The sequence below is a fragment of the Phascolarctos cinereus genome, unplaced genomic scaffold (genome assembly GCF_003287225.1).
Source record: "Phascolarctos cinereus isolate Bilbo 61053 unplaced genomic scaffold, phaCin_HiC Scaffold_5;HRSCAF=322, whole genome shotgun sequence".
In the NCBI taxonomy this organism is placed as follows: Eukaryota; Metazoa; Chordata; class Mammalia; order Diprotodontia; family Phascolarctidae; genus Phascolarctos; species Phascolarctos cinereus.
This window is the reverse complement of record NW_027555958.1, coordinates 413,566,526-414,400,165: the sequence shown is the minus strand read 5'-3', so window position 1 is coordinate 414,400,165 and position 833,640 is coordinate 413,566,526. Positions and strand designations below refer to the sequence as shown.

The window sequence follows — 833,640 nt, the reverse complement described above, 5'->3', positions numbered from 1 at the left end:
AGTTTCCTTCCTTATCTCTTTTGATAAGATCCATTTTTACTTTTGCTTTGCCTGAAATCAGGATTGCTACCCCTGCTTTTGTTTACTTCAGCTGAAGCATAATATATTCTACTCCAGCCTTTTACCTTTACCCCTGTGTGTATCCCTGTTTCAAATGTATTTCCTATAAACAACATATTGTAGGATTATGGTTTTTAATCCATTCTGCTATCTGCTTCCATTTTATGGGAGAGTTCATCCCATTCACATTCACTGTTATAATTATTATCTGTGTCTTTCTCTCCATCCTATTTCCCCCCTGTTTATGCTTTTCTTTCTCCTTTCTCCCTTTCCTTCCACACTAGTGTTTTGCTTTTAACCACTGCCTCCCTCAGTCCCACCTCCCTTCTAGTAACCCCCCTCCCTTTTCTTTCCCCCTTTTCCCTTCTACTGTCTATAAGGTAAGTTAGATTTCTGTACCTGATTATGTTATTCCCTCCTTGAGCCAAATCTGATGTAAGGTTCAAACAATGTTCATCTCCCCTTATTTGACTTTTAAAGTCCTTCTTGAGCTCTTCTAAGGTTTTTTTGGGCTTCAGACCAGTTCATATTCCCTTTTGAGGTTCCAGATGTGGGTTTGTTGACAATGTTGTCCCCTTCAGAATCTTAATCTTCACTGTCCCCATAATAAGAACCCGCGGTATGTTTCTTTTTGCTCATGGTATTTGATTATTTCCTGGCCTTAAAAAGATTAAGCTCTCCTGCTGGGGAGCAGGAGGCACTGACCCAAGCTTCTTGTGTTGGGAGCCTGGGGCCTGGTCGCTGGCTTTGTGTGCTGGGGCCTCAACTGCTGGCAGTTGGAGGCTGTAGGGTTCTGGTAGCTTACCTAGTGTTGGGCTGGAATCAGTCACACTGGAGCTCTAGGGGTAGGATTGGGTAGTCTGGCCCCTGGAGGTTGCCTGCTCATCTAGGCCTCTCCTTCCTCTCGCTTTCTTTGGCTCCTTGTAGATGGATGTTTTGCTGCTGCAGGATGTTTCGCTGCCTGGTGCTTTCCCCTTTTGAGTACTTCCCAGAGTTTTGCTGAGGCACTGGGAGACTTAGCTGCCATAGAATGCCGGGGCACATGATGGTCTTCCAAACTGGTTTCTACTGGCTCCCTTGCCTGTACTGAGGCACTTAGGGGTCCTGGTGTTGGTGTTTGCCTGCTCTACTACCTGGTTCAGTATCTCCTCCTGGTATGCTGAGGTGGGGCTTTCTACCAGCTTGCTGGGACCTTGCTCTGTACTGCTCCCCATCCAGGTATGGAAGAGAACAGGGGACAAAGAATGGACCCTACTATACTAAAAGAAAAAAAAAAGAAAAAGAAAAAAAGGCTAAAAAAGCAGTTCTTAACCTTTTCTGTATCATGGACTCCTTAGATAGTCCATGGAAGCCGATGGACCATTTTTCAGAACAATGTTTTTAAACACATAAAATAAGTATGGCTACAAAAGGAACTAATTATATTGATATATAGTTATCAAAATATAAAAAAAAAAACCCAAGTTCACAAACTGGAAGTTAAGAACCTCTAGGCTAGAAGAAGAGATGCTTCCACAAAGATCCCCAGGTAGAGCCTACGTGCTTTTTGTATCCCTGAACCTTAAGAATAATTTTGTCATTAAATTGCATCAGTACTCAGAAATTACAAGATTTATCTTTTGAGGTCAGAGGCAGCTATGACAGGAAAGCTTACTGTTACCAATGACCACCTTACTTAACCTTTAGGGAAGAACAGTGATAGTCTTTGTGAAAAATTGTCAGATGCAAAGAAAAATCAATAGACCAATTTATTTTTTAAATTTTTTAAAATTTTGTTTAAATATAAATTTATTTATTTGGAGTTTTCAACATTCACTTCCACAAGTTTTTGAGTTCCAAATTTTCACCCCATCTCCCCCCTCCCCCTACCCCAAGATGGCATGCATTCTGAATATCCCTTCCCCAGTCTGTCATCTCTTCTATCTCTCTCCCCTTCTCTTATCCCCTTCCCCTTCTATTTTCCTATAGGGCAGGATATACTTCTGTACCCCATTTCCTATATTTCTTATTTCCCAGTAGCATGTGAAAACATTTTTTTTAAACATATGTTTTTAAAACTTTAGGTTTCAAATTTTCTCTCTTCCTCCCTCCCCACCCACCCTCACTGAAAAGGCAAGCAACTCAATATAGGTTGTACATGTGAAGTTATGTAAAACACGTCCATAGTAAACATGTTGTGAAAAACTAACTCTATTTCCCTTAATCCTATCCTGCCCTCCCATTTATTCTATTCTTTCTTTTGACCCTGTCCCTCCTCAGAAGTATTTACTTCTGATTACCCCTTTCCCAATCTGCCCTCCTCTCTATCATCCCCCTGCTCTCTTGTCCCCTTCTCCCCCTATTTTCCTGTAGGGTAAGACAGATTTCCATACCCAATTGAATGTGTATGTTATTCTCTCCTTAAGCCAAATCCTATGAGAATAAGATTCACTCATTCCCTCTCACCTTCCCCCATTTCCCCTCCACTGTAAGAGACTTTTCTTTTCTTTTTTTGTGAGATAATTTACCCCATTCTACCTCTCCTTCTTCTCCAGTATCATCCTCTCTCATCCCTTAATTTTATTCTCCAGATGACCCCTTAATCTTCTGCTCACCCTGTGCCCTCTATCTATCTATATATACATACATATAATTTTTTTCTTCCAACTACCCTAATACTGACAAAGGTCTCATGAGTTATAAATATCATCTTTCCATGCAGGAATGTAAACAGTTCAATCTTAATAAGTGATTTCTCTTTCCTGTTTACCTCTTCATGTTCCACTTGAGTCCTGTATTTGAAAGTCAAATTTTCTATTCAGCTCTGGTCTTTTCATCAAGAATGCTTGAAAGTCCTCTATTTCACTGAATGACCATTTTTTCCCCTGAAGGATTAGACTCAGTTTTGCTGGGTAGGTAATTCTTGGTTGTAATCCTATCTCCTTTGCCCTCTGGAATATTATATTCCATGCCCTGCGTCCTTTAATGTAGAAGCTGCTAAATCTTGTGTTATCCTGATTGTGTTTCCACAGTACTTGAATTGTTTCCTTCTGGCAGCTTGTAATATTTTCTCCTTGACCTGGGAACTCTGGAATTTGGCTATAATATTCCTAGGAGTTTTCCTTTGGGGATCTCTTTCAGGAGGAGATCTGTGGATTCTTTCAATTTCTATTTTGCCCTCTGGTTCTAAATATCAGGGCAGTTTTCCTTGATAATTTCTTGAAAGATGATGTCTAGGCTCTTTTTTTGATCATGGCTTTCAGATAGTCCAATAATTTTTAAATTTCTCTCCTGGATCTATTTTCCAGGTCAGTTGTTTTTCCAATGAGATATTTCACATTGTTTTCTAATTTTTCATTCTTTTGGATTTGTTTTACAGTGTCTTGATTTCTCATAAAGTCACTGTCTTCCAATTGCTCTATTCTAATTTTTAAGGAAGTATTTTCTTCAGTAATCTTTTGGACTTCCTTTTCCATTTGGCCAATTTTTCTTTTTAGGGCATTTTTCTCCTCATTGGCTTTTTGGACCTCTTTTGCCATTTGGGTTAGGCTATTTTTTAAGGTGTTATTTTCTTCAGTATTTTTTTGGGTCTCCTTTAGCAAGCTGTTGACTTGTTTTTCATGATTTTCTTGCATTTCACTCTCAGTTTTTCCTCTATTTCCCTTACTTGCTTCTCAAAATCCCTTTTGAGCTCTTCCAGGGCCTGGGACTGATTCATATTTTTCTTGGAGGCTTTGGATGTAGGAGCTTTGACTTTGTTGTCTTCTTCTGGTTGTATATTTTGATCTTCTTTTCACCAAAGTAAGATAATATAGTCTGACTCTTTTTGTGCTGCTTGCTCATGATCCAGCCAATTACTTGAGTTTTAAACTCTTTGTTAAGGTAAGAGTCTGCTTCCAATGTGGAGAATGTACTGTCCCAACCTTCGGGGGTTTGTACAGAAGTTTTCAGAGATACTTGTAGGGACCTGTAAATTTTCAGTTCTTCCAAGGTGGTATGATAAGGGGCGAGGTGTTTACTCCTTTCCTGGCCTGTGACCACAAGTATTCCTTTCTGTCCTGTAACTGTGAGGAGGGTTCCTCTCCACAGCCACTCCAAGCTCCACCAAGCCAGTGCTCCTCCTCACCCCAGCACTGCCGCCCAGAACTGTGACCCAGATCCAACAGGGCAAAGCAAGAGATTCCTGCCTCAGCCCTGGCAAAAAGATCCCTACAGTTCCTCTCTGATCAGCCACTGGATTCCCCCTCAGTCTGTGGGCGGGAAGCTCGGGAAGCAGCTGCCCCCCCCCCAGGGCCACACTCTTGGGGAATGGAGCTGAAACCCCGCCTTCCTCTCTGACCACCCACAGAAACAGACTTTTCCCACTGACCTTCTAAATTGTCTTTGGCATACGTGGATTGAGGAGTCTGGAAACCTCCACAGCTGCCTGCGATTCAGTCCTCTGAGGCCTGCTCCAGGTTCACAGTGGCCTGCGCTGTGCTGCTCTCCCAGTCCCGCGTGATACACCTTTCTGATCAGTCATCCAGGTTGTCTTGGGCTGGAAATTTGTTTCACTCTGTCTTTTTGTGGGTTCTGCTGCTTCAGAATTTGTTTAGAGCCATTTTTTATGAGTATTTGGAGGGGTGTGGAGGAGAGCTCAAGCAAGTCACTGCTTTCACTCCGCCATCTTGGCTCCGCCCCCTAGACGAATTTTTAGAGTCCAGTGACAGGTGATTTAGCGATTTACTGCCTAGGCTTGAAAGCAATGAAGTGATATGAACTACTAGCTTGATCTAGTGAGTTATGAAAGGAAAATGCAAGTGACTTTCTCTGTGCCTCTTTTAGTCCCTGAAAGATAGGGTGGGGCGGACGTACTGGAATTGTGTCATAATGTTGATAGGAATATGCTGAAATAAACTCCCCTATCAGTTGCTCAAAATAAGGGAGATTCTTCAGGTTTTAATTTTCTCCAGGCCCTAAATATATATGACTGGTCCAGTCTACGTAGCAAAATCACTAAACGTCAGAGCCGTAATGAAGATGAAGCAGACGAGACTTTTGTCCAGGATGAGAAATTTAAGGGGTGACAACCATCCTCTTAGGGGATGGCACTTCCTCTCTGTAGCAGAGGAAACAGGTAATGCTTCCTCTACCTTCAGCAACATAAAAAACCTTTCGTGATTCAGAGCATGCTTCTTCTTTGATACATTGCTTTTTCGCCCAGGTATAAAAATTGCTAGTTATGGCTTTCCTAAAATATACAGATACTGTATATTTGCATCTATTTTCAGCCTCAAATCACTAAGCTGTAACTTTAAATCAGTTATCATAAATTTTGCACGTTCCTTTCTATAATTTTGGCTCATTGATCATTCTGAAATAATAAGTACTATGGTTTCTAGTTTTGTTTTTCTATAGTCATCTGCGAAACAAGTTTAGTGTCTACATAAAAAAATTAATTCTTCACAAGTACCCTCCAGAAGAAAGGCATTACATAAATTTCAGCGATAAATGGAAAATTATGACAAATACAACATGCATTTGAATTTATTTCTTGAACTCTCTTCAAGAACATAAACTTTCTTAATTACACGCTTCATTTGGGGTAAATCAAATCTTTCCTTGCCAAATTACGTGACATAGGATTTTTAAAGCTTAGCAAAAGTGGTCAGCTGCCAAAGTTGGATTTGTTAACATCAGACTCCTTTTGCAGTGATTCCTAGTTACATTTCTGGAGCACTCCGTGTATTGCCGATTATCTCAAGAGGCGTTGGGAAATTTGTGGAACAAAATAATTCTAATTCACTTTATTTCATTTTAATTTAAAAAATTATGCCATGGGAACGTCTAGGAGCATTTACTTGTGTAATATGAAATCACATAATGATAGCGTTGCTACTTCCAAAAGGATGGAAATGGGGTCTAAGTTAAAATGTAAAGGAGATGGCATTTGTCATTCATACCTATTTCCCTTTTTACTGCTTCCTTTAGGCTGTCCCCTGTCTGTGCAGCCCTGCCACAAATTTTGGTACCCCACCTAGGTCTTCCTTTTCTTGCCCTCATGGCCAAGGATTTTCCTGTCGCTTTAAGCTCTACTCTTTGCTAATAAACTAATCCATGATAAAGTGATAATGGAAACTATTGGTTGATGTGATACCCAGTCCTAGTAACATTTTAACAGGGTCTTTGAGAATCAATGCCTTAAAATAAAAGATTAACTACACTGATAGGCATTTCCAGTCATAGGGGTAGAGTGGTCAAGAGGTATTTTTTTATTCATGCTCTGTCTGACAATTTTAGTTGGAAATCACTATACTGTATTTTACTCCCTCTTCCCCCATCATTACACTAGTATAAATAAGTAAAAGTTGACATCAAGCATTTTATCTTATAATGGAATTCATGTATCCATCTTTTTGTCAGGCATCTATAATCGGACTGTATTAAATCAGAAAATATTTTGAAAGAAAATCACAGATAGAGCTATTTTATAAGTTAAATGGCCCACTTGTCTGAAGTGAGTAACACCATAAAGAAATGTGCTGCTTTGTCACCCTTAACTCCATTTTTGGCCCCTTCCTATCTTTCCAATTTTCTTCCATTCTACTCTCTACCTCACTTTGTAATCTAGGGCTGGGCTTAGAGTCAGGAAGACCTATTGGGTTCAACAATTGCCATTGTCCTATATCTCCTCTTCTTTTCACAGCTAATTCTCTGAGAAGGCCATCTAGTATCAGTGCTCCCTGTTATATTCCTCTCACTCTCTTCACTCTGTGTTCCGGATCTGGATCTCATTGTTCAACTGAAATTGCTTTCCACAAAGTTACCAGATTGTCCAGTCTAATGGCCTTTTCTCCGTTCTCATCTTTCTTAACCTCTCTGTAAACCTTTGATAACATCACCCTCTTTTCCTGGATATTCTCTTCTCTTTAGGTACGCAAGACACCTTTTTCTCCTGGTTCTCCTCCTATCTGGCTGACCACTCTATCTCTCCTCTAATACTGGTGAAGGTTTCATCATACCCTGAAGCCTGGGCTGTTCTGAGAGCCTGCCGGTTTGTCTCTCTGCCTCACGTCTCTCCCTATTCTACTCCATTCTCCACTCAGTTGTCAAAGTGATCTTCCTAAATTACAGATTTGACGAGGTCGCTCTCCTATTCAATAACTCTATGGCTCCCTATTAACTTTAGGATAACATATAAAATCCCGTTTGGCTTGTAAAGCTCTTCATAACCTGGCCCTTTCCTCTTACCTTTCCAGTCTTCCTACAAGTTACCTGCCTCCATGTACTCTGTGATCCTAGCCCAGTGCTATTCCTCATGTGATACTCCATTTCTCCACTTGGTGCATTTGCATTGGCTAAAACTCTCCCCCTCCTTACCTCTGTTTCCTTGGCTTTCTTCGAATGTTGGTTAAAATCCTACCTTCTGCAAGAAGCCTTGCCCAGACTTCCTTACTGCTGATGCCTTCCCTCTGAGATTATCTACAGCATATTTTATGTATATCTTGTTTGTACCTCCTTTTTTGCATATTGTTTTCCCCATTAGGCTACGAACTTCTTGAGAAGAGAGACAGTATTTGTCTTTTGGTGTATTCCCAGGGTTTAACACAATGCTTGTGGTGGGTGTTTAATAAATGCTTGGTAAAAATTTTTTTAAAAAGTAACTTGATAGTCCAGTCCAAGTTAAGTCACAATAGATAAATGACAGATAGATAGATAAATGCTTGTTGACTGGACTTGACTTCAAATCCTGCCTCAAATATTTGCTGGCTGGGTAAGTCACTTAAACTTTCTCAATGTTTCATTTGTAAAATGGGGATAATAACAGCTCCTGTCTCACAGAGTTGTTAGGAGGACAATGTTAGGGCTGATCAAATGAGATAATGTATATAAAACACTTTGCAAACCATAAAACACTATATATAAATGTTAGATAATAACAACTCTGGCCTACTTGTTATTCCTAACACAAGACATTCCATATCCATTCTTTGTATCCCATGTCTCAAATTCCTCCCAACCTCTGACAGGTAGAGTCAATGTTTTTCTTTATGATTCAAGTATCCCCTTCTCCAAAACGTCCTTGCTTGTCCATGCCTTTCCTCCTTCCCTCCTCCTAAAGTTGTGAGTGCTATCTTCTTTAAATTGACTTTCTGTCTATTCTATATTTATCTTATATATTCTGATTTATATATGTTGACTCCCCATTTAGAGTGCAAGTTCCTTGAGGGCAAGGACTACATTTGCTCTTTGTTATCTCTAGCACCTGGTACATAATAAAAGCTTAATAAGTGCTTGTTAATTGATTTTAACTCAGATCTTCTTGATTCCAGGCCCAGCGTTCTATCCACTGCCTAATTTTAGTTAGAAGGCTAAATTGAAACTACATATCTCATGATGCTTAGTTCTCATTCAAAATATTTTACCATTAAGATCTTCTGGGCCCAATGGTTGTACAAGGTTTATATTTAGGTTAGGTTAAAGAACTATAGGTCTCCAAGCATAAATTGGATGACCTCTTGCCATAGATGTAGGGGGCATTCCTATTCTGGTACAGAATCATTTAAATTCAGTTTATTAAGCATTCAAATGCCATCAAGGTCAATGCACTCTGCTACACGGTGGGGATGCAAAGGCAAAGTAAAAGCCAGTACATGTGCTTGAGTAAATTCCATTTACTGGGAGTTCAGAACATGTAAACAGAGAAGTTGAATCAAGATAATTTGAGGGGAAAGAGAGAAAGAGAGAGTGCTAATGACTCAAAGGACCAGAAAAGGCTTCTGAGGCACCTGAGTGGAGCCTGGAAGAAAACCAGAGATTGTAAGAGATAGAAGTGAAGATGAACTATATTTCAGGAATGGAGGCCAACACGTGCAAAGGGGCTAAAGTGGGAAGTGGGATGTCATGTCTGGTGAGTAGCCAGCAAGCCAGTTTGGCTAAAAGGGTAAGTGCATGTCAGAAAGTGATATCTATTAAGCCTGGAAAAGTAGGTTGGATCCAGATTGTGGTTGGCTTTAAAAGTCGATCAAGAATTTAAGGATAGAAACAAGGAGTCCCAGGAGCTTACTCCTGGAGAAACTGGACAGGCATAGGTGGAAGGAGAGAACATTAACAGGTAGGGGGATTAGAGAAGGTTCTTGCCACCTCTTTGGGGAAAACTTTACTCACAGCAAATTAAACTGAACCAAAAACTGATGCACCTCAACAACAAAGGAATTCCTGCAAATGGTATTGCAAAATTGGGCTGTTCTTTGAGATCCTTCCTCTTCAGCCTGTATACTAATTTTCCAGGTGTTAAAAGAAATGAATCATTTGTTCCAAATCAGGTTCACATAAATCTCCTTTAGACGCCCTTCACAATGGCCTGCTTAGACTACTTAAGGATAATTACGGATTCCAAAGTCAAAGAGAATATATTAGCATTAGGCAGTTATACTTTTTACTGTTTCTTAAATGGTTGATACTCTGGCTGTTGTTATTAAGCATCTTGTAAAAGTATCACATTTTATGTGTGCAAGGAGCTTCATTATCTTTTTTTGTATTATTATTCTTTATCATGCAGAAACCTCCATATAGTTATACCTGTCCAGGCTGTTCTAGCTGAGATTTCTGGGCATTCTTGATCTTGTCACTGGAGCTTTGCATAGGTGGAATACTTGGATCTGATTGGGTGAAGGAAGTTGCCCTCAAAAGCCTATTAATACAGGGTAAAAAAAACCAACCAAACAAACCAAAAAAAAAAAAAACAGGAATCCACCAACCCGTGGACAAAATAGAATGGTTTCCCTCTAGGAGACTGGACAAATTTCCATTATGTGGAAGCCACTGGCAGTTTCCAGATATGTTAAGCTCTCATGTTTCTTCCTCTCTTCTTTCTCAGAGTGTAAAAGTATGAGTACGGGGAAAATTCTCAAATGTTCCTGAGGGGCACATCCTTACATTATCCCTAGTTTGAAGAACAAGCTTGTGGAAGAGTGATTATTCCTTTAAGTGAGTTGATTACAACTTAGTTGATGATTGCAATTCACCCCAGTTGGCCTTCCTTTTCAGGAAGGTGGGATAGGCTGCTGCTACTTAGCATAGTTAGGTTTCAGTTTAATAGCCCTCCCACAAAATTTTGCCTCAACCTGGTGACTGCTGTCTCATCTCTTTGTGTGATCTTGTTAATTTGCAAGTACTTCAGGGAAAGGTGATCCTTTAAGTTTTTATCAGTTACTTATAACTTAGTGTGACATTATGAAAACATGCCTGACCAATTTATTCCCCTCCAAAAACAAAAACAAAAACAAAAAAAAGAAAAAGCGCTCCACAGGCTTCCCATTGCTTCTAAAATAAAATACATACTCCTCTGCCAGACATTTAAAATCTTTCCATGTCTCTAAGCCCACCTTCCTAGGCTTACTGTACACATTACTCCCCTTCCAGTTTGCATCAAATTGGCATCGTACACAAGTCTCTATCTCCCACGTCAAGCCTTTGCACATGTAGGCTGTGCCCTCTGGGTAAAATGCAAACCCTTTTCATCTCTGCCACTTAGAATCCCTACCTCCCTTGAAAGCTTTGCCCAGGTCCTACCTCCTACGTGTAACTTTTCCTCATGCCTTCAGTTACTAAAAGTCCCCCAATTATTTTGCATCTACTTTATAAATATAACAGGATAATCTGATATGGAAGCATGTTAAAAACCTACTTTTTAGTTCAACTGAAAATCTCAAGAAATAATCTTTTCTCCAGCCTAAAACCCTTTGTAGACTTTTTTCCTTTAGGAAAGTGGTAGATCAAAGGCACTGGTCCCTGGAAATGATCTATGGTGATAAGCAACCCTAACCCTGTCTAGATAAGATCATTAACTCCCCAAACCTTTGAAGTGTTGGATGTCATGACCCACCTAGGGGCTGTGTCCTCTTTTTACATTCAAGGTAAATATATCAATCACAGGGAAGGAAGTCTTTTAAATCTGGGGTGAGGGGCAAAGAGGAGGAGTGAAGGAAAGAATCCAGTAGTTTCTGTGATTTTAGTAGATTAAGTGACAATTGTTCTGAAATATTAACCTCAAGCTGAATTTTAACATACAGTAACCTTTTCCTTTTTCAGGTTCCTAGAGAGAGAGCTCTGAGAACATGGGTAGACAGTGCCAATTTGGACATTTCTCTTTTTAGGCTAGAAATGTTTAGATTTAGAATAATGTTAAAATTGAATAAAATTGTGTCTGACAGATTTGTGCCAGTAATGCTGAGTACAGTATTAATTATTTTTTTTCTTTTGCTTTGGTCATGGAAGAGACCCTCCCATTCCTTAATCTATTACAGTAGGATTTTTCCCACTGAGCAGAGTTGAGCGTGTGTTGTATCTTCTTCCAGTGACATCTTGCTAAATGACATGTGGACCCCCATTACATATATATTTTGTATTTACCTATATGTGTACATGTGCTTTCCCTACCTTACCCCTAGAAATTAAAAGCTCCTCAAGGAAAAGACTGCTTCATTTTTATTCTTGCATCTGCAGTGGCTAGCATTGTGCCTGGCATGTAGTAGGCACTTAATTAATGTTTGTTGATTAATGAATCTGAGGGCAGGTTTTGATGGGGACAATCAGAAAGGAAAGCATGAAAGGTATTTGGACTATGGGAAATTCAGAATTCTGGATGTTGTGACAAGGAGCTAACTTTCCTGTGAGCCTCTCACGGTTCAGTGCATGCCATGACCAGAGGTGACCTTCCCTCTCTGGCTTCCCACCTTGTGTCGTCCCCGAGACTAAGGCCATTCAGATGCATGACTACTCATATGATTTGGATGGGATGGCGGTCAACAATTCATTTTCTTTTGGTGAGATGGAGTTTGACTACCAGGCCTTACCACATTCCTTATAATTACATCCTAAAGTCCTTCAGGCATTCCAATTTGGCCTGCCTCTATACCCTTCAGACTCCCAGCACTGTCACCTGATCTACTGATATAACCTAAGGACTCCTGGAACTCGATGTTGAGGTCTTCAGCTGCACCCTTAGGACTTCTGGGACTTTCCATCTGCACACAAAGATGAAATTTCTCTCGACTAGAGTGTGAGCTCCTTGAGAGTAAGCATGGTACTGATTTTTCTGTTTGTATTCTGAGGACTTAGCACAGAGTTTGGCACATAGGAATTACTCAGATGCTTCTTCATTCATTCATTCATCTATGCCCAGGGAGGGGTGGTCCATCTGCCAGGGAGTCTGGCTTGTTTCCATTACAATTTAGCCAGCTATCATTAAACACTGACCCCCCCCCCCAACTCCCAATCCCTATCCCTAGCAGAGGGTGGTAGAAGAAATAACAGCCCTTCTTTCCTTGACCTTGATATAGTCAGAATGTGTGGCATAAACTTCGGGCAACAGATCATTACCTGGGAGAGGGGACCTGGCTGCTGTCAGCCATGGCTGTGTTGGGGCAAATGAGCAGGACAAATTGCTGTGAATGTTGGAACCGTAGGAAGAAGTGGCCCAGAGCACCTAGGAGAATGAATCCTTCGGTTTGTACTCCATGCTGGTCAGCTCCCTCAGCTGCCCCTCCCTGTATTCTAGACTCCTAGGCTTCCCTCTCTTCCTATTTGTTGTTGTTCAGTCTTTCAGTTGTGTCCAACTCTATGTGACCCCATGGACTTTCTTGGCAAAGATGCTAGAATGGTTTACCATTTCCTTCTCTAGTATGCCCCCATTTCATAGATGAGGAACTAAGGTAAGTAGAGGTTAAGTAACTTGTCCCACACCTAGTAAATGTCTGAGGTTCACATCTGAACTCAGATCTTCCTTATTCCAAGCTCAGTATTGCTATGCATCCTCTTAATTCTCTTCTCCAACTCTCTTCCTAGGAATATCTTTGACATTTATACTATTGAAACATTTGAAGCCATTTGATTATGGAAATCCCCCAATGCTCACCATGGATAAGGAGAATTGAGAAGTTGGAAGGGATGATTTTTGCTGTAGAAGTCTGTGCCCTGCCTAAATCTTGCTAAGAGCTAAGTAGAAGAGTTCTTTATGTTGATACTGGTTTTCACACCTTAGCTCTTCTCCTAAGGCCAATTCACTTTCAAAGTCCTAACTAATAAGGTGAATTGGAGCAGAATCTTTTTCGGGTGTGTGTGTGTTAATATTTATTTTTTATTATCATAAGCCTGATAAACACCAATAAACAAGAACATTTCCAGATAAAAAGATCAGAAGAGGATTCTATAAGAAACAGTGAATCTCACTATATGTACAACTTATTTTTTTGTAAGTCTATAACAATTTCAGCTCTGAAGTTCCAAAGCTATCCTGCTTGTGTCTGCCTCTGACTTCCTTCTATTCTCTTCTCTGCATGGTTTAAAATGTTTCATTGACATCTTTCTTTTCTTCCTTTTTTTTTGATACCACGATCTATCCCTTCCTTTCTTCTTCTAATTTTCTCCCACCAACCCATCTCCTAAAGCCTTTCCTTATAATAAATACTCAAATAAAACAAATAAACACATTGGCTGTGTATGAAAATCTATGTCTCATTTGCACCATAGTTTATCACCTCTCTGGCAAGAGGTAGAAAACATTCCTCAATATAAGTCTTCTGAAGACAAGGTTGGTAATTTCATTGATCAGAATTCTTAAGTTTTTCAAAGTTGTTTCTCTTTACAATGCTACTCAGTTGTTCAAAATAACTGCCTTTCTAGGTTTGTCTTGACTCTTGTCAGTTCATAGTACCTGGGATTCTCAGAAATCGTCTTGTTATTTCTTATGACACAATTATGTGTTATAATAATGTGTTAATAATATTCCATTCTATTCATATACCACAATTTCTTGAACCATTAATTGTCTAAGAGGCAATCTAAAGCAGTCTCTTTAGATTCTACTTCTTTTCTTTTCTCTTCTTTTCATACTCCCCATTCCCTGGCTTTTTGTTTCACCTTTAGTTTGTATTTTAAAGTTTCTGCTCCTTTCTGAGCTTTTCATCAAAAATACTTCAAAGTCCTCTGTTCCATCAAAAATCTATTTTTTCTTCTGTAGGTATACTCAGTTCTTCAGGGTAAGGTATTCTTGGTTGTAAGCCTATATCTTTTGTCTTTTGAAGTATTCTATTTCAACATCTTTTCTCATTTAAAGTAGAAGCTCGCAGATCTTGTGTTATTCTGAATATGGTTCCTTGTTTTTGTTGTTGTAGCTGCTTTTCCAGAATACCTGAAGCATTTTTTCTTTGCTATAGGAGTTTTGGCTTTTGGTTAGGACATTCCTAGGACTTTTCTTTTTGGGATTCCTTTAAGGAAGTAATTGGCATATTGTTTCTGTATTTAACTTTGCCTTCTGGTTTTAAAAGAGCAGGATAATTTTCATTTATGATTTCTTAAAATATAGTGTCTAAGCTTTTTAAGAAGTCATGGTTTCCAGGGAAATTACTGATTCTTAAATTATTTCCCTTGATTTGTTTTCTAAATGAGTTTTTGATATCAGACATTTTTACATGTTACTATGTGACCTTGGTCTAATTACTTAACCTCTAGTCAAATGGATATAATAGCCAAATGTAGGCACATGCCTGTAGTCCTAGCCATGCAGAAGTCTGAGGCTAGAGGATCACTTGAGCACATTTGTCCTGTGCTATGTGTGCCATGCTGATTAGATATCTGCAATAAGTTTGGCATTAATATAGTGGCTTTCTGGGAATGGGGGACCACCAGGTTGCCCAAGGAAGGATGAACCCATTCATGTCAGAAGTAGAGCAGGTCAAAACTCCCATGCCTATTAGTAGTGGAATCAAACCTTTGAATAGCACTGTGTTCCGTCGTTGGCAAGAGAGTGAAACATGGAGTCTTTTAGAAAAAAATGATTAAATGAAATAGGGATAATGATAATACCTACCTCCCAGAGTTATTATGAGGAGGGAGGGAGGGAGGGAAAGAGAGAGAGAGAGAGAGAGAGAGAGAGAGAGAGAGAGAGAGAGAGAGAGAGAGAGAGAGAGAAATTAGTGAGTCCCAAGAGAGTCATTTTTCTGATCCTTCCTGATGCGTACTATGTATTTTTCAAACATGCTGTCTAGCATCTACATAATATTACCATCATACTTTGGTCTTTGAGTGGAATTAAATTAAGAGCTCATGAAAGGAGTTCAGAGAAAAAAAATCCTTATTATATATAGCTGAGATATGGATGGGCATGACTTTGGGCAGATTAGAAGTCTGGAGGTCTTGTAAGTGAAACCTAAATAACTCCAAAATTGTATTGGCTATAACATATTTTGGTCCTCTAAGAAAAAGTGAACAAGATTGTTTTGCACATTCTAGGTTATTAAGCAATAATTCCTTTCAAACTGTATCTGGTAGGGTACTTTGAGTTATCCCTTTAGAGAAATGTGAGAACAATATTTACTTAGACCTCTATTTAAATTAGAGGCTATTACTTAGAGAGACCAGATTCTCCATAGATGAAAGAGGAATAAACCCAGAGATGAAACAGATCTGAGCTGGGCCTCTTCTCTTAAGACTAGGAAAAGGTCACAGTACACAGAACAGTGATAAAAAAAAAACAAACAAAACACCTTAGTTCTCATCTCTTTTTGGCCACTGACAAGTTGCAAGACTTTAGGAATTCATCTCTTTTGGCTTTAGTTTCCTCACATAACATGATAGAATCGATTAGAAAGATAATCTCTGAGGCTTCTTCTAGCTCAAAATATTCCGTAATTTTCTCTGTATGGATATGAATCCAGGCTGAGAAGTTACAAAGGATAAGGGAAATAGTAGCTTTTGACCTGTTAAAAGAAAAAGAGATTGTAGAGTATCATTGATTTAGAATTGTTACACACCTTAAAGGCCAGGTAGACCAATCCCCTCCTGTTACAGATAAAGAGATAAAGTGACTTGCCACACATGATTACTCAGATTTCCTTTGAGTCTAGAAGGGAGAAATCAGTTTGCCATTGCTAGAATCAATCAATCAAGCAGTTATGCAACACTTATTATATGCCCAGCATTATATGAGGTCCTAAACATATGTGGCGTATTTTTTGCTTTCAATATCCTTATAATCCAGTTGAGGAAATAAGTTAACACACCTACACACAAAAGTATAAGGCAGTAGATAGTCAAGTACTTAAGTTGTATGTCCCTAGCTCTTAACATGGTACATTGAACAGATTAGGTATTTAGTAAATATTTGTTGAGCTGAATTAAATTGGTACAGACTCTAAATACTATTTCTTTAGAAAAGGAAGAGATTATTATGAGTTGGAGTAGTCAGAGAGTAGGGTAGTCACACTAACTGTGTGACCCTGGGCAAGTTGCTTAACCCAATTTGCCTCAGTTTCTTCATCTGTCAAATGAGCTGGAGAAGGAAATGGCAAATCACTCCAGTATCTTTGCAAGAAATTCCAAATGGTGTCACAAAGAGTGAGACATGACTGAAAACTAATGAACAACAACAATAAAAGTCAGAGAAGGTTTTAAGGAGGAAAATGCTATGAGCATCTTTGTATACATATGGGTCTTTTCTTGCTTTTGTGACCCATGGTCCAAGATCCCCTTCTCACAATGGTGTCCAATTTTGGATTCACACAGAGTCCAGCTTCTTCTGGGGGATGAATTGACCCCACAAAAGGTTATTCAGACTTTTCCTACCTTACTTGGTTCCTTATCATCCCACTCTGGGGAAAATCTTTGGAAAAAAAAGCTCAGGGTTGGCTTATGTCTAGTGTGTCTCCAAATGGGATTAACAGGTTCCCTTCTCTGAAAAGGTACTCAGTGTATAATGTAGGTATCCGGTATAGGGCAGCTATTTATTTCTTCTACTATAAAAGAAGTGATTAAAATACAAAAGACACATAAGTTCACATGAATAAATACTAAAAGCAGTAAGCAGTACCCCATCATGTATATTATACTCTCCCCAAAAGGCAAAGATGCTTTGTTGTTCTGCTGATATACTATTATCTCAGACTTTACGTCAGATCAATTCATAAGGTCCAGGTCTCTTTTCCAGCCAGCCACGGGGTCTTTAGTCCCCCAGGTTCAAGATGATTCTTCTTTTAGATGGTCATCTCTTCTATGAAATGGTATAGTTTAAGCAAATCCTTCCCAAAGGGAAGCTAGCATCAACTTGGAAACTAGAATCTTTCAGACTCAAGGGGTCATTACCAAGGAAAGATCATTGGTTGCTGGTCACAGACCTGTGCTTAAAGATGAAACATATGAAGAAAAGGCAGCCTGAGTACTCAGGCTTAGCCAGGCAAGTTCATGTTCTTACCGCCATCTGCTTGAGTTGTATGTTGCCATTCCTGATACTTCCACTAATGGAAGGGAGAACTGGAAGGGTCAGTCCCAAGTGACATGCCCCCAAAGAGGTGTACACTATTCATAGCCCTTCTTCATAGTCTACTGGCTGGGAGGCATCTTTGACAAAATCCTGGTTACAGGGACTAAAGGATCAATCGGGAGTTGATAGATCACCCATGTCCCACAGAAAGGAGCCAGTGTGTATGTCCAATTATATGAGAAGTATCCCAGTCCTTCTTTGATACACTATCAATATCTCCAGTGAAATATAATCACAGTAGTGGAATCTCTGGCTTGAAGGGTATGAATAATTCAGTAACTTTGTTACATAACTCCAAATTGTTTGCCAGAAGACTTGAACTAATTCACAACTTAAGTAGCATGGAGTCAGTATACCTGTTTTCTCATGGTACCTCCAACAATGATTTTTATTTTCCACTGATTTTATTTGTGCAAAACCCTTTATGTTTTATGTAATCAAAATACTTTAACTTGTCTTTTATGATTTTCCCTGGTTAATGATCTCTTCTACTCCTAGTTTAATAGTTAGTTTCCCCCTTATCTATAGCTATATAAGATATATCTTTCTCTTTGTCTATACAAAGTAAGATAGACAGACAGAAAGATAGAAGGGAAGGAAGGAACAAAGGAAAAAGGAAAGAAGGAAGGAAGGAAAAGAGGAAGAAAGAGTATGGCTTTTAACATTTAGGTCATTTATTCATTTGAAATTTACTATGATATAAGGTGTGAGACACAGATTTAAAGCTATTTTTCACCAAACTACTTTGTAGTCTTTCCAACAATTCTCATTAAATAAAGAGTTCCTTCCTTCCACAGCAGTTGGTGTTTTGGGGTTTATTGAACACTCGACCATTAAGCCCATTTGTTTCCAGTCTTACCTCTTTAGTTTATTTCAGCGATGTGACTGGACCAAATGGTTAGTGCTGGGGATCAGTGAGATATAAAGATGAATAGGTAAAGTGGGATTAGATTAAGAAGAGACTTGAAAGCCAGGCCAAAGAGTTTGGATTTGATGCAGTAGGCAATAGGGAGCCAAAATGTATTTTTGACCAGAGGAATAACATGATGAAAAAAAGTATTAAGGAAAATTAATCTGTCAAAAGAAAAATCTCCAGGACTTAGTGGCTAACTCAACATGTAAGTGATGAAGGAGAAAGATGAATCAAAACTTACTCTTTTCTTCCAAGCCATACTTTGGCCGTACTCCAGTGTTTCATGGGAAGGTATAAAGGCCCAGTGAGGCTCTTTGGCTCAGAACCTTTCTCATTCTGACCATACTACCTTTTCAGGCCCAGATACCGTGGCTATAAATGGCACCACTGTGTGTGATAATTCAATTTAATAACAATTCAGCAAACATTTATTGAATACCTACTAGGTGCAAAGCCTTATTCTAGGGAGCAAGAAAAAAAATAGTCTCTGCCAGTTTCAATTCTACTGGGAGCATATCACACACACACACACACACACACACACACACACACACACATACATACACATATACGCACACATACACACATGTGCACACACATATACACACACATACACACACATATACACACACATGTATACACACATAGAGTAGTGGATAGAGAGCTGGATTTAGAGTCAGAAAGACCAGGGTTAAAATCCATCCTCTGTCATTTATTTGCTAATTCTGTGACTCTGGGAATACTATTTGGCTTTTCTGGGCCTCAATTGCCTCATATACAGAGTGAGAGGATCAGACTTGATGGTCTCTAAGATCCCTTCTGCTGTAAATTTAATCTTAGGATCCTAAATAAATACAAGATATGTGAGAATGGGGATAACATTAAAAGTTGGGGGATCAGGGAAGGCTTCATGGAGGAGGGAACACCTGAGTTGAACCTTGAAGGTCAATAAGGTTTCAGAAAAAATGTTATTCAACTACCCCCCACCCCAACCCCTTCCACTTTGCCTACTGGTTGTAACTTTCCCCTGTTACATTCATACTGCTTTTCTCCATCTTTTTCTTTACTTTGTTCAAGATGTCCCATCTCCTACCTCTCACCCTGTCTCTGTAAGCCCCCATGCCAGAAGGATGAGAAGGGCAAAAATCAAGCAAAAAAATTTCCTAAAGGGTTCTCTTTCACCAGAATGCTAGCAGAAGTACCGCACAAACCTTAATCTCTGTATTAGAAGCAGCTCATGGTGTACATTGCGCTGGGCCTGGAGTCAAGAAGATCTGAGTTCAAATGCAGCCTCAGACACTGCTAGCTGTGTGGACCCTAGGCAAGTCATTTGACCTCTTTTTGCTTCAATTTCTTTAACTGTAAAATGAAGATAATAATAGCACTTAACTTTCAGGATTGTTGTAAGGATCAAATGAAATAATAATTGTAAAAGTCTTTAACAGTGCCTGGCATATAGTAGGCGTTATATAAATGCTTAGTCCCTTTCTCTTCCTGATGCCCTCCCCTCACTTGAAACTTGTATTGGGTCTCAGAATTGAGTAACCAACATTTAAAGCATATGTGTTTCTGTACTGTTAGAAGAAAAAAAAACCGTTGGCATTCTTTTGTATTTTTTTTTCTTTTTCCACATTCCCTCAATACCCCCTGGGTGTCATCTTTTTCCTTCTAATATTTCTTGATCCTTTGTTAAACAATAATCATAATAACTTGATGCTAACTCCTTACCTTTCATGAACAAAGATACCAACATTTCTTTACAATGTATGTGTTGGTTTATGCAGGCACACAGCATGTTCCCTCAGTGCCTTTCGTCTGAGGCTCTTAAAACACATAGTAAACATTAATTAATTCTTACGACATTCCTGGGAATTATAATTTTTACATGGTGCATAGCAGATGAATCACCTGAACTAACACCCAAACACCACCTTTGTGGAGAGGGGTAGACAAACTTGGCAGCAACTTAATAACACAGAAGAACCCTTACCAAACAATTTAGGGCAGGAAAACCAGCCTGACTCCTTATCTAACTAAAACCACCACTGGAGTTTCAGGTAGGCAAAGTATAATTATCTAAGCAATGACTAACTTAGCATTCCATTGACACCTGCACTCTTACAACCAACTACCACCAATGATGGGGTTTTGAAATAGATTAATAACTACAACTTTTGTCTTCTACATCACCCACAAGATAAATCTTCCAGCACCAACATGATCATTGTTTCTAACTGTGGCTTTGATTTGGGATTGACTCAGAGAAAACAAGAAATAGTCTAAATCAACAGCACTCAGTCCTACCCAGATATCTCTTGGGTGTCTCACTCTCAAGTCTGGAGCAAGCCCAGACCTGTTTAGAGAGCCCAAACCTGAATTATTGTTTGGAGAATATACTGTACTGTTTTCTTAAATAAAACCCGGAAAATTTATGGGGACATACTTTTCCTTCTCTGATTTCAGTTAATATTGGTAATATAGTCAAATCTACTCAAAACATGTTTCATTAATAATTCAGTTCAAGTCATCAAATATTTACTAAGCATCCACTATATATAAGGCATTATTCTAAGCTCTTGGGATGCAAAGATAAAATGACACAGTTCAGGAACTTTATGTTCTTAATACATGCTAATTAAAAATCACTACGGTGATACGTACACACACTCTCTCTCTCTGTCTCTCAGTGATTCTGAACCTCATTTCGCAATGCCCAAGAGTATCTCCAATTAAATTAAGTAGTATAGTGAATTTCTTAAGGCAAAATTATAATTTTAAGAGAAATATATTAATTTCTTGAGAAATTATGAGGTAATAGGTCACAGAAGATCTAGGCATCTCATGATCTTTTTCAAAAATACCTAACACTAAAAATACCTCTTTCAAAAATTACTAGAATATGAACTCCTTGAGATCAAGGGCTTTCTTACGTTACTATTTATATCCTTATTGCTTTGTCCTTTGCAGGCAGTAAGTGCTCAATAAATGCTTTTTCATTCATTCATTCATCCAAAGCATGATGAAAGGAAACAACATTGCTGGGAATTCTTACAATAAAATTCAAATTCACCAAAAAGACAAAAAAATTGAAGAGCTCTGACACAATTTTTTTAAAATGTTATGGAATAAGAGAAGAAAGAGGAAATGGACCAGAAGAAATATTTGTTGAAATAGTATATGTTGTAACATTAGAAACAATAAGAAATCCTGACACATACTTTCAAACAACCAACAGAAACACTCAAGGAATTAGAAGAAATATGTTTTTTTAAATGAGGAGAATTAAAAGAATTGAATGCTGCTAAGAAGTCCCTTATGGATTTAAAGGAAGAATTGAATGTAATTAACTAATCTCCATAGAAAATAATGCTAAAATTCATCAGAATGGAAAATAGGTCAGAGAATTTGAAAATGCCAATGCATGAAAACAAAAGCAGGATTAATACAGCAGAGCACAGAATGTTAGATAACTTAGTGGAAGCAGAAAAACATTCTTAGAAAATAACCCAACTGGAAAAGGATTTGAAGTAATGCAGAGGAAAGAGATGGATAGGGAAGACAGCTCAAGAAGAAAAAAGCTAAGAAATGCTGGGATTCAAAAAAAAAACAGAAGAAAACAATCCGATCATTTCTGTTTTGAAAATCAGTGGACTTGTGATCTCAGGTCTGTGGGTCCTCCCTTGCATGATACGGATTGCGGCCTGCCTTGGACATCCTGGATGCTCATAAACTCCTAGGTGAAGAAGTGGAAGGGCAAGATGGTGGATAAGAGGAAAGCAACCTACCCAAAATCTCCCAGCATTCCCCTCTAAACAACTTTAAAATAATGCCTCAAATTGAATTTTGATGTGGCAGAGCCAACAAAAGGCCAGAGAGAGACATTTTTCCAGTCTAAGACAATTTAGGAGGTTGGTAGGAGAGTCTTGTGATGCTGGGGTGGAGAACAGCCTGGAGCACAGATGACAGCAGCACCAGCAATGAACCTTGGAGTGGCTGCTATAGGCAGCAGGACCAGCTTTGGGAACTTTCAGCCCAGAGATAGTAAAGGGGTTGGATAATTAGTCAGAAAGAGATCACAGGTACAACTCTTTTCCTGCACTAGGTGCAGCTGGTACTAATCAGCAACTCTATTGCCCATATGCAATTCTCTGTCACAGTTCAAGGGCAGAGAGGAGCACTATTGCTTGTGGCTTCAGAGAAGCAGAGGTCCTATGCCAGAGCACAGACCAAGAGAGTAGTGATCGCACTTCTCCCCAGATCGCTCCACCTTGGAAGCACTGAATACTTTTAGACTCCCAGAAATAGCTCTGAAAATAGCAGCATGAAAAAGCTTGAAGCTTGGGAAAGTGACTCCCCACCCCTAGGTGTGCAGAGCTCACCTTTAACATAAACTTTAAAGAAATAGACTGGAAAAATGAACAAACAATAATAACAAAAAATAAATTTACTATCAAAAACTACTATGGTGGCTAGAGCAAGACACAAACTTAGAAGAAGACAACAATGAGAAAACACAAAAAACCAAAGCCTTAGAGAAAAATGCTAATTGGATACAAACCCAACATGAATTCTTGGAAGAGGTAAAGAAAGAGATGAGTGATGGAGGAAAAATTAGGAAAAGAAATGAGAATGATGCAAGAAAATTATGAAGAGAGAATGAACAGGTTGGTAAAAGAAAAGGGCACAAAAAGTACTAAAGAAAATGACACCTTCAAAGATAGAATTGGCCTAATGGTAAAAAGGCAGAAAAATTCACTGAAGAAAAGAACTCCTTAAAAGGCAGAATTGACCAAATGGAAAAAGAGGTACAAAAAGGTTCACTAAAAGAAAATAACTATTTAAAAATTAGGATTTGGGCAACTGGAAACTAATGTCTTCACAAGATGCAAAGGAACAATAAACAAAATTTTAAAAATGAAAAAAAATAGAAGAAAATATAAAATATCTCACTGGAAAAACAACTGACCTAGAATAATGATTGAGGAGAGATAATTTAACAATTATTGGACTACCTGAAAGCCATGATACAAAAAAAAGAGAGCCTAGACATCATATTTTAAAAAAAATTATAAAGGAAAACTGACCCAATATCTTAGATCCAGAGGGTAAAATAGAAGTATAAAGAATCCACCAATCACCCCCTGCAAGAGATACCAAAATGAAAACTCCCAGGAATATTATAGCCAAACTCCAGGGCTCCCATATCAAGGACAAAATATTGCAAGCAGCCAAAAAAAAAAAACCAATTCAGATATCATGGAGCCATAGTCAGGATCACACAAGATTTAGATGCTTCCAAGTTAAAGGAGCAAAGTGCTTTGAATATGATATTCTGAAAGGCCAAGGAGCTAGGATTACAACCAAGAATAATCTGCCCAGCAAAATTGAGCATAATCTTTCACAGGGAAAATGGATGTTTAATGAAATAGAGGATGGTCAAGCATTCCTGATGAAAAGGCCAAAGATGAATAGAAAATTTGACATTCAAACATAAGACTCAAGAGAAGCATAAAAAGGTAAATAGGAAAAAAAACCTAAGCAACTCAGTAAAGTTAAACTGTGTACATTCCAATATTGGAAAATGATACATGTAATTTCTAAGAACTTTATTGTTATTAGGGCAGTTAGAAGTAGTCTACGTAACAGAGGGCATGTGTGTGTCACTTATATTGGGATGATATAAAAAACAATGAAAGGGTGAGAAAGAAGGGTGCACTGGGAGAAGGAGGAAGGGAGAGGTAGAATAGGGGAAATTATCTCACATAAAAGAGGTGCTCAAGGAAGAGATTTTATAGTGAAGGAAAAATTGGAGAATGAGTGTGTAATGCTTGAACCTCAATCTCATTGGAATGAGTTTAAAGAGGGAAGGGGTGTGTGTGTGTGTGTGTGTGTGTGTGTGTGTGTGTGTGTGTGTACACATATATCCACTCAGTTGGGTATAGAAATCTATCTTAACCCAACAGGGAACTAGGAGAAGGGGATAAGAGAAAGGGGAGGGGAGTGATAAAGGATAGACAGTGGTCGGAAGCAAAACAAACTTTCGAGGAGGGTCAGGACCGATAAAGAAAGAGAGAGAAGGATAAGCAGAAGAAAATAGGACAGAGGGAAATAACACAGTTGGTAGTCATAACTATGAATGTGAGTGGAATGAACTCACCCATAAAATGAAAGCAGACAGCAGAAATGATTAGAAATGAGAGTCCAACAATATGTTGTTTACAAGAGACACATTTGAAACAGAAAGACACACAGACATGGAATTAAGAGGCTGGAGTAGAATCTCATGCTTCAGATGAAGTAAAAAAGGCAGGAGTAGCAATAATTCCACTGGCTTCATTGTTAGCAATGCTTTCTAAGACCCCCTTGATTTCATTCTCTAGGATGTCTGGTTCTAGATCAATAACTATACCATTGTGGTTGGTGATGTTAAGATCTTCCTTATATAATTCTTTTGTGTATTCTTGCCACTTCTTCTTAATCTCTTCTACTTTTGTAAAGTCCCTACCATTTTTGTCTTTTATCATGCCTATTTTTGCAAGAAACATTCCCTTGATTCCCTCTAATTTTCTTGAAGAGATACCTTATCTTTTCCCATTGTATTGTTTTCTTCTATTTCTTTGCACTGATCATTTTCAAAAAATCTTCTCTTTCCTTGCTATTCTCTGGGATTCTGGATTCAGTTCAGTATATCTTTCCCTTTCTTTCTTTCCTCAACTGTTTGTAAAGCTTCATCAGACAGCTATTTTGCTTTCTTGCTCTTCTTTTTCTTTGGAATGTTTTTTGTTGCTGCCTCCTATACAATGTTGAGAACCTCTATTCATAGTTCTTCAGGCACTCTGTCTACCAGATTGAATCACTTAAACCTGTTCATCCCTTCCACTTCATATTTGTAAGGGATGTTATTTAGGTCATACCTATACGGTCTGATAGTTTCCCCTACTTTTTTCCATTTCAGTCTGAATTTTGCACTAAGAAACTCATGATCTGAGTCAGTTAGTTCCAGGTCTCATTTTAACTGCTTCTGTAGAGCTTCTTCACTTTTACCTGCAAAGTTTATAGGCAATCTGATTTCTATATTGACCATCTGGTGATGTCCATGTGTAGAGTCACTTTTTGGGGTGTTGAAAAAGAGTGTTTGCTGTGACAAGCAAGTTATCTTGACAAAACTCTCTTGGTCTCTGCCCTGCTTCATTTTATACTTCAAGGCCAAGCTTGCCTGTTCCTCCAATTATGTTTTGATTTCCTCCTTTAGAATTCCAAGCCCCTAGGATGAATATGACATCTTCTTTTTTTTTAGTGTTATTTCTAGAAGATGTTGTAGGTCTTCATAGAACCGATCAACTCTGGCTTCTTTGGCATCAGTGGCTGTAGCATAGTCTTGTATTACTGTGATGTTAAATGGTTTGCCTTGGATTCGAATGGTTATCATTCTGTCTTTTTTGAGATGATACCCCGGTACTCTTCTCATCCTTTTATTGACTATAAGGGCTACTCCATTTCTTCTAAAAGATGCTTGGTGACAGTCATATATATAATCATCACCTGAATTAAATTCTTCCGTTCCTATCCATTTGAATTCACTGACACCAAAGATGTCGATGTTTAATTTCTCCATCTCCTGTTTAGCCACATCCAGCTTACCATGGTTCATAGATCTTATGTTCCAGGTTCTATGCAACACTGATCTTTATAGCATCAGACTTTCTTTTCATCACCAGATGCATCTGCAGCCGAGCTTCCTTTTGGCTTTGGCCCAGCTGCTTTCATTAGTACTGGTGCTCCTTATAGTTGTCCTCTGCTCTTCCCCTATAGTGTATTGGACACTTTCTGACTTGAGGGGCTCATCTTCTAATGTAATTTCTTTTTATCATTTTAATACTGGCAAAGATATTGGAGTAGTTTGCCATTTCCTTCTCTAGGGGATCAGCATTTGTCAGAACTCTCCAGTATGACCTGTCCATCTTAGGTAACCTTCCATGGCATAGCTCATAGTTTATTGAGTTATGTAAGCCCCTCCACTGTGATGAGGGTCATGAATCCAGGAGGGGCTGTGTACACCATCTTAAAGCTCCAAGCAAGGCCCAAAGAAGAGATATGAGGACATAGCCTCATCTCACTTCTTTGAAGAGGTTGGAGATCTATAGGTATGATGTATTGCATATATTTTTCAGACTTTTTCTTTTTCTTTTTTTTTTTTAGGCAATTGGGGTTAAGTGACTTGCCCAGGGTCACACAGCTACTAAGTGTCAAGTATTTGGTCTGAGGCCAGACTTTTTCAATGTTTTCATCAACTTTGTTTTGTTTTTTTTAATTTCCTTTTTCTTTTCTTTAAAATATTACTTTGTTACATGGGGTAGCTTTCTGGGTGGCAGGGAAGAGGAGGATAGGCACAGAAATTTTGGTGATACAAAAAACCAAAATATATCAATAAAAAGGATTTTTAAAAAAAAGTTAGCTTTTCAGCTCTGGGGACAATCATGGCACAGTCAAAGTAGGAAACAGCTTCAAGGAGTCTATCCTCAGGGACTCTAGCTTAATTCCACCAAGAACAGTGGGAGTTAAGGGAGTGGCAGAAGTTGGAGCTTTAGGATAGTTTGAAAAATGTATGCAGTGTGTCACACCCATAGACTTCCAACCTCTTCAAAGAAGGGCGTTGAAGGTGTTGTCCTCATATCTCTTCTTCGGGCCATGTTTATTCTTTGTTATTTTGTACCATTCCCTTTGTGGTGGTTTCTCTTTCCATTTACATTATAGTCATTTTGTGTGCTGTTTTCTTGGTTCAGCTTACTTCATTTGTTCATATGTTGTCTCATTGGGTCATTTCTAGAAGAATTTTAACTGGCTTTTTTCCCCCCTTTTGGCCAGGTGTTAGTTTCAAGATTTCACAACTGATGGAGCCCTAATCAAGACAACTATTGCAAATACCACAACATTTCAAATTGGAAGGGATCCTTAGAGATAATCTGCTCTATCAAACCCTCCCATTTTCACAGATGAAGAAGTTGGGGCCCAGAAAAGTTAAGTGACTTTCTCATAGTCACATGGGTAGCAAATAGCAGAACTGGGAACCAAACCCATTTCCTCTGACTTTGAACCCTCACCTCTTTCTACAGCTGACTCTGAATAGGAGTTTCATAACATTGAATCCAGATGCCCCTGTGATTTGTTGAAAGAACATTGTTCCACAGTGTTTTCCCTGCATCTGGCTCAATATGACTCTCTACTTAACCCCCTTTAGTGCAGTAGATTGCTTGACTTACTGCTGTCCATTTTTCCCTGAGGGACTCCAGTCACATGAGCCTGAGCTCAGTAGCATCCCAAAGATTCTCTGAGGTGTTGCTAAAACTTACTGTTCTTGTACCCCATTACATGAATCATTGGACGTCTCAGACTGTCTCTGTTCTGAACCATCACATGACACTGAATTTGGCTGTTTGTAGTGTCTTCTTGAAAATTAGGCTCCATTGTTTCTACTGCATAATTCAGAGGACTTTACCCCTCCCCCCTTTTAGGACAATGCCTCCTACCACCTGGTACCTAATCAATCTTCTGAAATTAATGGCTACCTGGAGATCCAGAGTAATTAACAGGACTGCAGCAAAAGCAGTAGCCAGGGGCATGACGGGAGTTGACAGGTGTTTGATTTGCACCAACTCATATGCCAAGGGAGTCTAGAAGGAGCCTGTGCTGAGGGGGAAATGAAGAGTAAAAATGATAGTTTTTAGCAGAGGAACAGGTGTAGTCCTGGCTGGTTGTGGTTGTAAACACTTTCCAGAAGGGAAGAAGCCGCAGGAGACTTGCAATTCAGTAGAGAAACAGCAGATGGAAGTAGTAATACGGAAGAAAAACAGTGGACAGCAGCTGAACAGGAAAAATAGCCCTGCAGAGGAGATCAGCAACTTGTAGCCGTCAGGAATCAATTCTCAAGATATCTGAAAGAGGGGAGACTACCAAATGCTTGGAAAAAAGTCAGAGACCTAGTTACCCCAAAAAGGTGATTTAAAAAATATAAAGAAAAAAACTACTGACCTACTTTCCCATTGCTAAAAACATTTCTTTTAATTATGAGAATAATTTACACATGTACAGAGCATATCCTTGGTAAAGGTTTCAAAAGGAAATTCACAAATGGCTCCATGCAAGAAAACTACACCTTCACAGTCACACAACTGAGTGAGAGGTACAGACGATACAAGATCTCAATGAACTTATTGTTGACCATTAAAACAATACACAAGTGCACCTCGGTGATATTTTGGGTTCAGTTCCAGACCACCACAATAAAACAAGTATGTCGATAAAGTGAGTCACACAAATTTTTTGGTTTCCCAGTGCATATAAAAGTTATATTTATACTATACTGTAGTTTATTAAGTGTGCAATAGTATCATGCCTAAAAATGTACATATCTTAATTAAAAATACTTTATTGCCAAAAAAAAATGCTAACCATCATCTGAGCCTTCAGCCAATCATGATCTTTTTGCTGGTGGAGGGTCTTGCCTCGATGTTGATGGCTGCTGACTGATCAAGGTGATGGTTGCTGAAGAATGGGGTGGCTTTGGCAATTTTTTTTAAATTAATGAGCTAATTAATTTATTTTTAGTTTTTGACATTCACTTGTATAAGATTTTGAGTTCTAAATTTTTCCCCCTCCCCAAGACAGCATACGATCTGATATAGGTCATGAGTATACAATCATATTAAACATATTTCCACATTAGTTATGTCATGAAAGAAGAATCAGAACAAAAGGGGAAAACCATGAGAAAGAAAAAACAAAAACAAAAAAGAGAATGGTATGTTTCAATCTGCATTCAGACTCCATAGTTCTTTCTCTGGATGTGGATAGCATTTTCCATCATGGGTCTTTAGTGGCAATTTCTTAAAAATGAGATAACAATGAAGTTTGCCTCATTGATTGACTCTTCCTTTCACCTGAACACTTAGCAAACCCATTGTAGGGTTACTAATTGGCCTAATTTCAATATTGTTGTCTCGCAGGGAATGGGGAGGGCCACAAGAGGGAGAGAAACAGGGAATGGCAGGTAGGTGGAGCAGTCAGAACACACACAATATCTAATATGTTTGCCATCTTATATGGGCGTGATTCATGTCTTCCCCAAATGATTACAATAGTAACATCAGAGATCACCATAACAGATGTAACTGTAATGAAAAAGTTTGAAATACCGTGAGAATTACCAAAATGTGACACAGAGACACAATGTAAGCACGTGCTGTTGGAAAAATGGCACTGATAGACTTGCTTGACACAGAGTTGCCACAAACCTCCAATTTGTGTGTGAGGGAAATGCAATATCTGCAAAGCACATTAACATGAAGAATGCCTATATTTGATTTGGTGGAGAAAAATTGTGCTCAAATGGCTTTCCTCCATCAGAGTGTTTCCTATGCATTCGTTGAAATCATATACAATTCCTTGAAAGATAAAATAACAGAGATTCATTTATTTGATAATTCTTTAATTATTGGTGTTGATTGATACATAGCACACAGAGACCAAAGGTATTTTCCACTGTCATGGAAGAAAACTACCAGAGAGTCCAAATGGAAAAAGGCTTTCTCTATATATGGTAAGATGCCCCAGGTGGTCATGCAGGTGAATGTCATTGGGCTGATTTTATCAATATTGAGGTGACTCCTAAGTAAGATCCACAATCATTCAAAAGAGTCTAATCTAACTAGGTGCACAGAAAAACCAAGAGGATAAAAAGGGTCTATTGTGTAGATTATAACATACAGCCCATAAAGCTGGTACATTAATATTTCTTGTTTTTGTTTTTGTTTTTGATTTTTTTCAGCCAAAGACAAGGTTTATTAAAATATCTGTCATATTGGGCAGACTCTTAAGGAGTCTGAATATTAGTGAGCTATTGGCTAGATTCTAAGAATCTGAGCAGTGGCTAGATTTTAAGAATCTAAGCACCTTAACAGAGACAAGCTGGACCTTATATACAGAAAGACTGTGGGAAGGATCTAGGAGTGGCCAAGTAGTTTGGGGTGACTGGAGGAGGGGTCTAAGGAAGATCTGGATGGGAGTGGCTAGTAAGCTGGAGTGAACAGAACTCCTGGGACCTGGACCACATGGCCAAGGGAGAACAGAGCCTAGCTAGGATTAAGGGTGGGAAATGGCTGGGGGCCATAGGAAGGTAAGAGAATGGAGGACTAGACTGGGTTAAGGGTAACAGAATTGGGAGGTTGGCTGTAGGCAATAACAAAAGGCCCAGTTGATGGGATTATAGCCTCAGGTGAAAACCAGAGATTTGGCCATGAGGGAAAGTCCAGGGTTTTTCCTTTCTGGGGTCCAGATCCCAACCCCATCATTCCCTCCTCAAACAAATGGGACCCAAATTCTTTTGGGGCAAGGGGCATAGAGCTGTCCCTGACTCGAGGGGGTCCCAAAGGGGAGGTTGACTGGAACCAAGCGCAGACTTCATCTAGGAAGCCATGGAGGGACATTGGCTGGTACCCACTGTTCACTATCAATTGTAGGTGAATGGCCTGTAGTCTGGAAGACACAGATCTGACAGAAAAGACTGCAGGGTCCAAATATGACAAGACAAAACATCCCTAACTCTGTTTGGATTCAGATAATTCAGTTTTCCAACCATGCAGTATCAAATCCACCTCATAGCCAGATTCAGGAATAGCCAGGTGGTTAACATTCCTTTTCAAAGGAACATAATGGGGAAACTGAGCCAGGAGGATCCCATCTTAGACTGAGACTAAAATTGTCCCCTCAGCTTTTCCCGATGCTGACTCCCCACCAGTATCACGTTCTCTCTGAGCAGCTTGTGGCATTTCTCTCAGATGGTGGATTACTGACTATCGATGGATTATGACCCATCAGACAACTCAAAATAAAATCCTAGGAGCTTTTACCTCAAACAGCAAGTTTCACTAATCACAGCTTAGGAAAAACTTTTCCAGGATTTACATGTCAAACTTAAATTTGTCCTAGTCTAAAAAGCCAGTCATTAGAGATTTCTATACACTTGCAAGCCGTAACCCAAACCTGCTTTTTGGCTGGTTTACACATTAAAACAATAACCAACAATAGCCAAATTATTTTAGTGGTAACTAAATTATGAAAAGTACTTGACATAACTGATACAAAAAGTTCACCAATTTGAAACTTAAAATGAACCCATTTCCAATCAGGTGACTTCAATTTTGTTAAATTCATTTCCAAATAATTTTACACAGAGAATCAACATCTCATCATTAACAGTTAAAACTACAAATTTAAAAGAGCATGCTTACCCAAGTTCACAGGCTAGCTTCTTTACATTGAGCAGGATGTGCTGAACCTGGGTGATGCTTTCAGGCAAAGGTTGCTCCAGGGCCCAAGGCCATTGCCAGTGGGGCCCATGCTGTAGCCGCTGCCCCTTCTTTCAGCCAAAGACAAGGTTTATTAGAACATCCATCATATTGGGCAGACTCTTAAGGAGTCTGAACATTAGTGAGCTATTGGCTAGATTCTAAGAATCTGAGCAGTGGCTAGATTTTAAGAATCTAAGCCCATTAATATCTCTTGAATGAACACTGAAAAGGATAATAAATTATATCCAGAACAGGACTGGAGAAGTACCAAATCAAGTCAAGGAGTATTATTACCTGCTAGGTGCTGTAAATGTTGGGAAGAAATGGGCTGGGTTACTTTGGGAACTGAGGAATCCTTTTAATGACTTTAAGTTTCTTCTTGAAGCAAAGTTTCATATTTTTAATATTAATGTTCTTATGGTAATAATGTATGGCTATGAGTTAGTCAAGAAACATTTATTAAGCTCTTACTATGTATAAGACATGGTGCTAAGCTCTAGGGATACAAAGAAAGGCAAGAACATAGCCCCTGTGAGTCACAGAATACCAGCCTTCACAGAATTAAAGTTGAAGATCGCCTAAAGGACAATGGATAAATATTATGAGTGTCAGTATAAAGGAATGTGTTAGCAATGAAGAACTGGTCATGAGAAGTCATGTAAAGTCAACAAGCATTTCAGGCACTGTTCTAAGCACTGGGGATACAAGAACAGTCAAAAAAATCCAGACCACGCTCTCAAGGAGCTGACAGTCTAATGAAGGATACAATATGCAAACAACAATGTATATACAAGCTATAGATGGGATAAATCAGAGATAATCAACAGAGGGAAAGTATTAGCGTTAAGGGGCATCTGGAGAGACTCCTTAAAGAAAATTGGGTTTTGGAAGGGCCAGGAAATGGAGATAAGAAGGGAAAGAGTTTCCAGCATGGGGAATCACCAAGGAAAATGCAGAGTTAGGAAGCGAAGAGTCATGTGTGCAAAGAACAGCAAGGAGTCCAGTGTCACTGAATCATAGTGTACATAGAAGGGAATAAAGTGTAAGAAGAATCAAAAGGTAGGAGGGAGTGAGGTTAAGAAGGGCTTTGAAAGCCAAACAGAAGATTTTATATTTGATCCTAGAGGTAATAGGGAGCTACTGAAATTTATTGAGTGGAGGGAGGGATCAGACCAATTTGACAGTTGTTTGGAGTAGGGAGAGACTTGAGGCAGGGATACTTATCAGCAGACTATTGCAGTAGGCAGAATCAACAAGTCTTGGCAACAGTTTGGATGTGGTCGGGCTAGAGGAAGTGAGGAGCCTTGCAAGGTCCTAGAGTGTAAGCCTGAGTTACTAGAGGGATGGTGGTGCTTTCAACAGTAATAGGGAAGATAGGAGGAAGGAAAGGTTTGTGGAGAAGAACATTATCTTTTGGCATATCAGTTTTGGACATGTTGAGTTTGAGATAACTATGGGACATTTCCACTGGCTATTCTCTGTGCCTGGAATTCTCAACTTCCTCATCTCTTCTCTTGCCCCTTCTCCAGCCCTCCTTGGCTTCCTTCAAGTTCCATTTACAATCCCACCTTCAACAGGAAGTGTTTTCTGATCCCCCTTAACACAACCGCCTTACTTCTGAAGATTATTTCCAATTTATCCTGTTTATGTCTTCTTTGTACATCATTGTTTTGTGTTGCCTGCCTCATTAGGCTGTGAGCTTTTTGAGAACAGAAACTCTTTTTGGCCTGTTGTATCCCTAGTGCTTAGCATATTGTCTGTCACTTATTAGGGTGCTTAGTAAATGCTTACTGAGTGATTGACACCTAGTTTCTGGTGTCCAATACATGAGTGAAGGTTAGAAGAGAGTTTAGGGCTAGTTAAGTAGATCTGAGAATCATCTGCATAGAGATGACAACACCATGAGGTATGATGAGAGCGTTAAGCAAAATAGTATATAGGGAAAAAGAGGAGAGCAAAGCACTTGGGGGATAGCAAATAGAAGTGGGCGGGACCTAGATGAAAATCTGGCAAATGAGACTGAGAAGGAGTGGTCAGACAGGTAGGTGGAAAACCAGGAGAGAACAGTGTCATGAAAACATTGAGATAAGAGTATCAAGAAGATGGTGATCGACAGTATTGAAGGCCACAGAGACATCAAGAACGATAGTATTGAGAAAAGGCCATTAGGTTTGGAATTTAAGAGGTTATCAGTGACTTTGGAGAGAGCAGTTTCAGTTGAATGATGAGATTGGGGGCCAGACTGAAAAGAGTTAGGGACAGAGTGAGAAGAAAGGAAGTAGAGGCACCGATTGTCAATGACCTCAGAGAACAGTGTCACAAAAAACTATTTTCAAGGTGATGCAGGAGGAGGGTGGTCATGACATGATGGTCATCAGTAAGAGATAAATAACACAGACAAGACATACAATGCTAACTAATCAAGACGAAGGCCCAGAACATTGGGTGGTCCCCTTGCACAGTACCTTTGGAAGCATCTGGGCAGCAATCATGCAAGATGAAAAGATATGCATATTTTATGATGTGAGCTTTTGGAAGAGGTACCCATATTGAAAAGATCACAGATCCATCCAAATAGTTAAGGGTTAACAGAATGGAATGCTATTATACTATAAAAAATAAAGATGAAAAGCAGAAAGATGTATTTATAGAAAGACCATCATAAAATAATGTCATGTATAGTGCAGAGAAAAAGAACAACACACACTTGCTACACCCACATTAAAATGTATTGCAGGGAACACAACTTACAAATATATCAATGGATTTAGAAAGGGACATAGAACCAATGCATTGCTACTATTTTGTAAAAATTATCATGTTATTTTTCAAGAAAAATGTAAATAGTCTAGATTTTAAAGTTTAACTAGAGCCATAACTAGGGTAGGGTGGCCAGGATTTTGCCTCAGTTTACCAACATTTAATTGGCATGTTTTTCCTTCTCATTCAGTGCTTTGGAGTCCTCTGTCAAACTTTCTCAGCAGAGCTTTTGTGCCTCTTTTACCATTTGACCTATTCTGTTTTCTTCAGTATTCTCTTGTGCCTCCTTTACCAAGCTGTTGACTCTTTTTTCTATCTTTCTTTTTAAATTTATTTTATTAGATTTATCAACAATCATTTCCATATGCTTTTGAGTTTAAAGTTTTTCTCCCCCTTCCTCCCTACCACCCTCCCCAAGACGGTGCACAATGGGATATAGGCTATACATTTACATTCCTATTAAACATATTTTCACATTAGTGAAGTTGTAAGTAAAAATTTAAACCAATAGGAGGAAGCATCAGAAAGAGGAAACAAAACTCAACAGAAGAGAAAAAAAAAGAGCAATTCAACTACTATCTGTGTCTTTTTCTCCATCCTTTTCCCCCTGTTTGTGCTTTTCTTTCTCCTTTCTCCATTCCCTCTCCTTAGTATTTTGCTTTTGACCACTGCCTCCTTCAATCTCTCCTCCCTTCTGTTATCCCCCTCCCCCCTCTTCCCCTTTGCCCTTAGTGCTTCTTCTCTCCCTTCCATCCCCCCTCCCTTTTCTTTCTCCTTTTCCGTCCTACTGCCCATAGGGCAAGTTAGGTTTCCATACCTAACTGATTATGTTATTCTTTTCTTGAGCCAAATCTGATGAGAGCAAGGTTCAAACAATGCTCACCCCCCTCCCTTCTTTCCCTCTGCTGTAATAGGATTTTCTGTCTTTTCCTGTAATGTAATTTAGCCTTGTCTGCCTCCTCCTTTCTCAGTACATTTTCTAAGATCAGACTAATCCACTTACTTGGATCTATTTAACCCACTTGATTAGATTTTTTTTTATCATTACATCAAAGTCAACTAATATCCACCCCCTTTATGTATACTCCTTTAACATGGTGTAATAACAACACAGTTCTCAAGAGTTGCAAGTGTCATCTTCTCTTGTAGGGATGTAAACAGTTTGCCCTTATTACTAACATTTTGTATCTTTCTGTCCCATTTACCTTTTTATGTCTTTCTTGAATCTTGTACTTGAAGATCAAATTTTTTGTTGAGCTCTGGAATTTTTCTCCTATTTTGTTGAATATCCATCTCCTCCCTTGAAGAATCATGCTCATTTTTGCAGGGTAGTTGATCCTTGGCTGCAATCCAAGCTCCTTTGCCTTACGGAATATCATGTTCCACACCCTGCAATCTTTTAATGCAGAAGCTGCAAGGTCCTGTGTAATCCTGACTGTGGTTCCATGATATTTAAATTGTTTCTTTCTGGCTGCTTGCAGCACCTTCTCTTTCATCTGGTAATTTTGGAATTTTGCTATTATATTCCTTGGCGTTGTCAATTTGGGGTCTCTTTCAGGTGGTGAGTGGTGTATTTTTTTTTATGGTTATTTTACCTTCTGGTTCTAGGACTTCAGGGCAGTTTTCCTTTATGATTTCCTGGAAGATACTGTCCAGCTCTTTTTTTCATCATGATTTTCAGGTAGTCCAATGATTTTTAAATTGTCTCTCCTAGATCGATTTTCTAGGTCTGTTGTTTTACCGATGAGGTATTTTATGTTTTCATCCATTTTTTCATTTTTTTGTTTCTGTTTGACTGATTCTTGCTGTCTCGTAGAGTCATTAGTTTCCATTTGTCCAATTCTAGTTTTGAACAGATTGTTTTCTTCTATTAGTTTTTGTACTTCCTTCTTCAATTGGCCGATTGTATTTTTAAGGGATTTGTTTTCTTCAGTGTACTTTTTTTCCAATTGGCCAATTTGTATTTTTTAAGGACTCTTCTACCTCTCTCATTAGACTTAAAATCCTTCTTGAGCTGTTCTAAGAAGGCTTTTTGAGCTTCAGGCCAGTTCATATTACCCTTTTTGATGTTGCAGATGTGGGTTTGTTGACAATGTTGTCCTCTTCAGAATTTCTGTCTTGATCTTCACTCTTCTCATAATATGAATCTATGGTACGTTTCTTTTTACTCATGGTTTCTTTATTCCCTGGCCTTTAAAGAGATTGAGCTCTCCTGCTGGGGAATAGAGGGCACTGACCCAAGCTTCTTGTGTTGGGAGCCTAGGTCTTGGTCACTGGCTTTGTGTGCTGGGGCCTCTTATGTTGGCAATTGGAGGCTGTAGGGTTTTGGTAGCTTACCTCGTGCTGGAATCAGCAAGGCTGGAACTTTCGGGCAGTTCTAGGTTGCCTGCTTTTCCTTTCCTTTAGCTTTCTTCAGCTCCTTTTAGATGGGTACTGCAGGGTGTTTATCTGCCTGGGGCCCCTTGTGATGCTGCCTCCCTAATTTCTGCTAATGTTCTGGGAGATTCCTTTGTGTAGAGTGCTGAGGCACCTGGTGGTTTTCTGAGCTGGTTTCCACCGGTTTCCCTGACCTCACTGAGGCACTCAGAGGTCCAGGTGTTGGTGTTTGCCTGCTCTACCACCTGGGCTTCAGGATCTTCCTGGTTGACAGTTGGAGGCTAGGGTTCTGACAGCTTACCTGGTGTTGGGTTGGAATCAGCAAGGCTGGGACTTCAGGAAGACTCTAGGTTGCTTTCTTCAGCTCCTTTCAGATGAATGCTGCAGGGTGCTTATCCACCTGGGGTCCTTTGTAGTGCTGCTTCCCTTATTTCTGCTGAGGCACTGGGAGAGCTGTTTGCTGGACTGATGCACTGCTGTTCCCCATCTTTCTTCTTGTTCAGCTGTTCCAGGTTTTTTTTTTTCTGGGGTGTTATTTTCTGGGTTTTCAAAGGTTGATAGGGGAGGGTGAGAGCGACTACCTTTTTACTCCGCCATATTGGCTCCCAAGTCTGTTGACTCTTTTTTCATGATTTTCTTGCATCACTCTCATTTCTGTTCCCAATTTTTCTTCTATCTCTCTTACTTGATTTTTAAAATCCTTTTTGAGCTCTTCCATGGCCTGGGGTCAATTCATATTTTTCTTTGAGGCTTTGGATGTGGGAGTTTTGACTTTATTGTCTTGTGAGTTTGTGTTTTGATCTTCCTGTAACCATAGTAACTTTCTATAGTCGGGACATATTTCTGCTCTTTGCTCATTTTCCAGCCTATTTTTTGACTTGTAACTCTATGCTAAAGTGGGATTCTGCTTCCAGAGTGGAGGGGACTCTGTTCCAAATTTTATGCTTTTTGTGTAGCTGCTTTCAAAGGTGATTCTGGGGACCTGTAAGCTTTCAGCTCTTTCAAGGTGATATGATTTAAGGAGAGGCATATTTACTACTCTCCTGCACTGTGTACTGGTCTGTGAGTGATAACAAGCACTCTTTTCCATCCTGGAAATGTGATCTGAGTCCCTGCTCCTCTGCAGCCACAAATTCTGGTGTGCTAGTGCTCCTCCTTGCCCTGGGAATGAAACCCAGATCAAAATACAGGCAATGCAACACAGTCCTGCCCTACTGCCAGCAAAAGGACCCCTGTATATCTTCTTCTGACCAGTTGTCCAACCCCCTTACTGTCAGGCTTACAGTGTACCCCTTACAATGGGCTGAGAGGTCAGGAAACCACAGCTGCCACATCTGATTCAGTTGCTTGAAGGTCTGCTCTGGGTTTGCTGGGGCTTAATCTGTGCTGGTGTGGCCTGTGCAGGACCCTCTCCTACACACACACACACACACACACACACACACACACACACAGGGGCTTGTTATCAGGGTAGTATCTTTCCTCATCTGAGAGGCAGAGAAGGGCACTTGGGTTAGCTGAAAGAGGGAAAGAGAGAGAAAGAGAGAGTTTCCCACTGCTAGAATAGAAGCTCCTTGAGGGCAAGGACAGTCTCTTGTATTTGAATTCCCAGTGCCTGGGTGCATAATAATAAACAATTTTTCATTCTTTCTAGAATGTTCCATGTGTGGCTAACTAATTATTCCATAGCGTAGACACAGCATGACATAATATAACATTATTTCCTAAAGTTTATATGATATCCCATTATATCCTATCACTCCCTAACCTTTTATCCAAATCACAAAGATGGATAAATATATACACATTCTGTAAATATAATAAAACTAGATTGCCTCTATTAGTTCATCTGGGACTTGGTGTGGAATTCTAAACCAAGCAAAGAGAGAAACAGAGTGCTCTCCGTGACAGTCATTTGGACTTTTAAGGGGCAAGTAAGTTTTGAATCAACAGAAAGCCACCTCTTCAATACAGACAATGATTTATTGTTCCTCCATTGTCTGAGACTTATTTTCCTGGTCAGAGCTGAGTTGGATTTGGCAAGTTATGTCAACCATTCCAAATAGTTAAGAGGTAATGAATGCTAACAGAAATAACATAATTGCCAGAGACAATGAATGGCCTTTTTCTTAATCCTTATCATCTTGACCTCTCTGCAGCTTTTAATAGTTTTGATTTCCCTCTTCTCCTGGATTCTCTTTCCTCTCTAGGCTTTTAATGACATTCCTCTCCCTCCTGGTTCTTTCCTTATCTGTATGATCATTTTTTTTTTCAGTTTCTTTTGCTAGGTCTTCATTCAGGTCACCATTGCTAACTATAAATATCCCTCAAGTATCTGTCTGGGTCATCTTCTCTTCTCTCTATATACTATCTTGCTTTGTGATCTTGTCAACATCCATGGGTTCATTTATCTTCTACATGCAAATGATTCCCAGATCCAAGTGTCTAACCCTTGTCTTTCTTTCTGAGATCCAGTCTTATATCACCAACTACCTCTTGGACATCTCAAACTCAACATGACCAAAACAGAACTTAAAAACTTTTGCCCCAAACCTCCCCTCCTTTGAGCTTCTCTATTTGTTCCTATCCAGCCACAAAGTCATCCTAGACCCTTCACTCAGACTCAACCTACATAACCAGTCTATTGCCAAATTTTGTTGCTTCTTCCTTCATGACTCCTAGGTGTCCTCATCTCTCTCTTCTGACATAGCTGCCATCCTGGAGCAGGTTCTCATCATTTCATTCCTGGACTGTTGCAGAGCTGGAGAAATAGGCTGCTTACAAATCTCTCCACTCCAGTCCATCTTGCACTTGGCTGCCAAAGTGATTTTCCTTGAGAATGTGTTTGACCATGTCATCTACCTTCCATCTACCCCCATTCAATAAAATCCAGTGGCTTCCTATTACTTCCAGGATCAAATATAAAATCCTATATTTGGCTTTTAAAGTCCTTAGTCCCCTCCTTATCTTTCTAATCCTCTTATGTTTTAATCCCCTTCTTGTAATTTATAACCTATGACACGTTCTTGCTGTTCTCAGCACATGATGCCTGAGTTGACCACCCTCCTTCTTGTTGCCTGGCTTCTCTGGCTTCCTTCAAGACTCAGCTCAAATCCCACTTGCTGTAGTAGCCCTTTCTTTACCTGCCACTGCTTGATGCCTTACCTCTGATATCACCTTCCATTTCCACCATGGAATTGTGTTTTGTAGGTGTAATTTTTTACATGTTGTCTCCCCCAGTAGAAAATGATTTCCTTGAGAGCAGGAATCATGTGTTTGTTTTCCTTTGTATTTCCAAGCACTTAGCACGGTGCCTGGCATGTGGTAAGTACTTAATAAATGCTTTTTGACTGGCTAATACCCCAAATCTAGTTAGAGAGGAAGCATGGTATAGAAGCATTGGTGCCAAACTCAAATAGAATGCATTTTGATTTAGGAAACCTCAAAGTAACATGATCTATGTTGTATTATATTATTTATTTTTTAAAAAACACTTTCCAATCATATATTTTTTCCCACAGAACAGTCTATAATTGTGAAGTGAATGAGTTTGAGTAAATGATCTCTTTAGATTTTTGGGGTGCATTCAAAGTCTGTTACTTTGGGATACTGAAGTTAATAACCATGGTCTAGTGTCTCCGATTACATTTTTTTTCCTGGGCTAGGCAATGGGATTAAGTGACTCGCCCAGGGTCACACAGCTAGTGTCAAGTGTCTGAGGTCACATTTGAAATCAGGTTCTCCTGACTCCAGGGCCAGTGCTCTATCCACTGTACCACCTAGCTGCCCCTCCAATTATATTAATTTAATCTGGTTCTCATCCCTTATGGCAGCTTGTAGCCTGTCCTAAGTTTGAGAGAATTGAGTGCTGGAGCTTAGGACAAAAAAGCCTGAATTCAAATCCTGCCTCAGACATACTACCTGTGTAAGTCATTAAACATCTTTGAGTCTCAGTTTCCTCATTTGTAAAATGGGGATTTTTACCTTACAGGGTAGTTATGAAGCTCAAATAAGACAACATGTATAAAAGTGCTCTGAGAACCTTTAAGTATTATGCAAATATTAGTTGTTATTATTAATTATACATCTGTAACATTACATTCTGGGCAGCTAGGTAGCACAGTAAGTAAGGCACTGGGTGTGGAGTCAGGGAGACCTGAGTTCAAATTCGGCCTCAGATACTTACTAGCTGTGTGATCCTGGGCAACTCACTTAATCCTGTTTGCCTCAGTTTCCTCATCTGTAAAATGAGCTAGAGAGGGAAGTGGCAGACCACTCCAATATTTTTGCCAAGAATCCCCAAATGGGGTCATGAAGAGTTGGACATGACTGAAAAACAACTGAACAACAACATTACAATGAATTGCAAGACTCATGTCACAATGGCGCTTCACGTCCTTCACATTCTGTGGGAAGAAGCCCATAACAGGTTTTCTCTAGTTGAAGTTGTCATATCCATTATCCGAGTCTCTGCACTTATTAAAAAAATCTCCACACAAACTTTTATAAATACATTGCAATCATTCCAATTAAAAAAAAAAGATCCACAGACATGGTCTGATCTTCATTTTCTTCTTCAGGAGGTATAGCTTTGAGAATTTTCCGCTCAAATGGACATTGGCTAAGGTCACTGTCTACACCTATTTGTTGCCTCCAAAGTTGAGCTCCTAAGGCCTACAAGTTTGTTGTGGAAAGGAACACCCATACCTCAATCCTCATTTTTCAGAAGTATCACAAGACTTATAAGAATTACATAAGTCAAACCTACCATAAACGCCAGTTAGCTTCCAAAAGGCCATGCACAAATATGCATCAGACATTAAATAAGTAGGCAGTCTTGGCAGACAGTTTTATTTTATCCTATAAGGGAAAATGGAGACACTCATTCTTGTCTATCTCATCCTGTAGAAGATTTACCCAATACACTAAAGGCCTCCCTCCAGTTCTACCAATGGACCCTAGGAAACTAATTTCCAATTACATTGTCTAGAGGATTCTTTTTTCAGGAACAGTGTGACCTCTGAGGTCCCTTCCAGTGCTGAAGCTCTAAGAATTGGTGAACGTCAAGGAAGGTTAGAAGAGAGTAGGAATCCAGCTTTTTATTGTATTTCTCTCACCTGTTAGGATATGCCTTTAGTGTATTTGCTTGTAGGCTCCAGAGCTTACCTATATGGGTCTGAAAGTAGAGCATTTCCTTTTCAAGAAGGGAATACCAAAGAATTGTGCTTTGTTTCCAAGTTCCTCCCCTTCCTCAGATCTAACAGGTTCAAACCTGCTGCCTTTCACATTGTAGTACAACATTGCTCTTCCTACCCTCAAGCTCTGCTAGGCCAAGCTAATTTCCTGGTGGTGAGTTGACATTTCCTGTGCGGTTCTTCAGGCTTGTAAGTAATAGGAACCATGTTATAACCTGAACCATAAACATAAGGTATCAAGTCCTGTGTGACTCTCGGATATTTTCTGGAATGATCTCTTCAGTCTGGTCTTCACAAGACCTCAAGATTTCCTTACTTTACTCCCTAATTAGGTCAATATTCAGGATGTTTGGCAGACAAGTTAGAGTAAGTCTCTCCTAATGGTGCTGGTAATAATCATTTTGCTGCTCAAGTTGAAGACTGTCTTGTACTCCTGGTGCCCTCTGCTGTAATAACTGAGTATTACAATATACTTCTAACTGACCCCACAGAAATTGATCTTTGAAAATCGTTAAGGCTTCAAAGACTCTCTAATTTTGTAGAAGTTATTTAATTTTCCCTTTATTTCCAATTTTCACCTATGCAATGCTAACTAGACTAAAAACTATTGTAATTTTTAACAAAACTTTAGCAAAATGCATACGACAAAATAGCATCACCACCGTCGTCATCTTGGAGGTGATCCTGGGTTCCTGAAGGCCACGCCAATGGAGCATCATCTCTGCAGCTCTCATTAGGGTGGAGAGGTAAAGGTCTGATGATAGAACCAGCCTAGTTAAATCTTAAGAGACTCATCCTTTAGGTTGGCCAGAAGCTAATGATTTCTTCGGTAACAGAAACTTTCAAAGAACTTCTACTTCGTTACAGAAGTTTTGCAAATCTGGGTCAGGAGAGGAAGTTCTTCTCACAAGGATGAAATGACAGGCCCTTAAAGCATTGAAATATTGAAATAAGGACTTACACAATAATCTGTTCTCTTGTGTCCTTGTTATCAAAATTTATTCTTTGCCATGTATACTCCTTGACTTTCTCCTGGTGATCTTGGTGATCTGAACTTGCCACTGTTGTTGAGAAGATTCTCTTACCTCCTCTATGATGCTTTCCAGGTGTCCCAGGATCACCCTCAGTATTCACTAAATCTACACTAAACTGCTCTATCTTTTATTTTTAAATCTTTTCTTTCTTTTTTCAACTAAAAAGCATTCATTTTATATCTCTTCCATTTTTCCCATTGAAAAGAAATAAAAGGTAAAATTTTAAAATAAGTATTCATAGTAAACTAATCCCTAATACTACATTAGCTTTTTCCAGAGATGTATGTCTCATTCTGCACCTTGAGTCCATCACCACTCCGTCAGAAAGTGGGTAACAAGCTTCATCATCAGTCCTCTGGTGTTATGGTTGGCCATTGAATTGATCATAATTCTTAAATATTCCAAAATTTTTTGTCTTTACAATGTTGTTGTTACAGAAATTGTTCTCCTGGTTCTGCTTACTTCACTATGTATCATGTCTTCCCTGGTTTCTCTGAAATCATCTCATTATTCACTTCTTAGGGCACCATAGCATTCCATTACACTCATATACCATAATTTGTTCAGCCATTATCCAATTGATGGGCACCCTCTTAGTTTCCAATTCTCTGTCAATAAAAAGTATTTTTGTATACATATGGATTCTTTTCCTATTTCTTTGATCTCTTTGGGTTACAGGTCTAGTAGAGGTATTTCTGAATCAGAGGGTAGGTATAATTAGTAACTTTTGGGGCATAGTTCCAAACTGATTTCCAGAATTTGCCTTACACTTTATTAGAGCCTGAATTTTAGCCAATGAAAAATCGTCAATGTATTGGCTAAGTGAATTGTTTTTTGAGAATTGCTTCAGTTGTTGCTACTCCTTGCCAAACATTTGAAGGAATACTCTGGTAAATGAATAGTGCCTTGTTCTCTGGATCAAACAAACATTCTACCTTGTTCCCTGTTCTCTTCTCCCTTTTCTCCCCCCAACTCATTCATTAAATGAATAGGTAAAATCTACAAAAGTTTGGCAAGAAGCGGTGGTAACTAAACTGATTCTCAAAACATGAGTCAAGGGGAGAAAATTCCTGGAGAAGAATCCTACATCCTGTTCTGCAATTTAGACTCCCTCAATATCTAATTTCCCAGACATTTCATCAAAGGAGAATTGGATAAGATTCCTATTCTTTCATACCACATTATAATCATATTGCATTTACAAATCCTTAGCATGACCCTGTGCAGATGTCAAAACAATAACTTTTGCATGCTACCATAAGAAGGAACTCGGGCTCAGAGAAATTGTGGTTTGAACATATGGGGCAGAACCAAAGTGGAAACCAATACATTTCTTGTATTGTATCTGATACCTAGTCCCCTAGACCTAAAGCCTGCCCTTTTGGGGGGGGGTGTTTACTAAATCTTCATTCATTTACTCTCTTGAGGTCTATAGGATATTCTCCTTTTTGATTGCTTATTATTGTTCTGTGTTAGAGCAAGACTTAAATGTTCCAAACCAAATGTTCATTTTGTGGGAGAGATGCACATTTTAAAACAAATCAATATTATTTCTTCCTTTTAAAAGGGTTTGGGAGAGGACAAGTAGAAAAAAAATCTGTTATAATGTAATTGTCGTTCCTAATGGAAGTATGAAGAAATAAGCTGTTACTCAGAGACTTCTCACTGCAGCAGAATGTGATCTCTCTATTGAAAATAATGCTATTGAATAGGGAATGTGGTTCGGTAGTGGGTCAGTTCATTTTGGCCTGATTGATTTTTTTACTGTGGGATTGTATCAGCTCTTCCTTTGTCCGTGGTGCAATGTAAAGAGCAGTGCAATGGAATCAGAAACCCTGGCTCTGTCACTTGCTATGTGTGTGATGTTGGGCAAACTCCTGAATTTCTCTAGGCCTCAGTTTTCTCTTTTTTAAAAGGAGGGGGAATTGGACTTGACCTCTGAAGTTGTTTTCAGCTCTAAATCCATGATCCCATGATTCCATGAAAAGTCCATATTGTATTAAGTGGTGGCTTGTTCAGCTAGCTTGGGATTTTGTAATGTACTGATTACTCTGACTTTTTTAGGTTTAGGTAGAGAAATTACCATTTATCTAATCCAGCTAGGTGGCTCACTGGATAGGCCCAAAGTCAGGAAGACCTGAATTCAAATATAGCCTCAGATACTTACCAGCTGTGTGATCTTGGGCAAGCCATTTAACAGCCATCTGCCTCAGCTTCCTCATCTGTGAAATGGGGATCATAATAGTACCTACTTCCCAGGCTTCTCCCAAATTAGAGAGTATTTTTAAAATGCCTGGCACATAGTAGGTACTTAATAAATGTGTGTTCTTTCTTTCCTCTCCTCTCTCCCAAACTGTCTGGAATGTGTGCAAGTTATTGAATGCTTAATCTGTAGCATCTATTTCTTTTCTTTTTTTTCCTCTGCCTCAGTATTATTTTCTGCTTTGGTGCCTCTCTGTCATCACAAGATTCTCTCTTCAACGATAAAAATCTCTCTGGGTCTAAGGAATCATGGCATATATAGTTTATGCTAGTCTCACAAGGAATTCTTCTCTCTAGTACTAAAGTGTGATAGGATTATGGTGGCTCTTCAAAGTCTTTTTACTCAAGCAACCAGTAAAAGAATTTGAATTCCAACTTGGAAATCTATGCAGTATAGACTCAGTGAGTTAATAAGAAAACATGATCTAAGCTCAAGATCCATGCATCCAAAGCCAAAGGAGACCCATTCAGAGTTGCATCAGCAGAATGCCATAAAGGGAAGAAACTTCCACTAATGATAATTTGCAACCTGCAAAAATAAATTAGACCAAGGCACCATTATTCATTGCAATGGCATGCTAGCCATGCCTCTCCAGTAGCAGTGAAGGCAATGAAACTGTGATCTCTATCACTATCACTTCTCCCAGAATGCATTCCTGGACCTTCAGGTCATGGTTTGGTAGCATAGCTTTGGTGGAAGATGTAACACAACTCTGAGATATGCAGAATGTATGCAAGTTTCCATGTTTTTTACCTAGGGTCAATAGTTCTCTAAAGTATAATTTGGGTGGCCTGATCACCTCTGTAAATCTGGGGTCTCTCAGGCTTCATATTTCTTTTGTTTTTCCATGATTGATGGCATTAGGAGTCAATCAATCAGCATTTATTAAGCTCCTACTACGTGTTAAGTGCTAGGATTCAATGGATATACACCTGGTTCAAGGTGGACCAACCACACCAAGGACTGGAAGAAAGCAGCAACAAAAAATAATATTAATATAATAATAATTTATATTTACTTACCACCTTCATGTTTGCAAAGCTTTTTCTTCACACTAGACTTGGTGGTTGTCTTTCCCCTCTTTAAATTATATCTATATTTCTTACTTAACTGAGAAGAGAGCATCAGGAAGGTCTGGCACCTCACAAAATATTGTGAGGGGGGTAGTACAAGCATTATTATCCAGGTCTTCGAGATGAGGAAATGGATGCTTTGAAATCACACTTTGTATCTAAGGTGGTATTTGAACACAGAGCTCCTACTCCAAGTCCAGCACACCATCCTGGATAGTGTAGTTGTGATGTGATGACTATACTGTCCAGAACAGAACAGAAACAGGTATAACCTATTGGATGGGCTGCAGGGCTTATTACCTACATGATTAACAAAGGGTTTATGTCTCAGTCTGCCAGTTTCCTGGAGGGTTTGTGTACAGAATTTGGGTGGCCAGCCAGATTTGATTTTTAAGGTGTGATGCTTTTTGGCTTCCCATTTTTGTAGAATTTTGGCCACCCACTCGGGGTGTGTGTGTGTGTGTGGGGGTAATCCTTGGAAGCCTCCAGTTTTTTAAGTCATCATCCAAAGTAGTCACCAAAGACCAGAATATAAGCACTGGGAATTCCACTCTACTCTCTTCCACTCCATTTTATTCTATTCCATAAACATTTATTAAGAACTTAATATGTGCAAAGCCCAGGGTGGAAACCATAGGTTGCATAAAAAGATGTGTTTTGAGTAGATAACTATTATTATGGCACAATTAACCAGTAAGATAAACAAGCCACGTTGATGATAATATGTACCTCCCAAGATCCTATTGGAGTCTGGTTAGTGTATGTATTCTGTCCATCAGATGGGAGGTGATGTGCCATGGAGAGGTAAACTTTTGCCTGTAGGGCAGTGAATAGTGTAGTTAAAAGTCTAAGATACACTGGGGATATAAATTGGAGGTGACAGAAAAAAATGATCTTGAAGCCAAAAAAATAATACGAGCAAATTGCTTTAGTGGTCAGTAGGAAGTGTTGCACAGAAGAGGAAATGAATCATCTTAGCCAGGATGTGTCATCTATGAGTATCATGCCAATATCATACCCCTAAGATAGGGCCAGGTCCAACATAAAGTTCAAGGTCATTGCTACCTAGAGGGAAAGGGGAGCCATCAATGAGTATAACAACTCTGCTGGTTTCCCAAAGGAGTCTTTGGTTCAGACACATCTCTTCTAGGGTTGGACAAACTTGATATATGTCATTCTGTATGCATGACCACCAAAACTCCCAGGCAATGGTGTGTGTGATTTAAAATTTTTTTTTAACATTTTATTTAAAGTTTTGAGTTCCAAATTCTATCCCCTCCTCTTTCTTCCCCTGTCCCTATCCCTGAGATAGTAAGCAACAGGTTATATGTGTGCAATTATGTAAAACATTTCCATATTAGTCATTTTGTATACGAAGACTCAAATAAAAGAAAACAAAGAAAGTGAAAATCAATATCAGTTCTTTCTCTGGAGGCAGATACTATGCTTCATCATGAAGCACCTTTGGGATTGTCTTAGATCATTGTATTGCTGAGAATAGCTAAGTCATTCACAATTCTTCATTAAATAATATTGCTGTTTCTATGTACGATGTTCTCTTGGTTCTGTTCACTTCACTATACATGCATGATTTTAAACAGATTCATGAGGCTAGTAGTCAGGCTGTCACTGCAAAGGTGTTCCTTGGAGATCTCACATAGGATGATCGTGGAGGTCTCACGTAGGATGATCTATTGTACAATAGAAGGTTATAGAGTTCACGGGGGACTGACCTCTTGGATGCAGCAGTTGTTCTGATTTGTAATGCAGAAAGCTGGACCTGGGTATATGTTCTGCACCTGCCAGTGGGGGATTGAATCCAGTAGGTCAAAACTTAATAGCTATGAAGTTTTTGGTTTGTGGAAGCAGAGGTCAAGATGGCTGACCATCAAATCTCCAAATGCCACTTTCTTCAACATTGCACCTACTATGCTGGTTGCCGTGACCCAGGAGGTAGGACATTATGAAGTTAAATCTTCTAAAACACAGTATTCAGCTTTTATGTTGATTGAACTGGTAAAAAGTCTGAAGATATGTCGTACTGTTATGATAGATATGGAAGGTAATGGCGTATCAAGGTATCTCAAGGTGATATCTACCAACTTGGAACAAACACTGTGTTAGGGATGTCAGTTGCTGCTAGATGGCCCCTTGGACTGCGTGAGCCCAGCTTTTGTCTGACAGTGATGATCTGCTATTCATGCCCTTCACTATCAAGAAGCAACACCTGGGGAGGAAGAAGGCAGTAAACACCTGCCCCGGGCCACTTATTGCTTAGCCCCTTTGAGGGAGGTTTGGACCTTCCTTCCTTGTGGATGGTACCCACCCTTCTCAAACCTACACGTTTGGCAGGGATTGTTTAAATAGAATTCGTGGTACTGGGTCCAGGGACATCCCACGGCAGGCCCTATTCAGATTTATACTGTCACATGCTGCAAAACCATTTCACAGCTTTTGCCTGGCATTATCTCTTTTTTCAAGAGACCTACCCAATAGCACCTCTGCACTTTAAAGGAATTAGCTTTCTTCTCCTCTATCTGAAATCCACACTTTGGAATGCTCTTTATTACTACTCTTCTTTGTTGTTAGAGCTTTACTGTGACAGCTTTACTATGTTTACAAATTTACTACTTCAAACAATAGTGACAAATAGCAGATTTTTTCATACTGGTAGATCAAAAGTATCCTATCCACCTCGCTCCCCAACTTTCCTCCTTTAGTTATAGTATTTTTTCATGAAACAAAATAATAACTACGTGTTCCAAAAGTCTAAGTAGTTTTAAGCTTTCATGGTTTTTCCTCAAGAAGTCTTTTTACAAATCTGCATTTCTTCTAGCTCCATTTTTCTGTAGCAAAGATAATTGTATGGAAATTAGCTTTTATAATCTTAAGCTTTTTAGCTTTAGTCTTAAACTTTAATAGGTTAAAACTGCACTAAGACTTTTTGGGATACCCTGTATAAAACTTACAAATCAAAGAAAGCCAAATTAGGATTAATCAGAATCAATATATAAACATTAAAAAAAGTTTCAAGTCTGATATTACTTTTCTGTAAGTGTCATGATTAAAGAGATGAATCAATCAATCAGTATTTATTAAGTACTGTGCTGTTCTTCATTCACTACCTTCATTACCTTCTTTACCTGTTACCTCAAATCAGTTACCATTTGTAAAAAGTGCTTAGCACAGTGTGCTGGCGCACATGGTAATCTACACCAGCAGACAATTTCAATAACCCAGATTTAAGGTGAGTAGGGCTTGCACCAAAGGGCAGAAATGTCAGAGGAGAGAAGGGTGTGTATATGAGAAATGTTATGGACAGCTAGGTGCCACAGAGTGCCGGGCTTGGAGTCAGGAAGACTCCTCTTTGTGGGTTCAGATCTGGCCTCAGATACTTACTAGCTGTGTGACCCTGGGCAAATCGCTTAACACTGTTTGCCTCAGTTTCCTCATCTGTCAAATGATCTGGAGAAGGAAATGGCAAACCAAGCCAGTATCTTTGCCAAGAAAACCCCAAATGGGGTCACAGAGAGTCAGACATGACTGGAAAAGAACTGAACAAATAAAGGTAGAATTGATGGGACTTGCTAACTGATTGGATATGGAGAATGAGAGAAAGAAAAGAATCCAGGCTATTTAGGTGTTGAGTCCAGGGTATTGGAAGGATAGAGATGACCTAGACAATAACAATGAAGTTAGGAAGAGGGGAGGGTTTGGGTGGAAAGATAATGAGTTCAATCTTGGACATGTTGAGTTTAAGATGTGTGTAGGATATCCAGTTCAAGATCTCTAGTCGAAGGTTCAAAACTGGAGGTGAAGAGAGAGTCTAGGGTCATGGACAAATAGATCTTGATGAGTTCTGAAGTCTCTTCTGATTCCAAATCTATGATCCTATTATTTTATAATTAGCTTGGACTGTTGTAGATTACTTGGAGATATATTAGTCGACCTGGTTTATTTTGGGCTGGAGCCAGCTATTTGTGGTAGACCTAAAAAAATATGTGGTGGTGGTAGGGGAAAGAAGAGCTCAGTTAAAGAGCTAGCCTTCTCTCTTTTTGGAAGGAATTGAGTACAGCAGAGCTCAGAGAGTACCTGGGACCCAAGTGGTTGCCCCTAACCAGGAAATCACTAAGTTGTATGTAAGTCTCAAGTGCTTTTTACCCATGTGGATTAAAAAAGAGTTCCTGTATCCCAAATTTTTGAGTTCTGGAACCTAGCCTCCTGAGCAGGACTAGACTTAGGATTGCCTGTGTGGCAATCCCAAGTTACAGAATTGGGGATACAACCTTCTAGAGAGAGAAGGGAAAGTTTCTGGACAGTGCCAACCTTTTGGGGAAAAGAAAAGCATACACATGGCCCCTGAGGCACGAATATCTACAAGGGGCTAATGCCACAACATAGGGAAACAAAAATATAAACTGCACCCTCCTCTACTACTATGAGTTATTTGAATAGTGCAGGTCTGATTGAATGCCTCTTTAGTAATCCCAAATTCATTTACCTTCCACAGGAGTTCAAGCCCTCATGGTAGTATCATATGGGTGGTGGCCTATGTGGGTTCCTAAAATGAAATGAGACCCACAAGGATGTTGGGATATTTTCTGGATTGTAACCCAAATTTTGTTTTTATTCTAAAGCAGTCCTAATCCTGGGGGTAGGACCATAAGGCTGGATGCTAGTCTGGGCCTCTGGGGTAAAATCAGAGTTCATCAGAATGTCAGGGGTATTGCTTTATACAGGATCCTGTGGAAAAGGTGGGATTCATTGGAGAGGGAGGGTAATTATATAGATTATTTATGGACTACTATATATCCTTTATATATCTTCTGCATTTTCTGGGGGATGAAACAAAAGCTGTCCTGTACCCAACATACACTATGACTTTGCATACTTGTATAGAAGCTCGGTACTGTTTTACCTGCACCTATGGAGACCTAGCCATGAGCTTTACAATTTATACTTAAGTTATATCCTGAGATTTTCCTAGAGGCAAAATCTGGATGGAACAATACAAATTAAAGAGTTACGATTTTAAGAAGGGAGGTGCTCCCAAGATTGAAGCTAGTTGGTGTAAACTCAGGAGTTGGGGTGTTGGGCAGCAGGTCACAATTTATTTATTTTTGCTTTTGGTTTTGCACCTATAGTGTGTATTATTATTATGTTTGTTGAATTGAACTGAAATCCACATGGTAGGTGCTCAATAAATATTTCTTGAATTTTATTCATACAGTCTGCACTTCTGCAATATCTTGAATCAAAACATTTCATCGTAGTCAACAAATCAGTCCTGTGACAAATATTTAAGCGTCTTCCATGTGTGAGGCATCTCACAGTTGGAGTATTCATGAGCTAAGAAGACCCATAACACATTCTATAGGATATTCTGAGAAGTTTGCCCAAGGTTACTCCGAGAATCAGTGACAAAATGATTTATCTCTTGTTCTGACTGTGAAGACCATCTTTTTGCAGTTAACACTCTCTATCAGAACATGTGTGAGATATAAAATCTGAATGGCCTATCATACCTCAGATAACATGCAATGTATCTGAGTTTTGCCTTTAGCCAAAGTGTTGATGGATGGAAGGCAAAAACTGATACTTACAAACTATGTTCCCTTAGTACCAAGGGGCTTAAAAATAGAAAGGAATTCTGTGTAAGTTTGGACAGCAAAGACTGAGGGAGTGGGAGGTCAATCCGATTTTAAGAGTGAGGCTTGAGATTTCTTTTCCTGTTGGATGGCATCAGCTAGGAAAGCTGTTAAGACTAGCATCTTGTATGCTGGCTGTGTTCCCAGTATCTTAATAAGTTGCATGGCTGCCTCTTCATTAGCAGCTTTCAATCTGTAAAGCCACTGCTCCAGAGAATCCTTACCAGACTATCTAGACACTGTTTAAAGGGTCAGAGCCCCAGAGACAAAAGGGCCTCTTCATACTGGGTATTTGGGTGCTTTTTAAGTCATTGAGCTGTAAGTAATTCACAAAGTAAGAACAGTGTACTTGTCAATCAAAATCCCTTTCACCAAATTCAACCCTCATTCCCCTGCCTCTGCCTCTGCCTCTGCCCGGCTGTGTTCTCTCATTACAAGCTAAGAACTATCCTCGTAGAAATTTCGTTACTCAGGTCAGTGCTATAAAATAAGTTTCTATTTCAGATGTTCATTGTAAGGGTTTCTGATGTGGAATTTAATATTTAATCTCTAATTAATAAAATCAAAAGCCAGAAGAGGATCCTAGAATTTAAGGCAGCAAAAGGGTAAACTCACAGACTCCTAAAAGTGGAATGAAATGTTGGAAGGAATACATGCAGGCAAATTAAATTACCAAATTATCAAAAAAAAAAAAGAGAAAACCTGAAACTGACATACACAGGACAGTCCAGATGATTTAATTGGCTCAAATGGAACCATCCTCCCATTTCCAGAGTTTTAAATTGATTTTCAGAGACAATCTTTAGTTTTTAGAACAAAATGAAAGGAAGCAACAACAATACAGAATACAGCTTGCATTTCCACAGCTTGAATTATTAGAAAGTGTATTTAAATAACAACAATAGCAATCTCTTACATGCATTTATTGCTTTATATACCTTTAAAGGTCTTTCACATATGTTATCTCATTTGATCTCCATAACGATTTTATGACCAAGCAGGTATTCGAGACCCATTTTCCAGCTGAGAAAACAAAAACAATAACATTAAATGACTTACTCTGAAGGCAATAAAACTATTAAGTGAAGGTGCCAGGACAAGAATCCTTGATGCAATGCCTTTTACCTTTTATCTTCCAGCACCAAAATTTTCTTTTATTTTACTAGGTTAATAGGTAAGTACCAGTCTTCTCAGCTCTGTAAATTTGGTGAACCTAGGAAAAGAAATCTTAAGGTGACTAGCTCAAAGTCACCTTGTTAGAGAAATGCAGGCCCAATGAGAAAATTAAAAAATTGAAAAAAGAAGAATGCTGACTTTCAAGCATCTGTTCTCACTTCTTGACCATGGTGAATGTGTTGACAAAGGCTTAAAAAAAATGGTACACAATGCACTCCACATTATGGTTCTTCTTAAAGGTTTCCTAGATTAAAAAAAAAACAAACCTCCATTAAAATCCATTTGCCGTTGGCAAACACATCAGCTTCTCTATATTATTTTTCTTCTCCTTTAGAAACTAAAAAATAGGATGATGAAATGACTTTTCTTTAGACTAAGTGAGATAAAGAAAAAGGAAACCTTTATTATACAACAAAGTGGTAAGGATTTAAGTATAAGAATATTGTATAATATATGCAATTTTTTTTTAGCTTTAGGGAAAATTCCTTGAGTTTATGATTGGTTCATAAGGAAAGTTAGTTGTGAACTGACATTATCTGCAATAGATACAACCACATAGTCTATTGAGCCAACCAAGAGTATTAGCAGTTTTGGTGTTCATCATACACTTTTGCCATGATGTATGACCCCTGGAAATGAGTATATCGCTTAAGTGATGTTGTATTTAGTCAAAACTATGAGCTAATCAACCAATAAATCAATAAGCATTTCGTAAGTACCTACTATGTGACCAGTCACTGAGCTAGGCACTGGGAACAAAGACACAAAAAAGGTAAGACACTTACTGTCCTCAATGAGTTCACATTCTAATGGGAGTGATAACATGCATATATATAGGGACAGTCAATCCTCAACTTATGTGGCAGTAAGGTTCCTGGAAATTGGCATAAAAGTTAAAAATGCAAATGTTAATACATTGAACCTATGGGATATAAGGGTTTAGGTTCCCATGGCCACTAAAAACTAATATTTTGCTGGGGATTGCTGAAAATACATATTTCTGCACAGAATTTTTTATAACAAAACATTAATTCTTACAATATACACTTTTCCTTACACAGCAAACATGAAATAACCCATAAAATACAGCATATAAAATAAAATTGGTAATATGCAAAACATTTTTTCTTGCGAGTAATTCCCTAGAATTCTGTGACCTTTTGTGCTTACACCTCAATAAAACAAATAAACAAATAAACATTGATTTTGAGATAATATTATGCTGCTGTAAACCTCTGTACCTTGGCTGCCCTCTGAAAATCAAGGAAGAGATTGCTGGGACTTTTCATTGTTTTTGTTGGAAGACACAGAAACTGGTGAGGTCTCAACATCACTTCTTACACTTTGAAATCACAGGGAGCTCTTTATTCAACCATGGTAGAGTGAACAAAACCAGTGAAGTGCCTAGTAGGATACCAGCCACTCCACAAACCTGTTCATCGCATAGCCATGTAGATGCATGGTTGCCAATGCAAAAGTGAAAATTAGATTGCTAATAAAAATCATGTGAATGCTTGAAGTCACAAAAGTTAGACATGGGAATACTGAGGACTGATTCTATATAAAACACATAGAAAGTAGATACAAGATATCCTGGGGGATGGGGGAAAGGAGAGAAACTATCAGCTAGCTATTTCAGTGTAAAATTCTGTATCTCTGAAAAATAAGCAGGCCACTATAATCCTTTCCCCTCTGCCCCTAGCTATTGGGAATTAATTTTCTCTTGTCCAAGGAAATTTCATTCTTACATTTTATTAATTTTTTAAAAAATGGATATTTTAGGAAGTCATGCAGTTTGTATGAATCCTTGATAACCTGCCTATATCTTGTCTGCACATAGTTGTTTGCATGTTGTATTTCCCATTAGACTGTGAGCTCCTGGAGAGAGTATTTCAGGAAAAAAAAAAGCAGCAGTTCTACAATGGTTAGAATACAGACTAGTTCAAATAAAGGAGCACTCATTAAAGATAATATCTAAAATATGTTGAAATATCTTAACACATCCTGAAGATAAAGTCTATGTTATGGGTAATAACTTTACCTTAGCAATTTTTTTGGTCTTTCTTTGTATCCCCAAAACTTAGTACAGTGGCTGACACTGAAGGCACTTCATAAATCCTTGTTGAGTTGAGCTAACTTGATGTGAATAACTTCTGAAGATGATAGAGGAATTTAATTAACCTTTTCAGGTCAGTGTAAACAGTTTTCTTTAGGTTATACTTCTTCTACATTCTTGGTAATATTCCTTTTTATGTATTACCTGTCACTAGGCATGAGAAATTCATTTTCACACTTTTGTCCTTAACAATGAGAGATAGAAGCTGCTATTCACATTGCTTTCATTCTTGGATGTGTCCCAGAATATATCTTCAACAAGTATGATCCTGTGTCTAGAAGAGTACATTGATGTCCTCCCTGCCAACATGATTATTTTTATCACTGTACCACCCTTCAAATTGACCCACACCCACTTCTAATGCCTACTGAGTGTTAATAACTATTAATATCAGTTGTGGTCAAAAGAGGCAGGAAAATCTAGTCGACAATGCTAAGGACTGAGGTAAAAGACTCACTTCAATTCCTGTATCTTGGTTCTCCTTTTAACTCTGGAATCAATTTGGTTGAGACTGGGCATACCACTTAATCATAATTTGCCTAATTCCCTACACAATTCTTCATCCCTTTGCCACCTTAGGACCTTCTCCCAAGCCATCATCTCTACTCCAATGGGTTTTTTTTTTAAATTTCTAAGCTCATCAATTTCTCTTCCTTCTACTATATAGCTCCTCTAAGAAACCTTTCTCCAACTTTCATCCCTTTCCTGTTCTAAATTTATGATCCTATAATTCTCTTATTCTAAATAGAAGACATACATATACATAATTCCCTCAATCCACTAAACCTATTTATCTTTTTGAATTATAGAACTTTAGAGCCAAAGGGATCACTGACCACATTCCCTTCTATTTATAGATAAGGAAACGAGACTCAGAAAGGTTACCTGATTTGTCTAAGGTAGTATCTAATTCAGGGTTAGGGAACCTGAGGCCTTGAGGTCACATGTGGCCCTCCAGGTCCTCAAGTGTGGTCCTTTAACTGAATCCCCTTAATTAAAGGATTTGTTCTGTAAAACATGGACACTGTCAAAAGACCATACCCAAGGACCTAGAAGGCTGTGGTGGCGTCAAGGTCATGGGTTCCCTACTTCTGACCTAGTTAGTAGAAGAACTGGGAGTAGAATCCTGGTGTCCTGATTCGAAGTTTAGTGTTCTTTCCATTACATCACAATTCTTCCCTATAAATATTTATCAACTCTAAGATTGTCCATATTTGAAGATCTTGCATCAGTCTTATTTATCCGAGACTATAAACTCCTAGAAAGCAGAAAATACTGTAAACCAGTGGTTCTCAATTTTTTAGAGTATGAAGATCTTGTTTAATATTTTAAAAAATAAAGACTGTCTCTCCCTCATACTAATAGTAGTTATCCTATTAATATCCTATTAATAATCCTATTAATAAACTAATCCTATGATTCATTTGGTGTAGAAGTTGCTCCCACCAATGTTGATCTAGCAGTTCATCTGTAATTCATAACCTTGGAGAGTTGCCTAGAACACTCAGAAACTGGTTGAGTAATTTGCCCATACAGTGATCACACTGCAGGTGTCAGAGGCAAAGTTCCTGGCACATAGTAGGTCCTTAATACATGTTTATTGACTGACTGACTTGAATCCAGGTCTTTCTAATTCCAAAGTTGACCCACTATGCCACACTGCCTACAATGATGAAAACTTTATGTGAATTCAATCCCTTTAAAAATGATTTCATAGTTTATTAATCACAACATTTTCATACATTTGAAAAACAGTAATATATGAATATATGAGAAATATAATTTACCTAGTCTGTGGAACATAACATTTGCTAATTTATTATACTGAATCATGCATATTTTGTTAGATATTAAATAAAGCATTTATTAAGCATTTACTATGGTATAATATAAGCCAAAAAGATAGTCCCTGCCCTTAAGGAGCTTATATTCTAATGGGGAAAGATAACACACAAAAGAAAAGAGTGAGAAGGGGGAGGTGAAAAAGCTAAACGATTAGTCCAAAGAGTTTAAATATGATCAAAAAGACAATACTTGGTGCACATATGAATTCGTGGACTCCTTGCAATAATATCCCCAAGGATCTATGGACCACAGGTCAAAAACCACCATTCTAAAAACCTAAACATATTTAGTGATTCAGTTCTTAGTACAGCCTCACCTATGGATGGGTGCTAAACAAATAAATCCTTTTGATATTGTATTTTCCTTATCTGTGAAATGGAATAATAATATCTACACTGATGCTTTAGCAATCCTGAGCTTATGGGAAATATTAAAATATGATAAACAATTCTTACCATGGGCACAACTTTCAGATTGTCTTTGCTAATCTGAGAGTCAGGACTGATAACCAAAGCAGGGGAGTCAAATAAACAGAAACATCCTTTAAGAGGAAGTGGCATATTTACAGAAAGCAGCCCAGTTACTGAAATAGCTATGGTGGTGTACATTTCTGCAAAACCGAAAGATGTCAAGGGGCAAATCTGAACTATTTGCATGCTTGCTTTTGTGCTCTGTGGTTTCTACTCCTTAATTTCAGCACTTCTCATAGTGTCAACTTAATATATCTTCAGTGCCTAGCAAGAATCAATTCCAAGTAACATTATGAAATAGATAAACACTTATCTCCATTCAAGGGGCTGTGAGAGGCCCCTTCTTCCTTTTCTTCTTGCCTTTGTAGGCAATTGACATCTTTATGCTGACCCCTGGGGCTGCTGTTACTTTAAGATGGAGATTTGTGCCTTGGATCAACAGTTGACAACTTTTGGCATGTCTTCCAAGGCAGCAGATGGGATGATTTTGGATGGTGTGGCCAGGACTTGGCAAAATTGTAACATGGCTGAAGTTAGTCTGGAGGCCTTTCTTCCCCCTTGAAAATCTAACCTCTGCTTGTATATACATATATATGTGGCCCATATCTTGTTTGTTACATAGTGGTTTATATGTTATCTCTCCCATTAGACTTCGAGCTCCTTGAAAGCAGGGGCTGTCTTTTGCCTTTCTGTGTATTCCCAGTGCTTAGCAAAGTGCCTGGCACCTAGTGGGCATTTAATAAATGCTTGTTGGCTTGGCTTGATTCTCTCCAGTACCTTCCTCCTATTTTCCTAGGTGTCTGTCTTGTGTTCTATTCATGTTGTATGTCAGCTATCAACTAAAAGGTAGCATTGGGAGTATTGGGAAGAGGAGTAAATTTGGAATCAGAGGACCCGGGTTCCAATTTTGGACAAGTCTTTACCTCTCTGGCCTCCAATTTCTTCATCTGTAAAAGGAAGCCAGCCATTTATTCCTATATATTTATAAGATTTGCATATAACACAAAGTTGGGAAGGACAGCTAACACATTGGGAATGACAGAGTCTTGACAGGCTAGAAAATTGGCTCAAAATGAAGAGAATGAAATTTAACAGGTTCACAGAAAAAAGATTAATATCTAGATAGATGGATAGTCATTTATTGAACACTATGTGCCAAGCACTGCACTAAGTGCTGGTAACACACATACAAGCAAATAAGTTAGGGTCTACCCTCAAGGAGCTTCCATTCTAATGGAGGAATAAAACTCATAAAAGGTGGAAGGGAGGAGCATAGAGAATTAGTTGAGTCAGGAGCGAAATGAGCATGGCTGGGATCACTCCTGAAATGTTGGTCTGGGATAGGGCCTCATCAGTCAAGAGAGGGGGCCTCAAGGTCAAATTTTCTTCAGGATGGAAAAGTTGAGTTCCAAAAATCAGATTCATAAATACAAGATTGGGGAAAGCATGGCTACATAGCAGTTTATCTGCAAAAATCTAGGGGCTGTAGTGAACTGTTTGCGACAGTGTTTTAAGGTAGCCCAGAAAACTGTTGTTGTTTGTCCTTCATTCTCAAAGAAGACCATGACATCAGGGAGGTGATGCCATGACATGCAAGTGAATTGGATTTAAGTGAGAGAGGGCTGTGCAAACTCACCTTCTCTTTTGGAGTCATCTGGGTCCAGTGGCAAGATACAGAACAGGATGACTGGAGATGGCCTGGGATGCAATAGGCCTTTTTATGCTAAGGTCTTTAACAGGTCTGACCTGAGGCAACACCCATTCAGTGATTAAGGTTAGATAAGAAATGAGGCAGAGAATAGCCCAGAGAACTAACATAATCTTAGCATGGAATGGAGTAGCATCCAGGACTAGGGAGATAACAGTCCTATTGTACTGTGGCATATTCATACTATATCTGGAGTATTCTGTTCAGTTCCAGGCACCATGTTTTGGGAAAGACATGGATTGGTTGAAGGAACTAAGGATATGCTCCAATTTGGTTCCTCCCTGAAGGCAGAAGTATCAGACAACCTGATTCTACTAGAGAAGTTATTGGACTTGAGGGGAGGGGACATCAAGTGAACTCAACAAGCATATATTAAGCACCTACTATATGCCAGGCACTGTGTTAAGTGCTGAGGATACAAAGAATGGCAAAAAACAATCCCTGCTCTCAAGACACTCCGTGTAATGGAGGGAGACAACATTTTAACAAACTATGCATAAACAAGCTGCATAGAAGATGAATTGGTGGTAACCAACGGAGGGAAGGCACTGGTACTAAGGGCGATCAGGAAAGGCTTTTTATAGACACCAAAGTGCCCGAAGCCAGTTCCAGATTTCAATTCTGAGGCAAACAATGGGCCAAGTCGCACAGGATTGGCTACTATAACAGCTCAACTGTTCAGGCAAGCTGACAGATAGCGTTTGCTAGGGAACATTGCAAAAGAAAAAACAACAGATCTGCAATGGTTAGAATACAGGCTAATTCAGATAGTGGTGCACATAGAGGTAATATCTGAACTGTATGGAAATATGAAGATAAACTACTGGTGATAACTTGCCGTAGCACATACTTTATTATATCATGGATTTCGTCATTCCATAGCCAACTTTATGCTTAAAAAAAAAAGGAGAAATATCTTAATGTGTCTTGCTGGTTTTGTCACCTTCAGCATCATCTAGGCATCAAACAACACCTATCTAGTGCTTTCTTCATCAAGACTGGACTTTACATTTATACCTATTAGAACACAGCAAGATTTCCATGCCATATGGAAGAATAATTTAAGATTTCTTTTTAAAGGAAAAAGGGTTCCGGACATTAGAATAACTTGGACATTTAATTTTTTTTGTGGGGGAGAACTTTTAATAGTGTATTTAAGTGTGTCTAAATGTTTTGCTCATTCTTGAGTTTAAAATTTGCTGTTTTTCATGTAAAAATGCAAGTGCAGTTTAAAAAAAAGTTGAAGCAAAATCAAGTTCTAAATTACCTTGTTTTACAATTGAAATTTATTTTGATAAAGTTAGAAGCGATGGCCCAATATTAATACTAAAAAGTATGGTGATTTTTAATATTTGCTGCTGTTTAGCTAATCATTGACCTTTATCCTGTATTTTGAAGTTTCATGTTTTCATGAGTTTGTTTATTATAAAACGATAATAATGTCACGTTTCCATGCAGTATAGTGGCCATCTACAATTCCATGAATTTGTTTACTATTAAGCTATAATAATGTTAAGCCAAGGACACAAAAAGAGAAGAGGTATTTATTTGCAAATATTTATATGATCTAGTAAATATGTTATTTTTTTAAAGGTCCTAGGAATACTTAGCTTGAAGAAAAGAAGACTCAGGGAGACCTAATAGTTTCCTTCAAATATTTAAAGGGCTATCATATAAAATTGGGAATAGACTTATTTTTCTTGGCCCCAGCCGACGAAACTGGGAGCAAAGGATGCAAGTTCCAAAGGCAAATTTAGGTTTCATATATGGTAAAACTTCCTAACAGAATCTCCTAAAGTGGAATGAGCCACCCTTACAGTAAAAGGGGTTCCTCGCACCAGAGGTCTTTAAACAGTAACTGTATGAATATGTGTCCGATATACTGTAAAGGGCAATCTTTTTTTCAGGTAAAGGTTAGACTAAATGGCCTCTGATTTCACTTTTAACTCTTGAGATTCATTGATACTATGATTAGAAGAAAGGTCTTTTTCTTTTTTTTTCTTTTTTAAATTTAATTTAATTTAAATTTATTTATTTTTAGTTTTCAACATTTACTTCCATAAGATTTCGAGTTCCAAATTTTCATCCAATCTCGCCCCTCCCCCACCCCAAGATGGCGTGCATTCTGAATATCCCTTCCCCTAAGCTGCCCTCCCTTCTATCTCTCCCCCCCCCCATCCGCTTTCCCTTCTGCTTTCCTGTAGGGCAGGATAGATTTCTGCACCCCATTTCCTGTATTTCTTATTTCCCAGTTCTATGTGAAAACATTTTTTTTAAACATGTGTTTTTAAAACTTTGGGTTCCAAATTTTCTCCCTTCCTCCCTCCCCACCCACCCTCATTGAGAAGGCAAGCAACTCAATATAGGTTACACATGTGCAGTTAAGCAAAACACTTCCATAGTAGTCATGTTGTGAAAAACTAACTCTATTTCCCTTAATCCTCTCCCGCCCTCCCCCAATTTATTCCATTCTTTCTTTTGATCCTGTCCCTCCTCAGAAGTGTTTGCTTTTGATTACCCCCTTTGCCAATCTGCCCTATCATTCCCTGCTTTCTTGTCCCCTTCTCCCCCTATTTTCCTGTAGGGTAAGACAGATTTCTATACCCAATTGAGTGTGTATGTTATTCTCTCCTTAAGCCAAATCCTATGTGAATAAGATTCACTCATTCCCTCTCACCTGCCCCTGTTTCCCCTCCACTGTAAGAGCCTTTTCTTTTCTGTTTTTTTGTGAGATAATTTACCCTGTTCTACCTCTCCTGAAGAAAGGTATTTTTCTAAATGGTAAGAGAATTCTTGCTAAGGTTTTATATGATAAAGACTTTAATGTGATCCTCTCCCAGGAGTCTTTGCATGTTAGAAGCAGACTCTTGAAAAATGAAAAGTCTTCAAGGCCTCCCACTCATAAGACCAGGCCTGGCTACAATGGTTGGGAATTTAAAGAGAGGGATATTTTGTGTGTGTGTGTGTGTGTGTATGTGTGTGTGTGTGTGTAAGACTGTCCTCCAGTCCTTCTCTTCCTGACCCTCTGACTCCATTGCCAGGAGTCAGAGGCTAAGGGAAATATTTCCATAGGGTGTTTTCCCATTGGACTGCTTCATACTATATTGGCATCTCTGGGTGATGTGTAAACTATAGATGGCCACTTCACTAGTAGCCTGCAGGTCAAAGGAAGACTAGAACATTATGTCTTAAAGCCTGCTAATTTCTTTGCTGATCCTTTCTTCATTTTTTTTCCTCTCCATCACAATTTATTTGTCCTGAGTCCCAGGTTCCTAACAGCCCTCTAGCTCAGAAGTGTCAGACATGTAACCTGTGGGCACTCTCAGGTACCATCTGAACAAGATTAAAATGAACGAAAATGTAATTATTTAAAAAAATATATAAAAATACAATAAAACGTAGATAACATATATTTTGAAAACTAAGTCAACATATGGCCTGCAGGGATCCTTATGTAAAAATTAGTGGCCTTCATTTATTTCTATTTAAGTTAGATGAACTTAGATGATGGGGAAGCCAATCTGATAAACTAATTAGACCTAAAGATGTAAAGAGTTGACACTAGCTTATTACTCCCAGTGTCTTCAATCCAAAGTAATGGTAACTTTCTGCAAAATAATGGAACCACTACAGAACCTATTTTTGGAAAAGGGAGCTTTTAAAGTATCCTTCAAATGACATTTTGGAAGGCTGCTATTGAGGGAAGGTCAGGGAGCAACAATTGGGGGAATCATAAAGAGGTAAACATAGACCAGAGAATAAGAAAAGCTAAGTCTGGTACGCAGAGGGGATCTAAGGTGGAGCTCAACAAAACTTACATTCATGCATGTAAGGAGCTCTGGCTGGATAGATTCCAGCTCCTCATCCCTCTTTAAACAATGTGGGCTCAGGCTTCCTGGTGCCACCCCAAGAGTTTCGTGGCCTGCACAGTTATGGGCTGTATCTAGAATGAATGCATAAAAACCCTGACCCAAAACAGCTCTGTAAGGGAGCCCAGTTAAGGAATGTCAGGGGAAGGCCAGCTGGGACACACAAGTGACCATTCTTTTGCTCACATAGTGGATACCAGTGTACTCCCTGGCATTTTTGTTGGGAACTTTTGTTTCACCCTGGTTGTAATGAGGTAACAAAGCTCTTTAATGGAGAGGCAGAATGATGTACTGGGAACAGCTCTGGAAGAGGAATAAGAAGACTTAGAGCCTACTTTTTAATTTTGCTGCAAACTAGCTGCATGACCCTGGTCAAGTCGCTTAACTGTCCTGTGCCTCAGTTTCCCCATAGACAAATGGAAGAGGATGGATGAGAAGATCTCTATTGTTGTTGTTGTTGTCGTCCAGTTTTTTCAGTAGTGCCTGACCCTTTGTGACCCCATTTGGGGTTTTCTTGGCAGAAATACTTAAGTGGTTTGCCATTTCCTTCTACAGCTCATTTTACAGATAAGAAATTGAGGCAAACAGGGTTAATTGACTGATCCAGGGTCATACTAGTAAGTGTCTGAGGTTGGGTTTGAACTCAGGTCTTCTTGATTCTACCCTATCCACTGCACCACCTCACTGCCTCTCTATTATTATACACTCTAAAATTCGATGTGTCTGTGATAACCATTTAAACTACTAGTTCCCTCATAGAAGAAGACAGAAGGACTAGAGGCTATCTCCAGGTAAGTAGCCTTCTGAATACAAAGTGGTATACTGAGCCTAGTATCTATTAAAATAAATTCATTTCTGGAATGAAGAGCAGTGCTCATTTAACAATATTTGTCATATTAATGCTATTACTTATTATGAGTAGCTAGGTGGTACAGTGGTTAGAGCTCTGGACCCAGAGTTCTGAGTCTAAATCCTACTTCAGACACTTACTAGCTGAGTGACCATGGAAAAGTCACTTAACCTCTGTCTGCCTCAGCTTCTTCATCTGTAAAATGGGAATAATAACAGCATCTCTCTCCCAGGGTTGTTGTGAGGATAAGACGAGATATTTGTAAAGCATTTTGCCAACCTTAAAGAATAATATAAATGCTATTGTTATTATTAATCGAACAGCTCACTGAAGAAAAGTAATGGTAAAACAATAGGGTTATAGGGTTATTCAATTTGATAAGCATTTGTAGGAGTTTTCATTTCTATAGAAAGAATTCATTACTTCTGGACAGCAATACTTTCAGGAATATTATTTGCAAACATGATTAGTCAGTCAGTCAGTCAGTCAATAAACATTTATCGAGCATCTACTATTTGCCAGGCACTGTGCTAAACACTAGTGAGAATACATAGGAAGAAATTATGGATCTATATCACTGTGGCATTCAATTATGGGCCCAAAACATGCTCCATTTTCAGGGCCAGTTCAAGACATATAGTCTTCTGTCCTACATACTGATTCAACTTTTTCAACTTCTTTTTTTTCATATCCCCAGAACTAGTCCAGTGCCTTGTCTATGATCAAAGATTTACAGCTAGAATAGACCTTACAGATCATTCAATCCATCACCTTCATTTTTATTTTATTTTTATTTATTTAATATTTTATTTTCCCCCAATTACATGTAAAACATTTATTTAAAAAAATTTTGAAGTCCAAATTTTCTCCCTTCCCCTTTCCCCTCCACCCTTATTGAGAAGGCGAGCAATTTGATATAGATTATACATGTGCAGTCCTGCAAAACGTATTTCCATGTTAGCCATGTTGCAAAAGAAAATATAGACAAAAAAGCTAAGAAAAATAAATTTTTAAGAGTATGCTGCAATCTGCATTTAGACTTCATCTATCTGGAGTTGGAGAACATTTTCATCATAAGTCTTTTGAAATTGCCTTGGATCATTGTACTGCTGGGAATAGCTAAGTCACTCACAGTTGATCATCATATATTGTAATCTTAGCTCCCTGGAATATCATATTCCAAGCCCTCCTATCTTTTAATATAGAAGCTGCTAAGTCTTGTGTTATCCTGACTGTGGCTCCATGATAGTTGAATTGTTTCTGTTTTGGCTGCTTGCAATATTTTCTCTTTGACCTGGCAGCTCTAGAATTTGGTTATTCCTAGGAGTTTTCATTTTGGGATCTCTTTCAGGAGGTGATCAGTAGATTATTTCAATTTCTATTTTACCCTCTGGTTATAGAATATCAGCATAGTTTTCCTTGATAATTTCTTGAAAGATGACATCTAAGCTCTTTTTTTGATCATGGCTTTCAGATAGTCCAATAATTCTTCAACTACCTCTCCTGAATCTATTTCCTAGGTCAGTTGTTTTTCCAATGAGATATTCACATTTTCTTCTATTTTTTCATTCTTTGAATTTTGTTTTATTGCTTCTTGATGTCTCATGGATTTACTAGCTTCCACTTGCCCAGTTCTAATTTAGGGAATTATTTTCTTCAGTGAACTTTTGTACCTCTTTTTCCATTTGGCCAATTATACTTTTTAAGGAGTTCTTTTCTTTAGTGAATTTTTGTGACTCCTTTACCAAAGTGTTGACTCTTTTTCATGATTTTCTTGCACTACTATAATTTCTTTTCCCAATTTTCCCTTTGCTTCTCGTATTTGATTTTTCCACCCTGGGTGCCCTGAAATCAATTCACATTTTTCTTTGAGGCTTTGGATGTAGCAGTTTTGACTTTGTTGTCTCTTCAGAGTTTCTGTTCTGATCTTCCCTGTCACCCTAGTAAGTTTCTATAGTCAGGATATTTTTTGGTTGTTTGCTGATTTTTCCAGCCTATTTCTTGACTTCTAACTTTATATTAGAGTTGGGTCCTACTCCTGGGGCATAGGGGGCACTATCCCAAGCTTCAGGTTTTTTGTGCAGTTAGTTCTGGGAGTCTGTAAGGTTTCAATTCTTCCAAGGTGGTATGACCTAAGGAGAAGTATGTTTACTACTCTCCTGACATATGCTCTGGTCTGTGAGTGACCACAAGCACTCTTTTCTGCCCTGGAACTGTGACCAAGGTCTCTGCTCTCCTGGGGCTTCAGGCTAGTGTACTAGTGTGTTAGTGGTCTTCCTTATCCTGGAACTATGACCCAGATCCAAGTACAGGCAGTGCAACAGAGTCCTGCAACCAGTGCCGGCAAAGGGACCCCGTCATCTCCTTCTGAGCAGTTGTTCAGCCCCTTTACTGTGGACTGAGAGCTTTGGAAATAGCCATTGCCACTGCTGATTTAATCACTTCCAAGGTTTCCTGCTGGTTTGCTGGGGTGTGCCCTGTGCTTGCTCAGCCTATGTTCCACTTTCACCCTAGTGCCATAAACCTTTGCTGAGGACCTTAGTTATTGTGGGCTAGACAGTTATTTACCCCATATTTTTGTGGGGTTTGCTCCTTCAGAATATGTTTTGAGGCATTATTTCAAGTTGTTTAGAGTGGAATTTGGGAGACCTCAGCTGAATGTCTTTTCCCTGCCGTCTTGGGTCCATACTCCATTGCCTTCATGTTTATAGATGAGGACGTTGAGACCCAGAAAGTTAAAATGACTTGGCCAAGGTAATATAAGGAAGAGCCTGACCTTTATTTTACAGGCAAGGAAACTGAGGTCCAGGGACATTTAGTGACTTGCTCAAAGTCACACAAACAGTAATTATCAAAGGTGTGATTTAAACCCAGGAGGAAGTGTTAAATTGTTTTAAAAAGTAGCAAAGAAGTGATGATGAAGAGTGAAAAAAGTCTATGGAATTCAGTCAATGGTAGGCTGCCAAAGGTTTAACAACTGTCTCTCCAAAAGGTATGATACCCTTTTAAATTTAATATGTATTATCCATCACTTTTAAAAGTCCAGACAATCAACAAAATAGTATATTAAGCCTTGATTTTGGAGGTGTAAATGCTAGCAATGAAAATTTAACAATGGGCTCTTGCAAGCCTATTTAATCTGGCTCCAGGACGCCCCTGAATCTGGTAATTGGTCAGTGATGACCTTTGAGAGTCTAGTTTTGCTAGAGTGGTGGGGATGGAAGCCTGACTACAAAGAACTGGAAAGAGTGGAGAATAAGAAAGTAGAGGGTTGTTTTGTTTTGTGGTTTGTTTTTTTTTTTTGGTAGTGAAATTAATATGGTACAATATCTGCATGTGTCAGAAGACTCAGTAGAAAAAAAGTTTTTTTAGGACTGGGTTAATTAAGCTCATTCTGTTTGTAGTGAAAAAAAGTAATTGAAGAAAAAGAAACTGAGAGCAGAGTAAAGATAAATGCTGAAACAGGGTCCTGGAGAAGGCAGGCAGAGAGATTAACTATGGTAAGGAGAATTACCTCTCCCACTTAACCTTGTTATCTTCCATTCAAATGTATTCTGGTATGGATGATATTTTGTAACTTCAACCTTCTACCAGATACTTTATTTCATAAAAAAAAAAAAGATGTGTTTTATTTTGTATGATATAACTGCTATGGAAATAGATGAAACATTTTTTTCTTACTACATGCTGCTCGGCTATTGTTCATGGAGGGAAGGAGATAAACTTGAGCAATTTGCTTTGTAAGACCAAAATAACAACACAACAACAACAACAACAACAACGACAGGTAGGTGCAAATGCCAAGGGGATGAAAAGCTTTTTGATTGGTTAAAAGATAGTCAAGCAGTCAGGTTGCTGAAACAGTGGGACTAATTGTCTATAACTTTTTTTTTCCTTTCCAACTTCTTTTCAGCTACAATGGGAAAAAAGAGGGAGGGAGACCTCCCTTTGTCACCATTCAGTAGCAACATAGAAAAGAAAGCACACAATTAAGTTTTACTATGTTGAAATATCTGTAGTGTGTGGGGCTTTTGATGCTAAATTGTTCTGAAGCTAAGAACCTCTTATATATTTTACGGATTTTAAATTCCAGATTAAAGATTCAGGGTGTCAGTATTATAGCATCAAAGCATTCTGTTTACAATCTACATTTACAATCTATAATCTACATCTATCTACAATTCTATTTAAAAATTACAGTAATATTCATTAATATTATAGTAGGAATGACAGCAGTGCACAGTAGATGAAAAGATGGTTTCATAGTCAGCATCCCAGGCAATGTTCTAAAACATGGATTGGAAAGTAATTGCCAATCTTCATTGGTAGAGGAAGTTTCTTTGTGTTGTCAATTCCGTACTCTACACAATGAAATCATGAGTCCAGTACAAAAAATCGTTAATAATGTTGACCTATTATTTTGGAAGAAATTGTTTGTGATTTCATCTGATCTGTGGCTCTTGTGTTTATGGAGCATCTCATTAATGGCCTGTCTAATTTCTCGTTTCGAGATTGGCTTACTTAGATTTTCTACTTTCTGTTTTGTCAATCTATGTATTTTAAGTTTCAGTAGTTATTCATTTCTTTTAGGTCCTAAATTTTATTAAGCATAAAATTTTGTGGTTTCTAATCATTTTCTTGATTTTTTTAAAGTTCTTGTGATCTCTCATTTCTCATTTCCTATGACTGGAAAAATAGAAATAGGATTTTCTAATTAGCTCAATTTTCTTCTTTGTTTTGTTGAATTGTCTAGTTGTTAATCTTTTTTTTATATTTTGTTGATCATCTCAACTTTTTTTTCGTATTTTCAGCTTATTAATGTGTCTTTGTCTTAGACCTCTGCTTTCTTTCCATTTTTTCATAGTACTTCTATTTTTTTCTTAAATTTTTAAAAGTGTGTACTTAATATGTTAAGTTTCTGGTTTTCTTTCATGTTAACTTAAGTACTCAGGACTACAACTTTGCCTTTGAGTAGAATTTTTGACATGTAATGTATGTATTGCTATTATCTATATCTATAGACCTGTTTTTGCATCACAAGCAAAAACACTTTTCTTTGCGCATTACTGCCTTATATGCATTGTCTCCCCTACTAGAACTTAAGTTCCTTGAGGTCAGGGATTTAGTGTTTGGCACATAGTAAGCATTCATTTTTTCATATTTAGATTTGGAAATTGTTTCTGAGTTTGTGACACATGAATTAAAATGTTTACATCTTACATATTCCAACTTCTCCAGTCATTTCTTGAAAAATTTGCTATGATCTTGACTGATACTCCATTTTGCATCACTGCTCTACTTGCTTTCAACTCCATGAACAAAACACCACTCCCAGATACCTGCTAATTTAAACCTCGATTGATACCACCTCCCTCAGCCTCTTCTCCCCTCTGACTGGGGAGCTGAAGTGGGGAGTGGTTAGAGTGCTGGGCCTGGAGTTAGGAAGCCTAATTTCCCTGAGTTCAAATCTGTCCTCAAGACATTTACTAGTTATGTGACCCTGAGTAAATTACTTAACCCTGTTTGTCTCAGTTCCTTCATCTGTAAAAATGAGTTACAGAAGAAAATGGCAGAACACTTCAGTATCTTTGCCAAGAAAACCTGAATGGGGTCACAAAGAGTCAGACATGACTGAAATCACTGAACAAAAGGATGGAATGCCAAATTCCTCCCAACTCCTTCCTTTATAGAAGCATACATTGGACCCTCAGCTTGCTCCGTTTTTCATCTGCTGCTCAATATGGTTTCAACTATGGAACAAGATTATAGAAGCATACATTGGACCCTCAGCTTGCTCCGTTTTTCATCTGCTGCTCAATATGGTTTCAACTGTAGAACAAGATACCTCTGCACAAGTAACCTCCGGCGTCTTCCCCCCTCCCCAATTTTCCTGCCTCTTTTGGTGTATTTTCTCCCTCCATTAGATTGTATAAGGCAGGGACTGTCTTTCTTTTTATTAACTTTACCCCTAGGCCTTAGCACAGTGCCTGGCACATAGTAGGCACTTAATAAATGTTTATTGGATTGATTTCCATTGTTTTGTCTATCTGTCTTCCAACAGCTTGAAGAATTTTTCCACCTTGCTGTTATAGTTTGGAAGTTTAACAATAACATGCCCGGGAGGATTGAATTTTAATCTTCTCTTTCTTGGATTTCTATGAATTCTTTCTTTTGGAGAAATGTAGATTGTTTTAAAAATAATTCTGGAAATTTTGTTTGAATGTCTTATGGTAACCAGCTTCATACACACACACACACACACACACACACACACACACAGAGCTATTTACTATAATATATATACATATATATGAAGCTAATTACTATATTATAACACACATATACACATGTGTACATACATATATATGCATACACACATATATGTACATGCATATATACACACATATTCTTAGCATCTCAGGAATCCTTAGGGTGTTACAGCTTGCTCTGTCCTCAGATTTTCCATGTACAGCTGCATGATTTCTAAATGCATCGCAGCTGAGTTATTTTCTGAGATTGTCTACTTCTACTATGTTGTCTGTAATTATATTTCCAACTGTATTAACTCTGTTCTTGATTCCTTTCACTGATAATTTCAGATTTTTTTAATCTTCTCTATATTATTCATTTTCTGACTAATTATTTCCTCCTCATTTTTTTTGCACTATTCAGTCTAACTTAAAATTTTCTGGGATTTTCAAATTACTGCATGTTCTTCATTCATTTCCTCTCTTTTATTTGCTAGTGTTCCTTGAATTTTAAAAATGTATCATATACTGATTTGGGGATGGCTTGCAGGATATCATCAGTTATTTCTTTTTCTTTCTTATTTGCCTGTACTGCTTTGGGTGCTTTGACTTTTGTTTCAGTTGATTGATTATATGCATATATACATTATATGTACGATATCATGTATATTTATCAGACACTTTGATATTTTAGTTGATTCATTTTAAGCTTATTTATTTGCTCATTTTTTGGTCAAATTTTAATATTTTTATATAAATAAGTTTTGCTTCATATATGTATGTGTGTGCATATATATACACACCTGTGTGTGTGTGTGTATATATATGTATATATAAAATTTGTTCCTTTTCCTTGTTTTTACTAAGGTATTGTGAGGAGACTAACTCTATTGGAGCCCTTCTTTCTTGTCATCTTCCCCCTGTATCAATGACAGATTTCTCAGGACATACTCTGGCCTGTATTTCAGGTATCTTCAAATTTGGCCTAGTAGTGTTAGAAATCCAAGGATAAGGTTTAGTGATTACAAGAACATGGATTGGGGACTAGTTACACACTTCTTATTTTTGGTATAAGCGTCTTATTTATAGCATATATGATAGCATAAGCAGCCCAACCTCCATTTCAGTGGGATATCTGAGCAATGGATCTCCTTGGATAAGGCTTCAAAATTCCTCCGATTGATCCTTTCTCGATAGAAGGAGCCAGAGAGGCTGCTAGGTAGTGAGATAACATCAGAGAAGAAGAAAGAGTCGACTAGGGTCTTTTTATTTTTGTGAGGGGTGGGAGGTGGGGGAGGGGCATGAGAAATCTTGCAAATGGAAGGAAGAAATCAAGAAATGCTCATGGATAGGACCTTTAAATTCAGGCTCTTCCTTGGGTGGACAGACTATACTAAGAAAAGAGGACAGGCTTTAGAATAGAATACTATCAATATAGTAGGGAAAATGGGATGCTGTGTGAGTAGAATTGTTCATAGATGTGATCATTACTTAGTTTAGTTATGAGTATCTCTTTCACTGCTGTGGGGAAGAGGAAAGTGAATGTAAGCTGGTGGCAGGGGAACGTCTCCTGGACTATTTAAGGGTTCCATTGAGGATGAAGTCTTCTAGGACAAGAGTCATTTAGTAGATGCAGAAATTTTCCGTCATTGGTTAATGTACAGTACGTGAACAGAGAGTCTTAGATATTCGGTTTTGTTAGTATCAGGACTAGAGAAATTCAGTGGAGGCAAAGGGAGGAACTGAAGTATTTAGAAGTGCCACCATTTTGGCATGCAGAAGTGGCATTTAGTTGAGGTAAAGGAAAGGGGAGGGAAGTAGTAGCTCAAAGGTTGGCCTCAAAACCAGGAAAATCTAGATTTAAGTCCTGCCTCTGGCATACACCAGCTGTGTGATCTTGAGCAAGTCACTTAACATTTCAATGCTCTTAATAATTCTCTAAGGCTACAAGTTGCAGAGAAGGTACTAACCCTCATTAGCAGAAGGTGTCTCCTCATACAGGATTTCTCTATGCTAATGAAATCATAGTTTCAGTCCTTAAAGGAGAAGGCAGGTCAGTTAAAATATAACATGTAAGATTGGCTGCAACTCTATTATTTTGGGGAAGAATCAGTTTAGCTTTGGAGTGAGGAGGTGACCTAAGTAAACCTTTGGCACCCGTGAAAGTATGCAGATACAGGAGTAGCTAGGTGGTGCAGTGGATAAAGCACTGGCCCTGAAGTCAGGAGGACCTGAGTTCAAATCCAGCCTCAGACCAAACACTTGACACTTACTAGCTTGTGTGACCCTGGGCAGGTCACTTAACCCCAATTCCCTAAAAAGAAAAGTATGCAGATACAGTTGTGTGATATAGCTTTAGTTTTTCAAGTTGAATCTTGAGTTTTATGTGCTTTATCAGTGTGCTAACCGGCTAGAAAGGTACTGAGATTAGGGTAGGAAGCAGAGCCGTATTTTATTATGGTGCTCTCCGAGGCAGCTTGAGTATCATGACCTTGTCTTATAGGAAGGACAAATTTGCGATCAGACCAATACAGATTCAGCCTTGGCTAGATATATATGAAACTGATCTGAGACTTTACTTTATCCTCCAGGGATGTATTTGAAAGACCCAGACTTTACAGGTAGCATGTAAAAATGCTTGTCAAGGGGAAGAGGAAAGACCAGTAGAGATTAGGGAATGGGAGAAAGCAGTGACTGGAATATTGATTTCTAGTCTATATCTCTTGTATTGCCATTGTAACATGTAGTTGGTAATTACAGATACCTCTCACATCTTCCTAAAGTAGCTCCACACATGGAACGTCAGAACTGGAGAAGTAAAGCAGTGACGATAACTGGGATTGGATCTAATGCAGCATTATTATCTGAATTATGCCAGCTGAACTTTCTTCGGATTTCCTGTCCCTACAAAAGTGTATTCAGGGAGGCTGAATAATGTAACATGGGGTGAGTTTTTAAAGATATGATCAATCACAAGTACCTACTGTGTGCCAAGCAATATGCTAGGCATAGGGGGTTAAAATACAATAAATGAAACAATCCCTGCTCTCAAATAGCTTACATTCCAATGAAGGAGGTACCAAGTACATATATAAGTAGTATATGAGAATCTATATACAAACAGAATAAATGCACAAATTTATAGCTCCCTTTCTGGACTCATTCTCCCAACCCCAATTGATACTGGAAGGTTAGGTTCCCCGTTCCTCCCTTTAGCATGGTAGGGGAAGCCTAAATGGTTGTATCTTCTAATACTATTGATTAATCCAGTGTCTTCCACAATAGTGATTAACCTAGTTGACTAATTAACCTTTTTAAAGGGCTGAGACAACTTACCAAGAACACAAGTAACAAGACACCCTTCAGACTAGAGGTGTACACATGGTCCCTAGAGAGAGTGGTCTCAAACTTAAAGCATGATACTAGCGAGGCATACATAGATATGTGGATAGGGAGTGAGATAGATATAGCATTTGTTGAGTGTTTATTATGGGCTAGGCACTGTGCTAAGGGCTAGGGATTGAACTATAAGCAAGAAAGACAATTTCTACCTTGAAAGAGTTCATATTTTAAGGAGGAAGGCAACATGGGAGTAAGAGAGACAACTCATTTATCATCATAGTGTAGAGAGGGCTAGGGAGGGGCCTGGTGGTCTGGCGAAAGCTGACCTATTAGATCTGAGGAGCCAAAGGGCAAAATCAAAGTTACTGATGGGTAGGAGGTGAAAGTGTCAGACAGAGTAGAGAAGGTAAGGCATGGAGCAGCTTAGGAACCATAAGGAATATGTGGGACCACAGGGTCCCTCAGCACTCCTGGCCTGTAAGTTCTTTTTCTCCTTTAAGGAGTACCCACCAAGCTTATTTCTGGGTATGGCACTGGTGATGGATTAGTCCCCCTCTTGCTCAGCTTTGCTGGTTCCTCACCAGACTCAGCTATTGCTTCTCCTTGCTCTGGTGGTCTCTGCTATGACTCTAGAGAATGAGGAGGGTCTCTGATGGCTGTTAGATCTTTCAAAGCTCAGAAGATCATAATTTGGTCAATTCCCTCTAGATACTAATTCACTGAAGATCAGGAAAGAAAGAACAAAAAAGAAGTGGGTACTGTGTGCACAGGGACACGAGGACAAAAAGGGGGTGATTATTGTTACTGATTAATAACAAAAAATAATTTTTTCTTAGATGTTTATTTAGATACTGTTCTAATTAGAAATTAAGTTTATAAACATAGTAATTAGTAATATGAAACAAGATATTTAGCTAACTGTCATGATACAGAGTTGTTTGTTTTGTTTTTTTTACTCAATTGAATAAAAAAAAAGTATGCTAATTTCTTTTACTCAGTTAACCACCCTCTGTGGGAAGCCTGGCTATTGGACCACAATGCCATTAACAAAGCACCAACATTAAATTAATGACAGCATATCAGAATTACAGGCCCCAGGGAAGAAATAACAATTCTGGCCTTATCATAAGATCAGAGATTTTACGTGTAGAAGAGAGCTTAAAGATAATTTAGTATACTCCTTCATTTTACATATGAGTACATTGAAGAAAAGAAAGTTTAAGCCACTGTCCCAGATAACCTAGCAAGTAGCAGATTTTGAACTCAGGCCTTTTGATTTCTTTCCAATCCTCTTTCCCCTATATTATTCATACTTCCAAAATTATGAATTAACAAGTGTGGAAATCATGATGTTTGCTTCTCCAAACAATCACTTTTTCTAGTATGTTGCTGAAATATGTTCAACTCTTTGAAATATGCTGTACTCAAATACTTTAGAGGAGAATGAAGAAAGAAAAATCTAAGGAAAAATTTTTTTCTCTCTCAAAGCAGGGGAAAACATGCCCACCATCTGCAATACATGCTGTAAAAGTCAACAATTGTTTCATCTAGAACCAATAGTTGGAGTTTTGCTGCACTTGCCAAACTGGAAACTAACCTTGCTTCAGAGCCTGTTTATCAAGATACAATGTGCAGTTACTGAAATTCTCATCTTACACTGATAAATCAGGTATCCACAGGATCTGAGTTGCAAGTGATAACCTCAGAGTCTTTCCAATCCAACACATAACTGTACAGGAATCTCCTTAACAATATCACTGATGAGTAGTCCAGTCATTCAACCTTTGTTGAAGACTCCATTGAGGCAAACCATCCATTTTTAAAAGTTCCAATTTTTAGGATGCTTTTCCTCCCCTAATATCAAGCCTAAATTTATCCCTATTCCTTGCTCTGCTTCCTGGGGCCAAACAGAATAAGACTAATGCTGTGAGTATCCTTTTAAGTGAAGATGGCTATCATGACTCCTCTCCCCACTCAAACCCACTTTTTTCTCCTGTAGAATAAACATTTTCAGTTCCTTCAACCCATCTCCATCTGGCCTGAACTCTAGTCCCTCTACCATCCTGGTCTCTTTTTTTTGGATGTTTTCAAGATTACCACTAAGGTGGTAACTTCTACAGGGTACCTTCCTGGAGCGTGGTACGCACGCTTCAATTCTACAGATGTATTCTGCAATTATGTATACATCTACAGATGTATACTGCAGTTCTACAGATGTATTCTGACCTCCTTATTCATACATGCTCTTCCTCTTAAAGTTGCTTAAGATTACTTTAGTTACCTTGGCTGCTTCTCTGACTCACTAAGCTTACAGTTCCCTGGAACCCCCAGATCTTTTTTTCAGATAAACTGTTGTCCAGATAGGCTTTCCCAGTCTTGGACTTGTGAAGTTGATTTTTGGAACTGAAGTGTATGACTTTTTATATTTATCCCTATTAAATTTCACTTTATCAGGTCAGGTCCAATGTTCTGGCCTGCCAAGATCTTTTTGTATCTTTACTTTCTCATCTATTATTAGCCATTTCTCCTAGCTTTGTGTGAACTGCAAATTGGATTAACATACCAGCTATCATTTTATCCCCATCGCTGATAAAAGTGCTAAACAGCAAAGGCCAATCACAGGTCCCTGAGCAGTCCACTGGAAATCTCTTTTTAATTCAGAGCTTCTTAACTTTTTTTGTGTTATGGACTCCTTTGGCAGTTGGATGAAGCCTATGGATCCCTTCTAAGAATCATGTTTTAAATGTATGACAAAATACACAGAATTATAAAAGAAACCAATTATATTGAAATAAAAAGTTTTTTTTCTCCTACCCAAGTTCACAGACCTCCTGAAATCTATTCATGGACCATTTGGAGGTCCTCGAACCCTAAGTTTAGAAACCCTGTTCCAAGTTAACATTGGATCATAGATTTCAGAGCTAGAAGGGATTGTAGAAGCCATCTAATAACACTCTCATTTTACAGATGAGAAACCTGAGGCCCTGAGAAATTTAGTGACTTGCCTAAGGTGTCAGAGGTAGTTAAGTGACAGAGGAAAGATTTGAATTGAGGCCCTTTGCCTCTGAAGCTAGTGCTCTTTCTACCATACCTCATCAATGACAATTATTTGAATAGGTCATTCAACCAGTTTTAGATTCACCTAATTTTGTTATTATCTAAATCACATCTCTTTAACTTTTTACAAGAAGAGCATGAAAGACTTTATCAATGCTTTTGTTAAAATATATAGAAGCTATATCTATAGTATTCCCTCTATCTACTGATTTAATAACAGTCAGAAAAGGAAGTATGGTTCTGGCATTACGTATTTAAAAATTATTAAAAAAAATTTTTTTAAACTTAATCTTCAAGAAACAAATTCATTTTAAGATACAAAGAAGAGCAAAGAAGAGAATTGTATAAGAAACTGAACTTTTATTATATATAAGTTTAAAAAGAAATACACAGATGAATAACACAGACACTTAATGTTTAACAAGATATTAATAAAGTCACATTTGTTTCCCCTTTTGCACTTTTTTTTTAGGCAATTGGGGTTAAGTGACTTGCCCAGGGTCACACAGCTAGTAAGTGTCAAGTGTTTGGTGTGAGGCCAGATTTGAACTCAGGTCCTCCTGAATCCAGGGCCGGTGCTCTATCCACTGCACCACCTAGCTGCCCCCCTAAAAAAATGTTTTAATGATGCCTTTTCTTTATGTCTATTATTACCCACTAACCCAACTTTCTGGCTCCTTACCCGGTTAAAGACCTTCCTTGCAGTAGATATGCACAGTCAAGTGAAACTAGCTAACACATTGGTGGTGTATGGTTCTATACGTCTAGTCTATCATCTCTCTCCCAAGAGGAGGGAAGTAGGTTTTGTCTCTTGTTTTTTGAAGTCAATATTGGTTGCTTTTTTGTCAGAGTTCTGAGTTGTTTTCCTTCACATTGTTATTGTGGTTATCCTATATATTATTCTCTTCCTGCTTACTCCACTCTGGATCAGATCGTACAGTTCTTTCTATAGTTTTCTATTGGCCACTTTATATTCACCATTTCTTACAGCACAATAAAATTTCATTACATTCATACATATAATATATCTATTATGGTATGATATCATGTATATATATATATTATAACATCTATTTGGTTTCTAGGTCTTTGCTGTAACAGAATTGCTGCTATAAATATTGTTATGCATCTGGGTCCTTTTGTTCTTACTCTGACCTCCTTAGAGTATTTGCCTAGTAGTAGTATTGTCAGTTATGTACACATTAGTGACTTCTGGGGCAGCGTTCCAAATTGTTTTCTGGATGGTTGAACCAATTCATAACTTTTCCAACAAAGTACTAGTGTAAAGTACTCTCATAATCCCTTCAGCAATTGCCATTTCCTCTTTTGTCATCTTTGCAATCTGATAGGTATGATACAGATTCTTAGAGTTATTTTAATTTACCTTTCTATTATTATTAGTGCCTTGGAGCATTTTTTAAATTTTAAAAATTTAATTCATTTTTTAATTGAACTGATAACTATTTTCTTTTCCTTCTGCCTTCCCCCACTCCAATGGGCAACAAGACTGAAAAACAAAATCCTTATAACAAATATGCATAGTCAAGTTAAAAAAATCCATGAATCAACTATTTGGAGCATTTTTTCATGTGGTTGATAGTTTGCATCCTTTTTTTTCTTTGAAAACTGCCTATTCATATCCTTTGACTACTTATTTAATTGAGGAATAGCTCTTACTCTTATATATGTGTAGGTATGAATATGTGTACATACACATACATATTTGTATTTTTTTTATATATCTTGATTATATCTTAATCAGAAAAATTTGCTGTGGTGATTTTCCCAATTAGTTGTTTTTCTTCTGATTCAAACTGCAGTTATTCCTCTTAGGCAGAAGCTTTTAAATTTTATGTAATAAAAACTGTCCATTTTATCTACTATGGCTCTCTATACCTTCTTTAGATATAGAGTCCTTAGTTATGACAAGTATCCCCCTTCCTTTGTCTTTTTTTAAAAATGAGATTGCTGTTTATATTTAGCCTTGTTACTATTACTTGAATAATAATATAAAATATAAAATAATGTAAAATACTTTATCTTTTAGCTTTGGGCATTTTTACCTGAATCCCCTATGCCTGGAATGCTTTTCCTCCTTATCTTTGCCTCTTGGCTCCTTGGGTTTTCTTCAAGTCCCCAAATCTCATCTTTTACTGGAAACCTTTCCTAATCTCTCTTAAATTCTAATGCTTTCCCTCAGTTGTTTGCATCTCTTCTCCCCCATTAAATTGTAACCTTCCGGTAAAGACTATCTTGCTTTTTTTTTTTTTGTATCCTCAGTGCTTAGCACAATGCTTAGCACATACATAGGCACTTAACAAATGTTTATTGACTGACCAACTGACTGAATTTATTTAAAATTTATTGTGGCAATGGCAAAAAATGCTGGTCTACACCTAATTTCTACCAGACTACTTTCATTTTCCCAGAACTTCTATATAATAGGGAGTCCTTACCCAAGAAATTTATGTCCTGGAGTTTATCAAATATGATACTATTATGCTTGATTGTTTCTGGGTCTTCTTTACTGAATCATGACCTGTTCTAGATAGACTTTCTAGATATTCACTATCACTTTAATAATATGTTCTAGAATTTTGTCAAAAGTTTTTGTAAAGCTCACTGACCTATATTCACTTCCTCCTTTTGAAAAATGGGACAACACTGGCCATTCTCTAACCTCAAAATACCTCTCTCATTCACAAGCTTTCATAGTTCTCTGACAATGGTTTAACAATCTCATGTCAATCCCCAAGAAAATATTTCATTTGCATCAGGTGAACTGAACTTACCTTTGGCAGTTTTTGTTATCTACTTAATTATGTTGAGTATACATATCCATTAATAATTTTTGTTCTGTCCTTTCTAGTCCAAAGATCATTCTCTTTGACCAAATCACAGAATCTCAGAGTTGAAAGGGACCATCAGTGGCCATCTAGTTCATCCTATGGCAGGAAAGCTTAGCACGGCAAATAAAACATAAGAAACACATGAAATGAGCAGGTCTGCCTTCTCTCTGTTGTCAGTGATCATCATTCCAATCTGCAGTCTGATCCCTTCTTTTCCCCAATACAAAAAAAAAGCTTCACATTGTTATCCTTGGTTTTCCTCATCAACATCAGCTTATTCTGAGCTTTATCATTCCAGACATTATTTTTGAACAAAATTGTGCCATGCTTTTGCTTTCATCCTCCATTACTTTTCCTTGCTTCCATTTCAGTGTGTGTCTTTTTACAATTTAACTTGTGTATGTATGTATGTATCCATGCCCATTAGTCTCTTTAGATAATCATACCTCCCTCCTACTGCCCCATCAGGGGTGATTATTTCCTTTCGTGCTTTCACAATTTTATTCTTTAAGAACTTCCTGTCTCTTGTGGGCTGGCTTCCTCTGTAGAATTTAGTTCATGAGATTTCTTCTTTCTTTCTCTGAACCCTTTAAAATCTTTTCTCAAATCTGAGAGGCCTTTAGGCTACCATTTCCTCATTTCTCTGGATGTGGCAGCCAAGTATGAATAATTTAAACTTAAAGAAAACATTCAATTATGAATTCTAAAGACTTTAACTCTCTCTGTTAAAACTTTGTTAAATTTCATGTTAAAATGTTATTCAGAATATAATACTTTGTGACAGAAGTTAAAAGCCAAACTTTAAGAAAACAGTTTTTCTGTAAAGTGATTTTGTTATCAAACTGGCCTGAAGTCTTAGAGTCATATACCAGGGAAGAACCTATGTTTAATATATGAATTTAGAGTGTGTTACAAAGATACCTTCACAGTTAAATCTCAGGATGAGATCAGGGTTAGATTAAGCAGTGATTGATAACATTAAAGGGTTATTGAGCTAGGTTTTAATTCTTAGACTGTTCACTTCAAAAATTTGCTCTTCATGTATCCTATTTATAATAGGTGGCACTATTGTTTACAATTGATTAAACAAATAATCTTATTTTTAGTAATGAAGTTTGACAAATTCATGGTCATGGGTTTGAAAAGAAAGCCAACACAGAAATGTCAAATAAGCACATGATTTATAGTTTGGATAATGTACCTGAGGCACTTAGTGCCCTGGCAGCAATTTCCATCAGTGACTCAAAGGATCAGTTCAATTCCACAAACATTATTGAATGCCTACTGTAAGCAAGGTGTTGTGCTAATTACTGGGACAAAGATTTTTTAAAAAGTGAAATAGTTCCTCCTTTCAAGGATCTTACATTCAGAGATAAACAAACACAACATATATAAAAAGTAACATAAAGTAATTCAAAGGGGGAGAGTATTAACAATTAGGTTGATAGGGAAATGCCTTGTATAGGAGATGTTACCTGAGCTGTTCTTTGAATGAAGTTAGGGATTCTAAGAGGCAGAGATGAGAAAGATTGTGCGTTCTATTGTTTCTCTTGGTTTTTCTTCTACCTGTCTGACCATTCTTTCTTAGTCTCTTTTCCTGGATCATCATTCATAACCTGTGCTTATTCCTCAATAGTGCCCTCAAAGCTCTGTCTTAGGCTCTCTTCCCTCCTCTGCCTCCCCCCCCCCCTGCCCGCAGCCCCTCCCCCCCGCCACGATTTTGTTGAAGAGCTCTCATGGTTCCAGTTATCGTTTCTATGCAAAGGACTCCCATATCTAAATAGCCACACCTCATTTCTTTCCTGAGCTCCAATCCAACATCATTATTGAAGTTACCTGTTGGACATCTCCATATAAATGTTTCATAGGCATCCCCAATTCAATATATCAAAAAAAAAGTTTGTTTTAGTAATGAAAAATCCCAAGATTCCTCCTTCAAACTTCCCTTTTTCTGTTGAGTATACCCTTGTCCTTCCCTTCATCCAGATTTATAACCTTGGGGTCACCTTTGATCCATACCCAAACAATTGTCAAGTCTTATTGGTTCTATCACATCTTTTTTTAAAATTTAATTTTTTAAGAGCAAAAATGGATTTTTTTCTTCTCATCTCCATCCCATTTTGGGAGAAAAGTAGAAACAAAATAATATAATTTGTAATAACTTTTGCAACAAAAATGCATAGTCAAGCAAAACAAATTTCCTCATTGACTATGCCCAAAAATGTTATTTCTCATTCTGTATTTTGAGTTCATAGCCTCTCCATCTGAAGAAGGGTAGGTCATCATAGGTCCTCTGGTATCACTGATGGTCATTGCATTAATCAGATTGCTAAAATCTTTCAAAATTCTTTTGTTATAGTATGATGTTGTTAGTCTATTAATTGTTCTCCTGGTTCTACTCACTACACTCTGCATCAGTTCATATAAGTTTCCCAGGTTTCTTTGAAGCTGTCTCTGTCATCATTTCTTATATCACAAAATTATCACATTACATTCAGATATAATTTGTTCATCTAATAATTTTCATTTCATAACCTTCATATGAGTACTGATCTAAGCAAAATGATTGAGCAGGCAACATTCCTTTTTAGCAGTGCTCAGCCCCTTTCCACCAATAGCTCCCCTTTCGGTCCTCCCAATCCTATTATCTTCCTAGACTGGAAGTTAATTTTTCTTATTAGATTTCTTTTTTTTTCTTTTTTTAAATTTTTAAACATTAAAAATTTTTTTAATATAAATGTATTTATTTTTAGCTTTCAATATTTATTTTCACAAGATTTTGAGTTCCAAATTTTCACCCCATCTGCCCCTCCCCCCACTCCAAGATGGCATGCATTCTGAATATCCCTTCCCCTAGTCTGCCATCTTTTCTATCTCTCCCCCCCTTCTCTTATCCCCTTCCCCTTCTATTTTCCTGTAGGGCAGGATAGACTTCTGTACCCCATTTCCTGTATTTTTTATTTCCCAGTTGCATGTGAAAACATTTTTTATAAACATATGTTTTTAAAACTTTGGGTTCCAAATTTTCTCCCTCCTCCCTCCCCACCCACCCTCATTGAAAAGGCAAGCAACTCAATATAGGTTATACATGTGCAGTTGTGCAAAACACTTCCATAGTAGTCATGTTGTGAAAAACCAACTCTATTTCCCTTAATCCTATCCTGCCCTCCCATTTATTCTATTCTTTCTTTTGACCCTGTCCTTCCTCAGAAGTATTTGCTTCTGATTACCCCTTTCCCAATCTGCCCTCCTCTCTATCATCCCCTGCTCTCTTGTCCCCTTCTCCCCTATTTTCCTGTAGGGTAAGACAGATTTCCATACCCAATTGAGTGTGTATGTTATTCCCTCCTTAATAAGAGAATAAGATTCATTCATTCCCTCTCACCCTCCTGTTTCCCCTCCACTGTAAGAGCCTTTTCTTTTGTGTTTTTTTGTGTGAGATAATTTACTCCATTCTACCTCTCCCTTTCTTCTCCTTCTAGTATAATCCTCTCTCATCCCTTAATTTTATTCTCCAGATATGACCCCTTAATCTTCAACTCACCCTGTGCCCTCTATCTATCTATCTATCTATATCTATCTATCTATCTATCTATCTACTATTACATACATATAATTTTTTCCTCCAACTACCCTAATACTGACAAAGGTCTCATGAGTTATAAATATCATCTTTCCATGCAGGAATGTAAACAGTTCAACCTTAATAAGTCTCTTATGATTTCTCTTTCCTGTTTACCTCTTCATGTTCCACTTGAGTCTTGTATTTGAAAGTCAAATTTTCTATTCAGCTCTGGTCTTTTCATCAAGAATGCTTGAAATTCCTCTATTTCACTAAATGACAATTTTTTCCCCTGAAGGATTATACTCAGTTTTGCTGGGTAGGTGATTCTTGGTTGTAATCCTATCTCCTTTGCCCCTCGGAATATTATATTCCATGCCCTGCGGTCCTTTAATGCAGAAGCTGCTAAATCTTGTGTTATCCTGATTGTGTTTCCACAATACTTGAATTGTTTCTTTCTGGCAGCTTGTAATATTTTCTCCTTGACCTGGGAACTCTGGAATTTGGCTACAATATTCCTAGGAGTTTTCCTTTGGGGATCTCTTTCAGGAGGAGATTGTGGATTCTTTCAATTTCTATTTTGCCCTCTGGTTCTAAAATATCAGGGCAGTTTTCCTTGATAATTTCTTGAAAGATGATGTCTAGGCTCTTTTTTTGATCATGGCTTTCAGATAGTCCAATAATTTTTAAATTCTCTCTCCTGGATCTATTTTCCAGGTCAGTTTTTTTCCAATGAGATATTTCACATTGTTTTCTAATTTTTCATTCTTTTGGATTTGTTTTACAGTGTCTTGATTTCTCATAAAGTCACTAGCTTCCAATTGCTCTATTCTAATTTTTAAGGAAGTATTTTCTTCAGTAATCTTTTGGACTTCCTTTTCCATTTGGCCAGTTTTTCTTTTTAGGGCATTCTTCTCCTCATTGGCTTTTTGGACCTCTTTTGCCATTTGGGTTAGGCTGTTTTTTAAGGTGTTATTTTCTTCAGCATTTTTTTGGGTCTCCTTTAGCAAGCTGTTGACTTGTTTTTCATAATTTTCTTGCATCACTCTCATTTCTCTTCCCAGTTTTTCCTCTACTTCTCTTACTTGCTTCTCAGAATCCCTTTTGAGCTCTTTCAAGGCCTGGAACTGATTCATATTTTTCTTGGAGGCTTTGGATGTGGGAGCTTTGACTTTGTTGTCTTCTTCTGATTGTATGTTTTGATCTTCTTCGTCACCAAAGTAAGATAATATAGTCTGACTCTTTTTGTGCTGCTTACTCATGATCTCGGCCAATTACTTGAGTTTTAAACTCTTTGTTAAGGTAAGAGTCTGCTTCCAATGTGGAGAATGTACTGTCCCAAGCTTGGGGTTTGTACAGCTGTTTTCAGAGATACTTGTAGGGACCTGTAAACTTTCAGTTCTTACAAAGTGGTATGATAAGGGGCAAGGTGGTTATTCCTTTCCTGGCCTGTGCTCTGGTCTGTTCGTGACCACAAGCACTCCTTTCTGTCCTGGAATTGTGAGGAATGTTTTCTCTCCACAGCCACTACAAGCTCTACCACCCACTAGCACTCTTCCTTGGCCTAGGACTGTTGCCCAGAACTGTGACCCAGATCCAAGCATGGGCAAAGCAAGAGATTCCTGCCTCAGCACTGGCAAAGAGATCCCTGCAATCCCCCTCTGATTAGCCACTTGATTCCCCCTCAGTCTGTGGGCTGGAAGTTCAGAAGGCAGCTCCCCCTCTGTGGCCATGCTCTCAGGGAATGGAGCTGAGACCCTGCCTTCCTGTCTCAGCACCGCAGAAACAGACTTTTCCCACTGACCTTCTAAGTTGTCTTTGGCGTTCATGGATTGAGAAGTCTGGAAACCTCTACAGCTGCCTGTGATTCAGTTCTCTGAGGCCTGCTCCAGGTTTGCTGCAGCCTGCGTTCCCACACTGCACTGTGCTCCTCTATCAGCCCGGCACGATATACATTTCTGATCAACCATCTAGGTTGTCTTGGGCTGGAAATTTGTTTCACTCTGTCTTTATTGGGTTCTGCTGCTTTAGGATTTGTTTAGAGCCATTTCTTATTGGTATTTGGAGGGGTTTGGGAGAGAGCTCAAGCAAGTCACTGCTTTCACTCTGCCATCTTGGCTCCGCCCTCTGATCTCTTACTAGATTTCTTGTTAGAACACAGATTTCCAGTGTCCCATTGTAGTGCTTATACTAAGCAGGAGAGTTTGACATGCCACCAATCTTTTCCTTATGCTTTTTCTTCATCAGAACTTATATGTCTTATATTCTCAGTACCTATCTATGATATATGTACTGAAGAAAATATAGCAACCTACAATGGGCACCCCCTTAGTATCTAGTTCTTTGCTATTACAAAAAGAGCTGCCATAAATCTTTTTGTACATAGTGGTCCTTTTTCTCTTTCTTTGATCTCCTTGGAGCAAAGGCCTAGTAGTACCATCACAATATCTTCAGAAGTTGAGGTGGCTGAAAAATCATCACCCAACAATGTGATGATCTTCTGTGAACTTAGCTACATTGATCCACAGACAATAGATTCACTGTGGTCTATATTCAAAGTCTTTCCAGTTTGGTAAGTCCTCCCAGAGCTTATATTCTAATGTCATAGGCTTTGGGAGCCCAGGGACAGGTTCATGACACAATGAGGCATCATAGTAGTAACTTAGTAGAAGCATACCTATAAAAAATTATATTAAATATGCATGTTGCTGATTTATATGTAGCTGTGAATACTGCTGTCCAATGTAACTCTTTTTTCTAGATGGTAGTATCTTATATGTCTCGGTTACATTTAATCTATTGGGCTTTCAAATGCTAACTGTACAAAAGCTAGTTCTTATGGGCTAATCCTTCTAGTTAAGTATTAATGAAGCACATTTCTGGGGAATTGCAGAAGTTCAGAGTCTACAATGAACTTAGGTTCCTAGGCTGAACTCAGCAGCAGCTTGAGAAGAGTAGATATCCTCTTAATCCAATTTCACTTCTATCTCCAAATGCTTTTTTTCACTTTATGTAAGTTATTTCAATTCTTGCAATATTGGTTGGCTTAAACAATTGTAACATCCCTTCCAATTCTAACACAATATAAATTTGTGGTTTGCCAGTTTTACTGGAGTGAAAAGATGAGCCCTTATCTTTCTTGGAGAAATATTCCCTCTCCCATCACCACCACAGCTGAATCCTACCAACAACAGGTTAGAGACAGTGTCTTGCTGGGAAGGGAACTAACATGTCTTGCCACTGAACTGGTTACACCTGGAAACCCCAGACTTTCTTTTATCGATAAAGACCAAAGTTTAATTCAGCATTTGTATGGATCTGCGAGCTCTCTTGATATGAGTACTCCCTCTATAAGTGGACATCACAGCCAGTTGACATTTTATCATCCTATGGAACTCTAGTCAATGCGCTTCTGTAAATCCTTTACGGGTCTTTCACTGACTAGCTGGGGGTCATTCTCTAGCTCTCTTGACATTGAACGCACATCCTTGGTGCCCATGGATTGTCCATCTTTCCATTCCTTTTTCTTGCTCCGTGATCAGCTCACTTTTTAATTATATATTTCTTTGGTAATTTCTTTTACACTCTTCTTCTCACACAGTTCTTTGTTGGTAATGTGTTGCAGCCTATTTTTTCCCACTACATGATTCTACATTGGCTTTTGGGTAACCTGTAAATTTAGTTCTTCAAAGGTTGTTAGTTTCTAGGCTTTAGAATTGTATCATTAGGGGCAGCTAAGTGGTGCAGTGGGTAGAGCACTGGCCCTGGAGTCAGCAGGACATGAGTTCAAATCTGGTCTCAGACATGACACTTACTAGCTGTGTGACCCTGGGCAAGTTACTTAACTTCAATTGCCTTGCAAAAAAAAATAGTAGAATTGTATCACTAGCAGAATGTCAGTATTTTTAAAATAAGGTGTTTTTAGGACAGGGTTTTAAAAATCTTTTTAATTTAAAAAAATTTTATTTTATTTTTTAATTTTTAAAATTAAAAAAATTTAATTAAAAATTTTAAATTTTTTTAATTTTTAATTTACTTTTAGTTTTTAATTTTTTCAATTTTTAATTAAAAAAATTTAAGTTATTTATTTTTAGTTTTCAACATTCACTTCCACAAGCTTTTGAGTTTTCAATTTTCTTCCCTTGCTTCCCCTTCCCCCTCCCCAAGACATCATGCAATTTGATATAGGCTCTACATATACATTCATATTAAACATATTTTCACATTAGTCACGTTGTAAAGAAGTATTAGAACCAATGGGAGGAACCATGAGAAAAAAGAAACAAAACAAAACAACAAAAGAAAAAAGAGATCAAATAGTATGCTTCAATCTTCATTCAGATTCCATGGCTCTTTCTCTGGATTTGGATAGCATTTTCCATCATGAGTCTTTTGGAGTTGTTTTAGATCCTTGCATTGCTGAGAAGAGCCAATTCTACGAAAGTTAGTCATCACACAATGTGGCTGTTACTGTGTACAATGTTCTTCTGGTTCTTTTCACTTCACTCAGCATCACTTCATATAAGTCTTTCCAGGTTCTTCTGAAGTCTGCCTGGAGAAGGTGTTTTTAACCTAGGGTCCAGGGACCTCTAGATGTATCAGAGTCCATGAACTTGGATGGGAAAAAATTACGTTTATTTTTACTAAGTTCTAGCTGAAATTTAGCATTTCTTTTAATTGTGAATTTTTAAAAATGCCCATTATTCCAAAAATGGGTGTATAGCACTCACCAGACTATCCAAGAAGGGGGTCTATGACACAAAAAGGTTAAGAATCCACTATTTTACAGAGTAGTTTGGTGGTCATTAAAGGAAGCTTGATTGATAGAGTGTTGACTTGGAGTTAGGAATATCTGAATTTGAATCATGACTCAGCTGTTTACTAACTGTGTGACCCTGAGCAAGTCACTTAACATGTGTTCAGCCTCAATTTCCTCTCATCTGAAAAATGAGGATAATAATAGCATCTACCACACAGGGTTGTTGCAAGAGTCAAATGACCACATATACTTACACATACAAACATATAGAAACATACATACACACATATATATATATATATATATATATAATATATATATATATATACACACACACACACATATATATCTTTGTAAATAAAAAAAGCTATATAAATGTTGGGTATTAGTATTATTTTGTTGGTTTTATAACCATAAGAGATCAAATAAAGAAAATTTAGCAGCTCATGATGGACCAACCAAGAAGACCCCAAGAGCTAGGAATCAAATATTCAAATCAAGAAATCATGAACTGATTGATGATCTTTCACAATGAAGAGAATATTGACCCTTAATCTTACTGTAGTTGACCTTGTGGGAAGACACGGAGAAGAGTCAAAGAAGCTAGGTAGCCATTGATGTATGGGGGAAGGGTACCCAAATCAATGACATACCTGATTGGTTTGAGTTTTCAAGTATCTGAGGGCTAAAGTGTTTCTATGATTCTGCTTCCTGAAACTACAGCCGTTTCCCTGGAAGTCCTCATTTACCAGGGTAAATGTGAACAGTTTTTTGAAATACAATCAAACTCTAACTGTTGCAATTTAATAATGCCCAGGTTTTGTACCAAGTGAAGAGCTTATATCTTGTACAGGGGTTCTAGTGCTTGGTTTAAAAAAAAAATGTAGCATTTTAAAAAATGGATACAGGTAAATGACACTAGGATGGTCCCCTAGATTATTGGTAAGGAGAGAAGTAAAAATTTCCCCTTCACCCTAAAAGTCCTATTTATTCCTGTATATACTACTGTGAAGAATTTGCACCTTGAATTCTTAGAACAATAACCCTTGGGAACCCACCCCTTTCAATCACTGCCTTCTTGAAAGCTCCTACCCCATTCATGGCACACTAGGCTCAGCATCCATTCAAAACAGCCATGCCCATGTGCTTCTCCCTTTTTTTTTCCTTAGACCAATTGCTATTTACCATGTGACCACATATTGACAATTAACTTAAAATGGAAAATAATATGGTGTTAGGAAACACCCAAGGACAAGATGAACAAAATACATCAATTGCAATCCCATCCCAAACCACTTCCTCCTATCTTCCTGATTTCCAGCCTCTCAGGTGATTTAGGCTTTGAGATTTTGGTTCTTGGATTTTAGTGAGGTAGGGCTGTGCAAAATCAACAGCCTCACTCTCTCTTCCAGAGACATCTGGGTTCAGTGGCAAGATACAGATCAGGACCACAGGAGATGATCCCAGATGCAGTGGGAGACCTTGGCCTTTTTAAGTTAAGGTCTTTCCCAGGTCTCAGATTGTCTGAGGCAATGTCCATTCAGTGATTAAAGCTAAGTAAGAAATGAGGCAAATTAAAAAAAAATCAATCCGGAAGGGAAAGATCCTCAAGGTTTCTGGCCAAAACAGAAACAATTGCTATTTACATTCACTCTGAACCTGTCAGATCCCAAGCAATGACCAAATGAGGTCTTGATATCACCTTTATGATGTCATGATCCTCTTCAAGAACAAAGGATAAATAACAATCAACAATCTCTATCAGCAGTTGCCCCACTGGAGACCCAACTGGACAGTTCCACTTGGGCAATGCAGCTCCTTCCTTCCTTCCTTCCTTTTTTCCTTCCTTCCTTTCTCTTTCCCTCCTTCATTCCCTCCCTCCTCTCCCTCTGTCCACATAGGGAATCATACCCTTACCTGTGGGTGCTCTGCCCAAAGGTATATACATTTTGATCACTGAAACCTCTCAAGATATCTTGGGGTTTACAGGCTAAATTTCCTTTTTAAGAACCATACCTTGAACCCAAATCACTCTGGGTCTTATTGATTAGCCAAGAATAGATCCCAGCTCAAGTCTCATTTGGCCATTATTTGGGCTTTGATGGTTCAGAGTGAGTATAAATAGCAATTGTTTCTGTTGTGGCCAGAAACTCTGAGAGTGTTCCCTTTCCAGACTGATTTTTTTTTGATTAGGTAAAAGAGGCCCTTCTTTGCCTCATTTCTTACCTAACCTTAATCACTGAATGGGCATTGCCTCAGGCAAACTGAGACCTGGGAAAGACCTTAGCTCAAAAAGGCCAAGGCCTCCCATTGCATCCTGTCTTGATCTATATTTTGCCACTGGACCCAGACGGTTCTCAATGAGGCTGGTGACTTGCACAGCCTTGCCTCACTGTAACCAAATTCACTTGCAAGTTATGACGTCACCTTCCCGATGTCATGGTGTTCCAGAATGAAGGACAAACAATAGCGACCACCTTGCTTCTTGTAGCCAGCCATTCCAGCTAAGTAGCTATACCAGAGCTACTCTTCACCTGTGGGACAGGGATCAGTATGCTAGGACTTACACAGATGAACACAAACAGCATATGCCACATGATAGCTGCAGACATGCAGATTGTGTGAATGGATAAAGTCTAATGGAACTGAAAGAGTTCCTTGAGTCCCAAGACAGGCATGGCAGGAGCTAGAAACCTACCAAGGCTGCATCAAGGCTGCTGCTTTAATACCCTCCAAGGAGGGAGAAAAAAATCTTCAAGTCCACAAACCCCATTGTGGGATATTTTTCTTCTCCCGCTACTCATCTTCCCAGCATTATAAAAAACTCCTTTCCCAGAAATGTCTCCACATTACATACACGTTTTCATCACTTCCAGGGATCACAGCAGTTCTCTGAGAAGCTCCCTACACAATGAAGGCTTCTTTAAGAGCTGTTTCAGTCCATTAATTTTTTAAAAATCTGATTGCACATTTTATTTTTCACATTTAATAACTTTCCCTTCAGTTTGGTCAAATTTCTGCCTGGAAAGTCAGTCCATTAATTCTTACCACATATCCATGGCCTGCTACTTGGCTCTGTAGCAAGTTTGTGGAGTTGGGTGGTATTGGGGTACCCAGGCAGAGCTGCATTTTTGTGGGACTAGTGCTGGGAAAACAGCAGACAGTGAAAGCTTTGGTAAAATGGTTGACATCATATTGTTAACTATAGGGCTCTCATGACACTAAAGGAGGTTGGCTAAATAGCTTTTTTTATTTTTAAAAGAATCTAACGTCTTATTACAAACACTTAAGTTACCAACTACAGTGGCTTAGGGAAAAACAGGAGACTGGAGTGAAAAAAAATGTAAAATTCATTAGAAAGAAAAACTGTTGATTGTGTTTAGTGAGTAAAGTCTTGATAATCTCATTCCACCAGGCTAAACCACAAAAGTTATGAAAGACCTCTGCCAAAAGCAGAAACTCCTGTTCTTACATTTAAGAGTTTAGGATATCAGTAAATTGTGTGATTGGTAACAACTATTCATAACAGTTTTTACCTAAAAAGTCTCACATAAGTGCCAGTTCTAAGCAAAATTGTTGAGTAGGCAATATTTTCCTTTAGCACTACCCATTCCTCCATTCTCCATCCACATTTCCCTTTTGGTGCTCCCAATCCCATTTTAACACTCCTACACTAGTACTAATTGTCCTTACAATGTCCCTTAGTTTTACATTGCCACCCCTACAGCATATGACCTGAGGCTGCCTATATGGAGAATCTGGCATTGGGGAGCCTTTTTCTCAGGCTTTCTTTCCATCAGAATTTATATATCTTGTGTTCTCAATGCCTTGTTAGGGGCCAGGTTACTTACATGGGCTGTATTAGACAGATGAATGTGTTAATTTTCCAGGGAACACATATGAATTTTGGCAGTAGCTTTCCAAAGGCATAATGCCTTAACTCAAAGCAGAGATTCAAGAGAAGGGGATACCAGTGACAGCTGGGTGATTAGAATGCTTTTAGGCACAGGGCCTATACGTGCCCTTCAAATTCCATCATCTACTCTACGTCTTTGTAAATCTGACTCCGTCTGTGGCGGTTGAGAAAGGTCACGCTCCTAAGCCTGGAAACCTCATGTATTCAGTTGTTCATTTTTAGCTGTAGGAGTGTCAAAAGTGACACATATCTGTAATTGACCAAAATATGGAAGGAGTTAGGATTAGCCCCAGGCAAAATTTTAAGAAGGTAAATTTGTCTTCTTTGTCCTAGCCTTAACTTTATGTATACTTTTTTCCATTCCTATGGCACCTTCCCCTCTTTCCCACACCTAATACCTTCATCTTCACTATCTCTCCAACCTCTCTTCTCCAAAAACTTCTCTGAGCTATGGATAAACTCAGCAATGAGGTGTAAAAGCTGATAAAGATTAGTGTAATACTTCTCTCAAGGGAATTTGCATGTGTAAGGAGGGTATTAGCCTTTCCTTAAGCCAAAGTAATTACAGTCATCCCTTCCACATTTTGACTTTCTCCATCTTTCCAGACTGTGGGGGCAGGGCATCCCTAAGCCTCACGATGTGGGAAGGGATAACTGTATTTTCTATTGCTGGCATTTTGGGGAGGAACTGTAGTGCTCTGCACACAGTAGGCATTTAACAAGTGTTGAATTTAAATTGAAGTATGGGAGCGGGTAGAAGAAGCATTCCTAATCACTGGGAAGATGGTCACCTAAGGTAACAGGGTTCTTGAGGGAGTTGGGTGGTGCCATAAAGTCCAAGACTTGGAGACAGGAAGACCTGAGTTCAGATATTTACTGGTAGTGTGACAGTGGGCACACATTTTCCTCATCTGTGAAATGGGTATAGTGGAGAGAGCCCTAGCCTTGGCGTCAGGAAGAACTGAGTTCAGATATTCATTGGGAGTGTGATCTTAACTTCTCCATCTCATTTTCCTCATTTGTAAAATGAGGATAGTGACAGCATGTACCTCACAGGGTTGTTGTGAGGACCAAATGAGATCCTATTTGTAAAGTGCATTGCAAACCTTAACAATGCTAGCTATTATTATTCTTCTTAAACGGACAGAGGAATTAGAAAACTTTGAGAATAGATTGGGTTATAGAGACAATCCTACAAAATAAAATTTGGTTTTTGTTGTAGACAACGTTATACTACTTTATATAGCTTGTATTTTATCAGAATTCATGCCGGGATTTTTGATAGTATCTTCCCTGAAGTGTTCTATGAATACAACAATAAAATATGTTTTCTATCCAGCTTCTCCCCTCCTCCAAACTTAACTTTCCCCTTTAATTTTCTCATAGTTATTGGGATAATGTTGCCATAAAGAAGCGAGGAAGTCATAGGGGGAAGAATAGTTAAGGACTCATTTGAGGAATGACTATAATAAGTAACACGGTACATGTCGTCCTTTCTACATGAAAATGACCCATCTGAGCCACTAAGTCCTCTGTCAGTCAGCATGTGCTCTGAGTTGTTTTTATGACTGGGGAAGGAAAGAGGTTTTGCAAAATCATTCTACACCCTTTTACCTTGTCCTCCTTCTGATCAACAGGATATATTTTTGAGACAGCTACTTTTGATTAGGCACTGTGTGTGTGTGTGTGTATCCATGGTATAGAGCTCTTTTTTCTCAAAGCTACTAGGCTTACATATGCATGTAATTGTAACCCACTCTCCTCCTACCTCTGTGTAAAAGTCTTCAGTGACTTTTGCTTAAAGTCCAAACTCCTTAACCTGACAGTTAAAGCCCCATACAACCTGGTGGAACACACTGCTAACTTTTTCAGCTTTATCTCACATTGTTTCTTCATACACACGGCGGGTGTTGCAGGCAAACTAGATTACTTCTGGTCCTTTGAATGTACTCTGAACTTTCCTGACTCCATGCCTTTGTCAATGCTGTTTCCCAGGCCTAGAATGTTCTTTTGCCCTCCCATTCTTTGCCTGTTGAATTCCTCCCCACCCCCACTTTGTTTTTCATTTTAAGGGGATAGGCGCTGGACCTGTGATTTCATCAGTACATAGAAAATCCAGATGAAGAAACCTGCACTGATGCAGCTTGGGAACCTTCTTAGCAAATTGTATCACCTTTGAGAATTGCCTGGAGCAATGATAGTTAAATGACTTGACCAGAGTCAAACAGCTATCAGTATCGGCAATGAGACTTGAACTCTAGTCTTTTTCAACTGTTGCTGTCTTACCTTGGAGATTTTTCTTGTGGCCTTCTCATCCTGGAAGATCTCTCTACTCCTGTAGCCTCCTTCTTTCATTAGTGCACCAGCATCTCTGTTTTGAGGAAGGGCCCAGGTCAACCATTCTTCTTCATTCCTCTCCTAGCTCTGCTTCTGACTGTCAGGACCTCAGCACTATCCCTGGCCCATTTTTTTATGTGTAGACTTTCCCTATCAGAATGTAAGTTCCTTGAGGGCTGGCACTTTCTTTTTCCTTGTATTGGTATTCCCAGAATTCAGCACATGTGTGGTGCATAGTAGGAACTTTATAAATGGTTGTTGACTGGACTTCCTGGCTTGAAAGTCATCTTTCCATCCATTATGTCACACTGCCTCTTATTGCACTAGGCAACATTTATTAAAAACATTTATTTAAAAACGTTTCGGCATTCTAGATATGCATAAATCCATATGCTTCCAATACTGGGAAAAGAATGACCCATTATTGCTGCACTGTCTCTTCATTTGGTTGACAATGATATTTCTGTTTTTTAAAAAATTCATTGCCATGTTTCATTTTTATATTACCTTCATTGTCAAATTACCCTCCTGATACCTAGTGAACCATACCTTATAAGAATAAAAAGAAAAAAAAATAGTTCGGCAAAACCAACTAAATAGTGTTAGACATAAACTGTTTGACAAAAATATATAATAGCTAGTATTTATATAGCACCTACTATTATTTTGTTAAATGCTTTATAAATATTTTCTCATTTGATCCTTACAACAATCTTGTGAGGTAAATGCTATTATTTCTCCCATTTTTACAGATGAGGAAACTGAGGCAGACAGAGGTTAAGTGACTTACCCAAGATCATATACCTAAAAAATGTCTGAGGGTGGATTTGAACTCAAGTCTTCCAGACCCAGAGCCCTGTCTGCTAGTTGCGTATTTGAAATAGTCCAGATTCTCAGTTCCCACCTTTGAAGGAAGGTACATTTTCTTAACTATTCTCCAAGGCCAAGTTTGGCCATCATAATTATAGTGTTCATTCTTTTTGTTGTTGTTGTTAATTCCATTTATATTGCTGCAATTGTTCTGCAAAGTTTTCCTGGTTCTGCTTACTTCAGTGTTCATCAGTTCATATACATCTTCTCACAGTTCTCTTAATTCTTAATATTCTTAAAATTCTATTGCATTTATATACATTTATATCCTTTTGCTCCAGTGACATTGCCATTTTCTGCTTATCCATTTCTTCTTGGTGTCATTTGCTGGATTATATTAATAGTCCTTGTTCTGCACCCTTACAGGAATGTAGACAGGGATGCCTTTGGCTTCTTCCTTAAAATGGAGGTTCTGGAAGGCAATTGACAACATATGACTAGCAAGAGAATAGAGCTGGATATTTAGATTAGGAAGTTATTGGTGTAGAGATTATACTGCCATGAGAAGTCCAAGAAAGTGGGTATAGAGAAAAAGGAGAACGGGTATGAGGAGAGAGCCCTGGGGAACAATTTTGCTAAGAGTTCACAGGGTTGGTCACATCTTTGAACTCATTATTGCAGGTTTCTAGAGAGAGGAAGACGGAAGAGAAGAGCTCACTCTTAATCTTGAGAGCCAGGAGGCTTCATGTGATTGGGTTGTTAGAGCAGGTATTCCTTGGCTTGGGGCACTAGCGACCTTGTCACCCAATGGAATGATGTTGTGACTTATCCTAGCAGCCCTTCAGAAGTACAAGTGAAGAAAAAGGGAGTTGGTGGCACTGAGCCAGGGCTGAAGTTTGGCCATAGAGCAGAATCAAGGGTGGAGGACAGTGTATAACTACACCAGTCAACCATAGGGTCTAGACAAGACTAAAGAAAAAGGAGAGTAAGGCCAGAGCAGGTCGATAGACTGAAAGAACTGGAAGGCATGGAAAGCTTGAAAGTTGCTGTGAGGACACAGAGCAGGAGCGAAATTGAGAGATGAAAGAAGACACCAGAAAGGGAAATTTCTGAATTCAAAATCAAGGAGGTGATGGCGAGGTCTAGGCTGGGGTGTGACTGTCCTTGTGGCTGAAATTGAGGCAAGCTGTTAAATAAAGGATAATGAAGGGGTTGCTAAACTGGCTTTCTAAGCTATTTGAGAGGACAACAAGATGTATGTGGGAGTATGGAAGTAGTGTTTAGAGGACTGCAGTCCAGTACTGAATTCCTTGAGAAAGCAGGAGAAGTGATTTGAAGGTCAGTGGATGGGCAGTGACAAGGACTTGGGCTGGGGGTGTGGATGGACAGACCAAATCCCAAAGGAGGAGAGCTTGCTGAATCAGACGATGCTAGGGGGAGTCCCTAGCACTGGCAGTGGGGACCAGGGGGCACTGGAAAAGAGAGAGATGCCCTAGTGGGTAACTCCTGCGAAGAGCCGGGGGTCTTGGGGATTCAGAGTCCCCACAATGCGCGCACAGAGTCCGAGCTAACCCACTTGCAGAAGCCCAGAGATAAGGATATAAGCCTTGTGAAGGACCTCAGCCCCCGCTCCCCAGCCTGTGCAGCAGCTCGCTTCGGGTGCCTGGGGATGCGCGCGTAGGAGGCCTTTCAGGCAGCGCGCAGGGAGCCAGGAGCCCGGGCTCGGGTGGGTGAGGGTAGAGCAGCAGGCACTGGAAAGAGCGGGCGAGCCGAGCGGCACGTGCGCGCGCCTCCAGAGCGGGCCGGGGAGGGGAGGCCGGTAGGGAGCGCGCACGCCGCCGCTCAGCGCGACCAGGACGCTCGCGCTCGCGCTCTGCTCTTCCCCCCTCCCTACTGTCCCCCGCCCCCCTCCGCACCTCCTCCCTTCCTGCTCGCTCGGCCTCCCTCGCTCACTTCTCGCTCCCCCCTCCCCCGGGCGGCGGCGGCGGCGGAGTGAACGGGACGGGCCCGGCCGAGGGCAGTAGGGCGCCGCGCCGCGCGGCGGAGGACGAAGAGTTGGGATCGCCGCTGCCCCCGGTGAGTGAGGGAGCGGGCGCGCGGGCTGGGGCGGGGGCTGTGGCTGCGGCGGACCCTCGGGGGCCGAGCCCCCCCGGGCAGGCGCGCGCCGGGGGGCCCCCGCCGCTTTCTGGACGCCCCGCCGGCGGGCCCCGGGGCAGGGGCGGGCGCCCCGCGGCTACCCCCGCTCTCCCGGCGCTCGGGGCTCTGCCCGGGCTGCAGGAGAGGCGGGTCCGCGATGGGGCAGGGGCGCGGGCGGATCGCTACCTGCCGGGGGACCCAGGTGTCTCGGTGCCCGTGCTCCCCTGAAAAGTAGCTGATGGAGAAAGCAGGAAAGCCCCCCCACCGCCCCTGGCCTGACCCCTCCCCCTTCCCCTGGCGGTGCCCCGTTCTCTTGATCCCTGACTTCAAAGTTTGGGGGACCGGGGGAACACTTTGCTCCGGCAGCCACCAGTGCCGGGAGGGGGTCTGCCTCCATTCAGTGGGGTTTCCGTACTCGTTACTGGGACTCGGATCAGTTTCCTAGGTGTTCGTGTAATGCGGACAGTATTGCTTTATGAATCCCTTCCCCTTTCCCCCCTCCCGTCCCCTTTCCCCTTAGGTTTCTCAGATTTGGATGGGAAAAAAAAAGTAGTTCTTAAAACAAGAATCTTAATTTACACCACTTGCAGAACTGGATGGAGAGTGATGGAGAATGCCCAGTGCCATGCAGAACTTGTAAGGAGAACTTAAGCTTGCCTTGACAGCCTCTGGCTTTTTGGAAGCTTATCTCAAGGCCTACAAAAATCCCTCTAGTTTAGGGATTTTTAATCAAGTTAAGACTTACTTGCAGGGTATTTGGGTGGTGACAGGTTATTTCGTGTCATACTTCGGAAAACAGCTTTGAAAACTTCTGAACTTTGAAGTATCAAAATTTGGCTTCCATCATCCGATATTGGCATGAAGTTTGCTTGCAGTCAAATTGAAAATGGATTTTGCTTCTGGAAAATTGCTCGCCCCTTGAATATTGGCTTATGTATGACTCAGTATTTCAATGAAGTTAACTATGAAACTGACAGTGAGATGGCAAAGAGCAAAGTCTGAAGTTGAATTTAATGCTATTATGGATTATTGGCACCATCAAATTATATTAAGTGCCTGCCTGCCAGTGGTCTTGTGCAGGGCTTTTGCAAGTAAGGCTGCCCTCTGTACTAATGAAGTTTAATACTCTGCTGTTACATGACATATTATTAATAATCAAAGACTAATTAGATAGAATAGGGTACTTTGGATGTGAAAATGTACAATGAACCCACATTCATGGTAGAATGTTTTAAACAAGGTATACAGGCATCTAGATTTGTTTGTTGTCTCTTCTATTAGATTGTGAGCTCTTTGAGGTCAGGAATTGTCATTTGCCTTTCTGAGTATACTCACTGATTAAGCACAGTGCCTGGCACATAGTAGATGCTTAATAAATGCTTATTGACTGACATTCATGCTATTTAGTTGTGGCAGAACATGGAATTTTGAAACCTGGAGTAAGAGAACTAGATGTCCAATACACATCTTAAACTCAATATGTCCAAAATAGAACTCATTTTGCCCCAACTCCCCCCCCCCCATTAATGTAGAAGGCAACACCATCTTCCCCTTGGGCTCATCACGTAGGAGGCATCCTTGACTCCTCACTATGGCTCACACTGGCCACCCCCCCTTCCCCCCCATCCAAGCTGTTGCCAAGGCCTGTGGATTTCACCTTTGCAAAATCTCTCCCCTCTTCTGCTCCCTTCTTCCTCTGACACTACCATCACTGTAGTGCAAGCCCTTATCACCTCTCCCCTTGATTACTGCACTACCCTGCTGGTGGGTCTGCCTGCCTCAAGTCTCTCCCAGGTTCAATCTATTCTCTCTATTCAGCCTGAAGTGATTTTCCTAAAATGAAAGTCTGAATCATGTTAACTCCCTACTCAGTACACTCCTTATTGCCTTTAGGAGCTAATACAAAATTCTCTGTTATTCAAAGCCCTTCATAACCTAGCTCCTTCCCACCTTTGCAGTCTTCTTGTACCCTTTGATCCATGACTGTGGCCTCCTGGCTGTTCCACAAACCAGACAGTCCATCTCTCCACTACAGGCATTTTCTCGTCTGTCTGCCATATCTAGGATGCTCTTCCTCCTCAATCCCACCTACTGATTTCCCTGGCTTCCTTTAAGTCCCAACTAAAATCCCACTTTCTATGGGAAGCCTTCCCTGACCCCTCTTAATTCCAGTGCTTTCCCTCCTTTAATTATTTCCTATTTGTCCTGTATATAGCTTGCTTTGTATAGATTCATTTGCATGTTGGCTCCATCATTAGATTGAAAACTTCTTGAGTGCAGGGACTGTGTTTTGCCTCTTTTTGTATTCCCAGTGCTTAACACTGTGCCTGGCACATAGTAGGTGCTTAATATATATTTATTGAATTGAAGTGAGAGAATGTATTAACTAAGGGGTGACCAGTAGGTTTTGGAGTGTGTGAACAGGAGTGCACTGGAACTTGTTTTAAGAATTGAATATTATGGATTATTTCTATTAGTAAGCTGATATGTATTGGTCCCATTGATATATTACTAACAATCCAGTCTCTATTGACCTTTCCAGTAGTTATATAGCAAATTTTGGGCCTTAATTTCAGAGTTTCTTTTTATTAGGCCATCTTTGGGAGTCAGGGAACTTCTTCATGTTAAGTCAACTGAGAAAGTCAGTTTAGTATGTAATTCAATTGGATTTTGAGATGGGTGGCTTTTAAGAACCCCAGCTGAAAAAAAAATCTCATCAATTGCCTTAGCCAAAGTAGGAAATACTCACATTACCTAATTACTTTATATTTAAGCAACTCCTAGAGCTATTGTATGATATCTGAACCCAAAGACAAAATGAGAAGGCAGAAAGATTTTTTTCCTCCTGGAATATTGAAAGAGCTAAATTCCGATACAAGTAGTTAAAATATCACTAATTTTAGGTCTTTGAGATTAAAGCCTTGAGGCTTTAATATGCAGTGACCATTCAGTAGTAATTTAGTTCCATTATTTTGAGAATATAATCCTGGAGAATGCCATCTGTTTGCTGCTTCGGTGACTGTCCCTGACATTGTCCCAGTTCAGGGTTACTGTGTTTAAGACTTGTGTCAGTGATTGTAGGGAGATGGAAGTAGGAAGAATGTAGCCTGTGAGATTCAGGAGATTGTTTATTTATCTTGCAGAAGTTGCCATGTGCTCCTTATAGTACAACTTTTACATTATGTATGGGGTGGCCATGGCCTCAGGGTCTGAGTGGCAGCTTAAAACTATTTCATCTGCTGGCACCTCAAGGGCAGCTCAGGGATTTCTTTTGGAAATATAGTCTATTTGCCACAAGACACAGTGGACTTTGAAAATATACGAGCTCATTTTGAGCTGTGATGAAAAGACTCAGTTTTGGAGGGATTTTTAAATTTTGGAAATGATGGAAAAATGCTATTTTTCTGTGACTTAAACTATTGCTTCACGGTATGCATAAGGCAGCATTAATGGAAGAGATGGAGTTTGTTTACTGTGATGACAGTATTTGAAATTGGCTTCAACTTCTTGACTGCCAATGGATACAAAAAAAGGGCACTTCAGAATTAAGGAGAATTGACATTTGTGTATACAGTTCGTCACCCCCCATGTTACCCTCATGGATGTGGTATTGCTCGTTTATTTAAGCAAGTTCAATAATAATTGAGTAAATTATTTTTTAGGTGTCTACTGTGTGCAATCCTCTGTGTTCAAGATGGTTCAGAAATGAAAAAAAACCCCAACTTTAACAGTTTACAGCCTAATGTAGTGAGGAAGAGGCATGTACACAAAATAACTATTACACATAGATATAATTAAATGCATAGGAAAAGAGATAGTAAAGAGTATGATAGATTAAAGTATCACTTTTAGTTGGTGGAATCAGGGAAGAGGGAAGGGAACAAACAATTATTAAGTATCTACTATGTGCCTGGCACTGTACATAAAGACTTGATATCTGAACTGGGCCTTTCTGAAAGGAGAGATTTTGGCAAGCAGAGATTTTGGGTTAGGGACTTGTATATATTATAAGTAAATTAAGGTAAGAGAGAGTAATATGGAAATAGGTGGTAGCTCAGTTTGTAACACAGAATTCACTAAAGGAAGTAAGCAGTATGGAGTGCTGGGTGGAGCTAGATTGTGGAGGGCCTTGAATGTTAGGGTCATAGGTCTAGCTAAAGCTGGCAGGGATCTTAGAGGTCATCAAGATAGGAGGTGTCAAACACATGGCCTACCATACTTCCAACACTCCAGAATGCAGACAGACCAGGTTAAAATGTAATTGGGAAGTATTTAACAAAATAAAGAAAAACATAATAAAACATAGATAATATTACGTTAAAAACCATGTCAGTATACAACTTACAGGGATCCTTATGTAGTGGTGGATCCTTATCTGGTTGAATTTGATACTGCTGATCTAGGCCAACCCTCTCATTTTACAAATGAGGAAACTGAGGCCTGTAGAGGTAAAGTAGCCGAGACAGATACATAATGTGATTAGATCTGAGGATTAAAAAGATTAGTTTGGCTGCAGTGTTAAGGATGGATTGGAGAGAGGGAGAGTCTGGCATCAGGGAAAACAATTAGATGGCTATTATGATTGTCCAGATAATAATGGAAGTAGAAATCAAGGGAAGACTGTATTATGCTATAGAGAATCCATAGGATTAGGCATTTGATGGGATGCTGAAGTTGAGAAGAGGGTCAAATATGACTCTAAAGTTTTGAAGAATGATGCTGCCTTCTTTAGAAATAGAGAATTTAAGATCAAAGGCAGATTTTGAATTCTTTCTCTATAGCTGACTCTGTGTAATTTGGGGGAATTTTTGGTATAAATATTTAGGACTTTCCGAGGATATTCTTTCTTTCTGCTTTTTAATGTTACATTTAATGTAATTTTACATTTCACCTCATTTAAAAATTTTTTTTGGAATAAAATTTTATTGATATAAATTTTAATCACTGAAGTTTTCCCTTTGTCTCTTTATTAAAGATGCATATTCCCCTTATCTTTAAAGAAAGAAAAACTGAAAAAAAAATCAACAAAACCAATCAATACGTTAAAAAAAATCTGACTGTATATGCAGTCTTCCACACCCAGCGACCTCCCACCTCTACAAAGGAATAGGGTGGTAATGTTTTCACATGTCTCTTCTTTGGTGCTGTGCTTGCTCTGTAATTTTGTATGGTGACTTTTGATTGCTTTGTGGCTATTGTTCTTTTGTTTACATTGTTGTAATGATTGTGTAAATTGTGTTCCTGGCTCTGCTTACTTCAATTTGCAGTCAGTCCATGTAAGGCTTTCCATTCATCTCTGTATATATCATATATGTCATTATTTACATCACAGTAATAATTTCATAACTTTCACATACCATGTTTTTATCTAGCCATTCCTCAATTGATGGGCATCTATTTTATTTCCAGGTCTTTGCTGCCATAAAAAGTACTAATATAAATATTTAGATGTATACATAGACTTTTTATCAGTGACTTAAATGGGATATATGCCTAGCAGAGAAATCTCTGGGTAAAAAGGCATTAACATTTTAGTTCCTTTAGTTGCATTTTTTTTGCATAATTCCAAATTGCTTTCTAAAATGGTTTTTACTGATTCACAGTTCCACCAATAATTCATTAGTGTGCCTATCTTCCCACTACTCCCCCAACATTGACTGTTCCAGACTTTTGTCATCATTGTCAATTTGTAGGGTTTGAGGTGAAACCTCAGGGTTGTATTGATTTTCATTTTCTCTTATTAGGGCTTTGAAGCATTCTTTCATAAGGGTATTAATAGTTTGCAGTTCTTCTTTTGAACTGCTTGTTTCTATCCTTTGATAACATATCTTCTAAAGAATAGCTTTTGGTTTTACATATTTCTGTTGTCTGTGTATCTTGGATGGTAAACCTGTATCAGGTTGTTATTTCTATGCACACTTTCAGTTGATGAGGAGTTAGGGCGTTTGAGGTTAGGCTAGTGTGTGCATTTGAGATTCTGAGGCCTCATCTTTTATGTTTAAAAAGTATTTATTTAGAAAAGTAACAGAATTTTCAACAAAAAACAAAACATGAAGAATGTGGTCACAGACTGTGGTGGTGTGATAAGTCATAGAACCAAAAACATTTCCAAGAATACCACCTCCTCCTTAAAAAAAAAAAGCCAGTTAAGCTTACAATAGAAAATAGGGAACTAAAGAGTTAAAACCTCCAGAACTAAAACCAGATTTACTTAGATTGGACAAGTCTAGTCATTTTTTGAATATGTTGGATTTTCTTTTCTTTACCTATCCATTCCAAATTCTGTTGATGGTAATGAGTACTGTGCATATTGCAAAGACAAAAAAATTGAACTCTAGAGAAATCTCAGTAATTAGGATTCTGGATAAAAGGTAGCAAAAATGAAGAATTTTGGGAATTGCCAAGAAAGGAGAAGGTGTTTTGTACCATCGTATTCTCATTTAGAGTGACAGGTCAGATTTACTGGCTTGCTTTGCTTGGAGTTGTTTCATTAGCTGACTTTTTGTAGATGTTGTCAGGTATGGGATGCAGTGGGAGAGGGAGTATATTGCTGGATGTATCTGAGGCCAGGAGCCTAGACTGCTTTTTATATTTCATGATCTTTTCATGTTGCCTCAGTAGCCATCTGGAGGAGCATTTGCAACAATAGAGAACCTTTATTTACTATGTTACTGAGAGCATGTATGACCCTCAGCCACAATGTAAGTAAATGCTTAAGGGTGGAATTATTTCTGCATTAGGGACAGAACCTAGAATTTAGGAGTCTTTTTTTGTTTTTTTAAGGGGAAATTGTCTTTGCCAGATTTGTGGCCCAGAATTGCCTCTGTGATAAAAAACCAAGTCCCCAGCCTGGTCTTTAAATTCTTCTGCATTTTCTTCCCTATCTTTCCAGACTATTTCCTTTTACTCCCAGTCCCAACACTGGGAGTTGGGAATTCCAATTGGCCTGGAAGCTAGCTGTAGCAGGAACACCAGATTTCATCTCTCATCTCCATGCTTTTGTGCAAGCTGTTTCCCAAGCCTTAAACATCTAGCTTCTTTCAGAGTTCAGCCCTTATAGGCTGCTGCCACTACCGCTTTCTGCTCCCCATTGAAGCCCTTTCTGATTCTTCCCAGTTGGTAGTGCTCTTCACTAGTCAATTTAGTAAGCTAATTTTCTTCAGTAGGTAAACTGCATTTCTTTCTACTAATAGAGCAGATAGTTTGACATATTTTAGGATGTAGGATAGAGAACTGACTTATTAACCCAGCCCTTTCAAAGAAGACATAGACCAGAAGACTAGCTTTAGACTACTGTGTACTGATTTATAAGCAAGTTCCCCATTCCTCTGCCAAATTACTTTATCGACCAAATCTAGGATGGGAGGAAACAGCACTTAGGTACTTTTCCTTCTTAGGGATGAATTCTCTTCTTCATCACAGCTGGCTTTTGACCCTGGAAAATGGTACTGGCCCATTAGTTGTTGTTGTTGTTCAGTTTTTCAATCATGTCTGACTCCTCATGACCCCAGGGACCATAGCATGCCAAGCCCTTCTATCCTGCTCTATCTCTTGAAGTCTTACCAGGTTCATATTTGTTGTTTCCATACTGGCCCATTGAGAGGCAGCCAGCTGGGGATCTCCCTAGTATTTGCTCTTGCAGTTGGGATACTGGGTGCTACTCAGTGTATGTACTTATCTCTTTGAGTTTATCTGTCTGTCTTATCATCTATCTTTATGCAGCTAGGTGGTGGATAGTGGCTAGAGTGCTGGCTTGGAGTCAGGAAGATCTGAGTTAAATCCGACCTTAGACACTTACTATATGTGTGACCCTGGGCAAGACACTTGATCTGCCTCAGTTTCTTCATCTGTAAAATGGAGAGAGTAATAGATATTTGTAAAGCACTTTGCAGACCTTAAAGCCTTATATAAATGCTAACTTTATTACATATATGTACATGTATATGTTTTATATCCAAATAGAATGTAAGCTGCTTTGGTGCAGGAATTATCTTATTTTTGTATTTTGTGTGCCATTATATAGTAAATGATTATTAAATGTTTGTTGAATTGAAGAGACTATAGAATTTTTTTTTTGCCGTTTTGAATGGACAGTACCAACATTGCCATAACCCTGCCAAAAACAGTACCAAATGAAGCTTTTAAAGTGTAATTTCCAAATGACTTAGTTAATCAATTTGATAGGCAGCTTAGGTTCAGGCAGGAAATCAGTTTTCCTAAAACCTAAGTTTTGATAAGAGATTCAGGGTAGCATGGCTAATTAGAGACATTTTCTTGACTGAACATAGCTGTGAGATACAGATGGATACCCTCCTCTAAACTCTGCCTCAGGTTTTGGTCTTTTTTTTTTTAATTTTTCCATTGCTGAGGAAATAAATTTGTCATGGTGGCAGGGGCAGAAGAATTTTTTCAGACTTATCTTCTTGGTTGTGCCATGGAATTGATAGGTCAGAAGGAAGATGACTATTATAATTGACATGTCATTGGTGGTGTGTGAAGGTCATAAGTTGGTAAGCAGCAGAATGGAGATTCACAGCCCAGTCTTTTGGGTCAAGATGTGATGATGCTCTTTATGCCATGACCTGGCTGCCTTGGATACTGAGCTGAAGCCTGTAGATGGGCAGAACTAAATGGCCACAGCAGCTGTGTAAGACCTTTGGTAGGCTGAAGGCTGTGAACTTACTGTTTGAATTGTCACCATGGGTCCCTGTTTCGCAATTCACTGCATTTTTGTTTCTATTACTACTGTGAAGATAAAGGTTCTGGGCAAGTAATGTATACACTACTTGTCAAATGGACCACCCACTGGAATTGCAAAGTAGTTTTGGTCATTTTGGTAGTGTCATCTCGCATGAGGTTTACTTGAAGGAAAACCAGTGTTCACTTGATCAAAGCCCATGCTCAGTTTGGATCAACGAGAAAATGTTTGTGGAAATTGTGTGAATCAGTGCAAAGAGAAATGAGTATTGTATCATGGTGTTCATCATATTTAATGACTGCAATCTATTGACTATATAGTACTGTCTCTTTAGAAAGTTCGAGCAGTTTTATATGTGCTGTCTGCAAGAGATAACACACCAAATGACAAGACAACATTTCCTACATGTTTTAGAAATGTAACACCATGTGACTATGGTGTAGTGGAAAGAACATTGGACTTCGAGTCAAAAGACGTGAATGAATACCATGCTCTGCCATGTATTAGCTATGTGACTCATGGTCAAATCCTTTCTCCTGTTAGCCTCAATTTCCTCATCTGTAAAATTGGGATGACAGCATTTATAGTACTTATCTCAGAGGATTATTTGAAGAAAGTACTTTGTTAATCTTAAAGGGCTACATAAGAGTGAGGAGGTTTGTTTTTAATAGAATATAATGTCCTCGTGGTGTCAGCATGGGTTTTTGGGCTAGGTTTATTTCATGGAATATCCTAGTCAAATTTTCTCCAGCCATTTCCATGGTACAAAATGCTGTTGGTATTCCATCAAATGACTCACACTTTCTCTTTATAAAAAATGTTTTATTGGTAGCCTTTAAAAAATATAATATAATATAATATGATATAATATAATATAAAAATGTATCATTGTTGGGGCAGCTAGGTGGTGCAGTGGTTAGAGCTCTGGCCTTGGAATTAGGAGGACTTGAGTTCAAATTTGGCCTCAGACTCTTGACACTTGCTATCTGTGTGACCCTGGGCAAGTCACTTAACTCTGATTGCCTCACCAAAAAAAAAAAAATCAAAGAAAAAATATATCGTTGTTAAAACTCTTTCCCCAAATACTCTTTTCCATAACTCTTTTCCATAGAGCCATCTCTTTTAAAAGGTAAGTACAATCAAGAAAGTGAATCAACTCATTGGCCATGTCTGAAAATGTGTACTTCATTCTGTACCTATAATTTACCACCTCTCTACTTAGTGCTTCACTATTAGTCCTATGAAGTTCTGATTAGTTGGTCACTGCATGGGCACTTATTTTTCTTCTTTTTTTCCTTCTACAAAATGTGCTACTGTAAATATTTTTGTTTAAATGAGACCTTTACTTCTGTCTTTCACCTCCTTGAGATAGTTATCTCCTAGTGGTATAATTAATAGTGTCAGGAGGTATGTGCAGTTTATTGACTTGAATTCTCCAAAGCCAGACATATGAACATTTAAAAAATACGCTGTTATTCATGAGAATTGCAAAAAAATCCATTCTACCTGGCACGTGACAATGCCACAAGATGGTCTACTTAGTTGAAGACTGTTATGTAAAGCTCCCAATGACCAAGAGAACATGTAGCAGCACTGCTATGGAGGATATAATAATACCAGTGAGAGATGATTGTTTCAGAATCCGACTGTAGACTATTAGAGCTGTCAATGGGATAATCTGCTGATTCCATTTAGTTTATATAAATAATATTGGGACAGATGGTGACTGTGATAATTGAACTAGTAATGCCTCATACATTTTTTCCATTAGGAATACAAAGTATATATTTAAAAAAAAATCCTAGGAGATTTAGGAAGTAATTAAAAGAATTCAGTGTTAGAATTTTTTTTAAAGTGGATAACTAAAAAGTGGAGTTTCCCATAGGTTTCCCCACTTCTTCAATTGTTATAAGTAAAATTTATGTTTTAATGAATTTAACAAACACGAAATGCTTTGAAAGGAGGGAAAGAGATTTATGCATGAAATTGCAAATCTCTATTGTGTAAATGTTGCTTTTCTTTTTAAGCATTTAGTAAATTCAACATATAATTCTCAAAGCTGTCCTGCTTGTCTATGGTTTCTTCTGGCTTATGTTCTCTTCTCTTTTTTTTTTTGAGGGGGGAATAGTAAGGGAGAAGCCTTTTTCCCAGTCCCCTCTGCTTCTCTTACCTTCAATTAAAAACAAAAAGAAAAGGAAAAACAAAACCTTTGTAACAAATATAAATAGTCAAATAAAATAGATTGTCACATTGATCTTGTCCAAAAATGTATGTCTCATTCTAAATCTTGAGTCCATCAGATTTCTGTCAGGAGGGCAGAGAGCTTCCATCTTTATAGATACTGTGTGGGACAGAGACCACCTACCCAAATTAAAAACCAGAGTATTGACAAAAGTTTTCAAAAAGGAGGAATCTCTTTATTGACTTTCTCAAGAAAGGGCACCCCGGTGCTGCCTAAGCTGCCACAAAGTCGCGGGTGCTTTTTAAGGCAAGATTATATAGACCCTAATGCAGCAGCCCACCTTAACCCCGTTCCGGTGGGCTCACTGGCTGAACCTCAGGTGTACAATCTATTCATGTAAAAAGTACCCCAGTAACAGAGAGAACAAAGAGGTAATAGAAATTATGTTAGCATGTTCTCCTTTTCAGGGCCTCACAGTTTTCAGCAGCCTTTTACCCAAGGTCATGTAACTAGCTAGAGGATGAAATAGACAGGGTGCTCTTATGGCTCAGCAATTTCTGCTAACACTATATAAGAGTAGGGGAGGGAGAAGGCGAGGGGAGGGGCTCTTGTGTTCTGAGGGGTCTTTACGCATGTACCACTCAAAAGCAACAATACCAGAACCATTAACAAGAACTAATGACCCTTTGAGGAGGCTTTAATTCTGAGAGATCATCTCTCACAGATACTATGGAACTGTGGTTGACCATTCTATTAGTCAGAGTTCTTAAGTCTTTCAGAGTTGTCTTTAAATTATTGTTATTGTAGAAATTTTTCTTAGTTTACACATTTAATTTTGCAGTGGTTCATATAAATCCTTCAAGGTTTCACTGAATTAGTATGACCCTTCTGTCATTTTTTATGGCATGTTAATATTCCACTACATTCATTTACCATAATTTGTTCAGCCATTCCCCAATTGTTGGGCACTCCCTTACTTTTCAGTTCTTTGCCACCACAAAAAGAGCTTTTACAAATATTTTTGTACACATAGGTCTGTTTTTTATCTCTTTAGGCAGCCTTGTAGTGGCATCACTCGGTCAAGTAACGGAACTTTGTGGTTACGGTTCCAAATTGCTTTCCAGAATGGCTAAGCCGATTTACAGCTCCACTAACATTGTATTAATGTGCATATATTTCCTAGTCTCTCTCACATTTGTTATTTTCCTTTTTTGTCATTTTTGCTAATGTAATGCATGTGAGGTAGAATCTGAGTTGCTTTAATTTGCATTTCTCTAATTATTTGTAATTTGTAGCTTTTTTTTGTATGATTGTTGATAACTTGGATTTCTTCATTTGAGAACTGCCTGTTCATATCTTTTGATTATTTATCAATTACGAAATGGGTCTTCTTATAAATTTGAATCAGTTCCTTATATTAGAGAAACTTACTGCAAAGAATGTTTCAAGTTCCTAGTTTCCTTTGTAATTTTAACTGAATTGGTTTTGTGTGTGCAAAAAACTTAATTTTATTTAATAAAAATTGTTTGTTTTATCTTCCATGATCCTTACAGTTCCTTGATTGGTCATGAACTGTTCTCCTTTCCTTAGTCATGACAGGTAATTTCTCCTTTGTTCCTCTAGTTTATATATGAAGTGACATTTTTATCTCTAAGCTCTATTTGGAGCTTAATTAGGCTTCTTTGGAGCTTGGTATATGATATCAAGTGTTAGTCTCTAAACCTAATTTTTGCCCTGCTTTCTGGTTTTCCCTGGAATTTTTGATGAATAGTGAGTCCTTACCCCAGTAGCAGGGATCTTTGGGTTTAGCAAACACCAGGCTACTAGATCTGGGTGGTTTTGATTCATGATTTCATTAAATATAGCCAGGTTGTTTTTTGGGTTATGGCTTTACTGTAGTTCAATGATTCTTACATTTTTACCTGTGTTCTTTTCCAGGTTATTTGTTTTGGATATAAGATAGTTTATATTTTCTTCTATTTTTAAGTCTTTTGATGTTTTAATATTTCTTGTTGTCTCATTAACTTCTTTTTAGTCCATTCTAATTTTCAGAGAGTCTGTTCATTTTATAAATGGCTTTACACCTCTTGTTCTAAGTTGTTAATTATCCTTCTAAGTCTTTCTTTTAGAGCTTTTATTTCTTTTCCAGTTTTTTCCCCTAGAGATTTCATTTTGTTTCTATTTTTTAAAATTAAAAAATTTAAAATAAAAAATTTCTGTTTTTTAAAATTTATGATAGGAATTCTGGTTGACTTTGTTGTCAAGCTGTGTTTTTCTTTGAGGCTTTGCTTGTGGATGTTATGGAGTTTTTTGTTTTCATTTAGTTATGTTTCTAGCCTTACTTACAAAATTGGGGTCAGGCTCAGTGCACCTATAGTGGTAATTTCTAGGTCTTGTTAGGATGTATTTTGTAGTTCATGGGATCCTGCTACTGCTTTCTTTGAGTATTGAGTTCCGTGTTCTTCAGTGATCTTAGTAAGTTTAGGCTAAGCTACAAGCATTCATAATGTTCTAAGCAGTCTGACCTCAGGTTCATTTTGATTGCCACCTTCCTGGTCTGAGCTTGGTGGGCTTCTGTGCTTGGTTTGGGTCTGGGGGACACAACTGCTAGCTTGCCCCTATTTTAGAGTGATCCAGGTTACATCCCCTTGGAAGCTCTGCAAGCTAAGAGTGACAAAACTATAAGCTTCCTGCTAGGGTTATTCTACTGCAGGTTCCAGCCCCAGTATATGGTCTGAATTGGAGATTCTCTTGCATGATTAGAATGACAGTACTGTAAGCTCACCCTTAGTCTGAATTCTTTGCTTGGGACGTAGCCTCAGCTTTAGTTCGTACTGGATCCATATAGAACTTCTCCTCACTTATTTGTGAACAAGGTGTATGTGCATGTATTTATGTGTACATGTGTGTGTGAATGTTACTGTTAGCATAATTGTGTTGATAATACAAGAGTAAAATGTATTTCTGTTTTTTAAGATGAAAAGGAAGCATAAGATCATGCTACAAATGAGAAATACTGCTAGAAAAACAACTTGATTCTCCAATCTTTGATTGCAGTTAGTCAAAAATAATTCAAGCATCTGATGTGTGCTAGGCACTACTAGCTGTGTGACCCTGGACAAGTCACTTAACCCTGTTTGCCTCAGTTTCCTCATGAGTAAAATGAGCTGGAGAAGGAAATGGCAAAACTGCTCTAAAATCTTTGTCAAGAAAACCCCAAATGCGGTCATGAAGAGTTGGACATGACTGAAAGGACTGAACAAAAACAAAAGTACTGTGTTAAGCACTGGGGCCATAAAGAAAGGCAAAAACTTGTTATTAGATTTGGATATCTAAATTTTATAATATCTTTTGTAGATATTTGGTCATGTTTAGGGGACCAATTCAGTAGGGGGAAAGTGCATAAGAATTAGTGTTAGAAAATTAAAACATGTTATCCTTGATCCTCCTCAGTCATTATCTATTTTAGGTCTAATCTCATAAAGTAGAGTTAAATAAATTACCAATTAGGCCCTACTTCTTTTTGGCCTCTATAATAACTGATTTCTATAATGCTTTAAGGTTTATGCAAATAGTTTCCTCACTACAATATGGCAGGTAGTACAACTATCATTTGCCCCATTTTTACAGATTTGGTGCTCAGGGAGGTCAGTTACATGGTCACATGGTTAGTAAGTGGCCTTCTGGTTCTACCACATCCTGTGTTCTTTCCACTACTTTACACCTTTTTTGTTCCTTGACTAATATAGATGTTGTATTATATGCACATATATTCTGCTTGCTTTAATGATGCATCTGTAGCTGCTTTCTTTTGGCATAGGACACCTGGTTTCAATAGGTTTTTGTTGCCGGGTGTTGAGTGACTGTTCAGCACAGAAGAGTAACCCTGAAGCTCTAACCAAACTGGTTTATCCTGCTGTCATCAGCTTAACAAATTTCAAAGAAGTAATGCTTATCAGTTAACTTGTTCAAAGATAAAGCTGCTCTGTAGAGAAGACATTCAGTATTCACTGATTGGAGAAACCAGTTTGATTAGAGATCACATTGATTCTTTCCACTTTTGCATATCACTTTCAGCCTTTCTGCATGCCATTCATAAGGAAACTTCTCTATTTAGCCTTGATAAGAAATCACACTTTCCACTTAGGAACAAATGCTGTTTTTTCAAACATAAATTTTTATTGACATTTTCTGTTTCTTACATTACCATAGTTTTCCCAGGTATCCTGGTCCCCCTCCAAGAGAGCCATCTCCTATGACAATAGTATTGTTTAAAGAGAAAAGAAATCAGTGTAACTGCTACATTGAAAGAAATCTGGAAACATATGCAGTGTGTAACACCTGTGGACCTCCTGCCTTCCTGAAGGGGTGGGTTGGGGGGAAGTATCCTCTCATATCTTTTCATTCTGGCTCCATCTGATCTTTATAAATTTGTTACATTTACTTTTGATTTTTTTTTGGGGGGATCTGTTGTTTTTTCCATTTACATTGTTCTAGTTACTGTATATATTATTTTCTTGACTCTGCTTCTCTGAATAGTTCATTTAGAAGACTTTTTTTTTAAGATTGAATTAGGTTATCTGTTAGAAATCTCTTTAAGGGGAAGATGTTAATACCAGTAATCTCTTTTGGAATGGATGATACAATTAATTTAATATTACACAGTCACAAAATGTTAGCTCTGGAAGGGACAATAGAACTGTAACCCCTTTGTTTTACAGATGGAAAAACTGAGTCCAATAGAAAGTTCACTAAGTTACCCATGGTCACCCAGCCAACTAATGGCAGAGCTGAGACTACACAAGGGGCTGCTTTGAGAGTGTGTAGTAGAAAGAGCAGAAGACCTGAGTTTGAGTTTTAGCTCGAATACTTATTATCAGGGTGACCATAGATATGTCTTTTATTCTCCTTGAGCCTCAATTTGTTCGTTTTTGAAATGGGGATTACATGCAGTGCATTATATATGAAAGCTATTACTAATATTATCTTTGACTAAGAAAAAAAGAAATTCAGCTGTTGGGGTTGATGAAAATGGTACATGATTGGATTTGTTTGGACAATCTCTGAGAATTCAAACCCACTTAAAATGGGGTAAATGTGTAATGTGGCTTTTTTTTTAAACATCAAAAAGGACTGTTGAACATCATTATTTTAAGGAATGTTCTTTAAACAGCCAGGTTCTTGATATTTCATTTAAAAAATTTTGGCTTACATTATCCAACAGGCAGTAGCTTCTTTAAATTCAAATTGTTTGTATTTAAACTGAGCACAATTAATTATGGTTGGTTTGAAAAATAGTTACCATTGTTTTCCCAGAAAATGTTCAAGGAACTTAATTCATTGCTTTTCCACATCAAAGTATTTTCATCCCCGTTCTAGTGAATGTTTCTAGTTAATATTTCCTTTCTGACTTACAGCTAAACCTGATTGTAGTGTGTGTATGTGTCAGTGTTTTTTTCTGCAGAAATTTTGATGATATTTTTTCATCTCTGGATGAAATAGAGTCTTCTAAAATAGCTCTATTCATGATAAAATGTTTTTGGTACACTTTAGAAACTATGAGTAAACTATGGAAACAGTAGATTATTTTTAGCATTTGGAGTGCTGTAACTTTTTGGCTGCTAATAAATTCAGCTATGTTCTCTGACAGACACATGAAAATAAAATAATGCTGAATCTAAACTGAACACAGCTGAGAACCAGGAAGTAAGTGAAAAATCTGCCTGAGCTGTCAAAATAGATGTAGCAGCATTCTTGAGAGTTGAGCTTTCAATCAGAGCCAATTTAACCTTATTTTCCACCTAACTCTAATAAGATTGATGGTCTGATTGCCAAGCCCATAGCTCTGTACTAGATTAGTAGAGGGGCTGCTACTCTGGCAATAGCAAAGAGGGACAATTGATGGCCTGCTAGCAAGAGAGGGAAGCAGTTATAAAAAAATGAGACACAAAAACTCACCCTAACAATCTGGGACCATTTAGGGAAGGGGCATAGATAGCATCATCCATGTCAATAGATCCTAGGGCATCTCTGCACACTACAGTAATAAAGGTTTATAAATTCATAGCTCTGGACCTGGAAGGGACTAGTCCAAACCCGTAGTTTTATAGGTGAGGAGACGGAAGTCTAGAGTGATTGAGTGACTTGCCCAAATATGCTTATAATAAGCATTACCTACCAAGGAGGTGGTAAGTGACAGATTTGAAACCAGGTGCTCTGCTTTCAAATCTTTTCCCCCGGAGTCATCAACAAAAAGTTTACTTATCCTCAGCATACTTAGATTAAGAAAGTAGGCAAATACATAAATGTTTTAAGATGTTCATCCAAAAGGATCAAAATATGAAAAAAAAAGTTGTACTTAACTGCTCAGAAAACTTAGCCACCCAGAATGATTCATTATGGATAAATGATCTCTTGTTAATTCAGAATATAGACATAGAGATAGATGGAGATACTGAATGGAATTTTATAAAGTACACTGCCTGTTAGGTTTATTTTTGGTATGAGAAGTTAATTCAGTGACTGATTCAAGCTATCAGAATTGGGTAATTGTGTTTATTCGGCAAATATTTGTTTGCTTTATTCTCTGTGCCAAACATGATGTTAGGTGGTCTGGGATATATAAAGAGGAACAACACATGGTCTCCATTCCAAGGAACAGAAGAATATAAACTTCTGGAGGGCAGCGACTATTTTTTTTGATGGTATCTTCAGCACTCATGCAGTGCCTTGCACATGGTACGCATTTAATAAGTACTTTTTATATTGAATTGGAGGAGCTAGAAGCCTAGTAGGGAATAAGGCATATCTAAAACTAAGGGGGGGGCAGAAGGGGAATAGAGAGGCAGTGTTGTGTAGTAGATAGAATTGACTTCCCAGGCAGAAAGGCTGTGTTCAGGTCTGCCTCTGACATGTGCTGGCTCAGGGACTTGGAGCCAGTCATGTCACTTTTCAGGCCTCAAGCAGCTTTCTGAGATTTCAGGTTGAAGAGGAAGTTCCTCATCTTGAAATTTCCTACTCCAGTAAAATCACAAATCTATCCTCCCTCTGAGGAAGAATGTGAACCTGTAAGTGGTGTTACTTTGCTGAGGTGGGTGGGCGAAGAGTGGTCAGAGAAACTTTTATGGAAGAGATGGTATTTGAGTTGGGATTACAGGGTTGGGGAAGAATTGAATAGGGAGAAAGTCTGGGTGGACCCTTTTCCTGGAAGGATTGTAGGCAAAAAGCATGGAGGCTAAAAGCTTTGGGGAACCACACAGAAAACTTTGGGGAACCACACAAATGGGTTCAGCATGTGCATTTTGTCTGGAACTGGCCTTATGTGTAATGGTAGATAAAGCTGGAATTAGAAAAACTTAAAACACTTCAGTTGAATGTAAACTTCTTGAGGGCATGGATTATTTCCTTTTAATCTTTTCATCCCTAGCCCTTGCACGTAGTAGGCATTTAAAATAATTCATTAATTCATTTCAGTAGTGTTTATATAGTATTTCATCAGCTACAATGGGGTCGATGATTGTATCGGTGCATGCGACTCTCCAGTCTACTTGGCCAGCCCTGACTTCTTTTCAGCTTCTGGTCTCACATCTCCAATTTGCCTATTAGACATCTCAAACTGGATGTTCTGTAGATATCTCATCATATCTAAAACATTAATTGCCTCCCCCTTTCCCCCTCCCCTCCAATGCTTACTCCTTCCTAATTTCTCTCTTTTGGGGGGGGCCCAGGCAATGGGGTTAAGTGACTTGGCCAGGGTCACACAGCTAGTTCGTGGCTGGATTTGAAAACTCTGGTCCTCCTGACTCCAGGGTCGGTGCGCCACCTAGCTTCCCCCAGAGGAGGAGAAGAAACAAACAACCAGCCGAGCTGGGAGAAAGGAGAAGCCCTACTACGGGCCCACCAAAAGACACCTGCCTTTTGATGTGCTCCTTTCTCTCTCTTCTGTCTAATTTCTCTATTACAGTCAAAGGCCTACCATCTACCCAGTTACCCAGGCATCCAGGTTTGCAACCTTGGGGCTCTTCTTGACTCCTCCCTCTCTTTCTCTGCTCCTTCGATCCATCCAATTAGTGGTCAAGTCCTGTGGCTCTCTGTCACCTTCAGGTTAGATCTTCTGTTTGGCCTTTAAATCCCTTCATAACTTGGGCCCTTCCTACCTCTCCAGTCTTCTTACACCTCAGTCCAATCGGTCGTCAAGTCTGACTGTTTTCCCTTTGTAACGTCACTCACACACCCCTGCTTCCATCTTCTGACGCTGCTGCCACCTTGGTGCAGGCCTCCATCATGTCTGCACCATTGCCATAGCCTGCTGGTTGGCTTCCCTGCCTCAAGTTCCTCCCCATTACAATACATTCTTTCCTTATCTGTCACATTGATCTTCCTAAAATGCAGGTCTGGTCATGTCACTTCTCCTCCCCCATTCAATAAACTCCCCCATCACCTTCAAGATCAAATGTAAAACCCTTTGTTTGGCTTTTAAGTCCCTTCATAACCTTTCCTCATTCCACCTTCCCAGGCTTCTTCCACTTTGTTCCCCTTCACATGCTCTGTGATTCAGAGACATTGGCTTCCTTTCTGTTTCATTTCACTTTCTGAATCCAAGTGTTTTCATTGGCTGTCCCCCATGCCTGGAATGCTTTCTCTTTTCTGCCTCCTGGCTTCTCTGGCTTCCTTCAGGTGTCAACTAAAGTCCTCCTTTATTCGTGAAGTCTTTTTCAGTCCTTCTTAGTCTCACTGCCTTCTCTCTGAGACCACCTCCAGTTTATCCTTTCTGTATCTTGTTTGTACAGAGTTGTTTGTTTGTTATCTACCCCATCATACTGTGAGCTCCTTGGGCAAGGGCTTTTTTTGGTCATTCTTTATAGTGCTTAACACAGTGCTTGTCATGTAGTAGGCGCTTAATTGATGTTAGTTGACTGACTTTAAGGTATAAAAAGTGTGTTTCTTATAGCAACCCTCTGGAGTAGAGAGTGCAGGTATCATTTTTATTTTACAAATGAGGAAGCTACAGTTCTGTAAGTAAAGTAATTTGCCTGTGTTCATGCAGGTAGTAACTGTCTTGATTTGAACACAAGGCTTCTGACTCCAAAGCTACTCTCCTTCCAAAGCACCATTCTGTTTCTAAGTGTTTGTGGAATGGAAAGATAGGAAGCACTTAAGAGTTCTTAAGGTTGATTCAACTTCTTAAGGGCCAGCTAAGGTTGGAACCATATTGTTGATGCTTTTGAATGCCAAGCTGGGGAATTTTAACTTAATTCAGTAGGCAATGTGGAATGACTGAAATGGAGTTCCCTGTTTTTGAACAGGGAAATTACATGACTGAAGCTGTGCTTTTAGAAACTTAATGAGGCAGAAGCGTGTGTGTGTGTGTGTGTGTGTGTGTGTGTGTGTGTGTGTATGTGTCCAGTTAGGAAACTGTTGCTAGGGTGGTGACATTCTTAATGGAGAGGAGGGGACTTAGCTAATATGTTAAATTCACTTTGCAAGTATTTATTAAATGCCTGTGTAGCCAAGTTAACGGGTCTTAATTAACAGGTCTTCACAATTGATTAAATATGGGAGTCAAGTGAGTGAACATTTATTACGTGTTTACTGTGAGACAGACATTGTGTTAAGCTCTGGGGATAAAAATATGGTCTTTCCTTTCATGGAGTTCACATTTGAATGGGGGAGACTACATGAAAATTACTATGTATTTCCAAAATATATAGAGCATAGATGGTAGTGAGGGAGAGGGGTGAATCAAAGGTGACTGAGGTTTGGGACTTGGAAGATGGTGATAGTATTAACAGAATAGAAAGATCATATTCAGAGGGGAAATGATGAATTTGGTTTTAGATGTATTTGAGTACTAGTGGGACATGTAAGTAGAACTATTTGTTAGCATTTGGAGAAACATTAGGGTTTAGAGTTTGGGGAAAAGGTTGGTGTCGAAGATGGAGATTTTGGAGTCAGCTACAGAAATTGATAATTGAAACACGGATGTATATATCATATTGGCAAGGAAGAAGATGTAGTTAAAGAAAAGATTGCTGAATACCGAATGCTCAAGAATTCTATATTTACGGGATGGGTGGGGTGGAGAGAAAGATGAGACTGAGAAAGATTAGAGAGGAGGTGGGTTAACCAGGAAATAATTTACCAGTAATGAGATGGAAATCATGCTATTTTGTTTGATCCTTAAAATATCTTTGTGAGATCAGTGCTGAAGACATACCCTCAATTTATAGTTAGGAAAACTGAGGCTTTAATGAGGTTAAGTGACTTACTACTCATGTGAGAGAGAGGAGGATGCAGAGAAAGCAAGTGTCAGGCAGGATTTGAATCCAGATTTTGAACCCTGACTGACTCCAAGTCCAGTACTCTTTTCACTCAATCATGCTTTACTAGAAAAGATATAGTCAACTGTCAAATGCAGCTTAGAAATCAAGGACACTGAGACCTTTTTGTTTTGCAGGTCATTGGTGATCTTTGAGAGAATAGCTTTTTTGGGGGGAGGTAAGACATATCACAGTCAGTGAAAAAATAAGGTAGGAGTGAGGAAGTAAAGAATAGATAGAAGTTAGGAAGTACAAGGATCATATATGTACAATTTGAGAAGTTTGGCATGGAAGTAAGGAGAGAGATGGGATGGTAGCTTGAGGCTGTGGCAAGATGAATAGAAGGTATTTTTAAGTTGGGGAGATCTAAACCTATTTGTAGGTAGACTAAGGAAGCAGTGGAGAGAGATGGGGCGATTGTAATGGGGAAAGGAGAAGAGGAATGGGATAGAAGGTGCAAATGAAGGATTAGTTTTGAAAAAGAAGAATTTATTGTTTTGAGATAAGGAAGGTAAGAAGATACAATAGACCAAGGGGAGAAAGTTGAAAGAACTCACATTAAGATGACTTCAGTTTTCTCTGTATGTAAAATAATAAGTTTGGTCTCCTGTGTATTAGGGAAGCTGGGCTTTATTTAGGACAGGGGTTCTTATCTTTTATGTGTCATGCACTCCTTTGTCAGTCCAAAGCCTTTGGCCCCCTTTGCAGAATAATGTTAACTGCATAAAATAAAATGCATATGATTACAAAGGAAATCAATTATATTGAAATTTAAAAAAAGGTCACAGACCCAGGTTAAGAACCTCTGATTTAAGGGCTTGAGAAAAGTGGAAGAAGATTAGACAGCACTTAAGGGGAAGTGATAGGGAACCAACTGGAGATGAGCAAGAAGGCTGCTAGGGGTTGCAATGGTTAGAGTGCTGACCTTCCTTGGAGTCAGGAAGATTGCTGCCTTCTGAGACACTTACTAAGCTTGGTGACCCTGGACAAGTGACCTAATCTGTTCCAGGCTTAGTTTTCAGAGCCTACCTCCCCACCCCCACCCTAACCCCTTAAAAAATTTATCTTTGTAATCCAAAACTGTAGGGTTTAATGCTGCACAATACACAGACTGAATAAAGTTATTGCTTCCTGCATTATGCTCCCTTAGGTAATGAAGTGTTTCTTTTTCCTCTTACCTTCATGGTCTGCATCTTGTATGTTGGTTTCCCCTTGATTGGATGAGGATTGGGGGAAATCTCATTTATAAACTCCTTCTAAATGTAAACTTTTCTCACAAAATCCCTGACTGATAGCATCCTTGTAATTAAATTGGGAGTTTGATGAAAGTATATGCTGCCTATGCAATCTTTATTTTAACTAGAACAGTTTTGCTATTAAATGGCACTTAGGAAGAGCACCTGGAAACTCGTGTGACTTTTGTTTAAGAATTATGCCAGAGTGTACGTGGGGCAGAGATTTTTTTTTTAACCTAATTTCAGTTTGAGGGGCTGTAGGGATTTATGATGCTCTAGAGAGAGCTTCTCTGTTAACCTTTTAAAGCCAGTTTATCTTTCAGTCTCAGAGTCCCTACCTTTAAGATACAGCTCAAACCCCATTTTCTGCATGAGGGCTTTCTTGTGCTAATCGCTTCCCTTCTAGATTATTCATATTGATTTTCTATTTATGCTATACTTATTTTTGTTGTCTCCTGCATTAGAATGGAAGCTCCTGGTGAACAGAGATGGTTTCATTCTTTGTACTTGCATCCCTAGTGCCTGTAACGCATGGGCACTTAATAAGTACTTGACTGATTGAGTGTAAAAGACATTTTTTTCCCATTTGAATGTGAGGTTATATGAGTATTTGTCGTATACATGGTGTCCCCAAATTATTACTTCAGTTTTAAGCTGTTAAAGCTTTACTACCTTATAGAAAGTGAGGTTGATGGAGTTAAATAACTTAATCAGGGTCAATAATACAGGTAGTAAGTGAGATACATTGGATGTAGAAGGTGTCTCAAAGGTCTTACTGCAGTTTTACATTAGTAATTAAGCCATAATGAATATTATTTATTATTTATATTATGTATTATATGTACAATAACATATTTTTATATGGTGAGCTAGGTGGTGCAGTGGATAGAATGCTGGGACTGGTGTTAGGAAGATTCATTTTTCTGGGTTTAAATTTGGTCTCAGACACTGACTAGTTGAGTGACCCTAGGCAAATCACTTCACCCTGTTTGCCTCAGTTTCCTCATCTATAAAATGAGCTAGAGAATGAAATGGCAAACCACGGCAGTATCTCTGCTAAGAAAACCCCAAACAAGGTCACAAAGAATTGGACGAGGCTGAAAATGACTGAACAACAACAACAACAACAACAAGGACAAGACTGTTGGGACGCCCTTAGTAGCCAGCGTGTCACACTCACTGCCTGTGTTGTTGACTCTGATCAAATCACTTCCCTCCGTCAGCTGTGTTTTCTGTAATGCAGGGAATAATGTCATCAACTTGGCAGGGTTGTTGTGAGAATTAAATAAGATGATATATGTAAAGTGCTTTGCAAACTTTAAGATTCTGTATAAATGTTAGCTCTTATCTTAGGCAGATTCTTTAGCTGGGGTGTGACAATTTTCAAATACAGCAGGGGTAACCCCATTTTAATAGCTGACCTTATAAACAGAAAGCCATATATGTGCATGCTGCCTGTATTTTTTTGCAGTTACTTGTTGATCCAGACTTGTTAGCATGGTCCCTGACGGTAGGTAGGTAGGTAGGTGTCTAGCAGATATCGTGGGCAGGTGCTTTTGGTCATGTTATTTGTGTCAGATAATTCAATTAAAAAGTTATTATTATTATTATTTTTTGTACAGATCATGGGTTGCTAGGGTCAGGTGCTGCAAGTTGGAAGCAGGGGAGCTAGAGTGATTCCTTTCAGGTCAGTCAAGCTAGTGGGAAACATATACTTGGTATCAGTTTTGAATCTTGAGGCTTGTCAGGATGTAATGTCTAGTGTCATGTTCTGGTTATTAATTTGACAGACTGATCTGTTACTCAAGGTGAAGTCAGCCACTTTTCCTAGATACAAAGCATGATGTTTCTTCAGCTAGTCTCTATCTTTTTCTAAATTTTCTTTCTTAAATGGATTTGTCTTCAGTTTTTACCAATTTTAAATTAATTTCTTCCTAGAGGGAGAAATATTTTAAAAAGTTCTTTAGTATAGATTTAATGATAAACCTGTATATATGAGATAATGTTTGTAGTATGGTTAGGGAGATGTTCTAAAACAGGGCTTTTGTGTATAGGGTTAATGATCTCATGGTGTAACAGAAAAGTCCCTAAATAAGACTTTTTTGTAAAAGTTTGTTCTTTAGAAAGGAGTAGGGGTTTGTTATTGTAGAAAATGGGAAGGCCATAATGTTGGATTCTAATATGCTTTTTAGAGTTAGGCAAGTTACTCTATGGTCATCCTGGCTGACCTGAAATAGTCACACAATGGCATAGTTGACTGTGATCAGCTCACATAATTTGTCTAGCTGTAGTTGAATTGATCTGGAAGTGGTTTAGATCTTATGTTAAGACAGTATTTGCTGAATTAGACTGAGTAGTTTACTTGTATCTTAATCTCTTCACATATTTTTGCATGTGTAAAACATGACTTTTCTTCCCTGTAATTGTAAGGGATTCTAGATCTAAGGTTAGTCATGAATAAAGTAGATAGAGCACTGGAATTGGAGTCAGGAAGACCTGGGTTCGAATTATACCTCAGACATTTTCTTATCTTTAAAATGAGGGAGTTGGATTCAGTGACCTGTAAGGTCTCTTTGAACTCCAAATCTACGATTTTGTGATAATCTATGCCGGATTTGAAAAGAATATTCAGTGCAAAGAATCATGGAGTTAGAGCATGGGTAGTCTGGTCTGTGCCCCTCATTTTGCTGATGAGTAAGCTGAGGCCCAGGGAGGTGAAGCAGAATGCGTAAGGGCACACAGGTAGTAAATGTCAGCAAGATTTGAACCCAAGTCTTCTGTCTCTAGAGCTAGTTTTCTTTCCATTGTATCCCCTGGTCTTCCCAATTATTATTGAGCTTATGGATCAATTAGTAATCTGGTCTGGCTTTCTACTTTATTACGGATAAAATGATATTGTTCCCATGTTACAGAAAAAGGCGTCTTCTCCCCTGTAGAAGCTAAGACTTGCTTAGACTCACAAAGTGTTTTTGCCTTCATTCATTTCATCACAATAACTGCTGAGTTTAGTGTGGTAGATGTTGTCTTTGTCCCTGTTTTAGGTTGAGTTCCTAAGAAGGTGAGTGATTTACCCCAGATGACACAGCTAAATGGTTTGGGGGAACCTGAACCCAGTTTTCCTTACTTATGGTTCAGTGCGCTTTACACTGTGTTTTCCTTGTTCTATACATTATATCACTCTTCCTGTACCTTTTAATTTAGGACCAGTTTCGCCTTGGTATTTGACTTCTCTGAGCTTCAACCAATCAACAAGTATTTTTTAAAGCTCTTATATGTTAGGTACCGTTCTTAATTTCTTTATCTCCAAAATGTGAATACCTGTCTCAGTGGTATTGTTGTGAGAATCAAATAAGAGAATTTATAAATGGTAAAACGAATACACTATTAACTGCTACATAATAGGTATCATTATTCATTTCATTATGAGTTTTTGTTTTGAAATTGAATTTCATATCTACTCTGAAAGTGACAAGTATTTGCCTAGTAGCAAATAGGCACCTTTTGAGTATGGAGTATTTAGATTACCAAAGTAAGGAAATGATTCCCATTAATTTGGATGCTATTTTGACCTTTTCTACTCAACTGCTGCTGACTCATACTTCTCTTCTCCTTTTGAGTAGCTCTTGCTTGAAGAGTGAAGCAGGGCAGTGAGCTATAGGTGATTGACATCTAGGGAGACAAGTTCTTAGGTGTTTTCCAGTGGCTATGTGCCAGCCCTTTTAGGGGTGACTCTCTTTCAGAGGTCAGGGAAATGAAAAGAGGAGGGAAAATAGGAAATAAGGACTTGAACTCTTCTGCTTTGAAAGCTGAAAAACTTGGTTGGAAATTTTAGTAAAATTTCAAGGAACATGTATGAATAAAGTGAAATTTATGAAAATTCCCAGCAATTTACTAGTTGTCAAAAAAGAAAGTTGTTATTCTTCAGATAAAACAAAGAATAACTTTTTCTGCCTAGTAATAGTTTTAGTAAGGTATTTTTTTTAACCAAACCTGAGAATAGTATTATTCCTTCTTTTAAATAAGATGCTGTTTAGTTAATAAGCATTTCAGTCAGTAAACATTTGTTAAGCACCTACTGTGTGCTAGATAGTGAGCTAAGTTTTAACTAGGGATATGAGAAAGGCAAAAATACAATCCTTGCTTTCAAGGAGATCACAGGCTAATCAAGGAGACAACATGGAAACAACTATGTATAAAACAAGCTATAGACAGGACATATTGGAAATAATCAGCAGAGGGAAAACACTAGCTTTAAGGGGGATCAGAAAATACTTCTTGTACAAGTTGGGTTGGATTTTAACTGCATCTTGAAGGGAGCCAAGGAAGTTAGGAGGTGGAGCTGAGGAGAAAGAGCATTCCATGAATGGAGGAGGCCAGAGTTGCTGGGATCCCAGTGTACTTGGGGTGGTGGTTGGGTTGCACAGAGTTTAAGGTATAGGAAGCCTGGCAGCGTAGTAGGGGGGCCAGGTTATTAAGGGCCAAAACAGAGGTTTTATATTTGATCCTGGAGGTGATAGTGGAGTTTATTGAGTAGGAGGTGACATGGTTATGCTTTAGGAAGATCACTTTGACCAGTAAGTAGAGGATGAATTGCAGAGGAGAGAGGCTTGTGTCAGGGAGACAAATGAACAAGCTGTTGCTATAGTCCAGGCATGAGGTGATGAGGACCTGAAACAGAGTGGTTGGTGGTAGTGGAGGATGGGAGGAGATTTGTACAGGAAATGTTATTAAGTATTGACAGGCCTTGGCATGGATTGGATGTGAGGGGTGAGAGGAAGTGAGGAGTTAAGAATGACATCTAGATTGTAAGCCTGAGGTACAGGGAGGATGGTGGTCCACTCAATGGTGAAGGAAAGTTAAGAAGAGGGAGGGTTTGGAGATAAAGATAATGAGTTGGACATGTTGAGTTTAATATGTCTATGAAATATCTAATTCTAGATGTCCAGTAAGTGGTTGGAGATGTGATACTGAAGGTCAGGAAAGAAGTTATGTCTGGCTGAATAGATCTGAGAATTCTCAGTATAGAGATGATAATTGAGTCCATAGGAACTGGTGAGATCAAATGAAATAATATAGGGGAGAATAGAAGAAAAGTCCAGCAAAGGAGACTGAGAAAGAGCAGTCAGAAAGGCTGGAGGAGAACTAAGAGTGAGTATTGTCATGAGAGAGTACTAAGGAGAGGAAGGTGAATGTTGTCAGCGGCTGCAGAAAGGTGGAAGAGAATGAGGAGAAAAAAACCATTAGATTTGGCAATTAAGAGATTCTTCATAACTTTGGAGAAAGAAGTTTTAGTTGAATGATGAAGTTGGAAGCTAGACTGTAAAGCATTTTTTAAAAATTAAATTTTATTTTCACTTTCAAATTCCCTCCCTCCCCTACCCATTGAGAAAGCAAGAATAACAAAATTTGTTACAAATACACACACATATATTTAAGCAAAACAAATTCCCATATTAGTCATGTCCAAAAACAAAGTTATGTTTCAGTCTGCACTCTGAGTCCATCACTTCTCTATCTGGAGGTAACATATTTCATCATGAGCCCTCTGGAACTGTGGTTTGTTCCGTTAAGTTTATCAGAGTTGCTAGACCTTTCAAAGTTGTTTCTCTTTTGTTATTGTATAAATTGTTTTCTTGCTTCTGCTTACTTCACTTTGCATCATTTCAAACGAGTCTTCTCAGGTTTTCTGAAACCATGTTCTTCATCATTTCTTACAACGCAGCAGTATTCTGTCACATACAGCATACATTTGTTCAGCCATTCCTTAATTTATAGGCACCCCGAGTTTCCAGTTCTTTGTCACTGAAAAGAGCTGCTATAAATGCTTTTGTATCTATTGGTCCTTCTTTTCTTTCTTTGATCTCTTTGGGGTATAGACCTAGTTGTGGTATTGTTTGTTCAAAGTCTATACATAGTTTAATCGCTTTTTAGGTATAGTTCCAGATTACTTTCCAGAATGGCTGGACCAGTTCATAGGTCCACCAACACAGGCTGTGGAGAGATAAAAAGAGGGTGAGAGGAAAGGAAATGGAGGTTATCAGTTAATTAACAAGCACTTAATAGAACTTTGTGTCAGGCATTGAGCCAGGTGATGAAAAATCAAAGACAAAAAACCCAAACATCCCCTATCCCCAAGGAATTTACGTTTATCAAGGGCAAAGGACATGTACACATACGATATAAATTACATGCAAGGTAAAAAAGTGATTTGGGAGGGTGGTTGTTCATAGCTCAGCGATGTGCTTCTTATGGAGGAGATAGCTAGAGCAGAGCTTTGAAGTAGAGTTTGTTGATCAGGTGAGTGACATGGTCAGACCTTTGTTTTAAGAAGCATCACTTTAAGAAGCAGCTTTGTGGAAGATGGTTTGGAGAGGGGAGAGATTGAAGAAGGGAAACCAATTATGAGTTTGTTATAATGCTATTAGCAAGAGATGATCGGGCCTTGAACTAGGGTGTTCGTAGGGTGAGTGGAGAAAGGATATGAGAGATGGAAAAATAAAATTGAGAAGACTTGACAAATGATTGGATATATGGTGGTTGAAAGAGAAAGAAGAGTTCTGGATGACTTTGAGGATGCATCCATCCTGGGTGTTTGGAAGAATGGAAGTTCTCTCATAGAATAGGGAAGTTAGGAAGAATATTGGGTTTGGGGCTAAGATAATGAATTCTATTTTAGCCATGTTGGGGTGGAGATGTCTGTGGACATTCAGTGGATGTGTCTAATAGGCAATTGGTCAGTCAGAAAGAAAGATTGCTGCATAGTTTACTAAATCCATGGTAGCTGAGTCCATCACAGAGGATGTAGAGAGAGAAGAGGACCCAGGGCAAAGCCTTGAGGTACACCCACAGTAAGAGGGGTGGATGAGGATTCAGCAAAGGAGACTGAAAATGGTAGAGTTGTACATTTAAATTGTCACTCCAAACTTTCTTTTTCACTTTTGGTTTTTTTTTAATTTTTAATTTTTATTTTTTTTAGGCAATTAGGGTTAAGTGACTTGCCCAGGGTCACACAGATAGTAAGTGTCAAGTGTTTGGTCTGAGGCCGGATTTGAACTCATTTACTCCTGACTTCAGGGCTGGTGCTCTATCCACTCTTTTTCACCTTTGTTAAAGTAAACATGTATTTATATAGTTGACCATGTGTGAATACTATTTTGTATTCTGTTTTCCCCTTCCTCCCCCCCACTTAACTGCTAGAAACATATCAATGTGGCCTATATTCTTGTCATTTGGAATAGCTGATTTTTAAAGTACTCTTTGCATAGCCATGAAGTTTTCCATTCGACTCATGAAGTTTGTGTAGCTTTTTCCCTGTTTGGGGTTATTTAGGTTGTTTCCAGTTTATGCTATTCCAAATAGTACTTATTCAGATATCTTTATTAAATTATTTATTTTAGGTTTTTTCCTTTGAACATATTCCCCAAAATGGAATGATTGGATCAAAGGTTAAGAGTAGTTTTGTTCATATATTAGGCATTGCCAGATTGCTCTCCAGCAAGCTAAACATTTCCTGTGACTCAGTAAGTATACCTGCTTTATAGTTTCACCCAAATTTTGAAAAATTGTTTGTTAAGTGCATACTGATTCCTTAAAGTTTTAATTTGTGTTTCTTTGATTGTTAGACTTTATATTTTTCCATGTGATTATTTTTTGTCTTTATTTAATCCTATGTAAATTGTTTCTTTTAGTAGAATCTGGGTATTGCCTTTACTGAAATAATTGATACAGATAGTAAACCTGTTCTGGGAACATGTTTATTGATATTCTTAGCCAGAAATTCTGCCAAAAGAAAAATATTACTTTGTCAAGGACATTGGGGTTTTATATTAAATATTACATTTTTATCTTTGGAAATATTGGTCATCTTACTAAGTTTTCTCATCCAAGAGTATGACATCTTTCTCTTTAAGTTAGAGTTTTGTAATTTTCTTTGAATAATTCAGTGACATCCAAAGCTATAGTAATAACCAAGTATTTAAAAAATCTCTATTCTAACTGATATCTGTTTCTGTTTTGTTTTCTAGTTATGTGTTACTAGTATATAAAAATACTTATTGATTTGTCACATACCCAGCTGAGAACTTATTGTTTACCTCTAGCAACTTTTGATTAACATCTTTGGATTTTCTGATTATATGATCATAAATCTACAAAAAGTATAATTGTTTTTGTACATAAAAATAATTTTCCTCTCTTATAGTTATTTCCAGCATTTCTAATGCTAGCCTTGTTTTATTCCTGTCTGTAAAGGGAATGACTCAAGTGCATCTCCATTATGTCTAATGGTGGTTTGTAATACATACTTCTAAAATGTTAACAAAGAAACACACCTTACCTAATTAAAAATTAATTATGGATATTGCATTTATTGAATGTTTTCTTGAAAATAATTTTTTAACTCGCTTTCTTGTTAACATTGCAGTTGCTATTTTCCCACCGTTCTATACTATCTTTGTATTTCAGGTACACATGTTATTTGGTCAAAAGGAATAATTAAAAATATTTGTTAGATTTTATTTAGAAGGTTTGCTGTATCTATTGCTTGAGAATAACTTGTAATTTTCCCTTTTGGTATTGACCCAGTGTGGTGTGGGGCTAAAAATAATAGAAAAAGACTTGGAAGTCATTGAAAAAGGGCTTTAAGGTTTACATATTATTTCACTTGATAACAAAAGCTCTTTGAAATAGGTATAGTACATGTATTATCTTTATTTTACAAAAGAGGAAACTGAGGTTCGAAAAAGCTGAGTTACTTCCCATGGTCACATGGCTGCTAAATGTTAGTGGTGGGATTTTAGCCCATGTCTGTCCTGCCTCCTCTTTCCAGTATACCACGCTGCTCTTAGCTTTTCTGTGTTTTGCAGTTGTTTATGTAAAATAATTATAGGAATTATTTGTACTTTAGAAATTCTTCAATTTCTCTCCTGGGCCCAGATGCCTTTTGAGAGGCAGGCAGGGAGGGTGAGGGAAGGATGAGGAATTCCTCGGTAACTTACTTCTTCACTGTTGTTGGTCTATTGATGTTCTGTGCTTTAGACCCAGTGATACAATCTCACATAGAAACAGAAGCCACTAAACAATACATAAGATGCCAATGGGCTGCATATTGACTTAGAAAACCACCTATTAACATTATGCATGTTCTGTTGTATTTTTATTTATTTTGTTAAATATTTTCCAGTTACAGTTTTTTTTTTTTTTGCTTTTTGGTGAGGCAGTTGGGGTTAAGTGACTTGCCCAGGGTCACACAGCTAGTAAGTGTCAAGTGTCTGAGGCCATATTTGAACTCAGGTCCTCCTGACTCCAGGGCTTGAGGTCTATCCACTGTGCCACCTAGCTGCCCCTCCAATTACATTTTAACCTAGTTCAGGGTGAACTCAGTAGGGTTGTGAAGTGCATGTTTTACACCTCTACCACTTTGTTCCAGTCTTAGTATTTTATATTTCTGGAAGTGGTCGTCAAATTTATTAACATATAGGTTGCTTAAAATGCTATTTTCTTGGTTTTTTGTTGTTGTTGTTGCTTCTGGGCAATGGAGTTAAGTGATTTGCCCAAGATCACACAGCTAATAAGTGTTATGTATCTCAGGCCAGATTTGAACTCGGGTCCTTCCAACTCCAGGGCCGGTGCTCTATTCATTAAAATTCTGTTTTCAATTAAAAGAAAGCTTTTGTGTTAGATCTTTTATCTCTTTTTTGATTGTTAATCTACAGTTTCTTTTTATTTGTTGTTCAATTTTTAAAGTTAATTATTGGTTTTATTTGTCATTTCATTTAATCAACAAACATTTAAGTGTTGACTATGTGCTAGGTGGCATGCTAAGAGACTGTGGAGTACAAAGACAAAAATGAAAGAGTCTCTGCCCTCTAGGAATTTATATTCTCTTGGGAGAGAGATGTTCATCTAGAAGTATATACAAATCACAAGAAATAGGGATGGGATCTCAGATTTCATTTTTAACAGGAACTCTCAGAGGAGAAAACTCCCTCTACCAATGTAGGTCAGTATTTTTTAATGCAATTTACGTAGAACATGCTTGAAGAACATCCATTTCAAAAGGTTCAAAAGGTTCAATAGCTGTATTTTTAAATTTCTCTTTTTGTTTATATTTGCTCTATTACTTTTCCCTCCTCTTTTGACTCAGTAGTTTTGTTCTCTTGAGTTCTTTAAGTAGAAACCTAATACATAATTTATACCCACATGTATAGGCATGCTTCATTTTATCATGCTTTGCAGATTTTGTGTTTTTTACAAATCAAAAGTTTGTGCAACTCTCACATTGTGGCATATTCTCACATTGTGTCTCAGTGTCACATTTTGGTAATTCTAGCAATATTTCAAACTTTTTCATTATTATTATATCTTATTTATGGTGATCTATGATCTATGATATTACTATTCTAATTGTTTTGGGGCACCACAAACCACACCCACATAAGATGGCAAACTTAATTGATAAGTGTTGTATGTTTTGCCTGTTCTGCCAAGAGAAAATGCTTTCCAACCTCATGCCTCTGGAACCAATATTGATCATTGCATTTCACCAGAATTTTGTTAATGTTTTAGGGTTGTCTTCATTTACATTGTTGTAGTCACATGTATTTTCCTTCAAAGTTTTGCTTTCTTTGCCCTTTTCCAATTTATATAATTTTCCTATGCTTCTCAGAATTTTTCATATTTGTTATTCCTTACTCTGCAATAATATTCATTAACATTTGTGTATTATAATTTGTTAATCCTTCAGTAGATGAGCACCTGCTTTGTATCCATTTTTTGCTGTTACAGAAATGCATACATATGTTTTGGTATATATGAGACCTTTCTGTCACTGGTTGTCTTGGGATTGATCATTTGCCCAGTAGTGGAATTACTGAGTTAAAGGTATTAGTAATTATTAACTTTTTACTCATAACCCCCCCCTTTTTAGAATAGTTGGACTAAAATGATATAATTGGAAAATAAAATTGTATTAAGTTTCTCACCTAAGGACCTCATTTCTAAGATGTATAAAGAATTGATTTAAATTTATAAGAATAAGCACTATTCTCCAGTTGATTAATGGTCAAAATATATGAATAGGCTGTTTAGTGAAGAAATCCAGGCTATTGATAGCCTTGTGAGAAATACTCCAAATCACTAGTGATTAGAGAAATGCAAATTAAAGCAACTCTCAGGTTCTTACATCTCTCAAATTGGCAAAGTTGGCAAAAAAGTAAAATGACAACAGTTGGAGGAGCTGGAGAATAGGAACATTAATAATATACTGTTGGTAGATCTGAGAGTTGATGTAGCCATTATGGAAAGCAGTTTGGAACTAGGCCCTCAAGTCACCAGATTGCAAAATGTTTGACCCAGTTTATTGATATTACTTCTTAGGACTACACCTAAAGAGGTCAAAGAAAGAGCCAACACTCTTCCACATCAACTATTTCTTCTTCCTTAATTTTTGCTAATTTGGGAGGTATCAGAGTTGTTATCTTAAGAGTTGTTTAAAATATACTTTTACTAGTAATTTGAAGCATTTTTCATATTATTGTTGATAATTTGTATTTCTTCGTTGAAAACTATTTGTCCTTTAACCACTTCTTTACTGGGGAAAAGCTATCAGTATTACACATTTATTTATATTATATATCCCTATAGATTTCAGAAGTCAGATTTTTATATATGATCAGTATGTATTGGACATTTGAAATGAGTGTATTCTCTTGACCTACAATTAATTTCTCTTACATGTCTATTAATTTTAGTTTTTTATTGTATTTTTTAGCTCTATTTTTCCCCCTACTTGATAGATGTGTTCTGATACTGAAGTGTTGGTCTCCAATTTTTGTATTTCTATTTTTTTTATTTCTGTAGTTTTTTCTATTTCTGTATTTTGCTGTTATTAGGGACATTTAAAATATTTGAGTCTTTAGATTTTCATTGTTTAATGTAATTCTATCATTGTGTGGTATTCTTATATGTTCTCTTAGTATATTTTACTGTGACATTTGCTTTTTCTGATACTGTTGTTATTCCTGCCGTTCCTGTTTTGCTGAGGTATAACTTATCTTTTAACTTTCTTACTCTATTTATGTGTGATGCTTTTTATATATGCTAATCAGAAGATTTTTTATTTTATTTCTTAATGTCATATATGGTCCTTTTTCTTTTTATAGAAGAAATCAGCCTTTCTACATTTAATGTCATAATTAATAGATGAGAAGGGAAAAGGAATAAGCATTTATTAAATGCTAACTGTGTGGCAGGTACTTTAAGTGCTTTACAAATATTATCTCATTTGATTCTCACAACGTCCCTGTGAAGTAGGTGGTATTATAAATTCCACCTGATAGTTGAGGAAACTGAGGCAGAGGTTGAATGACTTGCTCAGGACCATACAGCTAATAAGCATTTGATGCTGGATTTGAACTTGAACTTGCATGGGCAGGTTTGGGTACCCAGGGAGCAACCAGTGCTTAGGGTTCTCGGGATAGCTGGGTGGGTGACTGCTCCTAACATTGTGGCTCATGAATCCCTACTAGTGTACTTCTTATTGACAGTCAGCTAGTACATTCAGTTAATTCTTTAAAAAAAATTTTTTTATTGATATTTACAGATTACCCCTTGTCTGTGAGAGAGCTTTTTTTATAACCATTAAGGAAAACAGCGGTACACTGACTTCATGTGAAAGTAGGCATAATGTTTACATCTTTAGCACCCAGTCTCTCCAGATTTTTTTTTTAAAGAAAAGACATTTATTCAAATGGCATAGTAAGAAGTGTAGTTACAAAACATTGATTCCTTTCCCCCTCCCCCATTAGGTATAGTTTCTCATAGTGTCCAGAAGGGAAAGAGTGGGAGGGATAACACTTGTAGGGAGCACATTTGGCCAGGGCAAATTACAACTCTGGCTTCAGTGGCTCTTTTTTTTTTTTTCCCTGAAGTGCCCTTGTAAAGTTCAGGGGTAGGATGTTGGTGATGGATGTGTTTCTACATTGTTAGTCTGAACTGGCTCCTCACCCAGTATGGTGGCTCAGCTGGTCAGATTCCTTGCAGGGCTTAGGATATCTTTTCTGGTTTAGGCCAAACAAGATTTCTTGGCTGCCAGGATGGTGCTGTAGCAAGGCTTAGCAGGAAGACAAGGCACTGTGTCTCTGCTGATCAGTTGAACTACTGAACTCCCTTGGTACTATCGTTGATGATCAGCTGCAGTCTCTACCTTTAGCCTTTGGCTCAGCTATGCTCCTTCTGTTGAGGTCTTAACAGTGTTCTTTTTTAGCTGGAAGTCTATTTGTGCTCTTTCAGAAAGGTGAGATCTTACACTAGGATTGGCCTTTGAGGGCTCTGAGGTTTGTCACCTCCCAGGGAAGTGAGAGGTATAGCCTTTCCTGTATGACATTCATTCCTGGTTTAGAGTTCAGTTCCCTTGGTGAGGGACTTTACCTTTACTTTTGGTGACCAGCCCATTATATTTACATGATTCTTGTTGGGGTCTTATGCAAATGAGTAGTTAGGGTCATTGATACTGAGGCAGTCTGTGTTCTTGGGCAAGTTCATTGATCTTGTGGGCCTTTTTATATAATTGAATTATTCAAAATCTCTGATGCCTTACTTGGTATAAATGCTTCATTACACTCAAAAAGGATTTACCTTTACTTTTCATTTCTTGTCTTTGCCCCTTATGGCCTTCAAATTTGTTGAAGTCTAAACTAGATACATCCTTGAAATTAGTTTGTGTAGAACATTTTAAACTAGATCAGAAAACCTTACTTAGTCTCATTATTTTTCCAATATTTTTACATAAATATATTATAAAAAATTTCCTTATTTATTTTCTATAAGCAACTTATTTTGAAAGTGATGAGAAATTTAGATTTGATGGTTAGTTTCCCTCATAGAACTTCCTTGTTGTATGCAGGGAACAGATACGACCGAGGCATATGTAGGTACCAGAAGTCCTGCTGTCTGGCATTCCTTCTTCCCTTATTGATGAATGCCTCACCTATCCCACTTTCATGTGGGACCTGACATACTTGACTTAGTTCCATGCTACCCTGCTATCTCAGCCAGCTTATTCTCCTTGCTTCTTTCCAGTTCTGAAACAAGAATTAAATCAGTGCTGTCAGTTGATTCTTTTTATAGCTCTTTTCACTGTCCCTGTAACTTTTATACCTTTCTCTAGCTACCACTCTACTGTATATGTTGTATTTCCTTGTTAGAATGGAAGCTCCTTGAGGACAAGGAACTTTTTACTTTTGTATTTGTATCTGTAGCACCAGTGTAGTACTTGGCACATAGTAAATGTTTAATACTTCCTTTTTAAATTCATGTTAGGAGAGGCCCATAAAACAATAGGGTTTTTGGATTATCTTGAGAATAAATGAATGATAAAATGTTAATGTAAATTCTTTTTTTTTTGAGGGGATTAGAATCTATAGGTAACTCTTAATGTAAATAAAGCTATTATTCTCTGTCATATTTTCTTAGAAAGTTGCTTGGGACCCTGGGAAGTCAGTGACTTTCCCAAGGTTACACAATTAGTGTGAGTCTGAGATTAGACTTGAACACAGTTTTCTTGATTCCCAGGCCAGTTCTCTGGTTACTACAACTAACTGATTTTTATGTTAATGTAATAATAGTGCTATTAACGAACAAGAATGCCACCATGTAAGAGCCCAGAAATATTCCTTTAGCATTGTTTAACTTTAATGAGGTCCTTATTTAGGTGTAGTGTCCAGTTTTATTATCTTAAGGGAGATAGGAAGAAAGTAGATAAAATTCAGAGAAGAAAAAAAAGAAACCATTCTGTCTTTCAGGGGTCCAGTCAATTGCCTTTCTTTGTATCCCCATCCCTTAGCACTGTGCCTGGCATTCGCTAAGTGCTTAATAGATGCTTGTTGACCGACAAAGACAGGTGCATTAGTTTGTAAAAGAGATTAGTAATTGACTTAAGTTTTCATAATTTTGGAGAATAATTATTTCAAGGAGTATGCTGACCAGTTCCTGTCCACAGAAGAGGAAATTGGTTTAGATTGCAGCAAGAGGGTTTAGTTAGAGATAAAGAAGTGCTTCCTGACTAAGAGTAATTAAATACCAGAAAAGAATATAAAGGGAAGTGGACTAGGGCAACATTTTCAATAAAAAAAAAATGAAGAAATGAAAGAGCTAGAGGCACAAATCTCAGCTTCAGAAATGAGCACACACTGATGAAACTTTGGAAGATGAAAAGTGCTTTGAGGTTTGAAGATTTCATAGCTTATAAAATTAGGATTTTTTTTTTAGGATGGCTTAAGCAAACTGTTGTTAATGAAATTAATGAATAGTGAAACAGTCAAATTAATCAACAGAGGGTGTTATTCATACTGTTTGAAAAGGAGACCTGTTGAATATTCACCACTGCTTAATATTAATATACACTATTCTTAATTTCTGTACATATACTAAGACACAGTATTTAAGATATGCAAATGTCAACTCTTAATAAATTAGTTGACTGAATATTTTTCAGGCATCTTTGGGCGTAGACTAGCAGGAATCAAAGATGAGATGATATAGGAAATGCGGAGTTACACTGTGAAGGGGAAAAATTCCTGGTTGGTGAAACATACTAAAGGAAATGGAAACACTATTTCAGTAAATTTAGTTTAGGGAAAAAAAAATCTTCAGATAGTATGAGCTGTGACTTTTCTCTAGAAACTATGCTGGCATGTCCCTGCTCAGAATTCCCCTCAGAATTCTCAGTGATTCCCCATTGCCTTTAGGTTCAAATCCAAACTCTTTGGTCTTGCATGTGAAGGTCTTCTACAGTTTGACCTCATTCATCCTTTTCCACTGTTTCCCAATTTTTCAGCTCACTGTAGGCCAATCTCTTGGATGTCTCTAGAATAGGCCAGCCTGTTTGTTTACTGATACTGTTTCTCTTACTCTAAATGCTTTGCCTACCATTCTTTACTTATTTTTCAAGGCTTGTCTCTGTCAAGAAGTTCTTCTAAATGGAACCATTTGATGTCCTGTCTTCCAGAAATCTGTCATTTGTTATTCTCTGAGTTACTAATTGGATTGTAAATCCTGTACTGCTTTGCATCATTACCTAAATTTATGTGCTTGTGCTTTATCTAACTGGGTTGTAAAGTTTTTTTGTGTGTGTATTGGATCCATATTATATGTTTCTGCTTTCTCCTCTCCCTAATGATGCTGACAGTCCCAGTCTTTTTTGTAAAATAGAATCTGAACAAATATTTGTAAATGAATGAAAAAAATTGCGTAACGGCATTACTGTCAGAGAAGTTGCTCAAAGGTGAATGGCACCCCTGCATTCACTGAATAGGTAAGGAAAGAAATAGAGTTATGTGGTTTGTGAACATACTTATAAGGGAACACTTGGCAAAATTAAGAAGTTCAAACTCAAAAAGACATAACAGGGACTGTTCCATTTTGCTCCCCCAAGCACCTTGGACAGTCTATTCCTGGGGATGGCTGCTTAATAAATGCTTGAATTTCATAGAATAGGTGCTTAATAAATATTTGGATTGAATTGAATGTGCATTATGAATCCATTCATTTTGTAAGTTACATAAATGGGCTGTATTCCATTAGTAATAATGGAGGGAAGGACAGTTCACGTTAAAAAGATTATCTATGGCATGGAGGCTGAAATAAGAATAAGCAAAAGTACACAAAACTATTTTTTTTCAAGTTTTTTTTCTTTTTAACATTCTTTAAAAATTTTTTTTGAGTTCCAAATTTTCTCCCTCCCAAAATAAAGGTATTTTTAAAAAATAAAAATCTGAGATGGCAACATCTGTAACTAGGTATATAACTTAGGAGCACATCACTCAACTTGTGCTTACTGTGGTATAGTGGAAAGAATGTTGGGAGCCAGGTGATGTGGCTTCGAGTTTCTTCTTTGCCATGAACTGACTGTGTGACCTCCGATGGTAATTTGCAATCCATAGTAGCTTTACCTCTTTGGACATCAGTTTTCTTATTTATGAGATTGAGGAGTTTGTAGACTATTTCTAAGGTCCTTTTGATCTCTAATAATCTATGGTTTTGAATACTTGAAATGTGCCCTACCATGCTATTTCCTATGGAAAAAACAAGAACTATAAGATTTGATCTCTGTCCTTAAAATAGTTTGTAATTGAGTTAAGGCGGCACAACTGATGTGCATGGAAAAAAGTGACTAATAGTACAGTAGTTTATGTGTAATAGGAATTGAAAAAAAGGAGGGATCACTGTGGACTTGAACAGTGGTTCCTTGCTAAAGACTTGAGTTGGTGTCTGTTTTATGGGCATCAGATTATCAGGACTAAACATATATAAATTTGTACAGTAGGATTAAATGAAATTATACAACAGGATATATTGAAATTATACATGGTTTATGGGGGTGGAATCAAGAGTCAAACGGATCTTGGCTGGTAGCAACAATGGCCCAGGTCGGGGCTGAAAGTATTTTATGCAAATGGAGCCCAGAAATAGCGGTTGTAGAAAAGGTCCACATACAGTAGCTGTTGACTAGTACACGTTATAATTTGCTTTTTTATTTTTGGTGATCCCCCATACCAGACCTGTGGGGTTAAATTTCACATTTTTTTTTCCTGTAACGTTGGTCACTTCTGCTTCTGTCATTTACGTGTAGACATGGCCTAGGTTCATAACGTTGTGGTACTTTACATTTTCCTTTACACCATGTATGCATTCAACTACCAGATCTTATTAATTTTATCTCCACAACATCTCTCACATCCACGAACTTTTCTCCATTCAACCTCTTACATAATTCCCCTTCTCTGTTGTTATATGGCCACCATATTCGTTTAAGCCCTCATCACCTCTTACCTGGACTATTGCTATAGACTTCTGATTGGTCTGCATTTCTCACAGTTGTTCTGTCTCCAATCCATACACCATGTACCTGACAAGTGATATTCCTAAAGTATAGGTCTGACCATGTCACACTGAAGTTAAGAAACTCCAATGTCTCTCACTGTCAGTGTGACAGTGACAGTCATTCCAGAGACTTCCTATTGTTTTTTGTATCAAATATAAATTCCTTTGGCATCTAGAACCCTTCACTATTAATCAAGTATTTATTAAGTACTTATGATGTACCAGGAACATAATATGATAGAAGTACAAAGAAGAAAACAATCCCTACACACAAGGAACTTACATGCTAAGGTTGGGGAGGGACAACAAACAAGTATATATAAAAATATACAGCATGAATATAAAGGTAACATATATAAAATCTATATAGTAATTAAATACACAGTAAAGAAGGGGAATTCCAGCTCTGTATCTTCTACTTTCTGCTGGATGTACCATAAGCATTTGAAACTCAGCATGTCTAAATCAGAATTCATTATCTTTGCCTCCGTACCCAACCTAATGTCCTGGTTAAGGATACCATTATTATTTCAGTATACTAGACTCACAATCTTGGAGTCATTCTTAAGTCTTCATTTTCTATTACCTCAAATATTTAATCAGTTACTAAGTCTTGTTGAATCTATGTCCATAACCTTTCTCCCATCCATCTTTTTCTCTATTCACGTGGCCATCACCCTAGGTCAGCCCCTCATCAGTAGACTATGAGCTTCTTGAGGGCAAGGACATTTTCACTTTTGTATTTACATCCCTTAGATATATAGGCACTTAAATGTTAATTAATTGACTCCAGGAATCAGTAGAGACAAATGTACAAATACTTGGAAGTGGGAGAGAACATAAAAAGATTGGAAACAGTAGTCTAGTTTGACTAAAATGTACAGTGGGTAAAGAAGAGAATGGAATAAAATTATAAAGGTAGGTTGGAGCCAGATGACTCGGATGCCAAGCTAAGAAGCTTGTATTTATTTATTTATTTTGGGTAACCAGCCAAGTAGCCACTGAAGATCTTCAGTATTTCTCATCGGCAAAATGTTGGACCAGACCTTATGGACTTAAAATGACGATCTTTCCACTCTGGCCTTTTTGATGTTTCCGGTACATGATATTTCTTTTCTTTTCTTCCTTTTTTAATTATTTATTTATTTTTAGTTTTCAGCATTCACTTCCACAGGATTTTGAGTTCCAAATTTTCTCCCCGTCTCTCCCCTCCCCCCACCCCAAGATGGCTTGCATTCTGAATACCCTTTCCCCCAATCTGCCTTCTTGTAGCCCCTCCCCCTTCTATTTTCCTGTAGGCAGTATAGGTTTCTATACCCCATTGCCTGTATCTTATTTTCCAGTTACACCGTACGTGATATTTCTGTCTTCTACTCTTGTGCCTTTGTTTTCAGAAGTAGACTGTTATGTTTGGAATGTTCTCCCTTCTTGCCTCTGTCTCTTAGAGTAAAGTGATTAGATGCGTACATTAGGAAGGCTGCTTTGGTAGCTGTTTAAAGGATCGATTGGAACAAGGAAAGTCTGTATACACAGAGGCCAATTTTGAACAAAAATGGTCAATATGAATAGAAGGAAGGGAGGTAAAAATCAATAGGACCTGATAGCTGTTAAAGGAGGTTAGGGAGAGAGAACAATGGAAGCAGAACCCTAGGTTTTGAGCCTCGGTGATGAGAAGAATGGTGGCACCATCAGTAGAAATAGGAAAGTTAGGTGGAGAGAAGTTTTGGGGTAAGATGATGACTTCAGTTTTAGACATGTTGAGTTTGAATTGCCAATGGGACATTGAGGTGTGAGATGTTGAGTAGGCAATTGGAAATAAAATACTGGACCTGGAGCATGAGGTTGTGGACTAGAAAAGGGGCACACATTTTACCATCAGCTGCCTAGAGGTGATTATTGAAGCTGTGAGAGTGAGATTTCAAAGAAGAGTGTAGAGGGAGAAAAAAAGGAAGGCCAAAGACAAGACTATATGGAAATACCCACAGTTAGAAGAGTGAAAGAAATCTGGGAAGGAAACTGAGAAAGGATGATTCAGAGAAGTAGGAAGAACATCAAGAAAGGGCAGTGTCATCAAAGCCAGGAGAGAAGCTAGTGTTCATTGTTCAGAGAGTAGTTAGCACAATTCAGTTCTACGGAAAGGTTAGGGATGAAGACTTAGAAGAAGCCATTGAAATGCACATTAAGGAGGTCCTTGATGACCTAGGAGAGGGCAATTTTAGGAGAGTAATAGAAAAAGAAGCCAGATTGTGGGGGTGAATATGATGTTTTCCTAGAAGTTAAGCAGTGGAGGAGGGGGGATGAAAAGAAGATATTAGTTAAAGGGAGAAGAGGTAGTAAGAATAAGAGAGAACGAGAGTGATTGAGAGAAAGTGAGAGTGAGATAGAGAGAGAGAGAGAGAGAGAGAGAGAGAGAGAGAGAGAGAGAGAGAGAGAGAGAGAAGAGGAAGAAGAGAAGTCTGAACGTGTTTGCTGGCAGAGGGGAAGAAGCCAGTAGAGAGGGAGAGTTGACCTTAGAGTAGCTATAATCAAGGGCATAGGTAGAGGATTTAGGTTTGGGAAGGAGGAGGGCAGATTGATTCTCTGAAATCAGAGGGCTAGGGGAGAGGATTGGAGATAATAACAGAACAGTTTCAAGGTGTGGAATAGGGGAGATAAGGGAATTTATGTTTTATTGCTTTAGTTTTCTCAGTAAAGGGAGGAGATGAGACTGAGCCTGAGAACAGGGGAGTAAAACTTAATGTTGAATATTGTAGGGGATAAGGACCTGTTTCACAGCAGCATCTGTGGGTGGCATTAGGGCCTTGGATTACTCAACAGTGGTTTAAATTTTTAAAAGTGGAAACATTTAGCAAAATAAAAAGTCTCTTGTTATGACTTATGGTTTATACCATTGTGACATTTGCAAGTTTTCAGTTTAGTCATATGGATTTTTTTTTGTCATCATATGAAAGCATTGTGATATGGAATGCTTATATGTTAGTCTTTTTTTTTGTTGTTGTTATTATATTATTACTTCTTAGATATTTTAAAAAAGCATTTTACCCACAGAATCTGAGTTGTAAGGGACTCCAGAAGCCATCCAATCCATACCTGAATGATAATCTCTGCTGAAATACAGCTGACAAGTGGTCATCCAACATTACTTGTATACCCAGCCCTCTCCTGAGGAGCAGGCTGACAATTTTGAGGCAGCTTATTTCTCTTGGGCATATTTCTTGATTGTTAGGAATTTTCCCATTTAGTAAATCTAAGTTTATCCCTTTGCAGATTTTACCTTTGCCCATAATTCTGTCCTCAGAAGCCAGATAGAACAAGGCATGATCCTTTTGTATGATGGCCATTCATGGGAGTCATTATAGGGTAGAAGAAAAAACTGCTAGATTTGGAATTGGAGGACTGCGGTTCAAATCCAAGCTCTGTTACTTAAAATATATGTGATCTTTCCCTCAGTGAGGGGTTGTCTTTCTGTGTGATATCAGCCTTTGGAGGCAATTTCAACAACTTGGATATTGCTAGCTCCTGGTTTTGAGACTCCCAGAATTAATCAGATTGTAGGGATCCCAGAAAGAAAAAAGATTATAAAATAGAGACACAACAAATAAGACTTTATCCCCAGCATGTGATACCTTTGTCAAGGTGCTTGAAGTAGATCATATCCCCCCCCCCCCCCCGCTTGACATGGCACTATGCCACCAGTATTCCAAACTTTCGCTTTTTCACTATAGAGATGTTACATCCAGTTGAGGCTGATCTGCCCACAGTCACTTTTTTCTGTCTCAGACCTCTACCTTGTGTTTTTTTTTTAAGCATCCTATTTTGGGACTGGGCCTTGAAAAGATGCAAATTAACCTTCTAGGGCTTAGATAAAAATTAGGAGAAACTTATGCTACATAGGGGATCCATGTGCAGTCTAAATACATACCTGGCTCCCACTCGTACTCTAAATATATATAGAATTCTAGGATTTTCCCAAGGTCAGTCAAAAGCAATGGTTACAAATCAAAAGGTTTCTTATGTAAAGTTGTTTTTCACCAGATACTTCCACCAGATACAGGAGTGTTTACCAAGAATAGGTCTATTGGTTGGTAAGTTTTTCTACCAAAAATTTCTAGGTTAGCTCTATAAACTTAAAACTGACTCCTAGTCATCCCTGCATTCTACTCTTCTTATGCCTGGCTTGTTCTTTCTCCCCTGGCACCTGGTTCCAGTACCCTGTCAAGTCAAGCCAACAAGCATTTATTAAGCACCTACCATGTTGCAGGTACTGTGCTAAACACTGAGAATACAAAGAAGGGAAAAAAATTAGTCATTCCCTGTGTTTCAGGCACTCACAGTCTACTTAGGGAGACCGTGGACAAATAGATAGAAACAAAGTATTTACAGATTAAATTGTAGAGAATCTCTGGGGGCAGGTGCTAAGAATTAAGAGAACTGGGAAAGGCTTTTTTGTAGAAAGTGGGACTTTAGCGGAGACTTGAAGAGAGTCAGAGAACCCAGAAGGTGGAGATGAGGAGGGAGAGCACCCTAAGCATGGGAGACAGCTAATGAAAGTGTCAGGAATTGAAAATGGGGTATCATATGAGAAAAGCAAGGAGGCCCCATGTTGCTAGGCCACAGTATGTGGAGAGGAGGACTGGAAAGGTAGGAAGGGACTGGTTGACGAAGGGCTTAAAAGTCAAACAGAGGATTTTAAGGTTGACCCTGAAAGTAATAGGGAGACATGGGAATTTATTGTGTGTGGGAGTGTGACATGGTCTGTAGTTTAGGTTGATCAGTTTTTCAGCTGAGTGTAGGATGGATTGGAATCTGGAAAGACTTGAGGTGGGATGAATGATTAAAAGGCTTCTAAAGCAATAGTCCAGGCCTCAGGTGGTAAGGTCCTAGATCAGAGTTTTGGCAGTGTCAGAAGAGAGACGGGGGCAGTGGAGTGGTTCTCCTAGAAGATAATTTAGGCATTTCATTAGTATAGTTTGAATGGCATAGTGTTCCTTCTCTCATCTTCTCTCCCTGCTCCCCTCCCTTTCCTTCTTCTTCCTTTCCCCTTCCCTCTCGCCTCCAACCTCTGGGTTGTTATTAACAATGAATGGATATAGACCACTTCTCTTAGCTGAGTTGCTTGGCCTTTCCCTCTACGTAACAGGTTGCCAACTAGCTAACTTGTATTTGGCACTATATCATACAGTCCTATGTGCTATGCTTTTTTTTTCTCCTTGGCTTTTGATTTTGGCAATCCTATAAGTGCTCAGCTCAGGTCTGATTTACTCTAAGTAGAAAAGCCTTGGGGCAGCTCGGTGGTGAAGTGGATAGAGCGCTGGGCCTGAAGTAAGGAAAACTCATCTTCCTGAGTTCAGATCTGGTCTCAAACACTTACTGGCTGTATGATCCTGGGCAAGTCACTTAACCCTGTTTGCCTTAGTTTTCTCATCTGTAAAATGAGCTAGAGAAGGAAATGGCAAACCATTCCAGTATCTTTGCTAAGAAAACCCCAAATGGGGTCGTAAAGAGTTGGACACGCCTGGAAAATGACTGAACAGCAACAAAAGAAAAGCCTCCCTCCTTATAGTTTGGAAAACCAATGCTTGAAGTGAACTTGGATATATTAGTAATAAGACTGAGGGGAAAAGGGAAGGGAACAAACGTATATTACGTGCTTACTATATGCTAAGTGCTTCACAAATATTATCTCATTTTATCCTCATAACAACCCTGTGAGGTAGATGTTATTATAAGGAAACTGAGACAGATGAAAGTTAAGTGACTTTCCCAGAATCACACAACTAGTAACTGAATGAGGCTAGATTTGAACTTGGGTCTTCTGTACTCCAGTTCTCTATTCACTGTTCCACTTACCTATATTATAGATTTGGAAGTGACCTTGGAGGTCATCTACTCCAGCCACCCGCATTTTACTGATAAAGAAGTGGAGGCCCAGGAAGGTGAAATGACTTATCTAATTGAGTCATATAAATAGTAAGGGGCAGAACCAAGATTTAAATAAGTCTCCAAATCCATCACTGCATTCGTTACTCTCTACATGCATCAACCCCTCAGGCCCTGACCCTTTGTTCTCCAACTTGATCTTTCTGTTGGTGACATCATCAGGTCCCGTGGGTATACTTATCATCTCTATGCAGATGATTCCCAGATGTATATATTCAGGTTTAATCTCTTTCCTGAGCTCCAATTACACATTATCAACTGCCTATTGATTACTTCAAACTGAATGTTCCCAGAGAAATCTCCAACTCTACGTGTCTGTTCTACAGAACTCATTGTCTTTTTCTCCAAACTCATTTCTTCTTCTCCAGCTCCAGCGCTAACTCCTATATAAGGCCCTTCCAGGTCCTTGCAGCTGCTAGTGCCCTAGAATGTTACTTTATTGAGGCAAGGGACCATTTCATTTTGGACTTTGTACTCCTAGCACCTACCACAGTGCCTTGTGTGTCATAAATTATTATTTTTTTCTTTTTGGTGAGGCAGTCGAGGTTAAGTGACTTGCCCAGGGTCACACAGCTGGTAAGTGTCAAGTGTCAGAGGCTGAATTTGAACTCAGGTCCTCCTGACTCCAAGGCCAGAGCTCTAGTCATTGTGCTACCCAGCTGCCCCATCATAAATTCTTAATAAATGCTTTTTGATTGATTGGTTGATATTCATGGCTTGTGGAGTTTTGTAAAGATTCCAAAAAGGATAACTGTACTTTTCACTTTTAAGTCTTTTAGATAAGTTAGGCCATGAAATGCTTCCTCATTTTTCAGCAGTATTTTGGTTGAAAGGATTTTTAAATTTCAGTTTTTGTGGTCCGCTGGCAATGTTAGTCAAATTTAATTTTTCTTAGTACCAGGGATCCCTGAAGTTGTGCACCAGGGTATTTTTGGAGGCTAATAAAATTTTATTTATATTAGTCAGCATTTGAAGGACGGCTGTGCTAGCAAAAAAAAATTTAGATAGATGACAGTTGGATTCATTCAAGGTGCTTAGATCTAATCTGAAGCTGAATTTGTTGATTTATTTTTAAGTTGGAAGAAAGTTTAAATATAAAATTTAATATATTATCTAGGCTTTTGTGTTTAAAATTCCATTTATGCAGTTTTGTTTTGTGCATGAGTTTTGATATAAAATATTTTGTTTTTCAAAACAGATTTATTGTCATTTAATAACATGGTATAAAGTATTTTTGATTTGCAAAATAAAAATCTAACAAGTGTTTTTGAGTTCTAATAGGAATACATAATGTAATTCATTTATTGTGGCTGCTGCTTTCCTTTCCTCATGTTTGACTTATAGACTATGCATGTTGGGTGTATATTATGTACTAGATTCATCAGATTTTTCATATGAATTTTTTTAATAGAAGCACATTAAATTATGCACAATTTTTGATTGGTTCAGTGACTTAGTTTCTTTTGACTCATACAGTTAATCTAGATAGCAACAAAATACCTGTTTAGTCCTAGCACTAAGTATTTTTTTTGTTTGTTGCCTCATTGTATTCTAGTCTTAGCCCCAGAGACTTAGGATGACAGGGTGGAAATTTTCTACCAATGGAAAAACTTCCTCATCAGTAGAGCTGTCCAGACTTGAAATGGGTTGCCTATTCCTGGCATCCCTAAACTAGGAAGATGACTGAGGAGTTTGTGGAGGGAGGAGATTCCTGTTCAAGTATACCATGAGTAGGTGACGTTTGGGGTCTTGCTTTAGTGCTGGAGACATGTTTTAGTGATCTCTTAGATTGCTTCTTGGCCCCATGAACCTCTTCCATTGAATAGGCAAGCACATCTTAACCCTCCCATTGTGCCTTCTGGAAGGCAGAAGAAAAAGAGGCATAGAGTTTGAGAACTGAAAAAGCCGGGGAAGGAAGCTTGTGGAGAAAACACAGACCAGTTGACAGAATTTGGGTACTTCCTGGCTTCAACTGTTCTCTCTTTGTGAGGGCTCCAGGTGGCCTTGGCAGAGACATTTCCAACACTCAGAATTTTGTGTCAGGGGGAGAAAAATTTTATTTCTCAAAGTGTCTAATTATTTATTGGATTTAAAATGTGAAAATTCTAAATTGCAAAAAATTGTAAATGAGTGATTTGAAGACTGGGCCCATATATAAAGACATACTCTACAGAATCAAATTAAATCATTAGCCTTGCTAAAGATGAGTCTTTGGGTTTGTAAAAATGCATCAGGCACAACTTAAGTCAACAAATATTTGTTAATTGCCCACTATGTGCAAGGTACAGAAAGGGAACTTAGATTACACTGGAAATAACTCAGACTGACAAAGCCTTGGTTGGAGGTAGGTTGTACAAGTTTTTAACATGAATTTTACAGATGAGGAAAATGAGAGGTTAAGTGACTAAACATGTCGTCACACAGCTAGGAGGTGTGACAGCTGAGACTTGAACCCAGATAGCCTTACTCCAAATCCAGTAGTCCATTTACTGTACCCCACTGCTATTCAGCCTTGGGTTTTGTGTTTGTGTAACATATATGATACTTTCATAATAGAATATTTGGTTATATTTTAATTTGATTCCTCACAATTTAAGTAGGTGAAATAATAACAATAATAGCTAGCATTTGTGTAGCACCTTAAGGTTTGTAAAGCATTTTATGAATATGATCTCATTTCATCTTCACAGAAACCTCAGAAAGTTTATGCTATTATTATCTACATTTAACAATTGAGGAACCTGATGCAAATAGAGATTAAGTGACTTTGTCTAGGATCATAGCTAGTACATATCTGAGTCATACACAGCTAGTACATAGCTGAGGCCAAATTTGAACTTAGGTCTTCCTGACTCTAGGTCCAGCATTCTATCCACTGTGCCATCTTGCTGCCAAATAAAAGGAACTTTGGGGTAAAGCATGGCTTATGTTTCTAATAATATCTAACAATTAGCTTTGGAAAAAACTTCCCTCTTAACAACTGTATATACTTTTTTCATCATTATAAATGATCCACTTAGGGAAGAGTTTACATATGCAACAACATTATGACAAACTTTAAAACTTAATGGAATATTATTGTACTTTGTTGTGTATGTACTAGTAGTTTGATTTTAGAGGCTTGCAATGCTTTTATGTTTGAAAAACTGTGGCATTAATATGTGTCTGCCATAAATATTAAGAACTACAGTTAGTTTACTTAGTATACATTCTCTTCTTCAACCTATTATTATATGAATTATAAGTGGGAGCTTGTGCCAAACTTAATTTATAGACTTGCAGAACTAGCTATAATTTTTCTTTCTGTGTGACAAATTTATTTTTATGTAGGTGACTAAAAAATATTGATGAGTGGGTGAGAATGGCTTTTTTGTCACTTGTAGATGAAGAAAAATCTGTACAAAGATGACATTTCCTATTCAAATTGTTACATAAAATTTAGCATATGTAGAGGGCATTTGTACTTGAGTTCAGGTAAGAGTGAATTTAGTGGTAGGCATTTTGACCCTTTTTTGAGATCCATTCCCTGCTAACCCCATTTTTGTTGAAAGCTTCAATAATCAAACTATGGCAAATACATAACATTTTGAAAATAACTAAGTTGTTGGGTTAAAAGGAATTGGAAATAGGTCAGTTACATTTTGGAAGTACTGTTGTCTTTTTCTTTGCTTTGAAAACTTTACTTCCTGTGTCCTTAAATATGTTAAGGTGGAAGAAATATTTGACATGGGAACTAAATTAAAGAGGTTATACATAAGGAGTTCTGTTCTCTGTAATTTAGAAGGCAGTTTTATTTATGGCCTTGGCAGTTAAGTATAATGCTGAGTTTATTGCACACTAATCTTGTTCACGCCTTCTCCCAGCCAAACTGGCTTATTCCCTACTCGTCATGAATTGAGTGTCTCTCATGCAGGAGAAATAAAACTGTAGGGAACTATTGGACTGTCATAGCTTTTGGTATCTACCCCAAATCTGGCATCACATTCCTGAAGAGACCTCAAGAGGTCTTCTGGCCCATACAGAGGAAAAAAATGGTTTACTATTGGATTCTTTACGACCAGGTAAAGGACATCATTTGTTACTTGTCGTCATACATTCTCTGTAGTAAAACTGGCTTTCTTGTTCTTCATATCACATTCCCGTCTCTGTTGGGTGCCTTTGTAGTGTCTCCTACTTTTTCAGAATCTACTTCCTCCTCCTTTTTTTTTGACCTCTTGGAATTCCTGGTTTCCTTCAAATCTCACTTCGAGTGCCATGGTTCAAGTTGATCCCCACAACTGCTAGTGTTGTTCAGTCATTTTTCAGCCCTGTCAGACACTTCATGACCCCATTTGGTATTTCTTGGCAAAGATACTGGAATGGTTTTCCATTTCCTTCTTCAGCTCATTTGACAGATGAGGAAACTGAGGCAAACAGGGTGAAGTGACTTGCCTAGGGTAACATAGCTAGTAAGTTTCTAAGGCCGGATTTGAACTTGAAGGTGTCTTCCTAACTTCAGGCCCAGCACACTATCCACTATGCCAAGTAGTTGCCCATCAACTGCTAGTATATTCCCACAAAAATAGCTCCTATTTACTTTGTATGTATTTATGTATGTAAATATCTCCCCTGATAGAGTATAAGCCAGCAGGAACTGTTTCATTTTTTGTCATTGGATTTGCCTGGCACATAGATAGATGTTTAATAAATGTATAATTGATTAATCAGTCAAATCTAATTATTCTCCCATCCCTGGAACCTCTCTCTACCTCTTGGTTTCCCTGGCTTAGTGCTGCACTCAGTATTGTGGGCCATTTTGACACCTCTGTTGTCCTAGAATCCTTTCCCATCCCCCCTTAATTCTAGTGCCTTTTGACTTTTAATTATTTCCTATTTATCCTGTATTTAGCTTGTTTGTATATATTTGTTTGTGAGCAGCTAATCTTTAATAAATTGTGAGCTCTTGGAGTGCAGGGACTGATTTTTGCCTCTTTTTGTATCCTTAGGATTTAGTACAGTGGTGGGCACATAGTAAATACTTAATAAAGGCTTGTTGATTGACAGACAGTTAGCTATTTTCTTATCTCCCTTGGGGATTAAAGTAGGTTCTTAGCTAACTTTATTTCTTGGAAGTTCTTGGGGGCTTCTAATCTGACTTTTCCTGCTTAATTTAAGGTCTTTTATTTTCTTCTTTATGGAGTGGTTTAGATAATTAAAAGTCTTAGGTTAAACTTGAAAATACTGGTAGATAATGAATAACCTCCTTAAGTCTAGCTTTAGTAGTCACAATTTTAATATTTCTGCAAGGTCTTATCCCTTTACGAATCTATGTAACTCAGTTTCTCCCCACAATTTTTTTTTACATTATTTTTAAAATTTAAAGGTAAATATGATATGGTATACTAAATAGGACAATTGATAAGGAGAACTAGTTGGAGTCTATTTTTCTTGGATGTTCAACTGTTCTTAATGAATTCCAGGATGAAATTTGACTTTGTTTTTTAGCTTGTGGGCTACCATGATTTGAATCTTTTCTGCATAGTCTCATACCCTTTTTTGCATGTGGTCATCTCCCTAGTTTCTCTTTTTTAAGCATTTTTATCTTGTCTTGGTCTTTTATTCTCAGCCTTTTTTTTAAAATAAATTTTTATTGATATCTTCTGTTTTTTATACCATTATTATTATGCCAAGTATCTCTCTCTTCCTCCTCTTAGAGACCATTCCATATAACAAATGGTAATTTTTAGAGAGGAAAAAAATATTACAAATGATCAATGCATTGAAAAAGTCCAAAAGCATGAGCAAGGTCATAGTTATTTTGACCTCTCCTAGTTAGTTTCTCTTTATTTTGTAACATTCTGGGTATTCAAATAATTGGGCAATTATTTTAGTATTCCTGTTAGGCTGATGGGACTTGGTCTTTTAAAAATACATTTTATCGATACCTTTTGTATTTATTTCACAGTTATTCTCATGTCCCTCATGACAAAGAAAAACAAATAAGCAAAAACATCTGTTACTATCTAATAATGCATGTGGTATTTTTACCTAATAGTATTCTTGTTGCTCTGTTAGTTTGACTAGTCTTGGATGTACAAAGTTATCCCATCTCTTCTTTCTTTTATATGGGAACTATAATTTTTCATTCAAGCAACATTTCATATTTCATAATATCTCAGAATAGCAGCTAATGTTATGTGTTTCTTTAATAGCAAGAAATTAGTGATGTAAATCCAGTTTGGTTTATATAATAAGGATAAAGCATGTTGCTGAGCAGCTTGTGGTAACCTGGCAGGCTTTCTGGCTTCTAGTAGCTGGAGGGCTTCTTTGTACTTGACCTCAGGTCATGGCTCTAGAGCTAGAAGGGACCATAGAGATTTAGTCCTTCCTTCTTTTAAAAATAAGGAACAAGTGACTTGCTCAGCCAGGTAGTAAGTATCAGAGGTGAAATCTGAACAGTTCCTCTGACTACAAATCCAGCACTCTCTTTACTGTTTCACATTGAGGTAGTTGAGTAGGAGAATACAGTTCATTTGTTGCCTCGTGAGAGTGACTGGCTCTCAGGCCAGTAGTTCCTTAGACTGACAGTTATAATATTTGATGATACTTACTCAGTTTGGTTTTGGAAATTTGTCACTGTAGAGTCCCTTTATTTCTTCCTAGTTGAGGTGCCTGTAATTCAATCACCTGTCCCCTGGAAGATTCCTTCTTCCATCTCTAATCTTATGAAATAGTTGGCATTGGCAGCAAAAGTTCCAATGTTTAGACTGTTCATGTCTAGCTGAGTTTCAAGGTATTTGAGCAAGTTTAATCAAAATTTCACTTTTTGTAGAAAAATATATATTACCTCTTTACTAATTGGTTATATTTTTAGGTAGAGGGGTCCAGTTGAAGTTATATACCATGAACTGGTAATGGACCCAGTCAATGTTGTTTCAGGACTTAGAGTAGTTTGGCTGTCCTGGGCATAAGAACTGGTAGAAGGTAGGGACTGTCTAGGGTTGGGGATTAGCCAGGTCGAAAAAGCAGGAGGACTAGGGATTCAAAGGTGGAAGACACCTTTTTTTTTTAAACTATAGATTATATCATTTATTGTTAAACGTTTTGTATTACCTTAGGACAGTTAGGTGGTACAGTGGACAGAGCAGAGGCCTGGAGTCAGGAGGACTCATCCTCCTGAGTTCAAATCCAGCCTCAGACATTTACTACTTGTGTGACCCTGGACAAGTCACTTCACCCTGTTTGCCTCAGTTTTCTCATCTGTAAAATGAACTGAAGAAGAAAATAGCAAAACTACTCTAGTATCTTTGCCAAGAAAACCCCAGATGGGGTCAAGAAGAGTTGGGCATGATTGACATGACTTAACAACAACAAAGATTGTGAAGGGGGAGGGAAGGTAATACTTGATATTTATATAGTGCTTTAAATGTTTTTCTTGTGGCAATGCTATGAGGTAGATAGGTTTGCTGATACCCCCATTTTACAGGTGACAAAACTGAAGCACAGAGAAGTGAAATGACTTGCTCAGAGTTACTTAACTATTTATAGCAGAGCTAGGATTTGAAACCAGGTCTTCAGACTGCAAATCCAGTGTCTTTTCCACCAGATCACAGCTACTTAATAAGAAAACCTCTCTCAGACAACAACTCACATTTTCATAGTGTGTTAAGATATAAAAAGCATTTTTTTTTTAGAAAAGACCTTTGAATTAGAAGTATTATCATCATTTTATAGATGAAACTGATTCTCAATGAGGACAAGTTATTTGGCTAATGTCACAAAACTAGTGAGTGTTAGAGCTGGGTCTTAAACCCATGTACCCTATTTATATGACTAGTGATTTTCTTACTGAACTACAGTGCCTTTTTTTTTTCATTTTTAGGAACGTAAGATCTAAGAACTAGGGTAAGCTAGAGATGGTCAAGGAGGAGATGGAAAGATTAAACATTGACATCTTGGGTGTCAGTGAACTTAAATGGACAGGAATGGGTGAATTTAATTCAGATGATCATTATGTATACTACTGTGGGCAAGAATCCCTTAGAAGAAATGGAGTCAATAAAAGGGTGAGAAAAGCAGTACTGAGCTATAATCTCAAAAGTGGCAGAATGATATCTGTTTGAATCCAAGGCAAATTGTTCAACACCACAGTAATATGAGTCTATGCTCCAATCGCTGATGCTGAAGAGGCCAAAGTTGAATGATTCCATGAAGACCTACACCATTTTCTAGAAATAACACTAAAAAAAGATGTCACATTCATCATAGAGGATTGGAATGCTAAAGTAGGAAATCAAAAGATAATTAGAGTAACAGGCAAGTTTGGCCTTCGAGTACAAAATGAAGCGGGGTAGAGACTAATAGAATCTTATCAAGATAACTCACTGGTCATAGCAAACACTGTTTTTCAACAACCCAAAAGGCAACCCTCTGACATCATCAGATGGTCAATATAGAAATAAGACTGATTATATACTTTTCAGCCAAAGCTGGAGAAGCTCTGTATAGTCAGTTAAAACAAGACCTGGAACTGACTGTGGCTCAGATCATGAGCTTCTTATTGCAAAATTCAAACTTGAATTGAAGAAAGTAGGGAAAACCATCAGACTATATAGGTAAGACCTAAATAACATCCCTTATGAATATGAAGTGGAAGTGATGAATAGATTTAAGGGATTCCATCTGGTGGATGGAGTGCCTGAAGAACTATGAATAGAGGTTCTCAATATTGTATATAAGGCAGCAACAAAAAACATTCCAAAGAAAAAGAAGAGCAAGAAAGCCAAACGGCTTTCTAATGCAGCTTTACAAATAGTTAGGGAAAGAAGGAAAGTGAAAGGGAAAGGAAAAAGGGAAAGATACACCCAATTAAATGCAGAATTCCAGAGAATAGCAAGGAGAGATAAGGTTTTCTTAAATGAACTATACAAAGAAATAGGAGAAAACAATGCAATGGGAAAGACAAGAGATTTCTTCAAGAAAATTAGAAATATCAAGGGAACATTTATTTCATGCAAAAATGGGCATGATAAAAAACAAAAATGGTAGGGACTTAGAAGTAGAAGAGATTAAGAAGAGGTGTCGAGGATACACAGAACTACACATGAAAGATCTTAATATCACCAATAACCACCCTGGTGTGGGTACTGATCTAGAGCCAGCCAAACTGGAGAATGAAGTCGAGTGGGCCTTAGGAAGCATTGCTAACAAAAAGGCCACTGGAAGTGATAGAATTCCATCAGAGCTTTTTAAAATCCAAAAGATAATGCTGTTAAAGTGCTGTACTCAATATGCCAGCAAATTAGGAAAACTCAACAGTGGCCACTGGATTGGAAAAGTTCAGTTTATTTCCCAGTCCTAAAGAAGGGCAATGCCAAGGAATGTTCAAATTACTGAACAATTGTGTTCACTTCACAGGCCAGCCAGGTTATGTTTAAGAATCTGCAAGCTAGGCTTTAGCAATATGTGAACCAAGAATTACCAGAAGAGCAGACTGGTTTTCAGAGAGGCAGAGGAACTAGAGACCAGATTGCCAACATTCACTGTATTGTAGAGGAAGCAAGGGAGTTCCAGAAAAAACATTTACTTCTGCTTCACTAAAGCTTTTGACTATGTGGATCACAACAAAATGTGGCAAATACTCAAAGAGATGGGAATACCAGATCAGCTTACTAGTCCTTTGAGAAACCCGTCTGTGGATCAAGAAGCAGCAGCTAGAACCAAACATAGAACAGCTGATTAGTTTGAGATTGGAAAAAGAGTATGACAAGACTGTATATTGTCACCTTATTTATTTAATTTATATGCAGAAATGCCAGGCAGGAAGAATCAAAAACTGGAATTAAGATTGCTGGGAGAAACATCAACAATCTCAGCTGTGAGGATGATATCACATTGTTTCTGTGGGAAAATATATTCTCAATTCTAAATGATAGTCCATTCTACTTCTATCTTTCTTTTTTATAGTTCCTTTTTGTATTTTTTTCCTACACTGCATGCTACTTGATTACATGTTGTCTTGCTCTGTGTTTGTACTGTACAAGTTAGTAGTACTTTGTTGCATGCTGCCTTACTCGTTTAGAAAAACAGAAATGTTGAGGTGGAAATATCACAGTTCTGCTATGCAGGACAATGGATCTTCATTACATTTCTACCACTAACTTAGCTGTTGGATTTTCATAAAATCACTGACTTTCTCTGGGCCTTAGTTGTTTTTTTTTTTAAATCTTTATAAGGAAGGTGTTAGACTTTTTTGACTTCTTAACCTTTTTTGTGTCAGTTTCAAGTAATCGGACTTTTATCTTTTGCAATTGCTTCTTTTCCTTGTTTGGTTAAGAATATACCTTCTACCTGTACTGGTGAGAGGCATATGATGTTTTTCTCCTGAAATTTTTTATTAGTATGATCTTTACTATTAAGGTCACATATCCATTTAGAATGTATTGTAGAATGTGATGCAAGATATTGGAGTAAGCCTAATTTCTGACAAATGGCTTTCTAGTTTTTCATGCACTTATTTTATTTCTTTTGTGTACATCTTTCTTTGTTTTCATATGTTTCCTGTAAGGAATGGCTTGTAGGTTTCTATTCTCATATACAATCTGTCATTTTCATTTTATTGGATTGTTTAATCCATTGACATTTAAAGTTATGAGAGTTAGGTTTATATTTCTATCTCTCTGTCCCTAATATTTTTTTTCAAGTTATGATTTTTTTCCCTCCTCTTCTGCTGTAAACACGTTACTGTGTTTCTTTAGGCACTTTACTTTAGTCTTTTTAAAAGTGGTGCTGTTCCCACCAACACTTTTCTCTTCATTTTGGATCCCCTTCTCTCATTTGTTAACTCTTTCCCTTTCTGTTTTTTTTTATTCCATTTTCTCTCCCACCTTTATCTGGTTATCTAATTCTTCAGCACTTTTGTTTCTTTTATTTAGTCAAGTAGATTCTCAAGTAGATTCCGTCTTCCTCTCCTCCCTTTAACTAGTCTTGTTCATTAGTTTTTCTTCTCTCTTTTTTTTTTTTGGCTAGGCAGCGGGGTTAAGTGACTTGCCTAGGGTCACACAGCTAGTAAGTGTTATGTGTCTGAGGTCAGATTTGAACTCAGGTCATCCTGAATCCAGGGCTGGTGCTCTATCCATTTTGCCACCTAGCTCTCCCTTGTTCATTAGTTTTTAAAAGTTCATTTTTGAGCCGCTTTCCAAAAAAGATTTTTCTTATTCTCTTCATTATCCATTCTCTCTTTCCATCTCCTCTAGACCCATATTTTCTGATCTATGACCCCTGTAATGATCTGGGCTCTCTCTTTTCTCCATATTTCTCTTATAATCTGAGGTAGCTATTTTAGGCTTTTCCCTCTAGGTACTCTCTGCCACTGCCTTGTGGAGTTTGCTCCTAGGATTCCCCCTTTCCGTTGTTCCTTAACTCCCAGAACAATGCCAGTCATTTCAGAGGAAGGACACTTTCCCATGGTAGAGCCACTCCACCATTATGTCACTGATGTAGCAGTCCGCCATTGATGTATACCTTCCCCTGGTTATTTTTCCCACCCCATTGGCCTCAAAAATCTCCTTCTTAGGGTCATGTTGTCTCACTCTCTTTGGTACCACTAGTTCCAACTTCCTCCCTCTGGTAAGATTAATAGACTTCATATGTCAAGTCCCCCAGACCACATCCAATTCAAGGTCCCTGTCTTCCTTCATAGACCATATATCTTCACCCATAGGAGCATATGTTAGTGGAACATCCTCCCACCACCAAAGCAAAGCCTCTTTCTTTTCCCCTTTTTCTCTCCACCCCCACCTTCTCCTCATATACCCCCCGCAAGCTCTTCTCTTTCTGAGATCACAGGGGTCACCTCCCCCTCATTGCTAGCCTTTGATTTGACCATGGCATATCATGCATTACTTTCTATCCCCATGTTCTCCTTCTCTCCTTTCATGTAGTCCCATGTTGCCATGTAGTCCCACAAAAAACAGGCAGGGTATCACTAGGCTCTGTCCATAATGGCCTTGGCCCTCCTCTTCCCTGTTACCTCCCTTGGACTTTTGCCTTCACTTCTGTCTCCTTATGTACATTTAGAAAGAAGTCTCTTACTAGTCTTTCTGCTGTCACTCTGATGCTGTTGCTGTCTTTGGCTGCTGTATTTTATTCACTCTTTCTGCATTTCTGTTGTTTGGAGCATTTGAGAAGCAAATAATTTCTTCAGTTTTGGTTTTCTTTCTAACACCTCTTTCAAACACCTCTTTATTATTGATAATTGATTATTTAAATTAATTATAATTATTGTATTTATTATTATTATTATTAATAAAACTATTATTCATTATCTTTTCTCATGTGTCGTTAAGCTCAGATTTGCAGCATAGGTCATCGTGGGTTGCATCCTGAGCTCCATTGCTTATCAGAACACATTATTTCATTCCCTCTTGAGGTTTCTGGTAGATGTAGCATAGTCTTAACATAATTCTAATTTCTTTTCCTTTATTTTTGAAGGTCTTGCTCCTGATGGCTTGTAAAACTTACTGTTTCTGAATTGAAGTGTTAAGTATAACCACTAGGTGTCTTGGAGTTTGCTGTGTTGGGTTTTTGTTTTTATATTTGTTTTTGTTTTTCTTTCTGGTGGTGATCTCTGATGTCTTTTAATTGGTATTTTATTTTCTGTGTTCAGAAGTCCGGGGCAGTTCCCTTGTATTTCTTCCTTCATTGTGGTTTTAAAGTTTTTTTCCCCCCCTTCTGTTGTGTTCTTCTGGGAGACCTGTGATTTTTAGGTTGTTGCTGTGTATTCTGTCTTCAAGATCAGTATGTTTTGCTTGCCTAGTGAGTATATTTTCTTTTAATGTTATTGTTTTTTTTTTGCTTCTTTTCTAAATTGTTCTTCACTTCTGTATATTTGCATTTGCAACCCACTGTTCTCTCTTTTGTTTCTTCGATAACACTTGCCATTGCTGATTCTAGTTTTTCTATTTTGCCCATAATTTTTGCTGTGCAGGCCATAAATTCTTTTCTCTTAATTCTTATTTCTCTTTTGAATGACTCAGGAACAGTATATTGTGGTTCCATGTTCTCAGATTCCATAAGGTCCTCTATCTCATCAAATACGGGATCACTTTCCTTTGTTTTGCAGTATTTATTTATAGAGGGCTGAACTACTTTATTACATCTGGAAGCCACGTTTCCTTCTGTAGTTAACATTTTTCCTCTTGATTTAATCTGCTTATGTTCTAAAGTCTTTGCTTCCTGAGATCTTTGTAATTTAGGCCTTTTTTTTCCCTCTTTGATTTTCATTTATTCACTCTCTGACTCTGTCTCCTCTAAGTGGTTTCCTTGGAGTCTGATTTCAAAGGGTATTAGTCTCCTCCTATGCTGAGAAATTCACAGTTCACTAGCCTAGGTCTGTTCTCCAAGTGTCTTTTTTATGGTTAGAACTATCTCCAGCTAGATGTTGTGCTCTTTCCCTCAGGCTTGGTGGGTAGCCTTCTCCATACATGATATCCTGTGTACTCCCTCTGTTCCCCAATTTTCTCACTTGGCACTGACAGTTCAGAGAGCTGCTGGTGCTACGAGGTTGTGAGCCCAGGCACCAGCAGTTCAGAGCTTTGCAGCACTGGTGCTACAGGGTTGTGGCCACCAGCAGGCTTTTGCTCCTGAAAGGTTGGTGCCTGATGCTCTGGCTGTTTGTCACTGTTTACGCAAACTTCCATGTCCTAGAGCTAAGAGTCTCCACTACACTGGAAAAATAGTGGGAGCGGTACTACGGTGTGGGGTTGGATTTTGTTGTGTATCATAAAGTCAGCTAGTACAGCATCACTACCAGTAGTATAGGAAGTAGAGTAGGAGTGCTGAATGAGCTTAAGGTGTCAGTGATGGTTAATTCATTGGTTATTTTTTTTTAACCCTCTGTTAGATTCTGGGTGTTCTAGAATATGGAGGCAAAAGTTGCTTTATTTTTGGTGTGTGGTTTCTGTTTTGGAGAAACTTTAGAGGTTGTCATAGTCCTCTATCTTGTTATTCACATGACCTAGCAGCCTCTTTTTATTTTCATCATCATTATTTAATCAACTTACTTTGTTATCTGCTTCCCAAATCCCTTGCTTCCTTGTCCTGTTGAAGTTCTTGCCTAGCCAGCCATAAAGCTGCATTACTCTCAACATCTTCCTCCTCTGCTCTTACATGCATGTTGCTGAATATTGCTAGAGGAACTCATGCAATCCTTTTATGGTCCATTACAAATTTTTCTTAATCTCATCTATACTTCACTGACCAGAGGTAATCCATTTACTTTTCCCTAATTGATTTTTTTGTTGGATTCTCCACAGCTCCTATTTTAAACTTTCCTTCTCTCCTATCCTTTTTTGGCAGAGAATCTTACCATATATATCATTGAAAAAAATAAAGGCAATTTATCCGTTTCTCCTTTTTCTCCCTTGCTGTACATCTCAGAACCCCGTGATATAATCCCCCATTTTCTCATCTTTCTTTTTTCAAATTTTGGATGAAGAGGTGGTCTTTCTCTTCTCTGAGGTCGACTCCTTTACTTAAACCCTATGATGTGAGATCCTTGAGATATAAAACTGTCTCATTTTTTCCGATTTTCGTCCTTATTACTTAGCTCAGTGCTTGACACATAGAAAGCACTTAATAAATCATTTTTGATTCATTTGTTCGTCTCTTGTGGTCTTTTTCAGCTGGTTGCCTCTGTAATTATTATCTTCATACTGTCTCTAATCTTGAATTTCTTCCTATGTATTGACACCTTGCTTTCTGCCTACAAATGTGCTCGTCTTTTTCATCCTTAAAATATGTTCCAATAACCCTCTTGTCTCATTATTCTATATTTCTTTCCCTTTTCTCAGCCAGACTTCTAGCAAAAGCTATACATGCTTATTGCTTCTACTTTTTCTCTTTTCATTCACATCTCAATCTTTTGTCTGGGTTCTAACTTTATCACTCCACTGAAACTTTTCTTTCTTGAATTATCTCTAGCAGCTAGAGGAGAGTGGAAGCATGGGGATGATAGAAGTGGCAGTCTGTTTGAGAAGACAAGATGGCATGTGGTCACTTGTGCATTTGGAGGGATTGGTCTGAAGGGCAAATAGATAGACCTGCTCTTCATATAAGACAGTGGTGAAGGAGGAGATAGTGGTGGGAGACACCTGAGTGAGGAGGAGGAGGGGTAAATAGGGAGCTCTTATTAAATGCCCTCAATTTTTTTGTGTGTGAAATATGAGACCAGGTTCTCAGGTGAGAGGGTGGGGGTGGTAGGCAAGGTAGCTATTAGAAATTTGAGGAGAGAGGAAAAGGTTTGGAAAAGCTGTTGTGGTGAGTGGAATAGTGTTTCAATTAGGGAGGTAGAAATGGATTGGTATTGCCTTGCTGTTTGGAGGGTCAAGTTGACTTTATGTCACATAAATTTGTATTGGATCCAGTCGGGGTTTTGTGATTTTTCTTTTATTTCTTTTAATAATGTGAGTAGGAATGAAGGCAGTGTGTAGTGGAAGTAGTCTAAGAATGAGGCTTGGCAAGATTGGTGATAGGATAAGTCCCTTGTAGAGTACTTAATTAGTCTTTGTCAAATTGAAACAAATTGTGGATTTTATAAAATATACTTTCCTGTTTAAATGGTCACAGAGAAATAATTTTTAATAGTTTTCTTATGTAGTCTTTGATAGTTACAAACAAAATTATGTTATTTTGAAAATAGTCTTAGAAATTTGTGTTGTAGAAGTTGTTATTGTTACTAGACAATGAAAACTACTTTATTTTCAAATATAATTAGAATTGTAAGTACAGTAATCCATAATTTCTGCTTTGAATTCATTTCTTGTCTTTGTGATCTAGTGACTCAGCACATGGGTCAGAATCTCCACTCAGTCAGGGCCTTCTTTTTCTAGTTTTGTAAACACTTTGGTATTCATTATATAATCTTGGACAAAGGCCTCCTTGTGAAATCTTGTATACATGCTAGAGTTGCAGTGTGTTTTAAAGTAAAAATAAATCAGATTTGTATTTTGAATTCTTTTGTCTCCTAAAAATCAGTCTCTTTGGTAGTAGGCTATGAAAAAGGGCTTGCCTCTTTAAATAAAATGTTTTTTTTTCTGTTTCATATTCCTCCCCCCCTCCCCCAAACATCAAATGAAGTTGTTTATCTGAAAAGAATGAAGTAGTTGATATGTATCTTATCTTCTTCCTTCCTAATTGTATCAAACTTGAGTAAGGTCTATTGTCCTGAAGTCTGTTTCATTTTCACAGGTTTCTTAACCTTGTGAAATTAGAGTGATAATAAAAGAAGAAAGAGTGCTTTTGTATTTATTAATTGTTGTATTTACTATAAAGCCTTTGCAATAAAACAAACTTCTGACCCTGAATTTCATGTTCTAACCCCCACATAGACAACAATGTCCTCTCCCAGACTTAGGGCCATCTGCATTATAGATCTGCAGCTGGACGAGGCCTTCATATAGTCTAGTTTCCTCATTTTGTAGATGAAGAAACAGAGGCCCAGAGAGGTCATGACTTGCCTAATGTCAGATAGGTGGCAGAACTGGAACACAGTTTGATTCAAATATTTATTGAGTATATACTACATATTAGCTGCTGCCCTCAAGGAGTTTATATTCTAGTTATCAAGATAATGCATATCCACAAATAATGTATAATAACATAAGGCAGACTTTGATCAAAGTGGGCTCTGGGAGTTGAGAGGAGAGAAATGACACGAGATTGTGAAGATCAAGGAAGACTACCAAAGAGGCTGTACCTAAATAAAGCCTTGATGGATACATAAGGGTTTTTTTTTTTTTTTGCTTTTTGGTGAGGCAGTTGGGGTTAAGTGATTTGCCTAGGGTCACACAGCTAGTAAGTGTGGTGTCAGAGATCACATTTGAACTCAGGTCCTCCTGACTTTAGGGCTGCTGCTCTATCCACTGCGCCACCTTGCTGCCCCTACTTAAGGTTTTGATGAACAGAGATGAGTTGGAGTTTGGAGGAATGCCTTCGTGATAGGCACAGTTCAGTTGTTTTTCAGTCGTGTCCTACTTTTCCTGACCCCATTTGGTGTTCTCGTGGCAAACATACTGCAGTGGCTTGCCATTTCCTTCTTTGGCTCATTTTACATCTGAAGAAATTGAGGCCAGCAAGGTTAAGTGACTTGCACAGGGTCACACAGCTAGTAAGTGTCTGAGGCTGGATGTGAACTCGGGAGGATGAGTGTTCCTAACTGCAGGCCTGGTACTGTGTCCACAGCACCACCTAGCTCAAAGCTGAGCCAAAGTACAGAAGTGGGAAAATGGGGAACATCTTTAGAATGAATTTTGGTGAAGTAAAAATGACATAGTGCTGGATGTCTGTTGCATGTTAAAAATAATGTAATCCAAAATTGTTTTTGGATATGATATATTGTATTATAACTAGGGATACAGAATGGATAATAAGCCTTGTATGAAAGAGGAAGGGCTTGTGGTAGATGAAAAATTACCTCAAATCATTTTGGGTTTTTCTGTGCTGACCTTTCCCCTTGTATATTCTTAGAATCATTCAGTAGAAGGAATGATAAATAATATTTATGAAGAGATGGGTTAGATTGTTTTGTAATTCATTTTGTAATCCATTGCTTTCTAGGACCACTTGACTGGATGGTACACTTCTTTTTGAAAGGTAGCATGAAGTAGTGGTTTTCCAGTCAACAAATGACTATATGAGTACACAAATTAACATTTGTTTTGAATCATAATTCAGCATAATTGCTGAACAATCATTTTAGTCAAGTGAGAAATATAAAAGCCTGGACCACCAAAGCTATAAGCTTTCCCCTTCAGAAGTAACCAAAAGTTGTTCCCATCCACTTAGTGACTTGATAAAAGAATGTTGTATAAAACAGTTGAAGCAGGTGTGGGCATTTCAGCTCCAAATACAAAGGACACATCCTGAATCATTTACTTCTAGGAATATAGAGTGAATAAAATTTACCCTGGTTCCCGTAGAAGAATGCAAAGAAAAGAAGAAAAAGGACATTGGAATGACTTACTGGGTGACCACAGTACATACTATTAATGTATGGTTTGTGCTGAAAATACTTGATAGTTTAACAGCAGCTTGTTGACAGCAATATCTCCCTCAATCTGTAAGTACCAGTGAAGTAAAGTAAATGTCAAAAAGTCAAATATGATGATGCATCTAAAACATTAATGAACTATATACATGTTGCACTGAATCAGCAAACATTTAGGTTTTTCCAAGCGCTTTGATTGCCTTTTTTTTTTTTTTGCTTTCTAGGCAGTTGGGGTTAAGTGACTTGCCTAGGGTCACACAGCTAGTTAAGTGTCAAGTGTTTGGTCTGAGGCCGGATTTGAACTCAGGTCCTCCTGACTTCAGGGCTGGTGCTCTATCCATAGTGCCACCTAGCTGCCCCTGATTGCGTTTCTTAACACTTAGATAAGCAAACTTCTGCAAACATCCATTGTGCCATATAGTCTACTGTGGGTCCAAGACATTTGCATTGAGCCTCCCAAATACTCTTTCATGATTTTTGGTCCCAGGATTCATGGGGATGGGGAGGGGGTGCTGATGGGAGGAAGGGAACATTTATTAAGCACATACTGTGTTCCAGGAACTGTCCTAAGGGCTTTACAAATACTATCTCATTTAATCCTAGCATCAACCCTGGGAAATAGGTGCTATTATTACCCCTATTTTACATTTGAGGAAATTGAGGTTAAGTGACTTACTCAGGGTCATACAGCTACTGAGTGTCTGAGGTCAAATTTGAACTCAGGTCCTCCTGACTCCAGGCCCAGAGCTCTATGCACCATTGTGCCACCTGTCTAGCTCATGGAGGAGTTTGGTCGCTTTGTGCATGGCTTTTAGCAAAGTGGCTGACTATTTTTTGTTAGAATTGGAGTCTTTACTAACAGTGAAATTCTGGGTGGCATTCCTCTTACTGAAATAACATACCAGTGGCCCCACATATTGCCTATTGCAGGAGTAAAGTCCTTGGTTAGTTATTTGAACAGCTGAAATCTGAACAATTTCAGTTTCATAATGACTGTCTCCATCCAGGAGCAGGTTCCTTGGCTTTACAAAGAAGGTGGCTCCATTCATGGGCACTTTTAATTGCTTGTCACAAAACTGCATTTCTGTCTGAGATGCAGGCACACACACTATATTGACCAAAGAAGCTGCTCCAGGTTGGATGAGCTGGAACCACGTACTGGGCCATTGCGCTAGCTGGTTCTTCCTTCTGTGGCCACACGGAGCAGCTCTAATCTCTCCTACTCCTGACATCCTTTAAAATACGTGAACATGGCTATGATGTCTTCCTCCTACCTCCACATATTGTCTTTTCTTCAGGCTAAAAATGCCTCAGATCCTTCACCTAATCCTTGTAAGATATGGTCTCAAGGTCCTTCACCATGACAATTGCCGTCTTCTGGACATGTTCCACTTTATCAGTGTCCTTATTAAATGATGGTAGACAGAACTAACCTGGGACGAGCTCTGATGATGGCATAGAATAGTGAGATTATTGTCTCCTTATTCTCAGAAGCTTTGCTCCTCTTAACACAGTTCAAGATTGCATTAGTTTTATGGCTACCCGTCACATTACTTATAAAGAGAGGGAGGAGTGGAGGTTAACACCTTGGTTGCCAAGCTTGGAGGACTGGGAGGATGGTAGTTCAGTTCACATGTTTTTCAACCGTGTCTGACTCTTCCTGACCCCATTTGGGGTTTTCCTGGCAAAGATGTTGGAGTGGTTTGCTATTTCCTCCTCTAGCTCATTTTAAAGATGAGGGACTGAGGCAGGGTTAAGTGACTTGCCCAGGGTCACCCAGCTAGTATGTGTCTGAGCTTGTTTCTGAACTCAGGAAGATGAGTCCTCTTGTCTTCAGGCCTGGTACTCTATCTACTGGGCCTTCTGGTAGACCAGATAACTATGTAGCATGTTTAGAGGGAATGAGGCAGTGGGAAAAGTGGGAGGCAAGGAAATTATTAGAGAGAGGAGTTTCATCAATTATTGATGGTAGTGGAGTTCGGGGTTAGGACAAAGTCAAAGATGTCACCATTCTTGTGAATGGCTAAAGTAGAATGAAGATGGATATCATTGGGTGTAGACGAGGTTGATGAATTAGGACGTTGTCAGTGTGAACATTGCAGTCACCAGGGATGATGTCACGGTTGGAAGGAAGTGGAAGTGGAATAAGCATTAATCAGATACTTATTTTGTGCTGGGCACTGTACAAAGGCTTTGCAAATATTATTTCATTTGACCCTTAACAATAACCCTGTGAGGTCGGTGCATTTATTATCATCCCCATTTTGCAGGAGACAGAAGTCACGTGTCTTGCCTGTGGTTACACAGCTAGGAGGCGTCTGAGGCAGAGTTTGAATTTGGGTCTTCCTGACTTCAGTCCCAGTGCTCTACCCACTGGGACACCTACTTGCTTGAAAAGGAAGACTGCAAGCCAGGCGCTCAGATCATTTTGGGAGGGCGAGAGAGTGGTGTTCTGAAGGCCAGCAGAGAAGTTTTGATGGAATTAAACGATGGGATGATGGTGGCCGTGTCCTCGCTTTGGTTAATGGATTATCTGCATATTTGGTCCGTCTCACGAATGTATTGTTTTGGAATATAGCTGTGCTAGTATGTGTTCAGGCTTCTCCCTGCTATAAAGTTTCCATTCAGTTGAAAGTTTATGAGGAAAGTAGCCTGGCAAGCCCAGACCTGAGCTTGCCAATATGGTCAAACCGGTATTTCCATAGCTCAAAAGATAGATTGTCTCTAGGTCAGAACCCATAATATAGTTCCTACTATATTGGCACACCCTTCCTTTTGAATAGGAAGAAATACTAAGTGACTTGGGCATATGGGGGTTAATATTCCCCTTTTTAAAGACTGAAACAGTCTCAAAGCCTCAAAGGGCTCCAGTGGCCAAATGCTATTTTATTTTTCTGGCTAGAATTTTTCCCTCAGAAATACTAAGGCAAAGGTTTTTGGTTTTCTTGGTGTTTTGAAACTGTTGCTAGTTTTCTCTTTGTTATCCATAGTACTGCTCTTTTCCATTTTTGTAATGGTTCAGTTGTAGTCATTTCTAGGCTTCCTTCTAACTGGGTTGTTACCATGTCCAAACTTTGACTCACACTTAGGTTTTTAGGTTACTATTTAGGTTACTATTTTAGTTCAAGAGCTACTTAGAAAATGAGTGGATATGAATCCACCACATAAGCTGAAAGCAAGAAGGCTGACATCGTTTTGTTCGACTCAGAAGGGAGCTTCGCATTTTACATTCTGATTTTATGTGCTTAAATACATTTAGTTATGTTGTAAGAAAATCACTTTTAGTTGGAGACTTGTCTGAATGCTGCTATCCTACTTTCTAATTTGTAGAATTGCAATTTTAACCATTCTAACAAAGTTTCAATTTAATGTTTATCCTTGAGTGTTTCAAATATTTGTTCATTTTACAAAATTGAGTGGAACTCATGCTCCAACTCAAGGGTTGGTGTAGGTCTGGTTCATTTGCAGTTAAAATCATTTATATAGTGTCCAGCAGATGTAGGGCACTGTATTTGCTGCTGTGGGAAAGGAGATAAACAGGAGAAATACAAATTAACCTGTTCATGTAGTGAAGTCTTATAGTTATTAATTTAATCAAGACTTGTAGAGCTCTGATATGCATATCTTATGTCTTAATAATGCATTGAAATGGAGTCTCCTCCCTGTAGACATTAGTGTATAGTTCACAGACAACAGTGAGTATTAAAGAACCCTAAAAATTTCATATATTATTTAGAGTTATTGGTCTTTATCACTTTATTGGTATTTAGGTCAACAAATAAGAATAGGGCTGTCACACTCAAAGGAAAATGAATAGTGTTAGCGCAGTGCTGAGCTTTTGGTAGGCTCAGTAAATTATGATCACATTGAATCGAGTGAATGGAAATCAGGCACTATTTTGATTATTCTGATTTAGCTCGGTTTGAAAAAGCTTCTTATAGTGCCATAGCATCTTAGAGGTAGAAATGTATTCCTTCCTTTAGCAGGTATTCCAATTTAGATGCCTGCACCTTTGGAAGAATAGCTAGATAGATTGATAGTTAAAGAAATATACTTTAGCTTTTTTGAATTTTTACAAACTATAGATTAATAATCTAGTCGAATTCTCAAGAATATGTGGGTGAATTAAATTTACATAAATGTACACATTAGTTTGGTAGTTCAATCAGAAGTAGATGGTTGAGGTGAATATTTGGCTTTTTAATGATGATTTTTATTTTTTGAAAAATATTCTCACTTGCTAGCTGTGTGACCCTGGGCAAGTCACTTAACCCCAATTGCCTCACCAAAAAAAAAAGGCAAAAAAATTTTTTTTGCTTCACTGATTTTCATTTCTGGCCCTTTTATGTCCTTATGAAAGCCCTACCCAACTGTTTTGACATGGCTTGGAAGTGATGTCTGGGGTCTCAAGCCTAGCACAGTGTCTAGCACATTGTTACTAAATTGGTACTTAAATTGTTGACTGTTGCCAATAAAGCAAAGGCTCTGGTATGTTATGTAAAGATTGTCTGCCATAACCATGCCAAATAAAATCATGGGTCTTTTAGAGTATGACACTTTGTACCTCTTCAACAGCTCTAGAGTTTTACCTAGACCATTGGTCACTCTCCCCTATGCAGATTAACCATAGGAACTTCTTTCATTTATGTACCTTCTGACTCTTTTCTTCCCCATGATCCTCTCTTCCTTCCCTCCTTCCCTTTTTTTCCTTCCCTCTTTGCCTCCCTCCCTTTCTATACGTCATGGTTTAGTAACTTTGTCAAAGAACAAAATAAGGTTGATCTGGCATCACATGATTTTGGTAATGCCATTTTGGCTCTTTGTGGTAATTGCTTCCTTTTCTAGATAATCACGAGTCATTCCTTTAATAATACAGTCTAGAATTTTACCAAAAATTTGTCAGATTTTGGTCTGTAGTTTGCAGACTCCATGCTTTTACTTTCTTTGAAAGTTGGAATAACTCTTGTCCTTCCCTAGTCCTGAAACACCTCCTGTGGTTACAATTACCTTTTATATATCATTGATAATGACTAAGCAGTAACGTCTGCAAGTTGTTGGAGTACTCAAGAGTATAGTTTGAATGGGTCCAGGATGTACATTCATCAAGAACAGCTAGGTGCTATCTTAGTATACCAGTCAGACAATCAACAAGTATTTATTAAGTGCTTACTGTGTGCCAGGCACTGTGTTAAGTGCTGGGCATATGAAGAAAGGCAAAACACAGCCCCTTCCACCAAGGAGCATTGCATTCTAATGAAGAAAACGTGTAAATAATTGGGTAAATAGAAGATATAATACAGATGAATTTACATCTGAAAGGGAATGTCATTAACAATTGGAGGAACCAGAAAAAACTTCCTGTAGAAGGTGGGTTTTGAGTTGATTCTTGTTGGAAGAAGCCAGGGAAACTAAGAGAGGCAGTGGTGATGGGGCAGAGCATGCCAGTCATGGTGGACATTTTAAAAATAGGGAGACAGGAGGTGGAGTATTATGTTCCAGAAACTGTAGGTAGGCCAGTATGCCTGCATGATAGAGTGCCCTCAGGGCACTTATATTCTTCTGGGGGCAGGGCGGGGAAGGAAAGGAGGGAGGTACAGTGATATACAAATAAAGTACACAAAAAGGTATAGAGGAAATGATGATTATATTTCTATCCTTGTCCTCTTCCCCTGCCCCCAGCAAAAGGATGGCAGGCTCACTAGACTGTGCAGTTTATGCTTCTTCCCTGACAAAATGCTGTACATTTTTGCAGACACAAATGCACAATTGCTGAAACTTGGTTTTCTATATGATTGTCATTTGATAGCTTTCTGTTTGTTTATATAATTAGTGTAGTATCTGGGAAAGAAACAAAGCTTGAGGTGGTTGTGATTTTACCTTAAGTAAAAAAAAACTTCATTGACCTAGAAAAATCACTTTGTGGCCCAAGAAACGCTTGTACTAGAGGAGGAATGTTATCTGAAACATGCAGATTCAGTTAATAAAATTCTTTCAGAGATTTTTTTTCTTGATTCTGACCTCTTTTTACCCTTCCAGTTATTCCTTTTTACCTATTATTAAAAAGAAGAACCAATATTTCTACTGGAAGTTTAGTGATATTGAAATTATTTGCACAGTCTATTTAATTTGCTTTTGGGTGGGGTTCGTGTTGTTTTTCAGGAAACAATATGATTCTGGCAGTCTGTAGACTCAGGGTGAAAAGGATACATTTCCTTTGTACATAGCTCAATTTGAACAGGCAGACTGGGTAGCCTCAAGTTAATTATCTAGCCAGCAGGATTCCTGTTTATATGAAGTTTTTTTTTTAATGACTAAGGGTTATTTAAACACTTTTTAAATGTTTTAACTGGCAATATTTTTTTTTTTCTCTTTGTAGTTTTGGCCAGGTTGAATGTGGCAAGAGAATTCTGCCGTCCTGAAATGGAGGTCAGAGCTTCCTTACAGAAGGTTAGTGGGTCATCTGATTCCATGACCACACTAAACAGTGAAGAATTTGTTTTGGTACCTCAGCAAGCAGATGATACCTCTACAAAAGATGATGAAAAACCTCAACTAAAGGTATATTTTCTTTTCCTCAGATTGCTTCCATTTATTTATTTTACGTTTTTAACATTTGAATGGATTCTAAGTAAATATCTGGAATCAAGTTTTTCCCCCTTAACTGTTGATGTGTTCAGAAGACTCCAGTTAACATTTATTTACCTCGAAGCTGATTTTTTTTTTGCCAGGTTATTTTTTTTTTGCCTTTTGGATTTTGAACTGCCAAATCACAGCTGCAAAGGGTAAGACACACGGGGAAGTAGTTGAAACTTTTTCTTAGTTGGCTCCTGAGGGGGGTTATTGCGTTTCCCATGTTTCTGTTCATTTATGCTGTCCTTCTGTCTCTGTCTTATTCTTAGCACACAAGATAGCTGAGCAGGTAATCAAGTACAGTGGATGTTTTACTTTTGGTTTGGTGGGATTTTGCTTTCTTTTTGATTTTAATATTGTATCTTAAGCGGAACTTTTGGTATAATGGTCCTGTTACATTTGCTGTGATTTGGATATACATTTTGGCAGGTTTTCATATCTGAGAGTATTTATGTGGAGATTATTCTGTTTCTTGTACGTTGTCAGTGACAAAAAGTAACACAGTAGTAACAATCCGAGTATTCAGGCACATGAGAACAATGTAATAATTCAACCACATTTTACTTAGTAAATGTTTGTTGACTGACTGATGTCTAAAATTGAGATTAAAAAGTGAATTGAGTGCCTTGAGTGTCTTGAAAAATGTTGTAGGAGTAAAAAGTTTTGATGATGCTGTTTATTACATTTCCAGTTCATTCTTGAGTTGTGTTGCTGTGTTTTGGATGATAGAATTGTGAAAGCTTTAGGAGCAAGTCAGACATTTAGAATAAAAATATAGTCTTTGAATGGAAAGCACATGAAAGTTATTAAATATTGATTTTACCTTCAAAGGAATAATACTTTATTAATCTAATGAAAATATAATGATTTAATATTTTGGTAGTGATTTTGATGCATCTTTTTCCAATTTTAATTGTACAGGCATATACTCTGCCTCGTGTCATTATTTCTCTGAAAGCATGTCTGGCTGAAACGGAATGATGGGAGTGAGGTGGAACAAAGTTACATTGGCCAAATGATGTTAGAATGGAGTTTTCCTAAAAGAATTTGGTTATTCCATATTATCAGTATTATTGAGAGGCATTGAGGTATAATGAACTGGCCTTGGAATTAGGACAAAGTCCTACTCATTCCATATACCAGCTATGTTAATATGGGTAAATAATTTAGCCTCTCTGTGCCCCAGGTAACTCTCTGAGGCTGGAAATTACGGGCAATTTACCTCTCTGCTTTGGAGGATCTGTGAATTGGTAGAGGGAGATCCTACACTGAAATCATAGGTCTAAAATAACAACCACAAAAAGTTATTACTCAAAAACAAGGTTGGTTAGGTTATTTATAAGATATGCCTTTGCTGAGTACATGTTGTACATATTGTAATCTTAACTGCATAATTAAATCCTTTTTTCATAACTTACATAGGGTTTAAAATGACCTCAGTCAAGTAATTTAAGAAATCAATAGGACATCAAGAGCTTATTAAGTTAAACCGTTGTTAGTAAGAGATAAGATTTTTGTAAAGAATAAGTTTTGATTGAAGTTAGTCACAAATGACAGTGTTTACTTGAACTTTACTTTATTTTTTTGTTTCAAACAAAAATTATGGAATAGTTGTGTTCTTTAAATTGTATATATTGAGTTTTTGTAAATTGAATCACTTTTTAAATGCAGTAGAAGAAATTATATCCCTATAATTTCATGGTGAAACCACAAGAGAATGAGCACCTTCTCATTTCTTAAAATGTTTGAGGTGAGATTTATGTCAAATTAGGTATAGGTTGTATTTTCTTTGTAATATATGATTGCTTCAATTTGTCTGTTTCAAGCTATAAAATGTTTTGATTTGTGTCTTGCATGTAGCAAGCATTCATCAACAAACATATTGAATTTTATATTTATATAACTCTAAGTCTGTAGACAAGTTTAAAATTTATTGCTGCACTTTTTTTTTAAACTTACAGATAGTCTCCAATGGAGATGAACAGTTAGAGAAGGCAATGGAAGAGATTCTGAGGGATTCTGAAAAAGGTCAAAACCATCTTCTCGATTGCGAAAGTTCGACTGAAATTTGTGATCATTCGTTTACTGATGTTTCAGCCAACCAAACAAATAGGCCTTCTCTCCAGTTAGTGTTGGATTCTTCTAATGCAGGTACTTTGCTCCTTGGGTAAAGAAAGTTTAGAAAGAAGTTTCAGAGGAAAGTGGGGAACAGACTATGAATTTAATGTTTGTATTCCCCAAGGACTCTATTTAGGGGAAACAGCTTTCATTCTGGTTCTTTTCTTCTCCTTGAAATGAGCCCTGTTTCTGGGTATCAAATAGCTGGTGAGATCGGCTGCTGGTCTAAAATGTCAGTTCTGTCCCCTACTTTTTTCTGTTGTCTTTTTAGTACAAATTGGACTAATTTTATATATTAGAGTTAAGTCTTGGTGAAGATGTGACCTAATGTTTTTTTTTCCCCTAAGTTAACATGTATTAATGTACAGTAATGTGAAAAATATGCCCTGACATTTCATAAATATTTGTTGGCTTATCTAAGATAGCACTTTAAATTGTTTACTACTGTATTGTACTTGAGGTAATGGCTTGCATTAGGCAGGTAGGAATTTTGGTGACTAGACTGCTGGCCCTAGAGTCAAGGACACGAATTGAAATTTGACCTTAGATATTTACTAGCTGTGTGATGCTGGGCAAGTCACTTCGCCTATACCTGGTTCAGTTTCCTCAACTTTTAAATGGGGATAATAATAGCACTAATCTCCCTGAGTTGTTGTTAAGTTGAAATGACATAATATTTGTAAAACACTTAGTACAATGCCTGGCAGCTAGTAGGCACTTGATAAATGGTTATTCCGTTCTTCTCTTCTTTAGTTCTCCAAAGAATAGGGACAATTTTTGATATGTTAGGTTTTTATTTAAGATTATCTGCCATGATGTTATAAGTACGTAATTTGTGTTATTTAATTAACTGGGACTATGTATTTGTTCCTTTAATAGTATTAGAAGAATTTTGGAGAATTCTGCTTTACATTGTGCAATAGTTAAAATCTTCTTTTGAATGATTAATTTTTCATTCATTCCCAACCAATTCAATCAGCTGCTATTTGAGTAACTATTTTAAATGTCCAGTGCTATGGGCTAGGTTTCAGGAAGTGCAAAACAAAAATAATCCATGGTCTCCATTTGCATGGAATTCATAATCTACCTTGGAAGACTAAACTATAACACATGAAATGATTATAATAGAATTAAGTGTAAAAAATGTGTTGTAGTGACCAGGTGTAATAGAATTCTAGAAAGAGGGAATGCCATTGTAGACCACGAAGGTCTTGCATGGTGATGGAAGTTGTTGTGCTAGGTCTTGAAGGATGGGCAAGATTGTGATAATTAGAAGATTTAGATAATTTCGATCATTAGAATGCTCACATTGGAACAAAAATTTGAAAGGTAGTTAGGTAACTACTTAACCTATCTTGAAATAGCATAATTTCTGTGTAATTTAAATTGTAAGGTTAATAAAAGGCCAGTGGAGAGATACATGGAGGGTATAAATAAAGATGCAGCATATTTCCATTGATCACTCGTATGCAAGAGGTGGTATTAGAAATTTCTGTGAAGAAATATCTGATTGAAAAAGCTTGATCATGTGGCTTGATTTAGTGATAACAGGTGGGTAGCCTGAGTGCCATAATGGTACTTTTAAAAGATATGAAGTCAGGGCAGCTGGGTGGCGCAGTGGATAGAGCACCGTCCCTGAAGTCAGGAGGACTTGAGTTCAAATCTGGCCTCAGACCAGAGACTTGACACTTACTAGCTGTGTGACCTGGGTAAGTCACTTAACCCCAATTGCCTTAAATTAAAAAAAAAAGATATGAAGACCTGGAAAATGGCTTTCAGCATGTCTACTAGTAGATCCCTTGTGAAAGACTTGTGGAAAAACTTTGGCAAAAATAACAAAAAATGGAAGGCGTAGATGAGTTGCCATTTATACTATTAGAAAGAATTCCAACACGGATACAAATCTATTGGGGTCATGTGGTAGTTCTGTCATCTTTTGTCAGCTTCCATTCCTCTCTCCCCCAATAGTGATTTGTGCCACTAGATGGTATCACGTGCAGTAGAAATGTCCGTGGTCCCTGTTATAACTTCATTTATCACCATACGTCCTGTAATGAGTTTGGGCTCTGTGTGCTTTGTATATATAGGCGCATAGAAAAGAAGAGAATGAGTAGAATGTAGACCCTCCCAGGAGTCTTACCTGACATACTCAGGACACATTGCTTGGTTTCATTTTGATATTTTCCAAGATCATTCTGTGGAGCTTTGACTTCTGTAATTTGGGCTACAACTGTAGGTTGGGAACCATTGAAGATGTGCTGCTTCCTTGCTCCCCCCACTGCCTTAGCCTTTTATTGAAATCCCTGAAAGCTCAGACAATCATTCATTTCCTGAGTTCAAAGTAAATTTGCAACCCTGCTGTAGACCAATTCCCTATTCTTGACAAATTGTTCTTTCCCTGTTCTTATTCTATGATCCCTCAGCTGTTTTTAGTAGACTTTGGTGTAGAGATTTCCAAAGATCTTTTGAAAATTTATCTGTCTGCCTGTCTGTCTGTCTCTCTATAGGTAGGCTTGCTCAGGAAAGAATGTGATAGGAATGTAAGTTTATCATTTTGAATGTGCTTAGTGCTGTCATTCACGTGGCCTTCAGTGTTTTTAAAGGACCATATTGCTGTTTCTTAGTGATAGGTGAGACAGAGAATTCAGAACAAGAAGGACAAAAATAATAGAAGACTTGGGATAGAGTTTTAAATCAAATGGGCATAAAACCAGAGAACTGCAGACTTGCCAGGAATCTCAGAGATCATCTCCTCTAGCCCTCAGTTACAGTACAATCACAGTTATTATAGCCCAGCCCAGCCTTGCCGACTAGGACCACTGGGTAAAAGCCATTAGAATAAAGATTCCAGTTCATTTAAGGAAATATTTCCTAACAATTGGACCTATCAAAAAAAAAAGGAATGGATTGCCTCATAAGACAGGATGGAAAATGATAGAATATGGTGGGATTTCCATATCTGTTTAGTTCCGTATTCTTCATACATTGATGCATTCATTAAGTTTCAGTCCAGTCTGTGTCTGGGGTGCTAGGTTTTGTCCAGAGAGAGAGAGAGAGAGAGAGTGAGTGAGAGAGAGAGAGAGAGAGAGAAAGAGTGTGTGTGTGTGTGTGTGTGTGTGTGTGTGTGTGTGTATGTGTGTATATATACATGCATATGTGTGTCCTAGGAGTGTTTGGAACAATTGAAGCCGTTGCCTTTTTTATTTTTTGGCAGTTGGGGTTAAGTGACTTGCCCAGGGTCACATAGCTAGTAAGTATCAAGTGTTTAGTCTGAGGTTGGATTTGAACTCAGGTCCTTGTGACTGCAGGGCTGGTGCTCTAGCCACTGTGCCACCTAGCTGCCCCTGCCTTTTTTTTAAAGAGTTTTATATATTTTTTTTAATCAGCCATTTCAAGAACTACCACCTCACCCATACCTTGAGAACACTCTCTTGAACAAAGAAAAACAATGAAGCAATTATATACATTTGACAGAATAAATATTTTGCCCTGCCTTTTTGATGTTGGAATCATAGGATCATAAATTTAGAGATGGAAGGGACCTTATGGGTCCCTTGTACCAGTCTCTTTCTTTGAAAACTGAGGATTTGAGTCCAGAGAAGTTGTCACTTGCACAAGTCTTTGACATTGTATAATGTTTAATACTTGTATTTTATGCTCTTTTGTTTCTGCTTATATTTTCTTTATCAGTTCATACATTTTCCTGTGTTTCTAGGAATGCCTCATATTTGTCATTTTTTTTTCTTTTTTTGGTTAGGCAGTGGGGGTTAAGTGACCTGCCCAGGGTCACACAGCTAGTAAGTGTTATGTGTCTGAGGCCGGATTTGAACTCAGGTCTTCCTGACTCCAGGGCCAGTGCTCTATCCACTGCACCACCTAGCCGTCCCAAATTTATCATTTCTTACTGCATAATAATCTGTTTTAAATCAGTGAAAACACGTTTATTAAACCCTATAGGCGTATATTGGGCTGCTAGGTGGTACAGTGTATATAGTGCCAGGCCTGCAGTCAGGAAGACTAATCTTCCTCAGTTCAAATCTGGCCTCAGACACTTACTAGCTGTGTGATCCTGGGCAAGTCACTTCACCCCATTTGCCTTAGTTTCCTCATCTGTAAAATGAGCTGGAGAAGGCGCTCCAGTATCTTTGCCAAGAAAACCCCAAATGGAGTCATGAAGAGTTGGACACGACTGAAATGACTGAACAACAACAATATTCATATATCACAGTTTACTCAACCATATTGCAGTCGATGGCACCCACTTTGTTTCCAGTTCTTTGCTATTACAAAGAGTGTTGCTATGATTATTTTGGTGTTAATTGGAATTCTGGATACTGGCTGTCAGTGGTAGGCTAATGGGGGGAAGTATTGCTGTTTCTAGGGTTCTTGTACTTACCAAACTTGCAGTGGCATTTAGTCAACAATTGGTGTTGATGATAGTGGGCTTGGCAAATGGAAACATACAATTAAACATGATTGGTTAAGGATGAATTAAGCAGCTAGGTAGGAGAGTGGATAGGGTTTTGGGCCTGTAGTCAAGAGGACGTGGATAAAACTCTAGCCTCAGACACTTACCAGCTGTGTGACTCTGGGCAAATCACTTACCATCCTATAAACTCAGTTTCCTCAATTACACAATAGGAATAATAATAGCACCTACCTTCTGGGGTTGTTGTGGGATAAAATGAGATAATTTTTCTAAAGCACTTTGCAAACCTTAAAGTGCACTATAACTTCTAGCTATTTGTTGTTGTTTTTATTACAACACCTTAGAGTCAATAGGTAATCATTGGAGTTTAATGAGAAGAGAAGTGACATGGTCAGATTTGTGGTTTGTGAATATAACTTTGGCAGCCATGTGGAGAGTGGATCCTAGTGGGGAAAAACAAGACAGGGAGAGCAATTAGGAAGGTATTTCAGTAGTCCAGATGAGAGAGGCAGAGGGCCTGGGTGAGAATGTTGACTCTGTGAGTAGCGAGGTAGTGGATATGAGAGATTTGCAGAAGTAGAGAAGACAATATATGACAATTGCTTGGATATATGATGTGAGAGGGAAAGTGAAGAGTTGACAATGATATGTAGATTGTAAACTTAGATGTGTAGGAGTATGTTGATGCTCAGAATAGTCATGTTCAGAAGGGGTGGTTCTTTGGGGAGAAAGGTCCCGTAGTGTAATCAGCAGTGAAGGTAGCAGTCTGCTGCTGCTTAGTCATTCTATGCAAAGGCCCTTTGTCCCATTGCAAAAGAAAAGGAGAGGTAGGGTAGCAACTTACTCTGCGGCACCAACCATAGAAATTAAGTGCAGGGTGCAGGATGTCTGGTTGGTAGACTTTTGTCTGCACAGCTGCTTGGATTGAGGTTAGCTTGTATAACTCTGAGAGACTGTGGTCTGGTTCAGCAGTCAGGGGGCCAGCAGTTTGAGGGGCAAAAGTGGAGCAGAAATGGATGCAATTGGTTGGTTAGGTGCACGGGAAAGGCTTCATATGGAAGTTATTGCTTGAGCTGTGAGGAGAAGAATTCTATGGGGATGAAGAGAGAATACATTTCGGCATGGGGTATGGCTTATTTGAATCACAGAGTGTAGAAGAGGGAGTAATGTCCAGTGTGGCTGGAAAGATGGGTTGGGGCCAGATTTGAAGGGCTTTGGAGGTGAAACAGAGGAGTTTATATTTGATCTTAAAGGTAATAGGGAGCCCCTAGAGTTGATTGAGTAGGAGAGTCATGTGGTCATATTTAAGGAAAATTACTTGGTAAACATTCAGGGCTCTCTCCTTTGTGATTACAGCTAACCTTTCCAGCCTAGTTTCCTGAGCCCCATGTATACACTCTCTATTGCAGTGCTTTACTGTCTCCCACCCACCTCTGCACTCATACAAGGTATCCTCTGGGCCTGCGATGCATGCCCTCATTGTTTATACCTGTGGACATCCTTCTCTTTCTTTGTGACTTAACTTGTTTGCTGTTTCCTCAATGAAACTTTCCCAGTTCCTTGAATGTGTTCTCTCCCTTGTCAACATTTCCCAGAACTATGATCTTCAAACTTTTTTTGATCATATACCTCTATCAAGAATTTTTTTCCTTAGTATTTATGCTAAGGGTGGAGAATTAGAGAATTTTACTGATGGGCAGCTGCCCAGCTGCTTGTGTGGGTGCTTGTTTCAGAGTTAGATTGTGATTCTCCAGAAAAGCTGACATTTGGATCTGGCTTAGAAGGAAAGAAGGTTGGGGACTTGCCCGTTTGGAGGGAGGGAATAGAATGAGGAAGTGTGAAGGGTAAGTGTGGTTGTGTTGGAAACAGTTTATATGATTGGCTATCTTGACAGGATGGAATGCAGCCCATCTTCCTATCCTATCCAGATTGGTTGATCCCAATTTGGGAATCATGCTATGGCTTCCCAAGTGACTCCCATTTTGGAAACCACTGGTCTTTGTCTCAGTATCTCCTTTGCACTGTCATCTCATTTTCTACTTGTGTATAAATTGTATTTTCCAGCCCCATATTCGATTGGAAATTCTTTCATAGAAGGTTCTGTAGTTTTTCATAGTCATATCTGTAGCACTTAGCATACTGCTTTGCATGTCATGAATGCTTTATAAATGTGTATTGACTCGCCCACTTCTTAGCCACAGAGCCCATTATGTATAGAGCATAGAGAGCCACACACTTGGACTAGTTGTCTAGAATAGCCATGAATATGGCAAATCCTTTAGGTATGAACTTTAGTGAAATGCTGTAGGCATGGGGGTTTTGAAAAAGACCCAATACAGTTAGTCAATTCACCGGCTAGAATAAAGATCCCTTGCTTATACTTGGCAGTAGTTACAAAAGGCAAGTTCAGGCAGTGCCAAAGCTGATAGGCTTGGAGCAGAAGAAGCATGGAGAGGGAGAGATGAAAGGAAGAGAAGTGAAGAGGAAAGAGAGCACAAACAGCAAATGATTAAGAGAAGCAGGTCTAGAGGACAAGGACAGTGGGAAGCAGACTGAGCAGGATAGACATGGACAAATGGGAGGGCAGGGAGAAAGGAGCATTTAGGATGCATCCATATACAAGTTAATGAAAGTCGTGTTAAAACATGGTATAGCTATGGATATTCATAGCAATGACTTTGAGTCTTCACCAAGCGAAAGTATGTTCAGTTTAATAAGGCAGGGAAGTTTTGGCTAGATTTCCATCAAGATGTGTTTAAAGTTTGTTTTTTGATGGTTAATATTCAGTTAGCTCTCTCCTTTGCTCTTGCTCTCTCATTCTATTTTATCTCTCTGCTTCCTTCCTCTGGCATCCATCTCTGTCTATTCCCCTTCCCAAATTGTGCTTGTATTGATGAGGTTTTCCTATGTGTATTTGAAAATACTGCTGATATTGGGGATGTGTAGTACTGAGATTTTCTTTGTATTTTCTCCAGTGCCTATCACATTATGTTGCACGTAGGAGTTTGATAATGTCAGTTGAATTATAACTAAATTATAACTGAATAGTATTATAACTGCTTCTACTATCAACTTTATTTTTTTTCCTTTCTTTGTTTCTCTGTACACACACACGTGCGTACACACACACACACACACGCTCACACACGCACACATACACACACTCTCTCTTTCCTTCCCACCTCCATCCCTTTAATCATACACACATACACACACACACACACACACACACACAAATTTCTGTATGACAAGGGTGAGAGTGAGAAAGAAAAGAATAGGTATGAGTCAGGTTGTTTGGGGAAACACACACAAATGATAAAAATAGCTTACATGCTGAGAGCTCCATCTGGCTTGCATGAAATCTTTTTCTTATGCTGTTATTCTTTCCCAGTATACAACTGCCTGTTTATTTCTTACTGTAGATAGATATGGAGTATAGAATTTGAGATTGTAATTTACATAAATTCCATTAGACACCTGAAGCAAATAAGTTCAAAATGTTTTTTAAAAGTTTTACATAGGAGACACCTTTCCGTTTCAGTTTTGATTCGCAAGAATAAGCTCCATCTCTGTCTGTACTGATTGTCTACCAGTGCTAGATATTTAATGAGTACATATTTTTCTCTTACATTCTCTAAACATTTATTACATACCTACTGTGAGCTAGTCACTGGGGACCCAGTGGTGAAATGAGGCACAGTTTGTTCTGGTCAAGGCAAAACAGGCTACAAAGCATTTATTAAGCCCTTATTATGTGCTAGGCACTATAGCTGTTTGCTGCTGCAAGGGGCTTACATTCTGCTGGGGGAAGAGAAAACATAAAAGGAGGTACTATCAGGAGGGGAGAAAATATGCCCATGAGAAGGCATGATGCTAAAGGCTGGAGAATCAGATGCAGAGCTAGGAGGGGAATGAAGCATGGCTAATCTGGGCACATTTGTAAATGGAGGGCCCTGGTTGGGACTCATCAGTGGGAGTTGGGGGTCTACGTGATGAAAAGATTTTCATGGTGAGAAGGCCCCAGGGGATCTCAGGGGAAGTTCTCGGTGTGAGAAGATAGCTGAGTAATAGTGGTAAAGTCTAGGAGAGTCAGAAGCAGAGAGAAGAGGGAACTGAAGCTAGTCTAGTATCAGAGATTGAAACCCAGGACTAAAATGTAATGAAATATGTATAGATCAGAAAATTCTGTAAAAGCAAATACTTGAAATAGGATTAAAAGAATATTATTTACTGAGAATTGATTCTGGTACCCACTACCTCCACATTCATGAAGGCAGCAATTACCGGACAGAAAGAGGTCCTGCTCTTAGGAAATTGAGAATTTCATCAGACTTTAGTAATGCTAATCCTTGTAGGCTGGATTTTTATGCCTCAGGCAACAAGGAAGTTAACCAGTGGTTCAATCCCTAGTTTTCAAAGTTAGCTAAGTCCCTAGAATGGCTTCCTTATTTCCTTGAAAGGAAACTGAATCAATCCAAGCAAAGCAAATATTGTTCCTACCACACAATCCTTACCCTTAAAGAGCTTATAGTATAATAATGGAGAGAAACATATTTACAAATAACTATAAGACAATGGAATAAGTACACAGGAGAGATCAAGATGAAGTACCATGAGAAATTCTAGGATGAAACAGTTTTCCATCAAGGAGAATTGGACAAGGCTCTGTTAAGAAGTATTACCTCTAATGTGGAAATATGTTTCTATGGTTACACATGTATACCTATATCAGATTGATTGCTGTCTTGGGGAGGGAAGAGAAGGGGGAAGGAAAATTTAGAACTCAAAATCTTATAAAAATGAATGTTGAAAACTATCTTTACATGTAACTGGAAAAAATAAAATACTATTTGAAAAAAAAAAGAATAGCGTCACCCGAGGTAGACCGAGGGGGTGGAGGAGGCATTGTAGTGATTTGAAAATGGGGCTGGGAAGCATCATGAGCAAAGGCCCAGGGAGAGGTCAGACAGGGAAGAGGGAAGGATGGTCAAGTATAGGAGACAATGAATGGTGTGTTTTGGCTGGAATATAGACAATGTGAAGGGGAAGGTGCAGGATAAAGCCAGAAGGCTTGGTTGGGACCAAGTTGTTGAGGGTTTTGAATGCCAGGCCGAGGACCATATTTGATGTAGTAAGCATTGGGAAGCACTGAATGTATTTGAGTGAGGGAATTACTTGGTGAGACATGCATAAAGAACATGAACAGCATGAAGGGTGGAATTGAGTTAGTCAAGACCCTGAGAGGCACGGGCACAAAGAAGGCAGTTTAGACAGGAGTCATGAAGACCTAATTTTGTATGGTAACAGGAGGAGTGGAAAGAATGGGCCTGATGTGAGAGAGATGATGGAAACAGAGTCAAGAAGGGCTGACGTTTGATGTGGGCGGTAAGGAAGAGGGAAGAGTAAAAGATGAGTCTGAAGTTTTTAATCTGTCTTTTAGTGGACTGAAGATGATGGTACCATCAACAGAAACAAGAAAATTGTAATCAGGGGCTTTTTGTATTTAGGATCGTGAATTTTTAAAAAAATTATTGGATTTCATTGGTGGAAGCAGTCCATGCTGAGGAACTTCCTCCATCAAGGTAGATGAGTACCTTTTCTGTAGCTTTTAAAGTATTTAAGGTATTGCCTGGGGCAATGAGAGGGTAAATGACTTTCATGGCTACTATGTAGCAGAGGTAGGTATTGAACCTCCAGGTCTTCCTGACTCCAAGGCCAGCTCTATGTCCACTGTGCCATGTTGTCTTTCAGAATCATAGGTGCTTAATAAATACCTCTTGACTGATTGATTTTTAGAGGGGTTTCAACCATTTAGTTGACTCCCTCCATTTAACTGATGAATTGGGGCCCAAAGAGGTTGTGACTTTCTCAGGGTCACATTAGTAGTATTTAAAAGAGGCAAGATTTGAATCCATGTCCTCTGATACTAAATGCAGTCATTTAATCACCAAATGTAATGATTTTTTTCTTTTTTCTTTTCTTTTTAGAAATTTCCACTCTCCGACCACCTTCTCCCGGTGAACCACCAGAGGAAGATAGTGTATTATTTAATAAACTGACTTACTTAGGATGTATGAAAGTTTCTTCTCCTCGAAATGAAGTAGAAGCTTTACGAGCAATGGCAACCATGAAATCTTCAAGCCAGTTTCCCTTCCCTGTCACTCTCTATGTGCCAAATGTTCCAGAAGGCTCTGTAAGGTGAGTTCTGATTGTTTCCCCACTCTTCAAGAAAGACATAAACTTTAATTGAATTTTATTGATTTATTTATTTCTTTACTTTTAATTCAGTTTTATTTTTAGCTCAAATTCTTTCTCTCACCTCCCCCTTTTCCACCTTGAGAAATTAAGAAAAACAAAACTCATTACAAACATGTGTAGTTGAGCAAAACATTTTGTCAGCATTACCTATACCAAAAAAAAGCTTTTGAGTTATTTTTTTTAAAAAATCCCATATAAGACTGCCTTGGAATTCAGTTATTTTGTTTGTGCATGTAAAATGAAGGTCCAGGTTTATTTTAAACCAGGACTGCACAACCTGCAGCCCACCAAAGGATTTCGGGTGGCCCACGAAAAATGTAGAGGAAAACATCCTCTACATAAACATAAGTGGCCCATGGGCCACAGATTTTGCAGGCCTGTTTTAAACCTTTGCTTCCTGTTTGCCAAATTTAACTAGAAACATATTGATAATTTGTGAAATTATGAAATGGGGCAGACATGCTCAATTCTGTGGGTATTCACTGGGAAAGACCATGATTGGCATCAGGAAATGGTGTGGCAATCACACATTAATTAAACATGCAGGGTAGGGGAGCAAAAAGCCCATAAAGGTAGAGACAAATGATGAAAAGTGATCCTAAGAGGATGGCGAAGGGAAGCAGACAGCTTGGGAAAGAGGGTGGGGTGAGGGAGAGGCCGAGAGAATCACTCACATCACTGGAGATTAGATTTGGGAGCACTCAGCAGCATGGACCCAGTGGAAGAGAGCTTGGGGTCAGGAGTTTCAGGTCTCATCTTTATTTATTTATTTGTTATTCATTCATTCATCATTCATTCATTCATTCATTCATTTATTTATTTTTCTGAGGAACAGACCAACTCCTGTCTGTGCTATTTTGGGATTAGTGTATTAACATTAAAAGCATCTCAGAGTTATCAGTAAAACTTTGAAGTCAAAGTTATCACCACCTTTTTGAGGTTCTGCTGTGGAGGTCTGGAATTTACATATCACAGGACCAGAACCTCGACAAACAGCTCCCACATGGTTTCACCTGATTCAGCACATATTACCAGGATGTGAATTTTAGTTAATATATGATACAATTTGTAAATTATGCTCCTTTGATCTTTGGGACGGTCTCTATGTGACTTCCAGGTTCCCCTTTGCAATCTTATTTTCTGCTGTTGCCCCTTTTTACTGGCTACTTATAAACTTACCATACTGACTAGAATGGGAGGAGATGGTTAGGGGGACAGGAAGAAGATACAATATTAACACAAGAAGGCTTTATTGTCCGATTAGGTTTGGATGTTTAGGTGGAAAACAAAAGGGGGAGACACTAGCTCTCTCCCTTCCCTCCCCTCTTTCTTTCCTTCCTTTGGAATTTCCAGGTGGGGAGAGTGGCTACTCCCAGACCACACTTTCCTTCTTCCATTGGTTCTGGGGTGTGATTTTCCCTTACTCCAAGCCTCTGTTTTGCACTGTACTTTGGAGGCCAAGCTTCACTGAAGTGTTTACATTCTAAGCCACTTGAATCTCACAACCCTAGACTGATGGAATCATTTGTAAGTAAGGGCTTTGTCAAATGTTTCCTTTGCTTTTGCTATTAGGAGCTTATGAGAGTGACTTATAAAATCAAAAGCATAAGATTCATAACTCAGTAATTTCAGCCCTCTTCTAGGGAAAGAAAAACCTCAGCATTTGGCATGGAGGGTTAAACTTCTGACCAGTTTTAGTTCTATCTTTACCAGGCTAGTCACGGGTATCTTTCATTGCATTTTCTCCTATACCGGTGAGTAGCTGTAACAGATCACTTATGACCAGTATAGTTTGTAGGAGACAAAAAAAATTAGGAACTCGAAACAGATTAAAGAAATAGCACAAAGGGCTAACATTTGTGTAGGGTTATAAAGTTTGCCAAATACTTTACATATAATATCTCATTTGGTGACATGGCTAGTGACTGCTTATGAAAGACAACAAGGGAGTTAAACCTTGTTGATCCCAAGGACCAACTATTGACAGTAACCTCAGTCCATTCCAGCCACTAGTTTTTTTTATTAGGAAGTGGTGGCCTGGTTATTGTTGTTGTGGTTTTAATGTACCATCATGAGCTTCTGGGCTTATATTTATGATTTATAAACTGCACATAGCTAATGGGATCTAAGTCCAGTTGTTGAGCTTAAGCCTGAATTTATTTCAAAGCTCTTTTGAGCCCTGAATGGGATGAGCCCTTCTTGCTAATCGCAATCCTAAAGCAAGAAATGAGCAACAAAAAATAAATTTTGGGCTCTTCTGTCACCTGTATTTTGCAGAATAATAGATCAATCCAGCAATGTGGAAATTGCATCGTTCCCAATCTACAAAATATTATTTTGTGCACGTGGCCACGATGGGACAACAGAAAGCGATTGCTTCGCATTTACAGAGAGTTCTCGTGGGACAGAAGACTTTCAGATACACATTTTCTCCTGTGAGATTCAAGAGGCAGTAAGTATCATGTATCCCAGTGATCTGCTGTAGTCAGAAATTTAATTAAAACAATATTAATAGGACCTACATCTGTATAAATTAGTGTTGGGACAGGACTGTACCTGGGCTTCATTCCTATTCCATGATAAGGAAACTTCCTATAACCGTGCAGGTAGGCACCTTTTCTGCAACTTGCAGACCTGGAGAGCTGCCTGGAGCAGGAGTTCTCTCATGTTGTGGTCCCAGGACCCCTTCCACTCTTAAAAATTATTGAGGATTCCCCGACCCCCACCAAATTACTTTTGTTCATATGGGTTATGTCTGTTGATATTTACCATATTATAAATTAAAACATGTTTAGTATTATTATGAAAATAATTTTGACCTCTCCTACCCCTGGAAAGGGTCTCAGGGACCCTCAGGATCACCGAGAAGTTAAGTGACTGTCCTAGGATCACACAGTCGTTACATGTTGGAAGAGAGACTTAAAACCCAGGTCTTTGCATCATAGTATATGTGTGCACAGACAGTATAACATAACATTAGGATGGGAATAGATTTCTTCAGAGGAAGTCATGATTTGTGGTAGCACGGAGAGCCACATGGAAAGAGCTGAGTCATAGGGAGTGCCTGTCTTAGTGCAGAGTTAAAATAGTTTAGTTTAGCAGCATTAGAAGAAGAAGGGAATAAGCATTTATATAGCGCCTATACATACCAGGCATTGTACAGAGCACTTTTTTTTAAAAGCAAATATTATCTCTGATTCTTATAAAAATCCTGGGAGTTAGGTGCTATTATTATTCCCATTTTACAGATGAGTAAACTTAGGCAGGCAGAGGTTAAAGTGACATGCCCAGGGTCACACAGCTGGTGAGTGCCTGAGGATAGATCCTGACTCTAGGCCCAGCGCTCTGTCCACTGCCAGCTGCTTGGTGCATTACAATTTAGCACTATGTTGTGGAGAAGTCAAACAGCATGAAGGTTTTTTTTTTCTTAAGACTTCAAAAAAAAGAGTATTATCTGTCATTCTTAATGGATTGTTAAAGATGAATTAAAAAAATTCACGTAATAGCAGTTGTGCCCCATGTAAAATTGGCTAACCTTAGAATAATGTTTATTTTACAGGTCTAGGGCTATCATTTTTGTTTTTATTTTGTTTTTAACCAGTGCTTATTTGTGAAGATTGATTTTTGCTCTGAGAAATTGAGTAATTAAATGTTCTTGCTTAATGCAAAGGATTTTCAAACTACTAGCCAGTTTCCCCCACCAATCAATCAGCCATTCAATCAATAAATGTTTATTAAGCTCCTACTATGTTTTAGGCACTGTGCTAAGTATTGGGGATACATAGAAAGGTGTAAGTCAGTCGGCCCCTGCCTTCAAGGAGCTCACAGTTTGATAAGGGAAGACAGCATCTAAAAGAAGCTGAAAAGTGGAGAGGGGAGAAGGGAAGGCTGTTTCCTGGTGTGGGGATGTGGTGAAGTCCTGCAGCCAGTGAGGGAAATGAACTGAGGAGGTGAGTGACATAGCTGATTTCATTTTGAAGAATGATGGGTTTCTGTGAGATCATGCAGCCCAGGAGAGCAGCTAGGTGGGACATGAGCAGAGCCCTTCTAAGATGAGGGAGGATCATCATCCTCATAGCGGGGAGGTCTCCAGTGATTAGATGACTTGCCCAGCGTCATATAGTTAGTATGTGTCAGAGGTAGGACTTGAACCCCGGTCTTCCTCGTTTTTGAGGCTAGCTCACTGATCTTTATGCCATGATACCTTAGTTTGATTTCTATTAAACAGTTGGGGAGGGCAGTTATCAAAAGGGAAGGGTGAGGAACAGAGAGAACAGATAGAGGACAGATGGAGAGAGAGAGAGAGAGAGAGAGAGAGAGAGAGAGAGAGAGAGAGAGAGAGAGAGAGAGAGAGAGAGAGAGAGAGAGAACAGGGAGAAAAAGAGAGAGAGAGTGTGTATGCGCATGAAAGTGAGAACTGTCTCTGATTTGTACTCACTCCATTATTAGAGGTGAGGGAAAAAAGATAGTAGAGATGTGTTATTTCAAATTTGGCAGCTGTTGCTTTTCTACCTGTCTGATTTTTGGATTCCTGGAGCCTACTTGCACTGAAATGGATTTGGCAACATGGGAAGAGTCTGGTACTTGATGAGTCAGAGATTGTTGAAGACGTAAATTAAAGGAATGTGTTTCTCACTATTTTATGTAATTGTGATGTATATAACATTCATAATTTGGGGAACCTTTGTCTCTGCTGTATTTTTCTTTTAGTCATTTTGGAAACAGTATATAACTTAATTTCCAAAGGCACATTGTACGGTGCAGATTGTTAGAAGGAAGTCCATATTCCTTTGTATTGTGCAGCCCATGTGGCTGGTGGTTGGGTCTTTAACCTCTAATGTAAAATTCTCTGTGTTTGAAGTAGGAATAAGCATGGATGAGTGATTATTAAGTAGTTCCTGAACTTTGTTGTAGGTGTCACACAATGTTAGAGCCAGAAGGGACCTTAGAGCATCTATTTCCTTCATTTTAAAAGTGAAGAAACTGAGGGCCAAGAAATCTGTGACTTACTAAAAGGGACAGCAAGGATACTGCAAAGTAGGGACTACCATGCCGCCTAACTATGGGCATCTTTCAAGTCTGGGTCTGTTCTGGCCTGTCTTGTTTTTTCTGTATTTCTAGAATATGGAAGTCTATACTTATACTTGGCACCTCATCAGTTGTTATGGGTTTGGTTCAATTTTCATCTATTTCAAAATGACTCAGAAATAAACAAGTCAATATGTATACATATCTGTCTGTCTCCTGCCTGTCTCTCTCTGATTTCTCTTCTGGGCTCAAGTCTCTCATTTCCATCTACCTTTCAGACCTTTTGAACTGGATGTCTCACATGTATCTCAAACTCAGCTTGTCCGAAGCAGAGCTCATCTTTCCTCCCTCCTCAGAGCCTGCCCTCTGCTGAAGTTCCTGAGTGCTTTTGTGAACACCGCTAACCTTTTAGTCAGCTGGGTTCACAACGAGGTTCTCTTCCTTGACTCCCCACTCTTTCTCACCTACCATTCCGAGTGTTACTGTAGCTCACACATCACTGCATCTCAATCTCTGTCTGTTCCCCTGTGCCTAGAATGTATCTTCTCCTTACCTGCATGTGTTAGAATTCCTTATTTCCTTAAAAGCTCAGCTCAGATGGCATCTTCTGCAGGAGATCTTTACTGGTCTCTCCATCTGCTGGTGCCTTTACTGCCAGGGATACCTTCTGTCTGCTTTGTATGCGTCCTCTATACACGTGCAAATGCACACTCTCTGCATGCATGTATACATTCACATGCATGCGCGTGCGCACACAACACACACACACACACACACACACACTCTCACACTTCTCTGTTAGAACATAAGCTCTTTTGAAGGCAGTTGCTGTGTTTTTGCTCTCCTTTGCACCCTTGGTGCTCAGTACAGTGCCTGGTGTGTAAACGCTGGCTGACTGACCAGTTGGCTCGTGTTCATATCACCATTGGGATGGGCATTGCTGAATGTTTTTTTCCTCATCACCTTTGTTTCTTGTAGTTTTGCAGTCTTTGGCCAAGTTTTGGTGTTTTCTAGAGAACAGCTGTTAATAGAATCAAAACTTGCTGTGAGCATGAGTGCTTCTCTGTCTACTCCAAATTAGCTCGGACCACACTTGTATCAGCGTAACAGCTGCAGCCTCAATGTCATTTCACCACAAACCTTTGTGAGCAGAACACCCTAAGAGCAGCAGAGGGAAAGTCGACTGGTGGAGATGGCTCTGGGCCCAGCCCTTTTGGCCTTTGTGTTAGAAGCATCTGAGTAGAGCTTGTTTGACACGATCATGCAAGACCCTCCTGAAGAGGATTTTGAGTTTCTGTGAGAAAGAGAGACCCGGACGATCCCCACGAGAAGCGACTTGATGTCGGGAGTTAGAGTTATTCTTTGTGCTGGGGGGATGAAGTTCTTGGTCACCTCTTTAAAAATATAAAGGAATCCAATTAACAACAACAACAACAAACATTTATATCACTCTTAATGTGCCAGACACTGTGCTAAATACTTTACAATTATTATCTCATTTGATCCTCATAACAGCCTTGGGAGGGAGGTGCTGTTATTATCCCCCTTTTACAGATGAAGACTTGCTTAGGGTTACACAGTTAGTGGCTGAGGCAGGATTTGAACTGGGATCTTCCTGACTCCAGTCCTGATACTCTATCCACTGTGCCGCCCAGACACCTCCAGATGAATTCAGGCAGAGCAAAATATTGGAAAGCACGGTAGAAGTGGGCAAGGATATTACCATTTTTATTAGACTTTTTTTTTTGCACTTTCTACCTTCACTGATGCTTTATAATTTTTTTTTTATTCTTCAGCATTCAGTACTTGGCAAATAATTTGTGAAGCAACCAACTTAAAAATCATATGATAAATTTACTATCTTAGTTTTAAATACTTTTAAGGGTGTTTTTATGGGACTTTAAACAAAGATACTTTTGGAACATTATTATTGCCTAGCATAACATAAATCTAACTTTTTCTAAAAAGTCAATAATTTTTGTACTGAAATGATCTAATAAGAAACACAGAAAGTTGTATGTTATTATTGAGTGGTATGGAAAGAGCCAAGATGGTGTTGCAAAGGAAGAAGCATCTCTAGCTCAGAATTGCTTCCCTTTTCACTTTATGGTGCTACAAACTAAGAGTAAAAAGCTTCGTTAAAAGTCAGAGGAAACTGTGGGATTATTTGTTTTGAGTAGTGGGCAGGGTGCAAGAGGTTTGTGTTTTCTTTAGGGCTGCTCAGCGTCCAGGTGAATGAGGAATCTGCCAGTACTGGTGGTGAGGGAGTTCTCTGGAGTATCCCAGTGTGCCTTTGGAGTTACCCTAGAAAGGAACACTTAATGTGAGGGGGAGAGCATTTTATGGATGATCCCATTTAATATTTTAATCCTATATTCTACATGAGATCCTACTAGTCCTTGCTAACGTGTCTGCTGAAATTGTATTTAATTTACCACTTGTATACACTTCTGAGTAGGAGACAAAGAAAGAAAGGTAGACCTAAGTATTGTATGGGGAGGGAATAGAAAGTAGGTAAAGCTTTGGTTTTAACAATGGTTCTTCCTTTATTCTTTCATTTAGGTCAGCAGAATTTTATACAGCTTTTGTACAGCATTTAAACGTTCTTCCAGGCAAGTGTCAGATGTAAAGGACTCTATTGTCCCTACCCCAGACAGTGATGTGTTTACCTTCAGTGTCTCTTTGGAGGTCAAAGAAGATGATGGAAAAGGAAACTTCAGGTAAGGAAGCTGGGAAATAGAATGAAGATGGCACATGGATAGAAGAGCGGCCAATGCAGAAGTTCCAAAAGCAAAATGGTAGCATAATGCCTTAAAATGGTGTTAAAAGTTTGTGGGTTTTTGTGATTTGGTTCTTCCTGAGTGGAGTACACCCATGCTCTACATCTTCACATGAAATCCTTCTTTTCAAGGCCCTTTTCACGTCGTGTGATCTGTATAAAGCTTTCTGTGATCCCCTTAACTGATAATAATTTCCCCTTTCTCATTATTCTTAGAGTGCTCTGTTTTCCTCCTTTGAACCCAATTTCCCTGTGTCATACTAAACTTCCTAATGCTGAGCCTACATTCTCCATTTTTGCCCTTAGTGCCTGATAGTCCTTTGTATATAGCAGGTCCGTAATCAACATAACATTAGATTGAATAGGTATATATTTCTTTTTTTAATCACCTTTTACCTCCTTTTTGCTTTCTTTCTGTCTTAGTATCAAATGGCCTTTTTGTGGGAGCCTAGTTTTCTCCTTCCTAGTTAGTAGGAAGCCATGAAAATTACATTTTATGTTTTGTGTCTCTTTACTAATTTCATTGCTCTAATAGCCTAAGCAAATAGGACATAATAATAGTAATGATGATGATGATAATGACATTAACTAACAAATATATCTGTTACTGTATGCCAGGCATTATGCTAATAAGTATTTTATAATTATTATCTCATTTGGTTTTCACAACAACCCTGAGGGTAGGTGCTATTATTATTCCCATTTTACATATGAGGAAACTGAGGCAGACAGCAGTTAAGTGACTTGCTGAGGGTCAAACAGGTCATTAGTGCCTGAGGAAGGGTTTGAATTCTGACCTTGGCCTGACACTCTTTATCCACTGTTCCACCATTGCCTGAGATGAAAGAATTTTCAGAAACATTAAAAGGGAGGATAAACCTAATCAGGGGAATCAAGGGTGATCTGTAGTTAGATTTTTGAAATATAAAAGAGGAAGCGATGTCAGTGGACATTGCTGAAAGTTGAGCAAGTGGCTCCTTGCTTGGTTTTTACAGTGATGGTTGTTTTTACCAGTTAAGGTGTATTGTGTCAAGAAGTTCAGTGGGTAAGAAATATAGATGAAGGGTGACAATAGTTAATTAGGTATGAAGAATGATTGTAAAAAAAGGATAGAGGCGTCTGGGTGTATGAGAAGGTGACTTGCTGCTGTCTTTCTTTTTTAAGTGTGGAATAAATCTCCTTGTTCCAAGTGAATATACGATGGTATTGTTGAGTAGCATTTTGTTTTAGAACAAAATATTTATTGCATTCTTGATGAGTGAATATGAAAACTATCAATGTTGTTCCATGTTTGAGCAGAAGAGATAACCCATTTCATAAGTATAGACTGTGTAGTTAATGAGGAACAGTAAGCTATGGAGGTCATGCTAACCACATTGGGATTTAATTGCTGACTTGCTAACTGTACTCCATTTGGTAAAGTTTTTGCTATTTTTCTTTTGTTTTGAATTGGTTTCTTTCCTGAAACTCTGGATGCCTGTATGGCAAAAAATCCTCATTTTTATAGAGCACATTAAAGTTTGTAAAACATTTTCCTTACAGTAATCCTCTAAGTTAGGTCATGCAAATAATGAATGTCTTGAAAGTCTTATTAGCTATTAGAGTGTAAAACTGTGCTAAGGCTTTTGGGACACCATATTTTACCCCATTTAGTTGATTAGAAAACTGAGGCTCTTAATAGTTAAATGATTTCTCTGTGCTCACCCAGCTAGTGCCTAATGGAATTGAAACCTAGATCTGCTGTTTCCAAGTTCAGTGTGTTTTCGGTGACATTGCTTGCTCCTTGTAACTCAGGTTCAAGCTAGAATTTGACTACAGCTTTAGTTGAGTCCTTTAACCTCTCTTAGCTAAGGGATAAGTTACCAGAATATGTAGACATATCATTCTTACCCTAAAGGCCAAAGAAATTTAGATTTCATTGTAATTGATTGAGGACTGTAATATCTTGGGGCCACTTAGGACATGGGTTCCTTTTCTCAATCTTTCCCCCTCTGCTCTGTTTCTCCCTTCCTTTCCTCCCTTCCTCTTATCTCATTCAGGTCAGTCAGTAAGCATTTAAAAAAAATTTTTTTTTTTAGGCGATTGGGGTTAAATGACTTGCCCAGGGTCACACAGCTAGTAAGTGTGAAGTGTTTGGTCTGGTCCATATTTGAACTCATGTCCTCCTGATTTCAGGACTGGTGCTTTATCCACTGTGCCACCTAGCTGCCCCATAAGCATTTATTAAATGCCTGCTATGTGCCAGGCACTGTGCTAAGTGCTGGGGATAAAAAAAAAAAGGCAAAAGATAGGCCTTGCCCTTGAGGAGCTTACAGTCAAATGATGGAGACAAATAAACAACCATATACAAACAAGCCATGTATGAGATAAATAGAAAATAATCAACAGAGGGAAGGCACTAGAATGAGGCATTGGGATTCCAAAAAGGCATTCCTCCTTTTTCCCCGCTAGCTCTTCTCTTCTTCTTTCCTTTTCCCTAGACTTTTTTTTTCTGTCTGGTTTCCCTCTCCTTCCCTTTTTCTCTCACCCATCTCCTGCCCCTTATCCCCATGTCTCTCTCAGTGTAGCTGATATATTCCACCGCTGACTTCCTTCCTGCTTGCAGGTCTCCTAAAATCCCCAGATCTTTTCTAGACAAAGAGCTGCCTTGCCATGCCTCCTTCATCTTCTGCTTGAGAAGCTTATTTTTACAAAAACTTTGAGTCTTTCTGTGTGCTCCTTTTGAGACTCTTTTGTATTTTAGGCCAAGGTTAGAATCTAATACCCTGTGGTTACATGCTACTTTTTTGGGTTAATTTTCCTTTAAAAGGTAAAAATTCTGTCCAGCTTCCATATTCAAAGCAAATTTGTCCAATTCTGCTGTAAAGGATTATGTTGAATTGAAAGGTAGACTTTTGGAAATAAGTTTTACATCTTCTTTGATGATTGACTCAGAAACACTAATGATGGAAACGATCCTATTGTATTTTGTAAATTTTCTGTCAAGTTACATTTTGTTTCTGTTAGCATTCTGTTTTATATCATCTTTTCTTTAATGTGACTTATCTTTTTATCTTGAGATTATTTTTTCCCTATTATATTAATTTGTCTTGGTGTTTAAAATGATGCGTTAGAGGCTTATTGACCAGTCATGTTGGGAGACTAAAGGATAGATGATGAATGTCCTGGGCACTGCTCTGGCATCTTCAGAATATTAAAAGGATTAGAAGGCCTCCAGCAAGCTCTCTATGAAGTAGTTAGAGCCATGGTAAGTATCATGCAGGATATGTTTGAATATGTTCAGGTAGGAGGAAGACCTCCATCAGTGAGATCACAGACTCACTGAAATGCTGAAATATTTAAGTGAGCCTTGGACTTGAGGTCGGAAGACCTTGTCTGAGTCTTGGTTCAGCCAGTTACTAGCTATGTGACCATTGGCAAGGCACTTGACTTTTCTGATCATCAGTTTCCTCATCACTGTTTGTATTGTCTGCCTTATATAAGGGAACTGCTCACAAATGCTATGCAAATTGTGAGCTACTATGAATATAAAAAATAATAAGCATAATTACTTGGAGTTTGCATTTTAAGCTATGGGAAGATACATCCCTTTGTAAGTGGCAGAGGGCATAAATAGGCACACAGTGAAAATTAGGCAGTGTATAAAAACAAGGCATAATATATCGTGGAAGATCAAAAAGGTGAATTTTGTATGTGCATTATTCTGATAGTTTCAGTTCATTAATTTCATTGGAATGAAATATCAAACTTTTTGAATCCAATTAAAACAAGTTGTTGGTAGCAGCCATTCTATTTGTGGGAGCTTTCTAAAGTATAGCCATTTAATCCTTACTGTTTAGGTTATGAGTAGTGAGCGCTTGGTATTCTTTTAACAAATATGATTATTATTAGCAAAATGCATGGATTGATGTAGTTAAATTTTTAGAAGGTCATCCTCATATGTTATATTTTATTTGTGTTATTTTGTACATTTCAGTCCTGTGCCTAAAGATAGAGAGAAATTTTATTTCAAATTGAGACAAGGAATTGAAAAGAAGGTTGTGATCACAGTGCAACAGCTGTCCAACAAAGAACTAGCAATTGAAAGGTAAGTTACATCCTTATTGAGAATTAAAAAACTGAAGATCTGAGACGAAAATGACCCAGATTGTTTTAGGCGTGTGTGTGTGTGTGTGTGTGTGTGTGTACACATGTAGGCACAGTACACATAGATGTATATATGTGTACACATGTATGTGATGTTTGTGTGTCTATAGCTATATATGTATATCTATATGTACATGTATATGTGTCTACAAACACATGAACTTAGTGGGTTGGGATGGTCACGATACCTGGTTTATAGTACCAGCTATGCCATTAACTGTGTCCTATGGCAAATCATCTGGTTCAGTGCCTCAATTTGTCCATTTACAAATTATTCCATCTTAACTAGAGATAATTTAAATACCTAATGTTTTGAACTAATCAGAAAAGTATACTCCATTATACTCAGTAGACAACATTATTGTTGCTGTTGCAACTTAGTCCAGTTTTAAAACGAGTAAAAGTAATAATATGTGAATATAAATAGAAATAGGTTACTGTATTGAGTTTTACAAATTAACTTTTAGGAATCCTTATTCTTAATGATTTAATCTTTAATTGATTAAATCTTCAGTTTTAAAATGGTCCAGCAGGTGGCAGGCTTGTCAAGCAAATTCTTAAAATTCATGCGTTGCTCATCAAACAGACTTGTAAGAGAATAATTCAGTTTGGCAGATAGTTGGAGTGCATTTATATGATGTTGTATGGTTGCAGTGTATTTTATTTATGTCATCTCATTTATTTTCACAACAACATTGTGAAGTAAATCCTGGAAATATTACAATCTTTTTTTTACAGATGAGTACATAGAGAAATTAAGTAATTTGCCCAAGGTTGTAAGACTTTATGAGTGATGGAGAAAGACTCAAATTCTCTACTGTATTGTACTGGACTGGACTGTTAAGCAGCATCTAGGAGGAAAGCATAACCTCAGAGGAGCCTAAATGTCATTTTCTTATAACTACTTATGGTGAAAATGAAAATACATTTTCCTGAGGGCCTATATTTTCTTATTTGTAGAACAAGTATTAATGTTAAGAAGTAGAGTTGATGGGGCAGCTAGGTGGTGCTGTGGATAGAGAGCTGGCCCTGAAGTCAGGAGGACCTGAGTTCAAATCTGGTCTCAGACCAAACACTTGACACTTACTAGCTGTGTGACCCTAGGCAAGTCACTTAACCCCAATTGCCTTAAAAAAAAAAAGCAGAGTTTAGAAAGTTGAATAAAAGTTTATTTCTTTCATGACTGGATTTTTTTGTTTACGTAACATTTTTTTTTGGGGAAAAAACCCACCTTTTCTTCTTACCTAGTTGATATATGTGTACCTAACGCCAAATGTGTATATGTAGGCAAATCTTCCCTATGTATACATGTGGTTAAGCCCCTTGAAAGCATGGACCACATATCCCCAGCACCTAACATAGTACCTTGCTGTCAATTACACTTAATAAGTGCTTGAGAGAGAACACACACAAATAGTATATATACATACACACACCTTTGTATATGCACACTTACCTATCTCTGTCTCTATATCTGTGTACACACGTGTATGTGTGTCTGTTCATACATCTTTACATACAACATACCACACTGTTCTTCAAAAAAGTTATTTATAAAATTAATAGCTTTAGGATGCAGAATTATTCATGATTTAATGAATAATTACTTAGTCTGAACTCTGAATCATGGCAGAATTGCTAACAGTAACAGTGGGTGGCGGGTTTTGCTACCTATGCTTAATTTGTAGGGACATTTTACATTTGAGTTTCATAACTAGTTTAAAGACTACCTGCAGAGCTGATTTTATTTTCCTAGATTTTCATCCTGTAAAATTTATTTTTTGATTAAAAAAGTTTTAAGTTTTACAATTTATTTTTTATAATTTATAGTTTTTAAATACTTTTCTAATTCTCATTTATAAGTTTTCTTTGTAGTAGATAGCTATATTTTCTTTTTCCTACTCAGTTTGTGTTTCTTCTTTTCTCATAATAGCTAATAATAATAGCTAGCAATGTAGTATTTATTATGTGCCAGGTAGTGTGCTGAATGCTTTATCAAGTTACCCTCACAACAACCCTGGGAGCTGAGTGCTAGTTGAAGAAATTTAGGGAAGCAGAGATTAAGTGACTAGCCCAACATCATGTAGCTTGTAAGTACCCCGTCCACTGCTCTATCCACTGTGCCATCTAGGTGTCTCATGCTTTGTTTTTCTTTTGACCATTTCCCTGCCCATTAATTTCTCTTTTAAGAGGACAATTAGAAAAATAATGGGCAGTAGAACGTAAGTATAACTTCTGGAGTCATTACTCATATCACTTCATTGATTTCTTTGGACATTGGTGGATTATGTGGAATATCAGGAAAGTCCTTTCTTTTTTTCATCTATGATCCTACCAGATGTGATGACAGTGTTTTCTTTTTGTTACTCAGAATTTTAACCTCTTTCCTCAAGTATTGATTTACAAATGCTTCCATCCAAATGAACAGATTACTTTTATTGCTCAGCCAGTTAATTTTCATTTGGGTAAGACATGTTTTGGCTTTCTATGAAGTTGACAGCATATAGAGAATGTTGATATTTCTCCTTTTTCAACCTTCTTGAGAAAAAGTTGAGAATAAAGTCTTCTTCCTATATATATTTGGCACAAAACCTACTTTGATTTTGGAGATGGCTAAAATTTTAAGAAGTGTGAGAAACTGAAGTCTGGAAGGTAACGTGTGGATTTAGTACAAAAAATAGCAGTAATTATGCATTGCATGAAAATACCAAAGGGTGATACCTTTCTTTATGCAACTAGTTAAGTAGAAGTATAATGATAATAGTTAGCATTTACATAGTGCTTTGAGATTTGCAAAGCTCTTTATGAATAGGTCTCATTTTATTGTATGATAAGCCTGGGAAATAGGTGCTATTGTTATTCTCCTTTTGTGGATAAGGAAACTGAGGCAAACAGAAGTTAAATGACTTGCTCAGGATCACACAGTTAATAAATATCTGAGGTAGGTTTTCAACTCAGGTCTTACTGACTTGTGCTTTATATATAGTTTTCATCATATATAATGAACCTGGTTAAAATATTCAAAATATAGCTTTTTTTTATAGCTTTAAGAGGGCAGTTAGGTGGCATAGTGAATAGAGTGCCAGGCTCAGAGTCAGGAAGACTTATCTTTCTGAGTCCAAATTTGGCCCTAGACACTTACTAGCTGTGCGACCCTAAGTATCTATAAAGTGAGCTAGAGAAAGAAATGGCAAACTACTCCAGTATCTTTGCCAAGAAAACCCCAAATGGGGTCATGAAGAGTCAGACATGACTGAACAACAACTGAACAACAACATATAGTTTTATATATAGCTTTATGTCTAGATTTATATATATAGTTTTCATTATAGCTGGTTAAAGTAGGCAAAAATGGGCAGCTAGATGGCACAGTGGATAAAGCATTGGCCCTGGAATCAGGAGGACCTGAGTTCAAATGTGCCCTCAGACACATAACACTCACTAGCTGTGTGACTCTGGGCAGGTCACTTAACCCCAATTGCCTCACACACACAAAATAAAGGCAAAAATACAGTACAGAAGAAGTAAGCATTTTTGTGTATTTATCAATAATAAGCAAACATTTATTACATGACTACTGTGTGCCAGAGACTATGTTGAAGATTGGAAATACAAAGAAAAAACTGAAATGATCCTTGCCCCCTAGGAGCTTACAGTGTAGGACAGACACTAGTACATGTACAAGATCCATAGTCAGCAAGCGTTTAGTAAGTGCCCACTTTGTGCAAGGCATAATGCTAAAGACACAAAGACAAAAGCAAGGTCTCTGCTCTCACGGAATACATTGTAATGGGGTAGATAGCACTCAGACAGTTAATGTATGTTAGAGCTATTGGATGGTTTGTCTTTCATTCTTGAAGAGGACCAAGATGACATCACCATGTCAGAGTCAAGTTACAGTGTGTCCACCTGGAAGACCCTAACAATTGTGCGGTGAGGAAAGACCTCTTGTAAGTTCCTGTTTGAGCTGATTCTTGAAGGAAGCCGAGAGGAGGAGGTCAAGAGGGAAAACATTGCAGGCAGGAAGGACCACCAGTGAAAAGGCACAGAATCAGAAGATGGAACATGGTCTTTGAAGTGCCTCAAGAAGGCCATTGGTGCTGGGTAGTCCAGTATGTGGAGGGGAGTCAAACATAAGAAGCCCCAGAAAGCAAACAGAAGGGAGTCTTGGCTACGAAGGCAATCTCAGCAAGGAGACCAGGAAGGGCTTCCTTCAGACAGTGACAACAGAGCTAATTCTTAAAGGAAGCTGGGAATTCTAAGAGGTGGAGGTGAAAAAGGAGCAAAACACAGGCAAGGAGGTAGAAGCTGAAGTGGCTTACGTATGGATTAGCAAGTCAGCCAGTGGGGCTGAATTGTAGAATATGTATGTTGAGGTAAGTAATGTGTTAGGAGCCTGAAGAGGTAGGAGGGTGCCAGATTGGGAAGAGCTTTGAATGCCAAAGTAGAGTTGATCCTAGAGACAATAGGGAGTCGCTGGATTTACTGAGTAGGGGAAATGACATGGTCACTGTGGTGGCCATGTGAAGAGCACATTGGAATAAACCAATAGACTTGAGGCAAGGAAGACCTGATAGGAGACTATTGCCTCACCATCTAGGTGAGAGGTAACGGCAGCCTGAATGAGGGTGGTGGTTGTGTTGATGGAGAAAAGAGGGATGTATGCAAGAGATAATGTGGAGGTAGAAATGACAGGATTTGGAACCATTTGATCTGTGCAGTGAATGAAATGGAGTTGAGGATGTTTATGTGTCTTATTGGTGATGAATTGTTTTATCCTCTCTAAGAAAAAGGAGACTTTTCAGTTGAAATGGAACCAAATTTTCCTAGTGCCTGGCATATAGTAGGTGCTTAATAAATGTTCATTGATTGATTGATGATTGTTAGAGAACAAGTCATTAGTCAAATATTAACATTTTTCTATCATAATTCCTGAGACCTTTCCAACCTAAAAGTATCAGAATCAAGGTAGGTCACACGACAGTGGGCTTGGAGACCCCTGTTTTCATGTCAGCTTTCCTATTCAGTAGCTATGTGACCTGTGAAAAATTACTTAACCTTTTAAAGCTTTAATTTTCTCATCTAACAAATGGTGATAATGCTTATTTGCAGTATTAACCTCATAGAATCTTGAACAAAGGTTTTGTAAACTGTAAAATGCCACGTGGCGTGATACAATAGAAAGGCTACTATCTCAGCAGTTGGAGAGTATGGGTTCAGATCCCACTTCTGCTTATTACTTTTGTATTGTTTGGCAAGCAGTCATCACTTTAAGCCACAATTTCTCATCTATAAAATGAGGGAGTGAACGAGGTATGCTTTTAAGTTCCCTTTCAGCTCTAGATCCATGATCCACAGATCTAGATCCATAGATCCATATCCATGTTACAGGAAATCAGATACAGTGGTAAAAATATTAGCTTATGTGTATTTCTTGAGTAATGTAGAATGAGTCATCCAAAAATGTATCTAAGAGATTCTCAATTTCTTGTCTGGGCTTTTCCCACCTGTTATATTTCATGGACGTCTAGACGAACAAGGACTCTAGTTAGTACTGAGACACTTGTTCACAATAAATAGAAGTAAAGGAGAATTTCTGCTGAGTTCTATGATGTTATTATGTACCTTCTGGGTGACTTAAACAGTTGGGAAAGTAGGGGTTACATGTGCATAAACATATGAAAGCTACCCAGAAAAACACAACTTAGAGTTGTAAGTTACTGAGTGGCTAGCAGATGAGTGATGTAGGTACATACTAGACAATTTATTGTAATAGAATTAAGAAATATTCTGTTTCAATCTTTGATGGGTATCTTAGAAGAGATGTGCTTGCTTCCTGCTCCAATAATTAATTGTCCTTGAACTCTTGTTTACTGCCTGCTGGCTTATAGTAAAAATCATATTAAAAGAAATTAGTGATACTGAATATCTTTTGTTGGGTGAATGATTGAAAGACACATTTCCTGGTGTTATTTTCTTGAAGAAATGACGTAACATGGCCAGTGAAGGAATTTGTTTTGCTTGGCTGTACATATTTGTTACAAGGAATTTGTTTTTCTTTTTTCTCTCCAATGGGAAAGGAGGTGGGTAGGACAAAAAATAGATTTCATTTAATTAAAAAAAACTTTAAAAATGGAAACACTGGAGAATTTTATTTCTAATGTTTTATTTATTTTCTTTTGATATGGAGCAGATACATTTATTAATATCTTTTGATATTAAAAATCATAATGGAGTGATGAGACAACTATCCTCCTGACTTCAGGGCCAGTGTTCTATCCACTGCGTCACCTAGCTGCCCCTCGTGAACTCTCTTTTATTGCCAGAATGCTTGCCGATCATATCTACTCCGATGTCCCAATAGCATCCCATACTTATGGGAAGATATAGGTTTTATAGCTTGATTGTATTTGATTTTATAAATTCTAACTAGCTCTTGCTGAATTTATCCAGTGACTGTTCAGTGGTTCACTTGTTTTTTAGGCTTAATATATATGTATCATTTTCTTGATTTGTAGTATTATATTATAAAAATGGAGGTATATATTAATTCTCTAGTTATTATTCAGTATTCAAAAGTATTTCCTATAATTTCCCAAAGGTGACCTTCCTGTGCATCTGTAGGCTCTTTTGTTATAATCTCTGAGGAGGAGGTTCCCTTTTCCTTTGTCATGCTTATTAACTCTTCTCTTTATATCTTGGATACCATTTCTTCCTTTTTCCTCTGGGATTGTGACCCAGTGAGGAATTTTTGCCTTTTACTTTTTTTTTATTTTTTGTACTGGCTTCTTCCTTGATGCCTTCAGAGATTCCTAGATTTCCCTCAACCTTAACACAACTTTCTCTTGACCCTGTCTCTTCTCCGTCTTACTGCTGAACTCCACTGATTCAGTACTGATCCATTCTTAACTCTCACAGAAACTACTCTTTTCAAGATTTCCAACCATTTTTCAACTGCTGAATTCAATATTCTTTTCTCACTACATCTTTCTTGGCTTCTTTGGAATTTCTGGAACTATGGATCATCACTTCTTGCCCAAAAGTGCAACAGTGGAAAAAAAAAAAACCAAAATCATTTGATCACTCCTTCTTGTGTGTGTGGTTTTTTTTTTTGCTATTATAGCACCTGCCCACTATCCTCTAGAAGTGTCATGCAAAGCTATTTTTCTCTTTACTCCTCACTTCTTTCTGTAACCTTTTTTCTTGGTGAACTTATCTAATTCCATGTGATCAATGATCATACCAAGCATATGACTCCCAAATCTATATATGCTACAGTAATCAGTCTCATGAACTTCTCTCTCTCTTTTTTTGTTTTGTTTTGTTTTTAAGCAGTTGGGGTTAAGTGACTTGCCTAGGGGTCACACAGCTAGTAAGTGTCAAGTGTTTGGTCTGAGGCTGCATTTGAACTCAGGTCCTCCTGACTTCAGGGCCAGTGCTTTATCCACTGCGCCACCTAGCTGCCCCTCGTGAACTCTCTTTTATTACCAAAATGCTTGCTGATCATATCTACTCCGATGTCCCAATAGCATCCCATACTTATGGGAAGATATAGGTAGGAAGCTGATTAAATGTCAAAGCACAAGGAGGTTCCAGTGGATTGTGATTAGTAAGAATTAATATTGTTACATGGCGATCAACAAAGCTAATAACGTTAAGCTGTACCGATAGCTTTGTGGTGCTCAGAAGAGTTCTGTTGAATGTGGCACTTGTCAAATACTATCCTCTATTTTTTTTTATATATGAATATTTTTAGGAAGGATCTAGATAAACTTGTGCAGTAATGGTAGAGGGCAAAATGAGTGCTGAGGAGACTCCATATGTATTCCACATAAGGATTACTGAAGCTGATAGGGAGTTTTAAACTAGGGGAGAGGATTTTTTTTTTTTGGCCACAATTAGTGTCTTTAGCCGTTTGAAGAGCTAATATAGGAAAGTGATTAGATTGTTTTTCTACTTTGCTCAGAAGACCTCAGAGGGACCACTAGGACAATGAGTATGAGTTATAGGAGACAGATTTCAGCTCAGTATAAGGAAACACTTCCTACCAGTTTAGAATTGTTCAGAAATGGATTTAGCAGCATCTAATCACTGGAGCTTTTAGGCTGTGGTTGAATGTCATTTGTAAAGGGAGATAGCTGAGGGACTCATCTTTGAGGAGGGGGTTAGATAGGGCTTCTTAACCTTTTTCTACTTTTTTTAAAAAATTTTTTTATTATTTGTGAGGCAGTTGGGGTTGTGACTTGCCCAGAGTCACATAGCTAGGGAGTGTTATGTGGCTGAGGTCAGATTTGAACTCAGGTCCTCCTGACTCCAGGGCCGCTGCTCTATCCACTGTGCCATCTAGCTGCCCCTCCTACAGCACTTCTCAAACTGTGGTTAATGAAGTGCTGGTCACTGAATGATCTCTGAGGTCTCTTTGAAATTTCAGACCTTCATGAGTTGGATACAGTTTTTTTGTCTTCCATTTGGCTAATAATGTTTTAGTGCTAGCTAAAATGGCAGCCTTTTTGCAGCCCTGATACACTTACGTGAATAAATTAACCTTGCATTAAATCCTAGTTTCATTCTAAGAAGATCAAGTAAATAGTTGGATCAAAAAATTCATTGTAATTGTGGCTGAACTTGAAGTTTTCACTTATAATTTTAATAGTGGGCTTGTTTCCGATTTCAAGTACCATTTAATAGTATGCAACTACATTTTTCTCCTTGGGTTACTTTTTTTAACCAATTATTTAAACTCATCCTTAAAGGACTTTTCTATTATTTTTTTGTAGTTCTATAAGAATCACTTATCCTTTTGTTAAAATATGATCAAAGATATATACATGCCTGAATTTCTTTATTTTAAATAGAATTGAGCTTCTAAGATGTCTGTATTATCCCTCCCATAGATGTTATCCTTTGATATTAAAATATAGGTTTATTCTGAGAAATGAATGCAGAAAATCAACATTTAGTTATTTCCTCATTCATCATCTAAGAATTCATTCTTATTCAGTAATCGTATCCTTTTTTCTATAGTTTATTTGGTTTCAGGTAGTGTATATTTCATTTGTGAGGTCCTGTAAGTCCTTGTTTTGTTTTTTAAAAGGACTTTTCTCCTTGGCTTATTAGTACATTAATATGGCCTTATTAGAAGAACTTTTTCTGATGACATAAAGAGGGAATAGTTATAATGCATCCTCCATGGGTTTGCTCTAGGGGAACATAAATCTGGCCAGAATGGTGGTTGTATTTTCTATGATTTCTCTCTTACATCCTGAACTTGAGACTTGTGTGTTATTCTGGATCAGAAATATACAGATAACATTTTTTTTGGGCAGGTAATATACAAGAAGTCTGGTTGAGGGCTATTTCTTGCTTTAGAAGAGGATACACAATACCTTAAAATTTTCTTTTTGTGGGCCTTTTATTAACTTTGGAAGTTAGGATTAATATTACCAAAGATTTATTTAGGATAGTTAGAGGTCAGGTGATAAAATATTTTGTTAACAGCTTATTTCATTTTCTCCCCTTTCAGATTAGTTGGCAAATACCAAATAATTTTTTGAGTTTTATATATATATGTTAACCAGAATATAGCTACTTTAAAAAAAAAGACAGAACCAGGAGGATTTAAGGGAAGAGATCTGGAAAAAGAGAAACTTAGTGAAAAATCAACCAACCAGTAAAGAAACTTAAGTGCCTACTTTGTGCTAGATGCTGGGGATACAGAGATAAAACTGAAATCTTGGAGACAAAATGGAACCAAAATAATGGGTTTTTTTGCGAGGTGAGGAGGCATTTGTAGCTAGGGAGATGAGGAGAGGTTTCATATAGAAGGCGATGTGTTAGCAAAATCTTGAATATCACTGGGGATTTTGAAGGGGCAGAGGTGAGAAAGGGCTATTTCCTAGGAATTGAGAGACTGGCAATGCAAAGGCATGGAGATGCCAGATAGAGTGCCATGTTGGAGGAACTGCATGGAGGCCAGTTGTGCTGGGTCTGAAGAGGAGAAATGTTCAATAAGACTGGAAAAGTAGGTTGGGGCCAAGTTAAGAAGGATGTTAAATGTTAAATGGGAGAATTAGTATTTGATTCTAGCCCCAGTAGGGATCTATTGGAATTTGAGTGTGCCTGCTATGTACTGTTCACCGTGCTGTGTCCTGGGGACACCAGGATGAAATAGAATTATAGTCCATGGCCTCAAGGAACTTAAAATTTAGTGAGGGGGAAGTGATAAACATTAAAGAAGTTGCAATATAAGTTGTTAATAGGTTGTCAAGTGAGATTTCAAACAGAACGGTATGAGAGATTTGATGAGGGTGGAGGATTAGGAAAAGTTTCATTGTGGAGGTAGTACTTGAATTGGGCCTTGAAAGGAGAGTACAGATTTTAATAGGCAGAGGTGTGGGTGGAAACTATTTCAGGGAAGGAAAATGATGGGCAGAAAGCCATGAGAAATAGAAAGGTCAGAACAAAATACCCTGAAATAGGGTAGAGGCTGTGTGACTAGAGAGAAGGTGATGGCTGTGAGTGATCTTGTGGAGGCAGGATCAGTGGAAGCTGATGGAATGACATGGGAACACCCTGACTTTTAGGAGTAAGTATGACATTGACAGCTCTGTGGAATGTGTATCAGAGAGAGCTGGAACTGAAGGAGGGAGGGGAGCCATTTTGCAGCTCTTTCAGTAGTCCAGTTGAGAGGTGATGATTCCTGGCTTAGAAGAGGGTGGTTGTGGTATGAGTAGAGAAGAGTGTGGTTATAGCAGGTGTTGAAGACATAGAATCAACAAAACTTGGCAAGATTGGCTGTGGGGGTGGTAGTGAGAGAGAGTGAATTGTTACAGATGAATCCCAGGTGTCTGATGAAAGAAGGTGGTAATTTCAGCAGAAAGTTAGAAAAGAGGAGGTGTGGCTTTAGGGGCAGTCACTCCTAAAGGTAGTGATTTGTGTATTGTATATATTTTAGTTCCCTCTCTGCTACTAACTCATTCTGTGACCTTAGGTATATCCTTGTCTATAACTCAACTTCCTGGTTTGTGAAATGAAGGTGGTTGCACTAGGTGATCTCCAAGTCTCTTTCAGCTCTAATATGTGATGATTCTATGTAGTTAACAGTATTATTGGCCTTTTTGGGGGGCAATAGAGTGTCCAAGTTAGTTTTTGGTGGGGAAAATACTTGGAAGGATTCTTTCAGTCATAAGGACTCTTTATAATGTATCCTTGTTTGAAGGAGTAAATAACAGAATCCTCAAATCTAGGGAAATGAAAAAGACCTCAGATATTGTACAGCACAAACCCTAACTAAACCTTGAATCTGTCTTTAATGATAACCAATACTTAATCTGTATTTACCTAAGACTAATGTATTGAGAAACTGTAATTATGGTTTTTATCCTCAAAATCTCCTTTGACAAATTAATTAGGTTAGTGATTCTTGACCTAGATATTAAGAATAACCTACTTTATTCAAGTGAAATCTCTTATTTGAAAATTAATACCTTAACCATTACTTTCTCCCCTTTTGATCGGCACTTAACTTGAAGACCATTTCTAAGATGCCCTATGGTAAATGCTCACACTGTTGTTAATTTTTAATGGAAAATGATAGGCTGGTCATTTGATGTTATCATTTCTATGTTATATTATGTAATTTAATGTACTATTGTAGAAAATTTTAGTTTATATACAACAAATATGAATAACCATTTATAGGAATTGAGGTACTCAGAGAGGAGAATAATTGTACAAATAGATTTTCTGCCTGCTGGGCTAAAATCTTCTATTTAATGGTTTGTTATTTCTTAAATTTTTTTTCTTCTTTAATATTTTCAGATGTTTTGGAATGTTACTAAGCCCGGGTCGAAACGTGAAGAACAGTGACATGCATTTACTGGATATGGTAATGATTATCTTAAGCCACCTTAACCAAGTGTAGATCATAGTTATTTTTTCATGGTGTCAGATGCCCCTGTTGAGATACTTGTCATAATTTCTTAAGGAATTGTTTTCTAGTGCACAATTTTATTGAATAAGGTCTTTTAGAAACCTGAACCTGAAATTACTGAAGAAGGTGGGAAATAGGTAAATTCCTACAGAAGAAATTACGTGGAAGGGGCAAGCCCATACAAGTTAGTGTTTTGACACTTTATTCATCTGTTGTTAATCTTAGGAAAATGTCTTTTCTTTGATGAGTTAAGAATAGCAAGGATATTGAAATAACAGGCATTTCCACAAGGGAATATATGTTTCCTTTCATTTATTTTAGTATAGTATTATTAATTTGAATAGTAAGATTGACATTTCTTTTAAAGAATTTTTCCACCACCTTTTTGATGGCCTTAGAAAAATGTGTTGCCTTTAGGCATGGCATTTAAAAGAGATCTTTAAAAGCCATCATGAGTTTGTGAAAATTGGTATTTGTTACAGCAGCTGCAAGTCAACATTCAAAGTCTTAGATAATAGCCAGAAGTACCACTTATTACTAGCACTAATGATGAAATCGGGCATAAATTTTCTAAGTCCTAGAGGCAGGAGCCAGTTTTATGGTTGGTACTCTATTTTTTTGGTCAATTTTTTTTTTTTTGGCGAGGCAATTGGTTAAGTGACTTGCCCATGGTCACACAGCTAGTGGCAAGCATCTGGTCTGAGACCAGATTTGAACTCGGGTCCTCCTGACTCCAGGGCTGGTGTTCTATCCACTGTACCACGTACCTGCCCCAGTCAGTATATTTTCTTGACCATTGTTTATATTCTACATATATTCTAAAGTTCCTCCTCTAAAATAGCTTATGTGTTGATTTAATTTTGTTGTATTCCTCTGAATTTCTTAAGAATCAGTTTTCTTTAGAATAAATCAGGAAAAGCTTCCTATGAGTTTTTAAATGCATCAGTTATTTTGAACCCAGAAACTCAAGTTAGCCATATATAGCCTGTTAGCTTCCATCTCTGCATGCATATGTGTATATAAATATATATGCTGTTATCACTAGTGAATGTGCAAATATTGATTGTCTAGGACACTGGCATTCTCTGAGAAGGTGGCTTTGGGCCATGAAGAATTCTAAGATGTCTGGATGTTAAAGGGTGAACCTTTAAAGCCTCAAAAACACTGATTGACATAGCAAATTTCTCTGAAAAGCCTCATCCCAGAGCCTCAGTATACCTTTATTTGAGCCTTTTCAAGAATTTTTGGCAATCATCCTTCAAAGGCTGGATATACTTGGAGGTGGAGAGAGGCTGTTGTCATCAGTACCTCTGGTGAAGAGAGACTAAGCAAATCTGAGGGCTGGTAGGATGACTGGCTTACTCATGTGGATTTTTATTATTCTCTTTTATCTGTGTTGTCTTTTCATGACCTTAAGTAATGGAGAATTGAATAATTTTAAAATAAATTTTTATTACACAGAAAGAAATACCCACTAGATCAGATTTAGTTCAGTTCAACAAATATTCATGTTTTTACTCTGTCATTGGGATAAGAAGACAAAAACAAGACTGTCCCTGTCTTCAAGGAGCTTATATCTCAATGGGGGTGGGATGGGTGTGACATGTATGTAGAAACTGAAATGTAAAGCACATACATCAAAATTCTACATTCAATTTTAAGAGGGAGAGAGTGATAATCATTGGTAATGAAAGGGAAAAGGAATGTCTTAGTAATAATAATAGCTAACATTTATATAGCATTTTAAAGTTTGCCAAGTGCTTTACAAATATTATTGCACTTTTATCTTCACAGCCACCTTAGTAGTGGGAGCAATTATTATCCCATTTTACAGATGAGGAGACGGAGGCACATAGAAGGGACTTGCTCAAGATCACACAGCTCTTCAGTGTCTGAGGCCAGATTTGAGTTCATGTCTTCTGATTCCAAGAATAGCACTCTGTCCACTGTGCCACCTGGCTGCTGTGGGAGGGAAGTGGTACCTGAGTCAGGTTTTAAAGGAATATAAGAATTCTGTTTGGCAGAGGTACAGTGGGATCGTGTTTTAGATATAGGGCAGGGCTTCTTAAACTTTTTCCACTTGCTACCCCTTTTCGCATTTCAGCAGCGTTCATTGGTGTTACATGGTGTGATGGCATGTGCAGTGCAAAGTACGCATGTTGTGTGTTCAGAGCCAAGGCTGTAGTGAGGTTGTGTGATGCACATGGTCACGTGCTGCCAGAAACACCCCGGATTCATTACATGTTTGATTTTGAATTAACTTTTGATCGTTGCACATTCAGAAATCTTTGAGTATTGCCAAATTTTTTGCGACCCCATGTGGGGTTGAGACCCACAGTTTAAGAAGCACTGATACAGGGGATTACTTCTTCAGAGTCACAGGGATAGGACATAGAATGCTGTGTCTAGAGAACAGACTAATTTGACTAGAAGAGAAAGTGTATGAATGGAAATAATATGAAATAAAAATGGAAAGGTAAGAGGAACTCATATTGTAGCCGAAATGGAACTTGATACCTTACCCTCTAAATCCATCATTCCTTCAGAACTTCTCAGTTTCTTTTGAGCATTCCAGATTCATAACCTTGGAGTCATACTTATTCTTCCCTCTCCCTTAGGACCTCCTTCCCCTATTTCTGGTTACTTACTGTTTCTTACCTCTGCAAAATCTCTTACCTTTGTCTTCTCTCACTAATGCCCCTTTGAACTAGTTGATTGGTACATACTTTCTTTGTAGCTATTTGCTGTTCTCTTTCTACATATGGGACCTTTCTCCCTATCTTTGTTCTTCTTGGGGTCTATGTTTAATAGTGATATATTGCTAAGGCAATACTAAGGCACTGACTATACCATTTAATGACTTTCTTTTGCCTCTTTTTTGTATCCCCAGTGCTTAAGACAATGCCTTGCACATAGTGATGATTAATACATTCTTATTGGCTGATTGACTAACTGATTTTTTTAAAGCTCCTTGTGAGTGGGGTTTGTTTCATTCCAATTATTTGTACCCCAAGCATGTAGCACGGTGCCTGGAACATAGCAGGTGATTAATCAAATGCTTATTGATTGATAATTCCAAATTGTTTTTTATAGTGGTTGGACCGATTCACGGGTCCCTGAGGGGTATCTTAGTATGCCTATATTATTGCTACTCTTCTAATGTTGACCATTTTTGTCTTTTGTCAACTTCAGAAATCTGATAGGTGAGAGGTTAAATCTCAGTTTAAAAAAATTGCATTTCTGATATCATTAGTGATTTGGAATATTGATATCATGTTTCTGACTTGTAATTCTTCTTTTGAAAACTACCTCTTTATGTTTCTTGCCCACTTTTCTATTGGGGAATTGTTCTTATTTTTTATCTATTTCTATCCATTCCTTATATATTTTTGCCATTAAACCTTTCTCAGAGATAGGTTAACTACTCATCTTCTAATTCTAGCTGCATTGATCGATTGACATAAAAGCTTTTCTGTTTTATATCATTTAACTTGTCTGTTTTACCTTCTCAAATGAAAGTCAGCATGACGTAGAAGGAGAGCCAGTCTCAGAGTGAAGATGATCTACGTTCAGTTCTCATCTCTGAGACTTTCTGGCTTTGTGATCCTGGGCAAGTCACTTAAGTTTTTAGTGTGCTACACAACTCTTTAAGATTAAAAGGTACAGAGATAGTGCCAGCTTGCATTGACAGAGAAAGTTACATATTTTGGCAAAATCTATCCTTGTGATTACTTCCATCCCTCATTTAGTTAAAAATTCCCTCCTAAGCCATAGTTGTCAAAGGTAGCTCCTTCCATTCTTCTTCTATTTGTTTATGATGTCATCTTATATATTTAGATCATGCATTCATTAGAGGTTATAGAGTATAACTTGTTGCTTTAAACGTGTTTTCTTCCAAACTTTCTCAGCAGTTATTCTTCCAGATAGGGAGTCCATTCCTCCTACTGGTTGCTGTCCTGAGCTTTGTTGACCACTGGGATGCTATCTTCAATTGCTTTTGGGTCTTGTTTACCTAATCAGTTTCATTGTTCAATTTTGCTATTTTTAAAAACCTGTCCCAAACAGCTTTGATGATGACCATTTTAGAGTATAATTTGAGATTTGGTAGTGCCAGGCTGCTTCTGTGCCTGTGTATTTTCCTTGTCCTCTTCGATGTTCTTGACCTTTTGATTCTGCCATATGAGTTTTGATATTATTTTGTCTAGTTCTAAAAAGAATCCCCTTGATATTTGGAATGGCATTAAATCTGTCTATTAAAAAAGAATAAAATTCTTCCTGAATTTATGTGTTATCTTGGGGCAAGGCCCATGCTAATCTTGGTGTTTTTCCATTTTAGTATTTGTGCTCCTGGAGTAAGGGCAAAAATTAAATTTAGCACCATTTAACTGCTGGGAAAGTTTGGAGGAAATCATGTTTAAACCAACATGTTATTTAACACCATATGTTAAGTATTTTCTATTTTTGGAGCATTGTGTTTGGTACTAGAGGAGATAGAATGCTAAATAAGATATGATCTCTTTGCTCTTGGAATTTATAACCTAGAAAAGAGGGTAGGTACTATACATGCACACATATAAATCTAAATAAAACATGATAATTCTGTTATCTATAAAATGCTATGGGAAGCTTGCAAACCTCCCTTTAGTAATATGCTGCTATTGTCCTTATGTTTGCTGAAACTTGGAATATAATTGAATAATTATTTCTGAACTCAATTCATCAGGTTGTGCTATGTAGGAAGAAACAGTGTACATATTTCTTAAGTGCCTGCTATATACCAGTCACTATGCCCTATGCCAGCAATTCAGAGATTAAAAAGGACATAGTTCCTGGCCTCCAGGAACTTATATTTTATCGGAGGAGACAAGTGCATGAATAAGTGTATATAGAATACATACCATTAGGTGGTGCAGTGGATAGAACACTGGGCCTGGAGTCAGGAAGACTCATCTTCCTGAGTTCAGATCTTTCCTCAGACACTTACTAAATGTGTGATCCTGGGTGAGTCACTTAACCCTATTTGTCTCAGTTTCCTCATCTGTAAAATGAACTGGAAAAGAGTGTCTTTGCCAAGAATACCCCAAAAGGGGTCACAAAGAGCCAGATATGACTAGGAAATGACTGAACAACAAGAAAACACAAAATAAATACAAGGTAATTTTTGGAGGCAGAGCTGTCAGAGCTGGGCAGATTCCAGGCAGATCCTTGTAGAAGGGGAAACATGATGTAAGTCTTGAAGGAAACAAGGGATTCCAGGAGTTGGTGATGGGGAGCTATGGCCTTCCAGGTCTGGAGAACGGCCAGTGCCGAGCCATGGCAATGAAAGAGTGTATCATGTGGGACCTCACTTCATAAGCTTCAGGGAAGGAAAGCTGCAAGAAGGTCGTTGCTGGATGTTAAATGGTGAGAATGGTTAAATGGTGAATCAAGCCTAATGAGGTTGGAAAGGTAGGCCAGACTGTGGCTGGATTGTGAAGGGCTTTCAGTGGTAGGTGAAGTATATGGATGATCCATGGTGTAGAGGACTGATTTTAAGATGATCCAGAGTTGGCTAATATGGAAAAAAAAATGGCAGCCTTTAATGGTATGATGGTGTTCTAATGTAGATTAATATCAATATTTTAAAAAGAAATTCATTGTTGGGGGAAAAGGCTAACATCAGTTTCACTGCTGATAACCTTTTGTTGTCTTTTGGTCAGTTGTGTCCAACTTTTTGTGACCCTGTGGACCATGTTGTTCCTGGGGTTTTCTTGGCAAAGATACTAGAGAAGTTTGCCATTACTTTCTCTGGTGGATTAAAGCAAACAAAGGTTAAGTTACTTTCCCAGGGTCACACAGCTAGTAAATGTCTGAGTCTGGATTTGAATTCAGGTCTTTCTAACTCTAGGCCCAGTGCTCTATCCAAGAGCATTCTGGCTTTCTTTAGCCCTCTTTTGTTTGTTTTCTTTCTATTAGATGGGTCTTTGCATTGTTTCTTCCATTTAAATGCCTTTAGGGCAGGAACTTTTTCATTTTTAACCTTGTATCTGTCCTTAGTACCTGGTATATAGTTGTTGTTGTTCAGTTGTTTCATTCATATCTGACTCTTCTAGCATGCCAATAGCATGGGGTTTTCTTGGCAGAGCTGCTGGAGTGGTTTTCTATTTCCTTCTCCAGCTCATTTTACAGATGAGGAAACTGAGACAAACAGGGTAAAGTGACTTGCCCAGGGTCACACAGCTAGTGGGCTCCTGAGGTCAGATTTGAACTCAGGAAGAGGAGTCTTCCTGACTCCGGGCCTGGCACTTTATCCACTGTGCTACCTAGATGCCCAGGCATATAGTAGGCACATAATAAACGCTTGTTAATTAGTTGATTGATTATCCTAAAAAGGTAAGCACGTTGTGATTATATGTGTGTGGAGAGTAGATATATAGGAATTTTTTTTGAATCAGAATGAGGTTAATCAAGATATTAGTGATTGCTGCTGCAAATCTGTTTTTGTGATTCGGTTCATTCATGTAAGTTGCCTTTTCCATGAGATGAGTTCCTAATAACTTGACAGAATTAAACTTTTGTATTTTTGGTGCCCTCAGGGAATCTACTATTTAAAGACTCGTATGGAAAATATTTTTCTAGAGAAGAATTTTTCTGAAGTAAAAGGCTTTTTGTCATGTTGCAGATCTAAAATTTTCATATATCTCGTTTCTTACAAATTCTGATTTTCTAAAGAGACTCCAAATAATACCTGCTTAAATATTTATGTATCTATAGGAATCCATGGGAAAGAGCTGTGATGGAAGAGCATATGTTATTACTGGAATGTGGAACCCCAACACACCTACATTCTTGGCACTTAATGAAGAAACTCCTAAAGGTGAATTTTCTCCAAAGATTTTTCATTGTTTGGCTTAAGATTTTTCTATACGAAAATATTACCGTAAAGAAATACTTAGGAAATTGTTATTGGTTATTGGTAATGGTCATGGTCTTAAAGATGCAAAAGTAATTGTTCCTGTTTAAAATTGTGGCACTTTGATGTGACAGATACTAATTGAGGTCTACTCATATCCAGGGCACTGGGAATATATAGGCAAAAGCGAAACAGTTTTGATCCTTAAGGAGTTTACATTCTACTTGGGTTTGAGCTAGGTAGGAGGAGATGGGGATGGGAGACAGGCATTATGTATACAGTTAAGTAAATACAAAGTAATTTGGAGAGGAATTTAGTTTCTAGCAGTAGGGATGGGGGGATCAAGATAGTTCCTGGGAAAGGTGCCTGAAAATGGGGAAGATGGGAGGAAGTTCGAGATTCTAAGCATTTGGGGAGGAAGAGTATTCCAATCATTGGCTAGTCTGTACAGAGGCACAGAGGGGGCAGCCAGATGACTTTGGGGAGCTGTTAGTGGGCAAGCTGGCCAGCATCTAGAGTGATAGAAAAGGAAGCTAACAGGGAATGGGGCTGCAAAAGTTGATGGGAGCTAAATTTCGCAAAGCTTTAAAGAATGGGTTGTAGGTGTTTGTACTTCATGCTAGAGACAGTAGGGATGTACCACAGATTTTGAGCAGGAGAGTGATAGGGTGAAGCCTATGTTTGAAGAATATCTGTGTCATAGTTGCATGGTGGCCAGATTAGAGAAGAGAGGGAATGGAGCAGGGATACTGAGTTAGGAGGCTTTTACCAAGAGAGGTGACAAGGACCTGAATTAGAATAGTGGTCATGTAATTAGAAAGACAGGATGTGAAGAGGGTTGTGGAAGTAGAATTGATAAGATATGGTGCCTGAGGTGGTGGCAAGAGTCGAGGACAACTTTGAGATTGTGAACTTGGGAGATAGGAAATATGGTTGTTAATGAAAATAGGGGCATTAGGATGAAAAAAGGGATTTTCCTAAGGGAAAAAATAATGAGTTTGAAACTTTGAGTTTCAAGTTAAGAAATTCAGGAGGCTATGAGTGATTAAGGGCTGTACTTCAAGAGAAAGATTAAGATTGAATGCCTCTGCATAAATACGGTGATTGAACCCTTGGAAGCTAATCAAATTATCGAAAGAGTTTATAGGGCAAGAAGAGGTCTAAGGGACTGAGATGTAGGGGACACCTCAGATTGATGGGTGGGAGGTGGATAACGATACAACAAGGTAGACTGAGTTGTGGTCAGATATGTAAGAGTAGACAGATGTGGATCCCCTTCATTGCAGGTCTTATAGTTCCTCTAGAGTTTGAGTTCTTTTTAGCCAGTTAAGAATTGATCAATCAATCAACATTTTTTAAGTGCCTACCTTATTATTAACCAGTTTAACTGTGTCTTTCCCTTACTCTCAAATCCTTTCCCCTTGTCTCCTGTGACTTTGCTTATGCTTTAGAAAACCCCAGCCCTGGATTACCCACACCATCTGCCTCCTCCTCTCCTTTCACTGGCCACTGAACAGTATTGGAGGAAATCATGGAGCCTTGTTTACTGTATCCACTACAAATTTGTGTTACTTAATTCCAAATATGTCCTGGCAGCAGCACTGCAATTCTTTTACTCTTTCCTTGCTCCTTATATGTAACCAGTTCTCTTTCATCCATAAAAACCCTCTCTTCAGTTGACCCACATCGTCTCTTCAAGCTGTCATGCTATATCTCTTGTCCCTGTTTCGGCCAGACTCCTAGAAAAAGCTGTTGATGCTCAGTACTTCCGCTTCCTCTCCACTCATTTCTCAACGCTGTGCAGTTTGACTCTTAGCTTAGTCGCTCAAAGCTGAGAATTCTCTCTCTAAAGAGCAGTCTTTGGCCTGTCGATTATCAAGTATGGTATACTTTTCTCAGTCCCCATCTTTTTTTGACCACTGTTGAGTACTTTTCCCCTCTCTTTGTGTTTTTGATACCGCTCTTTCTTGACTATCCTTCTATCTGTCTGCATGTTCCGTCTCTCACTTTCCTCAGGTGGATTGCCATTTCTTGCCCCTAATTTTACTCTGGGGCTGTGTTGACTTTTCTTTATACCCTCCCTCTGGATGACTTCATCTGTGCTTATGGATTTGCATTTAATTTCTCTGCAGACGATGGGGTGGGGGGGGGAGACAGAGAGACACAGAGAGGCACAGAGAGGCACGCTCATAGACCGACAAGTGTAGAATCTGGTGTACGTTGCTGGCTGCGTGATATGGATGATGGTCTGACAAAGGGGTTGGAGAAGTAGTTAGATAGAGGAGAACTGGAGAGTAGTGTGAGGAAAACTTAGAAGGAAAAAGGCATGCGGGAGGAGAATGTGGGCAGCAGAGTCAAATTTAGCAGATAGGTCAAGAAAGATAAGCACGAAGAAAGGAGCATCATATTTGGCAATTAAGAAGTCATTGATAACTTGAGAGAGAGATGTTTCAGTTGGGTGACAGGTCAGAAGCCTGAGTGCAAACGATTGAGAAGTGAGAGGAGTGGAAGTGGAACCAGGGAGCCTAGGTAGCTTTTTCAAGGGAGAGAATTTGCAAGAGAAAGGGAGGATAATTGAAGGGTTAGTAGAGTTGGGTAGAGGATTTTTTTTTAAGACTGAAGGAAATTTGGGGTAGAGAAGGAACTGGTCGATTCTTCCTCCCTCCCTCCTTCCCTCCCTCCCTTCGTCTTTTCCTTCCTTCCTTCCTTCTCCTGCCTGCCTTCCTTCCTTCCTTCCTTCCTTCCTTCTTCCTTCCTTCTTCCTTCCTTCCTTCCTTCCTTCCTTCCTTCCTTCCTCCCTTCCTCCTTCCTCCCTCCCTCCTTCCTTCCTCTCTCTTCCCTTCCTCCCTCTCCCTCTCTTTCTTCCCTCCTTCCTCCCTCTCCCTCTCTTCCTTCCCTCCTTCCTCCATGTATTTTAAAAATCTGACTTAGTTGATCATTTCCCTCTGAACCTACATAGACATCTTTAAACTGCTCCCACTGTTTTCCCTCATCAGGATCAATCTCTTTTTTTTCTTACTTTCAGTCTTGAGCATTTCCAACCCTTTTTGTGGAGGTGCTCATCCCTATAGAATTTTAGGTCATGGGATGCTGACCACCTTTCCCCTGAACCCTTTCTGGCCTTGCCCAATCTGCTGTGCACATCAGACTGAATCTTTTGTTCTATGCCTTCTCTGTGCCAAATTCTAAGCTGGATTGTCTGTTTGCTTCCAAGGTTTCTAAATCTCTGTGCTTCTTTGTTTTCATGCTTAATGGATAGAGTCCTGAGTCTCATGTGAGATCTCTGTTATTTTTAGCATTACAATTCTTAGCATTGTAAGTGGTAGGAGAGGCCTTGAGTTAGGAAGGCTAATTTGCAGAATGCTGCATCAGGCTGTGGGAAGTGATAAGGATCTGAACTTGAGTTGTGGTATTACAGCTGCAGCAGCAAGAGGCCATGAAGAGTTTTGACATAAGTAAATTTGTTTTCAATTTGACCTGGTAATCTTTGAAAAAACAGAACTGACCAGTTGTCATAAGTGTTGGTTACTGGTACAAATTCTGCTCATTAATTCGGATGCTAGTTTAATTTGTGTAAATTTTGCTTACACAGTAAGAGATTTCCTTGCGTATTAGGAGCAGAATAAACTCTTGGCAAATGTAATTTCTTTCATCTGTAATAAAAGAAAAGAAAACATGGGGCAACCTCCCCCCCCCCCCCACAGTAGACCTGCGTGGGTAAGAAAGTACTGAGATCTTCTTTTGTGATTTAAGGAAGTGCACTAGAACTGGTTCAGTGAAGCTGCAGAACCAAAACATTTTTGTGATTATATGAAGACAGTTCTTGTATCAGACTTTTCCATTTTACTATGGACTGCAGTTTGGTTTTTAATGAGGAAAGAAAAGAGAGTATATGAGGCTGGCTTGGGTAATAACAACTTTTTAGGACTTCTGATTAATTATATTGCTACATTATGTTTCCTTAGTCATTTAGTCATAGAAAACTAGCTAGGTTAACATCAACATTTCAAAAATCTTGAAATAATACTTCATAATCCTGTGTCTTCCTGCTTTGTAGGTATGAATTCTCACAACTTTCTGGCTAAGGGGTGAGATTGTAAATATCATCATGGTTTAAGTGAAGAAAATAAGACTTATAGAAATTGAGTAACTTGTCTAGGGACAAACATTGGTATGGCTCAGGGGTGGGGAATCTGTGGCCTTGAGGCCATATGTAGCCCCTCGAGGTCTTCAAGTTTGGCCCTTTAACTGAATCCAGACTTCACAGAACAAATCCCCTTCGTTAAAAGATTTGTTCTGTAAAACTTGGACTCAGTCAAAAGGCCTCACCCAGGGACCTGGAAGGCACATGTGGCCTCCAGGCCACAGGTTCCCCACCCCTGGTATGGCTGAACCAGGAGCAGAATTTAGGAATCCTGTCTGTTCAGCACCATCCTTTTTTTGGGGGGGGGGAGTGGGGGGGAAGTGGGGTGAGAATCTCACAATTTCTGGTGTAAAATGATTTTCTTGTCTAATTTGACAAAATCAAGCCTTTTGTTGCTTATTTTTACAAATTCATCCCTCTTGTAGGCATGTACAAAAATAAGTTGCTAATCAAGGGAAAATGTGGCTATTCCCTAGTTAATATGAATGTAAGCTATGTAGTGATACAAATTTAGATTATGAGTTGGAACAGGCATACCTTTACAGCATTTAATATTCATATCCTTGTTAACACTGTTAGTTTGAGCAAACATTTATTAAGTACCAATTTTGTTTAAAGTACTAGGTATTTGGGGAGACCAACAGTTCAATAAGAATCAGTCCTGATCTCATAGAACTTGCTGTTTTACAGAGAGAGTACTAGAACATATATCATAACATAAAAATAGAACATGACAAGTATTTAAGATAAGTGATAGCCCCTGTGGTCTTCACTTTGCTTTGGGCCCATGTGTAGTACTCTGTTCACCTGTGGGCCCCATAGTTTAAGAAGAATATTTATAAGCTATATAGCAGCCAAGGGAGGTGGGAAACCAGAGTGGAGGAGACCTTGGAGGCCATGTCATATGAGGAGCAGTTGAAGGAACTGGTCATGTTTATCTTATGGGAGAGAAGACTTTGAGGAGAATATGGTAGGTATCTCCAAGTATTCAGAAAGCTGTCATTTGGAAGAGGGATTAGGTGTGTTTTGTTAGGTGCTAAGGAACAGACATGGGAGCCTTGGGCAGAAGTTGCAAGGGGGCACATTTTGACGTGATGTTAGGAGAATCCTCCTAATAATCGGAGCAGCCCAGAAATGGAATGGACTAACATGGGCGGTGATGAGTCATTGAAGGTGTTTGGGCAGAGACTGGATGACCATAGGCTGGTTGGGCAAGTACAGTTGGCAAGTTCCCTTTGACCATAAGGCTTCTGAGTCATTGACAAAGTGTGTAATGAGGTCCAAGGAAAGAAAGGCTTTTAAAAAATCTGGGGGAATAAAATGAGTAGATAATAACGTTATAGTTGAATACAAGGCCATCTTCCTTTAAGGTTTCCTTGGATACATGAATACACCACATGTAGTTGTTTATCTATAAGTGTGTTGATTTTTATTCTCTCCTGGCTTCACCTCTATGAGATTATAATCCCATTTAGTGTTTGGAAGAGGTAGGATTTTTTACTCGTTAGCCTTAAGACTTAGTGAAGTGGCAGCATAAGGTACTCTTTGGATCTACCTCTCCCTTGCACCATAACTCCTTTACATGCCCTCCTGCCTTCTTCTGAGTCTATCTGAATCCTTCAGTCCATTAGTAAGCATTTATTAAGCACTCGCTGTAGGACAGTTGCATAGGTGCTGAGGACACAATTACAAAAAATGAAAACAATCTCTACTTACAAGGAACTAACGAAGCCCACCATAGGTCCCTTCTTCATGATGCTTTGGTCTACTACAGCCTATACTGTAAAATGTTACAGTTGGCAGAGATACTATTTCTCCGCCCCACCCCAATCACTCCTTTATATGAGGCAGTGTGTTGTAGCAGACAGAGCACTGCATTTGGAGTCACTACATCTAGGTTCAATCCTGCTTCCAGCAATTTACTAGCCACTATGGCAAAGGACACTTTGAGTTGTACTACTGGGGACAGTATTACTTAAATTGTCCACTTCACAGAATTGTTATGTGAGGGGACTTCATAAACATTAAAACATTATACAAATGTGAGCTATCTTTATTTTACAGCTTAAGAAATGATTCCAAAGAGGTTGCTACTTTCCTGAGGTTCCATAGCAGCCTCAGAGCACACTAATTTCTCCATTTTCTCAGCTGGTTGATATTTATTGTATCTACCCAACTATCTTTGACACTTCATCGTGTGACATCTTGTTGCCTGTTTCCTCCATGGCTATTGCCTCTCTACAGAGATTGTAAATTCATTGAAGATAAGAACTTATTTTTTAAATTTTGTTTGTATCTCTCGTAGGTCTAGGCATTGAGTGAATATTCATTAATTGAACGCTGAATCCTATTAAGTACATTTTTCTTACATTGGGCCATGTACTGTATGTACCGTGACCCACTGTTTTATGTGGTTAGATGTTCAACATTTGGTGACATGGCTTGTGACCACAAATCCCATTTTTAACTCTAGATAAAAGGGTGTTCATGACTGTAGCTGTGGATATGGTCGTCACCGAGGTGGTGGAGCCGGTCCGCTTCTTGCTAGAGACCTTGGTGCGTGTGTACCCTGCCAATGAGCGCTTCTGGTACTTCAGCAGAAAGACTTTCACTGAGACTTTCTTTATGAAGCTCAAACAGGTAGGATCATCTTTTTCTTCACAAAGGAAAATCTCTTTTCTTTTTCCGTGCCATTGTTTGAAGAAAGGTTTTTTGAATCCTAATGGCCAAGTAAGGAAAAATAGTAATCATGAATGAATTTGAAACAATTAAAGTACAGTACAGTGTCTGGCACTAGACTTAGGCATGAACAATCAATGACTTCTTAATTAGTTTGTTCTTTTAGGAATGTACACTGAACACCTGAAGGTATTGTTGTGGTGATTACTTTAGCCCTTTCCTCCCCATGAGAAAAGAAAAGGGAAGGCTGAAGAGAAGGGGAAGGAATAAGCATTTAATAAGCACCTGCAATGTACCAGGCACTGTTCTAAGCACTTCATAATTATCTCATTTGATCCTTACAACAAACTTGAAAAGTAAGTACTGTTATTTTCCCTTTTTTACATTTGAGGAAACAGGCAAACAAAGTGACTTGGCCAGGGTCACACAGTTAGGAAGTGTGAAGCCAGATTTGAACTCAGGTCTTTCACTGCACCACTTGCATCCCAGAAGGACATCTCATGACCAAAATTAAGTTTCTTTAAGGAACATTAGTCAGTATTATGCCTGTGGAGTATTTGTAATTTATAGTGTATCATTAAAAGTCCCTTAATAAAAAGAATAGTGTTTCTATGACAATATTGCTTTAAAAAATTCTGTTTTCAAATTAGATTTGTCTTACTATTAGTGGGAAGAGTAACTGGTTTTGTTGTTGTTTTTTTCCTTATTAGCAGTCAGGAAGATTGGAGATTGAGTGTTATTCACTACAAGAAACTTGTGGCTGTTTAGTAAAGGATAGAAAAAGACATCTAATTTACCTAACTAGATTGAAATCCGTTATAAGTTGTTGTTGGCACTCCCACTGTCCTGTGTTTAAAAATGATTGTTACTTCAACCTACGAGAGGGGGCTGAACATAGTGTGGCAGGAGAAAATACCAGCAGAGTGAACAAGTGGTGGAAATCAGCTACCAATTTTGATATTAAAAATGATCTTTATCATGACTCAATTAAACCTAATTTGCTAGATTCTTCATTCAAAATAGTCATGTTATTTCCCAAAATTATCAGAGCTGTGATATGACTCAGCTTTTCTTACTGTTTGTACTTCATCCCACAGGATATTCTAATGAGGACTCAAAAAGCAGTGTTTAGCCCTGGTATATGTTCAGGGTGTCTCTTAGAACCTGTATATTAGTTTTTTTTTTCATTGGAAACTAAACTGTTTGAACAACAAAACCTCCTTCTGTCTGGATGGACAGAAGTTTTGTTCCAAGGTGACGTAAGTAGAGATAGATAGTGCCTGACCTCAAGGAGTTTACATTCTAACAGCACATAAAAGGAAGCTGAAAAACAGAGGTGAGGGGAAGAGATAAAGAAGGTAGGGTAGAGAAAGTCCAGAGAGCCAGGAGTGCAGCCTGGAGAGGAATGAAGCTGTGGCCAGCCTGGGCATCTTCTTTCTGAAACAGCCCATCTGAGGGAGAGACTAAAGGAGTGGAGATGTGTCCCAGGGTAGAGTGAGCTTCTCTATTGAAAAGGTTTCTGTGGCATCATAGACAAAGGCTGGGCAGTTACTAGTGTGGCCAGAGAGGCTGTTCTTCTTCCAGGGTGAGCATTTATATAGCACTTTAAAGTTTGCAAAGCATTTTATATGTTATTTAATCCTCACAGCAACACTATGAGATGAGATTATTGTCCTCATTTTACATGTGAGGAAACTGAGGCTGAGAGAGGTTCAGTGATTACCCAGGGTCCTCTGGCTAGTAAATATCTGAGGCAGGATTCAGACTCAGGCCTTTCTGACTCCAGGTCCAGCCCTTTATCCGTCTACTGTGTCACCTCGGGGCCTGTGCTTGAGAAATGGTTCAGAGATGCATGAGTCTCTCCTGCTAGCTGCCTGAGAAATGGACACTTGGTTACAATAGTTTCTCTGACCTTTTGTGTAGATTTTATATGAGAGATTTTTGTTATGGAATTTTGTGCTCTTATTTTATTTAAAGCATGTAATGATTAGGGACATGTGCCCCATGTTAGTAATTCAGCATGTTTAAATATTACATGAAAAGATCATCTGTGAATCAAAGGGATTAAATTTGAAAATGTTCAACTATGCTAAATATACAGTTTGTTTCAAATGAATCTGGAAGGTGAGATGGTGGTTTCTAACTTGAGTTGTCTAATGTTGAGTAGTCATCACGCTCATTAGATGTTGAAGTGTAAGGGAAATCCTTTGGAAAAATTTAAAAGTAACTTGGTTGACCATATCACTGTTTAAAGAAAAAAAAATAGCCTAAATCAGTGGGCAGATGCTTCATCCTATTGTGTATGAATAATTCATTTTTGGAGGGGTCATTAATGGTTTTTGTTGGAAGCTATAAATAAGGAAATATTCTTTCTAGATATACATCTGTTGGTGTGAGTGTGCATGCATTTGTGAATAAAATCAATCATAATGGAAAGTCCCTTTCAGCCTTTTTATTTTCCGTAGCTTTCCTGTTGATGATTAATACATATATAGTATATTCTTGGTTGAATATTACACAGTATTAGAGTTTTTTTTTTAAAATAATTTGAGAGTAGTGATCTACAAATTGGTAACTCTGGCAAGACCCCAAGGCACATGAGATAAACCAGTTGGGAAAATGGGTCCCAGCCCACCTTCCCAGTGATAGCCAGTCCTAGGGCTTGTCCCCAATACTACCATATTCTTCACCTGTTATTATCCAGTACTTTCCCACTTTTTCCCCTCCCAACGGCTGTTCAAGCTCCCAACTATTTGCTTTTTGTACAACCTGTTGATCTCTCAAGATGGATTATAGAGCTAAAAGGGACCTGAGAGTTCATCTACTTGAACACCCTCATTTTACAACTGAAACTGAAGTCCAGAGAGATGAAATGACTTGTCCATTGTCACAGAGATAGTCCATGGCACAGCTAGGACTTGGACAGAAGTCCTCCAAATTCAGCACTCTCTCCATTTCACCAAGGCAGCTTGTCTTTCCATAAGAGAGCCTTTGGAAGAAAAACGTACAGTCCAAGAGGCAGCTGAAGTCCCTGTGATGAGCATTCTGCATTCCTTAGAGTCACTGGGACCTTTGTTTACCATTCTTTTACTGGGCCTCCATTAGACACTTCCCTGGGTACCCTGGGTTTGTAATGCTGGACACAATTCCCTGGATTTCTCTGTTCCTTTTTCCTTTTGTTCTGGGATGCATTCCACATAGGTAGGGCAACAAGAAGACTGTTAATTTAGACCTGCTCTGTTCCCTTTTCTCCTGCCTTTGCTCCTGAATGGACAGCTTCCTTCCTGGAGGCTCTCTTCTTTTTCTTACTAGTACCTCTCTTGATTTTAATCTCCCATTTGCTTCCCTTTCTCCTATTCTGAATTTCCAACCCTGTCTCAGAACCCCTACTCTAGAATAGTAAATTTTACCAGATGTTCTGCCTTATAGGCTTTGGCATCCCTTGACATTTGTCAGCTAAGTACTATGGTGTATAGAGTGCTGGGAGTCAGGCAGACCTGAGTTCAAATCTAGCCTTTGACTTTTATAGCTATGTGACCCTGGGCAAGTCAGTTAATCTCTGTCAGCCTCAATCTCCTTATCTGTAGAATGGGGATAATAATAGCATCTACCCTGCCCCCCCAACCCCAAGGTTTTTGTAAGGATCAAATGAGCTAATATTTATAAAGTGATTTGCAAACTTTAAAGCAATATATAAATGCAAGTTATCCTCTTTGTCCTCCTCTTCTTCCTTATCCATTTTAGGCTGCCCTGTCTCTGTGGATGGTTACCACCTCCTGGTAACTGGCTTTGCTTTTTGTAGGGCTGAGAGAGTGACACCTGAGTCTTAAAGGCAAAATTGACCTACTTTTTTTTTTTTAAGTAATTCTGGCCCTGATGGTGGAAATCAAAGTTATTATTGTGAGTGTTTATCAGAGCATGATATCTGAGCAGCACATCCTTGACTTGAAGCAAACAGGACACAGATGTATTGATTAGTCTGTTTTCAGTAGTCCCTGTTCAAATTTAGCGTACCGCTGGGCTAGGAGTGGAGGCCAAAGCCTGCCAACTGTGGTTAGCTTTGCCCTCCGCTGTTGCTGCTATTGCTTGTGCCATCAGAAGTAGTTTGACCATTTGGTACTATGTACTGTAAATAGTACTTTTGTGTTCCCTGTGTTTAGGCAATGTCAGATATAGTTTGAAAAATAAGCCTGTTTTCACTTGGTTGTACTAGAATGGACTTAAATTTTTTTTTTCTCTTTCATAGTAAATACAATGTACTTTCATAATAGCTAAAAGAAAGAGTGAAAGCTTAGGAATGTCGTGCTGCAACAAATGTGTTATGCTTTGGTTGTCAACACAAATAGATTTTTATAGTGGAGCTGAAGAACTAAAGAATAGGATTTCTATTACAAATATTCATTACCTTAGATTACAGTGGCAGTAGATAACAGCCACTCTAGTACAACTCTATGAGTGCTAATTCGGTGAACTATGATCACTTTTCTTTTTTATTACTGAAAATGCACTTTTCATGTACCCTGTTATCCAGAGAGTATTATGAGAAGTACTGTTAAGAGTTGCTGACAGTGAGCTATCTGAAATACAGCCTTTTATGTTAATCCAGTTATATAGCAATAATCCAATATTCCATTGGTGTTCTTTAGTGTGTAAGGCAGTGAATACAAATTCAGGCCCCACCATGTGTTTACTTAAGTTACTGTACACTGTAATAGAACTGTCTTTGTCATAGCGCCCATTCCAGTGAAAGGCAGTTAAGTGGCATAGTAGCCAAAGTGTTGAACCTGAGGTCCGGAGTACTGGGTTCAAATTTGTTCTTTGACACTTAGTAGCTGTGTGATCCCAGGTAAGTCACTCAACCTCTTTAAGCCTCACTTTCCTCATCTATGAAATGAGGATTATAATAGCACCTATCTCCCAGAGTTGTTGTGAAGATCAAATACCAATAGACATAAAGCACTACATAAATGCTATTTATACTACTAATAATAACGGTGATTATTATTATTATTATATACTTTAGGAAGCAGAGTTCATTTCAGGCTGCAGGTCTTTAGTTTCCTTTGGTTACATTTTTTTTACGTTCTTTATTCTTCTCCCAGAGCAGTGATTACTAGTAGTATTGCCAATATTGCAATTTAATTCCTACAAAGATCTTCAGAATCAAACATTCCTTTGGCAAATAATGTAAACACTTGTAGAACAGTAAGAATAAATAGAAAATAGTGATAAGAGAGAAATGTAAAATCTATTTATAGAATTTCTCATATATCTCTAAATTGATTCCATTGAAATAATAATAATATATGATCTAGAATTTACATGTATGTATCATATGTATTATATATCATATGTATTATATATATGACTCAACTTAGGAAATCTGGGCTTCGAACTGAGTTCTGCCATTTATGAGCCATGTGACTTGCCAGGGCTCCATATGCTGATGTTGCTGTATCAAACCAGAATTGAGGAGTGGGTTAGATTTAGGTCTTGTCAAAGACAAAGCAGCCTGTGTCGTAATATGACAGATAGGCAGCTGAATAAACAATACTGAATCAGAATTGTTTGGAAAATTACAGATTTTTGCTAAGGAAGCTTCACTTTTTCCTATTTTGCAATGAGTTTAAAAAAATCAGATACCATATTTTGCACAAAGGCTGATGAGTATTCCTTTTGCAAAGTTGTAAAAGAGAACCTTTAAAAACCTCACAAACAAGGTGGATTTAATCCTTCAATATAAGAACTTGGTTTTTAAAAATATGTGATCTTGTAGAACAATTCTGTCAGCTAGAAATTGGGGTCACTAAACTGTTTACAAGGATCCCTGTGGGCCTCATATTGACTTAGTTTTAAGATGCAGTGTTTTATTGCATTTCTTATTTATTTTATTAAATATTTCCCAACTTATTTTAATCTGATTCAGGCTGTACTCAAGAGTGGCTGTGGGCTATATTTGATGCCTTAGTTTAAGAGTATCAACAATACAAAAACTAGTGGATTGACCATTGTCTGAAAAAGAAATGTGGTAAGCTATGGACTTGGGAAAGGCTACTGTTGAAATTTAGTGAAGGAAAGTCTGTCTCTTATGCTCAAGCATATGCTAAAACTACAGATCTCTGGGCATCCAGATTTTAAGCAAAAAAGATAAGCTTTTAACAAAGTGTTTTTAAAAATTTGTTTTGCAAAGATGTATATTGATTTTGGCCCGAGAAAATATGGCGACTGCATCTATAGGTCCAGGAAATGAATATGCTTATACGGAATTATTTCCAGCAAATTTATTTCGTAGGATGAACTCAAGTTCCAGCTGTTTCTGTAGTTAAACTTTTGAGATGCTACATTTACCTTTAAATTAAAAATTCTGCATTGTGTCATAATGATACATTTTTGATTTGTTCCCACTTTGTAGAAGTAGATCATTCTTTTTCTCTCTTTCTTTTTTCCTTTTTTTGGCCTGAATTTATAGAAGGAACCAAGATGACAGCCAAGTTATTGCAAAATAAGATTAGAAACATGAAGAACACAATTCTGCTTATGAGTTCAATGCTTCATGATGTAGCTTTTCAGAGGTGATATCTCATTAACTGTTGTTTTGCCATTAGGCGTTTATGAGGATTGCACAAATCTTGAAATATAATTTAAAATGGTTTTTGGAAGAGTGTTATAGTTGAAGATTTTGGTTAAAAAATGGCTCACTTATCAAGGCTGTAATTGAGTCAGCAGCATTTCAAGCAACAAAATGCCGTTCTGGGGGTGGTTCTTACATTTTTGCTTATTTTGGGGAAGTCTGATGATGCATTACTCAAAGGACAACTTGATTTTTTAATAGCTCCCGAAAGAATTAAGATCACAGGATTTAGAAGTGTAAAAGACCTAGGAAATCATCAGTAGTAAAGGGAAAAGTGCCTTGCAACAGTTAGTTCTATAACAATCGAGTTCAACATGATTGACGGCATTAGCAGCTTAATTTGGAAGTCAGCTGTTCATATTAAGAAAGTTGGTACATTTCCAGTGCACATCAACAGTCTTCAAGATAAGGAACATTTTATTATTAGTACTGCTAAGATGTTCCAGAGGAGAGCTTTAATACAGTAATGGAATTCTGGGAAGAAATAGAATTTCAGTTTTTGTAGATTTTACCAAACAAATATAAGTCAATTTAGTTTGGTGCAAGGCACTGTGCTGGGAGCTGGGATACAGACATAAAGAATGATATAATCTCTGCTGTCTAGGGACTTAAATTCCATTGGGCAGGAGGGGAATGTGGCATTTACATAGATAAGTATGTTGTGATAGGGGCAGATGGAGAAAACACTTTTGAAGTGAAGGGATGAGGAAAAGCTTTATGACGGAAGTGTCAGTGGAGTTGAGCCTTTGAAAGAAGGGAGGAGGATTCTGCAAGGCATAGATGAGCAGGGAGTCTATTCCAAGGATGGAGGATGCTGAGAAAGAGCGACATCCAGTAATCCATTTTGCTTAAAGCAGGTGAAGGGGAGGAATTAGACATAAAAAGTAGGTCAAAACCAGATAAAAGGGAACCAGAATGGAGAGACTAGAGTTAGGGAAAGATCAGTTTGGTTTTGAACTAACATATTGCCTTTGAGGTCCCAGAGGAATAGCCAGTTAGAGATATTAACAGGCAGCTGGAAATGTAGGGGCTGGAACTCAAGAGGGATTAGAGTAGAATATATAGATTGGGGAGCTAATTGCCAAAGTGTAATAACTGAACCCATAGATGTGGGTAAGATTGCGAAGGGAGAGATTATAGAGAAAGGAGAAAGAGAGCCTGGGGGATACTTTCACTTAAGAGACCAGATGATGATGGTGAATCATCACTAAAGATCCAGGAAGACCTTTCAAGTAGAAGGAGAACCATGGGAGATCAGGGTCATGTAAACTAAGAAGCAAAAGAATATTCAGAAGAAGGGAGTATTGTAGTTACACTGCATGCTGCAGAAAGATCAGGGTGAATGAGGAATAAGAAAAGCCCTATTCAGTTAAGTCACTGTGGAGAATTTAGGATGAGGAAGTGAGTGGGGGAAGAGGAAAGCCAGAGCATCATGATCAGAGTGGTGGATCTGAGTTCAAGATCTTTGCGGTAGAGAATTTTTGAGTGATATAATGTATAACATTGGTATTTGAGTGCATGTGGAGGTCCTGCAAGTTGAGAAGGACATTGAACTCAGAAACCAAGGTGTTAGGTGGGCCATTAATGTGAATATTGAAGTTACTGAAGGTAAATGCAGGGTTTGAGTGGAGAGGAAGACTGTGAACTGAACTCATTTAGGAAGAAGGGAGAGTGCTGTGGAGATTGGTAGATGACTGTCCTAGTGATGGAGACATGTGTAGGTGATGAGACAGGTGATCCACCAGTCTGGTGGTGTTAACATTGGAGGATAGATTTTTGAGTAACTGTGCCACAGAGGATAGAAGTGACAGTGTTTTAGGAGTATGTCTCTATTTCTTCATGGCCTTGTATGTGGAATGGGGTGGCAAAGGATGGACTTTGTTTTTTTAGGAGAAAATCAAGTTTCACCAAGTGCCAGAAGTTGAAAGGAAATGTGAGAGGAAGAAATCTAAGAGTAGAGGGATTTTGTGAATCAAAGTGCATGTTCAATAGGGTGTCATGGAAGGGGAGACTGGGCACTAGGGATGGATTCGAGAATGTGGGTGGAGGTTAGGAGGTAAGTATCCATTCTGAAATATAGGAATTAGAAGAGCAGGTTGAGACTTGTTAACCATGATATCAGAAATACCAAGTAGGGAGAAGTCTGTAGATAAAATGGATCCCAAGGTTCTAACTAGAATATTTATGTGAAAGGGCTTTTCTGAGTTAGCTGTCCAGGTAGCTCCTTTTGTTGATTGTAGGGGGGGAGGATCCAAGCCCATTTTTAGTAAAAATTATGTAATATCTGTTTAGCTGTGGGAACATTAAGCACGAAAGGACATTTCTACTCAACAAATGCTACATGTCTGCTGTATACCCCTAAGATAAATGAGTGCTGAAGATACAACAAAGGAAAAAGCCCTATAGTTTTTGCCATTGGATCACAGATCAAGAGCTCAATGTCACTTCAGAGGCCATTTGTTGAATGCCTTGTTTTACAGGAGTTTGTAAACCAGAGATTAGAGGACCATGCACTTAGAATTAGAACGGAGCTTAGAGGGTAACTGTCTACCCAGTTCATTTTATAGAGGAGGAACTTAGAGCCAAAGAGGTTGTGTCTTTTCCATCATCTTCCTCCTTCTCCCCCTCCTCCTTCTCCCCTTCCTCCTTCTCCTCTCCTTACTCTTCCTCTTCTCCTTCCTCCTTCTCCCTTCCTCCTCCTCCTCCTCCCCTCCTCCTCCTCTCCTTCCTCCTCCTCCCTCCCCTTCTTCCCCTTCTCTTCCCCTCCTCCCCATCCTTCTCACCTCTCCCCCTCCTCTCTTCCTCCTCCCCTTCCTCCTTCTCTTCTTCCTCTTCCTCCTCCTCTTGTTCTTTCCCCTATTCCTCTTCCTTCTCCTTTTCCTCACCAACATTTATATAGTGTCTTTAATGAGCTAGTGCTGTGCTAAGCACTTTACAAGGTCTCATTTCATCCCCACAACAACTCTGAGAGAGGTAGGGGCTCTTATCATCCCCATTTTACATTTGAGGAAGCTGAGGCAAACAGAAGTCAAATGACTTGTTCATACAGGTAAATGTGGCAGAATCCACATTTGAACCAGGTCCTCTGAGTCTGGATCTTTTTTTTTTTATTATACAACACTGTCTTCTATGTATTTATCTCATTTAAATTTTATATCTGACCAGTTGAAGACTGTAGAAAAATACAGAGACATATATAAAGTAATACAAGTCAAAAAATAAAAACTAGAAATAATGTACACATATTGACTCTAACTCTGTAAGATTTTGTTTTGTTTTGATGGGTTTGTCTTCCAATCGGTTCCTGTAATTTTGATAATAAGAGGTCATCTCAGAAGACTCCAATAGGCCAATGCTACAGAAAACAGTGGGTCTTTATCATTGCTTATTTTAACTCATAGGAAGGAAGACCCAAAGCCTAAAATGAGACACTGGGGGTTGGGGGTGTTGCCAGAGTTTTGGAAGAGGTAGAAGGGTGATTGTGGCTTACCAGAGAGACTGTTTTCAGACTTGGTGCACGTAGCTTCATCAGTGCTCTGTCACTCACAGTCAGCGTGTCGCATTTTTTCATATGACATCCTGTCTATAAAACTCTTCTCAGTAGTTTGTTGAACTTATTTTACAGATTCTTAAATAGTTTTGACATCTGTTATCTGTGTTGCTAAATTAAATGGTTAAGTACTTGTAGCTTTTATAGTTGATGGTAATAGAAACCAGAGTGAATTAATGACCTTGATGAGGTCTTTTGGTCTCATCAAGTAAGGTCTCTGTTTTCTTGCTTCGAACATGGTAGGTGCACAATAAATATTGGATTGGTTTTAATTTGGTAATTCAGAATTTTGTTCCACTGCATGTTTCTGCTCCATGATAATTTGGAAGGACTTGACCATTTTGTTAATGTTTGGGTCAATACTAAACACGTAGAGACACATTTTAAATTCAGTTTTTGATTCAGGTTGTTATTTTGAAATAAAACAATCTTCACAGAAAGCTTTAACCTAAAATAACCTAAAATAAAGATGGAATTTTTCTCCCATTCTAGTTCACAGCCTCCCAGAAGTCTATATCTATGGGTCCGTAAGGGTGTGTGAACTCCAGGTTAAGAACCCCTCCTGTAGTGAAGCCTTGGGTCTTTTTTCCTCATCTGTAAAAATTAGGATGTTGGATTAGATCATTTTAAACAGCCTTTTCAGCTCAGCTAGGTAGCATTATGGATAAAGTGTTAGATTTGGAGTCAGGAAGACCTGAGTTCAAATGTGGCCTCTTTTCTAGCTGTGTACCCATTGCAAGTCACTTAACCTCTATCTGTCTCAGTTTCCCCACCTGTAAAATGATAATAATAATAATAGCATCTATCTTCCATGGTTATTGTGAGAATAAGATGAGATGATATTTATAAGGTGCTTTTCAAACCTTAAAGTACTATATAAATGTTAGCTAATAATAATTATAATAAAAGTAGTGATGATAAAATCCTGTGATATTATGACAAATAAATTGAGTCTTGCCTAATGTCACATAGCTATTAAGTGGCAGAACCAGGCAGAACTGGCTTAATGCCTTTCTCAAATTATGCATTTTAAGAGGTAAACTTTTTTTTTCTTTCAGTGTATTGGGGCTACTTAAGCTGAACTACACATCAGATATTCTGTGCCCCTCCTTGATTGAGCTCTTTTGAACAAACTGTTGAATGTGTTTTTGTATTTACTTGATGTTTCTAATATTGAGAAACACTTGATGTATTTTCAGTCGGAGGGAAGAGCCCATGCCAGTGCTGGGGATGCCATCTATGAAGTAGTGACGCTGCAGAGGGCGTCTGAGAAGGAAGAGCCAGTCACTCCAACCAGTGCTGGGGGTCCAGTGTCGTCCCAGGAGGATGAGCCAGAAGAAGGTAAGCACAGAAGGATTCTATTAGAGCAGCACGTGCAGGGAGTGGAGATTGATTTGTTGTCTTTTTTCTTCTGAGCTGTCATGGGCTGGGATCCACTGCACATCATCGATGCAGGAGCAAATCACTTCACTTCTCAGTTGCTCATTACGTCAGGTTAGACTAGGCAGTTGTTTAAATATTTGGCGGTGTCATTTGGCTGTTTCTGCTGCTTGTTACATGTCATTGAAAAAGTAATTGAAGTGACAGATAAAGTTCAGTTTAAACAATTCTCTGAAGTGTTTTTAGAAGTGACATATGCATATCTTTGAATTGGCTATTATCTGAGTTTGATTTTCCTTGGTACTGATCTCAAAAGCTTCACACTAGCATCATTGGCTACTCGCTTTTTATAGTCTTGATATCTGTCCCATTCAAGAAACATATTGACAGTGTTGGAGAAATACCAGCATAGTCTTCCTCTCTGCACAACCTTTGGGATGGTGCCCTGTACTCTTTGAAGTATACTGGATACCAGTAATAACTTTGAATCATTTTTTTTTAGATCAGGATTAAAAATAGTTTCTTCATTTTTAAATTTCCTTTCCTGACCTTCTGTATGGTCTTGATTGGACATAACATTTTCGGATTCTCATGGCATTTTTCTTTGTGAAATTGCTGCCTTCTTTAACTTGTTTTTAAACAAAATGACTAGAAACTGAGTAAATCTTTATGCCAACTACAAATTTCTTACAGAATAAGCCTTAGTAATTCAGTGATTGGCACTAAATTCTGTGCTCCTTCTTTTTGAGTAATTTATGTTTTCTATCTTGAACCTTGGTGCTATGGAACATTTGAATTTGAATGAAAAGCAAGTCAATGAAGAATCCCACCATGATTATTTTATGTTGTGTAGAAAACACTTAATAGATACTTGTAATGTGTGTGTATAAAATATACACACAAATACATACAAATATATGCATATCAAATAATAGAAGTGTTAGTCAGTAAACATTTATTAAGTATTCATTATGTACCAGACATGTTGCTAAGCATCGGAGATGCAAAGAAAGACAAAAAATAATCTCTGCTCTCAAGGAGTTCACAGTCCATGTCTTAAATGCCTTGTCTGAGGCCTTTGTCATGTTGTCTAATCTTTGCTCATTCTCTTTTTCCTCCTCACACCCTCTCCTTTCCTTCTCTCTCACATCCACTTCTTTCCATACCCTTCTTTTTTCTCCTCTTTCCTTCTATTTCTCCCTCTGATCATTAATAGAAAATAGCTATTGCTATTTTCAACGTGTTTATTAGAAAATATGAATATTAACTTCTTGGTGTGATTCTGAGTAATATTAAAAAAACAATTCAATATTATGAACTAAAGTGTTTTAAAAGCAAAAAGAAAATAGTCATTTTAGCCTAATGGAAGTTTTAGTGCTCCAGTTAAAAATAATTCAAAATATTTCCTCTGGCATTTCCCCCCTTTATTTCTTGACTGTGGATTCATGGAAATTATACCTTAAAATTTTTTGCCTACTGATTATTCAAGGCCAAATTATTTCTTTTATGGATTATCTATGTCTTTGGCTACTTAGTCCTTATATTACTTGACTTTTGGTCATTTCAGTACTTGTTAACTTTTCTAGGAGTAAAGAAGAAAGGAAACTTGATTGTCTTTTATTTCTTTCAGCTAGTGAAAGATTTGGTGGGGAGGTAACCATTGTATCTTTCACTCTTTTGCTTTTCTGGAAATATGCATTTTATTAGGGTGATATAAATAATCATCACTAAAAGTACCCATAGGTTATGTTATAAGCATATTTGAGCCACAAGGAATTTCCTTTTCAATTTGTAGATAGAGGAAGAGTTCATGACCAACTGAAGGATAGAGAAGATCAAGGAAGATAAAATGGGTAGTTTTGATTACATAAAATTAAAAAATGTTTTCACAGATGAACTCAATGAAACTAAAATTAGAAGAGTCACAGTTAGTTGGGGGAAAAAAATCTGTCACAAGTTAACTGTGATAAGTCTTGTTACCAAGATCAGTGTTTAATTCTTAAAGATGAACAGAAATGATGATGATGATGGTGATGGTGATGACAATTGCACACATTTATTTAGTACTTTAAGGTTTTTAGTGTGCTTTATATGTATTCTCTCATTTGACCCTCCCAGTAACCCTGTAGCTTAGGGTTTATTATTATCATCCTTACTTTATTAGGACAGTTCAGTGGTTGGATAGAGTACAGGCCTGGAGTCAGGAAGACTCATCTTCCTGAGTTCAAATTTGGCCTCAAGCATTTACTAGCTGTGTGACTTTGGCCAAGTCACTTTACCCTGTTTGCCTTATTTTCCTCATCTGTCAAATAAATTGGAGAAAGAAATGGCAAATCACTCCAATATCTTTGCAAAGAAAATCCCAAATGGGGCCACAGAGAGTCAGACACAACTGAACAACAACAACATAACCTAATTTCATTAGTGAAGAAACTCACAGAAAATGTAGGTGACTTGCTTCGAGTCACATAGCTAGCAAGATGTCTCAGGCAAGATTCAAACCTGTGTCTTTCAAATCCACCACTTTGTTCATTATGCTGTATTGGCTCTTTAAAACCATTTTCGGGGAGTACACCATTTCCTTAAGTTGATGTTTACTTAAAACTGATTATAGTAGACTGACAGAGGATTGTTTTTGTAGCAACTGTATATATGTTGAAAGATGTCATCCAGCCTTCAGAGTAATTAATGTGGCATGAATCAGTGAGAGAAGAAATTTATTTTGTTTATTATTCATTGCCTGGAAACTGATCTCAATGCAGTTGTATAGAAACTGCTATTGAGTTTGATCTTTGTTAGCATACACTCTTAAATAGCAGACTGATTATTGGACAATCAAGATAACAACAACAATAATAACATTAGTAATATCCACTTTATATAGTGCCTACCCCGTGCCAGGCGCTGTGCTAAGTGCTTTACAAGTATTATCTCATTTGATCCTCACAACAACCTCAGGAGGTAGGTGCTATTATTATCTTCTTTTTATAGTTGAGGAAACCGAGTCAGACACAGGTACAGTGACTTACCCAAGGTCACACAATTAGTAAATGCTTGAGGATACATTCAAACTCAGGTCTTCCTGTTTCCAGGCCCAGTGTTCCATCCACTGCACTACCTAGCTGCCTAGATTACATGCCCAAGATTATAAACTATACAAACTATTTGTGGCAGATTAAACCTCCCTTTCTCTTGTTCCTTTTCTCTTTAATTGTACAAAATATTTGTGTACTGGAACATTTATTGAAAATCAGTTTCTTTTTGAGGGCAAAGGAGAAAGGGCTTTGTAAAAAAAAAAAAGGAATTTTAGATGTTGAAAGCTTTTTCCCACATAATTTTGCATGCTATGGTTCCAGAACCTCATGGCTTTTGTAACAGGCCATCTGTTTTGTGCTGGAGTTGAGGCCTTTCTACTTTCTTCTCAAGAATTCTTTTGCTTCTTTGAAGTTAATAATAGGGTGACTGGTATGTAAATATATTTTCATAAGGTAGACTTGGTGAAAAATTGATTTCCTGCCACATCGAGTCCTAGAACCCTTGGACTTGTAAAGCTTGTCCTGTAAGTAATTGATTTTTGAAAACCTGCTTTTCTGCTGTGCTTAATCCTGCACCAAGAAAATCTAGTGATGATTATTGGTCTAATTATGGACCCAGGCCTATCCCATTGTTTTTTCCCCAGCCTCCATATAATAGAGCAAGCTTTTTTCTCTTTTCTTGTTCAGGCCTATTCTCTAGGCCCCTCCCCTCCCCCCAGTGATACTTGCCCACTCTGCCTCCCTCCAGTCGATGAGTAGGCTTTCTCTGCTGCTTTTATTTTCCTTTTACTTCTCCATACTATCTAGTCCTCCCTCTTGGCTTTGTTTTCAGAAGCTGGCTGTGGTTTGACTTGCTGAGCTACCTCTATGCAAGGAGGTATAATTACAGCTGGGCATAGATGGGCCCAAGTCTCTAGCTAGTCACCAAGTCACTAGCTAGTGAGGCTATATTCAGGCTGTACCTATGACTTTGCTGCTATCCACTTGACTAGTTAGATGTCCAGCAGATCAAATCCCATTCCTGCCCAGCATTCGTCACAGCCCTAGAGAACATAGGCTAGGAGATCTGAATTCAGGGGTTGGGGAAATGGGCTTCCTAGATCACAGATTCAGAGCTGGATAGGACCTTCATAGCTCACAATGTGCAAGGTGAGGCTCAGAAAGATACATATCCCAGAAGCATGTAGAACCTGTTTAGGCAAAGTGAATTGCCTTTGATTCAATATCCAACCAGTATTTGCTTTGCTATTATGTGAAAGCCACTGGGCTGCCTTTGCATTGGTATTACAAAACTAAAAGATGGCAACCCATGCTCTTTAGGAGTTTGAAAGCTCCGTCCTGAGTAAATCTGTACCATGCCCATTTCAAAAAGCAAGAAGAATGGAGTCAAAGGGTAGGTAATTTGGATGTATTCACACTGGAGGTCAGCACAAGCCTTAAGACTAACACGTAGGAAGAATCATTTCTGTCCCTATAGTTGCCCTTCCCACTTCCCTTTTCTGCTTCCTTCTTTTCTGTTTTACCTCTGTATCCCTAAAAAAAATTTTGTAGTGACTTCAGTCTTTGGAGGATATCAAGGAAAAGCAAGGAAAACTGAAATTTCTAGAATTTATTGCAAAATGCTGAAAACAAGAAGTTCTCATTCTGTGAATGCGTGCAGTCAATAAGAACAAGTAACCCAAGTTGTCTGTTTTTGTGCAAATTTTTCTCTCATTCTTAACAACAGATTTTGGTTCTGTCACTACCCAAAATGTCAGCTTATCTTTTGAAAAATCTATTAGCCATCACCTATATGAAAGGTACAAAAATCACAGAGTAGTGCTTAAGAGTTACTTTTCTTTTATAGATCAGGCTTTCATACGTTTTCAATACATTTTATTATTAGTTCTGTAATTGATGTTTCTGTCAACTCAGACATCAAAAGTCATCGTCGGAGGTGGCATATAAATGTTTCCCTGCTGTGGGGGGAATCACAGCATTCTTTTATTTAATTATTTTTAACAATTTGCCTGTCAAAGCAAAAGTGGAAGTTCAAGTCATTCTAAATTGTCTTGCCTTGGTAACAGGCTCTCTTTAATTCAGCCTGTAATTTGCCTAAAAAAGGATCAAGATTTAAGATGACTGCATTATCCTCAGTTTTCTAGGACAGGTCTGAAGTGAAATAAAGCAAGGCTTTCTGTGCTCATATTTCAAATGACATTTACAAACTGGATACATCAGAGGGTACAAATTTGGCATAAAATTGAAGACCATCACAGCAAACAAAATGAGAATTATATATGTATTTGTATACTTCCAGATATCCTGAATTGTTTCTGTTATTGAAACATGGGTTGTTCTTTGTATAGCCTTAAATGAATTTCATACATTGATTTTCTGATGTTGGCCTCACACATATATATCTAGTCATTTGGAACATATGTGGCAAGAGTAGCCTCTTCAATTGAACAACTAGATGTAGGCGGATGGTAGATGTGTTGTCATTGAAGACAGGTTGGTTTTTGACAAAGTCCAGATTGATAAATTGTTAGATAACTGAAGCTCAGCTTTTTTTTCCCCTCCTACTTGGTTTTTGTTTTTGTTCACTTGTTTCAGTCATTTCTGACTCTTTGTGACCCCATTTGGGGTTTTCTTTGCAGAGATATTAGAGTGGTTTGCCATTTCATTCTCCAGCCCATTTTGTAGATAAAGAAATGGAGGTCAGGTGACTTACACAGTTAGTAAATGTCTGAGGCCAGATTTGAACTCATGAAGAGGACGCTTCCTGACTCCGGGTCCAGTGCTCTATCTACTGTGCCACTTAGCTGTCCATAACTGGTTTAATTTGGAATTAGAGTGATCAAAAATAACATCTTTAGAAATAGTCTTTTTCAATTTAAATAAATTAAATTAACTTTATTAGCCTATTATTCTTCCTCCCATTAAATTATATATCAAAAACACCAGCTCCAAGTGAAATTATTTCATAGGCTATTTTCTTATGGTTTCCTAATTCATAGTGCTGATTAGAGCAAGTTGGCACTCACAAATAACCTTTCACTATAGCAACAAGTTTACTGATGACAATTCTTAATTTGCAAATGAAAAGAACACTGAGAAAACCTATTAGAAAAAAAAAGGAGCAGGCTTGCACAGTGGAGCCAGCTTGCATCCCTGGTCTGTTTCAGAGATGGCCGTAGAATATTTCTTCACTTACAATATATTTTTTTATCCTGATAGACTGATTTCAAATGTATGTGTTTAGATAATAAAGAGATGTAAAATGTTGTTGTGGCTCCACTGCCTCGTTATCCCATTTCAGCAAGTCAAAGCAAGGATTTTAAAAAATATGTGTTTGAGGGGGATCAGTTAAGAAAAAATGGAAGGGGAGAAAATTTTGCACCCCTCAAAAACAAGTGCTGTACCATTTTAATCATCTAGTAGGTCAAAATGTTTTTGTTTAGCACTGTTTCAATGGGAGCATTTATCTGTTGGAAAGACTTATCCAGCACAGTTTGGATTCTGAGCCCTGAAATTGGCCAACACAAAAGTATTTTTCCCAACCCTCAGCCTGTACTTGTGTATGGAAATCTTCATCCAGAAACAGTGCTAAGTATAGCAGAGAGGGGGTGAGATGAAAGAACCACAGAGAGTTCTTTTTGTCTAAGGTTTCACTTTTCTAATTTCACCTCCTATCCCTCCTGTCCTAGGGTCCTGTTGCTATTTTGCAGGCTTCCTACATGACTGCTCCTTGAGATGGTTATGCAAGGATTTAACTTGTAGTTGTTAACTGAAGTTTCATTATCTTAGCTTCATGAAGTACCTTAAAATGCTCCTTAAAGATCAATGACAAAAAAAATGCCCCCCCTCCTTCCCTCCCTCCTTTTCTCTCTCTCTCTCTGTCTCTTTTTCTCTCTCTCTTCTTCTCTTTCTTCTCCTGTCTCTTTTTCCCTCTCCCTTCTCTCTCCCCTTAGCCTTTTCCCTTCTTTTCCCTTTCCCCCTTCTTCCCTTCCCTCTTTCTGTCCCTCTTTCACCCTCTTCCCCCTTCCTCTCTGTCTGTATATAGAAATTACATATATTACATTATATATCTTAAATAAAATATAAAGTAAATGTATACTTGTTTATGGGCATATAATTTTAAAAATAGCAAAGTATAGTAGTGCTTTTTATAGTATCAGAACTCTAGAAACAGAGTAGATGCTCATTAATTGTATACCAGCTAAACAAGTTACAGTACTTGGACACAGAGTATCACCCTAATATAGGAAGGGATGCACATGATGAATACAGAGCAGCACAAGAAGACTTAAATGAACTGGGTCAAAGCGAAATTAGGAGAACCAGGGAAACAATACACACAGTGATTACAAAAAATGTGAATGGGAAAAACAGCCCCAAAGTGATAGAAATGGAAGGCTGTAAAATCATGACCAAATTTAGCCGCATGAAAGAGAGATGAGAAGTCTCCCTTTCCTTGGAGACATGGGGCCTCTGGCTGCAGAATACTGTGGGTTATGGCAGACTTGTTCAGGATGTTGTTTAGTTTTTGCAGAACAGTTTTTAAAAAAATCTTTTTGTCCTTTGTTGTAAGGGATGGCTCTCCAGAAGGAGAGAGAGAAGGATATATTGGAAAATATAAATGATGTGAAAACAAAAAGAGTCAATAAATATTTAAAAAGAGGTACCTTGTGGGCCCTGTGTTAAGTAACTTTGTTTTGTTATTTGAAGAGTGCCAAAGAGTGAGAGTTTGGTTGAAAAAAATTTTACCTCCTTTCTGTATCTACTTTACCTAAGGTGAAGGAGCTCCTGGCTCCTCAGTTTAATAGCAACAATGCTAGTTATCATTAAAAAGGTACTTTAAGGTTTTCAGAAAGCTTCACAGATGTCTTATTTGATCTTCACAGTAATCCTGGGAGGTAAGTGCTAATGTTATCTCCATTTCACAGATGAGGAAACTGAGTAAACGGCTCAAATGTTCTACTTAGAATCACACAACTAATGAGACAGGATTTGGATACAGGTCTTCCTGACTCCAAGCCCAGCACCCTACCCATTGCATCATCTGCTAATTTTAAAGATTTAACCCAGAGAAATAACTACTCGCGTTTATTTAACTCTTTACAATTTGCAAACACTTAAAGCAAACCAACACTATGAAGCAGGTGTCACAGGTATCACCATCCCAATTACACAGATTAGGAGACTGAGGCTCAGAAAGGCTGTGACCTGCCCCAGCTCATAAACGTAGGAAGTGTCGAAGCCAGAATGCCTAGAATCTCCGAGTTGTAAGTGAATTCTGACAACAGCTAGTCTGACCCATACTTCCCTAAGCATTGACTCTGCTTTGTCCCGAGTGAACGGTTGTCCCCTTAACGTTGTCCTCAATGAATGTTGGTCAGTCTGTGGAAAACTGTAGTTATAGGAAACCCTTCTAAGGTAGCTGGATTCCATCTTGGGGCAGATTTAATTGTTCAGACTTTCCCTTTATATTGATCACATACACATGTATTTCTTTGCAGATTTCATCCACTGGGACTTTCCTTGGTCCAGAAAAACAAGTATGATGCCCTTCAAATAATCAATCAGTTATCATGATGCTAATTACATGTTAGCATTTTTTTAGATTATACAGAAATATGAAATAATATGTTATTTAGTATAAAAGTATATTTCAGACCATTTAAAAGCATAATAAAATTTAATTTGTCTTATATTTTATTTTTGGGCACATGAAAAGTTAATTCTGTACAATATTGATGTGTGCCTTGGACAAGTGATCTTAAATTCCTGAGCCTCATTTTCCTCATCTCTAAAAGGAGATTTGGACTAGATTGCCAGGATGCTTTCCAGTCCTAAAGTTGTGATTGGTTTTACTTGTTTAATTCTTATTTGTGTTTTAAATCTTATATTGTTGTTTTAATGCCAAATGAGTGGTACAGAGTTCCATTGTTAGCCCCTAGTGCTCAGAGAGATAGACACTGTTTGACTACGCCAAGAAAAGAAATTGAACATTTTTTTCATTTTATTTTCTTTTTATTCTGAACTTAAAATATCAAATAAAATGATTGTTGCTATATATAAATGTGGAACAGAGGGAGAGGATTGTACATGAAACTGTGAATCTATTATGTGGGTTCTTAAGACCTTTCTTGTGTTATGGACTCTTGGTAATCTGGAGAATCCAGAATTAGGTTTTAAATGCCTAAAATAAAATAAACAGTATTATAAAGAAGACTATTATGTTTAAATACAATTATAAAATATTTTAAAAATAATTTCATAGGCCCCAGGTTAAAAATCCTTGCTCTGTTTTGTAGAGCTTGCTTTTCTTTTTGGTAGGTAAGAAATGTTATATGTAACTTTCAAAACTCTTCGTTTTGTTTATGATTCCTTGTAATCTGCCAAATGTTCTCATCTCATTTTGTGGGAATTCTTTCTCTAGTCCCTTCTCTCACCTCTCCCCTATCAAACATTCCCCCCCCTTGGAAAAAAAAGAAGAAAAACAAAGCTTTGTGACAAATTTGCATAATAAAACAAAACGAATCCCCAAATTGTCTGTGTTCATAGATGTATGCCCCTTTCTGCATCTTGAATCTGTTACCTCTCTGTTAGGAGGTGGGTAGCATGCTTTGTCACTGATTCTCTGGCATTATGCTTGGTGGTCAATATATTTGATCAAAACTTGTTTTATTTTATTATGTTACTATTGAATAAATTGTTCTCCTGGTTCTGATCATTTCATCCTGCATGAGTTCAAGCAAATCTTACCAGGTTTCTTAGAAACCATTCCTTTCATCATTTCTTAGAGTGCAAATATATTTCATTCCTTTCATAACCCATAATTTGTGCAGCCATTCTCCAGTCGATGAGCACGACTTTAGTTAACATTTCTTTGCCACCACAAAATGAAGTGCTACAAATGTCTTTGTATACTTGAGCCCTTTTCTCATTTAAAAAAAAATCTGTCTTAGGTCATAGGCTTGGTAGTACAATTGCTGGATCAAAGGGTGAGCTCAGTTTGGTGCATTTTGGGGCATAATTCGAATTGCTTTTCATCATGGCTAGACCATTTCACAGCTCCCAGCAAAAATGCATTTGTCAGGGCTGGTAGGTGGCTCAGTGAGCACCGGCCTTGGAGTCAGGAAGACCAGAGTTCAAATGTGACCTCAGATACATTACATTCACTAGCTGTGTGACCTTGGGCAAGTCACTTAAGTCATTGCCTCACTCAAAAAAAATGCATTTGGTATCTGTTTTCCCATGGTTGCTTCCACATTTTTTTTGGGGGGGGGTTGAGGCATGTACCTACTAGTGTGATGATTCCCCATGTTTACTTTAATTTGCATTTTTAAATTACTAGTGATTTGGAACATTTTTTCCATATTGCTGTTGATAGTTTGAAATACTTCCTTTGAAAATTCCCTGTCCTTTCACAATTTATCTGTTGGGGAATGGTTCTTGTTATAAATTTGAACCAGTTCCTTATATATCTTAGAAATGAGAAAAGGAACTTGCTACAACTCTCCCCCCCCGCCCCCATATCTGTTTTTCTTCTAAATTTAACTACTTTGGTTTTATTTGTATAAAATTTTTAAATCTTAACTAATCAGGACTGTCCATTTTGTTATCTGGGATCTTTTATGTCCCTTGTTTGGTCATAAACCGTTCTTCTTTCCATTGATCTGAAAGGTAATTTCTACCTTGTTCCTTTATTTTGCGTATGATACCTGCTATTTTGTTTAAGTCATGTATCATTTGGAACTTATTTTGGAATTTGGTGAGATGTTGCTCTGTGCCTAATTTCTGCCAGATTACTTTCCGGTTTTCTCAGAAGTTTTTTGTCAAGTAGTGAGTCCTTTCCCTAGGAGATGTGATCTTTGGGTACATCAAACACTAGTCTACTACACTCATTTGCTTCTGTGTTCTGTGCATCTAGTTTACTCCACTCCTCAACTGCCTTATTTTTTAATCAATACCAAGTAGCTTTGGTCATTACTGCTTTGTATTATATTTCGAAGTCTAGTACTGCTAAGTCCCCTTCCTTCCCACTATTTTTCATTATTTCTTTTGAGATTTTAAAAACCCTTTATTTCTCTAGATGGCTTTTATAATTTTTTTTCTTTTTCTGTAAGTTGATCCTTTTGTTGTTTGGTTTGTATGACCCTGAATAAGTACATCAACTTAGGTGGTATCGTCATTTTTATTTATATCGCACAACCTAACAATGAGCAATTATTTCCTCAGTTATTTATTTCTGTATATGCATAAAGAGTTTTCCTAAAATTAAACCCAACCTGCATTTCTTTCTGGTATAAATTCATCCTGGTCATGATACATAATCTTAGCGATATGTTGCTGTAGGCTCTTTGCTAGTATTTTACTGCATCAGTATTCATTAGGGTTATTGGTCTATAGTTTTCTTTTTTATTTTATCTTTCCTTTATTTGTGTCATAAAAGGAACTTGGTAGGATACCCTTTTTTCCAAACTTGGTTCACACTTCCTGTACTGGCTACTCAGCTGCAGGAGCCTGTTGTGGGTTGCGGACTGCATCTGTGCTCCTCCTCCTGGGTCACAGCAGGGATCTGCAGGTGTTCTTTGGTCCATTCTCCCTCCTGTCCTTGCTCCCTGCTCCAGCCATAGCTACTGGCCTAAGTCAGGGACTCAGGTTTTTGCCTGTGTCTTTAGGCCTTCTGGCTGTCTCTCTTCGCTAACCTGGCCTGGACAAATGAACCTGCCATGCTATTTCCTTGAGTTTTCAGTCAGGTCTCGGTCTGCTGTTCTTCCTCTGTCTTTGTTGGCATACTTGTGGTCTGTACTGCTTCCTCTTACTCTGTTGTCTTTCAGGTTTCTTGGAAGAGAAATTTTTTTTTTCTATTTAGGAGTGTGATTTGGACCTGTGTTCTTTCTATCCCAGGGGAGCATTGGCATTCCTATGTTGCCTACTTCTGATAGTTGAAGGATGTTTGACCAGACAACCAAACCTAGTCCTAAATATTTACCTAGGATCAAAGCAGCATAGCTCTAGAATGAGAAGGGACCTCAGAGATCATCTGCCTAGTTCAGCTTCTCATTTTAAAGAAAAGGAAACTGAGGCCCAGACAGGTGTAGTGACCTGTCCCAGATCACACAGGTTGTGTCAGAGGAAAGCTGTGAACCAAGGTCCTGGGTCCTTAAGCCCCTGATCTTTCCTCTCCCACTACGTTGCCTCTTCTTTCACACTTCCTCCATTCTGTTTTGTTTATCATGCAGTTTTAAAAATACAAAATAGCCATGTTAAATTCAGGAGGCAATCTGATCTTGTTTTAACTTCAGTCACACTGTGACCTTTGTTTCAGCCTCAGAAGAGCTGATGGTTTGAGGGTGTGTGTGTGTGTGTGTGTGGGGTGTGTGTGTGTGTGTGTGTGTGTGTGTGTGTGTGTGTGTGTGTATTAGGAGGGGAAAAGGAGAGGGGTGCAAGTTCTAAACAATGTAAATCTATAGCATTATGTAAAAAAAATTTCATTCACAAGAAAACACATTTTTCTGGGCTGCGTGTAAAATCCTAGGTTAGCATCATAAAATGTAGACAGACAAGTTCACCCTTCAGTTTTTACGCAAAAATATATTTTACTTCTTAAAGCAAAATTATTGAATTTAAAAGCTTCTAATTCCTTCCTTAATAGGTAGAAAATTCGTTGTAATACAGTGTTTTTCCCTACCTCAGTTCAAAGCATGTCCCAATGCTGCCTCTCATCAGAGGCCTTTCCTTATTTCCCTTTTTGTAAGTGCTTCCTATGGCCACTCAGATGACTTTATATTTACTTGCAGTATGGTTGTATTTTCTTGTGTGTAGACCTGTATAGAATGTAACCTTCTTGAGTAGAGGACTATTTTTGTTTCTGTCTTTGTCTGTCTAGATTAGGGATTCTTATAAATATCAAGGTGTCTGTGACCTTGGATGGGAAAAAAAATACATCTTCATATTCACTCAACTGTGATGGAAATTTGGCATTTCCTTCATTTATGAATGTAGGTAACAATTAGTATTCTTACAAGGGGTCCATAGACTTCACCAAACTGCCAAAGGACATAGAACAGATGCTTAATACATCCTTATAGAATTGATCGTGGACTTGATGGAACTAAAGTCAGCTGAAACATATTTCTTTGAAGCATGAAACATACATCATCTGCACTTCAAGACAAAATATAGTTATTTCCTTTTAAATTGATAACATTAGTTGTTCATTTTGAAAAAGTAATTGAAAAAATTTCTGATACCTTCTTTGGTAATTTAGAGTTATCCGTTTAAAAGTGAATTGTGGCTATGAGATGGTGTTCACAGTGCATGCTCAATTTGTAGGTGGCCATCAACATTGTGGGCATCATCATCACCATCACCTGACCTGCTGTGCGTTAGCTTCTTTATGGGGCTGCCTTATAATTGGAAGAGACTCTGGTATTTCAGTAATTAGATTCCAGAGAATAAGGTGCCCAGGATAGCCTGAATTTTGACCAAATTTTGTTTTATTATGCATAATGTCAGAGGGCTATTTCAGTGTATTTCTGTTAGAAATATATTCAGTGCAAGGTTAAAGATCCCACTTGGGTTGTGAGGCCTTTGAAGGGGGATGCCTCAAATTTGAAGTGTCTATTTTGCCTTTGAGAAAAGCCTTTTTTTTTTTTTGATTAAAGGGAAACACATGAAGAGGGGAACAGCACTGAGAAATAAAAGCATTCCAGAGTCATCTGACTAGGACAGCCAAGTGCTGCCTCTTTTCTCTGACTTGGCCATTAAACGTGCAGCATAATAAGCAAGAACCATTTGTCAAACATTCAGGGCTGAATATTTAATACGTGTTGCTTTTGGAAAGCCCCATGTATGGAATCGATTCATAGGCTTATTGCCCTTTTATTCTTTTAGATGAATATACTAATGTAAGGCCTCTGTGTTAGAAAGCAAAGCAAACAAACCCCCAAAACCTAACCAGACCTATTTGCTTGTTACAGTCCTCACAACATAACATTGCATATATAATTTAAATTAAGCATATTCCTGAAAATGTCTACATAAAGTTTCTTTTCAGTGACATTAATATTCCTACCTTATGTGTTTTGCGCAGTATATTTGAAAGGGTTATGCATACTTGAAGGCAATTTGATTTTAATGCCATTTTCTTTCAAGGCTTGAATATAGTTATATTTCATGCATGTAAGTATTCAAGTTTTCTCCTTCAGTTGGGAGAGTGGAATGGACTACACTCCTGAAACCCTTGGTATAAAGGTAGCAGAAAATACATGTAATGTTCCATTTAATAATATTTTAAAAGATCCTACTGAAAACTCATCCTGAATTTTTGTGGGTTTATTTTATATTTCCTTTTCATGCTGGTATCAAATTTAGGTAATTTTACACATTATAAAGGTTCTTTTTGCCCTTAGAGGAATATTATCTGCTGTGTAGCTATTAATTGGCTTTGTAATCAAGACAGAAGTGAAACTTCAAAGAGATACTGCCAGGCATTTAAAAAAAATTTGACATTCTTCCCTTCCCCACAACATCCCCTGCTTCTGGCCATTTGCCTGTTTTGCTCTCTATTTTTACAATCCCTTGTGGACATCAGAAAATGAGCTTTGCCTTGGCCAGTTTTCCAAAAAGAAATGTAGTCATCACCTTGCCCTTTTTGATTAGTAATAATTTCTGTGTCACATTCTTCATGCAGTCAGCATTCCTGTGATTCCCCGCCCCCCCCAGCTATTCTTTGATCAGATTTTAAAATTGAAAGAGACATTTAGAGATCATTTATTCCACCCCCACCATTTTTAGATGAGGAAAATGTGTGATTTTTAAATTTATCTTATATGAGCCTTACAATAATTCTGTGAGGTAGATACTGTTATTATCCCCATTTTATAGATGAAAAAACTGAAGCAGACAGAGGTTAAGTGACTTGCCCAGCAACAAGCAGCTTGTAAGTGACTGAGACTGCATTTGAACTCAGGTTTTCCTACCTCCAAGTCCCAACCTCTGTTACCCATTCCTGCCCTCCCTCACTCCATTTGGTTATTTGCCCTAGAGGCATTTATGCACTTAGAGATGGGACAGGATCAAAGAGAGATAGGGAGGATCAAAGGAGATAATTATTATAATGCATTTAGCACCTTGCCTGATACATGGTAAGTGCTATATTGTTATTGTCATTATTATTCTTATTATTGTTAAGTAGAAGGATCATAAGGTTGTAGAATTAGAACAGGAAGGGACTTTAGATCCATCTGGCCTAGTTCCTTCATTTTTCTAATGGAAGTTAAATGACTTTTTCCAGAATATACAAGTGGTATACTGGCTGTGTGGTAGAGCCCTGGACCTGGTGTCAGGAAACCTCAAGTTCAGATTGGGCCTCAGACACGGATTAGTTATGTGATCCTAGGCATGTCATTTAACTTTTGTGGGCCTCAGTCTCCTCATTTGTAAAACAGGAATAATAATAATAATAACAACAGTAATAGCAAATACTTCCCAGTTGTTGAGGTATTTGTAAAATGTGTTGCCTGTGTGAAAGTGCTACATAAATGCTGTTTGTTGTTGTTATTATTATTATTATCAGAGGCAGTGTTTGAACCTATCACTGACTCCAGAGGCTTTTTTCTGTCTACTCACCACAGGGCCTCAAAGAAGGGACTTTATTTTTTTTCTTATTCAATATTCCATTTTTAAAAAATTTTAATTAATTGATTTTTAGTTTTTTAACATTTACTTTTTTAAGATTTTGAGTTCTGAATTTCTCTTTCTCTCTCCTTCCCCCTTCCCAAAATGGAATGTAATATGATATAAGCTATACATGTGTAGTCATAATAAACATATTTCCACATTAGTCATGCTGTAAAGAAGAATCAGAACCGAAGAGAAAAAAACCACAAAAAGGAAAAAACAAAGAAAAAGAGAGAGAAAATAGTGTGCTTTAATCTGCATTCAGACTCCATAGTTCTTTCCCTGGATGTGGATAGCATTTTCCATCTTTGGTCTTTTGGAATTGTCTTAGATCCTTGCATTACTGAGAAGAGCTAAGTCTATCAAAGGGTCATCACACAGTGTGGCTGTTACTGTGTACAATGTTCTGGTTCTGCTCACTTCACTCAGCATCAGTTCAGGTAAGTCTTTCCAGGTTTTTCTTAAATCTGCCTGCTCATCATTTCTTATGGAACAATAGTATTCCATTACATTCATATACCACAACTTGTTCATCCATTTCCCTAATTGCTGGGCATCCCCTCAATTTCCAATTCTTTGCCACCACAAAAATAGTTGCTATAAATATTTTTATACATGTGGGTCCTTTTCCTGTTTATGTGATCTCTTTGGGATACACACCTAGAAGTGGTATTGCTGGGTCAAAGGTTTTATAAAAGCCTTTTGGGCATAGTTCCAAATTGCTCTCCAGAATGGTTGGATCAGTTCACAACTCTACCAACAATGCATTAGTGTTCCAGTTTTCCCACATCTTCTCCAACATTTATCATTTTCCTGTTTTGTCATGTTAGCTAGTCTGATAGATGTGATATGGTACCCAAGAGTTGTTTTAATTTGTATTTCTCAAAGAAGGAACTTTAAAGGTATAGTTCAACCTTCTCATTTCCTAAATGAAGATACCAGAGCCCTGTGGTGTTAAGGGATTTCCCCAAGGTCAGAAACATTCCTACTAATACTGTAGTTCCTGACCCTCCACTGATATGCTTTCCATTAACAAATCAGCTGGCCAACTCAATTAACTTTTAGCAAAAAACACTCAGAAAGCAAAGCAAAAATAATAATTATGAAATAATATTTGGATGTTCTCTTGCAGAAGCTCACAGGGTGTCATTGCATAAAAGTGACAACAAATTTAAAATACTGTGGTAGTGAGGCACATTTATAGGGAATACACATGGCCAAGGCAACTCTTAAACATGGGTGATCTTTGCTGTGTTTTTCATTTGGGGGAGAATGTCCTACAGAGTTTTCTGTGGTGTCAGGGTTGGACTAGTGGCTCTGCTGCTGACTAAGCTGCATTTCTTCACTACTGGTTGCTCTATTCCTGGGCCAGACCGCTCAGCTGTCTCCGCCTCTCTGCTGTGAAGCCTGGCCTGCCCTTTCTTGGGTTGGGCCTCTTCCCTGCCTCATTGTTTCAGAAAGGTCAAAGACCCTTAACCTGAGATTGGCAGCAGCTTCTCCCATTCTGTTCCTTTGGTGGGACCCTGAAGGGTTTGTACCTTGTTCAGGAAGGAGGGAACAATATGCAGGGGTATGGCTTCCCTCTCACCCTGGTCCAAGCTCTTAGATCAATCCTTTCTGCTTGAGGGCTGAGTCCCTTTAGGGAGAAGCCTCACTTTAGCTCATGGTGCTTAACTATCTAGATGAAGTTATCATCTCTAGCAGATTAGCTGTAATGAGGCAATAACCATTTGGCCAGTAGTCACAGAATAGTTCTGGAGTTCAGAGCTCCCCAGTTATTAAATCCAAATTCCCATTGTTCATACGCAAATGGGCAGCTGAGAAACAAGGCACTGAGGCTCATCTTTGATCTAAGTAAGTTTATTGTTTATGCAGATTACTTTCTTAATGTTTTTTATATAGAAGTCTCTATTCCTTGCCCATGTTATTTTCAGTCAGAAAAACTGCCATAGACTCAAGTGGAAGGGGGTGGGCTCTTAAAAGTATCCCCATGTAGTAGGCAAGATGCTACTTAATAAATGTTTGATTTGGGAAGTTATTTAGAAATTTCTGAACTTTTAGAAAAATAGTAAATTTATAAAATTTTGTACTTGGAAATGTTTATGGTAAAAGTTAAAGCATTTTAATGGTCCACAGACTCAATATGAGCCAACGGTGTGATATGATAGTCAGGAAAGCTATATTAATGTAATCTTGGGTTTCATTAAGATTTATATTGCTTCCAGGAATAGACAGTAGCTCCATTGTATTCTGTCTTGGTTAAATCGCATTTGATGTATTTAATTCTTTTCTGAGTGTCATTATTTTAAGAAAGGTCATTGATAATTTGGTATAGGTATCCGGAGTAGGAGTGCAACCAGGTTGGTGTAAGTAAAATTGAAGAGGTCTAGAGGTTTGTGGGGTGCTGCTGGGAACCCCTGAGATTGTGACGCTGGGCCCTGCTTCAAAGAATTCAACTCAAATCTTCTTCCAGCCAGAGGAAAAGTTTATTAGTGATAAATCATGTAGGCCAGGTGACGCCCATAAGGATGAGCAGGCTTGAGTCTCAGCCTTTTGGGCATGAGAGGTCCTCAGCGTCTGAATGGGGACCAGGGTGGATCTTATATACAATATAATCACTTTGGGTGGCCAGAGGAGGGGGCTGGGAAAAGGGTCTACTAGGTAAGAATTCTGATTGGAAGGTCTGAGAGATTGAATAGACAATGGGAATAGATAATGGAACTGGAAGGCATCTGAATAAGATCAAAAGGTAGGACTAAGGCTTTCAAAGGGAGATGAGGAGCTGGGGCCTGTAGACAAATAGAAGCCATATTCCCTTTGGGGCAAGGGGCGAAGATCTTGGCTTGGGCACACCCCATCAAAATGACTAATGATTCAATTGAATGTTGTGGCAATATAGTAGTAGCTTTGGCCAGACCCTCACATAAATTGTGGTGATACTTTTGCTTCAGCCAAAATGTATAAATTGTCAACTACTCTTTCTTGTAACATTTGGGATTGTGGTCAAATAAGAATATAAATAAGTTCAGAAGCAGGAAGCCGAGTGTTTTAAAAAATAAATCCAGTTGGTGATGACTTTGACATTATCCAGGACTTCTCACTCTTCTTCACCCCACATATTCATTCAGCTTCCAAATCTTGCCAATTCTAACTCTGCAGTGTTTCTCGTATCTGTACCTTCCCATCACTCACATAGCTACCACCTAAATTCAGGCCCTTTTGCCTAGATTATTGCAAAGCTTATTGATGAGGCAGCTAGGTGTTGCAGTGGCTAGAGAACTAGGTCTGGAGTAAAGAAGACCTGAGTTTAAATCTAGTCTCAGATACTTACTAGCTGTGTGACCCCGGGCAAGTCAATTAATGTGTATTTGCCTCAGTTTCCTCAACTGTGTAATGGAGATAATAATAGTACCTGTCTCTCAGAATTGTTGTGAGGATGAAATGAGATGCTGTGTATAAAGCTCTTAGCACAGTGCCTAGCATATAGTATTCGCTCAATTAATGTTAATTCCCTTCCTTCTTCTTCTGAGGGTCATTGGTAAGATTGTCTGGCATGATTTTCTTCTAGTGCAGATCAGACTGTCATCCTCCTGCTCTGTAAACGCAAGTGGCTCCCTATTGCCTGTAGAATAGTGTTATATACATTTTAAAGCCCTTTCACAGCTTTGCTGTTATCCGTCTTTCGAGTCTCATTGTATATTCATTCCCCCTGCCACACTCTGTAGTGCAGTCATACTGGCCTTTTATTTCTCTTAATACTCCATCTCCTGGTCTCCCGGGATTGTTCCTATGCCTGGCTCTTCCTCACGTCTGGAATGCACTCTCTCACCTTTGCTTCACAGAATCTCTCTCTTCTTTCGGGAAAGGCTCAAGTACCAGCTTGAGCACATGTAACCTTTCCTGATTGGCTCTACTGCTAGACCCCTCCTCTGATACATTGTATTCAATTACTTTGTGTTTATTCTCTTTGTACTTACTTTGTATGGGCTTAGGTATGGATGACTGTTGTCTCTACTGAAGTAAGCTTTTTGAGAATAACAATTGTTTCATTACACATATTTCCCTAGTGCCTGGTATAGTTCCTGGAACTTACTAGTTTAATAAATACTTGTTGATTGAATAATTTAGAGAGGATAAAATGTCAACAGACAAGGCTATGCTTTTAAACTATTCACAGTTTATCGTCTTACAGAATTGCAAGTAATCTTGTAGAATGTGATAGAATTTTAAGCCTCTAAGGGACCTTAGGGAGATCTATTTTGAGGAAAGCATGTCATAAATGGTAAATCACCATAAATATGAGCTATTGCCATTTAGTAAAATCCCTTTAATTTACAGTGAGGGAGAGCAGAGGTTAGGGAGGTTGTGACTTGCTCATGTCCTACAGCTAGTTAGTGACAGAGATGGAAATAGAATCCAGATCCTTTGACTCTTAATTCAGCATCTTTTCTGGAATGTCATAGTATCTCAGCCTAAAAAAATTCTGAATTATTATTATTATTATTAGATAAAACATCTCTCACATGCCAGTCCTCTCCATGTTAGCAGTTGAGAGATAGAGTTAACATTCACAGTTTTTGAGCTAAAGCTGTTGACCTGCTGAGATTATCTCCAATTTACCACATGTATATCTTGTTGGGACAGAGCCATTTGCATGTTGTCTTTTCCATTAGGTTGTGAACTCCTTGAGAGCAGGAACTGTTTCATGCCTTTATTTTATCCCCAGAACTTAGCACAGTGCTTTGCACATAAAGGGGCTTAATAAATGCTTGTTCACTGACTGGCTTCAGTGCTGTGACCTAATGATTTGGATACGGGACTAAGAGTTTTCATGACTCAAATCTCTTAAAACTGGAAGAAGAGAGCTGAGCTTTCTGGAAAGTATTGCTAAAAATACCTCATGTGATTTAATATTTGGAATGGAGTAAACATTTGTAAAGTGTATGTCAGCAGAAGGGCTACACAATACAGCATGGTTAGCATTTCCATTAAACTATAAGTAGAGATATACAAGACCGCTGTAGTCTAAGGATTCTAAATAGTATCCACTTAAGCATGTTAAGATTTTCCCTGAGTACTTTTAGCATTAATGCTGAAATTAAGTTTGAATATGAAAAAACCTAACCAGATTTGAAAGAAAGGAGACTGTTTGAGGGTTGCCACCTTTTTTCTTTTCTTTTAAATTAAGAAAAATGCCCGATTTCCTCCTCTTATCCTTATTGCTCAGTTTCACTACTTGACTCTTCTTTGCCATGCCTTGTTTTTCCCTCTTTGGATTTTTCTCAGCTTTCTACCTCCTCATATTTGAACTCTGGAGGTCCTATAGTAATATTTTTTCAAGGCTGTACAATTATAAATATTCTCATAGTAGGACTTTAATTTTTGGTCTAGAATTTTCTTGGGTATTTCTTATATTAACTGCTTTTGATCTAAAGAAAGGTTTAATCATGTTTTCATCATCTCCTCCATAAAAGGCAAAAGTCCTGTATGAACAGAACACTTAAGTTTTAATGATTAAAAGTTGCTGTAAATTTACTATGAAAGTTATGTGGAGGGTCTGAAAGTGGGGACTGTTTACTGTGCTGCCTCATCTTTCCTTGTTGTCAACTTTGGTGATTTTGGCTTTACTTCATTATCCTTTCTATTAACTTCTACATTTTTCTAGGGAGTAGGTATGTGTTATGTGTATGTGTATGCATATTCACACGTGCACATGTTTATGTACGTATATATGTTATTGTCATCTTTTAAAGTAGAGAATATGAAGAAGAAGAATAGGGTCAGATATTTCAGAGAAATTAAGGAGAATGAAGATAGAAAAAATCCATTGCATTGATTGGTGCTAAAAAGGTAGTGACGGCTTTTGACTAGTAGAGGAGCAATATCAGCTTTAGTGAGCAAGTCAGTAAACATTTATTAAGGTCCTACTCTGTGCCAAGCACTGAGCTTAGTGCTAGGAATACAAAAAGAGGCAAAAGACAACTGTTCTCAAAGCGCTCACTGGGGGAATTCTGTGCAAACACACATATAAACAAGGTATATGTGAGATAAATTGGAAATGATCTCATAAGCTGTGATTAAGGATGACTGGGTCATACTTCTTTAGAAGATGAGGTTTTTGCTGAGACTTGAAGGAAGCCAGGGAAGCTAAGAGCCTATGATTAGGGTGAGGAGAGTATGAGGTATGGTCAAAATACTTGCAGTGGGGATATAGAGTGTTTTGTGTGGGGAATAGCAAGGAGGCCACTGTTGGGATCACAGAGTATGTGGAAGGGAGTAAGATGTAAGATGATTGTGAAGGGCTTTCTCTGGCAGCATTATAAATGAAGGGACAAGGGGAGAAACTGGAGGCAGGAACAGTATTATATAGTTCAGGTGGGAGGTAACAAAGCCCTGCTTTGAGGTGGGAGTGAAAGGAAGAGATGGAGGCCAGAAGTAGTGTAGAGAGGGGGTCAGGCTGTAGCATTTCACTATTCACTGGAAATGGGCTTTGAGGGAGAGAAAAACAAGACTGGCCCATGTTCTCTGAATAAGATTCTGTGACTGCAAGATTTCTTGCCGGGTTGTTATGAGCAGAAATAGGAAAGTTAAGAAGAGGGGAAGGTTTTGGGAGGAAGTCCTCTGGATAAATGTGTCTAGCTGGCATAAATGTGGGAAGGACCTCAGGGGTACAGGTCAGGGCTAGAAATTTTGGAGCCATCTACCTTGGGAATGGCTATCAGGCTGCTAAACTGAGACCTTGGATAAAGAGTAGATAAGGAACTAGAGGGAACCATAATCTTGAGGGATGCTTATATAGAATATTTGATTTAGAGCTTTTTTCTCCCCTTTTTTCTTTTCCTTCCATCCCATTCCCCATTGTGATATTCCTTTAAAGACACATGTAGAATTTTTGTATCTTTGATATTATGTAAACATAATTAAAGTATATATATATAACTACTGAGGGACTTCAACCTCCCCCTCTCTGAACTAGATGAATCTAACCACAAAATAAACAAGAAAGAAGTTAAGGAGGTGCGTAGAATTTTAGAAAAGTTAGATATGGTAGACCTCTGGAGAAAATTGAATGGGGGTAGGAAGGAATATACTTTTTTTCTCGATGGTACATGGCACATACACAAAAATTGACCATGTATTAGGGCATAAAAACCTCACAATCCAGTGCAAAAAGGCAGAAATATTAAATGCATCCTTTTCAGATCATGATACAATAAGAATTATGTGTAATAAAGGTCCATGGAAAGATAGACTAAAAATTAATTGGAAACTAAATAATCTAATTCTAAAGAATGAATGGGTCAAACAACAAATCATAGAAACAATCAATAACTTCATTCAAGAGAATGACAATAATAAGACAATGTACCAAAACTTATGGGATGCAGCGAAAGCAGTTCTTAGGGGAAGTTTTATATCTCTAAATGCTCACATGAATGAAATAGAGAAAGAGGAGATGAATGAATTGGGCATGCCACTAAAAAAAACTAGAAAAAGAACAAATTAAAAATCCTCAATTAAATACCAAATTAGAAAAACTGAAAACCAAAGGAGAGATTTTAAAAAATTGAAACTAAGAAAACTATTGAAGTAATAAATAAAACTAAGAACTAGTTTTACGGGAAAAAACTCAATAAAATAGGTAAACCTTTGGTCAACTTAATTTAAAAAAAAAAAGAAAGAAGAAAACCAAATTACCAGTATCAAAAATGAAAAGGGTGAATCTACCACCAATGAAGAAGGAATTAAAACAATAATTAGGAACATTTTGTCCACCTGTATGCCAATAAATTTGACAATCTTAGTGAAATGGATGAATATTTATAAAAATATAAATTCCCAGAAAAAAATCTCTAGGGTCAGATGGATTTACAAGTGAATTCTATCAAGCATTTAAAGAATAATTAATTCATATATATGTATATATAAATTATATATATGTATATATGAATTATATATGTGTATATATGAATTATATATGTATGTATGTGTGTGTATACACACACACACACACACACTATTTGGGAAAATAGGTGAATTTGTACCATTTTGTGGTACAAATGTGGTGCTGATACCTAAACCAGGAAGAGTCAAATCAGAGAAAGAAAATTATAGACCAATTTCCCTAATGAATGTAGATGCAAAAATTTTAAATAAAATATTAGCAAATAGATTACAGCAACTTATCACAAGAATAATACACTATGACCAGGCAGGATTTATACCAGGAATGTAGGGCTGGTTCAATATTAGGAAAATTATCAGCATAATTGATCATATCAACAACAAAACTAACAGAAATCGCATAATCATCTCAATAGATGCAGAAAAAGCTTTTGACAAAATACAACACCCATTCCTATTAAAAACACTAGAGAGCATAGGAATAAATGGAGTCTTCCTTAAAATAGTAAGTAGCATTTACCTAAAACCTTCAGCAAGCATCATATGTAAGGGAGATAAGCTAGAAGCATTTCCCATAAGATCAGGGGTGAAATGAGGATGTCCATCACCACCACTGTTGTTCAATATGGTACTGGAAATGTTAGCTTTAGCAATAAGAGAAGAAAAATAAATAGAATAGGCAAAGAAGAAACAAAGCTATCATTCTTTGCAGATGATATGATGATATACTTAGAGAATCCTAGAGAATCAAGTAAACAACTACTTGAAATAATAAACAACTTTAGCAAAGTTTTAGGCTATAAAATAAACCCACATAAATCATTAGCATTTCTATATATTATCAGCAAAGCCCAATAGCAAGAGATAGAAAGAAATTCCATTTAAAGTTACGTTAGACATTATAAAATATTTAGGAGTCTACTTACTGAAACAAGCCCAGGAACTATATGAACACAATTATAAAACACTTTTCACACAAATAAAGTTAGATCTAAATAATTGGAAAAGCATCAGTTGCTCGTAGGTAGGCCGAGCTTATATTATAGAAATGACAATTCTACCTAGGCTGTTTTACTTTTTCACTGCCATACCAATCAAACTACCAAAAATTATATTATAGAGCTAGAAAATAATAACAAGATTCATGTGGAATAACAAAAGATCCAGAATATCAAGGGAACTAATGAAAAGAAATGCAGGGGAAGGTGGCCTAGCTTTCCCAGATCTTAAATTGTATTATAAAGCACCAGTCATCAAAACTACTTGGTACTAGCTAAGAAATAGAGTAGTGGATCAGTGGAATAGGTTAGCTGTACAAGACACAGTCGTCAAAGACTATATTAATCTAGTATTTGATAAACCTAAAGGCCCCAGCTTCTGGATAAGAACTCACTATTTGATAAAAACTCTTGAGAAAACTTGAAAAGAGTATGGCAGAAACTAGGCATAGACCAAAATCTCACACCATATACCAAAATAAAGTCAAAATGGGTTCATGATTTAGATATAAAGGCAGCTACTGTAAGCAAACTGGGAAAAAACAAGGAACAGTTTATCTGTCAGATTTATGGAGAACAGAAGAATTTATGACCAAACAGGAAATAGAAAACATTATGAAATGCAAACTGGATAATTTTGATTACATTAAATTGAAAATTTTTTGCACAAAAAAAGCCAATGCAACCAAGATTAGGAGGGAAGCCGAAAACTGGGAAATAATTTTTATAACCAGTATCTCTGATAAGGGTCTCATCTCTAAAATATATAGAGAACTAAGTCAAATTTATAAGACTACAAGTCACTCCCCAATTGATAAGTGGTCAAAGGATATGAACAGGCAGTTCTCCAGTGAAGAAATTAAAGCCATCTGTAGTCATATGAAAAAAGCTTTAAATCACTATTGATTAGAGAAATGCAAATCAAAACAACTCTGAGGTACCACATCACACCTATCAGATTGGCCAACCTGACAAAACAGGAAAATAATAAATGTTGGAGAAGATGTGGGCAAACTGGAACACTAATACATTGTTGGTAGAGTTGTGAAATGATCTAACCATTTTGGAGAACAATTTGGAACTATGCCCAAAGAGCTATAAAAATGTGCATACCCTTTAATCCAGCAATAGCACTTCTAGGACTGTATCCCAAAGAGATCATAAAAATGGGAAAAGGACCTACATGTATATAAACATATTTATAGCAGTTCTTTTTGTGGTGACAAAGACTTGGAAATTGAAGGGATGCCCATCAATTGGGGAGTGGCTGAACAAATTGTAGTATATGAACGTGATGGAATACTATTGTACTGTAAGAAATGATGAACAGGCAGACTTCAGAAAAACCTGGAAAGACTTGTATGGACTGATGCTGAGTGAACTGAGCAGAACCAGGAAAACATTATACATGGTAACAGCCACGTTGTGCGATGACTAACTTTGATAGACAGCTCTTTTCAGCAATGCAAGGATCTAAGACATCTCCTAAGGCCTCGTGATGGAAAATACTTTCCACATCCAAAGAAAGAGCTGTGGAGTTTGAATGCATACTATTTGCTATTTTTTTCTTCTGTTTTGTTTTGTTTCCTCTTTCTTGTGCTTCCTTCTACTGATTCTAATTCTTCCTTACAACCTGACTAACGTGAAAATATGTTTAATAGGAATGTGTATGTAAAGCCTATATCAGATTACATGCTATCTTGGGGAGGGAAGTAGAAGAGGAGGAGGAGAAAAATTTAAAACTCAAAAGCTTATGAGGGGCAGCTAAATGGTTTAGTGGATAGAGCACCAGCCCTGAAGTCTGGAGGACCTGAGTTCAAATCCGGCCTCAGACCTAACACTTGACACTTACTAGCTGTGTGACCCTGGGCAAGTCACTTAACCCCAAATGCCTAAAAATAAAAAAAAAAAGCTTATGGAAGTGATTGCTTATAAATCAAAATAAATTAATTAAAAATAAAGTGTGTGTGTGTATATATATATATATATATGTGTGTATATATATATATATATATATATATATATATATATATATATATATATATATATATATATATATATATGGTATGAATCCTCTTATTCTTACAATAAATTAGAGCCTCATAATTCCCCAATGCCCTGAATATAAAATTCTGTCTCTTTTATAACCATGTTCCAAACCCAAAATTTCCAGAAGGGTTTAAAAAAAAACTTCCCATATTTTAAAGTAGTCTTAGCAGTGGTTCAGAAATCGCCTTCTGGATTATCACTGTTTTATGAAAAAGGTTGTTCTTAAGGGTATTAAATTTTTTTAAGGAAAAGCTGAAGATTTATTGTCTTACAGTCACTTTAAAGGAAGAACATGACTGTAATTTGTGAATTAATGCCTTTTTGTCTCCTCAGTGCCCCCAAACTTATTTTTATTTTGTTTAATGAATTAACTTATCCTCTACTTGACACATATTTTGGAAAGGAGCATCTAGATTGGATAAATTAGTGAGGACCTGATCTTCATAAACTCAGTGTCAGATTCCATGCTAGTATGGGTCGTTTGGCATTGTACAGTGAAGCATATTTTTCTATGTTTTGGATCTTCTATCTTGGTGGACTATGTGAGATATAAGGAGAATTGTGTGAAGAAAGTGAATGACTCATTGCAAACATATTTCCACTTCGGGGAAAAAAAAATAAAAAAACCTTTTTTTTTCTCCTGGAAATAAACATGGTTTGTTAGGTCTTGAGCCAATAGCTGTACTTGTCAAAAGACTCTGAAGAAGTTGTGACAGTGCCTTATGATGCTCTGGGAATTTCCTCCAGGGCTTTTTTTAGGTTGTATAGGTTGCATCTCGATGTTTTACAATCCATCATTCATTTTAAGAATTAAGATGTACTATATATAGCAAAGAAAGACATGACAATTATATAATAAAAGATTTTTATATGAATGAGGTAAAAAACCCCAAAACAAGCCTCATGCCTTTATTTGCCCAGGAAGATAAATAATTGACCTTATTTGACAATTTAAAGGAAAATTGTTTTCACCGTTTTAAAAAAAAATGTTACTTTTGTGGAACAAAGTTGGATAACCACAATCATTGTAATGTTAGAGAAGAGGCTTAACAATTACTGTAGTGATAACTATACATAATTTTGGTATCATGGCACTTTATTTAGCATTAGTGTGGCCAAATCTCAATACTTATGCCAAATCTCAATACTCACCGGTTATCCGGTGAGCTGTAGCCCTGACAATGAGGGGTCACAGCAACAATGAGACCAGTTTGATTCATAGCCAGGCTTTATGACCAGAATGTGAATACAGCAGGTCCTCATCCGAGCTCAGAGAACACTTGGTGCTGGTCAAAGCAATGTAATAATCATATGAAAGAGTTCTGGGATTTTGCTGTGACTGAGATCATCCAGAGGGTGAGTGCATAGGACTGTTGTTATGCCAAGCTCAGGGCACAGCTTGCTCTCTAGGCCTTTGCTCTGGAAAACAGGGTGTCTCCTAATATAATTGTAATGTTAGAGAAGAGGCTTAAAAATTACTCTAATGATAACTATAGATAATTTTGGTGTAAAGGCACTAAATTATTTAGCACACATTATCTTTCTTTTACTAATGGCTTTATTAAAGCTGTCAATGGCAGCAGTAATATTTTAAGAGTATTGTATGTCAGAATTCCTTATAGTAATTCAGTGATAAAATTAAAATAACAATACAGTGTGTAATAACAACAGTCTTATTAAATGTGAAAACACATTGAGAATAGAATAGCTTATCATGAGATAGAGAAAAGAGCAGCTCTACAAAATATAATTTATTATTCAAGTTACCTTTTAAAAATTCTTCCCTGATATATCTGATTTTAAATGATTAATTACTAATTTAGTTTCAATTGTTTTTATAATGAATTTTTATTTATTTTTTTTGTCTTTTATATTTCCAGAATTTCTCCCAGGATCCCTCTTCTTTCTTCTCCCAGAGAGCCTTTCCATATAACAAATAACAATTTTTAAAGAAAAAATCTTAATTATTAACAAGAATAGGAACTTTAGAATTACAGCATTACTGTTTTGTGAGAAAACCTGTTCTAATGGGAAGAGTACCAGAATTGAAATATAAAGGCATGGTTTGTAGTCTCAGTTCTGCCACTTGGCATTTGTGTAACCTTGGGAAAATCTCTTCTCCTTGGGCTTCAACATTCTCATCTTTGTTTGATGATTTTTTTAATAGGCAAAAATCTGAAGACCTTAGGGGCATGGGTGGTGTTTTCATCATTGCTGCCAATTAAAGGCAAGGGATTCAGAATGAAAAAAAAGCATATTTGGGAAATGCCTAGCTAGTTGAGAAAATGATATATGAGAATAGCATTTAATTCTTTGGAGTAAGGCCCTAGGGATAGAGTGTACGTAACAAGGGCTCATGAGAATGTATTTGCCTACTATCTTAAAAAATAGAATCAAAAAGGCTGTAAACCATATGAATGTGGAAGGAGAAAACTGCCATGTCTATCCAACAAGCTAGATTCCATAGGGCAGCTACAGTGCAGAAAAAAGAAAAATAGTTGAATTACTTAGAAGTTCACGCGAGACAAAATCCAAGAAAGGGGCCAGTATTAAAGCACTTGATCTCAGGTGTTTATTACAACACCTGATATGCACAACATATGGTTAACAAATGAGATAATAATGCAGATATGATCTTGTTGTTGTCACTGAGACCTGTGACTATGAAATATGGTTCTAGAGCGAACTTATTTAAAGTAAATAGGGTTTGGAATGGAACATAATAAGAAAGACATAATCATTTGAGGAAATCCAAGAACCAGGGGCAGGCCACATGGTAGAAAATTTGGTTAAAAGGTAGTGAAGATTTGTCTTTTTATTTCCATTCCTAGTGCTTGGTACAGTGCTTGGCATGTAACAAATACTTGTTGACACCACCTTTAGTCTCAACTTGCAGAGACCTTTTTCCCTCAGTCAGAAGAATGGGGAAAATGGGGCATGGCCCTCAACCAAACTACCATCAGCAGTCTTCTTGCCTGCACAGCATTATCTCTAGGCCTCAAGGAAAGTTAACTTTTCCATTCTTCCTTGTATAACCCACCCTCTTGCCTTTCCTACCTTGAGGCCCAGTTTTCCCCATACCTGGTAGTGAATAGAAAGGATGGAAAACTTAGATTAATGCAAACACTTGCTGGCTTTTTTTTTTTTTAGCTAGGGAATGGGGTTAAGTGACTTGCCCAGGGTCACACAGCTAGTAAGTGTCAAGTGTCTGGTCTGAGACGGGATTTAAACTTAGGTCCTCCTGGCTCCAAGGGCCAGTTCTCTATCCACCTAGCTGTACCTCTTCTTTTTTTTTTTTAAACCAAAAACAGAGTAACTAACAATTTCTTGACTTGATTAGTGAAATTTCATCCTTCCCAGAGGTGGAGAAACCAAGATGAATTGCATTGTCATGTACCGATAGAACTGGCAGATGTGATTGCTGAGCAATTGTCAGTGACCTCTAAAAGATTATGGAACATGGAAGTACCAGAGATTGGTGAAGGACAAATGATTTCCTGATTTTCAAAAAAGGAAGAAACTATAGCCTGCAAATTAAACTATAGGCTTGCCAGTGGGGCCATTTACTGTCTTCTGGGTAGCAGTAATGACAAGGCCTGTGGTCATGAGTTCTTCTACAATGTCAATATTGTTAGGAATGGTTAGGGGTGTGGGGAAGGGGGAGACAAGCAGTTGAAATACAGAAGGCATTACTGATAATCTTAAGATAATTATTGTATTTCTCATGATTCATTCCCATGATGAACGTAGGGACGTCAGCAAAAGGAGCAGAAATGATGACATGCCTATCTCCACCCTTCAAATGAGCCCCAGCCTTTTCCAAGGTAGAAAAGAACCTCCCCAGTGGACTCTTCCATACTGAGCTCTAGCATTTTCCCATTTGGGATCCTATTCCTAGAGGCTAGTAATGGCGTTTCCATTTATCACTAGTTTTCTATTCTTATCCTTGATGGTGCCCTTCAACTTGCTGTGAGTAGAATTATATTGGAACAGAAAAGCCATATAGTTGAGGCCAATGAAAGGGTCATTTATGGCCAGAACATCCACTCTGCCTGAGGCAAGTGTAGCCCTGGTCACCAGGCACCCAGTACAGCCAAAGTCATTAACTCAGACATTTACTGTTTTGTCTCAGGGATATGGATGCAGCAGTGGATACTGGTACCTAGCGTGGGTGAAGAGCTGAGAGCCTACAAAAATATTTCTAATAGCAATTTTTGTTGCAGCAAAGAATTGGGAACAAAGTGGGTGCCCATCAATTGGGAGATAGCTGAACAAATTATGGTATTTGAATGTAGTGAAATATAGTTGCGCCATAAGATGAAAAGAATAGACTTAAAGAAACCCAGGAAGAGTTTTATGGTCTAATACAGATTGAACTGAGTAGAACCAGGAGAACTATTTATATAATGCCTATAACATTGTAAAGAAAATAACTTCAAAGGACCTGAGGACTCTGATTAGTGCCACGAGCAATCATAACTATTGAAAATTGATGAAGCATGTGTGCCTCCTCCCTCTTGTAGAGAGGTGATGGATTATAGGTACAGAATAGGACACATATTTTTAGACATGGACAATGTATAAATTGGTTTTGATTAATTGTAGTTATTTGTTACAAGGAAGGGCTTTTATTTTGGGAGTAGAAAGTTGGAGGAGCATACAATGTTAATTCAAAAATTAATAATGATGCAAAAGAGAAGAAAAGTATCATTAGAAAAGCAGAAGACAGTTTAGAAGATATGGATGAGCAGGACTGTGTGGCACTATCCTGTTAAATTTAACATAAGTTTAAAAAAACCAAAGTTATAAGTAATAGAGTGACGATTTCTTGTGCCATCCTTTTTCTGTTCTTTGTAGATTGAAATACTCACTTGTTTATGCTTACCTTCATAAGAGGATAAAAAGATTTTTAAAAATTAAAAAGAAAGGAAGAGATCATTGGTAATTTTGAAATCAGCAGTTTTGAGCAAAGCCAGGTTGAAGAGGATTTAGAAAAGAATGAGAAGCAAAGTGGAGGCAATAAATGTAGACAGATTTTTTAAAAAAGAAGTTTGACCAAGAGATAGAGATTTGAAGTGGGTTTTTTTTTAAAGGATGGGGCAGATTTGAACATGGTTATAGGAAGCAGGAAAGGAGATATAGAGGGGCTCAAGATTGCTAGATTTAGAGTTCAAGGACCTGAATTCAAATTCCTGCTTTTGGGCTTATTATTTGTATGAACTTGGGCAAGCCACTTCACTTCTTTGGGGCTCAGTTTCATTATCACAGCACTTCATAATATTTCACAGGAGTAGATGGTCTATCTGTAATGGCTTCAGTAAAAGGAGGAAGTAGAATTGGACAGGATTCCTTCCAGATGTAAATCGTATGCACATGTATATGTACATCTGTGTGTGTGTGTGTGTGTGTGTGTGTGTGTGGTCATAATGCTTGGCACATAGTAGGCACTAAGTAAATGCTTATTGTTTGATAGGGGTATATAAACCATACCTTGTGTTAGTCAACAGTCAGTCAACAAGCATTTATTTAAGCTTTAGGAGAGCTCTAGGTTCAAATTCTGTCTTTTCTATAAGTGACAATGGGCAATGACCATCAATGCCCTTTCTAAAATGAGCTGATGGTATATCCATTTTAGATTAGTTAGACTGATGTGTAGGGTAGGTAATAATACTTCTCCAACAGAGTTGTTGTGAAGATCAAATAAGGTAATGCCTATAACACTGTATAAATGTTCCTTATTATTATTGTTAATTATGATGATGACAGTGATGGTAATAACAATAATAAATCTCTTTCTTACCCTCACACATAGTTTTCATGAATCTATCTGCTGAGCTGCCATTATTTTTTGCTCTTTTCCAGTAAGTGGATTTTCTTGGTTTTCTTTCCTATTTCATGGTTAAATCAGCAATGATATGTTTTATAAGAACAGTATCATTATTATTCCCTTTTTGTTACTTGATAGTAATTGGTTGGCCAGAACTTACTTTCCTTTTTTCTATCTTTCCATGCTTTAGATTAAAAATTTAAACCAAATACTGCACAATACTGTGGTGGATCTGTCTGGAGAGATATCTTATTTGGCTTCTGAGAAGAAGGAATAGAAGAAGGTCTATGTAGTCTGATTCCCTTACAGAGGAGTCCTACTAGTAGACTGAAGTAAACCTTGTCTTTTCCTCTGAAGCTATGATAATATTGTATCCTACTAGGATATACAAAGCAAGTTGGAAAAAAGGGTATAGACCACCTTTATTTTAATGAACTCAAATATGAGCTTACTTGATATAAGAGCTTAAAGAGGATGTATACACTGCTATAAATAAAAATGAAACTATCCCCCTACCCTTAGGGGAAGAAAAGAAAATTGTAATGGTAATTTAAAAAAATTAAAGCAGAATCGTGGTAAAGAGATGACGTTATCTTAATAGGACTTAACTTTTATTGAATGATAACTGATAGTGTGAGATTATGAGAAAAATAAGAAAGTAAAAGTTAGGCATCTCTGAAAAACTCTTCAATAATTCTGTTTTCTCTGATTTAGCTTCTCTTTTCATTCTTTTCATGGATAATTACACTGTAAAGAAACTAGGTTTTATGTTGTACTGCTAGATAACCATAATCTCATGATGTTCTTTGACCACATTTATTAAAGAACATTTTCAAATTTAAACTGTCTTTGTTGGCAGTTGAAAATAGGCTTCAAATTTCCTTTTCCTCTGTACATGGGATGAAGTAATTTGTTAATAGAAGCATAATAATTTTTTCTCAGCAATCTGTCACAAAAGCTAAGCTAAACATCTTGTATTATTTTGATTGATTGATATATCAGGTCTGTTAATTTTATTTCATGTAAATTTTATATCTACTGTATCTTTGCCATTATTTTCTTAGCTTTAAAAATATAACTGTTATATTCATATGAAAAGAAGATACAGAAGAAAATTTGCTGTGGATTACTACTTGGTTTTGATGTAATGCTGTCATTCTGTGATCGAGTCCACTGGAAATGTCTTCTCTTTTTCACCTTATTCTCCTGAGGAAGTTATGTCACTAGTTGTGTTAAAATTTACTAGCCTTTCTTTATTTAGAACAAAGCAAAAACAGAGTTGTATATCTTTTCATATTTTATAAACCTCTTAGAATTTCTAGTGTTAAATCTAGTTAGAGCTTTCAAATGAGCAAATGTTGATTTTATGTATTTTATTTTGAAAACTTAATGTACATTTCCTTCTTCAGTAATGCTGCCAGCTGTCCTCAGCAGCAAAATAAACATCTTTATGTAGAAATAGAAAACCCCTAAAGAGATTCGGACTTGCTTTATGATCTCAGGAAAGTTTACTTTACCTTGCTGGAACATAGTTACTTCATGTGTAAAATTTTGTTTTGGACTTGATCTCTTAAGGTCTCTTCCATCTCCAATTTTGTGTGAATTTCTAGGGTGCTTTGCAAATTTAAAGCATTATGTAGATGTTATTTCTTTTTCTTCTACTTCTTCTTGCTTCTTGTTCTTCCTTTTTCATCACCTTTCCACTTCTTTCATTCACTGTTGTGATTAATTGATGATGACTCCTTGAGAATGAAAATTTTTCCATTATTTTTTTCTCCAGTGTCTAGCATAGTACTGGGAACATTTTTTTGTTGGGTTGTTTTTCAGTCTTGATTGACTCTTGATAATCCCATTTGGGGTTTTCTTGGCAAAGATACTGGAGTGGTTTGTAATTTCCTTCTCCAGTTCATTTTACAGATAAGGAAATCGAGGCAAACAGGGTGAAGTGGCTTGCCCGATGTCACACTGCTAATAAGTGTCTGAGGCCAGATTTGAACTCATGAAGATGAGTCTTAATGACTCCAGGCCTGGCATTCTTATCCCCCTGCACCACATTGATTGATTGATTGACTAACTAATGTGGCCCATGAATTTGATACTTTCTTCCTTTTTTCAGGACACTCAACCAGCATGTAAGTCGTCAAGTTGAGAGTGGGAGTGGGTTTGGACAGCAGTACCCAGAAAGGGATGCTGTACTGCTGCAGTTAAGTAATCTGGTGAATAGAACACTGGACATGGAAAGAGGAAGACCTGAGTTCAAATTCAGACTTAGCCTCATACAAGCTGTGTGATCCTGAGCAAGTCCCTTTACTTCTGTCTGCTCTAGTTCCCTCATATGTAAAATAAGAATAATAATAGCACTTTCCTCTCAGAATTGTTGTAAGGATAAAATGAAATAATATTTTTTAAACCTTGAAATACCACATAGATACTAGCTCTTTTTACTATTATAACTCAAAAGAGAGTAGGAGTAACCCTGTGAGAGGAATACACTTGTACTACTCTATGTCCTGGCTCCTGACTGTGCCAGCAATGCATCTTCTGAGACTCTCCATTTCTTTTCTGGATGCTACCATTGGACCTCTTCTGTCCTGGGTTGCCAAGGGTAGGAGCAGAAACACTAAGCCCGGGAGTATCAAAATTTTTCCTGGTCTACTCTTGACTGGTTTCTGAAGGGTTTTCACATCTCAGGTAATAGATTGCAGAATAGGGAAAAGTAAAGGTAGAATATTTTCCCTCTACTCACTTCTTCAAAGCAGCCAAGCTATTTTTTTCCTCTTCAATTAATTATTTTTACATTCATTTGAAAAAAATAATTGAGTTCCTAATTCTCTTTTTTCCCTCCCCCTCCTCTCCTCATTATAGAGGCAAGAAATGTGATATCAATTATACATGTGAAATCATGCAAAACATTTTCCATGTTAGCTGTATTGCAAACAAAACAAAACACAAGACAAATAGAGAAAGTGAAAAAATTATGCTTCAATTTGTATTCAGACTCCATCAGTTCTCTCTGGAGGTGAATACCATTTTTCATCATAAGTCCTTCCGAATTGTCTTAGGTAATTTCATTTCTGCAAATAATGAAGTCACTCAAAGTTGATCATCATACAATATTGCTGTTACTATATACAGTGTTCTCCAGGTTCTGCTCATTTCACTTTGTATCAGTTCATGTCAGTCTTCCCATGTTTTTCTGAAACAATCCTGCTTGTCATTTCTTATAGAACAGTAGTATGCCATCACAATCATGTGCCACAGCTTGTTCAGCCATTCCTCAATTGATGGGCGTCCTCTTGATGTCCAGTTCTTAGCCACCACAAGAAGAGCTGCTGTAAATATTTCTGTACAATAAGTTCTTTTCCCTTCTCTCTGATGTCTTTGGGATACAGACCTAGCAGTGGTATTGCTATGCACAGTTTTATGGCCCTTTGAGCATAGTTCCAAATTGCTCTCCAGTGGTTCAGCCAAGCCTTTTCTACTTTTCTCTTCCTAGCTGCACGTGACAGGGCAGACTATTGAGGCCATTCTGCTACCTGTGTCTAAGGATTCTTCTTAGATACTAGAGTTTTGGACTTGTCCTCAGGGAATCTGGTTTCATCCAACATTACTGCTTCACTCCAAGGGGTGAAATGACTCACCTCTATATTGTAGTGAGAAGCCATAATACACACTTCTGCCAGCCAAACTACTAGTGTGCAGTTGTTCCCTAGTCACTCAACATTTCTAGGTAATAGGACATCACAGCAGCCAGCCTCTAATTCTTCATGTCAGTCATATACAAATTAGATGCTGGAGAACAAGACATTTCTGCCATCTTTGACTTCAGTAAGTACTCACTTGTCTGAGGAATTGCTTTTTCAGTGTTTCTCACATAACTGTCAATTTTTTTCTGCCCTTTTCAGACAATAAAGTCTTAATCAGAAAAGGATACCCAGTTTATACTCAGATTTTAAAATTATTGTAATAATTCATATTCATTAGTGCTGAAAGAGGTACATAGTCCTTTACATATATTATGAAGTTCACAACAACTGCATGTGAAGTTGGATGTTATTGGATATTATTAATATGGATAATAAATAATATGGATATTATTACCACTGTTTTATAGATGAGGAAACTGAGGCATAGAGATGTTGAGTGTCATGCCCAAAGTCCCATGGCTAATAAATATTATAGGTGGGCTTTGAATCTAGGGTTTCTTGACTCCAGGTCTGTCACTGTAGCCACTATGCTACATTGCTCTTAATTTTCTTGTAGATAAATAATTATTGTGGCTGAGAATTATTTTCCCTAAGTGTAGGTAGACCAAGCAGGCCAAAGCATAAGGTTGGTAATGTAGATATATAAAATATCAATTTTTTAATCATTTTGATTTTTTGACATCTACTTTTTATATAGCTTACAAAATGATTTGATTTAGGACTAGTAGCAAAATCTTTTCTTTATATTTTCTCTTTTTGCCTTTCATGATACACTTGTAGTTTGGAAACACTCTTTGTAAGAAACCTAGAACACTACAGTTGACAAGGAACATAGCAATTAGAGTTGACAAGGAACATAATGGTTATTTAGGCAAAGTAAGATTCCTTTCTAGTTAGCCATCTTTCCTCTGTTTAAACATCCAGCGACAGAGAGCTAAGTGAGGTAGCCTTCTCCTTTTATAGCTAGCTTTTGAATCATGCAGTAGCCGCATCATAAGATTTCCTAGTCCAACTTGTACCTGAACAAGAAATTCATTTATGATATCCCTGACAAGTGGCTATTAGCCATCCTTGAAGATCTCTATTGCTAGGCAACATACTTCTTTTCAATGTAGTCCATTCCAACTTTAGGAAGCCCTAACTGTTAGAAAGTTTATATTTATATTATAAATCTGCTTATTTCCAATTCCTTCCTTTGTTCTCAGCTCTGCCCTCCGGGGCTGAGGATGGCTAATTTCCTCTTCTATAGAGCAACAGGGCAGCTATGTGAAGACCACCGTCAAGTTGTACCTGTCAGACTAATCATCCCCAGCACATGAGCCTTGGTGAAGGTAGGAACGTAGGATCACAGACGGAATAAAATAAGATCTTCAACATGGACTGTAACTTTTTTTTTCTTAAGTATCACTTGAGTGTGATTAAAATATGGAGTGTACATAATGTCTCTTTGCAGTCATTTTGTACTGGAAATAAAATTACTCTATCAAGCCTTCATTACTAATGAATTAGTAATAATTTCAGTATTCTAGAGAAATTTCTAAAATACCTCTTTATTTTAATTCTGATTTTTCTGACATACCCAGATATTTCTATTGAAAATTAAATTGAGATAACAGAACATTAATAATAAAAACATGCATTTCTAGGAATTTTACTATATTCACCTTCTAATGTACTTATGTAGATTCTCAGAATTTGTTCCTTAGGGGCAGCTAGGTGGTGCAGTAGTGGCTCTGGAGTCAGGAAGAACTTGTTCAAATCAGGCCTTAGATATTTACTAACTGTGTGACCCTGGGTAAGTCAGTTAACCCTGATTGTCCCCCTCCCCCCCCAAAAAGAATCTGCTTCTTAAAGTCAAATGAATTTCTGATTCTAAGAGAAACTTTTACAATCCAGCCATACCATTTTAAAGGTGAGAAAATTGAAGTCATGTCATTGGCTGCTCTCCTCTCTTCCCTGGTCAGAGTGATCTTCATAAAGCTCAGTTCTGACCACATCATACCCCATTCAGGAAACTTCAGTGGCTCCCTGTTGCCTCCAGGATCAAATCTAAAAATCCTCAGTTTGGCTTTTAGAGGCCTTCATAACTGGCACCTTTCCAGTCTTCTTATACCTCACGCCCCACTCCAGGTGCTCTGTCATCCAGTGACACTGGCCTCATTGTTTTCCTCTCTCTCCAGACTCCTGGCCTTTTCATTGGCTGACCCCTGCGCTTGGAACGCTCTCCCTTTTCAGAAGCCTTCTGGTTTCTCTGGATTCCTTCAGGTCTCAATTAAAATCCCACTTTCTGCAAGAAGCCCAGGTTTCCTCCATCTTAGTGCCTTGCCTCTGAGATGACTTCCCACTTATCACATATATGTATCTTGTTTCTACATGTTGTTTGGTAGTTATCCTAATGGGGAACCATTAGGATAAGCCCCTTGAAAGCAGGTGCTGTTTTTTGCTTTTCTGCATATCGCCAGTCCTAACTGTAGTGCTTGGCACGTAGGAGGCACTTAGTAAATGGTAGTTGACTGACTCATTAGGGAGTGAAATGAAAGATGGCCAGGGCTTTCCTGAAGTAGTGATCTGGAAGACAGAGTCATTAAGCAGGACAGTGGGGTCCAGAGTGGAAATTCCAGAGGTGACAGGGTGTGGTCTCTGGCTTGAGTTGTCCATAGTCACTCAACTGTTATACATCAGAGGCAAGATTTCCTGGGTCCCTGACTTGCCCTCTGTCACCACAAGAGCTGCTGCTCTCTTTTCTTCATGCCAAACCAAAATCTGTCTCCCTTTAACTTCCCTTTCCTTGGCCTTTGTTTTGCTCCCTGGAGCTATAACAGAACATGCTATGATAATAACTTAAATGTTTGAAGACCTCTGTTTTTTCTTCTTTTTTCCCCTCAGGTTAAATATCTCTGATTCTTTCAGCCATTCCCCATGTAACATAGGTTGAAGATGTTCGTGAGGCCATTGGATTTAGAGTTAGAAGAGAAGGGCATTGAGTCCAGACCTCTCATTTTCCTTATGAAGAGACTGAGGTCCAGAGAAGTACCAGGCTACACCTCAGTGAGCAGAGATAGAAATCTCACCTAGGCCCTCTTACTCCAAAACCTGGGGTCTTTTGACTCTACTCCACTGTCCCTTTGGTCTCATTCCACTTTTTTAGCCTCATTTACTTAACATATAATTAAAAATTGATTTTACAGAGGTACATTTCTGCCTAGACACTATTCAAATTATTAAAAATTCTGAATCAATACCATTTTGCAGTAAAGAGCAGTTTTTAAGGTAAGGACAAAAAACAAAAGGTAACAGTCAATATAAAGCAAGGTCTTAAAAACTGAGACTGACTTTTATCCACTCGTGCAGGCCTGGTGGAATATGTCATTCATCAGTGTATCTTTAATGTCAATTTAAAATTTATTTCCTTTCATTATTACAAGGAAACTTATAAACAAGTGCCTTTACTTTTTCTGTATTCTGTCTAAATGTGTTTTAAAATTTAAAAATGTGATGGCCAGAAGTAAATGATTCTCCAACTGTGGTCCGATTCATCAAGAAAAACATTCAGCAGACATTTGTTTTATTTAGTTTATAATTTAGTGGGACTCATTTTAAAAATTAATTCACTCTAAGATTATGTTAAATTTTTAGAGTAGCATCAAACTCTTGGCTCAATTTGTGTTTGTGGTTATCTAAAATTGCGTGTTATTTTTCACATGAGCCCCCTCCTCCTCGTCCCAAGTGTGCATTGGCTTTTTAAACCTAAGCATACTTCCTTGTTCCTAATTGTAGATAAAAGATTTTTTATATTAAGTCCATATTAATAAACTTCAGTTCACCCCTTGTTGGGCATTCTAGCTTCACACCTCGAGGGTCCTGGGCTTCTGAGTGATAAAATCATTTCTAGCCAAGCCCAGAATGCACCCATCTCACTCACTGCTATTCCTTACCATCTTTGTGCCTTGGCTCTGTACATCACCTGCACCCCTTTGAAATCAACACTCATTCTGGTCGAGGGTCTGCCGGTCAGTGATTCTATGACTCTTCTTACCTGCCCTGTCACTTCCCTGACCAAAACACCCCCTCCTAACATCTGCTTGTTATTGTACATCCTCTTTATTGTTTTGTGGGAAGTTACTGCTTCTTCAGAAAATAACATTCCTTATCTGTGGGAAGACCCTCTTTACTTATTGAATACTTTTAGTGTATAATCTTTTTCTCCTCCCCATTCTACCTCTGAAACATGCTGCGTCAATTTATGTATGACTGTTGTTCAACTACAGGATCTTATCACAAATCTGAACGATTGCTGTCACCTTCCATTATATCTCTGCTCTGAATAATATTTCACCTTGCCACCAGGCTTTCTTATGAATTGACCTATGTGGGCGTGTTACACCTCTGATTAAAATCTTTCATTGGCTTTCTTTTGCCAAAGGACAAAATTCAAATAACTCTGTATGGCTTTTGTCAAGGTCTACCATAATTTGGCACTGTGTGATTTTTCCAGCCGTATCTCCTGTTATTCCTTCCCTGTATTATTCTGTGTTCCAGTAGAGATGCTTTATTTGCTCAGCTCTCTCAGTGCCTGGCTCTTGGCTGTTTCTGCTGCTCTGTGCTTGACAGTTGTTCTTTATTCTCTTCCTGATTTTACCTCTGAAATGTCTTTTACTTCCTACCCTTTCTCTCAGTTCTTTCTGATGCTGTTCAAATCAAGTTCTCATTGTCACTAGCCTGGTCTATTTAGCATCCTCCGACATGTTTGTACTTTGCCTCAATCTTCTCATTATACTTGGAATAAATCTCCCAATTCCCACCAGTTCTGTAAAGCCCCTCTCAAATGCCCCTCATCCTGAATAAAGAACAAAAAAGTTAAAAAAATTAGTCTCAGGATCTGAGAGAGAAGAGTTAGCTTATGCAGTCTCTTTCCTTACCTTGAACCCCTTCGGACTCCCATAGGACAGAGATCCCATTCTTACTCTCAAAATCGTAGAATCACCACATTTGAGAGTTAGAAGAGACCTCAATGGCTATCTAGTCCAACCTATACCCTTTAAAGATTCCCCATTAAAACATAACCAACAAGTAGTCCTCCATCTTTTTTTTTTTTTGTAAGATCTCCAATGAGGGGGAAGTCACAACTTTCTGAGTGGTCCCTTTCCAGTTTTGGATAGCTCTAATTGTTAGTTTCTTTTGGCCTAAAACCTGAATTTTTCTCTTTGGACATTCACCCTTGATCTAGCTTTCCTCTCTGGAGCCAAAAAAACCAAACAACCCCCCAAACCAGAAACAAACCTTTAAAATCCCCTTTCCACATAGCCTTTCAAAGACTTGAAGATAGTTATTGAGTTCTTTTAATATTTATATGTATACACACACGTATATATTTGTGTGTGTGTACACACACATAAATATGCACATATTTAGCCAAATACCTCCAGTTCCTTCAACAAACCCTCCCCCAGCATTGACTTAAAGCCCTTCTTTATCCCCCCTGACATTCTGTAGTTTATCAATGTCTTTTCAGAAATATGGTGCCCCAAACTGCCCAAGTCCTCCAGATATAGCCTGGCCAGTGTACAGCATTACTCCCCTTTATCATTGCCTTGGTCTCCTTCTTCAGGTATAGAATGGACTAAAGATCCTCTGACATCTTTTCCATGGCTTTGAATTTCTACTGCCTCAGTACCTTCAATACCACCCTCAAAATTTGAGGATGGTAAGAAGCGGAGGTAAAATTTATGAGGTATATAGGTCTGTTCACATCATTCCATATTACTTCCAGGATTAAAGTACAAATACCATAACATCACATTTGCATGCTGTGTCTCTTTAGTAAGCTCCTCAAGGGCAGGGCTTGTTTAGTTTTTACCTTAACTGTTCAATGCCTTTCACATAATAATAAAAAATACTTGTTGAATTGAATTTGAGGCCTTCCGTGATCTGTCTTAACTCATCATTCTAGCCTTAAACTATGTCTTTTCATACACAATACTATAGCCAAACTGAATTACTTACCTTGCTAACGGAAGTCTATTAAAATTGTTCTCTAAAATACCATAGATGGCTATGAAAATTATATTTGTTAATATACTGCTTAGATCTCATTAAGAGATTTGTCGTTCTTCAAAGTAATGCTTACTATTTAGAAGCACTTTTCCTCCCCTAGACCTGTGACTTCAGTGTCATAGGGAAGTAACTGCTGGTGAAGAAATTCCCTCTACCATTGCAGGTCAGTGACTCAAAGTTTTTGAGTGTTAACTAGGGTCACTGTGCAAGGTTATATGACTTGCCCAATGTCACAGAGCCAGTATTTGTTGTTGTTTTTTTTTTTTATTAAAATTTTTTTTAAAAATTTTTTTATGTGTGTTTTTAAAACTTTGGGTTACAAATTTTCTCTCTCCCTTTCTCCCTTCAGAGAAGTATCTCTGAAAACAGCTGCACAAAACCCCTGAAACTAGAGATAGTACCTTCTCCACACTGGAAACAGGCCAGTATTTGTTTGAGGCTAGACTTGAACCCAAGTGTTCTTGACTGTCTGGCTGGCTCCCTATGTAGTATGTCAGGTTGCCTGTTATTCTTATAATATGACAAATGTAAATAAACTTCTTATTAAAATTATATAAATTATCCATTAAACTTTATATGGCTCAAAAACAATATGTAATTAAAATCAATCACACTTTGAATATTCAAAGGAATTTTAAACATAATCTTCTCAAAGCTGATTGAAGGACAAGACCCATAAAGTCAGGATTAATGATTGGATGCCAACTTGGAGGGAGGTCTCTAGTGGGAGCTCGGTCCTTCATTCTGTTATGTTCATCGTTTTCATCAGTGACTCCTAAGAAGCTGTAATTATCAGATGTGCAAATACATGGGGGTGGGAGTTATAGATAACCTGTTGGATAACAGAATCGAGGGGAAATAGAGCTTTGCAGCCTAAAACATGGATTATATCTCATAAGCTTATGTTTAGTAGGGACACATTGAAAGCTTTATACTTTGACTAAAAAAACAAAAACAAAACACAAAACAAATGTATATATGCACCCAGAATTGGGTAAAAGAAATACTGAGTTTAGCGCACTGCAAGGTTAGGATGAGTCAGCAGTAAGAAATGGCAGCCAAAAAGACCAGCTCCTTCCAAGGCTACAGCATAATAGTGCTCTGAATGAGGGAGGTGATGGTTTCACTAACATAGAACAGTGCTTCCCATTCTAGATGCCCCATTGTTAGAAAGACATTGGGAAGTCAGAGTAGGTACAAGGAAGGGTGCTAGCCACATCATCCAATTGTTGATGAAGGTTCATGGAGGAACCATGGATAATAAACAGGGGAAGAGAAGCCTGGTGCTGGGTAGCATGGGGTGGTGGTAGTGATGCAATAATTTGTTTTCAGGTATTTGATAGGTTGTAATATAGTAAGAAGGATTGTATTAATTTTACCTAAAGTTGCAGAGAAGTAAATTTTCAGTAAATATAAGGAGCAGATGTCAAACAACTTGAGCTCTCCAAAGGTAGAATAACAGAATCAAGATTGAAAAAGCACTTACAATCTAAAACAGTGGACTAAATCTAATAAGCTGATATTTAGTAGGGACAAATTGTAAGCCTGCTTCATTAGATGATGAATTCCTTAATCACTAGAGTTCATATTTGTTGGAGATGATATACCAGGGATTCCTACTGAGGTACAAGTTGGACTAGTTGGCATGAGGCTTTGTGATACTGCTCTGTTAATGTTCTTTTACTTGTCAATGTCTTGACGCTAGTTTTGATTTCTTTCTGCCTCTACAAAGTCTTTCTCTTCCTGGATCATTTCTTCCGTATGGTTTGTGAAGTATTCTCAGGAATTGGGGTGTATGGATTTCATAGGGTCATTGGATCATGGATAATCTGCTGGTGGATCTGTTTGCCTTAAGTCTCTCCCCCCTCCATATCCACCATTCAGCCACCAAAGTGATTTTCCTAAATAGCAGGTCCACCTATGTTACCCTCTTCCTCATATGACACCCTTCATACCCTGCCCCTCCTACCTTTCTAGTCTTTTTATACCTTACTTCCCACCGTGTACCTTTTGAGGGATGCTTGGCTTCCTGGCTGTTCCATGAACAAGATACTTCATTTCTTAGCTCTGGGCATGTCCCCCATACCCAGAATGCTTTTTCCTCATATCTGCCTCCTAGCTTCCAGACTTCCTTCATATCCCAAGTAAATTCCCTTCCCTCACTCCTCTAGTACTCTCTATCTTTTAATTATTATTTCCTGTTTATCCTGTATGTAGCTTGTTTGTATATCTTTTTTGTTTGTTGTCTCTCCCATTAGATTGTGAGTTCCTTGACGTTCTTTCATGGTAGAGATTTTTAGAGAAGGCTTCTCTTCTCCTGTTTGTTATCCATGGTTCCTTCATGAACCTTCATCAACAATTGGATGATATGGTTAGCACCCTTCGTTGTACCTACTCTGACTTCCCAATGTCTTTCTAACAATGGGGCATCTAGAATGGGAAGCACTGTTCTGTGTTAGTGAAACCATCACCTCCCTCATTCAGAGCACTACTATGTTGTTAATGTAGCCTTGGAAGGAGCTGGCCTTTTTGGCTGCCATTTCTTACTGCTGTACCCAATTCTGGGTACATTTATACACTTGTTTTGTGTTTTGGTTTTTTTTTTAGTCAAAGTATAAGCTTTCAGTGTGTCCCTACTAAATATAAGTTTGTGAGATATAATCCATGTTTTAGGCTACAAAGCTCTATTTCCCCTCGATTCTGTTATCCAACAGGTTATCTATAACTCCCACCCCCATGTATTTGCACATCTGATAATTACAGCTTCTTAGGAGTCCTTGATGAAAACGATGAACATAACAGAATGAAGGACCGAGCTCCCACTAGAGACCTCCCTCCAAGTTGGCATCTAATCATTAATCCTGACTTTATGGGTCTTGTCCTTCAATCAGCTTTGAGAAGATTATGTTTAAAATTCCTTTGAATATTCAAAGTGTGATTGATTTTAATTACATATTGTTTTTGAGCCATATAAAGTTTAATGGATAATTTATATAATTTTAATAAGAAGTTTATTTATTTAAAATGAAGTACTAATTTGTTTCCTTAATTCTTTTATGTCATTCTTTTCTGGTTATGTAACTTTTTATTTCTAGCTTCACTTTACGTAAGCCTTTAACCTCAATCCTAGAAGAGGACTGACTTTTAAGATGGTAGCATTGCTTTGCGAATTCTTATCTTGTTCATCCTAAAGGTTTAAAGATCTTTATGTACTGTGGCTGTTTTATCCCAATATATTATCTTTAAATCTCATCTTACACTAATTTGGTTCAATCTCCAAGTTACCCATATTAGTCTTTATCACCTTTGTCTTTTTGGTAGTTTTTTTTTTGGGGGGGCCCTACACATTTTCATTATTTTCAAATTTAATCACTGATTAATAATGATAATGCTGAAATAATATACTCTCCCCTGTTGGAATCCACTTAATGCCAATCTTTATTCAACCATCCCTTGACTGACAAAAATTTGTTGCTTACCTATTTATCAGATTTTATCCAGATGCTTTTCTGATTCAGATAAAACTTCTTCATCCCACTTAAATGTCTTCATATAGTATTATGTCACAGTCTTGGTTACAGTCTCTATAAATTGTGTCATTGACTTTCTTGGGCTGTATGTCTAGGAGGGGTATTTCTGTGTCAAAGGGTATTTTTAGTCACTCTCTGAACTATTCCAAATCACTTTCTAGAGTGGTTGTACCAGTTTGTAGCTCTACCAATTAGTGTGCCTGTTTTTCTGTAGCATTTCCAACATTAACTATTCCCATCTTTTTGTTTTTAATCTTTGACAAGATGGTTGGTGTGAAGGGAAGACCTAGGGAAGTTGTTTTGATTTGTATTTCTTTTATTATTGGTGATTTAAAGCATTCGTTGTTATAGTTGTTAATAGTTTTCTGTTAGGGAATGACTTTTGGTCTTATATATTCCTGCTGTCTATATATTTTGGGTATTAGAACCTTCTCATATATTTGATATAAATCTTATCCTTTTTGCATTTATTTTGTTCATGCAAATTCTTTTCAATTTTATGTAATTAAAATTATTGATTTTGTCTTTTGTAATTGCCTCTGTCTATTGGTTAAAAATTCACCTCTGTCTTCCTCACCCAACCTTTGATACCTGTGCCCAGTATATGATCTGTTTCTCCTCTTATTTTTTTAATGATATGATCTTAAATGTGTGAGACATGTATCCATTTTAAATATATTCTGGCATATGATGTAAGGCAGAGCCAACATGGTGTAGTATACAGAGATATGAACTCAGAGCCAGGAAAACCTGTGGTCAAGTCCTGCCTCTGTAATGTACAGCCTGTGACATGGGGCAAGTTATGTAACCTTTTAGGCAGCTCTCTAAGACTACAAGTTGCTGACCTGCATTGTCAGAGACGCTTTCCTCCTCCCAGGAGCTTGATATACCAGTGAAATAATAGTTTTTATCCCTTATGTGATGTAAGATATTGATATAAACTCAATTTTTGCTATACTACTTTCCAGTTTTTCCAGCTATTCTTGTCATATAGGGGGTATTTCTTCCTGAGTAATTTATGTTTTCAGGTTTTTGATATTGATTTATTGCGTCCAGTTATATCTAGTTCTTTCTTGTCTAGTCTGTATCATCCAACAGTAAGATAAATGAGGGAAAATAGAGAAATGTATGAACTGTTAAAGAATTTAGAGCTAAAAGATAGTATGGCATTTATATAATGGTACCACTAATGAGATACACATATCTCAGTATCATAGGCACTTTAATAAACAGACTATGTACTAGGTAAGACAGCCAGATTGCAAATAAATATAAGCACTGTAATAATAAAGAATTATTTGCAAAGTATAACATAACAAATAGTATTTCATACAGGGATCATAAGCAAATGACACAGATCTAAATAAAGATGATAATGAAAACTAGTCTTATTCATTATTCCTTTCCATGTATTTTCAGTCTAGTGATGCTGGCCTTCTTGTTGTTCCTAGTAAAAAATACTTTATTTACTGACTCCATGCATTTTCACTGGCTGTCTTCCATCCCTGGAATGTTCTTCTTGCTCATGTCCCTCCTTCAGGCACCTGTGGGTTCCCTCAAGTCTCAACTAAAAGCCCACCTTTGGAGGAAGCCTTTCTTGATAACCCCTAATGCTAATGCCTTTTCTCTGAGATTACTTTCAATTTTGTCCTGCGTATTTTGTTTCTACATATTTGATAGCATGTTGACTCTCCCATTAAATTATGAACTCCTTAAAAACAGGAACTGTTTTTGCCTTTCTTTTCTTTTTCTTATTCATAGCATTTAGCACACTGCCTGGCACATTGTAGGAGCTTAATAAATATTTGTTGTTGTTGATTGGGTCAGGAGAAATTATAGAAACATTAAAAACTATGTGAAAGAAAAAGATAATGATGAGACAACATACCAGCATTTCTGGAATACAGCCAAAGCTGTACTATGTGAAAAAGTATATTGCTAAAAGCATGGGGTATCTAGGTGGTGCAGTAGATAGAGTGCCAGACCTGGAGTCACGAATACCTGAGTTCAAATGTGGCCTCCGATACTTGCTAGTTGTATGACCCTGGGCAAGGCACTTAACCCTGTTTGCCTCAATTTCCTTATCTGTAAAATGAGCTGGAGAAGGAAATGACAAACCACTCTAATATCTTTGCCAAGAAAACCTTGAAAGGGGCTACTGAGAGTAGGCCATGTCTGAAAACGACTAAGCAACAACAAAAACATATAGTAACAAAATAGAAAAAGGGAGATTGATGAACTAATTGTGCAGTTTAAAAAATTAGAAATTCAACAAATGCAAAATAAGCAAAACGGATGAAGTATGAAAATTATGAAAGAAATATATAAATTGGAAAGTAAAAAGATTGTGAAACTTAGTAACAAGCTAAGAACTATTTTTAAAAGGCATTAATAAATTGATAAACATCTGCCAACCTCAATGAAGAGAGAAGAAAAGTATATTAACAAAACTAAAAATAAGAGGAAATCTTAGCAAACAGAGGAGAAATAAAAAGAATTATTGTCACCCAATGTGCAGATTTATATTCTAAGAAAACTGACAATTCAAATAAAGTAAAAGATTCTACAAAAATCTAAAATACTCAAGTTAACTGAACACCAAATAGAGAGCTTATGTTATTCAATCTCAGAAAAGGAAATTGAACTTGCTATATAGGAACTTTCAAAGGAAAGAAAATCCTTGTCTAGATGGACTTATAGAAAAATACTATAAAATTTTAAAGTAGAATTATTGTCTATTATATACAAATTATCCTAAAATATTAAGAAATAAAACTCTCTCTTAAACTCATTTTGTGAGACAAATATAGTTTTAATAACTAAACCCAGGAAGGATTGATTAAGTAGAACTATGGTTTCTTGTCATTAATGAGTATGGATTAAAAATTTTAGATTAGAAATCATTCATTATGATCAAGTTGAATTTTTGCTAGGATTCCAGCCTGGTTCAACATTAAAAAAACAGTGATGAATTAAGTTAAAAAGAAAACCATGTGAAGCTGTATCATTATATTAATAGATACAGAAAAATCCTTTGAATAAGTATAATATTTATGCTAAAACCTTGTAAAAGAAGCTTAGGAGAGTCTTTAAATATGAATAAAATGTATCCTTCTAAAACTAAAAAAAAAAAGTCAGCCTAACATGAACAAGAAAGCAAGCACTGTCTTCACCTGGGGTCTACAGACCTCTTGTTGGTGGATAGATCTTAGCAAGAGCTGACAACTTAGATGGGGAAAAAACACATCTTTATTTCAGTATAATTGCTTTTCCTTTAAACATACCTGTTTAACTTCATGCATTTAGAAAACATGATTCTGAGAAGCGCTCCATAGGCTTCATCAGACTGCCAAATGAGTCTGTGATCCCAAAAAACATTAAGAACCCTTATATTAGAAGCTTTGTTTTCTTTCTTTCCTTTTTTGCTTTTTTGGTGAGGCAGTCAGGGTTAACTGACTTGCCCAGGGTCACACATCTATTAAGTGACAAGTGTCTGAGGCTGGATTTGAAATCAGGTCCTCCTGACTCCAAGGCTGGAACTCTATCCACTGTACCACCTAGCTGCCTCTATTAGAAGCTTTGCTAAGCAATAAAGGTGTAAAGCAAGGATTCCTTCTTTCCCCTTTATTATTTGATGTAGTTTTAGAAACGTTAACAGTAGGAGAAAGATGACAAAGAAGTTAAAACCTTTTAAAAATAGGAATAGAGAAGATAAAACTATTTTCTAAAAAAATTAATGATGGGACATTTTACTTAAAACATTCTAGGGAATCAATAAAGAAACTAATTGAGACAACAAATGGCTCTGATAAAGTATTGTGGCAAAAATAATTCCATAAATTCTCCAACACATCTGCATAGCAGTGACAAAATCCAGGAAGCTGCGAGGTAGAGCCAAGTGACATTCAAAAATGACTACAAAATGTGTAGTTGAATGGGTGTCAGACTGCCAGTGCACTCAATGCCTGTATAGATACAGTTACAAAAGCCTTCTTAAAGAAGCAAATAAAGTTAACTGGAAGGATAATCAGTACTCATAGCTGGGCCATTCTTCTACTGTAACAGTGATAATAACAAAGAGGTAATCCAATGATAGCTGAATTCATTTGGAGAAACAAAATATCTAAAATGTCAAGGGAAATCGAAACAGGTCAGAATAAGCAAGGTATAGAACATCATCAAAGCTGTTTGGTCCTGATTTTCATATATTTTCTGGTTTTTTAAATTGGAATTGAAGAAACACATTGGCACACAAGTATTTAAGTTGTCTTTTATCAAAAGTTAAACCACTTAGATGTTCAGCTTTTAGAAATATGAAAGTTTTGGGGTAGGGTTGTTATGAAAACGTATTGCTGTTTGTCAAGTCTTTTCAGAGATTTGTGTGTAGGTGCAGCATGTGTAAGTGTCTGTGTGTGTGTGTTTACTGTGTACATGTATGTATATTTGGTGATTTCTGTACATATGCTTATTGGGGTTTTTTGGCTTTATAAATTTATTCTTGATTATTATAGGATGAATTGAGTAGAATAATAGATTAAGAATTCAGAGTTCCTAGTTTTTCCCAATCTCTACCTTTTTGACTTAATCTATTACTTTGAGCAGAGCTAGGTAGTTTAATTTCTAAATTAAAAAAATATGAATGAGAATTTTCATAAGGAAAAGATTGTGCTTTGAAATTATTAACCCAGGTTTATTGATGATAAATTAATACAGCTTTTAAGGTTTTTTTTAAATTTAAAGATAAAATGGTATTAAGTGAAAGTATATTATTTTAATACACTTCAGTATTTCTTGTCTGATAAATTTTTGAATGTTTTTGTTTTTTCTGTTTTTTTTCCCAGAGAGTGATAATGAACTTTCAAGTGGAACTGGTGATGTGTCTAAGGATTGCCCTGAGAAGATACTATATTCATGGGGAGAGTTGCTGGGAAGATGGTAAATTTCAATTTTATCCTTTACAACTTAACATCTACTTATTAAGTTTTCTTTGAACAGAATTTTGAGGAATGAATTAACTTCCTCATATAAATTACAGCCTTTATGATTATGCCAAAAGTTGGCAGTATGTTTAAAATAGCACAGAAAATCAATTATAATATAAATTTGAGCTATATTTAATATCTGTGCTTGAAAACCAACAAAAACATTGTCATTGCACTTTCAGATACTTATTTTACTCATTATTCTGCCATTATTTTGTTCAGAATAACCCATTGCATGCTTTATTGTCAAAATACTTAAATTCTCATATTAATAGGCTAATTCATTTGTACTAGATTTATCCATGCATGTCTCTCTATATTTGTCTCACATGTTTCTACCTACATGTTTCCCTCCCATGCCTGGTTTAAAAAGGGGCAGATGCAGTCTTTTCTACTGTAGAATAAATTGTTTTCAGAAGCAAACTTTCTCCTAGTTTGTAATTCATGTTAATGTCTGGTGTCAAAGAATTTCATCTTGAAAAGACATGATTTTTTGAAAAACAAGTTTCTCTGGAAATTAGGATGAATTTCTTATCTTGTTTCCAAATAGAAGTACATAGTAAAATCTTTTTTTTTTAAATCATGCCATCTCTACTATTATTGAACTGAAATCTATGTTAGAGATCTACAAATCACAACTTGGATTTTAGATACCATTACAGTAATATGAATAAAGTGCTAAAATTAGATTCAGGTAGAATTAAGTAGCTAGTTGGGATAAAAATAAAATAAACTATTATAGAGTAAAGCATGGAAATTTATCCTGGATAACTGACAAATACCAGTTTTAAAAAGAAAACATTTGGTATTGACTGTGAGCAGGCAGTGATTAAGTGGAGTGTACTCCATACATTTCCCTTCGTCTAGCACCTCTGTACCCATAGTAAGTGTTGATGGAATTGAATTGAAATCTATGTCTATATATCTGGATCTATATCTGTAGCTCTATATCTTCATTTAACTGGACAGGGTATCTGATGAAATTTTCCTTTGTAGAATATTAGAGCAAAACCACAGGTTCTTATTATATGATCACTTCATATACATATATTCACCATACTATATAAATTAAGGAAGGAAGTAGATGCATGTCATCTTGAATTCACTTCCACATAATGTTATGGCTTCTTTGCATTAGTTTTTAGGTTTCTCCCATCAGTGCCAATCCAGGAAGGAAAGAAGCACCTGTGGGAAGCTTTGGTGACATTAGTCCAAGGTTCAGGAAGCTCACTTAGAATACTGTAATTACTTGTTAAGTCTATATTTAAAACCATTGAGGGCCCCTGCTCTGTTTTTTAGGAGTGAAAGAATGTAGGTAGAGTAAAATCAATAAATTCACTGAAATTTTTTCAGAGTTTCATTGGAGGTGTAAGAAAAAAAAACCCTGAAATACCAAAACTTTAGCCAACTATAGATGAAACTTCCTTTACTACCTCCCCACCTCCAAGTTTTAGCAAATAAAACAAAATATATTTCTTTGTTGGTGATAGAGCTTGAAATAGCAAGGAGCTAAGATAATGATTCATAGAGTGAAATAGATGAACTTTCTTTTTGTTTGTGTCATTCAGTTCCTTGCCTGTAAACACACTGTTCTTTCTTTTACACACACACACACACACACACACACACACACACACACACACACACACACACACACACACCCCCCTTGTATTCTGCTGGCCTTTCTAGACACCATCATCTGTCTCTTTTTTATTTCAGTGCCAATTTTTAAAATAATTGGTCCACCCCCACTGCCTGCATTCTCTCACCATATATTTTCTCTTTAGCTCCATGAAATCTTTTTTCTCTTTACTGAAACTCATATTCCTGAAGGTTAGCAGGGACTTTTTTGTTTCCATGTTTTGTCCTTGTCTTTTCTTATTCCTTTTCCTCCTTGACTACATGGTAATACTTCATTTTGTTGATACATGACTCCTTGAACCTTCACCCTTTTTGGAAGGACATAGTGATGCTATATGATCCTTGTTTTCCTTCTTTTTCTTCTATACCCTCTTTTCTCCCACTTCCAAAGCTTAATAAGAGTCCCTAAAGATGATGTCCCCACAAGGTCTTTTATTTATATTTTTTTACTCTCTTTTCCCTATGGAGAGTTCATATGGTGTACAGTTTAACCTATTTCTCTTGTGCTAATAACATTCCCATCTCTATTTCTGGCTCTGGCCTTTGGGCCATATTTTCAGTTACCTTTAAGATATCGCCGTTCAGATTAGTGTTTTTTAGCTCTTACTATGTCATTGGATCTCATTGGCAGTCTGGTGAGGCCTGTGGATCCCTTCTCAGAATAATGTTTTTAAATGAACAAGATAAAATCTATGAGTTTACAAAGGAAAACAAATGTGCTGAAATCCAGTTATCAAAATACTAAAAAAGAAAAATAGACCCCGGGGAAATAAGAATTCCTGATGTAAATACATTGGTATCACCTTAGATTTATTCTGTTTAAAACAACAGCCTAAACTTTTCAAAATAGAATTGGATTCCCAAGCAAATGCTTTACAAATTTCACAATACTAGTAAGTGTTCCACCAATATCTCAGTCATCTAGGTCTGAAATGGGGCAGCTGTCTTCATGTTCCTTGAATCTCCGTATCCCATTTCTTGCTGTCTTCTTTTTTTAAATAATATTTCTCAAATTGATACTTTCTATTGCATTTTTGCTGCCACTTTATGTTAGCCAAGATTACTTTTACAAATTACTTTGATGTTCATCCTCCCTAAAGTGTCTCCTTTCTCCAGTTGTTCTGTATTTGATCATTTTACTAATCTTTCTAAAGTAGATTAGTTTCAGCATTTCACATGACTCAAAAGCCTACCATGGCTATGCATTGTTTCCCAAAGAAATTCTAGATTTCTTTTTCCGGTATTCAGCTCTGTGTACCTCTACGTTTCTTATTCTAACTCTGCTCCTACCCCTTAAAGTTATGGGTATTTAATGATTTTTCTAGGCACACTATTAGGGGCGATAGCCAGGTTTCGTTTTGAGAAATTGGATACGCTTTGGATTTACTGAGAAGGGGAGAGGGGCATTCCAGGTGAAGGGGACAATGCAATGTAGAGAAAGGCAGTTGGGGTTAAGAGTCTTTTGTCCTCCCCTTCCCCCCTTCCTTCCTTCAGGAAAAAAAAAAGGGAAGGGAACATCCATTTGTTTAGTTCTTACTGTGTGCTCCATCTCCTACATTTGTTGCTTTCCCCTTCAGTCATTTCAAGTGTCTTTAATAGAAATGAATGTTGTGCTTTATCAAAAGCCTTTTCTGCTTCTATTGATATAATCATATGATTTTTAAAAACTTTTATTATTGATATAATCAATTATATTAATAGTTTTCCTTATGTTAAACCATCCCTGCATTCCTGGTATAAATTGCACTTGATTATAACGTATGATCTTTGTCATATGTTGTTGTAAATCTTTTACCTAATATTTTATTTAGGATTTTGCATCCCATATTCATTAATGAAATTGGTCTATAATTTTCCTTCTCTGTTTTTTACCCTTCCTAGCTTAGGTATCAATATCATATTTGCTTCATAAAAGGAGTTTTGTAGTATCCCTTCTTTGCCTATTATTCCTAATAATTCATTTAATATTGGAATTAGTTGATCTTTAAATGTTTGATAGAATTCACTTATAAATCTTTCTGGTCTTGGTGCTTTTTTCTTAGGAAGTTCATTTATGGCCTGTTCAATTTCTTTTTCTAAAATAGATCTATTTAGATATCCTATTTCCTCTTCTGCCAATATAGGCAATTTATACTTTTGTAAACGTTCTTCCATTTCACTCAGATTGTTAAATTTATTGGCATTTAATTGGGCAAAATAATGCCTTATAATTGCTTTAATTTCATCTTCACTAGTAGCATATTCACTCTTCATTTTTGTTACAAATGATTTGGTTTTCTTCTCTCTTTTTAACAAAATTAATTATCTGTTTTGTTTTTTCATAAAACTAACTCCTAGTTTTATTTATTTAATTCAATGTTTTTTATGCTCAATTTTATTCATCTGACCTTTAGTTTTTAGAATTTCCAGTTTCTTTTTAACTCTTAGTAATGTGGCTTTTATTCTTGCCTTTCTATCAAAGTTGGTTTCTGTAAAGTCAAAGACCTCTGAATGTTCATATTTAATGTGTTTTTGTCTATTCCTGCACATGACCTTTTTGCTTATTTTAAGAACAATAACTAGCCTGTCTTTGAAATCTCTCTTCTTTGGAGATACCAAAAATTAGATTCTCGTCTGCATAGGGTGATTTAATGAGATGACACTAGATGATAATGTCTGGAGAACATATCTACTAAATAATATGTCAGAGTTAAGGTTACGTTAAAATAACTGATGTTTAAATTTTAAAGAGGATTAGAATTGCTATTTCTACTGTAGCTTTTTAGTTACTCTTATTTAAAGAATTATATAAGCCTAATACCACCTTATTTACACATGAAATGAAAAAGTTACTGTGTATATTTCGTGTTTGTTTACTCATTAAAAGATTAGGTAAGATATGTTTTAAAATGTGTTGAACTTGGGGAATTAAACATGTGTTATAACCAGTTGTATATTCTGAAGAATCCTGATAACAACAGATGATGTTGTTGAAATAATGTCCTTATGTACTCATTTTTACCGGAAACATTTAAAGCAATGATAATTTTTAAAAAAATTATCCTTTTTGTGTGTCTTTTCTGTTAGTCAATATATTCTAATAGCATTAGGCATAATGTCCTATTTCTGACTGATGACCAATTAAGTAATACAGTTGCTGTATGTACTGTTGTAGTGTTACCAGGATAACCAAGAAATTAGAGATGTTAATTTACAGGTTTTAGGAGTAACCTAGTTCTTTTTCAGTACCATTTAGTTAAAATAAATTGTGGCTTGATTTTTACAAGAGGTACTTTCACAAAGCTTGGCCAGACAGATGGCTGAGGGGCCACTGAAAGCTGTTATGTTGACCCTGTTACAAAGACACAAGAAGCAAGCCTTAAAGTTATTTATTTATTTATTATGTTAAGATTTTGAGTAGGGATCCCTAGCTACTGAACAAGTGACTGTTGAAGCATTAGAGAAACAGGAGTTGCTCTGTAGATGACAAGCAGGTGGAGTATGAAGAAAAGGAGAGAAGGAAAATTACAAATGTAAACTGGATTGGGATCATTATGGAAAGGCAGAGGTTCCAAAGGTATTCCAGATATCTGTGTAGTCATACAGCCTAATTTGCACTTAAGCTTAAGACTTCCAATTCATTTCTTAGCGGTTAATGTATTAATATGAGCACATCTAGAACTCTTAAGAGGCTTTAATGAATGGGGATTTTATCTTTTGGTAATTAGAATTATACTATGTAATTTAACTTTTTTCTTTTTTATATTTTATATACATGTATAATATATGTTTGTGTACGTATCTAAGTGCTTAATAAATGTTCAGTTGAATATAGCGATGATGCAGATGTGTATATGCACACATACATATGTACATTATATATATGAAGAAAACATAAAAACACACACAAATACATACACACATCTCACCTTCCCTCCCTCCCGTCTTCTCTTTGTCTCTGTTTCTCAAATAGAAGGTAATCTTAGAAGGAAGGTACTAGTAAGTGGGGGAATAGTGAGGGACTGAGAAAGTCTTCCTACCAAAGGTAGAATTTGAGCTGCCTATTGAAGGAAGCCAAGAGGTGGAGGCAAAGGGGAAGAGCATTGAAGCTGTGGGGGAAAGTCACTGAAAATACACAAAACTGAGACATGGAGTGTCACGTTCTAGGAATAGCAAGAAGGTCAGTGTTGGTGGATCATAGATTAGATATAGGGGAATAAAGTATAAGGAGACTGTATAGGAAGTGATCAGGTTTAAAAGGCCTTAATAGCTAAGCAGAAGATTTTATATTTTACCTAAAAGCTAATAGAGATTGGGGGGGGGGGGAGACAGACGGACAGAGACTGAGAGAGAGACAGAGAGAGTGCGTGAGTGTTGCCAGGGGTGGGGGGAGGGAAGTGACAAGGACAGACTTGCTCTTTAGGAAAATCACTGTGGTAACTGGTGGAGGACAGACTAGAGTGAGAAGAGATTTGAGGCAGGGAGACCAACTAGGAGGTTATTGTGATAATTCAAATGTGAGGTGATGAGGACCCTCATCATGGTAGTTGCTTTGTGAGTAGAGAAGAAGACATGCATGAAATATGTCATAAATGTAGAAATGACAGGGCTTGACCGCAAATTGGATGCATGGAGTGAGTGTGAGTGAGCAAAGTGAGGAGCTGAAGATGACCCTGAGGTGGAAAGTCCAGCAGTATGTTTTTGTTTTGGTCCTTCTTGGTCATAGATATAGTCTAATGGTATTAAGCATTATCCTCTTTCTGAAAGATGACTCACTAACTATTCAAGCTACTATATGTAATGTAGTTGCTGCAGTTTTTCCAGGGTAGCCAAAGAAATTAGGGATACGAATCTGGTGGTGACCTAAACAGGAATAGGGAGGCTGGGAAAGGGGTGAATTTGAGAGAAAAAATCTACTGAATTCTTTTTGGGACATGTTGATTTTGAGATATGTATAGACCATCCAGTATGAGATGTCAAAAAGGCAGTAGGTGATTTAAGAATGGAACTCAGGAAGGAGATTAGGGCTAGGTATATAGACCTGCATGGAGATAATTGATCTCATGGGGTGAGATCACTAACTGAGATAGCATAGAAGGAGAAGGGGAAAGGGGGAAGGACAGAGACCCTCAATATTAGTGAGAGTGACCTGAGTGAAGATCTAGCAACGAAGACTGAAGAGGTCAGACAGGTAAGAGGAAACCTGTAAAGAGCAATGTAACAGAAACCTACAGAGGAATGAGTATTTAAGTAACGAGGGTGATTGACAAGTTCAGACATTCCACAGAAGTCCAAAGGGTGAAGAATGGGAAAAGGCTTTGGTCAATAAAGATTTTGGTCAATAAGAGATCATTAGTTACTTTGCAAAGGGCATTTGCAGTTGAATGATGGGGTCAGAAGCCAGATTGCAGAGGGTTTACAAACTAGTGAGTGGAGAAGCTGCATAAGTATAGATGACTAACAGAAATTTAGGCAAGAAAGGGAAGAGAGATACAGGATTATAGCTAGTAGGGATGGTTGGATTGAGTTTTTTGTTTTTTTTTTTAGAACAAGGAATTCATGGGCTTGTTTGTTGGAAGTATAGAAAGAGCCAATAGATATGGGAACATTGAGAATTAGAGAGTTGTGAGTTTGGGAGGGGGCATTCTGCTGGACAAGATTGGAGGGAATGCGATCAATGGTGTATGTTGATGGGTTTGCCTTGTCAAGAAGGGCTGTCTCTTTATGTGTGAGAGTGGTGAAGGAAAAGATGTGTATGGGAGGGTATTTTAGTGACCTGAAGTGAGGAGGAGGGAAGAGAAGCATTCAGCAATTCATACCCAGGTTTCCTGATTCCAAATTTAGTACCTTTCACCTATGCCTCATTGCCTCCTGACATCATTTCCTTAATAACTTTCTCTAAAGGGCAATGGAGAAAAACATAATCATAATACTTAAGAGGTAGGAATAGACAGCTTACAGATGTAGCAGTCATTTCAAAATCAGAGGAAAGGTGAATTGAAATACTAAATTAGAAGATAAATATGAAAAGATTATGCTTTACAGCATAACAACAGCTTACTCTTAACCTGTTAAATATCAAATCCAAAAATGGGAGTTGGACAAAAGTCAAAACACTGATTTTAACGTAAGAACCTAGAAAGGTTTATGTAAGAGTTGTCACAGTAGATTCTGGAAGAATCTAGAAACTCTCAACTTACTGATTGAAGAAAACCTCAAAAAATGCTGGGGAGGAGATGAGAGAACTTAGCATGCTATCCATTACAAGCATTCAGAGGTGCAGTAGGAAGAGAACAACATAAAAGGATGTAAAGTAGAAAAGTTATGATGATGTTTTTATACGCATGAGATAATGGGTACTTAGTAAATGACTATTATGTAATAAGCAATAGGATAGAAGTAAAAAGTTACATAATCCTGGCCCTCCAGGAGTTATGTTCTAATGAGGAAAATAAAAAAAAATACTTGTTGACAGACAGGGTAGTGGTAGCCAGGGAAGAGTGTTTTGGTCCAGGAAGCCATTGGAATGATGACTGGAACAACAGGATGATCGCTTTTCTGATCCAGTGGTAGTGTTGCTATGACTACAGTTCTCAGAATAAGAGGCGGAAAGTGGGGAGGAGGAGTGGGAGAGGACACATGGGTGGCCACAACACAGAAAACGGCCAGGGGAAAGTTGAAGATCTACATAGTGCCGTATTTTCACACAACCATAGTAGAAACACCATATTTAGAATCTTCCAGACACTTAAATGACTGCTTATTGATTGACTGTCTCTATAATAGCTAGTGTAAAAGGATGAAGAAAAGCTAAGAAGACAAAGTCAGGAGTATGTATAAAATGTGTAGAAATCAATGTGTATAAAAGAAATGTGGGGTTCATCTGATAAGCATTTACTGTTTGATTCTGTCTACCTGGAGCTATGTTAGGTTTGGTTTTTGAGGATTCAGAGACAAAAATGAAGCAGTCTGCCCACAGGGAGCTTACATTCTTTTCCTAGATAGCCTAACCACAACATAGATAGAAAGTAATATCAGCAAGATGGAGGCACTAGCACTTGAAAGGATTGGGATAGGTATCCTATAGGAGATGGCACTTGAGCTGAGCTTTTAGGTAAGCTCTAAGGGTTCTAGAAGGTGGAGCTGAGAGTATTCATTCCAGGCATGGGAGAAGAACAAAGGGCCCAGTATAGAGTCCCAGCAAGTACCCACACATTTTGGGAGAGGATACAAATAAGGATCTAGCAAAAGTGATTGAGGAGAGGCAGCTAGGTGGTGCAGTGGATAGAGCTCTGGCCTTGGAGCCAGGAAGACCTGAATTCAAATCCAGCCTCAGAATCTTGATGCTTACTAGCTATATGACCCTGGGCAAGTCACTTAACCCCAAATGCCTCACCAAAAAGCCAAAAAACAAAACAAAACAAAAGTGAATTGAGGAATGAGCAGCCACATGGGCAGAAGGAGAACCACAAGAGAATAGGCTCATTCAAACTAATGGTTAGTTAATCCATCAGTTTTAAGCAAGTACTGTTGACAGTGAGCTGGGACCAAAACTGAATCACATTTTTGAATGAGAGGTGTCAGCTCAAATAGAAGCAGATCCTTATTGATTTAGAAAACCACAATTTGACCTTATCCATGTTGTATTCTTATTTATTTTGTTAAACATTTCCTAATTACATTTAAAAATTTTTTATTTTTTTATGTTTTTATTTAAAGTTTTGAGTTCCAAATTCTGTTCTTCCCTTCTTCCTGAAAATGGTAAGCAATCAGATATAGGTTATATGTGTGCAATTATGTATAACATTTTCTTATGAGTCATTTTGTACAAGACGACTCAAATAAAAGAAAAAAATGAAAGTGAAAAATAGCATGCTTCATTCTGTATTCAGACAGTAGCAGTTCTTTCTATGGGGGTGGATAGTATGCTTCGTCATTAGCCCTTTGGGATTGTCTTGGGTTGCTGAGAATAGCTAAGTCATTCACAGTTCTTCAACATACAGTATTGCTTTTACTGTGTCCAATGTTCTCCTGGTTCTGCTCACTTCACTTTGCAGCAGTTCATATAAGTCTTTCCAGTTTTTCTGAAATCATCCTGCTTGTCATTTCTTATGGCACGATATTTCATTACAATCATATGCCACAACTTGTTTAGCCATTCTCCAATTGATTGGCATCCCTTCAATATCCAATTCTTAGCCACCACAAAAAGAGCTGCTATAAATATTTTTGTACAAATAGGTCCTTTTCCCTATTTTTGGATGTCTATGGGATATAGACTAGCAGTGGTGTTGCTGGATCAAAGGGTATGCACAGTTTTATTGCCCTTTGGGCATAGTTCCAAATTGCTTTCTGGAATGGTTGGATCATTTCACAACTCCACCAGCAGTGCATTAGTGTCCTAGTTTTCCCACATCCCCTCCAACATCCAGCATTTCCTTTATTGTTATATTAACCAATCTGGTAGGGGTGAGGTGGTACCTCAGAGTTGTTTTAATTTGCATTTCTCTACTATTTTAATCTGGTTCCCTCCCAGTTTGATACTTCTGCTTTACATGATCCTAAGCTACTTCACTTTTCCAGAAATGCTTCATGTCTGTGAAATATGTAACGTATGATTTCAGAAGAATCAAAAGTGCACGTTAATGCCAATGTGCATGGTAAAAGTTAGTAAATTGTAGCACATTACTCATTAAGATGAAAGAGACATCACATGAAAAGCACTTTCAAGGATGTGTATGATATAGAGTGGTGGGCAAAATCCAGTAAGATATAACTTATCAGGGATAAATATAAAGGCTTACTTTTGGGTTAAAATCATTCACTTCACAAGTATAAGATGGAGGAGCTATGACTAGAAAACAGTTCATGTGAAAAGAAAGATCTCGCTGTTTTAGTGGACTACAAACTCAGTGTGAAATAGCATCCTCAAAAGCTACTGCTATCTTGGAATACCAGAATAGAGACATAGAGTCCTCCAGAACAAGGGGAATGGCAGCCCTGCTGTACTGTTCTGGGCAGACTATATCCAAAATACTGTGTTTGATCCGGGTGTCATATTTTAGGGAGACTTTTGATGAGGTACAGTGTGTTAAGAGAAGGGTAGCTAGGTGGCCAGGATGCTTAGGGCACTGGAGAGCATGCTGTGTTAGGATATTTTGGAAAAGAGAAGAGTTAGAGGGAACATTATAGCTATTTTCAAATATTTGAAAGGTTGACACATTGAAGAAGTAGCATCTTTTTTTTTTTCTTGGCTCAGAGAGCATCATTAGTTGGATAAGTTGAACAGAAGTAGATTTTGGTTCCATATAAAGAAGAACTTCTTAATTAGAACTGTCCAGAGATGGAATGTGTCTTGACTGGGTGATGCTACTCTGAGGCATACACCCCCAAAAGACCAAGGCTCATATATACAAAGCTGTTTATAGCAACATTTCTTGTAGTAAAGAACTGGAACAAATTGGGTGTCTGCCTATTGAAGAATGGCTGTACAAATGATGGTATATGAAGATAATAGAAAGTTACTGTGCTACAAGAAGTAATGAAAGAGACAGGAGCCAGAGAAGATTTGGATGAACTGATGCAGAGTAAAGTGAGCAGAAGCAGGGAAATAATTTACACTATAACATCAGTATTGTAGAAACTAACAATCAAACTTGTGAACTTTGGTTTATATAATGATGGTAATACAGTAAAGAAAAACAACCAGTTTATTAATCAGGTATTTATTAAGCAAGATTCTGATGATACAAAGACAGTGAATGAAATAATCCCTTGCTCATTTATGGCTGTAGAAGCCTCATGATGAATCACACTTCCCACTTCTTAGCAGAGAAGTAATTGACTGGTATAGAAGGTATACATTTTCAGAAAGGACAAACACATGAATTTGTTTTCCTTGACTATTCTTATTTATTAGCATGGAGAGCTTTGTATTGAATTCCCATTGCTTCACACAGTGCCTGGCACAAAAATAATTGCTGTAAGCATACAATAAATGATGGTTGACTATAATACAAACTGTTGTTGTTCAGTTGTTTCTGTCATGTCCTGACTCTTCATGACCCCATTTGAGTTTTTTTTTCTCTTGGCAAAGTTTGCCATTTCCTTCTTTAGCTCGTTGTACAGATGAGGAAACTGAGGCAAGCAGGGTTAAGTGACTTGCCCAGGGTCAAAATTAGTAAGTATTTGAGGCCAGATTTGAATTGAGGAATTGAGTCTTCCTGACTTGAGGCCTGGAACTCTCTCTACTCCACTACCTAGCTGCCCTGTAATGCAAATCACAATATAATTAAATTTAGTGAGAGATTTTATCAGGGAGATATTAATTATGTAACTGGAGGTATAAAGTAACTTTTTGTGGAGAAGATGGCACTTTAGCTGGGTCTTGGAGAGAAGAATTTCAATAATTAGGTGATGTGGAGGTCAACCATTCCATGCATGGAGTGTGGGTCTGCAAAGATAGAGAATCGGGGCAGTTCAGGACTGTGAAGAATCTAGTTTGTCTAAAACATAGTGTGTGGTGAGAGTCCAGCTTATTTGGCCCTGGATTGTAAGTGGCCACGATACAGGGCTGGCCAACACTAGGAGCATAGCTCACCGGGGTAGAAAGCCCGTGTGATATACATGTTGGAGATCATGAATGATGCTCTGGTTTGCCTACAATGTGGCACTCTGTTATTCAGAGTAACCAGTGTCAATTCAGCCATCTCCACCCTTCTCCCAAACTGGGACTGCCCAGCTTCTTCCTGCTTGGAAGAGGACTCTCTGGATCTTATCTCCAGAAACTGTCCCCAAACCCTGAGTAGCTGCTTCACTCAGATTTGGGTCTCCTGCCCTAGAGCTGAGATGTTCTGTTGATTGGGTGACTGGTAATGGCTAATTCCCCAGCCCAAGACCAAACCATGCTTCTCACCCCCTTCCAGATGTCCACCCAGCCATTTTGCCATCTGTCTTACAGCCACTGCTCTCCCCTGTGACTCTACTCAAAATTTCTGTGAATCTCCAGATCAAACTCCCTTCTCTGACCACTACTCCTTTATTTGTGTTTTCTCCCCTGTTGGAGTATAAGATCCTTAATTTAAGGGTAGGGCATGTTTCCCTTTTGTGTTACTATCCCTGGTCCTTAGTACTGTGCCAGACATATGAGGAAATGCCTCCTCATTCATTTCCTTCCACATGATACAAGTTTAGGGTTGAATGCCAAACAGAGGATCAGAGCTTTATAGTCAGAGAAGGCTGATTGGCCTAGAGTGCACAGGCCTAATCTAGGTTGGTGGACAGGAGAAGAATCTGAATATATAGTCATGGATTCGAGCTCAGGGTTTAAGCCAGGCACAAGAATTATATCTCTTATCCTAGGTATACAGCTCATTTCTTCCTCACCTCAGTATTTTAGAATCCTCATCTTCCTTTGAAGCTTAGGTCAAGTGTCGCCTTTTCTGTGAAGGCTTCTTTGAATCTTCTTCTTCTTGGTTTTCTGTCCTTCCTCAAATTATCTTTACTTATCTGTGTATATGTTGTATCCCTTTGTTACAGTATAAGGTCCCTGAAGGCAAAGATGGGCTTTTGTCTTTATACTCCTAGTGTTTTGCACATAGTAAGTGCATGATAAGTGTTGAATTGAGCTGAAGTGGGTGCAGAATTCAGTGGGGGGGCTGAGAAGCAGGATATTAGATCTAAAGTAAGGTTGCAGATTCACAGAGTGTCTGTCCTAGTGTTCTGCCCCCTTTTAGATGTAGACATGTAAGTGCTAGTAGGAATACAGTGCTTAGGGGGAGAGGGTGCTTTGGTGTTGGCGATTCCATCAGAGAGCTCAGTCCTTAGTCCACGTTCTAGCATTCTTCTGAGGAGAAAGGATTAGTAATACAGATAACCTCAGATCATTTCCAGTCTGGTGTAGACCTTGAAACGACAGAATCATAGAGTTTAGAACTAAAGTTGAGTTAATTCTCAAGGTCAGCTTTATAATTGATAGGAACAGAGGTCTAGCTTCCTGGTTTGGGGTGGGGGTTTTTTTGTCTTTGTTTTTTTGGATGAGTTGACCCCATAGAATTCAAGCGTACTCTTTTGCCTTTCCAGTTTGGTTCCATTTCCTTAATGTCAAAGCTAAATCATCCTTCTTTCCAAATGGAGTTTTGGTGAGGAATAACATTGAGGAATCTGTACTGCCTCCCTTCCTTGTCCCACCCAGGTGATGTACCATGTTCAGTCTCCTTCCTTCTCCGCTCTAGGATTCAGGAGATACCCTGACTGCCTGAGTGGCTGTTTCATTAAAGTTATTACTCATAACTAAGAACATAGTCATTGAGGAATGAAAAGAAGAAAGAACATTTTCCCTGAAGGCCATAGTGTTTTAGTTCCATAATTTAAGACAAAGGAGAACTAAATAATGAAGTTAGTGATGCCATTGAATTTAATATCTCTTATTATTTCTTACCCCCTTTCATTTTTTTTCTTGACTTAAAGCTAACATATTGTATACATTCATAAGCATACTTTCCATAGCAACTGCATAAATTCAAAGAAAACTGTTTATAGATTTCTTAACATTATGTGGTTGAAGAATTGACCAAGGGTATGGTGACTATTTTCTCTCTCTCCCTCTGTCTTTCTTTGTTTTCTCTATTTCCTAGGCACAATAACCTGCGTGTGCGGCCCAAAGGGCTATCCACTCTGGTGAAGAGTGGGGTTCCAGAAGCGTTAAGGGCAGAGGTATGGCAGCTACTAGCAGGCTGCCATGACAACCAGACTATGCTAGATAAATACCGAATTCTTATTACAAAGGTAAGAGTTACTTTTTGTTTCATTTTCCTGGGAAGAGATATTAAAGGAATTCATTTTGCATAGAGCTCAGATGGCACATTCAGTCTTTCTTGTCAAAGTGATTGGAAATATGTGATAAATGATTTTTCCTTTTTGTCACAGACCTGAACTGGATGGCAATAAATAGCAAAAAACCCAGTTACCTCTAAGTGTTTCTGACCTTGGCTCTTCCTTTTTGGATTTGTGTTGTTTTATAACAAGGGCATGGCATATTGGGTTTTATTTATATGTTAAATATTTTCTAACGTGTTTTGGTTAACATTATGCATTTATGAGATTTATAAATATCAATTTCTCTGAGGCCTCAGATACACAAATGTAATTGAAAAATGAAAACAGCTTAAAAATTTAATTTTCAAAAGCTTTCTCATCCCTGGGATGGTATGGGTGTTGCAGGCAGTTAGTTACCTCTAGCCTTTTTCCATCAGGGCTTTTGTGGGGACCATTGTGAACTCTATTGTCTACGTCTCCACCATGATGGTAGAGATAAATCTTGGTTTAGGTTAGTTAGGGGTCCCTCTTTCAGGTTTTGGTTCCTAAATTCCATATTTGCTGAAAATTTTGAGATTAAATTTTTTTACTTTAGCTTTAGAAGAAAAGATGGTGTCTCATTGTAGAAGAGCCCTTTGCCCTAGGAGAGGTAGAGTAACTTGCTGAAAGCTAGGTTGTAGTGGATGGGAGGATTGTCCAAGAATCCTGATGTTTGTCAGACTAATTCATTGACTTCCATGATGTTTATTTTTAAAAGGGGATAGCAGCAATCACTGGGATTGACAAAAGAGGAATAAGCATGCCATTCTTTTTCTTTCCTTTCCACTTATCCATCTCCACCCTTACTTGGTGATCATCTTAAATTTTTGCAGTGCCAGCAGCCATACCTAATAGGCAAAATAAAACAAGGCATTTGAAAGAGTTCTTGTGCTGACCTGAAGAGACTAGGATCACCAATATGGAGCTGAAATAGTTCTCAGAGGCCATCTTGTCCCATACCTGAGGAGGTCTAGTGATTTCCTTATTGAATATTCTAAAACTCACTTGGATCTGTGACCTCATTGATTTGAGATTTCCCTTCAGTGATATAGATCACCATCCATGCATTCTTGCCCATTTCATTAGGAGGATGCTAGTGGAGCATTCGGAGTTTTCCTTTTGTCTTCCCATGGCCTTAGGATCACAGGATCCTGGCTGCAGATCTAGAAATGACCTCAAAGTCCATGTGGTCTAACCCACTCCTTTTCTTTGTCCATTGGATACCCTGCTCTCTTGCTGTGTGACCAGCCCATCTTTTCCTGTTATATAATTTTTAGGTGGATTGTTGGATAAGTAGAAAGAAGTGATCCAAAGATATGTGTTTTTCCATCCACAAACTGAATTAGCTTCTGAGTAATTTCCAGCTGATTATATTTAGGAGGCTTTTCTTACTGGTAATGTGTATTAAACACCAGTAGATGCCTCTTTCTGGCATGACTTATAGCCAATGCTAGAGCAACCAAATAAGGTTAGGAATACATGCCTGGTGATCACATCTGTATGTAATTAATCATGTCACTACCCAGGTGATCACTAAGGGATTGGGAATTTTAATTAGGGTGAGGAGAAAGATAGACAATTACCCAGGTCAGATATAATTGGGGAGAGGAATTTTGACAGCAAGAGGGCAGCCTGAGTGCATTGGGTATCTGGGGAAGGAGAGCGAGAGGTCCTAGAGCAGTTTGGATGAGGAAGTGTGAAGGGGATACAAATGCATTTGTCCGATTTTAAAATTTTTGTGTGTGCTCTTCTGTAAAATGCTTATGTCGAAATTGAGATGTTAGGACTGGTTTAGGTGGCAGTAAACCTCAGAATCTTCCAATTCATTCTGGTCTTCTCTGTTGAGGCTAGTTCAATTCATTTATTTTGGTTTTCTGTCTCCTAATCAAAGCCATCATTTCTTTTATTGAGAGGAAGAATTAAAAAGAAAAAGGAGAGTATAGAGACATTGTATGCTTTCTCTCCACCCTCATTGTTGATTACCAATTGGGTGCAATACAACGTTTGCAGAATTTCCACATTTGTTCAACCTTTAGAATGTATCTTTTCTCAGTGACAAAGGTCTTCTGTAATTATTTGTAAAGGATTTTCCTTAAGATGTATAATTCTGCATCTACTCACTGCTATTTACTATTGGTAGTGGAATCTAATTGTGATATTGATATGCTATGGTATTTAGTTTCCAACCTAAGAATGACCTACAAAGAACCTATATCTTCCCTCGCTTTTTTTGGACAGCTGTATTGAATATGTGATATTTTCTTTCCTAAAAAAAAATAATTGTACTCAATTGTGTAGAGAATATCAGGAAAAACTGTAGTCAGTTGACTCATTTACAGTAGCAGTAGTTAAAATCTTTTGTGGAATATTGTTCTTTCAAAAATATATATGTCAGAGTTTATTTTTAAAAAGCAGATATAAACTGTTACATGTTTAATTATTATCAATACTTAGGATTGAATAATAAAGTATAATTTTAAGGAAATTGATCAGCACAGTTCCCAATTCACTCTGCTGATGAATGACAACATAGAACTGTGTGTAATTTGATTTTCTTTGTTAACTGCAGTGTGATTAAAAAAAAAACCTCTAACATTTTAATACAAATAATTTAGAATCCTACAACTGTGGTATCATGCCTGTCTTCAAAACTCATAGTTTTTTGTAAGAGGAAGTATAATGGTATATTAAATTTTGTCTCAGTCTTTTCTTTTGAGAAGAAAAAATGTATTTGACTTTTCTGTTATGAGGGAAGAAAGGAGACTTGTAGAAGCCACAAAATTAGATTTTCTGTTTTTTTATTTTTTTAATGGTCAGTTCTTTTTCAGTTAGCCGTTTATGTTTATGAGATGTTTATGAATGTTTAGAGATGGAGCATAAAGAAGACCTCTGCCTGTTGTTGGTGATTGCTCCCTAAATATCAGTCACTATTTTTAGCCCAATTTAAAATATCCTTTCTTCTTATGTTAGTGGGAGGATTTCTAACACTTAGCTTGGTCAAACGTACCAGAATATGTGGTCGTAAAAGACTTACATTAAATGCATCAGAGTACCCGAGTGGTTTGTGAATGCCTACAGATGAGTGCCACTGATGTGTATTTATTCTGGTGCTGGTGTTGGTGCTATTTAGAAACTTCTGCCTTTGAGAGAGGTCTGTTCTGTATTAAACTGGATTTGTATTTCAATATATACAAGTTTCAAGTGTCACTTTGGAAAGTTTCTTCTCTAGTCATACTTATATAAAATTCAGATAGACTCTCCTATTTAAGATTCTAGAAATGTATATCCATTAATTTCCCATACATTATTTGTCAAAATATAACTCCTTATGGAAGTAGTTCTTATTTTCAAATATAAGGTTTTGATTTTTAAAAGGCAACTACCATATTATTTGGTACCTTTCTCAATAATTCTTAACTTTTATGTTATAATACCGCTTTCAGTTCTTAATTTGGAGTAAAAAACCCTTCCCTTTTATTTGTGCTCAAACTTTGAGCTGGCTTAGTATCAGGCTACTCTGAGTTTTAACCATAAGTGGTACCTTTGTCTTTTCTTTTGCTGTTCCTATTGAATAAAGAACATGTCCCATTGCAGTCCTAACCTAACCTAACCTAACAGGGTTCTAGTAAAAGAGACACAGGATCACAGACTCTCAGAGCTAGAAAAAGGAGCTCAGAAGTTATCTGGTGGAAGGAAGGAAGGAAGGAAAGAAGAAAGGAAGGAAAAAAAGCATATATTTAGCACTTACTGTGTGCCACATACTGGGCTCAGAGCTTTACAGATATTTCATTTCATTCTCAGAGCAGCTCTGGGAGGTAGGTGCAATGATTACCTCCATTTTACAGGCAAGGAAACTGAGGTAGACAAGTTAAGTGAGTTGCCCAGAGTCACATAGCTAGTATATCACCTCCACAAACTGAATGCACACTTCTTAAGTCACCATCCATCCTGGAGTGCTCCTTATCCACCATTCTGTAAAGTAATTTGCATTACTTATAATGAGACTTATTTTTTTCCAGCATCATTTCTCTTAAGCTCATTAAATTGAAGTGATTTTGATATAAAGAGGCCAACTATTTATAGTCACTGTCATTAGCTTTAAAATACAGTGTGGGGGCTTAAACATTTCCAGTCATATAGAATGCATACCTCTTTTCTCTATAAGATACAAAAGGAGTCAAAATGACTATATAGGCCTTCTGGCCAGAAACAGTGTAATTTTAACTTTATTCTTTTTTAATACTTCCTCTCCCCTCAACTATTTCTAGTAGTAGCAGCTGCTAGCTAGGGGGTAATTTGATTTGTGTTTTAATATTCATTTACCTCTATGTATTTGTTGCTTTTTTGGAGCAGATTAGTTTTATAAACTGACTCAGATGTTGTCTTAAAAACTGACTTTGAGCTATTTTCTTAAATAGCATCTACTTTCACATATAAGAAAAGAGTTAATAGAAAGACATCATATATTGAGATGAAATTTAATAGGAATAAATATTGAGACCCCCACTTTGGGTGGAAAAAAAAAAAGGAGAGGGAGCCAAGATGGTGGAATAAAAAGATAGTCGCTCTCATCCTCCCCTGTCAATGTCTGAAAACCCGGAAAATATCACTCCAGGAAAAAAAAAACCAAACCCTAGAACAGCAGAACTAGAAGAAAGACAGGGAACAGCAGTGCACCAGCCCAGCAAACAGCTCTCCCAGTGCCTCAGCAGAAATAAGGGAAGCAGCACTACAAAGGACCCCAGGTGGATAAGCACCCTGCAGCATTCATCTGAAAGGAGCTGAAGAAAGCAACCTAGAGTCTTCCTGAAGTCCCAGCCTTGCTGATTCCAACCCAACACCAGGTAAGCTGTCAGAATCCTACAGCCTCCAACTGTCAACCAGGAGGAGATCCTGAAGCCCAGGTGGTAGAGCAGACAAACACCAACACCTGGACCTCTGAGTGCCTCAGTGAGGTCAGGGGAACCGGTGGAAACCAGCTCAGAAAACCACCAGCTGCCTCAGCACTCTACCACAAAAGAATCTCCCAGCACATTAGCAGAAATGTGGGAGGCAGCACTGCAAGAGGCCCCAGGCAGATAAATACCGGGCAGCACCAATCTAAAAGGAGCTGAAGAAAACTAAAGGAAAGGAAAAGCATGCAACCTAGAATTGCCTGAAAGTCCCAGCCTTGCTGATTCCAGCACGAGGTAAGCTACCAAAATCCTACAGCCTCCAATTGCCAACATAAGAGGCCCCAGCACACAAAGCCAGTGACCAAGACCTAGGCTCCCAACACAAGAAGCTTGGGTCAGTGCCCTCTATTCCCCAGCAGGAGAGCTCAATCTCTTTAAAGGCCAGGGAATAAAGAAACCATGAGTAAAAAGAAACGTACCATAGATTCATATTATGAGAAGAGTGAAGATCAAGACAGAAATTCTGAAGAGGACAACATTGTCAACAAACCCACATCTGCAACATCAAAAGGGAATATGAACTGGTCTGAAGCCCAAAAAGCCTTCTTAGAAGAACTCAAGAAGGATTTTAAAAGTCTAATGAGAGAGGTAGAAGAGTCCTTAAAAAATACAATTGGCCAATTGGAAAAAAAGTACACTGAAGAAAACAAATCCCTTAAAAATACAATTGGCCAATTGAAGAAGGAAGTACAAAAACTAACAGAAGAAAACAATCTGTTAAAAACTAGAATTGGACAAATGGAAACTAATGACTCTATGAGAGAGCAAGAATCAGTCAAACAGAAACAAAAAGAAAAAATAGATGAAAATAAAATACCTCATCAGTAAAACAACTGACCTGGAAAATCGATCAGGAGAGACAATTTAAAAATTATTGGACTACCTGAAAATCATGATGAAAAAAAGAGCCTGGACAGTATCTTTCAGGAAATCATAAAGGAAAACTGCCCGAAGTCCTAGAACCAGAAGGTAAAATAACCATAGAAAGAATACACCTCACCACCTGAAAGAGATCCCAAATTGACAAGCCAAGGAATATAATAGCAAAATTCCAAAATTACCAGATGAAAGAGAAGGTGCTGCAAGCAGCCAGAAAGAAACAATTTAAATATCATGGAACCACAGTCAGGATTACACAGGACCTTGCAGCTTCTACATTAAAAGACCACAGGGCATGGAACATGATATTCCATAAGGCAAAGGAGCTTGGATTGCAGCCAAGGATCAACTACCCTGCAAAAATGAGCATGATTTTTCAAGGGAGGAGATGGATATTCAATGAAATAGGGGACTTCCAAACCTTCCTGATAAAAAGACCAGAGCTCAACAAAAAATTTGATCTTCAAGTACAAGATTCAAGAAAGACATAAAAAGGTAAATGGGACAGAAAGATACAAAATGTTGTTAATAAGGGTGGAGTTTTACATCCCTACAAGGAAGATGACACTTGCAACTCTTGAGAACTGTATTGTTATTACACCATGTTAAAGGAGTATACATAAAGGGGGTGGATATTAGTTGACTTTGATGTAATGATAAAAAAAAATCTAATCAAGTGGGTTAAATGGATCCAAGTAAGTGGATTAGTCTGATCTTAGAAAATGTACTGAGAAAGGAGGAGGCAGACAAGGGTAAATTACATTACAGGAAAAGACAAAATCCTATTACAGCAGAGGGAAAGAAGGGAGGGGGTGAGCATTGTTTGAACCTTACTCTCATCAGATTTGGCTCAAGAAGGGAATAACATAATCAGTCAGGTATAGAAATCTAACTTGCCCTATGGCAGTAGGAGGGAAAAGGGGAAAGAAAAGGGAGGGGGGATAGAAGGGAGGGAAGAAGCAGTAAGGCTAAAGGGGAAGAAAAGGGAAAGGGAGGGAGGGACTGAGGGAGGTGGTGGTCAAAAGTAAAACACTAGAGAGAGGGAGAAAGAAAAGCATAAACAGGAGGAAAAAAGTATGGAGAAAAAGACACAGATAGTAATCATAACTGTGAAAGTTGAATTGCTATCTTTTTTTTCCTCTTCTGTTGAGTTTTGTTTCCTCTTTCTGATGATTCCTTCTATTGGTCCTAATTTTTACTTACAGCTTCACTAATGTGAAAATATGTTTAATTGGAATGTAAATGTATAACCTATATCAGATTGTGTACCATCTTGGGGGGGGAGAAGGGGAGAAAAATTTTAAACTCAAAAACATATGGAAGTGATTGTTGATAAATCAAAATAAATTAATAAAAAGGAGTCATTTAAGTTTAGGATGGAGGATATGTGACTAGGCAGTAGTAAATGTGAAAAACTCAATATGAAAAAAAACAACTCAATAGGAATCACCAGTGTGATTATCATGGCAGTCCAAAAGCATTATGTTATCTTAGCTAGCATTAATAGAGGCATTGTGTTTTCTGCTGAGGATCTAGCCCCTTATGGATCACCGATTTCAGTTCTGAGAGCACATTATGCAGTTTTGCAGCGTATTATGAAGGATATTGACAGATTAGACTGGGGAAGGGGGAAGAGGATAAGCATTTCTATGGCGTCTCCTGTGTGCTGGACACTTTGCTAAGCACTTCATAAATATTGTTTAAGAAATTGAGGCAAACTGAGGCTGAGTAACTTATGTAGGGTCACACAGTAAATGTCTGCAGTTGGATATGAATTCTTGATACTAGACCCGGCATTCTATTCCTTGTGCTGCTTTGTGTACTGGATAGAAGTGGGATAATGGGAATAATAGGATGGTTTTGAATGGGATAATGGGAACTTTTGAGACTCTGTTGTATAGTAAAGTATGTTGGAGGAAGGGATGTTCAACTTGAGTAAACAAGATTATGTTTAGGAGAAACGATTGTAGAAAAAAATAACTAACGTTTATTTATGTTTACTATGTGCCAGGTACCATGCTAAGTGCTTTGCCATTATTATCTCTTTTGATCCTTACAACAACCCTGAGAGGTAGTTGCTATTATTATCCCCATTTTGCAGATGAAGAAACTGAGGCAAACAGAGGTTAAGTGACAGTGACTTGCCCAGAATTACACAAGCAGTAAGTGTCTGAAACCAGATTTGAATTCACATCTTTTTGACTTCAGGCCCAGCACTTTTTACACTGCACCAAATAATAGCTATCTTCAAATTTTTTTTTTTTAATAAGAATGCACTTGTTTTCTTTGGCCACATAAGGAAATTGCAGAGAGGTAGATTTAAGTTTGATAAGCAAAAAAATTCCTAAGCATTAGGCTTATCCAAAAATAGAATGGGCTAATGTAGAAGACTGTGAATTTCGCTTTACCAGAGGTCTTCCATTAGGCGACTGATGAGTGCTTGTAGGGGATGTTGTAGACAGAAGTATCAGTTGAGTATAGGTTGGATTGGCTTAGCTTTGAGAGCCTTTCCAACACTAAGAGTCTGTGATTTATGAAAATCTGAGAATTCATACCTGATATTTCATAAGGTATATTTCTTTGGACTTTTCACATCTTCTGGATGGAAATTTTTTTCTTTTTGTTGTATGTGGTAAAACTTAGAATTTTTATTATGTAAATATGGAGGCATGATAAAGAAATTAGATTAGACCTTTACAGATCTGATCCATCTTTTCATTTTGTGCGTTAGGAAGCTGAGACCTGAAGAAATTAAGTCAGATTTAGGTCAAATAGGTATTTTAGAAGGTGTACAGAGATTTTGTTGTTGTTGTTGAGTTGTTTCAGTTGTTTCTGATTCTTTGTGACCCCATTTGGGGTTTTCTTAGCAAAGATATTTGAGTGGTTTGCCGTTTCTCTTTCCTATTTTACAGGTGAGAAAACTGAGGCATATAACAGGGTTAAGTGACTTGCCCAGGGTCACACCACCAGTCAGTGTCTGAGACCAGATTTGAACTCAGGTGTTCCTGACTCCAGGCCCGGCACTATCCATTCTGCTGCCTACCTATCCCTTAAAAAAAATCAGTTTTATTTAGTTTTAGTCCCAAATCCTCTTTCTCCTTCCTTTTCTTCCCTCATCCATTGAGAAGTCAAGAAAAATGAAATTTGTTGCAAATAATTAGTCATGCAAAGCAAATTCCCACACTAGCCTTGTTACCTTGTACCCTCCTATGAACTTATAAGTAATTATCCTTTTTCCTTACTGTTTATTCTCTTCCATTGTGTGAGAGAATATCTTTTCCTCTGGAGTTCATTTAATTCCTATATGCATACCTATAATAAACCACCCAACAGAAATATATTTGTTTAAATATAGGCATTTCCAGACCTGTCTTTTATAACAAGAAAGCAGTATGACATAGATAGCTGGCTTTGGAGTCAGAAAAACCTGAGTTTCATTCCTGACATTGACATGAACTGCCAGCCTGACTCCCAGGAAAATCATTTAACCTCTTAATTCCTCAGGAAACTCTCTCTGGCTTTGTTAAAATGACAAATTGTGGATTTGTAATGATAACGGGAGTTTTACCCTTAGCTACCCCTACTTCCCTAGACTGATAAAATCAGAGCTCCGTGCTAGAAAAATTGAAAAAAAGGTTGATGACCTGCCCATCATCTCCCAGTTATCATCTCTATGTTGGTGGTTCCTGCTTTTATATCCAACCTTAATCTGTCTCCTGAGCTCCTGTCTCCCATCACTATCTCCCTTTGTATGTCTTGAACTGTCTGTCCCATCAGCTTCTGTCTTCACACCATCTACTGTCTATATCCTGTTCTCTCCCCTCAGCTGTGACCCTGCTGCCATTCCTAATCATATCTCACCTGAGCTATTGCTATGATAGCCTTCCAGTTAGTTCTCACTGCCTCAGCCTCTCTGCTTTCCAATCCATCTTTTATTCAGCTATCAAAGTGAATTCCTAAAACATAGAACTGGTCATGTCACTCCACCCCCTGCCCCTACCCTAGCCACCTTGGTAAAATCCAGTGGCTCCCTATTATTTGAGAATTAAATATAAATCTCTCTATTTGACATTTAAATCTCTTCATGATCTGGCCTTTTTCAACATTTCCAGTGTTCTTATGATTATCTCCTTTTATATATATGGCAGTTCCACAACTTGGCCAGAGTATATCATCTCCTGATTCTGCCTTTGTCCTGGCTGCTTCCCCCTCCTCCCAAACCCTTCCTGGAATGTTCTTCCTCCTCCCCTCTGCCTCCTGAATTTCCTGGCTTCCCTTAGTACTTAGCTCAAATTCCATGTCCTGGCCTGTGTCTCTCCTCTCAACCCCTGCCCCCTCCCACCCATACTAGTGCCTTTCTTCTGAGAATACCTTCCATATATTCTGTATTCGTATCTTGTATGTATGTAGTTAATTACATATTATCAACACCAACCCCTATTAGAATGTGAGCTTCTTGAGGATAGGATCTTTGTTTTTGCATTTCTTTGTCTCATAATTATTTAGCACAATGCCTCTACAAAGAGTAAGTATTATGTTTGGTGACTGACTAATTAATCCCTGCATAACTTTCTTAGAGATCAGAGAATGGTGCCACTACAAATGAATCATGAATAAACTTCTGCTATTCTCGAGTCATATACCATCTTTGCATTGTGCAGTGTTAGCCTTTTAGATTCTGTGTTCCCATTACATATTCATTTTAAGTGTTTTTTGCTAAAATGATCGTGAATAACCCCAGTGTAATTATAATTGCATTATGCATTGTCCCTTTAGAAACCGTTAACCAGGAATCATCTAGATTGGCATAGAGAATGCATTAATTCTGACTTGGGTCACAGAGCTTGGAGTACAATTTTCTTGTATTCCAAGTCTTTGGATGTAGGAAAGAAAAAAAAAGCTATGTGTACGCATGTATATATTGCATGTGTAGGTATGTAGAGTTCTGAAGTTTCTGTGCAAATTATTTTAACAAGTCTAGCAGAATTGATTGGGTCATTTTCATAATTGTTGTCCATATAATGAGGAAACAAAAATCAGAGGGCTAGTTCATCAATCAGTTAACATTTATTAAGTGCCTACTATATGCCAGGCACTATGCTAAGCTCTTTTTAGATACTTTAGAAACATTTTGTTTCAATCAAAGGATTCCCATGTATCACAGAGCTTTCTAGCTGTTACAGGCACTAATCAAGATGTTAGGTTAGAAATAAGTCATCTTTTTAGAGCCTCAGTACCATGGGTTATTTAGCAACACTGGGGTTTTTATTGAAATAAGTGATAAGTCGAAATGATAATTTATTAGTACCTCCTTCTCCGGTTCCCTTTTCCATTACCTATTTCTCTCTATATTTTTTCTTTTTACATTATTGTAGTTTTATATATTGATTTTTTGTGGTTATGTTTTCTTCATTGTGCAAAATTGTATGTCAGTGTTGACATATTCATGTTCCTCATTTGCCCCATTTTTAATTAGATTGTGATATTCCAGTGATATGCCATAACTTGAAGAATTTGTAATTTTATCCTGTTTGACTATTATATAGTAATTGCTTTTTAAAGTTTGACAATTTATGTAGTAATTTTTACAGTAGACTTATTGTAACATAGCTTATTATTACTTTGAGTCAGATATGCTGAGTGTCAGACCATGTATTCTGAAAATGTAACCACTGTGTGAAAGAGTTTGGTATAGAAAATTCTATAGGGCAAATGGTAATTTCTGTTTTCTAATACTAGCATCATAAAAGAGTTCTGCTATATACATATAACACTTTTTCAGCCTGATTTTTTTTGAGTTATTCATAAGACTATTGTGAATTTAAAATAACATGCTTTCAGAGGCCTTACTAAAATAGCTTCATATCTGAAGTCACATTTCTTTCTTCTCTTCCTCTCTTTCTTCCTCTGTTCTTTTTCTATTCATTTTCCCTTCATGCTTCTTCCCTCGTCTGTCATCCTTTTCTTCTCTCTCTGTCTCTCTTCCCTCCCTCCTCTCTCTTCCTCTCTTCCTTTCCCCCTCTTCCTACTTCCTTTCCATCTTTGGCAATGGGTGGGGTTGGGATTAGGAAAGGTGTTATATAGAAAGTGACACTTGATTTGCGACTTAAGCAAATCAATTCTAGAAGGCAAAAATGAGGAGGGAGAATGTCTCTTCTAGGGATGCAGGACAATGACAAGGTACTAAGCTGGGAAGTACAAGTTGGTGCTGTGTACAAAGGCCATTTTGGCTTAACTTGTATTTGGAGGGGATTGTAAAAAGACTAGAAAGATAGGATAGGACCTGGTCTACTGAACTTTAAATGCCAAATGACCGAGTTTATTTTTGATCTTCAGGATAGCAGGGAGCTCCTGGAGTTTTTTGAGTAAAGGTGAGACTTGGTCAGACCTATGATGGGAAAACCACTTCTGTGGCTCTTCGGAGGATAAATTGGTATGGAGAAAGACTTGAGGTAGAAAATAATAAAGAAGTTATTGAAGTAGTCTAGGTGGGCCATAATGAAAGCTTGAAATCTAGTGAATCCCAGAAATGGAGTTGCTTAAAAGAAGCATATCTAAAAAGCAAAATCATATAACAAAATAAAAATGAAAAGTAAGAATGAAATTTAATATGCATAGGGAGACTTCCACACAGCAGAAGGTACTATCAGACCAAACAAAACCAAAAATCCATAATAGAGATAAACAAGGAAGTTAACATTATTCTGAAAGGAACATATGTGAGAAACAAATATCAGTATTAAACTTACAAGCTTCAAATGTAATACCATCTAAATTAATAAAGGAAGAGTGAACAATTACAAGAAAATCAAAAATCAAAGTAGGAGAATTTGTGTCCCTCTTCAGATATATATATATAGGGACAGATATATAAAATAGGGAAATATAGAATTGAACTAATTTCTAGAATTAGCTACAACTGAACAATTTATGGCCTTTTCTGCATAGTATTGTTAAGAATGTGTGTATTCCTCAGCATCAAATAGGACTTTTTACAGAAATTGACCATATGGTAGGGCACAAAAATATTGCAAAAAAAAAGTATGAAGATAGAAATACTAAACACATCCTTTACAGACCATAACACAATACTAATAGTAGTTAGTTCAGGGAATACAAACAAAGACATAGACCCAAATGGAGACTTAATGAAATCCTAAATGAATGGGCCAAAGAAGAAATCATAGAAATAGTTAATAATTTTGCAGTAGAAAATGATAATGCCAAAACAACATGCCAAAATTTCTGGGATACCGATAAACAATCCTCATAGGAAAAAAAGAATATCTTTTAAAACTATTTACATAAGCAAAATAGAGGAAGAATTAATGAACTGAATATGCATTTAAAATTTAGAAAACCAACAAATAAGCACAAAAGAGGAAATAATGAATATGAATATGCATTTAAAATTTAGAAAACCAACAAATAAGCACAAAAGAGGAAATAATGAATATGAGAATAAAATAAAAATAAAAATCCAAGAAGACTATAGAAATGATTAAAAATAACTAAAAGCTGGTTCTTTGAAAAGAGTAGTAAATTGCTAAACCTTTAGCCAATGTGATCAAATAGAAGACTGAAAATCAAATTAACAAGAACAAATGAACTAGATGAAATCACACTAAAACAAGAAGAAATAGAATTATCAGAACTTACTATATGCTAACAAAACTAAGAATATAAAAGAAATTGAGGAATATCTTAAAAAATGTAAAATACCCAAACAGAAAACCAAATAAAGATCTTAAATAATCCATTATCTGAAAAGGAAATAGAACTATCAGTAAAGGAAAGAAACTACCAAAAGAAGGTTATAGCAGAGGAAAGTTCTGGTTCTGATGGAATTTCAGTAGAATTCTTTCAAACTTTTAAAGAAACATTAATGCCAATACTATACAAATTATTCTCAAAAATTAAGGAAGAAGATGGTTCCAAAGTTGTATAGCTGGGTGACTAGAAGAATATGATGCCCTGAGCAGAAATAAGAGAGGTCTGGAAGGAGATGAGTTTGGATGGAGAAAAATGAGTTCTGTTTTAGACCAATCGAGTTTGAGGTGCTTACAGGACATGCTTTTCAAAAAAATCTGAAAGGCAGTTGGGCATGTGGAATTGGTATTCCCAAGAGAAACTAGAGCTGAATATATTAATTAATCTGATAGTTATCTGCATAGAAATATTAATCACAGCCCTGTTAGGTGATGAGTGCAGCAAGGGATAGAATGTAGATAGAGAAGACAAGAGGGTCCCAGATAGAGCTATCTAAAGGAGATGGGATATTGATGCTGTTGAACCAAAATCCATTTCCCCTTAAATTCTGATCATTTCTCATCTTTCTGTCGTGTGTGGACAAGAAGAGCAAGTCCAATTACTCTTTTATATGACACCACTTAGAACTAGTTGAAAACAGGCACCCCACCCCTGACTCAGAAATCTTCTTTTCTCTAGCCTCTGCATCACCATTTGCTTTAACCCATTCTCTAATGGTGGTTTTGATTGTCATTATCACCTTATTCTTGACAAGCTCTGTATTTACAGTGTCTCTTTTAAAACATGCCTAGTCCTTGGTTAATATTACAGATGTGGTGTCTGTAAACTCTAGAGATTGTTTTCAGTTTTTGTACTTGTATTCCAACTGCCTGGCATGGTGCCTTACTTCTGTCAACTGGCTTTCCTGGCTTCCTTTCTCAACTTATGTCCCATTTTCTGCAGGAGGCATTTCCTGGTGTTTTAGAGCATTTTATAATTGACCCTGGAGATCATGGGTAGCCACCGGAGTTTATTGAATATGGAGGGGGAACAGATTGTGACGTGGATCTATCTTTTTATTGTTTATAACTCTGTGAGGTTGGCATTACAGATATTATTCTCATTTTAAATATAAGGAAACGTTCTCAGAGAGGATAATTGACTAAATTTTATAATAATATGACTTACCCAAAGTTACACAGTCCCATTAGAGTGGGAGCTCCTTGAGTGCAGGGACTGGATTTTGCTTCTTTCTGTATCCCTGGCACTTAGCACAATACCTGGCACATAATAGGCATTTATAAATGCTAATTGACTGATTGACTTGGAATTGAAGTCTTATAGTGATATATTATTGTCATTAATCATAGTATCTTAGTAGGGCCTTCAAAGGCCATTTATTCCAAATGGTCTTATTTTTATAATATGCCCAATATGTGGTCATCCAATTTTCTTTTTTTAAAAGTATTAAAAATTTTTTTTGATTAATAAGCACTTATTTCCCCTCCTTCCCCACCATTCCCAATTTAAAAAGAAAAATGAAACCCATATAAACTTGAAGTCTTTTTTGAAAGGTCTTCCCGAAAGCAGCCCACTCGACTTTCAGAGAGTTCTCATCATTAAAATTTTTTTTCTTGCATCAAGCTTAATGTTGCCCCTCTGCAATTTCCATGTGTTGCTGTTGTTCCCTCTGGGATCAAACAGAGTAAGTTCAGTCTTTCTTCTACATGAAAGCCCTTTAAACATATGAAGATTACAATCCCATCAAATAAGAAAATTCACTCCTAATAATAGATCAGATATGATATTCCGTCACTGATGGAGGATACTAGGTTACTATCCTGTTTCTCACTGCCAGAAATTCCTGTCTTTCTCATAAAGGTTTATATCAGCCAGTTAGTCAGTTAAGTAGTATTTATTGAGCACCTTCTATGTACATGGCACTGTGCTAATTGTTGAGGATACAAAGCAAGGCAAAAGACAGTCTCTGCCCTCAAGGAGCTTTCACTTTAATGGAGGGAGATAGCATACAAACATTTATGCACAAATAAGGTATATACGGGAGAAATTGGAGGTTAGTCATAGAAAGAAGGCATAAAGATGAGGGAGGGCTGGGAGAGGGCTCCGGAAAAAGGTGGGGTGTGGTGAGGATCGCTAGAGAATATGGGTAAAAACCTTGAAGTATACATCCTGTGCTTTCTAATCTCTGTTTTTGTTCTAATCTTTCCCTATCTTTGGAGTGTACTTTCTACCCTCCTGTATGCCAATCCCCCTTCCATTTCTCTACCAGTTGAAACCCCATCAAGAGCTCTTTGGTCAGAATAATTCTCTTTTTGGACAGATCATTATATTTTGTTTATATCTCTCTTATCCTACTGTGTATTATGCTTGTTTCTTAACCTCTCCTTACTTGTAAATTCTTTAAGGGAAAAGATCTTACCTCAGACTTACAGATTTAGCATAGTGCTTTGTGCTCAGTGAGTGCTTAATAAATGCTTATAATGTTAATTGCTGCTCCATACTTCACCTCTTCACTAGTCCTATTCCCCTGCACATCAAAGTAAATTGTGTGTGTGTGTGTGTGTGTGTGTGTGTGTGTGTGTGTGTGTGTGTGTATCAGAGAGAGAGAGAGAGAGAGAGAGAAAGAGAGAGAGAAAGATACAGAGGGAAACAGAGAGACAGAGGCAAGCAGACAATAATTGATGCTAAAATGTAGAAAACTAGCAAGTATTGCAGAAAGAAAACTAAATTTTGTGAAATAATCAGACTACATTAACCTGCTATAAAAAGAAAAACTATTCTTTGATATACTATCCTTTTCTGTATTTTGTATTCTTGAGTATTTATATGCACAGAAAGCTTCTCTTCATTTGTTCTTTTCAGAGTAGTACTGTCCAAAAGCATAGTTGACTCTCCGTATATGATGCTAAATGACTTAAGGGAAAATGATTTCCCCAATGTGTAATTGCCATGTATGACCATTGATCAAGTATCTGGTTGAAGCGTATTTTACTTTAGAAATCACTATTTAAATTTTAGGAGAATACAGTATACTGTACAGTAAAATTGTATTGCTAAACATTGAAAGAAAATGTCTAAGGTGGTATATGAAAAATTATATTTTATATAATTGAATATAGTTTGGTAAATGCTTAAAAGAATTCCAGTAATGATTTTATTAGATATGTGATTTCAGATACATGTAATTTTGTTATATGCTTCATAAGCGAATTAAAAATTACACTTTAATTGAATAGATAAATGGTTGATTTTACTTTCTATTACATAATTTGTATCTTTTAAAAGCTAATTAATTTTAAACTGTATATAAAATAAATTAAACTCACCAGAAGGATACTGGGTTTCACCAGGAGGCAGGCATTGCTTAATTACAGTGATCCTCTGTTCTGTGTCATCACCTTGTCTAATTGTAAGAAATGAGCTTTTTGATAGAATGGGGTTATCCCATCTGGGACTGTACTGCTGATATTTATAAAAGTCATGGTAAGACTTTGTTCTAGGACATTACTGTTGGAGCTGTGGTACCCACTGTGTTTTCTTCAGCAGATTTGTGTGTTTCTCTCTCTGTCTGCATCCTAGAGAAGAGCAAGGTAGAAAATGATGGATTAGGAGGAAACATCCGTTATGTAATTTGAATATCTTAAATGTAAGCATGGATTTCCTTAAGAGAATCTTTTACCTCTCAAAGTATTATTGGGAGAGAAATTCTTTTGTGAAAATATAACTTATTTCAGTTCTTTCACCTGAATGATGAGAATAGAAATGCAAACATCTTTTCTCAAATAGTATTGTCTGTGTAAAAATGACTGTACTTTTTACATGTGGCTCTTGTGTTTTCCTTTTCTAGTCCTTTTATATAGACTTGAATTGCCACTTATCTAGATGAGAAACATGAATTTGCATAGTCATTTATTTGTACGTTTTAAATTAGATTCATCAATTCACAGGCTAACAATCTGCTGGAAGCCAGCACTTTTTTTATGTCAAAACATCCATATAATTTCTTTTTTGTTCGTTTCTACTTTTATTGTGGCCTTTTAGTTTTTCATTTCAGTAATTTCTTGAATGTTCCATCCCCTCTCACTCAATGAACCTTTCCTTATAATGAAGTTTTTAAAAAAAAGTTTAGCAAAACTAGCCAATATATGGATGATGCATCTAATAACATTCACAACATTCCACATGCCTAGTCCTCTGTTCCCCCTATCTTCAGAAAAGAAAATGGTGCATTTTCTTTTGTCTTCTTCAGGGTCGTGTTTGTTCATTTTAATTGAACAATGTTTCGTTTAATTTTATTGTCCCTTCAGTTTATATTATTATAGTCATTGAGTATACTGTCCTCCTGTTTGTGCTTACTTCAGTCAGCTTCAGTTTTGTCTTCATGTTTCTTTGAATTCCTCAGATTTATTGTTCTGACTTTGCTTACTATTCTTTGCTAGTACAAAAGTGCTGTTGTGAATATTTTGGTGCACGTGAGACTTTTTGTTCTGTCTTTGACTTCCTTGGGGTCAGCAGTAGAATCTGTCTCAAAGGGTATAGACATGGTAGTCACTTTCCCCACTCATAATTTCCAAGTTGCTTTTCTAAAATGTTTGAGCCAATTCAGAGCCCCATGAACAGTGTGTCAGTGTGCCTGTCTTCCTGTAACCTCACCACCATTGAGTCTTGTCATTTGTCATGTTTGCTTATTTGCTGCATGTGAGATGAAAACATGGAGTTAATTTAATCCATATAGTTCTAGTGCTAGTACAACTATTCCCTTAGCAGAAGAATTCTCAGCACTTTGCATTTCTGAGTGTTTTGTATTGTGTTTACATAGCAAATATAGTCTATGTTATTTTTTAGTTTGTAATATTAATAGGGTTAAAGTTACTGAAGGAAATGATGGTTTTCTGAAGTTATCTTACTTATTATGGAATTGGAGTGGGAGTACACTGTTCAGAAGGAGGCTATTTTTTAACATAGTTCATTCAGAGTCATAACGTTTCTGTAGCATATTTAAGCGAGGCTCTTATAATTTACTCATTAGAACTCATTAAATCTCTTTGAGGTAGGTGGGTGGCAGTGTTGTGGGTTTTTTTGTTTGTTTTTTGCAATTTCATAGATGTCAAGAGTAAGGACAAGAAGTGTTCACTAAATTTCACAAGATTGCTCATGGTGCTTTCACCAGTGTACAGTTAAAACTAGGCTCTTAGATCTCAGTTTTGAATTTAGGGCCACTCATTAAAGTCATCCCCAAACATTTATGAAGTGTGTCTTGTGAATTAAGAGCTGCAGAATAATGTTTTCCAGGGCCTTTTCTTTTTCTCTGAACTGCTTCTCTTCCTATATTATGCATGAGAATATCTGTGGTTTGTTAGTATAAACAGTGCTATTTTGCATAAGTTTTCTTTCAACTATGAGTAAAAATCTGCTTTCATTTTCTAAGCAAGAAGCCTTGTCTAATGCAAGGATATGGCATTTTCAGCCTTCCACTTATTTTGGACCTATAGTTATATAAACACAGCATCACTTTAAAAAATCTTCATGACAATGTCCTAAAAGTTCACAAGTTGAGGAGAAATGTGATCCATGAAATGTATTTCTTTGTGTAACTTCCTTTTTCAGCCTTTTAAAAATTGACTTTCTATCTGTCTTTGTCTATATGTCAATGTGGGGTAGTAAAAAGAGCATTGATATCGTAGACTGAAGACCTAGCTTCAAGTATAGCTTGAATACTTTCTAGCTGGTTTTCCCTGTTCAGGTCATCCAACTTCTTTGGGCTCCGGTTTCCATACCTATAAAACAGGAATAATAATATGCACACAGCTTAACACAGAGTTGTAAAGAAAGTGATTTATAAATTTTGAAGTACCACTGAAATACAAATTTTCTTTTATCCCCCTCTTTGTCTTTCTGTTTTATAAAATTCTTCTTTCTTCTCTCTCATTAATTCTGTCATTCTTTTTCTGTCTCTTTAAATTGTCCATAATATATACCTGAATTTATAGTTATAATTGTTTGTTTTACTTACTAGGTTTCTTATGTCCTATTAATTTTTTAAGGTATAGGAATGGAACTTTTTTTTAATGCCTCTCAAATCACAAAACTAAAAGTTCCAGTATCACTCAGCTAATTTCATTTGGTTGTCATTTAAATGGCTTACAGTTAGAATTTTTCATTTTCTCTGTAGGTCAGTTGGCTCTTGATTTCTTTCTTTTTTTAACCTTTCCTTCCTTCCTTCCTTCCTTCCTTCCTTCCTTCCTTCCTTCCTTCCTTCCTTCCTTCCTTCCTTCCTTCCTTCCTTCCTTCCTTCCTTCCTTCCTTCCTTCCTTCCTTCCTTCCTCCCTCCCTCCCTCCCTCCCTCCCTCCCTCCCTCCTTCCTTCCTTCCTTCCTTCCTTCCTTCCTTCCTTCCTTCCTTCCTTCCTTCCTTCCTTCCTTCCTACTACTTCTTGATGAGTTTCCTTTTCCCAACTTAATGGCTATAAAATGGAATTAGAAGTTATTAATTTAGGGTTATATTATGAAATGCTCAAATTCTCTGTGTTTCTTTTTCTAATACCCAACTATTCTCCATTTAATGGGCATCTTTGGGTAATGCAGTCTATGGGAGAAATACATTCTTCATAGCAGAGACTTAATCGCAACAGACTTCCAATTCCCCACTGCAAATTAATTTCCCAGTACTTTCTGCCTTCCCTTTCAGCAAGTGGGCCCCAACTGAGTGTGGGTCCTTTTGGACTTGGGAATTTTTTGGTCCTTTGTGAAATGCTTTTTCTTCTTTATGAAAGATGTTGCATAAAGACCAGATAATGCTATTATTGCTCTTATATATGGGGGGGGGAGCCCAACATCTCCATTTGAGGTCTGAATTTTTATTCAAACTTAAACTGAATGTTGGATGAAATAATATTTGGTTCATTAAATCCTTTTCAGTACATTAAGATTGTAACACTTTGATCATTGAATATATTGCTAATTTCTAAACAAACTTAATTTCTTGTTTGTCTTTTTTTTTTTTGGTTGAAGGCCTTTATTTTCTATGCTTCAAGAGTTATTCTTTTAGACATCCTTCAAATAAGCACACAATATGCAGTGGTTTTTATATCCAAATATTATTTTGTTATGTGAGGGAATTAGCTACAAATTCTCTTAAATTATATCTTCATTTTCTCTAATTTTCAGTCTCTTCCAATATATTGGCTCCTTCTCTAGGGTCTATAAATACAGCCATATCTCTCCCATCCTTAAACAAACAAAACAATTCACTTGAACTGATATTATCTGATATTTTTCCTCACCTCAGATAAATTGTGAGAAGGTTAAATTGTTAGCTGAAGGTCACACATTAAATAGCTGAGGTAGGATTTGAACCTAGGTCATTCCAGGAGGGCAGGTGGGTCACATAAACTGTGATAGGCCTTAGCTCCTTATCTGTAAAATGACAGAATTGGACTAATTAGTCCCTAAAATCCCTTCTAGCTCTAAATCTTTGAGCCTGTGATTTTAAACACAGTCTTCTTTCTCTTCTGTAATTGTTCCCTCCTCAGATTGTTTATTATCTTGGAGATATTTTGGGGAAGCTGATAAGCAGAGGCTGGTGATGGTAGTTATATTCTTATGTTACATAGTATTTTTCATTTGTTTCTTTCCAGTGCACTTAATTAAAATATGAAATCTCAAATGAGATCCACATTTGTGTCTTATACTTCCCTCCCCATCTAGACTGTAAGCTTCATGAGAATGTAAGCTATGTCTTCTATAAACCTTATTTCTCTACCAGCACCTATCACTTTGTGGAATGAACAAATGGATGCAAGTAAAAACGGAATCACTTTAGGGACTTCTGACTCCTCCGAGGTAATAGAGTTACAAAAAAACAGATTGAAGTTAACTGATAGGCCTAATGCCTACAGGTGAGGTAGGAGGCTGTCTACCCCAAGCATGTGAAGCTTTCCCCCAGCAGAATGGGCTGATGAGAACAATTTGTTCCGATGACCAAGAAGGGAAAACAGCAGAAGCAGGCACCATAGAGCACTTTGGGCTTGGTCAGACATCAAAGACGCCAAGGTCATCTACTGAATCCCAGGCCATTGCCAGTTGTCTTGACTTTTGTCTTGCCACTGGACTTTGATGACTGTGGAAGAGAGAGTGAGGCCAACGCCTTTGTGCAGCTCTGCCTCACTGAAATATGATTCATGCACAAGTCAAGATGTCACCTTGATGTCATTGGGCCTCTTCAAAAACGAAGAATGAATAACAATATTATAGATAGGGGCAGTTAGGTGGCGCAGTGGATAGAGTGCCAGGCCTTAGGCCAGGAAGACTCATCTTCGTGAGTTCAGACCCTGGGCAAGTCACTTAACCCTGTTTGCTTTAGCTTCTCATCCGTAAAATGACTTGGAGAAGGAAATGGCAAACCACTCTAGTGTCTTTGCCAAGAAAATCCCACCGGGGGTCACAAAGAGTCAGACATGACTGAAAAATGACTGAGCAACAACATATTACAGATAAGAAAACAGACCGAGGATTTAAATAATTTGCTCAAAGTTACACGAGAGGCAAACCTAGGAAATGAACCCAGATTCTTGGCTTCTAAATCCAGAGTTCTTTCCATTATATCTCTCCTTGTCCCCCCCTCCCCATTTACAGTATCTTTGACTCATACAATCCTACAGTGATGAGTATCTCTACAAGATGAGGGAATAATTGAGCTCTTTCACTTAGTTTTTAATAGTTCCCATCTTTATGAATGGACTACTTCACTGGGATAGGAGAGAAATAGTTGGTGATTTATTTAGTGATTATAATTAAAACAAAAAACTCAAGAAAGTCTCCTGGATACTTTTCATTCTCTGTTTCTCTCATGTGACTTGGTTTTTCTCCCTAGATTTGGGAGCACTGGCATATTGAAACATGGGTGTTTTTGCTCCCTCTTCCTAGAAATGACCCTTTTTGATTTGTATATAGGAAATAAATCAAGCTTGTTGATCGTGGTGAAAAGGCAGTGCTAACTTAATGCTGTAAAAAGAATCATGTTTCATCCCAGTGGCATGGGGTAGTCTTGCATTAAATGTTCTGGGCCTAATTAATCAGGAAAGGACGCTAATTAAAAAGGAAACTGCTTACCAGCTGCCTGCTCAGGCTGTTTTACAGAGTGAAACCGTAGAGCTGGCTACTTGGACAACTTTCTGGCTACATTCTGCGTTCTTCTGTACCCACTGAAAGAGGGTGAATTAAGGATTTCAAGGAGACCCTTCTTTGTAATGACCTACCTAAGAACCTTTAGGATTACAGCCATGGATGTTTAAAAATCTGCTCTTTAATATGAAATACTTACAAATATTGGTATGAGTGTTTAGAATGAGAAAGTTTAATGGCAAAAATGACAGGTTTTTCATCTTTTATTTTAAGTAAAATATAGCAGCACATTGCCAAATATAGTATATTAAAACCTTAAGGGCTTGTGATTTTGTTGGTTTGGGAGCTTTTTCCACATAGGTTAATTGTAACTGCCTAGCGCTGATATTCTCAGAGTTATCTGAGGATAGGAGAGGTTAAGTGTGTCTTTCCTGTGGTTACAAAACTAGTATACGTCTGAGGTGGAATGAGCCCAGGTCTTCCTGGGTTTCAAGTCTAGCACTCTGTCCTCTGTGTCATGAGGCTTCTTTGTAAACTAAGATGATGACTCTTCATTTTGTATTTATATCCCATGATCTTCCAAAAGTTAGAATTTATATCGCCACAAAAATCTAACAAAAATAAAAACAGAAATAAAATCCAGTTATAAGTGAATCTCAAGTAATATGGCTATATATATGAGAAGAGAATTTTATCAGTTCAAATCAGGGGGATTTCTATGTACTTTGAAATGATCCTAACAAACAGTAGATCATATGAATTTCTCAGGGCCAAAGACTGACTAATGCTGCTTAGCAGGGTACTGCTGTTAGCCTTTTCATTCATTGGAAGTATGTTTATACTTTCATCATTAATTTTAATCTTCTCTTAGATTAACTCAAGTCCCCTTAAGTTTATGACTTTTATAACTGCTTGTCAGGAATAATGTATATGAATTTCACAAACATGTAAAGCTTATCTAGCTTACATTTGCTGTTATGGTCTAAAAGGGATCAATAGTGTTTGGTACATAGTAGGTGCTTATTAAATGCTCTTTCATACATTCAGTTGTTGCTGAGAATATTTATGATTAAGGTACATAGTCTCAAGGTAGGAAATTATTAACATGGGCTCTAAAAATAGAAATAAGATGTTCACAGTGTTGTGTAAAATATTTGATTCTTATTTAGAAATCATTACAAAATGGGAGAAATTCATATATGTGAAAAATTCAGTTTGTTAATTAGGAACCCAACTCCATTCCTATTAGGAGGCTATCTAATTTGTTTTGTTGTTTCTGGTCAGTTTTTCTGTAGACTTGTGAAACATTAAAATTTGTGGTTGCCACAATTTTATGTAAGACTTACAAATGCCGTGATATATTTGGCCAGTGTAAACATGGCCTGGTAAAGTACTGCGTAATTGTAATTTGATAGGAGGCATACAGTTCTACCAGCCTTGTGGCTTAGATTAAAAATATACATATATACATATATGCATATGTATACATACATATATGCATATCTCTGCTTCTGTCTCTGTTTCTGTGAAAAGCTAGCAAAAAAGTTTTTATCAGTCTGCAAAGTGGTCACTAGCCTGTCCTATGCTTAGCAACGTTATAGTTCATGTCACTGAGGGCAGTGAATCAGTGCATGAACCCTATGATTTAATCAATACCTTTGTTTTCTTTTAGGGTTATTATTCCAGTTATCCTTTAGAAAACTGGGCTTGTATTAATTCACATGGATGAAGCATATGAATATATATTGTCTACTTTGCCAAAATATCATTATATGTTCCTTTATTTGAGCTCATTGGATTTAAGATTTGATTTAAAAATTTTATGTAAATTAATATTCTTTTTTAAAAAACATTTTTCTGAACTTAAGTAGAATGGGTGTTTACATGTACATAGAACAGAAAAAAGAGGATTGTACGTGAAACTGCAGGTCCCTATTATATACAGCATACTTTTAAATTAATCTTCACAGTACATTTATGAGGTAGATAAATTGTAAGTAATATTATTGTCGATTGACATGTAACCAGAATAGCACTGTTAAGAAATTCATGCAAGGTCAAATGGGTCATCAGATGTAGATTTGGTTATAGACCTAAGATTTATTGAATAACACCTGCTATTCTAACATCTCCTTTTGTTTTTTCCATTGAGTATTGCCCAGCGCCTAAGGCAATGGAAAATACTCTATTTTATGACAGAAAGATTAGCTTATTGGAGTTCTCATCATTTAGTAGTATATAACTTCAAGATGCTAGATGTGAACATTTATATTACTAGATATTTGGAGGTTGGGGAGATTCTTTCTGAGTAATGAAATCCTTTCTGAGAATTTCTATACGTATAAAGAAATTTTGCTTCGTTATATCTTGTCTAGTTGCTTAAAAATGGGCATGTAACAGTGGGATAATACTGTCTCCCATCCTGATGGTGCTATCAAATTTCTGACAAATAACTTAATTTTCTGGATTCAAAGTAGTGTAGTAGATCTTAGTTTTGTTTGAAACAATATATGTACTGTGTTTTTGGAAGCAGTTGGGAACCTTATTTATGTAGTACCATTGCATTACAATATAAGCAACTGTCATAGTATTTTTTGTCGAATTTGATCTGTTTGGACCAAGATGGAGAGATAGTGTGGCATGATGGATGGAGGGCTAGATTAGATTGGGGAAGATCTCTTTCATATCCTTCTTCTAACAGTAGCTGTGGAAGCTCTGTGATAATTGTGATGTTTGAAATAATTATTTGATAGGGCTCCAATATGCAGTCACTTAGGCTAAGGGATACTAATGACCATAATCATATAAGCAGTGGTAGACAGCCTGTACCCCTGACTCATCCTCATCCTATGTCAAACAGATAAAATAGTTGCTCCTGATTGGATGATGCTCCCGACTGACTGCAGTGGCTGCAGATCTCCAGTTACTCACTTGAATCCTCACCCAATTTTTGGTCCAGATTAGGAAACTCCCCAACCAGAGTCTGGTATTGCTAAGTGACCCCAGGAAATTTCCCCACCACATTTGGGTCTGGTTAGGAATGTACCTATTTTCCACTAAGTATGTCTTTAAAGTATGAAACTTGCCAACCCGGATCTCCCTCTTAAGCATGTACCATCGCCAAGATTCAAGGTAATATACCTTCTACTATGTGGAAGAACTGACTTAATTATTAAAGTAGGTGATCATTTCTAGTTTATCTGTGCATAGATTATAAAGAAGAAAGGAGATTCAGAAAGTTGTTGATTGACAGAAGGAAATAAGTTTAAAAATGTACTGAATCTGCTTTACCTTCTTGCCACTTATGTGTTCAATAAATGGAAATTCATTTTAATGTTGGCCCAAGCCATGAATATTTTGATAAATGTACTCCAAGAAAAAGAATAAATTCCAAAACCAAATTTAATTACTTGGGGATTATATGCTAACTTGATATATCAGTGCCTTAACTTTTCTCCATTACTATGGACAATTGTAGTTGACAGCACATCCTTTTGTCATTGTAAAAAAAAATTTCACCTGAGTAGATGATGCCTTAAAAACTTAAACATTTACAAATTCCTCATAAAAACTGCTATGTAAGTATAACAGTATATGTATGTACCCTTTGACCCGGTGATGCCACAAATAGGTCTGTACTCAAAGAGATCAAAGAAAGAGGAAAAAGACCTGTATGTACAAAAATAATTATAGAAGCTCTTTTGTGTTTGTGTGTGGTGGCAAAGAATTGGAAATGGGGAGGCTTGCCCATCAATTGGAGAATGACTGAACAAGTTATAGTATATGTACATAGTGGAATACTATTGTATTATAAGAAATGATGCAAAAATGTGGGAAGACTTGTATGAACTGATGCAGAGTGAAGTGAGCAGATCCAGGAGAAAATATTATAAACTAACAGCAGTATTGTAAAGATAAAATATTTGAAAGACTTAAGAACTCTGATCAGCATAATGACCAAGCAAAATTCCAGAGGATTCAAGATGAAACAAGTTACCCATCTCCACATGGAATGCTGGTGGACTCAGAGTACAAATTGAGACTTTTTTTTTTTACATTTTTGACACAATGTGGGGATTTTTTTTTTGTTTGACTATACATGTTTATAATGAATTTTGGTTTTCTTCTTTCTCAATGGGGTTAGTAGAAGTGAGAAGCAGCAAATATGGATCTGAAAATCAAATAAAATTTAATTAAAATATAATGGTATTACACATGTCTACGTATCACCTTACCAAGTTACAATTTTCTTCCTTCTTTCTGAGTTAGATAGTGAAAGTATTATTATATCCATTTTACAGAAGAGGGGGCTGAGCTTCAGAGAGGTGATATGATTTGTCCTAGATCACTGTGGTACCCTAGTACCAGGGCTGATGCCAAAACTCAGGTCTCCTGATTGCTGTCGTTCATTATTCTATTCACTTCACCATCCTGCCTTATGTAAATGAAAGATGATAACTGTAATAATGATATTAACATACTTAATGCATCAGTCTAAAGTGCTCCTAATTTTGGCGTATTACACCATCCATAATAGTGAGATCCTTTTAATTTCATTTAAGAGAAAACTTAGAAAGAAAGTCAGAGGATTAGAGGAAAAACATGACTATTTGGAAAGGGTAGCTTTCTTCCAGGCTTGACTTTCTGCTTTAAGTCCTGGAATGCATACTGTCCCTTAGTTTAACCATTTAAGCCCAAAGGAATAGAATTAAAATTTGCTTCTCTTAGTCCTTGCTCTGATATTGTTCAACCCAGCACATGTTTAACTGTAATACATTTTATTTACCAGAAAGATAACTCCTGTTTCACTTTCCTCGTACTGTATCGGGTCCATTCAAATCAGGTCCATGACCTTAGTAGAAACCAATAAACCAACAACCTTTTTCGTTACATACAACTGTTGGCATTAATATGAAACTGTTCTTTAAGGTAGTATAGAACAACACTGAAGTTTTAAGGGCATAGGAAAACTTTATTGAGGTGAGAAAGTAAAAAGATGTGATGGATATTTTTCTAGAAACTGTTGCTTCTTTGTTTAAATGAAATAGCATCTACTAAAATCATCAATCTGCTGACAAGACAGTCTCTACCCTCAAGGAACTTATGTTCTAATTAGGAAAACAATACAAAAAAGGGAGCTAGAAGGAAGAGGAGGAGTACCCTGGTTAGGGAAAGGCAGCTAGCTGGTAAGGAGGTGAAGTCTAGAGAGTTAATTCTGGAGTAAAGTGATTATAGCTGGGACCTCAAGGAAACATGGTCCAAGAAATGGACAGAATTTATAATAATCAATAATTGCATGAACTGTTTGATGATTGACCTGAGCATAATCACATGACCCTAATATATCTTTGCTTCATATTCATCTAGTTTGTTGATATATTCAGTATTAGATTAAAACATGTAACAAATAATTTTTGTGGGAATATGTTTTTAATAACAGTCATCATTCAAGACTTATCCATTACAGTAATAACTGCTAAAGAGATTTGGTAATCTAACATTTTATTTTCATGTTTATTATCTGTCTTTTTCCTTCTGTATACAATTTAGTTTTGTTCAGCCAACCCATTACTGAAAATTAGGAAAATACCTTCTGTTGTTTTTTTTTTCCATTTGCCAAGGGCAGATGTTTGATCATTAATGCTGATCTCTTTATTAGTTAGATTTAAGCATTAAGAAAAGTATTGCTTTAGGAAGCCAATTTGTAGCTTCTCAGTAAGAGAAGCACTTTAAATAATTAGCTCATTCAAAATCAGTAGTCCTGAGAAGTGTTGATGAGAAAGGACAGCAAGGACAAATGACAAAATATGGTGAAATGTGATTTTCTCATCTGCCCCTTTCAATATGTAGTTTATAAAACTGCTTTATTGGTGCTTTTGAAAGTAATGATGTCACTTCTCAGTAAGTGTTTTCCCCCTAGAAACATTCATTTTGTGAAGATAGTTAAGCAAAACAGACGAACACATGGGCCTCATGTGAGAAGTAATGTCTCATTGCCTACCCATGATCTGCCCCCTCTCAGCTGAGATGAGGAAGATAGGTGTAACCATAAAGCTTCTGGAGTTGACTGGTCATTGTATTGATCAGATTTTTTTGGCTTTCAATGTTGTTTCTCTTAAATTATTTTGTAAATTGCTGTCTTGTTTCTCCTTGCCTTGATCCTTGTCAGGTCCAAGAAGTCTTCGATCATTTATCAGGCATTATGTGTCAACTGTGTGACAAGCTTTGTGCTAAGCACTGTGACAGAAATGACAGGCAGCTGACATATTATTAGGGAAGACCGCAGATATATTACAAGATGATTTTGGTGGGGGGCTTGGAGGGCTGAGAGGGGGAACCAGGGAAGGCCTCATGCAAAAGTGGCTCTTAAGGAAGCTTTGGAGCAAATCCTCAGGAGCAGAGGTGAAGAGGGAATGCTTTCTAGACATAAGGGACAGCCAGTGTAGCAGCCACAGACACGGTAGTTTCTGGGTAATATATAATCAATTTGTTAATTAGGCTAGCAATAAATTAATGGTCAGTGGTCTCGCTCAGTAACCAAAGACAAGACTTTAGAGATCACTGAATGCTTAAATACCTTTGGAAAAGGGGGTGCCCCTGACAGGTGGAAAATTAGCTCTCACTGGTGAACAGTTAATGGGGTAGGAGCTTTCAAATGAGAAGGGGGGCTGAAAGGTGGGCTGGAACGTGGCTTGGTCAGGAGACATAGCCGCCTCCAGCAGTCTGGACAAAGGAATCCATCTCTACCCATACCACTCTGCTGAGTTTTCTCCTTCATGAGCTGGGTTACTCCAAACTCCAGTGGAGGGGTGCAAGGGTATGGGCTTAATGCTTTGGGAATAGAATTCACCTATATTAGATTCTGTTTACACTCTAAACAGAAGTAAGGTCTCCAAGATCATGGAGCATGTTCCCAGAGGATTTGGGCAATCTCATCTATCAGCAGTGTCCTTCAGAGCCTGAACGACCTACAGGGCCTGTTGTCTGAATGAGGAAATCAAGAGAAAGCCTTAATCCTAATTTAATAATTAGTTATTATTATAAGAGAAAAACAGTCACTTCTATCAAATGAATGATAGCTTTCCAAAATCCTTCGTGATAGAGAGTATATGAAAGTTTGTATTTGTCCTGTTGTCCTTGATAATTTTTTTCCTTCTTTCTCAGCTGGAAAATGTACTTCATGTCAGGTTTCTTCTTTTCCTTCATCATAAAATGAATTGTAGAGGATTTCAGGAGTGCTTTGTGCCTATGCTTTGAATTCTGAACCAACTAATAATAAAAAAAAAAGATTGTAAAACACTTTGCAGGCTTTAGAGGGTTATTTAAATGTTAGGTGATATGCTTTGGGAGGAAAATGCTCTATAAATATATTTAATAATTTTTGTATTTCACCTTTTGAAGGGTTTTTAGAAGTATTTTAGTCATTTGAAAACATGTAAGAGGTTAGCTTCTCTAAGAGTCAGGTTCTGTGATCTGCCATTCCCTAACATTTATTTTTGAAAGGACTTTAAGGTTCTTGAGAACTTGGGAGGTAGTCTGAGCTTTCATAAACATTGAGTCTACATGTGGCCTCTTTTCTGAAACACACTCCATTTTCTGTATCATAATTTATATTGTAGAACCATATGATCTCAGAAATGGAAGGGGCTTCAAAAGCCATCACGTCAAAGCCTTATCATGAGAAGTGTGATGCTACCCAAAATATGACCATCAGGTATGGTGGATCATTGTTCACTTGAATATCTCCAGCGATCAATGTAGCACTTCATGAAACATACACGCGCACGCGTGCGCACACACACACTCCAGTGTATATGTGAATGTTTTTAAAATGTGTAGGTCAAAGGTATGTAATCTAAGAAGCAATCCCATTTTATGGGGTGGGGGAGGGAAGGGGAAAGCACTTCTGGGACTTGTTAAGGATTCTAAAAAGCCACCTTCCATCTTCTACATTGTCCTGTTTAGACCAGTGTGTATCTTCTCTTTGCCTAGTGAGTACCAAACAAAGATTCTGTAATTGCTATTCTAAGCAGCTACTAAAGCCTGCACTTTAAGGCAAGGGTGAGCACTCACCTTCCCGTGTTTTACAGTAATTGTTCCCTTCACAGATTTTGTGCCTCTAGGGTGGGCAGAGAACACTGTCCTGTGGAGCTTGATATTCTGGTACTTTTCCATTCTCAACCTGGCATTTAGAATCAGTGAAATGTAGAACAGGGCCAAGTTTAACCTTTAATCCTTCCCTCCAGATGCAATTATTACCATCTTTCTTTAGCCAACTAAATGGTTTTCAAAGGCAGTGAGAAATGTAAACATCACAAGGACTCTCTGGAATACTTACATCCTCTGCTTGTTCAAGGCAGTTTCTAGCAGTCTTCCTATATTCTAGCAGTAACTGCATTGGAATCAAAGTTAGGCAGCAATTTGTTCCTTGTTCTCCTCGCAAGAGCAGGAAAGGTGCTACAGAAAAATGCTGAGTAATTTCAAACACATGACATGCAGTAACCTCTTTGAAAAAAATCACACCCTTTCCCAAGTGTCTTATTGCTACTATGAAACCATAACAGGAATAAATGTCAGCCTTTAACACATTCTATTGACTTATATATAACATCATTCACAGCAGACCTTTATATTCCATTTGAGCCCATAATTAACACTTTAGTGGCATTATACTCTCTATACAATTTAAAAATGCATTTGGAAACAACCTTTGGGAGGGAAATAAGCAAAAATAATGGCTTTTCCATCAGTAAGTTGAATAGGTATTTTGACCCTGCTTTTTAAAGCTCTCTAAAGCTAAATCTCAGTAAACTTCCTTCCTTCCTTCCTTCCTTCCTTCCTTCCTTCCTTCCTTCCTTCCTTCCTTCCTTCCTTCCTTCCTTCCTTCTTCTTTCCATCTCTTTCTCTCTCCTCTCCATCCTTTCCTTTCTTTCTCTTGTTCCCTTGCTCTCTCCTCTTCTCTCTCTCACTCTCTCCTTTCTTTTTCTCTCACTTCCTCTTCCCTTCCCTCCCTCCTCCCTTCCTCCTGCTCTTCTTTCCTCCCTCTCTCTTTCTCTTGTTCTTTTGCTCCTTCACTCTCTCCCCTTCTTTCATTTTCCCCTTTTCCCCTTTCTCTCTCCCTTCCTTTTTTCTCTTTCTCTTCTCTCACTTTCTCACTCTCTTCCCCTCCCTTCCTCCCATTCTTTTCTTCCTTTTTCTTTCCCATCCTCTTCCTTCCTCCTTTCCTTCCTTTTTTCTTTTTCTCTCACTCTCTTCCCCTCACCCACCTTTCCTCCTTTTCTCCTTCTCTCCTCCCTTCCTCCTTCCTTCTTTCCTTCCTTCCTTCCTTCTTTCCTCTCTTCTTTTCTTGCTTCCTCACTCTCTTCCCCTCTCTCCCTCCCATTCTCCTTTCTTTCCTCCTTCTTTCCCTTCTCTTTCCTTCTTTCCTTCCTTTTTTCTTTCTCTCTTCTTGTTCCCTCACTCTTTCTCCTCACTCTCCTTTTCTTCCTCCCTCTTTCCTTTCCCCTAAGTGAAGTCCTAATTCAAGCCCATCCACCGGTAGTTTAGATAAAATGAGACGTTCATAGGTCATTCAATAGTTAACAAAAATTTACTTAGTTATAACATAGAAAAGATATCCAACCAGGATATCGTACTTAGTTAAGGGTAGATGTAGCAGGAACTCTTCCCTTCTATAATAGTAGGACTTGGCCTTGGGACTTCTATCAAGTCTTAAGGGTCTGATTCTAAGTGGGTGGGGTTTTTTTTTTATTACAATAGAGAATCAAGAAACCATGTCAACTAGAACTGATACCTCCAAGGAAGCTTCCTCATTAGCAGTGAGTGCTATTGGGGTAATGTACTAATCAAGGCTGAGGGACATCTTACTTACCTTTTAGAAAGAAGGAACCTTAACCTGCTTGGGGATGGGGAATGGCAGACTGGTGGATATTGATCCTATCACACTTAGGTCACATTTTACTTCAGGTAAGTGGCATCACTCAGAGTGCAAAAATCTTGTTATATAGTTCTTCATTGGCATTGTTATGTTTTTGAACATAATAGATTTTGTGTTTCTAAAATATGTTTATGCTGGAACATTAATTTTGCCAATAATTTTTAATGATCATTACAACTCCAGATTATATGATCTTTTTTTGATTATATGATTTTTTTAAAACCTCCATTAATTCTAACCTCCGTTTATTGTATCAATATCACTTTCTGTTAGTTGTTCTTACTCCTAGATTTATAGATCCTTAAGTAGGAAATGACCTTTACTCATCATTTGAACCAGTATGGGATAAATAATCAAAACCTGGCTTTTTGAATAAAACTGAAAGTTTTCTCCTTTCCTTTGAGTTTTAAAGTAAACTTTAGTTTTTTCACTGCTATGTCAGGTGACAAAATCATCTGAGCTCTTAATTGTCATTATTCCCACAGTGTCATTTACCCTCAGTGTTAGATCTAGATAGAAGACAAGTTTAAGGAAAAATGCCTTCATAGAATGCCTCACATTGTCTTTAAAATTTTGGTACCCAAATAACATTTACATATATAAGCATTTGAACAAATAGGACCAACATATTTACGTATGTAAAGATATTAACTGTTCCCATTTCACTTTACAAAAACCTGTCAGAGAGTATTCTTAATATATTCCTGAACACTTGATGCCTACTTGAAAGACTGAACTATTAAAGGGCCCATGTTTCATCCATTACCCAGCAAAAGTAATATCACCAGAAGGAAACAATTCGTCTAGTGTAAAAGGAAAAATAAATCAGAAATTTCATGACTCTACCATCTTATGAAGAGAAAATGAATGTTAGGTGTTAAATAAAATTGTCTCATTGGCTTCATTCCTGTTTTTTAAAAATTTGATTATAGGTTATATAAATAGGCTTATATAAATTTGTCACTTTCTTGATCTAAACATCAAACACGTTCCTTCTCTTATTCCTACTCATAGTAAGGACTTGTGTCACTTTCATAAGGTTTTTTCCTATCTTAAAAAAGCCACCCCAAACTATTGTTTTTAATTCATTCATTCAGCACACATTTAGTGGGACCTTATTATGTGCCAGGCACTATCCTAATCATCAGAGATACTCTTATAAAATTAAAATAATCTTATCTTCAGGGATCTTAAATTTTACTGTAGGGAAATATTGTGTACAAGGATAAGTAAATATAAAATTTGTGCTGGGGAATGGATAAAGGACCCTGGTAACTGGGGAGGTCAGAAAAGATCTCATGTAGGAAGTAGCACTTGGGTTGAGCCTTGAAAAGGTTTAGTGACTCTAAGAATTGTAGTTGAGGAGGGAGTGTATTCTAGGTATGAGGGATAATCCTTGCAAAGTCATGGAGAAAGGAGGTAGAATGTCATTTACAGCGATTAGAAAGTAGGCTAATTTGTCTGGTAAAAAAAGTGGGAAAGATAGAGTGGAGCCATATCATAAAAAGGAATTAAATACTAACCAGGTAGTGTTTATACTTTATAGTGGAGGCAGTAGAGAGCCACTGGAGATTCTTGAGGGGGAGAATAAAATAGTCAGATCTGTTCTGCTTCAAAAGTAGTGATTTTACATTTTTCTTGAAAATTTTCTTCCAAAATTCTAATTGATATATTTTATTTTTGTATCTCACCTGTATTTCCCAATGTATCTTTCCCCCTTCTAGAGAGCTATCCATTATAACAAAGAAGGGAAGGGAGAGAGAAGGGAGTAAGCATTTACTATGTGCTGAGTACTGTAGTATGTGTTTTTAACAATCTTATCTCAGTTGGTTTTCACAACAACCCTTCGAGGTAGGTGCTTTTCTTATCCCCAGTTTACATTTGGGCAAACTGAGGCAAACATGGTTAAGTGACTTGCCCAGGGACATACAGCTAGTAAGTGTCTAAAGCTGTATTTGAACTCAGACCTTCCAGACTGTAGGCTCAGTGCTTTATCCACTGGGCCACCAGAATTTTTACCTCATCTTACCTTTTTCCAGGATTTCTGTGGCACTTATTGGCTATCTCCATACCACACCACTTGCACTATAGCTTCCTATTCTTTCTCCACTTAGAACCTGGGGCTCTCACCCCTGGGACCCTGAGCTCTGATTAGTGAGTGACCTTTCACCTATCTCATCCATATCCAGGTCCACCACCTCACTTCCTAGCCATCTCCATGCCATGATACCCCGTGTCTTGGTCCCCTCTTCCATGTGCTTTTCTCATTCTAGCTCTGAGAACTGAGAACTATAATCAGATCAATACAACCATTTGTAGTAAGGATATGTCAATCAAATGAAATTACCCTTGGCTACTACTTCCTATGTGTGTTATCTTCCTCTATTAATATGTAAGATTCTTAAAGGCTGGGACTGAATAGCTTGTTTATACTTATATCCCCAGTAATTAGTATAGTACTTGACACATGGTAACTTCTTTATGCTTTTTTTAATGTTATTTATTCATTAAGATAAAAATCTAACAAAACTAACACATTGGAAAAGCCTGGTATAATATGCAGTGACCCAAACCAGTAACCCCTTTCCATCTGAGGAAGGTGCCTTCTTATGTTAATTGTTTGGGACTAAGCTTGTTTATTATTTCACATCATTCAGTTTTGATACTTTTTATTCTTTTCATTTACATTGTTAGAATAATTTAGTATATTGTTTTTCTGGTCCTGTTTACTTCCTAGAAATCTTCCTGGTTTCTTAGGATTTATCTTATTCCTTGTGTCTTATACCATAATAATATCCCACTGGATTCATGTACAGTACCACAATGTTAGTCATTCCCCAGTCAATAGGCATCTGTTTTGTTTCCAGTTCTTTCCTGCTGCAAAAAAAAATCTTGGTATAAACATTTTGGTGTATATGGGGGCCTTTAAAAAAATTGACCTCCTTGGGTATATACCTAGCAATGTGATCTCAACTTCAAAGAGTGTGAACATTTTTGTCGCTCTCTTCACAAATTGCAGAATGGCTGGAAAAAAGCCAAGTATTAGTGTGTCCATCTTTCTACCGTTCTTCCAACAATGACCTTTCTCATCTGTTGTCATGTTTGCTAATTTCCTAGTAAACATCAGAGTCCTTTTTAATTTTCGTTTCTCTTAATTGTTACTTAGAGCTTATTTCCATATGACTTAACAATTTATAATTCTTTTGAGAATCCTTTGTTCATGTCCTTTGACACCCATCTATTCGGGAATTGCTCTTGGTCTTATATATTTCTGTTAGCTGCCTGTGTACTTGATTTTCAGACTCCTTATCAGAAATTTTTTATATAAATATTTTCCCCAATGTCTTTTATCCTATTTATCTTTTTTTGTACAAAATTACATGTAATCAAAATAGTCTATTTTATATTTTGTTATTGTCTCAAGCTCCACTTTAAAAAAAAAGTTCACAAATAATAGCTATGAAAGGGACTTGATCTAGCTCTCTGTTTTTTTTATCTTTTCATAGTATTTAGGTCACATGTATATTTTGAGTTAATTGTAGTATATGGTAGAAGATGCTGTTCTAAACCTAATTTGTTTCAGATTGCATTCTAATTTTTCCTACCATTTCCTATCAAATGAGAAGCTCTTTTCCTCAGTAATTTGTGTTCTAGTATTTATTGTACCCTGAACCATTTATTTCTGATTTTTCCATGTCAAGTCTGTTCTGTTGATCTACTTTTCAATTTTCTTTTTTAGCCAACACCAAAAAATTTTAATGATTATGGCTTTATAATACAGTGTGAAGGTCTGAGAATGCTATTCTCTTTTCATTCCTAAAAAGTAATGATTCCTACAGTCATATCAGCATGTGTTTAGTATCAGCTTTTCCGGAGAAAAGGATTTTTTTTCATTCTGCTCACAGTTGCTTATCTGAATTTCAACTTGGAGTAAAGAAGGAGACTTTGTTCAGACTCAGACTCTGATATTAGTTGTCTAACTGTTAGCAAGTCAGTTAATCTTTTATGGTTCCCCATCTGTGAAAAAGGGGTAATAACACTTCCACTACCCACCTCACAAGATTATTGGGAACAAAGTTTTTTTTAAACCTTAACACTTATAGAAATGAGAGATTTTTAAATTTAAGAACAAATTGATGGTAAAGCCAGAAGTGGAGTGAATCCATTTTCTACGCAGCTGCCAGAGTGATACTCTTTTTTGGTTTTTGTTTTTGTTTTGACAAGCAAAAAGTATTTATTAAGTGCTGACTATGTTCTTGGTATGGTACTAGGTGCTGTGGATATAAATACAAAAGAGACAGTTCTTACCTTCAAGGAAGTTACATTCTTTTAGGACATATAACATGTTCACAGATAAATACATACTGGGATAGGTACAAAATAGATGAATGGTGTTGGTTATGAATAGGAGCACTAAGACCACGAAATTATAGAATCACAGAATTTGGAAGCTGAAAAAGACTTCAGCAACCATCTAGTGCAACTCATAGAAAAAAGAATCCCCATGGTGATACACCCAGTGAGTTACCATCCCAGCCTTTCTTTGAAGACCTTCCAAGAAGGGAAAAACCACCCCCTTTTGAGATAGCCCCTTCCACTTTGGGGCAGTTGTTCATATGTGACCCTTTGACCCCAAACACTCAGGCCAGATTTGACAAAGTGATACTCTTAAAGCGTAGGTCTAATTGTGCTCCAAAATCTCCAGGACCTTCCTGGAGTCTCTAGGCTCAGACTCCTCTGACACAAGAGTCTGGCTGTGGCCTACCTTTCCAAACCTAGCATCCCTGATTCACTTTCACACACTGTACAATTTAGTGAGACTTGGCCCACTTGCTGTTCTTCACAAATAATGGCATTTCAGAGGCTTGGTTTGCCTTTTCTATTTATTTATGTGCGTACGTGTTTGTCTGAGTAGAATGTGGACTTGAGAGCAGAAGTTTGAAGTTTGTTTGTTTTGTTTTGAGTATTTCTAGTGTCCAAACATCTCCTTGTACATGCAAGGCATTTAATAAATACTTATTCTTTGATTCAGGGGAGTTAATGAAAATGAGGAGCAGTGCTCCATTTGCCACCATTTAATGTCTTAACCATCAAGATGGTACTGGGAAATTCCACTGAAACTTGGCTTGAATTTTATGATGTTCACTTGGGGTGACTAGGAATGTGCAACCTGAATGAGTTGCTCTTAACAAATATCTATATAAGGGGCAGATAGATGGCGCAGTGGATAGAGCACTGGCCCTGGATTCAGAAGGACCTGAGTTCAAATCTGGCCTCAAACACACAACACTTACTAGCTGTGTGACCCTGGGCAAGTCACTTAACCCCGTTGCCTAACCAAAACAAATAAATAAAAATCTATATAGAATAATTCCTTAAATTAAAAAAAAACCACCCAGCCGTACTTTATGTATTCAAACCAAATAAAAAGATCTGTGGGAAATAGTCTTTTGACAGATTGTGAAAATGATAGGTGGGAAATTAATCATGTGTTTTTATGGTTGTGGACATCTCCATATGCCACAGAATTCAAGTTCATGTCAGTGTCTTTTTGTGTCTTTCTTAATACTTTATGTTTTCTAGGTACAGATCTCTATTTTTAGTCAATCAGTATCATTTAATGGGAATGGCTCATAAAGCTGTCTGCTCCTTGAGACACAACTGAAATGCATCTTTATGCATCTCTTTGTCCCATTATCTCATTTCCATCCACAAGAAGTTTCATAAATGTATACCATTTTTGACAGCCTAATGACCTAAAAATAGATAACATGTTTGCTTTAATCATCCAATTTCATTCTTCATCAAATTTTCTAGTTTAATTTTTTTAAAAAGACTCATGAAACTCTTTTTCAAAACCACCTCCTCCTTGTTTGGCAACCAACACATCCTTTTAGCCGTGACTTGAAAAGAAGAGGACACATTTATTATTTTCTGTTTTCGATTTGCTGTCCCTTGAAGTGATTTCTCTCAAGGTTCTGGTCTCAGTTTTCTTATTTTCCTTAGTTAATCTTATCATTTTGTTTTGAAAATAGCTGCTGAAATAATAGAGATATTTTGGCTGACATGAGCTGATGTGTTTGAGTTCACATTTCCTCAGATTTGTAGCAGGTACTACAGAGGATTGAACAATTTAATGATTTAATTGTTCTTTTGAATAGCTTTGAATTCTCATTGAGAATAGGAGTGTCATTCTCTTCTCTGTCTTTTAAAGGCAAACCTTCATTGTTCGGGATTGGAATACAGGTTTTGTCAAATAGATTGTGTCTTTGAAGTGCCGTTCAACAGGACTGAGCCAGTATCTAACCCTAGGGCTTCTCTAATGTGGGTGACAGTAGGTAGCTGGCTTGGAGGAGGGGGTGAGAGTAAATAAGAGAATCCTCTCTTTGTTTATGGTGAGTTCCACAGTAGTCACCTTCCTCCATCCCTTTCATGTATCTTTTACTAGCCATTATGAAGGAAGAAGAGTTCCTTATGTACTCCTGTACCAAATTACTCCCCACTGCATCCTCCACACATCTGCCACAGTGATTTTCCCGTATTTTTGGTCTGACCATGTTGGTCCCCTATCCTCCCAAAACTTCCTAGTTTTTCTAGAGTCAAATATAAACTCCTCAGTTTGGCATTTAAGTCTTTTATAACCTGACCCCAACCTAGCTTTCTGCCATTATTAATTACTCTTTTTTTTCACGCTCTTTACTTCAACCAAACTGAGCTTCTTAACATGTATTTCTCATACATGATGATCGTGACTTCCTTCTTCATGTGTTTTTATGGGCTACCGCTCATACCTTGACTATACCCGTTCCTCACCTTTCCCTCTTGGAACACCTGATTTAGTTCTAGATTCAGCTAATGCACAACACCATCTTCTACTTGAAGCCTTTCTGGATTGCTCTCCCCCAAATACTTTGTATATAATTTATTATTTAAGGCGTGTCCAATTTTTCTGTCCCCATTTGAGGTCTCCTTGGCAAAGATACTAGAATGGTTTGCCATTTCCTTCTATAGCTCATTTGACAGATGAGGAAACCAAGGCAAACAGGGTTAAGTGACCTGCCCAGGGTCACATAGAGACTAAGTGTCTGAAGCTGGATTTGAACTCAGATCTTCCTGACTCTAGGCCTGGCACTCTATCCACTGTGCCATCCAGATGCCCAATTTCTGTATATCTGTATGTATACATATCTCTTTGAAGAGAATTAAGATTTTTGAAGGCAGGGAGTTTTTTTATCTGTGTCCCCAACCTGTAGCAGTACATAGTGCTTAATAAATGATTGTTGATTAATTAATAGTAGTTGTCCATTAAAGGCTTTTTTGTTGGCTGTCTGAATTTTTTTTCCTTGGAAATTCTTTGAAAGTCCCAGATACAGACATTTTTAATGATCTCGATTATGACCTTGAATAAGCAATTTGGTTTTAGTTTAATATCATTTTTAATACTTCTGCTTGGGCTTTATACAGTAGTTTATAGTCTATAAGATGCTTTAATATAGGGTTTTATCTACCCTATCACAACTGTGTGAAGAGATCGTAAGAGTATTATTATTCTTTGTCTCTGAAAATAATGATTATACCCATTTTATGGATGAGGAATCTCTAGCTTGACTTGTCTGATGTCACAGTGGGAAACATTGGCATGGTGCAAAGAGCACTTCCTCCCTGTATTTAGAATCATGGGACCTGAGTTCAAATCCTCTCTTTGGCACCACCTGTGTAATCATCAGGGGTGGGGGAACCTGTGGCTTTGAGGTCACATGTGGCTCTATAAGTCTTCAAGTGTAGCCCTTTAATTGAATACAAACTTCACAGAACAAATCTCCTTAGTAAAAGGACTTGTTTTGTAAAACTTGGACTCAGTCAAAAGGCTGCACCCAAGGACCTAGAAGGCCACATTTGGCCTCGAGGCTGCAGGTTCCCCACCCCCATAGACCAATCACTTAGCCTCTTATGGATATATATTTTCATTTTTTAAATTAGAGAGTTGAACTAGATGACCTCTGAGGTTCCTTGAAGCTCAGAATCTATGATTCTCTAAGTGGCAGAGAGATGAACTGAATCAGGGTTTTTCTCCCTCCAAATTCAGTATTCTTTTTACTAAACCAGGACTTAGCTCTAACCTGGAGCCATCAAATTGAGTTACACAGGATACAGTTGCCATAAGCTTTTAAAAAAGGTAGTTTTATTGATAGGTTTTATTTTTAAATAAGTCATTTCCAGATATCATAGTGGTTTCCAAACTACCCATTCTCTCCCCAGAAACTCTTCATTTTAACAAAGAAAAATAGTTTAGCATAAGCAGCTGACATATTGACTTTGACAGCTATGTATGCAATGATCTGCATCCTTAGTCCCCGCCTCTTTTTCTAAAAGAGGGGAGGTGCATTTCCTCATTTTTTTCTCCAACTAGTCCTTCAGTTGAATTAACTTCTGTTGTTATGACATATAAATTCACCAAAAAGTGTGATGAGCTGTTTAGCAGGCGTGTGTGAAGTTACTTTAGTTGTTTTCCTTTGAATAATTATAAAAATGTAAAAATCAGCTCTGTCTTCTTCTTTTCAGCTTTTATGCTCATCTACTTATGTATTATATAATTTTGTATTTTCCAGATATATAGAGTCTCAGACAGACTATATTACTTTGTTACCAACATCCTTAAATGTAGCTTTTTGCCTTTCTCTTGTTTTTCTAGAATACATTTTCATCATTAACAAGCATTTACTGAGCTGGCACTGTGAATTTGATATGCATAGAGATCTAACTATAAGATGCAAATGTCCATATTGTTATGGATTATAGATTGTATTAACTGTATGATCTCTACTTTTTGCCACTTAGGCACAAGCTATTAACATCATGTTTAATTATGTCTTATGTTAATTAGCAGTCCTTTTAGTTGTTTCACTCTCCTTTAGACAAAGCCTTTTTATCACTTTAGATAATAAGTAGGAAATTCTTCTAGTTGGTAACTTTGGGGATGGATAAAAATTAAAGCAGAATAGTGCAAGATCATCATGGAAAGTACATAGACTACTGTACATTATGAGGGAAGGCCTTAAAAATCATACTGTACTCAGTAGCCCAAACCAAGAGATATTATCATTGTGTCTCAGCAAGCACCTGTCATGGTGAAGGCATTCATTCTCAAACTTTTTAAACCTAGGATAAAAAGATTTAGAGATGGAAGAGAGATCATCCGGTTTATGAGAAAACTGAAGCCCAGAGCCCTGACAGAAGAGACAATTAATCAGTGATTTTCCTTGGGGGGAGGAAAAGGAAAGAGGTTCAGATAGAGTGGAAGGATATTGAGAAACATGCATGAGGGTTTGTAACTTCCTTCACTCAGAATGGGATAGAAATATGCCACATTGCCAATATATTATCCTTTTTTCATTGTACTGGTTCTGTCAAGGGTACCATCATCCTTCCAGCCAACCAAGTTTGTAAACTCAGAGCCTTTCTTCAGTTCGGTTTCAATTTTAGTAAACATTTATTAAGAGCCTACTATGTGCCAGGCACTATGCTAAGCATTGGGGATACAAAGAGAAATAAAACCACAGCCCCTGCCCTTAAGCAGCTTAAAATCTAATGGGTAAAGACAACACACAAGAGGAAGCAGAAAAGTGAAGAAGTGAGCAAGGGTTATTTGACACAGAGGCATGATGGAGAGTCCCAGAGAAGTCCAAAAGCAGCAGATTTGGTGGGAAATGGGGAGAAGACTGTGGGGAGCCATCTCTTAAAATAGAGCCCCTGAGCCTATGGCCCTGTCCTCCAGAGGGTCCCATCAAAGTGCAGACAGTGCAGATGAGACATGAGTATCAGACAGAGTCAGTCTTGGAGGATAATGAAATTTCCCACTGATGCGTTTCTTGGGGAAGGAAGGTATGATAGAAGAGTCCAAAGAAGTCCCAAAGCAGTGTAGTCTATGGGAAATGACTCTGCTTCTCCTTTAATACTCTTTTATATCCAATCATTTCCAGGTTTTTTCATTTCTTCCTGCCCTATATTTCTCATATTCATCCTCGTCTCTCTACTCAGAGAGCTCCTACCCTGGGTCAGACCTTCATCACCTGTCTTATCACAGTAATGTCCAAAATGGTCTCCCTGCTTCTCATCTCTCCAGTCTCCCATTCATTCTTCAAGGAGTTACCAAAATAATATTTTTCAAAGACAGGTCTGAGTGCATCATTCCCCTATTTAAGGAGCTCTTGTGGTTTCCTGGTTGCCTCTAAGATAAAGTACAAATTCTTCTTTTTGACATTTAAAGACCTTCCCTCTCTGGCTCCAGTCCATCTTTGTAGACTTGTTTCATGTTACTCCCCCTCACATACTCTGTTCCAGCCAAACTAAAATTCTAGCTGTTCCTCATATATAACACTTCATCTCCTGCCTTCATGTCTTTTCATATGCTGTCTCCCATGTGTGGAAGAGACTCCTTCCTCACCCTGTGCGTCTTAGAAGCTTGGTCTCCATTTAAGATTCAGCTCAGCTCCCATCTCCTGTGTGAGACACTTCCTGATACCCACCTGCTACTAGTATTATCCCATTCCAACTTTACCTGGTATATATTTTGGATCTACCTATCTATGTATATGTTCTCTTTCTTTCTCCCCACTAGCCCAGTTAATTGTAATCTCCTTGAGGGCAGGGAATGTTATATTTTAGCCTTTGCTCTTTAATGCCTCACATAGTCTCTGGTACTGAGTACTTGCTTATTGAATTGAATTTCATAGGTTCATAGATTCAGAGGTGAAAGGGACCCCAGAGGTTATCTACTCCAAACTTCTCTTTTTACAGAGGAGGAAATGGAGGCCTTGGGAGGGTAAATGTCTTATCCAGGGTCACACAGGTAATGTTGGAAAAGGGATTTGAACCAAGGTCCTCTGACTTCAAAATTAGTACTCATTCCGTTGTGCCGTACTCCATCCTATGAATCTATTCACCATCGTTAGCCTGTGTATGAAACTTGTGAGTCTATATTAATGCTTAATAATGAATTGATAACATGAAATATATGAAAACAGGATGCAATAACTGCCCCACCTCCAGCATCTTTGTAAAAAACAATAAGACATTCAGACTGAATAAATTTTAGGTATAACATTCAGATGGGGTTGTGTATATGTGTGCCCGCATATGCATGAAGCATTTATTCCTACCATTTCAGTTCTATTAGAGAAACACTATAAAAATTGGAAGCAGGAAACAGAATCAGAAGATTGAATCCAAATTTGGTTCAAATAACAAATACTACTTTCAGCCTTTGACACTTGGCAACTTCAGGTCCATGAATACGAATGAGAGTTTTTATCCCCCTTCTTATGGCAATTCAATGTGGACAGAAATTTGAAGTACTGATTAAAAAATGACCTGAATTCTATTATTCTGGAGAATTTTTAAAAATTTGGAGTCTAGATCTGTAACAGCCCCTCAAAGTATGAGCATTTGTATTTCAAGTTTGCTTCTGAAAATTGAGTCATAGATGTTACATTTCAAGCCAGCTGAAGGTTTGATTATTCCACACTTCACTGCTTTTAAAATTCCAGTTGCTATAACAACTTTGATATTTCTTTATTATTTTTAGCACTTCAGTTGCTATAACAATAAATATCACTTTTTAAAAGTGTAACAAATTTTCTTTTTATTTCTTCCTTCTTTTTTTCTTTAATAAAGGAAGTAACCATTTTCAATTAAAACTTTTTTTTCTCATGTCATCCCTTCAGTTAAAATTTGGGAATGTTTATCAGTTTTCAGACTTGTGAATAGTCTTTTTCAAAATGTGTTCAACTATTATGCTTCTGCTTGTACATACCAGTTTTTCACCAGGAGAATACCTGGATGATTTTTTTGTTTAGTTATCCAATTGATGGAAAATTAATAATGGGATTTTGTTTAAGATAAAAATTGTTATCAAATAAAAATTAACTTAGCTGTAGGCTAAAAACAGCAGGGGGAAAATAAGTTGCCTAGGGGGTGTGGGAAAAGTGAGACATAAATGCACTATTGATGGGATTGTGAACTTATTTAACCATTCTGTAGAGCAATTTGGAGCTATGCCCAAAGGGCTGTAACACCATACATACACTTTGACCTAGCAATACCACTAGTAGGTCTGCAACCCAAAAGAAATAAAAAACAAAAAGAAAGAGGACCTATATGTACATAAATATTTATAGCAGCTCTTTTCTGGTGGCAAAGAATTGGAAATTAAGGGGATGCCCATCAGTTGGGAAATGGCTGAAAAAATTGTGCTATGTGGTTTTGATGGAATGCAGTTGTGCTAAAGGAATGATGAACAGGATGCTGTCAGAAAAACCTGGAAAGACTTACATGACCTGATGCAAAGTGAAATGCATTGTGTACAAAGTAGCAGCAATATTGTAAGGTGATCCGCTGTGAATGACTTAGCAATGCAGTGATCCAAGACAGCTCTGATGGACTTAGGATGAAAAATGCTATCCATCCTCAGAGAAAGAACTGATGGTGTCTGAATACAGATTAAATCATACTTTTTTACTTTCTTTATTTTTATTGAGGGGTTTTTTTTGGTCTATGTTTTCTTTCACAACATGATTAATATGGAAATGTTTTGCATGACTACACATGTTTAACCTGTATCAAATTGATTGCCTTGTCAATGGGGGTGAGGGTGGAGGTAAGAAGGTAGGAAGGGAGAGAATTTGAAACTCAAAGTTTTAAAAATGAACGTTAAAAATTGTTTTTACACGTAACTGGGGAAAATAAAATACTAACTAAATTTAAAAAAAGAAAAAACAAAGTTGCCTAAATGCAGTTATAGGAGATCATTATTGGAAGATAAACCAGGCATATATTTGACAGCTGTGGATTAGGAAGAATTCGTAATCAGAGGGAGGACAAAACAGGTGATAAAAGACAAAATAGACAATTTCAGTTTTATAAAATGAATAAAAGCTTTTGCATAGATGATATCAATGCAGCTCAAAGTAGAAGAAAAGATGTAGACATTTTTGATAAAAAAAGATTTGACATCCAAAATCTGTAAGACATTCAAGCCATTTATTAATAGATGAGAAAGGGCTGTCAGCTGGTTTCATGCAAATTGAATTCAATCTGGCAACAATAATCTGAAAAGATTTTCAAAAACAAATAAGCAGGAGAGCAACAATTTAAATAAATAAAATATAACTCACAGCCGTCAAATTGGTAAAGAAGAGATATTTAAGTGTTGGAGGTTCTGGGGAAAACTACTGCACTTCTGGTATGAATTAGTCCAACTATTCTGGAAAGCAGTTCAGAATATGGAAAGAAGAAATTTTAAACTATCCATGTGGTGATTCACAATATTGGGTTTATGCCACAAGAAGAGACCACCATAGGAAACAAAATTCCTAAGGTTTCAGAGTAGGGGCTAGCCCTGTAATTTCCCTGGAAGGGGAACTCCACAATTAGGAAACTTCCTTTACTGACATGAGTCTCTCCCTTTTTTGGCAACTTTAGAGTCTTAGTTTCCTAGAACATTGTGAGGGGAAGTGACTTGCTCAGGCTTATGAAGCTGTGTCTGCAAGAAATGGGACTTGAATCTCATACTTCCCGGCCCTGAGAGAATCTCTAGCCGCTGTGGCACATTGCCTTTTTGTCAGTGTATGTAAACTTGCAAACCAAAATATGGGCCTCATGATAGGCTGAACATTCCGGGGCATATGAATGGTGTGGGCAAAAGAAGGTTGACTTTGAGGACAGAGGCTGTGCATTTGGAACCCGGGGCTGCCACTGACTCTCTATGTAATCTTGGGCATGTTGACTTCCACTTCTTCAGCCGTGAACAAGGGGAGTTGTACTGGGATCTTTTCTAGTTCATCTCCTATTCCATTATTATTTGTCTTAAGTGATGATAAATATCAGTCAACACACCCTTAATCAATAGCACTTATACACGTGTGTGTGTGTGTGTGTGTGTGTGTGTGTGTGTGTGTGTGTGTGTGTGTGTGTGTAGGTAAAAAACCTCATGTAAAGAAAACACAAGGTAATTTGAGCAGGGAGGAAGTCTTAAAAGGTGGATAGACCTCTTGTATCTGTCCCTTTCTCTTATCTGACTTCTCTTTTTCACAACTGCTAGTTCCTCATCCTGAAATGCAGCCCCTTCTTACCTCCACCTTGTGGAATCCTTAGTTCTTTTCATTATTGAACTCAAGTGACATCACTTATCTGAAAACTTTTCTGATCAAGCAACAGGCATTTATACCAACTTGCCACTTACATTTGGTAGATTCTTAACAAAATCATAAAAATAATGTTGATAGGAGTTTTTTCAAATAAATGGAGTGTGTTTTCATGAGGTGGGGGTGGGGATAGGAGGGTGTTGACATGCCGTAGGGAAATCACTGGCACCTTTGTAGTGGTAGGTGGATTGGAAAAGGGAGAGAAGAGGCAGGGAGATCAAGGCTATTTTACTAGTCCAGGTAAGATATGATGACGACCTGAACTAGAGTGGTAGCTGCATGAATGGAGAGAAGGGGATACATATGAGAGATGTTGCCAAGGTAGAAATGGCAGCAGATTGGATACATTGGGCAATTGAGTGCAAGGAGTTGGGGGTGAAATTGAGGCTGTGAGCTTGGGTGAATTGGAGAATGTTGGTGCCTTTGATATAACAGGGAGGTTCAGAAGGGTTTAGGGGGAAAGTTTGTGAGTTCTGTGTAGGTATTGGATTGAAAAGCCATGCCAGCATCTCTAGAGTGCTTCATTTTTCTTAAAAGAGTAAGCCCCTTTTGTGACTGTCAAAAGAATACTCGTTCTCACAGGTTTGGCTCATTTGGACAAGTGGTATGACTAATCTGAGTCTGAGATCATAGCTAGCCAGGGCAGTCCCAGACAGTTGTATAACTGGAATTTAACAGGGATTTCTTTCTCACTCGAGCATCTAACTCATATCTGGGATGTTATGTCTGTGAGCACAAATGCTGAGCAACCCTCCCCTCCCCCAAGTCAGGTGTACTGAGACTATGTAAAAGCAGGCACAGGCTGAATGCATTTTCTCTTCCCACTCTTATCAAAGGTCCTTTTAGGATATTCAATAGACCTCTCTCTCATACTTAATGGGACTTTACTTCAGCACGTTTCTAGTATTCTTCTTAAAATGCTCAGTTTCAGCATGACACAATTTTCTGGGCATTTCTTAATCATTTTGGTGATTTTTAGGAGACTGGCATTGTGGTGGTGAGGTAGAGAGGGACTCATCATCATTTTGTAAAGGCACTTGAAATGCTAAGAGGTTGGGACAACTTTTAATATTGGTTAGTTTTCTTAATTAGCTTTAAGTCTCTTTTCCAAAACTGAAATCCATTTAGGAGTTTAAATTACTACTTTGCTTAATTTTTTTTTATACATAGCACAATTTAAATGAGTAAAGCTAAGGCAGTATGTTTGTAGTGGCAAAAATTCTGAATTTGGAGTCACAGTCCTTGGCTAATTCCTGGCTTTAATATTTATTACTTCTGTGATCTTGGGCTGGTCACTTATTTTCTCTAGGTCCCAGTTTCCTCAATATTAAAATAGTAGGGTTGGAGCAAATGATCTCAAAAGAGCCCTTTCAGACAGAATTCCATGTTCTTGTGAATTCAATTCAGCAAACATTTAAAGTGGTAACAAGTTGGCATAGTGGATAGACTACTAGGCTTATAGTCAGGACTTGAGATATTTAAAAGGTTATGACTGCAATTCACCTAACCGCTATCCGTCTTAGTTTCTTCATCTGTAAAAAAGAGGTTAACAATAACCTTCGCAGTTAATTAATTAGCTTTCTAATCATATGGGTATTTACTGCAGTGATACAATGAGAACAGTTGGTACAAAACATCCTCCCAAAAGTCTAAGACATACTCTCAGTTAGTCAGTCAGTGAGCTATTTAGTAAGCATTTATGGGCCAGGCACTGTGCTAAGTACTAAGAAAAAGTAGATCTAAGCTTAGCAAGAACACACGTGACAAAGGAGTAACTTACAACTCCTGGAAGTCCCTTTGTTGGAGTCCTCAAAACGTTTCCCTCAAGTATGGGCTCATTTTTTCACTGGGCTCTCTCCAGAATCTTGAGTTAGCTTTCCTCATCTCCTGGATTCTGTTCTTCCTTGGCTCCGAATGCAGACTGTGCTGTCCACAGTTTCAAAGATGCAGCTGGGATGCTGCATGGAAGACGGGAATCCCCAAATCTTCTAGAATCTTCAAAGATCTCAAGGTGTTTCTCCATCAAAGGATGGAGAGACAGCTGAGACCAAGGCATCTTCTACTCCTCCAGGAGATCCCTTCTGAAGGGTAGTTCTCTCTTCTTCTGTAGCATTTGGCAGGCTGAAAGGAATGGAATAATAATATCCTCTTTTGAAACATGATTTTTCAATGAATTCAATTAATATTAAAAATGTCATGACTCTTGGGAAAGTAAGAGATTAAGATAACTTAATAGGATCCTTGATTTGGATGTAGAACTTAAAGCTATTGTAATATTTTGAAGTTTAGCTTTTATTCTGATTTTGTCTTTCTGTGAACATTATGTGCCCTCTAAGTAGATCTTAAAACATTTTTAAAATCTCAACTCTACAAAAACTGCTCCCATTCTCCCTGTCTCTCCATTTCAGTTGGTAGGACTTCAGCTCCTAGTGCTTCAGTCTTTTAAGGAAATAGTCAAGACTTCTAAATTCAGGGACCAGAAAGAGGATATTGTGAAAACCAATGTTTAATACCTTAAGACACGTGCATTTGGCATCTTCTTGTTGCTGACATCAGTAACTCTGGAGTAGATGACTTTTAGCAGCTCTGCTTCACTTAAAGCCATGGGCAAGTCAAGAAAGCACCTTCGTGATATCATTGGTCCTCTTCAAGAATGAAGGATGAACAACAACAGTAATAGTGCAAAGCTATTTGTTGGACAGCCAGACTCAGTGGTGATACCTGCCAAATGGTGATTCTACACTGAGGAAATGCCTCCAGTTTCACAATGTCCTCTGTTGTTTCTACTCAGTATCTATTTGATCTTTATTCTATTTGTCAGATTGCTTTTATGTATTGGTTTTATGTATAGTCCTCAGAGACTCTCTGATAATATTTCCTTTAAAGGTTCTTTGGCCCTAATTCACCAACGAGAGAAAGGATAGGGAAATTAATAATTAGAGTAATAATAAAAATGACAATAATGAAATATCCAAATAATGTCCAGTATAAATTTAGATTCCTAGCTTTTCAACATAAATGTAAATTAAAATCCAGGTATAAAGTAGCAAGAAACAGCTGAGGGGGAGATAAGAAAATGACATTGGATTTGAAGAAGAAAGGATCATTTATGAAAAAGAAGCAAAAGAATTAATTAGCAATCCCTGAAGAATTCCTAGGAGGATACTGGTAGGAGAGACGGAAGAAACCCCATTGGACATGGAATTTGAAGACCTGAGTTCACTTCTCCACTGTGCCAGCTGTTTGAGTCCGGGTGAGTCTCTGGGATCTGGTTTCCTTAGGTGTAAAATGAGTAGTTTGGAATAGATCACTTTTTAATACTACATCCAGGATCCTATGATCCAGTTTGAATTTAGAGCATTTTACCATCCCAAATTGCCACCTAAATATGGATTGTTACCATTGTTTTTCATTCTGTTGTATAAGGTATCCGAAAAGTCTTAGTAAAGTTAAAAAAATGCAAATCTAAAAGTCATTCAGTATTTGATTTTCACATTTTCCCCAAATGTGAGAAATAAAATCACATAGATACTTATGTTAGTGAGTAAGAGCATACTTTTTAAAAAATTTACTAAAATTATAGATTTCTAGTGGGAAAGGGGAATGGTTAGGTGGCACAGAGATAGAGTGCCTGACCTGGAGTCAGGAAGACATCTTCCTGAGTTCAAATCTGGCCTCAGACATTTACTAGCTATGTGACCCTGGGCAGGTCACTGAACCCTGTTTGCCTCAGTTTCCTCATCTGTAAAATGAGCTGCAGATGGAAATGGCAAACCACTCCAGAATCTTTGCTAAGAAAACTGCAAATGGGGTCATGAAGACCTGGCCCCAACTGAAACTACTGAGCAGCAACAACAGAAGTAGAAAAAGGACTTAAGTGATTATGTAGTTCAACTTCTTCCTTTTACAGATGAGGAAACTGAGGCCCAGTGACTTGCTCAGAGACACACAATTAACAAGCATTTAATAGGCATCTACTGTTTGCCTATCACTATTAGGCACTTGGGATACAGACAGAAATGAAGCATTCCCCATTCTTAGCTCCTGATGTTGGGAAAAGACGACACATGTATATTAATACAAAGAAAATTAATACAAAGTAATTAGATGAGGAGGCACCGAACTATCTCTGGGGATAGGAAGTCTGAAAAAAACTCAATGAAAAAGGTGGTGTTTGAACCACATTTTGAAGGAAACTTGGAATTTTAAGAGACAGAAAGGAAGAAGTGGGATGGAGGGCCACCAGAGTAATGCAGGAAGACAGGAGATAGAGGATGGTGTGTAAGGAATGGCAGCAGAGGCAGTCTGGCTGGATGGTGGGATGTGTGAAGGGGAGTGAGAGTAACATACAACAGGGTTGGAAAGGAAGATGAGAATCTGGTCATCAAAGGCTGTTGAAACCAAAGAGAGTGATTGATATTTGATCATAAAGGCCATAGGGAGCCATTGGACTTTATGGAGTAGAAGAGTGACATGGTCATAACCGAAGTTTACGAAAATCATGTTAACAGTTGTGATGAATAGAGATTGAAGGGAGGAGAGACTTAAGGCAGAGAGACCACAGGAGGCTGTTGATCTTGCTGAGAGGTAAAGAACACCTGAACTTGTTTATGTGGGTGAAGGAACAAGGATGATGCCGAGGTTGTGAGTCTGGGTGATTGAAAGAATGTTGAAAGTGGTCTAGGCAGGATTTGAAACACATCTTCCAACAGTGTTTGGTCCACTTCACAATGCTGCCTAGTTGATCAAATATCATCACTCTGTGCTTCTGCGACTCAGACTGAAAATAGTTTCTTAGCAAAATTCTATCCATGTCTTTGTTTGCAAGCTTCATTCTTGCCTTTCAGTTTGTAATTTGAATATTTAAAACTTCTGAAACCGAAGATGTGATGTCTATCTGAATGCCTAAAAATGAAACTTGTTTCCTTTAAAATAGTACTTTCTAGGAGTTTGTTCCCAAAATTAAGATATCTGCTTTCAAGTCTAAATTCATCATCCATTCTTCATTTTCTTTCTATTTAGCTCATTGTAACCCCATCTGACATTTCTTTTAAAATAAAGAGTAGATCAAAAAATACAGGTATTTCATAAGTATTTCTGTAGTGAAAAGAGATATCACATTATCTCTGACATTTAGATTTGTTATTTTTTGATGAACAAAGGAGTGAAAAAACTTTTGAAAAAGCATGTCATTCTATTAAAAGACGAATATATTCTTCTGTAATTTTGTTACCATTGTAATTAGCTTCCTTTCTTCCCATTTCCTTATTTTTGAACATTCTAAACTTTTAAAGATATTAGGTAAATTTTTTCCTTTTCTAATTCACTTCCAAAAATGAGTTATTGGACCCAAACAGAAATTATTCAAAAAGGCATGTATTTGCTTTGAAGCAAGATATTTTAAAATCTAAACACCTCTGGTGGGTCATATGAAAAATTCTTTTTAACCTTTTGCAGTTTTAGGCATGGAGAGGTAAACTAAACAGATGATTTAGGTGAAGTTTTGTAGTTTTCAGTTCATTCTGAAAAGATTTTTTCCCCCAGTTAACCTTTTCCCTTCTACTTAACCTCAAACATTTCACAGGCTAGACTTTGGTACAGGAGAATTAGCTTGCAATATTAACTCTATTGTATTATAACTTTATTGTTTGGGTAATTAATTTAAATTCATCAGGGAGTTGACTGTGTTTGGAGGTGGCATGAAAATGATGATCAATTTCTGTTAATCAAATATAACCATTTTGAGAGAAGGGAAATAACCACATTAGCTTGGGCTTATGAAGGTTTGGCATATTTAATAATTAATAAGTATTTTCTGCCAATAAGGATTAAATTTCTGCTGACTTGTTCCTTTAGCTTGTGTCTCTTATAGTACCTTTGTGGTAGTTTCTCTAGGAGGTTTAAAGGTGTATCTACAGAAATTCTCATGTTCTGTTCATCCAGAGGGCAGAATCTTGTGAAAGTGCTAGAAGAGAAGTACCCCTGGAAGTTCCGAAATGCCATTAATATATTATAAGCATCGGTCAGTCCCATTGTCTTCATTTGTCATTCTTGATCGCAGCTTGCCATGTAAGGCTAGAAGCCTGCATGTGCCTGGCAACTGTTACCTAGTGACAGTTTCAGCTGCAGTAGCCATTGGCTGGGCTGTTGATTGGGGCAGAAGGACCGAGTCACCTTTCTGATGGGGAGTTCTTCTGCATCAGCTCAGGGTGATGAGGAGGAGGTGCAGGGGCTCAGGTGCAAGCAGTAATCTAGAGAGCGCCACTGTGAAGTGAGAAATCTCGCTACAGCCTCCTTGTAACTGCATCACAGTCGGTCAGACTCCTAAATCAGGCTGCACAGCATAGCAGCTGATTAGAGTGGATCTAGGTGAGAAGCGTTGCCTTATTATTGCAACAAGAGAACCCCAAAGTGATTCCTTTGAAATAGAAGAAATTGGCTGTTGACAGTGGGAACTGCGTGGTGAGGAGCGTCTTGTGGATGTTATAGAAGAATAAAGAATAAGGACTCCCCTCTATGGCTTGGTAATGTATCAGAGAAAAGAACTTTAAAAAGAATGCTTTCTATTAAACTGCTGCATCAGAACTAGAGGAAATTTTTTATTTCTAGAGCATGAGATTCCTTCAGAAGGCACTGTGACTCCTAACAAAAGGACCTCTGAGACACTACTACTTTTTAAAGGACTTTCAGCGCCATACCCGAATGACCTTGGGGACCTTTCTATTGGAATTGCTTCGTCCAGCCCTGCCGGATCTCCAGCATTTCAGACTCTAGGATTTAAATTTGCCTCAATGCTTTGGGGATATTTTAAAACAAGACTGTCTAGTAACCTACCTAATGGCCCCTGCACTAATTGAGCATTTCCTCAAAATAGAACACAGAAAGAAAAGAAGCATTTTCTTAACATATGGCTGTTCTGTAACTGCAAATGTAATAAACGAGGTAATTTTCCAATACTGGGAAAGCTAGTTGCTGAAGTAATTATTTAATATGCTGATCATCTAGTGAAGATAGACAAGGTAGAGCAGCCTAGAGGATGAAGATCTGACTGAGAATAACTGAGTAGTAAACAATGGCAGCATTTCTAGTCAAATCAGCATTTCGTCAGCGTCAGAGTAGAATGCAGACTGAAGTTTGGGGCTTGTGTTTGGGGCTTTTGAGATGATTCCTGAGTTGTTGCAAAGGTGAAAAATAGCATTGATTGAGCCGTGCACTATATTGTCCTGATTCATTATAAGGAATGTGACAAGCCAGCTAATGACAAGTATTTTCAGTTACTGATACTGAAACTGAATGTAAGGATGATTTTTGAGGGGAGGATAGGGGAGAGGCTTAAATTATGAGGCTGCCACTGCCACCCTTAACTGGAAAGGATTGAAACTGTTTAAACTGAAAACTGACTTAAAACTTAATGAGTTCATCTTATTTGGGCAGTGTGAACTGATTGCACATTATCTGCTTCACTTGAGATGTTTTGTTTTCCTCTTCTACAGTTGGAGGATAAACCTTGCTTTCCCTCCCCTTCCATTCTGCCTCTAAAGAGAATCCACTCAATTCATATCCAAGTAGTGTTAAGTCTTTGGGAATTAACCTTGACAAGAAGGTTTTCCTTACCTCTTTCATGAAAGGAGGGATCACGGGGATAAGACAGGGAGTGTCATCTCCAGAACAAATCCCAAAGGCGTAGCATGCTAGAGGGAACTTTTTCTGGGTTTGCAACTAAAAGCAGTTACTGACCTTCTGAAATTGTAATGGTTTAAATGAATCTGAAACATTCATTTATATCATATCATTGCTGATCAAGGAAGCCCGAGTCCTAGGAAGACTTTTGTCCTTTTCTCATTCTCTCTAGTGGATCCCAAAGAAATTGTCTTTCTCAAGAGAACAAACAATCCTCAAAAGCTTTTTCTTTGCCCACCCCATCCCCCTGATGGCTGAAATGAAAAAAAAAAATGCCTTTCATTTTCCATAGTTGAAGATAAAGAATCTGTTTCCTTTAGAAGTGCCTTGTGTTTATTAAAGGTAGTTTGAGAGCACTGGAGGGAGCTAACTGGTGGCCTTCTTTTCACCTCCTTCCTAGCTTGTTTTCCCCTCACAGCTGAGGTGTGTCAGTGCTGTACTGAGGCTGGTGAAGACGCCTGAACAGTTCTGGGAAGCTGATCTGTGACAGAAGCAATTGGCAGCATCAGCAGAGACAGCGTGAGCCACCAAAGCGCAGAGGTTAGCAGATGTGGGGCAGGTCATCCCTGGACTGCCGTCATCCCGGCTGCGGGGTTTCCTAATCCGAAATCATGAATGAGTCCAGGTTGACTGCACCAAAGACTTACAACACGAGCTTTGGGAACGTCTCGGAGCATCACTCCTGCCCGCTTGGATTTGGCCACTACAACGCAGAGGACGTGTGCATCCTGGAGACGTCGTTATTGTCCTGCTGACGTGTCTAATCATCGCCGGGAATTTAACCGTTATTTTTGTCTTTCACTGTGCTCCACTTCTGCATCATTATACCACCAGCTATTTCATCCAGACCATGGCCTACGCTGATCTCTTCGTGGGAGTGAGCTGCTTAGTTCCTACTCTCTCCTTGCTTCATTATTCCACAGGTGTCCACGAGTCGCTGACTTGCCAGGTTTTCGGATACATCATCTCAGTGCTGAAGAGTGTTTCCATGGCTTGTCTCGCTTGCATCAGTGTGGATCGCTACCTTGCCATCACCAAACCCCTTTCCTACAACCAGCTGGTCACTCCTTGTCGCTTGAGAATCTGCATTATTCTGATCTGGATCTACTCCTGCCTGATTTTCTTGCCTTCTTTTTTCGGCTGGGGGAAACCTGGTTACCACGGTGACATTTTTGAATGGTGTGCTACCTCTTGGCTCACCAATGCCTATTTTACTGGCTTTATTGTTTGTTTACTTTATGCCCCTGCTGCCTTTGTCATCTGCTTCACTTACTTCCACATCTTCAAAATCTGTCGGCAGCACACCAAAGAGATCAGCGACCGAAGGGCCCGATTCCCTAGCCATGAAGTCGATGCTGCCGGAGAGACTGGACACAGCCCTGACAGACGCTACGCCATGGTTTTGTTTCGGATAACCAGCGTGTTCTACGTGCTCTGGCTCCCCTACATCATATACTTTCTTCTGGAGAGCTCCCGAGTCCTGGATAATCCCGCGCTCTCCTTCCTAACAACCTGGCTTGCTATAAGCAATAGTTTCTGTAACTGTGTAATATATAGCCTCTCCAATAGTGTTTTTAGGTTGGGCCTCCGAAGATTATCACAGACAATATGCTCCTCTTGTATGTGTTTAAAAGACCGGGACATCCAGGACCCCAAGCCCAGAAAACGGGCTAATTCCTGCTCCATCTAAGGAAAACTGCACAGCTGATCAAGTACAGTCTGAGAGTGGCTTGGAATAGTATTTGGTACATCTGGGGATTTTCCATGACAGAAATATTTACTTGAATAGTTCACTATGAAATGACATGTAAGCTAAAAGTGATTTTTTTTAAATGGAAAAGAAAATGATGGAAAAGGAACCTAGAAAGGGAACACATGTGAGACATTATTTATCATGTGAATATGGTTCCTTTGAATTTGTATGGTGGTAAGAGAAATTTATCAGTGAAAATTAAAAAACAACAACAACAACAAATTAGTATCTCAAATCTTCCACAGGGCATAACATAACTAGCACATCAAAGCAGATTCCTCCTGTGTATCTTTCTCCCTCTTTTTAGGAAGTGATTTCTTTTTCTTATTTTCTCCTGTAGACGAATGCTGCATATTATATATGTAGCATGTGATAACCTTTTCCATTAAAATATGCTTTTAAAATGCAGTAGGCTACTATCCACAAACGATCTCCAGAAAGCCTACACAGTAAATATAGCTTAATAACTAGCCACATAACCCCCTTGCATATGTTTTTACAGTATTCATTGCTGCACAAATGGTCATTGAAAAACAAAATTAAAATCATTATTTTTTTTAAAAGGTAGAAGCTTTTTTTCCTGTTTATCAAAATCTGCTAGTCTCTAACCTCTTCTAAGTCTTCTTCCCAGCTCTCCCATTTTTCCTGCCCTAAATCTTTTGGTTCCTTATTCCAGAAGTGTCTTAGTTTTAACGAGGGAACTTACTGTTCAAGGTAATTACGATGTTACTAACCTCTTCCTTCCAAAAAAGCAACCTAGTTGGGAGTGAGGGGGAACGATATTCATTCAACATGTTCTAATAGCTTTTAGAAACATTCCCCTCCTCCCCTGTCCTATTAATAAGTTCCTGTGCCTAATATGTTTTTTTAATAGCTAAGCCTTCTTTTCCCCCACCCTCCTTTTTACTAACAAGATTATTCTAATGCAGATACAAGAGATGCACTTAGTAGTGAGATATTACTCAGTGCTAGTTTGAATTTTTTTCTTTTTCAAGTAAAATATTAACCCTTTTATGTTGGGTCTGCTACTTAAAATAGCATACTATTGTAGTTGCAAGTCCTTTGTGTGAATCCTGCTTGCATATACTGTATTTTTTAAAACAACAAAAAAATGTAAATTATATTATGTGGTCTGTGCCTAATGTTTTCGTAGCACATCGAATAGGTCAATGCTGTTTTCAATCTGCAGGATTGAAGCAAATACACAAAAAACAAAAACTTGCTTTTAAGAGAAAAATACTTTTTGTGCCGTTGTTAAGTAGATATTTATTAGATAAAACTGTGTTCTTGGAGGAGGTGAGAAGACAATTTACTTAATTATCAAATACAGGTAAGAGCTTCAGTATTTCCCTTTGTAATGATCTGCTTTCAGATTCAGAGATGAACTAATTTTGTAAGTGCATTACATGGGTTTGTGTAATAAGTTACCAGGGGTTCAGATGCAGCATGTTTGGGGAGGGTTTAGAGTGGGAGGGTGGGTGGGAGTGGGGCACATCGAAGGGCTGTATAAATCTTACTTTGGGCCAAAGCTGTCAGTCTTTCAGATGGATTTAAGTGTCTAACTTAGGAATATTGGACTTGTTAACGGCTGCACTATGATTTCCTTGTTTTGCCAAAAAACAAATATGTTGAATGAATTGTGCCTAGGATCCTTCATATTGGAAGCCAACCATGTTTGCACACCAATGGTTTGACCTCAGAGGTCCCTTAAATATGAACATGTTGTTTTGTTAAGGTTGTTCTGAACTCCTGTATGTTTTTTTAAATGTAAGAAAGATTAAAAATAAAGAATAAAATAGTATTATATGTATCAAAATTAGACTTTGCCTCAGTTTAATGACATCATGTATTTAGAATGATAGAATTCTCTTTTCAGGGATGAGGATTTGATTTTCTTAAATTTTTGTGATTGGAGCCTTTTTTTGCCTCTGCCATTTCCTTCGTTGATGTCTTATTTTTGTCTCTTGAACTAGATAGCAAGGTAAAGGACTCATCTAATAGTTAAGCCCAAATTAAGGAACTTTAATACTACCAGTTATTTTGTGGTTGAAATGGAATCCCTTAGTTTTAATCCATTGCTTGGGAATGCCATCTTCTGTCATGTGGCTTTGTTGTATTCTGAAAAGAGGGACCCAAGAGGGGCTAGAAGTCTAATGATAGGACTTAGCTCTATCTTTATGAATCTTACTAGAACACCTGTTGCTTCTGCCTTCCCAGTGCATTAGAACTCTGTCCTTTCCACATGTTTCTTCCCAGAACCCCTAAAATCTTGGCCTTTTTCTTTTTTCTATGAGTGGTGTTTTTAATTTTGATCTTTATCTTTGAGTCAGAACTTCTGAACTGGCTGCTCATTGTTCTTATTCTAAATCTTCAAATCTTATTTTAATTCCTTTTCCCAACCTACAATAAATACTAAATAGCAGAAGGCTTCCTTTTCCCATCCTTAAGTTATTGCCGCCTCCTCCTCCTTTTATGTAGGCACCCCTTCCCCAACAGTGGTCTGGTAAGCCCCCTTCCTAAGCTTGTCATTTTTGCCTAAGGTCAAACTGAAGCCCTCAGTTATAGGCCTTCTTCATTAAATTCACCTTTATAAATTTCCTCTTTTTTTTCTGTAAAGGGAAAACTGGTTTTCTCTCATTTTTTTCCCCTTCACTGAAAAAAAAAAAAGAGGACCTCTCAGTCACTATAAGGTCTGTTAGATCAAGGACTTCGAGGCAAGTTACAAACCTTAATAATATTTCATAAGGCCCTAATTCAAGTCATTTAAGTTGCTTATGCTGTCCTTTAGTGTGTATTTCTATAACAGAAGGATACTACTTACCTTGAAAGCACTGTGTGATTTTTCAATGAATGCTGTTTCTTTTCTCTTCTCCCCCCCCACCCCCATTATTACCATTATTAAATGGCTTTCCATGGTTGTTATCCCCTAGGAATGAGAATAACAGCCATGAAATAATGTCACGTGCAACCAGCTAAGGATGTGATTCTGTTTATCTTCACCAGGCTGATTCTTAGGAGGAACTTGAATGCAAATGGAACTGAACGATATCAGTCCTTCGCCACCTTGAAGCACATAATTGGCATTCAATAATAGGAATTGTTCTGTTTGTTTCAGTACAAGATTTTGCAACTTTTATATGAAAGCTTGTACTGTTTTTAAAATTGTTAGTATCTTTCTGGGCTTATGCAAAATATAAATTACTGGCTGCTCATACAGACGGTCCAGTGCTGTGCTTAATTTTCAGATACATCAAGATAATATGTGTGAGATGATTACTTATTGTTAAGTGATGATGAATATTTTATTTCAAATAAGTTTTCTAGTGTGAGAATTCTAAGAAAAAATCTCCGACCATCTGAGACAGTGTGGCATTTAAGGCATTTTTTTCAATGTTAAGTCCTTCATAAAATATCTAACTCACTCTTAGTTTGGAGCAATTCAGTCATACTTTTGGTGGAACTGACTAATGGTGAAATTTTAAACATGAAATTGAAGAGTTGGAAGAGGGACCTCAAGGACCATTTAGTCCAACCCACAGCTGAAAAAGAATTCCCACTACTCTGTACCCAACAAGTGGTCGTCTGTTTTTTGCTTGGAGACCTAGTAGAAGAAGGACCTGTTATTTACAGCCTTTTGTAGTAGCTGTAGTTGTTAAAAGACAACCTAGTTCCAGCTTAAGTTTACATTTATGTAGCTTTTACTCATTGTTCAGAGTTCTGCCCTCTGGGGCTGAGCAGAATAAGTGCAATCCCTCTACCGTTTGATGATTTTTCAGGTTCTTGAGGATAACTATCCCATCCTTTGTCCGCTTTCTGTATTCAACATACTCAATTTTTTCAGCCTATCCTCATACAGCATGAACTTAAAGTCATTCCCATCGGTTGTTGTCCTTCTCTGGGCATTTGGTAGCTTATCAATCTCTTTTCTACAGTGTGGTGACTAGAAGGTACTACATAGATGTAATTTGCTCAGGGCAGGGTACAGTGAGTCTATCACTTCCCTATTCCTGGAAGGTGTACGCGTTTAATGAAGCATAAGATCACATTAGTGTTCTTGGCCACCGTGTTCCATTTTTGTTTCATATTAAGCTTGCAGTCTTTTTACAGATGACTTGTTACCTCCTCCATCTTATACCTGTGAAGCTTTAAACCAAAAACAAAATAAAAAACAAATAGACCAATTGTAGGAATTTGCCTTTGTCTGTTAAATTTCATCTTATTTGATTTGACCCATGTTAGGATGTTAAGATGTTTTTGATTTGTACTCTCTTATCTGCTCTATTAGGTATGTCTCCCAGCTTTGTAGCACCTGAATATCTGATAAACATGAAATTTCTGCCTATATCCAGGTCACTGTTAAAAAATCTGAGCGCAGATCTCTGGGGCACTCCACTGGAGACCTTTTAAACCTCTATCATCACAATTACAGAGGAATACACACACAACACACACACACACACACACACACACACACCATTGTATCCATATTTCAGTAAGTTTTTGGATTCAATTAGACAGCGAGCAAAGGAGTTTAGTAAGCAGTTTGGGAAAACTGGAATGTCAGTTATTCAAGACCCAATCTTAACATCTTTGTTGTAGCAGATAGATTTTGTTCTTATTCCTCTATTCATTGGATAAGGATGGGAAATTTAGAAGCCAGAGTTTTATTGACTTATGGGCAATTCACTTAATTTTTTTGCACTTTTGTTTCTTCATTGAAAAAAATGGGACCAACCCTATCTCTTCCTTTCTACTTACTCTAGTTCTTTATTGATTAATAAAATAAAATTAGAAAAGCATTCAAGTTCCTTAAGAAGGTCCTCATATAATTAAATAAGGTTACTATCATGAGAACTAGATGATTATTAGCCTTAAGGTTCATGTTAGAAATTTCAGACAAATGGTGCTACTGTTATTGATATCATTAATCATCTCAGTTTGGAAATTAAAATCTTGGTAATCTTAAACTTTAGGGTTTTATTTTAAATGGAATATAACGTTTTTGGGGTATGTTTGTTATGAGCATAAAGATCAAGATATGGGCCATATAATTGTTGAATTAGTTAATGTGTTATGTTAAGTCAGATGGGAAAAGCTTTTACTTATATACATTACCCCTCTGCTAACAGATGATGTATTCTGATCCATGGATACTTTCACTTGCTTGTCTTCAGTTTTGATCTTAGTTATATTTTAGGATTGGAGAGAATTGGGGAGAGTGGCAGGTTCAACAAGCAAAAGCATAGTCTTTGAGAATAATTTAGTATTAGAAGAATTAAGTTGTAATTATAAAGGATTTGCATTTTAGATGCTGTCCTCCTTTAGAAAATAGCAATTTCTTTTTTTTTGTTTTTGTTTTTTTGGGTGAGGCAGTTGGGGTTAAGTGACTTGCCGAGGGTCACACAGCTAGTGAGTATTATGTGTCTGAGGCTGGTTTTGAACTTAGGTCTTCCTGACTCCAGGGCTGGTGCTCTATCAGTGGATAGAGTGCCACCTTGCTGCCCCACTTCCTTTATATTAGATGAAACGCATACAAAGTATACATACATCTGAAGTTATATTAGGTGATAAATTGCAAGAAGTTTCTGACAATTGAGTTTACAGCACAGTTTAATAATTGGTGGGATGCCAAAACTTAAAACGTGGAATAGCAACTTGTATGAAAGAAATGACATTTCTGAGTTTCGGCGGTTTAGCTGAGTATTATCTAGATTCTAGCTTGACTTAGAATAATTTTTTAAAAACAGCTGGTAATTTTAAGTAGGACCCAAGTAATAGCATTACTTTTATTGTAAAAATATAAGTGGAATATGAGAAAATAAATTAGTTTTAAATGATGATAAATAATAAATACAATAAAAACATAGGAAAAAATAAGAACTAGTAGGTAGTAGTATAAAATTTGTTTATTGTAATCTTAAGAAAAAATATGTAGATTTCTTATTATAAAGTGCACTTTTGAAAATCAGATTCCTATATATTTTAATTGCTGTTAAACAAATATTATTTAATAAGTAGGAATTATGATATAGCAAAATCAGGAGACTGTCATATTTACATATTTTTTTAATTAAATAGAATATGATATTAGTGATCTTTTACTTCATATGTGATGGATTTGGGGGCAGGTGAAGAGAATTGCTATTTTTGAAAAAAAATATTAAGATTAAAGGCAAATATAATAACATTTTGGCCAACAAAATGCTTTTTAGATTTTCCTTGAAATCATATTTTTGGAAACAAAATTTAATTCTAAGTTTTCAAGTAAATTAAATTATTATTAGAATGATTTTAAGAGAGTGATTTTTAAAATCAGTCAAACTTTGTATGTGCTTGGAATCCTTATCTTTTGGATTAAGGGTGTCTCTATTTAGGAGTCTCATTTTCAAAATGTAATTTATGTGGAGGTGAAATAGTCATGAATAAAAATCAGAACTGAGAATTAAAATTTTAATCTTTGAGGGTTGTTTGTTTCTTTCTCCTCCCTCACTTCTAGATGAGTATTGAGCTATCACACAGCCTATATTCCTTCCTTATTACCGGGTTCTCAGAGAAAATCCATTTATATGCAGAGGCCAAAAGAGGCATTTTGGAAATCCATACACAGGATGTTCTGAAAGTCTTGGTATGAAGCTATTAAAACTATAAAGAATAAAAGCTGCACTAAAACTTTTGGGACATATACCATAGCATGTTATGTTAAAAAGGGTCATATGAGTATGCCGGTTTTCATTGATTTTTCTGACTTCATTATTCCTTTTTTCTTTGTTAACTCAGTAGATCAGTTATCATAATTTAATACATTATTAACATTTATTAGGGCTGGATGTTGGCTCAAGCACATATTATCAGTTTTTATATATTTTGGTTGGAGGCAATACCATTCATTGGCAGAATGGCCACAAATAATGAGGATTTTGATGCTTTTCCACGTGCATTTACAAAGCATATTGATACGTGGCATTAGATTGCCAAAATCTATGTCTCCATTTGAAGATAATACAATATGTTTAATTGCTCCAGGCCTTTTTGAAATATCCATTTAACCCATTTCAGGTAGTCTCTGGAGGGAGCATCATAGATCTGTAATGCAGAATATTTCTACCAGTTTTCATACAACCATGGTTTATAATTCATCCTATTGGTAAAATGATTTTCTTCGGTACAAAATAGGAATAATAATTATATGTCTTGTCAAGTGTAACTGTGCAAACTAAATATCCACTTATCATAAAAGTAATTATTTAGATAACTAATGCTTTTGAATTGACTGATAGCGAAAAGTTTCTCAAACTTTAGGGAGTAAGAGCCCACTTATTTTATGTTTAACCTCCCCTCCCCCCAAACAAACAGATGAGGCAGCTAGATAACACTGTGGATAGAGCACCAGCTCTGGAATCAGGAGGACCTGAGTTTAAGTTTGGCCTCAGACATTTCCTAAGTCACCTAACCCTGATTGCCTCTCAAATCACAACAAAAACAACAACAACAACAGTAGCAAAACAGATGTGGTATTTAGAATTGTGCTAATTTAAGGCTAAAAAGGGACCTTAGCATCATCTAATCTAATAGCATTTTTTTACAGATAGGAAAACTGAGTCCGGAGAAGTGAAGTGAGCTGTCTGAGGAAATACAGCTAGTAAGTGAAGGATTTATTTGGACAGTCACAGCATTGATCATTATCTTATATCACATGGATATTTACATGGTCAACCATCTAGTCCGTGGAAACACTTTGAAAAGAATATCAGGATTGCCTCTTAATAGCATTGCCATTGTAAAATGATTCATGAATAATGTGTTATGCAAATGGCTAACTGTCTGACAGCTTATTCTTGGTTGGTTGATATGGGAGAACTACAACATGAAATTTAATCTTTTCATTGACATAATAGAAATGATTCTTTTAAATGCCTAGGTGTTTATGTAATGGAAAGAAAGTTTTCCTTAATCCATAATTTAAATAGTGATAGTTAAGGACCCTGTATTATAATTTGGAAAAATTTAATTAGTTATGTTCTCAACTCTGGTGTTCCACAATTGAAGGTCACTCAAAGAGAAATAGAACACTGGTAGGCAGGAGGCTGCACCATATTAGAAACAAACAGTTCCACAGGCAGAGTGATTTAAAGGATGTATGGGCTGGTCTTCTTCTAGGAGAGAGGAATAACTAATGAGTCACCCATTGAGCTGTGTTAGTGTCCTGACAACGTCAGGAGATTTCTAGGAAGGCCCCCAGAACATTGGGTGGGCCACCTTTGGAGGATGTATGGGACAGTATAGAAAAAGAGGAGCCCAGCACAGGGAGAAATAGATGGATATGCATTGTCTGAGGGAATACCAACGTAGATGAATTCACTGATTCACCAAAATGCCAAAATAGATTCCCAATTGATTTATCAATAATTTGACACTTTGAGTCCACTTAATATATCTGTATAGTAAGGAAATTCTGTTTAAAAAAAAAAAGGTTAATCACCTGAATTTAAGAGGTATATTGACTAAATTAAAAAGACTATGTGCCTTTGAATAACTGTGCGGTCATAGTTGAATTGTGATCAAATTTACACTATTTCTATTTAGCTGTTTTTGAAAAAAAACTATCTCATAGTCATATGCTCTTTAAACACTGAGCTTATAATGGATTTTTAATGTAGTTCAGAGTCATTGTAGGCCACATTTCATTCACTTAGACAGGGTTTCTGTTATACAGGCTTTTTTGAAGTCTTTTAATTAGAAGATGCTATGGACATAAATGCACAAAATTAATGATCACTTATTCAGACTATTTGGGGAATGACCAGTCTGAATTACTGAGAAGTTTGAGTAGAATGTAGTTTTATATTAAAATCTGTAATTCTTAGTTGAAACACTTGGATTGATGATAATGAGAACATAGCTAAACTCAAGTCACTGTAAAAATGCTGCCTTTCCAAAGCCCAGTTCTGTTATTAACCCTTCCTTGAAGCCTTCCTAGTACCCCAGCCTGAAGTGATTTCTCTTGTTCCTGAATAGTTACCACTTGTATACCAAAGGACAGCTAGACGGTGGGGTGGATAGAGCATGGAGTCTGGAGTTGGGAAGACCTGAGTTAAAATTCAGCCTCAGAGACACACTAGCTGTGTGACCTGGCCAAGTCGCTTATCCTCTGTTTATCTCAGCTTTCTCATGGGGATCGTGATAGCACCTATCTCCCAGAGTTATTGTGAGGAGCAAATGAGATGATAATTGTAAGCACTTAGCATAGCACCTGGCCTGTAGATAAACACTGTATAAATGTTAGCTGTGATTATTATTTTATTTTGTATTGGATTTGTGTATGCATCATCTCTTGGAATAGATTGTGAGTTTCTTGAAGGCATGGAATCATGTCTTAGTTTTCTTTTTATCCCTCTTCATATCTAGCACACTCAGTAAATGTTCAGAATGGATTATAGGGCCTAGAGAAATATCTTTGGATATTTGAGATATGTTAGTGTGGATAGCAAAGACTTGTTTAATGTCATAGGGAAGTATTGTGGGGAAGATATGCTATAGTCATTTCTAAGTTATTAGAGGCAGTTGTAAGTCATTTCTGAGTAGTTAATGAAAGAATCTCCTAGGTGCTCCACATCTTCATTTACAGGTGGTCTGTAGGAATTCTGAAATGCATGCAAAGTGGAAGTTTGTACTTTTGTCTTTCTGAAGCCCTATGGAGTGGTTGTGAACCAAGTGTTGGACTTGGAATCATAAAACTTGGGTTCAAATACTGCCTTTGACAGTTGCCAGCAAAGTGACCGTGGACAACTTGCTTAAACTCTCTGAGCCTCAATTTCCTATCCTAAAAGAGGAATAATAATGCCCATTGTGATGGGAAATGAGATGATATTTGTGAACTGCTTTGCCAACTTTAAAATCCCTTATAATACAAGTTATTATTGTTAATATTATCATCACATTCTCATCTTCTTCAATGGAGTTGAGATAGAATGGACTCTCTATTATTCTTTTATGCCTAATATTCATTGGACAGTGCACAGGTTGATTAATTGATTTTTTGTAATTGGGTAGAAGTATTGGTAAGAAAGTTCATCATCATTAAAAAGATATTTAGGACAATTCCAGGAGCAAATAAGATAATTGAGATGATATGTGTACTTTATCATGTCTTCATATAGTTTTGATTTCTTTGGCTATTCCTCTGTGTTTTGAAAACTTTTTATTCACATAGTTTCTAGAGTATGAGTATTGAGAATTATAGCATCCACTAAAGTATTTATTCCCAACTTTTCCTGATTTCATTGTTATATCTTAAAGATTTTGGGTGCCATAATAGGAATAGCAACAACAGTGACAATGACAACAATGATGATAGAAAAGACCATTATATTTTTCCAAAAGTAGAGAGGCTCCAAAACTAGGGGACAAAGGAGCAAATATTAACTACGGAGGTGAAAAGTTATAGGTGTTTGTAGGTAGTATGGATAGTTTTCATATTATTAATTTTTAGAAAGATATTACTTCAAGGATTCTTGACTTTCCTGTGTCTTGGACCTCCTTAGATACTCCTTACAATGTTGTAAAATACACAAAATAAAATATGTGTAATTAAAAATGAAATATATAAAATGGTTATCAGAATAATAAAAAAAGAAGAAAACAGTTCATGGATTTCAGGTTAAGAACCTATGATACAGTTAGACATATAAATATGGAGGACAGGAAGGCAGCAAGATGGTGCAGTGAATAGAGTGCCAGGTCTAGCATCAGGAAGACTCATCTTTGTAAGTTCAAATCTGGCCTCAGACACTTATTAGCTGTGTGACCCTGGGCAAGTCACTTAATCCTGTTTGCCTCAGTTTCCTCATTTATAAAATGAGCTAGAGAAAGAAATAACAAATCACTCCAGTATCTTTACCAAGAAAACTCCTAATGGCTCATGAAGAGTTAGACGTGACTGAAAATGACTCAACAACAAAATGTGAGTTTTAACCAATGAGAAGAAATAGAGTAAAACTTCATTTATTTCTAGGTCATTATCTAGATGTCTAGCTTTCAGGTATTTTGTCGCGGTGATTTTTATTCAAATCTGCTTTTGCTTATCTGACTTTTGAGCTTCTTTCCAACTTGATGAGTCTCTAATTCTCCCTGGCAATCTCAGCCACCCCAACCATTAGGTGAGGAAAACAGAAAAAAAAATCATCAACAGCCAAAACATTGTGCAAATTTATTATATAATTCAAAAAAGAAAAGTAAGTTGGGTACAATATTTATTTCTTCACATTAAAAAAAACAACAAAAAAAATTTCTTGTGAGTCAAGTAAAAGGATGATGGGTGCACACTCCAATGACAGGTGCCATTTTAGTTTATTCTCACCATGTGAAGATTCATTCTTCAAAGAGGAGATTGTCTACTGAGAAATGTTGTAATATAGTCCAAAGAGCACAGGACTTTAAATCTTCCCCTGGGTGTGACCTGAATCAAGTGACTTAATCCCTCTAGGCCACAATTTCCTCATTTGTGAAATGAGCAGTTTGGTTTAAATATTCTCTTAGGCGTTTCCTGGTTCTAAAATCCTAAAATTCTGTGAGTTTCCCCATTGCTCACCAAACATAAGGAAAAAACACCTGATACAGGCTAAGTATTCATTCAACACATAGTTATTGAAAATTTCTGTGTACAAAGATCTGTATTTGGCATTGTGAGAAATGCAGAACTGTGTACGTGTATTTCTTTACTTTGTAGGAGCATATAACCAACCTAACAGTGAGGAGAAGAAATACACAGGAGTAACTGCAGCAAAATGCATTACATGAGGGACAGCTAGGTGGCACAATGGATAGAGCACCGGCCCTGAAGTCAGGAGGACCTGAGTTCAAATCCAGCCTCAGACCAAACACTTAACACTTACTAGCTGTGTGACCCTGGGCAAATCACTTAACCCCAATTGCCTAAAACAAACAAACAAACAAAAAAAAGCATTACATGAGTCCGTTATGCATGATTCAAGCAAGAAGTGCTATAGAATTGCAGTAGAAGGGATGATTGCTTACCACTGCTATTCCAGCTACAGCCGCCTGTTAGGAAGTATCTTTTGATGCCAGATGTCTACCCTCTACTGTTAGTGCAGTGACATGTAAGTAACTGGCTCTGGAGGCAGAGGACCTGGGTTCAGATGCTACCTCTCTAATGCTTACTGGGCTGTTTGAGCTTGGAAAAGTCACTTGAGCACCCTGTGCCTCATTTTTGTCATCTTTAAAATGAAGGCATTGAATTGTATGACTTCTGAGGTCCTTTGCTCTTCAGTACCTAGGAATCCATGTTTCATCAAGTTTGGCTGGTCTTATAGCTGTACTCAATGAAACATACATTCATTCTCCTTAATGATTTCCCTTATTTTGGGGGCAGTTGGACCATTATGTAATCTAGCTCACCTGTCTATTTCTGACTTTAAAAATATATACATGGGTCAAATTTTTAATCTCATTCTTTTGAGGGAAAAAAAAAACCTCACTGTCCTGAGTTCTTCCATCTCACATGATTTTTGGAAGTAGACAGTCCATAAGTCCTAAATAATTTATTTATTCAGTGTCACTCTTTGTTACTTAATCAGTCAGATGCAACCAAAATGTTTCCGTTTTTAGGTTGAGAATATTCACCTATTTGTTCAACGATTATTCCAATAAAAGACATCCTGACTGTAGGTGTAGAGCTGGAAGGAAACTTGGAGGTTATCTAATGCCATACTTTCATTTTATAGGTGAGGAAACTGAGGGTCAGTGAGGTTAAGTGACTTGCCTGAAGTCACCCACTAAGTAATGAAGCTAGACTCTGAATCCAGGTTCTCTTGACTAAACATCATATCCCTTTCCATTATACCATGGGGCCTTCCCAGTGGCTTGAAGGAGTTGATTTATAGCTAAAAGATGAACAGACTTAATATTTGTAAGCACTCTAAGACAACTTGGAAGCAGGAAAAAAACCCAAGATATAATTCATAAGTATCATACTTGCAGCTTAACTTGATTCTTGACACCAGAATGCACAAGATCAAAGTCAGTTTAGAATATGAATTGATAAATGATATAGTATCAGACTCTTGGTAAGTTTTAAACTATAGTTAAAACGGAACCAGTTCTATCTGAAGTTTTCTCCTGGGATTACAGAACAACTGTGAATAGCTTTCTACTATTTACATTTAAATAGAACTGATCAAATATCTTTCCTAATCTTTGTGCTACACTGAATGATAAGTAATTGGAATATTACCTATTAATTTCTGACTTGAGTGGCAATTTGTTGAGTCATAATGTTCCCTTCTTTAAAATTAATCCATAATACCTTTCTTGGTCTTTATTCAGTTAGTCAGACACCATAGAGGAAGGAATAAATGTTCTTGACCTTGAAGAACATACCTTGTTTAGCTCATCATAATGAACAGATGTCAGAATAATTCTTCTTATGAAGAGATGCCATGTTATTTCATCATGAGAAAACTCCTGTGGCCCTATCTTACTTACTGAGTAAGGTTCAAACTTTACTGTTGATAGTCAAGGTCCTCCACACATTGGGTCACCCTTCCTTTCAACCTTTATTTGATATTATTTTCCCCTTCTGCATTTTACATTTTAGACAAATGGCACTATTCCTTGTTTTTCCAGACAGGCAGTTTTCTCATGACTCTGGGTCATTGCTCGTGTTGTTCTCAGTGCTTGAGATACTCTCCCTGTCTTGTCTGTTGAGTTCCTGTCCATCCTTTAAATTCCAACTCAGCTGCCATCTCCTCCATGAAGCCTTCCCTGATGATGTTAGTTGGTTATATTCCCACTGCTCCACTTCCCATAAAACTTATTTTTTTTTCTTTTGAAATACCCTTTTACATTATAAGGGCATTTATTAAAACGAACGTTTTAATGACCCGGTTGTCTTGTTCTCCTACTAGATAATAAGCTACAAGAGGGAAGGAACTGTACCTTTTGCCTTGGCACACAGTAGGCACTAAATAAATGTTTGTTGAATGAATAGGCCATATGCTACGGGAAAAGATTGATGAAGGAGAAATTGGGAGACCCGTGGTAGATATGGCTGGGAGCGCAGTTGCCTTTGTGATGTTGAGAAGGTCACTTCATCCATGCAGCCTCGGGTTTCTCATCCCCCGAATGATACCCTAATAGCCAGAAGTATGAGGGCATGGGCTGTGCTTTCCTGAGGTACTGAACTGAGTAAGCACTTAGTAAATGCTGATGAGTAGAAGCCTTGACAAATTCCCAGTCAAACAGAGCATCTGCTTCCCACCCTCTTACCTGCCCCTGTTGTCAGGTGTGGGGCCTCCACTGTCTTTAGTGCAGCCTCCTGTATCATTCTTGTTAGGACTTTGGAGTTAGTTCTCTTTATCTGTTCCAGCCATATGTCCTATGGCTCACCAATTACTATCTCTTGCACTTATAATGCTTGTGATTCAGAATCACATTCTGCCCAAGCATAAATCCATTTCCCGTTCAACTTCTCAGCACACTTCCCTCCCGTCTCTCTTAGCTCTGGCCTTCCTTTGTTCCTGTCCTCCTTCAGTTTCTTCCCTTTCCTCTCGGCTCCTATAGAGGCCTCCCCTGTTGTTATCCCTCCATTTTCTCCTGCTGAAATCTTGCTTTCTCTCTCCTGAAATCTCCTGAAAGTCCAGGTCTTCACTTATAGATCCAGGAGAATGGTTTGCTTGTCCTTTGTTTCCTGCTATTAGTTCTCTCCAGTCTCTCTCAGCCACTCGCACACTACTTCCTAACCCTCGGCCCCGTCCTAACCAGTTGAATTTAACACAGATTTGTGGCTCCAGACTAAATTATCTCTAAAGTATCTTACAGCTATAAAATTTTATGATTTGGTATAGATCCTATAGAAGGATAAAGTGATAACACAATGGGCAGGATGATTTGGGCAGAGTTGGTGTTTTTTGGCTTTGTATTGCTAGTGCCTAGCACCTTGTTCTCTATGTGATAGGTGCTTAACAAATAATTGTTGAATTAGAATAAAGTCCTGTGTTAGGAAGAACAGATGAATTGAGGAGCACCCACCAAAGCATTTCCTAACAAAATTGGGATAGGAAATGAATCTGAGTTTTCAGGGATTGGGGAAGAGGGAGAGAATAAGCAGGATTTTATGGAAAAACCTACAGAGGGAGAAAGAGCCCTCCCTAGGGGACCTGGTTCCCCTTACTGGGGAAGAGAACATGTAACAGGAGGCGCAGCCTAAGGGTGGAAGGCAGGACCTAGGGGTCCTTTGGGTGCACTGGCACGTCTGATGGCAGGTCCTGAGGGTCCAGAGGTTGTGGCGACAGCACAGGTAAGTTCTTGTGGTCCTCCATCTTGCCAGAAGGATTGTAGCTGATGACTTTCTGCACACCCAAGCCATTTGATCAGAAGTGTGTGTGTGTGTACTGTCAAAGCCTGGCTCATGATTATTAAATGCTCAGGGTAGAATGGGAGCCTCTGAGGGCCTGCTTAAGGGGTTGAAGATGGAAGATCATGGGGGCAGGTAGGTGGTGCAGTGGATAGAGCACTGGCCTTGAAGTCAGGAGGACCTGAGTTCAAATGCAGCCTCAGACACAAAACACTCACTGGCTGTTTGACCCTGGGCAAGTCACTTAACCACATTGCCTAGCCAAAAAAAAGAAAAAAAATAAGGTATCTTATTCCATTAAAAAAAAAAGATGGAAGATCATTATCTAACTGGGGGAGGAGGGAGAATGAGAAAGAGAACACAGACAGGAAGTTTGGGGGGAGGGAAGAGCTCTCCCCACACACACACACCTCACAGGATCCTCTAGTACTTAGTAGGGCTAAAGGGCCAGGAGAAGGTTAGGGAAGGGCTTCATCAAATGGTTTGCTGGTAATAACAGTAACTGACATTTATATAGTGCCTTAAGGTTTACGGAAAACTTTACATATATTATCTCACTTAATCCTCATAACAAGCCTCTGAAGTAGGTGCTATTATCATCATCTCCATTTTACAGATGAGGAAACTGAGGCAGGGAGGTTAAGTGACCTTCCCAGAGTCACACAGCTTATAAGTATCTCAGACAAAATATGAACTCAGGTGATACTGACTATATATCCAGAACTTTATCCAGTCTACCACTGGTCATTTTGGTTTGTTGTGGTGTTGTTTGTTCGTTTCAGTCATGCCCTACTTACTCTTCCTGACCTCATTTGGGTTTTTCTTGGAAAAGCTACATTTTACAGAGAGGAAACTGAGGCAGACAGCATTGAATGACTTGCCTGGGGTCACACAGCTAGTAAGTGTCTGAGGCCAGATTTGAATTCACAAAGATGAGTCTTCCTGACTCTAGCACTTTATCCACTGTGCCATCTCATTGCCCCTCCTATTTTGGTTTACCAGTTTAATAATCCTGTAAAAATGGAAATTTGATTAGTCTGACATGTTCTATTCTTTGTGAAGCTCCTTGGGCTCTTTGAGATCACCACTTCCTTTTATAAATGCTCACCAACAATCCCTTTAATAATATGTTCTGGCATTTTACAATAATTAAATTCAAGCTCACTTGTTTATAGTTTTAAGACTTTATTCTCTTCTTTTTTAATCAGGAGGTTTGCCCTTCTTATGGACAGTGATATCTTTCTTATTCCTTAGGTTTTCAGAGCTCTCCAATATTGGGCTAGCAATGACATGCCTGTTTTTTTTCTTCTTCCGATCTCCATGACTGTAATTCATTTGAGCCCTGCTGATTTGAGCTTGGCAGCAGCAGCCAGATGCTCTTCTATTTTCTTCTTATTCATTCTGGGTATCAGATCCCTATTGGCTGTATTGATTCTGTCCTTTCTAGTCAGAAGATCATTCTCCTAGACAAAGACAAACAAAATAAACCCCGCCTTTTCTCCACCAACTATTTTCATTGTCCTGTTTACCTTGAACAGTCTTTCTTCTCATGTTTAATCTTCTCTTTTCCTAATTTAGCTTAAAAATGCTTTTTTGTTGTTCTTGTCTTTCCTCATCTCATTCTGAGTTTTAGAACTCCAGATATTATTCTTACAGCACTGTGGCCACTTTGTATTTGTCTTCTTTTATCTACCCTTCATTTTTTTTCTTTTTAAAATCAAAGTTAGCTCATAATTCCACTTTTTCTAGATCATTGAAATTGTCTCCCTTTGTCTCCCAGCACAGCGTCTGGCACACATTAAGTGCTTAATAAATGCCTGCTGCCTGCTTCCCTTTGAGTCTTCAGAATTTCCTTCTTGAGAGTTCCTCATTCCTGATTCCACCGCAGATAGATCCTGAGAGCCTTCGTTCTCCTCCCAGCATTGCTCCTGATTTTCTGGATTTCAGAGCCATGCCTCTGCTACTGTTTCACCCTGGAACTTTTGTGTCAAAGATCTCCTTGCCCTGGAACGTCCACCCAAGCAGCTCCCATGGCCTTTTCCCTTGGGATATCCCTCATCTAGGGCAGACCCTTTTTCTCATTGGTGAATTTCTTCTTTTGTGGAGGGGGATCGGAAGGGAAGAAGCATTTGTATAGCACCTACTACGTCCCTGGCATTGTGCTAAGTGCTTTACAAATATTATCTTGTTTGATCCTCAGAGCAACGGCCCTAGGAGGTAAGTGCTATTATTATCACCATTTACACCATTGGGGGAGTAGAGGCAACAGAGAGAATGTGACGTGCCACACAGGATTGCATAGCTGATAAGTGTATGAGACTACATTTGAACTCTTCCTGAAGAGCTGAAGGTCCTTTGGACTCCAGACCCAGTGCTTTACCCATTATATCACATAGCTGCAGACAGCCTCCATGCCCCTCCTGTCCTAATTCCTGACTTTCCAGACTTCAAGACTGTGTGCCTGCACAGATACTTTCATCCTCCCCTTCTCTGTCCATCCGTTCCTTGAATCCTTGATACATGTTAGACTAATCCCAGATTTCTTTTGTCCTTTAATAAATTCTAAAATGGAGTAGCTTCTTTCCACCAAAATTCTTGTAATTCTCATCCCAGCACCCAGTTCCTCCTTGTTGATGAGAATCATATGCAAAATATCAGTTCCTCATGTTGGTTCCTTCACCTTTTGAAAGGTGATGGCAATTCAGTAAATGGCTGGCTGCTCTGGTTTCAGCTGAGAGACAGAGACAGAAGAGGAGGTGAGAGAGAGAGAGAGAGAGAGAGAGAGAGAGAGAGAGAGAGGAGAGAGAGAGAGAGAGAGAGAGAGAGAGAGAGAGAGAGAAGAGAGAGAATGAGAGAGAATACTCAGATGTATAAAGAAGTTCAGATATTTCCCAAACTCCTCATCCATTTCCTCTTTCTGCCTGTGTGGTGTCTAGCATACTTCATTTTTAGTATTTTTTTTAATCAAAATATTTCCTACTTTACTTCCCTCCTGTAATTCCTAGATTACCTCACATGAGTATGTCTTCTTAATTTATAAAACTTGTCTTGTTCCTGTTCCCTCCTCTTTTTACCTATCCTGTTACTTTTGAGTTATGCCCTTCCAGAGACACATGCCACTCAGTTTCATTGATACCTATGAGGTCGAGTGAGTCTCCTTGCATTAGGAACTTTAGTTCACTTTATTTGTGCCCTATCTATATGTTTTTGTCTGTAGACATCTTAGGCTGGATTTTCTTATTGCCCCCGTTCTTAGATTTTTGTGGCCTATAAATATTTGGGTGTCTCTGCCTCAATTTCAGTTAATTTCCTCCCATTTCCCTTTCTGTTTGAAGCCCCTTTGGCTAGATTGACAGGACCTCTGGGAAATACATTCTCAACAACCTTTGTTAGGGTCATTCCCAACTCAGACCAGAATATGCTGTTCTGTATGGTAAGCTGTGGTCTAGATACAAAACCTTTCTCAGATCCTATCCCTTTGCCAGCTGTTCACTTTCCAAATCTGCCTTTTTCTTCTGAAGCCCTTTCCTTTGAAAGGTAGTGCAGATAGAAATGAAACAGAAATTTCGATCAAAACAAAACACCACCCATTTCTTTAAGGCTTTAGTTCTTGCCCAGGACCTCATAATCTTAGCACTATTTTCTAGATCCCTCCTGGCAAGATCATTTCTGTCCTCGTGAGTTGCCAAAAGTGTGGGGAACAGTCATTCATTTTGACAGGTCTTGGGACTTTCACTGGCATGCCCTGGAAACGTGCCCAAGGAAGATAGCCTACTTCTCTATTGTTTTTAATCAGCAAAGGTAACAAAAGGCTCCCTCTGTACGTCTTAGCAGGGAGCTGCTAGCTGCCTCTCCTCTTCTTCTGACCCTTGCTGCAGACTCAGTTATCTAGCAGCAGCCGCAGTCCAACCTCATCGTTTTCAGTAGGACAAACCGGCTGCCCTTTCCTCAGAGGTGCCTGGCTTCCTTCATTTGGGAGACAACTTCTTACATGTTAGGGAGCTTGGAGTGTTGACTGGTCCTGCTTTTTCCTTGGTTGGGATTCCTCTCTGCCTCTTTAGATCTTTTTTTCCCCCTTTGTTTTCATCATTTAAGCCCTTTGTTGTTTTTTTTTTTAAAAAAGGAATATTTGATTATTTATAACAACATACAGAGTGGAGAGTCATGCCTCCAGCCCTCTACTTCTACTTACCTTCATTCACCAAGGCAGTCAACAAGTATTTATGTAGTACCTACTTTGTGCCATGTACTGTGTTAAGCTTGGGGAATACAAAGAAGGGCAAAGATAATTGTTGATCTCAAGGAACTTATAGTCTGTCGGCCGGGAGACATTCCAGACAACTATGTATAAGAAAGATATGTAGAAAATTAGAGATAATCAGCAGAGAGAAGGTAATTAAGGGGGATTGAGAAAGTCTTCTTGCAAAAGGTGGGATTTTAGCCAAGATTTGAAGCCAGCAAAGTGAGGGAGAAAGTTCCAGGTATGGGAGACATCAAGTGAAACTGGCCGGAGGTAGCAGATGGAGTGTCTGGTGTGAGGAACTGCAAGGAGTCCCATGTCACTGGATTGCCTGGTAAGTGGAAGTGAGGAAGAAGTAAGAGGAGGTTAGAAGCCAGGAAGGATAGGAAAGGACCAAGTTATGGAGGGCTTTGAAAGTTAAACAGATTTTATATTCAATTAGTGAGGCAGCCACTGGAGTTACATGGTGCATCTCATGCTTTAGGAAGATCAGTTTGACAGTTGAGTGAAGGATGGGCTGGAACAGGCAAAAATTTGAGGGAGGGAGACCTGACCAATAAGCAGACTGGCCATGGGGGTAAGTGAGAGTGAGGAGTTTCTTTTTGGAGACCTACCTCGAAGGCCAGAGAGTGAGAGGAATCATCTAGGAGATCTGGGATGAGATCCGCAGAAATGGCGTGATGGTACTTTTCATTTGTGTAAAGTTTTAAGCCTTACAAAATCTTCCATAATCCTGTTAAGTAGTAGTTCAAGTACTTGTAGGATTTAAAGCTAAAAATGACCTTAGAGATCTTCTGTCAAGGGTTCTTAACTTGGTGTCTGTGGATTTGTGTTTTCAAATGTTTACATAAAAGCCTTTGCACATGATTAGTTCGCTTTGTTACGCTCTGTATTTTTATTTTATGCATTTAAGGATCTAATTTCCAGATGGGTTCTTTAGGCTTCACCAGACTGCTAAAGTGATCCACAACACTAAGAAGGTGAAGAGCCCCTTCTTGTTATAACTCTGGAAACTGAAGGGTTGCACAGTGAAAGGAGTTTTCCCCCAACACAGGGCTAGTAAGGAGCAGAGACTGGATTTGAACCCGTGCCCTCCTAAAGGGTTCCTTCTACTCTACAAGTCAGTCAGTGTGCTATGTGCCAAGCACTGTGCTAAGTACTGGACATACAAAGACAGGCAGAAGCATCGTGCCTTCCATCAAGCACTGTTTTTGTGATGGAAGGGAAGTGACCAGTGCCATGTTTGCTGAGCTTTTTCTCCAGTGGTGACTCTGACTTATTCATCATATCCTTAGCTCAGGTCTTACCCTTTCTCCTCTGACTTCTCAAGGGGCTGCCAGCCTCTAGCCTCCATTATAATCAGGAGCCATCTGTGATGTCAAATTATGGACCTGTATCATTTAGTTAATTTGATTTTTTATGTTATATCAGCAAGAACTTTGTGGTCCTTATTGTGTGAGTAAGCACTTAGGGAGGGCCTGTATGATACTCAAGAACAACTTTCCCTTTGGGAATGTCCTGATCCTCTCTGCTTCCATTCTATTGTTCTCATGCTCAGATCTGCCTTCTGCACTTAAAAAGTGCTTCAGTGTTGTGTACGGCTGCAAGTCAGACTCTTGTGTTGTTGCTGCTCATACAAAGCAGCAATCGTTTTTGGTTAGGTGTAGCATTTCTGAATGTTGAGTGCTGGCCAGTATGATAAAGGCAAAAGTGAATAAAGCAAATCGAAACACTAGGATTCTAACGTCTATAGGGCTGTTAAGCTAAAAACAGACGGGCTGTTACCTGCTATAGATCAACTGGAGGCTAGAACAGAATTGTCAGAGTGGGCATGGCTCTTGGGATTTCATTATCTTCTTCCCCCCTTACCAGTTTTCTGTTTCAGACAGTGTTACCAGAGACCAAGTAATTTTTATGTCATTATATGTTTCTAAATTCTCTTTATTTTTCATTTCTACCAGAAGCCCAGCTTTCCCCACCTTACTTTCTGTTTTGTCAATAATATATTTTAATGCCACTCCCCAAATTTTTCTTCCTTACATTTCAAAATAAATAATCTTATGTCTCTTTGTTAAATGCACCTACCAACAAAATGAGTCTATATAATTTATTTTAATATGCACATGCTAAATCATGCGATGAAGATGTGATAATGATATTTTGCAAGCCTTCAAGCATATGTTATTCTTATTATTAATTACTACTAATACTTCTCCTTTTACTTCTACTAATTACTACTACCAGCCACAGCACCAGCGTCACCACTGCCACTGCCACTACTACTACTATGACGATGACGACGACTACTACTCCTACTCCTCCTCTTCCTCCTCCTCCTCCTGCTCCTCCTCCTCCTCCTGCTCCAACTACTAGTACTCCTCCTCCTCCTCCTATTACTGCTACAGTGGTGGTAGTAGGTAGGAGATGTAAACAGATTTGAGCTAATTTGAGGAGAGAGAGGGTACTAACAACCAGGGTGATCAGGAAAGGCTTCAAGTAGGAATTAGTACCTTAGCTGAGCCTTAAAGGAAGCCAGGCATTCTAAGAGGTAGAAGAGATGAGGGAGTGTTTTTTATTTGTGGAGGATGAAAGCGTGAAGATGGTAGATGGAATGTCACTTTGGGGAAATGTGAAGCAGGAGAGTGTAGCTGGAGTTTAGGGTATGTAAAAGGCAGTAATTTGAAATGCCTGGAAATGGAGGCCTGAGATCAAATCTGAAGAGCTTTAAATGCCAAGCCTTGGGGTTTGTCTTTTGTCCTAGAAGCAATACACACGGCAAGACCTTCAATCTAGAGTGGCAAGGACTTTACAAGTCATCTAGCCCTATCTCTCATTTGATAGAGGAGGATGCTAAGCCCAGATTGTGACTCACCAGAGGTCACACAGGTAAGTGACTGAGCTGGAATTTGAAGACAGGACCTCTCATTAATTGATTGGTTCTTTATACAGTCTCCATTTTAAGGAGGATACCCTGGTGCTCCTCCCCCCATGTCTCCATTCCTGTCTAGGCTACATTCCTGATTCCTCTCCTAGACTTTCTCCACATTCTCTGCCCCACCTTCTGCCCTGCTTCTCCCTCCTCTCATTTTTCAGCTTTTTAAAAAAAATTATGTTGTAAGGGGCAGCTAGGTGGTGCCGTAGATAGAGCACCGGTCCTGGATTCAGGAGGACCTGAGTTCAAATCCGGCCTCAGACGCATAACACTTACTAGCTGTGTGACCCTGGGCAAGTCACTTAACCCCATTGCCTAGCCAAAAAAACCATTATATTGCCTTTCCTTATTAGAATGTAAGCTCCTTGAGGGTAAAGCTATCTTTTTTTTTGGTTTGCATTTGTATTCTCAGTGCTTAGCAGTAAGAACTTAATAAATACCTCTTGATTTGACTTGACTGATTCTAGCATGTCACACTATCCACTCTTTCTCCCAGCAGAGATTTTTTGAGCAGATGCATGCACGGTCAGACTGCAGCTTTGGGGATATTATTTTGGCAGCTCTGTAGAGAATAGATTAAAGAGGGGAGAGACCAGAAGCAGAGAGACTAGTTTGGGGGCTGCAAGATAGTGCAGGCAGAAGTAGTATTGGAGTGGAGAGAAGGGGAAAGATGGGAGATTGGCCATATAGAACATATTGTTTTGAGAGTGCCTTGAGATGTTCTCTACTGTTTCTCTGGTCCTTCCTGTAATGTGTTAGGTGTTTGAGGCTTTAAAGGGCTTCAAAATATTGGATTTTATACAATTGAACTTTAATGGAGGTATTATGCTCTTTATGTCTTTCTTCATAGTAAGAACGAAGGCATTTTTCATGGGTCAGGACACATACATACATACATACATACAATAGATATACACAAATATGTATCTATACGTACATATACACACATACGCATTTTTTAACCATAATAGCACTTCTGTTTTCAGTATAACTTGCTCCATTGTTTTTGCCTTCCTTTTTTCGTTATATAAAACTGGTAAGGGATGTTTAAAAACAACTACCTTTTCTTTTTCTTCCTGTCCATTAATTGCATGATATTCTTGGACTGTTCAGTTTCCAGGTCTCAAAATGGCTTAATCCCAAGGCTTCTGTTCAGTTTTTGCAATCTGTATTTCCTTTGTTACCATTCAAAATACATTCGGGCCTTTATTATTGTTACCTTTTTAACCCTGTTTATTAACTCATGTTAAGACATAGGAGAAATAGCAGAATCAATTTGCAGTAAATGAAAACTTTAGTGTTTAAATTCCATGAATTAAAACATCCTGCCTAAATTCCTATGAAAGAATGTCTACTTGACAAACACCAGCAATACCATGGAACTTGGAAACTCTTTTTCCTTCATCTACCAAGAATTCTGAACTGAATTTAATACTAAATACATAGATACCTTGCCCTAATCAGTTAATTTTTTAATGCCTGTTGTCTTAAACATAGTCACCTCAAGCATATTATTTAATGTGAATATTTTAAGGTCAGGAAATGCAAGTATTAAGCTATTTTTTATTATCTCCTAGATTATTCAAAGCATGTTTCTTGAAAGCATCGCTTTACATCTTTGTAAGTGTGCATTTATATATAAACATACATATCTATATCTCTTTATATATAATCACATTGCCTAAGGAAGCTTTAGCATTTGTATTCCATGACAACAAGAGCTATTGCCATTTGAGCCTCATGACAGCTCTGGGAGGTGTCAGAGGTAGGTACTATTATTATACTCATTTTACAAAGAAACTAAGACTGACTAAAATTATGACTTGCTCAGATCACAGATTAATGTCTGAGGCAAGATTTGAACTCCTATCTTAGCAGCCCTACCCATGATAATAGCTTGTCCCATTCTCAAAAAGCTGTGTTGTAACTGCGTTTTAAGTTAGGTCTTCCTGACTCCAGGTCCAAAAGTCTATTCACTATGTCTACTTCTGATATGACTTAAGTATATAATTTTTATTATTTGCAGCTATATTTATATAACTTCAAAGAATGGATTTATATAATTCCTTATAAAAAAAATCTATTACTATTACCAAATCTTTTCTATCCTGATCATCTAGGTAATAGTAGGTAAAAGTGCTGGATTTAGAATTAGGAAAACTAGAGTTCAAATCCCACCCCAGACACTTACTAACTGTGTGACCCTGGGAAAGTCAATTGACTTCTCTCTATTTCTATTTGTTTATCTGTAAAGTGGGGATAATAGTAGCATCTACCTCAAAGGCTGCTGTGAAGATGAAATGAGATAATATGTATAGTACTTTGCAAACCTTAAAGTACTATATAATATATTATGTATTATTCATAATGTTATAAAGTTATAAAATAAAGCTGTAATACAAAGCACCATTATAGTCTTCCTGTATTCATTCTGTTGTTTGTCAGCTTTTCTCTTAAAAACATGGTATTAAGAACTGTTTGAAATATTCCTGCATGAAGTATAGTGGCATTATTCCTATTCTCCTTCACTTTGTTCTTTTCATCTCATTCCATTAATACATCCATAGTCTGTACAAGTGATTCCCAAGCTTTTTTTTGATAGCATATCCTTGTTAGTAAAATTTTTTATTATGAACACTGAATGTATATATGCTTGTTTATGTATTAATTATATGCATGTACTATTATACTACATTATGAATATTATAAAGTAGAAATTTAAACAAGATGAAATGAAAAGTAAATATTATTTTAAAACAAATTTCAATTTATTTACTAACAGTACCAAAAGTTTTTTTTTTCACACGGAAAAAGCAGCATGATTGAATACACTTTATTTTAAAAATAATCTTCGTTTGACACTTAGTGATTCCCAAAGAGCTGGTTCTAAGTGCAATTGCTTTTGCTTTGTAGTTTAAATGACTATCACAATGAAAAAGGATACCTCCCAAGAACCTGAGATCCACATGAAAGAAGTGGATAATTGACTGCATATTCTGAATCATCAGACTTATTTTTCAGTCCCATCTACCAATTAGCAGAGTGTTTCATGGAATTTCAGCAAGGAAATTTCCATTTTCCTTGATATCAGTTGTTGTTGCAAAGTAATCAGAAGGTATTGCGTTTTTATGTTTTTTGAAAAAAAATACAAACTTTAGACTCTTCACTTGGAAGATTTTTAATCAGGTTGGAAAATTCTGTTTCCAAGTTTTTAAAATATGCAGATATTAAAGTTTTGATAGATGACAAACTTAAATCTTTTTTTTGACAGTGAAAGCTTAGCTTTTAAATGTCTTGCTCATCATGATGGCTTCATACTATCATTAGCTAATAGCTTAGGGCACGATATATACTTAATGAAATTCATCATTAACCAAAGGGAATGTAAATTCAAATTTCAAACAGTCTTAATAATTTCATCTTTTTTGGCTGACTTCTTGTCATATCTGATTAGATTGTCATTCTTTTTACCTCCTAATGTGTCTGATAAAGACTTCATACTGAGGTAGATATATCAGCCATTTTCTTTTTTTTCTCTTGTGTTCACATTATTGCTATTATCCTTATTTGTGTTTCTTTGTAGGAATCTTGTTAAACCAGTTGTCCATGTTGCGACAATTAATTTAGTAAAAAATAAATAAAGCAATATATAAATCCACTTAAACTAGTGAATGTAAACTTTGATACTTTTCAGTGCACTGAAAGCAAACAAGTAAGGATGGCACTGTCAACTACTCTGGGTTGTGGAACTCTCTCCTTTTCATTCCAAATGTCTTGAGTATAGTTTATGATGTCTGAGCATCTTACATATGCACTGCGTGAAGGTGCCATTGTCAACTCATAAGTTAATTGCTACTAGAACTTAATTTCTTGTTTTTAGATAAAAACAAAGATGAATAGAAGTTCTAACATTTTCTTCCCACATCCTGTATTTCATCTTGGGCACATCCTACTTCAGAAATCACTGGTGTAGGCAAGAGGGAAGGAGGACTTGACCGAGTGCTTTAACAGTGAGCATGAAGATCAGGTTAATGTGAGAAGTGTTGCAGGGGGAAGACTTAGAACCATTTCACGTGTCTTCTATTTCATTTGTATTCCATTGCATCTCTTCTCATGCTAGGCATGACTCTTAATTCAATAAGTTATTGCTCAGCATTTCAATAAAGGATTGTATTGGCTAAAAATTGAAGCTTGTGCCTGAAGTGAGATCTGAGGGTTATTTGTGGATTCCATTATATGGTTAAATTCAGCAGTTTATCTCTAGTCTGAATTGGCTTAAATAGTAGAGAATTTTCTATATTTTGTGTCAGTTAACAATATACACAACTAGTAATCACAGAAAAACTAGTAGGGGGCGTTGTCAAAATGTTATCACATTTCTTTTCTTTCTCTTCCCTTCTCTAGGTTGATCTCCCTTGGAAACTAACATAGGTTTTGAAAATAAAAGGGGTTAATGAAGTGTGAGGAAGGTGATAAAAATTATGATGTATCAAGTTGTCAAATAGCTTTATGTAGGAAAGTTTAGGTTATTGCAGGAGCCTTTTCTTTTTCTTCTTCAGGAAGGACTCTTTAATATTCATTATGGCCAAATATACTGTCGAGAATTTACACTCAAAGGACCTGGGTTCAAATCCTGGCTGTGGCACTTTCTATCTTTGTTGCCTTCAACAAGTTACTTAATCTTTGAGTCTCATTTACTTCTTTTACAAGTGAGGAAGTTGGACTAAATGACCTTCAGGGTCCCTTTTAACTCTAGATGTAGGATCTGATGTGACCTCCAAGGTCCATATCAAAGGACTGATTAGGTAAAACTACTTTCAAAGGAGGGCATTTGACATTTCATTAATTAAACTGCCCCAAGTGGAGTCCAAGAGACACTCTCATTGAATTTATGTTCATCAATTTCTAGTGAATTTACATAAAATGAGCATAATGCAATATCATAAATCCAACATTTATAAAATGCTAATATACAAAAACTAATATTATTCAGAGCTGTCTCAGAACCTTTCATCTGCATGTGAGAGGGACCCCCATAGGTGTGTAGACAACCTAATGTGCAGGTTGAATGACTTGCCTATCAGAAAAGTATATATAAATGGGAGCTGCAGGTGGGCAGGAAGGCAGACAGAGAAATATAGCTGCTTTGGAATATTTCATATTGATGTGTTGGGGCCACTAGTCAACAAATGACTAATATCTGCCCTTATTCTGATGGCCTTCATTTCAGGATTGATCAGATAAATTGAATTGATCACACCTGAAAAGAGTGTGGGGCAAGGAAGGAGAGAGATTTTTTTTTTTTTACAGTGAATGTTGAGTAGGAGATAGCACCTCAGGTATTTGGGACGAGACTGTTCTGAAATATTACCTGTAACCTTAACATCCTGAAGAATAAAATTATCCTATAATCTATGAATTTAAAATGCTTCTGTTTCTCCTTGGCTTCACAGCTAAGCAATATACTAAAAAAACCTAATTAAATAAAAGGAGAGAGAATATTCTTGCATTTGCACAGACCATATTGAATTTTTATTTGATTTTTTTATTCATTTAATTTTAAAGGGCTTGTTTTATTCTTCTGAATTTTCAAATAGCTGAGCGAGTGTTATGAGGGGGGAGGAAAACACAAATGACAAAAAGTACAATTGTTTCTGCTTTGGTTATAGCGATATTAAACATATGTTTGTGTATTTTCATCACATCTTCATACCTAGTAATAGAAATATAATTATGAATACCTAATGAACACAGATAAATTACTACAAGTCATTTAAATGTTTGGATTTGTGCCTTAGAAATTAGGCTTTGACCTGTGTGCATTGGTGGACTAATTAAAGGCATTTTTTATTATTAGTAGGTAAATAATAACAGTATTTGTTTATGTGATACTTTATGGTCAGTCCACTAATATGCTGAAACATCACACATGACACTGCTACTGATTAAAGCTATATCCAGGGCTCTGACCAGTTTCTCTTCTCTTTCTGTAAGCTCTCACTTGGTGACCTCATCAGCTCCCATGACAGCTAGGTGGTGAAGTGGATAGAATATTGAACCTGGAGTCAGGAAGAACTGAGCTAAAATCCAGCCCTAGACAGTATCTCTGTGACCTTGAGCAAGTAATTTAATCTCTGTTTGCCTCAGCTTCCTCATCTGTAAAGTGGGAATCATGGTAGCACTTCCCTGGGTGGTTGTGAGGATCAAAGGAGATATTTGTGAAGCTCTTAACCTAGTGCCTAGCATGCAGTAAATGCTATATAAATGCTAGTTATTTACAGCCTGATCTTTCTAGCATTAATGCACATTGCTTCCTTCCATACTTTCTATAGTCCAGCCCTTGTTGGCCTTCTTGTCATTCCCCACATGCAGTGTTCCATCTCCCATCTCTACTTTTTCACTGGCCATGTGGACTCTTTGCTTGCCTTGTTCTCACTCCCAATCTCTGCCACTTTGGATCTCTGGTTTCCTTCAAGATGTAGTTCATCAATTGCCCACTGCGTGAAGCTCTCCCCATCCAGTTGTTAATATCTTCCCCTGCTCCTCAAAGCTACATTTTGCCTTCTCTCTCCATATTTTATGCATGCTTATATATTTATATTTTGTGACACTGTGTATAGGACATATAGTTGGTCATTCAGTCAACAAGGACTGTTAAGCCCCTACTATGTGTCAGGCACTGTATTAAATACTGGGGTTACAAATAAAGGCAAAAGCACCCCGCTCTGGCCACAAACAGCCCCTGCTTTCAAGGAGCTCACAGTCTAATGTGGGAAACAACACAGAAACAATCATGTACAAACAAAATATATTCAGGATAAGTTGAGGATAGTAGAGGAAAGGCGCTAAGATTAAGGAGACTGGGAAAAGTTTCTTGCAGAAAGTGAGACTTTAATTAATTAATTGATTTTGTTTGGCTAGGCAGTGGGGTTAAGTGACTTGCCCAGAATCACACAGCTAGTAAGTGTCAAGTGTCTAAAAAGTGGGACTTTAACTGAGACTTGAAGGAAGCCAGGGAAGCTGGGAAGGCGAAATGAATATGGAGAGTTCCAGGTATGGGGGCAGCCGGTAAAAATGCTTCAGGTCAGGAGATGGGTTGTCTTGTGGGAAGAACAACAAGGAAGCCCATGTGACTGGATCACAGAATATGTGTGCTAGAAATATAGGAAGGTGCCAGGTATCTAGCTTCTGTAAATGCTTGTGCATCCATTTGGAGGGTGGCAGGCATTCAGGCCACAAGCATTTAAGTACTTGTTATGTGACAGCCATTGCCGTAAGCGCTGGGGATATAAAGAAAGGGAAAAATATGGTCCTAGCTCTCAAGTAGCTCCCATCCTAATGGAGGAGATGTAGCAAACAAAATGTAAGCTCTCAGGTATAAAAGATAGGTACAGAGTAAATAGGAGGCTGTGTCAGAGGGAAGGCTCTAGTAGTGGCTGTTGGGGAGAGGGTGTGGAAGGAATGGGGAAAAAGTCCTCTTGCAGAAGCTAAGATTTGAGTTTAATCTTGAAGGAAGCCAGGAAAGCCAGGAAATAGAGGTAAGGAGGCCACTGTCGCTGAAGCACTGATACTTGAGTGGGAATAAAATATAAGATTAGGAAGGTTGAAAGAGGCCAAGTTTGGAAGGGCTTTAAAAATGCTGAAAAAATCCTGAGAAATCACTCTCAACCTTGTTTATGAGGACCTAAACCCCATATTTGAGCCTTGAATCCACCTAGAGGATGTAGCCCTGCATTGTCATGTGCAGTGTTGCATGTGCATAATTCTTGGCTCATAAGCCCCTAGACTCATATGGAGGAAGTAGTTTGGACATAATTGGATTATTTATGATTCTGCCTCTACCAGTTAGCTGTGTGATCTTGGGCAGGTCATTTAACCTCTTCTAGACTGTGTTACCTTTAAAAGGAAGGAGTTGAACTAGATTATCTCTAAGGTTTCTTCAGGATTAAAAATTCTTTGATTTTTAATAAGCCTAGAATATCTATGCCTTAAAGAATGTGCTGACCAGAGAAGACCTGTGGTACCAAAGATAAAAAGTTAACATCATTTGCTTCTGGCCTTTAGCAGAAGTACCAGGAACTGTCTCTGGTGTTACTGAGACCTTTTATCATGCCGGTGTGCTCCACTTGGTACTCATATTTCTTTTGCATCTTCTGTCATGTATAACATAGTACAGAGTGTAGATACTTCAGAAATATTTGTTTGGGTGTTGTTTATCTCCCCATTCTCCATGAGTAAGTAGGCTTTTTAAAAAGAGCTCACGTGGAGTGGGACAGTGCCTTGGAATTTGTCTAGTCTAGCTGATTGGTACCTTAACAGAAATCTACTCCACAGCTTCCCTGTCAAATAACCATTATTCCTCTGCCTGAAACCTTTTGTTCAGGGGAACCAGCTACCTTTCAAGATGATTCATTTAGCTTTTGGGCAGCACTAATAATTAGCAAGTCTTTCTGTGAATCAAGTCTAAATCTGCCTCTATACAATTTCTGCCAGTTATTCCTACTTTTGCTGTGTGGAGTCAGACCCAACAAATTTAACCCCTTTTCCCTGTCACTTCCCTTCTAATAACTGAAGACAACTTTCACGTCCCTTACAAGTTTTATTTTCTCTGCTCATCAGCTCCCTCAACTAATCCTCACGGCATGATAACCAGGCCCTGACTATCCTGGTCACTCTCCTTAGGTTACTTTTTGGCTTATCAACATCCTTCCTAAAATCTAGATCTGAACATCATGTTCCAGAATAGTAACTGAGCAGGACAGAGAAAATGAAAATATCACTTGCCTCAGTTTTGACATTTTCACTCTCAAGAATATGTTAAGTTTTATTTTCTTTCTTTCTCTCTGATCACACAGGCAGGGTGAATAGAGAGCTGGCCTCAGCCAAAAAGTCCCATTGCTGACATATACTGGCTGCATAACCCTGGCCAAGTGACTTAACCCCTCAGTGGTCCAAGCAGCTCAGAGTGGTAGAATAGTTGCTAATCTGCATTGGGAAAGGGCATTTCCACCTCAGGAATTTCCTATAGTAATGAAATTCTGGACCAAACAAAAAAGAAAAAAAATTCATGTTCATTGACTCATTTGGCAATTTTATTTGGCTAAAACTTTCAGGTCTTATTTTGGATGAATGGTATTGGGCCAAGTCATTCCAATCTTGTACTTTTGAAATCAATTTTTAACCTAAGTTGAAAATTTTACATTTTCTCTTAAATTGTGTCTTATTTAGTTCAGCCATAACTTAGTCTTGCATATCGAGTTATTTTTTGGATCTTAACTCTGTCGTTTGCCTTGTTACCTTTCTCTCCTAACTTTTGCCTTGTGCAAAACTGATAAGCCTACACTTGACACCTTTACCTAAGTCATTGATAAAATGCTAAATAACACAAGACTGATCACACATAGTTTTGGGGAAGTTTTCAGTTTTGGATACTTACCATTAACTGTAACCTTTTCTTCTTTGTGCATCTGCCTTTCCTTCTACTCTTTTGATGAAAACATTACAAAGATTTATGAGTTTGGACTTCTGAACTCTCCTTCATTTAGATGTCAGTAGCTTTCTGAATATTGGGACCAAATCCACTGACTACTTCACTTTTGGAATTTGAAATAGCAAATGCAAAGTAGTCAGTACCAAATATCTTTTTGTGCTAGATTCTGATACACGCTCATGCTCATATACTCACAAAACAGCGCTGAGACTTGAAATTTAACAGATTAAAAACATAAAGGCATTTGGGGAAATATTCTGACACTATGCTCAAATATTAGGCAACATTAGTAGAAAGTGAGTTTTCCTTTTGGACTTTATCTAGTGCTGAAAATACCAGATGGCCTTCATTATTATTGAAAAGCTAGTATGTGAAGAAGCTCTAATTTTGTTAGTGTGGGGAAATAATGCCTCCACTGACTGTGACTTAATGGATAAGTCCTAGGGAGTTGCTTGAGGCACTGAAAGGTTAAGTGAGTTGTCCAGAATCACTCAGCCAGTAAGTGTCACAGGTGGGATTTATACTTGATATACTTACAGTAGCTACATTACTGCAGAACAGCAATAATTAAATGTAATCATAGCTCATATTTATGTTGTGCTTTAAGGTTGAGAAAGTGCTTTACGTATGTTATTCCATTTGAGTCAGGCCTCATCACTTCATGCCTGGACTATTGTAGCCTTTTGCTGATTTCCCTGCCTAGTCTCCCTGCTTTAGCTAATCTTCCACTCACCTACCAAAGTAATCTCCCTGAAGGATAGGTCTGGCCATGCCACCCTCTTTCTCTTCCTCCTCCTCCCTCCCCATCTCAGTAAACTCCAGTGGCTCCCTGTTACCACTGGATAGAAGCTTTTGCTCTCTTAACAGGTGGGGAAGAGGAGAGAGTGAATTCTAGGCATGGCCTGAGGGAGGAGAAAGTCCATGCAAAGGAAGTAGCAGTTAGGTCACCTTGCCTGGAGACCTTTGGTGTTTGGAAAGGAAGTTTGGAGCTCAGTTATGGTGGCCTTTAAATGTCATATTAGGGAGATTGTATTGTACATCAGAGGCAAAAGAAACTGAGGCTCAGAGTGATTAAGGCTTGCCCATGGGCATAGTTTATGTGAGTTGCTGGGTTAAAAATTAGGCTTCTCTTGTCTGATTCTACAGCACCACTCTCCCTCTGTAGGATGAGATTGAAAGTTTTTTACATTGGCCCATGACACAGATGCCACAAGGTTCTGTCAGAGTCATGATTAGGCTGGTTTCTCATTACTAAGAAGCCACTATGGCTTTGGTAGACAATTGAAGTCTGCATTTAAAATGAGGATTATGAATTTTTCCATTAGAAATTTTTTTCTGCTTTAGTGAAAACTGGAAGAGATTTTTAAAAAATTTTCCCTTGACAAACAAAATTCATATGGTCTCAGTCCTTATTTGCATTTAAGGAGTGTATTTACCTTTAAAGAATGTGTAATGTCTCCGTATGCCTCACTTAGATAATATTCTGTGACATTTATGAAGATTTCATTTCTTATACTAATATGAGCATCACTGTAATGCTGCCAGTATAGGCAGGATTATGTTGCCTCCAATATTTTAAAGGTGTCTGTAATTTCCTTGCTGAGTGATTCTCTCTGCTTATGCTGATAGTATGTCCTCCTTGCCTTAGCAGAATGTCTTTGTGAGTTGCAGTGCCTGTGGAAGTTCATCACCTGGTGGCCAGGCTCCTGGAGATGATCCTTTCTGAACTTAGCCATCTAAGTTGGTCCTCAGATGACCTCTCCTGCCCGACTCTGTCACTGAGTCTAAATTCATAGTTTGGACCTGTCAGAGCTTGTTCTCTGCTGGCAGAACCATTAAGGTTCCATGATAATCACCTCCAGGTCATTATGAACCATCATAGTAAGATTTTGATGATGGCTTATGCTGATTGTGTTATTTCATGTTTGCATTTTTGCATTTCTTTATATTTTTACATACTTAGGCCAGATTGTTTTTTCCCCCCAATATGATAATTTATCCTGTCTTTCAGTATGGCAATGAGAGCTACAGGATTTGTGTTAATTGCCTTTTAGGAAGACAATGATAAATAGCTGGCATTTACATGGTGATTTGAGAGGAATAAAATGCTTTACATATATATCTAATTTGAACCTCAAAACAACCCTATAAGATGAGTGCTACCAGTATTATTCTTATTCTTATTGTTCTCATCTTATGAAGAAGATAACTTAGGACAGGAGAGTGTTAAATGACCTGCCCAGGGTCCCAAGGCTGTTTAGTGTCTGCATACAGATTTGGACATAGACAGTTCATAGTCAGTAAATATTTATTAAGCACCTACTATGAGCCAGTTACTATGTTAAGTGATGGATGTTTAAAGAAAAGTAAAAGAGAGTCCTTAACCTCATGCAGCTAACCATCTGTGGGGGAGACAGCATACAAATAATTCTGTACAAACCAACTGTTTACAAGGTCACTTGTGAAGATGAATATTCTAATAGCTAGAATGAAAGGGAGGGGAGGGATCAGGAAAGGTTTCTTACAGAAAGCGAGATTTTAGCTGGGACTTGAAGTAAACCAGGGAAACCTGGATCTTCCCAATTCTTTTAGGTCCATTCAGCTGCCACAATAAAATACTCTGTTCTATCCTGATAAATAAAAGGAGTTAAACACACACACACACACACACACACACACGCACACACACACACACACACACACACACACACATATATACATATATAACCATTTCTCAACTTTTTATTGTCTGTGGGGTTTCTTAATATGAAATGAGGACAGCTTAGATAGTTGACATTGACAGATACATTTAAAACTTCATTTTAAACAGATTGTGATGTATATTTTTCTATTCTTCAAACCTTTTACCTCTAAGAACTTAAGAAGTAGCAAACCACTGAGTTGAGTTTAATCTCTTTTTTTAATCTCCTGTACACCCTCTGCTGGAGGCTCTTAAACACTTTTAGTTACTAACTCACTGAAAGGGAGGGAAGGAGGAGGAGGAGTAAAGGTCTCATATGATACACGCCCCAAATAATTCAGAGTTAACTATATTAAAATGAGTATATTAATGCTTAAAAGCTAGGTAGCCTGAAACAAAGAAAATTTCATTCAATTTCATCTCTAATAGGATTCCATATTGCACCATGAAAATGAGTTTTTGTTTGGTTGCTAAAAATGGTCATGGCTAAAATCTGAGCGTATTGAAAAACAAATGAGCTGTGTTATTTTAATTTCCAAGGGGCTCCAAGGGGCCCCATTTGAGCAGTTCAGAACAGTAGAGCTTTGTTTGTAGAATGTGGCATTACCCACCCTGTTTAATGAACTTTTAGCTTTCTTCCTCGGAGTATCTAAAATGAGCCATGAGATAGTCCATTAGCTGATTAGGTGGCTGTGAAAATCTAGAAACAATGACAGCCCAAACCAGCAGGGTTTTCAGAAAAGACTTAGTGGAACTTTGGAAATGGAAAGGACACTTTCTTGTTTGATGCATCTTTTGCTTGCTCTCTTTAGAATGCTTGGGTGAATGTCTTGCTGTTTGGTAGTCTGTGTTAAATCTGATGGGCAGCTCAAAGACCCATGTTAGCCTATGTGACGGAAATGTTCTAATTCTATTAGAGAGATTATAAGTGGAAAAGCCAAAATAAGTTCTGTAGGTCAATGAAGACCAGGCTTTCTTTCCTGGCTAATTTTTGTCATATAGACTGTAATAGGAAGGGAGAACGGGGCATGATCCTCTTGTCTGTTCAAAATTGAACGAGAAGCATTTTTCAAGGTCTCAAAAATAGTTCCAGGAACTGAGTTCATTGTATAAAACAGGTTGACAGAGAGCTGAAAAATAAACTTAAATGACTTTTGAAGTTAGGAACTCTTGGTAACCCCTAAATGGCCCCTGCATTCCAGAAAAGTAATTTTATCTTGTATTGCCTTCTCTCCCTTTTCTGCTAGTACATTTGCTTCACCTACTATAGAATCTTGCCCAGATGTTATCTCTTCCTGGAAGTCTTCTCTGGCTAACTATTCTCCTTTCTGATCATTTCTGTGCCCTGCATACCACTTAATGCTTAAGTATTATGTATTCAATTTGTACTTTGACAGTTTATTCACTTTAATACTATATTTTAATATTTTAATACATAATAATGATTATTTTTTGGTGGTTTTATCTACTCAATTGTACGGTTAACAACTCAGTAAGTATTTTTTGAGTGCTTACCAGCAAGCATATAAACAGAAAGAAAAATTCTCTGCCCTCAGGGAGCTTACATTCTAATGAGGAAGACTCATTAAAGGGGTGATGGTGGTGGGAGGGTAGAGAAAGTTCAGAGTCAGGAGTCTAGCCTGAAGAAAAATGAAGTCATGGTTGACCTGGGTCTCTTCTTTAAAATGGGAAATTCTGGAAGGCACCAGTCAACTAGAGGGAGAGACCCCCAGCAGTAGAGGAGTGTGTTTCCAGGGTAAAGAGGTTTCCATGGCATGGTAGAGGAGATGAGAGGATCAGGAGTACAGCCTGGAGAGGAAGCCCTTGAGAACACAGAATGTCTTCTATTTCTGTTGGGTCTGCATTCTGCCTAGTAAAAGAGCTTGATGATTTTTTTGTGGGTTGGTTAAGGAGAACCATATATATCATAAGTCACATTGTTCTAGCTCTGATCCTTTGCCAGCATTTCTAAAATACTTTTGAGTAATGGCCAGTGTGATAGTTGGACATATATGGATGTTGACACCTTATTGGTACAAGCCCAGAAAAATAGGGCCATGTATCTTCTTGACCCCATTTCCTTTTCATTGATAACTTTCACTAAATGTGTTTGGCAGTGCCTTCTTGTTTGGTCAGTGAAGTGAGAGATTATAACCTGATATAAAACAGATTATGATGTAGAATTATGGAGCTAAAAGAGACCGTCGTAGTCATCTGGGCCAACCCCTTCATCTTTTAGAAGAGAAAACTGATTTATAGAAAGGGAAGTTACTTGACCCAAGTGAAGACAGATGTGTCCCAGTATGCTCTGTTGGGTACCCATTCTATGCCAGTATTTAATTTGGTGCCCGGCATATAGTAGGTGATTAATAAATGCTAGTTGGCTTACTCACATTCTCTAGAGATCAGGGAGTGAGTAAAGTTAGTCAAAAAGATAGGCTGTCCTAGGTTATGTCCATAACAGGAAGTTAGATGGCATGCACTGGGCCTGGAGTAAGGAAGACCTGAGTTCAAATCTGCCCTCACACATTCCATCATTTTGGGCAAGTCATTTAATTCCTGTTTCTCTGTTTCTTCAGCTGTAAAATGGAGATAATAAGAGCACCTGCCTCACAACCTTCTCAGAATTAAATAAGATAATATTTGTAAAGCACTTAGCATGGTCCCTGGCACATAGTAGGGATAAAAGCTTGTTCCCTTCTGTTCCCTTCCCTTTCTATTAGAACAAGATGGCAGTCCCTTTGATTGGTTAGCCCAAGGATGTTAGTGAGGCTGTGATCCTGAATAGCTGGAGTGATTGTCGAGCCTTTGACAGTAATAGGGAAGTTTGGAAGAGGAATGCATTTGGGAGAAAGATAACGAATTCTGTTTTCCTCTGTACTGGATGCCAGTTTGAATTGCACAAAAGTCAGTTGGTGATGTGGGACTGTAGCTCGAGAACCAACCTAGGGTTGGACATGTAGATCTATAGAGAGATGATAACTAAATGAGAATGATGATGTTATTGAATGAGAGGAGTAGAGAGTAGGGTTCAGGACAAGCAATGGAGACTGAGAAAAAGGGGCCAGATGGGCAAGAGGAAAACCAAGAGGGAATAGTGTCACAAAAACAGCAGAGGACAAGAGGAGCTGTGCCCCTGTTCGACTGTGAGCTTCTGAAGGGCTTCTTTTTTCGTCCCTGGTCTTTAGTACAGTGTCGGGCACGTAGGGGGCCCTTAGTAAATGGTGACTGTTTGATTGTTTAATGCTGCAGAAAGGTCAAGAAGGATGCAGACTGAAAAGTAGTCATCACATTTGCCAAGCGTCTCCCAACTCATAAGTGACAGAGTCAGAGTTTGAAACTCAGCCCTTGAATTCCAAATTCAGGGCTTTCTACACATTCAAATAGTAAGTGGGAATACTCCTTAAGTGAATAGTAGATGATACAGTCTCCACCAGCCTTGAAAAGCCCAGAGGTGGAGAAGGAAGTGACATCTTTTTTTGTTATTATTTTTTGAAATGTACATCTTGATCCTCTTTGATTCTGGTTCTAGGCAGGTCATTAGACAAGTGGACTATTCCATTCCCTTCTGTCCCCTTGCCTTTATTAATAAGTATAAATGCTGTATTATATCATAATCAGAGCATTACTTTTATACTTTCTTCTATTGCTGTGGTGCATCAGCAACTTCTTTGCTAATTCTCCGCGCGCCCTCCCCCCCCCATTTCCTTTAAAGTACTGAGTCTTTCCTGGGCAGCTTGGTGATAACAGTGGATAGAATGCTGGACCTAAAGTCAGATCCAGTCTCAGACCCTTACTAGCTATGTGACCCTGAGAAAGTCTGCCTCAGTTTCCTCAATTGTAAAATGGGGAAAATAATAGCACCTACCTCCCAGGGTTGTTGTGAGTGTCAAATGATATGATATTTGTAAAGGCTTGGCACATAGTAGGCACTATGTAAATGCCAGCTATTTAAAATTTTTAAAAAATCATTTGTTATTATTAGTAGTAGTAGTATTAGTATAATTATTCAGTTGCTTTATTTAGATATATTATGTATCTAGTCTCTTGAAAGGCTCAAACTGTCACCAAAGACAACTAGGTAGATTATCTGGTCCACATAGTCCTTTCACACATTGAGGAGTCCCAAGGAAGATAATTGGTTTATCCAACATGACATATGTAGTCGAGGTCAAAGGAATTGAATCCATTTCCTTGACTCCAGAGCTAATGTTCTTTCCACTATAACACACTGCTTCCTGCCAAGAGAGATAATCTTTAAATTTCCCACAGAAATGAAGACTAAAAGAGAGAAAAATCCATGCTCCCAAATGCCATAGTGCCACACTACTAAATAATCTCTTCTCTCAGTCAACCTGACCTTTCTGCTGACATATTTCATCCTCTTAGCCTACCTGCTCCCCAGTCATCAGCATATATATGTAAGCTGATCTGAACCGTGAATGAACTCTGCTCTCTTTCTCTCCTCTAAATATCCTGGATAGCTATAGTCCTTGGTAGAAGTGTATATGGAACCCCCCCAAAACACTTGATCCCCCCTGTTCTGTGCCCCAGATATGGTGAAAACATGCTGATGCCCTAGCCGCCACATGTTTTCTTCTACCTGTGTGCACCACCCCTCCCTCAAAGTGTCCCATTCTCCCTTCATTGACAAAAATGCCCTTTGGATTTTAAGGCATGTTTGAATTAAAGAGTTAAAGGCAGACAAGTCAGTATGGTGCTGACTACCTTTAGGAATTTAAAAGATTGTTTAATCCAAATGCATGCCCAGCAGTAGCGGAGAGAGCATCTTAATGTCTCAGGCATATTTGCTTCTGGTATTTGAATTTTCTGTAGGTCATTGTGTTAGTCCTGCAGGCCCATGAGGATTTATTTGTACGACATACTGACTTTTCTACATGCCCACAAACAGCTACAGGAGGAGAAAATATAGTTTGCAAAATCCGTGGACTTTGTTTGGACTTTTTAGGTGACAAGATATAGCTGGATGAGTACTGTCACAAGTAATCCTGAAAAAGCCTTTATAAAGTGATGTAATAGTTTTTGCCTAAATTGAAGAGAATTGGTACAGTGGAAAGATAACTGAAGCAGAGTGAGAGGATCTAAAATCTAGTTCTGTCTTCTCTACCGATTAGCTGTGTGGCTGTGGGCAAATAACTTAATCTCTCTGGGTTTCTGTTTTCCTCATCTTAGATTTTCAGTACATCATGCCGTGGTAGTATTCTTGACAGTAATAGGGGATTTTAGTAAGAGGGTAGGGTTGGGGGAAGGAGAGGGAAGGGCTTAGGGGGAAAAGGGAGCATGATATCTCTGTGCAGGTATCTAAAGGGTCTATTAAATTCATGTAAAAGTATAAGGATCAATGCTTTAAAAAAAAAACTTTGTTAATATCCCACTAAATTTAAAGTGGGGATCTACGCAATTTGTCAATTTTATTTCTAAGAATTCTCTATTAGAAGACCTCTGTCAACTCCCACTAGCATTTTAGAGAAATTATCTTTTTTTCTACACATATTTTCCTTCAGTCCAAATCTTTTCCTTTTTCTCCTTGTGCTAACTAGAATAGAAAGCTAATAATAATCCTTGATGCATATTCAGATTCACAAAGAGAAATCAAACCTTTATCAATGCAGTAATTAGGACTTAGCTTTGATTTTGCATTTACTGTTGGGTTATTTCAGGTATTGATCAAAATAATTGTAATGCCTTTTCTTTGAAACTACTTAACTTTAAGAATGCTTCCAGGTTCCACAGACTAAAGAGTTGGAGATCTGTTTAGAACTCACTGTTCCTACTAAAGCATCTTAAATTCTAAGATGCAGTGTAAGTCCCATCTATTAAATCTTAGCTCTGAAAATGGAGAAATTAATGAATGGTGAAGCAGTGGTATAAAATAGTTAATGTACATTTTCTCTTATGTCTTTAACGTCCCCTTCCCAAGGGTATAATTTTTAATGAAACATTATAGACTTTGGAAAGCAGGGAGCAGAACTCTGCATTTTTTTTTACAACCAAGATGTTTTGATTAAATGATTCATATTTGTAGGCAGATGAAGCACAACATGATGACTTTGTGCATAGTAGGTACTTGGTAAATGAGTGAATGAAGTGTCAGTCTTGGGGTTTGGATGAAGCCCCTCCATAACATCTGTGTCTTCCAGCACTTCTCAGTTATTATATGTATGCTTAATTTACCAAAGGACCAAAATTGTTCTTATCTGAAAGACAGAGTTGCTTCTTTAATAAAAGGACACTTAGGAATTCAGATAACTGATGAAATGTTTAAGACAGTATTTAACATTTTAAAAGCTTGTCATTCAAAGGTTTTTCTTAAATGACATCTTTTCACATCTTAAAATTGATTCTTCTTTTGCTCATGTCTTTTTTCGTTCTGAGTGTGTGGGTGGTATTTATATAAGACTTAATTGATTTTCTACAAATTATTTAAAACAAAAGGGCACAGTAGAGGTTGTAGTTATTAGATAATACCAGGAAAAATTAGTGCCATCTAGAGTGCTCTCTTTAGCAAATTGAATAGCCTATGAGAAAGTAACTTAAAAGTGGGACTTACATGATTAACCCACCAGCTGTCAAAATCTCGTTTAATGCTCCCTTTATACAGTAAATCTAAAACCCTTAGGCAGGTGTTTGAAGTCACTTCACCTTATAGCTCTGCCCTTCCTTTCCAGGCTTATTCCTCGTTATTCCTCTTTATGTATTCCATACTCTTCCTCAGATACATCCTGTCCTTGACTGCCCCCATACTATTAGTCCATCAGTCAGCAAGCATTTTAAAGGGCTTACTATGCACTAGTATCTATGCTAAGCTCTGGAAATACAAATATAGCAGAAAGACAGACAATCCGTGGCCCACAGGCGTTTACATTCTAATGAGTGGACACATAAAAGAAAGATGAAGTGTGTGTGTGTTCGTGTGTGTGTGTGTGTGTGTGTGTGAGAGAGAGAGAGAGAGAGAGAGAGAGAGAGAGAGAGAGAGAGAGAGCGCAAGAAAGAGAGAGAGATCCTGTTGAGATGAATGAGAAGTATACCTTGGAGAAGAATGAAGAAATTCTTGGCCTGGACCTCCTTCTTAAATTGGAGGTTCCAAGAGGGATCAGCCAATCAGAAAGTGAGACCTGGGGTGGGGAGGGGCAGATATGGTATAGTCAAAGGGTGAAATGACCTAGAGTGAAGAAGTTTCTATGGTATGGTAAACAAAATTCTTTAGATAGTTTTCCTTATGCTCCAGATGTGCCTTGTTTCTTGAAGTCCTTCCTTTGCTTCATTGCTCGTCTTCCGTCATGAAACCTTCACTTATTTACATTGACAAATAATGGGGAAAGGAAAGAACTGCCTGGATCATTCCCCCGAATTTGGTACCATAGCAGATAACTATAATTAAGAAGAATAGCGATGGAGAGACATCCAGAAGTCCCTAGAAGACAAACTTTAGGAAAGAAGCCAGTTCAGGAAACAGATCATAAACCTGGTATGTTCTAGTTATGATGGGAAATATCTCTTATTTGGAGAAACATTGGTGTTCTCTCTGCTGAAAGCAGCGTGCCTAATAATTTCTTGACTTGTCATAAAGGTAGTCTCATTCTTTAAAAAGCAGAGAAATCAAAAAGGGCTACTGACTGCTATTCTTAATCTGATTGTTACCACAAAGAAGGAATTGAATGCTAGAATGGAAAGCTCTTATGATAAAAAAAATTTTAAATAGTGCTTTGTTGTTCTCTTTTTTGCCTCTACTAGACAATAAACTGCTTGAGGACAGAGGCTCTATCCGATCTAAATTTACCATATTTGATTAATAAATTTTCATTGACAACAACAAAATAATTGAAACTGCTTAGAAATTATAATGACCAAAGTTGGCTTCAAAGAAGAGGCATGAGAACATATTTTCCTTCCTCATTTGAAGAAGTGGGGGACTATGGGTGTGGAAGATTATATGTAGAACATAAAATGTTCGACATGTTTCATGTGTTTGTGCTTATGAAGTATACATTTTTATTTTTTATTCTTTGTTTAAGAGATGGTGGGGGGAGTGGTCATGTCAGGATGAACAAATGTATTGGGAAATATAAGTGTTATAAAAACAAAAGGTAATGATAATTTTAAGAAGTAAATGTTCCTCTAATGTTGAATGAATCTTTGGTTACCCAATATTTTGTGTATAGTAGGTGATAGATTTAAAAATAATTATTGAGTCTTGCTCTTATATACCTCATTTTTCATATTTCTTAAGAAAATGACATTTTATATTTAGAAATTGAAAGATTAATGATACTCTTTAAAATTGGCTAAAAAAATGTTCAATTATTTCCATGCCCTAGGAAGTAGCTTATTGAAAACTGAATGATAATATACTTTACATTCTTTGTCCTTCAGTAACGTAATATTAGGTCCTTTATTAATAAATTGAAGATTACACCCAAGTTTTTTAGACTGTTCTATTGAAAAAGGCAAATACTTTGAGGATAAGAGAAATTACAAATGGAATGGAAATTTAATAAAAAGTATTTGATGTTTGTTATCTTTAGATAAATAAAACATTTATTAAGCATTTTGGCTGCAATACAAATAATAGAAAACAGGGTAGTCCCTGCCCTCAAGGAGCTTACATTGTAATGGAAGAAGACTATACCGAAATGGAAACTTGAAATTTCTCCAGAGTTACAGAGGCTCGGCGCCAGACAAGATAAGGCAGAAACTAGTTAATCAAAACTCTGAGTGGCACCAAAAGTTAGATGCAGTTTTCTGCTGGGGAGGGAGTAGGTAGAGATGATGACGAGTGGAAATGTCCAGAAAGTAGGTATCTATCTATTTTGTAATTATGAGGAAAAATAGGGCAGTTAACTCAGTATCAAAAAAGAAAGCATGAGTAATCAATTTAACCAAAATCAAGTAGCAGCATCATTATTAATAATATTTAGGGTCACCACATTGATATTTTGCAAGGTGAAGCTTTATATCTGTAACAGTTATAGTTATTGTTTTCTGTGATATTGATGTTGTCTTCACTCCTAATGAATCCAACAGTCAGCAGCATTTACTAAACACTTGTTGTATGTTAGTCACTGTTAGATCATTTAGGAGGCTATTTCAGAAGTTTGGAGGAAAGGTGATAAAAGCCTGAACTAGGGTAGTGGATGGGAAGCCAAGAGGAATTGATGTGAGAGATATTAAGGAATGGATAAGACTTTGGCAGTTGATTGGATATATTGGTGAGGGAGAGTGAAACCTACATGGCTGCCAGGTAAGTACTTGGGTGACTGAAAAGGCAATGGTTCATTCAACTGAAATAGGAAATTTGGAGGGGTTGAGAGAGAGAGAAGAGAGAAAGATAGAGAGAGACAGACAGACACACACACACACACACACACACACACACACACAACTGAGGGAAGAAGTGTTTAAGTAGTTGCTATGTTCCAGGCACTCTACTAAACACTGGAATTACAGATATAAGTAAAAAAAAAAAAAGGTAGTCTATGCCTTCTAGCAACTTACTTTCTAAAGGGGATAAGTCAGTATACATAAAAGGGAGGTGGAGAGGAAGGTATCCTCCAGGTGGAGAAGTAGTTGGGGAAGTCCTGGGCTGAACCAGGTTTGAAATGAATTACAGAGTGGGTACTTCCTAAAATGGAGGTCCCCGGGAGGAATTCACCAGAGAGCCTGTAAAGATGCAAGTGTTGCCAGTGTGGCGTTACTGGGGTGGTCATCAAGAAGTAGTTTGAAGAGCTGAATTTGATCAGATAGCTAGCTAGCTAGATCTGGAAGACATCTGCATAAAGATGATAATTGAACTTATGGAAGCTGATGAGGTCACCAAGAGAGTAAAAAGGGACCAGGAGATCTTTCTAATACGTCCGCAGTTAGGGGGATGGAATACAAATTACAATCCAGCAAAGAAAATTGAGGAGAGATCAGACAGGTTGGAGGAGAACCAAGAGAGAAAAATGTCAAGAAAACCCAGAGAGGCAATAATAGTATCTGGGAGGAGAAGGTGATCTTTGGTGTCAGACACCATAGAGAGGTCAAGAAGGATGAGAATTCAGAAGGCTGATTTGTAACTTGAGAGAGAACAGTTTCAGTTGATTGATGAGGTCTGAGTCTACATTGCAGAAAGTTGAGAAGTGAGGGTCGAGGAAATAGAGGAAACAAATGTAGTTTGTTGTTGCTGTTGTTTTAAATCAGTTTAGCTGTGAAAGGAGGAGAGATATAGGACAATAGTTTGAGGAGATGCTTGTGTCAAGTGAAGGTCTACAGATGGAGGAGAAACCTGTTGGCTATAGACAGCAAGGAAAGAACCAGAAAATAAGGAAGGGTTGAAGATTACTAAGACCTGGGGGGATAATCGTGAAGGCAGGCACTCTTACCTAAATGATGGGGTAGGTGGTTGGATCCAGGGTATAAGCAATGACTCTGTACTTACTTAAATGTAAGTGCTGAATCTTTACCAATAGAAAGTAAGTTTCTTGAGGGCAGGAATCTCTAGATTCAAGCAAGGTACTTTGTATGTATATGTATTTAATAAATGCTGGAATTTAAGTGACATAGTCTTCAAAATGCTTTGTTTTAGAAACACGTATGGTATTAGTCATATACTACTTACTGCTGCTGCTGCTGCTGCTACTACTACTACTACTACTACTACTACTACTACTACTACTACTACTACTACTATTGATAAAACCTCACATTACAGTTATTATCTCATTTGATATTCACAGCAACCCTGGGAGATAGGTGCCTTTTATTATCATCTCTATTTTATAGATAAGGAAACTGAGGCAAACATACTAAATATATATTGGACAGTTGTGATGATATGTAGTAGTGACTTGAGCATAGTAGGTAAATAATATCTGTGAAAAATGAAACTATTCTCCAGATATTGTGTTTTATTGTATCTTATGTTTTGATATCTTAATACATTTTTTATGTTCCTTTCGGTAACTATATTTAAAAAATTTATTGTATCCTTAATATGATTTCATTAAGTCTCTGGATTAAAGTATTTTTCAGAGGCTTATACCTTTAACAGAAGTCAGTGGGAAAAATCTGTTTCAACATATTTAAATTGGCTTCATAGGTGGTATTCCAGAAATGTAGCTATTTTATATATTGACAGATACTTTGAATCCTAGTAAAGTGACTAGAAAACAGATGGTACCGTTTTCTTTAAATGATGTAGCAAAAGAGAATTTAGAAGTCATCAAGTCAATTGAGAATAATCCCTACTGCCACCACCCACTATATATTCAGTAAATGACAACTTCTCTTAAATAAGCCAGTATTTTAACTCCTTGGCTGCTTGTTCTCGCCTTCTTTTCACTGGCTTCTCCCCATGCCTGAAATAGTCTCCCTTCTCATCTCTGCCTCTTGGCTTCCTTAAAATCCAAGCCAGCGTTCCATCTTCAGAAAGAAGCCTTCCCCAGTTCTCCTTCACCTTAGGGCCTTCCCTTGGATTATCTCCAGTTTATTATGTATCTTGTTTGTGCTTGGTTCTCTGCATGTTGTCTTCTCCTATCAGACTTCTCCTGGAGAGGAGGGGCTGGGGTTGTTTTGTGTTGTGTTGTGTTGTTGTTGTTTTGTTTTGTTTTGCCTTTCTTTGTATCTTTGGTGTTTAACATAGTGCCTGGCTACTACTCTGTAGTAGGCACTTCATAAGTGCTTCATGTGTCTTGGCCATCTGGATAACCCTGGCACTTTTGTAGGAATGGTGTCGTGGTTCTACTAGAGAGAAAACTTCAGTCTCATATAGTCTTTCCTTCTAACTGAGGTTCTCAAACTTGACCAAGTACCTAGGAATGATTAATGCGTTCAGATTATTGAAGTTAGTGAATAGGTAGCAGTCATCTAGAAATGACAGCTGTTCAGAAGAGGATTATTCATTTTCAGTGTTCAAAAACTGGCAACAGTTTAAAACATTCTCAAAATTCTGGCTAATGGGTAGTATAATGTAAAAATAATCACACAAACTGCAAAAAAAGTAATTTTACTCTCTAAAAAATGGAATGTTGCTATTAATGCCTTATTGTTTTTATGTGGTACATATTTCATTGCATGTCAGAATAAAACCTCATATTTGCCACTTTTTTCTCCATTTCTATCAATTCTTCCAAATCTGTTTTTTTAGTATTACTATTGTTCACTTTTTAAAAATGTCTAATTATACCACTTAGAAAATTTAGAGAGGGAAAACAAGATACCATATGGAGAGGGGAGAGTTAAATGCTACCTGTTATTTTTTGATTTGCAAGAGAGAGAGAGCGAGAGCTGTTTTTTAAAAATCACTACTAGTCTAGGTAGTTCCTAGCAGTTACTACTACTTCAGAGATTAACTTGTAGGAGAAGTGGTCTGTCATTGTTTATCCTTCTTACCTATGACAGACTAGTATGTAGCATAATTATGTAGATGGCTTGTCTAATATAGTCTCCTAAAACCTAATAATTAGGTATAAAATTAGATTCTTACTGGAAATTTTAACATGGACTTGAAAATGAATGCATTTTTGAAGAGTGAAGAAAAAAATATATCATTTTTAGATACAAAATAATTATTACTTTCCAAGTACCACTGATTTTTCATCTCTTTCATGTCTTTGTCATAATTGAGTTGACTTAGATTGAAATGGGCTTCATCATTTCATGATTATTAACAACTCTTTTTTTAATATAAATTTATTTATTTTTATTTTTCAACATTCACTTCTACAAGTTTTTGAGTTCCAAATTTTCAACCCATCTCACCCCTCCCCCCACCCCAAGATGGCATGCTTTCTGAATATCCCTTCCCCTAGTCTGTCCTTATTTCTATCTCTTCCCCCTTCTCTTATCCCCTTCCCCTTCTGTTTTCCTATAGGGCAGGATAGATTTCTGTACCCCATTTCCTGTATTTATTATTTCCCGGTAGCATGTGAAAACATTTTTTTAAAACATATGTTTTTACAACTTTAGGTTTCAAATTTTCTCTCTTCCTCCCTCCCCACCCACCCTTATTGAAAAGGCAAAGCAACTCCATATAGGTTGTACATGTGCGGTTATGCAAAACGGTTCCATAGTAGACATGTTGTGAAAAACTAACTCTATTTCCTTTAATCCTATCCTGCCCTCCCATTTATTCTATTCTTTCTTTCTTTCCTCAGAAGTATTTACTTCTGATTACCCCTTTCCCAATCTGCCCTCCTCTCTATCATCCCCTGCTCTCTTGTCCCCTTCTCCCCTATTTTCCTGTAGGGTAAGACAGATTTCCATACCCAATTGAATGTGTATGTTATTCCCTCCTTAAGCCAAATCCTATGAGAATAAGATTCCCTCACTCCCTCTCACCTTCCCCATTTCCCCTCCACTGTAAGAGACTTTTCTTTTCTGTTTTTTTTTTGTGAGATAATTTACCCCATTCTACCTCTCCCTTTCTTCTTCTCCTAGTATAATCCTCTCTCATCCTTAATTTTATTCTCCAGATATGACCCCTTAATCTTCAACTCACCCTGTGCCCTCTATCTATCTATATATATACATACATAATTTTTTTCCTCCAACTACCCTAATACTGACAAAGGTCTCATGAGTTATAAATATCATCTTTCCATGCAGGAATGTAAACAGTTCAATCTTAATAAGTCTCTTATGATTTCTCTTTCCTGTTTACCTCTTCATGTTCCACTGAGTCCTGTATTTGAAAGTCAAATTTTCTATTCAGCTCTGGTCTTTTCATCAAGAATGCTTGAAAGTCCTCTATTTCACTGAATGACCATTTTTTCCCCTGAAGGATTATACTCAGTTTTGCTGGGTAGGTGATTCTTGGTTGTAATCCTATCTCCTTTGCCCTCCAGAATATTATATTCCATGCCCTGGGTCCTTTAATGTAGAAGCTGCTAAATCTTGTGTTATCCTGATTGTGTTTCCACAGTACTTGAATTGTTTCCTTCTGGCAGCTTGTAATATTTTCTCCTTGACCTGGGAACTCTGGAATTTGGCTATAATATTCCTAGGAGTTTTCCTTTGGGGATCTCTTTCAGGAGGAGATCTGTGGATTCTTTCAATTTCTATTTTGCCCTCTGGTTCTATATATCAGGGCAGTTTTCCTTGATAATTTCTTGAAAGATGATGTCTAGGCTCTTTTTTTGATCATGGCTTTCAGATAGTCCAATAATTTTTAAATTCTCTCTCCTGGATCTATTTTCCAGGTCAGTTGTTTTTCCAATGAGATATTTCACATTGTTTTCTAATTTTTCATTCTTTTGGATTTGTTTTACAGTGTCTTGATTTCTCATAAAGTCACTGTCTTCCAATTGCTCTATTCTAATTTTTAAGGAAGTATTTTCTTCAGTAATCTTTTGGACTTCCTTTTCCATTTGGCCAATTTTTCTTTTTAGGGCATTTTCTCCTCATTGGCTTTTTGGACCTCTTTTGCCATTTGGGTTAGGCTATTTTTTAAGGTGTTATTTTCTTCAGTATTTTTTTGGGTCTCCTTTAGCAAGCTGTTGACTTGTTTTTCATGATTTTCTTGCATCACTCTCATTTCTCTTCCCAGTTTTTCCTCTACTTCCTTACTTGCTTCTCAAAATCCCTTTTGAGCTCTTCCAAGGCCTGGACTGATTCATATTTTTCTTGGAGGCTTTGGATGTAGGAGCTTTGACTTTGTTGTCTTCTTCTGGTTGTATATTTTGATCTTTTTTTCACCAAAGTAAGATAATACGGACTGACTCTTTGTGCTGCTTGCTCATGATCCTGGCCAATTACTTGAGTTTTAAACTCTTTGTTAAGGTACGAATCTGCTTCCAGTGTACTGTCCCAAGCTTCAGGGGTTTGTGTAGCTGTTTTCAGAGATACTTGTAGGGACCTGTAAATTTTCAGTTCTTCCAAGGTGGTATGATAAGGGGCGAGGTGTTTACTCCTTTCCTGGCCTGTGACCACAAGTATTCCTTTCTGTCCTGTAACTGTGAGGCGGGGTTTCTCTCCACAGCCACTCCAAGCTCCACCACACCAGAGCTCCTCCTCACCCCAGCACGCGCCCAGAACTGTGACCCAGATCCAAACACGGGCAAAGCAAGAGATTCCTGCCTCAGCACTGGCAAAGAGATCCCTGCAGTCCCTCTCTGATCAGCCACTGGATTCCCCCTCAGTCTGTGGGCCAGAAGCTCAGGAAACATCTGCGCGCGCCCCCCTCCCCCATGCTCTTGGGGAATGGATCTGAGACCCTACCTTCCTGTCTCAGCACCGCACAAACAGACTTTTCCCACTGACCTTCTAAGTTGTCTTTGGCATTGGTGGATTGAGGAGTCTGGAAACCTCCACAGCTGCCTGAGATTCAGTCCTCTGAGGCCTGCTCCAGGTTTGCTGAGGCCTGCGCGCCCACGCTGCGCTCCCAGCTCAGTGGGACATACCTTTCTGATCAATCATCCAGGTTGTCTTGTGCTGGAAATTTGTTTCACTCTGCTGCTTCAGAATTTGTTTAGAGCCATTTTTTATGAGTATTTGGAGGAGTTTGGGGAAGAGCTCAAGCAAGTCACTGCTTTCACTCCGCCATCTTGGCTCCGCCCCATATTAACAACTCTTTTTAAAAATTATCATAAATATAGTAACTCTCAACAAAATAGTCAATTAAGCCTTGCCCAAACAACCTGGAGTTTAACAAAACACAACTAAAAGAATTAATAAACAAAAACCAAGCATATAAGATGTTTTGTAACCTTCTAGGCCTCCCCAGGATTCTCCCAACTTTGGCTTTGTTTTCTTTCCTTTCTTCCATCATTTAGTAAACAAATATATATTTCTGGTACTGATTATTTCATTCTGCATCGTTTCATGTAAGGCTTTCCAGGTATTCATTTTAGGACACCATCCTATTCTGTCACATTAATAAACTCAGGCATAAATTCCTTGGGGCAAGGACTAATTTTCACTGTCTTTTAAATCTGCAGCGTGTGTCTCAATGCCTTGGATATAATGGGGGCTTAATACATGTCTATTGAATAATGAACTAACCCCTTTCTACTTGTGGAATATGCGGCATTTTTTTAAAAAGCCTTTTTAATATTAAAAATGGAGCATCTGTGAAGTTTTGCACAGATTGAGACAGCAAGGTGAATAGTCAGGAAGACCTAAGCTTACATCCATCCTCAGACATTTACCAGCTGTATGATGCTGGGCAAATCAATTGACTTCTTTTTGCGTCAGTTTCTCAACTGTCAAATGGGGATATAGCATTTGCCTCATAGAGTTGTTGTGGAGATCAGATGAAGTAATAATTTTAAAGTACTTATCATGGTGCCTGACACATGGTGAGCATTATAGAAATGCTTGTTCTCTTCCCTTTTCCTTTTTAAACATGTTTTTGACCAAGGTAACCCTAGAAGGATTTTCCTCACCAGAAGTTTCCTATACCAGTGAAATCATAGATGTCTCACAGGTCTCCCCCCCACCAAAAAAAAAAAAATCCAAACAAAAAAAATCTCATCTAAATGGCCTCTGAGGTTTTTTTTTTTTAATAAATGATGTTTTTACGCAATCATTTTAATAAGTTGGAGACTAGGTTTAGATCTACTGATATTCTTGGAATTGACTTGAGAATTTTTCTTAGAGCTTCATAATTTTCTTAGCCTGAAACTGGTATGTTCTCCAATTCTCTTTCTGAAGAAGAAATAATTGCATGAGCAATATGTGTGTGCTTGCTCCTTAGAAATGGTGGCTTTGCTATTTATGATTAAAGTAAGTTATTTGATAAGAGCTAATATGAAGAGTTGTCTTCAGCTCATTTATTTGCTAATGAGAATAATACAATCACTGGTAGCAATTTATTCCAATTTTCTTTTAAAATCAACTGTTTTGTGTTTGTTTTGTTAATTTATTTAATGATCTCAGTATCCAGATCAAGTTTAAACTTTATCTTTGAACTTTAACTCCTTCTTTGCCACTGGATAGGAAATGGTCTTGTGATATCATTGGTTTAGGAAGCTCCCAGATGAGAAAATTTCCCTCTGCCAATGCAGATTGACAATTTCTCTTTGACTCTTTAGTGCTCTGTACTAGTTGTAGAGTTGTCTAGAGTACTTAAAAGATGTTAAATGACTTACTCAAGGTCATATAACTAACACGTTTCACAGGCAGAACTGGAACCGCGATCTTCCTTGATCCAAGGCCACCTCTCTATCCATATACCATCCTGCCTTTCATCCAAAGACATATTTAGTAACCATCTCTCACTTCATACTGTTAAATCAAGACAATGAACTACAGAGTTTCATACGTACACAGTCTTAAAAAGACATTACACTAAAATTAATTTGTCCTACCATTAATTTTTTTTCTTTGGTGAATTTCTGGGAGCAAGTATGGGAAAATTGCATATTGTGATAATCTAATTGCCTTTCCCTAGTATATGTGTATTGAAATTGCACCCTTTTTCTATTGTAGGACAGAGTTACCTTTGAAGTAATATGAAAATATGGGTTTGGGGAGTGCTAATTATATATTGTGTGAAGATCATCTGCCATTATCAGAACAACAGGGGGAAAAAGAGAGCCTAAAAAAAGTGAAGATAAAATTTATTGTAGGAGGAATCACATAAAAAAGCTCACCTTTTCCTTAGTAATAATAAGGAAAAGAAACATGGAATCAAGAAAAGCTACATGTGGAACTAACTATGCTGGGGAACCTAAGAATAGAGAAAGCAACATTCCACATTTTCTGGGTCTGTAGTCTTAGGCAGAAATTCAATTTGAGAGGAAGATATGTATCACTCTCCCGTCTTGCAGAGGTGAAGCACAGCAAATGTACTGCAGTGCCTAGTAATATATAAAGAGAAAATCTAATGACTTCTGGGTCTAGAGTTTAGGGAAGTGGTGATTGATGAGTTTGAGACTGCCCATTGGTTGGCAAGAGGCAAAATTTTTAATATTGTCCCCTGTGTAATTTGACCCTGAAATCCCTTACCCTGTAGAAATTATGTTTTATTTTTTAAATGGCTGACTGGAAGAATTAAGATTTTGATTCCTTCCAGTGGGGGAAATGTATAAAAACAGAGGATGGGCTTATGTTACAAATGGGAAAAAAAATCACCCCCTTAATTTCTTACATGGAAGTAATCAGCGGTAAATAAGACATTATTCCTAAAACTCCAGCCATACAGTTTCTTGTGTCCCCTAGGGCTGAGGCTGATAGTGATACCACAGACAGCTAGGGTTGGAAAAAGAACTAAAAGGTCAGAAAGCTAACTATTTGTAGGCTAAGCATTGAGTGCCATCTTGGGTTATGGGACTAAACTGAGTGATCTGTACTTCATTGAATCTCGGGGGCCAACCCATACATGAATAAAGAATCCTTTATAACACAGCTAACTAGAGGTGTTCTGGTTTTTGCTTTGTGGTTTCTGGTGAGAGGAAATACATCGCTGCACACGTGGTGGCCCGTTCTACATTGGACAGCTCTAAGTTATCACCCACTGCTGCTGTATCTGCATTTTGAGGCCAAGCAGACAAAGTGCTCTTGGTACAGGGGAAATCATACTATAGTTGGATTTAGAAGACAGGAATTCAAATCCCTTGTGTGGTTTTTTTTTAAATTTGGGTGTCCTTGGGCAAATATTTTAACCTTTTTTTGGCCTCAGTTTCCTTATCTGTGAAATGGGGGGATTGAACCAGGTGGCTTCTAATCTTTGATTTATGATCTTAAGTCTGATTCCACTCAGAAACTATAAAAAGTAATGATAACTCATTCTTTATCCTGTGCCAGGGTGGGGAATCTGTAGTCTCGAGGCCACACATGGCCCTCTACATCCTCAAGTGCAGCCCTTTGACTGAATCCAAACTTCACATTCAGTCAAAGGGCTCCACTTGAGCACCTTGAGGACCACATGTGGACTCGAGGCCACAGATTTCCCATCTCTGTCCTGGGCCTTTTCATTGCCAGGATAATTTCTTCATTTTGTTCTCATATGATGTGATCTCAAGAACTCTCACCCCTCTAATTGCCTGCCCTCTTGTTCTATAACATAGCAATGTCCTCCCTTAAAGGTGGCATCCAGAAGGAATGTCATACACTCAGTGTAACCTGACCAAGCACATTGTCCCTTCTGTAATTTGACCCTGGAATTCCTTAGCTGTAGAAATTATATTTTATTTTTTTAAATGGCTGACTGAAAGAATTAAGATTCTTAAGAATCTTAAGAAATATATGAAAATGATATGAAATATAATTACGTTGTATATTGTATATGCTATATATCATAATCTAAATATATGAAATATAAGAAATACATGAAAACAGAGGATGGGCCTATGTTACAAACTAGAAAAAAAGGCACCCCCTTAATTCCTTACATGGAAGTAATCAGAGGCAAATGTGGTAAACTTGTTTGAGAATTTGCAGTTAGTTTCACATAATATGATATATCATTTAACCCTGGGCAAGTCACTTAACCTCTATTTGCCTCAGTTTCCTCATCTGTAGAATGGAAGTAATAATAGCTATATCCCAGCATTGTTGTGAAGATCAAAGAGCATGTAGTAAGCATTAGATAAATGTTAATTATTATTGTTATTATTATATTTGTCTCAGTAGCTTCCAATTAGAGGGCTTTAATGAAATGAAGAAAATCTTTTATTTTTGATTACCTACCTGCAAGTTAAATTGGACAAAGTAAGAATTCCTAGCAGCCAGAATCTTAGAATGTTGGTTTTAATGAAGTAATGGGTCATTGACTTTTAGATTTCTTTTACATTTATTTTTTTTTAAAAGATATTTGAAATGCACCCCCCCCACACACACACATATGAATTTTTTCACATGGCCAAAAGGTTCCAGTGACCGAGTTTTGTTATTACCTTTGTGCTGAAAAAGGCCTATTTGATTCCACAATATGAGCAGCCTAGAGGTCCTGAATACTTCATTTGTGGTTGTGCATCTCTATTAATGCCTGAAAGATATGTCCTGACACTTGTTCGCCTGTGATGACTGCTTTCAAATGCCTTCTGTTCTTACTGATTTCCATCCCCGAAACCTTCACAAGGAATGGGGTGATGACTGCTGCATCTCTCGGAGGGGAACACCAGCTGCCTATCAACTCATTACCTTGCAGGTTTGATTTGTTTCTGAGATCCTGTTAGTTACGTGGCTATTACTTCAATCACATTTAGAAACAAGATTTTTATTTTTTTATTTTTTTAAATTTTTTTCTTTAATATAAATTTATTTATTTTTAGTTTTCAATATTCACTTCCACAAGTTTTTGAGTTCCAAATTTCTCACCCCTCCCACCACCCCAAGATGACATGCATTCTGAATACCCCTTCCCCTGGTCTGCCTTCTCTTCTATCTCTCCCCCCTCCCTTCTCTTATCCCCTTCCCCTTCTATTTTCCTGTAGAGCAGGATAGACTTCTGTACCCCATTTCCTGTATTTCTTATTTCCCAGTTTCATGTGAAAACATTTTTTTTAAAACGTGTGTTTTTAAAACTTTGAGTTACAGATTTTCTCTCTTCCTCCCTCCCCACCCACCCTCATTGAAAAGGCAAGCAACTCAATATAGGTTGTACATGTGCAGTTATGCAAAACACTTCCTTAGTAGACATGTTGTAAAAAACTGACTCTATTTCCCTTAATCCTATCCTGCCCTCCCATTTATTCTATTCTTTCTTTTGACCCTGTCCCTCCTCAGAAGTATTTGCTTCTGATTACCCTCTTTCCCAATCTGCCCTCCTCTCTATCATCCCCCTGCTCTCTTGTCCCCTTCTCCCCCTATTTTCCTGTAGGGTAAGACAGATTTCCATACCCAATTGAATGTGTATGTTATTCCCTCCTTAAGCCAAATCCTATGAGAATAAGATTCCCTCACTCCCTCTCACCTTCCCCTGTTTCCCCTCCACTGTGAGAGACTTTTCTTTTCTGTTTTTTTTTTGTGAGATAATTTACCCCATTCTACCTCTCCCTTTCTTCTCTGAGTATCATCCTCTCTCATCCCTTAATTTTATTCTCCAGATATGACCCTTTAATCTTCAACTCACCCTGTGCCCTCTATCTATCTATATATACATACATACAATTTTTTTCCTTCAACTACCCTAATACTGACAAAGTTCTTATGAGTTACAAATATCATCTTTCCATGCAGGAATGTAAACAATTCAGTCTTAATAATTCTCTTATGATTTCTCTTTCCTGTTTACCTCTTCATGTTCCACTGGAGTCCTGTATTTGAAAGTCAGATTTTCTGTTTAGCTCTGGTCTTTTCATCAGGAATGCTTGAAAGTCCTCTATTTCACTGAATGACCCTTTTTCCCCCTGAAGGATTATACTCAGTTTTGGTGGGTAGGTGATTCTTGGTTGTAATCCTATCTCCTTTGCCCTCCAGAATATTATATTCCATGCCCTGCTGTCCTTTAATGTAGAAGCTGCTAAATCTTGTGTTATCCTGATTGTGTTTCCACAGTACTTGAATTGTTTCCTTCTGGCAGCTTGTAGTATTTTCTCCTTGACCTGGGAACTCTGGGATTTGGCTGCAATATTCCTAGGAGTTTTCCTTTGGGGATCTCTTTCATGAGGAGATCTGTAGATTCTTTCAATTTCTATTTTGCCCTCTGTTCTACTATATCAGGGCAGTTTTCCTTGATAATTTCTTGAAAGATGATATCTAGGCTCTTTTTTTGATCATGGCTTTCAGATAGTCCAATAATTTTTACATTCTCTCTCCTGGATCTATTTTCCAGGTCAGTTGTTTTTCCAATGAGATATTTCACATTGTTTTCTAATTTTTCATTCTTTGGATTTGTGTCTTGATTTCTCATAAAGTCACTGTCTTCCAATTGCTCTGTTCTAATTTTTAAGGAAGTATTTTGTTTAGTAATCTTTTGGACTTCCTTTTCCATTTGGCCAATTTTTCTTTTTAGGGCATTTTCCTCCTCATTGGCTTTTTGGACCTCTTTTGCCATTTGGGTTAGGCTGTTTTTTAAGGTGTTATTTTCTTCAGTATTTTTTTGGGTCTCCTTTAGCAAGCTGTTGACTTGTTTTTCATGATTTTCTTGCATCACTCTCATTTCTCTTCCCAGTTTTTCCTCTACTTCCCTTACTTGCTTCTCAAAATCCCTTTTGAGCTCTTCCAAGGCCTGAGACTGATTCATATTTTTCTTGGAGGCTTTGGATGTAGGAGCTTTGATTTTGTTGTCTTCTTCTGGTTGTATGTTCTGATCTTCTTTTTCACCAAAGTAAGATAATATAGTCTGACTCTTTTTGCGCTGCTTGCTCATGATCTCGGGCCAATTACTTGAGTTTTAAACTCCTTGTTAAGGTAAGAGTCTGCTTCCAATGTGGAGAGTGTACTGTCCCAAGCTTCAGGGGTTTGTGTAGCTGTTTTCAGAGATACTTGTAGGGACCTGTAAATTTTCAGTTCTTCCAAGGTGGTATGATAAGGGGCGAGGTGTTTACTCCTTTCCTGGCCTGTGACCACAAGTATTTGTTTCTGTCCTGTAACTGTGAGGCGGGGTTTCTCTCCACAGCCACTCCAAGCTCCACCAAGCCAGTGCTCCTCCTCACCCCAGCACCGCTGCCCAGAACCAAACACGGGCAAAGCAAGAGATTCCTGCCTCAGCACTGGCAAAGAGATCCCTGCAGTCCCTCTCTGATCAGCCACTGGATTCCCCCTCAGTCTGTGGGCGGGAAGCTCGGGAAGAAGCTGCCCCTCCCCCTCAGGGCCATGCTCTTGGGGAATGGAGCTGAGACCCCACCTTCTTCTCTGACCACCGACAGACAGAAACAGACTTTTCCCACTGACCTTCTAAGTTGTCTTTGGCATTGGTGGATTGAGGAGTCTGGAAACCTCCACAGCTGCCCGCGATTCAGTCCTCTGAGGCCTGCTCCAAGTTCGCTGTGGCCTGCGCTGTGCTGTGCTCCCAGCCCGTTGTGATACACCTTTCTGATCAATCATCCATGTTGTCTTGGGCTGGAAATTTGTTTCACTCTGTCTTTTTGTGGGTTCTGCTGTTTCAGAATTTGTTTAGAGCCATTTTTTATGAGTATTTGGAGGGGTTTGGGGGAGAGCTCAAGCAAGTCACTGCTTTCACTCCATTTCATGCCTTTTTAAAGTTCTCAATTAGGTTTGGAAAGGTATCACCACTTAGCATATTCGTTTTTGTTTATTCACTTTAAAAATATTGATTCAGACCAATTTCTGGAAAGCTGTGAAATATGATTCTGTTCTGTCTTCATTTTCTGAAGTCAGAACAGATGAAGTAAAAAATTTCTGTCTTTGTTGCTTAGAAAGGTTTTGGGCTTTTTACATATATACAAGGTAGCCAGACATCTGGAACATTAAATAGAACTAGTAAAAAAAAAAAAGTAATGTGATCATTATTTCACAGTGTTTCTTTCCATTAATAGGTACAGATTCCAAGGTCAGCACAACCAGCCAGACAATTGTCAGCTAGATGGAATAGATAAGTCAAATTTATTTTCCAAAAAACAACCCCAAAACTCTTACACTACAACTATCCAAGTGAGATGAGTTACCATGACTTTGGTAAATGCTGTGCTGCTCGTGAAGGCCAGGAATTAGCTCTTTAATTTGCTGCTGCCTTATGCTGTGTTTCAGAACAAATCTCACCTCATCATTTTCACTGAGTTCTGTGAACTGCTTTCCTCATCTGTGCCAGACTCAAGGGGTCACCCTTTCCAGAGGAAGAATCTCTGTGCTGTTGCTAGCAGAAAGCCTGTCGAGTGTTGAAAAGTAATTAGCAGTAGTTGAGGCCCTAAATTCTCTTGGGTTACCCTTAGTTATTGGTTGTTATTAGCAGTCGGATACATTCCTAGCCGATGGAAACCTTTATGCTTAGCATTATTTTCCCACTGTTCTTAAGAAATGCTAAATATATTGCAGTACACCATTTCTGATTAGAACTGGAGGCAGTGCAGTCATATTTGTAAATCAGATTGAACAAGAGCCTTCATATTTAAAATGCATTTGGGATATTAAAGTTGCTAATTGATAAGCCCTCCTAGGAAATCAAGGAGGGTTTTCTAGAGAAGAAGCCCCTTGCAAGTTTGGTGACACTTTCTCTGTGTTTTCACATGTTCCTCCTTCCAAGTTGTGGCCAGGTACTCTGTAGAAGCCTGTAGTGCTGTCAAGGGAATATTTACATCTCTGTTGCTCTCTATGGTGATAAAACTATATAAAACCTTCAACATAATCAAAACTGCTCATCTCTTTTATTATTATTCTGCCTTCTGCAGGTTCTTTGAAATTTTATCAGGGCCTCCTTATAAACTCCATTAGACTTTTTTTTTCAAGCAAGAAAATTGAACCCTTAATTTAGAATTGTGGAAAGTTAGTGCATTTGTTAGAAGGGAACTTAGAGGCTAACCCCTCAGTTGAATATAAAGGGGGAAGGGAACAACTATTTATTAAGTGTCTAATTATGTGCCAGGCACTGTGCTAAGCACTTTACAGATATTATCTCATCTCATCCTTGTGACAACCCTAGGAAGTAGGTGCTATTATTATCCCAATTTTATTTGAGGGAAACTGAGTCAGACAGATGGTAAGTGACTTGCCCAGTGTCACATGGCTAGTAAATGTTTATGGCTGCATTTGAACTCAGGACTTCCTGACTCCAGGCTCAGTGTTTGTACTGTGTCAGAAGTGAAGTCTCCTAAGTGAGCCTAAGTCCCTGTTTTTCACCATGCCATCTAGTTCGAACATCAGGAAACCAGGCATTAAGAGAGGGGTTGTCTTCAGGAATAGGGAAGTGAGAGTCCTTCTGTTTTCCACTTAGATCACCTCAGGAGTATTATGTTCAGTTGTGGCTGTCTCAGGCAGGAGGGACACTAATAAATTAGAGAGCAGCCAGAGGAAGGCAGCCGGGATGGCCAAGGACTTTTAGTTTATGCTATGTGAGAGTGGTGGTTAACACATTCTTCTAAACCCGGAAATCATTTTTTTCGTATGGACCTCTTATTGTTACATAAGCTCAAATTCAGGGCATTCTCTGGAATTTTGGAAAAACAAAACATCACACTGTGAGATTCCTTTTTATCCATATTGGCCCCTTGTGATTTGTTTCCAGTATACTCTTATAAAGGACACTTGTGCACACACAAAAGCAAAGATGTGAAGGAATAGTTCATCTGCAAATTGTGATGGTGTTCATAATTTACACTCAAAAAGAAATTAAAGCATTTATTAGATACCAAGTACTGTGATAGGTTCTGGGAGTACATAAAAAAAAATCAGACTGTCCCTACCCTCAAGGACCTTACTTTCTTTTATTTTTCTTTTTGAAATTTGTGTTTTCTTTGTTTTCATATTACCTCTGCTTCTGACTATATCTTTCCCTGACCCTGCCCAGTGAACCATTCATTGTAATAAATATTTCTTAAAAGAGGAAGGAAAAAATCTCCTCAATGTAAGCAAATCAGCACATTAACTAAGTCTGATGGTGTATCCATTATAATATCTCCCTAGTCCCCCACCTTTCCAAAGAAGAGAGGAAGCTGATTTTCTTAACTTTCCAGTGCTAGGCTTCTTGGTCATTCTCATCACCTAGAATTTAGTTAGTTTTTTGTTGTTTTTCTTTCTCTTTGCATTGTTGTAGTCACTGTATATTTTGTTTTCCTGGTTCTCCCTTCATCACTCTGTATGAGTTCACAGAAGTCTTCTAAGGAGGAGTTTACTTTCAAATGGGACATAAAACATGATTTGGACAACTGTGGTCAGAAAGGGAATTTTAGACTAGGCAACCCAGGGATGATGGATGAGGCATCTGGGCAGTAGATTATCACATCCTTTCTAGTAGCAATATTACTGTTGATTTTATTATTGTTCTCAGAGCAAAAAAGAGTAAGAGGTAAAAAGCAGGGTGAGGATGATATAAGTATATGGTGGCAGAGCTCTTGACAAAATGCCTATACTGGGTAGGCCCTGGTGTCTTGGTAGATCATTGGTTTTGATATGAAGCACATCTCGAAAAACCTTGGTTCAAGTCCCATCTGTCATATTTAGAAAACTGTGTGACCATGTCCTAGTAATTTAACCCCTCAATACTCTCAGGTGATTCTCTCAGAATATAAATTACAAAGTAGTAAAGGGAGTATCCTAACTTTGAGTTCCCCAGAGCAAAGAAATTACAAATCCAGACCTACTGCTCTCTGTCCCCACTCCAAAGATGCATCGCTGCTTACTCTTATCATTGAGGATTGATATGTCGTCGATAATTGTTTGTTCATATTTATGAAGCAAAATATTTTAAAGTTGTGTTTAATTTATTGTGTTGATTGTTAGACTGCTTTATAGTACTTATAGTACTTTTCCTTGAAGAGCTTGTAATTGGATCAGGGTGACAGCATGCAAACAAATATGTACAAACAAGTTACATATAGGATAAGTAGGAAATAATTAATGGAGGGAAGGCCCTAGAATTAAAAGGGATTGGGGATTTTAGCTAATCAAATCCTTATGGAAAAATGCATTGCACCTCATGCTAGTGATGCTATTAAATTGGGTCTAGTCCAAGGGGCAGCTAGGTGGTGCAGTGGATAGAGCACCAGCCCTGAAGTCAGGAGGACCTGAATTCAAATCCGGCCTCAGACCAAACACAACACTTACCAGCTTTGTGACTCTGGGCAAGTCACTTAACCCCAATTGCTAAAAAAAAAAAAAAAGAAAGAAAAGAAATTTGGTCTAGTCTATCACTCATAATTTGAACAGTAGAAATCTAGAGATTTCAAGGGACTAACTACCTAGGCAAAAAGCAATGATTCCTTCTGATACTCTGATTACATAGCTAAGTCTTTCTTATTTGTCATAATTATGGGAGTTTTTTTGAAGTATACCGAAAATTAATTTTCAAATGCTTATGCACAGAAAGCCTTTTACCAAGTACCCAAAGTGATTGATTTATATATTAGCTCTAGCCTTCTGGTGTATGACATAATAAGCCATAAAAAGACTAGGAGGAGAAAGAAGAATGACACAAAGCCCCTTAGTAAGCCAAAAACTAGATAAATGTTTCAAAATAAACCAGATGTTCAGACAAACCTAGGCTATCATGACAGCACCTACCCTAATATCTCTGTGTGTGACTTCCAAATGTAGTCTTCTTATTTTGCTAGAATTCAGATTCCACATTGCCAAGTGCCTGCTGATTGATCTCCACTGCCATGTTCTTGTAGCATCACAAAAAGATGCTATGTCCTTCATGTCTTCCTTTTTTCCAATTTTCATTTTGTCTTTTGAGAGCATTACCAGAAACTCTCCCAGTCATGTGGGTTTGTAACCTTGGAGTTAACCTTGGATTTTTCTCTTCTCCTTCACTCCATGTCCAGTAATTTCCTAAGTTCTGTAGATTTCACCACAAAATGTCTCCCATCCATCATTCTTTCTTTTCACATAATTAACTCTTAGGTCCTACTGACCTCTTTCTTCTCTAGACCACTGTACTGGTCTCTTCCTACTACCAAAATAATCTTCTTTCTAAAGCACAGGTGTGTCCTTGTTGTTTGCTTAACAAACAAAACAAAGAACTTGATTTGCAGTTTATTCATTATAAAATTGAGTCGCTTTGGTTATTTTGGTCTGATGACCAGGTAAGTTATTTTCTTGGTCAAAATGACCATGTCTCTGGATGTCCTAAATACTCCTGACGTGTCAGTGCTGTGCCTCACTTGATACAGCTTTGTGCCTTTTGTCCTTTTCAGATGCCTGTTGGTATGTGTATTTAAATGTTCCCCTGATTTCTTTTTTGGGTTACCTCAATTAGGATTTTAAAATGAGAGGGGAATTTAGAGAATAAGACCACCCCCAAGACCCATGCCAAAATCCTTCAGCATTTCTCCCAGGTGGTCCTACACCCTTATATTCTCTTTTTCCTCTGATTACTTATATTCTTTTTAAGTGAGCAAATCCTGTGTTTGCCCAATAGAATGTATGTTCCTTAGAAGTTGAAACAGTTTTCTTTATTCTTTGTAACTAACTCAAACATCTAAAATACTGCTTTGCAAATTTAGTGCATATGTTTAATAAATGTTTATTGAATGAGATAAATTTAGTGGTTTTCTGTTTCTTCTAGAATACTCACAGAATCAAAGAATTTTTTAGTCAAAAAGGGGCTTGTTCAACCCATCACTAAATAAAATCTCCAACATAGTACACCCAACAGGTGATTATTTAGCTTCTTGAGAGACCTTCAGTGAGGTGAACTGGCTACTTCCCAAGGCAATCTTCTCCACCATTGGGCAGCTTTAATTGTTGGGATATTTTTTCAGTAATATAATGATGATGATTATGATGGTGGTGATGATGATGATGATGATGATAGTAGTGTCTACATAGCACTTCAAGGTTTGCAAAGCTCTTTGCATGTGTTATCTCATTTGAGATAACCCTGTGATAGGACATTTTGCAGAAAAGGATATTGAGATTGAGAGGGGTTATGGAACTTGCCTAGGGTTGCACAGCTAGTCTAAGGCAGGATTTTAATGTAGCCAAGTGCCATATTGAGCATGCTGTCCACCCCATCTCTAGACTCCATGCCTTTGTAGTGACTGTTCCTGAAATGCTCTCTCTCCTCACTTCTGCCTCCCAGCATCTCTGGTTTCCTTCATGTCTTAGCCTTTAAAACCAAATCACCCTGTTGCTCACTGATTGGCCAGTAATAGGCCCCAGCCCAAGCCTCACTTGCTCATTGCCAGGATCTCCCACTGCATCCTGCACCATCGCCAGTCATCGTGACCTATGTCTTGCTACTGGACTCTGACGACTCTGGAGGAGAGAGTGAGGCTGATGACTTTGCGCAGCCCTGCCTCACTTAAATCCAGTTCACTTGCAAGTTAAGACATCACCATCTTGATGTCATTGGTCCTTTTCAAGAATGAAGTATGAATGACAGCTACTATCCCACCTTTTACAAAAAGCTTTTTCTAGTTCCCTTGAATACTCTTACCTTCATTCTGGGATTATTCCCAATTTGTCCTCTGTGTGTGCATATAATTTCCTCTTTGTACATTGTTGCTTGCATTTTGGCTCCCCCATCAGAGTGTGAGATCTTGGGGAGCAGGGACTTTTATGATTTTCTCTGTATTCTGATACTTAGCACAATGCCTGGCACACAGTAGACACTCAATATTTGTTGTCTTGACGACTTACAAGAGGCCTTTAAAATTGAGCAAACAAAGCAATTCTAAAAATGTTATGGGTATTTCAGTAATACAGAGATCCTTGTTTTCTTTGGTGTGGGTCTTCACTCTAGTTTGCAATTTCTTTATGACTTAGTAGATAGTCTTTGAAAATTTTCATAACCAAATAGTTGATCTCCCAGTAGCGAATTTGAATTTAACTCTGTTGATCCTTGAATGATAAATCTACAGCCCATCCCCAGACTTGCTCTTAGGACTTGACCAATTCTGTACTGAATCTTCCTGCTTAGTTTCAGAGTCCCATAGATCTCAGGGTCACATCTATACCAGATACGGATGAAGCTTTTGTGGGGGGTCTGATAAACTTTTCCTTTCTCCTCAGTGCCCTTCTGTGGCATGTGCCAAGGCTCATAAAAACTAGGCACTCTCTCCATATAGTTGAGTGGACCTCTGGAGGTCAAATTCTGGTTATTAAATTATTCTTTTTTTTTTCCCTCTGGAGTCTGAGCAAGTGGAGAGCAGATTCTATAGAGTGGGTATGGTGACTAATTTCCCTACCCCTTGTATGTTTGACATATGTTTAACTTGCATTTGTTGTTAATTTAATTAATCTATGTGTGCTCGCTCTCTGTTTCTGTGTCTGTCTCTCTGTATGTGTGTGTGTGTGTGTATACACACACACACATATGTATAATCTATGCTTCTTCTTCTCCTGTTACTTATTCTATTTTTTGTTGTTGTTGAATCCAGGGGTCATTTTCTTACCCTGTTTATAGTTTTTCATCATTCCTGCTGCCTCTTTTCTGGTATGGTGTTGATTGCTTCTTCAGTTAAATGAAGCTACAGCCATAGATAAATTGGTTATGGTTTGGTGACACGTGATAAATACACCTGTCATTGACAATTGTATATCCTACCCAATAACTAGTTCTGTATTCTGAGAGAGATTTTCTCCTGAGAGTGCTGGGGGAATTGTTATAGTATCATCCATCAGAAATGTTATTCCTGGTAATGTATCTGTGAGACAAATCTTGACCAAGGATACCTCGAAGAAATGAATGTTCTCTTTGGAAGGAGTACTATATATTTTCATCATAAAGCTAGCTGAAATTGCCTTAAGTGTTTAATCCCTTCTCATACTACTAACAGTGACATCAAACGTATTTTGTCACTGGAAAGGATGGAAGTTCTTCTTTAGGAATAACTAAGCAAGATGTATTTGTTTATGACACATCCAATAGCACCCGTTTTTGTATGTTCATTTTAATTCCTTTTGGAATCTTGGCAAATTGGAATTTGGATTTTAATTGGATTAGAGGAAAATTGCACTGTACTCTCTTTTTAAAAGAAAATCTATTGGTAATTTTTAAATGTTCAGAGAATTATATAAATAGAGATGAACAGAATCTATTTCAGGGTAAGGTAATTACAGCATCATTGGACAGAAAATCTCTGTATAAAAATAGCCAGCCTCAGATGGTGTTGGAGAAAGGTAATTAAAGTATGGTGAATGATGAAAAAAATGCCCCTTGCTTTGCTACTTTCTTTTAATGGCAGGCTTAGTGCCCTACAATCAAAACACTGAGTCCTGACCTGGAAGTCTCTATGTAATAAAGACTAACTTGTTGGTTTTTCCCCAAGTGACATGTCTCCTTTTCCTGTCTTGTATTCTCTGTGGAAGGTTAGAATTTATAGCGTCCGTTTGGTATATAAATCTTTGTCTTTTTTTTTAAATGTTTATGTGTTTGTATGAGATGGCTAGCTCTGTATTTATTTAGAGATACTGATTTTTTATTTCAGAATTCAAAGCTGAATACATATGCATATATGTGTGTATATACACACACAAAACACACATTTATATTACGCACACATACTCCTGCTAATTCAGTAGTGTCCAACATAGAGGGCCAAACCCAAGTGACATAGCATGACCCCAAGGTTTGTATAATCAACCAATCAACAAGTGGGATAATGAGTTCCATTATCCTACATGTCCCACATCTATGGGACAGCCAGTCTTGGCACTCATTTCAATATAATCGCAGCTAACCTTTATGTATTTTCTCTCAATAGTAACTCCCCAGGTTGTGTGTGGGTGTTTACACACCACATACACACACATAATTTTATATGCATGTGTGAAGAGATGGAGTAGGAATACTTTATAGTAGTGCTCATTTGAAGGAAGTGGAGACATTTATCTAGGAGAAGAGAAGACTCATAGAGATCATGTTTCTCTGATGGGAGAACTCCATTTTTATCTCTAGATTAACCACTAATTTATGTGTGTGTGTATACATGTGTGTATATACGTGAGTGTGTGTATGCCTTCTAAGGAGAGGCAGCATGGAGTAATTAGTGCAATAAGAACTGTATCCTTTTTTCTTGATGGAGTAACCCATTAGTAAAACATTTTTGAACATGTACTCCTAATATGTGTATATTTATTTATAAATTAATATATGTCTACAGCATACAGTACTAACATCATACACAATATCAAGAATACACAAAAAAATTAAAATATTTTTATGTTATTAATGATATGAAACTTTTTTTTGTATGTATGGTAGGACTGAATATGTTTAATTATTTTTTAAAAATCCCCATTAGCACAGATTTGTAATAATAGTTGTTCTCATAGTAATTAAATATTTAGTTAATTTGATCAATGTAGCTAGCCAAAGCAGGTGAATTTTTTTCTACAGAAACCATTTATGGAAAAAAAACATAATGCAGCAATTAAATAATAGATCAGAAAAGTACATGAAAAGGGTAACAGGAGTCATTTCTCTCTGTGTGTAGGGATTTACCATAGACAATTAAACCCCCCCCCAAAATCAAGAAGCAAATTGTCTGATTTCAATTCAGCAGAAAGTTTTTAATATGAATCTAATGCTCCTTCCTTTACAAGGTTCTGCTTAATATTTGGTATCATACCCTAATTTTAAATTTGTGTTGTCTATGTTAATTATGTTTTTCTGTGACTGTGAGGAGCATCAAAAAAGATTATTTGACTAGACCATGGAGTGTAGAAATGGGAATAACATATAATAAGGTTGAAAAGGTCGTTGTTCAGTTGTTTCAGTCCTGTCTGACTCTTCATGACCCTATTTGGGGTTTTCTTGGCAAAAATACTGGAGTGGTTTGCCATTTCCTTCTCCAACTCACTTTAGAGATGAGGAAACTAGGGCAAACAGTGACCTGCCTAGGGTCACATAGCTCATAAGTGTCTGAGACCAGATTGGAACTCAGGAAGATGGAATTTTCTGACTTCAGGCTCGGCACTGTATCCACTGTGCCACCTAACTGCCTTTAAAGGTCTGTTGAGATAAGTTTGGGAGGGCTGTAATGCCAAACAGAGGTCATGATCTTACATTGTAGGTTCTCTAGGGAGCCACTGGTGTTCTTCCAGTAATGGGGGACATGGTCAGACCTGCGCTCTAGGAAATTACTTTACAAGAGGATGAATTGAAGTGATGAGAAACTTGCAGCAAGGAGACATATTAGTTGATCATTGTTACAGCTGATAAAGGGAGCAGTGGTATGTGTGCTGGGGGCAAGGATTTTCCTAATTTCACCTGTCCAACTGTGGTCATGGTTAGGTTATAATTATCCTGAAAGGCTTCTGCCCTTCAGGGAAAGGGGGAGATTGGGAACCTGCAAAAGAGAGTTTGAGTAGTATTAAGGAATAATACATAAAGGTTAAGTGTGATTAGGTTGGAAACGAGCACGAAGATTGGTTGTCCTATAGATGTGAGACGTGGGATGATGGGACTCATCATTATACTTACTGATTGGTTGACTACACAAACCTTGGGGTCATTCTGTGGCCTCTTGGTTGGGGCCTCTATTTTGGAGACCATTTAATTAATGGATAGAGAAATGGCCTTATAGTCAGATTACTTTGGGGTTCAGATCCAAACTCTGTGACAAATTTCACACTCTCAGTAACCCACTAATTCCTCTAAGTAAGTTTTAGATGAATTGTTTAACATGTAAAAATTTCCTTATTGGGAGTTTCTGACACAGATCTGTTGAAAAAAAGTCTGACATGATTGTACTGCATATGAATTATTCTTAATGATACTGAATGTTGTTTTGAAAATCCTGATGTAAGGAAGTTTGTGTAGGAGAGAGAGGGAAAATGGGATAGTTGAAGAGTTAAGGATCCTGAATATAAATGTTTTGTATTTTTATCTTGAGATTTCAATCTAGTTTTAGGCACTACCTTCATCTTTTATTCCCCAAAGACAAATTCACTAGGGATCATTGTTTTAAACATTTGCAAGTTCTCCAGGAAAATTGTTGATATGCCAGTTTCCAGAATCCTGGGTCAACTGATTATTACCTTACTAAATTCCCCACAAATATATAGATCTATGGAGTATTAGAGAAACTGGAGGGCTTATCTACTTGTCCTTGGACCATTGAAACTATTATGCTCTGAAAATGTGACCTTAGGTACATTTTAGGATTATGGATTTTGGTTTTCTTTTTACCTTTCTGTCAGATAACATGTATATTTGGTAGATTGCCTGGGAATAAGAAGATGCATTATTTTCCTAACTCAGGAATTTACTATTTAAGTGTACATGATCAAAATATTAAATTTCTCTGCTTGTTTACTTAGTGAAAAATTAGGATACTACTTCCTGTCTTCTAGGAATATTATGGCCCTTCTTGATGCTGTATATAGGGGCTAGAGTGATCAGAGCAGGGTCTAGAGTAAATAGAATCCAATTAGAGTCCCATTTCTGCCACTCAACTAGCCTGGAACTTTGGATGAGTCACTTAACTTTTTAGAACGTTGTCTTCCCTGTCTCTAACCTGGAGATGACATTTCTTGCATTCTGTATTCTGCATCTTAGGATGGTTGTGAAGATTAAATGAGATATTGTATATAAAGCATGAGATAAGTTTCAAACACTATAACTGAGTCCTTGTGCTTGCTGATATTACAGAAAGCACAGAGTGCCTGGAGTTAGCACTGTTGCCACTAACACTGCTATTACTATGATATACTTCAGTTTTCCTCTTCTGCCATTACCAATGCCGACTATTAGCCACAGCCAGAGGCAGACAGAATACTGGACTAGAAGCACTGGCTTAAAAGTGGAAAGTCTTATGTTCTCATGAGTTCATTTTAACTGTATTTGGATATAATGAAGGAGTTCTTTTTTTCCTACCTTATTAGAATTAAAATTAGGTTATCATTCATTAAAAATAATCTAGAAATACTTTAGAACATGATTAGGCAAGTAAAGAAACCACCATGCCATTGAAAAACCTGCTGGGAGAGAAATTCCCCAGAGGACTTGATGGAAAGTCAGGAAATATAATCAGATTGAGAAAACAGGCCAAGAATACCTACAATTATTCCAGTAGTGTTGAAAAAAAACATGCAACTTTAATTTCCTTTAAGTTGAAATATTAACTTTCTAATTAATTTAGTTTTCAGTGTTTTGAATTAGTGCTATCTAGAACAGTCTGGCTTAATTGTAAACATTTAGTATTATATAAGTGCTGTCTAAGTTCCACTATTGCTAGGGAAAATTGCTTTCTTAACAGCATCTATCCTTTCCCATTTGAAAGGATACATCTCTATTTAGTTCCTTCACCATTACTTTGCTTAGAATAGGAGCTAGTCCTTAATCGTGCTTAATCTACATAATCATAACTTTCTATGCCATATAAAGGCATTTAATTCCAGAGTCTCAATTTTATTTTAAAGACATTCAGTGATCCTCAGCTCTTCTAAATTACCAAAAGTACCTTCAATGTCATATGCCGCATATTTATTAAGCACCTGTATGTGCTTGGAAAGCTGGAGAAAGAAAGCTTGGTCAAGCTGTGGGGTTTACATTCCTAGTAAGCCCAGCCTTTTATTCCAGATCTTCTAGACTGTGTAAATTACTGTGTAGTAAAAACTTTTTCAATACTTAAAGAAGTTAATTCAAACTATTTACTGGAAAGTCAAATACTGAAGCTGAAGCTTAAACACTTTCATCACATAATGAGAAGACAGCACACATTGGACAGGACCTTGATTTTGGGAAAGATTGAAGGCAAAAGGAGAAGGGGACAGCAGAGGATGGGATGATTAGATAGTGTCATTGAAGCAATGAACATGAGCTTGGGCAGACTTTGGGAGGTAGTGGAATATAGGAGAGCCTGGTGTGCTATGGTCCATGGGGTCACAGAAAGTTGGACACCACTGAACAACAACAAAATACCTTTTCAGGTTAGGTAGGCCAAAAACCTATGGAATTTTGAATTTGGGATTAACATAACTATTAGGGTAATTAAGTTTTCATTATTTTAGCTTTCTATTCTTGTAATCCTTTACCACTGTCTCATGAACCATGTTTCTCCTTACCCTTAAAAATGTTTGAATATGGAAATAGATTTCCCTGAGGAAAGACCTGAGAAACAGTATATGCAGTATTCTGCTAGGAATGTGTTGTGTTCCTGATACTGATGTTTATTGTAGCTCAGCCTGCTGAGTAGTTGATGAAAGCTCAGCAAAGTGTGTCCATGTCAATTAAACCAGAGAGTAAAGGTTGTTTAGAGTGAGGCCTGGAGTTAGCCAGAGGGAGAGGCAGAGACAGTCAATATAACCTTGCTTATCCCATCATCTTCCTGCATTTTCTTCATTCCACTATTTCTTTAAGGTTTGAAGACTTCACTCTTTCAAAGTAGTTAATATGTTCTTAGTGATTGCTGACAGTAGGTTTTTTAAGCTCCCTCATTCATTTTTGTTCTATCCATTGCAATCTGAAGCTAATTTTTCTTAATGAAAAAGAAAAAAAAACAGGAGCTAATTATATTTGACTCCTCTTATTGTTAGTATGGTATATTTAATTTGGCACCTGATTTTAGATGTGAGGACAGTGGAAGAGAGAGGAGTTAAAGATAACTCCAGGTTTTTGAGCCTCAGTGGCCAATAGAATAAAAATGTCATTAATAGAAATGGTAAAGGCATGAGGAAGAACTAGTTTTAGAGGAAAGGTGACCAGTGTTGTTTTGGGTTGAGTTTGGGAGAGAGGTCAGAGGTGGTGAAATTGAGTTGAGGGGTTATCTTCATAGACATGATAATTGAAATCATAGGAGTAAATAAGATTGCCAAAGGGAGACAGGGATAAGAGCAGAAGTTCTTAACATTTTGTGTGTATGTGTGTGTGTCATGGGTTTCTTTGGCAGTCTGCAAAGCCTGTGGGCCTCTTCTCAGAACGTTTTAAAATGCCTAACATTGCATATATATGATTTTCATTTATTTATTTTTTTAGCATTCATTTTTAAAGTCTTGAGTTCCAAATTCTCTCCATCCAGCTCTTCTCCAATTAGTTGAGCTGGCAAGCAATATGATACCATGTGAAATCATGCAAAACATACTTCTGTATTAGCCATGTTGCAAAAAAAAGTAAGAAAAATAAAATGAAAAAAATATGCTTCAGTCTGTTCTTATAATTCATCAGTTCTCTCTCTGGAGGTAGATAGCAATTTTCATCATAAATCTTTTGGAATCTTCTTGGATCATTGTCTTGATCAGAGTAGCTAAGTCTTTCACAGTTGATCATCCTTATAATATTGCTGTTACTGTGTACAGTGTTCTCTTGGTTCTGCTCACTTCACTTTGCTTCAGTTCCTGTATGTCTTCCCAGGCTTTTCTGAAACCATCCTGCTTGTCATTTATTATAACACAATAATATTCCATCACAACCATGTACTACAACTTTTTAGTCATAATTCTTTGCTACCACAGAAAAATTATGAGCATTGAAAACTGCTTATGAAATAGGTCCTTTTCCTTTTCTTTGGTTTCTTTGGGGTATAGACCTAATATTGGTATTGCTGGGTCAAAGGGTATGCACAGTTTTATAACTTTTTGGGTATAGTTCTAAATTGTTCCCCAAAACAGTTGGACCAGTTCATACCTCCACCAACAGTCCATTAGTGTCCCAATTTTTTCACACCCCCTCCAGCATTTATCATTTTTCTTTTCTGTCATATTAGCCACTCTGATAGGTACCTCAGAGTTGTTTTAATGGACATTTCTCTAATTATTAGTGTTTCAGAGCATATTTTTTATATGACAATTGGTAGCTTTGACTTCTTTTGAAAACTATTCATATTCTTTGGGGCTCTTATTTTTATAAATTTGTCTCAGTTTACTATATAGTTGAGAAGTGATACCCTTATTAGGGAAACTTGCTATAAATTTTTTTCCTGTTTCCTGCTTTCCTTTTAAATTTGGCTGGATTAGTTTTGTTTGTGTAAAACCTTTTTAATTTCACGTAATCAAGGTTATCAGTTTTACATCCTGTGATCTTCTCTACCTCATGTTTGGTCATAAATTCTTCCCTTATCAATAGATCTGATAGATAATCCTTAATTTGCTTATGATAATAACCTCCAAACATATATAGGGTTAAGAAAGTGATTATATTGAAATACAATTTTCAAAAACTATTAAAAAAACACAAGTTCTTGGCCCCCAGGTTTAAAAAAGAAGATTAAAATAGAACTTGAAGGATGTCTGCATTAAGAAAAAGAGAAGGAACCAATCAGAAAGGTAGGAGTGCCAAAGGTTTTTAGTGCCAGAGAAACATTGGTAGGAAGTAATTTAAAGAAGGGGGAAATGGTCAAGAAGGACATGGCTTACAAGCGCTTTGAAAACTTGGAAGTATTATACAAATGTCAGTAACAGTGTTTTTAGCTAAGTTTACTTAATGCGCACTGATACCTTCCACTGTTCACATATAGTGCTTCCAAGTTAGAATACTCTGTTTTCAGCTGTTCTAATTCTAGAAGAATTCAAAATTATATTCTTCCCTCTTATTAAAAATCTCAGTTAGCACTTATTTTCTCTGTACCTTCCCTAGGAACACACCTCAAATACTCTAATCAAATGAAATAACTTATTCCAACCATTAATACCTATCTACCTTATTTGCCAACCATTTACAACCAACTTTGTAGATAGGTCTAGAAATAGAAAACCATTAAGAGCCATTCATTATATATCAATTTAATTGAAATTGAAATTGAAATGTTAAATTACCTCCACTCCTGATAAACACAGTCAGCACAATAAAGAAACATTACATTATCTGAAGGACCACATATAAAGGGCATCATGCCATAGTGGTTACAAGTAGATTATGCCATTTAAAAAAAAAGTTTTTAGTTGATAATCTCCTATTTTTATATCACTTTCATTTCTTAATATTCCCCTCTTGTACTCGTTTACTTAGCAAGCCATTGCTTGTTTTTCTTCTACCTGTTGACAGATGAAATTATCACAAAAGCAAATCAAGAAGTTTTTAGCTGCTTTCCTTTTGGTGGAGATGGAGCTCTGTCAGATGTCTGAATAGTTGAAATCTTTCATTTCTTCTATATCTTACCATGTCTCTGTGCCAGACTTGTGATATGTTTTTCAATCTCTCATATATTTCCTGTTTTTTTCTCAGTGTTCTGTAGTACACTCCAATGACAAAATCATTTGTGATTCTTCCTTGATTTACCTTTATCCAAACAATCTCCATTGTGCATCCCTCCTCTGGTTCTTGAATTTCCTCATATGAATATGCTTTATTAATATACAGTGCCACTCCCATCACATATATACCTCTTACCTGTTCAATTTTTTTTTAATAAGGTGTATCCAGCCAGGGCCATGATACCATAATAGCCTTTATCCTACCAAATATCAGTGGTACCTCTGAGATCAACTTTGCTTACTTGTGGTAGGACCTCTAGTTACTCTTGTTTGTTGATTAAACTTAAGGCATTTGAATAAAGATGTGTGAGGCCAAGGGCTTTGCTACTATTTCCTGTCTCAGATTCTGTCCCTTGTGACCTTCTGGGAATGTCAATTGTTATTCTTTTTCCTCTTTGTATCTACTCTTTCTGGTATCTAACTTGGGAGATAAATATAGGCAGTCTTCTGCCTCCTCCCATTATTTTTAATTTAAAGCCCTTTTGGTTAGATTTAGAAGACACCCAAAAATATGTTCTTGCCTGTCTTTGTTAAGTATACTCCATCCCTGGCCAGAAATCTGTCATCCCTGTATTTTAAGCTGTAGTTCAGAAATCAAAAATCCTTTTTCAGATACCACCTTATTAGTTAGCTGTTTATTTTCTGAATTGATTTCCTCGTGTTTAAATGGAAATAGTAATTATTGTATCTATAGTAATGAGAAATTCCTAATAATAACAGGAATTAAAAGTGTTGTCAAGAAATTTTACGATAGAAAGAGGAGGTGGGTTGGTCAAATGGTAGTGTATTACTGGTGGACAACCATAGTAATTGACCCAAAATATGAGATGAAAACCTCTATCATGTTTGGTTGATCCATTGTGATGACATTACTTTAGGACATGGACAAGAAGAGTTGGACAGAATGGGCATGCATCGATGAGTTGCAAACTGCATCTTTAGATGGGATAACAGATGCATTTGAATGTTAGAATATCTCCCTTGTGGAGTTGTTTTGAAAATTAGTACATGGAAAGCACCTTGTAAACATTAAAGGTCTATAGAAATGCTATTTATTATTGACATTGTGCATTTTCACCTTATTTATAAGATCCTTGTGGATGAGTCATACCTTCTGTTTTCTGTGTAAGTATCTACCATAGAACTCTACCCAGAGTGACAGATTTACACAGGAGTTCACTTCTTTGTGTCATGGACCACTTTGGCAGTCTAGTGACACCTATGGGCTCCTCTTCAGGCCAGAGTTCATTGTTATTTGAATATTTAATAAAAATTACCAAAAATAGTATTTGTGAATTGCATATGTTCACGTGAAAGGACAGCTGGCAGTCACTGGAGTTAAAAAAGAAATATTTTCCATAGCAATATTTGCATGCTTAAAGAGACAATATCTTTATTGAGTTTATATTTTAAAAGGCTAATCAATCGGTAAGTCCTGTGTGCCAGGAACTGTGCTAGGTGGTGGTGGTGGGAATACAGAGATAAAGTTGAAACTGCCCCTGCCCTCCAGGAACTTATATTTTATTGGGAGAAACCTTGTTCACTCAATATTAGTTCATTTGAGGTTGGGAGGGGGACGGGAAGAGTGAGTACTGACAGCTTAGAGTTTAGGAAAACCTACCTTTTTGCAAGTGGCATTTAAACCAAATCTTGAAGGAGGATCTCGTTCAAAGAACCATATAATGGACCAGTTTTCTAGATCTTGGTTATAGATTTTTATCTATAAATGACAATAAATATCTATAAGTGACAATAAATATAGTTTCACACCCTGCTGTTGACTTCTAGTTGATCAAAAATCAAAAGCCCCAAAAAATCAACACCATGAAAGTAGTGAACAATCAGTTCTAGGAAAAAAAAAGGCTGTCAGAGGGCCATAACAATTGGGGAGAGGAGATTTTAATTACTCAGTTATTAATCTGAATAATCATTTGTAAACCCCAAGGTAATTACTGTTTAGGAGAAACCATAGAGTTGTTCTAAAGAGGTTGGCTAAACATTCTACCAGTGTGAGCCTGTTTTGGATCTTATCCTGGAAATGAACTCAAGAATTTGAGCAAAGCAATGCTGACCCATTAATTATGGTTCTGTTTATGTTTCCTGTAATAAACTTCTGGTTTTCAATTGCTCATTTCTTGAAAATAATAACTTATATTGTAATATGTATTGCAGTAGGGCATACGTATTTTTAAAAGCATCAAAAATAAATACTGGCAGATTGATTTATGGCATGTCTATAGAAAAAACTGGTTCAAGATGCCGACAGGACGTATAAATGAAGGTGCCTGTCAATAGGCAGTTGGTGATGAGAAACTGGAGAGCAAGAGAGAATCTGGGACTAGATATTATTCTAGGAGCTGTCCAAATAGAAGATGCTGAAACCATGGTGGCTGGCAGCAACAGATACAGTAGCTCCATAAGTGTTTCCTTTTAATATGTAAGAGGGAGGGGGCAGCAGACAGAAGTTGGGTTTATAGAGAGGGCTCTTCTAAATGGAAGAGGTAGGAGGAGAAGGACCTGTTTCATCCAGTGTGAATGCTTCAAGTGTTTGCTTGGGTTTGGCTTGCTTTTGCCTCAGTGTCTTAGTTACAATTCTGGTGGGCTGGGGAAGGGGTTATACCTGTGATTTTAGACTCTCCTATTCATGGAAATTTGCATTTTTCTAGGGGTGTTAGTATTTTTCTGTTCTAGTTTTTGAGGATGTAAGAGAGTAATCACTGAGGTTGACGCTCTTTGGTATAGAAATCTTTAGATCAGCTCTTGATTGAATTAGAAGATTCCATTTGCATTGATTAAATAAGTGTCTTGTCTCCTATGTAGAAGTTACTGGGCTAGACTGAGAATACCAGACTAAAACCAGATTTTTCCTGCATTACAAGCGCTTACATTCTACACTGGCTGAACATTCACCAAGTGCAGGAGTGAGAGGTCCATGTTGTGGAGCAAAAAGATCAGTCACATGTGGGCTCCGAACTGAGAAGGCTGAAAAAGGGGATTCATTTTAAGCCAACATGCTTTGTTGTTGTTGTTGTTGCTGCTAAAGCAAACATACCTGTTTGGAAATAGTGCAGAAAAAAAAATTCTCTGATTATAACAAGAAATGCCTCATTGGAGACTGTTAGAATAAGGAATATGGTGCTTTTATTTTTACCTATTGCCAACATGACAGCCATACATTGCTAACTATGCTTATGCTATTAACATTTTAATTAACCTTCAGTGATGTGAAGTCACTGGACTCTAAACAACATTGTCAGCACACAACCACTTATAAGGCAGAGGCTGAATCCAGCTTTCAGGTCCTTTCAGCACCATTGTGTATATATGCTTTATAGTGATGAATATCAAAACAGCAGTTAATTATAGTAGTACCATTTCTGTTCTTCACCTCATTATCTCTGTCTTGCACGATTATTTTCTGTTGCTGCTGGCTCTACAGCATCAGGCTTGGCACCAGTGAAGTGTGAACACAATGCCAGCACTGCATTGAGCCTCAGAATGGAAAGACAGATGGCAGATTGTGCTATTTATAGCAGAACCGATCTGCCTGAGGTGAGCATCGCTGTTGAAATGGTTCTTATCAAGAATGTTTTCAGTTATTAAAGGGATAAGAAAATAAAACCGAGTGAAAAAAGCCTCAGTCCCTAGGACTCTGAGAGCAACAATTTTGCTATAGATTGCAAAGCAATTCCAAGTATTGATTAGCCATTCTGGAGCCAGAGAATCATATCTTTTTTCTCCCTGCCCCCCAAATAAAGACTTCAGGTTTGTGGCATTATTCATGACTGAGCTTGAGGAATTTATTGTTCAGTCAAGTTCTGCTGCCATAGCAACTTGGGCAGAATGAATTTTAATTACTAGGAACAATGTTGGTTTCTGATAAGAACTAATCATTTATTGTGCTAGTAGAACTATCCATGGTGTTGTGTTTTGTTTTGTTTTGGTTTTTTGTTACTCTTTTTCTTATTGCTCATTTACTTAAAAAAATACAAAACAATGTTCTTTCACATTTTTTTTTTTTGAAAGATGAAGTTCTCAAAACTCCCCTTAACATGTACATGTTGTTATTTTATGGGCTGAAATATGCTTGACATACAAAATTGTGATGTCATGTGAATCACTTAAGCTCTCTTTCATGTTTTAGATGCCCAAGTTTCAGAGGTCATTGGGTTCCCCCACTTCCAGTACTAGTTACAAGCACTTTGAAATATAACTGAGATGACCAGTGAAATCATGTCAGAGAATTTGTGTGCCCTCAAAGCCCTCAAAAGTCATACCATTATTGGTCTTTATATAAAGAAAAAAACAAGTTGACTAAATTTTTAGCTTTTTTTAATTGTTACACTGATTTTGTACAGGAACATTTTAGATTAATTTCCTTATTCAATAGATCCATATTAGATTTAAAAATCACAGCAAAGAAGCCTTGTTTGAGGGCATGTCCAATGTAGTGAACTAGTACTAAAAAGTATAATTCTGGTTAGGTTTTTTTTTAAATCTTATGGAGAATTGAAAAAATTGTTACCTTAGAGAAAATAATAAGTTTTTATTGTGCAAAAGTATACTCAGGCTTGTGTTGCCTTGTCTCCATGCCTTTTTATATATGGTCTTCCATGTCTTAAGTGTTTTCTTGTTTCTCTCCTCCGTCTTAAAATCCCAAGCTTCCTCAAATACTTAACTCAGGCACCGTCTTCTGCATGAAATATTTTCTGAGCCTCCTAGTTACTGGTGCCTCTCCTGCTACAAAATTACTTTATGTGTTATATTTATTTAAATGTATACATATTGTTTCTCCCAACAGAATATAATTTCCTAGAGGGGAAGTAGTTTCATTTTTTTTAATGCCCAGCACAGCGTCTGGCACATAGAAATGCTTAATAAATTCTAGTTAGATTGTGAACTCCTTGAGTACAGGACAGTTTTTTCCTTCCTTTGTATGCCCAGTGCTTGGCACCTACTATTAATAAATACTTGTTATTGGCACATAATAGATTGCTGGTAGATTGGTTTATACTGTTTAAATGGATGGCCAAAATGGCATGAACACTTTATATATAACCTAGGGAAAGGTTGGCAATCTTTTTTATTAACAAATACTTGACATAATTTGAAAGTAGATGATACCTGATTTTTAAAACATGTGGCAGCAAAATAGTTAAAAATTTTAAAGTATATGAAATGTGTGCATATGTATATATACATACTTTTGAAGAGAAAATCTTTTATATAATTTAATATTTTACCCCTCCTTCATGCCCCGATTTAAATACCTCCCTTTCTTCTTTCTTCCCTCTCTCCCTCTCCCTATTGGCTTTAACCCCACCCATTGCTCAGACCTCCTTAGCTCAATTGATCCAGGAGAAGGATCCAACAGTCCTTCCTAGAACCAGCTATTACAGACATGTACCACTATGCCTAGCATATGCTCCTCTTTCATGGAACTTTCCTTGAAGCTGTTGAGCTAATGTCATTCATCTTTTCTTTTTGTGTTTTATGCTCCTCTCATGTATTTAACATACTTGAATTTGAGTTATGTTTTTGTGTACTTACCTTAGCACCTCTGGTAGATGATAGAATCATTGAAATCATTGAGAAAATTTATTTTTGTCTCATCCCAGAGTCTTGCACAAGGTGCTGAATATAGAAGGCATCCAATAAAAGCTTGCTGAATGAGTGTGGAATGACTGCCTAATAATTTTTTCTGGAAATCAATCAACATGTATTTTTAAGGATCTTCTACATAGCAGGCATTCTCCTAGAAAGCTCTGTAATCCCTTTCTTTAAGGAACTTGCCTTCTATTAGGGGAGAATACAACACTTTCACAGATAAGTATATGTGGGATATCTATAGAGTGATTAGGGTACACTACTAACTAGCTAGATTGAGAAAGGCTTTTTGAAGCATGTAGTACCTGAACTGATGCTTGAAAGAAGCTGGGCTCCAAGAGGTGAGCATGAGGAGGGAGAGCATTCTCATGTATGAAGGATAGCCTTTGCAAGTGCACAGAGGTAAGAAATGGATTAACATATGAGGGGAACAGAACATGAATCATGTTGATTAAAGCATTAAATGTGTGAAGCCAATCAATTAGTTACTCCACTAGCATTTATTAAGTGCCTAGTATATGCCAGATACGGTGCTAAGTACTGGGAATACAATGACAAGTAGAAAGACAACATGCAAACAACCATGTACAAACAAGATATATACAAGATACATTGAGAGTAATCTCAGAAGGAACATACTAAGATTAAGGAAGACTGGCAGTGGCTGCATAAAGTGGGCCTTTGCTAAGACTTGCAATAAATAAACTAGGAAAGCCACAAAGCAGAGAGAAAAGGAAGAGAATTCCAAGGATGGGAGAGAGCCAACAATAGTACTAAAAATTGGGAGATCGATTGTCCTGTGTGAGAAACGTCAAGAAAGCCAGTGTCATTGGTTCACAGAGTATTGGAAGAGAGCATGCTGGTATAAAGTATAAGAAGACAAGAAAGGGAGAAAGGGCTCATGTTATGGATTGTTTAATAGCCAAACAGGGTTTTATATTTGATCCTGGAGGTAATAGGGAGCCACTGGAATTTATTAAATAGGAAGATGACATAGTCAGACTTGGGTTTTAGGGAGATCAGTTTGGCAGATGAGTGGAGAGTGGAAGGGATGGAGAGAGACTTGAGGTAGGGTAACCAGCCAGCATACTATTACAGTAGTTCATGCTCAAGGTAATGAAGGTCTATACCAAGGTGGTGGCAAAAACAGAGGAGAGAAGAGGGAAGATGCAAGAGATGTTGTAAACATCAGGACTTGACAGTTGATTGGATACGGGTGATAAAAGAGAGGAGAATTTGAGAGGACACCTATGTTGTGAACCTGCGTGACTGGGAGCAGTTACTGGTCCACAAAGTGGTATCCTTGACAGCAATTGGAAAGGTAGGAAGAGGGGAGGATTTTTTTTTTCGGGGGGAGAATGACTTTGGTTTTGAACATGTTGAGTTCAAGATGTCTCTGGGACATCCAATCTGAGATGTCTAATAAGCAGTTAGAGATGCAAGACTGGAGGTTAGGAGGGAATTTGAGGCTTGATAAATAGATCTGAGAATCATCCAGCTTTGAGTTAATGATTGAAATCATGTGAGCAGATGAAACCACCAAGTGGAAAAGTAGAGAGGGAGAAGAGAAGAGGGACTAGGACAGATGCTTGAGGGATCCCCATGATCGGTGGTCCTGACATGTATAAAGATCCAGCAGATGAGACCGAGAAGGTGCTGTCAGACAAGGAGAAGGAGAGCCAGAAGAGAGCAGTGTCATCAAAACCTGGAGAGAAGAGAGCATCAGGGAAAAGAAGGTGGTTGACTGTCTTTAAGGCTGCAGAGAGGTCCAGAAGGATGAGGACTGAGAAAAGGCCATTAGATTTGGCAATTAAGACATCTCATTAGCTTTGGAGAGAGCAGTTTGAGTTGAATGATATGGTCAGAAGCCAGAGTACGGAGAGTAATGTGTGAAGGAGAGTAGTGTGTCATCAGCATGGAAGGATAGCCAGAGGCTGCATTGTAAAAGATTTTAAGAGCCAGAGGAGTTTGTATTTTATCTTAAAAGTCACAGATAGCTGCTGCACTGATGGGTGAGGAAAATGAACATGCACACTGATAAGTAAATGTAAAAAAAAATATGAAGTACACGTAAAGTAATTCTGAGAGTAGGGGATAGCCATTAGCTTCTAGAGGGATCAGAATAAGTCTCATGTAGAAAGTGGTGCTTCTCTTGAGCCTTAATGGAAATTAGGATTCCAAAAGGGGATTGTGAAGAAGTATACTATGTATGGATGGTAGTCCAGAGGCCAAAAATGGAAGATGGAATAGCTTGTATGGTGGAAAAGCAAGTAGGTTGGTTTTACTGAAAGAGATTTATGTGAAATGGAATTATATGCAGATAAGCCTAGAAGGGTATACTCAAACCAGATCAGGAGGGGCTTTAGGTACATATGTCCTAGGCTACAGCTATAATGGTTCATGTCCTACGAGCTTTTTTGGGAACCACTCGAAACAGAAGATAGATCATTTATAGATCTGAAAAGAAAAAAATTAAAAGGTTTCTATCTAGTGTAGTAACATCCTGTGATCTCCCACTCACCATCTCACGCCTGTCTATTTATGGTAATATCACATTGAATTGTCACATTTTCAACATAATATTCACAGATTAGCTTAAGACCACTTTCAACCATCTGTTGACTAGTAAATATTAGCCCTGTCACTAAGTAGTCTGTAAAATGTTTGTAGTATAATGGATTCTAAATCATGCAGTATTTCAAATTATAAGTAAACAAGCCCCAACTGCTGAATGAAGTATTTTGTATGCCAACTTATAAAAACTATAGTGTGCTGCAGTGAATATAGATTTTTAGTGTTCTGTCTCACTGATTGGCTAAGATTGTCTGGTATTTGTCTTTGTTTTCTCTCTCCTTTGTAGTGCCCAACCTACCCCACCCTGCATGGCTCAATGTCATGAAGGTAACAGTTACTTAATAGATATTTGTTAAATAAATAAATTGGATACTCTTCAATAGTCAATCTTTTACTTTCCTAAAGGGAAGAATCAATTGATATGACCAGACATCCCCTCTGGTCTATTTTCATTAATTTCATTATTCTTATCTGCATATCCTTCCTATATATACTAAAATGTTCATGGAGAATTATGTTTTACAAAAATGCTGTATAAGTAATGATAAAGAGAGATGCAGTGAGAGGGCTGTAACTTCAAACCTATGCTTGTGTTCTGTAAATCCCCCACATTCTGAGCCCCTCAACATGTACTTTAGCAGATGTTATATTTCTAAAACCATTTTAGCTTCCACAGGTGAGGAGGGTAGATTGTTTGGCCTCTATAGATAATACTTAACTTCTTTTGTTTGGACAGTTAATCTGTGCCTCCTCATTTTTTCTTTTAGCCCTTTCCTGTCTCCTTATTATATCTCCTTCCTTTTTCACATTCCTCTGCATGCCTACATTTTTCTTTCCTCCATTCTGTATTGGGAGAAGATGACGGCTTGTTGAGGGGGAATGGTGCTTGATACCTATTCTTTTGGTACATAAACCTGCAGGAGCTGGATGCCTCTACATTCCAGATACTTCCTTTTGTATTGGCTGTCCCTTGGAGGCTGGGTGTCCTAAGTCAGTATCATACAGTAATAGCAAATGGGGTTCTCACTTTTATGTTCACAGTTCAGACCTTCTTTTATTGCTCTTAGAATAAGAAGAAAAAGAATCCTGTTAAAAATGTTCTCTGAATCAGACATGAAGGAATAGGATTTAAAGGGAAGTTATTTTAAACAAACCACAAGTGTCTGTGAGAGCAATGATTTGTAATGGTTGATCCTAAGTGGTAGGCCCTATTTTGATTCATCTCTATTTTGTTTCACAGTGGAGTATGTTTGACTTGCTCATGAGCTATCACTTGTTTGAACTAGTCAATTAATTCATTGAGGTAGCACGTCTTTCCAAAGTCTAACTATTAGTGGGAGCTATATTGGATGAATTAATTTATATGGTAGCCATGGTTATAAAGAAATCCATTTTAGTTTTTGATGATGGTTGTACTCAGTGAATGTTTAGTGAAGTGATTACGTCTGTAAATGCCAATCCTTTGGAATGCTTCTCTAATGTACACTAATTTTATTTCTTTAGGCTAAAAAATAACTTCATTTCTGTCTTGACTTTGCTTTTCATAGCATCTGTTACCATGCCTACTTCCAAAGGTGTGCCAGAGCAGTACCTTCAAATCCTGTATTATTTTGGTGAAAGAAGAATACTGTAGTCTCCCATGAACACCTCAGACTCCATTCTTTTACTTTCTTCGAGTCCAGCATAACCATTTGACTGCTGACATCTCATACTTCCTTTATTTGCTCTCCATCATTCTCAGACTGGCCTGATAACTTTTCTCCACAGATGAAACTCTGTCTCATACCTCTGTAATTTTACAAAGGTGCAAAATTACCTTCATGTTTCAAATGCACGTTCTTCAACTTTATTTCTTAGAAGTTCTGTTTTGTGGAAGATGACAATTGCTGAAACACATGTGGAAAAATTGGGACATTAATGCACTGTTGGTAGAATTGTGAACTAGTTCAACCATCCTGGAGGCACTGTGGAACTATACCCAAAGGGCTATAAAACTGTGCATACCCCTTGACCCAGCAATAATATTGCTAGGTCTATACACCAAAGAGATTATAGAAAAAGGAAAAAGACCTTTTTGCACAAAAACATTTCCAGTAGCTCTTTTTGTTTTGGCAAAGAATTGGAAATTGAGGGAATGTCTATCAATTGGGAAATGTTTGAAAAAGTTGTGGTACAGGATTGTGATGGAATTCTGTTGTGCTGTAAGAAATACGCATAATGGTTTCAGAAAAATCTGGAAAGACTTATGTGAACTGATGCAAAGTGAAGTGAGCAGAACCATGAGAACATTTCACACAGTAACAGCAGTATTGTAAGAACGGTCTACTGTGAAAGACTTACTACTCTGAACAAGACAATGATCCAACACAATTCCAAAGTACCCATGAGAAAAATGCTCTCTCCCTCCAGAAAGAGAACTGATGAACTCTGAGTGCAGATTGAAGTATACATTTTTAGACTTACTTTGTTTTTGTTTTAATTTTTTGTGTTTTCTTTTGCAACATAGCTAATATGGAAATGTTTTGCATGCCTTCTTGTGAAAAAAAATTGTCTTCCTTTAAAAAGACAGTTCAAGTGCTACCTCCTGCAGAAAGCCATTCCTGATTCTCTCTCTTTCTTCATAACTATCTCCATTTAGAAATACTTCTGTATAATTATATATATGTATGTATATATATATGTATGTATGTATATATACATTATATATATGTATATATATATATATATACATATATATATATATATATGTATAGTAGAAGCTTATCTGTGCAAATGGTACCTCTCTCCATACCTCACCTCTCACCAGTATAGTTATAAACTCCTTAAGAGCAGAGATCTTTTTTCAGTCATTGTATACTCAAGAACTTACTACACTGGCTTGATGATAGAAGGTGCTCAATAAATGCTTATTGAGTTGTTGAATTGACTAGATTTACACTTGTAGTAGGTACTATATTTGGTATAAATAAAAGATGAAAACTACATATTTAAACACAATGTAATTTAAATCCACAGTGCTTCTGAAAGAAGCATTTCCTAATCTACCTTAATGCTAATTCCTTCCCTTGGAGATACCCTTTAATGATACTATCCAGTCTATATCTTGCTTGTACCTGGTTGTTGGTGTGTTGTCTCAACAATTAGACTTTGAACTCCTTGGAAACAAGAACCATTCATTGTTATCATCATCATCATCATCATCATCATCATCATCATCATCATCATCATCATCATTATTATTATTGTTGTTGTTGTTGTTGTTGTTGTTGTTGTTATTAGCTTTTCTTTGTATCTCCAGTGCCTTAGCACAATGCCCAGGACATAGGTGATACTTAATAAATGCTTGATAACTTTATTTGACTTGAGAGATGATAGTACTGTTTTTGGATTTATTTATTTTTTTTTTTTTATTGGTGAATATCTACTGTCCTTTGTTTGCATAAAAATCTACTTAAATAGCATGAGGTTGAATTGTATCTCTATGCCCAATTGGAGGCGATTTGAATGTGGAGAGTTGTAGGCATTCAAATTCTGGATAATATTTGTCTTTTTGCATTTACCTTAAGTATTAGAATCTAAGATTGTATTCTCTAAATAGAAGATAAAAAAGGAACATTAAAGTCTGAGTGATTGGATGTTTAGGGTAAATGGCCATTTGAGGTTTTTTTAAGTTAATTGTCAAAGAATTTATTTCATGTAATGATTTTAGTCACTCTCAGTGGATCAATGGGGCATGATGTCTGATCTGACTTGTTTATGCTGCATCCCAAGAAAACTGGGGATTTTGTCCTAACACTATCACTATCTCTATTTAAAAAAATTTGTTGCTATTGTTGAATTATTTCAATTGTGTCTAACTCTTCATGACCCTATTTGGGGTTTTCTTGGCAAAGATACTCTACTGGTTTGCTATTTCTTTCTCTAGCTCATTTTATGGAGGCAAACAGGATTAAATGACTTGCCCAGGGTCACATAGCTAGTAAGTGTCTGAAGCTGGATTTGAATTCACAAAGATAGGTCTTTGTGACTCCAGGCGGGACACCCTACCATGTAGCTATCCTCTAAAAGGAATATTTTGAGCTATGCTATTGGAAGCAAAATTCTTAATGATATCCAAAACTATAATTTGTTCTGTGGGTTTTTGTTTGTCTTTTTGTTAGGTAAATAAATTAGTTTTGCATTCATTCTAATTTAAGGAGATTTACCTGTGCCCAAATTGTGTACTACTATTACTGCTTAGCTCTACCAGTTATGCCTGTTTACATTTGTGAGAACCTTTCTGCAACAACCAGAGATCTTAGTATTCCAAGAAAGTAAAAATTAGATGAATTCAGACGAGGACATTTTATTTTCCAGTTTTAAAAAAATAATAATTGGAAGCCTACAAATAAAGCGCAATAAGTATTCAAATCCATGAGTATGGGTAAATGACTAGAGCACCTTAAAATCATTGTAATTAAAGCACAATAGAATCCAGTTACCTTGTTAAAGAAAAATGAAAGAAGCATAAAGAGGATATAAATAACTTGTATTGGATTTAAGAAGGGAACTAAACAATGATACACATAATCAGTTAAGCTGTACACAGCAAAGCCAAGGGAAGCAATAAAACACCAAGTGAGTTCCAGCTGGGGGATTAAGAAAGGCAATTTAATGCATAAGTATATTGAGGGAAAGGAAATATCAGAGGAAAAGTAGGTCCACTGATAAAAGAAGCAAGATTAAATTAAGGATGATAAAAAGAGGTTAAGGGACTGAGATGTTCTTTTTTAGACATGTCATTTATAAAATAATTATATAAAACAGCTATAGAAAAATAAAAAGTAATTATGACCTTATAGATTGTTAGAACAAGATTAAGAAGCTACTTGGGAAGCTAGGACAAATAAATTTGTGGGTCCTCATGACTTACCCCCTAGAATATTAATGCAATGTCAATAGACATTTTATGCCCAACTAATTTACTAAATCTGCAGAAATATTTAAACAGACAATGGGGATCTGAGGAAAGGCTTAAAAGGTTATTAAATATCACTAAAATATAAAAAGCAAAATTGTACTCAGAGTCTAGAGACCCATTTTCTCTTCTTGGATTCTCAGCTCTGAACTTCAGTGAATCACTGATTTCCTTTTCTGTTAAATGAGGGTACTCTGGGCTAAATAATTTCTGAATCCACTTCTATTTTTGTAAGTATGATTTGAATGAGATAGTAAAGAAAAATGATTCTCTCTTCTAAATGATTTTTTAATTCACTTCTACTATAAGTCTATGATTTGATTGAGATAGTAAAGAAATATTATTCCCTCTTCTAAATGATTTCCAAATCCTGTTCTACATCTATGAATCTATTATTTGATTATATAGTAAAGAAATATGATTCTAACTTCTAAATTATTTTCAAATCCTCTTCTATTTCTGTATGTTTATGATTTGAATGAAATTTCAAAGAAATATGATTTTCTCTTTTGGCCTAAGAAATCTAACTTTAGTCCTTGCTAAATATGAAATCAGTTGAAGAGTATGTCTCATGATCTAGAAGACAAAACAATATACCTTGCCACTATATTTAAGGATGGCACCCAGGAAATTCTCCTCATCATTTCCCACCTGGCTGTTTTCCTAGACTCCATCATCTCTAGAAACTCAAAATTTTGTAAGATAAAATCATTTCTGAAACTTACACCTCCTTATCATCTTCTCACCCTGGAGTCCTTCCCTCCTTCTGGTTAGAGAGGGTGGGAGGTGAATATCTTGGGCTTCCTCCCAGATCCTAATCCATTTAAGGAGGGTACTTAGGGAAATCTTATCATTTGCCATCAGGCTGCTTTCCTGGACTTCATCATCCTGCAAGATGAAATCAACAAAGAAACTCACTTCTCAGATAATTTCTCACTCCAGCTGCATGACTTCACCACTCTCCTCCCCCCATTTTCTGTTTCTTTTTTTTTTTTAATATATTGTCTCTCATTATATTGTGAACTTTACCATCTTATACTTTTCTTTGTGTCTCCAATGCTTGTATGTTAAGCACATAGTAGGTGCTTAATAAATGTTTATTGACTTTGACTCTGAATAAGGGACACCCTTTTTATGCTGTAGAAGCATTTGATTACCTAGCCTTGTGGAGCAAGAGTAGTATAAATAATTCAAAAGGCACTTCTTAGTTTTGGAATATTGGAAGAACTGGATTCCAGTGTTGGCACAACAACTAGCTAGTTAGGTGGCTTTTGACAAATCCCTTGATTTTCCTGGGTCTCACTTTCCTCATTTATAAGATGAATGAGAATTGGAACAGTTGCTCTCTAAAGTCCCTTCTGCTTCTATAATTCTGTCACTTCTAATTCTTCACTCTGACCACTCCCTTCATCTGTCTTCATGTTGGAAATCAATATCCTCTTGTAGGTTATGTCAAAGCACTAAATAAAGGCAAGCTGTTTTTTTCTCAATAGGCACCTAGGTGGTGCAGTGGATAAAGTGCCAACTTTGGAGTCAGAAAGACGTAAGTTCAAATCTTGCCTCACATGCTTCCTATCCATGTGAACCTGGACAAATCACTTAATTTTGTTTGCCTCAGTTTCCTCATCTGTAAAATGAGCTGGAGAAGGAAATGGCAAACCACTCCTATATCGTTGTCAAGCAAGCTACAAATGGGTTCATGAAGAACTGAACAACAATCAAGTTCTTTCTTAGTTATTTCTCAGATACGCATAGTTAACTGAATTTCACAAGACTGCCTTCCTTTGAATCAGGTTACGGGGAAGATTAGAAAATTAATAACAACAACAGAAACAAAAACAAAAACAAGAACCTCCAAGTGATCAACCTGAGAAAAACACAAATCTTTTGAGGAAGAGATGTCAACAGAATAAGTAATTACACAATTTATTGTAGGTGCTGACTGATCAACTTGAGAGCAGTATTTGCCAAGAATAAACTTCCTTTTGTCTAATTTGCAGATAAACCCACTTAGTAAATGTCTTCCACTGAGTTGAGCAGTATTATAATATGATGAGAAAGTTGGTGAAGATAAGGATTTGTTTGTTTTCTTCCACAGATAGTAGTAGGACCTACACTAATAATTGCCATTCCTTTTCAATACTGCATTACTTAACTCTTTAAAATAACAAAAGAGTACCCAAAGAAATATAAAATAAGTGTAAGGAAAATATTATTAGGAATTCGCTCTGGTTAATGCCTTTATCATGATTCTGAGTTTCTAATATGGTATATTAATTCAGATAATTTCTTATTTAGCATTTTTGGTGACTTTTATCTTTATGTATATGTGCTCAGAGTCTTAAATGGAAGCATTTTTTTAAACATGAAAATAAATAATGTAAAGAATTCTGTGGTGATGACCACATTTACTTGAAGGCATTCAATTTATGTTACAACATAATTGCCACAGAAACCTCATTGGAGTTTCTGAGTCTTTTCAAGACTACATTTGTTTGAATTTGAACACTGAAGGGAAGGGGGTAGGGTATAGGAGACTAGAATCGGGCAACTTGACCTGTCATTATGGTCGAGAGGCATCACTGCGTTAGTCAGTGGCAGATATTTCCCAAAGAAAAATGTGGAAAGAATCCAAAAGTTAACTTTGAGAAATTTCTTTTTTTTTTCCTCCCTAAATTCTTTTTTTCTTCTCTTTTTTTATTTTATTAATTTATTTTGATTTATCAACAATCACTTCCATATGCTTTTGAGTTGAAAATTTTTCTCCCCTTCCTCCCCCTTCCTTGCCCAAGACAGCACACAATCTGATATAGGCTTTACATTTACATTCCCATTAAACATATTTTCACATTAGTGAAGTTGTAAAACCAATAGGAGGAACCATCAGAAAGATGAAACAAAACTCAACAGAAGGTAAAAATAAGTGATAGCGATTCGACTTCCATAGTTCTTTCTTTGGATGTGGACAGCATTTTCCATCCCGAGGCCTCTGGAGATGTCTTAGATCCTTGTAATGCTGAGAAGAGTTCAGTTTAACAATATTAGTCATTGTATAACGTGGCTGTTATTGTGTACAAAGCCCTCTTGGTTCTGCTCACTTCACTCAGCATCAGACCATGTAAGTCTTTCCAGGTTTTTCTGAATTCAGCAACTTTGAGAAATTTCACTGGGGAAGGAAGTTAACAGTAGAATGGAAGAGGTGGATTGGGAGAACAAGGTTGTATCAAGGGGCTAGAGGAATATGATAAAGGCTAAGAGACTATATAGAGGGGAAGAGAGAGTTGGAGAAAGGGAAAGGTAAGATTTGGGTCAGAGAGTGTAATTTCAAAATTTGAAAACATGAAGCGGTTATGATGATGAGAAATGAGGGCACACTGACTAATAGGTAGCTGAAATGCAGAGAGAGACTCTTGGAGTTGAGGAACTAGTCAGTTAGTAAACATTTATTAAGCTCCTAATGTGTGCCAGGCACTGTACTAAGCCCTGGAGATTCACAGAAAGACAGAAAAGAGTCCCTGCCCTCAAGGAGCTCACAATCTAATGGAGGAGCCAGCATGCTGATAACTACATACATGTAGTCCCTTAGGCTTCTCACCTAGGAGTCATCCTGGACTCCTCACTATCTCATTCGCCATATTCAAGCTGTTGCCAAGGCCTGTTGACTCCACCTTTGCAACATTTCTCAAGTATGTCTTCTTCTCTCTTTGACATTGCCACCTCTCCTCATTACCTCCCAGTTGGCTAATTGCAGTAACTTGTTGGTGAGTCAATCCACCTCAAGTCTCTCCCCACTTCAATCTATTCTCCATTCAGCTACTGAAGTGATTTTCCTAAAACTCAGGTCTGATCATACCACACCTTCTCCTGTCAAATACACTGTCATAACCTGGCCCTCTCCCACTTTTCCAGGCTTCTTAGACTGTACTTCCCAAAGAGTACAACATGTACTCTTTGATCCAATGACACTTGGCCTCCTGTCTACAAACAAGACACTCCATTTGTCAGCATCAGGCATTTTCTCAGGCTGTCCCCTATTCCTGGAATGTTCTTCCTCCCCAAGTCCAACTACTGATCTCCCTGGTTTCCTTTAAGTCTTCTATGGGAAGGCTTCCCTCCCTTTTAATTTCAGTGCTTTCCCTCTTTTAATTATTTCCTACTTATTTTGTATATAGTTTTATACATATTTGTTTGCATGTTGTTTCTCCCATTAGAATGTAAGCTCCTTGGGGGCAGGGACTGTTTTTTGCCCCCCTTTTTTTTCATCCTCAACACTTAGCACAGTGCTTGGTACATAGTAGTCCCTTAATAAATATTTTTAATTGATCGATTAAAGATAATCTCTGAGGGAAGACACTATCATTAAGTGGAGATCAGGCAGGAAAGGCATCTTGGAAAGGTAGGATTATGGCTGGGACTTGAAGCAAGCAGGTTAAGTCCGAAGGTTAAGATAAGGAGGGGAAGAATTCCAAACACATAGGTCTGCCTGTTAAAATTTTCAAAGTCTAGAGATGGAGTTTTGTGTATAAGGAAAAATAAGGAGTCCAATGTTGATAGATTGGCGTATTGGTGAATTGGGGTGGAAGATGGGGCAGGGGGTGGTGGTAGATAGGAAATCTCACTGGGGGTTAAGATGTAAAAAGACTAGCAAGATAGGAAGGGGCCTGGCTATAAAGGGCTTTGATTGCTAAATAAGATTCTATTTTTGATCCTGAAGATTGGTCCAGTTGTTAAAGGAGTCAACAACATGAACAGGAAGTCCCAGAGGATAAATAGAGAGTGGAATGGAGAGGCTCATGTACCATATATTAAAGTTGTTAAGAAAATTAGTGGAGTAGAGGTGAAGAAGCAGTACAGCTTCTTACTGGATAGAACTGATATAGTTTAATGAAAAGTCATCTAGCCTTAGAATCATAAGAACATGGGTTCAAATTCTGCTGCAGTCATATATTACCTGTGTGACTAGTGGTCAGTCAGAAGGACATAGGATCACAGCTAGAAGAGATTTCAGAGCTCACCCAATCCTTTCTCATTGAACACATGAGAAAACTGAGAGAACATAAGTGACTTGCCAAAGGTGACAAAGGTGTAAGCATCTAGGCAGGATTTGAAGCCTGACCCTCTGGTTCCAGAACCAAGGCTCTCACTTAGTCTCTTTATGCTCTGGGCAACTCCCTAAAACATGAAGTTATAGACAAATCGTTTATCTGCATGGATGAAGTGTTTGCACAAATGAAAATCCTGACACTGATGAAATCACAGGATTTGAACAAAACCCAGAAAAAACAAACAAAACCTGCAGGTCAATGATAATAGCTACATGTATAGGGAGAGGGTGGTATAAATGGATTTAATGGACAGCTACAGAAAAAAGACCATGGAGGACACACATGTAGTAGACGAATAGTTTAGAAGTGGCAGAGGGAAACAAGGAGCATGCCCACCCTTCCTCCTGGCCCTGAGAGTCTAGGAGAGTAGAAGAGAGCAGTGGCCCCCACTAAAGTTACTTGCCAAAGTATGTGGTGTCTTCTGGGGTTAGGTGCATTTTAATTAAAGTGTGAATGGAAGGGCATGTTAAGTGAAAATTGTTGAGGATAGAGTGGGGTTTCCAAAGGCCAAATTGGAATTCATCCCAAGAGAGGACTACTGGATTAGAATAGAGATGATTAGAACGGGGGTAGTTCACATGGATGTGGCTTGAGTATGTCCTTGTACCTGGGCAAGCAGGACTGGATTAATAGAATTTGGGAACTAATAAAATGAGAGGCGTCTCTGCTTTCTATCTGCAGTACTGAACTGATGGAAGATTTGCAGATAGAAACCCCATTTAGTAGAAGTTGTCTGTCCTCTATTTCAATTCAGTTCAATCGGGATTGAAATAGAATTTTAGAATGTTGGTGTTATGGAGAGTGACCCTGTGAAATCTCAAACGTAGTTGAACATCTCTCCTTTAATGGTGGAGAGAAGAAATCATGCATTTACATGTGCAGAGGTAGGAAATCTGAAAGATGTTTGTGGAACAGGGAATAGTCTAGTCTGGTTAATACAGAGTGTTCATGTAAAGGAGTCATGACAAAATGTCATGTAATTGCATAATCATGCTCAGGGAAGGAAGATATATTGAATTAATCCAGAAGAAAGAAATAAAAAATAGGAGGCTTTGCTTTTTGATTAAGAGTGAAATGGATGAAGTATTTTTTGCAATTATGTAGTCAATCCCTAAGGCTGAAGTAAGGCAGCTTAATAGAGTGTTGTGATTGCTAACTTCTGTATTTTTATATTTGCGGTAACGGCTAGGGAGCTTTTTCATTTATAGTGGCTTATAATGTCTGGGAATGCATCATCCCACTGTAGAACTTTGAATTCATTTTTCATGTGATTTCTGCATTTTCTTTATTCTGATGTTCATCTTGAATTTCATTATAAGTGGAACAATTAAAAAAATTAAAACCAGAGAAAAGAGTTTTCTGCTGTTTGCCAATAAAAATTCACATGGCTTTAATTGTTTTTCTTTCCTTGCTTTTTCAACAAAGGATGGAAGTAGAAGTTGTGTAACTCTTAAAGGGAACCTATGTGTCATATTTCACAAGAATTCTTAGAATGGGATGATAGTGGATTAAATGAGATAATATTTGTAAAAAGTACGTAGCACAGTGTGTGGCAAATAGAAGGTGCTAGCTTATCTCCCTTTCTCCTACTTCTTATACATGCGTTGAATTGTTATGGTGAGGTGAGTCAATAGTTGCAGGTCTTGAAGCTTACTCTGCTAAATCACAGAAGTAGATGCTGATTTCATACTTCTCTACTGGGGCTCCTTGAGAGTTAGGCATGGTTAACCTCTAGATTTTATCATCTCTTAAAGGAGGATGATAATACTTACACTACCTAACACACCAGCCTTGTAAGGAAAACATCTGGCAAGCCCCAAAACATGTCATTATGCCACCATCCATTTTTTAAAAATTAAATTCTATTTACTTTAAACTTAAAACAGCAAAAAGGGAGAATTTTACAGATATTCACAATTTCCATTTCATACTACTTGCTTTTTAAAAAGTTATATAATGAATTTCACACATTACTTTCAAAAGTGCCCTGCTTGTCTTTGCTTCCTCCTGAATTCCTTTCTGTACATTATTTTATTTTATCTTTTCCAGTGATCCTCTTTTTTAAAAATATAAATTTATTTATTTTTCTCTTGTCTCCTTCTCCCCCTATTTTCCTGTAGGGTAAGACAGATTTCCATACCCAATTGAATGTGTATGTTATTCCCTCCTTAAGCCAAATCCTATGAGAATAAGATTCCCTCACTCCCTCTCACCTTCCCGTTTCCCCTCCACTGTGAAAGACTTTTCTTTTCTGTTTTGTTTGGGTTTTTTTTGTGAGATAATTTACCCCATTCTACCTCTCCCTTTCTTCTCTGAGTATCATCCTCTCTCATCCCTTAATTTTATTCTCCAGATATGACCCCTTAATCTTCAACTCACCCTGTGCCCTCTATCTATCTATATATAAATACATACATACAATTTTTTTCCTTCAACTACCCTAATACTGACAAAGTTCTTATGAGTTACAAATATCATCTTTCCATGCAGGAATGTAAACAGTTCAATCTTAATAAGTCTCTTATGATTTCTCTTTCCTGTTTACCTCTTCATGTTCCACTGGAGTCCTGTATTTGAAAGTCAAATTTTCTGTTTAGCTCTGGTCTTTTCATCAGGAATGCTTGAAAGTCCTCTATTTCACTGAATGACCATTTTTCCCCTGAAGGATTATACTCAGTTTTGCTGGGTAGGTGATTCTTGGTTGTAATCCTATCTCCTTTGCCCTCCAGAATATTATATTCCATGCCCTGTCCTTTAATGTAGAAGCTGCTAAATCTTGTGTTATCCTGATTGTGTTTCCACAGTACTTGAATTGTTTCCTTCTGGCAGCTTGTAATATTTTCTCCTTGACCTGGGAACTCTGGAATTTGGCTACAATATTCCTAGGAGTTTTCCTTTGGGGATCTCTTTCAGGAGGAGATCTGTGGATTCTTTCAATTTCTATTTTGCCCTCTGGTTCTACTATATCAGGGCAGTTTTCCTTGATAATTTCTTGAAAGATGATGTCTAGGCTCTTTTTTTGATCATGGCTTTCAGATAGTCCAATAATTTTTAAATTCTCTCTCCTGGATCTATTTTCCAGGTCAGTTGTTTTTCCAATGAGATATTTCACATTGTTTTCTAATTTTTCATTCTTTTGGATTTGTTCAGTTGATTTCTCATAAAGTCACTGTCTTCCAATTGCTCTATTCTAATTTTTAAGGAAGTATTTTCTTCAGTAATCTTTTGGACTTCCTTTTCCATTTGGCCAATTTTTCTTTTTAGGGCATTTTCTCCTCATTGGCTTTTTGGACCTCTTTTGCCATTTGGGTTAGGCTATTTTTTAAGGTGTTATTTTCTTCAGTATTTTTTTGGGTCTCCTTTAGCAAGCTGTTGACTTGTTTTTCATGATTTTCTTGCATCACTCTCATTTCTCTTCCCAGTTTTTCCTCTACTTCCTTACTTGCTTCTCAAAATCCCTTTTGAGCTCTTCCAAGGCCTGGGACTGATTCATATTTTTCTTGGAGGCTTTGGATGTAGGAGCTTTGACTTTGTTGTCTTCTTCTGGTTGTATGTTTTGATCTTCTTTTTCACCAAAGTAAGATAATATAGTCTGACTCTTTTTGTGCTGCTTGCTCATGATCTGGGCCAATTACTTGAGTTTTAAACTCCTTGTTAAGGTAAGAGTCTGCTTCCAATGTGGAGAGTGTACTGTCCCAAGCTTCAGGGGTTTGTGTAGCTGTTTTCAGAGATACTTGTAGGGACCTGTAAATTTTCAGTTCTTCCAAGGTGGTATGATAAGGGGCGAGGTGTTTACTCCTTTCCTGGCCTGTGACCACAAGTATTTGTTTCTGTCCTGTAACTGTGAGGAGGGGTTTCTCTCCACAGCCACTCCAAGCTCCACCAAGCCAGTGCTCCTCCTCACCCCAGCACTGCCGCCCAGAACTGTGACCCAGATCCACACACGGGCAAAGCAAGAGATTCCTGCCTCAGCACTGGCAAAGAGATCCCTGCAGTCCCTCTCTGATCAGCCACTGGATTCCCCCTCAGTCTGTGGGCTGAAAAGCTCAGGAAGCAGCTGCCCCCTCAGGGCCATGCTCTTGGGGAATGGAGCTGAGACCCCACCTTCCTCTCTGACCACCGACAGACAGAAACAGACTTTTCCCACTGACCTTCTAAGTTGTCTTTGGCATTGGTGGATTGAGGAGTCTGGAAACCTCCACAGCTGCCTGAGATTCAGTCCTCTGAGGCCTGCTCTAGGTTTGCTGCGGCCTGTGCGCCCACGCTGCGGTGCGCTGCACTCCCAGCCCAGCGCGATACACCTTTCTGATCAATCATCCATGTTGTCTTGGGCTGGAAATTCGTTTCACTCTGTCTTTTTGTGGGTTCTGCTGCTTCAGAATTTGTTTAGAGCTATTTTTTGTGAGTATTTGGAGGGGTTTGGAGGAGAGCTCAAGCAAGTCACTGCTTTCACTCTGCCATCTTGGCTCCGCCCCCAGTGATCCTCTTTTTTAGGGATGGGGGAGAATCTTTCTGGGTAGATGATTTCACCTTTGTTTTTCTCTGCTTGCATTTGTTATGGCATTCCTCTTTCTAGATTGGATTTTTGGGGAACCTCTGGATCTACAATTTATTCTTTGTAGTGGCTTGTGTCTTCTCTGGTTTATGTATTTCTTCAGGCTTACTTCCAGCCCTCGGGCTTTGTGCCAGGGCCCAGCTCTGCCCCCTGTTGCACTTTTGGGTGGGATAACCCTGTGTTCATCTTGATTTGCCTGATTTCTTTCATATCAGCTTTCATGGGAAGAATGGGGGAAGATCTCTATACTCAAAGTTACCTTTTTTCTAGTCTAAAATAAGGTCTCCTTCACTCTGTTCCTTTTTTTTCTATCATATTTCTCTAGCATTGATTCTGTGAAAGTAGCAAATGTAGGTAGGAAGGGAAATAATCAATTTGCTCTGAATTTTAGATTCTGTAAAGATTAAAGATGAACTTCAAGGAAAATAATATTCTCTCTGATTATGAAAAAACATCCTGATATTACAGCAGCTTTTCATCTTTCAGAAGTTGCTTCTCAGCTTGTCTCAAATAGCAATATTTTTCTATGCATTTCCTTTTCAGAAAAAAATTTGAATAAATTGGAAGATTAAGTTCAATTTCTAAAGTGAAAGAAACACACAGAATGTTTTGACCTTGGAAGAAGGTGTCTTTTTCCACTGATTTAATAGGGGACATTGCTGCCATGCCAACAGCATCCATAGATATTCAGATAATACTAAGTATTGATCTTCCAGTAGGAATTTTTTGCCCTTGCCTTTCGCCTCAGGTTTTGCACCACAGCATGTGTGTCTTTTTTCCTGGTGCAATTCTCCTTTCATCAGTATATTAATTATTGATGAGGTCTGTACTTGGAGCATTTTTTCAAAATGAATAATTTCAGTGGCAGAAAAAAAAAACCCACTCTCGAGATTTAAATGTATTGCTCTTTCACAGTGTTTTATATTGCCTTCCTTAAAGGGCAAGATTGGGTGTGAAAGGCCCCAAAGTGAAAATAATTTGTCTGATTTGAACTCTACTGCAACTGTGAGCATATATGCCTTCCATGAAATTGTGACACATTCCTAGGATGACTAAGAATGACAAGTGAATACCAAAGGGAAAGAAAAGTCTTATGTGGGAGGAATTAGATATTTTTGTTGTTTTTAAAAGATTTTTTTTTCTCAAAAGAAGCAGTAATAATATGGGTAGCGGATCAGGTAGTGACTCTGTGGCTGTATGGTTAATAAAGGGCAATCATATAAGCAGAGCGTAATGTGCCAATAAAAGCTGATACCTCTTTTTGAATCCAATTCAAGGTGGGAGACCTCCACCCACATCTTATTCCAGTACCTCCCTGGGGTATGGAGGTTGCCCTGGTTAAATAGGATCACTTATTCAGCTCTAGAGGATCTTATAGAGAATCTAGTCTGACCCGTTCATTTTGTCAATGAAGAGAGGGAGATGTAGAGCGGTTAAGGGAATAGTTCATAGTCAGATTTGACGCTCTTTTTATTTTTGGTCCTCTATCTCTGAGTATCCACTCCCTATGGTTTGTGTATCTGCACTAATAAGGCCAGCCTACCCATTATTGGGGAAGCTCATAAACTATAAGGCAGCTTTTATGCGGATTAAAAAAATGTGTTTTGCTATAGCTAACTTCAGATGTGGACACAGAGGTGACGTGATCTATTTCTGTGAAGTTTATAGCTTTAAGTTGCTGAAGATGGACAATTGTTTGAAATCATCATCATCATCATCATTATTATTATTCCTGGACAAATACATAATCCTCTGATTTGAGGCAACACTTTCATATTATTTTTTCCAGATTCTTTGAAATTGTGATCTTATTTGCTTCCCCTCCCCAGCTGTGAAGGTAATTTTGTACCTCTCCCTCAAGATGAGCTTTTGCATTCTGCTTGTTTTTCTGTGACAGAGATGAAAATCAAATTAAAAATAAACCACAGTCCTAAATGTGACAACTGAATGAATTGCTGTGACAGTTCACATTATGTAGATGAACTGAATGCAAAGTGGCTTAAGGAGATTTGGGAAATTAAGAGCTTTATCTGGTATTAATGAGAGCATTAACCACTTAATTTTTAGCTCCCTACTTTAAGCCTTGTACCTCTAAAACATGCAAAACACATTTTTTTTTTTGTCATTAGAATGGACTTTCAGAACTGAACAAACAGCCTGGTCTTCATTACCAATAAAGACCCTTTGGTAGTGTCTCTGTTAGACTCAGCTCTCAGAGTCCTAGCAACATAGATTTGTGTCTGGAAGGGATCTTAGATATTATTTACTTTCCCCTCTCTGGGTTTCCAGGACGCTATGTTCTCCTGGTTCTCTTCAGACCTGTCTAACTGATCTTCTTAGTCTTATCATCTGTGTTTCTAACTCCATTTAAAGGGGTAGCCTAGGGTCTTGTCTTGGGCTTCTTCATCTTCCTTCTTTCTGTATATTCTTTCTCTTAGTGATTTCATCAACTCTCCTGTGTTTAATTATCATTTCTGTGCAGATGACACTCAAATGTAGTTATCCATGTCTCATCTCTTTCCTCAGTTCCCCTCTAACAAGGGCATATTCAGTTGGATATCCCATAGGCATATCTGCTTCCCTCCTCCATTCCTTAAAACTCTGTGTCATCATCCATTGTCCCCTACTTCCTTCCAATCACTAGTCATAGAAGATTGATCCTTACTCCTTTTTAAGCTAAATATATCAAAAACATAACTTATTTCCCATTAAGCCCCATCAGCCTTCCCTCTTACTTTCCTTGTTTCCTTGTTACCACCAGCCTTCCAGGCAAATCTCATCAACCTCAGTTCTCTCCATCTCACTCCCTCCCCATATACAATCAATTGTAAAATCTGTCTGATTCTATGGAGAATTACCCTCACAGCCCTCTGTAAAGGGAGTCTTTGTGAGGGACTTATTGCTCCACCCTCCAGCCCTCCATTCAAAGGGAAGAGACAACTGAGGGAGCCCAGCAGGTGTCCTGTATTGAAACCTGAGTCAGTCTGCAAAGTGATGAGGTTTCAGGTGATCTGCTCCTCCTGGGAGAGGCATGATGTTCTTTGGAGTTGAAACCAAGCAGAAGTGCTGATTGAAAATGGAGTCAAGCCTTAATTACCTCTTGCCTGGAAAATTGAAATAGTCTCTTAATTGGTCTCAACTTCCCATCTTTTCTCCAATCCATCCTCCACTTAGCTTCCAAATTGGTATTTCTAAAGCATAGATAGGTCTGATTATATCACTTCTCTGCTCAAGAAGTTTCAGGAGTTCCCTATTACTTCTAGCCCATGCCTGCAATATTTTCTTTCATCATCTTCTTTTGGAATCTCTAGATCCATTCAAGGCTCAGCTCAGCCTTCTTTATAAGGCCTTTACTGATTCTCTCAGTTGTTAGTGAGCCTCACTCTCTGCCAATATTACTTCATTTTTATTTTTTGTTCACTTGTTGGTGATTATGTTTTCCCACAATAGAATGTAAAGCTTGCTTGGGTCAGAGACTGTATTGATTTTTGCCTCTGTATTCTCAGCCTCCCACACATTCCCTGGTACTAATAGGCTGTTAATCATTGCTTGTTGAACTGAATCTCTCCAACTCCATCACTTTATAGATGAGGAAACTTAAGTCCAGAGAGGTGAAATTGTCTCACCTAATATCACACAGTGAGAACGGTGGTAGAGCCTGGATCCTCACCCAGGTCCTTTGAGCCCTGTCAAAGACAGCACTCTTTCCTCCCTTTGTAGTTCTGATGAAATGGATCTCAGGAGACAGGTATTTCCTGAGAACATGCTACTTGCCATGCCCTATCTACAGGTATTTCCTGAGAACATGCTACTTGCCGTGCCCTATCTACAAACGCTTCCCTGCAATCTAGCTAATGTTATAATAGAATGTTAGAGGTGGATAGGACCTTCAGAACCCAGAACTAAGCAGGCGATGGTTCTCCTGCACCCTGTCCTTGTTGTATCCCTTCTGGAGTATTGTGTTTAGTTCTAGACACCACATTTTAGAAAATACATTCTTCAAAAAGCAATCTCTGTGTAATAGACATTTGCAGATTCATATGCAATCTGATTTTTTGTTTCATATGCAGTCTGATTTTTTGCTCTGTGTATGTGGAAATACTATTTTTTTTTCTTTTTGTGTTAAGTGCAGAATAATTTTTAAAAGTGTATTTGTGAGCCAGCGACCATCCAGAGGAAAGTGACCAAGATGGAACAGGACCTTGAGTTCATGCCCCAAGAAATATTAGTTGAAGGAATAATTATAGGTCCCTTCACCTGAGAAAAGGGAACTAAGAGGGAACTCGATAGCTTTCTTGAAGTATTTGAAGGACTAGCATGTGGGAGAGGGATTAGACTTTTTCTGTTTGGTCTCAAAGGATAGAACTATTGAGAATTGGGGGAAAATTGCAAAGAGCTATATTTATGCTTGCTGTAAGGGAAAACTTTCTAACAGTTAACTAAAAAGAGAATGGACTGACATGGCTCCCCTTCTAATGTATGTCTTTGACCACAAGCTGGTTTATCTCAGGGATATTGTAGTGGGGTTTTCTTTTGGCTGTGGGTTAGATTACATGGCTGCTGATGTCCCTTCCATTTTGGAAGTTCTTTGAAATCCTTTAGTCTAATTCCTTGTTTGCCAGATGAGGAAACTGAAGTCCACATAGCTATTTATTAGCAAAGCTTGGACTGGAACTGACATTTCCTGACTCTCATTTCAGTATCTCTGCCCTACCATGTTCCTTGGTGTTTGCCCCTGCTTCTATATGTATCAAGCAGCCTGCCACTGGAAGAATTTTCCTCCTGGTCTCCTTCTATCCTACCCCCTGCTTTCCTGCATTCTTTTGTTTGTGGTTACCTGCCCCGCCCCCCAGATTTTAAGCTCCTTGATGGCAAAGACTGTCTTTTTTTTTTTTTAAATTAATTGTTATCTCCAATGCTTAACACCATGCCTGGCACATAGAAGCTTTATAAATGTTTTTTTTGGATTGGATTGGATTTCTAAGATTATTCCCTCATTGTCTACACTCGGTAGATCGTTTGTTAGACTTAAATATTGGACAAGACAGCCAGTCTGACACCATTACCAGTCACAAACCCTAGTAGGTGATTTTTATGAGTTAATGTGGATTAAAATTCACGACCCAGTTGCCCCTGCTTTGAGTGATGACCATTCTGAAACTACTAGCCTGTTATCAAGTTCCTGTGTGAAAGGTTTCTCTTGTTATAACCTGCCAGAGTTTATGCTCTTCCTGTAGCTTTGCCTTTGAGACCTAAGGGTCATGGTAGTGCCATAATTAGTACAGGCCAGGGACTAACACCAAAGAGAGGTTTCTTAGGAAGAGATCACTAAGAAAGTTCATTCGAAAAGTTAAAATGTCACATATGTCCAAAATATATGTTCATATTCTGAAATGACTACAAAGGAACCATGGGTCGATGGAGTTGGAAAGGTTTCATTATCTGATACTGTTTTTGTCATTTAAAATTCAAATACACAAAACTGGAGATTGAAGGGCTCAGGTGTTAGACAAGAAACATGTGCTTCCTGCAGAATTGTTTATATTTCCTGAATCCCAAAAGAACTGCTGATTTTTCATGGAAAATTGTGATAAATGTTCTCTTGAACAGATACATTTATATCTTGTACTTCCCTTTCTTTTCCTTTTGTCTTGTTATTTGGAACATTAAAATAAAAAAAAATATTGGCAGCATTTGAGTTCATGGGAGAGGGACAAATAAAATCTCTCTTTTTTTTAGACTTAGTCAATTTTTTTCTGCTTATTTCCTTACGTGAAGTGTGGAGAAAATGAGAATCCTTCCAGGAGGACCTACATAGCATTGAAGAATCATAGAACTATAGAATGATAGAATTGGAAGGAACCTTAAGGTTCCTAAGGAACTCATTTTACAGGTAGAGAAACTGAGGCTCAGAGAGCAAAGGGAAGAAAAATTATGTAAATTGATTCTGAGTTCTTTGTTTTCATTTTTCTTTGATTATACCTTTTTTAGATGACTTCCGCGCTCCCCAGTTTAGCAGGAGTTCTCATGTATTGAACTTACTGTGATCTTAGCTTTCATTATGATAATGAATGAAAATTGTAACTTTACAGATAGAATTCTAGAGCTGGTTTTTTTGAGCATTCAAAAAATGGTTTCAACCATTGGAATAGGTAGTGAGCTCTGAAAGTTTCACTGAATATGAGAAGAAGGTAAGGTGGTGGTAAGTTGAAGGAGGGCTTCCTGGGTAGTGACTCCTTACGGTAGTAGCAGAGCGTTACAGATACCCAGAAATATACTTCAAATGAACATGTGCCAAAGAGCTAAAAACATGCATACAATTGTATGTGTGCATAATACTCAACAATAGTTTATTTCTGAATATATACAGTCGATCAAACTTCCCAGTTTCATGAGAATACTGAAAATGTCTAACTTCATTAATTTCCACCCTGATTTCTCCTTCAGAATTACTTAATTCACCTTTCTAATTTCTGTTTCTTTTGCATTAGAAAATTATATTTTTTAATATAAATTTATTTTTAGTTTTCAGCATTTAGTTCCACAAGATTTTGATTTCCAGATTTTTACCCCACCTCGCCCCTCCCCCCACCCCAATATGGCATGCATTCTGAATACCCCTTCCCCTAGTCTGCCCTCTCTTCTATCTCCCCCCCCCATTCCCTTCTCCTTCTATTTTCCTGTAGGGCAGGATAGACTTCTGTACCCCATTTCCTATATTTCTTATTTCCCAGTTGCATGTAAAAACATTTTTTTAAACATGTTTTTAAAACTTTGGGTTACAATTTTCTCTCTTCCTCCCTTCCCACCCACCCTCATTGAAAAGGCAAGCAACTCAACATATGTTATACATGTGCAGTTATGTAAAACACTTCCATAGTAGACATGCTGTGAAAAACTAACTCTATTTCCCTTAATCCTATCCTGCCCCCCATTTATTCTATTCTTTCTTTTGACCCTGTCCCTCCTCAGAAGTATTTGCTTCTGATTACCCCTTTCCCAATCTGCCCTCCTCTCTATCATCCCCCTGCTCTCTTGTCGCCTTCTCCCCCTATTTTCCTGTAGGGTAAAACAGATTTCCATACCCAATTGAATGTGTATGTTATTCCCTCCTTAAGCCAAATCCAATGAGAATAAGATTCCTCATTCCCTCACCTTCCCCCATTTCCCCTCCACTGTAAGAGACTTTTCTTCTCTGTTTGTGAGATAATTTACCCCTTTCTGCCTCTCCCTTTCTTCTTCTCTGAGTATAATCCTCTCTCATCCCTTAATTTTATTCTCCAGATATGACCCCTTAATCTTCAACTCACCCTGTGCCCTCTGTCTGTCTGTCTATCTATCTATCTATCTATCTATCTATCTACATCATAATTTTTCCCTCCAACTACCCTAATACTGACAAAGGTCTCATGAGTTATAAATATCATTTTCCATGCAGGAATGTAAACAATTAAACTCTTAATAAGTTCTTATGATTTCTCTTTCCTGTTTACCTCTTAACGTTCCACTTGAGTATTGTATTTGAAAGTCAAATTTTCTATTGAGCTCTGGTCTTTTCATCAAGAATGCTTGAAAGTCCTCTATTTCACTGAATGACCATTTTTTCCCCTGAAGGATTATACTCAGTTTTGCTGGGTAGGTGATTCTTGGTTGTAATCCTATCTCCTTTGCCCTCCAGAATATTATATTCCATGCCCTGCGGTCCTTTAATGTAGAAGCTGCTAAATCTTGTGTTATCCTGATTGTGTTTCCACAGTACTTGAATTGTTTCTTTCTGGCAGCTTGTAATATTTTCTCCTTGACCTGGGAACTCTGGAATTTGGCTACAATATTCCTAGGAGTTTTCCTTTGGGGATCTCTTTCAGGAGGAGATCTGTGGATTCTTTCAATTTCTATTTTGCCCTCTGGTTCTAAAATATCAGGGCAGTTTTCCTTGATAATTTCTTGAAAGATGATGTCTAGGCTCTTTTTTTGATCATGGCTTTCAGATAGTCCAATAATTTTTAAATTCTCTCTCCTGGATCTATTTTCCAGGTCAGTTGTTTTTCCAATGAGATATTTCACATTGTTTTCTAATTTTTCATTCTTTTGGATTTGTTTTATAGTGTCTTGATTTCTCATAAAGTCACTAGCTTCCAATTGCTCTATTCTAATTTTTAAGGAAGTATTTTCTTCAGTAATCTTTTGGACTTCCTTTTCCATTTGGCCAATTTTTCTTTTTAGGGCATTTTCTCCTCATTGGCTTTTTTGGCCTCTTTTGCCATTTTGGGTTAGGCTATTTTTTAAGGTGTTATTTTCTTCAGTATTTTTTTGGGTCTCCTTTAGCAAGCTGTTGACTTGTTTTTCATGATTTTCTTGTATTGCTCTCATTTCCCTCCCCAGTTTTTCCTCTACTTCTCTTACTTGCTTCTCAAAATCCCTTTTGAGCTCTTCCAAGGCCTGGGACTGATTCATATTTTTCTTGGAGGCTTTGGATGTAGGAGCTTTGACTTTGTTGTCTTCTTCTGGTTGTATGTTTTGATCTTCTTTGTCACCAAAGTAAGATAATATAGTCTGACTCTTTGTGCTGCTTTCTCATGATCCTGGCCAGTTACTTGAGTTTTAAACTCTTTGTTAAGGTAAGAGTCTGCTTCCAATGTGGAGAATGTACTGTCCCAAGCTTCAGGGGTTTGTGTAGCTGTTTTCAGAGATACTTGTAGGGACCTGTAAGTTTTCAGTTCTTCCAAGGTGGTATGATATGGGACGAAGTGTTTACTACTCCTTTCCTGGCCTGTGCTCTAGCCTATTACTGACCACAAGCACTTCTTTCTGTCCTGGAACTGTGAGGAGGGTTTTCTCAGTACAGCTACTACAAGCTCCACCACACCAGCGCTCCTCCTAGCCCCAGGACCGATGCCTAGAACTGTGACCCAGATTCACACACGGGCAAAGCAAGAGATTCCTGCGTCAGCACTAGCAAAGAGATCCCTGAAGTCCACCTCTGATCAGCCACTCGATTCCCCCCTCAGTCTGTGGGCCAGAAGCTCAGGACTCAGCCACCACCCAGGGGCCCACGCTCAGTGCTCTGCACTCTGGAACTGGCTGGCTCTGAGACCTAGCTCCTCTCTCACCACAGAAACAGACTTTTCCCGCTGACCTTCTAAGTTGTCTTTGGTGTTCGTGGGTTCAGAGGTCTGAAAACCACCACAGCTGCCTGCGATTCAGTCCTCTGAGGCCTGCTCCAGCTTTGCTGAGGCCTGCGCACCTACGCCGCGCCGCGCTGCGCTCCCAGCCCAGTGCGAAATACCTTTCTGATCAACCATCCAGGTTGTCTTGGGCTGGAAATTTGCTTCACTCTGGTTTTTTGTGTGTTCTGCTGCTTTAGAATTTGTTTAGAACCATTTTTTATAGGTGTTTGGAGAGGTTTGGGGGAGAGCTCAAGCAAGTCACTGCTTTCACTCTGCCATCTTGGCTCCGCCCCTGAAAATTACATTTTTTTGGTGAGCATGACTTCTGTCCTCATTTAGGTATGGGTCTTTCTGGCTCCAGCTCTTTGTAGTCATTTGTCATTAATATGATTTTAATATTTTAATTAAAATACAATTCAGATAATTATTCTGTACTCATGTTAGTTTGTAAAAAATGCTTCTAATATGGCATGTTAAATATCTCTCTTCCAAAAATGTCTACAAAAATTAGATTAAACTCAAAGAGCAGTTGAAGCTTACTAGTCACAGATTACATACAACCTAAAATACTGTATCCAAGATGAAGCAATAATAAAGAAATAACACTAGGAATTAAAATATACTTGTGTTTTTCTCAGTGGTCCATTTTGTTCAATTTGTTGGGGGAAAAAACCCCTGCTTTAACTGTTTGTACATTTATTCTTGGAATGCATTTCTGATCTATGTATTATTAATGTGATTTGTGTGAAAGACCCCAAATAAAGATAAAGCTGTTTTGTATTCGTTGCAACCCTTGGGAGAAATTCTGCATCCTTTAATCTTGTCTTGGGTCTGTTGATATACTAAGTGCATGAAGGTATAGCATTACATAAAACGTTGGCCAAACACTGGTTCTTTAGGAAGCAATCTCCACATAATAAATATTTTAGACAGAAGCACTTAAAAGTGAAACATAAAGGAGTGTTTCTGATGAGAGAAGCAATATTAATATTTGCTGTGTTATGAGCCCAACTCTTCCTGCCCCCCTGAGAAAGAAACCTGTCATGAATACAGGGAGCAGCATGCCCTTGTTTACTCTGCTCTGTAGCATACAGCATGTCTGCTTCAGCCTCCAAATCCCAGGCTCTCTGGGCTGCGGTAATTGTACAGCCCCCAAAGAAGATGGGATTGGCTTTCCTGGCTCCCATATGCTGCTCAGTTAGTGGGCAGCAGCCTTCTTGTCCAAACAGAAGCTTGCTTATTTTACGTATCTCAGCATTAGAAATGACCTTTCAGTAGTGAAACACAGTCATTTCTCCTCCAAGTCTCTTAGAATACTTATCTTCCTTTAAAGCTTAGCTTAGATATCATCTCCCTGTTGCCTTTCCTAATCCCCCCAAGTTATTAATGCTCTCTCCTTCAAATTGCTTTGTATTTATGTTTCTGTTTTTATACTGTAGCCTCCTTGTAAAATAGAAACTCTTTGAGAGTAGGAATTATTTTGTTTTTGTTTTTTTTTGTCTTTGAATCCCATTTAGTAAAATGCTTTGCATGTGATAGGCATTAAGTAAAAGTCTACTGACTTCAGCAGATTACTTAAGCACCATGGAGGAAAGATAACTAAATAAACTAAAAATGAGACTGTTATGTAATTCATTCACTTTCTTGGGGGACTCAGAATTACAAAGCTTTGTAGCTGAAATTCAGATTTTTTAAAAAATGTACCAAATAAGACATTAAATAATCTATAATCAGAGAGGACTTATAGGTCAGGGTAAATTTGTATGTCAGTTTTCTTGGTAGGCTATGAAGTCATTTTCACTATAGCTCACGTTAATATAGCACTAAACAATATAGTGAGATAGGTGGTTTATTATTTCTTTATAGGTAATGAAACTAAGGCTTGCCCATGTCATTTAATTGGTATGTGTCCAAGCTAGGATTTGAACCCATGTTCTGGCATCAATTCTACTGCTCTTTGAAATGTTTTCTACTTTCTCTTATGTGATACTTGCTTTCATGTTTCTGGTTTATTGATAATTATGCACAGTTTATCAGTAGGCAGAATATAAAGATTCTTCAGTGTTCTGCAATTTTCTTCTCTTTGCTGACTTACAGTTCTGGTCTATATTTTTTCCTACCTTGAAGTTAAAATGAATTATGGAAGAAAGATGAGGGGAGATAAGAAATCCAATATTGAACTATGAATCCATGTTTTTTGTCTAATTGATGACCCAGTTTAACTCCTTCATCTCTCATGAATGAGGAAATGGAGGCCAGAAAGATCGTAGGATTATAGCATCGTATATGTAGAGCTGAAAAAGACTGAGAGATCAGCTAGTTCATTGGTGTGAACTCAGAAAGATATGGGGCTTCTAAGCATGACATGAGGATGCCCACAGGCTGTATCTTGTCTTAGAAAACCACAGTATTAGCATTATCGGTGTTTTGTTGCATTTTTATTCATTTTTGTTAAATACTTCCCAATTACATTTTAATCTGATTCTGCCACAGGCTGGAATGTTGTAGACCTGCCCTAAACAGGGGTCTAGTCTCATCCAACCCCTTCAGCTTACAGAGGGGGAAACAGAGGCCCAGAGAGGTTTCACTGTTAGTGTCATAGGTGGGATTTGAACCCAAAGTTTCCTGAAGTTGTGCATGAGTGGCTTAATGAAAAAGGAAACATTTTCATATGCCTTTCAAATGAAAGATACAGAGTGCCAAGATTGATTCCTCTTTGGTGTCTACTATAAATATGCAGGCAGAATTGGTTGGGCCTGGGACAAAACTGAAGAAATCAAAGGTTCAGGGTGGGGTTGGGGGGGGGAAAGAAGGGAGGAGGCAAGAAAAAGCAAAAGTTGTAGGATCGACTTTCTTCTAAAATTCATTAGTGACACCATTTTTACTCCTAGTGTTCTCTGATTTCCCCTCTGTGTCCTTAAGTTTGTAAGCAGAAACTTGGAGTGGCAGAGTGGGATGGAGAGCTGGCCGCAGGAGCTGGGGTTAAGTCCTGTCTGTGGTCCATGCTGGCCATCTGATCCTGGGCCCAGGCAACATTCTCTGACCAGAGGTTGCCCAGAAAGTACCAGCTTCCATGAGGAGAGGGAGATTTTTCACACAGGAGTTACTCATATCCTTGAAATGACACATCCAGCTCCTATCCCTGGCTTTGTTTGCGCAGTTGAATCTGTTAAAGCTTGTCCTTGTTTTCACTTAGGTCTATACCTAATTAGTCAGTGAGAAACTGAAGGCTGAGTGTTCTTGAGTGCAATTATTTGTTGTAATTTTCAGGTTGTACATCATTTGTGTTAAGATGAGGCAATTAATTATAGGTAGCTAATTTAATAAGATTCCCCTCCCCCCTTTAGTATTATTAAATGCACCATGATATCTTAGCCAGCAGAGCATGCCTTCCAAAAAAATGAGAACATAAGTGGAGGGCAGTGGCCAAGCCCCTTTAGGGTTAGAGCTTTACTTATCAAAATACAGATGAATCTTTATAGTGTTAGTATTTCACCAAATTCAAAAGGCTTCAATCCTTCACTTTTCTGTATTTTGCCTAGAGGCAGTGTGGTATGGTAAATAGAGAGACAGCCTCAGAACCAAGAAAACCTGGGTTCAAGTCTTGCCTTTTAAAGCTACTGGCTGTGTGGCACTGGGCAGATCACATTTTCTCTCAATGTTCTGGGCAGCCAGCTCTCTAATACTCTGACTTACAGAGAAGGTGTTGAACTACGTTGAGAGTGAGTGAGTGAGAACTCATTTTGGCTTTCACACAAGAAGAACCATGGTATAATGGAAGGAGTATTGGACAACCGTTAGGAAATGTATTTATTAAGGATAATGAGCCTTTATTCTGAGCAGATCCCAGGGTTGTGTCATGAGTGGTATACTCTGTAGCATAGGAGGCTGGCATTTAAAGGCAAATTTGTGGATCCTTTCCCAGGTTGCTATTGCTTGTGTACTTTGCAGCACCTGTGAATGATCTCATGGTTTGAAGGCAGTTAAGAGAGAGTATGACCTTCAGGTTACAGCCAAGGAATTGTGCATTCCGTTTCCAGATTTTTTACTTGTTTACTCCATGACTTTGACGAAATCCTTCACTTTTCTGGTTGCCCATCTTTAATAGGGGAGGTAATTCGCATTGATAAAGGGCATTCAGACCTTTTACAAATAATAAAATGAATCTGCCAAACAGATTTTGGGGGATGTAAAAATTGAAATGATGAGAGAATTCTAAAAATGCAAATACATTGTTATACACTTATTTAAAATGTTAATGACCTTACTTTACCTTTCTAGCTTCGTGGAGTCAGAGTTATGTAAGCTGAACAGAGGACAAAACCCTGTTTTTTCCTTCTAATTTGGAGAAGTAAATATTTTTAAAGGAACAGTTAGGTGCAGTGAGTAGAACATGGACTTGGAGTCAGGAAGATCTGAGTTCAAATGTGGCCTCAGACACTAGCTGTGTGACCCTGGGCAAGTCATTCAACCCATTTTTGCCTCAGTTCCCCACCTGTAAAATGGGGACCCACTGGAGAAGGAAATGGCAAACCATTCCATTGTCTTTGCCAAGAAAACCCCATAGACAAAAGTCCATGGGGTTATATAGAGTTGAACATGACTTGATGAATGAGCAAATCATTAAACCTTGGGCAGCCTTCTTTGCCATTGTGACCTTTAATCCATGAATCAGAAATGTGGGCTAAATAGAAGTGTTTTAATTATATGAAAGCTCATTTTAGAGCTCATTTAACTCATTTCAGTGAGATGTGAACAATCTCACTAGAGTAGATATCTGTAGTTTATGGTCTTTTCTTAAATGATAAGCAGCATTGCACAAACTCCAAATGTCTGTGCTCCAGAATGCTTTACTCTGTGTTTACATTTAATCATTAAGAATAGAGCAAGAGAAACAAAGACAAGTATGTCAAGATCCAGAAGTCATTGCATAGTCTGTTTAATTACTCTCTGATGCTAACCATGTTTATAGTTACTGATGCTTCAGATATTTTCATTGTCCCCTGTCTCCAATAATTTCTAACCTAACCTTCAGTGATATTATTTTAATAACCTATATTTCAGCTACAAAAAAGGCATAGTTGCATCTTCATATATTGAATATTTTACAGACTCAAACTAAAATTCCCAAGGAGGTTAATACATAAATGAGAACAATAACAAAATCAATATAGAATTTAAAAGCAATTCTCTTTCAGCTCTAAATATTTCCTTACTACTATGGCTATCCAAGGAAAAATTGAAAAACTCAATGACTAATAACCTCAGATAGTGAAGGCAGATGCTATGTAGCATGTGCTGTCATTTTGTTAATGTATCTGAACAGCTGTCCTTGAGCCTTTCTTGAACAGTTTTATATTACCCTGAAGACTAAATTCACACTCTCGAACTCATTTGTCTTTTTATGTCCATATCAAAAGGCGATGGTGAAGCTAAATGCTCTTCTGGCCATCTCAGAGAAGTCTGCCTTATTATCATCCTGTTGCATGCTACCAATCTTACATTTCTTTGACCTTTCCTCTATGAGGAACAGCAGAACTGTGAAGTGGAGAAAATCTATAGAATTGGCTTAATTCAATTCAATCACTATTTATTGAGCACTTACTCTAGGCAGCCATTTAATGGAACAATGTGAGAATGGTGAACACGTTGCCTTGTACATAGTATGGAGTTGATGCTTGTTGAATGAATAAATGAATAGGTGAGTAGATGGATTAATGAATGTACTTTAGTGACCATCCGATAGTCTAGAATCCTGATTTTAGGGACAAAGAAAATGATTCCCAATAACTTGTCCAAGGTTAAGTTGCAGAGCTTGGATCACAGACCAAGTTTTTACCTCTAGTTCAGTGCTTTTGACATTACTCTGCATTTCTCCCCACTCTGAGCATGTGTAAAGTTCATTACAATTCAAGTCTTTAATTTAGATTATGTGTAAATAGATTAAAGATAGAAAATTTTGGTTTTCTAAAAATATGCTTGGAAATAGCATAAACTGAGTAATACTTTTGCAAAGCCAAGCTAGCTTGCTCCAAAGTCTAGAAGCCTAAAATTAGCCCAGGCTGATCCTGAAAGCAATGAAGAGGAACCTTAATTAGCCCTGGTCATTGAATCCTGATTGACCTACATCTGACAGCCCAGGTCCTGAAACCCTGGAGAAAGAAATGGCCTTAGGCTAAGCCTGACTCCAATACCAAATGTCCTGAGACTAATATAACTAAAGGAGATCGCATAATGGGTAGAGTGGCAGTAGAGGGGTCTTTGCTTCTCTAGTTCAGAGGTTCTTAACCTTCTTTTGTGTCTTGGACCTCTTTGGCCATCTGGTAAAGCCTATGGATCCCTTCTCAGAATACTTTTCTAAAATGTGTAAAATACAATACATAGAATTACAAGGGAAACCAAAGGTAAGTAAAAATAAGGATGTAATTTTTTTGTATATATGATTCAGGGACCTCCAGAAATCTTACTGCATTTGGAATTCAAGGAAACCTCAGAGACCAATCAGTTAAAAATAGCTCAGGCATCTTTAACGATAGGTAAAAACCACTTTCAAAGCAGCGTATAAAATTGAAGACACCCTAGATATTTAGTCTAACCTTCTTCTTTTATAGATGAGGAAACTGAGGACCAGTAAGGTTAGAATGATTTTCCCAAGATCACTCAACTAGTTCTAGAGCTGTGAATAGAAACCAGATCTCAGTCTCTTTCCATTAAACCTTTCAGTATAATGTGCTGACTGTTGTCAGTTTGTGTTAAAGGCCTCAGAAGTTGGAATTTTACTCAAGTCCCTTTCTTGATTTGCATTGTCATTGTCTTTCAAAGGTAATGGTATATATTAACTAATCCTACCAGAAACTTAAATGGGGTAAAATTTTAGAAGGCTATATTGTCATTCATTGGGTATATAACTGCTAAAATGTTAATTTTTCAGTTTCAATAAGTATTAAGCCATTCTTTTTAAAAATTTATTTATTTATTTTTAGTTTTCAACATTCACTTCCACAGGATTTTGAATTCCAATTTTCTCCCCATCTTTCCCCTCCCTACCCCATGACAGTGTACATTTTGATTACCCCTTCCCCCAGTCTGCCTTCTCTTTTTTCATCCCCCCTTTCTCTTATTCCCTTCCCCTCCTATTTTCCTGAAGGTAACATAGATTTTTGTATCCCATTATCTCTGTATCTTATTTCCCAGTTGCATGTAAAACCAATTTTTAATATTTGTTTTTAAAACTCTGAATTCCAAATTCTTTCCTTTCCTCCCTCCCCACCTACTCTCATTGAGAAGGCAAGCAATTCAATGTAGGTTATATGTGTGTAGTCATGCAAAACACTTCTATAATAGTCATGTTGTGAAAGACTAACAATATTTCTATCCATCCTTTCCCACCCCCTGTTTATTCTATTCTCTCCTTTGACCCTGTCTCTTCTCAAAAGTGTTTGCTTCTGATTACACCCTCTCCTAATCTGCCCTCCCTTCTATCATTACCCTTCCCTTATCCCTTTCTAACCTATTTTCCTGTAGGGTAAGGTAGATTTCCATACCCATATGCATTGAGTGCATATATTATTTCCTCTTTAAGTCAAATCCAGTGAGAGTAAGGTTCATTCATTCCCTTTCACTTCCCCCCACTTCCCCTCCAGTGTAAAAGCGTTCTCTTGCCTCTTTAATATGACATAATTTACCCTATTCTACCTCTCCCTTTCTCTTTCTCTCAGTATAATCCTCTCTCGCCCCTTAATTTTATTTTTTAGATATCATCCCTTCATTTTTAACTCACCCTGTGCCCTCTGTCTGTATATATTCCCTCCAGCTACCCAATAATGAGAAAGGTCTCATGAGTTACAAATATCATCTTTCCATGTAGGAATGTAAACAGTTCATCTTTAACAAGTCCCTTATGATTTCTCTTTCCTGTTTACCTTTTCATGCTTCTCCTGAGTCTTGTATTTGAAAGTTAATTTTTCTATTTAGCTCTGGCTTCTCAAGAATGCATTAAATTCCTCTATGTCATTGAATGACAATTTTTTCCCCTCATTGATTATACTCAGTTTTGCTGGGTAGATGATTCTTGGTTTTAATGCTAGCTCCTTTAACCTTCAGAATATCATATCCCAAGCCCTCTAATCCCTTAATGTAGAAGATATTAAATCTTATGTTATCCTGATTGTGTTTCCACAATACTTGAATTGTTTCTTTCTGTCTGCTTGCAATATTTTCTCCTTGACCTGGGAACTCTGGAATTTGGCTATAATATTCCTAGGAGTTTTCCTTTTGGGATCTCTTTCAGTAGGTGATTGATGGATTCTTTGAATTTCTATTTTACCCTCTGGTTCTAAAATATCAGGGCAGTTTTCCTTGATAATTTCTTGAAAGATAATGTCCTGGCTCTTTTTTTGATCATGGCTTTCAGGTAGTCCAATAATTTTTAAATTATCTCTCCTGGATCTATTTTTTAGGTCAGTTGATTTTCCAGTGAGATATTTCACATTGTTTTCTATTTTTTCATTCTTTTGGTTTTGTTTTATAATTTATTGATTTCTCATAGAGTCATTAGCTTCCATTTGCTCCATTCTAATTTTTAAAGAATTATTTTCTTCAGTGAGCTTTTGGACCTCCTTTTCCATTTGGCCAATTTTGCTTTTTAAGGTATTCTTCTCCTCATTAGCTTTTTGGATCTCTTTTGCTATTTGGCCTAGTCTGTTTTTTAAAGTTTATTTTTTGGGTCTCCTCTAGCAAGCTGTTGAATTGTTTTTCATGATTTTCTTGTATCACTCTCATTTCTCTTTCCATTTTTTCCTCTACTTCTCTTACTTGCTTTTCAAAATCCTTTTTGAGCTCTTCTATGGCCTGGGAACAATTCATATTTTTCTTGGAAGCTTTGGATGTAGAGCTTTGACTTTGATGTCTTCTGATTGTGTGTTTCCTTGTCACCAAAGTAAGATTCTATAATCTGATCCCTTTTTCTGCCGTTTGCTTAGTTCCCCAGCCAATTACTTGACTTTTTAACTCTTTGTTAAAGTAGGTCTCTTCTTCCAATGTGGAGGACATACTGTCTCAAGTGTCAGATGTTTTATGCAGCTATTTTTAGAGGTATTTCTAGGAACCTGTTAGTTTTTAGCTCTACCAAGGTGGTATGATCTAAAGAGAAGTGTTTACTCCTTTCCTGGCCCAGGCTTTGGTCTGTGAGTGACCACAAGCACTCTTTTCTGCCCTGGAATTGTGAGAAGAGCACCCTCTGCACTGCTGCTACAAGCTGTGCTGCGCCAGTACTTCTCCTCACCCCAGGACTGTCACCCAGATCCAGGTATGGGCAAAGCAACAGAGTCCTGCCTCAGTGCCAGTAAAGAGATCCTTGTAATCTCCTTCTGGTCAGTTGTTCAATCCCTTTACCATCTGTGGGCTGAGAGCCCTGGAAGCAGCTATCGCTGCTGCTTCTGCCACCACCTGAGGGCTGTGTTGGGGCCAGGCTGGCTTGTGCTCCTCTCTTACCGAGGATCTACAGACCTTTCCTACTGACCTTCTTAGTTGTCTTTGGTGTTTGTGGTTTGAGAAGTCTGGAAACCACCAGAGCTGCCCGTGATTCCATCTTCTGAGGCCTGCTCTAGGTTTGTTGGGGCCCAGTCTGTACTGGCACAGTCTGCACTGGACTGTGCTCCTCTCTCAACCCAGCACAACAGACCTTTCCTGTCGACCATCCAGGGTGTCTTGGGCTGGAAATTTGGTTCACTCTGTCTTTTGGTGGGCTCTGCTGCTCTAGAATTTGTTTAGAGTTATTTTTTATAGGTATTTGGAGGAGCTTGGGGGAGAGCTTGTGCAAGTCCCTGCTTTTACTCTGCCATCTTGGCACTGTCCCTCCGTACTAAGTTATTCTTAACTGAATTCACTATCCTCTTTTAAAAAAAAATACCTAAAAAAGGAATACCTATGCATTTGCAACAGTTATTCCTTTTTGTTGAAATGTGATCAGTGCGAAGTAGAAATTTTCCTCTTATAGCTGACTATGCAGGTTCTTCAGTTGAAATAAATTAGAGTTTAAGTAATCAACCATTTCAGCTTTGCATTTATAAATGATTCCTTAGAATTTTGTGGCGGTAGCTTTTCATGAAACAGTGCTTTTTACATCTAAGCAAAATATGGCATGATAGGTAAAGTATCATGAGATGAAGTGTTTGTTTTGATTTTTGTGCTATGATTCCATGTCAGTTCCTTTATTCAAAAAGACATCTTGTACCTGTTTGAAATAATTTCTTCTAGATTCATGTAAAGTACATTCTTAGAAATGTAAAATTAACATTTTCCCACTAAATTAAGGAACTGATTCTCTGTGAAAACTCTTTACCGGCAATGCAGATCCAAGAAGTGATAACATGATCACTTGTCAAGCTGCTTTAAAGATAATTTAAAGAAAACCCTTAAGAATGATATAGGTTAGCTTTGCTCTGTCTTGTGGCTAATAACTTTTCATTAAATATCTCATAATGATTATAATAAAATTTGTGAATGTGATATTGACTTCTATTTTATAGTTTGATGGTTTCAAAGCCAGTGATCCAAGAGGCTACTTTATTTATTTATTTATTTATTTTCCTTCCTGGGTTTTTTATCTGTAATTCTTATGCTGCTTCCAAGTGTATAGTAATGTTTATGTTTTGGTCATGGGATTCTCTCTCTCTTTCTCTCTGTCTCTCTCTTCTCTCTCTCTCTCTCTCTCTCTCTCTCTCTCTCTCTCTCGCTCTCTCTCCAACACACACACACACACACACACACACACACACACACACATCACATAAGCTGAATAACATATTTTTTTTGTTTTGAAAAAGAATACTTTATTAAAACAACTAATGAACTAATGAAGCTTGCTTTGTATATATTTGTTTGCATGTCGTCTCCCCCAGTAGATTGTAAGCTCCTTGAGGGCAGAGACTATCTCTTGTCTCTTTTTGTATGCCCAGTGCTTAGTACAGTGTGTAACACTTAGTAGATGCTAAATAAATGTTTATTGATTGCTTGATAGGCTAACTGAATTAATGGAAGAAGTACTTATTGAGAAGTGATGGGAATTTATACCAGAGTGGCTGCTATGTAAGTGGAGGGGAGGGAAGGTTAGGAGAGGTGTTGTGAAAATAGATTTAACAATAGAATAGATATGCGGGGTGAGTTCAGGTAAGGAGCTCAGGATGACACTGAGGTCCTTAATTAAACCTAGATGAGTGGGAAGATAGTAGTGACCTTGACTGGAAGAAGATAGTTGGGAAGAGGTGAAGGTTTGATGTTTTATCTGTTTTACAAAGGAGGATTAGAAAGACAAGCCAGATTAGTGGGAGGAAAACCGGGACAGAGCCATGTCACAAAATCTCAGAGAAGAGTATTCAGAAGCAGGAGGTGGCCGACAGTGTCAGATACTGCAGAAAGTTCAAGAAGGATGAAGGCTGAGAAAAGGCCATTGGATTTTGCAGTAAAGAGATCGATGGTGACCTTGGAGAGAGCAATTTCAGCTCTGGGGTATTATAATTATTTGACCTGTAGCTGCCACCTTATAACTTATTTAAGGAAAGGCTTCATTTTATGTTTATTGCTACAATCCCAGCTTGTCCAAGTAGCCAAAAAGAGACAAATTATCGTGTGATATCACTGGTTTTTGTGTGCCTTATCCACCTCACTACCCTTCTGTCTTTTTTTTTTCCCTTGTCCTTAAGTAGCACAGTGGTACAGTGCCTGGCTTGGAGTCAGGAAGACTCATCTTTGTGAGTTCAAATCTGACCTCAGACATTTACTAGCTGTGTGACCCTGGGCAAGTCATTTAATCCTGTTTGCCTCAGTTCCTCCTTTATAAAATGAGCTGGAGAAGGAAATGGCAAACCACTGGAGTTATCTTCACCAAGAAAACCCCAAATGGAGTCACAAAGAGTCAGACATGACTGAAAAATGACTGAACAACAACAGCTTTGTCTTTTTCCCTCCCATTTGCTTTGCACTTTCATATACTTGGTCGCATTGTCATCCTGTGTGTGAGGTTTAGCTAGTTCTGCATAAAGGCTGCTTTCAGAAAGACCTTGGAGTTTAAAAATCATGAAGAGCCCTGAATATGACTTTCAAAATATACTTCAGTAAAGAAGAACAAGAACATTTCACAGAGATACACAGTGGGTATGGGTATCTCCATACTTAGCTTATGTAGAAATTCTAGACTTTCCTTTTGCTGTAATGTAGTCCATGTTCATAGCAGACAATGAGGAGAGAGCGTGTATAGTCCATTGCACACAAGTGCAGAGGTGGTGATATTTTGAGTGGTCTAGATATTTAGTACTGTGGTCCATAGTATATTCAGTGAATTTTGCTAGCACAAGAAACTTGGTGGGGTTTTTTCGTATCTTTTTATCTTTCCTCTTTCATGATTTCCCAGTAGTTTCCCACTATATCACTTCTTAAGTGTCCATATATCCTCCTGCTATCATATTCAGCAGCATGATGTCCTGTAATGAACTGGTTCAGGTTGGGGAGGATTACCCTTCTGCATGACATTATAGTTTTGTGGCCCTGGTTGATTTAGGATTCTTTAACTTTGTTAGCATTGAGATGAGTGACACCAAATATTAGTTACCACCGATGTTGTACTGGGAGGAACAGGGAAGTAGATAAGAATGGCAGTTAGACAGTAATCAAATTATGGATAGGGAAGCAAAATTAAGAAAAGAGCATCATCATTTCTTGAACAATATGCTTTTCTCTCATGAGGAGCTTATACTCTTTATAGTACAAATCTAAACATTTTATTACAGAGGAAATCCTCAAAACGGGAAGTGTCTTTTAAGGTAATGACCAATCTTTTTCTGTTAGGAACAGAAGGACCAGCTACTGAGCTCGCTAGATCTTCTTTCCTTACAAGGAAAGAATTTTACATTCATAATCATGCATTTTACATTATCCTGGAAAAACTAGAATAATACGGTTAGGAATGTCATTGTCCTGTCTGCTTCACAGGGAGAGCTGGCCCTTGTTTCTTCATCTGTAAATGAAGGGATTGAACTAGATGATCCCCACGGTCCCTTTCAGCTCAACATTCCTGTGAATCTTTGGTAGTATGTATGTACCATCAGAGGAGGAGTAGCCAATCTTAAAAGAGTCATCTGTTTTTATGTTAGTTAACATAATAGAGTAGAGGAGGAGGACATGAAAGCTTCTTAATACAGCTTTTCAAAAGAGTGAGGGCTCAATCTTTGATAACTGCAGTCTCAAAATAATTAATTGTCATCTCTTTTTTTTAAACTATGAAAGCAGAGGCCCCTTGTTTTTCATTATGAAATTTCTGAGTCTTAAAAACATGGATGAAACATTAGATAACCCTTTATTTTAGTCTGTCACCATTAGAATTTAAAAACCAAAGGTCAATAATTTTTTTTGTTTAACCTTCCTTAAAATAGAGATTTCTCATTGTTGCCCTTGAAATGTGTGCAGAATTCCTGATGAGGAGTGCAGGAGATCTGCCACTGGGTTGCTGGTGTTGTCAAGCAACTCTTTGACAGCTTTGATTTTTAAGGTTGCCATATTGCTAAATCTATTTCTTCTGTGCTGGAGGCCAAACTATCTTGGACTGATAACATAGTAGACCTGATCTTCAGACAGTTTTCTTAACCTCATCTGTGCTTTTCAGATGTTTCCGATTTTAAAACAATAGCAGGCCCAGTTCATTTTCACTGTTAAATGGAACTGAAGACAAAACTGGAATATTGAGTAAAAGTTTTTTCCTCGAGCCTTTCAGAAAGCTCAGATTTTCTTAACTTTCAGGTCAGCTTGTGAGGATTAAAGCTGATGGGATCAAGAATAATGGTGGCTAGTTTTTATATATTGTTTTAAGATTTACAAAGCATTTCGTATATATTGTCTTATTTGATCCTCTCTATAACCATGTGAGTTAGGTGCTAATATTATCCCCATTTTACAGCTGAAGAGACTGAGGCAGAGAGAAGCTACCTGATTGCTCAGGATTATACAACTAGGATGTGTCAGGTAGGATTTGAACTAGGGTCTTTCTGCCTCCAAGCCTGTTTCATCAAACACATTATCTTACCCCTCTTGGCCAGAAATTTGGTTCTCCAAAAAAACACTCGTCGTTATTGTTGTTGTTGTTGTTCATTCTTCCTTCTTGGAGAGGACCAATGACATCAGGAGGGTGATGTCTTGACTTGCAAGTGAATCAGATTTGAGTCTATGTCAGCCAGCCTTAAAATGAGAGTGGAGATCAGTATATTGGAAAAGCATTAGATGCTTACAGTATTTCTATGTATATGCAAGGATCAGCTTGAAACTCTGGGCCCTCTTTCTCTCTCAAAATATCCCTGTGTTGTTTTTCTGTCTTCCTGATCCTCTGTTTCTTACCATTCCTTTTCTGCTGAGCAACCCACCAGTCTGCTGTTAAGCCACTTCATCTCCCAGCTGCCCTGGACATAGAGGTAGGTGATGTGGGATGGTTTCCCTGCTCTTTTCTTTCTCCAAGTTAGAACTAAAGGATGATCTCTTCTCCAAAATATGCTTCCCAAAGGAACTGTCTGCATAATCAGCCTCATCTCAGGTTCTCTCCAAGGTCATTTCCAACTCCAAATCTGTGTGCCAAGTTTGAGGCCCTCTTGGGAAGGGAGGAAGGAAACACGCATCTATGTAGCTCCTACTATATGCCAGGCACTTTATAAATATTATCTCATTTGATCTTCGCAAACAACTCTGGGAGGGTGGTGCTATTATGATCCATATTTATAATGCCAGGGGAAACTGAGCCAGATGGAAGTTGTGACTTTCCCAGCTACTAAGTGTTTGAGTTGGGAGTTGAACTCGGGTCTTCCTGATTCTAGGCCTAGAGCTCTATCCACTTCACTCCCCAGCTGTCTCATGATATTGTTGATGTATGGTTCAAATGGTAAGGCATTTCTGCCCTCCAGGAGCTGAGATTTGTCTGGTGGAGGGAATGGGGAGTCAGGATACAACATCTATGGACAAGTATGAGAATTTGAGAGTGTTAGCAGCTAAGGCAATCAGGGAAAGCTTCAAAGGTGAAGTGTCTGAGTTGAGACTGGAAGGAAGATAGTAATTTAGAAAGGTAGACTGGAAGAATAAATGCATTTCAGTCATGAGAATTTGCAGGACCATAGTTCATCAACCCAGAGTTCATCTAATTCAACTGCATCTTTTATAATTGAGAAATTGAGGCCCAGCAAGGTTGTCACTTATCAAAGGTCACATTTGGTGTAAGTGGCAGAATTTGAACTCAGATCCATCAGTGCTCTTTTTCTGCTGTCCTGAAAGTTAAGAATGTTGATGTCAGCAGAACAGCTATTAATTCATATTGGCTGGAATGTTCAGTGTGTAAAGAAAATCGAGGTGAATCAAGTAGAAAGATACATGTATAAAGGAATAATGTATACAGTTTGACTGGGAGCCATATTGTGCAGTACCTTGAAAGTCGAGCTTAGGGGTTTGTAATTTAGCCTAGACGTAGTAAGAAGCCACTGAAGGCTTTTCAGCAGGAATGACATTCAAAAAAACAATTTTAAAAATTAGAGTAAAATTCTCTTGGTTCTGAACACGTTGTGATCACCTTTGACATAACCAGAAGCATCCTGGGTTGATATAAAGCCAGGTTTGTGAATCACTAACTTTGGTATGATATAAAGAAGACCTGCCTAACAGAGCAGTTCAGAAATGGAGTTGGGCTCCCCCATCCAAGGAGGTCATTGAGCAGCGGCTGGATTGCCTTTGTTGTTGTAAAGGGGACTGTTGTGCTTCCAGTGTGGATGTGTTGGTCGAGGTGACCACTGAGGATCATCCCTGTTCTAAGAGACTATGACTATGTGTTGTAATTAGATTTTAGGGAAAGAAGAAAGAGGCCTTTCTAAATATTCTCTTCAGTCGTTATTTAAACTGCCTTCTTTTTAGTAAAGAAATAAAATTCATTCTGCTCTATGCAGGCTATGTGTCAGATGCCTGTTGTGATAAGCAGAGGTGGGCAGATTGGATTCTTTGCCAGGTTCTGAACCTTTGGAACAGCTGAATTAGACTTTGGTTGAATTTCTAGATTTTGCAATGACCTTGTTTGCCCCACTGTCTCTCACCTAGATGTCTGCGCCAAGGGGAGTGCGACGTAGGGGGTACAGTGGTGGAGAAATCACTGTGGTAGAGATTTGTCTTCTGAATATCAGTGCGTTGCATTGCAACATAGTCATGAATTTAGAATGGATCATCTCAGAGGTTGCTCGTTGATCAATTGGTAAATAATTGTACTTATTTTATTGCTTCCATTATTACTGCAATATTCAGGGCCAAGGATTTTCCAGTTCATTTCTCCCTGTCATTTTGCTGCTGGTTGGAGAGGAAATTGTTGATTTGGCTTTGCTGCAGACCTTTTAAATTTCAATGAAGGGCTAGTATAGTTAACAAAAGAAGTTGTCAACACAAGTTTTATGACCAGTAGAAAATAAATGACCACTTCAAAAGGTGCTCACCCCTTTTCAAAATGTTTACTTTGATCTCTTAGGGATAATGATGATGATGATGATGATGATGATGATGATGACTAACTAGTATTTATATAGTGCTTATTATGTGCCAGCAACTGTGCTAAACACTTTACAAATATTGTCTTATTTAATTCTCACAACAACCTTGACAGGTAGGTGCTATTATTATCCCCGTTTTACAGTTGAGAAAGCTGAGACATACACAGGTTAGGTGGCCCATGGTCCCACAGCTGTTGCTAAGTGTCTGAGGCTAAATTTGAACTCACGACTTCCCGACTGCAGACCCCACACTCTATCCATCGGCTGTGCCTAATAGTAATAAAGAATAGCCATCAGGTTTTAAAAACTAGAGCCTCACCAAGCTTCCTAGACATTTTTAATACTACACCCCCCCCCAAAAGATGATTGGACATGCCCTTGACTGATTCTTTTGCATGGGAATTATTTGCTCACCACGGGGAACCCCCTGCGACTCCCTATTCCCCCTCCCCCCCAAATGAATTATAGAAACAGAGTTTATAGAATCATAGACTCTCTGGATTGGGAAAAGGCCTTATATGTCACTTAACTCAGTTCTTACCTAAACAGGAGTTCCTTCTACACCATCCCTAAGAGGGAGACATCTAGCTTTTACACAAAACTTTCCTTTATGAAGTTATTTAATCTAATCTCTTCCTTTCCCCCAGAAATCGTGGTGCCTCCTCTGAGCATATGCAATTTCATGAGTCTGCTTTGAAGGATTAGGGATTCAGTGGATAACCTTGCCTTGGAGAGGACATTGTCAGTAGGAAACAAATTGATTTCTTGTTTTCTATAGAAGAGGGTGGGCTGATTATGTGTTTGACAGAAGGAAAGATTAGGGCTGCTCATAGCCAGGGCTTCTCTAAAGAGACAGCAAGTAGAGATCTCCCAGATCACAGACTCTTAGAACATTAGAGCTAGAAGAGGTCTTGGAGTTAGGTTATCTAGGGCTAAAACCTTATTTGGCATATGAGGAGACTGAGACCCAAGGAAGGAAAGTGACTTGCCCAAGGTCACACAAGGACAGAGTCAGGATTAAAACCCACAACTGACTCCCAAACACAGCATTCTTTCTTTTGCATCATGCTACCTTTTTTTTCTATTTCTATCAGCTTAATTTTACTCATAAGATGTTACACATTTTCAGTAATGAAAAATGACATTACAAGTATACATATCTTATTTTCTGCTGCCTTTCTGTTACTTTGTCCCTATTTTCCCTAATTAACTACTTCCCTCTCCTCCCTCCACGGATCTTGGTCCCCCCAGTTCTACTTATATATAGGTGGTATATTATTGAACCTGGACACTGACCTAACATGCTTAACCTTAATGATTGATGCTTGGTATCCAGGTAATTCCTTTCTTCCCTTCCCTTTCTTTTCCCCTCTCCTCTTTCACTTCCCTCCATCTTCCTTCTTTCCCTTTCTCCTTAGTCTTTCTCCTCTCCCATCCCTCCCTTCATTTCCCTTTTAGCACTACTTCCTCCCCCCTCCCTTCTCTGCTCCTTTTTTCTTCCTTTCCCATTACCCCCTATCTCCTCTGCTCCTGGCTTCTGCCACCCCCTTCCCCCTCCTCTAACCTTTTTTAGCCTCACCTTTTCTTCAATATTCCAAAGAACTCCTTTGTATGTGTTAATATTGACCTGAATGTCCCCACAACATTTATAAATTATTCAGTGTCAAAGCTTGAAACCAGCATTTGGGCTCTTCGTGACATAGATGACTATAAATTTGTAAAACAGACTAAACTCTGTTGAAATTGTGCTGGAGAACTAACATGACAAATCCAAGGAAATTCAAAGCAAAGGCTTCCCTTACCATGACCCAGTTTACTGAGGTCAGAAGAGTGAATGGTAACAGATTTTAAAATGGGGTACTACTTTGGAAGATTATCTGAACTGTTCAGGTTTATGTAAAATGTAGTGGTGATTTCTGAAAGCTTTTGATCAAAGACCTTTCCAATTATATTACAAGGCAAGCATGGCACTTAATAAATGTGAAATCTTAATTTGTAATTCTACATTGTAATTCAGGTGTTTCACTTAGTAGCATATAGTATTAAACCTACAATTTTCCTAGTCCTAACTTAGAGGACTTAGAGGCTGCTGAGCCACAGTAGGATTCATTATTTTTTAAAAAAAGATATAAAATAACAAACTTTTAACTTATGATTCTTTATTATATTCTCACTGAATATTTCCAGGCCTTTGATCTTCCTTTTCCCTCTGTTAGCTTGCTTCCATAGTGATTTTACTGTTTCTAGCTCTACTTTTAGAAAGCAGGAAGAGACATTCCATTTAGCTTTGTGAATAACAGCTCTAGAAAAAGTTTGCTCAGAAAGGAGAAAGAGATATTGTCTAATCCAAACTGGTTAAAAATGTGTCCACTTTGTTAATCCATGCTATTACTGCCCCTCATTAATACAGACAGCTACAATTGATTAAACTTTGTTTTCCAGAAGAGTCAAAGCATTTGAGAGTCATGAGGGAACCTTGGCGACTACCTAGTCTAACCTGTATGTGAAAGGAATCCCTCTGTAACATGCTCAACGAGTGATCACCCAGGTTCTGCTTAAAGACCTTCAAAGAGGGAGAACCCACCACTTTAGAGAGCTCTGAGTGTTAAAGTTTTTCTGACACAAAACGCAATTGGTCTTTTGGAGACTTCCACCCATAACTTCTAGACTTGCCCCCTAGAGCTAAGCAGCACAAATCTAATCTCTTCTTTACATGACAATCCTTCCCGTATCTGAAAACAGCTATCACATCCTTCCACATTCTTCTCTTTTTTAGGCTAATCATGCCTGGTTCCTTCAGACTGTCCCAAAGGCCCTTCACAATCCTGGTTCTTCTCTTTTGATTACTTTGCTGCAAGAAATAATAGATTTCTGCTCATAGCACCTGGCTCCCAGGGTTGTCATGAGGATCAGATGAAATAATATTTATAAAGCTTTTAGCACAGTGCCTGCCACATAGAAGATGCTTAATAAATGCTTGTTTCCTTCCCACATATATTTTAAAGCACTTCTGAAGCATTATGGGCAGCTAAATAGCACAGTGGATAGAGTGTCAGGCCTAGAGTCAGGAAGATTCAGCTCCCTGCCTAGGCAAATCCTGTTTGCCTCAGTTCCTCATTTGTAAAATGAGTTGGAGAAGGAAATGACAAACTACTCCAATATCTTTGCCAAGAAAACCCCAAATGGGGTCACCAATAGTTGAACATGACTGAAATGACTGAACAACAACAAAAGAGCTATGATTTCTTGAAAATGGACATTTCCTCCTCTTATGTAGTTCCGCTTTAATAGCGGTACAATGGAAGGTTCTATGATGTGGTGGTGTTTAGTTCTAATCTGTGTACGCAGTTAAGCTAATCCTCCAGCCTCATCAGGTCTAAGATCCTTAACCTATGGTCCATGAACTTGTTTTAAAAATTTTTCAAATAAATATATTTCAATATAATTTGTTTTCTTTGTAAGCTAGTGTATATTACATATTTTGTACACTTAAAAACACTATTCCTGAAAGGGTTCCCCTAGGCTTTACTAGACTGTCAAAGGAATCTATGATCCAAAAATGGTTTGGGACTCATTTTAACATGTTGGTAGTGTCTGACAGACCTTAAGACAGTGCATAATTATGCTATGTGGGAAGAACCTTTGAAAACTTAAGGTCACTTCCATGCAAAGATGAGTCATCAAAAAAGGACTAATATTATCATAAGTTTATACTGTTTTATGGAAAAAGAAGATTTTAATGAATGCTGTTAGATACTGAATGAAAATCGATGCTATAGTTCTGCTAGAAAGGAACATCGTATTTTCAGTGATACCTTCTGTACACTGAAGGGTTAGAATAACTTTTAAAAATATTTTCATATTTAGCATCTTTATAAAAATAAACAAAAAAGGAGTTGAATATCAATGACATATGTTAAAATTGGCTCTTATAGTAAAGATAGTAGCCTTTGTAGGCATTCTCCTTGTGAATGGAGTAAACACAATGTTATAGCTACTCTTCTGATTGAAGATTATGTTGAATACTTAAAAAGACACTGTCAATCTCTTTCATACTATCATATTTAAATCATTTTATTCTTATTTTGTCCCTAGGCATTGCAATCAGATATTCAAAGAATTGGTTTTTTTATTTTGAAAAGATTCATGTATCAATGAAATGGTAGAATTGACATTTGTACTTATTGAAATACTGTTCTCTAGTATCATGTGTGCTTTGAATCTGATTGCTCTGTTTCATGCCCACATGCTAGTTTTTGGAATTCCCCAATAACAGAACGTATCCGTCAACAGCCTAATTGTGATACCTAGTCCTTCTGTTCAAGGAACAAGTTTCACCTTTCAGCATTAGGTGAGAGGTTGGACTAGAATCAAGGAATCAACACTAAGAATTTATGAAGGACTTGTACTATGCCAGGCACCGTGCTGTAAAACAAAGAAGAAGTGAAGCAGTCTGTTCCCCAAAGGAGTTCCCATTCTATTAGGGAAGACAACGCGTGCCTAAGTTGGCAATACATCCATGTAGACGACTTCACCTTCTAACCGTGAATTTTTTTATTTTCTTTTTTCTTTATTTTTATTCTTTAATTTAAAAAATAGTTTTAATAATTCAAGGTAGAAGGTGGTGGAGAGCATTGTCCACCATTCTGCTGGCAGTCTTCTCAATTCCAGTGGGTTCAATTAGCCCTCCACAGATGCCTACCAGACCTCTATACTCAGCTTTGGTTCTTCTCCGGAGCTTCGTTCCTGCATCATTAACTGCTTGTTGGTTGTTGTCAATTAGATGTCCGTAGGCATCTAAGGTCAGCATCTCCAAAACAGAAGTCATAATCTTTCCTTCCATATTTTCTCCTCCCCACTTAGCTAATTCTATTGAGGGTATGAGTTAGGTCTTCCCACTATAGCAGTTAGAATGAGGGTTTCTTGAGCTCAAGAAGCTTAGAAATGAAAAGACTTGATCAGTTTCTCCTGTCCATTTAATTTCCCTCATTTGGCAGCAAGTCTCTCTCCAAATGAGTGAGTATGTATGTATGTGCCTTGTTCATATTTGGTGCATAATTAATGTTTGTTGATTGTGAATGTTTTGTCTGATTTGTAAACTGTGGATTTCTATATAAGTGCAAGGAGTAGTATTATCATTATTTCAGTTTCTTCCTTTTCTCTTTCATTCCTCCATTTTTGCTTCTTTCCCCCTATTTCATCTGTTAACTTCCTTTTCTCCTCATGGTTTTGCTGGCTTCACTATTCACCCTTTATAGATTACCTTCCATATGTATTCTGTATGTATCTTGTACACACCTAGTTATGATATATCATTTTCCTCATTAGATTGTACGCTTCTCAAGGGCAGGGACCAGTTTTTTTGTATGCCCAACACTTAGCATAGTGCTTGCCACATAGTAAACAAAAATAGTAAATGCTTGTTGGATCCTCTTTTTCACTCCCCCCCTCTTCTCCATATTTATCCCTTTTCCTCTCTATCTATTCCAGACAGTCAGTCAATAAACATTAATGAAATGCTTGCTCTGTGCCAATCTCTAAGTGCTGAACATACAAAGAAAAAGCAAAAACAGCCCCTGCCTCTATGATATGGAATTGAAACATGTATATCCATATAATTTCATGTTTGAACTCATGGAAATAAGTTTTTGATTCTTTGTTCTTAATTTTTAAAATCTGTTAATTTTTAAATATTCTGTTGTAAGAAGAAAAAACACACCCTTGAAGAATTTTTGTTTTGTTTTATTTTAAATAACAACTTCTCCGGAAAGAAAGGTATCCTATATTTGCTCTAGGTTGTTCTCAATGGATAAATAGCTAAATAGCAAAGTACCAGGATATTGATTTGTTGATTCCTAGAGAATGCCTTCCTTAAGGATGTTATCACTGTTTACCCTTTGTTATCATGTGCTTGGCAAGATTTTCCTGAAATTAGGACATTTCTGTGTCATCCTTTGAAAATATAAGCATTTTTGCCCTTTTGTTAGTTAACAAAAAAAGACAATTTAAGCAGATATTTGCCTAGAGTCAGGGGAGCTGAACTAACTGATTGGTTTTCTTTCCTTTTCCATACTAAGATTTTTGACAAAAATGTTTTTGTAAGAATTTAAAGTTCAGTCATGAACCTCTAGGCAGAGAGAGTTTCCTTTGGTTCTATTCTGTACCGATCATTTCCTGCCTCTTAGGACTAACAAAAGCAAGGCTTTTTTTTAACGTTGCATTTATGAAGTGTTAATTAGTTGTCAGATTTACATATCAGAGACTAGTAAGAGAAGTCACTGTCATGTTTGTTCATTCATGGCAGGAAGTGTGACCAAAAAAGTTGGGAGGAAACTGATTTTAGCCTCATCATAGCCTTTACGTAATAGTTGTAGGTTGTTATAGAAATTAAAAGATTAAAACTAAGGTTTTGAAATGCATTTGGTATAGGGGAGATTTAGTATTTTGAAATAAGGCAATAGGAAAGTTCCAATTTTAAAGCCAGGCAGCATTTTCATTGTGGACTCTGAGGGTTGGAGTCAGGATGACCCAGATTTCTGCTTCTGACATAATCTGTGTGACCACAGGCAAGAAGCCTAACTTCTCTAACTCTTAGTTTCTTCATCATTTATTAGGCAACTAAAACATGCCAAGCACTGTGCTAAGTGCCTCTCACAACAACTCTGAGAGGTAGGTGCTGTTATTATCCCCATTTCACAGATGAAGAAACTGAGGCAGACAAAGGTTAAGTGTCTGTTACACCCAGGGTCATGCAGCAGGTAAGTGCTGAGTCAGGGTTTGAACTCAGGGCTCTCTGCTTCCAGGTGCATTGCTGTCTCCACTGTGCTACCTACTTACCCTAGGAACAAATCCCTAATCTTTAGAGCAGTCCTAAAGTGGAATGGGATGTCTCAGGAAGAAGTGAGTCCCATGCCTTCTCCTGCCCCAAGCTTTTCAAACAAATTTTGGATGATCACTTGTGAGATAGATTGTAGTAGATGCTCATTCAAGGACCAGGCACCAGACAGCTGCCAAGTTCTTTTTCACCTCTGACCTTCTGTGATTCTGTGAAAAACTTCCTAGAGGAGTAACGTTTGGATTCACTCTTAAAGGATGAATAGAGTTTGGAAAGGGGATCTGAGTGTAGAGAAAGGGTGCTCCAGGCTGAGAGAACAGAGAAAGCAAAACAAAAAGGCATAAAAGTGAGGATGTTAAAGGCTCCATAAGAACAGTGGTCAGTCAGTAAGGAAAAAGAGAATCAGAAAGTTTGGAAGGACTGGCGTGAATGACCAGAAACTGAAGAAGGGTTTTGGATTTGGAGTCAGCTGAAAACCAACCGTTGTCGCTTGAGCTCAATCTGTTAAATACAAAAAAGAAAGCTGTTTCATAAGACCTTGAAACAGATGAATGCTAAATAGACTTATAAAATGAAAATGCTGTTGCATCAAATATTAATATTTTGCTAGCAGCAGGCAGCACAAATGTTAATGGCTGCCATGCATTTGAAGGCCTACTTAACTGTGAATTTTATTAGGACCATTTCTTAGAGCTGGAGTTATAAATGGGCTTATAAATGAGAAATCAGCCACCTCTCTAGGGAGCAGCAGGTTCTTTGAAATCTTAATTAACCAATCACACTGATCTTCTCCTCTTTCAATTGCCAACACTCAGTTAAATGCTGAAAGAAACATTGTCCAGCTGGAGACAACTTAAGAACTAATGAGAACACCATTCTTTTACATTAAAATAAATATAGCCAGAAATGCAAAACAGAAGAATTAAAAACCTGATTCATTTTTTGCTTGTTTGAACTTTTTTTTTCAACCTTCCATATTAAAAAAATAAATAAATAATGAATGACTCTGGCCTGGAAATGAAGAAAGTGGAAGGGAGAATGAAGGGGATAACAGAGATAGACTTGCCAGCTGGCTCTTATAGAATAAGGCCCACTGTAATCAAATATGGTTTTTGGAGAACGTCTCTTATTTCTTAGAGAAGGCTCCAAATAGATTCACTAAATTTTCTAGGGAAGATAAATAACTCCTGTCAAAATGCAAATGAATATTTGCCCTACAGGTGATTTTTGGGGAGAGGAATGAATCTTTCTCCTTGCCGATTGGTTCCCCATACCAGGTACCAAAATTCTTTTCCTCTAGTACAGTCTGACCATGTTACTTCTCTACTCAATACACTCTAGTGGCTCCCCAATAGCTCTAGCATCAAATACAGTAGTCACTGTCTGACATTTAAAGTCCTTTACAACTTGTCTTCAGCCTACCTTTCCACTCATATATTACTTCACTACCTCACACTCTACAGTAAAAGGTCAAACTGGCTATTTCACAGTGTTCTCCCTGAACCTTTTTCCCCCTCTGGAATGCACTCCCTCCTTACCTCCACCTGGTAGAAACCCTACCTTCCTTCAAGCCTTTAATTCTGTGAAGCATTGCCACATTCTGGAGCCACTCCAGCTTTGTAAGATCAGTGAGACTTTGTGCTCTACTAACATAGCTTTTAAGAACTGGACCACTTCAGCTCCATGATCAGGAATCTGAGTAGGAAAAAATGGAGGGCTTACTTAAAAGCTGTATATTACTACTATGTTATTTTTGCCTAAAAGAAAAGCCACAGTGTTTTGCACGTGGATTATAAAGAAAATTGAATGAATGAAAAATTCCAAAATAGCACAAGCCTTTGAGTCAGTAACTTGTAAAGAAATACACCTCTGAAATTCTGGTTTTCCTCCATGTGACTTGGGAACCTTTAAGTCTTGATTTTTAAAAAAAAATCAGTTTTATATGAAGCTACTTAGGACTTGGTGTCTCTAATCCCTAGTGCAAAGTCATAAATGTTTAATATGATCAGTATCAAGTTGGAATAAATATTTTTTTCCCATTAGGGTGAATGATCCCTCCTGACTCTTGCCAGGATAAGCTTGCTAAGTGTAGATGTTTGGCAGTTTTTAAGTATCACTTCTGATAATCCCCTTTCCTGATTGATGATCTTTGAATGAGTTCCAACATTTATTTATTAATTCATTCAACAAGTGCTTATTGATAGTTTTAGGGGAAAATGCAAAGGTTAGATAAGATCTAATCTCTCACCTCATGCCACTTAAGATCTGGTAGGGGTCTAAGAAGTAAACACAACTCATTAAAATACAAAATATCTTGGTTTGGTATAGTGAAAAGAGTACTAGATTTAGATTCAGATCCTGGCACTACCAGTGACTCCCTTTTTGACTTTGGACAAATCATGTCCATATGTTTTCTCAGCTTCAAAATGGGGGATTGGACTGCATGACTTCAGAAGTCCCTTCCATCTCTGAATCCATGGTCCTTTGGTAAGTGTGTTCAAGAAGTGCTATGTGAGGTGTCGGGGGAGATTGCTACCAATGGAAGGGGGGTCAGGAAAGGCTTCATGGAGGAATTAGAATTCTGTTTAGTCTTCAAAAAATGGTGTGCCATTTATTAGATCAATAATTGGAGGAGACCAATATTAAGATGATTATTTTCCTATCCCTAACTCTTTTAGCAACAAACCTAAAGATTTCCAATCTGTCCTTTGAAATTAAAAAAAAAAAGTCTTTAGGCTTGAGGAAAGAAAGCAACAGTATAAAAGTCTGTGGATATATATATGCATATATATATATATATATATATTTTTAAATAAGATATGCTTTAATCTAGTTTCATTTTTGCCCAAAATAGTCATTCAAAGTGTAGCATCTGTGTTGTAGTTTAGGAATCTCTGAATTATGTAAATCTCTGACTCTATACATAAATGCTTTACATTAGATCCTGCTTATAAAATTAGAACATTCCTTTCAATAGACTTTAACTTAAAGTTTTATTATTTTAAAAGGGTTCTTGAGACGTGTGATCCAGTTATTAAGGGCAATGACCTCATATATTTACTGGGAATCCCAGGGCATCTTGTACAATGACAAGGGTTTTTTGTTTGTTTTGCTTTTAATTCATTGATTATTTATTTTTAACATTAATTTTTAAAATTTTTAGGTCCAAATTCCCTCCCTCCTTTCAGCACCTCCATCACCCCCATTGAGAAGGCAAGCAATATGATATCAATTATACACATGAAGTCATGCTAAACATATTTCCAAATTAATCATGTTGTTCCTTCTCCTTATCCCCCCAAAAAGCAAGAAAAATAAAGAAAGTGAAAAAAATATGCTTCCATATGCACTGAATTAATCAGTTCTCTGTCTGGAGATGGAGAACATTTTTTGTCATGAGTCCTTTGCAGTTATCTTGTGTCACACAATGACTAGGTTTTAAAATCTCTGTGGGCACCAGTAACCAGCTCTACACTAAAATAATTTTTGGACTGTCAAGCATATATACCTCAGCCATAGTTGTGGGCTCTCAGTGTCTAGTACTAATATTTGTGTTATGCTCAGCCCACATAGCCATATTTCAGGGCAGTTCTGATGAGGGGTAACCCCACTTTAAATCATTTCTTCTCTATAGCACATTCCTACCTTGATTGCATCAGAAGGTCTTGATCTTAAGTGGGTAGGTACCAGGGACTTCTCAGGATTACAGTCTGCTATGGGTGGTTCAAATTACACTAAGCTCTAGAATGTTTGAGAACTTTTGAGGGGTAGAAAAGGGAAGGGTGGAGTCATTTCCACATACTTAGTGCATTCTCATTTAGCCAGGAGTTGGCTGAGGCTCAGAGAAGAAATCTGGGACACTTGTGCCTCTCCCAGCTTTCCCGTTTTCTAAATCTCTGGATGACCCCAGAATCTCTGAAGTTTGCTGGTACTCTTGGCAGCTGTGTAGATTGGCAAATGGACCTTATTAACAAGGACTTTAGTAGAACAAAACACTTATGGAAGGGATACCTTTTCAGTCCTTTTCCTTGCCATGGTTAATGAAGTGTCAAATGTCTATTTTCTTTTAATTACTCACCAACCAAGAGAAGAGTAACTATAAACTCACTTTCATACCAAACTCTTCCTTTTGCCTTTGGAATTCTGTGGTACCTTATTAAATTGCTTTTTAATTTTTGTCAGTCGCCAGAAGAAAAGCTCTATAAGCATTTCCATAAATCTAGCTTTTGGAGAAACTACCAATTTTTTTTCCTTTTAGAACATCATATGAAATGAAATGCTTAGGATCACATCTTTTGAACACGTTCTCCCCTATGCTTTTTTAAAAAATGTCTGAAAGCTGCATGTACAAGGAAAACGATGGTGCAGAGCATATGAATCTAAACAAGTTTACCACCTCCTCCATTGAATACAGTAGAATTGACTTCCCTCGTTGGCTCAATAAAACCTTGGTAATTTTCTGGCCTAATGTACAGCCTTAACTAGTTCCTAAGATAATTTACATTTCAGAGCCTCCAGACCTACCTCCTTAAAGATCTGTTTATCTGTAATTAGTAAAGGGTGAAGGGTTCCTTTCTAAAATTTCTGATGGGTCTTTGACTTGTAGGGTAAATTTAAAGAACTCTGTCATACCTCTGCCATAAAATCTGGCCTCCCTCCTCCTTGACATTCAAAGGTACCTTCTTCCAAATTATAACTCCATCCCTAAATCCCAGCATGATCTTTTTCTTTTCCAGTGTTAAGGGATGAAGTCAGAAGGCAGTGGCCTCGTTTGAAATCTGTCCCGGTATGCCCCCTCTCAGGGCTAGGTCAAAAAACATTTGCTCCACAGGTACCCATTACCACACTGATATTACTACTGTGCCCATAGTTGCTCAGTTCTCTTATGGCAGAAATGTACCTTCCCCTAGTAAGTGTGTAGTACAAAACTGGAATAATATTTCCAAGCTCTGTACTAGGTTTGAGTCTGTATGCTGATTTTTCAAGCCACATTTTTTTTATGGGGCATGAGTTCCTGCCATGTTAGTTGAATGGTATTTTTTTGATTTGTGTCAGATGAAACACATTATACAGTGAATTAACTTTCTCTAGTATCTTTGTCATTTATTCATGGGGAGGGGAATATTTTTCCTTTACTCATCTTTTATGTCTTTTGGAACCTCAAACTAGCCTGTTATTTCTTAATTTGATCTTATTTTCCAGGTCATCAATTCAATTTCTTCGTGTCTCACAGACTTGGTATTCTCATTAACAGTAGTGTCTATCTATTGTTATCTCCATGTCCTCATTTTCCCTCTCAGCCTCTTTCAGCCTTAGACCAAAGCTTTCTGATTCTATTCATAGCAGAAACTAAAGCTTTTAACTAATACATGTTCATTTCTTTCTAAGTCAGTTTAGCAAAACTTGAGAAGTCGATATGACCAGTTAATAGTGAATAGAGTTTCTTTTAGGCCAAAACACCAAGGACCCAAAGACATAGAGAGTATGGGATTATTTCAGCCACAGTTATAACATAGGAATCTCTGGAGCTGTGGGAGAGTTGCATTAGAGGAGCCCCCTTGTTCATTGAACAGTATGTCCCTTTGAAGGTCAGAAAGCCACAAGCATTGGACTCCCTGCATCTTTCAAATCGATCACAAGGCCAGTATACTGTTTCATGCTGACCTAGTTATGCTCTTAATACCTAATTTGTTTATATATTTGTGCTTAAACACAGTGCCATTTTACTGTGATAGTAATTAAAAACAAAATCGTTAACCACAGAAGATTTTTCAGTGTTTCTAGGATAGTGTGGAAATCTTGTCACAGGATGCCCATCAGTGGCAGAATAAGTCTTGCCTAAGGACATATTCAAATCAAACTTTGAGTTATGTTTGTCAGGAGTGATGGGAACAGAATATGATATGCTTTCTGAAGTTCAATTACCTTGAATGACTTGGCAGGCTTCCTCAGTTTTCCTTTTCTGCCTGTGGGAGAGAGTGGCATTATCAGCTGAGCTTTGAAGACTTGCTTAAGGTTATAGACTACCTGGTCAGGAAGAGGAAGTAGATGGGAAGTATGGGGGACAGGTCAAATGCCTGGAATAATAAATAGTAGTAGTCAAGGCAGACTTCATGTATCCAGACCCTATGTCTGTCTGTCTTGTCTTTACCTTCTTTCCTGTCTCTTCCTCACCTCCATCTCCCTTGACCACCCCCATTGCCCAATGACTTTCAAATTTACCTTAGTGATAGGTAGAAGAACTAACAAGTGGAAATTCAATTCTGATTTACCAGTAGGGAGTAATTGGTTACTGGGGTCATAGTGATGGGTATTCTGGGGGGAGGGTGACCACCCCCTCTTAGAATTTATGACAGAGGAGAAGAAATTAGGGCATGATTTAAAACATACTTTAAATTGGAAGAAAGGAAATTTCAAGGGATTCAGAGGAAACATAGGTAGGATTACATAGACTTTAGTCCATACCACAGGGGCAGTCAGCCCCACAGAAATGGGAGATGTTCAGTAATGAAATTCTGAAGACACAAAGGAAGACCATTTTAATGGATAAAGATAAGATTTGTCTGGTGAGACCAACATGGATACAAGAAGAACTCATCAGGTGACTTAGATTTTTTAAAAAGAAATGCATGAAACCTGGAAACAAGCCGACATGAGATGGTATCATGTTTTTGTCAAACTGTGTCAGGGAAAAAAAAAGAAATGTGCATGACAACTTTGTTGTATATTTGGAAGGAATAGCAGATTGTACATGGTAGATTTTCAGTTTTGTGTGCGATCATCTTTTTTATTTTACTGTACTGCTCAAGTCTTGTTTCCCTTCTTTTTTGCCAAGGAGAATGGCTTTCGCCCTAGAAATGACAGGACAAAGGTAACTAACAAAGAATTAATATTCAGGGTAAGTAAGGAGATAGTAAGAGAACACCTAGATGTTCTCAATGAATTCAGGTCACCTGGCCTAGATGAACTACATGCTCTAGTCCTCAAAGACTATTATTGTTAATGGTTCAATGAGCATGGCAGCAGGTCTTCAATGAAATACCCCAGGAATCTGTGCTGTTTTTAATATACGTATATATACACATATACATGTACATATATACACACATATATTGGGGGGGTGTGTGTGTATCTATATATATGTATATATATATATATTTCAAGATCTCAGTTAAAAATATAAATGGCATGCTTATACAATTTTCAGCTGATACATAGTTGGAAGGGATAAATGACATATTAGATGACAATGTTTGGATTCAAAGGATCTTGATGGGTTGGAATGTTGGTCTTTATTTAATAAGATGAGATTCAGTAGAGATAAATGTAAATTCTTACACTGGGGTATGAAAAATGAACTTACAAAATACAAGATGGTAGAGGAAATGTTAGGCAGCATTATTATGAAAAAGATCTGGGAGTTTTAGTGAACTTCAAATACATTATGAGTCAGCAATATGTGGCAGCTAGATGGTGCAGTGGATGGATGGAACGCCAGGCCTAGAATCAGGAAGACCTGAGTTCAAATCCAGCCTCGGATACTTAATAGCTGTGTGACCCTGGGCAAGTCATTTAACCCTGTTTGCCTCAGTTTGCTTATCTGCAAAATGAGCTGGAGAGAAGGAAATGGCAAACCAGTCCAGTATCTTTGCCAAGAAAACCCCAAATGGGGTCACGAAGAGTAGGACAGGCATGGCTGAAACAAGTGAACAGCAACAACAATGATACATGGCAGCCAAAAATAGCTAATGTAATTGTGGGCTGCATTAAAGAGACTTAGTTCCAGGAATAAGAAGATGACAGGTCCATGTAATTCTACCTTCATCAGACCTCATCTGAAATAATGTGTCTAGTTCGAGTTACCACAGGTTAAGAAGGACATTTATAAACTGGAGAGTGTCTGAAGGAGGGCAGGCAAGATGGTGAAGACAATTGTGTCCCACATGAGGATGGGTTGAGGGATCTGAGCATGTTTAGATTGGAGAGGAGAACACTCAGGGAGGACATGGTAACTGTCTTCAAGTATTTGAGAGGGCAGTCCGGAAGTGCAAGTTGGAATTGGAATGCAGTGGGACACTCATACACCATCAGACAGTTAACACAAATGAGATTCATTTTGCCATAGTAGGGGAAGTATATTTCCACAAGGACACAGAATTGATTAAGATGGGCACAACTTATCAGCTTCTGTGTTGGTCATGCTGTATGCTATTGGTCAGAAATCTGAGCAGTTCCATCCTCCTGATCGGGGCTGGCTTTTGGACTCAGGCCACCAAGATTCAAATTTTGACTCTCCTACTTAATAGCTGTATGACCTTGGGTTAGTTACTCACAGTTCTAGGTCCTCAGTTCCACATTTGTAAAATAAGGGTGTTGGATGACATGACAAGTTCTTTTTGGGTTCTAAACCTATCATCCTATAGTCTATGGATAATGAATCTTCTTAATGGTTACAAAGGGACAAGCAATGAGAAAGCAGATCTATGTTTATAATCTGTAGACAGACTTTCCTGTTTCTACTGTGCATATTCCTGAATTATTAGGGAGAATATAAAATAATTTTTAAAAAATACTTCTTTGCTTATATAGCATTATACTTTTTTTCAGACCACGTTGTAGAACTCAGTAAAGTAAAATTTCAACTATCTTGATTTATAACTTTTGAAGTGTCATTATTATGATACAGTCCTGTGTCTTTCCATTATTTATTATGCTAGTGAAAATAAGTCGGTTTTATCTATAAAGCATTATAATCGAGAAACCTTGAACAGGAAAAAAAAGGGTCTAATTTTTGCTTATTTCACCCTCAGTGTAGTTAACCACATTAAGCCATTTCAATGAGTGAAAAAAAATTACCTTACAAACTGCTATATTTTAATATGAGAGAAAGAGAACGAATTTCAGCTTTTGAAAGATTCCTGTTTGTTTCCAGCAGAAAGCTGATCATATGAATTATATAGTTCATCTAACACTTGTGGAAAGAAGGTTAATTGAAGAACGGCAAAACATTTGCACACATCTCAGTGTTTAAAGATTATTTTGATATGAGGTTAGCAACTACAAGGTAAAACTCTCAAGCAATATGCACATTAGAGAATCTTTGGGATGAAAAAAAATGGCTTAAGGCAGCATTAGAATTTCAGTTTCCAGTGTCTGTCTTAAAGTCAAGTTTGTCATTTCATTTTTCAATAGCTGATGAAAAATCAAACTCAGATCATTTTCTTTCTTGTCTTTGAGTTCATTATTCAAGTCGAAGTCATACCAGAAAATAATTTACAGTTAGTATTTTATCAGCTGAGAGCATAAGCTTGGATAGGTCCTGTCAAGTCAGAAAAGATGCAAGGTCCCACCGATAAGTCTTTCCTCTAAGGACCAGCCTAGCTACATTTAGAAAGACTCGTCACCATGTTGTTATCTCACAAGTGTTATTTCAAAATCTTGAGATATTCAAGTCTTATTAGTTTGCCTTTAGTTACAGAAAAAAATAGAATGTTGACATTGTTGATCTTGTCAGCTTTGCTCGGTGACGACATAGATGGTGCCAGCCCCCAAGAAACACGATAAATATTATCCAGATTTAAAGATGAGAAAACCTCCCAGTTTGTTATACAGATCCTCTTGAGAGGATTTATGGTGTAGCATAGAGAGGAGCCCCACGTGATAAAAAAATTTGGAGAGCTTTACCTCCTGCAAACTGCATCACATCCCAGCCATCTCCTCACTGGCTGGCTATATTCCAGCCATCATCTGCATCTCCCCTCCACCATAATCTTGGACTTCATTCTTGGGGCCACTTGATCTACTAGGTGAGCGTTCATTCACCTTTTCTTGCTTGGAACCAGGCCTGTACACCACTTCTTGGCCGATTCCACACTATGCTGTGGTATGTGCCTTTCCCCCTCTTCCCACTGCCCTTGATGTTTTCTCTTTTCTTTTAAAATGTAAGTTATTCCTTGATGTCAAGAACTGTCTGTCTTCATTGGTGGAGGGACTGTCTTCATTAATGAAAGTGACCTTTATTGTATAGAATTGTGGAGTTCTTGAGCTATCCTTAAATCAAAAGTATATCATCTGAGGGATTCTGGAGGTCCCTGGATGAAGAGATCCTTCTTCAACACTTTGAATGAGAGGCAATTCTCTCGCTCACATTTCATTTTTAAAGGTACTCTGATTGCTTATAAGTTCTTTATATTGAACCATAATCTGTTTCTTGGCATTTATAAAACCAGTCCTTGGTTCTAGTTTATAATTCTGGGATCAAGCAGAGTAAGTACCATCCTTCTTTGATATTCCAAGTGAAAGTATATATTATGTGCCTTTTGTTGACAAGATTTTGATTTGGAGAAAAAAGAGATGTGGGATTTTAGTCCTAATTTTCTCCTAAATCTGTTTTATATACTGTAAACTTTCTAAGGGATAATTTACTTTCCATACTGCTTTTGACTGAGTTAGGAGTATGAGCTACAGAAAGAAGTTTTTAGCTTGTTGAAACCCCAAGAAAAGATGATTGCTGTCCCCATGTTCTTTAATCTTACAAAAATAGTGCTATTTATGGTTATGCTCCATTAATGTATTGTATTCAAGCACCTGAATGTGTTTTTGCATGATAAGTCTTGTAATGTTTATCATAATTTATGGATGCATCCAGCATTGCACAAAATGGAACATAAAATATTTACCTTGATTAATACCATTTACAGTTTTCTTTTTTTTTTCCAACCAAAATTGATTAAGTTCTGTATATGTCACAGAATAAGATTCCTACCCTGTTCTGAATGAGGTATAATTAGAAAATATGTCTGGAGCAGGGTGAGGAGGAGAAGCAAACAGAAACATACTATTGAGTTGACAAGTTTTGATATGGTTTCTCCCTTTTCAGTAGAGAAGACTTAACAAACATTATATGCTACCAGAGAAGTAAGTTATAATTGTTAACCAGCCTGTTGCAAAAATAATTTTGCCGGTGTACATTTATTGGACCAACTTAAATTATTTCATTCCACTAAGTAGAGTTTATAATTGATATCTAGACCTATTATGTCCTTCCAGGGACAAACACTTCTGTTTTTTTCTATTCATTTGTTTTCCAACTAGTAAAGTTGTAATCAGGTAAATAAAATTCACGTGTTATTAGAGAGATTTGCTGTCTGTGAAGAGTAGAATATAAATCTTTCCTGGTTCAGTTAAGTACAATTCAACAAATAATTATGGAATGATTCCAATATGTAAGTCACTCTTTTGGGGGTGAAATAATGAAGAGTTTAAGCTTTGGACCTTGTTCTTAAAGAGCTTACAATACATTTGAAAGGAAAAGGTTGTGGAAAAGGATATGTGAAGTACCTAAATAATTATAGTTCAAAAAAAAGCTAATATGAGTGAAGGTAATAATACTGCAGCATTTTAAGATTACTTTTTTTCCACATTTTCTTAATAGACTGTTTTGGCATTCATGTTCAGATGTAGAATTACCACATATCCCAAGAGTTTCCTGTTCCATTGAAATTATTAAAATCTGTCTAGAAAGTGAGTAATCTCTCATCAACTTTTTTCTTTAATGGGAAGAATTGTCTGTCACAAACTACCTTCTCTCTTGGTGGACACTGTAAGCAAGTCAGATAAAGTATACCTCAGTGAATATATAAATTGTCCTCTTTTTAAAAGTTCACATTCCATGTATCTGCTGCAGTTTTTGATTAGGATTACATGTATATGAACAAAAAGTAACCAGCAGACATAAGTAATATAGACCTTAAAAAGTAATTTATAAGGTGTACAATCATAGTTTAATGAGAAGAAAGAATTTGTTTTGCTGTGGAAAGAAAAATTGCTTAAAAAAACAAGAAAAAAAGGACAGGGATAAATGGATACTTCTTTGATTAGAGAAATGTTAATAGTGGAGTGCTAGGAGTCAGTGATAAAACAAGTTTTACATGCTACTCCTTTTTGAAATTCTCTCTTCCTTTGATTAGAATGTATATATCCATTTACTTCTCCAATAATTCCTTTCAATTCTGAAACTCCTGCTTTGGGGCTCTACTGTCTTGATAGGTGGTTGACTCAGTCACCCACCAAACTTAGGCTCGACTCCAGCCATTCCCCAACCATCTTCTCAACAGCCATCATCCTGGTGCATATCCCATCCTTTCCTCCTTTTACAGATCGGGAACCATAATCAAATTGATTCCGTCATTACTTCTGGAAGGGGCATGTCCTTTACTCCCCAATGGTTCCACTCACCTGGTTTAAATCCTTGTAATTTTCCTGCCCCAAATGACCTTCCATGAACATCTTTACTCTGTATTTCCCTATTGGAATGTAAACTCAGTGATCAATCATTGAATCATGCATGACTAGCACTCCATCTTTGAATCAATATATAAACAAGGAACAATTCCAGATACTATGGCATTCTTTAAAATTATCCATCTATATTACTGACCCAGGTGCTAGAACATCTCTGGGAAACGCAGCCTAGGACCATAGGCAGCAGTAGCTCAGGTGTGTGTGAAGAGGCTATCTTGCACTCAAGAATTCTTTCAGGATCCTGTCAAATGTAACCCCTTTTTGTAATGATCTTGTCTTCCATAACAGGCTTTCTTCTATGGCTCTGAGAGAGCTTGGCTACTTTTTGTTCCCTACCTCAGGCCTCTCTTTTTGCCTGTACTCACTGTTGATAGTTACTATTGAAGTCTATATTATTCTCTTGTCTCTTTTTTTCGACCTTTAAGTCAATGCTTTGACTTTCAGAGCATTGCTGGCAATTTGCATGTAATGCCCAGAAAGCAGATTATTCCTAATATGATTTATTTGAGAAGACAGGGCATTGCTTTTTGCTTCAGTATTTCTCCAATTATGTTCAAACCTTTACCCACAATTCAAAGAATGAAGACTGGCAGAGATTCAAGGTTTTTCTGTTGCTGTTTTCAACTAAATGGTTTTTGTGGCATGCTTGAAACAGGAAGCTGCTTTTACAATTTCTCCTTTCCCTTTTGCAAACATCAAGGCTGACTAAATCAGATCTACCCCTGTAAACCCATCTGTTTGCAAGGAACTGCAAGTTGACTTGCTAGTAATGTTTCAGCATAGATCTGACAACAGTATGGAACCAAAGGAGGGGTCCCTGTGGAGTTCAAACAGAAAGCATATTCTAAAGGTCAGGTTTTTAAAGGCCTAACATTAGCTGCCAGCCGACCAATCATGGCTAATAATAACCTGTCAACGACCATCTTTATACACTAACAACATGGCACACAGCACGTGTTAAGTGAACGTTATTTGTCATAAAATTTAAAGGTAGAAGGGAGCCTGGAAGCCAGTCAGTCTTCATTTGATATGAAAACTTTAATCTTCAAGATAAAAAGAGGTATCATAAAAAGAATTTGGTAAGACTTCTTCTTCACCTATTTTCCCAAATAGTCTGTATAGTATTGGAATTAATTGTTCTTTAAATGTTTGATAGAATTCGCATGTAAATCCATCTGACCCTGGAGATTTTTTTCTAGGGAGTTCATCAATGGCTTATTCAATTTCTTTTTCTGAGATGGGGTTATTTAAGTATTTTACTTCCTCTTCTGTTAATCTGGGCAATTTATATTTTTGAAATTTATTTCACTAAGATTGTCAAATCTGTTGGCATATAGTTGGGCAAAATAATTCCTAATTATTGTTTTAATTTCCTCTTCCTTGGTGGTAGCTTCACCCTTTTCGTTCTTAATACTAGTAATTTGGTTTTCTTCTTTCTTTTTTTTAATTAAATTAACCAAAGGCTTATCTGTTTTATTGGTTTTTTCGTAAAACCAGCTCTTAGTTTTATTTACTAGTTGAATAGTTTTCTTAATTTCAATTTTATTAATTTTTCCTCTGGTTTCCAGTATTTCTAATTTAGTGTTTAATTGAGGGTTTTTAATTTGTTCTTTTTCTAGTTTTTTTTAGTTGTATGCCCAATTCATTGATGATACCTAAACCAGGAAGAGTCAAAACAGAGAAAGAAAGTTGTAGACCAATTTCTCTAATGAATATCGATGCAAAAATTTTAAACAAAATATTAGCAAATAGATTACAACAACTTATCGCAAGAATAATACACTATGACCAGGTAGGATTTGTACCAGGAATGCAGGGCTGGGTTCGGTAGTAGGAAAAATATCAGCATAATTGAGCATATCAACACCAAAACCAACAGAAACCACATGATCATCTCAGTAGATGCAGAAAAAGCTTTTGACAAAATACAACACTCATTCCTATTAAAAACACTAGAAAACATAGACATAAATGGAGTCTTCCTTAAAATAATAAATAGCATCTATCTAAAACCTTCAGCAAGCATTACATGTAATGGGGACAGGCTAGAAGCATTTCCAGTAAGATCTTGAGTGAAACAAGGATGTTCATTATCACCACTATTATTCAGTATTGTACTGGAAACATTAGCTTTAGCAATAAAAGAAAAAGAAATTGAAGGTATTAGAATAGGCAAAGAAGAAACAAAGCTATCACTCTTTGCAGATGACATGATGATATACTTAGAGAATCCTAGAGAGTCAAGTAAAAAACTACTTGAAATAATAAACAACTTTAGCAAAGTTACAGGGTATAAAATAGACCCACATAAATCATCGGGGCATTTCTATATATTACCAACAAAGTCCAACAGCAAGAGATAGAAAGAGAAATTCCATTTAAACTTACTGCAGACATTATAAAATATTTAGGAGTCTACTTACTGAAACAAACTCAGGAACTCTATGAACACAATTACAAAACACTTTTCACACAAATAAAGGCAGATCTAAATAACTGGAAAAACATCAGTTGCTCATGGGTAGGCTGAGCTAAGATAATAAAAAATGACAGTTCTACCTAAGCTAATTCACCTATTTGGTGCCATACCAATCAAACTACCAAAAATTGTTTTATAGTTAGAAAAAATAATAACAAGATTCATTTGGAAGAACAAAATGTCCTGAATATCAAGGGGAACTAATGAAAAGAAATGCAGGGAAAGGTAGCCTAGCAATTCCAGTTCTTAAATTGTATTATAAAGCAGCAGTCATCAAAACTGCTTGGTACTGGCTAAGAAATAGGGAGGTGGATCAGTGGAATAGGTTAAATATGCAAGATACAGTACTCAATGACTATAGTTATCTATTATTTGATAAACCCAAAGACCCCAGCTTCTGGGATAAGAACCCACTCTTTGAAAAAAACTGCTGGGAAAACTGTAAAAGAGTATGGCACAAACAAACTAGGCATAGACCAAAATCTCACACCATATACCAAAATAAAGTAAAAATGGGACCATGATTTATATATAAAGGCTGATACTATAAGCAGACTGGGAGAGCAAGGAATAGTTTACCTATCAGATCTATGGAGAACAGAAGAATTCATGACCAAACAAGAAATAGAGAACATTACGAAAAGCAAAATGGATAATTTTGATTACATTAAATTGAAAAGTTTTTGCACAAACAAAACCAATGCAGCTAAAATTAGAAGGAAGGTAGAAAATTTGGAAAGAATGTTTACAACCAGTCTCTCTGATAAGGGCCTCATTTCTAAAATATATAGAGAATTAAGTCAAATTTATAAGAATACAAGCCATTCCCCAATTGATAAATGGTCAAAGGATATGAACAGACAGTTCTCAGATAAAGAAATTAAAGCCATCTATAGTCATATGAAAAAATGCTCTAAATCATTATTGATTAGAGAAATGCAAATCAAAACAACTCTGAGGTACCACATCACACCTATCAGATCGGCCAACATGACAAAACAGGAAAATGATAAATGTTGGAGAAGATGCAGGAAAATTGGAACACTAATGCATTCTTGGTGGAGTTGTGAAATGATTCAAACATTTTGGAGAACAATTTGGAACTATGCCCAAAGGGCTATAAAAATGTGCATACCCTTTGATCCAGCAATAGCACTTCTAGGGCTATATCCCAAAGAGATCATACAGATGGGAAAAGGACCCACATGTACAAAAATATTCATAGCAGCTCTTTTTGTGGTGGCAAAGAATTGGAAATTGAGAGGATGCCCATCAATTGGGGAATGGCTGAGCAAGTTGTGGTATATGAATGTAATAGAATACTATTGTGCTATAAGAAATGATGAACCCGGTTGAGTTCAGAAAAACCTGGAAAGACTTGTATGGTCTGATGCTGAGTGAAATGAGCAGAACCAAGTGAACTTTGTACACAATAACAGCCACGTTGTATGATGACTAATATTGATAAACTTAACCCTTCCCAGCAATATAAGGATCTAAGACATCTCCAGAGGCTTCATGATGGAAAATGCTATCCACATACAAAAAAAGAACTATAAAGGTTGAATTGCTATTTTTTTCTCTTTTGTTGAGTTTTGTTTCCTCTTTCTAATGGTTCCTCCTATTGGTTTTAATTTTTACTTACAACACCACTAATGCGAAAATATGTTTAATAGGAATGTAAATGTATAGAGTATATCAGATTGTTTGCCGTCTTGGGGAGGGTGGTGGGGAGGAAGGGGAAGAACAGTTTTAAACTCTAAAGCATATGAAAGTGATTATTGATAAATCAAAATAAAATTAATAAAAAAAAAAGATAAAGAAAGAGGCCCTGATGGGTCATTTGACTTTCCTAAGGTCAGAAAGTACGTTTAGGACTTCAACTCAGTTCTTTTCTTTCTATCCAGTGCTTTTATGTCTAATATAGGTGCACATTGCAGCTAATACTTTTGTCCAGGCACTTGGGTGAGGAAAGCAGTATTGTACTTTGAAAATAGGACAAAGAAAAGAACAGTTAAATTATTAGAGAAGAGAAAGTATTGCATGGTGGGAAGGGTACTGGCTCTGGATTCAGAGGACCTCGGCTCAAATCCTGACCAATGCTTACTACCTGTATGTCTTTGGATAAGTTCTGTAACTTTTCTGGTCTTTGTTTTCCTGTTCTGTAAAATGAGGAAATTTACTTGATGACTCTGAATTTCCGTCGGGCTTCGTATTTGTGATCCTATGTTCTTTTGGTTATTCTTTGGGATATTTCTTTTATTTGTTGTTGTTGAATCATTTCAGTCGTGTCTGACTCTGTGATGCCATTTGAGGTTTTCTTGGCAAAGATACTGGAGTGGTTTGCCCATTTCCTTCTCCAGCTCATTTTGCAGATGAGGAAACTGAGGCAAACATAGTTAAGTGACTTGCCCACGGTCACACAGCTAGTAAGTGTTTGAGGCTAGATTTGAACTCAGGAAGTTGAGTCTTCCTGACTCCAGGCCTGGTATTCAGTGGATATAGTGTACCACCTAGCTGCCCATTGTTTTTATGCTACATTCATTCACTAGCTTACATGGGGAAAAGTCACCCCCAATTGAGCACTTTGCCACTTTGTTAACAATATAGAACCAACCATATCAAAGACAATAGGTTGAAACCATCCAAACTTTTCTTTGTAATCCATGCTGATGCTTCTGTGCTTTCCTTTTTTCCCATCATAACAAACGAGTAGCTGATGATTCTCTCCAAGGGTCATAAAAAACTGCAGAAGAACATGAATTATTATAAGAATGTCAGTGGTAAAAGTTCTTGAAGGATAGCTAGTATAATGCTTGCAGTACAGCTACTAGAGATGGAACCCGCTTCTAAAATGATCAAAAGTTAATCGAGATGTTTGTCATACATTGTATAAAATGATATTTAATGGATTTCCACTGTAATCTCAGTTCCCTTTTCTGATGGGACATAGATTTTTATCACTCTTCAGACTGATGCCTTTTTTTAAAGAATAATTTAGTCTTGTGCTTCAAAAATTTGGGAATAAAAAAGTAAAGTCTTTATAAAATGAATTAAAATTCTCTGATAATGATATGTGGATTCTTTATTCTCAAGAATAAGCAGAATTCAACCCTTATGTAATTTTTGTCCCAGAAAGGTCCTGGGAAACGGAGCAGAGCTTCTGTGACCTTGCTTATTTCCATGTGACCCACATGGATGGTAGTAGCAAGGGGTGCCCTGCTTTCACAAACTGATGGTGCCCGTAGTGGTGTCTCCCCTTTTTTTTCCCAGCATCACACCACACCCCTCAATTTCTGAAAACAGAAGTCAGAACAGCAACATGACCTTTGACAAATGTGGTCCTACTTTGGCCCTGTGCCTTCTATTATTAATCATCTTGAATTTTTTTCATATGTGTATACATGCTAATTTTTTTTTTAATAATTTTCTTCAATTATCAAGGATGTATTGCTTTTATTTCCCTCCTACCTTTCCCCTCCCACTGGAAAAAAGAAAGAAAGAAATATAAAATCCACATGCTACTTTTTTATATGGAGTGTATCTTTCCATGTTTGGGGGGCAGGGAAGAGAGTATCTTAGAAAAAAATTTGGAAATTTTAAGACATGTAAAATCTTTAAAGTTTAGGATTACTGTTAGTCATTTGATTTATTCTTGTTATCATTAGTGCTTTAGCTCTAGGGAGTTTCCACAGAAAAGGTATAGAAGCTACTGAGAAGAAAAAAATTTTTTTAAATAGGTGGTGTTTCTTTAGTACTTTAAGGTTTTCAAAGCTCTTTACAGACATTATCTTATTGGAGCAGGTAGTTCACAGATCCTATCAAGATTCGTCTATACATGATAAAAAAGAGAACTAAGCCTCTGATATTCAGAGTGGTAGTGGAGGGAGGTACGTTCATCCTGAAGGATTGTCACTCTTAGTGTTTTTGAAGGTCACTGGACCCCAGTGATGTGGCCTCCCATGGAGGAGTCACATTCTGAAATCTTAAGTGACTGTTTCTTCTCTCTGCTTCTTATGGACGGCACAGAGGAATTTTTTTTTTTAAATGTCATTTGATGTCATTTTACAGATAAGGAATTTTAGGTCTGACAAAGCAGAATAACTTGCCCAATGTCATATAGGTAGAAGACAACTGGATTCAAAACCAGGTCCTCTGACTCCAAATCCATCTTGAATTCCAGTGTTAGTCCACTTCTAGGACTTTTAGCCTTTTAGAAGCCGTTAGGTATTGTAGTAGATAGAACAACAGACTTGGAATCAGGAAGACCTGAGTTCAAACCTGCCCTTAGATACTTACTAGCTTGTGTGACCCTGGGCAAGTCACTTCAGTACTTTGTGCCTCGATTTCTTCATCTGTAAAATGGGTATAATAAATACCTACCTCCCAGGGTTTTTGTGAAGTTAAAATTAGATATTTGTAAAGTACTTTTCAAATCTTAAAGCTCTACATAAATGTTATTGCTATTAATATTCTAGGAGTGTGTTGTACTGTTTCACCTTCATTCTCATTAAAGATATATCTAAGCAGTATAGCTAAAGTGCTTATTCAGTTTGCAAAATGGAAATAGAAAAGGGTATAGAAAAAAAGCAGTTTAAATTGTGCTTGTTCTCAATTCAGTGAAGTTCTAGGGATTTTTTCCCCGGAGCACCTGAGGATGTGGGAACAATATATAAATGTCCAAATAGAGGGAGTCTTAAAAAAATAAACCTAAAAGGGGAAATTTAGTCAAGAGTAGTTAGAGTTGGTCGTCTGTAAGGTGCGTTTCTACTCTACGTTCCTACGGTTTTTATATTTTTGTTTCTACGGTCTAAGGAGGCTAAGTAAATTTCCATGGTGCCATGCTCCCCAGGCAAAGTTTCTAGGCTCTACTAGGCCATTTCCTGATAAAACTGCCACCCTTCAGGCCACTGACTCCTAATATAGTGCCACCTTGGGTGAATAATGTCTTCTTCCATCAGCTTTTCAGGCCATACTTAAATGAAGGCTGTTATTGTAAAAGATGATCTCTCCTTTCTTCTACTAGGAAAAGCCAGGGCAATACAAACATGATCCTGTCTTTCTGAAGACTCATTTCCCATACTTGGAATACTTAACCACTGTTCTTTTAAAGTAAAAATTACTTCAAAGACTCTCCTCTAAAGTCATTTTTATTGCCCTGAGTGGACTCTTTCTTTTTCTTTTGCAAGGAGAAACTCACTCTATGTCTCATTGCATACGCTGAAGCAATTGCTAGTCAGAAGGGTTATTTTGTCTCCTCTCTACTCCTTAAACCAGCAGAATTTCCTTAAAACTTATTTGCAGTGTTTTGGGTGCTTGCTGACAAATATAGAGCTTTGCAGTCCGTTTGCTTTTTTCCACTAGACGATATAAGGTCTAATTACCACCCAGCATGAAGTAGGAGCTGAGTTGAAAAGAGATAAGAAGAGAAGACAGTGGCTTACCTCATAGATGATCAGCTATCCCCATCTTTTCTTGATTTTCTGGGCAAGAAAGAATAAGAATTAAAATTCATTAAAGAAACTCACATCATCAAAACTCCCTTTTCTTTTATTCAAGTCTGGGAAAGGGATATAGTCAAATGTTTACAGATAGAAGACATTAAACAATGCTTTTAATTTGCAATTAGCACTCTTTTGTTACTGGATGGAAGTGTGTGGAATAAATGCACCCACTAGGGTTGCTAGAAGAAGTCAAAGCCTATTTTCTTGACATTCAAACAGATACAATAACCAACATTTCCACAAATAACAGAACAGCAATTGAATGAGTAATTGTTTCCTAGTGGGCTTTGAATGGCACCCATATTGGAGATTCTGGAGCCTGTCTTTCTGGAAAAATACCACTTTGTTTCTCTTAGACAGATGTGATCTTCTGTAGGAGCTTGTGTGCCTAATTTTTTGGAGGGTTGAAATGACTGGATTATTAACCTGATATGAAAACTGGGCTGTCATAAGGATATTTGCATGTTTATGGCAATTTCATGTTTGTGGTCTTTTTTTTTTTTTTACTTTTTTTTAGGATTCAGCCCAGGAGAGTGTTATAACACGAGACATTCATCGAACATTTCCTGCACATGATCACTTCAAAGACACTGGAGGAGATGGTCAAGAATCCCTTTATAAAATCTGCAAGGTACAGCCTTTCCATCCTGATTTTTCTTCTTTTTAACAGAACAAAAATAAAATCCACATCTTGAGTTCTGCAGACTTACTCTATATATAAGAATTGTTTTATTTCCTATTTGCAATTTTGGTCTATGTAATATTAGTAGTCAGTAGATGTACAATATCTTCATTACATTTTTCCCTGTAGTCGTGTACTCTCAAGACTCAGTCCCCAAACATTATCCTCTTGACTTGGAATCCTGCCTTATATGAGCTGGAGCATGATATGGCCTCAAGTTTGCTTTGCTTTTATAATGAGGTGAGCCCAAATTCTCTCAGTACTGAAATAGAAAAACAAAACACAAAGAATTACCAGCTGGTTTTGCCCATCTGGAGAAAGTACATAAGGATATCAGTCAGTCAGTCAGTCAGTCAGTCAGCAGGTGGTTATTAAGCATTTATTATGTACCAGTAACTGTGCTAAGCACTGAGCATACAAAGAAAGAAAAAAAAATCCTTAGTTCCTAATTCTAAGGAATCGCATTCTAATGGGGGAGACAGTGTGCAAACAGCTATATATATTTTCTCTCTCTCTCTCTTTCTCCTCTGTCTCTTTCTGTCTGTCTGTCTGTCTCTCTCCATACACACAGTGGGAGGTAATCTCAGAGGGATGGTGCTAGTATTGGGGGGAGGGGAGTAGTGGGGGAGTGGGTAGGAGTCCACGAAAAGCCTCTTGAAGAAGGTGGGATTTGAACTGAGTCTAGAAGAAAGCCAGGAAATCCAGGAGGTGGAGGTGAGTAAGGAGAGAAAATGTTGGAAACTGAACCATCCTCATTTTTTTTTAACCAGAGATAAGAAAAGAAAAAAGATTAGGTTGCATTTGGTTTTGGAAAACCTCCTTCAACTCTGATAATATTGAGTTCCTATGACCTGCCTTCATTCTAACTCGATGTTTTGTTATGAAGTCTCTCTTCCCTCCCATTGTTAGAATGCCTGCAAAAACAGTTTTCAAACTTTAAATTTTGATATGCCTGGAAACCAAAGTTTTTCATGCCTGCCAGCATTTTACTATAGTAGCATAGCCTGTGGCAATGTTTCTCATTGCTGTCCTTCAAAAATCTCATTTCCTAAGACTATATAGAATGTGCAAAATTATCTTTCTTATCTTTCAACATAGAGTAAACGATATGTGACTTCATCAGTGTGGGGGAATTCCTCTGCTGGAAGCTCCCTGTATGACATCATTGGTAAATCCTAAGACATTGCTAAGACACAGAGGTTATGACTTGACCGATTTCACTGGTCAGTGTCAAAGATGGCATTTGGACGCACGTCTTCTGTGTTGAGGTTTGAGTTGGGAGAGCTGGTTCAGATGTGAAAGAATTCACTTAGACCTTCTCTGTGGCCATTGGTGATTAGTTCACGTTGGACCCTAAGAATGTTGGAGTACTACCTTAAATGATGAGAAATAGCCTTGCGGGTCCTAGTGTCCTGAAAGAATTCACTTGGACCTTCTCTGTGGCCGTTGGTGATTAGTTCACGTGGGACCCTAAGAATGTTGGAGTACTACCTTAAATGATGAGAAATAGCCTTGCGGGTCCTAGTGTCCTGAAAGAATTCACTTGGACCTTCTCTGTGGCCATTGGTGATTAGTTCATGTTGGACCCTAAGAATGTTGGGGTACTACCTTAAATGATGAGAAATAGCCTTGCGGGTCCTAGTGTCCTGAAAGAATTCACTTGGATAGTCTCAAAAGTTAAAAAAAGAGCATTTATTGGGGTGAGGTAGCCAAGTGGGCCTGCTCCCTGGGAGGCAGAGCCCCAGTGAGCCCTACTCTACATGGGAGGCAGAGCATAGGCTGTAGGCACTTCTCCCTTAAGGGAGAAGAGTGGCTCCTGTTTCCCATAGGAGGCAAAGGTGGTTAGCTAGGTCAAAAGTATGGTTTAAATACAATTTTATGGAACAGGGGGAAGAGGACAAGAGAATGGGGAGAGCAAGCGTGGCTCCAAAATGCCTGGGATATCAGGTAGTCCAGAGCTGATAAACAAAGAGAACAGGAAAAGGGAGGGGAAGAATTGTTCTGGAATTGAGGGTGCATTGTGAAAGCACACAGAGAAGATCGCTTTTCTGGCTGGTCACATCCTGCATTTTATCTCCTAGCTTTTGTCCTGCTTGCGCCATCTGCCTCAAACACTCTTCTGCCTCGTCGCTCTGGACACTCGACTTCGTATTCTGTGCACTATTCCACATTGGCTTTTATGGATAAAAGAATCAATACAGAGTATCCTGAAATCCAATACCCACCAACAGTTTTATCCTTTACCTCCTCAAATAGGTTATCAGATCAGCTAATGATTGCCCTTATTTTTAAGGACTCACAAGTTAAGCTTTTAATCAGTAGAAAAAATGATTAAAAGTCGGTTAGCAGCAAGTTGGAAAAAAAAAAGAGGACTTGGTTAATTCATTAAATCAGTAATCAACTTGTAAATAATCAAAAGTTGGTATTTCTTTTGAAAGATGACCTTTCAGTGGTCAGTCAGTTGTACTTTTAGACATAGTTTCCTATTTGGGTGGATGTTATTTTAAAATTACATTTAGTAATATGTCTGCTTTCCCTCATTAATTGAGTAGCTGGGTATTTAACAACTGGTAAAAGGGGGCAGCTAGGTAGTGCAGTGGATTGAGCACTGGTCCTGAAGTCAGGAGAATCTGAGTTCATATCTGGCCTCAGACCAAACACTTGGCACTAGCTCTGTGGCCCTGGGCAAGTCACTTAACCCCAATTGCCAAAAAAAAAAATAAATAAAATAAATAAAATAATTAAATTTTTTTTTAAATGGTAAAAAAAAAAGCTCTCTATGAAGAATGTAGCATTTTCAGAGTTATATGATCAGCCTGCTTAGGTCATTCCTGCTTTTTTCTGTGTTTTTTTGAGGAAAACCCTAGCCATTATGAAGGATAATAGCATGATTATGAATATACTTTTTTTTTTAAGGCAATTGAGGTTAAGTGACTTGCCCAGGGTCACACAGCTAGAAAGTGTCAAATGTTTGGTCTGAGGCTGGATTTGAACTCAGGTCCTCCTGACTTCAGGGCTGGTGCTCTATCCACTGCACCACCTAGCTGCCCATGAATATACTTTTCTGATAGACCTTTTTATATGGGATGTATCTCCAGAGCTAGAAATATGCAAGTAACTAAAACTTAAGAGCATACTGACTTTTCTTTAGAAGGAAAAAATATATCATTGAGTTTGACCAAAAAAAAAAAGATAGAGTATGATGCTATCAAAAAAAAAGAAACATGCGAGATAGCTCTACTATAGAGTAAAAAACTTTTAAGACATTTTTTATTTAAGATTGTCTTTTGCAAGCTGGCTTTTTAAAAATCCAGTGAAAAGCAAGATACTCTAAACCATGTATTTATTTAGCCCACAGGTTATTAAAAACTATATATTTTTGGCTTCAAATTGAACACCGTTCTCAGAATATTCTAGCTTGTATTACAGGGAATCACATTTTTGTTTATTTTCTAGGGTGGCGAATCTGCAGCCTCTAGGCCACATGTGGCCTTCTAGGTCCTTGGGTGTGGCCTTTTGATTGAGTCCAGGTTTTACAGAAAAAAATCTTTTTATTAAAGGGATTTGTTCTTTGAGGTTTGGATTCAGTCAAAGGGTCACACTTAAGGACCTAGAGGGTCACATGTGGCCTCCAGGCCACAGGTTCCCCAACCCCGTCTTAGACATTTACACTCATTCCTGTTAATCAGAAAATAATTGTTCTCCTCTCTTTGATTGATATGACTTGGGCAGCTAAGAGGCTCAGTGGATAGAGTGCAGGCCTGGAATCAGGAAGACTCATCTTTCCTGAGTTTAAAACTGTCCTCAGACACTTACTAGCTGTCTTAACCCTATTTGTCTCAATTTCCTGATTTGTAAAATGAGCCAGAGAAAGAAATGGCAAACCACTTTCTTTGCCAAGAAAACCCCAAATGGGGTCATAAAGAATCAGACATGATTGAAAAATGACTGAATAACAACAATGAAAACAGGAATGGTCACTACCAAACTAAATTTAAAGTGGTCCATAATAGAGACAAAATATACAATGTTCTCAGAATGAACAAGAAGGTATTGGGAGAATTCCAATTATTTAAAGTCTGGAAAATAGGTCTAGTTTTAAGGATAGAAGAGTCTGACTTTGGAGTTTAAAAAAAGTTTTTTATGGGCCCAGTTGAAATGAGAAATGATCTGAGCTGTCAGATAAGAGGGAAGACTGTTAAAAACTTTCTGTCATGTTTTAATGGGGCTGTCAATTCTAGTTTCTTCTCTTAATCTCATCTTCCGACTAAAAGGAAAGCAAGACAGTTCAAAGATTCTTCTGTTGTCATGAATTTGTGTGAGGAAGTTGAAAATCTTAAGTCAAAAAATTTAGGGCTGAAAATAGTATCAAGAATTTGGTGAAGTTTTCTGCAACTATTAAAGGGCCAGGTCTAGCTTTTTGCTTCTAGTTTTTGCTAAGCCAATTGCACGTATCAGAATGGTGCTTGGGCAGATAAGCAAGAAGAAAGGAACAACCCACTGCTGAGCAGCTTTTTTTTTTCAATCAGTTGAGTCAAACCCTTGCTAATGGCTCATTATTAAAGAGGTTTCTGTACACCTTGGACAAGTGGTATCTCACAAAACAAAAAAAACGCATGCATCTCATGATGTAGCCAGTTTGTAATGCCAATAATTATAACCCAGATAAAGCATTTGATATTTTTGTGAGCTGCGGTAATATAAGAAGTATTATACCCTTTTGAATATGGGTAAACTGAGTCTCAGAGAACTTAAGTAATTTTCTCCTACAGTCATATAGCTAGTTAATGGTAAGAGTCAGAACTTGGGTCCAAGTTTCTGACTCTAAGTCCAATTTCTTCCTAGTATTTCAAGTTATCTCTACTTATATGTTAGCTGTTGTTTGCTTTATAGGTAGTGTTCCAAAGGCCCTTTGCTGTCATTTTGAAGATTTTTTCTTAATTGTCCTCATTAGGTTTATATGATTGTGACTGCAAACATTGGGGTAGCATTTCCTGGTCTATTTTCGGGTTTACACCGTCAGTCGAGCCTGTCAAAGCAATCAGCAAAAATATTGTTCTCAGCATCCTAGATTAAAGTGACCTGTCATGTACCATTTAATTTGAGGCATGTTGCTTTTTTTATTTTCTGATTAAAGCAACTATTTTTTGAAAAAGAGGCTACTGCTGTGACTTTAATAGTGGGATCTGAATATATTTCAGGGAAATCAATAACCTGGTTTTTCTAGGTTAGTAATTTGGTTGCAATGGCTTGAAAAGACAAAACAAAAATAAACTCACCTTTCTTTGCCAAGATATCTTCTTATGGCAAACTATATTTATTTAGTCTTTACCACAAAGGTAAAAGTTGTATTTCTGGTAATGACACTGTTGAGTGGGCTTTGTGATTCTGTAATATGCAAATCATCATTAGGCTTTCTAGCTTCAGATGTAATCACAAAATTTACTTATCTCATTTATATTTTTGTGTCTCAACTGGCATTTCTAGCAATAGGTACCAATTATTTTTCAGCTCATTGATTTTTTTTTTAGTTTTGGTTCTTTGTCTGCCTGATTTAATATAGATCTCACACCAGGGGCACTTAAATGTCCTTGAGTTTGATGGAAGTAGTTGCTACACATAAAAAAGGCATTCATGACCATTTGTCCTTTCCCATTGCCTACCTCAAATGTCACTTAGTGTCACCAGGATACAAACCTCCTTCTTTTATTAATTCATTTGGCTCTTGTACAGCATCACCAAGCTGGTGGTATGTTGGATAATTTAGTCCATTAACAAATTTGTACTCCTCTCACCTAATTAGCCCAAGTCCCTCATTCCAAATTCATTAAATATTAATCATCCAGTGAATTTGAGAGACCCCATTTTCCATGTATTAATCAATAAGCAAGTATTTACTAAGTATGTACTATGTGCCAGGCACAGTGCTAGTCACTGAGAGTGAAAGTACAATGAATGCAATAATTCCTATTCCCAGGAAGCTTCTATTCTAGTCAGAGACACAGTGAGTACACTAAAAAATAAGTAAATAAATACAAATTTGTACCAAATGGTTAGATGTAATATATTAAGGGAGGGAGGGCACTAGAAATTGGGAGGAATCAGGAAAGACTTCTTGAAGATGATGTTGCATATACAACAACTTAAAGGAATAATTATTCATTTATATATTTAAATAAATGTAAATATACACACGTACACAGGGTGTCCCAAAGAGTCTTAATGAAGTTTTAAGCTATAATGAGTTTTTTAAAAGAGTATTTTGGGCTTAACCAATGTCACCACCAAAGTCTCTTCTAAGCCTCAAAATATTAATAGTTCATTCCTGTGTACTTGTCTTGAGCCTCAATCTGAAATCATTTGCCTCATTTCAGACAATGATCAAGATCAATTAAGCATATTCATTTTTCTCTTCAGGATTAGCCCTTTTTCTTTGTCTTCAGGAAACAACCTTCTATATAGTTGATTGCTAACTCCTCACAAGCTTTTTATGAAGTTTTTTTAAACAGAATTTCCTCAAAATAACCCTTAAGACAGTAGTTCTCATAAGAAAAAAGCCTTTCCTTATCTTCTCTCTTGGTTGCATAAATTCTTCATAGATCTTTGTGGATGACAGATAAACACTAACTCCATAGAGAGTTCACATTGTCATTTTTTCTACTGGTTTTCCATTGTTATTATTCTTGTTTAGAAAGATACTGGAGTGGTTTGCCATTTCCTTCTGCAGCTCACTTTACAGATTAAGAAACTGAGGCAAACAAGGTTAATTGACTTGGCCAAGTTCACCCAGCTAGTAAGTTCCAAGACCAGATTTGAACTCGGGAAGATGAATCTTCCGGACCCCAGGTCCAGTGCTCTATCCACTGCACCATCTAGCTGCTCCCAGTTTTTCCTAGATCCCCATGGAACACAGATTGCTGAGGAACACATTGTCCTGTGTCTGTGGGTAGAAGTGCTTAACATCAATCTATTTTTTCAACTATTCTTCAAGCTCTTAGCCCATTCTGTCTTCTCCCAACATTCTATTGGAGCTCTTAAAGTTATGTAGTAATAATATCTGTAGCTGACTAACTTAGGGATTACATTTGGTAATTGGGCTCTGCAAAAACAGTGTTAAATGGCGGCTAATTTAGGGATGGATGTTATAGATAGGAGTTATGTTCTTGGGTGGCCAAAATTTGGAATAAAAATACTTAACATAGGTCTTTAGTAAGACCTAGGAGCATAAGTTGAAAATTGATGTGCCACTAAGCAGAAGGAATTCATCTACATCATGGAATGTTGGTTTAGCCTGAACTGGATGAGTTTCAGGCAGTTGCTCAAAACTTTATTTTACCACTGATTTCCATGTTAATGTCAGAAATGATTTTGGTTTCCTGAAGACCATCCTCTCTTAACCAGAATAGCTACCAATTATTAAGGAGCTTTGTTGGGCAGGTGGATTCCAAGTCCAGGGACTGGCCATGGATAAACTCAGCTATTATGCTACACCAAATCTTGCTACTTTTGTAGCTGGCATTCCCCTATAGTTGACATTTGGTCAACATTAGTTCCCAGCAGAATCATGGAAAACCATCCCAATGGTAGGGAGTCTCATGAGTTATTCTCACTTTGTGATAATGAACCTTTCAATGAAAACATGGTCTAGCTTGCATTGGGATGAAATCTTGGAATTAATAGGTTTTACTTTGTATTTACTTAACTGAATCCATGTGATATCTCCTTATAGAATGTAAGCTCCTTCAGGGCAGAGGCTGTTTCTTTGCTTATTTCATGACATACCCTTGAATTAAATTAAACAATGTGTTATGATATTATTTTGAAACTTTATTGGTTAAATCCAACAACAAGCATTGTGCCTGCTATGTGCCAGCTACTGGCCTAAGCACTGGGGATGCAAAGAAAGGCACAAAAACCAGTACATCCTTTTCAGGAACTCACAGTCTAATGGGGGAGACAAGATGCAGACAACCATGTACAAACAAGCTACATACAGGATTACTTGTAGATCATTAGCAGAGGGAAGTCAAGAGCATTAAGATGTATCAAGAAATGTTTCTCATAAACAGTGAGTTTTTAGCTGAATTTGAGGTAAGCCAAGAGGAAGAGATGAAGAGAGAGAGTATTCCAAAGAAGGGTTCGCTTCAGTAAGAGTGCACAGTCAGTAGCGGGAGTCCATAGCATCATAGGCTTAGAACTGGAAGAGATCTTCAAGCGTCATCTAGTCCAACCTCTTCATATTACATATGAGTACAAGAAAGGATGGGTAACTTCAGTCTGGCTGGCTTAGTGGATACAGCCCCAGGACTGAGTTCAGATGTGGCCTGAGACACTTAGTAACTGGTTGATTCTGGGCAAGTCACTTAATCTCTGCTTGCATCAGTTTCCTCATGTGTACCATGGGGACAGTAATAGCATATACCTCCCAGGGTTCTTGTGAGGATCAAATAATATTTGTAAAGTGTTTATCATCGTGCCTGGCACGTTTTTGTTGTTGTTGTTGTTGTCGTCATTTTAGTTGTATCCAACTTTTTGTGACCCCATTTAGCGTTTTCTTGGCAAAGATACTGGAGAGGTTTGCCATTTCCTTCTTCAGCTCATTTTACAAATGAGGAAAGTGAAGCAAACTAGGTTAAGTGACTTGACCAGGGTCACTCAGCTAGTAATTGCCTGAGACCAGATTTAAACTCAGAAAGATGAGTTTTCTTAACTCCAGCCTGGTATTCTATCCACTGGCGCATAGTAGGTACCTAATAAGTGTTTCTTCCCTTCCCTTCCCCTTGTATTGTAGACAAGCTCCATGATAGCTGTTCCCTTTAATTGGTTCACCCAAGGATGATGCTGAGGGTATGAACTTGAATGACTGGAGAAAAGAAGACTAGACAATACTGTTTCCACTAGGTTCTGAAAGCTGAGACACCAAGAAGGAGATGACATCTAGTATTTTTAAAAAAGAAAACACAAATATTGTTCCTCTTTGATTATTTATTAGGCAAGTGTGATATTCACTTCCCTTGTGTTACCCTCTGTCCCAGTAAACACACACACACACACACACACACACACACACACATAAACACAAGATTATTTCATAGTAAAATCATTACTTTTATTTTCTTCTGACCTATCATGTACCAGAAGGTTCCTTACTAATGAAAGGGATGCATAATTAAAAGAATTTGAAGGCCTCAGACCTTAAATATCATAGCTATCAGTGAAGAGTCTTTACATATTTCATAGGCTGATCTTTCAATAGGTACCTTAGTGTTTGGCTGGGACCATGCTGGAAGCCTTTTCGGCCCATTAGAACTTAGCATAGTTAACGATCTGCTGAAAGAGATTTTAAAAACCTAGGGTTATCTCCATGCCACAGTGAGTTATTGGAACATTTCACAGTGCAGCATTTTATTCTGGAATGGTGTAAATGTCGAAGTGGGAAAAATCTCCACTGATTTCTCATAGCCTTCAGTTTCATGTCACTTCAGTGACCAATATTAATTTTTTTCCCTCCTTATGTATTAGTTTAAAAGAATCTTCAGTATCCTCAACTGTACATTTCGCTATGGTTGATCCAAGATCAACTATGTTTCCAGGGCCAATACATTTCACTTGTGTGGATGATCAAATTTGACTGTATTTCCAAGTTTCTTAGATTTAATTTAAAATTTATCTGTGGTAGAAAACAGCAGCTTAACCACTCCTGGATCTGAAATTAAAATGAGAAAGATACACTCTGTATGAACTGTGTAAATTATAATTTGACAGATGATTGAGTTGAGGATCTTTTGATGATTTTTTAAACATCAATTTAATTATTCTTAGTATTCTTATAAGTTGTTTTTCCTAGGGTCTTGCTCTCTGCCAGAACTCTTTCTATTGTATAACAGACATGTAAGAGATCAGATTTTCACATGAACTCCATTATTAATATCTTTTACCCCCAGAATGTGAAAAAGACATTCTATTGCTTGTTTTCTACGATGATAGCTAGGATCAAAAGGCAATGTCTTGTAGTCTATGGAATTCTGGACTTGGAGTCAGAAGACTTGGGGGTTTGAATCTAAGTTCTGCCACTTTTCATCTGGGTAACCTTGTGGAAATTATTTAATTTCTCTGTTCCTCAGTTTTCTGATCTGTCAAATGGACATAGTCATACATATACTTTTGACAACAAAGTTGTGAAGATCCTATGAGATAATGCTATATAAATGTTACTGAGAATACTTAGGAGACTTTAACTCCAAAAGTAATTGCTTTCTTTTGGTGTTTTTCACTAACCTAATTTTTGTGACCTTCAGTTTCCTTATCTGTATGTTAAAGATAATGTTTTTTTTTCTTTTTATCTTAACAGATTGTAGTAAGGAAAGCACTATATAAATATGAACTAATATCAAAGAATTTCCAGTTGTTCGTTTTTTCAAAAGTAGCTTTTTTTGTCTACCACTACTTCTGATCATGTCACCAAACTTTTGGGAACCCTTCTCCCACTCAGGACAATACAGGAATATATTTATAAATGAAGACAAAGAGGCTTGTAACTTCTCTTTGTGTTTTTCTTTACAGTTTATGACTTGCCTTTTATGAGCTGATTTCTGATAGTTGTAAACTTTATTATTGTTCCTGGCAGAGGATTTTTTTTGCTATCTTGTCGTTCTAATTTACATATTAATAAGATATCCCTTCTGTGAATCTGTGCTCAGCTGAGAAACTGTAATGTGATTTTCAAATATGGATTTTTCTTCTGAGACTGTACCAGTGAAAAGGTCAAGTTTCTGAGGCTGGAGTGCTGGAAAGAGAATGAACGATTTGTTATGCTATCAAGTATGCCTGAAGAGATTTAAAAAATTTCTCTAGGCTCTCAGTCTGAAGTCCCACAAGAGCTTTTCTGAGATGGCTTTGTACTTTCTGTGGAGCCAGCCTATTCTTTTGCCTGGAAGGCTAATTGCAGCCATCAGACCATTACTAGAGGAAAGAGGAGAAGAGGGTGGGATTAAAATGGAGATAAAAATGGAAGGCAGAAATAAAGGGATTGGTATAAATCCTAAGGGTTTCATTCTAGTCACTACTTTTGGAAAGTAAGATTAATTTCAAGGAATAGGAGTGAGGCAGCTGAGCAGCTCCCTACATAACAGAGAAATAAGGGGAAAAAAATTAAAAAAGGGAAAAAAAATTGGCAGGGAGTGGGGGACGGTGGGGCGGTGGGGGAATGGTGGAGGGACATGACAAATTAAGAAAATAATGCTACTCCCGTTTTCTTCTGAAGTTGACTTTTCATAATAACTCATATTTCTGTAGCACTCTAAGATTTACAAATAATTTTCCTAACTCTGGTTTTAGCTAAGGGCATACACAAAATCAGTTTTCTTACCTCCAGTACAGATAATCAGCTGTCAGCTATTGGTCAGTATATCTGTCAATTCGTAGGACCTTTATTGCATTTCCTGCTTCTTGCTGACTAATTGGGCTGGCGCTGTTTATGTCTTGTAAATGCTGGCTCCTGCTTCAGGAATACCCACGTTCAGATCATAACTTGGGCAGGTTGCTAGTTCTGTGCCAGCAATAATTCAGCAAACATATATGAACAACCTACTACGTGTAAGGCCCTGTGGATAGTAAGACAAAAATGAAACAGTCCTCGAAGTCAAGGAGCTGTCTACTGGGAAGCAGTACAATTAGAAACAATATATGTGTAAAGCAAACATGAGATTTTGGGGGACAGTGGGAAAGGCAGTAGTAGTTGGAGGCTTAAGGAAGAGCTTCATGAAGGAAGATGATGTTTGAGCTGAGCTTTGAAGAAAGCTAGGGATTCTCAGAGGAAGAGGTGAGGAAGGAGGGCATTCCAGCAATGGGAGACAGTCTGTGTGCAAAGGCATGGAGACCAGAGACGAAAAGTAATTCAAACACAAGAAAGAAGTCATCTTGGCTGGATACTGGAGTATTTGAAGGGCAATACTGTTGTTGGCCAGGCTGACTAGGCCAATCTAATTGCTCAGGTTGGTTATTGGAACAAAATGAAACACTGGTAGAAATGACTGTCATGTAGGAAAAGGAGATTTTCTTGGTCATGGCAGGGGATGGATATTTATCAAGGATGTTCAGGGAGGACACTGCACTGGTTCAGCTGAGTTCACCTCTCCTGCCTCCATTTATTTCCCATGGCAATTTGCAGCTCCAGCATTAGCTCCCAGCTGAAGCTCCTGTATGACTTTGTATTCTTAGGCTAAGCTGAGGAAGCCACTTTGGTGGTCTGAGCCTTAGTCCCCTTAGCCAATGAAATCTTGGGATTGACTTTAATACCTTTTAGGGTATAAGTAGCCTAATTTGTTTGAGGCAGGGGCCTAGGCTGTTGCTCCTACCACAGTTTTCCAGTTAAGTCTAGAAAGATTGTCAGGAGTCAAATTGTAAATGGTTTTACATGACAAGCAAAGCAGATTGTACTTTATCTCAGAGGCAGTAGTTAGCCTGTGGAGCTTCTTGATCAGGGGATTTCTAGGGTCACTTTAGAGATATCACTTTGGGAGCTGTGTGGAGAAGGGTTTGAAGGTAGGGGACCTTGGAGGTAGGGAGATCAATTTAGAAGCCATCGTAGTAGTCCAGGTGAGTGGTGATGAACAACCACACTTGGGAGGTGGTTATATCGGAGAAGAGCAAAGCAAACACATGCAAGATGCATTTTGGAAGTAAAATTGGCATTTGGATGATTTTGGCAAGGGAGGCTTAGGGACAATGTGAGAGTTTCAGGATGACTCTGACATTGCAATCTTTTGTAAATGGAAGGATGGTGATGCCATCAACAGAAATAGGAAAATTTGGAAGAGGGGTGCATTTGTGTGGGGCAGAGATATTGAATTCTGTTTTGAACATAATGACTTTCAGATTCCTATGGGGCATCCAATTAGAAATGTCTACTCAGAAGTTGTTGAAACAGGGTTGGAAATCAGGAAAGACATTAGGGCTGGATATGTAGATCTGGGGAGTTATTTGCATTGAGATAATAATTGAACATATGAGGACTGTTATCATCAATAGAAGATGTTGAGGGGAAAAAAGGCCCAGGATGGTCTTGGACTTCATCTACAGTTAGAGGGCAGGAAATGAACAACAAAGGAAACTGAGAAGGAATGGTCAGATAGGTGGGAGAAGAACCGAAAGATAACAGAGTCATAAAAACCAAGAGAGTGTACTCAAGACAAGAGGGGTCAACAGTGGTCAAATGCTGTGGAGAGGTCAAGAAGGATGAAGACCAAGAGAATACCATTGGATTTGGCAGTAAAGAGATGGTCGTCACCAGTAAAAGAGTTACTGTAAATATTTTTGTCCTTATAGATCTTTTCTTCTTTCCTTAATGTCTTTGGGATAAAAACCTACTAGTGATATTTCTAGGTCAAAAGGTATACATAGTTTAGTAATTTTGGGGGTACAGTACCAAACTGGTTCCCCAGATGACTAGACCAATACCCAGCTTCACCAACAGTGCATTAATATGACTTTTCCTATGATAATGTTGTAAAAAGAAACAACTTGATTACTGTGACCAATGAGAAGACCAGCTGTAATTCCAGAGGACCAATGATGAAGAATGCTACTTACTTCCTGACAGAGAAGTGATAGATTAAAGAGACATATATTTTTGGACACAGAGAATGTGAGGATATGTTTTGCTTTGTTATGCATATTTGTTACAAGAGGTTTTAGAATTTTTTCTTTTTTTTCCTCCAGTGGGTTCCAGTGAATTGAGATAAAAAATGTTCACTCATTTAAAAAATTTTAAAAAGAGATAATTGATAACTTTGGGTTGAACTTCAGTTTTCAATTAAGTGGTGAAGACAGAAACCAAATTGCAAAGGGGAGTGAATGAGAGGAGAGAATGTCGAAGCTGTGATCATAGATTCTAGGAGTTTGGCTATTAAAGGGAGGGTAGCTATAGAAGGAAAATGATAGGTATAAGTGAAATTTTTTAAGATGAGAGAGAACTGGGTGTGTTGAAGTAGAGAGGGAGCAATGAGGCAGATTTTTTGTTGTTGTTGTTTTGTTTTAGGCAATTAGGGTTAAGTAACTTGCCCAGGGTCACACAGCTATTAAGTGTCAAGTGCTTGGTCTGAGGTCAGATTTGAATTCAGGTCCTCCTGACTTCAGGGCAGGTGCTCTATCCACTGCTCCACCTAGCTGCCCCAGTGAGGCAGATTGAGGATAAGAAAAGAGGCAAGAGATTGGTGATATTCTGCTGAAAGAGATTGAGGGGAGTGGTATGAGCACAGTAAGTAGAGGGTCTGGACTTGATAAGAAGGAAAGATCCCCACCCCTGCAGTAAAGGGGGAGAGAATGAGGATTATATCAAGGGGTTTTATGGTATTAGAATATTATGATATAGAACAGTTAGTATTATTCAGTGCATTTGCCACTTTAAAATTTTATCATTAAGGGAACTCCATTTTTGCCTTTAAGGAAAACAAACAAATAAAAAACTATGTGACCTTGGACAAGTCATTAACTTAAGAAGCTCTGTTTCCTCATCTATAAATAAAGGGTATGGACTAAATGTTTCCATCTTCTTTTAAAATTCTAACAGACTTCCTTTCTGAAGAAAGATTGAAGCCAACTCTGGAGTTTTACAACAATGTCACTTTACTTGTGAGGTTCTCTTCAAACCTAGTGTGGTGTGAGGCCTTACGGGACAGGCCTGGCCCTGGGAAGGGTAGTACATATACTATAAAAAACTGATAAGGCAGTTATGAAACTATTTCCACAATCTCTTTTGAACTTGACAATTACTCTTCTGAATTCCTGATAGCATCTGAGGTTTGGGGGTTGCACTCCAGCTTTATTTCTGTTTCTAAGCTGATTTTATTTTTGTCTCCCTCTTAGTCCTCAGGATGCCCCTTTATGCCCTCTCTCTTCCTCCTCCTCCTCCTCCTCCCTCCACCATTCTGAGAAGGGAGCTTGGGTAGGAACTATGCTTATAGAGGATTGCTTTGTAGCACTGAGAGTTGGTTTGTTAAAATAACTAAACACATGCAGTTTCCAATGAGTCATTTTGGTTTTTTCTTTTGTAAAGTGGTTGTCAGATCCTCTAAGAAGTTGGTGAACATTTTGAGAACCGTATGTGCCTAACTCATGTGACCCTTAATCTCTCTAGGCCTCTTAATTCTTCAGCTGTAAAATGAGTTTGAACAGACTATCTCTAAGAACTTTTGTAGCTTTCATGTTAGTGATTTTATATAAGATTATCATATAGTACAAGGAGGTCTGGATATTTGAAATCACCTTATTCTTGTTGATTGTGTAGAATAGCTTCCCTTTCTCTCTAGCTATCCAAACCTCCCCTTTATTAGTAGCTCATCTTGTCCTACTACTCTTTCTTAAGAAGCCGCCTGTTCCCTCCTGCTCCCTCAACCTTCACTTGGAAAAATCACGAGTGTCCTTCAAAGCACAATTCAGGTGTTGTCTGCCCGCTGGGAAGCCTTTACTGAATGCTTCCTGATTAATTTTGCTTTCTCTCTTAAAATGATATTGTATTATTTCATGCACACTTTATATTTATTTGTGTATATATATATATGTATGTATATATATGTGTGTGTGTGTGTGTGTGTGTATCCATACATATATATAATTTTGCTCCTACCCCTATCACGTGTAAGCTTCTTGAGGACAGGGGCTGTTCTTATCCCTGCCCTCATATCCTCAGTGCATAGCACAGACTTGCAGACATTAGACACTTAACAAATGTCTTTTGAATGGAGATGAACTTATGACGAGTGCTCCCTTCTCTGAACTCCCTTATCATTTAGTATACCTGTTATATAATTTACCAGTTTAACAGATATACAGATAGAACCATATCTAATATAAGAAACCCAATATTTGTATTAACTATATACATATATGTTGTACTTTGTTTGCTTTGTGTAGGTCACCATGAGACTAGAGGTCATACCTGACTATTAGACTAGAATGTACTCTACAACTTCACAGAGATAATCCTTTAGCTCTCGGGCTTTTTGAGGTGTTCACATTAACCATACATTTGAAATGTCATCTTCATGTAGCCAGGGCTCTTTCTTCTATATGTTTGATAACATGTTATGGGTACAGTTGAAATTATGTGTTCTGGGCCATAAATTCTGTATTAGGAAAGTAGTTCCCCATTAACAGTGTTTACCTTTGATAGGTAATTATCAGTATCAGTCTATAAATTATCTTTAAGATGTAGTTTTCTGTTAGTAAGATTTTTTAAAAAAAGAATACTTTAGCTCACTTCTAAGCTGTTGTCAAGAGCTTTTTCCTTAGTGTTATATAAAGGGAAGCATATGTCTAGGAATTCTGCCAGCTCTATTAGATAAGAAAATCACTTTGTAAGTGAATATTTGTGAGCACATCTAACCTTCTGCATTTGTCTTCTCAAGTGTTTAGATTATTGCATGTCAATGGATCTATTTTTAGAGGCTACATCAGGTCGCTCATTTTTACAAGCATATAGGATAAGTTTAATTACTTTTTTTGTTTCAAATAAAGCTTTTGTTCCTTGGTTAGTGGGGTTATCATCTTTTTTCTGTCTTCATTTTGGATGTCTCCTGGACTCAGGTAGGAATGTGTCCCTACATTAAATGATGAAAGGAAGTTACATCCTGTAGTCTAAATGAATTGGGTTCTTTTTGTACTGTAGGTAATAAAGGTCCTATTCTCAGAAAGGCAGTGAACTGGAGAATTTAAATACTGGGTCAGACACCACTCCTGTACGTGTACACACACACCCACCCACACCCCCCCCCACACACACACCCTTATTATTAGGTCTCTGACAATTGATTCTAAATGATAACTGGTGGAAGGAGTGTAGTATCCACCTTACTCCTCCATTGCCTCACTCCTCTTGTCTTCAAAAGGTTAACAGGAAGACTGCTTCTTTTTAGCTTTGAAGTATACTTTTGCTTAGTGAAGTTCTCCAATATTTCCTTCATTCATTGTAACAGTTTCTATTTATTTATTTGTTTGTTTATGTATTTTTGGGCAAGGAAATTGGGGTTAAGTGACTTGCCCAGAGTCACACAGCTAGTGAGTAGTGTGTGTCTGAGGCTGGATTTGAACTCAGGTCCTTTTGACTCCACAGCTGCTGCTTTACCCACTGTACCACCCAGCTGCCCCAGGATAGTTTCTATTTAAAGGCAGCATTATACAGTAGAATGAGTATTGCATTCATAGTCAGGAGATACCTGGGTGCCCTCCTACCTCAAATATTTACCAGTTGCATAGCCATGGACAATTTGTTTAACCTCACTGAGCCTCAGTTTCCTTTTCTGTAAAATGGGACTAACAGTATCTCTAATACCTACCTCACAGGTGTGATACGAATTACTAAGACTTTTTTTTTAAGGGATTGGAAAAATTTGAGGGGGATAGATGAACAGAGAACTTCTAGGTCTTTGTAACAGCCCTGCTACTTTCCCTGCCTAAATAATAACCAGCTTTTCCATCTACCATGAACATGAATTATCTTTTATGTGTTGTGTCCCCTTTGAGTGTGAGCTCCTTGAAAACAATACCTGTCTCAATTTTCTATTTGTATCTCTCACGCTTAGCAAAGTGCTTGACACATAGTAAGCACTTAATACTATTCTATTCCATTCTGTTTCATTCTATAGAGCCCTAGTTCTTAACCTGGAGTCTGTGAACTTATTTAAAATAAATTTTGAATATATTTCAATATAATGTTTTTCTTTAGTATTTTATTTTTATGCACTTAAAAACTGTATTCTAAGAAGGGGTTCCTAAGTTTCACCAGATTGTGAAAGGGATCCATGACGCAAAAAATGTGAAGAACCCTGTATCTAGAAAAGAAATAGTGATCACAGAAGCCCAGCATGGCTTTATCTAGACCCAATCATACCATATTCTCCTCCTTTCCTTGTTAAAAAGGAGGGTTCATATGGTGAGAGAATCTATATCTGGAAATGCGTATGGTGTGACAACGAAAAGTATCAATAAAGCATTTTTTAAAAGGAAAAAGTAGCATGCTGGCTAAGAATTGGGATTAGTTTTCTAAGAAATCTATACCACTGCTAAAGGTTTTCTTTCAGTGAGGCTAATGTTTCCCAGTAATCATAAAGTTACTTCCAGTTTTGCTTGCAGTGTTGAGAAGCAGAGTGGGGTCCTGGATGAGGGTTCCTCTCTTCCTCCTCCCCTACACATCTGTTTTTCCTATCTGAACACACCTCATTCCCCCAACTCTTTTTCTCTTTCAACCTTCTCTGTCATTACTATTTCGGCTCCCTTTGATTGGTGCTGCTCTTTCTCATCCCTCACCCAGCATAGACTCTGTGGTGGTTGACCTTTTCCATTATCCTCTTTTCATACCGCCCTCTACCTTTTATCTCTATCCCAAAGAATTCAAAAGGCAATGAATGACCTCAAATTTCTGACCTCAGTATCATATTCTGTTGGTCGTATTGGAAATGTGCAGTCCATTGATAAGCTTCCAGAATGGAGCCAAATCATAGTCTATACTGAAGGTAAAGTATTTTTCTTGGCAGTTCATTTCCCAGGTAATTACCTCTTGAGACGACCTAAAATTACATCTACAACCAGACTTTGCCATACAGATGTTAAACAGTAATCGCGATGATCTCTTATCCATGTACTCTGCAATCTAGTGACGTGAAGCTTTCTTGCTATTCTCCATACATGACACTCTATTTCCCTACTTTAAGCATTTTCACTGGCTATTCCCCATGCCTGGAAATTTCTCCTTCCTCTTGTCCACCTTTTGGCTTCCTTGGATTACTTCAAATTTCAGCTAAAGTCCCACTTTTTCCCAAAGGCTTTCCTGATCCTCTTTAATTTTTGTGCCTTCCCTCTGAGATTTGCTCCAATTTATCCTGTACCAGATGCAGCTAGGAGTCAGAAAGACTTGAGTTCAAATCCAGCCTCAGACACTTGCTAGCTGTGTGACCCTGGACAAATCACTTAAATTCTGTCTGCCTCAGTTTCTGCAGTTGCAAAATGGGGATGATACACAATAGCATGTACCTCCAATGTTTGTTGTGAGGATCAAATGAGATAATATTTACAAAGCCTTCCTTTCATGGAGGCTCTACATCCTTTAAAAAAAATTTTTTTTATTAATTTATTTTGATTTATCAGCAATCACTTCCATAAGCTTTTGAGTTTTAAATTTTTCTCTACCTCCTTCCCCAGGATGGCTTGCAATCTGATATAGGGTATATTCGTATTAAACATATTTTCATATTAGTCATGTTGTAAGGAAGAGTTAGAACCACTAGGAAGAACCACCAGAAAGAAGAAACAGGGGGCAGCTAGATGGCGCAGTGGATAAAGCACCAGCCTTAAAATCAGGAGGACCAAACAGTTGACACTTAACTAGCTGTGTGACCCTGGGCAAGTCATTTAACGCCAATTACCTAAAAAAAGAAGAAGAAGAAACAATACACAACAAAAGAAAAAAATAGCAAATAGTATGCTTCAATCTGCATTCAAACTCCATAGTTCTTTCTTTGGATGTGGATAGCATCTTCCATCATGAGGCCGTTGGAGATATCTTAGATCCTTGCATTGCTGAGAAGGGCTGAGTCTGTCTGAGTTAGTCATTGCACAACGTGGCTGTTGCTGTGTACAACTTTCTCCTGGTTCTGCTCATTCACTCAGCATCAGACCATACAAGTCTTTCCAGGTTTTTCTGAAGTCTGCCTACTCATCATGTCTTATAGCACAATAGTATTCCATTACATTCATATACTACGACTTGTTTAGTCATTCCCCAGTCTATGGGCATCATCTCAATTTCCAATTCTTTGCCACCACAGAAAGAGTCGTTATAAATATTTTTGTACATGTGGGTCCTTTTCCCATTTTTATGATCTCTTTGGGATACAGCCCTAGAAGTGATATTTGCTGGGTCAGAGGGTATGCACATTTTTTATAGCCCTTTGGGCATAGTTCCAAATTGCTCTCCAGAATGGTTGGATCATTTCACAACTCCACGAAGAGCGCATTAGTGTTTTGATTATCCCACGTCTTCTCCAAAATTTATCGTTTTCCTGTTTTGTCATTTTAGCCAATCTGATAAGTGTGATGTGGTTCCTCAGAGTTGTTTTGATTTGCATTTCTCTAATCAATAGTGATTTAATATAAAAGCTGATACTGTAAACAAACTGGGAGAGCAAGGAATAGTTTACCTAACAGATTTACGGAGAACAGAAGAATTCATGACCAAGCAGGAGATAGCGGAACATTACAAAATGTAAAATGGATAACTTTGATTACATTAAATTGAAAAGGTTTTGCACAAAGCCAATGCAAGCAAGATTAGAGGGAAAGTAGAAAATTGAGAAAGAATTTTTATAACCAGTGTCTCTGATAAGGGCCTCGCTTCTAAAATATATAGAGAATTAAGTCAAATTTATAAGAATACAAGTCATTCTCCAATTGATAAATGGTCAAATGATATGAACAGGCAGTTCTCAGATGGAGAAATTAAAGCCATCCATAGTCATAGGAAAAAATGCTCTAAATCACTATTGTTTAGAGGCTCTACATTCTTGAAACAGCAATATAGAAATACTGTGCTACAATTTTAGCATCAACATTTATTTTTTGGCAATGGTATGGGGCCTGAAAAGCTAGTTTTTCCCTTGATGACTAAACTATGTGAAGCTTTCTTTATTCACTTAAAATTGAACAATAATGAGTTAAGTATTTTGATGAAAAGAAATTGAATGCCACAGATATAAGGGAATTTTTAAAAAGCGTACTCCTTTAATTTTTTTTGTCTATAGCTGTGACTTAATTGTTATGAGTTGCTCCATGGTGAAAAAACTCCTTTTACCAATGCAGATGAGCAACTCTTCTGTACAGTATAGTCTTTGAGAGTTGCCTGGTGAGGGAGGGGGTTACTAAGTAATTTAAGTTTTGCACAGGGTCACACAGCTACTCATATGCGTCAGAGGAGGGACTTTTGAACTTAGGTCTTCCTGACTGAGGCTAGATCTCTCAGCACATATGCCATGCTCCTTCTAAAACTCATTAAAAGTCATTGAAGTTATAAAAAGCACAATGAAGAATGTCAGACTATTTTTATATTCATTTTCTCCTGCAGGAGCTATGCCTTAGGTAAATGTTAAAGCCAACAAAATTAAACTTTACCCATGTCTTGTGTTTTAAGGTCTAAGTTTGTCTAGTCAACATATAAATGGATTGTACTTTTTAATATATCACATGAGACCCCCATCCCAGTCCTGGCTCAGAAAATATAGGGACTGCAGGATACCAGGCTCTCCCTGACCAGCTTGTTATACCTGCTGACAATTTCCTCTCCCCCATACATCTTTCCTTCTGATTCAAACACTGAATTTTTGTTTGTATGAATAAAGATAGCTTCCTATCTTTTAACAACAACTAAGTTATCATAATGTGGCATGGCTTCTTTAACAAATAGTTTTCATCTGAAAGGATAAGTCAAATGAACAACCTAAGAACTAAAACACTTTAAAATGCCAACAGTCAGCTGTAAGCACACTCCCCTTTTTTTCTCCCATGGAGCTATCCAGAGTGCTGCACTTCTTCAGCTTGACCAGCTCTTGGTTCTAAATGGAACAAAGCTCTTTATCTCTGGTTGTACTGAATCTTGCTCCTCTAGACTTCATTTAGCTCTAATACTTGGTAACTGTCTTTGGCTATGTTCCAGACCAATATCCTAGTTTTCAAGTGTTGTCTTTCCCCATTCTATATCCTTCCAGCTCTTCTTTTCTCTCTGCTATCCTTTTTTTGTGTGTGTGTGCTTAGCTTCTCAGTTAGGATATCTCTAATAACTCTACTTTTTCTTCCTTTTTTTTATGCTGCTTAATAGAGTGTAGATGTGTCCAGTGTTCAGATTTCAACCTAATGGTTTATTTGTTTAACTAATGGCTCATGTCCTTATTAATGATTCTTAGCAAATCAAATTGACATTTGTTGAGCCTGACTAGGTGATAAATCATGCTTGTATTTATTCTTTGGTTCAAAGCCAGCTGTTGGAGTCCCTTTTAAATACTCTTTTGATTTGCTCTTGAATCAGAAAGGAATTTAACTCTTCTGAGAAGAGTAAAAATAAATAATGAAAGCATAAAGGACCATGCAGTTAGAATTAATCACAACACAAACTCATTTTCTTAGCTATATTTTTATATATTGAACCATTTTTTTAAAAAATGAAGAATGACCCTCCAGTAGCATATTGGCAGAATCTTAATATAGACACTGTTTTGTATTTGTTATGCCATTGATTGAGTTAATATATTATACAACTTGTTTTGTTTGTTGTTTTTCTTTTTGTGAGGCAATTGAGGTTAAGTGACTTGCCCAGAGTCACACAGCTAGTAAGTGTTGTGTGTCTGAGGCCAGATTTGAACTCAGGTTCTCCTGAATCCAGGGCCAGTGCTCTATCCACTGCACCACCTAGTTGCCCCTGAGTTAATATATTACAAAAAAATGCTAATTGTGTTTAGCGTATTTGTTTAGAATTTGAGGAAGTAAATGGTCTAATTTTGAAGTCCTGTATATATTTGTAATTTTGTACGTGAGAGTTCTATTACCCGTTTAAAAAAGTATCACTGGCTTTTTGGAATTTAGGAAATGTCAAAAGATTTAAACCAATGAAAATGAACAAGTGAATATGTGGGCTATGTCTACACAAATAAAATGGCAGAGACAGTACTTATTATGAAGGAGCTTAAATTCTAATAAGGGAGACAATAGACATAGGGGTGTGGTTACAGGGGATAGGAGTACTTTGGTCAGGAAAGTTACAGAGATAGTGATGAGAGGGGACATCAGGGAATATTTTGACATACTCTTTATAGGAACAGAGTTGATTTTATCATGATTCCAAAACTGGAGGGAATGATGTTTACTGTAGTAGACATCAACATGTGGGGACTCATGATTATTAACTGAAGCAGAAATGAGAAGTGAGAATGGCAAAACAGAGACAGATTTATGAAAAATAAATAGGTGGGTAGATTTATTTAGGAACAGACCACATAGACCTTTTGAGATGAAGCAGTCAAAAAACTGATTGGTATAAATCTGTTTTAAAATATCTAGTCACATACTGTAATAAATCTCATTTTATGTAGAAGTCAGTAGTTACTAATGTGGAAGGAAATGTGCCCTCAAAGTCATAAAATCAACAGGAGCTAGACATCACAAAGAAACAAATTAGAAGCAAAGGGAAGCAATAGGAAGAAAGAAAAAAATGACAAGCTAATTTCATAGAAATAAACTAGCTTGTGACATAACACCATCAGAAATGTCGTATCTATATCTACTTATATCTGTATCTCTATACATCAATCCCTTTATTTAAGACTTTCCTAATATCCTTTTTTGGTTTTATTATTCATAAACCCATAGCATTTATATCTGAAATTGCAACAACAGTAATAATAGCTAGCATTTATGTAGTGCTTACTATATGCCAGGTACTATGCTATGTTTTACAAATATTATCTCATTTGATCTTTATAATAATGCTGGAGGGTAGCTGCTATTATGATCCCCATTTTACAATTGAGGAAACTTGGGCAAATGGAACAAAATCACTCAGCTAATAAGTTTCTGAGGCTAACTTGGAACTCAGGTCTACCTGACTTCAGGCCCAGTGCTCTGTTATTCATGGAACCTAGCTGCTTGTATATAGGAACAGATGCATGTGCACAATGTTATGTACACTTGGTGTACACAATTGTTTTGCCTCATTTCATTTCAACCTTTAAAATAACTTACTGTAGCAACTAAATTCTCTATACCTTTCAGTCAGTTCTGTCACTGGGAAGATATGATCTGCTGTAGAATATAATTTTCAAAATCTTGACTGTTCTCTTTCCCATATTTTCAGCAAGAATATACTCAATATATATTGGGTCATTGTCATAAGAATTTTATCACTAGGAGCAAGTAATCATATGGGTCAATAGATGCTGATGTCTCCTCTCTCACCTTTTTTTTGGTTAACAGTACTGCTCTTAGTGTTTTCCCCGTCATTTGCTATATTCTCTTCTTTGAGATAAATTGAAAGTAAGGTTTTCTCCCCAACTGGTCAAAATTATGTTGCCTCAAACTTGGATTTCTCTTGAGTTCATTTGGTCTAGTTCAGTAACTCTTCTCAATCCCATCTTTGTCCATTTCCTCATGTAGCACATCAGGTGCAGAAATATTAGAATGAGGTTGTCTGTCATCATTGTATGGTAGTAACTGATGAGAAAAAAATCATCATTGAAATGCTACAAAATCTGTTGTGTTTTCTAGAAGTTTGTGACCAAGATTTGGACAGATTCATTTAGTCCTTCATTGCCTTTAGAGGGTAATTTAGAGGCTAATCAGATATGAAAGTTTGGTATCAATGTAACTAATGCCATACTTATTTTGACCAGAAATAGCCAATGCATTTACATGCTTCATTAAAAGAAAAAAAATCCCCAAATTGATAAATGGCAAAGGATATGAACAGCTAGTTATACTCATATGAAAAAATGCTCTAAATCACTATTGATTAAAGAAATGCAAATCAAAACAACTCTGAGGTACCACATCACATCAGATTGGTTAACATGACAGAACAGGAAAATGACAAATACTGAAGAACATGTGGGAAAATTGGAACATTAGTACATTGTTGGTGAAGTTGTGAAATGATCCAGCCATTTTGGAGAGCAATTTGGAACTATGCCCAAAGGGCTATAAAAATGTGCATATCCTTTGACCCAACAATAGCATTTCTAGGGCTGTATCCCAAAGAGATCATAAAAATGGGGAAAGGACCTACGTGTGCAAAAATATTTATAGCATCTTTCTCTGTTGTGGCAAAGAATTGGAAATTGGGGAAATGCCCATCAATTGGGGAATGGCTAAACAAGTTGTGGTATATGAATGTAATGGACTACTATTGTGCTATAAGAAATGATGAGTAGGCTGACTTCAGAAAAACCCGGAAAGACTTGTATGGTCTGATGCTGAGTGAAGTGAGCAGAACCAGGGGAAAGTTGTACACAGCAATAGCCATGACTAGTGCAATGACTAACTTGGATAGACTTAGCTCTTGTTAGCGATGCAAGGATCTAAGACATCTCCAAAAGTCTCATGATGGAAAATGCTATCCACATCCAAAGAATGAACTATGGAGTCTGAATGCATTTTGAAGCATACTATTTGCTCTTTTTTTTTCTTCTGTTTTATTTAATTTCTTCTTTCTTGTGGTTCCTCTGTTGGTTCTAATTCTTCTTTACAGCATGACTAATGTGAAAATATGTTTAATAGAAATGTGTTTATAGAGCTTATATCAGATTGCACACTGTCTTGGGGAGGGAAGTGGATAAGGAGGGGAGAAAATTTAAAACTCAAAAGCTTATGGAAGTTATTGTTAAAAACTAAAAATAAATTAATTAACTTTTAAAAAAAGAAAAAAAAAACATGGTTAGACTGACATTAAGACCATGTGTCATCATAGAGGAGGATGTTTGTCCTCCCATTTTGTAATTAATTCCCAGAGAAGAGAAGACCTCTATGACATTCAAAGCATTGTGCTGGGCCATTTTTCTCTTGATTTCACAAAAGGGAAGAGAATGGAGCTTGCATACTGTAAGTCAGTGTGCTGTGATTCCTGGAAAATGTTTGAGAATACATTATTTAAAACTGAAGTTCTTAACCTGGAGTCTATGAACTTTTTCTTTTGATAATTATATTTTAATATAATTGTTTCCTTCATAATGCTATGTATTTTATTTCATATCTTTAAAAGTAATATTCTGAGAAAGGATCCATAAGCTTCACCACAGTGCCAGAAGGGTCTGTAATACAAAAAAAAATGGTTAAGAACCCACAATTTAAAAGGTGGTTTGTATACATCTAGAAAAAGAAATGGTGATCACTAAAAGCTAGCATGATTTTATCAAGAACAAATCATGGCAGACCACGCTCATGTCCTTATTAGGCAAGGTTACTAAGGCTGGTGGGTATTGTTTACCTGAATTTAAGCCAAGCACTTGATGAATCTCTCAAGCTATTTTTATGAATAAGAAAGAGAAATGCATACTAATTCAGAGGTGTCAAACTTGATGCCCTTGCAGCCTGAACTTGATGAAAATGTATTATCTAATATTTGGTAATAAGTAGTTCCTCCCCTAAGACCAAGTAAAAAGAGAAGTCTCAAATCCTTTAAATCTAGAGGTTGACCAGGAAACTGGAGAGCTTCTCACTCTCCTTTAATCCACTCTGTTCTCTTAACCCTCACTGTTCCAGTTGTGTGTGTGATGATACTCAAGCTTAGCAATAAAGAAGGTGAAATCCTTAAGTGGATAATGATCATTATGGCCCGGGTTGTATTATAGGGTTGTGGCTTTTAGGGTAGAACTATTTGTGGACTCTCAGTTTCAGCACTGCTGTCATTATAGTGTGGGCAACTATATGGTGAAGCCTGGTTTAACTGAATTTGCCTTTGATAATAACAACTACTAAATATAGGTGCTAGAAAGGCACGTTTTTGAAGAAGCACATTGGATCTTCTGTTCTTCCTATTGTAGCACTGAGAGAGGTTCTATACCAGTCCATTTGACTGGGACCACATCAGCTAGGTTCAGCTCTTGTTGGCTTTGGTCATAATTTGGTCATAATGGCTATTAGCAGAGATTGTGTTAGCACTACTAAGGTTGCACTAGAGAGGATTATGCTAGTTTAAAAGGATTCCATTACATTGAAAAATAACATACAGAAATGTAACATGTAGTGTTTTTAGGAAATCTGATAAGTAGTTAAAACTTATATTTGGTGTAGTATTCAATTTTTAAAAAATAGATGATAATTCTGAATGAGTTGCCATTCGACTTTATTTTTCTCTGATTGGTCTTCTGTGAATAATCACAAAATCCTAGAAACATTCCACCTTATTTTTCTTAAAAAAAAAAAGCAAACTAACCACAGATATTAAGGAAGAGTGCATTTGTTTTGAAAATTAAGAATCAATTAAGCATGTAATTTAAATTAATTTCTGTTGACTGAGAAGACAAATAGGTGATGCTTAAGCTGCATTAGTTTTATGACAGTTAGGTGCCTTCAGCATTAAGATGACAAATCTTCTCATTCTTTTACCATTTGGCTATATGCCAAATGCTCTACAGGCTTAGTAGACTGTCCTTTGTTCAGAGTACCCATGATAGTGTATGTACATAGAGTATGATATTACTGACCACCATATTGGATTGTTGTGGTGGCTCTAGAAGGTCCCCTACAGAACTGTGGTGGTGCAGATTGGTTCTTAGATTGTAGGAGGACCCATTCTAATCCTAAAGCCACTTTGAAGTGGTAATGTAAGACAATGGAAAGACTGCTAAATTTGGAATCAGTGGAACTGTATTAAACCATGGGTTCCATTTACTCTCTTTATGATCTTATTATGGCACTTAAAAAACTTTTGGTGCCTTGGTTTTTTATCTTTAAAATGAGGGTGATGGATTCTATGACCACCGAGGTTTCTTTCAGTTCTGAATATAGAGTGTTCCAAAAGTCTTAGTGCAGTTTTAAGCTTTAATAGCTTAAAACTTCACTACAGCTAGGTCCAGTTTGGTGCAAATAATGAACCTGAAATGGGTAGGTTATTTGAATGTGTATTGGATATTTCCCTTGTGCTTACACTAGTTACCATATTTTATATAATTATAATTTCAAATAGTGCAAATTCAAACATGTGGTACCATTTCAGGAGATTCATTATATGCACTAACAGGGATCTAGCTCTAAGACTTTTGGGACATCCTATATATGATTCTGTGATGGGGCAGATGGGAAACTGCTCTTAGACAAGATCATTTTGAAAGATGAGGACTCATTCCTTCTGGGAGTTTTGCTTCACTGTGTTAGGGAATCTTAAATGAGCCCCTACCCCTTCTCAAGATAGTAATGATGGTATCTGATACTTTAAGGTTTGTAATTACTTTATAGGTCATGTCCTCTGATACTCATAGCAGCTCTGTGAGGTAGGTCATTTAATCTCCATTTTAAGGATGAGGAAACTAAAACTTAGGTTAAATAATAGCCTTGTCATATTCATACAGTAACCCCTCAAATGTATCCTAGAACTTACCAGTCTTAAGGGATTGGCCCCCTCTTACAGAGGACTTTTAGGGGATACTTTAGCTACTTTGAATGCCCCTGAGTTACAATTCAATTTCTTACCTTGTCCTTTGGGTTCTAGAAGAGACTAGATCTACCTCCGTGACCTTGCCTACACCTTTGATATCATTTGAGAATAATTTAGCAGTTGTGGTATACATACTGGATTTGAGGGAATAGTGTAACTGGAATTAATGCCTCAATAAAAAAAAAAGATTGACCATTTGGGTGCCTTCTGGCTGTTCTTTCTCATCATTCCTCATCTCTCAATTTCCTAAATGGCATAGTCAGTTTATTTTAATGTTGAAAGCACACAAGAAGACCTTAAACATGTCAAAATGCCTCTGTGGTAATAATATTTCATTTTTATTTCTCCCTTCTCCTCATTCTCAAGGCTTACTCTGTCTATGATGAAGATATTGGATATTGCCAAGGACAGTCTTTTCTTGCTGCCGTATTGCTGCTCCATGTGAGTAAATTATCTTGTAAAAAAATGAAACTACTATCAAAAACTTTAATTTTCAATTGACTTTATTCTTCCTTTATCACTGATTTCATTTTCCTAATAAAGATTACATAAAGAATTTTCATAATGGAACATTTCCTTATTCTAATCCATATTGTTCACACTGGAACTATTTATTAAAGAAGTGAATTACTGATGTGGAATTATCTTCATACATTTATTTGTGATATTTTTATAATGTAGTATAGTCAGTTTTTGTAAAGGTATCATTTTTAGTTGAAAAATATGTACACTACTTTCATTTCCCATTCAGTTGTCTCCAGCTTTCTATCACATCTAATTTTTTAAAAAATTTTTTAGTGAGGCAGTTGGGGTTAAGTGACTTGCCCAGAGTCACACAGCTAGGAAGTATTATATGTCTGAGGCTGGATTTGAACTCAGGTCCTCCCGACTCCAGGGCCGGTGCTCTGTCCACTGTGCCACCTAGCTGCCCCCCATCATATCTAATTTTTTTAAATTTTCAGGTCCTTAGGATCGTTGTTGTTTTGCCTTTTTATAAGCTTTTTCTAGATCTGGGGACAGACCTCACGTTGAGGTCCACAGCTATTATTTTTTGATTTCTATTTCTCACTGTAATATGTTTAGCATTTCCTTTCAGTACACACATTTTATACTGTATGGGGTGTATGTGTGTAGCTTATAGTTATTATTTCATTATAATCCATTTATATAGATAGATATAGGTGCTATTTTGTTATTTATGGCACCTCTGAACACAGTGTACTTTTCCTGCTTATCTCATCTAACCGTGTCTGTTTTTTCCATCACCTTGTCTGAAGTTATGATTTCTATCTCTGCTCTTTTGAATTCACCTTAAGCATTAAATTCTTCTCCAGATCCTCATTTTAATTCTGTGTAAGTCATTGTATTTCAAGTATGGTTCTTGTAAACAACATATTGTTGGATTCTGCTTTAGAATCCATTCTGCTTTCTCTTCCATTTTTATGAGTGAATTCATCCCATTTATACTTATTGATATGATTTTTAATTATAAGTTTTCCTTTAATATGTCCTTTTTTTTCTTGTGTACCTTTTTTCTCATTGCCCCAATACTCCATCTTTACAAGTCATGTACTTTGTAAAGAAAGTGATAAAAAAAAAAAGACTGTGAACAGCAGTAGTAATCTTTAGGTGGCACAGTGGATAGAGTACAGGGCCTGAAGTCAGGAAGACTCATCTTTCTGAGTTCTAATCTGGCCTCCTACACTTACTACCTGTGTGACCCTAGGCAAGTCACTTAACCCAAAAGTTAAGATGAAACTTTCTTCATCTGGAAAATGAACTGGAAGAGGAAATGGCAAGTCAAGCTAGTGTCTTGGCCAAGAAAACCCCAAATGGGGTCATGAAGAATTAGACATGACAATGACTGAACAACAAGAAGCAATCTTTAATTAAGGTGATCTGCTCCCATTCCTCTTGTCTTCCTCTTTTCACCTAGCCCAGACCCCAGTCCCTGCTTCTTATACTTTATTTTTCTCCATTTAATTCTTCCTTTATGATCCCTCCTTGAAGTTGAAGTTTGTTTTGCTTATGACTGCTTCTCCTCTGACTCTGCCCTCTTAAAACTTGCTCTCCTTCTCCCTATACATACCTGTTTCTCTGCTGAAACATTTCTGGCCTTTGAGGTATTGGTATTTCTGATTTTTTTTCCCCAGTGAAATCAGAACACAGAGGGGTACCATTTGCTCTACCATGTTCTGTGTCAAGCTAATTAACATAGTTAATAAACTCCAGTGGCTTTTTGTTGCCCTAGAGCAAATATAAAACACTTTGTTTGGCATTCAAAACCCTTTATAACCTAGTCACCTCCTACCTTTTCAGTCTTCTAACACCTTACTATCCAATACATACTCTCCTGTTCAGTGACTCTGGCCTCCCTGTTCTGCCACAAATAAAATACTCCATTTCTTTTTTATTTATCTATTTATTTACTTACTTATTTACTTGCTTCTTTACTTCTTTACTTATTTATTTTAGGCAATTGGGGTTAAGTGATTTGCTCAGGGTCACACAGCTAGTAAGTGTCAAGTGTTTGGTCTGAGGTCACATTTGAACTCAGATCCTCCTGACTTCAGGACCGGTGCTCTATCCACTGCACCACCTAGCTGCCCCCCAAATACTCTGTTTCTTAGCTTTAGGCATTCTCCCTAGCTTTCCCCATGCCTATTTTTTGTCTCCTTTTGTATCACCAGCTGTTATCACAGTACTTGGCATATAGTCAGTGCTGAATAAATGTTTATTGATTAAACATAACAGTTGCTGATATGGACAGTCTGCAACCCTATTCTGCCCTTATCTATATCTTAGATCTATAGGAGGAGGAACATTAAAATGTCCATGGTGCTAATTCAATCAGTAGAATTGTTGGAGCCTAGTCAGCTGATGTTTCAGGATTCCAACGAGGCCTTAATAGCTACTATAGCAGTCTTAGGGTACATGAAGCCCCTAACTATAATTCCGTTACTTTGCTATTTATGCTCTCTCATGACATGTTCAATGAAGATATTGGGCTTTTAGGAGGTTATAATTATTTTTAAATAGTAACATAAACCTTTTGTATTCTAAGCTTATGCTTATCCCAACTTTGGTCTTTTCCATTCTTAAAGAGGAGAAGGAAAGAGGGAAGAGAGTAAGCTTTTATTAAATGCTTATGTGCCAGGCATTATGCCAAGCCCTTTATAAATGTTATCCCATTTGACACTTGATTACATTTTATACTTCTAAGACAGACTCTATAAGTATATCACATTTTACAGATGAGGAAACTGAGGCTTAAAAGGTGAAGCCATTTGCTAGCATTCACACAACTTGTAAGTATTGGAAGCTAGACTTCCTAATTCTAAGTCCACAACTTTACAACCGCTATGCCATGCTTATGAGTTCAGTTTAAAAAAATGCTTCTCTGAGTAATTTATTCAGTGTCCTTGAACAGTATTTTGCTAGTGTATTAGAGTCCAAATAAATATAAAACTCAAACAAAATGTTTTTCTAATTTAGCATTATATTTTTAAAAAATATAACAGATACCAGTCTACCAATGGTTGAGCCATACATGGGGCTAATTTCCAATCCTAATCTCTAAAGTAAAACCATGTGCATCCTAAGCAGATAAAGAGAATGGGAAAACTATTATCCATACATTTAAACAGATTCACAAATGAACACCAAAAAAAAATCTAGGTGTGCTCTATGTCCTCTTGTTAATTTGTCAGATGCTCTTTTTTTTTTTCTTAAAAAAGTATAGAGCTGTAGCCAATTTCTATGCTGTCTGAGTCAAATGATCTTTCTTTTTTATAAATATTTTGACATTTTTCTTTATTATTTTTATGACATCCTGATGTCCCCTCATGTGAATATGTCATAGCTTATTCTCCTATCCTTTGATGAAGGGATATCAACATGCTTCCAGTTTTTTCCATTATGAATAAAGTAGCTATAAATATTTTTGTGCATATGGCTAATTTACTTTTCTTGCTACGATTAAGGTAGAATCCTAGCAGTGGAATCACACAATTTATTTTTCAGTTCATTGAATGTGTAGTCTAATTTTGAGAGAAAGGAATGAAGGATAAACTGATGCTTTCACAGTAACACCTTTCACATTATATTACACTATCAGTAAAGCAGCTTTAGTCTAGTCATTGATTGGATGATTAGAGAAATCATATGAATTCTGGCTATATTGAGGGGCCTCTGTGCCATTTGACCGAAGTCACTTCTTGCAGTCCGCTTGTCATTGGGTGAGATATCCCTTTTCTTCCTGGCAAAGAGATGTGACTTGGTGGTTTCCATCAGGTCTCTTCCACGTCGGGAAAGGTTGGGAAGTTAGGGGGAAATCATGAGAAGACTTAGGTTTGAATCTTGGCTCTCTCATTTTACTGCCTATACTTACACCTTGGACAAATCCTTTTCTCTTGCTGTTCTACTTTCTTCACCTACAAAAAATGATATAATTAGGCTACATCTGGGCTTCTTAACTTTCTTGTGTGTCATGTGTCTCTAGGAATCTGATGAATCGTAATGCCCCCTTCTCAGAAAAATATTTGTAAATGCAGGAAATAAAATATGTAGGATTACAAAGTAAACCAGTTAAATTGAATACAATCATCAAAATATACTTTTTAAAAAGTTCACACACCCTAAGTTAAGAACTCCTGGGATAGATGATGTATCAGCTTGATTATAGCTCTTTCTATTTTTCTGTGGTTCTTACATCTTCATTGGCATCAGCAATTCCTTATAGAGAGAATAGATATTCATTATGAAATAAATACTAAAAGGGGGGCAGCTAGGTGGCGCAGCGGATAGAGCATTGGCCCTGGATTCAGGAGGACCTGAGTTCAAATTCGGCCTCAGACACATAACACTTACTAGCTGTGTGACCCTGGGCAAGTCACTTAATTCCATTGCCTAGCCCTCAAAAAAAAAAGAAATACTAAAAGGTATTGAAGTGCCTTCTGAAAAGTCAGATATTAGATTATGTTTAACATAATTTCAGCATTGGAAATTTTATAATGTTCTGCTCATAGTTAATGTCTATTATCCATATAGGGTACCTGTCTGCTAAAGTTAGAATATTATATAAACTAGACCCACTCAGTTTGGAAATTAACTGTATTCTTAAAAAATTTTTTGTCAGATATAAAAAGTAGTAAAGTATGGGATTGCTTAAGAAATAGATAAACTAAGTGATTTATATTAGGTTCCAGAGGGGATGCGTTATAAGGGAGCTACTATTTTTTTTTTATCATTTATGTATACTATTGCCTCTTTTTTTATATAGACTGCCTCCAAACTTCACAGAACAAATTGCCTTAATAAAAGGATTTGTTCTATAAAACTTGGACTCAGTCAAAAGGCTGCACCCAAGGATCTAGAAGGCCACATGGGCCGTCCATCCTTGTTCTAGACATTATTGGCAGCTCCATATTAGTTGTTGTCAAAGCCTGCTTCCCTTCATAATGCTATTTTTTTCTAGACTTATGTTGTTTGTATTTTATATTCACCACCTGTGAGGGGAGAAATACACAATGAATGAGATATTTAAGATCAATGAATGATAATAAGGTATTTACCTTTTTCCATGGAGTTTGCTACTTTAAAGATGAGTGTTTTTGGATTCAACTGAAGTAGCTTCAATAAATTAATGAGCATCCCTTGAAAGTTTCCGGATGTTTTGGTGAGAGCTTTTAACACATGTTTACCAAGTAGGGCTTAGACAAGTAGAAGCATATTCATCACGGGAGGAACTGTACATTACATGCATGATGTAGGAATGCTGATTTGTGAGTTCGTAAGTTTATCACTTGCCACAAAGGGCAAGAAAGAGTGCTTAGATTTCTATTTTTTTTCCAGAAGAGCTGGATTCTCTTTCTTGCTTATCATGGTTATGGCTTTTCCTTTCTCTCCAGAGTTTTGTTTTCATATTTTTTTCTTTCTTGTATTTGGTGGTATATTGGAACAATTTTATGATGAGATGATTTCTGAGATTCTGGATTAGTTTAGTATAAATGACTGTAGTAGAGACAGTCATTGTTAATTATACCTTAGCCAATAAGGAATTTCTTGAGATTAGCCTAGTATTTTTGTGTGACATATAAGTGAAGTAAAAATGCAGGACTCAACACTCATTTCTAGGATGGAAGGTAGGGGATGAACTAAATTTATTCTTCCAAGAACTGAATTACATAAGCTGGTCCATCAGAAAAGGGATGAACTCTGTGTAAGCCTGGACAAATGAATGGATGAGATCAAGAGATGTTCTTGGCTGTCTGTTCTAATAGAACAGAAAGGCTACAAAATTGAACATTGTTTGTTACTCTGCTATTCAGAAACAGCTTTTGTTTTTTAGATCAGTCTGTGAATAAGCATTTATTAAGTCCTAGCTATATGCCAAACACTGGTAAGTGGGGATACAAGATGTACAAAAATAATCCCTGACCTTAGGAAGCTTAAATTGTAATGAGAAGGAAGGAAATAAGCATGCCAGGCACTGTACTAGGCTCTTTAGGAATATCTTATTTAATCCCCACAGCTGCCCTGTGAGGGAGATACTGTTATACTGTTTAAGCGACTTGCCCCAGGTCACACAGCTAGTAAGTGTCTCAGGCTGTATTTGAACTCAGGTCTTCCTAACTCCGGTCCCAGTACTTTATCCATTGTGCCACCTTCTTGCTTCTGGGGGGAGACAACATGTAAATAGCTGGAAGGAGGGAAAGAGGGAGGGGAAGAGGGAAGGAGGGAGACAGAATGAGGAGGAGAGAGAGGAAGGGAAGGAGAAAGAGAATTGAGTGGGGAGGAAGAGAAGGGGAGAGAGGAAGGAAAGAAGGGGAGAGGGGGAAGGAGAAGGAGAGAGAGAGACAGTGGAGGAGAGGAAGGCAAGGGGGGGAGAGAGAGAGAGAGAGAGAGAGAGAGAATGGAGGAGAGCAGGGCAGGGGAGAAAGGAGAGGGAGGGAAGGGAGAAAGAATAGGAATTTTTGGAAAGAGGGAAGATCATCCCAGAAATAGGGGAACACCAGTACAAAGATATAGGGGTGAGCAATGTTACATTTGGGGGATACAGCATAGGCTCATGAAGCTAGATCAAGAGTAAGTGGAGGAGAGCAGTGTAGTTGATTGATGCCTGAATATGTGCACATTTGGCTACTTAACCCACAGTGCCTCTGCTACTTTACATAATAGGAGTGGGGAACCTGTGTCCCCTAGGTTCTCAAGTGTGGCCCTTTGACTGAACCCAAACAACTGTGAAGTTCCCCACCGCCGCACTAGAACATGCTTCCGCTTCGCATCTCATCCAGCCTTCCAGTCAAGCCTTCTCGCCATCCATCTACTGCCATGCACGTGGCCCTTCCCCCCACCCCTAGCACTCCTGCCACCTCCCCGGAACAAACCCTTTTCCCCAGTCAGTTCTCCCCTTGTCGTCCTTATGAGAGTGTAAGCTCCTTAAGGGCAAGAACTGTCTCTCTTCAAAACACATGTAACCCAGCGTTTAGCCTGGTGCACAGTAAGCATTTAATAAATGCTTATTCATTCACTTCCTCTCAATGAATTTTTGTATGATCCCCACAGTTGTTAATCCTCTTTCCTTATTCACTACCTTGAAGTAAATGATACTGTTTAAAAAAAAGGCCTAGACCCATGGCAAGAGCAAAGGATGAGCAGTGGACAGCCTTGATGTCCTTGTCTTCTACTGGTGTATTCAAAGAAGACTCCCAGCATATTGAGTGGACCCCCCATAGTGAGTCACACAGCATGGATAGGCATGTTGAGTTAAAGTCTACATTGGCAAAGGAAATCTCCACATGTGAGACCACTTAACTACTTTTTGCCTCAGTTCCTCTCACCTGCAAAATGATTTGGCAGCTATGTGGTGTGGTCATTAGAGTGCTTGACGTGAAATTGGGAAAATCTGAATTCAAATCCTGACTCAGACACTTGCTAATTGTGTGAGCCTGGGTATGTCACTAAATGTCTTTCAGCCTCAGTTTCCTTTTCTGTAAAATGGAGGGAATAGCACCTAACTTTGTATACTTTAAAGCAGTATTAAAGTTGTTGTTTTTAAGTATTTGGAATTTACAGCCTTATGGACAGGTCCTTGCTGTCATGGACCTGTTTGTAACTATATAAGTTTATAATCAATTAGAGCTGATAAGGCATATACATACAGATAACTACAGGGATAAATAATGGCACCTACCTCTGACAGGGTTGTTGTGAGGATAAAATGAGAACCTTTGTAGAGCACTTTGCAAACCTTAAAATGCTATAGAAGTGCTAGCTGCTGTTATAATTATTACTATATCACCTTTAAGGTCCTTTGCAGCTCTAGGTCTAGTCATAAGATTTGTGCCTTAAGTGCCTACTATGTGGCAGGCGTAGTGATAGGCACTAAGGATACAAGGACAAAAGTGATAATCCCTGCCCTCGAGAAGCTGACATTCTACTGGGAGAAAAAAAACCCATAAAAGTGAAGTAAATATAAAAGCAGATGCAAAATAAATACATAGTGACTTTGGGGCTGGGAAGCACCAATGATCATGGAGAATGGCTTTGTGTGGATAGTGGCACTTGAGTTGCTTGGGCCTTTAATGGAACTCTAAATTTTGAGAGGTAGAGGTAAAGAAAAACAGCCTTACAGTTAATTAATTATATCAATATAAAGAGAATGGATTAGAAAGCGAAGAGACTTCAGGCAGGGAGACCAATTAGGAAGCAATTATAGTAGCACAGGCAAGGGGTTATGAGGCCTGAACTAGGGAACTCAAATTAAATTCAACATTTATTAAGCCTTCTCCATGTTCAAGACAATGGTCTAGTTTCTGGGGATGCTGACAGAAAATGAGATAGTCCTTACTGTTATGTAATTCACATACAACATGTACACTTGTATGTAAGTAAAAGGTAATTTGAGAGACAGATGTGCTCATAGCTATACAAACAACAGACAGGCAGGACGTAGAAGGGAGTCATGTCTCACTATTCAAAAGGAGGAGATAATATGGAGGGGGAAGCTTTGTTCAGCTCTACCTATCAAAAACTAACTAGAAGAAAAGTAAGGTGAGGACTGAGGAAAGGCTATTAGATTAAACTGATAAGAGATTGATAGTTTCAGTAACAGTGATGGTGAGTCAGCAAGTCAGGATGACTTATTCTTGGGAGTTACAGGACAATAGTGTGAGTATGGGAGGGTCCAGAGAAGTTTTGTTTGATATCTAGGCATGAGCCAGGAGACATTGAAGTTGGGAGTGGTTGATCCCAGAGTTAATCTTCTGCAGGAGCCTAGAAGAGATGGAAAGAGGACATAAGGAGAGATATTAGTCTTAACAAAGAGGCAGATTTAGGGGACTTCTTAAAGACTTGAGCAAAGGAAGAGAAGACAAGGTATAAAATGGCTTTGAGATATGGAGTAAGGGATATCTCACAGAAGCCTTGTAAGTAGGAAGAGAAAGGAAAAAAGGGATATGGGCTTGGTAGCAGAAGGGATTTAGGAGAGAAGAGAACATTTGGAACAGCTTTGATGAAAGCCTAATTGATAAAACATGGAAGAATAGAAGAATTGCCTTGTAGCAGTGACGGCCCAATTGAGATTAGAAAGCATGACTTTGTAGTACACCTAGTCATCACAAATTTCACAACTTTCTTCCAAAGCGTTTACTTTATTTCACAACCATTAAGTGCCTACTAAGTATCATGCACTGTGCTAGGGATGCAAGGACAGTTGCACATCCTGCAGCTGGCTCCTTCTTGGGCTCTGAACAAGGCTGGGTTGCTCCAGATCTTTGTGGTGGTGTGGGAAAGGTGGAGCATGAGGGGAGTTGCACAGATGTCAGTTGTAGTCCAGAGGGCTGTATGGTGAAGGGTTTCTTTTTTGTTTGTTTGTTTTTCAATGATTACTTGTTAGATCTGGTCATTCAGCCATTTGTAAATCAACCTAACTGCTGTCATTTAGATCACCTATATCACCATCTTATTCTACAGGGATAGAAATAAAGGACACTTTGTTAAATACATTTTGAAGTGTAGGTATGCCATATGCACACCCCCCGCCCCAACCTGCCCCAATCTACTAGCCTACTGAACCTTCAAAACAAAAGTACTAGCATTATTCTAGCATGGCATGTTCTTGATGAAGGTGTGTCAGCTCAGTGATGACTGCCTATCTGTTAGAACATTAACAAAATAATGATACGTCCTGGAAATCAAGCTCATCATCTCAATGTTTTGTGGATTCTACTTTTTCCCCCCTTAAAATGAGATATTAACCTATCTCCAGTTCTGTGGCACCTCTTCCATTTCCATGCTTCGTGATTTTTCAGACATTACTGACAACAGTTCAGCAGTCACAATCACGAATTACTTCTGTCTAGGCCTAGAAGATAGTTTTTAGATTTGGTGCCTTGCATTCATTAACGTCATCTTCATGCTCTTTAGGAGGTAGCTAAATGGCTCAGTGGATAGAATGCTGGGTCTGGAGTCAGGAAGAACTGAGTTCAAATGTGGCCTCTTACCTTGAATTTCAACTCCCCTAACCATTTAACTAGTTTGACTCACTTGTAAACAAAGGATGATTCATTTTTTTCCCCCTAATCGTTCTTTGGTATTTCATACACTAGCTACATTTGCTCTAAAACAAGTGACCGAGCCAAATACACTAAGCACATTTCAAAATAGATGGTTTTGTATGTGTATATGCCTCTGATAGATGGCTCATGACAGCTGGGTCAGCTGCTTATTTGATAGGATTTCAGGGTTCTTGGTATCCACAAAGTACTACCCCGTTGGGCTGCCGTGTAGCTCATATTTCATTACATTTGTACCTCTGTCCAATCCATCAACAAGCATTTATTAAGTTCTCACTGTATGTCAAGTGTTGGGGCAGCTAGGTGGTGCAGTGGATAGAGCACTGGGCTTGGCATCAGGAAGACTCATGAGTTCAGATGCAGCCTCAGACACTCACGAGTGGGTGATCCTGGGCAAGTCACTCAGCCCTGTTTGCCTTATTTCTTCATCTGTAAAATGAACTGGAGAAGAAAATGGCAAACTACCAAATTATCTTTGCTAAGAAAACCCCAAAATGGGGTCACCAAGAGTAGGAACTGAAATGCACAGCTATACAGAAATAAATGAAAGTATTAGAAGTTTATCAAGAGTCATCTCTTGGAGGTTGTTGAGGGAGTGTGTGTGTGTGTGTGTGTGTGTGTGTGTATGTGTGTGTACATATGTACATATATATGTATTTACGAATTATATTTTAAAAATATAAGAATTTTTACAGAAAAGGGAGGAGGTACTAGCTCCTGGGGGGAATCAGGAAAGGCATCTGTAGAAGATGGCCTGTTAGTTTTTCTGGCTTCATTTAAGACTCAGCTCCAATTCCTGTCTTCTGTAAGAGGGCATCTTTCCTAATTTTCCCAGTAACTAGTGCCTTCACTCCCGAGATGACCTATCTGTTGCAGTCCTTTGTGACAGGCCCTGGGTTAAGTGCTAAGGAAGCAGGTATAAAAATGAAAGCCTCCTGCCCTCAAAGAGCTTCCATTCTATCAAACTGCAAGAAATCCTATCAGATCCTCTGCTGAGAGCAGATTTTTATAGGAAAGAAAGAAGGGCCTGAATACTTTGTTGGGAGAGAAGCTCCAGTGAGGAGGTAAAAGGACTTTAACAGGTAGATCTGGGGGCCTTATAGAAAAAGTTCTTTCTTCATCACTGTTTTGTTGGAAGCTGTGGAACCCATTTCTCATGAAGACCTGTAGCCATTTATACAGCAAAATAAGACCAGAAAGGAATTCCCCTTCACACTCCTCAGTCATTCTCATTGTATTTTTCCCTCTCCAGATGCCTGAAGAACAGGCATTCTGTGTTTTGGTGAAGATTATGTATGACTATGGTTTGAGGGATCTCTACAAAAATAACTTCGAGGATCTTCACTGTAAATTCTATCAACTGGAACGGCTCATGCAGGTAAGGTCAGAATCACTGCTTTTTAATCTATTGGCGAGGGGAATCTGAAAAGCCATTATAGGGATGTTCTAGGGTGAGGGAGGAAGTTCTATTGGATATTGTACAGATGTTAGAAATGAGCATGGACTTTGCCTAATCTCTATATGAGTCTTAATACCCATGAGAAATTAAATTTCATTAAAGTGGTGCTTATATTTTGAAACTTACTATGTCTGGCACATTAAAGATTTTTATTTTAATAAAGTACATTTATTTGGGAGGCATTTTATAGAGTTGTTAGCTATCAGACTGCCACAACTGTTGATGTGAAAAAATTAGGAGAGTTACAGGGAAAGCATTCAAATTAACAGGTCCGGGCCAAATATAGGTCTAGAAGTAGAAAATGTTTTCAGTTTTTCCCACGCAAGTCTCATGGTCCTGTTCACTGTTAAAAATGAATGTCAAGTGAAACTCAAGAACAAGGTCATTAAGAAATGGAGGGGAAAAAAAGACTAATAAATTTGGGTCTTTCTAAGCATTCAAGAAGCAAGATATTTTGAGATTTCGTTCTAACAGATGTAATTTTAGGATCATTCAGCTGTTTTAAGTTTTCGTTTATAGAAAAAAAAAGTTCATGCTTTTGAAAGGTTTGTAACCTGATGACAGAAAGCATTGTCCTGATACACAGAGGGTTGATGTTCTTGAAATAATAGTAGATAGCTGTTGGTTCCATCTGATTTGGGTTGATTTTTGTGGTTTTCATCATGAGATATAATTAGGAGAACATCATATTGGATGTAATTGCTTAATCCTCTGACCTCCCTAGCCTAGCTTATTATATATGGTGAATGAAGAGCAAAAAATCCTAAGTGTCATGAAATAACTTGTTCTCTTCCATTAGCATTTTTAGTAATATGATCTATCTACAGGGTGATACCACTTGAAATGGACCCCATTTAAAGGATGTATATGTATTTATGCATTTGTGATAGTTTTAAAGTAGTCACACTGTGCAACAGTTGATGTTTTCCCAATGGTTTAATCATGGAAACTAGAGTAAGAATTACGCCTATATTTTGACCTTGGCTTTTCAGTAATGAAAATGGCTGTATTTTGCCTTCTGTGCTTTTGCAGATAAAATTTAACTTCCTCTTAGTACATGAGTCTTCGCTCATTTTCCTGGGAGAAGAAAAATGACGTTCTCATACAAGGTCATTTTAGTCCCATACAATGTACTTGAACAATTTCATTAATTGTTTGGGTGTAGGATGTTACGGTGTACTATTATTGTAAAAGCAAAATAAGAATTTTTGTGTGTTGTTGAAACTGTCTAGGTTCTAAAGAAGCCATTGGAATGATTGCATAATCTGGAAGCTAGACGGATTGAGGCATAAAAAGTTAGAGCCGGGAAAATAAGATCATTCAATTCAACCCTTTCATTTTATAGATAAGGAAATACAAACACAAAGTGGTTAGGTGTCTTGCATAAATTAAAAAAAATTAGTTCATTCAAAAGACAGGACTAGAAATCAGATGGCCTGACTCCAAACAAGGCTTTTTCTGCCACGCAGACTGCTTCTTTTCTCTACAAATCCTCTTGATTCTGGTTAGTCTTTAAAGGAAAGAATACAATTTTTTTCATATATATCTAGGCGTTGATGGGAGGGGGCTATCAAAATATGAACTGGAGTTATAGAAGTGGTCGTTATCTTTATCTTCATGCTCTTTATCAAGCAGAAGTCTTGGTTTGCCAAAGGGTAAAGTTTTCTGTAGAACAAATGACATAGACTTGGTGTGTTCATAGCATAATTTTATTTATTTTATTCACTTGCTTGCCTGTTTATGTACTCCAGTGCTTGTCCTTATGTCACTTTTCTAATGTTTCCTGAAACAGTAAATCTTAGAAGGTGATTAAAGTGACAATAGAAATACTTATATAATGATCATAATCAGTGGAGCCTCCATAATCTCTTCCAGCTGGAGCATACCCTGTGGAGCATTTGTGGAGTTGTGTTGAGCACTCCTGGACACTTTTAGGGATACATGTGCCCAGGCCAGAAGGAGCTTCAAGGTTTACTTCCACATCCATAGTCATTTAACCCTGACCATGTGTTCCTGGAAGTGGCCCAGGAGAATTTAGCTCAACTCCATGCATGCTCCATGGGATATGCTCTCACTAGAGTAGATCTGAAGGACTCTCTTGATTCCCCTTGTTACATTCACACTTATTTTAATATTTTGAGTATCTGTGGTTACATCACTGTGTTCCCTCCCTCTACTAATGCAGACCATTCACTACCCTTCTGTAACTTAGCAAATGATCTTTGGGAATTGCAGTGGCCAAAAAATGCATTACTCTGCAACCAGCTTAGTGATAAATCTCCCTTATATTGACCTGACTGCCCTCGGACGACAATACAGTTTCTTCCTGAACCTGTACTGTCCTGGAAATCATCTTTCCAGATGGATAGGACCTTCTGGAGCTTGTGATTTGCTGGCACAGTCTTTGAGAATACAGGGTCACCTCTACACCATTATGAGGCATTTGAGTTAAACTGGGGTTGAGGGATAATGGCTGTATTTGCCATAAAATTCTAAATCAGCAATAATAAAAACTTTTGGAGCTTTACTCCTTTCCGTCTTCATAATCTTCCTTGTTTTCTTCTTATTTGTGTAAATGTAATATCCCTACAGGAGGCTGTGGGTTCTAAGAGCAAGGATAATATTGTTTTCCATCTTGGCATTTCCATTGCCTAGCACAACATCTTGTACTTAGTGGACTTGAAATAAATATTTGCTGACTTAAATTCTTTTTTCCTCATTTTTCCTCTTTAAATTCCAGGAGCAATTACCAGACCTGCATAGCCACTTCTGTGACCTGAACCTGGAGGCTCATATGTATGCATCGCAATGGTTTCTCACTCTCTTCACTGCCAAGTTTCCTCTATGCATGGTCTTCCACATCATTGACTTACTGCTCTGTGAGGTACAGTGGTTCTATCTTAGAAACCTAAGCCAACCCAGAAAAATTCCATTTTGAAAATTTCACAGTTTTCTGTGTTTTCTGCTCTCATGATTGACTTTAAGACAGAAATTCAGAAGAAGTAAAAAGTTCACTATTTTGGAATATAGAACAGAAATCTCATTTCAGCTGTTGTATGGGATCTTAAACTATAGTTTTGTTGCTACTGAACATTGTTATAAATTGCAGTGAGATAGGGATATCGATGGACCTGAGATTTCACTGGCATAGGAAGAAATTCCCAAATGAGGAAGTTTTTTTTACCAGCACAGATTTGCACGTTTTTTAAAAAATCAATTTAAAGTCTTAGTTGCTGAGTTCACTGAGAGATTAAGTGTAGGTCACATGGCCAGTATGTGTCAGAGGCAGTTCATGAACCCAGGTCTTCCTGTTTTTGAGGCCAGCTCTCCATCCAACAGGCTACCCTAAAGTAATGGAATTAAACTACGGTAATGTAATTAAATAAGCTATAAACCCAGGTAAGAGTGGAAGCCAATAACTAAAATAAAGTATGCTATAAATTATACTATACCATAGTGTACTGTACTTATAAACATACTATCAGGTCAGGTAAAAATGGATACCAACCAATCAAATTAACTAATTTGATTAAAGAAAATGATATCACAAGAAACTTACATTGAACAGTATTGTGTTAAATATTAAAGATGTCTAACATAAGCATTTTAAATATAATTTTTACATAACAAGAAGTATATACATATGCACACATATATGTTTATATATAATTGAATTACGAATTTCAAATTAGTGGGATCTAAATTAATGCAGTTGTGTGTTCAACCCATAGCTATTCAGGGTGTCAGTGGATCTAGCTGAGGTTTTTGCTATATCATTGAAAGAGAAATAAGTAGATGGCTATGTGGATTATATTTGTTTTTTACTGATTTGGTAGAAATACCTTTTCATTTAAGAATAAAATCTCTGTCATACTAAATACTATCATGTGCCTTAGGAAACAAATGGATGTATCATTTCAGTTTAAAGTGGGGTATATACTATAGGATATAAAGTCAACATGCTATAGTATAGAGAGCTAGTTTTGGAGTCAGAAAGACCAGAGTTCAAATGACTCTGTGACCCTGGGCAAGTCACTTAACTTCTCACTGTTTCAGGCTACTCAGACTTTAAGTTGTAGAGCAGGTGTTTATCTGTGTTGATAGAAGGAGTTTCTTCACCAGGAGTTCCCGGTATCATTGAAATCATAAATCTAGACCCTCTAAAAAAAAGTTTGTACATGTATGTGTATGTTTTTTTGGGGGGTGCAATACGTACATATCAGTAATTTTTGGCCACAACAACTCTTGAAGATTACTTAGTTTCAGAAGGGATTGTGATCTGTTTTGGTAGAGTAAATAACTGTGCCAAAAAAAACACTGATCCTGTCATCTACAGAAATTGGTCCCTGTGAGATGTCTTCACCAAGTAAGCAATTCACATTTTCATGATATTACATTAATGTTTTGTTCCTGATATAGAAATGTTGATTTTCAAAATCTCAGATACTCTACAAGAGACAGTATATTGTTCTACAAACACATTTATTCTAGAATTATTTTACAAAGTGAAACAGACTATTAGGTAGAATATATTGATAATGAAAAAGCATGCAGTTGCTCAGTTCTTTCCCATATTTCTTTCCAAAAAATATTTAAATGTCCTACAGCCATTGAGAAGGTGTGGTTGGGGAAAAACAAACAAACAAAAAACTTTCAAGAAGAAAAGGGAAGGAGGTAAAACTTGATAGTGCTTTTTGTTGAAAGCAAAAAAAGAAATTGCAGATTGAAAAAAAAATTACTTAAAAGTCCTCTTCCAGGTGAAGACAATTGAATTTAAAGTCAAAAAGAGCGTCATAGTTTGAAAAGAGTTGATAAAATCCAATCCATCCAGTATTCAAAAACAGCATTTCCTTAAATAATAGGAGGAAAGCAAAAGAAAGAGTATAGGAGAAGGGTCTATTTTGGAAAAAACCCAAACCAACCTTTTTGGGCTGTTTCTTTGCAACTTTAGAATAGACAGAAGTTGAAGTGTTGACTTCACCACAAAGTTTTTAGCTCTTTGTCTTTCTTTAGCCAGTTGGGATTCAGGGAGTTTTCTACTGCTTTACTACCCTATCCTGCCCCCAGCACCTCCTCCAATACTCAGTAGACACCAGGAGCCTTTAGCACTTCTTTTGACCTTGACAAGTTAACTGAGTACCCAATGCTGAAATCACTTTCGCCGAATAGATTCATCTTTGTAAGTAACTTTAGTATTTCTTGAAGTTTAAATACATCCTTAGCTCTTTAAATTAAAGCATATTTCGTGCTTTTGTTTTAAACTTTTTGAGTGCTGAAAGCCTCAAAACGGATAGCACTACTCCAACGCGATGGATCTTTCTTTACAGACATTTTTCAGAAAGTGTTCTCCAAGGAAACATACCTATGGGATTTTCTCATTGCTAGACTTTGTTTTTCCTTTCTCAGCAATGTTAGGTTGCTACTTAGATGTCAGCTTCACTGGTATAAGGAAGATAGAAAACTATAGTTCCCACACACATCTGAAACTTTTCTTGAAAGTAGCATTCAGTCTCAAGAGTAAGGACTAAAAGTGCTTTGACTGTCTAACACACTGAACGAGGATCTCTCTTATCAGCACAAATGCACTGCAGTCATTCATGCCTTTCTTAGGTCCCTCTGAGTGAGGTTCCCAGCTTCTGGCTGCATTTAATTTGCCTTCAGTCCCCTGTCTTATGAGCTCATGAGTTATATCACAGAAGGAGACAGATCTTATTTTCTTATCTCATAATTTAACCAGGCAGCAGAATAAATTGTTGGAGCTGTCACTTCAGCATTTGTGCTGTAACTGGCATATTAGAAGCATCATGGGGAAGATGGCTGTTAAAGGTCTCTCTCATTCTTGGCCATGCTGTATTGCCAATACTCCATCCAGTATAATGGTACTCCAGCGTTGTCTTCTATCTCACCTGGTTCCTTAAGTGAAGAGCTCTCTGAACCCTGGATAGCAGTGCCATTTCAAAGGAGATGGAATCAGCCTAAGCCTTATCGAAGCAATGTGCAGTAGTCATTTTGCCCTGCTTTGTCCCCTAGGATAACCATGCTAGTTTTCCAGACTGAGTTTGGACTGAGAGCTCTGGCTTTCTATGCTTTGGCCAATGTATCTTTTTGTGACTTTGGTCTCAGACTTCTGGAACCTGTGCTTCATGATTGGGTCCTGTTTATGATGTTTCCCTCTATGTTTGTAAACAAGACAGTCTAGCCTGATCCCTCACAATTCTGCCCTCATACTGCCCATTCTAAACTCCTCTCTTTCCTTGAGCCTGCCAAAAGGTAGCTAGCTGGGATGCCTCATTATGAATTCTGGTTCAGTAGCCAAAATTTGTTGTATAGAGCACAAATCCCTGCTCTGCTATATCAATCTGTCATGAGCCTTCCTAGAGGCAGCTACATAGCATAATGGATAGAGTGTTGGAGTTGGAGCCAGGAAGACCTGAATCTGACCTCAGCCACTTATTAGCACTGTGTCACTGGGCAAGTCTCCTTTAGTTTCCTCATCTGTGTAATAGAGATAATAATAGCATCTACCTGCCAGGGCTGTTATGAATATAAAATGAGAGTGTATTTTTAAAGCGCTTTGCAAGCCTTAAAGTGCTATGGAAATGTTAGCTATTGATATTATTGCTTTCTTTTCATTTTTTATTTATTTATTTATTATTTATTTATTTATTTATTATTATTTTTTGGCAAGGCAATTGGGATTAAGTAATTTGCCTGGGTCACACAGCTAGTAAGTGTCAAGTGTCTTGTCTGAGATCAGATTTGAGCTCAAGTCCTCCTGACTTCAGAGCTGGTAGTCTATCCACTGTACCACCTAGCTGCCCCTGACAATAACTTTAATTTAAAATGTTTTTCTTTTTAGTGAGAAGTATGAAGCATGACAACTGCAAAGTTGAGTGCTCTGTGGGATTAAAAAAATCCCCCGATATTCAATACTCCATACTTTCAGTGAATTCTGATTCCTTCCATGTTTGTTCATGAGGTATTTGACTGGATTTTAAAAGATGAATGTGTGAAGTTAATCAGATTTAAAATGTAAAGCTAATCAATATAAATTCTTTTCCTTTGAAATAGCCCAGGTACCTTCACCTTATTTTGGTTGTGGTCCATTCTACCTCTCCTCTCCAAAATATGAGTAGTTGAAAACACTACCTCTTATATGTATTCAGCATCTAACAGCAAGTCCATATTTGCACAATGATGTTTGGTCCTCATGAATCAACCTAGAGTGTTTTGCTTAAATAATGTGTATTCTCAGACATCTCTAAATGGTTACTCAAGATTACAAAGAGAGTTATTTGGGGACACTGTAAAAGTGTCTGTAAGTAGGGCCTATGAATCCAGTAACCTTACCTGAAATATTTATAAATAGGAAAGGAAAGAGAAATTATGGTACCATGACCCACACCATTAGCTATTCTTTGCTTGAAGTTGAATCTGAACTGAAATGATTGAGAATTTCCTGACTCTTACAGTGACACCATTTTCATTTTGTTTGAACTTGGTTTGCATATGGTGCAATATGTGGCCTTGCATTGAAGAAATCCTTTGTTTATGCAGAGCCTTGATCTATGCCTTCTCTCTGAGGAGGATATTTTAAACATGCATATTTACTCTACAGTGGGAAATGGCATTGTGGTCTCTCATTTTTGTAGTATTAAAAAGAACCAAAAATTAACCTCTTGATAACAATAAGAATCTAGGGATGAATTATTTCTAGGCATTTATTGATAAAGGACAACCTCATTTATACAGCCCTAGCCTATCTGAGTTTCCACTTTGGCCCACATCACTGTACAAATTTTCAGCTGTCCTTATACAAGTAAGTGCTACATACAAAGTGTTCCAGAAGTCTTTGTGCAGTCTGAAGTCTTGTGCAATTTAAAGCCTAGATTGGGGCACCCTCTATTAATACTCTCTTTTATACTCAGTGATCTCTCAGAACTTTTTACAGTTATCCATTATTTAATTAACAGAGCATCCCCCCAGGGGCTAACGTGACTGTTCTAATTTCTTATTGGAATCTTGGAAGGTTTTCATACGTTAGAGCCTACCCATCCATTCAGAATCCTTCCCTTGGCAGATTAGAAGTTAAACATTTAAGGATCTGCTTACAAATCATGGAATATTTAATGTCCAGCTCTAGTGGACCCGTGGAGAGTACCTAGACAAAGCTACTCATTTGACAGAAGAGGAAGCAGTACCAGAGAAGTTCCATGGCTTGCCCACTGTTATGGAGCTCAGGAGAGGGAGAGCTTCTATTCCTATACTTTTCATGACATCATACTGCAGAGCCTACTCTTTTAACCCAAGTTGATTGTAGAAGATTATGAAAAAGATTTATATGTAATGCAGACACCAGTTAATTCCTTTAGTAAATGTTTAACAAATAACAGTAACTCGCTTTTATGTAGTGCTTTAAGGTTTACAAAGCTCCCTTCTCTGTGAAGTAGGTCACTAACTAACTGTGGTGCTGTCCAGCAGGCCTGTGCCATCTTTATTGACTCTCCACATTTTTTAACTATCCCTGATCTTCCAGCTCTTAATTAATCTGGATACTCAAGATTACAATGTCCTTTGAAACTGAAAATGCTCATATCAATTAAGCCGCTTGTATTAAGCCCTCTAGAAAAATTTAAAAACTAGAAAAGTGCAGCCTTGATCAGTTTTTGTAAAATGCTTTTCACAGTCAGCTTTTGAATTTGGATTTCAGGTTGGTAAATAATTTTCTTCTCTTGTTTTAGAAATAATTATGTAAAAGTTAATTGATATCTTTAGGGATTCTTCCCCTGGAGTAGGTACTCTGAAGGTTAAAACTTCATTAGCAAACATCAGTGCCCCTCCAATGCAAAACATCTGCTGTTTACCCACAGATGCCCTGGTAGGCAATCCCTTTTTTCACAGTAGGGTAGACATTTATTCACTGTGGATCTGTAAGTTGGAAATGATACCAGGCTTCTGAATCATTTTCATAGCATACATTTTTCAAGTAGAATTTTATTAAAGGTGCCATGTAGTTGTCAGACCTCATTTCAGATCTGTTTTGATTATTTTAATGTTTATCTGCAAACTATGTAAAGTTCTCTAAATAGTTCCAATTATTGGGAAATTGAATTGTGAAAATAATTTCTAACTAATACTTGTTAAGAACTGACATTCCTTCCAAGATATTTTAAACTTTCTAATTATAAGTAACTCTGCCCTAATTTTAAATTATTTCAATTATTGATATTAAAAAAAACACTATAAGATCACAGAATCAAGGAGTGTCAAAGGCCATATGGAAGCTACATGGTAATAGTGGATAGAATATTAAGACTTGGAGTCAGGAAGGGCTGAGATCAAATCTGACCCCTGAGCCTAGGTAGCTGTGTGAGTGGGTAAATCATTTAACCTGGTTAAGTTTCAGTTTCCTCGCCTATAAAATGGGGCTAGTAATACTTTTATTATACACCTGGCAGGGCTGTTGTGGGGCTCTAATGAGGCAATGTATGTAGATGAGTCTTCCTGGCTCTAGGCCTGGCACTCTGTCCACTTCACCATCTATCTGCCCACCAATGTATACAGAGTACACAAACCTTAAGGAGCTCTGCATGAGTTTTACCAGTAACAGTTTCCATTGTTTTTGGACTACATGGCTTCTGAGATCCCTTTCAACTCTGTAATTCTCAGAAATGAGCTGCCTCCACCATCCATTTGCATGGAGAGCCCCTCTCATTCTCTGAATCATCAGGCTTCCTTTCTTCAAGGGTTGTTTGTAGCATATAATCTTTCTATGGGATGTGCAGCCAGTGGCTGTAGCTGGCTTTTCAGAAGAGTAGTTCTGCTTGTGAGAAACATGGTGTAGTGATAAGAAAAGAGAAAGAAAGTAAGCCTTTATATAGTACCTCCTGTATACCAGGCTTTGTGCTAAGCACTTTACAAATACCTCATCTGATCCTCACAGAAACTCTTTGAGGTGGTGGTGGTGGTGGTGGTGGTTGTTGTTGTTCGGTCGTTTTTCAGTTGTGTCTGACTCTTTGTGACCCCATTTGGGGTTTTCTTGGCAAAGGTACTGGAGGGATTTGCCATTTCCTTCTCCTACTCATTTTACAGATAAGGAAACTGAGGCAAACAGGGTGAAGTGACTTACTTAGGGTTACACAGATAGTAAGTGTCTGAGGCCAGATTTGAACTCAAGAAGATGTCTTCCTCCCTCTAGGCTGGCACTCCATCCACCGTACCACTAAGTTGCCTCTGATAGCGTATGCTTCTCTCATTTCCATGCCCTGAGTGGGAGCAAAGTGAGAGCATTACACCAGTTAGCTACAGAAGGCTTTTTGTCTTATTTTTGAGCAGGATTGGGATCATGGGGGTATCCTTGTTTTCTGTCTGTGCAACTGGTAAAGAGATTCGGAGCCTTTCATCTCATGCAATAAATTTTCACTTACACTTTGAGTTTGAAGGCAAGGGGCTAATGAATCTTTGAATCATCGCGGTTTGGCATGATCGTGGGCTTTGCAGAGAGTGTCATTCTTTTCTTCAGTCCAGGAGGGCTTGCTTCTTTCCTCCTAGATTGAAGCAGTTATTGCAGAGGTCCCAGCAGTAGCTGACCTTTTGGGCGTTCGCTAGCTACCTTCCATTGTTTGGTACCACATTGCTTAGCCATTCAGTCACCTTTTGATCTTTTTTGGTCTGGGTAAGTCCAGAAGTCTCAACCAAAGGTATGGGGCCTGTTGAGCCCCGTGTTGTGGTTAATGAAGTAGCTTGTCAAGAACCACTGATCTTGCTTCCTAAACTTGCCACTGCCAATCCTTTTCATGAGACCATTCGACATTGTTCTTGTTACCTCTTTACACCTATAAGATTGAGACTGTGTAGTAAAAGTCAGCACACTTCACTCCTTACTGCTGACAAGCAGTCCCTGAGTATTACTTTAAGCAATGTAGTGGGGAAGGAAAATGGTCACGGTTAGACTAGCATCTCAAAGACAGGGCCTGTCAGCCCCCCGACTTTCCAGATGAAGGTTTGGTCCGATTCATAGTCTTAGTTTACCACGTTGAGGAGCTGAAAGCACTTGATAGACATGACTACATTGCTTTCATATAATAAAGTCTTGTCTTATGTAGAAGTTAGGTTCTCAAATCAGTGTATAAATTAGAAATCTCACATAGTTAACATAATCCTGGAAGTTGCTCAAGTTACTTAGAAGGGCAATGCAGTATCTTTCAACAGTGTCTCATAGTAGTAGTAGGTAAAAACGTACTAGAGTCTCTTTTTAAAAAAGGCAAATTCTCTTTTAAAAAAGTAGCTGAATCTGAAATGGTTGCTATAGTAACACAGTCACCAAATCCCAAAATGTGAGAATTGGAAGGGGCGTCATTGGCCATGTAGTTCCACCCACACAAAAATTCCCAGTACGACATACCAACCAAGTGGTCATCCAGCCTTTGCTTGAAGGTCTCCAGGAAGGACAGTCCTAATGTTTAGGAAGTATTAGACTTACATACCTAAATTTGCGCTCTGTGTGTGTGTGTGTGTGTGTGTGTGTGTGTGTGTGTGTGTGTATTTCACCTTCCGTTGCTCCTGATTTTTCCTTCTGGGGCCAAATACAAGTCCAATCCCTCCCGTACATGACAGTCCTTCAGATACTTGAAAATAGCTGTCAGCTCCCATCTTCCCTCCCACCCCCACTGAATTTTCCCTTCTTCAATTTACTAGTGTCCTTAAACCAAAATTGAACAGTTTTCCAGATGAGGCCTTATGAGGACAAGCAACAGTTTGGACCATCACTTCTCTTTTCGTGGAACTCATGCCCCTTTTTAATGTAGCCCAGGACTGCATTTGCTTTTTTGCCTGCTACATCACAATACTGAGCTTGCAATCTGCTTAGTTCCCAGACCTTTTTCAGAACAACTGTAATCTAATCATGCCTCCCTCACCATATACTTGAGAAATTATTCTTTTTTGGACCCAAATGCAAGACTTTGTATTCATTCCTATTTAATTTCTTTTTGTTAGGCTCAGTCCAATACTTGAGCCTTTCAGGATCCTTTTATGTCCTGATTTGGTCACCCAGTGTGTTATATCCATCCCTTTAACTGCCATCTGTTGAGGAGCACAGCATCTATGCCTTTATCCAAAGGGATGGTTTAGATTTAAATGACTGAATGTAAATTTTATTTCCTATCATGCAACTGAGTTGCTGATTTTCAATTCTAGTAGAACAAAAATAAAAACAGAAAAAGATTTAGCTGGTAGGACAAGTGATGACTGGGGAGAAGAATCTCTTGAAAGGTCTTCATACGTAAGAATAATAATATTTGAAGGTGATCTATAACTGTTTCTTCTTTCAGTTTCACCATGGGGCAAGAGAGGACACAAACACAAAGAAATCAAAGGAAATATGCCAGGGGCCTTCTGGCCTTCATACTAGTTCTACTACATTCCCTAAATAGAACAGATAGACTTTTGTAGGTATGATGATGGGATTCTAGAACCCCGCTTTGGGTGCCAAGATGCTCAAACTATAAAGGATAATGAGAACTGAGATGGGCAGAAGAAACAGAATATTTGAGTCTCCTCTCCCTTGGCTCAGAAGCATATGCTCGTTGAGTTCAATGGTGTTCCAGGACCGTTTAAATCCTCTCCCCATCTCTCCCTCCCTTTCACTTTCCATCTTATCTCTCTTTCTGTGTCTGTCTCTCTGTCTCTGTCTCTTTCTTTCTCTCTCGCTGTCTCTCTGTCTCTGTCTCTCTCATTATTTCTCCTCTTTTCTTCCTTTTTTCTTCCCCTCTTAGCACTCTTCTCCCCCTTCTCTCTTTTCTTCCCTCTTCTTCTCTCTTTTGTCCTTCCTCTCTCCATGCTTTTTTCTTGCTCTCAGATAACATATTTGAATGCCTGTAAGTCAAATGTGGGTGTGTTTGGATTCATTTGTAATGTCCTTTTAAGCTAGCTAAGGGATGGAACCACTTAGCAAGAGAAAAGATTGAGGTGAAATAACCAGACCAAACTTTCCTTATCGGGGCTTTTACAAAACCATTTCAGTCTGGTTTCTTTGCTTTAGAATTCTATTTGCTATGTCTATCATCTTTTAAGTCACTTCAATTAAATAGATTAGGCAGCCACCCATTTGAAGAGGAATGCTGAATCAAAGTTTATATACTGTATAATTTTGCCAGGAACTAGCCGTCTTTTCTGCTTTTAGACATTTTAAATCCTTAGTCTTTGAGGGAAGGATTAAAAATAGAAGATGCAGAAGCAATATACTCCATCTACAGGAGCTCTTAGAGAAGAAATTTAGAACATTTTTAGCTGGCAGATTGTTTATTATGCAAATCCACTTAAAATATCACTTGGTCATATTGCTTTGTGACCCTTATAAGAATTAGAAATGTGAAGAGTACAAAGCACTGAAGTAACATCTAGATAGCACCCATTTCTTTCCCATTAAGTAGGAGCAAAGAATGTTTTATTCCATATTTATTAAGCTTCCAACTTGATTAATATAGAAGATAAAAATATATAAATATATGCATTAGAAAAAAATGTAGCTGAAGATTTTCAGATACTGTATTAACCTTCTTTCACTCTGAATCTCTAGGCTTGTCCACAAAAGTAGTCAGCATTAGAGCTTCTCTCACCTTAATCTTTTTTTTTTTGGAAACCATTATTCTCTTCATGGTCCTGCTGAATCTTGTGATCTTTGCAGAAAAACAGTACAAATGCAACTCTTTCGTAGTATGTACTAATTTCCTTTTCAATGTTGCCTCTGTTTTTCATAGTTTGAAGTGCTGGACCACAATCTCAGAGCATTGTTCTTTTTTTTTCTTCTATTTTCTAAGCTAAGCATTCCTTGCTACATGGCAGTTCCCTGAGTCATAATTAGAATGCCATCCCTGGTCCTTCCCCTCCTATTTTTAACATTTGGTAAGTCCATTCATTTTAGACTAATGGCATAAACCTTATTTTCTTTTTCTTTTTCTTTTTTTCTGAGGCAGGGAGATCTTTCGCTTTTTTAAAAATCAGGCTAATGCTAATTGTAAAAAACAGAATGAGAAGGCGTTTTAAAAATTTAGGCATTCTATTCATGGAAAGGTAGTAACAAACTATATCTTTTCACCCCTTTTTAATAAAAAAAAACCCACCTTGCACATTGACCATTCAGGGATAACATAATTCAGTACAATATAGTGTGTATGGGACTGGTATTGTGTTAAGCTAGGGATCCAAAATAAGTGGAAAAAAAGACTATCCTACTCTTAAGGAGCTTGCAGTCTAATTGAGAGGAAGACAACACAAAAAAGGAAGCTGAAAAAGGAGAGAGGTAGCTGAGGGTACTTCTGAGGTGTGAGTACCAAAGCTGAGATAATCTCCTTGATGATGAATTTCTTGGTGATGAGCTTATCCTGGGGGAGGATGATGATGGTGAAGTTGAAAACAGTGACACTATTTTCATTATAGATATTTGTCTTTTCCAATTCAGTTCAACATTTAAGTGCTTACTATCTACAAAGCACCATGCTAGACCTTGGAGATATTTCAAAAGTGACACAATACCTACATTCAAAAAGTATGTATTCCACAGAGGTTAGGTTGGAGGGGTGATATAGCTAGTGGCAGAGTGGTGCACATAAATGTAATTATATGGGGATGATGGGGGCAAAAGAAGAGATCCTGGTCAAGTAGTTTAAGAAAACATGAGGAGGGAGAGAATGTGAGGGAATAGGGGAAGACATTCCTACAAAGAAAGTAGGTTGCATCTGAGTTGGGCTTTGCAAAAAGACAAGGATTCTGAAATGTCGAGATGCCAACAGAGTACATTCCAGGCCTGAGGCACTCTGTGCAAACACACTGAAGCAGGAGATGCGTGTTGAATGCAAGGTGCAATGCACGGTCCAGGTTGGCTAGAACATAGAGTATGAGAAAAGGTGAAATGTGAAAGAAAGCTAGAAGGGTAGGGTGGAACAGTAGAAGCACCCTCAGTGCCAGGCTGAGGAGTCTGAGATATTGTTTTAAGCAATGGAGTTGCTAAGAAGGAGGACTGGGTGGAAGAGTAGCACAGTCAAGCTTGTTCAGGAGCAATTCAATGTTGACAGGTGGGCAAATTTGACAGATTGGAAAGAGAGGACCCTGAAGACAGGGAGACTTTAGAAGGATGTTAGAGCCTTAGGTGTGACGTCATAAAGCACTGAACAGTGATTTACAGTGGTTTGTGACAGTGCAAGTGGAAGGGGTGGGGGAGACAATAGAGAGATTGTGTGGGTAGAATGTCTATGCATAGATAATCAAAGGTTAGGCAGCAAGCAAGAAGAACTCAAGGTCCGCATGCCAGGAGGCAAGTTGGCTCTTCCCCAGCATCGCTGAGACTTGGTGAGATAAAATCTGTGATGGGTATTTGTCTCTGGATGGGTATAACTTAGTTAAGAGAAACAGGATAGCTGCAAAAGGGGTAGGGGGACAGTTAGGATTGCTTATTAAGAAAGGATACTCATATGAAAGACTCCAGGAGCCTGATGAAATAAGCATAGTGGGGAGAACATTTGGATAAAGGTCAATTGAAGGAGAGACAGCAGTGATTTTGTATTTTGTCATAGAAGTATGCTACAGATGCCCTAGACAGAAAAAAGTAGGAGGTTGGTATACATTGTGGACCTGGCACAAATGTGTGCCATCATAGTGAAGGGGAGCTCTGGTTATACAAACTTCTGCCACAGAGTATTTACCCAGTTCTTTAGTTATCCCCTCTCCCTACAACATGCTGTGGTCTAGAAATTAAGGTTTAATCCTCTGAACTTCCTTCTTAACCAGATAGTCACTTGCCAAATCTAGCTTTCTCTTCCATATTCTTGCCTCCAGTGAAAATATTATGTTGTTCAATTGTTATTCTTATATTTTGAACTACTAGTCTACTAACCCTATCAAAAGAGGAAATAAGGCGAGTCTAGCATGAACAGTTCTTGATGAAACTTAGCTGGCTGTTGGTGTTCACTTCTTTTCTAAAATCTTATAAACCATCCTTTGAATAATAGATTCTAGTGTTTTGCCAGGAAGGGAGGTTAAGTTTGCCTAAGTATGGTTTGCACATGCTCCCTTCTCTCCTTCTTTCAGAATGGAGCTATCTCTCCCACTGTTTATCCTCTTTCGGTGGTCACTAACAACTGATTACAGTTGCCAGTTCTTTTTTTTTTTTTTTAAGGCAATTGGGGTTAAGTGACTTGCCCATGGTTACACAGCTAGTAAGTGTCAAATGTTTCTTCTGAGGCCGGATTTGAACTCAGGTTCTTCTGACTTCAGGGCCGGTGTTCTATCTACTGCGCCACCTAGCTGCCCCTAAAAGAGTGGATAGTTTTGTTTTTTACATTTTTTTAAAAAGGCAGTTGGAGTTAAGTGACTTGCCCAAGGTCACTACAGTTGCCAGTTCTTTCTGTGATGTATTTCATCTCTGGTGACTTGAACTCACTGAGAGGTATCTTAAGTGACTTCTTAGCATTTCATAAGGCCTAAATTTTTTGTTCTTATGTATCAGTGTAACATCATGAATTTTGAACTAGCCTGAAACTCATCCTTCCCCCTAAGATTTTGCCAATTTTATGCGCTCCTCTGAGCTACCTTGGACATGCTTGACAGGGGATTTCCTGGTGTGGGGGCAAAAATGCATATAGTATGTAGGGAAGAGAAATAACACAAAAAACAAGCTGGCCTTTGGTGCAGATGTTCTCCTCCTCAGGTTGCACTCTAGTTGAGGACCCACTAGATATTCAATAGAACTGGAAGAGAACAGTTGATCACGGGGAGTTTACCTTCTGATGGGGGAGTGATTCCCTGTGATATACAGGATTGAATAGAAAATCCTCTGCTTGTCTTTAAAGCCCTTCATTGCCTGGCCTCTTCCTACTTTTCTTACACCTTACTCCTCACCACATGATCTAGTGATCTAGTGACACTGACCTCCTTCTTGTTTCTCTGACAAGACACCCCATTCCTCAGTTCCAGTGATTTTCCCTGACTCTTCCTCTCTCCATCCTCCTCCTATGCCTCCTGACTCCTCTTGATTCCTTCAAGTCCCAACAAAAATTTCACTTTCTATAAGAATCATTTTCCAAACCCCATTATTACTCTGAGATTACTTCCAATTTATCCTATCTATTTGTATCTTATTTGTACCTATTTGTTTGCTTGTTGTGTTCGCCATTAGACTGTGAACTCCTTGAGAGCATGAACCATTTCTGCCTTTCTTTGTATCTCTAGCATTTAGCATGGTGCCTGGCATGTAGTAAGTGCTTAATAAATACTTGCTGACTATCAGAATCAATATGAGTGTGGTACTGTTCTGTAAAAAACATCATGAGGACTGCTAAAGGTCAGAATGAGCTAAAGCTGCTACAGAAAGCTAAGAACTGCTAAAAGAAAAGGGGTGCTTAAAATGCCATTTGAGAGAAAAAGAAACATCAAAGATGAGCTGGGGCCTATACTTCGGGTGGAAGGGATAATAATAACTGACAACAAAGAGAACATAGACTTGGTCAAATTTTTTTTTGTGGCAAAGAAAATAACTTTTGGAGAGAAAAGGACAGAACTGCTAGGGAATTGATACTCAAGATATGTATGGGAAGACTTACATGAATTGATACAAAGTGAAGTGAGCAGAAGTAGGAGAATGTGGTACACAGTGACAGCAACAGTGTATGATGATCAACTATGAATGACTTAGCTACTCTAATCAATATGATGATCCAAGACAGTTTTGACTCATGATGAAAAATGCCATCCACTTCCCAGAGAGAGAACTGATGAACTTCAAGTACAAACTGAAGCATAATTTTTCTCTTTCTTTATTTTTCTTGCTTTTTTTTGCATTGGCTGATATAAAAATGTTTTGCATGATTTCACATGTATAATTGACGTATTGCTTGTCTTCTTAATCAGCAGGTCTGGATGGAAGGAGAGAATTTAGAACTCAAATTTTTAAAAAATGAATGTTAAAATTAAAGAAACAGATAAATAGATTCATAATTTTTAGAAAGATACATAGGGTGAAGACAAGAGAGCATCCTTGTGTTGGTTGAATTCAAGACATCTATTCCAAATGAGCTGCATCCCTGGGGGTCCTGAAAGTGCTGACAAATGTGATTGTTGAACCACTGACTATTATATATGAATGATCATGGAAAATAGGAAAGGTGCTGTCGGTCTAGAGAAAGGCTTCAAGGGAGAGACTTGAAAATGTAATCACTGATGATTCATTGTTAACTTGGAAAGAGATCTCCAGTGGAGTGTACCACATATCTGTGTTTGAACTTAAACATTTTTTATCAGTGCATTGGATAAAGGGGTAGATGCTGTGTTTAAGAAATTTGGAAGAGATCCCAAATTAGGAGTGATATCTAAATTGGATGATAGATTCAAGATCCAAAAAACTTTTGATATGTTAGATCATTGAGCTGAATCTAATAAGATGAAATTGAATAGAGATAAATCTTACCCTTGGATTCAAGAAATCAACTTTACAAGTATAAGATGAGACCATGGTTAGACCAAAGAATTGGTCTGAAAAAAACCGGGAGGTTTTAGTAGACAAGTTTAACATGAGTCAGTAGCGGGATATGGTAGCCAAAAAAAGTAAAGCCCTTTTGGGCCACATTGAAATAAGTAAAACAACACAATGCAAAAGGGATGTGGTAATCCTGCTGTACTCTTATGCACTCAGACATTATCAGAAGTCTGTGTTTAGTTCAGGGTTATACATTAGGAAGATTAATCACAGGTTAGGAAGGAGATTGATAAACTGAAGAGCATTGAGCTGCACACAACCAGGATGGTGGAAAACAGACATGAGGTGGTTGCAGAGGTAAAGGTTCCTTAACAAAAGGAGCTGGGATTATATACTTATTGGCAATACACAATGTGTGAACACTAAATGTAAAAGAAGTTTGAGTGATAGGAGAGTGAATTGTTTGGGCCGTCATCATCATCATCAACTATAGATATTTATTAAACCCTTACTACGTATAATGCTCTAAGCACTCAAGGGGATGCCTAGTACATGTCCCTCGCCCTTTTAGCAGCTCAGTGGGTTTTATTCTTGCATAATCACATACGAGAGAAACAAGGTATGGTTTCAAGTATAAGTCTTAACTAGAAATGCACTTATCTCTGTTCCTAGGATTTTAAAAGATAGGACATTCTGACAAACCTTTCTTCCAAAAGTCACCAGCAATGCCTAGTGTCTCCCAGATTGGTATAGCTCGTCAGGCTCTTGGATCCTGTCTGGTGCAGAAAACAGTGGTGATATTATTTTTTTCAAATTTGCAGCTGACAGCTGGGAGGTTTAGCTAACATGTTGGATGATAGAGTCAAGATCCTGACAGGCAGCACCATAGGACTGAATTGTATGAGATGAAATTGAATAAGGACAGATGAGGTCATATTTGTAAAACACTTTGCAGACCTTGAAGCACTATTTAAATGTCAGCTATAATTCTTGCTGTCAGTAGGGCAAGGGGATAGTAGCCAGGGACAGTTCTATGGGGTGCAAGCAGAGCATTGATCTAGTACCCATGATGGGATGATGGTGATGATGATGATGATAATGGTGATGATGATGATCATGATGATGATAACTGACCCCTAGAACTTTAACATTTATAAACACCATGCATACATTATCTCATTTGTTCCTCACACTCACTCTGTGGGCAGGTACTACAGGTAATTGTTGCACCCATTTTGCAATAAAAGAGTAAGTGATTCCTCATGGTCATACAGGTAGCCAGAAGGTGTGAGAGGTGAATTTTACATCCAAGTCTGACTCAAAGTCCAACACTGTATCTATGAGACCAATACCAGGATGGCCACATGTTGGTTATGTTATGGTAGGGATTCCTTTTTAGGTAAAGTTTGGACTAGAAGGCTGCTGAATCTCCAACTCTAAAATTCTGTAATTCTATAGTTAGTATGGACCTTCCAGTCTTCTAATTGCTTAATCTTTTCTCATGAGTCTAAAGAAGTGTTACCTATGCAATAATCTCTCCCTGGCAGCAGCATAGATGCAGGTTTATTTGAATTTTTAAGTGATTCTGAGTGGTTCCTATCCCAGGCTTTACTGGTGACACATTTTCTCAGAAAACCCAGATTGGGGAGGGGGCAGTTAGGTAGCACAGTGGATAGAGCACAGGCCCTGGAGTCAGGAGGACCTGAGTTGAAATCTGGCCTCAGACACATAATACTAGCTGTGTGACCCTGGGCAAGTCACTTAACCCCAATGCCTAGCAAAAAACAAACAAAACCCCCCCCAAAAAAAACCCAAAACAACAACCACCACCACCCGTATTTGCATTATTTAGAACATGAGAATTCCATGGAACATGGTTTAGAAATACTGCATTAAAAGAAATTTGTAATATATGTACCCTTGAGCCTTGTGTGGTGTTGGGATATAAGGGAAGGCAGTGGAACCTGTTTCCCCTTGAAATTTATTTCTTCTGCTTAGCTCAAGTCAGAAGGAATTTGACATTTATATTATTTCAAGGCTTTTCAAAGTGTCTTGATTTTAAGGTTAGGTTTAAATGATTCTATATGTTATTTATGCTTGGGTAGGTGTTCTACATTGTAAAGTTCAGAAGGCAGAACTTTTTAAGTAGATAAATTAGGGCATGTTCATTTTCCAAAAAAGTGTTTTTCTTTATTTAAGCATTTACTATAATAATTCCTTTAAATGCTACTTTTTAGTATTTGTTTACATTAGTATTTCACAAAGGGGACTTTCAGGCAGAGAAATTTAAAGATAAAATGTTATGAGCCAGGGCATCTAGGTGGTACAGTGGATAGAGCACCAGCCCTGGAGTCAGGAGGACCTGAGTTCAAATTTGGCCTCAGGCCACTAGCTGTGTGACCCTGGGCAAGTCACTTAAACCCAATTGCCTCATCCAAAATTTTTTTTTAATTTTAAAAAAATGTTATGAGCCCCTTGAAGTATGACCTATAAATACTAAATATCTCTGAGATTATAATAAAAACCAGTGAGATAATGTAATTTGATTTATGTACGATCTCTCAGGAAGATGTCCCTGAGATATACTATAAGATTTCAGTGTTACTTTCTGTTCAGAGGCAGCCTGGCATAGGGAATAAAGCATTGTACTTGCAGTCCAGAAGATTTGTATTCAAATCTTGCTTCAGATAGCTAAGTGATACTGGGCAAGCAGTTTAACATCTCTGACTCTCAGTTATCTCATCTATGAATGGGGATAATAATGCCACTTACCTCATAGGGTCCTTGGGAAGATCAAATGAAATAATGATGTAAAGTACTCTGTAAGCCCTAAAATAATATATAAATATTACCTATTTTTATTAAAATCTCCAAACTGAATCCATTTGGTATTTCATGTGATAGTCTAGCTCTCATTAAGTCCCAGATTTCCCCTTGTCATTGGGGATTCTGAGATTGGCATTTTGAGACCATGCCTTAGAGGAGCCAGGCTACCCAATTCAGCATTCCCTGGACCCTTCAGCCTCATTGTCATCTGATTTCCTTGCCACTTTTCTGCTGTCCACTCTCCAACTCAAACCTCCAGAGATCACACTATGGAGGAGCTAGCACTCTATAATGCTTTGAGTATCATTTAAAAAAAAATTATCAGTAACTCTTGTTTTTACGTATCATACATTTCCCACTGTATCCCCTCTCCTTGCTTGCCTCATGAAGTACTGTTTCTTATGAAAGAGTAAAATAAGAGGAAGAAAATAATTCCATTAAAGTAAGCAGTACACCAAAAAATCTTTTTTTGTACTCCATACCCATGCCCCCTCCAAACTTATACAAATGGAGGAGAGGTGTCCTCTTCTATTTCTTCTGTGGCCAACCTCAGTCATTGTAATTTGACGACATTAAGTTTTGATTGTTTTGCTGTTCTTTCCATCTACATGGTTATAATAATCTTATTTATGTGCATATATGTATATTATGTTTGTGTATGTATTATGTATAGTTTGTCTGGTTCTGCTTGTGTCAGTTTCTGTCAGTTCACAAACTACTCCAATATCTTTGCCAGGAAAACCCCAAATGGGGTCACAAAAAGTTAGACATGCATGAAAAACAACAAATATTTCCATACTTCTCTGTATTTTTCATGTTTCTCATTCTTTATAGTACTGTCATATTCCATTAACTGTATGTTTCACAATTTATTTAGTCATTCCCTGATGAAATTGATAGCTACTTTGTTACCAGTTTTTCAGTAACATAAAAAGTACTGCTATAAATATTTTGGTGTGTGTGAGATTTCTTTTTTCATCATTGGTCTTCATTGGGTATATATTTAGCAATAGAATCTCTCTGGCTTAAAGAATATGGACATTTTAATCACTTTTTTGCATAATCCCAAATTGCTTCACAGCTTTATTAGTAGTGCATTGTACACTTAGGTTTCCATAGCCTCTCCAACACTGAATATTCCATTCTTTTATCAGCTTTGCAAGTTATGCAGCCACATCTCAACTGTAGCCGTTTTCAGTCCTGCTACAATTCACTGTCATACTCTCCCTTACTTTCCATGTCTTGGTATGAGAACTATCATCAAATCAAAACTACCATGATCTTGGGAAAGGACATGTCAGTGGATTGCTTTCTTGTTTCAATTACCATCTTAGTGTCTTTCCAGACCATAACTGCTTTCCTTGGCCACCACTTCTCTATATGTGTTGTCTGCTGTGTTATTATGTCAGCACTTAGAGGACAGGAATCATCTCTCTTTTCTGTTTTGATACCCAGGGCCTTACCATGATGCTTGCCACATCAGAAGTGCTTCACAGATGCTATTCACTCATTGACCTGCTTGGAGATGCTTTTAAAGATCACGAGAATTCTTATAGTGTTATTTCAAACCCTTCCCTATGTGAATCCCATTTTGCTCAGCAGTCATGTTCATATTATCCCCCTTCATATACTCTGTTTCAGTCAAACTTGTCTGCTTGCTAGTCCTCATATATAACGTCCCATCTCTCATCTCTCCGCCTGTGCACAAGTGGTCTGTTGTTTCTGGAATACTCAGTTCTACTTACTGTATTTTAGTATCCCTAGCTTGCTTTAAGGGTCGGCTCAGATGCTCTGTCTAACAGAAGATCTTTCTTGATTCCCCATGTGTTAATCATCTCTCCCTTTTGAAATTAATTTGTATTACATTATATACACTTTATATTTACTTATCTGAGTTCATGCCATACCCTTAAAATGCAAATAAAATATAATCTCCTTGATAGAAAATATTATTTCATCTTTGTTTTGGATCCCCACCACTTAGCACAGGTTTTTGGTTTTGTTTTTCTTTGTTTGTAATACAAACTTCATAAAAGTTTATTGAATTAAATTGGATTTTTTTAGTGTTAAATTCTGACTTTCAGTTTTTAATCTTTAAAATACTAAATCAGTTGGGTACCAAATTCCCTCTTTCCAAAGCATTCACAAAGTGCTTGGCAATATTTGGTCCTGACCTGTAATTTTATCAGTGTGTTGAGCTTTCACTAAGGAAATGTCCTCTACCAGTACAGAGTAGCAGCTGTTCAGTGATATATAGTCTTAGAGAGTTGCCTAAAGAACTGAGATGTTAAGTGATTTGCTCGTGTCACAGAGCCAGTATATGTCAGAGGCAGGTTTTGAACCCAGGTCCATTTTGAATTTAAGGCTAGCCCTCAATCCACTCTGCCATGCTACATTAGAATGTAAACTCCTTGAGGGTGGAGACCATGTTTTTTGCCCCTCCTGTATCCCCAGTGCTTAACACAGTGCCTGGCATATAGTAAGTACTTAATAAATGCCTGTTGGCTGATTTCTGTATTTTTTAGCAGTTCATACTGTATTCTGGGATGCTCTTATTGAAACTTCCATGATTCTTTCCTGATGAGCATTATAGTCTAATAGTAAATAAGATAGCAAAATACCTAAAATGGATGCAAGGTCAACTGAAACGAACAGATGACCTTTCTCCCTATCACTGCCATCTAGAAAAATTAATGGGTTTGTAGAAATGTTGAGGATTTTATGGAAAAAGAAAAACCATATTTGAGACATATCCATAGAGAATAAGAAACTCAGAATGAAGACCTTCACTATGAATTATCTTTGACTTTCTCCCACTTAACCTGATTTTTTGTTTCCACATTCAAGAATACTTTAAGGCTAAATGATAGCATCTCAAATCATCAGTTTGTAATATTGTAATCTTGTAGGGAATGTTAGATTAGGTATATAATAACATTGTATAGTTTAGCTTTCTTTATTTTCTCCTTTTCTCTGTTGTGGTTTTTCAGAATTGGATCAAAGAAGAAACCACAAATGAAATAAGGTACAATACATTACAAGGATAGTGAAGTTTTTTGGGTCAATACTAGATCCATAGAGGCTGTTCTACAGAATGTTTGTACTAGAATCCAGAAAGGCTTTGTGTAGGACTGAGAACGTAAATGGATAAATTAAGTGATTGTTTAATTACTGATACAAAGCTGGGAGGAAAGGCTAGGGCTTCTGTATGATGGCAGAAAGGCAGGAAAATATGTATAGTCAAAAGAATGTGTCTACAGAATCAGGTTTTGCTGCCTATCTATCCAGGAAATTAAAATACACAAGAAATGGATTACCTTTTAAATATACAGTAGCCAAAGGACTCTTTCTGAATAACATTGTCTCTTGGCTCTTTTAGGGGAAGGAGTCCCTGTGCCTTGTCATTTGCCTTGCATGTAACATTCTGATCTTAAGATCTTAACTGACTGTCCTTGGCAATAGTAACTATATATAGCCAGCGGACCTCATGAGTTTCATATTTTTCTTTGTATTCACATAGTTCCCAAAGTGCTCGCCTAAAGTCCCAGATCCAGGCCCCAGTGGAGTTACATTTATAAGAGTGATCAGAGCCACATACCACCTTAGCCATGTCCCTGTCACAGAAAGTGGGGCAGAAAATTACCTGTTTAAATTGGTCTTCTCAGGATGATATAGCAGGGAGGAAAGTGAGTATAATTTAGAGAAACTTTGGCCTTTTTTCCCCCCACTGAAATATACCTTCATTTCTCTTTACCTCTTTCTTGGCTTTTGGTAAGAAATTTGACTGATTGCACAGCACAGACCAGAAGCACCATATGATGGCTTATCTCACTCTATTTCCTCCAAGATTTTCATTTTTTATTCTTTCATTTTTCACTCCTGAAAACTGTATATGAAATGTGTCTCTGAATTGTCATTTTTTTTTTAAAGAGAGGCTTAGAAGGAAGACTGTCTATCCCAGAATCAGACAGTTGAACAATACTTTCTGTTTGCCTCCTGGGCTATGCCATTCACTTTTACCTTGACCCGAAGAAGAGTAGCTAGAGTTCACATTGACTTGTGTTTTAGAGACATTGTTTTGACTTGGCTTTCCCTCTGGGTTTGCTTGTGTTTTGTAAGAATGCTCAATAGAGTATGGCATCAAAGAAAATAATTAGTGAGGGGACAATAAATATAGTTCTTCTCCAATGACCTATAGGTAGGTAATTTAGAGGAATTATATTTTTTAAATTGCCTATTGCTCAAAATGATTCTCAGGAGAAGGTAGTAATTATTTTAAGGTCTTTTTACATCTCTTGAAAAAAAAAGATTATACTTTAAATCTGTTTTTTGTAACTTTCCTTTTCCCTGTGGGCTTTTATTCTGGAACATTTGGGGAGAATTTCTAAGTTAGGTTTTGGGGGCAATATTTCTAGTAATAAATATCACTTATAAATTAATTTACATTAAATTTTTTTCTTAACTAGGATGTTTTTCCTCATTAAAAAAACTTTATCTCTAGGACAAGAGGGGGAGGGAAGGGAAAAAAAGAAAAAAGAACTTTACATGATAACTTTGTTGTATATTTAGAGGGAATAACAAATTGTACATAATGGATTTGACATTTCATGCTCAATAATCTTTTTTATTATAATATGATATGTAAATGTTTTATTCCATAAATTAAAAATTAAATTAAATTTAAAAAAACTACCAAATTATGGATCATCATGATTGGTTCTTCTCCTTCAAAAACCAACTTTTCTTCATGTTTTATGCCTTATCACAATGAGCCTACTAATTATCCGACTCAGTTATGGAACTATTAGATTTGGGGCCATTTTCCAGCAGGCATCAGTTTTGACAGCTTGATTCTAGTGACTTTTCACAATTTCTTCCTGATGCACAGTGCCATCTGCTGCTGGTAAGCAAAGTTGATTCTGTAGTCCAGTGAAAATTAAAGAAGCTAGTAACACAGTTTCTAAGATGAGAAAATGAAATAATAAAAGCCTTGCAGTTAGATAGCTGACCATTTTAAAGTATTCTGAACAGTGATTTAAATTAATTAGTGGTATATAATTTGAAATAGGATAGTAATGATTCAGACCAATAGTCTTTTTTATTCTGAAGTCCTATAATGCCTATTTTCTGTAACAGAACTTAATTCTTGACATTTTATTGGATTCTTTTATTCTCTAACTGTTCCTTTCATAAGTCTTTCCTCTGTACTTACAAGCCCCTGCATTCCGGGATCTGTATCTTATGTGTATCTACCATAGTTTTAAATGTAGAGTAGATAAGTGTACAATTAGAATGTGTTAATTGATTGATTGACATAGGTATTACACAGCATTTTTAAAGCCCTTGATAAGTTTTTTGAAGTTATCAACTTTAAAAATTGGTAATACTCTAGGGACATAATTTTGGCTTGTGACTAGGTCTGTTAAGATGCATTGGAAGGATAATGTCTATAATCATAATAATAACTCACATTTTTATAGTAGTTTAAGGTTTGTGAAGTGCTCTCATAATTTTCTTTGATCAAGATTGGTTGATTCCACTCTACTGTGTACTGCTCAGGCACCAGTAATCATATTTTGATGGAAGTGCATCCAAAGAAATGTGACTAGGTCAGTGCGGGGATCTCAAGCTATGTTATATATGAGAGTCTTTTGCAGAAACTGGATATTTAGTATAGAAAAGAGAAGGCATCGACATGATAGCCTTTTTCAGCTATTTGAAGAATTGTAATGAGGAAAATGGACTAATGTTATTTACCTTCAGATAGCCAATCTAGATAAAGAGGCAGAGGATATTGGGAGACAGATTTTTGGCTTAATATAAAGGAGGGGGGAACCTTCCTAACAGTGAAAGCAGAACAGTGCTGCCTCATGAGATCTCCTCCACTGTGGGGTGGTATTCTGGCAGAAGGTGGGGGATCATTTGTCAGACATTATACCAGGAACATTCACGTGTCAAGTAGGGAATTAGACTAAATAAGTCATTTTTCATACCCCTTTAAATGATGAGGTTGTACATGCCAATGATTCTCCAAGGGTACAACTATTAAATTTAGAGCAGAATTCAGCCAGGAGTTACCATCATACATTGTTCAGCCTTAAGTTTTTTACCTATCCTAGAAAATGGGATTAGTAAACTCCCTCTCAGTTTGTTTTTGGTGGAATTTTTTTGAAAGTTTTAGAATGCAGGTTGAATGCACTTTTAAGTTTAATTAACCTGAATTTCAGCATCTGTTGAATTGGCAGTCCAATGTTAGCAGGTGTCCTTTCATACCAAAAGTACAAACTAAAAGTACCTTTAGGTCATCAAAGCAATAGGCATATCCCAACACACTCATTACTACTTCTAGCTTTCAGTGTAAGTGTTTACCTAATGTCTTTTCTCTCAGTGGGGGCTATCAGAGATATAGAAACACTACTGTAGCCACCAACAAAAAATGTTGGGAAAATGTCCAAAAAATGAATTTAATTGTTGAGTGTTAAACTTGTTTGCACGTGTCCCCTGTGTATGCCTCTCTAAGACCATCCTGCTCTCTCATCCCAACTCCCCCTTCCCTGTAGCCTCAAGCTTCTTCATTCTCCATCTTTGATAATAGGCATCTGAGTGTTCTTTTTCTTGTTCTTTGCCTTTATTCCATGAATATCACTTGATATACTTTGAACAATGAGCTGTAAGCATGAGAAGTACCAGACTTGTCCCTGTGGCATTTAATCATATTTGGATCACCAGAAGATGTAATGAAGAGTTCAGAATAGCATAGGATCGTCGAGAAAGTGCGACCAAGAAGACTTGGGTCTTAGGCCCGTATCTGTTGCATGTGCCTTCCTGTTGAGATGACCTTCTCTCTGCCCTGTATGTCTTGTGTTCTCATCATTATTTACATGCTGTTTATCCCAATAGGACATTTACCTTTGATGGCATGAAGAATTATTTTACCTTCCTTTGTATCTCCTGCATTTTGCACAGTGCTTAGCACATGGTAAATGCTTAGTACCCGCTTGTTGATTGACTGACTAACCTTGAACAAATCAGTCCTTCTCACCTCATCAATAAAATAAGGCTATTATATTAGATAGTCAGTCTCTGAGATTTTTTTCCAGTTCTTACATTTAATGATTCTACCTAATGGGCTTGGTGATCTGAATGACTTTCAGTTTAAAGATCGAGTTACCCACAGCAGTAGCACTAAGCTCAAAGAGATGCCCAATGGGACCTGTATTCCTCCAGGCCTTCATACAGCTGCCTGAAGATGGCAATCATCAAACAAAATGTTTCACTAGAGTCAATTCAGAATTTAACTGGAACTTATGCTTCCATTTAAAATCTGTAACCTCAATTACCCTATCTGGTACCTTTAAAAAAAAATAGAGCTGAACAAGTAATTACCAAAGGAGCTCCATATACATTCTAGTGGAGTAGCTAAACTTGGAAGAAATAGGAATTGCTTCATGGCTTGAATATCAAAAACCCCAGAAAAATAGATTTCCCCCTCCTCTCAATGTCAAACATTTTCTGATTTACTTCATCTGAACCTGCATTCATGAACCTCTCAAGTACCAGTGTGGACTTTTGCAGGATAGAGTATCTCTGTAACCACATTTTTTTTTCTGCTAGAAGTTGTGTTTCAAGTTTATGCCAAAGGAAATTGGGCCTGTTCATACCAGAACAGATTCATGGGCCTTTACAAGTCCTGAGGACTCATTTAACCCAGACACACCAACCAACAGTCCAAAAGAAATGATCAGTTTTAAATTACGTCTTCTAGTGGGGTAAGAGCTTTGTTTAAAAGCAAAATGAATATCTAGAACTTTCATATTTATGCTCTTAAGACCACTGATTATTCTACTCACAGAGTCAGCACCAACAATTACTAAATTAAATAGGCCAGAATAGTTTTGGAAACCATTTCTAAGACTGACCTAGTCCATTTTTCTGCCTCTAGGCATAACTACTCTTGAGACATTCCATGTAAATGGATATTCGCCATTTTCCTTCAAAATTTCTAGATAAGCAGGAACTTATTTTAGACTTTAACAACCCTCATAATCCTGGAATCTTACCAAGTCTAGGAAGAATAAATTATGATTTCTTTTCTTATGTGAAGATGAAAGAGTATTATATCTAGGAAGGGGCAGACTATCAAAAGTAACCTTTCACCAGTAAGTTTTTTCATCCAGCACAACCAGCTAATCTTTCTAGTATATTCTTTTCTACTCTAGCTCATAGTATTTTCCTTAATTCATTGTTACAGTTTCAAATTGCAGGGTGTCTAGAACACCCACTAGTCTAAATAAATACTGTATTCCATGCAAAATGATTATAAAACTACTGTGCTGTCTAGTAACTTGCTCACCACATATCTTCCTGTGACCTGGATCTCAAAAGCATCCACTGTGTTTCAAGCTATTCAGTTTATTCTTTCTTTGAGTCAGTATAGAGAGGCAGCATATTGTAGTGTGACACACTAAATAAACCTTTTGATTGATCTCTCCCACCTTGCTATCTGTGTGACCTTGAGTAAGTCTTTTTAATTTTCTAAGTATCAGTTTATTGGAGTTTTTTTTTCACATGTGTAAATAAAATGCTTGGACTAGATGAATTCAAAGAATCCTCCAAGTTGTTTTGCTATCATGAGAATCAAAATAATCAAATTTCAAGTCCCCAAAGTTACTACAGTATTTTGTAGAATATGAAGTTTAGAAGCTTCCACACACATTTGAGTAGGAGTGTTTCTACAGCATCCACTATAATAAGTCCTCTGACCTCTGCTAGAAGACTGCTAACCGTAGGAAACCAACTGCCTTCTGATTGCTGCTTGGGGAAGGCTTGAGTTGTTAATAAGTTGTGTTGTTTTTTTGTTTCTCCCTGATACTCGACCAAAACCTGCCTCCTGGCAATTCCCACTCAGTATCAAGCAGAACAAGCCTAGTTCTTCTGTGTGACAGATCTTCAAATATTGAAGACAACTATTATCTCCCTTCTAAGTTTTTTCCAAGTTTAAATCTTCCCAGTTCCTTCATGTGATTCTCAGACAGCGTGACTGTAAGGCTGTTCACTATCATGCTGCCTTCCATCTTATTAGTGTTCTTCCTAAAATGTGGTACCCAGCACCAAAGAAGAGATATGAGAAGACGCCTTTCCTGACTCCTTCCAGAGGGGGGAGCTCTCGAGGTGTGGACCATTGCCAGTGTTTTTCAAAATTATTTCAGTGTATTAATTAATTACATTTCCAGTGTAAAAAAGCAACGAAATAAGATTAGTTCTCTGTTTTCTCTCTGCTGACATTTATCATCATCCCATCCATACCAAGCAAAGGTTCTATCTATCATTTCTCAGATCCATTCTCTCTCTCTCTCTCTTTCTCTTTTCCCCCCTCTCTCTCATCTGTGGTTTTCCCCTTACCATTCTCAGCTCATTCTGAACTTTAGCATTGCTGACACAATTATTATAGGATTGCATTATCTTCTCATATTCATCTTCTGTTACCAATCTTGATTTCTATTATCTGGGTTTTTTTTTTAATCTAAATTGAGTGTAGAGTTCTCTTTGTATCCACATGGGTATCATCAGACAAATCCTATTTTTCCTTCTCATTGGATTTTTTTCCCTTTTTTGTCTTTATAACTTCGTTCTTGAGCATCTCCCACCCCTCCAGGTCCAGCTTATGAAACATTTTAATTCATGGGGGCCTATATTTTTTTTCTTAATTTTTGGTGAGGCAATCGGGGGTTAAGTAACTTGCCCAGGGTCACACAGCTAGTAAAGTGTCAAGTGTCTGAGACTGGATTTGAACTTAGGTCCTCCTGACTCCAAGGCCAGAGCTCTATCCATTGTGCCACCTAGCTCCCCCGCTCCCCCCCCCCCCAGCCTATCCTTTTTCTGAACTCAATGTAATCTGCTTTCCTGAAATCTCAGGTACATGTCGGGCTATTTCTGGATTTTCTCTACTCTTATCATAAATTCTAGGATGGAGAGGTCAGCTGCCCCCAAAATTCCTGCCATTTTCACTCCAGCAACCTGTATGCTCATAAACCTCTGATGTTCATTTTATGAAACCAAAGTGTGAAATTTTACATTTGTCACCATTAATTTCTGCTTGTTAGATTGGATTCAATATTTATAGCCTGTTAATATTTATTTGGATTGTGACTCTCATCCAGTGTGTTAGCTATTCCTTCCAGGTTTGAGTTTTCTCCATATTTGATGATCATGCCATCTCTGCCTTTATCTAAGTCATTGATACAGCATCTTAAACAGAATCCTAGAAATATGGATTGTCGGTGTTGAAGAAAATCTTGGAAATCATACAATTAAACTTGCTTATTTTACAAATGAAATGTCTGTACAAGTGTGACAAGCATTTAGAGTCCATGGTAGATAAAGAGCTGTAAACCTCCAACTATAGTAGACAATCCTTTGTTATATGCAAAACTCTCCTGATCTTACTTAAATCAAAGTAATAGAATACAGATACTATTGTATCTCAGAATTGGAAAGTATTTTAAGGTGATCTTGTCCAATCCTTACTTGAAAAGGACCCTTGTCTCCAACTGATTCTCCAAGAAGTGGGCATCTAATTGCTGCTTTGAGAGCTTTAGTGTTGGGGTGCTTGTTAACTCCTAAGATAACCGTTCTACTTTAGTAAAACCCTGTTATGAAATTTTTCCTTAGATCAAGCTGAAATATGTTTCTCTGTTAAATCTACCAATTATTCCTCATTCTGCTCTCTAGGGCCAAAATAAATCTAATGACTGCTCCACATTGTAGCCTTTCAGATACTTGAGAGTAATTATAATGTTACTTCTAAGACTTCCTTCCTTTAGGTTAAATATCCTTGGTTCTCTCAACTAGTTTTTGTGTACTGTGATGTGAAGTCCCTGCCAGACATATAGAGTACTCAGTGTGGGGTGGACCAAAATAGACCACATTTGGTCTATCACTGCCTTTCTTCTGGGTATTGTGTGTCTATAAATAGACCATAGGATCATGGGATCATGGTTCTAGAGCTGATAGAAACTTAAACAACATCTAGTCCATTTCCCTCATTTTATAGAGTTGGAAACTGAGACCCAGAGATAGAAAGTGCCTTTTCTAAGGTAACATAGGTAATAAGTGGCAGAGCCATGATTCAGGCTCCTACCTTGGTTTACTCAATATCACATTAATTTTTTGAAAACCTGCCATGTTCCATGCATTATTCATTCAATGGAATTTGCATCCCATGAAAACCCTCAGCTCTTTCCTTATGAATTCTTGTTTAGCTATGTTTCCCTCATCCTGTACTTGTGTGATGAATCTTTTGAACACAAATGTAGGACTTCACTTTAATTTCTTTTTTTCCTTATTAGATATGACCTGTTTTAACTTTCTGAGATCTTTTTGCATCCCAATTCTGACACACAGCTTGTTAGCCATGCCTTTTAATTTTGTGTCGTCTTAAAATTTGATAAGTATACCATGCATGCCTTCATCTGTTGCATTGACAAAAATGTTAAGCTACCAGAGCCAAAATCAGAAACTTGTAGCATTCCTTAAGAGACCTTTCTCCAGCTTGACATTGACCCATCAGTCACCACTCTTTGGGTCAGTTGACCACCTAGTTCTGAATCTGTCAAACCATATAAGCATTTAGCTTATATCTCTTCATTTTCCTGCAAAGGAGTAGTGAGAGATTTTGTTAATTACCTTGGTGGAATCATTTAAGTATATTGCATTCTATTTTCATCTCACCTCATTTGCCAGGCTAGTAGTCTTGTCAAGAAATGAAATGAGTTTTGCTTTCCATAGCTCAGTGTTTTATAGAGAGGGCATTTTTATAGAGAGGGGTTTTTTAAAGGATGGTAAATTTAGTAACTATAAACACAGATGCAAGGATTGATATTTCTTAATAATAACTGACATTTAAATAATTTAAGCCTTTATGCACATAATCTTCTCATAGGATTCTTACAGAAGTTCTTTGAGGTGAGTACTACTATCTCTATTTTGCAAATAAAGAAAATGAAGCTCAGAAAGAGTAAGTGACTTGCCCTCGGTCATACAGCTGAAGATTTGGGATTTCCTAATTTGAAGAGTACCAGTCTTGGATTGGAGTCAGAAAAATCTGGGTTCAAATGCTACCTCTTTCACTTATTAACCATATGCTCATAAGCAAATCACTTTATATGTCTGATCCTCACTTTTCTCATCAACAAAATGAAGATAATTATCCTTATATTACTGATTTTTACAAGGTTATTGTGAGGATCAAATGAGGTAATGTATGTAAAGAGCTTTGCAAACCTTAAACTGATATACCAGTGTAAGTTATTATTATCTCACTATGCTTCCTTGAAAGGAATTCTTCCAATACATGAAGGATTACTACCAGCTGTTCTTCTTTTCCTTTGAGGACAGAAAAGAGGAAAGAGTTTTAAAAACTGCAGCAGCAGAAGTGACAGTGAGACAAAAGGCAGATCATTCATTAGAGTAAGGATTTTAAAACACCGGAATGGGAGAAAATTATGGAATCAACTTCCCTGGTTATCTTCAAGGTCTTTCTACATTGGCTTGGTTTCTGCTGCCCCAAATGGAAGGATAGATGGACCAAATGACATCTAGAGATCCTATTTAGCCATGTGAGTCTATATGTTCTTTTTGAGAAAGAACATGGAAAGTGGAAATTAGATGACTTCCTTCTCCCCTGGAGCCTGATTTGTGAAACTGTCATTACTCTTCCTATTAAGTCTCTACTGGACTTTTTCTTTCCTTAAGCCATTTAAAAAGTTCCAGCTAGCAATAAGGAATGAATACAAAGGCCTAAATTAATGCAATTCACCAATACTCCAATGAGAGAGAACAAGCTATGAACATATCACCTTTGCCCTGATGTTTTGTAAACTCTTAAATCCCTTGATCCATTTTTGCTTAAACTTTTAGCTTGCAGTTTCTAATAGCCTTCTTGAGAGCTCAAGAGTGTAGTGTGTAGTCAGACGTTTTGTATATGATTTCTATATTGCATATATATGTAAGCTTTAGATCCACCTAAAATTTCTAATAGTTGAAGGAGTACTAGCACAGGAGTCAGAGGAACCTGGGTTCAAATCCCATTTCTGCCGCTTACCTGTGAATGTAGGTGAGTCACTTCACCTTTATAGACCTTGGCTAAGTTGCTTGAGTTCTCTGGACCTTAGTTTTCACTTGTGTAAAATAAGAGGGTTGGACCAGGTGGGTTCTACGGGCCTTTTTAGTTCTAGATCAACAAACCTCACAACAGGAAGGACCGTGTGGCTTTGATCTTTCTCTTTTTCTATTACTTCAGAAGAAGCAACCTGAACTGGATTCATTTACTCATTAGATTTCCATTTGATGTGACAGTCATGGAATTTTAGATGTGGAAGAAGCCTTGAATACCACTTAGTCTACTCATTTCATATGATAGATGAGGAAGCTGAAGCCCAGAAGGGAAGGCACTTGCTTTAAGTCATACATCCTATAAGAGGTGAAATTAGAGCAAGAGCTCTGACTCCTAATCCATTGCTCTTTCTGCCATAGAGACAGAGGTGGCTCAGGGGATAGAACACTGGGCCTGGAATCAGGAAGTCCTTGAGTTCATATCTGGCCTCAGACACTTACTAGCTGTGTGTGTGACCCTAGGAAGGTCACTTAACTCCTGACTGCCTTAGTTTCCTCAGCTGTAAAATGGAGATACTAGTAGCACCTACCTTACAAGATTGTTATAAGGATTAAATGAACTAATGTTTATGAAGGACTTAGCACAATGCCTGACTTGTAGTAGGTGGTCAGTAAATGCTTCTTTCAGACCTGGTACATGATAACACTGGCAAGGAAAGCTGCCAGATCAGGGTCAAAAGCCAGGGTTGAGGTCATACGGGTTAGAAAGAACATGGTAGGTTGTCTCCAGACATCAGAGATACAAATACAACGAATATAACAATCTCATTTTCTAAGATCCCTTTCAGTCAGGGTTGCTTCCCATGGAGCAAATCATCATGAGTGCTTTGGAGACTTCCTTCACATCCCAGTCCTGGGTCACTCTTTTCAAGGGTTTAAAGAGACATCATAGGCCTGGGGAAGTCTGGGGACAATGATCCTGCAGTTCAGTCCCTTCATCTTCGTTGGTCCAAGAATCCTCCAAATCAGGAACAATGATAGGTTCTCTGGGAGTAGTTAGGAGACATTCCTAGAACCTGGATCGTACCCTGAGTCTATGGCTTTGTTATTGTCTAATTAGACCTCATAGACTAGGGTCACTCAACCAAGAATTTTGTCTCTGGCCCTAATTGTGTGAGAATTTGAATTCTGATCAGGAGTAAGTAAAGGGCAGAACATCAAATCCAGTAAACATTTATTAAGCACCTACTATATGCCTACTATGTACTAAATGCAGTGGGGATATGACTAATAAAAAGAAAGACAGTCCCAGCCTCCAGGGGGCATTCTAATGGGGGAGAGGGGAGACAACATATAAAAGGCAGCAGGAAAAGTGGAGAAGGGAAGACCAAGATTACCAGGTGGGGGAGCATCTTCTTCTGTGAGTTAAAACCTGGAAGAGCAGCAGATACAGAGTGGTTGTTGTTAATTCCTTTTAGGGTTTTTTCTTATTAGATATGACCTATTGTTCAGACTTTCTGGTGCCGTGGTTAGAAAGCTAGGCTTGGAATCAGTAAGGCTCATCGTCCTGAGTTCACATCTGTCTAGATGTGGGCAAGTCACTTGACCCTGCTTGCCTCTGTTTCCTCATATGTAAAATTAGAGAAGGAAAGGACAAATCACTCCAGTGCCAAGAACAAATGGAATTAGGAAGAGTACTGAAAAGACTGAGCAACATAAAGGAAGGCATTGGGAGGAATCGGGAGGATACATCCTCCAGAGGAGGAGGCTGAGAAAGATAGTATCAGTCAAATGAGTTAGCAGCCTTGTTGAGATTAGAGGTGATGAGCCTGACCTGGGAGGGACATCTTGTTCTCATTTGTCCTAAATTGTCATTTTGCAGATGAGGAAACTGAGTCCCATAAAGGGTTTATCAGTAACAAGTAACAGAATCCAGTTTTAATCCAGGTCCGGACTATAGATCTAGTGTTCTTCCCATCAGAGTGATGGGTCTTATTTTTATGCTCAAATCTCTTTGCTTATGGAGTCGAAACCAGACAGAGCAGCAGATGCAGAGTGGAGTGATCATATTTGAAATGTGTGTTTTACTCCTTTAGGAATTAATTATTCCCTGAAAAAACTTTGCCATGTAAGTTGTGGTTCCTAATAGAAAATCTGTTGAAAAGTAATTTAGTCTTCTGTTGTTTTTAAAAGGATAATTATTGTTGTTCGGTGGTAAGAGGTCATTTTCTTCTGTAATGGTGTGTGATTAAATTACTGTGGAAAAAGTACAGTATAAATGGTCCTTACTTGTTCTTTGCGCCTGATGAGAAACAACAAAAAATCAAGACACCTTTGCCAATTCCAGGACTGTTTTTAGCAGTCAGGAAAACTAATTACTCATAAGAATATTTGATTAGCACTTATTCTTTCTTTTTGTTTCCCCTTTTAATTACAACTTAATGGTAATTTCCTTTCTAGTTTAAGGGTTAGGGTTTTTTTTGAGTGAGGAATAGGGGCATGTCATTACATTTGATAAGCATGAGTCCATTTGGCAAGTGATTTGTGGTGAACCAAAGAAATTTTCCATTTGCGTTATAAAATGTAAGTTAATATATGTGTAGCTGAAGTACTGGATTTGGAATTAGGAAGACCTATATTCAAATCCTATTTTTACTAGTTGTGTGACACTCACCTGAAGTCTTCTAAGCCCCCAGTCCTCATCTGCAGAATGGAATCATCATCATCATCATCATCATCATCATCATCATCATCATCATCACGGCTAGAATTTATATAGTTCTTTAAAGTTTGCAAAGTGTTGCTAGATCCTCAAAATGACCCAGGAAGGTGGGTGCTGTTATTATCTCCATTTTACAGATCAGGAAGCTGAGGCTGAGGGAAGTTAAGTGACTTGCCTGTGATCACATAACTAATAAGTTTCTGAGGCTGTATTTGAACTCAGGTCATCCAATTTTCTATCCATTGTACCACCTCATTATCTTTAATAACATCTTAAATATCTCTCCCTCACAAGGATGTTGAGGCTGAAACGAAAGAATCTACATGAATCACTGTAAAGTGGAAAGCACTCTCTAAATGACACTTATTACCAGAAGTTGGTGATCCAATTTCTGAATTTGCATGTCTTTAAGATGGAGTTGGCCTGATAATCTGCACTCTGATTTTGTGCCTTCTCTTTTACAAGTTTGGAGAAACTCACCAAAATTTTGTTTGCTTAATTTGAATCTCATTAGAATTTCTTTTACCCTTCATTTTGTGAAAGTTAGCCATGGAACCTGAAAGGGACAATAAAGATCTCCTAGTACTAACTTGTCATTTTGCAGATGAAGAAACTGAGTTCCATAAAGGGTATGTCAGTAACAAGTAACAGAATCCGGTTTTAATCCAGATCTGGACTATAGATCTAGTGTTCGTCACGTCAGAGTGATGGGGCTTATTTTTATGCTCAAATCTCCTTGCTTATAATTTTGTTAAGTTTGATTTTTTCTGTAGAAAGTGATTGAATTTTTCCATGTTTAACTATAGCTCCACGTTAAAATAATTTAAAAAATAATAATTATAAGAGCTAACAGTTATATAGAGTGTCTTATATTTTAGTAAGTGTCCCAGGCAGGTATGGTTAACCCCTTTTTAAAAATTAAGAACCTGAGGCAGAGAAAGATGAAATGATTTGCCCAGAATCATTCAGTTAGTAAGTGACAAAGCTAGAATTCACATTTGTGTTGTCTGACTTCACATCCAGGGCTCTTTCCACTATGCCATGTCTTCAGTGTGATACCTGAAACGTTTATCTTGAATGCAATGAATTTGGCATGTAAGGACTTACCTTTGAACTTGGACCTTGTTACTTGGACCAGTTACTTACTGTAACTCTGAGTAAGTCGCGTAATATTGCTATCCCTTAGCTTCTTCAGACTTAAAATGAGTGGTGTAGATTAGTTACGTCTGGGATATGTTGAAGTTCTTAAATCTATCACCCAATATCTTATAATGCTAAGTTATTTAGTTCTAAGATTTGTATATAGTTAAGAGTGCTGTATGTAGTCTCTCTAAAGCTCTTCCTCTATGTAATCCTTAGCCAAAAGAGGGAGTCTTAAATGCCAGATCATAGATTGAGAAGGCAGAATGCAGAGCTCTTCCCTGGGGCCAGAAAATCAGATGCTGCTGCTCTGAGATCCAGGCTGGATTTGCAAAATAATTTTAGGAAAGAAGATAGAACTCCAAAAGACTTGATATGCTCATAGAAAAAAAAATACAAACTCTCCTTGGATCATCCAAGCAACTGTGGCAGAGTTGGTCACAGCTACTTCTCAGAAAGTCCCCTCCTCATTTTCCATGCACAACCCTTGTGATGTTTGCTCATTTGCTGTGTCTTCTTCCATTTGGTTACTTCTTTTCCTCTGAAACACATTACTCATTGCCTGTGAATTTTTCTACTTTCTTTTCCTTTCCCCCTTCTCCTCCATCTCTCCCTCTGTCTTTCTATCTCTCCCTCTCCCTCTCTCTCTCCTTCTCACTCTTTTTCACCTTTTCCCTCTCCATCTCTCCCTCTCCCTCTGCCTCTCTCTCTTCCTTTCTTTCACCCTATTCTTCTCCTTCTCTTCCTGTCCCTCTCTCTCTGCCTCTCTCTCCCTTTTCCTCTCTTTCATCCTCTTTTTCTCCTCCATTTCTCCATCTCCCTCTCTCCCTCTCTCTTTCCATTTCTCCCTTTCCATCTCTCCTCTTCTTCTCTTTATCCCTCTCCCCTTCCATCTCTTCCTCTTTCCCTCTCCCCTTCCATCTCTTCCTCTTTCCCTCTCTCTTTCCCTCTCTGCCTCTCCCTCTATCTCTTCCTCCTTCTTTCCCTCTCTTCTCTCCATCCCTTTCTTCTTCCTCTGTCCCTCTCTCTCTCCCTCTCTGCCTCCCTCTTTCTATCTCTTTCTCCCTCTCCTCCATCTCTTCCTCCGTCTCTCTCTCTTCTGTCCATCTCTTCCTCTCTCCATCTCTCTCCTCCTTCCCCTCTCTCATTCCCTTCTCTCTCTCCTTTCCCCTTCCCCTTTCTTGTGTTCTTTCTGAGGTCTCATCTTCCTCTTAAGGAAAAGGAAACATTGCTCATTTTCTTCAATTCTCACAGTGTTCCAAACTGCACACTTGACTGCAAGTTCTTCTGCAAGTCTGCATGAATTTTGCTGTATATCAGCTTAAAATGTCAGCTTCTGCTTAGCTTTCAGGCTGCTGATCAATCTGAGGTTTGTCTTCCTCTCCCTTCATGCACACTGGCTTGATTCAGTATCATTGGATAGATCCCTCTTTACTCTTAAAGTTTAGTAATGAGACACTGATCATTTCATCGCGGTACCAGTAATCAATAAAATAATGCAATATCTATTTTTGGTAATTTCTTTGAAACTTAGTGCTAGTCATTATCCAGAAGCCAGCTTTTCACATTTTAGAGAAAATTCAGGGCAACACTAGTCTTGGCAAAGAAACTGGAAAGAAAGCTTAACCTAAAATATACACCAAGATACTATCAAGGATTTGTAGAAAAATGATTTTCTGTGGTGTAGCTCATGGCTGCTAATACTTCATAAGGATGTATTTGGGAGGAATGTGGAGCCTGGCAGCCTTTGGGAGTTTGTAGAAGCAGGATCTGCTGTAATTTGTAATCAATCTGATGGAAGAAAATAGTGTCATCATAGTGTTTTTATATTGTTGTTAATTACTAAATGATCAGTCTAGTGCCTACCAGTAGGCACCATCCTTTTTGGGGGGGGAGGAGGCCTACTTTTCCTTTCATTAAAGTCTTGTGATCTACTTGGGGAAATGAGGAAGAAATGCTGACAGTTCTCACAATTAAATCCCTGAATTGGGTGGATGCAGGGGGAGTCTGATAACAAAATCTATGGTTGGGAGAGGGTAGAGTTGAGGCTGAAGGTTGACAGGTAAGACTGGGAGTGAAATGAGGCATCCTTCTAGCAAACCATGGTAGGCAGTGAGGTAGGGGAGAACAAGCAAAGTTAGTGAAGGAGGAGAAAATAGTAATGGCAATACCAAGCTAGAGAGCTGCCTAGGTTAAGGTCTACCAGAATCACATATATTTTACAGGTGAAGAAACTGGGGCCCAGAGAAGGGACATGACTTCCTAAGGTTATATAGCTATAGCTAGTAAGTGGGACCAGAATTCAGCTCTTTTGATTCCAAGGCCAAAGCTCTTTGTACATTAACTCCTCCAGTCCATTGGTTGGGAATCCCTGGATTAACGTATATGTATTGAATGCATACGTGAAAAAAAAATCCCAGTCAAATATTTAGAAGACTGGCTGCGTACAAATCTTATATAACAATATGTTTTCTTAGCCAGGGAACTTGTTATTCTGAAATGTTCTTTAGCAAAAGGTTTTTCAAGGTTATCTTTTATGGGAACAGATAAACTTCATTTCTCATTCAGGTAGTTATTTAAAAAATCTAATTTTGGCATTAACCTAATAGCTTTTACATTCCAGAAGAATGTACTTTCTCTTCTCCTTCATGAACTAACTCAATTCCCATCTTCACTGACTGCCTATACTACGGACACACTAGCGCTTAGTCACCTGGGATTTTGAATTGTTCATGTTTTGTTTCATTAGTTTCCTCCCCCTGATGATATTACATATTCCTCCCAAGCTGGGCCTGGCACAGTCTTCTTTTGTATTCCATGAGCATGTAACCTAGGACTAGGTGCACAGTTGATATGCAGATGCTTGTGGAACTGAATGTGTGCTAGGGTTGTTTAAAATAATCTTTCATTTGAGAAAACTGTCCAAGCACCTAGATTTGTGTGTCTATCATGTCGCAGTAGTTTTTTATATCAGGGACTATCTACCACCCTCTCAAGAGAGCTTCTCTTCCATAATTTCCAATAATATAAAATTACTTTTAGACCCAGTAGGTAGAATAGGAAACTATGAAAAGCTATTGTCAACATCCCATCCAAAGCCTGTTCAGGGAGCAAAGCTTGAATTTTAGTGCTGTGATGCTGACCTCTAGAGGAGAAAAGTTAATTTTCTGTAATTTGTTTTACTGTAAGCTATTCTATCAGACAATGAAGATTGGAATTGTCTTCCAAGTCTACAGTGTATCTGGAAGAAGTTCAAAGACCTTTTCTAATACATTACCATGGTTAGGGAATAAAGCCTTTTTGAAGGCGGTGGTCATTAATCAACATTCTGGTGTATTCACAGTATCAATAACAGACTTATAGAACAATTTCCAGTGACAAATCATTTTAATAGAGTTTTAAAAATTGTTATCTTTTGTTTTTAGGTTGCCTAGATTTCTTCCTGTATCTCTTATAAATAATCTTATATAGTCTGTACATTTGATCTGTTGGGGACCTCTGGCCTATTATGTACCAAATGCGTAACTCAACAAAAACAAAAATTGGCAAAGTATTTTGAAAGGCATACCCAAAGGCTAACCACATCCTCTGTAGTGGGGATTTTCCCCCTTAACACCAGAACCATGAATCTCTCAAATATTTTTTAGCTGAAGAAGATAACTTCCTATGACTCTATTAATGAAATCATAGATACGTAAGTCGGGAAAGATAGGTTCAAATCCCACCCCCAACAATTGCTAGCTGTATGATCATGGATGAGCCACTTGGTACAGTCTCAATTTTCTTATCTGTAAAATAGGGTAACAAAACCTGTAGTACCTTCAAGCATTGTTGTGGGGATCAGATGAGATAAAGTATATAAATAATATTGTAAACCTTAAAATGATTTAATAAATTCTAGCCATTATTGCTGTTATTAACACCACCATCACAGAATAGTTGGGTTTTTTTTTTTAAAGACATTTGGGGTTAAGTGACTTGCCCAGGGTCACACAGCTAGTAAGTGTCAAGTGTTTGGTCTGAGACTCCTGACTTTAGGGCCGGTGCTCTATCCACTGTGCCACCTAGCTGCCCCATCACAGAATAGTTGGAAGTGACCTCATTTGCCATATAGTAACAGGCATAACCAAAAAGAGATTTCTGCTACAGCGTACCCCAGTGGTCCTTCATCCTTTGCTTGAGATCTTAATAAAGGAGAGCCCAGTAGCTCCTGAAATACCCTATTCCTTTTAGAGACAGATATAATTATTTTTAAAGTTTTTTTTATTCTTTTTCTTCAGTCCCAAATTCTCTTCTCCCTTCTCCCCTCCAACCAATGAGAAGGCAAGAAAAACAAAACCTATTATAAATATGTATAGTTGTGCAAAACAAATTTCCATATTAGCTACAGATAGTTTTTATTGTTAAGAATTTTTTCTTCGATTAAACTTAAATTACATCTCTGCAGCTTCTGTTTATTGTTTGGTTCTCCATCCCCCCCCCCCCACCTTACCCCAGAGCCAAATGGAACAGAATACAACATATCTCCCATATGGGTGAAGATGGATGGCTCTCTTATCCCCTTTAGCCTTCACTTCTCCAAACTAAGCGTCTCCACTTCCTTCACTCAGTCCCTTCACCATTTTGGTTGATCACTTCTGTCTGCTTTCCAGAGAATTTATCATTATACTTCTTAAAATATGATGTTCAGAGGTGAGCAGAATACTTCAGATTTTGTCCGACGAGAATAGAGTACAGAGGACTGTCACCTCCTTATTTCTGGAAGCTATACCACTCTTAATGAAGTGCGGCATCGTTTTAGCTTTTGCAGAAGCCACACTACACTGTTGAATCACATTGAGATTACAGTTTGCTAAATCTTCCCGATTTAGACCTCACAACCCTGCCCCACTTTTCAGACCAGCTCTGCTGACTAACTATGGTTTTCTCATCTCATATATGGGAAGCCAATTTTCTGAATCCAAGTGTAAGACTTTATATCTTCATTAAATTTTATCTTATAAGATTTATCCTAATACTCTAACCTTTCTTCTTGGGTCCTAATTCTTTCCTCCAGTGTGTTAGCTTTCCCTGCCAGCTTTTTGTTATCTGCAGATTTGCTGATCATATCATCCCTTGAACCATTAACAAGTGCTCCCGAGTCTTGGCATTCAACCAGTTCTTCATCCGTCTTTGTATATTGTCATCTAAGCCATATCTCTCCATTTTCTCCACAAAAATTGTGTGAAATACTTTATCAACGCGTTTCCCTCATCTACTAGTTTAGTAATCCTGTCCAGAAAAATGATGCAAAGCTGTGAGGTATAGTTAATACACAGAATAGCAAGATTGGAGTTTTTCTTTTTCAGTTCCAAATTCTCTACCTTTCTCCACTCCTCCCCCACTCATTGAAAAGGCAAGAAATATGGTACCCATCATGTGTATGAAGTCATGCAAAACATTTTCACATTAACCGTGTTGTGAGAAAAGTAAACTGGAAAAAAATATGCTTCAGTTTGTACTCAGAGTTCATCAGTTCTCTCTCTCTGGAGGTAGATAACGTTTTCCATCATACATCCTTCATAATTGTCTTGAATCATCATCTTGTTCAGAGTAGCTAAGTCTTGCACAGTTGATCATCATACAGTATTGCTTGTTACTGTGTGTAGTGTTCTCCTGGTTCTGCTCACTTCACTTTGCATCAGTTCATGTAAGTCCAGGTTTTTCTGAAAGTATCCTGCTCATCATTTCTTATAGAGTAATAGTATTCCATCACAATCATATACCACAACTCACTCAGCCTTTCCCCAGTTGATGGACATTCCCTCAGTTTTAAATTCTTTGCCATCACAAAAAGAGTTGCTAAAATATTTTTGTACATACAGATCTTTTTCCATTTTCTTTGATTTCTTTGAGATATGGACTTAGTGATGATTTTGCTGAGTCAGCAGTTATTTATGATGGGAATAGTTCCAAATTGTTCTTCCAGAATGGTTGGAATGGTCCCCAAATTGCATTAGTGTACGTATTTTTCCATATCCCTTCTGGTGTTTGCAATTTTCTCTTTCTATCATGTTAGCCTGTTTGCTGCTGTTGGGTGTACCCTCAGAGTTGTTTTAATGTGCATTTCTCTAATTATTAGTGATTTGGTGCATTTTTATATACCTCATGGCTTTGCATCATTTCTTCTTCTGAAAACTGGTTGTTAATTTACTTTTGCCATATATCAATTGTAGAATGACTTTTGTTTTTATCAGTTTGTCTTAGTTTCCTATATATTTGAGAAATGAGACTTTTATTAGAGAAACTTGCTGTAAATTTTTCCATTTCTGCTTTCCTTCTAATTTTGACTGCATTGCTTTTGTGTGTGTGCATGTGTGTGCAAGCAAAAACTTATTAATTCAATGTAATCAAAATTATCCATTTTGCCTCCTGTGATCCTCTCTGTCTTTTGTTTGGTCGTGAACTCTTTCTTTATCCATCGATCTGACAGGTAATTTTTTTCCCCATGCTCTCCTAATTGACTTACATCTTCCTTTATGTCTAAATAATGTACCCATTTGAGCTTATCTTGATATAGTGTGAGGTGTTAGTCTCTGCCTACTTTCTGTCAGACTGCTTTCCAGTTTTGCCAGCCGTTTTTTGTTGAACAATGAGTTCTTACCTCAATAACTTGGCTTTTTGGGTTTATTGAACACTAGATTACTGTGGTCATTTATTTCTATATATTGAATACCTAATCTATTCCATTGATCAACCACTCTATTCTTTAACCTCTGCCAGATTGTTTTGATGATTGCTGCTTTTTAGTATAGTTAGAGATCTTGTATTATTAGGCTGCTTTCCTTCACTTTTTTATTCATTAATTCTTTTTATATTTTTGACCTTTTGTTCTTCTAAATGAATTTTGTCATTATTTTTTCTAGCTCTATATAATAATTCTTTAGTAGTTTCATTGATATGGCACTGAATAAGTAAATTAATTTAGGTAGTAATGTCATTTTTATTATGTTGGCTGAGTGTACCCATGAACAATTAACATTTCTTCAGTTTTTAGATTTGTTTATATTTGCATGAAAAGTATTTTGTGCTTGTTTTCCTATAGCTCTTGTGTATTTCTTGTCGGGTAGACTCCCATGTATTTTATGCAGTTATTTCAAATGGAATTTCTCTATCTCATTTTGCTGGTAATATACAGAAATGCTGATGATCTGTATGGGTTTATTTTATATCCTTCAACTGCTAACGTTGCTCATTGTTTTGACTGATTCAGGTTCTCAAATCCTATTGAATCATCTGCAATAAGTATTAATTTTGTTTCCTTGTTGGTTATTCTTAGTCCTTCAGTCTCTTTTTCTTCTTATTGCTATCACTAGCATTTTTAGAATAAAATTGAATAATAATGGTGATAATGGACATCTTTGTTTCATCCCTGATCTTACTGAGAAGACTTTGATTTTATCCCCATTACAGATAATGTTTCCTTTTGGTTTTAGATAGATACTACTTATCATTTTAATAAAAGCTCCATTTATTCCTATTCTTTCTAATATGTTTAATAAGAATGGGTGCTGTATTTTGTCAAAATTTTCTGCATCTATTGATATAATCATATTTTTGTTGTTTTTATTATTGATATGATCAGTTATGCTTGTAGTTTTCCTAATATTGACTCAGCCCTGCATTCCTGATATAAATCCCACCAGGTCACAGTGTCATTACTGTGTTAGAATTGTAATTTTTTGTATCAATATTCATTAGGGAAATTAGTCAATAGTTTTCTTTCTCTGTTTTTACTGTCCCTGGTTTAGGTATCAAAACCGTATTTGTGTCCTAGAAGGAATTTGGTGTAACTCCACCTATTTTTTTCAAATAGTTTATATAGTATTGGAATTAATTCTTTTTTAATGCTTAGGACAGTTTCCTTGTAAATCCATCTGGTCCAGGGTTTTTTTCCTTAGGGAGCTCATTTATGGCTTGTGCATTTCTTTTTCTAAGATAGAGTTATTTAAGTATTCTATTTTCTTTTCTGTTAATCTGGGCAATTGATATTTTTGTAAATATTTATCCATTTTATTTAGATTGTCAGTTTTGGGGGCACATAGTTGGGCAAAATAGCTCCTTATAATTGCATTAATTTCATCTTCATTATGCATTAACTGTTTCAATTTTGATTCTTGTAATTTGGTTTTCTGCTTTCTTTGTTAAAAATCAAATTAACCAATGGTTTATTTATTTTATGTTTTTTCTTCATAAAACCAGCTCCTAATTTTATTTATTAATTCATTGACTCTTTTACTTTCAATTTTATTAATCTTTCCTTTGTTTTTCAGAATTTCTAGTTTGGTATTTAACTGGAATTTTTAATTTGTTCTTTTTCTAGTTTTTTTTTTAAGGTACATGTTCACTTCATTTATTTGCTTTCTGTCTTTTATTGATGTGTTTACAGATATATATTTTCAAGACTGGAATTTTAAAAGATCTCACACTGAAATAATGGGTTAAACTTAATAAGATGAAGCATAATAGAAATAAATGTAAAATCTACCACTTGAGTTCAAAAGCTGAAGTTCACCATTACAGACTAGGGTAGAGATGGATAGGAGCCACAAGTCAAGGTTGTGACATGGCAGGCAATAAAATCACTTAGATTGTAGGCTGAATTTAGCCAAGTCAAGCCAATAAGCTTTTATGAAGCGTTCACTATGTTCCAGGCACCATGGACTAATTAGCAGACATGTCGTTCATTTGTTTCAATCTGACCCTTTGTGACCCCATTTGGCATTTTCTTGACAAAGATACTGGAGTGGTTTGCCTTTTCCTTCTCTAGCTCATTTTACATGTGAGGAAACTGAGACAAACAGGGTGAAGTGACTTGCCCAGGGTCACACAGCTAGTAAGTGTCTGAGGCTGGATTTGAACTCAGGTCTTCCTGACTCCAGGACTGGTGCTCTTTCTACTGTGCCACCTACCTGGCCCTAATTTTAAAAAGCATAGTGTCCAAAGCATGGAAATTTTAATTCCATTTTTATTTGTTTTGGTTAGCTCACATGTAGAGTATTGTGACCAGCTTTAAGTGCCCTCATTTTAGAAAGGATAATGATGAACTGGAGGGTAACAAGAATAGAGAAGGATCTCAAATCTATACTGTATTAGTATTGATTTAAGGAGTTGGGGATATTTAGCCTAAGTAAGAGAAGAATCTAGACAGACATTAAATTGTTGTCCAGTATTTGAAGAAAAGTAGCCATGTAGAAGAGTAATTCGTCTTGTTTAACTTAGATCCAAAGGATTGAGTTTGGAGTAGTGGGTCTGGACAACAGCTGCCCCAAAGTGGAATGGATGTCCTCAGTAGCAAGGGAATGTCTCCCACGTCTGACTGGAGGTGCTTCATCATCAGAGGCTGCACAACCTCTTGTCAGGAACAGGGCAGGTCTCATGGCAGATTGGACAGTTCTATCCAAAGAAAGTCTTTTCTCACATCCCGAGAGTAAATATCAGTTCTCTGTTCTGTTATGCTAGTGCAAACTGTCGCCTCTGACATCAAAAGCATTATTTATCTCCCAGTGTGGGTGATATGTTTTGACTTGAGGGGGTCTCAAAGACTTTTCTGCCATCTCCAGCACCAACTAGAGCTGTTAATCCTAACTTAATCTTGCATATTTTATTTGCGTGCATCTGCCTCTAGCCTGACCCGGTTGTTATAATCTTTCCACCGTGTGTGTGTGTGTGTGTGTGTGTGTGAGAGAGAATTTCCCTTTCTGGGTCCCATTCGCTTCCTCCCTAGTTCGGTCTTCTACTTCATGAAGCCCCCAGGTGGTGATGGAGTTTGGCACTTTGGGACACCACCTTTTCAGCATTTGCAGCGTGGCTCCTGACAGCTTCTCAGTACAATCCGTCAGCCTCCCCAGAGCCCACGGCTGCCTGTGTGCCAGAGCCAGAAGGGTCGGTGTTGTCCTTTCAGTCATCTCACAGCCAGAAGCTTTGCTGAGTAGGGGATGGTGGGGACTCTATTGTTGGCTCACCTCAGTTGGCGCTTTATGAGCTATACTTTGAGGCAGTTATTTAATTTGGGGCAATTAATTATAGGTGTTCCTTGGTGCACAATCTTTGCCACATCTTGACTGAATTGTAAAGCAGAAGAATTCTAATGTGTTGAGGAAGTATTTCTGCATCCACCTGGACCCTGGGCTTGTCAGCAAGGGGACAAGGCCTTTTCACAAAGAGCTTGTCCTTTTGTGACCTTGCACGCTTCAAGCAGTTATCCTTTTCTTTTTTTAATCCTCAACTTCTGGAGGTGAGAAGTCATGTACTTGTTTCACTCTCATCTCTGTATACTCTGCTTACCCCTGAAGTGAAAGCTGCTCTCAATTCCACAGTAACAAAAGGAAACATTTTATGATTTCCATTTCTGATAAAGGACAATTCTATTTCTTTCACACACACACACACACACACACACACACACACACACACTCTTTGTGCAGCTAGGTGGCACAATGCATAAGCTCAGGAAGTCAGGAAGACCTGAGTTGAAATGTGGCCTCAGACACTTACAAGCTGTGTGTCTCTGGGCAAGTCACTTAACTTTTGTCTACCTCAGTTTCTTCAACTGTAAAATATGGATGATGATAATAGCACCTACCTCCCAAGGTAGTAGTGAGCTTGAAAGAAGATAGTTGTAAAGTGCTTTGCAAGCCTTAAAACACTGTATAAAACTTAGCCATCATCATCATTATTATCATTATCATTATCATCAATCTGTTGACCAGCACAGCCATTATTTATCAAGTAGGTTAAGGATCATAACAATATACTATAAAGTTATTGGCTCCTTATATATCTAGATTTCATAACCTGGAGTCTGTGGATAGATTACAGTGAATCTGAGAATTTGGATGGGAAAAAATTTACACCTTTATTTTCATTAACTTCAAAATGAAATTTAACATTTCCTTCAGTCATTTAAAAACATTATTCTGAGAATGGGTCCAGAGGCTTTATAAATTACCCGAAGGGTTTATGACCCAACAAAGGTTAGGAATTTCTGCTTTAGGTGAAAACTAGAAACACTCATCATAACTCTATGGTTCTCAAAACTTGTCTATTCTATAAGAGGACTTTTGCAATATTCACTCCCTCCAGTCAGTCCTCTACCTTAAAAATAAAAGGTAAGGAATTACAACATTGCTGATAAGGGAATATAGGACAGTAAGGGGTAGTAGCATCTGATCTCTTTCTAATCTAAAATACAATTGTGGTTTTATAAGGTTGTGCTAACTAGGATGAAGGAAAGGTAATGATGTAGAAAAGTAGGCTGAGAGTTATTGATAAGGGGTGGCCAGAACCTTCATCTCCAGCTGCCTTCAAGGTATCTTTCCCTGGATTGCTTACTGGCAGTGCAGACTCATGTTCAAAGTGAAGCTCTGTATCTTGCTGGAGAAACTTGTTCTTCTTTCTGACTTGACTGTTTCCCATAGTGGCACCATCCGTCATCCTCTTGCCTAGGTCAGGGGTAGGGAACCTGTGGCCTTGAGGCCACGCATGGCCCTCTAGATCCTCAAGTGTGGCCCTTTGACTGAATCCAAACTTCACAGAACAACTCCTTTTATTAAGAAGATTTGTTCTGTGAAGTTTGAATTTAAAGGACTGCACTTGAGGACCTAGAAGGCCACATATGGCCTCAAGGCCACAGGTTCCCCACCCCTGCTCTAGGCAAATGAGCTGTTGCTATAGTACTCTGATAGGGAAGTAGTCTGGCTGAGATTGATTTGAAAGGTTTTTCTTGCTGTTAAATTGTTTCAGTCTGTCCTACCCTTCAAGACGCCATTTGGGGTTTTCTTGGCAAAGATAACTGGAGTGGTTTGCCATTTCTTTCTCCACCTCGAAACTGAAGCAAACAGGGTTAAGTGACTTGCCAAGGGTCACACAGCTAGTAAGTATCTGAGGCCAGATTTGAACCAGGAAGACGAATGCTCCATCCACTGTGCCACCTAGGTGCCCTAACTTAGAACGTACTGAGCTTGAAAGAAAGAAAGTGCTAGAGAACTTGCTAGGCAAGAAAGTCCTGAAGCACTCCATTTTGTTATTTATGGCACTTTCAGGTTGTCTTGGCTTGGTCTAGTCTGTGGCAATACTAACTTTATAAATATCTCCATGCACGTTCTCTGCCTTTGTGCCTTAATAACCTTAAATGTTTCTTCAGACTCCACTGAGCTGAATTGAGACTTTATATTTAGCTCCAGTATGACTTCTCATGCTTTCATTTGTTTTTCTCTAAAAGTATTGTGCCTAATTTTAAGATTCTGATTTTATTTAAGAAGCTTTTTTAACATGAAAGATACTATTTCATTTTAAAATCAAAGGAGAAAGAGAAGATCTGACAGGTAGTTCAAGTTAATTCTTTATTACTTTGACAATTTAGGAGCTTTTGGATAAATAGTTATAGAGAAGAGGGGAAGAATATTGGACGTACTCAATACAGATACTGTCTCCTACAGTCACTCAACATTTATTAGGTACTTACTACATGCTATGCACTCTGCCAGGTGCTGGGCACAAGAAAAAATTAAACTCCCTACCCTTAAAAAACTTACTTTTTTTTAAGAGGAGAAAATGTATACAAAATAAATATAAGGTCATTTGGGTACTTCTGTTGTAGCTTTGGAGATGAGGAGCTATCAGCAACAATCTCTTCCTTAGCTTTTTGTTAACTAGAGAATCCAGATAAGTGCCCCCATTAAGTCTTCCTTGGCGGATAGAAATTTTCATCATATGAATTAGAGGTTAAAGATTAGATGACATATTAAAGCTTGATATTTAGAAAATTTCCTTTCAGTTTTTAGGCTTTTCCCCAAATCATTGTGTCATCCTGGGCAAGACTTTTATCATGTAACATGCTGCTAGAAACAACCCTAGACTTTGATGAAACATGGTACCCCCAGCATAATAACAGTTTATAAGAAGATGACAAAAAATGTGCCCCTTCCAATTTCTAGATAGATAGATAGGTAGAGATCCTCAGGAAAAGTTAATGTATCTGTATGTAAGGATTTTAATTATGAATTTTATTATTGCTATTTGGAATTTTAGCAAAAATATAGGAAAGATAATTAAAAATAGTAATAAATATAACAATTGTGTTTAACCCTTCTTTTCTTTTCTTTTTCAGGGTCTCAACATAATCTTCCATGTAGCTTTGGCACTCTTAAAGGTAAGTCTTTCTTTGAATTTTAAAACTGTATGGATTTTCTGCCTACCCATAAGACTAGAATGACCTAATATGAGTTTTATTTTCTAGAGCACAAGGTTAAAGAAAGAGTCCATTTGAAATATGGGTATTGTTGTTGTTGTTTTTCCTTTGGGATTATTGCTTTATTTGTGAATCAGTTGGAGGTGGGGGTGGGAAGTTAGGGAGGAATGTATGAAATCCTTGCAAATACATCATGAGGATAAATAAAGTGTTTCTTTTAATGGTGGTTGGACCTTGTGAGAAAACAATGAAATCTGTGCTGCTTCAAAACAATGCTAGTACTTTTAAGCTTTTTCTTGCTAAAATCAAGTCAGTAGAGATGACCTGAACATGTGTCATTAAATTACAGAGATGCTTCAAAAGTGTCCTGGATAGCAATGACCTACTGCAGTTCAATTTGAAGTAGTTTCTCTACTTATGGGAATAATTAGGAAATATATTAGAATTCAGTTATTATTACTTTTTGGAATTTCATAACAACAAATTCATACAGTACTAATGCTCTTACTTAAACAAGACATTTGCTATGAGATTGCAGGAAAGAGCCTCAGCAGTTTTTACCCTTCATCATTCTGTTACTGGAGTGGCAGCTATGGAGCCTTTGAGTCAAGGAGACTCGAATTTAGATCCTGTTTCACACATTTATGAACTCTGTGATTCTAGGCAAGTGACTAGATTTCCCTCCCCCTCAGTTTCCTCATCTGAAAAACAGGGATAATAATAGCACCTACCTCACAGGGTTGTTGGGAGAACCAAATGAGACAATGTGTGTAAAACGCTTTGCAGACCTTGAAGTGCTGTGTATTTGCTTGTCGATCATCATTCTCATTATCGTTGAAGGAGTTTTATTAAAAGACAAAGTGCTGATGGCCTCCCAGGCTCCACTTAGCTCTTCAGCCTCATGATCAATAAAACATACTGGACTCGATATCCTGGGAGATCCTCTCCAAAGCACCACTGATGCACTTGAAATAAAATGGTGATTTAATAGTATCATTTTCACTCACTTTCTCCTCTCTGCTGAGCCCCAGTTTGGAGAGTATTCTGTAGGCACTGGAGAGAAGGGCTCTCGTGGGCCCTCCTTCCATAAACGTTTTCCATGCTGTCCTCAGAACCCTAGTGTGCTAAGAGATGTGAATGGGGGGTGGGAGTGGGGATTAGTGTAAAAATGATAATGGTAATGGTATTTTCTCACCTAAAATACTTCACACTCGTTTCAGAGATCTGGGATTTTGTCATAGGGGATACTTCCTCCATCCGCTGAGGTTGTAACCTAAAGCTTTACAACTTGGTAGATGGTCTTTGACTAGAAAAATCATCACCTGAGACCAAGTAGTGGCCTCTGAATTTAGCTAGGGTAGTCTTTGGATGAAAAACACATTTAGGTCCTTGGTCCATATTCAGAATTTCTCCATAGCCTAATAAGACCTGCCAAATCTTGTGTTCTGCTGATATATCCTGCAAGAACCCAAGGTCAACTCTCTGCCACAGTAAGACATCAAAGAAGGACCTGAGTGCAGATCCTCTAAAATATTAAATATATTAAATAGTATATATATGTATATTCCAAAAGTTCTTATTACGCAAAGCATTTTTCTGACATGGAAATAGTCCTGATTTCTCCTTTTCCTCTAAATAGTCCCAGCCCTCCTCCTACTGGAAGGATGGGAGTGGGGGAGGAAGTTGGGATATATGACTTACATACCTATCACAAGAAGCTTTGTGGTGAGGTGAGAACTGAAGGAATAAAAAAAGAATAGACAATAAGATAACTAAAATGTAAGGAGAATACATTCTCTCATTCCTGGTACTGGGTTAGTATAGATTTTGAGAATCCTGGAGTTTATAATAATTGGCATGTATAGCACTCTACAGTATACATTACATAAATTATCTCATTTGAAACTCACGATAACTTGCGAAATGAGGTAGGTGATGTAGATATTTTTATCCCCTTCTCACAGATGAAGAAACTGATACACTTTGGGCATTTAGGTATTTTGCCCATGATCAGTCCTTACTATAAGGGTCCGTGGTAAGATATGAATCCCTGTTGCCAGTCCATCATGCCTTTCTCTCTGCTGTGCTGCCTCTTGAAGAAGTTCTACTGAATACAGAGGCTTACGATGGCTCGAGGGTTGTGTTCTTATATATTCCTGAGGCTGGCTGTGGACTTGCCTTCCCCTGCTTGTGAATACAGGGATAAAATTTACAGGGATGGTAAGACGTGCACAGACGTTATCCTGGGTCCCGTGGCTCCACAGAGTAAAAGGAGACACAAGTGCAGGGGCAGAAGTCCATGCGCAGAATACTGGCATAGGCCATGGCATAGCATATGTGGATATACATTACATCTGCAAGAAATTGTCCTGGTAACCTTAACTGTAGTTGTGAATAGGGCTCTTAGAGCAACCTTCATCCAGCCCATCTTCCAGATAGCCCACAAATTATTTTTGAGTGGATTTATAGAATATTTGAAGTATAATGTAAGTATGAAGGTCATTGATTTAGAGCTGAAAAGGACTTCAGAAATCATTTGATTTAACCCTCTCATTTTACAAATGAGGAAACTGAGGCCTACAAGAGTGAAATTATATACTCAAGGTCACATAGCTTGGAAGTGACACATCTGAGACTTTTTTTTTAATGTCAAAACTGTGGGGGTAAGGGACGTTCTTTGGTCACATTTTCATATAAAGGTACAGTGCTGTCCTGTTCTATTTTTGTATTTGGGTCCAAACATATTTCTTGCTAGAGAAAAAGGAAAGTAGGAGTGTTGTTTTCTGCTAAGAATGGTTGACTTAGAATAGTATTATTTAAAGGCACTTACTTTTTGAAAAGTGCTTGAATCGCGTGTTGGGCACTGAGACTGTCAAGTAAGGAAGAAGCTGTGGAATGGTGAGTAAGGATGATTCAGTGAAGGAGGTGGCATGAACAGTTAGCATCATTTAAGAGATATTAAGTGCCCCCTGGGTGGATTATATATATTTTTATATATATGTGTGTATATATACATATGTGTGTGTACATATATATATATATGTATGTATATATATATATATATGTATATATATATATATATATATATATATATATATACCTTGACTACTGAGTTTTCCTTTTAAAAGAAAAATAAGAACCCAACAGAACCTAGCAAATTTAATTTTTATTTGTTAGATCATTAAATATCCCAGCCTAATTAACTTAGAGTCACATATTCACTATGTATCCCATGAGCAATACTTTAAGGAGCTGTGATTGTTCAGTTCATATAATCTGTTCACTATTGTGGCCCTTCCATGATGTCACAGATTGTTTAATGAGCTGATGTGACTGAAAACAAAAACAGGGCGTCATTATTTGGGAGCTGCCATTCTGGGGATGAACCTGGTGTCCAAATTTAGGTAATCTGGACCTAGATAACAGTTGGAAAGATATTGGCAGACCTGTTCTCAGAGTCTTTCTGGTTGGTAAGACCTGCCAGAGGTTGGGTTCTGCTGGCGTAGCCCTTGAGAACATCATGCCATCATGAGGCATCACAGGACTGTTAGTGAGAAATTATACTATAATAGATTATCAAATAGGCAAGAGTCGATTGACCCTGATCATAGATGGGACTTCAAAATGGAATAGATGACTTCTAGTGCAACTTTAATAGCAAGTAGAAGGGTGAACTTGTAAGCCTACTCTGACTTGTTAGTAGAGGAACATAGGAACTTCTAGATAGTTCCCTCTGTATCTTATTCTATGGTTAATGGCTATGTGACCTTGGGCAAGTCATTTAACCTAAGTCTTCTCATCTGCACAGTGGAGATAATAATACTTATGCTACATACCTCATAGAGTTATTGTGAGGAAAGTAAGCCATGTATGTCTTCCAAAGAAAGTGACATGATGACATCCAGAATTCAGAGCTTAAAATAAATACCCTTTATAATATTTGAAAATCTTGGGAAAATGGAGAGTAATCCAATGAATGAAAAAGAGAATGCTAATCTTGGGGGAAAGCATGCAGCCCTGTTTGGCTAGAGCGTGCCTAAAGGGGATCTGTGTGAAGTGAGTCCGGAGAGGTAGACTAAAGCTAGATTGTGAAGGGCTTTAAATGCCAAGCAGAGTTTTTGTTCTGTCTTAGAAGTCATGTCATTGTTGTGGTTCAGTCGCTTAACCATATCTGACTCTTCATGACCCTGTGGACTATATTGTCCATGGGGTTTTCTTTATAAAGATACTGGAATGGTCTGCTATTTTCTTCTCCAGTGGATTAAGGCAAGCAGAAGTTAAGTGATGTGCCCAGGGTCACACTTTTTAAGGACAGATTTGAACTCAGTTCTTCCTGACTGCAGGCCCAGTGCTCTATCCACTGAGCCCACCCAGCTTCTATTACCCTTAGAGGTAATAGAGAGCCACTGAATATTCTGCAGAAGGGGAGTGACAGCTTTGCTTTATGAATATCAGTTTATCAAATGTATGGAGAATGAATTAAAGACCTGAAGCAGGAAGAGCAGTTAGGAAGATATTTTAGTAATCCAGGCAAACAAGGTTAAAGGCCCGAACTAGGCTGGTATTGGAGAGAAGGGGGTGAATTTGAGAGTTGCTGTGGATGAATATATACAAATGTGTATATCCATATACATACATACATCTTTACTTAGTGATTAAACTGAAAAATACTTTTTTTTCTCTCCCAGTGTCCTATATGTGTATGAATCAGAATTGAGTGGTACATTGGTTTATTTATAAACCTAGGAATCATCTGTCTTTCATAGATGTGGCACTTAAATGCTGTAGTCCCTACTATTTCATTTCGTTTCATAAGGTTCTGTCCTTTTGAGCTTTATTTCTTTATATCCCCACTACCCTTCTTGTCCTTGCTATCACCTGAATCACATACTTAGTCATTTGGGGGATTTCAACAGAAGAGGAAAAAACGGAGGCTCTGACATTTAGTAAAAATGATGATTGCTTTGTTTTTACAACTTCCATAAAGCATGAGTCAGTCTTTCACTTAATTCCAGGAAAATTGTCTTTTTGCTCATGTAAAAGTAAAAGCATTTATTTATAATCCCACTTACTTAGATCCATATGTACAAGAAAAGTCACCTTTTTTTTTTTTTAAAAGAGGAACTTCTCTTTCACTCCTCTCTCCAGCTCCACTGCTGGCTCTTTGGACCTCACCACCATGCCCCAGTAGTTTTCACACCCTGGAAGAACCTTCTCCCCCTGTAGTCCCCCAACTCCATTTGATGAGTTCCTCCCAGGAACCTCCATTTGAGGAAGTGCCCAAGCCAGCCAGGCTCATTTCTTCACTCTCCCAGCTCTGCTCCTGACTCCCCCTCACTTTCACTTTTACACTGACTTTTGTGTGTTGCCTTCCCCCCATTAGAATGTAAGCTCCTTGAGGGCAGGGGCTATTTTTCTTTTTGCTTATATTTGTAGTCCAAACCCTTAGTATAGTGACTGGCACATAGTAAGCACTTGAATGTTCCTTCCATCCACTAGATACCTATGCAACCTTTCTCCAAGTACTTTCAAAGAACTATGACTTTTTTTGGCATGGATTCTCCTTCCACCAACACAGGCTGTAATCCTTCCCTGCCTTAGGGTATTCGTGTATTATCATCATGTAACTCATTGTGACCCCTTTCCCTCCCCTCCAGAAAATCTGTCACCTGCTGGTCAGCACTCTAGATGATGAACTTCTGACTTTGACTAGGTTGGTCCTTATACTGTAGATGCATAGATACTCACTGAACCTATACTCAGAGCCTTTCCAGGTGGGTAAGATGATCAGAGTTTGTGTTTTGCTGGCACAGCCTTCAAGAACCCAGGGTCACCTCCATTCCACAATGAGGCATTGAAGTAGGCTTCAGTTTAAAAAAAAAAAAGGTTATGTAATCTGCTTGCTCAGGTTTTCTTTTTCTTTTCTTTTCTTTTTTTAAAAATTCCACTTTCAGCATTTACTGGTTAGTTGCTGGCCTCTCAGATGAGCATAATATGAACAGAGATATTCTGATCATCTTTGCTGCCCTTTCAGAGACAAGCAGTTTGATTACCTGGGAAAGAATCACATTGTCCCTGAAGAATTAATTTTGTGTGGTATTGCCTCCAGTTTTAGTCAGAGCCTACATGTTTGAACATGAATACCCCCCTGCTCAGCTAAGGTTTGCTCCCTCCCCCACCCCACGTCACTGACAGTGTTTGTTTAACCACCCCCTTAACCTCAGCGTTATGAGATGCACCCACAGAAATCACTGTTTACTTCCACAGTTTTGACAGTTTTTCCTAGACTAATTATAGTCCCTTATCATGTTTCTATATGTCCTTAATCCCTTCTTCACCCTCCTTCAGTATATGTGTATATATTTTAAAAAAAAAAGCTTCCCTTCAAACCATTTGTTTGCTCTTTTCACACATGCCTCTAGTACTCCCTCTATGGAGGCTCTCACATCCTGCTCTCCCTCCCCAACAAAAGAAAAGCTAAACAAATCACACCAATAAAAGGAGAAAGTTACACAATACCTTTCTCATTTTCCAGACTCTAAGGTCGTAGAGAGCAGGAACTTTGGTAGGTTGCATTATGCCATTTTAAAATTGTTCAATAAATGTGAAATTAGTAGTTACTGTTCAGCAAATGGAATGACAGGGCAAGAAGGTGAAAGAGAGCATATTGTAAGGAAGGAGCACCACAGGGAAAATGAAGCAATCAAAAATCACAGTTGAAAACCTGTCCGTCTTCCTTCCTTTTTGTTTTTCATCCATTTCAGTCATGTCCAACTCCTCATAATCTTGGGTTTTCTTGGCAAATCATACTGAATTTGCCAGGGTTTGCCATTTGCTTCTCTAGCTCATTTTAGAGATGAGGAAACTAAGGCAAACAGGGTTAAATGGGTCACACAGGTTCACAAACAATTGTAGAGTAGAGGAGTGGGGGAGGGGAGAGAAAGAGAGACTGAGAGAGAGAGAGAGCGCAGGCTACTTGAGCATAAGTATTGTCTTTTGCCTCTTTTTGTATCCCCAGAATTTAACACATTGCCTGGCACACATTTGGAGCTTAATAAACATTTATTGATTGATTTTGTGTGTACATTCGTGACTGAATAATATCAAAGAAGAAATGCTAGTGCCTACCTTGTTAACATACTGATTAATTCCACTTAAAATATAAGGCTTAAGTGAACTTCAAATCTATTTCTGCAACACAGGCCTCTATCATATATTATGTATTTCTGGGAAGGAAGGAGGGAAGGAATATCAATAATAACAACTAACATTAATTTCTATAAGATAGTATTTTCATTTGCTGGGCACTTTAAAAATATTATCTCATTTTATCACTACGACTCTGGGAGGTCAGTGCTATTTTTATCCCTTTTTTACATGTGAGAAAAATGTGGCATACAGGTTTAGTCATTTGCCAAGGTCGGATCTAACACTCTATCTGGCTGTGTATGGAAGAAAGTGGGATTTTGTTTAGGAGTGATAAACTGTTCTTTTGGAGTCAGGGCCACGCTCTCAGAAGGAAAGCTCTATTTTCATAAAGGAGCTTCAGATGTCTTCTTTCCATTGATATTGGGAAGGCTACACATAAAAAGACAGGTTGTATTCTCTTGAGGATTTGATCATAATAGAAAAATTATGGACTCCTCTCTTTTCTTCTTCATGGTCCCCAGTGAGGACATTTAAGTATGCTTATGATTACAAAATGAGTTTTGATACCTGAAAATACACTGGGAAAATCATTGCTTGGGTTTTGTTTATTTCCTTTTTTTAATTTAAGCTTTCTACTTTCTAATTTGTTGACATCAGCTAATAACTTCCATTTCCGTGTTAGTAGTTAAGCACAGTGATCTGTCGGTGGTTTTAGTCTGGATTATTTCTATTTACATTTCTGTAATAAAAATCAGAGTTCTAAAAAAACCAGCAACTAGTTCTATAGACTCTTCCAGTCGACTTTCCAGTGCTTTTTGCAGAATTCAATGAGTTGTATCATTCCCATGGAGGACTATCTATCTGTTGATCAGTTGGTGGCAGTATTATCCGGCTCTTGGCTGTGAAAGCCAAAGCTTCTGGGCCTTAATATGGATGGAGCCAGGAAACCTCAGCATGTCTTCCTTTGTATCCAGTTTTTCCTAATTTGGCTAACTACTCAATCTACATCTTATTTTATGACCTATTTTCCAGTCCCCTACTTAGTTATGCTTATGTTTTCCACAGGTTTATTTTTAGTACCAAACTCTGAAAAATCAAAAATACCTTAGAAGCCTTATCTAGTCAGGAAATTTCAGAGACACATAAATTATGTTTCTACAGAATTTTCCCTAAAGGTTATATCCCAGCTTAATACCTGGCTGGTATTATACTTATTAAGTACTTCACAAGCCTTGCTTTCATTGCCCTGGGTATTCTCTAGGGGGAAAAATGTCTTTTGGTGGCTGCCCCTGTGACGATAAGCTTTCTGAACCTCTCTGGTCCTTAGTTGAAAGTCTGTAACTGCTCCCACACTTGACTCTTTTTAGTTGTATAAAATACCCAAGACCCTGTGTTCCATAGGCATACATTGCCTTTCAGATTCTCACATGTCACAGTAAGACATCAGCATAGGACATTAATGAAGAAGGTTGTGTGTGATATAGGGTATCCCAAAAGTCTTAGTGTTTTAAGCTGTTTGAGTTATTTGAGCTTAAAACGGCACTAAGACTTTTGGGACACCCTGTATATACCTTTTAGTTCTTCAAAATACTTTTTCCTCTGTTATTTCACTTAAGAAATTTGGAAGACCCAGGGCCTTCCAAATGGAAATGGCTCAGTAGAAAACTGGCCACTGCCTTTTACGTTCCAAGTGGTCAACCAATTGTTTCTGACAAGAAATCATGAATCAACAACAGTAAAACTTCACTAATTTAACACCCACTGATTCAGAATTTGTGACACCCATGATTTGGAAACATATATGATATGAAATAAATCATCATGGGTATTCTAATGTCAAATAAAATGCTTCCTTCAGGACTCAGCTCAAATCATACTTCTGCAAGATCCCTCTCCAGGTCGCCCCTTCCCTCCACCTCCACTCCTAGTTCCATACCTCTCTGGCTACTTTCCATTTATACGCTATAAATCTTGTATAGACACTTTTTTTTGTTATGTGGTGTCCCCCATTAGAATGGGTTCCCTGAAGACAGGGACATATTTTAATCTTTCTTTGTAACCCCAAGCTTAGTAGAACTCCTGACACATTGTAAATGTTTAATAGATATTTGTTAATTGATTGATAATATATAATTGTGATAAAGGATGTGATGGATTAGAATTTTGGTCTTCTGGACTCCAGGTCTAGTGCTCTCTGTACTCTACTGTGTAGCTGCCAGTAGATTAGAAGTCTGGGGTGGAAGTCCAGAAAACCTAGGTTCAGGCTTTCCTTTTGACAAATATGGCTTCTGTAAGCATGACCCAGTCAGAACCTGAGTGCCTTAGGCAACTCTTTAATCAATTAACAAGCATTTATTAAGTGCCCACAATGTACCAGCTACTAAAACTACAAGTTAGAGTGGTTACCTATCTGTATCATTGGAAGGAGTTTCCATACTAGAATTTCCCCTCATGGATAAACTCACAGATTTGGATTTTTTAAAAAATCTATTAAAATGTTTGCTAAGCAATGGAATATAGCAAACAGTATTTGAATGGGGGGGAGGGGGAGGTGCAATGTTTAAATTACTTGAAAGAAGGTAGGCAGATGTTTTAAGTACTTTAAAACCCTTCTAACAAATTGCTTATATGACCAACACATTATTCTCTTACTCCTGAATCAGTGTGGTTTTATAGCATAGTCATATATTAGGTAAATAGAATAGGAGTCTATGTACTGTAATTATCCTTATCAGAAGTGCACATACATACCAAGACTCCCATTACAAATCTGAGAGCTGTCTCCTAATACTGGCCTGATGGATTCAGCCTCTGTTCTACAAATTTGTGCTGAAGCCTCATTTTGGATGGAAGGAAAGTTTCTCCTTCTAATTGTTGAGGTTGGATTATTGGTCTGTCTGCCTTCCTAATAAAAGATCCCAGACAGGTAGAGTAGCAAAAATTGCTGGTGGCCACTGCCATCTTTATGAATCAGTCCCTCAAGTCCATGATGAATAATGACAACGTGGTAGTAAAAAGTAAAAATAAAAAGATTACGAGGTTTAAACAGTCCCTGTCTAAAATATTGCCAATTGCCAACAAAGAAATCAGAGTGCTTCTGTAACCTAAAGATGTGATTATGCCCAAATTGTATTCTTTGCCTTGTCAAACTCCATTCTGCTGTAGCTGACTACTCTGTATCATCCACAGATCTGCAAAAGAGGCACCATCCAGAGACTGGAGAATCCAGTCTTCTAATCTGGTTTCCCCCCCCCCTGTAATTCTTACTAGTATGCCTCTCAGGGTGAGAGAGACTTAATACCTAAAGTGCTGATGGGGCCAGTGACCCATGATGAAAATTGATGCATGGCACCACGATATTTTAAAGCCAGATAAGGGAAACTCAACTGAAACATTTAAAAAGACATCGTTAGATATACATGATGGTGCAGGCTCCCCAGAATGTACTAAAATTCACTTAGTTTTCCCCAAAGACCAACAAAACAAAACCAGACCCTGACTGCCATTCTGTGTGACTTGTTTGCTAACCTTTTGGCTAAGGAAAATTTTCCTGACAGGTCTAAATAATAATGGTTCATATCCTTAGAATAAAACGGGTTAACTGTCCTTGGAATGTCATAGAACAGCATGTTCACTAATGAAGAAAATGTCTTTCAATGTATATTCCTATTGAAATTTTATTCAGCACAGTAAAACAATATACATGCTAATGATATAAGACTTTTTTTGAAGAGATAATTTCTTTTTTAATCCTAGAGTGTAATTTCCTTCTGAGGTCATAGTTTTTATGTCTCTTGGATTTTTAAGTTTTAGGTTATATCTCATCTTAATTTAACTAAAAATCTAGTGAAAATATAGCAGTACAGATGTAATAGTGTTCATATGTATCCTCTGTCACAAAGCCCATTAATATGGGACTCTCTTCTTACCGGTGAAGATGATGGTTAAAATGGTAAACTGTTTAATTCCCCCCTTGTTTCCTTGTACCTGTACTGGACATTGGCCTTGCTGGTGCTTTTCTCATTCAATTCAGTGAGCATTTGGAGTCTGGAAAATCAGATTTCATGTCTAGCTTCTGACCCATACTGGCTGGGCAAACCACTTACCACCTGGGGTGGGCAACCCCAGATAATCCATCTGGATTAGAAGGTGCAGAATAATTATCAATATTCCTTAGTAGAAGGAGTTTCCTTATTGACAGTTACTGACACTGGATGGATGTAATTAAGGTCTACTAGACCCACCCTCCCCACTCAAAAAAAAATGCAATGCTAGGCAGCAGGAATATAAAAACAACCAAGAAATTCCTTTCCTTAAGGATTTTATATTTTACTGGTCAGAAAGACTTAGGAAGACAAGGATAATGTGGGTACTACTATGTTAAAGACACAGATTTGGGGGTGGGGCTGCCGTTCTGGAAGTGGCAGAAGTGGGAGACAGGATAAGAAACAAGTAGCACTTCCATATTTACAAAGAGCATTCCTCACAGTCAGGCTTTCTTGTTTTACATTTGTGGTAGAGTTTATAAGCTGACACCTCTCTACTAACTTAGAGACCACTACTGGTGCTGAATGATTAGTGGCTTTCAACTCATAGCCCAACACTGGAACATATTTTTTTTTACTTTTTAGCTTTTTCGTGTCTAGAAATTCTGCCCTGGGTTCCTGCTGTTCTGGTTGATGATAGCCTCATCCGGCCCACTATTATGGGGAGCTCCCCCAATTCTCCTCCATTCTTAACTTCATTTCCTATTCACCCTACATCTCTCCAATTCTGGAACCATGATCAAAAATCACCTGTGTCACTGTTCCCAGAAGAGGTAGTTCAGGTACTCCCCTATGGCCTCACTCGGCATTCCTGTAATGTTCCAGAGCCAAGAACCCTTCCCTGGCTGTCATTCCTTTGTGTGTGCTATCTTCTTCCCATTAAAATGCAAGATCCTTGAGGTTGGGAACTGTCTTTTCTTTGTATTTGTATCTCTAGTGCATAGCACTGTGCTTGGCATAAGTACTTAATGAACACTTATTCATTCATTTTCTATGTTAAAAAATGTCCTATGGATATAACTAAACGTTGAACAGAGATCTAGCCTCTGATGAGACAAAAGGAAAAAAAAAAGAGATTCTCTTGGCTGAAGCGGCACAGAAGAGAGTCTCAGCTGAGAGCTATTCTCAGCGTCTCTGGCACTCCACAGATAGAGGGTTTCTATTCCAACATAAATTCTACCAAAAGTTTCTATTGGTGTTCAGGCCCATAATGGCTTTATGTTGTAAGCCAAAAGGATCCTGAATGTGAAGGAAGAAGCGATCTGGCCAGAAATTTTTAGTAACTGAGAGAAATATGATCACATGAGAATTAAATTCCAATAATGGAGTAAAATGGCATGCTGGTCTTGTTTTATAATAAGTCATAAAAGCTGCTGACAGAATCCTGCATGTGCCCGAAGAGAAGCACAAAGGTATTCATGTTTTCCTCTAACCTTATCATACCTTTGCAGGACTGTTCTGAGGGGCTGCTACCTTCCTTAGCTTTCACAACTGGATACTTTCCTGATTCTCTTCCTCTCTCCTTCTCTAGCCTCTCCGGTTCCTTTTTTTTCTCACACAATACACTCCATCTCCTGACTTTGTGCATTTTCACTGGCTTTCCCATGGGCCTAGAATAGTCTCTGTCTTCATCTCTGCCTTCTGGTTTTCCTGGCTTTCTTAAAGTCTCAGCCAAATTCTCATCTTCTGTGAGAAGCCTTTCCTGGTACCTCTTAATACTAGAGAATCCTCTCTGTGATTACCTGTAATTTATCTTGTATAAATCTTGTTTGTACACAGTTCTTTATTTGCATGTTATCTCCCCCTTCCTTAGAACATGAGCATCTTGAGGGTAGGATTTGTTTTTCCCTTCTTCTGTATCACCAATGCTTCTTAGCACAGTACCTGGTATGTAGTAGGTGCTTAATAAATGCTTGTTGACTGACCATGCTGACTGTTTTCCTTGGTATTTCATCATATAGTGTTTTTTATTATTATTATTTAAATGTTTCACATGTATTTTTCTTATGCCAATCTGTCCTCCAGTAAAAACAATTCTATCTTCTCTCAATTCCACTTATTTTTCCAAGCATATTTAAAAATGTTATTGCATCATTTCCCCTGAGATGCTTTAGCTATGTCTAATTCCTGCATTATTCTAAAAAAAATTTTTCTTGCTAATTGAATTTCTTCTTTTCATTCCTTAAATGTTTTTATTATCCATTTGATTGTGTATTAGGATTTTTCTAGCTTTACAAAAAATATTATTGTCAGTACTATTTCAGTAAATTATTTCTACTGTTTTTGCCATTTTTCCATTTCTTTCAATTCATAATATGTTTCCATTGTGTCAGAACTATGTTTTGCTCAGGTTTTTAGTGGCTTTTGTAAATTTTCTTCTTGAGGATTTCTGGTATTTTAAAATCTTTTTGGCATTGCTTTTGCTGTCTCTGGGAGAAAATGAGCAAATGAGAGTCCCTTGTAATTTGTCACTCCATCGTTATCCTTGAAGCCTACATAGCTTTTATATGTGTATGTCTCTTCTCCACAAATAAATTGTATTACTTAGAAGAACAAGACTAGGGCTTACAATTATTTTGTATACCAGAGGATACCTAACACAGTTCTATGTACTTCATAAGTGCTTGTTAAACAGTAAACTAGTTAAACAGAGAGGAAATATGATATAGTGAAAAGAATATGTGACAAAGCCAGAGAGAGACCTGGCTTCAAATCCCAGACCCTGCGCTTAACTGTGGAACTCCAGCCAAATCACTGAGCCTCTCTGACCTTCAGGTTCCTCGTCTTATCGTATGTATTTGTGTATGTGTATGCATATCCATATACACACTCACATATATGGTAGCTAAGTGGCACAGTAACTAGAACACTGGGCCTGAAATCAGAAGACTCATCTTCATGAGTTCAGATCCAGACTCAGACACTTCCTAGGTGTGTGACCCTGAGCAAATCACTTGACCCTGTTTGCCTCAGTTCCTCATCTGTAAAAAGGGCTGGAGAAGGAAATGGCAAACCGCTTTAGTACCCTTGCCAAGAACACCCCAAATGGGATCACAAAGAGTTGGACATGACTGAAATTATTAAACAACTCTCTCTCTCTCTCTCTCTCTGTCTCTCTCTCTCTCTCTGTCTCTCTCTCTCTCTCTGTCTCTCTCTCTCTCTCTTTCTCTCTCTCTCTCTCTGTCTTTCTGTATAAAGAGATATATATGTGTATATATATGTACACTTACACACATATGTATATATCATGGTTGTTTATATTTTGTCTCTTCCATTTTAATCTTTGTGTACCCAACCCTGAGCACAGTGCGTGGCATAGAGTAGGTACTTAATAAATGCTAGTTGACTGCCTAAGTCTTTTGCAGGATTAAAAATTACTAGGTCAGACCATATAAGGATTATTGGAAGAAATTGGGGATATTTAGCATGGAGGGGAAAAATATTTATTGGGGGCCAGCCTAGCAAAATACAGAGAATTGGGCTTATCTCTAGTGGGCTAATTACCAGGCAATTACTTTTTCAACTAGGTCATGGGACAAGGGATGGTAGCTGCTAAAAGTCTCACCATTTCCAAAATTTCTAAAAACTTTACCTGAACACTTGGTACTTTTAATTTGAGATTCCCTAGAGGACATATTGTGAAAAACTAAATGTCAATATTGGCATTTTTGCTACAGATAGAAGCAGGAATCATAAAGGAGTTATAGCTAATTGGAAAGATGGTACAAAGGTTTTCCTTGGAGAGATCCATAATGTGTTGTCAGAGCTGGTTTTACCTCGTTTCCAAAGGCAACAAGAAACATCATTTTTGTGGGACTTTTTATCATTCTTACTCAGCACTACTCATGACAAGCATAAACAAAAAAAAAGTTTACTATGAATATAATTTAGTTAACATATCAACATCTGATATGTTAAGAAGTAGAGAAGCACTACAAATAACTCAGTAAGACTCTCCAAATTAAATAAACATATACTTTGACTCTCAGTGATTTTAATAAAAAAGCGAACATAGGGAAGAGTGAATGAGTCTATTGGAAAGTATGGTTTAGGGTCAAGAATGAGAGGCCAGAAGCACATAGAGTGCCTGGAGAACTTAAACCTTCTTCAGGAAGAAGATAGAAGGCACTGAGCATGGTGGTAAAACAGCCAGCTATTGCATCTACTGTACTTCCAAATCTGTTGAGGGCCAGTACTTCTGAGATCTTTGAGGCCGTAGTCATAGTACACTTGCAAACTGCCCACAAAATAACAACACAATTTTACTTGAGAGAGCAAGGGACTTAATGGGAATCTTCAGCATATAGACTAGGATATTTTTAAATAGACACTGTTATAAAAAATTACCTTTATCATGAAAATAGAATCCTTAGCAATAATTTTAAACTAAAACATAATTATTCCTGGAAAAAAGGGAAAATCACTTAAGATCCCATGGATTAAAATCCATATAGAGGAGGTTAGTTTCATTGAGATGAGAAATGCTCCAGAATGTTGTGATGACGACCGAAATGGAGACAATTCCAGTGAAGAGGAAAAATGGAATTTGTCTGAAAAGGTTGATGTGAACAACCAGGGAAATGCACAGAAAATGAAAGCCAGGCCAGATAATAGGGAATGAATGTAAAAATATAGCATGGTCCTGTAAAAGAGTATTAGAAATGCTAAAGCTCAGAATGAGTGAGGCTGATGAACAAAGTTAAGTTGAACAAATAGGTGTTGGTTTTTTTGTTTATTCGCTGTTTGCAGAGAAATGGAAGATTAAAGAAGCAATAGGAACTTTTGCTTGAGGGGTAGGTAGGACAATAGAGATAACAGAGAAAAGTCAAAGTTATTCAATTCAAATTTTGCTTGTTTTCTCTGCCAAGGAGGATGACTTTTGTACTGGAAATGACCTAACAAAAAATGACTCACTTGGACTTGGTCCCCAGAATAAGTGAGGCAATAGCAAGAGATTACCTCACTGCTCCTGAAGGACTGAAATCAGCTAGTTAGGGCCTGACAGAATAAGCAGATGGGATTGCCAAGTACTGCCGGTGATACTTGAAAGGCAGTGGACAACAGGGGAGGTATGATGTGATTGGAGAAGGGAAAGTGTCCCCATTTTGAAAAAGGGAGCAGAACGAAAACAAGGGAGAAGCTGTGAGCCTTGACCTCAGGTCCAGTGATTTTCTTAGAATGGATCCTGAAAGAGATGGTTAGCAAACATTTAGGAACTGATTGCAAAGAGTCAGTGTGGTTTTGTTAAGAATAGACCATGTTGGGGCAGCTAGGTGGTCCAGTGGATAGAGCTCTGGCCTTGGAGTCAGGAGGACCTGAGTTCAGATCTGGCCTCAGATACTTGACACTTACTTAGCTGTGTGACCCTGGGCAAGTCACTTAACCACGATTGCAGAAGAGGAAGAAGAAGAAGAGGAAGAAGAAGAAGAAGAGACCATGCTAGACTAACCTCATTTACTCTTTGGACAATATTAATAAATGATGGAAATACTACAGACGTAGTTTGCCATAACGGTTCATAATCTTATTTGTGTAGTGGACCTCTTTGGCAAATGGGTAAAGCCTATAGACTTTTCTCCAGATCATGTATAAAATAAAATGCATAATATTACAAAGAAAACCAATTACTGACATACAGGTATTTAAAAATATATATATTAAAAACCAACTTGACAGTCCTCAGTCTAAGAACCCCTGCTATCCTATATTTCAGCCAAGCTTTTTATAAAGCACCTCATATTATTCTTCTGAAGAAGATGAAGAGATGTGGACTGGGTGACAGTACAGTGAGGTGAATTCAGAACAAGTCAGATGCCTGGACTCAGTGAATAATTTGTTCAACGTCAGGTTGTGTGCAAAGGTGTACCATAGGAATCTAGACTTGGTCCTGTGCTATTTAACAGTTTTATTGGTGACTTGGATGGAGGTATAGATATTATTGTCATCAAACTTACAAATGATACAAAGATAGGAAGCAGTGAGTCAGGATCCAGAAGGATCCTAACAGACTAAAACACTGACATGAATCTGTTCAGTAAATATAAATTCAGTAAATATAAATGTAAAGCTTGTACTTGTGTGTGCACACACAGAGAGAGAGAGAGAGGCAACTTCACATGCATAGGATAGGAGAGGCATGGTTAGACAGTGGTTTTGAAAACAGTCTGGAGTTTTGTTGGTTTACACTTTAGTATGAATCAACATTGTGTTGTCAGTCCAAAAAGTGATGCAGTCATAGGCTGCATTCAAAGAGACAGAGCTTACGGGAACAGGAATGTCATAATGCCACTGTCCTCTGCCATCATCTGCCTTCATTCACAGTTAAGTATTGTGTTCAGTTCTGGGTGCCAAGCTTTAAGAAAGATATTGATAGGCAATGGTAAAAGATGTCCTGAGAAGACTCAGGAATAACATGATAACATATTTCAAGTATTTATAGATCTGTCATGTTGAGCAGGAATTTGATTTGGGTTTTTTTGGCCCCAGTTGGGAAGAAGTTGCAGAGACAAATTTAGACTTAATGTTAAGAAAAGCTTTCAATAGTTTGCTTTGTCGAAAAGTAGGAAAGGCTGCCTTGAAAGGTGATGGATTCTCCCTTCTTGCAGGTCTTCAAGCTGAGACTGGAAGACTGTTTGTCTGGTATATTATAGTAGGAATCCTTTGGTGTATGACCTGGACCAGATGTGTTCAGAAGTTTCTTCTAATACTCAAAATCTGTGATTCCGATACAGTGTAGGGAAGGGAAGGAAAAGGTGGGAAGCCAGAAGGAAAGGGAGAAGCAAGGCCAACAGCCAAACTTCTGAAGCTCTCTCTCCTTACTCTGGTTAAACCACATTGCATCCCTTCAGTCATGAGCCCTTTTGCAAGGAACAAAGAGTGGATGTGCCTCAGCTACAGCCTCACCAGAAGGTGATGAAAAAAAGATACTTACCTATTTTGTTTGCAGCAATTCCATTCGGTAGTCAACGGTATGAATGCAAAAACACACTTCAGGTGGGATTGCTCACTATTTAGAATTACTTATGCCTTTCATATAAGTGGTACAATGTAGATAATTGAGAATTGCCTAAAGATCTCTGTACTTTGGGTTTTCTTTTCCTTCTATTTCAGAGGCACTGTATTACTCAAACTATGCACGTACCTCGTTTTGTTAAATTGACTCCTCGTTGTTTTTATCCTTTTATCATTTTTTCTCACATTTCCCCTACCACATATACTTTTTCCTTACCTATAATGTTCTTCCGTTTCTTCCTGCTCCTAATTATAAAACTTCTTAAAGAGTAGCATTTCGCAAACATCATACTTATTTCACTCTGTGTTCCCTTGAATAGACTCTGCTTAGAAGGGTATATCCTGTAATCCCTAAAAAGTCTTTGGAATCATATACTTTAGTATTTGAAATATTAAGAAATTTTAGTATTTTAAAATGTTAATATCTTAAAATGTTTATTATCTGATCTTTATTATCTTAAGTAAATATTTATTATCTTAAAATATTAAGATATTTTAGATATAGTGTTCTTATCAGGTATTTTCAGAATAGAGAGTCAAACCATAGGCTTTAAATTTTCTGAGATTATTTAATTCTTTTGCTATTCATGATTCCATATTAAAATAAAGAGGAAATTTTTCTTAAGAAACTATAAATTCAAATATAATCATTTAACTTATTTTCTACTGCTGTCTTTAGGTTGATTTTAAGGTAAACAAAAGAAACCAAAGTGGTTCTTGCAAAATATGTTGGATACAGAAGCATTCTTATTTGAAAACAATGAGGCATTCTCATTGCAATGCAAAGACAGAGGAGAGGATGTTGACATTGGTATGGCAAATGGATTGTCCACTTTTTTTTTTTTGGTGAGGCAGTTGGGGTAAGGTGACTTGCCCAGGGTCACACAGCTAGTAAGTGTCAAGTGTCAGAGGCTGGATTTGAACTCAGGCCCTCCTCACTCCAAGGCCAGAGTTCTATCCACTGCACCACCTAGCTGCCCCCCCTCCACTTCTTTTTTCAGTAGAAACCCTGTGACTGCCATTAAAATTAACAGCACTCTTCAGCATGGGTCTAAGCACTTAAGTCTAATACCTCCCTAGCCTGAATTCTGGACCGGTAATTGTTAAGATAGTGATAACTATTGGAACATTCCAGACCTCTCAAACATAATTGAACATCTGTGTTTTTAGAACTGTAATGTGTTAATGATTGAATTTTTCGTGTTATTTTTAGATATTTTTATTTCATCCAATCATAGTGTTATGTCAGCTATGAAGACATCATATCAGATAAATAGCCAAAGAAAATGAAGAGGCAGTTTTCAAAGGAAGAAATCCAGGTTATCAATAGCTACATGAAAAAATGCTCTAAAGCACTAAAAATTAGGGAAATTCAAATTGATGCTATGCTGAGGTTCCCTTTTATACCTGTCAGATTGGCAAAGATGACAACAAAGGAATATGACATGTTGGAGGAATTATGAGAAAATGGGCATAAATTGATGCATTGTTGGTAGAGTTGTTAATTGGCATATATTTCTAGAAAGAAATTTGAAACTATGCCCCAAAAGTCACTTAACTCTGCATTCCGTTTGACCCAGCAATAACACTCCTAGAAGTATACTTCCAGAAAGAGGAAAAGTATCCATACGTACAAAGATATTTATAGTAACTCTTTTTGTAGTGTCAAAGAACAGGAAACTAAGCGATTGTCCCTCTATTGGGCAATGGCTGAACAAATTATGGTTTCTGAATGTAATATAATACTCTTGTGCTATAAGAAATAAAGAGATGGTTTCAGAGATACCTGGGAAGATTTGTATGAACGATTGCAAAGTTAAGTATGTAGAACCAGGAGAACAATTTATACAATTACAACAACTTTGAAAGACTTAAGAATTATGTTCAATGTAATGACTAACCACAGATCTAGAGGTTCAGTGATGAAGCATGTCCTGTTCCTCCTGACAGAGAGATGATAGACCAGGATGCAGAATGAGAAATACATTTTTGGATATAGCCAGTTTAGGATTTTATTTTGTGTCACTCCACATATTTTTATAAGGATTTTGTTTTTTTCTTTTTCCCTTCCCAATTGGGAAAGAAGGAAAGGTGGAAGGGAAAGAAAAATAAATGCTTGTTAATTGAAAAAAAAGAAATACATGTTTAAAAGACACCTGAAGGAGCCAAATAATTTCAGGTCAACAAACATTTGCAGGCCACATTAAAAAAATATAGCTTGAGGCCAGCATTGCATTGGAGATATTTTACTATCTCTAGAAACCAAATGATTCCATTTAAAAATCCTAGTCAAATAGTTACTTTTTCTTTTTACGTCAGTGGGTCTTTGATCTTATTGATGTGGTTACTTTCCCCCCCCCCGCTGTGATTCAGATCAAAAACCATTTATCAATAGTTCCATCTTCTTGTCCTAAGGAATTCTTCTGTGCTTACTCCCCAAAATTCTTAGTAGATAATTTGCCCAATATGCTGGAGACCTTTTACCTATTTATTTTACTCATAGTCTGTAGGTACCCGTGATGCCATCCATCTTCTGGTTTTATCTTTTCTAAATTTAACACTTGAATTTATAATTTGTTAAGAAGTCTCCTCTTTGCCATTACAATTTCTGTGATTTTCCCAATTTCTTTTAATTTCTATCTCCATTAGTTCAAATTCTCCAAAAACTCTGTTAGAAAACTGAACCATACAAATTTGAACCTCAACTTTGTGATCGAAAGAATTGTCTTCTAAAAAAGGTTCATATTTGTATGAGTGTGGACTCATGTTTGACAGTATTCATAAACATTTATCCTTGAACAATTATTATTTGTTAAAATCATGTATTTTAGATGTATATCTAACATGGGTTATAACTTGAAGCAACAGAATTTTGGCACAGATGAGAAAGATGTAGTTTCCCTTTATTCCATTTAAAGATACTTACCTAAATCAGACCAAATAAAAATATCAATTTTTTTTACTCTTAATTGGTGTCCAAGTCTATAATATAGATCTGTCAACTGATTTACTTACATCTAGACACCAGCCTATATGATGGATAAGTAATTTTGCATTTAGTAGAAAGTCTGATCTGCATTAAATTCACAGAAACATTCCTTCATCATGTGCAGTATACATTGACTTGTTGGGGACCACGGTAATAAATCAAGATAGTACTACCTCATTTTATAATGAAAAGTCATCCTTTCTATCCTGTGAACCATAAGACAAGCATTCCAGCACTGCAAAGCAAAACAGGAGGAGAACAGGCACTTTAACCTAGACATTAAAAAGAAGAGAAGAAAAATATTCTTTCTCTTTTTTAAATTCATGTTACTCCACAAACAAATTCCTTCCTCACTTTCTCCTGACATCTCAAGGGAATCAGAAGAGAAATTTGGCTTTCTACTTGTGATCTCTTGTCCTTGCCCCATGGCCAACCCACATCTTCTCTTACTATCAGACAATTCCTTGATGATATCTTTTACTTCTATTCTTCAAAGTTCCTCATTGGTTATATGGTTCAACTTGCTTACATCAGCCATGCATCTTTCAATTGCCATCTGTGTGGTGTTCATTTTTAATTCTTGAAAAACTGTTCTTCTCCATCTTTTGCAGCCATACAGCAAGACCAGTAGTGAGTCATTAAATTTATGGTTCATTATACTTATGAGATACGCGGTTTCCCAGGGGAAATCCAATCTGCTCTCTTTGATTTGGTTAACCATTGTCTGAACTCATTGTCCATCTTTACTCTCTGTCTCAGTGCTTTTAACTGGAATGTCTAGGAAATTTCACAGTCTACCTTGAATCCTCTTCAGTTAGGACTCTCTCTGCTGTAACTCCTCCTTCGCTGTGTTGAACATGTTTGACAAGCACAAATATCATTTTATGCCTCTTACGATGTTTGTGATTAGAGAGTCACTGAAGAGTGTTATTTCTGTTGTTCTAGCTTTCAAGGAGTCTCAAATGATTTTAATGTATGGGATGGTATGGGAGATGCCTTGTTGAATGAGAGTCTTGAAGGTGGTATTTTGTTTTGTCAAATTAAATGTTTTTTTTCTAATCAACAAGAAGCAGAATGGGACATTATATTACCTTGATTTCATTCCAAAAGTAGAAATTATGGCTGGAATTTATACAGCATCTACAGAGTCTTTAAAAACTAATATCATAACTCCGTTTATAGATATAGGAGCCTTTCTTTGCCTCCTGACCCCAAACCACTCAGCCTTTTATGTGTCTCCAATTGTGTGTACATTTGTGGCCAGTTTTCATGATGATTATGGACCACCATGGCCTCATTGATCATGTAACAGTCTGAATTGAACCTGTGGTAATCTTGAAAATCATCACAGTGACCCAAACAGTCTGTTTTAGCCAGGTTGTGGTCTCCTTCTTTACTCTGCATAGACATAGGAGATCACTGAGAAGAAAAGAAAGAAAACCCATTGTGTTTGAATCCTGGCCTTATAGATAATGTGACTTTTAAAAGTTCCTTTAAAACACTAGTCTTCAAGAAGTGAGGGTAAGAGCATGAGGCAATAATTCTGTTTTGTTAATTTTTATATTCTTGTACTCTATAGCAGAGAAAGGATTTTTGAAAAAATAACTTTTTTTTTCTGTTAGCCCTGACCTTCCTCTCTAGTCTAGATCCCTTTGGCCTGCTTCTCTCAGTTAATATTCCTCTCCCTATAGCTATCTTTGCTGTTCCTGTGACATACTTCCCTGCCCATGACTCTCTATGTAAAGAATGAATGAGGAAAAAAGGAAGGAACAGTGACAATTTAAATTTTATGATTTCCCTTAATCAGAATGTATATCCGGGATAGCAGAGTGCAAAGAGGCCTCTTACTTGATGCTTTTAAAATAAGGTTTATCCACTTAATTTAATCTTACTATTGTAGTTTGGTCACTTCAGTTTTTTAAATATGATTGTGTCATTGCAAATGATAAAACTGATAATTATATTTCTGCCTTAAAACTCAGTTTTACAAAATATATAGAATATAGTAATGGTTTATACATGCCCTTCATTGTAGGAAAATAATAAGCACCTTCCTTCTTCCATTCCTTTAGGTCCTTTTAAGGTTTCACTTCACACTTAACAAAATGGCAGAGATGACAAAGGCCATGAATGGTCAATGTTGGAGGGTTGTGAAAAGATAGGCACACTAATTCACTATTGATAGATCTATGAATTGGTCCAACTAGTCTAGAAAACAATTTGAAATTATGCTATGAAAGTGACAAATATCCGTACCTTTTGACCAAGAGATCCCCTTGCTAAGTACGTAACCCAGGGAGATCAACAACAGAAAGGCCACATATATGCCTATATATTTATGGCAGCACTTTTTGTAGTAACAAAGAATCAAAAACAGAATAGATGTCTATATCAGTTGGGAAATTGTAGGAAATAATGGAATCTTAAACTGCTTTAAAAACTGACAAATGAAAACATGAACTGACTAAAAGCTCTCTTCACTATTCTACCCACTGCCTTATTATTAATATTAATGATAACATAATAATAATAGCAGACATTTAGATAACACTTTATGATTAGCAAAGCAGTTTATATACGTTATCTCATTTGATCCTTAGGACAACTTTGTGAAGTCCATGTTATTTTTTATCACCATTTTATACATGAGGAAACTAAAACTCAGAGAGTTTAAATTATTTGTCTAGGATCTGTTAATTGTATGAGGCAGGATTTGAACCCAAGTCCAGCACTCTATCCACTATGCCACATGGGTTGCCTCTCCATCTGTCACCTAGAGTACTACAGTAACTGTCTAAGTGGCCTCTTTGCTTGAAGTTCATCCTCACTGATGCGACATTATTCTTCCTAAAACATGGCTTTGATTCTGTCTCTTCCACTTTACAAAAATAACTTTGCTTAAAGTTCATTCTTTCAGAATAATGTTTCTTTTCTTTCAAACATGGCCAAGCCCCCTTCTAGCTTTCCTGCCTTCTTTCTCTTTAATGAGTCATCCAAAGAATAATGCTCTGAGCTTTAAATTTAAACTATAAAATCCACATTGAGGAATATTGAGATTTAAACTGGAAGATGAATAGTAGGCCATTTACCAAGGGCCCAGATGAGTGACAAAGTCCAGCTTACTTTATAAAGTCAAATTTGTAAATGTCTGTTTCAAACCCAAAACAAAGAGGCTATTTCTGACTGTAATCCATTTACTATATCTTGAGTTGAAGTTAAAATGGCACCCCATGGCAGCTACTAGGAACTTCTGAAAGGTTTGTCTTTTTCTTCCTGTATTTGAAACAAGAGCCTTTTAAGTATCAACCTCTCCCTAGGCTACAGCACAGGTCAGTTATCCTCAGCACTGCTTTTCTTTTCTCATTTGGAACAAGTTCTCCTTTTCTCCACTTTCAGGGTTTTTTCCTTAAATTTCCTCTTTTAAAAGTGATTCAAACTATCTTCTGTCCCAAAACACATTTTTCTCTTTACTTCTACCTACTCAGGGACAATCTATTACCTCCATACCAATTTAAAATTAGAAAACACCCATGTTTACATTGACTGTTCTTGTCCAAACCAAATAGGGGAAACAGAAAGAAGACGTGTAATTAGAGAGTTTTCTTTTCTCACATGCATTAACTGTAATCTATAAAAAAAAAATAGGTGGATTAGCCTAAAGCTATCTTAGAGATGACTTTTTCCCTCCCTACACTGTCTGGGCAACTGAATCCTTTTGGCATTTTGGAAATGTCAAATTAATTGGCTTTCCCAATTAATTTGACATTTCTCCAGAAGTTTGGCTTCCAAATCTCAAAGCTGTTCAGATTTAAGTTTTTGTTCATTTCATGAGTATTTTCACAAATGCTTATCATAGCGTGTCGGTTTCTGGTTATGTGATTGGTGCTTTGAGCATATTACTTAACTATCAACAGTTACTTGTTTAGAAGGCAGCATTTCTAATGCATTGTCATTTTAAATCTGGTTAGCATGAACCAAAATTCAATGAGTTGGTATGCAATTAAGTAACAGATACCAGCTGATTATTGTATTTTAACATAGTGAGCTAATTCCCTACCCAGTTTTCAAGTGAGAAACTGGAAGTGGGCTTGACAAATTAACCTGCAAATTCCTGCTCATTTGCTGAAATAACTTTGAATGATCTTCAAATGCAAAAGATGAGAGGCAGTTGGTTCTCAGTGTTAGGTTATCTTTTAATCTTCTCTTAACTTTGCAAATAAATATTTTTTAAAAAGCATTTTCAGTTTCCCCTCGTCTTCATACGCATACAGGTAGTAAAATAATTAGAATCAGTTTTCTTTATTCTCATTTCCAATGTTTGGGTAAGAACAATTTTGTAAGAGTGCTTTCAGATTCAAAATGGAGTACCTACTATATCCTATCAAAAGGTGATTCATTTTAAAAAGGGCCTCATTTTAGTCATCTTGTCTCAAGTGAGAAGAAAGTGGATAATTGTTCATCCACCTTAACTCTACTCTCAGAGATATTTTGATTAAGCATAAAAAAAATTGACATTACATAGGGTTAATTCTTTTCCATGTCATCTCTACCTTCTGGTCTGTCTATTTTCCTTCATGTCCCACCTAAAAACCCACCTTCTACAAGAAGCCCTTCTAAGTCTCCCCTAATTCTAGGGTCTTTTCTCTGTTGATTATCTCCAATTTATCACTATGTTGTTTGGACATAGTTGTTTGTGTGTTGTCCCCCTCATTATACTGTGGGCTCCTTGAGAGCAGGGCCTGGTGGGGTTTTTTCTCTTTCTTTGTATACCCAGCACTGGTACATCATAGTAAATGTTTGTTGACTGACTGATAGGTTGGTTTAATAGATTCTCCCCACTCCCAGTGAAGTAATATTATTAATGGGGCAATCCACAGACAGCTTACTTTTTTCTAGCATCCTTTTTCTCCCTGGTTATTTCATAGCTAGGAATATCATGTTAGAACAATTTTGTGAATCAGGTTAGTACTTCTGGGTCTCATCCAACAATGATTAAATTGGTGGTGGTGGTGGTAGGGGAGTAAATTGTTCGTTGAATAAGACAAATATATAATTTTAGGATTTCATAGTTCCATTTGTAAATCTATTCTCCCAATTCTGATCCTAAAAAAAGCTGTCTACACTTACCTTCACGTACTCTCTTACTCATTCCTTAGTCCTTTGCAATATGGTTTCCATCCTAATCACTCAACTGGAACTGCTCTCTCAAGGCACCAACAATCTCTGAATTTCCAGAGCATATCACGGTATCTGACACATATTAAGTGCCTAATAATACTTGTTGCCTTGAACTGATTTGCAGGTCAGATAGTCTTGGTACTTATCCTTCTTGACCTCTCTGTCACATTTGCTGCTATTGATTGGCCTCACCTCCTCCTTACTTTCTCTTCTCTGTGCTGTTGTAACACTGTTCTCTCCTGGTACTCCTCCCAGTTGGCTCCCATTCTTCAGTCTCCTTTGTGGCCAGAGTCCTGAGCATTCTTCTCACTCCACATTTTTTTTTCTTGGTGCTTCACAAACTCCTATGGTTTTCATCTATTTCATTCTCTATATAAATATCTCCCAGGTCTGTATAACTAATCCCAGTCTGTCCTCTGAATGTTGGTTCCATATCACCAACTACTTATTGTACTTTTCAAACTGGATATCTCAGAGACATCTTAAATTCATTATCTTCTAATCAAACCCATCCCTCTTCCAAACTTCCATATTTCAGTGGAAAGCACCACCATCTCCCACATATGGAATCCTAGTGCTAACCTTGAATACTGACTTTGACACACCCCATATTGAGCCACCAAGTGTTGTCATTTTTCTCTGTAAAGTCCCTCAAATTCAACCCTTTCTGTCTATGGACACAGCCACCACCTCTTATCACTCCTTGCTTAGACTACTACCAAATCTTTTTCATTCTAGTCCATTCTCCACACAGCTGCCAAAAGGATTTTTCTTAAGCACAGATGGGAGCGTGTCACTCTTCCCAATCATTCCAGTGGCTTCCTAGTACCTCTAGGATAAAATAGAAACTGCCTGGCTTTTAGAGCCCTCCATAGCCTGGCCCTCACCTATCTTTCCAGCCTCATTTTCAGTGCTCTCCTTCTTGCACGTTATAGTCTTTCCAAATTGATCTTCTCTGTTCTTCATACCTGTCAACGTCCGCCTGCACTGACTGTCTCCCATACGTAGAATGTGCTCCCTACTAACCTCTTCTTCATAGAAATCATCTCTTCCTTCAAGTTGCAGTTCAAGAACCACCTTTTACTTGAATCTTTTGTTGATCCCTTCAACTGCTAAAAGCATCCTTCTGAATTTATAAAATATTTTTAATTTAAATTTTTTTAAAATTGTCTCTATTGGTGATGCCTAGCATAGGGCCTAATTTGTAGTATCTAACAAATATTAATTGATTTCACATGATCGGCATAAAGTAGGGGACTGCTTTTCTTCATGTCATTCAGTACCCTATCCCATAAGGACATGAGATATCTGTAAACAGGACTAAACTTTTAAAGTATCTGGACATCCCAAAGCCTTGGGAGAAATTGGAAATGTGGATCAAATTATGGTATATATGTGATTTTAAGTACCTTTTATAGACCTATAGGTCACCTTTAATAAGAAAGTAACAGTGCTACTATACTCAGCTCTTGTAAGACCACATCTTTGGTATTATGTTCAGTTCTTTTTTTTTTAAATTAATTTAATCTATTTTCCCTCACTTCCATCTCCATCACCATTAAAAAAAAAAGACAAACATTCCTTGTAGTAAGTATGCATAATCAAGCAAAACAAATTCCTTTATTGGCTATGTTCAAAATAATATATGTATCATTCTGTGCCCTGAATCCATTGTTTTTCTTTCTAGAGGAAGCTAGTGGTTTAGTAGATAGAACGTTGAGCCTGGAGTCAGGAAGAACTGAGTTCAAATTCAGCCTGAGATACTTACTAGCTGTGTGACTCTGGGCAAGTCATTTAACCTCTGTTTGTCTCAGTTTCCTCAATTGTAAAATGCAGATAACAACAGCAGCTATCTCACAGGGTTATTGTGATGATCAAATGAGAATTATTTGTTAAATGCTTAGTACAGTGCCTGGCATGCAGGAGGTACTGTTTAAGTGTTTATTCCCTTCCCTTTCCTTTTCAGGAGGTGGACAGCATGCTTAATCATCAGTTCTCTGAATCATAGATGATCATTATGTTAATCCTCTTATAGTGTTCAAAGTTGTTTCTTTTTTCAGAGTTACTGTTTTTGTATAAATTACTCTTCTGATTTTATTCACTTTTTCTGCATTAGTTCATTCAAATCTTCTCATGTCTCTTTGAAATCATCTACTTCTTCATTTCTTATAGCACAATAATATTCCATCATATTCACATACCACAGTTTGTTTATCCATTCCCCAAAAATGGTCATCCCCTTAGTTCCAATTATTTGCCAGCACTTAGTGCTATAGTTGAGGAAAGACATTGATAAACTAGAGAATGTCCAGAGAAGAGCAGCCAGACACATAAAGGGCCAGGGGTCCATGTCATATGAAAATCAGCTGGAGGAACCAACAGAGAAGACCCATGGGGCCATGACAAAAATGTTTTGGCTTTTTGAAAGGCTGTCACATGAAGAGATTTAGACTTTTCCAGTTTAGTCTTAAAAGGCAAAACCAGGAACATTGGCTGAAGTTTTGAGCTTCCATAATTTAGGTAGGCTTAATGTCATGAAGAATTTTCTTCTCTTCTTTTTTTTTTGGTATCTATAATGTGATGACACTTCATTTCTTTTTCAAAAAATGTAGTATGTATTTTCAGCATTCATTTTTAAAAATAATTATTTACTTATTTTTAACATTCTTTTCTTTTTAAATTTTGAGTTCCAAATTCTCTCCCTCCCTCTTTTTTTCCCTCCCATCCTATCCCCCACTGATAAGGCAAGCAATATGATATCAATTATACATCTAAAATCATGAAAAAAAATTTCCATATTAGGCATGTTGGAAGAAAAATAAAGTGAAGAAATTATGTTTTATTCTACTCTATCAGTTCTCTGTCTTAAAATGGATAGCATTTTTTATCTTTCAGAATTATCTTGGATAATTACATTGATCAGAATAGCTAAGTCATTCACAATTGATCATCATAAAATATTGTTGTTACTGTGTACAGTGTTCTCTGGTTTTGTTCACTTTACTTTGCATCAACTCATGTAAGTCTTCTCAGGTTTTTTTAAGCATCCTGCTTATAATTTCTTATAGCACAATACTATTCTGTCATAATCATATATTACATTTTGTTCATCCATTCCCCATTTGATGGGTATCCCCATAATTTCCAGTTCTTTGCTACCACAAAAAGAGCTGATCTAAATATTTTTGTACACATGGGTTCTTTTCCTTTTTTTTTTTATTTCTTTGGGATATAGACCTAGTAGTGGTGTTACTGGGTCAAAGGGTATGAACAGTTTTATAGTTCTTTGAGCATAGTTCCAAGTTGTTTCCCAGGATGGTTGGACCAGTTAACAACTTCACCAATAGTGTATTCCTGTCCCAATTTTTTCACATCCCCTCCAATATTTATCATTTTCCTTTTCTCTCATGTTAGCCAGTGTGATAGGTGTAAGGTGGTATCCTAGAGTTGTTTTAATTTGCATTTCTCTAATCAGTAGTAATTTAGAGCCTTTTTTCATGTGATTGTTACTAGCTTTGATTTCTTCTTCTGAAAATTGCCTGCTTATATTCTTTGAACGCTTATCAATTGAGAAAATGAAAAATTTTCTAAAAATAGAAGTCTTCTCAAAATGGATTGAGTTGTCTTGGGAGATGGTGATTTCTCTCTCATTGGAAATCTTCAAGCAGGATCTTCAAGATCCTTCCTTCCTTCCTTCCTTCCTTCCTTCCTTCCTTCCTTCCTTCCTTCCTTCCTTCCTTCCTTCCTTCCTCCTCCTCCTCCCTCCCTCCCTCCCTCCTTTCCTTCCTTCCTTCCTTCTTCCTTCCTATTAGCAAGCAGACTCCTGAAATGTTGGATGGACCCCCTGTGGCAAACATATGTGAGGATATGTGAAATATTTGTACAAAATTAATAGTTGTTATTGTTGCATTAATGGAATTAATATTCCATTCAATATTTGGATATGGTACACACACACACACACACACACACATTTGGGTATGCGTGTACATATACACACACACACACACACACACATATATATATATATATATATATAATATGTGTAATAATAATAATATTGTTGTTCATTTGTTCATTTCTGTTCTTCATGACCACATGGAACCATAACACACTAATACTGTCCATGGGGTTTTCTTGGCAAAGATACTGGAGTGATTTGCCATTTTCTTCTCCAGTTATAATAATGATAATACAATAGAATAATAGTAATATATAGCAATAATATTACATGCCACATATGTGCATACACATATATTACACATATATGTATGTATGTATGTGCTTCCCATTATCTCATTTGTGTGAAAAGGAGACAGATACTATCTCGAATAACTTAGACATTTCTCTCTCCAAAGCCTTTTTTCAAAAACTAAATAGTAAGGGGAAGATAATAAGCATTTATTATTTCTTTATTAATCAACTATGTGCCAAGTATCTTTTAAAAAAACTTTACAAATATCTGATTTGATCTTCATAACAGCCACGCAAGGTAGGTGCTGTTATTACCCCCATTTCACATTTGGGGAAACTGAGGCAAACAAAGGTTAAGTAACTTTCCCAGCTAGTAAGTATCTGAGGCCAAATTGGAACTTGGGTTCTCCTCATTCCAGGCCAAGCACTTTATCCAGCTTTATCCACTTGCTTCTGGTTGAACAGCTGATAAGCATTGTCATCTTGGAGCTTTCGAGTTTAAAAGGATGCTGGAAGTCATCTATACTTGTAGTCCCAAACACTCATTTTACAAATGAGTAAACTGTGGACCAGAGAAATTAAGTGACTTGACTGTAGTAACACTTTGCTGCTGATGTCTAGAGCAGGGGTGAGGAACCTGCAGCTTCGAGGCCACATGTGGCCCTCTAGGTCCTCAAGTGTAGCCTTTTGACTGAGTCCAAGTTTTACAGACCAAGTCCTTTCATTTAAGGGGATCTGTTCTGTGAAGTTTGGATTCGGTCAAAGGGCCACACTTGAGGACCTAGAGGGCCACATGTGGCCTTGAGGCCACGGGTTTCCCACCCATGCTCTGGAGTGATAAATCACAGGACTAGTAGTGTTCATCCTCCTTCCATACCTTTGATTCCTGGTTACAAGAATAGGCATAGATACATTAGCATCTAAATTAATGACAGTAGGAGGAAGCCCACAGGGAAAGAAGGCACTGAGTTATTTTCCCCTCACTAATGAAAACAGTGGTGGCCCATGAAAGCAGAAATAGTTCTTGCCCTGGAAATGGAGAGTTGTATTGTGCCATCTTCCCTTGCCATCATCCAGCCTCTTCTTGAAGACCTCTGGTGGGAGAGGAGCCACTACTCATGGTCAGTATGCAGTAATTAGAGAGCAGCACAGCCAAAAGAAAACAAAAAGGCATTGGCTTTTGAAACAGAAAATCCTAGTTCACGTCCAGCTCAAGTCACTTACTAGCTGTGTGACCTTGGAGAAGTCACTTTCATCATTTTTATGTCATGAATTCTTTTGGCAGTCTGGTAAAACCCTTCTCGGAATAACATTTTAAAATCATATACTAAAATACATAGGATTACAAAGGAAACCCAACTATATCAAAATTCTGTTAGTAAAATATTAAACTCATTCACAGGCCCCCTGTAATCTATCAGTGGGTGCCTCATGTATCTGTGGACCCCAGGTTAAGAGCCTATGTATTGGATGATTTTTTTTTAAGTCCTAAACCTATGATCTTATGCTATTGCTGCCAGTTTACCCCATAAAACTAGATAATGTGGCATAGTAGGAAAAATCCCGGATGTCATATCAAAGGAACTGAATTTGAATCTCAGCAGCTAGTCACTGGTTGTTTGATCTTGGATAGTCCTTTAATCTCCACATGCTTCATTTACCCCACCCATGAAATTGAGGGAATTGGACTATAAGGTGATCTTTAAGGACCTTTGAAGTTCTAAATTCTACTATCTGGTGAATAATTTTTTTGTTTGTTTTTTGTTTTGTTTTTACAAATTATTGTGAGGAAGTTTAGGCTAGATAACAGTATATAAACATTTTATCAAAAATATTGTGTTATCCTAAAAAGTCAAAATATTTGATTTTCTAGTTTTTCATGGAAAAAAATGAGAAAATGATTTTTTTAAAACAGTTTTTGGTAGTTTTTTCATTGGGGGGGTATTGTAGCTCTGCGTAATATCACACCAATGGCTACCTGCCAACTTTCTTCATCTTAAAGCTGTGGGTCTTAATTTTGTAATGGAGGAAATTGAGACTCAGAAGGTAAAATAACTTGTTCCAAGTTCCATTGTCCTGTGTCACATCTCATACAGGCTGAAGTATTATGCCTGATACATCTTATTGGAGCATGAGACCCAAACAGATCCTTTGTCATTTCTGGTCAGTTACCAAAAGTTGGCCCATTCCTTGGTGTCCAATTTAACCTATGCCTGGTTTGTTTGCAGGAAAATAATATAAATAGTCTAAAATAAACCCAAGAACACTTGGATGGTCTGCAATTCCCAGGTTGCAGATGATAATACTATTGAGATGATGCCCATTTAATACTATTCTCATACACAAATTACTTTACCCAATGAATATAAAAATAATGTTTTAGATGAAAAATTTTGGCTTTTATAATTGAAGGCCTCCCATCTAAGAGAGTCCATATTAATCTGAGAAGCTCAACTTTAATATTTTCCAAGTGTTTGCCTTTCCAATAACAGTCTTGTCATATCAAAGATGTTTGCCTGTTGGTAATTCTGTGTTCTCATAGAATCACTTGTGTACTTGTGACCAATCTTTCCAACATTCTGAAAGGCTTGGGAACATCCTGGGACTGCAAAAATATCATTAGTGTTACACAAACAGTTCAGACACGGGGTGTGTCATCGCTGCTTCTTCTTTGAGGCTTAGTCCTTGGTCTTCTGTCTGTGCTCCATCATTTGCCCTTGCACCACCCCGCTGGTTTGTTCAGTGATCCAGCAGGGACCAGAGCATCTTGCTATATGCCCAGTATAATCTTCGACTTTTATTCTTGTTATTAGAAAGCAAGAGGGATTAAAGGTCAGGGTTTTCGCTGGCAGGCTGTCTGATTTTTTCACTCAGAAATCCCATGTTAAGAGGAGCTAGTTCATCTGTCTGTGGGCTTAGGCTTCAACAGCATAAGCTGTCAGACTAACATTGATTGAAGGTGGACCGGGAGGGGGAAGCGCATCTGTCCAATGGCTGGCTCGCCATTGGCTTCTTATTACAGCATTCTCCCCTGAGACACACCCTGCATGCTCATTCACCTACCTCCTCCTCCTCCTCTTCTTCCCTCCCCTTCTTTTCCTACCCCTTCATTACTGATTCACAGCAAGAGGCAGCAGCAGCAGCAGCCCTGCTTGTCACGAATCAAGGATTGCAATGAGCTCATCCTTTTCTCCTTGCAGCCTCACAACTGCCTTAGCTTTCTGGCTCCTGCTGCTGCTGTCTGCTCACTTATACACAAACACACACATGCATACACACTCACACCCTAGGCCCTGCTAGGTGGCTTTGCCATTTTTTTAGATCTAAACTCTTGTGCATTCACTCTTGGCTGTTTTCTTAGCTTCACCGGCTCACGCTGTTTTATATTTAGATCAACGTTTGCTTTTTGCTTTGCTTTGCCAGTCTACTTCGGGGCTCCTGAACAGTGGATGGTTGGCTTTTATGGTGGCTAGAGTCAAAATGCTCTTCTCGAGACGTTAGCTGGCAATTCCCACCATACTCAGGCGTGTACAACATCATCTAGGGGAGACCTTAGATTGTCTCCCCTCCTCCTGTAGCTCTTCAGATTGTGGATAGAGAGACCAAGTCTTCTCATTCTGGATACTTACCTCTTACTGCTCATGGAAGAAGGGGTGCCCTGCCCAGCCCCAGCTGCTAAGCTTACACCTCCTGTCAAAAAGTCCCAGGACATGCACGACGAGAGAAGCAAGCTGGTGAATGAGTACGCATGCAGAGTGCTGGAGCTTCTGGGGATGGGCCATCGCCTGTTTGTGCCTCGGCTTCTGGCGGTGAGACCACTTTTTATTGAACTTCATTTTTAGGAAATCTGTCACCTTTTTGCCTAAGAGAATTCCCCGCAACCCTGGACAAGGCTTGTGGTTTCTTCTGTTTTCTTCTTTTTACCCACCCTACCTTGAAGGAATTGCTAAATGGCCCTCATCCTTCTGGCCAAGGACTGCCAAGGGGCCCCCATTCCTGAACCTGGTCCATGCCACTCCTTAATTGGCAGGAGGGGATCATAGCTCAGGAGGGCTCTATCCCAAAGGCTATTTGCTTAGAGCATGGAATCCTCTTCCTGGGTTTAACTCCATGTTAGCAAGTGTATTTCTGTGGTTTGCTACATTGGATGATAAAGCAGAATGCACCCATGCTTGATATGAGTTCTGTTCTTCATGTATCTAAAAGCTGAATTTAAAAGCCAACATTATAACTAGTCACCTGAACCAGTAGCATCTTAGGTTGTTTCTATTTAACCATTCTATTTAGTTGTTAACTTGGATTTTTGTGTGTGTAGGGGGGCGGGGGGATCCCTAAAAATACCTGGTCAGGAAATAGTTAAAGATGCTTTTATCTACTGGGACAAGTGAACTGAGGGTGTTTGAAATGGTCTGAAGCTGATATTTCACAAATGGTACTGAGAAGTCTGACTTACTTATCACTCATATTGCCAAATAAGAGGGGGGAAAAACATATGCTCCTTCCTCCCCACAAAGAGTTAAATTTAAGTAGTAGCGATCACTGATACAGGATTATTACCCATTTCCCTTCAGTGGTTTGGTAACTACACCTTGCCACTGTTCTGTCATGTGTATGGTAGTTCTACACCATTATTTGGTAATTGGACCAGAATAATTGAGTCTGCCTATTTTGCACGATACAGCTCAAAAGCATTCCAGATTGTTAGACTTCTGTTATTTTGGAACCCTTTCACTGCCAGTTATTTTACTGAATTTCACCCATTTCTCACTGCCCCCCCCAATATTTTGCTTTTGATTTTACTCTGCCCTTCCATCCTCTTCCTTGCTCTCCAGCTCCGTAGGTGGATGACTAACAAATATGTGATTATATTTATTGAAAGGTATGTGGACCAGAATCCTGTACCTTGTATGTCTTGAGATGGAGACACTTGGTTTGATTCTCAAATTATGGAAAATTTTAGTTTGTCTTTAATTCAGCAAGCATTTGAAAAACCCCTTATATATATGCAAGGAAGGCTCTGTGCTACATTTTACTGTGTTGGAGATTTTGCAAGGATTTTATCCAAGATGTATAATTCCATTTTCATTCATGCAATAAATAAAAAGAACCCAGTATGTGTAGTTTTTCTTCCCAGTTCATATCCCTGTTGGTCAGTTAAATTTCTGTTTTCATGACCCTTAATTTTATAATTAAATAGGAGATGCAGATTCATTGTTTTATTAGAAAAAAATTTTAAAGAAGCATCAGGAAGAAATACCTCTGACATTTGAGAGCCTAAAGTTATGAAAACCAGCAAATTCTTGTCATTCCACAGTGGGAAAGGGAGTATTAGTATTTTGGGTCTTGTTATATGTAACCATCTTTTCGAAAAGTATTTAAACTCTGTGACCCAATGGTCCTTGATAGTAGCTCTCCAGGAAATAGAAGGTCCTCCTCTCATTGCTTTCTGGTATTTTAAGATATTGTAAAATAAAATATAACTTGATAGCCTAAGCTTCCGTCATGTTGATATCTGCCTTCGGGATAAAAACTTTCTTTAGTTAGCATCAACCAGGAGTAAGTTTCTAGAGAGCATAGTTTGGGTTTTACTCAGTAGCTTTCTGAAGGAGGCCCATTCACCTCCCATTTTTCAGCTACACAGAGTTTGTCATTGCCAGTTTGGTATATTGTGGGTGTAACATGCATTTGGTCATTTGGGGTTTTGATACCAGCACCCTGGGGAATAGCTGCTTGCTGCCATCACCACATATGAAAAGCTTATGGAAAGGCATCTCTAGAGCCATAGGAGCCTCTTCCACGTGGTTGCACTTGAGGAAGATCAGTGGGAGAACCATGTTACTTTACATATTGGATAGGTGAATGCTGTTCCTCTGAGTTGCTGTTCTCTATAACCAGTGCCAGTAAAAAGTTCAGTTGTTCAGCCTTGTCTTATTGAACTGGCTAATGATGTGAGATCAATGGCTAGTCCTTACAGTAAAGGCCTGTGAGGAATCTTGCCACGTGCAGCATTGTGGTCCCCTTGCCATCAGTCAAGAGGGCATGTACTCAAGTTTTTCAAAATTTACAATAACTCTTTACATTTTCAATCCTGTTTTGAACACGAATGGGGAGGAGTTAAACCTCTCTGGAAAGAACCTGACTAATTACTTAAAGGAACCTGTTCACTTTTGGAAAAGTAGAAAGGCAAGCTTAAATTGTTAAAAACAAAAAACAAAGCAGCATAGAATGGTGGGGATTTATTAATGGTTGAATACTATGAATTTGTAACTTTGAACCTTATTCATTGTTTAACATTGAAAATATCCTATCACAAATACACTAAATTCTTGTGTGTGGCTAAAAGACACGCCCATGGAAAGATTCACTTCCTTTTTGGATATAGACCTTAAATATGAGATTTCAGTGTGTTATTTTTTAGAAGTGGGCTAAATGATGGCTTTTGGAAACTGCTTATAAAGAAGTTAACATTAGATATTCCTCTTCATAAGGGAAAGTTCTGATGGGCAGACTCACCGAATTGTATATTGCTGCCAAGTAATTAAAAAAAATAGTAAAAACAATAAGAAAAACAAAAACCCAACCCCCAAGCCCAAAATTCTGTCATCTGTACTATGGTCTAAGCAATTCCCCAGATACTCATTGGGTTTGGGATAGCCCTGTTCAAAAGAAAGACTAGAAGTATCCAAGACTGAAGGTTACACTAGCCTGAGTTAATTTGTAAATCAGTTTTTTTTGCAAAATTTCATTTTAAATGCATTAGGTTGTGGGGGGAGGGGATATTAGATGGAGTGACTCATTACTTAAAGGAATCCAGTGATAAAGCCTGTTGTGAAACAATATTTTTGCAGAGTGAATAATGACCTTTTATCTCTCTGGTAAATATGGATTTTCATACATTGGATCAGCATAAAATGGAGTATACCCCCATATGTCTGTGCCTTCTCATTTTAGTTGATGGTCTGCAAATGAACCATGAGGAAATTAACACCCTTCTTGCCTTTTTTTGTTCCTTTTGAATACTTTCTATTTCTCTTTATAACATATCACAGTGAGGTAGAGGCATGCTATCTTGTCTACATTAAGGACTTGTCTTAGACTAGTCTATTAATCCAGTCACAGGCCTGGCACATAGTAGGTGTGGAATAGTAAAAATGCTTATTAATTGATTGATTTTATGTGTAACTTCTACTTAAATGTAAGGATGGGTAGTATCTGAGACTATCATTGTTAATTACTTTCTCATATCACCATTTGATGCCAGATTAGTGAAAGTTTCTAATTATCTGCAAGAGCAAACACAGCCCTAATGCTATAAGAAGAGTAAATAAAATATCTCTCAATTACTTTGACTTTCCTGTTTTTTCTTTTGAATTCTTTCGAGAGTATGGGAAGAGAAAGAAGGGTGTTAGCATCTTCTGTCTATAGTTTTAAGGTATGTCCAGTCTAGTGCTTTATTCCAAAATCATCTGGGGGTTGAAGCAAACTACTTTGTTCTTTTCCTTACCATAACTCCCTTAGCTCTGGTTAACATTACCTTTTATTACCATTCTTCAGCAAATAAAAATACTTTGGAAAATGGAAAAATATGTGGGCCAATAGTTTTTTTTTTCACTTCAGAGCACAAATACATAGAATGAAAATGTTCCCTGGGTGCTGTCCTGAGGGAAATGAAGACAAACCCTAATTAAGTATTTTCCATTTGAAGAACATCCTGTTTAGTTTTAATCAATTTCCTTTCCTATGGTGACAATAAGTAGAGAGCAGTAATCCAAGAATCAACACAACCTGTTTGAGCTCACTCATTTGATTCCTGAAATATCAGTCTTTATGTTTTGGGGGATATATTTTAAAGCTCAGAAGTTATCACCAGAGTGAATTAAGTGTGTAAGTCTCTATTCATTGATAAGGTTGAGTATTAATTCTCATATTATCGTGAAATTCATTTTTTGCTATTAAGAATGACACCTGTTGCAACAGTTGCTACAGTGCTAATTATTATGCGAATGCCACCATCTCCAGGGGTCCTTTCTAATTCTGCTTGGCTGCTGGTGCTTTCCTCTCTAAGGTTGCTTTTCATCCACTCTGTCTTTAGGCAGCTCAGTAGCACAATGGATGGAGTATCAGAACTGGAGTCAGGAAGACCTGGGTTCAGATTCTATCTCAGACACATACTTGAGCCATGTGACCCTGGGAAACTCAATCAATCTCTCAACTTAGGTTTCCTCATCTGTAAGAGGAAGATAGCAGCATCTATTTAAGAGGATTGTTAGAAGGATTAAATGAAATATCATACGTAAAGCGCTTTGTAAACTTTAACATACTACATAAATGCTATCATCATCATCATCATCATCATCATCATCATTTATATTCTCTTCTCCATTCTAATGTAAACTCCTTGAGGTCAGGGACTTTTTTTGCATCCCTAGTGCTTGGCACATAGTATTTAATAAATGCATATTGATTGATTAGATTAGAGAGCTGTTGTTGTCTTGAGAGAGATTTTTCTGAGTCTCAGCTTAACAAGTGAAATGAGTTCCAAATGATTTTCTTGTGCTTCTTTTTAACCCTCTAGTTGTATTTGGATGGCTCTGTGATGTCATTGGTGTAGTTACTTCCTCTACTAGTGAAGATTGGTATCCTTCCATACCTTTGCAATCTATGTGATTCTGATTCATAGCTTTGTATAAGTCCTCCCGAGACAAACTGCAAAACATTCTCTAGGCTCTACCCTCATTCCTTTAATATTTTCAGGACTACCATTGTAGCTGCCAGCTGGTCATCTGATTTTTTTCACATTCTCACTGAATTACTGGTCTACCTCCTTTTCCTTTAAGATCTAGAAAACACTGTGACTTAGCTTAATACTCTACTCTAGAGTTTATAATCCCTTATTCAGACTGACATTTATTTGATGCCACTTTATTAAATATTTGGTAATATACCTAAACCAATAGAGGGTAGCTTATTAAAGTATTATTTCTACAAAGGTTAGGAGGTGCCTCAGATACAGACCAGGTTGGAACATGGAAAGTTAATCCCTTAAGATTTTGTTTCAGTTAATCATAGTACACAGTGACAGTATAACGAGAGAGAGAGAGACAGAGAGACAGAACGGACAAGCGTTTATTAATGCTTACTGTGTGCCAGGCGCTGTATTAAGTACCAAAGATACAAATAATATATAGCTAAGTCAGCTAGGTAGTACAGTGGATAAAGTGGCAAGCTTGGATTCAGAACAGTTCAGATTTAGGCTCTGACATTTTCCTGGTCAAGTCACTTAACCTCTGTTTACCTCAGTCTCTTCATCTGTAGAATGGGGATAATAATAGCACCTACTTCTAAGGATTTTTGTGAAGATCAAATGAGAGGATTGTGAAATGCTTAGCGTATTGCCTGTGCTATATAGGTGTTAGTTATCGTTATTTATTATTCATCATCATCATCATCATTGAATAAAAGCAAACAAGATAATTCTTGTCCTCAAGGAGCTTACATTTTAACTGGGAAAAATCAACACATAAAAGAGTGGTGCAGCATGGGGCAGGGAACTTTCTGTGCAGAAGCATGGTGTAGTAGCCATGTTGTAGGGATGGCCAGGAAGTGTCTTGGGGGGCTTGGGTCCGGGCTAGAGAAGTCAAAGGCTCACCCATCAGAGTCAGGAATTCAGGGGTGGAGCCTATGGTTTCACAGTGGGAAGGAGATGAGGATATAAACCAGAAAGCAGATGACATGATATGGAGATAGGAAACAAAAATTAAAAAGAATTAGCACAAGGAAGAACCTAAAAAGCAGGGCTCCAAGCCTTTCTTTTCTCCTAGTTTCTCTCTTCTGTTTTCTTCAATTTTCTCATCTTTAAAGTGGGGATAATAATAGCACCTACCTCCCAGGGTTGGTGTGAGGATCAGATGAGATAATAATTGGACAAACAGCAATCTAACTGGAGGTAGGGAGGAATGTCCATCAGCAGATGGGCTCTGAGATACTAGGAAAAGGGCTATTAATTTAGAGCCTAATGTCTTTCATTCCTTTTATTTATTTATTTTTTCTTTTTTGAGGGGGTGGGGTGGAAAGGCAATCAGCATCAAGTGACTTGCCCAGGGTCATCCAGTTAGTAAGTGTCTGAAGCCGGATTTGAACTCAGATCCTCCTGACTCCAAGGCCAGTGCTCTATCCATTGTACCACCTAACTGCCCTATTCCTTATATTTGCCTGAAGGACAAATCTCTGTGGGCCTAATGGACTACAGAATGTATAGCGTGTGGGAATGGAATGTGGATGTCCCAAGCAACTTTCAAGATGTTCTCAGAGGCTGATATTTTAGTTAGAGAGGTATTCTGTAGTATCCAAGTTCAATCAATCCAATATACGTCCATTGGTTACCCCAGCAATCCAAACAAGATATGTTGCAGAGGTGACACCCAGGACAGTGCTAAAATTCTCCCAACCACCTCTGTGTCCTGCCACAAGTAAGTTGCTGCAGAGAATGATATGAGATCAAATGGCTGCTTAAGCTTAATTTTCTATGACCACCGCCATTGTTAGCTCTGTTCTCTGATTACAGGAGTAGGGACTCAAGCTGGTTGCTTAGGAGATCTTGCCCAATGTTAATAGCAATTGAATTTTTATTTGTTTCAGTTTAATGTTACTGTAAATTGAAATGGAGGTTGGAGAGGGTCAGGAATCCAGAGGACTTCACCACAGGAAGAGTAGTAGGAGCAGGGCTATTGGACGCCGGTAATGCCCTGCCGAGAGCAGGAATCTGTTGGCCTTTTTTTTTTAATATTCTCTCAAACATGGGCTTTAAGGTTAGCAAATTTTACATGTGTTTATAATGGAATTTGAATGACACAAAATTTTAACATAATATGTAGCCTTATGGTTCCTAGTCTCCATGGTTTTGATTTTTTTATTTCTTTACTTGTTCTTTCTCTTTATTAACAGTTAGTCATTGACTGCTTTGAAGACCATTTTCTTTGACTTTATATATCCTCCATCTGAACCTTAATTTATATTATTTGCGCCATTTGAAATGAAAAGTATTTGTGTGTTGTCTTGAAGAAACATTTTCAATATTAAAACATATAAGCATGTTTTTGCTCTAGATGTAAATTTTCTGTAATTAACTTAGCAGTAAGGTTTACTTCCACATTGGTTTACTTCCACAGCCATTTTCCTAGTGTTCTAAGTGAAGATTACAAGGCATTGAGTAGCTTTCTGAATCTCCTCAACCTCTGTTTTGCCAATTTTTTAATTTTCTAAACTTCTTATGAAAGCCTTACTGAAGGATTGGGATCACCCTGGTTGTGTCATCCCACATCTTCAGAAGAATACCTTGAAAAGAAAAACAGAAACCCAGAATTACAGTAACCTTAAAATACCAAAGTCCTCTTCCCAAGGCTTTTTCTTTACTCAGAACCTGTTTCTGGGTAAACTTTTGGAGGATGAACCTTCCTAACTTTTATCTGTTATAGGACAAGCATGTTAATTTGTTAGAACCTTCTCATATTGCTTCTTTGAATGGGATTTCTGGGGTTTATGCAATCAGTTTTAGCTTCTGGCAGAGAAAATAGGTGTGTTTTCCCACCTGAAGAATGGGTTTAGAAATTTTGCAATATTGACTGTTCAGGAAAATATATCATCTTTATAATTGTTATCATCAATATAGACAAAGATATCACGATTTCACTTGTAATTATCTTACAGACATCCAAGGAAGACCTTCTGCAGGCTGACTTCGAAGGTGCTTTAAAGTTTTTCAGAGTCCAGCTTCCAAAGAGGTACAGGGCAGAAGAAAATGCCCGGAGATTGATGGAACAAGCATGTAACATTAAGGTAAGATGCCTCAGTTTCACTTCCTGACTGTCATAGGTCGTATCTATTTACTGAATAAAAGTGGAATTGAAAAAATGGCAAGAGAACATGAAAAGAGATATTATGTTGTTCCTTTGTGGGTTTTGACTGGATTGATGAAGAAAAACATGTTACATTTTGCCTTGGTTTTCTGGTGGTCTGCTTTATCATAATAGGATATGCTTTTTTTTTTTTTAGAGTGAAGGAGATATATACACACACACACACACACACACACACACACACACACATCTCATAAAAACACTTAGGTTCTTAAAGAGATTTCTATTAGGTTGGTGGCTATGTGGTAGCTTTTGGTGAAGGACAGCAGGTCCAGCTAGTGACAACAGGAAATCAAAGACTTGCCCAATAGGTTTAGGGCCTTGAGGGGGCTGCTGTGATGGTGGTTTCCATAGTAGCAGACTTGATATTCCGTTTTCACCATCTGGCTTAACGGTGTTCAGGGCAACAAAAAAAGAGCATACCTATGCAGTTCTTCACACTCTGTGAAGAGCTAAAAAGGTTTGAACACCTAATCATCTGATCTCTGCCTCCATCCATCCCATATGCATTGAAATTATTGCAAGCACATTGATCAGGGAAATCTGATTACATTTAAACACACACACACACACACACACATATTTTAAACATGGGTTAGAATGGGTTTCACATATTTATTTATCTAGGCATCTGGAGTATTAAGTGACAATGAGGATGAGAATGAATTCCTCTAGACGGTGATGTTCATGCCTTGAATTTAAAATAATGGGACATCAAGTTCTCACCATGCCATGTCCCTTTGCCTCTACATAAGATGTGCCTGAGCTGACACTAGACAGAGTTCTCCATTTGCCTGTTAGACATTCCATGAGACGTTTGTAATAATGGATCATACGATGTTAGTCCTTAAAGGGACCTTTGAGAGCATCTGACTCTCATTTTCCCATCCAACTTTACACAGACTTGATGAGGTTTTACATAGGTATATAAACATACGTGTGTGTACACATACACTCTTAGGGTGTGTGTATGTGTATATGTATGTAATGGATGGTTGGATGGATGGATGAATGGATCCACACACATAAAGGATGCCCCAGAGATCTTAGAAAGTCAGGACTGTGGGACTTTTGAACCTCTCTGTATATGTGCAGTGGTGTCTCACGTGAGCCATAATATTTTGATTGCTGTTTTTTCTCGTCAGTTACTTAATTTACTCTCAAAATAAATATCCTTTGTTTCTAACAATTAATTTATTGCCCATTTCAGACGACCACTTTTTACTTTTAAGTCTTTGGTAATACTGATGGCAAATCATTGTCATCGTTTTAGCCTGTGATCTAGTTCAGATCATCCAATCAATTGTCTAAAGGCTAGAGGTCTTCCTGGAGGTCTTTTGACATTCTCTGGGTACCACTGCAGCACCTGTGTTGTCTGTCACTTATCTACTCATTCATTCTACAGATCAGACTCACTTCCCTTTTTTTTTTTTTTTTTGATGAGGCAGTGGGGCTAAGTGACTTGCCCAGGGTCACACAGCTAGTGAGTATTATGTGTCTGAGGCCGGATTTGAACTCAGGTCCTACTGACTCCAAGGCCGGAGCTCTATCCACTGCACCACCTAGCTGCCCCCTCACTTCCCTTTTTTGATTATGCATTTTCTAGGTAACATCTTCTGTACTACTATTTGCACACAAATTATCATTAGCAAAATACTTCAACCTATGTTCACTTCCTTATGCTTCTCAGTTGCTTTTTGGGGCATCTGTAGTTTCAGTTCTATGGGAATAATCAAGGATATCCTATGGGACAAATTAAAGCATTTATCTCAAAAGTGAAACAGTGGGAAAATAAAGGGCCACTGGTAAGAATTTTTAAAAGGCATATTTTCAAAGAAAATTTTCCTCCAAGTGATAGAGCATTAAAAAGACAAAAAAAACCAGAAAGATGTATCCAAGATTGCCAGAGCTGCAGGGGACTGCTTTTTCACAGTACAACAGATGAGTCTTTATAGGAAATAGAGGTAGCCAGTGATACCAAGTGAGGAAAATAGGATTCACAAGAAGTAGAAACAGCAAATGTTGTTGAGCACATCTAAAATGTGGTTTGGAAAGAAAATGCCCAAGGTAGAAGTGTTATATGAAGCTAGGTAATTCGTTTAATTATAACCAATCATAAATATGATTTTTGTGGTTATACTTTTCCCTAAGATATTTGGAGTATTTCCCATAGGTTATATCTTCTTTTCACATGTAATATTCACAAAAAAATATTGATCATTTGGGGAACCTGAGGAAGAGAAAATGTGAGGGCCATATCCTCATCAGGGACTGAGTGGAGCCCGGAAGGTCTGCCTGCTTACATTTTCTGTTATTATGTGAGATCTGGCTACTGTGACTTAGAGAAGACATCAAAGGCAGAAGCACTGCAGTTAATAATGGAAGCATGTATGTAGGTAAGGATGAGAGTCAAAAATCACCAATACAGTGCTATGTACCAGTTATTTCAAAGAGATAGTGATTGCTTTATAAGAAGGGATTTACTTCTCAATGAGGGTGAGCGGAGAGGGAGGAAGGGAGAGCATTTGGAACCCAAAGTTTTAAAAACAAATGTTAAAAATTGTTTTTACATGAAACTGGGAAATAAGATATACACGCAATAAGGTATAGAAATCTATCCTGCCCTACAGGAAAATAGAAGGGGAAAGGAATAAGGGGAGATGGGGGAGGGGGAGCGGAGAGAAGGTGATAGAAAGGAGGCAGATTGGGGGAAGGGGTATTTAGAATGAGTTTTCTTGGGGTAGGGGGAGGGGAGAGATGGGGAAAAAATTTGGAACTCAAAATCTTGTGGAAGTGAATGTTGAAAACTAAAATTAAATTAATTAATTAAAGAAGGGGATTTAGAGTAGACAGGCAACTTGGTATAGTGGAAAGAACCATGGTCAGAGAGAATCAGAAGACCTGAGTTCTAGTCCTGGCTCTGATGTTGGTTAAGTTACATACTTTCTTCCATTCTCAGTTTCCTCATCAGTAAAATAAGGATAATCATAACTCCAGAACCTCTCTCTTAGGGTTTTTATGAGAATGAAGTGGCAAAACTTAAAGGGATATAGAAACATCAACTATTATTATTAGAGGTCCAAAATAAAGATGATGTCATACTTACAAGTAGGCAAATATTTTGATTGCCAAACTCCTTATTAATAGCCTATTTAAGATTAATTTCAGGATTTCCCATGAAGATGACCTTAGAGATCACCTGATTTAACTCTCTGATATTAGAAATTGTAAAACTACCACTCAGAGGCTTACTCAAGTGACTTTCTCAAAAAGTTAGTTTTTTTTATTAAAATGATTTCTTCTGTCATAACAAAAGTCAGAAGGAAGACTAGGGTTCAGATCTTGCCTCTAACATATACTCTAACGTTGTACCCCTGTGCAAGTCACTAATCTCTCAGAGCTCAAAGCAGCTCCTTAAAAGTTGCAGAAAAGGTGTTGGCTTAGAATCAACACCAGTACTTTTCTCACCCAAGACTTTTCTGTATTAATAAAATTAATGTCCTCTGTCTTTCATACTTAACTGTCCATCTCTTAAAGCTGTCCTAATAAAGAGGACAGCCTCAAACTTGTCAGGATTCCAAAGTTACTGTTTATAACAAAAGCCCTTATTTCTATAAGTGTCTGTGAATGCAAATAAGCCTATCTTTTAATTGTTGATTAGCTCCATTGTCTCACTGTATGCATGTTTATTTTTATGCTGTTGAACTGTACTTTCCCCGAATATTATAGGCTAGTTATATGAATGACAGATTATTTTAATTTCTCTTTTGAATTTAATTTTAGTCCTATATTTGATGTTATGTGGAAATTTGAAAAGATAACTTAAAGGAAAAGTATTTAATAATTAGAAAGTATTGTCTCCAATATTTTAGATTCTTTTTTATATTTAAGTGAAGACCCATATAAGGCATTGTCCAAAATAGAAATCTGAAATTTAAGGGGCAGCTATTACAGAGGGTTGATTTCTCTTGGGTAGAGGCCACATCAGTGATAACAGCAATTAAAAGTTGATAAATTGTACAGCTCAGTAATTTTTGGAACATAAGAACTTGTCAAATATTAAACCTAATATGTTTTCTTCTCCTGGTAAACCCATTTCTGAGCAAAATAAGTCTTGAAAAATCTGTAATTAATGTATGAAAACAAAATATTTCCATCTAAAGAGTTCATGCTTGAAAGATTGGTTAGTGATAACAAGGCATTTGTAAAGAGGCAGAGGAGAATTCTAATTTTATCAGAAATTTAGACAGAATATTTGTAGCTGTGAAGAGGAGGCCTTTTGTGCTCCAAGGAATAAAGAATATGGATCAACAGGCATGTCACCAGGAGGAAAAATTGCACATTGCAGGTCAGAGGAAGAAGAGGAGCAGGGTGGGGTAGGGGTAGAATTGGGGAGTCTCTGATTCCCTTCAGAAGGCTAGCCATTTGTTGATCTGACATGAGCGATAGAGATCTACTGCCTTCCTGGAGTGTGCATATAAGATGTAATAGAGGGTTTCCCAAGGCTTATCAGAACACACACTAGTACTTACCCCTGATGCTTTATGCAGGGACAGATGTGCAGGAACCCAGGAAGCATTGTTAGTAAGTTCTTGGCAAGAAACTGAAGATCTTACAGACACATGCATTGTTTTTGTTACTGTTGTGGATTGAAAGATGGAGCTTTTAGAAGAGATCCAGTTTGAGGAGTGAATAGCCAGTTTATGGGATCCTGGAGCCAGAACTGAAAAGGATCTCAGAGGCCACCTAACCCATCACCCAAGTTTTATAAATGAGGAAAGAGTTCAGGGAAGTTATAACTTGCTCAGGGTTACATAGGGAATAAACAACAGTGATGGGACTTGAACCCAGGCCCTCTGACTCCAGAGGCAATATTCTTTCTACTATACCACATAATATTGGGAAGAAGTTATATCTGAGAAGAGCATCTGGATGTTTGCACCAAAGCTTGACACATAATAACAACAGACTCTTAACCGGGATCAGGGTGAAGCTAGGGAGGATTAAAAACATATTATTACCTTATCACTTTCCCAAAAATTACTTTAGCCTGATGATGAAGAAGATAAAATGGTTGAAAGGTAACCTTGAATTATCCAAGGAAAACTTTAAGATGGTGGAGGAGGTAGTGGGAATGAAGAGGGAACAGAGTGGCAAAAGGCAGCATGATGCTTCAACTAACAAGGCTGTTTGTGTCTTTTTGTAAACATGATGGTGTATTCATTTGTCAGTGAGTTAATGGAGAACATTTTGACTAAAAGGCAATTTATTTTGCTGTTAATTTCTTTTTGCTAGTTGCCATTTATTGCTGATTATTGTTAATGTGTGGAAACAAGACTGTATTCTTTCAAATAAGCTTCCTTGGAATTAACGGTGAGGTCACACAAAGGCCTTTGTTTGAGTCCATGGCTCTCAAATTGGTCCTTGGGTTTCAAAACTTAAAAGATGTGTTTTTGGTGAGCTACATTTTGTGTTATTTTCTCATAAATAAAAATTGTTGCTCTTTAAGGTTGTAACTGTATTTGGGAACCTTTACTTCAAAGGTTGGTAATCTTTTAGAATGGAAATGTTTATGAAGTCACAGACAGGGAGAACATGGAGGTTCCACTGTTAGCCAGCTGCCAACGAAAGTGAGCAAAGAGCAGATCTGTGAGTCTGAACTTATGGACATTTGTATTGCCTGCTTCTTCTAAGCCTCAGCCAGCATTCATTAATTCTCAGGACTTTTGGAGAACCGTGGCTTCTTTTTGAGCAGAGAGACCAGAAATGTCTCCCTTTCCTAATGAGAAAAGTGAAAGCTCCATTGTATAGATGAATAAGGCAGGCACTAGGCCTTTCCAGACTTCGTCATCTGTGCAGTTATTCAGAAAACTGGGCACCAGGCATCTTCCCTGTGTGTGCACTTCAACTCTGATAGACTTTCCTAATCAACTCTAAATATGAGTATCTTCTACTATCTTAGGGTGTCTTTATACCTACTTCAGCCTTTTTAAGTTTATTCTATTAGGAATGTGGTAAATGGGTAGACTAGATATTGATTATTTTATTCCTGTCATATTTCTTATGTGGGAAAGTTTTTTTTTTAAACAAGGGTCAACCTCATACTAAAGCTTATATTTAGCTTTCTTGTAACACCTTGGGCTTGCTTATGAACCATTTTCACTTGACCTCAGATGTCTCTCCTCAAATCCTTGTTGCTTGCTTTACCAGCCACCATTTTCCTAGACTTATCCTAACTTGTCATGCTACTCCCCCAGTGAGGCTTGCCACTCCTAGCCTCCTGAATTGTGATCCTTCAGTGTCACCCTGCCTTGGAAATTAATTTCTTGCTCCCAGACCTAAACTCCCTATCTAGAGCTAGGGATGCCTTTTGGGATCGCTTTTTTCTACCATTCCCAGTTCTTACTGGTTCTGTCTGAAAGATCATATCCAGTTTGTAAAAGTGGTACCCCACTCTATATGAACACAATCCACCATATAAAACGGAAGGAGATAAATTTGTATGAAAATTGATCCCACAATAGAATTCCTTTTATATTTGGGAGGGAAGAATATCAAAGCCACAGGTGCAAAGTGAAACCTCATTTAATTTAGAGAGTTATCACTGCCTTTGGATTAATTCTGCTCTTGGACCATTTCAGCACATAACTAGTAAGTGTCATACCCACCCACACACACACTCAGGTTTCCCAAACCTTAAAATAAAAACAACAGAAAGTAATAACTGTCACTTACACAGATTCTTCTTCAGTCAGTCAATTGACAAGCATTTCTTAAACATTTACTTTAGTATGTACTAAGAGTATGTACTCTCGCATGTGCTAGACACTAAAATAAGCTCTGGGGCTACAGAGGAATACCACTCCCAAAAGAGACAAACAAAACTACACCCTACCCTTCAAGAGCATGCACTCTAATAATGGAGACAACATGTAAATAACCAGGTCCATAAAAATATGTTCAGATAGATGGGAGGTGATCTGAAAAAGGGAGCATTAGCTGGTGGCCTCCTTTGAGCTGAGTCTTGAAGAAAGCCATGGAAACCAAGAGGTGGTAGTGATGGCTGGGTCCAAAGCATTCCAGAAATAGAGAATAGCCACTGGTAAAGTACAGAGATGGATGGGAGATGGAATGTCATGTTCTAGGAACTGCAAATAGCCTTACTGTAGATAGCTTATAGAGTTCATTAATAGGAGGTGTAGAAAGATTTCAGAAATCTAGAAGAAGCAGAAGGGCAAAGGTCATAAAGAATTTTAGATGCTTAATAGAGTTTTTATTTGATCCTCAATGCAATATGGAACCATTGGAGTTCATTGAACAAAAAGAGTGATGTTGTCAGAACTCTACTTTAAAAAAAATCAACTTGGGGGCAGCTGGGTGACGTAGTGGAAAGAGCACCCGCCCAGAAGTCAGGAGGCCCTGAGTTAAAATCTGGCCTCAGACCAAACACTTAACACTTACTAGCTGGCAGATTGGATATGTGGAAGTAGTGAGCCTGAAGTGTCAAGGATGGCACCAAGGTTTTGGTTCTGAGTGCCTGGGAGGATGGTGGTACCCTCTACAGTAATAGGGAAATTCAGAAGGGCTGAATGGTTTCAGGAGGAAGATAACGATATCTGTTTTGGATACTTTGAGTTTGAGATACCTACAGGATATCCAGTTTAAGATTTTCAAAAGGCAGTTGGTGATGCAGGCCTGTAACTCAGGAGAGAGGCTAGAGACGTATTCATCTGGGGATTGTCTGTGTAGAGATAATAACTGAACTGTGGCATCACCAATTTGACATAGTATGAAGGGTAAAGAAAAGGCAGCACTCATGGGAGTAGAACACTTGGTGATGGTAACAAATCCAGGGTATGGCCATTTCTGTGTGTAGCTGAGGTAGGACATAGGAGTAGTTCATAGGAATGGAATGAATTGAGGCATTGAAGTTCATGTATTTGAGGGAGTATCTATGTGTATGTTTAAGTATGGAGACAGGAATGGAGGAAGAAAGTTGGTGAGTCAGGCACTGAACTCATTGGGGAAGGAAGGAAAGAGAGTGTCCTGGGGCTTGGTAGATAACGGCTGCCAGGGTCTCCCTTGAGGATGAATTTGAATAGTGTGAACCCCTGTGGAAGAGAAGCTGCTGAGTGATGATATTTCAGGAAGAATCTAGAGGTGGTATGGGAAGCAGGGAGTATTCCAGCTCTTCCTCCCCCCCCACCCCCACCCCGGCCCTGCGACAACCAGTGATTTCAGGGCTATGTGTAGCACTATGGCGGTATTGGCAAGGGGTAGATAGAGTATGCAAAGAGTGATCAGGAGTGAGCCAGGTCTTAGTGAGTGACAGAAGATAGAGAAAATAAAGTGTCAGAGTCGAAAGTAAGTTTGTTACCTATTGAACAGCCATTCCAGAGAGCCCAGGGGAAGGGGTGGGTAGGTCTGGTGTGGGAATTTGGAGTGTGCGGTTCAGGAAAATAGGAATGAGGGTGCAGGAAGTTGGGGATGTGGAGCAAGGTTTGTACTTTTGTGGCCCAGTGTTCACAATTACTGGAATGGGGAAAGGATAAGGGAGTGGGAGTGTGCTAGCATTGAGGAATGAATCGAAAGAGAGTATCAGTGGCTAGAGAGAGATCCATTGAGGGAAGCGAGTAATTAGACTGTGACAGGCCTTCTTTGGAGGTCCAGTTTGGTAACAAGTTGTGTCCAGTGAGAACCAGGAGGCCCAGCTCCCAGCAGGAAGGATCAGCCAAAGGTATGGCCTGGGAGAGTCTTGATAGGAGACAGGAACTAGCTGTTGAAGGTGGGTCAGGTCTGGGAAAAGCCTCCAGAGAACTGGAAAACTCTGGAGCAAAAAGGCAGAGGTGGATGGTCTAGGGTGATCAAATCTGACACAGAGTTCCCTGGGCAAAGACAGAGTCTGGGAAGTGGTTGGCTTGGATCAAGGTTGATGCAGAAAGCATAGAGAGGCAAGAAAATCCAGAAAGGAGTAGGTAATCATTGGTGTCAAATACTGCAGAGACATCAAGAATGATCCAGACCGAGAACAGGCTGTTGGATTGGGCAATTAAGCGATCACTGGTAACTTTAGAGAGGCCGATTTCAATTTCAGTTTCAATTGCATTAATCTGTAGACATGGTAGAGTATGATGGTGGTGCAGACTGTATCACGTGTTAACCAAAAAGCACATTTAATATGTGCTAAACCAGGGAAAGCCATCTAGGCCTTGCTGTTAGGGCCCTTTGGTCTTAGGATTGGTAAATGTCAGATGAGTTCCAGACATCCACAGTAAGACCAGTAGAACACCAAATAATTTTGAGATGATGTGGATATGTTGATGAACTTATCCCATGATGGCACAGTTAAGAGTCTGTTCCCCCAAAACCCTATAAAAACAAGTCCTCAAACTCCTGCTCCCCCAGCCATCTTCCATTTCTACAGGGCCCGTGCTACCAAGTGCTCACAACCCTAATCTGTGGTAACATGAGTGGTGCTGTGTGCCTTTGCCTCTCCCCATCCTCTTCCCCATGCTGCCTCCCTTCTCCATTCCATCTCACTGTGTACTCTGTCTGCCTCTGCATCCTTTTCACCACTTGTCTCTGTACTCTTTGTATCTGTTTGCCCCCCAAACCCTCTGTAGTTATTAAAGTGTGATTGCAGCCTCACTTCTCACTGCCATAGTGGTCTTTTCTGGTAAACACCCAAAGAACCGGGTGTGCCTGCCCATTTCATAATTTCATAAATTAATGAATGACCCATAATTCCAGAAGCCAGATTTCAGAGAGTTTAGAAGAGAATATGAGAAAAGGATGTAGTGGCACTGAGCATATATGACTTTTTCAAGTTTAGCCTAAAAGGGAAGGAGAGATACAGGGTAGGATCAAGTGAGCATTTATGAAGTAAGGGAGACTCTTGGGCAAGTGTGCAGACAGCACACAAGAAGCCAATAAAGAAGGAAACTTCCACCTTCCCTTTCCTTCCTTTAAATGTCACATTGCTAGAATGTCTTGTCATGCTTCCTCCACTTCCTTATCCCTACTCACTTCTTAATTTCTTAGAACCTTGAGATGGATTACATCAGTGGTCTCCACAAGCAGATGTCCCTGGACCCTAAGGGCCTGATCACAAGGGATCATAGAGGTAGAAGGAACTTTGGAGGCCATCCAATCCAACCCCATCATCTTACAGATGAGGAAACTGAGGCACCAAGAGGTTTCTCCCCCCCACCAGGCGATTCTTTTTATTTACTGTCCTTTACATGTGTACTTAATACTCTGCATTGTTCTTTAGTTTTAATAGTATGTGCTTATAAAACTCAGAAAACTATCCATAATGATGGCATTTATAATGAATTATTTCATAAATTTGGAAAAACAGACAAACAAACTTGACCACCAGTCATTCTTGCCCAGAGTCACATAGCTAATAAATGTGGCTGGATTTAAAGGGAAGACTTCCTTTCTCCAAGGCCAGTGACCTATTCATAGCAACCATTTGATCAACCAATTTACAAACATATTAACAGAAATAAACATATTAGAGTGCATGCTCAGTGTTGCTTTTGTAGTTGGTGGTGGCGGGGGTTTTATTGTTTATTTTTTCTGATAATGATGTATGATGAAAAGAGTTTGGAGATCCCTGGACTAGATGATTGATAAGGTCCCTTCTCTTCTCAGTTTCTGATTCTGTGATCTTCCTTTTATTCCACCACCCCTCTCCCCAGTTCTCTAATAAGCTTCTTTTCTCAAGGTTTACCAGCGACTACATCCAGTGGCTTTTTCTAGTTCCTAAATCTCCTTGACCTCCTCCTCTTCCACATCCCTTCCTCCCATATTTTCTATGAAACTTCATTCTCCTGCTTCTTGCACCCTACAGAAGCTGATGGGACCTGCTTTGTCTTCTTAATTCATTTCTCTTCCCTTCTCCTAAATAGAGTAATTTATTTCTTCTTTGAAGAAATATGTGGGCCAATAATGCTCAGGGTGAGGGCAGCCTCAGCAGTATCTTGCCCATGTAGAAGAGAGAGGGTTTGGGGCTTTACAGTCTCTCCTGGGAGTGACCTCGTAAAGCAGACTATGAGATTATCCCTCATGAGATGAATTGGATGGTAATCCAGGGAGAGGAAAAAGGCTTATCCAAACCTGTTGATTTACGTTCTGATTTCGAGGAGTTTAGTCCCATATCTCCCGAACCATCAGAGTAATTAAACACCAAAGCAAGTTATCAAGAGAAATTTCCGTCCCTGGAAAGCTTTAAGAGTAGATGAGACATCATCTATCTTAGTTTATAGACTAATTTTCTCAGAGGCAAGGGGATTAATTATATGACCTAGAAGCTCTATCATTATGATTATATTATTGTATGATCATCCTTCCATCATTTAAATTATTTTAGATTAGTAGAGTCTCCATTTTCCAAAGTAAAAATGGCTGTGATAAAATTAAAGTGAAATCTATCTCTGATACCACTTACTTGTTGATATTATTATACTGGATAGCATGGGAAGGACATAAGAAGCAGGGCTCCTGCTGAAAATGATGCTAATACCAATTATTAGCATCCTGAGTTTCCAAGAGGGCAGCTACATTGTACAGTGGATAAAGTGCCTGGCCTAGAATTAGAAAGGCTCATCTTCCTGAGTTCAAATCTGATCTCAGACACTTACCAGCTGCGTATCCCTGGGCAAGTCACTTGACCCTGTTTGTCTCAGTTTCTCATCTGTAAAATGAACGCAGAAGGAAGTGGCAAACCAGGAAAACCCCAAACGAGGTCACAGAGTCAGACATAACTGGAAAACGACTGAACGACGACGACAACCACAACAAAATTCCCAAGAAGTTGGAATCAAGTTGTGTATTAGCTTTCCTTTTGTGGGCCACTTGTGGCCTGGGCGTTTGACACTTCTGACATATAAAATCACCCTAGACACCCAAGTTCTCATACTTTCTCATAAATTCAAACCAGGCCAAAGAACTGGCATTAGTGTCATGTCAAGAAAATAGAATGTTTAAGTCACTTATGTGTTGTTTTCAGTAAACTTTAATGGAAATCGTCTGATTCAGCTGAATATTCTATGCATGGTGGAAATGTATCAGTCAGCTGTCATGGTCACTGATGCAGAATGTAGGCTCTGATTTGAGAATGTTTGTTGTAATGTTGTTTAAAGGTCATCAAGCCAATACTCCCTCCCCCCCCCAAAAAAAAAGGAAATTGGATCTTTCAAGAGGGAAAAAGGAACAAATCAACTAAGGGATAGTCTGCCTTGTATTTCTGAGTTTGAAATTTTGTTTGTTTTAGGAGCTTGTGGCAACTTTCAGTTCTGTGGAATTCCTAACAATTTGGGCTCTTTAACCAAAATGGCACAAACAATCCCCATCTTCTAATTAGATTTGGGTAGGAAGGAGGGCAAATTGATCAAAGTAATTAATCATTGATCATCAGTCATTAGGCCAAGAACCTATTAGCATCTCCACCTGAATATCCTGGCTACCACAAACTCAAAATGTCCCAAACTAAATCTCATCTTTCCCCCCTAAACCTGCACCTTCTACAAGCTTCACTGTTCTTGTTATTTTATTAACCATCCTCCCAATAAGCCAGAGCCAAACCCTCAAGCATCTTTGCCCTTTTTCTTCACCCTCCCTGCCACAGCCCTAGTTCAGGCCCCTTACCACCTCTTGTCTTCTCTAGTGTAGTGGCCTCATCTCTACCTGCAGTCCGTCTTCTTCTGTCTCCTCCCCTATCCAGTCCTGTGCTCATACGCCTTCAGGCAGCTGCCTTGGACTGTGCCTGGCATTTTGCAGAGAATAAGGCTTGGAGTTAGGGATAGGGCTAGTACTGAATCTCCTGTTTCTTATCCCTGGTAGTATGACCTTGGGCACAGGCCTATTCAGGGCCTCAGTCTTCCTATGCATAAAATAAGGTGAGCTGGGCTAGATCATGTGTAACATCTTTTATGGCTCTAAATCCTAATGTTTACATCTGATCATAACATTCCCCTTCTCAAAAACCTTCAGTGGCTCCCCGTTACCTATAGAATAATGTAAACATTCTTTAACCTAGCATTTAAGATCTTTCACAGTTTGGTTCTAAGCTACTTCGCTAGCTATTTAAAATATATTACTTCCCTTCATCCATTGAGCTTCAACCAGACAGGGTTCTTGGCTGTTTCTAGATCATGCCTTGTACTCTCCCACCATTGTGCATTTGCCCAGGGCAACCTTCATGCATGAATGAAGAACTTGCTCTTGGTTTTTGCCTGTTGAAATCCTATTCTTCTTTCAAGCTCAGCTCTGGTGCCAAATTCTCCATGAAATCTTCCCCTGCCTCTCCCCTTCTCCCCGCAACAACAACGACAAAGTGATTTACCTTTCAAATTTATCTAGAGAACTTGGTCCTTCCTGCACTCTTCCCTGTATTATACTTATTTCTGTACCTGTTATTTTCCTTCCCTCAATAGTGTATGCCCTTGTTGAGGGCAGACACCATCATTTTTCATCTTAATAAGTAGATGAATAATAAATGTTTGTTGAATTTAATTGAATAAGAACAGTTTTCAAAATGTGTCTTCCTAATTGTTCAATTGGGAAATTTTGTCATTAGGATTATAGGATCAAGGCTTAGAGCTAGAAAGGATCTTCAAGATCATCTAGTCCAGCACTCACTTTATGGATCAGGAAAGTGAGACCCAGAGAAGCTGCCTGTCTTGTCCACAGTGACAGAGGTAGTAAATGGCATAACCACGATTAAACCCAGATTCTCTAATTCCAAATGCTGTCTTCTTCCCTATGACCGTGCTTCCTCCTAAATTAACCTTGACTCCAATTAATTTGCTTTTTCTGAAAATAACTTTGGACTATGCCCTTTACCATTTTCATCCTAGCAAGTAGAACTAGAGAGCCCTTTATGGTTTTATTATTCAAAATGAAATCTGATAGGAGTTATTTATCTTCACTTTCATCTGTCGTGTCATGACGTGCCATGAGTGAAAGATCTCAGGTACTGGAAGAGCTTGCTGTAAATTTAAATCACAGAATCATCAGTCATTTATTAAATGGTCTGCTACAGCCTCAGCACTGTGCTGAGTTCTGGGGAAACAAAGACAGAAGTGAAATAATTCTTGCCCTCAAGGAGTTCACATCCTGATGGAGGGAGACAACATGTACATACACAAATGTATCTGGACTATAACATGAATACAAAGTAATTTGGGGAGGGAGAGGACAAGGATCTGTTGGGATCAGGAGAAGCTTCATGAAGAAGTTAGTGCTTAAAATGAGTCTTGAAGGAAAGAAGGGCTTTTAAGAAATGGATGTGGTAAAGGTATTTCAGGCATCAGGGACAGCCCAGTGCAGAGGTGTGGAGATGGGAGCTAGTATTGCATGTGAGGTACAGCAAGAAGGCCTGTTTGGCTTAAATGGAAAATGGAGGAAGGGGAGTAATATTTTACAGTACCTTAAGAAGGGTAGATTGGGGCCAGGTTCTGTTAAATTCCAAGTAGAGAAATTTATATTATGTCCTAAAGGGAACAGGGGACCATTGGACTTTATTCAGTAGGGGAGTGACATGGTAGATCTTTGAGTTAGGAGAATTATCCACTGGGAAAGTAAAACTTTATCTTTTCCTAATAAACAGGAATTAAATTAAGAGATATCTCATAAGACCTAAGTCCTAGTGCCTTTTATTTCTTTTATATTAGTCTAGTATTTTGTTGATGCGGATGGGGAGAAGATTGTGGAAATGTATTCTCTTCCAGTATTACAGGATAAAGAAGTGAACAGGACACAAAAGGTGGAAAATCTAGGACTTTATCCTTATTTAAGTAAAAAACTAGATAATAGTAACAGGATTTTATGTAATAGAATTATTAACAAGTTACTGATATTCTAGGGAAACTTGCATGAGTCAGAACTTGCTTAACAGATACTTGTTACTGTCAAGAGGAAGCCAGCTAATGTCATCAGGTAATCCAGATGAGTAATCAGAAAGTGAATCCAAACACATCCTTTCCCACACAGATATAGTTGGTAATTGGATCAGGCTAGCTGTGTGCTGTGATCCAAGTCAAGCTCCCCTGATGCCCTAGGTGGGAGGTGTCAGGCTCAGCTCTAACATTCACCAGCCATCCCTTACACATCACTGCAGTGAGCAGGGGGTGATGAGGAGAGAGGATGCATATGTGACTGCCTAGCTCCATCTTTTCTGTTCCTGTGTTACTGCCCCACTGTGATCCTTCTGCCCCTCCCCGTCCCTTGTTGTGTAGACTCAGAGAGCTAAAGCTGGAGGAGGTAACAGAGGCCTTCTGGCCCAACCCTCTCATTTTACTGATGAGGAAACCAAGGCCCAGGGAGGTTAAGTGACTTACCCAAGGTCACACAAGTAGTGAGCATTCAGAGGCAGGACTAGTTGCTTCTTAAAATTTCTCTGAAACCCCAAATCCACTTCTGCTAACCACATGATTCTGCCTTCTGAATCTGTATAGCTGATTTTAATTTCAAAGTATTGGTAGTAAATGTTTTCTAAATATGTGTTTTCCTTTGTGTTATTTATCCTTCCCTTCCTCACTGTTCATTCCCCACAAAACTGAAAATCATTAAAAAAATTCACTAACGTTAGACTTCAGTCAGTTACGTTATCAAATCTATTGTGCCTCAGCATGAGCTTATTGAAGGACACCTACCGTATTTGATCCCAGAAGTGGTTTTAAAAAGTGCTTCGTGTCTACCTGAACTTGCTGATGGTTTACTGTACCAATTGCTGGCAATAAGGAAGAAGATTGATCTACAGGCCAAATCCCTGTGGCAATAAATTCCACAGGCAACCACATTTTTTCAATAGTGGAATTCATGGTAATAAGTATACAACTAAAAAGCATGCAAAGGCTACATTTACAAGTGAACAGTAATGCTCTGAACACAGTAAAAGAGGAGACAACACCCCCTGATGCAAATAGTTATTTGTGTTGTTTTCCTAAAAATGTAATGTAATGCATATGCCTTTATCCCAGAACTTTTGTATTTGTTTTGCTTTGCAGGCTTGTACGTGCATTGTATACTGGTAGCTGTTTTCAGTCAATAAGCATTTATTAAGCACTTTCTCTGTGCCCAACACAATGATTACTTTGAGGAAATAAATGGATTTAGGGGAGAACAAAGGGGAGTTAAGATGCCTGGGTTTGTAAGGGAACTTGAAGGGCAATTTCTATGTATTTAGGATGGCATTCTCTCCCCTTAACTCTTCCTCTTTTTCCTTAGTTTCTAGTAAAAGATTCTGTGTTGACCTAAACTTTTGACTCTGCCTTCCTACTGTTTAATGTATATTTGCAGCCAGACTCATACTGAAATACAAAGATTGTGAAAGGGGAAAACCTGTTCTAAAACGCAGACTTGTGGAGCATTACCAAAGCATTTTTGACAGTCTCTAATGCTATTTTTGTGAAAAAGATGGAAGTGTGGGCTAGACAGCATACTTAAGGAGCTTCAGAACTGGCTGAACAGCAAATTTTAAAAAAACAGTCATTAATTGTTAGGTATGAGATTAGGTCGTCTTTACTGTTTTGGTCTCAGGCCCTATTTTGTTTGACATTGTTAAGTTTTTTTTTGAAGTATAGAAGCCATTTCTAGTAAACTTGCATATGTACCAAGTTAGAAGTCATAACTAACACATGGATGGCAGAGACGAGATTAGAAAAGATCTTGAAGGGCTAGAAAATTGGGTCACATCCAGTGAGGTGATTCAGTAGGAATTAAATGTCAAGTTTTATACTGGGGTTCAAAAAATCTACTTCAGTATAGGTAGGCAACAATTTGAAAAAGATCTGGGGACCTTAGTGGATTATAAGCTCTTTGTGAGTTAACAGTTCAGTTGGGCAAGTCACTTCCTTTCTCTGCCTTGGTTTCCTCACCTCTAAGATGTGTGTGTGTGTGTGTGTGTGTGTGTGTGTGTGTGTGTGTGTGTGTGTGTGTGTGTGTGGTGTGGTGGTAACAACAACTTGATGGTCTGTAGGGTCCCTTTCTCCTCCAGATCCATGATCCTCTGATTCTATAAAGTCTGAATTGCACTAACATCAGAAGTCCCTTCCATTTGAATTTCTTTGGTTCTTTACATACATCCCTAACAAATATCACATGCCCTGAGTCTCAAATATTAACTCCAGGGAAAGAGATGATGGTAGCATGCTAGAACAGGGCAGCTTTCCCCCACCCCCACAGCAACCTTTGCAGCCATTGAATTAACTACTTAAAAGTGTTTCAAGAACTGTTTTGTTTTTTCTTTATGTTTCCAGCCCCCTAGCACCTTGTCTTGTAAAAGTTTAGCTAACGTTCATCAATTGGTTGATTTGTAGAATTGGATCTTAGGTGTTGATAGATGTTAATAACTTGTAACAATATAGTGTTTCTAAAAAGTGTTTCAATTCCCTTGTTCCGTAGCTGCAGGTGGAGCTTATTGGTAGAGATGCTGTACATGCTTTTTTCTCATCATTGAACGTTGCCGTTATATAGATAGGACTTCAGACTACTTTGGGGAATAGTTTTTGTAGAGGATCTCAATGTAAACACATCAATAAAACAAATAAAACACTGTAATTCATTGGGCCTGTGGGCCAGGGCAGCGTTTGTAATTTTGGATTTTTCACAATTGTTCGAGAAGATTTTGACTCACATATGGTAGCTTGGCTTGCAGTTTATTCATTCTAAAATATAGTGCTTATACATTGAACAAAGAGCCATGCGCCATAGAGAATATGACTTTTTCCTGTTACAGGAATTCTCTAGGTCACAATTCTCTTAAGAACCAATCTGAAGCTCAGGCTTTGTGTGCACACATTGGTAGGTGGGGTGCATACCCAATAGAGGAGCTTAAGGGGGTCAGCTCCTATTCCTGTGGAGAAAGCCTTGCTCTCCAGCTTTTAGAGGCATATGGACAGGCTGAGGCAAACAGATGTCTGGCACCCTAGCAGGCTTCTCATTGTCTCACTTCAATTGCCAGGCTGAGTTGTACCGCAGTAACCTGGTGATTGTAAGATTCATGCCTTCATTGAGATGAAAAACACATGCTTATCCAATTCTACCTCCATTCTATTCTGATGTACTTGTTAATTTCTCAAACTCTTCTTAAAATCCTAGAATTATAGGTTTTTAGATGCAGAAGAAGCCTTAGCAATCTACCTCTCTTATTTTATGCATGAGGAACTAAGAACCAGAAAACTTTAATAGTTTGTCCCTAGTCACTTGACTAGTAAATGACTAAGTCAGAACTAGGACTCGGGTCTTCCAAGTTCACCCCACCACAACTGATGGGAGGTTCTTTAGTAAACTAACCTGTCCCATTTATTGTTAAATACTCAGTTTACGGCCATTCTCAGTTCAGCGATCTTTTATTATATGCTTACTATGCATACACGAGGAACTAGAACAAAGTGTCCCTCCCATCAATTGGAATCCATTTAAAGTATTTTTCATGTAAAATTTCAGTTCGAGGATTGTGTAAAGTCACTCCCCTGGGGAGCCCTGAGTTATGACTTGTCCACAGAACTTGAGGGATCATACAAAGCTGGGTCAGACAAGGCTTGACCATTTGTTGGGCTTGCTCTACACTAGCTGGAACTATTGTATGAAAGAAATGAAAAGTGAAAATGTTCCTTGGATAGGAAATAAGACTGTGTTGGTATTCCCTTCCCCATTTCCCACAAGAAAAAGGGGCTTTTGAAATAGGAAGGATAGGGAAGTCAGCTTCTGGCCATTGGAGACAACTAGTATTATGTAGGCAGGTTCTGAGTAGCTGTGCTGCCATTCAGGCCATGTAACCACTGGGGAGACTAAGTGGAAATGCTCGTCCTTTCTAACAGTAAGTGAGGAAGCCGAGCTTCATCAAGATGGAGAACTTCTTTAATAACTGGCTAATGAGTGTGCTTCAAGGAAACCAGATAGAACAGAAAGGAATGAGTCAGGAGCCAAGTCAGGACTCTGTAGGCCCGGGAGCTGCTGAGACGAGACCTCCTGTAAGGATGAGGAAGTGATTACCAGCTCAGTGCCAGATGACCCAAAACCCAGGGCCCACCACCAGGGTTGGATGTAACGAGGCCAGGTCCAGCTGTAGATAAGAAGTGTCAATCCCAAGAAGCAGGCTTAGGGGCCTAGACCTAGAAGTGAGACTAGAAGAAGACTTATCAGAAAGGAGTATCTTGAAGACTCTTAGAGACATTTTAAACTTAAATTTACCTTGTGCTTAAAATCTTGAGTCTCTCGTTTCTCTTACTGTTCAATTCAGAAACCTGTCCTGAGCAGTGATTGGCTTTGTTTTGAAATTATCATCATTTTTCATGTATCCATTTTTGCATTTCTGTTGCTTTGTTTTGTTTATATTTGTTTCTCAAGGAAATGACCCTTTTAAACCTGTGTGTTTGTCTGAGGACAATATGGCCCTGATGGCCAGATCCTGACAACCAGAACAGCTCCTAAGCCAGGAGAGGGGTGAGCAGGAAGGGGGAGCCAAGGGCAGGCCAGGTTCTGCTGGGGGCCTTAATCCCTTCCTGTCTCAGTTTATCTCTCACAGGCACAGTTCAGATTGGTTACCTTTTTGTTTTATCTAGTTGCAGAATGGCAATCCCAGGGTGATCATGGAGAGGGTCAGCAGATTTTTATTTTTTTATGTTAGTCTTACAACATTTTTTTCTCCATCAGGTGACAGTCTTAATGACATGTTACATTCCTGTCTAAATATTTTCTTATTTCTCATGGAACAGCAGTCTTTTCATTTTGGATGCCATTACTGAGGCAAAAATTTAATTTATAGAGTATATACATATGCCTTGGTGTTTAAAATGGCACAAGAGTAGTTCCCAAGAATCAATGGAATGGAATGACGGGGAAAGATTTTTCTTCATTTAATTTATCTAATTATGTGCTTTTTGATAAGGTAAAATAAGATGGTATTTTTATTTCTGCCTCTCTGTGATTCCAATGGCAGTTCTGTCCAGGACTGAATAAAGAGAGCTCGCATTTATCTCTCAGACACAATAGTTTCTCTCAATCAATTTGGAATTTCTGTTCTCTGCTATGAAACAATCTAACTTTGGTGTGAGTATTCATATTCCTACAGTGTTTTTGCATATGTAGATCTACACAATGCCTTGTAAAGTGGGACTTGTTGATTGTTACTCAGGGTAGCTGATATTAAGTAGATGTGTAATAAAATGCCACCTTGGTCCAGAGATTTCAAGATCATAGAATGATTCACCCAGTGCACATTGAGTCAGTAAAGGAAAATTCAACACTTTGGACTCCAGTGTTTAGGAACATTTAACACAACACAAGCTGAATGCCTACAGTCTGTGGGTTATATAAAGATGTATTTATTTGCATTTTTTCCTCATATACTTATATATGCACTTCTTGTCTTCATCTTGAGAATATAAGCTTCTTTGCCAGTAAGGATTGTTTCACTCTTCGTATCTGTGTCCACAGTGCCTAGCACATAGTAAGAAATTAATAAATATTTGTTGGTCGATTAATCTACATGGATCTTGCTCTCAAGGGCTGGTCAGTGTAGCTGAGGAGTAAGATGTGGTTATGCAATATGTAATATATAATTATTTCACGATATAGCTCACAGTGCAATGGGAATTTAAAGGAGGTGGGACTACTTCTGACTATGGGGATCTGGGAAGCTTACATGCAGATATGTAGCATGTGAATTGGGTAAGAACAGGATTTCAGTTATAGACAGATATAGAAGGAGGGCATTCCAGCTAGAGGAATGATTTGACAAAGACACATAGACATGAGGACATTTTAGGCAACTAGAGAGTTAGACTAGTTTGGCAGGTGCTTAGGACACATGGAGGACTCTTCCTCTGCCTTATCCCATATATTCAATCTCTCATATTTTATATTTGACCCCCTCTCTTTACTCACACAGCTTCCACCTTAATACGAGTCTTCATCATCTCTTGCCAAAGTTATTGCAACAACCTCCTAACCAGTCGCCTGGCTCCAAGTCTTTTCCCACTCTGGTCTGTTTCTTACAATGATGCCAAAGTGATTTTCCTCAGGCATAAGTCTACTGTAAGGATCCTACCTCTGTGTGTGTGTGTGTGTGTGTGTGTGTGTGTGTGTGTGTGTGTGTGTGTGTGTAGTGAATTTGAAAACTGCTTTTATCCAATCTAAGGTAGATGTTAAATCAGTCTATATCTGGCCTGGCTTTCCTCATCTTCTCCAGGATAAAATCTAAAATGGAGTAGTTACTATCTCTCAAGATTTTATCATTTTCTTTTTTTTTTACTTAATAATGCTCCCCTTCTCTGAGTGATGTATTTCTTCCCATGCATATATCTTCTTATATAATACTGTCCCACCCCCACCACTTTCCTTATAGTCTTTGCTTTCTGAATAAAGTCAGTCCCTCCAGAGCCATATTCCAGTAATGAGCCCCATCATACCAAATTTCAGTGCTATCAGTGAAGTTCATTTTTGCGGTCTGACAGCATCTGTGGAACTGCATCATCATTGCCTAGAGCAGAGGCATCATGGTGATACTCCAACTCTGAGTGCCCTGGAACCAGATTAAAATACAACTGGGAAAGACTTAACAAAATAAATAAAAATACAGTAGAACATAGATAATGTTGATACAGTTTTCTAAGTTAGTATGTGGCCTGCAGGGATCCATATGTACTGTTTAGCAAACTGGTTTCTATTTGGGTTTGTCATTGCTACCATATAGGACAAGTAGCTGCTGTTTCCTCACAACATTGAGTTCCCCTCTTTTTAGAAAGAACTTCAAATATGCTTTTTGACTTAAAGCATTCAGCAGTCCTTCTTCCTGTCTTCTGTGAGATATTTTTTTCTACCCTCCAGACATTGGTCAAGATTTCCTTCTGATTTTTCACAGCCCGTTTTTTTTTTATTCTGGCTTTCTTAGTAATTATGAGTTGTTTTAAAGACCTATTTACATAATTATGTTTGACCAAGATTCATAATAAAATGAGCTTATTCTCCTTGTGCATGCATTAGATCAAAACTGACATTTATATATCACTTTAAAGTTTTCCAGGCACTTTATATTCCTATATCTCATCTGAGCTTCAAAATACCCCTTAAAGGTAGACACTACAGCTAAATAGGTGATTCAAAAGTATGTAGAAGAGCAAGGAGAAGTCAGTTTTCCTATGAAATTAATTTTTTTGCAGATGACCATGTTTGTGCAATAGAAATGTGCTGAACTAGGGTCTGATGCAAGAGATAGAATGTCATACTTTATATACTAAGTGTTCATGTTATGTTCAAACTCTATTATCAGATTGTCTTCCTTTTAGTTATTCTTCTGGCTCTTGTACCTACTGATAGTATTGTAAAATTGGTGCTATCATGTGCTGTTTTAATTAACTTTTGTGGCACATAGATAAGATTTTCATGTGAAAGCAGTGGTTTGGGTCTTAAGTTAGTACAGTATCTGAAACTTTCATGAATTTCTAAGTGAGAGTTCAATTAGCACTTATTTCAGAAACTTCTTCATATGTGTTGAGATATCTTGAGATTAAAGAATGTTGCAGAGAGGTGCCCCTATTCAAAGCCCAGCAAAAATGTAACGTTATAAGATCTCTACATGATAAGAAATGAAATGAATCCTGAATATGTTTGGGGTCAATAGATGCCAAAAAACCCATCTTGGTGTATGATTACTATTATAAATATTTTTCCATTAGCTAGTTTCAGCTCAGGAAATAGATTAGAACCTTAATGGCCTAAGCATCCAGGAAATGAGCAACATATTTATAGATTCTACCTCTGTATTTAAAAGCAAAAATTTTGCCTGTTAAGAATTCTGGCTCCTGGTAACTTAATGTAAACTTCTTAAATACTTTAGCTATCTTTTCCCCAACCAAGATCCTTTCTAAAGGCTTCTTTTCCTAGGCTTTTTTAAGCATATATTTTCAGTAAACATACCAAGAGAATTAATTACCAGAAACTTTATTGAGCAGTTAAAAGTATATATGGATGTAAATGCTTGTTAAACATATGCATCACTAGATAGAGTCCGTTCTCCTATAACATGACATATACATCCCCCCAAAACATCAGACTATACAAAATCAGATAATATAAACCACAGGGCTCATGAGGAAAATGAGTTAGAGGTACAATGGCTGAAAAACTTTCCAGTGACACGTAACAAAAGAGAAACAATAAAAATTTAGTAGCCCAGTTAACTGTAAAATGGTTAAGAAATACATAAATTCTCTAGTAAATAGAAACTGCCATCCTTCTATGGCCTTGGGCTGCTGCTCAGGCTGCCTAGAACAAATTGGGCAGGCCCAATTCTGGGACTCTGGCCTGGGGCCATGGTTGAAGGAGGTTGGAGGCAGAAGAGTGCAGACTCATTCTTCTCCACTCACAGCCTTTACTGTAAATATACAATAAATATGGAAGATTTATAGACATGGAGGTTTACCTTGCCAGAGACCTAAAGTTTTCTTGTGGAAGTGGGCATTGAAGGGCTGCAGCTTGTGAGTTTTGTGAAATGGTACAATTTTCTGCATTTTTGCTGTTTCTCAACCAAAAAAACACACACACAGAAGCTTACTCGAAATTCAAGTTTTGCTCAAAATATTCCTTAATATATCATTGGAAAAAAATTTGTTACCTGAGTTACATGAGTTACAGCAAAACTGACTATAGGTTTGTCTGTCTTCAACTCTAGGTTAGCACTATTAAGAAAGGTACTGACTTGGCCAATTCTTGTCTGATTCTGTGTACTCTGTCCTGCCTTCTCTGTAAATTAGCCTAGAAAGCCAGCAAACATTACACATGGCTTCAGATCTAGGGGCCCACTGTGCAATAGATCCTCATTTCTAGTTTGGGTCTGAGTCACCCTGAGCTCAGGGTCCTGTCCACTTGGGGTGGCGTAGGCCCAAGCTACACCTGTTGGATCCTATCTGGACTCAAGGGAAAAGAATCAATTATAAAATATCATCATTCATTCTTGGGTTCCATTTAACTTGAAAAGGCACAGTGATTTTTTAAAAGGAAATATTTGAAGAAGCTTTAAGGTGCTAAGTTCTATTTCCATGTGTCTTGTGGCATGAAGGTGGTAAACCTGAGTTCTTGAAGACTGTGCACCTCAGTTTCATCATTCTCAAGTCCTTGTTCATACTCATTTCACATATTCAATGTGATGGCATGTCTTGTCATTTCTCCCTTTACAGCATCTCTGTTAAACATCCCCTTCATTCATAACCAACATCTATTGCAGTTTTTTTTATCACCTCAAACCTAGGCTACTGTAAGAGCCTTCTAGTTGTGTCCCTGCCTCCAGTCTCTCCCCACTACAATCCAGTCAGTTGTTGAAATGATTTCCCTGACCATATCACCCCCCTAATCATTAATCTCTGGTTGCTTCCTATTACTTCCATATTAAATGTAAAATCCTCTCTTTGGCTTTTAAAGCCCTTCACAACCTGGCTCCTTCCTACCTTTCTTGCACCTTATTCCTTTCCACATTCTGTACGATCCAGCAACACTGGTATCCTTCCTATTTCTGGAACACAACTCTCCACCTCTTGACTCTGTGCCTTTTCAGTGGCTATCTGCTATGCCTTCTGGCTTCCCTGGCTTTCTTCCAGACTCAGCTCAAATCTCATTTTCTTCAGGTCTTTCCTTTGCTCCCACATTGCTAATGCCTTACCTCTAAGATTGTTATTGTTCATTTGTTTCAGTCATGTCTGATTCTTTGTGATCCCATTTGGAGTTTTCTTGGCATGGTTTGCCATTTCCTTCTCCAGCCCATTTTACAGATGAGGAAACTGAGGCAAACAGGGTTAAGTGACTTGCCCAGGGTCACTCAGCTAGTAATTGCCTAGGGCCAGATTTGAACTCAGGAAGATGAGGCCTTGCACTCTATGGACAACAGCATGTAGCAGTCCCACCTCTGAGATTATCTTCCGCTTGTGTCTTGTACTTCAATAGCAAGTAGATACTTAGATAGCACAGTAAATAGAGTTGTTGGCCTGGAGTTAGAAAGATGTAAGTTCAAAGTCTGGCCTCAGACACTTACTAGGTGTGTGACCCTGGGCAATTTACTTAATCTCTGCTTGCCTCAGTTTCCTCACTGTAAACTGGGATAATAATAGTATCCACCTCCCTAGTTCTAGCAACAGAGTATACTTGCCATCTGACCAATATAGCTATTGAGAGGTCCATCATAAGGAGGTTGGCTGATAGATGAGGAATTTGAGGATCATCTTATCTCATAAAAAAGATACATGATTATTTATGGGAAAATCTGTTGTAATGTTTATGGGATTATATATATATACATATATACATATGTATATATATTCTTTTGCTTTATGTTTATGGAGGATATATACATATATGTGTATATGTATATATCTCCTTTTGCCATATGTATCTCTCAACTTTGGGAAGTGGCAAAAGATAGGAACTGTACTGACAGGTAAGAGCACTTATTTGTGCTTTCTAGAATACAAGAAGTTAGATTTCCTGGTTTGTGACAGGGAGGGTTTTCCCATTCTTATGTCTAACTAATGAATTGCTTATTAGGATACAAAAACAGATTTAAAACAAAACTTTAAGATTAGGTACTAGCAGTTCAAAAGTCATAGGTCTCATTCTCTAGACATAGAAATTCTTTCTTTGATTGTCTTTATTCTTCCCATTTTGGCATCACAGATTACCACAATCTGAAAAATTACTGTTGAGGATCACTGGAAGGGTATTGGACTGGTAGGTGTCCAGCTTTCTTAGACTGCAGCATTCTGAATGATGAATTGTACTGAAGTGGCATAAATGATGTCGTAAGAGAGCTGTGATCCTGGAAATAAGTGGGTCTCTTGTGATACAAGTAAGGCACCTATGTCTACATGATGTCAGTCTAGAAGAACGCCCACAGCATTTTGGGTAGATCATTCTGTGGAAGATTTATGAGAATACCTAGAACAGACTCACACAGAATGAAAAGGCTTGTGTGAATTGTATTATCTTAAATCTGTTGAAATATTTTTGAATTTACATCCTTTAGTCAAAAACATTTGGTGCAAAAGCCTAATTATCAATATATTGAAGGAATTACAGGATTTCCAGCTGTATTAAAAATGGAAGTCTAAGTAGGAAGATCTAGTCTTCCAGTAGCTGGTTCTGTGGAGAATGTACCCAGTTTGGTATCAGATTGGGTCAGACATCTGGCTCTTCTTACTAGCTATGTGGCCTTAGACAAGTCACTTCGTTAGTTCTCTTTTCCTCAGGTTATTCCACTGTAAGATAAGTATATTCACAGGATGAACTGATAAGCTTTGATTCTAAACCTCTTAGCCTTTCTGAGCATTTTGAAAATATTTATACAACTTCGTAGCTGTTGGGGATGCTCCAGTGTAATGATGTACAAAAAGCACTTTGTAAAATGGTATATGTATCTAGGTAGCTGGGACAGAGCACTGGGTCTGAAATCAGGAAGGTCAGAATTTGAATCCAGCCTCAGACACTTACAAGCTGTGTGACCCTGGGCAAATCATGGAACCTTGTTTGCCTCACTTTCCTCATCTGTCAAATGAGCCAAAGAAGGCAATGAGAAACCACTCCAGTGTCTTTGCCAAGAGGACCCCAAATGGGGTCATGAAGAATTGTACATGACGGAAAAATGACTGGGCAACAACAATAGGTAAAAAAAAAAGTGTTATTATCAATAGTTATAATAATATAATACATGCTGGTCCTTCTCTCTCCTACCCCCACACCCTTTCCTCTTCCCTATTGCCTGGTCACTGAAGAGCTAGCAAAACTGTGTTAGTCACCACCAGCAGTCTCTCCCAATAATAGCAGCGTGCAAATTGTTCAGAGTAGCCATATCTGCTTATGTACCTATCGTACATCATTCCTAGGACAGGCAACCTGTGATGTTGCAGTTAAGTAATACTGAGGCATTTGTTGATAGCACACTATTATGCATTACCTTATGTATTTTTCTTTAACTTTTCTTAACATTTTCTTCTTTCTTCTCCTTTATCCCTTCCTTGTCTGCTTTTTATTTTTTCCATTTCATCTCTTAAAAAAAAAAGTCTGCACTCATGCCTTCTAGTAGTGTCAAATGGTACCCACAGGCATTTCTCAGGCTTCCTGTTGGCACTTGGACTAAAAATGTCACCTTTTGATGCTTTAAATGGAACCATGTTGTTACTTGGAAAGCCCATAGTAAACCAAAGGCATGGGGAAATTGCTGATGTCTTTGCTGTAATCTTCATAGTAAGTAACAGACATGTTATTGGGATATCATCAGTAAGTTCAAACCACAGTGCTAGAAAAGTCATCATTCTTTAAGTCTAGAAGCATTAGTATCCAGCTTCCAAATAAACCACAGAAATCTGAGTATCATTTTAATGTAAGTTAATTTGAGAGCGCACATTCTGGAAGTCTGAGTAAAACAAAGCATACTAAAGTATAATTGTATCAGGAAGGAACAAGATGAGAATATGTTGAAGATCAGAAAGCCTTGTGGTTTACTGGAAGTGGATGTGTACTTTGTTGACTTCCAAGATGAATGAAAAAAATTCTTAATGGAAGAAGTCTGTTACTGAATAGTGACAATTTTATTTAATTTTCATTCTTTTATCTGTGCCTTGTTCTTTAAACAGTATTCCATTGGGAGCTTATTTTTTTTAATCTATTAATGTCTTTGCAAATTACTTTGAGAAATATTATCTATAATAGATTTTAAAATTTTAGTGGAAAATAACTTTTCAAAAATTATATAATCTAGGGTTGCATGCTCTGAAGTGTTCGTGAAAAGTCAGTCAACAATCATTTATCTGTTTTGGGCTAGTCATGAGATAAATTAGATTAGGAGGCCCTCCAGGGCAGTGTACACACACACAGAGTGAATGGGAGGGACACTAAAAACTAAGTGAATCAGAAAAATCTCTTGAAGGAGGAAGCACTTGGACTAAGAAAAAAAATGATACGACAGCAAATGAAGCATCTATAATTTCCCAGTTACGGGATCTCTCTTCATCTATAGCAGATAGATTACGTCTTGTCTATAATACTGTAAATAAGGCTTTGAGAGTTGGCTGGGGCTTACCATCAGAGAAGCTAAGTGACTTGGCTATAGTTACATAGCTAATAAATTTAAGAGGCAGAATATGAACCCGGGTCTTCCTAATTCCAGGTCCAATGCTTGATATCTACTCAGCCATGCTACTGAGAAAGAGTAGTTAGTTGTTCATCATACAGGTATTCTCCTGATGTATTATTGTTTTGAGTGCTTCTTATGATTCCCTGTATGTTCATAGGTCTATACCTTAGGGTTAGATTTAGGCCAGGTTGTACCTCTAGTCCATACCATGAGGCAATTGATGATATTTGTTAAATGAATAAATATTCTAGTTCCACCCCTCCAAATACTCTAAACTTCTTTTTGTCCTTCCTTTGAATCCACCTTGAATTGAATATTCCAACCTGAACATATTTTTCTTCACTCCAAACTGAGGTGGGGAGCCTGCGGTCTCAAGACCACATGTGGCCCTCTGGGTTCTCAGGTATAGCCCTTTGACTGAATCCAAACTTCACAGAACAAATCCCCTCCAAAAAAGGATTTTATTTCTTTATTAATTGTTATCTCCAGAGTATAAATAGAATCAGTCGTGTGCTGAAGCACAAATATAAAAGTGAGACCATCTCTGCCCTCAAAGAGTTTATATTCCACTGAAGGGACCCAGCATATTTATAAATTAGTGAGAGCAATTTTGTGTTGACATGCATTGAATGTATAATGTTTGTATTTCTGTCATAGCCAAATGACTATGTTCCAAACCTTCCATATGGTGGGTCTCCCTCATTAGAATGTGAACTCCTGGAGAACAGAGACTGTCTTTTTTATTTGTATTTCCAGTGCTTACTTAGCACACTGCTTTTTGCACTTAATAAGTGCTTAATAAATACCTTTTCCATTCATTCATTCATTCATTCATTCATTCATTCATTCATTCATTCATTCATTCATTCATCTTGGTCTGACTCCCAAAAGAGAAGATAAAGGGACTTGAGGAGTCTCTCTCCACACTCCATATTATCAAGGACATTTAATCATTCTTAAATACCACAATAGCTGGAGACTGGGCTTTAGTGGGTGAAAAAGAATCTTAATGATCTAGAGGAAAATTGATCCTTGTCAGGTAGTTGGAAAGTAAAAGAATGCCACACAGAGGAGGAAAGGAGGAAAAAAGATAATTGTAGGAAAATGTTCAATTTCAATATACTATCAATTTGTCTCTTATTTAGAACATAGGTTCCATAGTGCTGGGTCACTTGGCTTACCATATTCAATTTAACTAGAACCATGGAAGATAAATTTAATAATTAACTAGTATCAGACCCCCAGAGATCAAATAATAGCATGTGAGAGGAAACCATGCTATTTCAGATCCATAGGATAAGAATACCAAGAGTGTTGCTGAGTCACTGTTTGTAATCTTTGAAAGATAGAACCTTGAGAACAAGAGAGGAATTACTAGGCCAGAGAAGAGCAAATGATTGAGAGAGTGGCAATATGGGGGGGGGGGGCGCACAGAACACATAGACAGAAAGGACAATACTGTGGATAGTAAAGAACACTAAGCCTGACTTCAATTTTGAGCAAAGTTCTTGGATATTAGAAGGATTGTTTGTAAGCACTTAGAAAGGGAAGCAGCAGTCACAGAGAAGTAGTATAATCTCATCAAGCACAGGTCATAGGACAAAATTCAGGTCAAGTACAATAGGCAACTTTGGCTCTATACTATCAAAGATAAAATACGGTGCTTCCTTTCTGTTAACAGTCAGTAATTGCAAGACTGTCAGGCACAGTCCCACTATTAGATAGTGCTGCTTAACTTTTTTCAGGTTGGGTGTCGGGGTTGGATGACAGGATTATTATGGTTGGGAAGTATCAATCCTGGCAAAACAAAATGTATAAATAGATTAAAATTTTAATTTTACAAAAGACAATTCATGCCAGACTAACTCTTAGTCATAGTAAACAATTACATGGGTAAACTAGGGAAATGCTATAGGTTGTAGCAAAAAAAAAAATCTGTAAAGTGTTTCATGTTATCATTTTGGAACTTACTGAATGCCCGTACCCAAATGATGTCACTGATGGAGCCTTTATACCTCTAGTATAATATGCCCCCAGGAGGTTGCCTTGGCTCTGTGCTTTTCAATATTTTTGTCAGTGATTTAGATAAAGGCATGTATATGACGTGCTTGTCAAATTCACAGTTGGCACAAACCTAGGAGAGATAGCAAACACCTTAGATGATAGAGAGTGAAAATCCAAAAAACAATATCAGTAGGCTAGAATAATGTGCCGTATCTAATAAGGAGAAATTATTAGAGATAAGTGTAAAGTCCTATTTGGGTTCAAGAGATCAGCTTCAGAAATAGGGAGTGGAGATGTTTGACATGTGAGATCTAGGGGTTTTAATGGACTGAAAATTCAGAACGAGTCAGTATGACATGGCAGTCAAATAAGCTACATTAAGAGCAACATAATGGCCAAAATAAGGAAGGTGACAGTACCAGTATATTCTACCCTGGTAAGACTACATCTAGAGTGTGGTGTTCAGTTTGCAGCAGAGCATTTCTAAAGAAGGGTAGGGGAATGAGAGACCAAGTCAATGAAGGAACTAAAGACTAATTTTGAAGAAGAGAAAAGGTTGGGAGGGCATAATAGCTGTCTTCAAGTATCTTAAGGACTGTCTTGTAGAAGAGACTAAACTTGTACTGCTTGGCCCCAAAGAATAAAAATTGTGAGGAGACAACTTTAATTTGATACAAGGAAATACTTTCTGAGAATAAGAGCAGTCCATAGTTGGGATGGACTGCCTTGAGAAATGATGGGTTTCCTCTCCCTGGAGGTTTTCAGGTGGAGACTTAATGATCACTGGTCAGTGATGTTATAGAAGGAATTCCTGGGCAGTTGTCTTGGACTGCTTGTCCACTGTGGTCCAGCCAACTCTTTTGATCAACAGAAATCTCCTTAAGGAGGCCCTGTAATGTCCCTGGGCTTGATGCAATTAGCACAATATCATCCACGAAGAGGAAGACTTGCAGGATTCGCCATTTAAGGTCCTTGAGAACAGAGACTATTTCCTTACTGCCTTTGTATCTCTAGAGCCTAGCATACATTGAATGCTTAATAAATCCTTGTTGAATGAGAAAAATCACTCTCTAAACTGTGAAATGTATATACAAATGGGATATAGCCTATAACATATAAATGTAATATTAAGTGTGTAATTTATATAAATTTATAAAATATTATTTATATAGGAAATATATATATATGATGGATATATATCCTATATAAATGGGATAAATTATTATTATTATTACCACCTAACAATAGGTAGCTATTGAGCTATCACAATGAAATAGAGAACATGATATTGTATAATAAGTCTTAAATATAAGGATAATTAAGACAGTATTTGAATCTTTCATTTGGTCTTTTATTTGTGAATTCCTTTAAATAAAGGTAATCTGTTAACTCAGAAAAGCTGCTTTATCGAGTTCTATTTCCTATGGTAACTTGGTGGCTTAGTGGATGGGACACTGAGCCTGAAGTCAAATTGAAAATTCAGGAATACCCGAGTTCACATCCAGTCTCAGATACTTCCTGGGCAAGTCACTTAACCTTTGTCTGCCTCAGTTTCCTCAGCTATAAAATGGGGTTAATAATAGTACCTACCACCCATGGTTGTTGTCAAGAGTTGTTAAACATTTATTAAAGACCTGCTATGTGCTGGGCATTGTGCTAAGCCCTGGGGATCTGGAAGGAGCTCTCAGATGGCCACCATCGTACTCCCATCTTTTTCAGTCAGAGGGAAAGGAGGTTAAGGAGGTGTGGATTTCAGAGCTGATGCATCTTGAAGAATGTTGAGCTTTTGGTAGTCGTAAAGTCCAGGACAGCAGCCATGTGGGAGAAAAAAGATTATTGTGAGGATCAAATGAGATACTGTTTGTGAAGTATTTAGCATGGTGCCTGGCACGTGGCAGACACTTGATAAATGAATGGTCCTTCCCCTTCCCTCGCCCTATGGGATAAATTTAAGACTTTGGGAAGGGAGATTTCTTTAATATTCTTCTTCAGGGGCTGGTTATTTAATACAGAGAGGAAATGACATGTTTCAATTGAAGAATATTCAGAGATGCCAGTGTTTCCATAATCTTAACAACTTTCAGGTCGGAACATTACTTTCTCCCTAAACAATTTATATTCCACTCATGTCCTACTGCAATTAAAGGAAGGGATATAGGCATGACTATAAAAGGAGAGGAGAGACTTCCCCTAAATCCTCAGGCTAATGCAATAATGTGCTTCACTTCCTCCTTCTCCCCTACATCAGCTGGACCTCTACAGTAATTTTTCTTTCCTATGTTTGCCTGTCCTCTTAATAAAATGGCCCCTACTCTCTCTTAATTCTCTCTGGAGCATTTTAATTTCCTTTCTGAGTAGATTCTGTAAACTCTTTATGAAAAGAAAGGAGCATTCCAGAATACTAGCATTAAGACAGAATTTTCAGGAATCAGTGAATGAAGTTAGAAAATGAATTTGGTACAGAAGGCAGAATTATGCAACTGTGCTTTAATACTTTTATGTCACATGTACCTATATATGCAAAAAAAAAAAAACCACACCAACAAAGTAACTAGATACTGGAGTTTAAGACCAGTATATCATAAAAGAAAAGGGATCTTGTAACTGATTCTCAATAATACTAACAGTGTGCCCTGATATCAATTCCCAGCAAAATTTCAGAATGTATTATTAAAGGGAAGATAAGTGAACACCTAAGAAAGGAACTGGTGAATGCACAGAGCAGGTATGACATTTCAGGTCATTTTTATCAAGAATAGGCCATGCCACAAAACCAATGTGGAAATTTGTTTGGCTTGACTATGCATATTTGTTTAAATTTTTTTTAAAAAGGTTCCTTTTTTCTTTTTTTTTTTTATTCCAGTGGAGTTGAGGTGGGAAGGGGAGCAGGTCTAGCAATAGAATAATAACTCCCCCAAAAAAGGAAAGAAAGAAAGGAAAGTCATTGAAGCATTTTAAAATTCATAGAAAGGAGCAGAAGGAAGGCCAGAAACATTCACTGATACTCAGGGCAGCTTTGAAAGTTACATATTGAGGTTATGATATATTTTAAAAAAAGAAAAGCCAGGTATACATAATAAAGATTCACACTTACATATACAATCCTATTTTCCTGTTCCACCATGTATATGGAAATGCCCATTTTATTTGGTGTTGAAGTTCAGAATGAAATTTTTAAAATAGGAAGAGGACACGCCAGACTAAACACATTTCCATTTTTACCAGAATCGCTAGACTACTAAACCAAGAGAATTCTGGGGATTTCATTTTCTTAGCATTTGAAAAAGCTTCTCAAGCTACTGTTGTGGGAAAAGATGAAAAGAGGTAGGCTAGCCACGTGAGAGGCAGTATAGAATTAAGGGCCATAACTGAAAAAGAGCCATTAGTTGGTCAATGTCAATTTGGAAAGGTTGCCAGTGGAATGCCCCCGGGATTGATTTGTGCTTTATCCTGGGCCATTGAACATTCTTAACAATTACTCACATAAAGGCATAGATGGCATGCTTATCAACTGTGTGGATGACACAGCTGGGCTGAATACCTAATACACACAGGGATGAGAAAGTCAGGATCCAAAAAGAACTCCATAAGCCAGAAGGCCAAGCCATACCTAATTGAATCCAGTTTAATAGGGATCAATATAAGGTCTTACACCAAAGGACAAAAGAAAAATAGCTTCATGGGTACAAGATTGGGGATATGTAGCTAGTAGTTTATATGAAGACGATGTGGGAGATTGAGTGGACTGCTAGCTGAATATAAAGCACTGTGTTAAATGCTTCATTATATTATCTCATTTGATCCTCCCAACAGTCATGGGAGGGAAGTATTGTAGAAGGCATAGTGTCCTAGCAAGGGAGGTGACTGATCAGGGTCCTGCTCTGCTCAGCCCTGGTATGACCGTATCTGAAGTATTGTTTTTATTTCTCAGCTCCACATTTCAGGATGGACACTAATGAGCTGTGGAGAGTACCCAGAAGATGATACAAGGAAGGGTGAAGGGCCTACAGGTCATGTCTGTTGAGGATCTATTTAAGGAAAAAGGAATTTTTAGCCTAGAGAAGAGGAAACTTGGGAGAGGTTATCATATTTGGCATGAAGTAGAGGTAGGAGGGCCATGATGTAGAAAAGGGAATAGGTTTGTTCTACCTGACCCCAGAAGACAGAGCTTCGAGAAATGAGCATAGATTGTTCAGAAACAAATTTGATGTAAGGAATTTGTTTTCCTAGCAGAGGACTCTCGAAGTAGAAAGGACTACCTCAGGGGGTAGCTTCTTCCTCCCCACTGGAGGTCTTCAAGCAAAGTTCAGTGTGGCCACTTGTGTATGTTGGGAAGGGAATCCTTATTTTAGGTCCGGGCTGTACTTATCATGGCTGTCTGAGGTCCCTTCTAACTACCCGAAATCTATGTTTTGAGGTGTTGAGGGGAACTAATAAGTAATTAGCATAAGGTGATTATAAATCATTATTGTTTAAATAAACATTACTATATTTATTTGTTAGGTGTACTTTAGAATTTCATTGGCATTCATGGCTAAACAAAACCCCCAACCACATCAAGCATTTCTGTTGCTCACTAAAAGCATCCTTTTAAAGATGCCCACTTAATACTTTGTTCTCCCTTCTGAAGCCTTTCAGGTGGCATTCCCTAATTTTACATTCAATTTGTCTTTATTTTTTTTTCCTCAAAAAGTGCTAATTTTATGCTTTCACCCTACAGCAAAGCCTGTTGCTTAGCAACTGACGAAATAACTAATGGGCCTATAGTTTCCTATGGCCTTAAAGGCTTCTTTCTTTCTTTCTTTCTGGGGGGGGGGAGGGGGGAGGGGAGGGAGGGAGGGGAAAAGCGCTGTCATGACCAAGCAAGCAGCTTCTTTCACACAGACCGGAAGTGGTTTCCCCTCAATTTCCTCTGACTTTGGAATTATTTCTGTAGCAGCCTTGTGGGTGAAAGTGGGGGGCAGTGCACTGGATACAGTAACAACTCAATATCTTTGATTTGGATTCCTTTCTCATTTTGACTTCTTTTTTCTTCTTGCTTTAGAATTGCTATGTTTTCATCTTTTGTTTCAGGCAGTCTCCCCTGGCTAATTAACCCTCTTATTGATATATGCAAGATGAAAAAAAATGGCTGCATCTGGGTACCCAGTTTCAGGAACATCTCATCATTCAGAAATTGTGTTTTGTTTTGTTTGTTGTTGTTGTTGTTTTTAATTAAAGGAGAAACATTCTAAGGTCTAGGAAACATAAATTGTGTGGATATTAAATTTAAATGATTGATGTCCACTCTCACAGTGACTTTTTTAGTCATATGATTCGCAGCACTGCTTTGACAGGCCTAAGTGTATCTAGGCTCCTAAGCTACTGCCACATTGCGCTGTCTCATTGGTTAGTGCAGACATTTAGTTTATCCATTTGTTGGAAGCTGAAGTAGCACATCCCCCATCCTGGTTTCCTTTGCCATCTCTGTACTTTTAACATTGTTCAAATAAAACCTAGCCTGTAATAAACTGACTTCCAGTTTGTATTCTGTAGTATTGCAGTGAAAAGGTGTGGTCTGTGAAAAATGTTATTATATGTCATAAAGGTGTTGGCAGAGATGGAATATGTGCAGTGAAAGAAAATCAGAGGGGTTTTTTTGTTGTTGGTTTTGTTTGTTTGTTCATTTGTTTCTTTCTTTTGCTTAAGAGGAAGCTGCAGTTCAGGGTGGTTGCTTTTGAATTCAGAGCCAGTCAGGTGGTACCATGGAAATTTATAGCCAGTGATCTTTTACAAGAAGAAACTCCCAGGCTATCACTTGTCTAATGATTAATTATGCTCATAGATTTGTCATGAGCTTTTATGATAGATCTCCAGTAAAAGGTTTGCCTTACATAAAGAGAAGCTTTGCAAATAGCTACTGATAAAATTGAAATTGTTAATGGATATTGTATTTTTATAAGTCAGTGGTAGGAGGGGGAACATAATACCACCTTAAAAAACAGGCCTCATTAACTATATTCTGTAAGTTCTTTGTACATTGTTGATATGCAAGAGTTCATACATCAGATTTTTTTTTCCCTCCAATCAAGAACAAAATGGCAAGTTGAAGGAATGGAGATGTTTAAAGACGCACATAATAGAAGCCAAAGAGCTGGGCTGGTATAGGTTACCTGGAGAATGTAAGGACTATTTGTGCCAAGAAGCTTTTATTTTCTTGATTCTTTAACAAAACCATATAAACAGTTATATAAAGCAAAAATAATCTTCCAGCCATTTGTACTATATGGTTTACAATGTGTTGTGGCTAAAGTCCTAACTTCCAATTTAAAGTGGCTAATTTTAACATTTAGAAATGGCTAATTCTGAAATTATTCCTAAAACACATTTAAAAATGACTAATGTTAAAATTATTCCTAAGAGATTTAGAAGAACAAACTGACATTTCTAAATAATTATCAATGGATTAACTATTAAACACCTGGCAATTAATAATATTTCATTTGAGTACCTGAAAAAAAACTTTACTGGGATTGTAGAGATATATCGTTTAGTACAACTCTCTTGTTTTACAGATGGGTAAACTGTGATCTAGAAGTGACTTGGGGGCAGCTAAGTGGCACAGTCGATAGAGCACTAGCCCTGGTGTTAGGAGGACCTGAGTTCAAATTGGCCTCAGACACTTGACAGTTACTAGCTGTTTGACCCTGCGTCACTTAACTCCATTGCCTAGCCAAAAAACAAGCAAACAAAAAGAAATTACTTGATTTCTCCAACACTTAATTGAAATTTTTAATTGAAAGAATTGTAATAAAAATAATAAATAAAAACTAATAAAAATAATAAACTTTAATAAATAACTCTTTAATTAAAAAAAAACTTTAATAGAAAGAACTCTAGACTTGGAAACAGAAGACTTGCATTGAAATCTTGCCCGGGCAGTGAGGTGGCCCAGGGGATAGAGTACAGAATCTGAAGTCAGGAAAACCTGAATTCAAATTCAGACTCAGATACTTTATTCTTTGTGTAACTCCAGTGAAGTAACTTAACTGCTGTCTGCCTCAATTTCCCAATTTGTAAAATGGGGCTAATAACAACACTTAAAGCCTTTTATATGCATATAATATACCTTTTGTATACCTATCATATGTCTTTTATATACCTTATATGCCTAATATATACCTTTTATATACACCATATAAACTTGAGTTGCTATTTTTATTATTAAGAATGTATAGCCTTGTAGAAAGCTTCTTATCATTGTGGGGTTTCTAATCTAGTACTGTCAATAAGGCACACACAGAAGTAACTATAGCAATAAGAGCACTTGCTTCCTAGGGTTGTTCTGAGGATCACGTGGCATGATATCTCTCTGTGAAACACTTTGCAAGCCTTAAAGTGCTATGTCAGTGCTAGCTGTGATTGTCTTTTTGCTCTCTTTACCTTGTGGACTACCACATTCTAATAATTAATCAACTGAACTTGACTGTCGTGAAAAAAGACACTGATAATTTTTGTCTTAAAGTTAAGTTTTTCTCCTTCCATTCTGTTATAAATGTGATGTTAGTGATACATTTTTATTTTCGGCATTTCTTTAGTACTTTTCAATATAAATTAAAACAGTTTTAATAGAGAAATAGAATACAGAGACAAACTTTGGAAACTTGGGAGCCTCTGCATATTATATATTAGTAAACCAAATCCATTTTAAATTGTCTTTTAAAGTTCATAGGTGGTATCTTCAAATTGCACCTGGCAGAAACTTCAAAGGTCACTTCTGTACTTAACAAAGAAAACTGCTGTTTTCAACAAGATATTTCATTTGGATCTTTAATAAAGATAAAAATAAGTAAAACGGGGACATTGGAAAACCCCATGACTATAACCACACAGGGAAAGATTGTGCTGTGTGCAAAGCTGTCTCCATGGCATGGCCCATAGTAATGAGTGTTTTGTTGATACAGTTATAATAAATAAACACTCCTATACAATTTTTTTCCTCTGTTCCCTGTCCATTTAACGGTCACTCTTCATAATAAAAATCAATGATGTACTACTTGTAGCATGGTCAGAGAGATGTGAAGGAACAGTGTTTATTGTTCCTCTTCCTGCTAAGCAGATTTAACCTCCAGCTCCACTCACCTTTACCAGTCATCCATGACTGGAAACTCATTGAAATTTCCAAATCGTCCACCGAAACAAAGCAATGTACAAAAAGTTATAGGAGGAAAGGAATGAGGCCGATCTGTGCATGGCACCCTTGTTTTCCATGCTGGAGTCTCCAGGTAACTGGATGTTTTAAATGTAAGGACAATGACCCTCTCTGTTCCAGCTCCTGCAAACTTCGTTGACTGCCCTAAATCCCTTTTCACTTTCAACACTACCATCCCACTCTTAATCTTGGCAGATTATGCCTGGAACAAAGGAGGTGCTTTAGAAATTGGTTTTCTTGCCTCCTTTTTAATTAAGTAAACTGAGGAAAGAGGCTCTTCAGTCTTTACTCCATTGTCACAAACCCTTTTCTTTTCAAAGGTTAACTCCTTCGTCTTTGCCTTTGTTCCTCTCTCCTCACTAGAATTTCTAAGGATCTATTATTTCTACCCCTTATTTTTCTCCATCCTTCCCCTCATCACATTCACTTTTTTCTACTGCCTTGAAATAATAATTGACATTTATATAGCACTTATTATGTGCCAGGCACGATGCTAAGTATTTTATAGTTATTATCTTACGTGATCCTTACAACAACCCTGGGAGGTAAGTGTGATCATAATTCCCATTTTACAAATGAGGAAACCGAGGCAAATAGAGGTGAAGTGACTTACCCAGGGGTCCCACATCTTGTAAGTGTCTGAGGTCAGATTTGAACTCAGGTCTTCCTGACTCCAGGCCAGGTGATCTATCCATGGTGCTGGAAGGGGTCCTTAATTTAGAGATGAGAAAACAGATGGCCCTTTAGGTAGAAGGAATTCTTTAGTCACTCAGGTAATTAAGTAGCAAAGCTTGGATTCAAATTCAGATTCTCTAATGAGGAGGGATTTGTTGCTGCTTTCAGTCACTTCTGACTCTTTTTGGTCCCACTTGGGGTTTTGCTGGCAAAGACACTGGAGTGGTTTGCCATCCTCCTTCTCCAACTCACTTTACAGATGAGGAAACTGAGACAAAGAGGGTTAAGTGATTTGTCCAGGGTCACACAGCTAGGAAGTGTCTGTCTGAGTCTGGATTTGAACTTAGGAAGAGGAGTCCTCCTGATTCCAAACCCAGTGCTGTATCCTCTGCACCACCTAGCTGAGTACTTGCAAATTAAAAAGTAAATCCCTGGAGGGCAGGGGCTGTTTTCTTTTGCCCCATATCTTCCCAGTGACTGTAGGTACTTAATAAATACTTAAATAAATGCTAGATTGATTGCTGCAAAGACAGTGCTCTTTCCACCATACCAAAATGCCACCAAAAACTTCCCCTCAGACCTATCCATACTGTTTGCCAAATACAGTCTGTCCAGTTAGGAGTCCTTCCTATTTGTTTTCTGTTTCCTTCCTTTGATTCCTTGCCACCTCTGTGTTCTGTAAATGCAAACCACCATTCAGTCATTCATGCATTCAGCAAATGATTTGTTTAGCAGCTCCCATGACCCTCCTCTTCCTGACTTTCCTGTTAGTTGTGAGCACCATCATCCCCATTTCCCTATGTCCACTCAGGCCTCAAGTCCCATTTATTCTACCCTGGTAAGGTCTTTCCGTAATTCCCTATCTTTCTGTTCTGTAGAACCCTAGTTCCATCTCCTATCTCTTCACCAGGGGAGGCAGGGGTGGGGAGAAGAAAGTGGTGATAGAGTGGAAAGAGTTCAGGATCTGGAGTCAGAGGTCCTAGGTTCAAATCTCGACTCTGCCGTCTGTAAGTCACTGCCCAATGTTGTTTCTTCCAGCTCTAAATCTATGAAGCTATGACCCTGTCATTGTCATACTTGCTTCCCATCTGATTTCGCTGTCTACCTTCTCTTCCCTCTTCCAGTCCCTTCTGCCCATTGCTAGCATTACTTTGTCATATGACTTCCCTGCCTCCCAAATCCAGACTTATCTACAAGATGAAGTGGTTATTCCTTAGCCTGGTGTTCAGGCTAAGATATTTAGTTCAGATCTACCATCTGTCCCTAATCTTTCTTTACCACTTTATTTCCTACTATCCTTCCACTGTAGCTGAACTACATTATTTAATTTACTCCGAGAATATTGCCTCCTTACCACATTTTACCCATCCTTCAGTGTCACGTAGGGCCCACTGCCTCCAGGAAGTCTTCCCTGACCACTCTGGCCCAAAATGATCTCTTCTTTCTCTAAATCCCTGGAGCACTTTTTAACATTCATACCAGGTGTTTGTCTCTTCCTCTTAAATGGCATCACATTGTTTAATTTTTCATTTCTGTAGATCTTGTCTTGTTGAAGACAGGGTCTATAAAATGATACTCACTGTTCCCTCAGAACATTCAGTAGAGTTTATATACATAAGAGCGTATTTGGTAAATCACATTTCTTGAGATCAGATCTGGATTTTGGAACTTTCCTTTTAAAAACAAAGCAAAACAAAAGCATTAACTGCATTTTCCCCCTTATTTCATCATGATGGGGAAGAAATGTTTTTGTTAGGCTTTTCACCAAGCCACGGCACTGTTCCATGATGCGTGGCCATCAGCCAGTTATCCTTAGGTTCTGTATCTGTTCTGGTCCTCTCATGCCTTGTCATGCACTCTGAGTGCCCAAGGTGAACCTTTTGCAAGGAACAAATAGTGCACTGGTTTTCTTGATAGAAGCTTGTGGTCATGAGTGAATTATTTTAAATCATCAGGTCAATAGAGAATGCTTTCTAAATGAAGCAAAGAGATATATGTGGCAGTAAAATCTCGTGGTGTTCAGAGCATCAAGTGGAACAGGCTGTATCCAGCCATTGCTTTTGCCTTTTTAGAAGAGTCTGAATCCATCCTTATTTCTGTTTATGGTGATTATTATTATTATTCCTTCTTTTCAAGTACTAGAATTTACAATCCCAATTTCTTATTTCTTTTATGGAATCGGTGCAACAAATCCCATTTCTTTCTCTCTCTCTCTCCCGCTCCTTCTCCCCCTCCCTCTCTCTCTCCCCCTCCCTCTCTCTCCCTCTCCCTGCCCCCCCCAGGAGGAAACAATGTTTCATGGAAGGACCACTGGATCTAGAATTTGAGGTCCTGGAATTGAATCTTACTAATACTAATTAATTACGTGTGAGATCTCAGGCAAATCATTTTACCCCTCTGGGACTCATTTTCTTCTTCTATAAAATGAAAGGGTTGGACTAAATGATCTTTATGATCCCTTTCATCTTCAAATCTTATGATCCTCTAAATAATGATACTACTAGTTCACCTGTAAAAATTGGAAACAGAGGTTACTATCAATGAATACTTAGCATCACTCAATGAAAAATTATTTTCAGTATTAGCTAAGGATATAATAATAATAATAATAATAAATAATAATAATAATAATGATAATAACAACTAGCAGTTATATAGTACTTACAAATATTATCTCAATTCATCCTCACAACAACCCTGGGAGATATGTGCTATTATTATCTCAGTTTTAGAGATAAGGAAACTGAGGTGGACTTGCTTAAGAGACTTGCCCAGAGTCACATAGATAAGGAAGTGTCTGAAGCTGGATTTGAACTCAGGTTTTCCTGACTCCCAGTCCAGTATACCGTCCACTTTACCACCTAGCTTAAACGTCAAGGCATGTATCAATGGCGTTTATTAAGCATGTGCCAGACACTTTGCTAAGTGCTAGGAATTCAGATACAACTAAAAGAAGAACAGACCCTGCCCTCAAGGAACTTAAAGTCAGATAGGGGACAGCAGCATGTAAAAGGGGGTTGAGAAAGTATCTACAGAAAGGCAAGGTAGAGAAAGTCTAAAAGTCTGGAAATTAGCCCAGAGAAAAAGGAAAGAATGAACATGGCTGCCATGGGCACTTTCCTTAAAATGGAGAGTGGGGGAGCAACTGACCAATCGGAGGGTCATTGTAGGGGTGGATTGAATGTCCTGGATGAATGGGCTGCAGTGACACAGAGAAATCCTTAGAGACAGGAGTGGAGTTAAGAAAGAAATGAAGGAATGACCCTGAATATTAGAATATAAGATCCTCACATGTAACAGTTGTTTCATTGTTTTTATCCCCAGTGCCTAGCAAAGTACCTAGCAAAGTGTTGTTTTTCAGTCATTTTCAGTCATGTTGTGACCCTGTTTGGGGTTTTATTGACAGAGACACTGGAGTGGTTTTCCATTTCCTTCTCCAGCACATTTTACAGGTGAGGAAACTGAAGCAAACAGGGTTAAGTGACTTGTTTAGGGTTTAAGGCCAGATTTGAACTCAAGTTTGAACTCAGTCTTCCTGACTCCAGTGATACTATGCACGGTACCACCTAGCTGCCCAGCCTGGCACATAGTATGTGCTTAATAAATACTAGTTGATCAAGCGTTACATTCATTGCTTTGCAGTCTGTGGAATCTATTGCATTTATTCACATTTTTTGACCGAGATGAGGTGAGGAAGAGAAATCTCTAATTCCTGTTAAGCAGGTTTTTTTTTTTTTATCTCGCTGGCCATTCTGTTCTTGGTTAAGTACTGGAGAATTTAATAAAAACAAGAACATTTTCTGGCATTCAGATTTGCTTAGCAATTGCTAGAGATAGAGATAATGAGTTAGAATGGTCTAGATAGAATTTCACACACGAGTAGTTATTCATTTCTTTATTTGCCATTACATAATGTTAAGAGAATTGTTTTATTTATTTACTTTTCATTTTTCTTACTCCTCTTGAAGAACTCTGGGTATAAGGTCCTTCTAGAGTAATTACTAAATGTTTAAAAAACCTTTTGTGTTTTTAGTAGCAAAATTTTCTCACATTTTTACACGTGCACACTGCTCTGCATAGAAAACCTAGATGTTGCTGGTCAGTCTTACCTGACTCTTTGTTATCCCATGGATTATACCGTCCATGAGGTTTTCTCAGCAAAGATACCAGAGCGGTTTGCCATTGCCTTCTCCCGTGGATTAAGGCAAACAGAGGTCATTGCCCAGGGTCCCACAGCTGGTAAGTGTCTTCCTAATTCCAGGCCCAGTATTCTATCCACTGAGCCACCTGGCTGTTTCCTTGGATGCTGTAAAATTCCCTGATTAAGCTGAGCTAAGATGCTGCTTAGAATCTCCACCCTCTTGTTCGTTACACAGGTAGTTATGGATTTCTCTTTCCCTGGCCTCTGTGTATGTACTGTAGACATTTTGCCGTTTCTGAGACATACATACATATATACATTTGTGTGTGTATTTATTTATATATATGTATATACACAGAAAGAGACATTCCTTGTACTCAGCAGGTACTGAATAAGGGCTTGCCGAATTTCATATGATTAAAGAAAAATGACTAAATTGATGTAACATTATTAATTTATTTTGGGGACCTCTCCAGAGCATCCATTTGTTTAACAGGAGGAGGAGGAGGAAGTAAGTCGTCTGTTAAGATCTATGTGTAAAACTGAACAAAGAGGTATCTCACTAAGGGGTAGGAGAACCCTGGCTCTAAGTTTTCAGAGCCCCCGCTGTTCTCTGGTCATATTTTTTTCCTTCTTTAGTGTTTTTCTCCTTCACGTCTAACACTGATAGATACATAGAGGGTATGACTACATTGTTCACTGATGGGAACTTGAAACGTGGCACAGAGGCAGGTTGAGGCCAAAGGTCAAAGTTGATGGTCTTTGTAATGCCCTGAAATCTGCCTATATGTATCAATAACAAAATAACAAAGTTTGTAAAATATCGCTGATTGGTTTCTGTATCCATGTCTTATTACATAAATCTCTGCTTCATTTTGTGTCCTTGTGAACTTTACCAGCCTTAAAACTTAAGAGGGCAGAAACCTGGGCTATTTGATTTGAATAGTAGAGCATAGGGCTAAGAAAAGCAGCCCTATGACAAGGATTTTCAGGCCTGAATCAGCAGGCATCCCAGGGAACTTGTGGTTACCCTTTGAATATGAAAACTTGAACAACATTTAGAAAGCATCAGTGGCACATCATTATAGAATGTTTTCTTATGTTAATGGGATCTTTGATCTATGCCTGATTCAACAATTGTTTTACAGCCACATGTGTTTCAATTTAATCATTAACATAGTTATTAATCGCAAAGTATCCTGCTCGCTCACTTCCAGGCTTCCAGATTTGTACTTATCCTCGTCATTATCCTGAATTTTTCATTCTCCCTGACCCCACATTTCCATTCAGTTGTCAGATCTTACTATTTCTTCCTTCCCAGCATCTCCCACATCCATCCCTTCTCCCCACTCACCTAGCTACCATCACCCTTAGATTGCTACAGCAGTCTCCTTGTCAAGCTCCCAGCCTCAAGTTTTTTTTCCACTCCAGTCCACTAGTCATACTGCTGTCCAAGTAATTTTCCTTAAGCCAAGATCTGACTGTATGACTCCTCTACTCAAGAAATTCCAGGGACTTTCTATTGACTAGGTTAAAATTATAAACTCTTTTGCTCTTTGGCCCCAATCTGTCCTTCCAATCTCATTGTACATTACTCTTCCCTCTTACACTCCGCAAACCAGTCAAAATTACCTTCTCTTACTTCCTCACACACATGACACTCCATCTCCCATTGTCATGCCTTAGCTCTGGCTATTCCACATCCCTGCAATGCACTCCTCCTTTATCTCTTATAGAATCTCTATCTTCCTTTAAGAATCAGTTCAGGTATCGTCTTATGCAGGTAGACTTTCCTGACCCCTCAACTGCTGGTTCCCCCCATCCCATACTACCTTGTATTTAACTACTACCTGTGTTCATTAACTTTATGACTATGCTATATATATTGTAACATGGAATTATTGTCTCCTCCATTAGAATGGAAGCTCACGGCGGGGCGGGAAGATTGTTTCATTCTTTGAACTGGTTTCCTCAGATCCTCAGCACCTAGCACTCTGCCTGACACCTGGCATACACTTAATAAAACTCTTGATTGATTGGTAAAAACTTAAGTGATCCTTCAGGTGAGCCATGTGATACTGGTTACTTTGGAATCTGAGGGACTTTCTAGAGATCAAGGTTTACTGTTGTTCATTATGTCTTAATATGATAGGCATTTCCTATACAGAAACCTGGAGGACCTCTGAAGGGAAGGGAATAATATTTAGACCATTTTAGCTAAGGCCTTACATAGCTCACTTTTATTTGTTGGTTTAAAGAAATAAAGTAGACAGGCTACTTTAATGCCCCATAAGAGGTTGATCCACCTGTTCCCTTCAGCTTCCTTTTTAAGTCCCAACCAAAATCCTGTCTTATACTGGAACCCTTCCCCTTAATTCTTCCCTCTGTTAATTATATCCTATTTATCCTGTATAAAGGTTGCTTTGTATATATTTGTTTGCATGTTGTTTCATTAGACTGTAAGTTTCTTGAGGACAGGGACTGTCTTTTCCCTCTTTTTATATCCTCAGCTCTCAGCATCTGATGCACAGTAGGTGCTTAATTGATGTTTATTGATTGATTGTTGTGAGGATAGCGTACAGTAACTATGGAGGGGTCCACTCTTCTCATTAGTGTTGAATCACAATATACAGAGAGAGACTCTAAAAAATAGATAAATAGAACAATTTTCTTTCTTCTGCCCATCAGATGAATCCTTAAAATATCTCTAGCTTCCTTGGAGAAGTAATAGGAAGGGAAAAAAAAGTCTGAAATCAACCATACAAAGGGATGTACCTCTGACAACGAATGGCTGTAGCAATGCCAAGATCCAAAAAATATGAATATTCAGAGTGATCCAAATACAAGAAACTATGAAGACCTCTTTTTACCTAGGGTGTACAACGTTAAATTGGTAGTTCAGGGAAATATATGTTGTTGGACTTTTGGCAGTAAAACCATTCCCGGTGGAATCCTGTTTGGGAGTTTCTGTTAAGTAAGCAGTATCTGAAAGCTATACAAGAAATATATGAATTTAGCAGTATCTGTAGCACATCCCCAAAGAGTCTCCACTCCCAGGAGTGACATTTAGTAGTTTGCTATTGTCCTGATCAGCTGATATCACTCTCTTTCTGCCCTGTCTCATGGTGAATTAAATTTGGCAGATTTGTGTGTATGTGTAGATTTCCAAAGGAAACTCATTTAGCTGTTTTCCAAGTGACGGCTGCAGTAGTCCTCTTTCCACCCACCATATTTTTTTTGAAGCTGTCCCAAATGCATTATTACAGGAAGCAAGTCATTATTCCCTCCCTCCTGCCCTCTTTCCCAACCCAGGGATGGATTGTTTTCAAAAATCCTAAGTTGTCAGCACTGATACAAATCTTAGAGATCATTTAATCCCATTCCTCTTGCTGTGTAGATAAAGAAAATGAGTTCCAGGGAAGTCCAGGATTTAGCAAAGACATTGCTGGTAATAGATGTATAGTAAAAGTCTAAATGATGGCTGAGTAGATATTGACACTTGCCCTAAGTCATAAGGCTACTTAATGACAGAGTTGGGACTTGAATCCAAGCCTTGAGCCTCCCATTTAAGAAAGGTTTCCACAATTAGGACGTGAGCTCCTTGAGAGCAGGGACTATGCACATGTGCCTGGCACATAGTAGGCCCTTAACGAATGCTTCTTTCTACACCCGACTGCATATGATTGTACACAGAGGGACCACCTTTTTAATGGAGTACTTATTCTCACCATCTATGGCAGTTTCTTGGGGCCAGAGGGACTGCCTAGGGATGCTGCCAAGTTGTCTGCACTTTTAACGCTAACCACCTTCCCTTTGGTATTCTGTCCTTTCTTGTAAAAATTGGGAAACAATTTAGCTATATCTGACCCCAGGGAACCCTCCTTTTTCCTTTTGGAGTTGGACAATGAGACAGTCAGTCCCATAGAAGCTGCAGAGGGAGGCCGTGGCATTGAGGAGGGATTGCCCATCGGTATCCATGTCAATTTGGTCGTTTTATGACAATGATATTAGAGCCAGAAGAGGAAATAATGATGTGTACAGAAAACTCATTTTCAAAGAATATTTATAAGAAACACAATTTTTGCAGAATCCAAAATAGCCTTTCTCTGAAAAAGAGAATAGCTTCATACTTCTCTTTTATCCCTAACCTCTGAAAATTGAGTAGGAGGGAACATTTTAAAAATGCCACAAAAATGCTAAAAACCTAGTTAGAACATATCTAATTGATAGGAGCTAGGAAACTCTATAAAACATCTAATGTAATTTTTGTGGCCATATTAGAGGACCTCTCACATGGGGACTATTTAGATATAATCCTAGTCAAACTTTGCCTAACTAAGTAAGCAGCAGACCAGTTACTTGGAATACATAAATACCAAATAATTTATATGACATCCTAGATATGCCATTTAATATTATACTAGCGTTAGAGTATTAATGGAAAATATAAACCTCTGTTTGCAATCTTTGAGGAAGTATATTTTTAAAAATATTTTGAAATTAATATGATGATCTTAAGTGCATTTCAAATGAGGCAGGAAAAAGAACACACTGGATTTGGAATGGAATGACCTGGCTTCTAAGTCCATTTTTGCTGCTTACTCCTATGTAACCGTACACTTAACCTCTCTTGTCTATGAAATGAGGGAATTTTGATTCAATGGTCTTTTAAGATATTTTCCAAGGCTAAAATCTTATGATATTATAAATAAATAAAATGCAGTCAGCCACCTAGCCTTCTCTGTATTGTTCTTCCCTCCCTCCTTCCCTTCTGTTGACTAGGTGTAGTGATCTCATTAACAGGGAATAATAGTGTTTATTGTTGCACTGTACACCAGCTCCCTTGGTGCCTTTGTGACTGTTCAAAGGCAGTTATAATTCTCATTTGTCACTGGGTGGCTGACACAGAGAGTGAGGAATTATGGGAAGCCACTCTCTTACCTTCGACAACAGGTGTCTGTGACACTATACCTCAATCAGATATCACAGGGTACATTGGGAAGTACCAAGTCTCAGTAGCAGAGCAGAATTCCCAAGTCTGGAAGGACTGGTTTCCCCTTCAGCAAAAGGTGCTACAAGACAGACAGAGCTGTAGCCTTCGGGTGCTAGTGAGTGCACCAGGAAGTGGCTAGTACACTTTAAAGAACTTCTGAAAAGATCAAGGAGCATTTTAAAAGGCTATCAGGTACGAACTCTCTGAACTCCTAGTAAAATGACTCGTTTACTAATTCTAATTTTTTTTTAACCTTAGTGTTAAAGAATATAAACATCCTGGGGCAAGGGGGAAAAGTCTTTAAAGGAAAAATAGTCACTAAAGTCACAGTGCTGCCATACAGGAAAATTCTAAATGAAAATGTTAACTTGCCTTAGCAAGAGTTAAATAGAGTTGGCAGCCGTTTTAATCTTGAGGATTTCACCTCAAGTGTTGCATTTTTGCTCAATTAAGCCTATTAGAACGCTTTTCTGTTTCCTAGCAATAAGTTGTCTCCCCCCACCCCCTTTCCTGTTTAAGGGAAAGGTTTGTTTGGTTTTTAATCCAGAATGCTCCAGCTGTTGCTTAGATCTTTTCACATGCAAATTTTGCATGGTGCTATTTAAATAACCTCGTTCATCTTGGTAAGAGATACACCAGAAAAAATAGGGAGACTGGAGGGGAGGAGGGGAAGAGGAGGACGCCTTAGGGCTTATCCTGTTTTTGTTCTGGAAAGCAAAACGGTGACAACTCAGTGTCTTTGCTGCTGGTCATTTGGAGAGAGATTTCCATATGGCCAGTAGTCTTCTGGATTTGGGACTCCCACCATTGACAAATTTGAAGGGATACCCTTCCAACAGATCCAGCTCTTCAGTACTACTTTAGGATAGGGTTTTTATATTGAAGGCTACATCTTATCAAGTGATACAATCACTTTAAATACAGGTTTCGAAGGCATTTGTTCTGCATTTTGTTTTTCTCATCACTTCATCCTTCCCCCATAGAGCAGCATATAGATGGTATTCTCTATGAGACCATTTAAATAACTTTTTTAATAGCAATTTTAAAGAACTTTCAAAATTCATCTCTCACCCTGTTTTCTTTCATTAGAGATATTTACGGAAGTTCTTTGCCTTCCACAGCTGAACCTTTTCCTTGTGTCTCGCTGAGGCATTAACCAACCATGGCTGTCCTCTTCTCAGTTTTGTAATTAAAAGTAAATCTACCCTTGAAAATCAGTGATAAAGAAAATTAAACTTGTGGGAGGAGATTTATGTTGTTTTTCTTTTGTATAAAATAAAATGCAAGGAGTCTTTCTTTCCAAGAATGGTTTGTTTTGATTAGAAATACTTGCCTTTCTCTAAGCAAGTACCTTATAATTTTTCAAGCAGTAAACTCTACTTTTTGGAGAAAACAGAAAGCCAGATTAAGAACTCTTGTTGAAAGCTTTTGGATGTCAGGTTTTGGTTTTGGTTTTGTTTTTTTCCCCCCCTTGGAGGGCTGGAGGTTGGGGTGTGGTTATTGTTACTATCCATATACCATTTTGTGTTTTTGCAACTTTTAAAAAATGCTGTGAGAGAAAAGGCTTTTTTTCTGCAATGTGGAAGATATTTTCAAATTCGTGGCTCTTTAAAAACTAAAAGTTGTCATCCCATCCTTTCCTTTGAACATGCAGAATTAACAAGAAGTACCTTAAGAAACTCTTTCAGTCCCCCAAGAAGAAGAATCTTCATGTAGAGACGTACTGGACAAAGATGGACTGTTAAGAAGAATTTTATTTTGGTTGAAATTTTCATCTTCCTACCAAGAACTGAAAAACTTTAACAGTTACCTTTTTCTTAGTGGGTGTTCAGTTTCTAATATTAACTAAGAGATTTTTTTTTTCTGAGATTTGAGGAAAAATTTCAGAAACTGAATTTTCCAAGTCCTGAGTTGAGAATGAAAGTTGAATTTATACCATTCACTTCCTACAGAGATAACAGCAACCTCCCTTATTCTTCCCACCAGGGGTGAACTGCAAGACAAGGCTTTGGCATCTATCTTTTCTTTCTTTCTTTTTTTTTTTTTGGTTTGTGACACTCCACCCACTCTAGCTTCTTCAGGTGGGTGTGTTCATTGGCACTGAGCTTGCAGCAAGATTTTTCTTTGGATAGTGAACCTGGTCTGGCTCTGGTGCAGTTGTTGCTGCTGCTGCTGCTGTTGGGAAGCCAGCTGGCAAGATGATGGAAGAAATCTCCATAATGGTAGCCTACGATGCCCATGTTTTTAGCCAGCTGTATGATGAGGACTTCCTTACAAGTCTTGTGGCAATCAGCAAACCCAAAACTCTGGTAGGTGATGCTTCATGGAACTAATGTGGATATAGGTATGAGCATCCATGTCTAATAGAGTAATCACTCTTGCTGCAGCCAAATTTTAATTTATTGGGGATGAAAATAAGAGTATTGCTTGTGGGTTCAAGTACAGAAAAGAGTGGGAACCTACGTTTTTTCTTTGGCTTTTACACACTATATACTATTGTAAAACATTTGGAATAGTACAGAGTATGTGTGTAGATAGATATATTAAATTTTAGGTAGATTATTTAAGGTGTGCTAATAGTGAAAGAATTTTTGAATTGGAAAACTAGTTGGTCCAAAGTACCTGCCACATATGTGTGTATGTAAATAGATATAAATTTAGATATAGTTACATGTGTGTGGACATACAAATACCAAAATGTGTGTATGTGTGTCTATGTGTATATATGTATATGTATATATTCACACATACATATATATATATGATCCTGTATAAACAAGTACATACATATATGAGCATATTGTGTTTATATCCACACAAGAGGTACAGTCATTTGCATACTTATATTTCTTCCTCTTTGCAGTGGTATTTCTCGTAAGTGGACAATAACAGAAATACTCTAAATGTATGTTCAGTTAAATAACTAACCCAGATAATTTTAATTTTCAGACTCTACAAATTGTTACTTGTCTTGGGAATGATTGTGAAAATATTCTGTGGTCCAGTTTTGTTTGGGATTTCATGTTTGTGAAATATTTCAACCATTTTCTAAAGACTAAGGTGGAAAGGATTTTTTGTTTCTAGTTCTTGTCCTCACAACCAGCGGATAGAAAAAGGATATGTTTGGTGTTTGGTTATCTGAGCTCTGAGATTGCAGGTGACCAACCCTCCAGACTTTATGCAAACTTTCCAAAGTATTGTGAATATGCCGAAATTTAAAGTGAGGGACAATCAGTAGAGAAATACTGTCCTCTGACAAGGTCAGAGTGTGCCAGGTATGTAAACTACTTGCTAGAGGGTGGGTTTGATTCCACCAAAATTCATCTGTCTCTAGAGGGATCTGATATTTTAGGGCAGTGGTTCATTCACACAGATAAATTGGGCCCATTGTGTACTGTTTAGACTTAAAACATAGTTTGTTTAAATCTTTGTTTCCCTTTGGATAGCTTCTGCCATATGGAAACACTAAAGTCTAATTTAAACCAATCCTGTTAGGTAGGTAGGCTGAGCTACTCCTACTCCCATTATTATAGGAAAGAAGGGTTGGTTTGACTTGTCTTAGGTGACATAAAAAATCTGGGTCTACCTGGGAATTGGATGAACGTCTTCTGACTCAGTCTGTGCTGCCATTACTGTGTCATGCTGCTCCTGTATAACGAAACAAGTACATACAAATAATGTGTACATCTGTAGCCAATATTTATAATTGTTGACATTCATATAGCCCTTTAAATTTCATAAATCTCTGCTCACAATAACCTTCTGAGGCTGGGCGTGTCTTATCCCCATTTCACAGACAAGGAGACTGAGGCTCAGAAGTGACTTGCCCTAGGTCACACGGCTAGTAACTCAAGCCCATATCTGTTGGCACTTTATCTAAAATTTACTATCAGAAGGGGAAGCTAGGTGGCGCAGTAGATAGAGCCCCGGTCTTGGAGTCAGGAGGACCTGAATTCAAATGCGGCCTCAGATACTTGACACTTACTAGCTGTGTGACTGGGGCAAGTCACTTAACCTTGATTGCCTCTTCCAAAAAAAAAAAAAGCAGAACAAATTTACTATAAGAGTCATTGAAGTATATATGGATGATCCTGAAAACACACTTTGCCTAATAATTTCAAACCATTTCTTTTTAAATCAGAACTGCTTGTAAATACCCAACTTGAGTTTTGTCTTTTTTCCCTGTCCCTGAATCCCCTCTTCAAAAGAAGCTAACAATAGCAACTTTTCTTACCTACTGATTACATAATGAAAACCTGGCATCCTTCTTCTGGTAAAGTGGCCTTATTGTGTATCTATTGTTGCTCTTGTGGGGTGGGTGTGGGGGGCTGTCAGTTGGTTCTGCAGTCCAAGCATGGAGTCCTTACAATGGTTACACTGTTGTGAAGGAACAATGCCTCTGAACCTTAGTCTGGCAGTTCTTTAACCATTCACATATACTACACACACACACACACACACACACACACACACACACACACACACACACACACACACACACACTCTCTCTCTCTCTCTCTCTCTCTCCTCTCTCTCCTCTCTCTCTCTCTCTCTCTCTCTGTCTCTGTCTCTTTAATAGATGCTTACGCCTAATACATTGCCTACCCGTAAACACCCTTCTTGGCTCTAACAACCTCTGACAGACAGTCCCTTCAAGTGTCTCTTCAGTCTCTCAAGGCAAAATGGTCCTTCAGATTTTGGCCACGAGCCTGGCAAGGCAAGGAATGCTATTGCCCTGTAAATAGGTTATCACACTTTCTAATAATAAAGGTGAGGTGGCTAGTGGTTTACATTGTATCCTCTCGGTTTGCATTGTGTCTGCTCTGTGAGATTCTTAATTTTTTTTTTTTACCAGTTGAGAAATTACAGAGTGCTGGGCAGTTTTCCTTTGAAATGTTGATTTGGTGCAGCTGTAAAAGCTATAATAGAATATTTGCCATCTCCTTGTGATTCAGTATTGATTCTTCTTTTATGTGAGGTAGAGGCTCTTAAAATTATGGTCAGGAAGCATCACTATATGAAAGAGAGATAAACACTCATGGATTTTCTCAGTATGAAATCCATTGTTTGCTACATGGTTTGATTTATTGCTGTGCAATGAAGTATGCTACGTTCCTGCCATTATAAAAATTGACTTTAGGGATAGGATAAATATCTAGGTATTATTTCTAAAGCTATTCAGTAGTCTCCTAGCATTAATTGAATTCCATTATGGAATTAGACTTCATTTATTAGTGGAATGTCTCTGCTCTTATGAGGGATAGTGAAATCCTATTAACAGTGATTTTCAAAAGTGAATTCTAGACATTTTCTTGGTGGCAATTACCTATACCTTAACCTTGAACTTGTCCTCTGCCCAGTCTTCCTCTACAGAGAAAAGAAAAATTGGCATAAGAAAATTTTGTAACTCAGGTACAGCCAGGGTAAAAAAGCTAAAAAGTGTTCCTGGGGGAAAAAAGATTCGGCAGGTTATTTGCCAGAACAAGTGACACAAAAACCTAGAGTCATTTTTTTTTGTGACTAGCAGAAAGAATATTTTAATAGCTAAGAATTTATAGTCATTTGACAGACTGAAAAGGCTCTGATGGATACAAGTAGAAAAATAACTTAGAATGAGGACAGATTTGAGATCCATTATTGTTAATCAGGCCTAATAATAATCTTACATTATAATAATGCCTTATAATTTACAAAACACTTTGCATATGTTATCACATTTATTCCTCAGCTTCAGTCTACCCAGTAAGGTAGATTATTAGAGGCATTTTTATCCCCCATTACAACTCAGAAAGGTTGTGACTTGCCTAAGGTAATGCCCCAGCTTGTATTTGAATTCTAGCTTTCTGTTTTCTAATTTAATGTTCTTTTTACTCTTTCTGTGCTGTTCTCCCCCCCCATCCTTTCATATGCAATTTCCTTACTGTATAGAGCTTGTACTTATAGCCAGCCCATCAGCCATATTTAAATAAAATTGATAGGTCCTTTCTCTGTTCTGCCTGGAATGACCTTTTAAACCATGTGGGTGGTAGGTATTTTACATTGATTTCAAATCCATCTCCACCTCTCTATTGTTAGTAATCTTTCTACCTGTGTCTAATAAGTTTGGGAGAAATCCAAGTAATTTCATTTCTTTACCTTGAGCAACAGAGAAGATAAGAAGGTTATTTGAATCTTTAAATTCTTTGAGTTCAAAATGTATATTTTAAGACTTTTAAAGACTCACATATATCTAAGTTTTGCAAGTCTAATAGAATGCACTTTCTGACCAGCTTGTTCATTTAAAGGTAAATATTAATTTTGTCCTATCAAACTTTTCATCCTGTTATCTTGATCAGGTACTGGTTAGGTTAGATAACCTCTGACTTTCCTTCCAAATGAGATTCTGTGCTATTAATATAAATTCACATAGGAATCCACCATTAAGTACATATTAGCTGATAATATACTTCCTGAAAATTGTTGCTAGAATATCTGAAATCATTATTAGTTAAATTCCAGGAATCCCAGAGTCTTCTTAGAAATATAAATTTGTGGGAATAATTCATTTTTTACCTTGAGGGGAAACCCCAAGCACCCAGAACTTAACGAGACATCATCAAGGTGTCATAGGTCAATCTATAACTGGCCTAACCTTGCCCTTTCTGTGCTTTCCCTATTACTTTCTGGCAACCAAACCTATGTGGGCAAAGGAGATTTTGTTTTTGCTCTTCCTTGGAGAGTTGTTTGAAACTCCTGTTCAGACCAGTCCTGCTCTTCCCATTATCCATCTACCTCCCACCCATTCCATCTCTATCTTCATCACCAGCTTCTTATATTTTTCTTGACCTTTGATGTTGTCCCAGATTTTTTTTCATCTTCCTTTTGTGAGTCTTTTTCTATTAGACTGTAAGCTCCCTGAGGGTTGGGATTGTCTTTCTTCAAATAGGCCTTCTCGTTTGACAACCTTATTCACTTCCTTGTTTGCAGTGACCACTTCTGTGCAAATGTGGCTCAGATCCATATCTTCAGTACTGACTGTTCTTTTGAGAGGTTCCCAAAGTGGGAGACACTGCCCTTCCGCAAGATCCCGAGGGGCGTAGTAGCCTGGGGTACAGTTGGGGAGTGTTGAATAAAAATAAGGGGTGGTGGAAGTTCGTGCATTATTTTGCAATAATTATTTATCCATATGTTATAATTCCCTACTAGACCATAAACTTCCTGTGGGCAGAGACAGGGCCTTATCTAAATTTTGCCTATTCCCCAACATTAGCAAAATTTTCTGTACACTTAGGTGCTTAATAAATATTTATGGAATGGCTCATTCTTTTTCATGTTGATGACTTCTCCCTATTGCACAGGTTAGAAAATAAGAAATAAGGATTAAGGGTCATTGACTATTTTTTCTTTTAACTGGAAAATAGTTGACTGCATTCTGCATCCTTTCTGGTTTATTTTAAATTAATGTAACTTGAGTTGACTAATTCTTGAGACTCATTTGATTCTTTCATTTTACATATAATCCCTCCCTCCCTCCCTTCCTCCCTTCCTTCTTCCTTCTTCCCTCCTTCCCTCCATTTATTCCTTCCTTTGTTCCCTCCTCCTTTCCTTCCTCCCTCCCTTCCTTCCTTCCTCTCTTCCTCCCTCTCATCATTTCTTATGCCCCCAATATAGTCACATACCACAGTTTGTTCATTTCCCCCAACTTGATAGGTACCTACTTTGTTTCTGTTTCCTTGCTACAGGTTTGTAGCTGTATTGTATTCTGTCTTGGATAGACTATATCTAGAATATTTTGTTCATTTCTGAGCACAGTGTCATGAATGGTATTCATAAAAGGACAACCAGGGTAGTGAAAGAATTGGAAACATGACCTACAAGTTTCAGTTTTTAAAATTCCATTTCTCCAGCCTAGGGAAGATGTAGTCACTCAGGGAGGCACTATAGCTCTATTTTCAAGTATTTGAAAGATACTTGTCTTGTGGAAGAAGGTTTAAACTTGGTCTGCTTGGACCCAGAGAACAGAGCTAGAAGCTCTAGGTGGAGGCTGCAGAGAGGCAGATTTCCTTGCTATAAGGGAACAAATCATCCCTTAACAATTAAAGCTGTCCAGAAGTGAAAAGGAAAAGGTAGGTTCAAATAAAAAATAAATGAGCACTCACTGGGGATGCTGTAGACAGGGGTTCTTAACTTGGGATCTATGAACTTCTTAAAAATAACATTGATAACTATATTTCATCAGTTTATAATCCTATGTATGTTATTTTCTAAATTTAAAAACATTCTGAGAAGTCAGCTAACAGTCAGTTAACAATCATTCATAAAGTACTTTTTACATGCCTGGCAATGTATTAAGTGCTGGGAATACAAAGGGGAAAAAAGTGTCAAGGAGCTTATGGGGAAGCTAGCATGCAAACAGCCATACAAAAACAAGAATACAGCATAAACTGGGGATAACCAATAGAGGGAAGGTGCCAGCATTAAGAGAACATCAGGAAGTCTTCTATAAGAAGCCTTGACCTCTGCTGTCTTTCACACTGGTCACTCTCTCCCCCTTGATACTCTCTTCTCTCTAGGTTTTTGGGGCACCACTCTGTCCTAGTTCTCCTCCTCCCTGACGGCTCTTTCTCTTTCTCCTTTGCTGTATCCTCATCTAGCTCACACTCTCTAACTGTGGGTGTCCTCAGGCTTCTATCCTGGGCCCTCCTCTCTTCACCCTCTATACGACTTCACTTGGTGATCTCATCAGCTTTCCTGCCCCAGTCTCTGTTGATCTCAGTCTCACATCTTCAGCTGCCTTTCAGACACTTCAAATTGGATGTTCAATAGAAATCTTAAACTCAATATGACCAAAACAGAACTCATTCTCTTTCTCCAAACCTTCCTTCCCCACTGACCTTCCTTCTTACTGTAGAGGGCAACGCCATGCTCCCAGTCCCTTGTTCAGTTAGCCTGGATTCCTCACTCTCTCACTCTCTCACTCTCCCTCTTCCCCATATCCAAGTTGTTCCCAAAGGCCTGTTGATGTCCCCTTTGCAACATCTCTCAAATCACCCCCTTCTCTCCTCTAATACTGTCTCCAGTCTGGCACAGGCCCTTCCTTATCACCTCATGCCTGGATTATTGCAATAGCATGATGGTAGGTCTGCCTACCTTAAGCCTCTCCCCACTCCAATCCATTCTCCATTCAGCCACTAAAGTGATTTTCCTAAAACGCAGGTCTGATCACGTCACCTTCCTAATCAGGAAACTCCAGTAACTTCCTATTACCTCCAGGAACAAACACAAAATGCTCTGTTTGGCATTCAAAGCCCCCTCCTATCTTTTCAGTCTTTTTACATCTTATTCCCAAACAAACTCCAGTGACACTAGACACCTGGCTGTTCCATGAACAAGACAGTCTGGCTATCTCCCATACCTGGAATGCTCTCCTTCCTTCACTGTGACTACTGACCTCCCTGGCTTTCTTTAATTCCCAAATAAAATCTCACCTTCTACAGGAAGCCTTCCTCGACCTTCTTAATTCCATTGCCTTCCCTCTGTTACTTCCTATTCATCATATATATAGCTTGCCTTGTATATATCTGTTTGCATGTTGTCTCCTCCATTAGATTGGAATCTCTTTGAGGGCAGGGACTGTCTTTGCATTCTTTTTGTATCCCCAGTGCTTAGAACAGTGCCTGGCACATAATAGGTGCTTAATAAATATTTATTGGTTGATTGATTGATAGAAGGTAGGATTTTAGCTGGGACTTAAAAGGAAGCCAGGAAACCTAGGAGATGGAGATAAGAATGGAGACAAATTGAGACATGAGGGACAGTTAGTAAAATCCTTCCAGAAATCTTTGTACACCACCTAGCCCATTGCTTTAGACAACACAATGCCAAATATTCTAGGGAATCATCACTTCTTTGAGTTTCAATTCAAGATAGAGATGGAGAACTCTCATTACTTTTTCTCCCCATCAGTTTGCCTGTGTAAGAAGTGTGAATGTGTTGTCTAAATACATCGTTGTGGCTAGCAAGTGGCGTGAATGATCTGGCCTACCTCAGGTCTGGCAAGTGGAAGGAGCTCCACACTTCTCTATAGTGGAGGGGCTGGCAAGATGTAGGACTGCTGGGCCCTTAAGTTGAGTTAGGATTTTTCCCATTGGAAATGTACCAGCATGGGCAACCTAAGGAGATGTACCAGCATGGGCAACCTAAGGAGAACTGATTTCTGATTCGATCAGTAATGTCTATTTCAGTTATAAATGGTTCATAGCCAGAAGCCCTGGGCTTTTCCTGCTGATTCAGTTTATGCAAGATCAGAGGTAATAATTCACATATTCTGTGCTGAAGGAGAACAATAAGATTTCACCCAGTGTTTTGAGGGAAGGTAGGACAAACCAGCCAGCTGTTTCACAATACCTCAGGGCTGTCTGAGATGTTCACTGTTAGTGACATGTAGTGAATCAGCTATAATTAGAAGGGAAATCTAGGAGTATTGACATTATCCACATGCAAGTGGGAAGACTTATATGATCATAGGGTGAAATAAAAAGGACCAAGAGAGCAACTTATAGGATAACCACAATAATGTAAAGGAAATTGACTTTGGAAAAACTACAGAACTTTTAATTAATGCTGTAGCCATTCATGACTTTAGAATTTCGCCTACCTCTAGGCAGAAAGATTGTGGACTGGAGGTGCAGAATAGGACCTGATCTCTCAATGTATGGAATTGTGTTTCTTGACTATACTTATTTGTTACAAGGGAAGCCTTCTAATTGGGAGTGGGGTGGGGCTCAGAGAGGAGTAAGTGGGTAGATAGGGATGCAAAAAGGGATAAAAGCATGAACAGAACATTTCAAAAATACATGGAAGAAAACAAAAAGTTCAAGGTTAACACACAGGACAGTTTTGTTGATATGGTGTCAGATTTAGTATATACACGTTTTAAAAGGACACAAGTTCACATTTTCATATTCGGTCCTTTATTATACTGATTTATATTCATGTTTGGTGATTGTTAAGCTTATAATAAAAAAGAAAGGACGCAAACATCCTGAATTGTTAGCGAAGCAAAAACTTTATTTGATTTAAGCCCCTCTTGGAAACTTTGTCTGACACCTGGCATTAATATCCAGTTATCCTCCTATCATCTCTTCCCTCACTTAGAAGCTTATCTAGCAGTCACATGACCAACACAGTCAATTTATTGCCCTGTGGCCAGCAAGCATCAAAATCCGATTGGTTATCACTGTTCCATCAGAGCAGAGATATCTAACGGCATTTTACAAACACATATATATCCACAAACTTGTGAAGTTTGCATGACTAGGTAAAAAGGTGATGAGTGGAAAAGAGATGTGAAACAAAAAGGTGACTTGGAACTTTATGGTTCTCAGAAACCCTGGCCATGGCAGCAAAGACTATTCATGAACTATGAGCTGCAGAGAACTTGGCTTCTGAAGATGCTGCAATCCATGACGTTCAGGGGCTTTTGTGTTTCAGAAAGTCATGAGTATGGGATTTGACATTTAGGAAGTAGAGACTCACTGGAAATAAGAGTTTAGCCAAAAGAAACAATGCTATACTGTTTCACAGTATCTAAATGTGCTATATTTATGGTTATCAAGGAATATCCTCCCATTTTTACTTCAAGAGCATCAATAAAATAATTTTAACATATACAGAAGAAAACAAAAAGTTCTGAAGAGGACATAAACACAATTTTGTTAATATTATGTTACATGCAATATATATTAACAATGACGTTTTTCATAGTTAATATACAGTTACAATTTTTTTTAACTTCAGGGAACTATGATTTCATTGGTGTGGGTGTTTCCTCTATTCACACAATTTGAAATCCCTTCATTTGAAAAGTTAGGAAGCTGAGGCATAGAAAGGTTAATTGACTTCATTCCAACCACAGAACTCATGCCAGAGCTGGGCCTAAAATCTAGATCTCCTAAATTGAAGTCTCCTGTTCTTTCCACTACCCCTTGGATCCTTAGGTTCCTTCCTATTAGTGAAACAGGAAACATTTCCCCCATTTAAAGTAATGTGATTCTCTATAAATAGGCAGTCTAAACATCAATTTGAAATTGAGAGAAGATTTAAAACAAATATATGCAATTCTAAGTTATGTCTTTACCATTTGAGAGCTATACAAGTAAATGGAATTCAGAATGACAAAGCTGTCCTAGGAATGTGGGGGATAGAAGAGAGGGATAGATCTGAATATATGTAATACAACTGTGTGGTACATCAAAGTTGGCTGGATTCCAAGTTCATCTCTGAGGTAAAAAGGACATTCCCATAGGTACTTCAGGGAAATAATCACAGAGAATGGGAATAGGGGTACAAAATAAAAGAATATTTAGGGCACCTGAAGTAGGTTTGTTAGAAGATCAAAGAGAAAAGGAAAGTTTGTTGGTTAGCAAACTCTTGCCAAGAGAGAACTTTCCACCCAGTCTTTCTTTCCAGTGCCATATCTTTTGGTAATCTTTCCAAAGCAATAAAATGATACCCCTCCTCCTTTCTACCCTATCACTTTTCTCACCCCAGGAAATGAGCCAAGCCATTCTATTCACCTGATAGGTGGTGAGTCTGTTAAGTGGGGATAATGATACCTTCCTGCCTTACAGGATTGTATAATATATAGCAATTTGAAAAGTATTGAGTGCTGTAGAAATGATGTGGTTTATTATTATCCTGAAATGGAGAGCCACCTATCACCTCTCTTAAAAGAATGCATAAGATTCAATGCAGTGTCCCTCAAAAGATTCCTTGAGTAGGTCATAGAAAAATGTTGATCCTACTTCATCTTCTTCAGGGACAGAATGGCTTTTAAAAGACTTTCCATTTGTTTTTAATTTTACATAAAGTTACCATGTGAGTTAATGTACTACAACATCAACTTCACCAGTCTTTGGCCTTTAGCACCACAGTTCCTGAGACATAGTAAATTCTTAATAAATGATTGTTGACTTGTTGACTTGACTGGACCAACCTAGAAGGATTTCTCCCACTATTGGCACCAGTTTGTTATGAAACAGTCATGATTTGGTGGATAGAGAGCCAGCCTTGGAGCCAAGAAGACTTGGGTTCAAGTCCCCATTGACACATTCTAACTGTGTGACCCTGTGCAAACCACTTAACCTTTCAGTTCTCCAGTCAAGGCAACTGTTTAAGATTCTACATGGCAAAGAGGATGCTGAACTCTGTTGGTGGAGGATATTTCCTCATCTGGGAGATCACACTACCAATGAATCAGAGGTCCAGTCCTTTTTCCCATTCCTTGTTTTAGAAGTGAGCCTGGAAGTGCCATACTGATGGGATGACATCATTTCCAACATCATATTGGCCCACTATTAGACTGGGCTGGGGGAGATAGAATGACCTCCCTTTGCTACTTTAAGATAACCATTTTATAAGAAGAGGAGAAGAAGAAGAAGAAGAAGCAGAGTAGATGAAGATGGACCTGTCTGCTGACTCTTCTGAGGGAAAAATAGTTTGATTTCGTTTCTTGCTTTTACCTTCAGATCCGAGGATGAGGCTAGGGAGAAGGCAAAGGATACCTGTAACTTGAGGGAGAGTAGAGATAACAAAGTAAGGGGGAAAAGAAACAGATCTTACAAATGGGAACAGTAGATATTTAGTAAATAGTACAGTGTGATCTTCTGGATTGGTGAAAGCCCATCCATACAATGATTTCACTAGGAAAGGTGCCTCTGTATCTTGTCTGTATGTTTATTTGACAAAGTCTCATCATCCTAATAGCATCACGAAGAATGCTTAGCATATATACTTTGCAAAGGCATTTGTTATTTCACGCCGTGTTACTCTTGTTAACAGAATCCTGATCTTTATTACTTTAATTTTGTAACAGTGATGAAAAGGTTAGAAATAAAGGTTTTCCTTAATCGGTGAAGGCTGGTCTTGCAGATGAAAGCCTGCTTTATTTAACACCTTCAGATGCAGTATTGTAATCCAGCTTTTACTCATTGGCTTTGAGTTGATGTCTGTTATTAAGCCAGTTACTCATTTCTGAACCCTGAAGTCCTTTATGTAGCCTTGCTCTGCATACAAAGAGAGGCGTTTTGTATTAAGTATAAAAAGAGTGACTGTACCTTATTTCACAGGGTCGTACAAGTGAGTATTGTACCAATAGATGTGATTTCTCAATACAGTAACGCAAAATATATATATCCAAGCAGAGCTGGAGTTAATTATAAAATAAAACATGGACTAGATAAAGATTCAGCAAGACTCCCAGGAAAAATCCATTTAAGGGAAGGTCACAGAAGTTAGCTTATATTACTAGGCATCTTCTGACAATTTCCTTAACAGAACAGTTATTTCAGTAGTATTCGCATAGTAGGGATTTTGTATTGGGATCCTGACACATTAGCAAGTTTGATTATAAGTAAAAGAATTCATTGGAAGAATTAGGCTAAATTTTTTTCATTGATACTTCAATACATACTTGGGGAGGTAAATGTAATTTCCAGTTCTGAAGATCTTACTAGAAATGTGTAACAGAATAATAACATAAGACGCTTTAACTTTCCTCAGTGTCTCTCATCCCATGTCAGGGCAAAGTTGAAATTTAAGTTGAGTAGACATATGACTTCCCCGTTGGTCCTTTGAGCTGCCTGCTCCTTCCATTTCTAGTACCTTTACATTGTCAGAGACCATTTAATTATTAATGAAGAAGCAGTTAAACATTTAAACACTGGATTGTAATAATCCTTTGCCATTGAGGAATATAAATGAAATGCATTATTCAGAGAACTAGAATTACTGGCCTTATCAGTTGCAAAAAAGTTATACTCAACTTGACAGCTTATCTTAATGGAGCTATTTTACAGTTATGATATTCAGTAATGAAACTATTAAGAGTCTTTTCATCTATGAAAGTTTTGTTGGTGGTAATGGAGGAATTTTTTTAGAGAAAAATAATTGTCACCTAAATTAATTGTATATAGAATTAGAGGGACAGAGCTAGTTCAAAATATTCCAAATATGCCTGGCTGGAAAGATTCGTAAGATTCAAATTGTGAGAGGAGGGCTTGCCTTTCCCAGGCAGATTATTTGGACAACAGTGGAGTTACTGGAGTAGAGAAAGCATAGGAGGCATGCTCTGTTATGCAGGAAGCATGTGCTGAGACCAGGTAGTCAAAGTACAACTGGTTTCATTTGGGTAGAACCCCAAAATAAATTGATAAGGAATTTTATAAAACAAGAAGCAATAATAATGTTAGCATATGTTTATAGTAGTCATTAGGTTTCCAAGGTACTTTACACATTTTAGCTCATTTGAGCCCCAAAACAAGTCAGTACGATACTACTTCAGGTATTATTATCTCCATTCCCTAGATGAGAAAACCAAGACTTGAAGGGGTTAACCTACCTGTGGTCACATACCCAGTATCAGATCTCTTTTGACTCCAAATCTAGCACTCTTGTCAGTCAGGGCATATATGTTAAGTGCCTAAACACGCTAAGGCAACCGTCCTAAGCTATGGGGTAAATAGAAAAAAAGTGAAACAGTTCCTGCCCTCGAGAAGCTTTACATTTTTATGGAAGAAACAACACATGCATATGTAAGTGCATGCAGAATGTATACTGATGTGGGTACAAAGAGTGCTCTAAGATTAAAAATAATATTAAGGGTTACTTTCCCAGGCCCTCTGAGGGGGTTTGAGGCTCCTTCTGTAGCCCGTCCTATACCTTGAGATCCTGGAACTTGAGAGCTTCTCAGTTCCTTTTCCCTTTATCTTAAAATACCATACAGCTCCTGCCAAAAGAATTGCCTTTGTTTAGCTCCTTGCTAACCTCAGGCCCGTGAAGCTTTCACGAAATAAACCTCCCAGTGGTTATAGAGAAGGTCTCAGTGAATTCTTTCACACCTCAACCAGCTGTCCCAATTCTAAGTCTCAACACGTACCAATGAAAACAAGATAATTTTGGGGGAAAAGGGCAGTAGTACCTGGAATGATCAGGAAGAATTTCATGTAGAAAGTAGTACTTAAGCTAGCCATTGAAGTAAACCAGGCATTCCAAGAGATCCAGACGAGGAGAGAGAGCATTCCAGGCATGGGAGATAGCCAGTGCAAAAGCCCAGAGATAAGGGATGTAATGTTATTTGTGAGGAAGAGCAAGAAGGCCAGCATCCTTATGGTTAGACCATTGCATAGAGGGGAGTAATGAATAAGTCTGGAAAGAAGTTAGGAAGAACTCTAAATGTCATGCAGACTTTATATTTGATCCTAGAGGTAATAAGGAACCACTGGAGTTTTTTGAGTAGGGGCTGGCAGGGTTAGAACTGTTACTTGGGGAAAATCACTTTGGCAATGTGGAGGGTGGATGGAGAAGAGACTTGAGTCTAGCAGACCAGATACTGTGATATTTTAGGTGAGATATGATCAAGCCCTGAACTGGGCTATATGAGCAGAGAGAAGGGAGCTTATTATTGATACTGACAGTTGTTTGGGTATATGGAGTGAGACTGAGGAGGTTAGTAAATGGCCTCAGTTTTTTGGTGACATAGGAGGTCCTCAGGTCATCTGGTTGGGGAGAAGAGCAACATGAAACTGGAGGAGGAAAGACAGGTTTGGAACAGACTGTGTTGAGGAGGGGAAAAAATCAGTTAGGAATAAAAGGATTGCCTTGAAGCAGTGGGTGCCCAGTTGAGATTAGATAACATGAATAAATTTGTAGTTTATCTAGTCATCCCAGTTTCTCTGGCTCTGTTCAGGAGCATGTGAGTAGGCAACGAGGAGGTAGTTGGTGGGAGCAACTTGGGACTGAGGTTTGGCAAAAGGCAAGTATTGAAAGGCCAAGGGATCTAGTCTCAAGGGTAATTTTTAGTATTGAGCTGAAATGGTTCAAGGTGGGGAGAAGAATATAGCCAGAGCAGAGGTGATAGGCCAGGAATAGCATTTAGGGAGGGAAGCTTTTAATGATGAAGAAATAAGGCATCAGGAAAAGAAAATATAGGAGATGATAATTACATAAAAGAATTATGGAGGTTCTTGACCTTGGGAGTGGTATTATGGGTGATGACAAGATCAAGGGTGTGAACATGCCTGTTCACAACCATGCTGCCTCTCTTGGGAAGAATAATAACTTTTTTAAAAAAAATACTATGCAAAGAAGGTGTTCAGAGTAACACATTTTCTACTTTTTTATTGGTTGGCTATTTTTTAAAACATGGTTTTATTATTACTTAGAACATTTTTGCCAGCTCCAAGTGTTCGCACATCCCAGGTGTTTGGGGAAAGATTTTTTTTTTGAGGGGGAAGACAAAGCTGGATTTCTTTCATTTAGTGCTCTAAGTCCATGAAATATGTATCTAGTGAGAAGTGGGGAACTGTTACACTGAGACCAGGAATAGAATATGTGTTAATGTATATTGAGTCACCAAGTATCATGTCACATGTACCTTATACCCTGTCATGGACCCACAGATATTTGGCATATTTTACTGTTCTGCTGAAGTCTGCATATTCAATGGCTTTTTTTTTGGTGATACAGAACAGTGCACCTGTGATATGATATGAGTGTGTTCATGTCTAGAAGCAAAATGAATTCTAATCAGATGAGTTCATATTCGTACTAGGTAATAAAGCACAGGACTGAATCTATATTGCTAAGAAAAGGAGTGCTTTGTATGACAGTGAGGCTTCTGGCAATGTTAGGATATATACAATTTCTATTGAAAGGTTTGCTCTGTATTTAGAATGCAATATAATTTCTAGGTGGGTAGGATCTGGAAATAAGCCATCTGCCACATTTTAGGAAAATGATCAGGGAGTCAGTTTAGAAGACAAATGTATAAAGGGAGCTACATTTTGGGAGAAATTCAAGATTTGGCAGATGTAGGATAGCATGAAGTTAAATAGCTTTGGCTGAGTGGTTGATAGCCTTAATGGAAAACTTCATGGAAAAGATAGCTAATGGCGGAATCTAGATACATGGCTTTATAAGCCTGTGAGTTGGAACTGTCCTTTGCCTTCCCATCCCCAATGCTTAGCACAGTGCCTGGCACATAGTAGGTCTTTAATAAATGGTAGTTGTATAACAACTTGAAATTTGAGTAATTCTTTGTCATGACATTTTACATTATGAGCGTTTTTGCTTTGTTAATGTTTTATTGATTTTGGGGGGTTTTACATCCATCATTTCTGTATACCCCCCCAATATTACACCCTTTCTTGTTACGTAGAAAAACCATTAAGTGGCTTTTTTTTTAAGTGGCAAGAAGAAACAACACTTTGCGAATGTCTGTATGCAATGCATAAGCTGCACCAGTAGCCAGCCCCCACCTCTTTATTCAGAGGAGGGAGAGATATTTGGGTTTCTATGCTCCAACCCATTATTCATTGCAATTGTTTGTTACAATTAATTCAGAGTTCTGTTTCCTTTTAGTGTCATTTTAAATTACACTTATCATCACAGGGTTGTTGAATGGGGATTATTTCCATTATATCTTCCAGGGAATCTTGGGTGATTTTGATATAAAGATGGGAGACAACATATTGAAAGAGAGCCTTTAAGGAGATATTTCACTCAACCATAGCAAATACTTTTCCATAATCAACAAAGAATAAATACAATAGAATTGTATTCTTTATGAGGCAGTAAATATGTGGTCCATTGGATAATACAATGTGTTTGCTTAACTAAAGGCACTTTTAGTTTCTTTTGGTCTCCTTATTATGGCAACTGATTTATGTCAGTTAAATTTTTGCATAAACCTGTATAATTGGTGTCTGTGTCATTTCAGTACGTTAATGTAATGCAATATCACTGTCACAAAAATACAAATAATAATATAATGATGAATCTAAAACTAAGAAAAGGCATGAAATGATATGAAGAAGCACAATTAGATTTAAGTTAAATTTAAATTAATTTAATTCAGCAAATAATTAGCTGCCTACAGTATACAGATAATTGTGTGAAGTAATCAGGGACATTCAAAGCTTAGATCCTGCAAGGAAGCTTCCTTCATGAAGCATGTGGCCTAGTGAGGAGAAAAGACATATACACATATAATTTTTAAAATTACTATAATAAACATAACTAATTTAAGACTTTGAAAAACAATTTATAGATAAATGCACACTAATATGGGAATATAAGTCTGTTAAATACAGATGGGACAGAGTTAGGGAATGATTGGAGTCAATTGGGTTTCTTTTTCATTTTTGCTTTCTTGGTGAGGCAATTGGGGTTAAGTGACTTGTCCAAGGTCACACAGCTAGTAAGCAATTAGGTTTCTTTAAGTGATTTTTTAAAAAATATTTTTTATTTTTTTGGCTAGGCAGTGGGGTTAAGTGACTGGCTGAGGGTCACACATCTAACTAAGTGTTATGTGTCTGAGGCCGGCCAGTGCTCTATCCACTGTGCCACCTACCTGCCCCGCTTTAAGTGATATTTATACCATATATACAATGCAAACAAATGCAAGAGGTTTGGATTGCCAGTTGAATTAAATAATGAGCTTTGGCCTATTCTGTATAGCCATTTAAGGTTTATAATCTAGTAATGAATACATTTCTAAAGTTTATGGTACGTGTGATTAATATAGAAAATGATTAATATCTTCCCTCCCCCTCCCTTCCACTTTCAGCTATAAAATGGAGGGAAATAATAGCACCTTATTCACAAGGTAATTTGGACAGCTAGCCGACCAAATAGATAGAGTACTAGGCCTGGAGTCAGAAGACGTATCTCCCTGGGTTCAAATACAGCCTCAGACACTTATTAGCTGTGACTCTGGGCAAGTCACTTTACCCTGTTTGCCTCAGTTTCCTCATCTGTAAAATGAGCTGGAGAAGGAAATGGCAAACCACTCCAGTATCTATGCCAAGAAAACCCCAAATGGGATCACAAAGAGTCCGACATGACTAAACAACAATGAAAAACAATACAAGGTTGTAGTGAGGATGAAATGAGATATTTGTAAAGCACTTTGCAGACCTTAAAGTGCTCTGTGTTTGTTAACTGTGACTACTATGATCCTAATTCCTTCAGAGCATTGAGAAAGAGATTACTACCGTTACCTGGCTCTACCAAGGGCCACTTGTCCTTGATGGGTAACCACGTTAACTACTTCAAAGGAGGAGTCTTTCCTTGACTGATCAGAGAGAGAGGAACAGGACAAACTCTTTCAGATTAGTTCAAAGACTCTAGACTATGATCATTTAAAAATGCTCTCTTAATATTTCTAAGGGGCAGAGGAACCTTTGTTTGCCTCTAGCACAGATGTATGAAAAAATATATCTCAACTGAGTAATATCTCATGGTATGAAACATGAGAAGTAAAAGGACTGTAAATTTTGTGAATTGTTTTCTAGCAGGCTTTTACTCTATGTGATTGTTTCTTCTGTGTATCTAAATATAGATTAAAATGAACTGTTGTGAGGTTCATTGCTAGGTAGTACAGTGGTATTGTTATAGTATTAGAAGACAGGAACATTATAAATGGAAGGGAGTAAAATACCTTAAATTTAAAAAATAAAAATATTTGGAGTCAGACAAGAATTTGTGGTATTTCTACTCTAATTACACTCAGAGATCCAACTAGCGTTTTTATTTGGGAACTCAGATATGTGAAATGTTGACCAATAGCCAAAGTCAAAGTAGAGCCTTGTTAATTGTTACCTTTCTCAGCAACAAGCAATTCTAAAATGAGTTACTTAAATTTGCCCTCCCTCTACCTCCCATCCTCTTTTCTTTTCCTTCCTTTTCTTCCAGAAACCTTCTGCTCATTCTTTACCTCCATTGTATACTAATCTTTCTGGTTTAGTGTAGGTGTTCTTTAGATTATATCTACACAATATGTGGTTCTTATCACTGGGGGAGGGGGGAGAGAGAGAGAGACAGACAGACAGACAGAGACAGAGAGAGAGTGAGTTAGATTGTGTACTTGTGTGTACCTTCATCTTAGGTTTTAATTTTTTAAAACAAGAAATTCATAGCAAGCTATTTAATAAGACCAGCTTAATAAAATGAATTTCAGAGTCCTTGTTGCTAATGTAGGGTTTTATATTTACATATAGTAGTTATCCTAAGCTTCTCTTTGGCTAAAAGGGGCTTCTAATTTCTTCTACATATAAGGCTTTCTTTTCTCATATTCCTTCTGGGACTTGTCTATACCAGTATTTAGATAAGGTTTTTATAGCAGTATTAAGCCAAGTTATCACTTGATTCTGACAAGAAAGTTTGAAGTTGTTTAAAAATAAAGAGGGCATCTGTTCTAAGCTCTTACGTGCTACATTATTGAATCTGAATTACTTATCTCAACCAGTAAGAGTCCTTACATTTTTGATAGCTATCTCACAGGTATGTCTACTTCTCTATAGATACATCTTCCTCTACCTCATTGAGTAGACATTTATGCAGTTTTGTAACATTCCTTTGCATTACATATCCCAGTGCCCTGTTGTTTCATTATAGTGAACAAAATCCCTGAGGTTTTTTTTTCTGCCCCATCTGTCTTTGTGAAATGTTTTTCCTGTGTAAGTATATTTTATAATATTCTTTTTAAGACTAAACTATTAAATTGTTCTTTAAAAATTAAGTTAGGGCAGCTAGGTGGCGCAGGGGAGATAGCACCAGCTCTGAAGTCAGAAGGACCTGAGTTCAAATCTGGCCTCAGACTAAACATTTGACACTTAGTAGTTGTGTGACCTTGGGCAAGTCAACCCCAATTGCTTTAAAAAAGAAAAAGAATTAAGTTAATTAATGTTCATTAAGGAATAATGACAGTCATTCTAGAATAGATTTGAAAATACAGTGACAGTGTTCTTTATCATATAGTTATTATAGGGGTAGTTTTCTGGCAGGCATCCTATTACCTAGAAGACTAGCAGGCTCACTGATTTTTAATTTTCAAATTATTTTCATAACATGGTGGATGGATTCTTGGAATAGAAGTCAGGAAAACCTGGATTCAAATCCTGCTTTTATTTACTAGTGGATAAGTTGTTTTTGAATGTGGTTCTTAATTCTCTGGGATTTTTTTCTATGTCTTTCTAAGAAGTTTTAGGTGAGTGTATAGTATTACATAATGAACTCTAAAGCTGTAACATTCATCTCAGAATACAACTCTGGGGCAATTTTGATAGTTACATTAAGATAGGATAGAATTCATAGGGCTATAGATCTCAAAAGGACATGAAATAATCATTTAATGGCTCTCCTGATCCTGCCTTTATATAGGACTGCAGCAACATTTTCCCAGAAGGATAGTCTACCCTTTTCTTTAAAAGTTGGTAGAAAAGAGATCCTACCATCTCCCTTGATCACTTATTCCAGTGGTTCTAGTTTGGAAAGCTTCCCCACATCTAATCTCAGTCTCTTGTGTTGAAATGAAAACCTCTTCCATTTTTCCTTACTCTTAGTGGAAACAGAGAAAGGATACTTATCTCTCTCTGTTCCTTTTGTGCTTTCCTTCCAACCTCCACCATACCCTTTTCCCTTTCTCCTCAAATGAAAACTTATTCCTCCCAAACTTTTAACCATTTTTTCCTTTCTAGTTTCTCTGTAACATGCTTCAGTTATAGGGTCTAAGATTGTATGCATTATTACATTAATTGCCCAATCAGGCCTGAGAATAATTCATTCCCAAGATCATATTCATTTTTACATATCTCAGAGTCCTGTTGTTTCTTTCTGGTTCACAAAGCCCCTGAGATTTTTTCTGTTCCATCTCTGTGAAACGTTTTTCCTGCTCAAGTTGCATAACTTTCATTTTGTTTAGTTTTGTCTTCTCATTTAAATCCAGGGCACCTTTAAGGTGGGGATACTGTTAGACTTCTTTTCTATACATTGTAATACTTCATCTCAGAAGACAATTCTAAGGCATTTCTAACAGTTACATTAAAAATGACGAAGAATTCAGTCTCTGTAGAGCTAGAAATGACATGAAATAATCATTTAATGCTTCTCTTGACCCTGCTTCTTTATAGAACTACAGCAAAAAATTTCCCGAAAAGATAGCCTATCCTTTTCTTTAAAAGTTGGTAAAAAGGAGTATAGTTTACCCATTTCTTCAAAAGTTGGTAGAAAAGAGATCCTGCCGCCTCCCTCAGTCATTCATTCCGGTGGTTCTAGTTTGGAAAGTTGTCCTAAGCATGTAGTAAGTATTCAGTACTATTTGTGGGTTGGTAGATTGATTCTCCCCACTCCCATGCCCCCATTGCATTTACAGCTACCTACTTCATTAACTGATAGAAGTCATTTTGTAATCTGTTCTTTAGGATGCCTGGCATCCTGCCCTGCTCAGAATCATCAGCAAATTTTAATTGGCTGAGGGTTAGACATGCCAATAATGTTTAACTGGTCAAAAGTTCCTGAGGTTCATGGCTGTCACCCACTCTAAACATAGTTCCTGTTGAGCCTGCTAAATGTCAGCATAGCCCTGTGGACTGCTATTAAACCCAAAGGAATAGCTGTGGCTCCTTACAAACTTACACTAGGGAAGCATTACCTAATGAGTCTGACGGCCAGGCGGAGCTGAAAGCTGCCCCTTGGTTTTGCTCCATAGGCAATCTGCAATGCTGTCGACAGCTGAATCGGAAGTGGGTGAGCAGGAGTGTGATGGTGAGAGTGACTCCATGCTGTAGCCTATGCCCAGGTCTGCAGAAATGGCAAGCACATTCCTTCTAAGGCACAGCTCTGATCAACTGGAATTCAGCTAACCTTTGGGTCACTGGAGTTTTTCTCTCTCTCATTCTGAGGAGAAATAAGTCTCAAGAAATTCAATTCAGTTCAGTAAATTTTAATTGAACATAAATAATGTGCAAGGCAACATGCTAGATTCTGGGGATACAGTGTTAAAAATGAATCCCTCATGGAGAATGCAGTCATTGAAACAAAACCCATTTCCAACTTAATACATTTGAATAGTGGAATAAAATTATGCTAATCTAAAAAGAAATGAATCTCAGGTAGCATACTTTGTCCTGAGGAAAATAACATGGACAAAAATAAGGAAATATAAATATAAAACATATTAAAAGTAAATATAGACACTTGACATTTACTAGCTGTGTGACCCTGGACAAGTCACTTAACTCCATTGCCTAGTTAAAAAAAAAGTAAAATGTAAAGTGATGGGAGAGGGAAGAACACAAATAACAGGGTTTCTGGAAAAACCTGTAGGAAGGCTGAACTGAACCCTGAAGGGGGCAGGAGATTCTCAGGGGTAAAAGTGAGGAGGGGAGGGCATTCTGGGCCTGGGGACGTTGTATACAGGGGAGAGCAACTGGCTGGTTTGGCTGTGTGACAAAAAACAATATGAAGTCAGTCTGGACAAATAGGTTGAAGCCAGGTTGTGAAGCGCTTTAAATACCAAAAGAATAGTTTGTGTATTTTATCATAGAGATAATAGGTAGCTACTGAAACTTCTTAGGCAGGAGAGTAACCTGAAGAAGGGGTGAAGGGAGGGAGTAATCATTTATATAGTACCTGCAGCATGCCAGGCACTGTGCTGAGCTCTTTACAAATATTATCTCATCTGATGCTCCCAACAGACCCTGCAAAGTAAGTGCTATTATCATCCCCATTTTACAGGTGGGGAAGCTGAGGAAAACAGAGGTTAAATGGCTTGCCTGAGGTCACACAGCTAGGAAGTGCCTAAGGCCAGGTTTCCTGACTCCTGGCCCAGCACTCTATCCACTGTGCCACCAGCTGCCTCGTAACTGGTGAAGAGCGAGTTTCTAGGCTTCTTGCCACCTGTTACCCTCTCTTCTTTCCTTCTTCCAAATCAATGCACAAGTTGGTTCTTGGGACAGAACTGTCATTACTGCCTGGGGATGATGACTAAATTCAGTGAAGGCTCATAAACTAGGCCTCTTATCTCCTGTCCATTCAGACCTAGTCTAGAATCAGAGCAGAGCCATCCCAGCCTCCACACCCAGTAGTCCTGTGGCTAACCAGTTGTCTCCTCTCTACAAATACCTGTGATTTCAGAGTCAGTGGCAGCCTCTGTGAATTCTGAGACCCCTGAGACCACTCCTGTAACAGCCTTGTCTCCATTCACCTCAGCCTTACTTCTCCCTGGTTTCTGACCCTTCCATTGTGTACTCTGGAATTCCCATTCCCTCATTAACAGACTGTCTTCATATTAAATCTTTTCCTTTCACATCTCTTGCATATTCTTGTCCTCAGAGAAACCTGGCTTCTCCAGCAAGATACTTTGTCGCTGTCCACTCCCTCTAGTTCTGGATGTTCCTTTTCCCATGCCCCTAGACACACTAGGTCATGAGTCAGCCATTCAGTCAACAAGTATCTGGTGAGTATTTACTCTTTGCCTAAGCTCTGGGGATACAAAGAAAGGCATGAGGAGAAACAAGCATAAATACTCTTTGCACCTCCCTCTCATTTCCAGACTCTTCCTCTGCCACCATCATCTTTAGCCTTCTCCTTTTAACAGACAAGGCAACTGAGGATCAGAGAGGTCTGAGTTGCCCAAGCCAATTCTAGACCAGACCTGCACAACTTGGCAATAGGTAGGGTCCAAAATTCAAATAGTCTAAACTTCAGGCCCCAGATAGGTCAGACTAGAGACAGACTGAGGATGGTTGGTTGGCACAGGTCACGTAACAAAGAGGAGCATACACACAGTGGCAACCCTACATTTTTTGTGAGCTGCTCAGAATCCTTTGGTGGGCCACGTATTGTGCGGGCTTGCTCTAGATCCTAATTCATGGCTCTTATAGCATGTACTGCCTCTATGTTGAATACCCATGGGCATTTGGAATTTAACAATTTCTTTAAAACATACTTTCAGGGAATGTCAAGAATTCAGTATATATTCAGGGAATCTCCATCTTCTAAGTCCGCCTCCCTCCCCCTACACGCGCAACGTAGCTGTGGATCTACCAAATGAAGTTATCTCAAGTTCAGTGAATTCTGTATGTCTGTATGTGCCCAAAAGCATTATCCATGAGCCCCTACTGATGTGTTTGTTTTGCTAGTCAGTCAGAAGACACAATTCCAAACAAAGACGTTTAATAAAATAGCATAGTAAGAAAAGTTGTGAGAAAACATTACAAGTGTAGACACCATCCATGAAAGGGTCACATGTAGGGACCACATGTCAAGAAGCGTACGTAGAGGGAACTTGTTTGTCCAGAGCACATTGCAGGAGGGGAGCAGCGGCACTGTCGATGCTGCTGAGTCATCAATGTCTTCTAGCAACGTCCCTGCTTCTCACCTGCTTCTCCTACAGCTCTTGGCTGTCTCGCATGGTGGCTCAGTGTGTTCTTTGCCAGACGTTGCTTCCTACTGGCCTTCAGTGGCTGTTGTTTGATGGTCCTCGACTGGTTCTGCACTCACTGCTGGCCACTGTTAGGCTCTGCTGCACTTAGTACAAGGTTATAGATTGCTTTGCTTACAGCTTTCGGATTCAGCTAATGTAAGGGGTATGCTGGTAAATGTTTTAAAACTGGGTCTCCAAGAAAAAAAAATGTGCCCACGACAAGCTTTCAAGTTTAATCTGCAATGTTAACATTTTCCCCTTCACTTTTTAAAGTATAGAAATAAAATAACAATAAATAAATAAATAAATAAATAAATAAACGGAGCCCTGGTTCATAGCATTGCCAGTTTCTGGGGTGTAAATGGTCACACTGAAAATTTAACAATCAGCTCAAGAACTGATTTGAACTGGTTTCAACATATCCCTAGCTAGAGTCCTCAGGTGAGGTGTTACCTCCTCCTTATAAGAAGAAAAGTAGACCCACCATCTCTCTTTTAGCTTAAAACTCAGAAGGCTAAGCTTTTAGAAAGGCAGGGCCCTTACAAACCCAGTCATCAGACTAATAAAAAAAATATTTTGTGGCTTTTCATCTTATAAGGACAGACCATCTTTTTCTCAAAGTCTTTGTTATTATAACAGGCATTTCATCTCCAGAAGAAGATTTCTTGCCCTTGGTTAGAAGCTCTTTGGGGGCATATAATCCCCAACTAAAAAATACCTATAGAATTTAAATTTGCTTCCTAATCCCTGTTTCCTGCTCACGGAGGGCAAGGTCTCTGTCAGAAAACTTGAACCATCAAGAGAAATTCCTTGTAGGTCCAGATATATATAGTAAAAATGCAGCGAGCTTCACTACATATGTATTAAATACATATGAACATATATGTGTACGTACATACATGCAAACATACATTTTGTTTGTTTTTCAGTTGTTCCTGACTCTTCATGACCCCTTTTGGGGTTTTCTTGACAGAGATATTGGAGTGGTTTGCCATTTCCTTCTTCAGCTCATTTTACAGATGAGGATACTGAGGCAAACAGGGTTAAGTGACATGCCCAGGGTCATACAGCTAGTAAATGTCTGAGACCAGATATGAAACCAAGAAGACTCTTCCTGACTCCAGGCCTGGCACTTTGTCCAAATAATCTCTAACAAAATCCTCTCCAGGATTTGAGTATGCCGCAAATATACATATACATATACATATACATATACATATACATATACATATACATATACATATACATATGCATATGCATATGCATATGTACATATACATATATATATATATATATATATATATATATATATATATATATATATATACACACACACATAGTACAAGACAGTGAAAATGGATGCTGAGAATAATAGGTCACATTTATAATGCATTTTATAGATTACAACGCATTTTCCTCATGACTTGCATTGGAGACCAACAGCACAGATATTGTTCCGATTTTCTAGATGAGGAAATGATGCCTCAGAGAAGGGGGGGGGGTGACCTGCCCAAGCTGGTACTCCCAGTAAATGGTAGAGCCAGGACTTTAAATCCAGGTCTCCTGACTCCAGAACCAATGCTGTTCCTCTCCTTGCCTCTCAGGAATGGTCCCATAGCACTGTGAGATCATCAGACGTCAAAGATTCAGTTATGTTCAGTATACCCTTTTCAGGGGCCAATAGACTGAGGCTCAACAAAAAGAGTTTTCTGGCTAGCCGTGGGTTAATCAGATCTTTCACTTAACCGAATGTCCCCTTCCCAGAGGATTTTAGCTGATTGAGCCCCATTTATATGTAATGGTAAGGTATAACTCCAGCACAGGCATCACATAAGACTTCTCTCAAGTATTTTCATCAGTGAGATCTATGTATTCCCTTTAACGTTAAATGACATATCTAAAAGCATCAACATTTCAGCCTCAGCAAATCAGTCCATGTTTTAATAATCATTAAACCTGCATGAGGACATGAAAGGAGACTGGATATCAGCAGGATGCCCAAGAGACTGTTATGATGAGCTATTCAGGTGACCCTCCCCCTGCCCCCATCAGTAGAGTCCGAGGAAGCCCTGCATAAGCACCCCCCAGTCTATTACCTCACAGTCTGCAGATTATTTTCTAAACCACATCAACTCTGGTGGGGGGCAGGCACAGTGAATAGAGTGCCAGACTTGGAATCAAGAAGACCTGAGTTCAAGTCCTCTCTCAGGTACTTATTAGCTGTATGATTCTGGTCAAGTCATTTAACCTCTGTCTGCCTCAATTTCCCCATCTGTAAAATAGGGAAAATAATAGCAACTGCCTCACAGGGTTGTTATAAGATATATGTTAACATGATATAGGTGACATGATATATAGTAAAGTGCTTTACAAACTTTAAAGTGCTATATAAATGTTAGCTATTTCTATTATTAATTTTAAGTCTCCTTAGGAGGCCAGATCTACCTGTGACTTAGATTTGGATGCATCCTAGGATTTATTGTCTTCAACTTCAGCCAGAGGTGGAATATCCATTTAAGCCTAGTATTATTACTTCTGTCTTGGAAAGGATCCTGGTAATCCTTCAGACTGGGGCCACAGGAATAGAGCCCCAGTGCAAAATACGTGGAGAATATACTTAGTGTCTGTTTTAAATTCTTTCTCAATTGGTCACAAATAAAAAGATGATAGGCAAGAAATCCTAGACTAATTGAAAAATGAGCCAGATACCTTACTATACATTTCTAGCCATTGTTGTTTAGATGTTATGTATTGGCAATATTTGCATGTTAAATGTAAATCAGGGGTCCTAAACTTTTTTTCATGAACCATTTTGGCAGAAAAATGAAGCCTGTGGACCCCTTCTTAAAATAATATTTTTAATGCATAAAACAAAAGTCATAGGATTACAAAGGAAATTATGTTGAAAATACTTTTTAAAAAATAAATTCCCAGACTCTGTTTAAAATCCCTAGAAGTATTTGTCAGAAAAAATTATAAGCATACTCATAAACTGTTGAAGTTGACATTTAAATATCATAGGGTCAAAGATTTAGAACTAGAAGGACCTTACAGGCCCTTGTGTCTAATCCCCTCATTTTACAGGTAAGAAAACTGACAGGTTAAGGGGACTTGCCTAGGAGTCAGTAAAGTGGCTGAGGAGGGGTGTGAACACATGTTTTCTTGACTTCAAATGCCCTTTCTACTATATCGTAGTGTCTTTCAGATCATCTAGCTTAAGTCCTTAATTTTACAAATGAGAAAAGGTCCAGACAATTTAAATGACTTGACCATGTTCACATAGTAATGTTACATGGGTTGGACCTGTCTCAGGCCAGTTCCCTGGCCCCGTATTGGAAGAAATGAGACTTTCATAGGCCATTCCAGCAGTTAGCAAAAGAAGGTTTTCTTAGCTATAGCATAAAAAGGACACATAACAAGGATCCAACATTTATTCATCTGTTTATTTATTTATTTATTTGTTTCTTTGTTTAGTATATAAATTTATTTATTTTTACCACAAGATTTTGAATTCCATATTTTCACCCCATCTTGCCCCTCCCCCACCCCAAGTGGCATGCATTCTGAATACCCCTTCCCCTAGTCTGCCCTCCCTTCTGTCTCTCCCCACCCTTCTCTTGTCCCCTTCTATTTTCCTGTAGGGCAAGATAGATTTCTGTACCTCATTTCCTGTATTTCTTATTTCCCAGTTGCATGTGGAAACATTTTTTTTAAACATGTGTTTTTAAAACTTTGGGTTCCAAATTTTCTCCCTTCCTCCCACCCCACCCACCCTCATTGAAAAGGCAAGCAAGTCAATACAGGCCATACCTGTGCAGTTATGCAAAACACTTCCATAGTAGATGTGTTGTGAAAAACTAACTCTATTTCCCTTAATCCCATCCTGCCCCCCTCCATTTATTCTATTCTTTCGTTTGACCCAGTCCCTCCTCAGAAGTACTTCCTTCTGATTACCTCTTTTGCAATCTGCCCTTCTCTCTATCATCCCCCTGCTCTCTTGTCCCCTTCCTCCCCTATTTAAGGATCCAACATTTAGCCCAGTAAGATGCCCTCCTTCCCCCATCTCTCAGTAAAATGTGTCACAGTACGGTGTGGTGTGTCACGGAGAGGAGGATATCTGCCAACTCTGAAGGGCTTAGCTTCACATGGGCCTTTTTATGCCCTTAGGGGACCAGGATGCCATGTCAACATGGCTTGAAGCCATGGGAAGCTGCTGTTAACTGTAGCTAGAACCTTCATCCTGTTACAGTCAAAATAAGGTAAACTGAGGCACAAAGTTCCAAGCATGATCAGTTTGTTGGTAAAATGCAAATTTGCCAATAAATAGGATCTCAGCTTTCTCAGCAAAGGTAAGACCCTGCATGAGGGGGACAACTCTCTTTTATAGTTTTGGGGAATACAGAACAAAGAACAGCACTTTGTAGGCAGGGAACAAGTTATGATTGGTTAAAAGAGCTCAACATCATGAATGGCAAAATCAATATGATTGGTTACAGGGTTGAGGCGTGGAGGACTATGTGATGTGTTGGAAACTGGGAATGAGGGGCTAGCAACAATCCCCTCCTAAACTCCTGTGACTAAGAAATGTCCATTGTTTGAGTCCACTTACAAGGTTAGAGATGGTGAACCAGACTTCTTTGGACAACAAATCAGATATCCTTGAAGGATAGCTTGGTGGTATAAAGGTACTAGGTCAGACTCCTTGGTGTCCACCTGCATTCCTCAAGGATAATAGATTTCTTTGAGGCAAGAATAGAGCAGTGATTAGCAGGAGAACTAGATTTCTAAACTTAATTCGTTACAGGACAGCTGAATTTCTGAACAAAGTTCAGAGACCAAGGGCCATGACTTTAATTACGGGACAAAATTAATTAACTATAAATAGAGTCAGTTAAAACATGATACAGAATCAATCTGATCATTTCAACCCCCTGGGCCAATCAAATCTTGGGAACAGTTTCCTTGCCTATTTGGGAAAGAGCTAACCTAAGCTACATGACTGGGAAAGTGGGATTTGCTGGTAGATATTTCATTGATAATGAAATATTGGTAAAGACTGGTTCTACTGAATTCTGGTCAGTGTTGTTGCTTAATACAAGCTTGCCTCTCAATATTAAAAAAAAAAAGTCTAAATCTTAAAATATTGTTAGTTTATAATATTTTAAAGTGAATCTCACTCAAAAAAGGCTAACAGTGACAATGCTTTATAAAATAATTTGTTTCAACATTTTTAAAATAATGTAAGTAAAAACATGCTAACATGATGATGAAAGCAGAATAGACAATAAATTAGATCACCTACAGGGTTTGAGAAGTGGGTTGAAGTCCCCACTCACAGAATGACAGAATATTGGAGGTAGAAGAGACCATCTGGTCCAGCCCCACAGCCAGGTTAAGAATCCTCTCTATACAAGAAGTCAATAATAAATGTTATCTATATATTCCAGCTATACATATTCTTGTCTTGAGAATCACCCTCTTTGAGACTATGATAAGAGGCTCATGTAAGTCTCATCAATCTGTCAATCTAGTCGAATATTTCTTCTTCATCTTTTTTTTTTGGGGGGGGTATAGTGTCCTCAATCTTGTTGTGTTGAATTGTCTTAGATAATGCTCCAATTTTGTATTTGCTTTAGGAATATGTGATTGAGTCAAATTGTGGTGAATAACAAATTGAAGTAAGGTCCCACTAAAAATGAGTTGGAAAAATTGATATCTGAGTTTTTCTTTAGATTATGGGGTAGTCAAACCAAAATGGGCTTTAAAATGTTTTTTTCAAATCTTTAAGGAAGATATTTGTTTTAGTAAAGGGAATATTTCTCTTCCAGCTGAAAATTTATAAGCCAAATTTCTATCATGATTTATTTTCACATTTGTGTTTAAAATACAAAAATATAAGAAACATAAATGGGTAAGATGCACACCCACCTGCTTATATACACACAGCGAGAAGAATACTGTCACTAGGGCAGAGTAGTAACTGTGTGCTTGACTTTGAAATTTAATGGGTGCTGACAGATCTTACCCTTCTGCAGTAGTATAGAAACAAACTTAGCATCTAGTTAGCAAGAATAACTAATTAACATATGATGCCACCATGTGTAGTACATGCTTCCTCCCCAAAGCAGTTCCTTCTTTTTCCCAGCCCCAACTTGGCAACTCCCCAGTGGCCTCCTCATTCCATCCTAGGGTCTCTTGTCTCTTTCTTGTTCCATTAACTCACCTCCTCCCCCACCTAACTTGTTTTAACAAGTTGATCTCAGTGTATTCCGTGCTGTTTACTTAGGGTGCCAGAATTACCAGTTGTGACTCTTGGTACACAGTGTAGGGGTCCAGAAGTCCTAGCGAACTACTAAAGCTGATACCTTATATAACCAGCCAATGTGTAGATCATCAAATTCTCCCTTCACATGGAAACATGGGTGGGGTGAACTCCAAATACACTTATTTGAGGGCATCTGTTGGTCTTGACCTTGAAGATTTTCTGCTTAAAGTGTAATTAATACTGCTAAAAATGTATTGCAACTAAAACGTGGTACTAGGTATACCCATCGCTTCAGCGCACTTTAATTAGTTCCTCTCCTCACTTTTCCCTCATCTACCCTTTGGAGAAAAGACTGACATCAAAGGAGCTCCAGTGGCAAACGACTCATTCATTTCTCTTTATTTGCCTTTCCCAGTCATTTTGTTTAAAATTGTGTCTGACATTAGAATTATGAAGGAAGGTGATCGCCTGAGTTTGAAAAGTTCCCTTTTGAGTGTTCTTCCTAGCACGAGTCGTGTAGTCTGTTTCCCTCTTGTAAATTATTAGAGGGGGAATTTATTAGAGAAAACACCACTTAAAAATTTTAACAGCTGCTATAAACTGTCATTTGGTGCTCTCAGCTGACATTCAGCTGCTGAAATCTAGGACTGAGCTTTCACTTTCAGCTCCTGGAGGTCTTTCAACTCCTGTTCCCATGGAAATGAGGACTAGATGGAAATAAGGTAAGGGTGTTGGAACAGACATTTTTCTTTCCTTTTTTTTTTCCTTTGCCTCCCAACTGTTTCCATGGAAATGGGAACATAGAGTCCAACCCATTCTGGAGAGCAGCAATTCAATTGGAGACTGTAATAGCAGGCACTAATTCCATTTAGATTTCTACTGAGCATTGGTAGCTGCATTTTTGTACCAGAGTTTCAAAGGATATTCACTGTCAAGATTTTCATTTTGTTCTCAAAACAACCTGTCTTGAGGGAGACATTATGATGCCTTTTTTTTTTTGTAATATTTTTTTGATGCCTTCTCTTTTTGAAACCACATTCACTTCCTGGTAACCTTCCCTATAAAAACTTCCCTTACAACAAAGAAGAGACATTATTCCAAATGTGTTGATATAGTGACTGCTTCCAGCAGCTTATGAAACCTTCTGTATCCATAAATTAGCATCTCCCTATGCTAAGATGAGTGATACGTGATTCGTCATCAGTCCTCTGGTAAAAGATGTGTGCCTGGCACACAGTAGGCATTGCTAAATACTTAGTGAATTGAACTGAATTAATACATTGTATCTGAATTCTTATTATTGCCATTTCAGGCATAAGAAACTAGGAAAACTGGGATGGCAATATGGTGTAAGGAAGCGTGCATTGGACGTGAAGGAAAACAGAAAGAACTGGGGTTCAAATCCTATCTCAGATACTTACTAGTCATGTGACCCTGGGCAAGTTACTTAACCTCAGTGGACTTTAGATTCCTCATCTGTAAAATGGGAGTTGGGGTGGACTTGTGGACCTGTTACGGTCCCTTCTAGCTCTAAATCTGTGAGCCTGTAATCCTATGACTTTCTTTTTCATCTCCCCACTAGACTGTGAACTCCTCTAGGGTGGGAACTTGTCTTTTACCTCTTTTTGTATCTCCAGCTTAGTTAGCACAATGCCTGGTATGTAACAGGTGCTTTAAAAAGTGCTTAATGAGTGACTAATAGCAAACCTAGAAAAAGCAAACCTGGGTTTTCTGACTCTTAAATTAACTACTTCTTCCACTTTATCACTCTCTGTAAGACCGTATTTAGTTTGTGTCAAAAAAGGCAAACCTCTTCCCTTTGGGTCACTTGTAATTTTTGTTCTTCTGAGGCCATGGTGGTCAATGACTCATGTTGTGTAGCTTCACAGGGGAATATTACTGTTTCTTAAAACAGGATTTTGTGGCAGTGATCAGCTTGGGATCATTGAAAGTGCCATACATTTTTCCAAATGTGATGCAGCCTTTTTTACTCCTTTTCAGTCCTGGGCATAATTTAGTGTTTGTCTGTGGCACATAGCTAAGTTGTGTGTGTATGTGTGTATGTGTATGTGTGTGTGTGTGTGTGTGTGTATGTATGTATGTATATGTGTGTGTGTACATGTGTATATATATGTATGTGTGTGTATACACACACATATATACATATACAGACACATATAAATATATATATATGTGTATGTATGTATGTATGTATGTATGTATTGGGCTGCTGTGGATGAAAGACACAGTAGTCCTGTTTTGTCCAAGTTGCTTTTCCCAAGTTACTGATCTTTTCAAATGACTGTGGATTTCATTGAAGAGAGATTATTATGTTAGAGGATATACCCTTTTCTTGCTGCTGTTGCCTAAAAACATGCCCTAGTTAGTACCTTGGTAGATTACTATAATAAAGGCAGCTTGGTGACTCAGTAGATACAGCTGGACCTGAAATCTGGAAGACCTGAATTCCAGTCTGGTATCAGGGGGCAGCTAGGTGGTGGAAGTGGATAGAGCACCAGCCCTGGAGTCAGGAGGAGCTGAGTTCACATGTGGCCTCAGACACATAACATTCACTAGCTGCGTGATTCCAGGCAAGTCACCTAACCCCAACTGCCTCACCAAAAAAAAGACATCAAACTAGCTGTATGACCCTGGGCAAATTACTTAACCTCCCCCAGCCTAATCTCCTCATCTTTAAAAAGGGCAGCAGCTCTCGTCCAGGGTTGTTGTGAGGATAAAATGAGATAACATTTGTAAAGAGCTTTGCAAACTTTAAAGAGCTATATAAATGCTAGCTACTATTAATGGCTTCTTTTTTTGTCAGCTATTATTTTATTTTTATTATTGTGATCTTCTTTAATAGCTGCATTTCTTAGCAATTTTTTCCACTTAATAGTATTTTATTTTTCCAATTATATGCAAAGATAGTTTTCAACATTCACTTTTACAAGATTTTGAGTTCCATTTTTTTCTTCCCTTCCCCCTCCCCAAGACAGCATGCAATTTTATATAGACTATGCATGTACAATCATATTAAACATATTTCCACATTAGCCATGTTGTGAAAGAAGAATCAGAACAAAAGGGAAAAACCACAAGAAAGAAAAAACCAACAGAAAAAGAGAAAATAGTATGCTTCGATCTGTGTTCAGACTCCATAGTTCTTTCTCTGGATGTGAATAGCATTTTCCATCATGAGTCTTTTGAAGTTGTCTTAGGTCATTGCATTGCTGAGAAGAGCTAAGTCTATCAAAGTTGATCATGGCACAATGTTGCTGTTACTGTGTACAATGTTCTGGTTCTGCTCACTTCACTCAGCTTCAGTTCTTGTAAGTCTTTTCAGGTTTTTCTGAAATCTGCTTGCTCATCATGTCTTACAGCACAATAGTATTCCATTACATTCCTATATCACAACTTGTTCAGCTATTCTGCAATTAATGGGCATCCCCTCAATTTACAGTTATTTGTCACAAAAAGAGCTGCTATAAATATTTTTGTACATGTGGGTCCTTTTCCCTTTTTTATGATCTCTTTGGGATACAGACCTAGAAGTGGTATTGATGGGTCAAAAGGTATTGCACAGTTTTATAAGCCTTTAGGCATAGTTCCAAGTTGTTCTCCAGAGTAGTTGGATCAGTTCACAATTCCACAAACAATGCATTAGTGTTCCAATTTTCCCACATCTTCTCCAACATTTATCATTTTCCTGTTTTGTCATGTTAGCCAATCTGATAGGTGTGATGTGGTGCCTCAGAGTTGTTTCAATTTGCATTTCTGTAATCAGTAGTGATTTAGAGCATTTTTTCATATGACTACAGATAGCTTTGACTTCTTTTTCTGAAAACTGCCTGTTTATATCCTTTGACCAGTTATCAATTGGGGAATGACTTGTATTCTTGTAAATTTGACTCAGTTCTCTATATATTTTAGAAATGAGGTCTTTATCAGAGACCCTGGCTATAAGAATTGCTTCCCAGCTTTCTGCTTCCCTTCTAATCTGGGTTGAATTGGCTTTGTTTGTGCAAAAACTTTTCAATTTAATTTAATCAAAATCATTTTGCCTTTCATAATGTTATCTATCTTTTCTTTGATCATAAATTCTTCCCTTCTTCATAAATGACAGGTAAACTATTCCTTGCTCTCCTAGTTTGCTTCTAATATCAGCCTTTATACCTAAATCATATACCTATTTTGACTTTATCTTGGTATAGGGTGTAAGATGTTGGTCTGTGCCTAGTTCCTGCCATACTATTTTCCAGTTTTCCCAGCAGTATTTGTTAAATAGTGAGTTTTTATCCCAGAAGCTGGAGTCTTTGGATTTTCAAACAGTAGATTACTATAATCATTAGCTATTGTGTCTTGTATGCCTGACCTATTTCACTGATCCAGCACTCTGTTTCTTAGCCAGTTCTCAGTAGTTTTGATGATTGCTTCGTTGTAATACAATTTAAGATCTGACATGGCAAGGCCACCTTCCCTTGTGTTTCTTTTCATTAATTCCCTTGATATTCTGGACGTTTTGTTCTTCCAGATGAATTTTGTTATTGTTTTTTCTTGCTCTAGAAAATAATTTTTTTGATAGTTTGATTGGTATGACCCTATTAATAGCTTCTTAACAGGTATTCCCATGTTTATTCTTTCCCTTTTCCTTGACAACACTGCCAGGCTTATCTTCCTAATGGAGAGATCTAATCATGTCACTTCTGCCCCAAACCCTTCTGTGCTTCATGTTGCCCATTAAGTAAAGCTTACTCTCCTTTGTTAGATATTCAAGACCCTCTGGCACTATCCTGTATTGCAGCTAATCTCATACTTCGGCACACTAACTCAAATACTTGTTTGAGGAAATATACATACGAATTGTACCAGTCAAACTGTACTATTCATTATCCCTTATGCATGCCTGATAACTTTTCTATATAGAGGCTTTTGTTCATAACACTTCCTTATGTCTGGTTGTTCTCTTCTTTCCTCCCCATTCCCCACTGAATTTCTACTCATCTTTTAAAGCCTAGCACCAATATAATTTCTTCCCTGAAACCTTCCATGAACCATAATTCTCAATTAGTCATAATGTTTCCCATGAATCCTCGCATAGTATTTTGATTATACCTGATATTCTAAGGTCTACAAAGTTTGTGGGGTTTTTTTCTTGTGTTTGTTCAGTTGTTTTTAGTAGTGTCTGACTTTTTGGGACCCCTTTGGGGGTTTTCTTGGCAAAGATACTGGAAAGGTTGGCCATTTTCTTCTTCAGCTTATTTTACAGATGAGCAAACTGAGGCAAACAGGGTTAAGTGACTTGCCCGGAGTCACATAGCTAATAAGTGTCTGAGGCCAGATTTGAACTCATGAAGAGGGAGTCTTCCTGACTCTAGGGCCTCTCCCCCCTTCCCCATCGCTATGCTACCTAGTTGTAAACTGAGACTGGAGGAGTTTAAGTGACTTGCCTAAGGTCATACAGCTAGTCAGGCTAAATTACTAAGACTAAATTTGAGTCTTCCTGGCATCAAATTCAGGGCACCAAGTGACCTAGTTGGCCTAGTCACCCGTGCTTGAAGACAGTTATCCATGACTCTAGCCTGCTTCTTATACCCTACACTAAGTGCTCTTTTACTCTTGTCAGTTCTACCCCTACAGCGTCTCTTCTTATAGTCCCTCCTTCCCGCTCCCACTTGCTTAAAGGAAAATCAGGTCCTTATTATCTCATACCTGAACTATTGGATTAGCCTCATGATTGTTCTCTCTTTCTCTAATTTATCTTCCCTCTGTTTATACATTACTATCATTTTATCCTACAAAAGCATAGTTCTGGTTATGTCACTCCTTTACTTAAAAACCTTCAGTGGGGGGCAGCTGGGTGGATAGAACACTGGCCCTGGAGTTCAAATCTGGCCTCAGACACGTGACACGTACTAGCTGTGTGACCCTGGGCAAGTCACTTAACCCCATTGCCTAGCCAAAAGAAACAAACAAAAAACCCCTACAGTGGCTCCCCATTACCTGCTAAAGCAGGTCCCACATCATCCTGTTTATTTTCATAGGCCTCTGTGCTTTAATTTTAGCTCGTCTTTCCAGCCCACAACTCTCTTATACATTAGCCAAACCATATTAATTACTGTTCCTCAAGCATGCGTTGTCCTTTCTAGCTCTTCATTTGTTTGAATACTTAACAAAGTGCCTGGCGCATAGTAGGTTCTTAATAAGTGCTCAGTGGTTGGTTGTTGCTATTGCCTTTGCCTGGCATGCCTTCCCTACACATCTTGGCCTATTTAAATCCTAACCCACGCTTCAAGGACAGCTTCAGGTTCCGTCTCCTCAGCAAAGCATTCCCACATTGCTGTCAGCAGGAATCTCTCTTATGACATTTTCCAGATTTTGCCTCATAATTATTAACCGCTTGAGGTGTTTTAAAATCTCTTTTAGACTTTTAAATTTTTGCAAGGTTACAAGTTCTTTCTAGTGTCTTTAAATTTACAGTTCCTTGCACCTAGTAAGTGCAATATTATTGAATAAATAGCCCAGAAAGGTGACATGACAATTGGTAGGTGGAAGTTATAGAGAGGAAATTTCAGTTCACTCTAAGAAAGAGCTTTATAATAATGAGAATTATCCAAAAAGGGAGTAGAGAATGGATTACCTCCCCATTGAGAGGTCACTGGAGGTATTTAGGCAAAGGCTGAATCACCACTTGTCAAGGATATATTAGATGGAATTTCTAGTTCTTAAACAGAGCTCTAGTGAAGTGCTAGGAAGTTATTTATGGAGAGTGTCACTTTAACTGGGTAAACCGTTTTCATTTAAGTCAGTGATAATTGCTAAGCAACATAAAAAGCTGAATTTTACTCCTGGTTCAAAAAGAAATTGAAGGCTAAGGGGCAGCTAGGTGGCACAGTGGATAGACCACTGGCCCTAAAGTCAGGAGGACCTGAGTTCAAATCTGGCCTCAGACCAAACACTTGACACTTACTAGCTGTGTGACCCTGGGCAAGTCACTTAACCCCAGTGGCCTTTTAAAAAAAAAAAAGGAAGGCTGGAATATAACGTTAATGTCATTCTGTGATACTACGATCAGAAGTTCATATTGAAATGTATTTCTCAATATTTTCTCTGACAACTTTTGCTCTAGGTGTAGAACATGGAAGAATTTGTCTGAAAATCCTTTTACTTATATAACTACTCCTGTGCCAGCTAGTCCATGAAGTATTTGCTTTTTTTGTTGTTTTGTTTTTTTTTATCCTAAGGAGACGTCCAAGTAAATATAGTGAGCCAGTGGAGGAGGACAAAAGGAAGACCAAAATGAATAAAGATTAGTGAAGGAATATAAGAATGGGAAAAGGAAAAAGATGAAAATACTGAAAACTGTTAACTGAGACATACTGAGAAATTGTGAACTGAAGGAAGGCATAGAGTGAGCAGAAGTCTTTCACTTACTTTCTATCCTAATCCTTTTGTTTGTATAATAATAACATTTGCTTCCTATAAACAGTAAAATATCTCTTTACTGATGATTTTTCAGGTGTTGAGGTTTTGCCTTTAGTGTTGAAAACGAGGAATCATCCTTTAGCTTCAGCTGTCTTCTTGCTTAACTCAGTCACTTTCATTCAGTTTCCCTTGTCACTCTTAAAAGTAGAAGCTACATAATTGAAATAAAGCAAAACATTCCTTCTTTCTCTTTGTTCCCCCCGTTTTTTTTATTTATCCCTCTTAGATAGACAGCTATTGTTTAATTCACCTTCCCCACAAACAGTGTTTTTTCAGATTACACCACAACCAGTTTTCCAAAGTAGTCTTTTGAATTACACTTCTTATAGTGTAAATGTATCTGTTGTATTCTGTAGCTTTTTAAGGGAGAAAATAGTTATTTATCTCATTTTCTATCAAATCCATTGCGACCAGAATCTTAAAGTACTTACTCAGGCTTCTTTGCAGTCTTACCATCATGGACAGGACAGCACAGCAATCTTATCTGCTTGGATGATTATAAAGAACAAGGAAATCTTGGGTTACTTTTTTTTTAACCTGCAACTCTATTAAAGTCAAATCTTAAATAAGCTTAATTAACTTTCTAAAGAGAAAAGAGTATCATGTTTCCATGACCCAACTTTGAGACTACATCTAGTTAATGTGCTACCTGGATTCCGACCAATACTATTCTAACATGTAACAGGATATAGTGGACTGTATACCATTTTAGATCTTAATTTTTTAATCATTTCTAATACTCTGTTGTTCAAACATTATGCTGTAGTCTTTAACTGATAAACTTCTAGCCAAAAACGCACTGAAAAACGCAATTTTATTTTAGACATGCTATACTTTTTTTTTCATAAGAGCGTTGAAACACTTGGCAACTTAGCAATGAATTAATAAGATGTTGTGGCTTTATGACTTTTAAAAGAGAATAAGCATTGTGTATCCCCATGCCTGAACACACACTTAAGGTTGATGAATACAGTGGGTAAGAATGGGTGTTCAGTTGTTTTTCAGTCATGTCTGACTCTTCATGATACCGTTTGGGGTTTTCTTGGCAAAGATACTGGAGTGGTTTGCTATTTCCTTCTCCAGCTCATTTTCAAGATGAGGAAACGGAAGCAAATGGGGTTAAGTGACTTGTCCAGGGTCACACAGCTAGTAAGTATATCTGAGGCTGGTTTTGAACTCAGAAAGATGAGTTTCCTGTCAGAGTGGGAAGGGGTGGGGGAGAAGATACTGCTTGTAAATCCAGAGAGAAAGATGCAAGAGGACTGGCACCAAGGAACATGGGCTTTTGATGGGGGGAACAACCTCCTTCTTGTTTTCCTTCAGATAACAGCAGCAAAGCTTGATCCTTTGATCCATCCAACAGTTGATAAGATGGGGAAGTTTTTGGATCAGGGTGCTTCAACTCTAATGGGTTTTTTTTAATAGTAAGAAATTTTATTAGCTATCCCTTGGCCCAAATCAATCCAAGCATTGAGATGATTTTTCCAATATTAAGAATAATTTGCATGTGTTGTGGTTGTTCCAAGGCATTTCTAACCCTAATATCCTCTTTAGAGGGTCACACCATATCCAGTGAGTGCAGAATAAGTGCTTACTGCCTGGCAAGTATCAGTGGACCAGAGAGAGGAATAAATAAACTCCTTGTATGTGATCCAGGCACTTTTGAGATTGCCTCTTCCCCCTTTAAGCCACTTAATTAAGTATCACTTTCCAAATTGCCCTGCAGTTCATTCTCCTCACACTGGGCTCAGTTGAGCAGATTCAGTCAATGAAGCAGTGATTTATTAATAATAAAATCAAACTAAGAATACCTTGCCTTTCTATAGCGCTTGATTTGCAAAATGATTTCCCCTGGAGCCCGTGAAGTCTGTCATATAAGTGTTGTTATCCTCTTCCCCCCATTTTTGCAGATTAGAAAACTCTGCGGTTGGTAAAAGTAAAGTAATGTGCCTAGGGTCACTGTGGCCAAGTATCAGAGCAGAGATTTGAATCCAAGTCTTCCTGATTCCACATCTAGCACTTTTCCCACTTGATTCTATTGCCTCTCAAATTATACTCCCACGGCCTGAAAAGGCTAATTCACTTACCAACCTGTCTGTCTTCTTTCTCATTCTCAGTACAGTGTCTCCATTTCACAAATTGGGGAAACAAGGAGAGAGAGATTATGTGACTTTCTAGAATCTCACAGTCCACCAGTATTAAATGGGCAGAATTTAACTTTCCTGATCCACTGGCTAAACCACTAGACCATTTTTGTTATTTATTTATTTATTTTTTATTCTTGGAGTGTTTCAACAGGATAGACTTCTTCTGAGTATCTGTCACATTTTTCTTGTCTTAAGTTGCATGGATTTGGGGGGAAAGGAATTATTTGGTCACTTTCCCTTTTGGCAAGTTACATTAATGTGTGATTATCAGCATTATTATTCCTATTCCTACAATTCCCTCATCAGCGATCAAGCTATTAATCCCCAACCTACATTGGATGGGGAATTGTAATCTTTACAGATCTATGAATATGCATGGCAGAGGAATGTTTTTTTTCCTAGCAATATCATTAGAATAACTACTTTGGATTTATAACTGTTGGTAGTTATGGCATGTCATTAATTGATGCTAACTGGTTCCCTCAAGTCAAATCTCAGCCAGTGAATTGGAATTACTCAAATGTCTAGCTGTTTGTCATCCATATTAATGTTATAACTGTCTATTTGAGAGAAACCCCTCCATATTTGTTCATTTAGGACAGAGAAGTTTTATAGAGCTCTACCTGTAAACTACAACCCAAGTTCAAACAGCATCTTTATCATTTGGTTCCCAGATTCACCCTGCAGAATGCTGTGACGCACTCTCTACCTTGCAATTTCCCGTCAGATCCCTGCTTGCAACAGGAGCTTTGTATAACCAGCCGGATCACACCAATTTTTTTTTCTCTGCCTATGCAAACTAAACTGGTTATTCTAGTTATGTTTCCAGATCTTATATAGGAATCAGGAAGCTGCATTTGAGCATTTGCTGATGAAAAGTCAAATGGCATACAAAGTTCATTTTTTAAAAAATTGAATGGATGATTCAAGCCCCAAAGTTTACTGACAGGGTCCTTATCAAGCAGTAATGCAGGTATCTTCATAACAGCTGTAGTGGTTTAGCTAACTTAACTGAATCTCAGGGCTATTTCTGTGCAATTTAATTCTACAAAGATTTCTTAAATGCCTGCTATATGCAAGATACTATGCCAGACGCTAACGCTAACCAGACAAAAAGGAAAGAATCTCTTTCCTAAAGGATTTTAAATTACAGTAGCACTCAAAAGGGCGGCCCTGCCTATATTCTTATAATGTGGGAAGGAGGGACTCCACCTACATCTGAGAAGGAAAGCCTTATAACTGGAGTATTAAAGTCTGAAGAAGAAAAAGTATAACTCTACTGGACTATAGCTTCAACAGTTCATGTATTTTCTCGATCCGATCATCTGTTCATTTAAAACTCTAATCAAACCATCAAAAGAAATACAGATGAAATTCTCTTAGCAGCCACTTGTGATAGCCAGACCCTTTCAGGAGGATAATAAAATTTCCCTTTCCAAGATCAGAACTCTATTCACACATTCCCTTTTTTTTTATGTGCCCTGCTATCTCTTCATGACTTGCCATGTCCTTATCTTTTGGATCCAATGTCTGTCTATGTAAAAGAAATATTTCGGATACTTGAATTTTAAGCCATCCTCACCAAGGGCACATATGTGAGGTGGACCATGTACTATGTGAATTACAAGTAATACACCTGCAAAATGTTCAGTTACTGCCAAGTTGTAAAACCATGTTTGGAATCCTAACTCCAGTATCCTACCCGCCTAATGAAGCAGCACCTTGTTGTGTTTCCCTGTGTGTTATAATGATAAACCCAAGGAAAGTCTAGTTTTTCTTTAGCAGAAGATATAGACAGATATTTATATATGTATACATGTGTATATATAAAGATAGATATATCCATACATAGCAACATTTTGATGGTATCTTACACCCTGCTCACTATTATGTATGAGAGTAGGATCCGGATCAAAACAGATATGAAGAATACCATCCAAGTGAAAGTTCAAGACAAAATTTATTGTACTAGGAGATGAACAGATAAGCAGGTTTTGTAAACTACAAGAAGCTTCTTATGTTGACCCAGCACCAGGACCAGACAACTTATATTGGATTATACTAAAGAAAGTAGAAATCAATATTGAAAAAGCTTCTGCAGACACTTTTATGATCCTGCTATATTCTGGGGTAAGCCATGAAGATTGAAAAGTGTCTAACACTATACCATTATTTGTTATGAATGGGTCCTAAAATCTGTGACAAGCCTATAAGCCAAGCCATTAGGTTTAAGTAGTTCGAAAAGCTAGAGAAATGAAATGAAGAAGAATGCAGACCTACAAATTTTCAGCTAATGTGTATGAATTTAAGGAATTAATGTGTATAAGCATTTTATTAATGTATAAAATCCTTACAAGCATATTCAGATGCAAGAGATTCACCAAGGGCCAAATCAGCTTAAATCTATCATGATTTCAAATCTTACTTTTTTAATGAGCGTGGAGAAGAGTAACTGAGAAATGAACTCATTATTCAGCAACCTGATTAATTGTATCTCTCCTCTGTCCCAAAATCTTCAGTAGTTTCCTGTTTCCTCCTAAGGAACGTTCAAACACTTTTGCCTGGTATTCAAGGCCTTCAGCGATCTGGTACCATTCAGCCTGTACAGCCTTATCTTTAAACACTAGTTTCTACACACTCTGTACCCTCCATCCAAACTGGACTACATACCCTGAACACACCCTGCACTTTCCCGTTTTTGTGCCTTTGTTCTCATAGCTACCTATACCTCAAATAGCCTCCTTCCTCTTCTTTGTCTCTGAAATCCTACCCTATCCTTTAAAGACCACCTCAGATATCAGCCCTTCAGCTGATAATGCTCCCTTCACACCTCATATAGCACTTTGTTTTTTGCACCTCTCTAATGTATTTATCATGGCAGCTAGGTGGCACAGTGGATAGAGGACTGGGTCATAGAACACACACATGCAGGTGCATACATAAATTTGAAAGCAGTAAAATAATATATAGATATATTTGATATGTAACCTGTATATTATTTTTTCCTCCATTAAATTTTTAACAATCTTTTAAGTAATATTCTGCCACCATTAATGATTTCGATTCTAATGGGTTCTCTAGACTAACTGGTGTGTAGTATTTGAAGTTCAATTACAAGCCAGTTGTTTCAGAAATGCTTTAAGATTTAAAAAAAGTGGGTACATAAAGCCTGATGAAAGAATGTAAACAAAGATTATTGATAGTGAAGTGATGCCAATAGAGGGGGAATCATTCTTTATTTTATTTTTTTTAAAGCAATTGGGGTTAAGTGACTTGTCCAGAGTCACACAGCTAGTGAGTGTCTGGGGTCAGATTTGAACTCAGATCCTCCTGAATCCAGGGCTGGTGCTCTATCCACGGCACCACCTAGCTGCCCCATGGGAATCATTCTTTAAAACCAAGTCTCATCATACTGTTGGAAAGGCAAGGCAGTTGTGCGCAGGGAAGCCTGTAGAGCGGCAGTGACTGGGAGTGTGAGATAAGAATGTGTCCTCTGACAGAATACAGTATTCCTGTGGCAAGTCAACAGCAGCAAGCAGGCAAGCCTTTACTAGGCACTTACTCTCCTTCTAGGCACTGTGCTAAGCACTAGCAATGTAGAGAAAGATAGAAACTCCCTACTCTCCAGGAGCTCACAGACTAAAGGAGAGACAACATGCAAAAAATTGTGTATAAAAAAGCTATATAGAGGATAAACTGGGGAAATCAGCAGAAGGAGGGGACCCGTTAAGGGGGACTGGGGAAAGCTTCTTACAGGTGTTGAAATTGTAGGTGAGACTTGAAGGGAGCCAGAGGTAGAGATTCTATTCAGGGGGGGGGGGGCAGCCAGTGAACTTACACAGTCAGGAGGTGGAGTGTTGTGTGCAAGGGCCAATAAGGAGCTCAGTGGATTGAAGAGTACCGGGGAAAAAGCAGTAAAGTTGAAAACAAACAACCAACCACTAAGGCAGGAATAGGCCAGATTATGAAGGGCTTCAAATGCCAAACAGAGGATTTTCTGTTTGATCCTGGAGGTGATAGGAAGTGACTGGCATTTAGTGTGTAGGGGGGCAGAAAGGTGGGGTAGTGTGGTCAGACTTTCACTAGAGGAAGATCCCTTTGAAAGCAGACTAGAGGATGGACTGGACTGGGGAGAGATATGAGGTGAAGAGATCAACCAGAATACTATTGAAATGGTCCAGGTGTAAGGTAATCAGGGTACCCCAAAGTGGTGGCAGCGTCAGAGGAGAGAGGGATGTACACGCAAGAAATGTCACAAAGGCCTTGCAACACTTTGGCTCTGAGGAGAGAGAGAGAGTCAAGAGTCGAGGATGCCACTTGGGCTGTGAGCCTAGGTAACTGGGAGGGTGATAGTGCCCTTGACAAAAATAGCACTTTTAGGAAGAAGGGAGAGTTTGTCACAGTGCTTGGCACATAGGGCTTGATATATACCTGCGTGAGTGAGTGATAGGTACCTTTACCATGTTAATGGACTTTCAAGGCCTTTTTAAGACATTCAGAATCTAGCGCCAGCCTGTCCTTCCAGACTTATTTCCCCAGGAGTGGCCAATATACAGTCTCCATTTCGAACAAAATGGCTTATAGTTATTCCCTGTATGTTACATTCTGTGTCCCACCTCCATGCTTCTGACTCGACCTCTCACCTTCCTTAATTCTACCTCTGAGTGTCAAGGCTTATCGCTCTTGCCGTCCCTATAAGATCCATAGAAGTGTGACCCTCATACTCATGTATTTACTTTATCTATGTATGTGTTCGTTTTCCCTCAGAAGAATGTCAGCTTCTTGCTGAGCAGTTTTCATTTTTGTCTTGTGTGCCCAGGACTTACAGTGGTACTTGGTGTCTAATAGGTGCTTAACAAAGTTTTGATAAATTGAACAGAACTGAATTGTCAGACCCTCTTGTCCACTTCTTCACGTGCCACCTTAAGCAGTGTGATATTTGGCGACTACATTTTGTTCAAGAGAGAATAGCAAGGGATCATTTCTAACTTACTTATAGGGAAAGTCGTATATGAAAATTTCCTACAGAATCCATAGTAGAGGCAAGATATATTCAGACTTTGGCTTACCAATCAATAAGCATTTATTAAGTGCCTGCTATGTTCCAAACTCTTTCAAAAGTCTGTGTTCTCCGCTATAAACAAATTTCAACCTGAGGTCTTTCTGAGTTGTCGCCTAGAAAACCTCAGTAGACTGGTTTGACTGGTTTAACTTACCAAGATGGAAGACTTCAATGTTTGTACTATTAGTAAATACTTATATGCAGGACACAGGGAACTGTACTATAGGTCATGGAAATAAACTGCCCAAAGCATTCCCAACCTGGTATAGTCCTCCCTTATACTGTTCCTATTGCTGTGGTAGCTCCTAATTTATTTCATTTTCTTGTTATTTTTATGCAATGCTAAGTGCTTATTATTGTGAGAAGCAGTGTGCATTTTGGAAGTAATACTGTTCTTGTGGTTAGGCAGGACCTGGGTTTGAATTCTGCCTGGGACATTTACTGTGTGACCATAGGAAAATAAGTTCCCTTACTTCTCCTAGCCTCAGTTTCTCACCTGTAAAATGAGGAGAATACTTACTGTTCCCACCCTACTTCAGAGGAATAGTGGAAAAGTCAAATGAGATCAGGTATACAGAATGTTTTACAAACCTTAAAGCACTTCATTATCATAAAGCCTTGGTTTTATGGTGGGGTATTACACAGTTTCTTGCAATTATCTGTAATGAATGCAAACAGGAGGAGCTGTCTACTCCACTTGATGTCAGTAACAGATAAGATAGGTAGTAGTGGGGTTTAGGACCCTAAAATGATTAATGTCTGTGGACTGCTATTCCTTCAAGTAAATTGGTGATTGGGTTAATGAATTTCTTAAGTTTAGAATTATTTTAAGGTAATTTTTACTAAAGGGAGGCATATCTATGCTCCACATTGAGATAATAGGTTGTTTTATGACATGCCCAATAGTTCTAGATAGAGACGTGCTGTTCTTTTCATTAGAAGTGCATACTTAAAGAGTTTTCTTACTGTTTCTTCACAATTGGGTATAATTTTCTCTCCCACCCCCACCTACATCCTTTAACCTTTTGCTGATAGGAAAATTTCCACCCCTCAGTGTTCTACTGCCTAAAATAACCAGTTTTGCCCTGAAATGAAGTTTTTTTAAATGGCAACAATCTTAGTGTCTTCTTTTATTACTTCATAAATAACAGTAGTCCTAACCATTACCCCTTTCCTTCCTTCTATCTTTTTTCTCCCTTTCGTTTTGTGCCAGTCACTGGTGGATACTCAACATCACACCATAGGCATGAGATAAATAAGCTTGGAAGGTATCCTAGCAACATATCGTTCTGGGAACCTGCTGTGTTTCCCTGAGCAAGATCAAACCAAACAGCCTAGACTTCTGGCCAGATGGGAAAGGATTACCTTTTGAGGGTGTTCGGTGGATTTCATTAAGTTTGCCTTTTGAAATTCAGCTCTTAGCATAAACAGCAAAATTAGTTGACTTTTTCTATAAACTTAAATCACTGGAATTGCGATGATGGTTGATCTTTTGATTTTCTAAAAAACCTTTATATGAACTAAACTTCCTGTGGTAGATAATGCAGTTAGATAGGAAAGCTTACTGGTCTATTTGGGAGGGTTGTCTAAAAGACCTTACCGTCACTTGGCATCTTTAGGCATTTGCCCCTTAGCCCCAGTGATATTAAGAGCTTATGATGCTGTATCTAGTTCCCTTCTTTTTTGCCTGCTGGGCTCTCCAATTAGCAGGTGGTGCTTTCTTCTCTGTTTTCACTGCAGCTGGTCACAGCTGGGCTGTTAATGGCCTCATGAGAGAGCATCAAGGCTTAGTGTCTCATGACCAATGAGAAATCTTTAGCAATGGCTATGAAATTTAGCAACCCCTTTGAAAACACAATTGCCAGCTATTTATACTCTCTGACTTTTTTTCTTTGACTATATTGACAGAAATGTGGTCAATTAATGATTTGTTGGCAAAATATAATAAAAACTAGAAAACTTGAGACAAGACAATATTATGAACCACTGGCAAGAAAGTGTAGCTGAAAAGCAGAAGGTGTACAACGGGTAGTTTGGAGGTAAATGTTACAGTTGTTATATATGCCAAAGAGCTACAGTGGTTATATGTAAGCATTTTGGTCCTTCTTGATGTCTTTTCACTTTCCTACTGTGAGTTAAGGTAGAATTAATCAGTGCCACAGGTCTGCTGACAATGTCACTGCTTTGTTCCAGTGACCATTGCTGTGGCGTAAAAGAGAAATTCCTTGGCTTTGCCTTTTTGGGACTTCAGAAAGTCTCTAAGCTACCTTCCTGGCCGTATTTCATTCTATTCCACTTCACACTTTCTTTGTTCCATCTGTACTGGAGGTGTTCCCCAATCTCATGCATTCTCTGTCTGAATTCCTGTAAGCTTTCTCTCCAGCTTGGGATGTGTTCTCTATTCATCTTTGCCTGTTGAAATCTTGTTCATTCTTCAAGGCACAGCTTAGGCTGCATTTCCTCCAAGAAGTTTTTCCTGATTGCTTCCCCAGCTGAAAGTCATCCCCTCATCCATTTTTCTTGAGCACCTTGTCTCTCCTTCCCCCTATTACATAAACCCATCATACTTTTATTCTCCCTCTCCCTGTCTTCCTTCCTTCCCTTCCTTTTCTTTTTCCTCTTCCCTCCTTCCTTCCTTCCCTCCTTTAACCCCACCCTCCTCATATCTCCTCAATTAGATTGTTAGTTTTAAGGGCTAGAGTCATATCATTTCCTATCTTTCTAACCTCAGCCCTAACACAGTTCTACAGTTCCTTGCACTGAGCAGGAGTGGAATGGAGTGCAGGCTATCACATTTAATCAAATAAGCTTGTGAAATTTCCTCACTGTGGTCAAAATCAGGCATTACAGGTCTCCTAAGATTCAAAAAGGATATCCCTTGGTGGAAAGGTCAAAAGTTGAGAAGAGGAAGGAAGATGAGGAACAACAGATACCCTCCTTTTTATGTAACAAATTCTGTACCCAGTTTCCATGGAATTTAGAAACAAGCCAAAAGCTCCTCATTTAGTTGACAATGGGCCTCAACCCTAGCAAGCAATAGACTCATTTTTCTATTCATTCTGGCTTCTTGCCTTTCTCTGACACTAACAAGGTAGTTTGACTAAATACCATTTTAAAAACAGCAACAAATAATTTCACAACATACATCCAGGGAAATATGTATTAATCAACAACTATTTCTTTTTAGCTTTGTGTGCCAGGAACTGTGCAGGACGCTGAGAAGTTTATGAACCAGTTTTTATCCGCAAGAAAGATGTCACAAATTTAGCAGAGCACCCACTTGCCAAGTAATCTCTGTCACTCCCTTCGCCTTTCTGCCTTTAACTTGAGTAGGTAAAATGGGGGCATGAATAATTAACCCGTACTAGAAAAAGATATAATAACAGCAAGATTTTATAGGGAATAGAATAAAATGCAGTGGAAATTTTTTCCTATTTGGTTTTCATATTAGAACACATTTTTCTAACATCCATAAGAATTATGAGAGAAAGAATGTCAGGGGAGGTAGGAGAATGTTTCTTTGAAGAGTTTTTCCAAAAAGAGGAAAACATGGAGTGGGGTGTAGATTAGGTAAAGTTTACTCTGAACCAAAAGGGCCCAGATTCAGTACTGCATTGATTTCTGGCATCTTTTATTCTTTGGCAAACTTTTGGATCTGCTTTCTGGCATAGGAGAGGCTGAGTGACATAATAAAAGCAGAGACCAGGCCTCAGAGCTAGGAGGATTTGGGTCTAAGTCTTCTCTTCTACATGGATCAGCCATATGACCCTGGGCAAGTGTTCTAGGTGCCAACCTCCATTGGTAGAAGGAGTTTCCTTATTCAGAAGGGCCCTTTCTATACCAATGCTTCTGGTGGCATGGAGTTAAGAAGACCTGAGTTTAAATTACTGGCTGTATGATGCTAGGCAAGTCACTCTTTTTGCCTTAGTTCTCTCATCTGTAAAATGAGGGATGGTAATAGCTGTTGTGAGGATCAAATGAGATAATATTTGTAAAAGTGCTTAGCACAGAGCATTTACACACTAGGTGCTTAATAAACATTTATTGACTGATAGACCTCAGTCCTTTCATTTTACTCAATGATGTGATATGGTTGAAAGAGGCAGGAGTTTAGAGAGCTGGGCCTGAAGTGAAGAAGACCTGAGTTCAAATCCAGCCTCAGACCCTTACTAGCTGTGTTACCCTATGCAAGTCACTTAACTTCTGTTTGTCTCAGTTTCCTCAACTGTAAAATGGGGATAATAATAGCACTTACTTCTCAGGGTTGTTGTAAGGATCGAATGATATAATATTTGTAAAAGTGCTTAGCACATTGCTTGGCACACAAGGGTTATATAAATGCTTATTTTCTTCTCTTCCCACAAATCTAGTCCTCCTTATCCTTTCTCTTACATACTCTATTTGAGGGTAAAGGTTAAGAGGTTTGGTGGGAAAGCCAAGTATAATCCTAATATTATTAAGTAATTCTTCATGTTGCATATTTTTACCTAAAAAGAAATGTAACATTAGAACATAGAAAATAAATTTTATTTTTCTTTATATTCCTCACCTAGAACCCTAAGTTACAATTACAGTGGTAGATTAAGCATAAATAATTATGAAATCATTATAAACAGAATGGTTGTTAACACTATTACATGTATTGTTATTAAAAAAAAATAGAAAGTTTTTTAGTACCGGCAGCGTTTCAGATTCTACACCAAAAAACATGCTTTGGTGAGACGTACCTAAAGATTCGGTAAGTTTCTTGACTGCCCGGGAGTGCATCATCGGATCTTCCCTACGTGTTCTTCTTGTAACATACTTTCACTCCACTCTTCAGGTGCCTACTAAGAAGTTGAAGAAATATGAGAAAGAGTATCAAACCATGCGAGAGAGCCAGCTGCAACAAGAGGACCCTATGGACAGATACAAGGTACACACAAGCATGGGAAAGTGCCCAAGGTTTATCATTGTACCCGTGTAAAATGGTGGTGGTGGTGGCGGTGGGTCCGGGCTCCTCTTCTTTATGGAAGCTTTGCAGACTCTTTGTTGATAGGGATGTTTTCATTTTATACCTTCCCTCTCCCCCCCCACCCCGTTGCCATGGGAACCCCAGAGGAGCCAAACATAATATTTCTTTTCTTTCAGTTTGTATGTTTGTAGGTAACTTCCGCTGTTGCATTTATACGGGGATCCCACATGAGACGCTGACAGAGAAGGAAAGGGGGAGAGAAAGAGAGAAAAAGTGGCTCCCAACTACTTACAGAATAAGAAAGGAGATTACAGATACTGTTTTTAGCTCTGCGCGGTTACGTTCCCAAAGACTTTTTAGAAGGTGAACTGTGTCAAGACTGACATAAGGATGTTTTTAAGTCCCCTCTGTCTGTAGCAAATATTAACTATCAGCATTTGCCCTCCTGGGAGAAGAATAAAACCTCCAAGGTGTATGAAGCAGAGTAATGGTGTTTCTCACGACGTTTATTTGCACAAGTGGTAAATTACAACTTAACTAGTGACATCTGCCCACTCTCTGCAGGTTCAGGATTGAGCCAGCTTTGGAGCATCATCACCTTAGTGATTACCGCAGGCCATTTGCAAATACACAGCCCTTAGGTGTTGACCTCACTGTTGGAGAAGTGCAGCTTTGCAAAGTTCCTTTTTTCAATGGAAACATCTCTGGGTTTATCAGACATTTTAACAGTTACTTCAGTCTCCAAGCACGTTTTTAGGCTGAGGTTGGCTTTGTAGCTTCTCCTGTTAGACAGTGTCCCCATAGTCTGAGTACAAGCCATTAAAACTTAAAACTGCACTTAGACTTTTGGCATGCCCCATATGCATCCTTCCCAGCACTGAGGTGCCATCTTTCCGTGGGCCAGAGCACTGTGCTCCCGTTATCTGTTACTTCCAAAGCATCCTTCTAACATGCATAACTTCCATTTCACCACAGTGGGGAGCCTTTTCTCTCTCTTACTAGGTCAGCCCCCCTGAAGTTAAAGGAAGATAGTGTCATGGGGTTATTTCTCTTGGTTTCACCATAGGTATCTCCCCTGTGTTATTGGATTTCTAGAGACCTGAGGCACCAGTCTCTCATCATACTTGCCCACCTCCTTGCCCACCCTATATCAATGTTCTTGTTTTCTCTGCCTCTAGTATACCTTTGCTAACAAAACAGAGAATGTTCAAGAGGAACTTTTTTCAGACTCTTCGGGCATCATAATTGGTTTGCTGGTTTAGAGAGACTTCAGAGATGGTATTTCTGAAATATAGCCAATGGAGACAGTAGAGATTATATCATCAGCTTTCTGATTAGTGCACATACATAAGGAATTAGGCCACAGTTGCAGAGAGGTCACCAAGTCAATACCCTCACATTACACAGATACAGAAACTACCACCTAAAGAGCTTAAATGGTTTGCCCAAGGTCTAAAAGGGATTATGTAGCAGAGCTGGGATTTGAAGTCGGCTCTTCTGACTCCGAATATGGACCTGAGATCAAGGGAAGAAACATAGGTCAAAAGTATATTGAATAGAAGTGTAGAGATGAAGTTTGATGCCAGAAGGGGTGCTAAACTTGAGATCAGGAGAAATCTGGATTCATATCGCACCTCTGACACTTACTCTCAGTGTCTGACCCTCAGTTTCTTCATCTGTAAAATGGAAATAATAATAATAATAATAATAATACCTGTAGCACTTAGCTCACTGGGTTGTTGAGGGCATCAAATAAGGTAAAGTGTGAAAAGTACTTTGCAAACCTTAAAGCACTTTATAAATGTCAATTATTATTTTCGTCATTATTTGAAATAATTCTGGAAGCTCTGGGAATTTAACTACTAATTTTGAAAGTTTTTTTTTTAATATCAGCAAGATAGGCTACCAATAAGCATTTGTGTTTGAAAGGCACAAGTAAAATTTGCCCTTTTTAGTTTTCTTTTATTTTTTTCCCCAGAGACAAATATTATTTTTAAAGTTGAATAAATCCTTGGTTTCTGGCTACATATTATGAACTCTGGGTCACAGATTTTCGTCATTTCTGTCTTTGTTTCTCTGGTGGATTTATCAAAATATTTCCCTTTACATTTTTTGTAGGCTACCAGGCTAAGGAATCTCTGAAACATATATAGGTGTCAGACTTTCTAAAATGCTTTTATGCCCAGCCATATTACATTTTGAAGGTAGCAGTGGTAGTGTGTAAAATCAAAAGCAGTAATTTTCCAGACCGCCATATTGTTCAGAAATATTCAACTGTAATTGTCACAACTGTATTGTAAAGGTTAATTGCTGAGTGCTAACAAATATCTCCTAAATATGTCTTATAAAATCTAAGATTAAAATCTTCCTACTCAGAGCTATATAATACCTTGACGTGGACCTTGGAACATAGTTGGCTAAAGAGTAACTGGGAAGTTAATTTAGGTCCCTAAAGGAGGGGGTTTGGAAGAAAATATGAAGCAATTGTGTGGTGGCCTCACCTTCCCCATAAATCACCCCATGTCTTTTCAGCCCATTTGTCACAAAGGTAGATGGGGAAGGTGGCTTTGTTGGGCAGAGGCTCAGTCTCTCCTGCCAACCTGCAATTACACCAGAATAGAAGTGTAATATACTTAGTCCCATTCTGACAATGATTGACCTGCATCTTGATGTGTGAGGTGAGGAGGGAAAAAGGGAAGTGGGAGGTGGGATGCAGAGGGTTAAAGAAGGTCACAGATGCTGTTGGAGCTGCCCCAGAAATGGGGTTAGGTCTCTAGTAATGTAGAAATGAGCAATGATTGGACGATTCTGGCTCAGCTTGCTTTAGGGCTCATATAGATTGTATGTGGAGGCCTGTATTAGGCCCTGAATACATCTATATGGCTTAGGCCTCAGTTAAGTCAGAGTTCACCTTTTGGCCACCACTCAGTGTCACCCAGATATAAACTATGTAGAGGCAGATAAAATAGCAGTCTAAGTCTGAGGACTCTAAATTAAATTTTTCTAGGAAAATCCCTTCACTTTGAAAAAAAAATCACTCCTTTCATAAGCCCCACCCAAGTCAGCACAGTCTTCTGTGGGAGGGAGGCCTTACCTTGGACACCGCGTAGGAGTTTTCATCAGTGTACATTGTGCCGGGGCCTACTGTGTGCTTTCTTTATAGTGACTCCTGTTTCTAGGTTCTAATTGGAAACACTGGCTGCCTTTAGCTTTACACCAGCATGCCTCTGATACTCTGAGCCCCACAGTAGTAGCTTGGGGTTTTCTCATTCCTTATCACATTGAAAGTTAACCCAGAGATAGAAAGAAAAACATCAAGGCCAGAAAAATGTAACATATTGACTGTCTGACTCCCACTAAATGTCATTCATTACCTGGCCAGTTTAGTGTAGCGCTCACTTGGCCAGCCCAATATTTAGATTAGGAAGGCCTGTACTGATTGCAAATGGAATAAAATGCGGACAACACATTCATCTGTTACAAAACATTAATACCATACTTCATTTTTAACTTTTGTCCAAGTACATCTAATTTAAAGATAACATTGGTATATTAATAACTTGGCACCTGAATTGTGATTGTTAGCTCATTAAGGGAAAGTTTCAGTTCGTCTTCTAAAGAATAGATTTATTTTGTTTGAAGAACCTCCTAAGTTTTCTAGGGCTCTGTCCTACATAAAGAACTTTTGAGAAAAGCCAAATTAACTTGCTTTCAGAAGACATTATGGTTTTTTGTTTAATTAAAGAACTGCTTGCACAAATGAGGATTGAGCCTTGAAGAATCTACCTAATTAATTAAGTTGTATGAACCCCCCAAAGCATAAAAAGCTGTAGTTTCTTATCTGATCTAGATAAGAAATCTAGGAAAGGTTGTCAGAATTCCTAACACTCTTGAACTGGCACATGGATAGTTCTGATTTTTAGATGAAGCCTTATATTTGTGGAGAGTGTAAACAAACCAAAGACCAAATGTTTTAATTTGTGTTTCAGTTTGTTTCTGCCGTTGATTACACTTTGTTGATATATTTTTTAAATTATTCACATAATAGAATGGATTGACAGAAAAATGGTGGCCAGTTCCACTTTAAGCTTACTGAAAAATCTCCCCACATTTGCTGATTTTTGATGGTTCTCACTAAAATAACTTGAACTCTTTAAACCATTTTATTGGGTCTTCTTTATGCAAGAATATAAGGTGTTTGAGGGATAGATTAATTATTTTTGAGTTGTTACTTTATTTGCTTATTAACTGGTCACTTAAAGAAGTCATCTATTACCTTTTGTCTTGCCCACTGAAGGAGGCAAAGGTTTAAAATTAAATGCCATACTTAGAAATAATTACTCTGCCTGTCCCTCTTACCTAGTTCAGCCCCTCCCAAAGTAGTGAGGTTAAGATAAATGTGTCCATCTCTGGGCATAAGAGTTTTCTTCTGCAAAGGGAGATAAATTTACACTATTCTGATTCAGTGTCTCTTGTACCACAGAAACAACTATTAGCTTCTGAAAAATGTTTCTGGTATGAAATGTTGTATTTGAGATGGATAACAGTAGACAAGAAGAATGTTTCTAGAATATAGAATTCTATGTAAGGACCATATAATTTAGAGCAGAGAGGGACCTTTTTCAAATGAAGAAACTGAGGCCCAGAGAGGTTACCAAAAATCATGCAGTGAATTCACTGTGGCTTGGGACTAGAGCCCTGGTGTCCTGGCATCTGATTCACCTTTCTTCCTGCTATGCCACATTCTCTCCCTAGGAACGGAGGACTTCAATCTGGGCCTTAGAGACCGAGTCTAGCCCAATCATGATGAGAGAGAGGCCCATAAAGGTGAACTGACTTGTCCCAGTGGCCATAAACTGGAATTTGAATCCAGGTTAACATCTGATCCCAAATCCAGTACAGTCCTTTCTAAAGTAAAACTTTATGATAAATTCTAAGAAGTTGACACATGTTCCCTTTGATATTAAAGAACTTAATGAATTTGAGTGTTTTTGGATGCAGAAAAATGCCAAGCCCAAACCACATAAGGTCTCTGAGGACCTTAGCTAAAGAATTGGTGTCCAGTTCATGCCTACACTTGAAATATTGTCAGCTGATTTAGTATAAAAGTAATAAGGCCTCTAGGTGCCATTTCCTGTGTCTTTCATTTAGAGAAAGACTTGGTTCAGAATTAATCTTCTATCTTTAGTATACATAGTTCATTGTTGCAGTAGTATCAGTGAGAAATTTGCATCACGCTAACAGGTTTCTGCAACACCTATGAAATTTGTTTATTTTATTTTAATCTCATTTTCATGTTGGAGAATCAGCTGGTATTTCCAAAGATGTTCTTGAGATGCAAAAAAGAAATGCAGTCTGGGTTGCCAACTGCCATTTAATTTTATTGTTGAGATTTTTAAAAGATCAGAAACTGTTGTTCCAGTTCAATGTAAGAGATCTCCTTAGGGAATATGGCAAAGAAAGGGAGGAAATTGCCACATATGGTCTTAGAGTAAGGCTTCAAAAATGAAAACTTGTTATTTTTAAGTCTTCATTTTTCAGATTGTGTAGAATTTTAAAATATGTCATCTGGGTACATTTGTCCTTGTGTGCCTTGAGATTGTCAGCTCAAAATGTCAATATTGTTGGTTACGTATTTTTTCAAGAGTGAGATATAAAAAAAGGAAATGTTTGCTAGCAGAGCATATACTTGCTAATAAAATTATGCTTCGCACTTAGAGAAGCATTTTTCCTGACCCTTAAGTCACTTAAATCTGTGTGCCAAGAATTCATCATAGCAGCAGACAACACACCCAAAACAGAGTTGGGTTTCTAAAACCTCATTCCTCTAGATGATTTTTCCCCCCTTTAAACCTTACCACATTTTCTTTTGGTTGCCAGTGAACATTGCTCAAGTTTCTGGTCCTGAAATTAACTATATTACAATTCCTTGTCCTGCCTCATCCAGACCTTAGCCCACGGACAGACACAAATGGGAATCTGAACAAATTTTTTGCTTTTTTTTTTTCATCGCCAAACAGCTTTTTGTGCATGCACTGAGTTCTCCCTCTGTTGCTTGAAGATTAGCTATTTTGTGAGGTTTCTGACACTGTACATGTAAATGAGTCCCACCCAGCTTTCATGACAGCAGTGGAAACAACTTACACCATGACTACTAATCATCCTATGTACAAACATATTCATCCGTCATGCAAGCTGAGAATAGCATCATGGAGAGGGTGGAGTTTGAGTTTATCGGTCTTCCTGAGTTGGGACTTGCCCACTGGCTTTCTCAAGTCAGCTTTCTTTCACCAAATGTTTGCTGTCATACAGAAGTCTCTAAGGAGAAAAAATTAACAAAATAGAATTAACAAGTGTCTCTTTTGTTGTGCTGTTTCCTAATTTTATTAGTAGGCACTTAAATTTCATTGGATATCCTTTTTTCCATTATTTTTGTACCTATGATTGAAAACAGTAGTTGGTCTCTGACTTTGCAGGAGGTAAGTTTTTCATCTGTGTATGTCTGTAATATTCGTGTCTGTCTCTTTAGAAAATGCAGTATCCTCCTCCCAAAGTTATTCACCAAACTTTCCCAGCTATACATCCTTCCCCTATGGAAGAGCAGGGGAAGGGAATCCAGGAGGAAAAGACTACCCTTTTGATTCAGAGGCTGTCGGCCAAGTGATATTGGAGGGTGCTTCAAGTCAAGTGAGAATTGTAAATGTTAGAAATACAGTGCCTACTGCAGTCTCTTCAGAGAGGGAGCAAGAAGCAATTGTCTGTTTACCAGTTCTGAGCATTCAGCAAGTCTGACTCGTCTGCTTGTGCAAGATTATAGAGTGCTCCCACAAAAACAGAAGCACCCTTTGACCATCAAACAAAATCTTCAGAATCACTCTCCAGGCATAGCAAGAGAGAGATTCCTTGCCCAGGTTTCAGAATGACCTAGACAAAGCTTTCTGAAATACGTCAAAATGAAACTCTCTTCCCTTCCTTTTTAGTCCAGTTTTCATTTGTAGAACCCTGAGGTTTCTCCCAAGGAATCCATCCTTGGTAGTGCCCCTGCGGGAGGGGCCAGGACAGCCAGCCCAGTAATGCAGCCTTATTCCCTTTGGCTTATGGCTGTCTGTGGGAAGCGAGGGTCAGGAGGCTACCTTGGCTTTGGAGATGACCCTCTCCTCAGTAGCAGTGATTTATTCACTAGCATAACAGCTAGTCTCCCCTTTTCATAAGATCCCTGCAGGAGGAAGTGGAGGAGGAGGAGGAGGAGGAGGAGGACGCTGCATTTTTAGCCACTTTGCTTGCTTTCCCACTTGTCTGTGAGTGAAGCAGGAGCCTGAGACCTCACGTTGTGCGGCTTGCTTTGCAGACACTGAAATGAAGCTTCTTGCGGGAGGGGCCAGTTCCCCCTCACCATTACTTTGTACCTCTCTTAAGGGGCCATCTGACATTCCTGGTTTCTCTAAGCTCTTCCTCTAGGCTGTCCTCCTATAAAGGATTATTTACAATTCTGGTAATTACTTTAATATGCAGCTCCTACTTCTGGCCAGGATGACAGCGGAACCATCTTGTTGTTGTTGTTGTTCAACAAAAAACACGATCAGCAGATCTCTGACCCAAAGTCAGGTGGTTGGTCACCTTGGGACATTGTAGGAATGTTTTGGACCAAATACTGATTGGGAAGCGTCCAGCCACTTTAGCCAGAGACTCATTGGACTCACTTCTACAGTGTAACCTGAAGAATCCTAGTGGCTGCAAGTTTGTCATTGTTCCTTATACTCCAGTCAGTGTAATATAAATGTGGTTGGAGGGATTTTTGTATGCCTAGGAGACAGTTAGACAAGAATGCTTTAAGCTGTAGTGAAGTCATTCAGCTGAGATAAAAGACTAGTTCTTTCTTAGACTGAGAAAGGAACACACCAAAGTGAAAGAAATTACAAAGTTCCTTTATCGTGCAACTTGTGTTGCACAACAAATTCTTCTGAAATTCAAGGCTAGTTGTTTGCAAAATACCTGTTTCCTGGCCCTAAGAAAACTTGTTAAAAGAAAAAAAAAGAAAAACAACTTCAGAAAAGTCCGTACACATAGCTCATAGCCAGTAGAAAAGATGTTGCCAGAAAGGGGTTCTGAAAGCAGGATTGTCTGGCCTTTGGTTGTCTCTTGTAGAATTTAGAAAGGTGTGATTGGAGGACACTGATTTTGTTCTTCTGTGACATGCAAACTGTTTCTTCATGTTTCTGTTAGGAGGGTGGGATAAAGTTGAAAGACTCCACTGAAGGGACGGACAGAATTACTTTTGGGTACAAGCTGATCTACCAGTGGGTAAACTTCTTCATTTAAGGAGTGTCTTGGAAAGTTTTATTGGCAAGGCAATACTTTATTCTTGATTACAGGCTGTTACACTGTATTTTGTTCCAGAGGATACAGTGCGTCCTATATTAATAGGAAGTCACCTTCAAAAGGGGAAGAATGCTCTTGTAATAAAGTTTCTCTGGGATTCCCCCCCCAAAAAAAATTTATCGACATAAAAACTTTTAAGTGTTGTTCTTAAAATAATTTCCCAAAATTTGCCACTATCTTCTCTACAACTCAGTAGAAAGTGGAAAGACCCTAAGTCTTAGGAATACCCCAAGTGGAGCCTTCAGAGGGGTGGCCTACCCATTAGCACTCAGTCCTCAGTATGCATGAGATTGTTTGGCATACACTTAGCAGCATCATGCAGTGACCTGCTTGGTGGAGCTCTCTGGCTTGTCTGTTTATTTTATTTTGAAATGAGGTCCACAAACAACAGCGTCTTTCCTAGTGCTCTATTCAATTCACTCTGTTGCAATATTTCCCAGAGCCACAGATTTGGCTCCTTTGATTGAATTTTTGCCTGTCTTGTAGAAAATAGTCTTGACAATGCATATTTAACAGGAAGGTGTCTTACATTGAAGTCTTTCCTATCAGATCTCTTTTGAACCTCCTGTGTCTACTGACAGCTAAAGCATTTTGATACCTTGGAAGAAAGGCACCGAATTGTTATTCTTTAAAAAAAAAAAGATCTAAGTTTATATCTTTTAGAACCATAAGTACTAGAAAGAATTATAAGATAAATAGTCCAGTTATTGACAGAGTATTTCTGGGGGTCTTTACAGAAGAGTGGAAGCTTCCGAGGACTTTGTTTTTTTCAATGGGGTGGGATGTCTTAGCCATATCTTTTGCTAATGGTATTCTCATTGACTTGACAGAGAACTCTCTAGTAATGACCCAGAGAAATCTAGCCCAGTAATTTACATTTATACAGTGCTTTTCATCTGATGATTTCCTTGCCATTCAGATATTATCTTCAATACCATTGCTTCCATTTGACAGTGAAATTGGGGTCCAGAAAAGTTAACTCGGCTTGTTCCAAGAGGTCACAGTTATGAGTTACTTCCAAACTTGTAGCAGAACCTGAGTATCTTGACTCCCAGGCTTATAATCTGAATAAAACATGATTGATTTTTGCCTGATCTTTGAAAAAAAGATTAGAAGTATCTCTTAATGTTTCCTCTAGTTCTACTACCATGGCCTGCAGTTTCCTATTGAGGATGAAGAACTGATTCTTCTCTGTGTTTCTGGCTCACATGTAGGTTCTAAATCTATATTAAAACGTAGTGAGGTAAAACCTCAGAGCTGAGAATATACACGTCTGGAAGATTTTTCCTTTCAAGGCACATTTTTTGTAGCAGTGCATTTCATCTGAGGGCGTACTGGGGAGTTGTGAAGTTTGCTGGGTAGAGTACTGCATCTGCACCGCTGGCTTAACTCACTGTTGTTTCCCCCAAACAGCCATCCTGCCTTACTGTGCCACTTCTGCCTTCTCCTACCTCCACTTCTAAGATTCACCCTTGTTTTGCCCCACTCCCACCCCTCCCCTGGCTGCTGGCCTAAATGTCTGCTAGTCTGGACAGGTATTCACAGCCTTCTGGCTATTGCTCTTTTTTTACAGAGGGAGAACCGGAGGTTACAGGAAGCCAGCATGCGGCTAGAACAAGAGAATGATGACCTTGCTCATGAACTTGTAACCAGCAAAATCGCTCTGCGAAATGACTTGGACCAGGTAAAATTAGTCATACATTAAGTAGAATTAAGAATGTGACTCCTACCTTAAAGAAAAGTCTTCCTTCTGGTGAGAGAAGTAAACATGCTCTTGGAAATACATTGGCTTCTTGATTCTAAGAGTATGTGACCCACTTCCCTCCCTGCTTTTGAACCTCTCTAGCATCTACCCCCTCACCTGCTCCCTCTCCCAAACCACCAATGGCCAGGTGTGACTGCCAGAAAAACATTGTCTAAGGGTATGCTGATGCCAGCTGAAATTCTGTAAAGTATCTTACCTGTTGTGAATCTGGAAGTTTTGTACAAAGGATAAGGGTTCAGGTGGCATTTAGCATCTCTAGAAGTGTACCATAAGTAGATTGGCTACATGTTCTGACTTAATCTTGGCCTTTCCCACAATGCTGTCAACTTTAGAGTTCTGCTTCCCTTTGAAAAGTCTGTCTATAGATATGAACAACAAAGTGTAACAGTGGGAGACAATCAGAGTGGAAGGATATCCAAGAATCATGTGAAGTGAGGGAGGGGGGCCCTGGAAAGTCAAGACTCTTAGGTCGGAAGGGACCTTTCTACAAGGTCTCGTGCAACCACCTATCTCCTATAATAACCCTTTTACAACATCATGGGCATTTAGCCAGCTTCTAAGATGCCAGGCAACGTACTCTGCTCACTGGTACACAAGACTTGGAAGACAGGTGGGCCACAGAAGGAAGGACTTGTTTGTGTCATGGACTCTATTAGCAATAAGCCCAGTTCCATTTGAAGAATAACAATTCAGTGCCTTTCTTTCCGAGGTATCAAACTGCTTTACCTGTCAGTAGTTACTGGAGATTCAAAAGAGATCTTACAGGAAAGACTTCAGTGTAAGACACCTCCCTGTTTTTCAGATATCCATTGTCAAGACTACTGTTGGAGGTTATTCAAGTGAAGGTACAACTGAAAGTGTTAGCAACCGGAGAGGAAATTTTGTCCAGGTCCTTCTTCCTCCATATTTTATCAGGGCCAATCCATCAATTTCCCATTCATCCTTTACATTATGTATAAAGTTTCTGTCTGGTGGCTGGAATTGTCTAGACTTTTGATTTCATTGGTGTAGAAGCTCCCTCTGTCATTACAGATTGGCAACTCAGCAGTAATGTATAGTCTGAGAGGTCAAGGGACTTTCCCATGATCACATAGCTAGTATGTCAGAGGTGTAACTTCGATCTGTGACTGTCTGACTTCAAGGCTAGCCCTCAGTCTGCTAGTCCAAACCATTTTTCATGTATGTATAATCGACATGATGAAAGTCAGACGTACATGGGTAAAACAAAGCACTGGGCATATAGATACAAGCAAGCAAGACTGTCTTTGTCTTCAACGAGCTTACGTTCTAATGGGCAGAAGACAAACACATAAAGGGAAGCTGGAAAAGGGCTTACATACATACATGGTGGCATGGTTTGGAAATGGTCTCTGGGAAGGACTATGGAGGCCTGGTTCCAGGCAGGAAAAATGGTGGCTCACCTAACAGAGCCTAGGTTGATCCCTGGGGCAGAATCAAAGGTTCTGATAAGTGGGGGAGGGGCAGATAGCCATGTTGGTCAGTCAGAGTGTGGGCTGCATAGTTTGGAAATGGTGGCTGGGAAGATAGTGAAAACAGTTATTCCCAGCATATTTCTAGAAATTGCTTTTGTCCTCACAGAAAGAAGGGACTAGCTTTTATTTACAGAATTGGTTATTTGCTTTTGCTTTCTTGAGTCTCACCCATTCAGCATTTTCTTCTTAGTCTTAGCTAGTCTCAACAATTGCACTTCAAATGAGAGCTTCCCTCTGATAATGGAAGGCACCCAGATTCAGGAAATAATGATGTCACTGAGCAACCTGGTAGTGTAGCAGCATAATGCATCCCATCAGAGCCAGCCTCTTAGCCATTTCACCAAGAATGTTTCATCAGCAGGAAAAGCTCTTTTTTTCCAATGAAACACAGTTTATAATGGCTTTTTAACGTGAATACCCCTAAACTGATGTATTCTACAAATATTTTAGGGCAGTTAGATGGCACAGTGCATAGCATGCTGGGCCTGCAGTCAGGAAGACTCATCTTCCTGAGTTCAAAGTTGGCCTCAGACACTTACTAGCTGTGTGACCTGGAGCAATTCACTTAACCTTATTTGTCTCAGTTTCCTCATCTATAAAATGAGCAGGAGAAGGAAATGGCAAACCACTTCAGTATCTTTCCCAAGAAAGATGCACATAGTAGATGTATAGTACTATGCAGGTAAGAAGTAAGAGTGATTTTAAAAAAAAAGCATAGTCCCTGAACTCAGAATATTTATAGTCCAGTTGAGAAGACACATCAATCAGTCAACAAATATTTATTAAGCACTTACTATGTGCCAGGTGAGGCAGCTAGATGGTTCAGTGGATAGAGCGCTGGCCTGGCGTCAAGAAGACCTGACTTCAAATACAGCCTCAGACATTCACTAGCTGTTTGGGACAAATTATTTAACCTCTGTTTGCTTTAATCTACGGGAGAAGGAAATGGCAAACCACTCCAGCATCTTTGCCAAGAAAACCCCATGGACAGTATTGGGGTGCTGTAGTCCATGGGCTCATGAAGAGTCAGATACAACTAAACAACAACCTATGTGCCAGGCACTGTGCTAAATTCTGGAAATACAAATAGAAAAAAGAAAGAGAGTCTCTGCCCTTAAGGATCTTCCATTCTAATGGGGAAAGACAACACACAAAAGAGAGCTGAAAAGGGCTTGGGGCCATGATGGAGAAATTCGGAGAACAGTGCTGGGTGTGAGGGAATGAAAGGGTGACTGACCTGGTTGCCCTTCCTAAAGGGAGGTTCTGGGAGGAGCTCTCCACCCTCCAATCCAAGGAAGGGGCCCCAGGGGCACAGGGAACTAATGAAGTGTGGGAAGTGATCTTTGTTGAGATGAAGAGGTTCCTGGGGCGTGATGGAGAAGCCCTGAGAAGTTCAATAACCATTCTGTTCTCTTGTAGTTTCAGTTTCAGAGGGAAGCATTTCAAAAAGTTGTTTCTTGGTTTTAGGTTGGAAAGGACTTGGAATGAGACAGAAGCAGAAGGGAACTCTGCACATTTTCTCCCAACTATTTCCTGTTGCACCTCAAAATCTTTTGAGGTTCCAGGACTTCTGGGATTTTTGATGTTGGTCTCAGCATATCAGCAAAAGTGAACCCCCAAAGTAACTACATACCATTACTCTAAAGAGGAAAGTATTAAATGAGGATTATCAAAATACAGATTCTGAGGGAATTTTTAGCTTTGTACTAAGCATATCAGCTGAGTGTAAATTGAACAACCAAGCACATGGCTACCAGGGGAATCATTAGCTCAATAGTGTACAAACTTATCAATAATTACTTCCATATGATAAAAATAAAATCTTTAAAAAATAATCCTAAAAATAGAAAGCACACGATGGTTCCTGTACAGACAATTAAAATGGACTACAATCAATACCTGATCTAAGCCCAGCTAGGCCTGCTGGGACAAAAAAGCATGGATCTCTCAGCTTCTGGGAGAGGAAGAGAGGGATAGAAGGGTAAGGGAGAGGGGACCCTGCTGCTCCTTCACAGTCTCCTAAAGGGAGGAGGCACTGAAGGCAACCCTGTTCTCTTGTCCTTAGGCATGAGAAAAAATAGAACCTTAGCTGCTAAAGTCTTACTCCCTCCATGGCAAACAGGGTCAAAGACCAAACCCCAGAAGCCCTGCCTGCACTTTCTGATAATGCTAGACCACAGGTTTAGTCATTATGTCCCCTCAGTGGAAGTGATGCAAATGGGAGTAAATCAGTTTGGAACGAGTCTGTCAGTCAACAAACATTTATTTTATATTTATATATAAATACTGTTATTATTGTATGCTGGGCATCATGCTGAGCACTGGGGAGACAAAGTATAGCAAAAAAACAGTCCCTGCCCTCAGGGTATTCACATTTTTGTGAGAGAGACAACATACAACAGCTACACATATACAAGATAGGTGCCTTGTAAACAATAGAAGGTAAGATCAGAGAGAAGGCACTAGGGTAGGGTAGGAGAAGGAAGGAGGGTAATGGCCTCTTAAGGAAGGTGGGATTTTAACTGAATCTGGAAGGAGGCCATGGAAGCCAGGAGGCAGAAGAGAGAAAAGAGAGTATTCCAGGTATGGGGGGGACAGCCGGTGAAGGGACACAGGGTAGCTCAAGACAGTATCATGTCAAGGGCCTACAGGAAGGCCAGAGTCCATGGAACGGAGGGAAGGGTAAGAAGGTTGGAAAAATAGAAAGGGGCCAGGTGATGAGGGCTTTAAAACAGCACTTTTATATTTGATCCTAGAAGTTACAGAGAACCACTAGAGTTTATTAAGTAGAGAAGTGACGTGGTCAGATCTGCACTTTGGAAGAGAACTTTGGCCAGTGACTGGAGAATAGTCTGGAGTGGGGAGAGACTTTAGTCAGGAAGACCAGACAGAAGGCTATTGTCTATGAGGCACCTGGACCAGCCTTCCACCAATGTGAAACTATTTGAATGGAGAGGTAAGGGGACTTAGATAAGAGTTGTTGTGAAGACAACAATGACAGACTTGGAAACAAAATGGATATGTGGGGTGAGTTTGAGCAAGGAATCAAAGATGACATTGAGATTGCAAGATGGGAGGTGATGGAAATAGGAAAATTAGGAAGAGAGGAGGACTTGGGGGAATCTGAACAGAGATACACTGCCTCTGTGGGGTACACAGTATGGAATCAAAAGGTCTTTCCAGGAAGCTGCCCAACGCAATGGAAGCATTGCCAAGGATAGTGAACTAGAGACCCAGCTATAAGGGATTAACCCTTAACTAGGATATTTTCAGGAAAAATGGGAACCTGGAGTACCTCATAAAATAACCTCCCCTTTACAAAAAGAGTCTTTGTGGCAATAGGAGGATCCCATAGTCAGAGTCAGAACTGATGATTAGCACTCAATAAAATATTTATACTTGACTCAAGTTAGCAACAGATTTTCTGTACTTCATTTATTTAAAAAAATAAAAGCCTCTTTATTGAGGTAACAGGCAATGTTTAAAAACTTGATAACATTTGAGAAAGTGCTCAATTCAGTAACATTTTGTTAAGCACTTGCTGGGTACTAGCATGACACTGGTGTGTGCTGAGATACTAAGATGAGTAAGAAATAATCTTGGCCCTCAAGGAGTTTTCTAATTTAGTTTGCTAAAAGCCAAAAGGCTCTAAGGTACAATTATGTCTGTTATTTCCCTACTCTCTCCTAACTTTGATCATGTTTAGTCCATTCCCTCTTTTGCTTGACTTCAAAATAAGAACCTGATTGTATTCCCAACCCTCTGGGCTTGAAGCTTCCTCAGCATCAGAACCCCTCCACATACAGATTAAGCGTGTGTTAAGTGTGTATAGGGATACAAAACCAAAACAAGGAGAAATACAAAAATGGGACATTACCTTCCCTCAGTGAAGTTACATTCTACTGGAAGTGATACAACAGAGGCTCAAATAAAGATAATACCAGGAAATTTGGAGAGAGAATGGAACAAATGCGGGGAGGGGAGTGGGGAATCGAGGAAAGCTGAGGGTTAGAGTTAGAACTGGAGCTGAGACTTGAAGCACAAGGATTCTGAAAGGCACAAATGAAAGGGGAATCGATTCCAAGCATGGGAGACAGTTGTGCGGCTTTACAGAGGTGAAACATGGCAGTATCATGTGGGGAACCAGCAAGGAGTCCAGTTTGGTTGAGACTTCTGCACTGTGAAGGGGAGTGATATGAAATAAGTCTAGCAATGTAAGTTGGGGGGACTTCTGTTTAATTCTCAAGGCAGTAGGGAAGACTAATGGGAAGACGGGAAGGGCAGAGTCAGACTTAGGCCTTGTGAAGATTGTTTTAGCAGCTGTGTGGAGTGACAATATTTTGGAGAGGGGAGAGACTATAAGCAGACTAAAGCTGAGGGTCTTGCAATAATTCAGGCAGGAGGTGATGGCCGTATAAAAGAACAGAAGGGAGCTAATGTGAGAGGCAGGTGGTCAAGAGAAAGAATGAACCAAACTTGGCAGCTTTTTGGGTTAGCTGTAGCAGGGCAGCGAGGGGAACAGTAGAAGGAACAGTCAAGATGAACTCTGAGTTCACAAATTAGAGTAACTCAGCAGGGAGTCTGCCTCCCACAGAAATAGAGAAACATGCAAGATGGACTGACTGGCTAGGTGGGGAAAAATAACAGGTTCTGTTTTGGTCATGTTAGTTGTAGATGCAAACAGGACATCCTGGTCATGTCTAGTGGGTGATTCACAATGTGGGACGGATGTTCAGGATATAGATTTTGTCTGGATACATAGATGCGGAGTTATTGATGTTGTCAGGCTTGCTTGTATCCCCATATCTGTTGGGGGCAAGTATGCTTGGGGTCTTCTGTTCACGGTCACAAGAATCCCTAAAAGTTGAAGCCCACAAAATGACAGTATTGCTCAAGAAAGAGGAGCATTTAATGTGGACCACAAAGCACATGGTTTATGGAGCAAATTATTAGCTCAGTAATAACCATATAATAGAAACTCAGGTTGATATCAAGTATATGTAACACCAGAGGAAATTCCTAGCCCAGTATAAACTTGTGAATAAAAAATTACTCTTGTGCAATTAAAACATCTTTAACCATAATCCTAAACCTACCTCTGAGACATAGTGGCTGTGTGATTCTGGGCAGGTTATTTTAACCTTTTGTTGCTCTAGGCTACTCAGTAAGCCTTAGCAGTTGAAGAGAAGGTGTAGACCTGCATTAAGCAGGGTAGTTTCTTTATCTGGGAGATCCCCTATGGCCATGAAATCATAGGTCTTAAAAAAAAATTCTAGCGATATAAGTAAGACACATAATTGTTCTTGGGGAAAAGATAACAATAGATTAACAACTAAAAAATGTCCTTTTGTTGTCGTTGAGTCATTTCTGTCATATCCAACTCTTCATGTCCCCATCTGGGGTTTTGTTGGCAAAAATACTGGAGTGGTTTGCTATTTCCTTCTTTAGATCATTTTATAGATGAGGAAACTGAGGCAAACAGGGTTAAATGTCTTGCCCAGGGTCACACAGCTAGTAAGTGTCTGAGGCCAGATTTGAGCTCAGGAAGATGAGTCTTCCTGACTCCAGGCCTAGCACTGTCCGCTGCCCCAACTGTCCTAACATGTGACAAATCCAGTCATATAATCCTAGTGATGTTGCTTCTTGCCAGTATGTAATACTACTCCTCAGCTTTTGTCCTAAGGGTGAGACAAATCTCTTTCCATCCAGACTCTACCAGCTCCGAAAAGTGTTGGCTATGTTGAAAGAAAGGAGTTGGTTTTGAATCAAAAGTCAGTTTTGAATCAAATCCGTGACCTGCTGAGGACAGTTCCTATATTGGTTGGAGCCAGGGAGAAGGAAGGGAGGATATTCTACAGCTCCCTCCTCACCTTAGTCCTAAACAGCTAGAAAGAAGGTACACTGCCAGTTGTTAGTTATGATATTGCCCAGGTACCTGGGATATAGATAATGGCACAGACTGTCTGAGAACTAGTGATAGATTCTTCTTCAGTAGAAGTCCTCAAACAAAAGTTGGATGATCACGTTTCGTGGGGATCCCCTGTAGAGGGGATTTTTATTAGATGGCCTGTGAGATCTCTTCCAACTCTGAGATTCTGTGATTCTGAGAGGATAACTGGACCAGTGGGAGCTGGTGAGATGACCAGAGGAAAATATGTAGTGAGGAGAGAATCCGAAACATCCTTAAGAGAACCTTACGATAATGGAGAAGGAGATGAATGACAATTCAACCAACAATACTAGAAAGGAACAGGATGATAGGTAACTAATAGAGAATGATGTTGTGGGAACAGAGAGGAGAGAGACGTATGGAGAAGGGGAGGGGTGATGCGCCAGTGCCAAAGGCTGCACAGAAGTCAGGGAAGATGCAGCCGGAGAGGTAGCAGAAGAGATCATTGGTGCCATTTGAGAGCACCTTCAAGTAAAATGGTGGGTTTAAGAGCAAAGCTACAAGAATTAAGGAGTGAGTGGGAAGGGAGAAAATGGAGCCATTATTCCTAGGAGTTTGGCAGGAAAAGGAAAGAGAAATCTAGGATGATAAATATAAGGAGGATCTGGACATATCTGATTGCAGGGAAGGATGGAGATTAAGGAGAAAACAGAAGAAACTGATGGGACATGATCCTGGAGGAGATGGGAAGAGAAGGGGGAGTAGAAGCAGGATGGTGAAAGGCTTCCAGATGATGCCACCCATATGAGGATCACTTGAAGAATCTGACAAGCCTTCTTGGCCTTGAGAAGACTTAGCTAGGACTTGACGCTTTCCTTAAACGTTAGAAGGGCTCATATGTGATAATGGGATTCTACTTGGTCTGCTTGATCCCGAGGGCAGAATGAGCAGCAATGCTTGAGAGTTTCAGAGAGGTTTAATGTACAGAAAAATGCCTTAATGGTCAGAACTGTCCAAAAGTGGAACGAACTGCTTCCAATGAAAATGAGTTCTCCATCACTAGAGGCAAAAGCTTCTCACAAAAGCTGGATGAACATACTTGTTAGATAGAAAACATAGAAGGCACCACTGATTGCATTTCCTGGCCTCTGAGGTTTCTTTCAGCTCAGAGACTTTGTGAATCAGTGAAGTAGAAGGGCTAGGCTTGGCAAGGAGTCTCTTTCTCAGAGACTCAAAGGAAGTAAGGATGGGAGAGAATGTAGAGGGATTTTAGATGTAAAGATAGAGTAATGAGGAAGCCCACAGCAGGGGCCTCAATTTCTTCAGCAGAGTAGAAGGCAGAATTATCTGCTTGAAGGAGTAGAGGGGTGAGTATAGTGTAGGGGGCTTGAGAAGAAACTTGGAGAAGATTTAGAATACCCACTGGATGAGGAGGGGAAGTATGATCAAGAGTCAATCGGAGAAAAATAAAAGAATCACTGTGACAGTGAGAGCCCAGTTGAAATTAGATTTTTTTAAAATTCCCTTAGCCCCCAATTTTTTCTTTCTCAGTCTCTCCTTAACTACCTCAGAGAAGAGTCTGCCAGGGAGGAAAGAAAGATGTAGTTCTCTATATCTTTTTCTGGCTCTTTTTATCTTTTCCATTCCTGGAAAGGAATTTTTAAATAGGAAGAAAAGAAGCAACTGAGCACCTTTCCAGTAGGAGCTCTAAGTCCCTGTTGCTTTAATAATTTTTTAAAATCTTTTTTACTATTTAGGAAAACAGTAGAACCATCCCTTCCTTTTATTTCCCAGGCCATAATCTGCCCATTTAAATAAAGTAGATCGCTAGTTTCCTATCCTGTTTTGCCAGTGTCTTCCAACTATAAAGTGGCCTTATTAATAGAACTGAACATTTTGTTCAGAAAAGAAACTAGTTATCTCACATGTTTCATTGTGGTATATGTAATGTGCGTGTGCCATGTTGCTTTGATGCCCAGAGCTCAGACATTTTTAAGAAGTCTATTAGAGGAACTAATATGGTGGTGTTCTGATTGGTATGCCTTCCATACTTGGGCAGAGTTTCTGTCGTTAGTGGGTACTCCATACTTAGTAGCACCGAGGTTCTCAGTAAGTGTTGATGCTGATTACTTGGGCTGTCGTGATGCTCCCCAGGGACTGTGAATCAGAAAACACTTTGTTCAGAAACAAAATTAGATGCCACTCACAACTTCAAATCTGGCCCCATTTTACTGATAGCATGGAGTCCCACCCTCTGACAGAGATGAGTCTTAGAGCAGAAACTAAGAGCTAAGCTGAGTCTAACTGTAGTTACGGGGTCCGTGCCCACATGGGACCCAAGACTATAGCATTATTTATTCACACTTGCTTCAGATTGATCCTACTGTTAGTGGGTTCATAGCACTATTCCCACCCTACCTTAGGTGAATCCTGCTGTTAGTGTGTTCAGGTACTAATGCCCCCTGCCTTAGGTTGACCCTACTGTAAGTTGATCCACAGTGCTATTCACAGTTGCCTCTAATTAGTCTGTTTTGTTCCGTGGCACAGCCAGAGTATGTATCAGTAGGTCTATGGATAAAGTGAGGCTGAGAGGCCCTTTATAGAACGAGTGCACAACAGGAACTGTTATTTACTTCATATTAATGGATGGTTATTATATGGGCATTCATTTAAGTGTGCTAATTAAAAATTACTAAGAGAAATCTTCTTGATGCATTTGAGTTTGCCACTGATGTTTCTGTTATTGCCCAAATCCAAACCATCTTAGAGCATGAGCATGTAGTAGGATGCCTATTGAGTACCCACCAATGAACCTCAGCTAAAAACCACAAATGTATTTTTTTTAAATCTGAAATAGAAAAATAAAGCCAACAAACCAGATAAACTTAAGGAAATTATTCTCAGGTTACAAGAGAATTCTTTTTCCAAAAACAGACAGACAGACTCGGGGTGTTTAGCTTGGAAGAAAAAAGACTAAAGGGAGATATACTATTGCTGTCTTCAGATATCCAAAGAGTCATCATGCAAAGTAGACTTCTCTGCTTTTCTTCAGAGGGTAGAGCTACACAGAAGTTACAAGAGAGGTAGACTCCAGGTCAGTGTGAAAGACCCGAGTTCAGATGGGACTTCTGACACTTAGCAACTGTGTGATCCTGAGCAAAGCACTTAACATTTGTCTGCCTTGGTTTCTTTATCTGTAAAATGGGGATAATAATAGCATCTACTTTCCCAGGTGGTTCTGACAATAAAATGAGATGATATTGGTAAAGGACTTCACAATCCTTAAAGTTCTACAAAAATGCAAGCTACTCAACAGCAGAACAAGCTGCCTCCCGAAGTAGTGAATAGTGAGTTCCCTATCGCCCAGCATGTTCTATTAGATCCTGGATGACTGTCCATCATGCGTGAGCTGTAGAAGAGATTTCTGCATTGAGTGAGAAGTAGGACTAATTTCAAGGTTCTTTTATTTGGGGGGGTGAGGCAATTGGGGTTAAGTGACTTGCACAGGGTCACACAGCTAGTAAGTGTCAAGTGTCTGAGGCCATATTTGAACTCAGGTCCTCCTGACTCCAAGGCTGGAGCTGTATCCACTGTGCCAGCTAGCTGCCCCTAATTCCAAGGTTTTTAACCTTGCTTGTATCATGGGCCCCTTTGGCAGCCTAGTAAATCCTATGGTTCCCTTCTCAGAATCATTTTTTTAAATGCATAAAATAAAATACATAGAATCACTAAGAAAACCAATTACACACACACACACACACACACACACACACACACACACACGCGCGCGCATGCGCCCCCCCCATGGGATGTCCCAAAAGTAGTACGGTTTTAAGCTTTAAGACTTTGGGGATACCCTAATATATGCATATATTAGCATTTGTCCAAAATCTTTAGCACACCTATGAATGATAGCATCTTTGAGGGAAGTCTGTTGTTATCACAAATTCCTGGTAGCAGCAAAATCCCCCATGACAAAGATGTGACAGTTGTAATGTGAAAAATTAGTACACTGTAGGACAAGGACGTATGCAGTCCTAGAGTGTAGTCACTCTGCCAGCATCCCTATGCCATAAAGCTCGAATGAGCTATTCTGAGTAGTATGAATATTCAAATCAACTACAAAGGACCTATGAAGAAAGATGCTATCCACCTCCAGAGAAAGAACTGTTATATGGGAGTATGTATTGTATGGTTTGTATGTGTGTGTGTGTGTGTGTGTGTATATATATGTATATGTGTGTATAGATACAGACGTGTGTGTGTGTGTGTGTGTGAAATGTTGGCCTCCTCTACTGTTGTGTTGGGAGGAACTCAAAATGTAATCTCCCCCCCCAAAACAGACAAACAGACAAAAGTCCTGTGGAGCTCTGCGGGGCTGGCCATGTGGCATGAGAAGGAACACAAACAGAAAGCTCCCTGGCTGATCCCTGCACTGCTTGAGGGAATTTTGGTTACTTCTGCCCAGGGTGTTAGTATTTCTCCTTCAGGGAGAGGTGAGTCCCAGGCCTTCTGTACTTCTCCCAAAGGCTTTCTTATCTCACACCCAGTCCACTGCATCTCAGAATGCTCCGTCATCTGAGACGCTCCTGGGATACAGCTTATATACAAGTTAGGTAAGTTAAAACTACACAGTTCAGGCATCTCTAGGCATTTCCAGTTCTTCCAGCATTCATCTCTTCTTGAACACATTGGAAATAAAGTTCTTTTGTCTTCAACCCTAGGCCTGAAACTCTTTTGTCTTCAGTTGAAACTGTTTTCTGCACAGATGATTAGAATCCAGCCTTAGTGGCTTCTCAGGATTCTGCCTGGAGAATTTCTTTAGCACTTGGGGCCAGCTTGCCTGATCTACTCCTGCTGATTCAACATAGTGTCCTTGCACTTCTGAGACATTTGTTAATTACACTGTCCCCTCGTGCATTCTGGATCCCATTTTTTTTCCTTTGCAATCCAAGCTTCTTACAATTCAGTAAGTTCCGATTCAGAGAGCCATTTTGGCTCCTCCCACTTTGCTTGGGTAGTCACCTTACCTGTGCATGTATCTCATTGTCTGTAGTCTTTCCTTGGTACCAACAATTGGCATAAATATAAATATCTCTAAAATTCAATTTCAGTTTGTCAAAAAAACCATTTGTTAAATGCCTACCCTGGACAAGTACTATATTAGGTACTGTCCCTGTCCTCAAGGAGCCTACATTCTATTGAAGGAGACTTGGGCATATATAGGTAAAGGCAAAATAGATGCAAAGTGATTGGGGGGGGCAGGTTGGGAAGCCAGAAACACCTGGAGGGATCAGGTAAGGCTTCATGTAGGAGGTGGTGCTTGAGCTAAATATTGAAGGATTCTAAGAGGTGGAAGTAAAGAGGTCGTGCGTTCCATGCATGAGGGATAAACAAAGACCAAAGCACAGGGGAGCAAGATGAAGAATAGTGAGAAAGCCTCTTTGACTCTAGAGTAAGGAATTTGAGGGTTGTAAGGTGTAATTAGGCCAGCACTGTAGATGGAGGCCGGAATGGAGAGGCCTTTGAACGCCAAACAGAATTGATGTTTGATCCTAGAGGTAATAAGGCTCCACTGGGTTTGATTGCCCTGGCACTTGTCAGAGCATGGAACAAGTACAGGTTTTTATACAGAAAAGAGATGGTATCAAGATGGTCAGTAGGTTGTTGTATGTCAAGGTGAAGTGGGATAATTATAAGCAGAGAATAGACGAGTCTTGAGGATGCACAATTTCAAATAATTTAACCTGGTTGTAGGAACTAACGGCAAATAGCAGCACAACCACAGACAGGATGAGCTAGCACACGGCTGGGAGGAATGGGACAATTCTTTAGGAATAAAGGTCTGTGTACCCAACAATGTGTTCAAGAGCCAGAGTATTACAAATCATGGCGGCATCACGATTGGTGTCCGTAGCTCTGTTCCAGAGAAAGTGAGAAGAGCTGTCAACCTTTGCCACCACTGTCCACGAATGAATAAGCATAAGAACAGCCCTTAGTCTTCCATTCAGGTCAACAAACACTTATTTACAGTCTACTGTGTGCAAGGCATTGGGTATATACAGAGGCAAAAATGAAATAATCCCCACCTGTAAGGTACTGATATTCCACTGGAAGAAATAACAAGTATACCAATAACTGTGTGCAAATTCATGCAAATTGACTTTGATACCAACTACTAAGGGAATCAGGAAAAACCTAACGTGGGGCAGCTCTCCTTTTGTGCTTTGGAGGGCATTTTGTTGTTGTTTACTCGTTTCAGTCTGTCTGACTCTGTGACTCCATTTGAGGTCTTCTTGGCAAAGATACTGGAGTGGTTTGCCATTTCCACCTCCGCTCATTTTACAGATGAGGAACTGAGGCAAACAGGGTGAAGTGACTTGCCCAGGATCACTCAGCTAGTAAGCATCTGAGGTCATATTTGAACTCGAGTCTTCCTGACTCCAGGCCCAGCAGTCTATCCACTGCACCACCTAGCTGCCTTGGGAGATACTAGGAGTGCAAAAAGGCAGAGGTGAGGATGGAGTATCATTCCAGGTAGCAGCCTGTGCAAAGACTTAGGAGGAACATGAAGGATGATAATGGGAAGTAAGTTTGAAAAGAAAAGTGGGAGCAATATTGTGGAAGGCTTTAAATGCCAACCTGAAGATTTAAAATTTTATCCTAGAAGCAGCTGGGAACCACTGAAGCTTCAGAGTGAGGGAATGACTTGGTCGAATCTGTACTTTTAGCAATATTAATTTGGCAGCTGTGTGAAAAATGGATTAGAGAGGGGAAAGACTAGCTGCAGAGAGAACAGAGCTGAGACTGGTGTAATAGTGGGGTTGAGGAGTGCTGGGCACCTAAGTTAGGCTGGTGGCTGTTTTAGTGGTGAGATGGGTAGATGTGAGAGATGTTATGGAGGTAGAATTGGCAAGGCTTGGCAACTGATTGGAGATTGGGGAGGGGGAAGGAAGGAATCAAAGATACCTGTGAGGTTCTGAATCTGGGTGCCCTCAATTGAAGTAAGGAAGTCAGGAAGAGGGGGGTGGGATTTAGGGAAGTTCCACTTTGGACATATTGACCTTCTTCTGGCATAACCAGATGGAGATGGCCAGCAAGCGGTCAGTAATGAAGAGCTGGAGTTCAGAAGAGGGATGTGGGCCAACTATAGGGAATTCAGCATCTTTTGCATAAAGATGAAGGTCTTAAAATCGGCTAGATGGCTTCATATGGTATGTTATTGTAGGGATTCTTTTTCAGCTATGAATTAGACTAAAGGTGATCACTGAAGGCCCTTTCACCTCTAAAAGTCTGTGATTCTGAGATAACTTAATTCATGAACCAATATCATGAAGAGAAAGATTACAGAGAGAAAAGGACACAAGAAGGAATCTTGGGGGACACCCACACAAAGTATCATCATCTTTTAATAAGATGTGGTTGTGGATAGATAGATAGATAGATAGAGACAGATAGATACAATAGATGAAAAGTGTGTGTGAACACACACACACACGTATTACATATAATTTCCACGTATCTATAGATAGTCAGATCAGCATTTGTCCAGTGTTGAAAAACTGTTTAGGACCTAAGAAATGTTACAAATGCACTCCCACTTATGACATTTAATTTCCCTGTGATTGCAGGCTGAAGACAAGGCAGATGTTTTAAATAAAGAGCTGCTCCTGACCAAACAGAGACTAGTGGAAACTGAAGAAGAGAAGAGGAAACAAGAGGAAGAAACTGCTCAGGTATTTTGACTCTCTCTTATAGTAGGTTTATTGACTAAGGGCTACATATCTTCAGAAAAAACAAACAAGCAACCCAGCCAGGCTATATACGGCATTGTGCTCATTCAAAATCAAGAAGCTTTTGGGGAGAACCTGTAGAATTATCTTCTTAGAATGAAGCATTGAGCCTATAAATTCCCTTGGAAGTAGGGGAGTGGAGAGTCTATATTCTTGATGTGCATGCTTTTATAAAGAGAAATAGGAATATTCACTGGAGTTCGCCTTCAGTGAAGTATCCTAAGTAAAGCTATTGAGTAGTTTGCTTTAAATTCAGTAGAGAGAGACATGATCCAAGAGGTTTAATAAGACAGTGGATGACATCAGATTCCTTCAATAAAGCCTTGGGAGGTGATTTCTAATGGGTATTGCCACACCCTCCTTCAGCCAGTCAGGAGAATGTGGAAATGTTCCCATTAGAGCTCTAGAATTCTTTGGGGACCAGACTTCAAGCCATCACCCTGCAGCACGATATCATGAAAAGAGAGCTGCCACCTTATACTTGGGTGACCTTGGTTATGTTGCCTCTCTCTGCCTCAGTTTCCCCATCAATACAATGAGGAGGTTTCACTCAGTGGTTTCTAAGGTCCCTTCCAGCTTGAAATCTGTGATCTTGTGATCCATTAATGACTTAACTGATAGAGACTGCTGTTAAAAAGGAACACAGAATGGTGTTTGCAGTATAATAGACTGTCAGCCCCAAGTGGTGAGTCAGTAGGTTTCCCAAGGAAGAACATACCACTTCGGGTGCTCTGGATCCCTCGGATCCTGAGTGCAAGAAACAAGAGTCGATGAAGCTCACATAGATTTGTTTCATGCCTTAGTCTTCTTCACAACCAACTGCATCAGCTGAGAGCCAATTTTAAAAGTGCTCACTTAGAATTTTACTAGTAGACCCAAGCAGCTGTCAAGTTTGTAGACTTCTTAAATCTTGGGTATTAACTTTTGTTGACTTGTATATTCTGGGTTCTGTTCTGAGATAAAGTGCCAAATATCTAGCCTATAATACCTAGCATTTCAAAGTCTTAGAACCAGTTAAACCAGAGCAACCACCAATAAATTCATTTATTGAAGGGCAGCATGTAATTTTAGCATTTTCTCAAAGCTACAAACCATCTAAGTCAGTTTAATTTCAGCAGAGTGACAAGAAAAAAGTGTTGGGTCATTTGGTGTGAACCCTAGCCCTGCTTTCTTTTATGGCTTTGGACCTAATTTCCATTTTGTGGGTTATTTTAGGTCTTTGAAACTTGGACCTTCCTATCTGTCCCTTTCCTATTTTGTTATTTATTACCGTCTTAACCAGAGATAGGAGGTGAAACTTTTGGCCTTAGGATTACAAATTTGGAGCAGAAAGGGATTATAGAGGCCATTAATTCTGACTACTTTACTATGCAAGTGAAAAACTGAGGCTCAGAGAGATTAAATTATTTGCATAACCAAGGTTATAAGTGACAGGTCCAGGATCCAAACCCAGGTCCTCTAAGTACAAATCCAGAATGCTACGTACTATACTATACTCTTCTTCAAAGCAGTTTCGGGGGGGTGGGGGTGGGAGGAGTGTTTTGTTTTGTTTTGCTTTTTTGGTTTGTTTTGTGGAAACTTTGGTAGGAGGTTTAATTTGGGAAGGAAAAAAACTATTGGTAGAGAAGGTATGAACTGACAATGGATTTTAATCACCTACTTCTGCGCTTTTTTTTTTTTGTGAGGCACTCAGGGTTAAGTGACCTGCCCAGGGTCACACAGCCAGTATGTTACAAGTGTCTGAGGTTGGATTTGAACTCAGGTCCTCCTGACTTCAAGGCTGGAGCTCTATCTACTGTGCCACCTAGATGCTCCCATGTCTGCTTTTTTTTTCCATCTGAACCAGATTAAACTGCAGTTGGTAATACTTAACAAACTAAGAACACAGTATCATAGATATAGTTAATTTGATTTTTGAAGTCAACACGAGCCTACTGGGAACTATTTCTGTTTCAGTTTGGCACTACTGACCTAGTCCAAACTAATAGTTGAATAGAATTTCCTCTCTGACATCCCTAACAAGTGGTACTCAACCAGCTAGCTGCCCTGTGCTGGAAGACCTTTGGCAATGGGAGACCCTACTGGAGGCTGCCCATTCTGTTCTTGAGAAGTTCTAATTGCTGTGAAGTCTTTCCTTTTAGATCAAGCTAAAGTTTGCCTCTGCAGATAGATAACTGTTTGTATTTGCCCAGGAACCTAGTCTCTCTTCCTCTTCTTGGTCTCATTTACTATTCGTGTCTCCAAATAACACATTCTCAAAGATAGAAATAAACATGACTAGCTAGGCCTATATCAGCAAAATCTACAGATTGCTCTCAGCATCTCAGGAGGTAACAAGCATGATGAGATCTCACAAACAAACTCTAATTATAGGGAGACCAGCTGTAAATTACAGTGTTTTACAAATTAGTGAATCTCTAGCCCAGCTCATTAATAATATAGGCAACCATACCAGAAGATGCTCTTTCTTCATTCATTTGGACTAGTATACTATGGTATTGAACAGAATTCTCTTGTTCATGAATTTGGCAAAACCACGCTCACCTTTTCAGGGGGCTCTCATACAAATGCTTCTGCACCTAAAATTCTAGAGCTCTCAAGCTCAAATACAGGGCTGTGCTTTTAAATGCAGTATTTATAATTATACTGTGATCACTCCTTGCAAGAAATCCAGGTGCCTACGTGCCTGGAGCAGGTGCTGACTTCCTGTGGAAACCTAGCTTTTCTGGTTCACTGCCTGGCTCCTTCATCCTTCAGAGTCCTATGACCCTTGTTTTTCTCCTAACTCTGTCTCACTGACTGCCTCTCTGTCTTTTGACACCACCTTCATGACTCCCTTGGCCTCTAGGAGGGGAACAGCAGTGGCAGGTGGCCAGTTAGGTAGATGTACAGACTCTTGTTTCTTCATTCATGGCTTAGTTATAACACTGCACTGTCTAGAGACTCGGAGAATGAATGCCCTGTCAGGGAAACAAGAGGCAGGCAATTGTAGACAGGGAATGACAGGGCTTGGCCATTTTTCAGTAACTTTGCATTTATTTTAGGACTTCAGAATGTGTCTGGATAGGCACTAAATTCATTTATTTAATAGTACCAATTAGTAAATAACAAATGTAGTGAATATCATAACATTGCTCTCCAATTATTCCCTCTCTAGTTTTTACTTCCTTTTGTTTTTTGTCCTCCCTCATTAGATTGTAAGTTTCTTGAGGGCAGGGACTATCTTTTGCCTCTTTTTTTTTTTCTGAAGTGTTTTCCACAGTGCCTGGATCATAGTAAGTGCTTATTAGATGTTTATTGACTGACTATTGATCGTCACAGAAAAAAATCTTTTCTAAGAAAAAAAGCAAGCTTCATCATGTCTCTGAAGATTGATTGGGTTTTATAAAATGGCGCTCCATGTGAAGTAAAAATCATCTGCATTTATTGTTCTTGTTATTATTGTTATTGATAATTTGATTGATAAGACTTAAAGAAAGTATTTGTGAAATTAGCCTGACCATTGGCTGTCCCTTATTTCTCTTCTTCTTTCACTCCCTAGCTAAAAGAAGTCTTTAGGAGACAGCTTGAGAAGGCAGAATCAGAAATAAAGAAAACAACAGCCATCATTGCTGAGTACAAACAGGTAACAGAGCACCCTGTCTTCTCAGACAGGGCACCAGACACTCTCCATTTTTCTTTCTTTCTTTTGTTCTTTTTTTTTTTTTGGTGAGGCAGTTGGGGTTAAGTGACTTGCCCAGGGTCACACAGCTAGTTAAGTGTCAGGTGTCTGAGTCCAGATTTGAACTCAGGTCCTCCTGACTCCAAGGCTGGAGCTCTATGCACTGCGCCACCTAGCTGCCCCTCCATTTTTCTTTCAACAAACGTTAGTATGTTTTAAAATTAGATTGAACCAGTGTGCATTCAGCTTAATTCAACAAACCCTTTATTAAGGACTCTTGGGAAATACAGAGTTTGGTTAAGGCATGAGTTCTGCTTTCATGGCACTTAGCAGTTTAAATTTTGTTGTCCTTGCTTTGGTTTCAAGGAAGAACTCACTGGGGTAGGGGAGAAGAAGGTTAATGAAAAATGACTAGGCTGGAAACAAAAGCCATCTAGATTCATAAGTTGGGTTTCATCATTGACTCTTCACTCTTTCCCCATATCACTTCAGTTGACACACAAATCATGTTGTTTCTACTTCCACATCTCTCACCAATATCCTCTTCTTTCCAGTTTCACAGGCCCTCATCACCTCTCATTTGTCTATTACTATAGCCTCTAGATTGGTCTCTTTCTTTGTCTCATCTATCCTTATTCCAATCTATCTCCACACAGTTACCAAAATGAAGTCAGTCCATATCACCCCCCCCCATCAGTAAATTCCAGGGACTCCCTTTTACCTCTAGGATCAATTTGATTTCATTATTTCATTTGCTTTATAATGGCACACAGAGGTCTAGCTGCACCAGATCTCAAACTATATTATAAAGCAGTAATTTTCAAAACAGTCTGGTACTGGCTAGAGTGGTGGATCGGTGAAATAGATTAGGTACGTAATACATTGTAGTAAATCACCATAGTAATGTGGTATATGATAAACCCAAAATCCAAGATTTGGGGACAAAAACTCATTATTTGACAAAAACGGCTGGGAAAACTGGAAAACAATATGGCAGAAACTAGATACAGACCAACATCTCATACTGTATACCAAGATAAGGTCAAAATGAGTACATGATTTAGACATTAAAAAATACGCATATTAGGAGAGCATGGAACACTTTACCTGTCAGATCTATAGATAAATGAATAATTTAGAACTAAAGATATAGAGAGCATTGCAAAATGTAAAATAGATAATTTGGTTATATAAAATTAAAAAGTTTTTGCACAAACAAAACCAATGTAACCAAAATTAGAAAGAAAGGAGAAAACTGAGGGAAAAGTTTTGCAGCAAATCTGTCTGACAAGGCCTTATTTCTCAGATATATACAGAACTGAGTCAAATTTATAAGAATACAAGTCATTCCCCGATTGATAAATGGTCAAAGGATATAAACAGGCAGTTTTCAGAAAAAGAAGTCAAAGCTATCTGTAGTCATATGAAAAAATGCTCTAAATCACTATTGATTAGAGAAATGAAAATTAAAACAATTCTGAGGTACCACCTCACACCTGTCAGTTTGGTTAATAGGAGGGAAAAAAAAAGAAAATGATAAATGCTGGGGAAGATGTGGGAAAATTGGAACACTAATGCACTGTTGGTGGAGTTGTGAATTGATCCATCTATTCTGAAGAGCAATTAGGAACTATGCCCAAAGGGCTATCAAACTGTGCATACTCTTATCCAGAAATACTACTGCTAGGTCTGTATCCCAAAGAGATTTTTTTTAAATGGGAAAAGGACCTACTTGTACAAAAATATTTATAGCAGCTCTTTTTGTGATGGCTAAGAATTGGACATCGAGGGGTGCCCATCAGTTAGAGAGTGGCTGAACAAGTTGTGGTATATGATTGTAATGGCATATTATTGTGTTATAAGAAATTACAAATAGGATGATATCAGAAAAACCTGGAAAGTTACACAAACTGATGCAAAGTAAAATGAGCAGAACCAGGAGAACATTGTACACAGTAACAGCAATACTGTACAATAATCAACTGTGAATGACTTAGTTGTTCTCAGCAATACAATGATCCAAGACAATCCCAAAGGGCTTATAATGAAACATACTATCCCCTTCAGAGAAAGAACGGATATTGTCTGAATGCAGACTGAAGCATACTTTTTTTCACTTTCTTTCATTCTGTTTTTTGGTTTGAGTCTTCCTGTACAAAATGACTAATATGGAAATGTTTTACATGGTTGCACGTGTATAACCTGTGTCGGATTGCTCACCATCTCAAGGAGGGGTGGGGAAGGGATAGAATTTGGAACTCAATCCTTTTTTTTAAATGTTAAAAATTGTTTCAATATGTAATTGGGAAAAAATTAAAATATAAATTTTTTTTAAATAATGGCAGAGAGAAGATACTAAGTAGAATAGCAGTTTTTATTGCTATAATATAGTCTAGAAACAAAAATGGCCCTTTTCTGCATCAACAGCCTGAACTTATTGACCTATTCTCCTTGCCTGAAGACATCTCATTTCAGACCACATTGCCTAAGGGTAGTTTTTATTTTTGACCTATTCACTGTATTTCTCCTCAAAGAATATTTTTGTGGTTCTGCACAAGGAGGCTTATCCAAAGTGGTTCCACAGATTCCACAGCCCTGAACAAGTTGGGGTTCAGACAATATTAGCTGGTTGCTTGCTTGTAGGTTGAAACATGAAGTTATTTGTCAGTGACCAATGAGTCAGTGAAATGAGAAAGCTAAACCTACCTCTTCAGATCTGCAGTTTCCATTTGAAGTGACATTTTTAGACTTCTTCCTGCAAATACACAGAGGGGAGATGGTCAGTGACTTGCAGGACCAGAGAGATGTCTTCTGAAACCAAAACCTGATTCTCAGCTAAATAGCGTGGTTCATAATGCATTAGAGTTGGAATCAGAAAGCCTTGAATTCAAATCCTGCCTCAGAAGGCACTTACTGGCTATATGATCTTGGGCAAATCACTTAACCTTTCTCATTCTCAGTTTCCTCATCTATAAAATGAAGATAATAATAGCCCCTACCTCCCAGGGTTATTGTGAAAGTATAATGAGCTAAAGCATTTCACAAACCTTGAAGTCCTGTATAGATACTAATAATAACTATGCTCGCAATTTATAAAAAAGCTGACTTCTTCCAACAAAGAAATTCTTTTTCTCTCATTTAGATCTGCTCCCAGTTGAGTACCAGACTGGAAAAGCAGCAAGCGGCCAACAAGGAGGAACTGGAAGTTGTCAAGGTATGGGAGTGAAATTTGAGCACCATGGCCTCCACATGTGTATGTGCTACATAAGGACATGGGACAGGAAACTCCACCTGATGTGGTGGCCACATCACCAGCTGGCCCATCAATGGGTCAGGTTCTACACATGCTCATTCCCGGAGGCGGGGGGAGGAGGGGTAGGATTTCCTTGTTGAGCATCAGTATTGTGCTTCCCTGGCTCTGTGTGGTCCTCTCCTGTGCCATTTGAAGGGTTATGCTTGCCTGTGTTGACCTGAGAGTTGGATGGAGAAAAAGCAAGCAATAAAGGGAGAGGTTAGAAATTACATGTATTGGGGCAGCTAGGTGGTGCAGTGGATAGAGCACCAGCCCTGAAGTTATAAGGACCTGAGTTCAAATCCAACCTCAGACCTAATACATGACACTTACTAGCTGTGTGACCCTGGGCAAGTCACTTAACGCCAATTGCGAAAGAAAGAAAGAAAGAAAGAAAGAAAGAAAGAAAGAAAGAAAGAAAGAAAGAAAGAAAGAAAGGACGGAGGGACAGAGAGACGGAGAGACAGAAAGAAAGAACATGTATTGACACAGACTCAATGAATGTGTGCCTGTTCTCTGTTTGAGAGGGGCAAGTTAGCCCTACCAGCAGCTTCCCTGAGGGCTGTGGCTTAAACGTGGAAGATATACCATTCTTCATAACACCCTATATACTTTCACAAGCAATATAAGAAAATAAAAAGATTTAGTAGATGCTCAGTATAAATATTTGTGTGCTGATTATCTAGTTATCTTCAGCCAAACAGCTATTTTGGAGAGAAAACAAAGATTCTGCTTGTGTACTGCCACCTAGTGGTCAACCTTCTTATTTACATGTCAAATTTGGAAAATAAGCTCATTCATGGGTGGGGAGGGGAGATTGATTTTTTTCAGAGATAGTATCCAGGTATTATCCACCTTTTCTGAGAACTGAAGATGATATAGGCTCCGATTGTTAGAGGAGGCATTTTAGATTTAGGCTAGTCATTAAAGGAGATGAGATAAATTTCATTTTTAAGGACAGGTAGATTCTAAAGCAAAATTCTGGGAAATGTTGATCTATGAAGATCTTGTAGCCAGCCAGGTGGCACAGTAGATAAGAGTGCTTTGCCTGGAGCCAGGAAGACCTGAGTTCAAATCTAGCCTCAGACACTTAACAGTATGATCTTGGACACAGCCTTTGTTTCAGTTTCCTCAACTATAAAATGGGGATAATGATAGCATCTATTTCCCAGGGTTGTTTTGAGGATCAAATAAGATGCACGATGCTTAGCACATAGTAGATGTTATATAAATGCTTATTCTCTTCTTTTGGAGAAGAATGCTATTACTCTCAGGTACCTTGGATATAATGGTGTCAAGTCCCAGGAATATATACATGGCCTTGTGACCTCTTCCAGTGTAGCTATTTTATATTTTGAAATACAAGAAAAATGCCTGGTACAGAATAGGCCCTCATGTGTCAGAGAAATATCATAGTGTGGCAAGATTTAGAACTGAAAGGCCCTTAAAGATCATCTAGTATAATCCTCTGATTTTTACAGATGAAGGAATTGAGGCTCCAAGCACTTACATGATTTATTCAAAGCATTTGAGCTCAGATTTCCTGCTTCATGTCTAGCCCTCTTTCCACTATACAGTTTCTGCTCCTCCAGACAATATCACCATAAGCAAACAGCAAACAAGTGAATGTGTTCTAGGGAAATGAAGTATAACTGGTTCTCTGCTTGGACATTGCAGGGGAAGGTGATGGCGTGCAAACACTGCAGTGAGATTTTCAATAAGGAAGGGGCACTGAAGTTAGCAACTATAAGCAAAGAAAACCAGGGCATTGAAATTGATGATGAGAAGGACTCACTCAAGAAACAACTGCGGGAAATGGAGCTGGAACTGGCCCAGACCAAACTGCAGCTGGTGGAGGCCAAGTGTAAAATCCAGGTTGGTGACTTGCTAACAGATGCACAGAGGGAGCAGTCACAGCTGGAAGTGTTCAGGCACTTTCAGTCTCAGCGTCCCTTCTCCAGACTCTCAGTGAGGGGCTTGTCATTCACTCCAAGTGTTCAGCTCCTCTCATCTCTTAAATACTTGCTTTTGACTCTGTGTATTTTTAAACATAGCTAAGAAAGGAATATGCAGTTGTTTTTACTTATCATTGTTCTACTTTGTTGCCTCGTCATGACTCGGAGACCAACCTGAGTTGCTGCAGCAATTCTCCTATCAAGTTGGAAGGGCTGCAGATGTGGGCCCATTAATGGGCTGCGTGTGTCTTTTGGTAAAGGACCACTTAGTCTGGCCAAATTCAGAAAGGCTCATCACCATGTTGGCCACAAAATAGTGAATTTTTCAGGCATAGCAACTCACAGAGACCATCAACTATGGTGATCAGATCTCAGTTCCTTGGCTTGCTAGAATACATACACACACACACACACACACACGCACACACACACACACACACACACTTTTGTGAGTTTTAAAAACTAGATATATGTCTTATTAAAAAATTAAACATTTTCAAAGTGGAAGAAATGTTTGAGAATGTAATTCAAGTTTTCTTCTCTCCAGCCATTCATCCTTTTCTTTTAAGCACCTTTTCAAAAGATCTTGCAAAAGTCTCTTCTACATAATCTCTTCCTCAAGTTGTAAATTAATGCCCTTTAGGGAAAATTCCCTCCATGGTGGCATAACATGTAATCCCCGCTAATGAGACTTGTGGATCACTTACCAGGCATTCTGACCTTAGTAAAACTGAAGCCAATCTACACTAAATATCTGCAGAGTAAAATGTCTGCACTAAATCCTCCAGCAATGTGGTGATCCTCTAGGAGTGGAGGCCCACCAGGCTCTCCAAAGAGGGGCAAGCCAGTCCAGGTTGGACATGGAGCAGATCAAAGCTCTCATGGCAGTCAGCAATGGGATCAGGCCTATTAGAATTAGAGAGTGTCTCCACTTCCATCATGGACAAAATAGAGATCCAATATGGAAGGAAGGGAGGGAGGGAATGAGAGAGAGAGAGAGAGAAGTGAACAGAGAAAGAAAAAGAGAAGAGAGAAAAAGAAAAGAAACTTCCCTGACCTCTAACACTTGGGTAATGTGCTATGTCTATAAAGAGTGCCGCCAGAGATAAATCATCACTTTGTTAGGCCCAGTATTCTTCCCTTTATCTACCCTCTGGCCTTGATCACCCATCCCCAGTCTCTGTGGTGCCTGCAGCCTAGTCCCTTGCATTTCTTTACCCAGGAATTCTAAACACTTCACTTCCACAACCATTCATTGAGCCCCTTCACTGCCCAAAGCACCCTGGATGACATTCTGTTTCCTCTCTGCTGTCATGACTTGCACTTCAACCTTTCTGTCTCTCTAAGGCTGCTGCTGCCTTAATCACTGGCAAGTGTGTGTGCAGCCCTCACAACCACGGCAGGCAAAGCTTCAGCATGTCGGTGCCCGGATCTCTCCATCTCCTTAGCAATGGTTGTGTATTGCAGCAGTGCCTCAAAACAGCGAAACACCCATTGTCATTACATGTTCCTCTGCTCTGGAGATGAGACACCTTTTAAGTGCCCAAGGAAAAAAACATATCTTTTTTTTTTTAATTTTGCACAGCACCTAGCATAGCCTGGTGAGTCAGGACTTCATCAATCCATCACCATAATGAAATATATTGTAACTATTAAATGTCAACCTAACATTATATCAAAGAGTTCAACCCAAACTTAAATTAATACTATAATTCTGAAGAGAAAACTCTTCTGTTTCACCTCTCAGAAGAAAAAAGTACACTCTTTAGCTCTACTACCTTTTCCTAGAACAGGGAGATGATTGTCTTAGGATATTAGAGCAGGAAAGAACCTTGAAGATAGTCTGACTCAATATCCTTCTTTTCCAGCTGAGGATATTGAAGGCCAGTTGGCCAGCCAGGTAGTCGTCCAAATCAGAGCTCACTCCCAGACTGGCACTTTTTTCCCCAGACCAGACTGCAGGCCATTTAAACCTAGGAAGCGGCTGCTCTATTTTTCCTCCTTCCTTTCACTGCCCAATTTCTTGAAGGGTTGTCTGCCCTCATTGCCTTCATCTCTAGTCAGTAGAATTTATTGCTGGTATGAAAGCTATCCTCAGTGGTCTAGAAATAGCTGAACAGCTATAATGAAGGGTTTCAAATAGAGAGAAAAAGGCCCCCAACCTCAAATGATTGTCTTTCTTCCTTTCCTTAGGAGCTTGAACATCAGAGAGGAGCCCTCATGAATGAAATTCAAGCTGCAAAAAACTCTTGGTTTAGCAAAACCCTGAACTCTATCAAAACAGCCACAGGCACACAGCCACCCCAGCAGCCTCAGCCATCCCAGCCACCCAAAGAGAGCACGTAGTTCCTGCCAAATTCCACGCACAAGAACATGACGATTCAAGCAACCGAAGCCCTGGCAGATTGTCCCAGTGTCCCTTTGAGGGGAAGTAAGGAAGGCCAGGGAGCAAGCCTGAAACCGAAATCCTTCAGCATCTCTCATTCATGTGGTGTGATGCTTTTCAAAGGAAAGTTATTTAGAGTCCTGTTTTATGTTGAATATCTATTTTCCACCTTCCTCACTGAAAACCACCATCAACCTTTTTACACCTTATTTTATTATATCTAGATGTTAAGTTGGAAATAAATAATTCAGAGCTAAATGTTTTATTTAGAACTAATTATTCCTAATTATTTTGTATCTTGTATAAAAACAGTAGATTTTTTTTTTGCTATTTCAGGGTTGATATGGTGGGAGATGGGGTATCAGTCAGGGCAAAGAAGAGATTAACATTTAAGCCTTGATCATTTTCAGGACTTAAACTTAAAATAAAGCACATTGTAGGGGCAGGCCATGACCACTGTCTAGGTCTTATCCTAGACGTGATCCCAGTAGTTTACAAAAGGGATGGTAACATCCTACAGAGAAGCGCTTTGCTTTTGAAAGAGAAATGACCACAGACCAATCTCCTGAAAAAGACTCACTTAAAAAAAAAAATTTCTGCTGGGTTCATTTGGAAATGAGCTCCTTACTTAGATGTTCGATGTTCCTGAGGCTCTCTTATCCTTTGTCTTCTGGCATGCACACTAGATCCAGGGAACGGGGATTTCAGCAAATTCAAATAAAGCCTCTATCACCATGGCCTCAGTTCTTTTAAGAACTCCATCCATGAATCTCAAGAGTCTGCCTGTGTGCATGGCCTCAGGTGGAACAGACAGTCTTGTGAATGTGTAATACAAAGGGGATTTGGTAAGCAGTAGCCTTAGAAAATTTTCACCAGAGCACCTAGGAATACCCAGGCACAACTGTTGGGCTTAATAGGAAATCAGAACTTCTGAATGAAAAGTAAGTAGGAGGATAGGACCAGTGAATTCATATTCCATTTAATTTTGATGAGCACTTGCTGGGAAACACTAATTTGCTGTAACAGCTTTGTGTTTAAGATATGGAAATGGGAAGTAAAGGCCAACTTTGAAACCTTTTAGTCTTATGCTGTGTAACTCTTCCTGATTTCTGTAACTGTCTAAAAATGTGCCCTTTTTATCCCAGAGATGGAGAGGTGCAAAGGTTTGTGACATTTTCTGATGGAATATAAAATGTTTATAGAAATACTTATTTCATTGAAAGGTGAAACTATTGTTTAAAATTTGGTGGAAATGTTTCTTAAATTATATTTAACATGTCTGTATAAAAAGGCCTTGCCAGGAAGTCTCCCAAACAGGGCCAAAGAGGTTAGTTGTGTATTAAGTTTTCCATTTTCTTATCTGTTCAAGAGTAGGGGCATCCTCTGGACCCATATGCTCTTAACCCAAATTAATTCTTCCATCAGGTCTGTACAATAAAGTTAAATAATATTAGTCATTGGCTTCATTGTCAGGCATCTTTTTTGCAAAAGATCTGAAGCTGTAGTGCCAGTGGGACTCTTTATCTGTGCCATGTTTTACTTTCAGAAGATTAACCAGTAATCAAATTATAGTTTCACTCCTAAAGCATCTACTAAAATTCAGTCATAGGAAATAAATGTCTTGCCCACTTTCCCCGAAAGGAAGGTTTAATCTTAAAAAATTACGTATCCCTCAACAGTGACCATTTATGAAGAAGCTCACAAAAACACAGTTTACCTAAATGTAATTCTTCAGATGCTACTCAAGTAGGGCTCCTTCAAATAAGGATGGTTTTGCCTGACATTTTTCATGAAAACATTTGTCAAAAAAGGAAAACTGTGTAACACTTTCAAAATTGTGAAAACTATTTCAGCCACTGTTGCTTCACTTGCTAGTGGCCAACTACATTTTGAGAAATATGAACCTTTCTGGTAAACTGAACTTACAAGCTTTGAGTGTGTTACCTTGTAAGGTGATGGTCGTACTACCTAGTTCATTAGTGCATCAACCTTGATTTGGGTGTTACCTGCAGTTTGGTTTTTGAAGTGTGTACTCTTCTCCAAAGTATATAATAATGGCTAGAAAATGCCATCTGCATAAAATGGCACCTTACAGCGTGATACATTGTCCTTTATTAGTTATCTAGTAACATCTGTTGAATTTATTTGGCATTTCTGCCTTGAGTCCCATAAACCCCATCACTTTGATTCAGCCTCCTGAATAAAATTGCCAATTAAGTAGAAGATGCTCCTTTCTTCTGGAGCCTGATCCCATGGAGCTACCCTATTGCCTTCCCCTTCTCAGAACCAGCAGAATTAGGCTTACACTGCAAGATTATCCTTAGTTAAGAAGAAAAATTAAAGTTGCTGCATGCTGCCCACTCATACTTGGACAGGAGTCTTGTAGATGCCTCCAGAATGGTTATGTAACACAGACTCCTCATTCCCCATTGCTCCCCCCCCAAAAAAAAAATCAGGTCCTTACATCTAAACTGATATTTGGACTCAGCTGGCTAATCTTGAGGTTCAGTTGAATTTTTGGATCCCAAGATGAAGTGTATAGAACTTAATATTAGAAGTTATATTTTGATTACTTTAACAGAGTTTATGTAGAAGTGAGTGAATATTAAAATTCTACATCATTTTTGTCATTTTTTTCTGACAAGAATAGCACTTTAATTTTAAATGAAATTGATGCAACTCAATGTATATTGGATGGAGAAAAAACATATCTACATGTTATACAGTTTTAGAAACCAGTGTTTTGTTTTGAAAGGAAAGTTGACATTTCAGAATTCTGTTTAGTGCTTTCAGTGACTTACATCAATAGTGCCGAGTTGCTTCCTCTCCCGTCTAGTGCCAACAGTGATGTGTGGCATGACCTGCCATTGCCAGAAGCTTAGTCTGTCCCATGCTGAAGTATCTATGTGCCACCAGCAACAGGAAAGATGAAGATGAAAGGACCAAAGTTTGATACGTATAGTGTAATTTTCATTTAATATGTGGGAATATCACTCTCTCCAACTGTATGACCAAGAGACAAATGAAGCTTTGAAAATGTCAGCATCCCAGTAGGGCAGGGACTGCTTCATTTTTGTCTTTGTATGTCCAGCACCTAGCACAGTGCCTGGAATCTAGGAGATCCTAAGTCCTTGTAGTTTAACTGATTGACTTCAGTTAATTTTAGAGGATCGTGTAAACTGCCCCCTCTTCACTCTAGATTCTTTTCAGGAACCAAGCAAAAAACAACCAAGCAACCTGAAAATTCTTACGCACAATAGAGTGTTTTTCTGACATGGTTGCTTAATCTTAATTCAATTGTAGTCTTTTCCTAAAATGCGCAGTGCAGAACAAATCCCTTCCAAAATCCAATGTTTACAACATTTTGAAAAATGATTAGTTTTTTGAGACAAATTCTGAATCCCACCTCTTTACATACTAAATTAAGTGCTATTTATTAAATTAGTTTATATACATATCTTGAGGTTTTATTTCTTTAAAGTTTCTTATTTTCTTTAAAGGTCAAAGAAAACAAAGCTGAATTTAGTAGTGCATGTGTTTGATAGCTTCCCACATCCTGAACCATCTCATAAGTAGTTATATTTAGCTAGACACTTTTCATTTAGAGAAGATCTTAACCCTCTACAAGTGCTTAGCAGAAACATTGGTAGGTGTACCAGTTCAGTGTATACTCTATCTTGCAAGGCAGCCTACACATCTATCTTTCCTACCTATTAAATCAGCAAGTTCTTTTCCATTGGTTTGGATTAATTTTTCTTACCAAGATAATCTTTTTGCTGAAGTCACTAACATTTAACAGTGTTTTACCTTCTCTTATTATGTTTCCCCAACTTTTTGAATGTCTCCTTACATAGTGGTTTCTACTTCTCTTCCTCTCCTACTTTATCTGTTTAAAGCACTCTATTAACAAGTAATAACCTGATGGCTTAATTTCTTAGTATGAGAAAAAATATGGAAAACAAGAATCACCCAACTTTTGGCACTGAGAGTCCTAAAAGCCATATAAAGTGTCTTCGAATATTAGAAGAGATGGTCAGTCACTTAGAATAAGCTTTACAAATGTAACTTTGTGAGAGACACTTTGTTGCAAAAGCCCATTCTCTTAGGTTACTAGGTGAAAGCTAAGTACTGATTGATCAACTGTGTTCCTCAAACACCCATGTAAATCAATTATGTGATTCTAGCACCTCAGTAAATTTTTGTTTCAGCATCTTGTTTTTTTCTCTCTAGAAAACAGTCCCTTTGATGAATGATCAAGAAAGTTGTTGATTTAATAAGCTTAAATAAGATCCCAAATAACCTGCTTCTCTTGTTTCATTTCCACATAGACAAAAGAATAAGCAAACTTAAGTAATTTGAAGATTAGGTAGACTTCCTGAACAGTTAAATTACATATGTGTATCTGTTTGCTTATCAGTTATGGCCATGTAGTATGTGTCCACACATGTATTTAGATGTCCCCACATACCAAGACATGTGAGAATCCAAGACAGCAAATCAGAAAACAACATTGTGCCCAATCATATTTTCCCCATAACTGTTAATTCTTCTTTCTTTCTCTAGTTGCAAAGTGCACGTCTCTTTTGGCCTGCATTTCCTTCACATAGATGGCTGTATAATACTGCACTGTCTATGGAATTTCCCCAACCCTACAAAAGCCACTGAAACTGGGAAATTAACTATATAGAAAGTACTGCGCATGAAAAGATCTGGAGTTAGGATTTGAAAATGAGGCATTTATAGAGTCATTTCATAGATAACAGATGGCTGCTAGGGCTCTCCTTTCCCAGCTTGAGAGTGAGTAAATTACCTCAGATACAGCATGTGGCCAGGGGACTATGTCAGTAAAACAGAACTATTAATAACATGTCCATATTTTCCTTAGTTTATACTACAGGTTTTCTTGAAGGTTTTATTGGGAATGTTTTTATCTAAAAATGTTGAGTAGGAAAAATTTTCAGAAATTTCCTTTTTTCAGTTGGAATTACTTAATGTGTAAAGGTTTCAGTATGTATGTAATTTGGAGAAAACTATATATTAGTCACAGACTAATATATATGAAAGTGAATTACAATAATATAAATACATCAAAGGACTCTAGTGTCATCAAAGCACAGAAGTGATGCTGGAGGTGGTCCCAGAATCCAAGATATCTTAATAGCATTTTGCACCAGTTTCTCTATTTTTAGTATTTTACATAATTCATGGATCTTGTATTTCAAATGAGAAAAAAAAAATTTCATTCTCTACCCACCCAGCTCCCTCTTTTTCTGATCCCTGTCTTTGTACTGACCAGGAGGTAAAAGAAAATCACCTTTGTGCTAACTGTTTTCCTGTACTGTTCTTATGATTCATCCATACAAGTTCCAAAACAGATAATTGATTTACATCTCTCCCCACCCCCATCTAGGTCGCAAATACAGTGAAGGCTACAAGAAGAAACTTGCAGACCACATTGCCCAAACCACAGACCACTGACAATTAGACATTTTCCATAAATCCATGTATTATGTATGGTACAATTATCAATGTAAATGCTTGCTATGAAAAGTGCGATTTATTGTACATTGTCTCAACAAATGTTTACTTTTCTAATTGTTAAGAACTTGTTTGGAGGGTATCTTGGTTTCATTGTGTGAATGATTGATCCCTTGTAAAATAAAAAGAAATACAAAAGAAATGGCCATCAGGAGCCTGTTTCTGTTCGTTGTCGGTGCTTCTCACTCCCTTGGACCCTAAGCCAGGCTGGGCCCTGCAAGGCCACAATTGGCCTTGGTCCTGGGGTCTGGGCCTGTTTTGCTGATATTTTCCTTGTGGGGGAGCCGAGTGCTGCCTCTGTGCAGTGTCTATGCAGCATGTCTCTGGCCCTCTCATTTCCCTGGGGTGGGAGGGCCTAGCTCTCGTCTCTCTGCAGATACCCAGCTCAAGGCTGTCCTCCCTCAGAGCTTCAAGCTCCCATCACCAGCTGCCTATCGCCTATCGGACATTTCAAGCCAGGTTTCCTGAAAGCATGAAAACTCAATATGCCCCAAAGTAAACTATAACTAGTTTACTAAATTTTTTCCCCAAACCCTCCCCTCTTCCAACGTTCACTTTTTCTGTCCAAAGGCACCACTGGCCTTCTAGGCTCCTGCATTTGTAACCTCTGCATTACCCTAAACTTACCCTCACCTTCATTGTATGTCAGATCAGTTGCCAAACTGCTGTTTCTACCTTCACATGTCTCACATCTAGAACGTTCTCTTCATTCACACAGCAACGATTTGCTTAGATCATTATAACAGTCTCCTCGTTGGCTTCCCTGCCTCATCCCCACTCCAGGCCCAGGGCCACACGGCTTGGTCAGAAGCCAAATCTGCCCTCAGCTCTTCCTCAGTGCAGCACTCTGCACTCACCACCTGGCTGCCCTGGGAGTATGACCATGCCAGGGTCCTGCTCACTAAGCTCAGTCATCTTTACCTTCAGGATCAAACATACACACCCAAGTTTTGCACTTTAGGCTCATCCCTGGCCCCTTCCCACCTCGCCAACTCTCACTCCCTTCCACACACAACACAACTTAGCTACCCTGACCCATATCCCCTCTCTTGGCCTTTGCATGCTCTGTGCCCTCACTGCCACCTCATGGAGTCCCTGGCTTACTTCAGTACCCAGTTCAAATCCCCCATCCTACTGGAGAACTTTCCTGGTGCCCCTAGCTGGCCACACCTTCCACATTACCCTCATCTACTCTGCATAGATATTCTAAGAGCTTACTTAGTGACTGGCTGTCTCCATTGTTAGAATATATGCTCCTTGAGGGCAGGGACTTGTTTTTGGCCTTTCTTGGTATCAGAGCTTAACATAGTCCTTGGAACACAGTAAGTGCTTAATAAATGTTAATGACTGCAGGATCTATTTTAGTCCACTCCCTCACTCCACCCTCCCCCCAATAAAAACCCAATTCTTTCTCCTTCTGGGTTACCTTGCATCTACGTGATATGTATCTTGTATATACCAGTATATGTGCATGTTGTCTTATTAGAATGCAAGCAAGTTCCTTGAGGGGAGGAACTGTTTCTAGTCTGTCTTTGTATCCTCAGTGCCTGGTACTTAGTAGGAATTATGCTTGGTTTGATTGACAGCCCCATTCCTTCCTCCAGCACTGACTAATTACATCTAATTATTCTGCAAAGCCCTTTGAATCCCAGGGATGGGAAATAATTTGAAATGTCTGGACCAAGTAGATTGGAGTTTAAGAGGCTTGAATATCAGGCTGAGGGAGCCCCTAAAGGTTTTTGAGCAGAAAAATGACATCATCAAGGCTTCATTAATACCAAAATGCTTATAGTAGCACTTTTTTTTGGCAGCAAAGAACTAGAAGCAAAGTAGATGCCCACTGAGGCATCTTGAGGAATGGCAAAGCAAACTGTGGGCCATGAATATAATTAATGATTATTGTGCTGTAAGAAAATGAAGTAAGCAAGGCCAGGAGAAGATCATACACAATTACAACAACGTAAATGGAAAAAACAACCACAAAAAAATGTTGCAAAATTATAAACAAGCTTGGCCACAAAACTGAGATAGGAGAAAACACCTCCCACTACTGGAATGAGGATAATGGGGAAAATTAATGGCAAGAGATGATAAAGGCCTAAAAGGGGGAAGGAAACAAACATTTATTAAGCACCTAATATGTTCCAAGTACTTTACAACTGATTTACAGGTAGGGACACCCAATGCTGCGAAACATTAGTATGTCAGATTTTTTTGTGTATTACTTGGTTTTACTGAATGATTTCTTCCTCTTTTTTAATTTGTTTAATTAATTAAAAGTATTTTTCATAAGGGATGCTTCTGGGGTTGAGATAAAAGGATACAGGGGGAAATCTAGATGTCTATGACAACACTATTCACTGGACTTCCCATATTTAAAACCTTAGGGATAATGCTGACTCTTCTTTCTATCACCTCTGATATGCTACAAATTACTAAGGCTTGTTGATTCAACCTTTATAGCCTCTCCAACCCAAGTCATTATTAAGTGCTTATTATTTGCACTGTGCTAAGTATTGGTTATACAAAGACAAAAATGAAAGTCTTATCCTCAGGGACCTTACATTCTATTAAGGAGATTTAACATGTATAGAGAAAATTAAAGACAAAATACATATAAAGTTGTTTGCCCCTTGTTCTCTAAGAGGACCATGACATCAGGGAGGTGATATCATAATATGCAAGTGAATTGGATTTAAGCAAGGAAGGTCTGTGCAAAGTCACCAGCCTCAGTTTCTCCTCCAGAGCCATCTGGGTCCAGTGGAGAGATACAGACCAGGATGACTGGAGATGACCCTCATATATAAAGTACTTTCTGGCAATTAGAGGGACCAGGATGGGCTTTCTGTAGAAGGTGGCCCGTTCTAGCCAAACTAGAAAAAAGGTAAAAGAAAGCTAGAGATTCTATGAGGCAATCCAACATGCATTTGTTAAGCCCGTGGTAAGTGCAAGGTGAGAGGCATCATAGACTACACAGCCTTGAATTCAAACCATGCTGGTCATGTGACCCTAGACCAGTTACCAAACCTTTCCATAGTCTCAAACAACCCTTTTGACACTATAAGTAACAGGGGAATTGTGGCCCTGCATAGGCAGAGGGAGTTTCTACATTAATTACCAACACCAATGAAATAGTAGGTCTGGACCTACCTCTTTCCTCCCTTCTCACCCCCAACTCCCAATGGTAAAAACACTGTGGTAGGTTCTAGAGATATAAGGATGAAGTAAAATAAACATTCCATGCCTTCAAAGAGCTTATCAGGCGATATAACATGTAAACACAAATGTGTTTTTACATGATGATTTGAAGGACTTAGGACTAACACCTAGGGTTTCCATAGGAGAGGGCAGCTGGGCTAAACCTTGAAGGAAGCTAGGGATTCTAAGAAAGTAGACGACAGAAGGAATGCATTCTAGGCATAGGGAACAGCTGAGCCAAAACGTGGAGGTGAAAGATGGAATTTTGACTTGGGGTTGTATAGCAAGCAGTTTATTTTCAGTGAAATGTAATGTGTTCAAAAGGAAGTAAAGGATGAGGCCTTTGTATTTAATCCTAAAGGCAACAGGCCAGGAGTGACATGGAAACAATCATACTTTAGAAGTATTATTTTGCCAGTTGAAGGGAAGATGGATTGGACAGAAGATGACTAGAAGCCAATCCAATTAGGAGGCTGTTGCAATGCTCAAGGAAAGAGGGGGAAGTGAAAAGGGACAAGCATTTATTAAACGCATACCACGTGCCAGGTACTTTTTGCAAAGCTAGTGCCTCCCCTCTAAGAGTACCTGCAGTTTACTGTGCTCAGCAGCGTACCTCATCTGCACACAGATAGCTTGTTGTCTCCATTGGATGGTGAGCTGTTTGAGAGCAGGGTCTGTTTGAGCCTTTCTTTGCATCCCCATAGACTAGCACAATGGCTGGCACATGGTTAGGAAGCCCCTAATATCGTTGACTTGAAGTGATGGCAAGGGGCTGGTCTCGCTTTCGTATCTATATCCCCAACCCCCGAGAGGAGAGCAAGGCACAAACAGCAGGTGCTTAATAAAGGCTTCTTGCTTTCAGTCTCTACTGGACTGTGGGGTCCGACAAAGACGGGCCGAGTATGTGTATACATATAATATGACAGATACTTTCCAGGACCAGGCTGGCGAGGTGTTTCTGGCCTTTGCATCCTGAGCTGTCTCTAGGTGGGGGCCGGGGAGGGTGCCGAGACTGCTGGGGCGTGCAGGTGGAGCAGGAAGGCCCCCCCCAACCCCTAGGAGCCCCGGCCCGGCTACGGCCAAGGCCCCTCCCAGCCTCCCAAACTGGTTGTGACGTCACCGCGGGGGTGACGCAACGTGGGCTCGGACAAAAATGATCCACGTAGCCCGCCACTTTAAACCGGCCGCTTCCCCCCTCCCCCCCCCGTGGGTGGGTCTGCTCTGGACCTCTAAAGCTTTTCAAGATTTTGCCTTGAGTAAGATGGCGGCGTCCACAGGCGGCCCAGCGTCCTTAGAGGAAGCAAAACCACGGCCTCGCCCACTGATCCCCACGTTCGGGAAATCTTTCCGGTCGTTGGTGGGCTGCGGCTGCGCGGGAATGACGGGCAGAGGAGGCAGGGGTTGCAAGCGACGTGTTCTTTTCCTCCAACTGCCTGTCAGACCCGCCGCGCGACGCTGGCTTCCGCAGGCAGAGCGCGTGCGCTAGACTGGGCGGGGCTTAGGGCTTGGCGGGGCCCGGGGCTTGGCAGAGGCTACACGTGTGTGGCTCGCGAAGGTTCCAGAGGCACCTCGCGCTAGAGGAAGGGCGGGGCAATGAAGAGGGGGAGGGGCTCTGGAGGCCGGCCGAGTCCCGTTCGGTCTGTCCTCGCGCAGGCGGCCTAAAGAGCGGCTCGCGGCGGGCCGTTCCTCGCGCAGGCGGCCTAGAGGACGGCCCGGGAACTTCCGATCTGTGCGCAGGCGGCGCTTGGGGGCAGCGGCTCGTGGCGGTCGGCTCTGCGCTCTGAGCCCGGTACTTGCCGTGTGGGATCCCGGGGCCTCTCCTCTGCGTGGTCGCAGCCCGCGTTACTCCTGGAGGTGGCGGCAAGCCATGGCGGCAGCCCTGGAGGAGGTAAGGCCCTGTGCCCTGGAGCCTTCCCCCCCTTGCGGTCCTCTCAGCGCCCGAGCATCCTCGGGAGCCCCGGCAGCCCCCTCTGTCTGCCCGCTCTTGCAAAGCCCCTTCCCCCTCTTCCGGTCTGCGGTGGCGCGGCCCCGAGGAAAGTTCCTCGTGGCCTCGGGGGGCCCGGGCAGGAGAGAACCCGGACCGCAGGCGGGTGGCGCCAGGTCCGGTGCGCTCAAAGCGGCCCCTGATAACTGCTGGTTTAGTGAAAATTGCGAATCATCCCCCTTGGCTGCTTTTATGGCCTCGTACTGGGCAGTGTTGCAGCTCAGCTCGGTCAAGGGGGCTTTCATCCGGATCGGGTTGGGTCGGTGGGCCTAAACCCTGTCGTGGTTGCGATTCTAGAAAGTTAATTCCGCGCTGGGCATGTGGTAAAGGATTTCGGCAAGTGAAAGGCTGCGGGTGTCAGGTTGGATGTTTGGAAAGTAAAGGAGACAAGGAAGTGACCTTGGACCCAGCAGTTTTGTTCTTCTATGGAAAATTTACTTTGATGGCTGTGTTCAGTCATGTCCAGACGTAGGAAAACTTGAACAAAAAGCTGAACGCAGTTGTTCAAGATTCAAAAGTTGGGATCCACCATTACTAGCGGTGCCTTATCTCGGTGAGAGTTTGTTTTTCAGCATCATAAAGATACACTGAGAATAAAGAAATAGACTTTCAATTTTACTTCTGAATTTAAAGTATGTTTAAATCATAATAAAAACTTGAATTTGTTAGGCTGCCCACAGTTTAAAACTTTTTCAGTACCTAGGAGAGGAACAGCCCCTGGGCTTCTAGTGGATTATGTAAATATGTGTATAGTTCAGCCCGTCTGGTAAAGGGTTAACCCCAAGAGACATAATTGTCCCTTTCAGCTTTGTAGTGCAAAGAACAATCATAATCAAGAGACCTAGTTTCTAGGTCCTGTTCTGCCACTAATTAATTGTGTGATCTTGGGTAAGTGAACCTCCCAGGCTTCAATTTTTCTCATCTGTAAAAGTGAGCAGTTAGACTAGGCTATTTCTAGGAGTGTTAATAATGCATATATTATGCATTAGTAACTTTTAAAGTACAAAATGCTCTCCATTCGTTATTTGATTTGATCACCACAACATTGTTGTAAGGTATTTAGTACAGGTATTATTATTTTACAGATGAAGAAACTGAGGTTCAGAGTTTATTATGCAGGACTGGAACGTGAATATCAGTTCCAGATCCAGGCATCTTTCTGTTGTTACAAACAATACAATATTCACTTGAGTAATTGGAAATATCTATGTCATATATTCATTTTAACCCACATAAATTAGGGGTAATCTCTACAGAGCCGCTAAGGTGGGGCAGTGGGTAGAATGGGAACCTGAAGTCAGAAAGACTTAATCTTCCTGAGTTCAAATGTGGCCTCAGGCACTTACTATCTGGGAGACCCTGTTTGCCTCAGTTTCCTCATCTTTAAAATGAGCTGGAGAAGAAAATGGCAAACCACGCCAGTATTTTAGCCAAGAAAACCCCAAATGCGGTCATCTAGGACTGAACAGCAATCATTATTCAAATATATATTTTTTTCCAACGAGTGAGTTAGTAATCCTGTAACAGGCAACTTGGAAATAAATGTTTTTAATGAGTTATGCATGACTACAAAGTTGGAAATGGTGTATATGACAAAGAAGAGAGTTCTGTTGTCCATTCTTCTGGATGTATGTTGCTCTGATCTTCGAATAGTCAAACAATCAAACAATCAAAATTGTGCTGGCCTTCTCCAGTATAAATAGCTGGAAACATTTTACCAATAAAAAGTTGCACATCAGTGGATGAATAACTCCATTAAAGTGTCAAAGCTACCTGGGAGAGATTTGTCAGGATGAATTAAAAGGCATGGGGAAAAATATAAAGACAAAAATAAAATTGTCCTTTTTTCTGAAGAAAGTTACTTTTTAATAGGGAAGACATGTTCACACAGAAGTTTACACTGAATCTGCAGAACAAACATAGTTGGGAGGTGGGGTGCGGTGGAGGGTGTACAAGCAAATGGAAACTAGGAAATACTTCATATAGATAATGGTACTTGAACTGAGGCTTGAAGGAAACCAGGAGTTGGCAAGAGGTCAAGTTTCAGAGAGAGTGCATTCAGGCATGGGGTGCAGCCAGTACAGAGCCACAGACAGGAGATTGGGTGTCTTGTGTACCAAACAGTAAGTTGGCTAGCGTGTATTGGAATAGAGAGTTTGAGTTTGCGTAGGTAAAGTATAATAAGTCTGGAGAGGTAGAAGGGAGCCAGGTTGTGAAGGTATTTAAATGCCAAGGTATGCCTGTATGTACTTGCTGCCTTGGTAATTGGAAGGATATTGTTGCCTTGTTCAATATTTTGGAAGTTTGGAAGAGGAGTGGTTTTAGGGGAAAAGATGAGTTCTGTTTTAGACGTATGGAGTTGGAAATGTCTAAAGAATATTCAGTTGAAAATGGCCATTAGGCAGCTGGCAGTGTAGGACTAGAGTAAGGAGATATACTGGGGAGGGAGGGAGGGAGGGAGGGGGAGAGAGAGAGATATAATAACTTATCCAGCTCTAATGAAAGATCAAGTGACCAAAATTGAGAAAAAGTCTCAGAATGGAACTTTCTGGTGCATAGCAATGATGAATCAGCAAAGGATATTGATTCTGAAAAAAGACCATTTGCCAAGAGGTCCCTCTTTTTCAAAAACTTCCTCTTCATTTCAAGTAACTCACTTGCCTTTTGTCACCTTCCCCTCCCACCCCATCTTACATAAAAGGCAACCCTTTTCCTTGCCAAGGCAAACCCCTCTACTACATGCACAAGTTATCCCATTCCTTCTTAATAGATTGACTCCTCTCTTAACTATATTTTTAATCTCTCTCCTTTCCCTCCTTCTCTCTTTCTGTCTCTCTCTCCCCTTGCTATTTCTCTCTCCTGTTCTCCCCCTCTCCTTTTCATCCGTTCCACTTTCTGCTATCCCTTGGCTGCTTCCCTACTGCCTGCAAAATATGCCTGTATCTCTCCCATCCACAAAAAAATCCTCACTAGATTTATCCATCGCCACCTGTGATTATATCCTGTCTCTTCTTCCTTTTTACAGCCAAACTCCTAGAGAAGACTGTCTACAATAAGTGTATCTCCTTTCCTTTTTTCTCATTCTCTTAACCCTGTGGTTTTGACTTCTGACCTCATTCAATTGAAACTGGTCCTTCCAAAATCTAATGGCTTCATCTCAATCCTCATCTTTCTTGACCTCTGACACTGTTGATCATCTTCTTCTTGATACTTTTCTCTAGGTTTTTAACACTATCCTAGTTCTCCTACCTAGCTCCTCAGTCTTCTTCATCCAGACCTCATCTGATAACTTGGGACTCTGTCTGGTTCTCTCTTCTTTCTCTATACTGTTTTATTTGGTGATCTCATTTGCTCCCATGGATTTAATTATCATCTCTGTTGATTCTCATATCTACTTGTCCAGCTGTCTACTGACCTACAGTCACATGTCTCCAATTTACTCTATGTATATCTTGTTTTTTACATAGTTGTTTTCATATTGTCTTCCCCAGTACACTGTGAACCCCTTGAGAGCAGGGACTGTCTTCTGCCCTTTTTTGTACCCAAATCACTCTTATCACTGTAATGGCACATAGTAGGCACTTGATAAATGCTAATTTACTGACTGTTACACATCTTGAACTAGATGTCCCAAAAATATATTAATTCAACTAAATTCCTTACATTTCTCTCCAAACCCTTCTTTCTTGAACTTCCTTATTAGTATGAAGGGTACCACTGCCAGTCACCTAAACTGACAACTTAGGTGTCATCCTAGATCTCTCTGCATATCCAGTCTGTTGCCAAAGCCAGTCCAATTATACCTTCATAACATCTCTTGTATATTCCCCTTTCTTTCCTGACTTTGCCATCATCCTGATGCAGGCCCCTATCACCTCATGCTTTGTACTATTGCAGTAGCCTGTTATTTGGCCTCCTTGCCACAGGCCTCCCCACTCCAGTCCACATCCTTCCACCTAGCTGTCAAAATAACCTTCCAAAAGCACAAGTCTGACATTGTCAACACCACCTACCACCACCACCCTCCTTCAGCAAATTCAAGTGGCTCCCTATTACCTCCAGGGTCAAATATAAAATTCTTCTACTTGGCCTTTAAAGCCCTTCATAGCCTGGCCATACCCTGATCCAGGCCTTCTTCCTGTTCTTCCCACAAGTTACTCCATCTCCCAACTCTGGGCGTTTTCACTGGCTGTGTCATACTGGAATTCTCCCCCTCCTCATATCTGCCTCCTGGCTTCCCTGAAGTTCCAGCTCAAGTTCCATCTTCTACAACAATCATCTTTTGATTCCTCTTAATGCTGGTGGTTTCTCTTTCTTGATTATTTCTGTATTATTTTCTGTGTGTGTGTGGGGGGGGGGTTGTTGTACATAATTGCTTTCATGTTGTTTTCCCCCAATAGACTGTGAGTTCCTTGAGAGCAGGTACAGTGTTTTTTGTTATTTTTTGTAACCACAGCACTTACCACTGTGTTGACTGACTGACCTGATTAAAAAGGAACAGTCAGATGGGAGGAAGACCAGGAAGGAACAATGTCACAAAAACAGAGGGGAAAAGCATTCAGGAGAAAGTGGTTGACCATCAAATGCTGCTGAGAGGTCAAGAAGGATGAGGATTGAAATGAGGCCATTAGATTCCAATACATCTTTGGTCACTTTGGAGAGAGCAACTGCAGTTGGGCAAGGTTGGAATCCATTTTGCAGTCAGTCAAGACGAAAGTTAGAGGAAAGAAGATGGAGGCAGAATATAATGGGCTTTTTCCAGGATTTTGACAGAGAAGGGAGGAGAAATACAGCATGATAGTTAACCTGGAATGGTAGGATTGATTGGGAGTTTCTTTTTCTTTTCTTTCTTTTTTTTTTAGTATTTATTTTTATTAATTTATTTTGATTTATCAGCAGTCACTTTCATATGCTTTTGAGTTTAGAGTTTTTCTCCCCCTTCCTCCCCACCACCCTCCCTAAGACACCATGCAAGCTGATATAGGCTTTACATATACATTCCTATTAAACTATTTTCATATTAGTGATGTTGTAAGTAAGAATTAGAACCAATAAGAGGAACCACCAGAAAGAGGAAACAAAACTCAACAGAAGGAAAAAAAAATAGCAAATAATTTGCTTCAATCTGCATTCAAACTCCATAGTTCTTTCTTTGAATGTAGATAGCATTTTCCATCATGAGACCTTTGGAGATATCTTTGATCCTTGTGTTGCTGGGAAGGGTTAAGTTTATCAATATTAGTTGTCACACAATGTGGCTGTTACTGTGTACAGTGTTCTTCTGGTTCTGCTCACTCCACTCAGCATCACTTCACATGTACATCTTTCCAGGTTTTTCTGGTCTGCCTGCTTATCATTTCTTATAACACAATAGTATTGCATTACATTCATATACCACAGCTTGTTCAGCCATTCCCCAATTGATGGGCATCCCCTTAATTATCAATTCTTTGCCACCACAAAAAGAGCTGCTATAAATATTTTTGTACATGTGGGTCCTTTTCCCATTTGTATGATCTCTTTGGGATACAGCCCTAGAAGTGCTATTGCTGGGTCAAAGGGTATGCATATTTTTATAGCCATTTGGGCATAGTTCCAAATTGCTCTCCAAAAAGTCTGGATCATTTCGCAACTCCACCAACAATGCATCAGTGTTCCAATTTTCCCACATCTTCTCCAACATTTACCATTTTCTTGTTTTGTCATCTTGGTCAATCTGATTGCTGTGATGTGGTATACCTCAGAGTTGTTCTGATTTGCATTTCTCTAATCAGTAGTGATTTAGAGCATTTTTTCATATGACTGTAGATGGCTTTAATTTCTTCATCTGAGAACTGCCTGTTCATATCCTTTGACCATTTATCAATTGGGGAATGACTTGTATTCTTATAAATTTGACTTAATTCTCTATGTATTTTAGAAATGAGGCCCTTTTGATTGGGAGTTTCTGCCCAGCATAGGGGAGACTTGCATATGTTTGTAGGCAGGAGAGAAGGAACTTTTCAAAAAGGAGGAGAAAGTGAAGGACTTAAAGGTAAGGATAATATTGGGGGTACTCTGCTAGGGGGTAATCTTTTGATTGAGAGGGGTTGGCCTTGCTGAGAGAAGGGGAATCTCTTCATCAAGGAGGAAATTGTAGGAGATTATATCAAGGGGCTGTGTACAGTGAGGAGAAGGGAGTCTATATTGCATAGCTTTGATTAGTTTGGGCTTTTTCAATAAAGTGTAAGAAGATCTCAGATTGGAGATGAGGAGAGAAAGGTGCAATAATAGGATACATATATGTTCACAGAACATTAATGAGCTAAGAAATCATTAGGTACAGAACTATAGGAGGTTGCCTCAGGGAACATGGCTTTAGAAAACTATGTAAGATTAAAGACTGGGTATGGAGGGCCTGGGAATGCAGGTATTTGGGAAAGGATCTATAATGATTACATTCTTCCTATATCATACTATATAATGCTTCCTGTGTCATGGAATTTTGAGTTGCTGGCTACAGCCACAGTTTTTGCTCTGTGTGAATGTCTTCTACAGGCTTCCTTGCCGTAATAGCTTTTGATTAAGAAATCAGTGATTTAAAAAAATCAGTGTGTCAGAATTTTGATTTTTACTAAAATACTCTTCAAAAGTCAAAATATTCATCTGTTTAGGAAAATTGGTAAGTCTTTGTGTTCATTCTAGCTGAATACTACAGGAGGGTAAAAGCCTTTTTTTTTTTTGTAAAATGTTTCAGTATAGTATAGATTCTCAATTTTATTTTCCACAAAAATATCTTGATAGAAACGGTAGCTTTGAACTAAAATGACTTTTTCTGTTTTATATCAAGCTAAATATAAATACCATTGTGACAACACATTTATGTTGCTAAGTTAGAAAAAGCAATTATTTATAAATTCCTTTGCTGTGCTTTGTATTATGTATTTTTTTAATGTTCTAAGTAACGTATTTTTAAGTGGTCATGATTCAAGTACCATTCTGTCTACTTGAGACTGTTTTAGCAGCTGTCCATATGCAAATCATTCGATGCTGCTTGCTGTTAGATATCTTTTTTTTTTAAAGCCAGGAGCTCCATTAAAATACTCATTCCTACTCCATCAGGGTAGAATCTTAAACTGAGATAACTCATACATAGGCTATTGTGTGTTTGTATGAAAGAAAACAGGAACAAAAATGTAAGTTTGGTGGGTGGGGATCATTTGCAGATCTTTTCCCTTCCTCCCCATTTAGCCTTTTCCATTCCTCTTCCCCTCATTTTTTTTTTCTTTTCTCTAAACCCCTGACTCCTGGTAGTAGGGCTAGACTAGAAAGGAGTTAGGACAGGGTAAAGATGGGCAAGTCTCTGGGAATTTCCAAACACAAGGCAGACATTAAGAATTTTAAAGTTATCTCTGTGTCTGCTCCCCCAAACAGAGCTGGGTGAATTGATTTTTAAGAAATAGCCCCAGTAGAGTTAGTTCAGTTGGTAGGAAGAGAACTGGAATGATAGGAGTATTAGATAAATGTGCTTTGCTTCACATACTTAAAGAAATAAATGTTTGTTCTATGAGCAGCAACACCATATGCTTGATATGAACATAGTAGTTATGCCATTACTGTTGAAACCATTAAAATACATCATTGATTTCCAAAGGGTAGCACTGGTGTCACATTATATTAAGTGCACTTAAAGACATAGATTTGCTGATGTCACAGGAACAACATTGTTCAGTATAGAAAAATCAGATTTCCAATCAGATATTCTGGTATATAGTATAACATAATTCTATAGATTGCAGGAAATGCAGGCTATGGATCTTTTTGGATTGTAGTTCCCCTTCATAGGATCATAGATCTGGAGCAAAAAGGGACCTCAGCACATGGGGTCTGACTCCTGCAATTCCCCTGACTGTCCCAAGGTCCTACAGGTAGGTTGGGGAATTCAGGAGTTTGTTGTTTTGTTTTGCTTTTGTTTTTACATCTAGTGGTGTTGGAGCTGTCTGTTTTGAGGGAGGTTGTGGCTTTTCAATCATAGCAGAACTTCAGAAAGGAAATGATTTTTTTTTTAAGATAAATTTATTTATTTTTAGTTTTCAACATTCATTTCCACAAGTTTTTGAGTTCCAAATTTTGGAAATGATTTTTGTTCTGTATTTTTTACACAGGATAATAAATCTCTTAAATACTTCCCAGCTCTGATTATATGATTCTTTGAATATGTGATGAAGAAATAGCATTTCAAAGTAGAGGCGATCAGCTATCCAGTGAAACATGTCATGTGGTTTAGAGAATTCAAAATTGACTATCAGTTTGATGGGTATTGTTAAGGGGCACAAGGGGAAAAAAGCGTATTTGACAGGAAGAAAGGAAAAGCTAGTGAGAATTTAGGGTCATTAAGAGAGAGGTAGAGGCATACTTCCAGGGCCAGCAAGGTACATTTCCTTTTGACATTGCTTTTAAGGAATGATAATACTAAGCTGGAGAGCATTTTCAAAGAGGACAACCAGGATAGTGAAGGGCCTTGGGGATCATTCCCACAAAGATTAGTTGAAGGACCTGAGAATGTTAAACCTGGAGGAGAGAAAGCTGAGGAGGAACTTGATAGCTCTAAGTATTTGAAGGACTATCCATATGGAAGTGAGATTAGATTATTCTGCTAGGTCCCACCTTTGAGGGACTAGAAACAATATTTGTGGGGTTCTTTTTTCCTTAAGGCAGATTTAGGTTTGATATAAGGGGAAAACTTGTTATCCAAAAGTGGCATGATCTGTCACAGGCGGTAAGTTGGTTCCCTTTCACAGGAAAGCTTCAAGCAAAGCCTGGATACTTGTCAGGCAGGTTGATTGTAGAGGATCTTTATGGTAAGGTATAGGTTGAACTCTGAGGTCCCTTTCAGATCTGAAATTTTGTGTTTTTGTGAATTGCACATTATAAGAGGTGGTCTGCCAAGCCAGAATAACGTAGAACTTATTTCTATTTCCACTTCAGCGTTTAGAATATAAGTTGGGTATAACAAATGGATCTTTATCCTTTAGGTCATAGTAAACATATTTTGTTCTCTTTAAACAGCTACAGAAAGACCTGGAAGAAGTGAAGGAGTTGTTGGGAAAGGCCACTAGGAAAAGAGTCTGTGATGTCCTAACAGCAGAAAAGTCCAAGTTAGAGACAGAAATCAAGCACAAAACTAAGCAGAATGGACAGCAGAAAGGAGAAACTATTGATAAGGAGAAACCAGCAGCTGTGGTTGCCCCCATTTCAGTTGGGTACACAGTGAAAATCAACAATTATGGTATGGCTGCTTCTCCCACGTCCAGCTTTTCTGTTTCTTTGTGAACTCACCAACACATGAATTTTTTTGTTGTTGTTCTCATTGTCGTTATAAATGATAGGAAGGGGTAAGAGGGTATCAGTTCTTGTTTAATCTGAGGAATTCTGTTTTTCAGTGCTATAGATGAAAAACAAGGCTGCATCCCAAAAGGCCTATGCAGGACAGCTAGATTGTTTAAATTAAGGGCAAGTGAGAGAAGGGGAGGGGCAATAATGAGAAGGGTTCAGGATCCAGGGTATCCTAAATAATACTTTCTAGTCTTTCTCTGTCCTCTGCTAAACCAACCATAAAAATTATCTGACACAAAGAATCCATCTTTACAGCAGAATCATTGATTTATAGTGTTGTAAGGGACGTGCAAACAGGCTCAGGGGGTTGAAATGCCATCTGAGCATGTTTTAGTTGAAAGAACTGAGGCTGTTTAGCCTGGAAGAGACAAAATTTATTGGAGGAAATGTTGCATCTGCAAATATTTGAAGACTTGTCATGTGGAAGAGGGTTTATCTGGCTTTAGAGGGCAGATCTAGAAATAGGTAGAGATCAATTTTGGCTCATTTTAAGGAAAACTTCTAAGAATTTAGAAAGTTGTTTTAAGTTGTTTACAGTGGACTACATTAGGAAGTAGTGAATTAGTTCCCTGTTGTATATTTATGTTATTGGACTAAATGACCTGAGATTTCCAGTTTTTTAATTCTGTGATTCCATTGAAGTGATTTGCTTAACGTCACATAGCTAATTAAATGGTAGAGTTTGGCTGATAACAGATTCTTATCCTGGAATCTGTTAACTCTTTTTTTAAAAAAGAAATATTTTGATGTGTTTCAATATAATTGGATTTCTTTGTAATCCTATGTATCTTATTTTATGCATTTAAAAACTTTATTCTGAGGTGTCCATGGGCTTCACCAGACTGACAAAGGGGTCCATTTCGCAAAAAAGGTTAAGGAAGCTTGGACTCCATTCCTAGTTCCTGATTTCCAGTTGAGTGTTCTTTCTACCTTCCTGCACTATTCTTATTTAAAATTTGGCTCAACATCTTTGTTAGAAGTCTTCCCTGGTCTATATTCATTTACATAACATCAACATTTCTACTCCATCCTGATAACTAAACCATGCCTTTTATATGTAGTTTATATATATGTTAATGTTGATTAAGAATTCATTAGATTTTAAGCGGGTTGGGGAAAGAATACAAGCTTTTGTTCAAAAATACATCCTTGGTCAGTCAGCAAGCATTTGTAAAGTACCTACTGTTGTGCCAGGCCCTATGCTGAGCACTAGGGATACAAAGAAAGGCAAAAGACAGTACTCACTCTGTGGGGCATATAATAAAGTATTTGTTGGTACCTGAATAAATACGATTTAGGAACCTGAAGCAGAATATTGATGTCTTAGCAGATTGGGAGACTGAGTGATATAGCAGCAGGGCCTCCCCCCCCCCCAATTGGGTCCAGTGCATTTCAGCTCAGAGCTTAGCTCTGCTTATTAGTGTGCATAATTTCACTTTTTTTGTCCTCACTTTCCTTGTCTACAATGTCTCTAAGGTCCCTGCCTAACCCTTAGTCCACTGGATAGGAGGCACAAGACTTAGTGTCAAGTCCTGATTTTTCTTTGTGCCATTGGGTCTGAACGTCTGAGTCTCTTGTCTTGAGTGTGTTTGTGAACACACCTTGAAAGCTGTAGAAAACACTACGATTATGAGGTAACTTAACTTAATGGATGAAGAACTGGACATTAAAAATAGCATAAAGAAGTAGGAAAATTATGAAACCAAAAAAATTATTTTAAATGCAATTGGTGGAGCTTAGTAAACCACCAGAATAAGAGTAGAAGAGAAGGTATATGACAAGAATGTGTTTGGCTTTCACATTTCCAGAAAGATTGTGTGATCTTTTCTAGTTCTGTGCTACTTAATTCTAGGCCTTGCTTTTGTGATTGATGAGTTTATATTGTGGAGCCAGCACAGCAATGTGGGATATATACTCAGAAGAATTAAGTTTGAATTATAGCACTTTTATGCTAGATAAAATCACTTAAGTTCTCCAAGCCTGAGTTTTCCCATTTGTAAAATGGAGGATTGCAGTATTTGTAGTATATACTTGTGAGGAAAGAGTTTTATAAACTAATAAGGTATTTTATGAATATAAATTTCTACTGTATACATAAGAAACACTCCCATTATTACATTCCTTCCATTATCTATTTTTATTACCAAGTAGTAGTATGAGCCATAGCTATCTATTATATTACAGAGCAAATTTAGAGAGTTGTCTGGCTAATTTACCTTTCTGTGTGTGTAGGATGGGATCAATCAGATAAATATGTGAAAATCTACATCACCTTAAATGGTGTTCAGCAAGTCCCCACTGAGAATGTACAGGTGCAGTTCAAAGAGAGGTAAGTATACAATGTAATTTGGAATACACGACTTTTTGTGGTTCATTGATTGCTTTATTAGTCATGGTAAATTTCCCATGTGAAGCTTCCTGTAAGTCTATTTAAATTTTATGATCAATCTCCCCATTCTATGGCTTTGAAAAATCTGTGTCTTTATATTTGAGAGGTAAGACTCATCAAATACTGCAGGAAGCAGCAGGGATTATAAAACCCTAGGAAAACCTAAATTCTCAGGCTTTTTGACCACTTTTCTTAACATCTTGAGTCTCATAGAACCAAGTAGATAATGCCTCTATCATTTTGTTTACCTTATAGGTCATTTGAAGTTCTTGTAAAGAATCTTAATGGGAAGAACTACTCTATGACTGTCAACAACCTCTTGAAGCCCATCTCTGTAGAAGGTAGTTTAAGAAAGGTGAGTTTTCTAGTTCTTTCCCTTTTTTTTTTGTAAGCATATTGTATAGTTAATTATATTGCACATTGTACCATTTGATTAATTTAGACCCTGCTAGGTCTAAACTTGTGAAAATTCAGAGATTGGACTGAAGTCTGCTTTTTCACTTGTCATGGGGGAAAATGCCTGGAAATAAGGAAAAGCTATTTGGAGCATTTAAAAAATACGGGGTGAAACAGCGGTGGCATTTATGGCAAGGTGTTGGTAGCACGTGCCTATAATCCTGGTACTAAAGAGGCTGAGTGAAGCTGGTAGATCCCTTGATTTGGGAATTCTTAGCTAAAACCAATGGGGTGTAAGCACTGTTTGGCATAGTATGGTGACTTCCTTGGAATGGGGAAGCCACCAGGCTGCCTAGGAAGGGGAAAATTAGCCCAGGTTGGAAGTAGAGCTGGTCACAGCTTGTGTGACATCAGCAGTAGGGTCAGGCTCCAGAGTAGCCATTTGTACTTCCAGCCCAGTCTTAAAAGAATTGTATAGATAAAGATACTATTTTTATCCATTAAATCTAGTCCTTTAAAGGTTCTTTTCTACTGGGAGGTTGATAAATACTAATAAAAATATGAAACTGCCTTAAAAAAATTCTATAATCTGTATTTACCACTCATATAAACTAGCCTCCTTCCAGACTACTTCTAATTAGCATCATATAGTGGAACAGTTAATATTTGCCATTCTGTAATTCTTTATAGAGATAAAATTAAACAATTGGCACAAGGTTATAGTTACTTTTGCAGACCCCAAATTTTTGCTGTTGACATATGATCCCATTATTCAGTAGTGAGTTTTTTCTTCTCATCTGTGTTTTTTTCCAGTGGTTGAAATCAAAAACAAAAATTATTTCTGGAGACAACTATTGAGATTAATACTTTATTTTCAGAAAAGTTCAAAGCTTTAAATAAAGTTTAGTCATTAGCAAAGTGAGATTAGTGAGCAGCCAATCAAATCAAAACTATTCTCAATGAGATATAAAAATAACAGGTGATTAGAAGTAGGCATTTGGAAGTTCAGCTGATAGAAAACAGTCCTCACAAATGAGTAGGCCAAAGTGTAACTTGTTAGCTATAATTTTAAAGCAAACATTTGATCTCCTTAGAGAAACATGGCAACAAAGGTTTAAAATATATTCTTGTTGACGAAATGTTGTAAAGGGAGGTGGTGCAAAATAATGAGCAATATCTTAGCACAAATCAATGAAAAAAGGAGAAGCAGGAAATTAGTCTGTAGAAAGCTTTGGTCTTAAAGCAACCCTATTAACATAGAGGTTACAAGGTGTTACAGTCTACCTTGTTAAGGAGTTGTGTGGTAAAGTAGAAAAATCACTAAACTGAACATCAGAAGATATGAGATCCCGGCACTTTTAACTGTGTACCCACTGGCAAGCCTTAGAGGATTGTTCTAGGGGTCAGATGAGATAATGCATAAGTTATTTATGATGGAGTGGAAAAGTTATGAATAAATATTATATACATAAAGAATCTGTTATATCTTGTTTGTATTTTTTCCTGGCTCTTCTAGATCAAGACTGATACAGTTCTTGTACTATGCAAAAAGAAGCAGGAACAGAAATGGGATTACCTGACCCAGGTGGAGAAAGAATGCAAAGAGAAGGAGTGAGTCTTTTTCCTTGCAGCTTAGATAATGTACAAGATGATTGTGCTGTGTGCAGGGTTTTGGACTGTTGGCACTTAAATTTTTACAGAGTAGTTTTTGTTTTTTGGCGGGGGTAACCTGACTTGAAGGGGGTTAATTAAGGTTATATTCTTAAAGTTTTGCTGCTTCTCTATTGTCAAAGCAGATCCTGAGGAAAACATGTGGCTAGGAATTATCTTTTCACATTTTAAGTCCAGTGATATTTATGGGTGGGTGAGTGAGGGGTGGGGTGGGCCTACAGTAGTATCATGCTCTATTGTCTTAAGGTGATGAATTGAAGTAGGCTAGCCATTCCCCCGTTCTTTGGGCCAGCCAGCTTGTGATTAATGGCATATTTCTGTGAAGCAGCAGGTCAGAGTTGGGGAAGAGGCTTAAGGTACCTAACCTTGGCCTCCTAGAGCACTCAGTTTTAACTAGCTAGTCTAACTGGCCAAAATGTATGTAGGACATAGAAAAATATTTTTTTTAATTCGATATTTGTTAATTGCAGGGAAGTTTTGTTGTAAAGCTTTATTCCATTTTCCTTTTTTCGACAGAAAATCTTCCTTTGATAATGACACAGATCCTAGTGAGGGGCTGATGAATGTTTTGAAGAAAATTTATGAAGATGGAGATGATGAAATGAAGAGAACTATTAATAAAGCCTGGGTAGAGTCAAGGGAGAAACAAGCCAAAGGAGAGAGTGAATTTTGAGACAAAAAGTCCTTTCAGCCACCAATGTGGAAATATCCTTTCCAATAAGGAACTGTTGCTGAGCTGCACAGATGTATTTGACAAGTATATTGTTTACACAGCCTTCTTCCAAGCAAAGACCATGAACTCTTTCCATTTCATGCTGGAGGATTTATTTAAAATAAAATATGCTTATTTTAAAACACTTCTTTCAAGGAAAGTTGCCTTAGTGCCCTGGTTTTGTGTGCAAGAAAGGGTCATTGTTTCCTTACTTCAATGTCAAAAAAAGTCTTGCTAATTAAAAAGCTATATATTCCTTATCTCTGGTGTTCATCTGCACAATTAAAGGGGTTGAATCTAATGTTCAAAGTAATCTTGCTTTCCCTTCAAGGTTGGGCCTGGACATTTAGTCTTGAGTCCTTCAACTTGATATTTTAGGAGGAGCGGGTATAAAATTTGAGGTGTGAGCCTGTGTTAATAAGTTATGGTATAAGATGACCCTTGCTCCTTAAGGAATAGGAGGGGAATGTTCGGTTACTGTTATAATTGGTATAAAGAGCACTTGATTCAAGTTTAAAGGATTAACTTAATAACCAGGTGTTACCACAAGGCAAGTCTACTAATATTAGGGAATTATTTGAAAATATACTAAAAATTCAAACAAGTCACAACTGAGCAAATAAGCCTATAGTGGTAAAAACTAATCTCAAATTTCTCCTGAATTTAACAATTAATAACAGTAATAAAATAAAGAAAAAATAACTAGCAACCTTTTGTCTTTATTTTTTTGCATGCATCATTAAGTGCTAGATATCTACAGAAAAGTAATATAACATAGTAAAAGTTTTATCTAATTCCTTAGGAAAGTGTTTAAAAAATTACTTCTAAAAATTATTTCTTTAAGTTATAAATGGAAAGAATGAAAGTAATTCCCCTTGGGACAAAAAAATGCCAACCCCTAAAATAGCAGTGATAATCTAGGAACTTTTATTCCAACCTCTGCTTGTTTAAACTTGACTAAAACTGGATAGGATTGGGGTAGTTCAGAAATGCTATTTAAATACAATTCAGTCATTCAGGCTTTTGACACAGCAATTCTTTGAGCTAGGTAATAGAAGTGTGTGTTATAGCCTCAATCTACACATGAAAAAACTAGTAACTCCCAAGTGGGGCCTTGAACTCTTATCTACTATACTATACTACATCTGAATCAGCAGCAGCAGGATTGGGGGCTTGAAGACACCTTTCCTTTAACTGTTTGGTGGTGCTTTTAACAAATTTTACTGATTGCGAGTTTCTTAAAGTAACAAAAACCCATCTTTTTAACCAGTATTTTCAGCTGGTGGTGTTTTTCCATGATTTGTAAAGCAGAATGAGTCAGCAAATGATAAAAGTTGCAGAGACTCTTAGTTGGGTGGACTTCCTATGGAGGATTTATGGAAGGACACAGATATAGGTTACCCAGAATGAGAAGGCATGGATGGATTGCAATTTGTATTGTTGAAGAGAGTCCCTTCATAAATAATAGAGCTATCGAAACAAAATATGAGTAGTCCCTTATTAAGGCTGGGCAATAAAAGGCACATCATAGAAACCCAAAACTTTTGAAGCATCAGATTTCACTGGTATAACTACTCCAGTGATCCATCTTAAAACCCTTCAGTAATTTAGCAGAAGGTCACTGGAAGTTGTTAGAGCCAAAAAATTCACCCTAAAGGTGCCATTCCCTTGCAAAGTTAGGCTGGAGTTTTGGCAAAGTCACCCTGAAAAAAACCCATGCTTTGAAGCTTCAATTGCCATACTCCCTTAGCATCACTGCTTATCCATTCCAGTGATTCTGAACCCTGTTCAAAACTCATTTTCCCTGTGACTGCTCCCTTATTCCCATCCCCCCAACCCAAACCCTCTATGACCCACTCTCAAGCTACCGTCTCTTGTGCTCTCTGGAATGTCAACTTCATAGGTAACACTTGCTTTCACTGTAAACCTTTTCCTCTCTTGCTCTCCCTTCTGCATTCACTGGGACCTTGTTCTTGACACAACTTTCCTTACCCCACTCACTCCCCACCCCACACCCTTCTCTTCCTTCCCCCAACATTCACTGGTCATAGTAGGGGAGATGAAATGCTCCTTACTCTGCATTGCCACTTTGAGGCTGTCCTACCACCATTATTCAGTAACATCTTTGAGGTTCATTCAATCCACATTTATCACTCAAAACTAGTTGGCTATAGCCTAATGACCTCGAGGACACTAATTCCTTCCTGAATGAGTTTAGTACCTACTTCATAGTCTTTCTTCTCTCCAACTCCTCTCATATCACAGGACTTAAGCATACTAATACTAAAACAACCTAACCTCTCAACTCCTCAACTTCCACATTTCTCTTGCCCTCTACCCCACATCAGCTACACACAGAAAATGGTCACCTACGAGAATTCATGTTAATAAAATCTGAAATTCCCTTATCTGATCATAAGCTGTCATCATTCCATCTCTCCCACTTCTTTGCATCCCCAGCCCTCTTCTAAATTTCTCACCATGACCTAATCTAATCCCTTGAACCCTCAGGCCTTTCCCTGGCTATCATCCCTGACCAGGCTACCCTCTTCTTTTGATCACTTTGATCTCTGAGTGAACCAATCATTCTCAACACTGTCCTCTCAAGTCTCTTGCTCCCTTATTCTACTGAAGACCTTGTTCTGCCAAGACTCAGGCAGCCATCTGCTGGCCTTCCTACTCCTACCACAGAATGAAGAACATACAACCATGCTAACTGGGGCCACTACAACTTTATTTTATTTAATCTCAACCAGACCCTCGCTGCTTTCACACCTCCCTAACATTCACTATCCCAATTACCACAGTGGCTTTTACAACCTTCATCCCTCAAAATACCCATGGGTCCCCCTACCCTCACCCTCTCAATTGAGAACCTTGCCTTACATTTCACTGAAAAAAAAAATGGAGGCTATTTGAGACCTCCGTCTTCTCCCTATTTCTTATTTGATATCATTTAGAAGCCTTCTACCTCGATCTACTCCACCCATCTCCCAAGAAGAGGTGGCTCTTCTTTTATTATTTTTTTTGATTAATTTATTTTGATTGATCAACCATCACTTCCATATGCTTTTGAGTTTAAAATTTTTCTCCCCCTTAAGAGGTGGCTCTTCTTATCAAGGCAAATGTATACAAGTGATCCCATTCCAGACATCTCCAGCAGACTGTTCCCTCTGTTATTCCTACTCTCACTTGCCCTCAATCATTCCTTGTCTACTGGCTGCTTCTCTATTGCCTACAAACATGGCCATGTCTCCTTCACCCTCAAAAAACCCTCACCTGATCCATCTAGCCCCACTAGCTATCATCTCATACCACCTCCTTTTGTGGTTCAACTCCTTGAAAAGGATATCTACAAGGGGAACTTCCACTTTTCCTCTACTCTCTGTAGTCTGGTTTCAGAAGGAAGATGACTTTGGTGGCTATGTGGAGGGTGGATTGTAGTGGGTAGAGACCTGAGGCAGGGAGACCAATTAGATGGCTATTGCAGTAGTCCATGAAGGAGGTAATGAGGGCCATCATAGGAGGAAACAGCACTTCCCAAAGTCACCAATGACCTCTTAACTAGCTAAATCTAATGACGTTTTCTCAGTCTTCCCTCTTGACCTCTCTGCAGCCTTTGATGCTGCTGATTATGCTCTTCTTGATCTCTCTACATCTTTGTGACACTGCTCTCTCCTAGTTCTTTCTACCTATTTGACCACCCTTTGACCAGCTAGCTGTGGAACAAGACAGAGCACTGGGCCTGGAGTTCAAAGGCTCAAGTTAAATTCAGGCTCAGACACTTAGAAGCTATATGACCCTGGGTAAATCACAGCCTGCTTACGGAAGAGTCTTCAACTGTAAAATGTCACTATCTCAGATGTCATCTGTAAAGCACTTAGTAAATTGCCTGGCACAGGGCACATTCTTAAAAAAAGACCTCCCTCTCTACTTCCTCCTACCATCTCCCCTCTGCTGAATCTTCATCCCCATGGGTATCCCTTCAAGGCTCTTTTTTGTGCCGCCTTCTTTTTCCTCCATAATACTTTGCTTCAGGATCTCATTAATTCCCATGGATTTAACTCTCTTCTCTATGTAGATGATTCTCAGATCTATCTAGCCTTACCCTCTCTCCTGACCTCTAACTGCCTATAAGACATCTCTGGATGTCTCACAGACCTTTTAAACTTAACAGGTTCAAAACTTAATTCCTTATCTTTCCCCACAAAATCCTCCCTTCTTCTCAACTTTCCTGTTACTGTGGAGGGCACCATCATCCTCTCAGTCACCCAGGTTTATAATCTCTTTTATCCCCAACTCTTCACTCTCACTCCATTTCCAATCGGTTGCTAACTCCTGTCATTTCTACCTTTACAGCACCTCTCATATATACTCCCTTCTTTTTTCCAATGATGGCCCTTATCATCTCATGCATGCTACTGCAACAGCCTTCTAATTGGTCTCTCTGCCTCAGGTCTCTGCCCACTACAATCCACCCTCCACACAGTCACCAAAGTGGTCTTCCTAAAGCAAAGTTCTGACCATGTTACCTAATTCAATTAAACTCCATGGCTCCCTATCAAGATCAAATATAAAATCTTCTGCTCAGCTTTTAAAGTCCTTCATAATCTGGCCCCTCCCCATCTTTCCAATGTTCTTTCACCTACTCTGTACCCTATAATCTAGTGAGTGACCCATGGCACTTCTTGCCATGAACAAGATACTCCTTCTCCCAACTCCAGGCATGTCCACTCGTTGTCTTTCATGTCTGGAATGCTCTCTCTGTGTCTCTCTGCTTCCATGACTCTTTAAGTCACAGCTAAAATCCCACCTTCAGCTTTTCCAGGTCCTCCTTAACCTTGGTGTCTTTCCTCTGAGAGTATTTCCAATTTATTCGGTGTATGTCTTGTTTGTACTTAAATTGTTTGCCCTGCTGTCTCCCACACTGAACTGTGAGGTCCTTGGAAAAAAAGACTATTCCCTACCCCCCTTTTCTGTATGCCCAGCATTAAGTCAATGCCTGGCACATAATAAAGTGCTTACTAAATGCTTGCTGACCTGACTTGACTCCAGCTTAACAGGGCCTACCACAGCTTGTGTCCCATTAGCAGAGCCTTCTAAAATTCAGGAGCCTTCCCCTCCACTTCAAGCAGCTTTAAACTAAGCAGAAATAAAGTAAAACACAAATTTCTGAACATCAAAATCTTTTTTTCTTTACCAGTAGTAACAAATTCAATTATAAGAAAGCAATTCAGTCACAGACCATGTCCTCCACAGATTTCTACAATACCAAGATTTTTTTCTGCTAAAAAATCAACTTGAGAAAAGCAGTTATCCTATGGGGCCATTGCTTACTGCTTGTTTATTTATGATGGCGGTCACATTCCTTAATGCCAATGCCAAACGCTTAAGCACAGTGTCCATGCTGTTGTAACTTGTGCTGGAGTTGATTCACCATATTGCTCTCTGGACCCCAGAAAGTTGCCCATGATCGGCCAGATGCCGGAAGACAATCCGGCTGATTCTCCAGCGCCTCTTCACTCCCCGAGGTCGAGATGTCATAACACAACGATTTCGTATCCTGACAGGACAGCTGTCTCTAGGAAAAGCAGCAATTTCCTGATCTGCTACTTCCTAGGGAAAAAAAAGATAGTATTACTGCATAGTTCTCACTCATTAGGATCAGCAGTCTGTGTGAATTCTCCAATGGAGAAGGTCAGCAAAGGTCTTTCTTAGGGGTTTTTAGGCACTTACTCCAATTCTCCCAGGATCTCAGAATTGAAAGGGAACTGGGATGCCGTAAGCTGGTAAGTAAGAATCCCCTTACCCTGCGAAGTGGTCTTTCAGTCTCCACTTGACCTCCTATGAGGACATGGCTACCTCTTCAGGCAACTCATTGCACTTGTGAACAGTTCTAATTATTCAGAAGCTTTCCTCACAATGAGTCTACACTTACCTCTGCAGCTTCTGAAATTCACTAGCTGGGACAGTACTTAGCCTTCACAAGCTTGTTAATTAATCTGTAAAATGGGGGGGGGGCTTGAACTAGACAGCCTCTGAGGTTCCTTCTAACTCTACATCTGATTCTATACTTTGGAAACAAGCAAAACAAATCTAAATATCTCTCCTACAGACATCCTCCACCCCCCCCTTCCCTGTACCCCCTCCCTGTCAGTCTTCTCAGTTAAATAGTTCTGATGCCTTCAATGACTCTTACACAGCATGGTATCCAATTTCCTGACAATCTGGCATGCCTTCCTCCGGGCATGGTCCAACTGGTCAGTGAGCAGACCTACTAAAAGTGAACAAAGTACTCCTGGTATGCTCAGAACACGACAGAGTAGAGTGGTACTACCATCTCCCTTGTTCAAGACACCATGACTCTTCAATGCAGCCTAAGACAATATTGTTTTTGGCTGTGTATCACACCAGTGACTCATATGAGCTTGCAATCTACTAAAGCCCTCAGAGCTGATTTTTTTCCCCACATGAACCTCAAGAAGGCTGTCTACAATCAATGACTCCACTTCTTTTCCTCTTTTCTTAACTCTCTAGTCTGACTTCTGAAATCATTATTCAACTGAAAGAGCTCTTGCCAAAGTTACCAATGACCTCTCAATGAACTTTTCTCCATCTTCATCCTCCCTGACCTCATGCTGTCCTGATATTCTCCAGATCTTTGTGACATTGCTCTCTCCTGTTTCTCCTCCTACCTGTCTGACCATTCCTCCCTCTCCTTTGCTGGATCTTCCTCCAACTCTCACTCACTAACCACGGGTATCCCCCAAAGCTCTGTTTTGTGACCTTTTCTCCTTCTGTACTATTTTGCTTAGTGATCAAATGAGTTCCCATGGATTCAACTCTCATCTCTACAAAAATGATTCTCAATCTAGTTATCTAGCCCTACCCCTTTTCTTAACCTCCAACTGCCTATTAGATATCCCTGGATCTTTATTTTATCTCTTAAACTCAATATGTTCAAAACTTAACTCATAAACTTCCCCTTATCCCCCTTCCTCTTCTTAACTTTCCTATTACCAGAGCACCATCATCCTCTCAGTCTCCCAGGCTTGTAACGTTGGTTTTACCCTCAGCTCTTCACTCTTTCTCACTCTCTGTATCCAATCTGTTGTTAACTCCTCTCATTTCTACCTTTATAGCACCTCTCTCTCTCTCTCTCTCTGTATATATATATATATATATATATATAGAGTACCTCTTCTTTCCTCTGCTGATGGCCCTCGTTACCTCATGCATGAACTATTGTAATAGCCTTCTAATTGGTCTCCCTGCCTCACCTTGGCTCTCTGCCCACTACAATCTACCCTCCACATAGTCACCAAAGTGATCTTCCTAAAGTGAAGGTCTGACCGTGTTACCTTATTCAATAAACTCCATGACTCCCTATTACCTCCGAGATCAAATGTAAAATCTTCTGCTCAACTTTTAAAGCCTCTCATAATCTGGTCCCTTCCTACACGGTCTTCTTACACCTTTTATGCGCTCTATAATCCAATAAGCATCTCCACCTCTTAGTTTCCATGACTTTTCTTCAGTCATAGCTAAAATCCCACCTTTGTAAGAACTTTTCCAGGCCCTCTTTAACCTTAGTCTCTTCACTCTGAGAGTATCTCTAGTTTCTTCTACACATAGTTTGTTTGTGCACAGTTGTTTACATGTTGTCTCCCCATTAGCCTGTGAGCTCCTGAGAGCATGGCCATTTTTTGCTTTTCTTTGTATCCCCAGGACTTAGTACAATGCCTGATACTGGTATACACTCAATAAATGCTTCTTGACTGATAGGAATTGCCGTTTATCCACATTTCTCTCATCATAACTCTTTTGAAACTGATTTTTCCAACCCTACTGAAGAGCTTTACATTTATCCCTATAGACAAAGTTAAACTAACTAGGTTCACTTCTCTGTAGAATTAAAGCCAGAACTTAACCACAGAATAAGATTTACCTTGGTGTGGAAAAGAGTCAACCATAGGTAATTTTTAAACCCAACAAACTTATTTCCCAAAGAGACATACTTGGGCTAGTAAAGACAGAAATGAGGTTATAACACACACACACGTATATATATATAATATACACATATACATATATATGTATATATAATATACGTATATATATGTATATTGTGTATCTCTGTGTGTGTGTATGTACATATTATATGTATATAATTTCCTCTTCCTCTATCATATGAGTATGTTACGTGACAAAATGACGGAAAGAAATGGCCAGTGTCTTGCCTTAAGCTTATTCGTATCTGCCCTTTTGACCTACAGGTCAGTCCCATACTTTTCAAGGCTATTTCTGCATCAGGGTAGGGAGGTTTCCGTCAGATGAACTGTAGTAAGAAGGGGGGACAAGCTCCAGGTTGCAAAAAGTGTAAGACACAGAACCTGTCCTTAGGGAGCATATAACCTTTTTGAGAAGAAACAAAAGTTGTGTCAGGCCTTCAGAGAACAATAAAAGGTAAACAAAGGTCATAGGAGAGATGACTAAGCCACGGAGAAGTATATGGCTCACAGAGATGTGCCTTGAATGATAGGTAGGAATTGTCATGAGTGTTGCAGGGTTAACTTCAAGTGATGGTGAGTGGACCTCAAGATACACCAGGCCCTCCAATTCTCTGATTCTTTTAGAATCACCACAAAAGTGTCTTTCACAGGGCCTTTCGCATAGTATGTAGTTTATAAATATGTGTTGGATAAAATGTCACAATGATTAAGATCATATAGTATAATGTATGAAAGGGCAACTAAGGGTGAGTAGCATTCTTGAACCTTGGCCTTTTTAGGACAGTTTCAAGAGAATTAGTTTGTATAATTTCTTAGATTTAAATCTTAAATAAACTAACTTGGAGATCTTTTGGCAATATAGTATTTTTTCTGAGGGAGTTGATCCGAAGCCTTTCATCTGCAAATTCAAAGGCCATCTTTCTCCTCTTTACATCACGCAGCATTCTCCAGTCCACATGGTAACTTCGTATCTGTCCTGTACCTGAAAAAGGAACCATCTGATGACGGTCAAAGAAAAAGACAAAAAGACAGTAAAACTGATGCTTTATTCCTTGTCTTCATAATCCCCCACCCCTTTTATAGCTTTTGTGCAATGTGACTTAATATTTTTTTTCTTTTTCTCTTTTTTTGGAGGGTTAGGCAATGTGGTTAAGTGACTTGCCCAGGGTCACACAGCTATTAAGTGTTATGTGTCTGAAGCCACATTTGAACTCAGGTCCTCCTGAATCTAGGGCAGGTGCTCTATTCACTGCGCCACCTAGCTGCCCCTGACTTAATGTTTCTAATGCAATATTTATTAAGTGTTTGCTCTGAAGAAGGTACCATACTTGGTGCAGAGAGTAAAGAGAAAAACCAAAACCGTTTATGCCCTCCAGAGACTTACATTCTACCAAGGGAATGTGACATGCACTCAAATAGATTTGTAATCTGTTCAGTCTAGGAGTTCCTCCACTGATAGACATGGCAATTCATCCATTTCTCCCTCATTCTATGTGACTTTTGTCGATGTTCTTCCAAAAGTTCCCTACAAGTCCACCCAACATGCTGGAAGCCTTATGAGGTTACTGTGGAGCACTCTAGTTGATCACCTATCTGTCATCCTTTGCTCTTGCCATATGAGCAATCCTTGTTCTCTTCCTGTCATATAATTCCTGGAAGTCATTTATTCAATAAATATTTTTAAGCAGTTGCTATATGCAAAGCACAGTGCTAGGTACTGAGGAGACAAAGAAAACAACAACAAATCCTGGCCTTCAAGGAACTTACTTCCCACTGAACAGAAATAACACACACATAGACAAGTAAATATAAGGCAATTGAGGAGGGAAAGAATATTATAACTAAGAGGATCAGCAAAGGTTCTGAACAGGGATTTGTGGCCGAGATGAGTCTCAAGGAAAGCTAGGAATTTTAGATTTTAAGAGGTAGAGATACAGAGGGAATATGTTCCAGAACTGGAGGTGCTGAGATAGGAGAATGTTGACTTTGGAGAAATATCAAGCAAGCCAGTTTGCAAGAACACAAAATATGTGAAGCAAAGTCATATGAAATGTCTGAAAAGGTAAATGAGAGCCAGATAACAGAAAGCTCTAAAGGCAGGGTTGAGGAGTCCACCTTATCTTAGAAGCAAAAGGGATCAACTGACCATTTTTGAACAGGGGAGTGATATAGTCGGTTCTTAAGCACTAATTTGGCAGCTGTGTAGAAGATAGAATGGAAAAGGTGGACACTGAAATAGGAAATCATTTAGGAAACTACTGAAATAGTCCAAGGGAGAGGGGCTGAGGACCTGGATGAGGACAGCTACTGTGAGAAATAAAAGGGATGGAGTTGAGAGATGTTGTGTAGGTGAAATGAGGAAGACTTGGCAGCTAACCGGATACAGGAGCAACAGAGACAGAGAACAGTCATGGATGACTCAGGTTCTGAATCCTACATACCTGCCACACATGGCTTTCTGGATCCCCATGAGTGCTCTTCCCCAAACTACTTTACATATAATACAGATATTTTTAAATATTTACTTAATCATGTATATGTTTTCCTCCAACAGAAGTATGCTCCTTTAAGGCAGGGGCTTGTTTTTTTGTCTTTGTATCTCCAGTGCCTACAGCTTCGCCTATCATATAGTAGGCACTTAATAAATGCTTACTGAAGGGCAGCTAGGTGGCTCAGTGGATAGAGCACTGGTCCTGAAGTCAGGAGGACCTGAGTTCAAATCCAGCCTCAAACCAAATATTTAACACTTACAAGCTGTGTGACCCTGGACAAGTCACTTAACCCCAATTGCCTAAAAATAAAAAAAAATTGCTTACTAAGTAAACAATTTTCAGTGTCAGGAAAGATTTACAGGAAGGGTGGGTTTAGAGGGGAATAATAATATCTAGCATATTACATATACATATATATGTATTCACAAAGTGCTTTACATGTTATCTCATTGGATCCTCACAAGGATCTTGTGAGATGGTTCTATTATTATGTCCACTTTACAGATGAGGAAACTAAGGAAGAGAGCAGTTAAATAACTTGCCTAGGTCACCCAACAAGGAAGTTTCTGAATCAGGATTTGAATTACGGTCTTCCCGATTCCAAGCCCCATGTTCTATTCACTGTGTCTCCTAGCTGCCCGCCGTGATGAAAAAGATGCTAAGCTTTGTTGTAGAAATGCTCAGTTTGAGATACGAATAGGACAACCAGGTGAAGATGTCCAGTATGCAGCTAGAGATAGAGGACAGGAGTTCAGGACAGGGATCTGGATTGGATTTGGGATTCATCTGTGTAAAGATGATAACTGATCCTTTGGAAGCTATGGTGATCACAACTGGGAGAGTAGATACAGGTGCAGAAAAGGACCCAAAACACAGCCTTTTAGGTGGGAGACGGTTAGTGCCCTAGCCTGAAGGGAATAGGGTTACACTAGTCATCCAGGAGTAGGTTTGTCAACAATGTCAAAAGCTGCTGAGGTCAAGCAGGACGACAAAAAGCCTCCCAATCGAGCAGCTGAAAGACTTAAAGTGATTTCTTTATATCCTCCAGAGCACCTCAACGCCCTCAATATTTGTTCAATGACTGCAAGGTCCGCTGGACTTTGAGGAGACCCAGATTCAGGTTCTGGCTGTTCCTTGTCTGTATGATGTTAGCCAAGTAATAACCCTTCGCTTTTTTTTTCCTTTGAATATTAAAAGGGTAGGGCTTGAAGTAGGTGTCTACAAGGTCCCTCTCTTCCAACTCCATGATTTTTACAGCGTTTGCAGCTTTGGCAATGGAGAGAGTGCTAGATTTAATAGTCCGGGGTTCATGCCCTACCTCAGACACACCCATTTAACCGCTCCTAGCCTCAGTTTCCTACCCTGCAAAATGGGGGTAACAACAGCACCTTTCTCCCAGGGTTTCAGTGAGGCGGAAATGAGGTAATATTTGTAAATTACTCGATAGCTCTTAAAGGGCCCTAAAAATGCCAGAGCCCACGGCTGCCTGTGGGGGCACAGAGGGAATAATAGTCAGAGAGCCTGGATTCAAATGTCTGCACTGCGGTTTAGTCCCCGAGAGTCCTCACTTCCGGGCACTAGGCAGCGACATTTAACTGGAGTCAAGAAGACCCGAGTTCAAACCCAACCGACGAGCGTCGTCTATCCGCCCCGAGCCTCAGTTTCCTCATCTGTAAAACAGAGTAGTGATAACGTCACCCACCTCCCCGGGCTGCTATGCGGATCAAAAGAAGAGCTTTCAAACCTTAAAAGCACCATCTAAATGCCAGTTGTTGTTACTATTATCAATATCATAAGCACTGTTATCTGAAGCCTCGGTTTCCTCATTTGCCCAGTGACCTTGAAGGCGCTTCCGGCTGTCCGTCTACACTCGCTGCACTCATTCTTCTGCCCCTCTGGGAGAAGCCCTCTGGGCCAACAAGTTTCGGGGTTCGGGGAGCTATCGGGGGGCAAAGGTGAGGCAGGGATAGCCGACTACGCTCGACACTGACCTGACGTACGGAGCGCAGCAGAGAAGACAGCATGGAGGCCGCCATGTTGCCGGATGCGAGCGCCAAGATGCGCAACTTTATTGACACTGAAGGAAACAGAGGCCGACATCGGGAGGCGGGGCCTCGTGCCGGGAGAGGGGGAGGGGAAGGCGAGAAGGAAAGCCCCAGTGAGCGTGCTCTAGGAGGATGCGCAGTGAGGATGCTTGGCCGCGGTTCTTTCCCCCCTTCATGACGTCACTGCGCTTGCTCAGACTTCCTAGTGTCAAGGCTCTGTGCACTCTGTATTGTGGTATTAGAACCTAAGTGCTTAAAAAGACTAGTACGGGGGCGAAAATAGGTGACATTAAAAAAAAAAATCAAGGCACCCTCTCTTCTCTTAGTCAGTCAGTCCACAGACATTTATAAAAGCTCATACTATGTGCCAGGCACTGTGTTAAGCGCTGGGAAGTAGGAGAAAGGCAAAAACTTGGTCCCTGCCCTCTAGGAGCTTACTCTCTAATGGGAGAGACCGAGTGTAAATAACTAAATTTACTGGGGCAGCCCGGGGATGTGACCCTGAAGACAAATCACTGAAAGGCCCCCAGCCTCAGTTTCCTCATCAGACAAATAAAGATAATGATAGTACCTACCTCCCAGGGTAAGGACAAAATGATTCCTAAACTATTTGTAAAGCGTTTTGCAAACCTTAAAACTTTAAAACCCTTGTTATTAGTGAATAGAGCAGTGAACCTGGACTCAGGGAGATCCGAGTTCAAATGCTGCCTTACTTATTAACTGAATGACCCTGGGCAAGTCTGATTACTCCTCTGTAAAATGGAAATAATAGGATCGCATAAGATATTATTTGTAAGCACTATATAAATGCTAGCCATCATCATCCTCATCATCACCGAGTAAATTGAAGGTTATCTTATAGCTACAGCTTTCTTCCCGTGGGTTTTCTTCTTTTCAAAAAACTCGTTTAATTACATTCGATCTACTCTATATAAATCTTGTATCTGCCTAGTTGTTTCCTATTATTATTGTTAATTATATTAATTATTAATATAATCATTATTATTCCTACTTATCTCCATTAGCATGTGAGCTCCCCGAGGACAGAGACTATTTTCGACTTTCTTTGCATCCGGGTGCTTACTTAGCACTGTGCTTGGCATACAGTACATGCTTCTTTGCCTGCCTGCCTGAAGTATCTGTTGAGCACCCACTGTATGCCCAACCCTGTGGGGGAAGGATGACAAATACAATAGAAGTAGAAGCTCTCACCCCTGCTTTCTGGAGCAGAGCTGCTAACTGGTGATGATAGCATGGGCCAACAGAAAAGCATTCTTTGGGCTGCTAATATGATCATTATAAGAAACAGTCATGACCCATGAGAGTATAAAAAGCCCAATTAGAAGTGAACAAGGAAGAAGAGCAAAGGAGAATCTTGAAATTTCAATTCAACAAACAAGAAAACATTTATTAAGGAGGTGCCTACAATGATAGACTGGGATACCTTGGAAGAGCTGGGGATACAAGAAAAATATTTCCTGTTCAGAAGGACCTTACATCCTACTTTCCACATCAAAGACCCTCAGAGGATGTTTTGGGACTTAAAAACTACAGGGATGTGAAGAAACAGTCCTTAGGTTTTCTGTTTAGGGATTTCTAGGTATAGTACTTTATTTTAAAATATCTAGAGACTGGTTTTCCCTTAGTTCAGAGTCCTCTGATACTTTTAAAATTACCTACTTTCTTCTTCAGTGGCATAAAGGTAGTATATGATGAGTTTGTGATTGTATCCTCAGAGTCCTAGATTTGGAGCTAGGAGCCTTAGGTTCAAATCCCCATACAGCTCCTTACTACTTATGTGACTTCATACAAGTAACAACCTCTCTGAACTTCAGTATCCTCATCTTTAAAATAAGTGGATTGGACTAGATGACCTCTAAAGGGTCTTCCAGCCCTAAATCTTTGATGCTGTCATCTTCTTCAGAGGGATTATCCTTATTTCTTGGGGACCAGCGCAGAGTCTTGGCCAGAAAGTCAAGAAACTTCCCATCTACCAGCAAGTTAGTCATTTCCCCCTTCTCTTTTCTCACTGTCCCTTCTCATTTTCTTCATTTCTGTGTTATCTGCTCTTCTTGGATGAATTATTCCTTTGTTCCCTCATTCCTCAGGTGGATAGATAGCATGTTAATCCAATAATCAGTTAAGGTTCTTTTTAGTGCTTTAAAAATGGGAACTGTTCAATTTTGCCAGTCAGTTTTATATTAGTGCAGCCTGAAAGTCTGGTGGTGAGAATAGTCCAGATGGCAGGGCTTGACCTTACCATATGACATCTATATCCATGAAAGCTGACATACCCCTATGTGCATGGCTTTACCACTCCTTCCATAGTCAGCTCCTCCCTGCTGACCAGCAGCTGTTCCCTAAGAGAGGACACAATGTTCCTGTCTTTTCTCTCCCACATGAGAGATGGATGTGGTTTGGCTAAAAGTGAGAGATTCCTGGGAAAGAGGAAGAGCCTTTGGGTGGTCCATGTGTGTTCAGTGCACATTATTTATATGTGGGGCCAGAATGGTGGTGATAGTGACTGTGAAGAGAAAACTGCACAGAAGGGAAAGAAGGGTGGGGAAAGGAAAAGAAAACTGGGGAAGATGAAAATTACATCTAGTGGCAAGCATATTGGTGGAGGAGGGAAGACTTTCTTTTCCTTTGACCCACAGTTGGAATTGGGAGGAATGTAAAGGTTGCGTTTTATTTTGTCCCTCAAATTAAAAGTCACTTAAGTAGAAAATCCTGTACCATGAGAAAATGGTATATCCACTACAGTATTACCAGGTTGAGCATTTAGTTCCTTCTACTCAGATTCCGAGATGGTGTGTTATATGTAGAGGATGAATGAAACATCTGTCTTTTTTTATATACATCTGGACCCATTAAACATCAGTCCCAGATCTGATCGACTTAGTAACTTGGCAGTAAAGTGTGGTAAACACTACCTCCTTACTGCTAGGTACAGCTGCAGGAACTGACCTGTATTGGATGGCATACCAATTAGGCTCCAGTCTTGTGCTGTAGACCCAAGTTTTATGGCTTGAACACAAGGTGGCGCTGGTGCTTCATCTGAGCTGAGTGCCCCTAAAATCAGTTCCAGTCAGCCTGTCAGAGCGCTGCGTGATGTATGTTGAGTGAAATAAAAGGGAGGAAAATGGCTTTTTAAAGTATCGTCCTTTATATACCAAGTTGACGCTTCCAACCCACCGTCAGAAGGGAATGTGTTTATAGCAGTCTTTGTCCAGTAGATGTGATAGTTTTACACAGACCCACCCGTATATTTGTGAGACTGCTGACCCTTGGGTTAGGGACATAGAATGAAGGAACCCATTACCTTGACTAGATCCTGACCAACTGAATAGCAAGTCAAGAAAGTCAGGAAGAGTCAGCACAAAGTACCAGCTAGCTCTTCAAATTGTTCCTCAGCTTTTCCCTCAGGTCAAGTCTCTGCGTGCCTGACTTACGATCATGGGATCATGAGATTTATGTCTGGAAGGGACCGTTCAGTCAGTCAACCAACGAACAGCCAACAAGTATTTATGTGTCTATTATGTTCTAGGTTCTTTGCAAATGCAAAGAAGAGAATTAACCCTACTCTCAAAGAACTTAATTTAAAGATAAAGAAACTAGAGAGGTTAGGTGACTTGCCCAAGGTCACACAGAAAAAAAACAGCAGAGCTGTCATGAAGACCCAGGTTCACCAACCTCTGGATCTTAGAAGAAAAAACGAGTATGTTCTTTCATCTGTTCTAAGATGAACTTTTCTTTTTTATTTTTTTCATTAATTTATTTTGATTTATCAACAATCACTTCCATAAGCTTTTGAGTTTAAAATTTTTCTTTCAAACACCAGGCATTTAAATAAGCGTTTTTGGGGGGATGGTGATGGTAGCCAGAATACTTATTTTCAGCTTACCTCCTTCAGTACAAGTGGCATTGATTCACTCTGCTTTTCTGTTAAATGAAATGCTTTTACCTACCAGCTGTGGAAAGAGAATGATTCTTGGGTCTGACTCCAAATTCTGTGGTAGGAAGAGGATAATCCTGAGCCGTGTGGGGCCAATCCTATTGAGTTTCTTTCCCTACTCTCCTTTAGCTCCCTTTGTTACAGTTATCTTAATTTTTATTATGAATATGTTCTCTTCACATGCGTACACACGTGTGCATTTGAATACCATCTTGTAACTGCTCAGGATGAACTGTATGTTTTGTTCTGGGGTTTGGAATTGGTTTAATTTTCCCTCAAGGTACACTTTGCCAGCTCACTTGTGGCCTAGACTGAAACATGATATTTCAAATTGACTCTAGTGATGAGGATACACCTACTTTCTTTTGCATTGCCCTTGACTGGTTTTCATTTGAACCAAACAAAACATTTCGTTTGTAGCCCAACCTCTCCTCGTTGTGGGTTCCACACAGCTACACCCAAATTCAGTGTGCTCCATCTACTTTTTCAGTTGGCGTCTAACTAAAACCATATTATCGTGAGCGCCGTCCCAATCCTTTTCTCTAAAATCAAATCAGATCAGATCAGAACAAATACAAAACAAAACAAACAGCCAAACTTTGTTATACCTTAACTTAAAGCAAAGGTATTCAGTTAAACATAGTAGTAATATAAATGAGCAGGAAAAATCCTCATAAACATAGACGTACACTTTCCCACAGATATCTGTGCCATCGCTGGGAGAAAAAACATAATCTGCTTAACTTGTTCTCCAAAGATTATATCCCAGGTGGAACACTTGTCTATATCTGAAGTTGCATCTTACGACCTTCCCATAAAGCTGCTTATGTCATTTGCTGATCTCTTCATGTCACCTGTCAGGCTTTGTTCTTACCGGCTTTCTTTCAGCTGAACCTCTAATACCTAGCACTCTCTGCAAGGGATGCTTCCAATTCATTTGTGAACTATCCAGTAACCTCAAGGCTATTTTAGCTCTTTTGTGAAGCAAATCTTAAATTGTACCTAGCCAGCATAGCAAGAGTCCCTATGGTCAAATCTGTATTTTGGACCCTTTGATTTCTCTTCACCATCAACTCTTCCAAGTCCATCTGGTATTTTGGCTGGAATAAGTAAATTCATTTCAACCCCTACCATGCCCTCATCAGCTGGCAATAGAACCATCTAGAATATCCTGCACCTTCACTTAATTAGACTGAAAGATCAAAGCCGAGGTGGCAACTTTTATCCTACATTCCTACAACATCCAAATCATTATTGAAAGTGACTTTTTGGGGCAGCTAGGTGGCGCAGTGGATAGAGCACCAGCCCTGAAGTCAGGAAGACCTGAGTTCAAATCTGACTCAGACCAAACACTTGACACTTACTAGCTGTGTGACCCTGGGCAAGTCACTTAACCCCAATTGCCTAAAAAATATTTTTTTAAAGTGACTTTTTAATGTATGTTCCTTTTCTCCATTGTTTTCTTCCTCTGTCTTGAGTTCTTTTGAAACTCTTCATCAATCTAATGAAAACTCAAGTTGCCCTCCAATTGCAGGGAGGGGAATTAGATGTATCTCAACAGGTTTAAGTCACCTAAGGCAGTGAGAGACAGAGCCAAGCAACCTCTACAAAGCAGATTAGGCAAATTCTCATGGTTCCAGACCACAAGACAAAAGGCTCTAGTGTCTGTCATTGTTACTTACATCCCTTCTCCAGAAAAGACCAAGAAATGAGGCGGTACAGACTTTTATTCTTCCTTGCTGACATGGTCCCTTATCAGTTTCTAGGTACGGAGAGAGAGAAAGGCAGTAGATCTCCCTCTCTTCATTTCTGCTTATGAAACATTTTTCACTTTTTTTTTAAGGCAATTGGGGTTAAGTGACTTGCCAAGGGTCACACAGCTAGTAAATGTCAAGTGTTTGATCTGAGGCCAGAATTTGAACTCAGGTCCTCCTGACTTCAGGGCCAGTGCTGTACCTGCCCCTATTTTTCAGTTCTTCTTAAAAAAGATCCTATACAATCATAAAGTTTTCCCTCCTTTTTTCCTAACCATTTCAATGAAATCATTTGGAGTAATAAGAGACCTTAAAGCTCACTCTAGTCCAACTCCTAGAAATTTAGGCTATTACATTAGCATATGAGGGAAACTGCTAAGGTTCTGTGTACTGTTAAACCCCCAGCCTGTAATGAACTTGGCAGGTGGCTAATTATATTAATCTAATTTAATTTTGTCCTTGTTTGCTAAGGAAAAGGAGTTATAAAAAGTGTACGTGAGGGTATTTTGCTTCTATTCCTCTATGGTGTCAACTACGGTTGGCATCTAATTCCAGTAATGGTTTTTTGTTGTGTTATTTGTATTTATCTTTCCTTCCCAATAGAGTACAAATGGTAAGGGCAGTGATCATGTCTTATACATGTCTTCTATTCTCCATTGTGCTTAGTAAACAGAAGACGTTCAATAAAATTTTTTGGTTAATAAATTGATTTTCTATATTAAATTCCTATGGGTGTTCCCTATGGGTCTGCCTTTGGCCCTCTTTCCCCTCTTTCCTGTCTCGCTTGGGGATCTCATCAGCTCCCATGGATTTAATTATAATCTCTATGCAGATGAGTCTCAGATTTTTTTGTCCCAACCTAACCTCTAGTCTGACCTCTACTCACATCACCAACTGCCTAATGGACTTCTTGAATCAGATGTCTTGAAATTGGACTCACCATGCCTAAAACTAAACTCATCATCTTTTCCCTAAAACTTTCCAATCTGTTGCCAAGGCCTGTTGATGTGACCTTAACGAGATTTCTCATGTACATCCCCTTCTCTCTGCTCAGACAGTCGCCATCCTGATGCAGGCCCCTCATCATCTCACTCCTGAACTATTACAAAAGCTTTCTGCGTGGGCTTCCCATTGATAGTGCATTGTCTCTGAGATGACCTCTAACTTACCCCCTATGTATTTTGTATATAATGGTTTGCATGTTGATTCCCCCATTAAATGAGGACAGAGACTATTCTTTACCTTTCTTTGTACTCCCAAGGCAAAGCACACATATACCTGCCACATAGTAAGTGCTTAAGAAATGATCTTCGACTTGTTGCTTTCTTTGGATATCAGCTTTCTAGTATATGGTATGTTTCTCTTTCCCTTTCCCTCGGTATAATCCATAGATATTGAGATCTCCAACTTTCCCCTCCCACTTGTAGAAGAAAGAGGTAAAAGCAAAAATAAATGTGTACAGCTCATACATGTAGGCTGAAGGGGACCCTAAGCATCCATCAGGTCCAATCTCTTTATTTTACAAGATGAAGAAAGTGAGTCAGGGTCGCATTGCTAGTAAGTGTCTGAGACAAGACTTGAACCAAGGTCTTCCTGACTTGAAATTTGGTGCCCTATTCATTGTCATGTTGTTTCTAACTCCCTAGAATATAAAGATGACAATATCTTCTACAGGTTCTTTAATACCAGATACCACACTCATACGATCTTGAATGCTCTTAAAAGAATAATTGAAATCTATAAATTCGTTAGTTCATTGGTATCTATAATAGAACGACTTTTTGTTGCTGAAAACAACATAGTATGATGGCGGGGAGTCAGCAGAGCTAGGTTCTAGGTATGGCTCTTCCACTAACCAGCTTTATAAGTTTGAGTCAATCATGAACCCCTCTGGGCCTCAGTTCCCCCATTTGTAAAGAGAAAAGGTTGGACTTGATGACATCTTAGTTTCCTTTCAGCTTTAAATCTATGATCCTATGATGACTTGATCACTAAGGGTCCTTTTTACATCTAACATTTTAAGATTCTAGCATCTGCTCTGCTACAGAGACACCGGGCTCAACTTGCATTATCTCTTACGGATTGGGACTCTGTCATGCATTTGTAATAAAGGGGCCATAAGATCTACCATGTAGACACCAAAAGGCATTAGAATGATAACTCTAGGTATCTTTCTGGGCTGAAAATTCCTCTAGTGATTGTAATGCAAAGAACAGAAGACTTAGTCAGAAAGCCTGGGTTCAAATCCCAACACTACCAATGTCAATTATACTGAGCTATGTAACCATGGGTAGGTCAGTTTACTTCTCTGGGCATTGATTTTCTCAACTCCAAAATGAACTCTGGTGATCTCTGAGAACCTTTCTAGCATTGTTATTCTGTGATTCTGTGACCTGGTTCTTTTTAAAATCCCCATGTGTCATGGGACCACAAGACCAAATAGAAGTGTTCTTCCTGTTGGGTTGGAAAGGCCAAACTCCTAGCAAGCTTAGTCATCTGAAGGCTGTCCTCAGTGGGTGACGTCAGACTACATGCCTCAATCATTGAATCGAATTGGCATCCTGCATAAAACCTCAGCTTAATGCTTTGTATAAACCACAGGGGTCTGCTCCTGGGAGGGGAACATTTGTAGGAATGATAGGGAATGGTGTTCCAACGGGAAAATATGATGTCATGAAGAAGTGGGAGCAAAGCCACACATGTGGTTACTTTGCTTTTAAGTACATTTGTCTGTATGGGATGTACATAATTACTGAAGAGACATTTTGTCAGCTTCCCTTTTTTCCCTTTGCTGCATTTGGTTTCCCCTTCCACTTCAGGAAAAGGGGGTTATGTTACTATTAACATTTATTATAACACAGAGTTCCAGGAATCAAAGAACAGAAGCACAAAGTAAAGAAAGTTAGTGATGGGAGCAATGCTATTCTCTGGTATAATAAAACTTAATGATTATAATGGCTCTTTGAGAAACCAAAAGAAACATAGGGCATAATCTTATTGATGAATTGATTTACAGGATAAAAATATTGTGGGTATCCTCAAGGATCTGGTGAGGCAGGTTGAAGGAATCATTAACTCCAACTTACAGGTTGTGAAACTAAGACTTAATGCTTTATCCCAGGTCTCGTAGTAAGTCAATCAAAAAAAACCCTAACTTGATTATCCATCCCTGCTAATTACCGTGACATGGGTCTCCTTCCTTTTGTTGCTAAATTCCTTTTAGAAGACTGTCTACAATAGATAGTGACCTTTCCTTTCCTCTGACTCTCTCCTTAACCCTATCCTCTGGCTTCCAGCCTCATCATTCAACCAATCCAGAATTACTCATGATTTCTTAATTACCAAATCTAATGGTCTTTTTGAAATCCTCCTCTTTCTTGACCTCTCTTCAGCCTTTGACACTTTCAGTCACCCTCTTCTCTTCGATATTTTCTTTTCTCTAGGTTTTCATGACGTTACTCCTTCTTGGTTATCCTTCTACCTACTGCTCCTTTTCATTTAGTCTCCTTTGCTAGATCTTTATGTAGGTGATACTAAACTTAGATATCCCACAGGGCTGTCCTGAGTCCTTTTCTCTTTTCCCTTTATATTATTTCACTTGGTGACCTCATCAGCTCCTATGGATTTAATTATCATCTCCATGTTAATGATTCTACAATTGGCTTATCTAGCCCTATGCTCTTTCTTGACCTCCAGTCTAGCATCTCCAACCGCCTATCAGATGATCTCACACTGGATATCTAGACATTTTAAATTCAACATGTTCAAAACTGAACTCATTATCTTTCCTCACAAGCCCTTCCCACTTCCAAACTTCCCAATTACTGTTGAGGGTACCACCATCCTCACAATCCCACAGGTTCCAAACCTAGATATCATCCTCAACTTTTCACCTTCTGTGACCCTTCATGTCTAATCTGTTTCTAAGGTCTGTGCATTTCGAGTATGTTCCCTTCTCTCCTCACTGGACCAGTGGTATATAAAAAGGTCGACACCTCACTTTTATAGTACAAATGAATGGCCCTAGGCAGAATATGCTACCTATGAAGTACACAGTGTTTCAACAAAATTTACTGATTAAACTGGATTATGGTTTTTATGTTGTCCAGGCAAACAGGATTCCTGAGGGATATTTCCTGTCCTTTGTCATTTCTGAGGTGCTGGCTACATGACACTGGGAGAAATAATGATAGGTTTTGAAATTCAGGGTTTGATCAGCCAGCTTCTTCAAGTGAGTTATGGCCTTGGCTTAATTGGACTCTTCTTTTAGGAGAACTTCTTAATAAACAAAGCTTTTTAAAAAACAAAAAATACCCCACAATTTTCTTGTCTCTCCAATTAGTGAAGACACCACATGCTCACTTCTTTCCCTGGTATTTCCTGTCTCCAGCTTCTTTCATTGCAAAGGAAGGAGTGAGTATTATGTATCATTTGCATAGCTTGGCAACACTGCTCTGGTTGCTGGCTAAATCCACTCCACTGGCAGAGGGACTAGGGTCATTGCTGATCAGTCAGTCATTGTAGTCTTTTGCTACCTATGGGGAGTTGGCAGATACAATCTTTATAATTCACAATGTAGTCCTTTTAAACTCTGAGGATCCTTACCCCACCGCCTCCCTCATACCAGTGAGTTAGATCTACCAATGCTGCATGTTGCTGTTGTCACCCGGAGTAAGACCAGCTAAATCTCTTCCTTTAGAATTCTAGGAGTACTTCTGAGGGGTTGAGGTGGCTTTCTAAGACCATTGGCTTGAGCCTCCATTCCAATGGGATGGTTCAGGATTGAGGACTGTGTAGATGGGAAAGTGTGCATAAAGTTGCTCATGTTCTCTTGCACTTTGAGGGGGGTATTAATAATGTTCAAGATTTTTTCCATATCTTTGGAATTTTCCCTTCTTTCATATGTCTTGTGAATCAATCTCTCACAATTGTATCACCTATGGCATGAATGTCTTCCATATAAACTTGCTCCTTTTTTGTCTTCATTCTTTTAAGAACTATGTCTACTCTTCTTATAAGCATATTTGGCATTGTGATGATAGAGTTGATGTGTTGGTGGTTCCACTAACCTTGACTGAAAACAATTTCTTGAAATAATCGTTGGCAGATCTTTTCCATTTTTTTCTGCCTGTTGCCTTTCTATTTTCATCCTTAACTATTTGGGGATGGCTTTGTTTCCCTGGCTCTCTTGCCAGGTTTCTTTAAATTGATTCTATTCTCCACTGCTTCTCTCTATGAGATGATATTGTTCATAATCACCCCTCATCTCCCTTTCTTAGGTTTTTACAAATAAATCTACATTCTAAACTGGTGTTGCTTTTGGCCATAGTATTTCTCTTGTGTTAAACGTTCACTGACTAAGGCATCTTCTTGTCTCTTTTGATCTTTGTGTTGTGGCAATTAATTTATATAGGTTAAATTTTTGGTTAAATATTATAATTAGATTTGATATAATTCATATTTTCAGTTTTCTATTTTCATTATCAATTACTTGCTTAAGTAGCTTAGAATTGAGTTGTTTCAATTTTATGCTCTATCTTTTCCCTATTGTTATTTTTTCTGACTTTTTACTAATTCTGATCTTTGTTCTGACAGGTCTGTGGTCTGACTGTACAGAAACAGTTGATTCAAAGATGACTCCTACATTTATAATGAGTCTTTTCCTGTCAAAATATAATTTCATTTATAGAATGTCATTCGGTACTCACTACATTCAGTGTCTACCAATTCTTTTTCTGAAAGAAAACGTTCAAAATGTAAAGATGTAAGATTTCCTTGTGATCTATAAGTCTTTAACTAAAAGTTTCTCATTCCTTCTTCCTAAACCATGACATCTGATATGTTTCTCATCATCCTGACCCTTCCCACCACTGCATTAGAGTTATTGAGCATCAAAGTGCATGTTGATTTAATTTGGACCTGTTCATTCTCTGCAATCACTGTTAGTGCATAAGGTGCATTTATTTTCATGATGGTCTTTTTTCAGATCCTTATCATGAGCACTGCAGCGCAAGACGGCCAATGTCCCGTGAAATGTTTCTTGTTGCTTTTTAGTGTATGATAAAGACAACTCCACCATTTCTTTTCTTTGCCTTTTCCAGAAGTATTTGCAAGCCATTTTTATATTTAGAGGCAACTTCTCTCTTTCAAAGAAGGAAGATGATCAATTCACATTTGTTATTGATGATGAAATTTAAACCCCAAAGCACCTATTTGTGGGCACTCGTGGATTTAACAAATGCAAAATGTGTGTGTGTTCTATGGCAACCTCCTCCCTAGTAAAATATAAACTCCTTGAAGGCAGGGCTTTTGTTTTTGTCATTGAATCCCTAGTCCCTAACACAGTTTTTTGCATGTAGCAGATGTTTAATTAATATTAGTTGAATTAAATTGAAAACATCTTTGCAAACAAAGCTATTTTTTAAAGATACGATTTCATTTTCTATCCAGTTGTGGTTCATTAAGGATGGAACACATTTCCACAATTTTAACAGGGAAATATCTCCACTTCTTTAATTTTTGCCTCACTTATGGCTTGTTTGTAATTGTAAACAAAGGAATGAGAATTGCAAGGTCTTTCTATAGCTCAGTGTCAGCACTGTAGGCACAGACATAAATGAACCAGCAGTTACTTGCTAGACTCTCGTGGCCAGTGTTGATTGATTACCTCTTCGTGGAAGGGACACAGACCACACATAGGATACAACCGTCAGCTCTTAGTCAAGGGTTGCTGGCAAGGTGACTCTCTTTATCCTGTTAGGCCAGCAGGCAGACAACTCCTCATAAAAGCAATTGGGTGCCAAAGTAAATGGATAGCCATTCATTGCTGGTTACCACTCTGTAGTCTAACCACTCTAACGTGTTTAGGTTTCTCAGAGAGTTTTGATGGGTGCTTGTAGAGAGGGAGATATTTGTCATCAATGGGATGATAATGGTACAAGTGTTGATCACCTAACCTTTCTTCCTTGGCAGAGTGAACTGCATATACATCCTCTAGGCCAGGAGCTACAGTCAGGGGCTCAGAAAAGTATTGTCTTGTCTTCTGTGTGATTAGGAAAATGGAGTCTTATTCTGTGTACAATTTTCTGGGGTGCCTCTAGATCTCAGAGAAGGTCAGTGGTCTGAGACGAGAGCTGGCAATGGCAACAGAAAGAGGTTAGGAGTTAGGGAGGGGAGGGGGATACCAGCTATAGTAATAGCAGAATCTCCATCATCGTGTCTTGGTCTCTGGGGAATTTATCCTCTAGAGCTCTTGCACTAGGGCCCAACCCAGCTGATTAATGACTGAAAGTGTGCAGACTAGGCCACTATATCTACTGGCTAGCCCCAGATACCAAGTCAAATCAACTAGCATTTAGTAAGTGCCCACTATGTGTCAGGTGCTGTGGTAAGTGCTGAGCAGTACTTTAGCTTCACATTCCATCAGACTATTCATTCAGATCATTCCTTTCTCCTCCTCCCCATTTTCCACTTTCTCCGCAGAACAAAATTCTCTTCTCTAATCACCTCTCCTTTTATATGCATTGTCTTTTCCTATTAAAATATAAATTCTTGAAGGACCTCTTTTTGAAGGATCTCTTTTTGAAGATGTTTGTTATCTCTAGTGCTTAGCAGAGTGCCTCTCACATAGTGAGTGCTTAATGGTTTTCTTTCTTTATCTTTCTTCCTTCCTTCCTTCCTTCCTTCCTTCCTTCCTTCCTTCCTTCCTTCCTTCCTTTTTTTTTTGAACATTTATCAATAATTATTGAGCACCTGTTGGTCTTATTAAAACTGTATTAGCACAAAAGGCATGTCCTGGCTTTTAAGTAAGGGTTAGTATGACAGTCAGATGCTTTTGCAGTGGGTGCTAGGAAGATATACTGGGATTTCAATGTTGCGTTGGATTTGCAAGCACTCAGTCATTAGTTGCTCTGTTTTTGGGAAAGAGAGAACTCCCCTGATGCCTACACAATTGAAGTCTTCCATCAGTATTATACTATGCCTCAGTGCCCAAACTCCTCATCTATTCCCTCATTCAAGTAATTTATAGTATAATTGGATAACAAAAATATCACTTGTTTCTCCCCACGTTTATCTTTATCCAAATTCTCTCTACTATGCTTCCCTGTTCTGTTTCTTATAATTCTTCACACAAGCAGATATTCTTACTATATAATACAATCTCATCCCAATTTCCTTTGTGTTGTTATTCAGTTGTATACAACCCTGTGACCCTAGTTGGGGTTTTATTAGCAAAGATACTGGAATGGTTTGCCATTTCCTTCTCTGACTCATTTTACAGATAAGGAAACTGAGGCAAATAGGGTTAAGTGACTTGTGTCTGAAGCCAAATTTGAGCTCAGATCCTCCTATAGGTCTGTTACTCTATCCACTATGCCATCTAGCTTCCCTCACCTTCGTTTAATTATCCCATTTCTTTGGAACAAAGTACTCATCTGTGACCATGTTCCAGGTATGAGTTTTTTCATCCCAACAAGTATCAGTAGTATTTATGAGGTTGAATTTGCTTCTTTGCAGGATCATCTTATTGCCTAAATTTTATGCATTTGAAACCAAGAGTTTTGGTTCTGTCTCCATTCCTGGATTTTGTCTCCTGCTAAGTTCTAGATACTCAGGTGCTATTGTTTTCTCTTCATTGTAGCTACTTTGTGTGTCTTCAAAGATTTGGAGTGTTTTCTGGTTAAAAGATATGGGATTCAACTCATTCTGCTTGGCCCCAGAGGGTATAACTGGGAACTAAAGGTAGAGGATGCAAAGACGCACACTTAGGCTTGATGTCATGAAAAACTTGAGAAGAATTAGAATGGCCTCGAGATGTAATGTATCTCTCCCCACCCCCACCCCCAAACTGGAAGTCTTCAAGTAAATCTGGATGGCCACTTCTTGGGTAAGATGCAGAAAGGATTCTAGTTCAGGTCTGGGCTAGAGAAGGTGGTTGCTGAAGACCTCTTCAACTCAGATTCCATGGGAAAGAAAGAAAAATTGGAGAAAGTCAGAATTGGATAATTTTCTTCAAAAGGAGAGTTTTCCATGCCAAACTTCAGTGTGGAACATCACAGGGACGGGTGGGGAAGACATACTGCAGCATTTAAATGCTGTATGTTATCATTGAAAAATGTGGGTAGAGGGCAAATATGTCAAACTCAGGCCTTGATCAAACCACACACAGCTGCTAGACCACCCCCACCCTCTGGAATTTTTTTTTCCTATTTCCTTCCCTCTAGACTACTCAGATCCTGATCAAAAGAAGAGATGGTAGTGGTAGAAGGGATTTTATAGATGAATTTTAAATGTCTTGGTTAATTTGAAGGGCATCTGAGGAACTAGCTGAAAATTCTACCCCATCAGCCTGACTTTAATACCTTTAACACCTTTGGGTGACAGCACTGAATTTCCCCAGTAAAAGACAAATGATCTGACTGAGCTGCTGCTCTTAGCCTCTCAGTGAATGACACATAAACCCTGGGTTCCTAGGAAAAAGAGCACAGGCTGGCTAAAAGGCAGTGAGTGACCTTCTACATTTAGCGAGAACTCATCATTACTGTGTGGCTTTCCCCTGCATATTATGGGATAGTTGTCTGTCCCACAGTTGCCTAGGAGTAACCCTACACCCCTGAGAAAAGAAGCCCTATGGCAACCAGTGGAGTAGAAATTGGATTTTCTTGGGTTGGGGGTGGGTAGTCATATGAGTCTGAAGTCTATTCCAGACAGTGGGGATGCATCACAGAACGTTAGAGAAGGGAACCTGTGACTCAGTGGAACATGGAAAGGACTAGGTTTTCTTATTAGATTATGAGAGTGATCATATTCAGAAGGAGCTCTCCCGGGCCCATCCCTGCTTTGATTTAGATTTAGGAAGCGGAGAGAGTTCATTTCATCTTGTTCATGTGATATCAATGTTCTCTGTCCATTTAAGATCTTGAAACACTTTTAGGCACTGTTGTTATTCCAGAGACTATGAGTTCGTTAAGGGATAGCAATGTATCAACACACCCAAATGTCTCCATTTTACAGATGAGTTTTTCTTTTGAATTGTCCCTAATTTAGTGGCAAGAATTCATGCCAGGGTACATAGCTTTCCCTTCACAATTAGACTAGATTCTTGTGACCTAAATCTCCTTGAAAACCTTGGGAAAAGCATCATCTAGGACTGAAATCAGGACCTTTCCACTAATGAACGTGAGTACAATTCACTTATGTTTAAAAGTTTCAGATTATGACAAGTCCTTTCCCTCTTTCTTCTCTTCCTCCTCCAAGGCAGATACTTCTGGCCTGCCAATGTATGGCAGTCAAAAAGCCATTTATCACCCCTTTCTTCCCAAAGAAAGGCATTCCTTTGATATACATTTATTCTAGGTAGTTTAGGTGCAGACAAGAAAAGAGAAGACTGGAGGTTCCTTGCAGTACTGTAGTTCCAAGACTCAGCTTACAACACATAAACAAGCCAGTTGGGCTGATTTGGGAATCCAGCACAATGAATAAATGAATGAATAAGTAAGCAAATAAGGAAACAAAACACAAGTTAAACTACTTTTTGGCAACAAAAAATTAAAAAGTTTTTGTTGAGCATCTGTCACGTCTCTACTACTGTGCTAGAAACTCTAAGCAACGTATTGTACACCTAAGGTTGTATAAATATACAGTCAAATAGCTGCTGACCCTCTTTCTAAGATGAATAATCATTTGCATCAGGCAAGTAGAGAAAAACACTGACTTTACTGATAGGATTTATTTGGAAATGAGGAATTCTTTTGTTTTTGTTTTGCTGGCCAAGATATACCATCAGACCTAGATATCTTTCACACACACACACACACACACACACACACACACTATATCTATATATACATTTGTGTGTATGTGTGTGTGTGTGTGTGTGTGTGTGTGTGTATGGGAGTACTTTCTGTGCCTTGTGTTAGGTGTAGCGGCTCATACAGAGTCTCTGACTACAACCAAAGAATTTTCAGGCTGACCTAATCAAGGTCAGGCTTTTTCACCACATCTGAGGAGGCTGGAGTTGAGATGGTTGGCAGATAGCCCTATGAGATGAAGCCCAGAAGTTGCCCAGCAGAGACAATGAGACCAGCATAGTGACACATGTATTTAGTTGAGAATCTCTAGCTAGAAAGAGAGAGAGAGGTGTGTGTGTGGCAGGGGGCTGGAGTGGGTAAAGTAGAGCACCATTGCTACAACAACCATTTAGAGATGGCACAGACATACTGCAACACTCAGGCGCAATGCCCATCAAGGACTGGGTCAAAATGAACAGTGTGGAGATGTCACCAGAAGACATAAGTGGCCCTGTAGCATCAGAAACATGAGTTGCTGCTCCATGTGTGTGGCCTGGCCATTATATGCTCCCTTAATGTGTGTCCCATGATTTATCCCATGCTTTATCTACTCTTCCCGTAGATGATCTATGTATTTCTGAAAGGGTGTGACCCAGCTTTGTTTAGAAATATGCATTGCCACTTTTCTTACCACACAATTTCATTAAATGTCATTGCTTTGAACTGATTATATCATCTGGATGACTAGACAAAGTAAACATAACAGTGAGGGCTCACAAATAATGATTTTGAATGGATTCAGATCCACAGAGCATCTTAAATAGCTTTTTTGGGGGCACACATGTGAGACAAGACCCTCAAGAGTTATAGAGCTTCTGAATACTTCTTCTAGGCTTAAGGGCAGGGCAGTGTGCTTTTTAAAAAATAGTACACTGATATTTGCCATTTGTTTGCTGAACTCGTCTACATTTCTGTGATTTGAATTCTTCCTTTTGCCACATCTTGCCCACAGTGGTCTAACTGTGTTCCAGTTTAGGGGGATCTGAAGACCTCTGAAAAAGAAAGGAGGTTGCCTATGTGATCTTTAGTAAAAAAATTTTGGTAACTTCTGTCATTTCAGTTTCATTTCAATGCACCTGTGATTTCGTCAATATAGAAACTTCTCAATTCTACAATGAAAACCCTGTTTTATTTTTGTCCATGTCCTTCTATAAATATGTAATTGAACATCTACCAGTGTACAAGAGCTCTTTTTCTACATTCTTTAATGTTCCATGGGTACCACTAACACACTCCAGCTTTCCCTCTGTTATCCACCACTCTCTCAGAAGACTGGCTCACCTTATTTTCCAGTCAAACATTTCTTGGATGACATCTTTTATATTCTTTCTTGGAAGCAAATCACCATCCAAGGACCCTATTCATCTCTCACTTGAATTTGGGATGATCCACAATTTTGATTCTTCAGAGATGTTGGTGCTCCTTGATTTGGAGCTATCTAGCGTCAACAAAACAGCAGTGGTGTTGGATAAATGGGTTTTTGTGTCAAAGGGCATCTAGGGATCATTGAATGTGCTATAAATCTTCCCAGATAAAATCCCACTATTCTCTATCTCCTAGCCTCTTCTGGGCTCAGCTCATTGTTCTCCTGTAGTATGTATTCAATAGCAGGCTAACATAGACCAACTCAGTGTGCTATCCGTCTAACTCCACCTGATACCCTGAACAGGGATTCCTCACCTGTTTGATTTTTCCTGTGTGATTTGTGAGACTGATGTACTTTGAGTGGTCATGGCTTTCTTTGAGTAGTCATAGTTTCTAGGGTTTGATGTAATCAGAATAATGGCATCTAAAAACAGGACTATTTGGAGGAAGATTCATCATCTATAGGGCAATGTCTTTTCCTTTGGAACTTTGCTCATGACGTCTTTGATGACAACAGGAAATATTCCTAGTGACCAGATATTTTCTTGTGTTATTCCTTACCTCATTGTTGTGGTTTGTCCTTTATTCTTGAAGAGGACCAATGACATCAGGAAGGTGATGTCTTCACTTGCAAATGTATTGGCCTTAAATGAGGTAGGGCTGTGCAAAGTCATCAGCCTCACTCTCCTCCAGAGCCATCTGGGTCCAGTGGCAAGACATAGATCAGAGCAACTGGCCCCAGATACAGTGGGAGACCTTGGCCTTTTCAAGCTAATGTCTTTCCCAGGTCTCAGTTTGTCTGAGGCAACACCCATTCAATGATTTAAGATTAGGTAAGATATGAGGCAAAAGATGACCTCTTTTACCTACTCAAAAAAAAAATCAATCTGGGAGGGGAAGACCCTTATTCTCAAAGAGAACCAATGACATCAATTCCTTACCTCATATTGGTAATCAAAGGAATAGTGAGCAATTTTTTTTCTGTAGTCACATTTATCAAGGAATCTTATGATCATAATATGTGCACAAGATCTACATTGTTGGAAGAAAACCTTTAAAGTTGTGTTCTGCTCTACTTTGTTAAATACTTAAAAATGAATGAATGAGTGAGTGAAAAAGCACTTAAGTTCTTACTATGTACTAAGCACAGTGCTAAGTGCTGGGCATATAAATACAAAAGCAAAGACAGCCCCTGCCTTCAAGGGGCTTGTTGTTACTTGTCCTTCCTTCTTGAAGAAGACCAGGACATCTGGAAGGTGATGTCAGTGACCTGAAAGTGAGCTGGATTTAAACAAGGGAGGGCTGTGCAAAGTCACCATCCTCACTTTCTCCTCTGGAGCCTTCTGGGTCCAGTGGTAAGATATACAGGATGACTGGGGTTAGCCCCCCAAGAAGCTTACATTCTAATGAGGAAAACAACATGAGGGGCAGTAGTGGCCAAGGAGGGACGCTTTGGTTTGGACAGCTATAGGGGTAGTAAGACCATAGGGGAATAGATTGACATGTCTCATATGGGAATAGTTGATTTGATCATAGGCCATGATTAGAACTTGGAGCTGGTGGGGAGGGGGGGTGGGAAGGGTAGGAGAAAAGGGAAATAGGAAGAGGAAGTAGTAGGAAGAGATGGCTGAATAGGAGTAGAACAAAAACATGCATTAATCATAGTGCAACTGTGTATTTTCTAGGCTTCACTTCTATCTCCATGCTATTTTGTGCCTGCACTCTGGCCATCATCCTCATCCTTTTCTCACCAGAGCATTGGACTCTGTCCCTGAGATGCTAGGGTCTGACTCAGTAAAAAGCTGTTCAAGAGCCCTACGTAATAAGCAATTGTACTATTAGTATATGTTGATTGAGAAAAAGGATGACAAAAAGCTACCATGAATTAAATAATGCTCTTAAATGAATTTTTGTTGAATTAATCACAGAAATGTTAAAAACTTGAAAAAAATAACACACAAGTTACTTATCTAATTTCCAGAAGATATTTTTGCTTATTTGGATATTTACAAATGGATTAATAGATCTATGACTCCTCCCCACCCCATCCCTCAATCGTGACATACAAGTTGTGCACTGTTCTACACATTTTAGTTAATTGCGTGACTTGAAAGATTTACTCTACTGTAAAAAAAATTCCTGGTGAAATCCTGCCCATCTCTCCATCTCTAAGAATATATTCCATGATTTTTCCTAATCCTTCAGTTGTCTTCTGTCAAGTTTATTAAAACCTGGTCCTTCAATGCTGTCAAGTTTGTTGTGTTGACTCCAGCATGGATTTCTTCTGCGTAGTTACTTTGAAGATCCAATTTTAGGAGCAGCTAGATGGCGCAGTGGACAGAGCACGGACCCTGAAGTCAGGAGGACCTGAGTTCAAATCCGGCCTCAGACACATAACACTTACTAGCTGTGTGACCCTGGGCAAGTCACTTAACCCCATTGCCTAGCAAAAAATTAACAAAAAAAAAGAGAAGATCCAATTTTAAATTGAAATGCCATGTGACTCATAGTTCAAGATTCATATTCAAGAACTGAGAAATCAAGGGGCAGCTAGGTGGCGCAGTGGATAGAGCACCGGCCCTGAAGTCAGGAGGACCTGAGTTCAAATCTGAACTCAGAACAAACACTTGACACTTACTAGCTGTGTGATCCTGGGCAAATCACTTAACCCCAATTGCCTAAAAAGAAAAAGCTTGAGAAATCAAGAAATAATAATTCCAAAGAGATTACATATACACTTTGTGGTACAGTGGATATAGAACTGGGCCTGAAGTCAGGAAGACCTGAGTATAAATCCCACATCAGAAACTTATTAGTTTTGTGACCCAGTGCAGATGATCTCTTTTATCCTCAGTTTCTTTAGCTGTAAAATGGGCACATCAATAACCTCTACCTTTTAGGGTTGGAGAATGGATCAAAGAGATAACATAAGTAAAAAGCTTTGCAAATCTTCAAATGCTATTTAGATGCTGGTTATTATATATAGTTATTATTAATAAATGAATACAAGGACAAATATTAATCAAGCATAGATGGCATGGATTCTTTAAAAAAAATCAGTGGTAGAGGAGACAAGTGATCCTCCGAGTCAGCCTTCCAGGGGCCAATTCCTAGAGCCCATTAACTTACAGGGACTTTGGTTCAGAACTTGGCCCGATAATATCCATAGCACTGGTTCATGTCAATCATCATGGGAAAGAGAAATCCTAAACACATATGCACTTTTGCTGAGACAGATGTAAAATTATATTGATCCAAGAGAGGTAAATATTATCTGAGGCGAGACTGAGGTCACTCTTAGCCTTGAGGAGAAATTCATTTCTTCCTCTGCTAAGACCCACAGTCTATGAAGTTTATTTTAAGAGTCACTATTCTTGCACAGTGAACAGGCTAGGATTTCACTTCCCAACACGCATTCTTATCAGCTTGTTTCCTCCTGTTTTCTAAAAATACATTGAGGGGCAAACAAAATCATAGATTAGAAATAACTTTTATTTATAGCCTAAGCAAAGAGTCAAAACAGTGTAGTTCTGACTCACTTTTACTCAACTAAATTAGATTAATACAAATTGAACCAGTGGGAAAAAAATGGCCTCCAACTAAAACTAACTCAGACCAACTTCAAACCAATTGAAACTATCTCAGACTTCCTTTAGATTAAACTCATTGGTCATTTGTGGGTTTGGTGATTTTGTAAGAAAGAAAAGTGACATAATGAAGTTGACAGTGTTCTGAATATTTTGTCCTACATCTTTTCTCAGAAACACTAAGATAACATGCAATACTCTGCTTTGAGCTGATTATTTCTTTAAAAATTTTTTTTTATTCTTGTCTCATTTTATTCCTGCTATTTTGTGACTTATAGAGGCTTTTACAAAAGAGTTAGGCCAGTGATGGTTAGAACAATAGGTCTTTTTTATGGGGCATTTTTATACAGAATCACAAAGTTTGAGAATCAGAAAGGTACTCAGTATTTGTCCGGTCCAACCCCTACATAAAATGAATAATACTTGACAAATGATAGCCCAGGCTCTGTTTGAAATCCTCCAAGGAGGAGCAATCTACCACTTTGAGGTAGCTCTCTACTTTTGGACAGCTTTAATTGAAGGGCAGCTAGGAGGCATAGTGCATAGAGCTCTGGCCCTGGAGTCAGGATGGCCTGAGTTCAGATCCAGCCTGAGCCACTTACTAGCTGTGTGACCCTAGGCTATTCACTTCATCCTGTTTGCCTTAGTTTCCTTGTCTGTAAAATGAGCTGGAGAAGGAAATGGCAAACCACTTCAGTATCTTTGCTAAGAAAACCACAAATGGGGTCACAAAGAGCCGGACACAACTGAAAAATGACTCAACAGCGACAAAACATTGTTAGAAAGTCTTTCCCATGTTTCTCACATTCCCAAATTAAATTTGCCTCTACCACTTCTACTCTTTGCTTCTGGTTCTGTCCCCTGGGGCTTTTCTTCCCGTGACAATCCTTCGATTACCTGAAGCCAGCTAGCTTGCTCTCTCTGAATCTTTTCTTCATCATGCTGATCACACACAGCTCCTTTAACAAATCCTCATTTGACATCGACTTAGGAGCCACTGTTACGATTGGTTTCCTCTAGACACTGTCCAGCTTATCAGTGTCCTTCTTCAACCACAAGTCCCAGAACTGCTTGCAGACTGTTTCAGAGTAATTGCTGTTTATGCAGAAATTATAATAACTGCAAAGATGTTTTTTGTATCTAAGGGCAAGACTTTACATTTATCCCTATTGAATTTAGTTGTATCAGACTCAGTCCAATGCTCTAATCTGTCAGTCACTCTTTGGATCCTGACTCTTATCATCCACTATGTCAGCTTTCCCTTCCAGTTTTGTGTTATCTGCAAATTTAATGAGCATAATGAGGAACATGAGGGTCAGGTAAAGATCCTGAGGATACTTCATTGGAAACCTCCAGCCACATTGGCACTAAACCGTTAACAACTAAACTTTGAGTCCAACTATCTGACTAATTTTGAATCCATCTCACTATATTATCATCTAATCCAGAGGCATCAAACACATAGCCTGACCTGGGGAAATTGAAGCCTGTGAATGGGCCCCAGGCCAGATCAAAATATAATTGGGAAATAGTTAACAAAATCAATATAAATACAATAGAACACAGATAATGCTAAAATGTGAGTTTCTAAGTTAATATTCAGCCTTCAGGGATCTTATGTATTGTTTAGTGACCCTACTTTCTATTTGAGTTTGACACCACTGATTTAATCCCCATCACTCACTCCATTTTCTCCACAAGACTAGAATAAGATACTTTATTAAAATCAAGGTTAACTATATCTACAGCATTCTCCCCATATACTAGTCCTGCCAAAAAAAGGAGATGAGGTTAGACTGGCATGACTTATACTTGATGAAGCCATGCTAGCACTTCTGTGACCACCATTTCCCTATTTAGATATCATGATACTTGTAAAGATTTTTTTTTAATCTAAGGAAAGGACTTTTTATTTCTCTCTATTGAATTTCAGCTTATTAGATTCAGCTCAATGTTCTAGTCTGTCAAACACTTTTTTTTTTGATCCTGATTCTTTCATCCACTATTTGGATGAAATTAAAAAGCCAACCAGCTTTTTAATGATATGTTCTATAATTTTTCTAGGATTCAAAATTAAGTGCACTAACTTTATTCTTTTTTCTCTCCCTCTCTTCCTTC

General features: G+C 38.2%; 4 protein-coding genes, 1 long non-coding RNA gene and 1 other non-coding gene across 13 annotated transcripts; 3 read left to right on the top strand and 3 right to left on the bottom strand.

The window, feature by feature from the left end:
• The first annotated feature begins 96,791 nt into the window (after positions 1 to 96,791).
• RABGAP1L (RAB GTPase activating protein 1 like) lies at positions 96,792 to 777,879 on the top strand. 7 transcript variants are annotated; one of them, XM_020970529.2, is made up of 26 exons: positions 96,800 to 96,936; positions 167,652 to 167,833; positions 169,867 to 170,056; positions 180,440 to 180,650; positions 182,988 to 183,162; positions 188,301 to 188,458; positions 192,494 to 192,604; positions 204,484 to 204,550; positions 211,349 to 211,451; positions 218,105 to 218,271; positions 229,691 to 229,832; positions 280,493 to 280,586; positions 294,889 to 295,039; positions 500,931 to 501,044; positions 529,645 to 529,719; positions 541,108 to 541,233; positions 544,055 to 544,198; positions 592,735 to 592,776; positions 635,089 to 635,217; positions 735,454 to 735,546; positions 745,538 to 745,648; positions 760,744 to 760,848; positions 764,447 to 764,530; positions 767,709 to 767,780; positions 769,536 to 769,733; positions 772,007 to 777,879. In XM_020970529.2, the coding sequence occupies exons 2-26, from the start codon at positions 167,696 to 167,698 to the stop codon at positions 772,157 to 772,159; spliced, it is 3,153 nt and encodes a 1,050-aa protein (XP_020826188.1). In that variant the 5' UTR covers positions 96,800 to 96,936; positions 167,652 to 167,695; the 3' UTR covers positions 772,160 to 777,879. The 7 variants fall into 7 exon arrangements, with proteins under 7 accessions (XP_078012608.1, XP_020826190.1, XP_020826188.1 ...); XM_078156481.1 differs by lacking the exon at positions 96,800 to 96,936 and adding an exon at positions 126,933 to 126,950; XM_020970531.2 differs by lacking the exons at positions 745,538 to 745,648; positions 760,744 to 760,848; positions 764,447 to 764,530; ... (1 more) ...; positions 769,536 to 769,733; positions 772,007 to 777,879 and adding an exon at positions 735,762 to 736,069 and having other exon boundaries at positions 96,794 to 96,936.
• On the bottom strand, positions 208,853 to 208,956 carry LOC144458063 (U6 spliceosomal RNA). Its single transcript, XR_013487614.1, has one exon. It is a non-coding gene; the product is annotated as a U6 spliceosomal RNA (small nuclear RNA).
• GPR52 (G protein-coupled receptor 52) lies at positions 350,140 to 352,861 on the top strand. Its single transcript, XM_020970535.2, is given in 2 exon segments — positions 350,140 to 350,383; positions 350,386 to 352,861. Coding segments are annotated over 2 exon segments (1,077 nt in total). The 5' UTR covers positions 350,140 to 350,262; the 3' UTR covers positions 351,342 to 352,861.
• On the bottom strand, positions 741,817 to 782,393 carry LOC110197008 (uncharacterized). The gene is made up of 3 exons (XR_002321383.2): positions 781,549 to 782,393; positions 767,273 to 767,321; positions 741,817 to 741,903 (listed from the first exon to the last, which is right to left on the bottom strand). It is a non-coding gene; the product is annotated as an uncharacterized LOC110197008 (long non-coding RNA).
• A 191-nt stretch (positions 782,394 to 782,584) lies between these two features.
• On the top strand, positions 782,585 to 797,722 carry CACYBP (calcyclin binding protein). Its single transcript, XM_020970536.2, has 6 exons — positions 782,585 to 782,823; positions 791,968 to 792,187; positions 794,527 to 794,623; positions 794,939 to 795,038; positions 796,596 to 796,690; positions 797,267 to 797,722. Exons 1-6 carry the CDS (start codon positions 782,803 to 782,805, stop codon positions 797,421 to 797,423), a joined length of 690 nt encoding a protein of 229 aa, XP_020826195.1. The 5' UTR covers positions 782,585 to 782,802; the 3' UTR covers positions 797,424 to 797,722.
• Positions 797,723 to 802,631: 4,909 nt separating this feature from the next.
• Positions 802,632 to 810,081, bottom strand: MRPS14 (mitochondrial ribosomal protein S14). 2 transcript variants are annotated; one of them, XM_020970537.1, is made up of 3 exons: positions 809,958 to 810,081; positions 806,314 to 806,456; positions 802,632 to 803,078 (listed from the first exon to the last, which is right to left on the bottom strand). In XM_020970537.1, exons 1-3 carry the CDS (start codon positions 810,064 to 810,066, stop codon positions 802,896 to 802,898), a joined length of 435 nt encoding a protein of 144 aa, XP_020826196.1. In that variant the 5' UTR covers positions 810,067 to 810,081; the 3' UTR covers positions 802,632 to 802,895. The 2 variants fall into 2 exon arrangements, with proteins under 2 accessions (XP_020826196.1, XP_020826197.1); XM_020970538.1 differs by having other exon boundaries at positions 806,314 to 806,472; positions 809,958 to 810,066.
• Positions 810,082 to 833,640: the final 23,559 nt, after the last annotated feature.

Excerpts from the sequence above, each read along its gene's own strand:
- CACYBP (XM_020970536.2), top strand. The coding sequence starts at position 782,803 with ATGGCGGCAGCCCTGGAGGAG. Across the intron at positions 782,824-791,967 it reads TGGCGGCAGCCCTGGAGGAG|CTACAGAAAGACCTGGAAGA; the intron begins GTAAGGCCCTGT and ends CTCTTTAAACAG. Across the intron at positions 792,188-794,526 it reads AGTGAAAATCAACAATTATG|GATGGGATCAATCAGATAAA; the intron begins GTATGGCTGCTT and ends CTGTGTGTGTAG.
- RABGAP1L (XM_020970529.2), top strand. The coding sequence starts at position 167,696 with ATGGAGGTCAGAGCTTCCTTACAGAAGGTTAGTGGGTCATCTGATTCC. Across the intron at positions 183,163-188,300 it reads CCTGTGAGATTCAAGAGGCA|GTCAGCAGAATTTTATACAG; the intron begins GTAAGTATCATG and ends TCTTTCATTTAG. Across the intron at positions 767,781-769,535 it reads AGGAACTGGAAGTTGTCAAG|GGGAAGGTGATGGCGTGCAA; the intron begins GTATGGGAGTGA and ends TGGACATTGCAG.
- MRPS14 (XM_020970537.1), bottom strand. The coding sequence starts at position 810,066 with ATGTCGGCCTCTGTTTCCTTCAGTGTCAATAAAGTTGCGCATCTTGGC. Across the intron at positions 806,457-809,957 it reads TGCTGCGCTCCGTACGTCAG|GTACAGGACAGATACGAAGT; the intron begins GTCAGTGTCGAG and ends TTCCTTTTTCAG. Across the intron at positions 803,079-806,313 it reads TATTGCCAAAAGATCTCCAA|GAAGTAGCAGATCAGGAAAT; the intron begins GTTAGTTTATTT and ends TTTTTTCCCTAG.